The sequence below is a fragment of the Girardinichthys multiradiatus genome, chromosome 1 (assembly GCF_021462225.1).
Source record: "Girardinichthys multiradiatus isolate DD_20200921_A chromosome 1, DD_fGirMul_XY1, whole genome shotgun sequence".
Lineage (NCBI taxonomy): Eukaryota > Metazoa > Chordata > Actinopteri > Cyprinodontiformes > Goodeidae > Girardinichthys > Girardinichthys multiradiatus.
The window spans coordinates 37,091,414-38,143,913 of NC_061794.1; the positions used below are offsets into that span (position 1 = coordinate 37,091,414).

The window sequence follows — 1,052,500 nt, forward strand, 5'->3', positions numbered from 1 at the left end:
AGAAGTTTTCACAGCAAAAAAAAGCTGAAAAATGTAACCTCGCACCTTTTAACTGCTGCAGCTAAGATGCCAATGCTGGACTCCCTGGGAGGCATCGAGGAGTGACCCGGTGCCATGGACACACTAAGCTTCACATTGGCTGAGCCCTTTTCACTAATCCCAATTCTGTTAAATAGATACAATGATGGTGAGGAGTTTACATACACCTTCAATGGACATAAACTGTGGCAATTTTGCACTTCGAAAGGATGGAATAATTAAACTGCGAACAACTTTAATGATTATTTCAAAAAAAGAATTGGATGTATAAGCTTGAATTTAAACGCAGCTTTACAATTATACATTTCTTGTTAAGTTGCAGAAACACCACACTAGTGTTTGGGGTCTGTTGACACTTACATTACATATAGTATATGTAGGTTAAGCTAATTTATTTGTGTATAGTTGGGCTTTTGTCAACATCCACAGTGAAGGGACATTAACATCAAAAAGGACTGGGAGGTTGCAGGGCAAGAAAAACCCTCAGCTCCAAAATCAATACTTTTTATTGAAAATTGAAGAAGCACACACAAACAAGCCAAATGATGTCTATGGATGCAGATATACACCGTCTGCAATAAGTACAGAATGCAGCAGCCTGTCTCCTCACCAGTAAGCGAAAGCAAGACCACATATCACCCATACTGGCTTCACTTCACTGGCATCTAGTGCGCTATATGTTTGATTTTAAAATTTTGTTGTTTGTTTTCAAATGTCTTAATGAACTGGCGCCCCAGTTCTTCTCAGAACTGCTGCAATTTTATAATCCAGCTAGAATGTTTAGGTCGGCTAACCAGTGAGGAAAGCTGGTTAGAGGTGGATGCTCTTAAGCTCTGGAACAGCCTGGCAATGCACATAAGACCGGCCTCGACCCTTGAAAGTTTGAAATCTTTTTTAAAGACGTATTAATAATTATTGGCTTTTGATCTAGGTTGAGCATGACTCCAAAAATGTATCTATTTATTTATTACTTTTTTTGCTGTAGACATTGTGTATTTTTTTTATTCAGTTGACCATTCTTTTATTGTTCTGTATTTAATTTATTAATATAACTATTACACAGGCTGCACTAGTCAGTTTGCCACCCTGCACACTGGCGTCACTGTGTTGTTTATAATTACTGCATTTTGGTCAGCTTCCATTGTCTTAAAGTGCACAATAAATAAACTTTGACTTGAAAAAGGTTTTATGGTCAGATGAGTCAAAAATTAAGCCACAATGTTGAATAATGTTAGGAAAGGTCAAGGTGACTTCTCCTAAAATTAATTACACTTAAGTACAGTGTATCAACTGTCAAGCACGGTGGTGGTAGCATCATGCTGAGGGTCTGTTTTCCTGATGTTATTGCACTGCACAAAGTAGAAAGAACAATGTAGAGGGGTAACTACCTCCAAATTCTTAAACTTCCCCTCAAACTATTGAAATTTAGACCCAACTGAGTTGTCCAACAGAACAATTATACCAAACACACATAAAAGCTGGCTTAGGAGTAGCCAAAGCTGACTTCTGGAATTGCCTTCCCAAATCCCTGACCTAAACCGTTTTTTTAAATTTTAGGACTGAATTTCCAAGTGTGAGACATCCAACTAGAATTGTGCTTGTTGAGGCTAAAAGAAACAAATGTGTGTGCAAACAGCTTAGGGACATTTGACCAAATATTAATGGGTGTGTATGTGTTATATATTTGAATCTGTAAAAAATTGTAACATTTTTAAAAAGCTGGAAAGTCTGCAGATTACAGAAAATTCAGAATAAATTCAAAATTATGCAGCCAGTTTTAGCTTTTAAAAATCATTAAATCTGTTTGTTGTATTATTATTCCACCCTTAAAAAATTTTAAATTGGTCTTTACAAACTCTAATACTAACACATACACTCAACCAGATCAGTGTATGTACATTTTCCCAGGCACTCTAAACCCAAAATGCAGAGATCCATCAATCAACAATTTTCTTGCACAAAGACCTACTTTTTTCCATATGCTTCTATGAGACTTATAAATGTGTTGATTGATTGATTGATTTCTTTCAAGCAAATGCTGCAACCCAAGTATCATGCACAAACTATGTGTGGGAAATTCTCACAGAGCTGCAGGTCCATCAAGTCCACTGATGACTCCATCAACTACAGCCATGCCTTCATCAAGGATAAATGACAGCTTCACACCACGTTCCTTCATCACACGCACAATATTCATCGCCCCATTGAAACCCCTGGCCTGCAAACGACAAACTGATGAGCTCAGCTGCAGATTTTAAAAAGGGGAATAAATGAACAACATTAGAGTTTGATGGGTAAAGAAAATACTTCTTCATCATGACCCAAACCGATGTAAAAACCCCTGCGTGGAGCGTAGCCTCTAATCAACAAGTACTCCAGTGCTTGAAGTATTCCCTAGAAAAAAAAGTATAAATGATGGAAAACAACACAGTTAGCCTGATCTGATGTACATAAACAATATAACTCAGTTTTAGAATATTCTCACACATCATTACTTGTTCTCCTACCATTAAAGAACACTTATCATCTATGGTCCCTCTACCATAGATGAAGTCATCAATCTCTTTAGCAGCAAAGGGAGGGGCCTCCCAGCCATCTGACTCCTTGGCAGGTACTACATCAATGTGGGCCAGCAGCAGGTATGGCACCAACTTCGGCTGAGATCCCTGCACCCGAAACAGGTGGCTGTAATTAGCCACCAGCTCATGATGAACCAGGCTTGAAGAGAAAACTTTGGGGAAGGCTGACAAAGACAGATAACGTCACTTTCAATGGGGGAAGCTTTCAGTTCCTCTGAGCTCTTAGTGTCTGTGAGATAATGGTTGTTTTAATATAAATCCTTTGTTAGACAAAATGTATAAAATCTAAAGTACGGTCTCATCCGAATCTTAAAAGCGTTCATGCTTTTTTTCCTTATTAAAAAGGAAAAACATTACAAATGCTGTTTGACTTTGTTGAAATTAATGCAAAATATTACTTACAGCAATAAAAAAATTGAATAAACATTAAAAATGAATTTATTTTAATAATTTAGTTTAAAAAGTGAAACTACATGTAGCGATATATTTCAAGCATTTATTTCTGTTCATTTTAATTATTATTTTTACTGCTAATAAAAACCAACAACTGTTTCTCTGAAAATGACATAATAATACTAATAATATAACACAGAATCAATAAACAAAAGATCTTTTGAAACAAAAGTGATGGCCACATACTGCATATGCACTGAATGTCTGGTCGGGGTCTCCTTTTCCACGAATTTCTACATAAATGCAGTGTGGCATGGAGGTGATGAGCTTCCCTCACTGCTGAGGTGTTAAGAAGCCCAAGTTACATTATAAACAGTCTTCAGGCTGTCTGCATTGTTGGGTCTGGTGTCTCTCATCTTTCTCTTGACAATGTCCTGTAGATTCTCCGTGGAGTTAAGGTCAGGCATGTTTGCTGGCTAATCAAGAACACCGACACCGTTGTCATGAAACCAGCTACTTTTGGCAGTGTGGGCAGATGCCAAGTCCTACTGGAAAATGAAGTCAGTCTTTCCGTAGATTTTGGCAGAGGGCAGCATGACGTGTCTCACTCTGGATTGGATAAAGAAACACAGCAGACCAACAGCAGCAGATGACATGGCTCCTAAAATCATCCTTTGACTGTGGAAACTTCACACTGGACCTCAAGCATCTTGGATTCTGCTTGTGTACCTTTCTCTATCATATTTTTCCTTCCACTCACCTTTAGATTAAAATTCTTGGATACAGCACCCATAACAGCCACCTTTTTTAGCTAAAACCTTTTGTGACTTAGCCTTTTGTGGATGGTGTTGGTGACTGTCTGCTTGACAAATCCATGATTAACATTTTTGTTTTAAAACTCTGTTTTCAAATCGGTCTTATGTATTATTCTATTTTTTTGAGAACCTAATTTTGGCTTTTATTAGCTCAAAGACATTGTCATTAAAAACATTATGAGAAATAAAAAGTTGAAACATTGTACTGAAAAAGAGTTTCACTTTTTGAACTGAGTTACTGAAATTAATTAACTTTACGATGATTATCAGATTTAAAGAAATGCACTTCTATAACTAAAACCAAAGAGATCTACTAAAACAAATAGAAAGTAATTTTCCACTTTAACAATTAATCCAAAAAAATCTAAGAAAAGCTCTTGCTATGATGATTCTGCCTTTTACTAATTATCTTAAGCTGTGTCCAGAAATTAATAAACAACAGTGCCTATAAGAGTCAGTTTAATTTATCTCTCTGGGAAGTTTATTTTGTATTTCTAGACAAATTCTGACTCCCCACACTTATAACAACTCATTAGGGGACCTTAAGAATTTCTCCAAACCCTTCAGAGCTTTAATTCAACTCCAGATACTTTTCATTTATATCAAAAATTACTTCAAATTTTTTACTCTTGAGTGTGGGAAAAAAACTAACTGATGAAAATTTAAAGCAGGGTTCTGAAACACTGAGATTAATTGCTGAAAATCTTTGAATAAATCTTCACTGCACTGTTTAATAATTGAATCTATAATTCTGCTATCCCAGAGAAGAACAAAAACTTCACAATTTGGATGTGTGAAAGTTTTCTTTCAGACAGAAAGTAACTGTCAAAACGATTGATAGTGGTCAAGTTAGGTTTTAATAGCTTCATCAATTAAGGAAATTAAATCTGAATAAAACATCAGCTAAAATGTGTGCAAAATGATACACCAATGTGGCATAACATTATGACCACTGAAATAATTAATCTCTGATTATCTCTTAATTATGACACCTGTTAGCAGAATATGACAGAACAAGTTGTGCTCTCAAAGTTGTAAGCAGGAAAAATGGGCAAGCATAAGGATTTGCGTGAGTCTGACATGGGCCAAATTGTAATGGCTTGCAGACTGGGTCAGAGCATCTCCAGAACTGCACCACTTGTGGAGGGGTTCCTGTCTTGCACTGGACACCATCTATCAAAAGCGATCCAACCGATGAGCTACTGTAGCTGAAACTGTTGAAGAAATGAATGCTGATTTTGACAGAAACGTGTCAGAATACAACGGTGCATTGCAGTTTTTCCTTCTAGCGGTGGAAAGCTGCAGACCAGTCGGTTCGATTTGATTTGTAGGCACATGACCAGTTAGCCAGTGCAAGGTCTGATTTCCATCAAAAACTGGAACTTGATTTGAGATTTAAACTATGAATTTATTTTTGATTCAAGGCAGTATATTCTATGTGGCTGTTTTTAAATGTAAAGAATTATCCTTTTGGGTTGAATAAAAGGATGAAAGTCAGAAGAAATAGTTTTTTTACAACTACTTTGAATTGTTGCTAACATGCTTATTATGCTGGTATTCATAATCCTATGTGAAAATTATACTAGACATCAGACTGCGTGTCATTTGCCTTACGTACAAACATGTCTATTGAGTTTTATAATAAATAATTAACCAACATCAAGTTCTAAGTAAAGTGGGTCAAGCTAATGTGGACATTAGCCCTCGCAGTTAGCTCCTGTTAGCACCTAGGTGTTGTGGTAAACGGTTAGTTGGCGACAACTTACTGACGTGTAAGACCTATAAAAATACACATCCATAGCAACCTTGTGTCATTGAGTTAACCTCTAAAAAAACGTTAAACGTTGTCATATATGCGGGTGGAACCTGGTGACTGTACCTTTACGGAGGAAAGTGTCAAACTGACGCAGTGCGGTGGTGTTGCTCTCCGTATCTGAGAATGACACTGTGGGGATTCTCACCGCCTCTATTTGAACGAAACAGAAACACTCACACTGCTAAAACATTCAGCAACAACATACTCCTATATATTTATGTGAACTGGGCTAGTCTCCAAGCTAAAGCGGGGCTCAATTTACCTTTGAATCTGGCTAGAAGCTCCTCTCTTTGATGTTGGTCAATCACCAGTGAGATGTTGTTCGACTTTTCCCAGCGTGCGAGTTGAAGTCCGACATTTACGTCCAGAGACAGAGTCCTGATAGCTGCTGCCGTGAATAACGCCAGTGCTGTAATTAGCAAGCTGCAAACAGTAATCTTTAAAAACTTCCATATTTTGATCTTTGATTCTGTCATTGCCTTGTGTGTGTTGTGACAGCAGAATGTGCAAATGCAGACTGAAATCCAACAGAGGGAACTCGCCAGCGTGCAGAAGAGCCACCTGCTGGCCCAATAATAAAGCTACATACATTTTTCAACACTTGTTGATCCATAGTAAAGTTTGCATTTTCATATTAGGGGCCTGCCAAAGCATTGCACACTGCCTCCCATACAATGCATGGCGGGCACCTATTGTTATTCACCTCTAAACTGGACTCTTTATTCTTCTTTATTTATTATTATTCCGTCCACTTTAATGCGGCCCGAATTGCAGCGTGCACCCCCACAATATATACATCAAAACGACCGGCTCGGTCTCGGGAGGTGTGCTATATTACTTTTATTGGCGTTTCGAGTTACCATGGCGACGTAATTAACGAAAAACCGTGCCCCAAAATCCCATTGAAATGAATGGAGTCAGGGGCGGAAGGAATCCTCAAAATTCACTTTTTGAGGCTCTGCTGTATCGCCATACTTTCACCTAGAAACACAGTTGAACTTTCAGTTTGTAGAGAAATCCGCCGGCTTTTCAGAAGTGAAAACGGTTTGTTGATAACTGCTACGGTTTCTCTAAAATTAGACTCCAAGCGACACAAAGTTTGCGAGAAAATCCCACTTCTACAGTGGAGATGGCAGTTACTAGAGTATAGAAAGCGGGGATTTTTTCAGGAAAAATGATTTTTAACTCGTCCTCACGGCCACAAATTTCGCTCTAAAGTCACCATTTTCGGTCAGTTTGTAGGGCTGGGCCCATAAGCCAACACACGTTCCACGCCCTCCTGCATTTGCGACAGCACAGCGCCGATCCCTGTGTCACAAGCATCAGTGCCAGTATCATCTCACCATAGTCCAATGGATAACCAAGGATGGGGGCTGATGTGAGGCAACTCTTTAGTTCATCTAAAGCAGCCTGGTGCTCGGCCTGCCATCGGAAACGAGCATTTTTCCTAGTGAGGTTGTGCAGGAGGTCAGCCACAGAAGCGAAGTCTTTCACAAACCGGTGATAGTATGAGGCCAGGCCAATGAACCGTCTGACTTCCTGCATAGACCTGGGTGTGGGCCACAGTTGAACCTTCTGAACCTTACTGGGGTCAGTGGCCACACCATGTTCAGACACTATGTGACCAGGATAGGCAACCTGGCGGTGGAAAAGACAGCATTTGGAAGGTTTCAATTTCAGGTTAGCCTGTTGGAGTCTATAAAACACCTGGCCAAGCCGCTGGAGCATCTCTGGCACGTCCTTAGCCAGCACAATAATATCGTCCAAATAGACCAAGCAGGTCTCCCACTGCATGCCAGCCAGAACGCGGTCCATCAGCCGCTGGAACGTCGCTGGGGTGTTGCATAGTCCAAACGGCATAACATTCCACTCAAAGAGGCCTGTCCTGGCACAAAACGCTGCTGCTCTGCGTGCTCTTGGCGTCAATTCCACCTGCCAGTAACCCGAAGCAAGGTCTAATGTGCTGAACCATCTTGCAGTGGAAAGGGTGTCCAGCGTGTCTTGGATACGGGGCAGGGGGTATGCATCCGGTATGGTGCGGTCATTGAGAGCCCTATAGTCAATGCAGAGAGGGTATGTCCCATCCTTTATGCGCACCATAACGATAGGTGAGGCCCAGCTGCTATGGCTACGCTTGGCAAGACCACTCTGCAGACTCTCTGAGATCTGCTGGTCCGCGTGTTGCTGCTTTTCCCCTGCCATTCTCCGCGGAGATTGTTTTACTGGGACACAGGGACAGGTTATAATGTCGTGCTGGACAAGGCTGGTTCGGCCTAGGTCAGCAGGCCCTGCGGAAAACACATGTCCACATGTTCAACCATTGATGGCTGTAGTTGAGGTCTCATGTCAGGGTGAATGGCATTATAGTAATGTAATGGCAACACGCTTCTCCGTGCTCCACTGTCCAACACAGCACACACCTCCAGCTCGAAGAGCCGCATGTGGATACTCATTTCTCGGTTCTGGCCTTTAAGGTGGAGTACGGTGGGCTCCTGGTTGTCACAAGGGGTCCTAGCAAATGGCAATGTTTTAGTGAGACTGCTTCTGTATATGACCCCAACCCTGACAGTTATGGCCGCCGACTCCCCCTTTTGTAAAATTTTTGCGGCTGTTGGATGCTGAGGGTGTGCGTGGAACATACCGGTCAGATGAAGGGCTGGCTACAGATGCAGCATTAGTAATAGCTTCATTCTTATCTTTTGCCCTAACCATCGCAGCTCTGGGGCGACGTTCAGCTAAATTACGGGCTCCTGGCTGCATAGCACTGGTAACGTATGATGCTTCCCTCCTGGTAGTTTCATAAGTGTGAGCTATTTCATATGCACGGGCAAGTGTAGCTGGCCGCTGCTCTAAGAGCTTCTGAACTACTTCTGCATCACCCAGACCATTTGTGAAAACTTCAACAGCTATTAAGTCTTGTTCAATTTCTGCTCTGTCACCATAAGCCACAGTCACTTTCCCATAAATGTCATCTCTGAATGTATGCAGGGCTTCACCTGCTTTACGTACCCGCTACCTTAGTTCAACAGCAACTGCATGATCAGAAGGGCCATATGCAATTTCCAGTTCATCCACCAGGCGGCGGTAGTCCCATTTGGATGAACGAGGGTTCCTGTGAACAATGGCACCTGCCGCCCCAACAAGGCAGAATTTTAGCTGAACTGTCATTGTCTTTTCGGACCAGTAGTTGGCTTCAGCACAGCTCTCAAACCTGTGCAGAAATTCCTTCCATGGTGTGGTGCCGTCGACTTAAGGTGGGGACCCTCTTCCTGGGATCACCCTCCTCTTCACTGTCAAGATAGAGGAGTTGATGAGACAGAAAACGGGTTTTGCTCAATTTTGATCGGGGATGGCGGTGTACAAGGGTTTGCCCGTAGCTTATGGCTCCGTTTAGACCGTGGGAGGGTGTATGCTGTCCAGGTGTACATGCCGTGGAGCTAAAAGTGCTGGTGTACTATGTACAAAGCTTCTCACATGAGCAGAAGAAAAGGGGTTTGAATCTGGACACCGAACAGTTGTCTGTAGAGCAGGAGCTGAATAATTCTGACTCCAGCTGTGCCCAGTCCCCTCCTGCTGACAACTTCGACTTTTATCATCAATAAGCGAGTTTCTGCAGGAAGGCTGGGGCTGAGCGGGGCTGCTAGGCAGAACACATCTCTCCCTTCCATTAGTTTGTGTGTTAGCACAATTTTCGTCAAACAGAAACGGGTTATAATGTTCACATTTTGTCACAGCTCCGTCCTCATGAGCTTCCCTGATGCCCTCAGCACTCTCAACAACATTGGTCAGCAACATAGAGGAGTTGGAATAATACGTTTCAAGCCCGTAGTTTTCATGGGGGTAACGGGCAGCAGCCATCTTGAACTAGTTTAGCCACAACGAGCCAAAACACTTAACTATGCAGTCGGTCGGCTTCCCGTTTACTTTTACTGTTAGCCACTTCATCCTATGTTCAACTCAGTGCTCACCACTCATTCAGCAACGTGACAAGTCCCTTCGTGGTCGCCAGTGTTAACCTTTCCTGTTTCTGTCCCCTGACCGTAGTCTGGTGACACAGGGGAGACGCTTTCTCCAGGGCCGAAGTTAATAGTTTCCTCGGGGTTAACACCCTCTACTCATACGTTGCTGAGTTGAGCTTGAAGGAACAGCATCATAACACTGAGTTGTTGACGAAATTCAGGGTTCTTTTTAATGACTTTGCAGCACGTAAAACACAGGGCTTATAGACTCATACACCGCTGCTCCGGTCGCCGTCTCTACCCCCCAACACACACAATACCGACCTCACTCCTTCACGCTTGATTCTCAGCTACGGCAGCGCACAGCGCCACCTTTGTCCGGAGGAGTAATGTCATCTTCCATACACACACACATGAAACATACACCCCACACATAATCTAATCACATATAGTTCAGGCAATTCCTGCAACACAGTCATAGAAAATATTTACATTTATTTGTAATATGCAAAAAAGTGCACTTCCTAGCGATCAATGACAAGAAAACGTATGTTGCAAAACATTCTTAATTGAAACAAATATTAAATACATAAAAAATGCATCTGCACAGAGATACATATTCCATGCACACTTCAATTTTCATAGTAATAAATCTTGTTTTTAAATAGCTATTGTTTTCATGATGAACACTTTGGCATTACGTGCATAATCAAAAAGCATAATGTCATAAGGATCTCAAGGCAGACTTGCCCTGCTAACAAAATGGGTTAGTTTAGTAATGTATGCAGATGTCTTCTGTTGATTAAACTTCAATGCCTTTAACCTTTAAACATATGTACTTCAGGGTAACACATTCCTAAAAAATGCATATAAGGATAATCTGTAATGCCATGCAGTAGTGAATTTGAAAATATTAAATATTACTTCTAATTCGTTCTGTAGAGAATACAGCACTTTAATAAATGCATTTATTTTTTCCCTCTATATTTAGTAGTTTTGATTTGCTTTTATTTGCAGATTGAAACAAATTACATTCAGCAGAAGTATGAAGTATGAAGCAAAAATAAATCCTCATAAATCATAGTGATATAAATTGAAGGTACAAAGAATCCCATAATGGAAATGAGTGAAAACCACACTTGAATTTACAACTAGGTAAAAATCTCCCTTCTAATGAGTGTTTTGTTGCATTCAAAAATAAAAGTATTATAGAAACTGGATGATGTATACAGTAAAAAAAAAATTAGTGGGTGGAGACAGGGAAACAATGATATGCACAAAGCATTCATTTATCTACTGATACATTGTATTCCCCTTGTAACCTCTTCAGTTATACATCAACAGAAAAAGAAATTCTTCGCAAATGTACGTAAGGGTTGCCTGTAGTAACAACTGTGCAGAGGTTAATTTTCAAACAAAAGACAAAATGTCTTAGTTTATCATGTGATTAAAAATATTCAGCCTTCAGGTGTATTTATTGATTAATAAAAAAAAAACATTTGGAGCAAAATATCCTTTATTGAACCATCAAATATAAAAAACATACAAGTAATACAATACAAATTCAAGGAACAAGGATTGGGATAAAACCCAATTTAAATCAGCAATATACATTACAATTTTTATTTACGAATAAATCTTCCTATTTCCTAAGTGTTTTTTCTAGTACTTACATGGTGATAAAAGCGTGTTACGATTAGACTCAAACAAAAGAAAATGCAAAAATGTTAAACTTGACTGGCAGATTCTTAACTAATATTGTTCATGTCTTAGCCTTAGCCTAAATCAGCAAGCTCACACGTTTATGTCAACACAGATTGGTAAATGAAACAATTAAAGCTCTCCAGAGACTGACTGTTTGTCCTGTGTCTGATCCAGCACTGGAATTCCCTCTGCACTGTCTGACCAGTGGTTAAGACTCTCCAGCAAGGCCACCACAGTGCTGTTGTCCTCCACAATAACAGAAATTAAGTAAAGGACGCACACCACAGTGAAGAAGACCAAAATCTGGGCATAGATGGGTACAAGACGCCTCTCCACTTCTCGCCTTTCCAGGGTAGTAGGACTGACTGGAGTGCTGGGGTATGAATACTGGATGGGCCGCTGCGCTGCACCCTTGATGGGTCTCCGTGCAGTGGCACTTAAATGTAACAGTAAGTACATTTTTAAACAATCCAAAAACAAAACTTTTTGCATTGTTTTGCTGTGCATAAATTACACAGAAATTTAGGTAAAACAAATTCATAAATTGTGTTCATCCAAATGTCATGAAGAGCTTTGAAAATTGATTTTTAAGGTTATGAGGTTTGTTTTTGATGTTGTGTCACTTACTAGATCCCAGTTGGCGTGGTCTTTGTGTCTGGGAAGATGTCTTTTAAAATATCTTTCACTGGTTTCTGAGGATGCTGGAAAATGTGCCAAAAATTACTCTCAGATTAGATCAGAAAGAGCCAAATTCTTTATATGCAGCAGAATAACCAATCCACCAGGAAGTGAGGAAAAGAAAACCATAAAGTTGTGGGTCAAGTAAATTAAATCAATGTTATTGATTCACCTAAATAACAGACAAAGTTGAGAGGTGGGAAAATGCGTGGAAATGTTGCACAGAAACCTTCAATGGCAGTAGTGGTATTCATGAGAGCCTACGTTTTTTTACTAATAAAATCTTGAAATATGGCATTTGTTTTAGATGGGTCTCCACTTCAACAAACCCAAATCAGATAATAAAGTCATTAACAGGACTCTGTTGGACTACTTCACATGCTGGGAAGCCAGTTCAGCCAGTTGATTCAAGTGTGTTGGACCAGAGACACATGTAAAAGTTGCAGGAAAGCGGCCTTCGAGAACAGGAGTTTGATCTGATCTGATCCCCTGAAACATCAGTGACACGATTGATGATTAAATTAAGCCAAAAGGGTGTATATGCCTTGATTTCCTTTACACAATTACAATCCTTGGGAGTGTAGTACACTGCCTGGTCCATGATTATGTCCTTGTCTTCAACCTCCTTGTCCAGCTATAGAAAAGTAGATACAGGACCATGACTCAGTAGACTTTTGTAGTCTCAGTTTCCTTCCACCTTAAGTGCAGTTCTAAAAACACTTCAACCAGCACCAAAGTGAAACCTAAAGTGTGACTGAACAATCTGAGGACCACTGACCCTGCTGGAGCGTGACCAATGTTCCGGCTTACTGCTGTAGTTCAACTCTTTGTCGGAGCAAGCAGAGGGTGAGTTCCGACTTTCCATCTGTTTTTTTTTTTTAGGTTCATTTGTTTGCAGTGAGAATGTATGTCGAATAAATACAGGGACACAAAAACAATGAGGTTACATTTTTAAAGATGTGAAATGTGAGTTTAGAAGGTCTGAAGCACAACTTTCCTTTTCAACCATCTGAGTGATGCTGAAAGCCTGTGAGGAAAATGATGAGCAGCCTTTGGGCACCACTGACTGAGATCCAGAGGGAACCTGTAAGGCTTAATATGAGCTCATTACAAGCAACAAGTATGTATCACCGTGTCTATAGGCTACTTCAAAATCAACGCCTTTTACCAGGAAATGAAAATATATCATGGTGGTGCAAGCCTAAGCAAGAAATTTAAAGAATGTACAAAATGGAGGTTGAGTAGGACCAGCCTACCTCTGATCTGAATCCTGAGTGTTGAGCTATGAAGGAGACTTTGCCAATGCCTGTAGGAATCTGTGAGCAGTGTGCTCGAGTCCGCTCTGATGATTTTAATGCATTCTTTGAATTCCTCTTGGAACTATGTTCATTGTTTCTATGAGAACAAGGACGCTAAGACCAAGCACAGAAAATAAAAAAACAAAAAAAAAAACTTTACCATCTCTTGACACTGAGGGTTCGACAGAATATTGTGCCAAAGATGTGAAACTCTGCAGGCATTACCAGCCTTGATGATAAGAAAAAGCACTGTGGATAAGCAAAGTCGTCCCTCTGAACACGCACATTTTTCTGTAACGAAAAATGTGTTCTTAGCATGTGCTCAAATCAAAGTGAAGCAAATATATTATTTTGGATATTTTGACCCTTAGAATATGTTGCATCATGTATTGGCAAAGACTGGAAAAGGTAAACATATTGACCAGCAGATAGGAACAAGAACTCCACTCTTTTTTTCCTCACTCACATTGTGTTGTTGGTTCAGCTCGAATGGTTCCGCTGGTTTTTCTTGCTCTCCCTCTGAACAAGCCAAGAGAAGCAGCACAAAGGGATAATTTTTGTGTGAAATGAACCATAAATGTCTGGATTAAATAAAACAATTCTGGTCCTACCTGATGCATTCTCCTCTTCCCCTTCCTCTTCCACGTCACTGTCTGAGTACAGCACAGCATTCTCTGCTTCATTGAATTCCTCATCTCTATCAGACTGAAGCAGTTTCCTGAGTTTCTTCTCATACACGGCCCTGGTGGAGGCTGAGATTCAGGAAAATACAGTAAATTAAATGTACTCATAAGAGAAACTATAACTATACTAAAACCACTAAACAGAATTACAGATGACAAGAATGATATTTATACTAGACAAATAGTGCAAAAGATATTCTCAAACACAAACCTACCTACAATGGGCCCAGCTTTTACTCCATGTTTGAGTAACAAATTCTTGAGACCCTTATCAGTCAATGCACATGGCTCAGGCATCTTTGCATCTTCTGCATCCCCAACCTTTACAAGATAAAAAATAAATTATGTTTAAGCAAGAAAAATCGCTCAAATAAATAGGTGCACCTATTGTTGGGAGATAATTTTTGCTTTCAACATTAATTTTTAAGGCTGTTTAAAAAGAAATGTTGCACCAAAGTGAAGCATGGAAATGATTTAATAAAACTGGGAGAAAAGAGAATCTCTCACTGATGACATATTTTATAGCTCGAAATTACCTCATATAAGAGCAACAAACGCTAAACACAATCCTCTCAAGGCTGTGATTAGCTTGTACACCTTCCTTCCACTTAATTTTCCATTTTATGCTGGGATATAGCCCTGTGTTAATACAGGTCCTTCTCAAAATATTAGCATATTGTGATAAAGTTCATTATTTTACATAATGTCATGATGAAAATTTAACATTCATATATTTTAGATTCATTGCACACTAACTGAAATATTTCAGGTCTTTTATTGTCTTAATATGGATGATTTTGGCATACAGCTCATGAAAACCCAAAATTCCTATCTCACAAAATTAGCATATCATTAAAAGGGTCTCTAAACGAGCTATGAACCTAATCATCTGAATCAACGAGTTAACTCTAAACACCTGCAAAAGATTCCTGAGGCCTTTAAAACTCCCAGCCTGGTTCATCACTCAAAACCCCAATCATGGGTAAGACTGCCGACCTGACTGCTGTCCAGAAGGCCACTATTGACACCCTCAAGCAAGAGGGTAAGACACAGAAAGAAATTTCTGAACGAATAGGCTGTTCCCAAAGTGAGGTATCAAGGCACCTCACTGGGAAGTATGTGGGAAGGAAAAAGTGTGGCAGAAAACGCTGCACAACGAGAAGAGGTGACCGGACCCTGAGGAAGATTGTGGAGAAGGGCCGATTCCAGACCTTGGGGGACCTGCGGAAGCAGTGGACTGAGTCTGGAGTAGAAACATCCTGAGCCACCGTGCACAGGCGTGTGCAGGAAATGGGCTGCAGGTGCCGCATTCCCCCGGTCAAGCCACTTTTGAACCAAAAACAGAAGCGCCTAACCTGAGCTACAGAGAAGCAGCACTGGACTGTTGCTCAGTGGTCCAAAGTACTTTTTTCGGATGAAAGCAAATTCTGCATGTCATTCGGAAATCAAGGTGCCAGAGTCTGGAGGAAGACTGGGGAGAAGGAAATGCCAAAATGCCAGAAGTCCAGTGTCAAGTACCCACAGTCAGTGATGGTCTGGGGTGCCGTGTCAGCTGCTGGTGTTGGTCCACTGTGTTTTATCAAGGGCATGGTCAATGCAGCTAGCTATCAGGAGATTTTGGAGCACTTCATGCTTCCATCTGCTGAAAAGCTTTATGGAGATGAAGATTTCATTTTTCAGCACGACCTGGCACCTGCTCACAGTGCGGAAAACCACTGGTAAATGGTTTGCTGACCATGGTATCACTGTGCTCAATTGGCCTGCCAACTCTCCTGACCTGAACCCCATAGAGAATCTGTGGGATATTGTGAAGAGAACGTTGAGAGACTCAAGACCCAACACTCTGGATGAGCTAAAGGCCGCTATCGAAGCATCCTGGGCCTCCATAAGACCTCAGCAGTGCCACAGTCTGATTGCCTTCACGCCACGCCGCATTGAAGCAGTCATTTCTGCAAAAGGATTCCCGACCAAGTATTGAGTGTATAACTGTACATGATTATTTGAAGGTTGACGTTTTTTATATTAAAAACACTTTTCTTTTATTGGTCGGATGAAATATGCTAATTTTGTGAGATAGTAATTTTGGGTTTTCATGAGCTGTATGCCAAAATCATCCGTATTAAGACAATAAAAGACCTGAAATATTTCAGTTAGTGTGCAATGAATCTAAAATATATGAATGTTAAATTTTCATCATGACATTATGTAAAATAATGAACTTTATCACAATATGCTAATATTTTGAGAAGGACCTGTAGTGTGCTTCTTTGAAATCACCTATAAATTAGCTGTTGTTGCATAATTCTGCAAATTATTCCACAATATTGAAGTAGCCTAGCAACTGCAATGGCACAATCAGCATCAAGATTATTGAAAAGATCCAGTGAATAAAACAAGGCCAGATGACTAGGAACCTTAAAAAAAAAATCAGCAATAAGATTTTTCTTGGGTAAGCTTAGGTCCTTCAGTCTTTGCAGCAAGGGTGCAATCTTATTTGCAATCATCTGCTAGGGAATCAGTGACTTAAAAAAAAAAGCCTGGAACTCTTCTGGAGCCCCTACAGCTGATTGGACAAATAATAATGCTTCATTAAAAGAAAAATATAATGGACCACACAGAGCATCCTTATTACACAGTAATCCAACAACAAAGTGTTCTTAGTCAGAGGCTTCTCCAGATCAGCTGCAACAGAGACGGTGGCAGGAGATTCTTCCTGCCCATAGCTGTAACCACCTACAGTTAAGCCCACAATTATTCACACCCCTGACAGATTTGCATGTAAAAACATTTTCACTCACACAACAGGACTGTTTCTGTTTGGAAATTTGACATTTCTCAATTAAAACAAGGTAAAAAAGGTATTCATTTTGAAGGTTAATTTGGCTATTTTAAATAAAAATATTTAAACCAATATAAACCCTTTATCTGTATATTATAGCAATCACAACCTTTTATAAATGCTGATCAACATTTTTGCATGTTTCCAGTTGATAATTTATCCTTAGAAATGGGCTCCAAATCTTACAGATCCTCTTTGTTATTCCAGTCGGGCTGTGGCAGTCCTAAATGTTATTACTTCCAGTTTGAAGAAACATAACATGTTACAGTAGCACCATGTGTCAAACGTTTCCATCACAATAGGAAAAAGTCATTGCATTCAATTAAAAGCCAACATTACTTTTGCATAACTGCCAGATGTTGGTTAAAGATCTTTGTCACAGCTCTTTGTTCGGTTTACAGAAAAGAAAAAACAAAAGTTGGGTATTTCAATAAAAACAATGAACCAATGTACCTAAATGTCCAGGTGAAAAAAAAAATAACCTGAATCAAGGCAAATAGATAAACAGAAGGTACTGACTGTAATTTTAAAGCAGAAAACACTGAACTCTTCAGACTTTTTTCTTCCTTCAAGCAGCCTATAAGCTCTTGTTCCTGGCACAAGTAACTGAAAGTGGCAGGTGTGGGCATCTGTGGAGACATGGGCTAAGTACAGAAACACATGTAAATCTATACCATAGCTTTCCAGCTGGTGTACTTAATGGGGAAGAGAGTTTCAGACCGTCTGGGAGCCTTGGCTCAGATACCCTCCCTCTCAACACATTTATTCATTAAAGTCTAATCGTTTGTCAACAGTGATTCTTATTGTATGGAGGGCTTTGCCAGAAAAAAAAGCTGCCATTATGACGGCCTGTTTTAGTGTAGCTTGTTTTGCACCGTGCAACCTAAGAAAAATCAGCAATAAATGGACCGACTCACTGCCACATCAAGCACTTGATCCTCGTCATCGCTGGAGAAATCCGCAGCGTTTTTCTGATCGATGTGTTTCAGGTGCAGCTCCACATAAATCTCCTTCTTGCTCGCTGCAGGTGGCAGCTCCACATTGTGGGCAACTAAATCTGACTTCAGGCGAGCCTTAGAGAGATAAGCAGGGTCCTCAACTAATGGCATTTCACAGGAGCAACGAGAGGAATAAAAAGAAATTGTAAAAAAGTTTGTCTTTGAAGCGGTAGGTGCGCCTAGGCAGAGCTGCTCGGAAGGAAACCGCTGCCTCGTCTGAGAGCCTGATTCACGGTCTGGATTGGGAACAGCTGCGGGAGGGGGTTTGATTGACAGCAAAGAAACCTGCTGTACCATACAGGCCTAGTCAAAGATGGCTATGTGTAGTTTTGAACTTAATAGTTTAAAACACGAAACAGAAAAAGACGATAGATAGATAGATAGATAGATAGATAGATAGATAGATAGATAGATAGATAGATAGATAGATAGATAGATAGATAGATAGATAGATAGATAGATAGATAGATAGATAGATAGATAGATAGATAGATAGATAGATAGATAGATAGATAGATAGACATTTACAAACAGTTAAACAGTTTTTGTCCTTCAGCAACAGTCCATTAAACCAGAAAATAACAGAAAAGGTTCAAATGTTTTTTATTAAAAGTTACATTAAATTCAATTGCAAACATAAAAAGATTTAGGTCTCTGCAATAGATCCTCTCTTGACCCTGCTTGACAATCAGATTGCTGTTGGCAACTTAAATTCAAACATAAAGCCACACATTATATTATTAAATCAAATTTGGGGTTTTTACCATAGACATTTTACTTGCCATAGTGGGGAAAAGATAGGTATTACACTGTGGTTGTTTTCTTTCTGGAAGTTGCAATTTTGAAAATTCAAGTTGGAAAAACAAACCGTAATGCTCCCTGAAGCCAGAATTCCAACTTTCCAAGTTGGAGTTGCCTAAGCAACTCTGAAACCAAATTTCATCATGGCTGCTGCTCACATAAGACAGGAAAAAAAACATTCTTTTAAAACATTTGCAAACATGTTTTGCCAAGTAATACATTTTTATTATATACTACTGTTTATTGTGGATACCATAGTCACTATGTCAATAACAATGATATAGGTTGGCTTTAAAATTCAATAGGACAGACAATGCATGATGCCTAACGGGCAGTATCAGGGGCCACCACTATTGAGGCATTTTTACAAGATGGGGAAGAGATTGCAAATAGTAGCATGAACCTGATTTGTATTATTTTCTGGTTGTACTCTATCACTTACACTAACCATAACTGCTGGCAAACCTTGTAGGTTTTTCTGACATGTTACTGCAACATAGTAAAAATGGTGTGAGCTACTGCAGCTGCACTCCCCTTCTTGGTCACTCAGATCAACTGACCAGCTGTTCATGCTGGGGTCAAGGACACAGTGCAAATCTGCTCCTAAGACCCACTTCTTCTCTTTGGCTATAGACCCTATAAGTTAATCTTACTTTCATTTTTTTCATGTCAATGTTTTCTTGTTGCTACTTGTACATTATTCCACTCTTGGAAAATTGCAAGGGCCTATTGTAATCACTCGAATTCTTATTCTTATTATTCCGGGGACTTTTGGCGGGGCAATATGGGGACTTTGCCATATCCCAAAACTCACCAAATTTTACCCAAAATTGTCCCCCACGTGAAATTTTTGTTCTTTAATGTCGTCGTCAGTGGGCGTGGCCAAACCACTTAGCCATGCCCCCAAACGTGAGATAGGCCAAACCGTAAGTCGTACAAATCTGAAATTTGGCACAATGCTAGAACTCCTCAAACCAAGAAAAAAAGTCTCTTGGGGGTATGCCCTAAAATGCACAGGAAGTCGGCCATTTTGGGTCAAAGGCCGATTTTTGCCCATTTTTTACTTTTACTCACTTCGAACTTTAACCAACTCCTCCTAGGGATTTTGAGCTATCGGGTTCATATTTGGTCTACATGCAGTTAAGGCATGGGGGATTAAAAGTTATCAAAATCGTGACTTTTTGGCCATGTTTAGGGGGCGTGGCCGGGCCACAAACTTGCCGTTCGCGCCGAAAGTGAAAAATTGCAATAACTTTCCCAAAAAAATTCCAAATCACACCAAAGTTGGCATGAAGGAGGACCTTCGGGTTCTCGACAATCCTATGGGGTCATATGCTGACATCATCAAAGCCACGCCCCCTCAGAACAGGAAGTCACTTTTTTCACTTGGAAAGTTGCCTCTCTGACCCTCTTGACCCAATCAACTTGAAAATGTGTCAGAAGACAGATAACTAGTGGGTCTAACTTCGTTTGAGGCACAGTGTCTTTTCATAAAAGGGCGTGGCCGTGGCGGCGCGCCGAAGTCAGACGTCACGCCATGGCCATACGTTTGGCTCTAATTTCCACATAGATCATCTGATCTGCACCAAATTCAATGTGATTGATTCTTGTCCAGTCCCCAACAGAGATCTGATGACATATTCAGTGGGCGTGGCCTAATTCGTACACAGCGCCCCCTAGAAAATTTCAAAAATCAGCCCCAAGCCATGCTATGACCGAGGATTCTGAAATTTGGTACACAAATGTATCGTCGCAGGACCTACAAAAAAGTCTCTTGGAGCATTGGTCCAAACACCACAGGAAGTCGGCCATCTTGGATTGAAGTTGCCATTTTTACCCTCTTTTGGCCGTTTCTAGCCCTCATATCTGAGCAAACTCCTCCTACAGCTTTTGACTTACAGACTTCAAAATCACTCAGTATGGTCTTAAGGCACAGGGATCAAAAGTTATCAAAAGCTTTTTGATACATGAAAGCGTGTGGGCGTGGCCACGCCTCAAAATATGACTTCTCTCCATAAAACACTAAATTGATATAGCTCCTACAAGGAAAGTCACAGGCAAATGAAACCTTCTGGGATTGATCTGCCTCTAGGCCTCAAAAATATTCACTGATCAGATGCTGACATCATCAAAGCCCCGCCCCCTGAGAACAGGAAGTATCACGTTTTCCTTTACATAGTCAATGTTTGATGTTCTTCACCTAATCAATGTGAAGCTGTCCCAAGTAACAGATAACATGATGCTCTTAGACAGTCGACAGTACTTACTGCCTTAGCTGGAGAGTGTGGCTATGATGGCGTGGCGAATTATGATGTCACTCCACGGCCATACGTTTGCCTCTAAATTACACATGCATGGTCCGATTCCCTCCAAACTGAATATGCTTGATCTTTCTCACCCCCTAAACAGCTCTATTGGATTACATTGAAATTTGGATCAATAGCGCCCCCTAGGACACTTCAAGGGCTATATCTCCCTCATTCATCATCGGATCCACTTGAAATGTAGTATACATGATCATGAGTTAATGATGGACATTTTCACACAGTCAATTGATGATGTTGTTTTAGCCCCGCCCACAAACAAACAAGCGACTGCAGCGTCCTTCTGGAAGGTCCGATTTACTCGAAATTTTGAATGCTTTTTGCCAGACCGAAACTCTGCATGACCGAAGATCATATGACATGTTGCTCACAGTACCACTTAGTGACGACGTGTTGAAGTGAAGCAGTGTCATCGTCGGTGGCGTGTATGAGGTGATGCCAGGCTCCTGCGGTCGCTCAACAGCCCGAGTTGCGCTGAGGGGTGCGAGGGCCTTCAAAGCTGCTTGCAGGTTTCTAGTTATTATTAGGCCCGAGCAGGAAAACTGCAAGGGCCTATTGTAATCGCTCGAATTCTTATTATTATTATTCCGGGGACTTTTGGCACTTCAAGGGCTATATCTCCCTCACACATCATTGGATCCACTTGAAATGTAGTATACATGATCATGAGTTAATGATTGACATTTTGACACAGTCAATTGATGATGTCGTTTTAGCCCCACCCACAAACAAACAAGTGAGTGCAGCTTCCTTCTGGAAGGTCAGATTTACTCGAAATTTTGAATGCTTTTTGCCAGACTGAAACTCTGCATGACCCAAGATTATATGACATGTTGCTCAAAGTGCCACCTACTGGCGACGTGTTGAAGTGACGCGGTGTCATCGTATGTAGGAGGCGATGCCAGGGGCTCCTGCGGTCGCTCAACAGCCCGAGTTGCGCTGAGGGGTGCGAGGGCCTTCAAAGCTGCTTGCAGGTTTCTAGTTTATTTTATTTCTACTTTTCTACTTTCTACTTTTTATTTTAATTTTAAGATTTATTCATTTATTTTAATTCTTTGTGTTCAGCACTTTGTTCAGTGACTGCTGTTTTTGAAGTGCCTTATAAATAAAGTTGGCTTGGCTTGGCTCATTTAACCAATGACGGAAAGAAATAATTCAAATAGCAAATGTAACAACCCAGTCAAGGGATGTTTGGTTTGAAAATATCATTAGGTATCATTAAACTGTACAATATTTGCCCAGTTTATCTATCCAGTCCTTTGTTTTATCTAGTAACAACCATACATTGCAGAGCACACAAATATTTAAAAGCTGTTTATGATTTTTTTTTTCTTTTTAAAGTGAAATGAAATGAAGAATGATGAACAGATCTGAAATCCAAGAATGAAAGGACTTATGGAGTTCTAAACCATCTGGTTACTGATTTATTTGATTTATTGAAAAAAACAGAAAAGAAATGCATTGTTAATATTTCCCTTGCTACCTTAAACTCCTGCCCATAGACTGCTGGAGAAAGGCACCAGCTTCCCCCACTATGAAAGAAGTGGTAGAAAATGACTGACTGACCGACATAAAACGCCATACAACCACTCTGAAAGCAGTAGTTGAGTTGTAATTCAGGAGATGCAGTAAGTCTCCTAACATCCTATGAGTCATTCATTTTCCTGAGATGCATTGAAAATCAGGGCTTGGTTTTATTTCCTGACTGAAATTCCACTGCCTGAGATTTTGATTTGGTCTTGAAATGTAACAAAGATCTTCAAATAACATGGTTGAGTTTTTGTTTACACAGGCAAAAAAAGATACCTCCAATTTTAAAAGAGATTTTTAGTAGTGGAGCTGCAAATGGAAATTCCTCTAGCTGAGCTATAATCATTGAAACATCAGGATACCTTGAGCTTCCAGGTTTGACCAAGGCTCTGCTCGCTGTTGCCATCCCAGTATTTCTGATCTGTGCTGATGCATTTTCACCAAACCTGTGTCTCTGTCTAAATCCCATGGAAGGTGTGAGCTGTCACTTTTTACCCCCTGCAAACAGATAAAAAACAAAACATGGAACTTTTTCAAAACTATCTGGAAAGCAAGGTATGCTATATGAACCCTAGAACAACTGTATCTCCACTATAAGCATAAAAGCAAGCAAGTAAAAAAACAAATGTATTGTAGAAATCAACAAGATGCAATGTGTTTCTTGGAGGTGACCTCTGCTGCTTGCAGGATGCTTAGCCACATACGTTTGTTTCAAAACTAGCTGATAGGAAGTGATTAAAATGGAAATCTGAGTGGTTATTAAACCAAAGTGGGGTGAGTGTTTCTGCTGAATATTAAATAAAGTAAAACATCTTCCTGGTGGTCATCATATTTTATAGGAAAGGTCCCTCTGTAATAGAGACTAGTATATAGTAATTAAATAAAAATAAATAAAAAGAGAAGAAAAATAAAAACACATACTGAAACATAACTTAAGTCATGTTAAAACCCACCGTGTTTGGGTTTGGGACTGCTGTATCATCAAATATTACTTTGAAATACATGTGAAAAGTTTTTATTTTGTTTTCTGTAGAGGTCCCTGTTTCTGAGGTATAACCTGTACTTGCTGTACATACAGGGGTATATCTATCAGTTAGAATATCAATAAAAAATGCAACTAATTTCCTTAATTTACCTTTAAAAGTAAAACTCATATACTATATGAATTAACTACATACAGAGTGACATATTCCAAGTGTTCATTTTGGTTAATTTTAATATGGCTTACAGCTATTTTCTCTGAAAATTAGAACATTACATTAGACCAATAAAAAGAAAGAATTTTATTACAGGAACATCATGGAGAAGAAGGCTGACTTGACAGCTGTCCAGCAGATACTGCAATAGTGTTAGGAAAGCCACACTAAAGAAGCAGGCTGTTCAGGTAGTGCTCCATTCAAGCATGCAAATGGAAAGTTGAGTCGAAGGAAAAACTGTGGTTGAAAAAGGTGCACAAACAAGAAGCTTTAAGATAATTGTGGAGCAAATAACCAAAAATGCCAAGGAGCTGAAGGCTGATGACATTGTAATGTAGTTAGATGAACCAATATAATAAAAAAATTTAAATTTTTTGTTTTGCTGTAATCAGTATTTTTAAATATTATTTTGAAGTCATAAAAGTTGCATTCCATTCATTTACAGTGCTGTTTTTGGAGAAGTTGGTCCACTGCTAGAGATCCAGTATTTACCAAAATGACAATCAATCACTCTATTATAAATTCACACTAAAATGTAAAGAACATAATAGGAACAACCCCTTTAATCATCAGACCATAAAATGTCAAAGTTTAACAGCATATGATGCTGTATCCTATTAAAAGGATTAAATTGTGTATTTATAGAATGTGCTACAATACAAAGTTGTTAAAAACTACAGATGATTCTTGTGTTCTGTTGAGATGAGATAAGCCAGAACTTAGTTATGAGATATTTTTTCCACTTAATGTGATTTACTGGAGAAATTATGCCAATTATCAGTTTTTGCATTTAACACAATCTTTATCAAGGATGATGGTATCAGTGTGTTTTCCTACTGCTACATGATAATAATTATGATGTAGTAAATTTTAGTAATATTTCTGCGAGTTCAGGCTAAATTGGACCAGTTTTTAAAGATGTTGACAAACTAATTAAAGGCAGAAATCAAGCTGTGGAAGATTAACACAGTTTGTTCTCAGACTTTATTAAGTTTATACCTTAAAGTGGATTAAATAAAACATAACACACCTATTCAATACTAATTTAGTCAACAGTAGTCCTGTTGGAAAACTTTATATTTACAGATCTTTCGTCACTTGAACCCTGCATGAAATATGATGTATATGCCACTTGGATTGATTTTCTTTTGGTGTCACAGTTTCTTACATGTTTAGCGTGAAACCAAGTCTGTCTTTGTTCAAATCTTGCAGGGGGACTGCAAGATTTGAACAAAGACAGACTTCTCTTGAATGAAACTAAACTAACAAGCTTTACACAAAAAAATATTTTACTGAAATTCTGCATTTAGTTCCAGTCAAAATATCATCTTAAGAAATATTATCGATGAACTGAATAACAGTTGGCCAGTTTCATTGCTCCTGGCAAATCTTACAAAAATAGTTTATATGGATTTTAGATCTGTGGGGGAATGTAAGCAAAATATAACACTGGTTTTCACATATATAATTTAGCTTAATGGGAACTGATCTGTTTTGAGTTATTATTGGTTTAAAGATAATGCAGGTTTGCCCTAGTATTACAAACTGAAATCAAGTTTAAAGTTTACCACCGGTTATGCGCAGGGGACACAGCAAACATGCGGAAGACGGTGCTGTGGTCAGATGAGAGCAAAACTGTACTTTCTGGGTTACATGCCAAATGCTGTGGTGGAAAAAAAACACCACACATAACCCTGAATTGGGGGTGGATCTACAGGGGGCCAAGGGTGCAACCGACCCACCTGCTGCAGAGCCTTACACCCCCAGCTGCACCCCTACTTTTATGTCCTTAAAGCACTTGTCATTAATAACGCAGTCAGAGTCATTTTGTCCAAGTGATGTTTTAACACAACAGTAAAATCAGTTTAAGTTTGCAATGAAAGAAATGTCTGCTGAAGTGACTGACATTCATGGTGTATTACGTTTTAATAATCGTTTGACAACGAGGCACAGTTAAACCACGTCACATCCATTCGGTCAGATTGGGAAAATAATAAATTGGCTGGCATTAGAATAAGATTTCTAAATATAACTGTTTGTGTGACCTGTGTCAATGTGATCATTTCTGGTTTCATAATGTTATAGACTTCTTTTGGTAATAAATTAGCTATTTTTTTCCAAATCTTGATGCTTGCACATTGCAGATCACAATGAAAAGAAAATTTAAAAGTGGAGAGATTTCCAGTTTCTTCTGCAAAAAAGTGAGGGATGAGAAGAAGGAAGAGACTGTGAGATTTTAGGATGAAGAATTATAGAGAAGCCAAGAAGGTCACAGTTGAAGGAGGTCACTGAAAGTGCAACAGGTGAAGAAATTAGTGAAGATGAGGAAAATGATGTTAGGGTAAATGATGATGGTGAGAAGATTTTTGGGTCAGAGAGAGAGAGAAAGAAGACAGTGCAGAGGAAAATGATGAAGGAGCGAAGGAAGGCACAGAGTCAGGGAATCCAGCCTATCCAGCTGGACCACGTGGTATGGATTTATTCTTGGTATAAATTCCAGTGCAGAGATATTAGATGTTTCAATGAATAACATATCTCCACAAGTCTACCAGTGTGTAATGAAGTAAGATAGTCCAGGCTTTATACAGGTCCTTCTCAAAATATTAGCATATTGTGATAAAGTTAATTATTTTCCATAATGTCATGATTAAAATTTAACATTCATATATTTTAGATTCATTGCACACTAACTGAAATATTTCAGGTCTTTTATTGTCTTAATACGGATGATTTTTGCATACAGCTCATGAAAACCCAAAATTCCTATCTCACAAAATTAGCATATCATTAAAAGGGTCTCTAAACGAGCTATGAACCTAATCATCTGAATCAACGAGTTAACTCTAAACACCTGCAAAAGATTCCTGAGGCCTTTAAAACTCCCAGCCTGGTTCATCACTTAAAACCCCAATCATGGGTAAGACTGCCGACCTGACTGCTATCCAGAAGGCCACTATTGACGCCCTCAAGCAAGAGGGTAAGACACAGAAAGAAATTTCTGAACGAATAGGCTGTTCCCAGAGTGCTGTATCAAGTCACCTCGGTGGGAAGTCTGTGGGAAGGAAAAAGTGTGGCAGAAAACGCTGCACAACGAGAAGATGTGACCGGACCCTGAGGAAGATTGTGGAGAAGGGCCGATTCCAGACCTTGGGGGACCTGCGGAAGCAGTGGACTGAGTCTGGAGTAGAAACATCCAGAGCCACCGTGCACAGGCCTGTGCAGGAAATGGGCTACAGGTGCCGCATTCCCCAGGTCAAGCCACTTTTGAACCAGAAACAGCGGCAGAAGCGCCTGACCTGGGCTACAAAGAAGCAGCACTGGACTGTTGCTCAGTGGTCCAAAGTACTTTTTTCGGATGAAAGCAAATTCTGCATGTCATTCGGGAATCAAGGTGCCAGAGTCTGGAGGAAGACTGGGGAGAAGGAAATGCCAAAATGCCAGAAGTCCAGTGTCAAGTACCCACAGTCAGTGATGGTCCAGGGTGCCGTGTCAGCTGCTGGTGTTGGTCCACTGTGTTTTATCAAGGGCAGGGTCAATGCAGCTAGCTATCAGGAGATTTTGGAGCACTTCCATCTGCTGAAAAGCTTTATGGAGATGAAGATTTCATTTTTCAGCACGACCTGGCACCTGTTCACAGTGCCAAAACCACTGGTAAATGGTTTACTGACCATGGTATCACTGTGCTCAATTGGCCTGCCAACTCTCCTGACCTGAACCCCATAGAGAATCTGTGGGATATTGTGAAGAGAACGTTGAGAGACTCAAGACCCAACACTCTGGATGAGCTAAAGGCCACTATCGAAGCATCCTGGGCCTCCATAAGACCTCAGCAGTGCCACAGGCTGATTGCCTCCATGCCACGCCGCATTGAAGCAGTCATTTCTGCCAAAGGATTCCCGACCAAGTATTGAGTGCATAACTGTACATGATTATTTGAAGATTGAAGTTTTTTGTATTAAAAACACTTTTCTTTTATTGGTCGGATGAAATATGCTAATTCTGTGAGATAGGAATTTTGGGTTTTCATGAGCTGTATGCCAAAATCATCCGTATTAAGACAATAAAAGACCTGAAATATTTCAGTAAGTGTGCAATGAATCTAAAATATATGAATGTTAAATTTTCATCATTACATTATGGAAAATAATGAACTTCATCACAATATGCTAATATTTTGAGAAGGACCTGTAGATGTAGACAATTTATGTTATAATTTTATGTTATAATAAAAGCAAATCCTACAATGCAGAAATGCAGTGAAAACTGTATTAGATCATTCTAATTGTCGCTATATATTTTTTTAGATCAATGAACTTCAATGAAGAGGTCCATCATTGCCACCCTTTCTAGACCTTTTGCGCCTCCTATGCCTCCACATGTAAAATGTTCTAGTTCCGCCACTGCCCTGAATGCACATCCCCACAGTGAAGCGTGGTGGTGGCATCATCTGTGAGGATGCTTTAATTAAGCAGGGACTAGGAAACTGTTCAGAGTTGATAGAAAGATGGTTAGAAATAACAGGCAATTCTGGAAGAAAACCTGTTAGAGGCTGCAAAAGTGAAAGGCAGAGCTGCGATGAAATGGTTTACATCAAAGCATATTTATATGTTAGAATCTCCTAGTCAAAATCCAGATTAAATCTTATTGTGAATTTGTGGCAAAACCTGAACACTTATGTTCATAGATGCATTCCATATGCTTTTACCGAGAGTAAACTGTTTTGCTAAGAAGAACGACCAAAAATGCAGTATCTGGATGTACAAAGGGACTGAACAGGAATGAAATACAATAAGTTTGTTGTGAGAAAATGTTAAAAAGTTTGAGGGGTAGGAATACTTTATTAAGCCCTTTATGTGACATTCTTCCATAGTTTTAGTGACTAGCTCTTGTATGATCAGCAGTGACATGTGGTTTCATTATACTTTGAGCATAATGATACAACACAAACTTTAATTAACTCTAGGTGGAACTAGACGTGTGTCATTTCCTGAGGCAGTGGTGTGGAAACGGTCTAATTTGGCCACAATGGACTACAAGGCAATCAACAGGGCAGGCTGAAAACGTGAAGAATTTCTATTTTAAAAAGCCAAATGGCAAAAATGTCCCACAGTCATTTAATGAAGTACATCTTTAATGAGTCATTACTATTGCAAGAGTTTTTCTAGGCTCTCTGCTTACATGTTCTACAAATTTTCTTATATCCTGGGTTAAACAAATTACATCAAAAGCCAATCTATCATAAATGAGACCAAAACATAGATAGATAGAGAAATCTGCACTTGGAACTACTTTTAAAGTGTCATCTGCAGATAATAGAGATTCACATTAAAGAAATATCTAAAATAAATTAATTTGTTGAAGTCTTAAAAAAGCTCCTCAGTTGATAGTCCACTGTGCATCCAATGGCTTTAAACCCTATGTGATATGTCAGAAGGATCTCACATAGGAATAGAAAGCCATAAGTCGCATGTGTGGTTTGATACTCAAGGTGATAATGCAAAACTGTGCACTCAGATGCTGTTAGAGTATTCGTGCGTTTTAGAACTTGCAAAAAGAGAGGAAAAGCAGGAGAAAAATGCACAGCATTTAGCATTCGGAATCACATCGACATGAATAATTAACCAAAGGAACTGGAAGTATTCATCTGAAGCCCAGGGGAGTAAACCGAAACTGCCTTGACAGCTTATTAACAATAAAGATTGTATTTTTCACAAAACAGACACATAAATTGACTCCTTTATTTTCTCTCTCACCAAATCTTACAGCAGCTGCCCTAAAGCTGTGCAGTCTTTGGGGGGCGCTGGGCTGGTGGGGGGTTCTGGGGTTTGTTGAATAATCTTTGATTAAAAATGCAGTTTTAAATCTACGTCTGCAGGGGAAAGGCCCAGTGCAAATCAAGGGGTTTTGTTTCAAAACACATTACGTAAACTCTTTCTATATTCTGCACGATTTCTTTAAAAACAAAAACGGGCGATTAATCCGTTCAACTGCTGAGCAAAAAGGCTTATTAGCTTTTAATAATGCCAAAAAATTATTCACAGACATAAAAGTAACATTTCTATGCTGTTGCTACTTAGCCACTCCTGAAAGAACAACCATTTCAGCGAATTAAGACAGATTAATTTCCAGCAACATGGCTAATATATACTTTTTGGATTATGTATTTTACAATTATGCTTAATCACAATTCAAATCATTTTAACTTGTATTCACTCTATTCTTTGTATGCACTGAAGTTAAAAAGCAATAATCTTGATATTCAGCATTACTAGCAGTTCAAAGTGCTTTAGGTGATTTTCAGCTGCTCATGTTAGCAGAAACTCAGTACTCAAGCTGTGCAGGCCAACTCTGCACACCCAGATGTCTGCTCAGAAAACAGAAGCCTTTATAAAAACATGAAAAACTCCTCCTGTACTGAGAGGAAACAGGCTAGAATGGAGGACAGAGGAGGCATTTGTTGACATTGTATCAAGTGCAAAGCCAAGGTATGTGAGGCTTAGTGAGGCCAGGTATTTGTCAGTCAGTGTTTCTTGGGATTTTGCTGTCTCCAACTCAAACAACAAAAGCTCCATTGAGAGCCCCCTTTTTTCCCTCCCCTCTGGACAAGCACACAAAGCTTCCTAAACTATAGGCAGTAACTGTCCAGTCCTGAGAGAACCACATCTCTTTATGCACCTGTTTGAGGTCTGCATAGCAAAATTACAAATTTTAAATAATCAGATACACTTTTTCTCTGAATAATATTATCAAAATGAGGGACATCTAAATAGTTTAAGATGTCAACCTTCACAAAATGGTATTGACTAGTGTTTCCACTGCAAGTGGTTGTATTGATCAAAGCACACTCTAGATATTGTCGTTCACATCCATTCAGGGGAAAGAATTTACTCAATCAGTCTTCTCTGGGTTCAAAGGAGACCACTGCCACTGAGCTGCAGGGTTCCTCGGCTCATGCATGTCTCAGCATAAATTAGTAAAGCCCCCTCTGTCAGACTCTGTCCAGACGAGAAGGTGAATCTCAGCCACAGGCAGGATTAGTATTAATCCTGAACATCATACACAGCTCCTCTGTCATCGAAGCCAATTCAGCAAATCATCCTTTTTTTTTTTTTAAGGCTTTGGATGGTAGCCATTATTTAGTATTGGTCTTTTTAAAAATACCTTAAAGCACAGTGGAAAGTGTTATCACTATCAATGTAGCAACAATCTAATGGTCAATCTCACACATTTGAACAAGTTATCCTATATGTGCTGATCAGATAAAAACATCTTCAACTGCTATACAACACCACTAAAATTCTATTTAATACTGTATACAGCAGATAAGAGTCACAGACCATCACTGAATCTGCCTTACTGTCAGACTTGATAAGAAGAAAAAGCTTAAAGATCAGCTATATACCCCAATTCTGAAACTATCAGTGACATGCATTTGTTACTGGATGGATTCTGCTACAAATCTGACTTACCTCTTTTTCCCTCTCTCCCAGTTCGCTCGCCGGACCGACTGTGGCATCCCCTCAGCCTGATACTGTATGGAAAGACAATGGGTAGGTGGGAGGAGTTACTATGTGAGCAAGAGACGGAGTAAAAGCAGAATGAAAACTGGAAGAGAGCGAGAGTGTGTGTACGTGTGTGTGTTTGTGTGTGTGTGAGAGAGAGAGAGAGAGAGAGCTAACAGACCTTCAAAACCTACGTTACATGAATTGCAATTCTACTCCCCCCCCCCCCCTTTTTAGAAGTAGGGTCAGAGAGAACGACAGCCAGAAAATCCATCCTCACGTGGGAAATGTGAAGAAAAACAACAGACTGTGAAGAAAAAAATGGGTTCTGGTTTTAAACAAGTCGCTTCTTTCTTTGGTTTTCCTTTGAATGAGTTCTTAAGATTCCAAGTTGGCAAAGAGCCCATGAGTCCTGGATGGATGGGATAAAAGGGGCTGAGTTAGGGAGGGGGGGGTTCCATTGTGCTTGTTCCCTTCCTTTCAGTCTTTGCACTCAAGTTGATCTTTGCAGCCAGTTACTAAATATTTCAGTCATTTGTTGCTCAGTTTTAAAGAGAAGTTCACATTTTTATCAAACTGCTGATCTTTTTGCTCAATTATAAAACAAACTTTGTTATCCTGCAGTTTTAATTAAAAAATACTGTAAACATATTTCTGTCTCAAGTTTCCACGTCTTTGTTTTGTCCTTTTTTGTCCTCCTTACAGTCGGTTTTGACTGACGAATCTGAGCTGGAGATAGCAGGTGCTGGAGATAGCAGGTGCCAATACGCCCTCCTACCCATGCCTTTGTTTTGTGAAAGGCAGGAGGAGGTTAGTGGGAAGAAATAGCCACTGTTTTATCATAAACATGAGACCAAATTAGTGAAAAGATGCACTTTACTTTAGGTTTTAATGAGTGATTTCACCTTGGTCTTGTTAGAACGCCCGATGATCATGGAAACAGTAAAAAGCATTAATGTCTGTCATGTCTTTGCTGCTAGTGCTACAAAAAAAGTATTTTTTCTCTTCTTTTAGAAGACCTTCTCCTCCTCCTCCTCCTCCTTACCCACAAACCCTTCCCATACCCACTCTGTCTTCCTCTCACTTTCCCTCAAATAGACACACAGTCGTGGTTCATTACTATTCACCAGGTTTCACTAAGACACGCATCATTGCTCTGCTCCCTACAACTGTGTCAGGAGAGGTGGAGGCGAGCAAGGCAAAAGCAAAAGACATGCTTGCAATAGAAAATGATGAATTACCATGGTGTTTTCTCTGTCCTGCTGTCTGTACAAAACATATACTCCCAGACAGCTGAATGTATGGGTTCTCTTCTTATAATTCACCAGCAGAAATATCTTCTGGTTCAGTTCTTTATATAGAATGACCCTTTGTGCATTTTTTAATCAGTCCCTTTCCATTCATTAAATCCATTCAGATTGCACCCGAGACACATTCACATTATTATCTGTTCTTATACAACCATATAGCATCTCATCCATGAAAATGGTTACAATCTTCTCTTGCCTTGTGTTAGATCCATTGAAGCTTTCTAAGTTAAGATCATACTGTTGTAGCCACTCTACAAAATTACAGCCCTATGAGTATAATTCTTAGTGATGCTGCTCTTTTTCTTTGATTTGTAGTCAGTTTTTCAAGTAGATAACATTCATAACTGTGATAGCTGCTGCAAAGAAAGAAAACCATTTTTGCAAAATGCTTTCGTACTTCATTAGATCAAAGTAGATCCATTTTAGCAGCTACTTTAATCCTAAACAGTCACATTTAAGGTCAAATCAGACAGTCTATATTTTAGAGTCAGCTGTAATATTAAAGTAAACATATTTGAAATGGTCACATATAGAGTCACTGTCAGCTCAAGTTCTACCATTAATACAGAAACTCATTTTGAGTTACATAACCTGAGTCTCGTATTCCTCAGTTGGTTTTAAAGCACTTATTGGCACAAAGATGTGTTGAAAGTTTTAATATATGTTGTTATGAGTTAGACTAGTGACACCATGATAGCATTCAGCTGCAACAATATAAGTTGGTTTTGGAGATTTTCCTTTTGCCTCCACCACAATCCACCTCACTGTGCATGGCAGCAAAATAAACTTCTCCTCACACCTTGTTTGTCACAGTTGCAGTTTTTTAAAATATTTATATAATTGCTCTGACTGTAGGTAAGGAAAATCCTTTGGTAAGTAGCTGTTTCATGATGCCTAAAGGTCAGCACATGTCTGCCATACTGGAATGGCATGTCCTCTTGTCTCTTCAATGTTGAGTAACCAAATGAGCCTCTGGGTCTATTCATATTTAGACCCAAGGGAAAGAGGATTGTATGTATTACTAATTAAAAGTTCCTTAATACTCTGAGCAATTTATAAATGTGATGTGTCAATTACAAAAATTTTTCATTTTAGAGGAATTGTTAGGGGTGTCAAAAATTGTTGCACTTTTGTCAAAAACAACTTTTTGTCAAGAGATGCAATGTAATTTGTGTTTTATTTTTTTATCTAGAAAGCTTTTCAAGCTTTTAACTCCATTTAAAAAAGAAAGAATTGTATAAATATCCCTATAACAGTGATTTTATATTTTATCCTTCATTATAAAACTACATGCTTTGAGTTTAAAAACAAAAGGCAAAAATATAATAATCCTACGGCACAAGTGTTATAATAACAGATGTTGTTTTTTTGGTTGTCTGTATTACACACATATGATCCAGCAATAAAACTATCTAATCAGTGTAAGGAAGAGTGGGTTTGGGATAAAACGGTCTTTTTTAGGTCATGTCACAGCTTCTCAATTGAAACTAGTCCTATATTCTTGTCACATAACCTGTATTTCTTAATTTCACCACTCTGGCAGTAAACAGGCCTGGTTGTAGCTTGTGAAACTGAGCCCAGCTTTCAAAGAAATGTGGTTAATCACAGTTAATTTATGATTTAACAAGAAAGAGACAGTTACCTTTTTACATGGGGCCCGCTTGGTTTGGACCGGTTTTTACAGGTTTATAAATGAATCCATCATTGAAAACAGCTTTTTCTATTTACTCAGGTAATCTCTGTCTAATATAGTTTAATCTGTTTGATAATCTGCACAGAAAAAAACCATTAAGGCGGTTAATATTATTTCATTCATTCATCTTCTATACTGCTTATTCCATAGTGGGCCGCGGGGGAGCTGGTGCCTATCTCCAGCAGTCTACAGGCAAGAGGCAGGGTACACCCTGGACAGGTCGCCAGTCCATCGCAGGGCAACACAGAGACATACAGGACAAACAACCATACACACTCATTCACACCTAAGGGCAATTTTAGAGGAACCAATTTACCTAACAGTCATGTTTTTGTACTGTGGGAGGAAGCCAGAATACCTGGTGAGAACCCACACATGAAAACTCCATGCAGAAAGATTCCCGGCCAGAGTCGAACCCAGGACCTTCTTGCTGCAAGGCAACGGTGCTACTAACTGCACCACTGTGCAGCCACCGCAAATAATATTATTTCACTGCACTTTACATAGAACTGTTTTGTGTGTCTTTCTTTTTACTTTTAAAAACCAACATTATATGTCACCAAGTGACATACCGTAATTTCCGCACTATAAGTCGCACCGGATTATAAGGCGCACCTTCAATGAATGGCCTATAATGAATGGCCTATTTTAGAACTTTTTTCATATATAGGGCACACCGGATTATAAGGCGCATAGAATAGAAGCTACTGCAGTTAAACGTTTGACTGGGGTTGCGTTATGCATCCACTAGATAGAGCTGTGCTAAAGAGAATGTCAACAAAACAGTCAGATAAGTCAGTCAGTCAAACTTTATTAATACACTACAAACCAGCGTTCTGATAACTCCATTCACTCTCATGGTAAGGTCTCCTCTACATAGAATTCTATTGAATAGAGCCAACCGCACGTTAGGAATGCATTGGAGTCTATGAAGATGAAGTTGAAATCAAACGTTAGTTAAAACGTGAAAGGGAACTTTTCCCTGATTCAGTAAACACGTAAAAGAAACAGTTTGATGCACTAAATCAAACGTTAGTACATTCACAATATAGTAGCGTTAACTGTTGAATTCTCTCGCTGCTGCTCTATTCCCATGTTCGACTGCGTAGCTGACAGCCTTGAGTTTGAACTCAGCATCGTAAGCGTGTCTCTTGAAAGGTGCAATTTTGGGGTCGTTATACACACACAAGTGGTGTTGGACTAGGAGTAAGCACAGTACAGGTGTTTACCGCTATTACTTCGGTGACACCCCTGACTACGGTAGCCGTAATGCTGCAAGCAGTGCGGCTTTGTAGTTTACCAGTCGTACTGAAACATTTTGACAGAGCGCCGTGTACAACCAGTATGGATCAACCAATTAACCAATTGATCCATATATAAGGCGCTCTGGATTACAAGGTGCACCGTCATTTTTTGAGAAGATTTATGGTTTTTAAGTGCGCCTTATAGTGCAACAAATACGGTAATTATTTTCTATTTAAATAGCTGCAATCTTACAGTATCTTTGATATACACTGAACCACCATTACCCCCACTTTACCTTCCTCACTTTTAAAGTGCACCAAGCCTAAACGAGTAGCAGTGTTTTTGCCCCGCAGACATGTCTGTTTGCATACCTCACTTCCCTGCCTCAGCTTCAGGCTTTTTGAGATGTAGAAGGTTTCTCTGCAGGGCATTTCCATCCAAGGCCACAAGGACTGAGTGCAGAAATATGGATGGTGAAAGAAACATCTCTTAATGTTCTGTGTCACATCTCCTTTGGCTAATCTACTTCAGTCGAGTTTCTGACTAATGGATGAGTTTGACCTGAATATTATGCTAATTCTGTAACTTATATGTAGGGAATGTCATAAATCAGAACACATGCTCTGCAGGCAGTTTGGTTCCTAAATGCACATAATGAATACTATAAAACTTTGGGAAGAGGTCAGTGTCAATAAATATAATAATAAACATCTTATAATTCCTGTCACATTGTACTGACTCTGCTTCAGGTTTCTGATTGCCGATTAGATAAATGTCAGCATATGGAGATGAGACAGAGGAGAGCAAGGCAGCAATGCTTTGAACCTTTATGTGGTTACCATGACCAAACAACGACAACAACTGAATTAAAGATACAATATTTATAAGCAGTTTGCTTTTAATTGGCTCCCTTGTTTATTTTGACAATTTTTCATAGAGACCTCGTTACAGACATTATTTTTGTGGAGGTCTGATAGTTTGCAGACTACACATGAAGGCAGTACCTTCACACTATCTAGTGTTGGATAAAGATAGTGTTTTAGAAAGACTGTCTGTCACGGTTCTGTCACGGTTTACTTGGAATTGGACCCCACAATGCAGACGAGCAGGCAGCGTGATGGTAAGTAAAAAAGATTTAATAACGAAAACTCACTCACTACAGGAGGCAGGAACAAAACAAACGGGCAGGCAAGACAGGCATAGCATGATTAAAAATAAAAGACTTGAGCATGAGAGCTAGACATGAGCATGAGAGTGAAAGATGTTTCCGCGAAAACTAACAGAACAGGTGTGAATATATGGCGTGAAAACCAGGTGGAGCAAGGAGACAGATTAACTTGAAGCAGGTGAACTGAATAAACTTAATTAACAGAACAAAATGTGACTGGAGCAAAACAGAGACTCTTGAACACAAACTAGAAAAACATGAAGCAAAAGCATAACCAGATCCGAAAACCAAACATTTACAAGACGACAAAACAAAAGCATGACCAGGAAAATAAACAGAAACATGATTCAAAACTGGAACAGTGAAAAACATAAGGAAAAACCCCGAAACTAAAAACCAAACAACCCTACATCATGACACTGTCACATCATGAAATAATGTGCTTGTTTGCTCACTCAGTTTGCTTGTTTGTTTGTGCAGAATAGAGGCAATTCCCCCTGTGAGGAGACCCCGGAGAAGATGCAGAACTTGCTGGATTGACTACACATCTTCCCCAGCATGCATGCATGCATGCATGGATGGATGGATGGACGGACGGACGGACGGACGGACGGACGGACCGACCGACCCTTTGGTGCTCATACGAGCATTGATACACCTCTAGTAAGTCTTAATATTTAATGTTTAGCAGCATGTGTCTGAGCTTCAATTATGTTTTGTGTGCAATGTTATCTCTACAAGGTTTTGCCAGTTTTCTGATGTTGCTTGTAATCACAACCAATTAAACCTGGCCCTTCCTTGCTGACTCCATCACATTTATAATTGTATGTTGTTAGAGACAGCTGGATGGTGATGGGCTTAATATGAAGAGGGCCCCCAAATCAAATTGTGCCTTGGGTCAGCTCTATATCACATATTTATGAATTACTCAAGCTTTAAAAATAAACCTAACCCAAGGTATAAAGCACTGCTACATCTAACTAAACAGAGAGGTAAAAAAACGATCAGTTTTAAATAGGATCTATATGTACTTCATAACTTGTGGCACGTTGAAAGCACACATATTGTGCTGTAATTCTTTATGTTAAAACTAATGTCAAAGAAAACGTCATTCATCAGTAATTATACTGTACCTTGGTTTCCTTTACATTGGTTTCCTGAAGGGCTATTAGAAACCCATTGCTCAGAATCACTTCAAAAATTATAAGGATGACAATTTAAAATTACAAGAAAGTCTTGCTCCATGGGGGTTAAGCATAAAGGAAATGTGGAGCAATCAGAAAGAATAAATAATTGTATAATGCTGCCAAAACCCACAGCAACTCTCTTATACAGACGTTTTACACTGAGGTCAACACAGAGAGGATTTCAGCCACCATTCACAGCTAAAGGAATTTCTTGATAAGATATAAAACAATATGGTGTTGGACCATGTTTTGCTGAATATTGGACCATTTGCACGTTGCTGGACGCCACGAGGCCTTCCGGTGCCTTCGGCCATTTTGTACCCCAGGATAGTCCACTACTACAAATCCAAGCGGGCACCACAGCTGATAGGATGGGGGCGTTGCAGCTCTGACATCACAGTGGACTATGTAAGGGCACCGGAGACGCCCACATTGGCTTTTCACTCTGGAAACCGAGACGCGGTTACCATGCAACTGGAGCATCACTCTGGAGAAGAAATCCCACGTGGACTTTCATTCATTCTTCCCCGTTGGCCAGGAGAAAAATTCATGAAAGAAGTTTCTGGGATAAGAAGACCAGAAACTTCACTTTACTGATCGAGGGCGTGGATTTAACACGTAACCAAAAAAAACACGGAGTTTTCAAGGAGACGCAATTTTTCCTCCTTGTTTTCTTTTTGTTCCAGTCGACTAGTGACGATCCGTCATATTTTTCACCTTTCTGCCAAGGAGGCCGAAAAGGACGAAGACAGACCGGTCTCCTGAGTTACCCACAGACGCGTGGAAACTCTTCCCCCCCTCCTTCTTTCTCCCTCTGCTCAGAGGAGACATCAAGTAAAATCCGTTCTTTATTTTTATTTCTTCATTAGAAATAGATTGGATAGATTTTAGGGCGATTTAGAATCGCCACTTATAGTCTAATGTGTTCGAAGTGTATTTGCATGCCAAGTGTTATTGAATGTTGATTATCGCTGGACTCTGAAGCCGCCAAGCTTCTCAAATTGTGTTTTTACTGTGTGACACCTGGCGCAGGTGTGCTGTAAAGCTGAGCTGCTATAATAACCTCATGGTGAAATTCACCATTTTCTTTGTCTTCAACTTTACTGATTTATTGCCAAAAAGTTTATGATCCTTTGTCCACTGAGTTTACAACTTTGTGGGAGGGTTTATGACCCTCTGTGTGTGTTACACTGAGCTACATTCTGGCGGGCCGCTCCCAAAGCTTCATTCAACACCATATTCCTCTTGTATTTTTGCCATAACTGCCATTACTGCTCGTTTGATTTCATACACACGCAATGCTGTTTTATTTTGTTTAGTTAGATATTTTACCTTTTTGTGTATAACTTTGCATGTTTGATTAGTTGAAGATTATTGAATCGGAAGAGCGAGTTGAGTCAGGGCTGCTGATTTAATAAATATTCACATAGATAAAGAGAAGGCGTTTTTGTTTATTTTGTGCAAGAGTGATTTGTCAGTCAAAATAAGGTTAAAATTCCCCACGTTTCGGTAGAAACGGTTGATTAAACAGTGACATCTAATAGTAGTGATCAACTATTACTGAGAATTTAATAATTGTAATTATCAAGGGCTTTGAGCCACAATTACAACACCAGAGGACATCTCTGGTTTTGATTCATAAATGAGGATTTTTGGTTAAGAAATTAATTTTCTAAAATTAGGATTTTTAATTATAATTCTTGATAAATATTAATCAATAATCATAATCCCAACAATGGAGACTAGACAATTCAGTTCAAATTGTTTTTATGACACCAATTCACAACAGGTCGTCCCAAAGTTAATTTAATCAAATCATACAGACTCAAACTCAGGTACATACATTCCAAGTGATCCTAACTATCAAGCAGTGCTGTCAAATTCATTTTGAATTTGATTGCACTGAGCAACAAAGGAAAGGAAAACTCCCTTTTAACAGGATTAAATGCAAAATTGTAGAGTAGTATGAGAATGTAGCAGAGTGAGGGAAAGTGGTCATTATGTCCTTCAGCAACATAACTACAGACATAGCTCAGGATAACCTAAGGCACTCCAACTATAAGCATTATCAAATAGGAAAGTTTGAAGCCTAGCCTTAAAAGTAGACAGGGTGTCTGGCTCATGGACTAAACTGGGAACTGGTTCCACAGGAAAGGAGCCTGATAACTAAAGGATCTGCCTAAACCAGCAGTCTGAGAACAAAGTGCTCTGTTAGGAATATATTGAACGATCAGATCTCTGATGTATGATGGAGCTAGATCATTAAGGACTCTTGCTGCAGCATTTTGAATCAGCTGAAGGATTTTAACTGCATTTTGTTGACATCCTGATAGCAAAGAATTACAATAGTCCAGCCTTGAAAAAGCAGTATTGGATAATTGTTTTAGGTCTTGACAACAATGCCTGGGGGTAAAACATCTCCATTGGGCTGGAGAAAAGAGCCAAATTAATCATATAAAATCAGTGTATATCTTAAGGTAGCATTCATTGGAGAACATTTGGTGTTGGTAACTTTCCCATTTAATAATGCATTTTTAATGATGCAGGGTTTAAAGCATCTAACACTTTTTAGGCAACTCATTTCTTTCATGAAACAGATTCTGTGCATATTACAACAGCATGGATGAATACAAACACTATCAAAACTAAACTGGCTTCCGATATTTATGCTCACCAAGTAAATATATAACTTACCCTCCGTCACTTATCTATGTAGCTGTCATAGTGTAGCGTTTCTTTAAACTCTGAAGAGAACACAACCACAGATTCAGGACAGCGTTTTAACAAATTAATTTTGTTAAGAAAAAGGAACAAGGCGAGACAGGGACCCCGGCTATGACAGCAGGAGACTGGTTCTTCTCTGGAAGGGAAGGTGACAAGGTTATGGATTTCCCAGGAGAATTTCAAGGTGTTTTCTTTTAGAAGGGTTTGTTCAGGAACTTACAGCCAGAGCGGTTGTGGTTTAGCTGGGGAAGTAAGTCTTTCCTCTGAGATGGAGGTTGGCAGGATGAGTGTGGTAGGCGGAAGTTTCCCTTCTTTCCTTTAGCTCTCAAGTGATGACTCAGTTTAAGCATTCCCACATCACGTAGGAAGGTGGACAAGCAGGTGACAACAGAAGTAAGGTTCTCCAAAAAACCTCACCCAAGCCAGGGCCAGAAGCTGAGAAGGCAGGGAGACTCACGGTGGGAGATGAGGAACGAAACCTTGAAGCTCGCTCAGAAAACAGATCACAGGACTAGGTGCCTTAAAAACTCATCAGGCAAGTTCTGGGGAAAAAGACAAGAGCAAATTCTGATTAGGTTCAGCAAAAATGTATGCACAAGCACTGCACATCACGGTCAGTACCACAAAAATGTAGCAACAGGTTGACATCTCCATCCTGGTCTCAGCTCCTTAAGAAGGCCAGTGATTAGGCTCTGAGCAGCAGCACCTGCCAGGTGCTAGAGCAGAGGGTGGAAAGAAACACACACACATACACTGCACACCAACACAGAGCCCTGACAGTAGCATGCATTTTAAGCAGTATGTATGAAAGAATAAATGAAGGGGAAATGCTGAGATAAAACATTTTCAGAATGACTTAAATGAAAATGTTTTTCTTTAAAAACTACAGCAACTGATCAAGATGATCAGATCAAAATCAAGGCATCAAGCTGAAGATGAAAATAAGTCCAAATACCACGTTCTTCAGTTTTAATGTTTAAATGTCTTAAAATGTACATTTAATGTAGAGTTTAAATAATACATTCCTTATCGTCTTCACTTATTTTCAACACTGTGTTCCAGATTTTGAAAACTGATATGTTTCAGTTTAGAAACAGATGGCTTACTGCAGTAACCAGAAGTTCCTGTTTATTTTTAACACTCGTCTCCAAGATAATGTTAGTTGACAATTACCTAAAAAACACCTCTCAAGTTGCTTTATCTCCAGAAGAGGAAGCGAATGTTAATGAGTGTCTGTTAAAAAAACATTGATATTCCTCATGTTTTAGAACATAACCAACATGTTCAACTGTTGGCAAATCAGTTACACAGCTGGAGGCTTTGCATGGCTGACTCTGAACGATATCATGGTGGGGAGAGATGTAATCTCAAGAAAACATGGCAAAGAAATGGCAAGAAAATGATTTTTTTTTTTTTTTTTTTTGAGATGCACCTGACAAATGCAGATAGGAGTATTTTTTGTTTTAGGTCACAAAATTTAATCACAAAGAAGCGAGATAACCAGTCAAGCAATAAATATGTAGATCATTTAGTGACAGAATTGCTTGATGCATAGACATGTAGCAGTGTAAAGATTTATGTCATTAACTAGCTATATCAATAAATTCATAAATCCATTCAAAATAAAAATAAAAAACAGTAGGTCTATGATTTCAGTTTCCCTCTGCTACGTGTATGACAGTTGCCCATATTTGGTCATAACCAGCAGCACAGTTTCCTCCTTTCTGTTCAAATTAACAGGATTAGGTATTAAATTCTCTTTTTTATTCCAGTCATTTATCGTCTGATGACAAATTTATCATGTTACTCCAATTTATACACATTTATAAAAATGTTTGCCCTATAAATCTGAGGAGGCGTTTCTTCTAAAATAGGGTCAGAGGTGTCTTTCCATTTTGTGCATATTCTGTTATCTCCCAGACATTTTAGATCAATACAAATACTGACAGTGGAAGGAAAATTAAGAAACTTAATAGTACACAAAGAAAATCTTTTTTTTTATAAGAATATAATGTGCGTGACCTAATTTGAACAGAAATTGAACTCATAATTATGAGAATAATAGATACTTTAAAAACACAGCCTGATTGGAAGAAACCAGAAAGAATTCAATTCATTTCAGTTTATTTATACAGCGCCAATTCACAACACATGTTTTTTTCAAGGCACTTGATCCTGGATTAAATAAGAATTAAAAGAAGTTTAATCACAAAATAAAAACAAAATGGTGCGTGATGGATTGAAATTGGAGCTTTGCACTGAATGCATGTAAGCACGTGTCCACAGCTGCCCCATTCTGATTTCATTATGGAAATACCATAGTCATCTATACTGAACAACACTAATTTTGATTATTTTTAATAGGTAAAATAACACTGTATCACCAAGTGATGTTTTTCCATCATGCCAATTCAAGTACGTCTAAGTTTGATGGCAACCATCCATGTTGATAAATGCAATATCAGAACGCCACCTAATGTGCATGCCTGGGTTATACATCTGATTTGTACCATATAACTCATCACCCCTGGCTTGAAAAATCCAAATTGGCAGCTGCTGAAAAACAGATTTGGTTCTTAAACCTCCATAAAAATACCAGTTTTAGGTGACTTTGCATCATAGCTGCATCCTCTACTCTGCCATCCACATTTATTGGAACCTCAATAGAGATGTGTAAAAAGCCCTAAAATACTGTAGTTATTATACTTGTAAGCTTCACTTTAAATACATTAATTCAGTTAGGAAGAAATCATTTGTTAATAAATATTTGTTTAACATAAAACCATGTGAGGTACACTTTAATGGCACTTGTGCAGTTAAATCTGAAAGGTTTTACCAATAGGAAAGCACATACTCCTCTGCTATAACATTTCACAATGCTAGAGCTTACAGAGAGAAGGATGTTTGACCTTTCCTTTTTGCACAATGTCTGGGTCCTGTCCTGTGATCTTTTCAGTTCACCGAACAGGTTTTCTGTTGGGTGAACTGAAAAGTTCATTTGGCCATATGTTTTGGATCATTGTCGGGTTGACAAACCCATTGTTGACCAATTTTCAGTTTTATCTCAGAGGCCACCAGATTTCCATTTATGACTGCCAGTCTCCAGCTCCAGACCTCAAGAGTTGGCAACCTGCATGTTTAGAAGTCTGCCTACTCCAACGCAGATTGAAATGGCTGAGTTATCTCCTTTGTACTTCATCAAGTTCTCTAGAGGCCTGGTACCTCAGCAATCATTCGATTCAGGTGTGTTGAACCAGGTAAACACCCAAAGTGTATAGGATGCTAGCCATTAGTGACTGCTATTGGACACCAATGATTTAAAACCTTCTAGTTTTTCAAAGAGTTCCTGATGCCATGAACTCTATGGTTCCCAGGGTCTTTAGGCTGGAAACAGTATCAGCATCACAAATCATCCAACATACTGTAACACTGGGCTCCATTTACATTACACCAGACCCACCTGGAGTGTTTGTTGCTAAAGAACTCAATCTTTTTCATTAGTAGTTGTTTTAAAGTTTGAAATTATTGCTCTGATCATGGATATGGGCATGTTTGCCCAAGAAGATTGTTTTTGTCTTTTAGCCACTTTCTATCTTATGTAGGTAGGATAACACACCCCAGCCTTACTTGAATGGCTTGTTCTCCTGCCATTCCCATTTTGAACGATAGCTAAGATAAACAAGCCTTAGGACTACTATTTAAAAAAAATCCCGGACATTGATCAACTTGAGAAAAAATGCAATGCTTCAGTTACATTTATTTTACAGGAACTATAAGAGTTGCCAACTGTGGTACAAGCGATTTTGTTAAAAACATTTATTTTTTGGGGCAGGGGTTTATTTACTAGAGAATAAATGTACACATTTTAAATATACACACCGTTTTCAGTGTGAGATAATGCTGCTGCAATAGCAGATTCATTTTTTAAAGGCTTTTTACGCATCCACACCAAGGGGATCCATTAAGGAGGTGCATATTTTGCAGAGCTTTGTCAAATGGTGGCAAGTAAGAGTGTCTTCGGAGTTATCGTAGCCTGTCCTCCTAATTGTATCGCACTTTTCACAGCCTAAATGAGAACTGATAGTGTTTGTTAAAGTGTAACAACACATGTTGAAGGCATCCCGCTTGGTAATATTGCATATATGTCCTAAATTTGAAGCCTACTTAAGCCAGTGCAAATTACCTCATGTTTGTTTGAGTTTTGTTTAATTATGTTATTCTGAAAGATTTCACTTGTTGATTATCTTTCTCAAGAAGGGTCTTTAAATTGTCAAAGTATGACAAAAGTAAGACAACTTATACATGACATCTGTGTTGTTGTTTCCTGTATGACAGATTTTTATATTAAAATGGCTCAGATACTGTGACACACAAATGTTAACTTTCTTGCAGCATTTCAAAATCTTTTTCTTAGTCAATCATTACCATTCAGAATGGGATATTATTGTTCGAGGAATCGGCACTTCATCCATTAACTCAAGAAGACATCCTTTTCAGTTGAGCAATGTCAGAAAAAGGAGAGAACTGAATGCTTTAAAAAGAGATCCAGAAACCCATTCTACTGCAGAAGAAGTCTATAGAACCTCAGAACGTCATTCACGCACTCTAGCTGTAACATTCAAAAGCAAAAAGTATACTTGGTTGTCAGCTGTGGCCAAGATGTTTATAGATGAGCGGATTGTAACACTCTTTAAACGAAACGCCCATCACACGCTGACTTACTGGAGTGTTTTCTTCAGCTTTGGACTCTGCATTGCTTTCCTTGGACCTACAATTTTGGACTTGCAATGTCAAACAAACTCAACACTTAGTCAGATTACCTGGGTGTTCTTTGCTCAGCAGTTCTGCTTGATGATTGGGAGCTCTGTTGGTGGCGTTTTCAAGAGAACGTACGTATCACTAAACAGGTGAGCTTCAACAGATTCTTCTTCACTTTAACCGTATTTGTCTCTGTCCTTTTTGTCCATGAAGGTTATTCAGTGCTCTAGCTGCCCTATTTGTCTCCGCTCTTCTCATCTCTGTAATATTTGCCATCATCCCTGTGTGCAATAATGTCCTCATACTGGCCATCGCCATGGGTGTGTCTGGTTTGGCAATGGGAATTATTGACACCATTGCTAACATTCAACTGGTGACCATCTATCAGAAGGATTCAGCTATTTTCTTACAGGTAAAAAATATGTAGGACTTTTTTTATTAGACACTAATTTAATTAAATGAGATAGAGATATGCTGTTGTTCCTCCAAAACTCCATTAGTTTGATGTGCCTGGTCTTTGTGCACTCTCGCAGGCTCTGCACTTCTTCATCGGGTTTGGTGCCCTGGTGAGCCCACTGATTGCAGATCCTTTCCTCTCTGAGACAGGCTGTGGGAATCATACGGGGAACGGGACCGAGATCATGCATCATTTCAGGAGCATGCTGAGATACAGTCCGATTGTAGAGCACAACATAACTCAGAGCCACGTGCCTCATGATGGAGGGGAGAAAGAGGAGTCAATTGTGCAGTACGCTTTCTGGATCATGGCGCTAATTAATGTAAGACATTCAGCCGACATACATTAGTAGTCATTGGATTTTTACTTCTGTTTTTGGTATTTGATGGAAATAATTTTTTTCTGCCTTGTCAGCTGCCTGTGCCCGTTGCTGTGCTGTTTCTCATGTATCGGGAGCAGTTACTCCCATGTTGCCCTGGCAGCACCCCACGCCTTTTAGACAAGGATGAATTAGCAATGGAGACCCAGCAGGGGGCTGAGGGCCCAGACTTGGAGCAGAAGGAAGATGAAGCTGGAGGTATACATTTTAAAGAAGTTTTTTTTATTTTTATTTTTTTATTCCCCTTATATTCCTTTGTGAATAATAGATACTTTTGTTGAAAGTGCTGTCAGGAAATATGAAAACAAAACAATAAATGCCATTTTGTGCACACAATACATCATTTGTGTCTTTTTTTGCTCTGCCACAGGTCATGGGAGTATCTTCAGCTGCTGTCAGAATGATAACCTGCGTGGACTGCCAGCATCCTTCATTATGATTCATATCCTTGGAGGGATGGTGCTCTTTATGACCGATGGCATTGTGGTGAGTGAGGGATGCAGATAAATCACACAGTATTCATTTGACATGCATTATTTTCCACATAAACTTTTATTAGTCTATACAGGATATGCATCCCATAAAGCATACAAAGTAGGGTGTTTGAAAGAAGCTGGCTTTTCTTTTTAGGGAGCATATGCCGGCTTTGTGTATACCTACGCTGTGGCCCCACCGATGTCGCTGCCAAACAAGACAGCAGGTTACCTGGCTAGTATTTTTTGGGCAGCGATCACTGCTGGACGCCTCTTGTCCATTCCTCTCTCATATCGTTTCCAACCTGTGAGAATACTCATGTTTAACCTGGTAAGGTCTATCAAAGCGTCAGAAGCATATTATCTCAATATACCGTACAGTGCCTTGCAAATATAATAATAGCCCTTCAATGTTAAAAGATGTTTGTTTTTTTTGTTAATACCACAAGCTTCAGTGTACTTCATTGGGTTTATTTAACAAACGAACACAAAGTAGTGTATAACTGTGAAGTGGAAGGAAAAGGATATGTGGTTGTTAATATTTTTCACAAAAGAAATTCGGAAGAGTGTGGTGAGCATTTTAATTGCATTCTGCTGAGTTCATACTTTGTAAAAACGGCTTTCACTGCAATTACTGCTGTTAGTCTTTTGGGTTCTGTGTTTATCAATTGTGCACATGTAGAGACAGACATTTCTACCATTCATATCTCCGTAAGATTAAACGAAGAACTCCTGTGAACATCAATTTTCAAGAACAATCATAGAATCTGTTAGTTAGGTCAAGGTTAGTCTAACACATGCAGTCGTATTACATTAATTAGGATAAGTGTCCCAATGTGGCTAATATTTAAAGCAGTTTTCGAAAATAATCTTAAAACAAGTATTAAAAATACTTTTTATAAAGTCCACATTTCTAAAAATGTTTTTATGGTCCATTGTAATATCCTGATCTAAAATGTTTTTATTAAGCAGAAAATCATCATAATTAACCAAAACAAAGGCTTGAAAAGTGTGTGCAGTATTCTATATGTGTTTCACTCATTGATTTTAGTTACTGAAGTAAATTCACTTTTCAATAATGTTCTAATTTATTGAATAGATGCTTCGTTCTAAAACATTTAAAAATAGCTTTTGCTTTATGTTTAGAGGTGCTGGAAGGAGATCTCTGCCCCTCAAGTCTCTTCTGCAACCTCTAATAGCTATTCTTAAAGGCTTGTCCTCTGTTTAGCTGTATCCATCTTCACATCAACTCAGACCAGATTCCCTAAGCTGTTGAAGAAAGCATCCCCACATCATGATGCTGCCACCACCATGTTTCACATTGGACATGGCGTATAGAGGAAGCTAGTTTTCTATTGCATATAGCATTTATAATTGGGTGACATCTGAAGGCAATTAGCTGTACTGGATCTTATTTGAGGAAATTACAGAAATAGTGGATAAATACCTATTCAAGCCACAGTTTTCTATGTTAATTTGTAAAAACTAAAAAAAAGGCAACACCATGTATAGTTTTCCTTCAACTTCATGATGATTTACCTTTTGTTGGTCTCTCAAAAAATCCCAATAAGATATATATAGAAATGTGTGCTTTTAACATAAAATTATTTTGGACAAAACATGCTTTCTCTTTTTTTTCAGGCAGGAGTTATTGTTACGGTGTTGATGTTGCTTATTTTCCACACCAGCAGCATCTTTCTGTTTGTAGGAACCTGTTTATGTGGACTTTTTCTGAGCAGCATATTTCCCTATATGCTTGCCTATACTGAGGACATCCTTGATTACCAGGGTATAAAAAATATTCTTTATATAAAAACATTTCACTGGTGGAATGAAAGTGGGTGAATATGTATTTGTTTCTGCAGGATGTGCAACCTCGGTCCTGGTAACAAGTGCAGGGATGGGAGAGATGGTGATGCAGGTTCTAGTTGGCTCTGTAGGTTTTATGAGCACCTCCCTTGTTTGAAAGATTTATATGTGGATGAGGAAAATTACCCCAAATTGCAAACATATGGCAGGTGTTGATTTAGATTAAAGTTTAGTAGTTTAATGTTGCTGTCTTATCCACAGATCATTCAGACTGAAGGAAGCTACAGTTTCCTACTATGCGGAATAATAATCGCCTGCATCGGTTTTATCTTCTTCATTGGTCTCTTGCTGTTCCATCAAATGCACAGAAATTACCTCACAGGTATATCATCAACCATAATCCTTAAACACTTCTTTTAACTCTGTAGATTTAGGTTTGCTAAAAGTTTTTTTTTTTTTGTCATCCTTGTTTCTCATTACCATCCCTCTTACTCCTAAAATCTGAACAGGGACATCAAATAAGTCAGCAATAGAAGTGGAAGAAGTGGAACCAGCAGCAGACCAGAATGGGTCGGCCAAAACAGAACAAACAGAGAACGATCACACGGTCACAATTTCATAGTTCAGCTTTAATAATGTTGTTCTGTTTTTATAGAGGTGTTTAACTTTCATGGCTTGACTGTTGGAAATATTCCATACAAAGCATTATTAATAATCAAAAGGACAGCAAAAGATTTTAAATGTGGAGCCGTGTCAAAAGGTTATAAGCAGTTAGTATCTTACCTGGGGCAGTTTAATCTCATACCATCTTTATTTTTGTAGAGCCCAGAAGTGGAAGCAAAGAGTTAGTCAGAAATGGACCAAGACCAAAGTGGATTTTAATTGTCTTAAAGAAACTCCAATCTCCAAAACATCACAGTGGTTTATGCAAACGCTATTGGTCTCAGCCCATCTCGAACTAGCTGCTAGTTTCAGCCTCTGGAACCAACCAATCTGGAATTATACTAAATAAAGACCACTGCGGGTAATACACAACCTGCTTATAACCTTTTACAGGAACTTAACTTCCAAAGATCTGGAGAATCCGTTTAACATTTTTGTATTTTGTTTCTTTTTTGCACAGTTTGCCACATGTTTATAAGAGTAATACAGAATTCTTGTAATAAAGTTAAATAAGATATATGCTTGCTTTCTTTGCTTTAAAGATAATCTATTTGCAAATGCAGCATGCTTTTTATTTATTTATCTGACATGCAAAGAGAGGAACGTAGTGCTTAGATATTGTGCAGTTAATAAAATGCCAAACTGGATCATCTAGCCTTTTAAACATTTAACAGTGACACACAACAGCAATCATAGGCTAGGGATTTGACATCATTTCTTGAAAATGCGTGCAGTAAGAGGAAACATTAGCCTTCAAATCAAAATTGGAAGACAAAATGAGTTCGAGAACCTATTAAGACACCAAACATTTTATGATAAACATGTTTCACATCCCTAATCACGCTGAAAGAAGGAAGGTGATGTGTCACGAGGAGCAATTTGCAATCGGTTTCAATGTCCTCCCACGATATATGGAGAATTTACCAAATCAAAGCTTCCTGTATTGCATAGAGAGCCAGAAAGCATAAGTAAAGTTGTTAAATCCTCCAAACCAAGTCAGTCTATTTTTGATAGGCTCTTGTGAAAAATTATAGAAATAAAAGAAATATCAGAAATGAATCTATGAAAATTAGTAGGAAAAACACACTGACAACACAGTTTTATATGTAGCTGCTAAAAACTGTATTAGCACAACAGTACTGGTGTTTGGAGCATGTTGCAGCAGGTTTTATTAAAAACAAAACTGTGTCAGATTTGTTTTTCTCTCTATGGCCGGATCTTTTAATAGCAGTAATAATTTGAATCTACACATCTAAGGTTCTGGGTTCTTCTGTGACTTCCTGGATGAGTTATTGATGCACTTTTATTGTAATTTTGGTAGACAGATGACTCCTGGTGACTCACTTTTCCAGTTTTTTCTCCATTTCTGGAAGCTGTGAAGCGTTGACAAAAAATAAAATGATACTTTTCAACCCAGAATGTACTGTATATGGAAAATATAGAGCACACGAAAGTGTTAATGAAACAGCCGAATACATTAAACTTAACATTATGTGGTTTTATAAGTTTTTTAAGACAGCTGTTTGAAAACCTTTGGACTAAGCAAACAACAAAAGCATGTAATGAGTATTTAACAAGTTAAGAAGTCAGAACAAAGCTAAAACAGAAATTATTTTATTTTTCGGTTTACAAGAGAAGTCTTGATCATAGCCTAATTTGATTAATCTCAACAGGCAGACCCTTGGGAAATCCCAAAAGCACAAAGTTCAGAAGGTCATAAAAAAATCGGCACAGCGCTGGTGGTGTAGGTGGTTGGGTGTGCGAACCATATACGGAGGCCTTAGTCCTCGATGTGGCTGTCCCGGGCTTCATTCCCATTTCCTGTCAATCTACTGTCAAAGAATACTGGAAAAAGTGCCGCAAAAAAAAAATCTTAAAAAAAAAAGTCATACAAAAATCATCCAAAGAAACCACTGAGGTTCTTCTGCTAAATTAAACACTAATATAAAATGAAAGAGGTATGAAGATACAACAGTACATGGCTCCAAACAAACCCATCAACACAAACAGAATCACAGCCCTATGCAAATAATCTCTAGCAACAAACAGATTCTTATGAACTAATTTATTACACAATCAGAAGGAATAAGAGGAAGACTTGAGTTTCCATCATACCTCACTGCAGCCAAACCCTGAGAAAATGTTTTGCCTGGTAATTTTTTCAGTTCTCAAACAGACTAACAATTAATTCTAAGATGTCTGAGTGTTTGATATTGTGCATATTTGTGTCTTTTGCAGTTCCTCTTCTCTGTCTTTTGTTGCTAATGAAGGATAAAGTGGACTTGGTTGATCTGCTGGCTCCAGAGAAAGTAACAGCAACACACAGTGGGTTGGTGAAAGTTTCCTGTCAGTATGACCTTCAGTTCAAGGAAAACACTAAGTACTGGTGCAAAGGACCAGTTTATGAACTGTGTACAGTAGTGGTGAAAACACCCAAAACCAGACCCAGCAAGAGATGCTTTATTGCTGATGATAGGGAAGCAGGAGTCTTCACCGTAACTATGACTTCGCTCAGGGAGAGTGATGAAGATAAGTACTGGTGTGTAATATCCAGATCTGGAAGAAACATCTACAAAGGTGTCAGGCTTCTCATCACTCAAAAAGGGAAACTTGAATCAACTCAGATGTTCCTATTGTAATATACAGTGAAACAATGAACAATGAAACTGAAACACCTGTCATTTTAGTGTGGGAGGTTTCATGGCTAAATTGGACCAGCCTGGTAGCCAGTCTTCATTGATTGCACATTGCACCAGTAAGAGCAGAGTGTGAAGGTTCAATTAGCAGGGTAAGAGCACAGTTTTGCTCAAAATATTGAAATGCACACAACATTATGGGTGACATACCAGAGTTCAAAAGAGGACAAATTGTTGGTGCACGTCTTGCTGGTGCATCTGTGACCAAGACAGCAAGTCTTTGTGATGTATCAAGAGCCACGGTATCCAGGGTAATGTCAGCATACCACCAAGAAGGACGAACCACATCCAACAGGATTAACTGTGGACGCAAGAGGAAGCTGTCTGAAAGGGATGATCGGGTGCTAACCCGGATTGTATTAAAAAAAACATAAAACCACGGCTGCCCAAATCACGGCAAAATTAAATGTGCACCTCAACTCTCCTGTTTCCACCAGAACTGTCTGTCGGGAGCTCCACAGGGTCAATATACACGGCCGGGCTGCTATAGCCAAACCTTTGGTCACTCATGCCAATGCCAAACGTCGGTTTAAATGGTGCAAGGAGCGCAAATCTTGGGCTGTGGACAATGTGAAACATGTATTGTTCTCTGATGAGTCCACCTTTACTGTTTTCCCCACATCCGGGAGAGTTACGGTGTGGAGAAGCCCCAAAGAAGCATACCACTCAGACTGTTGAATGCCCAGAGTGAAGCATGGGGGTGGATCAGTGATGGTTTGGGATGCCATATCATGGCATTCCCTTGGCCCAATACTTGTGCTAGATGGCAAGGACTACCGAACCATTCTTGAGGACCATGTACATCCACTGGTTCAAACATTGTATCCTGAAGGCGGTGCCGTGTATCAGGATGACAATGCACCAATACACACAGCAAAACTGGTGAAAGATTGGTTTGATGAACATGAAAGTGAAGTTGAACATCTCGGCCCACACAGTCACCAGATCTAAATATTATTGAGCCACTTATGGGTGTTTTGGAGGAGCGAGTCAGGAAACGTTTTCCTCCACCATTATCACGTAGTGACCTGGCCACTATTCTGCAAGAAGAATGGCTTAAAATCCCTTTGACCACTGTGCAGGACTTGTATATGTCATTCCCAAGACGAATTGATGTTGTATTGGCCGCAAAAGGAGGCCCCACACCATACTAATAAATTATTGTGGTCTAAAATCAGGTGTTTCAGTTTCATTGTCCAACCCCTGTATAGGACAGGGGATTTTGCTAGTGAATTCTCTTTTTTTGGGCTTTCATACTACGTTAAGATTACCCTGTCAAATCAAATATTAATAAAGAAGGAGTGTCATTTTCTCCAAGATAGATCTGACCCACATACAGAAGAACACTCAGAACAACTGAATCAGTAAAAGGTGTTATATTTACAAGAAGTGAAACTGGAACATGAACGGTAGAATCGCCAACTGTATGAAAAGAGGGGGAAGAGAACTGGTGAATACAAGAACTATAATGTTGCAGAATAAATGACTAGTAACTATGATTAACAGTTGAACGGCTTACTAGGTGAGTGTAGTCAGGTCGCCAGGGGTAGAGGGAGTCGGGACCCAGGTGTGCGAAGCGGAGATATCCAGATGGTTTTACTTGAGCTGTAGAGTGAGTTCTGGTGAGTTAAGGAGTTAATTCAATGTTCAGGTACTTGCGTTGGAGGGTGGACAGGGAATGCTTCTGCCTTGGTTAATGAGGATAACAGGAAGCTGCCAGCTTGGTACTTGGAAACGAAATCCAAATGAAATCCATCAAACATAGATCATTTTGATCGTCCAGAAACTTCTGGAACCAAATCAAAGTTCAATGAAGAATGATCAGAAAGTTCAGGTTTCTGCCTGCAAAGGAACATAAACATCAGCTTAGAGACAAAGAACAAAGCATAGCTTAAACATGACTGCGCTTGTTATCACAGAAGGCAAACACTGGCATTCCCATTGTGTGATTTAGATATACTTAAAAAATTTAAATAAAGGTTTAAGTTAATTTGTTTATTCTGAGATGTCTTGTATTGTTTTCAAAGCTATGTGTGGAAAGCAAAACAGCTGTCCGCTTGACAGCAACATTTTAGTAATTGTTTTCAATATATATATTTTTTAATAGCCAAAAATGTTTTACAAGGTAAAAAAAATTAAAACATTAAGTAATGTAAAAAAATTTATTTTATTCAAAACATCTTATTGACAAATATATTTGTTATTTAATCACAATACTGGTTAATTTCAAGACATAAAAGGCCACAGTTCCCAGTTTGGTCTGTGTAAATGCTACTCAAAAAGATTGCTGGACGATTCAGTGATAACCTTTAAATTAAACAATTTTTGTAAGGTAAACTCTTGAAACTTCTGGGACATGTAAATTAAGTTTATTTTCTAACGCAGGCCTGAGACAAACATGGACCACCCCAGCCGTGGGCTGTTTTTACACAGCAGCATTGACTTTTGGCCCAGCAGGCTGGTTTTAAAGCTAGTTTTAAACTCCCAAGAAAGTGACTAATGTTTCGTTAAGGCTACCAAAGATTGGGTTGAAAAGAATAACCCATAACCTAGATTACTAAGAAGGTAATATTTGGGTTAAAATGAATGATCAGTGCACCTTCTATATCCATGTTACCCTTGCAGGGTCAGGTGGTGGCAATGCAAACTTTATATGGAAATGTGGGGGCAGGACATGGCAACTGTGGTGGCAACTGCGCCACACTTCAGCCCACAAGAACTTCATAATGACTTATAGGACTTTCAGTGACAATTGTGAATTCTGACACCAATTTCAAAATCCATATTCAACATATAACACTGTATAAAATATTGCTTGTCTAGTTGAGCAATTCTGTAGTCAAAGTATGACTGCTGGAAAAAAGTTAGCTTGGTTTAGATAAGGTTCAGGAAATTCTGATCAGGTTGTTTCATAGTTTGAAAAGGTTATCTGGGAAGAATAATGAGGCTTCTTTTGATCTCTGTTCCACTCCAACAGACTGGGTCCAAATTTCTTACCAAGTGTTTGGTTAAAACTGTCCAATCAGCATTTGGATTATGGAAATAAGCACATCTGTTTACCTGTATTATAGTGGGAAGTTTGCATATTAATCAAGTTTTATATATTTATTTTTATTGCAATGTGTTCTTTTCTACAACCACAACTCCAACCACCACAAAAAATAGCTATTTGGCACAAAAGGAAAGGAGGTGGGTGTCACAAAATATCAGCATTTCATAATGATGGTGAATGACATATTGTTGTAAAATCAGTAACATTTATTATTTATTTGAAAACATAAGCTCACATTACAATGATTTGTCGTGTACACTGAATGTAAACTGATTCTTCTGCACCTTCTGTTCTATGTTTCCTTTAGTCTATGGGTGACTCTACGGTGGATCCTCTTTTTAGTAATGTTAGGCTGTTTTGCATTGACATATGTGGTTGAGCAGAGGATGAAGGCTTCAAGGAACACACAGTTTTTCAACAGCAACAGTTTCATCATAGCAACTATATGTAAATAGTTTAGTCTTAAAACACAGAACCACTGGATAAACAATCTTCTGTGATATAAAGAACAACAAGGAGTGGACATTCGTTTATTGTGTAAACTGACCTGATATCAATCCTGTGGGAAAGGAGCTATTGAAATTATTATTGCCTTAACTGTGAAAAATAATATTCCTCTGAGCTAAGGTGTTTTTTGTTCCTCTTTTGACTTTTTTTTTACTCAACATATTACAGCCTCTCAGGACATGCAGGTAAGATAGGACGTTTATGCATAGGATAAATCATATTCCATGTTGTCTTCCAATCTTACAATTCTGTAGAACAGGCTGTGATGATTATTGATCGTGGCCGATTTAGTTTCAATTCAGTTTATTTACATAATGCCAATTCAAAACACATAATTTCAACGCAGTTTATAAAGTCAATTCAGTTGAATCATACAGCTATCAAGTTGGGTACATGCATTCCAATTAATCCTAACTATCAAACAGTGCAGTCAAATTCATTTAAATATTCAAATGGTTAAAAAGTTTTTCTATCTAAGGAAACCGAGCAGATTGCATCGAGTCAGTGACTTGCAGCTTTCACTCCTTCTGGATGAGCGTATAGAGAAAGTGGATAATTGCCTGCATTGACTTTGCAGCAATCCCTCATATTGATCATGTATGTAGCGACAGTGGAAAAGAAAACTCCCTTTTAACAGGAAGAAACCTCCAGGAGAACCAGGCTCAGTGTGAGCAGCCATCTGCCACGACCAACTGGGGGTTTGAAAGAACAGAGCAGAAACACGAAAAGAACCCAGAAGCACTGATCCAGGAGTACTTTCTATGGGAAAGAAAAGTAAAACATTAATGGTAGTAGCTCCTTTAGTGGCTTCATCTAGGAGAGAAAGACAGCTAAACAGATTAACTCTGTTATCAACTGTAGAGTATGAAAGAGAGCACATACAGTTAGTCACAGTAGAAGCTCAGGCAGTAGCTATGTCTAGAAGAGACAGGGTTAAACACTGAAAGACAGGGCCAAGTGTATCATCTGTAGCAGGAGAGCATTGAGTTGTTGGTAGCAGTAGCTCAGTCAATGCCCCCCTCCAGGAAGGTAGCACAGCTAAACACAGAGCCAGGCCAGATGTACCTTTTAGAAAGAGAAAAAAAACAGAGAGAGAACATAGAGTTAAAAGCTGAAATACCAGCAAATTATGTAAAATTGGAGAGTAGTAGGAAAATGTAGCAGGGAGAGTGAAAGTTGTAATGTCATCCAGCAGCCTAAGCCTGTAGCACCAAACTACTCAGGGTAAGCCACTAACTATAACCTTTATCAAAAAATAGGAAGCTATCAGGACTATATGGAACAATTTGGTCTCTGATGTATGATGGAGCTTGATCATTAAGTGCTTTATATGTTAGAAGGAGAATTTTAAATTCTATTCTGGATTTAACAGGTAGCCAGTGAGGGGAAACTAAAATAGGAGAAATATGATCTCTCTTTTTCATTTTCATCAGAGCTCTTGCTACAACATTTTGGATCAGCTGAAGGCTTTAACTGCATTTTGTGGACATCCTGATAGTAAAGAATTACAATAGTCCCGGCTTGAAGTAACAAACGCACGGACTAGTTTTTTAGTGTCACTCATGGACACAATATTTCTAATTTTGGCAATATTCCAGAGATAAAAGAAAGAAATCACAGAAACCTGTTTAATATAGGATTTAAATGACATGTCCTGGTCAAATAACACCAAATATATATCATACTATGCTAGCTGTAGCTGTTGGAAGTTACAATTGTACCACAAAGCAGTTGACGGTTGTTGCATCCTAAGCATTTATCATAATTTTACTTTGTTTAACATTTTCAAAATAATTACTTGTGCAATGTAATACAGCAATCTAGACCTTATTCTTGAAAAGCAATTTTTAAGCATTTATTGTGGTAAGCACTTAATGGTAAACAGAAATATTTTGTATACATTGTATATTATATGTATATCCAAATGTGGAAAAGATGCATCTGGGCATCTGCCACAGTGTGAATATGTTGAGATATCACATTTAACATAGTAAAAACCACAGAGTGCAATGCCAATGTAACAGCAAGCCAGTGTGTGAAATATGGGGCTCAAATTAAAGCAGTTCAATTCGATTCAACCCTGTTAACATTAATTCCTTAGGTAATTTGCAATTGTGGCATGTTATATGCCTGAATGAAATGGCTGCATCTACAAAACATGTCCAGGCATAAAAAAAAAAAAGACAATTGAGGTTAAATTATGTCAACTGCTGTGGGTATTGTTTTCTCAGCCAAATTCAAAAAAGGTTACTCAAATAGGAAGCACTCAACCACTTAAATTGAATATTTAAGAGGCTGTGTTGACAATGTAATCATTCTTCATGCCTCTAGTAGCCTTGAAGAGATCAATTTTTTGATATTTCCCTGCAAGTGAAGAAAAACAATATTCACAGTCCACTTTCAAAGCCCTTTGTCAGGGTAAAAAATCTATAAATTTAGGGAAATCTATTTTCTGTGGTCTGTTATAGTATACACACACAATTGCTTCCTGATGACAGACCTATATTTCTCCAGCAAATCTGCATCACAGAATGTGGAGATTAATAACTAACTAAATTTATTGACTGTATATAATTTTAAAGCTACAACCAAGTCTAGAGTAAAATCAAACTCATTTTGAGCTTTTTTTTTGTCATCTATAAAACATAACCTTATAATTTTTTTTCCATTTGTTTTGCCAATTTGTTGTTAATTGTTATTTAATCAAGATAACATATATCTTTCAAAAACCAGCTACCACATCCTCTGGTGACATCACATGAGGCAGTTGATCAAAGTTCTATACATTTGTATTTTTCATTTTCCTCACATTTTTAATCAAACCAATGTTACTCAAATGCTTCAGAATCTGTCAAAAGCTTTCAAAGGTCACTTGCTGCCATAGCGTTTACCGATGCCAGGATAACAGATTACATTTTTGTTGCTTTTTATGATGCTTTTTATGATGTTGACCCAAAACATCTATACTTTAATACCCAGGTGTTTGCCAGTTTGCATTTGTTGGTTCAAAAGGTACACCAGTAATGGTATCTTAAAATATAACGACCCTTTTATTTGCATAATATAGAGAACACCTTTATGCCTTGCTATTTGTCTTAAAAAGTGTCAGGAGATAAGGTTTGCTGGGAATTGGAGTTGTATAAATAAACAGAATTAAAGAGAAAAGAACTGAACTGAGTTATAAAGACAGGATGCAAGGTCAGGGGGATTTTAGGTGACATCACCATCCCTGCAGCAGGAACCACTTGGAACCACTCACAAAACGTCACACAAAGTCAGCCAACACAGCCAAAAGACAGTGCTTTTTAAAGTAAAATCATTTGGGTCATTATTTCCAATTTGTGATATAAAAGGTACATACATGGACAAATAGCATAAAAATATATTGCATTACATTGAATACTGCCACTTATGTGTCACTTTCGCTTTTGCTTCCTGAAATATGTGGGTTTATAGTTTTCAATGAGTGCCAGGAGGTTTATTTTGAATACTATTTCCGGATTTACTCAGTCTAGCTTGTCTGTTGTAGTGAAAGTGAGGGGCTCGGCTAACTGACTGAACCAAGTTTGTGCTCGCTGGTGCCAACGCCCGGCGAAAACATCCAATTTACCGAGTATAAATACGGAGGTACGTGGCTTTAAAAAATCCTAGACATCTATCTAAAGGTATTCGACTGGTAAAAGGTTATTCCAGTCCTTGTTTTGGACATTGTAATCTGCTAGCAGCAACAAAGTCTAAATGGACACCTCAGTACCGTTAAAAGACTGGTGGCTAAGCTAATACTGGTTAGCATTATGTAGCATCAGCTAGCACTGCAGTATCCTAGTTTGCTAAACAATACAAACGTATATTTTGTGTTGTATTTGCTAATAGTTTAACTCTCACCTTAATATAATATAATTAATATATAGCATTACCCATGCGTATTGCATTCAGACAAGGTATTTATTAGGCAAGTAATTTTATGCTACCGTTAGCCTCTACACAGTTTTGTTACTCATGGGGTGTGACTGAACAAGTTAATGTTGGGAAATGCCGCCTATCCCTGGCATCACATCGGTCTGTCAAGCTGGTATTAGGATTTTAAAAGGCAGGGCACGCCACACCATGTTGTTTGGTTATTTCTTCTCTTACTGAGAAGATATTATATGGCCTAATCTATGTAAGCTCTCTCCTCCCCCTCTCCCTGCAGCTAACGTAATTGTCAGCAGCAGCAGCCGAAAGCACAGTGATGCAGACTATCAAGTGTGTTGTGGTGGGTGATGGAGCAGTGGGGAAAACCTGCTTATTGATTTCATACACCACCAACAAGTTCCCTTCTGAATATGTACCAACAGTAAGTTTTGTTAGTAAATTGGAAAAATAAACTGAGAGACTCTCATGACCAGACTGATCAGCATTTCACTCTTTGCAGGTGTTTGACAACTATGCAGTAACTGTAATGATCGGGGGTGAACCATACACCCTTGGCTTATTTGATACAGCAGGTATATTTTTAATTTCTTGACATTTTAAATAAAATGTTGATTTTTGATGCTAGATTAATCCTCATATGAACTTGCCCACATGATGTGATAACCCTGCGTGAAACGTCTGCAACTGGTCTGCAGTTGTAACATGCAATGTTGCGTTGTTTAAAGACACTTATGTAATCCAAAAATGTTAATTATAATTGACTGCAGTTGTATTTTACAAAACAAAGCAAACAGCAACTTTTGCATGGAATTGAAAGGCTTGTGAATTAGAATGTGACTGTATTGGATTAGATATGAAATATTTACACTAAATCAAATGAATTTAGACTGAATTTATGATTGTAAATAGATCAATATTAATTGGGCTTTTTCAATTAGTGCTATGCAAATAAACTGAACTGAGTGATACAGGGTTAAAGGAATGAGGAATGGGTGATCTGCGGTAACATGCAGTTGCATTGCTTACAGACACTTCTACAGACATTATAATTGGCTTGTTCTTAGCAGGAATAGGATAAATTCCAAGTACTACATTTGCATCTGTAGACACAAAAACTCGTATCTTATTTACATTTTTTTAGCATTACAGTACATTTAATATATGGTGGGAAAGGCTTTCACCAGAGCTCTGTTACTGTAAACATAGTACAACACATAAACTCTGAGTTTTGTCTGAACTGTGGCATAGATTAGTTGTATTGGCTGTGGTCTTTGATTTTTTTTTTTTTACTTTCTTCTTGCTAAAAACTTGAATGTCAGCACAACTGCTTTGTGGTACGGTATGTAAATTTCTGTCTTTGACTTTCTGTAGGTCAGGAGGATTATGACAGGTTACGACCACTAAGCTACCCTCAGACCGATGTCTTCCTAGTCTGTTTCTCAGTTGTTTCACCTTCCTCATTTGAGAATGTTAAAGAAAAGGTGAGAACACAAAGTACATTTGATGCAGGGTTTTCCACATCTAAAAACCTTAGGACAAGTTCTGTTTGAACACCTTTTTTAATTCTAAATTACATTAATTGAATGGTTTATGTGCATTTAATACAAACTGTTTTAGAGTTCACTTTATTAGTTTAGATGGCTGTTATTCATCTTAAGACTTATCTAACTTAAATTACATTTGTTTAAGCATTGCAATTTCCAGTCCTTGGTATCAAGTAATTCTAGTGACTGAGAAAGTTCACAATGTGTGTTGAGTGCTGAGTAGGGATGGGTACCTTTCACTTTTGATACTGCAGCAAGCGTAATCTGCATCGAATTTTGAAAAATGGGGCCATACTTTTGAGCACTTTCTATTAGCCATGCTTGCTTTGTTGACTGTAGCAGTGGCTACTGAGGTTATTACGCTCTTGTGCGTGCAATGCAGTGTTCATGTCCGGCATGGAAAATCGTCCACTCTTCCACTCCCTCACTGTCATATTGATGCGTTTAGATACCGAAACATGGTACTCAAATCACCAAATCCCTAGTGCTGAGGTTACTTTCTCCAACCCTTGCCAGCTAGTTCTCCAATCATGGGCATTTAATAATCCACAATGAAACATGCTTTTAGAAAACATACACAAACCATATAAATAAGGTTGACTACAATGTCTTAAGCTGAACTCCAACCTTTTCTTGGTATGCAGAAACAGTACTGTGTGCCGAGTTGTGCTTGATTAAACTCTTTAAGGCAGACAGTGTTGCTAAAGATACAGTAGTTGTATAATTTGACTTCTGCGATCTGCCAAACCTGCAAGCACTTGCTTTGCTAAGAGGAAGTCTGGCTGCATGCACTCTGTCTGTACCATGAGCGACGCTGCACCAATCTGTCTCCCATCGTCATCCCAGACATCCTCCAAAGCTTCTCCATTCAGTGGATGAGCAACAGTTTGTTGAGTTTAATTATGATGTCCAAACCAACCCTCAATTGGGCGATGGATATAAAACAAACGGTCTTAATATTGCTGAAGATTGCTACTAAATATTTAATTGCAAAATTACTTGAATTTCTTTTTCCTCCAAATGTTATTCAGTTAAGAAACATTTTTTGGTATTTGAGATGCCCTGAGTGTAGAAACACAAGTAAGCCTTTTTTTGGTTTTGATGCAAATGTTTGTGCATTAGCAAGAATGTATAACAAAAAGATTTGAGTGGTTCTATGTTTGCCTGACAGTAACACGTTTCCACTATAATCTAGAATTATTCTAACAGTCATAATTTCAGTTTTATCTAAACTAAACAAAAATCATTTTCCGTGTAATTGTGCCACTCTGATCTACACTTCTATTTAATTGGACAGACAGATAATACAATTAGGACCCTTAACCAGCTTAGGCCCTGTAATTCTTGCTTCACAAATTCCAACATGTACTTTCACCCTCAGGAAACTGTGGAAGCTGGTTTACAGAAGAAGACTAGACAAATATTGAACAGCTAAATGCACTGTTCAAAAAAATACAGAAACTCACTTTATTTAAGGGTAAAATATCAAGTCATTTAAACTTCTGAAATATTGCTCTGGTCAGTTAAGTAGTAGTAGGGGTTGTTAATCATTGTCAGCTGTTTTGGTGTTAATGAAACTAACAGGTGCACTAAAGGGGTAACAATGAGACAACCCCAAAAACAGGAATGGTTTTCCAGGTGGATGCCACAGACATTTTCCCTCATTTTTTTTTAACTGCTTTTCAGTAGTTTTGCAGTTGGCCATGAGACGATACCTGAGCCCTACAGAGGTTGCACAGGCGGTCCAACTCAACCAGGATGGCACATCAATACATGCTATTGCCCAAGGGTCTGCTTTGTCTTAAGATCATGGCGGAGATTCCAGGTGAGAGACGGTTACTCTAGAAGAACTGGACAGGGCCGTCCCTTAACCCATCAGCAGGACTGGTATCTGCTCTTTTGTGCAAGGAGAAACAGAATAAGTATTGCCAGAGCTTTACAAAGTGACCTTCAGCAGGCTACTGGCAGGAATGTCTCTGACCAAATCATTTGAAACAGACTTTGTGAGAGTGGCCTGAGGTCCTGTTGTCCTGTAGTAGGCCTTGTCCTAACTGCCTGGCACCGTGAAGCTCAACTGGTATTTGCCAAAGAACACCAGAAATGGCAGGTTCGGTACTGGAACCCTGCTCTTTTCACAGATGATAGCAGGTTCACCCTGAGCTCATGTGACAGATGCGGAAGGGTCTTGAGAAGCAGCGGTGAACATTATGCTGCCTGCAACGTTGTTCAGCATGATCAGTTTGGTGGTGGGTCAGTGTTGGTCTAGGGAGGCATATCCATGGAGGAACGCACAGATCTGTACTGGATATATGAGGGCACCTTGACTGCTAGAACGTGGATGTCATACAAACTGAGTCACATTATTGAGTTGCTGCGATGACATTTCAACAAATTGGACTAGCCAGCTGCTTTGGTTTTTTAGTTAAAATTTCTCTGACTTCAGATTAAGCCTTCGTTGGGTTGATCGTTTTTTTTTTTTATCAAATAGTGCAGTATCCTTTTGCATGATTGTTTTTCCAATTAAGATTTAAAGTGTTTTCAAAGTTTTTTTTTTAGCACTGCAGTTTGCTAGTTCTCTTGGAATGTTAGGAGACAAAAAAGGAAAATTATACAAAAGAAAATTCTGAAAGAAGGCATATTAGAGATGGGTGATATGACAAAATGTGTGAAGGATTAGAAAATGTTGATCTTGTAAATTAAAATAGTTTTTGAGCTTGGCTAAAGGGGTCAGACATGGTGTACCTAAAGTCTTAAGTATTAGAGATTAAGCTGACACAAGTGGAAGGAATCACACAGACTGCTTGAATGTTCCCACAAAAGATCAGTGTATAAAAGTACTGTATGCAAGCACATTAATTGAAAGAATATGGGAATAAAAAAGCTTCACAAGCAACAAACAATAACTCGAGGGTTTTTGAATTGAATTACTGAAATAAACTTTTCAAGAATATTTGAATTCTTTTAGATTTACCTGTACTTATTTGTGACATATTTTGCAAACGGAGTCAGAACTATGCAACTAAAATTTATAGAAACAACTGTGTGCTTCTTGTTATTCATTCAGTTAACTATAGCATTTTTTTGTCTTTTCCTTCTCCAGTGGGTTCCTGAAATCACCCACCATTGTCCTAAGACCCCGTTCCTGTTGGTAGGCACTCAGATTGACCTCCGTGATGACCCCTCCACCGTGGAGAAGTTGGCTAAGAACAAACAGAAGCCAATCACTCCTGAGACGGCAGAGAAGCTGGCTCGAGACCTTAAGGCAGTCAAATATGTTGAGTGCTCAGCCCTCACTCAGGTAAGGCCTAGTTCTACTCCAAGCTTTGTACACTCACCGGCCACTTTATTAGGTACACCTGTCCAACTGCTCGTTAACTCAAATTTCTAATCAGCCAAAAACATGGCAGCAACTCAATGCATTTAGGCATGTAGACATGGTCAAGATGATCTGCTGCAGGTCAAACTGAGCATCAAAATGAGGAAGAAAGGTGATTTAAGTGACTTTGAATGTGGCATGGTTGGTGGTGCCAGACAGGCTGGTCTGAGTATTTCAGAAACTGCTGATCTACTGGGATTTTCACGTACTACCATCTCTAGGGTTTACAGAGAATGGTCCGAAAAAGAGAAAATCTCCAGTGAGCGGCAGTTCTATGGGCCCAAATGCCTTGTTGATGCCAGAGGTCAGAGGAGAATGGCCAGACTGGTTCGAGCTGATAGAAAGGCAACAGTAACTCAAATAACCACTTGTTACAACCAAGGCATGCAGAAGAGCATCTCTGAACACACAACACGTCGAACCTTGGGGCAGATGGGCTACAGCAGCAGAAGACCACACCGGGTGCCACTCCTGTCAGCTAAGAACATGGAATGGGGGCTACAATTTGCACAGGCTCACCAAAATTGGACAATAGAAGATTGGAAAAACATTGCCTGGTCTGATGAGTCTTGATTTCTACTGCAACATTCGGATGGTATGGTCAGAATATGGCGTCAACAACATGACAGCATGGATCCATCCTGCCTTGTATCAGTGGTTCAGGCTGGTGGTGGTGGTGTAATGGTGTGAGGGATATTTTCTTGGCACACTTTGGGCCCCTTAGTACCAATTGAGCATCGTGTCAACACCACAGCCTACCTGAGTATTGTTGCTGACCATGTCCATCCCTTTATGACCACAGTATACCCATCTTCTGATGGTTACTTCCAGCAGGATAACGCGCCATGTCATAAAGCACGAATCATCTCAGACTGGTTTCTTGAACATGACAATGAGTTCACTGGACTCAAATGGGCTCCACAGTCACCAGATCTCAATCCAATAGAGCACCTTTGGGATGTGGTGGAACGGGACATTTGCATCATGGATGTGTAGCCGACAAATCTGCAGCATCTGTGTGATGCTATCATGTCAATATGGACCAAACTCTCTGAAGAATGTTTCCAGTACCTTGTTGAATCTATGCCACGAAGGATTAAGGCAGTTCTGAAGGCAAAAGGGGGTCCAACCTGGTTCTAGCAAGGTATACCTAATAAAGTAGCTGGTGAGTGTACATACCATTCTTCTAACAGCAATACTAGAAATACTTTGGCCTGTCTTTTGCTAACAGCTTTTTTCTCAAAACGCCATGTAACACTGTGTGTTCGTGTGTTTCTCCTTTCTTTTTCTGTAGCGGGGACTGAAGAACGTATTTGATGAGGCTATCCTAGCTGCTTTAGAGCCCCCTGAAACTCAGAGAAAGAGAAAATGCTGTTTGTTCTGATATCTTCCTGCATCTTGCTTTGCCTCTTGATTGTTTGCTGCGCTTTCATTGTAAAGAAATGTCTGTCACTGAAGTAACCACAAACTCTTGAAATTTAAAACTCTGTGCCCATCAATGATTTTTTTTGTTCTTCTGTTCCGATGTGCTCTCTTTTCAACTTGGCCTAATCACAGTTACTCACGCTGCCTAAGATGATACGAGTGCCAATCTTTCAGTCTCCTTTTTGTTCATCTGTAACTGGACATGATTAAGATGATCTTTCTTTTTTTTTAAAGCATATACTGTTCACTCAGTATTGAGCTAATCAATTATATTCTACACATCCACTTAAGCTATACGTCTTGGACTGAGTTTTTCTCTGCTGCATTAAAATTTTCCACCGGCTTTTGTTGTTGCTTACAGTTTGATCATGAGAGTGTTTGAATAAAGGAACATTTTGATTGCCTCACTCAATTTCTACTCAGCTTTCTTTTGCTTATGCAGCACATCAATTTGCACTTGGGGGTAGCTTTGTTAAAAATAACATCTTGTTTTCACAGAAAGGATTAAAGAATGTGTTTGATGAGGCAATACTGGCCGCCCTGGTGCCTCCTGAACCTAGGAAAAGGCCTAAATGCGTTCTGCTCTAAGACTCTTCGCTGCTTTCTTCAGACTGTTTCCAAAAACTAGGTTAACAGTATTGATATGGTTTTCTGCACAAGCACATTCCACCATTAGTTGAGATGTCATGAAATTTTTTCCTTCTCACCAACTTAACCTAAAAACATTTAATGTGTTAAGTGATTTTTAAAGTTGAGTATCCTGTTATGCTGTGCTGGTAAATTTGACACCACTGATGGTTGGAAACTGTATGAACACTTGACAAACTGGAGACACTTTAAAATGTTTGTTTGCCCTGATAGTGTTAATTTTTGCAGAGGTTTTTCAGAAGAACTCTGATTAAATACTTGTTTTCTCCACATGGTGTCACAAAATTGGAATAACTGCATTGTATCATTGAAAATGACTCAAAATGTGTTTCCAACTGCAACATTCTTCTATCACCAGCTTTTACATTAGCAATAATCCTTCTTTTGTGTCTCTTAAGATTTAAATTCTCTTGAGTTATTCCAACATGGCCTGCATGATATTTCTAGGCAAGTTCCCCCAGATGGAGCCTGATAAATGATGCCCAACATGACATCTAGGGACATTTAACTTTAGAAATATTAATTTGAAAATGTATTGCCACAAAAATGTTCACAGCATTTGGGTCAACCTTAATACCCATTGTAATAATTTAGATCTCTTAAGCATCTCATCTGCAGCAGCTTGATGTTAAATTACCAAACCAATGATGTCCTTTCCATGCTGAATTTGTAAGGTGAAGTGTTGAAGTGACTTGTAAATATAGTAAGAGTAACTTATTTACTGAATGAAATTGTGCATTATTCATGAGGTTTTGAAAAGCTGAGATGGCGCTGAAGTCAAATTAACCTGAAAAATGTCTTTTATTGTATTCAACCTGACAAAGTTGTACTGTATTTTGCTTGTAATAAAAAACACAATAAACCAGTATTATGATAAAATCCTCAAAAAAACATGTTCTGTGACTTGATATAAGAAATATAAGATTTACATTTTGTAACTGTAAATGTAACAAATGGAGGAAAAAAGGGACAAGTACAGTTTATTTCAGGGAACATGTACAGAAAATATTAGGCTCAAAGAGCTAAGATGTACTGTACCCAATTATAGTTTCTAATACCCATCTGTAGTTCTTAGCAGTAGTCAAAAGAAATGTTTGGAGGAGGTAGGATAAAATACTAAGATTTAAAAACAATCGCAAAAAATCTTTATGAAATATTCCTTAAAATCTATAATTTGTTCAGTGCTTACAGGTTTGTAGACTTAAAATGTCTCGCTTCTCTGGAAAACGTTGCATAATTTGTGTTTAATCCATACCTTTATGGTTTTATATGAGAACACGGATTTGCCAAAAAAAAATTTGTTTTGGATGTTTTTCATATTTCTATGTTCTTCAGGGGTGGAAGTGTATGATTAACTTTTTAGTGTGTATCTGCAGACAATCTTATTTTTGAAATTGCAGATTGATGCAATGGTCATTTTGTTTAGATATTTGCCAGATAAAGGGTTCTGAAAAACACATGGCAGATGCTTTGTCAAGGGCCCTTGCCCATAGGGTGTGTATCATCACTTTGTGCTCTTTGATGAAAGGTCTCCTTCCCTACTTGTATCCTTAAAGTCAAGCACCCATTACTTATGTACCTTTTATTTATGTTTTAGATACCTCTGTTACAGGTATTTAAAAGCATTTCAGGATAAACAGTAAAACCAGGATTAAAAATGATCTTTATTTAACAGCGTTTATGACTTCTCTGTAGCATGTTTCTCAGGAGTAAGGCGTTTAAAGACATAAAGAGTAAAAGTGATTATTAAGTATAGAAAGGCAGTTAAAAACAGTCTTCTCAACAATTCTAGGGTTCACGAGTTATGTGTCCAATGTTGGACATAATTCAATGCATGTTTCTGTTAAGCGAATGCCATACCATCCTGCCCAGAAAACTAAATCTTTACCACCGTGCTCAAAATAGACATATCTCACTCCTGGTCCATAGTCCTTAAACACATGGATCATCTAGGGAAAAAAGAAAGAATGTTACTCAAAGAATTTCTCAGATTTTGCATCTGCACTTTGTGCATACCTGTTTCCACGTCTGATTATCCTGTTCAGGTAAGTAAAGAGTATCGGGAGTAAATTCCTGAATAACTTCCTTGTTGCTATGCAGTAGCTTCACAGACATATTGTATATACAGTCACACCGCGGCGCGTACCTAACACAACACAAAAACACAAAATTAGGTTCAGTTCAGACCTAGCGTTAACATCTTGACCAAGTTACAAGTGAACAGCTTTTAGCAACAGTGTTCACACCTTTCTTCGAAATCTTATGTGTCAATCTAGATTGTAAAACGGTGCCATCAGAGTGTAATGAGGAAGGATGTCAGTGTCTGGTCTGCATGGGGCCCATGGGTCAGTAAAAACATATTGAACATCTTTTAGTGAATTTTACTGAAATCTTCATAATTACTGTCTGAGCTGACATTTTTCTCACCAGTCGGATACCCTGATGTGGGGCTGAAACTCATCCATAAAAGCCTGGCTGTAACCCTCCTCCTCCAAATCAATAAGCTGCGACTTTGAGCACATACTGCAAACAACGATGGGGATTTAGAGGCTTTCATGTTTAGTACAACTTTGATGGAAATAAACCAGGAAAAAAAGATCTTCACCTGAAGGAAGTCACAAAGTTTGTCTGTACTTCTGTATTTGGGTGTGGTGCCATAGGTCTCTCTATTCTCCACCCATCACCACCATTCCTAATTATCTCCCAACCCTGAAGTTCATCTGTACAAGCAAAAAAAAAAAAAAGAATGTTTATTAGAGTATAATTTTTATGTAGCTGGAAAAACTGCCAGTGCACCACCTCCTGTAAGTTAACATCTGCTCACCTTCTCCTCTTGGATTTTTTATTAGATTTCTCCTCTTCTTGCACATGAAGTAAAACAACCTCCAGTCGCTCGGTACTTTGGAAGATTCGCGGAGGTGATACCCGTTTCTTCTGCACCTTTCTCTCCAGAAAGACTCGCTGTCTGCCACATCTTTCCACTGACTGCAAACTAACCGACACACACTGACCACCAGGTGGGCAGGCAGATTCAGGAAAACTCCTTCCAGGATGTCCACAGGAATATGAAAGGCCTGTCAAGAAAAAAAAGCAGAATTATAAGCGGAAGTTTTTTAAGTATTAGGAGAAAATGACTTGTTTTTGGTTCAGTTTTCAATCAATAACTTTAGATTGCTTATTTAAATAGTTTTAGGACAACAAACAGAAAAGTTCGAGGAAAAAAACACGACAGAAATTGAGTTCCTTCCAGCTTTGAGTTATATAGTTTGGTAACGTTACCATTTCACTTCGCTTGGAAGCAGCTACGCCTTACAGGCGAAGATATTCTGGAAGGTGCTTTAATCTTCTTCTTCTTGAGTTTAATGGTGGTTGGCAAACAACAATTTGGTGCATTACCGCCACCAACCGGTAAGGATTGTGGATCAGGACAAGCAAGCCACTGCCGTAATCCTTCGTGGCATAGATTCAACAAGGTACTGGAAACATTCCTCAAAGAGTTTGGTCCATATTGACATGATAGCATCACACAGATGCTGCAGATTTGTCAGCTTCACATCCATGATGCGAATCTCCCGTTCCACCACATCCCAAAGGTGCTCTATTGGATTGAGATCTGGTGACTCTGGAGGCCATTTGAGTACAGTGAACTCATTGTCATGTTCAAGAAACCAGTCTGAGATGATTCGTGCTTTATGACATGGCGCGTTATCCTGCTGGAAGTAACCATCAGAAGATGGGTACATTGTGGTCATAAAGGGATGGACATGGTCAGCAACAATACTCAGGTAGGCTGTGGCGTTGACACGATGCTCAATTGGTACTAAGGGGCCCAAAGTGTGCCAAGAAAATATCCCTCACACCATTACACCACCACCACCAGCCTGAACTGTTGATACAAGGCAGGATGGATCCATGCTGTCATGTTGTTGACGCCATATTCTGACCGTACCATCCGAATGTTGCAGTAGAAATCAAGACTCATCAGACCAGGCAATGTTTTTCCAATCTTCTATTGTCCAATTTTGGTGAGCCTGTGCAAATTGTAGCCCCCATTCCATGTTCTTAGCTGACAGGAGTGGCACCCAGTGTGGTCTTCTGCTGCTGTAGCCCATCTGCCCCAAGGTTCGACGTGTTGTGTGTTCAGAGATGCTCTTCTGCATGCCTTGGTTGTAACGAGTGGTTATTTGAGTTACTGTTGCCTTTCTATCAGCTCGAACCAGTCTGGCCATTCTCCTCTGACCTCTGGCATCAACAAGGCATTTGCGCCCACAGAACTGCCGCTCACTGGATATTTTCTCGTTTTCGGACCATTCTCTGTAAACCCTAGAGATGGTAGTACGTGAAAATCCCAGTAGATCAGCAGTTTCTGAAATACTCAGACCAGCCCGTCTGGCACCAACAACCATGCCACGTTCAAAGTCACTTAAATCACCTTTCTTCCCCATTCTGATGCTCGGTTTGACCTGCAGCAGATCGTCTTGACCATGTCTACATGCCTAAATATATTGAGTTGCTGCCATGTGATTGGCTGATTAGAAATTTGCGCTAACGAGCAGATGGACAGGTCTACCTAATAAAGGGGCTGGTGAGTGTATATTATATATATTCATTTCACTAACCTAGTTACCACATGTTATATACCATCATATAAGGAAAAGTAATCTCATTTATACGTGCGTACTGTTCTTTTTCCTGTTCAAGACTCATTTCTGTGATTTCCTAGTTATACATAACATGTTCTGTTCTTCACTTTCTTCACAGAATGCACACCTTCCTGTATCATGCTTTTCCATTATGTTCATTGTTGCATTACTTCCCGAGTGTCCCAGACGTTCTCAAGCCACTATCCTTTTTTGTATTATGTTTCTTTCAAAGCTTCTCCAACTTGCCTTTGAATTCTGTGAAACCATGCATGACAGCACCTGTCCCTCAATCTATACAGTCATTTTCTATACCGCTTTTTCCATAGTGGGTCGTGGGGAAGCTGGTGCCTATCTCCAGCAGTCTATGGGCGAGAGGCGGTGTACACCTTGGACAGGTCGCCAGTCTATCGCAGGGCAACACACAAACAACCATGCACACACTCATTCACACACTTAAGGGCACTTTAGAGAGACCAGTTAACCTAACAGTCATGTTAGGAAGCCCGAGTACCCCGAGAGAACCCATACATGCACGGGGAGAACATGCAAACTCCATGCAGAAAGACCCACAGCCAGGAGTCAAACCCACTGCTGCAAGGAAACAGTGCCACCAACACTGCCACTGTGCAGCCCTCAAGCTATACATTGAAAATGTATTTATTATAACAGAATGACAACAGAGCTGGTCCTCTGGCAGCTGAATAGCTTTTTGCTAAATAAGGAAGCAACGAGGTGAACTACAGCCAGGATATTGGAAGTAATTATTTCAGAGATACACTGGTACCAATCAAGAGGGATGTTAATGCTGTTGTCTGGACACATGAGGAGGTGTATGAGTCACAAAACCGAGAAGACGGAGCTGACTGAGCAGCTGAATGAGCAGCCGTTTCCTGCCAACACAGATTAATGTGTTGTCATTATTTAAGATGTCATACACATTTTGTAAATGTTTTGCACAAATATTCATTTTCCGGGGTATTTTTGTATTTTGAGGTTTCAATATTAATTTAATTGATTATTACTACCGATCCATGCTAATGTAAACAAACAGCATAGTTGCATCACATGGAGCCATAGTGCATGTCCCAAACTCTGTCCTTTATGACTACAAATATAAAAGAGGTGGGTTGAGAATGATTATTGTCTGCTGTAGTTTCATTATATTAGGACTAAACAAACGTAAACAAATTTGCTTGATAACATAGCTATTGAGTGGGGCCAAATGCACACCACACTTTTCTGAATATTATTTGTTAAAGTCCCTGTATCAATAACATAACGAATGAGTCAATCATGTCACTCACAACCATTAAATCGTATCTGCTTTAGTCAGTGAAGTGCATTAACAACATATTCATATTCCTGGAGCCCACAATGGGTCAAAGATACAGAAAGCATTTGGATCAATTGAATGCCAGTCTGGATTGGATGAATTGAATTAGCGCTGCTCCATGCTGAACCAATAGTTGTAGCTTTGCTCATCATGTCTGTGAAAAGCTCTCCACTCTAACCTCTAGTTTTTGGTGGAACCAAAGAACAGCTGATCAAAGCACCCGTAATATCACTAAAATGATGTCTTTATGGAGAATACACTGTAGAACCTGGCTTACCATTTGAGATAACTTATGCCCAGAACAGCCTTTTTTATTCTTACCCTCAAGTAGATTCAGAGATCTGTAGTGTAGAACATCAACAAAGTAACAGGCTCTACCCTCAAAAACATCATGATACTAAACTCCTTTAAACATTTATCTCAAAAACACATAACAGCACAGTCGTACATGTAAACTCAGAATATGATCCTTGTTTTTGCCAGGGTGAGATCTCCTGAAGGTCATATTTTATTATTGCTTTTTTACATTGTCAGTTGATAATGATGTGACAAACACATTTCTGATAGGTTGTCTCGTCCTACTTTGAATACCTACTTTTAGAGGCTTTGTAGATGATTCTAAAGTAAAAATGAACTTATAATTTGTTTGGTGAGTTTGTACTGCATTTTGTCTGTTCTAAATGCAGAACAATAAATTGTATTATGAATAAATCACGTTGTTGTAGTTTCACAGGCAAAATATAAGATTAGTGATAAAGAAAAAGATGCCATGATTGTAAAAAATATTTACTCATGTGTAAAGGGGCCAGAATTAATGTTTTAGAGCAGCACAAAAATGTTTTTCTTATTCCATTTGATAATAGCATTGTTTCTCAACCCTGGTTTTCAGGAGACCCCTTTTTCTGATGTTTTAGATGTACCTCTGCTCTGTTTATTCAAATGATCACATTACCTCCTCGCCATCCCATCAAGAACTGCAGAAACCTGTTAATCACCCATTCATTGAAGCCAGCTGTGTGGTATCAGAGAAACACCTAAAACAGGCAAGACAGTGGGCCCTGACGACCAGCTTTGAGAAGCTCTCTGCATTTTTGGCCTCTTCTTTATCCAAGGTTGCATTTTGACTCCATGCATATTTCACTGGCAGAAATAATATGATGTGACCCACAATTCTTTCACCTGAAAATGTTTCAAAACTTGTAAGAAAAATTCAGTTTTACAGTTCACCGATCTGTATGCAGAGTTGTTCTCTCATGGTGGCTCTTTGGTACTTACTGATTACAGAAACGTGTGGACTAAGTTAAAATGTCCATCTATAAAAACTACTGTAGTAATACTGTAGACATATTATTTCAAAATACATTGCTATTTAACATTATATTTAAGGGACTTTCCTTGCTCTGTGATATTTACATGGGAAAACTGAGTTTTTACCATGATCCATAATAAACATGATGAGGGAAAAATACAACTGTTTAAAAACTTCAGAATCAGTGTTTCAGAACAGGAAACACTACAGGACTGGGTCAGTATGTTAAAGAATGTTTTATTGAATCTGTGTACATTTTTAACAGAATCCCTATTATCATATTGGCATACAGTGGACTTCCATAAATAACGTAATAATAGTATAACTGAGCCCTTTACAAACAAACATGTTTCAAAGATAATAACCCTTTTACATTGTAGAGATATGTATTTGCAACGGTCCACTGTTTACAAGGACATGGTAAAAACAGAAGTGACTCTCCCTAAAAAGTACTGCAATGATAGATATTTTATTTCAAGCTACAGACCAAACTTCAAACTGGATAGTACAATTAAAAGTTATATCTCTGCCTGCATTAAACAATTTTTTTGCAAACTAAAAATATGCATTCACATAAAGTGCAGTTTTTGGACAACTTATAACACCACGTAAATAGGACGGGTCTTAGCCTGAGTATACATTCTGCTGACATGTAAAGAGAAGATTATTCTCTTTAAGGCAAACCAGTTGGTAGAAAATAAATGTGCAAACCAGAATAAAGGAGGAATGAAGTTAGTGGTCTTGGCTTACAGGACGGTTTTACATGTTATTTGTGCAGACAAAAAGGTTTTTTGTTGATTTAAACATATTTTCATGCACCTCTAAAGGACACATTTAAGACAATAATTAAGCACTTAGTCTAGGAGATTCTGTGAGCTAAAATCTTTATTCTTATACTATCCCCATTTTTATAACATGCTTTCTTTCAGTTCCCTGCAGGATGTTTTTTTTAAGGAAAATATCTTTGAGGGCTAAAAGGTTGAGTCAATTCCTTAATTAATTACACAACGATATTCAAAGCTGTCTTCCTAACACAGTTACTTCAATAAGCTACGTGTCCAATGCTGGACATACTTCAACACAGCTTTGTGTAACACGAATGCCATACCATCCAGCCCAGAACTGTGTGTCTCGACCACCATGAATAAAATGGACATATCTCACTCCTGGTCCATAGTCCTTGAACACATGCACCATCTGAAAGAAAAAATAAATTAATAAACACCAGTAACTTGAGGGTTTTTTTTTTTTTTTTGGGCTCTGCAGCTCCACTGATCTTTGAAACATGTACTTACCTCATGCCACTGTTGATCATTCCACTGAGGAAAGGAAATACTCTCAGGACTAAACTTGTGGAGAATTTTTTTCTTGTGATTTAGCAAAGCCACAGAAATCTCATAGACACTTCCACAATCCCATCGCGGTGCATACCTGATAACCCACAAAGGAAAATTTCCTTTTGTTTGAGAAAAAAAAAACAGAAGAAGTCGTGTGCATGTTTCTCACCAGTCAGATATTCTGATGTGAGGCTGGATCTCATCCATGAATCCTGGCATGTAACCTTCGTTCTCCAAATTAATCAGCTGTTCTTTTTTGCACAATCTGCAGACAACATTTACACTTAGTCAGTAATTGCAACTTGAATTGCATACACCAGTGAAAACATTGCCAGTGCTGAAGAATACTCACTGATAGGAGGTCACAAAGTTTTTTTGGACTGCAGCATTTGGATGTGGCACCATAGGTTCCTCTATTTTCCACCCATCACCGTGACTCTCTAATATTTTCCAACCAAGAAATCCATCTGAGCAAACAGAGAATAAGCATGTGTAGATTTTTTTTAAAACAAAACAGGAAAATAATACAACTGCAAAACATTAAATAAAGTAAATTTGAATATTTTCACCTTCTCCTTTTGGATTTTTTATGAGATTTCTCCTTTTCTTGCACAAGAAGTAAAACAACCTCCAGTTGTTGGGTACTTTGGAAGCATCACGGAGATTAAATCCCTCTCTTCTACATCTTTCTCTCCACAAAGCCTCACTGTCGGCTACATCTTTCCACTGACGGCACACTAACCGACACACACAAACCACGACATGGGGGGGCACATGTAGGAAGATTTCCTCTAATATGTCCAAAGGAACAATGATGACCTGACACGACGAAAAGAAAAAGAAATAATTGTTAAGTTTTTATTCACTTACAATAGATTGAATTCTCAGATCTGTAGTATTGCAAACACAAACATCTTGGAGCAAAACACAAAAGGTGGCTTAACATGACAACTGTTTTGTGTTTCTTTATTGTCTGTGTTGATGTAATGGCGCAGTAATAACTTCATCCTGAAAAATAAATGTCCACCCCAATAAACTGCTGTCCACTACAGGTCAGAAAGTCTTAAATGCATAAAACTTTATAATGGTAGAATTTGAGAGTGCACAGGAGAAGTTTCAATCTCACCTACATTTCCTGTTTCAGTGTAGCAAAATACCAAACTGAAATTCTGCTGCTGCTTTTGGTTTTGTTGTGCAACACCTGTAGAGACTGCAGTGTCACATGCAGGAATGCAGGACTGACAGGTTCTGCAGGAGCTTCAAACATTTAAATCTGACAGTAACAGATATAGAACAATACTTTAGCCAAGTGGTATTACATTTGTTTCCACTGTACTTTTATCAGTATCAAAGCATTTTTTCCCCCCGTTTTTTAGTTGGCCGGTTACTACTACAAGGGTACATCAAGGTTATGGTTTTGAAAATTTTTCTAAGTGTTTTCGTTGTCCAATGAGCTAACCCCTCCCTCCTACTTCCCTATTTCTAAGGGGATTGCTCGATCCAGCTTTCCATCCAACGGGTCCGGACATCCCTAAACCTGGAAGGTCTTACTTAGGTTTACTGGAAAATCTGTTCAAGCTGGTGTTGGGAAATAACTCGCCTAACCTCTAACAGCCTATCTTTTCCAGAAGTCTCGCCCTTCTTCAACTGGTGGCTTGGACAACTGAGTAGCCCACAGCAGTCATCCACTCCTCGACAGTCACTTCTGTTAACGGCTGCACATTAACTATTTTACAACTTGCAATTGGTATATGGGTTAGGTTGATTTTAGTGGCTCGGCACGAGCCCCAAGGGTATTGTTTTAACAAGTTTGGCTTAAGGCAACCTATAAAAACCTAAAATAATTTGGAACCAGGCAACAAGACTTTTTACCACCAATGAAAAACCCAAAAATAAGGTGACTCAAATAATTGACTGTCCACAATAAATCTAGAATTTTATATGCTTTCTTTAATTAGTAATGCTTTTGCAGGGGTCAGTCATAACTTAAAAATCAGCAAAACTTAATAATTTGAAAAATAGAAATAAATCAATCAACTTAACCTATCTTTCCCTAATGCTGAAATTGGTAAGGCTGAAGAGGCTTTGGAGACGGAGGCTCACCATGAATCCGAATGGAATGATTTCTTCAGTAGACAACTAGTGACTGTCTTCTTGGGTGAAAGGCAAATCTTCAGTTTTCTTCCTCTAAGTGGACAGGCGCTGATGCTCGGGGTTTCAATGGTCAAGTTGGAAAAAAAAAATGTATTTAAATTTAAAAAACAGAAACTTTGTTGGCATATGTTTCAAAAGTCGGTAGCTTCCAGAGGCTGAATAGTTGAAGGAAACCTTTGAGGTGTAATTGAGGTTGGTTCAGGACTTCCAGAAGCCTGAAACTTAGAGCAATTGGTTGTTCACTGACCAAGTTCACTTCAGTTGTCTTGGTAAAAATGCAACAGATGAAATTCAGATTCTCAGTTTAGAGTTGCAGGTCTTCTCTGGGCACATGGGTTGATTCTCTTTATAATGCAGAATTTGTCAGCGGGGCTGTGTCTCCGGTCTTCTGATTCATCTGTAGCTTCTTTCTCCGTCCGATCTTGTTCGCTGGTCTTCTGCGAGGAAACAACCCCGTTTCTTTCTTTCGCACAGTTTTTATATTGCAGATATCCTCACTGCTCACCCCCTGTTGCCGGTCAAGCTTTCCCATCATTGAGTTACGTGGTTACCGTTTTCGGTGCTGTCTCCCAGCCTCCGTAGACAGAGTTGTAAACAGCCCTCAGCTGGCTCCTTGTGCTATGACTTTTGCCTGTTTTTCGACCTTCACGACTGACGCAAAACAGCGTGCACCTGGCTTCTCGTTTCTCGCTCCCATGCTTGTTATGACTTGAACCTGCTCGTTGACCTTCCCTCCATGCCCAGTTCCCGTGAACCTGGCTCTCCTCTGCCCCTTCTGTCCTAATGTTATGACTCTGCCACCTCTGGCTCCCAGGCCATGGTGCCCTCCTTATCTGCTCAGCCTCAAGCTTTCTAACACAGTATTTATCTGCTTCTTGCTCTCACACCAGTTACAGCTAACAAAAAAACATCACTTAATTTTTATGCATACATCACAGTTGATTAACATTACCCCTCTTCATTACATTTAATACTTGTAGAAAAATAGAAAAAACAGCCCGATTATACTTGTAGTTTTCTACTTCTAAAAAAGGTAAGAGTCATAGTTAATGTGTGAATCCATACAGGCCTCTTCAGTCCTCAGTTCCAGATATACTCATTTTACTGTTTCCTGACATCTTATCCATGTAATATTATCATTATTTATTTGATACTCTAAAGATTAGGCTCTCATTTCATCATATGTGATTGTTGCTAAACTTAATCATAGTGATACACTTCTGCAAAAGAAAGAAGAATTAAAACATACACCAAATGGGCCACCCAGACTTCATCGCTTTAAAATGTGAACATACACTGTTGTATATGTCATTGATCTAATTATGAGGGTTTAATTAATTTCTGCATGGATACATGGAAAGATCTCACCTCATTTTGAAAGTGTTAAAGTTATTTAATTTAGATGTCAGAGAAAATCTAGTTTCTCTAGCTGCAAGCAGCATAGAGTACCACAGTGCCGCCCCTCTCCCACCTCTTGCTGAGCAGTCAGCTGGCTGGTAAAGGGCAAATCTGGGGCCAAAGTATTTATGCATTTAACTGTGAATTTGGAGTCACAGAGAGCATGCTACAGATGTTTTGTAATTGTAGATTTTTTTCAGTCTTTCACAATTACAGAACAACAGTTACAGCTCTTCGGATTATTCAGTACAAGCACAAATTGTATTCTTTGAGTCACACATCAAAAACCTCTTACATTCACAATTTTGCTCCAATTGATCCAAACCAAATGGTTCAAAACAAATTCACACGCCTGTATTAACATCTTCCCCCAATTGTACTTATCCTATTTTTTCCCTTAAAACAAACAAATCAGTGAATACGACTGCATGAATCTGTTGCGGTGAATCACAAATGCAGTATTGCTTTTCTTCATAAATATGTGCCAATATTCTCCATATGCAATCTTTATTATTCCCAATTCCATCCCATCGGCAAGAAATACGCACTTGGAGGCTTTTTATTTCCTCAAGTTGCCATGATGAATCGTGTTTTTGCCTCCCATTGATGATGGCTTCTTATGTACTGATACCCGTGCTCAACTCTGGGTGACTTTGACTCAGAGTTGAGTAACCCCAGTGTTACCCCGTGTTCTCAAACCGAAAACCCTGGGCATGATAGAGTGGAGTAGGTCTACTCAGGCTATGTGCCTTCTACTCTAGCTTGTTGACCCCTCTTTCTGAAACAGGGTCCATGTGGTCCTTGTGTTTAGGCATGTTGGCTAAGGCGAAACACAACATACAGGAGATGGAGGAAATGGTGGGCTATATGAATTACCTCCAAGTCACAGATAGTTTTGCTCTACTATCAGCGGTACATTTGAGGCAAAAGTGAAAACGTCCCAGAAAGAATGTGTGACTTGTATAACAGCATTTGTGACGCACAGTGGTAGATTTGTGCAGTTGTATTAACTGATTTACGTCAGTGTTAAGGAAAAAATTAGATTAAAAAAATAGTTTGTGGATAGATTTTGATACAGGTTTGTGAATTTGATTAGCACCATCTGTTTTTGATCAATTGAAGCAAATGTAAGAGGATTTTGATGTGTGACTCAAAGAGTGCAATTTGTGCACATGTACTTCAGAAACTGAAGAGGTGTGACTGTTGCTTTGTAAAAACAGAAAAACAAATTTAAACTTAAAAAACTGTTGCAGAATTTCTCTCTGCGGCTTCAAATTCACAGTTACAATTCACAACTACTTTTGCACCAGAAACACCTTCATAATGGGTACCTCTTCTACAAGAAATATAAAATCGGCAGTTTTGGCACACAAAAAACACGAACAATCATTGTGTGAAAACTCCCCATTGTTGTCATTGAGATTGTGTTAAAGCAGCAGATGCAAAGCTACAAAAGGCATAGCTATTAGGCAGCCGACTGCCTGCTGGCCACCTGGGCAGATTGCTTGACAAATTAACCAGCCAATTAACTTGTTTTACTTGTGTTAATCCATTTAGTGCGGCAAAGAGGAACATTTTGCAAAAAACACATTACCTTGAAAACTTCCACTACTGGATTTTAATTGCATACTGTTGCTTAAGTCTTTGTTTCAAAAATCAAAATAATGAATAGATGTTATAAATTACATTATTACAACTGTAACAGTTGATGTGCTGTATCATTTTAGCAACAGTTGGAATGATTACTTATTTGCTTTAAATAAATAGAACTGCCTGATGTTATATGTTGTTTTGCTTATATTGTTAGCATTAGTATTATGCTAATTTTACCCAATGAGATCAAAAGGTTTTATTTTAAATTTCCTTTGTTAAAACAGACGGCCATCCGCCCACACACACATAAACGACTGATGAGGCTTTCAGGAAGTTCCTTAAATTCCAGCATCAACAGAAACGTCATGTATTCAGGACTTAATTATACATTGTTCAAGATAAAGAAACATAATACAGGAAAATGTGATCATTGTGGAGAGGAGGAAACAATAGAACATGTAATACTGAAGTGTCAGAAATATGAACAAGAAAGAACAATTTTAAGGAGATAATTTGTAGGTATTAAAGAAAATTTTATTTTGAGAGATACTTTGCAAAGAAATTTAGCTAGCAAACATATTCAAATTATAATTAGATTTTTCAAAAAAACTAAATTAATAAATAGAATTTGATTGTTGTATTAGTAAATAAGATTTAAAACCATGAAGAACCACACTCCATACCAGTCGGTGGTGGTAATGCACATCATAAAGTTATTTGCCCACCGCCAAAAATAATACAAGAAGAAGAACATTATGTATTTCTCACCCGACTAAGCGCACATCATAAAAACCTTTATGCTTGAGTCATCAAAGAACTATCAAGTTTTAAAGTGACTTTAATGTCAAGCGGGGAGAACCCAGGAAGTGATCAGTAGCTCTAACTTGAATTCGCAGCAGTCATGAGTAGTACCGTGTGTTTCAGCGTCTCCAACAGAACTTACAGGTTCATCCGAACTCCGTGTCGGCCCAGCTGAGTCGACGGTGTATTTGGCACCCATGATGGTTCTAGTCCTCCTTATGTCTGGGATAAACCCCACCCTGGGGTGTTTTTACAAAGCAGTCAGTCTAGCAAATCACCAGAGCCTGAAACAGAGACCTACAAAAGACATACACAGAAATCCAGTTAAAACCGAAGTTAAACAGCCAGCCCTATAAATTAGCGTTAATTAAAACGTAATATTTTTAATGCCAACTCTCTAAATTCTAAAGATAGATAAACGCTAAAATAAGTTGACGTTTTAGCTTTCCTTTTTCGGACACCATGTGTCACTTTATTAGTTTCGATTATTTTACCCAAAGTCACGGGTTTACCTTTGATGGAAAAAAAACAAACATCCGATTTAATCCCGGCGCAAATATCTGTATATCTATCCATCCATGTATGTATTCATAACAGCCAGGGATGGCACTAGTCTGTGTATCTTCAGACTTGCGACGCTAAATAAGATACTTTTGCAAGCGATGAGCGCATTTGACGTTCGGTGCAGCAGGCTATCGCCGTGTTAAAAGGATTCTTGAAGAAAGGTTCCGGTGCGGAGTTGGTGTTTTGCTAAACTCAGTTCCCTGAAATAATCTGTTCCCATGCTTACACAGCACCGGTGTTACAACATATGGTCGCTACATGCATTTCATCATATAGTGTTTCTATATGGAGGTAAATTTGTCTCAATATTATTCAATCAAACAAAAAACTAATCTCAATCAAAAATTAATTGTGGTCAAAACTTTTGGAATATTGAATCAAAAAAAAACAAAAAACAACTAATCTCCATCAAAAATATTAAGTTGTGATCAAAACTTTCAGAGTTGTAACAATTTTTTTTAATGGAATATTTCATTTTGAGGAGAAAAAAAATAGTTTGAAAAAACTTTTTTTGATTAAAATGACTCATTTTTTCTCACGAAGAGAAAAAAGTTATTTGCAAAACATAAACTTTTATTTGCGCATGTCAGAAATCTTTGGTTACGACTCTCGCTCTTTTGGTTTTGACGTTCTCTGTTGAACTCAAAGAATTTTGAGTGCTGGAAACATGAACATCCTGGGCGGGGCCTAAAGACGAACGCTGTAAGACGTTTCCCTATTGGTTAGCGCTGACTAAAGCCGCACACTCTGATCCCCCGCACCTCTGAACTTCCGCTCGAACTGCAGGGATTGCCGCGTCGCTTCAGTGAGGAGACATCAACTGTACAGAAGAAAACTGCGGTTAAGTTAGCCGTCAGAAATACGCGGTCACGCCAGCCGACACTAGCTCTCTCTTAAAAATTAGCGTAGCGCATACAAGGTGCATTACGGTCATTTCAGGGGACTGAATTTCGCACATTTGTGCACCGGTAACATACGTTGCACAGATTGGGCTCTAAAAATAAAGAAAAACAAATGAATACATAAATAAAAATCAAGTTTCATAGCAGCTGCAGTAATAATAGTTCTTTCGCGACGTCTCTTATATTATTGAACAATGTAAATAAATTGCTTACCAATATATCAGGTCATAAAACAAGATAAAACAGACCCAATAAATAAATAAATGCCACCTCTATGAATTGTATAAATACATTAAACACATTTTCTGAATGACGTTGCACATTAAATACATTAAACAGCTACCCTTATGTATATATGTGTGTGTGCGTGTATAAATTATCTAACTCTATTCGGGTGACTGTTTATGAAACAAACACATAAATAAATAAATATACCTGCTCTATGTGGGCTGATTTTAAATCTAAAATTAACAAAATATACATAAATAAATACAGATTGACTTACTATTTTATGTAAAGGCTTCAGGCAATTTTAATAGTCTTTCAACAGATGAAAGTAGGCTTATTCTTAGAGAACTTAATGATTCAACTTTCTTGTGTCCAAAAAAAGCCAAACGTAACACTGTCATACTCCAAAACAGAAACATGAAGTGAAACCAACTACTTTTTTGGAAAGCTTACAGAAGGATTTCACAAGACAGTATTTTGTATTTCTATGTTGATTTATTTAAAAAACACATTTAAAACCACGCATGTATAAATCTACAAAACGTTTTAGATACACTTTGTCAACTTAACGGGTCTCTTTATTTTCATGACTATTTAAATCGTAGATTCACACCAAAGGCAACAAAGCTATGAATGAAAAGACATTGAATCATGCAGTAAACAAAAAGTGTGAAATAACTAAACATTTTTATACTTTAGATTCTTCAAAATAGCCACCCTTTGCTTTGATCACTATATATATATATATATATATGTATAGATATATAGATATATCTATATATCTATATATATAGATATATATATATATATATCTATATATACATACATACATACACACCAAAAGTTTGGATACACCTTCTCATTCAAATAGTTGTCTTTATTTTCATGACTATGAATATTGTAGCTTCACACTGAAGGCACCAAAACTGTGAATTAACACATGTGGAATAATATACTGAACAACAAAGTGTGAAACAACTGAAAATATGTCTTATATTCTAGGTTCTTCAAAGTAGCTACCTTTTGCTTTGATTACTGCTACGCACACTCTTGGCTTTCTGTTGATGAGCTTCAAGAGGTAGTCACCTGAAATGGTTTTTACTTCACAGGTGTGCCCCGTCAGGTTTAATAAGTGGGATTTCAAGCCTTATAAATGGGGTTGGGACCATCAGTTGTGTGGTGCAGGAGGTGGATATAGTACACAGCTGATAGTCCTACTGAATAGACTGTTAGAATTTGTATAATGGCAAGAAAAAAGCAGCTAAGTAAAGAAAAACGAGTGGCCATCATTACTTTAAGAAATGAAGGTCAGTCAGTCCGAACAATTGGGAAAACTTTGAAAGTGTCCCCAAGTGCAGTCGCAAAAACCATCAAAGAAACTGGCTCACATGAGGACCGCCCCAGGAAAGGAAGACCAAGAGTCACCTCTGCTGCGGACGATAAGTTCATCCGAGTCACCAGCCTCAGAAATCGCAGGTTAACAGCAGCATGTGTTACTTCATAGTTTTGATGCCTTCAGTGTGAAGCTACAATATTCATAGTCATGAAAATAAAGAAAACTCTTTGAATGAGAAGGTGTGTCCAAACTTTTCGTCTGTACTGTATATATATGTTTATATATATATATATATGTTTATATATATATATATATATATATATATATATATATATACATATATGCATGCATACATTATTACATACATATAAACATACAAATATAAACATACAGTGGGGAGAACAAGTATTTGATACACTGCCGATTTTCCACTTGCAACTTTCACTTTTATCATAGGTACTCTTCAACCGTAAATGAAAGAATCTAAAAAATGCAAATTAATAACTTAAAAATCACACAATGTGATTTTCTGGATTTTTGTTTTAGATTCCGTCACTCACAGTTGAAGAGTTACTATGATAAATGTTAAAGACTTCTACATGCTTTGAAAATGGGAAAACCTTGTAAAACATTGGCAGTGTATCAAATCCTTGTTCTTCCCACTGTATTTAAATAAAGGCTGAGCAGGTGAATATCTAATAAGCAACACACACTTCATGATAAATACCTTTAAAGTAAAATCAAATTTCAATTTACATCAGCAATAACAAAACCAAGATTTCTGACGGTCCACTTCACAGGTACAGCAGACATACCCTTATTGTGTGTCCAAGTTCCTACACTCTCTCTCAATTCAAATGTTAAACATGATAAACTTTAAACAAAAGTAACCTATCTTTACTAAAGGACAGGCAGCCCATACGTGTGCACTAAATAACGTGGTTTTGGAGGAATAATGGTGCAAAATATTTCTGAATTTCAGAGCAGCGAAAATTAAAGAAAGATGTGTGTGGTACTTATTAGCTCAATATTAACCTCTACTCATGAACAATATCAATACATATGCTGGGTCCCAACATATGTATTATCAGTTCACAGTTTCCCTAAAACAATATATTTTTTTAGCTACGTTCAAATTTATTTAAGAACTGGGAAAACAAAATACCAAAATTAAACTAGTTATTTGTAAAATCAACAAGAAATTTTGCAAAAAAGAAGAAAACTTGGGTGGATGTCAATAAGATATTTCAGCATTTAGTAGTTATCTCTTCAGGTATGCTAGTTTTTACTGTGACACATCTAGACTTGCTGCTAATTTGTCAAAGTATATATTTTTGTTTCTTCATGCTAAAAAGGTAGAATAAAAGAATCGGAGACTAAATATGTTCAAGAGGTTTTAAATTTTTTATTTTTAACCACTTAAAGTTTGTTTAACCTGTGTGCCTGGGGTCATTATGTTGTAACTGGTAAAATAGTGATTAAACTGGGTTTTGTCATGCAACAACAGATAAATAATTACATCTATGATGAGAGTGTTTTAAGACTGGGTGGACATAGCATCAAATGTGATTGAGTGTGTTTTTAATATTTACTTTAAATTGTCTGTACTATAAAGGATACCCAAACATTGCGTAATGCAGCATAATATCCGATAATATATTCCTTCAATCTGAAGGGATATGTAACTGTTGGAAATATTCTAGGGGGCGCAGTCGAGTCAAATTCCAATGAAATCCTGTTTATAGGTTGACAAAGATCATTCATATCGAGTTTGAATGTGTGATTTAGAGCCGGCCGTATGCAAACGGCGAGATACCGAAATTCAGCGCTCTGCCACATCCACGAGGTCCAGCCAACAGTCACTGTTAAGAGTATGATTTAACATCTCCTTGTTCTGTGTCATCAGACACTGCTTGAAACTTGTATAAGTCAGCGTGAAAGCGTTCTACGTGGGCAGGGCTGAAGTGAAGTCTGTGTAACTTGTGTCCAATGCTGGTCTGTGATGACACATGGGTTTGGTGCAGCTGAGACTTTATTTGGGGAAGTTATTTCACATTTGTCTTTTATGGCGAGAATTCAGGTTTTGAGGCTTGCCCATGCCCACATGCTTTCATAGCTTTTTATGACTTTGATGCTCAAATTTATTAAGAGTATACTGAGTAATTTGTCAACCTGTCGGAGGAGTTTGTTCAGATACGACGAAAAATGGCGGCTTTGATCCAAAATGGCTGGCTTCCTGTTGGGTTTGGACCATAACTGCATAGGACTTTTTTGTAGATCCTGAGAAGTTAAATATGTGTATCAAACTTCATAATCCTCGTTCATACATGGCGTGACTGATTGTTTTAATGCTTCTAGGGGGCGCTCTGTTGGAATTAGGCCACCCCCACAATTTTTTTTGCCTTAATATCTGAGCCCAAACCCCCAGTACTGGAGACCAACTTAGACCATCTTGTCTTCTGTCATTTCATATTTATTAGGTAAATTAGGTAGACTTCTTGTTCTCAGGGGGAGGGGTTTGATGATGTCAGCATTTGCCCACTGAGTTTATTTGGGACCAGATGTGGATCAATCACAGAAGGTTTCAGTCTCTGTGACTTCGCTTATAGAAGCTATAACAATTTAAATTTTATTGACGAGTAGTCAAAATTTGAGGTCTGGCCCCACCTTTTCAACATGCACAAAACCTCACGATTTTGGTAACTTTAGATCCCCCATCCCTCCTGAGCAAACTCGCCAAATTTCAAGGCGATCAATTAAAATAAATAGGAGTTCGATCAAATCAAAATTATATCAGTTATTTTGAAGGTCCCTCTCCTCAACACTCCAAAAAAAAAAAAAAAAAGGAAATAAAATAAAATGCGATATTGCAATTGAATGTTGGGCTCCGTAAATGTTCAATACTTTAAAAGTAAACTCAGTAGGTTAATTATTTTTTTCATTACTGGGTAATGATGGGAAAACACAAATAACTTTTTAGCGCACTTTCTTTATAAGAACTGCTTCGAAGAGGCGTCTTGCATATAAGGGAGCTTTGATGTTTGAGGGTTGATAAAAAAAAAATAAAGGAGCAATTTTAAAGTAACGGGTTTGATTCTAACGTCTGGGTTGAGAAGCGCAGCAACGGAAACTTTTAAGGTAGCTATGCAGTAAGTACGGAAGCCGATTAGTAAAACCATTAGTAAGTCAAATAATGAATTAATCCCATTCTACTCAGCAAACGTTATTGTAGTCTTGCTTAAAAGCTCTTAAATGTGACCATGGGTGACTCCCAGGTTATTTGTAATTGTGTTACTGAATAAAGAAATCGGGCCAAAACTATTTTATACTGATACTATTTTATACTGCTACTATGTAATTTCTGCTTAATCTATTTTATTCAATTTCTTTATCGTTTTGTTCTGTTTCCCTTGTTTTTAAATTTTTATGTGGAAGGTATATCTGTTTTCTTACCAATATTCAATATGCCACTAAGTCAGGTATCTTGTGTCATTAGATCACCTAAATTAATGACTAAGTCAATAAATGTATGTCTTTTATTGTCATCCTGATCCTTTCTTTCCTATTACTGTCTGAAAGAGTAATAAGTATCCACATATGGGCATGGAGATACAGACATAAGAAAAAGCTGGCCCAGGACAAGAACCGCGACTAGTTACACTTAGATAGGAAAGTAGCTATTGCTATCAAAAAAGAAAAAACAGAATACAGTTCTTCATACCAAAAGCTGCGTTTTTGTTAAATAACAAGCATTTCAAACAAAACACGTTTTAAAATGTCTATTTGACCGATCTGAATTTAAATTTTGTTTCAGTGTAAAAATCAGATGTTATTGCTCCTGAGAGTAGAACACACAGTTATAACCCAAGTCTCTACTTTGCTACTAATGCCAGTTATAAGGCAGAGGGAGGAGGGGGTAAATACGCATAAGGACATGATTTTTATTAAGAAACAATTTTTAGACAAGAATGTGAAGGAGGACATAAAGAAGAGTAAGACAGAAGACCCGGAACTTGCAACTCCTTTGAAATGAAAGAAATATTGTCCAGGAAAAAGGCACTCTTAACAGAGCTAGTAAGGGCCACACTGCGATGTTTTGGAACTTGACTTTTACATCCTCATTGTGCAGCGCTCTGATAAGGCTCCACCAGTCTGAGTCCTGCTTTGCACTCATTTTGCAGTCATAAGCTTAAAATATATATATATATATATATATATATCCTGGCATTTTGCTTCACATTGGCATTGTGAGCTACTTTGACTGGGCATATCTCCAAAAATCTGTATGTAGCCTACAGGTAGTAGGTATCTATTGAAATAATATTGATATTTGATAGCTGTGCTTTTCCTTTTCTCATCATTCCTAAATAAAAAACCAAGCATGACATTTTTCAGTCTATGTAGGTGGGGTCACTTCGGATCAGAGAGTTACCTTTTCGCCTGGAGCCTCGCCTTTAAAAGCGGTGATGGCACTCGTAGCTTAGCCTAGGCCTACTCTTTCCTTTTTTTAATCAGAGAACAATCTTGGCTCGAATATGTTTTTTTAAGTGTTGGTTCACGAGACCTTCGTGCGTTCCTCTTCATTACTGCAGAGGTGATCAAGGACCGCTATGTAGTTGCAACAGCTTCTGACTAACTAATCACATTTAATCAAATGGCTATTTAATTAAATGTTAAATAATATAAGCATCCTGGTTGCACAACAGGGATAAACACTGAAAAACAGGGTCAAGTGTACCATTTGTAGAAGGAGCACATTAAGTTCTTAGCAGCACTAGCTGCCAGGCAAGTTTTAGCTACTAGGAAGAGAAAAAATAGAGAGAAAACATAAAGTTAAAAGCTGAAATAACAGCAAATAACACAAAATTGAAAAGTAGTATGTAGTTATGCTACTTTATGACCTACAGCAGCATAACCACAGAGAGAGCCCAGGATAACTAAACCACCCTAACTATAAGCTTTATAAAAAAGGAAAGTTTTAATCCTTGTCTTAAAAAGTAGACAGGGTGTCTGCCTCATGGACTAAAACTAGGAGCTGGTTCCACAGGAGAATAGCCTGATTACTAAAGAATCTGGCTCCCTTCTACTTTTAGAGAGCGTAGGAACCACCAGTAAACCTGTAGTCTGAGAATTAAGTGCTCTGTTAGAACATATGGAACAATCAGATCTCTGATGTATGAAGAAGCTTGATTATTAAAGGCTTTATATGTGAGAAGGATAATTAAAAATGTTATTCTGGATTTAACAGGGAGCCAATGAAGGGAAGCTAAAATAGGAGAAATATGATCTCTCTTTTTAATTTTCATCAGAACTCTTGCTGGAGCATTTTGAATCAGCTGAAGGCTTTTAACTGCATTTTGTGGACATCCTGATAGAGAAGAATTACAATTGTCCAGCCTAATAGTAACAAATGCATGGACTAGTTTTTCTGCATCACTCCTGGACAGGGTATGGGATTTAAATAAGATGTAGTGGTCAAAAATAACATTATTAACAGAGGCCAAATTAATGCCGTCCACATTAATTGATTGACTAAGCAGTTTCTCTGTCAAAGACTCCGGTCCAAAGAACTAAAGAAGATAAAACAACATTGAATGTGTATGGAAGTCAAACCAGCAGTTATGGCAAAACAAGAGAAAATATGGTACTGAGCAAAGCTTTGGGAGGGGCCGCCACCAGGCTGCAGTCATAAAACCCCCAAAGTTGGAGCTCAGTGAAACACAAAGGGTCATAAAACGTCTAGGCGGCAACCAGTGGAAAAACACGAAGAGTGAAGACAATAGAATAGTGAGTATTCCACCATACGGTTCTAGCAGTCCAACTTTAAGTTCACCTGAGTCTGTGCTCAGGTGTTCAAACACAGTGAGACGCGCACAGCTTCACAGCGCGGCGGCTTTCAGAATCAAACAGCAATCAAAGTTTCAATAAAACATTGCATGCACATACAACTTAGAACACATTGGACTATAAGTGGTGATTCTAAATCGCTGTAAAATCCTACTCTATCCTGCCCAAGCTATTTCTAATAGAAATAAAACAAAACGGGATTACGTGGTGTCGTCTTCTCTTTACACCCTCTTTAAGTGACTGATTTCCATATTTGGATCCAAAGGAAGTTAGTTGCAACAAATTACATATACTGCATAAACTGATCATCAGGATTTGTGAACACCTATACAATACTGTTTTTGGCAGAAGATGGCCTTTGTTGTTAGAAGAATCACAAAGTCACCATTTGGTTACACATACTTCCTTGACTACACCAAATGATGTGCAATAATGAAACCTCTCTCAGCATCAGTTCCCATTAGTCTGACAGCAGGTGCAGCTTGAGGCAGCACTCTGCCCTCACTAATCCTGATGTCACTCACAGCATCTCTTACTACATTTCTTTCAGGTCTTCCACTAGTGGCATGTTATTAGCCACTAAGAACTATTACCTTGGAGTTATTTTGCTTTTCATAATACCAAAGAAGTAGCTTCGAACCTATTAATCGCTGTACACTAAATTTCACAAATACTTTAATTTCACAAAGACATGAATTACATTTCTATTTGTTCTTATTCTGTCCTCTGTATATCAACACTTCAATAGTTTAAACAACCCAAATGAGCCCTTCTTTGTAACTAAATTCCTCTTTTGCCAAATAGCAGAGATTAAGCAATAATAAGGTATACTGCTACCCAAAAGTTTAAAAAAAACATAGGTGGTTTATTCAACTGCACAAATATCATTGCATACCTGGATTGAAAGTTTCAGTTTTGAGATTGATTATATTCTCAGACCACCTTTCTTCAAGATTTCCTTCTTCTTCCTGTCAACCAAACCCTTTTTAGAAAACAAGAGAGCTTTTGTGCTCCCACAGCCCCACCCCCCCTCACCCTCTGGTTTCTTGTAATGATGACACACAACTTTCAATGGATGAGTATAAAGCTAAAGGAATGTGCCTCTTACTGTTAGTTACACTAAACAAATGACAAAAAAACACAGGCTCCTCTTCATGCCAATATTGAGAGTTTTGTTGCTAAAGATGGACATGTCTCAAGAAATTCTCCCCTCTATGGGGTGGTGCATTTTGTAGCTTGTGTTTGCTCTATATAGGACATTTCTTACATAAAAGTGGTTTAAAGGACCAATGTACATTCAGACACATAAAAGATTTTAAGGAACTATGCAGTCATAGTCAGTTGTTCATCTGGTTTCGAAATATTGGTATTACAAACGCTGAAATGATCTATGCTTCACGTGCAGGGCAGATCTCAACACAGGTGTTGGTTAGACGAATCCCATAGAATCCTTTCCACCACCTTAAATCCTTGCCTCCGTGGACAAACTTAATGTATCTGACACCGGGTCCATAGTTTTGGAATAAATGGGTCATCTGAAAAATAATCAGAACATTGAGAGCTCTGTGTCTTCTCCAAGCTTTATACAAAAATGGGTTTGCAGTGCTCTTTAATTTCCACTTACTTCATTCCATTCTTCAATATAACATATTACAGTCTCAGGAGCAAATCTCTGGACAACTTCCATGTTCTGGTTTAGCAGATCCACACAGACCTCATATTGGGAGTGACAGTCTGACCGTGGGCTATACCTTTAAGAAACCCAAATAACCAAAATGTAAACAGTTTAATATTTAAATGATTCCTGACAAGCTTCTCTGATCAGAACTGGCAACTTTTAGTTATCATCGTAACACGTAGTTTTGGTTAGGTTAAAATAATAACAATAAAAGAACAACATCAGCAAACATACAAGTAAGAAAACATACAAGTAAGAAAGTGAATTGTATTTATATACAGCAGTTCTGTACATTTGTATATATATATTCTAAAGCACAGTTGGTGAACTGTCATTGTTATGTTAGCTAAAACTTACAAAAATAAAAGTTAGAAGTTTGAATGCTTTGTTTAGCATTTTAGATCCAGTTTATGAATCACAGGTCAAGCTTGATCTGAATTTAAAATTGTCTACAGACCAATCAGACAGTAAAATTGCGCTCAGAAATGAAAATGCTCATGGGTACCCTTGTTGAAAATCAAGCTGTGATTCGGCAAAAGGAAAGAGATGTCTGGACAACCTCACATTTGTCCAAAATTAGTGTTCCTTTATCCATACTTATCTATATCTGGACAATTATAAAAGCAAAGTTCATATAATTCCAGACATTTAAGAACTGCTTAGGAACCCTACACACAGCACTTCTCACAGAGAACACGGTTAGATCTAAAAAGAAATATCTATCTAAAATATATCAAATATGTTTTGTCACTCATTTCAGGAAGTGAAACTCGCATATTTTATAGATTCATTATAAAGAGGGTGAAATATTTCAAGCCTTAATAATAATTTTTATGATCATGGCTTACAGATAATGAAAACACAAAATTCAGTGTCTCAGACAACTAGATTATAACATCAGATAAATAAAAAGTAGTTTAAATTGAAATGCCAGGCATTTGAAAAGTATGTTCATTTCTATGAACTCAATACTTGGTTGGGCTTTCTTTTACAAGAATAACTGCATCAATGTGGCATGGTGGCGATCAGCCTGTGCCAGTGCTGAGGTGTAATAGAAGCACAGGTTGCTTTGATAGGAGCCTTCAGGTCATCTGCATTGTTGAGTCTGGTGTGTCTCATATTCCTCTTGGAAATACCCCATAGATCATCGTCCTGCTGGAAAATGGAACCAGCATCTCCAGAAAGCTTGTCAGCAGAAAGAAGCATGAATTGCTCAAACATTTCCTGGTAGCCTACTACGTTGACTGTGGACACCAGTAGATGACATGGCACCCCAAATCATCCCTCACTGTGGAAAGTTCACACTGGACTTCAAGCATTGCAGATTATGTACCCCCTCCAGTCTTCCTCAGGACTCTGGGACCTTCATTTCTAAATGAAATGCAAAATTCAATCTGAAAAGGACACTTTGGACCACTGAGCAACCGCCCAATTATTTTTCTCCTTAGCCCAGGCAAGACCCTTCTGACGTTTTCTCTGGATCAGGAGCGGCTTGAAACAAGAATGTCAAGCCACTGCGGAGGGACAGGGAACTTTTTCACAATATTAAAATTTTTTAAGAAGTACCTTAAGCCTACCTGCTACCTGTATGACACCCTCTCTTTTCCAATGGTTATGGTCAATCTGACAGAGAGATCGTTGTGGTTTTTAGTATAATAATGGCCATCAGTGGGCTCTAGATGGACAAACTGTCTACTTTTAAGGCTAAGCTTAAAACTTTCCTTTTTAATAAAGCTTATAGTTAGAGTGGCTTAGGTTACCCTGAGCTATCTCTGTAGTTATGCTGCTATAGGCTTAGGCTGCTGGAGGACATAATCACCACTTTCACCCTCTTCGCTACATTCTCACACTACTCTCCAATTTTGCATTATTTGCTGTTATTTCAGCTTTTAACTTTATGTTCTCTCTCTTTTCTCTTCCTAGAAGCTACACCTGGCCTGACTCTGTGTCTACCTGTGACACCTTTCTGGAGAGGGGAATTGTCCGAGCTTCTGCTGGCAACAACTTAATGCTTACCCTCTACCGATGATCCACATGACCCTGTCTTTCAGTGTTTAACCCTTTCTCTCTCCTAGACATGGCGATTGACTGAGCTTTTACTGTAACTAACTATGTGCTCTCTTTCAGACTCTAACCTTGAAAACTGGCTCAGAGTTTATCTGTTCTGTCTTTCTAGGTGAAACGACTAAAGGAGCTACATCCATTAACATTTACTTTTCCTTCCCATAGAAAGTACTCCTGGATCAGTGCTTCTTTGTTCTCTAAGTGTCTCTGCTCTGTTCTCTCAAACACCCAGTCGGTTGTGGCAGATGGCCGCTCACACTGAGCCTGGTTCTGCTGGAGGTTTCTTCCTGTTAAAAGGGAGTTTTTTCTCTCCGCTGTCGCTACATGCATGCTCAGTATGAGGGATTGCTGCAAAGTCAACACCAGTGACTGTCCACTGTCTCTACATGCTCATCCAGGAGGAGGGAATGCTGCAAGTCACTGATTTGATGCAATCTGCTGGGTTTCCTTAGATAGAAAAACCTTTTATCCAATTTGAATAAATAACTGAATCTGACTGCACTGTTCAATGATCAGGATTAATTGGAATGTATGGACCTGACTTTTGTGAAGTGCCTTGAGACAACATGTGTTGTCAATTGGCGCTATATAAATAAAACTGAATTGAATTGAACCTTGAATCTGAAACCGCATCTTTTGGGTACACATGTAAGTCAAGTCTGAAGTCTGGCAACACAAAATGTCAAGATGAAACACTTTTGTTCAAAATGGGGGTGTAAAATGAGAGTAAGAAGAGCCATAATTATTGTTGATTGATACAAAATAAATAATTTTTGAGAAATATACAGAATCTCCTAATTTTATTCAACGTCTCCTTGAGAAGGTAAATAATTCATCCCTCCTAGATTTTTGAAAGACTATATATCGATTATGAGAGTAACGGATTTATGTATATCAATTTAGCTTCAGGTAGCTTATCAGTAACATGGTGGAAACATGGTCTGTGGTCCTTTGGAAGTGGATTTTGCTTACCAGTCAGATATTTTAATGTCAGGCTGGAAGGTGTCCATAAACGATGAAGTGTAACCCTCTTTCTTCAAATCAATCAACTGTGACTTCAGACACATTCTGCAGAAAAAAAAGAAGCTTTTTAGTTTCTTGTTAATATAAATTTATCATATCAGAATTTAGTGGGTCAGGCAATAATGGTCCTTCCTGCAGTTTAAAACTTACCCAAAAGACGTTGCGTAGTCTTTCTTTACATTCTTATCTGGATGTTCTGTCCTGAGAGGCCCTACCCACCACCCATCACCACCTTTCTTTTCAATGTTCCAGCCATTCAGTTTTTCTGCAAAAAAAAAAAAAGCTTATTGGTAAAGATGTTTAAAGAAATTATATGAATGCAGCTTCAATATACTCAGGCTGTATTGAGATAAAATTACATAGACAGCTTTTCACCTTCTCCACAGGAGTTCTTGATCAGATTTCTTCGCTGTTTGCACAAGAAGTAAAACAACCTCCAGTCCTCAGGTATTTTGGATTGATCCGATGGGCGATAACCTTCTCTTTTGCATCTTTCTCTCCAGAAAGATGCTCGGTCAATCACTTCTTTCCACTGAAGGCAGACTGACTGGCAAACACAAACAACCAGATGGGAAGGAAGTCTCAAGAAGATCTCCTCAAGGACCTTGAAACAAGGACAATAAAAAACAACATAGCTGAACCTTCAGAATTATATTTTGGCTATTGCATTATTGATTGTGGCTCATTCTGAGGAAAAAAAATTAACTTCTGTTAAAAATGATTTTGCCTCTGTAGGATGACAGATTTTAAGATAGATCATAACTACTTCATACAGATAAGAGTTTTTAAGAGTTCCCCTTGATGGCAGAAACTAACCAGTGAATCTATGTGCACAGTGTCTAGTTGGTACACAATGAATGTAAGCAATATATCTTTATTCGGAAAATGCATTTAATCTTAATCTTAATCCAAACCAGGTGCCACTTAAAAAATAAAATATCATAGAAAAGTTCATTTCAATTTAAAATGTGAAACTTACCGGTATGTCCATTAATTATACCCAGTAATAAATTCCAAGCATTTATTTCTGCTAATAAGTGAGCAAGTAAATAAACCTTACTTACATAGCAACCTTTACAAGTTAAAAAACACAAACCAAAGACAGACAAATTAAAACACAAAAGATAAAACAAAAGGGCATATAAGTAAATATAAACAGCATACTCACAAAATAGAAAAATCTTACATTACAAATTAAGTTAAACTTCAGTGTGAGTTTTCACCTGCTTCTTAAAAGACCCAGAATAAAGACATAGAAAATGTAGCACTTGAATAGGTCAATTGTTAAAAGTGATCACATCACCATCAAACAACAAGCTCTTGTTAAGGAAATACTCAGAGAGGAGTCAGGTGCTTTTGCAAGACACAAAGATGAAGTAGGCTACATCAAGAATATAAAAATGGACATTAAACTGACTGATGACATTCCAGTGGCTAAAGCCTACAATGCAGTCCCTCGTGCTCTCTATGATGAGGTTAAGACTCACATTCATGACTTATTGAACACAGGTTTCATTCGCAAATCAACATCATCTTATGCATCTCCAGTGGTGTGTGTAAGGATACGTGATGGAGGTTTAAGACTATGCATTGATTATAGAGGCCTTAACAAAAAGACAATTCCAGACAGGCACCCTATACCATGCATCCAGGAAATACTTGATGGACTTGGGGGTAACATGTGGTTTAGTGTGCTAGACCAAGGCAAAGCTTACCATCAAGGTGAAATCAATGAGGACTCGAAGAAATACATAGCCTTTACGACTCCTTGGGGGCTTTGCGAATGGAACAGGATTCCATTTGGCCTTACAAATGCGCCCTCAGCTTTTCAGCGTAGCATGGAGGAGAGCCTTGAAGGCCTTAGAGACAAAATATGTACTCCATACTTAGATGATGTCTTCGTGTACAGTAAAACCTTTGAACAGCACATTGAGGATTTGAGATCTGTCCTCAAACGTCAGCAAGATTGGGGAATTAAACTGAGCCCTGACAAATGTGACTTGTTCAAAAACAAGGTGCGCTATGTGGGCAAGATAATATCAGCTGATGGATACAGAATGGATGATAAAGAGATATCTGCAGTCCAGGCACTCAAAAATACCCCTCCTACCAACATCAAAGAACTATGCAAACAGTTAGGATTTTTAGGGTATTACAGGAGTTATGTAGAAGACTTTTCAAGACATGCGAAGTGCCTGTACGACCTACTCTCAGCTGACTTAACTCCAGTCCATCAGTCACAACCAAAGATTTGCCCAACCAAGTCAGGTCAGCCTGCACCAACTAAAAAGATCATATGGACTGATAATCACCAAAAAGCACTGAGCTATTTGGTTGATGTTCTAACTAACCCACCTGTTATAGCCTACCCTAGATTTGAGGACCCGTTCATTCTGCACATTCATGCTTCAGAGGATGGACTTGGAGCAGTTCTCTACCAGAGACAGGAGAGCACACTTAGAGTCATTGGGTATGGCTCACGGACACTGACACCAGCAGAGAAAAACTATAAACTACATTCAGGCAAACTTGAGTTTTTAGTGCTTAACTGGGCTGTTACAGAGCGCTTCAGAGACTATTTGTTTTATGCTCCATCTGTGACCGTCTATAGTGACAACAACCCTGTGACTTATGTTTTAAGTACAGCCAAACTAAATGCTACGGGACATAGATGGGTCTCTGAGTTAGCTGACTTTAACATAACACTGAAATATCGACCTGGAAAAAGTAATACTGATACCGACTTTTTGTCCTGAACACCTGCCAGTATGGAAACATATATGGACAAATGCAGTGAGCAGCGTTCACTTGAAGTTTTTAGTGCAATACTAAACGCTGTTGAGACACAAAAGACTCAAGCTGTGGACGGGATCTCTGCTATAACATGCATTTCATGCGTGCATGAGATAACTGCTGATGACTATCCAACCATTACAGTCACTAGACAAGAGCTGTTACAAGCTCAGCTGCAGGATCCTGCAATAATTCATGTCATTAGCCTAAAGAAAACAGGAAACAAGGTAGACGAAAGATCAACAAACAAAAACTCTGTTAGGCTAAAACAACTATTACATGAGTGGAAGAGACTTTATGTATCTGACGAAGGACTTTTAATACGCAAAACAGCATTGTACAACCAAATTGTCCTCCCAGACCAATACAAAGAACTGGTGTACAAATACCTTCACTGTGAGATGGGTCACTTAGGGGTAGATCGTGTCATGAACTTGGCTAGGAACAGGTTTTACTGGCCTGGTATGCAGAAAGATATTGAGTTTTTCATTACTCAGGTGTGTAAGTACAACATCCAGAAAAAGCCTGCAGTTCAAAGTAGAGCCCCTATGTGCCATGTACCTGCTACAGCACCGTTTCAAATGGTTTCAATAGACTATCTTCACCTCGAAAAAAGCAGGGGAGAGTATGAGTATATTTTAGTGATAATTGACAACTTCACTAAGTTTGCCCAGGCATACTCCACTTGCAACAAATATGGCAAAACTGCGGCAGAAAAGATTTTCAATGACTTTGCTTTAAAGTTTGGATTTCCTGGTAAAATACATCACGATCAGGGCAGAGAATTTGAGAACCATTTATTTAAACAGTTGCAAAAATACACTGGTGTTGAAAACTCAAAAACTACACCCTACCACCCCCAGGGGAACCCAGCCGAAAGGTTTAATTGCACCTTACTTTCAATGCTGCGGACCCTGGATGAGAAAAAGAAAGGGAATTGGAGTGACTATGTAAACAAAGTTGTTCACGCTTACAACTGTACAACTAGTGACTCAACAGGATATTCACCATTTTACCTACTTTTTGGTAGACACCCACGTCTTCCAATAGACTTAATATTTGGACTAACTGAGACAGAACAATGTAAATCACATAAGGACTATGTAAAAAAATGGCAACAACAAATGAAAGAAGCATACGACATTGCATCCAAAAACATCAAAAAGACTCTAGCCCGAGGAAAGACTCATTATGATAAAAAAGACAAAGTGCAGTACTTTCACCTGGAGATAGGGTTCTTGTAAGGAACATGTCAGAGCGGGGAGGACCAGGAAAGTTACGCTCATATTGGAAGAATCAGGTTCATGTTGTGGTCTCTCAGAAAGGAGACAATAGCCCTGTTTATGAGGTCAAACCTGAGCGTGGCACAGGACGAGGCAGGATTCTTCATCGCAACATGATAATGCCCTGTAATGCTCTGCCACTTCCCCACAGTACCAGAACTGAACTAGACAGCAGGAAGCCAAAACACAGATCGAAGGACATACATCCAAGCTACAGATTTGAAGACACAGAGAGCTCGGATGAGGAGGAATGTTATTTAAATCCAGAGGTAAGGTGCTACCATCAGCAGCCGAGACAAGAAGCTGTGACACCTCCAGTGGCATTACAACAAACTTGCCAGTCAGAGCATCCTGCTGAAGCTCAGGGACAGGTTAGTGACGCTCAGGAGCTCCGAGCAGATGCTGAGGAGTTTAGGATGGACAAAGACATTACTGAAATAGGCTTTACAGAACCAACACAGACTGTTCCCCCTCTAGTCCAGCTTAGTAGTCCAGAGCCACACACATTTGACACTGTGCTGAGGAGATCTCAGAGAGAGAGACACCCAAGAGAGACACTAACGTATGATGCACTAGGTCAACCTGTCCAAAGAGCGATTGGACTTTCAGTTAATCCACTGTATGTGGGTACAGTAGCTCCAATTTATGGACAATATGGTATGCCTTGGATATCTCCACAAATGCCTTTTTATCCAAACTTGGGGCCTGTGGGATATTACTGAACAAATGTGCATGATAGTGTGTTTGTCTTTTGAGTTTGAATTGACTTGCTGGAATATGCATCGACACTTATCTGGTTTAACCATGATTTGTGACCTTGAAGTGAAATGCACTGCTAAACTCAGATGGTGAAACGACAAAAATGGTTTGAAGTGACATCGAATCAAGGCATATGTCTAAATGAGGTTACTGTCTAATTGTAAAGTCTCCAGAGAATCTAATGAAGTCATAGTAACAACAGTCAAAAAGTAATGTAATGCTGATACTGTTGAAATGAGTAAGAAGTGATTATATCACATGATATTCAATTGTAAGATACCGATGGAAGTGAACATGCACTTTACTAGCATTTTCTTTTTGCGTTGGGTCATAACCGCTTTCTGAGTATGTCACCATGAATGTTTTGACGTTATCATCTTAACCCTGTTTGTGTTACGATGTGTTAGCGAATATTGGGGACAACATTCATTTAGCAGGGGAGGATTGTAGCACTTGAATAGGTCAATTGTTAAAAACATTCTGAAACTGCTAATGCACATGTTAATAATAATTCATTGGTTACATGAATAATAGTTAAAACAATGAATAAGTTTATGATGTAGTTACACACTGATTCCAAGAGGTGGCAGTATTGGCCCAAAGATGTGTTTTTTTTGGAAAGACAAAAAAAATACCAGGGCAGTCTGGGATGGCAAAAAACGTGGTGCTCAGTCTGTCTGTATGCTGATGGTGATCAGAGGTAATAAAGAGCTCGTTCTACACCTTTTGTCCTTGAGTGGTGTAACATTTTGGAGGTTCCACCGAGATTTTTGGATTACCTCACAGAGAAGGACAGAAACAACCAGCAAGACGGTAAAAGAAGTGTGCCAGAGCGAGAGGCTAAGCTAAGCTAATAGCGAAAGTCAAGTTAGTGCGACACAGCCGTATAGTTGTTTTTAGTCTTTTTTTTTTCCAAGTAGTAATACGCCATCAGCAGTCATGTCAGAGCACCGTTTTTGTAGAGCATAGAAGGAAAACTGATCGGACTTAATGCACAAGAACTACAAAGAACTGTGCAAAATCACAGGTAAAGACAATGAGGACATCAAAAATAAAATGCGCAGAGCTCTCGTTAAGCCCATAATAAAGTTTTGTGAACGTGACAAGTTTTTGCAAAGAGAAGATGAAGGCCTGGCGGTGCTTTTGGAGTTAAATTATGCACTAGAGGCGCTGAAAGAGGCTCGGTCAACGCCATCGGCAGCCGTGGCGGGAGCAGCGTCCCCATCTTTGACCACAGACGAGGGGGATGAGGAGACGGCGAGCTCTGAGCAGCCCGCGGCGACGGGGGAGGACCGGTCATTGCTGGAGCGTCATGCGGCCCAGAGGGCGACGCCGGACGGCAGGATTCAGCACAGCAGAGGTAGTGAGCCTACAAGCTACAGCTGCTGCAATGCTTCTCAAACCGGATTTAGGAAAGATTTCAGGATCAATGGACATGTGAGTGAGCCAACATCTAAAGACACTCTAATCTTCAGTAGCCTTGAACACCAAACTGAAAGTGGCTTAAGGAAAGGCTATCCAGAGAGTGAAATAATGGAGGCAGTAATACATGCCATTAGCCCTGGACTGAAGTTAAGGAGCTATTTAGAGGGGAAAATAGATCTCACTTTAGCCAATTTAAGACATCCTAAGAGCCCATTATGCAGAAAAGGATGCAACCGTGTTGTACTAACAACTGACCAAAGCTGCACAAGGACCAAATGAAACACCCCTCGAGTTTCTGATTAGAGTGCTTGATTTACGTCAGAAAATCCTTTTTGCATCTGACCGTACTCAGTCTAGCATTGAGTACAACTAAGAGCTAGTACAAAGTCAGTGTTTTCAGTTAATTATGACAGGACTGATAAATGACAATGTCAGAGCAGAAATGATAATGTACTTGCAAGATGAAAACAGATGTGATGAGCTCCTGTTGCAGAAAATTCAAATTGCACAGTACAATGAAAGTGAAAGAGCTCTAAAGACCAAATTAAACAGGCCAACACTTAGAGCAGCACTAAACATTGTTGAAGAGAGTGAAACTCCAAATGACTCCTGCATCATTCAACCTCTTGCGAAGTCAAACTAGTTAAAGACAACAACCAGGGCAGCCTGGGATGGCAAAAAATGTGGTGCTCAGTCTGTCTGTATGCTGATGGTGATCGGAGGTAATAAAGAGCTCGTTCTACACCTTTTGTCCTTGAGTGGTGTAACACAAAGATGAAGGCAACAGGTTCCACAACAATGGAAGTTAACGCTATAGAATATTTATCTCGTCTAGTCTTAAAATGTGTTTGTGGAAACATTAACAACCTTTCACAAGAATGGGGTTCTAATAGTCAGAGACATAGGCTGGAGCTTGATCACCCAGGGCCCTAAATGTGAGGACTAAGACTTTAAAGTGATCTTCACCAGTAGCTAATGTAAAGAAAAAAAATTTGTGAGATAAAACGGTAGTAATGTGCTTTCTCTTTTGTGTTAGTTAAAAGCTTTGCAGCTGCATTCTGCATTCACTGAAGATGGACAAGATCCCTCTTATTCTAACAGATAAAATGCTTCTACAATAACTAAGACTGAAGAGAATGAGCAGAAGATGAAGCAGAGCAGTTTCTGTAAAGTGGTGCTTACGAAAGCTAGACTGAAACTTGTCAAAGACATTGTGTTTTTCCAGAAACGTTTTCCAGGAGAGGTGGTCTGCTACTACTTTACAAGAACCTTTGACATACAAGGAACCTTTGAAATGGGCCTGAATGGTTGTCCCAATTGCAATTTTTAAATAATGCTCCAACAACAAAATGCTTGGAAGAGCCTAGAATACAATGTGTTACAATAAAAGGGCCAATAGCAAGAAAATCATTTTGAAACAACAGAAAAACAGAAATGCTGGCTAACTGAAAAGCACGTCCATTTAGTGTGCAGTATTTGCACTCAAAACTTGGTTGGGTCTCCATTGTCATCATCTTCCTCTTATCAGGGACCGAGTCACAGGGGCATTAGTCTCACCGGAGACACCCAGACTTCCCTCTCCGCAGACATCTCCTCCAGCTCTTCTGGGGGGAGCCCGAGGCTTTCCCCGGTAAGCCAGGAGACATAGTCCCTACAGCGCGAGCCTTAAAAACACCTCTCGAGGGAGGCGTCTCAGGGGCATTCAAAACAAATGCCCGAGCTACCTCAGCTGACTCCTCTCAATGTGAATGAGCCCAATGTGAATGAGCAGCAGCTTTACTCCAAGCCACTCCTGGATGGCTGAGCTCCTCACACTATCTCTAAGGGAATGCCAGACCACCCTGCGGAGGAAGCTCATTTCAGCCACTTGTATCCATGATCTCATTCTTTTGGTCATGACCAAGAATATATGACCTTAGGTGGCGGTAGGAACGTAGACCGACCGGTAAATTGAGGGCTTCGCCTTTCAGCTCAGCTCTCTCTTCAGCACAGAGGACAGCATTCGCATTACTGCAGCAGCCGCACAAATCCATCAGTCAATCTCTTGGTCCCTTCTCCCCTCACTCGTGAACAAGACCCCAAGATACTGAAACTCTTCCATTTGAGTCAGGAACTTCCCTTGGACCTGGAGAGGGCAAGTTGAGAACCATGGCCTCGTACTTGGAGGAGTCAATTCTCATACAAGCCACTTCGCACTCGGCTGCGAACCGCCCTAATGCATGCTATAGGTCTTGGCTGGAGGGAGTCAGCAGAATCGTGTCATCTGCAAAAAGCGGAGACCAAGAATTGGTCCCCAAACTGGACCCCTCCGGCCCTTGGCTGCGCATAGAAATCCTGTCCATGAAAGTTATGAACAGGATCGGCGACATAGGGCAGCCCTGCAGGAGTCCAACATGTACCAGGAACAAGTCGGATTTAACGGCAGCAATATGAACCAGACTCCTGTATGGCTGGTACAGAGATCGAATGGCCCCTAACAAAGGGCCCTGGACTCCCTGGTGGTTATTAGCACACCCCACAGGACACCACGAGGGACACAGTTGAATGCCTTCTCCAGGTCCACAAAGCGCACGTAGACCGGCTTGGCAAACTTCCATGAACCCTTGAACACCCTGCAAAGGGTGTAGAGCCGGTTCAGCGTTCCATGGCCGGGACGAAAACCGCATTGTACCTCCTAAGCCAGACTTTCCTCTCCAACACCCTAGAGTGTTCCACCATCATTCTAGTCCTCACTTGAGGTTTTGCCTGCTACTGCCCACATGGTGTGCTTGTCCTCACAGTACCCCTCAGCTGCCTCAGGAGGCCCACAAGCAAGCTAGGCTTGATATGACTCTTTCAGCTTGACAGCATCCCTTACTGCCATGCGACCCTCTCAGTCACAGGAATAAACACCAACACGAGATGACTGAGCTGATGGGCGACAAACAAATTCACCCCAGCATGCCACCTCTCCCCACGAGCCACTCAAGAGTAGAAGAGAGTCCAACCTCTCTCAGTAAGCTGATTTCCAGAGCCCAGGCTGTGCATGAAAATAAGCTCGACTATTTCTAGCTGGTATCTCCCAACCTTTCCCAAAAGCTCAGGCTCCTTCCCCCCTCATTTTGCATGAAATACTGCATCAATGTGATGTGGCATTGGACCAATCAGCCTTTTGCATTGCTGAGGAGTTAAGAAAGTCTAGGTTGCTTTTATAGCCGCCTTCAGTTTGTCTGTATTGTAGGCCCTGGTGTCTCTAATTTTGAAAATATTCTATAAATTATCTACAGGGTTTAGGTGCAGTGAGTTTTCAGGCTAAGCAAGCACAGTGATACCATGGTAAGTAAACCAAGTTTTGGTGCTTTTGGCATTGTTTGGACATTCCAAGTCCTGTTGGAAAATATAACCAGCATCTGCATAAATCTTGCAAACTGTAAACGTCAGGAAATTCATAGACAGGTCCGCTGATGTGCAGTCATTTGCGTACAGAGAGAAGAGGAATGGGGAGAAAACACACACCTGGGGGGTGCCAGTGCTGATCGTTCCTTGTGCTGGCAAAGATGCTTCACAGCCTCACCTGCTGCAGCCGGTCAACTAGGAAGCTGGAGATCGACTGACAGGTAGAGGCCAGGACTTTGAACTCAGTGAGCTTCTGGTGGAGGGTATTTGGGTTGATGGTGTTGAAGCTGGAGCTGAAGTCCAAAAACAGAATCCTCGTATACGTCCCTGGTTGGTTGAGGTATTGCAGGATTAAATGTAGATCCAAGTTATCTGCTGATTTGTTTGCCTGGTAAGCAAACTTCAGAGGTTTAAGCAGGGGGCCTATGATGTCCTCCAGACGCTTCAACATCAGTCGTTAGAAGGATTTCATGACCACAGAGGTCAGGGCAACTGTCCTGTCAATATTTACCGTGTGATGGTGCATTTCTTGGGGGCTGGGATGATGGTGGAATGCTTGAAGCAGGAGGAAACCTCACACAACTCTAGAAACATGTTGAAGATCCGAGTAAAGATGGGGACCAGTTGGTCAGCCACAGGCTCTCAGCCAGATCAGGTCCCGGGGCTTTCCTGGTCTTCCATGTTGAAAGAACGTTCATCTAAAATAAAGGACTTTGGACTACTGAGCAACAGTACAGTCCTTTTGCTTCCTAACCAGGGGATGATGCTTGTGAGGATGCTTCTGGTTCAGGAGTGGCCTAATACAAGGAATGTGACAGTTATACTACATGAGAATGTAGAGTATTTGCCCTTCTTTAATGTGATATGAGAGCATACAAAGCCAGGATGAAAGTTTCATGATGCTAACTTCAGATTGATTTGCGACAGTACAGTCACCTATAAATGTAATCTATGGTTTTCCAATGGCTCCTGGATCAGATTTCATTGCCAAAAGGTATCAGTCAGTAGAAGAGTACAAAAGAATTTCAAAGGCATTAGATCTACCTTTGAACACACTGAAGCCCGTTTTCATCGAATTAACAAAATATGGTGCAACAGTGATTTTATTTTCAAGACCTGGATGTCTCTCTAGGATTAATGAAAAGATAAGAAGAAAATTGGCCAGAGAGGCTGCCAGGAGGCCTACAGCAACATAAAATTTCTTATGTGTATGGGCTGTTAAATAGGGTGGGCAAAAGCCACTTCTAACAAAGAAAAACGTCTAACCCCAGCTAAAAACATGGAAATATTTGTTATAGTCTGATAAAACCAAAGTGGAAGTTTCTGGCCTTACTGTCATTCCAAAGGTATGTTTGGTGCAAAAGCCAATACTGCACATTACCAAAATAACCCCATACCCACTGCAAAGTATGGGGGTGGAAGCATCATTGTTTAAAGCCGTTTTACTTCACATGGTAACGGGGCTTTAGTTAATATTTCAAGATGTGCATTGCTGATCATAGGATTACAGGATCATACTAGTCTTGATTCTTAACCTTTTTTAAACAATGCATATTCCGTACTGCCCAAATTGTTCCTTATACCTCATTCTGTACATCATAAGCAAAACCTTACATGTTCTATATCAGTGTTATTAAAAAAGCTCTTACTAACCGTTTAAAATGTGTAAAGATTCAGACAATTGTCCGTTTGTGCCTAAGCACTGCGCAGGTTGGTGAATTAGAAATTAGCCCTCAGAAATATTGGTATGTAAATAGGTAAATAGAGTAGCCTGTCACTTACGTCCATGTTGAGAGCCGAGAATGAAATTGTTGTCTCAGCAGGAAGGAGCGGCTGATCAGATCGTCGTCTTTTGGCCAAGTTTGAGCTCTTAATTTGAGCCATTCTCTTCTTCTTTATGCCGGAGACACACACAAAAAGCTCCAGAGGCTTTTAAAACTTTTGGCTGGATTTATCTGGGGAGAAAAAGGGAAAACAGATTTTTGGCAAGTAGCAACTTCCCTTCCTCCTTTCACTCTCCCCCTCCTGCGTTGATGCGTACATTAGACTCACAAGATGATTAAAAACTAACTTAAAATAAGTTTTAAAAATAAGCAAAATTCTTTTTTTATAATCTGGAAATCTTTTTTCTAAGTATGTAGCTAATGATTAATTTGCTTATAATCAAAACAAAGCAACCTTTCAAAACTCAGCGTGTTAGCTAGGCAAATTTTTAAAATTATGTTTATTTCAGTTTTTATTACAGAAATTTGACCTGACAGTTGTCCAGGAGAGAATCTATGAAGCCTATGCCACAACAAGGTCATCGCTAAAGCAACTGTCCACAGAATGATGTCTCAAAGTATATTAATGTAAAGTTCAGTGGAAGGACCAAGTGTGCACAAGCAACATGGATGACCATAGCCTTGAAAGGATTCTGATGCAGAGTTTGGGGAAGATTCACAAGTTAATCCACATCTGAAGCATAGATAACGTGAGAACCATCTTAGGTCCCCCTTCTTGAACCGCCACCTTAACGTGGTGGAGGGGTTTGAGTGCTCAAATGATCCTAGAGGCTATGTTGTCTGGGGCCTAAATGCCCCTGGTAGGGTCTCCCATGGCAAACAGGCTGTAGGTGATGGGTCAGACAAAGAGTGGTTCAAGAATCCCTCATGAGGACCAACATATCGAGGCACGAGACGTCGGCTGGTACGGCGGAGCCGGGGTCCCACCCTGGAGCCAGGCCTGGGGTCGGGACTCGTCGGAGAGCGCCTGGTGGCCGGGTTGCTCCTCGCAGGACCCGGCCGGGCCAAGCCCGAATGAGAGACGCGAGGCCATCCCCCAGTGGGCCCACCACCTGCAGGGGGAACCGTGAGGAACTGGTGCAAAGAGGATTGGGTGGCGGACGAAGGTGGCGGACGAAGGTGGAGACCTCAGCGGCCCGATCCCCGGATGCTTAGGCTGGCTCTAGGGACGTGGAATGTCACCTCGCTGGGGGGGAAGGAGCCTGAGCTTGTGCAGGAGGTCGAGAGATATCGACTAGAAATAGGGGTTGGACTCTCTTCTACTCTGGAGTGGCCCACGGGGAGAGGCGGCGGGCTGGTGTGGGTTTGCTTGTTGTCCCCCAGCTAAGCCATCTCGTGTTGGGGTTTACCCCAGTGGATGAGAGGGTCATATCCCTGCGCCTTCGGGTTGGGGAGAGGTCTCTGACTATCATTTCAGCCTACGGGCCGAGTGGTAGTGCAGAGTACCCGGCCTTCTTGGCGTCCCTGTCTGGGGTGCTGGATAGTGCCCCTCCCGGGGACTCCATTATTCTGCTGGGGGACTTCAACGCCCACGTGGGGAACGACAGTGACACCTGGAGAGGCGTGATCGGGAGGAATGGCCTCCCCGATCTGAATCCGAGTGGTGTTTTGTTATTGGACTTCTGTGCTAGTCACAGATTGTCCATAACGAACACCATGTTCAAACATAAGGGTGTCCATCAGTGCACTTGGCACCAGGGCACCCTAGGCAGGAGGTCGATGATCGACTTTGTTGTCGTATCATCAGACCTTCGGCCGCATGTTTTGGACACTCGGGTGAAGAGAGGGGCTGAGCTGTCCACTGATCACCACCTGGTAGTAAGTTGGATCTGCTGGAGGAGGAGAAAGCCGGACAGACTTAGCAGGCACAAGCGCATAGTGAGGGTCTGCTGGGAACGTCTGGCGGAGCCCTCGGCCAGGGATGTATTCAACTCCCACCTCTGGGAGAGATTCGACCAGATCCCGGGGGATGTTGGAGACATAGAGTCTGAGTGGACCATGTTCTCTGCATCTATTGTCGATGCTGCTGCCCGTAGCTGCGGCCGTAAGGTCTGCGGTGCCTGTCACGGCGGCAATCCCAGAACCCGGTGGTGGACACCGGCAGTAAGGGAGGCTGTCAAGCTGAAGAAGGAGTCGTATCAGTTGTGGTTGGCTTGTGGGACTCCTGAGGCGGCTGACGGGTACCTTGAGGCCAAGCGTGCTGCGGCCCGGGCCGCAGAGGCAAAACCCAGGCCTGGGAGGAGTTTGGTGACGCCATGGAGAAGGACTACCGGTTGGCCTTGAAGCGATTCTGGCAAACCGTCCGGCGCCTCAGGAGGGGGAAGCAGTGCTTCGCCAACACTTTTTATAATGGGGGCGGGAGACTGCTGACCTCGACTGAGGACATTATCGGGCGGTGGAAGGAGTACTTCGAGGATCTCCTCAATCCTGCCATCACGCATTCCGTGGTGGAAACAGAGGCTGGGGACTCGGGGTTGGACTCTTTCATCACCCAGGCTGAAGTCACCGAGGTGGTTAAAAAGCTCCGTGGTGGCAAGGCTTCGGGGGTGGATGAGATCCGCCCTGAGTACCTCTAGTCTCTGGATGTTGTAGGGCTGTCATGGTTGACACGCCTCTTCAACATTGTGTGGCGGTCGGGGACAGTGCCTCTGGACTGGCAGACTGGGGTGGTGGTCCCCCTTTATAAGAAGGGGGACCGGAGGGTGTCTTCCAACTACAGGGGGATCACGCTCCTCAGCCTCCCTGGTAAGGCCTACGCCAGGGTATTGGAGAGGAGAGTCCGACCGATAGTCGAACCTCGGCTTCAGGAGGAGCAGTGTGGTTTTCGTCCCGGCCGTGGAACACTGGACCAGCTCTATACCCTCTACAAGGTGCACGAGGGTTCATGGGAGTTTGCCCAACCGGTTCACATGTGTTTTGTGGACCTGGAGAAGGCATTCGACTGTGTCCCTCGTGATGCCCTGTGGGGGGTGCTCCAGGAGTATGGAATCGGGGGCCCTTTATTAGGGGCCATCCGGTCCCTGTACGAGCGGAGCAGGAGTATGGTCCGCATTGCCGGCACTAAGTCGGACCTGTTCCCGGTGCATGTTGGACTCCGGCAGGGCTGCCCTTTGTCACCGGTCCTGTTCATAACTTTTATGGACAGGATTTCTAGACGCAGCCAAGGGCCGGAGGGGGTCTGGTTTGGGGACCAGTGGATTTTGTCTCTTCTTTTTGCGGATGACGTGGTCCTGCTGGCCCCCTCTAGCCAAGATCTACAGCATGCGCTGTGGCGGTTCGCAGCCGAGTGTGAAGCGGCTGGGATGAGGATCAGCTCCTCCAAGTCCGAGGCCATGGTACTCGACCGGAAAAGGGTGGCTTGTGCTCTTCAGGTTGGAGGGGAGTTCCTGCCTCAAGTGGAGGAGTTTAAGTATCTCGGGGTCTTGTTCACAAGTGAGGGAAGAATGGAGCGGGAGATCGACAGACGGATCGGTGCGGCTGCCGCAGTGATGGGGGCACTGTGCCGGTCCGTTGTGGTGAAGAGGGAGTTGAGCCGAAAAGCAAAGCTCTCAATTTACCGGTCGGTCTACGTTCCTACCCTCACCTATGGCCATGAACTTTGGGTCATAACCGAAAGAACGAGATCCCGGATACAAGCGGCTGAAATGAGCTTCCTCTGTAGGGTGGCCGGGCACTCCCTTAGAGATAGGGTGAGGAGCTCGGCCATCCGGGAGGGGCTCGGAGTAGAGCCGCTGCTCCTCCACATCGAGAGGAGCCAGTTGAGGTGGCTCGGGCATCTATACCGGATGCCTCCTGGACACCTTCCTCGGGAGGTGTTCCAGGCACGTCCCACCGGGAGGAGGCCCAGGGGACGGCCCAGGACACGCTGGAGGGACTATGTCTCTCGGTTGGCCTGGGAACGACCTGGGTCTCCCCCTGGAGGAGCTGGAGGAGGTGTCTGGAGAGAGGGACGTCTGGGCGTCTCTGTTGAGTCTGCTGCCCCCGCGACCCGGTCCCGGATAAGCGGAAGATGACAAGTACAAGTACGAGTACCATCTTAGGTCCCCTTTTGTGATGACAGTATACACTCACCGGCCACTTTATTAGGTACACCTTGCTAGTAGCGGGTTGGACCCGCTTTTGCCTTTAGAACTGCCTTAATCCTTCGTGGCATAGATTTAACAAGGTACTGGAAAACATTCCTCAGAGAGTTTGGTCCATATTGACATGATTGACAGATTTGTCAGCTGCACATCCATGATCCGAATCTCCCATTCCACCACATCCCAAAGGTGCTCTATTGGATTGAGATCTGGTGACTGTGGAGGCCATTTGAGTCCAGTGAACTTATTGTCATGTTCAAGAAACCAGTCTGAGATGATTCATGCTTTATGATTTGGCACGTTACCCTGCTGGAAGTAACCATCAGAAGATGGGTACATTGTGGTCATAAAGGGATGGACATGGTCAGCAACAATACCCAGGTAGGCTGCAGCGTTGACACGATATTCAATTGGTACTATGGGGCCCAAAGTGTGCCAAGAAAATATCCCCCATACCATTATTCAATTCAATTATATTCAAAAATACTTTATTAATCCCAAAGGGAAATTACAGGTCCTTCTCAAAATATTAGCATATTGTGATAAAGTTCATTATTTTCCATAATGTCATGATGAAAATTTAACATTCATATATTTTAGATTCATTGCACACTAACTGAAATATTTCAGGTATTTTATTGTCTTAATACGGATGATTTTGGCATACAGCTCATGAAAACCCAAAATTCCTATCTCACAAAATTAGCATATCATCAAAAGGGTCTCTAAACGAGCTATGAACCTAATCATCTGAATCAACGAGTTAACTCTAAAGACCTGCAAAAGATTCCTGAGGCCTTTAAAACTCCCAGCCTGGTTCATCACTCAAAACCCCAATCATGGGTAAGACTGCCGACCTGACTGCTGTCCAGAAGGCCACTATTGACACCCTCAAGCAAGAGGGTAAGACACAGAAAGAAATTTCTGAACGAATAGGCTGTTCCCAGAGTGCTGTATCAAGGCACCTCAGTGGGAAGTCTGTCGGAAGGAAAAAGTGTGGCAGAAAACGCTGCACAACGAGAAGATGTGACCGGACCCTGAGGAAGATTGTGGAGAAGGGCCGATTCCAGACCTTGGGGGACCTGCGGAAGCAGTGGACTGAGTCTGGAGTAGAAACATCCAGAGCCACCGTGCACAGGCGTGTGCAGGAAATGGGCTACAGGTGCCTCATTCCCCAGGTCAAGCCACTTTTGAACCAGAAACAGCGGCAGAAGCGCCTGACCTGGGCTACAGAGAAGCAGCACTGGACTGTTGCTCAGTGGTCCAAAGTACTTTTTTCAGATGAAAGCAAATTCTGCATGTCATTCGGAAATCAAGGTGCCAGAGTCTGGAGGAAGACTGGGGAGAAGGAAATGCCAAAATGCCAGAAGTCCAGTGTCAAGTACCCACAGTCAGTGATGGTCTGGGGTGCCGTGTCAGCTGCTGGTGTTGGTCCACTGTGTTTTATCAAGGGCAGGGTCAATGCAGCTAGCTATCAGGAGGTTTTGGAGCACTTCATGCTTCCATCTGCTGAAAAGCTTTATGGAGATGAAGATTTCATTTTTCAGCACGACCTGGCACCTGCTCACAGTGCCAAAACCACTAGTAAATGGTTTACTGACCATGGTATCACTGTGCTCAATTGGCCTGCCAACTCTCCTGACCTGAACCCCATAGAGAATCTGTGGGATATTGTGAAGAGAACGTTGAGAGACTCAAGACCCAACACTCTGGATGAGCTAAAGGCCGCTATCGAAGCATCCTGGGCCTCCATAAGACCTCAGCAGTGCCACAGGCTGATTGCCTCCATGCCACACCGCATTGAAGCACTCATTTCTGCAAAAGGATTCCCGACCAAGTATTGAGTGCATAACTGTACATGATTATTTGAAGGTTGACGTTTTTTGTATTAAAAACACGTTTCTTTTATTGGTCGGATGAATCAAAGGTCCTTGAGGTAGGTAGCACCTAGTGAAAACCTTCTGGATTTGACTTACAAAAGATTTTTAAAAAACAGCATCTGTTGAGGCTTTTTTTATAAAGATCTTTGACAAATCATTTGTGTTTAGACTCATACACTGTCAAATCTGTTAACATAAGCTAACCCTGACAATAACAGTTCACTGACTTATAAGACCTCACCTCCAGCCTTGTACCATCCTCAACTTTTTCTGTGTTTGTGCTGCTGCATTGCTACTCCTAAACATAAAAAATAGCTTCAGAGATGGATGTCTAAGGTACCACTCCTGAGCATAGAGGCTGCACATGAAAAAAAATAAAATCAACCTCTCGGTTAGGCTACTATGGAGTAGCATTTTACCATATAAATGTGCAGAACACTTGTGGTGCGTTCTAGTGCAGCTGATAACCTCATGCCATAACCCAAACTGTTAAGGTTTATGCTCCCGGTTATATAAATATGTATAAGCTTTTATTTCCATAAGTCAGTAAAGGAAGTGATATGTTAATTGAATAGCCAATGAAGCATGTTGTTGTTCTGTGACGTGTAAAAGTTAATAAAATGGAGTGAAAGCAGAAGGAATCTCTCTCCTTCGCCACTCTAAGCTGAAAGTCGAGTCTGTATGAAGTTATTTCTCCGTCAGATTAAGAACGAATAACGGGTCAAAGTACTGCTGTGAAGTTAAATCTGCTAACAGGTTATGGCCCCAGGCCCGCACCAAGACCCGAGCAAGAGTGAGTACCAGAAGCTTATTAAGCGCTCCCGAGGAAAGTCGCAACGTACTGCGTGTCCAGTGGGGATTAGGTTGCTAAAGCTAAAGACAGAATGAGCAGGAGAGCTACCGAAAGGAGTAACCGCTGGTCACGGTTAGTTTTTGACGGAGATGCGGAGAAGTACGAACTGTGGGAGACAAAGTTTTTAGGCCACCTTCGGTTACAAGGCTTAAAAGACATAATTTTAAAGCCCGAAGAGGAAGACGAGGAAGAAGATGAGGACGACACAAAAAATGCAGAGGCATACGCAGAGCTTATTCAGTTCCTGGATGACACGAGTTTGTCGCTAGTAATGCGCGAAGCTGCTGATGACGGACGGAAGGCTCTACGGATATTAAGAGACTTTTATGCGGGAAAGGGTAAGCCCCGTGTTATTAGTCTATATACAGATCTTACCTCACTACAGAAGATTAACAGTGAGAGTGTAACGGACTATGTTTTAAGAGCGGAAGCCGCCATTACAGCACTACGAAACGCTGGTGAAACTTTGAGTGATGGTCTGCTCATTGCTATGATTTTGAAAGGACTACCAGAGTCATACAAACCATTTATCATCCATGTAACACAAAGTGAAGCCTCAATGACTTTTAGTGACTTTAAAGGTAAATTGAGAAGTTATGAAGATACTGAAAAAATGCGCGCGGCAGTAACAGAAGACAACACCATGAAGGCACGGGCCCAATCAAGAACAAAGTATGCAAAGGTGTGTGTGGGTGACCAGAGATCAAGCGGTGTCGACATGGTGTGCTTCAGATGCGGACAAAAGGGACACAAAGCTAGAGTGTCACCGCAACAAATGGTGCAACTTCTGCAAAAGCAACACACATCGAGAGGAAATGTGCAGGAGGAAACAAAGGCAGGATGAGGTGCGGAAAGTTGCTGAAGAAGAGGATGGCAAAGAATATGCTTTCCGGCTGAGCGATATGGATCAGGATATCAAGAGGAGCAGTGGAATCAAAGCAAAAGGTTTGATGGTGGACACCAGAGCGACCTCGCACATCCTCACTGACCTGGAAAAGTTTAAGAAATTTGACGACAACTTCAAACATGAGAAGCATATTATAGAGCTAGCAGATGGCATCAGGTACAACGGAGTAGCAAAAAGACGAGGAGAGGCAGAAGTGACTTTGATGGACAGCAAAGGGCGACCTCACAAGACAACCCTGAAGCAGGCGTTGTACATCCCCTCTTACCCACAAAATATCTTTGCAGTGAAAGCAGCTACCAGTAATGGTGCAACAGTGATTTTCAAACAGGGAGAAGATGTTTTGGAGCACATAGATGGAACAAAGTTCCCCATCAAAGAGTACAATAGATTGTACTATCTGCAAACTGTGAGTAATGATTGGGACGATCAGTGCAAAGGTTCATATGATATTCAAACATGGCACGAAATTTTGGGGCATTGTAACTATGATGACGTACAAAGTTTACAGGGTGTTGTAGAAGGGATGGACATTAAGGGTAAAAATGATAAACAAACAAAACAGTGTGAAGTGTGTATTAAAGGAAAATTCACCCAATCAAGAAACAGGGAACCAGATAAGAGAGCTAAAGCAGCATTAGAACTGGTTCACACAGATTTAGCTGGACCGATAGACCCAGTTTACAGAGGGCTACAGGTTTGTGTTGTCGTTCACTGACGACTTTTCTGGTGCGGTTTTTGTGTACTTTCTGAAACATAACAGTGACACTGTGCAGGCAACAGAAAAGGTTTTCGCAGACACAGCGCCATACGGCAAAATTAAGTGCATACGATCTGATAATGGTACAGAGTTTACTGGGAAGTGTTGTCAAACGCTACTAAACAAGAACTGTATCAGACATGAGACGTCAGCCCCATACTCACCACACCAGAACAGCACTGCCGAACGAAACTGGTGCACACTTTTAGACATGGCGAGGTGTATGCTAATAGAGAGTAACTTGCCTAAAGCATTGTGGGTTTATGCAGTTCAAACAGCAGCCGCAATAAGAAACATATGTTTTAACAGATGTACAGGACAAACTCCTTACCAAATGATGAGTGGGAAAAGACCAAATTTATCAAGGATGAAGAAGTTTGGTTCGGCCTGTTATGCTTACAAACAAGACAAGGGAAAACTTGACTCAAAATGTGAGGAGGGAATTTTTGTAGGATATGACAAAAATAGCCCAGCCTACTTAATCCATTTCCCTCAGAAAGAAAAAATTCAAAAACACAGGCTAGTGCAGTTCGTATCCAAAAAGATGTTGGAGCAACAGACACAAACTGATGTGATAATAGAGGATGATTCTGACATACCTAACAGGATAAGAAACAAGCCAGATGAGTCAGAAATACCTGAGCAGAGTCAGGATCCAGCCACTTTTTTGGAAGCGAACAGCAAAACTGACACTATATGTGATACAGACCAAAACACAACACGTTATCCCTCTAGGATGAGGAAAAAGCCAAGTTACCTGAATGAATATGTAACGGATGAGGACATCGAAGATCAAGTATTGACAAATATTGATTGTTACAGACTTCTATGTGATGTACCTCTAACATTTGAAGAAGCTGTACATTCTCAAAACTCAAAAGAATGGAAAGGAGCAATGGATGAGGAAATGTTATCGCTTAGAGAAAACAACACATTTACTCTTACAACCCTTCCTGAAGGCAAACAGGTAGTGGGGGGAAAATGGGTTTATGCTGTGAAAAAGAATGCAGATGGAACTGATAACTTCAAAGCTAGATTCGTGGCAAAGGGGTATAGTCAGAAGAAGGGTACCGATTATGAAGAGACTTTCTCTCCAACTGCGAATTTAACTAGCATTAGAGTTCTGATGCAGAAAGCGGCACAGGAAAACCTTATCCTCCACCAAATGGGCATTAAAACCGCTTATCTTCATGCACCTATAGACTACGAAATATATTTGGAACAACCAGAAGGTTATAAAGAGGAATCAAATGACAATGAACAGCTGGTGTGTAAATTGAACAGATCATTATATGGTCTGAAACAGGCTGGTAGAAATTGGAACAATACCCTGCATGATTACTTGTGTGAAAATAGTTTTGTACAAAATCCAGCAGATTACTGTGTGTACACCAAGCAGGCAGGAAATGATAAGGTCATACTTGTAGTATGGGTAGACGATCTGATCATCGCTGCTACCGATGAAAAAGTAATGAATGATGTCAAAAAGGTTCTAACAGCAAGGTTCAAAATGAAGGACTTGGGAAAACTAAGATATTTTCTTGGTATTGATTTTGAACAGAATGAAAACGGTGTAAAAATGTCTCAAACAATGTATGTCAAGAAAATACTCCAGAGGTTTGATATGCAAAACTGCAAACCTAGATCTACGCCTTGTGAAAAAAAAATGGACTATAATGATGATTCAGAAAAATTTAAGAATGTCAAAAAATACAGAGTTGTGAACAGGACCGGTGACAAAGGGCAGCCCTGCCGGAGTCCAACATGCACTGGGAACAGGTCCGACTTAGTGCCGGCAATGCGGACCAAACTCCTGCTCCGCTCGTACAGGGACCGGATGGCCCCTAGTAAAGGGCCCCCGATTCCATACTCCTGGAGCACCCCCCACAGGGCATCACGAGGGACACAGTCGAATGCCTTCTCCAGGTCCACAAAACACATGTGAACCGGTTGGGCAAACTCCCACGAACCCTCGAGCACCCTGTAGAGGGTATAGAGCTGGTCCAGTGTTCCACGGCCGGGACGAAAACCACACTGCTCCTCCTGAAGCCGAGGTTCGACTATCGGTCGGACTCTCCTCTCCAATACCCTGGCGTAGGCCTTACCAGGGAGGCTGAGGAGTGTGATCCCCCTGTAGTTGGAACACACCCTCCGGTCCCCCTTCTTATAAAGGGGGACCACCACCCCAGTCTGCCAGTCCAGAGGCACTGTCCCCGACCGCCATGCAATGTTGAAGAGGCGTGTCAACCATGACAGCCCTACAACATCCAGAGACTAGAGGTACTCAGGGCGGATCTCATCCACCCCCGAAGCCTTGCCACCGCGGAGCTTTTTAACCACCTCGGTGACTTCATAACTTTTATGGACAGGATTTCTAGACGCAGCCAAGGGCCGGAGGGGGTCTGGTTTGGGGACCAGTGGATTTCGTCTCTTCTTTTTGCGGATGACGTGGTCCTGCTGGCCCCCTCTAGCCAAGACCTACAGCATGCGCTGTGGCGGTTCGCAGCCGAGTGTGAAGCGGCTGGGATGAGGATCAGCTCCTCCAAGTCCGAGGCCATGGTACTCGACCGGAAAAGGGTGGCTTGTCCTCTTCAGGTTGGAGGGGAGTTCCTGCCTCAAGTGGAGGAGTTTAAGTATCTCGGGCTCTTGTTCACGAGTGAGGGAAGAATGGAGCGGGAGATCGACAGACGGATCGGTGCGGCTGCCACAGCAATGGGGGCGCTGTGCCGGTCCGTTGTGGTGAAGAGAGAGCTGAGCCGAAAAGCAAAGCTCTCAATTTACTGGTCGGTCTACGTTCCTACCCTCACCTATGGCCATGAACTTTGGGTCATGACCGAAAGAACGAGATCACGGATACAAGCGGCTGAAATGAGCTTCCTCCGTAGGGTGGCCGGGCACTCCCTTATAGATAGGGTGAGGAGCTCGGCCATCCGGGAGGGGCTCGGAGTAGTGCCGCTGCTCCTCCACATCGAGAGGAGCCAGTTGAGGTGGCTCGGGCATCTATACCGGATGCCTCCTGGACGCCTTCCTCGGGAGGTGTTCCAGGCACGTCCCACCGGGAGGAGGCCCAGGGGACGGCCCAGGACACGCTGGAGGGACTATGTCTCTCGGCTGGCCTGGGAACGCCTTGGGCTCCCCCTGGAGGAACTGGAGGAGGTGTCTGGAGAGAGGGACGTCTGGGCGTCTCTGCTGAGTCTGCTGCCCCCGCGACCCGGTCCCGGATAAAGCGGAAGACGACGAACGAACGAAAAAATACAGAGCTGTTGGCAGTCTTATTTATTTAACTACCTGTACAAGACCTGACATAAGTTTTGTTGTGAGTAAGCTGTCACAGCATTTTGCAGAACCTACAGAGAAACAATGGACTACTGTGAAACATGTGTTAAGATATCTCAAAGGTACTTCTGAAAAGAAGCTATGTTACAAAAAATGTGAAGATGAGAATCTAGGATTACATGCATACAGTGATGCCGATTAGGCAGCCGATGTCAATGATCGCCGTAGCACAACTGGTTATTGTGTTAGTTTGTGTGAAAAAGGACCACTGATTTCATGGAAGACTAAAAAGCAGCCTACAGTCGCATTGTCCACATGCGAGGCTGAATATATGGCTTTAGCTGCTACCATTCAAGAGTGTTTATATTTGATGCAGCTACTTCAGAGTATAGACTGCTATGAATATGCATCAACTAAGGTTTATAAAGATAACCAGGGTACCATAGCAATAGCTAATAACCCTGTGAAGAGACAGCGTTGTAAACATGTTGACAAAAAGTACCACTTTGTCAGATCAACTGTGAAAAATGGAAAAGTCTGTTTGAGCTATTGTCCAATGGACCAGATGGTCGCAGACATAATGACCAAGCCTGCAACAACATTTAAGTTGATCAAGTATGAACATTTTGTTTTCGGAATGTAATAACAAGATCATTTTGTTCATGAAAGTTGACAACTTGAGCAAGTGGGGGTGTTAAGGTTTATGATCCCGGTTATATAAATATGTATAAGCTTTTATTTCCATAAGTCAGTAAAGGAAGTGATATGTTAATCGAATAGCCAATGAAGCATGTTGCTGTTCTGTGACGTGTAAAAGTTAATAAAATGCAGAAGGAATCTCTCCTTCGCCACTCTAAGCTGAAAGTCGAGTCTGTATGAAGTTATTTCTCCGTCAGATTAAGAACGAATAACGGGTCAAAGTACTGCTGTGAAGTTAAATCTGCTAACACAAACCTTATAGGAATGCGAAAAATAATGAAATGACTAAGAAATAATCTTAACAAAACAAATCAACCTGACATCAGTCCTCAACTATTCTCCTTTCTGGATCTATTCTATAAATGTGTGATTTTAAACCTTACCTCACACCCTGAAGCTCCCCCTGGTGAACGGGTACCCATCCCAGAATTAAATGACTTAACTTAAAAGATATGGTTTCTAAATATAAATGTAAACTAACAACAAGACGCTGTAAACCAGACATATGCATGACAACATTGCCTACAGACAGTTTTACCTTATTCAGACGTTTCTGCTCAGACTGCAGTTGATAACAGTCTTCCGCATCTGCCCCGCTTCGCAAACTTTAGAGCAGCTAAGGAAGAAGGCGAGGCCAGTGTCATCACGCTGGGTTGCGCTTTCAGAATAAAAGCACTTGAGGTAGGTTGGGGGCACAAATGCGCCCGTCTCCAATATGGAGAGGGGGGAGGACACGTCGGCCACGTCCACCCCGGTTTCTACGTCTATAGTCCAGTGTGAAGTTGTCACAGTCAGAGATAGTTTGGGGAGCCATGCCATCTGCTGGTTTTGGTCCATCATATTTTATCATATGCCAAGTTCACAGTTTTCTACCGGGAAATGTTATAGGACTTCATGCTTCCCTCTACCGTCAAGCTTGAAGATGTTTCTATGTTAATTTTTCAAAATGCACATACAACCCTTCAACAAGTGGAGATTTCACTCAGAGCCACTAAATTAGCCAAAAAGCGGCTCCTTATGTTGTCCATAATACAACTCAACTCAACTCAACTCACCCGTTTGAAATGCAATCTTTTTCCAAAGAAAACAAAGAGTAGTCAATTACATCACCAGTCAAATGTCTAGACAAATTTACTTTTTCAAAGGCCAGGGGTTTGTGTGTCTGGCCCTATGACCAGTACTCTAGCTTTTAAGAATAATATGAATGTATACTTTGATTTCTGCAAATTAAATATTCAATACCACAACCATTACAAAAAAATAAATTTTTTGTGTAAGCAAAATAAGAGAGAAAGATTTTAATAATATGGCAAATAAACAGAGATACTTCCATGTTTTCAATCCAATAGGCACTGCAGTTTTTGTTCAATACAGTACATAGAACTCTGTCAAAAATTGCAAGCCATTCCCAAAAACAAACTGATAGTGGAGAAGGAAGAACCTAGATTTAAGATGACAGCAGCTGATTTTTTGTCACATTAGCAGGCCAAAACCCTGTCCATGAGTACTGGTTCCGATAAATCCAGTCTGTTGTCTTACTCCACTCTCAATATTTAAACGAGCATAAAGACAAAGTCATGATTTCTGGGTAACAAAGACTGATTTCCAGGCTGTATCTAAAACGGATCTCTTCATCTTCTGTCCAACAGTCTAGAGACGAGTCTTTTTTGGTCAAAACAAACACTTCTATGTGTCTGTATCAATCCTGTGAGCTGTAATACAAAGAAGAGAAAAATTACAATAGGGATTCACAATTTGCAGCTAAGATTGCTCAGTACATGTAAAAACATGCTCAACACAAAAAATAAAGACTTGGTGTGACCATGTTCCTTTAACAAAAATATATGCATAACCTTTAAAACTTTCTACGTGTTACATTCCAACCACAAACTTCAATGTGATTTATTGGGATTTTATTTGATAAAGCAACAGTAATGAAAGCATATATGTGAAGTAGAGGGTAACAAATTCATGGTCCAAAAAATGTTTTATAAAAGTTAATTGTACAAGTGAGGTGTGCATTTGTATTTAGCTAGTTTATTCTGACATAACATAAAATACAGTGCAATCAATTGCCTTTAGCAAATTAAGTCAGCTGGTTAGAGTTGATGGAAAAATGGATATAACGAAATCCAGGGTTAACCTTAAAGAAAACTGTTAGAGGCTGCAAAAGGCTTGAGACTGGGTGGAAGTTGACCTTTCAGCAAAATGACCCAAATCCTACAGCCAGAGCTACAATGGAAAGGTTTCGATCAAAGCATGTTCATGTCTTAGAATGGCCCATTCAAAGTCCAGACCCAAGTCCAACTGAGAATCTGTGGCCTTGAAAAAAAAAAAAAATCAGTCTTAAGATGTCCTAAGCAGGTAGAGACATGTTCAAAAGACATAACTGCAGTGAAAGAAGGTTCCACAAAGTATTGACTCAGGGGGGCTGCATTCAAATGTGTGGCACATATTTCAGACTATTATTTGTAAAACATTTTCCATTTCACAATTATGCACCACTTTGTGTCGGTCTATTAGATAAAATATATATTGGAGTTTGTGGTTATTACATGACAAAATGTTAATGGGCATGAATACTTTTGTAAGGTGATGTGCTATCCAGGAAACTTACATTGCTTTGGTATCCTGAGTGGTTCTGTGTCTCCTGACAGGACTTGATGCATGACTCCACGGAACTGATACAGCACCTTCAGGCTCTTCTCCTCCCCAACACAGGGGTCATAGAAGCCAGGGAGTCCAGACTGGAAAGACAAATCAAAGTAATGCACAAACAGCAGTGACTACTAAAACATTGTAGTTGCTGAACCTACTTTCCAACACAGGCTTTTGGTGCCTGCATTGGACCACAGTACTTACCTTTGAGGCCTCAGTGAGAATGAGTTTGGAGTCTTTCACCAGACACTGAAGTGGCACGGTCACATCAATGACCTTTGCCCTTTCATGCTTCCTGCTATTGTCTGTCACAAATTTGCCGTACCAAGCGTTGAGAATGATGAGACCTGATTAAAGAAACAGCAATAATATTATAATCTGCTACTGTATGATGCTACCAGAGAACAGTTAGCAAACAAAATCCATTTATTAACTTTAGATGATATCTAATATAGATGACTCCAGTCTTTAATAAGGTTTAATTTGTATAGCACCCAATAAACAGTTTTTAGAAGTGTAAAAGTTATATTTTACTCTAGTCTTTCATAAGGCAGATACATCATGAACAGCTGGAGAGTTTAGTCTTTGCTTTGCTCTGTAATCGAACACAAAGCTGTGTTCTGATTCGTTAGTCTAGGCTCCATCTCAGTGGAGCAGCAGATCTAAGGACTATTGTCACCAAATAGAAAAAAGACTGATAAGACTGGATGACACATAATCCAGCTTCATCAGTGATAAGAATAACAATCCATATTGTTTTGACACATAGTCAAAACAACATTGAGACTACCAAACTGAAGGGAAAGATGAGACACTATAAGCTGATTTAAACACTTTAATGTAAATTTTGCACCATGTTAAATCACTCTTAGGGGAAAAAAATAACTCAAAGATGAAGACTAAGTAATGAAGAAGTATATTAAAATCTGTTTGCATTCTGTTAGATGATGAATTGAACAGTGTTTCGGGATACGTTTAAAGCTTCCCTGGTCTTCATGATGCAGTTTGTTAACTAAAGTTCTCCAACAAAACAAAACAGCTGGGTTTTTACTGTGATAAAAAAAACACAGGTGTACTCGAGGCACTATGTAAGTGACTTTTGAAGGCAATTGGTTCCACTGAATTCTATTTAGAGGTATCAGAGTAAAGGGGGAGGAGTACAAATAAAAATCGCATTTCTTACATTTTTATTTGTAAAAAGACTCCTTTGACTTCAAAGTTAAGCACTACTTTTGGTCTATTGCATAAAATCCCATCAAAATGCATTGCAGTTTGTGACTTGCATGACAAAATGGGAAAAAGTAGTACAGTATCAATAATTTTGCAAAGAACAGTAGGGAAAAACTCTGAACAGTGTTTGAGTTCAGGCTGCAGCCTCTGGTAACTTTCTGTCACATGAAGCTTTATTGAAGTAATGCAGGAATTTACCTTAGATAAAATGAAAAGGTTAGTTTTCTGGGGTGGACAGGAACTATGCTCAGACTAAGTGTAAAACTGTTAGGCATGGGTAATTAGTGCATTTGTTTTCAGTGCAGGTTCTTCTTTTAAAGCAGGAAAATTGTTAATGTGACTTCAGTCCTTGTTACTGATGAGGGTATGTAGCTGAAGTAGTGAGGAAAGAAGAAATATGTCTGAAATACTGCACCACCAACTGTCCGAAATGTTTTGATACAAGAAAGTTGTAGTCAAACAAATTTTACAGCACAGCAAATAAAGTGCAACTGAAAAAAGAAATGAATAGAGTGGATTTACAGCCAATCTCAAATCAAATTCAACCCCCAAATCGATGCTTAAATATGACTGTTCCTACCCATTCTAGATTCTTCTGCTTCAATGATCCTGCGGACAGACTCCTGCATGAGCAAAACCTTCAGAGATGGAAAAAAACCCACAAGTCAGACACCAATATATTTTGTATCATATGCATCCAGCCAATGAATTCCATTTTTTTTGTGCATGTTATCTAATTCAATCTCAGCCTTTCACCTTCCTTGTTGATAGGCAAAATATTTCTCAACACTCAGACACATTTATTGACATCTCTAATCTCAAACCCCGGCATGGTGTTGGGCTGGCACCACAACTACATATAAATCTGTCAAATACTCACAGCAGCCTCTGCTTCCTGTTTCTTCTTGGCTATATTAGAGGCTGAGCTCTCCCTCTGCTTCTCCAACTCTCTGAATAAAAAAAAAACAAATGAAGAAATAAAATGAGCTCATAAAATCTGGCCATAATAATAAAAGAGATAGTCCTTCCCAATAAGATTGTTTACAAGAAGGAGCCAAGGCAAAGAGGAAGGTTTCTTACTGTTCCTTTTGGGCCCGCACATAGGGTCGAATGATAAGCTGCTGGATGGCAAGGTAGAAAACCAGAGGTCCAACTGTGGCATAGAACACCGCGCTTGGCAGGAGTTGGTCAGTGAGGTGAATAGGGAAGAAATATGTCTGGCTGGCTCTGTTCAGTCTGTAGACAGAGAACTTATTTTATCTTTTACATTGAGGACTATCTGCTCAAAGTTATAAACATGGAGGAAGTCAGTTAAATATCAACCATTCTCATGGTAATTCTAAACAGTTCTATGATGCTCAAGAGTGAAATTCAAACGCATTTCCTTTAGAATGTAAAAATCTGGCAAAATCTATCACCACAACCCCCGGTCCAGGCAGAAATGATAAAAAAAATATCTACATGCTTTCACTAAATGTTGAATTTTGACTTTACTCCTTCAAGTGCCATGGAAACAGCACGGTGCAAAGAAAAAAAAACATTTGGAACCATGGCGTTTGGAAGAAAAACACTGGAACACGGTTTTGTACTCACTTGATCTTGAGGGAGACACCCTGTGGCACTCCAATGCTGACGGTAGCCCCCACCACACTGTGTCGACTGATCTTCCTCTCAGCGCCGTACTCCACCACAGTCCCAAAGAAACCTGATCTGGATTACAACAAAGTTACCAACTCACTACTTGTGGTTTATATTCAGATTTAGATCGCACTTTATTGGGTAAAACATTTAAAACTATGCAATACTTGATAGTTCACATTAAAAATCACATGGCACGGAGTACCTTGTAGAAAACTTTTGTTCTACAGAGGTACAACTTGTGACCTACATTATAGAACGACCTAATAACCTAGAAGCTAAAACATAGAAGCTCTTGTTCCGGTTTACAGGTGTATCTCAATAAATTAGAAAATGACTGAAAGGTTCATTTAGGCCAGTAAGTATTCAAAAACTACAATTAGGTTTATTTGAATTGTTGTGGCTCACTACAAATGAAAACCGAAAATTCAGTTCCTCCAAAAATATATTGCATATAAAACAATTATTTTAACCACACAAACATCATGCCCTACTTAATGACCTTATTAATGAAGATTGCTTACTTGACACTCAGCAGACAGTGTTTGACACCCTGCACATGGACAATAAGCCAAAACATGTTAGTGCTAAAGAAGGTAACTGCTCAAAGACGGATGTTAAAATTAGTAATGGTAAGTTGAGTGGAAGGAAAAAGTGTTGTAGAAAAAGGTGCACAAGCAACAGTGATAACCGCAACCTTGAGAGGACAGCAATGCAGACCCCCGGCCAAGCACTGAGTGCAAATGCTGTATAGTATATGGACATACATTTAAATAGACTGAGATTTCTGTATTAAATTTCTATTTTTTATTGGTCTTATATAACATTCAGATTTTTGGAGGAATTGAATTTTTGATTTAATTAGCTGTAAGTCACAATACTTGAAAAAAATATTTTGCGTAAATAATATATAAGAGTTTCCCTTTTTAAATTGAAGTACTTAAATAATTCTACTTTTCCACAATGTTCTAATTGAGATGAACCTGTACACTACAGTTTAACTTGAAAAAAATCTTTGCTAAGAACCAATAATAAAGTTTGGCTAGAGTGAAAAGAGGCACAATCATCATTCAGTTTTTTTTCACATTGAACTGCCCAAAGGTATAATTCAAAGTTCAAATAAGCAATAAACTAATAAATGCTGGGGGGATATTGCATGTGTTTTTTGAGTCTATCCCCTGTCCACATGTCAATTCACTGTCAAGAACCAGAACATGAAATGAAATTATGAACATGGTTTTTAAATCTGTCCAGATAACATCAGTTTGTAATGATGGCATTAAGCTGCTTGTTTTTAATCAGCAGTGTGCAAAAGTTTCAGGCTTCTAGTGATATGCTGATAACAGTGTGGAGCAAACGGTAGATAAACGGCAAGCCAATGCGCCATATAGTCTCACACTTTGCCTTGCCATATAGAGTCTTACAGCACAGTTCAATTATGTACTTCAAAAGGAATTTAATAATCCCATTAGATGCTACATAAATGAGGGAGCTTCATTAAGCGCCACCTGGTGGTGTCCTGCTAGGTAAGTGCTGAACGTAAATATTTCATTTATTTCGGGAAACTTTATTTTGTTGTAAAGTACCTTATTTCTGACATGAAGTTAAGGCTAAAATAACTGTTATTATTCACATATTATTGACATATTGATATCTTTCAGATAAAAAAATTTTTTTTGGACATGACCGGCTAGTTCAATTTAGACAAAAATGTTAATTTCTGAGTGCATAAGGTGAGAGGCTTGCATTCTCAGTTTAAAATAATAAAAACAAAATTGGCAGAATTTGTTTCGTTTTTCTGTTGTATTGAATAGTGACTTATCAGTATAATCAAAACCCTAATATAAGCAGTAATATGTAACTGGAATGTATGTATCCAGCATATTAATTTTAAGCACACAGCTTCTGCAGTCGCAAACATCTGCTGCAGAGAGGCTACAAGAGAGGTACCTACAGCCTCTATAAAACAGAAAATGACTGTTGGAACCTGATCATGAGGCTCAAAGGGATTTTCTCACCCTTCATGAATTTATAACTGCCCCACTTGTCCTATAGTGAGTTCTGACCACATACTTTACTGAGCCTTTAATCTTTGTCTGGTCTTCATCCTGAAACTTGTACTGGTAGCTCATCATCATAAAAGTCTGAGGAATGCCAAGCTGCAGAGACGAAAAAAGAGAAAACTTTCATTTTGGCACAACTTTGACAGACAATTGTTGATTCAGGACGGATAGAGTGAAAATAAAAAGTCTACACTCTGTCAAGATACCTGGCTGCTGTGATGGAAAAACAATCACAGAATAACCTGAACAAATCAACTGAAAAACAAATCTTCTAGGAGGAAAAATCTAAAATAATATGGTTGCATACGTGTACCACCCTCTTACAACAGGGGCTGTAGCTGTTTTCAGAATTAACCAGTGCATGTTAATTAATGTTAAATAAGAGTCAGTACGTACCTACCATTATTCAAAGTGTCTTCGACTAACGCAAAGTAAAGTTCAGCTAGTACAGTAAGTTTTAATTAAGATTTTCTTAAGTCACATTTTACAGCAAAAGCTATGGTTCACTGAGAGCTTCCAAAGCATCAGAGTGATCTCATTGTCGTCAGTCAGAAGACGGGTTTCCAAAGTGATGAATTTAACATGACACAGTGAAAAAAAGTCATTCAGAAGGGGAGAAAATATGGCGAACCGGTAACATTACTGGACGCCCCCCTAAAAGTAATGAAAAGAAAAGGAAACTGGCTGCCAAGACACCTACGATGAAATTCGAGAAGCTGCAGGAATTTCTGGCAAGTGCTTGCTATGGAGCAAATGTGACAACACTCTTTGGTAATATTTGAACACTGTGGTTAAGGGGTAAGGTGGCAAGATGCAAACCTTTCCAACAACGAAAAACATCCAGGCCTGGGTGATTGTAAGTCCTAAAGGTATGTCTGGTGCAAAAACAACACTGCACATCACCAAAATGAACACCACAAAAAAGCATGGTGGTGCCAGCATCAGCTGGAAACTGGGGAATCAGTCAAACCTAATTCAAAACTGCTGTTTACCTGGTGTGGATAATTTACCTGGCTTGTTATTCTAGTAAGAAATCAGTTTCTTTTATTTCAGTTTGTTTTCTTCTTATTCTCCTCTTATGAGTAGAGAGTCTATAAACCAGCACATTATCAGTAGTGAAAATTGCATATATCAGAGTGGAACGTGAATGGTAAGCTGAGCTAAATATAGTGTGAGCAGAAGCGTTTGCTTGTCCTCAAGCTCCAAGTGTTTCGTATAAACGGACGCAGAGAGATATGTCAAGACCATCAAGGTTCAAGGAACGAACAGCTTTAAATGCCACTAAATGTTGAGACAAACCTTCATGCTTGTGCTAGAAAGCTGAAGATGAAGAGGATCGTCCACATAAGCAAATCAATAGGTTTACCAGAAGAACCTTAAAGTTTGGAATGATCTAAGCAGAGCCCAGACCTGAATCCTATTGAATAGCTGTAGGGGGATCTGAAGAGGTCTGAGCACAGGAGATACCTCACAATCTGATAGATTTGAAGAAGAGAGGGCAAGTCAAGATGTGCCATACTGGTAGACTCCAACTCACCATAAATCTGAATGCTGTAATAAAATCAAAAGCTGCTTCAACAAAGTAATATTTTAAGGGTGTGCATACTTATGCAACCACCTTATTCTAGTTTTTCAGTTTGTTTTTCACTTAAGTTGCACATGTCATAGGTCACTTTAACGGTGGAAAAGGTTCTGAAATTATGTATTTCTTAAAATCACAAATGATGCATTTCACCGTGCTGTGTGTAGACTTTTTAGATCAACACTAAGGGAAAGTAAATAAAATAGTTTGTTAATAACCTGGACTGCTAGGGTTAAATGGCTGCTCTTTGTGTCCCTCACTATGCTGGTGTTCATAGAGGAATGGATTCCCCAGCGCCACTGCAGATAGCCCATAGTGTTCTTGTCGAGGTGGCGAGCCAGCACCGTTGTCACCCCAGGACGCACACCCCGTGACGAAAACTGGAGCCCACACTGAGTCGTTACAAAGCTGAGGCAAAACAAAGCAAAAGATCTTCCTAGCTGCTAAGATTAAACATAAAGCAGGGACTTCATTTGCTCTGTTACTAAACATACCATCGAGGCGTTAAGTTCCGAAATATCTTCATTCCCAAGAGAGGTCCATGAGTGTCTCCGGCTCCTAACTCTACCTGTGTAAACATTGACAATAAAAGACACTCCACATCTTGATATGTCAACACGGTTTCTACAACACAGGCAAAAAAACTGTTTAGTGACTAACAAAAACACAAAAAATGCAGCATACCTCTCCCCACCCTTTAGCTGAGGTGACTCTTCTCAAAGCCAAGTTAATGGTGCCACCTCCATTCCCGTTGTGGGTTGACAAAGAGCCTGACAAAATGGCCGTGTCTTTTGTAGTGAGAGGAGCCTGCAGAGGAACGCAGAAAACAAGAACTACATCAAACACCTTCCCAACAGCCAAAGACAGACAACATGTAGGCCGACTGTGTACCTCTATAGATTGTGATATTTGCATCCTGTTGATTTCTATGTGTGGGATGCCTCCAACCATATCCTCATAGTCCTCTTCATACTGGTCAAAGAGGTCTGTGGCATCAATGCCCACACTTATCGTTCCCTGTGACGTGATTATAGATTAGTACTGCACACAAAGGTACCTGCAACAGTTAAAGTCGGGCTTATCATCTTACACCGTACGTACCTTTGGATTGGTCCGTTGCTGAAGCCTTCTCTCCTCTCGCTCCCTCTGAAGGCGCTCAAACTCCTCCCGGATCTCGGCAGGGCTTCTTTTTCTCTCCACCACCTGGAGGAAGAGGACAGGAGCTGAATACAAAGCGAGTGCAAACAATACTTAAGTGTTAACTAACATAAAGTAAAAATGACAAAGGTCACCTAATGCAATTTAAGGTTTTGTTCTAGTCAAACCAGCTTCATATGTCTTGTTAATAAATATAAAAACCTCAAGCTGGACATACCGAAACCCTGTCCATAATTACAAGGAAGTTATTCTTGTTTGCATTGCAAACCTACTTCAGTAGGCACTTTAATTAAAGTGAAAATAAGTTTGGCAATGTTATTAAAATATGTATTGCTGAAGATGAGTTCTTCTCATGTAAAGGTTTTCATTGAATTTTAGATGCAAGCTCTTCAAGTAGGAATGTGCACACTTTTAAAAATAAATGCATTTCTGCTGCATGGCATTTGGACAAGTTCATACGTGGCAAACAATATACAAATGACATTTAAAAGTACATTTAATATGCAGTATTTTTAAAAATGTATAAAGAAATTGAAGCAGTTATCATAGTGTTCTCAGGGGGGTTCTACTACCTGTACTCTGAATAAAATAAACATTGATTTTAGATTAATTTCATGCCCTTTTGGAGGCGTGGCTGCTACTACAACATTTGTAATACTTACCTCCCATCCTTCCACATCAAGCCCTCGCTTGCCATAGATATCATAGATAGCTCGTGCTTGTGGGTCACTAAGCACTAGAAAGAGATGAATAGCGATTTTAATCGGCAACTCATAAATCATCAAATCATGAACATTTCTGAGTATGTTGATCAAAACATGGCCAAATTGGAATCAGTTTTCTGTTTAGGCATGTTGAATAACTAGTGTGAAGGTTTACCTACCTTCATAAGCTTCATGTACAAGGTTAAAAAGTGTCTCAGCCTGTCGCTTTAGCTCAGCATCGCGGTGTTTGTCTGGATGATACAGCATGCACAGGCGTCTATATGCTGCTTTTAGCTCCTCCTGGGTAGCCTAAAGGAGACCACAGAATGTAAGAACAATAATGAGAAAAAAACAAAGACCATTACAATGTCATGTCTCTTGGTTTAATTAACATCCTAGTGACAGAAATATGTTGTAAATTTGCAATCTGAAGCTTTGAGCCAAACGTTTTCCACAACCCACTCGTATGAATTGTATTAGGAGCAAAATCCACAAAATGCATGGTTTTTTTCTCTACTTACTAAGGTGAATTCCCAGGATTTTGTTTTGTGAAGATATGAAATCAAGGCCCTTGAGCATCCTCCTTTTCAAGGAGATCTAGTCTGTTAAACATTTGGTGTTTGCACAAAATTTAAAATTAACTTAATCCAATGAGCATATTATTCTGACATGTATCATTCAATTAAAAGAAAGTATGATTTAAATTTAAACTCTCGAACTAAAACTTTCAAAGTTTCATTATATTCTTATTAGAGATGAACCAATTGACCATGTTTTCCCTTGATTGAAATCAAGAGAAAAATGGTCAGTTTCAATCTCTTACTGGTGACAGGCAGGTAAGAGAGTGAAAAATCAGATTAGATGCATCAAAGTAAAACCTTGCTCCCAGCTTCAGTCTTTAAACAAATCAACCAGCATCATGCACTTTGATGCACTTTTTTGAGTTAAATAAAAACAGGATAAAGGTTAGGGTGAAATTGGTAATTATTGGATTTGGCAGGTCGGGTGTCAAAGAAGTGTGAAAATCAGTAAGCCAGGAAAATCCTAATTGGTGCAACTCTTAATTCCTTTTTCCAGATATTGTGCATGCCTTGGCAAATGTTTTAGACACACTTTCTAATTAAATGGTTTTCTTTATGTTTATAACTATTTGCGTTGTATATAGATTCTCACTATAGGCATCAAAACTGTGAATGAACACATGGAATTTTGTAGAAAACAAAAAATTGTGATGACTGAAATATGAACCTTTGGCCGTCTCTCAATGAACCTCTGGGAAGTTCTTTCAAGACTCTTTGGAAAATCATTTCATGTGACCACCTCATGAAATTCATCGTGAGAACGCCAAGAAAGCAAAGCAGTAATCAAAGCAAAGTGTGGCTATTTTGAGGAATCTAAAATATAAAAATGTTGAGTTATTTCACACTTTTTGTGTACTATATAACTCCAAGTGTGTTTATTCACAGTTTGGTTGCCTTTGGTGTGAATCCACAATGTACATAGTAATAAAACACCCATTAGTAAGTAAAAAGATGTATCTACAACTTTTGACAAGTAGTGCATATAAAAACCTTGAAAGAAATACCCCACTACATTTTGTGATATTAATATTGTGTATTTATTAACCTTTGTAATGACAGTTCCCTTTTGAAAATAAGACTTTTGGTATAAAATCACTTGTAAACATTGTCAAAATTGTTCTTAAGTGAGCAATGTGTAACACGTGAACTTTCATATTATTTGTACCACCAAGACATGGCATGTCTTTTTCTGACTTTTGTCCTAATTATCAGTCTTTTAAATATAGACACTTAAACGTCTTGCTTTGTTTTTTGCTAAATTATTTCTTCTTAAGAGAGATTGTAGCATAAAATCTGCTTTTCATGCCACTGTAGTTTAAATCAAGTTCACGTCAACATTCATACCATTTAAGTTTTTGGTAATCATCACGCTTTGATAGAAATGAAACAAATTAGCACAGATGGTAGGACACAATTTATGTTTTACTTGAAAATATCGTTCCAATTAGCACCGAATCTACATGAATCCGCTCATGCTGTCCTGTCTGAAAATAAGCACATAAGGGTCATAATTATTTTGTGTTTTTTTTTTTTTTTTAAAGCTATTTTTTTAAGAATAAAAAACACGGTCACCATATGTCATATCCTGATTCAGTTTTGAAGGACATCGCTGACCAAATAAAGAACTACGAACGAAAGCTTTCTGAAATCACGGATAAACGTTCAGATCCACAGTGTAAGCTCATGACTTGCATGTTGGAGCTCACAGTTTTAGTTGTAGCACTAGCCAGTTAGCACATTCCATGATGACTGAAACAAACTTATCACTTAGCTCCCAGATTACCATAGCAACACAAAACTCTTCTACCTTACCTCCACAAGACACGATTCACGCTAACCAAACTTTAACCTAACAACCCACGGAGAGTCTCGATCGGCTTCCAACTCAAGTGTCACTGCACATTTATCAATGTCGTGGGTCACAAGCTAGCTACCTTGTCAGATGCAGCTCCCCCAACGAGCAACAGCTGACTATCAGCTGTTGAACAACTGAAGACTAACCAACACATGCATCCGTACAAATAATTATTTACGTTACAGGTGCTCCCGTACCTCTCTGCGGACATTTAGAAGGGAATAGTAATCATCATTGCAGATCTCATCATCGTCCAAGGCAGACGCCATGTTTACGCCCGGTCATTTCTACTTCGTGCGGTTTCCCACGCAGAAAAGGCTTCCCCCGCGCCCTCTGTCGCCCTCGCGTGTTAGGCAGGAGCAAAGAAATTAATAAATAAAAAAGAAATTCCACTTACAAGTAAAACAACTTTTTCAAATTTCAGTCGTTCGTTCGTATCAACAAGGCTGTAAAGGGATGTGGAAAATGATCCACTGTTGTACCGCATGTTATCTAAAGAGAAAAATAAAGCAGAAAATAATGTTGTTCTTTTCAATAACGTCTATGAACGAATTTACATTTTTTGTAACACTTGAAACATTTAGTAAATGTCCTAAACCCCTTTCTAATGAATGTAAACAAATATTTGTATTCATTTACTGGTTTCTCATTAAAGTTTTTGAAATTACAGCGTCTGTCTGGAGGTACTTATGAACTGTAGGCAGCAGGGGAGCTGTTCTTTCAGCACCACCTCCTCAAACATCACACAGCAGCTCAGTAATACGCAGCTTGGGATTAACCGAAAAGTGAATTTTATTTTCAACAGACCACAGGACATGGCTTCAAAAATGTTGGTCGTTTTTCTTGACTGCAGTTGAAAGCAATATTCTGACTTTTTATATTGCTGTTGGGGTAGTGACCTTTACCTCTCTGAGTGACCTTTCAACTTATGTTGGTAAAGGACATGTTTATGATGCTCTCTTACCAGCTTCAGCCTCCATCTTCAAGAGGTGTTTTGCTTTTGTTCAGGAGTTGATATGCACATTATAAACCCAAACATGTTCACCTCCGGGACACAAAATCTGTCTCTTTCTTGAACAGCATAGTAGCTGGACATTCTCAAGTTTTTATTCTTTTACTATGCTCTTATTATCGGGTTGATACACATATTTTGGATCCAAACTCGCTCAATTCTGTAACACAGAACCGTTCTCCTTTTAGAACAGTACGATAGCAGGACATCCACATGGTCTTTACATTTTTATTATGCTTTTGGTCTGGGGTTGATGCACACATTTTGCATCCAAACATGCTCAAACATGCTCTGGAACATAACCTGTTATTTTTGTGAATTGCATGATGATTGGAAATTCCCATGTTGATTATTTTGCTATAACTGTTTGAACAGATGAATGTGGCACTTTCAGTCATCTGGCAACTATATAACAAGGATGAACCAGACTTATGGATATCCAGAATTCATTTCGAGTGCCATCCACAGTTATGACAACGTTTTACTCATATATTTCGAACACACCTATCAAAAGCTTACAAAGCCATGGCATAATTCCCAGACTGTTAAACAGAATAGCCATCTAAGTGTTTGTAAACTTCTGAATGAAACAAAAGTGATAAAACTTTTGTACACAACCCTCTGTTTTTTTTTTTTTATCACCGAAGCCTTTAGCAAATAGAAATTATTTTTGGCAATATTTAATGTCAGCCTGTAAGAAAATAAGGATTTGTATTTTTGTATAGAGTATGTTTCAACTGTATACATTCTTTGTTTTATATTGTCTGTAGTTTGTTCAGGTTTAAACAATGTGAATGTTTTCAAGAGATGGGGTTCCATGTGTTAAAGCAAATTTCTACCATGTTAGTTCAGTCATGACATTAACAAGCTTGGTGTCACTGAAATTACAACCTACAACCTCAAAATACAAAATTTCCGATTAGTTTTGCCTGAGCAGGATAATAAAAAGACGTCGGATACACTTTTATTTATTTTGTTTGTAAAAGCATCTTGATTCTGAGGTGCCTAAAATGCATCAGCGAAGGAAAGATGAAACAATTCCCAGCTGGAGGTGCCAAGGTGAGGAGAGGTGTTGTTTTTCATCTCGGAGCCCCTCCGTCACTCACCGCCTCGCAGCCAATAGTAAGTTCGGACCGACTCGCCGCGTGCCGCTCCGGTCCCTCCTCGTGCTGTCCTCGCCGTGCACGCGCGTGGTACCCACGGTCGTGAGGAAGGAGGAGGATGTTGCGCGTGAAGGGGAAATGGCTGCCGAAAACAAGCCGGAAGGTAAGAAGAAATATAATGGGATTAAATTTACCAGTGTGACCGCGGTGTGCTGTGGGGGTATTTTTTTACGGAGCGGCCGCAACTCCGCGCGGGGATGTCACGAGCGTGAGGACGAGTGGGGAGAAAAAAATTCGGCGGAGAACGGCGCCGCTGTTTTCCTCTGAACACACAGAGGCAGCTGAAACGTGGAGACATCACTAGCCAGCTAATATTAGCTCTTATTGAAACCAGCCGCTGTATTCCCAGCATAGCCAACATAAAAAAATAAAAATTAAATTAAATTAAAAAAACACGCCGCGGGGAGAAATTGTCAGCGTGCTTAAAAGTACCGCGTGTTCCGTTTATTGTGTTCCGGATTCTTGTCAAACGACGTGCAGTGCAAGTTGTTCCCAACAAGGCTAAGTTAATGACAACACGTCATCGGCATCGACCAACTTCTTCTCTTATTTCAGAGCTCTGCTGTGTTAGTTTACCTTTTTTCTAACCGCTTGTTTTGGCTGCCCTGAAATAATAATTAAGGCACGCCTGTTTTAAAATATGTAAGTTGGAGAGGGTCGTTCATTTCCCCCTTGAAGCGCAAGAATTTTCTTTGGCATTTAGCGAATAGTGATTTATTTTTAAATAATGTTATTCCAATACTTTTTTTTGGTGCCAATATTCGGTCTGAAACAAGAGCATGAAACCATTGTGTTGCCTTGAGATGCCGGGTCGCGCTTGAAATGCCATCACACCAGAAGATGAAGAGGGAGGATGGAGAGTAGGATTTCCAGCAGCCGGCTCATTACATTACTTTACACATTGGACAGAATGATGACTTCCCCCCCCAATCTCAGCTGATTTCACACGCTTCGCTCACTGAGAACTAGATGCACCAAGCTTAATTATTTCTTTTTTAGTGGAATATTTTATTACAAGTCATATGCATGAGAGATCTGTGCCCATTCAGAAAGGCCCATGGATTTTTTGGGTGAGTAATTAAATTACGCCTGCATGAAAATAAAGAGAAAGATAGACTAAAACGCAGCTTTTCGTTCTTAATGGTATTTTAACTTGGTTGAGTTGTCAAATTCCTCCTAATTCCTATGTTAAAAATGTGTTCTTGAACTCACTTGGTGTGTTAAATAGCTTTTTTATTATTTATGACTGTTCATACCTTTTTGGCATGCAAATTGTTGCCATTATTAACCTTTTTATTAATGAATTCAATTGTGTTACACTGAAAGACCAGTTTCTTTTTATCTTTTTAAACTTCGTTGTTTATGTTTATTTATGTTAACAGCCTTAGGGTGCAGGTGCAGCAAAAGGACGATGCCAGACTTTAAAACTAGCTGCCAATAAAGATTTTTTGTATTCCTCCACATGATTTTGTTAGGTCCAGTTGTCTCAAAGCAGTCTTGAATGCTTTGTTGTTTGTTGACTGTTAAAACAAAACCCTGTCAGACATAGTTTAAATAACTTCAAAGACCAATTATTTTCATGATGATGACCAGTGTTTTAAATGGTTTCCGTCCATATAAAGGGTAGTGATGAAACACCGGGGTTTTTAGTTGGTTTGGATGTCAGTGTGCCAACCACCAAAAGGAGTCCCACCAGGGGGTGCTATTGAGCTAAGGAGGCTCTCATTACCTTGGACTCAGTGGCTTGGACAACAAAATGAAGACATCTGTTTTGAGATAGTAATGACTTGACTATGTTGTAGAGTCCTAAATCTAATCCTAAGCACAAACAAACTTAACATGCAGGTCGTAGCTGAGAACCCAGTAAAGCATCTCCAACGCGAGGAGCTATTCAGTGCCTCTACAAATCCCAAGCCTGGGTTTTCAGTGAAAACCCAGGCTTGAAAGTCCCATTGCTGAGCCGGTCAAGTTATTTTCAGTGCTCCTGAGAGGCCGGTCAGTGGAAAAAGATGGAGGACGGCGGAGAGCAGAGCAAAAGAGAGAGATTACTTCACACCTTTATGTAAATGCCATGTCGCCTCATGCAGACTTGATCTTCACAGCTTTTAAATAGAGCTGTCAGAAGTGTGTGCTCCCGCTTTTCCTTCATTTTGGCTCTTTGTTAATGTAGAACATGGGTTTTTACAGCAGTTTCTGTATGACATGCACCTGTGCATTTTTTTGTAGCTACTGAGAGAGCAGGAACTTTTTTCCTCAACCTTTTGTCCTTGCGGCATGTGTGCATTGCTGATGGATCATACATGTTTAGCCGGTCTCACGAAAGGTCCATAACGAGAGAGGGTCCATGACCTGGACTTACTCAGTGGTGTAATGTTTACATCCTGGGGTATTTCTCTCAAGTCACAGCCTCAGGGGTATTTTTACTCCCCTTGACACTCCTAAAAATCTCAGTGTGAGCGAGCGCTACTTTAAGTACAAGGCTATGAGGGCACTGAAAGGACAGGGTTGATATGCCTCACAATGACATTAGAGAAAACTACAGCCTGCAGTTTTAAGAAAAGGCACAGCCTTATACAAATATTTCAGTACAAGCGTCATATGTAAGAGTTGAAACAAGGGGATTTGTAGAGGCAACCCTGAGGTTTTTATTTAGTCTCTGAAGTTTAATCTTTATACTGTTGGATTTTTGTAGGCCAAAATTTGTATGCTTACATTAGTTCAAAATAAGAAAAATGCAAATACAGATTTGGAGGAACAGTTTATTGAAGTTTGGATCAAAACAGTCTGCAAAGGTGGCCACTTTAAAACATAGGCAAACCTCTCAGATTTTTACGCAGTGCAGTTTAAAAAGTTTCTTGTTGGTATCAAAATTCAGCGTGAAGTGCCAGCAAAACATTAAGCAAGCACACAGTCAGCCCTCAACTTCCAAAAATGTTTGTGCAACAATAATATAAACATATCTGTGCTGTTTTGTAAGAAGAGGCATAAATGTTTGACCCTCATGATGTTGGACGGACTGCTTGCTCCCCTGGCTTTGTGTTGAATCAGTGAATCGGGTGCTAGGTTTTCTGCTCTGTCTTTTAATTAGATCAGTAAGGTATGGATGGATGTTATGTGGGCAGTGTCTGAGGTTGCTGAGACGTATCGCTCCTGATTCCTGCACGTAACAGACCTTTACGTACTGCTTTGCTCGGTCTCCACGGATTGATTGTATTGAATCATTCAGTTTACCACTTAAACAAGAAATGTTACTGCCTGTATCAAACAGGGTCACAGCTACAGTACACTGACCCTTACTATCCATTTATTACCTTGTAGGGATAAAACAAAATTTGTTGGTAATAAGGATAAAAAAAACGTTTGATCTTCATTGTTTCATTCTTTTTATGTTTTGCCCAACAGATGTTGTGTGTTTAATGCAGTGCTCTGAAAATTGTTAGCCTCACCAATGTAAACAGTCTTATGATACATTATAATTTTATTACATTAATATAATCTAATGATGAAATGAAAAACATAGGAAAATCTAATCTTTAATATGAGCACATTTATGCACTGGAGATAAGAATCCTATTCTGAGAAATTATTGTTTTTAAAACTAATCTCATGCCACAATTATTGGTAGTCCTCTTCTGAAAATAGCAAAGCACATAATCATCTGATGTAACCTTTCAAAAGGTGGGAACATACAGTGAGAGGGATCTTTGGCCATTCTTGTTAGCATCTCTCTACATTTTCACAAGTACTTTCCATAGGAGTTAGGTCTATAGGCTGTGATGGGTATGGATGGTTGATTTTGTCTAAGCTAAACTGTCTCTGTGTTAATTTGTCAATAATCCTTTTCAAAAGACCCAAAGATGACTCATTTTCAGGCCATCAGATGTTATTCAGAATGACCTGGCATTTCATAAAGTTCATAGTGCCATGAATTTAACAAGGTTTCCAGGGTGTCTAGAAATGACAAAGGCCCACAGTATCACAGATCTTCTACTATACTCAGCAATGAGCATCAGGTGCTTTCACACATATTCATCTTGTTTTACACCAGACCCACTTCAAATATCTGTTGTGGAAAAAGGTAATTTCATTCTTAGCTATCCAAAGCACATGGTTTCTGGTAAAGAGCCAGAAGAGTGTTGCAATCTCAAATGTTTACCTTTGAGATGGTAAGACAGAAAAGGCTTTTTCCTCACATTTCTGTCAAACAACTGATTGCCATGTACAATGGATTTTAGGGTTGTTATTGAGACTTGGTGACTGTGTCATGTTACTCGTTGCTGCAGTTCTTCTTAAAATGAGCTTTGGAGATTTTCTTTACCTCCCCTACCATCTTTTAGCAGTGCATAATGAAAAGCTAATATGGCTCCTAATATGGCTAAAAGATACAAGCGTCTGTGTAGTCATATTTATTCTCATAAATTACTAATTTTAAATTCTTAGAAACTCTGATAAACCCAAAAGAGGGTAAAATATGCATAATAAAAAACATGCTTAAGGTGCGTTTATTGTAATTGTGGCACTGGTGATTTTGGCAAAAACAATTATTTCATAAGATAAATAGGATTTTTCCCAAGTTAAATAAGTTTCCTCAAACTGAAGGTTGACTATTTCTAAAATCTTTTGAGAAATATGCTGCTGCATTAAAAGGTGCCTTTCTTTTAAGCCTTTTTCTATGTCATTATCTGAGATCCAAACAATTTTTTTGTCTGTATGTATTTAAATATTCTGTGTTGTTTCTGTGTATTGCTTGCATGGGGGCTGTGTTTAGTTGGCACAGGCTGGGGGAATGCTTCTTTTCCTCGATTTTTCTCTACTTTTCTCTTTGCCTCCTAAAGGACTGAAGAAAGTTCGTAATCCGGATCGAATGTACAGATCAGCAGTGTGTTATGCTGGCCATGGTCCACCTAAGAGTATCAGTGATGACACAGAGACGAACAGTAAGAGTCAGTTATTAATACTGCATTCCTGCTACAAGTCGCCACTAGCTGGCCAATCTATTATTCATTCATCAATTCATTTATTTACTTCTTGATTTCATCTGTCCCATGCCCCCTCCCTTGTTTTTTTCTCCTCCAACACAACACCTCCTGCGGCTGCTCTGTTGATTGAAGTGTCTGCTTTACAGGATCATGCTGTCAATAGCTGAAGTGTTGTCGTTAACTAAGAGTGATTGTTTCAGGTTGAGGCCACAGGATCAGGACCTGAGCAGACCCTCAGAGAGAAAACCTGAGCTCTGAGCCATCAATTATGACTCTGTCTTTGCCTTTTGTCTGCTTTTCTCAAAGCTTCTTTTGACGATGAGGAAATAACAGTATAAATTAAAAATGTTGCCAGGTTAAATAGCGGAGGACTAAAATATTCATGCATTTCTTAAAAGTTAATATTCTGTGATATTCCAGTTGAATTAATATTTGTCTCGGTCTTCCTCTCATTACACTTGTGTTGTGGAAAAAACTGCAGACCAGGGGCAAAGAACAAAGATGAGGAAAAAAAAGCATCACAGAGGATTTTTATGATTGTAAAAAACAGCTTCTGAGGGAACTGCTTCACTGCACTCACAGTTCTGCACACAGACGCGTTATTTCATCACAACCAAAACAAATCACTCAGAAATATAGGCCAAAGTCTTGACTATTTTGGATGACTTTCTTTTTATTCCTCTTTAGAAAACATGTCTGATCTTTTTAGGCTTCTATCTTTTGCCACATAAGAAACTCTCCCCCTCTGTGAAGCCGATTGTTTCTTAGCAGAAAGGAGTCCCTTTTGCTCTTAATGAATACACCATCCCCTTCACTACTGGAAGACCGTGTTGATCTAGACTAGAGACTGCGTAATTAAGTGTGCTCATGTATTGTCATTTCTAAATAGAGAGCATGAAATCACCCTAACCCCTTGTTAGGCTCTGTGCTTCACCAGCGATAACTGCCTCTGGAAGAGCTCTGCAGCACCATATTGTTTTGGTCTCTTTAACCGAGAATGTCTGAGAGATTTAATGGCAGGGGAGCGCTTGTGCAGATCTATGAAACAGGGTTGTAGACTGTAACAGATACATTGCTGATACACTTTTGTGTTACCCCCTCATGTGTGACAGCTCTGACTGACAATATGTTTTGCCAGTCTTGCTATTTTGCCTCATGTTATTGCGAGGTATTACACTATCCTGTCCCCCATGTCACACACTCTGTTTAATGTGTTCAGCCTGGAGGTTTTTCTGCCTACCAAAGAGGGGGTTTCAGTCTGAATGTAGGCAGGCAAGCCATTGATCTGCGTAATCGTCTTAGTAATTGTGGGAGTAGTTATGATACGGGAAGAAGGGACTTCTTTGTGCGCACATTTGTAAGCAAGAGGTAGAAAAGTGAAAAAAAACAAAAACAAGAGGAAGAGAGAGAAGTAGAGAGAAAGAGAGACCTCACCTCTGCTCTCCTTGAGATGGGATTTTTATGGATGGGTGAGCTCACTGAGGGCTGAGAACACATAAAGAGTCATTTTCAGTTTGTTGCAGGCAGTTAACCATGTGTGCATGTTTGTTGAACTTCCAGTAATAGGCCGAGGCATTTTTATGCTTTTTATTTGTTTATTTATTTTTAGCTGTTTGACTTTTTGACAGTCTTTCCTTATTATGTTACACAAATCTACAGTGTATCCTGTGTTCCCACTGGAAGCGTTAAAAATGCAGCTGTAAACAACCTAGAAAAGCTGCAAACCCTACTGCAAATGTTGCTTCTTGTTTAGCTGCAGAACAAATAAGAAATGATGTCCAATGAGACTTTTAGAAATTTCTATATTGCATCCAGTAGTGGGGAAAAAAACTCCCTCCGCATCTTTTCCAACAGCTGTTGTGTACATTGCAGGTCAAACACTCATCCTAGATGCTATCTCCAGAGGCCATGAACTGCTCTCTTTGTTTTGGTTTGCTTTGTAACGCCACAGCATAAAGGTTTACTTCACTGATACTTTTTTTTCTTTTACACTCATGGGTGGTGAGTAATTTCACTGTTGTAAGAGTGTTATCAAGCAGGCCACAGGCCAAATGATAAATATAATTGGTTTCCCAGTCCTACACTAATGCATGGCTACTTTAAATCTAAGTCGGCTCACTCTTCTCCTTGTTCCCATCAAGAGCCATCAGGATCTTGAAGAGTGCAGCAAAGGAATTCAGACATTGCTTCAATTCTCCTGTGTAGGTTTAAAGCTTTAACACAAAAGAAGGTCATAAGAAGTTATTAGACAAATGTTTTTAAAGTAATTTGTGATTTAATTAGAAAATGTAAGGTATCAGGAATTATGAAGGCCAACCTGAGGTCTAAGGAAAACAACAGGTTTGAGAAAATGCCTTGATGGATTGCTAGAGAGGCAAACAGAAAGTCGCGATAAATTGCAAAAAGCCTTCTGAGAAAAATATGCAGAACTTGACATTGCAGTGAACTTTTCACTCAATAGATACACCTCATAACGCCTCACCTAAGGAGAGAAAAACTTTCTCAGTCTCTTAATTTTAGCAATACATTTAAAGTAACTGAAACATTCTGTGTAGTGTGGAGTTGTGTGCAAAATAATAAATTAAATGATCCTCTCTGCAACTTTAGACAAACCATTCAATTATATAAATCTGTAAATACTATTTTTATGTAGGACATATTTATTAGGCTAACAACTAAACAAAAAATACATTTCTGTCAAAAGTGGATAGAAGAGAGGAAGAGGGCTTCTGCAACTGAGGAAACTCCTAAAACAAATATCACAGTTCATAATGGAGCACCTCAAGAAGCGGAAGATGAAGGTTTGGCCTTGGCCCTCACAATACCCTGACCTAAACATAATTGAAAATCAATGAGCAGATCTCAAAAGAGCCATGCAAGCAAGATGGCACCACAGTGCCACTAAACTGCATTTCTCAAGAATAACAATAAAAAGTGAAGACAAAAACTGAAATTCTCAGGATGCAAAGAAGTGTTTACATGCTGTGGCACTTTTAGAGATATGGTGCTGTAAATTACAGACATAGCAGGGTGAAATTGTTTTTGTTTTGTTATTTTGAAGTCATATAACATGGTTATAAAGAGTGAAGATATGCTGTCTCATATTTGGTTTCTAATGAAACCCAGGTCAGTTGTATGTGTTGGAAATTATTTGTCGGAAAATAAATTAGTACCCACCTTCTGCATACTGCTATAGTTTGTGACACAAGTATGTGGAATTCACAGATTCAGAGGAAACAACCAAAATGGATGAACTCATCCCGTAAAGGCCAAATTATTCTGCAAGTTGGACCTCCTGTTTACACTTCCTCCTCATTCTTACACATCTCGCTTTCAGATTTATTGCCTTTAGAATGCAGCATGTCACCAGCTGACCATTTCTGCTTGGTTGTCTGAGTTCATTTCTGCTTTGACATTTTAGATGTTTCTCTTCCTCTGCCAAAGAACGTGTCACTGCTTTATGCCTCTTTACCCATGTTCTGAGCTTTCACTGCTGTTTTCACATCTGGCCTGTTTTAGAGCAGTTACTTATACATGCAATGTTTCACTTTCTTTACAATTGTCATAAATGCCATTATTTCTATGCATTTCATGGATTATATTTTATACCTTACAACTGCATGTAAACAAACTGTCAGATTGTTTTCTTTGATTGTAAAGACATTTGTGTTTTGTAGTCATCCTTCACGGCATTAAAACTGTTATGGGTGGAAAGCTTTTTAATCTCAACTCTTAAAGGCAGTTTTGTGCAGTGAAAGTCATCCAGTTTAATGATTCTGAACTTCAGCGGTGTTAGGCTTAAATGAAATTCTCAGCACTTCTTACTGGTCAGTGATGAGAATCAAATGTTTATAAACAAGTAAGCCACAATTAACTGTGTAAACAATTATCTGAGATAATTGTGAGCATGCTGGCAGAGTGCTCATATTCATCTTAATTGAGTCTTTTAAACACAGGCAGGTGAAACTGACATTTGTGACTGATTGATGGATGTTTATCCTCTGTTTATGCTCTTTCCCCTTGAGTTTCCAGTGAAAAAACAAAACAATTATCCTTATATTTGTTTTACCTTTCCGTGAAAACAGTACTTCTCATAAGTACTTGTCCCCATAACTTCACACATTTGTGATGTTGCAACAAAAATTTCACTGCGTTTAATTGGGATTTTAAGGGTTACACCAAAACAAAGTAGAGCATAATTGTGAAGTTGATGGAAAGGATTGCATGATATTCGAAGTTATTTACAAATAAATATCAGTTAAGTGTGGGATGCATTTGTATCCACCTGTGCACATACAGGGACTGGAATTAGTTCTCAAGTCTTGCTTAAGATTGATAATTTGATTATCAATCTCTACGGTCTTTAATCTAAACTACTATAGCTCTGGCTGTATGTTCAGTTTATGTCCTCCTGAAATGCATGGACAAATTTCCCTGTCCCTGCTGAAGAAAAGCATACCCACCACAGCATGATGCTACCACCATCATTTTTCACTGAGGGATGTGCAGTGTTAATCTGCTCCCACACATTAAAGTTTTAAACCTATCTGACCAGAACATTGTCTTCCACATGCTTGTGATAAACAGCAATTAGGAGTTCTTAAGGCTGTCTTTAAAACATGGCACCTTTTTGTCCACTCTTCCAAAAGGGCTCCTCAAAAGTTACCATAGGCCACTTCCCTTCTTCTCGGGCTCTTGCTTTCCTTGGCTGGTCTGTCAGTTTAGATGGCCATGTTTGGCTTGCTGTTTGGTATTTCTGTTTTCAGATGATGCATTGAACTTGTGAGTAATTGAAAGATCACCCTTATTTTAACTTCTCCACAACTCTTGAATCTTTCTGGGGTGTTCTATGGTCTTCATGATACCATTTGTTAATTAATGTTCTCTAAAAAACCTCTGAGGCCTTTAGAGAACAGCTGGATATATACTGAGATTACATTACACACTGGTGGGGCCTATTTAATAATTAGGTGACATCTGAGGGCAGTTGGTTGCACTGGATTTTGTTTAAGGCTGTTAGAATAAATGGACCTGAATATAGATGCAAGCCACACATTTCAGATTTCCATCTGCAAAACAAACATTGAAAACCATTAATCATTTTTCTTCGACCACTATCTGTTGGTCTGCCACATTCATTCCCAATAAAAATACATTGAAGTTTATGGTTGTAATGTGACAAAAGGGGAATGAATACGTTCGTAAGGCTCTCTAGCTGGAATATGAAATACTAAATGTATAGATGACTGTATCCACTTGTACGCCACTAGTGTAAAAAATGCAAAAAACAATTAATTGCAGTTGTGATAACAAAGAATTGTCTCCCAAAATGTCCACATTCACAGCAATACGAGTGTATTAATTTTTTTCTGATGTGATTCAAGTTAAATCCCAGTTACAGAGCTCGTCACGTCTATAAGCCATGTTAGCTTTGGTAGAAAGTGTTTGCATTCAAACAGTTGCTTTAGATATGCACCGCCACTGGCGATTTGTTGAGTGATCTATAGCCAAAACATTAGCTTGCAATTTCTCCACAATACAGGCACAGATTAAAAAGAAAAACTGTCACTCCCAGAGCGCTCCCAGACAGAGACAGAAGAGGGAGGGTTTTGCGTTCAGGGTTTAGATATTGATTAAAGATTTGTTTTTGTCAGCCTTTCCAGTCTCATGACCCTCGCTCTCATCTCTAGGGTGGGGCTGGAGCAAGCGAGCATGACAAGTACCCTTAAATTCAGCCCAAGAGTTTGCTTAGCAGCCAGGATCAGTGATAATCCAAACATCAGCAGAGAAAAATATGTCTTTATAGCTAGGGTGATGTAAATTATGTAGCAGCATGTGCTGGCAAATGCAGTTTGGCACAAACATGGCCTGTGATTGTAACATAAAAGCTACAAACCTTTGTACTGAAAGCGTTTCTATCTGCGTTTAGATTTTTGTTTGTGAGCTTGCTCATCAAGACCTGAAATGTAATTGGCTGTAGTGGGCCAGCTCAGCTCGCCACTTACTCACATGTAACAAACACTTGCATGAGCCTGCCCTGGACTTTTGTTACTACCAAATTATATTTCTCAGTGTATTTTTCCCCAGCTGCAGGTAGTTATTAAGTCTGCTGTTTAATCTCAGCTTCATATTAAACCTTAAAGGGAAATTCATATGCAAAATGCAGAGAAGCAGAGTTCTTTTAGTGTATTATTAGCTTATAGTGATGCATGTGTTTGTTCTTTAAGCACTAATCAGATCATACAATTTGATTTGGGAGCCCTACTCTGTATTAAGTGTATTCCAAATTTGGCTTCTAAGGTATTCTCCCTGGGGTTGTTTTCAGCTGACGCACGAGTCACAGTAGTTTCCATTCCACAGTGGGCTGATCTTTAATTAATAAGCATTTTTTTGTTGGATGTTCCTTCTTCACAGGAGTGGAAATGCCCAGTGGAAGAAATCGAAGACATAGAGCAGTTCATATAATATTAGTGTGAATAAATAGATGTGAAAGAACAGAAAAAGCTTTGAGAGCGCATTGCTGTGAAAAGAAAGCCCTTCTCTATGTTGAGCTCCCACTTATGAGATTTGAGAGCTTCACTAGAACTGTGCCGGTGTAAAAAAACAAGTCGCTTTTTTAAAATTAGACAAGGACTCCTCGATTAGAGAATGCCAACCCTTATAACCTGAAGTGCCATATTAAACATGTGGTATATTTTACAGCAACAAGCACATCACACCATTTGAGACAATGCAGCATCGGCTTAGAATACACTCTCCTACATTGGAGACAGATACAATGAACACACTTACATCGTCCGTGATTATAGAGTATCCATTGTTAAAATGTAGACATCACAATTCATTAGATATATGTTTAATATTTGGTTGCAGACCGTGCTGTTGTTGTTGTTGAAATCATCTAATTTATGATCCTCAGACTAAAACAGATACTTGGCATGGTCCCTGGCGAGGCTCTGCCAGGCTTGTGCTGCAGCCATGCTCATATCTTTCTTGTTTTGAAGGCTTTTTGCCCTCAGTCTGGTCTACACCAAGTGAAACACATGCTCTGTTGGATTGAGGTCAGCTGACTGACTTCGCTATTCAGGAGCATTGCTCAGAGTATCAAAATACTGAAAGTCAGCATTTTAAATCCACAGTTTGTTTTTCATACCAAATGCAGTTTACTGCCTGCACTGAGTATATCTAGCCAATCGTAAAAGTATATTTTCAGAGTATACAGAGGAGGTTTCTGAAAGAATTTACATTATGCTTTATATTATAACTGGTTGCTGTAAAAATAGCACCTGGATATAGTTTAATGTGCAGAGAATACGTTTATGACACAGATGGGGAGTTTTGACACTTGGGTAATCAGCATGCGCATCAGTAATCTATTATCTCCACAAGCTGAAAAGAAGTCTAACCTTACCTTGCCTTGTAAAGTAAAATAGTCACTAATTATAGAAAATAGATTTTCAAAAACATTTCACAAATATAACATAATGCAAGATGTTTAAACTGAAATTTATTTTAGTTCATCTATGAATAAAAGGGAAAATAAATTACTGAAAAACAATGTATGTCTTAAAAAGACATCACCTGCTTTTAATTGACAAAAATATGATCTTAGAGAGGTTAGATTTATCAGAAGTGAAGATGAGGAGGATGTAAAGAATGTAGGCTAATAGGCAGTCATAAAATAAAGAGAGAAGGAGACTTATATTCGTTTGGGGCTTAAAGCTCCCAGCTTTATAACAGTACAGTGTTTAACAATGTTTCAAAACCAGCACCAGTGATAACATGGTGCTGCAGTTATAGAGTTTAGGTACCAAAGAGCTGAACTGTTCACCCAACAGAACTTTATAAGTTAAATGCAGCCGTGTTTTAATGTTCTAACCTATGTGAAGGGCTTTTAACTGCAAAGCAATTTGGAAGGGAAAATGATTTTCATAGCCAGTGGATTGCACATAAATGAGCAAAAGGCTGTGCAATGAAAAGTAAAGAAATTATTACAACCTCTGATAAAAAATTTTGTAACTCTTAAAATCCTTTTTTTTTTGTTCTTACTTTAAATGTTTCAGCCTGTTTGAAGAGTAGAGATAGTGTGAATCCTTCATGTATTTTACTCTAGTTTTTACTCTAGTACTGACTGTGTCAGATGAAGGTGTGCCAAAGGGAAGCATTAAGCTCTGAATATCTTCCTCTTAATGCAAACATTTGTGAGATGAGAACAAAAGGATACATCGTTTTCCAACATGTTTTGCTGTCACAGATGCTGGTATCCAAGCTGACTGAGCGTGAGCTAAATTGCAAAGAAGAATGGGCAAAACCTTGAATCTCTATATGCAAAGCTGGTAGAGACATACCTAACATTTACAACTGTAATGACAGCTAAAGGTACTTCTATAAAGATATGACTCTGGGGGGTTCTGAATAGATATGAACAGCATTTTTACAGCATTTTTATTTGTTCAAAATTATGAAAACCATGTATAGTTTTTCATCCACTTCAAAAGTATGCACTACTTTATGTGAGTCTATCACATAAAATTCCAATAAAATGTGACATAATGCAAGGAAGCTCAAGCAGTATTAATACTTTACTTATGCAAGTTACAGTTCAGACACCTTCAGCTTTGTAGCTTACTTACATACTGAATGTGTTGGTGTGTTTTGCCCTTGTGTCCACTGGGTGATACTGGGAACTCTTCTTTTTTCTACAGAAAGAGGTTACAATAAGTTAAAGGAAAGTCTAGGTTCGTCACAAATTTCTTATCTGATTTGAAGTAGAATTAGTATAAATTTCTAAAGTGTAGGCCCACTTTGCTTATTTGTTTCAATTTTAGGTTCTTGATGTATGTAGTACAGGTCCTTCTCAAAATATTAGCATATTGTGATAAAGTTCATTATTTTCCATAATGTAATGATGAAAATTTAACATTCATATATTTTAGATTTATTGCACACTAACTGAAATATTTCAGGTCTTTTATTGTCTTAATACGGATGATTTTGGCATACAGCTCATGAAAACCCAAAATTCCTATCTCACAAAATTAGCATATTTCATCCGACCAATAAAAGAAAAGTGTTTTTAATACAAAAAACATCAACCTTCAAATAATCATGTACAGTTATGCACTCAATACTTGGTTGGGAATCCTTTGGCAGAAATGACTGCTTCAATGCGGCGTGGCATGGAGGCAATCAGCCTGTGGCACTGAGGTCTTATGGAGGCCCAGGATGCTTCGATAGCGGCCTTTAGCTCATCCAGAGTGTTGGGTCTTGAGTCTCTCAACGTTCTCTTCACAATATCCCACAGATTCTCTATGGGGTTCAGGTCAGGAGAGTTGGCAGGCCAATTGAGCACAGTGATACCATGGTCAGTAAACCATTTACCAGTGGTTTTGGCACTGTGAGCAGGTGCCAGGTCATGCTGAAAAATGAAATCTTCATCTCCATAAAGCTTTTCAGCAGATGGAAGCATGAAGTGCTCCAAAATCTCCTGATAGCTAGCTGCATTGACCCTGCCCTTGATAAAACACAGTGGACCAACACCAGCAGCTGACACGGCACCCCAGACCATCACTGACTGTGGGTACTTGACACTGGACTTCTGGCATTTTGGCATTTCCTTCTCCCCAGTCTTCCTCCAGACTCTGGCACCTTGATTTCCGAATGACATGCAGAATTTGCTTTCATCCGAAAAAAGTACTTTGGACCACTGAGCAACAGTCCAGTGCTGCTTCTCTGTAGCCCAGGTCAGGCGCTTTTGCCGCTGTTTCTGGTTCAAAAGTGGCTTGACCTGGAGAATGCGGCACCTGTAGCCCATTTCCTGCACACGCCTGTGCACGGTGGCTCTGGATGTTTCTACTCCAGACTCAGTCCACTGCTTCCGCAGGTCCCCCAAGGTCTGGAATCGGCCCTTCTCCACAATCTTCCTTAGGGTCCGGTCACCTCTTCTCGTTGTGCAGCGTTTTCTGCCACACTTTTTCCTTCCCACAGACTTCCCACTGAGGTGCCTTGATACAGCACTCTGGGAACAGCCTATTCGTTCAGAAATTTCTTTCTGTGTCTTACCCTCTTGCTTGAGGGTGTCAATAGTGGCCTTCTGGACAGCAGTCAGGTCGGCAGTCTCACCCATGATTGGGGTTTTGAGTGATGAACCAGGCTGGGAGTTTTAAAGGCCTCAGGAATCTTTTGCAGGTGTTTAGAGTTAACTCATTGATTCAGATTATTAGGTTCATAGCTCGTTTAGAGACCCTTTTAATGATATGCTAATTTTGTGAGATAGGAATTTTGGGTTTTCATGAGCTGTATGCCAAAATCATCCGTATTAAGACAATAAAAGACCTGAAATATTTCAGTTAGTGTGCAATGAATCTAAAATATATGAATGTTAAATTTTCATCATGACATTATGGAAAATAATGAACTTTATCACAATATGCTAATATTTTGAGAAGGACCTGTATAGTCTATACATAAAGGCAGGTCTACTTTTCTTCCTTTCCTTCATCTTGTGCCATTCAGCGGCAGCGTGTTCTCCAGTTTTGACGATAAAACCACTCTGCCGGTACCTCAGAGCAGATGCTGGATGGGATTCTTAATTGGGCTAAGCCAATGATTACGTGTGCACCTCATAAAAAAATGAGTCTACATGTAGTGTTACAGGGACAGACGGATGTAGCAGATTTTACAAATCTACTTCAACACTCCTTTGGGTATGGTGATATTCTAAGTTACAGATTACGCCCAGACGCTTCATGCCAGCTCTATCTCTATGGATCAACTTGGTTGAATCTTTCCATATGGACGTTTAGGGGCAGTGACACTGCACTGTATTTGTGTGATAGGCAGCAGGCAAACCTCAGAGACTCTATCTTTATGATTACATTTTGAAAATGTTTCTTTCTTTTCTTTGAGTCAACCATTGATATCTCAAGAGATTCAAGAGCACTGACATTCAGTGTTTTTTTTTTTTTTTTTTCGTCTCTCACTTTATTGCTCATTTGCTCCCATTCTACACTTAAAAGAAGCCATTTCCATTTCAGGTGTTTGTTTTCTTGTTGAAATTTATTTTTAAGCTTTATTGCATTACAGATAAATTGAGTCATTTGCATTATACTGAGCAAATGTTTTTACAGTGCCAAAAATGTATTATTTTGCTTTTAATCATTTTAAATAATACAAATTTATCTGGCATGTAAAATGTCAAGGTTACCCTGCTTTTGTTCTGTTTTGATGCTAAAATAAGTCTTCAGTCACACAACCTGATGTGAGCCTTGGTTCTGTCCTTTATTGCTTTATTTTTCAAGATTTGATTTGCATTTCAATTAATTAATTGTTCTTTAATCTTAAATTTGCTCACAATATTCATATTTGGAGCATATTAAGCTGTTAGTGTTACTAAGTAATTAAGTGTTGCTGGAGAAGCAATCATACCCTTGATTTACAGTAGAGCACTAATTACAGAAGTCAACAGATATATAGTAACACTGCAAGAGCTACAGAGGTCCACAGCTCAGGTGTGACAATCTGTCATTGGAAAAGAGACAATCTGAATAAATAACTGTATTTATTAGTTGTGTGTTCCACAAATCTGGTCTTATGGAAGAGCTGCAAGAAGAAAGTAATTTTGACAGAAAGCCATAAGAAGTCCCCTTGCATTTTTCACAAGCCATGTCATGAAACGCAGCAAACACGTAGAAAAAGGTGCGCTGGTTATAAGACAACAAAATTGACCTTTTAGGCCTACATGCAAATGCAGTGTGTGGAGGAAAACTAATACGACAAAAATAACCAACGTTATCACACCTTCACATGGATAAAACATGGAGGGGACAGAATCAGGCTGTGGGGATGCTTTTCTTCAGTAGGAACTAGGAAGATGGTTGGAGTTGATGGGAAAATGGATGGGGCTAAATACGGGGGAATCCTACACAAAATCTGTTAGTGGCCTGCAGGAAAATGACCCTAAATATGCAGAGGTACATTAAAGTAGCTTAGTTTAAAGAATATTTACAGTTGAAAACAGATATTTACATACAATTTGTAAAAAGACTAAATTAGACTAAGTTCGCTTGTTTTAAGTCAGTTAGGATTACCAAAATTATTTCTATTTGTTAAATGCCAGAATAATAAGATGGAGAATTCCTTTAAGGATTTTTATAACTTTTTTCATATTCATATCATTCTCAAACCCCAGTCTTTTGTGGCAGATGGCCGCTCACACTGAGCCTGGTTCTACTGGAGGTTTCTTCCTGTTAAAAGGGAGTTTTTCCTCTCCACTGTCGCTACATGCATGCTCAGTATGAGGGATTGCTGCAAAGTCAATGCCAGTGACTGTCCACTGTCTCTACATGCTCATCTGGGAGGAGTGAATGCTACAGGTCACTAACTCGATGCAATCTGCTGGGTTTCCTTAGACAGAAAAACTCTTTAACCAATTTGAATAAATAACTGAATCTGACTGCACTGTTCCATAGTAAGGATTAAGTGGAATATATGTACCTGACTTAAAATCTGTATGATTCGATTGAATTGACTTAGCCCATTTTAAAGTTACCCACCTTTCACACAATGCAACTGGAAATAACACTCTCCAATTATTTTAACCTCTGCCTTCCTCCCTCCCTGTTGGATGGAATAAGGGAGAGTCAGGTTTAGCCTAAACTGGCTCGGTTATGGTTGAGGTGCAAACACACCCTTCATTTCTGCTACCTGTTACTTTATTACTTTATTCTAACCTCCCCAACAACCCCGCACCATTCCAAACCCTTTGTGAAGTGCCTTGAGACGACATGTGTTCTGAATTGATGCTATATAAATAAAACTGAATTGAATTGAATTTAATCATATTCAGAAGTTTACAGGCACTAAGATTGCTGTGCAACTTGGAAAAGCCCAGATGATGATGTTCTGTCTTTGTGCACTTCTCATAGATTAATCAACAACCTTCAAGTTAAATGTAGCCACCTCTGTGGATGTATTTTATGTCAACACCTCACATGTGCTGCTTTGGTGTGTGACATAATAAAAAAAAATTAAAAGATATCAGGCAAGTCTGGTTTATCCTTGGTTACAATTTCCAGTTGCCTGAGGATACCACGTTATTGGTTAAAACAATTATATGCAAACATAAACACCATGGGATTGTGCAACCATCATACTGTGCAGAAAGGACACAGCTTGTCTGCCCCAAAAATAAACATGTTTTGGGGAATGTGCACACCAACCCCAGAATAAACATAAGCTAGTCAGAGAGAGTCATTATCTTGTGAAACAAGTCCTGAGCTTAAATGCCAGCCCAGTTACATACTTATGGAAAGTCTTGAGAATTGCTGGTCACAGACACTTTACATTTAGTCTGGGTGAACTAGAGCTATTGTTGCAAGTGTTGGCTGTATAAATTATGACTCATACAAATTAAAACCATGCATCCTATATCTTTCCACTTCACAATTATGCACTACTGTGGATTGGTCTATCACATAAAATCTCAATAATATGAATATAATACATTAAAATACATAATATTTGGGCTGTAACAAAAGATTCAAGGGGTATGAATTCTTTTGCAAGGTACTCCATATTATTTAAATAAAACCCTTAAATTTTAGAGCATTTTCAATAAACTATGTTGTTTTCCCATAACCTATATACAGTCATATTCAATATATTAGAATATGTTGTATGAGGCTCGTTTGTCATAATTAAAGTATCTTTTGAAAATAACAACCTTTAACCAGGCAATAAAAATTATTTTCTATATGCCCACATTTCTTTATTAAAATGTTTTTTAATGGTCTGATGTAATATTCTAATCCTAAATGCTGTGTTTTCATTAGAAAATCATCAGAATTAACGGAAATAAAGGCTTGAAATCATCAGTGTTAGGTGTGTCATTAATCTACATAATGTGTTTCATTTAGTGAATTGAGTTACTGAAATAAATTAACTTTTCAATAATATTTAAATTTACTGAATATTACTGTATGTTCACTATACAATAGTCTGTATGTTTAACAATAAGAGAGCACTTGAAGGAATCATGTCACTGTTTTATAATTCTTGTAAATTGTAGCTTGAAATACATACGTTATCATGTAAGCACTTGGCATGGTAGCTGCAATCATTCCCCTGAATAATACCCCACACTTTTTAGGGCAGCACACAGATTCCCATGCTAAATCTACATACACCATAAAATCACTCAAGGGTGTTTATTGTGTCTAAATAATGAATAGACACAGCCTCTCCAAGTTGACAGTGAAAAATTCCTGGTGAACTCCCCTGACAGAATGCATTACACAGTAAAATAATTTAGCCGACCACAAACTAAAATGTATGCATTATGCTGTTCTTAAATTAATTTCCTAATTCAGCTGGGGATTGTTATTTTTACAGTCAGCGTTTTACAGCTAAGAGATGGTAGGCTGATAAAGACGGGAGATGAGTAAGTCAATAAGATATGAAGCCCATACTTAATATTCTTTTCTGTTTCGCTCTTGATGCAGATGAACATGGACATTTGAAAATATACCTGCCCAAGAAGCTGCTTGAATGTCTACCAAAATGCACGTCGCTGCCGAAGGAGAGGCACCGGTGGAACACTAATGAGGTAAGGACGCCGCTGCTTATCAGTCCTGCTTCCACTAAATCCATCTCTGCACAGAGATATGCTTCTAGCGGACACGCTAGGTTTTAAACAGGTTTTCAAGTCATGTAAACTCTCTTGAGAAGAATGTCACAGCAGTCTTTTAGGATCCCCAATCTAACAAAGTGTCCTTAAACAGTAAGACATCCTGCTCACATCAGCTTCATGTTACATAACAACAGTGAGCTTGTGATGTTGTTTCTGTATCTGAGTTGTTGCTTCCAGTATTTTAATTTTAATAATTAAAGTGCATCTTTAGAAGCAGGTGCATTATTTGACAGACATGTCAATTGATATGAAGTTTAAAACTTATTTGTTTTATATTGAATCAGAACTTTTACAAAATCCACTGCTCCTGTTGTGATGGTCTGTGCTTGCTCACTTGTAAATGTGAGGTAGAATGTAGCAAAATGCAAAAATGCACTGAACATTCCTTCTATACTTACCTTAAATCCAGATAATTGTGAAACCTATGTATTTTGTTTTTATACTCTAATACAATCGTCAGGGCTTTTTCTTTAAGGAAGCACCATTTGGTATAACATACTGAATAAAAATGGTTGTCTTTTGTGAGGTGACAATCATTTCATTTTTTATCTTAATTTACCCTAATTAATTTCATGGCTATGTAACATGCAGAGAATAACCTAATAAAAAACAGCATTATACACAGAGCAATTTGTGTCTGGCGGAAAATTACACGCCCACGAATGTTGTATGATTCATTAAACACTAAGATTTAGAAAACAGTTCGTGACTTTATTTAAATACATTGTATTATTTTTTTTAATTTAAGTGCAGCGATACACAAAAAAGAAAAAAAATAGTTGCATTAATCAATCAGTCAGAAATTGGAGTCTTATTCGTCAAATGCATCAAAGAACTCCCACGATTTACAATCTAGGAATTCACCAACCAACAGCATGCACTTTGATGCACTTTGATCCAAGTTTAGTCACGATTTGCTTTTGTGCATAAACGGGGATAATGTTGTAATTCCTTTATTTTCTGTTAAATTCTTTTAAAGTCAGAGCTGTTACTTCTGTCTAAGAAAGTGTAGCACATTTGTTCGTCTTTTATATCTTATAACCTGTAGGAAAAAAAAATTTAATCGGCAGTTCTGAGCTTAATGGAAATAGGTATTTGCCAGTAAAAGTCAGATTTGTGAATCTCTAGAGAAAACTGACATAAAATGGCTCTTAAAAGTCTACACACCCCTGTTAAAATGCCAGATTTTTTTTTAAATGTCCAGGATAAGCCAGGACCACAATAAATAATTTCAGCACCTTTTCCTGTGATGTTACATCTGTCCGGTAAAATTCGGCTTCAAAAAGGAAACATTTTTGGGGGGACAATTGTAAAACAAGTAAACAGGTGCAATAACGTGGTTTTATTTAAAGGTTTGAAACAATCTAGCCAGAGTCCAGAACTAAATTTGACATAAAATCTGTGGGATCACCAGAAGAGGGTTAGGGACAAAAGATGTCCTCGCAATCTGAGACACCCAGGGAACATTTGCAAGGTAAAAATGGATAAGTCAAAATGTGCCATTGCGATTTACTCCAAACAAAGAAGACGGAACGATGAAATGAAAAAGGTATTTTCAAAAGGTACTTTAAAAAAGTATTAGTTAAAATCTGTGTTCTCCAATGCAACTGGGTTAATACACTGTTTCTTCCATTTGACAGATTTGTTTGTTTGTTAGTTAGTTACGAGATAAATGTTGCATTATATGTTAAAAAGGTTTAGAAAGAATTTAGCTTAGCTTCACTCTTTTACTTCACAAAACTGCTATTGTAACAGTGTTGTGTATACCTTGGCATACAAAGTTAAATATATTGAGATATAGGGAATAGTTGCTAACAGTTTCTAAGATAAATAATTCACTTAGTAACATATTCTCTCACACTGTTAGAGCCTAGAATAAAGTAGTCATAAGTCCTAAACATCTTATACTGTAATTCCCAAACAGGGACTTGTGTTGCTTCATTTGCCTCCGAACTCATTTGTCAGCCTACTCTCCTTCTCAGGGGATACATTGATAAATTTATTGCTTTCATTTCCACTATTGATGGATGAAAATCTTGTTCTTCTTTCTAGAGAAAAACTGAAGGTAATTAGACCTAAGATACACTCGATGACAAATCTTAAGGCCAGTGCGCAAAAATCAACCATCCGTGCTTTGGGGATTAACAAATTGCAGCCATATAAATACAGTCATCTGTGGTGATGAGAGTTAATTGACTGAAAAACAACCAGATGATAAGTCACCAGATAGAGGGTTGTTTTTCTAAAACAGCATATTCCTAAAGATGAACTGTCAGTTACAGGGAGTACATATTTTTTTCACATTGATTTTCTGTTTTCCTTATATTTAGAAAATAATTTAAAAAATGAATTTCTCTGTTGTTAAGAAAAGAAATCACAGTCCTTATTACCACAGAAGGGTGTTTGCCTAGTTCTTTATAATTTACATCAGTTGCAGTCTCCATCCTTTGTAAGTTTCCATCTGTCATGTCTGAGCTCACACTAGACTTGCCCTAGTTATGAAGAAAATGTAAAACGCTTGTGTGTTTCTAATTGGCTGATGTTGTAACTTGCTTGCCCTGTTTGACCTGCATTGTGCTGCCAGCAGTCTAAATTAATTAACATGGTTTTGAAATTGATCTCAAAATGTAAGTCTAAGCATTTGCTAGGGAACGCTGTCGGCCACAGTTGTTAGCATGCGCTGTCGCCTGCTACCAAATGAAATCATCTTTCTGTTTTGTCACTGGGCTGCAGATTGTTTTGTGGATGTTTGGCCTGCTGACTGGAGAAAGCAGTAAAAATGACCGAAATAGGCAGCTTTCTTGGTGTCACGTTATGCATGCCAATAATGTTTGCCATGGCCGAGGAGAGGGAGGTAACCTTTCCTAAAACCAAGGACATTTCTTTTTTTGTGCAGACCATGCAGATCTGAGTGTTTGTGCCTCACTCGTGGCAAACAGACAGGTGGGGAGAGATCAAAGAGGCTCTTGTCGGTGCAATTGTGTGACTCTTACTGAAAGTGACACCTCATCAATTTTGTGCATATTTCTCAAATTAGCTCAGCAGGCTTATTGCACTAATTTCCCCCTTTTGATATTTGAGAAACCTGAGTCGTCTAGTATATTATTGGATGTTATATATCATAATTATTGCTGTTCTGTATTACTATTTTGTGTTTTAGAACATTTTTACTGGAACAGTCTTTATTAGATGTGTTGTAAGGTTTAATAACAGGGTTAAATATTTGAAGCTGCCATGATTTATCATTTAATCCATTGATTGAGATTAAGTGGAAACTAACTTGATGATAAATAAGCCTTTTTTCCATCTCGATTCATAGTTTTAGGCTTTCCTTGTTTGCAAAGATCCATCCATCCATCCATTCATCCATCCATCCATCCATCCATCCATCCATTTATCCATCCATTTATCCATCCATCCATCCATCCATCCATCCATCCATCTCTCCATTTTCTATACCTGCTTCGTCCGTACAGGGTCGGGGGGGAGCTGGTGCTTATCTCCAGCAGTCTACGGGCGAGAGGCAGGGTACACCCTGGACAGGTCACCAGTCCATTACAGGGCATCACAGAGACACACAGGAAAAACAATCATGCACACACCCATTCACACCTGAAGGCAATTGTGAGAGACCAATTAACAGTCATGTTTTTGGACTGAGGGAGGAAGCCGGAGTACCCGGAGAGAACCCACGCATGCACGGGGGAGGACATGCAAACTCGATGCAGAAAGTCCCCTTGGCAGGAGTGGAACCGAGGACCTTCATGCTGCAAGGCAACAGTGCTACCAACCATACAGGCCTGCAAAGATTCAATTGAATTGAATTAAGTTTATTTATATTGGTCCATTTCAATGTCATCTCGAGACAACTAACATACAGAAGTTTACAAATAAAAGCTGTAATAACTTTGTTGAATCAGTGTGCACACTAGTGTTGCAGTCAAGACTACCTAACCCTAGATCAAGTCAAGTCCAAGAGCAAGAATGAAACAAGACCAAGACTTTAGGGGATGTGAGACCACATCCAAGACCAAGATAAAACCAATAAGAGGCAATTTTCAAGAGCATTGTTGTATTTATAATAATGTAGTTGTTGCTGCAAACATCAAAATTTGCCTGCAGGCACAGTGAAAGAAAGTGACAAGTCGTAGTTGAGTTAACTCATTTAGCATTATTTCTGTCTGTGTGCTGTAAAAAAGCAATATATTTGCACTGGAAAGTGCTTCTACCTCTTGTATTCGCATTGCTTTCTTCTTCTCCTTCTCAGCACATACAGCCACAGGTAGCAATGTGGAACTTTTAAAAATAAAAATACTTTATTGGTCACATGTGAATGCAGCCAGGACACTAAGTTGGAGTAAGAAAAGGAAGTTGCCGTTGCGGTTTTGGTCTTGCGAAAAAAAAATTCTAAGTCCAGCACGTCTGAGACATGACCAAGACTTTGAAAATCTGTGCATATCTGTGAAACACTAGTCTACACCTTTGACTAATACTTAAATGAAGCACATTCTAATTAATTTTTAAATCTTCTTAAGTTTATTCCTACCATCAATTATATTGAACCTGATGAGCCTGAAATAAACTTTAACTATCACAGTTGGATTTTCCTGACTTTTCCACCCTTTAGCTAGAGCCTTAGGTTGCAGAGAAGAAGAGCCAGTGGAAGAAGACAAAGAAGTTCCCCGGCAAATATTTTTACCTAATGGCACAGTTAGGGAGTCATCAGTAACTGGTAAAGATAAAGAGGATGTAAAGATGTAAGAAAATATTAAATTACATGATAGAGACTGGTCTGGGAGGCTGCCAAAAGATAGACGGAAACGCTGAAAGAGCTACAGCAATTTCCAAAATGACTGGTTGTGTTATACACGTGGCAACGATTCCCTGTATACTCCATATGCTTAGGCCAAGAAGTTAGTTTGGGAGAAGCCTTTTTTTCCAAAGGAAAACAAAACGGCCTGGATTAAATCTTACAAATCATGCATGAGAATTTGTGACTGTCTGACCAAACTAAAATATAAAGTTTTGGGCAAAAATGTCCAAAGGTGTGTTTGGCACAAAACAGTGGTAAGCATCACAAACACAAAACCATGCCCACAGTGAAACATGGCAGAGGCAGCATCATGCTCTTCAGGTAGTTTTCTTTAGATGGAGCTGGATTTTTTCTCAAGGGGGATTAAATACCAGTAAATCTCGACCCAAACCTAAAGGTGTCCGATAGAAAGCTGAAGATTGATTTCATTTTTTAGCATCACAGTGAGTCCAAGCATCTAAATCCGCATAATAATGATCACCTGAACAAAAATTAAGGAACAAATACGGTTCAATTGGCCTAGACAGATCCCAGAACTAAGAAAGAAAATATGTCGGCTCACCTGAAGAAAAGTGTGGACAAAAATTGTTCTCAGTTTGGAAAAGTTCTGAAAAGCAGAGTGGGCAAATATTACCAAGTCGAGCTGTGCCATTGTAATAGACTAATAGCAAAGAAAACTAAATGTGTAAATTGAAGCCATTGGTTTAAGAGTGTACACACTTATACAATCTTGTAAATGCATAGTTAAATTTTTCTTCCTTTGAAAAGATGTATGTTATTTAGTTGGTAAATTGTCACATTATATGGCCATTATATGCCATTTTAATGGATGTGGAAATTTTGGAAGCCACTTTATCTGCTTGAAAACTCAGTACCTTTAAAGTTCAGTAGAATAATATTGTACATTTCATCAGTATTACATGATCAACAATAGTATTGTGAAATCATCTTGATTAACTCAGTAACAATCACATTCTGGATGCTGCAGTAATAATTTTTCTGGACAGTGAGAGATACTTTGGTCTAATTGGAGTTTCTGCTGGACAACCTAGGTAGCTCCAGTACATAGTTAACTAACACAAGTCACACCTGCTGACAATGTTTTCATAAGGAGCAGTTTGCTGAAGGGTTTGGTTAGTGCTAGCATGTTTAAACAATGTATACTAGGGGAGAAATGTTTAGATTTCTAAGGAAAACCCAGGTTTGCTAGATTGACAAAATAACATTTGTGGCCTATAATACTGTTTTGGAAACACACAAAACATTTGTGATTTGTGTTTTGCTTGCATAACTAACTATGGTTAGCTACAAGGGTAAAATCCTTGACTGTACACCAACAACAAGGACCAGAAACTCAGTTTAATCATGAACTCTGATACTGATCTTTTAAAAATACTTTGGGATTTGATCGGAACATCCTTAATTTTCTGTGTTATTATTTTTAGTTATTTGAGTTCATTTATAACTCTGCTTAACCTCCAATAAAGAATTCCTGACATGAGAGAAAAACTCCTTAAAAGTTGTATGAGGGAATATTCATAAAACATTTATTGTTTCACTGTCCACTTTCCACTGCAGTCGCTTCATGTTCAAATCTGGAGTAGTTCTCTTTTTTATAACACACTGCTTTTTTTAAAGGTGACTGAGTCCGGGGTTGTGTCATTGCTGGTGACCTGAAGTAAAGCTGAAACTGAGCTATTCATTTCTAGCCACCTCATGACTCCCCTGTGTGGTTTAATTTGAGGGATTGCATTTTTAGCATTTACTAGAAAATTAAATGAATCAATGGCATCAAAATTCAGGAGAGAGGTTGAATGAAAGCCTCATCAGTGAGTTGTGGGAAGTGTGCAAGGTACAGACATGCTGGAATCCTTCAGAGGGACAGACTTACCTGGTAGTCCTTGATACTATAAACAATTCTCTACTGAAAGAAACAAGAGTGTCATGTTTGAAACATATTTTTTTAGACTTGTTGCAATCAGGGACATTTGTGTAATTTCTCATCTGTCAATGTGTGACAACACCATAGCACAGCTTATAGTAAGCAAGTTGCCATAGCAAACAGAAATTCTTTCAGGGAGTCTGTATTTACCTTGTTTGTTGTAACTGCTCGTTCAGCCGTCAATGTCATCATGCCTCTCAGGTGAGACACATACAAGCGAATCTTCACAACATTCCCCCCGGGTCTGAAGCCAACTGTCTGCTTGGTACTCCAGCACAACGACCTCTATTTTGCCAGACATTTTGTCTGAGATTAGAATCTTTTTAAAGGAGGACATCTCAGGCAGGAAAGGCTTTATGCCTATATCCCTCTCAGGATCAAGCAGAGTTGGCCCGATGTTTGGTTTGGGATGGAATGCAGGAAGGGAGTTGTGCTTGAGAATTACAATTTCACCTACAATGGCATTTAAGATCGACTCCTTTATCTATATGGTTCACTTCGGATTAGCGTGGTCCAAACTAATTATAGCGTTTAAAGACTGTTTATCTAAGTGTACTATTTTTTTTTTACTGTAGACTAGGTATTTTCAGCTACATTTATCCCCTCTCTAACCTTTGTCATTTTACAAACTTCTGTTATTTTATTGGGAAAGAATGCGATAAACCAAAGAAAAGCTGTGCATTGTGTGAAGTAGAATCAAACTAATAAATTCTGTTAAAGATTTTTGGAAATAAAAGTCATGCATTTGTTTTAAGCCACCTTTACTCTGTTACTCCTATTTAAAATCCAGTGAAACCAAACGCCTGCAGAGGTCATCTAGTTAGCATGAAGTCCATCTTTCTGTAATTTCATCTCTGTATATAGACAGCTGTACTATGAAAGCCATAGAAGCTTGTTGGCGAACATTAGCGAACAACTACAATCATAGAGACTATGGAGCACAACAAGGTGATAAAACAATAACCAAGTACACCTGAACATCAACTGTAAACCTACCAAAACATTGCTCTACCTCTAAAGCTACATGCTGTGCAATGAGAATGGGACAGGAATCATAGAAGCAGACAATAGGTGCTTGTTAACTCTGGAGGATCTACAGTAATCTGATGGGTGAATCTGATGACATGACAACTTTTACTCCAGAAATCTGGCTTTTATGGGTCTAACACATGATGAACATTGATTTTTAAAGGCAGCCTTAAGAAATCCAATTTAACGTTTTCTCAAGTCCTGCAGGGGACACAGCAAAGGTAAAAAAATGGTGAGCTGGTCAGATGAGACTAAATGTGTACACCATACATCACCTCAAACACACTGTCCCCACAGTGACACATGGCGGTGGCAGTATCATGCTGTGGGGCTGTTTTTGTTTATTGTGAACAAGGAAGCTGGCTGGGTGCATTGAAAGAAAGATTGAACTTTATTTACAAGTCAAGTCTAAAAGAAAAACTGCAGAAAAACTTGAGACTGGGGCAGAGGTTTACCTTTCAGCAGGGCAGCAACTCTAAACGTACAGCCAGAGCTACATAGTTTAGATCAAATCATGTCTATGTGTTAAAAAGGCATAGTTCATGCCTACATCAAACTGGAAATTTAGACTTGATAGACTTGGAAACTGATGATCATAGACACTACCCATCCAGTCTAACTGGGCTTGAGCTATTTTGAAAAAATGAACGGGAAGAAATTAGCCCAAAATAATTGTAGCTGTAATTGCACTTTGTTCTATGGAGTCTTGATACAAAGAAACTGAATCCAAGGGGCATCAGACTTTTCAGATTTTTATTAGTAAAAAAATTTGTAAACCATGTATCATCTTCTTTCCACTTCACAATTATGAGCTACCTATGTTGACCTATCACATAACATCTGAACATCTGTGGTTGTAAATGGGAAAAATGTGAAAGGGGTGTGAATACTCTTCCTTGGCAGTTTAAATTAGTTTACAGTCCAGTTTCTCTATCCAGCTCTTTTCAATGCAAAGTTTGAATCATAGCATCTATGATGTGCTACTAGATTGTTGCATGCTGGATGAGATCAATCACTGTTACATTCTGGGTAACTGTGCAGACTTTTAACAAGGGGTTTAACTATGACAAACAGAAAACTCGTCAGTTGTGGAGAAGCAACTGTATTCCAAGGCACTCCGTTTTAGAAGCAGAGGCAGAGTAGTATAGCATGAAGCCTTGGTCGAAGGAGGACACTGGGTCTAAGCTGGTGTGACACCCTCAGCCTTTAATAAACGGCACAACGCTCTGAGTACTGTGAGCATCCTCTCAGCTCAGAGGGAACCGCTTCTGAACTGGTGCTGAACCAAAACACACAAGAGAGCATCAGCTCAGACCTCCACCGGCCTGTTACACATTTAATGCCCTTGTCGTCAGGAATAATCCTCTCTGCCTCACGTCGCTGCCAGCAGCAGCACTGCATGGTGCCTACATGCAATATGCCACCGCTCAGGACAGAGCAGGAGAGCCAGTAGAAACACTCTGTGGACTCACCAGGCAGCGGGTGGAACAGGCGGGGGTGGCAGTGATCAAAAACCACAACAAATGAAATTAAGGAGGATATCAGATAGATCCACAGTATCACTGTAAGAAGGTAGGTGCAATAATGACAAATACAACTGGATGCAGTGCAGTGCAATCATTCACTCCTTATCTGACTGAAACATAATTTGTGTTAACCGCCTCCACGCCACTTTCCTATCTTGGACCCTGCTGTTTTCATTTTACGCATCTATCATTTCTGTGAATACAACCAGTCAGGAGAATATCTTATCATTTTCTCTTAAATGCATCTGTTCCTTGGATAAAGGAATGTCTCCTTTTAATGTTTTTTTTTTTTTTTACAGTTTAATTTTGAATAAAAAGGATACCACTACAAAAGCTCTTTATCTCACATATGCGTTATGGATCTCGCTCCCAGTTAGTAAAGGGGCAGTTCTTATCTGTGGAAAGGTTCTACTTAATTAGTATCTCTAGTTTGTTGGAAAATTATACTGCACCAACCGAATTAATTTTATTTTTTTTACTTTTGCAACATTATATCTTAAAACTACATATGTACTTCGCATTTGTTAATGTTTGTGTGGGCAGTTAGTAATGGTAATGACCAAAGCAAAAGAAAAACAAACAAAAAAAACGTACTAAAAAAAAACACCACCATGTTTCAATTTTGTTTCACTGTGAATCTTCTAAATAGATCATTTCTGCAGGTAACTTAGTATTTAACAATGAAACAAACCAGATGTTCTCTGTAGCATACTTTAGGTATTTGGTTAAAAGGTTTTAGTGCCAAAGCTGGGGCTTCCCCTTTAGAATCTCCTGACCTCATTAAAACTCTGGATTGATGAAACGTGTTCTTTAATGCATTAGAATGGCTTTGTATTAGAAACATCCAGCTCCCAAAATAAACTATATATGACATCGTATTGCCAATTCTGTTACATTTCAGGCATTTCACTGCAGAACATAAACTGACACTGTTGTTTTTATGGACATTCACCTAATCGAACGCAAGGTCATGCTTGATTAAATGTTTATCTTCATTTGAGCTTCTTTCCAAGCACAACTTTCTCTGAGGGAGTAATTAAAATAACTCCCACAATTTGCAAATGTTTACAGAAGCGTTCATTAACTTCTCTGGGGCAATCAGTGGAAATTAAAGGTCATGTTTGTCCATCCTTCTATTTAATTGTTAGCTGTCGTTTCTTTTTTTTACTTTCAAGCTTAGATGTTTTTCCACGAACAGGTACAGAAAGCCTGAATTGTGTGGGTCTAGGTCAGAATCTACAATGGTTTCTAGGCCAAGTTCAGGTTTTTTTTTTTTTATCTTTGATATTTTCAACCTCTTAAAACACACTCAGTTGGGAAGTGACAGTGAAATGCTGATATGTGTTCCTTATGTAAAAATACAGTTCATGAATTTTGTCAACGTTTCAAAAACATCCCGTCTAATTTCTATCTGTGTTGGTTTGACCTGAGCTTTAAACTGAAGTTTCCAGCCAGTCACAGTTTACTAAATGATACGTTTCCTGGTTCTTTTTTCATCACATTTGGCTACGAGACAGGAAAATAAGGAATTGGTAGAGTTTCTATGGATGGCTGACTTTATAGTTGCGTCCTGTGAGCTTGATAGCTTTACTGATTGCTAGTGTTGTAGCGTACTGTGAAGTGTCAATTGCGAGTCTACGGTGTAGCGAGGCAGCTGTAATGGGAACCCACCGGTCAGGTCATTCGGGGGGATTCTGCATGCTGCAAGGACCTTTTTCTTTTTTCCCTGGATGTGCACATCGAGGCAGGGGTCCACAGTATCCTCTGAAGACAGGGGTATCCACTCAAAATTGCATGACCTCTATTGTAGCGTATACAGGTCACTCCACCTTCTGTGGGAAGCCTCTAAATTGAACCCAGCTTGTGTCTTCGATTTCTTCCACATCTCTCACTTCCTCCAGTTTCCCTCCTTTCTCTTATCTTCCGTCTCTTTCCCTTTTCCCTCATGTGTTCACTGAGCTGCAAAGCTATTCAGGTATAGATGGAAAGATCTGTCCCTTTCTCTCTGAATTGCTTGGTCAGGATTTTTCTTTGCTGAACCATTTTTGTAATGGAGTTTAGCTTTATTTACAAGATAAAGGAAAATGAGTTCTGCATTTGATGTGCGCATCTACGCTTCAATAAACTGTTATATTGTTCCATATAAAGTAGATGTCCACGTGAATGAATACCTGCATGTCAGCCACAAGAAAATTTGAATGGCAGTATTATCATATCTTCTATCGTGATACCTTTCTGAATTTATTTAATCACTGAACTTTGCAGTTCATAGCTACATGCTGAAATGTTTTTCTTTTTAAATATATACTCAGTCTTTTCGTGTACAACAAAACATGTTTTTTCTTCTGGCGGCTCTGGAGGCCCTCAAAATGTTTCAACTCTTCACCAGATAAAGAGGTTATCCATGCTTTTCTTTCACTTTCAACTGGATTAGTGATTCATATCTGCAGCTTCAATTATATTAATAACAGGAAATGACTTACAGCGTGATCAAGCTATTTTAAACAATTATAATGTTGGAAACTGATCAGTGACACAATGTACAAAACAAATGGTCTAACCTTGAAAATCAGTCAAATGGATATATTTCTTTTTCTGTCCTTATATCAATCTTTGTTACAAAGAAAATAAGCAAGTTGAGTTCTGTATATGTCTAAGGATAAAGATCTATTTAGGCACAACACTAAATTTATAATTGATTAGAAAAATGTACTAGAACTCGTGATTGATGTAATCAAGTTTAATTTTATTAGTTATTCACTAATTATAATAATCACTTTACAATCTACTCACAAATTATTTAATTAAACTAAAGAAACACAAACAAACACATCTACAGAAAAGAGTTCTTCACTTTAATTCAACTCTACAACTACTTCAGGTTAAATGGAGAGGAATTGTACAATAAAAATATTTTTAAACTGATTAGATATCAGTTTAATAATTTACCAGGTTTATCAGTCTCTTTGAAGTCTAGACAAAAGGGTTTTACAGGCTAGTTTTAGGTTGTGATAAGTAACATTAATCTAATAGCGAAGACAAGAAGGGAGATGACTAGGTTAGAAACCAACTTAGATCTGACAGATTTGGGGAGCAGCTAAAGAAAGAAATGGGCATGTTGCTGTGGTCTAAAATGGGGCAGTTGTTTCACTCACGGAACCGACTGGACTTTTCTAGGTGCGTATCTACCACATGACCATCTCTTGGCTTGGCTTATGCTTATGCTTAGAATCTCTGCACAAATCGCTGTTCTTACGGCTGAAAGGTTATTCAGACTGAAGGTGTGTTGGTTCTGTCTAGGTTGTTGGATGACTTGATGGATCCTCTATGGATTCAGAACTGGGCTGCAGACAAAAAGGGTATTACTTAAAGATAACTTCTAAGGGATGCAGACTAACGTCTAAAGTGGATGGATCAACCAATCAAAAGCAGATTTGGGGTATGGCAAGAAATATGTCACGTCAGAAAACCTATTTTAAAAAAAGGTTTCTATTCTTTTTTTCCAAATGCAGGCTTTTGAATAAAAGGCAGGTTCACGATCAAGGTTTAACACATTGATGGATTATTTAAAAACTTTCCGAGTCTCTAAATAAAAAATAGGATTATTCATATAAGTAAAGTTTGACTTATTGACAGGCATTCAGCCAAAAAATCTTTTGAGCATTGCTCAAAATTACCTATTTTTTCCTAGACCTAAAAGCCAAGGCAAAATGCTATTCAAGTTACCTGAAGAAAAGCAGTTAAAGTATGTGAAAGGTCAAAGTTAGGATGATCATGAGGACAGCACTCTTATCATTTACATGAAGAAGAAGTGACATCAAACTGGCCAAAAGTCTAGAGAAAACAAATCCAGACCTGATCTTCTGCTCAAAGAGGAGGTACATCTAAGAAAAAAGGGAAAGCATACGTAAACAAAAAGGAAGACTCAAATAAGATGCATAGAGACGGACTACCAACAAAATTGTAAGCAGCTTTTGTCTTTAGTCATATTTACCCTGTGGAATACAAATAATTGGTTTAACATTCTGTCACAAATGCATCTGAAAATTGCTGCAAACAAGAGGGCCTCTGCTAAAATACTGAAGCATAAAATTACTATCTTCTGAATTATGCATATGGCTTCAGATCAAAAGTATTCTTCATGACCACTGCTTTATTGTTCAGCGAGTGTACATAATGTTTTGTGAATAACATCTGAAAAATCCGATTTCACAAGAAATAATGTTTTCTGAGTATCAGTTGATACTTGAAAGATAAAGTTTTTTGCACGAATGCTAAACTATAAGGCTTGAACAAGTTTCAAAATTGAAAATCATTTCATGTTAGACACAGTACATGTAAGTGTACTGATTCTTATTCTTGCATTTGGTCTGCTGCATGCCATGATAAAACAAACTAGTAGAAGTGGGTATGGGAATAGGTTTACAGTTTCTGTCAGGCGTTTGAATACATTCATTATTGGCAGGAAAGATTTATAAATTTTGGCTTTTGTAATGACGCAGTTAAACTGTTGTTTTTCTAGATGCAGTGGCATGCTCTTTTTAGCATGATTGGTACAATACATTTAGATTTGAAGGTTTCCTGGCACAATCTTTACTTTAAATCATAGTCCACAAATTTTCAATAGGGTTGAGGTAATGTTAGCTTGCTTTAACCATTTCAAAACCAGCTTTGATTTGTGTTTGAATTACATTTCCATAGACTAAGGGTTCCAACAAGGAAATTAGGGCCTTGCTCCAAAATCCACACTTCAAACATGATACAAATATGCATCTGCCCACATTGTCAAGCCAAATACCTTATTGATAAAACTTTTCAGGTGAGAGGGGACAAAGTAATTAATGTAATTTGCCACAATGGCAAGAACCATGTTAGGAGGAGTGCGATTTTAAAAGCTAAACTGTCCAAGCTATACTGAAACAACTGCCAAGCATGGTGGTGGTAGTGTCATGCTGAGGGTCTGTTTCGCTATCAGTAGTGCTGCATCACCTCAAATCAACAGCAAGATGTTTGAAACTGTTTTCCTACATGACAATGATCCCAACCATGTTGAATTAAACTGAACTAGTAGGAGTAAAACATAAAACTTTTGAAAAAGGAAATGGATACAGTTATTTTATGAGTTATTGACATATGTGGATAATGAAGTAAAATGCTTATTGTTCGCAATGGCCAAGAAACCAAGAAAATCCAGCCTAACAGTTGTAAAATATCATATTGAGCTCTATGGAGTAATAAAGTAATCATACATTTTCGTCTGAGAATTGACAGCCTTTGAACCTCTTACAAAATACAATATGCCAATATTGTGAATATTTCTTGTTAAATTGCATCTGATAATTTGCTTTTATGAATTTTGTCTTGTTTAAAATGATAAATCAGTTGAGTTTATCAGCTGTAAATAATGCATCACTTAAGAAATGTTTTGCTGTATCACAATATAATATCTAACATTTAATATATATTCTTATGAATAATAATCAGTAAAATGGACTCTATGAACATATGGATCACTTTGTAGAACTGGATTAAAAGTCTTATATTAAAGGGGCCAATTTTAAATTTGTTTTGTTTAGAAAAGAACGTTTAATTATTTGAGCTGTCATTTTCATGCTAAACCATCGAAATTCAAATATAATACTCTCAAATAAAAATGTATCTTTCAACAACAGCAGAGATAGAAAACTAAACTTCAGTACGTTTCCCTAGTACAGCTTATGTAAGTGTTTATTCAAGCCTAAATGACTTGATAGAAATATAAATAGATCTCTGATTTGGGGTACAGTACTTCTTTTAAAAGGTCCGATTGTGTGATATTTCTGGTGTTTTATCCATTACCTGTACTTTCTGACCACATCCATTTTAGACCCAACACTCTAGACTGTTCTGATTGAGCACATCCATCAACACTAAATCCTTGTGGGGATCTCCAATAAACTTGTGCCTTTGTTCGGCTGAGTTCATATTTTGGAGACTTTTCCTTTCAGCTGTATTTTTTTTGTCCATTTTTAGATGTTCTTAGTTTTTTTTCGTAATGCTCCATGAAGCTCCGTATTTGTTCAGCTCTGTTGCTTGTCCCATTTTGTATTTCACTGAGGTTAAACAACAGAAGCACATCATGTTTCTTTTTATTTTTTTTGAGAGAGAGTAAAAGCAGGGAGAGGCTACTTGGGCTATTCCTTAGAGGAAAGAGGATCATTTTTAGTCTATCAAAGAAGCAGATTGTTTCCACTCTACAAACTATAACATGTTCGGATGGAACTGAAATCGGAAGATGCTTCATCTGTCTCCGGATGGAGGGAAGCTGCCCTGACTCAGAGTTTTATGTTTTACAGACGTTCTCCAGGAAATCCCTTTGACTGTTGCCTTTGGACTCAGTAGGAGGCCTAATCAGTGGAGGGCGACATGCGTTCTTCTGATTCATGGCATCCTTCCTGCTTTCCTTACTCGCTCTCTTTGGTCTATCTTTCTGTATCTTCATCTCTGTCTTACTGTCTCTCCTGTTGTGTGTTGGTCTTTGATCTTTAAAAATCCTTGAGAATGAGGAGCCAGCAACAACAGCAGGCTGGGATTCTCTGTGGGCCCGTTTGGATCCTAGCCCATCATGCCCTTTTCTATCTGATGGACAGCTCCAGGCATGGCTGTGCTTCTACATCCCAGCTACATCAGGCGTTTATCTAAATAAACCACCTCACTGTCAAGGAACTAGAACACAGGCTAACGTTGACCTTGTTTTTAGCAGCAGGAATAAATGATAAAATACAAGCATGTTCCTGCATATATCAATCATTTACAATAATGCCTAATAATATCTCTCTATATATAGATATAGGTATACATACTTTTTCTTGAGCAAAGCTCAACCTGATGCTTGCACTTTGACAAGTTTTGCAGAAAACATGCTTTTAATGGAGACCTGCTCTATCCATGTTACATTTTTATCTCTCCAACTACATATGTTAGACATCTTTAAATCTTGCAGGCAAGAGAACTGGGTATTTGGCAGACTCTCATGTCTGTTTGTGCTCAGCTGAGTAGTGGGGTGTTATATTCTCCCCTCTACCAATGGCTTGTTTCATGTGAAAACAATAGGGACTGTCTAAAAAGGTCCTTCCACGACATCAGAATTCACTCGCAAATCTTTTGCAAAAAATCCGTGTCAAATTTGATATATTTGAAAATAAGCTTTGCTTCTTAACTGATAGGTTAAAAAAAAAATACCAACATTCTTGAATTATTAATTCTGTTTTCCTTAAGCATATAAGGGTCCATCTGCAGTCTGGCAAAACCACTTTTTTATTAATTTTCAAGGGTATATATATCTTACTTTGTAACATAACTCCTGCATAGGTCACACTGACCTTTTGGATGGTATATTTGTCTTTCAGTATCAAAGGTTATCCCTGTGTAAGTTCATTGTTTTTTCTTATCAAAGCCACCCATTCTGGTCCAGAAGGATTCAGAGACGTTCCTTTTGCTGGAAGTCCTTGACGTCTCTGTTCATGGGGACAACATGTAAAGTCCACGTCCTCTTTAAGATGTTTACACATCAATAAAAATATTTTGAATTTGAAAAAATAAAGCCGACAGGGACGTACTGATCTGTCCCACAGGCTCTAGGAATCAGGACTCAGCAAGTTCTTAACAACCCTTTTTAGTCCAGAAAAGGTTAAAACAAGGAGGCTCTCACTGGGCTTCTCTTCTGAAGCTCATGTTGAAAAAAATTTAACCTGTGTTGTTTCCATTTATCCTTTCTTTTAAAAGTCAAGCATAGGACAGGCGTGACTCAATCTACTGTGTGCTTTTGCTCTGTTGTGCTTTAGGCACCTGAATGCCACAAAGCAGCTTAGCTTCTTTTCTGCACTCACTCTCTCATTCTCATATTCTGTCAAAAAAAATTCAAATGAGGTTCTTGGGGTTCTTTTTTCATTCTGCTCTCCACTTTGTTTTTGTTTTGTATATGTGCATTTTTCTGTCTTCCACAACTGCTCTGTACAACAAAACTATCTCTGCCAGGCAAAGTTGATGGAGTCTCTGCAGGGGAGATGCTTGTGAGCAATACTCAGAAGTAAGTTTGTCATATTGTAGCGAAAGGATTCTGTTGCTTTAAAAAATATCTCAGGTAAAAAAAAAAAAAACATTACGACGACATTAAACTTGTAAATGATGTGAACAAGTTTTTAATTAAACAAAGTAGTCAGATAGGATTTTTACTTTCAACATTTCCTGTGCTGTATTTTTCGATACCCAGCTTGTTAATCCCTTGTATGTTAGAGCTTGTAAAGCACTGAACCTGAAACGTATTGGAATGAATGTACATTACAGATAGCTAAAACGTCTACCACAGCACTCTGACTCTCTAACACTTAGCAGAGGCTGTTGGCACTTTCTTCAAACTGTGACAAAAGTCTTTCTCTTTTATCTGCTTATGCAGGACTTGAATTTGGCATAACAGAACCTCTGGCCTTGTTTTTGGTTATGTTTTGTTCCTTAGGATTGTTGGAGCTTCATTCAGATATGATACTGTTGTTTGAATTTAGCATTTGCAGTCCAGGTTCAACCTAAAACATTGATGTGTTGAGTATTGCTAGAGTCTTTAATAACCTGTCCTCCTCCGCTCCTTTTTTTCCCATACTCCCCTAGTCTGTCCTTTAGCAGAACCTTGAAGCACCATTGAAATTCTGCACTGCCTTTTGAAATCTCTGTTGATGAGGCAACATGGACCCTCAGTGCGGCTGTTCTCCCACTGCAGGATATTTTTCAAAGTCATGTTTATATACTATAAGTAGAAAGGAATAAAAGTGCTTTGATGGTATCTAACAATGAAAATGCTTAGAAATCTCCCCTGGACTTGAGGCATGAACGCTTGTTTCCCTTATGCACTTTCTCAATAGGGCATGCTCTCAACTGTGTGCATTTCATCCACTATCTCTTACATTTTGCCATATGTGGGCAATGATGTGTGACGCACTGCAAGAAAGTATAGAAATTTTAATTTTTTTTAGAAGTGATGTGGATATGTCAACCGTGTTTTATACTGCCTTGCAAAACACTTTGCAAAAAATCACATTTTGTTTTATTACAGCCACATGTATCTTATGTATTTGGGATTTAATAGGATAAGGCAAAACACAGTAGTGCATAGCTAGGAAGTGGAAGAAAAATTATTTATGTTATTTCAAATTTATTTCAAAATCTTTCTGAATTAAAACTGAAAGGTTTGGTGTGCATTTGTATTCAACCACCTTTATTCTGATTTCCCCCAAATAAAATCCAGTGCAAGAAAAGAGCTTTCAGCAATCACCTACTTGATTAACAGAGTCCCCCTGTGTGAAAAACACTATCATGATGACTAAGAAACACATCAGACAGGTTAGAGGGAAAGCTAAATACAGTTACACACAAGGTTTTCAGATATTTCAGATATATCATTTTCCTTTCAGTTAATTTTTATCTGCTGCTTTGCTTTGCTGTACAAAATAATGTCCAAGTAAAATCTATTGAAGTGTCTTGTTATAACATATTAAAAAGTAATAAAGTTCAAGAGTGTAGATGCCTTTGCAAATTCAACAAATTCACTGTGTAAATTTGCCGTTTAATACACAGTGCAGTACAGTTTATAAGAAGAATCTTTGTCACAAATTTGTACTCAAATATAAAATGGACGCCTCTGTGACGCCAAAGTAAAGGTTTACCTTTAACATACGTTTCCTGTCTGTTGAGGTTCCAATTGTCATGCATATTTTGAGAATTGATTATAACTGGTAGAGAGGTGTTCCAGTAAGACTTTCTGCTGATGTGTGTGTGTGTGTGTTAAGGTGTGCCTCTATTGCCATTCATGTAGTGTTGGGGTTAGGTCAATATTATATTAGCACTGCCATTGCATTTTCCACAGCTCCATGAATAATGTAAAAGTGAGATATCCCTTTATACAAATACAGCCTATTATCGCTCTGAATCCCTGGTAGATTTGAGACAGTTTATAGTTTTGTCCTACATATTTGATTAAACTTTTGCACAGAATCACCAAATGAGTCTAAAGTTTTGTTGCCACAGGAGATAGACCTTTCCATTTGAAAAAGAGACCTTATTGTGACCTTGTTGGAAACAATCAATTGCCTTTATCTCTGCCTATGCATAATAAATCCTATGGAAGGGCTGGTCCACATATACCTGTAATGTATTGAGCTACAACACAACATTTATCAACTGGACTTGGTGGCTTAATAATTTAGCTTTTAATCTGCAACAGTACTCAGTCAGTGGCATCCAAGCAAGTTCGGTGCACCAAGTTAGATTGATGTGTTCCACACAGAGAAACAAAAATGCAGGAATAGACCTTTACTCACTGTATTAAACCGAGAAGGTGGAGTGGAACTTTTCATTTCTCCATGCTACACTCAAAATACTGAAAAGGTCAAACTGGGAGGTCAGGAACAGCATTTCTTTGTGGTTTGACTTTGCCTCATAGAGTGTACAGCTAATAAAACACCTGCACATTTGTAGGTTGGAAAACAGAATCAATCTTACGGCTTTCAGAAAACACAGAACTTTGCTTGAAGGCAAGGACACAATCATATTTAGTGGAGTGTCTTATACTTCACTGATTTTCTAAACTGTACAATAATTTATGTCATGCACAGTTGTTAACTGTTCTATCAGTCCCTCAGGACACAGCTTTCTGAACCGACACAACAGCACAAACCACTGTTATTGGCAGAAGAAAACTGCTATAATATACTAAAGCAGACTATAGATTTTTACCCAGATTAAGGCAGGAAAAGAATCTGAGATCTTGCCTCAGTTCTCAAATAATTTGAATAACATAAAAACAACCTTACATCCTCTACTTGTGTCTGACAGTTTTTAAGAGTATTGAACTTGTTTTGATGATATGAATAATAGTAAAAGCTAGGCTTGCAGTCATTCATTTGTCAGACCTCGTAAGATAAACTGCTGAAAAAGCAGTAGACACGCCTTTAAGGAAGACAAAAATAACTTAAATTTATCAGACAATACACCATCAAAACTCTGAAGGCTGACTTTTAAATTAAAGGAAATGGCAAGTTTAAAGTGATACTTTCTCCGGATATCTTTTCTGTTTTTCTTGTTTTTCAAACTTTTCTCATTTCTGTTTTTTTATTTCCTTTCCTCTCCTGTTGGATATTTCTACTCTGTATTAATGAGAATTTTATGTTACTGATAACTTTCATTAAAGCAACACCAGATTACCATACTCAGCGTGAATACTAAACAAGAGAAGGGGGGCATGCTGAACCTTGATCCTAAATCTCCCTTTAACCAAATTACATTCTCTAAGATGAAAGAGGGAATTGTGGTGATATGCTGATCAAAGCTCCTCTACAGAGGAACACCTGGAAAGCTAATGGAGAATTCTGTTGGAGCAGTGAGGGCAGTATGTGATATATAATGCATTTGTGAATGATGTTTATGTAAACCTTTGCTTGAGGGTCATTGACTTATTTATCTAATTTATATCACTCTTTGTGGCTGTTTGGCCTGTCATGTTATTTTTTTTAAAGCAAATCTATGCATGTAAAAGCTTGTATATGTTTTCTCCAGAATCCTCAGTACACGTTTTCATCAGTTATTTTAACCTTTAGTTTTATTTATAGTGTAGTATAAACGTAAATTTTTCACAACTATTTAAAATAAGCCAAAATGCAAGGGTTTAGGTACATGGGTATAAAATGTTTTTATGGGCATTAAATGGAAGTAGCAAGTAGTACAGTGTATTTGTAATGGAGGTACGAATTGGCAAAGGTTTAAAGTTAACCACTGCATGCACGGTAAGAACATGCAAACTCCACACAGAAAGGCTGGGATTTAAAGCCAGGACCTTCTTGCAATGAGGGCAACAATACAAATCTAACATGACTACTGTCATATAGATGAATCTGCTTTACATATAAAAGTTATTGATCTACCACTTTACAATGATTTGATGAGCACAAGCCTCTTACTCAGTTATTAACACGTTCACAGACATATTTGAAAATGTTTTCATTTAATGTAAATTGAGAGTGAGCTGCAGATGCACAGACTGCGAAGAGTTTTTCAAGATTGCATCATTTTGCGTGGGCTAGTGCTGCCATTGTGTACTGATAAAAGTGAAGGTTTGTTTTTTATCTGGTGTAAAAAAAAGTAACCTAAAAATATAATGACATTTTCAGACACTGTCTTGCTGATGTGCAATAACACATTAAAGAAAAAAAAAACAAAAGTGTATTGTCACTGACATAATACAGTGCACTGGGTTCCTTGATGTAGCCCTCAAACCTGTTAGCACAACATGGTATCCACTCCCTGTTTGCTGACATGATGGCTTTTCCAGTGAGTGAGCAGGTCTGCCAATAGTGTCTGGGCTGCAATGAGCTCAAGGTGGTGAAAGGATGTGGGAACAAAGCGCCGTGCTACTCTATAAATACTCCTTTCACACTAATATCAAATCAACCTTTGAACACTAAATAGTAGGCGTAGGTGCTCAGGGTGTTTTTCACACATGTCTCTGGAGGTCCAAAGGGGTCCTGAAAGGTCACGTCTACGCTCAATAACACATCCACATGAGTGGGTTTGTGCATTGATGTTTATCATAATGGCTGTCACAGATAAAAAGTATCATTAGAATTAATTATCCATGGGTGGATGGGATAAGGCAATGAAACTGCTGCATTAAACTGCAGATGCATTTATGCTACTCCAGATAAGTGAATGGGTGTTAGGTGAATGAGTAATTTATACATTAACAAAATATAATTACCTTAATTTTGTTGCCATATACTCCCACTGATGTCTCAGCTGATTTTTTAAGACATTTAAAAATTAGAGCCTACATAGCCTACATTGGGTAATGGTTAAAATCATGCTCCTTATATTTACAGTATGTGTTAATACCATTTTAGATTTAGGTTTTTATATGAGATTTCAAATAACAAATGCAACTGCATTGTCTTTTTGATCTGACCTCATTCTTCTAAATGTTTGCTGTATTTAAACATTAAAATAGCTTTGTTTGCTCTAGAACAAAAAAAAGTATATTTGTGTTTTGTTGACAGTTGGATATCCTTGACCTCTTTGATTAGGCAACATGAAATGAAAGCAGGCTGGTATTCCTTATTTGCTTCCATTTCATACCTGAAAACAAACCACTTTGCATCCGGGTACTTAAATCTCTTTGTATCAATTTATTTTTCTATGTAGTCAAGTACTTTCAGGAATTTTGCAGACATATAGCGATACAATGCACAGATTTCACCTAATTTTTATTTTGGTTGAATAAAATTTCTGAAAACTTTACATTGCTCATTATTTCAAATGATTCTTATTCTAGTACTCATTTGGGCCAGATGACTCCTATAAAATATGATAGATTATGACTGGTGATCAAAGTAGAACAACTAAGTGACCTACTGCTGGAAGATAATATATTTGAGTCATAAAAAAACACATTTATTAATAGATAACTATGAATGGAATATAGAAAACTACTTTAAGTCGATTGTCAAAGCAGGTACGAAACATTCTCTTTGAGCTATGAATCGCTGAATAGTCGATGTGAAACATCCCACGGCAGACAGGTATAAAATGGCCAAAACTACAAAAGTAGTAAATAACAAGGAGCAAAGAGACAAGCATTCTCATCATCCAAGTCATATTAGGCTTAATTACTGAAGCATTGTTGCTTTGTGTATTGCGTCCAAATCCTGCTTTGGTACTGCATCCATTGAGGCGCCACATTTGGGGAACCCCTGATTTAAAAGGCAAACTCACCAGCCCGATCCACTGACAAGGCTTCTGGTGCCGATGATGATGAAGTTTCCAGGGAATGGATGATAATCCTGACACGACATTCTCCTGAGTCAGTGAGCCATGCAGTATAGATATGAATGTGTCACTGGCAGATTGGGAGGTAGATTTCCCATCTACACCTCCTGTGGTGGTTGGTGCCTCAGGGGAGCAGCTATGTAAATAATGAATGCTGCGGGTGTGAAACATTCACAGATAACCTTCAAGACAGCTGCGGATCAGTGCATTCACATTAGCTGATAGGATTAAGGTTAAAATCTACAGAAACCTCTCCATAAGAAAACACAAATCTTGCCCTAGTGAATGTGCAGGTTACATCGATACATTGTGTTCCATGATAAGAACAGGTAGAGGAAATCATAAGGGACTGGTAATCGTATAGCAATCTGATGATAAATTGACAGAGATACACATTTCTGCCTTTGTAGGATGATTTAAGTGATCTCATTCAGCAAAGGTCAGATTTAACAGCGTTTCACAAAATGTAAAAGCCATGAGCTGAGGACTGATAACTGACAAAATACAGTTAATTACTAAACACCTTTAACTTTTTCACATTTTACCATATTAGAGAAACGTTGGGACTTTATGTAATTGAGCAACATAAAGTAGTGCATAGTAGTGCATGTGGCATGTATATGTGCTTAAACCCCTTTACTATGGTGCCACACATGGTAACTAAAATGCTGCACAACCAATTCTATTCAGAAGTCACCTAATTAGTAATTAGTGCATCTGTGTGTAAGTTAATTTCAGTATAAATACAGCCCATGTCATGTCATGGCCCCAGAGGTTTGTTAGAGACCATTAGAGAACTAAAAGACCAAGGTACACACCAGAGGTTATGCCTAGTTGTGAACCCTTGTTAGAGCACTGTTCAATCTATCTGAAAATGTAAAGAATATGGCACAACTGCAAACCCAGCTAGATAAGGCTGTCCACCTAAATATACAGGATGAGCAAAGAGTGCATTAATCATAGAAGCAGCCAAGAAAACCATGGTAACTCTGAAGTAGCTCCAGAGATCCTCTGCTCAGGTGGATAAGAAGGGGACACATACCCCTTTTCCACCAACGTGGTTCGGAGCCCCTTCTGGTTCTTGAACGTGATTTCGAACTGGTGACGCGTGTTTCCACCTATGAAAAGAGGTTCCAGGACGCGAACTAGGGTTCAACTTGGGCACCACAGAAAACTTGGTTTTTCTAAACCACATATGTCAAAGTCAAGACCCACGGGTCGACTCTGGCCCGCAAATTAATTATCTATGGCCCCCTGGATGATATTTAATTACTATTAGAACCGGCCCGCAGGCCACAGACGCCTGCTGACGTTTTGCACGCACCAACACTACATTCCCCACAATGCAACGATACTCCGCATAGGCACTGTAGCGCGCACAAGCGGCTTCATTGTTCATCAGCAATCACAGCAGAGATCAACTTTCAGGTACCCCCGTCCACAAACATGGTTAAACGTAAGGTGGACGCTGAGAACAGGGGGTTTCAAGCCAGGTGGGAGGCAGAGTACATGTTCACGGAGGCAAAAGGCAAACCTGTGTGTCTTCTGTGTGGAGAACGTTTGGCTATAATGAAAGAATATAATGCAATATAAAGTTTATAATGCACGCACTTTTATTTATGTATTCATCTTGATATTAAGAAACATACTTTATTTTTCAAACCAATTAAATTTTTAGCTGTTTGCCTGTTGAAAATGTTTCCCCTTGAGGTTACTTACAGAGCCATAACAAAATATTGCTTTATTCATTTAATTATTAAATAATGTACTCTGTGTTAGGTCTTGGTTCAATAGGCTATGTGCAATCATTTCAATATGTTTTAATAAACATTGAACCAGTCTGGCCCTTGGCATGTAGCAAATTTGGTTTTTTGGCCCTCGGTGTATTTGACTTTGACATCCCTGTTCTAAACGAACCGTAACGTCACCCATGGGCAGGTCAAAGCTGCAGACAACAGAAGCAACAAGTATGGCGGCCAAGACAAAGAACATACCTTATAAACATTATTTATATGTTTGCAAAAAACACACCAAACACGCATTGTATAAGTACTTTCTGCAAATGAAAACATTGTACATAACATTGTTCTTGCATGAAATCGCTGTCTCCTTTTCCATATTAACTGTTATTTATGATTGTGTGCAACTCAGCAAGCTCCACCAACTAGCTACACACTGTGTAACGTACACTCATGATGAGTCATGCTTGGTTCCCAAAACTGGTGTAAACACACGTCGGTTCTCAACAAAACACCACAGTTCAAAGGCACCAAACCGGTTCAAGAACAAGAGTTCCTTCATTGGAAAACCGCTAACAGCAAACATGATAAGAAAGTGCCCAAAATTCAACTTTTTAGCCCACATGCAAAACACTGAGAGTGTTCAGAAACTATAGGTGCACATCACCATTTTCCAATCCATCCCCACAGTAAAATCAGATACTGGCAGCATCATGCTGTGGGCATGGTTTTCTTCAGCTGGTAATGGAAGCAGGTCCGAGTTGATGGGGAAAATGGATGAAGCTAAATTCAGTGCAATCCTTGAAGAAACTTTGTTAGAGACTGCCAGAATGGTGTGGAGGTTCGCCTTCTAGCAGGACAGTGGTCATAAATATACAGTCATATCCACAAAGCAATGAATAAGATCAAAACTGACAGACAGTATCCATCCAATCTGATTGAGCTTCAACAATGTTGTTAAAGCTGGTAGAGACATATCCCAAAAGACCCGCAGATGAAACTTCAGCAAAAGTCAGTTCTACAGTTTTATAACTTGGGAGATTTAATGCATTCAAAAAACTTGGAAAATAATGTATAATGTTCCTCCATTTCACAGATATGTGCTTCGTTTCCTGGTCCACCACATTAAATCCTGATAAAGTATAAGTTTTGGTTCTAACATGACAAAATGTGAACATGTTCAATGCTAATGAACACCTTTATAAGCCAGTCTATTGGCTTTGAAAAGGAAACATAACAATACTTTCAATGTGGCTCAATATGGTCAAGAATGTTTTGGAGGGATAATTTTATCTTTACTTTCTGATCGGCAACATATGTAGGCATCAAAATAGAGGAAAATAGCGAGAGAACAAAACTAGTTCCCTCTGTTATACCATCTGTCTGGAGAGGACTTTGTGAACACAAATAGCCTCCTGCTTCTGTAGTTTCTCTTGCTCTCAAGTTAGGTCTCACTGTGCAGCCAAAGATATCCCACAATTATCTCATCTCCATCATGATGGATGCTCTGCCTCACAATCGCTTTAGGTGTAGTGACATCACAGAGTTAGAGGCTTGTAAGAAAGCTAATAGGAAACAAGATGAATGCAACATAGAATAAAACCCACTATGAATGACCCTCCACTCACGCTCTGGTTTAGGTGTGATGAACACTTATAAGTTGCTATCTGGAAATTATGGATCTGGGAATGAGTGTCCTTGCTTCTTATTATTTGTCTGTGAGGAAATTCTTTGTGGTGTAATAACTCATTAAAATTGATTATTGAGTATGAACAGCTGTAACACAATGACCCCTATTCATCAAAGATATTGGCCTTGCATGTTTTATAAGGTGTTTCTTTCTGTCTGTCTATAGTGTTTGTCTCTCTGTTTGCCTGCCTCCACTATGGGAACAATGCATTTAAAAATGCAATATATTGCTTTGCATATTCAGCTCACATTGCCTGAAGGTCAGGGACTGATGATGCCCATCTGTCTTTGATTCTTTCTCCTTCCATTTCAGTGTTTACGGTGTGAGTCTGAACGGTGAAAAGAGGGTGAGCGGAAGAGAGACCGCTGAGGCGATGAAGGCTTTGGGTGTCTTTCTTAAGCTGAGCTCCAGGCTGGTCCTGAAGGACGACTAAACCCAAAGTCCAAACCAAGCTTAGAGAGCTGGATGGAAGTTAATCCCTCATCCTCAGGCAGGTGTAGCACAAAGGCTAAACATATACATAGGAAGACCGGCCAGGGAAGAGAGTTTGGATAATTGAAGTCTGCTAAGAAATGAGCATTTGCACCCTTAGGGTGACCAAGCTCTGCTTTGTGGTATTACTTCTTAATGTTATCAAGGTATAAGAAATGGGGATTTTATTCCCAACCTTTTTAACATTGTTTATTGCTACCCAGTTTGGGAATTTAGGCGAGAACTGAGGTGGGTATACATTCAGCAATAGTGGATTTACTAAGTTTCCACCATATCTACAGTTTTATAAAGCTGCTTTTCCCACAAATGTTGAATATTGGGGGTGCAGTGGTACACAAAAATAATTTTTCAGTACATATTGTACAGTCAAGGGTCAAGGAAGACAAATAACAGACCTAAAGTAAATGTATTTATTTTTTTTACCCTGCTATATTTAACAGTAAATAAATTATGAAATAATGCCGCAATAAAAAAATCTGTGGTTTAGTTTTACATTTAGAACATAAACAGTACCTTTTCTTTACTGTGCATTTATAGGAATTGGGAATAAAGACTCTTATATGGTGTGTTGTGAGTTTGAAATTGTTTGGATAGAAAGTAAGAGGCTGTGTGAAGGCTACAGGTGCGCCCAGAAATGTTTGTATATGGGACATGTGGCCATTAAACATCTCGGGGTGGCATACCAAAATTAAAACCAAGGTTTGACTTTAAAAGTGCTGTGATGTTGTACTATTGCTACATAATAGGAACTACAAAAAAACTATCATAGGCCATTTGTTTTTTGTTTTCAGATTTATATTTCAGACTGACTAAAAATGAACGTTTAAAGTTTCACAGCCTGCAAGTATTTTGAATAGTTTTTTGTTTTTTTTTTATTAACAGGATTTCCATCGTTTAAAAAAACAAACAATATAAAACAATTTAAAATGTATACACTAAAAATAATAATCTTTATGTAAGCTATTTACTAAACACTGGAGTAACATTGACAAATTTCAATCACACTGTTAAAATGAATTTCAAAGTATATATTGCAGAAGTTCTTCTACAGCTTTACTCGTTAAAGCAACAACTTACCATATTTTGGGGGGTGACACTGGGGTGGCCGATGTTAGATGTCAGTCCCCCCCATGACAGCGCGACTGGCTACAGGCACCTGGGTTTGCACTTGCAATTTGTTTTTCCATGTAGCTGTAATGTTTGCAAAAGTGAGGTACAAAAGACCAAAAGTGTGTGATGGTGAAGGGGATAAAATTAAGCAGCGCTTACATAGTCCAAGCTACTTACTGGATCCCTGTTGATCAGTATCAACATAAAGCTTTCTTTTGATCCATCTTTCTTTCTCCATCATCACTGTAGTTCACTGGGAAGCTAAAATGTTCCCAAACAGCAGATTTCAGTGATGGGGGGAGTACTAAGGCTATAGATTGTGTTTATCTCCATGCTGTTTTCTTATGGTGTTGCTTCTTGTTCCACCTTTCAAAAGATATGCAACTGAACATAAGGCTCCACAACCCATGTTAATGTTTTAGCACTGGTTATCTGTGGGAAACTGAAGTAGATTGCTTGTTCCAGACAGTCACAACCAGAATGTGGAACCACTTTTTTTGGTTTTACATAGTCTTGACTCATTTTAAAAAGCACATGAAGACATTGTTATTGTAACTTGTTTTTCCATTAAAATTCTCTCAATATTAATTCAAATTCAATTCGAAAATACATTATTAATCCCAAAGGGAAATTAAATGTTGTCGAAGCTCATTATGTACAGCACATCTGAATAAGCCTCTGACTGAAGACAATCTGTTGTTGTAGGACAGTCCCATGAAGAGGATGCTCAGGGTTCCCCATAATGTTCTTCATTTTATGAAGAATCCTTCTTTGCACAATGATCTCTAGAGGTTTCAGAGAGGTCCCCAGAACAGAGCCAGCCTTCTTTATCAGCTTGTTGAGCTTTTTTAAGTCCCTGGCTCTGATGCAGCTTCCCCAGCAGATGATGACAGAAGAGATCACACTCTTCACAACAGACTTATAGAATATATGCAGCATCTTGCTGCAAACACCAAAGGACCTAAGCTTCCTCAAGAAGTACAGTCTGCTCTGTCCCTTCTTGTAGATGGCTTCACAGTTGCATCTCCACTCCAGTCTGTTGTCCAGGTGAACACCGCAATATTTATACTCCTCCATCACCTCCACTTCTTCTCCCATGATAGAAATAGTTTTTGACTTATTCCTGTTTCTCTTAAAATCTACAATCATCTCCTTTGTTTTATTCATGTTCAAGATGAGATAATTGTTTCCACACCATGCCACAAAGCGGTTCACCACCTTCCTGTACTCATCTTCTTGTCCATCTCTGATCCACCCCACAACTGCAGAATCATCCGAGTATTTCTACAGATGACAGGAGTCTGTCTTGTACTGGAAGTCTGAGGTGTACAGAGTGAAAAGGAATGGTGAGAGTACAATCCCCTGTGGTGCTCCTGAGCTGCTGACTACCTGGTTAGACTCACAACCCTTCAGTCTCACAAACTGTGGTCTGTTTGTCAGGTAGTCTTTGATCCAGGAGATTGTTGAGGCCTCCAACTGAGTCTTCTGGAGTTTCAGACAAAGCAAATCAGGTTGTATTGTATTAAATGCACTGGAGAAATCAAAGAACATGATCCTCACAGTGCTGCTGGCTTTGTCCAGATGACAGTGGGTTTGTTGAAGCAGGTGTATGATGGCATCTTCAACTCCAACTCCACAGCGATAAGCAAACTGAAGGGGGTCCTGATGGTTTACTGTTTGCTTACTCAGGTGGGCCAACAGGAGTCTCTCTAGGACCTTCATGATGTGAGATGTCAGGGCAACAGGTCTACAGGTCCTTCTCAAAAAATTAGCATATTGTGATAAAGTTCATTATTTTCCATAATGTCATGATGAAAATTTAACATTCATATATTTTAGATTCATTGCACACTAACTGAAATATTTCAGGTCTTTTATTGTCTTAATACGGATGATTTTGGCATACAGCTCATGAAAACCCAAAATTCCTATCTCACAAAATTAGCATATCATTAAAAGGGTCTCTAAACGAGCTATGAACCTAATCATCTGAATCAATGAGTTAACTCTAAACACCTGCAAAAGATTCCTGAGGCCTTTAAAACTCCCAGCCTGGTTCATTACTCAAAACCCCAATCATGGGTAAGACTGCTGACCTGACTGCTGTCCAGAAGGCCACTATTGACACCCTCAAGCAAGAGGGTAAGACACAGAAAGAAATTTCTGAACGAATAGGCTGTTCCCAGAGTGCTGTATCAAGGCACCTCAGTGGGAAGTCTGTGGGAAGGAAAAAGTGTGGCAGAAAACGCTGCACAATGAGAAGAGGTGACCGGACCCTGAGGAAGATTGTGGAGAAGGGCCGATTCCAGACCTTGGGGGACCTGCGGAACCAGTGGACTGAGTCTGGAGTAGAAACATCCAGAGCCACCGTGCACAGGCGTGTGCAGGAAATGGGCTACAGGTGCCGCATTCCCCAGTCCTGGGCTACAGAGAAGCAGCACTGGACTGTTGCTCAGTGTTCCAAAGTACTTTTTTTGGATGAAAGCAAATTCTGCATGTCATTCGGAAATCAAGGTGCCAGAGTCTGGAGGAAGACTGGGGAGAAGGAAATGCCAAAATGCCAGAAGTCCAGTGTCAAGTACCCACAGTCAGTGATGGTCTGGGGTGCCGTGTCAGCTGCTGGTGTTGGTCCACTGTGTTTTATCAAGGCCAAGGTCAATGCAGCTAGCTATAAGCAGATTTTGGAGCACTTCATGCTTCCATCTGCTGAAAAGCTTTATGGAGATGAAGATTTCATTTTTCAGAACGACCTGGCACTTGCTCACAGTGCCAAAACCACTGGTAAATGGTTTACTGACCATGGTATCACTGTGCTCAATTGGCCTGCCAACTCCCCTGACCTGAACCCCGTAGAGAATCTGTGGGATATTGTGAAGAGAACGTTGAGAGACTCAAGACCCAACACTCTGGATGAGCTAAAGGCCGCTATCGAAGCATCCTGGGCCTCCATATGACCTCAGCAGTGCCACAGGCTGATTGCCTCCATGCCACGCCACATTGAAGGAGTCATTTCTGCAAAAGGATTCCCAACCAAGTATTGAGTGCATAACTGTACATGATTATTTGAAGGTTGACGTTTTTTGTATTAAAAACACTTTTCTTTTATTGGTCGGATGAAATATGCTAATTTTGTGAGATAGGAATTTTGGGTTTTCATGAGCTGTATGCCAAAATCATCAGTATTAAGATAATAAAAGACCTGAAATATTTCAGTTAGTGTGCAATGAATCTAAAATATATGAATGTTAAATTTTCATCATTACATTATAGAAAATAATGAACTTTATCACAATATGCTAATTTTTTGAGAAGGACCTGTATAGTCATTGAGGACAGATGGGTGAGTTTTCTTTGGTACCAGAACAAGACAGGAGGTCTTCCACAACACCGGAACCTTCTTCTGGGCCAGGCTAAGGTTGAAGAGGTGCTGCAGAATCCCACAGAGCTGCTCTGCACAGCCCTTCAGGACTCTAGGGCTGACACGATCTGGACCTGCAGCCTTATTCTGGTTCAGTCTTTGCAGTTGTCTCTTCACCTGACTTCTTAAGACACACAGGTGGAATGAGGAGGCAAAGGGAGCATCAGCATCTTCTGATATGGTTGAATTTAAACATGTAGAAGCAGAAGGGTCTAGGGCTGAGGTGGAAGATAAAACATTTGACCTGTTACTGGACAGCTGTGGGTCCTGTGGGTCAAAGGAGGGTGGTATGTCTGTTTGGCTTTGAGCAGGAAAGGAGGATGCTGAACTTGTTTCTGACTGAACCTATTGAAGAATGTCTTCAGTTCATTGGCTCTATCCAGACTTCCATCGGTCTGATCATCCTTCTGCTTGAAGCCTGTGATTTTCTTCATCCCTGACCACACATCTCTGATAGTGTTTTGCTGGAGCTTGCACTCCAGCTTCTTCTTGTACACCTTGCTGTCTCTTATCTTGACTTTAAGTTGCTTCTGTAAACTCCTCAATAATTGTCTGTCTCCCTCTCTGAAGGCTCTTTTTTTCTTATTAAGCAGGTCCTTCAGGTCACTGGTGATCCAGGGTTTGTTATTGGGGAAGCATCTCATGGTTCTGGTGGGGATGATGTTATCCACACAGATGTTTATATAGTCGGTTACACACTCAGTCATGGCATTGATGTCCTCTCCATGTGGGTCGCACAGTGCGTCCCAGTCTGTAGCCTCAAAGCAACCTTGCAGAGCTTCTTCAGCTTCCTGTGACCATTTTCTCACAGTCCTCTTTATTACAGGTTGCCTCTGAACAAGGGGCTTATATTTCGAGCAGATAAAAAGAAGATTGTGATCTGATTTGCCTAGAGGAGGTCTTGCTGTAGAGGTGCATGAGTCCTTGACATTTGCATAAAACAAATCCAACATTTTCTTTCTCTGGTAGAGCAGCTGACAAACTGTTGAAACGTTGGAAGTGTAGCAGAGAGTGAAGCATGGCTAAAATCATTGCCACAAACGCATTGGAGTTTTGTGTCTGTAGCTTATCAACAACTGAGCTGATGGCATTACATGCAGTGTCGGCAACAGCGGAAGGTGGAACGTAAACTGTTGCCAAAATAACACTGGTGAACTCTCTGGTTAAATAATATGGACCAAAACTTACTGCCAACAGTTCAATATCTGGACTGCAGAGATGACACTGTCTGCTCGTATGGTTAAAAAGCCCGGCAGAGAGACGCTGGAGTCAGGGATATGATCCTGCAGCCGTATTTCAGTACAACACATAATACTACATGCCCAGTACTCTGGTTGGGTCCTTTGCAGGGCTTGGAGTTCATCCAACTTGTTTCCCAACGATCTCACATTGCCCATCATAATCGACGGAAGAGATGGTTTGAACGTCTTCCTTCTCTCTCTTCTCTTAGCTCCTGCTCTGCATCCACGGCGTCTCCTTTTCAATTCATCAGGGATTCAGGGTTATAGTTGAAGTATTATTCGAGCTTTTGAGATATTAATGAGCTGCTCCTGGTTGTAAGAAAACAACCCTGTTGCCATGGCAATGCATCATAACACATATACAAAAGTAGAAAAGTATAAGGAAAAATCCTCCAAGCTGCATAGCATCCGACACCGGAGAGGACAGTCGTCCAAAAACAAAATCAACCACAAGAGGAAGAGATCCCAAAAAAGAATCAATAAGAATCAAAAGTAACAGAGCTACTCCAACCTGCCGCCACCTTGAGTGGTGCAATTCTAGAATCACAAAAAAAAACCAAATTCAATTATCTGCATCATTTAATTTGTTTTTTGTCTTTCATTCATGCTGTAACTTATATGCTCTCTTTGTGAAGCACTGGGATCAGTATCTGTGAAAGGTGCTATTTAAATACTTGCTTACGCTTTACATCCACACACAAAAATTCAGCATGTGTGCAAGTTTAGCCCCTTAAAGCTTGATAAAGAAATGTTTGCAAATTCTTAACTTTTGACAAAATATCTTCTATGTAAATAGCAATAATGTTATATTAAACTGATAAATTCTATTTTAATAGTTTACGATAGACTTAAATGTCAAATTCTGATGAAAATATATTTATTCCAGTCCAAATGAAGTTGTAAATAAATTAATACTGTATCTTAGAAGGTAATACCCATTTTAAATAAAACTGGCCACCTGTAGTGCTTAGATTCTCCACTAGAGGGAATGAGGGAAGTATAGCATTTGATACAGCAGGGTTGTGAGGAAAGTACCACCTTTTAAGGTAAAGGTCTCAAAAATTAGTGCATAATAAATGACATATTTGTATCAAATTTTCGCCGTTATATGGTTAACTGCATACCAAACCGAAAGGTCCGTACACATTTTGGGAATAAATACATCTGCCATTACACCAATAGTAAATATTAGTGCTTTATGAAATGAATACTGCTTTTTAGCCATCAGTTTCATCTATCCAACATTTTTAGTTTGCAGATGTTTAATTTAAAATTTTCCATTTACAAAAAAAAAAAACAGGCCAGAGAAAAAGGTTACAATATGAGTCCTCAGTGACCTATAGGGAGAAGAAGGGTGGATGATCATTTTCTGTTTCACTAGCCTTAATCATTCATGACACTGCCCGTTGTCTCTACAAGGTGTCTTTGTCTTTGACTGTCCTGATTCCCCTCAGTAGCAAAACAGCCAAAGTCAAATTGAATCCAGAAAGGAGGATTTTAAACGGAAAGATAAGGGGGCAGATATGCCTTAATCATCATTTGCTCTTGATTGGAAAATCAATGGCCTTTGATGCCAGAGTGCATGTCTGCCTTTGGAGTTAAGAGTGTGACAATGACAATGTGGACTGGAAAATTGGCCTTTTAAACAGCTGCTATCTCATTGTTGTTTGGAACCCTATTCTTTAATGCAGTGAAAAGTCTCCTCTATCACATAATGTCTGCCTGTCAAAGAAATTGCTTTTTTTTCTCTCGCTCCTATGTGAAACTTTGTTAAAGAAAGCCTTCGAAGCTTAGAAAGCACTGGGAATTTCTTAGTTTGAAGAGCTGACTTTCACAGTATTTTCCTTGATTTATGTAACAGATGAGAAATAAAGTTGTCACTCCATTCTCAGTGGCAGTTTTGGGGATATGACAAGGAGAGAAAATCTTTGATTCCTTTCCAGGTTTACCTGTCAGAAAGGTTTAAAGGTAATGTGTCCCAAATTATATTGCAGTTAGACTTTTGCAGTCAAAATAATCTTTGCACTTATGAACTATTTTCATTCTGTGTGGATATAAAAGATTTACCCAGTGCCTGAAGAGTTAACTTTCCATTCTGGGTTTTTCAACAGGCCTAGTGATGCATATAGGGATATTTCATATGCACATATAGAAGTTTAGCTAACACACTGGTGAATGAATATTAAATTATCTAAAATACTATAGCCTGAGGAGTGATATAGGAATGTTTTATGCTGTCTTTACCTGTACCACAAGATATAAAGCCCTGTTTTTTGTCCTCTTATTAACATGCTGTGGATGACGTTTTTTAACACCTTCCTTTCCTCTCTGTCCTGTTGTCTCTAGTCTTTTGCCTTTGTGCCATGCTGTTGTACTCGCTGTGTTTTTACCAGCTTTGCATATCGATCCTGCTTTATCACCAGCCGCTCCCAGTGCAATAAGCCAGCAGGAATATGGATGAGGTGTGGTGGGCAAGGGAATGCACTGCTGATTAATCTGCTTGGCGTGAGAATATGATGAAAATGCACATTTATATATATCTACATGAACACTGATCTCTGTGTGGAGATTATCCATGGCGGTAAAAGACGGACGGTGTGTAATACGGTAATAAAAGGTGGTGGTGGGGTAAGGGGGTTTCAGGGGATATCCAGAAATACTAGACACATTCACATTGCTCTTGGCCATCTTGCACAATGTGCACAAGTGTACAGAATTTATTGATTGATATTCAAATAGGAAAATTACAGCTTCTAATCAGAGCAAAGGTGTTAGCTGTTGCTATCTGTAAATGGAAATGTCAGCACAAAGCCACTGATCCGTTTCCTTTTAGATTCTTCTAGTCATCTCAGTGAAGATGTGTTGGTTGAGTCTGGTATAAGCAAACAATGTGCTTCAGAGCAGAAAATGATCTCGTTTTTATTTATAGTTAAAAGTACTAAATAAGGTGTGGGAGTGACCTAAAATGAATACTCGTATTGATATGAATATCAAAGAACATGTTTTTTATAGCCACAGATGGGAACTCAAGTTTGACTCAGACCTCCGTCAAAATTATTTAAACACCTTTTTAATTCAAGCAACAAGTTTGTTTCTAATTGGAAATGACACAGGTCCAAAACATGATAAGACAATGTGCAAGGGGTGTACTTTGGGGAAAAGAAATTCTCTGTTTTTATGTACATTTTCACAAGAAAATACAAAAAAATAATTTATACCTTCTTAAAAATGAATGTAAAAGCCTTCATTGGCATTGCAGCTGTCCATTGCTTCTCATAGTTGCTGACAGGGTTTTTGCATGTCTCCATTGGTACTTAGAAATATTCATCTTTTGTGATAAGCTCCAAGTCCTTGAAGCTGGAGGCCTCCGTTCCATCACCCTAATATTGACTTCCCTCTAAAGATTCACTATAGGAATCTAGTTGGGACTATGGCTGGGGCAAACCAAAACGCTAACATTACTTCCAGTCAGAAGAAATAGGTCAAAGACTAGTACTAACCTGAATCTGCCAGGAGTATAAATAATTGTTGGCCCAGCTGTAAGTTGCAACAATAAAAATGTAAATATGAGCTCTAAAGACTTGAAACTCAACACAGATTTCCAGTTTGGGACTTGAGTCAGCAAACAAGCGTCATCCCATTTAGTCAGGATTAAAAGTTAGCTGGTAAGTGTATCATTTTAGTAAATGATTGTTTTCCCTTCTTAGATACCATAGTGCATACAAATGACAAAGTTACATACAATATGTATGGTTTCTTTGTTAAGTTCCCTACCTGTAAGCGTTAGCAAAGGGAGCTTCCAATCTTGTCTGCTTGTCTGTTTTTTAATGCTACCATTGAGGAACCATTTACAGTAAGTAAGCTACAGGCTGCAGATATGACAGAGGCTCTGTTAAAGGGTGTGTTTGATTTGCCAACTGTGGGCTAATAGTGTTAAAAACCTGTTCATGTTTGCTGTAGTTTAAAAAATAATCACAATGATGTCTATCAAACTGAACTCTTTATTAGGTAATAAAATTAACCTTCAACACATTTTTCTCTTGATGTTAAGATAGCTTCCTTACAAAGGATTTTCAGGTTTCAAAATAAAAGCACATCCTCAAAGGTTAAACAAAAGCATCAAAAACATAGTTACAAAGGCAGTAACGATTATTTTTATATTTATATTCCTGTTCAATTCATATGGAAATATGAAAGTAATTACTGTTAACCTAGTTCTAGTAGTTTTCTTTGAATCTAGATTCATATTTATGTTTTTAATTGAGTAAATATTATAGCTTCCTATTTTTCTACATTTGTAGCAACAGTTTTTTACTTGTTGAATTAAATGTAAATGTATTAAATGGCCAAAAGTGAAATCAGTCTTAAAGGAGACATACAGTATGCTTTTAAATCCTTCCCTTTCACACTTAAAACATACAGTTATGGTCTATATAAAGTGGAACTGCAATGCTTTGGTCTGAATTCTTTGTTATTGTAGCTCTACAGGCCCCATTTTACCTCTGTTCTGAGGTGCGTCTGAAAGCAACTTGTTTTGGTGCAGTCTCTTTAAATGCTATTAAGGCACTTTACACCCTGCCCCCCTTCAGGTCAAAGAGCGCCCCACTTTAAGCCATTTGGCCATTTTTGTAGTTTGATAGCAGAAATACAATTATCTAGCAACGCAGAAACAAGACAAAAATGGCAAAAACAATGCAAAACTGTTTGTCTAATACTACTATTCAAAACACGCAGTACGGTTGGGTCTTCAAGGAGGTAAAAGCGAGCACACAGCACTAACATAGACAGAAGGCGTGACTTTCGGCAAATCCTTCTTGATACTGGCGGAGGTTCCTGTAGCACTTCACCTTGAAGTGCTTTGCACAAACAAAGAGGAATTTCCCTACTTATATGGGTACATTTCCATGAAAAATAAAATTTAACCTGGCACTTCGAGGAGGTTCTGATGCTGGGGGAAGGGATTGGCACCTTTCACATTTGAACCGATACGGTACCGATACCCGGTACCTGGGAATCGATACTGGTACTCAGCGGTACCAGTTTTCGGTACTTTTGTTTGTGTTTATGTGGTAATAAATTTTAACTTGTTTAATAATAAAATCTCAAAAATTTTCAATTTAACATATTTATTTCTCAATATATGAACTTTAATTAATATTTGTATTGTAAAATCTCAGTTGTTTCAACACAGTGTTTTTTTCTTAATAATGCAAAAATTAAAACCAAACCATGTTGCAGACTACAGACAACCTGCTAACGGTGCCGAATGCAGGAGTTGTAGCCGTAGATCTGAGGCTGACAAAAATTGTGCACTCTACAGCCTTGAGAAAATCTAATCTCAGATTAGAAATATTTCTGGCACTGGTCTTGCACTTTACATCACAAATATGGCAGCGAGCGTAATATGCACCGCATTTTGAAAAGTGCAGCCATACTTTCAAGCACTTTCTACGTATCAGCCATGCTTTGTTGACGGTACCAGCGGTTACTGATGTCATTTTGCTCTTGTGCGTGCAATGCTGTGTTCATGCCGGGATGGAAAATTGCCCACTCTTCCACTCCATCAGTTTCACAATGATGCATTTAGGTACCGAAACATGGTACCGCATCAAATACTGTGACGTAATAGTTCCAAAAACGTAATAGAGAACACTGAACGGACTGAAGAATATGACACAAACAAAATATAAAGATATCTGTCCAGCACCTGGAGAGACCAAATTTAACTTAGTACATAACAAAAATGTATTTAAGTGCTAAAAATGTGTATTTTGCATGATATGTACCCCTTTAAAGCTGCAGTGGATAACTTTTGTTAAAATGTATTTTTTGCATATTTGTTAAAATTGTCACTATGTCCTGACAGTAGAATATGGACAGATAATTTGTGAAAAAAGTCAAGCTGCTCTGGCTCTTCCAGTGATCCTACTGCCATTGGCAGAAATATACCACTCCTGGTCAGAACCAACCAGTCAAAGCCAGGAGAAATGTCTTAGCAATGTCAATCACGCTTGTGTGTAACTTTTCTTACATACATTTTAACGCAGCACACCAGCAGTCTTGAGCTAGAACAACAGTATGCGCTGCTCACACCCTCCCTCGCACAGCGCATACTGTAGTTCTAGCTCAAGATTGCTGGTGTGCTGCGTCAAAATGTATGTAAGAAAAGTTACATACTGCAGCTAAGGTTAATATTTTTAACTCATAATCTACAGCAGTTCTGTGTTTTAGGCCGACTAAGTGGCATATACTTTATGTGCTAATGTTAATTTCTGGAATAAAAATTTTGAAAACTGACTGGGACTTTTTTCTTAAATACTTGAAAAATTGACTCAGAAATGTAAAAATCCGACTTGTGAACTGCCATGTTTATAATAAAAGCAATAAATGAGGTAATTTAAATCTAAACTAGATCATATAAATATTGTATTTAGTAGTTTTTCTTTTGGGTTGAGGTAAAAAATGTGTTTTTATGTTATAAAATTCTATAAAACAATGTTTAACAGCTATAGAGAAATAAAAGACTATGAAATCCATTTTTTAGATATTGTTCTTACCCATTCAATTCAAATTCAATTCAAAAATACTTTATTAATCCCAAAGGGAAATTAAATGTTGTTGTAGCTCATTATGAGGGTTTCCTCAAAGAAAAAAAAAAAAAAAACTTTCATCATTCTTTTCCCAGATTTTCTTTTATTATTTTCCTTACTTTAATATGCAGGTGAATTTATTTCTGAAAAAGAGTAAAATTTTGGTAGAATAACAAGCATTTCACAGTGCCTTAGAAATAATAGGATATATTAGGATATAGAAATAAAAGCAATAGCTTACCACAGCAGAATTTTGGATCACTGTCCCAAAATTAGCTATGTTTGCAGATTCACATGTGTATTTGATGCAGCATTACTGACTCCTGCTCTTGTTATTGGTGTAGGCTGCCTGTGCAGGAATTGATAGAGAGAGTGTGGTTGGCATTGCTTCATGACTATTGACAGAGATAAGTTGCAGTCTACATCTCCCCCAAGACCATAAGTAGGTGGAAGCAGTAAAAGTGACAGCATTGGAAGGAGCTGTGACTATCCACTAAGTGTTGAACAAAAGAGAAAAAATATTTTGTCCTATTAGACTTTTTAACTTTGATATAAAAATAGTAATACATTAATTAATCAATTCTGAAAACAGGTATTCAACCATTACAACAATTAAACTGCTGAATTCATACTTAGCTCTCCATGGTATGGTTTTAACATAGCCTGGGGTCTTTTATAGTCTTAATGCAATTTCATTTTTTAATAAAAGTTGACTGGCATATCTAGCAATGATAACAACAGGGATTAGACTATGCTCATATCAAAAAAATCTATCATAACTGGATTTATTTTATAGAGTTTGTTTTACAGAAAGATTCTCCAGTCAAACACAAGCACACCGACATCACGACTGCATTTCAAAGAAGTCAGACAACACAGAAAAAAAGCTGGTCTTAGCTTTGAACTGTGAGGGGAAAATACTTTAGTTGTTATGCCCTTGACTTGCCTCACTCAGTTTTGCAGTGTATAAAAGCGCCATTTAAAAAGAATTACGTAGTCATAACAACCATCTTAGGTACAGTTTTTTGTGTTGTCCTCTGTTGTTGAGGCTTTATCTCTGTAGGGAATAGCTGCATCAGTCAAGCAGTAGTGATATGTCTCACATTTTTACCAATAATGGGGTTGTTTCCTGTTGCGCTTCTCTGATAAGGTGGCTGATTTAATATTAAAGAACAGTAGATTACCTGAGTCAAAAGAACACATTCTTGTACAGTGTTTACAGACCCGTACAATAGAATATACTATTTCACTAGCCTTTCAGTAATCTTATTCATATCATTGCGATTCTTCAGTTTAAACCTATTTTTATCATTTGTGGCTTGGACCATCACGGTCATTCAATCTGTGTTTCTCTGGAGAAAACCATGCGGTTTCTACTCTAATCCATACAACACACAGAGCTCCCAGCATGGCTGCAGGCTCCATTGAAGAAACCCTGCTGTGGAACCGTATAGTGATTGCAGGTGTGCATAGAAACCACTTGTTGGCTCGACAAGACGCAAGTTGCATACAAACAAACATGTTCTTTATGCTGAATGATGAGTCTGTTACACCCCCAGAGTGTGCTTCTTTTATTACTACCTGTAATGTTGTTTAGCTCACTGGTGTATTCCTGTTATTATGTTCAGACATTGCTTTTGTGCTGTATTTAAATGCACTTACTTGAAAAGATATTTTAACATTCTCTAAATTTGCATTTAACATTCTCTAAAATGTCATGTTACAACCACAAACTTCAATGCATATTAGTCTGATTGGTTTATCAATATTGTTTGGTCAAATGTTATGCAATCAGCCAATTTAAAGTTCTGCATTACTGGAACCTGGAAAGAAAAGGATTCGAGTTTTTTAAAGTTTGAGGCTGCAACATACTTCAGACTGGGGTGAAGGTTCACCTTCCAGCTGGACAAGGACCCTATACATACAGCCAGAGCTATTATAGAATGGTTTAGATCATGCATATTCATGTGTTAGAATGGCCCAGTTTAAGTCCAGACCTAAATCTAATTGATTGCTTGAAAATTGTTGTTCACATGCAGCTTCTATCCAGCCTTGACTTCAAAAGAAGAATAGGCAAAAGTATCACTTACTAGATGTGCAAAGCTGTCAGCTGGAAGGAAAAATCCCAAAATTTATTTGGCTGTAATTGCAGAACAGGCTGTATCTAAACAATATATATTCAGGGGGGCTGATTATGAATGCTTCTCAAACGTTTTATTTTTATTTGTACAAATCTGTTAAACCTAAGTATATTTTTTCTTCTACTTCACAAGTATGGACTACTTTATGTTGGTCTATCACATAGCATGCCAATGAAATACACTGATGTTTGTTGTTTTAACGTGATCAAATGTGAAAAAGGTTCAAGGAGTATGAACAGTTTTTCTACAATTGTGTTGGTTGATAGTGTTATGTACAGGTCCTTCTCAAAATATTAGCATATTGTGATAAAGTTCATTATTTTCCATAATGTCATGATGAAAATTTAACATTCATATATTTTAGATTCATTGCACACTAACTGAAATATTTCAGGTCTTTTATTGTCTTAATCTGGATGATTTTGGCATACAGCTCATGAAAACCCAAAATTCCTATCTCACAAAATTAGCATATTTCATCCGACCAATAAAAGAAAAGTGTTTTTAATACAAAAAACGTCAACCTTCAAATAATCATGTACAGTTATGCACTCAATACTTGGTCGGGAATCCTTTTGCAGAAATGACTGCTTCAATGCGGCGTGGCATGGAGGCAATCAGCCTGTGGCACTGCTGAGGTCTTATGGAGGCCCAGGATGCTTCGATAGTGGCCTTTAGCTCATCCAGAGTGTTGGGTCTTGAGTCTCTCAACGTTCTCTTCACAATATCCCACAGATTCTCTATGGGGTTCAGGTCAGGAGAGTTGGCAGGCCAATTGAGCACAGTGATACCATGGTCAGTAAACCATTTACCAGTGGTTTTGGCACTGTGAGCAGGTTGCCAGGTCATGCTGAAAAATGAAATCTTCATCTCCATAAAGCTTTTCAGCAGATGGAAGCATGAAGTGCTCCAAAATCTCCTGATAGCTAGCTGCATTGACCCTGCCCTTGATAAAACACAGTGGACCAACACCAGCAGCTGACACGGCACCCCAGACCATCACTGACTGTGGGTACTTGACACTGGACTTCTGGCATTTTGGCATTTCCTTCTCCCCAGTCTTCCTCCAGACTCTGTCACCTTGATTTCCGAATGACATGCAGAATATGCTTTCATCCGAAAAAAGTACTTTGGACCACTGAGCAACAGTCCAGTGCTGCTTCTCTGTAGCCCAGGTCAGGCGCTTCTGGCGCTGTTTCTGGTTCAAAAGTGGCTTGACCTGGGGAATGCGGCACCTGTAGCCCATTTCCTGCACACGCCTGTGCACGGTGGCTCTGGATGTTTCTACTCCAGACTCAGTCCACTGCTTCCGCAGGTCCCCCAAGGTCTGGAATCAGCCCTTCTCCACAATCTTCCTCAGGGTCCGGTCACCTCTTCTTGTTGTGCAGCGTTTTCTGCCACACTTTTTTCTTCCCACAGACTTCCCACTGAGGTGCCTTGATACAGCACTCTGGGAACATCCTATTCGTTCAGAAATTTCTTTCTGTGTCTTACCCTCTTGCTTGAGGGTGTCAATAGTGGCCTTCTGGACAGCAGTCAGGTCGGCAGTCTTACCCATGATTGGGGTTTTGAGTGATGAACCAGGCTGGGAGTTTTAAAGGCCTCAGGAATCTTTTGCAGGTGTTTAGAGTTAACTCGTTGATTCAGATGATTAGGTTCATAGCTCGTTTAGAGACCCTTTTAATGATATGCTAATTTTGTGAGATAGGAATTTTGGGTTTTCATGAGCTGTATGCCAAAATCATCCGTATTAAGACAATAAAACCCCTGAAATATTTCAGTTAGTGTCCAATGAATCTAAAATATATGAATGTTAAATTTTCATCATGATATTATGGAAAATAATGAACTTTATCACAATATGCTAATATTTTGAGAAGGACCTGTATAACCTGATTTTTGGGTCTGGCTTGTTTTATTTTACAAAGCACATTATCTCCATTAATAGATGTTTCTTGTCCCTGAAATTTATCTACTGAAATGAAATTCCTTTTATTATACAGATGGTGATAGATATACTTTAAATGGTCCTAGTTAAGATGATATGCTAGTTCTTAATCCTCCTGCTGAATTTAAACAGTGGATGCATTATACACCATGTTCCTGAGCCTTCCTTGGCTCTGCTAAGTATGAGTACCTCTGTGGTCAGAGATAAGGCTGTTATGGCCATGACAAGGCCTTGTCTTGCTCTGCCATGATGCTTCTATTGCTCCTAGTGTCTGTTTGCTCCCGCGGCCAAAAACAATATGCTGTAAATTGCGCTATGGCCTCTTCAGGTGGATATGCTGCCTGTGAACGTGATGTGATTGGGTATCGATTCGCACCACAATGCTGAAATTGCCTGCCTCATGGATCCAGACACCAGCAGTGACAGCTTCAGTACGGGACAGGAGAAGTGCCATTGTGCTGGTCTGTGTCCGGGAGAGGATACCTTCTCTCTGCTCTCTGATCCTCACACTCTCCTCCTCCATAGAGGGGGAAGGATTAAAGATTAAAAGGACAGAACTCACCTACTGCGTTGCTTGAATATATCACAGCAATGCAACATGCTTCACAGGCAAAACAGTCCATTTTGATAGGATTTTTCAATCTGTTTTATAAAAAAAAAAAAAGAAAAAAACATGTAAACATCCTCTTTTCATTAAACTTTCAGTGATATTTGCACATAGACAGTTTTTTAATCTGTTCAAGCTTTAACATTTGCAACACCGAACAAAGATGGGCTAGCTTTCTGCTGGCTTTTCATTAGAAAAGAGTGGTGACACAGCACTGTCAATCTGCATTCAGTATGATTAAAACATGCCCCGGATCCTGTTAGAAGATGAATAATGCAACAGAAATAGCTTGTGTAATGAATAAACGGCAAATAATCCCACAACAATTAACTCTGTCATACATACAATATGCAAAGTTGCCATGCTCCATCTACTGGTAAAATATGTCCAGCTGAGTTAAATCCAAAGAAACCTTGTACTGATTATTAAATTTTCTCAAAGTATCATAATCTTGCATAGGGTTTTTATCTATTGTGCTGTCTCAGTAGGACACATCATTATCTAGATTTTAAAGGGTAAATCTGTGATGTCAATGAAAGTTATATAACAAGAATAAATGGTTAATTAGTAGCCAATGTGAAATTTGAAATATCAGTAAAAATATTGTATCTGCATTCATTTTCCTTTTTTCTAATGGACATTTTGGTTGATGTAATTGCAGTAGCTCACAGAACATTTAAATCCATTCACTTTAAATGGTAAATTTAGGAAGTAGTTGTTTTTATAATCCCAACCAAGCACAGTGTAAAAGCCAACATTTTAACCAAGCACTGTGACTACAAATCAAAGGAACAATAGCCTGAAATTATGCATGGGGAAAGAGGTGATGCAGCAAGAATTTAAGATAAGTCTCTTGCTCAAAAGTTTCCTATTCAGTCTGTTCCACCTCCTTGCATTTCTGCCACAGGTGTTCATTGTTTCTAACGTGAGTTGGGGGATACACATTTTAGGGCAGGAAAGGTTGTACATCCATGATAACTGAGTTTTTTTGTGTGGATTATTTTAACACATAATGTGTTACCACCATGTATTATTGGAGCTTTATGACTATTTGAACTTTCTAAGGTTTCTTTTGTGACATCATCCTATAGCATCCATCCCATTTTAGGACCAATAAATCTTATACTTAATACCAAGAGTTGTCGGCAGGTTCATAGCAAAATGTTGTGCTTGTGTGGTTACTTTTGCACATGCCAGTGCGTTCTTTGGCAATATTAACCTTGGTCTGTTGTGGTAGCTGCTTTTCAACAGTAGTTGACATCTGTTTTCGGACTACTTGGGCTATCTTATGACCCTTTCCCACCGGCTCGTTTTAGTTGGCACACCTATGCACCACTCGGTTTCGCTCTACTCGGTACGGTAACTGTTGTGTTTCCACTGACTCGCCAACGGCTGAATCTATGGTGGCTGAAGCCCCGCCTCCAGCCATGAGTGTAGTGTGCTGTGCTGCTATTGTTGTTACTGTGTTACATTGTCACATTAAAGTAATCTGTGTGAGATGATAAGAAAATAAGTAGAAAATAAAAACATAAATAAACTAAATAGTAATAACGTTGTATAAAGGTATATGCAAGAATCTCTTATATTTTTTATGTTTAAAATGATCCACTGGGATAATTATCTGGACCACAGCCCAGCCAGAACCTACAAAATAAAGCACAGGCGTTCTGATGTCAGGGGGCTGTGGCAGGAGAAGCAGAGAGGAGAGACGCTGCTGTCTGGACTGGTGAAGCTCCAAAGTTTGCCAGAAGAAGTTACAATTTTGGGCTTTATGAAGAAGTTTTTGTCTTATCCATGGCAATAACGAGGACAAAGACTTAAAATGCAAAACCACGGACTTATGGCCTTTGAAGTTAGTTTTAGATTGGATATTGCATATTTGTGCTCCGCAGATTCAGCGGACTCATCCTCCCGTTTGTTCCGATGCAAGCAGTCTGATTATGGGGCACTTGCTTTCTGCCTGCTCCATCCTCCTGCAGACACTGGTTGGCATGAGGACCGTCAATAAATGTCCGAACCAAATATGTTTCATGGTGGTATTGTTCTGTGTGTTTTGGGGGAAATGTTTGTGCCTCTAAACAGCTGATTTAATGTGTGTTCAGCTGATTTAGGGTGTTATTAAATACGTTGCTCTGCCTGCGTGTAATTCATAAAGAAAGTTTGTCCTTTTTCTTTTCCGTCAGCCTTCAGGCATGGTTTATGGTCTGTAAATGGTAAAATTACATGAATGACCTGCTCCAGCCACTGTGGTCCTTAATATTATTGTAGTTGCTCTTGAGTTTTATTAATTTTCCCTGCACCGTCTCAACGAAAACCTTCTCATTTCTCCTCCTCCCACGGCCAATCAGTGAACAGCAGTCTGTTTACGTCACATGTGGTCCCGACTCAGCCCCTGTCGGACCTGCTCAGGAACAGGGACCAAAATAGTAGGTAAGGTTGCGGAAAAAACAGTAATGGAAACGCTCGGAATGTGAGCCGAGTAGAGTCGAGTAGGGCCAAATCGAACCAGTGGAAAAGGGGCATTATACTCAGGTGTTATTTCAGTGACAATTCCAGTTTGTAATGAGTCCAAGTGAGTACACTGTAATTAAACAGTGAGCTGTGCTTCTAATGGCAGTGTTTATGGCCAAGAAAGTAAACTCAGTATAAATGTGGATGTAATTGCAAACCATTTCTTCAAAATAAAATTAATACAAATTGTGTGACAAAACGTAACTAAGCACTATGTCAAGCTCAATTCAGTTAATTCACTACAAATGCCATCTTAATTTTTTTCTCAAGACAAACCGGTCAAATTTAAATTCAAATGTATGAAGTCCAATTCACAATACAAGAGCTCAGGTATTTGGGTAGAATAAATATAGCTTCATTAGTGACTCCTTCTAGGAAAGAGACACAACCGAACAAATAATCACTGAGCCGGGAGTACTTTCTATGGAAATATGATGGCAGAAACTGAGAGAACACAAACTAATAGCAGGATTAACTGATAATGGCCTTTTATTAAAATAAATGTATAAGCCCAGAGCACTTTCTGTGAGAAAAAGATGAACAGAGAGAACACAGATGTAATAGCACCAATAGCCGTGTCAGTGGCTCTGTCCAGGTGAAAGAGACATCTAAACACAAAATCATTGGGCAAGGTATAGTTGCTATGGAAAGCACAAGCAAAGAGAGTGCACAAAGTTAGCAAGCAGCAATATGGGCAAGCTATGGTAATCAATGGTTCTACTGAGGGAAAAGAGACTTTTTGTGGAAACAAAAAAACGAAAGAAGGAGGAATTTACACAATTTATTACTGGCAATAGTCCAATCAATGGCAATGAATGTCTCTGTTCAAAAAAGACGCATATTTAAACAAAGAAGCAATGAGCCAGGTGTAATTTATATGGGTCAAACAAAGAGAGAGCACAAAGTTAAGGGCAGCAGTAGTTACAAATAATGCAATAATGGAGAGTAAGGATAAGGGAAACAGGTTGGTATATCCTCCAACCGCATACGTTTATAGTAGGCAAACTACAGATGTACACTATATTGCTAAAAGTAAGGGGTCACCAATCCGAACCATTGATCTCAGGTGTTCCTATCAATTTCCTGGCAACAGACGTATAACATCAAAATATGCATCCTGACTGCTGATACAAACATTTGTTAAAGAATGGGTCACTCTCAGCAGTTTAGTGAATTCCTGTATGGTACCGAGATAGGATGCCACCTATGCAATAAATCCATAGGTAAAATATTATTGCTGCTAAATATTCAACAGCTGTTAGTAACTCAGCCATAAAGTAGTGAGTCACTGAAAATCACAGAGCGGGTTCTACAGTATCAGATCCCTACAGGTCACAGGCTTTCTGCTGACTAAATTGCTGCAGACCTACAAACTTCCTTTAGATTTAGCTCAAAAAAGGTCCAACATGACTGTGCACCAGTACATTTTACACGATGCTTAAACACATGAATGAATGAGTGTGGTGTGGGCAAATTTGACTGGTCTACATAGACACCTGACTGAACCTTTGGGAGGAATTAGAGTGGAGACTGCAAGCCAGACCTACTCCTCCTTTGTGCTTGACCTCTCAAATGCTTTACTGGAAGATTAGTTTAAAATTCCCATAAACACCCTAATAAAGCTTATTGAAGCTTTTCCAGAAGAGTTGAAGTTGTTGAAGCAGCAAAGGGTGAACCAATACCATATTAAAGTTTTTATATTACGAATAGGATGCTATTAAAGTTCACATCTGTGTAAATTCAAGTGACCCAATTCTTTTGGCAATAAAGTGTAGATCAGGAGAACCTAAGCTACTCTCACTATAAGCTTCATAAATTAAGAAAGTTTTAAGTCTAGTCTTAAATGTAGACAGGGTGTCTGTTTAATGGACAAAGACTGAGAGCTGGTTACACCGGAACTGAACCTGGTACCAGAATTCCCAGAGCTTTAGAAATCACCAGTAATCCTGCAGTCTGAAAGGAAAGTGCTATTTTTGGAATGTGTGTAACAATCAGTCCTTAGCATAAGATGTAGCTTGACAGTCTTAACAGACTAATGATTGCTAACAAACTATATCCATTAGATGGTAAGTACCAGCGATCGGTATTTCAGAACAATATCTAGGGTGATTTTCAGAGCATAATTATACTTATTTTTCTCATATTTTTAGTAAAGTTTGGCCTGTGACTTTCACTCTAATCTTCTATATTTATTGTAATGAAACCAAATATAACCTACAAACCTTCAAATCATAAAACACTTAAGGCTAAACCATAGAAAAAATATATCGAGGAAAAAACAATTTCAGCCAGCTGCAAGCTGTTAAGATAGACTCACTTATGATAATATCTGCTCCAAACACAGCCATTAAACCTGTGGATTAAATTGAAATTGTTCCCTCCCCAATGAGGCAGTTAAAAACTCTTGAAAATCTTGTAAAAACTGAGCATTTTCTGTCATTCTTGCCACACATTAAATACAGAGATATTCTTCTTCTCACACAATACCAAAATCACTTTGTGTTGCACTTGTGATTGTAATTTTTGCAGTGCAGAAAAAGTGAAGGTCTCTGTTATTCTCACTTGGCTCAGCAGGTGTTGCTATCTAAAGCCAAGGCAGTTTTCTTTACACACAGCAGAACAAAGCATGATTTAGGGAAGTGGGAGGGAAGCTATGGTTGATATATGTGTGTTTTGCTTCATAGGTGAGAAGAATGATGAATGGATGAGGTCCACAGCAACCATAATGGTACTCTTGTGCACTATGGCGGTGGGAATAGAGGAAGGGTGTACTTGAGAAAACAAATGCAGCCTCTTTCAATCAGGGTTACCTAAAAGTAAAATTCCTGACAATATGTTGTGCTTTCATGAAAAGCCTTTTGCTCTGGGAGGGTAGAGTGGGAGTATAAGCAGTGAGAGGGGAAAGTATCAGGGGGGCATTAAATGAGGTGCAGGCTCTATTGAAGACATGGAAAAAAATGAAAATCTGTTTACCTGACCACAACTGCTTGAAACAAAAAAGCCTGTCATGGATGAGAATCACAGAGGAGTGACAGCACAGTGTTGTTGATGGAGGAGCCTTGAAATCACAGTAGCACTTGCAAATATTACTCTCTTTCACACATAGTGACATGCTGGCAGTCCTCTATAGATTTACTATATCCTAATACTGGCTGCTGTATTTTCTTTAGGAAAAAAATAGCCTGTCGTTTTGTATGTGACAGGACTTGCTTGTGTGTGTTTGTTTTCATGCTGTTTTGTCTGTCTGTGTGTTTGCATTTGTCCTGTCAGGTCATTTGTTGCTGGAGCAATTAATTCCTGTCCTCTGCCCCGTTTGTGCACTCATTTGGTGATATACTGGGTCTGTCATTAGTCTGCATGCCTACTCTGCATGTTAGAGAGAAATATTGACAGTGTCAAAGCACCACTCATTGCTTCTGAACATAAGTTGCGCTTTTACATATCAGGTGTCAAAAGTAAAGGGTGAATTTATCAACGTATTCACACCGCAGTGATGTGGCAATTGTTCTCACCCTTGGACATAGATTGGGTGAAGATGCACTTAAAGAGCGACAGGAGAATGTGCTGACCCAGCCCTTTTGATGCATATGTTGCACAGAAACATTGACTAGCTCTTTAGTCTGTGACTCCCTATGGGCTGGGTAATTGTCTGTGTGTGTTTCTATCGTTTAAACTAACTGCATTTTGGCTGTCTTATACACAACGGAAACCGCAACAGGGGAATGATGGAAGGTTGTGGTACCCCTGACGAGACACAGTAGTTTCACAAATCATTCCGTGGTTATACAGTTTTTGAGAACTTCTGTGGACATATATATTAAATGTACGTAAGTAAAGCAGGTTTTCTGCATTATCTTCCTATCTACATTTGTCGGAAACTTTATGTATCTCATTTACAGGGGTTGGACAATGAAACTGAAACACCTGGTTTTAGACCACAATAATTTATTAGTATGGTGTAGGGCCTCCTTTTGCAGTCAATCCAGCATCAATTCGTCTTGGGAATGACATATACAAGTCCTGCACAGTGGTCAGAGGGATTTTAAGCCATTCTTCTTGCAGGATAGTGGCCAGGTCACTACGTGATACTGGTGGAGGAAAACGTTTCCTGACTCGCTCCTCCAAAATACCCCAAAGTGGCTCAATAATATTTAGATCTGGTGACTGCAGGCCATGGGAGATGTTCAAGTTCACTTTCATGTTCATCAAACCAATCTTTCACCAGTCTTGCTGTGTGTATTGGTGCATTGTCATCCTGATACACGGCACCGCCTTCAGGATACAATGTTTCAACCATTGGATGCACCTGGTCCTCAAGAATGGTTCGGTAGTCCTTGGCAGTGACGCGCCCATCTAGCACAAGTATTGGGCCAAGGGAATGCCATGATATGGCAGCCCAAACCATCACTGATCCACCCCTATGCTTCACTCTGGGCATGCAACAGTCTGGGTGGTACGCTTCTTTGGGGCTTCTCCACACCGTAACTTTTACGGATGTGGGGAAAATAGTAAAGGTGGACTCATCAGAGAACAATACATGTTTCACATTGTCCACTGCCCAAGATTTGCGCTCCTTGCACCATTGAAACCGACGTTTGGCATTGGCATGAGTGACCAAAGGTGTGGTTATAGCAGCCCGGCCGTGTATATTGACCCTGTGGAGCTCCCGACGGACAGTTCCGGTGGAAACAGGAGAGTTGAGGTGCACATTTAATTCTGCCGTTATTTGAGCAGCCGTGGTTTTATGTTTTTTGGATACAATCCGGGTTAGCACCCGATCATCCCTTTCAGACAGCTTCCTCTTGCGTCCACAGTTAATCCTGTTGGATGTGGTTCGTCCTTCGTGGTGGTATGCTGACATTACCCTGGATACCGTGGCTCTTGATACATCACAAGACTTGCTGTCTTGGTCACAGATGCGCCAGCAAGACGTGCACCAACAATTTGTCCTCTTTTGAACTCTGGTATGTCACCTATAATGTTGTGTGCATTTCAATATTTTGAGCAAAATTGTGCTCTTTCACTGCTAATTGAACCTTCACACTCTGCTCTTACTGGTGCAATGTGCAATCAATGAAGACAGGCTACCAGGCTGGTCCAATTTAGCCATGAAACCTCCCACACTAAAATGACAGGTTTTTCAGTTTTATTGTCCAACCCCTGTACATTTTATTACATGTTGACAACTGATGTCCTCAGGATGCAATTACTGTTGACTATTGACCGCAGTGTTCCACTGAAGCACATAGTTGTTTATTTAAGACAGATTGGAGATAGTATTAAGGGTTTATATGAAAGTCTGTAACATTTAAGCTGACTGTAATTACTATATAGTTAATGTTTATGATTCAAAAAGTCAGTTCCACATTTTTAAATATTAGACAATTTCTGCACTTATTTGTCTGTGTGAACAAAATACTTGCTATAACCAAGCTGTGCAATTGCATATCTACAAGGAATGGAAACAGCTGAAAGTCTCAGTTTTCCTCACATGTCAGTCAGTGTTATAAATCCTGTGAAGTTTGCACCACTATGGATTAAGGCCATAAGAATTGTTTTTATATTCGCCATTTAGTAAGTTCAATGCCATGTCAAAATTTTGTGGTTTTTAAGAAATGAAAAATCACAAGAAACAAAAGTCAGTTTTCAATTGCCAAAAACCTCACTCTGCATTGTCTCAGTGGGGCACACTCTGTTCTGTCCCACAGTGGGAGGCCCAGGATATCTTTCCTTGCAAAGGATAAGTTTCTTCACGTCTGTGTGACAGACGCTTGACTGTTCCTCATCTGACAGCTCAGCTGAATGACACATGTCCATCTGCAGTGTCTGCATCAGCTGTTCAGTAATGGCTCCAGGCAGCAAGCTTGCATGGCAGTCTCTAGAAAGAAATTGCCCTTATGCATTTTAAGAAAAGGTAAAGACTAAGGTGTACCAAGGGAGAAATAAGCTGAGAATTGCTGGATTGGACTCCAGTAGGTGGAGAGTAGAAGTTCATGGTTTTTAGTTGCTAAAAGCATGATTCATTAGTGTCAGGTGTTGAGGAGGACCTGGCATATTTTGGTGATTTTTTGTGTTAGTACAAAGTTGGTATCTTGAATAGGAGTCACTATATCTCACACTGCTGCTTCATATCTTTACGAGCATGTTTGATAGATCCCTTGTCGAGCTATAGCTACTATTTATAATATTTAACCTTATGTTGACTTTATAAGGACAATTGAGTTTTAACAATTCATACATCCCTACAATTTAATGTCATGTTTACTAATACTTAAAGCAAAAGTGTTTGTATTTTTTGGTTGGTGAATGCCTTTCATATAGTGTATTCTGTATACATTTATAAGGAAAACAACTTTGCTATCAGGGTGTTCAAGATTGGAAAAGCACAGTATAAATACATGCACGGTTGTTATGTTAGAGGATTTGCATAAAGAATTCAGAGAGCAGTGAGTTTGTTGTGTTCAACATTTTTGAAAGCCAAAGCATCGGGGAGTTAGCAGAGAAACTAAATTCAAATTTCTGTTTTTATTTATTTTAAAATGACAAAAAAAGGACAGCTTGAATATAGAAATATACTTATCAAATATCTTTCAATATGTTGAATTCATTCAGTAACATTTTACAAAGACTTAAAAAAAACCAAGTTACCCTTTTCAAACCAAGACACTGAATCATAATTCATGGCTTTTTAATTATGGACGCTTGTAAATTTTGCAGCTGTAGAATGCACATTCCCCAACGTAAGGGTAGTTTGCAGATTTTTTCAGTGATAAAAACAATGACTTGAGAACTTAGTAATTCTGAAATCACAAATCAAAATAAAAAGAAATTAACAAATTAAAATATGCTGTCAGAAAGCCAATTGTAGTAATTAAGTGCAGTTCCTATACGAAAACATATAAATCTTCTTTTTGTTGAGCACAGTTTTAATGTAAATTAATTTTATATCCTTAGATTACACTTGTGTTTTTATTTTCATATAATAATAATAATAAAAGCTGATCTGAAAGCAGACATTTTCAATTTGTAGATGCAAAAATATTGCTATGCTGATCTTCTGATGACTTGCATCTAATTTGGAATTTGCATATCCCAGTCAAGTGTACTGTAATTTGTCTTTGATGATTGGTTCATCCTTAATAGATGTGGGATTGCTTTAGCTCCCTGCTGCCCTGTCTTTTTTTCTTTTCCCCTGCTTGAAAAGCACACAGAATCTTTGAAATGTGATTTGACCATCACAGGAGGAAGGAAGCACTAATATTATACTGACCTGGAATGAAAAGATTAGGTGCAAAATACCTTATGCAAAAGGCTATCTCGATTTACAGACGATGTTTTATTTGTTTCCTTTTTCATGTTTTAAAAGGAGGAGCCAAGGGTACAATGAGGAGATGTGTTCCGATGGCGTAAAGCTTTGGGCTTTGAAGCTTTTCTGATGTCTTGTTGGGAGAGGCGAGATGCTTGCAACAGCATGTCTACATTCAGAGCATCCTTGAATCCCTGTCATCAGCTTCACTCCATCTCTCTTCCCATCCTTGCAAAGTCTGGCTTTTTACCACAGAACAGATACAAATGCGAGATAATGAATGGCTGGAAGGCAGACTGGAGAATTTGGACTGTTTCAATTTCACAGCCAACAGGCACATAGATTGCTTTTGTTTTACTGTGGGTTTAGGTGGCACAAGAAATTTGCAATTATTTGTGCACTTAGTAGTAATTATGGTATAAACATTTATCTTGCACTCCCAAAAAATTCCAATGTGAATTCTGCAACGCAGAATAGGAAGAATAGATAGTTTTCTCCAGAAAGGGCTTCTCGAACGGCTGACAGCAATTAGCAACTAATACCTGTGGGAAATGCCGTTTGCTCAAACTCGTGCTATTTCCTTTTCCACAAAGATCAGACAATTAATTATGGGTGGAGAACACGTGCAGGGCTACCGTTTAGGCATTTTTACAGCACTAATCTTTGATATGCAGCAATTTTGGTTGTCTTAGTGAGAGGATCCCCCCACCTTCATGACACACAGATTAAGATGAAGCTACAGTTGCCGTGCATGTTTTGTTATAGGTAGTAAAATGAATCTTATACTGATGCAAAATCATCTGAAGTGTCTCCCCAGCCCTTGATCCCCCCCTTTATTGCTCTTTGCCCTACAGTGGAGTTTCAAAATACACTTATTTGAAAGTTGATCGTGAAGCGTTAGACACCTATAAAAGCAAAGGGTGTTTTGAAAGGTATTTTCCTTCCTGTTTCAGAGCTCATATGTTGCCTCAGGCTTAACGTGTACAGAGCTGCTGTTTTACATCTGATGTTGTTTGGATTTCAATTTTCAGGCGGTTCAGAGGACCTTGCAGCATATTTCTCCAGACAAACCAGACACATGTATTGTGTCTGTTTTTCCCCCTGACAAGTAAACCATTAGTCCTGTTAAATGCCTTTGCATGAATTTTTATGTTTTAGTTCAAAAAGACAATTTGATGGGTCTTAATTACAATATGCTGTTCTAGTGGATGCATTATGCTTCACTGTAATATTTGCATATTTTTATTTTAAATTTGTTTTTAACAGTATCCACAAAGTACCCTGTTAACAAGAGCAGGACCTGCATTTCTTAGTGCATTTGGGAAGAATGAGGTGTCACCAAACCTTCAAACTGTGTGCAACTTGCAAATATTGTTGTACATAATAAATAACAAAAATAAATTTGTAAATAAAGTATTTTATGCATAACAAATTGTGCCGACTTAAACAGATGAACACTTTCTGCTTGGAGTGCACAGCCATTTGTGTAGTTTTCCTTAGTTGGCAAATAGTAATGCCTTTGTTGTCTTCAGTGTGCTATGGCTTTGCAGAACGTTTTCTGCTGCTACTATTGGACTCTTATTTCTTTGTTTATTTTAGTGGAAGCAAAAAAAAAAAACCCAACTGGAGACACACTTTGTTTTACTAGTGTCAGCACTGTATGTGCTCTTCTTAACATTCAGTATGTGTGTAAATGTAGCTCAAGATATGGGCTTGGAATCATGACACAAAGAGCACCAGTGATGTGTTAGCATTGCATTGGAGGCTTTCTTAGTCTGCCTAATTTTGCTGAGAGGTTTCGGAATGAGCAAACATAAATTTATTGCCTAGACATGGTTATGGGATGATAAAAAAAGATGCCCTCTATTGCTTTAAAGGGCTGGAATAAGTGTGTCTGCGAATCACTAAACTCTGAAATAGCCCTGCACCACTTAAGGAAACTGAGCACCACCAGTTGTGTACTGTTGTGAATCTGTGCTTACTACAGCATTGTGTCACATTAATATTTGAGTGCTACATATTGTCAAGTAGCTGTAGGACTTAAACAGCACTTACCCTGAAGTGTACTTACTTCACCTCCTTGTTTATTTCTTCCAGAGACATCCATGCAGACGCCATAATGGCTTCCGTGTTTATATTGAACTTGACCTCTGAACCCTGATCTCCTGCATAAGCTTGGTAATCATTTCATTTTTTATTTGGTGCTTTATGATTGATTTGAACCTTTTTGTCATTATGAATCACACTCATTGACATTATCTCTCACCCATCTTTTATTTCTACAGTGCCTTGCAAAAAAAAAAACTAAATACCACTTGAAATTTTCAACATTATGACACAAAAAACAACAAACTTTAAAGTATTTTATGTTGAACACAAAGTAGTGCATGATTGTGAAGTAGAAGTTCCATGACTTTGAAAGACATTTTAAAAGTTTCTTGTGCATAAGTAATCAGCTCTGTCTGAAACCCCTAAATAAAATCATCAGAAAACAAACAGCATTACGAAGGGGGATGTAGGGGACGCAGCAAACATGAAAAAGAAGGTACTCTGAGCTGTCTGGACTATAAATAAGCTTTGTGGCATTCATATAATATGTTAAATGTGGAGTATGGAGTATGGAGAACAAACACCCTGAACACACAAAGGCCAATGTGAAAAATTGTAGTGGAAATGGTTTTTTCTTTAGAAGGAACATGGAAGCGGTTCAGAGGTGATAGGAATATGAATGGCACTAAATACATAAAAATTATGACGGAGTACCATCTAGAGCCTTGAACAGACTCAAGACTGAGGTCAAGGTTCACCTTTCAGCAGGATGATCACTCTAAACATACAGCCAGTGTTACAGTGGAATGGTTTAGATCAAACCATAGTCATTTTATAAAGACTAAAATTGCTCTAGCCGGGTCTAGATGTGCAAAGCTAGTAGAGAGAGAAATACACCAAAAAACTTGCAGCTGTGATTGTTGCAAAATGTGGTTCTCCAAACTATTAAATAAGGGGGCTGAAAACGTATCTACACCACCCTTTTCAAATCTTTCTTTGTAAAAAATTTCCCTTTCTTATCACAGTAATGCATTACTTTGTGATTGTCTATCCGAAGAAATCCCAAATAAATCACATTGAAATCTGTGGTTGTTATCTGCCAAAATGTTAAAAAAGTTCAAGGAGTATTAACACTTCTGCAAGGTGCTGTGCTTTATTCTGTCCTTTTGCCATTTGGTTACGCATCATATTTGATTTTAATTAATAACATTTTTAGTGTTTTATTAATTTATGTTTCATTTTAATTTATTTTGTACTTATCTCTTCTTTATTGTCCTTCAGCCATCAGTGTTCCACTAATAAGCTGTCAGCTGCCCTCGCAATCATCTTTCACTTCTTTCTCATTCTGTCATTTATTTTCATCATCTTTGTATGATAAAATATCTAACCATACTTCCATTGATTTTTTTAAATCTATTACCAAGGATTACAACTCCCCATTTCACACATTGTGTAATGCAATAAGTCTCTGTCACCATCTCTCCCTTCCTTCCTCCTTTTTGTTGTGTGTGTGTGGGCGGTAATGTTTGAAAGTGACAACACAAGGAAACTAAAGACAAAAGGAGGCAATGTGGTACAGCAGGGCATTGCAGAATCACAGCCCTTGTGTGTATTATGCTATTATTTCCTGAAATATCACCCAAACACCCACCACACAGACAGTGTGCAAACAAATCATTGCCTTTTTTACAGAAATTGTTCTTAAAAAAACAAAAATAAACTGTAATCGGTTGGCATTAAGAAGTGCAAAAGACCAGCAGGCCGATGGTGTGGCAGGGCCAGGGCTAGACGTTCAGGGAGCTGGCAGCAGGAGGGAGAAGCAAGTCACAAGGTTGCAACCCAGAGCAGTAGACTTGCTTGTCTCAGCAGAGTAAACATCACCCCTCGTCTGCACACAGTAATGACTAACAGCGGAGGACGTGAACAGAAATACTATAAGGACTGCTGCCTTGTCCTGCCAGACCTCACGCATGCCTTTCCTGTAATCTTCTAGCTTTTTTGCATTCCTAAAACCAAGCAGAGTCTTGCCAGTATTGTTTAAGGTGCTTGGAAGTCTTCTTACCTCTACTCCTGTTTGTTTACGGTAACATAACCACGCTCAATGGGCTGCTGAACCTAATCAGAGGAAAGATAGATAAGTGTACTGTTTTAGTGGCGCAGGAATCTTCACTGGAGTTTGTTTTTTATGAGGCACAGTTGGAGCTTCAGCGCACTGACCATTCTGCACGCCGCCAACTTATCAGACTAATCAGGAGCAGTCGAAAAGCAGCATAACAACAGGAAATTATGAGTGATTGGGAGCATCTTGAGATCTGACCCCCGAGTTGTTTGACTGATTTTCTTTTAATTGGTTGTCGTCTCCCACTTGACACCATCAAAGCTTCACTCTGGAGGTGAGGCCGATGAAATGGTTCTGTAATAATACGGCGAGTAAGATAAGACGCACAGCTTTAGAGGCATTTTGAGATGTGATTGAAATCATAAAATTGTCACCAGATTACCGCCTTAACGTTAATGAAGAAATGTTAAGATAGCATAGTTGCAGACTAGACCCATAGATTTTCATTTTTCGCTTTCTAACAAAAAGCTGTTTTCACAGTTGACACAAATTTATACCCTAATGTTGTAAATCTTTAAAACTCGAGAGGCAGCAAAATGAGAAAAAGCCGTTAAAACTTCAGCAAGCAATTTATTGAGTTGAGCTTATGGCTATATCTTTATTTGTCTTCAGTGGTACTCATAACATATTCAGCACCTCTTTTAGTGGTATGCTGCAAATTGACTATATCAGAACCATCTGTTGTTCTAATCTTTACTGTTTACCTCAGCTCTCTGGCTTCAGCTTTACTGTGCCTAAAGGGAAATTTATCTTAGAATGCACACAGACTCAATTGTGAGCGATACATAAAAAGAAAACAAATTCCATCAATAAATGAAGCAGATGCTAATAACTCTATGATTTTGTTATAAAAAATTCATATCTCATGGACTGTCAAGCTAAAAAAAATAGCAGAAAAAGTTTTAATACATGTTTTTAAATTGGAAAATGATTTGAAGTGTCTTGCAAATATGAGCTGACAGAACAACTCAAAGTAGTACATAGTTATGAAGTGGAAAGAAAAGGATGCATGGTTCTAAACATTTTTACTAATAAAAAGTGTAGCATGCATTGTATTCAGTCTTTCAAGTCTTTGTAAAACCACCTTTTGCAGCATTAATAGCTGCACATGTTTTGGCTTATGTCTCTAAAAGCTTTAACTGTCAGAGACCGATTTTGTTGCCCATTGTTCTTTACGAAATTCGTTAAGCTCAGTCAGACTGGATAGAGGGCATCTGTCAACAATAGTTTTCAAACCTTGCCAATGATTCTCAATTGGATTAAGATCTGAATTTTGACTGGGACATCCACACACATGGATATATTTTGATCTAAACCATTCCAATGTTGGTCTAGTTGTGTGTTTATTGTCATTGTCCTGCTGTAAGTTAAACCTTTACCCCACTCTCAAATCTTTTGCAGCCTCTAGCTCCATCCATTCCTGTCCTTCCTGAAGTAAGGTATTCCCACCGCATAATGCTGCCACCACAATGTTTTGTGTTGTTCTTGGTGTGTTTATAGTAATGTGCAGTGTTAACTTTCAGCCACACACCACCATAGTGGCAGATAAAGTGATGACTAAAAGTTGTCCTGTCAACAGATATTCCCACAAGAGCAGGTGATATTTGCAGTTCCTTCAGAGTTACCATGGGCTTCTTCACTGCTTCTCTCTTTATTCCTCTCCTTGTCATAGTTTAAGTGGAAGGTGATGTCTTTGTAAGTTTGCAGCTGTGTCATATTCATTCAGTTTTTAGATGTTAAACATTGCTCTGTGTGATGTTCAATGCTAGGAACATTCCCCTGAACGTTATCCCTGGCCTGTCTGCTGTGTTCCTTGGTCTTCATGGTTCTGTTTCTTTACTAATATTCTATACAAAAAAAAACTGTAAAACATTCACACAGCAACTGTATCTAAACAGGGATTAAACTACAAAAAGTTTAACTCTTTAATAATTAGGTGAATTTTTAAACTTTTTATAATTTCATTTAAAATAATAATTTTGAAAACAGTGAATCTTTTTCCCTCCACCTTACTTTTATGCAGCCTTTTATGTCCGTCACATTGTCCCTTTCACACCCTTTCACACTGCAGGCAAATGTGGCCCAAATCCAATTTTTTGGGGGGGTCCGACTTTTTAGAACAGTGTGATCACCCATATCTGGCCCATATCTGACTTTTTCAGTACGCATTTTAACCACATTTATATGTGGTCCTAAATCCGACTCGTATCTGATCTTTAGGAATGCGATTCCAGCGGGAACGACAAAGGTGCATTAGATGTGACTTTGATGTCACTTTCCATTACATTCGTCACAACTTTGTGCCGCCCAGCAGGAAACGGTAGCAGTTACCAAAACAGACTGGGGACTAGAATAGTGGTGCACAGTAGAGAGACGTTAGAGCTCGTTAATAAACAGAGATAACACTTTATTCAAGCCTAATTGAATGGCTCATAGAAACCATCTGTAAAATTCGTATACAACCGTTCAAACAGAGGACTTTAAAATGCTATCGAGGTTACCGAGCATGTGATGATCTGCCTCTCCTGCAGTCCAATACACTGGATTGCATCAAATCTTCTGCTTGTGGAGTTGAAAGGAGAGGGGCCGATATATATGATTAAAAGCTGCTCTCGACATGATAAAGTTCTGAATAATCTCGGTCTCTGTAAAGTTGTTAACATCCCTGCCCCACCATTGCTGGTTGTGCCTCTGCATCCAAACAGTTTGTTGTACTGAAATGGCTCTCATATCTCCTTAAAACGGAACAATAAAGAGTTTCACTCTCCTTTTATTCACGTATTTCCCACACAGCACCTGGTGACAGTAAATGGATTCTGTTGTGCACTTAAACCATAACACCTATTTCTCCGTGTTTACTGTTGTGCTGCGCTTGACGATCCTTGTATTGTTCTTATGCGCATTCAGGTCAGTTTGGAGCTGCAACATTTTCAAAGTATTGTGAATGACCACACAAAAAAATCTGATTTCTGAAAAAATCGGATTTGAGCATTAAGACCTGCAGTGTAAATATAGCCATAAAATCCCGATAAAATACATTGTAGTTTGTGTTTATAGGACGACAAAATCGGAAAAACCTCAGTTTGTATGAATGCTTTTTCAAGGCACTGTAATGCTTGTAGGTCCACCTTTTGTGTAATCCATTAAGGACGTTTAATTTAGGAGTTCTTTTTGCAGTTTTGCACATAGTGGAATATACAAACGCAGCCCAGTTTTTCTTCCCTTTAAATTATGTAGAAGACTTTACTGCAGAAACATTTATAATATCCTGCTTTGCATATTGAAGAAAGAATCCTGTATCCTTTTGTAGCAAAGTTGTAGTTACTTCTGGGATGGTGCATTTGTTTAGTGGAGACATTTAGAGCCTGTTAAAATGTTTCTTATTGCGATCTACAAACAGAAAAAGTCAATTTAGCTGCTGTTTACAGCTTAAAGGTTTATCAAAGTTAAATCCGCTGTGAGTGAGAGCATCTGTATCAAGCCACTCAGGAGCACCAGTTTTGTCATCTTGCTGCATGGAAGCTGGTGATTGGAAAAGGTTGAGGACATTGTTGTAATACAAAGAGAGGCACAGCCCTGGAATTTGCATGGCGAGGGGGAGCTGCCAGGGACTTGGCGAAGACAAGTGTTTGCCATGCCTAGTGATGTGCGAGACAGAGTTAGCTGAAGATTATTGTTAGCATACTGAGAAAAGATCATGAATTCCAATGATTCCCCAAAGCGCAGAGAGACAGTTTACTGGGCTTGTGCCTTTACCCCCTCTGTCTGCGTGTGCCACTACAGACTGCTGTCCTCGCTGATAATTCCAAGTAGAGGGGAGCTGAAGAGGTCCCACAGTGCAGTGTTTCAACATATGATAATGAAGTGAATGCTGTTTTAGTTACAAGTAGATGTAATGTTTGAGGAAGAAACTAAAAGACAATATATCCCTGAAACTGCATATAACATCTTAAAGAAAAGGGAATAAAAAAAAGGGATGGTGTTAAAAAATTCATCCTTTTAAGCCTTTTAAATATGTGTTAAGGCGTAGCTTGTGAGACGTCTTGGCTCCATTAGTTTCAGCACATCAAAGACATGCCTCCTCCCAAAGCTGGTGTAATCTTTAGAAGGGCTCATCATCCCCAATCACACATTCACCCAAAGATCTTGTGAAGAACACATGCAACTGTATAATTTTGTTCATTAAAACCTGACTAATATGGGTTGGTCAACATCGCAGCTAAACGCTGTGCTGTGATGGCGTTTGCAGCTGGTAGTCCTTGTCCCTCGTTGACCTGTTTTGTTAACTCTACTGCTGTATTTCACTGCCTGATTAGATGTCACTCAATTAAAAGCACATTTCTGCCGGGAGAGGAGCCTTTCCAGTTGCCATGGATGCTGTGTGGAAGGTAGCCGAGCTGTGTAATGTTTCCCAGAGCACCATGATGAAATACCCACACTCCCTCAAACGAAGCACACATACAACCCAAACTTTCACACCCAATCAATAAAAGTTGTGTGTCCGACTTTTTTTTTTTACAATGAAAAATTATAAAGGATGTGCATAGTAAGTCACAGAGGACTCAGCCGTTTTATAGTCAGCTATGAGGAGACACAAGGATTAATAGACCTCTCCTAATATGCATCGCATTGGTGGTCCTTGAACAGCCTGATCAGGGTAGGCCCAGGGAAGCAAGGATCATTTATAAGTGGTTCATTATTTTACCTTCAGATTTCTCTGTCTGGCATTGATTTAATAAACACTGATGTATCTCCTTGTAGAGGGGAAGTGCCATTTTTCATTTCCCAGGTTTGCTATCTTTGTTATCGCTGTTATCTGTTGAGCTCTGCCATTTCAGCGGTAATACGCTCCCAATCTCAACTGCATGCAGGACGATGGAAAATAGTGCAATTGCTCTTTGGGAGATACTCCCTTTAATGCGTGCAGAAAGCTTCTTGCAAAAGAAGAAAAAAATGTACTGCCTCTTGTGTCTTTGACTCTGTGCTCGCATGTCCAGACATGGCTTTGTAAATGAGCTGGATGTTTAATGAAGTTCCTCCAAAGTGCTGTGATTAGCCGTGATAGGATTCAACAATGTGTGACATCAACAGGGAGGTACAATAATTAATGATCTATCAGTGTGTTCTGATGATTAATGTATTTGTTTTTGCAGTTTGATGGACCTACAAACTGTGTAAAATAAACAATGAGTTCTGCCGCTGTGTATTCCCTATGGTGAAGACAGGCAACAGAACTGAGGCGCACTATAAAAGCATAGAAAAAAGGCAATGAAAGGAAAAAAGAAAATGAAAAAACAGGCTTATTATTAAGGTTAACAGTCAGTAAAGGATTGTGCTCCTCCCCTGTTTTTGTAACTGAGTAGCTTGTTGAGATCGTTGTATTTTTTGGCCTCAAATGATGCTCCCCTGAAGTGTTAAAAGCAGTTTGTGGTCAGATTAGGTGTGTATTGCTGGCACATAAAATCGAGATGAAAATGAAATGGAATGATCAATTTGCCCTGCTTTAATCCCTCCTCTCTAGCTGCATCTCATCGATTTTCTTGTTCAGCGTCCCTGATAACAAGAATCATTTAAAGGTCACATTTTGATGTGTTGTCAAAAAGAAAACATTCTTAATGCATTGTGAGTGGCCTTTAAAGCTTATGTTTGTCAGAAAGCGCATGCTGAATCCTGGCATCTCAGACAGATTTTATAGAAAACAGGCACCAAATTGCCTGAGATGCAGCTGCTCTCAGTTCCCAAAGCAGATAACACATTTAATCAACTTTTTTTTGTCCTAAGATCATTTCCATAAAAAAAACATCTCTTAAAATGGTAAATTTCCATTTTAAATTATGTGTACCAAAATTTTCACCCAAGCATTAAGTTTTTATTCATCCGAGGACTGCTGACTTTTCAGTATTCATTTGTGACACAGTTTCTTAAATTAGCTTGGTCCATGTTATCCTGATGAGGTAATCAGAGGACAACACCATGACCAGTTTTCTGCTCATAACCTGCAGCCTTAATTATTATTATTATTATTTTTTGCTTAGAAGGCCATTTTGAGTATTTGAAACCATTTTTCCAAAAGCAACACAAAAAGCTGGATTACATTTAGCGAATGCACTCAGGCATGAAAACTTAAATTTTGGAGACGCTCATTGTGGTTTGATGAAACACAAATTTAAGTGTTTCTTAATTAAACCACTTTAACATTTGGAGGAAAAAGAAAGATGCTTGCAGACCTAAGAACACTATGCCAACTGTGAGGTTTGGTGGTGGCAGCATCATGTTGAGGGTGTGTTTTGCTGTAAGAGGGACTAGTGCACTTTAGACTATACATATAATAATGAGAAAAGAACATTATGTGGGAATACTGAATCCTCATCTCATGACCTAAAATGTTTGACCCAAGTCATACACTGTAAAGATGTAATGCTAACAAATGTTTGGAACACGGAAATGCAAACTGCTGAATTTGAAAAAAGTTAAAGTAAATCTGCTTTTCATTTTTCTGGAATTAAGCAAATGTGAATGCAGGAGAAATTTTTTCTGATTTATGTGTGAGAAAAACAGGGAGACAGGAAGAAAAGAAACTGTTATTTTTCTGTCATGGAGTGTGGTTTTCAGAATGGACCAAAGTGCACAAAGGCAGGCAGAGGCAATGCAGTGAGTTTCTTTGTTAAAAAAACACAAAAAAAAAAAACTGGCAAGACAGGTGCGAGGGGATCCAGACATGGAGTACAGACAAAAACAGGCATGGCCAGGCAAGCCAAGGACAGAGACAGAGGTTTAATGTGACATGGCAAAACAGGTGAAAACATGCCAATGATGAGCTGACTGTGGCAGGGAGTGGTAACTAAAACATGAATGAACTGAACAGAGATGCAAAGAAAATATCTAACCAAGGGAAATCTTACAGATGTAACAGAACACAAACACCATGAACAAAATTAGAATATACAAAACAAATAAGATACAAGAATACGTGAGAAACTAAACCTAAGGAAAAACCTAATAAAGCACCACCTGGAAAATATAAACAATCATGAGCAACGTTCGAAATAAAACTCAAAATCCTACAAATCATTATATGCCATCAGCCTGGCAATCATATAGGGGTTGGACAATGAAACTGACAATGAAACTGAAACACCTCATTTTAGTGTGTGAGGTTTTGTGGCTAAATTGGACCAGCCTGGTAGCCAGTCCTCATTGATTGCACACTCCACAAGTAAGAGCAGAGTGTGAAGGTTCAATTAGCAGGGTAAGAGCACAGTTTTGCTCAAAATTTTGAAATGCACACAACATTATGGGTGACATACCAGAGTTCAAAAGAAGACAAATTGTTGGTGCACGTCTTGCTGGCGCATCTGTGACCAAGACAGCAAGTCTTTGTGATGTATCAAGAGCCACGGTATCCAGGGTAATGTCAGCATACCACCACGAAGGACGAACCACATCCAACAGGATTAACTGTGGATGCAAGAGGAAGCTGTCTGAAAGGGATGATCGGGTGCTAACCCAGATTGTATCCAAAAAACATAAAACCACGGCTGCCCAAATCACGGCAGAATTAAATGTGCACCTCACCTCTCCTGTTTCCACCAGAACTGTCCGTCGGGAGCTCCACAGGGTCAATATACACGGCCGGGCTGCTATAGCCAAACCTTTGGTCACTCATGCCAATGCCAAACGTTGGTTTCAATGGTGCAAGGAGCGCAAATCTTGTGCTGTGGACAATGTGAAACATGTATTGTTCTCTGATGAGTCCACCTTTACTGTTTTTCCCACATCCGGGAGAGTTACGGTGTGGAGAAGCCCCAAAGAAGCGTACCACCCAGACTGTTGCATGCCCAGAGTGAAGCATGGGGGTGGATCAGTGATGGTTTGGGCTGCCATATCATGGCATTCCCTTGGCCCAATACTTGTGCTATGGACGTGTCACTGCCAAGGACTACCGACCCATTCTTGAGGACCATGTGCATCCAATGGTTCAAACATTGTATCCTGAAGGCGGTGCCGTGTATCAGGATGACAATGCACCAATACACACAGCAAGACTGGTGAAAGATTGGTTTGATGAACATGAAAGTGAAGTTGAACATCTCCCATGGCCTGCACAGTCACCAGATCTAAATATTATTGAGCCACTTTGGGGTGTTTTGGAGGAGCGAGTCAGGAAACATTTTCCTCCACCAGTATCATGTAGTGACCTGGCCACTATCCTGCAAGAAGAATGGCTTAAAATCCCTCTGACCACTGTGCAGGACTAGTATATGTCATTCCCAAGATGAATTGATGCTGTATTGGCCGCAAAAGGAGGCCCTACACCATACTAATAAATTATTGTGGTCTTAAACCAGGTGTTTCAGTTTCATTGTCCAACCCCTGTACTTCTCCCCTAAAGGGGTCCTACAAACAGATAATGGCCTTCAGCCTACCACCAAATTAATTACAAAATGACTTAAGGATAACAAAGTGAATTTTTTTGGAGTGGCCATCAAAAAGACCTAAACTCCTTTCCATAGAAAATTGATGGGCATAGCTGAAAATGTGGAAGCCATGTGGATGACAAACCTGTCTCAGTTACACCAGCTTGGTCATGAGGAATCAGCCATAGTTCCACCAAAAACTTCTGATCAGTTTTTACCCAAGTCATACAGTTTAAAGGGCAACCAGACACAAAATATATGTATGGAGTATGTATATATGTAAAATTATCTGAAAGAATCCTCTCATTATTTTCACAAATATAAATAAGTTTCCTTTGGGGAGATACTGATCAAACAGAAAGCACAGTTATCAGAGCTGATGCACTATGGTTTCTACAGTTTTTGTACAAGCCAGCGATTATACCTCTTTCATTCATGCATTATGGATTAGCCTGAAATATACTTTGTCTATGACCAACTACTAAAATATATGAATTCTGAACTGAACTGAATTCACTGGATGGTTTGGAGTGAATTCCGTTTGTAACATTTACAGCTATGTTGAAAATAATTTTGTAATTGCTTAAGTGTGTATACAAAACTGACTCCTTCTGGTTTTTCTTTCTGGTTTGATAATCGGAGGCAAATGCTCAATGTAGAAACCATAAAAAGAGGATAAGGCTTAAAACACATGTTAATACGAAACATATTAGCAGGTCCCAGACACATATTTTCATCAGGTGCAGTGGGTGCAGGCTTAAGTATTGGCCAATCACTTCAATTTCTCTCACCGTCATTAAAATCAGTAGACAGTTTAATGGGTGGGGGAGGCTTGCTACTCAGAGGGAGAAAAAAAAACGATTTCTCTGGAGATACACACGTTCCAAATGTGCAAAATGTAACTGATTCCAAACATACATTAACATCATGGAGCAATTTACATGAAAATTACAGAAGTGGCACAAAAGTTAATGTGAATGTAACTGATAACAATGAGTACAAACATTGTTCACAGAAGAACACTGAAAATGAAGCTGATTTAATAAATGAAGTCAGGGCTTCAGGATGTGTGTGCATATATATATATTGTTTATTACTTTTTTTTGACTTATCATTAAGAACCTGATGAATTTAAATTTCAATAACATGAAGTAATTTGCGTATACTCTGCCATAAAACAATTTGTCATATTTACTAACAAAACATTACCAAATAGTCTGTGTGTTAATTTGACATTTTATCCTATTTCTACACCAACCATTTTCATTAGTTTAATGTTCTTATTGAAATGATTGTGCACAACTGCCATAGTGCAGCTTAATTTGCATTCACAACAAAATTATATCATCAGGTACTTCAGGTGGCAGTGGTTTTTTACAATAACATTCACAGTGAAAGAGAGACTGCATTGGCAGCTGCATCTCCTGCTCTGTCTTTGTCATGTGACCTGCTCTGCGCAGAGCTCAGATTTCTCCAGCTGTCCTAGGACAGCTGTGAAGAGTGCTACTAAAACATGATGGTCAAAGCAAAGAACTACATTTATAAAGCATAAGAATACTTTGTCTGCAGACTTACTCTGCACATGACTAAATGGAGCTACACTGAAATATTTTACAAGCCGAATTATCACCGAATTACATCAAAGCAGAAAGTAAAAACATTAGTGTTAGCCAGCACTTTAACAAAGGATTCCACATGAAAACATCAGCAGCATTTATTAAAGACTCCTGTTGTATGTATTGAGTCAGAAACAAATAATGAGACTTCGTAGTGGTGTTTTAAACCAAGGCCACCCTGAAACAGTATATTGAAACTGTGTTGCAGAAACTTATTTTGGGACAAAGTATCTATCACTGTCCAGGTTTTCAATCATCCACATAGACTCCACAAATAATTCAATGATTTATTGTAGTATCAGACAGGGACTCAGTATCAGCTAATATCTAATCTTAAGTGACTTGCCTCAGTATTGGGAGTTCTTGTTCATAGCATACTTAATAAAGGTGTTTGATTTTTTTAGACATTTAAAAACATTTCCTCCAAAAACTAAAACTAAACCCCAACAATGTTCAAATGTATCTTATTTGATCTGATCAGAAGGTTTTACATTCTACTACCAACTTGAGACATTAAAATAGCTGTCAGTCCCTATTTGCTATAAAATGGGATGAAAAAGCAGGCTGTTTTAATCGAGTGCACATATTAATAAGTAGTGGAAAAAATACACTTTTTGCATAACAGAAAATAATCAGTTTTATCGCAGTTTAAGAGAAGCACAAACATTATAAGTACATTATCCAAACTTGAATTCACACTGTGTTTTTTCTTTTTCTGCTGTCTGAGCCCACACTTGTTTTTCAGCTTTTGCGGAGCTAAACAGGGTGAGGAGAGCTCACTCAGATCAGGATAAGAGGAGCACAGCGCTCTTCCACTCAATGCCTGGGTCAATATAAAACCTCATTACTGGGGTGTCATAGAAAATTTGTGCACTTTCTGCTCCATCTTGCAGCAATTTTGCTGGATAAGCACTGCACTCGTTTGGCTCGTTTTAAGCATTTTCACTAAAGAAAAGCTTGAAAACAGGAAGCCTTTGCTACTCTACAGGGGTTCAGGCAGCAAACATTTCCCCCAGCGTTGGGACAGTCTGTTGATTTTACTGTTGGTTTTGAGTATATACGTGCATGCATATATGCATGCATATATGCATGCATATTACAGACACTTATACCCTGAGTTGTCATAGGGTAAGGTTATACCTGTGGTATGATGGCTGGGAGTGTGACAAAAATTTTCTTTCGGGGTGCTGCTTTTTTGTTTTTTTTAGCCATGTGTTTTGATAAATCATAGTGGATAAATTCAAGACTGATATCAAAAGATTTAACCTATATAATTATCTGTTTGACAAAGTAGTCTCTAGCAATTGATTGCATTACTAAGATGGAGATTTATATTTTACCAGTGATTTAACTAAAGCTGTGCTTTCCTTAAAATGTTCCTCATCATTTTTCTGTCTTTCTCCTGCTAACATGCACATCTAAATCATTCTGCCTCTCATCTCTTCCCTCATGTAAAAAGAACATGTCAGAGGGGAGAAAACAAATACATTTGTTATAATAATTTCTGACAGGCAGCAGGTGGATGCATACATGAGGAAGATATTTACATATTCTTAGAACATTGAGCATCTGTGAAAATCTTATTTTATTAAAGCAACAATGATGACATGTTCAGAAATATGGATTCTTGCCTTCTCAACTGTCTTTTTAGACAACTACTTCACATCGGAAACTTGTAATTTCAATTGTAAAAATAAATTAAAGAAAAATGATAAAAGATGCAGACATTGTTTGGTCATTTTTATTTTGTTTTTGTCCAACTACTGTGTCTGTAGTTAAACAGTATATACAAAACAAAAGCCTGAATAAAACATGTTCAAATCATACAAGAAATAACATGGAAAGGTCAGGCAGAACACTAACCATAATTATGACAGGAGAATTTGCCAGGAATACACTAATTAAATCGCAAAGAAATCCTCATTCCAACTTCCCTTTTTCTCCTTGCAGTTCCACCACAAGCTAATATATAAATCACTAGAGAAGGGGAAACAAATACTTGGCTGCCAAGTGTGGCTGTAATAACTTAGTGTACCGTTCTTTATAACGAGCACAAAGGCACACAATGATGCACCCATATTAGCCAGATTTTAAGTGAGACCAAAGAAGAATCAGAGCAGGAGGTGTTTCCAGATTGGACTAAATAGTAAAAAGCTGGACTGAGCTGAAGGTTGAGTAGCCTCCTGCTGGAACAAGGACTGCTACCAATCAGTTTCTCTAATTGAAGGGGTCGTACGGCCTTTATTAACAGCAGAGCTGAGAAAAAAGGCAATCAAGGTGGGCTGTGTTTCTGAAATGTAGATTGTGATGCACGGGTTAAAGCTCAGTTGGGTTCTTGCTGTGAGTTTGTGAATGGATCTACAAATGTGTGTGTAAGATGGCTGTATCAAGCTGTTCACCTCCACTGGTGTGTCTGCAAGTGTCTTTTTAGTGTGAAGATCTGACTGTTTCCCATGTACAGTACAGACCAAAAGTTTGGACACACCTTCTCATTCAAAGAGTTTTCTTTATTTTCATGACTATGAATATTGTAGCTTCACACTGAAGGCATCAAAACTATGAATTAACACATGTGGAATTATATACTGACCAAAAAATTGTGAAACAGCTGAAAATATGTCTTATATTCTAGGTTCTTCAAAGTAGCCACCTTTTGCTTTGATTACTGCTACGCACACTCTTGGCATTCTGTTGATGAGCTTCAAGAGGTAGTCACTTGAAATGGTTTCCCAACAGTCTTGAAGGAGCTCCCAGAGATGCTTAGCTCTTGTTGGTTCTTTTGCCTTCACTCTGTGGTCCAGCTCACCCCAAACCATCTCGATTGGGTTCAGGTCCGGTGACTGTCGAGGCCAAGTCATCTGGCGCAGCACCCCATCACTCTCCTTCTTGGTCAAATAGCCCTTACACATCCTGGAGGTGTGTTTGGGGTCATTGTCCTGTTGAAAAATAAATGATGGTCCAACTAAACGCAAACCGAATGGAATAACATGCCGCTGCAAGATGCTGTGGTAGCCATGCTGGTTCGGTATGCCTTCAATTTTGAATAAATCTCCAACAGTGTCACCAGCAAAGCAGCCCCACACCATCACACCTCCTCCTCCATGCTCCACGGTGGGAACCAGGCATGTAGAGTCCATCTTTTCACCTCTTCTGTGTCGCACAAAGACATGGTGGTTGGAACTAAAGATCTCAAACGTGGACTCACCAGACCAAAGCACAGATTTCCACTGGTCTAATGTCCATTCCTTGTGTTCTTTAGCCCAAACAAGTCTCTTCTGCTTGTTGCCTCTCCTCAGCAGTGGTTTCCTAGCAGCTATTTTACCATGAAGGCCTGATTCACACAGTCTCCTCTTAACAGTTGTTCTAGAGATGTGTCTGCTGCTAGAACTCTGTGTGGCATTGACCTGTTCTCTAATCTGAGCTGCTGTTAACCTGCGATTTCTGAGGCTGGTGACTCAGATGAACTTATTGTCTGCAGCAGAAGTGACTCTTGGTCTTCCTTTCCTGGGGCAGTCCTCATGTGAGCCAGTTTCTTTGTAGAGCTTGACGGTTTTTGCGACTGCACTTGGGGACACTTTCAAAGTTTTCCCAATTGTTCGGACTGACTGACCTTCAGTTCTTAAAGTAATGATGGCCACTTGTTTTTCTTTACTTAGCTGCTTTTTTCTTGCCATTATACAAATTCTAACAGTCTATTCATTAGGACTATCAGCTTTGTGCTGTATCCACGTCCTGCACAACACAACTGATGGTCCCAACCCCATTTATAAGGCTTGAAATCCCACTTATTAAACCTGACAGGGCACACCTGTGAAGTGAAAACCATTTCATGTGACTACCTCTTGAAGCTCATCAACAGAATGCCAAGAGTGTGCGGAGCAGTAATCATAGCAAAAGGTGGCTACTTTGAAGAACCTAGAAAATAAGACATATTTTCAGTTGTTTCACACTTTTTTGGTCAGTATAGAATTCCACATGTAGTAATTCATAGTTTTGATGCCTTCAGTGCGAAGCTACAAGATTCAAAGTCATGAAAATAAAGAAAACTCTTTGAATGAGAAGGTGTGTCCAAACGTTTGGTCTATACTGTATGTGTGAACTTCCAGAATTGGGGCTTATACTGCCTATGGGGCAGAAATGTTTACAAGTCATTTTCCCCAGATCCAAGTCAAGTCTCAAGTCTCTAATTACTAAAAGTAACATTGAGTCATTGGATCCATACCATTTAGTCCCCTTTCAACACTCACTGGTGTAGGTTATGAATTCCAAACAGATACTATTTTATCCTTAGGCTTTATTTAACGCATGAGAAAGATGTTGGCTCTAGTCAAACTTGGAATTAAGTTGCACATTAGTCCTAAAAACATAGTATATTCTTGCAGGGTTTCTGCTAAAGGTAATTGATCAAGGCGCACCGCCACAGCCAAATAAAGCCGCCACACCTTTTAAATGCATGCGTTATGTTAATTTTTATTTATGCACTTACACTAACTGTAATCAGAGTTTGAAATTTAAATATCATGAAACCTTCAAATTTACTTTATTTTGAAAAACCAACACGCCACCTCCTTCCTGCCTGTGAAGCTGCTACAGTTGTTCGTGGAGGGAGGCAAAAGAATTCCACATCCTTCGTTCCTGCTCGGTTCCGTTCCGACCGACGGAGCAACTCCATTGTTATGTCAATTAATGAGAACGGTTCCATATTTTCCGTGACTACTCTGAACATCACCGTCGACAGACCCGCTCAATCGTCGTTCTCCGTCAAATTACGGAACAACTCCGGAACAACTCCAATGTCTGTTCCATTCCGGTCCACCTTGCTTCACCCGGGTCAACCAATGTACCTCTCGCGCATGCTTTCTTTGGGCTCCAAGGAACTTGGAGTGGACATATGTTGCATTTGAATGACAGTAATGCAGGTAATTAATATAACTTTTACCTTAATGCGTAATGTTTCCGATACATTTTGAACAGCACGACGTACCCCTCGGCAGCCCACCGCCACGAATGAAAAAAACCCTAAAGGAAACCCTGGCTTGACTTGTGGAGGTGGATTTCAAACTCATTAATAATCTTTTTACCCCATGTAATCAGGGTTAAAAGCAAGCAAGTATGTAAATTACAGACTGCAGGTTCGATAGGTGTTGTGTTGTATGCACATTTTTCCTTGTAAAAGAAAGATGCATTTATTAGTCAGTGACATTTGCAAACCATGGGTTGTTAATGGCTCATAACCTTCTGTTCATGTTAGCTGTAGCTTCATAATAATCATGTTGAAATTAAATCTATTGGGGCGGTCTCAGAAGAAAATAAGGGTAACTTACCTCAGATATCTTATTCTCTTACTGTTAAGCTAGCTGCATCATTACTTTGACTCTTCTTGGTTATCAAAAACACCTACCTTCCTTTCTTTGTTCCTTCCTTCGTTTCTTCCTTCGTTCCTTCCTTCCTCCCTCTCTCGCTCTCTCTCTGTCGTTAAGCTGCTTCTTGCAGTTTGGTGTGGGGAAAAATGTTTTACAGTTCCCTGTGATCCAGATGGCTAACTGTTCACAACCTCCAGCACTGAATGATAAATGACAAAAAGCACATTTCATCCATCGCCCAGCTTACCTCTCGGCTGCACACTGATATCCCCACTGAACGTGTTGTGAAAAGCACAGTTGGATGTATTGGAAGCGGTGTACTCTGGAGAGTTTTTTTTTACAGTCACTGTGTTGACAGAGGCTACCTTTGCTTTCAATGTTTGTGTCTTAAAACCAACCAGCTGTGATCAAAATGTTGATCACTTTCCATCAGCTCGCAAGTGGGATTTTGACCTAATGGGAAGCTTCAGCTGCATTCTGTCCCTGTGCTGTGAAACAAAAACACTCAATTATTAACTGTAAGGGATCTATGCTGCAGCTGTGTTCTGCTAACAGATCAGTGGCATAAGCATTGTTCAAGAAATTTTAAGTGTTAATTGTTGGTAGTATACCACTCTATGGGGTGCTATAAAAGCCATCCATCCAGTGAATTAGCATGTACCTATAACAGCACAACCTGAATGCAGTATCTGAAGTTTGCCCAGTGCTTTTTTTCTGTCATCTGTTGTGTTGGGCCATTCAGTAGTATGTTCTGGGAGTGAAGCCCTGGGGCTCACCCAGTACCATAACCACCCTTGTCATATAAGGCTTGCTGCCTGGCTGGGTGGCTGGCTTGCTGGCTGGTAACACTGCCATAGGGAGTGTGTGGCTTTCCCGGTTAATCATCTCGCCAACTCAGTCTTGCCTGATTGTATTGGCGGCTCCAGGGATCTGCCATAATTGGATCCTTGTAAGTGGGATGGAGGAGCTAAACAACCAGACTGCTGTTTGTTTATACCTTTTCACATATTAGTAACGTGCAGAGACTTCTCAAGCAGCCTGGGACTTCACTTACCGCTTGCCGCTCTAATTAGTAAATTCATTCTTAACATATGCCTCAATTGTGGACCTATCCAGCTATTTGTGATTAACTCCACTTTAATTAGAGTCACTCATGCAGACTTTTGGCTCCACATGGATGTGTAATGGGCACTTGAAAACCACCAGCACTTTGCATGGTTAAATGTAGAGGGTGGATAACTTTATGTGCTTGTACTGGAAATCTAAAAAACATGTTTGGAAATATAAGGAAAAAAGTGCAGGGAATACTGTTTGGACTTCAGTAATTTTTTGTGTTAAAACCTACTGAAACTTGGCATGCATGATGCACTGCAGAATAATTTATTTTATTACTGTATTTTGCAACCACAAATTTCAGTGTAATTTGTTGGGAGTTTTTATGATGCACCAACAAATAGCAGTGCATGACATGAAGTGGAACTCAAACAGTTCTTGCATAGCATAGTTTCACATTCTGCAACCAGATGTTCTTGTGAACCACTTTGGCTGTCCACGGTAGAAGACGTTCCCTCTGATTGCGCCTAATTTCATTATTGGTGGCATGTGGATAATCTAATAAGGCTTAAGTTTTTTTGTTCTTGCAAAAATTTTATTACAAGTCTCAAACAAAGCCTTGCTGGCAAAAACTACTTCAAAACGTCTCTTGCCTGGGTGTCCACAAATGAACTCAATCTGGGCAAGTGAACTGTAGTCAATCCGTCTTCAGATCTCCTCATAATTCAGAACGTACTGCATTCCTCCTGGAACCAGTAAATCTCAGAGGAGACGTCATTGTGACCGCATAAAATTATGCATATTTTTCAAGTGTAGCATACATTTGTATTCAGTCTCCCATAGTCAATACATTGTAGAACCACTTTATGCTGCAATAACAGCTGTAAATCATTTCAGGTATGTTTCTATCAGCTCAGCACATCTAGAGACTGAAGTTTATCTGCCACATTGGATAAAGAGTGTCTGTGAACATTTTTAAATTATGCGAGAGAGTCTATTACTAAGTGATTCTCACACATTAATATGCTATGATCTAAACCATTAAATTTAGCTCTGGTTGCAAGTTTGTTTTACTGGAATGTCAACCCCCACCCCATCTTAAGTCCTGCAGAGTTAAACAAGCCTTTTTTTCCCACTGGATTTCCCAGTATTTTGTTTCCTCCATCTTGCCAACTACTATAACTAGCTCCTCTGTCCCTGACTAAACAAGCATCGCAACATAATGCTGCCACCGCCAAGTTTCACCATGGTGATAGTGTGTTCAATAAGATGAGCAATGTTAGTTTTCTACCACGTAACGTTTTTCCTGAAGGCCAGAAAGTCCGGTTTTGGTCTCAACTGACCAGAGTACCTTCTTCTACACAATTTGTGTTGATCCCTAGAGGGTTTGGAGCAAACACAGATTGGACTTCTTTTGTCACACATTCAACAATGGCTTTCTTTTTACACTCATAACATTTCGATTTATGGAGTGGATGGCTCATAGGTGTCAACAGCTTCTCCCATCTGAGGTGTGGATCTCTGCAGCTTCTAATTAGTGTGGGCATCTTCGCACTTTGATTAATCATATCCTTGCTTGACCCCTCCCTAGCAGTTTAGGTCGACGACCAAGTTTTAGTAGAATATCAGTTTTGCCATAATTAGTTTTCTTTATATTTTCAGATAATAGATTGAATAGTAATCTGAGATCTTCAAATTGTGTTATATAACCAAACTTTTCTTTTAACCATCTCAACAACTATATCCTTGATCTTTCCTTGGTCCACATGAAGCTGTTTCTTCATTATTTGACTTAAATAAATCTCTATGGCGTTGATAGAACAGCAATATTTAGGTTCAGATTATATACTCATAGACTACTTGCTTATTACATCTGAATAAAAATGGTGGCACTGGATCATATTTAGGGGTATAAGAGTAAATTGAGTTAAATAACAATGCAATCCAAGGTTTTCAGATTTGTATTTGTAAAAATGTTGAAAACCATGTCTCGTGTTCCTTTAAGTTTGCAGTTATGATCCGGTTTTAACTGATTTCAGATATAAGAGCCTAATTTGAATCTGTGGTGCATTGAATTGTGAGTCCTTGACAGCACAGAGAAACTCACACTGAGTTTAATCTAACAGTTTCTCACCTTTCAACAACTTGTCAATGCCCACTCGTTTCAACAACGTAACTTAATCAACTAGGATTACATATTTCTTTTATCAGCTCCTTTGTAGTAATTAAGTTGCACCTTCGTCAGACAGCCACCATGTCACCTTGGAGAACGTGTGTGAAATAAGAATGTTTGTACATTTTCAAGATAAGAAATTTAAACATATCTCTAATTGCCAACAGACAGACTGTCCTTGCACTGTGCAGCTAGTCTCGTGTGGAGACTTTGCAAAAATAAATTAAAAATACTTGCCACATTGGAGGACTCTAATACCAAATGCCAGTAATTAAATGACTACAGCTTTGCAGATTAACTGCAAAATGGGGGTTGTGGGGAAATTCATGCAGGGAAAGGGGCATTTTAGTCACATGGCCCAGAGTTCTCCCACAGATAAAGCTAATTTTCTCTAGCAGTGGGGTAGAAAGTGTGGCGAACACAGCCCATTTGGTTTCAGGCTCACATGGGGCCCACAGGGGTAGCCAGCATTTTATTTAAGGTCACAAGGAATAAATGGGATTCAGACAGTGCCTGGCAGGTTACGGTGGACAGGGCCTGGGCCAGGGCCTCCCAACCCTGCTGCCCCCAGGCACCCTCTCCATCTTTTCTTGCAGGAGAACACAGGTCTTTCCCTGCTTTCCACTTTACTGTCTGAAGTCCCAGGTAAATACCTCACAACTCTCCAACTTCTGATATCAGCACTATGCCAAAGGGTAATAGCATGTTAAAATTCCCCTCAGGTTGTTTAAAAGAGTAACTGCCAAGAAAAATGGAAAAAGGAGAAATCTCAGTTGAAATTTTCCTAATTGTATTGAGCTCAATAATGAGAAACAAAGAAATTATACATGGAGAGGCCTGACATTGTTGAGTCTGGTTTTTTTAACAAGTGAAATACACACCCTACCACGCTACACCAGATCAGATTATCCACTGAGGGGTGACCCTATGCTTGAGCCATACTAAAATAAAAGCTATTATAGGGTTTCAGAGGGAATGAGTGGCCATAACAGTTTAAGGGCTTTTCTCTCAGGTTGAGGCAACAAAAAGCTACAGAGATGGATATTGGCTGCCAGTCAAGCTTTGTATCAGTGACTGTGCTTTTGAAGGAATATGAGTTGCTGGACTGCTGTCTCATCTCAGCATGCATGATTCAGAGTGAGAGGGAATGGAGCTCACGCTGAAGCCAAGCTGCTCTGCAGAGCTGTTGGTTTGTCAGTGGGCCATGTGTTTTACCCAGGAAAGGCAAGGGAGGATGGGAGGTTGGGAGTGGGGGGTCGGGGGGGACCCATCGTGTTCTACCTTCAGACTGATGCCTTCTGTACAAGTGCTAAACAAGGACTAACAGTGTTTCCCATATCTGTCAAGTGCTCTGCCTAATTACTTCTCACCATTTCCAACTTGTTATCTCCTGATGTCGTATAAATGTCTGAAATGTGTGGAAAGAAAAAGCTCAGTAAGCATTTAGGAAACATACTGACTTCTATTGTATTTGATACATCAAGGTTTCTCAGTGCAACACATACCAGGCAAGCTGCAAAAATGTTCAAACTGAGTGACTCAGAGATAAACACTGATAAAACCATCTTATAAATAGTATTCTAGGATTAATACAGTATATTTCTATGCATACTTGAATATTGAATACTAATAGCTCTTAACTTAAAAACCCTATATATATGAAAAAAGCACAAATTGTATAGCTGTTCAAAAGAAATGTCATTAAAAACATGGGACTTTGAATCTAACAGAAATAAATTAGCACAATCCAAGGGGAATAGAACAAATTTTATTCCAAACAGAGTTATATTGTACTCTTCTTTATTTCTTAATTTGAGTATGCTATTATCACATATTCCCATTCAGACATTTCATTTGGATTTAAATATTATCTTAATTTCTTCTTTGATACATGCAGAAACCACTGATTCAACCACTGACTGCATCCTGTTCGGGTTGCACCAACCAACATTGTGCGTCAGAGCTTTATATTAAGGTTTATCTTCTCAAGAGGTTTCATCTTTGGTCTTTCTGGACAAAGGGCTATATTGGATGTCATTCTTACTGCTTGGTACATGTTCATTGATCAATATTGTGTAACATTGTGTATTAATGGCATTACACATTTACATGTTTTGTAAATCTGTTTATTTACTTAAATAATGTTCGTCTCAATCAGTATTGAGATACCTTGGCATGTATTCACAGGTATTAAAACAACACATCTTTTGAGCAGAACACAGAATACAACTTGTGCATTTTTAAGATTCCATGAGTGTGGGAAAATATGTTGTTTTTAGGATGTATTTAAGGACTTTGGCAGAGCAGTTAAAGTAATGAAAGCTCAGATCCGGGGTATTCTGATCACTACAGGAACCTATAGAGTCAAAATATATTCAACCACCTAAAATTGCTCAGTAACATTATGGTCAATCAATCCCAATATAAGTGTTATGGGAACCTTGTCAATTAACTGTAAAGCTTAGCAGAAGCCTGAAATTTATCCACACAATTGTAAGATTTGTTCTCAGTGATCTTTTTCATACCTAATGTCAGTCAGTCAGTCATTTTCTACCGCTTATTCCATAGTGGGTCGCAGGGGAGCTGGTGCCTATCTCCTCATACCTAATGTTTATGTCTAAAATTATTTTAAACATATTTGTTTTTCCTCCATCAGAAGCAGTGTTGAAAAGCAATTATTCTGATCAGTCTCTGATGCCCTTTCCAGCAAACACTGCAACCTGGGACTTAAACACTGGCTGACTGTCTTTGCATAATGTCTGAAAGCACTGAGGAGGAGGAGGGTTTACGTTTACTTGTCCCTGTTATTCCTTTGAGGCACCAAGAGAGTTGATGGGAGCAAAGTAATGGGCAACATATGAAAAATTTGGTCGCCTTGTTCTCTTTAGCATGTGATATAGCAATAATAGATGGTTTATGCCACCAGCTTGTCACTGGATTTAAGCCAAAATCAGACAGGAGTGTCTTTATAATTTGGTTCTCTGTTGTTTTCTGGATCATAACAATATGGTGATCCTTGAAAACTGAAGAGTGGTGACACATCCTGGAGCAGTGATCAGAGGCCAGTTGCCCTATGGTCTTGGTTATTATTAGAAATAATGGAGGCCATTTTTTAAAGACATTACACTGTTGATTTGTTTTATGCTTATGGATGGGAGATATTTGACACAAATGTTATGTGTAGCGCTCTTTAAAGACCCTGCAGAGTTCAACTTTATTCTTCCTGGGATTCTACTATGCTGACTTATGGTAACTGAATTTATGATAGTTCACAACTGTGTTGGATTTGGCCAGCTAGATTGTTGATTTATTAATGGCCGAACGCAGCTTAAAGAGGGGATCCTCTGTGTGTCTATATGGTGGGACTATTTGTAAAAGAAGTTTATTCAACTCTATGGTTAACACAAGAGTTTTTGAAATTTAAACATAAAGTATTGCACTATGCCTCAAGGTTTTTGTCCACATCTACAAAAAAAATTGTGATTGAAAGAAAACAAAAATCATTGTTTTGGACTATTAAATGCAAAATGGTATATCTAAAATTACATATTGAACTACATATTGAGCTTTTGTTGGTCTTTTTAAATGTCTGCTTTTCAGACAAAAGCTGTTCTGTGACAGTACTAAAAAGGAAAAGTAGATAGATCTCCAAATCTAATAAATAAAATGAGAAAATTATTAGTATATTAATGTATAAGTCATATAATATTGAGTGATCCTCTAATAATGTCAGGCCTATTGTTTATGTACTTTTCTGGTATTTCGCTCTTATGAAGCCCATGTCTTAATGCAGAACATTCACATTGTTTTTTTTTTTTTTCCAAACTTATGCATGGAAATTAGGTATGAATATGATTATGCAGATTAAGAAAGGGAGAAAGGAGCCATGGGTACCAAATGTCAGATGTCAGGTATGCATTTTCAGACCCTTGTGGGATAAAGATGATTATCATGGTAATTATTCAGCATTTGAACAATCCGTTTTCTGTGCAGAACACTGGGAAGCACATCTGCCCAGGGACCTGATGTTGGTGTTTATCTGCCTGTCTGCCACCACAAAGATTAAGTGTGTTTGTTGGGGAAATAGTGGGTAACAAGAAGATGAGGCAGGGAAAAGTGAGGAAGAGAATTTGAAGTCTGCAACTCAACTGAGACAAACTTTAGGAATGGGAGAGGTGGTTTCTGTTTCCTCCCTCTGCCTTTTCTTAGCTCCTATCTTTGGCTCATTTTAGCATAAAGAGATTGGATTGGCAGAGGAGCAGATATCAGTCATCTTTATATCCCAGCTGGGGGAGAGCTGGCTCAGGCCCCAGCTCTCCTCTCTTTATGGTTTCCTTTCCCCTTCTTTGTTTTCATGCCACGTTCTGTGCATCCTTTTATAAAATATACTCTAAGGCCAGTCTTATTATTTAATATGCATGATAAATCTTTATCTTGTGTTCATACCTATTATTTGTGGCACTGAAGACCCCCATCTCAGACACAGCTGTGCTGACAGGGAAATGCCGTGCTGTGAATGGCCTACAGGAGAATTACATGGCCTCTCCCATACTGCTAGTCATTAACCCTGTAACTGGAGACTGACCCCAGCACCTACACAGGAGCACGCTTCATGCTCGTCATAAGGCTTGTCGCCACTCCTTGATGTCACTGTCGATCCTAATGTACTCTGCAGAGCACATGGCCATGGCTCGGTTCCCTGATGGCTGCCTACTCACACAACTCACTCCACACAATGCTCTTGTACGCCACACAGATACCCATTAACTTCTAAAGACAGTGCTTAATGTAATAGATGACAGATTTTAACACTTTTTGCAAGGTGTTTTAACAGCATGCAAGCAATGTTTAAGCACACAAATTTTGTGCTGAAAAGTCTTGTAAAGTGTTGCGCAAAATAGCATTGGTAACAATTTGTATTTTGTTAACATTTTCCTCTGCTGCTTTCAGACAGACCAACATTTAGATTGCATATATTTTTTCTTATTTCTCTCTGATTAGCAGGGGAAAATTTGGCTTGAAATTTGGTGACACTTTGACCTTGAGCGTCAGTTTTCCACTGGAAGTCAGAAACTGACATAGAGATGATGAGGATACTCTGAACAGACAGGTTAAAAGGGGGGCTGAGTTAGTGCTCCGAGAAAGCAGCCACGTATTTGCTCTAGTGGGATTTTATTTCCAGCTATGATTGAAAGATAGAGAAACTCCCACCATGAATTTTTAACTAGGGTCAACCCAGGACAACTTGAGCACGTAAACAGTTTTCTAATACAAAACTGGCCTTTAACAAACTTGACTCAATTTAAATTCTTCCCAGTTTCCCTTGCCTCCATTTTATCTGAAAAAGTCAGAAATGCATAAATGTATGAAGGTAAAACAGATTTGTCACAGATTATTTTTGCATGTTATCTTTAGAGATACTTGGATTTATTATATAAAGGCATGTGATTGGTTACGGTCTTAAAGTTTATCAAGGTTTTAAGCAGACACAGTTTCAAAAGTGCAAGCATCTTAGTTCATACCATTCCTTAGATTTTAAAATACTTTTAAGGGAAATCCCACAAAAAGTGCCATAGTGACTCTTGTTTTCTTTACCTGTCCTCTCCTCAACACTGTGCTATGCACTGCTGTTCAGCTAGCTAAAAGAAGGTTGTACTTTCCCCATGCTTACATGTCAGGTCGGCGCTACAGAACGTGGTCTGCTAAAACCAGCCGCTACAGAGACAGTTTCTTCCCCCAGTCTGTTTCTCTGATGAACACTTGACACTCAGAGGTTCCAGAATAACACCATACATACTTAGACTGATCTCACGTTATATACCATTGTAAAGTCAATTGTGTATATATGTACATTTAAAAAAGATATTCTTTATTATTGAGAGCAATTTGTACTAGAGTCAAATTCCTTGTTTGTCTGTACAAACTTGGCAATACAGCTGATTCTGATTCTGATTCAGAAAGGCTAATTTGGACATTTAGAAATATCTCCTGTCACAAAGAAACACAGTCATGGTGTGGATGCTAAGGAAGCATCACTCTTAAAAAAAAAAAAAAATAGTTATAAAAGTTATAAGCTGAATGCAAGTTAAAGATTCTGCAGGCTGGCTGACTGGGCAAATAAACTCACTAATTAACCAGCTAATATCACCGTGTTATACTTGTGTCACTATAGACCAGAATGGCTAAAATAGATAATAACAGCACTTGAAAATGATCAAATCGATCATAGTCAATATCTTTGCAGCAGAAGGAATAATTGTTGCTTTAATATCACATTTCACATTTATGTTTTATTTTTGTGTAAATACTATGATCCTAAGAAACTGTGATACTTTTACTTTAGGTTTACTTACTTTCATGCCTAATTGTGCCCAGGTCTAATTGTGCAGTTCAAGTTCTTTTTTTTTTCTATTTTACTCACATAGCCTTCAATTGTGTTGCAATTTTGGAGTTAAGATTGGAATTTGGTTTTTATCCTAACCTTAACTGTTCTTTGGTGTAATTCTAATATTTCATAGTCAACATTCAAAAACATACCCAATTGGATATATTTTTCACTCTGAGATATCAGCCATCTAACAGTAGATGTGTGGCTTCATTGTGTTTACAAATTAGTGGTCGAGAATAGCTTTTGCTTTAATTTTTAAACACACAAGTATTAAAATTGATGGAATTATTGTACAGTTCCCACCCAAAAAAAAAAAGTGTAGCATTTAACATGGGCATGTTTATATATATAATTTCATCGCCAAAGGCACCAATGCTTTTTATGTTTTGCTTAGCTCTGGACATGATTCTGCGGGTTGAAGACTTCCATGTTTCTTTTTCACTCTTTTGCTTTTTTTCCCACAGGCCAAAAAAATCCACCAATATTCATGAACATCTGGCTTTTGTCTTCAGTAGAAAGTATGCAGTTGGCAAACGTCTCTGCAGTAGTTATGGGTATTTGTCTGCTCCTGCTCCCATAGGTAGTGATGTAAATGTAGGAGACACAGTTTTGTGGCTGTGTTCACTCTTGCAAACAAAAAATATTGTAAGTTTGAGAAAGAAAAACATGAAGACTACAGAACTGGCAGGAACACTAAGCTGTGGATAGCAGATAGTCTGAATGGCAGCCAGCAGTTCACTCTTCAACCTTCTTGATAAAACTGGATCACAATGTTGCAGTTCACATCAAAAATACCAAATATACAGTACAGACCAAAAGTTTGGACACACCTTCTCATTCAAAGAGTTTTCTTTATATTCATGACTATGAATATTATAGCTGTACACTGAAGACATCAAAACTATGAATTAACACATGTGGAATTATATACTGAACAAAAAAGTGTGAAACAACTGAAAATATGTCTTATATTCTAGGTTCTTCAAAGTAGCCACCTTTTGCTTTGATTACTGCTCCGCACACTCTTGGCATTCTGTTGATGAGCTTCAAGAGGTAGTCACTTGAAATGGTTTTCCAACAATCTTGAAGGAGTTCCCAGAGATGCTTAGCACTTGTTGGCCCTTTTGCCTTCACTCTGCGGTCCAGCTCACCCCAAACCATCTCGATTGGGTTCAGGTCCGGTGACTGTGGAGGCCAGGTCATCTGGCGCAGCACCCCATCACTCTCCTTCTTGGTCAAATAGCCCTTACACAGCCTGGAGGTGGGTTTGGGGTCATTGTCCTGTTGATAAATAAATGATGGTCCAACTAAACGCAAACCGGATGGAATAGCATGCCGCTGCAAGATGCTGTGGTAGCCATGCTGGTTCAGTATGCCTTCAATTTTGAATAAATCCCCAACAGTGTTCCAGCAAAGCACCCCCACACCATCACACCTCCTCCTCCATGCTTCACGGTAGGAACCAGGCATGTAGAGTCCATCCATTCACCTCTTCTGCGACGCGCAAAGACACGGTGGTTGGAACCAAAGATCTCAAACTTGGACTCATCAGACCAAAGTACAGACTTCCACTGGTCTAATGTCCATTCCTTGTGTTCTTTAGACCAAACAGGTCTCTTCTGCTTGTTGCCTGTCCTCAGCAGTGGTTTCCTAGCAGCTATTTTACCATGAAGGCCTGATTCACACAGTCTTCTCTTAACAGTTGTTCTAGAGATGTGTCTGCTGCTAGAACTCTGTGTGGCATTGACCTGTTCTCTAATCTGAGCTGCTGTTAACCTGCGATTTCTGAGGCTGGTGACTCAGATGAACTTATTGTCTGCAGCAGAGGTGACTCTTGGTCTTCCTTTCCTGGGGCGGTCCTCATGTGAGCCAGTTTCTTTGTAGCGCTTTATGGTTTTTGAGACTGCACTTGGGGACACTTTCAAAGTTTTCCCAATTGTTAGAACTGACTGACCTTCATTTCTTAAAGTAATGATGGCCACTTGTTTTTCTTTACTTAGCTGCTTTTTTCTTGCCATAATACAAATTCTAACAGTCTATTCAGTAGGACTATCAGCTGTGTACTGTATCCACTTCCTGCACAACACAACTGATGGTCCCAACCCCATTTATAAGGCTTGAAATCCTACTTATTAAACCTGACAGGGCACACCTGTGAAGTGAAAACCATTTCAGGTGACTACCTCTTGAAGCTCATCAGCAGAATGCCAAGAGTGTGTGGAGCAGTAATCAAAGCAAAAGGTAGCTGCTTTGAAGAACCTAGAAAATAAGACATATTTTCAGTTGTTTCACACTTTGTTGTTCAGTATATAATTCCACGTGTTAATTCATAGTATTGATATCTTCAGTATGAAGCTACAATATTCATAGTCATGAAAATAAAAAAAAACTCTTTGAATGAGAAGGTGTGTCCGAACTTTTGGTTTGTACTGTATTTGTTATAAAGTTTAGACCACCCAGCCTTTTTTTGTACTGCTCAGTGTAGCAGGCTTACATGTTATTCTTTCATGTCTTAGTAGTCTGCAGGATAGAGTCTTGAAACAATGATTAACAGAAGTGTGCCAATACCTTCATTATTATTGGTTTAGCAATGGGTAAAAACAAACTATTTCATTCTTTGCTTGTGGTGTTAAAGGTTGTTTGATATCACCTGTGGTTTTAAGTAAGATGGTTATAATATTTTCCCATCATATTAAAAGGCAACTAACTTGAATGTTTCTTGTGAAGCTTTATACATTCGCTTTAATCAAATTTTCACGATAAATCCAATTACATTTATGGAAATGAAACACTGATGCAATATTTTTTAAAGTAAATTCATGCCACTGAAATGAACGGTTATTGAGATATATGGTAATAAATTTCACTAAAAAGGCATTTCCAGACTACTCCTTTGCAATTTTGTTGCGCTCTTTAATGACGACAGAGGGGAACCCCTGCAGGTAAACTGACTGCTGCTACAATGGCCAGCAACACACACAGCAGCGAAGAATCTGATATTTCTTTAGATGTATTTCAGTCACTATGAGACATAGACGCAGCAGAGTCAGAAGAACAAAGTCAGCTTTCATCAGATGCCAGAGCACAAGTGCTGCGGACGTCGACCAGAGTCTATTTCTGCACGGCCAGAGTCAATATGCATGAATCAAACTGCACCACCAGGAAACAAAACCAGCACAACATCCAGATTTTTTTAATAATTCACTAAAGACCGGCTAGATCTCGCTATATTAATAAATACACATATATTTATACATACATGTGTATGTATTAGCAGTTGTTAACATTAGATCAGTTATTGGGTTGACTAAGGTATTATAAATCGGGCTATTAAACATTAAACACACCAAATTAAAGGTTAGGGTTACAACAAATGAACTCAGGAAACAAAACATGTGAAAACATCTGGATGCATAAAACGAAAAATTAAGCAGTTTAACTTCCACAGAATGAGTTGTTTTGGATTTGCTACCGCATTTATCACCGGCTTTTATTGCGCAATCTGCATGTGGATCTTAGAGCTCTTCGGGGCTATGCAGAGGACCGGACCGGACTGGAACAGATACAGTGTAAATCCAGGGTTGAAGCATATATAAGGCACTGAGTGAAACAACTGGAGGTGAAGTGAGCAACATGGAGCAGTAGCAGCAGACACAAGGAATGATTCAAGATCTGAACACACTACCTGGTGTGTCATTTTTTGTAACTTAATATTATGTCAAAGGTTAAAGGTTGATTATTAAAGGATATGCAAACACTTTTTAATCACTATAGGAGGTGCATGACTGGCTAACCATTAGCTGCTAAAATAATAAAGCTGGCATCCCCTTTGTTGCTTTCTACAGGGGTTTTTAAAGATAAACCTAGATTGATCAAACCAGGAAAAACTACAGATATTCTTTAAAAGTTGTTTAAAACCTTTAATCTGTTAAAACATTTTTTACATTTTTAGTAGGACCACTTAACTGAATGTTTGGTTAAAAACCTTACATTGTCAGTACTTTTAAGTAATTTCTGTGTTGCTCACAGAACATTCAAAATGGGAACATGTATTTAACCCTGTCTTATTTGAAGTTTTTATTTTGATATTTTTATTTGAGCTTTTTTTTTTCCTGTTTATTATCTAAATCTATTTGATTTGGCCTAGACAAAGACTTTTTGTGAAAATTAACTTACTTTCATCACTGGAGGTTCTGTAAACACAGATATGTTGCATGCATTTCTCTGTGTCTCTTCCCCCATGACTTAACCCTGGACACAAAACTTGACAGCTTTTGTTAATCATGCAGATTTGATTAAAAGGACTTGATCAGCCTAGACTGGCAAAGCCTGAAATAGGCAGACCTTATTTACCCAGATTAGTTTTTTTGTAAAATTGTGTAATGCATCCAAAATGCAAATTGCTGAGGGAATGAGTCAAGCATTGTAGCAGTGTTTTTATTCCTGTCTCCTTGCCTCTTCGCTGCTCACTCTGCCATCAATAGATCTCATTCAGCCGAGGCTTTTTCACTCTGTGTTGGATTGTGGCAACAATTGCCTCTTGACAGAGCAGAGAGGATGGCTTGTCAAGGTCAGAACTGTGCGCTAATTAGCGTTCACTACCGAACTGCCGGGTTGACTCCTGTGCCCTTCACCCCCGAGGCCTCCTGGCATTACATGTGGGTGTGTGTTGTGTTCTCTATCAAGTTTTTCCCTGCCCTTTCTTTTCCACTGCAAAGGCCAGACATCTGAGACTGTCTATACAATAACGTACAAACTCTGTCACACAGTCTCTGCTTCATATGGGATGGTCATTTATTTTCTGGCAAGGAGACGGAGTGGGGAAAATGGAAAATGAGCAGTTTGGAGTGGAAGTTGGTTTACCGAATATGACTAACCCATTAGGGTTTATATGTTTGCTATAGCATGTGATCACAGTGACAGGAGAGAGCTTAAGGGAGAATGCAAAAGAGAAAATAATTCCACAGTGGCCATAGCAAAAAAGGTACATCCAGCTGATGCCCATGTAGAACAAATAAGTAAATAACAAAACATGTTTACAGCATAATGACAACAACCACAAATACAATGGCAAAAGTTCAGTCATATCTAAAGGGGTAATTTTAGGCCATTCACAGGGGAACAGCAATTTCCTGCAGCTCCTTGTTCGAGCAATATTACTGTGAAATCATTAGACTAATTCATCATCCTTGACTTCCCTGTGTTTTCTGCTGGACTATTGGGGAAAAAGTATCAGTTTAATTGCATGCCATAGAATTCAGATGTAAGCTCAGAGTCATTCCTGCTTGCTTCTTCAGCACTCCAACCACTTACAGAATTAGTTTTGAGCTGCTGTTACTGAACAATACACGTGTCTTTACAGACACTGGGTTGTCAAATGACTGGAATGATTTTGTTGCATTTCCTACTTCATCGCTGTTCTGATGCATCTAGCCTGTACAGCGCATTACAGTAATTGCTTTGCACTATATAGTAGCAGTGGTTCCGTGATATTGATCCAATTTGGCTTAAACATCATGTTTGGCAGAAACATGTTTCCCTGTATCATTTCTTGTTATTTATTAATTCCTCCTACATACACTTGGATTGTTTTTATTAAATGTGGATGAAATGTATTCCATCCATGTAACACTTTGCAAGGCGGAAATATGTTAACAAGTCTGTGCTCTAAGCAGCATCCATATGAATACCTCTGCCCTGCTCCAGTCATTGTTGTGGTAACTCAGGCTGATGAAACACACGCATGGAGCTTGCCTCTAATAATTTTAGTTTATTATGTATTTATGCTCTAAGCCTGAGATTTGCTGTGATCAAATGCATCTGTTTCGGTATGGATCAGTGCTTAACTTTGGCACAACTTCCGTCTCCATCGCGTCCTGCTTTCCATCCACACCTCTCTGTTGTTTCCCTGCAAGCTCCCTCTTTTTTCATCTCTTTTTTTTCTTTAGCCTCTCGTACATTTAAGCCGACAATCTCCATGAGCCTCCAGTCTTTAAAAAAATAAGATTAGTTCATTTAATGGTCAAAGGGCATTCTCAACTTTTTCAAAAGAGACTTAAATAACCAGATCAAGTTAAGGACAGTACATACTCTTCTTTAACTATTGCATGTGGAATTATACATGCTGTAAGGGCTTATTTTTGTATTCAGTTTTTATTTATTTATATATCTGTGTGTGTGTGTGTGTGTGTGTTTGTGTGTGTGTGTATGTTATACAAACATAAAGGGGCACCACTAAAGCAATTATAATCATACATTAACAAAAAAACCACAGAACATACTGAACTTTAACAAACTCATCTCTACTTGAAAGCAAATTAGATTCAGAGAAGAAACTGAGTGGACAGTCACGCATTGTGGTTTTTGTAATTTGTTTATCATTCTTTAAATAAATACTTGAATATGTTGTTTTTTTTTCCTCAAGATAATATATCCTTCTGCTAGAAAAAAAAAAGTCTTGTCAAAATTCATTATATTTACTTTATTTTAAAGCACGGTAGCATCTATTAGCTATCCACTACATCAGTAGCGAACAAACATGTTCTGAGCTGTTGTTTCTGCAGAATGCATCAGAGATTCAGTCTAGCATAAAAATCTCATCAACTCCTTGGCCCAATTTAAGAGAGACATTTTTTTATTCATCATGTCCTAATGCCATCTCCTTAATACTCTCAGTGATTTCTAGTAAAAGAACGGTTTGCTCTCTCAGCATTTCCTCTGTGACATGCCAGCTCAATGTTGAAAATTGTAGGTGCTTTTAGTGAGACTCAGTAATGAGTAAGCTGTAGACATAGAATCCAGGCTGAATAACCAATGAGTACTAAAAAGACATGTAGTGTCATAGCGGTAGAGACATGTGGAAAAACTATTTCTAAGGGCACAGGGTTTTCAAGAGAGAGGAATTACTACTGTCAAGAACTAGGCCACAGAGTAGGTTGGGTCCATATGTTACCTTTACTAGGTCAGTAATGCATGCAATATTCAAAACATAAAATTATAAAATAAATATTTGGTGTACTTTTTTCGGTTTAACAAAAAGTAAAGCCATCTTTTAGCAGCACCAGAAAATGCAATTATTTTAACTCAGTTCAGTTTGAAATCAGTTTATTTATTTAGCACCAATTCATAGAAAACATCACCAGAAGACTCTTTATAAGACAAACAGGTCCACTTTATTTTTGATTACATAAGAGTCAAATTGGGTCTAAATTGAGTTCATATAAGTAAATTTAATTCCAATACAAGTCTAAGCAGGGAAAATTTATTTATATGCTGTCATTAATACACAAGGCAATCCAAAGTGCTTTACAAGGGATGAAAGAAATGACAACGAAATAACAAAAACCCTTAAGCTTTGCTTAGAAAGAGAGCTCAATGTCAAAAACCCAAAAACAATGTTTAAATTACAAATTTTAATACAAATACAAATCTAATCTTTATTTTCATGCTTCAATTACTAATCAGGGATCATGCAAACAGTTCATTAGTGGGCTTTTTTGATCAAAAGCTACAGTAAATAAACTTGTTTTAAGTTTTGATTTAAAGGAGCTAACACCTTCAACATTTCTCAGGTTTTCAGGGAGCTTGTTCCAGGGCTGAGGAGCATAGAAGCTTATTGCCATCTCCCCTTGTTAGGTTCTGGCTCTGGGAACACAGATTAAGCAAGTCTCTGTTTACATGAGGGCCTATATGGTTCATGATTTAAAAACTGGTGTAATATAATCAATTTTCCTGTTTTTGGTCAGGACTCTGAACATTTTCAACATGTTCAATTCTAGTATGTAACATTTAAATATTACATTAATAAAACTCACATCAACCAGATCCTTATTTTATGTTGTTAATATTTCTGATGAGTTATATTGTTAAAAATGAGTTTATAGAAGAATGAGCTTCGCCAAAGAACAAGTATGTCGCTGAGAGCACGATTCATGCAAGAACCAACATTGGGTGCAGTCAAAATCAGCTGCCAAAAAGTTGTATCTAAGGAAGGATTTCGATTGAGTTTACTTTCCAGCAATCGCTCCTCCTGAGGAAGCATGTGGTGATGGTGAAAAAGAAATATGCAAAAATAATCTTTTTCCATTAGTGATGTATGACTTTGAATATTATTTTATTATAATTGTAGTGAACGCTACATTCCAAAGAAACATTGTTTTCCCTTTATTGTTTATTGAGGAGAGGAATGAGAGGCTCAGAATGTCAGTAAGAAAAATACTGGCCATAAAAGCGCTTACAGTTTTAGATTAATCTGACACATCAATAAGCAAATGCCAGTTAACAGTTACTGTGGGAATCATGATTTAGAAGGTGAAGCTCTGGATAAAATACCATTCTGCAGTGTTGCTTCTACACAAAGGCACCACATGGGAGAATCAACACCTCATCACAAATGTGTCAAGTATGCAAAGCAACATCTGGATAAGCCAGAGTCATTTTGGAAACAACTGCTGTGGTTACATAAAGTCACTGCCAACTGAGCTCTTAGCTCATAAAAACCACAGAGAATCAACCTCAGGGTAGGAAATATGGTTTTACTACACTTGGAGTGCAATAATTCAGCTTCTTTATTTGTGGAAAAATTACAAATCTTAAATGTGAAACAAAATGACTGTATTTTACTGTTTAATAATCTGTATTTGAAATGTAAGAAGTTGGACAAAGCTGCTGTGATTTTTCCTGAACCTTTGCAAATATTAGATAAAAGAACAGATGCAGTATATCTTTATCAGTTATAAAGGATTTCCTGATGATTTATATATTTTTTTAAAACAGGTTTATGCACATATTTATCAAATATGCATATTCTCATACTTAAAAGCTTGCAGACTCTAACGAGCTTTTGCACCAGCCTGACTGACAAAAAACTAGCGTCAACAAGAAAGCTGTCAGTTAAAACAATAGAAAGGATTATTAAATTCCTTTGAAAACTTACTTAACAAGAAGTGTGGCAATACCCAGTCAGTGGTGTGTAAAATTTTGAGAGAGAAATTGGGAGTTGTTAAAAGAAAACATACAGGTAGACCAAGGAAGATGTCAAATTGTCAGAAAAACTAAAAGCAGTATGCCCAGAAAGGAAATATACTACAAAAGAATATACAACAAAAGGGCAGAAAGAGAAGCCAGTGTTTGTGTAAGAAATATAAGAAAACTGTCAAAGGAAATGTGCTTTGAACCTAAAACAGCCAAACATAAGCCATATTATGAACTCAGCAGAAGAAAACAAGCTTACAATGGAGCAATGAGACACAGCCATGGACTGGATAATTGGATGAAACTGACATTCAATCATGAATACCAAATCTACATTTGAAAAGGAAAGGTGTCATTACTTGGTTTGGTACAGGTCCAGTATAAGACAAAAATAAATACCACAGAAAAACAAGCTGATTATATAGCAGTAAATGTCTGTTAAAGTGGAAAGCAAATGGCAATGATTGCAATGAAGTTTAGGAAAATTTTCCTATTGAAGTAATTTAGAGCAGGCTATGTGTCAGAGATATCTGATATCTTCTTTTTTGTTCTGCAAATTTAAAACAACCTAGGAAACATCCAGAGGAGTAATTCTACGTTTGGCCACTGTTCAATGTGGGAAAGAAAACATGAAACAGCTTTTGGTAGCTACCTTATCTGTTTTTTTTTTTGAGTAGAAAAAGGTTCAATAAAATAATTCAATCTTTCAAGAAACCTAAAGTTAAAGCAGCTGCTAAATATATAAATGTCAAGTAAACAGTGTAATACCTGTTTACTGTTAACTAGAACAAATTCTAAATTTAGTTCACAAAGACTAAAACTGAGATTCATTTTTGTTTTCCCACTTCACCTCCTTAAAATTTTGAGTTAAATTCTTAGTCACAACTTAAGCTAGTTCACATTCATCCATTGTTTTTCTAATTAGATAATTTGTTTTAAAATATACAGATCATCTTGATCCAATTAACATGTTGGTGATATCATTGCGTAGCATTTGCATCCTCGACCTGGACGTCTGGACATAGAATTTTAATTCTCCAATATTATTATTATTATCTATTTGCTCAAATAACATGTATTTTAAAAATGCTGAATTTCCAATTCAACTGCTCCCATTTAAGTAATTCCCTATTATACAGGGCAGGTTTGCCATGTAAAAAACAGCATCAACTTCAAATTTTTCCAGAAACTCAATGTCTCTAATCAAGACATTTATTTGAAGTCATTCTTGCACAACACTGCATGTACTGCAATTTTAAAGGTTTAAAATGGAAATATATATGAATATTTCTCGTTATAACACTGTCCTGTTTCACAGCACAGGATGCCATTGCGTTTGTGTTAACTAGAATAAATCTAAGGAATTTCCCCAGACCAATTAAGCATCTTAGTGGATTTGGTTTAGGAAGAAAACACAAAGCTTGTCCCTGCTTACAGAAGCAACAACTTAACCAAACTCTTTCTCAGCGATTGTGGGGCACTTGAGCTCCACATTTCTTTCTAATCTCTTTGTTAGGTGAGGATATGCTCAGGTTACTTTTGGTCTGCTCATCATTTTAAACAGCTGCTTTATGATCTGTTTTCTGTAAAGCACACTATGCTCTAAAGTAATCTCATCTCATTGTTAGCAAGGAATTAATTTGTCACAACGAGCTAAAACAGTCAAACTTCTTAGGAAACAGTGGACCAATGTTTGCCAAAACATTTAAAGGAAATTTCTGTAAGTCAAATTTTTGTTTTAATCCAAAGACTGACAACTGTACAGCAATTTTCCTAAGATCATCAGCCTTCCATAATTATCTGTCTCTCAAGGCTTCAGTACATGGCATGCATTTTTTTATACTGCTAGCATGTGACATCAATAATTGACTGCGGATACTGAAAAGAATAGCTACAAAATTTAACTCCAGTACAAGACATTTGTTTAAAATGGAATACAACTGCCCGGCCAGCTGTTTAAACAGCCGTGCAGGCTTTCGAGCAGGTGGAAGAAGAAAGCTTTTATCAGTCTTCATCGTAATATCAAGGTCATGGATGGGTAGCTGAGCTAATCTTCTTCTTCTCATATCTCTTACGGAGCGATAGAGCTGGCAGGCCTTCGATGTATTAAGCCTTCGCCAGCCAAAGACAGAATACAATGTCTGTTTCAACACAAGGAAATATGGAAAACGACACTGTAACAAAATACCTGAAGCATAGATCCTGGTCTTGGTCAGGGACGTGCTGCACAGCTCCATACTGAGACAACAGCTGCTTAATCATATAGGAGTTAATCTATGCATATTCAGCTACTGTGCTAAACTATAAAATGTTCTGTTCTGCTTCATTTAGCATAAAAAGCACTATTATGAACATAGATAGTGAAGGGGAAAAGAAAGTACACCCTCTTTCCGTTAGGATTTCACACATCACAAAATAATAAAAATTATTTGGTCTTTTCCAAGTCTACAAAAACCCAAATAGATTTCACATTTTAAATATTTATTAAACAACACTATTCCAGTATCAAACAGCTTTTTGTAAAAACTAAGCTAACCCTTTCTGCTTCTATATGATTTACCAGGAAATGTAGCAGCCATAATGAAACAAGACAATGATCCCAAACATATCTGCAAATCTACAACCAAATGTATGAGAAAGAATATAACAAAAGGTGGCCCAGTCAAAGTCCAGACAGTGTAGAATGTTGTATATGTTTTTGTACACCGGAGGTTCAATTTAAGTAATTTTACAACCTAATAATGACCAGATTATTGTCATTACCTTTAAATTATTTAAAACCCTAAAACTGAAGCAGCAGGTACATTCTTTTTCAAATGACTTCATTTTCAGCCAAATAGCTTATTTGACAGTATACCAAACTAATGATTAAACCTATCAGCTATGTTTCATAGATCAAAGCAGGAGCCTGTATGTATAAACTTAATAATGATGCTCATTTTGACAGAGGCAAGGGGCTAAAAGCTCTGACTGCATCAGAAACCAAGCTGGCTCCTCCTCTTCCACAAATAGATTTGCCCCGCACAAGGTTTTATCCCCTTTGTTCATTAGACTTCTGAAAGAATAATTAACAAGGCTTTAAAACACAGCTTTTATGGATCACCTGCTGTCCCCTAATATCATTTTTGTGATTGCGCAGCAGAATACAGCAAGAAGCATTGATGCTAACGTATGGCACCCAAATGCCTTGCAGGATCAGTAACTCTCCAATTAAAGCAATATCTCTCAGTCTTTTGCCTGGCACAAGAGCCCTAAGCTCTCCACAGGACTCGCCCATATACTCAGACCCAACTTCTTCATTATAAGACTGCGGCCCCAAGATTAGAATTAACTGCCCAAATGCACTAGTGCAATGTGCAGATGCATTGTGTTTTATGGAGCTGAACTGCATTGCATATGGGTAAGCATGAAGTATGATAGAATAATAGTGGACCAGCACCTTTTCATTTAAAAGTATGTAAAGAGAAAGAAGAGCATTGTTTTATTATGAAGTTGCAGATTAGGCAAAGAACATTACCCCTTATCATACACCGGAGCTACAGAGAGCAGTGCTTCCCTTCAGCACTACCCCCTTTTTACCTGAATCACGTTGCCTCCTCAAAATGTACAAATACATTTGTCATGTCTGCAGCCGCCAAATCACAAGGTAAATATTATCATCAGACAAGCAAACAAACAGTCTTTTGTGTGATAGATAAAGGTGAAGCGTGTGGTGAGGTTAATGGGACCTGGCTATTAGCATTGTCACTCAGTCTGCCAGGTCTGACAGTGCTTCTCAGTCTGAGGGCCTCCCCCCCTTCTTGTCCACCTGCTTATCACCCAGATAAATTAACTCCAGCAGACTGGAGAGGCAGGTGGAGCGAAGTGGTGGGGGTACAGATCCTCACCCAACGCAAGACAGGAACACCAGCAACAGATCATTGCTCTGTTGACTCTTGTTAATAGCTTGCGTTCACAGTGTGTGTCAGATTGTTGGGTGTCTGTGTGCAATTGACGTCTGGGGCAGCAAAGTAAACACTTCATAATTAAACACTACTGCAGGTTTGTCAGAGGTGATGACATTGACCACAGACCCCTCCCCTCTGCTCTTGTCACTAACTTCTCCTAACTTTGTTGGAAGCATCAAGTCACTTAGCAATTCAGCCAACCTTAACAAAAAGCAATGCAATATGCTCTTGCAAAAGGTTCAGATTTCGTAAAACTTCTCAGCTTTAAGAAATTAAATGCATAATGTTAACAGAAAACTGCCACTTAATAAAATGACTCGAAGGACATCAATCATTCAGTGAGACACCAACAAACTCAAAGAGGTTAACTAACCAAAAGACAAAGACTAACACCCACCCCAGTATAGGGTGTTTGCCCTGTGTTTCTATTGCGTATGAAGAACCGTAGCTTTAAGTCAATACTGGACCATTAGTGTTTTGATTTCATAGCATACTTAATGGAATATACAGCTAATGCAGACTGTCATGGATTCTCTGTGTCAGACTCAGTCTGTGACTGAACCTTCAGCCCAAGATGGTCAGCCGATCTGAAAAATACAAAAATGAGAGGTGGGGCTGCAGCAAAAAATAAATTACTCTGTTTTTGCTCAGAAACACACAGTCAATTTTACACCCTTCTTTTCAATATGCAGCCAAAATGTTCAACAGACATTATAATAAAGCAGTGGGGTATTTTGCTCCAAAATGTAACCCTGCGTTGCCACTTTATCCCTAGACAAACCAGTAGTAGTTGGTTCATGGTAAAAAAAAAATTTTATGTTAAATTAAGATAACCTGGCATAAAAATGTTTAACTCTCTTATATATTTCATTCGAAACATATGCTGCTTTCTTAAAGCCTCGTGTTGCAGCTTTTTTCCTTTCAATCTGGATGTGATCCATATTTGGGTCGGTTGACTCTAACCAAATATGACAGATTTTGTCTCCTGATTAAAACCAAAACAACTTTAGGGAAAAAAAATAATTTAGAACATTTTGAAATTATTTACAGGACTCATATTTTCTTACGGCAGGCTGTGAGTGGAATATGTATAATTACTTTTAATCTTCGGTTGTCAAAGGATAAAACATTGCACTGATGAGTACAACATGTCCTGTGGCAGACTGCTCTGTTTTGTACAACAAAGCACCAAAAGGTAGGGAATGCTAAATTAAATGACCAGCACTCACAGTGTTTTAGTTGTGCTGTATTGGTAGAGGAGTTTTTACTTTTAGTGGTTACTCCATGTTTTTAGGTTCGCTATAGAAGGGTGATTGTATTTCCCCTATGATGTCTTCCTATTCAAGACATGGAACATAAATTCATTACTTTTGCTGGCCTTCAAGAAGAGACTGTAAATTTATAATAATAAAGCTTGCATATTTGGGCCTGCTATGCCTTGTGATGTTCTCAGTTTAATTGAACAGTCATTAGAGAGTATACTGTTATACCTCTACAGTTTATAGAGGCATTCCCCCTAATGTAATGTAATTAGGTTTAGGCAAATGGCAGGCTGAATGAATCCAGATCTGTTCTATAACTGGCTACGGTTTTTCTCTCAGTAGCTGGTAATAAAAGAAATCCTTTTGGGAAATGTGTGTAACACTGGCTGGCACCCAGAGCATATGACCGGAACAGGAAGATTACAGGCACAGCTAAAAAGGATCAATAATTGAATTCCTGGGATCTTGACGCACATTACACAAGACCATGAGACAAGAGAAAGCTTTTTTGCTTTATGAGCGAAACTGGAGGGTAGAGAGAGGTGAGTCCTCTCACTATGCAGCCCCTCCCTGTGTTCGTGCCACTCAGCAATGCTGAAGCCATTGCTGTGTTAACAGTTTTTGTTCTCATGGGATGGGAGAGCCCTAACTGTCGCCCACCTCCAGTTGGCTGAGAGCAGTGAAACCACTCCACTGTGTCCACTTTATTGTAGTTGTTAGACGACACCGTGGTGCCAAGGATTGTCTTTTCTGCTACTGAACATTTAATAGAACCAAACTATCCATGAAAGGCAAGCCAAAAGCCCTCATCGACCTACTAGAAAATCTGTTAGAAGGAAAATCCATCACAACGTCCGAGGGTAGCAATTTGTCACGCAAAGTATAACAGCTGCAAAATACAAAACATTGGCAGTCCCAAAACAAACTATTTTGCCATAACAAATCCTGTAAACATGCCACTGAATGCTAACGTAATCACATAAAATAGTGACAAAAGAGACAATTAATCTGTTCATACTGGAACTAATACAAAATGTGAGACATGTAGCTGTGAATAAAAACAGCATCCATATTTAGTCCCCCAAAAATCATTCATATACCAAACATTTCCCTTTAGAAAGTCCCAATGCTTTTGTTAGTTTATTCTTTTTACAGTCTCTCTTTTTATTGAAATGACTACCACACTTCTTAAAAATGTATCTCACAGCCACAGAAAGAGAGTTTGAAGTGAAGAGTGACTAAATAATTATATCCAAATAAACAGAGGAGTCGAAACATGCCAAGTGTGGAAATTCTGTATTCTTACTGTTCAAAACATTTTCTGAACTTTCTGGCAGCAGACAATAATCACTCTTCTTCAACAGAAAACTTTATGTTACACAGTTCCAAAATCAATTATATTTAAACTATTCCAAACAAATATCAAAGCTGTTGTAATTCACCACCTTTTCATGCATTGTTCCTTTCACTTAACCAAGATTGGATTGCTGTGGTCACAGATCCAGGAAGGATACACACACCAGTTTGCTTTACATTTCAATTACAAGTTAAAAATGGAACAGTTAAGCCATATGTTTACATACTGTATATAAATAGAAAACCTTTTTTTTTTTTTTCACTGTCTGACATTAAATCAGACTAAATGCTGTTTTAGGATTACCAAAATATTTCTATTTACTCAATTCCAGAATAAATTATCAAAATATGCATACCTTTTCTTGTAGAAGTAGAATTGTCTTTTAAACCATATGCCTTTGAACAAATGTTTTGGTTATCTCTCAACAGGATTCTACTGGCAGAACAGGTCTAACTGAGTCTCAGTTGTATACTGCCGTGCTCTGTCAGCTCTGATTCCACATTTTCTATGGGTCTGAGACCAGGACTTTCAGAGGGCCACTCCAAAGTATTGACTGTGTTATCCCTTTGAACGTTGAGCTTAGGTGTTGAGATATTGATTCAGTATTTCCACATAAAGGTTCTTCCTCATGATCCGAAATACCATGTAATGTAGGTGTTTTATATGTAAAACACTTACATTACATGGTCCTACCACCTCCATGCTTCGGTTTTGGGATGGTGTTCCCCCCCTTTATCCTTAAAATGTAACAGTTATTATGGCCAAACACTACAATTTTAGATCCATCAGACCACAGGACATGAAATCTCACGAAAACTTTAAATCTTTGTGCAGCGCAAACTGTAATCTAGCTTTTTATGTTACTTTTGCAATTTTGTCCATTTCCTCACTGATTGGCCTTCACGCCATCTCTGTAAAGTATTCCTTTAACTTTGGATAATGAAATTTACCAGCTCTAGGCAGCATCTTACAATGTTTTTTATTTTTTTTAAATTTTGTTCCAGAATTGATAATTCACAATTTTGCACCAAAACAGATTTATTTCTGGGTGTGATGGCTGGACATACCATGGTGCTTGATAAGATCAAAATGTCACTAGGGATGGGTACCTTTCACATTTGAACCAGTATGGTACCGATGTCTGGTACCTGGGAATCAGTATCGGTACTCAACGGTACCAGTTTTCAGTACTTTTGTGTATGTTTATGTGGTAATAAATGTTAATTTGTTTAATAATAAAATCTCAAAATGACTGATATTTATTTCTCAATATATAAACTTTAATGAATGTATAACAAAGCAACATCCAAATGTTTGTATCATAACATCTCAGTTGTTTCAAATATTTATTTTCCCATAATGCTGGCTGCAAATATCAGGTCACTAATGGATGCAGGCATGCTAACAGGGCTGAATGCAAGAGTTGTAGCCGTATATCTGAGGCTGACGAAAATTGTGCACTCTTTCGCCTTGATAAAAATCTTATGCTTAACCAGGTGCTTCCTCAGAAGTATTCCTGCCGCTGGCCTTGCACTTCACGTCACAAATTATTGGAGTGAGTGTAATCTGCACCGCATTTTGAAAAGTGGAGCCATAATTTTGATCACTTCCTATCAGCCATGCTTGCTTTGTTGACGGTACCAACAGCTTTTGATGTCATTACGTTCTTCTGTGTGCAATGTGGTGTGTTGGGATTATGAATCTGAGAATATTATTTAATATTTAATATTAATATTTTATCAAATAATATTTCGGTCAGTTAAGGGTTGTCCTGTGAATAACAGCCCAGTAAGGTGATGGTATTAGGACAAAATAGAAAGGTGTGAGGTTAGCTCTGACAATATTGAGCAGCAAAACTCTGCACATATATGCAACGAATTCACACAATTTCTTAAAATACAAGAATTTATTAACAAAAATAAGTCAACTCAAAGTCAAACATATTTCAATCAACAAACTCTTTACTATGCTAAAACAATCCAACTAAACTACCAAGCAGAATTAAAGAATAACAAAGACTAATGGGCTATGTACAATATAAACAAGTTGATCAAAGATGATTGAGAACCATGACCAAAAGAGTGATGCAACATTACCATGTAATATTTATGTTTGAGAACCAAGGATTATCTTGAAGAATCTGGAAATGAAGTTAAGTTAGTCTTGGAACCAACGTAGGCAATAATAAGCAAACGTTTAGACAACCATTCACAATGCAATATCAGATAAAATATAATTTTAATAAAATGTTTTAAATAATGAATAAAACCAACCTTCTGGATGACCATTTCTCAATGGTGTCTCATTAGCAGCCTTTATTTATTAAAATAATATTTGACGAAATATTATTAAGGGAATATTTTGGAAAAGAGCCAAATCTTTCTGGAGAAATGGGGCTTAATGGTATTTACTTAGTTATCAAATTTAGTAAAATTATGTTAGGGACACATTATTTACTGGATTGAAAACTAAACCTTTCTGGGTAAATATTATTTAACAGCAAGCACATGTCCTTAGCTGTTAGCAGTTAAGCTAACAAAGAAGCTGCTAGCTTGGCACCAGATTCAAACACACACCTTAAAAATACCGTTAATAAAAGGGTTAAAATGCATAAGCGCGTTATGATCAATCGTCTGTTTAAAATCACCCTTTTAATAATGTTTGTCTTAACTTTAAAAACACACAAAGAACACAACCTGAGCACATGTGCTGCAGATAGTCTGCTAGCACCAAGATAGCTGAGTTCAACACAAACAAAACCAAACTTCATAAAATGAAAAACGTTTAGATGATTTCAACCTTAATCACTTCTATGTTTTTCCGCCCAAACACTTCACCTCGTGAACTGTGGTGTGGAACGTTGTCCAAGCAACAAAGTTTGAAGAGAGCTCTGTGAACAAAGGGGTAGCTTCCAGCTAACCTCCTTAGCTGTGGGAGTGGCAGCTGTTCTGTCGGCCGACCTGTGTACAAACGGTTATCTTCTAGCTAACCTCCTTGGCTGTAGACGAAAGACGACCCGTTGTGTCCGCTAACCGCACTGGACATTACCACGGTGATGGCGTCTCTGCTGTCTTCCTTCCAGACTGGGAGACCGCTCCACTTGGCTACATAGAGACCACTTCTCTGTAGGGAACTTCTCTGGGACAGTTTGCTTCTGCAGGCCTCAGAGAGAGAAAGTCAGCCAAGCGTGTACCTTAACTCCCGTTTTTATGAATGAATACTGGGTATACAAACAGTTATTCACTCATACTTAACTTGTGCATATGATCATGTGATCTCATGACACTCTTGGATCCAGTTGAAGAGTTATGTCTTTTTGCCAGCAAAGAGACATCAGCGCACTTTGTCCCCCTCCTATTCCGATGAACACCGGTGTGGAAGAGGTCGGCTTGTTGAAGAGGGGGTGCTTTTATTCAGACAGTGGCATCATGGGAAGTCTGCTGCTACCCCCTTTCCTCAGTTGCTGGAAGTCAGTTAAATGCAATTTATTTTGAAAGTTCCAGAAAAGTGTGTACCAGAGTTTTAATGTTGAAATCCATGGCTGGATCCCAACAGGTGTTTATGTCCGGCATGGAAAATCAGCCACTCTTCCACTCCCTCAGTTACACAATGATGCATTTCGATACCGAAACATGGTACCGTTTGATTTTACATGAATCAGTACTTGGTAGTACTGATTCATGTATAAAAGTGCCGAATGCGGTAGCCATACCTACATGTCACCTTCAGGCATATGGAAAATTGGACCCAAGGATGAAAAAGAATTTGGAGGCCCACAGTTTTCTTTACTGATTCCTTATTATTTTTCCATGATGTCACACAAAGAATTGGTATGTTTGAGGTATTGTCTTAAAATACTGTAAATCCACAGTGGTTAAGTGGTGTCACATTTAGCAAATACTTAAACTTCATACAGGAAAAGTCTGATTCAGTATAAGTGTTTTTATATAAACTGTATGCAAGCATCTGTTTTTAAATGCACCTTTTTGAGCTTCCTTTTAAAGTTTAAAAAATCCATCGGGACAAAGTGAGAAAGGTAAAGAAAGATTTGTAGTCCGGATAGAAATAGTGGTAATGCATGAAGTGGGCCTCTGCGTCTGTTTTTAATAACCTTTGGTTTATCCTGTCTACATTTAACCTTTTTTTTTTAATGTCGGTCTTAGGCAATAAAAAATAAGCTTACATGTAGATGAGAACAACAGTGTAAACACAGCAGAAGATCTCCATTTTGCAAAATTGCCATGTTACTGTAGACAGGGCCTAGAAGGAAAACCACACTGCTCCTCCTGAATCCGTAGTTTTTATGATACATCACCATGAGTATTTATTTGGATGTTGCATAAAAATATCTCTTTAGGAGTTAGAATCTCAATAAACCAGCTTTCAGTGACTGTGATGATAAATGTGTGGGGACATTTTAAAGCACCCAAAAAACACCTTGCCTGAGTGAAGACACATGCCAGTCTGTATTTCTAAGTCCTTGTGTAGTAAGCAAATTAAGTTACCAAAAGCAAAGGTGAAGAGGAAATATAAAAATAAGCTAAGCTGATTTGAAACTCAAGGGAGACTGAATTAGATGTTCCTGCTTGGTCACATTGGTATCCTGAGTCCCATTTAGCCCCTCAACTGATACTGCTGCACCTCTGTTAATTGGCTAAACCCAAATGAATTATGTTAAAAGCAAACCATGTCACCTCCTCACCCTATAAACCAGGGCAGAAATCTAAAATCAATACACAGGAATGGAAGCAGGTAAAGAGCATGAAGGTGGTAATTTGGTCAGTAAATGGTACAATTAAGTGACCAACATAAGTATTTGCTACCTCACATTATTCCAGCCATCTTCCAGCCCAACACGTAGTTTAAAATGGCTTCTACAGAGGAAAAGTTTCTCTGCCCTCTTTCTAAAGTTTGCCCAGAGTAGAGAAGCAGACATTATTGAAACTAAGCTGGTGAAAGTGGTGGAGATTGTGGGGTGCTTGAACTCTCAGTGGTGCATGCAGTAACAATCTCTACAGAAGAGGGAGAGGATCAAAGAGTGCAAGTTTAAAGGGAGAAGAGGCGGTTTTAGAGTCTCTCCTCTGTTTGGGAGGCATCCAGGTACCTGTGGTGTGTATTGATGTGGAGCACCTTAGCGAGACACATTTTCCCATTCTTATTTCCTCTTGTCCTGTTGAAGTTAAACGGGCTGTGCTTCAAAAACACTGCTTTATCAAAGACACCACTTAAATTGTCTTTGCCTTTTTTTTCTGTGCAGCCCTCTCTGTTCTTCTGATAAATATTATGTGTCTTTCTGGCTGAGGCACTGCATAGGAGCCTACAGAGAGTGACTGGTTAAACGTAATCCCAGAGAGAGGTCGGAGAAGGAAAGATGCTGGTTAGCATTTCTTCAAAGATGCAGCCCAGAATCAAGAGCAGGAGTCAGATGTTATTTCAGCACGCGTTGTGTGCTTTTCCCACAGTGTTTCTTTTTCTGACCCACAAGGTTTAGTATGAGATAAAGTTCTTTCTAAGTGCTTTACAAACAACTTTGCTATGTACTTCTAACTTTCGGACCATAAAAAATCTGATTGATGAATGGGTTGTCATTCAGACTTGAATAGGACTGTGGAAATAAAAGAAGAAAAACAGATTTTTTTGGAAAACAAATGTTTAACCACAAATGAAATTTACCGTGCATTCCAAAAGTATTCATATCCTTTGAACCTCTACACATTTCATTACAATTACAAACTTCAAGGTGTTTTATTGGGATTTCATGTGCTAGACCAGCACAAAGTAGTGCATAACTCTGAAGTAGACTGAAAAAGACACTTGGTTTTTCAAACTTCTCTCATGCAAATCTGAAAAGTCTCGCACGCATTTGAATCCAGCCTCATGAGTCAATACTTTCTAGAACAAACGTTTGCTGCAATTTCAGCTGCAGATCTTTTGGGACATGTACACTTGCAAACGCAGTCGGATTGAATGAATAGCATCTTTGTACATCAATTTATAAGTCTTGCCACAAATTCTAATTGGATTTAGTCAAGGCAAAGCAAGTTTATTTGTGTAGCACATTTCAGCAACAAGACAATTCAAAGTGCTTTACATGATGACAAAAAATATTTAAAAAGTGGCTTGATAAAGGAAAGTAAAGAAAACTAAAGTTGGACTACACATTTGTGGACTACACAATTAAAGACCTCAACGTTTTTGTAGAATCATAAGACTAAACAACACTCTTGCTGGACAATTAAAATCTTTATCCTATTCATTGATGCATTCAGTGCTTATTGGTCAAGGTTTTGTTTAGGTTTGGATTTTGGCTAGGCCCTTCTAAAACGTGAATATGTTTTAATCTAAACCAGTCCATTGTAGTTCTGGCTATATGTTTACAGTGATTTTCCAGGATTTCTTCTGTGATTGTCGTATATTTTCTCTATTCATATTCCTATAAACTCTGACCAGCATCCTGGCCTCTGCTGAAAAAAAAAATCCTCAGCATAACATGATGCTGCCTCCGCCATGTGAATGATATGCAGTGTTAGTTTTCCAGGTATTTAGATCCATGGTATTTAGGATCTTAGCACAGAAGTTCAACCTGTACCTCTTCCAGATTTAAAAATGGGCCTATTGGCTGCTTCTCTTATAAATTATGTCCTGATGCCTGTCACTTTAGGTCAGTGGTTCTCAATTATTTTCTATTAACCTGATGATGAGTATTTAGTTTTTTGTTTGTATGTCATGATTCACCTAGCAAAGAAAACAGTGCAAATGAATCACTAGAAAGTGTTTTTTGTAGTACTTATGCAATAACATTCAAAGCTTTTTTAAGCATTGTAAAATATCAGACCCTTACTCCGTCAGCTCGTTCCTTTTCACAGAGTATATGACATTTTTTTTTGTGCAAAATTTTGCACCAATTACATTTTAGCTTATGAAAAAAGGTTCATGTGCATTTGCATTTCTCTAAAACAGAGGTCTTTAACTCTGGTCCTGATGACCCCTTACCTGCATGTTGGAAATGTTTCCCTGCCTTCACACACCTGACTTCCATAAATAAGTGATTTTGAGGGTTCTGCAGCACTTGATGACTGCAAAGGAGGTGATAGCATCATGGATTCAGGTGTGGTGGAGCAAAGAAACGTCTAAAACATGCAGGACAGTAGGTCCTAAGGACCAGGATCAAAGACCTCTGCCCTAAACATATCCAGAAGACAGTAAAAGGCACTTGAATCCTGAAACATTTTAACCTAACAGCTACATTACATTGAGCATTTTTAAAAGCAATCAACCTTCACAATTCTTTACAACCTATGCAACTTCAACCTATTCAAATGTATTTCTTTTATTTGAACAAATTAAACGTTAATACAGTGTGCCATCACTCTGCCAGAGGCACAGTAAATCTAGAAAAAAAGAAATGTGCAAAGATTTAGGAGGGAGATGAGCCTTCTTAGTGTATTTTTTAGCTATGTTTACACTGGGGCTGTGCACTTCTTCCACTGGTACAGCCATCCTGTTGATTGGTTTGAGCACTGCTCCCACCTAGTGAGTGGAGGCTTGTCTCTCTTTCAAGTATGAATAAAGACAGTTGAATCCACCTTGCCTCTTACGCCCCCCTGACTTCTAAACAACACCCCCCTCCACACACCACACTATTTGAGAAAAACTCCTTTATGTGCACAACCTTGTCTTGGTTTGGAGTTGCGATATACAGGTCCTTCTCAAAATATTAGCATATTGTGATAAAGTTAATTATTTTCCATAATGTCATGATGAAAATTTAACATTCATATATTTTAGATTCATTGCACACTAACTGAAATATTTCAGGTCTTTTATTGTCTTAATATGGATGATTTTGGCATACAGCTCATGAAAACCCAAAATTCCTATCTCATAAAATTAGCATATCATTAAAAGGGTCTCTAAACGAGCTATGAACCTAATCATCTGAATCAACAAGTTAACTCTAAACACCTGCAAAAGATTCCTGAGGCCTTTAAAACTCCCAGCCTGGTTCATTACTCAAAACCCCAATCATGGGTAAGACTGCCGACCTGACTGCTGTCCAGAAGGCCACTAATGACACCCTCAAGCAAGAGAGTAAGACACAGAAAGAAATTTCTGAATGAATAGGCTGTTCCCAGAGTGCTGTATCAAGGCACTTCAGTGGGAAGTCTGTGGGAAGAAAAAAGTGTGGCAGAAAACGCTGCACAATGAGAAGAGGTGACCGGACCCTGAGGAAGATTGTGGAGAAGGGCCAATTCCAGACCTTGGGGGACCTGCGGAAGCAGTAGACTGAGTCTGGAGTAGAAACATCCACAGCCACCGTGCACAGGCGGGTGCAGGAAATGGTCTACAGGTGCCGCATTCCCCAGGTCTAGCCACTTTTGAACCAGAAACAGCGGCAGAAGCGCCTGACCTGGGCTACAGAGAAGCAGCGCTGGACTGTTGCTCAGTGGTCCAAAGTACTTTTTTCAGATGAAAGCAAATTCTGCATGTAATTCGGAAATCAAGGTGCCAGAGTCTGGAGGAAGACTGGGGAGAAGGAAATGCCAAAATGCCAGAAGTCCAGTGTCAAGTACCCACAGTCATTGATGGTCTGGGGTGCCGTGTCAGCTGCTGGTGTTGGTCCACTGTGTTTTATCAAGGGCAGGGTCAATGCAGCTAGCTATCAGGAGATTTTGGAGCACTTCATGCTTCCATCTGCTGAAAAGCTTTATGGAGATGAAGATTTCATTTTTCAGCACGACCTGGCACCTGCTCACAGTGCCAAAACCACTGGTAAATGGTTTACTGACCATGGTATCACTGTGCTCAATTGGCCTGCCAACTCTCCTGACCTGAACCCCATAGAGAATCTGTGGGATATTGTGAAGAGAACGTTGAGAGACTCAAGACCCAACACTCTGGATGAGCTAAAGGCCGCTATCGAAGCATCCTGGGCCTCCATAAGACCTCAGCAGTGCCACAGGCTGATTGCCTCCATGCCACGCCGCATTGAAGCAGTCATTTCTGCAAAAGGATTCCCGACCAAGTATTGAGTACATGATTATTTGAAGGTTGACGTTTTTTGTATTAAAAACACTTTTCTTTTATTGGTCGGATGAAATATGCTAATTTTGTGAGATAGGAATTTTGGGTTTTTATGAGCTGTATGCCAAAATCATCCGTATTAAGACAATAAAAGACCTGAAATATTTCAGTTAGTGTGCAATGAATCTAAAATATATGAATGTTAAATTTTCATCATTACATTATGGAAAATAATGAACTTTATCACAATATGCTAATATTTTGAGAAGGACCTGTACTCATTGCATTTTTAGATGATGTATTGAATGGCACTCAATGAAATGCTTAAAAGTTGGTTTATTGTTGTATAACATAAGCCTGCTTTAACATTCCCACAACGTGATGCCTAATCTGACAATGACCCGACAGCCCTGACAATTTGTTGCCTTCTGAATGCAACTGACTGCACTGGATTTTATTTATAGGTATCATAATAAAGAGGCTGAATGCAATTACCATTTTATTTGTAAAGAATTTCTAAAACCAATTCACAATTATCTATTACTTTGAGTGGATCTATAACAAAACTGGAAAAAAGAAATCATTTACATTGAAATTTGTATTTGTAACATGACAAAGTTCTAATGTGAAGGCACTTTACAAATCCTTTGTATTTCATGTACTTTTTTTCTACAATTGCTCAGTTAAATCTTTGTTTGTCCCTACAATCCAGCCCAGTCCAGTTCAACTTATTTGATAGTGCTTTAAAACCGTTGACCAAAGTGCTGCAATATATCTGACACTGATGGGCATGGGCATATGACAAAAACCATGACACTGCTAGGGTCTTTGTCAAAAACCTACAAGGGTGTGTGCTGTGCAGACTGGCACAGTGTCAAAAGAGAAGAAACCAAACTAGAGCAGGGATAAATAGGGTCTGGAAGAGATTATAATAGAGGATATAATAATACTGGGTTCCACTCTAATTGTGGCACCAAGAAAAAGCTTTGCAATTACGGTGCAACAAGGAGCACTCTGAAGTCTACGCACCAGTGCGGGTATCACAAATCCTCAACAACTTTAAGCTATAGTATCAGATTATGTCACAATTAATTGGACGCTGTAGGAGAACAACCCTGTGCTGTGTCCTCCTCTCCCCACATGTAGCCAAGCAGGCAAGTAAACTTAGATCAATAATTACACAAGGACTGTCCCAGCTCCTCCACAGTTCTGTCGCTAAATTTCACACTAATTGGACACACCAGCTGAGAAACCAAGGAACAGATTTTTATTGAGTCAGGTTATGAGTGTGCATAGTCTGGAGGGACACTTGCGTTATGTAAAGTAGCAACACCTTTAAGAACTAAAGACATGCATGTATCTATGCAATTGTGTGCAAACTGAAGTACACTGTCCATTTAAAAAAATGGCTTGGCTGTGCAGTAACTATGCAAGCATAAGAAGCATTGATTTGTTCATGCATAAATACACCGCACCGGCTAGCATAATTATTTGATATACACCTAACTAACCAACCATATATATTTGCAGTCAACCATAGCTACTTAGGAGTATGTTTGTAATAATGGTTGCAACTTTTCTCTGTGTATTGCTTTGTTACCATTTGCCTATTAATACTGGCTGGTCTTTTCCTGCATATTGATTAAATGGAATAAGGGGCCCAAGAGTCTTTTGGTTTCGTCAGTGTGACATCCTTTGCCTAATTCCCTTCTGTAAGTGTGATGCTGAACACACAAGTCCCTTTTGACAAAAGCCTGATCGAGTGAGATGTTGAGCTATCGAAATGTAAGAGATGAGAAACAACAACACCTGGAAACAAAGGAGCACTGAGACAGGGAATGAAAGGCTCTTGGCTTCCAGCTGTCATGGATTGAGTGGAGATCGCCATTCCTGCACTAACTGAGCCTTGTATTAAACGACATGATGAGAAAGAGCTACAAGGGGGTTGTGCTTGTAATTGCTTATGTTTGTGGACATGTATTCCATATGCCCTTGTGCTGTGTTTGTGACCACAGAAACTACAGGAATCGTACCAGAACTGCCTATCTTTGTAGCACTGAGTGGCAGAAAGTATCCAGTTTAGATAGTTCAGGGATACTGGACCCATACCTCCCAGCCTTTTGCTTTTTGAAGCTGAAAGGCGGTGTGCTTTTTACTCTGGTAAACAACGAGATTGGTATCAGGGTCTGGAGGCAGCAGTACATCCATCTTCCATTTTTAGACCCAGGGTATTTTTTCTGTCTCGTCCTATTTGACATACCTCTGAAACTGAATTGTTATCTTGCAACACAAAGATCTTCTACCAACACACATACACACTCCCATCTTACCATAAATTCCTAAGTGTATTCCCCCTATGAAAAGTTTCCCATTTGGAGAGCTATCTCTTGTGACATATTCTGTGAGGCGCCGCATTTCTGTTTGCAGACCTGTTTTTGATTAGTGGCAAGCAGCACTGACACCTCTAATAGTGGGAAAAAGTCAACTCCGGATCTATGGTGCTAAGTGTTTTTTTAAGGTTGGTTGAAGCGCCGTTAAAACCATCATCTTCTCCCTGAGGGGACACACCCAATCAGCAAGGGTGTGAGAAAGAGTGCGAGTGTGATGGTTGGAGAGGCAGACAGCTCCGGTGCTGAAATTGAATGTGTTCCCAAGTTTGTAGTGGAAAGGCCAAAATGACAGAAAAGTAGATAATAGGTTTGCTGTAACGTCACGCCTCAGTGTGTGTCCACACTTGGGTATTATTGGAACAGTCCAGCTTCTGATATCGTCATGACAGACCTCCTCCTGCTTCTTTTCCTGGTACACATCTGTGTAGCTGCAGCCCATTTTACTTTTACACTTCCAGCTGGTTCTGTGGATTGCTCTGCTGCCTATTACTTTGAATGCTGAGCCATCAAAAAATGTCTTATTTGTTATTGATAAAGTAATCTTAAGGTAATCATGAAAATGAAACACAGCCCATTTATTTATTTGCACCAGCTAGCCTGTCTGTTTATTCTTGCTGCATTGTTTTATGGCTATAAACCCCATGTAATCCTCTGCACTTAAAAAGATAACTGAGCTGTAAAAATATTAGGAAATTACTTTAACTTCTGCAGCACTCACTGGCCCAAATAATTACAGAGCCTTGGAACAGTATCCAAACCCCTGTAATTGTTTCACATTGTTCATGTTACAGCCACACATTTTGATTTATTTCATTGGATTTGTATGTGAAAAAACAACACAATATAGTGCAGGACAGAGAAGTGGAAAGGAAATGCAACTTGGTTTTAAAATATCTCATAAATAAAAATCTAAAATGTGCTCATGCCTATACAGTATACTAAGGTCAGTCTTCCTGACATTACTTTGCAGAACCACCTTACACTGAAATTACAGCTCCAAGATTAGCCGTATGTTTCTAGCAACTTTGACTCTTTGCAAAATAGCTCAAACTCCTTCAGATTAGCTGGAGAGAATCCATGAAAATCCATTTTCAAGTCTTGCCACAAATTCTGAATTCTGTATTTAAGTCTGGACTTTGATTGGACCACTCTAACATGAATTTGGTTTTATTTAAACCATTCTAATGGCTCTGGATGTTTTGCAGTCTTTTGCAGCTGCAACAGTATGTAGCTCCTCATATTATTCCATGTTGCTACTGAAGAAAGGCATCCCTCATGTGATAATGTGCAGTGTGTCCAGCACACATGTGTACTTTTAGTATTCACATGTGGTGATTTCCATGTGGGCCAAAAAGCTTCATTTTGGTCTCATCTGACCACGGCACTTTCCTCCGCACGTTTGCTGCGTCCCCAATATGTGTTGTAGCACACTAATACACCACTAGTGCACCACTAATAGCTGTGGTGTCTACAGAGTTTCCACATGAGCCCACATCTCTGCAGTTCCTCCAGAGCAAATGCCATATGGACACCACACTTTTCAGTTATTTTTTGGAAAAAATATTCAAAACCAAGTATCCTTTATCTTTCACTTCAAATTAAATGCTATTTTTGTTGGACATCACATAAAATTAGAATATATTGAAGTTTCTGTTTGCAATAGGAAAAAGTGTGAAAAAGTTTAAGGGGTATGAACATTTTGTCAAGGCATTGTACAGACAGCGAAAAGGTTTCTTTTCTTTCCTCTGCGGCTGCAATTTTCTTGTCTCATCGTCACTTCACTCATCTCGTCTCTCAACATCTAACTCACCCCTCCTCTTTATTCTTTGGAAATGACCTTGAAGGTATCCCTACTGTGCTTGTTCAGATACAGAGCTCTTCATCTCTTTTTCTCTCCCTTCCTTTCCTCTGTTTTCATTAGCAGGCTCAGTCAGCCTGCCCAGGGACAGCCCAGTGCTGTGCTCACGTTACAGGCCTATTGACTACGGAAGGGAGAGAAAATACTGTGGACATGATTCATCATCCATGAACCTCATGATACCGGTTTTATCTATAACTTCTTTTCAACAGAGAGCACGGCAGATAAACCACACACCATTTTTATCACCCTCACTTTAGGCGGGTCGGTGATCAGATACACCAACTAGACTAATTAATATTTTGAGATACAGCATGTTATCACACACTGGCGCTGTTAAAAAGAAAAAAAACAACCTGCAGTTGCCACCAATTGAACACATTTAAGATATGACAGCGTAGTTGAGGTTTACTGTTGGGTTTTGCTTTTATAATTAATGTTCTACAAGCTTTAACACTGCAAAAAATGTTTTCAAGGTGATATTCATTATTCCTCCTCAAAGCTGAAAAATTGCCATAACTGATGAGGCGACACAGTAATGAAACATATTTTGGGTGCAAATTAATTTCAGTTTTATGCCTAATGCATTCTGACTTATCATAATAATGACAAAGCTTTTTGACTAAAACAACTGAGGATGGACTAAACTGCCACTGTGTTGTGGATTAGCCTTCAGCAACTCTTAAATATGAATTGTAAACACAAATTGTTGCTTCAAGGAGTAATATATTGTCATATTTTTGTGTGCTTTGAAGACAAAGGTGGAAGTATTGGCAGAAAGTAATGGTCCTCAGAAGTGAATGAGTGTTTCATCACACTTTTACCCCAGTAATTTACAAGAACTACCCTGGAATTCTCCGTCTGTTCTCCACTCTGTCTCCTTTATTCATCTGCTATAATAGAAAGGTGGGAGTTGTCTCTCTTCATGTCTGCAGCTGTACAATCCATGCTTTGAACTCTGCCATTGTGGCATTATGATAATCAAAACCGGAATACATTTAGAGAAACTGTTTAATGCAGCAGCACACAGTGCTCTGTACACACTCAGCTTTTTGACCCCCTTGTTTCTGGAAGGAGCTGGGGATACATTTTATGGCGTGCTTCTCAGGCCCAATTCTCGGTGATGATGCACCTGATAGCTTGGCAGTCATGTGGCAATCAGTTAAATGACAGACAGACAGGCTTGGAGCACAGCTGCACAGTGCAGTCTAAGCCAATTGTGTGACAATCAGAGGGTGCTATTTTAGGTTTCCCTCTCCCCACAGAGAGCAGATTTCAGTGAATCGGTTGGCCCTTAGGCATCATAATTATGCAAAAGGCTCAGCAGAGAAAAGTTGTTTGTTCCACTATTGTTTTGAATTTCTTTCTTATCACTTAATCATCTGAGGAAAGTGGTTGTGGTAATATAAGAAAAAGAGGTGGGGGCTTTTGTCATCTACAGGTCCTTCTCAAAATATTAGCATATTGTGATAAAGTTCATTATTTTCCATAATGTCATGATGAAAATTTTACTTTCATATATTTTAGATTCATTGCACACTAACTGAAATATTTCAGGTCTTTTATTGTCTTAATACAGATGATTTTGGCATACAGCTCATGAAAACCCAAAATTCCTATCTCACAAAATTAGCATATTTCATCTGACCAATAAAAGAAAAGTGTTTTTAATACAAAAAACATCAACCTTCAAATAATCATGTACAGTTATGCACTCAATACTTGGTCGGGAATCGTTTTGCAGAAATGACTGCTTCAATGCGGCGTGGCATGGAGGCAATCAGCCTGTGGCACTGCTGAGGTCTTATGGAGGCCCAGGATGCTTCGATAGCGGCCTTTAGCTCATCCAGAGTGTTGGGTCTTGAGTCTCTCAACGTTCTCTTCACAATGTCCCACAGATTCTCTATGGGGTTCAGGTCAGGAGAGTTGGCAGGCCAAATGAGCACAATGATACTATGGTCAGTAAACCATTTACCAGTGGTTTTGGCACTGTGAGCAGGTGCCAGGTCGTGCTGAAAAATGAAATCTTCATCTCCATAAAGCTTTTCAGCAGATGGAAGCATGAAGTGCTCCAAAATCTCCTGATAGCTAGCTGCATTGACCCTGCCCTTGATAAAACACAGTGAACCAACACCAGCAGCTGACACGGCACCCCAGACCATCACTGACTGTGGGTACTTGACACTGGATGTCTGGCATTTTGGCATTTCCTTCTCCCCAGTCTTCCTCCAGACTCTGGCACCTTGATTTCCGAATTACATGCAGAATTTGCTTTCATCCGAAAAAAGTACTTTGGACCACCGAGCAACAATCCAGTGCTGCTTCTCTGTAGCCCAGGTCAGGCGCTTCTGCCGCTGTTTCTGGTTCAAAAGTGGCTTGACCTGGGGAATGCGGCACCTGTAGCCCATTTCCTGCACACGCCTGTGCACGGTGGCTCTGGATGTTTCTACTCCAGACTCAGTCCACTGCTTCCGCAGGTCCCCCAAGGTCTGGAATCGGCCCTTCTCCACAATCTTCCTCAGGGTCCGGTCACCTCTTCTCGTTGTGCAGCGTTTTCTGCCACAGTTTTTCCTTCCCACTGACTTCCCACAGAGGTGCCTTGATACAGCACTCTGGGAACAGCCTATTCGTTCAGAAATTTCTTTCTGTGTCTTACTCTCTTGCTTGAGGGTGTCAATAGTGGCCTTCTGGACAGCAGTCAGGTCGGCAGTCTTACCCATGATTGGGGTTTTGAGTGATGAACCAGGCTGGGAGTTTTAAAGGCCTCAGGAATCTTTTGCAGGTGTTTAGAGTTAACTCGTTGATTCAGATGATTAGGTTCATAGCTCATTTAGAGACCCTTTTAATGATATGCTAATTTTGTGAGATAGGAATTTTGGGTTTTCATGAGCTGTATGCCAAAATCATCCGTATTAAGACAATAAAAGACCTGAAATATTTCAGTTAGTGTGCAATGAATCTAAAATATATGAATGTTAAATTTTCATCGTGACATTATGGAAAATAATTAACTTTATCACAATATGCTAATATTTTGAGAAGGACCTGTATAAACAACAGGCATACAAGCAAACTGAAAGTTAAATTAGAAATACGTGTATATTTAGTGAATGCAGTTGCATGCAATTGACTGATTTTGCAATTCAGATCTCTTCTGGTGAGTCTCAGCTTTGAGGTACAGTATATACCAAGTATTTTAACATAAACATTGTCCTTTGCACAAAAGGATGTACTGTTTCAGATGCACTTCAAGGTGAGAGCTGACTGCTGACTTTAGAAACATCAATTTCAAGAAATATTTTACGAGGTATTGCATAAAGCTGGCGCAATGTTCCTCACATGTTGCTCCCACTCAAGCATGAGTTTGAAGGGCAGTTTAGCTTAAGGTTTGCCCACTTGTAATAGACCTCTGAGAGGAAAGGGTACAAGCTGCCAGTCCTTTTTACCAGCACTCCCCTGTGGTGGAAAATGTGAAACAATTACAGGCCGCTGCAGGGTCTTTCGCATAGTGATGTCTAAAAATGTTAGAGTCGCATAAATACCCAGGCTTATGCGGTGAAACCTAAGTTATTAAAACTAATTAACTTGAATTACCATCTCAAAAACTTTCGTGTGCCCTTTGGAGATTTAGGCTGACTGCTGTTAGTAACATAAATCCATCTCGACCTCCAGGATGTGTGAGTTAAGCCTCTGGTCAGTGTATCAATGCAAAGTGAGAAAAGCTGTTTCACTCCCTGGGCTGCTCTCCGCCTCCAGCTGCATGGAGCATTACAAGTGCTCTTCGCACCCATGAAGGTGGAAGACTTATGTGTTAATCCTGAAGCCCCCACCTAAGCCTCTGTAATAAAGCACACTCTCAATCAGGACTTGTCCCCGCCCTCAAGGCAAGGCAGTTTAGGCCTCTGCAATCACTAGCTGGTGAGCCACAGGAAAGCTAATGAGCTGCTCATCTGGACGGCCAGCACATGCATTCATATGGCTTCTGTGGCTGGAGCTCTCTAGGGTGTAGGTAGACTGCAGGAGGATATGATGGGGGTCTGCAAAAGGCCAGGAGTGAGCCTGTCCAGGAGGATCACGTGGTGACCAGCAGTTTGCTGGTCTGAATACATAGTAGTTAAACATACTGTTTTCATGGCCCCAGTGGACAGCTTGAACCTTTGGCTTACTTCAAGCTGAGCACTCACTCAAAGCGTCTGGTCCTTAGTATAAATTAGTGATGTCTTAGTCCATGTGAAAGTCCAGTTGTCTAGCTTGTGCTCTCCATACAAAGTGTGCAGACTATGTGGTGTGTTTCATCAATCTTGTGCCCTATTACAGAAATAAATAAATATGTGTTTTTTTTTAATTTAAAGTACAAAGTGCAGTCATTTTCCCTAGGGTTTGTAAATTGTATGAATGAAAAGTGATTAAAAAAAATCTAGCTCTCATTTATCTCTATTTTTTACTGGGGATACACTGATTTGACTTTTACTTTGCGATGCAAATTGCCGATTTCCTTTCTTTCTAAGTATAACACTTCAGTGTAGACACTTTGTTTTTTTCTTTAACAATTACTGTATCAAATTGTCAGAAAAGTAAAATTGTGCCTTGGGCTCCTTGTTAGAGGAGTACATAAATTTCAACATATTCTTGTTGTCATTACATCATTGTGGCCTCCCTACATTGATGCTGGATCCAATCTTGATAATCACAAAATTACGATTTCATCATCATATATCCTTTCTGTAAGGCAAAAACTGGCCTGGCACATCTAGGAAACCAGCTTCTCCATATGGTATGCCTGAAATGCCAAGATAGTATTCCTCTTTTTAGGGCCAGTCAGGTTTTTCTTCTTTATTGATTTCTTTTTTAATTGAGGTGTGACTTGCCAATTTTGTTTTTGATTATTTTTTTTTTTTTAATGCAATGACCTCTACAAAGGGCTGCATGGTGGTGCAGTTGGTAGCACGGTTGCCTTGCACCTAGAAGGTCCTGTGTTCAACTCCTGGCCGAGGGTCTTTCTGCATGGAGTTTGCATGTTCTCCCCATGCATGCGTAGGTTCTCTCCGGGTACTTCGGCTTTCTCCCACAGTCCAAAGACATGCCTGTTAGGTTAATTGGTCTCTCTAAATTGCCCGTAGGTGTGTGAAAGAGTGTGTGCATGGTTGCTTGTATGTTGCCCTGCGATGGACTGGCGGCCTGTCCAAGGTGTACCCTGCCTCCTGCCCATAGGCTGCTGGAGATAGGCACCAGCTTCCCTGCAACCCACAATGGAAAAAGCGGTATAGAAAATGACTGACTGACTTTTACACATAAAATAAAAATAAAACATTGTAGCTGGTTATTTGATAGGTGGTAGTTTTAAATCTAACAGAAAATACAATTATTACGCCCATTTATGTCCATAGCCTCTATCTGATTTACACTAAACTGTGTGCATCATAGTGCAATTGTTGGTTGATTTCCAGACAGAAATTTGTGAAAGTTTAATTTTTAGTGCATTTGGGAAATAGAAAAGAAAATTATCAAAATTTTCGGTATTTGATCTGCTGATCCATTATCAGAGCCAATTAGAAAATTGGCTGATTCCCATTCCCAGATTAGTGAATCTGTTATCAAGGTATAACTTTAATTATTTTTTGTCTTTGTTTTGTTTTTTACTAAACTTAAAAAGATTTGTCAAAAAACATGCTGACTTTTGATGCAATTCAGTTTCAATTCAGTTTATTTATATAGCGCCAATTCACAACACATGTCATCTCAAGGCACTTCACAAAAGTCAGGTACATACATTCCAGTTAATCCTAATCATTGAACAGTGCAGTCAGATTCAGTTATTTATTCAAATTGGATAAAACGTTTTTCTGTCTAAGGAAACCCAGCAGATTTAATCCAGTCAGCGAATTGCAGCATTCACTCCTCCTGGTTGAACATGTAGAGACAGTGGACAGTCACTGGCATTGACTTTGCAGCAATCCCTCATACTGAGCAGGCATGTAGCGACAGTGGAGAGAAAAACCTCCCTTTTAACAAGAAGAAACCTCCAGCAGAACCAGGCTCAGTGTGAGCGGCCATCTGCCACGACCGACTGGGGGTTTGAGAGAACAGAGCAGAGACACAAAGAGAACAAAGAAGCACTGATCCAGGAGTTCTTTCTATGGGAAGGAAAAGTAAATGTTAATGGATGTAGCTCCTTTAGTCGTTTCACCTAGAAAGACAGAACAGATAAACTCTGAGCCAGTTTTCAAGGTTAGAGTCTGAAAGAGAGCACATAGTTAGTCACAGTAAAAGCTCAGTCAATTGCCATGTCTAGGAGAGAGAAAGGGTTAAACACTAAAAGACAGGGCCATGTGGATCATCAGTAGAGGGTGAGCATTAAGTTGTTGCCAGCAGAAGCTCGGACGATGCCCCTCTCCAGAAAGGTGTCACAGGTAGACACAGAGTCAGGCCAGGAGTAACTTCTAGGAAGAGAAAAGAGAGAGAGCATAGTTAAAAGCTGAAATAACAGCAAATAATGCAAAATTGGAGAGTAGTGTGAGAATGTAGCGAAGAGGGTGAAAGTGGTAATTATGTCCTCCAGCAGCCTAAGCCTATAGCAGCATAACTACAGAGATAGCTCAGGATAACCTAAGCCACTCTAACTATAAGCTTTATTAAAAAGGAAAGTTTTAAGCCTAGCCTTAAAAGTAAACAGTTTGTCCATCTAGAGCCCACTGATGGCCATTGTTATACTAAAAACCACAACGATTGGGGTACTTCTCTCTGTCAGATTGACCATAACCGTTGGAAAAGAGAGGGGGTCATACAGGTAGCAGAAATGGAGGGTGTGTTTGCAACTCAACCATAACTGAGCCGGTTTAGGCTAAACCTGACTCCCCCTTACTCCATCCAACAGGGAGGGAAGAAGACGGAGGTAAAAAATAAGGAAGACAGCTCAGGATAACCTAAGCCACTCTAACTATAAGCTTTATCAAAAAGGAAAGTTTTAAGCCTAGCCCTAAAAGTAGACAGGGTGTCTGCCTCACGGACTAAAACTGGGAGCTGGTTCCACAGGAGAGGAGCCTGATAACTAAAAGATCTGCCTCCCATTCTACTTCTGGAGACTCTAGGAACCACCAGTAAACCTACAGTCTGAGAACGAAGTGCTCTGTTGGGAATGTATGGAACAATCAGATCTCTGATGTATGATGGAGCTAAATCATTAAGGGCTTTATATGTGAGGAGGACAATTTTAAATTCTATTCTGGATTTAACAGGGAGCCAATGAAGGGAAGCTAAAGTAGGGGAAATATGATCTCTCTTTTTAATTTTCATCAGAACTCTTGCAGCAGCATTTTGAATCAGCTGAAGGATTTTAACTGCAATTTGTGGACATCCTGATAGTAACTAATTACAATAGTCCAGCCTTGAAGTAACAAATGCATGGACTAGTTTTTCTGCATCACTCCTGGACAGGATATTTCTAATTTTGGCAATGTTCCGGAGGTGAAAGAAGGAAATCCTAGAAACCTGTTTAATATGGGATTTAAATGACATGTCCTGGTCAAAAATAACACCAAGGTTTTTTACTTTATTATCGGAGGTCAATTTAATGCCATCCAGGTTAAGTGATTGACTAAATGGTTTATTTTTTAAAGACTCCGGTCCAAAGACGACAACTTCTGTCTTGTCTGAATTTAGAAGCAGAAAATTTAAAGTCATCCAAGTTTTTATGTCTTCAAGACATGCTTGTAGTCTACCTTACTGGTTGGGCTCATCAGGATTTATGGATAAGTAAAGCTGAGTATCATCAGCGTAACAGTGAAAATGTATTCTATGCTGCCTGATAATTTTACCTATTGGAAGCATATATATATAGTAAAGAGAATTGGTCTAATTACTGAACCCTGTGGTACTTCACAATTAACCCTGGAGTTTAAAGATGATTTATCATTTACATGAACAAACTGGAATCTGTCAGACAGATAAGATTTAAACCAGCCTAGCACTGTTCCCCTGATCCCTACAGCATATTCCAGCCTGTCTAAGAGAATATTATGATCGACTGTATCAAATGCAGCACTGAGATCTAACAGAACCAGAACAGACACAAGTCCATTATTTGAGGCCATAAGAATATCATTAGTGACTTTCAGCAGAGCTGTTTCAGTGCAATGATGAGCTCTGAAACCTGACTGAAACTCTTCAAACAGGTCATTGCTGTGTAAATGCTCACACATTTGATTAGCATCTATTTTCTCAAGAATTTTAGATAAGAATGGACGATTGGATATACAGTACAGACCAAATGTTTGGACACACCTTCTCATTCAAAGAGGTTTCTTTATTTTCATGACTATGAAAATTGTAGATTCACACTGAAGGCATCAAAACTATGAATTAACACATGTGGAATTATATATTGAGCAAAATAGTTTGAAACAACTGAAAATATGTCTTATATTCTAGGTTCTTCAAAATAGCCACCTTTGGCTTTGATTACTGCTACGCATACTCTTGGCATTCTGTTGATGAGCTTCAAGAGGTAGTTACCTGAAATGGTCTTCCAACAGTCTTGAAGGAGCTCCCAGAGATGCTTAGCTCTTGTTGGTTCTTTTGCCTTCACTGTGCGGTCCAGCTCACCCCAAACCATCTCGATTGGGTTCAGGTCCGGTGACTGTGGAGGCCAGGTCATCTGGCGCAGCACCCCATCACTCTCCTTCTTGGTCAAATAGCCCTTACACAGGCTGGAGTTGTGTTTGGGGTCATTGTCCTGTTGAAAAATAAATGATGGTCTAACTAAACGCAAACTGGATGGAATAACATGCCGCTGCAAGATGCTGTGGTAGCCATGCTGGTTCAGTATGCCTTCAATTTTGAATAAATCCCCAAGAGTGTCACCAGTTAAGCACCCCAACTCCATCACACTTCCTCCTCCTTACTTCACGGTGGGAACGAGGCATGTAGAGTCCATCCGTTCACCTCTTGGAACCAAAGATCTCAAACTTGGACTCATCAGACCAAAGCACAGATTTCCACTGGTCTAATGTCCATTCCTTGTGTTCTTTAGCCCAAACAAGTCTCTTCTGCTTGTTGCCTCTCCTCAGCAGTGGTTTCCTTGCAGCTATTTTACCATGAAGGCCTGATTCACACAGTCTCCTCTTAACAGTTGTTCTAGAGGTGTGTCTGCTGCTAGAACTCTGTGTGGCATTGATCTGTTCTCTAATCTGAGCTGCTGTTAACTTGCGATTTCTGAGGCTGGTGACTCGGATGAACTTATTGTCTGCAGCAGAGATGACTCTTGGTCTTCCTTTCCTGGGGCGGTCCTCATGTGAGCCAGTTTATTTGTAGCGCTTTATGGTTTTTGAGACTGCACTTGGGGACACTTTCAAAGTTTTCCCAATTGTTCGGACTGACTGACCTTCATTTCTTAAAGTAATGATGGCCACTTGTTTTTCTTTACTTAGCTGCTTTTTTCTTGCCATAATACAAATTCTAACAGTCTATTCATTAGGACTATCAGTACTGTATCCACCTCCTGCACAACACAACTGATGGTCCCAACCCCATTTATAAGGCTTGAAATCCCACTTATTAAACCTAACAGGGCACACCTGTGAAGTGAAAACCATTTCAGGTGACTACCTCTTGAAGCTCATCAACAGAATGCCAAGAGTATGTGTAGCAGTAATCAAAGCAAAAGGTAGCTACTTTGAAGAACCTAGAATATAAGACATATTTTCAGTTATTTCACACTTTTTTGTTCAGTATATAATTCCACATGTGGTAATTCATAGTTTTGATGCCTTCAGTGTGAAGCTACAATATTTATAGTCATGAAAATAAAGAAACCTCTTTGAATGAGAAGGTGTGTCCAAACGTTTGGTCTGTACTGTAGGTCTGTAAGTTATTAAGTCATCTCGATCAAGCAAAGGTTTCTTAAGCAAAGGTTTAATTATAGCTACCTTTAAAGCTTGTGGTACATATCCATTTACCAAGGATAAATTACTCATACCTAAAATGGGGCTGGTAATCAGAAGGAACACTTCCTTAAATAATTTGGTTTGGATTGGGTCTAACATACAAGTTGAAGGTTTAGATGAAGCTAATACTTCTGATAACTCAGGAAGCTCCACAGGATCAAAACAGTCCATACACAGATACAGTTACCTCCAATGTTGTCTTACTTGCTGAGGATGAAGTAATCATCTTTGGGAGTATGTCAAAGATTTTCTTTTGAATAGAATTAATTTTATTTTGAAAGAATCCCATAAAGTCATGACTGCTGAGAGCTAAGGGAATGGATGGCTCAACAGAGCTTTGACTCTGTGTAAGTTTAGCAACTGTACTAAAGAGAAACCTAGGATTGTTCTTGTTCTCTTCTATTAATGATGAGGAATAAGCTGTTCTAACTTGGTGAAGTGTCTTTTTATACAACAGTAGGCTATTTTTCCAGATTAAGTAGGAATCCTCTAGGTGTGTAGACCGCCATTTTCTCTCCAATTTTCTAACATTGTGCTTTAAAGTACGCAGCTCTGAATTAAACCATGGAGCTAGCCTCCTATGAATAATGACCTTCTTTTTCAAGGGGGCTGCATTGTCTAATGCACCACGCAATAATGAAGAAACACTATGAACAAGAGAATCAATTTGTGAAGGGGAAGAAACATCTACGGTACTATGCATACCATAGTACCGTGAGTTTCCAGTTTCGATGCTTTTAAAGACTGGAGAAAATCAGATTTTTCAGTATGTAACCTGCAAATTGCCCATCAGAGCCAATGAAGATAATTTTTGATGATTTTGATAATTATGCGATGGATTGGTGCATCACTAATTCTTACATATCTGCTTTATATTCCACAAGCCCTTGTTTCATTTAAAATCTGGCAAATTTCACAGTTTTTGGAACGTGGGTTTTTACAAGATGTCGAATCCAAAATGCTTCAGCTGAGCTTCCCTAAAAATTAGCAGCTATCCAAATTTTATCCAGGAACTTCGTTCATGTTGCCAATACATGTTTAGGTTCTAATTCATTTAGGCTGAAGAATACTGCCATTCTGAATGACTGACCAACTACAACACATCTAAGTTGGTGTCCTGCATGCTTTCATAATCTAGTTCAGGAGAGCAGAACACTTGTCTAAGTGTTTTGTTATTCAGGTTTAATTATATCCACAGGGCCTGGAAGTGTAGGCCAATCTACACAGCGCCTCTTTAGCCCAAGCCACTGTGGACTAGCTTGATGTCTTCCTCTTCTGTCTACTGCACTGGATGACCAATTAAAGGTCATATCAATTAGAGCTTGTTGTGGTCTCCAAACTCATTTTTTAAACAGCTTGCTTGTGTATTTTTGTTAAAAAAATCGTAAGTATACAAATGTGCACCTCAGCCTTCTGCACTTAAATTCTGTTTTAATATATTTGGTTGTAAGAAATTCCTTGGCTTGGGAAGCACAGTAAGCAACATTGTAACTTGTTTCTTCAAAACTAACCTTAAATAATTTAAACAAAATTGTGTTAAAACAGCTAAACTTGCAGCACTTTGGTGATCAGATAAATCCACGCCTTGCTACAAAAGCAGAATAGTTTAGAATATTTAGCCTAAATTTGAAGGATCCATATTTTTTATCTTATGTTGGTATATAAACAATTATTCATATGGTGCCAAATGAGAGACAAAGAATTGTTTTCATCTGCAGATCAATGAATCCTAATGAAGAAGCATGCACAAAGAGACAGATTGGAGGAAGGTGTTACGTGCTGTTACCATAGTAAACCCAGCTCCATTTGTAGAGCAAGATTAAATTTGTTTGTGGATCTACGTACTGTTGGAGCTTCCTCAGAAGTCTAGCAGTGTGGGGGTGTTTGCAAGGGGGGATTCCTGAGGTATGATTAGATGAATTTCAATTCATTCATTTATTCATGAAATTCAATGGGTCTCCTGTCTTCCAAGAGGCAAGAAAACACAAATGCCCTAGCTGGTTTCATCATCATTGTTTCTATTATGTGTAAAAGAGAAGTAAATTGGTTCCATTTCTTAGAAACAATGGAAGGAGGAATTAACGGAAGCATCATAGCAGCACAGTACAAACATGATTGTGGTGAGACAAGCAGTTTTGCATCAGTAGCCTATATTAATGGTGTGACACAGTTTTTAGTTTGTGTTTGTTGATGGCAGGCTGTTTGTGTTGATGACAGGTGGTGTTTCGTCTGCAGACCCATTTCACACAGCATATAAAAATCTTGGCTGCTGAAACGTAGTAATAGATCGCAAGCAAATACTAAATGTCTCAGGGATAAGAGGTAGATTAGAGAGAGCACCAATCTGATCTAGGAAAATTGCATTTCCTGTGAAAAAGCAGTGTGAGTGCTTTAAACTGAAGGGATAAACTCAAATTAGTTAAAAAATATGTGAAGGAGAAATATATGTAGTGTTTAATTGTGAAAAATTTACTAAAACATTAAAGTAGTTAAAGTTTTATGGTAAACCTGAACAGTTCCAACTGCTGTGTTACATGTTTAACTGGCATAGTTACAGTGATTATGGAAGATTTTTCACCTAAACACATCTGTGGGTGGTGGTGGGTGGGCTGGACTTTCTTGCTTTCTTGCTTCTATGAAAATTTAATCCTAGTTTTTCAGACATTTTACAATCGTAGGACTACTTTAATTTGAAAGTAACAAATATTGAGGACAGATTTTCCCACAGTTTGATCCTAGATTTGTAGATTATTAAAGGTTTGGCAGCAGGAAGAATGTGTTTGCAAAATAATGTGAAGTGTTGGTGATCCTCTCAACAGAATGGTTGATGTAGTCAGCTTTGAGTGAGAAAAAAGAAACATTTCAGCACAAACTTATCAAAATTTTAACTGCAATTTAACAAAAACTCTAAAAGATATAACAATATTACAACTTGTCACTTCTTTGAATAGTTTTTCCGCAATGGAAATTTGGGGAAGAACTAGTTCATCTTAAGATAGTACAGGGGGTTTGAACGATTTGAAATCTTGGCAATTTTGTTTCTATTTAGAAGACGTTATAAACACCAGACGTCATAACACACAGCTGCTGAACAAGCTGAATGTTGTAAAGATGAGAAGTTGAAATAGCACAAAGTATGCAAAAGGAGTTATAGTACTAGGATCACAAGGATGAATGCTTTATTTCATTCACACAATAAGACACGAAATGCCGCAACTACAAATACTGAATGAATCAGGGACTTTTGCTGTCATTATCATAATCAAACTTGACTTGTATGAGTGGATTTAGCCAGAGACAACAACCTTCCACAAACAGGCTATGTAGCTCAGGTTGTCCTGTCTTTATGAAGACATTTTGTACTTACACACATTGAGAGATAATAATATAGGTCCCAGAAGTTTTGAGATTATTGACAACATAGCTTAAGTGTGAGAAAAGAGCTGTTCGAACCATCTGATTTATAGAGTGACTAAAAATGTGGTTATGGGAAGTGCATGCATACATCATTACATGTCAGCTGTCTCATACAGTAAATTGGATATCTTTCTTACTGTGCTTTTCATTGTCGGTGACAAGTTCAAACCAAGGTCAGTCATTTATGATGTATTTTAACCTAAAAAGGTGAAGCCTAGGCCAGACATGTACTACTGCATCCCAACTTTAATACTAAACTTTATACCAATCTTGTCTTGTTCTCATTTTATTTTCTTCAGAAAAAGTGACACGTTTCTGCAGTCTGCCGTGCAAGGAAACTGTTTCTTACATCTCCACATCAAACACCTTAGTACGCAGGGGCTCAAAAAGAAAACAAAAACTCAAAGAGCTGCTTCAAAGAATGAAGCTTCACAGGCTTTCTTTCATCAAAATGTCTGTTAATCCAACAGAAAATATTCACTTTAAGTCTTTTGTGTTATTACAGTCAAACATTGTATGTAATAAAAAAAAAATACACAAAGCAAACAAATTAATGCTCTCCTTTCTTTTTTTTTCCATGTCTGTGGATCCTTCGGGACTCTTCTGGTCATCAACAGGTAAATCATTTTTATTCCCCACTCAGTTATGTTTTGTGTTATACACAGAGGATATAATACTTCAGGGCCCTGGATCAGTCAGATTATTTTCACGTCAAGCTCTCCTTCGCCTCTCTTGAACAATCACAGTTGATGTTTGGCACTGTGTGCTGCTGGGGTCCCCTGCTGTCCAAACAAGCCCTAACCCTCTGACAGTGCAGCCCTTTCCCACAAGCTGTAGTGGAGAGAAAAGGGCAAAAGAGCAGCACTCAGGCGAAACAATAGCACCGTGAGGAGGCGTCAGGCCCTGGGAGTTGTGAGGCAGATGATGATATGAGCCCACTGGTGTTGTTGTTCTTCCCTCTGCTGAATGCAAACACATGGACCCCTGTGGCTGGGCGTCGACCCACTCTGCGGTCAGGACCCTAGTGGTAGTATTTGGAAGAGGTGGGTCAGATGTAATGAGCCCAGTCTGGACTGCTGGGTTGTGTTCTGTTGGCACAGCTTTTATCTCTGAGGGAGCGTAAACTAGCATACACGCTCATGCCACTTTGAAAGCAGAGCACTGCCTTCCTGTCTTCACTGTTTGAAGATTTAAAAGATTGTCAAAGCATAACTGATTGTGAAGCTGATTTTGCCACCACATTTTTACTCATCAATTCTAAAATGTCCTACTATATTTAAAAAATAGTAGGACATTGTTGAAAAGGTTTTACTCTTTTGATTGTATATGTCTGCTGTCAGTCTGCTTAAACATATAAGAATGACACATTTGGCAATAGTCTGTCCTGGCAGGTGCAATAAATGACTTGTGTCATTAGTCTGCTGTTTAATATTTTCTTATGTTTTTCTTTTACATTTAGAGAACTTTGCAAAACATTGTTTCACATTTTGTCACCTCACAACCAAGATTGTCTATCTTTTAGAGGAAAGGCCTACTACTAGTCATACTACCCTCCGATATAGCTTTTTGAAAGAGTGGCAAGGATAAAGCTATTGTAGAAAGAAGGTGATAATATTTCATTTTTACAGTTTGTCACCAGACATGCAGGGGATAGATCAAAGAAGAAAGAATGTGATCTGGTTAGATGAGACCCAAAGTGAGCTTTTTTGACATATACATTTTGCATGGCAGAAAAGAAACACTGCACACCACCATGAGCACAACATTTATATGATAAAGTGTGGTGCTGGCAGCATCATGCTTGGGGAATGCTTTTCATCTTGGGCTAGGAAATACATGGTAACCCTGAACGAATACTTGTTTGATGTTGCAAAACCTTTGCAAACTAATGTGTTAGGTAACCTTTCAGCAGGGCAATAACCCAAAATATACTGCCATACCTACAATTGAATGGTTTGGGGCAAAGCATGTTCATGCTAGAATGGCCTAATCAAAGTCCAGACCTAAATCTTAGCAAAAAGTTGTGACACAACCTCACAATCTATGTTCACCAATGCTTTCCATCTTGTCTGACTAAGCTTGGGACATTTTGGAAAGAATAATATGTAAAACGTTCAGTCTCTAGATGTGTCAAGTTGGCAGAGATGTGCTTTAAAAATCTTGCAGCTTTAATTGCAGCAAAATTTGTTTTTTTAAAGTGGTGACTCAGGGGTATTGAATATTAATGCACACCAGATTTTCATTTTTTAGTTTAAAGAAATTGCAAACCATGTATTATTTTCTTTCCATATCCTAATTATTTTTAGGTTGTGCAAGGCACTGTATGTTACATGTTTCTCTATATTTGCAAAGCTTTTCTCTAGGTCTCCTCTTACAGTCACAAAATATGCTCATTAGGTTAATTGGTGAATCTAAATTGACTCTTGGAGTGAGTGTGTCTCTATGTAGGCCCTGTGATGGACTTCCCCTCGCCTCGGGGACATTACAGGTAGATAAAATAGATTTGAGATAGAGTAGAAGAACAAGGCAGCATGTCATCCTCTCAAACTAATTTAGGTAAAAATATATTTGCATTGCAAAAGCCTGTGCTGTTTTGTATGCTGGAACTATGCTAGACCTATAACTTCAAGGTACAGGATCAAACCTATTCAAAACAGAGAAATGTAAATAAATAAATTGATATATAAATTTAAAAAAAAGTAATGACCAACAACTTTATATTTTTTAAATGCTAATTTATTAGACTAGACTGCAGTTTGGGAGAATAAATGCATCAAACTAACCATTTATAAAAAGATATTCTCAAATATTTTAGCTGCATATACAGACACATTTTGTAATCCATTTAGTGTAAGTTTCAAAATCTTGCTGCAACATGGACGGGTACAATTACAGTTTCATAATGCCACTGAAAATTTGTAACCATGAGGACAATCAGCCTGACACTGACACGAGTGGATCTTCATGCTGTCTTGACAGTGTACTTTGAGAATGCTTTTTCTACTTTTTTTTTGTCACTTTCATTCTTTTTTACCTGATTCTAAAGAACAGGCTTATGGCAGGCCATGGTTGCAGAGAGGGTTTGTCTAGCAGTACATGAGTAAGGAAGACAGATGGAGCATGCCAGACAATGGTTTGTGGATTTTTCCAGATTTTATGATGGGAGGAAGTGAGGCTGGATGTTAACAGTGATAGCTGGGGGAATAAGGGAAACGGTAGGATGTAGGCAGGACAGCTTTCAGGACAGGATTCTGAAAGACCGGACAGCCCTGGATGAAGGGAAGAGTTGGGTCCCTGAGCAGTGGTAGTGTTGTTTGAATTGATTTTGTTTTATTTGAGCACACTGCTCTGTGTATTATAGTTTTGACGTCTGCTGAGGAAAGCGTCCTTGCCTTCACATTGAACTCCATAACACCCCTCCTAGGACTCAGAGCTGCCTCTCTGAGTGTTTGATTGACATCTGCTCAGGCTTCTTCCACCACAAAGCCATCTTGTTTTATTCCTGACCAAGTTAGCACTCCTGATCTCTCCCCTAACATTACCATTAGAACATTTTCATTCCGCTGTCTGTCAAACTAGCAGCACAATCAGTGTTTTCACTAAGTATAAGAAAACTACTATATCAATCGATTGAGAGAACAATGTGATACTGTAGTGAATGTGATAAATTAAAAATAAAAAATGTTTTTGTCATAGAAAAAATCCCTTTGATAAAATACTTTTTTTCAGTGTTCAACTGATGTTTACAAAGCTTCAAGGTTGATAAAACAGAGAGAAACATAACAGCCACCCTGGGAGACAAGATGAAAGAAAACAGAACTGTTCATATTTTTCTTTTTAGGTTGAACATTTTCCTTTTTAAAGTCTAAACTGTTAGCCGTGTAACGGCACACATAAATCATGATTCACAACATACTACAGGTGATGAACAGGAAAAAGAAGCAAATGCTAAATGCTGGGTTTCTTTTCACCTACTTTGAATAGAAAATGGGAGGCACAGATACACAGAAATAAAACATCTTATCAGTTGTGAGGAGGCTCTAAGGTATCAAGTAACTTGAGACAGTGTTAACTACACTTTAACATTAACAACAATGAAAACATCATTGGCAAGTTCAAGATAAACAGTTGTTAAACATGAAGTTTGAATTAAGCGGAAAACTGAAAGTTTACTCTTGTGATATTATTGTAATAGAAGAACAATGACAATGGTTTAATATATTTGACCATAACTTAGTGGAAAAAGAAAATAGAATAGAATAGAATAGAAATATCTTTTTTAGTGCCTCAGTTGGGAAATTCAGGTGTGTCAGTGGCAAAGCAAGAGGCAAATGGAAGCATACAGGGTCACATATCACTACAAAACTATAGAAAAAGTTAGAAGACTAAAACTACTATAAAAATCAAAAACATGAATCAAAAGTTAGAATAGACTGTATAGTAAAGGAAAAACCCATATCACAAACATGAAATACTGTGCGGTTAACAAATTGGCATGCTCAGAATAAATGCTCAACATTTAAATGCGCAACATACTCAGGTGTCCAGAAATCCACAAAAATTCACATCTGTGGCTGTGCTTGAGAAAAAAATACATAAGTGAAACATTTATGCCTGCTGTGACCATGACCGCTCCCACCAACCCAATCACATATTAACGTACTCACCTACAGCACGCAAACAGTTCAGAAAAAAATGCCAAAAAAAAAAATTCTTGTTGCAGAAATTCTCAATGCAGAAAACACAGACTGAATCGAGGGATTTGACAGAGAAATTGGAATCCATGGAAAAATGTGAAATATTGTAAAATGTATGAATCTGATCTAACGAATCTGCGGTTTCTCTTAGAATATGTTAAGTCTTTTGCCCTTTAGGTTAACAGTAAAATACAGGCCTTGTTGGCCAATCCAGCTTTCTGTCTGTTTCATATGACCCATTCAGCCAGAGCTCATCTCTCTAAGACACAGCCATTTGATAGAGGCCTAAGCTCTTACACAAGTCATCAATATTTACAGTGCTCAAAGCAAAGAGCTTCATTTATGAAGCAGGGGAACAACTGTTTCTGTAAGTCGTATCTGCACGATTACCTGACACTGTAAAAAAAATATGCCACAAGCCAAATTATCAACAAGTCATATCAAAACAGAGAGGATGAAAGATAGTATTAGCATATCAATCTGCACTGCTCCGCTGAGCAAAGATTGTCAGTAAATTCAAGATGTGCATTTAATATGTGCAATGTGTTGAATCAGCCATTCTTATTAATAAATGAAAACAAATGACTAATCAAGCTATGTGGGTATAGGTCCAGTGATGACAGAAAATTATAGAACCTTTTTCAAGCCTGTGTTGAGACAGTGTGGGTGCTTCTGCAGAAACTTATCTGAGGGCAAGGTGTCAAAAAACAACAGGAGTAGGATCCTGCATTGGTGAGTAAGTTTTGGAAACTATGGTATCTATTACAGGCATGCTGAAATCCTAAACACTTTCATATTAATTGGTCTTTTTCTTTACACAAAAATGATCCGACAAAAGAAGTTTAAAGAACTTCATTAACACAGTAGTTTACAACATTTAATTTGATCCCAACATGTCACATTACACACAATTATCTTATGAATGGATACTTCTTTGGGCCTTTAAAATGAGTTTAGTTTGTTAAACACAAAGTGCAAATAAAAAAATAAAACAAAATGGAATAAAACAAACGAAAACAAAGGAATTTCTTTGCATCCCTGATCGGTTGCCTTTGTGTAAGCATCCATAAAATGATATAAAGATGCCTGTGTTGGAGGCGACAAATGTTTACATCTTATTGTTTGTTAAATTTAAATATTCAGATTTAATCAAAAAGGCTTTTGTCTGTGGTTTGTAAAAAGTAGTTACAAAAATGTACAAATTTCAAAACTTAATTTTATAAACAAACAAACCAGTCAACAATGACATCCATGTCTTTCAAATAAATACAAAACAAAAACAGGTACAATGTCATCACTTTGATCTTTCAAAAATCTTCATTTCAAATATCAGGCATAATCAAATATTCTGCCCCGACATTATTCAAAAAATATAGACTCTTGAGTTGTGTAAACTTTATTGATTTTCATTACTTGAAGTTTGAATATTTAAATGTCTGAAATTATTTTGAAGCACTTTTGTTAACTTTTTTGGATTGGAAAGGGCAAATAAAGTGACAAAAGAATAACTGAATATAACTTCACCTCTTTGTGACTATGTTATGAAATTACAGAACTGAAACAAATCTACCATAGCTGCTTGAGGTGTTTTTAAAATGCATTTGGCAAAACATCCTTTGCCTCGACAGCTTTTTCTGTCAAAGATTGAAACCTCTGGCTACAAGTGGCATTCCTGTCAAGCAGCTGACTGCAAGCTGGCTAATTGAGCAGATAGCCCTGTGTATAGCTAAAATTTGCTTGTTATACGTGTGTTATTCTAAGTAGGATGTTAAAAAAGGTACAATATTCTGTTCAAAAAACACTTAAACTCCCACAGAACTTTAATTTTTACTTTTATTTTAAATTATAATAGTATGTTTTATTATTTAAAATGTTTGTGTAAATACTGCGATATAATGAAACAAACTTATTCATAACTTGAGAATCTTATACTGGCCCATGCTTAGTACAGACTAACAAAGGGGAACAAGAATATATCATATATCTTGGCCCAAAAACCTTACCCCATTTGTCAATGTAGGAACTGGAATGTTGAAGTAAAAAAGCAACTGAGATGACACATAACTGCGTGTGTATACAGGATTTTTATCCATGTTCACAAACAATTCCTGCTCTCCTGAGTGGACCAGTGGGTTTCTGACAAATGATACCTTTCATCCTTCATCCATTGCTTGAGAATACATGGGGTCTGTTGGATCGGTAAGAATAAATCAATTTTCAAAGGGCTAAAAATCATTGGGTAAGGCTTCCTCTCTAAGCCCACCATTATTCCACTTCCTTGAATCTTGTGCTATCTTTGGTAACAGTTTTCAGTGTGGTATCTCAGCTTTTAGCCAATCATGTGAACCTTTTTTTGAGTAAACCAAGGTATAATGGAGCATTTCTCTGTAGAAGAGTCACGTACCAATGGTTTTCATTCGTTTCATTTGTAAACGTCATGGGGGAATGTTTCTCTCAAAAAGCCTTGTACAAGAAAGCTCTTGGGAGAGAGTGAGGGAAAGAAAAACGCAGCATTGCAAACAACGAAAAGGGTCACAGGCGGAGAGAGGAAGAGGGAAGGAGACAGAGGGAGAGCACGAAGAAATGTAAAAGGAAGAGAGTTTCAGCTGAACTTGTCAACTTGAGAGAAAGATAGAGAACAAAGAGTTTAGAGAACAGTTAAGAAGGAATAGTTTGATTAATTTTTGCTTAGTATTCACACCTAAGTTTTGGCTGACTTTTGAAACATACATTCTGGCCTTATATAGACCAATAAGAGTTCAGCTGAAGTTTAAAACTGCTCAAAAGGTATGTTTATGGGCAGTTTTTCCCAAATATTCTGTAGGCCGCACATGACAAATTACACCCAGAGCTTTAACTGCTTTTGCAATTGGTGTTACTAGGTGAGGGTCGAAGTCAAGGACATGATTTGGGAATTGAGTGCCTGTGACACTGTCTGTTCTTGAAAGCAGTTTAAACCATCATGTATGATAGAACTAAGAAAGTAGCTCATTCTTTGAATTTCCATAGAAAAGGGTGACCTCATTGGCATTTAAATTTTGGTATGGGAAGTAATGCAGACCATTGGGACTTGACAGTATGTGTGTTGCTTTACTCTGTCTCCATCTTGATTAATACACTGACTTACAGGCTCTTTATGTTCCAAACAATTGGGGACAGCAGAGGCAGCACACCAATGAAAGAGAGAGAAAACAAATCACCTAATTTATTATTACAACACAGATGTCCTAGAGTATGCCAGCTAAAGAAATTAACCAGCAAACAAATAATGGACACCTATCATAGCCTGAATTAGGGAGAAAAATTCAAATGTGTATACAGGTTATACTCACAGTGAGTGTATATACTCAATGTCCACTTAATTAGGGAGAGAGCATCTAGTTAGCAAACATGGTTTGAGATGAGAGACAGATCAGTAGTAGCTCAAATAACTACTTGGTACAATCAAGAGATGCAGAATACCATCTCTGAATGCACAGATGTGAATGGGCTACAGCAGCAGAAAACCACACCAGCTGCTATTCCTGTGACCTAAGAACAGGAAACAGAGGCTACAATTCCCACAGATTTTTCCAACACTGGACAATAACAGATTGGACAAATGCTGAGTGGTGTGGTAAATCTTTAACATTCAAGGGTAGGGTCGCAGCTTGGCATGAATAACACGAAAGCAGGGATGCATCCCACATTGTATCAATTGTTTGGAATGGTGATGGTGGTGCAATGGTGTGGAGGATGATTTCTGACACACTTTGGGCCCCTGAGTACCAACCAAACATTGTTTAAATATTATAGCCTGCCTGAGCATTGTTGCTGATCATCTCGTTATGAACCCTTTTTACACATCTTCTGACGTATATGTCACCATGTCACAAAACTAAAATAATCTCAAACTGGTCTCTTAAAAATTACTGAGTTTACTGCACTTCAATGACTTGTCATGATATGATGGAAAGGGAGAATTGCATCATGGATGTGAGACCAACATCTGCAGCAACTGTGTGATGCTATCATATCAATATGGATCACAAACTCTCAAGAATGTTTCTGACACCCTGTTAAGTATCTGCCATGAAGAATTAAGGCTCACCTGAAAACAAAAGGGGGTCCAACCTGGTTCTAGCAAGCTTTATCTAATAAAGCTGACGGGGGTGTAGTTTCCTGTTTAGTTTATATCAAAATATGTGTGCAGTACAGCTTTTTCCTTCTGTGTTCTTTCATGCAACACAATTATAACATTTACAGCCTAGTAAATTGGCAAACAAGAGACCACTGCGAGACTGTAAATTAAGAAACAGAGGGGCTTAATGAGAGAAAGGACATCTTAACTGCATTTGGATAGTTAGATCCTAGCTGCCTTAGATAAGATCCTAGCTGCCTTAGATAAGATATATCAAAAAGTTATGATAAAACAAGTATTTTGACTGCCAGCCATTCTTGTTAGTTGAGTAAAAGTTTTTATAGGACCTGCTTATATAGTTTCAGTTCCATCTCAGTTGGAAAACAGCTTGTCCTCTACAGCGGCACACTGATGAGCAGAGCTGCCGGTGAGGGGGGCTTTCTTGTCAAAGCATCTTCTGTCACAGCACCTCCTTGTGGCCCCTGTGTGCACTGCACAGCCCCTTGGTTTTAAATTGACAGCTGGTTCCCTGGGTAAGGATTTTTCTATCAAAATTATATGGATATATATACATATATATATAGTCACTTATTTTAATTCCCTTCCCTCATAAACAAACAGGCTCCAAAAGACTTTCCCTCTCCCTCTGAACTCACTTTTATTCGTCTTCTCTCTAACTTGTTCTCCCACTTCTTTGCCCTCACTGGCAGATTGGCTTTCTTCATCTCGCTTCCTTCATAACACCGGCCATTTTCAATTTTCCTCGACCTTCTTCAAAGGAGTCCCCCCCTCCATCTCCTGCCTACTCGGCTGTCTCCCCAAGTCCCCCACTTCACGCTTGTCTCTCTGGGGAGTTTGGATGGAAGAAGGGGGCAGTCATAAAAGATAAAGATGAAAGCGAACAGGGAGAAACAAACAGGCAAACAAATAAGACCTCTAAGTGAAGTACCTTTTTCCATCTCAGTCGTGGTAGGAAAGACGCTGACAAGGAAACTCTGCTGGCATGGGCGGGAATCAAAGCTTCTTATGGGAGGGGGATAATGCTGGAGAGTGTTCTGTGTACTTAGTGTACCCATTAGGGGACTAATCACCTGGGTGCAGTATGCATGAATCACTACTGTAACACCTGCCTTTGAAAAAAGTAATTTTATGACCAATATGCCTTGGATGAGATGCGTATTTATAAGATGTGTTTCCTCATGGGGCTCAGCTTTCCGGCTTATGCATTAGTTTTCGATTTTGACCAGTGGTGTTTGCATATTGCACCCATCAAATGGGCTCTAATGACACTAGGTGCAGCCCAACCTTCCTTACTACAGAGGGCTGGATGGACACTGGGCCAGGGCAGAGAGGTAATTATGAAGGGAGTGGTGGTCAATGACAGGTCGCTGTTCAGCCTAAGCATCCAACCTCCAGCTGTTCTGTGCGTTTTGTGGCCCTAACAAAGGGGCTGATGAGGAGGCAGACTGACCTTCAGGCCTGGCACGCTCTCTTCCAAATGTGTGTATAAACACCAAAAAAATAACTGCTGAGCCATTGCAGGTGTTGCCTCACTCTACTCTTCCCATGTATTCCTTTGCAGCTATATGTAATATGCAACTTTCCCTCATAAACTGTCAAATTCTCCCAACCACAAAACTGCTCCAAGCGATTTTTAGGACTGAGGGTTGAATACAAATCAGGCATCACTATTTTTCTTTTCTCAGCTGCTTCTTGTGCTACCTTTCTCTTGCTTTTATAAACTTTCATCTACCGCCTATATATCCCAAGCAATCTCTCCAGAGCATGCTGTTTTAGTAAATGGCTGTCATCTTTTTGTCCCTGTGTCTTACCTCCAGGACTGTGCAGACCAAGGATAATCTCTTAAGAGAGGCAAAGGATTTATTACCCTGCTATTTCTATTGTTGTTACTTAAAAGTAAATTTTCATGCACAATTGCAGAATGAATCATTTGATCTTTAGCATCAAATAAGTCGTTATTGGCTCTGGCTGTGACATTGGAAAAATGTATTCTCTCAAAGACCATAAAGCCGGCCATGGGCGGACAAGCATCTCTCTTAGATGGGCCACATAAAGGCACAAGACCCTATAAAAGGAATGTCACAGGAAGTGCACTGAATGTCATTAATAATAAATCACAATTGTCTGAAACTGACCTGGCAATTTAGTATGGATGTAGAGGAAAACCTCGACATGGAGGGAAAGAACCTCTATCTGTGTCAATCACAGCCAGGAATCTGGCCTTTTATTACTACAAGAAGCAATTAACCTTTCAGAAAACAGTGTCACTCAAGCTGAGACAAGAAAGCGTTTTGGAGATGTTCAACAAATCCTGAGACAAATGACTTTGATAAGATTGATTTTAATGGCTAACCTTCAAAGGATAAAACTAGATAAACATCAAAACTTGTTTCGTGTTCCTAAAAATATTATCAGCTGAAATTACATACAACCACCAGCTAATGTTTACCTTAAAATAAAACCAATTTTACCATTAAAGTTGAATTTATATCAGCATCACATTTCCCTTTGACAATCTAAAAATGTTCACACAGTATTTTGCAGGGAACATCTACCTTAATATAGCAAGAAATTCCAAAACCACATTCTGCTATTAAGACCATAATCCAACTATATACTTAGAGTTTGAATTCAAAGACCCATTGCCTAATAAAAAAATGTGCTGCGTCATTCACTGAAAAAGATAGTACATATCCCAAATGTATTGACCTACTGCAAATGTTCATGATTTTTAAAGCCTGTCTTCAAGGGCAAGTTATTACATCACAGGGATAAAAATATTGATGTCCGAGCTTTGTTTAAACATGCTGATTGCATTTAGCTCAAAATAACAAATATAAAAAAACAACATCCCACTTTAAAGATTTGACGTATTTGTAGTATGAATAAATTTGAAATGTACAAAATCACATGTGAGAACATGTGAATGTAGTTGGCTAAATGGAAACAGTGTTTTAAAAAAACTAATGGTATAATGTGTGAAGCACAATTGCCATGTGAAACCCAAGGGATATACATGTGAGCTCAGTCTAATTCTTTACTGGCCATACCAACCTCTCAAAGTGCTTTAACTATGAGTCTCTTTCACCCGGCCAACCTTACACATTAATGCACAGATCTCTAGCTATCTTAATGCCCTGATCCAGGATGCTTCAGCCATCCCACATGCTATCCCTGGGATAACATTGAGGAAATTCCCACTGTACAATACAAATTTAATAAGGGATAGATCCCAAATGCAAAATGTTTTCACATATGTTTAACATATGTCAATTGTGTTCAAAACATGAGCCCCTCCATTCGGAAACTGGACCACAGGGCAGTATTCCAACATGATAACAATTCAATTCAATTAAATTCAATTCAAAGATACTTTATTGATCCCCGAGGGGAAATTAGAACGACCCCAAACACACCTCCAAGACAATCACTGCCTTGCTAAAAAACCGAGGGTAAAGGTGCTGGACTGACCAAGCATGTCTCCAGACCTAAACCCTACTGAGCATCTGTGAGGCATCCTCAAACGGAAGGTGGAGGAGAGCAAGGTCACTAATACCCACCAGCTCCGTGATGTCATGGAGGAGTGGAAGAGCATTCAGTGGCAAACTGTGAAGCTCTAATGAACTCCATGCCCAAGAAAGTTAAGGCAGTGCTTGTGGTTGCCACACAAAATATTAACACTTTGAAAACAATTTGGATATTTTCACTTTTGTTGCCAATAGTTTATACATTAATGGCTGTGTGATGAGTTATTTTGAAGGGACAGCAAATTTACACTGCTACACAAGCTGTACACTGACTGGTTTACAATGTACCAATGTGTCATATCTTCAGTGTTGTCCCATGAAAAGGTATAAAATATTTACAGAAATGTGAGGTTTGCACTCACTTTTGTGACATACCATGTATAGTGTTTATATTGCATACTACCGTGAGTGAAATTGTTTTCGCCGCATGTGTTTGTCATGTTGATAAGTCCCTACTTTTCAAACAGTTTGCTATAAATATGTTTAATGTAGTTCCCCTAATCTTGAGTTTGATCTTTCTGACTGTATATATGCAAAAGTGTTGTCAATGATAGCGAACAATGTTAGCTTAATAGACTCTGTATATTCTGCCTCATGGGTTGTTCTAGATGTCAGTAAAGCAGTGAGCAGTATATCAGCAAGCAAGAACTTCACATCCTACTCATAAGCAGGAAGCAAGATGATGACAGCCAGTACAATCTTAGAGAGTGATTGCAACAGTAGCATTTCACAGACACAGACACAGAGACAAAGTATCACAATGTACACAATACAATCATACTGGATTTGTTTCATCAAAAACAGTATATGACATACATCGTACCTCCAAACAGCTAGATGCATATTAAATTGGGTTTATTATACAAGTCAGATAAATACATCTGCTATGAGGAGCAGTAGGAGGGATGGCTCAGAGAGACAGGTGGTCACTGTGTGTCTGAAGTGAATGAAATTTATGTTTGCCGGCGAGGTCAGTGTGGAAGAATGTTTTTGCCTCTATGTATCTTAATTGGAAGGCATTCGGACCCTCGGGTAAGCACACCTGCTCACCTATCTGTGGCTGCTGTGGTTGTCGCCTTTATATAAATCCAAAACGAGCCTAAAGGGTATGAATGCACTTTAGTGTGTGTTTGCGTAGGTACACAGACTTATTCAAAATAACACATAATTTAGAGGGGATAGTTGGGGTTTGCTGATTGCACAGTTTTTGTTGGCACACCAAATGAAGTATAACAACAAAAGCAAAACATTTCAAATGCACAAGCAAACCAAATTATTCCCTTGCAATTAGGAGCAGATACACTTTAAATAAATTTTTAAAAACCTTTATTACATTTTTTCATTTGGGGGAAAAAAAACAATTTACAAAAAATTGCTTAAGTGATTTGTTAAAGCATTAGAATTGATTGTAGGGGCTATTCAAATGAACAAAAAAAACGTTTAATATATACCTGATTTATAGCTGCATGTAATAAGTCTTTATTGTTCTGATATATGGTTTACCTTTACATTTTTTTAATGTTTAAAACCCCACTTCATTTGCAGGTGTTGCAAATGAGCCTACATAGTTTTAAAATAAAATACTTCATCTCCTGTTAAAAATCAGTTCTTTTGCTTTATAGATATGTTTCCTGCGACTTCGTTTACTGTTTCAGCCTCCCTCAGTAACACTTTATATTGGCCCATTCAGCCTATTTTTGCATCACAGATCAAACCATTTCATTACACTTGTGCACTCTTGCCTTTTATATGACAATGTGTGTGACATGCTTATGCTGCTTGAAATAATTGACAGTCCTGACAGCCCTGTTTTTATGTTTTAGAACTCACTGTGTTGATGCTGGCTACACTAGCCTCTATCCTAAGCAAGCCAAATGAGCCTTGTCATAATTTTTTAACCTGAACACATCACTTATTTTCTAACTAGTTTTCTCAGTATGTTACCAAATCAACCGGTGACGTGGCATTCATTTGGAATTACAGATGCATTCTCCATCTCTAACCAAATAGAAATATAACTGAAATTTACTGTTAACACCTGTTTGTTGTTTATAATGGTATGAACCAACATTCCAAAGGGATGTAGGGATTGCTGGACCTGCTGCACCAATTATACTATTTCAGTCATTATTACTGACTTGCTAAACCACCTGCAGTAATAAAAACATGGGTTTAAAACCTTTGGTGTAGCTGCCCTTGTTTTATTTTTTAATTTGAAATAATTATGCGTTGAAGTGCTTTGTGAGCTTCAATCTACCCCTCAAAGATGTATGTCTGAAAGAAGCTTCAACGTAAAACATATTTTTGGATTTCTGTTTATGTGTTTTTGTATGAGCTGGGTACCATGTTGAAGTCTTGGACCAATATGCTCTCATGTATAAGTAGTTCCCTGAAGGTTTATGGATGTTTTTCGCCTCGCAGCCACTACTCTCTTAAAGAGGTTCTACTCTGAGAGATTAAGACTGCCAAACCTTCACCTCTCCCTCTCCTTTTAGTGTAATTACGCATTTCTGCCTTCATGAGCGACGAGAAGAAAGAGGCACTCGGATTCATTGAATGGTAATTCAAGCAGGAAATTCAAAAAGGATCTACATATTTTCACATTATATGTACAAGGACAGGATGAAGTGAAATATTAGCTAAACATTGTCAAGCACGGAACTGCTCAGCCCTCAGAACGACTTTTCCAATATAGAAACAGGTACTGCAAACAGAGTAGGTCTTTGAGATTAGCGGGGACGTCATGTCACAATCCCTACTTTTATTCTGCCAAATTTAAAATGAATGAGATGGAGGCTACCATGCAGAATTCCACTGGTATTTGTGGTGTTAGTATCCCAGAGATGAACACATTTTGGTGCTAAATTTGTGTATCAACGACAGAACAAAAGCAAAAGACGTTTGGAAGGATGCTGACTGAAGCTGACACTAGAGTCTCATTTTCCACAGTGAAAGAACGACATGGGCCAAAAAGCCACTAAACAAAGAAGAAGCTATTACTTAAAAAGCAGCATAAAAGCCATGTTACAGCTTGCCAGTGCACTCAAGGATGAAGACCTTCGTTTTTTGGAGACATGTCCTTTAGTATGATGAAACTAACACTGAAGTGTCTGGCAATGATAGCAATCTTTACGTCTGGAGGAAAAAGAGGGAAACTTGGAAATCTGAAGACACCATCTGAACTGTGAAGTACAGTGGTGGCAGCATCATTTTGTGTAAGTGTTTTTCTACAGCAGATACTGGGGCTCTTCAAAAAATAGATGACATCATAAGGAAAGAACATATACATTTAAGTTTAAGCACAAATGGCTCTTCCAAATGAACAAATGACTTTGACAATAAGTCTCTTAAGGGGCACAAACTCAGTGTTTTGAAGTCACCTTAGCAAAGTCCTGACCTCAGTCCCACAGAAAACTAAAAAGCTGACTTAAAAGGTGTGTACTGCAAAGTTGGCCTACAAACCTAGTTGAGTTACATTTGGTCTGTCATGAGGGATGGGTCAAAATGCCAGCAACTATTGTGAGACACTTGTGGAGGGATACCCGTAAGGCTTGTCCAATAGTTTCAAACTCAGTTTTGCTAAATTTAAACTTCTGAATTTGAATAGTTACAAAAAATCTCTAAAAAATTTTTGTTGTTTTGGTGTTTAACAAAATTAGACATAATTTTTGTAAGTCTAACTGGCCTAAAACAAGAAATTTTTTGTCTTATTTAATGTGACTGTGATAAAATAATGTTGTGTGTTTTCAACATATGCCTGTTTTTTGCTGTATGTATACTTGTTTATATGCTCCTGATTCTGTAGCATGAGCTTGTCATGAGATAGTCCCCTTCTCCTTTTTGAGATGCATAGAGGGGCAGAGAAAGCTAGTGGGCTGACTGAGGCAATTAGGTCTATTATTAGTACGACAGGAGAAGGATTGATGCACACAATAGTCAGTGTGTAAGCAGAAAGCCTCGCTACGTGAAGGAAATTCTAATAGTGAGAATTTCCTAGATTATATGGGCCTTCATTAACATTTTCACACATGGCTGCCTAACAAATGAGAAAAGAGCCCTGGCATACCAGCAGATTTATCACGTGCACACAACAGCCATGCTAGTTCCTTCTCCCTTTCTATAGTGCAGAATGAGCTCTGCTGCGCTCACACTAAGTTTAGTTTTGTGCACTTTTGGTTTCTTTTGCTTTTGAATAATTGGGACAATAAAGCTACACAGTGTATACATGGCTATTAGTTCTGTGTTAGAGCCCCAGATAAACACGGCTTGTTCATCTTATTGCTTGGTGTTCTGACTGTGGTTTATGTTAGATTTTTCTCAAATGAAGCAAACAGACCCTTCAACGCATGTTCGTAAATATTCTATTTCTCTCCACTAATTTGGCATGAATTGTCCCCTCTTAAGAACGAATACAGCAGTAGTGGCCACCTCCCTGCAGGGTAGGCCCACTTGAATTAACAGTGTTGCACACTTTACATTCTCTGCTCCCTGACATCTTGAGAAATGTTCCCTGGGATCTTTTTTTCCCACAGAGAGGTTCATTAGAATGACAAATAGCATCCTGCCATAAAGTAGAAAACATCAACAAGCACAACAGAAACTGCGATCTTGCGATCTGAGGGAAGTGACATGCAGGGAGGGAAATGAATTAGACTCCATTAGATTGTATGTGATATCAGTAGCCACGGCTTTACCATCACATCATTTTAAAAATTCTGCTGACTCACTTCTCTATCTTTTTTTATTGTATTTTTTGTAACTGAGCTTTTCATGGATTGGAATTGGGGTGCTTTGTGTTCCTTCAAGTTGGAAAGCCAATGGGGCTTTTTCTTTTAGCTTAGAACTAACATGTTTGATTTAGGTTGATCTGTTGGATGATAGTGAGGGGTTCTATTTGAAGGGTTGAGCCCCGCTCACTCAGACTGGTCTAATCTTCTCAATCTTGCAGTAGGTGCTGTCTCAGCAGCAGCTCAGGTTGATCGTCAAGTAAAAAGGTCAAAGCTTTGGGTCTTCATGAAACTTTGTTTGAGGATTCTTCCATGTACCTGTTGGTACAGAAAAAGTCAGCAGTTCGGGTAACTCCTTAAGGGTTCATTCTCTCTTGGTTGCCTTGGCAGTCTGCCACCACAGCCTCCGTATCAATAATGAACGTTTTAAAGAACAGCTTAGGCAAGTGCAAACCAACCTAATGTCCTTAAGACAAAAAGATATTGCCATGGACTGGGAGGGGGGCTAGAAATCAATTTCCCATTTGCCGCTTTAATTTCAGCAAGATGGGCGGTGAGATTAGGGCTGAAGGCACCTGTAAGCCCTCTCACTGATGAGCTTTACCTGGGCCTGCTGCAGTGGCTGCCACGACCCTTTGGCTAATTAAAGTTCTCAAATTGATCCATAAACACAGTGATACAGATCTGTCCTCTGCCACCCTCCGCATCACATCTTGTTGTGAAAATTGCCCTTTGATGGTCTCATAAAACAACAGCTGTCCTTGTTTCCTGATATGTTGAATGCTGTTATCAACAAGATTGCATTTTTTCTGTTGGTGATGGCCATTCATTTTACTTCTTAATTTCTAATGTCTTTTTTAAAGAGATGACATAAAATTAGTTTGCCCTTTTGTTTGTGTTTTTTTTTTTGTTTTTTTGTTTTGGTTTGAATAGATAGTAACAATACATTTAGCCCAAGGGATGAGACAAAACATTATAATGGATACCCAGGAATGAGAAACAATGAGGTATGGATACTTTTAAGAAAGCTAAAAATCCACACATTTTGTTTACAAATAGAGTGAAGGTTTCACAAATCACAAAGTGTATTTGAAGATACACATCCAAAAATACACCCTTATTATTTTCTGTTGAACAACACACACCAGCAGTATTGGGTCGGTGCGTGATGTTCACAGTCGCAAGGCCCAAAGATCCTTTACAAACCTGTTCCATTCAAAAGCCTCAACACTTCTGACAATACTTTCCATGGCTGAATCTGTCGTGTCAACGTACTTCAGCGAGATAAACCTAATGCGCGTTACATTATCATCATGCACTGCAGAGCTGCTGATCGGCATTCCCCTTTAAATAATCTAAAGTTTGGGAGAACACGAAAAAAGATAATTCATAATCTTTTTTTGACATTATGAACTATCTTAGAATTAGACTTAGAATTTTAAAAAAGCAACATACTGACTAGCCTTGTCAAATCTGAACTGGGATAATCCACAGTGATTGCAGATTTATTTTAACACAGCCTGTGATTTATGACAAATGAAAAATGTGAATTCTTTAGTTTTTCTTATGATAATGCCTTGTCTCATTCTCAGAAACCCAACATTGTGTATAGTTTCATCTCATGAGCTGTGTATAGCGTTCACCCCTAATGCATAATAGTTCAGTCCAGGCTATCCTTCTATAGGTACAGCAGTATTCAAGCTTTACCCAATCAAAAATGGCCCTAATCCCAAAACAGCACTGAAGTCTCTACCTTTTTTTTTTCTTTTTCTAATAGAGTAAATGTTTTACAAATCAAAAACCATTTTTTAGCAATTTCTCTTCAGTAGATAACTATTTAATGAATGTTTGATCAGTCTTTATATTTTAGAATTTGAAGTATAGTCTGGATTTCCGAATAATAAACAGACGGTGAAATAGCTGTTTAGCTTAACACCAAAGCAGAAGCTTCAAATCATATGCCATTCTCAGTGTTGTGTGTTAGGGCTACAGAAAGCATTGGTATTGCTCTTTCTTTCTGCAATAAATCGAATAATGTTTCACCAAACCATAAACTGTGTAACCTTCTTTAATTAGCAGTAGTCTAACAGGACCATACAACATATATTTGGAAATATTTATCATTTTATTTGCTTTGACAAAAACTACAGTTCCATATGAATAAAATCCACCCCAGATCATGATGCTACTACCATTGTGTTTCACTGTGTATGCTGTTTTTATTAGTGATATGCAGTGCTGTTTCTTTTGACAGTTAACCTTTTGGAATTGTGGTCCAAAGATGTATGTTTTATTCTAACAGAGCATAACGCATATTCCAACAAGGTTTAGATGTTTTGTTTGGAAGAAAAGGCTTTTGTCTTCAACCTTATTTCTTATTCCAGACATGCAATGGATTGGTTCAGAATTTCTTTATATTGAAAGCTCTAAATTCAAGTGGCATTCAAACAATTATGTACAAACATTTGTTGCATACACACTGACAGTACAGTATTTACTACACAGTTTTTTTACCAAATACAATTGTTATACTTTGTCATTTATTAAAAAGCAAAGTAGATTCGTGGCTTATTGTGATTGAATGAAATGATTTCCAAAAATAAAAGAGAAATCATATAGAGACCAGAAATAAGTTCCTGTAAGATTCAAGATCTTGTCTTCCTTATGTGCTCTTCGTCCTCTCCACAGGATTTGTTAGGAGGCTTGTCCTGAGATAACACTACTGCGTATGTCTAACTGGTTTACCAGAAACAGATTGTCATTGTCACAAGTACAACAAAAATGAGAAAAAAGCTATTTGGTCTGTGTAAGAGCAATAAATAATTTATGTAAGACTGGAAAATAGAAGCAGTTGTTAAAAAGATCAAATAAAAACTCACTACACAGAATCATACTGTGATTTAGCCTGGTTGTACTTCTGCCTCTGAACAAATTCTAATTGATATAGTGCAGTCTTGTAACTCATTTGCTTTATTTACAATCAAATACAAGCAATATTTTGTTGTTTGTTGTTTTGATGCTAGTAGCCAACAAATGGAGGCAATACGTAAGTTGACACAAATTTAACTTGGCCCTGAAATTACATAATGGCCCCACTCTGTAGTCACGTGCTGCTTTCAGGAGCTATTTTTAGCAAGCAGCATGTTGCCCCTTTCCTCTCATACAATGGTTGTCAGCTCCATTGTGGTGAATTTTTAACAAGGACCTTTTTCTGAGCCCCTCAGAGGAGTTAATTAAAGTGATAGAGGCTAGAACTGATGAGCCATACCACCCTGACCTTGAGACTCCACTTTCCCCACCTCCACACAATTATACCTGCATAATCAGGACACACAAGCACACACACTTACATATGTACCCACACATGCATGCAAACCCTTAGGCCGGCCACCCAGAGACGCTGAATCAAGGGGCAGTTACGTTGTTTTGCAAAGACAGTTTTTATCTCCAAACATGATTACAACCACAATCTCAACAGTTTCTTTGAAAAGTGGGACTTTTCTCTATGTTTTGACTGTGATTCTCCTCCCTCTGTTTTCTTTTTCTCTAATCGCATTTTCCCCCTTTATCCACCCTTCTTATGTGTCTTTGGGTCTTGCTGTCTCCACTATGATGGCATGGCCTCTGTGGAAAACACGAGACAGTTTGGTATTTGGTGATGGGGTGCATGCAAATGATCTCTCTGTCAAGGCTGCTTATTCTAATATGACAGCATAGTGAGTTATCTGGTCTGCTCAATATTGCCAACCAGATCTGCTGCTGCCAGCTAGAGGGTAGAGGAGATGTTTCAGTGTGTGTGTGATTCTGTGTCTGTGTGTGTGCGTTTGGCATCAAGCTAGACAGTCTGAGACAGAGAATAGATGAAGACAAGCAAGAGAGAGAAGCCAGTCAAGACAGGCATCATATAAGCAAAAGACTAGAAGATGAGCAAGAGCCAGTGTGTCTCTGCAGCCCTGTCCTCCTCCCACCCATCCTACCCCTCAGTGTTAGAGCTGGTTAGTAGAGCTGTCTCTTTCACGAACGCCATCGAGACATGAATAAAGAGAAAATGAGGGGAAAAAATGTTTTGGCGAGAATGGGATGTCACAGCAGATGAGCATCATGAGCTGCTCCATATTTATTATGTGCAACAATTTGACTAACCAGAGAATTTAGATTAATAACACTGGGCCCCGGGAAGTAATTTCCTTTTTGTGAAAGTGATTTACATGGCGCATCGCTAAGAGAACAGCTCTCGCAGGCCTTTTTGTTGTGTCAGCTCAAAATAATGACATTTAAAGTACCAACCAAGGTTAATAGGCTTCCTCTATGGTTATGAACTTTTTGTGCAAGCCCCTCCCTTTATTCTCCCTGTGAATCGACCCACTGCTTTTATAGTTTTAACATTCACTTTTACACCGAGGTACCTTTTATTTTTTTCCCAAAGCCATACATGGACACTCTTCTATCCAATGAGGCTAACCCCGTCTAGTATTGATGTTTCTATTGACTTTTAAGGAGTTACTAATACTATAATGCTCTATCTTTGCCATGGACATCTGAAGGATTCTTGAACCATTACCTAATTTATCACTGTAATCACTATGTGATGGTACAGTAAAGCAAATAATTCTGCATCAATTTCTATAAAACCTTCAAATGAAAGAGAGGCAGGTATATTTATATTACCACTTCAACTTTTTCACATTTTTGTTACATTACAGACACAAATTCCAATGTATTTTATTGGAATTTTAAGTGATGGAATATAATCAACACAAAGCGCCATATTTGATTTCGATTTAATTGAAGAATTTGCATCATTTAGACTAATAAACTCACCAAACAGCTTTGGGATAAGGTTGTGGGGATGTCTAAAGCAGGGATGGGTTATAACAATATCTCAGGCTATCACTCTTAAATCTATCATACAAAAAAGGAATAAATATAACACAACTGTAAACCGAGCAAGAAACCTAATATAACAAGTTAGGCAAGGAGAGCATTAATCAGAGAAGCAGCCAAGAGGCTTACGGTAACTCTGGAGCAGTAGAGATCCACAACTCAAGTGTGAGATTTTGTCTTCAAGACTACTATTAGACAAATCTAGTCTTCACGATAGAGTAGAAAGACGAAAGCAGTTGTTCAAAGAATCCCTGTCGTGGCAGCGTCATGCTGTGGGGATGCTTTTCTAAAGCAGGGTCAGGGTAGCTGTTCAAAGTGGATGGGAAGTACCCTAGAAATAACTGTTTTAGGCTGCAAAGGACCAGGTTGAAACTTCTCCCTCCAACATGACAACAACACTAAACAGCCAGAGCTACAATTGAATAGTTTTGGTCAAACCACATTAATGTGTTAAAATGGCATAAGTTTTAGTTTCTTGATTTTTAAAGCTGGTAGAGACATATGCCAAAATACTTACTGTGAAATAGCTATGAAAGGTAGTTCTACAACATGTTGACTTAGGGGAACTGAATACAAATGCAAGCAAAGTTTTTCCCGAGTTTTACTTGTAAAAAAATATACTGAGATTTGACTTTAGTTAGGGTAAAAGGGGGCTGAATATTATTGCAAACCAAACCTCCTTTATTATGCACTATGTGTTGTTTGTGTTACACATTAAAGTCAATGAAATTTTTGTTTGTAAAGGTTGAAATTATGAGCTTTGCCAGGCTCTGCAGTAAGGTGGTTCATAAATAAAAATTAAATCTGGTAAAACCCAGTTTTTCATGTAGTGGAGTTTTTCAGTGTTGGGATGTAAAATCTCCTCTTTTCCTCATCAAGGCTTGCTATCGCTCTGAGCATTTCTGACTCAAAGCCCCAAAGAAGTATATGGAGTGTACTTTACAGGTGGAAGTATGGAATGCTGTGCTCAGTGGCTGCAACTCCTACATCACTGTGGGCTATGTTTTGCAGTTAGAATGGGGTAGTGGGTGGTTAGGGGCAGAGGGGGCTGCTAAACCTTTCTATCCCTGCCTGTAAAGCTTGGGTAGGACCTGCCCACTTGCAGCCGCTCTTATATTTAGTATAGATCTATTTTTTAAGTGGAGTCCCTCCCCATTTCAGGCAGGTGTTTTTAATGAGGTGTGCCCAAAATCACAGGCAAGTCTGCGGGATGGTAGAGTTATTGATAAATCATTAACGATGGTGGAGGAAGTGTGGAGGAGTTGTAGCTTGGGCTCCTCTCGAGAGCTGTCTTACTCCTGAATATTTCATCGGCACACAGATGTGCTGCTGTCTGTGTAACTGCTCCTGAGTCCACAGCTCTCTTCCATTACATAGCCATGGATAGTAATTCTCATTCCTCAGACACTGGATGAATCAGATGAAAGTTTGATAAAGGAATTGCTGCAACCACCTCGTTCTAAGACCAACCTCTGCCAGGCTGAGAACCCCTCCCACACTAATATGTAAGGAAGGACATCAGCCTCCAACACAGGCCCCTTGGTAGGCAAAAAGGCAAACAAATCTGTGTCATAACAGAAAGAGGCGTATTGTGAGTTTCACCAAACCTGGCTATGCAGCACTTCTAATGCTGTGATTCCATTAGACTTATCTCCTGTGGGGGAGACAGAGAAATGACTGCTGAGTCAGACCAGAAATGGCTGGGGATTACTTATTCCTCATGTCATCTGTACAAGAAATGTGTTGTTCATGTGCTGTCCCAATTCCCATGCCTCCCTCTCTCCGATGTACACTCTCCATCCTCTGTACACCCATTTGTCTCGGCTGTATTACACTGCCACCTCCTGTCTGGGAGCTCTGGGTTGCCAGTGGGCATAGCCAAAAAAAGGTAGAGAAAAAAAGAAGAGCAAGAGAGTGAGACGAGGGAAAAGGAAAACACGAAGAATGAGAAAGAGAGAGCAACAATAAAAAACGTCTCAGAGCTCACCCAGCTCTGATCAAAGAGTCGTCTCCCTAATCCTCCAGATTCAGCAGTCAGCCTGTTTTTGAGCATTTCCAGTTGCCGACAAGAAGTAGAGGGAAAACACTTGCGGCTAAATTGCCCTGAAGTGGTGCTATTTTTAAGTTTCTCGAAAAGTAAAAAGTGCGGCCCCCTGCTGACAGTGCACCACTAGAGCAGAAGATAATGTATTCTTATAGGCACAAAACAGCTTCTGTGTGCAGCTGCATATTTAGGCAGTAACACTATGTTGATAAGCAATATGTGTCAGTTCCCAGTGAAGCCAACAATTTGTTTGGAGGTTTACTGTAATGGATGATACGTCTAGGTTATACAATTGTGAGAAGTTTTTCACTGTAATAAACTCCCGCTCTGTGATAAATCCTACCCTCATAAAGGTTATATTTTTAAACTATTTTAGAAAAGTGTCGATTCAATTGTGAGATCTTTTTGCAGTTTGTTGTCAGGTACTGCATTGATTTAAATGAGGAGGAGAAAGTAATACAATCTCTTTTGAGGAAAGATTCGGCGTAATTCAACCACAACAAAAACAGCAGCAACCCAAAATACTACACCTGACCTTAACAAATTTATATCAGCCCATCTCTGGAATAAACACAATAAAAACACAAAACACATTATAAGCGATTGTGATAGCAGAATTTATTGAATGACTTTTGTAGCAGACTGCACGTTACAACAGAAAGTACCAGAAGCCCTAAATCTTAAAGAATTACATGGAACTTGATCCCTTAAGCAAGAATACACAACTATGGCAGCATTCACATAAATCTAACAAAGAGTTTAAGTGATCATCTTTTAGAATGGGTGGAACAATAGTTGACCCTGCCCTTTTTCCCCTCACTGTCTGACATTAAATCAGATTTGCTTTAGGTAGTTAAGATTAACAGGATTATTTATATTTGCTAAATGCCAGAATAATCAAAGAGATATATCTTTAAACTTTTTAAATTGTATGACATGGATCAACTGTTTGGGGTATCCTTTTGCTAGCATCTCACAACAGTTTGCTAGAATTTTGTCCCATTCCTCTTGACAGAACTAGTGACACTGCGTCAGGTTTGTGGGCTGGCTGGCTACCCCACAGCTGTTTCGCTCTGCATCCAAGTTTTCTGCAGGACTTTGTGATTGGCATTCCAAAAACTGACTTTGTTGTCCTTAATACACTTTGTAAGTAATTGTCTGGTACGGTTATGGTAGAAGAGCCATTTGTGCCTAAGCTTTGTGGTTGATGCCTTGAGCTACTGCTTCAATGTTTTCACAAAAAGTTATCCTTATTATCGCACCTGTGTTTGAACTGTACCACTTCCTCATGCAACAAAATACCACTCACAACATTATACTGCCACCCTTGGACTTTACAGATGGTGTTCTCAAGCTTCCTGCTTTTTGCTCTGAATGTAACAAGTCATTATGCTCAAACACTTCTTAGATTTTGAAGTAAAGATAACAAACTGTAAAATCATGTAAATATCCCTTTTTTTATTGCCTATAGGAATCTATTAAGCTGATGCTACCATTAGCAATGAATATCTTCTGAGGACCCAAATTAGATATAGATTTTTAATATACACTACCAGTCAAATGTTTTAAAAACACTTTCTCATTTCTTGGTTATTTTTATTTTTTGATGACTATTTACATTGTACATAGATTCTCAGTGAAGGCATCAACAATGTGAAAAAACACATGGAATTATGTAGCAAAATTGTAAAAGAACTTTAAATATTTTTTATATTTTAGATTCCTTAAAGAAGCAGTCCTTTGCTGTGGAAAGCAGTAATCAGAGCAAATTTTGAAGAATTTATATTATAAAAGTGTTGTTTCACACTTTTTGTTTACTACAGAACTCCATGTGTATTTATTCACAGTTTCGATGCATTTGGTAAGAATCTACAATGTAAATAGTCATGAAAATATAGAGACCCATTAAGTGAGAAAGTGTATCTAAAACTTTTGACCGGTAGTGTATGTTTTATTATTAGGTATTTTATTAGTGAACTCTGTAAAGATAATTGAAGAACTACTTCCTTTTATTCTTCAAATGAATGAGTCCCAAACATGATGCATGATTTCAAGCTTAAAGCACTCACCTTTACATCCAAATCTTATATTAACTTTCTTCATCAGGCTGTATGGAGATGTAGAAAACAGATTTCACTTTGACAAGAAACATCATAACATTTTCATATAGCCAGATCTCATTCCATAACATCAGCATTTGAACAGCGGGTTGCCGAATATGTAATCCTTAGATTGTAATGATGTTTATTGAAGTAAGACAAGATGCGTTCTCAGACGGAGAAGAAGAGAGCAAGTACTTGGTGATAGAAAAAAATGAATGAACTGACGAAGAGATGCAAGGAAAAGTGAGCAATGAGGTGTACAGGAGACTGTAAATCAAAACTGGGACTGAGAGGGAGAGAGGTGAGGTCAGTCAGATGGAGACAGAGAGAGAGCAAAGCTGGCCAGCACCATCTGAGGAGGAAGGGATAAAAATGTGTGGTGAGGTAATAGCAGTGATGAATAGCCTGTGGCTGATCAGTGGAAGCCAGGTTGGTGTTTGAAGATTAGATTTTAATACAGCGCCTTGACTTCACTCTGCACGCAAAACAATCACAGGGAAGAAGCAAATTAGGAATTAGTTTGTGCAACACAAACAGATGATTTCATACCAACTTAATAATTTGAACTCCAGAAGATTTATTTCTGAAAGTGGCAGTATTTCTGTCTGATTACTAATATCAAATATGAGACAAAGTAATATAACGTCATGTATAACCAGGTAAGCCGGTACGGTCCGGTACTGCGTACCACTAAAAGATTCTGCGCCGGTACGCAGTACCGGGAAGAGGGAAGAACAGCTTTCTGCTATGAAGCCGTCATCCAGAACCAGTTATGGCTGCAAAAATTCACGAGCACATAAAGAACATCAGATCCACTACCATTAGGCAGTCTAAAACACGACTTAATCTGCTTATAAATATAGTTATTTTCTCCTCATTCCAATTGTTTCTGAACTGTTCTGCTATGCTGGAGCCTCAATGCTCTTGTTTGCTTCTCTGCTCGAGGCTGTTGTGAACGGCCAGCCTTTAAAACGAGCACCGCTACGTTTAATGTCTGTCTGCTCGCTGCTAAATACCCCAGTTAATAGCAAAGGAAGAGTAACTGGTTGTGGTTCATGTTATTTTGCTGAATTACAACAACACAGTACAGCTCGAAAACACCGCTTATGATCAGAGATTTCACATACACTACAAAAGAGCGCATGCGCGCTTACTTCCAAAACAGAACGGTTGCCAAGGAGATTGGTGCGTTCGAAATGACGGAAACTGAAGATGAAGTTATGCATCAGAAAATGGTTTATCATTGTTTTATACATGGCAGTTCTTTAACAATTGAAATATATATGTACATATTCTACATTGCCAAGTGATTCTAATTTCTGCCTTATACAGACAGCCTATTTACATTTTAATTATTTAGAGTTTGGACTTTGCTGAGAGAGAGAGGTCTTGAGGGGGCCACAGATGAGAGTAACAATTAACACACACACACAGCCCCCAGTGCCTCCCCAGCCTCTAGCTCCCCCAACCTCTAGCTCCGCCCCTAAGTACCTGCAAGAATTACTTTCACCCTTGTGTATAACATCAAATAATTCCCATTCCCATCATGCTTGGTTTACTGAGCTCTAGTATTGTGATGAATGCAATTGCAATGATGTTAAAAGTTAGGAAGTTACTGTGGGGAAAAATGCAAGTTTTGTTAATATTATAGCTGACATCTATTCCTTGAATCTCCACAGTAGCATTCGTGGAGTTCATAGGTGATCATTTTGGTTAATTTTTGTCTTACTGATAACTCTTTGACTCATCGCATATATGAACAGTAAGCTGTCACTGTCTCTATTCAAGAGTGTGTTTTTAAAGGTTCACCATGGGACACAAAAGATACAGTTCCAGTGAAAAATTACCGTGCACTCATTACTGGTATTAATCTCACATTAATTTTGTTCTATATTTGATTCATTTGAATTTTATTTTCCAATTGTGTCATGATTTACAGATGTTTTAGTTTTGGTTTGGGGTTTTTCCTCTGACTTTTATGTTTATGCTCTCCAGGTGGTGCATTGTAATTCTTTGTTAGGTTTAGATTCTTACATATTCTTGTATTTCTGTTCAGGGTGCATTTTTGTTCTGTTACATCTGTAGGATTTTCCTTTGATTAGTTTCTTCAGTATCTTTGTTTAGCTCTGTTCATGCTTTAGTTACCACTCCATGTCAATCATCTTGTAATCAGATTAATTCAGTCCACCTGGGCCATCCCAATCATTCTCCTTGTTTTCACCTGTGTACTTTATATATTCTGCTGTTCTGTTTACTCCTTGTGGGTATGTATGGTTTTGTTCATGCCAAGCCTGACCATGTCCATATCGGTTGTTTACTTTTTTTACACGGTGCAAATTTTCGCCTTGTTATAAAACCTTTCCTACTCACCGAGCTGCTTCTGCCTGGCTGTCTGCATTCTGGGGTTTACTCCACGAACAACTTCATGATAAACTGGAGCACAAGTTTTGATATATTTCCACCCTAAAATCCACACGGCATCAAACATGTACATACAGGCACAAATCTTGACATACCCACCCACTCATATTTGGCTCACCTAGCAAGTTCCATTTTGCTATTATTCCACCCACGTTGTGCACTGCACTAGTACCACTAAACTAGTGTTGTGATACTCAAGACCAGTGTGGAGATCACATTTTTTAAATCATGGTCTTGTTTTGGTTTCGTGTGTGCCTGACTCTGAACCTTGACCAAGCCACAAAATCCTTGTGGCAAAATCCTGGCTACACTGAAATACAGGCAACAAAGTTTATTGCTTTTTCAACATTGCCACCTGTGCCCTTATGTACTTTCAGGAAGGAAACTTTTTTCAGCTTAGATTTAAGGGTGATTTTTGTCTGAACAACATAGATAGCAAGACTGCTAAGTATTTTAAGTCCTTCACATGTAGCCTTCACTCACTCTGCCTGCAGCTAATTCTAAGGAGGTTAACATTTAGCTGGATGCATGTGATCTTCTGAGTTATCTGGTTTCTTTTTTAACTTGTTACCAGCTTCTTAAAATCAGTGGAAGTAGTAAGTCTAGAGCCCTGTTATAGGTTAGCTTCCTAATGAGCTTCTGCAGGGAGAATTTCTTTAAATTTCTGCAGCAACAACTACATTATTATGATTGCAGCAATGCTCTTTAAAATGGTCTCATTGGTTTGATCTTGGTCTTGGGCCTCCCTCCCTCACAGTGTTGGTCTAGTCTTGCCTGGTTTTGGCATGTGGTCAAAATGCAATTTGCTAAGTGACTTTTAATTGAATATTAGTGAGGATGTAATAAAATAGTTGACTTTGTGTCTACACATTTGACCATTTTTGGATTAGAGACAATCTACTATAAATTCAAACTTGCAGCTAATTGTTTTTTTTTTATTGTTTTGTGTTTCCTTTCTGATGATTTCAATCTGCAAAAAAATAAAAAAAACAGATCAAAGAGTCTTTAAAACGGACATTTATGACTGTGGTGAGTGTTTTTAAACTGTGAACTGTTTAAAAATGTAAAAACTTTTTCTGAGCATCTCAGAGGAAAGAAAATAGAAAATGTTGAGTTTATAATTCTTCTCTGAGTAACTTCTAGTGTGGCCAGAACAATAGTAAAACAACATTCACTGTAATTGTGAAATGTTGCAGTTATGGTATTGGTCACAATTAACCTACAATTTTGCTCACTCTTCTCTATTTTTTCATCATTAGAATGTTCCCACGACTTTCCTTGAGCTTTAGCATTGGGCACTGATATCTGTGTCTGGTGTGGGCAACCAGTAGTAAAGGTCCATCAAACTGGCCAAATACATTATTGGAATCCAGGGAATATATACATGAGACTTAAACTATATCAACCTACTAAAGCAATCATTTGCAGTTATGATTTTGCATGTGTTCATTTTGCAGTGACAAATCTGAGTCAATATTTTGTGCAGCTCCATTTCTAACAAAGGTTTTTTATTGCTTAATTTGAATCAGTGTAAATGAGTAATGCCTCTAATGAAAATATTAGCAATAGTCTTCTTTACAAAAGTGCCTATGAGCAATCCTGACAGTAACCAGAGATGATTCGGTATATCTATCCCAACCATCCTGGTGGCCAGTGATGGTGACGAAAATACTACTCCCGTCTGTTGCCAAGGTTACAATATTGACAACATGATGTGGCCATTCATTCTCAATACTGTATCTCCCTGGCCTTCTGTGAGAAAGTGGCTGCTAATCTTAGCCCTCAATCTAGCCGCCTGTCAGTGTGAAAAGGGAAGCAGCAGAGGTTTGGGATGAAGGGAATTGGGTCCGACCGTCCCCCTCGTCTATCTACTGCCACCCTGCAACGTCTCTCCAGGTGGTGCGTTTTGCCTCGGCTTGCAGATAAAACAGCTACCAGTACCCCTTCTCCCTCCAGTGTATGTGTGTGAGATGGGTGAAACTAAGAGCACTTTCTTCACAGACCCATTGCTTTTCCCCATTAGCAGGTATACAGTTGCTTGAGGTCGGAAGAGGAGTTGAATGACAACCAGATGGTAGTGACAATAAAACTGTAATTGAAAGATATGCTAACATAACTATTTCAAAGCTTTGAAAATGGTATCAAAGAGACATTCCTTTAAGAAAGAGAGGGTGAGGAGAAAGTGAGAAAGGGGGGTTCTTTTAATTAAAAAACAGGACTCAAATGGGCAACCAAAAGTTAAACTGGAGGCATGTTTGGCATGAATAAGTTTCCCCTTTCCTTTGTGTGGTGACACTGACAAATAGAGCTTCGTGTGTGAAAAGGAGACTTATCTTTGATGGGTAATGAATTCAAAGTCATGGAGATGAACGTGCTCTTTGAGGTTCAGAAGGCTTAAGCTGAAGTCATATTATCTCACTCCAACAAATGGAAGCAGCGCTGTCACATGGTGCCATGCCCACAGCTTGATTCGTCAAAACAGAGAGAGTGCGATGTCTCCCTGGGCGCAGCTGTTCTGCGGGTGGTTCTGAGGTATTGTTATTGTGATTGCAGTACATTTGTACATGCTGGTCACCCTAGCTTGCTGTCTGTATGGGCAGACAGTGGTAATAGAATGTGTAGCACAAATACCAGTCCCAGACAGACAAGGAATTGATTTTTGCAGTACACACAGAAGTCAACAGTTTCCCTAGCTGGGGACACCTGAGGGGGTACCAGTGGCCAGACACATGGATATTTAACCAGTTCTTTGTGCTCAACCTTTGTGTTTTTTGACAGACGTAGTTTTCAAAATGTGCACAAACCCATTTCTGGTCAATTGCTCCCAGCGGCAGCTCCAAATAGATTTAGCGATGATACTGCGAGAAGGGAGACGGGGAGATGAGGCGTGAGTGGGGAGAGACGCATAAAAACCATAAGAAAACAGGCAGGGAGAGGGAGAAAACGGAGGGGAGAGGTGGGTCAAAAAATGAGAGAGAATTGGATTTCTGCAGTTCAGCTTTGGATGTATTTGAATCACAGACTTGATCTGCCACCAGCCTATTTTTATTAGCTGCTTGACAGTGCAGCACAGTGTAGTGTTGGGATTACAACCAGCCCGTGTTATTCGGAGTTGCTCACAGATAAATTTGTATCTGAGCATTCCTAACACGTCTCCACCTCCTCCTGGAGAACACTTTAATGCCTTTTCAGCTTTTTCTTTTTGTTTGTTTGCTTTTGAACCTAATTTTACTGTCATGGGTGGCATAAAGGGAAACAAACATGGCAGCAATTAGAAGTGCCATGCTTCTTCTTTTGCTTCTCCGTTTGTAACGGGTTATTCCTCATCCTAATATCTTGAGAGAATGGAGCAAATATTCAAATGAGTTCTTTTATTACAGCCTATTTTAAAGCCAAGCTTTGGCATTGTTCAAACTCTTAAATGAAAAGACATGTATCATATCCTCTTGAGTGGTGTACACCATATCCCTTCTCCATCCTCTGTGCAGCAGTTTATGTTATCTACGGCTAATTTATGCCACAGTTAATTTGGCCTTGATTGTAAATGTCCGGGGTGAGATGAGTCCTGTCGCCATTGTGCCTTTGTCTGAGTTGTACACGGTCTCACAGGATTACACGACTTTGAATTTTCAACAGTGCTTCTAAATAAGACTTCTTTATTGCTTTCGATAGTCTGTTGCCATCACTCTCTTCTCTTTCTGAGTAAAATCTGATACTAGAAATTCACAAGTATAACCCAACTTTAACATTTTATCACCTTACTCCTACAAACTTTAATGTATTTAATGGGATTCTATGTTATAGATCAGCATAAAGTAGTGTATGAGTCTGAAGTAGAAGGATACATGGTCCTAAAATTATTTCACAAATAAAAAATGTGGTCTGTATTTGTATTCATCTACAATGATACATCAAACAAAAATCCACTGCAATTAAAAGGCTATTGGTAATTCTGGAGGAGCTGGATTGGTCCACAGTTAAGTTTGGAGAATCTGTTAACAGGAGTGCCAGCTAGTGATGCCTTTTTTGCCTGCTAGTTAACTAGCAGGCAAAAAAGAAGCCAGAAGAAGTTCTGTTTAAGGTTTACTATCAGCCATGTAGAGAACATAGCAAGCATGTGGAACCAAGGTCTGTTGTTGGATGAGAATACAATTTAACTTTTAAGGCCGCATGTAAAAGTTGTGTGGTGGGAAAACTAACGCTGTACATCACCCTGGACACATCATTCCTATGGTGAAACATAGTGGTGGCAGTATCATGTTGTGGGGGTTTGCAATAATAAAATTGGTTGCAACTGGCGGGCTATCGTAGTATGAGATTTAAGCAGAGGTGAACACAAATATATGACCTACATTTCAGTATTTTACTTGCATAAAATGTTAAAGACCATGTACAGTTGTTCAGAAAGTTATTCATACTCCTGGCAGAACATTTCTTTTCACTTGAAGTAATCTTAATATTTTGGAGCAGCCCTGGCAGAGAAACAACTTGAATATGTTAGAAAATCTGTGGAGGGAGCTAATAATTAGGGTGATGGCAACAAGGCCTTCCATCCATAAAGATTTCAGCCAAAGTTCATAGCCAAAATAGCCAAAGAGTCATAATTGGCAAACTTGCAAAAAGCTGGTCAGCAATAATAAGAAGGGTTTGAGGGGCTGTAAAAGGGGCTGTTGTCATTTTCAGTCAGGTGTTTGTCCAGTTCTAAGCCAGTGCTGTCTCATTATTTTTTTTTGTTTTCCTGTAAAACTCCCAAAATAATAAAATGTTAATAAATGTAATAATAAATAAAACATGTTTTTTTCAAAACATTATACTCCTTATATGTTGTTTCATGTTTTTTTAGATCTATGTCTCTTTTCCTATCAGAAACAAACTTTATGAATGAATGAAAACAATTTTAAATTAAAATCTGCCAGGGGTATGATAAATAATTCTGTCCTTAACTGTATGCAATACTCTGTGTATATCACATAAAAACCCAGTAGAATATGTTGAAGTATGTGGTCGTAGCTTTTTGCGATGTAATGTCAATATTGTACAGTAAGACAGAAATGTGTCCACTGTGCTGCCCTAAATGACAGATATTATTTTGAGCAGTAGTACTGTAAGCATTCTTCGTTACTGACAAGCATGGTGAACACATGCAGGGGATTTGCTGTAATTAAACAAAGGCTTGTCTTGGACCCGCTGAATGATGCATCACAGACGTCAAATTGTGTGAGATAAACCCCTTAGCTCCTAAGAACTTCACAGAAGGAACCTCCACACTTTAAATCTAGTTGCATGAACATACGAGGGGATAAAGTGGCCCTATTGAATTTGTTGACTCCTCAGATCGCCTCAGAAGGTGCAGTGTATTGCATTTGTTGGCTTTCTCATCCCTGCTAGCCTTCTCCATCGCTTCTGGGATTGAATCAGACAGACCCCAGATCCTCACCATTGCATGAGATGAACACTATTGAATTGCTTGGCTTGTAGATCCACAATTCTAACTTCTTTAGACTATATTGAATTTACTATCCGGGGCAATCAATAATACTAAGTTTTGCAGGCAGTATTGAACTGTATCCTCACACATCAACTTGGTGGTTGTTTTCTCACCAGTAGCTTTAGAATTTGCAGGCTGTCATGACAAAAGAACCGATTCAGGGTTAGCTTTTTGTTTTTTAAAATAAGCTTGAAAAAGCAATGACCTGTTTACAGTGACTCACAGCAAAATTAAAGAACTATGTCAGACAGTGAGTAGTGTTTTGTCTTGTTTTTTTAACATAAGACAAGAGCCTGATGGTTTGTTTTATTAGAGATGAGTAAAACCCTGCATAAATGAACTTTTGTGGCAGTGTTTTAAGCTGTGAATTGCCCGTTTAAGTCAGTAATATGAATAATTTCCAGTGTCTAATGAGTCATAGTGCTGAAGATTAGTCCGTCCACTGAAAGCCTGTCTGTGATAGCTCAAGGCCTAGAGGGCAGCTGCATAGCTGTGCAAAGCTGTGGAATTTAGTGCATTGCGATTCACCATTGGCCCTCTGGGTAATGAAAGGCCTAATAAATGAATCCATCAGAGTGTCTGTGTTTTGCTCTCTGTGTGTATCTGGGAAGCAGTCAGGCCCAGACGTGCCCACTCTCTGGGCACACAGAGGAAAGGGATGCCATTGCTGGCAGGCCTGATGAATGGGTGGCATGCTGCGCTGTGACAAAGACGAATGTGACAGCCCCCATCTCCCAAAAGGGGGGTGGTGCTCATCTACCAAGGGAAGATCATGTGACTCTGACCACCTCCTCTTCCTAGGTTCAGCCCCTACCGGCTGTGCGCATGGTTGCGGAAGTGCCAAGAGGGGAAAATAATGCCATTGAAAACTTCTATGCATCTTTTCTTGAGTTTTTACTTGGGCTGTGATACTTTCAGCTCAGGAGAGCGAGACAGAGTTTTATCAATATTTTATAGAAAGCAGACTCCAATCTGTAATCACCGTAGAATAATTCAATCCAGGGTTGAGTAGTCCATATATTGCATTTTATTGTTGGCTGTCTAATTTTTTGGATGGTCCCAATTCCAAATAAGCATTGAAAATAGTCCTTTTTGTTCAGCAAGATAGTTCTCACCAAGGAACAGCACATCCAGACATAAAACTGATATGGCATTAGTAGGTTTCTGGGGGAATTTGACTATATTCATTTTCTATCAAGTAAATGAGCATAAATAGCTTATTATTTTAAAACCTAAATATATTTTAATGAAGGCTCTCAAAAATAACAGCCATAAACGAACAGAAAAATGTATTAATAAAAAATTTCTAATTGATGCTGTAATTTCTGCAAGAATGTAAATAGTAAACATCCCCAAGCTGTTTGGTTTTTCTACATTATCAGAGGTGGGGGAAATTAAAAACTGTGGATCAATATCAATATTTGTTTTATATTGCTCGGAGGTCCAATGATTACCTGCACAACTGAGTGACCAGAGTGCTATTTTGGTGTCTCTGTCACATAACTTCAACGGTCTATTAGGCGGATCACTTATACTTAGAGTGAAGATGTACTTATACTTGTCCAAGTGCCCATGAGCTGCCTGTTATAGCTTATTATCATTAGAACTGAATGAGGGTGGTGGTCAGTGTGTAACAAATATGTTTTATTCATTGTTTTTGTAATCATTGAGCTGTGGTACTGTACTAAAGCAGGATACTGTGCGTTTTCTTTTTTGGCAATTAGCCAAACATATCATTCTCAAATGGAATTATGTGACAGTGGAACTGAGTAAAACCTCATTGACCTCTCCTCCAAGCTTCTCAATAGGCAGAGTCATCTTCTTTGTGGCAAGGAGGGGATAAGGGAGGGTCGGTTAAGTATTCCTCTAAGACGGGCCTTCAACGAGAGGGAGAGAAGCGGTAAGTCAATGGGAAACTGAGATGATTAAGAGGCTTTCGCTGCTAACAGAGGAGCGGGGATTGGTTTCTATTGCATCGTCTTCTTTTCACGGCCCGCTCTAGTGGACAGGCTGGTGCTACAGTCTGAACAGAGCCAAGACTTGCCTATTAATAGACTATTGAGTGCTATTGATCCTTGGCTTGTGTGACACATACGATACAATGAGCCATAGATCCCAGTAAAGAGCCAGGTCTTCTTTTTTTTTTTTGGCTATACCACAATGGCATAAGATTATCGGGGTCTGAAGAAGTCAGAGAGGTTTTTCTCTCTACGATGGCCAGAAGCGCAGAAGTGATGCCATCACTAAAAGCCCACTGCAATTTGGAAACTTTTGTGAAAACATACAAAAGCTTCTGAAAGAGATCTGGATTTTTCTGCAACTACTCCTGTATAAAATCATTATTTTTCTTTTTTCCCCAAGTTTCAGAAAGTGACGATATGTTCTCTTTGCATCCAAGGTGAGAATAACTCCAAAAAGCTGCTATACAATTACAGATAAATTAGAGGGATAATGACGAGAGGGAATGGTGGTTATATCAATAACCCCACTAATGGTCAATTCCAGAATGCTGTCTGCTCTGCGCTAGATTTAGTGTAATGGATAAGGTGCCTGTTTAGCAGAGGCTTACTTGTCGCCAAATGAGGGAACAAACCTCAAATAGCCAAATTAAAAACTGAATAATAGATGAGCGATGCCAGGATGAGAGAAAGGAGAGGAGACAGAGGTAATTTCTACTCTTGAACAAAATAAAAACCTTGGCATGTAATTGTTGAGAATTTATAATAGCTCAGGGGAGAAGTAGAGATAAGAGGAGATACAAAACCCACTGTAAACATCACCTTTACTGAAGGGCACTTAATGATGCGTACAACAGGTGAAAGTCTACAAAATCTCACAAACATTGTAAATGCTGTTGTGATTAACATTGATTGCCATTGTGTGCGAGTGCCTCGCTATTTCATGGGTTTTATCCTCTTTTTTCAGAGAACAGAGGCGGTAATCCTCAAATGATACAAAGTTTTGATGGAATTACAAGCACACAGATTATTCTGTGAGGAAATTGTGCCAAAATGTTATTGAACTATTATAAAAATGCATCCACTGTGTGCAGTTCACCAGGCATCATTTTCAGTCTGCATGAGAGCGGGATCTCTGAGGAGCCTCTGAGTGCTTTCTAGACAGCCATGCCTGAATGATATTTTGACCTCTGTTCAACAGCACTCCCATTACCTATTGATGGGGCTGAAATCTATATGAAATTATGTGAAGCATGTAACAGGGGATAAATTTGCCTCAAACTGCATTAGCTTCTAGTAATAAAGGCAATATTTTCATAAACAAGGAATTGCTTCTACTTTTGTATTGTAGAATTGTGAGTAAAAAAGGTGCAAATTAGTTTCTTCTTTAAGCAGTAAAAAGAAAGGACGACCACTGTGAATTCAAGTGAAGAACTGCTATTTACCAGGTTTTATGATAACCTTAAGTGTAAAAGAAAAGTATTTATTAAAAACATGCACCCTAAAATATATTAACATGAAAAAAAAACTAAATTAAAATGTGAAGTATATGGTTACTGAACTCTCCCCTTCTAGTCATATTGAACTGTTTGTAAAAATTAGAAATAACTGTTTGTGCTTTATCGTTTCTGGCACAGACCTACAGTTTTACATTATAAAAAAGGTTGTTTTAATTATTTTTGTTTGTAAATATCTTGTCAAAGCTCTTTAGTCCCTAGCTGGCATATGTTTGGTCATACGTTCTCAGTGCTATCTGCTTGTTATTTTTATATTTTACAAGTGTAAAATATAAAGTTTTTGAAGAGTTGGAGCATAATCTGAAGGAGTGCATTTGGCATTAGTCTTTTTAAATGTCTAAGTAACTATATTTTGTCAGTTGTTTTTTCAATAATTTTGTGGTACAGCACCATCCACATCTATTGATAAAGGTTTGTAAAAAGTGTTCTAACAATGGAAATTTTAGAAAAACATGTATTGAAGTGCGTTTGCTAAACACTAATTGGACTTTGACTGGAATCATGTCTTTTGGGCTGATGTGGTCTTTTTCTCTTAAAAAGGTCCAAGAACGTTGTTACCATGGATTGCATCTTGGACTCTTGAAAATACAAGGACATTCAGTAAACTGAAAAAGGGTTTCTTTGTTTTTTTGACAGGGTAATCCTAAACATCTTGCCAAATTATCATTACAATGGTTCACCAACAACAATCAACTTTCTGCCATGGCTATCTCAATCCCCAGACTTAAATCCTGCAGAAAACATTGGGTGGAGTTGAAAAGCTTTAAAATGATTTATCATGAACAAATGTTTTTATGTAAAAAACCCTGATATTTTCAGTAGCGTATACAGGGGCTATGCACACTTCAGGGGATACCAGAGGAAATGAAAGTAAAAAATATTAATATGTATGATATATTGAAACTTTTTATATCATAACACATTCATAACTTTGTAATTTATCTGCTTTGTTTATGAGGAAAACCTATATTTGAGTTTACATCCTTTAAAAAATGGTTCAGTTCAGTGTTTTATTCTCTCTGTACATCCACATAAGTAGTAGAGACGTCAGAAAAGAGGGGGAAACATGCATCTTTGAATGTGAGTTTGGTAGGGTAGTTATTTTTCGGTCGAGTTTGTTGATGCACTCTTGTCAAGAATCATAATTTTTTTTAAGGGTCGTCTAGTTTCCATCTTTAAAAATGAACTATCCTGTTCTATATAACTCTTTTCTACCAGAACCTTTTCCTGGGTGTACACTGTAAACCACACAGAGGCAGAAAATGTAAAAAAAAATATGTTTCAGTCTTGACCATGTTTACATCAGTCCCAAGAAAATTAATATTATTGAATTAGTAAAGCCAAAACATCCCAGCTTTACCCTGTGTAACATTGTGTGATGCTACATGGGGCACATCTTTTCAAAGTTTCAGGATTATTCTGAAAGCCTGAGAGGAAAGGCTTTGTAATGGAGAGGAATTGAGATGGCATCTCAACAGAATGTTGGTGAAGAAGGCATGCTGGCTCGCCAGCTCATACTCACAGATGGACGGTGTGTCAAGGGAATCTCACACACACTGATCAGAGGCTCCCCTCCTTTCTCACAGTGGGAGGAAATGGGACTGAACGAGAGAAGGAAGAGCAAGGAAAGGAGTTAATCACCGCACTAATGCTGCACTTCATCATCGTTTCCTGAGCCCGCCTGCTCACCCTCACTACCAGTACTTGGCTGTCTACACAGCGCCCCCTGCTTTTAGGTTTATTACCCAACACACTTAATCCTCAGATTTGGTTATGTCTTTGTCATCTCCAGTTGCATATCTATAAATGTGACATGTCAACAAATAGAATCTGGTAATCCTTGAAGGTGACTTTATTGGCTGTTGGTGGGAGGAATATTTGTGGACCCTTTGGCTCTCCTGCATCAGATATGTATGCAGGGGCAAGGTGCTTTTTGTGTTTTTTCATGCATGCCTATTTGACGCAGGTCCTTTGAGGAAAGCTGCTCATTTCTGCAAAGGCCTACATGTGATGTGCTGACCCTGTGCTGTGTTTGCACACAGCCTGTGTGACAGGACCGTGTGTGCTAGAATATTTTTTAACGTGCACTTGTCTTGGTGCTTGTGTGCTTGAGTGCATGTAGGATCCCTGCTGTGCACAGAGTTGCATCTGATGCCAGGTGAGTGAGTGAGTTTAAGCAGACTCCTCCCTCGGGCCCTTGTTCCAGAGACAGTTACAAACAGGATCTTAGGAAGTGCTGGGCTGTGCGGCCATGCATTGCCAGCCATCAAGTTGGCCTCAAAAATATGTGAATCAGTCCAAGACTGTACTGTTATACCAGTCTTGGAAGGAACTCCTTCAGGCTATATCTGTGGTCACAAGCTCAATACAGACCATTTTAGTGTGTTGAAGTAAATACTGTAAACATTGTAGTAATTCATTAATGTCCTAGCTTGTCAACAAAAAGTCTTGTATACACAGAAACTGACTAATTGATTTCCTTACTGATAAAGATGGTTAAAAACATTTAAATTATTTTTTATTGCAACTTCAACATCTCACACTGAAAATCAAAAAGAAACCAAGCAAATCAAAGACAAACCAAGAATTGACTATATTCAATCGGAATTTCATGAAATATTTGATTTTAACAATCACTAGAGGTACAATTGTTAGTGGCTGCTTCCCTTGGCCAATCTGACAGCAACCCTATTTTTAGTTTACTAATAGAATCCATCAGATTTTTATTATTAATATACTGGTATTTTAAAATGTTCACGATGTCGTGCACTCTGACAAGATTGTGTGTGACCTATGGAAGACAAACAAGCTCACACATCCTATGCTATGCTTACCCTATTACTGCCTGAATTTTTTTACAGTTATATCAAAAACATCCTTTGCATTTTTCTGCTGTCAAACTGATTCTAAGTTGAGCAGAAGTTGTTAATCAACTATTTAGGATGTAAATTATCTAGATTAAACATAATTTGTTTTACTCTGACCACTACCTGCCAAACATCTTGGTATGTGCATTAGTTTTATAAATACACCATCTTAGCTATGTGGTGGTTTAAGGGAAAACTATGACAATAGTGTACAAGTGGTTAACAGTAGGCACAAGTTACTTCCTCTCATATTCATTTTCCTTTTTTCTCACACCAGACCCTCTTGGAGTATTTATCGTTGAAATGCTCAGTTTTACAACCCCAATTCCAATGGCATGTTGTGTGAAACATAAATAAAAACAGAATGCAATAATTTTCAAATCCTGTTAAACCTATATGCAATTGAATACACTACAAAAACAAGATATGTAATGTTCACAATAATATTTATTTATTTATTTTTAATTTTTTGCAAATATTCTCTCATTTTGAATTTGATGCTTGCAACATGTTCCAAAAAAAGCTGTGACAGAGGCATGTCTACCACTGTGTTACATCACCTTTCCCTTTAACAACACTCAATAAGTGTGGGATTTGGGAGTGAGGACACTAATTTTGTAAGCTTTGTAGGTGAAATTCTTTCCCATTCTTGCTTGATGTACAACTTAGTTGCTCAACACTCTGGCGTCTTTGTTGTCCTATTTTGCACTTCATAATGCGCCAAACACATTTGCAATAGGAGACAAGTCTGGACTGCCGGCAGGCCAGTCTAGAACCTACATTATTTTTCTATGAAGCCATGTGTTGTAACACATGAATAAGGTGGCTTGGCATTGTATTGCTGGCAAAAAGTAGGGACATCCCTGAAAAAGACATTGCTTGAATGGCAGCATATGTTTTTTGTGGCACTAGTGGCCCTTACTATTCTTATTTTGAAAGTAGGCAGAAGGGAAGTGGGATCGAGGACTGCAGCCATCTTATATGGGTCTTGCGCTCTACCGCTACACCATGCACTGTGCCCAGATGCCAGCATATGTTGCTCTAAAACCTGTATGTACCTTTCAATGTTAATGGTGCCTTCACAGATGTGCAAGTTACCCATGCCATGGGCACTAACACAACCTCATACCCTCACAGATGCTGATAACAATTTGAATAGTCTTTCTCCTCTTTGGCCTGGAGGACTTGATGTCCATAATTTTCAAAAACAATTTGTAATGTGGATTCGTCAGACCACAGCTACTTTTCCACTTTGTGTCAGTCCATCTTAGACAAGCTCAGGCCCAGAGAAGCCAACAACATTTCTGCGTGTAGGTGATATATGGCTTCCTATTTGCATGGTAGAGTATTAACATGCACTTGTATATGTAGTGATGAACTGTGTTAACTGACAATGGTTTTCTGTAGGGTTCATGAGGCCAAGTGGTAATATCCGTTTTAGAATGTTGATTTTCGGCCTTGCCGCTAATGTGCATTGGTTTTTCCAGATTCTCTGAATATTTTGTAATATAATGGACCCTAGATGATGAATCTCAAAATTCCTCGCAATTGTACGTTGAGAAACGCAGTTGTTTACAAAGTGGTGAACTTCACCACATCCTTGCTTGTGAAAGACTAAACCTTTTGGGGGGACTCACCTGTTTCCACCTGTGGAATGTTCCAAACAGGTGTATTTTGAGCATTCCTCAACCTTTCCAGTGTTTTGTTCTTCCAGTCCCAGCTTTTATGGAACGTGTTGCAAGATTCATCTTCAAAATGAGTGAATATTTGCCAACGACACAATAAAGTTAATTGGTTTGACCATTAAATATCTTATCTTTGTAGTGTAATCAATTGAATATACTATAGGTTGAACAGGATTTGTAAATCATTGTATTCTGTTTTAATTTATTTTTACACAACGTCCCAACTGTATTCGAATTGAGGTTGTTTTTTCATACTCCAGGGAATTAGAAAATTGTTGAAAATGAAGTAAAACTTTATTAAAAGTCTGATCAACAAAAAAAAAGTAAAACATTAATTTCAAATGTCCTTGTGTTAGATTTATTTTAAAAGAATTGCCCAGATTAAAGGTTGGATTTTCTTCCATTTTGCAATAATGATATTGCAATAAAACATTAATTTGTTTCAAGGCTTTTTTACATCTTTACCAGGGATGCCTACAAAGTTGTCTACATCTGTAATGCCAAGGTTTTTGTATGGCAAGTTTGCGTTCCACTTAACTGGCTGAAATTTTGGTGTCATTTTATTTACTAATGAAAATGTAATTGTGAAGTGTTTTAGTGATACTTATATAACGTATATCGTATATGAATTTCAGTTGTTTGTCTGATACACCATACTTAAAATGATTTGGTTTGCATGCACATCAGAATACCAGGTTTATGACCCCTGGCATGAACTAGGGTAACTCAATAAATAAGAAAGGGCACAGTAACAGTTTGCTTTTCAGGGTTGGAACCTTAAATGCCCCTATAAAGAGCAAAGGGGGCCTTTTCAGTTGGGGTCATGGTAGGTGTTTACATGGCTTCAGAGTGGTGAGGTATGATGTTGTGGTGTTTGTATGACTGTGAGTAATAGAGTGACAGCCACATGGCAGGACTGAGCTGTGATCACAGCTCTGTTGACGAGAGGCAGAGTTTGGCCTGATGCCTGTCACTTTGTCTGCACGTCTGCCTTTCTAGTCATAGAGTAGGTACACATACACACAGACTCCCTTAAACGTACCTGGATCACTTCTTAATGGGATCCTGTCTCTCAAGCACACACACGTACACACACATGCAGACAACAAATTGGTGGTGGAGATACCACGGTGCAGTGATTTCAGCTTTGGTTCCACATCACCTCCTACTAATGGTGGTAATTAATTGATGAATGAGGTCAAATCGGAGATATCCAGGCACGTCTCAATTCGGTTACAACCCCATCTCATCCCTGCGCTCACCTCCCTGCCACCCCCTGAGTTGTTTTCTTAATGCGCAGTGCACCACATTCCCTCTGTGCTCATCTGCATAAGACCTTGGGATGAATGTTAACGATGTTTAATTAGACAAGACGTGGGATGGATGAGTGGATGAAGGCACTGAGGCCAGGGCAGTGCTGCCCTCAACTGGGGGAGACAACTCATAAAACTCACCAAGGAACCTGCAAGCTTTCACCCACACGCACACTTGATGAACAATAAATGACCATTAAAAGGCCAAAAGGTACAACTGATCACGCCCTTACTTGTGATTGGTACGATCTGAGCTCCTCTCTCCATATTTTACCGACATCAAGGACATGGAGCCCTCATTGTTAATGCAGTATAAATGAAGCATTTGTTAAAGCAATACATTTGTTGGATATTATGTAGTGTGGAGTGACTGCCCTTGATAGGAAATCCAATTAGCCAAACTTTTATTTCTCTCAGGCTTTCTATCTGGAGTCAACTACTTTGTGTAAAATTAATTGGCCCAAACTGTGAGCATTCAACATTTATTTAAATTAAATTCATTTTCCTGACTCAGGCCCTTGACTGTATTTAAAGAGTATTGTGCTTCCACCTTAATACTGGTTCAATGCATTAAGTGTAGCGATACCGTTTGACGTTAAAACGTCTCAAAATTACTCTCTTGGACTAATTAAGCCCCGACTTGTTACAATTTCTTAAGCACAACTGGTTGACTTAACATTGTAGCTGGAATCAATGCTAGGTAAGTGCAGAGGAAACCATGCCTGAGGCCAGCACACCGGTTTCTCATGCTTTTCTAGACAATGAGACAACGTTCTTGTCCTAGGTCGCTTGGTAAAAATATTTTCACCATACTGATCTGTTAGTGAACATTAGATAGCAGCCAACTGCGGAGTAATCCTGTAGATGATCCAAAATATGAATTGTCGTTTTGATTTTGAAGGTATTGTGGATATAAGGGAATGCAGATGTTTCTCGCTGGCTGTTCCCAGATGTGGAGTCATTATTCGGTCCTAGTCTCAGACCTACTGTTTTCAGCCCATCTCCTCAGCTGGGTGACTAACTGTGGATTGGTGCGAAGGCACATTCTTCTGTGCACTTCATGTCTATTGGCCGCTGCTGTCTCCTTCAGGCTTTTGCTTATCTTGTGTTCACGGCCAGACAGAGACACCTGCAAATGCAGCGGATTAGCAGGCTGCCTGGGGTAAGACATTTAATGCATTGCCCCAAAGATTCTGGGCTGAAAGTTGGTGGACTTATGCAGCTGAAGCAAGCTCAACGCAGGTGTCTCAGAACCTAGACAGAGATCAATGTCTTCTCAAAGCTGCCACATAAAACATTCAATGAAGCAGTCATTTAGGAGACATGGGTAAACATGCTGTGATTACTACAGTAAAAAGGGGAGTGTGTTTGTTCTTTTAGAAGTCCTGCTTAAACAGTCACACGGCTGCTTGTTCTCCTTTGTGAGAAAAATGCTACATTAAATCTCCGGTCTTAATTAATGTGGAGAGTGCATAGAGGGAGCGTTTGTCACCCCTGCTCCTGCCTGTTAGTGCTATTTGTCTCTGGTTGACCTTTGATTTCACACTGCATTGGTTTTCTCCACTTATGGACACGAAGTGTTTCTGTTTTTTTGCTGACAACAGAGGAAACCTTATCTTTTAAATAAGTAATTCCTCAAATGCTCTGTGAATTTTACCAGCAGCAAAAATATTGGGATTGCTGAAGAGGCAGGCACAGAAGCCCACCAGGGAAAATATCTCTTCTCTCTGTATGCTACAGCACCTTCGTCAAACTCTCATTAAAAATTTCACAACATAGTGTTTGAACAAGGCTTGCCACAGAATGGGATGTAGGCCTCGGTGTGGGTTTAAATGAGCTTTTGATTTGGGTTCTGCTCTGTGTGTGGCTCAGAAGAGGTTAGTTTATGCCTTTATGTGACACGGCAACCCGAGCCAGACCTTTTTGGCACTAGCGTGGCCCTTAGTTTTTGGACTTTGGAAAGGGAGCACTGATTGGGGTGATGGCTGTGGTGACCAAGACATGGGACAGCTGAGAGAATTGCATAGGGGATGGATATGTTGGCTCTGTGTGTTCTGGCTCAATGCTAGAGCAGCCTCCAGTAACGTTGATGCATAGCTATAAATTATATTGTGCCTTGGCCACTGCTTACTCCTCACAGCAAACACTGGATTATTTATTTGTTTGATTCCAAAAAGGCTTGGGCTGGTATGAGATTCTCTTGGTGTGATAACCTTAAGTAAAAATATCACAGTATTGACACACAAATTAAAAACTAAAATGCATCTAACTGCTTTATTTTAAAACTGTACAGCGACAATTATCTGTACTGCTGCTGAAATACCATATTGATTATACAGTTATAATAATGTAATCAATAACATTTAATTGCCATTTTGATATTGATACATTTAACACAATTCATTCAAATTAAGCAGAATTAAAATCTGGTAAATTTAGAAGGAGTTTTCAGTTTTGTTCTGCCTCCTTTAAGGGACATAAAATGGAAAATTTAAAATATCTAACCCTGAGAGCTGCCTTATGTTTTGTGGCATAGATTCAACAAAGTCTAGCAAACATTCCCCGGAGCTTTTGTTCTATATTTGCATGATAGTATCACACAGTGTTGTCCTCTGTATGTTCATGATGCAGATTTCCTGTTCCATCACATCAGGAGTTATACTGGATGGAGCTCTGGTGACCATGAACCACATTGGAGTACACTGAATTCATAATCATATTATTGAGAACAGTTTGAAATTATTTGACCTTTATTAAAATGCGGATGGAAATAACCATCAGAAGATGGGTAGAGTGTGGTCATAATGGGATGGACATGATCAGCAGCAATAGTACGGTAGGCTGTTGTTGGGACCACAGCCATGGATTTCAACATCAAAACTCCGGTACAAACTTTTCCGGAACTTTCCAAATAAATTGCATTTAACCGACTTCCAGCACAACTTCAGAAGGAGGAAACGGGATAAGTGCGGACTTCCCGTGATGTCACTGCCCAAATAAAAGCACCGCTCTTGCTACATCCTGTCTCTTCCACACCAGTGATCATCGGGATATGAGGGGAAACAGCACGTTAATGTCTCTTTGCTGGCAAACAGACATAAACTCTTCAAACTGGATCCAAGGGTGTCATAAGATCACGCGATCATATGCACAAGTTAAGTACTGATGAATTACTGTTGAAAGAGTCCGGTATTCATTCATAAAAGGGAGATTAAGGTATAAGCATTGCTTTACTTTCTCTCTGAGGCCTGCAGAAGCAAACTGTGTTCCAGAGTTCCCTGCAGAGGCGCGATTTCTATGAAGCCCAGTCTGAAGGAAGGACAACAGGAGCCTCTTCCTGTGGTAACGTGCAGTGTGGTCAGCGGACAGAACGGGCTGCCCAGCCACTGCTCCGGAGGTTTGTTGACTGTGGATGTTTCTTCAAATTTCATCGTCGCCCAGACAACTCCTCAACATGTTCATAAGAAGTTAGGTCTTGGGCAGAGAGATAGAAGTGATTTAGAATGAAATAATCTAAACGTTTTTCCATTTTATGAAGTTTGGTTTTGTTTGTGTGTTGAACTCAGCAACTTGGTGCTAGCGGACCATCTGCAGCTTTGTGTTCTGTGTTTGTATGTTTTTAAAGTTAAGACAAACTTGAAGGGTGATTTTAAACAGAAGATTGATCATAACACGCCGTCCACGCTTATGCACTTTAACCCTTTTATTAACGGTATTTTTAAAGGTGTGTGTTTGATTCTGGTGCTAAGCTATCAGCCTCCTTTGTTAGCTTCAACTGCTAACAGCTAAGGACATGTGCTTGCTGCCAAATAATATTTACCCAGAAAGGTTTAGTTTTCAATCCAGTAAATAATGTGTCCCTAACATCATTTTACTAAATTTGATAACTAAGTAAACACCATTAAGCACCATTTCTCCAGAAAGATTTGGCTCTTTTCCAAAATATTCCCTTAAATATTTTATCAATTCCCTTAATAATACAGGTCCTTCTCAAAATATTAGCATATTGTGATAAAGTTCATTATTTTCCATAATGTCATGATGAAAATTTAACATTCATATATTTTAGATTCATTGCACACTAACTGAAATATTTCATGTCTTTTATTGTCTTAATATGGATGATTGTGGCATACAGCTCATGAAAACCCAAAATTCCTATCTCACAAAATTAGCATATTTCATCCGACCAATAAAAGAAAAGTGTTTTTAACACAAAAAACGTCAACCTTCAAATAATCATGTACAGTTATGCACTCAATACTTGGTCGGGAATCCTTTGGCAGAAATGACTGCTTCAATGCGGCGTGGCATGGAGGCAATCAACCTGTGGCACTGCTGAGGTCTTATGGAGGCCCAGGATGCTTCGATAGCGGCCTTTAGCTCATCCAGAGTGTTGGGTCTTGAGTCTCTCAACATTCTCTTCACAATATCCCACAGATTCTCTATGGGGTTCAGGTCAGGAGAGTTGGCAGGCCAATTGAGCACAGTGATACCATGGTCAGTAAACCATTTACCAGTGGTTTTGGCACTGTGAGCAGGTGCCAGGTCGTGCTGAAAAATGAAATCTTCATCTCCATAAAGCTTTTCAGCAGATGGAAGCATGAAGTGCTCCAAAATCTCCTGATAGCTAGCTGCATTGACCCTGCCCTTGATAAAACACAGTGGACCAACACCAGCAGCTGACACGGCACCCCAGACCATCACTGACTGTGGGTACTTGACACTGGACTTCTGGCATTTTGGCATTTCCTTCTCCCCCAGTCTTGATTTCCGAATGACATACAGAATTTTCTTTCATCCGAAAAAAGTACTTTGGACCACTGAGCAAAAGTCCAGTGCTGCTTCTCTGTAGCCCAGGTCAGGCGCTTCTGCCACTGTTTCTGGTTCAAAAGTGGCTTGACCTGGGGAATGCGGCACCTGTAGCCCATTTCCTGCACACGTCTGTGCACGGTGGCTGTGGATGTTTCTACTCCAGACTCAGTCCACTGCTTCCGCAGGTCCCCCAAGGTCTGGAATCGGCCCTTCTCCACAATCTTCCTCAGGGTCCGGTCACCTCTTCTCGTTGTGCAGCGTTTTCTACCACACTTTTTCCTTCCCACAGACTTCCCACTGAAGTGCCTTGATACAGCACTCTGGGAACAGCCTATTCGTTCAGAAATTTCTTTCTGTGTCTTACCCTCTTGCTTGAGGGTGTCAATAGTGGCCTTCTAGACAGCAGTCAGGTCAGCAGTCTTACCCATGATTGGGGTTTTGAGTGATGAACCAGGCTGGGAGTTTTAAAGGCCTCAGGAATCTTTTGCAGGTGTTTAGAGTTAATTCGTTGATTCAGATGATTAGGTTCATAGCTCGTTTAGAGACCCTTTTAATGATATGCTAATTTTGTGAGATAGGAATTTTGGGTTTTCATGAGCTGTATGCCAAAATCATCCGTATTAAGACAATAAAAGACCTGAAATATTTCAGTTAGTGTGCAATGAATCTAAAATATATGAATGTTAAATTTTCATCATGACATTATGGAAAATAATGAACTTTATCACAATATGCTAATATTTTGAGAAGGACCTGTATTATTTCAATAAATAAAGGCAGCTAATGAGACACCACTGAGAATTAGTCATCCAGAAGGTTGGTTTTATTCAGCAGATAATGTTTTAAAACATTATTTTATTAAAATATTTTATCTGATCTTGCATTGTGAATGGTTGTCTAAAGGTATGCTGATTATTGCCAAAGTTAGTTCCAATACTAACTTAACTTCACTTCCAGATTCTTCAAGATAATCCTTGGTTCTCAAACATAAACATTGCATGGTAATGTTGCATCACTCTTTTGGTCATGGTTTTAAATCATCTTTAATCAACTTGTTTATATTGTACATAGCCCATTAGTCTTCGTTATTCTTTAATTCTGCGTGGTAGTTTGGTTGGATTGTTCTAGTGTAGTAAAGACTTTGTTGATTGAAATATGTTTGACTTTGAGTTGACTTATTTTTGTTAATAAATTCTTGTATTTTAATAAATTGTGTGAATTCATTCCATGTATGTGCAGAGTTTTGCTGTTCAATAATGTCAGAGCTCATCTCACACCTTTCTATTTTGTCCTAATACCATCGCCTTATTGGGCTGGTATCCACAGGACAACCCTTAACAGACCGAAATATTATTTGATAAAACATTAAAATATGAATAATAAATATTAAATAATATTCTCAGATTCATAATCACAACACTGTGGAGTTTAAACAATGCATATGTGGTACTAATGGGCCCAAAGTTTGTCAAGAAAATATCTCCCACATAATTACACCACCAACTACGACCTGACTTGATGATGCAAGACAGGATAGATCAATGCTGTTCTGTTCTTTCCATCAAATTCTGACCTTACCGTCTCAAATTTGCTAGCTCAAATTGAGAATTCTACGAATTGTAGCAGCAATTTTCTGTTCTTCAGGATTGGTGCCTGGTGTGGTCCTATGGTTTTGCATCCCATCTGCTTCAAGGTTTTGCATTCAGGAATGGTTCCACGTTTCTTGCCTAAATTGAATGATTACATTTCTGTCATCTTTAATCCAAGGCAAATTTGTCCACACAACCACAAATCACTGGATAAATGTTATCCTTTTTAGATCATTTTCTGTAACATACATGGTTATATGTGAAAATTCCAGTAGATCAACAGTTTCTGAAATACTCAGACTAGCAAGAGAAGGTCACCAACAATCACACCATGTTTAAAAATCACCTAAAACCCCTTTTTCCTTAGTGAATTGTCTTCACCAAACAAGCAATTGAACTGGTGTACAAAAGAAAGTAGTTGGTGATTATACTTTGATGCTGGTAAACAGCCTATGACTTTTTCTAGAATATCTCTTAAGTGTTTGCTTGTAAAAGAAAATAAAATCTATAGAATTATATGCATTTGAAAAGGTATAAAAGCTAAATTCTGATAAAGTTACCTAATTCTTTTCTAAAGGTCACTTTGTTAAAGAAAACAAAACAGATTGTGTGACAATGTCAATGACAGTTTCTCTGAGCACCTTTTTCTTGGAAACCTGCGTGGATAACACCTCATTCAATGGCTGCCTGATGCTCAGTAGTAGCCCCACTTGTTTAAGATAGAAGTGATGCCGAGGGCCTTTTGTCCAACTCTGACATGGTTATTCGGACACCTTTGTTCTGGGAGGAGAGGCCCATTCATGGTGTGCCCGGGGAACAAATTGAATCTGGTTGACAATTAATAGCCATGCGGCATGTTTAATTAAGAGCATGCAGCCAGCAAGAGACGTGAGGGAGATAAACAGAGAAGAGTTGCTGAGAGCCAGATTGGGCTCACAAAGGGAGCAGGACACCGGAGTGTCTGGTTGATCGATCTCTGACCGTCTGCGAGTGCAGCCTTCACAAAGAGCAGCCTCTCTCAACGGGCCAAACTTTCAGAGGGGAGAGATGTGAGAGAGAGTGAAAATGTGTACGAGGCAGATGGCAGTATGCAGATAGAGGCATAATAGTTGAGGGAAGTTTGCTTGGTGGGAAAAAAAAGAGCAAAAGCTAAATCTATGGAGCTGCACTATACAGATGCACGTCAGCTTTTTCAGTTTAGTAAAAATGTCCTTGAGTATGATTATTGCTTGTGTTGAGTGGCCATTGACTGCATCTTAGGTGGATTGTTAGCATAATGTATGTGTCCAGCATGAGGAAACAAAACCTGAACACTGGCACGCTAGCCATTTCGGCTTCAGGCATCCGTGACCTTCACAGTACCACATTCCCGGTATTATAACATCAACACAAAGCGGCAGAGAGCCAAGAGAGAGAGAGGGAGGCAGAGTGCTTGACAGCTTGTCTTATAGGCCAAACAATACAGCCATGGCCAGGCGATGCTTTGGACAGATCGCTACACACATATACAACACGCTCATGCACTCATGCTCACTTCAATTAAAGAAAAGTCTTCTTCCAGAAGCAACAATCACATAAGTCAGAGCGATGGTAGCAGCTGAGGGGAGATAAAATGAGAGCTGTTCATGCGAAGATCTACTGTAGTCTACTGTATGCGTGTCGGTGCTTACAGTTACTGGTCAATGTGAGTGTGTGTGCTCTGCTGACGTTTGCACCATCAAACCGTGAGATGACAGGAACAAAGGAGCATCAGGAATATACGTTGTTCATGGGCGAAATTAACGGGTTACACGTCTGTGTGTGTTTTTTCCTGTTGGATTGTGTGCAAAAGGGGATAAAAGCACAAGTCTGACAGACAAAGGGCGATCCTTTCATGCTGACATGTTCGGGAAATGAAAGAGTTTTCCGCTGGCTAATTGGCCTGAGCGGGGATGTGGTCATCTCTCTGGTGAAGGTTTCAAGCTTCTGGTTTATTCATCTCTTTTTTCCTTCTTACAAGAGCTCGGTGTGCCACTCTTTGTGGATGGACAGGACAAAATTATAATTATACACTGTCTTGTTAAAGTATTCTTACCTTTGACCTTTTCCACATTATGTCACATTACAAGTACCGATTTCAATGTGTTTTTGCTGTTTATGTGATAGACCGACACAAAGTAGCACATACTTGTGCAGTAAAAGGAAAATGAAATAAGGACTTTTTTTCTACCAACCTGAAAAGTGCATTGTGCTTTTACATTTAGCCCTCCTGAGTCAGTACTTTGTAGAACCACCTTTTGCTACAATTAGTTACATATCTTTTGTTGTATGTCTTCAACAGCTTAGCACAGCTAAAAACAGAAACTCCCTGTCTAAAGTCTCCTGCAGTCTCAGACAGGTTTTGTTCCAGGATTTCCCTGTATTTTGGTCCATTCATCTTCCTTTTACCTCTGCATCTTCTCTGTCCCAGCTGAAGGAAAGAATCCCCACAGCATAATGCTACCACCACCTTGTTGTATGGTGGGAGTTGTTTGTTCAGGTGGATATATAGTGTTGGTCTTACACTATACATAGTAGGGATAGGCAATTATCATACCAAATTTGTTATTTTGTTCATAAGAATTTTGATTCATCTTGACAACAATAAATTCAGCAGGGTGATATTTATAAACTATTTATATTGTAGGTTCCATGAAAGCACCAATAAATATATTTTAAAATAAGATTAATTGCACTTATTGTGTGCTGTTTAGCATTACAACCTATCTATTTAATATTACTGGTGTCCTGAAGTAGACTACTCAATTTTTTCAAATTTTTTCTGTATTGATTTTTGTATTTTTTTGGTTTGTTTTCTAAGAGAAGTATTTATGTTTGGGTTGGTTTTACCTCATAGGCATGCAGTCCCAGCCACACAATCTATTGCCAGAAAAAGACAAATGGATTTTGAAATACTTTTCATTATTCCTTCTATCGTTATCACAACAAGGATTAAAAATTATTGTGATAAACTTTGTGGTTCATGTCGACCATCTCTAAAAAAAAGTAGGCTGAAAAGTTTAGTTTTGGTCTCTTCTGATTAGAGTACCCTTTTTCTCCAGGCTTTTTATTTTTCGTACAATGCTTGTGGCAAAATTTGAAAATGAGAGCATGAGATTCATTCATTGATCTTCTATACCGTTTATTCCATAGTGGGTCACGGGGGAGCTGGTGCCTATCTCCAGCAGTCTATGGGAGAGGCTGGAGAGGTCGCCAATCCATCACAGATACATACAGGAAAACCATACACACATCCATTCACACCTAAGGGCAATTTAGAGAGACCAATTAAACTAACAGTCCTGTTTTTGGACTGTGGGAGGAAGCCGGAGTACCTGGTACCTGGTAAGAAGCCACCCATGCACCGGGAGAACATGCAAACTCCATGCAGAAAGACCCCTGGCCAGAAGTCACACCCCGGACTTTCTTGCTACAAGGCAACAGTGCTACCAACTGCACCACCATGCAGCCCCGACATGAGATATTATGGCTGCTTTGAACAAGGCCTGATTTGTGACTCATAGTTGTCCCGTTAAAATACTTCTACATATGAACTTACATTTTTTTAACACCTCCAGAGTTACCATTCTTCTTAACTGTTTCTCTGACTACTGCTCACCTTGTTTGACCTGCCAGGTAGACGGCCATTTCTTAGGATGGCCGTTTTTTTTCGCTGTTATATCATACCCATTTCCTTTTTGGATGATGGAAATTATTTTTATTAACTTATCTTGCCTTATACTGCTCCACAACTCTATTCTTGACCTCATGTTGTATTTACTAAGGTGACCTAGATTTCATTTGGGTGTATCAGAGCAAAGGGGGATTAACACAGATGCATGCTATTAGGGCTGGGTACCAGTATCTTGGAATTTATACCTGTACTCAACAGTACCAGTTTTCGGTACTTTTGTCTGTGTTTATGTGGTAATAAATGTTCATTTGTTTAATAATAAAATCTCAAAATTTTCAGTTTAAGATATTTATTTCTCAATATATAAACTTTAATGAATATATTAAAACAACATCCAGCTGTTTGTATTGTAACATCTCAGTTGTTTCAAACGTTTCTTCAACATTAAAAGTCTTAACTGACCACGCAGTGTAATGCACAAATTAAAACCCAGCCATGTTGCTGGTTGCCGACGACAAGTCGCTAACGAATGAGGCGTGCTAATGGTGCTGAATGCAGGAGTCGTAGCCGTAGATCTGAGGCTGACGAAAATTGTCTCTTTAGCCTTGACGAAAATCTTGTGCTTAACCAGGTCAGTGTACGTACACACACACTCAGAAGAATATATAAATGGCTGGGCCCATGGTTTCCCCTGCCTACAGCCCGTTTAAGCTATCTATATATTCGTCAGAACATTCTTACGGGGAAAAAAAAACTACTCAGAAATGTTTATCTTCTACCTACTGTATTTATATATTAAGTCTATATATATGTTATTTCTTTATCTTTAACTGTCTCCCCATATTTCTTATTTCTCCATCTTTCTGTCTCTTTATCACATCTTATATGTTTCTGTCTCTTTCTTTGTTTCTGTTTGTTTGTTTGTTTGTTTGTTTCTTTCTTTCTTTTCTCTGTCTATCATGTATTTATTTAATTACCAAGCTCAGTCCAGATCCAAGGGGATAATTTCACCTCTAATTTCACAGCTAAGCCAGGTCAAAAATTCAGTGGTGAATGAACTTTTGCTGCGTGTCAGGGGCAGGGCATGAAACACTGGCTATTTTTTGTGCTTTTTAAAACTGCATATATCCTTGCCTGCTTTCTAGGTTTTAAAGGCATGTTTTTCTGTCCGCTGTCAGGAGCTTGTGTTCACCTGCGTGCGAGCGCAAGTAACTTAAAGCATCAGCGTTGGTGACACAGAGTATGAGGAGTGTGTTTTCGTCCAGCTTTTGTCTAGTTTGGCCATAGAAAGTAGAGTAGCGACGATACAAGGACAGAAATCCTTCATGATGTGATCTATTAAAACAATGACATTAACTGTTAAAACATACTATTACTACATGTCATGATCCTCTTGGGGGGGCCATCGGTCTGGTTTGCGGGGCACCCCCCTTGAATAGTGGTAGGGGAAACGCTGCAGGTGCTTCTTCAGATTAGAAGTATTCCCGCCGCTGGCCTTGCATTACAAATATTGCAGCGAGCGTAATCTGCACCGCAATGTATGAAAATTATAATTAAAAATCATGATTCAGAAAAAATATTTTCTTAACCAAAAATTGTTACTTACATGTAGAAATAAGAGATGCACTCTGGTCCTCCTAAGATGACTAAAACGCTTCTCTTTATATATGTGAACCATAAAGCCCTGACATACAGGGGTTGGACAATGAAACTGAAACACCTGTCATTTTAGTGTTGGAGGTTTCATGGCTAAATTGGACCAGCCTGGTAGCCAGTCTTCATTGATTACATATTGCACCAGTAAGAGCAGAGTGTGAAGGTTCAATTAGCAGGGTAAGAGCACAGTTTTGCTCCAAATATTGAAATGCACACAACATTATGGGTGACATACCAGAGTTCAAAAGAGGACAAATTGTCGGTGCACGTCTTGCTGGTGCATCTGTGACCAAGACAGCAAGTCTTTGTGATGTATCAAGAGCCACAATATCCAGGGTAATGTCAGCATACCACCAAGAAGGACGAACCACATCCAACAGGATTAACTGTGGACGCAAGAGGAAGCTGTCTGAAAGGGATGTTCGGGTTTTAACCGGGATTGTATCCAAAAAACATAAAACCACAGCTGCCCAAATCACGGCAGAATTAAATGTGCACCTCAACTCTCCTGTTTCCACCAGAACTGTCTGTCGGGAGCTCCACAGGGTCAATATACACGGCCGGGCTGCTATAGCCAAACCTTTGGTCACTCATGCCAATGCCAAACGTCAGTTTCAATGGTGCAACGAGCGCAAATCTTGTGCTGTGGACAATGTGAAACATGTATGTTTCACATTGTCCACAGCACAAGAACATATTGTTCTCTGATGAGTCCACCTTTACTGTTTTCCCTACATCTGGGAGAGTTACGGTGTGGAGAAGCCCCAAAGATGCGTACCACCCAGACTGTTGCATGCCCAGAGTGAAGCATGGGGGTGGATCACTGATGGTTTGGGCTGCCATATCATAGCATTCCCTTGGCCCAATACTTGTACTAGATGGGCGCGTCACTGCCAAGGACTACCGGACCATTCTTGAGGACCGTGAGCATCCAATGGTTCAAACACTGTATCCTGAAGGCAGTGCCGTGTATCAGGATGACAATGCACCAATACATACAGCAAGACTGGTGAAAGATTGGTTTGATGAACATGAAAGTGAAGTTGAACATCTCCCATGGCCTGCACAGTTACCAGATCTAAATATTATTGAGCCACCTATGGGTGTTTTGGAGGAGCGAGTCAGGAAACATTTTCCTCCACCAGTATCACGTAGTAACCTGGCCACTATCCTGCAAGAAGAATGGCTTAAAATCCCTGTGACCACTGTGCAGGACTTGTATATGTCATTCCCAAGACGAATTGACACTGTATTGGCCGCAAAAGGAGGCCCTACACCATACTAATAAATTATTGTGGTCTAAAACCAGGTGTTTCAGTTTCATTGTCCAACTCCTGTATTTACTATTCTGGTACAAAAAACCTTCACCTAACTAACATGCACTCTTCTACAAAAAGAGTAAAATGACTTCATAAAACTAATAATAAAAAGAAAACATATGCGCAATGACTGTCTATGAAGATCAAACCAAACGTTTTATGAACACAATGTGCAATTTGGGTTTACTTGGAAAGTGAATCCCACCTGGTGTGCTGATCTCTCAATAGCGGCTATCAGCTGGTAGAATGGTGGGGCCGCGCCCTTAGCCACTAACAGCTGATTGCCCCAAATCTCGAACAAAGGGTCATAAAACTGAGGCGGGAACCTGGTGGAAAAACTCCAATAGTAAAACTGGGACAAAGGAGTGGCAGGCCATGAAAAACGTCCAAAGTTCAGCTCAAACTCCTGACTGATTGACAATCAGCAGGGTGAATGCATCCAACTTGAGCGCAATTGCTCGTTGCGGTTCCACAATATTCAAACAGCAAATCAAAACAGTTCAGCATGAAACACTTTAATCAGTATTGCATGCAACAAGTTAATACCTTGAATTAACTAATTGTGATACTAATTCACCTTAGCTATTCCTCACCCTGCCCAGGCCTCTAAATACACCTATCCGATTTGATATAAACAGAACGAAAATACTTTGAGATTGATTTTTTTCTCTTCACTGGCTTGAGGATGGGTCTCATAGGTCTGAAGAAAAACAGGGCGGGGGGGTGACCAGAGTGCCACGCGTCCATTATCAACCCCGGGTGCCGTCAGAGCTGCGACGCCTGTTGAGCTGCGTTGCCATTGTGCTGCAATGCATTTGCAATGCATGTTGGGAGGTGTAGTAGCAGATGGTCCAACACTATAAAGGTACCGAATTCGGTATCTGTCCCTACATCCTATACTTTTTACATTTTTTATTTGTAAAAAAAAACCTGTCAAAAACCATGTATCTTTTTCTTTCCGCAAGCAGTGCATCTTAGCGGTACATTTATTAATGCTGATTAGGCAAATAGTATTTATCCCTTTTATGCATAAAATGTCTATGTTTGATTTCTTGGATTTGCTCACCTCTTCAGTCTCCCTCTGCTCTCTTCTCTACCTATCTATCACTATTTTTCTGAGACCTACTTTATCATTTTTATGTTACCTAATACTTCTTTATGTGACGCCACTGTGAGACCATCACAAATTGAGCATTTGTGTCTGCACAACACGCTACAAGCTACAAACTCATAAACACATTCTTGTCACAGAAGCCAGCTTACACATGTTCATGACTCCCAGCATCACAAATAACCGCAGTTCTGGAGACTGACCTGTAGGTGGTTCTGGCTGGGGAGGGTTCTTGGATTAAAAGTCAAAATTGCTTTCATGCAAGGGTGCTCTGCTCATTTGGCTGCAGTGAATAGTGCAATTCAAAGGACAATGCCAGCATTAATTGATTTTAAAGCCTGAAATAAATAGGCTTTCAGAATCACACAAGGCTGAATTTTGTGTGCTTGTTTTGAATTTGTGAGAATCTCTTTTCTTCTTTTTTTGCATCAGTCCCGATTGAGCCTTTAAATGAAAGCTGACGTCAGGTGATTGATAAGTGATGTGTTGACCTTCTGGATTCCACTATCACTTGATATATGCATAACACTGCATCTTCTTGACTTTTGCTTACATTTTGGTGATATTTTAGCTTAGATCCCCACAATGTCTCTTCTGAGAAAAGAATAATACATTAATCATATTTTGGTGACATTTAATGCCTCTCTTTGGATTTTAACTGTAAGACTGTTGTCACAAAAAGAATAAGAAAGCAACAAATGTAACATTTATAACCACACTCCTTCAAACTCAGAAATTGTAATAGGAATCAAACAGACCATCTGGCCGTTGGTTGTACAATCAGACATGGCACTTCCAATATCTGCTGTCTTCCAAAATAAAAGCATATGTCAGATAAAAAGACATATAGGAAAGAATTGGAAATTGAGGAGACATGTTGTAATTTTGACTCCTCCTGCTGTGTTTCTGTCCTCTGGCGAACAGTGCAGATGGAAGAAAAGTTGAGAAATGGAGGCGGTGAAACAGCCTGGAGTCTTGGTATAGGGGTTGTGGGGAGTTCAGGGTCACTTAGACTTGGCCACCCATGTACTCCTTGGTTTGGCTGTCAACAAAGCGAAACACACATCTTGCTGCATAGCTGATGAAAGAGACGTGCAGTGCAGACGCAAGAGGTCATCCAGCACTTGGCCATCAGAAAGCAAGCCTGGTCACTGTATGATATGCCATATAGCAAAGCCCTTTATGCACTTTTTCTCCTTTCAATGGAATGTAATACTTAATTGCTTCATTGCTACCTTTGGGATGAATAAAGCATTTTTGAATTGAATTTGTTGAATATTCCTGTCAGAACTAAAACACATCTTTGAGACATGTTAGAGGTTAGAGACCTTAGAAAGGAGGGAGAGGGAGAGAGAGAGAGAGAGGAGTGAAAGAACTAGTACAATCACTATACATACGGCCCTCAAGGATACTGCTATGGGTGGTCCCATATTGGTTTTGTGCATAGTGACAAAACACTGAGAAACAACACCCTAATCATGGCTGACAAGAAGATGGATGTATTTCATCTTAGTCAACTTTATGATGACTCCTCACTCAGTGTCTGTACCTCCGCTGATTTATTCCTATTCACACTTATGAGTTTGCAAAGTTTATGTTGTACCTGAAGTCTGTGTAAAATCATCCAAGGCAGCAGCCATGGCATGAAAATCAGTTCTTTTGGCTGATATATGTCTTATTCTCCAATGTTTCCTATCATCACAAGGCGGCATCTTCTCATTCTGAAAGATAGAATATACAGAGGAATTCAGAGATATGTTAAAGTCAAGTCTTAATATCACTAAAATGCATTGATTGTAAATTTATATAAGTTATTCATGTCTGTAAGGTGGTAAATCAAATTAATATTCATAAATGAATTAAACAACAGTGTTTTTTTCATTAAAATGATTAGAAAATCCTGAATCATCTTATCCAAGCAACATGGCCCTGCACCTAAACTGACAGGCTGGGAATAAAGAGCATTAATCAGACAAGCAGCCAACAGATCAATGGTAACTCAGGAGGAGCTGCAGAGGTCCACAGTTCAGGCGGGAAAATCTTAGAAGGACAACTATTAGTTATGCAATCAATAAATCTGGTTCTAATTAACGAGTAAACTGTGAATGTCCTGAACCTACGCTACCGGTTAAAAGTTTTAGATACACTTTCTCACTTAATGGGTTTCTATTTTCAAGACTGTTTAAAGGCAACAAAACTATGAATGAACACACATGGAATTACGTAGTACAAAAAACGTGCGGAATCACTCAACACATTTTTTTATTTTAGATTCTTCAAAATAGCCACCCTTTGCTTTGATGACTGCTTTGCTCTCTTGGCATTATTTCTACATGAAATGGTTTTCAAAGAATATTGAAAAAACTTCCAAGAGGTTCATTGAGAGATGGTCAAAGGTTAATATTTCAGTTATCACAACAAAGAGGGACTACTTTAAGGAATCTAAAATATAAAACATTGTCAAAGTTCTTTTACAATTTTTTGTTTGCTATATACACAATTTCCCTATTGCAAAACTCCACCCATTCAGCCACAGCAGCCTCACAGTAGCAAGAAGAAGATCAATGTTGAAAGACAGCAATTAGAAGTCCCAGACATGTGGAATAAGGCGCATTGGTCAGTTGAAACTATAAAACGAACTTTGTGATAGATAGATAGATAGATAGATAGATAGATAGATAGATAGATAGATAGATAGATAGATAGATAGATAGATAGATAGATAGATAGATAGATAGATAGATAGATAGATAGATAGATAGATAGATAGATAGATAGATAGATAGATAGATAGATAGATAGATAGATAGATAGATAGATAGATAGATAACAAAATAACAGCATGATGTTAAACCATCTCTCACCAAATAAACATTGATATCCCACAACAACCTTCTAAAGTTAAACTACTCTTTTGCTTTTTTGTCACATATTGCAAGTACTTGCAATAGCATATATAGCATATACTACAAGCATTACAGTAAACACAGCAGAGAGCGCTGGCAAAGCAGTGGCTGTAGGTAACATTGATTGTGGGAGCAGGGAGGTGTTGAGAAGTGAGAGGAGTCCTACCCCCAATAGAATGCCTTGTTTTGTTTTTGTTTTGTTTTGTTTTTTTTTTTTTTTTTTTTTAGAACAATCCTATGACCAGCATGCTAAGCAGAAAGGTAAAGATAAGCATTGACCAGCTACTGGAAATCATCACTATTCTGAGTCAATGCTAAATTGATCTCAAAACTATGTATAATGTAGGCCAGTGGATGATTTGTCCTGCTCCTTCCATGTACTGTAATGCTACAGAAAGCTGAACTGCAGGAGATCAAAGGGTACACTGTCATAATGTTAACTGCCGACCTGACCCACATGCAGAGAACAACCTGAGACAGATGAGATTAGTGAATGTTTATTTAAACAAATGATCCTGGAAACGGGAAACAAGACTGGAACTGTCTGGCTGCGGGAGAAGAGCAGAGTTACAAACTGGACCTCAGAAAACGCACCAGAACTGATTGTGCAGCTTACAGGTAAGTGCAGGGAAACCCTCCGGGGGCAATGGTCATAGATCCAGTGGTGTAAGAGAGAGTGGCTCGCCTTGACCACCGTGTTCGTTGAGACGGGGCCGACAGAAGGTGCTGGGAGGGCGGACAGGATTCGCTTCGCTGGTGGCTCACAGAAGAGTCAGCCTGAAGGTTCAATTCGAGACTCGGTTCAGACCGATTCTTTAAATCTCTGGTCAACTCCGTCGGATCCAGAGGTAAGGCACCTGGAAGTGTCAGGACAGGCAAAATCAGTGCAAGTTTACAGAAAATTTCAGAAATAACTTTCAAACTACGAGAGTAGATTTCAGGGGAGGCCAGTAGCTGTACCGCAAAGGCAAAACTCTCAGGCAACGAAGTACTGCCCAGTTGATAAGCCTGATGAGCTGCACCTGTCCCTTCTCCAACACCTCCAGCCAACGGCACCTGGCGGTAAGATGGTCAGCAGGCAGACACACCACGGATTCTGACGTGCACAGTAGAGGCTGACATTTTTTCTGGAGTCCACTTTGTCACGGGATTCCCATGGGAATCCCGCGGGACGGGAGACAGCATCAGTAGAGATCACGTGATTGGGACGGTACAGGATAAAAAATGAACGGGAGCAGACAGGAGCGGGAGCTAAGCAATAGGAGGAAAAATAATCTAGGATCAATTGTCTTTGGAAATGTAAAACTGAGACTTTGTTATAAACTTTAAGAAAAAAAAAACTTGGATCGACGCCACCATTGTGTAGTTTTTTTCCAAGAAGCATATACTATAATGTGAGTCAAACAAACTACACGACCCACAAGCCAACAGTGCTTCTGATCGATGTTTTCCACCTGTGTTCAGAATGGAGGGAGCAAACGCAGGTGGAAAACTGGACATGGTAAAATTGGATTTGCAACGTAAAGTCAGAAGTAAGGACTTATCTATTAAACTCATAGAGCTGACAGGAAAGACACAAATATTACCGAACTTCAGGAGAGTTGAATGTAGCGGTGTTAACACGCAGTCTGCTGCTTGTAAAACGTGATTAGTCGTAATCAAGTTCACCAGTGTTTAAGGGACACTTGTAAGGCAGATTCTGGATTAAATCAGCCCTGCATCTCTTCATTCGTCAAAGCAAATGTACCATCATGTGTCAAGTCTCATCTGACCGACAATAATGTTTGTTTTTTTTTGCGTCCCCACGCAATACTTTTGCGTTCGGCATTTTGGAACAGCAGCACAGATGACAAACTGCTCATAAAACAAACAGCACTGATATGTCATTGATATGGTTTATTTGTCATATGCAGGTTAACACGCAGTCAACAATGCGATGAAATGCTTAGGATAAGAAGAACCGTTCAAATTACGATAAAAACAAAAGCACTAATGGCGTGCAAAAAAGAGTTACACATCATGCAGCAGTAATAAGCAAATAAAGTGTCACAGATGTGGTTTCATGCAGTATTATTGTCCAGAGTTCAGTAGTTTGACAGCTTGTGGATAAAAACTGTCTTTTAGTCTGATTTGAAGATAATTTTATTTAAGGCCGATTTCAAAATAAAACTCAATAAATCTCAAAACGGGTGTAGTGTTTGTTTCATTTTTGACCCTCCATTCTTGATGCCTGTATAGGAGGTCATGTCAGAATTTGAATCAGGTGTTCTGGAGCAGACACACATCTAAAACCTGCAGTGAAGGGGTCCCTGAGGACCAGGGCTGTGAACCATTGAGGTACAGTTTCTAAATTGTGAAGGTAATGCCTTTACGCCCTTTTGTTCACCAAGAACATTTCTCTTGATAGGTGCATTTTTCTTTCGTTTCAGCAACTTGAAACATATAAGTGATGTCATTGTTCAAAGGAAACAATCACTTAATAAATGAGTAAAATACAACTATGTACATTTTGTTTATTTAGCTAAGATAGGCATGGTCTGTTTCCTTGTTTGATATTTTATTATTTCTTCATTATTATTATTCTTTTTACTTTAACTGGCCTTTACTACAGCTAAAAACAGGTACCTAACAGGACCTTCAAAGAAATTGCCAAAAGACTAAATGAAGAAAACAAAAATGAGAGTAGCACAGGAGTGTGAGTCGTTCTAAATGGGAGTGGGAGTCAATTTACCAGGAGTGGGACGGGACAGGATTTTTTTCATTATGCTGGACTGGGATTGGGATGGGACAAGACATTTTTCTGTGGGAGCGGGATGGGACAGGAGAGAAAATTCACTCCCGTGTCACCCTCTAATGCACAGTGAGTCAGAATATCAGTATTGCTTCAGAAAGTTTTTTAAGCATTTTTTTTATGTATGCCAAGAATTTTTAAATGTTGCCAAATTAATTTAAAAAGAACTGAACATATAAAACTGATTCTGTTTTTGTATTCAAATTTAATATTTAACATAAAAATGAAAAAAGCAGCCCTTCACCAATGTTAAGTACAGCAAAGGAAATGTCATACTATGGGACTTTTATTGTTAGAGTGCATACCATTAGCGTGTTAGAAATACCAGGAGGTTTCAAATAAAAATCCGATGTACGCTGTCAGAAAACTGAAAAAGAGTCATTATTGGGACTTTCAGCAAAATAATAATCTATAGCACACGGCTAAACTGACAGAAGTTGTTCCTAGACACAAAATCAATTATGGACACCTTAGTTCTTAAATCTAAGTTATATTAAATGATCTAAAAAGACTGTGCAAAGAAAAATAGTTAAAAAACCCTCTGTCTATATGCTCCAACATTGTGAAATGTTATAGGATAAAACTATATGCTTCTTTCTTGGCAAAACTACGCTGTACAATGTATTAAAAGCAGGGGTATAAATACTTATGACTACAGTGATTTTGTTAAAACAATAATTTCCTATTATTTTTCCCTGCATAAAATGTTCTTAAACTACAGGTCAGACTTTTCTGTATTGTTTACTATAATATTATGCTAATGCAATAAAAGAATAACTATGTCAAGAATTTTTACAGTTTTTAAAATTTTTACTTGGGGTGCAGATAAATGTAAATAGGATTGTGTGTTGAATGCAAATATTGTTCTTAGCTTACCTTCTATTCCCTTAGTGATTTATCCATGCATTCTTTTTGTTGATTCATCAGCTGTCAAAATGCAGGATGGTTACTGATTATTTGGAAGATAGTGCACAACAACTCTTTTTCTCTTCACAGGGGAGTAACAGAGTGGACACAGTGTGACTTCCACTCCTCCCTGTCAAGAAGGAGGCCCCGTGCAGATCCTTATGAGCAGCATGGTGTAGAGGGCATATTTTTAACCTAGCACTGGGACTCGTAGAATAGCCTCATTCCTTTCCACCAGATGCCAAGTGCATCTGTTAACAGGAAACTCTATTGTAGCTTATTTTTACTTTCCAAACTTTCTCACTCTCCCTCTCTCCTGCCTCATCTCAGTTGAGTTCCATCTTGTCCCCTACCCTGACCATTTGTCTTAATAGTGATTCCTTTGCATCCCCTATAACACATACGTATTCTCAAACTGTCTGTAAGGCTAGCCGGAGGTTACAGGTGGCTGGAATATTTTCTCTCTACCTGAACACTTTCTCTATCGTAAAGACAATATGACCATATAAGATTGCAAAGATATGGTGTGTGATACATCAGTGCTTGTGCATTAAGAATTCATGAAGTATAAACAAAAAAAGAGAGATAATATTAAACTTAGGTGCTTTTGCTTGCAGAATCGAACCAAAGCACACTTTCTTTAATCACCGTACCTTCACACTTTTACTGTTTTAAATCCATTGTTATTGTCATGGGGAAAAAAACTTTTAAATTTCTTCCTCTTCTCTCCTTTTTGATTATCTTCTCCATTTTCAGTAACTCCCCAACCCTCCTCCTTCATCCCCTTCTCCTCTGCTCATCTCCATCTGTGTCTAATTGCATTATTTGTATGTGTGTGTGTGTGTGTGGATCTGTAATCTCGTGATTGCCTGCTGCTTCAGTAAACCCCTCTTCCCTCCCCAAACACATCACCAGTCCATTTGTGCCCGGCTCTGGTGAGGTTGGTTTCCTGGGCTGCCCTGGAGGAAATATCAGATGACCTGGCACTCGACAGTAAAAACCCAGGTCATCAGGGAGGGCTCCTCTCACCATATCCCTCCTTTGGCCACCCTCCCTTTCTCATCCACTTCCTGCCAAGTGCAGGGCAAGGTCAAAGCTTTAAGGATGCATTCCCCAAACTTCACCACAAGGCAAGCTGGAGGCAATGTGCTCTGCTCTCTAACCAGACTTTCCCTTCATCTATTCTTTCACATTACTCTGCACTCTCATATTCATTTCATTAGCTCGAGCTTTTACTGCAATCAATACTGTTTCTAAACATAGGTTTTCTAATATGGCTATTTATTAAGTGCATTTTCATTAGTGTCACTGGAGGACCCATATAACTGAAACAATACTGTAATAAGCAAGCATATGTTTTTTGAAGTTAGAAGGCTTTTTAATTTGCTTCGTTTTTTTGTGGTGGGGTGATGAATCGATCTTCATCACCCCACCCAGAGTGATATATTTCAAATAATTATTTCTAATATTGATGATTTTGGCTTACAGTAAATGAAAACTTCAATTCAGTTTTTTGGAAAACCAATAAGAAACAAATTTTTAACACACAAATGTCAACCTACTAAAAAGTATGTTCTGTACATTACAGTATGTGTGTTCAATACTTGGTAGGGGTAGGTTTTGCCTAAATTACTACATCCTTGTGCTGTGGCATGGAGGCATGTGGCTCTGGTGAGGTGTTATGGGTTTCTTTGATGTGGCCTTTGCCTCGTTTGCATTGTAAGTTCTGGTCTTTCTCATCTTCCTTGTGACATCACTGCATAGATTCTTTATGTGGCTGAGGTCAGGCCAGTTTACTGGCAAATCAAGCACAGTGATACTATCATTAAACCTGGTATTTTTCTGCATTGTGGGCAGGTGCCAAGTCCTGCTGGAAACTGAAATCAACATGTCCGTAAAGCTAGTCAACATAGAGAGGCAATAGGTGCTCTAATATTTCCTGACTGACGTCCGTGTTGACTTTGGACTTGATGAAAGTGGGATACCAATGGATTACATGGTTCCCCAAATCATCACTGACTTTGGAAACTTCAGATTGGACTTCAGACTGTACTTTAACTATCATTCAGCCAAACTCTGGGACCTTCCAAATGAAAAAGCAGACTTAAGACCACCGAGCAAAAGTCCAGTCCTTTTCCTCCTTAATTCAGGTGAAACGCTCCAGTTGTCCAGAACGTCTACCCTGGGGCTTAACACAAGGGTGGTAAAAGTTGTGTCTAATTTTCATACAGGTGTAATTAAGGCACTGATGGTGGCTGCAGTTCATCCTTTATAAATCTCTCATCTTTTGTGGTTTACCCTCCTAGTTGGAGGTTCTTAGTGACTGCCTGCTGGACATTCTTTCTTGAAAATCTATTGAAATATTCAATTTTTACAAGAAACTAAATTTTACGCTTTTATTAACTGTAAGGCAAAAAAATATATAAATTAGAAATAAAGACTGGAAATGTTCGCTCTGTGTGTACTAACTCTAAATAAAGTATCATTTTTGAAGTTACATGCCAATGTAGCATAATTATTTGATGGTATTCTACTTTACTGAAAGGCAACTCTAATTAGGGGAGTTTTAAAACAAGGCTGGAAATGTCTTTCTTTCAAATTGTATGTTGCATTCAGTGTGTTATTTTGGATGGCTCAAAGGCACAAATTTGCAAAAGGAAAACAGAAAAATTATGGATGGTGTTTAGAGACTGGTGTCTGATCTGTCCTGAGGTAATGCCAAAAGACTCATCTCTCCCTGTCTAATGACACAGTGACAGTTGTTTCAAGGGATCAGGCTTGTCATCCAAATGCTGAGGCGTTGCCGCTCTCAACATATCTCTTTGTTGTTATATAAATCAAAGTTGGTGGTGATAGGAAGAACTAGAGAACTCTGGTCATCCAGGGATAGTAAATCTACATTGGAATGTATCTGTCAAGCACTGACAATGCCTTTCACTGACATTTGTTGAGGTATGAATTACACAGGTTTAGGAAAATTCATCGGATCAGGCTCATGAGCAGTTTCTGCTGAAGTCATCGTAAAACCTAATACTATTAGGCTATGGGATGATTCCAAACATGCACGTTTTCCTGAAAATTTATTGCCCTTTGCGCTCACACTACCATGTCTTGATACAATGACATAAAATGGGATGAATATTTCAGTCTCATTTCTGATTTGAAATAGGTAGACATTTCAAAAGATGATTCTCTCTGGAGGAAATGTACCGTCAGAGTGAAAATATCATTTGAAAAGCGAGACAGTAAAAGTCAGTCATCACAGAATGGAAATTTTCTCACGGTAGTCTTCCTTTTCACCTTGGCGTTTATGGGAAAGAGACACTTATTTTAGTGGGGTAGTCAAGGGTGTGTGTGTGGAGGATATGAGGACAGAGAACATGTTGATGAGTGAGGGACAGCTCCTGAATGCATGTTAATGAAGTGCTACGCACAGACAGGTAACCTGTAATCAGAGCTTGTGGTTCTGGCATGGCAGACAGAAGAGCAAACAGCCTCTCCGTCTCCATCAGCCTTGAAACTGCTCTGTCATGTTTAGGCACGGCCGCCGCTGCTAACAGAGTGTTGTAGCTTTTGCAGAGACAAAAGAAACAAATGCGATGGCTTCCTTACAACAAACAGTTTCAGGTTGCCATATTCCCTGGAAAATGAAAGGTCCCATTTCTTTCAAACCACCATGTCAATTGGAGGAGGTATTGTCTGTGCTAACCTACTGCTTCACTATAAGCTTATGTTTATTTCTTTATAAAGATCAACTTTGCATAGGAGTTTGCCTTAATTTGAGACGTGCAGAAAAACACCTAGGGATAAAGCATTAGTTACCATCATGATACAGAGGAGAACTGAGGTGTAAAGAAATGAAGTACAAACAGTCTTACATGAATGGTGGATTCTAACTTTAAGGGGCATATGAGGTAGGAGGTGTATGTTCAGAGAGTCTTCACTGAATATTTCCCCAGTGACGGAGAGCAGGCCAGAGGCAGCGAGGTCAGCAGATAGAGTTCAGAGCCCACTGACGGCAGCTGCTTTGACTTTGATGCACCATCAGTGTTCAGTGCGCTGCTTACGCATTTGCCCCACTCCCCACCTTCTGCGCTAACCCTCAAGCGTGTTTGCTCAACCTGAAAGTGCGCTAGCCTCTCATAATGCCGCCCTATGCAAACTTTGTCTCCTTGCAGCTGTTTAATGGCTGCACGTCTGTTTTTGTTTGTTTCCTCGCCATGAGATTATTGCACCTTTATGGCTGGTCGGGGGCTCTGAATAATCCCCGGCATCTGTTCAGATAGGGAGGAGGAAGCAAAAGGCCGGAGGTAGAGGTGTACTTTTTTGTAGTTTGTAGTTGTTTTGTTTGGATTCTTCCTAATATGAGGCCATGTGGCCCTCTATATTATCATTGTCCACTGAGACAGAAGCTGTGGCTCAATTTTAAAGGCAAGAGTGATGAAAGGCCTAGGTGCTCAGAGGCACAGAGGTCACTGAACGAGTTTCTTGTTGCCATTTATCCTTCCCAAAATGAGCAGAGGAAGACAAAGAATTAATTTAATTGCTGATGTAATTTAGGAGGAAATACAAGGAGGAACGTAATGTTACTATTAGTTAATTAGCAGTCCCTCATGTCTATACCCCCCTCCTCACCTTCACAAATTCCCCATGTGTGTTTATGCTTTCTCTCATTTTGTCAACAACATTGGAGTGCTTCTTTAATTTTCAGTTTCTTATTGCTTTTTTTCCCGTAAAATTACAAATGTTACAAACCAGAAGAGCAGCCCGAATCTCCTCCAGGAAGCCTCACCTCCTTCCTATCTTTTTCTTAAGTCTCTCCATTCTTGTCATGGCCTAGGTGCCTCTGGTCGTTAAGGCCAAGAGAGAAGGAAGTTAATCAGCTCTGCATTATCTCACAGCCTGCTCCTGGAGGCAACAGAACTAGTCCTGCTACCACCCCCTCTTCATCTGGGATGCCTGCCAGCCTGGGAACCCCTCACACCGCAGCACCCTGCAGCATCCCTACAGGCTATCGGCAGTCGGCTGATTCTGTGCCAGGTCACACTTGTGACACACCATTGATGAGCCAATGGGAAACCTTTTGCAGTGGTGCATACCTAAGTGATTTGGAATAAAGGAGGTCTTAGAGAGTCTCAGGGATGCCATAGAAGCAATAGGGTTGATTTTTGTTGTTGTTGTTGCTGTAGCTGCTTGTCTTGCGTTTTTCCAAACAGTACTTTAATAAATTACCAATAAGGATGGACGCAGGTTCCATAAAATTAGTCAGCTGTCTTAAAGATTTAGATTGGTCAATGGCAGTCATTATCTGTTACCATACGATAGATTCAGTGGCTGGTTTTGATACAGGTGATATGGCTCTCTGCTCAGGGTACAACTTAGTAAGGGTGCCACAGTTGCCCAAATTAAGTATATGTACTGTAAGAAAACGTTCCTTTACACTGCAATTGGCTACTGATGCTGAAGTTGGTATCTGATTCGACAACCACTACTCTTTTTAAGGAATTTAGATGCATTTAATTATCTCTAGCTGAAATTCTAAAATACTCTTCCTGCTTAAACTTAAAATGGATTTTTCTTCAATGGAAAGAGATTTTTTTAAACCCAGTTCAACATTTATGAAACCTTTATGCTGTTCGTCAAAACACAAAAAATGTTAGGATCACCTTAGACTGAGACAAGCATGGAAATTGTTGGTCATATATGCTCTACATTATTCTATATTGATTACAGGTTCTTTAAAACACAGTTATGATTTGTGAAACCTTTGCTTTACTTGTGAAAATTTGTGTTTTATATGTTTTATTTAAGGGTTTTCATTATAAACATACAAACATCCCAAAGTTGCCAATGGGAAAAAAAACAGAAACAAACCCACCCCATATTAATGAACAAACCCAGTCCTCAATGTCATTTAGATACTATACATACAATACAAAACAGTATACACTGCTGCACAATATCAGACCAACCGCTTTGACTAAGCCATCTATCCCTGAACTTGTGTCGAGGGTTGATTGAAGAAAGAAAGAAAAGGTTTTCAAATCTGGTAAAATTTATTTTCCGAGCCTCTCATCATCACATCTGCTCATCACATCTGATCTTCTCCAATTTTAAATTTGATAATACATCCTTAATCCAGTGTGTTACTGTGGGCAGGGCAGCATCTGTCCACCTCAAAAGGATCAAGCGGCACGCCAGCAGGGTTGAAAAAGCAATAACGTTGTGTCCCCCAACAGGTAAGCTCAACCCCTCTGGAACAACCCCAAAAAGCAGCATGGTTGGATTCATGGTGATTTTAACTGCAGGAACAGCAGAAAGGGCTTCACAAACATCTCCCCAAAATTCTTGTATTTTAGGACAAAACCAAAACACGTGAATCAAAGTAGCTTCCTCAGATTTACATCTATCACAGGTTGGATCTATTTCTCGATAAATCTTAGCCAATTTGGATTTGTGAAGGTGCACCCGGTGAACAACTTTAAATTGAATAAGGGAGTATCTTGCACACATGGAGGAGGAGTGGATTCTTTTTAAAACTTTCACCCAAATTGCCTCACTGATTGTGATTTGCAAATCTTGCTCCCAAAGCTGCTTTTTTTCCAGGGATGGGAGGGAATTGCAAATGAAAAATCAGTCTCAAAACGGCAGAAATTGCTCCTTTCTTACTTGGATTGAAAAAAGTTTGGTTACAGAAACACCTAAATAAATAAAGCTATGTATAGCAATCTTAAAAGGTACTCTAATATTTGCAAGAGCAGTACTATCCGAATTTAATGTCAAAAGCTCACTTTTATGCAGGTTTAATTTGTACCCTGAGATTTTCCCAAATTAAGTGAGAAGATTTAGAAGGGAATAGTTGTCTCTACCCTGGAAATAAAAAGGAGGAGGTTGTCAGCATAAAGGGATAATTTGTGTTCTACACAGCCTCTGGTAATACCATAGATTAAACCACTAGTTCTAATGGCTATAGCCAAGGGCTCAATCGCTAGTACAAAAATAAGGGGACTAAGAGGGCAACCCTAGCGGGTCCCACGATGTAGTTTGCATGGTTTAGAATAAGAATTATTTGTTAGAACCATGGCTGAAGGGCTGGCAAATAATAACTTAATCCTTGCGATAAATGTGCTACTGAATCCAAAATCTTACCAATGTCTCAAAATGGTATTTCCACTCTACTCTTTCAAATGCCTTCTCTGCATCCATGCAGAGAAGGCATCCTGTCATGTGGAGTACATAATGTTGAGCAGTCGATGTATATTAAAGAAAGAGCGTCCATCTTTAACAAAACCTGTTTGATCTGGAGAGACAATGTCAGGCAAAACATTATCCAATCGTTGGGCCAGTACCTTAGCTAGTATTTTATGATTACAATTTAACAAGGATATTGACCGATAGGATGCACAGTCCAAGGGGTCCTTATCTTTGTTTGGTATAAGTGTTATACATGCCTGGTTTAAGGTGGCAGGGAGAGACCCTTTCTTAAAAGGCAACTGTGGCTCAGTAGGAAGAGTAGTCGTCTTGCAATCACAAGGTTGTGGGTTCGATTCCAATTTCCTCCTGCCATATGTCGATGTGCCCCTGGGCAAGGCACTTAACCTCAAGTTGCCTACGTATCGGTGTATGAATGTGTGAGTGTGATTGGGTGAATGTGGCTCTAGTGTAAAGCGCTTTGAGCGGTCTGTATGACTGGAAAAGCGCTATATAAGTTCAGTCCATTTAAAAGAGTCCGAGTTCATAGCTGCCATCACATGCACAAGTTGTGTAGGGTAATATAAAACTCACTAGGTAAACCATCTGGCCCAGGAAATTTCCAAGATTGCAGTGATTTGATTGCCATTTTGACTTCCTGCTATTGGTGCATCCAAGGCAGAGACCTGATCTGAAGACAAAATTGGAATAGGTAAACCCTTGAAAAAAATCTGTAAAATATCACGATTGCAGAGATTATTAGAACTGTATAATTCTTCATAATAGTGTTGAAAAGCTTCATTTATCCCCTGCTGATCTGAGATGACCTTACAATGCTGAGATAGATTTTACACCTTTAATAGATTGTTTAGCTGTGGTGCCTTTAAGTTGTCTTGACAGTATCTCGACGACCTTATCACCATGGTCATACAAGTTACTCCTATTTTTCAATAGTAGGTATTCTATAGAGTGTGAAGTAACTAAGTCATATTCTGCATTTAATTTCAAGCATTCTTTATATCAATCCCATGATGGAGCTTGAGTGTTCTTTATATCTATGTCTGTGTTTGGCCAAGCTGTTCTTTTTCTTTTTGGCTACAAAAGATATTTCCTGGCCCCGTAAATATGCCTTAAGTGCCTCCCATACAGTTGAAATGGAAACTTCAGGGGTCACATTGATATCCAGGAACAGGGAAATTTGATCCGACATAAACTTTTTTAAGTTTTTCATCAGATAGTAAGAGGGGGTTAAATCTCCAGTGCCTCCTGGGTGTCATCGCTTCAGGTATATGAAACTTAAGTACCAATGGAGCATGGTCAGATATTATTATGGTATGGTATTCACATGCTTGAACATCTGTAATCATTTATTGTTAATAAAAAAGTAATCAATCCTGCTGTAGCTATGGTGAGCGTGAGAAAAAAAGGAGTATTGTCTGTCGTTGGGTTGTAAAAAATACCAAATATCTGAGTAGGATGCTGATTTCGATAGGGCATAACCTGGTCTCGTTGATGATCGATCCATCCCATAATTCAGACACAGATTCAAATCCCCTCCCATAATGAGCTGGTATCAGTTTAAACAAGGAAGCAGTTTAATAAAGCGAGAAAAGAATTGGGGTTCATCAACATTTGGAGCATATACATTAGCTAATATGACATCATTATTATAGAGACAGTATAAAGGGAACATTTTTGTTAATCAGTATAGCAACCCCCCTGGCCTTGCCCCGAAAGGTCGAGTGGAAAAGCTGCCCCACCCACCCACATTTCAAATATTTAGGATTTTTAAGATGAGTTTCCTGCAGAAATGCAATTCCTGTATCCAAAGAAAATACTGTTATTGGCAGCGGGACCTAAAAACCCTCACCAAAACCCCAAGGCGAAACTAGCTGTAAGAAGCACACCTTCCCTATCTACTTGCAGCACCTCCATATAAAATCTATCTAAATAACATCTCCATCTGCTCCTTAGGAAAACCTAGCAAATACCCTGCTAATAAACAAGACAGGTCAGGCCAAGGCAAATTGGATGCTTTGTTATCCAAGTAACACTGAAGCTTATACACTTAACCATAAGAAACCCAGAACCCATAACTACAGTTATTACTTACTTAGTCAGTGCAATTTGCCGGTCATTAGGCATAATTCTAACTCACACAGGTATGGTACTCAAGATGGTTTATTAAGGTCCTCAATAAACTTCTCAGCCACAGCCACCGAGCCAAATGCAGTTCGGGTTCCGTTAGTCTGTGTGATGCTGAGTCTTGCCGGGTATAACAAGGACGGTTTCAGTCCCATCTTATATAAAGATGACATTAGGCACCTATATTCCTTCCGTTTGCTCACTACGTCAGGGGGGTAGTCTTCGTAGATCCTGAACAGGACATTCTGGTACATTAGATCACCCCTCTTCGTGACCTCCCGAACCACAAACTCCTCGTTCTGATGACGATGAAAGCAGAGTATGACGGGCCGTGGCCTACCTCCGGGACCCGGCTTAGGCATCAGGCTGCGATGTGCGCGATCCAGCTCCGGTGCCGACGGAAAAGTGTCATGACCAAACACGTCCCGCTGTAGTTGAGAAAAAACAAGACCGGGTTGTGGACCTTCAATGCCTTCAGGTATACCGACCAACCAGATGTGGCTCCTTCTGCCACTCCCTTCCAGCTCAGTTAGCCTAGCCCGAAGCTTCTCGTTTTCAGCATGTAGCCTCTTGTGTCTGTCCTCCACCTTGATGAAACCCTGATGAAACCCTGATGAAAAGACTTAGCGTTTTCCTCCAGCGATGTTAAATGCTGATCATGGCTATTTACAGTCTCTTGAATTCCATCCAGTTTGTCGTTGACCTCTGTGAACGATGTTTTCAGCTCAGATATTAGCTCAGACCCGAGCTCGGCTAATGAGGCTATAAAGTCGGCCTTGGTGATGGTGGCTTTGGACACTTTTTCACCTGTTTTGGAAAGTTTCGGCGGCATAATGATGTTAAGATGTTACAACAAAAAAGTAGCAAACACTTCAGTATTGGATGTCCGACTAAAATAAAAGCAGGCAGGTCTTGCAGGAAGAATTTAAGGAGCGAGAAGATGGCACGTCTTTACTCCATGCTCACCAAACCGGAAGCCCTACTTGTGAAAAGAAACAAAAGAAAAAAAAACAAACAGTCATTACACCACTCATCTGTCGCTCAAAGCACTGCCACATATAATAATGTGCTTTAAATGTTAAACCAGATTAGGTACATGATGCTTCATCATGTTTCGAAGTTAGGGACCATGTGGTGAGATGGCAAACTACTGAGAGCCTAATATGGTCAGAATAGGAAATCCAATCATAAAGTGGATACAGCCGGCGTAGTCCTGGTTGGGCTTGTGGTAAACTGGGGGTTTATCACAGCAATCTATGCGCAAAAGCTGTTGTACATCAGTTTTAAAAAAAGAGTTCAATCGTGCATTTTCACTTGTAAAGAAATTTAGTATCCAGGGAACAGGGTTATATGCAAACTTGACACAGAAACTACCCAACTGAAATTTGAAAGGTTGACTGTCTAGATTTGAGGCTTCTGTAGTCCAAGCAGCCTCATTCGTATACGGTTAGGGTTAGCTTATAACTCAATGAAGTGTAAAGGCTCTTTTCTGGTTATGTGGATAACCTTGCATTTTTTGGACAGGTGGTTCAAGCAGGACATACATTATTAATAAATAAGAAACCTATGTTTTCTTGCAGGAAGGCGTCAAATCTGTTTTTGTGTCTTGCTCTGTGTAAGTCTGACAAACGTTGCATTCAAGATTGATTTGCTGGCTGCCACTAGTAATCATTAGGTTGTCAACCATTATCTAAAGTTCCTTTATTTCCACCCATTAGTTTTGGTGGGAAAATGGCTGGGTATGGTCTGGCGTGTTCTCTCCTTCCACTAAGATAGAGGTAGGCGGGGTGAGGTTGGGAAACACAAAAGTGTTTGAAGTATTTCTATTTATGCCAGTGGCAGTTTAGACTTTTTTAAATTATTATTTCAGTGTCTATAGCATATCTTGTACACAAAGGACTCCAAAGGATCTACAGCCTTTTCAGAAGTAGCAGTACGCACCCATGTGAATATTGTGAGACTTGCATGTAATTATTATTGAAAGGTTAAAGAGTGGATTGATCCATAGAGGACTGTCAAGGGCAGATCAAAGGGATTTGGGGGAGGATCGGACCTAAAATGTTAAAAGCTGTTCGCTCTTAAACACAGAGATGTCAATCTCTCTGAGAGCACCTTGATGTCCTCAGAGGAGAACTTGATCAAAGCTTTCATAACAAAGATGGTCTCAGAAGATGATCTGACCTCAGCTGCATCCCACTTCTGTCTTTCATTTTACTTCAATCCGGGTGAGCTTACCTGCCTGAACTCCCCGACGCTGCCCCTGTTTCCATCTTTTCCCGTGTTTGTTCTGCTGGTTAGACTGTCTGAATAGCAATGAAGCAGTCTCACAAACGTATTACAAACACAAGAGAACAGTGATTAAAGATGACATATTCAAGCCTTACTCCTTTTCTCTCCTTTCTCCTCTCTGTTTCACAGGAGATTGCAGCTTACTTGATAACATTTGAAAAGCATGAAGAGTGGCTAACGACATCCCCTAAAACAAGGTAAGACAATTACGCTCTTGCCCTCTTTTAAACATACATTTTTTTAAATTCATGGCCTCAAAACTAGTACATTCAAGGAGCTAAGATTACCATATTTCGTTTTGCATATCTTTTTAAGACAGTTGGGCGACCCCTTCAAGTTCAGGGTGGGAATGTTTAATTTTACTCACTGCTGATTGCTGTTTTGAAAGGTTCACAGTTTCCAAATACATCATAGAATATTAATACTGACTAATAACTGCCTTTTAACATGCCAATTAACATAACAGGCATTAGCACAACATCTGCTTTTGAGTGGTATGTTAATACATTTCGATCTGTCGGCACATTCAGCACTCAGCAGACAAGGTCACAAGTTACACCCACATGTGGAATAAAATGCCAAGAGTAACTATGATATTTGGAAGTGTGTAGGGGTTCCTGGATTGCACTTCATGTAGCTTGTTAATGTATGCATCTAGATGAAAAAAATATGCCCCCTCGCTCTTCAGTTAACTTCAGCCAATAAAACTTAATGCTAAATGTTAGGCTCTGTGTTTTTGGCAGGAAAGTAATGCACGTGACTTTGACACTTGACAGAACTAGATTGCTCTTTGTTTGAGTTGTTTTGGCTAATCTGCTAGGATCAGACAGCAGCAGGATTCACATCCTTGGCTTGTTGTAGACTGTCATGAGTACTGTCAAATTGTCAGACCAACCCATCATTTCATTGCTACAACCAAGGCGACCTGTTTCACACAATTCCCTGAAAATTGCACCTCCATGCATTCGGAATAAGGCCCTTTTTTAAAAATTTTTTCAGACAGCCGAGCTTGCTATTTTGGTTTTTCAGACAATCCTCATCCATGTGTAAATGGACCTAGGGCCTATTGGCATAGAACCCATTGCTCACCCTGTCCTTTCTCATTCTGCCTTTGAGAGGCATTGATAAGAGTTCTGCATAAAGGCACTGCCAATTAGAAAATGTTTGCTTGTGTAATTACTGACTGAAAGAGCTCTCCGCTTTTTTGTTTCTTTTTATTTTTAATCAAGTAGAACTGCCTGCTCTCTGAATCAAACAGTTAGAATTCAGCATAAAACTTCACAATCTTCAGATGTGGGCTGTATACAGTGCTTTGCAAAAGTAATTACATTCCTTGAGCTTTTTCACTTTTCTTTCAACCACAAACCACAATGTATTTTCTTGGGATTTTACGTGATAGACCAACACAATGCAGGCTATATTTGTGAAGAGGAAGGAAAAGGATACATGAACCTTAACAAAATCTAATGCAACCAAGTGCTTTCAGAAGTATAATATGTTGTGTGAAGGCCTCAGAGGTTTGTTGTAAAACATTAGTGAACATCATGAAGACCATGAAACACACCAGAAAACTCAGAAATCAAGATTATGCCATGAAACAACCTTTCAGGCTTTGAGCATCTCACAGAGAACTCTTCAATTGATCATTAAAAAATGCAAAGAGTCTGGCACAACTTTTAAATTTATCAAAACATGGCCTCCATCCAAACTGGCAGGTTGGACAAGAGGAGAGTTAGTCACTGAAGCAGCCAAGAGGTCCATGGTTACTTTGGAGGGGCTGCAAAGATCCAAAGCTAAAGTGGGGAATCTGTCAACAATTATTGGTAGTGCACACCACAACTCTGGCCTTTATGGAACAGGGACAAGAAAACAGCCAAAGTTCAAAGAAAGCTATCCTTATTCCTATATGCAGTATCACAGGCCTTGTAGGAGACAAAGCAGACATGAGGAAGAGGGTCCTGTGGTCACATGACAAGAACACTGACCTTTATGGCCCACAAAAAATATTCCATGTGTGGTGGAAAATTAACAGTAAACATTACCCTGAACACAGCATCTTTGCAGTAAAACATTGAGGTGGCAGTATTATGCTTTGTTGTGCTTCTCTGCAGCAGAGGGAGATAAGCTGGTCAGCGCTGACAGCAAAATGGATGGAAGAAAATCTGTTATAGGCTGCAAAAAGAAAAAAAAAACACTCACCTTCCTGCAGGACAATGTACATACAGCTTTGGCTACAATGGAATGATTGAGATTGAATCATCTTCATGTGTTTTAATGGCCTAGTCAAAGTTTTATTAGTAAAATAGGTTAACATATGATACAACATGTATCTTTGCTTTACCGTTCACACTTATGCAGTTTTAATTTGATCTATTGTTTTAATTCCCATTAAAATACATTGAAGTTTGTGGTTGTAACAAGACAAAATTAGAAAAGAGTTCAATTGGTGTGAATAGTTTTGCAAGCTGCTACAGTTGGTACCGAAATCCCTTTTGTTGCTCTCTTTCGAACACACACATTTAATAAACACTGATCAATACATTCCAATCGGTATAAAAAAGCTTGTATTCTCAGTGTGTCACAAATGTCTCAAATCCTGTCACCTAAAAGCACAGAACAAGACAGCCAGAATGGGTGAGGTTTGATCCTGCGACTTCTTAGACACACTCTTCCCAAAATGCTCCTGGCTACAGTCTGTCACCCACTGATGGTCTGATGGTCAATTCCCAGGTGGCTCATGTTGGCCATGTCTTGGTGTAGGTGCTGTGGTAGCTCAGATGTGTCACCAGGGAATATGTCCAAGAGTGCACTTACAGAGATAACAAAACACCTGACAACACATCCCATGCTTTATCAAAGCCATCAATCCATGACGTGGTGTGCATGTTTGTGTGTCCTGTTTTTGTGTGTTTCCAAGTGGGAGAGACAGGAAGAAAGGTTTTAAGGTGTTTGTATTTTTGTTAAAGTCAGTGAAAGGGTGGGTGTAGTGATGGATGTTACAGGGTGAAAGAATGGATCTTGTGTCTAACTGATGGGAGCGGACTGATTTCCAGCCTTTACATGAAAAGCTTTATGTTCCAGGTTACGTGTGAGATGTCACACTCAGCACACCTGTGGTTGAATGCTGCCGTCTTATTTGTTATTGCACAAATTTAAGATACATGCGTGTGTCTGACTGCGGCTGTGCTGTCAGCATATCTGTTTGTGGGTTGACCCCTGTGGGGAATAGGCTAAGAAGGCTAATTCTTCCCCAGCTTGCATCTCTAGACTGGGTCAACGGGGTATGATGGAAAGCAGAGATAAGCAGCGGGGTCATACACAGAGAGGCACAGAGCTGCACCACTTGCACTGCACGGATGCTACTGCTCTGACACATGCAGGTCATAAACAGAGGAGTGAGCCACAGCCAGAGCTCAAGGAGCTGACGCCAGCTGTTTGACCAAGGTGACACACAATGCAGGACATGCCCTGAATAGAGATGGCATCCTGTCACCACAAGGAAGATTAAATGAAGTGGACCAACAGGATTCATGCACAGATGTCTTTTGTGAGATTCATGCTGATGTCTATGAGTATCATCCATGCAGCAATGATGGAGCCAGCACTCCTCTTTTGTTTTGGTCTGTTTATGTTTGTTTATTATTTCAAAATCTGAAGCATGCCAGGGGACAGTGGTGGAATGCTGAGTGATTGATGTGCTCAGCTCTAGTAATACACATTCCCTTTTAGATAGGAAGTGCAACAGTGCTTAAAATCAATACCAGTGTTCTCCCACTGACTGCTCAAACAGCACTACAGCTAATTCAGGCTGCACCTGTCAGAGCTGGGGAAATCTATCCCTACTCGGGCCTTACACTTTAATTTACACCAACAGCCTTTCTGCCTTCCATTTCCATTAAAGGGAGAGCCTAGCATTATGGCTTTAATGAAGGCCACAGCCAGGCTGTGATTTAAGATGGCCGTTACCTTGCACCTTCACTCTACAGGAGGGTACACACTTATAGGCACAATTAGGATTTGCCTCTACTGCTGGTTTCTGGATAGCCATACTTATTCTGTCCTTTTGCCTCTTTAAAGATGTGACCATGTTGCTTCTGCTGATGGTATCTGAAGGTGCCTGTGGGAGCAGAGTCAAAACAGGAGGATAGCAAAGAATTGTGGTTCCAAATCTAGACATTAACATTTGATTTGACCTCATCATGGGCGAAACATTGTACTCCTGTTGAGAGCAGGCAGTTATTGTCCATCATAGATGACACAAATGTCCCCTTGAGGGTCTTGTTCCAAGGTATTTGAATACTGACAGATGGAGTAACTGTTGACTGAATGGTGTCACAGACTGGTCAGCCCAAAGACCTAATGGACACCTGTGTGTCGTAAAGAGATAACTCATTATACTGAGCATCCTGTTACCATTGCATAGTTTCATGGTATAACTGTGGAGCATTAGTATTTCTTGTTTCTGCTGTTTGTTTTTTGGGACTGGGTGATTTCTTTTTACTGGATAAAAGCTGATGTAGTGAATTGTGTAAGGTGTGCTTTAAACTTTGCACAGGTTTAGATTTCCCAAATTCATACAAGCGCACACATTGCACGAATGGAGAAGGTGTGCACACTTTCTCTCTCTCTTTAGACACTTCTCTCTCTCTCTCTCTGTCTCTCTCTCTCTCTCTCACACACACACACACACACACACACACACATATCATACCACATACACACACGCAAACACACGTAGTATCTTGCTATCCTTACAGGGACCTTGACTTGACTTACGTTCATTGCTATAACCTAACCCTGACCCTTACCCTAAACCTAAACTTTTTTTGTTTGTTTTTGTTTTTCCTAAACATTACCAGTATATACCTTGCAGTGAACCTAACCTAAACTCAATTCATACCTTAGTCCTAAACCTTACCATTAACCCACATAACCCATTCCCCTTTGTATGGACCAGGCAAAATGTCCGCACAATGGTGAATGTCCACACACTGTTGGTGTCGCGTCAGGGATTGATTCACACAATGTTATGCATACATGCTCGTACACACAGAAAACACACACACACACACACACACACACACACACACACACACACACACACACACACACACACACACACACACACACACAGGCACCCAATCACACACACACCAACAAATTGTTTATTGAAACTATTAAACAATAAGATTTAGTCCGTTGAGGGTCCCTCAATGACACTGAACCTCATAGCCCCTGTGTCCCAGCGCAATAGCCCTCTCTCCTCTCGCATCTACGACAACTACAGCAGAGGCAGCAGCCCTCCAAAATGAAACCAAGTCCCTTTAGACAACTTCCAAAGACAATGCTTTTATTAAAACCTACAGCTGCGGTGCCACCCCAGAGGTGCAGGTACACCAACAGCAGCGAGAAGCAGAACTAAAAGGGAGTCTGAAATCTACTAATGACTGTTTTGTTTGCTATTGTGTATAGAGGCGATCACTTTATTCAGAATCTGGTGTGTGTATACATGGATAAAGGGGATTGTGTTTATCCTTGTGTATGCATATGTACTGTGCCTCGCAAAAGTATTTATGCCTCTTGAACTTTTCCACATGTTGTCAAGTTGCAAATTTCAATCTCTTTAGTGTGATATTTAGTGTGATTTTATGTCATAGACCAACACAAGTTTTCTAACTTTTTAATCAATTAAAATCTGAAAAGTGTCTTGTGCATTTATTTGTATTTAACAGTGTGAAAATTTTGTAAATCTACCTTTTGCCATAATTACAGCTGCAGCTGTTTTAGGGTAACTGACACATGGTGTTGTTTGTTCACTGATGTTCTCCAACAAACCTCTGAGGCCTTCAGTGAACATCTTGATTTACACTGCTATCAGATCACACTGGTAAAGTAGGTGACGTATGAAGGCAGCCAGCTGCTATGGATTTGTTTAGGGGCATTAGAGTAAATTAGGGCTGAATACAAAAAAAAATTTTAAACTTTGTTCCTTCTGGTTCAAAGTTATAAAATTGGTCTTGCAAATTACATTACCCAAAAACTATGTTGACGTCTGTGGTTGTATTGTGAAAAAATATAAAAACGTTTATGGGGTATGAATATTTTTGTATAGCCTTTTTTATTAATACATCTCTTGAGAAGGCATGCATGTCACTATAAGTGAAAATGCCTGCATACTGACATAAAAAAAGTTATTTGGTAGAGTGGTGTGTTTTTATTTTGATTAGAGAGGTAGCACTGGGGTAAGTCTGCCACAGTGAATAAGATGTGTAAGATGTGCCAGAGAAGCACGTTGGAAACTGTTTGGTCCTAATGCACTGAGGCACTGGCTGGCTTACTGGTCAGAGTTTCAGAGGAGAGGGGAGAAAGAACAGGAGCAGCAGGACTGAGACACATTGATGGGATGGCACAAAGGAGGAGTGATGCAAAGAAGAACAAAGGCACGAAAGATGAAGAGGTATTTGATAAAACTATACTGAATTCAGGACAGAAGGGTTAGTGGCACCGACCCAAGCCACAGTTATGAAATAAATCCATCATGTCAAGTAAACGTGAAGAGACACTTTCTTAACGTGACCCGGTGTCAATGCCTTCATCTCTCTCCTCTGCTTGTCCTTAACCTTTTTTCTTGTTTCTATCCCAAACTCAGCCAGTAAAACTTTAGCTAGTGGAGTGCTGATAGTTTGCTGCTCCAACGTGCCAGGCCCTGAAGGACGCTGTACCCCGCTGCTTCCGCCCAGTCAACAGCCATGACAAGGACAGGAAGGCCCACCTGGTGTCTTTGTGGGCTGTGTGCAATAAAGCCCACCAGGGAAAGTAGAGTGGACAGGAGTGAGGCAAACACGGGCAGCAGGAAGTTAAGAGTGAATGAAAGAGAAAATAAAAAATGTTGTCTACGGAGGAAGCGTGAATTTGATTGAGCGAGAGCAGTTTAGAAAATGGAAACATGTCGATAAGAGAAGTGAACAGACAAGATGAAGATGGGAGGGATGGTGATGGATGGGGTGGAGGGGAAAGGAGTGAGGGAACAACAGTTATTACGCAAATAGGTGAAGAGCAGGAAAGAGATGGAATGGAGAAGGATTGAGGTGACATATACAGGTCCTTCTCAAAATATTAGCATATTGTGATAAAGTTCATTATTTTCCATAATGTCATGATGAAAATTTAACATTCATATATTTTAGATTCATTGCACAGTAACTGAAATATTTCAGGTCTTTTATTGTCTTAATACGGATGATTTTGGCATACAGCTCATGAAAACCCAAAATTCCTATCTCATAAAATTAGCATATTTCATCCGACCAATAAAAGAAAAGTGTTTTTAATACAAAAAACGTCAACCTTCAAATAATCATGTACAGTTATGCACTCAATACTTGGTCGGGAATCCTTTGGCAGAAATTACTGCTTCAATGCGGCGTGGCATGGAGGCAATCAGCCTGTGGCACTGCTGAGGTCTTATGGAGGCCCAGGATGCTTCGATAGCGGCCTTTAGCTCATCCAGAGTGTTGGGTCTTGAGTCTCTCAACGTTCTCTTCACAATATCCCACAGATTCTCTATGGGGTTCAGGTCAGGAGAGTTGGCAGGCCAATTGAGCACAGTGATACCATGGTCAGTAAACCATTTACCAGAGGTTTTGGCACTGTGAGCAGGTGCCAGGTCGTGCTGAAAAATGAAATCTTCATCTCCTTAAAGCTTTTCAGCAGATGGAAGCATGAAGTGCTCCAAAATCTCCAAATAGCTAGCTGCATTGACCCTGCCCTTGATAAAACACAGTGGACCAACACCAGCAGCTGACACGGCACCCCAGACCATCACTGACTGTGGGTACTTGACACTGGACTTCTGGCATTTTGGCATTTCCTTCTCCCCAGTCTTCCTCCAGACTCTGGCACCTTGATTTCCGAATGACATGCAGAATTTCCTTTCATCTGAAAAAAGTACTTTGGACCACTGAGCAACAGTCCAGTGCTGCTTCTCTGTAGCCCAGGTCTGGCGCTTCTGCCGCTGTTTCTGGTTCAAAAGTGGCTTGACCTGGGGAATGCGGCACCTGTAGCCCATTTCCTGCACACGCCTGTGCACGGTGCCTCTGGATGTTTCTACTCCAGACTCAGTCCACTGCTTCAGCAGGTCCCCCAAGGTCTGGAATCGGCCCTTCTCCACAATCTTCCTCAGGGTCCGGTCACCTCTTCTCGTTGTGCAGCGTTTTCTGCCACACTTTTTCCTTCCCACAGACTTCCCACTGAGGTGCCTTGATACAGCACTCTGGGAAAAGCCTATTCGTTCTGAAATTTTTTTCTGTGTCTTACCCTCTTGCTTGAGGGTGTCAATAGTGGCCTTCTGGACAGCAGTCAGGTCAGCAGTCTTACCCATGATTGGGGTTTTGAGTAATGAACCAGGCTGGGAGTTTTAAAGGCCTCAGGAATCTTTTGCAGCTGTTTAGAGTTAACTCGTTGATTCAGATGATTAGGTTCATAGCTCGTTTAGAGACCCTTTTAATGATATGCTAATTTTGTGAGATAGGAATTTTGGGTTTTCATGAGCTGTATGCCAAAATCATCCATATTAAGACAATAAAAAACCTGAAATATTTCAGTTAATGTGCAATGAATCTAAAATATATGAATGTTAAATTTTCATCATTACATTATGGAAAATAATGAACTTTATCACAATATGCTAATATTTTGAGAAGGACCTGTAGGAGGAAAGAAAAAGGAGAGAAACACAATGAGTAAACAGCAGGCAGAGGTGGGGGGAGGTGAGCAATGGATTTTACTGACAGATAGAAAAAAGTCCTGTGGTTTGGCCACTGGAGAAGAGAATGCAAACGGTCAATAGATTACAGCTAGTGTTGTGCCAAGTTCATGAGCCTCAGACTGCTAGCCAACTTAATAGTGCCTCCTGTCTGTCTGTCCTCTAAAGTAATGCCCAATCTGAGCCCAGGGAAGCAGCCTGAGCCTGAGGCTAGTGGAAATGGACAGGGGACTAGATATATGCTAGTTCACATCCCAGCTGTTGTATACTACACTGGCTAGCTTGCCCACTGGAGACCATTCAATAGAACATAGAAAATCATCTAGCTTTATTGCTTCTCTTCCCTTCATGCCCAAAACAGCTTGTGCTAAAGCCGTGGAAAGACAGGATCAGGAATTGCTCCTTTTAAGCGTGTGCCATTTTTGGGTGGCAATTAATACTGAACTGTAATGCTGTGATAAAGTTATCCAGGCCAGGCCATTGAGTAGCCTTGTGAAGTACAGATAACAAAAGTGGCAAAAAAATAATAATACTCCTGTTTTTGTTCAGTTTGCCAATTTGGAGAAAGGCATCGATGGGAGTGAGGAATGTAGCCAGTAACTGGTCACAAGAGAGAGGGGATAAATAAATAGAAGAGGAAGTTGATGTCAAGCAGGTGTTCAAGGAGAAAGTGTCAGCCAAGCGGGCAGAGATGGGGAGAAGTGCTGCCTCTGCAGCCTCATAATAAAGACTTAATTCAATTAGCGCTTCCGCACCGGTGCGCAGCGTGCAGGCTGGCTGTTGTATAGCAGGCCATAGGCACTGATCTGACTCCTAGAGACATACATACCAGCCATCACTGCATCACTGCCCTATATACCATCTGAAGTCTCTTCTCCTGGGTCCCTCTTGCTCATACAAGATAGACCCAAAGTATTATTCACACCTGAGTCACTGAGCTGTCCAGACTTTAATCTCTGCCTACACCTCTCCTACACACACCCCAACACAAGATTTAGATACAATGCCTTTCCCAGATTCCTCTCCATCAGGTTTACCTTACACTAAAGTTTCTTGCTGTCCCTCCTTCTTATCCCCTTGATTTTCTATTTCCATCCCCCCTCTGTTCTCCACCCTCTTATGTACCATTCTCTACCACGTCATCACAGTAATCTCTTGGGGCCAAATGGCAGTATGTTGGCCAGCTCAGTAAGGATTTTGCCTTTGAATCCCTATTTTCAGCCCATCATGCCCTGGTGCCCATCTGGTTACTGTCCTACAGGCATATGGTGTAACGGATAGCGCGTTCTAGGCCTTTAGGAAGTCCTCAGGGGGGCATTTCAGTTAAAAAACAGGTTCACATCCCACGCACTGTTCTGTGCTATTTTATTGAATACGTTGAACTACACCACACTTTGGGTGTGGTCAAAGAGCACCTGTTCCTCACCCAACACATCACGATCCCATGTTCGTGTGGTGCTACTTCGGAGAGCAAAAATAAAGTGAGGTCTTATAAGGTCCCACACAGACAGGGAGGTGGGGTAAGGATGACTGGGAAACGTCAGGGGAACAAAAACAGAAGGAGGAGGTGGAGGAGGCAGAGAAAGGAAAGGACACACAGTTTCAATGATATTGTTTGCTGTTATGTAAAGAAGAGAAAATAGGTCCTGGCTTCCTGCCAGAGAGCTGGGTGAATCACCAGTGAAGAACAGGCACGACATGAGTGTACAAACACAAACACATGCACATTCTGGCACACATTCTGTCCTATTTCTTGCGCTAACTGAGCATCTTAGTACAGGAAGTACATTGGATGATAAGTTGCCATGTGGCATTTTTAATGGTGTAAAATGTGAAATGGCAGGACAGAACCTTTGCACTCATCGTTAGTAAGCAGAAAAGACAAGTGCGGAAACCTGGCTGGGGTGCGTCTTCTTCATCAAAGCGTCTTGTAGTGAGAGCATACCTATTCTCTGCAGCTACTCTTTAACATTCATCAGTCTGGCTTACCTTAACCATTTATTGTCATTTTACCCTGAAGCCTTTATTCGTTGATAGACTGGAAATAGATCGGATTGTCTATCACTGTGCTCAATTTGTTCTAGTCTTATTTGGCAAACAAGGATTACTTTTTGTTACTTGGCAGGCAATACATCTGAGGATTACGTGTGGGGTTCCTCAAGGCTCCATTCTTGATCTATTTTTATTAAATTTCTCTAGCTCCCCCTAGCACACATTATGGAGTACTGCAACATTTTATATTTGTCCAAAATATCAGTGAGTTGATGGTTCAGGATGTCCACCAGCCTAATAAAGAAAAAGGCAAACAAGCATTGTTATTGGTCCCAAAAACGCAATCAAAGTGTGATCAGCACTCAGCTAGACTGAATGAGAATATAAGACCACAAACTAAACAAGAAACCCAAGTAAACCTTAATGGCTCCCAGGTCACCAGATACCTGTTCACTCAGTGTTCCAGTGAGAAGAACAACACAAGATGTGGCAGCATTTAATTTCTTTGCTCCTCCACTTTAAAACAGACTCTTTTAAGCCACGAGATTGGCAGAAAATGCTTTCTATTATTAGGACTGACAACATATTGTTTACTCCAGAAACTTGAAAGGTTATTTTATCAGTTAATCTTTATACCTTCACTATTTATTCATTTTAAAGTTGCCTTTTTATGTTTCTTTCAGTTTATGTGATGATTAAATTTTACTAATATTCTTTAATGTAGTCTTTGTTTTAATGGATTTTCATTAAAGTGTTCCTTTATTCCCCTCTAAAACACTGTGAATTACCTTGTGTATGAATGGTACACATAATATACCCTTGCCTTGGCTACTTCACATTTTTTTATTTTTACTTTATATTTCTTCGTGACGCTTAAAGCTGTTTCTGGGGTACTTCTTACCTTAATCTCCTAAGATAGACAGTTGTTTCTGATGAACCATCATGTGTATCAGGTTGATACCTGAGGCCAGAACACCACCCCCCTCTTACTCGCTGAGTTCTGAGCAGTTCAAGGCAAGGCCCATACTACTGAAACTGGTTCATTAAAGATGGGAGAGGATGGTGCAGGCGAGATATGCAGGATAGCCATGTATTAATTTTACATAAGTGAATTAATCAATTCAAATATAAGACAATTGATAAATTATTCAAATCTTTTTTGTCATGCACAATTGAGAGAAATGCACAGTTGGAAAGGTGAGAACCATTGCAGATTGGATTAATTAATATTTATGTCTTCTTTAGAATGTGGTAGAAACAGGAATATATATATATATATATATATATATATCTTACAATAACTACTTCAAAAGGGAATTGTTTTATTCTTCGATGGCAGAACCTTTTGTTTCATTTTAATCCATTTTTTTATTTTAAGTAGTGAAGGCATGCTCTGTGCTTTCTTAACTATTTTATTTAATTTGAAATTATTTCTTATTACAGAATTAATAAGAAGAATGAATATTGTTTGGTTGAAGTTGTTATTCACAAGTTCTGCTGAGTAGGCTTATGCCTGACACAAAGGAAAGAATATAAAATTATAGCAATATAATTAAAAAAACTTATTTGATGTATGAAAATAATTTTAGATCCAAAACCCTGCCAGGGGTGTTAATAATTATTTGTTGAACAGTACCTCCATGTAAATCTGTCTAATTTATTTCTATCTGACCTTTGTCGGACATTGTAAATTAGGTGGGAGTATACTTTCAAATTAGCCCTCTAAAAAGTAAATAAAAAAGTAAAATGAGCTCTCTTTGTGCATTCCTGTTTTCTGTACTTTCAGAGTAGGTTAGAAATGTGTTCCAAAAAGTCTTCCAATGAGCACACGCACTGGTCTGGGCTTTACTGCTTTTAATGTCACCAAAGAACAATTTGATTGTCGCAGTAACACACGAGCATCAAAATGTGTAGAACACTCGTCTACAATGGGCACCTTGCTGTTTGTCCCTGAAAAAGAGAACACAAAGATGAGACAGACATATTTACACACCATGAAAAAAGGGACAGAAGAGGGATGCTCTAATGGTTGGCATCCCTCTGCTCCAACAGAGCCTCTCAACAGAGCCTGCCTCAGACAAAACACAGACTCCAGTCAAAGATGGCTTTCTAGGAATTCCTTCTGATGTCTTAAATGAACACAGACACAGAAAAGGCAGTAATGGAACTCTTCTTTCTATGAATAGACACGTTTTACAGTGATTGTTAATCTGTGGATAGCAGGAATTTAAAAAAGAGCAGTAATAGTAATATTATCCCAGCAGCAAGTCATCTAATCACATTCTCTGTTTCCATTACATCACCATATTGATCTCAGGGCAGTTTTGTTGTACCACAAACCCATTGTTAACAATGTAACGGAGATTCGCTGTGTTTTGATAATATACATTAAACCTATTGTAAAGAAACAAAAATCAGAGTTCGTCTTCTCCACCCACCGCCATCACAGTCTATAATCACCTTAGGCAGTTTACAGTAGGAGAAGAGGAGGGAGAGAAAAGAGTGCTTGAAATGACAAGAAGATGGAGAGGCAAAGGGGAAGTGAGATAAAAGTGAAATGAAATGGAGAGAGAGTACCACCTACTGTTCTTGTGTCCTCTGGCGAGGAATCATATTGAAAGAGAGACAGGGAGGTCTGTTTTCAGCTAAGGCTTCAGCTCCTTTTTTTTTCTCTACCCGAAGAAGTGAATCAGGGGTGACTGCACCCACAATTAGGGCATGAGAGGATTAGCGGCGAGTGGGAAGGTGGTTGGGGGCTGTTTTTTCTTTATGTACTTCATTTTGTGGCTGCACATCAGCTTTTTCTTAGATTTAATGTTTTCAAAAAAATAAGAAAACATCATAAACACCATAACAAGCAAATGTGCAAGAAGACAGGAGGGCAAAAAAGTCACAGTGTGTGCTGTACTCCACTATGTGTTTGCAGTCTTACACTTCCCTATTTTTTACTTTTTCATGTCATCATGTAACACATCCTTGGAGCCTCATTGCTCTCTGTTGCCTCGTTAATGCCTTTATAGATGTCAAATCCCCAGCAACCAAAATGTCTGAAAGTCCCCCATCTTTGCTTTTATTTCTGTGAATTTCATTTTTTATGACAAACACAGGGCTCACAGGAGGGATACCAAGCATTTGGGTTACCAGGGCTTTAAAGCACTTAAAAGCTTTTGGCCATCCTGAAATTAGGCAATGCGTGGGTCCAGGGGAGCAAGAAAGCATTATGTTCCAGTTTTTAGAAAGAAGAAAGTCTCAGATGAATTTTCCTTAATGTAGAAAAAAAAATCTAGAATGGCTCAGGCAGTGATTTTATTCATTGCATCTTTTTCACAGAAGTTGTACTTTTTATGCATTTTATTTATACGTGCAAACTATATTGGATGGATGATCAGGTTAATCTTGTTGATATTTAAGATGAGCAACCATAGCTGACACGGTGTGGTTTTGTCTAGTGCAGACAAGAGCTAGGCAGCAGCATTCTGAGCAGTCTTCAGCTTTATTCAAAAAAGGGTTCAAAGCGTAACAAAAACACTGCAGGTACTGACCAGAGTAGCGATCCACAACTTACAGAGACACTGCAGGAACATGCGGAACTCAAGGCATGGACAAGGGTAGTGAACGAGTTGTGAGACGAGAGGAACCAGCAAAGGACAATGAAACAAAACCAACTAATATACAGAGGGTAAGGCAGGTAATCAAAGGAATTAAGAACAGGTGAGGCAAGGAGGCAGGGAGGCAGAGGGAGCAGGTGAACCTAATAAAACCAAAGCATGAGGAAAGGGACTAAAGACAAGACAGTAAGCAGACCTAAATGAAACTATAAACCAAGATAAAAATAAAGCATAAGAATCAAGGATAAACATGAACTGAAGGAAACTGAGAAACTGGAGGGAACACAACAACCTAAGCACTTAGCAAAACAGAAACCATTAGGAAACCCTGTCTACAAAAGTAAACAAACCTAAACCAACACTGATAGAACAAAACTAAGAATGAAGCAGAGGAAACGAGGACTAGAATAAAAGTAAACAATAACTAAAGCTAACCTATAAAGGAGAGGGTGGAGAACAAAGATGAACTAGAGGAACAAAGCTAAGAAGAACTGGAGAATAAAGGGAACTTAAACAGAGTAATAACTAAAAGGGGAAAACAAATGACGAGAGGAGTAACAGAAAATAAACTAATAAATAAGAGAGTGCAAGGGAACCAGAGAACTATGATAAATAACAATAATAATCATAAGAAAACCATTCTAAGAAAATAAACAGGAAAGCAACGCCAAGGGAACTAGGTGTGAGGAGAGCACACTGGGGGGCAGAAGATAACCTAAAACAGAAAACCACAACTAACATGAATACAAAACACAAATAAGAAACATCTAGCTAAAAGGTAAACAAAAATACAAAACCCAAAAGCAAAGTCCAAAAAGTCCAAACCCTGACAATATGTTTATATGTTTATAAGCTGAAGCTAGCTATGTTTAGGTATATTCTATTTGATGTTAGAAATGCATACAGCTTCTCTGTCCCTCCTCCACTAGGAAAAGGCAGCAAAACCACAATCTAGTTCTTCCACCTCCCCTTACACACCTGGTATTCAAAGGCAACCTGGGACCAAAAGAACTGTAAGGGGGAGGTCACAGGAAGCTGAGGAAACTGAAGATTCTCTTTGAAGCAATGGAGGGAGTTGCACTCTGTGTGCCACGCAGAGTTTACATCAGTGCAGTGTCTGCTTGTGTGACAGACAAGAATGTCTTCTGACTGGAGAACACCATCTTCACCAGGACAGTGGGCTGCTTCCTCGGAAGCAAGTCCTACATCATAAAGCAAAAGGTCCTCTGAGAACGAGACAGGAACTTATTCAAGAGTGAACTAATGCAGTTTTAAAGGGAAGCAACAAGAGCAAGTAGGGGCAAAGCCATAAAAAACCCAGAAAGCAAGCTCCAGCAGAGTAAGGTGTGGTAAACAGTGCATCGCAAAAGTATTCACAACCCTTGAAATTTTTTCACATTTTGTGGATAAAACAACACAAACAAGAGGTTAATTCTAAAGTGGAAGAAACTGATTTATGGTTTTAAAAATCTAGTTAAATTAAAAATCCAAATAGTGTAGATTTGTATTCAGCTTCTCTGAGTCAATACTTTGTGGGACCACCATTGTCAGCAATTACAACTGCAAGTGTTTTGGGGTATGTCTGCCTGCTTTGCATATCTCGAGGCTTAGATTTGTGCCCATGCTTCCTTGCAAAATAACTTGAACTTATTCAGATTGGGTGGTGAATATCTACAAACATCATTTTACAAGTCTTGCTACAATTTTCATTTGAATTTAAGTTTGGACTTTGACTGGGTTCTCACACCAGATGCTTTAATTTAATTCATTCCATTGTAGGTCTGGCTGTATGTTTAGGGTCATTATCCTGCTGGAAGGTCAACTTTTTGCTCCAGTCTGTTGCTGCCTTTCTTCCCGCATTGTTATCTTCCCATCAACTTTGATCACCTTTCCTTTCCATTCTGAGGAAAAACACTCCCACAGCATGATGGTGCCACCGCTATGTTTCACGGTGGATATGGTATGTTCAGGGTGTCAGTTTTCTGCTACACTTAGCATTTTACATGTGGGCCAAAAAGTAAAGTTTTGGTCTCACCTGACCAGAGCAGCTTCCTGTCACGTCCTTGCTGTGTCCTCTGCATGGCTGGTGGCAAACTATAAACAGGACTTTACTTCGTGAAACTATTAGTACTTCCTGACTTTCTCTGCCTGTGCCAATTTTATCTGTTCAACAATGGGATGTCATGGGAATCATATCATATTTTTCTCTGTCCTGAAGAGACAATTTAAGAGACTGAACCAGCCCCTAGCGCTGATTTTGAAGAAAAATGTTGCATAACATGATGAACGTTGCATGTCATCTAAAGACCTCTTTTAACTCAATTCTAACAAAAAGGAGCATTTAGAATGTAATTTCGAAACAATAATAAAATTAAATGTTACCTTTTATAACCATACATCAATACAAATTCTTTTTCAAGATTAAATGTGGGGTTTGTGTCTTTTATGTATTGATCTGTGTTTTGCATGCACACAAGATATAATCATATACAGGGTTTTTTCCTTTACCCCTGGATATTGGTGCCACACCTTTAGCAGTACTTTTAGTTAGGCTGAAAGCAGACTGTGTTAGCTCACAGCAACAGTCAGATTCTGTATCACAGCATCTTAGACTATCTCTTTAGAGCCCTCTCCCTCAGGTCACACATGGAATTTAAGAGCTTTTCTGAGGCAAAGAGGTGTGACTCGCTCTAAGACTCCCCTCTCGCTCGTTCTCTGCATTTGCGTCTCTCTTCTTTTTCTCTCCCTCTCTTACTTATTTTTCCTCACTTTATTTCCTCCTGCTTTGCAGCTCCACTCAAGAGTCATGGGGCGCAGGCTCAGCGGTAAACCAATTTCATTTAGTATGTTTTCACATTTTTATCCAATCACGGCATGCTCAGAGGTTTCAAAAGCCACATGACACTTTTATTGGGGCCTAATTAAGGATCTCTGATTCAATCTATGTAATTTAATAGAGATCAGTCATAATTGTAAAGCTTGCTTTGTGCGTAGGGAAGATAATTCATTGCAACCCCTGCTTTCTACTGCAGCAGGGTTACAGGATATTCCATTCGCTTTGATGTTAATCTGTAACATACACCCTTCACTTATTGGGCAATGGGGTTAACGCACAGAACATTTCTGTAACTTATACCCTTAGCCACATAACCTGTGCATTTAGGTAGAAAACCTTTAGCTAATCTGTAGGCCTTTATATTATGTTATCTGGTCTATTTTCTGCTGAAACAAAGGCTTCCTGAGTTTTCCACTTTCATTTGTTGGAAACTGCATATATCAATGATTGGTGAATGCTGCCACGCAATTGTTTGTAGTGAAGGCTTGAAATTGCCTGATGAATTGTTCCTAAGACTTTGATTGAGATAATATAGTCACTCTTGCAGAAGGACCTAAACAAGTGCTGAGCAGTCTTTTCTAATCTTCTAGTAAAAGCCTTGAATGACAGAGAGAAACACAACTCCCTGGCATTGTTCTGTACTATTCTGTTGTCCATTGTGACGCTGTGTTGAGTAAAAAGAGGCCAGAAAAGCTGAGAGGGACCCCAGTTGGCTGGGTTAGAGCACTGCACACTGGAACGTTTCTAGACATTCTGGAATAACAGGCCAGATACAGAAGGGAAATTTAACTGGCATATTAATCTAGCCAGAGGTAGTCTAATGTCGAGGGCATGGCTCATTGGGCACCTTATCTAAAATCATGTCTAGTTGCTGTGGACCTCAGCTTCTAGTGGCTAACAGGTCTGACACTTAACAGAAAAAACAGTCGATTCCTGGCCAAACAAACCGTCTTTTCCCCTGTGGACCATGATTTCTCTGTGACTGTTTTTAACCTAGCTGTCTATCATTTGAGTTTATTTTGGGGTTGTAGGGTAGGGACTGGGTTGGGCCATAGCAATGCTTTTCATGCTATTAACTGATTTTTAGCAAAAATACTGGGGTGACTGGTATAACAGTCTGCCAAGTGTAGTAATACCACCTACCTTAAATTACTTTTATTATCCATAAACCCATCCATCTTATAGGTTTTCAAAGATCATATCAGTATCGTAACTTATCAATACCATTATTTTTATCTAAATCACTTTTTGATTTTTTTCCATTGACATATAAAGAAGAAAAATGATTTATTGTCTTTTCAAATTTAATAAACTACCGTCTTCTGCTTTATTAAGGGTTCTGTCTGCCACAGGCCACTGTGACATGACATGCTGTCCTGGTCTCTTTTGGCATTGAGGCATTTAGATGTCCTGGAGATTCATCACTTTGGATTTTAAATCATGTTGTCAGTGCGAAGAGGGCATGCCCCAAAGGTTATTAAAGACTTAAACACATGTTTGAAACCTGACAAGTGAAATGGAATCATAAGCTTAAAAAATAGACAAACATTTTCAAAAGGTTTGCGTGTACAAAAACACATGCAAACTGGATTGCATGCACTAAGCTCAAATCAAATTGTGTGTGTAAAATCAGGAAAACAGTGCACAAACTGTGCAATTAAAAAATGTCTGCAGTCATTGTGGCAAAAGGAGGCATAGGTACAGTGTGAGACAAGACCTTCTGTGCACATGTAAACATATTATATATACCGCTTCTCCCATAGTGGGTTGTGGGGGAGCTGGTTTCTATCTCCAGCAGTCTATGGGCGGGAGGCGGGGTACACCCTAGACGGGTCGCCAGCCCATCGCAGGGCAACACACAAACAACCATGCACACATTCATTCACACACCTAAGGAGTGACCAATTAACCTAACAGGCAGAGGAAGCCAGAGTACCAGGAGAGAACCTACGCATGCACTGGGAGAACATGCAAACTCCATGCAGAAAGCCCCCCGGCCGGGAGTTGGACTTAGGATCTTCTTGCTGCAACAGTGGCAACAGTGCTACCAACTGCGCCACCATGCCGCCCATACATATTTTTTAGTCGCAGAAATAAAAACAGAGAGATCAACTATCCACAAATGCCATTTTGAACCTGCATCATTACAATTCCAGCGCACCATCACTTTATGGGACGACGCCATTATGTCTGGATTCGCTAGAGCAGTACTTCTATACAGCCCAGAAAAGAAGGCGAAGATTGTAGTTGTCTGCTGCATGTTTGCAGTGGGACTGCAGACAATCTTTATGTAATTAAATCAAAACCAAAAACACCATGACTGAACCTAAGTATTGTGGCATATTTATAAACAAACTAATCTGAACATCAACAGCCACCAGGGACCAGAAAAAAGGGACATCATCTCTTCTAAGCAGGCTGCAAACTTTCTTGCGAAAGACTCATTCAAAGATGCTATGTTATTTATTTTATTTGATTAGGACATTGCACATTAATCAACATTACCACAATTCATGGCAGTGTAAATATGCAGGAATTAGCACAATAGCTAAGTTTCATCCTTTGTCCTAAGACAAGTAAACACGAAAACAAAACACCTCAAAACAACAGGACAAAAACAAAACACCAGGACAGAACACAGTACACACAATTTTAAAGAAATAAAAACCCATTATCAAACGAGAACATTTAAACAAGAAATATCAAAACAAACAACAGAAACAATATAAAAAAACACACACACTATAGCAGTGGGAGACATTATCAATGGGCACATAACTGGTTTGCTTTCAAGCAATGCTTGAGTTTCTTTTGAAAAATTGCATAGTTTTCACTGCCTCTGATATATGCCGGTAATCTGTTCCATGAATAGGCGTGTCTAATAGACGCCACCTTCTGGCTAAACTGTTCTGCTCCTCGGCACGTTGCAATCTCCTCTGGTTTGTGCTCTGGTTTTTGATTTATTATCCCTTATATGAATAAAATCACCTAATGGTGATGAAGCAAGCCCATTCAAAACTTTAACAATAAGACAAACATCATAATATATTTGATAATAATCAAGGTTCAATATATAATGCTTACTAATAATTTTACAATAGTGAAAATGGAATGATTTCTAGTTAAATATTTGTATTGTCCTCTTAAAGAAAGACAGTTTGTAGATGGAGTGTACACAAAGGGAAACACGCATTACGTTAAATATCTGTGTATGAAAGTCAGTAAGAGTCTTAAATGCAGTGCCTTATTCTTGTTTTGATAGATTCGCATTTTGTAATTTCTGGACATTTTGTCAATACGTTTTGTAGGTATTTATTTCACTGAAAAACAAACCAGTTATTGGTGATCATATTGCACTGGCAAGTTTTAGCAATAGTTCTACTAAACACAAGAGATCTCTTTTTGAGAAAATAATATTGCTATACAGCAGAAGAGAAGAAGTACACTAATAATCCATTTAGACAGTACCACTGCCATCCTGGGATACTGCAGTACCTTATAACCACCCAACCCAAGAAGTTAACAGGAAGCTCCCCAACTAAACCAGTGACCCATTCAATTGTATTCTACTCAAATTGAAAACTACAGTATATCTGCAAAAACTAATTTTGTTCAAATAAACCTTTGTATATCTAAAGTATAGTTTGTTGAAGACTTTTTGTCTAGTTCTGCAATTCTAATTGACATTTTTTGAATTTTAAAGTCACCAACTCATGGCATCACTCCGCTTTTACATCAGGTAAAAGTTATTTTCTTTTTTCTTGCTGATTTGTGGCATGTGTGGAAAAATGAGATGACTAATGTCGCCTATGCGTAGGACTGGTCCCGTCTTTCTAGTGCTCATTATGCTTGAGCCCTACGACAGTTTGGAGGACGTAGGGGGGCATCGCCACATTGGCCATATGCTTTCCACAGCTCCTATCTGTCAGAATGTCAGGGCATGGCGGGGGTGTGCTTTTCTGCACCAACAGAGGAGCGGAGCACAGCACTACAGGAGGGCCTCATTACTGACACACACCGCTAAAACAGACTCAAAGATGGGTGTGAAGACACACTGAGCACTTTGTTTAGAAGCAGAGGGTGAGCCATTTAAAAAGCACTCAGCCCAGGCAAGCACCCCTCCCTGCCTGCACGGCTCCATTATCACAGCTGAAACTATGACACAGGAATTTTTGAAGTCAATGCTTCAACAAATTAACAAAGTAATTAAGGCAAACAAATTGATTCCCATTAGGATTTAATTGAGGTTTGTTTTTGTGCCTTCATCTGGCTATTCCCTTCTCACCTAAAAGCCAACATCTCACATGTTTGGGCTGGCTTTGAGAACTAATGTCTTGATTCAAACTTCACAGTGGGACATCTATATAAATCCATTTATTTTTTCTGATGCATTTGATCTTACTATATTATTCCAAGAGACATAAAAGGTTTAAAGCACTAAAATGTTGTTGTAAGTTCTGTATTGATATGTTCTCTCACATATGGCTGCACACAGCTCTGTAATCCCAGTTGTTCACAGTAATTCACTATTGAAAGTCTTACGGCCCCCCAGAATCCTCCATTGCCATTGATCCATTAAATTTATTTTGGGAATTAGCTCCTAGATGGTCAGGGTAAAAATCAAACTTTTCCCCTAGACAATTTGTAATCCATACTGTTCAGAATTAGGGTGCAATAATGATTTATTTTCTCTCCTTCAGGTAGTTGTAATGCTCAGTGGAGGGAAACTCCATTAGACATCAGGCACACCTTAAAAAAGTAATTTTTTCCCCTGACTTTTTAAGAAAGAGCCTGTTGTTCGAAGTAGCTAATAACAATTAAATAGCTCAAATTTCACACTGTACTTTCAAATTTACTACACATTTCTTAAATAATGCTCCTCCCATTAAGGTCCTAATTAACTTTATTGCAATGCAGTGTTCAGTGCTGGCAAAAAAGCTGTATCCAAGCTTCCATTATACTTTGCTAGTAGTGGTGAAGTACATATTCACTTCTTTGGGGATTATGACTGTACAGAATTTACTTAAAATACATGTATTAATCAGGGGCATTCGAACAGCATTAGGTCATAGGAACTGAAGCCACAAACTTCAATGTATTTTATTTGGATATTTTGTGATACACCAACACAAAGAAAACCATAATTGTGAAGTGGAAGGCAATTTAAAATGGGTCTTGTGTATGTGTATTTAGCCCCTTTACTCTATTAAGTCCACACTGTTCAATCTATCATCTGAATAGAGTATGGCTCAACTGACAGGATGGGCAAGGAGATAATTAATAAAAGCAGCTAAGAGGCCCAACTCTGGAGACACTGCTGAGATTCACAGCTCGAGTAGGAGATTCTGTTGAAATAACAGCTACCAATTGTGCAGTTCTCTGCAAATCTGGCCTTTATGAAGGAGTAGCAAGAACAAAGTCATTCTTGACAGCTAAATGAAGTACATTTACCTCAAGAAAAATATAGGGTACACAGGGTAACAAATCTCAACAAGCAGGCAGAGCAACAATGGAATAGTTGAAAACAAAACAAATCTATGTGTTACCATCACCCAGTCAAGTTCCAGACCTAAATCTAGTTGAGATTCTATTATGAGACAAACACTCTCCCTTCAATTGAACTGAGCTCGAACCAATTTAATTTGCAAAGAGAAATGGGAAGAATCTTTAGTCACTTGATGTGCAAAGCTGGTGAAGACATACCCCAAACGATTTGCAGCTGTAAATTGTAGCAAAAAATGTTTTAACAAAGAGGGGCTGAATAAAAGATTACATCATGTAATTTTCGTTTGACTTGACAATTATGCATTACTTTGTGTTTGTTCACTATACAGGTCCTTCTCAAAATATTAGCATATTGTGATAAAGTTAATTATTTTCCATAATGTAATGATGAAAATTTAACATTCATATATTTTAGATTCATTGCACACTAACTGAAATATTTCAGGTCTTTTATTGTCTTAATACGGATGATTTTGGCATACAGCTCATGAAAACCCCAAATTCCTATCTCACAAAATTAGCATATCATTAAAAGGGTTTCTAAACGAGCTATGAACCTAATCATCTGAATCAACGAGTTAACTCTAAAGACCTGCAAAAGATTCCTGAGGCCTTTAAAACTCCCAGCCTGGTTCATCACTCAAAACCCCAATCATGGGTATGACTGCCGACCTGACTGCTGTCCAGAAGGCCACTATTGACACCCTCAAGCAAGAGGGTAAGACACAGAAAGAAATTTCTGAACGAATAGGCTGTTCCCAGAGTGCTGTATCAAGGCACCTCAGTGGGAAGTCTGTGGGAAGGAAAAAGTGTGGTAGAAAACGCTGCACAACGAGAAGAGGTGACCGGACCCTGAGGAAGATTGTGGAGAAGGGCCGATTCCAGTCCTTGGGGGACCTGCGGAAGCAGTGGACTGATTCTGGAGTAGAAACATCCAGAGCCACCGTGCACAGGCGTGTGCAGGAAATAGTCTACAGGTGCCGCATTCCCCAGGTCAAGCCACTTTTGAACCAGAAACAGCGGCAGAAGTGCCTGACCTGGGCTACAGAGAAGCAGCACTGGACTGTTGCTCAGTGGTCCAAAGTACTTTTTTCGGATGAAAGCAAATTCTGCATGTCATTCGGAAATCAAGGTGCCAGAGTCTGGAGGAAGACTGGCAAGAAGGAAATGCCAAAATGCCAGAAGTCCAGTGTCAAGTACCCACAGTCAGTGATGGTCTGGGGTGCCATGTCAGCTGCTGGTGTTGGTCCACTGTGTTTTATCAAGGGCAGGGTCAATGCAGCTAGCTATCAGGAGATTTTGGAGCACTTCATGCTTCCATCTGCTGAAAAGCTTTATGGAGATGAAGATTTCATTTTTCAGCACGACCTGGCACCTGCTCACAGTGCCAAAACCACTGGTAAATGGTTTACTGACCATGGTATCACTGTGCTCAATTGGCCTGCCAACTCTCCTGACCTGAACCCCAGAGAGAATCTGTGGGATATTGTGAAGAGAACGTTGAGAGACTCAAGACCCAACACTCTGGATGAGCTAAAGGCCGCTATTGAAGCATCCTGGGCCTCCATAAGACCTCAGCAGTGCCACAGGCTGATTGCCTCCATGCCACGCCGCATTGAAGCAGTCATTTCTGCAAAAGGATTCCCGACCAAGTATTGAGTGCATAACTGTACATGATTATTTGAAGGTTGACGTTTTTTGTATTAAAAACACTTTTCTTTTATTGGTCGGATGAAATATGCTAATTTTGTGAGATAGGAATTTTGGGTTTTCATGAGCTGTATGCCAAAATCATCCGTATTAAGACAATAAAAGACCTGAAATATTTCAGTTAGTGTGCAATGAATCTAAAATATATGAATGTTAAATTTTCATCATGACATTATGGAAAATAATGAACTTTATCACAATATGCTAATATTTTGAGAAGGACCTGTAAATCTTGATAAAATACATTGAAGTTTGTAATTGTAATTTGACAAAATGGGGAAAGCATCTAGGCAAAAACTGTGTGCCATGGTTATGACTTGTAACAGTTCAAAATATACATATTTTATAAACATTGCAACTGTTGTCATAGGAAACACTGGATAGAATAATTCAGTCTTCACTCTGTTCTTCCAGAAATTACCACAGGATCCTGAGGGTTCAGGTCCAGATAGAGCGGATGGGGCTCTGCCTAATGCCACAGAATGCTATCCCATGTCCCCTAATTAAATTGCCTGGTTCCATGTAGTGTGAAAGCTTGCGGTTCGGCAGATGTAGCGCCATGTTAAACTTTATGTTGCTTGAAAATGGCTTCCGCTCTAGGTGCATTGGAGACATAGACGGTTTGACTGTAAAATGATGTGTTTTATGGCACCGTTATCCATGCGATATTTCTTAAAGATGCAGCACTGAATGCTGTGGCATTCTCTGTCTTGAGGAGGGAGCAAATTGATATGAACAGATCAACAGAGCTTTGTCCTTCTGCACGTCCTTGGTACCACATTTGGCCCTGAAATTGATTTCTTTTCATATCTCCTATGCCAAAAAACCTCTTATTCACAGAATATTCAGTCCTGCTGCTGATGCTTTTCATATAAGTGTGGAGAGTATGTACTTTTGGAATGTCACTCATTTCTTCCAACTTTTTTCCACACTCTGCTAACAGTCTCACCATGTATTTGATGTTGTTTGTCACTTATCTGTATAGATGTGTATGCACAAATATATTCTTATATTTGCCTGTTTTTATCTTCCTGTTGTCTGTACTGTAGCAGCCCAACATGGCAATATTATTTAGCACATACATGCACACAAGTAAAAAAAAACAAACTCACAAAAAAAGACGCCGTGCCTTGGCTGTGCTCCATTAAGTGCTTTGTGTCTGAAATGGGAGTCTGATGTAAATGCGGAGCTCGGAAATTTAGGACAGGTTGGATATATGTGTTGTGTGTGCCTCTGTTTGTGTGTCGCTGGTCTCTGTTTTATTCTCAGTGTCCTTATTGTCCGTCCCACGAGATGCCCTCCAAACACACCATCTCTGTTTTTGTGGCCAGCTGAATCTTATTGTTCATGTGGTAAAAGCTTTCATATCTGTAGAAGAGAACAAAAGGAAAGAAGCAGAGTGGCATTTATGTTGTTCTATTTATGTGTTGATGAGTGTAAATGTAAATGGGGATCAAATAAAGCATAGGTGAAGATAGCTTGAAGCTTTGCATCTTGCATTTTTGTTTATTATATATATATATATACCGTACATTGGTGCGGTCAGAACTACCTTGAACTGAACCCACTTAAGACTGTGGAAATAGTGGTGGACCTTCGGAGAACACCACCCCCATACACCCCCCTCACCATCCTCAACAACACTGTATTGGCCGTGGACCACTTCAGGTTCTTAGGAACCACCATCTCTGAGGACCTGAGATGGTCTTCACACATAGACACTGTTCGAAAGAAGGCCCAGCAGAGACTGTACTTCCTGAGGCAACTCAAGAAGTTCAACCTTCCACAGGAGCTGCTGGTCATCTTCTACACTGCCATCATTCAATCAGTCCTGTCTTCATCCATCTCAATGTGGTTTGGCTCATCCACAAAACAGGACAGGTACAGACTGCGACGAATAATCAGAGCTGCTGAGAGAATCATCAGGGCTGACCTTCCCTCCATCCAGGACTTATACAGGTCTAGGGTCAGAAAAAGAGCTGCTAAAATCTCTGCAGACCCAACACACCCTGCACATAAACTGTTCAGAGCTTTACCTTCAGGCCGCCGCTACAGACCACTGTTCACTAAAACCAGCTGCCACAAAGACAGTTTCTTCCCCCAGGCTATTTCTCTGATGAACATTCAATAAAGTACAAAACAACAGCATACAGATGTTGCAAATGCACCTTTATATTATATATGTGTATATTGTACATTGTAAATTTGTATATTCTGTAATGCAAAAACAGAACAAAAGAGCAAAGTGTACCGGAGTCTCATTCAAAGAGTTTTCTTTATTTTCATGACTATGAATATTGTAGCTTCACACTGAAGGCATCAAAACTATGAATTAACACATGTGGAATTATATACTGAACAAAAAAGTGTGAAACAACCGACAATATGTTTTATATTCTAGGTTCTTCAAAGTAGCCACCTTTTGCTTTGATTACTCCTCCGCACACTCTTGGCTTTCTTTGGATGAGCTTCAAGAGGGAGTCACCTGAAATGGTTTTCACGTCACAGATGTGCCCTGTCAGGTTTAATAAGTGGGATTTCAAGCCTTATAAATGGGGTTGGGACCATCAGTTGTGTTGTGCTGGAGGTGGATACAGTACACGGCTGATAGTTCTACTGAATAGACTATTAGAATTTGTATTATGGCAAGAAAAAAGGAGCTAAGCAAAGAAAAACAAGTGGCCATCATTACCTTAAGAAATGAAGGTCAGTCAGTCTGAACAATTGGGAAAACTTTGAAAGTGTCCACAAGTGCAGTCTCAAAAACCATCAAGCGCTACAAAGAAACTGGCTCACATGAGGACCACCCCAGGAAAGGAAGACCAGGAGTCACTTCTGCTGCGGACGATAAGTTCATCCAAGTCACCAGGCTCAGAAATCGCAGGTTATCAGCAGCTCAGATTAGAGAACAGGTCAATGCCACACAGAGTTCTAGCAGCAGACACATCTCTAGAACAACTGTTAAGAGGAGACTGTGTGAATCAGGCCTTCATGGTAAAATAGCTGCTAGGAAACCACTGCTGAGGACAGGCAACAAGCAGAAGAGACTTGTTTGGGCTAAAGAACACAAGGAATGGACATTAGACCAGTGGAAATCTGTGCTTTGGTCTGATGAGTCCGAGTTTGAGATCTTTGGTTCCAACCACCGTGTCTTTGTGTCACGCAGAAGAGGTGAACGGATGGACTCTACATGCCTGGTTCCCACCGTGAAGCATAGAGGAGGAGGTGTGATGGTGTGGGGGTGTTTTGCTGGTGACACTGTTGGGGATTTATTCAAAATTGAAGGCATACTGAACCAGCATGGCTACCACAGCATATTGCAGTGGCATGTTATTCCATTCGGTTTGCGTTTAGTTGGACCATCATTTATTTTTCAACAGGACAATGACCCCAAACACACCTCCAGCCTGTGTAAGGGCTATTTGACCAAAAAGGAGAGTGATGGGGTCCTGCGCCAGATGACCTGGCCTCCACAGTCACCGGACCTGAACCCAGTCGAGATGGTTTGGGGTGAGCTGGACTGCAGAGTGAAGGCAACAGGGCCAACAAGCATCTCTGGGAACTCCTTCAAGACTGTTGGAAAACCATTTCAGGGGACTACTTCTTGAAGCTCATCAACAGAAGGCCAAGAGTGTACGGAGAACCTAGAATATAAGACATATTTTCAGTTGTTTCACACTTTTTTTGTTCAATATATAATTCCACATGTGTTAATGCATAGTTCATAGTTCTGATGCCTTCAGTGTGAAGTGTATGACAGAACAGGTGTGTATATATGGAGTGAAAACCAGGTGGAGCAAGGAGACAGATTAACTTGGAGCAGGTGAACCAAATAAACTTAATTGACAGACAGAACAAAAACGTGGCTGCGGCAAAAACTGAGACTCTAATATACAAACAAAACCAAACTTGACAAAAACATGAACAAGACTAAAACATGACCAGAAAAATGTTAAACAGAAGCATGATTCAAAACCTTAACTGTGAAAAACATAAGAAAAAAACCCGAAACCAAAAACCAAACAACCCCAAATCATAATAATCACATAGTGACCTGGCCACTATTCTGCAAGAAGAATGGCTTAAAATCCCTCCGACCACTGTGCAGGACTTGTATATGTCATTCCCAAGACGAATTGACGCTGTATTGGCCGCAAAAGGAGGCTCTACACCATAGTAATAAATTATTGTGGTCTAAAACCAGGTGTTTCAGTTTCATTGTCCAACAGCTAAAGTTATGTTCTGTTAAAGTTTTTAATAAACACTCATAAGGGAGGCCCTTGTATGTGGAAACCTATTTCATAAACTTTCCAGTTAACTGATGAGATTATCACAAAAACTCAGATTATATGAGTACCGGAGACAGAGACATTCAAAATGTCACCTCAGTCAATATTGATACAGAGGGCAAAGTCTATTATTTACATTTTCAGTGTATGTACTCATATATGGGCTTTTGAAGGTTGAAACACTGGTGGAAATTTGAATTTGAGATTTTGTTTTTACGTGTGGTGTGTCAGTGAACGTTTCCTCCCATAGAGACAGGCTGCCACAGTACAGACCCTCCCAGAGGGCCACACTACTGTCAGTTTTAACACTAAGTTAACACAATACAACTGTAGGAATTATCAACATGGTTGGATTGGTTTATTGGTGCTGTGAGAATTTGGCATTCATGGATTCCAGTTTTGCTTTGACTTTACCCCGATCCTTGTTTTGAGGATAGTTCTTGTTTAGGAATAAATATGCAAGAAAAATATGGATCCCAACAATAAATAAATATATTCTGCTGCATTGTTTCAATGTGTTTTGATGATTTGCTTGAATAATACATTTTGTAGATAGATTTTATGACACACTGAGCACACGTTGAACCTATTTTAATCTCTGTATTAATACAGGTGTTTGGTGGAAGACACAGAGGTTTGTCAGAAAACATTAGAAACCAAAAACCCTCATGAGGACCAAAGGAATGCACCAGACAGGTTATGGATAAGGTTGTGGAACTAAGACAATCTTATGTTTAATCCATCATCTGACAATGGAAAGAATATACCCAGAAACCTGTAAAGACATGGCTGTCCATGTAACCTACCAGGCCTGATTAGGAGAGCCTTATTTAGAGAAGCAGCCAAGAGGCATGGTAACTCTGCAGGAGCAGCAGAGATCTACAGTTCAAGTGTAAGAATCTATCAACATTAGTTGTGCACTCTGAAAACCTGTCCTTTGTAGAAATGTGTGAAAGGTATTGTCTATAGTAAGCCCTGCAGAAGACACAACAACAATTTGCAAGAAGCTGCTCTGACCACATGAAACTGAAATTGAGCTTTTTGGCCTAAATGCAAACTGCTTTGTATCGTGATAACAAACACACTGCACATCACCTTTAGCACACCATGTGCACAATGCTTTTTTTCAGTGTGGGCAGGGAAGCTGGTCAGAGCTGATGGGAATATGGAAACTGCTTAATACAGTGCAAACCTGGGAGGAAACCTGTTAAGAGGCTACCAAGACTTAAAACTGGGTCTTATATTTACCTTTCAGCTGGAAAACCCTAAACATACATACATATTGTAGTGATACAATAGAATGATTTACAATGAAATGATTTACAGTTAAGGCAAAAAAAAACAAAAAAAAACATTTATACCCCTGGCAGATTTGAAATAATTTTACTCCAACCAAATATCTGTCAAAAGATAATAAATCCATATCAAAATAGTATCTGTTTTTGAAAATGTAAACTTTTTTCCTACTGAATTCATATCACAAAGCCTAGGTGTTTTTTTTCTGCATTAAAAGCAGGATAATGTCGCATTCTGAGATTTAGACTGACCAAAGCACAGACAAGAACTTGGCAGCTGCATGTTTAAAGAAGTCGTCTTCTTTTATTCAAAGATAAGTTCAAAAGGTTTTCCAAACGTAGCAAGAACGTAGCAAAATAACTGCAGATACAAGAAATCCAAAAACTTACAAAGTTGATACTGCAGGAGCATAGTAAGCAAAGTACATAGACGAAGGTAGGTGAACAGAGATATGAACTGGGATTCGAACGGAAGGAACCAGCGAGGAACAAACAAGAACAGAGAGCTTATGAACAGAGGGAAGTGGAGTATGGACCAATGAGAATGAGAGATAGGAAATCAGGGGAGATGAAATTCAGGTGTGGACCAGGCTGTAGAGAACTGAGGGAAAGTGAATAGTTGCTAAGGTGACAAGGCTAGAAACAAAACGAAACACGAGAGCTAAACCATGACATAAATCAAGAGGGGAAAGTATGAGGGAAGCTAGACAGTAACATAACCAAAGGAACCTGACTACAAAAACAAAACTATAAATAACAAAACTCAGGGAAAACAGATCAAAGCAAAACTATGGACGAAGATAATAAACGAAAAGAAACATAAGAACCTAGAATAATCATTAACTAAAGCAAACTGATAAACTAAAGGGAATAGAAGAAACACCAAAACCTAATAATTAACAGAGGACCCATAAAGAAACCCTGACTGTAAATAAACAAAACCTAAACCACAGAAAGGGAACCAGGATGAGGAGGAACAGAGAAAATAAACTAGTAAACAAAGAGTGCAGGTGAACAAATACCAATACATAAATAAACACAGATAAACTAAATGGGAAACTAAACTACAAACTACAAGGAAGACAAGGGAACTAGAAAAACAACAAACATAATAATAGTTATGGTTTTCTTATGATTATGACAAGTAATAGAAAAGAAACCACTAAAAAGAACTAGGAGCGAAGGGAGAGAAAACAACAAACACTACGAGGCAGGAAATAAACAAACAACCATGACTACAAAACCAAACTAATGTCAGAACATAAAACCACAACAAAGTCCAAAGATGTCGCATCATGACAGATAATATTCGTCTGCCATTTTTTCTGGTAGATAATGTTTTAGATTTGACCAACAACTATTTCTAAACCATTGCATGCCAATCAACACTAATCTAAATACAGACTACATACTGTACTGAGGATTTATTGTCATTATTTCAGATGATTCACCTCCTATAGGGCAAGGTCAGTGCTAATCAGTGCTTACATAATGAATTTGCATGATCATATGGGCATTCTATGTTAATGACAGCAATGGAAAATGCCATCTCAAAGTAGCTACAGAATATCCCATCAATGCACAAATGGCATCCATTATAGTGATTAAGAAATGCTTGACACATGGCTAATGTTGATATCACACTGTTCAAACCACTAGGTAACCATTGGAGTTTTGATGATGGGGACATTACCATCCTGGAAGCCATTTTTACCACCAAGGAAGGAATAGGACAATTACAGGAAATGCATCTGTTATTAGCACTGCGAATACCTGGCTTAAAAGGAAATTTGGAACCTTAAATGTGTCTAATGTGTTGTTTTGATCATGCCTAAATTTAGTGCAAAGTTTTTACAAATAACACTGTGAAAAAAGAAGAAAAAGTTAAATCAATGTTTTCTTTAAGGTTTTACAGGTAGATAATGAGGCACCAAACAAAGTAATCTTTGAAGCAAAAAGTGAGCCAGATACCAGTGTCATCTGTCTGCGATAGTACAGTTGCCTATTGCATGCTTTCAAGACAAGGGAGGGAAAAACAACATCCCTAGCAACAAAATGATATAAATTACCACTGTTATGGTCTATACAGTTCAATTTAATGTGCTTGTAATGATAAATTATTTTGCTTATGAATCTAAAGTGGACCTGAGTGCAGTCGGAGCAGCAGGACTGTTAGAACTATTGCAGCTGTCTCCCAGGGCTGTGGCCATTAGTCAATAAATTAGAAAGTAATTAGTTTCTGCTTCTGTGGCTCTATTTGAAGTGCTTCACACAGGTGTAATGAAAATTTATTGGAGCTGTTGATCCAGAGGAGAAAAGAAAAGTTGAGGTTTGTCCCGCGAGCGACTGTTACCTAGGTTTTTCATCTGACTTTTTACCTTTTTTAAAGTTCAATCTGACAAGTACGAACTAGATGCAGTGAACATCAGTGGGTAGTTTTTGCAATAAAAAATGTCCTTCATGAAATATTTTTATGCATAACATCCACTAAATTAAGATTGAAGAGAAAAGCTAGGCATGACCAGCAACAAACACTGAGTCAAGCTTATACTAAAATCTGCTGCTCAAAGATTTTAGAATTAAGGTAAAATGGAAACCGTGCAAAGTAAACAAATAAAAACACATTAACCAATAAAAGAAGAGTAACACACTGCTTAACATCTACACACATGATTTGGTTTCAGATAATTTTACTGGCTTAAAATTTATACCCTTCAAAATTCATTTTTATAGTGTACTAACATTTCTGTGCTTTAATCTCAATGTGTTCTCCAGTCATGATGTTTAGATCCCAGGTTTTGATTCTTTGCACCTATTTTTTGTTGCTAATGCTATGCTCTCATTTTTATTTCACCATCATCTGTCATGTCTGTTCACTCCCTCATAAAAGGAAAGTAGAACTTCCACCTTCAGCTTTACCTAATTGAACAGCTTTACTTTTCTTCCATGCAATTGTGTGCGGATCAAGGCAGTCACACTAAGCTTTGTGTTGGCAGACAACATCAAGGCTATTTGTTTTGTCTGGCAGAATGTTAGGTCAATGGCAGAGAAAGAGAGAGATAGAACAGAAATTGAAAAACGGCTGCACAACTGCAATGTTAGTGAGTGGCATAAAAGACAGACGGTGGGGGGGGGTTGAAAACAGAGAAGAGGCAGAGAAAGAAGGCAGCAAAGAGATGGAGAAACAAGCACAGGTGGGATTTTGTGAAGTCAGTAGGAGAAAAGGGGACAGACAGGAACAACAGAGAGGACAGTGAAAGGAACATGACGTATGGATGGACGAGTGGATGGATGGGGACAGTCAGCAAGGTACACCCATTCCCAACCACACTGCCAATTAGAATAAAATTAGCTGGACCTTGGCAAAGGCCAGGGCGCAGAGTAGGGCATGGAGGGGAGAAAGGGGAAGAGGGGGAGGGACAAAGGGGGGCAATATCGTGGTGATTAAAACCTAATGATTAGTGGTGTGAAAAGGCAGAGGGGTAAAAAACTGGGGTCACCTGAGCCTGGAGGGAGAGAAAAGGTCTTATAGTAATGAGACCAACCTTCCTTTTTTCCTCTTCATCACCCTCTTTATTTTTCTACCTTTTATTTTCTCAATGTCATACTTTCCTTTTCTTTTGACTCAGTTTCCTCTATTTTTCTCCATCTTCCTCTGCTCTTTATTCACACATTATTTTATTTTCAGTTTGTGAGTGTCCCTTTTCTCGCCCACACTCCCTGCCTTCCTTTTGCAAACCCTGTTTCTATCTATTGCTGTCTCTTGCCTGTGGCCAAAACACGCACTAATGCAATTTTCTGTGGGAGACAATTTAGCTTTTGTGATAAGCAAAGATTAATGAGAAGTGTATTTTTAAATCACCAGTGAAGATCAGCAGATGATTATAGGAGAATTGAGCTGCAGCATAAACTCATCACAGGAGTGGCAACTGTTTCAGATTCCCCATGAGGTCCTGCATAAGTGAGAAGCAACAATTTGATCAAAGTGTATAGCAGCAATCATTTGTTGCACTCTAAAGAAGTCGTTTGGGTATCTAACACGGTTTGGATTTGAAATACAATTCTCCATGTGTTATCCTAGGAATCCCCAGAAATGTGTCCCTGTTCACTTGGATTTGTGATAGCTCACAGGAATGGGCCTGCAGTGAGACACAAATCTATTCTAATAGGTATCATCTATACAGGGTTATATGCATTTTGATGTTTTGTTCCAGTAAGTGCTTGTGCATCTGCAAGAATGTAAACGTGTGCACTTGTATATCAGTATAGAAGTCTATCTCTTGGCAGGTTTAATGGCAGAGACATGCTAATTACCTGAAGCATAATGTAGAAAGATGATGGGGTTTTGTGTGATTATCTGTTTTTCTGCTCTCTGATGATCCCTCATACACCCATTCAAGCAGGTAAATTGTCACCACAAGCAATGGAAAAGTTGGAGGGCAGCATATACCTTACTATTTGTTCTATCAGATTCAGGCTAACAATATTGGTGCATAATGACTGTGTCATAATTCACCTGTGTTTGAATTCTCGTTGGTTTCCCTGGTTTTGTTTTCTAGTTGCGGTTATTTCTGCTCATTTATGGTAGATTAGGGTTTTGGTTCATTCTTGTGTTTAGATATTTGTTACTTTCCTGGACTTCTCTGTGTTCCCACTCATCTGTGTTAATTAGCCTCCCTCTTTCAGTTGCTCTTCAATCTCCCTGCCACCAGCTGCTCTATATTTCTCCATTTCTCCTCCCTGCCTTTATATTTATACTCTCTGGTTTTCACACCCTCCATGTCTGCTACCTGTGCGACCCCTTCTCTTTTCCAATGGTTATAATCAGTCTGACAGAGAGAGGTACCCCCAATTCTTGTGGTTTTTAGTATAACAATGGCCACCAATGGGCTCTACATGGACACAGTTTATTGGTGTATTATTTTACTTAGTACCCCTACACATAGCCCATTCTAAAATGGCCAAACTCTAACACTCAGTAGTTTAATCTAACTTCCCCAACAAGCCTATACCATTGCAAACTGTTTGTGAAGTGCCTTGAGACGACCTGTGTTGTGAGTTGATGCTATATAAACAAAACTGAATTGAAATGAATTGAATTGCTCACCACTGGATCCTCCTGTTGATTTACCTGCTCTATATGTTACCTCTTTGACACAGTTTACCTTCATACTCCATGCTAGTTACTTTATCGTTGTTCCATGTCTTGCATCTGCTTGTTAGTTACCAGTTTTTGATTAAACGTTTCTAATCATAATGCGGCTCCCAACCTCTTGTCTGCATGCTGGTCCTGTGACACCTCAACTCTACATAATGGACAGCACAGAAAACCTCATAAAGTTGATCATTGGTGTATTGCAAAAGCATTTTCAAACTTTTCTGTTTCTCGTTGTTAATTTTAACAATAGCTTTGAACTTTAGACTAACTCTAGTCCTTGATCCTTTTGCATTTTCTTACACCAGGATGTTTGAGGGTTTGATCAACATCACATTTGTATAACAAATAAAGATCATGATCTGGCTTTGAAAAATCCCTACATCAGACTCAGACATTGACCAGAATTCTGTAGCTGATTTCCCATTTCCGGTTTGTGTGAAGCTTACCTGCAGATACGGATTTAGGCTGATTTAGGTTCCACTTTAAGACACATGAAATAAAACTGCATTGTCACGGTTCTGTCACGGTTTACTTGGAATTGGACCCCACAATGCAGACAAGCAGGCAGCGTGATGGTAAGTGAATTAAAAGAGGTTTAATTACGAAAACTCACTCACAGCAAGAGGCAGGAACAAAACAAACGGGCAGGCAAGACAGGCATGGCATAATAAAAAAAAAACAAGACTTGGTTTGAAAACAAGACATGAGAATGAAAGATGCTTCCGCCATGACTAACTGAACAGGTGTGTATAAATGGAGCATGGTACAGGTGGAGCAAGGAGACAGATTAACTTGGACAGGTGAACCGAATAAACTTAATTGACAGAGAACACAACGTGACAGGAGCAAAACATGGCTTGAACAGAACGCAAATCCAAGGAAACAAACTAACAGAAATATAACTAGAAAAACATGAAACAAAAGCATAACCAGATCCGAAAACCAAACTTGACAAAACATGAACAAGACGACAAAACAAAAGCATGACCAGGAAAATAACAGAAGCATGATTCAAAATCTAAGAAGAATAATAACAAAAGAACGAGTCAAAACCGTAACTGTGAAAAACATAAGAAGAAACCCGAAACCAAAAACCAAACAACCCTACATCATGACATGCATACAATATATTTTTTTCTTATTTTTCTGAGTGGCCATGAATTATTTTAAAATAGGAGTAAAGGCAATATCAACCCACATATGTGAGAGAAGAGTCAGCAAAAAAGCGGATTTTACTATAAGTCAGGACATCCAGGTAAACAGTGAGTTGTTTAATAGGAGACGTTGATGCTACTCTGCATGAAGAGGCATCCATTGCTATTCCCTTGTGGTACTAATAGTAATTATCCTGGGTACCGAAGAAATGAATTGCCAAAGCCCATTGGTTTTCCAATTTACAGGCAGAACCAGGTTGAGTCAGGGTTGATGTTATTCTCAGATCAAGTTCTGACTTCAGAGGTAAACAGAAGACTGAATATGTTTCCAGTGGTATTTCTCGATTAATTGTTGTTTGTTTCAGTTTGTACTGAGGGGTTGAAATATTCTTAAATGCACTTCCCTTCTTACTGGCATCTGTTTGAAGCTAAGATCCACCTGTTTCAACTACACTTTCGCTGTTTTGGTTTACTAGTTTTCCTTTACAGCTAATTTGCTTGGTATTAATATTGGATATACTTTATTTCATTTGGCTACCTCTGAATGTATTCCAAATATGACCTGAGGTGCTTGCATTTGAGAACCATTGCTCTAGAGAATGTAGATTCCTAAATAACTAACTACTTTTCTCCACTAAGTAACAGGGCTCGCACCACAAGTTTGCAATTTGATCATCACTGGTCACAAGTGATCAAGCTGAAAATCAACAGATTTGTTGAGGCATCTCTAAACAGACTGATGATTTACATCTGTCAAAGGAGGAAGTAGATGTGGCAGCACAACACCTTGCTGCCACATCCACCAGGAATATGTGTAATTATGCTTTTTACTGATAAAGAGGTCAAGACGATCTAAGATTGTGTAACACATAAATCATTATCCACCCAGACAGAACATGCAAAGAGATCGAACAGCCTGCGATGAGAGAGGAGGAGATTGCTGAATTACAAACCTTTGCAACCATCTCAAAATTACTTCTTCCTTGCAATGGCTGTCGTATTTTGCACTATAGCATTTATTGTGTATTAAATATGTTTCTGGGCTGACTTTATTTTTTCCTGAGTGCATTCAATTTACGCACTTTTTCTTTTTATCTCTCAAATTCCTTCTTGTCTCTATTTCTGTGCATTCTGTTTATCCAGTCTTAATTTTCATGAACAGATTTTTCTTAGCCAAGACAGCAACAGTATAGAGGGCTTTTTTTAACCCTTAAAGACTGGGAGAGATCGTAAGACATGTCAGACGTCTGCTGGGTCTTTTACACATAGACCCTACTTGGTTATGTGGTTGAATGTATTGAAAAAGTGCAAACAGAGTGCCAGGTCCAGACCATGAGTCGGACGCCCTGGGAGTCGCACGATGGCCCCTGACTTGAGTCAGATAGTCATCCTCGAAATAAGCGAACCTTCTGCAGGGTGTATTAGCCCCTGAAGGAATCCAATTGCGTGTCTTTCACTTTCCAGTGTAAGACACATAGGCACCTGTGTGCACAGAGGAGGAAAGAGCAAAAAAGAAATGACAAATAGACAGCAGGCTATATGTGAACATTGTTTGAGCTGCCAAATTGCTCTGCTGTTAGCAAACTATTACTGGTGCTACAGAACACAATGATGAGTTTTAGGTTTGGAGAACATCAGGGAGGAAGAAAAACAGAGAACTAATAAAAGTCTTCCCCATTGGCCATGTGTGATGACTTAGTCAAACCAGACAACTTATTGCCCATTCTTACAAGTAAGATCTGGGGGCTATGTTGCTTTGACACAAGAAAACGAAAAGCGGAATGAAACTACTCAACGGCACTTTTGTGCTATACTGTTTTACAGTAACTCTGGATGGCCTCTGGTCAGGTGAGCAGTTGCCATTTTTTTAGGTTCAGGGACAGTGAACAGGAGGTCTGATCAGTGGAAATGCAGTTAGGGTCATGAGTACCCCTTGGGAGGAGGTATCCCAAAGGGGGTGGGCAGATGGGGTCTGAAATGAGAGTGTTCTTAGACAGGTGGATGGCTGTCACCCTCGTTTTGCTATCGCTTGCAAGCAGGTGGCCTCTCCTTCCTCCTCTTTCACTCGACGGTCACCTTGATGTGGCACCGCTTCCCTCCTGAGTCCCATCCCTTCATATATACAATGTCTATACACACACAGTTGTTCTCACTCACAGACCCTCCAACGGTTTTTCCAGGATTCTCAGTCACTTCCAGCACCGGGGGACTGGGAGTGTAAACAGTCGCTCTCAAGGTTGAACCCAGGTGTTTCATTTCCATTCAGGCCCTCATCACACACACCGCCTTCTCCCTCTGTCTCTGCTTATAATGCAGATGGAATAGTCATTAATTTTTAGATTTCCTTTTCTTTGTCTTTGTAGGTGTTGAGATGCATACAGTGTACTTTATATGTCTATGAAATAATTATCTCCCAACTCTGTGCTCCCGACATCTACAAAAGAGGATGTTCCATTGATGATTTTTGTCCTACATCATAGCTTTGCTCTTGTCATGACTCTAAAACCCAATATAGCCTAATTAAACTAACAAAGTGACATCAATAAAGACAGAAGTGTTCTGTAATTATATTCTGTGCTAGGACATCATAAGCAGGCAGTGTCATCAACCTAACGAAGGAAATAAATCAATGGCAGACAGACAAAGCTCTGCTTTACGATCCCCTTCTCCTCTGACACACAAAGCCGACCATAAACACGAGCAAGGCAAGAGTTTAATGACAATCTTAAAGTTGCAGAGGCCACTAGGTTGTCTTTACTGCTTCTGTTCTGTGGTACAATGGGTGCCTTGGCACTTTCACCACTCCCTTCCTCTCCTTCATTAGCTGTGCTTCTCTATGTTTCTCCCCTTAGTCTGCCTTTTCCCTTATCCTTTATATATGGTGTCTGGTCTCCTCACCCACTGGAGACACATGAGTGGCAGGCCTCCCCCTTAATAACTGTGTTTTCCAATTCTGACACAAATGCACAAAAACAGACACACACATACGCGCACACACACATGCGCACACAAAATGTGATATGTTGCAGGTTTCAAGATTGTCATTCCCAGGTTGCCTCTTCCTGCCGAGAGCCATGTGGACGGAAAGGGTAAATGTCAGGATAAGATATTTAATTACCCATACTCTCTCTCTCACACACACACTCTAAAGCAGACATGCTCAAAAACCCAGCATTGAAAAAGCACCCCATGCGGACAGTGTGTGGAGCATGAAGCTAAATGTCAGAAGATGATGTAATTTCACATGATTTCTTCCAGATGTAGTTCGTCACAACATCAACTTTAGCCAGATTGCTCTCTAACCCCCCTCCCAGCCTAAGCTTTACAGAACAGGGGGAACATTTGGGCATAATTGTAAGCATTTGAATCCTGCTACTACTTTACACATAATATTATGTTTTTTAAAGAAATATTTGTAGCTGATGAATTGATAACAACTACAACACTTCACATACTGTAGGTGTTTAACTTATACATAAAATATAGCTCTAATTCAAATGTGAATCTTACTGTTGCTAGGCACTATATGGTTGCAAAAAGTCAGAAGTCAACTTTAGCTGGGCTGTTTCCCTGACTCCCACCACCAGCTCCCAGGATCTCCTTGCTGAGGTGACAGTTAAGTAGTCTCAGCGGTATTTCAAATATGTGGGAAATAGTTAATCAGCCAGGTTTCTGCAACAGGCCTAGATACTGGTGTGGACTGAAAACGCTGCTGCAGAAAGTGTGTGGAAGTGATTCACTATGCCACACTACAGATAAACCTTTTTATGGTTTTAGAACTGGATAGTTACAAATCTTACTTCCCTCTAAGGTTGAAATAAATGTTTATTGCTCATGTCTTTAGTCCACTCCAAGTTGTGTAACATTATTGGAATCCAACCAGAATGAGATTTTTAGGTTGACGCCAATATTGATTGATTATTTGTATAAAGTCAAGTAAAAATGCGGGTCAACTAATGAAAGCCAGTATTTTTTCAAACATATTTGTACATATGGCTATTGAAGCTACTTCGTAACTTGTTGAAAGATTGAAGTAATGCAAATAAACTATTAAAATGAAAATATATACATTTTAAAGCTTTCTGTAAAAAATTATTTTACACACATATCATATCACATCCTTACAGGCATATAACACTAGGTGCATATGATTACACAATCGTTAGTCTGCCATTTGAAGGAGGTTTGCCTCAGACGTTTAATCGGGAGTTCTCCTGACTGTTGAGAGCAAAGCAAACACCATGCAGGGATCCAAAGAGTTGCCTGGGGACTTCAGGAAGAAAATTGTAACAGCTTATAAGTCTGGTAAGGGATTTAAGGAGGTCTCAAAATAATTTGAGATCAGAACTGTTTAGTAAATGTCCTTCATTTCAGAAAAGCTAATATGCCCAAGTCCAAACCAGTTCACCCAGAGTAAAAGACTGCACAATGCCAAAAATTGTCACCAAAACCCCTAAAATGTCATAACAAGACCTACTGCAGGTTCTGGTATAAAAGGCAAGTGAAAAAAAAAATAATTATACTAATTTTCTAAGTCTGACCAAATTTTCTTTTTCTCATGACTTTAGAAATTAGCTGCAAGTCAAAAAAAATGTGATTCAAATATTTCTACCTTTTCTTTTTGTTCTGCCCTGAAAGGAAAGTATGTCAAACAAGTAGTGGTAAAATGATGGTGTGCTCTCCCGAGATCAGGGAGTACTTCCCAGGGTGTGAGTAAGCTCCACCTCCAGCTGCAGCCTGTATCTGTTGAGGGCCTTTGTGCCTCTGAAACCACCGTGGTTAATTTAAAACCAGGCTAATTTTTAGAGAATTGCTTCAATATATGACGCTTTAAGGTTAAATTTCTCATCAAAAAACATCCCAAAACATCTTAAAAAACAAGCATTTTAAAAAATGAATAAAACAATAATTTGATCAGACTTAGAAAATGAGTCTAGAATTAGTTTTAGTTTCAGGGCTTCTGTACTCTCATACTCTTCTGTACTTGTGCTACCGCTGATGTAAAAAAAGCATGTGTAACCAGACAGAGACTGTTTAACTTTCATGGGATGTGCCAAAGAAGGAAACTTTTGCTGTAAAAAACAACATGAAGGCCAGATTAAAGTTTGCCACAGAGAATGTAAGATCAAAACTTCTAGAATAATTTTCTTTGGACAGATGGGCCTAAAACTAAGCTATTTGGACAGCAAAACAGAGGACATGTTGGTATAAACTAAATATGGTGGTGCATGGAGGTAGAGGTGTCATGGTTTCAAAATACTGTAGCAGGACCTGGCCGGCACACCAGTTTAGAATAAACAGTAAATTCTACCATTTATCAGAGGGTGCTTCAGGAAAATGGAAGACCAGCTGTAAAAGAGGCTGAAGTGGAAATGGATCCTACAAAAATGACAGTGACCTAAAACATACCTGTAAATCCACCAAGGATTGGCTAATAATTAAGAAATGGAATGTCCTGGATGTCCTGGGCCAAGTCGAAGCCCTGATGTTGGTCTTATTAAGATGCTGTGGGATGACTTCAAATGGGCTGTACAAGAAAAAATACGTCAAACATCTCACATCTGAAAGCCAAACGTTCCTCAGAAAAACATGAGAGACTTCTAGATAGCTACAAGAGGGATTTTGCTGGTCATTTCAGTCAAAGGAAGTAACACTAACAATTAGATGTTAGGGTTTTTCAAAGTTTTCCTCAGCTAGAAAATGCATTTTTATTTTAATATATATATGAAGATAAAATTTGTAATGTACATCACTTTCATCACAGAGATAAATGAAAACAAATTAATGATCAATAAACATCAATATGTGAACACTGCTTAATAATGAACTACATATTTATCTTGTTGCAATATATGTTATCAACAAACATTGCAGATATTTTTATAGAAAAACACTTCTAGTTTTCTCTTTGAAGACCAAATCCTTAGGAGATATAGGAACAATGGCTGGGACTTGGTGGAAACAATAGTTTTCTTTCAACCAGAAGGTTGCAATTTTCATTCCCACTTCCCCATTGTATATTAAAGTGTCTTTGGGCAAGACACTGAACCCTAAGTAGCCTGTGAACAATGTGTGTTTGGATGAGTGAGTATGCCTTGTGTAAAGTTCTTTGAGTGGTTAATATGATGAGAAAAGAGCTGTATAATAATTCATGTAGCATTACCATTCAAAAACAGCGTTGAACTATTGTTTTCTATCTTTCCTACAGTAAGCTGTCATTTTGATTCATTCATAATTAGGAGCACAAGCAATGTCACACCATGTGGGTTTGAGGTAGCAGTCACTGTAAAACTGGATTTACTACTTTAAAAAAAGCCTGAAAGACTGTGTAGTTGACATTTTGATATGTCTTTTGCAACTTACTAGTAGTACTAAAACCACAGGCGCTGTTTGCAATCCTTGAAGAAGGCAGATCCTTACCTTAACTCCAAGATTTGTTAAGGGTGGCCAACATTTCCAAATTCAATGTGCTTCATGGCAAAAAGAAGTTAAAAGACTAACTTGGATGTGATATGTCAAGCCTTCCTGGTTTCTATTGAAAGTTGTGCTTTCTTTCACTCTCTCGCAGCCTGAATGAACTGCAGACATGTCTCAACATGTTGTGGAAAATAATTTTCTTTTGGATACCTTCTGTGTTCCCTCGGACTTTGTTTTTCAGCCTGAAAATAGCTAATTTTAAACTTTTTTTCATATAGAAACGAGGGATTTTTCAACATTATTAGGTAGTCTTTAGTCTTGGCTCATTCACTGATCAGAACAATATCAAAATTTTGAGTTTCTGACCAGCCGGTCACTGGTCAGGGCTGATTATTTTACCTGCTTAAAGTTCTGTATTAAAAAAAGAAGTAGATCCATTCCTCTGTATCGAGGTTGTGTCAACTAATAATGTTAAAAATTGTGTTTCTTGTGGACAGACAGTTTATGGTTTTCACTCTGTTTGTATTTGAAAAATGAGAAGGCATCGGTGTCCATGATTACAGGTGTGCCTTATAGACTACTTTATGAATGTACTCAGTATGACTACATGTATACATAGAAAGCCTTGGAAGTTTGCTTAAAGACAGAAGAAAATAAACGTAGTAGGCGCCCTGTTCTATTATACTTATTGTCTGGGAATCATGAAAGTAAAACAGAGTTGGCTTCACCTGTGATTCACTCTGTCCTGTTGTGTGTGTTTGGGAGTGTGTATGTTAGGTCCTGGCCCCCAGCGGCAGCACCCGAAACACAGCAGAATGATCTCAGACATGTTTCAGGTTCAAGGTCAGGGGTCATCATATACAAACATACCCAGAGAAATGGAGTGTTAGACACCATTGAGACCTGTGGGACCACATGACTAACACAGTTGCAAACACACACAAACCTATGTACATCTCAGCCTACAGTTTTAATTTTTTTTACAACTATGTTTGCCTCCATTTTTCTTATTAAAAAGATCAGTGTGAAGAAGCTACAGCAAAGCAGAAGCAGCTGACTGGAAATAATATAAAAATGCTAGTGTTTGTAACAAGTCACTCATGAAAAAACAATTTAATCAATTTCCGCAATTTACCAGTTTTTATTGTGTGTCCCAGTATCTCATTTTGCAAACCATGAGTTATACTCCTTTTCAGGAGTGTTTATGGGTTTTCTACATGGTGCTACAGATTTGTGAAGATCTGCTTGGACAGACATCTGTCTTGCTAGCTGGAACAACTCCTTTAATAGCAACTAGTTGTTAGCAAATGTTTTGGTTCACTTGTTTGTGGAATATGTACAGCATCTAAGGAAAAGCCTTTTTACTTTTAATTCTCACAAAACACACTAGGTGATAAACATTTTACTTTTTTTAGAGCTTTTGTACTGTTTACAGTGAATTATTTGCTCCACATTGATACACATTCCCAGCTGAAATCTTCCCAGGACAACCACTCTCTGATCTTTTCACAAGTCCAGTCCTTTAATTAGTTTTTTTAAAGGTGAATCCTACTGTTTTGTCCTACACACTACTCTCCTACAGAAGTTTAATTTCAGTATTTATAAAATAACTGTGAATATTACTTCTAATTGCCAACAACAAAGCTGGAGTCATAGCTGGTGTTATATATCATTTTAGAAGGATGAAAAAAAACTCATGCTGTCATGATATTGTTGCTGGCATACATTATGCTAACTGCTTACGTTTAATGCCATAGGTCAAAGATTATACTCAGTGACATTTACTTTTTTAAAATTATCTTTATGTTTTTTCTTGCTTGTAGACAAATGTCAGTAATCAACTGCCTTGCTGATCACTCAAAATGCTCAATAGTTTTGTAAATTTATTCCAGCAGTAGAAGCACCTAATATACATGTATATTGTATACACCTGTAACTTTTTGATTTTTTTTTTTAATGTTAGAGCCACTTTATATTTGATTCTAATTTTATGCGATAGATTAACAACAAGTATTGTGTAAATCTGACATTTTACAAACAAATCTGAAAAGTGTGGTGTACCGAACCCCTAAATAAATTCCAGTGCAACCAACTGCCTTCAGAAAGCAAATTAGTAAACCCCCAGTCGGTCGTGGCAGATGGCCGCTCACACTGAGCCTGGTTCTGCTGGAGGTTTCTTCCTGTTAAAAGGGAGTTTTTCCTCTCCACTGTCGCTACATGCATGCTCAGTATGAGGGATTGCTGCAAAGTCAACGCCAGTGACTGTCCACTGTCTCTACATGCTCATCCAGGAGGAGTGAATGCTGCAAGTCACTGACTGGATGCAATCTGCTGGGTTTCCTTAGACAGAAAAACTTTTTTTCCAATTTGAATAAATAACTAACTCTGACTGCACAGTTCAATGGTTAGGATTAATTGGAATGTATGTACCTGACTTTTGTGAAGTGCCTTTAGACAACATGTGTTGTGAATTGGCGCTATACAAATAAAACTGAATTGAATTTACTTAAACACAGTCTACATATGTATAATTTATTTTCAGTATGAATACATCTGTCCTGTGAAGGCCTCTGAGGATTGATAGAAAACTTAAAGGAACAAACAACCCCATGACCAACGAACACACCAGACAATTGGGAAATTGTAAACCTACCAAGACATATCTGTCCAACTAAACTAACAGACTGAACAAGGAGCTTCTGTAATGAGAAAAGCGGCCAAAATGTTTCATGGTAAATCTGGAGGTGCTGCAGAGGTCCACAACCCAAGTGGGGGAGTCCATTGACTAGACAACTATAAGTCGTGCACTTCACAAATCTAGACCTCATGGAAGAGTGGCAAGAATTGGCAAGTAGAAAGCCAATGTTGAAAGAGAGCCATACTCTTTTCATTTTGCAAACTGAAAACTGTATTTAGTCTTCCTCCAAAACAAACACATGGAAGAAGATGCTTATGCAAAACCAAACTGAACTATTTGCTGGCAAGACTAAAATAGATAAAACAATAAAAAAATAAACTACAAATAACCTTGAACACACCACTCTCGTGCTGAAATATGTTGGAAGCATCATGCTGTTAGAATGCTTTGCTTCTGGATGGATGGATGGAAGGATGGATGGATGGATGGATGGATGGATGGATGGATGGATGGATGGATGGATGGATGGATGGATGGATGGAAATACAGAATAATACTGGAAGAAAACCTATTAGTTGTTGCAAATGTTTTCAGAGTAAGGCAGAGGTTCCCTTTCCAGGAGGACAATGACCCTGAACATACAGTCAATGCTACAGTGGAATGGCTTAGATCACAACATATTAAAGTATTAGAATGTCCCTGTCAGCTTTTAAATAATAAAAAAATATTAATGATAATAATAAAACGATTTCCTTCTACTTCACAAGTATGTACCACTTTGTGTTGGTCTAATCCATAAAATTTCAATAAGACAGCAGACAAGGTTGTTGTTGTATTTTCTTTCACCCATGCTACTGTTGGAGCATTGCGGTAGCCTGCTGAGATTGGGGACCCATCAGGACGATGCTGTAGTGGATGTGTGTGATATGCCACTGGAGTTTTTAAGTTTGTGGTTGTGACAAAAAGTTCAAGAGCTTTGAATACCATTGCTAGGCACTATGCATGTTTTATGTTCTGATTTGTCTCATATCATCAACACCTTTCATTATTCAGTAGTCTTGCTGGTCTGTGTACGCTAATTTTGGCACCTTTAGTTTTTGCACAGCTGAATCACAGTGTGACAATGCTTATACTGTTTGCGGTATCAGGATTTTACTGACACAGAAAAGGCAACTTTGACCTAAGCTGGAATCTAAACCAAGAATTTCAGTAAGGTGACTTCAATGTGTTTTGTGCTACCTTAAGACCATATCAGCTTTGCAATGCAAGCAAAGCCTGAAATTCGATTTGATCTGCATGGCCACCATCATTTAGCAATGGTTAATGTCTGTCATTCTTCCTGCCTTCTATCTGCGCCTGAGCTGCTGCGAGCCTTTGGCTCCAATTAAAACCATGATGCCTGGCTTTGGTTGGTATGGTGACCAGACAGGGCACAGACAGAGCTGTGATTCCCAGGTGAAAGGTGGGATAGACTTTCTGATTCGCTCCAGCACCCAGATAGAGTTACAGCTCAATTTTAGCCTCTCATCATCATCAGTCTATCCTCCAGACTAATATGGGACCTAGGAGAAGAAGAGAGAGGAAAAATAGCTTCAGCTTTTGCTCCTCTGTTTTCTTATCCATCTCTCTATTTTTATTCTTTCTATTTTTATTACTCTTTATTTTGAAATACTCAACACCAACCCTCGTGGAGTTTTATTGAGGTTTTTTTTGTAACAGAGGGGACTCTAAAATGAGTTTTATAACTTGGTAGCCTGAAAAGCATCACTTCTACCTCAGCGGCTCTGTCACTTGAAAAAGTTGATTTTTTTGACCTTTATCCTGCTTTCTTTCTGCTTGTTCTTACAGCGTGTGCTTTGTTCTCTCACTTTTTTGTGGACAAGGCAGGATTTGTGAATTAATAATAAGTGGTTCAATAGCTGGCCTTAGCTGTGCTCCGTCACTGAGGGAATCAATAGTGGAAGTTCAGTGGCACTGAGTGCTCTGGAGGAAAGATAAGGAGGGGCTTTATCCAGGTGATCCATATGCTTGGTTTGGCATGTGCCATGATGCGTGGGAAGGAGCGAGTCCTCAGCCCATCCTGTTGCTGCTCAGGTCTCTGGGGACACACAGTTTGCTTTTTCACAGGCGGGCTTCATCATCTGCTCCTATCATGATTATATTTTATTAAATTAATAATTTTTTCAACAAACAATAAAAATATTTACACTTTGCTTAGAAAATATTTTTAACACTGTTGTAAGGTTTTTAGTTTTTATGGTTTTCCTAGCTTTAGCTCTATAATTTAGTGTACGGCTTTCTGTCCTTTCCAATTATTATCCCGTAGTCTTTATTACTGTGTCAGAATTTATGCTTTTAAACATGCTGATTATTAGTTGTTATGTCAACTAAAATAGATGACCTTATTTTGATCTTTGTGGTTAAATTCCCCTGCTTCACATTTTAGTATAAAGCAATGTTTTTGCTAATAATGAAAAGCTGACCTTTTGTTACGGCTAGTTCGACTTGCATTTAATTGCATAATTATTTTCATACAGTAGAGGAATGTAAGCTGCTAAAACAGCAACTCTGCTGCATGACACAAAATGAGGCTGATCGCGATTCCCTGCTGGCCATGCATTATTGAAAATACAAAAGCATCCTCTTTTTTAAGTGTCATGATAAGGCAGTTTGCAGTACTTTGATTTGCATTTGCATGATGCACACACTATGTGGTTGTCAGACTAGGCCCTGTTCTAGAGAAGCTCCAATCTGATGGTACCTTCATTTACAATGTACTGAGAACCACCATGGATGATTTGTGAATATTAGCGGAGAGGATGTGAGGCATAAATCATCATCTCTACTGTCACTTTTTTAATCTTGAAATATGCAAAGTTACAAAAATGTGAGAAGAGCACTCACAACACAAATGATTCAAGATTTAAGTCTATATTGTCATTATGTCACCATAATGAAATTTTGCTGAGACACCGGCTCAAAAAAAAAAAAAAACACATGTAGTGCATAGACATAAATTAAAAACATTTACTAAATATTTAAACACTTATAGAAAAAAATAGAACTTTTTAAAGACAAAGCTACAAATCCTCAACAATTCATATTGTATGAGCTCTTCCACATACAATATGCTGTGTGTACGATATACTCCGATACCCCTAAATACAATCCAGTGCAACAAACAGCCTTAAGAAGACACATGCACATTTTGGACAGTTTTAAATTGCCCTATTCAGTTGTACATCTCTTTCAATCTGAGTATGCTATTCTTAATAAATATACTGTATTATTTTCTTATGTTGTAAGAAAAAACTTATTCTCAGTTTTTGTTTTTATATTATGTTTATCTGCAGGCTTCCATTTGCCTTTTACTTTGCTGCTGGTATGCCGGAATTTCCCCACTGAGGGACAATAAAGGGTACTTCTATTGTTATATTCTATATAGAATACTATTGCAAGCTTTAAACATCTTTATTTTCAGTCCATCATTAATCAGAGCAGCAGGCAACAAAACCATGGTAAGTCTGAAGGAGTTGTAGATATCCACAGTTCAGATAAAATAATATTTTAACAGGACAACTAAACCTTGTGAGATCCACAAATCTAACTAGATGTGACACAGTCACAAGAAAAAATAAATAATTCCTATTCAAAAACCCTTTTAATGTTGGCCATAAGTTGTTTTATTTGCACAGCAAATGTGGAAAAAGTTGCTCTGGCCAGGTCATAATAAAACAAACAAGTAAATAAATAAATATTTACACTACACATGACCCTGAACACACCATTACCACTATGAAACATGGTGGTGGCAACATCATGCAGTGTGGATCCTTCTTCAGTTGAACCGGTAAAAAGTTGAAGAAAGGATGGCTGGACTCTTATATGGGACAATACTGGATTATAGACTATTAGGGAACACAAAACACTTGAAACACGGCCGGTTCAAATTTCAGCAGGACAACAACACTAAATATAAAGCCTCCCCCCCCCCCTACTGCTTTCATTCGCTTTACGTTGCCCCCCCCCCCAACCATTTGCCCTCAGATGGTTAAGTCCAAATAATGTTAATATGTCACATGAAGGGGGACAGGGAGATCACACTCCTCAGCCTTGCTGGGGAGGCCCAAGCCAGGATGTTTGAGAGGAGAGGCCGGCCGATACTTGAACCTCAGCTTCAGAAGGAGTAGTGTGGTTTTCCTCCCAGTCAGGGAACACTGGACCAGCTCTACACCCACTACTCAGGGGTGCTCAGGGGTTCATAGGAGTTTGCCCAATGGGTCCGCATATACTTTGGACCTAGAGAGAGCATTCGACCATGTCCCTCATGCTGCCCTGTAGGGGGCGCTCCAGGAGTACAGAGTCCAGGGCCCTTTATTAGGGGCCATCTGGTCTCTGTACAAGTGGAGCAGGTGTTTGGTTCGCTTTTCTGGCATTAATTCGGACATGTTCCCGCTGCATGTTGGACTCCGTAACTCATTAAATTGGTCAAGAAATTCATAAAAATGTATTCTAGAAATGCATAGAACAATTAGACTGTCAAATAACAAAAGGGGTATATAATACTTTTTTAAGGCACTGTGTGATGAAGTATTTTGAATTAACAACTGGAGCTCATCAGCATTTCAACCCAGCACATTGCATGGTCTCATCCCACACTGTCCCACTCACTAACACACATTGACAGTATACATTTCAAATGAATAACAAATGACCTCAAGGCCAGAACTTTACAAACTGTGAAATTCGAATTTGCTGTCACTGAAGTTGTACATCATGCCTGCACATAGTCCTTGCTGCTCTGTGTGTGATAGTATGCATTGACATGGAGAATGGAGAGCTGTAACAAGTGCATGACATGGGCTATTTATAAATAGCATCCCAGCCTCATCCACTGGCAGCAGCTGAGAGCTTCAAGTCTGGGTAGTGATGGCAGCCTCCCTGAAATGTGCATGAAACCAGCTTAGTGCTATCAGCGCAGCATCACCGCCAGTCACCAGCTGCCCTGTAGTTCTGCCTGGCTGCTGGGGACCAGATAAGAGCAGCTGCCACCACCCCCCAATCCCCCCCCCCCCCCCTACTGCTTTCATTCGCTTTACGTTGCCCCCCCCCCCCAACGATTCACGCAGCCAATACACACCATTTCACCCTTATCCTCTATCCTCTTTACAAGGTCTTCTAGGGACAGAGACATTGATGTGTAGCTACAACCGTAATTTATATTCTTTGTAAATTGTCTGTGATTTTTTCATTGAGATAAGTGTGGAGGGAACATCTGTTTCCTGCTGGAAGGCAAGGGGTTGGAGATGGTGTTCTGTGGCAATCGCAGGCAGTATAGATAGAGAGAAAAGGGAGGAGTGTGATCTGTCTTCCTACTCTGAATTACAACTCCAATGGCTCGGCCCTCTCATCATTACTATAGTATTTAGTTCAACACGCTGGGTAAACAAACATTGAGCTCCATCTGCACTGCCTTGGAAATCAGTATGTTTCATCATGTTTGGCAAACTTAACTTGATGATTCACTGAGCTAATTTGTGTCAGTTGTTGTTTTCTCTCCTAATTCTTTCAAATACTGTGTACATAATAATAGTGTTTCACTTAAATTTGACAATCCATGGTGGGCAACCTTACGTTTTAAGGTGAAAAAGACTATGTGATAAGATATTTAAAAATTATGCAAAACCTATTACTGCTGAGCTGACTTGTGCACCCCTTTTTCCTTTGCACCCTTAATTATCATATACCATTAGGCATTCATGACTGAGAGTTGAGGCCACTCTAGACCAAAGTACTAGGAACTGTGGGCATTGCAGTGACCAGGTGCTGATGCCTCATTTGCAGTCAAAAAGGAAGCCAACCGGCAGCGTCTCGACGTACGAGCGCTGGCAGGGAGGGAGTTGGCAAGCTCCGGAGCAGGGCGGACGATGAATCTCAATCTCGAGGCCGTGGCAGATTTACATTTAAAGTAGTTTTAGCGAACGCCCCACTTCCTGATGCATGCTTTGGCAGGGCTGAAAGGAGCAACTTATCTGCGAGTCATCAGTTGCACGTGATACGTTCAGATAGGCGTTCCCAATGTAAAGCCAGCACCTCTCTACTCGCACGTCGGCAACTCACAGATGATGTGCCATCTAATAGAGCACCAGTGCTTGCGATGTAATTGCATTAGGTGTAAAATTCCACTACTCAGTTTTGACAGCTGGAGATGCGCACTTTTATTTTCACATGGGTGATCTATATTTCACCTCTGTGATTGACAGAAACAGAATAATCAGCATCACTTTTTTAGTTATGTTTCCTCATTTTTCTAGTTACTACATTGAGCAGGGTGACTGGAATCTCTAAAAGGCTCTGTTTGGAGCTTTCAAGAGCATATTCGTCACTCAGAATTAAATTTAAAACTTGTCTGTGTGTGTGTGTGTGTGTGTGTGTGTGTGTGTGTGTGTGTGTGTGTGTGGGTGTGTGGTGTGTGTGTGTGTGTGAGTTTAGATGATTAGAATGAATGACTGTTATTAGGAATAGCAGGTGTCACCTCCCCCTTGAGCCACACCAGGCCCCAAACCTCTCTGTTTTGAATTTTTAAAGCTTCCCCAGATAAAATCCTCTCCTAGGAGAGAAGGGTTAACCGAGATACTTAGGTAGACATACAGCAGCTAAGTTTTTAATCAGACCTTTGCGATTTCAAAAAAAAAATCAGTAGTCCATTCAAAATTAAGGCGCAAAATCAACACAGAGTCTTTTAACTTCACAGCACTGGAACACCAATTAAAAACCCCTGTGCTCATCTCACATTGAAGCTCACTTGATACAACTGAAAAGTTTTAGATAAAATTTCGAACTAAAACCATATTTATTTATTATACCTTCCTGATCAAAATCAGTAGCATGGGGCAAGAAACGTGAATAGGTAAATTATTAAATACTGCATTTAAACTGGAGATAACATCCTACTGTCCTTGTCTGTGTGGTGTTCACTGGGTCTCCAGTCCTTCTACAGGACAACGTTGCAATTTAAAATGGCTGTCTGACAAATGACTTCTGCCAGGAAAACAACACCCCTCTTTTGGACTTACCTGATCAAAATCTTTTGAAGTGGATGTCACAGTATGTCCTTTATGAAGCCATCTTCACCAAATGGATCGGTGTTGCAACCAGCTGGAAAATATTATCATGCCTGAATTGATTTTTAAGTAATCAACACGAATAGTTGATCAGATGATTAACAGCCTGTTGGCGTTTAAATGTCTTTTCAATAAATTGCTTACTCTGATTTTTATTTTTATTTTTTGCTTTTTGCTCCTTTTCCTTCATTTTGTATTGAGGCCCAGCTTAAAATCTGGTTCTAATAAAGCAGGTTGAAATTGAAATAACTGAAGTGTTTTTCCCAGTCCAACAATTTGGAGCAGGAGTGTATACACTGATCATAAAATTATGACCAGGGTCAGGTAAAGTATTGAGATACAGGTCCTTCTCAAAAAATTAGCATATTGTGATAAAGTTCATTATTTTCCATAATGTCATGATGAAAATTTAACATTCATATATTTTAGATTCATTGCACACTAACTGAAATATTTCAGGTCTTTTATTGTCTTAATACGGATGATTTTGGCATACAGCTCATGAAAACCCAAAATTCCTATCTCACAAAATTAGCATATCATTAAAAGGGTCTCTAAACGAGCTATGAACCTAATCATCTGAATCAACGAGTTAACTCTAAACACCTGCAAAAGATTCCTGAGGCCTTTAAAACTCCCAGCCTGGTTCATACTCAAAACCCCAATCATGGGTAAGACTGCCTGACCTGACTGCTGTCCAGAAGGCCACTATTGACACCCTCAAGCAAGAGGGTAAGACACAGAAAGAAATTTCTGAACGAATAGGCTGTTCCCAGAGTGCTGTATCAAGGCACCTCAGTGGGAAGTCTGTGGGAAGGAAAAAGTGTGGCAGAAAACGCTGCACAATGAGAAGAGGTGACCGGACCCTGAGGAAGATTGTGGAGAAGGGCCGATTCCAGACCTTGGGGGACCTGCGGAACCAGTGGACTGAGTCTGGAGTAGAAACATCCAGAGCCACCGTGCACAGGCGTGTGCAGGAAATGGGCTACAGGTGCCGCATTCCCCAGTCCTGGGCTACAGAGAAGCAGCACTGGACTGTTGCTCAGTGTCCCAAAGTACTTTTTTCGGATGAAAGCAAATTCTGCATGTCATTCGGAAATCAAGGTGCCAGAGTCTGGAGGAAGACTGGGGAGAAGGAAATGCCAAAATGCCAGAAGTCCAGTGTCAAGTACCCACAGTCAGTGATGGTCTGGGGTGCCGTGTCAGCTGCTGGTGTTGGTCCACTGTGTTTTATCAAGGGCAGGGTCAATGCAGCTAGCTATCAGGAGATTTTGGAGCACTTCATGCTTCCATCTGCTGAAAAGCTTTATGGAGATGAAGATTTCATTTTTCAGCACGACCTGGCACTTGCTCACAGTGTCAAAACCACTGGTAAATGGTTTACTGACCATGGTATCACTGTGCTCAATTGGCCTGCCAACTCTCCTGACCTGAACCCCATAGAGAATCTGTGGGACATTGTGAAGAGAACGTTGAGAGACTCAAGACCCAACACTCTGGATGAGCTAAAGGCCGCTATCGAAGCATCCTGGGCCTCCATAAGACCTCAGCAGTGCCACAGGCTGATTGCCTCCATGCCACGCCACATTGAAGGAGTCATTTCTGCAAAAGGATTCCCGACCAAGTATTGAGTGCATAACTGTACATGATTATTTGAAGGTTGACGTTTTTTGTATTAAAAACTCTTTTCTTTTATTGGTCGGATGAAATATGCTAATTTTGTGAGATAGGAATTTTGGGTTTTCATGAGCTGTATGCCAAAATCATCAGTATTAAGATAATAAAAGACCTGAAATATTTCAGTTAGTGTGCAATGAATCTAAAATATATGAATGTTAAATTTTCATCATTACATTATAGAAAATAATGAACTTTATCACAATATGCTAATTTTTTGAGAAGGACCTGTATATCTGGCAGAAGGTGACATTTTTTTCCTTAAAAGTTGATGTGTTAGAAGCAGAAAAACTTTAAAAGCTATTGTTTTTGAGCAAGCTCAGCGGGATGATGCTCCCTTTCAAAAGCAAAAATGGTTTATGAGCACAGCAGGTTAAGATGTTGACCTTTATCCAATCTGATCAACTCCAATGTGACGGACAAACAAGTCCAATCCATGGGGGCCTCACCTTCCAATTTACAGAACTTAAAGGATCTGCTAACATCTTGGTGCCAGATACCACACCATACATTTAGGGGTCTAGTAGGCTTTATGCCTCAGTGGGTCAGTGCTGTTTTGGCAGCAAAAGAGAAACCAGCACTGTTCTAGGCAGATGGTCATAATGTTATGTTATGACCAATGTATTTGTTCCCACAATTTTGATCCCTTTTGTTTTTAGCCTGGAGAATGTGCCATCCACTTCTTCCAAATAGATAGGTCTGACCACAGAGCATTTTTTACACTGTGTGATTATCCATTACAGAGGCATGCAGACTGCTTCTTGTTGTGCTAAAGCTCCACAGTTTAATCTTACATGCCATCTGCAAATATGAAGCTAAAGTTTTCGAAACTAATCCTTCACCCACTGGTTTTTATCTAATGTCAGTGAACTACTGTTCTTAATTCAGTGTATATTAATTTAAAGCTTGCTTCTTTTGGTCGTAATGTCCCTTAAAAATTTAAAATTCTTTAAGGATGTTTTACAGCACCTATGTTGCAATATTGTCAAGGATTTTTCAACATGTGGAAAACTTCTGCACCACGGGTATCACCACGCATATCTTTGCAGCCACAATAGCTTCAGCTATTCTGGGAAGGCTGTCTTTAAGCACTGTCTTTGTAAGACATTTTGACCATTCTTCCAAGGAAGTATTTTTGAGGTCAGACACTGATACTGGATGAGAACGCCTGGCTCACAGTCTCCTCTCATCCTCTCATCCCAAATGTGCTTGAGGTCAGGACCAGTTATGATCCATGTCCTATTGACCGTGTATTGTGCACATTTAGGAGAATGAAATTGCTCAAAATTGTGTTTTTAAGTGAGGGTATTAAAAGTTCCGCTTGCTGGAACTTAGGAGCCAAGCCTAACTTCTGAAAAACAATATACACAATAATGCCCTCTGCACACACCAATAATAACGCTGTTCTCCTGGAAGCTGCAAAATCCAGAGCCATCTGTTGGATTACTAGACAAAGAAGAGGGATTCGTAACCGTCTTCACTGCTATAGAGTTTAGTGGTGGTATGGTTTACGCCACTGCATTCAGAGCAGCTGCTTGGTCATGGAAACCCATTCTTTAAAATTCTCTATGCAGTGCTCTTCAGCACACTCACAAATGTTTGTAGAAGCAGTGTACGTGCTTCAGTGCTTGATTTTATGCACCTACAGCTATGGAAGACTTGGATAACCTGAATTGTATGTTTTGGAGGAGTGACCCAATACTTTTGGCTATATAGATTATGTGCTGCTGCTATGAAACTGGCACAAGTGTTGCACAGATGTCACAGCAATGACCTAATGATCAAATTACTAAAACTCATGCTACGCTATGCAGATGCTTTGTCTACGCTGATTAAAATTCACCCACGTGGACATGCTGGATGTTTAGAGCAGCTACAACCTGATCTATGTCTTGATTAATTCAGTTATTTGATTAATCAATCAATTCATTCATTCAAATATTTTACTACTTTGGGCAATATCTAGACTGTGTATAGTGTTTGAACTTTGTAGCCTAACATGACACAGTAGAACACTGTAAATCTTAGCACCCTTCTTTGCAACACGCACTTACTATACAAAATAAAGACACATCAAAAGCAAGACATAGTTCATAGATGTGATAGGATTATATCTCTAACAAAATATGCTTAATTTCTTCACATTTAAACCCACATAAAATGCATTTTCAGATACACCAACCTACATGCAAAGATAAGAAACAGCGTGCCAGCATCTTTAAATGAGTACATGCATGTAAAACTTTCTTTTTTTTTTCTATAATTTTGGCATGGTTCACCAGGGTGTTTTTCCACAAACCTGTTATTTTAACAGATTTGTTTTCCTGTCTCTGTTTGTGATTTTCTTCATCCTATATTCTCTGTTTGTGCCTTAAGATTGTGAAGCCGAGGCTTTTTACAGTTTTTTTGCTGCCTTGCTTTTACAGTGTTACCCATTCTGAGCACGTCAACGGCCTCATAAAAAACATCCTACCCTCCTTTGACTTTTTTTTTCAAATGAACAAATCTGATTGAGCAAATGCCATTACCTGAGTAAATGAATGTTTCCTAAAGAAATGGACAAGGTCTAACACTGTCCTGAGGGTAAATCTTATTATCTCTGAAAAGTCCAAAGAAGGGAAAGGAAAGATGGATGTGGAGCACTTTGACAGATGCCTGCATTTCCATAATAATCTGCTACATTTCAGTATCTGAGACAAAAGGGCCACCTGTCAAACTTTTTATGAGAACACAGCTTTAAGCTTTCCTCTCATGTATAAATATGTGTAATTCTGATAAGATTAATTGAAACACCTTAGTAAACAGTAGTAGGAAAACAATGGAAGAGAAAAAGAGGGAGACTGCAAGAAGAAGAGGAGATACATTATGATGGCAAAGCAAGAATTTTCAACTGGACTACCACCCTGTCCAGAATGGATGCCTAGGCTCTTTTCTTTAAGTTCAAAGTGTCTTGAATTGTAAATAGGGTCTACCAAATGCTCCCTCCAAAATAGCTGAGCAAATACGTTTCTGCACAGAGCCGATAAATGTGGCATTGAGCCTCTGACACCAAAGCCTCACCCCAATTTCCAGTGCTCTGCAGGAGATCAGATAGCCCTCTGTCATTTGATTTTCTACCTTATCTCATCTGCAACCATCTTTTTGTCTCATGCTGGGATACATTTTAAGAAGCTCATACTTCTCATATCTTTTTGAAGGACAAAAGCAGAATAATAATGAAACAAATAATAGCACCAAACGTTTAGATGGGTCACTTTCAAGTTCGATTGATCCCAAGTACAGATTTAGGAGTCTGAAATGGGTGCCTTTTATAATAATTAGACCAATGTGGAATGCAAATCCTTAGGAGAGTATGTGCTGATTGCAACAGTCCGTAAAAATCCCTGCTACTATTTATGATCACTGCCCCACTATGGATGACATTAGGGATCCTGTAAAGTAGAACATGATTCATATTTTGTGTACATCCCAGCCTTTGAGTTTTATAGTACAACTTCTCATGCATGCATCTTCAGCATGACCAGTAAAATGTCTTCTTAATAGCTGTTTTGTGTAAAGTATTCAAAGCTCAAAGCAAGGATGAGGGGAAGATGGCAGGAAAGAGGGGAGGTGTGGGTGACTTGAGGTGAGGGATCCTGAGACAGATGAAACAAGAGGGAGGGGAGAGAGAACAGAAAAGGAGTCAGTGCAAGGGGAAAAACAGAGACATTCCCTGGTGTACAGCCTGAGCTGACTGACTAGAAGGAGAGAGGGGCTGTGGAGAGGGGAGAGAAAGGCATGGAGATCAGCAAGGAGTGAGCGCATCAGTGTATGAGTGGCGTCTCTCATTAGAAGGTGCTGTCAGGGGCCAAAGAGCGGGGGCTGTAGGGACCCCACCTCTCCCTTCTCCTCCCTTCCCACCGGTCCCTGAGATCCAACAAGAAAAAAAAAGATTGATGAGTGATTCTAAGATAAACACAAGCCCCGGCCCCCAAAGGCAGCTCTGCAAAATGATGCATGCAGGGCTATAAATAAATGTTGTGAAAAAGAAAATGTTACAATAAACAACTAAACAATGCAAAGCAGCTGTTGCTTTCTTCAAATGTTTGTTTATTGTTACAGAAAGCACAAATCAACCCATTTTTTTTTTTTTCCCTACTTTGATGTTCGTTTTTCTAGCTGCGTTTCTAGCTGAGTTTCTAGTCATACTTGGGGGGGCAAGGCTAACAAGGCTTACCAGCTGCCTGAATATTTAAGCCTTCCTCAGTCACCCTGCCTTCTCAGCAGCTCTGGCAGGTGTCTTTCCCTCTCATTTACTTTGCAGGAGCAACAATGATGTAAATCGTTTTTCCTGAGCATGCCATTGCCTTTTTGAACATGTCCAAAAAATCTTTAGCTGTCTGGTTTAGCTGGAAATCAAATTATGTATACTACAGTGTATAGTACAAGATAAGTGATGCTGGAGCATTGTTCACTTTAAGCTGCAGTTGTTTTACGACATTGAAATGCAGGACATATGAACAATAATAGGAAGGGGGTATAAAGTTAATGCTGGTGCCTTTCGCTAGCGGTCATTAGGTGAGAGGCGGATTACACCCCGACAGGTTGCCAGTCCATCACAGAGCCCAGGCAAAAAATACTTTCTTGAATTTTCTTTTCCATTTCTAAAAGTCTGTGTTTTATTGGCGGAGCATGGATATATTTCTCATCAGCAACGCTTATGTGTGGAAATGAAATTTAAAAATATATTTTTGTTCAGAATTTCAAATTTTGCTATTTCAGACTAAATCTTCTTGCAGATAAGTCATAAGAAGATAAGCAAAAAAGAAGGTTATGAGTTTCCCTTTTGTATCACACACTGCTAAATTTGTGGTAGATATGTTTGAGTGTGTTTGTAATTTTGAAAGTACATGTCTCATGCACATTCAGTTGTTGATGCTGGAATGATCTTATGTAAGTTTGTCTCTGCAGAAAGTTTATGTCTTTGCTGAAGTGTGCTCATATGTGTTGAATGATGGAAGAAAGTGGAAATAGGCATTTTTGCAATGTCAATGGATCTGAAGTGATACCAAGCTATGCAAAACTGCCAAATACCAATACAAGAATACACAACTGAATCCACTAAACATACTTGTTACATATGTTACACTTTCTGTTAATTATGAACACAGAATGCAAAAAGCACCTGTTACAAATCTAAGTGGAAAGACAAATTATTATCAGACAGCTGCATTACATCATAATAAAGCAACAGGCTATGGTCTGGTGGAGAGAGAATGAATTATGAATGGGAGAGAATCTTATCTTTTCCCTGTGGATTTCCAAAACCACAACTCATTTAGTTTGGATGAATGAAAGATAATGATGGATCCTCTCTCCTTCACACACACCATTCTGCAACTCGCCTTGCAGTTGCCTTTATATAATTTTCCCTGTGAGGAATCTCACTGTAACTTCTGACAGCGCACATACTCAAAAAAGGTAGAGGAACACTTTGTTCATTGTCAAAGTGTGAATACCAGTGCTGAAAATCACCATGAAGAATTCTTGTTATCTAGGTGACTGGTGCATTTTCTGCTTGCCGGAAACTTGTGTCAGTATTCTTTGTTCGTCTCTGAAGTGAGTTCCAGAGCAGTGCTGTACTTTGCCTATCCTCTCATCTCATTTAATTTTTCTCTCTTTTGTGGTTCCAGGCCGCAGAATGGGTCGATGATACTGTACAACAGGAAGAAGGTGAAGTACAGAAAGGACGGCTACTGCTGGAAGAAGAGAAAAGATGGGAAGACCACGCGAGAGGATCACATGAAGCTGAAAGTGCAGGGAGTTGAGGTAAGTGGGGAGGGGGGGAGCAGAGTGTGAAAGTTGAAGGGGAGAATGCGGGAAAGAGCTGGGGTGGAGAGCCAGCCTTCATTCTGACACAGACAAACGAAGGTCTACACTGAGTTCTCCCCTGGCTGTAACGGAGACAGTCTCACAGTGCAGTAGACACATGTCTCCAAGGAACCACACCAAGAAACAATGCGGCACAACAATAGTTTTCCCTGGGAACCCAGCAGAGTGGAACCGATTGTTTGTACCTTATTAAAGCTGTGGTTGTTGCCTTTGCTCCAGAGAGCCTACATTAATCTTGCTGGCTCAAAGCAGCACTGTAGAGCAAGTGTTCCCTCACCTCAGACCAAGTCACTGCCCATACCAGCTCCTGCCATAAAATGGCCATTTGTATCATTCTCAGCCCACCTGTAGACCTACAGTGGCATTTATACAGTGTTTCATCACGGGCTGATTTAGGAGCCGTTATTGAGGCAAGACAGGACTCGTTGTTTTACTGTTTTAAGTAAGCAGCAGGACAAAAGTTTGATTCAGGTTTGTGTGACAGATTAAGTAGGAAGCACTGATAACAGAAGAACAGGAGTTGAGGGGCAGTCAATACAGAGATAAGAGGTTTGGGATTTTTGATCTCCATTCAGCACAAACCCGTGCAAAAAGTATAAACCTATGGTCCACATATCGGGAATGTTGTGTGTCTTTGTCACACAGTCTGACAAAGACAAAGCTTGGGTATTCTACCTTCGGGGCTCTGCTCTCTGTTTTGTCTCTGTCTCCTCTGCATATTTGTCACTCTAAAAAAATGGCCTCTTTTTTGTGTAGACGGTTCAGTGTCATCTGTGGTATTCAGATAACCTGCTCAGACTGCATACATCTATCCTGCTGGACTATGACAAATAATTTAAACTAGAGACTATTCTAGCTCCAAAGACGGTTAATTGGGCCAACTCATAATACAATCATTAAACGGATGTATGAAGGCTGATAGTTCTGATAATACTTAGCATGTAAGCTTACAGTTACAAAAGATTTTCTAGGCAGTAATTGTTGTTTTGCATCTGGCGTTGTCCTCCAGATCATCCAGTTTAGCCTGCAGCTAAATACATTGAGCTACCCGACTTTTTTACCAGCCCTCCAGCTGCTAAAAACATTGCTCATATAGTTCGGAGGTGATCTCTGTTGTCACAATTTTGTTAATATCCACAAGTTTTGATTTCAAACAAAAATGCACTTATTAAGCAAATCTCTAGTCCACTGTGTCATTGAAAGTATTAATTACTAAAAGAATCACCTCGTTAGACACTGGAGCCTGGGTGGCATGGATGTTAGCGTTCCTTGCTAGTTGGTTTCCAACCTGTTGGAATGTTCTCCAAGGTGGCTCTTTTCCCATTTTCTTTTCTTTGCTCGTCTTGCTCATTGTTAGCAGTGTAGTGAGTTGCAGTGCCATACATGAACAAAGTTTTGCCCTATAACTTTACTTCACTGCTTGATGAATGAGTGGTGGATGTTGGCCAGAGGTCCTTTAGGTCATGCCTAATCCATTCCTTAATAAACCAGAAGTCCAGTGATTATTATTTGGAGGTTGCACAAATAAATACAAAATAAGACCAGAGTAGTCATATTTAATTACATTAATCAGGCATAACATTATGACCACTAGTTAGGTGAATTACACTGATTATCTTTTATTCACAGTACCAGTTGGTGGGTTGTTCACATTAGGGCAGAAGTGAAACTTTTGACCTCAAAGTTGATTTTAGAAGCAGAGAAAATGGGCAAATATAAGTATATGAGTAACTTTTACAAGTTGTGATACCTTGACAGGCAGCCAAGGCTCAATGATGCACATTGGGAGAGAAGGATGCTGGTGTTGTTTCATCCAACAAACAAGCTACTGTAGCTTACATTGCCAAAATAGCTAATGCTGAAAAACATAAACGATAAAAAGGTGTCAGAATACACAGCCCATCTCAGTTTGTTACCCATAGAGCTGCAATGCTTCATGCCAGTCAGGATGCCCATTTTAACTCCCGTCCACCACCAAAAGCGCCAACAAATGTGCAGGTGAGCATTAGAACTGGACTATGCAGTGAAGGAAGCTGACCTGGTCTAATGTATAATATTTTTCTTTTACATCACATGTGCATTGTTTACACATGGCACCAGGATGAATAAGGAAGGATACAGTGTGATGCGTGAGACAATGTTCTTCTGGGGAACCTTGGGTGCTGCCCTCCATGTAGATGTCACTTTGACATTTACCATCTATGTAAGAGTGGTTGCAGACCCTGCACAGCGTTTGATGGCATTATCTGATCACTGTGGCCTCTTTTAGTCTAATAATGTGCCCTGCCACAAAGCAAAAAAGAATCAGGAATTGTCTAGGAGCACAACAGTTTGATGTGTTGACTTGGCCTCGAAATTCCCAAGATCTCCGTCCAATGAAGCATCTTTTGGATTTACTGGACAAACAACCTCTATTCATGGAGGCACTACCTTGCACCTCACAGGAATTTAATGATCTGTTGCCAACATCTTGGTGCCAGAGACTACAGAACAGCTTCAGGGGTCTAGTAGAATAAATGTCTTGATTGGCCAGTGCTGTTTTGGTAGCAAAATGCAAACCATCACACAACCAGGCAGGGGATCAGGATTAGATGACTGATCGGTGTACCAGTATATGCAGGTCACAAGGGCATAAGCTGTATCTCAAAAGCATTACACAAATATATAAAATATTGCAGTTGAACTGCAAGTATTAGATGCTGATAGTTGACTGCTAAACGTTTTTGTTGTTAGCAATAAAATTGTTGTTGAAATCATCAGGGTAATACACTTTAAGGTAAGAAGTATTTTGGTTTTATAAATTTTTAGTAAAAAAGGTGTTTCAAGATTTCAGATGTTGCAGCTAAGACCATTGTTCTTTTGATATTAAACATTGGTTGTTTTTCTGTCTCATGGTATGAAGAGAAATGTTACTTTGACTTAGTTTTTGTTCTCAAAATATGTGTATCCAAGAAACGTTTAGGGCATGAGTAGGGTTGTGTACAAACCAGTTGAATTAAGAGTGTTAGTCAACTTTTTTTTTTAGAAACTTTGGCTAAAAGTGCATTGATAAAACAGATAAAAATCTACCTGTAGATAATAAACACTGCTCTGTTGAGGGTTCAACAAAAACTGTAAACTGCCCCCTCATTCTTGCTGTTAACCAGCAGGAGTGTGTTGCAGGCAATTGTAGTTTATGTTTGTTAGCAGGTAACAAAGATGGCTGATACGTTCTGTTAGTCCTAACTTTTCACTCAAACCATTGCACAGTTAAGTATAACTGAAATAGCAGCAAAGATGTTCTCTTTAATTACTGTGAGTGGCAATTTTGTCAGCCAGTGTGCTTAAACAGGATCAGGATTTTATCAAAGAGGAACACCAACCTTGTAGCGCTGTAATTAAAACCATAGATTATTTGGCCACTTTTCAGTCAAAATGCCAGTCTCATTTTTTTCTGACCATTAAAGTGGGGTATAATATAAATGAGAGCAGTTTTCCAACCAAATTAAAATACAGTCTATCTGAGAGAAGAGAACAGGAGAGAATAAAACAGATGTAAATAAGCCAGGAATGACAAACATACAAAATACATAATATGTAATATATATATATATATATATATATATATATTTATATATATATGTAATATATATATATATATATAAATATATTTATATATATATATATATATATATATATATATATATATATATATATATATATATACAGAGGGCAAAATAAGAATCGAACAAGTCACTGTTTTTCTAAGTTTAAACATTTGTCATGGCCATTAAAGTAGGGTATAATATAAATGAGAGCAGTTTTCCAACCAAATTAAAATACAGTCTATCTGAGAGAAGAGAACAGGAGAGAATAAAACAGATGTAAATAAGCCAGGAATGACAAACATACAAAATACATAATATGTTATGTATATATATATATATATATATATATATATATATATATTTATATATATATGTAATATATATGTTTAAACTTAGAAAAACAGTGACTTGTTCGATTCTTATTTTGCCCTCTGTATATATATATATATATATATATATATATACTCCATATATATATATGTAATATATATATATATATATATATATATATATATATATATATATATATATATACAGAGGGCAAAATAAGAATCGAACAAGTCACTGTTTTTCTAAGTTTAAACATTTGTCATGGCCAATGACCTAAAATTTCCACATATAAAATTACAAAGCAAATTATTCCACAAATAAAGTTATGAGTACAATATTGGAATGACACAGGGAACCTAAATTGTACATACTGTCTGAAGTTTATGTTGTAGAAAAGCTGTTTTTGGTAACAACAACTTCAAGAGATGGCCTGCATGGAGACACTACTTACATGAATTGCTCAGGTGTGATTTTAATCCATCCTTCAATACACCAAGGTTCTGGTGTTCCTTTCTATGGGCTCTGACCTTTAGTTCTTTCCATAGATTTTCAGTTGGATACAAGTCAGGTGATGGACAGAACCATTGTAGGAGTTTGCTATCTTTCTGTGAAACACAACTCTGAACCTTAAGGTTTGATAGTATTAAAGTAATTTTCTTTCAGCTGGCAGAAATCTATTGTTATAAATGGTATAATATAAAATAATTTAGTTAAGAAATGTTCATTATTGGGTTCTTTCTCTCAGTTTTTGTACAGATGTTTTACTCTCAGGTTTTGTATTCTTCACACTTCTTATTTGTTCCAGTAAATAATCTGCTTAGCTCTGCTTAGCTGTCATGCTGCCATGTCCAGCAATCTTATTTGCATTGGCCTAAATAATTCCTAACAGGCAACATGGCAAATATGTCAAACAAATATACACTTGACAGTTTGCCATTATTGTGGGAGTTTTGATATACTCTTACTGAATGTGGGAAAGGCAGATGGGGAACAGGTTTAATAATTGTTTAATGTGCAATGGCTCTTTACATAGTCTAAAAGAGCATATTGCATGTCTATAGAAATATCCAGATCTCTATGTTTATTATTATTGCATAATTATTTATTCTTTTGCTGACCAGTTTTGAGGTAATTTGCCAGCCTGTCAGGATATCAAACTATGGATACAGAATTGCATGATGCAGTGCTGCATCACTGTGCTCTTAGGCCATACCTGAAACAAACCAATGCAAGATGTAAATAGAAAAACTTACCAAGGACTCCAGGATCACATATGAAATTATTTTAACTGAATCTCAACTATGCTTCACAATGTACACAGAAATCCAGGTCAGACATCAATATGTTCCCAAGTTTTCTCCCAAGATGTTCCACAAGCCAATGAAGATCTGATTACAGTTGAGCAGACAGCCTCAACACTGACTGTAATCTCCAAGATATTTTGGACAACAAAAAAATTACAGTGGTTATTTGCCATGGAAATAATGAGACAGAATTGATTTCACCAAATGTTTAAGTAATTGCCAATCAAGATCATCGGCCACATTTCTTCCTCAAAGATGATGGGTCCCTACTATCCTTCCAGTTTTTAATAATCGGTTGGACAGTTCTTAACCCAATTTTGGTAGTTTCTGCAATGTCCTTAGATGTTTTCTCTGCTTGATGCATGCCAATGATTTGACCCTTCTGAAACAGACTGACATCTTTTCCACGACCATGGGATGTGTTTTTCGACATGGTTGTTCAAGAAATGAGAAGCAACTCATTGCACCCGTTGGGGTTAAATAACTTGTTGCCAGCTGAAACATAATTGCCCATGCAGTAATTATCCAATGGGAGGCTCATATCTATTTGCTTAGTTAAATCCAGGTGGCAACTTTTTTTTTTTGGCTAGGCAGTGTATATTGTTTATGTAAATAATCAATTTATTATTATTGTTATTATCATGGTAATAAACAGGATAATTTTCATATCAGCAGTAGGAGTATCTGAAGTTCACAAAAGGATTTAGATATTTGTTATTTTTTTGATACAGCAAAAATGCAATATTTCAATATATCTAAAAATTTGTAAACCTTGTGTTTTAATATTTACTGTTGCCTAGTAATGATATTTAGGAAACAGCACACACAGACACTTAAACAAGTATCACAAAATTCTAGCAATAAGAATATACAGCTTTCTAACAGATTTTGCAATTACAATCGAAACTGAGTTAAATATATACAGGTCCTTCTCAAAATATTAGCATATTGTGATAAAGTTCATTATTTTCCATAATGTAATGATGAAAATTTAACATTCATATATTTTAGATTCATTGCACACTAACTGAAATATTTCAGGTCTTTTATTGTCTTAATACGGATGATTGTGGCATACAGCTCATGAAAACCCAAAATTCCTATCTCACAAAATTAGCATATTTCATCCGACCAATAAAAGAAAAGTGTTTTTAATACAAAAAACGTCAACTTTCAAATAATCATGTACAGTTATGCACTCAATACTTGGTCGGGAATCCTTTTGCAGAAATGACTGCTTCAATGCGGCGTGGCATGGAGGCAATCAGCCTGTGGCACTGCTGAGGTCTTATGGAGGCCCAGTGATGCTTCGATAGCGGCCTTTAGCTCATCCAGAGTGTTGGGTCTTGAGTCTCTCAACGTTCTCTTCACAATGTCCCACAGATTCTCTATGGGGTTCAGGTCAGGAGAGTTGGCAGGCCAATTGAGCACAGTGATACCATGGTCAGTAAACCATTTACCAGTGGTTTTGGCACTGTGAGCAGGTGCCAGGTCGTGCTGAAAAATGAAATCTTCATCTCCATAAAGCTTTTCAGCAGATGGAAGCATGAAGTGCTCCAAAATCTCCTGATAGCTAGCTGCATTGACCCTGCCCTTGATAAAACACAGTGGACCAACACCAGCAGCTGACACGGCACCCCAGACCATCACTGACTGTGGGTACTTGACACTGGACTTCTGGCATTTTGGCATTTCCTTCTCCCCAGTCTTCCTCCAGACTCTGGCACCTTGATTTCCGAATGACATGCAGAATTTGCTTTCATCCGAAAGAAGTACTTTGGACCACTGAGCAACAGTCCAGTGCTGCTTCTCTGTAGCCCAGGTCAGGCGCTTCTGGCGCTGTTTCTGGTTCAAAAGTGGCTTGACCTGGGGAATGCGGCACCTGTAGCCCATTTCCTGCACACGCCTGTGCACAGTGGCTCTGGATGTTTCTACTCCAGACTCAGTCCACTGCTTCCGCAGGTCCCCCAAGGTCTGGAATCGGCCCTTCTCCACAATCTTCCTCAGGGTCCGGTCACCTCTTCTCGTTGTGCAGCGTTTTCTGCCACACTTTTTCCTTCCCACAGACTTCCCACTGAGGTGCATTGATACAGCACTCTGGGAACAGCCTATTCGTTCAGAAATTTCTTTCTGTGTCTTACCCTCTTGCTTGAGGGTGTCAATAGTGGCCTTCTGGACAGCAGTCAGGTCGGCAGTCTCACCCATGATTTGGGTTTTGAGTGATGAACCAGGCTGGGAGTTTTAAAGGCCTCAGGAATCTTTTGCAGGTCTTTGGAGTTAACTTGTTGATTCAGATGATTAGGTTCATAGCTCGTTTAGAGACCCTTTTAATGATATGCTCATTTTGTGAGATAGGAATTTTGGGTTTTCATGAGCTGTATGCCAAAATCATCCGTATTAAGACAATAAAAGACCTGAAATATTTCAGTTAGTGTGCAATGAATCTAAAATATATGAATGTTACATTTTCATCATTACATTATGGAAAATAATTAACTTTATCACAATATGCTAATATTTTTAGAAGGACCTGTATATATTTAACTCAGTTTCGATTGTAATTGCAAAATCTGTTAGAAAGCAATGGCAATGCAAAGCCTGTGTCATAAACAAGGTGGTGTCTGTCTGCAGGTTAATTAGCAAAATGGTACTACAAATATGGTGGTAAAAACTGAGACATAAACATTGTTTTTCAAAGCTGAAAATCTGGGCTAATTTGTGTCCATTCATTTATGTAGAAATATGTGAAATGTGTGTGTGTGTGTGTGTGTGTGTGTTCACCCACATTCACTGTCTGTAGCCTCTAAAGATCTGACTCATGTCTTTAAACATCTCAGCCCTCCGACTGACAGAGCTCGCTGATGAGTGAGGTGATCCATCACCTCTGAGAACTGGCCTCTGATAGAATCTGTGACCCTTCATGAAAGTCATGTTCACTGTCAACAAATACAAATGACTGGATCTTTACCCTCTGCTCTGTGAATATGATGGCGGATGATTTAGAGCTATCCATTTCCACGCTAGACTTTATTCTGAAAACTACTTTGTTTTAGAACATTTTTAATGTCATGTATTCTCAAAGTAGGAAAAAAATAGTTGATACACCTTACCTCGCTTTGCGAAGGTGTTCATTCATGCTCTGCTGTTGCTGCTCAGATTACCCTGCCACCTAGTGCTTAATAGAGGTCCTGTGGTTATTACATGGGCCAGGTTTAGTGCACATTGGGGACAAGTGTTGTGGATGTGTCAGGCCAGTGATGTTCTGTACCTCTGGTGCAGGAGAGGCTGTAAATATAGGTGCATGGGCCTTCTGGGGGCCACGAGATGTATTCTTGCATAGCTGGAGTAGATGTCAGCCTGTGCTGTTGCTGTCCTCTCTACTGAGTAGTGCTGGCTCAGCAGTCCGTGTAAACCAAAGCCCTACTTTTTTCTAAACACTCTCTAAGGTGTCCATCTTTTACTGCTTTGTGTGTTCTTTGCCCCTTTTTTCTCAGTTTCATTTAATTCATCAGCTAGACTTTTCAGTGCCTTTATTACCCTCATGTATATCTGCCTCTTGGATAATCCCTGCCCCCTGCTTTCACGCTGGTCCAAGTCCACTGTCCACACAGACAGAACCTTGAGTTGGGCGGTATTGCTCCCTGTTCCCTAAAATTGGAGCGCAGGGCATGTTGCGGCATTAGCGTTTAACAGGCCGTGAAATAGCAGCCTGCCTTCCTGACGTCTCCCCCATCACTCCAGGTGAGTTGGCCAGACGGCTGGATAAATGAGCAAGCAGAACTCGTATCAACCAGTATGCTTTTAGGGAAGTAGAGAAGAAACGTCCATCAGTGATTATCTCATCCTGCTTTCTCTATGTTCAGGTTGATCACCAGCTCCTGACAATGGTCAACTCACATAGTTGTAATTCTAATGTTGGTCTCCTGCTATCACTTTCTGATATAATAGTTTTTTGTATATGAATTGATTAATATCAAGTTTACAGTGCCTTCCAAAAATATTTACATTGCTTGAACTTTTCCATATTTTATCACTGCCATAAACTTCAGTATATTTTATTATATTATTATTATTTTATTATTTTATTATTTTATTATTTTTATATACCAATACGTCTATAGTTCTTAATTTGTAAATGGATGGTAAAAGGGTACAAGGTTTTCAACAATCTTTTGTGAGTGAAAATCTGCTTGTTGAAAAGTGTTTTAGTAGTTTCAGTCACCTATGTTCACACAATACCCCGTTGAACCACCTTTTACATGAGTTTTACAAATCTCTATCAAATTCAGTCAGTCATTTTCTACTGCTTATTCCATAGTGGGTGCCTATCTCCAGCAGTCTATGGGCGAGAGGCAGGGTACACCCAGGACAGATTGCCAGTGCATCGCAGGGCAACACACATACAACCATGCACACACTCATACACCTAAGGGCAATTTAGAGTAACCAATTAACCTAACAGGCATGTCTTTGGACTGTGGGAGGACGCTGGAGTAACCGGTGAGAACCCACGCATGCACGGGGAGAACATGCAAACTCCATGCAGAAAGACCCCTGGCCGGGAATCGAACCCAGGACCTTCTTGCTGCAAGGCAACAATGCTACCAACTGTGCTACTGTGCAGCCCTTCTCTATCAAATTGATATCAAATTGATTGCTAGTAAGCTAATATCGCTAATAAGCGATAATGTTCGAATTTGCAAAAGATTCTTGGTTGAATTTAAGTCTGGAGTTTGCCAGGACCATTCTAACACAAAGTGTAAATATGTTTTGATGTAAATAGCATTATAAATAGCTCAGTTCTTTATCTCATTAGAAAATCATTGCTTCATATGATGCTGACACTACCATGCTCTGAGAGGGTAAAATGTGTTCAGAGTGATGTGCAGTGTTAGTTTTCCACAAAACCACACCTTCTTCTACATGTTTGCCATGTCCCCTACATGGTTTGTAGGAAACTGGAAACAGGGCTTCTTGTGGCTTTATTTTGCTTGGTCTTCCATAACAGCCAGATTTAGGGAGTGCATGACTAATAGTTGTTTTGTCAGTAGTTTTTCCAGCTTAGCTGTGGAGGCTGTGCCTTCCAGGGTTACCATGTGCCTCATGACAGCTTCTTTGAATAATGATCTCCTTATCCAGCCTGTCAGTTTATGTGGACGCCCCATGTCTTAGTAAATTTAGTGTGCTATACTCTTTTCCTTTTTGGATGATTAATAGAACTGTCCTCCATGAGATGTCTAAAGCTTGAGAAAATATTTTAGAAGCTTTCCCCATTTTAAACTGCTCCCTCTTTGTCCCTGAATTGTTTGGTGCATTCCTTGGTCATCATTATGCTGTTTATTCACTAATGTTCTAACATAAGCTTCTGGGTCCTTCACAGAACAGCTCTTTTTTATTCTGAGACCAAGGAGCACTCAAGACGACTTTATTTTCTGATTAGCTAACTTGTGAAGGCAACTGGTGGAATTGTATTTTATATACATTGACATTTGTCGTTGAAATGTGACAATCAGTGAAAAATTCAAGGGTAAGAATTTGTTTTCAAAGCACTGTATCTGCACAGCACTGTGCAAATTTAAAATGACCCCAATACTATTATAGGCAGTAATCTGCCTATATTGTGGTTGTGATCAATGATGAGCTTTTTATTTTTTATTTTGAGTTCATCAGTTTTTTTTCATTCATTTTTAGTGGAGTTGTTTTACTTGACTATAGCCACATATTTTGCAGTGGTTACTTAAAAAAATTCAGAAGTTTGATTAAGTAAAGGACAAAAAACATTAGTCTGAAAAGCAATACCCACAGACTTTGAACAGTATCTGAAAATCACATCTTCAAAAATATTTGAAGACCTAAGAGACGCATCCTTCAGTAGATCATGTAGTGTAAGGTGTCAGATAAACATGTCTTTAGGAATCCCCTCATTGGAAGTGATATAGTTGTCATTTGTCAGTATCAGACAATCTTTGCCTTTACAAATTCAAAACTTAAAATAATTAACATGTTTTGTCTTTTTTTTTCCAGGCTTATGGTACCAAAGCGCCTTAAGGTCTTATCTGAAATTCATTCTGTCTCATTTCTTTGTCAACAAAGCACTAGTTAATCTCCTGAATTTAGGAGACTTTTCCATTCCTGAAGGATTTAGGTAATTATTGGTCTTAAAATATAGAAAATATTCCTATTCAAATTAAATGACTAAAAAGGAGCTAAGACTCCCCTCAAAAATCTGAAATTCATAACGTCTTTGCAACTATTTCTCAAAACTATTTTAAAGAATTACCAGAAGTTTGGCTCATAGCAATTTAAATACAAAACAAATGTGAGATAGATATTACCACGGCACTTCATTTCTTTATAAATTACCAGAGTTTTTAACTATGTGCATTTACCCTCTCTCACAGATCTATATTCTGCCTCTTGTTAAGCTTCTACACCAATTCTTCCACCTATACTTAGCTGATTATCTGTTAATGTACACTCAACCACCATCTCCTCCACCCCTTCCATCCTTTCTCCCCATTATTCCTAAGCTTTAATAAACTTCCTCAAACACGTATCGATTTTCTCTTAAGTGAAGGTGGCAGTGCCTCTGACTTATTTCATTACCACAGGCTAATTATACCGATTGAAATGAGCTTCTGTTCTTAAGGTGTGCTGTGTTGCTCTGTGCTTCAATGCTCCTCAGATCTTAATGCCAGTACAGTGCTTCGCCAATTCCCCAACTCCCCTTCCTGTCTCTGCTTCACCCGCCATCCTTTCCCCCCCACCCTTCACGTAAATAATCAGCTGGAGCATGCTTGGGGCCCGTAACTTGTCATTTTATGTTGGATCCACCATAATGTGTGATTTCAACTGTGCAACTGTGCAATGAAGGAAGGTAATGGAGCATGCTGGTGGCTCAATCGGCTTTGTTCATTGATAATAATGAAGACAAATGTCAAAACATTAGTTGCTAATGTTGTAATGGAGTGGACGCTACTGGATGCTACACTGCATTGGCTTTCAATATCACATGACCTTCAACTCTTCGTTTCTTTGTGTTCAAGCAGTCCGGCCTTTGGTTTTGCAGAACAATCAAACGATTAAAGATTTTCCCTGTTTAGGGAAACACATCGGTCTAAATTCAGTGGAATGACTTGATGGATAATTTCACTCCATTTTGTCTGCTAGTTTAAAGTTTTGGTTGGCAAATATAACATTTTGCAATTTCAAACCCACATGGGTGAGTGGTGTCGGTAACTTATAATTAAACTGGACGCATATGTGTGAAATAGAGTTGCCCTGGGTGTACGTATGTGCATTCAGTTAGTAGCTCTGTTATAGAGATGCAGTGGCTGATAAAACCAGATTGTGTGTATGCAAGAGTTAAGCCACTAAGCAAACCCGAGTTTCTGTAAGTGCGATGACACCTTCCGCCCCTGATCCAAGTGAGCTGTGAAATTAAGATCAGATCACTAACACAGGCAATGATCAAAGCAACAAAATTTCAAATTCTACATTTTCATTCAGACTTACCTGCTGTCTGCTTAGGTGCAGACAGCTGAATGCTTGCAAAGATGTCAAATTGATTCCTGTTCCATCATTTCATCTCCTATCCTAAAGCATTTTTACTGATTGTTTTTGATTTTCTTTTCTAAAAACACACAACTAGCTCCTCACTTTTGAATTACCTGATTGTGGAGGAGTTAAAGACAATCTGGAGGTGCTATTTTTTAAAGACAGTTTCCTTGGTTACAACTCCTAACCTTTAGCTCTCAAAACACAGGGGTTGCTGCTCAACATGTTGGTAAAGTCACTGGTCTTCTCAGTTAATATCAGGTAAACATAATCTTACCGACATAAAACTGTCATAAAGACCTGTAGGGATGATAAAGTACTCAACTACAGGCCAAAAAGTCTTCTTCCAGTCCTTTCCAAAGTTTCTGGAAAGGTAATTTCATAGCTGCTATTAGAAATCATGTCTTGCATCCTTTACAGTTTGGGTTTATATAGCATATAAACAGAATCTAATACCTACCTTCAAAAAGAAAACAAAAAAAACTTTTAAACATGCACTTACTGAATAAAATAAAATGTGCTGTTTTGTAGACCTGAGAAAAGACACTTGACAAAGTTAATCACAATATTTTAATTCCAAAATCTTTAAATTATATTCTGTCTTAGAAGAATTATCATGCTTTGAACCATATCTAAACAGGAACAAACAATTTGTTGTATTTGATAACATGAAGTCCTCAATAGGCTAAACAGGAATTATACATGAAATCATTTGAGGTCCTATTCTTTTTTTGTTTGTTTCCTGATATTAGCCTTCAGACAGATGCTGCTGACACAGCTGTCAATGTTGCTGGAAAAACTGTGATGCTGTTCTAGAAAAGCTAAATTTACAGCTTAAATGAATGCAAAGATAGCTTACAAAGAATATACTTTATTTAACCACCTCTCCATCTCTCAGGTTTACAAAGTGGTCCATAAAAAATAAAATGTCCAGTTAGGGTTAGTTGTGTGACCTTTTTTTAAGTCAGAGGTCAGAGGAGAATGGGCAGACTGGTTCTGAATAAAATAAATACAACAGTAGCTCAAATAAGCACGCATTACAACCTAGAAATGCAAAGTATTATCTCTAAACATACAACATATTGACCACAGAAAAAGATGGGCTACCGCAGCAGAAGATCAGTCTTGTTAGCTATAAACTAGAACCTGAGGCTATAGTTCCCACTCGCTCACTAAATCTCAAAAATAAGAGATTGGAAAAACGTTGTCTGGTTTGACTGAGTCTTGATTTCAATTGCAAAATTTAGATAGCAGGGTCATAATTCTTAAACAACAAGAAAACATAAATTCATCTTGCTTTGTTTTATTGGCTCAGGCTGCTGGTTTTGTACGGGTGAGTGGGATATTAGCTTAGCTATCATTAGATGCCACAATCCAACAAAGTGCCTTGGGATGTAGTTGAATGAGAGATTTACAAGAAAATTAGGCTCACAAATCTACAGCAACTTGGTGATGTTATCATGTCAATATGGACTGTTATCTAAGGAACATTTCAGACTCTAACCAAATCTATGCTACCAAAAATTAAGGGAGTTATAAAGATTAAAATGGGGTCCAACCTAGTACCTGCAAGGTGTACCTCATAAAGTGCCCACTGAATGCAATTCTGAAGAAAATTAGCAGGTGCATTTTCAATAATTTTAAGTATTTATTAGAATCATTCTATGAACAAAACTGCATATTCTAGTGTTTTTTTCCTAGATAGTTGATAAAAGCAGAGTTCTGCTCCTGCCTAGTCTTAATGAGGGTTGTTATGTAGTTATTAGCAACTGAACTAAAGCCTTCCCACATGAACAGCTTACTTTCATCTTGAGGAGCATCCACCACTTTACTCGTGTTTTTTCTTAAAGCCCATCGTAATTAGTTTTTGTCTCTTACATCTTACAATTGCCACATCACTCAGTAACAGTTAAACCCTTTTCTACTGACCTGGTTATCACCCTTTTAAGCCAGCAGCCAACTTTGAGAGGCTGATTTTAGAATGGTTGCTGTAGAGACCGAGTATAAAGCATACAGAGTTTGTCAAGAAATTGTCCATTAAAAGAAACTGAGGTTATTTAATTTACCAGTTGTTGCCTTGTGTAGTGTTGTAATGCTGAGGTATCAGTGGTCCCTGTGTACTTTGAAAGAGGGGGACAATATGTCCTCAAGGAAATTGACAGGAAGATATTTTAATTTGTTCCAGAACTCTAGCACTTGGCCTCCATTTATAAGCTGGGCTTGATTGAGGCATTCCATAGCAGCGTCTTAGATGATCCCTTCCGGGTGTATTGAAATATTGAAGTTCTAAAGAATAATGGGTCACAGGATAATATAAGATGTCTTGAAACAGAGATTCTTTATATGTTTCTCATTATCATTAATATGGTTTGTGCACTAAATCAACAAAGTTTAATATATGAGGCCCCCTTAGGGAGTATCAGAGCAGAACTAAGGCCCAGAATGCAAAGTCAGGGCAAGAGGTTTGTAGAAAGAGTGAACAAAACAAAACTCCGTGGGCTGTAAGCAGACTTTTCATGACTCAATGGTTTGCTTTTGAGTGTGAATCCTGCTTTTGTTTAGTCTGATGAACCAAACGCAGACCCATCGGCAAAATGGGGCCTGAGTTTTATGTTAATCGGCACCTTTAACCAAGTATTTTGCCCTCCACTATTTCACAGATTCAGGCCAGAATACTCCTCAGATATTCATATTCCACAGAAAATAGCCATGCCAAGTGAAATAGCATCCAGTGTTATGCACTGAAAGCTCACTCCGGTGCAGTTGTCAAATCATTCCTGGGTACTGTTGATCCACATGAATTTAAAGGTATGAGTTCAAAGAAATTCAGGTCGGTTCAGCATTGCTCAAGCTCTCACCTCTCTTTACAGTTCTTTGCAAAATGTGTGTTAAATAATCTAAAGCCAGGTTTTGGCTGCTTCATAGATTTCAGGGGTTTCCCGTCTAGAGGCCAGTACTATGGGGTCAGCTGATCTCTGACTCCAAGCTAAAATCAAAGCAAGGTTTACAAAATTGCATAAAATGTCTCATACATATATCTACAGGGCTTTATCTGTTTTTATCTTGCATCTTTATCTTTTTTTCTTTCCATCTTTCTTTCCTCTGTCTTATTTTTGTTTCCATATTATGAAAAAAAACATATACAGCAGGGGTGCCTCCTGAAAGCTTTCTAAGGGGTCGCCAAATGGGGGCCACATATAATTTTGGGTTGGCACACCAGAACCAAAAGCCATAACAGAATTTCAGAAGTGTATCTAGGCAAGGCAATTATATTTATATAACACCATTCATATAAAAGGCAATCCAAAAAGCTTTACGGGACATCAAAACAAATACAGAAAAAGAAAATAAACAAGCCTTTAGCCATAAATGCCTTGAATAAAATAAACAGCTGTTAAAATACAGATATTAAAGGAATAAAAGAAACAAATGTTCCAAACAGTTTGTTGGTCAGATTCTTTGATCAAAAGCTGCTGCTAAAAAAATGCTGTTAGTCATGCTTCAAAGTAACAAATAGTTTCTGCCAATCTCAGGTTTTTAGGGAGTTTGTTCTAGAGGAGCATAGAAACTGCCTCACCTTGTTTGGTTCTGGCGATGGGAACCATAAGTAAGCAGGTCTCTGAAGCCCTGAGGGATCTAAATGGTTCATACCTAACAACCTAATCAGACATGTCTTTTGGCCCAAGACCATTTAGTGCTTTATAGGGCAAAAATAGAATTTTTAAATATATTCTTTCTGAACAGGAAGCCATTGCACAGATTTAAGAATTAACTATGTTGTATAACTATGTTCCTTTGGCAAGACTTAATATTTAGCCTGATAAAACATACCTTCTTCCTCCCCAGTGTTTTGTTAATGGGGATCAAGTTTGTGTATACCTGTATTCTTTGAAGAATTTTTTTAAACCCCTATAATCGTATAGAACTTGTCTTTGCCCCCCCTAACCTCCCCTTGGTGGCCAACTTTTAAATCCTTCTGACATTTATAAGCACTCCTGATGAAAATTTGGTGAAAGCCCTAAACTTATTAGTCATCTTTTATCAAAGAGGGATAATTTCACACATTTTTTTACTTGAAAAATAGAATGTTTATTTTAAGTACCTTTGATTCAGGGGTGAAAAGACAACATGTTGTTAATACTTTGCACAACCTGTTTTTACCAGTAGAACAGCACTTAGTCTTGTTTAACATTTTACCAGGTTAGATTATATATAGAGGGATCTTTGATCATCGATCTTTGTACAAAAAAGAAAAACTTTTTTCTTGTCGCCATTTCCCAATGAATGAATATAAAAACTCATGTACCTTACTTGAATGTCATGTTCTCCTTTCTGTCCAATTTTGAAGAATGTCTAAGTCAAGTAAAGTCAAGTTTATTTATATAGCGCTTTTCAGCAACAAGGCACTTAAGGCGCTGTACATAAGGAAAAACATTACAATGATACAGAAAATCAAACAGTAGAGGTAATAAAAAAAAGAGAAAATAGAATGATGGATAAGAAAATGAAAGGACATTTGGACCGAAAACTTAACTAATAATGTGTAGATAACACATTCAAAGGCCACTCTAAACAAATATGTTTTTAATCTTGATTTAAAGCAACTTAGGGTTTCGGCGCTTTTGCAGTTTTCTGGGAGTTTATTCCAGATTAGTGGAGCATAAGAACTAAAAGCTGCTTCTCCATGTTTGGTTCTGGTTCTGGGTATGCAGAGTAGATTTGAGCCAGAAGACCTGAGAGGTCTGGGTGGTTGATACACTGACAACAAATCTGTTATGTATTTTGGTGCTAAGCCATTTAGTGATTTATAGACCAACAGAAATATTTTAAAGTCTATTCTCTGGGAGCCAGTGTAAGGACTTTAGAACCGGGGTGATGTGCTTCACTTTCTTAGTTCTAGTGAGGACGCGGGCAGCAGCGTTCTGGATCAACTGCAGCTGTCTGATCGACTTTTTAGGCAGACCTGTGAGGACACTGTTGCAGTGATCAGTTCTACTAAAGATGAACGCGTGAATTCGTTTTTCAAGCTCCTGCTGAGACATTAGTCCTTTAATCCTGGAGATGTTCTTTAGGTGATAGAAGGCCGACCTTGTTACTGTCTTTATGTGCCTCTGAAGGTTCAGGTCTGAGTCCTTCACTACACCCAGGTTTCGAGCCTGACTGGTGGTTTCTAGCTGTATTAAGTGAAGCTGTGTGCTAACTTTTAAACGCTCTTCCTTTGCTTCTCTTCCTTTGCCACTCTTCCGCCTCTCTGCCTGCTCAGACGCTTTTCTCCTAAGCTTCCTGCTTGCTTGCATTCTTTTACTCCTAAGTTTTTATATCTTAGCCAAAATTACGGAAATATTGGACTAAAACAACTTCTTACCAGCGACTCCCAAGGATTATTATTATTATTTTTTATGTTTTTAAAGGACTTTGATGTTTTTATAATCGAACTCAAAAGCAGGACAAGTTGACGCCAGCTAATCAGCACAAAATGCCTCCCTTCACCACAGAGGACTTCGACAAACTTTTACAGAAATTGGCTGTTTTGGAGATGAAAATCCATCGACTAGAAGTGAATGTGGAGGTGAATATGGGGTACAGCGATGATTCAACTCTGCCTGTGATCCCAAACAGTGACAGCCAGCTCAACAACTCAGCCGGCAATCAGAACACTGAGAATAAACCTACCGGCAGACCCCCCTGGCATGTTTTACAAAAATGCCCAAAAAATCTAGGTGGACGACTCACTGGAAGATCTCACCAATTAAATAAATTAGAATGGCCAGAATTACAGAGAAATGCCCCCGTTTCCCCTGGGAAAAGGAGACTTCGACAGCGAGCTGCTGTCACAACAACTGATAGGAGTGAGACAGCTGGAAATAATGGAATTCTCCTCCAAAACAGATTTTCTCCACTACAGAATGAAAACCAGGAAAATGATCCATCTTCTGAGAACAATAAAAGGTTTGAGGAAACCTTCATTCTAAACAGTCTTCTCCTAAGCTGCCAGAGAAAAAGCACCCAACCGGAGCAAGAACCCTAATAGTGGGCAACACAGTTGTGGATGGGATTAAAAACTTCTGCAACAAGAAAAACACAGACGTTTTGATTGGTACCAGTAACGTGGTGTCTGATATCTCAGAAAATATTCTTGCAATCACAGAAAAGTGCCTGTCTCTAGAAAACCTTATTCTACACTGTGGAGCCATGGATGATGTGGCTAAGAAAAAATCTGAAGGATTGAAGGAGGATTTCACTCGTCTTCTGAATATTGTTGGAGGTCTCAATATCAAGGTGTTTCTCAGCGGACCCTTTGCACCGATTTTCTGTAGAGATGAAGTTTTTTCCAGACTTCTGATTATTAATAAGTGGTTGAAAAAAACATGTGCCACCATACCTGTGAACATCATCGACAACTTTAATATTTTTGGGGAAAAACGACAACTCTTCAAGCAAGATGGTTTCTGTTTGAACAAGCCAGGGGCCAGACGTCTCACATCTAATCTCTTCTATTCAGTAAATAATCTGCCAACAGCTTCGACCTTCAGCAGAGAACATGAAGTATCAACAACAATGATAATGCTGCCTCCAACAGCTCCAGCAGAAACAATCAGCCAGTTGGCTGAGAAAGAGAGGTCATCACAAAAGTTCTCCCCATCGAAATCCACAGGAGAAGTAGACCCCCCCATTATACCCCCATCCCCCCAAACCCAGACCCAGACCGACACCCCCGGTAAACCCCCCTCACCCCAGACCCCGACCCAGACCGCACAGAACTCTCCCATCTCCCCACTGAGCCTGCTTTTTACTTTACTGGATTCTGATAACATGAAAGGAGCTCTTAAAATCGGGACCTAAATGGCTCTGACATCTTTTCCATTCAACACCCCCCGTGGCCGAGGCCCTGCTACTAAACCAACATCTTCCAAATGCCGCAGACCTTCACCACCTCCTGATCTATCTCCTCCTAATCAGGACCTTCAAATCACTTCTCTGTGATACAGTCTGGGCCCCAGTGGTAACTCTATCAGAAATGAGCATGTCCACAAAAAACTTGGGCCCCTAATAGGAGATAGTTGTAAAATCTCTGTGCTTATACATGACAGAAAGAACAAAGCCAAAAGGATAAGAGACAGTAATAAACAATCAACAAAAGCCATAAACTGTCAGGTACAACCACACACAGAGTTAATATCAACAACTAAGTCATATAAACTGGCTTTACTGAACATTAGATCTCTGTCAGGAAAATCATTTTTAATCAATGACTTCACAGAGAAGTGATTTGAAGGTCCCGATTAGGAGGAGATAGAGATAGGAGGCCTGTAAATATTCAAGAACATGGTTCGGACCAGGCTCTTTACCTGGAGAGCCAAATATTCAAAAGAGTCAAAAAGAGTCAGAAATACTTTTTTACACTTTAGTAAATCTTTAAACAAAGTGGCCACACTTCCACTTTTCTTTGCTGTCTGCTGTCACAAAGAAAATTGTAGTTCGGAGTCGTCGACTCTATCAGAATAGGATCTTCATTAAATTCATGTAACCATGTTTCTGTTAAAATCATAACATCAAGATCGTGGTCAGTAATGAAGTCATTGATTAAAAATTATTTTTCTGACCGAGATCTATTGTTCAATAAAGCCAGTTTATATGAGTTAGTTGCTGATATTAACTCTGTGTCTGGTTGTACCTGACATTTTATGGCTTTTTTTGATTGTTTATTACTGTCTCCTATCCTTTTGGCTTTGTTCTTTCTGTCACATTCTGGGGTGAGGGGTTTAACCGGGGGGTCGGCCTGGGTCTGAGTTTGGGGGGGAGGGGTGTATAACGGGGGGGTCTACTTCTCCTGTGAATTTCGGCAGGGAGACCTTTTGTGATGACCTCTCTTTCTCAGCCAACTGGCCAGTTGTCTCTGCTGGAGCTGTTGGAGGCAGCGTTATCATTGTTGTTGATACTCCATGTTCTCTGCTGAAGGTCGAAGCTGCTGGCAGATTATTTACTGAATAGAAGAGATTAGATGTGAGACGTCTGGCCCCTGGCTTGTTCAAACAGAAACCATCTTGCTTAAAGTTGTCGTTTTTCCCAAAAAATATTAAAGTTGTCGATGAAGTTCTCAGATGTAGTAGCACGTTTTTTTTCAACCATTTGTTAATCATCAGAATTCTCGAAAAAATTTCATCTCTACAGAAAATCGGTGCAAAGGGTCCACTGAGAAACACCTTGATATTGAGACCTCCAACAATATTCAGAAGTAGAGTGAAATCCTCCTTCAATCCTTCAGATGTTTTCTTAGCCACATCATCCATGGCTCCACAGTGTATAATAAGGTTTTCTAGAGACGGGCGCTTTTCTGTGATTGTAAGAATATTCTCTGAGATATCGGACACCACCTTACTGGTACCAATCTTAACTTCTGTGTTTTTCTTGGTGCAGAAGTTTTTAATCCCATCCACAGCTATGTTGCCCACTATTAGGGTTCTTGGTCCAGTTGGGTGCTTTTTCTCTTGTAATTTAGGAGAAGACTGTTTAGAATGAAGGTTGTTCTCAAACCTTTTATTGATCTCAGAAGATGGATCATTTTCCTGGTTTTCATTCTGTAGTGGAGAAAATCTGTTTTGGAGGAGAATTCCATTATTTCCAGCTGTCTCACTCCTATCAGTTGTTGTGACAGCAGCTCGCTGTCGAAGTCTCCTTTTCCCAGGGGAAACGGGGGCATTTCTCTGTAATTCTGGCCATTCTAATTTATTTAATTACTGAGATCTTCCAGTGAGTCGTCCACTTTGATTTTTTGGGCATGCGTCTAAAACATGCCAGGGGGGGTCTACCGGTAGGTTTATGCTCAGTGTTCTGATTGCCGGCCGAGTCGTTGAGCTGGCTGCCACTGTTTGGGATCACAGGCAGAGTTGAATCATCGCTGTACCCCATATTCACCTCCACATTCACTTCTAGTTGATGGATTTTCATCTCCAAAACAGCCAATTTCTGTAAATGTTTGTCCAAGTCCTCTGTGGTGAAGGGAGACATCTTGTGCTGATTAGCTGGCGTCAACTTGTCCTTCTTTAAAAACATCAAAAATCCTTTAGAAAAAAAAAAAATAATAATAATCCTTTGGAGTTGCTGGTAAGAAATAGTTTTAGTCCAATATTTCCGTGATTTTGGCTAAGAGATGAAAAGTTAGGAGTAAAAGAATGCAAGCAGGCAGGGAGCTTAGGAGAAATTGTCTGAGCAGGCAGAGAGGCGGAAGTAGAGCAAAATGGGCCTCGTATTTTCATCCTAGGAAATCATGTAATACGAACCAGAAAGTATGATCAACTCAAAAAGTCTAAGGTATAAATAAAAAATGTTGAAAAACAAATTTTCTTTTTATATGAGATCCTACCGAAAAATTGTTATTAAGTTAATGATTAGATTTCTAATTTTTTCTGTCTGAGATTAGGTTCTTGCACTCCATGATGAAGGTGTTTTAAGGCTTTTTATACTGCTGTACCCGAGGTCCAAATACATATGAAGTGGGCTGTATATATGATAAGCCAGGTTTACTTAACAGCCTTGGCAGAACCCCTTCTCTCTTCTTTTCCTAGTTGGTTCTTTCAACATATTTCTGATTTTGAGTCCAACATGGAAGCTACAGGGGAGCATAGGAGGCATGGGTTTTAAGGAAAGAGTCAAGAGATAATATCGTCCTTTTATTCTAAACGCCTGTGCAGTTTTGCTATTCCAAAACAGCTTTTATGCTTCATCGGCAAAAAGAATAAAATATATATTTCTCTGTTGACGTTTTCAGTGAGATCAATTTGCTACACAGAAGCATCTCTCATATCGGTTACATGTGTATTTCTTTATCATAAGCTGTTTCTTCTTCTGCCGGCTACTGCGCTTCGGTCCATGCAATATTAACCAGAAAAACAGTACTTTAGATGTAATTTGCTGCCGTGTTGCATTTAATAATGACAAAATCAAAATGTACCCAGCGCTCAAACATTCACTCTTCAAAGTATGTATAATGACTTGAACTGCATAGTTCAAAGAGAATGGGGAAGTGTTTGTATAGACTTATACAGGCTGAGCAACTCTGCTTTCCTCAGAGTGATATTGCAAGGTTTGATATTTACATAAGAGGGTGGTGAAGATGAGTTTAACACAGGAAACAGGTTTAAACTCCTTTGCTTCAGGCTACAGAGAAAAAACTTAGATAATAAACTAAGACAGCACTTTATTCTTGTTTTCTAGTTTTATTCATCACCTGGTCTTCCAGCTTCTTTAACAATGTTTTTTATACTAAACAGGATATATATCTGTTTTTTTTTTGTTTTTTTTTGATGGATGTCCCCTTTTTCTGTCTTGCATTTAATATTTTTCGTTGATGTTAATCAATAATTGGGTTTAACTTTTGTTTTAGTTATTGGAATGAAATGCAGCAGGAAACTATCCTTTGTGCATTTAAATGTGATGAAAGAACAAGTCACTTATCTAAGCCCAAGGGGTTTGCTAAGATAGCTCTGCACTGTGTGCTGACACTGGTCCCCAGTTACCATCGGTGTCGCTACATAACAATGTACTCATGCAGAAATGTGCTGTAACAAACATGTGATTTTTCTCACTCTCTGACATACTTTCATGACTAAGATGGCAAAATGTGGTATTGTACGAAGTTCCGCCATACATGCAAATTAATTTTACCACTAAATATACATATTGGCACATTTGCCCTAAACTCATTTTTAAATGCATGCAGTTATTACTGGAAAAATACATTCAATGACACCAAAAACATCTCCTATGAGACAAAAGAAAACGGGAAGATAAAAAATACATTGAAAACAGACTGTAGAAGGGACAAAACAGAGGACTGATGAAAATGAAAGAAGAGAGCAAGAAAAGCTCAGAAAGTGGATGGATGGTGAGGGAGGCAGGAGGGTGGAGAGGGAGAGGAGAGTGCCGAGTGGAGAGGAGAGAGAAAGCCGGAATGAACGATATATAGCCCCTGGCAAACAGAAAACAATTGTTACATTGCCTCCCATAACCCACTTCAACCTTAAACAGCAGATTTTTTTCACTCAATTAATTTCTACACATTGGAGCAGGGGCCTCTGCTGAAGCTAGGCTTTTATGTGCTTCTGCTCCTGCAAGGCCTGTACATATCTCTGTCTCTCTCGAGCTCTTTTTCTCTGTTTTGTTTTGTTTTTGCTTTGTGTATATATATATATATATATATATATATATATATATATATCCACATTCAGCATTGCAATTGCTTAGAACACTTTGAGAGATGAAAAAAACGATGTGTATTTTGAAAATAGCACATTGCTTTTATTCTAATCTTTTGTAATACAAGGAATGCCATTTAACTTAATTGGTGTTAGTAAAAGCAGGCAAATATAGATCATGAAATATGAAATTATTCATTCAGCTGAATGTATTGCTTTACATAGTTCCTAGGGGACTTTTATCATGCAGGGTATATATGCTTATTTTTACAACTTTTCCTTTACATTTGTGTGCGGGCTTGTGAATCCATATTATATTATTATATTAATTTAAAGTTCCAAAATTGAGAAACACATAAGAAAACATGTAAAAGAAACAAAGCAAACACTATTAAAATACACTCGAAACTTGCTGAAGAGTGGAACACCAAACTCAGCTATCAGTGCATAATACAATGTTCACCCAAGACAACAGTGGTGACAGCAAAGTCTTCAGCTTGCACTTTAGTTCATAAAGCAAAAGTTTAAATGCTGACTGTTAACTCTTTGTCATGGGACTGATGAAAAATGTTGTCTGAGAGCAGTAGTTCAGATACCTACACCATGCACCAGCACCATGTGAGGGGATTTAAATATGGCCTGTCAAACCCAGTCGGCCTATAATTTTGAACTGAAAACTATCATTCAAAAGGCTAAAACTCTGAGAGCATTTAGGTAGTATTCAGGTAATTTCTGCTGTGGTTCTGATCTGCATTTTTACTCTGATGTGCAAAGACATGCCTTATAACATTTCTCAAAACAAAATGCGTACCTAGAATTGTCTGCTTTATATCAGGTAGTTATGCAGTGGTAGCTAAATCTCGGTTTTCACTACATAATCAGTCTGAATTTTACTGGAAAGTGTTTTACTGCAGTACAGTAACATGTAGTTATCAAAATATCATTCTGAGGCCCATCTGTTATGCCAGACAAAAACTCTACAGGTCCTTCTACAGCTACTGTGCCCTCACCAAAATGTTGTTAGACAATATAAAGTCACTACAAGTTAATGCTACGCATGTTGTGGAGTGTAGAGAAGTTGAAATACTGATGTAGAATCAGAAGTTCTCATTCATTGGGCTCAGTAATAAAAGAAATTGTTTCATCTTAAGCCAATTATCATTGCTAAACATGCAGGAGTGGCATTTAGAGAGAACAGTTATTAATTTAATAGGATCTGTGGTCATCATCAGATGTTCTGTACTGACCGAAAACATAAATAGTTAGAAATGCTATAGAAGAAAGCAATTTCTTTCCTGAGACACTTCTTGCTCTCAAAGAGCAGCTGTGGTAGCCTTTGTGGTCTTATTGGTTAATCATTGCTTGAGCTATCTGTCATAGCTTTGGGATGAACTGTGTTGTGTCCTCTGCTGTCAGGTTTGGGTTGTTGTCACCCTTATATCAAAGACTCCAAATGTTTCCTAATCTTGGTGGGACGTGAAGAAATATGTCATCTTCAGTAGTTTTCTACTTAGATGATCTTTGTAGCAAACATCTTTTAAGTGACCACACATGGATATAAAATATCCCATAATCCCATACCAAGGCTTAAAATGTGTGTCTTCATCCACGTATAGCTTCCTGTGTTTTAAAGAGGTGTGGCTACAAATAGGTTTTTTTTTCCGGCAAAAAGCACTTTAAAAATTAATAATGACATTAACATTATTATTAATTATCTAGTTTGACGAACAGTGAAAAGCCCAATTGAGATTTGTTTATGTTTCATATTTTCAAAATGTGTAGGTTATATGGCTATAAAGTACTTTATGCAAAAAAAAAAAACACTCAGAGGGTTAATGACAACAAAATTTTAAAAGACAGAACTTTCAAGCGCAAACCAGGCCACGGTGGCCTTATATATGGACAGCAGGTTGACTTGCCCGAGGGCAGAGAGTGGGAGAGCAGGCAGAGACAGATGGACACATAGATACGAAAGAGCATGACTGAGCTGTGTCTGTGTGTGGTGAGTGAAGACCGGTCGGAACAACATGAATCATGGCTCCAGTTGAGAGAGGAGCAGATCCGATCGATAACTGCCCAGAGGAGAGAGAAGATTGAGGGAGAGAGCAAGAGGATGAAGGGGGGAACTCAGAGGGCGTTCATCACTGGACCACCCTGACTCCCAGCATGCTCACCTTATTCTGGCTCTAGTTATAGGGAGGCTGTAAGTCATTTTTCTGAGTGAAAACGACAGTAGACACAGATAAAGTCCTAAAAGTGTGAGAAAACTCTGCTGCTCCAGTGTATTAAAATACAGTGAATAGCATACTCTTAATTATCAATATACTTGTTTGTAATTTTTTAGGACAAAAGAAGAAGCAAGTGGGTTTTTCAATCAGAGGAAGAGGTACATATAATCAGCAGTGGTCATTTCTTTTGAAATAGCCAATGTGTCAAGGGAAATATGAACAGGTGTGTGTGTGCTGGGGATATCTACAGAGGCGAACAGTGTAAAGAGTCCCTGCCTGGATTTTAAGCGTTTTAGCATTTTATGCACGAGTGCTATGCACCATTGTACTGTTGACCAGGCAAGCAATTTTTCCTCATCCCTCCTTTTTTATATAATTTGGTCGATAAAGGTGAAGGGCATTTCATTGCTATTTCTCCGTCCCAGCCCCCCTCCCCCTCGCACTCTCTCCTCTGTCTCAGAGTGAAAATCCTGAGATAAAGCTTTGGCTGCACTCCATGTTTAATGGAGCCTAATCCCACAGATTTTAGATACAGAGCTGTGAAGTTATTCCCTCATGCCCATCTTCACTAACACATAAGGGTCATGTGACCAACTACTTCTGTCACATAGGACATAAACTCGACAGTAGAACCAGAAAAGAAAAAAAGGAAAAAAAAAAGGCAAATTCACTGACATTTTTATTTTGTTTTGCTTCCATCTTTGTAGTAAATCTTTTTTAAAAGCATGCCGTGCTCACTACCTGCAGATGTTCCAGGGATTTAAAAATCAGTAACATGAAGACAAATTTTTCACAGGATTCTCAATTTGAGGAGTCATGACTAAAGACAAGTAAACTTCCAGCCTCAGCATCACATTGAGATGCCTGGAGAGAGTTAAGATGGCTTGACTGGCTGGAGGCTATTTGGAGAAACCATGTGTGGGCAAGCTGTATACCCACCAACAATCCTCCTTAAGGGATGAGCTGACACAGAGCAATTTAGTATTCACCCTGCCAGTGAAAATATCTTTAGTCCAAGTGCACAAAATACTCGTGGCAGGAAATATGCCAGACCCTCTTCTCCCATCTGACTCATTTTGTTTTAGAGTAGCCACTGTATGCTTCAATTTAGCCCCAGATATGCTTGCCAGGCCCACTTGACAAGCGCTTCACTGTCAATGTGTAAAACAGTCCACATGGATGATTGCAGAGCAACACTGGTTGTTAGCTGCAGTGAGTATTCAAAGACTATGCATGCTACCAACACTGACTGCTCTTTATGTGCACTAACAAGGATCTTTAAAGCAAAACAACAAAGTAAGCCGCTTTACTTATTCAATTTGATTCTGCTCTAAAGGCAACACGCACTACGTGCAACTACTGATTTTCTTGCCAACTCTTGTTTAACCTTTATTCTTTTTTCAGATAGTTTTTTTTCCCCCTCTGTCCTTACCAATCTCCATGCACTTCTACACCCTTTACTTGTCACCTGGGACTGTCTTGCCTCTTGGCTCAAAGGAACCTAAGTTTCTGAAGACTAGACTACTGTAAACTTTGTCCTGAACACATTGAAAAATTTTGTTTTGGAGCATACAGGTCCTTCTCAAAATATTAGCATATTGTGATAAAGTTCATTATTTTCCATAATGTAATGATGAAAATTTAACATTCATATATTTTAGATTCATTGCACACTAACTGAAATATTTCAGGTCTTTTATTGTCTTAATACGGATGATTGTGGCATACAGCTCATGAAAACCCAAAATTCCTATCTCACAAAATTAGCATATTTCATCCGACCAATAAAAGAAAAGTGTTTTTAATACAAAAAACGTCAACCTTCAAATAATCATGTACAGTTATGCACTCAATACTTGGTCGGGAATCCTTTTGCAGAAATGACTGCTTCAATGCGGCGTGGCATGGAGGCAATCAGCCTGTGGCACTGCTGAGGTCTTATGGAGGCCCAGGATGCTTCGATAGCGGCCTTTAGCTCATCCAGAGTGTTGGGTCTTGAGTCTCTCAACGTTCTCTTCACAATATCCCACAGATTCTCTATGGGGTTCAGGTCAGGAGAGTTGGCAGGCCAATTGAGCACAGTGATACCATGGTCAGTAAACCATTTACCAGTGGTTTTGGCACTGTGAGCAGGTGCCAGGTCGTGCTGAAAAATGAAATCTTCATCTCCATAAAGCTTTTCAGCAGATGGAAGCATGAAGTGCTCCAAAATCTCCTGATAGCTAGCTGCATTGACCCTGCCCTTGATAAAACACAGTGGACCAACACCTGCAGCTGACACGGCACCCCAGACCATCACTGACTGTGGGTACTTGACACTGGACTTCTGGCATTTTGGCATTTCCTTCTCCCCAGTCTTCCTCCAGACTCTGGCACCTTGATTTCCGAATGACATGCAGAATTTGCTTTCATCTGAAAAAGGTACTTTGGACCACTGAGCAACAGTCCAGTGCTGCTTCTATGTAACAGCCCAGGTCAGGCGCTTCTGCCGCTGTTTCTGGTTCAAAAGTGGCTTGACCTGGGGAATGCGGTACCTGTAGCCCATTTCCTGCACACGCCTGTGCACGGTGGCTCTGGATGTTTCTACTCCAGACTCAGTCCACTGCTTCCGCAGGTCCCCCAAGGTCTGGAATCAGCCCTTCTCCACAATCTTCCTCAGGGTCTGGTCACCTCTTCTCGTTGTGCAGCGTTTTCTGCCACACTTTTTCCTTCCCACAGACTTCCCACTGAGGTGCCTTGATACAGCACTCTGGGAACAGCCTATTCGTTCAGAAATTTCTTTCTGTGTCTTACCCTCTTGCTTGAGGGTGTCAATAGTGGCCTTCTGGACAGCAGTCAGGTCGGCAGTCTCACCCATGATTGGGGTTTTGAGTGATGAACCAGGCTGGGAGTTTTAAAGGCCTCAGGAATCTTTTGCAAGTGTTTAGAGTTAACTCGTTGATTCAGATGATTAGGTTCATAGCTCGTTTAGAGACCCTTTTAATGATATGCTAATTTTGTGAGATAGGAATTTTGGGTTTTCATGAGCTGTATGCCAAAATCATCCGTATTAAGACAATAAAAGACCTGAAATATTTTAGTTAGTGTGCAATGAATCTAAAATATATGAATGTTAAATTTTCATCATTACATTATGGAAAATAATGAACTTTATCACAATATGCTAATATTTTGAGAAGGACCTGTATAGGTGTGTGTTAACACTAGCAAAGGAGAAAGACTTCAGCAATGTCCTTTAAGAAACAATTGCTGCCCATCAATAAGGGAAGGGTTTTAAGTCAATTTCCAATTCCAAACAATTTAGAGCCCATCATTATGCGGTAAGAAAGTTATTCACAAGTGAAAACATTTAAGGCAGCCGCCAATTTTCCCAGTAATGCTGGTCCCAACAAATTCACCCAGTGTCATATCAGGCAATAAATAGTGAAAATACTACAAATCACAAACGTCACAGCTCAGATTTTATATTAGCATGATAACATAACATTTATGACATTATAGTAAAAAAGACAAAACAAGCATTGCTTGTAGACAGTATACGATATTCACAGTATGATCACTTTGCATAAAAATACCAGTTTTACAATATCAAATGTTTCTCATGAACTAATTGCTTCATTTAAAAAGAAAGCAAAAATAATTCCTTCCATTGTTAAAATTATGTAACACACTGATTATAATGGTGATAATTTTATTATTCATTACTTTCACCTACAATAGGCATGCTTGCAATTTCTTCAATTAAAATATAGAATAAACACTTAAAATTGTTTTGTGGTTTTCAAGGTCCTAATGGGCAGAGTATTATCCCTTTTTGCTGTTCCTCTCATTGTAGAGTAATGGTGGGATCATTACAAGCTAATAATACCTGGGTAATCATTTGGGGCTATCTACTCAACTAGCCAGCCTTCAGTCACCCGCCTACAGACCTGTGCTCTTGTCAACTGTTTTGTTTTTTGTTTTTTTAATGCTGTTTCCGTTATAAGAGTGATCTGTAGTAGTCTTTTAGTTTTCATACTATTACAGTTTTTCAAAACTGGAAATATTTCCAGACGGCTGAATTTGTCTTTCTCGTAAGATGGAGAAAAGTGTAGTAGCCTTCTTTCAGCTGTGTGATCAACAGTGTGCAGCAACAGGTAGGTGATGTACACCATATAACAAAAAGTTAACAGTTTTATAACAGTAACCTTTAAAATCTTGGCATGCATTAATATTGGTAACCAGTCTTTTTCTGATAGCCTGTTTGGAAAGATGAACTGAAACAATATTGTACAGAGCTTTCTTTATAACAAGGTGTTTAAACAAATGAAACAAAAAACATCTAAAACAAAATTATGGGGTTTCCTTTGTTTTTCAAATATCCTTCACAATCAGGACAAATCTTTCTGTTTACATGGTGTGATATAGCTGAACAGCTGACATATAAATGTACCTTGAAATGCTTCACAAACATAAATGTCAGTGTACTGAGTCAGAAACTGACTGTTCAAACCTCTGTTCTTGGATGTAAATTTGGCACAAATGTATGTTGTCGGCACGGAAAACCATGCATCGTCCTTTATAGGTGCATTGCTTCTGGCACTGTCATTTCAAGGTCTCAATTTCTTTCCATTCTGGGCCCCGAACTACTGCCAGCCTAGCCAATCCACCTCTGCCAAAGTCTTCTTCATCTCTTCTCTCTCCTCCTTTGCATAATTACCCAGGTAATTGTGGAGTAATTGCCTGCATCACCTGTTCCTGTGAAGCTTTGGCATTGTTTAATAAACAGCTGGAATATAAGCCACATGTTGTTGGAGAGCAGGAGGGAAAACATATTGGAGCAGAAGATGAGGGCTGAAGATTAAAACCAAATCAAGGTAGAACTTAGAAAGTCAGAAGGTTTTGCACTGAAGCAATGACATAAAGACTATACACATGGTTACTATCAAAACAGACACATATGCACCTTGTTCTAAGCAGGTTGCAAATTTATTATATAGGGTAGACATATTGCATATGAAAGAAGGTAGGAAAAAATAATGTGACCGGGTGATGAATAGATGTAGCAACAAGAAGAGGAGGTGAGTGAGAGAAAGTTTGACACATGAAAGAATAAGATTGAGAGTTGGGAGGGTAATGGTGGTAGGGATGTGGTGCGGTGGGGGAAAGCGAGCCTCTCAGGGCTAATGACATTAAGCAGGTTTGATGAATCGACACCAGTTGAGTGTTATTGACGTCCTCTGAGCCTGCCCAGGCAGAGCCAGCCTCTCAGGTCTGGTATTGGCTACCCCTGCTCTGCAATTAGACTTCCTTATTAGATTCCCTCAGTTGTGCCCTATCAGGGGGTGACCAGGGTGGCATGATGGATGTGATGGGCAGGATTAGAAGAGGGGGAATGTCACCCATGCCCCGCCTGGGGGGGCACCAGACAATGGGTTTGACCACTTGTCACAGGGGGAGGTAGGCAGAGGGCAGGGGGTGCAGTGCAAGTCTCTTATTGAGGCTGTCAATCATTGGTGCTTACAAGATAGAGGCTGTGTCTGTGCACAGAGATGCACAGGAGTAATTACCATTCCATCTTTCTTGGCATCTAGATATATGAGGCTGTTCACAACCACTGACCTCATGAGGCAGCCCATTACCATCTTTGAAATTGTTTGAAAATTCTCAATTTACACATCCTCTCCTTCATTCACTAATCCTACGCAAAGAGATAAAAAATGTTTGGATCCTGATTATCTAAATTAATATCCTATTTGGTAATTGAAGTAAATATGAGAAGTAAATGGATTGTATTTTGCACCCTTCTGTGTCTACACCTGTTTCACAGTTTAGCTAGGAAGTATCCTTAACCCTATTCTCCCCAGTTCCTGCAAATGACAGCTCCATGCATCCATTCATCAACATCTTAGCTCTTATGGTGCAAAAAATGGGGCAAGTCAGGTAAGTGTCCCAATTCAGCAGTTTTGAAAGGCAGTAACTAATGATGTTTCAGGAAAGAGGGCCGCTGCTGTTTCCCAAGAACTTTCCTTCCTGTTCCATTGTGTGTTTGTGTGCCTGGATAGTTAGCTAATGGCCTGTCCCTGATGAATTAGGGGGTCTGACACAATGCAAACACACTCTCCCAAGGTCAGAGCAGCCCACGGATTACCATATCTAGCGTCTTTAGCTATCAACCTCAGCCTCAAGTTAGCAAGATGATGACTGAGTCAAGAGCCAAGCAAGACAAGGAAGTCAATGGATGAAGCAGAGTGAGAAAAACATTTAGCAGTGAGCTGCATTTGTACCAAATATTAGTTGTGAAGTTAAATGTTTTAATCATACTTTTTTGCACTATGTGATTGAGTATTATTTTTTTGCTGAAAGAGCTCAGAATTGATCTAGAAGTTGTTAATGACTAATATGAAGATTATTGGCATTTTTCCCACTCATGTCCATGTCATGTTGCAATCGTGAAGTGTTGTGGAACATATTTTTCTGTTGGCTAAAAGAAAAATCTGTCTCTTTTTACATAATGGGGAAGTTTGTAGCAAGCTCATCTGTTAAATGTGTGAGAAGCTTTGTTATGGCTTGGGTATGTTTGGCTGCAAAGGCATTGATACTTGAAAACCAGCAGTTATTGATGAGCTTGCTGTGGACTGAGAATGAATGTGGTACTGTAAAGGCTGTGTTCTCATATTCAACCAAATGCAGTAAAATCATTGGAATGCATTTCATCATTCAACAGGACAGGAATCCAGAATGCTAAGACAAAGTAAAGAAGAAAAGAGTTTCTCAGAGGAAAAAGTTAGTTTCTTGACAGACCAAGTCAACTTATTTCAATCCCATTGAGCTGAAGTTCACTTACTAACTAAACTTAGGTAGCTGCAGTTAGCAAGCTGAAAAATACCACCAGAGATGTATGTCTGGTTTCGGAATGTAAAAACAAATTAGAGAATATTTATTTACCAAATAAAAGCCTGAAAAGTGTGCCATTAATTTTTATTAAATGTCATTTCTTTGATACAACTTGATAGAATTCAGTCCAACCATTTTCCTTTATATGTCACTTATTAGTGAACAGAGCCCAGTTGTATATTACGTCCCCTGAACATTAGTGACAAAAACCAAGGTACACACTAGACAGGTCAGGAATACATGCTCTGGTAAGATGAAACACAACTTTGAATGTTTGGGCTACATGCAATATGTGTGGTGGAACTCTAAGATTGTACATCACCTTGAACACACCATCCCCACAGTCATACATAGTGGTACCATCAGGCTGTGGGGATAAGGGATCCTCCTGAATCTTAATAAATAAAAAACCTTTTAGGTAATGCAAAAGACAGTGACCCTAACCATACAGCCAGAGCTAGAATGGTGTTTGTTAAATGAGGGGTGCTCAAGTCCAGTCCTCGATAGCTACTGTTCCACAACGTTTAACTTTTAGATTTTTTCATATTGAATGTAGAACAATCAAAGGTAGAAAGTTAAAAATATGGGCAAACATTGACTTAAAAATCCAACTTAAAATACAGGCCTGCACCTATCCCCATGTGTATGTTCACAGGACAAATTGATATACATTTGGGAATATGCACATCCACCCACACAATAGCCTCTGCAGGGAGATGGCTAAAATGTCAAGCTATGTGCATGGCTGCCTCCTGTCGACACCTCTCTCCTTATTTCACAGCAACACCTGGTGGTGACAAAGAGCACAGAAGAGAGATACACCCCAGGAGAGGGGAGGAAATGAAAGTCCACACGTTCCCCCTCGCAACTGACCCTCCCTGGCCGATCATGATCTGCTGGCCTGTCAATCCAACTCAAAGCTACTTAATTTCACTTTGAATTGATGACGTTGGGGCCCGTGCCAAAGTTTGAGGGATTTTAGATGTAGCACCAAAGCCAAGGTGCATAATGAATGAAAAGCCCCTTCCCAAATTGATTTCAAACTAAGTCAAACCCTGATATTCAATTATCTGCCAGACTTGCTACTAAGGAACTTTAAAACTTGTATGGACAGAGAAAGAGAGAAGGAGAGAGAAAGTGAGGAAGGGGAAAGAAGATGCTCAGAGCAGAATGCAAATGACTCCAACCCTGCATGGTGTCAGAACAGGTGGCCCGGTGGTAGTGCCGGGGCTGATGAATGAGCTGTTGAAGTGGAGCCCATTGCTACCTCTAGCTAGTGGCAGCTCCAATTCTGCCTAGTTAAGCATTTGGCCTCCTCTGCCAGGAAGGCTTAATTGAAGAAATCATCACAGGGACAGGGACAGATATGGTGTTACTGGGACCCAGTGGTCTGTCTGCCTAACCAGACAGTAACATCATAATGGTGTGATTCACTAATCCCAAGAAATGTATTTCATTACAGGATAGCAAAGTGGGACCAATTCCATTTTAAATACATGACTATCAGTGAGAAAGTGATTTGGTTGAGCAACATGTTAAAGCTCGAAACTTACAGATATTTCTCCTCCATTTTCCGGTTAAACAAATTTGTCTAAACCATGCAATGCACTTTGTACAGTTAAAACATTCCACTGTGAAACTTTCTTTTGCTTCTGTTTTAGAGTCCATTACAAATAGCTCACAGTTGTACTTGTGCCTTAAAAAATGTCACAGCTAAATTTGCTGTGATAATACGTTTTGAAATTTATTTTTGTTATTTTCTACATTTGTAAAATCAGTTTCAGTCTTGAGCCAGACAAAAGACCATAAGGCAAGGGACAAAAGGAGTGCAGCCAATTGGTTAGTCTTAGCAAAGACCAGTGACTTTTTTATTGTATCAGGGAGTGAGGGTAATTATCGGTGAATTAAAAAAAACCTGTACTGTCAGCGGTATCAAGCAAGGACCAATCAAGACATTGACACAGCTTTTGTGTTCCAAAAAAACAAGTAGCCCTTGGCACCCTACCACCCTTGCGCACAGTGTACCAAATGTTTAGCCAAACTAATGAACGACCACATGCAATTATAATGTACTTTCTCTGAAATCAGGCCTGCCATGGTGTTAATTACATAATTATTGGAGATGTCAGCGCTGTACGGGAGGGTGGACCATCAGTAGGAAGAGTGTAGCTCACAGAGAGGCAAGTTGCTTTGCTTTCAGGGATGAACTATAGACGCTTCTTTGATTCATGATGCCGCCTTTGTGGAAAATATCGCCTTTGCCAAGTTAATTTTGAAAAGGCCAGCATATTTGGGCAGAGACAATCAGCCTGACCTTTCTGGGAGCAACCTCTGTTTTCACTCTTTTACCTATTTTCTCTCCTTCGTTCTCTCTTTCTTCCTTCCCTTTCTACTTTCCAATAACTCTGAACATATACTACCACCGTTGATCAGCAACTTGCACTGATCAGACAGCCTTTCTGTTCCAGCTGGAATATTTGTACACATTTTCTGCGGGTTGCTTCCATTAGGCAGAGGCCTTTGGAGGGAAAAGAGTGTGTTTCTAGTTGAGACAGACAATTGTGTTCTTCTGCCTGCGCTCTTCACTAATCAACTCAAGGCGGATGACTTTGTTCTTTTTTTTGTGCTGTGATATCATGCAGATGATTGGAATATCAAGTCATTCCACATTTACTGCCTTTTGGCTAATTTGCTGCCGCTGTATATCAAGTGTGTCTGGAGACCAAGGGACCATATTTCTCTTGTAGGGACTAGACTAAAAGAAAACTTGTTTGCTATTCAGTTTTCCCCCTTACTGACAGTTGGAGTGTAAGCTGAGGCTGTATATTAGAGGGAAAAAGTGAATGTAAGTGATAATGTATTTGCAATGAGTGTTTCTTTTTGTTTGGGGTTTGGATCAAAAACTGATGAGAAACTAGGCGCAATGGAGCCATGGCACCCAATCAACATACAAATGAGCCACCATATGGAAGAGTGTAAAAGAATCATATACCTATTACTAACACTCCTTAATCTAGAAAAGGGCCCAGTTATTCTGTTTTTCCGTAGTTTATTTCCATTTATTTGTCTCTACCAGGTACAGACAACAGAATTCAGTCTGAGTAGATTTGTCTCTTGACTGAAAATAGTTTACCTCTTCACTGTTCTCTGTTATACTTCCTACTTATGCTTCCTGCCTCACTAGCCTGCTGTTTTCATAGGAAATTAGCCAGACGTCCCCCGAGGTAAATCTCATGCATAGCAAGATATCTGCCTGTCAAGGTGTTCTACAGCTTCTGCATTCATTTGCAGCTCCGCATCTCTCTCACTCTTCTTCCCATCTTTCGTTTCTCCATCTGACCCCTGCAGCTGCAGTCTTATCTAAGATATTATCCAGACAGTCATCTTATAGCGTCTAGCTTGTCCATCATGGGGACATCTAAGAAAAAACTGCAGCACTTTTATCAAGACCTAACTACTGTATGTGTATCTGTAACACAGTAGGTCAAGGTATTTTTATGTATGTTTTTCCAAACAGATATTTTTAAGTGCATTGTAATCATTTGGTATGACAGATAGTTACTTTATTCAACAAGGAACTAGTTGATTCTGTTGTTGCAGATAGGCTGAGGTTGTCCTCTGTGACTGTGTGTATAATTATACATTAGTAGTCATGATACTGCTTTAAACTGCCATCCCGCCTGTGTTACGAGTGTCCGAAGTATTGCAACCCTGCCCATGTTGACCATGAAATTACTCTAGAGAGAAATAACATAGTCTGCAGAGAGATGTTCAAGCCCCGTTCCTGGTCACAACAGGAACATTGAAAGTTAAACCTTCTCTGGCCTGTGGCTCTGTAATTTTTACACTTTGTTTTACAACCCCCATAAAATCGCCCCTTGATGAATTTGATACGCTTATGAAAACATTTCCATCCAGGTGGGTTGTGAAAGTTTCAGTGGGACAGACCTGTATTGTAACCTTCTCCATCATCATGTTCTGCCCGAGGCCAGGTTGTAAACAATTTGCAGTGCCTCGTTCTGTTTTTGTTCTGCAAATATGTGTGTGCTCCTAGTTGAAGAACATTGTGTCAAATGACTAGGAAGCTGGCTACAGGCTGAGTGATTGATAGTGCATGTACAACAAGCCTCAATGTGTTTGTAGATTTGGAAAATACTTTTTACAGTGTTGGGGGAGCTTCATAAGTATAGTGCATCAGGCCAGCTGCTACAGGTTTTGATATACCCTCACTGGCCAATTTATTAGTTACACCTAGCTAACAGTAATAGAACTACTACTACTTCTTCTGTGGTGAATAGAGAAGACTATGTTCAAAAAAAGACAAAGAAATCATTTTACCATTTGGCCTACAGTCCCACAGTTATCGACAGACATAATTGGCAGCTATAGGTAACAACCGTAATTTGGGTCATAAATATAGTGCAAATAATCTTGAAAGAATGTCCAAGATCATTTATTTACATTATGGTGAGGGGCTCAGTCATTTGAGAGGGAACCAAAGATAAGTTGTTGTTTTTTATTTTATTTTATTTTTAATTTAATTTCCCTTTGTGATTAATAAAGTATTTTTGAATTGAATTGAATTGAATTTTTGCATTGAAAGATTCTATGAATTGTTTGATAATGCATTTCAAACATCTTAAAGTTCATTTATTTTAGCTGTTCTGCTTGTTTGAGATCTTATGTGAGAGCCATGACTAATTGCACCACTGTTTTTGCAGTCTAACACTATATGTGAGACAAGCAGTGGAACACTTTAAATTGCCATTTGGTAAATAAAGAAAATGGAAGGGTGAAAGAGACTTATTTTGCATGGTAAATTAGAAAAACTTGATTTTAGGAAATTCTTTTCTTTCATAGGCCAATTTGCATCCAGACATAGAAATTGAAAAGAGAAGAGTACATCTTGTAGCCCACAGTCATGTTCTGGAATGAACATTTATAGTCAAATGCAATGTATAAGACAAGTAAGGATAAATCAAATGCTCAAGAGTAGTGTAAAAATGTGATTGAATTCAACTAGAAAGCAACAACACAAAAAAAAAAACATGAAGGACAAAACTATCCTAGAGTCAGAGTGCAGAAGTCTGCTACCATTTCTCACAAAATACATTCTCCATGAGCTATTTACCTTCTGAGACTCTTTCTCAGACCATCTTTGTGTTGATAATAGTGTGCCTGCTCTCCTAGTGGTTATAGATGACCTCTCCTATCATCACTTTAGGCTTTTAAGGACAGTTAGGTTCACACAGTGGAGGGAGTCATTCAAATGGGTCAGATTGTGGCCCATTTTTACCCCTCTAGATGTGAACAGAAGGTGGACGTCATTCACAGTGGGGTGCCCAGGGAGAATCAGCACCTCTGGGGATCTGTCCCCAGCAAAGAATTGCTGACACGGGAAATTCAATGGCCCAAGACTTCTGCAACACAAAGGACTGTCCTCCTGCTCTGGCACACAGGGGACACAGTCAGCAAAGTGCCTCTTACAGCCAAGACCAGAGCACAGTATTCATTGTGTATCTTTTGTACTTTAAGAGGGACTACTCAACTTGTCCTTTTATTTTATTTTATTATTTTATTTTCTTTCACTTGCACTTGAGGTGTGCCAGAAAAGTATTACACAATTTGAAAAATGCCTTTTCGTGATGTGTGACACAACATCTTGCATTGCCTATTGGATCTTTAGGATTGACACAGGAGGCAAAAGTGGATCTAATTTTGAACCTGTTAGCAATGGACTTTAAAAAAACTAAAAAGACGACAATAAGTTACAGCTTTTAAAGGGTGTATATTATCATTTTCACAACTTTACCTTTTACCATTCACCTGTCCAAAATTGAGAAATATGTAAAAGGTGTGAATAAGATAAGAACAGCACAAGGCAACCAAGAATGCTGCAGAAAATTGACAAAGATTGAAGACTTTGCATTTGAAATGCCAAAATGTATGTTTGTAAACCACAATGGCCACACAAATGTAGGAATAACCAAGTCTCCAGCTCCAATGTGAGTTAATAATGATCAACTATATGATGATATATCAAGTAACGAGGAAGTAAGAACTGTTGTCCGACTTAAATTGCTTGTAGACTCAACAAATACAAAGATTTAAAATCACTGTGTGATGACCTCAGTCTCCCTGTAAATCACCACAGTGGCAAATATCCATCTGTGACAAATGTTTTAAACCAAAAACCTAAAATTCTTTCTGCATTCAGGTAGACGTTGCAATGTCTGCTCCGGTTCTGACCAGCATTGTTGCTCTGATTGTCATACCACTCAAACTCCATAATCCCTACTGCTGGTTTTGTCTCTACAACATGTGTGGCCTCAAAAAGTAACTTTAAGCTAGTACTACACATATGTACCGTGAGGGATTTTCAAACTGTCCGGTTCCAGACAACATGGCATCATTCATATATGGTAGTGCCTTCCTGGTTTAGTAGATTGACTAAAAATACTCTTTTTGTTTCCAAAAATTGCATTTTAAATTGACTTATCCTCTTTTGAAAACCAATGGCATGGCCCCAAATTTATTTTTTTACAGCCATATACTTATTTATGTAAATTGCTTTCAATATTTTTAGGTCTCTGTCTATGGAATAAGCGGTAGAAAATGACTGACTGACTGTCTTGAAAATATAATATGCGCTCTTTAAGGCACAGTGGGTCTGGTGTAAAATAATATCTCATTTGCTGTATATCCTAGTTTGCCCATGTGCTGTCTATGGAGGACCATGAAATGCTGTAAGCAAGGCAGTTGTGTTTTTAAGTTGTGAACAGGTATTCCTCTGAATGGGTGCACTGACCTAGTCAGACCTAGCTTCATTGTGCATTACTATGTATATTGTGAGAAAAAAAGGTTTGGAAATGACAGCGGCAGCACATATGCTAATGTATGTAGAGCACAAACCCACATTATTTCCAACTGAATCCCTATAAAGCCTCACTGCCAAAGCAGGGGGAAATGACAGGGACTTTGGGGGTTCAGCGTAAGCTTACACTTGTTTTTTCACTGGGTTGTTCAATGAACTATTAAGAGTGGTTGCTGCTCCTATGAATAAGCTCACTGAGCATAGGGTCAGTTCTACCTCCAGAGTTTTATGCGTGTCCCTTAAGGCCTCTGTTTGGCCTGAAACATTTAACTTATTTTTTTCATAATACATTCCTTATGTTTTTGTTTCTGTGGTGACTCACTATACTCTTCACTCACCTGTTTTGGTAAAATTCTGTGGACTAGATTTTATTAAGAGGATTTGCTGCTTCTCTTACTCCTATTGTCTTCTTGCTGGGTTTATTTTTACCATGTGCTGAAAGAAAACACTTGCTGTTTGACAATCTGTTTTATGAGCCATGCAAGCTTTGTCATCTGTTTGTTGTATTTTTCACCAGATGCCAACTTTTAGAAAGGTGACTGTAGCAAATGCAGTAGAGCTTGAATGAATTGAACACATGCCTTGGTATCCTGTTGCACACATGTAGTTTAAAGCAATTTTTTCTTATGTTTTTCTCCTTCAGAAGCACCACATTGGTTGGAGGAGTAACCAATGCTGCAATAGATGAGTCCTGTCAATGATTTATTGCAGTTAACTGACAGCAGCAATAGTACAGCCGAAGTGTTTCCTTTCATTCCTCATGACATTGCACAGGAGTTATTTACTAATCCACAGCCATCTGGCTTTAGTTGACTGAGAGTTTTTCCAGAGCACCTTGCAATACGTTCACTTGGCACCTCAAAGGAAAATAAATATTAAAATTGATTAGATTTAATTAAACTCAAAGAATGTCATAAGGGATTTTAATGATGATTCATATCTACTTAATAAAAAAGAAATATGAACTATTAGAGTATCATAGTTCTACTGGGATGTGACATTATTCTTTCAGTTTAGCTGCAGAACTTTGTTATAAAAAAACAGCAGCCCCTATCGTTCATTGGCTCCTGGGTTAGAGATTCAGACAGATTGGGAATCCATTTTACAACTCCCCTGGATTCTCTCCACTTTGTGAGCTATAGAACGTTAGGCCATCCACTCCGCCCAAAAAAGCCAATGCCAACAAATTATTTTCAATTTTTTTTTTCTGTTGACTTATTTTCCTATTTTCCTTACCCAGGGTTAAAACAAATGACAACTGCAGGAAGCAGAAAAGGAGAAAACAAATGCCGAAAAGTTGACATTTAGCTTAAATGGAGGTGGAATGGGGATGCGCCTGCAAAGGCACAGGGGAGACTAGTGGTTCTTTTCTCTTCCCATTCCACTAAAACAAGATTTACAACCTCACGAATACCATCATATTTTAGCAGCTGATGTACACTGTGGGTGGTTTATAAGGGATTGAGGGCTTTGGTGTTCAGCACATCACTCTGGGGCTTCTGTGACTTACAATGGCAACATGAAAGAGGAGGAAACAAAAAAGGACATTGTGTTATTACCCTGTGCGATTTGTCATACCCTCCAAGTCCATTATATGATACATTTCGTGCATAAAGAATGAGCATATCTATTTTAGTGATGTTTTAATGAAAAAAGTAACATTTTTCCTTAATAAGAGTTGATGTGTTGTAGTTGTAGTCTTTTTTGATTTAAAGATGGCTTTTGGTATAATTAATCATGATGTTCTCTCATCTAAATTAACATATTGTTTATATTTTTAACAAGCTATTCTATTCATATTTGTCCAAACGTAAGCTACATATTTGTGCTGGTGGGATCAGACCGTCCTGCCTTGACTGCCCTGAAGGGGTCCTACAAGACTCCATTATTAGACTGGGCATGTTAATACTTAATATTAATGATTTACCAGATATTTGCACACACATCAATATCCAAATGTATACAGATGCCACAGTAATTTTTACCTATGCGAAAACAGAAGCCTATTTTATCAGCTCCTAATCAAGTGCAGGATGATTTTAAAATCTAATCAAATATTATTTAAAATTGTGCTTTGGGATGCTTTCAACGCAACCACATCTTGTTTTGCTTTCCAGTGGCTTTCTTAGGGGTGCAGAGCTCAGCTTAGTAACTGAATTTCAATATCTTTCAAAAATGTAATTACAAAGTTGCCAAAACTGTTGCAGTTCACGTTTTATTTGTTTTAAACCAATTGGACCATATCTTATAGTGTATTCTCATTTTGTATTTCTTTTTTTTGTAACATCAGTTTTTGAATTAGCACTTATTTAGAAATATATTTTATGTTAAAACAATTGAATCACCTTTCAATAAATATGTAAATGTAATTTCATCACTGTAGCATTTTGGAGAAACAAGATGTTTTGAGTTTTAAGAATTTTATTAATTTTAAATTTGATTGTGTATATGTACGATTTTTCCAGGTGCTGTTTACCTCTTTTAGGAGAGGTTTTTACATTTAGCTAAAAATGCTGTTTGTGAAACTTTGAAAACATTGTTACAGTTTTCAGCTTTTAGTTTATGTTACACGTTTACCCCATTTTGTTTCTTAATATGTCAATATGGTCATCGTTTGTAGAGAAAATGTGTCTTTTATTTATTTATTTTTATTGGTTATACCATCAACCAGCCTGGGACCACAAATAAAAGTTTGTCTGTTTGGTAAATCATGTTATTTATTTATTTTTTGCGCTCTTTTTAAATGACATAAAAAAATATTTACGACTAAAAACCCAAACAAAAATCAAAATTATTCCTTACATACCCGTTTTTGTAGAGGAGCATTGAAAGTCACAGAGTATACATTGAGAGGTCTCATGGCAATGCCATCCCCTTTTTGCTCTTCCATCACTACTTTCTTCTGGCAGTTTAATTGACAGGCTTTGGCAGTCAAGACCTCCAACAGCTCTTTCTTCATTTGGAGACACTTTGTCGCTTTTAATCAGGGTTTTAATTGTCAGGCTGACCGTGGGTGAGTGTGGAGGGGACACTGACTTTCCTGAGATGGTTATTTGTTCTTTCTCTTTATATCATTCTGTTATTCTCTAAGTTTTTTTTCCTATCATTATGGCTTTACTCCCAGTTCCACAAATATAAAGTCATAAATCTATGTTTACTTTTTACTCTTTGTTTTCTTTTTATACCACCGTGCTATCAGTTATCCCACACGAACACACTGGTACGCATTGATAAAATAGTGTGCTGATGGCATTACTGATATGACAAACATGAAATAATCCTAAAAAAAACATGTTTCCTTTTTATCATCATCTGTTTGTGCATGTTAGCAGAAAGTAAACGTCCTGTGTGCTCTTTTGCAGTGTTCTTAATCTGTGCTGCTATCTATGGATTTCTTGTTAGTCCTATACAGTAGGACAGGCCAGTATGAGCTGTGCTCCTGCCAGTGTTGCTGAATCTAGGACACCAGGACTCTTGTCTGTGATTCTCCCTCCTGCCAAGGTGTTACTACTGCCATGGGACGAACGAGAGCGGATTGAAAAAGAGTAAAAAATAGACTGTGAGAGGCGGAGGGGGAAGTTGAGAGCAGTATGGATAGGCTGAAGGAAGTGAATATGTCCTAGAATTTTTTCTCCGAATCCTTTAATAGATGTCATAATCTTACTTTTGAACCTGACAAAGCAATGGCATGCATTGCTTGTCATTCAGATGACATGAAGGTCAACACTGCCTGTGCTAAAAATAGCCCTTTGTGCTTCTTTAGTTGCACATTACTGTGTGTATTTGGTCATTGGAGAAAATACTTTTTAAGACCTTTAGAGAAGACCAGAACATGACAGCCTTGTTTGAGGAATTATTTAATCGAGCACTCAGGTTAAACAGGAGACAACATATGTTGTCATAAATTTTCAACAACTCCTGGCCCACAAAAGTTGCATTTTATACCAGATTCTGGGTGTAATGAGTACTCGCAGCATCTTGCAATACTGAAACATCACAAAATATTTAGGGAATTTCTTGCAAAATTTGATCTAGTCACTGTGACTTCTGATAAAATTTTATGACTGCTTTAGATTCTTCAACCACATTCATCTTGGTTCCTCATCTGTTGAATTCCTTATCTTATGGGCTAGTTCCCCCCACATCCTGTAGTTTCAGTCTTTAGGCAGCCACACAGCCAACTCATAAATCAAAGACATGGTCTAGTTAAATAAATAGAAGAAGGATAAAGGTAAAATCATCATTTTAATACTAACATATTGTGACAAAGGGCCTTAAAAAGAATAGAAAAAAATCTCTATAATCAACGAGCATCCTGTGTATTTACAGGCCAATTAAGAGTCATTCATTTGCTAATGAAGGCCCTGTCGAGGTCTAAACTGCTCCTAAGGGCATGAAGACATGCAGTCAGCACACACGCAGCCCTCAGCAAAGCTCAGCGCCACCAACACAGTCATCAGCCTGTGCCCGCTCCCTCATGTTGCCCACTCAGCACATCTCACAAGCAGCCACTAAACACTAAAAAGTATAATTGAATTCATTATTTCCTGTTTTATGACTTGTTCCGCTGTGGTTTTAATTTGTCCTGTAAAAGATGAGGCAGGCAGCTCTTCTACCTCAAATTCCCTCTAGTTTCCCTCTCCCAGGCTCTCTTGTTCTGCTGCCGAGCTAGGGATTTTATGAGGTGGGGCTCTCCTGTGTCGTGGGAGCTGTCTCTATCGCTAATCAACTCCTCAAGGTTGTTACCGCCATGCCATGCGAGAGGAAAGGGAGATTTGCTGCCAAATTGTGCACCTAGCCACCTCTTTAATGGGCTAACTGTTTGACCTTCACAATGACTCTTTTTCTAATTCAAGTTTGAAGAGACGGTTCATACGTGTATTGATTTAGTCATGAGAATATAATCTGAAAACATTTCTGTCAATACTGCCTCGCTGCCTTCAGCCTCCTGCAGAGAGATAAGGTTCAGCAAGGTTATCAACAGGATCTTTGTGTTCATTGGAAATTAACTATAGTGCCAGTGATAAGAAACCTGTGTTTTAGACTTTTTGAGGCACACACCTGATGGACCGGTAGTAGACTCAGTGCCTCCAGGCTTTTCACGTCTTCACCCCAATGACTGGCGATGACTGCTGTGCTGCCAGCAATGCCTGACCTAGCTGTACCTCTTATTCCATATATATGTATTTCCACCTCTTTCTTCTTCCTGATGTTCCTTTCTAGCCTCTTTTTACCTGTCCATGCATCAGTTCATTTCTCTGCAGGCTATCTGACCTTCTAAACTCTAAAGAAGATGAATTCAGAGTGTAACACCTCCAGAAAAAATTTGATAACTAAAAACCCTCTGTGCTGACACCTTTTGACAAAGGCAGTGTTGACAAGCATTGACTGTCACCCAACAAATCTGATTTCACTTGGATAGAGAATAAAATAATATTTCCCTTTTTTTCCTCAAAATATTGCATATAAAGACAGAACCAGAATAGGCATAGAATGGTTTCTGGTATCAAGGTTTACCAAGGTTTTACAAAAGTTATGGTTTCTAAACCAGTATTTTTCTGGTCACACTTTTCCTACAGTTTAAACACCTTCTAATGAGAGGTCAGAGAAATTGCTGCATTTACTAAGCATTGCTTTGTCTATGTATGGAAATCAAAATAACAATAACTCTGTTATAAATAAATAAAAATCTATAATCTATATATAACATTGTTTTTGTCAGATGTAGGAATAAACATTGAGTCTGTGTTAAAGTAAAATAAGTTAAATTATGTTACACATTTATCTGTATACACACAAATGAATTGGTTTTGAATTAGATTACTTACATTATAGACCATATTTTGGAACATGAATGGGATCTGATTAGCTTGTAAAGTGTCTTTTAAATACATTTGTTGGTAATAGGTGCTTCAAAAATACACAGAATTTAATTACGGTAAATACATTTTTCTATGAATACCAAGATATAGTGAACCCACTCAGGTTTTACTCATGGATATCTCATGTTTGGTCCAAGACAAGACGTGATTTATTTCAATGTGTGATCATTCATTTAACAGACATGCACTGATCAGGCTGTAAGAAACAAATAAACATTGTTAACAATTTTTAAAGTGGACCTGCCAATAGAAATTTAGAGCCAATCAAGAGAATTCTGGTAATTTTAATCACTGGCTGGTGTTTAGTGTATCAGTTTTATTTTTTTTAAGTACATCCAAATGCTGAGTTAGATTATTAAAAAAAAAATTACCCTTTTTGTTCAATAGGAATAAAGATGGTAAGTAGCAGCCAGGTCCACCAGATAATCAAATGTGCTTGATTGACTCATCATCAGCAATTGTGAACACCTCAGCAGAGCTTTTGACAGTTTGCTGATCTGACGTTTCCAAGCGTATATTGGATTGTAATTGTGCATGTCAGCACAATCCCAGGGAGGGAAGACAATAGCAATGATCTTAGAAAATCAAATATTTCTGCCCATTACTCTAGGATGAGTTACAAGGATTTTCAAAACCATTTGAAGTTCATCGATCATCCACAAGCAGTTGCCAGTCTTCCCAAGAAACAGCTTTCCAGAAAAGTCCAATTTGAAGTTGTATAGCCCTCCTAGAAATTGCACAGAAGCTACATCCTGATTTTTCATGACAATACCTCTACAAAAAAAGAAAATGACTTGTTCAGAAGTATTTTTCAGAAGAGATCAAGTGTGAGGCCACCTAAATACCAGTCGACACTTAGCACATTAATGGGTCATGCAGTAGGAAAAGGAAATTAAACACTGCAGCAAATTTACAACAGAATTTCTTCATTCACCCATTTAAAATGCTGTGAACGAATCTTAGAACGTTATGCTAAAACAAATGCCATCATAACCCAATCAACTAAAACAGTTGGCTTATGTTTTGTTGTAATGAAATGTTTATGCATTGCTATGTTTTGTTTCCAAATAAAGTTTTTTTTTTTTATTATGGCCTACAATATGAACCCAAGAGGATGTAATTACTTTTAACTATGCGTAATTGTCAGTTTTTACAATTACAGGTACGCTGAAGCAGTATTAACAAATGCTGTTCATGTGTTACCAATGATGAGATGTAAGAGTTTAATTTTATTACCTCAGAATGAAATAAAATCACAAGGTTTTCTGGCACAAATACAAAGAGGAAGTGCAGTAAATCTGTAAAGTGCTCCTCTGACTCAGATTCAGTCAGATCTATAGTGAATTTTTAGCGCATATACACTGAACATCAGCAGTGATGGTAATGATAAAAACAGATTGTGTACCACATAATTATATGTTTTGTTTTCTATCCTTGTGTGGCTCAATGTGTTCTGATGTGATTCATAATAAAATAGAATAAAGATGATTTGATAGCAACCAGTCTTCTACACACACCAAATGCAGGTCAGGAGCTTGGTGTAGCTCTGACAGTTTTAAGGATGTTAGGTGCTGTTGTTCTTATGAGCAGGATCCACTGTGGGTAGCGAAGCTTGACACAGAAGTACAGTAGGGAGATAAGAAGGATTTTATCCAAATTCACCAAAGACCTAAATTTAAACTGAAACACACCAGAATGTTTTAGAATGTAAAGTTTCAAAAACATAGGACACAATAATTAACCATACAGTGCCTTGTAAAAGTATGCATTAACCTTGACATTTTTTACATTTGGTTACCATCACAAACTTCAATGTGGTTCACAGTTAAGCTCACAATTAATCATCTGGCAGATTTAGATTTAAAGTTATATTTACATGTTTTTTTCTGACCACAAGCAACATAAATGTTTTGGAGTAGCTCAGTCAGAGTCCTAACAGGAATCTGATTGGAAATCTGATCAGTAATGATAACAAGGTATTGACCTCTGTAATGCCATTACAGTTTTCTTTACCATTAATTATTGAGAAAGGTATAAATAACTTCTGGCATGTGGTTTTTTATTTTAATGAAGATAAAAATAGCTTTTTTTATATATAAATTTATTTTACATATTTTTGTTATCTTTTGAGAGTTCCTTGTCTCAGTTCTTATAAAAATAAAAATGAAAAATAATTTAAAACCTAAATTTGCCAGATGTATTAATAATTTTGGCTTAACTGCAATTACAAAGTAAAGGGACAATTAAAAGTGCTCTTATTTTTTTTTTAAAATAAAAATATGAACGTGTAGCATGCTTTTATATTCAGCTCTTTGTTCTCCGATACCCCTAAATAAAATCCAGGGTACCTTCTTTGTGTTGTTTATTCCATGTGCTCCAATGAAATACATTTGGATTTTATTTAGGGTCAGCAGAGTGCAGGGCAATGATCACAAATGCATGACACACTTTAAAATGTCATCTCTAAAAAGCTCTAAAACCCATGTGTCACTCCTCATTTTAGCTCACTTTGAGTTGGTCTATCAAATAAAATCCAAATAAAGCACAAATTTAAGTTTATGGTTGTAATGTGACAAAATGTGGAAAGGGTCACCTTTTGTCATGAACATATAGAACAGTAATTAGATTGGGTTTTGAGTTTGCAATGGCAGAGCAACTCATTGCATGACAGGTTGGTTATTCTTTTGAGGTGGATTCAAGCTGCCCTTTGTCACTGTACCTTAGCATTTTGATTGTTGGGTTAATACCTTGTGTGATGTGGTAGCACTGTCAGCCCCTGCACTTAACTCTTTAGTACATTTGGTCAAGATGTATATGTAACATAATAGTGAAAATATATAAATGGGGTAATATGCAAGGTGCATTTGAATTACTCAGGGACAAGGCAGTGGTTTTGAACACATGCCTGGCACGTACAACTCAGACGAGCAAAGTAGCTTTGTATCTCATCAGGGGAAATAAAGAGAAGGTGAGGAAAAAAAAACTTTTCCATTGCTCCAGGCTGCTGTTGCATGGCAGCCGCCAAGGAATTTCAGATATCATTCTGCAGTTGCATATATGCTGAAAATCTGCGAGAGACAAACACTCTCCTATATAATAATTCTTCCTGTCATAAAAGTATATACAGTGTGGCAAACCTTCAGGAAAACACTACCAGTGGGAAACGGATACTCCCAGGCCTTTGGCAGCAAGAGGTGGTGGCTTTTTGTTTTGCAAGTTGTTTCTGTGGGTGTCAAAAAAAATGATGATGTTAATTTCTCACTGTCACCGACGCTGCTTGTTTGACTCCCGGCCATTTGCATATGCAGCATTATTCCTCCAGGAAATGTGGGGCAGTTTCAAGAAAACTCCACTTTGGGAAGGCAGGCGGAGAAAAGGCTGGTGGAGGGGAGTAAAGTGATAGTGATGGACGGTGTGATATAAATAGAAGTGGTGATGGCAGGATAATGCATGGCTCCTTCTGCCGGGCCCGGGGTTCAGGCCTGTCAGTGAGACAAAGAAGAAAGGAAGAGGAGAGGGAGACAGAGAGGAAGGAGGGGACCATGGGAAAGGAGGTCTGGGTGTCTTTTTCAGGTCACTGTTGGCTCCTAGAGGTGTTGGAAGAACTCTTGATTAATTATGACCATTATTATCATCATCCTGGCTTGGGGGCATTAATCACAGCCATGTAAGAGCGAGAACTGGACATAGGACTGAGGTAGATGGGAGGAACAAGAGTGCACAGAAGCTTGTTGGCATGTTAGACACACCTCTATCCCAGCAAACACTGCATGTGTCAGGTCTCAGCATCCATATGTCCACTGTCAGTCCTGCATCCATCATGGAAGGCCTTCTGTCAATCCGGCATGCTCCCACGGCTCTGCAGAAAACTGACTTAACTCACAGTGATCAATGACGGCACTTTACTCAAACTACATGCCCCAAAGGCAGCCAAGTATGAACTGACTGCTAACAGGAAAGCCAGTTGGCTATCCAGCTGGAAAGATTGTTTGTCAGGATATTAATCGTTAAACTGTAATGAGTGGTTATGACAAGATGGGTTACCGTCAGCATATTGGGATTTGCAATAAATTGGTCTTGAATGAGTGCAAAGCTGAAGTATTGTCTACTTTCCAAGTTACTTCTGAATATTTATGCACCTTTAGAGACCATCATTCTTATAGACACATTTTTGACATACCTTCTGCCTTGCAAAAATACTCATACTTCTTATTGTTTTCCACATCTTGTTACATTGCAACCACAGACTTCAGTGTGCTTAATTCGGATTTTACGTGATACATCCAAACAGAGTAGTGCATTATTGTCAAGTAGAATGAAAAGCATAAATGTTTTAAAATTTTTCTCACAAGTAAAACTCTGAAAATGGGGTTGAGTTTTTCAATTTTATTCCATTTACGTAGATACCCCTTAAATACATTAATACATCCACAGGCCACCTTAATGGTATATATACTCGACCTTTGAGTCCATTAATCTGAGCATAAACAGAGTAGTTATATGCTTCGTTAGAGGACATTATTGAATAAACAGCCTAATAAAGCCCAGGAAGCAGGTTAGACAGATTATAGGTTATAAGACCCTAACCCAAGCTTAGAATTTATAACAAAGTGCTGTTCAGTCCATCATTTCAAAATAGAGAGTATGCCACAACTTCAGATGTACCAAGACATGGTCTTTTACCCAACTTTACAGGCTTTACATAGAAGCAGTCAAAAGGCTCATGTTAACTTTGGAAGGAGCTGCACAGCTCAGGTGGAAGACTGTCAAGACAACAATTATTAGCGGTGCTGACAGTGCCAAGAAAAAAACCTAAAAGAAATCCATAAAAATACACGCTTCCAGTTTGACACCAGTCTCATTGGGGAAACAGCAAACTGAAAGAAGGTTGTTTAGATAAACAGCAACAACATTACCTTTCTGGCCTACATGCAAATCACTATGATGAGTGTTGGAAAATTAACATTGCATTAACAATAACTAACACTGAAAAACAACACCAATCAACCCCTCAGTGAGGTGATGTTAGCAACATGTTATGGGTTGATTTTTTTCAGCAGAGAGAGAAAAGCTAGTCACTGTTAATGGGAAGCTGGATGGAGCTAAGTACAAGGCAGTTCTAGAAAAAACTGTTAGAGACTGCAAACATCTTAATTGGTTGATTAACGCCTGGAACACCTAACACTTGCAAAGCTTTTCTGAAGCTCCAAATGGTCTCTCAGTCTAAATCGGTATGCTACAAAATCATAGGGAAGATAACTTGACAGATGTCCAGAAGACAGTCATTGACACCTTCCAGAAGGTGGGTTAGCCACAAAAAGTCATTGCTGAGAAAGCTGGTTGTTCACAGAGTGCTGTATCCAAGAATATTTATAGAAAGTTGAGTGGAAGCAAAAAGTCTGGTAGGAAAAGGTGCACTAGCAAAGGGGAATTCCACAGCCATTTGAGGATTGTCACACAAAATCCATTCATGAATCTGGGGGGATAGGCTTCACAAGGAGAGTCAGTGCATCAAGAGCCACTATGCACAGGCGAATCCTGCACATGCGCTACAAATTCCTGGTGTCAGGCCACTTTTGTACATGAGACAATGTTAGAAACGTTTTACTTGGGCTCAGGAAAAAAAGAACTAGACTGTGTCTCAGTGGTCTAAAAGCCTCTTTTCAGATGAAAGGATATTTTACATTTAATTTAAAAATTAATTTCACGTCTGGAGTCTGGAGGAAGAATGAAGAGGCACAGAATCCACATTGCTGTAAGTCCAACGTGAAGTTTCCACAGTCAGTAGCTGCTTTACCATTGATCTTTAAATTGTCCAAATTGTAATTACAAATATAAATTCACCTAATGGAAGCAATTTCTAAAGAACTCCTGTTTTTCACTAAAATTGGGAATGGGAACACCTTTTTCACACTACAAGTCATGTGATCCACAACCGTATTACTACTAGCGAAAAAGATGAAGAAGATGACATGAAGTAGTAGGAGGTGATGTTATCGCATGAAGAAACTTATTCATATGTCAATTTAATTGCATTTCTTTTTAACTGAAACACTGCAATTGCAAAATTGTGTTTTTTCAACATTAGCAAAATATCGACAACATTTTGTACAAATTTGTAATGACAATGCTGGTGTTGCTCCACAATGCTTTCTGAAGTCCACAATCAACACAGCAATCTACCAGGAAATTGCAGAGCACTGTATACTTCCTTCTGCTGACAAACTTTATAGAGATGATAACTTCATTTTTCACCAAGACTTGGCACCTGCCCAAACTGCCGAAGGTGAGTCTATGGTGTACTGTCAAGAGGTAGATAAGAAAGACCTCACCCAACAATGCAGATGTTCGAGAGGCTGCTATCCAAGCAACCTGGGCTTCCATTATCGATCAGTAGTGCCACAGGCTGCAAAAGGAAGCCCAATCAAGTATTGAGTGCATAGAAATAGACATACTTCTCAGAATCTTGATATGTCTGTTAAAAATATCAGTTTTCATTGAGAAACTGTGTAAAGCTGATGTTTTCAGACACTTTCTATCCAGTTGGACCGAGCTTAGCTGTTTTACAAAGAATGGGAGCTTTTTTGTTTCAAATGTGCAAAGCTGGTAAAGACCTATTGTAATACAAAGCACTTAAAGTTGCAAGTGCAGTGACAACTTCTATGTGTTTCTACATGGTTGGAACACTTTAGATTTTTATTTGTAAAAAATGCTTGAAAACTATCATTTTCCTTTCACTTCATAATAATGCTCTACTTTGTTTTGGACAATCACATAAAATCTCAATAAACGTGAAAAGTTCAGTTGGTATGAATGTCTGGTATACCCTGGAGGTTTAAAGTAAAATAATTTTTAATGTGGTGATTTTGTTAGATATTGTATACATGTCATGTCACGTTCTTACTCACCTTCGCATCTCTGACGCCACCATAGAGTGTTAGACAGCTTAATGCAACTATAACAATCTGAGCTTGGTGTTTGTCACCAAAAGCTGAGCAGAGTACTAAGATTTTTGCTCTTTCGAGACGTCTCTGTGACTTTTATGAATACGTGTCCACAGCTCAGAGCAGCGGTGAATTTGTCTTTATAAGTCTTTGTGACACGTCCGTAGCGGACCCACTTCATTTATTCCACTTGCGTAGATTAAGGCTGGCATTACAAGTAAGGTCACACCATGCATCAATGTTACCTCGACACCACATTGCTGCTGAGCGTGCTCAGGCCTTGCCATTTCTCTATCCTAGTTTAACTTGAAATTTCCATCAATTTCTTTTTTTTTCTTTTGCATCTTGCTCCGACCATGGTCTTCTTGATGCCCATCTTGTCTTATTCCGACCTGTGGCAGCCCGTTTCCCTGAGGCTAGGACAGGTGTAAACAGAGCTCCAGGAATGGCTCTAAGCCTTATACTGTGTCAGAACAGGTGCACGTTTGGACAGGAGGTGTGAGGCAGGTGTTAGATTTAGTTTCAGCTCACAAGTGTAACTGTCAGAATGTCTGTGTTGCTCCTTCTGTGATGACATGTTAATCTCTAACACTTAGTCTCCACAGGGAGCTTCTGTAGCACTTAGTCTGATAGAGGAACATTCTTTTATGACAGTGTAAAATAAATTATATTGGGTTATTTCCTAATATCTCCCCTAAAACCAGCGTTTTTATTTGGTGTGTGGTTTTCTGCCATAGATTGTTACTTTTATAAGGCTTGGATGATCATGCTGTGTTTAAAGTAGGTTATCTCAAGCTAAAAACACATTCCTGGTCGAAGTTCCTGTGAGACGAGGCATTGTAAATCAGCTCACTGGTGGTTGTTCGTTTTGAAATCCTCTTAATCTTAATCTAGCCTTTTTCAGCACAGAGGCTCAGGGACAGCATTAGGGACACGTCTTTGTCCTTGCAGGTCTGGGTCCTTGAGAGGCATAGAAGAGGTCTTTGCAGTGTTGGTATTTATATCAGTCTGCTCCTTGTCTATTAAGGACTTAACGCTGGATCCCTCGGCCACTTCAGTAGAGAAACATTGACTTGACAGAGGACAGTGTGACAGCTTGCAGTGCAACTCTTATGTGTTTTCAGTGATATCTTGGCTCTGAATAAAATATAAAATTTAGTAAAGAAAAAAAAAAGCGATAGTTGAAATGGCATGGCAGCTTGATGCACAACAATACCTGGTGCTGATTTGTGCTTAGATTTTCTCTCTAACTGTATGTGTGTCAGCCATCACTGTCTCAGTCTGTTGTCTTGTATGAGTCTCCATCACAAGCCTAAGGTTGTATTTTTTTCACAAGCTGTTGGGAGGATTTATGCGTCTTTTACTACATCACTGAAACAGACTCGTAACTCATGAATGAACTCCATTCCACTCCAACGCCCAGGCTTCCTGCGCTTCGAGCTCCATCCTTAGCATCTTATAGCCGTCAATCAGGATAATCTGCTCCCTTGCAAAGAGACCAGAAGACTTTGACATCAGGAATGGCAGGCCTGCCTTCTAACCATACTCCTCAGCATTGGCTCAGTAACACTCGCACAGCTTAAGGTCTACAGCAACCTTGCAATGTTGCTAACATTATTCATAAAAACACAGAAACAGCCACATGGTATAGATGTGTAAAAAGCCATGAATTGAATTAATCTATTATTGCAGGAGCAAAATGTCACACTGAAAAATTTTGAAAAACTCAACATTTAATTTGAGTACATTTCTTCTGTTGGGAAAAAAAAATCCATCCATTGTTTATAACCACTTGTCCATGCAGGGTCACTGGGGAACTGATGCATATCACCATTGGCCACTGGGCAAGAGATGGGGTGCATCCTAGACTAAATTTCCATTCCATTACAGGGCAACACAGAGGCATGCCGGACAAACAACCAGATGCACACACATTCACACTAAAGGCAATCTATAGAAACCAGCTAACCTAACAGTCCAATGTTTTCTGACTGTGGAAGGAAGCCGGAGTACCTGGAGAGCACCCATGCAAGCACAGGGAGAACATGTGACCCCAGGCTGGGATTTAAACCCAGGACCTTCTTGCTATAAGACAGCTACTGACTATGCCATTCTGCATGAAATACATATTTTGTAACATGTCTTAACAATGGAATATAAAAAAGGGGTATTTGAACATTCTTCTTTATACAGACTATTTAGAGTTCTTTCTAGCTAACCCCATAGGTTTTCTATAAGATTTAGATCAGGGTACAAAGATCGCCATAGCAGAAGATTAATTCAACGTCCAGTGAATTCTTTCCGTGTTGATTTAGTCATAGTCATAATTGTCTTAAAATAGACATGTTTTCAGTAAATAAATATACTACTAAAATAGATTTAAGGCTTTTTACAAACCTTTTCCAGGGTTACCAATAAATAAATAAATAAATAATAAAGAATTTGGCTTTTAGCTTGCTTTAAAAGCTTGTTTCTTCAATACCATGGTGAACTTGGCTTTAAATATTTGCAAATAATGCTTGCTTTATATTTTGTAGAGTTTCTTGATTGTGTTGTCACGAGGCATTTTCCTGAGATAGTCACTCAGGTGATAAGATTTCTCCATCACCAGTCTCTGTGTCTCAACGGTCTGGGTTTATGGGAAGTAAAGGCCATCACTGTCACCCCGGTTTATCTAAAAATGACACATTGATGGCTGCATCATGTAGGGGTGGCATCTGAAGTGACACAGACATGTTACATTACCAAGCAAGGTTTACCATATGGGGGTGACCTCTGCTGCTCTCATCACAGCTCTTATCCTGCCTGCTTCACCTTTGTCAAACGCCAGAGCTATTTGTCATAGGTGATTTGTTAATAAAATGAGAAAGGTGTTGAGTCAGCAACAGAAGTTTCCCTTTCTCCCACACAGGCACACACACAAATACACACAAACTATCTTTAAAAATCCTGCCTCTTTGTATCAGATGTGCCAGATCACACAGAAGTATACAGGGGTTGGACAATGAAACTGAAACACCTGTCATTTTAGTGTGGGAGGTTTAATGGCTAAATTGGACCAGCCTAGTAGCCAGTCTTCATTGATTGCACATTGCACCAGTAAGAGCAGAGTGTGAAGGTTCAATTAGCAGGGTAAGAGCACAGTTTTGCTCAAAATATTGAAATGCACACAACAGTATGGGTGACATACCAGAGTTCAAAAGAGGACAAATTGTTGGTGCACGTCTTGCTGGCGCATCTGTGACCAAGAGAGCAAGTCTTTGTGATGTATCAAGAGCCACGGTATCCAGGGTAATGTCAGCATACCACCAAGAAGGACGAACCACATCCAACAGGATTAACTGTGGACGCAAGAGGAAGCTGTCTGAAAGGGATGTTCAGGTGCTAACCCGGATTGTATCCAAAAAACATAAAACCACGGGTGCCCAAATCACGGCAGAATTAAATGTGCACCTCAACTCTCCTGTTTCCACCAGAACTGTCTGATGGGAGCTCCACAGGGTCAATATACACAGCCAGGCTGCTATAGCCAAACCTTTGGTCACTCATGCCAATGCCAAACGTCGTTTTCAATCGTGCAAGGAGCGCAAATCTTGGGCTGTGGACAATGTGAAACATGTATTGTTCTCTGATTAGTCCACCTTTACTGTTTTCCCCACATCCGGGAGAGTTACGGTGTGGAGAAGCCCCAAAGAAGCGTACTGCCAAGGACTACCGAACCATTCTTGAGGACCATGTGCATCCAATGGTTCAGACATTGTATCCTGAAGGCGGTGCCGTGTATCAGGATGACAATGCACCAATACACACAGCAAGACTGGTGAAAGATTGGTTTGATGAACATGAAAGTGAAGTTGAACATCTCCCATGGCCTGCACAGTCACAAGATCTAAATATTATTGAACCACTTTGGGGTGTTTTGGAGGAGCGAGTCAGGAAACATTTTCCTCCACCAGTATCATGTAGTGACCTGGCCACTATCCTGCAAGAAGAATGCCTTAAAATCCCTCTGACCGCTGTGCAGAACTTGTATATATCACTCCCAAGACGAATTGATGCTGTATTGGCCGCAAAAGGAGGCCCTACACCATACTAATAAATTATTGTGGTCTAAAACCAGGTGTTTCAGTTTCATTGTCCAACCCCTGTATAGGCAACAGAAAATCATATAAGCAGACAGTATACATACAGTTGTTGTTTAGCGGAACATCTCACAGACCACTAATTAATCCATCATCCACAAATAAAAAGGGTATGGCACAACTGTAATCCTACCAAGACATGGTTATCTGCCTGAACTGACAGGAGGGGAAGGACAGCATTAATCAGAGCATCAGCCAGAAGGCCCCTGGTAACTTTGGAGGAGCTGCAGAGATCTCGAGTGGTTGAATCTCTTGACAGGAAAAAGGTTAGCTATGAACAAATCTGAGCTTTATTGATTTCTGGAAAAAAAAAACAAAGCCATTGTTTAAAGATAACATGTATGTGATTTGCCACATGCCATGGGCTAACACAGCAGACATATGGAATAAGGTGCTGTGGTCAAATTAGACTAAAACTGAGCATTTTGGCTTGCTTGCAAAACACTTGCTGCAGCAGAAATGTAACACAGCACATTACCCTGAACAAAGGATCCACAATATGAAGCTTGGTGGCAGTTGCATCATGCTGTGGTGTTGATTTACTTGTATGTAAAATGTGGAAACATTTTTTTGGCGTATGGGTACCTTTTGCAAAGCACTGTGCAAATTTTGGAAGCACAAGTATCTACTCTTCACCCACTCCTCTCTCTCTCCTGTTCTTTTCCCTAATCTAGCTGATACCAAATGTTTCCTCATCCCTGGTGTAAAGTTGGCCCCAAAGACATTTCATGCTGCTGATTACAGCATACCTAAATTTGCTGTTAAACAATCTTATACGGGGAAGTTATGATGTTCAACATGGTATGAAATGTATTTTCTTTTATACAAAATGTTGGATTATGAGCTAATGCTAAAAATTCCTCAGTTCTGTAGACCCTTTTTGTATTTATCCAAACTCACATGGCTGAGCTGGGTCAAATGACTCAGCAAGTCAAATAATTGGTTTAATAAAGTGCAAAAAAAAGTATTTCATAGTCTCCCCTTTGTTTTCGGTATGTGATGCATTTACTTTGCCCCGTTCCCAGCTGCCATTACTTACTTACAGAGAGGAGAGCATAGCAATGGAGAGCGCAAGCCTGATGGGCTCTTGAGATCTTCAGCTGACACGAAAGAGCTTCTCCGTGGGGCTCTGCAAAGTTAAATATTTATAATGTGAAATTTTATTGGGAGTTAATGGCTAGAGTAAGACTGTTTCTAAGCATGACCTTTGTTTTCGGTGTAGACTTTATGTGACTCTTGCTGATAGCTTTTGTTGATTTAAAACTCAATGAAAAGAACCTCTCAGTGGGACAAACTTAATTTTCATCTTGTGGTAGTCAAAGCCATCATTTTGGTACATGGTTTATAGAAAGTGATGACCTAATGGCATTTTGGCTTCAGCTGTGCAGCAGAATATTGAGTGCCGTATTGTAATCTGCACCAATCGAGGATCATACATTATGCAGGCTCCGTTGTAAAAAGCACAGTGGCAGGACACATTCTGTAACCCCCTCCTGTTCCTCCTGCATTGTTGAGTGGACTCACTTGCATACAAAATCACACCTATTGATATAACCATATTGTGCTTACCCTACCAGGCAGCTGTCCCACCCAAGTATTGTTGATTTTATCCAGGCTCACTAAGCATGTGAACTAGAGTTACCAAGCAGGAGCTCTTCTCCTGAATTTTGTATACACCTAGTCTAGCTAAGTGTTGTTGTTTATGTCAGGGAAAGTGTTTATTGTGCTTGGTTGGCCTCTTAGTGCAGTTAAGTTTCCACAACATCCCACTCTGGCCATTAATTCCAGTACAAGTTTATCCAGATTAGATTTTTTCCTTGCCTTCTCTCTTCTTCCGTGCTCGGCTGGTGTTGCCTGCCTTTTTCCACCCGTCTTCACTTGCCCATCTCACCTTCCTTCCTTCCAGATGGTGCATTTCACAACCTGCTAGGCACGATCAATCAAGCCCAGATGCAGACTGGGCTATTAAGGTCAGTAATGATCGGCCTTTGAGCGTTATGGTCCCGGCTCCTGTTGTAAAGCTATGCATCAAACTCTGTTCCAGCGCTCAGCTTGCCTGCCCTTAACAAGCCAGCTTAAAATATCGGCCGGAGGATACAAAATGAAAAGGGTACAACCTTATCTCTCCAAAGACAGGCCGCTGTAGCTCCAAGGTGTAATAAAACCACAGAACTTGGCCGTCGCCTACAGTCATCTCTTTTATAAGCAATATCTTTCAAAGATCAGCGAAGCGGTGGACTATGGATGCAGGGTAGTGAAATGTAATGCATCACACCATGTTCACCTACACAGGAAAACCCTCTCCTTGCTATTTGAGCCTCTTCAGGAGAGCTAAGGTCTTCCATCCCTGTCTCATAGGCCACATGAGATTTATATTTAATAGTGCATGAATCCCTTGGTTTGAGGAGGATTTGACAAGGTTCTAAACCCTACCCCCCTCTGACCATTTTTAACAGGTACAAATGCATGACAAGGAGCTAAAGGAAGTCATACCCTAGAACAGGAGACAGCAAGAGAGTTTGGAGTGGAGCTGTTCTTTTTTTTTTTTTTTTTCAGTTTGATCATCACTTACCCTTAAATGCTTTACATCTTCCTCATTGAATTACCTCCCTATCAGACTTGTATTTACACCTGACAAAAAGCAGTGTTCCAGTGCATGTAATGATTTGATTTGGATCCATAAAGTGCCATAAGGCAACAACTAAGATTCAAGCCAGAAGACAAAAGAGCTTTCAATGATAGATACTAACATGAGGTAACATGTATTATTTAGTCATCCCAATTAGAATTTAAAGTGCTGGTCAGACGTTTGCATGCGCACCTAACTGTCATATTAATTTTGGGCTTTCTGAACCATTATTTTTTACAAACAACTTAAATAAAAAAGCAAGAACTGGGAGGACACATTTGAATGAAATATGTATTTTAACAGGATTTACATTATACAAACAACAAAATAACTCAAGGTTTATTGTGTTAAATAGTCTTCACCAAGTTGCAGAGAAACCATCCACTTTTGTCTAGCTGGAAAATTAACCACTCTTCTTATTGAGAATGTTAGAGTTTATCGCAATGGATTACAACGTGAAAGATGCGGTACAAACTTTTCTGGAACTTTCAAAATAAAATTTAACCTACTTCCAACATTTGGAAGGGGGGGGGGGGGATCCGACTCATATAAAAGGGAAATTAAGGTGTTTTTAAAGTTAACACAAACTTTACTTGAAGGGTGATTTTAAACACAGAAGATTGATCATAACGCGCCATCCGCGCTTATGCATTTTAACCCTTTTATTAAGGGTATTTTAAACGTGTGTGTTTGCTATCAGCTTCTTTTGTTAGCTTTAACTGCTAACAGCTAATGAAACACCATTAAGCCCCATTTCTCCAGAAAGATTTGGCTCTTTTCCAAAATATTCCCTTAATAATATTTCTATAAATATTATTTTGAGACACCATTGAGAATTAGTCATCCACAAGGTTGGTTTTATTCAGCAGATCATTCTTTAAAACATTATTTTATTAAAATAATATTTTATCTGATCTTACATTGTGAAGGGTTGTCTAAACGTTGCTGATTACTGCCTAAGTTAGTTCCAAGAAAAACTTAACTTCATTTTCTGATTCTTCAAGATAATCCTTGGTTCTCAAACATAAACATTGCATGGTAATGTTGCATCACTCTTTCGGCCATGATTTTCAATCATCTTTAATCAACTTGTTTATATTGTACATAGCCCATTAGTCTTCGTTATTCTTTAATTCTGCTTGGTAGTTTAGTTGGATTGTTTTAACATAGTAAAGAGTTTGTTGATTGAAATATGTTTGACTTTGAGTTGACTTATGTTTGTTAATAAATTCTTGTATTTTAAGAAATTGTGTGAATTCATTCCATATATGTGCAGAGAGCCCGTCTCACACCTTTCTATTTTGTCCTAATACCATCGCCTTATTGGGCTGGTATTCACAGGACAACCCTTAACAGACCGAAATATTATTTGATAAAATATTACAATATTAATATTAAATATTAAATAATATATTCAGATTCATGGTCACAACACCCATAGGGCATTTGCCTTGTCAATATGGGCTGTGGAAAAGTTTTTTTTAAGGCCTGAAGATGTTAATTTTGAGGATTGGTACTTTTTTCTTGATATGCAACCTTTCAATCCATTTTGAGGTCAAATTATTTTCACTGTAGATAATTACACTGGTGTTCAAGAATTTTCCAGGTAATAATATTTTCAGCCTTCTGGGTTCTGGGTTGTTCTTAAATATGCTGACCATTTTCCTTTTATCTGAGGTGACAATTTAGGTCCTAAACTTTTAAGCATGTTATTGACACGATCAGGCTTTGGGTCTGTTTTTCTGGCAGTTGTATTGGTGCACACAAATGCATTGAATAATAATAAAGACAAATTAAATACACAGCTAAACAAAATGTTACAACCAGACAATGAATGCACTTTGAAACTGGTTTTACTACAGATAAAGCAATTTAACTGAACAGAAACCTATTGAAAATGTGTAGAATGTGAATAAAAAGCAACTAGTTTCATCAGTTCTACCAACTTTTGGCCAAGTATCCAGCCAGAACTACTGTTTGTCAGAGGCTTTCTAATGGCCATAAAATGCATGTGTTTTCGCTTCAACTTGCTAAGAGACCTTAGTCCAAATATTAGTCAGATTGTGTTTAATGTTGAGCCTTAATGTATAATTTGTACCTGTTTGGATTAGAGAAAATTCACAGCACAGTCAAATGTGTGTGCCCAGTTCAGTTCTTGATTTTAAAAATAGTTAAAGTTGTTTGTTGCAATGCCACTGCACCTAAAACAAAGAAAATGCTTGCATGCGTCATTAAAAGTCCCAAATTATTATGACAGATCATGATTGTATAGGTAAACTTCTCATGAGAACTGTGTTTACCAAATTAGCAAAAATATTTTTTATAGTCTACAGATAGACTTGATAAAATGCAGTTTCTGTTAACAATGTTACTGTGGTGTTTACTGTATATTTATTTACCAGGTTTTTAATAAATAAATTCACAAAACAATTCTTATACAATTATTCAATAAGCCGCTGATGCAACAAATAGCCAGCTTGAACTAATGCTAAGATCACTTTGTGCAAAAATTGAAGCAGACAGAAGATGTGTTTTAATCCTATCTTTCTCAGTGGATGTATAAAATAAAATTAGACATGGGCTCTTGACTTTATTTACATCCTTTGACTATATAGAAGGTTTACTCATGCATCCATCTGCTCAGGTAACCGTAGGATTTCTATTTTATTTCTGTCAGCTTCACATAACCCATTTTTTACAGGAACTGTAACCAAAACAAAGACCTGCTTAGACCATTTTACTGTGCCAGTGATTTTTTTTTTTTCCGTTGTTGTTCAGAGCAAACAATGTGCCAAATGAAAAATCATAATACTTTTGACAAAAGCAACTGTCACCTCGGCTTTGTACTGTGTGTTATGAATATTCTTTGTTTGCGAGAGAAGAAGTGAGAAAAGAAAGCAGCACTGCAAACACTACCAGCGTGTGTGGAGCCTGATGCCTTCATATTTATCTGTGGACAGGGTGTTTGGGTGTTCTGTGGTTGGCTGATGATACCTCGGGGCCCTTTGCTTGGTTGGCCGGTGGCCTTGATGTCACCCTAGCCAGTGTGCACGCATCGACAGGCAGGGAGTCCAGGTCAGCCCAGCCAGTCAGTCTGGAACCTTTGCACAGGCTCATAAAACACAGAGCACAGAGCAGAAAATTGAAAGCATCATGGAGTTGCCATGCCTGTGCTGGGGAGGAAGATAAAAGTCTCAGGCCAGAGTTGGAAGCATTGTAGCTGGAGATGCATGCTGGGGGCTATAGGATTTAATAACCTAAGACCGTAGGTTGTGGGGCTGCAAGCACACAAGGGCAGTGCACAGTAATAGTTTACAGTTGTATGACAGTAAAAAGCAGACCCTTATGATTAATAATATAGCTGTAAGGCATGACAGGGTGCTGTCCTCTGTTTCTGCTACATTTCCCTTATATTCATTATAAACACATTTGGCAAACTGTGTCTTGTCATTCACTGTCTCAGACATAAGAGTAACTGTTGTTACACCTTGTCATGGACCTATCTCCCAGGATCAAAAAACGCTCACCCAAAGAGATGCCAGGTATTTGTAGTGCCATGTGTGACATCTGGATGAAGTCATCAGTGCTCCTGTTTGATCACTTCAGCCATCTCTGTGATAAAGCTGTCATGGAATCAGAGGCAGCGTGATTTATCCCCAGAGCCACTCCTTCCTGCCACCGTTGGCATTTTGTTAAAACATCACAAGGTAATAACCTGATAGATTTTTGCCAATTTGAACCAAACATAGGTCTTCCTTGGGCGTGATGTACTGTCCACAACTCTCACTCTGCCGCACACGGCAATGCCTCTTATTCTCTGATTTTTAACTGCTTGTAGTTGTAAAGCTAATGTGGATTTTATCAGCGGAATAAAAGCTGAATGTTAGCCTTAGTGCACCGAGGCATTCCTTCAACTCGCAGCCTGACAAATGAGATGTGACCTTGAGTAATATTTGCCCATTATTCAGAAAGTAGTCGAGCAGATATTAAAGATAGCTCTCATTTTACAAGCCAATATGAAAGAAATGTGTGGGGGCTTTGGAGATATATACAACATCCATTAGGGATATACTTGATGACTACATAAAAATCTAACTAACAACGAGGATCTCTCCATTGTGCCAACAATGTTGCTTTGACTAGTCAGGGTGTGGACAAAGATCATCTGGGGAACTCCTGGGGTGTGTTATACCATCACACCTGCAACTGGTTCTGATTCTTTTTAGTCCTTTGGGTTGGTGCGTACCAGCAGATTGACTTTTCTCCTATAGATGCTATTAGGGCTTCAACGTATTGCAGTCTTAAGAGTTTTTAGGCTTTTTTGTTACTATTTCTTTGAGCCTTAGGAATGCTTTTTGAGTGTACAGATGGTGTGAAGTAATCTTTAGCTTAGTTTTTCATGTCAAGAGACACATCTGAAAATCAGGATGTTGCTTTTTCTAACAGATTATTACAGTGCACTCTAATAAAACAACTTATGTTATATGCTATAACACATTTTATTTGGAAAGATTTCCAGTATTTCTAAGTATACTAAACTAAAATACTCTTAAATGTGTCAAATTCCAACTATTTTATGACATGGTTAAGATTTTGGTAGAAAAAACAAGCCTAATTTACTGCCAGTTATGCCTCAATCCAGTTTAAATATAAAGCATGTAATTCCAGAGTCCCAACAGTTATGTCCAAAATTAATTTCATACCTCTGGCAGATTTAATTTTATTAAAATCTTTCAAATGACTAAGTAACATCAACATATCTAATAGGCCCAGCCTGAGTTCTGACTTGAATCTGATTAAGAATCCGTGTATGGAGCAAAGCTTAGGGTGATGGCAGGGAGGCCTTCCAACCTTAAAGACAGGGAGCTAATCACCAAAGTTTAACTTTCAAAACCAGTGGAAACATGTAAAAACTGGCCAGCAATTATAAGGGTTTGATTGGTATAGTGCCAATAAACATTTCTTGATTGAATGTAGAGTAGGGCATAGATAACATTAATTTATAATATTAGAAATGAAATTCTTTCTTTCTGAAGATACACTTTCATTGTTAAAGAAAAATTTAATAAAATTAGATAAAGGATTTTATTTCCAAAGTTGATACTCCTTTTACATGGTATTCAAATCTATTGAGAGATGTTGTCTTATTGTCTTATGTTTTATTTCCTATAAGAGGCAAACTTCTTGCTAAGGGAAAAAGTTTAATCTGCCAGGGGTATGAATAATGTTGGGCATACTTTTACATGTTGAATCTTCCTACCTTCCTCCTCCTGCACCTCTACTAATTATTTTTCCAAGGCGTTCCAGACTTGTCAAGCTAATATTGAAACCTGCCCAGAATTCTAGCCCAGTATCACCAGAATTCCTCCCCTTTCTTCTCCAACCCTTATTTGACTATTTGGTGGGGTGTGCACAAGCAAACATGCACTTAGCTTAACTAATTTAACTAAATTAGGTCAAATGTACCTACTTGTGATATCATTTTGGTCCAATTGATTAATTAAATCATTTGGTTTAAAACTTTGTTTCCTTTTGATGTAGACATTAGACACATGCAATATACGTCAATTTATACAGTATTAATCAAGTGAAAGTACAAAACATCTGTAAATTAAATCCACAGTTCACAACAAACCACCTATATTTACAAATTCCTAATCCAGAATCCTCTTCCTTAATATGTATATAAAACATAATAATACAGTTTCACAGTTGCATTCATTAGTGCACAGAAACACGTTTTATTGATTCAAAGAATCCCCTCTATCACAGCAGATACATCTGCTGGGTCCTCCTTGGCAGTGGAATCATGACTAACAAGCAACTTCCCAGTTTCTTACACAAAGTCATCTGGTTTATTTACCATGTTTAAAACAAATAATAGTAATAATATTTGGTTTGTGATTAGGTCAGAGAACATTCATGAAGTAGGAATACTTGAAACAAACCTTTTAATCTATTCTAATAAGCTGGTATGTAAACAATTTTCTTGACAACAACAGCTAAGGAGTGCTGTTCATTGACAACTGCCTCACGGTCTGCCTCCAAACTGGTTAGAGCTGGATACAAACTTAAATTCTTGCTCCAACACAGAAACATTTTCAACCCTAAGCATTATGACTTTAAGTACTTACATTTTCTAAGTTTGTATTTAGTTGTAACTACTACACAGAGAAACATATATTTTTATCAGTCTCACTGTTGTCTGTGGAACACAGCAAATGAATGATTTATCCGTTCATGTTATATAAAAGCTTTAAGATGTTTATATCTTTAAACCTTTCATTGATTTAAACAGTAAGGTATTGCAATTACTTCATTCAAATTTGTCAATGTTTCCTAAGGATTTGCCAGAAAGATTTACTGTTCTTAGTTTTTCTAAACATTTGTGCATCTTGATCTAACAAGTTTAGGTTCTAGCTCTTACACTAACACTAACACTCTTACACATTTTTTGTAGTTATATTTCTTTATCAATGACTGAATATGCCCACAATTAAAGAATATTTTGTTGGTCGACTAATCAATCCATATTTTTCCAGAAAAAATATGAGTGGAATATTTTTGATCTGTCTCTGCTTGCATACATGTAGGCATAACTTACTAACTGGACAAAGTTTGTCTTTAATTGCCAGGTGAAAGTTTTGTGAGCTAACGCTTTTTAAGAGGTTCAAATAAAAAAAAAGGTTTGCTTTAGACAGAGATTCAGCTTTTTTGCTTTCTGATTATAGGAGAAATATTTGAAGTTAAGCTTTGTTGTAAACTGGGCATAATAGTTTATTTTTAACAGGAAAATAAGAAAGATGCAAACCAATGGTGGAGAACAGATTTTATTAAGGACACACTTAATACATCACGCACCATTATTGGATAACTTTTTTCTACAAGGATGTATCTCATAAAAGTTGAGAAATTAACCTGAAGTGGTTCATCCTGTGGATGTTAATTTAGGTCAGGATTTTTTTAAGTGATAAACTATTAACTAAGATTTAACATGTGCAAACTGAACTCTAAACTGCTTCTTATGAAGGAATAACATGCACAACTTGCTGTATATATCCTGTAGGAAAGCATCAGTACCCGATAGATCTAATAATCTGCCAGGTAAATGTAACTGCCAACCCTCAGATTGCATAGGCAGCTTTTTTGTGTAGAATCATGTTCTTCTGTAATGACAGCATATCTCTGCCATTTAACAAAATATGAAATTAATTTAGAAGCTGCTGCTTCCTTTTCCAGTTTTAATTTACAGTCAAAGCAATATATGTTTCAGCCATTTGATTTCTCAAGTTTTAATAGTTATTTATTTAATAAAAACCACTGGGTAATTTAGTCTGGTGTAGGCATCCACATGATTTATAACATTCACTCAAAATTTGAATCTGTCATTTGGTTTCTTTTTCAGTGTTAATAAAGCTCTCCCCAGATCCACAGAATAGATTTTACAACTATTCTCTGAGGCTGAGAATGGCACGTTGTAAACTAAGCAAACTAATATTCATGTGGACAATCGCTGCAATATCAGTTTAATTAATTTATGTCAATTTGCTTGATTATGCGACGTCTCTTGTCACTGTTTAATAACCTTCACTTTCTCCCACTGAAATAGATTGAATGAAATCATCCTCATATTTTGGTCTCGTTTTGTTTTTCACAGATGTTATTGACGGATTTTATTTGTTTGTTTATTAATCTGTTTATTCGTGAGTTGGTTTATTTTTTTATTTTGGAGTGGCCTGTCTTTTTACTATCATCGCTGTATCTATCTGTATTGTTGGCATTATTCAAGTATTATTGAAGTATCTTTTCCACTTCAGTTCTTTGTTTTTAATTTTAATTTTGGTTTTGTTTGTAGCATGTAATGCACTTTGATTTAATATACAGTGCATTATTTGAAGCAAACTGGAAAATGTAAAAGGATTTAGAGAAGTTATTTATTTATTCATTTAATATGTATAAACCAAAGTTGTTGCTTTTGGTAGCATCACTGTTATTTGTTAGCATTACATATTAATACCTTAGAAACACATTTTTTGTTTTTGTTTTCTGTTTGTTTTATGCAAATGTGGCACTGACATTTAGCATAAAATAACATACTGGAAAATATGTCATGGTTTTTATAGACTTTACATGTTGTAAAACATATATTCTTTATTTATGTATTTATTTATCAGTTTGTAGAGGCCTTAGTCTTTGTTTTTGCTAGCATCACTGTTAACTTGTTGGCACAATTGTGTTTAACAAAGTGCTTTAACATCAGTGCTCTGCAATTTAGTATAAAACAACATATTGGTAGATCTGAAAGGATTTTGTTTTCCAAGGTAACATTAATTTAGGTTTTCATTGGATTTTTGTTGTGTAAAATTTTTATTTATTTAGATTGCTTATCCTGAAAAATAATACTGTAGCCTTTTTAAGAATAAACTGAGGGTTTTGTTTGAGACCCTTTCAAAGGATTACACATTGAAAAAGTCATTCTTTAGCCTCTCCTGTCCACTCATCCTCACATATGTCCCGTCCACCCTACAGCCCCACAGAGGACTTTTAACTTTTCCGAGGGACAGAGCGTGACTGCATTGCCACTCTGCTGAAAGGCATGATGGGTAATAAGTGCAAATGGCAGCGATCCGGCTCACAGCTCTTGCTATTCCTGCTCAGTGGATGAAGATGGATGCATCCTGTGTTTTGACCCAGCCAGGGCTCTGCTAACACGTCCTGTCTGTATCTATCCTTTATTACCCAAAAAACTGATCTTATTCTCACTCGTACTTTTGCCCTGTAACTTTACTTATCTCCCTTTTATCACATATCCCCCCTTGTCCGCTTCTCTCACTTCACCTGCACAGTTCCATCTACGACTGCCAGTCTTCTCAGTCAGTGTAATTTCCATGTCTATTAAATTTTTTTGGCCATTCCTTCATTCATTCGCCCCAGCTGATTAGCTTCCACATCCTTTTGTGGTTTTTCTGCCTCCATCTTCTGTTTTCTTTAACCGATGCAAGAAGTTTCCTCTCAGTCGTCCTTCCCTGAGCTTTTCCTTTTCTCTTTTCTGTTACTTTTCTGTTACTTTTATTCTATACCCGGTCTCACCCTTCCCGCTCCATGACCCTCCCTCAAATCTGTCTCCCCCTCCCCACGCTCCGCTCTCTGAGCTGGGTGTGCAGGCAGCTTCTGAGTGGCAAGGTGACATTGTGTGTCATATCAGCATTCCATGGCAGTCCCCTTTCTCTCCAGAGAGTAATTATTTCTTTCAGAGTGAAAGGTTCAATTTGCTATAAAAGAACAAGAGCCTCAGGTACAGAGGGAGTGTGGGTGGGAGAGAGGAAGGAGGCAGGACGGAAGTGATAGGGTGCCAGTCAGCGAGAGAGAGTAGTGTGTGTACAGGGGGGGTTGGATGGAGCAGGAAGTGGAACAGAATTAAAGGGTGGGGCATAGGAATGGTAAAAGAAGAGAATAATCAAAATAGCAAGTAAGGGAGGATAAGCCAAAATCTTTGCGTAATGTACACTGTTCTGAGAAGGAAGCTTGGGTCTGTGTGTGTGTGTGTGTATGTGTGTGTGTGTGTGTGTGTGTGTGTGTGTGTGTGTGTGTGTGTGTGTGTGTGTAAACATGAAAGCCGGGTCTGGCTCAGGTGATCGGTGACATCATAGCCTCCCCACCTTCAGTCTGGGCCAAGATTATGTCATCTACCTGGAACGGAGCATGGCTCACATCACAGCCTGGCACGAGCACAAGAAAAGCACAAGCAGAATCTAAAGAGTGCAGACTGTAAACTTTGAACTCTGATGCTTTCTTTTTGAATTACTTTTACAGTGCCTTTGTCTTTTTTATATTTGCTACTCCTTGCAAGGATTAAATAGCAAACTTGGTATAGAACATTATAGACTGAGACAAAATAATGCATAATTGTGAAGTGAAAGAGAAAAGATACAAGGTTTAGAAATATTTTTCAAAATAAAAATTTGAAAGTTTTATATGCATTTGAATGTAACTTCCTCTGATCTGACACCCTTATGTAAAATGAAGTGCAATCACCTGCCTTCAGAAGTCACCCTAATTAAATAGATTCCACCTGTTTTTTATGATATGTATAATTCACACTGTTCTGTGAAGGCATCGGAGGTTTGTATCTCAAGCTTTAAACATCTAACAGAGTTCTGTGCATTCATTCATATAGAAATGAAAAGAGCAGACAAACCGCATTGTTAGCTAGACATTTCCATTTACCTAAACTGAGAGTTTGGGCAAGCATAGCATTAATTGAAGAAGCAGCCATGAGATCCATAGTAACTATGAAGGAGTAGTAGAGATCCATAGCTCAGGTGGGAGTAACTGTTGACAGGACAGTTAGTAGTTGTGCATTCTGTGTTTCCTTTTATTGAAAAGTGGCAAGAAGAAAGCATTTGTTTTTTATTTCTTATTTTTGCAGCACTAGTGGCTTTTATTTTATAAGTTGGTCGACAGGAAAAGGATGGAGAGAGAGGGGAAGACATGCAGCAAAGGTCAATGGGCTGGGAATCAAACACAAGATGGCTGCATCGAGGACTGTAGCCTCCAAATATGAGTTGCGAGCTTTACCCCTTTGCCACCACTGTGGCAAAGACAGCCTTTGTTTTGAAGAGGTCTGTTTATAGTTTTCCACAAGCCATTCAGGGGACACTGCAAACATCTGGAAGAAGGTGCTGTGATCACATGAGACGAAATTCTAACTTTTTGCCGGGCATTGCAAAACACTATGTGTGAAGCAAAGTCACTACACATGACCCTCAACATATCATCCCCATAGGGAAACGCAGATGCTCCAATCTGAATCAGCTCAAGCTGTTTTGCAAATAAAAATGAGCATACATTTCTGTCTTCACTTTTTTAAAGTTTGTAGAGACATACCCTAAAAGAGTTGCAGCTGTATTTGTAGTGGAAGTTGGTATAATTTTCCATCTGCTTCACAATTGTGCACAACTTTGTGCTGGCCTTTCACTTAAAACCCCAGTAAAATGAATTGAAAGATGAGGTTCACAAGCCGTTAAAAAGTTCAAGAAGTACAAACACTTTTTCAAGGACCTGTGTTTCCCCTTGCCAGTATTTGTATTAATTTTTTTGACCAGCTTCAATTTTCAATTTTCAATTTATTCTCTGTTGTCCCAGAGGGATGTATTTTAGCAGCGTGAGCGTGCAGGTTTGAGGGTATTTGTAGGTAGGCCATCTCATTTCCATTTTATGTGTATTCCCTTACCAAACCCCCACATGCTCTGTGCTGCACCCTCTATCTCGCCCTGCTGGTGAAGCCTGCTTCCCACAGTTACCTGCTGTAAACTGTTCCAGTCTCTATTGTGCAGGAGTGCTTTTTCACCCCAGTGTCTTCCTGTTGGAGTGTCTCTCACCGCTGGGATTAGGGATCCTCTCCAGACAGGCTCAGGCGCTTATTTAAAGCAGCAGGCTTACCACCACAACTGTTTTAAGAGTAAAGCTTGAAAGCAATTGCTTCCACATTCCATCACAATGTTGGCTGAGTTATTATGCACTGCTTCAGCAGCAAAGAACAGTGGAACCAAAAAGGCTTACCCTGTTGCTCTAACTGGGGTCCACAGAGGAGCAGAGGAGTGATTGAATAGAGGAGGGGTGAAGAGGACTTTAACACAAATGTTGCCATTTGTCATTACTTGTAATATACCCTTTAGCAGATTTTTGTTATAATTTAATCACTGTTCCCTTAAGCCACTATCTTTCTATTCACATGCCATGGGGATGGCAAAAGTCATTTTAAATTGGTTCACTGATCATTTAATTTTATAAATTCTTAAAAGGAAATGAAAATGATTGGTCATAAGTACCAAGCCTGAAGTCAGTAACCACTATATCATACCAAAAAAGCTTAATGTTCTGGTTATTCTCTGAGCACCCGGCTTTGTCCGCTAAATATTTTGAGTCAGTCCTATCAGCTGAAGAAGCAGATAATCTTTCTCTGCAAAAGACCTTCTAGATGCAGCTGGCTCTTGCTCTGTTGACTGAAGCGATTTTAATGTTTTATTGATTTTATGATTTATTTTGTTTCTGCTCCAGCCTCTATATACACAGTCTTACTCTTTCTTTGTCAGGAGGAACAGCAAAACAAGCAAAAAGCCTCATCAGGCTTTCGTCTTGGTCCCAACGTTACCCACATCCGGAATTGCCAGAACAAGTCAACAAAGACCGTCAGGCATGTTTTAGTTTGTCTCACCTCTTGTTCTGAAGAATGATCAGTAGTTAAATGTCCATAACCTGTTTACAAAGAACCCAACCTGACCACATATGCAGCACATGCAAAAGCATTACTATCCTTTAAATGCTTCCACATTCTGTCACCCCAAATGCTAATGCACATCTTAAGGATTTTATGTGACAGACCAACAAAACGTTTTCCAATTTTTTTACAATAAAATAATCTGAAAAGAGTGAAATGCATTTGTATTCAGCCCACTTTACTCTGATACCCTTAAATGAAATCCAGCACAAGCATCTTCCTTCAAAATCCTCAAATTTTGTCCAGAGCCCAGCTTAGGGTTAGGGTTAAGGTTCTTAGTCTATATTTACACTGTAGGTCTTAATGCTGAATTAAAACTGTGATTTAGTTGTTGTTTTTTTGTTTATTCACATAAAAAAACAAGAGATGTGTGTCATATTTAGGACCACATATGAAAGGAACCTGGCTCTGATTTGAAACAAATATATATATTTGCACTGTTTGGACAGTTATAAAATGTCAGATATAGGTCATATATGGTGAAAAATTGATTTGGGATACTCCACCAATAAACATGGTAGTGGTTGCATCATACTGTGGGGATGCTCTTCCTCTACATGGGCAGGAAAGATCATCAGAGTTGGCAGGAGGATGGGTGGAGCTAAATAAAGGGCAATCCTGAAAGAGAAAGGTAAAGGCTGCAAAAGACTCAATACTTACATGAAGCAGTACCTTCCAGCAGGAAAGCAAGTTAAACATACAGCCAGAGCTACAATGTAAGAGTTAGAATGGCCCACTCAAGGTCCAGATCTGAGAATCTGTGACATACAAAACAAATCTTTTTACAGATGCTCCCTATCCAAGCTGACTGAGCTTGAGCTCTCTTGCAAAGAATAGGCAGCAATGTAAGGCTCTGCATGTGCAAAGTTGTAGAGATGTACCACATAATGTGTACAGCTGTAGTCGTGGTATGATTTTCCCTACACTTCACCAATTTGCACCACGTTGAACTGTGATATTCTCCACTTTGAAGCTTGTGTTTGTAACATAGCAAAACATGAAAATGTTTCAGGGGTTGGAATACTTTTGCAAGACACTGTAGCTGTCCACTCCTCTACATATATGTGAAATGTAGGATAGGAAACAATAAATAATAGAGACACAAAGACAGAGAAAGGACATTAATCCCCTCACTGAGTTGTCTGTTTAACTGGGAGTAGGGGTTGAGAATAGAATAGAAGGAAGGCAGAGGTGGGCAAGAACAGAAAGTGTTTATGAGAGAACTAAAGCAACATCTGAACCAATTGAAAGCAGGCTGTTCTTCTCTCAGAGGCATTAGAGCGAACCACACCACTTCGTCTCATACATGCACGCAACAACATCTCCAAGGTTGCATAAATCACAGTGCTCTTGCTACTGAAACAGCATATCCTACCCACCACTAACAATTACTACCCCACCCCTAGCTCAGATAACAAAGCATCCTATCTTAATAAGCATCCAACATGGGGAGCTAATGGTCTCCCTGCTCCTTTTAATTTTATTCATACCTAACTAAGGGATATTAATAATGAATGCAGAGTAAACAACAGTTTAAGATGCCGGCCACGCCATTGTGGACTAATTGGCTCATTAAATGTAACATTAGGTGGGAGAGGGGCCCTTGATTGGGAGTTGTAGGCCTAAGTCAATGTTAACACTCAAAGATCATTGATCTTTACCCAGCCTGCACTCCTCTGATTAAAGGGCAATAAATATGGGGCCTGTTCCCCTTGGCTCCATAACACAGCCGCAATTCCCTAAAAGTGCATCAGACGCAGCCCAAATGTAGACTGATATTTTGTCTTTCATGATCCTCCTGTTATTCACAGCGGGGTGAGGCCACACAGACACAGCTGTGGCCATGAAGCCCAGAGTAGCAGAGGTGCTAAATGGTCTGAGGAAAAGATCGATGAGAAAGGGACTGGCTACGTCCATCAGGTCCTAAGCACCGAGCATTTCACCACACTCCCCAGGTCTTTGACGTGATATGTGTGCATGATTCTGAGCGTTTCAGTGAGGCTTCTCGCTCATGCCGCCACAGGGGTCTCTGAAGTGCTTCTGGTCGGTTTTCCCTTTAAAGAACAAAGAACTCTAAAATAAATCGAGGAAAGGCCACCAGAGTTCAGCATACACTATCGGTGCTGCTGAATTTTGATGTAGGAAATAAAATACAGGCATGCTTGGTAAGACTGCAGAGATGTATCCAGTGGAAGCATTCATTACTTTCATTATATACTGGTCAGGGTCGCATATCACAATAAACAAAACAGACAACCCCTGTGTGTGCATGACTCCTAGACCTTTCCAGGGCAACTTGGTGGTAATGGGCATTAGGGGGCAGGAGTGCTCCTAGCAGCTCAGTGGCATCTGGCCTGAGCAGACGCACGACCCAGTTGACAGCCTCCACCGGCCAGCGATGGCGGGTAGTTTTATAGCTGCACTCCTGCCTGGGCATTGACTCATGCTCTAATAAACATCCAGTGTGTTATCCCACCCCCACACTAAAAGTAGAGATGATGCTCTGTAAAAACACAACAAGCTCTGAGATTGGCTGGCAGTAAAAGCCTTTTTACAAACTTTGTGCAACTATAAAAAGACCCTACACAGCAGTGACAATCATCACCTGTATTAGAACTTTAGGTTTTGCTGGAAAACTGGCTGCAGTTGAAGTAACAATTGATAATGGGTATGTAAATTATATTTATGTAAAAGTCTTATCCATATCATTAATAAAACTGATTAGTGTTATTTCTGTCTTAAATCAGTTTGAAGAGTAAATACTTCTTATTGCACAATTTCAACAGGAATAAATGACATTTGTGCATCATAAAAATATTTTTGCTTTTTTTAGAATCACAATATTGACAAGTGAAATAGAATGACTATATTAATATTTGCTATTAAACTTGGGAATTAAACAGCATGAAAACACACTAACCTATTTTATTGATTAAGTTAAGAAAAACAAACATAAAACAATGTAATATAAAATTACTACTGAAGGATAAATTTGGAAGAAAAATAAAAATGAACATTCTTCATATTTATAAGCCCATTTGCTGGGTAGGTCACATTCAGACTAGCAAGCAGTTCTTTTCCTGGAACTGGTCTCATTTGGCTCCTCACTTAGACTTAAGAACCAAACAGTACAGAACGTTATTTTCATAAATAAGCTAGGTTTTGCTAGGACTGTGGTGTCCGTGAAGGCAAGCTTGCTGGAACAAGCAAAAACAAAAATACAGTGACTGTCTGAGTCACCATTAGACAGCTCCGGGAAGGTGCCCCTCGTGACGTCACCACACAACAATATAATACATAACAATATTTTCTGACTGGAGCTGCTTAAAGGTTGTAGGTGTAAATTTGTATAATCCCTATATAATCTCTATACAATGGTATAACTACTCCTGAAATAATTAGGAATCATTTGAAATGCTTAATGAGATCTAAACTAGCAGAATCAGATTCATGACTTTCAGAAATGCTTTGGCATGTATCAACAGGCATTCAGACAAACCAAATAAGCATTTTATTAACATTGCATGTTTTGACAATCTCAGGATATTTTTAGTTTTACCTTTATATAATGCCGAAGCCCTTCTCCAAAAATCTTTGTCTCAAAACAGCAAGATTTCTGAGGATTCATATGGCAACACTTTAGCACATCTCAGATAATGGAGTTAATGTGTTACGTTTCAGCAACTTTGAGTAAGCATCGCTGCAGTTGTGCGAAATTATGTCATTACCCGGGATATAATATAGGGCAACAGGGCAACATAATCTTCTGTGCAGAGTAAAATAAAGAAAACAGCCGTCTCATATTGCTCTCTGAAATTAAATGCATTTTATCTCCTACAACACAAGGTCAATATGCTATTATGTAAACATAATGATTCATATAAGTCTTTCATCTTCTAGAGGTGATGAAAAATGGTCTTGGTTCTGTAAATGCTGAAGCCGGCCATATGTGTTAAGAAAAGAAATGTTGTCATTTTCTGTTAGGTGTGTTCAACATGTGATTTACTGATCAGAGCTTTTCCCATTGGGAAGGTTGTGACTTTACCTGTACTTTAACAATGTTTATTCCCATTTGTTTACACTGTGGGTACCTTTTTTTTAAATATAGAAAGCAGATTTTCCCACAGGGAATATAATTTCCCTGTTGCCTTCGAAGCTTATTTTTCTGAAAAAAAAAACATATTTTACTCTTTAAGTGGCTAATCCTTTTGACTTGCAGCTGCCACGTCCATGTTCACATCCAAGAGCCATTACAATGAGCCGAGCATGTGGAGCAGCGTAGCAAGAAATCAAGCCACGATAACGGGCGCCTCGAGCCTGGTTTAAGGGTTGGGCTGATATCTTCCATGCACAGCCCTCTTTCTTCCCATCTCCTCTCCACACCCTCATCTGCCTCTCTTTCTGCTTCAAGCGTGCCTGTGCTGCACCCTTCTATTGCCCTCCACTGCCCCACCTTCCTGATCTCATCTGGAGAGGGAGCAGGTGCTATGTGGAGATAGAGGAAGGCTGAGAAAGGCATCTCCAACCAGCAAATGACGCCCACTCCTTTTTCTGCTCACCATGCTGTAACAATTTCTCGGGTGCAGCCTTGTTGAAGCCAAACAGCAGCAAACATCCTGGAAGTTGAGGTAGATTTAGGATCTGAAGATCCTAAATGCATAAATACATGTATCTCAACTTGTATTTGGATAGATGGCCCATAGCATTACACATCAACCACACACTTTTGTGGTCATCAGTGGTGTGATATATCTGACTGCAACTTTGATCTCTTTTCTTATCAGAAATGGCAGAAGTAACTTAAATTGGTTTGCTTCCTGGTACAGACCCGAGCTTAAGAAAAAATCAGAATCCACTTTATTCGCCAAGTTTGTGTTCACAAACAAGGAATGTGAATTCAGTTCCACTTTACTTTGATACGTTTTCTACATGGTTGAGGTTGGGAGCATTCCAGAAGTAGGTAAAGTCGAAAAATGTATAGGTAGAACTCCATCTCCCTGATTCCAATTGCACCGCTACTACTGGTGGCACAACTGACCCTCACCATGAAAGTACCACCACCATGTTTGGCAGTTGGTACGTGGCTCTTATGTCAAAAGCCTTACCTTAACATTTGGCTCCAAACATGTTTCATGTTATTGTGAACAGACAGATATCTTTGCAAGTTGCAATTTTAACCATCTTGTTATTGATTTTAGGTGAAGTTAAACAATTTACAGGTAATCATCATCATCATCATTCCAACTACTTGTTACCATGCGCCAGTACCACTGGCAGAGAAACAGACCATCCACATGCTGTTGCCACCGGCATGCTTTACAGTGTGCACAGGAACTGACTGGGTGCTCCAATGGGACAATGATCACAAACACACATCAAAACTGGTTCTGGAAAGGAGAAAGCAATACAACATTAATCCTTCTGGAATGTCCCCAAACATTAACCCTATCGCACAAGTAAACTCTGCTAATTCTGCTAAGAAGAGTGATCAGAAAATGAAGTTGTTTGTGGTATAATTATTCCAACTTTAATGCATTATTAAAAGTCCAACATTACAATAAAATTCATATCCACGAGGACTGCACATAAACTTCTGACCAGAACAATACCTGAATAGTTGAGTATGCTGTAGTGTTTTAAAAATTATAAACTTTTCAAAAACATTTATTTTCCTACCTCATGAACATCTGGAAATCTCAACAGAACATTGTGATGTCACACAAATTTAATCTATGAAAGAATGCTTTATATGTAATATAAAACCCAAATCAAAGAATTTCGTCTTTTTATTTTAACACCCCCACCATCTCCAAGTTTGAACCTTCTTTTCAACTATCATGTCTGTGCTGACTGGCTGTTATGTTCTCCTAAGGTCAGAGGTCATCAGCAGGAGGCCTGGAAAATGAGAGTCAATTGAAAAGTTCACCCAGTGTGCATGTGAGCTTGCATGCACACTCTACGAGACAAAGTCTGGGAAACCAAGGAATTGCAGGCCCATGCTCTGTATCAGGGCCACAGTAGGCCACAGTGAGTGACTCTCAAAGTGCCCACCATGAGACTGGCACTCGAACACACCAATAATAAAGTAAAATCCAATATAAAATCTAATGCAATTTCCAGTTATATTGTCAAGTTTCGAAACTCTCTATGCTGTGAAACTATGATTGTTAAATACATTAAATCCGTGCTTGCTGTGCGAAATTTAACTGTGCATATTTCTTCATCTTGTATAGACAGACACATATAGGTAGATATATTTTCACCGAATTACAGACCAAAAGGATGGTGGGATTAACGGATCAGTTCCCAATTTCTCTCTGCCGCCCTGCGGTAATCATATCATCTTGCACCTGACGTGAGACCTGAATTCCATTAAGCTTTATTAGTAGTAATTATTCTGCATCTGTGCCATACTGTTTTCTCTCTACTTTTACTTTACATGCTGATGTGTTTTCTACTTCTTCTAGCCGCATTGACTTCTTTACCATTTTTTAAAGTGCTTTGACTCCCTTTCATCGTTAGTGTTGTGTGCGCGTGCATGCTCCTTTTCGTCTGAAAGGTACAAAATGAATGTAAAACCACATATTCCAGCTGAAGGTCACAAGCATTCACACTTGGATTCATGGACACCTAGCCACATTCTGCTTTTACTCTAAGTGGAGTTAACAATAAAATAGCCATTTCACTTGTTCTCAAATAGAGCCGAGGGATGCATCAGGCCACCGGCCCGTCTTTTCTTCCCCCTCTCACTTGTTTCTTTTCTCAGCCGGCCCAAAGATGAGATGGACAATTGCAGGCCCTTTCAGATAATGTTTCTCACTCAGGCAGGAAGGAGCATGAGGACTACAGAAAAGGCAAAATCCTCCTGAGAGCAGCTTTTTACTCCCAGTTTGTGTTCATTTGTCCCCCCGCTCCCCTCGGCTGCCTTTGGGAGAGAGTCAGCACTTGTTTTATTGGCCGTTACTGTGTGTCACAGAGCAAATCGGTTTTTACTCACAGGTGTGGTGTGAGTGGAGGACAAGTGTGAGTGTTCCATTACTTTTTGTATCAGGGTGGAATTATCTGGGTGTGAATGGGTTTGTCCGTCCCTCTCTGTTGGTGCAGAAATGTGCATGAGTTTGCGTGTATAGTTGAAAATAGACATTTACATACACTACATAACAAGGCACAAACCCTTTTCTATCTTTTTCTGACATTAAACCACACTAAACCGAGCATGTTTTCAGTTATGATTACCAAAGTTAATAATATTTACTAAATGTCAGAGAAAAGAAAGATATGTTTTGAAAATTGTTTTTATCTTTCTTATAATAAGTATAATTACTTATAATAAGTATAATTACATTCCCTTACTGTTTGGAAGAATTGCCTTTTAAACTATTTGACTGGGTTAAATGTTTTGGGTAACCTTACAGATGTTTCTCACAATAGCTTGCTTGAATTTGGACCCAATCCTCTGAGTCAGGTTTGTTTGCACAGATCTTTGTAGCTCCTGCAATTTTCTATGAGATCAGAGCTTTGTGATGACCATTCTAAAATATTGATGGTGTTGCCCTTAAGAAATTTCAAACTTATTTAGTGATAGGATAAGGGTTAACATTTGAACAAATTCCATTACTCCTTTAAATTTAACTTTGTGATTGTTGTCTTGAGATGTTTCTTTATTATTTCCACATAGTGTTCTTTCCTCATCATGCCACCAGTTTGGTGAAGTGATGCAAAGCACCCCAGCAGCATAATATTACCAGCCCATACTTCACACAGACTCCTTTTCCTGCAGATGTTAAGCTACTATCACACTATCACCTATCTTGCCATGGAAGCTGGTGTCAATTGGAACACCTGCTATGTGGGTCAAAATGAGAGGAAGTGGTGGAGATTTTTTTGCAACATCAAGTCTGTGATGCTTTTGAGGTATGTGGGATGCTTTTGATTTGTTCCCATTGTGCAAACTTCATAGTGGATATCAATGTGGTGATATGCACATTGTTTGGCTGCATCATGATCCAGTACTTTAATTTTCAGTGTAGTCACCAATTCATTTTATTTACTTATTTCATAATAAGGCCCAGCTGACCATCTGGGAATTAAATACAAATGCTCTATGATGTGTTGCCTTAAAATACATCCATAGGTTTTCCTCCATTTAACTTAGATGGAGTGAAATAATCATCAGAACCTTGCAACGCCATGACATTATCTGGGCTTTCCCATGTTGTTTGAAGATGTAGTAATATTTATAAATGTGAACTTAAACTAAACTTAGCTTAAAGGGAAAAAGTTTAGTCTGATTTACTGTCAAACAGTAAGAAAAATGTTACAGGTATGTGGTTATTTATGGATTGCATGTAAATAACTAGCTTTATCTGTATTTGTTTAGAAATTAGAGGTTTTGTTTTTTTATGTATATGTTTGCACATAAGAAAATGAGTATTGGAATATATACATATTAGATGTTGCAAAGTAGATGGAGCCGTTTCCCTCTGTGCTGTTTATTATCACATTTTGTGTAATTATATAATTACTTCTAATCACCCACCTCAAGTGGCAGTGCTCTGCGGCAACACACTATTACAGAACAAACACAGCGACCTCAGCACATCTCACACTCATTAACACACTCCTCCCTCCCTCTCTCCCATTCTCTTTCTCTCTGCTCATTATCTCTTGTCTTTATTTACATGCATGAAAACACACATGCACACACATGCTGGTGCGTGCACCAACTGATGTAATGAGGATCCCAATCAACCGTAATGAGACGAATAGCGTTTCAGCTGCAGATAGGAGGAATTTATAGAGGGAAAATCTTCCCAGCAGGTACGTTTCTGATGTGAAACAGAAACAAGAAGAAAGCATCCCAAATCACATCAGATGTTCCACTTCTTCGACAGGCGGTTGAGAGAATGGGGTAATAGTGTAGCATTGCCGTATACTACGCATTAGTTAACTGAATGTGCCAGTTTCCAAATGAGAGTGAATAAGGCGTGTGCAGCGGGGGGTGGGGGATTTGGTGGGAACTATTCAGAAGCAAAAGACAAATCTCACATTTCAGACTCCATTTCAAAGAACATGAAATTCAATATACCACTCCAGTCTAGTGCATGCTGTCATTGCTTATGCCAGTAATAGCAATCACAGATATTGTATACACTCCTCCCAGCCTCCCAGTGTCAATTTATGTTTATGTTTGCCAGTAAATATATTAAATGTCATTTAAGCCTTTTCAAGAAGCTGATTGTTTTGCTGTTGTTTTGTGCTGTTAGTTTTTGCTGTTTGTCATTCTTTGGATCTTTGCACAAGCTTTTATTAATATGCAAGCTGGAAGGCAACTCTCACCAGCCCTCCCCAATGCCCCATTGTCATCTGGTTGTGTAAATATCCCTACTAAATTAAATTTTACCCTCAGCACTGGGAACAAATTGAAAACACACATAGACAAATCCAGGTATTGTATTTACATCAGTCAGTTGTAAATTGAGTGACATTTAAGTTGTGTATTAGTGTGGACGCCCTCTAGACTGTAATAGCCACCCTTTGTGCCTTCTCCCTTTTTTAAGCAATGTGACAAGAATCCAGTGGTGGAGGAAATGAATTTTTTGGATTAAAAGACCATTCTGACAGGCTCACTGACAGACACACAAACAGAATCAAGCTGTGTGGTGTGAGAGCTTGCGTCCACTGGGAGGCATTATGCTAGCTGACAGAGGGACAGGATGGCACAGAGAGACCCACAAACATCTCACCCAAATAATGAGACAGGGCAGGAGCTCTGGGACTTCTCAAGAAAAGGGTTAAAGGGGAGGGAGGCTTGACGGTGGGAGGAGCTATCGCAGGATGTCATGCATCCAATGACATCCTCAAACCCCCTGTCACCAAGTATGTCTAAAGGATGGCAGCTGCAGACAGAGGATGACATGAATTATGTAGCTGAAGTGGCTGTTATCTGGCAGGATGAATGAAATTATCACAAGGCAGAGTCAGATGAAGCATGTACATCTGATGGAAATGGAAATTTAATTAAGTCTGCATGTGTCAAAGGCATGTTTCTGTGTTGGGGATAAGAGTGTGTATCAGCTTTCCCTTCCAAAAGACAAGCTGTCTTACACTTTCTCCTCCCTCTCTTCACAGTCCCCCTTTTTACGATTTCTCTAACAGAGTAATTCTACCCACTTTAAAAGTGCAGTCACAGCACTTCGTTGGCCTCACCGAAGCCTATTAGTGTATAGAACAACTAGTGCTGGAGGCCTGTTTGTAGGCTCACTATACACAGATGTGGCCATCTTCATTCTCATCAAGTATCTCTCAGGGATATAGCGTGTTTTCGTGGAGCTAATGGGCTGTATTTTCTGTGCCCTTTTTAGAGAAACGTCTAGGACTGAGAGTAGATGGCTTTCATCACTGTCATCTTCCACTAGAGGACGAACTCTTACCTTAGTGTTTAGTCTGGTTCATGAAATTGGTGGGTGGGTACATTACCTTAACAAAGTCTTGCTACTCATTGAACTTGTTCAAATTTTGTCCTATTACAACTGGAAAATGTTTTGTCTTTTTCTGAGATTTTCTCTGACCCACACAAAGTAGCATTTAATTGTACATTTATTTTCAAATAAAAATCTTAAACTTGTGGCATGCATTTGTATTCAGTCCTCTGAAGATAGTTAGTAGCTATACTTCCAGCTGCAAGTGTTTTGAAGTATGTCTCTACCAGCTTCGCATTTTTCCCGTTCTTTTTTCAGATTGGTTTGAGAGCATCTGTTTTCAAGTCTTGCCACAGATTCTCAGTTGGATATAGAGCTGGACTTTGACTGGGTCATTCTAACATGAATATGTTTTAAACTGAGCCATTCCATTGTATCTCTGGCTTTTTTTGCTTATGGTTCACATTCCTGCTAGAAGGTGAACCTTTGCTCCAGGCTTTTGCAGCCTGTTTATTTAGCTTTATAAATTATTCCATTAACTCTGACCAGCGTCCCTGTCCCTGCTGAAAAAAAAACGATCCCGCAGGATGATGCTGCTATCACCATGTCTCACTCAGGGGGTGGTTTGTTCAGGGTGATATGCAGTGTTTGATTTATAACAGCCATTACAAATTGTTTTGGTGCCATTTGACAAGATCAGTGGATTTCTGTTAGTGGTATCAGTGTAAATGGAGCTGAATACAAATGCACACCACACTTTTAAGTAAACGTTTGAAAACCATGCATCATTTCTATCCATTTTACAATTCTGAGCTGATCCACATAAATTACATAGACCTTTGGTTGTTTTGTGCTCAATACGAAAGTCCCAGTTGTATGAATGCTTTTGCAAAGCACAGTTAATGTTACACAATTCTTGACAATCTATTGCTTTCTCCCTCTTTCGGTATATTTTGCTTTCCCTGTTTTTCTGACCTCCATCAGCTATGTCTTTACTCTCTTTGGAAAAGCCAGAATATGTACACAGATGAGGGGGACTTCAAATCAATTGGATTGCATCAGGAGAGACCAAAGAGCAGCCAGTATCCTCAACTTGGTTACACATGATGGACTTCTGCGTTGGGAGTGGCATATGCAGCTTTGCATGCAAATAGCTGCCAGAGGCCATCCAGCTACCTCCTTACACATGGTTGCAGAAACACAGGCCTGATTAACATCACCAGCACCAATTCTACTCTGCAGACATGTGTTAAAGACTGTGATTTTCTCTCTGACCCTTTTATCCATCACGTGTGCTCTGGCGTTTGCAAACACATAGATGACATTCCATGACATTTCATGTGATCCATGTGTCATAAAGCTGCCACAAAGGTTGACATACAGCTTACTTGGGGATGGATTGGCTGTCATAAACATTGATAGCTCAACATAACAAATGATCCTAAATTTTCATGGCACTGTTGTGACATTGAACAATGTCGTCTCTGCAATCGAATCCGGAGCTCATTTTCTGAGCACTGACCTAAATCTTACTAATGTCACTTCGACCAACATGTTATGATTGAATGAGTCCATGATTGTGGGCTATTTGTCATAAGAAGTCATAATATAGTGTAAATATCATAATCAGAATGTTATTTTTGAAGCCTTTATCTGTGCTTCAAGCTCTGGGGAAATCAACATTTTCAGCATTTTTAGGAACAGTTACCCTGCATAGCTGCACATCACATTTCAAGACAAGGGTAGAATGTCTTCCTGTCCTCTGCTGTCTGAATTGCGATACAAAATATCATGTTTATTCTCCTTTAATAATAATTTGACATGTGGATATCACATGCACATACTGTATATTAATGATAGGTTTTTCTGTAAAAACCTTCCCCATACAATCCTCCATGATGTCTTACCTTGACTGAGCACAATATTTGAAGACATCATAAAACTAATCAAATAACTTAAAGCTTTCCTTCTGTTTTTAGGTTTAAACAACACCCTCCTCACTTTTTGGAACCCCTTGTGAAGATTTGTAAAAAGATTTAAATTATTTTATTAAAGTAGTATAATCCTGCACTGACACTGTAACAAAATACCCAACCTGTAATATGAGTACATTTCTTCTTTTTTTTCTTTACAAAATTATGGGGGGTACATTTTTTGGTACACTGTTGTTACACTTTGTACAATCCCCTTAGGTCAATAGGACATGAATTAGTCTTCTTCCATACTATTTCACAAGTTTGTGGCATATAAAGAGAGGAATCTTTGAGCATTTTTGAGTTTTGGATCTTCTTTTATGTTCTCTTTTTACCAGTTGACCACACAGGTTTTCTATCTTTTCTTTTACCTGACTACTAAGATGGCAATGATGGTTAATTGTGTGCCTGGTGAACCATTTCTGTGTCAATTTGGCCATACGTTTTGGATCATTTTCCTATTGATCCAAAATATGTGGATTGTCTTTTGAAAGACAAAATGACAATTAGCTTCAAGCTTCCCACCAGAGGAATCATCATTTTCATTTAAAAAATCCCGGCTTTTCAAAGAGTTTATGCCTGTTATGGTTTCTTGGGCCTTTGGAAAACCAGACCCATAGCATCACAGATCATTCTTTATTACAGTTGGCATGAGGTACATTTTGACACATTTCAAATATTTCACACTAGACCTACCTGCAATTGCTGTTTCCAAACAGCTCATTCTTTGTCTCATCTGATCAAAGCATATTGTTTGGTTAGTCCCAGTAGTGTTTGGTAAATTGCTCATGTTTGTGAAGGTGAGACAGAAAAGGCTTTCCTCCTAATTAACTAGTTAGTGTGTAAATACCAACTAATATTTTGTTCAGACTCAGTGACCCCAGGGTGCCACTCTCTGCTGCAGTTCTCTGAAGTGAACTATTTAGAAATGTTTTGTCTCAATTACCAACCTTATCACTATACGTCATGGCAAAATGAAACAGGCTTGTTTGTGACAGTTCTAGTTGTAAAGTATTTAAGATTTTCCTGACTTTATGTATGGGGAAGTTTAAATTAGAAGCTCTTGTCTCATTGCTATTTCCTAAAAAGATCAACAAATATATGTGTTATTTGAGTGGCATTTTCTCTCCTCTTTCCCATTTTGAAGAGTGACTCGGGGAAATTGGCATATTTATCCTGCAAGCAAGGGTTACTTATTAGAAGTTCCTAGATACTTAAATCAACCAAAAAAAGTTTTTTTTTTTTTTTTTTTAAGTGCTTTAGCTATATTTAATTAATGGGAATTAATTACTAGCAGACTGGTGATTTGTTTTTAAACATTTATTTCTTAATGTGATTTTTCTCCCTCACTGAATGAATGTACTAAAAACCTATTATGAGATTATTCTGCAATACAAAATGTATTTATATTAAGGCTATTTACACATCTTTGGTGCCTGTAACTGTAAAGGATTTTTGAGCTTGTACCATATCTGTGTGTACCTCCACGGAAACTTAGGGCAGGCCAAGGAGATCGTTAGATTGGTCTAACACTCATCCTCATGCATGGCTAGGCGTCCTCAAGAACTCTTTTCTTTTTAATGATAACTCGCCGTATGCGTTGTTTACTAAGATGACAGGTCTATTTTCTCCTGATTTATAGCACTGTGGCATCCAAGGAGATACTGTACTTATTACTTTAAATGCAGTATGCAAAAACAAGTCAAAGAGATAGGCAGAAGGAGACACGGTGGGGGGGCATAAATTAAGGGCTATTGTTCCCCTTCTGCTCCAGGCAGCTGTTTGTTGAGGTCTAGACACAGAGCTCGGAGCTGACCACCTTAAGAGGTCATTGCTCCTTGGAATCCTGACTCACTTTGGCCAAGGTAATGGCACTTTAAAACTACCCTGTCATCTGCATCTTAATATCATGTGTGTTTTTACAGTTGGTCTGGCCTCCTTTCAGAATATCTAAATTCTAGTGGTTGAACAGTTCTCACACTTACCCGCGATGACATACCACCACTCTAACAAACTCTAACTCTTATCCTCCACAGCTAGGCTGACGATTAAAGGTGTAAAAATACTAACCAGATTGTGTTGTTGCAGCAGCTTGAGTTTTATATTGGGACTCAATGGTTTCCAGAGAGCCAAAGAGGAAGTAAAAGTATCGAGGATGGAGGTGGGATGTCTCTCTTTTGATAGATTTAGTTACAGTAGCATAGAGATCAATTATTCAACAGAGGCATGCATGGTTGCTGGATTAATGGCGCATGCAGGAGATAAATCAAGCATTGCACTCAAGCTTCTCGAGGAGATCTCAGGGAGAGCGGAAACATTACAAGACAAACATAGAAACATGTTTGACATGGGCATTTCATATCCATTCTTTACCATTGGTAACCTTGAGATCTTGAAAGAGAATGGGGACGGCATGCTCATCCAGTTAAAAATAACCATCCAGATTTGGGATATAGTGTCAAAAAATGTGCACATTATATCATCTTTAATGCCGATTTGGCTCCGAAGGACAGACGTATCTCTCCGTCCTCAGACTGTTGAAGGATATGAAAAAGGAGGGCTGGAGTTGCTGTTGAGAGATTGAAACGCTGCTATATATTACAACCTCCGGAGACCTGTCGGCACTCCAGCTGACTACCACCCCCCTCCACCCCCTTCTCCGTCTGTCTCAGTCTCTTCCTCTATCTCTAGTTCACAGTGACTTTGCTCTAGGTTCTTTTTCCATTCCTGCTCTTCTGTTGCACTTCTCATCATGTTCATCCCCCATATTCCTAAATGGATCTATCCCTGTTCTAGTATTTCTGGCTCTACATGTATTCATATTAAATGTGTAAGTGTATATGCATCCCTTGGATTGATTAAATTTGTTTCATTCAGAGCTCCCTTTCTCTCACTCCCCATCCTCGTCTGTTTTGGCTGGCAGATTGTACCTGTCTGCCATGTCTTGGCTGTGTGCAGCTCCAACTCTTCCTCTATTTGTCTGTCTGTCTCCTTTATCTGCCTGTCTCCTTTATCTGTCTTCTTTGTAGCTGACTCCCGAAGTTAGAAAAAGCCCTTATGGGTCTTTTTTTCTCTTGTCGTTGAAATCTCGTACCCTGGTCAGGTTCTCACGCTCAGACACCTATATTTTCCCAGCTGGAATGTCAAATAGTTTTGGTCCCAGAACCATTTTTCTCTATATATGTTTATGTCTTTCTCACCCTGTCTTCTTGTTACTCTTTCTTTATTTCTTTGTGCATTTGCTCTCATGCACACACATTCACTCTGATGTATTCTGCTTCTCTCTCTTCTCGGTTGTTATCTTCATATGAAGCGCTGGTACTGTGCTGTGTTCAGAAGTGTCTCTGTGAAGCCAAAGCTAACCTTTGCCTTCCAGATTAGAGAAATATCAATTAATTAGGAGTGAAGTGAGCATGGATGACTCTGGCCATTTCAAGAGGAGTATTGGTTCAGAGACATTTTACATATGAGTGAGAGTGGAGGAGAGAGTGAAGGAGGGAGGCAGAGGGGGAAGCCATCATGAAAGTAGGAGGATCAAAGCAGAGGATGGTGGCAGAGTGCTGTTTCCTGCTGTGCAGCTCAGATAAACACAGGTTAGCGCCACAGGTCTCCTCAGTAAGCTCGAGTCAGACACAAGGCCAGAAGATGCATGAACAAGTCAGCTTACAAACATCTCATAATAACTCAGCCAGAAGAAGCCCCCTGAATTAAAGTGTCACTTTTCATTTGCTTTCCCTTCCCTCATTTTGGCTCACTGACTGATTTTTTTCCTTCTCCCTCATTCTGTCTTTCTCCTTCACTCTTGTCTGCTCGCCTCACCCCCTTAACCAGCCTCCTCCTTCTTTCACAATCTGCACATAATACGGTCTCCTTCAGTTCTGTTCCCCGCAGTCTTCAACACAGGCCTGCCTGGGGGCTCACAGGCTCTCCCATCTGCCTGCTGTGTGTTCTCCCTGTCTTTCTTTGCTCATTTCTGTCTGTTTGTGGCAATCCCTGTCTCTCCAAATCTGTCTCTTGGTTGCGTCTCTGTCTGCAGGGCTCTCGACACACACACACACATATAGCCACAAGTCTGAGCACTGAGAAAGTTAGAGATTTTTGCCTGCATTAGTCATCTACAGTGGGATACAGACAGATAAATATTGCACAAAAGAAAAAGTTGTCTTGGATCCATACTTGTTGAAACTGCTGCAGCAGCAAACAAGCAACGAAGTTCACAATTTTGCCTCAATGCTGATCATGGCAGTGGGATGGCTGACAGCTTGGAGTAAAGCCGCTGACCTTATTTCAGGCCTTACAGGCCCGAACGTGAGGATACAAGACCTAAAAGGAAAATGGCTTCAAGAACTAAGTCTTCATTATTATTTAAAGTTTTTTTGTTGAAGACAGGTCTGCATAGGTGATTTATACAGTAAGTGGCTACATTGTCTTAAACATTTTCACATTTTGTCACTTTCTAAAAACAAACTGCAATTGTAGATTTGATTTAGGTCTGCACTTTGACTGGACTATTTTAACATTGAGTATTCTTTCATCTAAACCAATCAGTTGCTTGTTTTGGCTGTGTGTTATTGTCCTGTCGGATTCTCCCAGTCTGAAAGGTCTAAATTTTTTTGCAAATGGGCTCTCTTTGAAGCTCCATATATATCCATTATCTCTGACCTGCCTCTCTGTCCCTGCTGAAAAATATAATGCTCATGGCAGGATGGTGCCACCTCCATTTTTGACTGTGGGGTTACTGTGGTCAGGGTGATGCGCAGGGTTAATTTAGGCCAAGCATTTTCTTCCATCTGTTGTCTGTCTTCCTTACAAAGCTGATTGGATTGTTTAAATAGGATGTTTAGATGTTGGCCAGGTGCCATACTATCAATAAAACCTTATTGTTGAGACATTTCTTTTCCTGCAGCTGTATAGACTATTTATTATCTTGGGTCTATGTTTGCAATGACCACAAAGCAGAAAGACATTAGCAAAGATGTTCGAAGCTTTAGATATTTTTTTAAACCCAACTCTGCTTTAAACGTTTACATAACTTCATTCCTGACATGTCTGCTGTGTTCCTTGATCTTTACGATGCAGTTTGTTTATTGATGTCTCCAACAAATCTCTAAGGCCTTCACAGAACAGCTGGATTTACAGAATATCGAGATTAATTTGCTCTTCGATTGAAGCTAGTAATTAGGTGACTTGGAAATTGGCAAAAATTTATTTTAAAGTTTCTAAGTTAAAGGGGCTCAATTCAAATGTATAGAACACTTTTATGCTTTTTGCTTCTAAAAATGTTGAAAATGTGTCATTTTCCTTTTACTTTACACTTATGCACTACTTTATGTTTGTCTATCACATAAAGTCCCAATGAAATATTTGACAACTTTGGAAAGATTTAAAAGACCATGAATACTTTTGCTAGGCTCTGTATATATTAATTTTCAATTAGAATGCGGCTGTCTATCCAGTGCCTCAATGATTGATGTCATGATGGTAACTAATCTCACTTGTGCTAATCCAACTGCCTTGACATCCAACTAAGGCTGGGTCTATAGAGTGTGAATAGAAAAGAATTGCACTGAAGCTGATGAGGGTTGTTGCAACGCTTAGGCGTGTAGCACCATCTCGCCCACGACGCAGTATTGGAAGTGAATGGGGTGGCTATCAGTCTTTAATTGGGCGCTGTGGGCCATAATGAAGAGATCTGAAAGTAGGGCGGAACAGAATAAAGGGGAATGAGAGAGTACATGAAGTGATTCGAGAGTCCAAAGAGCGGGGTGAACCTAGCGGGCTTTAATGCAATGCGTATTGGCAGGTGTCGCTCTGCCTAATTTCACGCCTCTGTGAGCGAATGTGCACCCAGACGATCACCACTTCCAAGTCGCCTCTTTTTCTGCCTCTCCCTATCTGTGCATGGGTCTCTCTCTCTCTCTCTCCATCTCTCTGTCTCTGCTTGGGTGTATTGTCAGTCAGTTGCAGTGATGTGATTGTCCTTCCACATGACTCTGTTATTTGGCCTGTATAGAAAGTGCAATTTGGTTCCCCTGAAAGCTTGGAAGTCCAGGCCTGGAAAGCTAGATGTCAGAGTGAATGTGCAGCATAAGCACTTAATTTAAGCGTGGTGACGGTTAGAGAGGCACAAGCGCCCACCTCTTCCATCTGTCACATCCTAGCCGTACTATAAAGATGGGTTTTATGTTTTGGGTTTTTTTTACCTCTCTCCGTGATCCAGCTTGTTGAACTTTGGTCCAATGGGTAGAATAATGAGAGAGTGCAAGTGTGGGTCTTTCACAGTTGACACGAGGACATCATAAGGCATCATAGACTGTAACACGTTTGATTCACGTCTTCTTTTATGACCCCTTACTTGGCTCCCACACTTCCCCTTACCTTCATACCTCACACCTTTTACACTTTTCACCCTTCCTCTTTTTCTCCTTTTTCCTCATCCTCCAAACCTATCCTCCCTCTCATCAGCACTCTTCCCCACTCACCCTTACTTGCCCCTCCTTCCTGTAGTCTGTGTTTGTGTTGGGAAGATTAAGCTGCTCTGACAAAGCTGTGTTTACAAATATGCAGGCAGAGAAACAGGCCAAGCGACGCTGAATAGGAATAGAATACAAATTGCTTTTTTATCTCTCTTAGGGCCAGGGCGAGAGAAAATGTGTTTGCGATTGTTGCTCTTCCGCCTGTGAAGGATAAAGCCTCAGCACTGGGTTTGGGCTCCCTGTTAGCATTCATTCTATCCGCTCCTTTCTCCATCTCCCTCTGTCTCTGTGTCTCTCAGTCCTCCTACTCCCTTTCTTCCTACCATGCTCTTTCTCCTCTTTGTCTACTCTACGTACTCCGTCTCTTTCTCCCTACTGGATTTTTTTTCTTGCTGTTTCCTAGGTAATCATATCTCCCTTCCTCTTTCTTCTCTCCTCCCTAACTCTTTCATGTCTCCTTGATGTGTGCTCCTTTCCACCTATATGTGCACCGCTGCCTCTTCCCCTCACCCCATTCCTCTCCCTCCTTCATGTTTCCATACAGGCTGAATATTTTTCTCTATAACTCACTCTCAGTCCTTCTCTCCATCCGTCTCCTTCTTTTTTCACTCCTGCACTCAGTAGGACTTGTCATGATTTACGGTCTCTCTCAGCTCCTCCTTCCTTACACTGGTGATATTAGAAATTTTTAGTGCCTATAGATCACGGCGGGGGGAGAGGGCATGAGCGTCTGCTAATCAGCCCTAACAGAGCGGTGCAGCATTACAAATCTGGGCTCCGACAATTAAGCACCACGTACTCCCGGTATAATACGCAGCAGGGAAGCTGAGTCCCTGACGTCATCTTTAGCAGGTCTCCGCTGCGTGTGTGTAGTGTAGTGAGAAACTATGAGTTGGATGTTTGCTCTCATTAATGCAAAGGACACACTCCCCCTCGCCTCACACTTCCATCCCTGCCTTACCCAACGCTAGTGAAGGTTAATCAGTGGTCTGACAGACTCAGACTCTGCAATTGGGGTTTAATAAGCAAGATCAGTCCCACACGGTGCAACTAATTTGTTATTAAGATAAGTTTTGTTCTACTTTTAACAAATTTGTACCTGCAATTATCTTTCCTGTTCTTAGTGACACATTATTACAGATTCTGTATTGACATCTCTTTGGCCATCCTCCAACACATGCATTTGTGTTTCACTAAGAGATCAGGCCCAGGAAATTCTCCCCATACTCAGCTATTTTCAGCACCCACTGAAAAATGACAGCTAAAGCGTGACCTCTGACCCTCTGTCTCTTCAACCTCTGTGCTGTGCCCATTACTCAAGTTTTTAATGGAATGAAGAGCCTGTCGTATTTGACCTAGCTTGTAATGCTAAGAGATGCACATTACTCTTTGCTGCAAGACATTTTTCACGTGTCTCTTCCAGACAGGTGATCTGCAGGTCAGCTCAAAGGTTAGACGATAAGCAAGTGTTTTGTAAAGATAGCAATCTGGAACAATTTGCAGTTTCATTTTTTGCAGACAGTGCCAGTGAAATATTTATATATACTCACTGTAGGCAGGAATTATATAATTATTGGGCCTTTAAAGATGCATTTAAACTGTTCTCCTTTATTGGGTGGAATGAGACACAACTTTTAAAGAAATGACAATATGTTTGAATTTGCTGTTGGATTTTCTGTAATCCACACATGGCTATAATTGTACACAAAGACCCAAATATAGATTACTCACAAAACATTACAGAATATTTTACTTGACTTGGTGAAATTTATCAAAATGTTAAAAAAAGAAATTATTGCTCCACATTATATGTAATGAATGTATTGCCTTTTTAAAAAATCTCCAACTATTTAATGTAGCAAAAGTTAATAGTGGTGGGTATACCACAACTGACAAAAAATGTCAATGTCTCAATAATTTCTCATGTGTCATTGAGCATCAATTGCTGCTTTATAACATCTTCTAATGCTGTTGAGAATTTGACAGGTTGTCTGCTTAGGCATGGCTTTCCACTCATTTTGAAGGGCTGCCCTCAGGTTATTGTATGGTCCAGAATTGCAATCCTGGGCCATACTGAAAAAGTTCTGTTCAAAAATTTAGAGATGGTCTAATTAGTTTGTAAAGGTGGGGTGCGGTGGTCTTGCAGAGGTAAAATGTGTGACCCATATTCAGAGGCTTCAGTCCTTGAAGCAGCTGTTGTTGGTTTGACTCCTGGTCCAGGCGACTTGTATGTCTTCCACCTCTCTCCACCCCTTGACATTTTGTTAGTAGTGTATTTATCTTGACTAGATGCTTTTTGTAGCCTTCTGGTTGTAGTGGGTGCATATTTGGTCTCTCTCTTTGGTGAAAATAGTAGATTCCATTTAAATTGATTAGTTTTCTGGGTTGGACCTAGCTTTTCAGTATTGTCCACAAATGCTTTATAGAATTCAGCTCAGTTCAATGCAATTCCATTTTAATTATATAGCAGCAATTCACAACACATGCCATGTCAAGGCACTTCACAGTCAATTTAATCAGATCATACAGATTTCAAGTCAGGTACATACATTCCAATTAATCCTAACTACCAAACAGTCCAGTCAAATTAAGTTTATTATTCAAATTGGTTGGCATTGAGTCAGTGACTTGCAGAATTCACTCCTGGAGCATGTAGCGACAGTGGACAGTCACTTGATTGATCCCAGGCTTTGGAAAACCTCATCCAAAACAAGGTTGTGTGTGTTTGGGATCACTGTCTTATTGGAACTCCAAATTGTGTCAGTTTCAACCATGGTTAGTATCTTCAAGAACAACCAAAGAACTGCCAAGGCTCAAGTCTGTCATATCTTGGAAATGTCTGGAACATCATTGTTAGACTGATAGCAATTTAGCATCATTGACTAAGAGGGTACAGATGTAGGGGTGGGAGTCGTTGCCCTGCATCTCGCACTCTGCCTCTTTGACCTGAGGGCTGCTGCTCCTGTGCCTTGATGGCGACTTACTTCTGAGCTGGGTGTATGGCTGACCTGGGGGGATGTTTTATATCTTGCTGCCTGGAACTGCTGCTGCCTTCTGCTGCCAGGTCCACCTGTCTTTTGTTGCTCTTGGGTGCTGTGGATTGCAGGCTTTTTACCGTTCTCGCCACACTTCCAAATGTTCCCGCCCTTAGGTGACAAACTCGCGCTCACACACACCCACTCAACACAAACACACCTATCTGTCACATTCAAAGGTTTTTTTAAACCTCCCATTATTAACAAAAGCTTTTTTGCTTTCTTAAAATGTCCAGGATTTAAACATAAATTTTAAAGCATTTGAAACAAAAGAACAAGGCTTAGAAATGTTGATGCTGACCATGTCAGCATGTCTGCTGATTTAGTTTGTAATTCATCTCCACAGTAAGTATATGTTCTTCCATGTGAAGGAAAGTCAATAAGGAGACGAGAAAGATAAGAACAAGAACAGAAAAGATGGGAAAGTGGAAAAGGAACATTTCTTACCATTGCATATGTAGGGCCCTGCACACAGTGTGGGCACTATAGAGGAACACAGATTGACTTTTGAGAAGCTGACAGAAGTGCTGCAAGGTTGCGTGAGCTTTCTTTTGTTGACAGGCATCAATGCCTTGACTGCTGTAGTATGCCGAGGTCAAGGCGAGGTCTTACCGGACTCTTTGTGAAGTGTAAAAAGAAATCAGCCTGACATATTTATTCGTCTACAGAAGCTGTTTAAACTCTCTTTTTGTGTTACTTTGTCAAGATTCTTTTTTGACTTACTTAAAAGCCCTGACCTAACTACTCTTGAGATTTTTTAAACCGATATTTTGTCACCATTTAAGGTAATATCCCCCACCCCCAAAAAAAGAAAAATGAAAGCATCACTGAAACACTCTTCCATCTCCAGTAGGGGGCAGTAACATTTATATTAACAATATATAAAACTACTAAATGATTCCTAGCATGTGTTAAGATGGGTGTTGACCATTTCATACCTTTATTATCTTTTTACTTTTGCAATTTCAAGGAGCCATAGCATGTTTTGTACTACCTACTGATCAGTTTGTGCCTGCTTTAAGGACGTTTTATGCCCATTTTAACTTGTGGAGATTCAAAGTAGTTTTTTTATAATACAGTCACAGTCTACTGTAGGTCAATGTGCTTATGTGATTCCAACAAAGTTTATCTACCAGCAGGGGGTCATTTGCATTTATTTTGGGTTCATCAGTGGTCATAAAAAGAGTATTATGGCCCAAACAAGCATCAGAACCACAATTAATGGAAACAAAATTCTTTATGTCTGGCTCTTCAGCCAAGAATATTATATACTAAGTTATACTTGAGAATTGAGATTTGTTTCCATAATTCATCACTATATGTAAACACCAAGAAATTAAACTAATACACAAAAGTTAAAAAACATGCCTACTGAATGGTTTGTTTACAGGTATGTTACAATGGAAGTGATTTGGGACAAAATGATTAAAGCTGGGTATGAAATGGGGGTGCAAAGCTATTGTAGCTATTGTTATAACCTTGTAGTATCTAGTGCTCATTAACCATTTTGGTATACACTTGTACTTTAACGGAGAGAGACAAAATATAGTAAGATGTGGGAAAAATGGTGTAATTATTGTTGTGGTTTCTAGCACAGTAAACATATAACCAGTATGTGCAAAGTAGGCTGCGAAAACCTACATGGATATACGTTTTGCTAGATTTTCATAAAAATCTTGTTTTTTCTCACTAAAAAAACTATTTGCATGTAAAGAAGAGGTGCAAACATATTTTTGTTTTTGCTAAATATTTAAATTAGCATGGAAACTGCAGTAAATGATTTCACGTTTATGTGTTCCTCTATTCTCCACAGCATCATATTAAGTGAAACATTATAAAGATTTAGCATCCCCTAGCCCAAACAGATCCATCAGTTTCTGTTTTTTGTAAAATGAATCATGTTATATATCCAAAGAGAAATGTGCTCTTCTTCATCATACTGATGATAGTAGCAGAAGAATAAAATGTGTGTTTTCTGGATGAACCATTTGTTTTATATTGTGTGTCTCGGTCTTGTTGTTGGTCTTAATTTATTTGTTTTCTGACATTGCTGTCAGTACACCTTTGTGTATGTATGTCCTAGCATGTTGGCGAATAGTGGCACGCTCTAGACCCATTAGATGAGCCCGCCCAGCCCCCGTCTGTGTCTGCTTTAACCTTGGCCAGCAGGCTGGAGAAGAGGGAAAGTAATTCTATCCTTAAAACCTGCTGATTAAAGCTAGTTTGGTGGAATTCGATTCCACTTAATGCCTTTGGCGTTGAGCCCAGCTGACTAGCATTAGCATCAACAGACTGTGTCTTCAGTCAGGGAGACATACGTTCATGGGCCAGTGTGAGAGCTTCCTCTTGCATGTACATAAGCATGACTGTTAACTTCCTTATTAGCTCTTCTATCTTTTGTACTTCTCGGTTCGTCTTCTCCATCTCTCATACCACTCGTATTTTTTCCTGAGTGCAATAACAGTCTCCCAGCAACTTTATTATTACAGTTTTCCTTGGCCTAAAATGTCTTCCCTTTCTTTTGTTCTAAATTTGTTGTTTTTTCTGCGCCTCAGAAATAAAGTGAAACAGAATTATGGGTTTTAGTGCTACAAGTGGTCAGGGGTTTCTCTCCATCCCCATTGGTCCTGTTATTGTTTTCCTTTTGAACTTGATGTATAGCTGTTTACATGTCCAGTGTGGCTAATTAATTCTCTTCTTCTGAGCCTGTTTATCAAAAGTTTCAGTTTATATTACAATGAGCTTTCTATTCTTAGGGCCAGTCATTTCCATAACACATGCGTTTTCTTCCTGAGCGTCATTTGTTTTGCTTTGTTGAGGAATTTAGGTTTTGTCTAAATTGTTTCCATTTCAGCTCGGGAGCAGCCTGCCAATTCATTTTGTAGCTTGCTTGGTTTTGACTGATTTAGAGGCTGCAGCCGGTCCAATGCAGGAGACTGGGGAGATAAATCTAAGCCTCCTTTGATTTATTATGTATAATGTTTCATCAGCCGTTTCTTAAGTCTGAAGAGGCAGTGAAAAATTATACTGTTACAATTCCACAAGTTGTAGCCTATTTAGAGGCATGTAAAAGAAGATTTTTTTAAAGATGAGGCAGTAGCTGGGTTAAGATCCACTGAGCCATTCCAGAACTACCCATTTCTCTCTAAATCAAAATATAAACAATATCCTGCATACTATAGGCATACTCGGCATAGTGCCACCCTACCAGACACTATAGATCATTTGATTTCTGCTTAAACGATCAAAGTGAGTACAACAGAGTGTATTGACTGTAAAGACAGCAGGTGAGATACGGAGCATTATGGTATCAGTCGAAAATGAGCTCATCCTCCAAACTGGAAGTGGCACTTTTCTGCGCTAAGTGATCTAATCATATCTGTTTAGAGCTAGAAATCGTGGGTTGATCAATAGTCATCATGGATCCTGTCGATGGCCGGACTGGTTTGAATTTTGCATGGTTCATGAATCTCTATTGTGTATGGATTTTGCATTGCCTTCGCGGATAGAGTTTGATAGTGCCGTCTGATTGGCTGCAGTGTGAGCTATACTTATGCTGCTGTGCCCCAGGCTGTATCACCTGCCCCAGGCATCCATGTGAACAGACATATGCAAACATCCACACAGAGGTATACAGAGAAACACACACACACACACAAAATGATGCATTGCCTCTAATAAGGTAAGGTAAGCTAAGTTTATTTATATAGCGCTTTTCAGTAACGAGACACTCAAAGCGCTGTACATACAATTACAATACAATCACAAAGAAAATGAACACAGATACAGACACAGAAAAACAAATCAAATGATACTACAATCCTTCTAAGAAATTTTGAAATCTATGAATCCTTCTGAGAAATCTAATAGTCTCATCATTCCACTGAATTCTAACTAGGGAAGCTGAGTCACTGGTACAAAACAGCTTTAATCCACATTTTCAGGTGCTAATGATATATTGCTTTTACTGGTACTGAAGTTGAACTAAGTAATACCAGTCCATTGTAGTCTAATTAAGAAAGCTGGGTCATTGGTGTAAGAGCAGCTAAAGTCCAAATTACTAATAGTATTTGGTTTTCGCTGGTAATCCTTCTGATAAAACTAAAAATCGATGAAAAAGTTATGAAATACTAATAATAATTGGCTTTTGCTGGTAATCCTTCTGAGAAATCTGAAAATCTATGAAAAGTAATGAAATAACACATTTAGGTAAAGTAAGATAGGAGGAAAAAAAATTATATTTAAGACTCTATTCTTAGCAGAATAGAGTCTTAAATAGTACAAAAAACCTCAGCAGGGGTAAGCAACACACACACAAGTAAAGATTTAGCAAGAGTACCGTGGAATCTTGAGGGTGCAAATATATATAAGTATGAGTGTGTTTGCAAGAATTAGACTGTCAACACTGATAGAAGCGCCATTGTCCTTGAGAAGAGAGGTGGAAGTTTTATCAATCGGCTGCATAGTCCTATCAGCACACAGCTGGTAGGGGTGTGCTGGGGAAGAGTGTCGTTTTTAAATAACATCCGGGAGATATTTTGTCAATAGCCAGTTAGCAGAAGTGGACAAGGCCACATTGGGGTGCCAGATTTAGAAAAATAATAAATGTTGTGGTTCAGGCAGTTGTGAATTTCCAACTACCTTAAGAGTTTTATTGGTATGTCTCAATTGCGAATCCAAATAGCCAAATTTCTGGTACTTTCCGCAGATCTCGAGCGTATAACTTCTCCAAGATTATATCCTTTAACCTCTGAGTCCAACCGCTGCCAGGCTGCGATTCTGTTCAGACTCCATCCAACATCGCAGGCAGCTTTGGAATGCTTTGAACAGCCGGCCACGTTTTGCGAATCACTCGATAAGCCAGGTAACCACCAACTCCAAAAAGCAGAAATCCTGTTATCAAAAGTTCAAATATGTGCACATTTTCTATGTTCTCGACCAACATTGTAGCCAGGCACACAATCTTCCACTGCTGCCAAGAATCCATTGTGTATCCAGAAAAGAACGTCCCATCTGGACAAGAGGGTCTCCTTTACCCTGTCTTCCCGTTGAAAAAAAAAAAATTTGATCAATTACATTGAGAGTCCAGCTGACCAAATCCACAATTTAAAAGTTTGGAGGATATGCAAAGTGAGGCTCTGAGAAAAATACAGACAAAAAGCAGAAGCAGGGATCAGCAGGGAGGGAGATAGGGAGAGAATACGCGTGTGTCTTCCACCGAGAGCAAGAGAAAGAGGTAGCGGGCCTGAAGTGACTTTACCAGGTGGAAGTCCATGTCAACAAATATATGCTGGTTCAATCAAGTCATTCAATGCAGTGAATTCTGACAAATTTACAGAATATCCAGCTGAGATTATTATCTACAATGTTAATATGTTGCAACAAATGCTGACTAAGGACACAAGTCAAATATGTGTCAAAGTGGAGAACTATCCCTGGATTAGCTAACTTGGCAAACCATATTTTTGGGTGCTAAAAAGTAAACAAGCTATTCATTCATTTGTGTAGTAATAATATCAAATTATATGTGCTTTTTCTCATTGTAACTGACAATCAACCCAAAAGACAGATGAGCAATAGCCTCTGACATTGTTTTTTCTTTTTTTTCATAGCAGGGAAACAAAAAATTGCCAACATAAATAAGGTGCCGTGCTATGATTAGGACTGTATGAAGACATCATTATGGACTAATGAGACAGTTACCTTCCTCTCAGTCTCACTCTAACTGGCTTGCAAGTTTTGCCATCACCGATGTTATATTTTACAAGCACATCTCTGGCTATGCCTGACACCTGCCACCTGTAAAAGATAGATGTAAGCAAAGTATCATCAGGACACTGGGCTTGCCTGGCTGGCGGAGATGGTGGTCTCCACATGCTTCACAGGTAGCAAGCAGCATTGCTGGCTCTATATCTGAAGGCTTTATTTAAAACAAACAGGTTACTCTGCATGAACTGCGATCCAGCTTTGCTTAAGGTTACTCCCTAAGAGGAAAGTGGAATGGGTGTGTTCAAGCACCAAGTCCAGCAGCCATACCCTTTCACTGGGTCTCATCACCACTTCATCGTTTTGACCACTTGCTTAAGTGGCAATGCATAAAGAATTTGCTCCATGAGGACACACGATGCTGTAACTCCTTTTTCATGCTGTCTGCACTGACAGCAAATAAATATATTATGGTCATACTTCTTGTGAATTATTCTGTTAACTGTTCTAAATCATTTTTCTGTGTCTCATTTGCACACATGACAGCACAATAACAATACATTCAGATTAGTGACACCGTGTGTGGGTGTGCATTTGCGGGTGAATTTGTTTGAGAGTACACGTATTTGTTTCAATGTGTTTTTACTACAGTACTGAAGCTTTTCTAAATTACATGCTGGGAAATTGCAATTTTTTATGAGAGAATATGTGCGTGTATAATTATTGTTTAATTGCTTGCCCTGCAATGTGCTGTCATCTGTCACAGCCCATAGACAGCAAATAATGGTTCTTCTGGCGTCACTTTGTCACCCAGTTGCTCAGCATGCAGAAAGCAGCAGAAACACCAGCAACTGATATGTGCCTTGAATTACTGATAAGTGCTAGGGTTGATGAGCTTTGCATATATGGGGTGTGGTTCTATATACAGTGCCTTGCAGAAAGATATATATCTCTTGAACGTTTTCTACATCTTGTCACATTAAGTACACAAACTTTATTGTATTCTATTGGAATTACGTGACAGACAAACACAAATTGGAGTGCAATTGTGAAGTGGAAGGAAAATGATCCATGCTTATCAAAGACATTTTGATAAGCATGAAATGAAACAAAATGATTCTCCCTGAATCATTTTGCTTCATTTTGATTTTGTAAATATGCATGATGATGTATCTAATAGTATAACATGGTGGGTTTGTGTTTGAATAATTGTAGCTTTATTTTAGCTCTGATTGTTTTTTGTACTTCCGTCCTGAGAAATGGTGGACGGGCAATAGAGTGAAGGTTCCCAGGCTGGCGTTGTGTTTAATGTCTACTGTATATTGGCATTGACAGCTTCAACAGTTGTGTTATGCTTTAAGCTGCTTGCTCGTCTGCCATGCAGCTATGTGTCATTGAATAATGGGGGCAAATAGAGGGGAAGAAGAGCAGCCCCGGGGCTAATTTATTCACTCCCCCAGTCACCCCAGTCCCTTAGGCCTGTTGCACCAGGAAACCTGTCAGTCGTTTCGAGCATGTCAAAGCGACATCATATTGTCCAGCTGCAGGTCACTCTCAGGGGGCCAAGTGCTTTAGGCTAGAACATTATTAAGCCTGATCTATGAATAACTGCTCAGGAGTCAGAATTAAGGAGACAAAAAAATTGTGCAGTTTTCCATCACTTATAGTGCTGTAAGAAGATCAGCTTTCTTTATCCTTCAGTGTTTTATTCATGCAAAACCCTGCAGGTCCATGCAAGAGGATATTTGAAGTAATTGATGTCCTAATTTATAGCTTAATTCATTTGCATGGCATGTCTCTGCTAGGAAATTTTGCAAGATCATTTCCTCCTTCCTTCCTTTCCTCCTTCCTTCCTTCCTTTCTTCCATCCATCCATGGATCTGTCCGTCAGTCCGTCCGTCCTTTCACTCAGGGTTTTCGTAGGTCCCCTAATTAAAACCTGATTACTGTAATGGTTATTAAAGGTTCTCATTTATATTTTAAATAGACTGAAAAGACTGAGATCTATGGAAACAGGACATTTGAGTCCTGAAATGTGCAGAACTTTGACATAAAAATCTAAACGAACCCAAATCTCAATCACCTTATCAGTCAAGCAAATTAGAGCATGTAAATAAGTAAAGTAGACCACCAATATAAAACTTTAAATTTGCAAAACACCATAATCCACTCCATAAAAGTTTCTTGTTTTATGTTTACTGCCAAAATAAATGCAAAGTTTTATTGTATCAGCATTTGCATTGGCACATAATGCTACGTGACAAAAGAAAACCGTTGGCATTTCTGCTTGTAAGCACCTTTCCTAAACCTGTTGCAGTACATGACAGAAGTGAAACTGTTTAAGGCCTCATAGATCAGTGCACAGCCTTGCATTGGTAATCCTTTGAAAGCTCACAAAGCCTAGTTTATGACATAAATAGTCGCAGAGCTGCAAAGTACAAATGTGTGTAGCTGTTGTGGTTGTAACGTGATGTTCATTCCACCGTGGTTGTGGGAGGAAGCCGCTGTCCATTTCCAGCATAGAGTAATGGATGGCAGAGTTATAGAAGTGGGAGGAGGCATACATCCTATACGAGACAGCTGTAATGGATGAGAGTTCAGCAAAAACATAAGAAAATGAGGCAGTCTGCAGGAGCTTAGTGTCTCAAACTTTCACAAACACACTTTGGGTGGTATTGAAATCAGCTAACAAATAGGTGTGAATAGAACAATGGAACACCTGGAGAAACAGAAAGGGCTGATGGTGTCTGTGAATTGTTTTCTCTTCCTTGTGAATGAGCTGGATGCAGACATAAATACACTTGTTTTCACATGCATATCTCTGAGATCTGGAAGCACTTTCTTAGTGGTGTTATGCATCTTTCCATTTGTGTGCCTTGCCTTTGTAGCTGTACATTCATTAGAGAGTTTGATGTTGGCAAATCAATGTTTATCCACCTCAGCAAGCCCTTCTCATTTTAACTAGGTTTTAATTAAACAAGACAAGCACAAAGAACACTTCAAGGCATCTATTTATCATTTGGTTCCCCAAGCAATGCAGCCCACCATCCCAATATTAAAACATCCTCCCTTCTCCTTCTCCCCATGCCTGTCCCCTCATCTCTGCCTACTCATTCTCATCGCCCCAGGAAACCTACCCTAACTTATTGAACATGTACAGTACAGCTGCTGAATAATGAAACTTGAGATAGTATGTCCATGTGCATGTCTGGGTGTGGAAGGCAAGAGTCCACCCTTGTGTGTATGTGCACTTTCAGGGAGCAGGCAGTGATTTCTTGTAATTTCTTATCAAACATTTAAACCAGAGAGGATCAAGGTAAAACTCAATTTACTCAACCTGTCTGCTTGTTTTACTGCTAGAGGAGGAAAACCTTCTGTCTTGAAAATACTGGACAGGCATTGCTTTTAAACCAACCAAATTCACCTCACATTTACAGTTAAAACCAAACATTTACTAACATTATATACCCATCCCTTCTAAACCCATTACCCATCATATACCCATTCCTTCTGAAGGAACTGGTTTAACTGATCCAGGTTTGCAGGCCATCTTGTAGGCACACAGGTTTTCTGTACTGAAATCAGGGCTTTGTGATGGCCTCTCCAAAGCATTGACTTTGTTGTGCTTTGTACCTTGTTGGACACTTAACTAATTTTCCTGTATATTAAGCGTCATTGTCCATTTGGAAGACCTTTTTGCCCCTAAGCTTTAACCTACTGGCTGCTTCCATTAAATGTTCTTTCCTCATTAAGCCATCTATTTTGTGAATTGCACAAGACCTTCATGCAGCTGAACACCCCTACAACATGATGCTGCTATCCCCGTACTTCAAACCTCAAATGGTGTCCTCAGGTGTCCAAGCTTTCTCCTTTTTTCTCCAAATGTAATGATGGTCATGATGTTTCTTCAGACAACAGAACATGTTTCCAGTAATTATCGTCTTTGTCCCTGAGTGCATTTTCAAACCGTAAAGGGGCTTTTTATGTTCCTTTTAGTGTAATGACTTCTTCCTCTCAAAGTGGCTTTTCAGCCCAGTGTGATACTGATCTTGTTCCACTGTGGATAATAACACACCAATAACTTTTACCAAACCCTCAGTCAGCAACTTCACAAGATATTTTGTTTTTGCTTTGGGGATGTTTTGCACCAAAACATATTCATCTTTGGGACATGGAACCATCTCCTTCCTTAATAGTATGATGACTAGACTTTCCCAAGGTCAAGCTACACTCACATAAAATTGTTAAACGTGTTTCAACATTGGACCTTCAGGTATCTAGAAATTCTGTCCAACAATAAACCAAACTTTTTCAGGTCCAAAGTTCCCTCCTGATATCTTGCCTGATATGTTTTGATTTTTCTAGATTTTACACTAGGGAACAGTGGTGATTCTTTTGTGGTGTAACCTAACACCTCTGTTTAACTCAAATGTTGTGGAATAATATAAATAAGAAGCTTTAACTGTAGTTTGCCGTATATAAAACAAAATGACAGTTTCGTCTATTGTTTTCTGCTATTTTGTTGCAAAATATTCAGCTGTTTAAAATATAGCCTCACAACAAATAAAATTCAGCTGTCACATGTGTTAGTGAAGACATTACTTCACAGAGCAGAATATTGTTGAGTACTGATAATACACTTACAGTACAAGTATTTAGTTTTTTCCACATTTGTTCTTCAAAGGGATTACTTATATTCTTCATGACTGCAACAAACCCCTGAGTCCTATTTTGAGAACACTGCACAGGTTTCAAGAGAAACTGGCAACAAAAAACACATGGAAGTGGTTTGGGAAGCAGACCGGGTTGGACTGGATTGACTAGAATTGACTTTAAGAGACAGAGCTTAAAATAGGTCCAGCTGAACTAGTTTGCCACACTTTGCCTGCATGTGAAACATGAGCCAAGGTTTGCAACATAAGAGCCAGGTGCATTGTAACAGGTGGGCGAGCCAACATTAAGATAAAACACACGGAGTGCGGAGTGCTTAATGTATGTTGGAATTTTACATCATCTGTATGGCTTCTGTGCTGATATAGAAAACCCAAAGTTATTCATACCCCTGGCAGATAGTATTTTAATGTTAGTAGTAGCAGAGGAAATGTTAACATTGTATGGGGTTAAGACTTTGGATTAATACATAAATTCTTGAATCTGTTAAAGACTCTGTAGAGGGAGCTAAACATTAGGGGGATGGCAAAGATGCTGTCCAACTTTGAAAACTTGTCACCAAAGATAAGTCATCAAAATACCAGTAGAAGTATGCAAGACAGTGGTGGATCAGTAAAGATTTTTTTTACTCATTATCAAGAATGCCAGTTTTTTTGGAAACAAAATCTGATCATTTTTATCATAATCGATGCTGCTTTTACATTATCGCTTGAGAGCTGTCTGTTTCATTTTTACCACAAACAAACGTACTGAGTTAATAAGTTTTTTTTTTTTTTTGCCAAATCTCCCACAGGAAGGAATAATGTTTACCTTAACTAGATGTCACAATACTAGTTGAGGCAATACCAGCAGAATAGTGTTTATATTTATTGTTGTCACCATTTGCTTCAACCTCAGCATCCACCTTGGCATCAATCATGGGTTCTGGATCATCAGAGTCAAGTTCTGGCTTAAACAGTTAAGGAAAAAGCCTGTGTAGCTGAAATCCATGTCGGAAAGTCTCTACTGTCTCTTTTCCATCAAAGTCTTTACTGGAGCCAATTAATCAACTTGAAAATAGCTTATTTGTTTTGCAAATACATCTCTGGCCAGTTACTTTAAGACCAATTCACCTCCCCTTCAAAATATTGCACCACATGAATCTATTGCCTATGATTAACCAGATGAGGGGTGAGCAGTGGTAAAGTACTGTATATTGTTGTAAATTTGAAAAAAAGGTCTAGGCCTCCCATTCTGGGGTCAGAACCGTGAATCCAACGAAGGACTGAGAATGAGAAACGAAGAAAGAATGCAGTGCAGCTCTGCTACTGTCTCTCAGAGTGTGATGGTTTACTGCACTCACCTCTCCTTCTGGCTGCTGAAGAATGTCTCCTGCCCTCGTTGCCAGATACCAGGGGGCGTTATCAGCCCTGCCTTGCTCTTTCCACAGTAATGAGCTGAGACGCAGTATTATCTGTTTACGATAAGGATATTAATAACACTGTGCTTTAGTTATGCTCTGGGTCCTCTGCAGGGTGAATTTGTTAAGAGTTCTTTTTAACTAAGACAAGACTCAAGCAGTATTGGGCCAATGTAATCAGTTTTTCTTTCCTACTTTAAATGGTCACAGTTTTATAAAAACTTGAGATCTTTGTTTACATTGTTCCAATCAAAAGTATACATACCAAACTATACATAGAGATACATTAATTTTGGTCTTTAAATTCTAATTTTACTCCTTTTTCCAGTTATAATTATTCATAAACAAGAATTGGGTACACAACTTTTACAATAATTATTTCGAATCCCCACATGGTCTAAAAGTATACATATAGGCTTTTATATTTACATACACCCCTACAATTTTTGATTTTTCTGGCATGTCTGGTAAAAAATTTGACTATTCTGCTACTACTAATTGTGTGCATTCATTTAACCAGTTTTCCTACCATAGACATTTGAGCTTACTTTTACAGGATTAAGATCGGGGGGTTTTGAAGAAAACTTTTAATGTCATTATGGTTCATCAGATCTACAACCAAATTTCATGTGTGATTTTATGTTTGTCGAGTTTGAATCCGTAGTTTTGTCAAATTTTTAACCATCTAACCATCTATCTTAAAGGAAATCAGTTAAAACCTCCAAAAACAACCAAGAAAACACCAAGGCTCAAACTTATGCTATACACTGGAAACTGCTGGAACACTGGTGTCATCAGGAGTGAGAAAGTTATGACCAAGAAAGGTGCAGCAAATTGACACCATAAAACTGAAATTTGCAGCCACCCACATGAACAAGAGAAATGGCTTCTAGAAAAATGAGGCAGAAAATATGTTTAGATGTGTCAAGATGAAGCTTTTAGACCTAAGAACACTGCATCATCTGTCAAGGGTCTGTTTCAGTACCAGTGGTACAGGTATATTACACTTAGAGGAAGTAATAATGAAGGGGGACTACCTCAAAATTTTCAAACTTTCCAGAAAATTAACAGCCAGATATCTAACAGGACAACAATCCCAAACACACACATAAAACGGTTATGAAAAGAAGAAACTAGCTAATGTTATGCTTCTAGAATGGTTTTCATGGAACATGGACCACAACCATATTAAAAATGTAGGGATTAGAATTAGGTCAGAAACTTGTTGATGGCCACAAAAGGTGTGTGGTCAAGGTACAACTTGCTGATTTAACCAGAATTTAGAGGGGTGTATGTATATATTTGTGTTTTCATGTATTATTAATTCATGTATAATTAATTCTAACTTGTGAAAACATTAAAATGCTCTATAATCATTCCTCTCTTGAAAGGAAGAAATGTTCAAATGCATAAAAAAGACAAAAACAAGTATGGCATGCATGCTGATAATAAGTGTAATATTTTTCCAACCACACCTTTAACTTGACTTTATTTAAACAATAATTAACTTTACTGGGGCATGAACAACAAGTCAAACAGCATAGCTGCAAATGTTGCAGCCCCTCATACCCGATGAGCCACAGGCGGGGACAAGCTTCTTTAGATCTTGTCTGTTTAATGCCTCTCCATAACATTGCTGCTGTGCTGCCATGTTAGATGCTTCCATAAATTAGTTGTTGTAGTTTTTTGTGGTTGAAAGCATTCTGCTGTTGGTGCAAAGTTTATAAAAAGGAAAATAATGATTTTTGTAGCTTTGACAGAGACAACCTAAAAATAATGACATGATCCAGCTTTTGTGTAGAAGTTGACAGTACCTGCCAACACCTTCGGCTCGTAAAAATCATCGTATCCTTGTGCAGCTAGAGCAAAAAACACTTTTGTAAGGGTTCCATGTATTTCTACCTACAAGATCCCAGATCTTGTAATTACTAAATTGGAAATAAAGTTCTTTATAACAAGTTACTATAAAACAAAGTGCATTTCTGGAAAATTCTGGTTATAAGTGGAGGAACAAATTGGAGTCAGAAGCAAATACTGGTACATTGCTGAGGAGTTCACTGGTTAATTTCACCCATTGACTGCCTTAAGGTCATTATCTTTGTTTTTAAGAGCAATGGTTCTAGTGGGAGTTGTGATATAAAGGGAAAAGGTTGTGGGTTCAAAAATCACAGGTGTCATGGTCAGCTGAAAGGTCAAACCAGTGCCTTTTTCTCTTTGTAATGTAGTGTCCTTTTTTCTGTCCCCTTTTCTCTCGTTTTTGCCCTCCCTCCAGTGTCTATATGGCTGCTACGTCCACTCCTCCATCATCCCCACCTTCCACCGCAGGTGCTACTGGCTCCTCCAGGTAAGGACTCCTCTTCTTCTCCTGTATGGTTCACCCTGCTTTATTTAACTCCCAGACTCTCCCTCCCCTATCCACAAAAAAAGAATTGAATTAGACAGAGGATATCAGTTTCTATTAAGCCGAAGCGTTTACCTTTGACAGCCAGCAGGCAGACATCAACTTATTCCTCCTCCACCTACCCCTTTCTTCCTTCCCTTTTCCCTCCCTGGCCACCATTTCCCTTATCTTTCCCAGTCATTCACTTTTCTGATGGCGTTGCCCATACAAGTCGTCCAGCAGCACGGTATCTCAGTCTGCTAAAAGCTTTGCCATCTCCCCTGCCTAACAGCTGCAGTGATGGGCAGTAAAAGCCTGATGGAAAAGCTTCCCTGTACAATACAGTGTGTTTATTGTTGGTCGTCAAGTCTGCAGCTTGAGAGTGGTTGTAAATAGCAGTCCTTTGATCACCTCCCCAATACATCTCATCGTTCTTCCCTTTGCATGGCAGCCATTACAGTTCGAGGGTGCGTGATACAGTCAGTGACACACAGTTTTAAGAGAGTGTAAGCACATACATCGAGAATAGGAGTTTATGAAGCCAATGGGTCTTCCAGACTTTAGATGTCTTTATAATGCCTTGCAAGAGTGTTAATACCCCTTGAACTTTTTTTTCATTTTGTTACATTACAATCACCAACTTCAATGTATTTTATTGGGACTTTATGTCATAGACCTACACAACACAAAGAGCTGCACATTGCTTTGAATGCTAGTCATCATCTCAATATCAATGCACAAGATTGCAACAGGAAATGATTACTTAGATGGAATATATTGCTGACTATTATATTTTAAAGGCTATGAATTCACTTTGTACTTGTTCGTAATATATTTGGCAAGCTGCATGCACTCTTTCTGCTATTTGCTACACCTAATATAAAGTATCATTCCCTGTTATGTTAAAGCTTTGCAGTAATAGGAATAAAGTGATAATAGCAAAAAAGAAAAAAGAACAGTGAGGGGAAATGTGGTTTAATTGCAAACAATATTTCAAGTGCAATATTTAACAATTGTACAATTTCATTTTTTCCTAATATCTCTCATACATGGTTTTATGTGTTTTTACAACAAAATATTTGAAAAGTGTAGTGTACATTTGTATTTGCTGGAGCCCTGTACAATCTATTATCCAAAAATGGAAAGAGCTTAAAAACAGCAAACATACTAACACATGACTGCCCACCTAATCTGACACATTTCAGGTCCACATTTCAGGTAGGAAAATCTGTTGACAGTGTAGCAAAAAAAAATGGTAATTGTTAACAGAAAAACACAAAATGTTTTGCTTGCATTTTTCCAGCAGTCTTGAAGGGGACACAGCAAGCTTGCCAAGGTTGTTGGGAAGATGGAAGGAGTTTAATGCACAGCAGTCTTTAACAAAAACCTGAAGCTCCAAAACGTGACACTGGGGCAGAAGTTCACCTTCCAGCAGAAATGGCTAAACATACAGCCAGGGTTACAATGGAATGGCTTAAATAAAAGTATATGTGTTAGAATGGCCCAGTTTAAGTCCCGACCTAAATCTACTTAGATATTTGTGTCAAGATTTAAGAATCGATTTACACTTCTGAATGGGCAAGATTTTCAGGCACCACACATGAAAGGCTGACACAGACAAATGCTCATTTATAATTGCCCTTCCTGTTGCCAATTTTGCACCATGTTTAGTTGATTTGTCACATAGCTGGCTGAATACTTTGGCAGTGTTTCATAGATACTGTATGTCTAGAGATATATTTGCAACACATCCTAGATCAAGAAATAACCTCATGCATGGGGCTGAATAAATTAGGATTTCTACACAATTCAAGATAAATATTCTCAATGTAAAATTGCAAAGAAGTAAGGAATTTCAATATCAATGTTTCAGCAATTCATAAAAGATTCAGAGGACCCTGGGAAATCTTGATACACAAGGGAAAAGCTAAAAAAATCAGGACAACAATGCTGAATGGTGGTGATTTCCTCGCCTTCAGGCAGCACTGCATTAAAAAGGGACCTGATTTTGTTGTGAAAATTACAGCACTGGCTGAGGAACACAGGTTTTCACAGAAAAATGATTTGTTGCTGCTTTTACAAATAGTAAAACTACTATTCAGACTAAAAGAGGGCAAATGATCAAAATCTTATAATAGTATTTGTGTGAATTGGAAACAAAACACTTTTTCTCATGCCTCATTATAGGTTTCTTGATGAAAAAATAGTTTTGTTCCAAATGTTTGGTGTTTTCTTGTGATAACTAAAATGTATACGATATAAATGTAAATTAATATGATAAAAATGATTAAAAATGAAATACATGTATTTGTTTTAAATTTATGTTAAATTAATTCATAATAATTCATTTTGTTGTTTATTCAAAATATGATTTGATATAAAAATATTTTAAAGGAAAATGACAAAAGAAAAAAACCCACATTATCCCTAAACAATAATCAGATTAATAACAGCATTCTTACACCAGACCAAACTTTATAAAAAAACATATTTTTATTTCTCTTTTATGCTCTGTTTGGTCCCCTACCAAGATTTTCTTATTTCAGCATTCAAAGCTAATTATGTAGTTTTCTTTCTTATACATAAGTCCCATGATTATGCTTACAGGATGTTATTAAACAAGTAATTTGGTTTTATTTATTAGGAGACAGTTTATACGGTGTATTAAGAGATCTTAGAAAGAAAATATTATGTTTTTTTTTCATTCTCTTGAACCTCTTCCTGTATAATTAAATGGTCTGCATTCGTATAGCTATTTATCAAGTCCCAGGACTCCAAAGCGCTACACAATACAATCAGTCATCCACTCATTCATACACACATTCACACAATGAAAGTGGCACTTTCAGCAAAGTTTCAGCAAAGTTTTGTTCATGTTTCTACCATATAAAGTTTTGACCATTCATTGCAAAATAGCTCAAACTGTCAAATTAGATTAAAATGTGGGTCTTGCCACACAAATCATACAAGGTTTTACCTGCAAGAAGGTAAACATTCCATTGTAAAGTTTTTCCTAAGCCTCTAACAGGTTCTCTTTAAGTGTTGACATGTATTTAGCTCTACCCCTCTCCCCTTTAAGTTCAACCAACTTCCCTGTCCCTGCTGAAAATATTGCATCCCCACAGCATGATACTGCCTCTAAGATGTTTTATAATGTGTCCAAGGTGATGTGTAGTCTTCAGATTTCTGACACATGCAACATTTGTAGGCGTGTAGACTAAAACGTTTAATTTTGGTGTCACCTGACCTGGCCACTTACACATGGGTGTTTGTGGTTAAAATCTGATCAAATGTAAGAAAAGTTCAAAGGATATCAATACGTCACCAAAGCATTGTAAACTCCAAATCCAGTTCTTACCATCCAAATTTTCAAACACCTTTCTCCTCATTAAAGATATGCAATTGTCTGTGATAAAATATTTTCATGATTACTGGAGAAGCATGACTGAAGCAGTTTCACAGTGAGCAAAGTCAAAGTTTTGCTTTGCACGAGCTCTGCACAGGGATATTCAGGCATTCAAGAAAACATGGGTATACCATGTGCAACAAGTGCTGGGGTCACACTGGGTCACTGAGCACAACCTTAATATTCAGCACACACACATGCACACACAGTCATCAAACTTTAAGAAGCGCACTCAACTATTTTTACACTACCATACAGCATCAGATAGAAACTGCTTAGAAAATCCTTGGTCTTTGCCTCTTTCACTGGTCAGCCAATCTTACTATGCATCCCCCAAGGCTATGTGCTGCTGCAAATGTGTAACTAACATATCCATTCATTTAAAGTGAAAAGTAACCTCTGCTGCCAAATAAAATCTAAAAAAAAAAGCTTTTACTTTGGTGTATTGCCTTTTAGGAAAGCCAGACTTTCAGGCTATGTGTATCAGACCATCCACCCAGGGACAACAAAACACAGTAGTTTTAGTACTGGAGGTGCAGATTTCTGCAGCTGGAGACCTCTACGACTGTCCTCACTAGTCAGTGCCAGTCAGCTCAGCTACGGTCTCCTTCTCACTTGCTCCCTCTCTTTTTCCACATTCCTCCGAGCTCTGAACCCACTCTGTGCCTAAGTCCCTGTGTACCGCTTGCTGTGTCCATATGAGATTTGCAGGCAGTAGTCTGTCAACATCAGAGAGGCAAGGAGACTGGAGCTCCCAGAGCGGCAACAGGGAAAGGTCAGTAGTGAGTGAAAAATGTAAATATTCAGCCATCCAGCAGCCACAGTCACAGAGAGAAAGGGATGAAAATAACTCCTATTACACAGCACCAACAGGGAGGGAATGCAGAGGACAGAGAGGGTAGAAGCAGACTTTGAATGGGATAGTCAAACTGACTTAACTTTCTAAAAGTTGGGCTGGAAAAATCACAAAGCAAGGAGAGTTTGGAAGGTAGATTTTAAAGACTGAAGCAGTATGTAAAATGGAAGGAACAGCACAGACAGAGGGAAGTTAGTAAAAGGTATTCTATGAAACACGGGAGGGGTGGTTAACCAGGGGTGTGTGTGCCTCTTTATCCACTCCTTATCCACTCTTTATTGAGTCAAAGCCTGGGTAATGAGACAGGGGACAGGAATAAAGACCTGTGAGGGGGGTCTTCTCTCAGCCCATTCATTTTCTTTTGTTCTTTTAACCTCACTCTCAATCTGCTCATCCCCACCCTCACCACTTTCACCTCCACCTCCCGATGGTATTAGACCCCTTCAGAATGTCTGGCCCATGACTATGGCTCGAAAAAAACAAAAAACACTGGAGTTACCCAGGTCTGCAAACAATGAACCCAAATTTCTGCTAAGACGCAGAACTGTGCAGAATGGCCTGTGCAGTTTTTCTATTAAATAAAATATGATAAAAGGATCTGCCACCATACTTGATAAAAAACTATTATAAAACAAATCCTAATATGACATATACTCATTTAATATTTGTAAAATTACAGCTGCAATCTGCATAAACAGTAACTTTAATGAGCAACATTTAACAGCAATTGATAAAAAAAAATTCACTTCACTTTCACTTTAATAACTCAATTTAAAAAGACAAACTCTTTGTGTACAAAGACCTATTACACAGAGAGAAATCTTTCAAGGGTTTATTTCTGTTAATTTTTGATGATTAAGGTTTACAACTATTGGAAACCTCAAATTGTGTTATTACAAAAATATAAACACCAATAAAAGGGAATTTATAATACAGAAATGTATTGTTATAGCTAGGTTGTTGCAGTCAGTCACTGACACCCTCCACAAGGAGCATAAACCACAAGGTCATTTGTTAAAGAAGATGGCTGTTCAGAGGGCTGCATCCAATCATTTTAGAAAAGTATGAAGAAAGTTGTGTGGAAGGAAAAAAGCTTAGTAGAATAGGGTGCTCAAACAATGGAGATAGCAGTAGCCTTTCGTGGATTCTGAAGCAAGACCAAGTGTCTGAATGAGATTAAGAAGGCTTGGACTGCAGCTGGAGTCCATAAGCCACCACACACAGACATATCCAGGATATGTGCTGGTACTGTAACACTCCTTGTGTATACCCATCCCTGAACCAGAGCCAACATCAGATGCGTCCTTTATGGATTTTGTTTGATCTTTTCAGTGAAAACTAAAATTTTTTATTCCTTTTAAAAAACAAAGTCCCAGAGTCTTGAGGAATTGTAAAGAGGCACACAATCCTTTTGCCACAGCTCACTGATGCAGTAATTTATGCAAAAGAAACCCTGGACAAATACTGACTGCATATACGGTACAATACATGAATATGCTTTTCAGTAGGCTGGTATTTGATATTAAAAATTATTCTTTAACAGGCACTATGTCATATTAAAAGCTGACTTTTGGATTTCCGTTAGCTGTAAGCCGTAATCATCAAAATTAACAGAAATAAATGCTTAAACAACTGTGTAAACTTCCTTGTAAGTTTAAATGTTTTAATTGATATTAATGAGACAGTGACTTTTAGATGATATTGTAATTTATTGAGATTCCACATAAAGAAAAAAATCTGTATGTCCAGGTGCTACTGTTGTAGCTGTCCCTTTCTCTTGTTTGACTCTCTTGAATGTAATTTCCCGCTTGTGGCTCTCCATCAAATCAGACAGCTGAGTTTTGTGCTGGCCCGTGGGGCTACGAAGGTGGGGGATAATTATGATATTATTACAGAGGGTGTCTGAGGGAAAACTTCATTTGTCCTGCCGCCTGACTCGAACACAGAGAGGGGTCAATAGTCTCTCCCTGCTTTTCCCACTTTTAAAAGGGAAGAGAGAGGAATGAGATAATGAAATGACTCGTAAGGCAGGAGGGAATGCTGACGACCTTGTTTCTTCAGAGCTATCACTTTCTACCTCTTACCCCTCGCAGCTTAGGCCACTTTGCTCTAGTCTCTGTCTCATATGAATACATTATTAATACCATCATTCACCGCAGTTACATTTTTCCTATTACATTAGTCCTTCGGACTATAATGACTTTGGAACTACTTGAATTAGTGTTATGTTGGAAAATTACTTGTCACTGTTTTCCCCCTATCATTTTAGCACTATTAGACAGTATTTCAGCTATTTTAATTTATAGACTAATTCAAAGGTTAGTTAACTGGACAGGCAGATTGATAACTTTGGAATTAAGGAGATTCCTTAGCACTTTAAACTGAGCTGTGCTGTCCATGGTGCTGAAATATTGTGCACTTTTTTCCCCTTCTTTTTTTTTCTTTCCTTTCTTTAACCGTTAGGCAGTATTACTTTATCAAACTACCTGAAGCCAGTGCAGTCAGCAGATCATGTTCAGGGACCAACACGTGTGCCCATCATGCTACACACCTCGGCTCTAGTAAAGACAGAGACCTCTTTCGTCTGGCTAATTGAATGAGAAATGTTGAGAAGCTGCTTTGCTGTGCGGGTCCATCGTTAAGGTGCGCAGGCAGGATATCCACAGCAGCCCGTGCCTGCAGGCTAAAGACAGACAGTAGGATATTTTATATATATCAAAGGCCCCTATTCTTTCAGCTCAGTTGAGTTGCCTCTGTGCTGATTGCTGGAAGACAGGTGCCTGACTCAGAACGGTTCAGGTGATGTGCGATGACGGAGCAGAGCTGTCAGGTCCAGATGCATATCAGATGCGTCCAGACTATGCAAGGCAACATAATGAATATTTCACAGAGATAAATCATGGATGAGGCCGAGCACCATTCTGTTGATTTCACTGAGAGGATAGAGAGTCAATAAAGCCTGGTGAGGTTTTGACTGGCTGTCTGCAACCTCAGGGCAAACGGAGGCTGTAGAAAAATAATTGCCTTCAGCTATGCAGGCTGTTGTTTGTATCAAATGGAAATGCACCTCGACGGAGTAGGAGTTCAGATTTATAGTGTATGACTTTGACTTTAGCCGACATTACTGTTAAATTAAGAACCTCAGAGATGGACTGAGCAAGAACAGGTGGCAGCACACACATTGGGAGTGTGTGTTTGCCTACCTGTCAGTGTCTGCATATACTTGTCTGTGTGTATCAGACTTTGGAGCTCTATTGCTGCACTACGGTGTGAGACCAAGGAGGCTCTCAGCCTCATGCTGCTTTTGGCATCCCCTTCTCTCTACCATGAGGAGAACAGCTGTTTCAGGAGCATGTTGGGGTGTGAGCCATGTCCCTGTGCCTCCACTGTCTCCGTCTTTCCTTATGTGCCATCGCGCAAACATTAACCCTCTCCATCCACTATATTTTTTAAGTTTTTTTTTCCTTCTCTTAGCACTTTTGAAAAAGTTAGATTAGTTTTAAGTTGGTGTCTACACAAAACAGTGACTTTGGGGCTTCTATCCTCAAAAAGAAAAAAACAAAAGGTCACTCTCCTGCTTAATTACAAGCAACCCAGCTGATGCGCCCTCTTTCGGTACAATGAAAAAAAGAAAACTTGAGCAAACCTCTGGAGGCACACTGAGCCTTCTCTCTTTGTGGCAGCCTGATCTGTTCCTTAGTGCCCACGACCTTTTCTGTGGGCTCATTGCCTGGCCCACCAGCACGGCCAATTATCACAAATCCCCCGCCGCATTTGTCTTGCCATTTTCCCTCTGCAGCCAAGGAGGCATGCGTGGCCAAAGGCTCGTGCAGCCTGCTAACCGGCCTTGGTCCAGATGGAGACAAAGAGTCCCACAACAGGTATGTGGTGCTTAAATAATTCAGTTCTCCTGAAAGGTTAAGACTCTGCCAGTAAGGCGAATTGACAATTTATCCTGCTCCAGAGTCCTGCACCCGCTTTCAAAAAGAGCAGCCATCGACATGTTTACATTGTGTAACTTCAATATTGTTATTGACACAAATACTTTACATGATATTCATCTTTGTTTTCTGTTTACTAGCAAGATCAAATGATCGCAGTCTGGCCCAGAGCTGAAATCATGTGTCTGAGATTTCATCTGCTGTAAAAGTAAAAAACAAATTATTTTGTCCATATTGAAGATATATAAATGCAGTTGTTAGGATTATGAATCTGAGAATATTATTTAATATTAATATTTTATCAAATAATATTTCGGTCTGTTAAGGGTTGTCCTGTGAATACCAGCCCCATTACGGCGATGGTATTAGGACAAAATAGAAAGGTGTGAGACGGGCTCTGACATTATTGAACAGCATAAACTCTGCACACATATGGAATGAATTCACACAATTTCTTAAAATACAAGAATTTATTAACAAAAATAAGTCAACTCAAAGTCAAACATATCTCAATCAACAAACTCTTTACTATGCTAAAACAATCCAACTAAACTACCTAGCAGAATTAAAGAATAAGGAAGACTAATGGGCTATGTACAATATAAACAACTTGATTAAAGATGATTGAAAACCATGACCAAAAGAATGATGCAACATTACCATTCAATGTTATTTATGTTTGAGAACCAAGGATTATCTTAAAGAATCTGGAAGTGAAGTTAAGTTAGTCTTAGAACCAACATAAGCAATAATCAGCAAATGTTTAGACAACCATTCACAATGCAAGATCAGATAAAATATTATTTATTAAAGTAATGTTTTAAAGAATGATCTGCTGAATAAAACCAACCTTCTGGATGACTAATTCTCAACGGTGTCTCATTAGCTGCCTTTATTTATTAAAATAATATTTGAAGAAATATTATTATGGGAATATTTTGGAAAAGAGCCAAACCTTTCTGGAGAAATGGGGCTTAATGGTGTTTACTTAGTTATCAAATTTTGTAAAATGATGTTAGGGACACATTATTTACTGGATTGAAAACTAACCTTTCTGGGTAAATATTATTTAGCAGCAAGCACGTGTCCTTAGCTGTTAGCAGTTGAAGCTAACAAAGGAGGCTGATAGCTTAACACCAGAATCAAACACACCTTTAAAAATACCGTCAATAAAAGGGTTAAAATGCATAAGCGCAGGTAGGCACGTTATGATCAATCTTCTGGGTTAAAATCACCCCTTTAAATAAAGTTTGTCTTAACTTTAAAAACACACCAACACAGAACACAAACTGAACATGTGTGGTGCACATAGCCTGCTAGCACCAAGATAGCAAAATTCAACACAAACAAAACCAAACTTCATAAAATGAAAATCGTTTAGATCATTAATCTTTCTCTATTACTTCTATCTCTCTGCCCAAAACCTAACCTTGTATGAACCATGCTGAGGAGTTGTCCGGGCAACGATGAAGTTTGAGGAGAGCTCCGTGAACGAAGCGTTTAGCTGCCAGCTAACCTCTGGAGCAGTGGCTTGGCGGCCCGTTGTGTCCGCTGACCACACTGCACGTTAAACTGCCGTAATGCGGTCTCCGTTGTCCTTCCTTGGGAAACTGCTGCACTCGGCGTCGTGCTGGGAACTCTCTGGAAACAGTTTGCTTCTGCAGATCTCAGAGAGAACAGTCAAGCAATGCTTGTACCTTGATTATCCCGTTCATGAATGAAAATCACCGGATATGCAGACAGTGATTTATTTCTACTTATCTTGTGCATATGATCGCATGATCTTATGACACCCTTGGATCCAGTTGAAGAGTTTATGTCTTTTTGCCAGCAAAGAGACATTAGGGCGCTGCCTCCTCCTATCCCGATGATCACCGGCATGCAAGAGGTCGGACCATTGGAAAGGGGGTGATTTATGCTGCCAGCGGCATCATGGGAAGTTTGCTGCTACAGTTTGCTTGGCTGTGCCGGATGTAGGTTAATGCAATTTATTTTGAAAGTTCCAGAAACGTTTGTACCGGAGTTTAATGTTGAAATCCATGGCAGTGGTCCCAACATTGTGCCTTACAATAATATTAACTTTTATACATTTTGTTAGTTTATTTTATTGAAATAATTGAAATAAATTATTATTTGTGAAGTGGAAAGTAAGTGATACATGGTTTTTAAATTTTTTTACAGATAAAAGACTGAAAAGTGTGGGATGCATCTTTATTCAGTACCCTTTCGCCAATGCTTTTTAGAACTACCATTTGCTACAGTTACAGCTGCAACTATTTTGGGGTATGTCTCTACCAGCTTTGCATGTCTGGAGACTAACATTTCTGCTCATTCTTAAGCTCATTTGGATTCTATGTAAAGTGTTTGCGAGGAGCAGTTTTTAATCTTTTGTGCTGTTTTAACACATAAACATATTTTAACCTAAACCATTCCATTGTAGCTCTGGCTTTGTCTATATCCATGCTATTGTATGGAGGTAAAATTGTCTCAATATTATTCAATCACATAAAAAAAATAATCTCAATCAAAAAAAAACCTAATCTCAATCAAAAAAATAAATTGTGGTCAAAACTTTTGGAATATTCAATCAAAAAATATTAATCTCAATCAAAACATATTAAGTAGTGATCAAAACTTTCAGAGTTGTAACAATTTATTTTTTTTAATGGAATATTTTAGTTTGGGGAGAAAAAAAAATTGTTTGAAAAAACCTTTTTTGATTAAAATGACAAATTTTTTCTCATGAAGAGAAAAAGGTTATTTGCAAAACATAAACTTTTATTTGCGCATGTCAAAAATCTTTGGTTACGACTCTCGCTCTTTTGGTTTTGATGCCCTCTGTTTTTGGTTGAACTCAAAGAATTTTGAGTGTTGGGAACATGAACATCCTGGGCGGGGCCTAAAGACAAATGCTGTAAGACGTTTCCCTATTGGTTAGCGTTGACTAAAGCGGCTGCTCGAACTGCAGGGATTGTACAGAAGAAAACTGCGGTTAAGTGAGCCGACAGTCAGAAATACGCGGTCACGCCAGCCGACACAGCTCTCTCTTAAAGATTAGCGTAGCGCATACAAGGTGCATTACGGTAATTGAGCATAAAGGACCCCGATCCTGGCAACTATTGAGAAAATAAGAGGAAAACAGAAAGGTAACCTACAGAACATTTATATTAATTACATTTTTACAACTTTCACATTCATGTTTTATGTAAAATAATAAATATTTAATATTTTACTGTACAGTTTTGGAGAAATACCTTGTCAAAGTACCTCAAAATGCTTAACCAGCATATGCTTTTGCCTAACTTTGAGGAATTTATTTCTCCAAAACCATGAGAGGTGACAACACAATCTCTTCAGATTTTATTAGAGGGTTATCTATATTATAACCAGAATTAATATTTCATAATTTTATTGTAAAGGTTTGGAGAAATACACAACTACTCCAAGTGTAGTATAAAACAGAGTCCATGTCAGGCAGGCGGCATCCCATAATCCTGTGTGCTGTCCTCACCACCCGTGATACTTCCTTCCTCTCCTGTGCAGTTCCCTCACCACACTGTCATGCTGAGACACAGAGTGCTTTCCACCGTGGCCCTGTAGACATTTGTAAGCAGCTGAGGAGAGAGAACAGTCTGTTTTCATGTCCTGATGAAGAAGAGCTGTTGTTGTACCTTCTTCAACAGGCGAGGGGCGTTTCCAGTCCAGGAGAGGTCAGAGGAGATCTGGATGCTCTTGCACTTTAAGCTGTCCAGACCACTTCCCACAGGACCTCATCGACCTCACCAAAAAGAAGCATTTGTCGTACTTTGTTGGGGTAGTTGTGTATTTCTCCAGAAATCTACAGTGAAATTATGAAATACTGGAAACGCCCCTCGCCTGTTGAAGAAGGTACAACAACAGCTCTTCTTCATCAGGACATGAAAACAGACTGTTCTCTCTCCTCAGCTGCTTACAAATGTCTACAGGGCCACGGTGGAAAGAACTCTGTGTCTCAGCATGACAGTGTGGTGAGGGAACTGCACAGGAGAGGAAAGAAGTATCACGGGTGGTGAGGACAGCACACAGGATTATGGGATGCCGTCTGCCCGACATGGACTCTGTTTTATACTACACTTGGGGTAGTTGTGTATTTCTCCAAACCTTTACAATAAAATTAGGAAATATTAATTTTGGTTATAATATAGATAACCCTCTAATAAAATCTGAAGAGATTGTGTTGTCACCTCTCATGGTTTTGGAGAAATAAATTCCTGAAAGTGGGACAAATGCATATAATGGTTGAGCATTTTGAGGTACTTTGACAAGATATTTCTCCAAAACTGTACAGTAAAATATTAAATATTTATTATTTTACATAAAACATGAATGTGAAAGTTGTAAAAATGTAATTAATATAAATGTTCTGTAGGTTCCTTTTCTGTTTTCCTCTTATTTCCTCAACCATTGCCAGGATAGGGGTCCTTTCTTCTCCATTACTGTAATGCACCTTGTATGCACTACGCTAATCTTTAAGAGAGAGCTGTGTCGGCTGGCGTGACCGCGTATTTCTGACTGTTGGCTCACTTAACCGCAGTTTTCTTCTGTACAATCCCTGCAGTTCGAGCAGCCGCTTTAGTCAACGCTAACCAATAGGGAAACGTCTTACAGCGTTTGTCTTTAGGCTCCGCCCAGGATGTTCATGTTCCCAGCACTCAAAATTCTTTGAGTTCAACCAAAAACAGAGAGGACATGTTCATAAGGTATACCAAAGTGTTCAAAATTAAATAAATAAATGAAACATTATGAAATCTACATCAATAAATAATAGATAATAATTTAATGTGACAGTGAAATTGTGAAATAAAATCTGGCTTTTTGAAAGAAAAGCTGACTTTAAAAAAATGACATTTTGAAATAAAAAACAGCTGGAATTACATAAAAATAGCCTCAATAAATTTGAATTATTAGGTTAAAATGTTATATGAAAATTATTTTATATTATAAAGCTGATGAGCTGAGAATTTATGTCACATTATATGTTTATCTATTATTTATTGACGTAGATACATATTTCATAATGTTCTCGTACTCGTCGTCTTCCGCTTATCCGGGACCGGATTGCGGGGGCAGCAGACTCAGCAGAGACGCCCAGACGTCCCTCTCTCCAGCCACCTCCTCCAGCTCCACCGGGGGGAGCCCAAGGCTTTCCCAGGCCAGCCGAGAGACATGGTCCCTCCAGCGTGTCCTGGGCTGTCCCCAGAGCCTCCTCCCGGTGGGACGTGCCTGGAACACCTCCCGAGGAAGGCGTCCAGGAGGCATCCGGTATAGATGCCCGAGCCACCTCAACTGGCTCCTCTCGATGTGGAGGAGCAGCGGCTCTACTCCAAGCTCCTCCCGGATGGCTGAGCTCCTCACCCTATCTCTAAGGGAGTGCCCGGCCACCCTACGGAGGAAGCTCATTTCAGCCGCTTGTATCCGGGATCTCGTTCTTTCTGTCATGACCCAAAGTTCATGGCCATAGGTGAGGGTAGGAACGTAGACCGACCGGTAAATTGAGATCTTTGCTTTTCGGCTCAGCTCTCTCTTCACCCCAACGGACCGGCACAGCGCCCCCGTTACTGTGGCAGCCGCACCGATCCGTCTGTCAATCTCCCGCTCCATTTTTCCCCCACTCGTGAACAAGACCCCGAGATACTTAAACTCCTCCACTTGAGGCAGGAACTCCCCTCCAACCTGAAGAGGACAGGCCACCCTTTTCCGGTCGAGTACCATGGCCTCGGACTTGGAGGCACTGATCTTCATCCCAACCGCTTCACACTCGGCTGCGAACCGCCACAGCGCATGCTGTAGGTCTTGGCTAGAGGGGGCCAGCAGGACCACGTCATCTGCAAAAAGAAGAGACGAAATCCACTGGTTCCCAAACCAGACCCCCTCCGGCCCTTGGCTGCGTCTAGAAATCCTGTTCATATAAGTTATGAACAGGACCGGTGACAAAGGGCAGCCCTGCCAGAGTCCAACATGCACCGGGAACAGGTCCGACTTAGTGCCGGCAATGCGGAACAAACTCCTGCTCCGCTCATACAGGGACCGGATGGCCCCTAATAAAGGGCCCCCGATTCCATACTGTGGGGTTGCTCCATACTGGAGCACCCCCCACAGGGCATCATGAGGGACATAGTCGAATGCCTTCTCCAGGTCCACAAAACACATGTGAATCGGTTGGGCAAACTCCCATGAACCCTCGAGCACCTTGTAGAGGGTATAGAGCTGGTCCGGTGTTCCACGGCCGGGACGAAAACCACACTGCTCCTCCTGAAGCCGAGGTTGGACTATCGGCCGGACTCTCCTCTCCTCTCCAATACCCTGGCGTAGGCCTTACCAGGGAGGCTGAGGAGTGTGATCCCCCTGTAGTTGGAACACACCCTCCGGTCCCCCTTCTTATGAAGGGGGACCAGCACCCCAGTTTGCCAGACCAGAGGCACTGTCCCCGACCGCCACGCAATGTTGAAGAGGTGTGTCAACCATGACAGCCCAACAACATCCAGAGATTTGAGGTACTCAGGGCGGATCTCATCCACCACCGAAGCCTTGCCACCACTGAGCTTTTTAACCACCTCGGTGACTTCAACCTGGGTGATGAAAGAGTCCAACCCCGAGTCCCCAGCCTCTGTTTCCACCATGGAATGCGTGATGGCAGGATTGAGGAGATCCTCGAAGTACTCCTTCCACCGCCAAATAATGTCCTCAGTCAAGGACAGCAGCCTCCCACCCCCACTATAAACAGTGTTGGCGAAGCACTGCGACCCCCTCCTGAGGTGCCGGACGGTTTGCCAGAATCGCTTCGAGGCCAACCGGTAGTCCTTCTCCATGGCCTCAACGAACTCCTCCCAGGCCCGAGTTTTTGCCTCTGCCACAGCCCGGGCCGCAGCACGCTTGGCCTCACGGTACCCGTCAGCTGCCTCAGGAGTCCCATAAGCCAACCACAGCCGGCACTGCAGACCTTACGGCCGCAGCTACGGGCAGCAGCATCGACAATAGATGCGGAGAACATGGTCCACTCGGACTCTATGTCTCCAACATCACCCGGGATCTGGTCAAAGCTCTCCCGGAGGTGGGAGTTGAATACATCCCTGGCCGAGGGCTCCGCCAGACGTTCCCAGCAGACCCTCACTATGCGCTTGGGCCTGCCAAGTCTGTCCGGCTTTCTCCTCCTCCAGCAGATCCAACTCACCACCAGGTGGTGATCAGTGGACAGCTCAGCCCCTCTCTTCACCCGAGTGTCCATAACATGCGGCCGAAGGTCTGATGATACGACAACAAAGTCGATCATCGACCTCCTGCCTAGGGTGTCCTGGTGCCAAGTGCACTGATGGACACCCTTATGTTTGAACATGGTGTTCATTATGGACAATCCGTGACTAGCACAGAAGTCCAATAACAAAACACCGCTCGGATTCAGATCAAGGAGGCCATTCCTCCCGATCACGCCTCTCCAGGTGTCACTGTCGTTTCCCACGTGTGCGTTGAAGTCCCCCAGCAGAATAATGGAGTCCCCGGGAGGGGCACTATCCAGCACCCCCAACAGGGACACCAAGAAGGCCGGGTACTCCGCACTATAGCTCGGCCCGTAGGCTGAGACGACAGTCAGAGACCTCTCCCCAACCCGAAGGCGCAGGGATATGACCCCCTCATCCACTGGGGTAAACCCCAACACGAGACGGCTGAGCTGGGGGGCAACAAGCAAACCCACACCAGCTCGCCACCTCTCCCCGTGGGCCACTCTAGAGTAGAAGAGAGTCCAACCCCTCTCAAGGAGATGGGTTCCAGAGGCCCACGCTGTGCGTGGAGGAGAGCCCGACTATTTCTAGTCGATATCTCTCGACCTCCCGCACAAGCTCAGGCTCCTTCCCCCCCAGCGAGGTGACATTCCATTTGAATTATTAGGTTAAAATTTTATATGAAAATTATTTTATATTATAAAGCTGATGAGCTGAGAATTTATGTCACATTATATGTTTATCTATTATTTATTGATATAGATACTTATTTCGTAATGTTTTATTTATTTATTTATGAACACTTTGGTGTTCCATTTATTCAACACTGAACTTGGTAATCTCTAGCCTTCCCTGTCAACTTTAAGAGGTGCTCTTGTTGGTTTTCCAACCCGCAATCTAGAAAATCTGACTTCTGAGTACAAAGTGAACACACTTTTACAGTAAGAACAAATTACACACAGTTGGAATCTGTTTATGCATTAGGTAACTTTGGAAGACAATCGGTTACATTTAATTTTATTTTGGAGTGTCAGAGTAAGGGGCAACCCACATTTATTTATTTTTTTTAAGATTAAAACATTTCAAAGCAGTTGCTATTACAATCATGCTCTGATTTGTGTTGACCCAACACCAAATCTCAATAAATGAGATTTAAGTTTGTATTTTTGCAACTCACTCTATCTCTGCCAAACATTGTGTAATCACCCAGGTTTTTACTTATGTTTTATTTTTCTTAGTGTGTTTCATACAACTACATAAAAATCAATCTCATAAACCTGTACAGTTTCCTACTCACGTCAAGCCCTTAGTCTGTCTTTGTCATTTTCCCAGGCTCAGGCGTGATGGTAGAGCTGTGCACGTGTCTCACTGCTTCTCAGAGAACACTGGTCACAGCTAATGACCAGAACTGTCTGATTTGTCCTGCCCTGATTACTCCTCTGAGCCCCAATTAGTCGTGGATGAGGCCCGACATACCGACACAATCACTTGGATGTGAGGGACAGATGAGGCAGGAAAGAGAGGATGGAAGTTAATGCGGAAGATGGGGGAAGTGTTGGGCAACAATTAAGATGAGCAGAAAGGAGTTGGTATGAAAGCTCAGTTTGATGTGAAACAGGAGTCATTGCAGCCACTTTGCATTTATTCAGTTATCGATCTCAATTCCCCTTTAACCAGCCACCACTTGAACCAGCTCTGATTGAAATTTCTATAATTGGCAATTTTCATTGTGAAAACCTGTGTCTCTGAGGGTAGTTTGCTGCATTTTAGGCGGATTTCTCTCTGGATTACAGATAAAGAGTTATAGGCTTGTGTTTAGACTGATTTAAAAAAATAAAATAAAATCAGCTAATGTAGCTCAATCAATTTAGTAGCTGAAATGAAAGTGAAGTCCAACAGGGCCAACAGTATTTTGTTATAGTTCAAAAACACAATTTGTTTTCTCTGAATATTTGCTTTTTTTGGTTCTATTTGATGCTTTCTCTACTGTTTCTCCTGGTCAAACCCGTCCCCGTTCCATCTCTTTGTCTGTTGTTATTTTGCAATACCAGACTAAATCCTTAACATTGCGGCGCTTCCTCCTCTCTGTAAGTTTCATGAAAAAAATAGGTCTTCTTTCTTGACGCGGAAAAAGTAACTGTGAGCACACATTCAGCCTTGAGAGTCAAACCAGACTTCTTTTAGTCATTTTTAAGTGAGAACATACCATACTGAACACAATTGTGTGCACACCCTTCAGTGAAATGGCTCTGCTCCCGTCTACGTCTGCTCTTCCCCGTCTCAAAATACGCCCACGCAAGCCAGCAAGGAGAAGAGAGGAAGGGAGAGGAACATAGATGCTGGGAGAAGTGATATGGAAGGAGGGGAGAAAAACAAGAGGTGGCTAGGGTGCTCTGAGAATGGAGACAAGAATTAGAAGATTAGAAGTAGAAGATGATATCATTTGGTTGAGATGAGTTGGAGCAAACGAGCAGTGCAAATCAGCCAACGTTAACGAGCAGCCTCATAAATTGCTGTGGCCAGGCGACAGCTTGAAGCCAGATCTGGGTATGTCTCTGAACTGCAAAGGAAGGAGTAATGCTTTGCCCCTATTTAAAACCCTCCTCACACTTTGTGAATTTATGTTTTTTTTTTTTTCTCCCATTGCCCCGGAGCTGAATATTGGCCTGGTGTAGCAAGACCACGGTGCATTTCTTTACAAATTGTGTGATGTTTTAGACAGCTTCAGTACCCCTTGTGTAGAATCCTAACCCTCATACATTGTGCAGATGATAAATCTGCCTCCAAACAGACTCCAACAGGGCACAGCACAGCAACAATGAAAACCATTTTAGTTTCTCAACAGACTTAGTTGAAAATTCTGCTAATACGGTTTTATTTTCCTGTTGTTTATCAAATGTAATGCTTAATGCAGAGATTCTAACACAACAGGCTTCATTAAAATATATATGTATATATTTCCTTTTAAAAGTATTAATACACCTTTGTTATATTACAATCAGTCAGTCATTTCCCATACTGCTGCTTCCATGCTGGGTTGCAGGGATGCTGGTGCCTATCTCCAGCAGTCTATGGGCGGGAGGCGGGGTACACCCTGGACAGGTCGCCAGTCCATCGCAGGGCAACACACAAACAACCATGCACACCCTCATTCACACACCTAAGGGCAATTTAGAGACCATTTAACCTAACAGGCATGTTTTTGGACTGTGGGAAGAAGCCGCAGTACCCGGAGAGAACTGACACGTGCACGGGGAGAACATGCAAAGTCCATGCAGAAAGACCCCCGGCCGGGAATCGAACCCAGGACCTTCTTGCTGCTAGTTTTTATGTGACAGATCATCATAAAGTAGAGCATAATTGGGAAGTGAAAATAAAAAAGTTTAAAATTATTTTACAAATCAAATCAAATCTGTGTATTCTGACTCTTTTACCCCTAAATAAAATCTAGTACAGCCAATTGCTATCGGATGTCACCTAATTAGTCATTAGTAATGTGTAATTTACACACAGTATAAATAAGCACTGTTCTGTTATCCAAAATTGTAAAGAGTATGGCACAACTGCAAACCTAGAAATGGTCATCCATCTAAACTGGCAGGTTGGATAGGAGAGCATTAACAAAAAAAGCAGCTAAAAGGCCCATGCATACTATGGAGTAGCTGCAAAGATCCACAGCTATGCTGGAAAAATTTATTGACAGGGCCACTATTAGTAATGCGCTACACAGATCAAGTCATCATTCAAGAAGAAAACCAGAAAGCTGTGAGAATACCCATTTGCTGTTGCTACAAGTTGAATAGAGGACACACCAAATAAATGTAAGACAGTACTCTGCTCAGATTAGATACAATTGTAGCTTCTTAGCCTTCATGGAAAATGTCTTGTGAGGTGGTAAACTAACACTCGGAGTACACTATCTCCACTGTTAAACATGGCAGTGTGAGCATCACGCTGTGGCTATGTATTTTTTTAGCAGGGAACAGGGAAGCTGATGGAAAGATTAATGGAGGTAAATACAGGGCAATTCTGAAAGACAATCTGTTAGAGGCTGCAAAAGACATGAGACTCTGGAGGAGTTTCACCTTCCAGCAAAGCGATGTCCTTAAACATACAGCCAGTTATACAATGAGAGGACTGCCCAAACCATATTCCTATTTTAGAAAGGCTCAGACTTTCATGTCATTGAGAATCTGAGGCAGTATTTGAAAACTGAAATCTACATATTGTCCCAATCCAGTCTTACTCAGCATGAGCTATTTTGCAATAATAATGTTACATTTTAATATGTGCAAAGCTGGTAAAGGCATACAAAGTTATACAAGTTCTGAATCAGAAAGGAGCTGAATTTTATATGTGAAATAAATATGTGTTTTTGTCTGTCTTACACATAAAATCCCAATACAATCTTTTGAAGTTTGTGGTTGTTGTATGACAAAATTGGAAAAAGTTCAAGGGCCTATTTTTCTCAAAAACAGGGATTTAGAAAAGAATTTTCCTAAAGTTAATCAACAGAGATTTTAGCTGCTCAGTAAAAAAGTGCATGTTACTGCTGTTCAGAAGTCCAAAAGAGTTGGATCAAGATACAGTAGAATTTACAGGTATATGGCAGAACTTTCTCTCTGTTTATGCTGATAATATTCAAGAGTAGTCGGAGAAATATACATTTCTATTTTAGCCAGAAGCCGAGCAGCAAGAGAATGACTTTTACTGGCTGCGTTTTAAATATTACATGATTTCCTGATGGCACTGTGGTGTCTGAGGTTCTGACTGGCCTGTATTAACCTGCCCAAATAAATCAGCCTTTTACCCCCACGCTGTCCTCTCTTCTGAAATCTTTGTCACCTCCTCCCATACTTTCGTTTTTTCCTCTGCTTCCTGTTTTCATGGAACTCTCCAACTTCACCTGTTTTTAATACATCATTTCTCCCTCTCCCTCACTTTTTGGTGCAACCCATTTTTCTGCGTGTGTATGTTTCCTCTATGTGGCGTTGCTCCTCTGCCAAGGCTCCTAACGTCATATGCGGCCTAGCAGGTGACAAATAGTTTTTTAATTGCTTGCACCAGGAAAATCATTAGTCTCTTCCTCTTCCTTGGTGGGACCAGGCAGGACGTGTGTGCAATAATAATAGCCCCACTTCTGTTTCCCATCTGCTATTTTTAGAACAAGTATTTTAGGATGCTGTCTCTGTGTTTGCATGTATACATGTAAGATGTCTGCGAATGTGTGTGCACATGTGGCCGTACACAAGGACAAGCAGGTTGGGCTGAATGGTCCAGAGGTATTTTTTCCTTGGATGTGATGGTAGGAGAGTGTATTTGTCAACTCTGTTCCAGCCTCATGAGAGTTTTTGTCATTGTTGTTGCAGTTCCCAAGCCCCTGGGACTATGCTGTTTGTCTCTGTGTATGTGTGTATTTTTTTGTTTGTGTGTGTGTATACCTCTGTGTCTGGCAGGTTTTGGTCCAGGCCATTATGCTGTAGTGCATTGCTGTAGTAATCCAACGACACAGTGGTCAGGCAGATGAAGCCGTCCAGTTTATGGAGCAACCTGCAAACTCCAGCTGCTTTTGGTTGGAATTGTGCTTAGTGGTGAGATATAGTATTGATTTTCTCTCCTTGGTGCCCTTGCCATCCCTGTGTAGATATGCACCAGCGCTCAGCATCCATTCACAGAGAAAAGGGGGTGGAGGGAGGCAAGAGCAAAGGATGATGTTTATGTGACGATACTGACCCCGTTCGTTCACGTGGAAAAGGCAAGGAACACGCGGTGGCTAGGCAGCAGAGCAGAACTGAGATTGTGAGGCTCAGATTGCAAGATGAACCCTGAATTAGATTTTTGTGTTATACAAGCATTTGTTATCATATATCTCAGCGTCTAAGGGTGTTTGTGTGTCTGCATCCTTGTGTGAGTTTTACAATAGGAGTGGGTTGTGTGGAATCTGAACATAAATCTGAGTGTATGTGTGTGTGTGTGTGTGTGTGTGTGTGTGTGTGTGTGTGTGTGTGTGTTCTTGTACTTGTTGCTGAGTGAGAACCATTTTTTGTATTTTTATCGCAAAGTGAGGACATTTTGACAAAGTGAGGACATTTTCCTGGTCCTCACCTTTTCAAATTCCGTTCTTGGGACAGGGGTTAGGTTTAGGACTAGGGTATGAATTGAGTTATTGTTAGGGTTAGTGTTAGGGTTAGGGTTAGGCACTAAAAATCAATGAAAATGAATGGAACTCAATGGAGGTAACCAAAACGTCCTCATGAAGATAGTAAAACACGGATGTGTGTGTGTGTGTGTGTGTGTGTGTGTGTGTGTGTGTGTGTGTGTGTGTGTGTGTGTGTCAGCAAGAAAGTTAAGTTCAATGTGATTTTCTCCCTTTATCCCCTTGGTTTAAATCCCAGCATGGAGCTATGTTCAACTTTGTTTTGAGGCTTTTCATAGGGAGCATTTCTGCAGATCCCTCTCGGCCACAAAGTAGCAGTTCATTACAGTTATTATTTTAAACATAAATAATACAATGTAAAAGTCAGATTAGTTTGTGTAAAATAATACTGTGCAACCTTTTTTTTTCAGTTGCTTGCGAAATATAAGACAAAGTATTAACCTACCAGCATTTCAATTAGTCTCACAGTGTCTCGCAAAAGTATTCACGCCTATTTAACCTTTTCACATTGCAACCTCAAACCATTAATATATTTCAATGTGATTTTATGTGTGCATTTGCATTTGGCACCCCTGGCTCAATCCTTTGTAGAGTTACCATTTTCTGCAGTTACAGCTGCAAATCTTGTAGGTTGTATCTTTCACTTTGCACACTTAGAAACTAAAATGTTTGTTGATTCTTCATCTCAAAATAGCTCAAGCTCAGTCTGACTGGATAGAGAACATATGTGAACAGCCACTCTGTATCCAATCAGACCTTTCACAAATTCAAACATTTATTAACTTTGGACTTTAACTGGGCCATTCTAACACATGAAGATGCTTTGTTCAATTCAATTCACTTTTATTTATATAGCGCCAATTCACAACAAATGTTGTCTCAAGGCACTTCACAACAGTCAGGTACATACATTCCAATTAATCCTAATCATTGAACAGTGCAGTCAGAGTTAGTTATTTATTCAAATTGGATAAAAAGTTTTTCTGTCTAAGGAAACCCAGCAGATTGCATCCAGTCAGTGACTTGCAGCATTCCCTTCTCCCTTATGAGCATGTAGAGACAGTGGACAGTCAGTGGCGTTGACTTTGCAGCAATCCCTCATACTGAGCATGCATGTAGCGACAGTGGAGAGGAAAAACTCCCTTTTAACAGGAAGAAACCTCCAGCAGAACCAGGCTTAGTGTGAGCGGCCATCTGCCACGACCGACTGGGGGTTTGAGAGAACAGAGCAGAGACACAAAGAGAACAAAGAAGCACTGATCCAGGAGTACTTTCTATGGGAAGGAAAAGTAAATGTTAATGGATGTAGCTCCTTTAGTCGTTTCACCTAGAAAGAAAGAACAGATTAACTCTGAGCCAGTTTTCAAGGTTAGAGTCTGAAAGAGAGCACATATAATTAGTTACAGTAAAAGCTCAGTCAATCGCCATGTCTAGGTGAGAGAAAGGGTTGAACACTGAAAAACAGGGTCATGTGGATCATCGGAAGAGGGTAAGCATTAAGTTGTTGCCAGCAGCAGCTCGGACAATGCCCCTCTCCAGAAAGGTGTCACAGGTAGACACAGAGTCAGGCCAGGTGTAGCTTCTAGGAAGAGAAAAGAGAGAACAAGGTTAAAAGCTGAAATAACAGCAAATAATGCAAAATTGGAGAGTAATGTGAGAATGTAGCGAAGAGGGTGAAAGTGGTCATTATGTCCTCCAGCAGCCTAAGCCTATAGCAGCATAACTACACAGATAGTTTCAGTTCAGATTATTCAGTTAAATGGCACTTATTTACAACAATGTCGTCACAAGGCACCCCACAAAGGGTCCCACTGATGGACATTGTTATACTAAAAACCACAAGGATTGGGATACCTCTCTCTGTCAGACTGATTATAACCATTGGAAAAGAGAAGGGGTCATACAGGTAGCCGAAAAGGAGGGTGTGTTTGCACCTCAACCTTAACTGAGCCGGATTAGGTTATTAGATTGTTAGATTAGGTTGCTTTGTAAATCTGGTTGTATGTTTAGTGTTGGCTAAAGAGGCTGACACCCAGAGGGCATTGGGTTTAGGGTCATGGGCAGTTATATTTATCTGCTACACATAGCATTTTTCATATGGTTTAACAGTTAATTTTTGGTCTCATCTGTCCAATACACATGTTTGCTGTGTCCCCTACATGGTTTGTGGCAAACTGTAAACAAGACATTTTATGGCCTTTTTACAATGATGGCTTTCTTCTCTTCACTCTTCTATAAAGGCCAGATTTTTGCAGTGCAAGCATAATAGCTGTAATGCGACAGATTATCCCACTTGAGCTTTCTTTCAACAGTGGTTCCTTTTAGCCAGTTTTTCATAAAGAATAGAACTCTAAAGTGCACGACTAATTGCAACCCTGGTCAGAGATTCTCACCACCAGACCTATGAATCTCTACTGCTCCTCCAGAGTTACCATGGGACTTTTAGTTGCTTCTCAGAATAATGCATTGCTCAGTTTCAAATTGAATTCAAAAATACTTTATTATTCCCAAAGGGAAATTAAATGTTGTAGCTCATATTAAGCAAGTTTCTTCAAAGAGCTGATGGCAGGAAGGATCTCCTGTAGCAGTCTGTCTTTCAGCAGATCTGAAGAAGCCTCTGACCAAAGACACTCTGTTGTTGTATGACAGTCTCATGAAGTGGATGCTCAGGGTTCTCCATAATGTTCTTCATCTTATGAAGAATCCTTCTTTGCACAATGATCTCCAGAGGTTCCAGAGGAACCCCCAGAACAGAGCCAGCCTTCTTTATTAGCTTGTTGGGCACAGTCCCCTGTGGTGCTCCTGTGCTGCTGACTACCCGATTAGACACACAACCCTTCAGTCTCACAAACTGTGGTCTGTTTGTCAGTTGGCCTTTGTTCCATGAGATTGTTGAGGCCTCCACCTTAGTATTCTGGAGTTTCTGACAAAGCAAATGAGGTTGTATTGTATTAAATGCACTGGAGAAATCAAAGAACATGATCCTCACAGTGCTACTGGCTTCGTTCAGATGACAATGGTTTTGTTGAAGCAGGTATATGAAGGCATGTTCAACTCCAACTCCACAGTGATAAGCAAACTGAAGGGGGTCCTGCTAGTTTATTGTTTGCTTACTCAGGTGGACCAACAAAAGTCTCTCTAGGACCTCTAGGACCTGATGGGTGAGTTTTCCTTTGTCTGGTTCCGGTACCAAAGAAATCTCACCTATTGACCTGTTGCCCTGACATCCCGCATCATGAAGTTTAGGTGGATGACTATGTCTTGCTAGGTTTGCGGTTGTGCCATACTCTTTCCATTTTCAGATGATAAATCGAACAGTGTTCAATTTAGTGAGACATTTTTTAATAACATACTGCTTTAAACTTCCTTACAGCTTCATCCATGACCTATGAGGTCTTTGCAGAACAGCTGCATGTATACAGAGGTCAAATTACACACAAGTGGATAATAATTTACATATGAGGTCACATGTGAAGGACATTTTTAGAATTAATGGTTTAAGAATAATTTGTACTTTGTAAAACTTGTAAAATTTAGAAGACAAGGTATAATTTCCTTCCACTTCCACACAAATATGCACAACCTTGTGATGGTCTATCACATAAAATCCTAATAAAATATACTTGCAGTTTGTGACTGTAGCATGAAATGTGAAAAAAATCCGTTGATTAAAATACTTCCTCAATGCACTGTATAAACCATGCACTCTGATGAGTCATCTGGGTTCATTTTTATGTTTCATGCTTGTCATTATTCCAACCAAAGAAGTGTTTTCTTTTTACATATATATTTTTTCCATCACAAACAGTTGCTGAAGTAAGAATGCCAACTTCTGGTATTTTATAAGAACTGGATAATTCACAGTCTGAAAATGTAAGACCCTAAGGCACCAGAGAGTAATGATTCACTGTATTTCAAGTTCATAATAGGCATAAAAAGCACAAGAAAATATTTTTTATTTCCCACTGTATTGCTCAGTTCTAACGTCTGGTATGAACAAATTAATATTTTGCAGCCTCTACCAATAATTAATCAAAGTGAAAAAAGACAGCACATTAGGAGCCTATAAAAGTCTCTCAGTTCATATCACAGTTTATCCAACAGTATTTTGTGTGTTGACCAACATCAGGGTAGTCACAAATTTCTGGGCTTGTTAGCCACCGCTCTCTTTTGTGTGTGTGTGTGTGTGTGTGTGTGTGTGTGTGTGTGTGTGTGTGTGTGTGTGTGTGTGTGTGTGTGTGTGTGTGTGTGTGTGTGTTTGATCCGACTGTGTTCTGCCACCCTGTCCTGGCAGTGCTGAGACTGGGGAGACCCTGTCTCTTTCCAGAGTCATCTCTCCAGCTTTGTTTGACTAAGTAGTGCCATGGTGTATGTGTTGGAGAGGGCCTGAGTGCTAACAGCAGCAGCAGTGCAGCGTATGTGTGGGTTGCCTGAGCCAGTGAGGCTTGGCACTGAGAAGCAGCATATGTTCGTGGCCAGCTTCCTTCCCCCTCTCCAATCTCTTGTCTCTCTGGTCTTTTTCTCTCTTGCTAGCTCATTTCTGCTATGACCCCTCCTCATCCTTCCAACCCCTCCGAACAACAGCAGAAAGATCAAACGGCACCTAGGGATCCTAATGTCCCCCAAAGACCACCCACAATGTATAACTAATATCCCAATCTTTTATTCTAAGATGGACATGGACACACACTTTTTTTTGTCATTGCATCATTTGGCTTATGATCAGAGAGCATTTGGTGCAGCAGGTAATATGTCGTGACAGTAGTTGGACTCCAATTCATCTCTAATGTCTTTCCAAGGGTTGGCCACTCACACCTGGATTTGACCCTGCCCTACATAAACTGTGGTTGTTCCTGCTGAGCGTCAGAACCAAACATATTTAAATATAACCAAAATGCTAAATGTGGACCACAATTCTGTAGACCAATAAAGAGTTAACTGCGTCCTACATAGCCCCAACCAGCTGCTTCAGCTTTTCACACCTACTCTCCTGCTGCCTACCCTCCTCCTTGCCTCTTGAACCAGTAAACGAACGCTCATTTGCAAGTTAGATAAATCCTTTGAATGTATTATTGATGCAAACAAATTAGCCTGCAGGCCCCAGACAATACCTAATGGAGCCTTGGCTTATGGGTGAGGTAGTTTCCAGCGAGGGCACCGTCGGTGTTCCAGGATTGATGCCTGCTCTTCTGCCCCGTAATTATTTCTTCTACAAATTATTCAGCTGTTCAGATGTGGTGTTGGGGTTTAAAGCAGCTTGCCTTATTGCTGCCTATATGATTCCAGACCTCCACACAACAACATTCATTAGTTTATTAAAGGGAGAAAAAAACACATAGGCAATTAGATAACTAGGATAAAGCCACCAAAATGAGAGGACGTGTTATTATTCAAGTTTATGCATGCTGCACATTATTCACAGGATTTTATGTTTGTGTTGCTTTTCTAAATTCTCTTATCGTGTTGCACACAGACACATGCAAACACTTTAACAGCCTTGTATAAGCCTGCTCATGTATTTACAGAGACTTTAACTGATTCCCTTTCACAAATATGTAGAAAAACACCATCAGAAAGTGAGTGACTGAAAGAGGGACACATATAGGCACGTACACGGGGAAAAGGAAAGAAAGCTAGTGCGTCTAATTTATGCCATCTGGCAATAATGTGGTAGAGAATGAGGTTGTAAAAGTAAGAAGAAAAACTGAGAGAGGAGATGAGAGAACGAGGGGACTACCATACTGTCCTCAGTGATTAGAAACTAGTATTGATCAGAGGTAAAAGGAAGGCTGACTGAGAGAGGGAGGGAGAGAACGAGCCCTAGAGCTTGGACCCTAACTCTCTGGTGGCCTCTTCTCTGTTCCGCTCCTGCAAGCTGGCCAGGGCCATTGGGAGATTCATCAAAGGGTCTTATCCCGCTATCTGGCCCAACTGCAGACACACAAATACACAAATGAATACATGCATACACATCCTTCTGGCCTTTGAAAAATGCACCATTTGATGACATCCTTTCCCATTCTGCTTTGGTGTTGTAGGCCATAAATTAAAGCTGGTATGTAAGCATCAGGGTTCTAAAGACAATCAAGTGCTGCTTTTTCTCAAATGAAAATTAACTGCTTCAGACAAATATCTATGGTAATGTGCCACTTCCATCTGACATGTTTACTTTTAAGAAAAGTCATACTTGTTTAATTTTTTTTAAACAAACACAATGCCTTGCAGAAGTATTCATACACCTTGAACGTTTTTACATTTTACATACATTTTACATACATTTTACATAAGTTGAAACTTCCAAATTCTGTTTTTTTTTTTATGTTATGGGATGAAGTAAATTGCCGTAACAGCATAATGTTGCTGCCCTCACCTATGCCCATGAACTCTGGGTCATGACCGAAAGAATGAGATCCCGGATACAAGCGGGTGTCTCTACTGAGTCTGCTGCCCCCGCAACCCGGTTCCGGATAAGCGGAAGAAGACGAGTACGCGTACGAGCATAATGTTGTGAGCAAAATGTTGATAGTGTGTTCAGGGTTATGTGCAGGGTTAGTTGTCTCTCATGGTACTCCGGTTTTCTCCCACAGTCTAAAAACATGCATTTTCATCTCTCTAAATTGCTGCTCTCACTCCTAAAGGCTACATAGCTCTAACAGTAGTTGCAAACTGCATGTGTCAAGCATGACAACACTCAAACAAAGGATAAAACTCAACATGGTCACTGACAAACAGCACCAACCAGCTCATCAAGATGATGTGTCAACGTTTGTCATGTATGTCCAGTACAGAGCGAGTTGAGAGGAAGTATTTATTACTTTGCACTCTCTCAGGGCCAGACCCCAGTGTTAATGCATTTTTCCCCTCCAAGTTTCTCCCCCCCCCCCTTCCTCCTACGCTCTATTCCTCCTTGCCTGCTTTTCAGCTGACTCCGAGTTTTGGCAATCTTATTTGCCTTTCGATCCAGATCAATCTCCATCTTATCTACAGTTACTGAATCATAAACATTTCATAAGCTCAGCCTTGACACTGACAGACATGGATAGGTTCTTTGCTGCAGGATGCCTAGGGAGGCCAGATGATGCTGGACTTTACTCCGCCTGAAGAAAGCGTTGAACTCCGCCATTCAGTGCGATTCACCATGCCGCTCAGCTGTCAAGCTGTGTCAATGAGACAGACGAACTGCTTGTGTGTTCTCGCATTCCAATGTACTCGCATGCGCAACTTAGGTGTGCCTGGTTTCATCTTTGTATATGTGTGTGATGTATTATTCATAGGAAGAAACATTCATCTCAGTAAGGCACCTTCAACAATTTGGAGACGTGGTGTGCTTAACGGCTTAATGTAGTTGCTGCAATTTGAATCTCCTCTGACTGATTAACGCCGGCACTCGAGTCCTCAATGTGTTTTGTCTCACGAAGGATTAGATGTTGTAAGAAACATGGCTTCCAGGGGAGTTTACCTGACATTTTCAGTTATGAATGTCTTTCAGAGTACTCATTACCATTAAATTTCTGACTCACTGTTTACAGAACTGTATTGGGAAGTTTAAATATAGTGAGGAATTTGTGTTTCTTTGTATAAAAATTGACCTTAGGGCCTTTAAAGATACTATCCATCAGTGTATTTTCTTTTCCATTAACACATGTACACTGGCAATATAACCGAAGGATAGATTTCAATGCAGGATTTCACAAAATCCAAGGTTTTTAAAAGCATGACTGCTTCTTCTGTTTTGTTTGTATTTTGGTCAATATCACAAGAGGCACATGAATAGACCAAATCTAAAAAAAAGATTTTCAGATTTTTTTAGCTTACCCCAATAACTTTCATTTTTTTGAATGCATAACGAAGGGATTCTTTTCTTACGTTAATGCTCTGGTATTGACTGGAACAATGACTGTGGTATTGGCCGGAGTTCTGCAACCTTTAGCTCTATAGCCACATGTAGCTCTTAGACCTTCCACAGTGACTCTGGAAAATTTGTAAAAAAAAAAATGCAAGTAATAAAAATACTTGTTTTAGTTATTTTTCTGTGTACTTTCATGCATAGAATTTCCACAAAAGAATTAGACATTCGAAGTTTTAAAAGGTTTTCTTTATTCTGGAAATGAAATTGTTGCTCTTTTAACCAGATAACACATTCCCATAGTAAACACAGGTAGACTAAAAGTTATTCATACACTTGATAGATTTAGGTTTGAAGTAATCTGTTAATTAAACCAACATTTTTCTTCCAACTGGAGGTAAGATTAACCTTTTGAAGTGGCCCAGACAAAGTTCCGACTTGAATCTAATGGAGAATCTGCAGAGGGAGCTAAAGATTAGTGTTATAGCAAGGAGGCCTTTTAACCTTTAAAGACTTTTGAGCTTTTTGCAAGAAGAGTTGTCAAATATACCAGGGAGACATTCAAAAAGCTCGTCAGCAGTTATAAAAAGGGTTTATTTGCTGTAATGCCATTTTTCTTTATGTCGGTTTCATTACTTTAGGAAACAATCTTCTTGGTTAAATGAAAAAAATATATATTTCAATCTGTAAAGGGTATGTATAGTTTTATTTTTTAGGATCATGCAGTTTTCACGATGCCAGGCAAACCTTATTAAGCAGGACATAAGTCCAAAATGACTCGTTGGATAGTAAAGGTCACTCACCCCAGATATTGGCTGTACTGCAGATCAAGCAGTGTGAGTCTAACTCGTAAGATTGGACTCAGTTCAATAATAAATTTTGGAAGAAGTAGCAGACAGAGCAGCACATCTGCAAGAAACATCATTGGGACTTAAAACGTCATCTCAATGGGACACATTAACCAAAGTAAGTGTTTATTTTAACATTTTAGCTCAAAATGTTTGCTGAAGATCTTTGCTGATAAAATCCGGTCATTCAATTTAGGCCTGGTCCTCTTCAAAACTGCTTCCTTGGGTTGTTGTCACATATACCCGAAATCCTTGCAGTTTTCTTACATACGGTGCAACATTTTGATTCAGCTGTACAGAATACAAAAAACACTGTTGAATGACATATTCGATTGAAGATTTGAATAAAGAGGGGGAAAAAAACAAAAGAATATACTCAAAAGAACTTATGTGTGTCATATGCGATGTCACCAAAGGCACCTATTTTTTTGTGGGGGTTTATCTGGACTAAATAATGACAAAATAGCAAAGCAAAAGGTAAGTCTGATCATGACATGTTCTATAGATTAAAAACTATGTCTGCAGGAAAGTCTAGCTCTTAGCTTTAAGTTAGAGATCACACCTTTTGTACGTTTCTCAATCTCCCCCCTGCTGCATTTTCTTTGCAAAACAACAGGTTAAACTTTCACTCTTTGTGTATATAAGCGCTGCCAACAGTAGAGCAATCAGCAGAGTGCCACCTCAGCACCTGTGCTTTAATGATTAATACCATATTGATGGTCTCAATTAATTTCCTATTACACCACCAGAAGGCTGCGGTTGCTCTGTCTCTGTCACGGCCAGGCGCTTGTTTCGGGAAGCCTTTGTGGCAGCTGCTGACTTAAGATAGTTCTTCTTACTAGCTCACACAACACACTTTTTTTGACAGATGTACAAAACATGCACACATGCGATCACAATTTTGTATCTCAGGGAAACACACACACAGAAGCTATTACATGCTGTTTGGCTTCTTGCATTTCACACGCTTGCGCACAGATAAACAAACAAAATGCAACTCTTTCTGTTTGTTGAATCATATTCAAAGCAGACTTGTTTTTGTTTTAGTTACAAAGCTCAACAATGATCAGAAAACTTATTTGCCTCTTTGCACACCACTTTTTAACATATTTACAAATGACAGTTTTTACCTTTCTCTGTGATATAGGACAGACACTCATGCTTTGCATTTAACCCTACGGTGATGATAGGACTCCATTTTAGGCTGTTTCCTGCAGTCTGTGCCTTGATTCTTGCATAATCTCCTCCCCTGCAGTGTTACACATTTGCAACAGGGTGTAAGCTACTTATTTATTCCCCTGATGATCTCTCTCTGAGCTGTGATTTGATCACGCATTCCCATGTCCCCTAACTATCTGTGGATTTAAGCTCAACCTGCAGTCAACACTGCCCCTGTGGAGGAGCAGGGAAAGTGCAGTTTGTCGATTAGATTGGCAGACCTTTTTCGCTCTGTCGCTTTTCATATCCAAATAAAATAGCTTCTTATCTTTGACCACTCTGTACTTCATCCCATAAACACTTCTATCTCTCTTTTATATGCGCAGTTTATCTCAACCTCATTCTTTTATTCTGTCACACTCACAACCACACATGCTGTCTTTATTTTTCATTTTTCATCTGGAACCAATATACACTATCGGTTGCTTAGAGACCATTTAAGCTTTTCTTCCCCACAAGGGCAGACGTGTGATTACCCATTTATATGGTTTATGTGTGCATGTGTGTGTCTCCAGAGAGGTCTTGCCAAAGCTGAGCTCAAGGTCTGCTCTAGTATTCAGCCCAGTAATGATAATGAGCCCTTCACCACATTTGACAGAGTACATAGCCTCAGCAGAAGACTTTTGACCAAGCATATATTGACAAATTTGTTGGTAACCTAGTTGAAGATGTGTAAAATCTGTAAAATATTTTTTTTATTGCAGTAGCAAGATTTCACAAACACATTTTTCAATAAAATACAAAAAAATGAATTTAAGTAAATTTCTTCATTAGAGCTATATATTTGAAAAAGACCATTGGCCACAAGGCTAGACAAAATGACATTGATCTTTCTACCATGTACAGCGAGCACACCCAATGTTAGATACCTGAAGCAACGAGTGGCAAATAGAGGGCACCATTTTTCCATAACAACTATCAGACTCTATCACACAGGCTGGTGGACCATCACAAATGTAAACATTTGGAGTTACCAAAGCTGTTCTGGGACTTTAACTGCAACAGTAGGCTTCTGTCAGACAAGTTTAAGGCTTAATTGAATTTTACCCCTTGCACTGGAAGTTTAATCCACCACACTATATTTCCAAGGAGCAGGGTGTCCCAATTGTTTTGGTAAAGTGAGAAGAGGGTTAAAATAAATGCGTGTATACTTGAAAAAAAGAGTTGAGAGCTACGCTTGCAAATCCCCCAAAAAATGTACATGTAACATATTTCTATTGCCACAATAACCATTCTAATCTCCAATCAATAGTGTTCTAGTATTTTCCAGTATATGCTTCATTTCACTGTTAATTTATATAATATTTCTTATAGTAAACTTTTATTTATCTTAGTAATATTTGAATCAGTTTTTTTTTTCTTTTAACAAGCAAAAATTATGTAAATGGAAAAACAGAGATGCCTGAACTTGGATATTCCAGATGTTTTGAAACACAGATCTTGTGGCCTTGACTAGTAAACGGAAAATGGGTTGCCACTGGACATTTCAACAGTATAATGATCCAACATATGGCCAAATCAAAGAAATGGTTTACCAGATATGGTTTGAAACTTCTTTCATGGTCATCTCCATCCACAGACCTAAATGTGATAGAAAGCTTTAGCTGAAGAGAAGAAAGCATTCAGTTGGACCCTGGAGTCTGAATGATCTAGAGAGATTGTGCACAGAGGAATTGTCAAAGATCCTGCTTTTCCCCTGCTCTAAGCTTGTGAAATTTTATAGGACAACATTAAATGTATCCCATAGACAAAGGAAATGTACAAAGTATTTACAGCAGGGTTGCCAACAATTGTGCTGGTGGTAATTTTGTTAAAAATTATTGTTTTTTCCCCACTGAATGAAATGTACTCAAGTTAAATGTTGCATGTTTCAAACGTTTTTGAGTGTTAGATTATATTGCTGCAATAAAACATGAATTTATTCTAATTCTTTTAGCACATCTTTAAAAATGTGTTCACATTTGTACCATTACTCAACCATTGTGTTCCAGCTTTCTTAAGCATTTTTGTGAGTACAGATATCTGCATATTTCTGTATTTATGTTTCATAAGTGACCAGGTGAGTTTTCAGTTACAGCCTCAGCCTTCGCTGTTAATGCCAACAAGCGGTGTTATCTATTGTTGTTCAGTGAGGTAATGTAGAAGCAGATAGTGGGCAACGTGGCCTATCTCATAACTGGACACACTTCAGTCCTCCCCGTGACTCCCTGTTTAGAAATGCACCACCACATCTCACTCCCTGGGCAGTTCCTGTGAAGTCCTGATTTGCTCACAGACATGGGCAGAGGCACATAAATAGCGTGCCTTGTCGACTGGCACAGGGGAGACCGACAACACACACAAACAAATCAGACTCAGCGCTGATATGAAAGAGAGCGAGAGCAAAAGAGGGAGAGCTGAAAGAGAGAAGTAGAGAGAGAGAGAAAAAAGGGAGAGACGGCATTTTCTGTTTCCTCTGCTAAATGAATTGCACTGTGCCCTAAGAGGAAGAGATGAAATGGGAGGGCTAGCAACTGAAAAAAGACTCCAGGAAAGCCAGAGGTTGAGAGGTTATTTTGAAACAAAACAAAGGAGGCATGAAGACAGACGGTACGGTTGAATTCGTGACTTGCTTTACCTTTGTTTACTCCTGTGTGAGTCAGTATCACCTGTTCAGTCACTGAATATTAGGATCAGTGCCATGGGCTGTGTTAAGGCCATTATGGCAGCTGGATGGGCTCGTGATGGCCTTTTCTTTGTTTGCCCCTGGACTTCCTGGCCTCTCACTTGGGACCACCGCAACTAATAGAGAAGCCAGTGAGGTCTGTAAAGGCCCTAGGATGAATAAGTACGCTGTAAACTGTGAGTTGAGTTGTGGCAACTAAAGGGCCTCCAATGTCTCACTGCCCACCTTACAGCCTGACTTACTGCCTGGCCCCTTGGCATCCAGATAGCTCCTCCATATTCAAGGCTGCGAGTACTGGCCTTTTGCACATTTATTGTAATACACTGAGATGCTTGGCACAGCAACAAACACACACCTTTTACTTTGGTGTGCTTCCAAATAACATAGGTTAACTCTTGGAAGAACACAAAAATAGCGGAACCTTCTTGCTTGTGTTCTCACAAACACGCAAGAATTGCAAAAGGCACTCATGTAAAAGCACAATTACACATTGCAATTGCACACAAACATGCATTCACTGCCTTGCATTACCCCACACAGAGTGAAACAGTTCTGTCCCTCTAAGCTGAGTTATTTAAAGCCCCACTCTCAGCTCCATCGGAGTGATTATGTGCTGCTGAATTAAACATCACAGGCCTCAGCCCCTGGCTTTCAATGAAACACATTCAAACATGTTGGCCTCTTCCTGTTCCTCAAAAGTTCCAAGCAATGCCTTGCTTGTCTCCCACCCAGTACATGAGATAGTGAAAGAAAAGAGGTGGAGCATAAATACTCCCTGAATTATAATCTCTGCTTTGTCCCATGTCCTGCCACGCCATTCATAGATGTTATAGTATTAAACCCTAAAACACTTCTGTAATAATATCTTAACACCAGACTGATAGATACTCCATGCATTTTTTATACTCACTATGCACATTATTAGCTACACCTGTCTAATTGCTTGTTAACAAAAATAGCAAATGAGCCATCACTCAGAGTGGTACTCCTGTCAGCTAACAACTGAGAACTGAAGCTACATATTGAAGGCAGTGGCCTGGACAGATGTTAGATTCAGAAGTTGGAGTAAATAACATGAAAGCATGGATCCATCCTGCTTTATGTCAACTGTTCAGGCTGGTGGTAGTGGAATAATGGTATGAGGTATATTTTCTTGATACACTTTGGTCCCATTACTACCATCTTAGCATTGTTTAAACACCACAGCTACCTGAGTATTGTTTCTTACCTTGCTCATCCCATCAAACCACAGTGTACCCAGCTTCTGATGGTTACTTCTACCGGGATACTGTAAGTTTACCATACACAAGTCCTCAGTTGTCAATCCATTAGAGCACCTTTGGGATGTGGCTGAATAGGAGATAAAACTATGTGAATTTATCATGTCAAAATAACCCAAAGATTTATGAGGAATATTTCTGACACCTTGATGAGGATGTTCCACAAGAAACCAGTTCAGGATCAGTTGAAGGAAAAAGGGGTCCGACATGTTACTAGCAAGAGATAACTAAAAAAAAGTGGCTGATACCTTAAAAATAATGCAGTGACTAATCCCTTACCGCTGGCCTTCTTTTAACCCCAGGCATTGCAGTAGCTTAGCTGTCTTGTTGTTGGTGGTGGTGCAGAGCTGAGTGCAGCAGAGGGAAAACTACTGCAATAAGCTTTAACATATGGGCTCCACATTTCAATTAGGGTGTCTGTATTTTAAACTGGGAACATTTCAACAAAGAGGCTGTCACAGGCGACCCTGAGAGAAATGGGTTCAAACAGGGGTTTGCTCTGCCTCCTCAACAGGAACTTCAGGCTGTTTGTTGCCTTTTTTGGAAGGTTTGACATGCAGTTTTGTTTACCACACTTCTCACGCAAGCGTCTGTGCATGTGTGCTGGATGACTCTGTTACTGTGTGTTGGCACGAGGCAATGCGCCAGCCAGCCACCCCCACACTCAAAAACACTCCCTTGGGCACAGAGCAATAAACGTTCCCTACAAAAAAGAAGAAGTCTTGTGACTTGTGGAGGTGAACCTACAGCACCACAAGTGCAGTTGACCTTGAAATGAGCAGGGGTGTTTGGGGACAGGCGGGGGAGGGCAGTGTTTAAGAGTGCAATCTCAGTGCCAGAGGCCAGGAGGCAGCCTAATGACTGGCACACCACGCTATCCATCACTGTGCCACTGCCAGGGCAACTGCCCCCGCACAGCCAAGTGCACAGGACTTTAATCGCATCTTGAATCTGCAGAATTCGGCAGACCAAGAATGGAATGATCTGATTCCCAGGTGTTTCATACACACATAAAACTGCGTAGACATATGTTAAGATACGCTCCACAAATTCTAATATGCATTACGCACATAAACATCATGAATATGCAGCCAATGCCCTCAGACTCACAGCTCATTTCACTCATTCTGCATGCATACTGATGAACTTACACCAGCTAACATACAGATATCTCTCTTGACACTCATTCATCTGCTATTTATAATTTTACGTAGGCAGGCAGAAATACAAAAGCAGATATACCTTCATAAACAAAACACAAGCCAAGATATATTCCTCCTCTTCAGTGAATGCAGAATGTTTGTAGTGAAACAATATACTCCTCCTGCTTTTATATATATTTTTTCATTGAAATGGATGTCATCATAGCCATCATAGCTTAGTTTCTTTCCTCTTTTTCTTGTTTTTGAATTTCCTGCCTCCGGATGGAGGTGGGAAAATTCAGGCTTTCCCCAAACTTGGGCCCGTGTCTGCTCTGTACGCTGATGGGCCTTTTGAAGCCCCCACTCTTTGTTGTGGATTGTATTATCGCAGTGGAACAAGGTTTCCCCTGCACTCCCTGGTTCATCTGCGTTCCATGAAGCATCCCCTCTCAATTAAGATCCTTTCATGTTAATGGTGTTCTTATCTCTCCTGTGCACAAGTTGTGAAAGCGAGGCCTTCTACGGTAGAGTACAATCATGGAGCCGCCTGAATGACAATATTAGAGCTGTTACCCTCAGTCTTCTTTCTGTCTCTGCCTCTGTGTATTTCTCAGATCTCTATCTAAAATTCTGTCTTTCTTCTTTGCCTTTTCTCTTCTTAATGAGCTATTGTGAGCTTTTGAGGTAGCAGCTACATGGGGTAGCTGCTACCTCATGTAGAGAGTGGCAGGGTCACAGGGTCTTAATGAGCCATGGGAGACACAACTTGACCACTCATTGCCATTTCTACCAATATATGTACAACACTTTAAACAGTTCTTAGTTAGGTACTTCTCTTCACCTCTATGACATAGAGAGCAGAAAGGAGAAGGTCACTGTATATGTCTACGCCAACATTAAACCTGCCGTTGTCTTTTGCTCCATTAGTGGTTCTTTTCCTCTTTTCCCTCCTTGTTTTTTGGGAGTGGAACAGGGTTTTTGACTCCAGGACAAGGTAGACAGTCATTGAGAGATTGTTGGAGCTCTGGCTGCCTGTGTATGCATGCCAGAGAAACCTGTTGCCAGGCTACAACAGCACCTTTATCTCTAGTTGCGATGGCGATGTCTTGCATATCTGCATGCATGTGTGTGTTTTTGAATGTGTGTACAAGAATTGACCCACCAACCTTTTTTCATATGGGTATTGTGCATTATGTTTTTGACTCCAAAAATGTCAGCAAACTCAGAATGTGAGTTTTCTTAAACATGCATGCATGTATTTGTTTGCTGGTGTATGAGAGCAAGATTTGGTGAAAAGGAGGGGCAGGAAAGCGCACCATAACCCACTCAGCAGGCCTTCCGCCCCCGTGGCTGACTCCCCAAGACTCTGCTAGTAATTAGCGCAACATCTATCCATCTGTTCGAGGGAGGTGCAGTAAACATAAACACAACACAGCCACATTGAGATTTTGGCCACGCACAAGCATACATGATATATTCAGGCTTTAATTTATATGAATTAAGTGATTAAGTTATCATGCATTGTAAAGCTAGCATGTGATCTTAATGTAATGCAAATTTGCTTTGAGGAAATACAGGCATTCTTAAAGTAATTCTGTCAAAAAATCTATGATGAAATTACATTTTTAAACTTTACCTAAATTAATAATTTTCTACCAAATCAATGATGTTGAAATTTAGGCACAATACTAGTGTGTGGCTAGACATGATGTAAGTTTAAAGGGACGTATTTTATTTTTTTTTTGTCTTGGGGGGGGATGTAACTCACAATGAATGTCCAGAACTCAAATATGTCCAGGACAAGGCAGGTACGCAGTGGCAGAGGAGTGATGTTGTTATGTACAGAACACCGAACTGAGTAGGAGGAGGATAGCAGAAATGTTGTCTGAGAGGCAGCAGCTTGGACACCCAACAGGCAGGCACCCTACCCAGGGATTTAAAAGCACCCTGGCAAGCCTGGACTCCCTGTAATTCACCAGTAATGAATAACCATATTTTAAAAACCAACATTCAAACAGATGCAACTACTGCTTCAGTTCTCTCATGACTTGCCCAACATCTGCATAACCATAATAGCTTACTTTATGTTAGTTAGCCATGCAGTGATTGTGTAAGTCTTACATTTCTCCATATAATTATTCTGTCTATTACTAATCGGAGGTTTACCAGAACTAGAGTGATGTTGCTGTCAAACCCCACATTTTCATGCCATTCGCAATTTGTAAGGTCAGTTACACCTACAGGGGTTGGACAATGAAACTGAAACACCTGGTTTTAGACCACAATAATTTATTAGTATGGTGTAGGGCCTCCTTTTGCGGTCAATACAGCGTCAATTCATCTTGGGAATGACATATACAAGTCATGCACAGTGGTCAGAGGGATTATAAGCCATTCTTCTTGCAGGATAGTGACCAGGTCACTACGTGATACTGGTGGAGGAAAACGTTTCCTGACTCGCTCCTCCAAAACACCCCAAAGTGGCTCAATAATATTTAGATCTGCTGACTGTGCAGGCCATGGGAGATGTTCAAGTTCACTTTCAGGTTCAGGTTCATCAAACCAATCTTTCACCAGTCTTGCTGTGTGTATTGGTGCATTGTCATCCTGATACACGGCACCGCCTTCAGGATACAATGTTTGAACCATTGGATGCACATGGTCCTCAATAATGGTTCGGTAGTCCTTGGCAGTGATGCGCCCATCTAGCACAAGTATTGGGCCAAGGGAATGCCATTATATGGCAGCCCAAACCATCACTGATCTACCCCCATGCTTCACTCTGGGCATGCAACAGTCTGGGTGGTACGCTTCTTTGGGGCTTCTCCACACCGTAACTCTCCCGGATGTGGGGAAAACAGTAAAGGTGGACTCATCAGAGAACAATACATGTTTCACATTGTCCACAGCCCAAGATTTGCGCTCCTTGTGGAGCTCCCGACAGACAGTTCTGGTGGAAACAGGAGAGTTGAGGTGCACATATAATTCTGCCGTAATTTGGGCAGCCGTGGTTTTATGTTTTTTGGATACAATCTGGGTTAGCACCCAAACATCCCTTTCAGACAGCTTCCTCTTGCATCCACAGTTAATCCTGTGGGATGTGGTTCATCCTTCTTGGTGGTATGCTGACATTACCCTGGATACCGTGGCTCTTGATACATCACAAAGACTTGCTGTCGTGGTCACAGATGCGCCAGCAAGACGTGCACCAACAATTTGTCCTCTTTTGAACTCTGGTATGTCACCCATAATGTTGTGTGCATTTCAATATTTTGAGCAAAACTGTGCTCTTACCCTGCTAATTGAACCTTCACACTCTGCTCTTACTGGTGCAATGTGCAATCAATGAAGACTGGCTACCAGGCTGGTCCAATTTAGCCATGAAACCTCCCACAATAAAATGACAGGTGTTTCAGTTTCATTGTCCAACCCCTGTAGATTTCTTTTTACTTGTTTTTTCATAAAACCACTTCAGGTTAATAGTACTGATGGAAGGCAAGTTAAAATATTGATATAAATCATTTTTCATTCACTTGGCTCAGACACAGAAAAAACAAACTACTGTTTCAATTAATTATCACAAATAAACAGAGAATTTTGGTAGTGCTCTTACTGATTTAATGAATAACTTGATTTGCAGACATCGGCAAACAATTTAGAGAATACATTAAAAAGAAAACAAAACTCAGTAAAACGAAACATTTTATTCCTTTTAAAACTTAATGCTCAAAAACAACACTGCTCTGGCTACTGGCTCCTATAGTGCTGTCATTGCTGTGGCCTAAAACCTTGTTCTGCCCTTATCTCACAGCTTTGAGTTGTTCCTTCCCTTTAAGCCAAGATATGATTTGCTTCATAATCCTGTCTGGACTAGTGTTTTCTTTTCACCTGTTTATTTTCATAAAGTTCACCCTGTTTTTGTCTTTATCAGGATTTTTCGGGATAGTAAGGGTGATCATTCTGTCACCTTTCTGTTTTGCACATAGGCAGCCACACATTCATTTGACTTATTCCCATTTGAAAGGCCCATTTTGTCAAAAATGTTTTATTAATTTAATTTAACTCTTGTTTTAGACAACATGTCAGCAAATTTATGTTAAACTGCATAACCATTTCAGAGAGGCGTGACTACAAGGACTAATTTATGTGTCAGTTTTTAGGTCTTGTAGCTCTGAATTGTGTCAATGTTTTGCCTTTAAAGTCATTGGTAGTCAGTGGACAATGGTCTCTATGCTAGCTTTGTATGTTAATTGAAAATCTAAATTTCTTGGATGCATAACCTCTTGCTGAAAAATGTGCTTATAATCTTTGCACATTACAAATACCTGCAATTGTTGCACACTTCTCCACAGCAATGCAGAAGCAAGGCTGAAAAGCTGCCCTGAAATCCACATGGGAAATGAGAGAGAAAAAAAAAAAACAACCAAAAGACTACATTACACATTTAATCAATAAGTTAATGAGATCTCATTTTCTCTGGAAAAAGACTATCCAGGCAAAAAGTTCCCCTCAGCCTTTTCCCTGTGCTCTTGAACAACCAACTCCTGGTATTACACTGTGGAAAAAGAAAGCAGCCAGCAGGAAATTAAATTAAATTACCACCGTGATAGATTTATGTGGTGCTTTACATTTTCATTGTGTTGTTTTCGTCTCCGAGTGGAAGTGCACCTGAGCTGGGAAAGAACTGTTAAATATGCTGTAAAGTAAGTGGAGAGAAAGAAGTAAAACAAGAGCTGTGAGGGAGAGTAAAAAGTTGCCGACGTCATGCACCTCATGCTCCCTCATTGGCTTCCAAACAAAAGAAGATTCTAAAAAGTGAAACACAGAAATGCAAAATAGGGATACCACATGGTCAGTTCCTTTGTGGTGAGCTTTGCAAGTGTGCATTCATACTAGTGTTGTTCCCTTTGAAAATGTAGAAAACAGTTGGGTGAGTGGATGTTGAATGGAGTAAATTGTGTGTAACCATGTGAATGATTGTTTCCAACCAACCTGTGTGTGTCCAGTGAGTGTATATGTGTCTATACGCTATGCTAATGAGTTTTTTCTTTTCAATCTGTTTTTGTACTTTCGTGCTTGTGTTTTTTCACATTCTTATACACGTTCCTTGTGTCCGTGTGTACATATTAACCCACACCTGCACCTACACATTTACAACCACTCATAATTAAACAAAGCGGTCTACATTCTCAATCCAAGTAAAAATTAAGGGGCATCTCTTGGCTATTGACACAGCTGGCCCTGCTACCTGGGGGTACCACACATTGTCTGTGATATCACCAGCCAATCAGGGCATCATTCATCACCTAGTGTCCAGACTGTTGACAGGGGACACGGAAAGCAGTGACATAAAGCACTGATATGTCCAGCTCCAGCTCACGGTGAGAAGTTGTAGGAAAGGTCATCTGTCTGCCTGAGCTTGCTTTTCAAACCACTGAGCTTCAGCGGCCCAGATACATCACAGAGAGGCGGCAGTTGCTTGTATTTTTAAAATGTTTTTATTGAAGTATTTTTGTATCTGAGTGTAACAGCCACACCCCTGTCTGATATAACGGAGAAGCGGAAGGTAAGGGGGTTGTTTCTCAGATTAATGGTTCATACTGAGAGGGAGCACAGACCTATAGTTGCAGGATCGTGATTTATTTGCCACTTAGTACTGATGAAGCCTCAACACACACACACACACCTAAACACACACACATTGTCACAACATTTTTCTCGTTCAAAGTCTATGTTGGTTCATCTACTCACACATGAGGGTGTGTTTTTTTGTGCTGACTTAGAGAAAATAAAGGAATTTCCTTTAGTCTCTTTTTTCCACAAAATAAACTGTTTCAACACTGTTTTGGCAAAATTACTGATCAAAACAAAATAGTTCATAATAAAGGATTGCAAGGAAAATGAGAAGTATCTTTCTTTTTCTACAAATGCAAATTTTAAAAGTATGGCACGCATTTGTATTCCGCCCCATTTACTCAGATACCCCAATAGAAAACCCAGCTGTCTTTAGCCTGTGTGATTTCATCACACAATAAACACAGCTGTTCTGTGAAGGCCTCAAAAGTTTGCTAGAGAACAGAAGTGAACATTATAAAGACCACAGAACATACCAGGCAGAACACGGCAGACATGTTAGACAAAATATAGCCCAACTGCAAACCGACAAGACATGACAAGCAAGGAGAGCATTAATCAAAGAACCAGCCACAAGGATCATGGTACCTCTAGAGGAGCTGCAAAGGTCCTTATATCAGGTGGGAGAATCTGTTGACACAACAGTCATGGGGGGCACAGCAAACATGTGGAAGAAGGTGTTCTTTTAAACTTTTTGGCCTAGATGCAAAATGCTAACACTGCCCTGAAACCTGAACTCACCATGCCCACAGTTTACAATAGTGCTGATCCCCATGTAGCAGGAACACCAACTTAGGCATACAGCTAGAGCTACAATGGAATAGTTTAATTGAAACCGTATTAATGTATTAGGCCTAAATGCACATTTGAGAAACTGTGTCAAGGCTGGAAAATTTACTGTCCACAGACTCTGAGGGCTCTATCAAATCTGAATACGCTTGCACTAGATTGCAAAGAAGAATGAACAAATACTTGAGTCTCTAGATGTGCAAAATTGGTAGAGACATACTTCATGACAACTGTAACTGCAATGAAATGTGATACTACAAAGTACTTTTACTCCAAGGGGCTGAATACCAATTCATTCCGCGTTTTTTTGAAATTTCCTTTTAAATGAAAAGATCAATCATTTTACTTCCACTTTACAGCTATGCTCAATCCATCCATCCATCCATCCATTGTTTTCTGCTTATCCGGGGTCGGGTTGCAGGGGCAGCAGCCTAAGTAGAGAGACCCAGACTTTCCTCTCCCCAGCCACTTGGGCCAGCTCATCTGGGGGAATCCCAAGGCGTTCCCAGGCCAGCCGGGAAACATAGTCTCTCCAGCGAGTCCTACGTCTTCCTCTGGGCCTCCTCCCGGTGGGACGTGCCCAGAACACCTCACCAGGGAGGCGTCCAGGAGGCATCCTAACCAGATGCCCGAGCCACCTCAACTGGCTCCTCTTGAAGTGGAGAAGCAGTCTATAATATAACATTATGTTTTTTGTGGTTACAACATAATAAAATGGAAAAAGATTCATAGGGCAGGAATACTTTGGCAAGACATTGCATGTATTTTGGCTTATATGTGTCTTAAACTATTTGGGTGAGTGGAAGTAAAGTGTGATAAAAACTGAAAAAGGGACATAGCTTGTGTAAGTGTTGGGCAATCAAAGTGAATTGATGTTACTCACACCTGCATAACGTTCCTTTAAACACTGCCTATTATTCATAAGCTGTCGATTTAGAAAATTTTGCCGTGGTAACCCAGTGATCATTTGCATGCAGTAAATTGTTGAGTGTTGACTTGGTAAATACCGCCAGAGTTAATTGAGGGCATCGTCACACTATGTAGGAGGATTTGACAAAATGCCATAAGTGTGTTATGCTGGCACACATTGTAATTAACACACATGCAAATACATGTGCACACGCACATGATCTCACCCACTGGTACACACATCCAATCACTCTTGCATTTTGAGATGCAGATATACAGACAGTCATAATGAATGAGATTATAGTCCATTTCTGATCTCTGATTGGTTCTGCTGCTTGGTTTTAGAGGTTGAGCATTTCCTCTTCTTGCTCTTGGGTTCTGCTGTTGGTTTATCATTGGGGTGTCTTAAGCTCAGCCACATTTACCTCACATAACCCAGCTTGCTTTTCCCACATAAAAGCACTGAAATTTGTACTGAATGTGCTGCTATAGGGTTATTGTTACCCCTAACCATTTTGTAAAGGGACATACTATGTTGTCTTTAATCATGTATCTGTTAAGAAACAATACAGACTATTTGATAATCTTGTCTAACCTGCTCTCCACTTTCTTCTGTTTTCCCTACAGAACCCTGACATTGTGCTTGTCCACTATTTGAATGTTCCAGCCATTGAGGATTGTGGGAAACCATGCGGACCGATCCTGTGTTCCATCAATACTGATAAGAAAGAATGGGCCAAATGGACCAAAGAGGAGCTGATTGGACAGCTAAAGCCCATGTGTTAGTATTTGAAAGATTGCATCCAGAACTTGTTTTAACCAATTAATGCACTATAAAAATTAAGCAATTACTATTAGACTTTAAGAAAAAAAATAGCCTCAGAACAGTCTTCATTGAAATATATTATTCAGGTGTTGTGGTTCTGGTTCTGGCTTTTTTAGAGGATTTAATGCCCAACCTTTTGAGCTTATAATTGCAACTACAGTAAGCAGTATCATCGAACTGTAGCAAGCATCTTTAGCCGGTATTCCTAGAATGCTATATTGCACTATCCAGTTCCCGGAGCTGTCGGCTGCTTCTAGGTCGTAGTTCAGTTCTTTCCCTTGACCTCTGGCAACAGTCTGGCCAGACTGAGACAGCAGCTCCCCTTAGTCTGGACAAGACAGGCAGTCAAGGCAGAGTAGGGGCAACAAGCTGGTTATTGATTCATGTTAGTGCATGTGAGCAAGAATATTAGACTCACCAGAAATCCCATGCCACCCCTTCCCAGGCTTTTTCTCTTTTTCCTTTCTGAATGGATTGTTTCCCTTTGTTATTAGCTTTACCAAAGATTAGCAAGATGCACTGTATGTTTTTATTACTATACATCTGGGCAAAGACTAAGGTAATGTTTTGGAAAAAGCAAGGGCTTTTGTCTGATGATAATGATCATATCCAAATGGGGATATAAAGGCATTAAAAAACTTTCAGAATCCCCGTAAGATATCTTTTAACAACCACACTGTGATTCTGGTGTGTCTGTCAGGGGCCAGCAGAGCTGTGACTGATATTCCGATGGCCAATTATTGGTGATGTGGCCAGGTGAAGAGGAAGGTGTCAGCAGCTTTATAAGTGCACTCACATGCCGGCTGCATACTGAGTAGGCAGTCCAAGCCATCATCAGCGACATCTCTGCTATATTGTCAACCTCAACACTGCATTAGTTTTAAGACGTTCCCACATAAAGTCTTACCTCAGGACAGCGTCAGAGCAACAAAGATCCACTATATTCATTACATCTGTGGCTTAATGTAGAAATCAAGCTCCATTTGCAATAATGCGTAAAGTCATTAACTTTAGCAGTTGTTGGGACAAAGAGTGTGAGAGTGAGATGCCTTCTAGCTGCCAGGCAACATGAGGGGGGCAACATAAAGAGCAAGAATTCCCTCTCCTGCTTTCTTTCTGTTTTTGCTGTCTGTCTTTCTTCTTCTCCTATGTTTCCTTTCCCCCTTCCCCCTGGAGCACAGTGCATGCCAACATCACCTTATTCATGGAGAAACGTCGCCATCTAGTGGTTGTTTGAGATAGCGACACTCAGCCAAATAGAGGATACACTTACTTTGCATCAAATTTAACCTTGGATCTCTCCATCCATCCATCCATTTTCTATACCTGCTTCTTCTATAGAGGGTCGCAGGGGAGCTGGTGCCTATCTCCAGTGGTGAGAGGTGGGGTACACCCTAGACAGGTCGCCAGTCCATCGCAGGGCAACACAGAGACACACAGGACATGCACACACCCATTCACACCTAAGAGCAATTTATAGAGACCAATTAACCTAACAGTCATGTTTTTGGACTGTGGGAGGAAGCCAGAGTACCTAGAGAGAACCCACGCATGCCCAGGGAGAACATGCAAACTCCACGCAGAAAGACCCCCAGCCGGGAGTCGAATTGAGAACCTTGCAAGGCAACAGTGCTACTAGCTGTGCCACCATGCCACCCTCTTGGATCTTTCCCTAAAGCCAAATACTTTTTACCAGAGTGACCTTAATCTTTCTAGATTTTAGATTTCATGTTTGTTCTTCAATTATTTTGATTTTAGAATAGTTATCTACAATCCCAAAAGGCTGAATGAATACATTTAAAGGGAAAAATGCCCCTTTTTGGTCAGAATTTTCCAAAACCATTAGACTTTTGACAAATCTATACAAAATTCAAACATTGTCATAAAACTTCCAGTGTTGAGAAACTGATCTTTGGCTATAGTACCCTGTATTTATAGCCCTTTAACTTAAATTTTACAACGTTACACCAACCATATTTAATGTAACTGATTCGGATTTTATGATAAAGACCATTAAGAAGTACTGCATAAATGTGAAGTAAGAGGAAGTCAGGTTTATTTTTTTTTATTAAAATCTGAAAAATGTGTGCTGTGCATTTGTATTTAAGCCCCCCTTACTTAGACACCCGTACATAAAAATCTAGTGCAACCAAGAGCCTTCTGAAGTCATCTATCTGGTAAAAGCAGTCTATCTGTGTGTAATATAACCTTAGTATAACTACAGCTTTTCTGGGAATGCATCATAGTTTTGTTAGAAAATATAATCTGCATTATGAGGACCAAGAAACACACTGGACAGGTCAGGGAAGGAGTTGCTGAAAAGATGAAAGCCAGGTTACATTATAAAACAAAATCCTAAGCTTTAACTGTTCAATCTGTCATCTGAAAATGCAAAAAGTATGGCACAACTGCAAACCAACAAAGATATGACAGGCTGGGTCAGAAGAGCACAAATGCTCCCCATCTAATCTGACTGAGATGAATGGACAAATATTTTAGTCTGTGGGATATGTCTGTATCACTAAGCTGATAGAGACATGTCCCAAACAATTTGCAGCTGTAATTGCAGGTAAAGGGGGTTTTACAAAGTAATGACATTTTGAAATCTATGTATCATCTTTCTTCTACTTCACTATTAACAATTTATTTTTCTCTTGACTTTTGTTTTTTGTCACGATACATTACCACACAAAGTAGCTCAAGGAAAAAAGAAAAAACAGGGATTTCATTTACCAGTTAAAAATGATCTTTCTGACCTAAATAAAAACAATTATTTTTGTCAAGGCTTTTACTTTATGAACAGTTTTAAAGATGCTCTTACCCTGAAGTTCAAATATAGGCTCTGTTAAGGCCTAGTCAGGCCTTGTCAATCATAACATGTCGTGGTGTTTGATGAGAAGGATGCAGGGTGGAGTTTATGAGCGTGACATCACAACTGAATCAGGCTACAGTTCCAAAACAGCCAGCTTGATTCACTTTTTACATCTATTGAAACAAACAACCCACACTCCACAGCTCTGACCCCCAGCCTTATTGACAGCAGCTCTAACAAACATAGACAGGCATAAGAATTGTCTTCAGGGTAGATGATTTGGGCCAAAGAGGAAAGATGGACAAAGGTGGCTTCTGTGGAAACTATTTTATTCCACTGTCCCATGTTGTTCCCAAAGTTCTGCATGATGAGGTGCTGCCATTTTTATGACAGCATGCAGTCATCAGAGTGGTCATCAGACTTGTTTGTTCCTTGGTTACTCTGCTGTTTCTGCCTAGGATTAGACCTAGTGGCGCTGCTCCTGTCATGTCTGCTTTGGAATAAAACACTCAGTGAGAAGAGCAGACAGGCAGAAACAGGGGTAACTGTACATCAGCCACCCGGAGCCTTCAGGGGTGACACTCATCTAGATGAGGAGAACTGTGGCAATCTGGCATAAGCGATTAGGAATGAGAGAAGAGAAGATTGTTAAGACAAAGGCATGGCCCCATTTGGTGGATGGAGTTTCTTGTGTTCCGTTCTCGTTCTTGCTGTGAGGCTGTCAGAGTCAGATTAGCAGAAAGGATACTTCTCTGTCCTGCAGCATGCTCACTGACTTCACTGAGAACGTACAGAGGCATTCTGGTTATTCTGGTATCCTCATTATGTCTTTATTAGTGATTTTAGAATCGACTCATTTGTGCAATTTGCATTTCATCTGTCAGAAGGTTAATGGTGAGTGAAGCCTCGCTGTTTAGTCAAATCTCCAGACACAAACAATTATTTCTGCAGTAATTAAATTGATATTAGATTATACTTTTCTTTTATGTTTGCTTGCTAGCATTATTTCACATCACTCACTGTGGAATAAAGCCTAAATGACTCTCACTTCAAAATCTTTTTTATAACATACCACATAGTTGTCAGGGGAGTGTATCTTCGCTTGATCACAGAAACTTTACTGACATCTGCTGGTGACATCTTGTAACCTGCCAGCAGATCTTAAAGCTTCCAAGTTCGATCCACACCTCAGTTTTCAGTCATGTTTTTCTCAGCTTTTTACACTTTAATTTAAGGATTTTTATCTGTAATCCACAGTAGACCCATCCTTTTACCCGATTCCCTTGTCCTTTTATCTCAATGCAAACAGCAAATTCTCAGCTATTTTTTGTCTCATTGCTGTAAACCTCTCTCTCCCCTTATATATTTTTCTCTTTCATATTTAACCAAAAGAGTTGCTGAAGTGTAGAGGACTTAAATTAAAGCTTGCTTGATTTTGTCTGATAGTCTAAATATGCTTCTGCTCTGAAATATTACCTTTTTCTCTGGTTGAGAGCCTGAGCACTGTAGCGCTCAGTGGTGTCTCCTACCAGGCTTTTATGGCCACTAAAAAGCACTATCTGTCCCATCAGAAATCATGTCTGCTTGACAAGTGGAGCAATAGAAGGTATTAGCAGGTGCCACTGAGGTGTGACTATGGGAGGTAGGGGGACTTCCTGGAGAAAGTCATCCTTTCTCCCTTTGTGCAGCAGTAGCGGCTTGGTTATTTTTCTCCACACGTTTTAAGAACAAAGTCACAGATCGAGGTTGAGGTTAAGTTTTCATCGGTTTTGTCAGCACCCACATGCAGGATAGAGCATCGAACACTGAGACAAGGGAATGGAAAGAAAGAAATCACAACTAAGCAGTGTAACATACAGCTCCATTGGGATTTGACAAAATGGGCATGAATGCCATATATGTTATTTATTTGAACAGGTTTTTTTGGTTTAAAATGATAACTCAGCAAACAGGTTTGATGAATAAAAACAAGAATTTGATCCATAACAGAGAATATAATGTGGATCTATTTGAATCTAATCGAACATAGTTGTAATTATTTATATACACCAAAATATATACATACATTCCAATTAACATTTACTCAAATCTCCCTTGGAAAGTTACAATAAGAACATGCACTTTTTTTAACCATCAGCAACCTTCTTGGCAGAATTGGAAGATTTCATTTGTAATTGTTTTCTATCCAGAGACTGGTCTTTTAAGTATAGTCCACTAGTTTTTGGTGGATGGTTGCAATCTATGCCTTGGAAGGCCATACAAAATGCTAAATGATTGCCTTCAATGTCCATTTCAAAGCTAGTTTTGCTAGTTTCTTTGTCCTAATTGAACACCCAGCAACTTACATGTTTCAAACATCTAGCTGTTGATTTGAGGTCAAATATAAGAATTTGAAGGTAGTCCTCCTTCCTTAATATGCCATTCCCTTTGTGTAACCTCCCAGTACCACTGGCATTGGAACAGTCTCACAACCATGATAATATTAACATCATGCTTGACAGTTTATACAGTGTTCTAACATTTGAAAGCCTCACTTGACTCCTCCAAAAAACACTTGTTTTAATTGTTGCCAAATAGGATACTTTCTCTGAACAATAGAAGATAAAGAAGCTAGAAGCAGACGGGCAACAGCAGCAGAGGACTATACCAGTTATCGCAAATTACGCAAATTAGCTTCGTAACTGTTCCGGTCTGAAAACATCCAAGGTGGTGTACATATGCTCCAAATTTTGGTTGATAAACATGCCTCTCATACTAAGGATATTATTAGAAGTGCTTTGCTACCGTCTAATGGTCAAGGTGTGAACTACACCTGGTTTGTGTAAGCGCAAATGCACACTGGGCAGACCACATTGAATCTGGCTGATAAACTTAGTAGTGTTTCTGAATCTAAACTAGATTGTGCATAACAAAAATATATGTAAGGGTACTAATGTCTTCTACAGATGATATATCAGAATAGACAACACATGACCAAAAATCTAAAAGCTATTTTTAATTTTGGGTTTGAAGCTTTTTAATGACACTAGGCAATTAAGGAATGGAAATGAATAATTATTGGTATTATCTAATGTGTACAATTTCGATACAATTGTAGAAATTGTAAATTCTAAGCATTTATTTCTATTATGCAATATTAAGTCAAATTATTACATTAGATCATGAAAAAATTATAAATAAAACATTTTAAAAGAATAATTAATTTCCTAATTACACACCTTAATACTATATTTTGTATTGTGAAACAGGGAATAAAAGCTCCTGGGACTGTACACGAATAATTTTTCAGTATTTAGCTATGTTTTAAGCACTTCAATGATCGCTCAAAAACAAACGTTGACGTTTAATGTGTAACACTGATTTCTTATAGCAAAAAAGGGGATAGCAGCTCATGGGACAGTGCAGCAAAGTAATTTTGTGGGTATTTCGTTTTTGTTTTACATTCTAATGATGAAAAAGCAATAGTTGTTCAAAAGCATACGCTGTAGATGCAGTTCTAATGCTGTTCCATTTGTAACACTGTTTTTTTATTACAAAGAAGGGAAAAGCCACCACTGGGACAATGTCATAAGGGGATTTTCCACCCATCAGCTAGATTTCAAATACTGTGGTGATGAAAAAGTAATTTGTTAATATATATTTTGACTGAACTTCTAAGTCTTGTTTGACCAGTAGCATCATTAATAAAACACTCAACATATTGAGAATGTAAATTTGGTTTTATTCCTTCAGCACCTAGTGTCACTAGTTAGCATCATGCCTGAATATACACTAGTTGTTGGTGCAATGTTTAAATTAATAATCTCTAATTAATTCAACATGTGGTTGACAGCAAAAACAAGTAATACAATTTTTTGTACAACTAGATTTAAATTCGGGGATCCAACCTGCAACTAGCAAGGTGTACGTAATAGTGATTAGAGTATTTTCTGGTTTAGTTATTATGTTTGAATACTTGAGGCTACTCAGTAGATTGCACTTTAATCTCCAGAGAGTAAGTAAATTATTGTACATGTATAAGGAAAAACAATAATAAAATGAAACATTTACATCATGGTAAAAGTAATGTCCTTTTACAAGCTCCTGGCTTTCAGCTGAATACTTTACCACTCTACTTGGCAGAAAAAACTTGTAGATTTAATTTATATTGATTGCTTTCCTGGCCCAAAGTGAACTTTTAACCATACCTCAACATAGGTTTGAGATCAGGGGCATTCGGGATGCTTTATTAATTTCAAAAGTTGTTTGGGATCTTTGTCCTTTTGGAGCACCCTGATGTTCCCAAGTTTACTTATTGAGGAGTAGTCGTTTTTGAGATAATCCTTCACTTTTTTAATTCCACTTATTGCATTGCACCTATTCCACCAGCAGCAAAACAACCAGGCAAAATGATACAACCACCACCTTGCTTGAATGTTGGTGGTTGTGGGTCTAATGTTTTAAAGCCTTACTTTGATCTCTCTAAACATTAATTATATCATGCTTGGAGGTGTCAGGTTTGGAGCAGGGACTTCTTTCTTAGCTAACATATACTCAGTAGATAGAAATGCAAAGCAGGCTATTCAAGCAAGACAAATATTCAAATAAAACTAGTTTTGCAATGCATAAAGCAGGCTATTAACCTCAATCCTACTGAAAATTTGTGGATTATGCTTACAGGTCTGTACCATGAAACCAGCCAATTCAAATATATTCTACCAGGAATAGCAGTCAAATATCCAGTCAGAATAATGACAAAAGCTTGTTGACAGTTCAAAGAGGAAGTATGTGGTTGTGGTGACTCTCTAAGGTACATTAATCCAAATATTGGTGGATGTGTGTGTAAATATTTGACCCTGTATGTATAATTCTGACCCTGTGCAGATTAGAGAAAATTCACAATGAGCTCAAACTTGTGTGCCAAATTCTTGCTTTTGAAATTCATCATCTAATAATAAAGTTGTTCTGCTTCACACTGAAAAAAAGAAGCGTTCAAATTTGTCCTTATTGGCAAAATCTTAAGAGCATTCATTTGTGAGTATATATAATCTTCTTATCAGAACTGTGAGGCTCCTCACAGTGATAACGGAAAGTTAGCAAGATAAAATTGCGCAAAACAACATAATCATAACGTTTTTATAGGGTAAGATGTAATGCATCTTTAATACGGTTACGTTAATTTTACCTAAGCATCATAAGTGGATTTCTCCCCTTGGGGAAAATTAGAAATTTGAATTTCTCTGCTTTGCTATTGCAATTGCGTTCTTTTAGAGAGGTGTCCTGTCTGAAGGATGTGGACTACGGGCAGACAGATAGTGGCAGTGGGTGGGGGTGGAAGGCTGGCGTGGCTGGTGGTCTGTTGGGCTGGCTGACATCTCTGTCTCCTCCTCTCTCCCGGCAGTTCATGGCATCAAGTGGACTTGCAGCAATGGGAACAGCAGCTCTGGCTTCTCAGTGGAGCAGCTAGTGCAACAGATTCTGGACAGCCACCAAACTAAGCCACCTCCCCGGACTCACAACTGCCTCTGCACGGGTACCCTGGGTAAGGGCTAGCGGGTGGGGTTTGTGAGCAGGATTCTGTGAGATAGATTAGGTAACGTGACTGAAGTTTTTCACAACTAGGTGTTGTGTCCCCTCAATATTTTTGTGTAGCGGTATCCATGTTAAGATCATTTCTGTAATGGCCCAGATGGTTTAAATCTTATGGTAGTTATTTGGACAGGCAATCTTTTATCTCACTAACTTAAGATAGCACTATGCTATTTGAATTTTTTTTTTACTACCACAAATACAGAGGAGAATTAGATGAGATATTTGGTCAAATTCTTTGGAATGTTTAAAGGCCTGTCCTGTAACCTGTCGCATCACCAGGTCTGCAAGATACTGGACAGCTTGGCCCATTTCCTTGGTATTCAATTTGATTCAAATTATTTTTATAGTCCAATTTAAAACCAAAGTCTTCTTAAAGCACCTAACAAGACAAACAATTCCAATCAAATTGTGTCCAATCCAATTAGTTAACAGTTGTCTTAAAGGATAAAAGATAAAATAAGTTATAAGTTAATAAAAAAAAATTAATACTGTAAGAATCTAATGGTAAATGGACTGAACTTATATAGCGCTTTTCCAGTCATACAGACCGCTCAAAGTGCTTTACACTAGAGCCACATTCACCCAATCGCACTCACTAACGCTCACACATTCATACACCGATACACAGATCAGTAGGCAACTTGAGGTTAAGTGCCTTGCCCAGGGGCACATTGACATATGGCTGGAGGAAACTGGAATCAAACCCTCAACCTTCGGATTGCAAGACGACTACTCTTCCGACTGAGCCACAGTCGCCTTCTAAATGTGTAAAATATGATTTTTTATTCAGCTTTTAAGTTTATTGTCGTATGCATTTAGTATAGGTTACATGAAAAAAGTGCTATGAAACACATTTTGTCTCTGCCAATGTATAATTCAAAAATAAATTGATCAATAACTTATCAAAAGTAATATAGTTGTTTAAAATACACAAAAAAGAAAGAAAGCCTTAAAATTTGAGTAATTTGCAACATAAATAACTTAAAGGTAAAATGCCCACGAACAATCTACGCCATCTGAATTCACTTAAAATCTTAGCTGGATAATTGCATAAATAGGCAAATAAATGGATTGATTGATGCTGTTTTATTTTTGTTATTCAGTGTACTGTAGGTACAGTACATGTGTGCATGTTCCTGCTATCATGTCATGGGAAAACATTTTGTTGCCCGTATATCCAGTCTTCTCTACAGCTTATCAACTTAATTAGCTATTGGTTTCAGGTTCTGCATAAAAATCAATAAAAGTTTAGGAGATTAAACTTTCTTCACCTTCTTCTCCGTATTGTTTCTGCTCCATGTGCATCCTGATCAGCTTATCAGTAAATTGTGGTCAACTGTGCTTTCTAAAGTTCAGTCGGTTGCTCCTGCTGATGGCTTGGCAACCTATATTAACTTATAGCCAACATAAGTTAAAAACCTCCAGAGATCCCACCCGAAAGTTTGGCAACATATCATGTGACACAAAATTATTTCAAAAATTGAAGTTAAAAAATCAATCATTCATAAATCAATTCAGTTTCAATTCAGTTTATTTATATAGCACCAATTCACAACACATGTTGTCTCAAGGCACTTCACAAAAGTCAGGTACATACATTCCAATTAATCCTAACCATTGAACAGTGCAGTCAGATTCAGTTATTTATTCAAATTGGATAAAACGTTTTTCTATCTAAGGAAACCCAGCAGATTGCATCAAGTCAGAGACTTGTAGCATTCCCTCCTCCCGGATGAGCATGTAGAGACAGTGGACAGTCACTGGTGTTGACTTTGCAACAATCCCTCATACTGAGCATGCATGTAGCGACAGTGGAAAGGAAAAACTCCCTTTTAACAGGAAGAAACCTCCAGCAGAACCAGGTTCCGTGTGAGCGGCCATCTGCCACGACCAATCACTTTGCATCATGGATTTTACATTTTTTAATAAGAAAGTTTGTTTTTCTGTGTGTAAAGTTTGCTTCCACAACATAAAAAGATGACCATTTATATTGCGGGATTTTATTTTTTAAATTTCACCACATTACCATATTCTGTAAATGTGTGTATAGTTACTGTACATAAAATACTTTTTTGCTATCTGTATCTAAAGTATTTTAATCTATTTACAGTTAATGGAGCATCTTAATAAATTAGAATATCAACAAAAAGGTAATTTATTCAGTTTTTCAATTAAAAAATGTAAACCTGTACTATTACATTATTACAAGCACATTATTATTCTAGTAATTTTATTATTGTTTTTATTTCTCTTAATTATGTTTATTGGTGACAGCTAATGAAAACCCAACATTTACACTTAGAATTTAAATATTTAGTACAAACAAAGAGATTTTGATTACAGAAACATGGGCATACTGGAAGGTACAACCTTCATTCCAATGAAGTTGGGACGTTGTTTAAAATGTAAATAAAACAGAATACAATGATTTGAAATTCCTGTTCAACCTATATGCAATCGAATACACTACAAAGACAAGATACTTAACGTTCAGACGGATCAATGTTCTTGTTTTTTTTAACAAATATTCACTTATTTTGAAATTGATGCTTTAAACACATTCCAAAAGATCTGGGACAGGGGCAACAAAAGACTGGGAAAGTTGAGGAAAGCTCAAAAAACACCTGTTTGGAACCACAAGAGAATATGTCCATGTGCGGCCTTCAGCTTATCGGCATTGTTGGTTCTGGTGCCTCTATCATCCTCATGACAATACTACATAGATTCTCTGTAGGGCTTAGGTCTGGCCAGTTTGCTGGCCAGTCAAGCAAAGTGGTAATGGTGATTAAAGCAGGTTCTGTTGGATAATGAAATCAGTATCTCTATTGTCAGCAGAGGGAAGCAAGTAGGGCTCTAAATTTTCCTGGTAGATGGCTGCACTGACCTTGGACTTGAGAAAACACAGTGAACCAACATCAGCAGATGGCATGGATCTCCAAATTATCACTGGCCGTTGAAACTTCACACTGAATCATAAGCAACTTGTCCCTTTCCACACTTTGCCATATTCTGACTTCCTTAATTTTCAAATGAAATGCAGAATAACAATATTGTGGTTATTGTTTAGACTTATGTTGTTAAATGATATGAGTGGTGTAAACTGAAATCAAATGCCTTGTATGTGCGCACAAACGTGGCCAATTCTGATTAAGATTCTGAAATTTTCATGCATCTGAAAAGAGAGCTTTGGACCTGAGCAAATGTCAAGTCATTTTCTTCTTTAGCCCGAGTAAGATTATTCTGGCCTCTCTTACTGTAGAGTGATTTAACACAAGGAATGAGAGGATGCCAGCCCATGTTCTGGATACATCTATGTGTGGTGGCTCTTGAAGCACTGGCTTCAGTTGTAAGCCGACCATAAGAATCGCCCCCAAACTCTTGAATATCCACTTTACAATCCTCTCTACGCTGTGGTCATCCATGTTTCCTTTGTACCTCTTTAAACACCTTCTTCCCACTATACTTTTAATTAATACACTTTGATGCAACACTGTCAGTATGCTGCTCCTTTATCAATGGACTTTTGTGGCTTGTGACTGTCAAATCAGCAGACTTTCATTAGCTGTAACTCAAAATGAACCGAAAAAGCATTAAGGTATATATATATATATATATATATATAGTGCAACTCTTTTAACTGGGTTCTTGAAATAAATCAACTTTTTGATAGCTTTTTATTTAATCAGATATATCACAGACTAAACCTAACAAGTCTCTATAAAATAGTATATATGCCATCACTATCAAGCTTAACATTTCCCATTTGTCTTTGCTCATTTTAAAAGCAAAATACTGCACATATCTTTAAATGTCTACATTTTTGTCTCAATTTTTATATTATTAAAGCAGCTCCCCTGCTTTTCAAGTGTTCTGTTTGTTTTATAGTCTAATAGGACCCAAACACAGGCAGGAAGATGATAGCTTCATTTTAACTTGATGGCTTTATTGAACTTTTCAAACATATTGAAGCAGTTTGTTTTTTAGGTCTGTAATAATCTATTTGATATAATTTGGTTTTAGTTTTAGTTGAATATGACTGAAATATTAGTTTTGTTTTCCTCAGAAGGCAGATCATGCAAAGCTTTCTCTACAATTCAAATCTGACATGCTTACAAGAAGTCTAGTTGTGTCATCTTCAAAGAGAATGAATTCTAAAATCCCTTCATCTTTGTTTTGCTTATATAACTGTCTTATCAAATGGTTTTGTGTAATCAGAATTTTAAAAGAATATATTTTTTGTCTACTTTGTTCAGCTTCATTTATCCAATCAAATCTGCAACCCTGTTTGCTCTTTTGTTCCTTCATATAGGTGCAGGGAGCAGTGTACACCACAAATGCAACAGCGCCAAACACCGTATCATCTCCCCTAAAGTGGATCCTCGTTCTGGGGGATACAGCAGTGCACATTCTGAGGTACAAAACAATGATGTGTCCGAAGGGAAGACCGAACACAGTGCCCACAGTGGAGGAAAAAGCTCTGGGGGGGGAGGGGGAGGGGGCAGTTCCAGGGAGAAACGCAATGGTAAAGTCCACAAGCCTGTCCTCCTGCACCAAAACAGCACAGAAGTGTCGTCCACCAACCAGGTGGAAGTCCCTGACACCACACAGAACTCCCCAGTGTCCATCAGCAGCGGCCTCAACAGCGATCCAGATATAGCCGACAGCCCTGTGGTGACAGGGATGGCCCATGTTCCCTCCGTCATGTCTGGCCTGTCCCAGAGTGTCTTCATGTCTGAGGTCACCGGAGAACCCGTCTATAGCATGTCTCCAACTGGGGGTCCCAGTGCTCACCTTTTGGGTGCAGATGCTACTTCACAGGGCTTGGTGCTGTCCATGACCGCTGATCGACACAAATTTGCCTTTCCCGGAGGAGGAGGAGTAGGGGAACCTGGGACTACCACGGCAGGAGACAGTCTGTCTATGTTGTCTACAGCGGGTGTGTCTGAAGAACTGGTGCTAACCAGTAGTCTCGATACTGGATCCATCAAGCTTCCAGAGACTGATATGAACTTTGATCCTGACTGCTTCTTGAACAACCCCAAACAGGGCCAGACCTACGGCGGCAGTGCTCTGAAGACAGAAGGCAACTCATCCTCAACATCTTCTTCCTCCAGTGGCAGTAGTAGCAACAATGGGAGTCTCCAGCGCTCCCCCAACATGTCAAACAATAACTACCCCTTCAGCTCAGTTCTCGTGAAGAATATCAAGACAGAAGACACATCATTTGAGCAGCAGATGAAAGAAAGTGGTTACCAGGTCGGGGGTGTAGTAAACTGTGGTGGTGGTGTGTCATCTGGTGCTGGATCAGGTCAAGGCAGCCTTAGTCTGACCCCAACAGGCTCGCTGCTTCCTTCAGGAGGGGGGCTTAGTCCCAGCACCACTTTGGAGCAGATGGATTTTAGTGCCATTGATGCCAAGCAAGAATATACTTCCAGTGCTACCACAGTGAGCTATGGTCAGGCCATTCCTAGTCCACATATGCAACACCAGAATCGTTCGCCCAGCTTCTTCCTTCAAGATGCTTCTCAAACCAGCCAGACACAGCAGGGTAGGTCAAGCATGGGCCAGAAATCACATCTGATGGAGCACAACTCCCTTGACTCTGGAGCTTATATGGGACTGCAAGTGGTAAAAACGGACTCCCCTGGTAGCAATGGCCACATTCATCATCACCACCAGAGCCAGATGCAGCACAGGGCAAATTGTAACGGAGGTTCACCCACAGAGGGGTCCGGACAGGCAGGTTCCCTCCAGCTGCTTCACTACCAGGGGCCATTTCCTGGGCTGGGGACAGAACATGAAGAGGTTGTTGGACTAGAGCAACCCGGTAATGTGAATTCAGCTCAGACTGGATCTACGGAGAATGGAGGTGAGAACCTCCTCAAGCCAGGGGATCACATTCAGGCATGTGGAGCAGGAAACAGAGAAGGAGGGAGATCAGAGCACTATCTGCAACAGGCTTCAGATGGTAGTAACGGTGGGGTACGAGCTACAGGTGAAGGAGTAACAATGCATAATGGAAACAGTGATGGGAGTAACCGCACCCAGCAGCTACAACCTCTCCTCCAAGGCACAAGTATGGTGCAAGGACTCTACAATGCAATTGGAGCCCATCAAGGTATGAGTGGAGCAGCTAGTAATGGAGGAGCGGGTGGGACTGGCATAGAGATCAGTCTGGACCACTTTGACATCTCTTTTGGTAACCAATTCTCTGACCTCATCAATGACTTCATCTCAGTAGATGGCAGTGGAACTGCCATGTCTGCTGGAGGTGCCCTGTATGCTCACCAGCTAGTCACATCTCACAATGCTGAAAATCAGAACACAGCCAGTGGGCCACCCCAGCAGGGGCAGGAGGATGGAGTAGCCAGGGGCTCGGGCTACAGCCCCTCAGAGCTCTGCCTTCAACCTTGCTGCAGCCCGCAGTCTCTAAGCGGAGGTGCAGGAGCAGGAGGCAACACCGGAGAAGCTGGATCATTGTCCTACATGAATGTTGCAGAGGTCGTTTCTGCAGCTGTTGCCCAGGGGGCTTTGGGGATGTTACAAGCCACAGGCCGCCTCTTCATGGTCACTGACTACTCCCCAGAGTGGTCCTTCCCTGAGGTGAGTAATAGGACTATTTGCTTCTCATTCTCTTTGTTTTGTTTGTTTACTTGTTTCTTACTTGGATGTGAAAAAGATCAAGAAGATTTGAGGGGAAGTATATGGAAAGTTTTTTATATGGAAGAAAGTCAGAGTACATAGAGTTAATGGTGACAGTAGCTCTGTAAGTTGCTACTAAGTATATATTATTCAAACAAAAGTTGAAGAAAAGAAACATTTCATTGCTGCTGTGATAGGATGGTCTGATTAATAAATCAGGGATTCAAAACATTCCAATATTTTACTTGTCTGGAGTAACTTTACCTATTGCATTAAATAAATGTGCAACAAATTTACTAATCACTGAGAGGTGTATAAGTTATAATATATTCAGAATAACATTATATGGTGGTCTTAATTTGGGCTTAATTTGTCAGTATGATTTTAAGGTACTATGTTACCTGTGTAATGCCACTATTTAGCCATTGGAGGGCACCAAAGCACCTTAAGTAAGTGCTGGTGGTGTTTTTGGACAAAACATCATTGGATTTCCACATGATGGCAGCAGAGATTAAGTAAATTAGGTTGTTAGCCACCTACATCAGTTTCAACATCTTTGTACTGTAGTTAGGAGGTTAAACTAAGTATATTTATTTAGTTTAGCAAAAGTATTGTGAGCCCTTTTTAATCAATGGTTATGTTTTCAGGGTGGAGTGAAGGTGCTGATCACTGGTCCATGGCAAGAGGCCAGCTCAAATTACAGCTGCTTGTTTGACCAGATCTCAGTTCCAGCCTCTCTCATCCAGCCAGGGGTACTGCGTTGCTACTGCCCAGGTAGCAAACAAGAAACTTGCATATTGTCATAATAACATTTCCTAGCATTACAATTTCTGCTATAACATATTTTGTTTTTATATTATCAATAAAGCTAAATTTTGTGTCAGTTTTTAGTAAAAAAAATTTTTAGATTAATTTTTATTTGGGTTTTTTGTGGTTTAAGCGAAGGAGCCCCTTCCTAATGCAGTTTGGTAACTTGAGCTCTAATTTGTTAGTGTTTCTTGCTCTTTAAAACAGACAAATTGATGCAAAAGACTTGACTGAACCATTACTGCCGCACTGTTTACTTTATAAAAAATAAAACAGTTTAACTGTTGTACATTGTACATCTTGGGTGACACTTTTATTAATGATAATCTCTGTTTAGAAGATTTGTGTTTTAATGTTTAGTTTTTTTTTATTTTACATTTAATCCTGCCCGCTAAATCCAATAAAATTAAGCCTGCATGATTAAATCTGCCACATGTGCTTTATGGACTGAAGCATCCATGTTAGTTTATTTTTATTTGCTCATTTAGATAAAGATTTTAAGAATTTGTGACACTTTGAATATTCATTCTTATTATCTCTTCCCTGTTTAGCTCATGATACAGGTCTAGTGACACTACAAGTGGCCATAAGTAATCAGATTATCTCCAGTTCCGTGGTGTTTGAGTACAAGGCTCGGGCTCTCCCATCACTGCCATCCTCTCAGCATGACTGGCTTTCACTGGATGGTAGGTCCTCTGGTTTTCTATTTGCATCAGTTCTTTTAGATTTTTCAGTTTTACTTTTTCCAACACTCCTAGTGAAATCCTTGCAGTCTGCTCTTTTTCTACTTTTCATTTTCCCACGTGGCTTTATTAGTTTAGAAATTTTGTTATGGAGCATATTCACTCACCACCTTCTTCACTAGGTACACTTGTTCAATTGCTTGTTAACACAAACAGCAAATCAGCCAATCACATGACAACCTAATGCATTCAGGCATCTTAATGTGGCGAATGCATCATGCTAAAGTTCAAACCCAGCATCAGAATGGGGAAGAAAGGGGTTTCAGTCACAACAATATGGTTTGTTGATGCCAGACAGGCTGGTCTGAGTTTTTCAGAAACTTTTGGTCTACTGGGATTTTTAAGCACAACCATTTCTTGGGTTTAACGAGGTAGTCTGAAAAAGAGGATAGTGAGGAGCATTTGTGTTGATGAAAATGTATTGTTGAAGTCAGAGGAGAGAGAGCAGACTTGTTTGAGAATAACGAAAGGCAACGGTAGTTTATATAATCTCCATGTACAACAGAGATATTCTGAAAACCAATGTCACACTTGGAAGCAGATAGGCTACAGCAGTTGAAAACCACACTGGCTTCCACTCCTGTAAAAGCTAAGAAGCATAAATTGAAGCTACAATTCATGGAGGCTCACCAAAACAGCATAATAACAGATCAGAAAACTGTTGCCTGGTCCAACAAGTCTTAATTTCAGCTGCAACATTCTGGTGGTATGGTCAGAATTTGGCATAAACAATATGAACGTATGCATCCATCCTCTATTGTGCTGCAAGGTGGCACAGTTTGTAGCGCTGTTGTCTTACAGCAAGAAGCTCCTGGGTTCAAATCCCAGCCTCTTGTCTTTCTGTATAGCTTTTGCATGTACTCCCTATGTGTGTGTGGGTTCTCTCCGGGTACTCCGGCTTCCTTCCACAGTCTGAAAACATAATTGTTACGTTAATTGGTCTCTCTAAATTGCCCTTTGGTATGAGTGTATGAGTGAATGGTTGTTTGTCCTATGTGTCTCTTTGTTGCACTTTGATGGCGAGCAACCTGTCCAGGGTGTACCCTGCCTCTCGCCCAATGACTGCTGAAGATAGACACCAGCTCCCCCATGACCCTGTAAGGGTAAGTTGCTATTGACAATGGATGGATCCATTGTATCAGCTGTTTAGGCTGGTGGTGTAATGGTGTGGGGGACATTTTCATGGCACACTTTGGACCCATTAGTAACACAACTGCCTACTTGCTACTGACCATGTCCATCCCTTGATGACCACAGTATACCCATCTTCTGAAGGCTGCTTCCCTGTAGTTCCCTGTACTCCAGTGGCCTTCATAGTTACCAGATTTGCATGACGGACATTCATCTGACATATCTACAGCAACTGTGTGATGCTATAATATTGATATCAACCAAGATTTCCAAGGAATATGACACTGTTGAATCTATGCCATGGAGAAGTAAGGTAGTTCTGAATGCAAAAAAGCAAATGTATATCCCCACACTTGAGGCTCAGATGTGTGGTATTTTACCTTAAAATACACCTTGATAAATTCCTGCTGTAGGCTTTCTAATTGATTTTTAAATTTTAGCTAAGTAAATTTTCATATATATATATATATATATATATATATATATATATATATATATATATATATACATGTATGTCTGACATGCAGCTTGTTTTTAAGAATGGCGTGTTGGTTATATCATCTATAAAAGTAAATATCACGGGGAAAAAAACACCGATTGGCTATTTTTGTTTGGTTTGATGCATAAATGGAGGTGCTGTTTTGGGTTTTGGTGCATAAGATTTTTTATTTTGTTTTGTTTTCAAAAATCTCAGCTTTTTCCAAACAGGTTATGTGGTCATTGAAGCAAAAGGTAGAGTTAATACAGCCAACTGAAAAAAATAATGGTTTTGATTTTGTACAGTAACTCAGATTATTTAGCCATTTGCTGGCTAGTTTGACCTGAACTGACATCTATTGTCTATGAAATGTTAAACATGTGAATTTGAGGTTATTTATAGAATATATAATTTATTCTTATTTATCTAACAATCTAAGCTGCTCTTGCTTAGCTTTTAATTTAATTTGCATCTGAGTTTTAAGTGGGAATCTTTGTTTTGCTTTTTTCTCATTACTGGTTTTCCAGCATGTCATAATCTTCCGATGTTGTGGGTTTTAGTTTTTTCATTCTCCTGTGTTAGGTGTTCTTTACTTCCCTGTTTTACAGTTGTTGTTGTTTTAGTTAATTCATTGTAGTTTAGATTCATGATTTATTCTTGTGCTTAGATGTTTCTGTAACTTCCCTGGACTCTCTGCTCATCTGTGTTCATTAGCCTTCTGCCTTTTAGTTACCTGCATTTTCTCTCCCACCTGCTGCTCCTGATTTCCTTCTGATTAGCTCCCATTGCTTATTGGTCCATTCTTCACCCTACCTTAGCATTTATACTTTCTGGTTTCATTGTTCTCCACTGGTTCCTCCTGTTGCTTTTTGGCTTTTACCTGCTCCATGTCCAGTACCCGGTCTGCGTTACCGTTGTAAGTTTTTCCGGTTTATTATTATTATTATTAAAGGAAAGCTCTGCAACTCACCATGCTGCTCCCAAGCTTTGTTCGGCACATTGGTCCAACAAAAGCTCAGTGTAACATGTTAGCTGAGGTTATAAGAGTAATAGCATTTTATCATTTTACCAGTTTTTCAATTTATTTATTTTTATCCATGATTTTTATTGATTCTATATTTATTATCTGATAATTATATCTGTTATTGTTATTTTTTTTATAATTTTTTAACATAATGTCACTCACTTTTACTCACTTGTTATTGATCATTGTTTCCTAATGTACTAAATATGTTATTCCATCCCTGGCAGCTTTGGCTCTGATATTTGGTATTTGGTTGTTATGCTTTTCTTTGTGTTTTAATGTGTATTGATATATATTAAGCTATGTGTGGATGTAAGGTTCCCTACCTTATAAGTGACACCTGTGCATCTGTATAATTCTGCCGGAATTGTGTTGGTTTCTTTTGTTCTTTTTATTTATGTTAAGATATCTGTTTGGATGCTTCTTTAATCTGTAAAGTGCTTCACATTGGTGCATTGTTTAAAAAAAGAGCTCTATAAATATAGATACAAATTGACGGGTTGATAGATTGATTGCTTTAAGATAGACATGAAGCATTACAAAAAAATAAATTTGTGGTAATTTTTGCAAGGAAATACTTTTATTTCCTTTTTGTGGATCAGTTATAATTTTGTTCTGCAATTAACATTTGACATAATAAGGTTTACAGTTTTAAATTCTAAGAACTTGTGTCTATGTATCAGCAGGCCTGCTGTAGGCAATTGTAATAGAATGTGATGCACAGAAAAGCCATTAAGTGTATGCATATGTGTGTGTCTGTTGCTGCTGGCAGAGGTACTGCTGCAGTGTTTGAGCATTGACAAAATAAAGTAGGGCACGATGAACTACAGCCTCACAGGACAGCTGCATTGCAGACAGCCCTTCAAGGAGCGTGAGTGAGTAATAGAAACCTGCATGGCAGCTCACATACATGGCAGCACCATTATATCCCTCCGCCATTCATACCCTGCTGCCTTACTGGCCCATTCACAGAAGCAGTTAAGGAGGAGCTGACTGTCTCAGAGAAAAACACAACCCATCCCATTACTTTACTTATATTAACTCCTTGCACACCACATCTTACAATTTGTTCTGTAATATCCTGTTTCTATCTATTTTTAGAACAGTGCTGTGTTGTAATAAGCAATGATTAAATGCGCAATGTTTGTGTTTTGGTTTAAACTTGGATCATATGGAATGGATGTTAAATCCTTTGTGATATTTTTTAAAGCTGAACTGAACAAAACTAAACTAATTAACGAACATTCCAAATTGATTGAGGTTTTTCGAAAATTTAGCAAAACAAGTTTACAGTTTGTATGTTTTGTTATGTTTGAAAATTAAATTAATTTGTAGGATACTTTCAGATATCTCCCATAAATGGTTGTGTTTATTTTCTGGGGGTGTCTGTGAGAGAAAATAAAATTGTGATTGTGTGAATGCCTAAATACTGTCCTTAAATGTGGCAGTCATCACACCTACATATCAGAATAATTTAAGACTAAGGCTGAATCCCATTTTTTAGGGTTATTACTTATTCTAGCACTCTTCCTTCCTTCATGTCCTTGGCACTCAATTCAGGCAGTGGTTAAAATACCACAGTAGGGTGTTTTAACCCTGAATTAAGAAATAGTGAATTGCTGAAGGTGGCACATTATCGTCTCCCGACACCATTCCTGATGTATTTGTCAGAATAATGTGGTTCCTGGAGTAGAACCCAAATGCAGACAGGAGCAGCACTATGATTGGATATATTTTAATAAAAATAAAATGCAAAAAGGCAAAAAGTCAGTGCACGGCACGAGGAGAACAAGACGGACCATGGACAACAAAAACAGGCAATAACTACGTATGGGACAAACCAAGCATTGAAACCAACAGGCAAACAGTAGAATCCAGTGACAGCCAGCATAGAGCTTACAAAGGAAAAGGAACAAATTAATGCTATGGAATGAATAAGGTGGTGCTGGTGAGTAGAATCTATTTATTGAGTATGGCTGTGGCAGAGGGTGAAACACTAATAAACATGAATAGAACTGAACAGTGTCTAACGTAGATCTAACAGGAAAATTATCTAAAAGTACAAAGAACACAGGAATGAATTGAAAACTAATATGCCAAAACTACTAACAAATAATGAGCACAGGGAAATGAATAAGACAATACCTTAAGAATATATTAAACACCAGGGAAAAGGTCAAAAGACAAACTTGAAAATAAAACAAAAACCCAAACATCCTAAGATCATGACAGTATTTGTTACTCGTTGAGAGGAACTGAACATGAAATCAAGAAAAGACAACAAACTACACATTCTAATAGTTCCTTGGTAGACTATTTTAAATATATGGCTGTTTCTAAAGTAGCACAAATGTAAGAAGCTGCTATTAAAAAATAATGAGTTAAAACTAATTGCTGTTTTCTGGGACAGCAAACCTACAGTTGGCTGCTTAACAGACACGAAGCACCTAGTAAGACCAATGGGTGGTTCTCCTTTAGTTCCCATACCATGACTGTCCTTGCTTCTTGCAACCTAAATTTTATTTAGTCAAATTAGCCAAGCCTCTCTTTTTTCAGCAGAAAAGCACAGGAGCTTTCTATCAGCCAAATGACTGGATACAGTAACAGGTTGGAAAGGGGCAGTACTGTGTGATGCAATGCTCCCTGCAGCTGCAGAAAACACCAGTTATTCCGGCACTCTCTCTGGCATTTAATTAAAAGAACCTTAAACCATGTAAAAAAATCTTTTAAAAACGCAATAACTCTTTTTATTCCTTAAAATAACTGGTGAACTAGCCTATGCCTAGTATAATTTGATAGATTTTTTTGCCTTTTCTTTACTTATAAAGTAACTCAGAATAACAATATCATAGGTGAATTATTTTCTTTTAATTTCTACCTTCTCTCGTTGCCAGCCTGCACTCAGCTGCTTAAAAATGCTGCTTGTAGCATTCCAGCTGGAGTTTTTAAACAGTGTTACTCTACTAATACCTTTTAGTTTCCCCCTTAAGAGTGTCCATGTTTTTTGCTACATGAAATATTACCACAGAGTTGAATTAGTCTTTCTTGTAACTGCGAGCAAAGAGTAGGAGTCTGCTTTCAGCCAGCTGATTGGCAGTGTGCAGTACCAGTTTCTGGCACTGCATTACAGAACCTTAAACCATATGATGGAACATTTGTAGCAGTTTTGAAACCATAACCTTTTAAATCCTTGGTATACATTGTTATCTTGCCCGTGTCTAATTAAGAGCTAAGAAGGTGAGTCAAGGGGTGGGATGGGATTCAGCCTTAAATAAAGTACTTCCAGGAAGCAGCATGTGTGAGCCAGTGCTTCAGCACCACACTGAATGGACAGCAACTGTTGCTGAGCGCGCTTTAAAATCCACGTGGGTTGACAGTAGCTTAAGTTTGTTAAACCTTAAATCCGTGTGGATCTGCTCGCTCTTGTAACCATTAATTCCAAGTTTGACGTGTAACTTATTTCTAAAGCAGGGCAGGGTGTAGCTATGTGTGTACAACTATAATGCCCAGTTAGGAGTCACAACAGACATAGTGACTTCTAAAAACACTAATGTGACGATTTTATTTTCAAGCGTCTAGGCAGTCGCCTGTTAAACAGGCTGTTGTCGTCAGGCTAGCGACATACGTGTAAATATTTAGAACCAGTCCACAGCGCTGTGCCGTTCGGCTCTGTGAGTTTCCTCTCCCATGGAAGACTAACTGTGCTATGATGTGCTAATGGCACAGCTGCCCGCCTGCCTGCCTTGATTTGTCATAATGCAGAGTGGGGGAAGGGGCGCTTTTTCTCTGCAGCACTGCAGGTACGGAGCCATAGGCAGGACAGAAAAGCTCTCGGAGCCGCAGAGCTGCTGCCACATGAAGTCCCGAATCCCAGATTCAACGACCCGAGCAACTCGAGCAGTAGCAGAATTAGAGCCCTGCTCAGAGACGTGCTAACCGTCAGTGATTAGGGAAGCCTTATTGACAGTACCGAGGCATGACAAATGGCACAGCGTGTACAAACAATGCAGGCGCTGAGGATGAGTGGGCGTGTTTGGGTAAACATGGCAAACTCCCCCGGATAGTGGTTCTGGTTGAAAACATCAGATACGCTGCTGGAAGATACGCTTTTCAAGCTTTTCCACCAGTTTGACAGATGCCGCATGTGAGGGCGCAGGAAAACAAAATACATATATAATTGTCTGGTTCGTTGTTAGTTGATCAAATCTGTTGGAATTATCATTTTTAAGATAAGTTGATAATAACCAGAATAAAAAAAAAGAGCGAGGTGTTAGGGAGCGGGAGCGCGGCTCGTGAATGACCCGCTACAAAGCGGAAATTAGGGCGTCTGTTTACCGGCTGCACGTGCGCAAAACGTTTTTCTCGCGGCGGTATTTGTCATTTTACTGCAGGCTGAGGGTCGCAGCGACTACTAGAAACACGAGGAGAGTGTGCATGTGCGCGAGGTGAAACAAAGTGAAGAAGAGAGCAGCAAGAGGAGGAGGAGTAGGCTATTAGAGGAGGAAGAGCATGAGCGGTCTTCCTCTCCTTTCTGCACGCCGCTCTCTACCTTCACTTTGTTCTATTGTTGACGAGTGCTCTGTTGAGAGTCAGACTCAGTCTACACCAAGGATATATATGCTGGCTTTTTTTAATTATTTTTCGTCTATGTGTATCAGCATGCTTTAGTCTGGCCAGTTTGAAAGAATCGCAGCCCTGCTTGGACTTCTCTGGGTCAGGATGCCAGTGAATGACACCTGCATTTCCAAACAGACAAAGGGGCTGTGTTTTTGGCATTAAGGTGGACTCTACCAATGGAAAATAAAATAGAAGGTTAGAAGTGCTGAGCTCAACCTTATAATTGTAGTGTTGTGCTGTCTTGTGATCGTGTTGTCTTTGGGTCGCCTATTGTGTATCCCACAAGTTCCACGTTTGTTTTTTGTTTTTTTGAGCACCGCATGCAGAGTTCTTCTGTCTTACTGTATTCCTGTAGTGCCAGTGCTGTAGCGGAGTTTTTTTTAGCCACATGCTTGCCAACTGTTTCATGCGTCAAAGCGCTCAGACTAAGCAACTCTCCTTACTCACGACTTGCGCTTCGTGCTTTCAGGGCGACCTCCGAAACTTAGAAACATTGTTGGTCTTCTTTTAAAGTTATGTTGCAGGGTACATATTTTTAAAATACTTCCTTCTCTGAGTGGTTGTGTCTGGGTGGTGTTAACCAAAGGGTCAGTGTGACCCAGGTGTAGTTCCACGTGTTGTTGAGTCCTATAGCGCACTGGAGGCTTGTCGCATCCATAAGCTCTGTTGAGTTTATCTGGGCCATGTGTGTCTGCTCAAATGCTCCACAGCACAGATCGCTTTCAGCACCACAGAGCCGTGGACAGCGACTTTCCTTTACCTCCATAGTTTTTGTTCCCAGACTTTTCCAGACTATCTTAATGGAGATTCTTCTTGTGCATTACCTACCTGTTGCTCATATGTAATGTTTATTTGTAATGTTGCAGTAAACGAAATGCATTTACTGTACGGGACTGTTTTTATTTTTTCTTATGCTTTTATTATGGAGATAATACTAATAGAAGTTGACCGCCTCTGCTTAAAGGAAAATGTTTTTCTAGTTATTAAAGAAACAGTTCGGAATGGACAACATTGTTTTTTTAAGGTAGAAAAATTGTCTTTTAAAGCACAGCTTTGGAAAAATTTAGGAGACCAAACCAAAATGTTTGGCTTGTTTTCTTTTTATGTTTAAATTAAATTGACCAATTAAAATTATTTTTCAATAAAATACTGACACCATTCTTTCTAAATAAAATAATCCAGTTTATGGCATTTATTTACACAAAGTCTGTGTTTTCAGATCTCAAATATTGCTAAGAAACAAGTTCATATTCATTTTTAAACATTTCAACTTAGTAAGAGTTTAGAAATAAAGATTTGGTTGGATGACCTGCATCTTGGCTTACTTTCCACCAGTCTTTCACATTGCTCTTGAGTTCAGGTGATCACCTAATCAGTGTTGCAATTTAACAAAACACTGGAATGAAATGTCATACAAATGGAGATGCCAATAAAAAAAATGCATTGGTCTCTCATGTTTCCCAGAGCTGTATGATATACAAGTGTTGTTAACAAGTTGTTGAGGGGTGATTGTAGCTGTGGTTTATATATAGTGTGACTCTCAAATCTAGCAGCTGTAGTATTAGTTCATGTAACAGCCCCTGTGGTTTTATTTGTTGTATTGATAAAAAGAGTACCATAGCAGTTGTAGATCCACTTAACAGCTGCAATGTTGTGGTAATTCTTCCATCTGCAGGTGATAGATCACAACAGGGGAGCAGGAGCATGATGCTTTGTATTGAAACTGTGCATTAAAGTTGCTATATAAATAATTTCACCTGTGTAACTTCATATGTACTCAGTATTTCTGAGTCATCTAAGTAAAGAAAGTCTTCTTACTATGAGTGGTTTCTCTTATACATGTATGTTGCTGGCTGGGTTTTTTTTTCTCTTTTTCTGAAAGAATTTATATTTCAGGTCATTATTTTTGCAACAGTATTGTAGTATAATGTTAGGCGTCTGTGAAGATGATCACTTTTTAGTTAGGGTTTCATGCCAAATATTTGTGTACTTTTTAGAATATGCATGCGTTTTAATATGTCAGTAATCTTGAAGTATGAATTATTCACACCACATCCATTGCTTGAAGTTCCAGTTATCTCTATTTTCTAGCTGAAGATTTTGTTGATTTTTCCTGTTTTTGTTCACTCAATTCAATTCAGTTTTATTTATATAGCACCAATTCACAACACATGTCATCTCAAGGCACTTTACAAAGTCAATTCAGTCGAATGATATAGATTTCAACTCGCGTACATACATTACAATTAATCCTAACTATCAAACAGTGCAGTCAGATTTAGTTAATTATTCAAATTGTTTAAAAGGTTTTCTATCTATGGAAACCCAGCAGATTGCATCGAGTCAGTGACATGCAGCAATGATTGTAGATAATTGTACTTTTAGATATCCCAAACATAAATTGTAAAAAATCATGTCCATCTCTGCAGAGATTCTTATTTATTTGCTGTTCTAACGTAAGACAGACAATTAAACTAAGATTTGAAATTATTTGTTGAAAAAGAGTTTGAGTAAGGCTTATAAGGATTAAACATATGTGGATGCATTTTTGGAAATGATTGTGGAAGTTCTGCCACTCTCCCCCACCACCCCCCCACCCCCTGTCTGCGGCTGTATTTGTCAAGAATGTCTGTTGTTTGTACAAACAGGAAGCTATGAAAAATACAACTTGCCTTATTTCTAAGACAAAAAGCAAATACAGTTACTCTATTAGTATAAGAGCAGATGACAGTAAATCCCTGGGGCCTCCTCCCATGGCATTTTACCTTCAGTGTGACACACTGAATCTATTGTGACTCCACTTATATTGACTTGTATAACTGGATGAATGCCAGAAGAAGAGGGTGTGATGTGTCTGTATGGCTCAATGTCTGTTTCTACCTTGGATCTAAAAATGCTAACAGGAAATCTTGTTGTTCTTCTTGTTCGTTTCAAATGTATATAAAAAAGATAATGGAATCCACAAAAACTTGTTTAGTATATATATATATATATATATATATATATATATATATATATATATATATAAATATATATATATATATATATATATATATATATATATATTAGAATATCGCTGAAAAGTTAATTTACTTTAGTAACTTAATTCACTAAGTGAAGCACATTATATAGATTAATTACACACAGATTGGTGTTTAAAGGCCATTATTTCTTTTTATTATGATTATATTCCACTTACAGCTAATAAAAACCCAACATTTTACATGAGAATATTACATCAGACTAATAAAAATTAATAATTATTATTTATTATAATCATTTAATTTCGCTTTGGGATCAGTAAATTATTTTTAATTGAATTTGAATTGAATTAAAAAAACATTTTCAATAAAGAAATGTGGACTTAATGAAAGTATGTTTAATTCCTGCTTAAAGGTTGTTATTTTGAAAGGGTTAAGCTGACAAACAATCCCAAATCATTGAATATCACTGTAGTATGTGCCAATAACTAGCCAAAAGGTTTACCTTTGGTCTCATCTGACCAGCACTCTTTGTTCCACATTTCCACACTTTTTAATAACAATGTCTTTCTTCTGGCAACACTTCCATAAACACCAAATTTGTGAGCTGCAAGAATTAAGGCCAAAAAAGGATTTCTTTTTTCTCATCTGACAACAGCATCTTATTCCAAATGTCGGTTGTGTCCCTTACCTGACTTGGGAGCTTAGGATCTCTGCAAATCCTCCAGTTACCAAGGGCCTCCTGTCTGCCTCTCTTATTAGTATTCTCCTTGTCCATCCTGTCAGTTTACGTGGACAACCATATCTCTTTAGGTTTGTAGTTGAGCCATACTCTTTCCATTTTTAACAGTAAACTGAACTGTGCTCTTTTAAATTTTCAAATTTATCTCTGTGTCTTATGACCTAACCCTGCTGTGAAATTCTGTACAACTTTATCTCTGCCCTGTCTAGTGTGTTCCTTGGTCTTCATGATGCAGTTTGTTCACTAAATGGTAAATGGACTGAATTAATATAATGCTTTTCTAGTCATACTGACCACTCAAAGTGCTTCACACTATAGCCACATTTAAGTTATACTATAGGCAACTTGGGGTTAAGTGCCTTGCCTTGCCTTGAATACAAGCCACAACCTTCCGATTGCAAGACAACTACACTGCTCTATTAATGCCCCACTAGTGTTCTCTAACAAACCTTTGAGGCCTTCAGAAAACAGCTGGATTTATACTGAGATGGACCCTCTTAACTTACTAGACCATGTCTAAATGCAAGTGGTTACACTGGATTTTATTTAACAGGAATTAGGGTACAGGGCGCTAAGTTCAAATTCACACCAATCTTTTCAGATTTTTATTTGTAGAAAATATATATGAATATTATTGCATTTGTCTATCTTTGAACACACTGCATGATTGATATGCTCAGGATATGTCCTACATCCCATCCCACCCCTGACCTTGAGTAGAACAAACCGAATAGCAGATGAATGGACAAATAGATTATAAATGTATTTCAGATATCTCAGATATGCTGCAAGCAGTATTACTCTGAGCAATTCATATTTTCTGCAGTCACTCCTCCTACAAGAACTTAAAGCAAGGATAGTATGTCTTTGATGAGCACAAAGCCATGTCTTCCAGCTGTGAGGTCAGCTGACAGATGGCCTGGCCTCTTCCTCTTCTTGGTCACAAATACCAGCCCCTGTCAATCAGCCCACACAAAGACCCAGAGGGAGGCCGGCCTCTGGTCTTTTCCTATGGAAACATGTGAGAATGTGACTAGCTGCAGAAAGATAATGAGCTTCAGTTCTGAACTTGATTGGCATGAACAGGACCAGAGGTTGGGACGTGAGGATTAAAGATGTTCTGTCATGGTCAATCAGAAGTTAGCTGTTTCAGGATGAGAGATGACAGCCTTTTTAATAATAAACCCAAAGAATGGCAAGCAGAAACACCATTTATTCAAAATGAGACTAAGATTTAGTGACTCTGGGATAACTGCTTATGTGATTGTGTTTCCAGGATTTGTTCTGTGTTGTATTTTGACATTATGCAATAAAGACTTGTTAATTTCAGTGATTTACTGGTGAAATCGTACAATAGCAAGGTCTATAACTCTGTGCTTAGACAGTCCAGCTCCACTCCAGTCGTAGTTCACTCCAGTAATAGTTCTCCTGCCCTCATCCTTAACATTTCTAAGTAAGGTCAACTAAATTCTCCATCCTGCTTCACTAGCAGACCCTGTCTTGTCATGCACAGTGATTCCTGCCCTTTTCTATTTTTCCCTATTCCTCTGCATGGACCTCCTCTTGTGTTCTCATGTCTACTCACCCTTGTGTAACGTTTACTCCCATTCTCCAGCTGTCTTCCTTCCTCCCGTGGCCCCATTGGTCTGACAACAAGCTCTGCTTGTTCTTAAAAACCAACGCTGTCCTTCATTCCTTCATCCCTAAGTATATCAACCTGTCTCATGAGGAGTTGCTGCCATGTCCTAGGGATGCCATTGATCAGATATGGTAGACTACTGTGGATTACATCATTGCCTGTTTAGGAAGCTCCCTGCTCCTTGCTTCTTTCAGAGGGAGCGGGTGTCCTTTAACAGAAGCTTATAGTAAGAAAACAATAGAGTCATGCAACCGTTAAAAAACCCTATAAATAACATCTTAAATGGCAGCATTTAGAGACTTCCCTCAAATAAATTATGACTATTAGACTCTCAGTTACACTTCTTATACTATATTTGGTTACAGCAGAAGGCCACTCATATCATGCCCGGTTCTGGTGGATGCTTCTTTCTGTTAAAATGGGGTCATTCCTTTCCACTGTCACCACATGGTTGTACCTTATAAGGGATTGCTGCAAAGTCAGTGACAGTATAATTGGCTGTTCTTCCAATGAAAGATAACTTTCTACCAATTGGCATTAAAAACTGAATTTGACTGCATTACATTATAACTATGATTAAATAAAATGTATGCCATTTGAATCTATATGATTGGTTTGATTTGATTATATATTTTTGGATATAAATCAGATTTATTTGTCTTGTAAAGTGACTTGAGGTGACATTTGTTGTGAATTGGTGCTATATAGATAAACCAAACTGAACCAAAAATTTCATTGAAAATAATTTGAAGACTGTTCTAGGTCAGTTGTTTGATGAAAGTTTTAATAAGGTATTTGAGTTAGGATCAATCTAAACAATACTAATAAGCTGCCAATCTGAGGTGCTCTCAAAACCTACCTCCATTTCACACCCCTGTGATGCCACATTGTTCGTTTTCACTCACCTGTTGACAAGCAATTTTGGATAATTTTATTGCTCTTAGTATTCAGGTACTTTTAAATAATTATGGAGATTTAAAAAATCTTAAAAATGCTTAAATATTATGAATAATGTTATTCAATATTAAATGATTGTCTAAATATTTAACATTAGAAAAAAACAATAGTTTTATTAAAACCTCTGATCAAATCAGAATAACTCTGATGACCTCCTGCTGGGAGATATGATTTTTCAGAATCACATCACATTATTTCCTTTTTCTATACTATGAGTAAAATATAGGAAATTACTTTAAATCACCAAATAAATAAATGATAAAATCGATAAACATTCCCAGGCAAATCTCTCCATTGTGTACTTGAACAAATAGAATACAGCAGAATAAACAAACAACCAAAACTGCAAAAGTATGGAATTGCAAAGCAGCTAAAATAATAAGCAACCTTTAAACTTCAATTATTTCAGTGCTTTCAAATTTGACCAAGCTTCACAGTGCTCTAAGCAGAATGTGAGTAGTTCCACTTATAAATCGTTTACATTATACATATTTGAAGTTTGCACATGCTTCATTTAACAACTTGTTTTATTGCTCATTGTGAGTCCATAATGAATTCCTTAAATGAACTGTATGAAATGACTTGTTTGTTTGACAATCACTTCTCATTAATTACAGATTTAGAGTCCTTGGATAAAGGCAAATGTAAAGTTAGTTTATTTATTTATGAACATTTAGCTTCCAGAGTAAACACCTCTGATATGCAGGTCAGTTACATACATTTTACATACTGTTCCTGCAAGGCAAAATAATCTTGCTATACTGCTCTGTAAAGCTAGAGCTAAGTTGAGTTATAAGTTATTTCTCTGGCTTACTCTTCGGCCTGGAAGTTTTGTTTAATGAATCTGCTTCAGTACAGTCAGGCAACAGTTAAATCTTAGATACATTCACTACAATTTAAGTTATCAAGTTATCATTTACAATTTTATACTTACTTACATAGAGAAATCTATCTCAGTTCTGGTTGGGGTTTTGGTTACAGTAATTTTCACTACATATTTAACACATATCTTCACATGGAATGAGTTCCGGTATGTAGACGTTTGAGAAAGAGTGTAATGTTTGGAATTTAATTCCGAAAATTTAACAAAACTTAACACTTAACAAAAGTCAGGTACATACATTCCAATTAATCCTAACCATTGAACAGTGCCGTAAGATTCAGTTATTTCTTCAAATTGGATAAAAAGTGTTTCTGTCTAAGGAAACCCAGCAGATTGCATCCAGTCAGTGACTTGCAGCCTTCCCTCCTCCCAGATGAGCATGTAGAGGCAGTGGACAGTCACTGGCGTTGAATTTGCAGCAATCCCTCATACTGAGCATGCATGTAGCGACAGTGGAGAGGAAAAACTCCCTTTTAACAGGAAGACCTCCAGCAGAACCAGGCTCAGTGTGAGCGGCCATCTGCCACGACCGACTGGGTGTTTGAGAGAACAGAGCAGAGACACTTAGAGAACAAAGAAGCACTGATCCAGGAGTACTTTCTATGGGAAGGAAAAGTAAATGTTAATGGATGTAGCTCCTTTAGTTGTTTCACCTAGAAAGAAAGAACAGATAAACTCTGAGCCAGTTTTCAAGGTTAGAGTCTGAAAGAGAGCACATAGAGTTAGTTACAGTTAAGCTCAGTCAATCTAGGAGAGAGAAAGGGTTAAACACTGAAAAGACAGGGCCTTGTGAATCATCGGTAGAGGGTGTTAAGTTGTTGCCAGCAGAAGCTTGGACGATGCCTCTCTCCAAAAAGGTGTCACAGGTAGACACAGAGTCAGGCCAGGTGTAGCTTCTAGGAAGAGAAAAGAGAGAGAACAAAGTTAAAAGCTGAAATAACAGCAAATAATACAAAATTGGAGAGTAGTGTGAGAATGTAGCGAAGAGGTCATTATGTCCTCCAGTAGCCTAAGCCTATAGCAGCATAACTACAGAGATAGCTCAGGATAACCTAAGCCACTCTAACTATAAGTTTATTAAAAAGGAAAGTTTTAAGCCTAGCCTTAAAAGTAGACAGTTTGTCCATCTAGAGCCCACTGATGGTCATTGTTATACTAAAAACCACAACGCTTGGGATACCTTTCTCTGTCAGATTGACCATAACCATTGGAAAAGAGACGGGGTCATACAGGTAGCAGAAATGGAGGCTGTGTTTGCACCTCAACCATAACTGAGCCGGTTCGGGCTAAACCTGACTCCCCCTTAGTCCATCCAACAGGGAGGGCAGAAGACGGAGGTAAAACTAAGGAAGATAGCTCAGGATAACCTAAGCCACTCTAACTATAAGCTTTATCAAAAAGAAAAGTTTTAAGCCTAGCCTTAAATGTAGACAGAGTGTCTGCCTCATGGACTAAAACTGGGAGCTGGTTCCACAGGAGAGGAGCCTGATAACTAAAAGATCTGCCTTCCATTCTACTTCTAGAGACTCTAGGAACCACCAGTAAACCTGCAGTCTGAGAACGAAGTGCTCTGTTAGGAATGTATGGAACAATCCGATCTCTGATGTATGATGGAGCTAAATCATTAAGGGCTTTATATGTGAGGAGGAGAATTTTAAATTATATTCTGTATTTAACAGTGAGCCAATGAAGGGAAGCTAAAGTAGGGGAAATATGATGTCTCTTTTTAATTTTCATCAGAACTCTTGCTGCAGCATTTTGAATCAGCTGAAGGCTTTTAACTGCATTTTGTGGACATCCTGATAGTAAAGAATTACAATAGTCCAGCCTTGAAGTAACAAATGCATGGACTAGTTTTTCTGCATCACTCCTAGATAGGATATTTCTAATTTTGGCAATGTTCCGGAGATGAAAGAAGGAAATCCTAGAAACCTGTTTGATATGGGATTTAAATGACATGTCCTGGTCAAAAATAACACCAAGGTTTTTTTACTTTATTATCGGAGGTCAATTTAATGCCATCCAGGTTAAGTGATTGACTAAGCAGTTTCTTTTTTAAAGACTCCAGTCCAAAGACGACAACTTCTGTCTTGTCTGAATTTAGAAGCAGAAAATTTAAAGTCATCCAACTTTTTATGTCTTCAAGACATGCTTGTAGTCTAACTGGTTGGGCTCATCAGGATTTATGGATAAGTAAAGCTGAGTATCATCAGCGTAACAGTGAAAATGTATTCTATGCTGCCTGATAATTTTACCTATTGGAAGCATAAATATAGTAAAGAGAATTGGCCCAAGTACTGAACCCTGTGGTACTCCACAATTAACCCTGGAGTTTAAAGATGATTTATCATCTACATGAACACACTGGAATCTGTCAGACAAATAAGATTTAAACCAGCTTAGCGCTGTTCCCCTGATCCCTACAGCATATTCCAGCCTGTCTAAGAGAATATTGTGATGCAAATGCAGCACTGAGATCTAATAGAACCAGAACAGACACAAGTCCATTATCTGAGGCCATAAGAATATCATTAGTGACTTTCAGCACAGCTGTTTCAGTGCTATGATGAGCTCTGAAGACTGACTGAAACTCTTCAAACAGGTCATTGCTGTGTAAATACTCACACATTTGATTAGCAACAATTTTCACAAGAATTTTAGATAAGAATGGAAGATTGGATATAGGTCTGTAATTTTTCAAGTCATCTCGATCAAGCGAAGGTTTCTTAAGCAAAGGTTTAATTACAGCTAACTTAAAAGCCTGTGGTACATATTCATTTACTAAGCGTAGGTTAATCATACGTAAAATGGGGCTGGTAATCAGCAGGAACACTTCCTTAAATAATTTGGTTGGGATTGGGTCTAACATACAAGTTGAAGGTTTAGATGAAGCTAATATTTCTGATAACTCAGGAAGCTTCATAGGATCAAAACAGTCCAAACACAGATCAGGTTCTACAGTTACTTCCAATGTTGTCTCACTTGCTGAGGATGAAGTTATCATCCTCGGGAGTGTGTCAAAGATTTTCTTTTTAATAGAATCAATTTTATTTTGGAAGAATCCCATAAAGTCCTGATAGCTGAGAGCTAAGGGAATGGATGGCTCAACAGAGCTATGACTCTGTGTAAGTTTAGCAACTGTATTAAAGAGAAACCTAGGATTATTCTTGTTTTCTTCTATTAATGATGAGAAATAAGCTGTTCTAGCTTGCTGAAGTGTCTTTTTATACAACAGTATGATATTTAAGTAAGTTTAGCAACTGTACTAAAGAGAAACCTAGGATTATTCTTGATTTCTTCTATTAATGATGAGAAATAAGCTGTTCTAGCTTGCTGAAGTGTCTTTTTATACAACAGTAGGATATTTTTCCAGATTAAGTAGGAATCCTTCACATTTACCTCCAGAAACTTTATCAGCCAAGCTAACTTTAAGCTCAGCTTGACTGAAAAAGTGCACAGTGAAATGTTTGTCCCATTTTTGCAGACAGTGCTGTTTTAACATACCTTGTCAAAATCTGGCCCTAATGTTTGACAATGACCACATCTGCAACCGCGCACTGTCACAAGGGAGTATACCAGAGAGAGGGAGGGCCCTTACAGCATCACAGTGTTGTTACAGTACTGTTTGGCTGTTCACCTTCCCTGTCTCCTCCCACTCGTCTCTACCCCCATCCTCCCTCTGCAGTGGACGTGCATCGCATTTGGAGCAGCAGGCAGCAGGTGGAGATGACATCATCTGCACTGCAGCACACTGCAGCACTGGGTCTGAACAAAGACATGTCAGCCTACTGCTAACTATCCCCGACTCTTTCCTTCTGTCTCTGTGTTTGTATCTCTTCCCACATATCAGACAAAGGCAAAATGAGAGCACAACCTTAGATGTAGGCATATGCCTCAACCTTTTGACTCTTTTAGCAACCCATACACTCAGACCAGAGTAGGCTGGCAACTATTCACTACCTTACCATCCACTAGCCAATATGTTGATGGATAAGGATAAATATGGCCTAATGGGACGTTCTACAAACACTTTGAGCAGTTTGCTGTTTATTATGAAAATTATAAACTGATCTGACAGTATGCTTACTGAGGTAGTGTACAGCACACAGAGGAATTGGCCTCAGAGGCAGGGGCCTCATTGTGGTTCTTTCAGCCCATTTTTCACAGTCCAGCATACTGTCACAGAGAGCAGCAAATTATCAGCCAGTGGCATTGTGCTTTTCTTTCCAATGATAAAAGCTACTTGACCTCCTTTACTGTGTCTCACAGTGACATTAGCTCTCCATGGAGCCTTTAGCTGGGGCTACCAAGTTACCACGAAGTGCAAATGTCTCCAGGTCATGCTGTGAAGGCTCCCCACTTCAAGGCATCAGGTCCCTACCTAAGCACTCAGCACTGAAAAAATAGCATGCAGAAAAAGATTTATAGATTATATTTTTGTTTGTCTATCTACATTTTTGTCTTGTATACTGGATCCCTCTCTTCCCCTTCATCAATAAGCCAATAGCACACAGGCAGGGTATACACACACAGCCATGCTCCTGTCGCCTAGTTACCACTCAGCAGCAGGTTGCCACAGAAACGGCCTCATAGTAGCTAAATGGGGAATGCTAATGCAGTCTTCTAGGCTCCCTGCTGCAGTGGGCTCTCTGTGCCCATCCCAATCCACTGTCTGTGTGTGGTATACCTTATGTGTGTGTACATGCACACTGATGCTCATGAGGCCCTATTTTCTGTTTATGTGTATGTGAGCTCATTTTTTGTTTTGTTTAACCAGATCACCTTTTAGCCGCTAATTCTTAAACTAATTTCAGACCTGTTTAAAGGGAACGTCTTTACAGGAAATTACATAAACTGCTAAACCACACAAATCTAAGGTTTGTGGTTAAATGGTCAGTACAAAATGCCCAACAGGCGACCACTTCTTTTTGGTGCACAAAAAGGTTGCGTACAAAAGAATAAAACTACAATTATACCAACTTGCTGGAAACCGCTTTATAGTGTGAATACAGTGCAAAAAAGTTGCCTATTAAACGTATTTCATCTAAACACACTATTAGTAAGATAGTTAGAGAACTTTTCTGAAGAAAGACCGGAGCTACCAAAGAAAGCTAGTCTGCTGGGGCAAATTAAAAGTCCCATATGTCTTATCTAAGTTCATTAAGTTTGCTACACAATGTTTTTTTTACAAGTTAATATAGAAGTGTAATTTTTAAAGTTTTAGCTGCTGACATGTTTCCTATATTGACATGTATGCAGTCATATTGAAAATTGTGTGTTACATACTGTATGTCTAAATGTGAAAAATTAATCATGCCTTGTCAAACATCAGATTATGCAGTAGGTACCATATCCTGTCAAAAGGGGATTCTTTGGAACTAAGAACATTATTATTTATACATATGCCAATTAACTATGTTTTATGGTCCCTGTTAAAGTCAACATAATTTATTTTTATGGAGCAATAAATGATTATTTTATGTGACAATGACAATGTACATTATGTACTTGACTTGGAATTTGTATGATTTGCTTGAATAATGTTTTTTTTGTAAAGTGCCTTGTGTTGTGAGTTGGCGCAATATAAATAAACTGAATTATATTGAATTGGCATGTTTATAACTAAAAGTGATTAGGTATCATAAAACAATCATTAGTGGGTCGTGCATTTTTTCACAGAACAAGTTACCTGTAATCTCCAATGCTCTTTCAAGTCTCTAAAATATACCACACCCTTCACTTTTTTTTTTTTTTACCGCGTTTACTGAGGCAGTACTTTACATATGCTGAGACACCACTGTCTCATTTTGAACTCTTTTTGTTTGTAAGAATCAACTGACCATCTGGGAATAAAGGTTGAATCTACTATGAATGCTCAAAATGCTCAAATAGGTTTTAGCTGAATTATTTAGAAAGTAGGTCAGGCTGCCATCACTTCAAGCCTCTAGCATGCAGAGGTGAGTAAATTTTCCTCTGTACAGATTAGGCACCTGCAGGGTTTAGCATGATATGTTGAAGGTTAATTGCTGCGATAGATTGCCATTAATTAGGTAATTACTGCAGCATTGCTGTAGGACTTATTTAAATCTTTTAACAGTGGTGTATATGTGTGGTAAATATGGTATTTTGTTTCATCGCAGTTCTAGTGTGTGTGTGTGTGTGGGGGGGGGGTGAGGTGGGGGGTTACAATGAGGGTCAAGCCACAGCTATAAATTACTTAGATCTCATAACTGTAACAATTGCTTATGTGATGTTTCTTTTGACTTTTTAGTCTTGATTAAATTAACATTTAGATCAATGGACCTAGATAAGTTTTTTAAGTCTAATCTTAGCCACCCGTCTAAGGCACAATTATGTATAATACCCTAAGAGGATGCTGCCTAAGGAGGCCATATTGATGCTGGAAGGATAAAATCCTGTTTGATGCTACACAAAGCATAAAAGGTTTACCTGAGGAGAATATACAGCCAATATACAGGCTGATGAAAAACGCCAGCATGGTAAATTACTGGGCGATCGAAGTAGAACGTTGTCTCACTGTTACATAAAATCAGTATGTGATCAGAGTTCTTGACTTCTTTCATTGTAAATTGTGCTTCACTAAAAATATAGGTTAGTTGAGCAGATGGCAGGTCTGGCAGTGAAACCACTTTTACTGCCACAGACCTTTAAAAAAGTAAACTCCTGTCATCAAATACAGCTCCATCCATCTTGATGTGTGAAAAGGCTGTTTTTTTCAAGGACCTCAGATAGCTGCATAGGTTTTGATTTATTTTATACTGTCAGCTTCTTAATCCCTTTTCCAAACAGGTGCAGGGAACATGGCCATAATGGGGTGTATCGTGTATCTAATCAGCTGGAAAAGACCTTCAGTAGGGTGTTATCTGTAGAGTATTGTCTGTCTTTCAAACTCTGTAAGTGCACTGAAGCTTAACTGCTCTGTGAAAGAGGTTTAATGTTGAAAGTCATTAGCAGATGACTGATTGGATGTCTCGTGTGACTAAGCTAGGTCAAATTATTTTAGTATTCAGTCTCACAATCTATCAAAAATCTATCTGATGAATACAATCCTTTTCTTTTCATTGAGTGATCTTTCCCATTTATAATAAAGTAAGGAGATTTTTCCATATTTGTCAGGACTAAAATTTTATTAATAATCTACACTAATATATTCAATGATTTTTGTAAATTATTAATGAGAGCTAGTAATCAATGAAATTAAAGATTAAATGTATTATTAATGCATGGTGGCGCAGTTGGTAGCACTGTTGCCTAGCAGCAAGAAGGTTCGAATCCCGGCCTGGGGTCTTTCTACATGGAATTTGCATGTTCTCCCCATGCATGCATGGGTTCTCACCGGGTACTCCGGCTTTCTCCCACAGTCCAAAGACATGCTGTTAGGTTAATTGGTCTCTCCAAATTGCCCTTAGCTGTGTGAATGAGTGTGTGTGTGTGCATGGTTGTTTGTGTGTTGCCCTGCGATGGACTGGCAACCGGTCCAGGGTGTACCCCGCCTCCCGCCCATAGACTGCTGGAGATAGGCACCAGCTTCCCTGCGACCCACTATGGAATAAGCGGTATAGAAAATGACTGACTGTATTATTAATCAAACTAAGTTTTAATCAAGCAAAGGAAACAAACAGCCAAATAACTCAACAATGACAAACAACGCCTGTAGACTAAAGGAAGAAGTTTAAAAAGTAGGAAATTAATGTTCAAAATATTTTATCTAAACTGATTAAAAGCTAAGATTTATCAAGTTTTTTGTTCTCTCAGATGTTTATGGAAAGAGGTTTTACAGCCCAGTTTCGGTCTAATTTATACTGTAGAGGTGCGTTCACACTGAACGTGAATGACACGACTGGAGCGAGCTATTTACATGTTAACCCTATGTAAAGGTGCGTTCAGAAGCGAGGCGAAGGACGCAAAGGACGCGATGCGAACAATGTGATTAAGGCGACTAGAGCTGAAAAATCGGAACTTTTCTGTTCATTCAAATCGCCATATTTTCAGCACAACAATTGTCATTCAAGTATGAAATTCACAGCAGATGCTCAGGGTACATATATGTTCATGTAGGAAATTATATTTTAGTCATAAGTATTGAATTTACAGATGCATATGTCAGCAAGCCTGATTTCTAGGTCGCCGATCAGCCCTTATTACGTAATTATTCAATATGCTACTATGCTACATTTTGTTGTCATATCAGCTCTTGCCCATTGTATTTTGCCTGTCCTCGTCCATATGTTTAGGCACAAAAATGTTTATTATATTTAGAACATGTGGACAGTACAATTTGGCTGTTTAGCTATTGAGCTGAGATTTATTCACTCACCGAAGACAACCGTTCTGCAGCGGGGATGCAGCACCTGTAGTTGGTGTCCCGTAGGCTGATTCGTCCCCCAACATGGGGCAGAAGGTCCTCAAACTGGGTCCTGGATAGACGGAAGTGCCACTGAAAGCGAATGTGATCCAAACACTGCTCCTGGAGTAAGTTGTGGTGCTCTCCAACTGATTCCGTCTCTGGTGAACCCAGGGACATCAACACCAGCAGTGTTGTTTGGCTTTCTCCATGTTGAGTTGAACCCGGCAAGCAGCAGTTAGAAGCTCCTCCTATTTAATGATGCTGTAAAGGGAGTGGAACGAGTGGAGCGTTGTCGCCTGTTGGCCACACGAATTGCTGGCGGAATGTGAGGCAAGCGACAGCACATGAATCTGGCAAAAAATTTGCCAAAATTGCATTCGGTGTAAACGCACCTTGAGAATTCAAAGCCTCAGGAACACCTTGAATTGTCAGCATTCAGCACCAACGCTGCCACTTAAGAAATAATCATAAACATCTCACTATGGTCCATAATCATGCTGTTCTCAATCACAGAACTAGAACAGTCCCATCATTTAGTTGGGCTGTCGGAGGAACCTCAGTATGAACAGCTGTCACTCAGACTGGCAGGCTGTTGGTTTTGGCCCAGGTCATTGGATGATTTGGTGGTTTCTCACTTTGGATTCAGAACTGGGTTGGATATGAAGAAAACAAACGAAGAATAGCATATGATGCAAAACAACAAAACAATGATCACAACCAAATAAAAAAAAAATCATCAGGCCCAGAAAACCCCCTTAATGGGTTTGTTCTTTTTTCATTTCTGAGGACAAGTCTCAGAAATAACAAATCAACAATTCAGAGATTAATTTTAGCTAAGGGAAAAGCTACGTCTCAGGCAGTCAATGAAACATTGGATTCATATCATTTTTTCTAAATTGCTTTCTTCAGACTCTGAGAGACCAAAAATGTCCCTATTTTTATGACTGGGATTCTTTACACTTAACTGCTTCTAAAAATCAAAACTTTTATAAAAACACAGATTCACATCTAGAGTTTAACACAATAATATTTACTGTATATAATAATGAATATTCTGAAATTTGCAATATAGGATCATTCATTTATGAGCATGGACAAGTATTCAGACAATACTTTGTAAACTGTGAACAGTCCTAAAATGTTCATGCTCTGGTGATTCCACATCACCTGCACAAATTAGAAGTTGTTTTGACTATCCCTATGGACGGACAAGGACATTCAAGGTAACTTGGAGAAAAGCTGCTCCTATAGGTGAAAGGTCAAATCTGAGATATACAATAGGATTTTGCTAAAGTAATCATACAGAAGAAGTTTGCGATTAATACTATTTTTATTTTGACAAGACAAGCTATTTATGAAAGAATTTCTGTTATTTTTAAAACTTAAAGTAGCTTCATCAGCCTTACTGCTACTGAAAAGTGGACTTGTGCATTTGTTTCTAAATGAAAGATTGCAAGCCCTATGCAGTTTGGCTCATGTTGGTACAGCTTGAGGTGCATATTGAGTGATCATTTGTGCTGTCAGGATTAAGGCCTCCGTGCTGGAACGAGCATTCTGACTTTTGTGTTTCCTCAGAGCTGATGCTACTTTTGTGTGCTGACGCATTTATCTTCTGTGTCCAACTTTTCATCCAGATAACCAGTTCAGAATGTCAATCCTAGAGCGCTTGGAGCAGATGGAGAGGAGGATGGCAGAAATGGCCAGCCACCAGCAGACGAGCAGTGCGGGGAGTGGCGGATCTGGGGGAGGAACAGGAGGAGGAGTTGGGGTTGGGGGAGGAGTGGGAGGGGGTAGTGGAGGAGGCGGTGGAGGAGGGAACAACAGTCAGTCACAGGTAAAAGTCACATCATGTTTGAAGATTGTTGTTGCATGTAACAGTACCTAGCACATTCATTATACTTTTCTATCACTGATTGATAAAATATTGCAAACCACAGAAATATATTTTTCAATAACTGTGTGCTTTCTTATGTATTTGAGTGTGCATCTGGCCAGACGCAGGCCAGCAGCTCCTTTGAGAGCCGTGTTGTAGTAGTCTGTGAGAAGATGATGAGCAGAGCTTGCTGGGCTAAGTCCAAACATTTAATCCACTCCAAGACCTTCAGAGGGATGACACTCCTTCACCTAGCTGCTGGCCAGGGCTACGCCACCCTCATTCAGACACTCATCAAATGGCGGTGAGGATGAAATTATCCAGCATTCTATGTAATCGGCACTGGGATTGATCATAATGGTTCACCATAACAAATATTAGAGATGCTTATTATTTTCCCTCTCTTGTGCAGCACTAAGCATGCTGATAGTATTGATTTGGAGCTAGAAGTGGACCCTCTAAACGTTGATCACTTTTCCTGCACACCTCTGGTAAGTGCCAAAACTCTCTGTTTAAAAATGCATAAATTGCTAATTTTCTGACTTGTTTGTTGCTATTATTTCGTCTGTTTCCATTCCAGATGTGGGCATGTGCACTTGGTCATCTAGAGGCAGCAGTGGTCCTGTATAAATGGGACAGGCGGGCCCTTGCCATCCCCGATTCCTTGGGTCGCCTGCCTCTGTCAATCGCTCGCTCTCGTGGCCATACCAAGCTGGCTGAGTGTCTGGAGCAACTGCAGAGGGAAGAGCAGCAACCACCAGCCCCTCTGCCTCCCACAACTCGCATGTCTTTCTCCCCAACCCCTGACGCACCCACCTCCGACAGCTGGATGGTCAGCTGGGCAAATGACAGCATAGTAGCTCCCACTGGCAAGAAAGGAGGTCCTGCTAATACAATAACCACACCCAGCACCGCCAGCCCCAACCCAGGTTAGTCTAATTAAAGAACGATCGGTGGAAAATCTGTTACCTGAAGGTGTGTGACCACTAGAGAGCCTTCCAAAAGTATTCATACCCCTTGAACGTTTATGATTTTTACCACACTAAACTTCAATGTGTTTTATTGGAATTTTATGTGATGGGCTAAGAAATTCAATTCAGTCTATTTATATAGCACCAATTCACATCACATGTCGTCTCAAGGCACTTTACAAAGTCAATTCAGTCGAATCATACAGATTTCAAGTCGAGTACATACATTCCAATTAATCCTAACTATCAAACAGTGCAGTCAGAATCAGTTTATTATTCAAATTGGTTAAGAGTTTTTCTATCTAAGTAAACCCAGCAGATTGTATTGAGTCAGTGACTTGCAGCAGTCACCCCTCCTGGATGAGCATAAAGAGACAGTGGACAGTCGCTTGCAATGACTTTGCAGCAATCCCTGATACTGAGCATGCATGTAGCGACAGCGGAGAGGAAAAACTCCCTTTTAACAGGAAGAAACCTCCAGCAGGACCAGGCTCAGTGTGAGCGGCCATCTGCCACAACCGACTGGGGGGTTGAAAGAACAGAGCAGAGACACAAAAAGAACACAGAAGCACTGATCCAGGAGTCCTTTCTATGGAAAAGAAAAGTGAAAATTTAATGGTTGTAGTTCCTTTAGTGGCTTCATCTAGGAGAAAAAGACAGCTAAACAACCGAGCCAGTTTTCAAGTCAAGACATGATTGTGGAAAATGAAACATGGTTCATACATTCTTTTCAAATAAAAATCTGTGTGTGGCATGTGACTCTGACACCCCAAAATAAAATCCAGTGCAACCAACTGCCTGTGAAGGTCACCTACTTAGTACAAAGTACATGTGTGTAAACTGGTCTCAGCTTAAAAATGACTAATCCGTTAATGCCACAGAGGTTTGTTACCCACATATTAGACAGTTCAGGGAGAAAGTTGTGGAGATGTTTTAAGCAGGGTTAAAACAATATCCCAAACTTTGAATTACTCACTGAGGTCTATTCAATCCATCAACCGAAAATGGAAAGAACATGGTACAAGTTTGATCAGATGTGATCAAAATTTAACTTCTTGGCCTACATGCAAATCGATATAAGTGACAGAAAAGTTCTGTATATCACTCTGAATATAGCATTACCATGGTGAAACACAGGGGTGGCAGCATCATGCTCTGGGAATGCTTTCAGCAGTGCAAATTCAGGGCAAATCATTGAACCTTCCAGCAGGACTATGACTCTAAACGGATGTAGCCAGAGCTACAGTGGGGTCATTTATATCAAAGCACCTCCATATATTAAAATTGTCCATAAAACTCACACATAAACCCAGTAAAATACATTAAAGGTTTTAAAGTTAGTAAAGTGAGAAAATTTGAAAAAGATGCATTAATGTTTTTTGCAAGGCACTGTATTTTTAGGTTAATCAAGCTTATGAAGTGTTCAAATAATGGTGGTGCTTTTTTATTTTATTTTGCAGATTTAAGGCGGCCAAGATCAGAACCTTCTAACTGCTACAGCAGCGAGGGCCAAAGAGACCTTCCATTAGCTAAAAAACATAAACCTAACCCAGAATTATTTAATAATCGACCTGACAAGCCCATGTCTGTTCCTCTGAGCCTGGAGCAGCAACATATCCACAAACTGTCCTCTAGCACTAAGAGCGTGTCTTTGGAAGGCCTGAGTGCAGACAAAAGTCTACCAACAGGAGGCAGTACTGGGACAACCAGATGGACCTCCAGAGAGAATTTCTCCCACAGCAGCCTCGGGAAGAAGGCACTGGGGATCAGTGGCGGCAGCAGTCTAGGAAAGGAGAAGCTGGTCAACCGACTGCGGCAGCGGGAGCAACTAGGCATGCTTGTTATGGCAGACAGAGAAATGGCAGATTCAGAACTTCTATCATATCGCGAAGACCTGGAGAACCAGGACTGTCTCACTCAAATGGATGACCTACAGGTGATCAGAAAAAGTGTAAATAGTCATCTTGGTGTGTAAACTATAGCTGTAGTGCAGCAAAAGGATGATTTTAAGACATTAGTCTACTTCTAGACTACTTTATATCAGATATAATATGCAGTCTCATGGAGTAACTAACAACACTGACAATGCCACCTATATTTATTGGCACCCCTGATAAGGATGGGTGAAAATCCTTAAAAGAAAAGCAATCTTTTAATGCAGAAGCATAATGTCTCATTGAAATCAGTCTTTTAATTTGATAGCTAAAAAAAGCAGGCTAAGAAATAGTTGTCAGTATTTTGTACAATCTCTTTTTCCCAGAAGAACAGGACTTATCCTTTGACCATTCCTGTCTGAACAATCTCTCTAGATAGTACAGGATCCTTGGTTCTCTCTTACACTGTCTTCTCTACAGATTCTTATTCATTATCCTCTGGAAGGATATGCCAGTGTCAACCAGATTTTCATTAAAATTATTCTGCTATTTTTAAGGAGTTAATGATGCAATGCCCAAAATAGAGTAGAAGTAGAGTTTAACACCTGTGCTACTGAGAACAAATTATAGGATTTACACAAAATCCTTCCGAGGGTCGCATATGGCCCCTGGCTATACTTTAGACGCCCCTGTTTTGGAGGTTTTACATTTTTTATTTGTTGTTCTGGCTGTAGATGTGTAATACATTTTTCCTAAATTCTAATGTTTAACAAGCATCTGTTTGACACGAATTGTTCGGTTCTGGGAGTCTAATTTTACAGTTTTTTTACAAGTGATGCCAACATACAGTATTTGTCAACTGTTTCTTATATATAGTAATAAAAGTGCAGACATGAAATGATTTGCTGCAAAAACGTGTACTAGCAGAGTTAGGGAGCTGTGTGGATGCACTGAATTGCCACTTCCTGCATTTGCTAAGTAATATACAACAAAGCCATTTGGCACCCTGTCAGTGACCATCACTGCATAATAAACTCTCCTTATTGATCTTCTTTAACAGCCAAGACATCCTTCCAGGCATCCATATCAGTCTAATTACTTCTCCAAAGGATGAAATGCTGGATTAAGTAATTTAGCCTTTAGCAATTTCTCTTTTATTATATTTATCTTTTGTCCTGCCATTATTCCCACATTGTTGTCTCACGGACAAACCATTAAACATTATGCATAAGCAGACTGTGCAGATATCAAATTGATGAAAATTTACTAGATAGGTGCTGATGTCAGTCATCTTTGTTTTTCTCAAAACAACAGGTAAATATGATGACTCTGGCAGAGCAAATCATTGAAGCAACTCCAGAAAGAATCAAAAGGGAGAACTTCAGTGCTGCAGACTCTGGGCCTTTAGACACATCAGCAGTCAGCACCACTATGAACTGGCTAGCCAGCTACCTGGGAGATGTAGAACAGCTGCCAAGCATCATACACCTACGGTAAGGAGGACCGTGGAAAAAGGATAATACAGTGGGTCAGTGGGTCTCAAAAGACTTCACACTACCTGTAAAGTTGTAAAAAGAATTGTGAAACAAGGTTTTGTATGTCAAAAAACAAGACTTTAATAAATTATTTGTAATATTTTTTTTACATTACAAAAACCTACCATTGGTTTGTACACGTTTTATATCAAGTTCATAATGAATTCAATATGCTAATTGTAGATGAGTTAAGACCACAAAAGAATATATTAATTTAAGTATATATTACTGAATAATATCTGTTGAGATTTTATTTCAATTCAAAAATGGTTTCTAAGATTATTTACTCTACATCTTCAAAAGAAAATAGATGCAATGTTGAAGTAAGCAGCAGAAAGAAAGTAGTTGTATGGCATGTACATATACAGTACTGTGAAAAAGTATTTGCACCTTTGTACTGCGTTACAAATGAACACAGGAAAATGTTAATCAGCTGACGGCTCAGTTGATTATTAAATAGTGACCCAATGAAAGAAACCCGTGCTTGCAACACATTCCCAAAAAGCAGGGACAGGGCCAACAAAAGACTGTGAAAGTTGAGGAATGCTAAAAAGACATCTGTTTGGAACATTTCACAGGCAAAGAGTTTATCTGGAAATAGGTGAGTGTCATGATTGGGTGTAAAAGTAGCACCCCTGAAAGGTTCAGTCTTGAACCAGCAAGAATGGGGTGAGGTTTACCACTTTGTGAACTACATGAGCAAATATTCCAACAGTTTAAGAACAACATTTTTCAACGTAGAATTGCAAGGAATTTAGAGATTTCATCATCTAGAGTCCATAATATCATTAAAGATTCAGAGAATCTGGAGAAATCTCTGCATGTGAGCGGCAAGGCTGAAAACCAACATTGAATGCCCGTGACCTTCGATCCCTCAGGAGGCACTGCATTAAAAAGCTGACATTATTCTTTAATGAATATTACTACATGGGCTCAGGATCACTTCAGAAAGCTGTTGTCAGTTAACATGGTTCTTCGCTACATATGCAAGTGCAAGTTCGAACTGTACCATTCAAAGCAAAAGCCGGTCTGTCAACAACATTCAGAAACGCCACCAGCTTCTCTGGGACCAAGCTCGTCTAAGATGGACTGATGCAAAGTGGAAAAGTGTGCTGTGGTCTGACGAGTCTACATTTCAAATAGTTTTTGCAAATCATAGACGTCGAGTCCTCTTGGCCCTAGAGGACAAAGGATAATTAGCGCAAGGTTCAAAAGCCAGCATCTGTGATGGTATGGGGGTGTATTAGTGCCCATGGCATGGGTAACTTGCACATCCGTGAAGGCACCATTATTGCTGAAAGGTATACAGGTTTTGGAGCAACATATGCTGCCATCCAAGCAACATATTTTTCAGGGACCTCCTGCTTATTTCAGCAAGACAATGCCAAGCCGCATTCTCCATGTGCTACAACAGCGTGACTTCATAGTTAAAGAGTGCAGGTACTAGACCGGCCTGCCTACAGTCCAGACCTGTCTCCCATTGAAAATGTGTGGAGCATTATGAAGCACAAAATATGACAACAGAGACCCTGGACCGTTGAGCAACTAAAATTGTACATCAAGCAAGAATGGGAAAGAATTTCCCCTACAAAGCTTCAACAATTAGTGTCCTCTGTCCCCAGCTTATTGAGTGTTGTTAAAAGGAAAGATAATACAGTGGTAAACATGACACTGTCACAGCTTTTTTGGAACATGTAGCAGGCATCAAATTCAAAATAAGTGAATATTTGCAAAGAAACAATAAAATTGGTGTAAACATTAAATATCTTGTATTTGTAAAGTATTCAATTACATATAGGTTTAACCGGATTTGCAAATCATTGTGTTCTGTTTTTATTTATGTTTTACACAAGGACCTAACTTGGAATTGGGGTTGTAACACATGCTAAAGTAGAGCCAGACTGAAGCCGACTGTTAGAGCAGAAAAAGTAGGAACCCATTTGTATGTTCCAGATCCATGTTTGGTTTAAAGCACAGTTTATTTTAGTATAGAATGATTCTTAAGGTGTCCCTCAAAAGTAAAACCAATTTGTTTTAATAACAGATTGACAGACAAATGGAAGCCACAGTGGTGCACTAAAGATAAGCAATTATAATAATATCAAATAATTGCACAACTGAATCAAAGTCAAAGTGACATACATTCATAAAGGAATTAACACTTCTATGTATTTTCTAGTCTATTGTTTTTTCTTGTCTATTCAGTCTTTTCAAGTATGAATGGCCTGTTTAAACTACAGTCCTATGAAATAAACATTTGCCCCCTTTTTCTTCTACTTCAATACTTTTAGAAAAGAATATACATTGTTGAAGTAAGACATAAAAACACTAAAACAGCTAAAAAGATTCTAAAAACATTGCTTTTTTGATAGATCTCTGTACAATGAACCACTGACACCATCATCTAACCCTAACCTGAGTCCTCGGGGGTCTCCGCTTAGAGAGGGCCCATTGGAGAGATCTGTGGTCCCTTTCCCATCTGACTGGAGTGAGTTCATCAATGCCTCCAACAGCAAAGTGGAGCGAGACTTGGCCCAGCTGACTCTGTCAGATCCTGAGCAGAGAGAGCTCTACGAGGCCGCCCGATTGGTCCAAACTGCCTTCCGCAAGTACAAGGTACAGTCCCGGGGTTCAGGTCCTGAAAGCTGTCTATGCTGAAGCCCAGACACATAGAGCTACAGGCGAAGGATTGGTGTAACTGGATGGATTTGTTTTTGAATTTTAGGGATGAAGGATTCCCTTTAATCTGGCTATGGATTGAAGTTCAACATATGTAATGTGGTTTATTACCTATTTTGTCTTGTGTTGTACTGTTTCTAATTATGGTTTTAATTAATTAATTTCAATCTCTATATTTGTCTAATTCTCTGTATGTCTACTTATAACTGTATTATAATATTAAGAGAAAACACAAACATGTCCCTGTGGTTCCAGCATGGAAAAGGTGGCTTGAGCAGAGCATGGCCTGGCTTAGGGGAGCTGCATTGACCCCATATCCCTGCATTACTTAGAGACATTTATTAAGCAAATGAGCTCCCACTTTGTCTTTGTCTTTTCCCTCGTTGCCCAGTCGCATTCCTGAACTTCCTACCCAACCCTTGAGATACTTCCAATGAGTCTTATTATCACAAACTGTTCACTGTCGTTCACAGTTGTCTTTAGCCCATCTGCCAGCTGATTCTGAGGTGGCTCTCTGTTGGGCAGCAGGTCACTTCCTCCACTGTTTGACAGGTGGTCTGTCCACAAAGTGTGCTCTTTATCTGAGGCGGGTTCATGTGCTAACCATGACAACACCTCAGCAACCTACACATATCCTTTGTGGCAGAAAGGAGCTCCTATTGTAACTTCTTACCTGTCCCACTCTATTTTCCAACAGGGGCGGCCACTCCGGGAGCAACAGGAAGTAGCTGCTGCTGTTATACAACGTTGCTACAAGAAATATAAACAGGTAGGCAATGAACACCACAAAATTGTTTCCATGCCTGAATATCTCTACAGAGCAAAATTCAAAATGTGTCTTTTTTTCTAATTACAAGCTAACATGGATAGCCCTAAAGGTAACTTTTTTGGTCATATCCTCGTACAGCATGAACCCACATCATTCTTTTCATCAAGCACAAAATGACACATTGATGTGTTCTTGTCCTCAGTATGCACTTTATAAGAAGATGACGCAGGCCGCCATCCTTATCCAGAGTAAATTTCGCAGCTACCACGAACAGAAGAAGTTCCAGCAGAGCCGGAGGGCAGCCGTGCTCATTCAGCAATACTACCGCAGCTACAAGGAGTTTGGCAAGCTTAAGCCCCATCACCGTGGGGCTGCTGCTGCCCTGGTGCAGCACAAACTGAGGTAAACACCTAAGTACGGGGGGAATTAGGGAAAAATAATAGCATATATGCATTCTGCTATAGACTGCTGGATGCAGGAAGAACCTCCTCATCTTGGTGCATAACAATAAAGTGACAGTTAAATTATGAGGCCTGTCTGCATGACTGAAAAAGGCTGAATGTCTTGAATCACTTATCAACAAAATCATTAGCAAAAATAAGTTTGACAGATGATGTGTAATCTCTTTTGGTTTATTAAATACTTTGTGATTTGTTATAAACTCTAATACATTTTTTGCTGAATGATAAAGTTAACCTAAGTGTTTCTGCTGTTTTATAGAGGGAGTCTGCTCACAAAGAGGCAGGATCAGGCTGCAAGGAAGATTATGAGATTCCTACGACGCTGCCGTCACAGGTAGGTCCAAACACCAACCCAAGCTAACACTCTGAATAAAGTGCCTTTCAAAAGTATTCATACCCCTTGAACCCATTCATATTTTGTCAAGTTACAAACATAAACTTAAATGTGTTTAATTTGGATTTTATGTGATACACCAACAGTAAGTATCAGAGCATGTGGGAAGCATTTGTATTCAACCCTTTTTTGCTCTGAAACAACTAAATAAATTCCAGTTCAAATAAACCAGTGTGATTAAATCTGAGTGGAAACACAACTGTTCAGTGAAGGCCTAAAAGGCCTCACAATGTTAGCAAACAAAAAGCATCATGAAGACCAAGGAACACTGTTCAGTCAATCATCTAACCATGGAAAACGTATGGCACAATTGGAAATCTATCTAGAAATGGTCATCCACCTAAACCAGTGGACCAGACAAACAGAGCATTGTTTTACGAGAAGAAGCCAAGAGCCCCATGGTAACTCTGGAGGAGCTGTAGAGATCCAGAGCTCAGGAGACAGAATCTGTAAACCGTAAAATTAATAGTCATACAACCCACAAATCTGGTCTTTATGGCAAGAAGAAAACCATTGTTGAAGGAAAACCATAAGAGGTTCAGTTTATTGTTTGCCACAAGCAATCTGGGGACACAGCAAACATGTGGAAGAAGATGCTCTTCAGGAAGGACAGAGAAGATGGTCAGAGTTGATAGGAATATGGATGGAGCTAAATACAGAACAATTAAGGAGGAAAACCTGACTTTAGACTGGAGCATAGGATGATCTTCCAGCTGGACAATGACAGAGCTACACTCAACAAAACAATCAATACAAAAGCAAAAGTTTTGAAGTATATATATATTCTGTATTTTTTTAATGCTTATGAGCTAAATGTATTCAAGTTTGTGGTTTTAACTTGACAAACTGTGAAAACGTTTGAAGGCATGTAAATTATTTGCAAGGCACTCCAAATAAACATCTTCTATTCTGCTGGTTCGTGGCATAAAAGTGTACTTTACATTTAAATAATCAATAAGCCACAGTAAAATTAACAGTATATAATAGCAGTAAGTATACCCCTGTCTAATACCACTTAACTTTTAATCATTTCCCACATTGGTGATATTGCACAGTGGTGTTCTTCCTTCCATTGTATGCTACCCTAACCAGATAATTTTACCCATCTCTTTTTTTTATTTTGCTTAGTGTGTTAGATTTGTTATTTTTTGTCTTCCTGAAAACAATCATTGGTTTGAGTTCTCCCCACCCCCTAAGCTACTTCTACCCCCAGCCGTCCTTGCCCCTCCTTCACAGTGCTTACTGTGTGCTAATAGCTGTCTGGTATTGTTTTGCTGTTTATGCCAAGCCCCTTGATGGACCATAGACTGTTCAAGCGGGTGAGTGCAGCCTCAGCAACTCAGTTCGTGACTCCCTTCCTCTCTTTCGGTCTCTCCCTCTTTCTTTCTCTCCATCCTTCACCTGTTTATTTTATAAAACTTTCTCAAACTTCTCTTATGTTTTACTATCGCTCTTTAATAAAACTCTTATTTCCTTCTGAAGTTTTATCTTTGGCAGGCTATTCCTTTTCTCCTTTCTCATGTTCTCTTCTCATTTTCCATCACTGTTGCTTGATGCCTGCTTGCATGAAGGCTGTCGACTGGAGCCACAGGAGGACTGAGACACTTAGGTTTAGACCAGAGTCTTCCTTAACTAACAAAATGCTTATAAATGACAATGTCACTGCAACACTTACCAAAGACTTTTCTGATTCGCTTTATTTCTGCCTTTCTCTCATTGAAAATCGCACTTTTTTGTATTATTTCTATTCTTTTTTATTTAGCTTTATGTGGTTTTGCAAATTGCCAGTTTTACAGTACGGGAAGCTTTTTCTTAACGCTGTTTTATCCTGCTGCATGTCAAGTGGTGACATCTATGGGTCTTGCTCTTCTACTTTTAGGCATGTTATGAACCTGCTGTTTCTCTAGTAGTTGTCTCTCCGGCTGGCTGGTTGGCTGACTGACTGACTGTATACTCTGTTTCAAGCCACTTGATAGACTGCGAGGGGAAGCTCACCCTTCAATTTCTGGTTACTAATTTCTGTGAAGAAGTTCAGTGGGATTCATCAAACGAATATAATTTTAAAAACAACTAGCTGATTATAAAGTACTCTTTAGTGGGATAAAAAAGGTTACCCTGCTCTTAGAGCAATAGGTTTTACTGCTGAATAGGATGTTGTGACACCAAACCTATTGTTGGGGCCAGAGAATAAACATCTTGTGTTTCAATGATTTCACACACAAAATCAGTTTCTGTGCAAGCTCATATCTCTCCATCAATTTATATTGAGGTATTGCATTTGTAATTACCAGTATGCAGACTGTGTTTTGCTTATACACTCAACAAACTTTGTTCATATCTTTCAAGTTTTTTCCTGTTTTGTCATGTTACAATCACAAACGTAAGTCTATTTTTGGGTATTTTGTTTGATAGACCAACACAAAGTAGTGTATAGTTGTAAAGTTGAAGGAAAATGACGCATGGTTTTCCAAATCTTTCACCTTAGATGGTACCTAATTCTTAAATAAAGTCCACCTGTGTGTGTAATTTCATCCCTGTATACATCCAGTTGTTCTGTGAAGGCTTAAAGATTTGTTGGAGAACATAAATGAACAAACAGCATCATGAAGACCAAGGAACACAAGAAGGATGCTTGTCAGAGTTGAGGGGATAGAATTAAATACACTGCAATCCTGGAAGCAAAGGCTGCTAAAAACTGTAAGACTTGAGACCGGGGCGGATGTTCCCCCTTCCAGCTGGACAGTGACCCTAAACATACAGTTACAGTGGTTTGGATCAAAGCATTGGAATGTGTTCCCATGGCTCTGTCAAACATCTAAACAAAATTGAGACTCTGTAATACGAAAGTTGCTCTTCAGAGAAGCTCTTTGTGTTTTTCTGTCACAGAAAATCCCAAATAAAAACTTCGAACTTTGTGGTTGTAATTTGAAATAACATGGAAAGAGGTATAAAATACTTGTACATGGCACATAAAAATTTTATGCTGTTTATAAATTGATGAGACTGCCTGAATACAATTTGTCATCTGTTTGATAAACAATTACAGATAAGCCATAGCTTGCTAAGTGTGTTTTAAACAGAAAGTTGTTTTATTGATTCATCACATCACATTGTAAATGTGATTCTATGTTATTCTAAGCAATGCCTTTGAAACTGTTATAATTGTCCTTTTTTGTATATTTCAGTTTTAAACAGTGTAAAAGTTTTGTTTTTTTCCCAGAAAAGAAGTAGCTCCTGATGACCTAAGTTTGTCTTTTTAGTCTTACTGGATAGTGTTAGACTTATGTATGTATGTCACGATGTGCAGCTAAATTCCTCTTACATTAATTGATCGTCATCTGTCTCTGTGTTCCAGGGTGAAAGAATTGAAAAGGGCCAGGGAACATGAGACCGCTCAGAAGAGCCCCCTTGCGATGTGACATCACTCTCCTGACTCCTCTTTTCTTTTTTGTTTGTACCTGAGACATTTTACAAGAGAACAGAATGAAAAAAAACACCAGTTTAAGCACTGCTGTTATTACTACTACTAGAGCAGTGCTACAGATTCAACTACTATTACGTTGTACGACAGCTATTTTTTTCTTCAACATGTGTATTCTTTCCACTGACTTGGTGACTTCTGCAGGATTATAAACTAAAAAAAACAGGGGCAACGGGTGCAGAACATTGGCTTCACGGCATCTTTTGCACTTTTTCATGGACTGCTTTTTGGGTTTTTTTTAGCTATGGAGAAATTTTGGACAGTGATGAAAGATGACAGAGGACAGGTGGTCGATCAAACATGAGGACCTCGAGAGATGAAAGTTAGGGCTGTTGCAGAAAATCTCAAAGGACAAGGAGACCATGCAGAAACACTCTGGGCTTTTATTGTATTCCATGTTTTTTTTTTATGACCATTACATTGGCTCAAAGACAGATTTTTTTAACATATTGACAACCTTCATGCCCACTTTTAACCCGTTGCCAGTGATTTAACAATATCCATTTTAGCTTAGCATTCTTTCCAGTCCTACTTTGCTCTACCCCACCAGTCTGCCCACCCAGGTGGAGTTATAAATGAATGTAGTGGGGTTTAAACATTCATACTGAAGCAGATTGGGGATAAAACATGTTGTTTTAAAAAGACACTATGCTTTATTGTGTATATATATATATATATATATATATATATATATATATATATAAAGTCCCTTTATTACTTGAATTTGTTTCATATCGTGCATTGTATTCCCTCCATTAAGTCCAATGTATTGGTGAGCTGTATCTTCAGGCTATATGTTGTCAGATCCTATCAAGAAAAAAAATGCATGACTTCTTGACAAAAAAGTATTTGCTTGTGTGATTATGGTTTAGTCCTACAGTCTTTCTTCTGATTTTCATTTTTTGCCATCATCCCACTTCATAAGAGCCTTCATTAGTTCTGTAATTTAGCTAATCTCTGAGTTCTCCCAGTTATTTTTCTGTCTTGGTTGTTCAATTGATTACGCCTCTAACTGAGGGAAACAAAACCTCCATATGTTGTGTTGTAACCCTTATGGTCATGCAGGTTATTATTGTTCTTTTAAGTTGAACTCCGGAGCCTCTGCAGGATTTTGAGGGAAAGATCACATACATTGCCTTGACGTCTTAGAGATTCTTTGTGGGGTCCCTAAGCTTGTCCCAAAATAGGGGTTTGACAAATCCATATTTTTTGACAATTGAGTGATTTCTGTATATAAAAGAAGGCTGCGAGATGTAGGGGAAAAAATAAACATGTTTCCTTACAAGGATTGTATTTTAGAAATATATTATTTTATTCATTAAAAATGGGTCGAAAACAGGTACAAGACAAAAACAGAATATTTGTATAGTTTTGTTTGAATGCTGAAGAAGTATGGTTCTATTGTTTGTACATAGTGTAAATATCTGGGATAAAGATGAGCTAAGTGCATGAAAAGTATGAACAAAGTTAAAAAGGGGGAAAAAAAACTAATGCAGTAGTGGCTATGCTCTGTAAAATTAAAAATATTTCACTATTAGAGTATTTCACTTTATTTTGATTGTTCCGGAGACAAACATTTTGCTAAAGCATGATATTATTGCATATGAAAAACAAAAAAAAAATAATGTATTTAGTGTTAGGAGAGGTCTTTAAATCCACTATGGTTACTTTCATTTTTTTGTTATTATCTGTTTAGTTTTGGCTCCCAAGGAACTTTTGCCAATGGTGCCAAGGTATATGATTGCTATGAAGCTTAACAATTTATTTAAGTTCATTTTTGCAGGACAGATAATCATACAGTGAAATACACACTAAGGAACAAAAACCATAATATCACAACTGGCTGAGGATTGAAGAAAACAAGACTTAAAAAACGACTCATATCCAAAGAGAGGGCCTTTTGGTGTAAATTTATCATGTTTCCACCACCCATATAACATATATACACCATATCATATATGTGCTTGATTTTTGTTGTCAGTGAAAAGGGAATGTGATGTTTATTGAGGTTTCTTGTTTGAACTCAAAGATTGTAAATGGGTGTCTTTCCCATTTGGATCCCAACAAAGCAATCCAAGGTATTGCTCTCTATCAATGAAACAGATGGAATTCATCATCTCAGCTGCATAATCTGATCCAGCAAGCTTTGATTTACAATTCATAAATTGATATTTGTAAAATGATGGCATTATGTACTGCGAAAGACTATTGCACAGCATGTGTTTATAAAGAAATATTTCCAGTATAGGTTACCAGAAGCAGATCTTGTATTCTGCAGTGTGATCTTTGTGACATAAACAAAAATGGGACCATGATGAATAATTTCCAAACTGTTCCTCCCATCCATAATACACATATTATATAGAATTCTACTGAAAAACAAAGCAAACAGAATAATTATGCGCACTCTTGAATAAATTCTTTGAAGGCGGATATTGAATCGAACGTTGGTTTAACTTTCGCCATGCCACATCCCGACTTAATATTTGCCCACTCTACTGTGCATAAAGTTTCCAAATCTCTCAGCTAGTGAGAACATATCTTGTCCATAGCCCTCTTCAGATGAACCCACAGAGTTTCTGCCAGATTTTGTTCAAGACTCTGACTAAGCTATTTAAAAACCATGCGAACAAAAGTCCCCCCACATAATGATTTTGCCACTCCCGTCGTTTGTGGCACAAAAGTACAATTTCTGTTCTTCAGTCTAATAAATTTTCACCTAGAAGGTTTTAGGACGTTTTTTAACCAGAACTAGATGTTTTTATTTGAAAGAAAATGCAACTGTTTAGCAACCCTGCTCCTTATTCCAGAAATAAAGAGAATCTAGGAACATTTATGCATATAGAAGTCACTCAGTACTCTGAAATTATTGTAGTTCATTCAGTGTTCCTATCAGTCTCTGTCCCATATTTTCCTTTGTTATTGATCACTGCCCTCATAGTGTCATGATTTATACACATTTATGCTCAAAATTACTCATAACCCTGGCAGATTAAGGTTTAAAGTAATCTTTTATATTTTCTTTCACAAACATGTTTCCTCTGACTGAAAGTAATGTTAAGGTTTTGTGGTGGCTCAGCCAGAGTCCCGATTGGAAACTTATAGAGTACCTGGAGAGAACCCACGTATACATAGGGAGAACATGCAGACTACATTCAGAAAGACCCCAAGCAGCGACTCAAAACCCTCTGATTCTTGCTGCAATGTAGCAGTACTAACAACTGTGCCATTGGGCAGCCCATGAATACAAACAATTAGTTTTCTATAATTAATACTACTTTACCATTGTTTTACTATTATTAGAAGGCCATCTGTCTAATTTTCTACCAAAACCAATGAAAATAAATCTAAATCTGAATATATTTTGGCTTAACAGTATAATATTGCTGAATTTCTTCTGTATCTTTATTATGATTGATACCTTTGAACCCTGAGATCCTTCTGATGTTTTGTAACCTCTCGGCAAATTGTGGCCTTTGCTAAAGTATGAAAATAGGTAAATGTTAGGAAAATCCTACAAGGACACCTGAGCTTTATTTCAGGTTAATACAATTTTCTACAACCAATGCCAGGTGTGAACTCAAGAAGGCTTAATTCTTAATTGGAATCAAAAGATAGTTGTATTAGTTTAAGGTTGTGCACACACATGGAACCAGCTTATTACATGTATTTCATATTCATTATGTAACAGATTTGTTTGCGTTTCAGTACAATTTGTGCTGGATATGGGTCACATTAGAGGTGGGAACTGTTTAGAAATTATATAGCATGGTCAAATTTTTTACATTATACAAACCTGGCATTTGAACAGGGGTGTTTACAATCTTATGATCCACTGTATTAAAAAAACTAGAGTCTAAAAACCGGTGGTAAACTCTATGTGACTGTGTTACTCTGAATGCACACCTTCAAAAGAAAACTGTGAAAGGTGCTTATGTAATTTTAGGAAGATCTCAGACATGTCCATGAAAAGTCAATAAGCTAAAAATGACTGTAATATATTGTGTGTAAATTATAACAATAGTGTCTCTTATGAGATAGCATTGGACAGCACTGGACAACATGAAAACAACATAGGATGCTTAGAAACATTTAGAGTCCTTTAGGTGCCTATTGGCTGCTGTCTAATTCTTATTAAAAAAAATAATTCTGCCAGAAAGTGTACTATGTATCCAAACATGTGAAAATTCAGCCAAGTGCCACTGAAAACTTGATTTTCATTTATTTATTTATTTATTTATTTTAAGATTATTAGGATAAATACATATTTCTCTGATTTGATGTTCTGGATTGACTGATTGTTGTCTTGTTATTTTCTAAGTTACCTGATGTGTAAACTTTATTTGCAGTGTATATGTAGAAAGTGCCTATTCATTTCCTCATAACACCAGTTGCAGAATGCATTCAGTGTACCTGATCTTGAGGGAATATGCTACATGACAACTTGTACCATTACACTCACTCTCCTACACATTACAAGTACAGCACTCCAGCTTGTCTACATTATGGCTTTCTTTTAGTTGTTCTGCCTCTTCCATTTTCTACTGGAACAGCTTGACTTTTTTTTAGAAATGCCACGATCAGGGTTTGTTGCCTTGTGCTCATCCTCTAGTTTGTGGTTAGAATGCATATCCAATGCAAATGGAAAAAAGGTGGGAGAAGGATTTATAATGCTTGCATGGAGCACTAGTTAACTGGGTGACCGAGCTGCACCTATAGCATGCTTATTTTCTTTGGACTGGTAGTCAGATAAACTTTTTTAATACATAATGTTTCCATAACAGTGAACAGCTGGTTTGGTGTATCACATAAGAGGAACTGTGGTTGTGGGGTGTGTGGAAAACCTGCAAATTAAGACAATGATCAGTACTCGGTAGCTACTGATGTCTTCATTGCAGAGCATGAGGACAAAGTTATATTTCACATCAACTTTCTTAGATGTTTAATTTGCTTTTTATTGTTCATTTAGACTCAGTCAGTGTACCACCAAATTTACTAATAGGACAGATGGAAACATGAGCATTTAGTGTTGGTTAACCTCCCTTTTGTATTTTACTCAGGGTGCCAAAATGGGGAGGAGGAAACAGAGCAAAACATGTGTTTCACATCAGAGGAAGCTGAAACTAAAAATACAAATGGTTAAAAAAAACAATATGTAGCTGATGATTTCATTCTAAAATCTTTGAAGTGAATTAATACAGTAAAATTCCTTTCAGTAACCCTGAACAGGTGGAACCCTAAAATAGAGTTCATTCATATATAGTTCTATGAGATGAATGACTTCTATTACGAAAACCTGCATATGTCTTTAGGCTTTTAATTTATATAAATGACAAAATGTAGGGGTATTTAATATTAAGTGTAGTTCTATGAAAACTGCAACTACAAATCTTGTTTTTACTGCCATTAGTGAGGGAGATGATAGGCACACTTGTTTAGCACACATTTATCATTTATTTAAGATGTTCTGCGAGTTTACCTGAGAGTCTGCCTTTCCTCCTCTTCCTTTTTCCAATGCACCCAAGCTGCAGAAAGGTAGGCACATCAGGGCAACAGAACAGAAACTACTTTTGCAGTATGATCCACGTGTTGAAACGGAGCAATAAAGAAACTATTTTGTGGAGCCCTACAGGCCTAGCAAAGTTTAAAATGACTGGACACGTGTAGTCAACTCACTCTTTATGCAAATGCCAGTATTGCAAGACAAGCATTCAGTAGTTTATTGACAGCAATTATATGGCACCCTTTACCGAATTGCACGTTTTCATCAATTCCAAACTGAAGAAGAGAAAAAAAGGCCCTGCTTTGATAGAAAGTTATGGGTCCTCGACACTTTTGCATGTGAACTAGTGTTAGATCTCTATTCCTCTCCTCTATAGCTGTCTTTCTCTGTCTTTCCCTGTTATGTGACCCAAGTTTTCTCCGCTCCGAACCCTTAAAAAATGTTCATCTCCTCTCGGTTCTCCTAATGTGTTATGCTTTCCTCCTTTTCCTTCCCTTTTCTTGTTTGTAAGTTTTATTTTTGTAATTGTGCATGTACAAGCGTCACTGACTCAATGGATATGTTTAAAAAAAGAGATTTCTGCTGCTGAAGCCATGCAAAACATTTTGAATTGCCCTTAAAATATGGAAGATGTTTTCTGAATGCTTTATATTCTTTCTGCTGTAAAATAATAAAAAAAGGAGAAAATGAAGAAAACCTGAGAACCTACTTTCCTGTCTTTTTGCTTCGTCCTTCACTTTTATTATTATTCTCCCAAAACGTTCTCAACAGTACCTTTTATAGTTAAAAAATTTAAGAGGAATAATTCATTTATGATACATTTTTTATTTTTATTTTTTAGAACACTTCAATCTTACATCGACATTTTTTTTATATATACATACAGAGATTTTAAAATATCTGTCTACTGAATTTCAAAAATCGTACAGAAAACCAACTGAAAGTCCCCAGTCAGCCAAATGAAAGTGCCTGTGTGAGCCTTGGAAATGTACCATATGCATGCATTGTGTTTCCTTTTTGTTTTGTCTGCCCTTTAACTGTGGGTCAAACTTATGTTTTAGTGCTTTAGAATAAGCACTGCTTCTTGTACAAAGCAGAAATGCCTGTTATTTGTTGGTTTTAGACACAGTACTTCCAGAAACACTCTGAATTTCCATTTCTCTTCCTGAACTGTTTACGGATGCCCAGCAAGTGACTGAAAGGTTTCAGAAGACTTAGTTTCTCTAATAAGACCTGAAAGAAAGGATATAACAGTTATATATAGATAGTACCATGCATAATAAATGAATGTAGCACAGTTTTCAGTTACAATTATAGCACATTGCTTTGTAAAAGTATTCATTCCACTTATACTTTTTCACAATTTGTCACTTTACTAATCAGAGACTTCAATGACTTTTACTGGGAATTACATGTGACAGACCAACAAAAGTCATGCACAACTGTAAGGTGCACAGAAAAGGATATGTTTTACAAGTTATTTTACCAAGAAAACCTGAAAATGTGATGCTTGCATTTGTATTCTTACCAGTCTGGTACATATAAAGGAAATCTTGGGGGAGGAATACAAATGCACCCAAAATGTTGTATGTTTTCAAAGTATTTTTTTTTTATGAACCATGACTCATTTTCCTTTCACTTCATGATAATGCAATTTGCGTTGGTCTGTCAAATAAAATCCAAGTAAATGCAATTTAGTTTGTGTAAAGGTCTAATGGCTATGATTACTTTTGCAAGGCACCGTATTTCTCTGTTCCATTTTTAGCTAAATGTTTGAAATCACACACCTCCCTTTTGACTCCTCTTGGCAACAGACTTGGTGTCCTGGCACCTGAGGGATAGGAATGCAGGGGATTTGAAACTATTCAAGAATTCTATTGCCTAGCATTTTGCCTTTGCCATGTTACCTTTCATGCCATACTTTAAGTAAATGAAAGTAGTAGGAAATGGTTCAGATATGTTGCTCATTTTTACAGGTCTATGCAAGTCCTAAAAGTGTTTCTTACCATCTCTGTTAATGTCCCCAGATATAAAAGTGGAATATCTGAGACCAGCACCATCCTGAGAAGCAAACGTTTGCTCAGGAAGAAACTCATCATCCAGTGTGCCGATTACACGATCCTCCATTGATCCTGAGGATAAAAAAAATCAAAAACAGTTGATAAAATCAAAGGAAAACACTAACAAACAAGAAACTGACCTACTTAACATTTTCTAATCTTAACTACCACGTGTAGTCACTTCTAACAAACAAAAATTAAACTGCATTAATAAGAACACCCACATTGTTCACCTGCTAGCTGAACTTCATTACTAACTTTGGCAGAAAAATCCCTGCTGAGCATTGCAGCACTCAGGTAATTATTTCATGGCCCCAGGTTATGATTGTGCTGTCATTAATCTTTACAAATGAAATGGTATGACTGAAAATGTTAATTACACATCTTAATTTATGGATTATTTTTCATAAGAGCTATAATAGAGACATTATCCTCTTCTCACCTGGTCCTGGATAGGGCATCTCAGCAGATTCTGTGATGGGGTGGGCCAGCAGGGGGCCAGAGGCCACAAGCACAATGGTCCAAGAGAAGAGATGGTTGCACTTCATCACTGTCGGAGGCTGTTGTGGGAAGTAGTTCTGATTTGCACAGAGGTCCTCTGGTGAAGACTTCTAAATGCTCTGTTGCCCCATCTGTTTTATATACTTCCAGGTGGAGTCTATTCCTGGCACACACATGCACGCTTTTGTTTGTCACAACAACTACCAGCAATATGCAGAGTCACATCCGCTCTCGCTGGTATAAACAACAGAGAGACACAGGTGAATTATAGACTTAATAAAAAGACACTGCACTATCCCATGTTCCAAGGCATTGGCCATTTTTTACCAACTCCTTGGCTTGATTAACCAATTTTACAGAGTTTATAAATGTTATTAAATCAGGTGCGTAGATTGTCATGTCAACATCACTGGGGAGCAGGTGGCATACAAATGGTGCAGACGAATCACTTCTATATTTATGTTACAGCTTTGTTAAATTTTTAGGTCATCTGACTCCTCTTCACCTAAACCTTGTTGCAAACAAAGCAGAAAGAGATCCTAATAAACCAAAGTAATTACTTCATCAGAGGTTCTGGCCATGGCTTAAATGTCCATAACCCTCTTTTCTATGAGATGTCTGACATTTTAAAACAATTCAAGAAGGAGATTTTCCTCAGGTCACTAATTCAGACTGATTAATGCACAATATTTAGAAGCTTGATAAGGCTGTGTGATGTTAGGTCTGTGGTTTCCCCTCTTCTTAGTCATGCAATGAACCAAACCTTTATGAGTGTATCCAGTGTGTTTGGACAGTGTAATAGAAGCTTTACTGCTGGTGAGAAAGCTGAACGATAGCCATTTAAAAAGTAAAATGTTCCACCTACACATGCAATTTCCGTATTATTCGAGGCATGACTTAAGCATTTAAACACTCACATGATAATGCGAGCAGACAAAGAGGCTACATTTGGTTTTATGCCTGGGAAGTTAGATGCCAGTTACGGCATAATTAGAGTTCACTGACAACATTTCAACTACCATAGCAAACGTCTCACTCATATACAATTCATCAACAATCTAGATTTTCTTAAATTACAAATATTAAATAATATGAATATAGCTGTTCAGCAAAACTAAAAACGTTTTGGCTCTGTTTCAGAGCTGCAAAAGTAAATATATGCCTTCATATAAAATCAGATTTTAGTTTATCTTAAATCCACAAATCTTTTAGATTTTATATTCCTGTATGTCTGAAGTTTAGTTGTAATATCGTTAGACATGATTTATTTTTATACTGTCAAATTTAAACTTTAAAGCTATATGCTATACAAAACAGTTAGTTGGAAAATAATAAATGTAGGAGGAGCAAAACACAAATTGATAAAGATGGTACCAAGAACTGAGCCTTGTGGGACACCACAGTACAGAACAGATAAAGGGCTTCAAAATACTCACACATTTAATTAATATTTTCTTTTTCCACTTCAAATTCTTGTTGTTTCTAATAATGTGCTCCATGACCTCCCACCCCCAATCTTATTTGTGCTCCTCATGTCTTTAATAGTAGGGTTGACTTAGACAGTTATTGTAGTATTGTTGTTAAATGCCATATCTGACCAAAACCAGACAGACATGGGTACACTTGACTTAAATTGCAGTGAAAAAGGTGTACTGTATTCTGTAAAATCCATAGTTCTATTTTCTAAGTAAAATATTTATACTGAAGTTTAGCCTTGGATAATGAAAGGCTTTTAAAATGATCAGACAAAACAGGTGGATAAAATTCCAAGTTACTAGCTTGATTCAAACCTTTCCATTTAGCAGGAAAATTCTGCACAAAAAACACAAATAAAGACATTTTTGCATAAATATTTTACCAAAACACTTAATTTCTAAGCAATTCTTGACCCTAATCACTTCCATTTGTGTTCAAATGGAAATGAATCTAACTTCAGTCGCAAATGAGGTATTACATGAGAAATATTCTAGACCCTCGAGGTCGGCACTACAGAGCGCTGTCTGCTAAAACCAGCTGCCATAGAGACAGTTTCTTCCCCCAGGCTTTTTCTCTGATGAACACTTGACAGTCAGAGGTTTCAGAACTACAATATGCATACTTGGACTGATTACACATTATAGTCTATTGTAAAGGCAATTGTGTATGTACATTTAAAAATATATTTTCTATTTCCATTATATACATATATATATATTTCCATTTTATATATATATATATATATATATATATATTTATATATATATATATATTTTTTTTTTGTTTTGTTTTGTTTTGTTTTGTTTTTATATCTTTACTGAGAGCAAAGTGTACCGAGTGAAATTCCTCGTTTGTCTGTACAAAAAAAAGCTGATTCTGATTTTGATTACAGCACATGGAGCTACTTAAAACAGTACTTTGGTCATATGTTTAAACACCAGATCAATCTTATGATTGAACTTCTACGTAATCTAGACAAGACTATAAAACATTTATTTTTCCATGTGGCTTGCTAACAGCATTTGTTTCCCCGCTTGTTGAACTTATAACAACCACCAGAGGGCGACGTTTTTTTTTTTTTTAGGAAACATAACTACAAACAGTAAATTACCTCTAAGAGGGAAAGCTGACATTTCTTAATTTCTTCCTCTTTGATCCTTTTATATACCAGTTTGAAACTGCAGACGTGGCCTGATACCATACAGGCCCTAAACCGTCGAAGTAGTAGTGTGATAGCCACCAATAGTACAGATAAAACCACGTCTACGTCAGTTTCTTTTCTTCCATTTCTTCATATCTAAACCAAATGTTATGAGATTAGATTTTGCCTAACCCACTTTTTATATAGAACCATTTTTTAAATTGCACTTTTTAGGTTTATATTCATAGTTTTGGTCTGATGAAATTCACTTTACAGCTATGCTTCACAATGACATGTAAAGACTAAAAACAATTTTAAAATGTCTCCATACATCAAAGGGAATTTTGGTGACTGGACCATTTGGACTGATTACGTATTAAGTATGAGCACAATTTGTTGGAAGGTGTGTCTGGAAGTGTAATAGTGGGGGAAAGGTACTTATAAACTGAAAGTTGAAGCACAAAAAACTTTATTGCCATGCGTAAGTCATTGCGCAGCCCTAACAAACACTTACCTGAAGTGTTTGTTTCACTAGACTCTGTAGACTAGGTTTGTTTGGTCACTGCTGTTAAAGTAAATATTGTAATAAATATATAACCTTCTAATATTCCTATTAAATATTTCAGGACATCTCATAAACCAGGTGTGAAAGCGTCTAACTAATTTCAGCAAACACTGGTGCTGCTGTTTAAATTTAGATAATGAAGATTCGGAGCCTGAAGATGTACGTGAAGGCAGCATTCAATGACCGCCCCCGCTGCCGCCGTCGAGCAGCAGCTATAAGGGAACAGCCCTCAGACTGCTGGCTAACTTTGTCCTATCTGGTTTCTCTCTCCCGGCCGACACCTCTTTGTTTCTGTCGTGGTCAAGTACCGCCGCTTTCCCGAAGGCTTCACACCAAGTGTACAGGCGTTAGAGACGGCCAGGCACGCTGGTGGCAGCTCGGATAATTTCCTGAGACCTACAAAAGACGAAAGAGGGAGGGAGGAGAAGGAAGGTGGGACTGAAAGGAGCTTGGAGAAGTTGACACTTCGTTGTTATGTTGTGTTCTTGTTGAATAAGCTGCGCGTACATATACGACGCTGCAGACTTTGTGGGCAGCGAGCTGAAAGCTGGTAGGTTATAATTTTACCTTTTTCTGTTATTGTCTTGCTTCAATGCGGATATAATTGTTTACACTGAAATAACTAGTTTAATGCTTACTCTCTTGTTTTCTCGTCAGCAATGTTGTCACTGTCTCGGCCACCTATTTAAATGAAGTACACGGAAGTTTCAGAATGTTTTATGAAGGTTTTTTTTTTATGCCCCGTTGCTTTCAAGTCTCCTCTAATTGTTTTACATAATAACACCTCAAACCACCCTGTTATTTTCTAGGGTCTCCTATAACATCATGAATGAGTGAGAACAGGGGACAGAGATGGCAGAGCTGGAGATAGACCAGTCCAACCTTCCACGTGTCCAAGAAGGTAAACACACGCGTTCACCTACAACCCCCCCCCCCCCCCCCACACACACACCCACACCCACACCCATACACTGGAGCACATAACTCCAGCCTTGATAGAGCCACAAGTGCATGGAAAGTATGTGCTGGAAATAAGTCAGTAGCTACAAGGACCACTTTATTAGGCACAGCTTACAACTGCAGGGTTGGAGCCCCTTCTGCCTTCAGAAAGGATGTCCAAAGCATTATTCTGGGCTTTTGTTTCATATTAGCTTGTCAGCATGACACAGTTACTGCAGATCTGTTGCCTGCACTTTCATGATACAAATCTACCATTCTGCCATATACCAAACGGTTCTAATTGGGTTGGGATCTGGTGACTTTGGAGGCCATTGGAGTACAGTAAAGTCACGGTCATGTTGAAGAAACCAGTTTCAGATGACTTGATGACATGGTGTATTATCCTGTTAGAAGTAGCCATCAGAAGAGGCACACTGTGGTTATAATGGGATGGACAGTCAGCAATAATGCTCAGGGAGGCTACGGTGTTTAAACGATGTTCAGTTGGCACCAAGGGGCCAAAAAAAAAGTCCAGAAAATATACCCCAAACCAATAGCCTCAGTTTCCTATTCTTAACTGACAGGAGTGGCACCTGATGTGGACTTCTGCTGCTGGAGCCCATTTGTTTCAAAGTTCAATGCGTTATGCATTCAGAGATAGGGCTTTGCATACCTTGGTTATAATATGTGGTTACTCGAGCCACTACAGCCTTTCTATCATCTTGAACATATCTGCCAGATCCCCTGTGACCTCAAATGTCATGTGGCATTTCCATCCACACAATTGCCACTCTGGATATTTTCAAATTTTCTGATCGTTCACCGTAAAGCTAAGAGGTGGTTCTGTATGAAACTCCCAGTAGATCAGCAGTTTCTACTCAGACCAGCCAGTCTGGCTACAACAATCATGCCACGTTCAAAGTCACGCAAATCCCATTTTTCACCATTCTGATGTTGAGTTTGAACTTCAGCAAGTCATCTTCACTGCGTCTGCATCCTAAATGCATTTAGTTGTCGCTATTTGTGTTAACAAAAAAATTGAACAGGTATACCTAATAAAGTGACATGTGAGTATAAGTAGGTATGTCAACAGAATTTTTGAACAAGTTGCATGATGAAACAGCTATTTACCTGAAATCTTATTCAATGAACTCTTAAATGATATAATGTACTCTGTGTAGGGTAAAAAACTTTTGAGGTGTTTTAAAAGCTGACATTCTGAGATAAGTTCAATCCCTCAATTTCCATTAAAACCCAAAATTACAAAATGTAGTTTTTTTTTGTAATGTCTTGGAACAAGAACCCAAAGGTTCATTGCTCTAGAATATCTTATGATCATTTAAAACGGCAAAAGAGAATTTTTGTTTTCAAATATCAAATGGTATCAGCTATTGGGGAGACTGCAATGAAAAACAAAAATGTGTGGGTATGTTTCCGTCATGATATCAATAGGGATTCCTGAAACCGCAAATAAAAACCTGTTTTTAAAAGGACATCACAGACAATAGCATAATCAACATTTGGAGATTTGCAACAATTTGGGACATACCTACTTTAAGCTTTTATTGATACTTGAACACAGTGGATGTGTTGTCTATGTATTTCGTTGAGTTGGAACAAAACAGTATGAATAACTAACGTTGGTGCTTTGTGTGTGTTCCAGATGTAAATGTCCTTGGTAACTCCATGTTTTGACTAATTTCAGTGGACAGTGTAGACTTCCTGCGGTTTGAGTCTTTGGCTCTGTCTATGCAGGAATAGGTTCATACAATTGGGTTAAAGTAGGAGGGAATTTTCCACACAGAGGTTTATTGATTCAACTGTACACAACCGGATTTGTCTTTGACATCACTGGTATGCTGAGGGCAGAGGAGGTGGCTGTACTTTCTGTACGACAAAAACTGCAAAACCTGACGCTTTAAGGTTAAGGTTGTGAAGAAATTTAGAGCATTGTGGGGTATAAAACTATATCTTAAGCTTAGAACATCTTGCAGAGCACTGTGCAGTCCATCATCTAAAAATGGAAAGAGTAAGGTACAAATGCACACCTATCAAGAAATCGATGTCCATCTAAACTTGAACGACTCTGAAAGGAGAGCAATAATAAGAGAAGTAGCCAAGAGGCCTATGGTAACTCTGGAATGCCTGAAAAGCTCCACAGTTCAGGTAGAAGAGTCTCTTGACACTTAGTCATGCACAACACAAATCTGGCCTTTATGGAAGAGTAGCAAAAGAAAGCAACAAGACGTCGCGGTTAGTTTGCCAAAAACCACATGGGAGACAGAGCAAGCATGTGAAGCAAGACTTCTCTGATGAGATGCGGAGCCTTAACTTTGAATAGATATCACCCCAAACACACCACCCCTATGGTGAAACGTGGTGGTGACATCATCATGCTGTGGGGATGCTTTTCTTCAGCAGCAACAAAGAAGCTGGTCAGATTTGATGGAGAGTGGATGGAGCTAAATGCATGGCAATCCTGGAAGAAAACCAGTTGGAGGTCAAAGAAGAATTGAGACTGGGGCTCTGGATCACCTTCCAGCAGGACAGTGATCCTAAACATCTAGCCAGAGCTACAATGGGATGGTTCAGATCAAAGCATATTCATGGCCTAGAATGCCCCAGTCCCAGTTCAGACCTAAATCCAATTGAGAATCTGCGGCAAGACGTAATAATTAACCCTGGAGTCAATCCATCCATTATGACTGAGATTTTTTTCAAGAATGAACAAAGTCATTTCAGTGTGTTGATGTGAAAAGACGTTGTGCTCTAATTGCAGCTAAATGTGGTTTGACAAAGTATTCGGGGGTGGTGGGGTGGGGGTATGTTTGCAGTGTTTTTTTTTCCTCAATCAAGAGGTATGAAGACTTTTGCAAGGCACTGTACATACACGGATTAAATACTAATTAAAGGTATTAAAAAATACTTGCATATAAAACAAACTAATGTTTAAAAAATGCTGCCTTTGCTTGCTTGTGCATAGGAAAACATTTAGTGGTTAGGAATTTCTAAGCTGCGGCCTGGATATAGATGGTTGGCTCAGTCTTTGGCATGTCCACACTAATGAATGGGTTAGGAATAGGTCTGCATGTCTTTTTATCAGGGGAGATAATTCAGCACTCCACTCTTGTTTCCACACACAAAGGACACTCTGTGCAGCTCCGCAGTTTTCATGCTTAATTGAGCTGAGGGAAGCGCACAAACAAAGCCGGTAATAGCATGTATAAACTTGTCAACAGAACAATAGCAGTATGTAAATCAGATGTCTGTTGAGGATGATTCTCCTCCCCACATTATTATCCACTTTGACCAGGCAGATCTGTCGAACTGCACTGCTGCCACCAGGCGTGTTTGGTCAACATTTGATGCAGCTACTTATGTTTCAAAATTCCCAAAAGCCTTGTCCGTTTTCACCTACATTGTGTTTTTTTTTTTTTTTTTCTCCAACAGTGAAGTGTTTTGGCTAAGTCAGCTCTCTTTGTTTTTATTGCACCCCCTTATCTATTCCTGCTTGGGCCCTCCTCTGGCTCCTCTTGATACAGCCCCAATGTGCTGAGGCAACGTAGCTCCAACAGGAATTCCCCCCACCTCCCACTCATTCCTAATTTCACTCTCACCAGCTGACTCCTTGTGTCCCATTACCACCTCACCTCTCTTTGTTCTCAACAATAACGAGGTCTACTTTGCAAGCTGCTTGGGAGCAGTTTTCCACGAGACACTTCAAGCTTTGGCACAGGCACAGTGAAATTTTTGCAGAAAAAGGAAAAAGCGAGGAGGAACACAGAGTGATCCAGAGAGGTTGAGAGAGAGAGTGTGTGGGCAGTCAGTGGGACATTTTGGATGAAAATAGAACCCTTGTCATTTTCTCTTTTTGCTGCTTTCTTTGTCGGCAAGCAATCTCCACTGCAGCTATGCAAGTAGCAATGGAGATGGAAGAGAAATACCTCTGATGATGGACAGGCTGCTCCTTCGAGCTGCATGCCTATCATAATCTGCATAATTTTGTCCTGAATACTTTTCTGTCAGTTCCACTGAGTGGGTGCAAGCTGTTCATCTGAAATCATGCAGGTCATAGTTTCCTATTTTATAATTATCTAACCTCAGAGAGTGTCTAACATATACCTCTACTATTTAAACATTGCACCCAGTTTCTTCTTTCTATCAGCTTTTTGATTTTACTATCCTCTTAGAAAACAGAAACAGGCTTGTCAGCAGCTCGTATTAAGAAGCTTACAGTAGTTGGCCCTGGATTTGCACTGAACATATGTTTTTTTCTTTCACCATCAGGCCTGGGTGCCTTACTTTCTTTCATTCCAAACCACTTCAGCAGTCATTGTTAGACAGATGGAGTAATGTGACTGAACTTTAAAGGAGTTTGGAAAAACAAGTCAAACTGCAGTTCAGACACAACCACACCCTCATGTAGGCTCAAGCCAGACAAGACGCGATATTTTTCAACCCGTCCAATCCCATCTGTCCACCTGCTGCTTTTCTGTCTGTGCTAGAATTAAAAGGGAACAGTTCTGAGCTGTGACATTTGCCTGTCGGATAAAGCTTAGACTTTAATTCAACCCCTCCCTCAACGACAGGCAGGTTGGAGAGCCATTTAGCGGATATTCCCCTAAGCTCCACAACAGGTGTAAGTGGCAAAGAATGCCTCTGTATACTTTAACCTTCCAGGGGCACATGAGGGTTCATTTTTGGTGTAAAAAGATCCCTTCAGGGCTTAGTGGTGTCTAGGCTGGCCCTCTATAGAAATATGATTCCCTCTTTTTTTTCTGCAGCACAGTTTTTTTGGTTTTGCCTTGTATGTGTGGGTGTGTGAATACATTGCTGTAGCAGGATTTGGTCGTAAATAGTGCCCCACATACTCAGATTGCAATATTGCATGAAAATGGAAGTTGTGATAAATCCACCTTTTCCTCACTCCCATTTTTCTCATCTGTGCTTCCAGTGCTCTGTGACCTCAGACATATTTGGCACTAACATCTGCCAGGTTTGAAACATTTACTGTTGCAAGACTCATTTAAACAGGCTAAATATTGTATCCCCATCTGCCTTTTATTTGGCAGGTAAATAACACTCCAGTATCACCATTGAATGCCTCTGATGATTGCAAAATGTGCACCACCTAAATGAGGCTTCCACAATTGTTAATGGACATGTCAAAAACGTTTGTGCTATGAACATCACAAAGATGTCTTGTATATACTACACGTGATATGCGTCAATGTTATGAAATTTACACAAGTGCTGCTTGAATGTCACAGCAATCACCAGAAATATTTGGTATGCTATGCAGATGTTCTCTTTTCACCGATGAAGATTAAATCATTTCAGCATTTCAAATTCTTGAAGTGGCTCCAATAGAGGGCGTAGTCGGGCCCATTTTCTGGTCAAGTCAGTTGATAATTCTTTGACCACTAGAAGAAACTAATGTGTATAGAGCATTGAACTCTCTACTACAGATGGTCAGGAGATTAAGCATGAAGACATGAAACAATGATGGCAACTCAAGATTAGCATGCAGTGTGAATTCTGGACACCTGTAATATAATGGTAAGAAAATAAGGCATTCCTAAGAGCTTTTTGTGATATTAATATTGAAGGCAGTGACATAATTGTGACAAAATGATATGCTGTGCAGCCCTAGCTAGTGACATCGTTTCATTGCTTTCATCCAGCCAGCGATTTTTAAACTCCTAAACAATTATTTGTTGTTTCATAAATAATGAAAACCTGGCTGGTTCTAATTTGAGCTGGTTGAATTTGCCTCTAAGGTTCTATAAATCTGAAAAAGTATGGAGTAAAACAGTGTAGCAAAACATTTGCCTTTTCCCATTGTATTTCCTATATCTTATTCCCTAAATCACATAAACCAGCAATGTTCAGCAATTTTGCTTTTTGCACGGCATTACTAAGGAACCGTAGTTTTGTGGATTAGGGGAACCAACCCTCAGTTAATTTAACGCTGTGATCTTTAGACCCTGAAATCGGTGGGAAAACTGACAGTTGTTCTTATTTTACATATGATATACTTCTGTGTATAAACAAGCTTGACCACTGTAGAATATCTGCTGTTAGATGTCAAACACTGGCAATTAAATCTGGGGAAATAAATTTTTCAGAAATATGTAATGTTGATATTAAACGAATGTAGAAAAGGGTTGTTGCTGATGAGGAAAAAGTGTTAATTTAGAAGAGTATGAATCTGGAAACAAAGTATTTATGGGGGCCCTTATTTGCCAAAACACTGGACAACAAACAACAACAAAGCAAACCCTAAAATGAAGGAAAATATTTAAATAATATGAAAAGTCTAAAACACACCTAAAATGCGAAAACATGTTAAATACAGGTCCTTCTCAAAATATTAGCATATTGTGATAAAGTTCATTATTTTCCATAATGTCATGATGAAAATTTAACATTCATATATTTTAGATTCATTGCACACTAACTGAAATATCTCAGGTCTTTTATTGTCTTAATACGGATGATTTTGGCATACAGCTCATGAAAACCCAAAATTCCTATCTCACAAAATTAGCATATCATTAAAAGGGTCTCTAAACGAGCTATGAACCTAATCATCTGAATCAACGAGTTAACTCTAAACACCTGCAAAAGATTCCTGAGGCCTTTAAAACTCCCAGCCTGGTTCATCACTCAAAACCCCAATCATGGGTAAGACTGCCGACCTGACTGTTGTCCAGAAGGCCACTATTGACATCCTCAAGCAAGAGGGTAAGACATAGAAAGAAATTTCTGAACGAATAGGCTGTTCCCAGAGTGCTGTATCAAGGCACCTCAGTGGGAAGTCTGTGGGAAGGAAAAAGTGTGGCAGAAAACGCTGCACAATGAGAAGAGGTGACCGGACCCTGAGGAAGATTGTGGAGAAGGGCCGATTCCAGACCTTGGGAGACCTGCGGAAGCAGTGGACTGAGTCTGGAGTAGAAACATCCAGAGCCACCGTGCACAGGCGTGTGCAGGTGCCGCATTCCCCAGGTCAAGCCACTTTTGAACCAGAAACAGCGGCAGAAGTGCCTGACCTGGGCTACAGAGAAGCAGCACTGGACTGTTGCTCAGTGGTCCAAAGTACCTTTTTCGGTTGAAAGCAAATTCTGCATGTCATTCGGAAATCAAGGAGCCAGAGTCTGGAGGAAGACTGGGGAGAAGGAAATGCCAAAATGCCAGAAGTCCAGTGTCAAGTACCCACAGTCAGTGATGGTCTGGGGTGCCGTGCCAGCTGCTGGTGTTGGTCCACTGTGTTTTATCAAGGGCAGGGTCAATGCAGCTAGCTATCAGGAGGTTTTGGAGCACTTCATGCTTCCATCTGCTGAAAAGCTTTATGGAGATGAAGATTTCATTTTTCAGCACGACCTGGCACCTGCTCACAGTGCCAAAACCACTGGTAAATGGTTTACTGACCATGGTATCACTGTGCTCAATTGGCCTGCCAACTCTCCTGACCTGAACCCCATAGAGAATCTGTGGGATATTGTGAAGAGAACGTTGAGAGACTCAAGACCCAACACTCTGAATGAGCTAAAGGCCGCTATCGAAGCATCCTGGGCCTCCATAAGACCTCAGCAGTGCCACAGGCTGATTGCCTCCATGCCACGCCGCATTGAAGCAGTCATTTCTGCAAAAGGATTCCCGACCAAGTATTGAGTGCATAACTGTACATGATTATTTGAAGGTTGACGTTTTTTGTATTAAAAACACTTTTCTTTTATTGATCGGATGAAATATGCTAATTTTGTGAGATAGGAATTTTGGGTTTTCATGAGCTGTATGCCAAAATCATCCGTATTAAGACAATAAAAGACCTGAAATATTTCAGTTAGTGTGCAATAAATCTAAAATATATTCATGTAAAAAATAATGAACTTTATCACAATACGCTAATATTTTGAGAAGGACCTGTATATCAAAACCTTTTCAGAAATCCTTTTTGCATCATTTTTGGTTTACTGGGTTTTTTCTTCTTTATTATGCCTTGTAAATAATGTTGCATGAAAGTGAACTGCACAGATGGCTCCTGCTGTCTGCACATAAGCTCAGTATATCACCCTTATATTGTATCTTGTCATTTGTTACTCACTTTGTATTTCAAAGCATCTATCGTAGGTAAAAAAAACTCCTCGTAGTTACTTTCTTTAAACCCGGTAGCTAGTTTGTCATTTTTATCTGATCACTGTCAGTTATAGGTCTTTAGAAATTGAGAGGAAGGAAACACAACAATGGTGCTATCTATTTACTTTCTCTTGAGTTACTCTTCAGTTTGGTAGACAGATGTGTAAACACACAGGCTGGCTAAAGTTGTGTGTTTTGGTCTCAGGAAAGAAAAAAACAAAGAGACGTAATGACAGATAAATGATGCTTTACTTCATTGACTATTATGTCAAAGGTTGCTAAGTAAATTTCTAATCATCTTAAAACTATTCTTCCTGAACCCAATGCAATTTAGTTTCTGGCCTATTTACACAATTGCCATAGCTTTAGATAAATTACCTGCCTTTAAATTTCTGTGGAGTTTTCTAATTTGATTAAATTACTCTTTGTCTTGTGCCCAAGCTGTTAGAATAGGAAGTTGTAAATTCATTTACCTATGTTTATCAACTGGTGTCCCACAGGGCACTGTATTGGTTTAATTATATTTTATAATAACATAATAACATTTATTCTTCTGTTTGTGGACATCATGATACTTTAATGTATTTTTATGTGTTTTGTTTTACACATACTAAAACCACAGGGGAAGTTATAGGCAGGTTATTGGAAAGGTTCCATGCTGGCTAAGCAGATGTTGTTCAAAACTAAATGATTCAAAAAAGCTTTGAATGTTCTTTAAACTCTGACATTTTCATCTCAGTAAGACCACAAGTTGACATACGCATTTAGGTTTGTATTTGGACTCGAATCTCAATTTTGGAACTGTTTGGCTACTTGCATCAGTCACAGGAACTACAGATGAAAGTTAACATTTTGCCTACCTCGGGTATATTTACATTTAACTGCTTTGTTTATCAATGTGAAATGTGTCTTTCTTGGTTTTTTTTATTTATTTTTGGAGCCATAGAAGCCGTTGCAGAACTGGTCTCGATTTAGTTTTACTTGTATCTTTCTGAAACACCTCTCTTGTTTCCCCTTTCTGTTTGTTGTTAAACATTTAATAACAGTTTGTGGGGCACTGAAATGCTGCTAATGTCTGTTATTTCAGTTTGTCAGACCTTTGCTGTGCTGGAGGATGGAGTATTGGCAAACAGCCTTCAAGAGCAGGAGAGTAAGTATAAAATGAATCATGCCTTTTCGACAGCTGTGTACAATGTGCCCATGAAAATGGCCAAATCTCTTACAATACCAACACAAACTGGAAATGCAAAGGCTTTAAAGAAGTAGAATTTATGACAGAGCTGCTTGATTTGCATGGGACTGCAATTCAATACTAGCACGTCTTATGGATTGTGGTTGGCTCTTTGTTACTTAAGTCATTGTTTGTATGTGTCTTTGCGCAGTGTACATTTATGTCTCTTACAGCATACATTTCAAGTCCAATTTGATGCTGACAGGCCAACTTACTATAATATAAATTGGAATTTCCTTCTGCATTTGCTTTGCCTTTAGTCGAGCAGTACTATACCACCAATATCCAAAAGAACCAACTGGTGCAAAATGACATCCGGATAGCCAGGCGGCTGCAGCATGAGGAGGAGCAGGAGCGGGCTCAGCAGAGCGCCGTCATCAGACAGGTTTCCAGACAAATGTAAGTTACCCCAGCTTTCTCACGGCTGGTTCTGATGCTCCAAAAAGGCATCGAAGGGAATTCCCTACATGCTGTATGTTCTGTCTGAGACCAGTTTATTTGTTTAGCAAATCATGAGCATAATAAGCCACTTCCTTTCCCGTTGCACAGAGAAGAGCAGGACTTTGAATACGCTCGTATGATTCAAGAAGAGCTCCAGCGACGAGCTGAGGAGGCACACAGGAGGGAGCAGGACGATGAGGTGAGTGTTGTGTACATGCTTTGAGTTCCTCACACAATAATTTTCAAATTCCCTGTGCATAAATACTGCAAATGTTATACTTTTATTTTTAATTACAGTTTAAAATAACAATGTTTTCATATTTTGGGAAAACTTTCAATATATGCAGTTTGGAGATATTTTAGAGCATTCTTTGGTCCCTTTTTCAATATGGCAATAAAAATTTAATTCCTTAAAAGTCAGGGCATCAGCTAGAGTACATCCCTGAAAATCTATTTTTTTTTTTTTTTTTTTTAAATCAATACTTGGATAATGTCAGCCAGAGGCCATTAGTTGGATCAATCAGATCAAATCCTGATACCTTACTAAGTCACAATCTAAATTAGATATTGATGGTACTATACCATTAATAGCTTGCGCAGCTTATCCCAAAGACGTCTCTTAAAAAACGGGTCTATATGTGTCCTTGATTACAGAGATTCTTTTTTAATAGTGTCACACTTCATGAAAATGACACGGAGTCACCAGTAGGATTCGGGTTCAGTCACAGGTTAGGGATGCTGGCTATATTTTTGAAATACCTTAGAATATTTACATTCAAATCCCACCTTTAGGGGGATTTGTTACCAGGGCTCCTCTGGGTTTTTCGGATCATTGTCTTATCCACCTCATCCCAACCTACAGACAGAGACTAAGAGCTTTCAAACCCAAGGTTCACACTGTTAAGAAGTGGACTGAGGAATCAAAGCAGATGCTACAGGCCTGCTTTGAATGCACAGACTGGACTGTTTTTGAAACTTCAGCCACTGACTTAAACCAACTAACTGATGTGGTGACATCATACATCAGTTTCTGTGAGGACATGTGTGTGCAGACCAAGACCTTCTGCACCTTTGGGAACAACAAGCCATGGTTTACTCCACATCTCAGGAATCTGCGCAGGGAAAAGGAAGAAGCTCACTGCAGTGGAGATTGGGCGCGGTACAAGCAGGCCAGGAACAAACTAACAAAAGAGATCAAAGCAGCCAAGAGAAGCTACAGTGAGAAGCTTAAGAACAGCCTTTCTACTGGTGACACTTCAGCTGTATGGACTGGTCTGAGAAACCTGTCTGCCTATAGGAGCCACCCCACCCATCCTGAACAGAGTCCTCGCCTGGCCAACCGTCTGAATGGCTTTTACTGCAGACATGACAAGAAGCCGTTCACACCTCAAATCATCTCCTCCACATCCCATTCAGGAACAAATTCCTCCCATAAAGCAACCAACCCCCCACCATCAGATCCTCTGCCTGCACTAAAGATCTCCGAGGAAGAGGTAAACAGGCTCTTTCAACGCATGAAAACAAAGAAAGCTGGAGGACCTGATAACGTCTCCCCATCATGCCTGAAAGCCTGTGCAAATCAACTCGCTCCAATCTTCACAAGGATCTTCAACAAATCACTGGAGAAATGTGAGGTCCCCTCCTGCCTCAAACAATCCACCATCATCCCGGTTCCCAAGAAACCCACCATTCTAGGATTAAATGACTACAGGCTTGTAGCCCTGACGTCTGTGGTCATGAAATCCTTTGAGCGGCTGGTGTTGAAGCACCTGAAAGACATCACAGGACCCCTGCTGGACCCCCTGCAATTTGCTTACCGAGCAAACAGGTCGGCAGATGATGCTGTTAACTTAGGTCTACACTTCATTCTGCAACACCTCGACCGTCCAGGGACGTACGCCAGGATCCTGTTTGTAGACTTCAGCTCGGCCTTCAACACCATCATACCAGACATCCTCCACCAGGAGCTCACACAGCTCAACGTCCCAGCCTCCACCTGTCAGTGGATCAACAGCTTCCTGACAGACCGACAGCAGCAGGTGAGACTGGGGAGCATCTTCTCCCGATCCAGATCAATAAGTACTGGTGCCCCCCAGGGGTGTGTTCTATCCCCACTCCTCTTCTCTCTGTACATAAATGACTGCACCTCATCGGACCCGTCCGTGAAACTCCTGAAGTTTGCAGATGACACCACTGTCATTGGACTGATCCAGGACGGTGATGAGTCTGCATACAGACAGCAGGTGGATCGGCTGGTACACTGGTGCGGTCAGAACTACCTGGAACTCATCCCACTTAAGACTGTGGAAATGGTGGTGGACTTTCGGGGAACACCACCCCCATACACCCCTCTCACCATCCTCAACAACACTGTATCGGCCGTGGACCACTTCAGGTTCTTAGGAACCACCATCTCTGAGGACTTGAGATGGTCTTCACACATAGACACTGTTCGAAAGAAGGCCCAGCAGAGACTGTACTTCCTGAGGCAACTCAAGAAGTTCAACCTTCCACAGGAGCAGTTGGTGATCTTCTACACTGCCATCATTCAGTCTGTCCTGTCTTCATCCATCTCAGTGTGGTTTGGCTCATCCACAAAACAGGACAGGTCCAGACTGCAACGAATAATCAGGGCTGCAGAGAGAATCATCAGGGCTGACCTTCCCTCCATCCAGGACTTATACAGGTCTAGGGTCAAGAAAAGAGCTGCTAAAATCTCTGCAGACCCCACACACCCTGCACATAAACTGTTTAGAGTTTTACCTTCAGGCCGCCGCTACAGAGCACTGTTTACTAAAACCAGCCGCCACAGAGACAGTTTCTTCTCCTAGGCTGTTTCTCTGATGAACATTCAATAGAGTACAAAACAACAGCATACAGATGTTGCAAATGCACCTTTTTATTATATATGTGTATATTGTACATTGTAAATATGTATATTCTGTAATACAAAAACAGAACAAAAGAGCAAAGTGTACCGGAGTCAATTTCCTTGTTTGTATGTACGAACTTGGCAATAAAGCTGATTCTGATTCTGATTCTGAATACATAAACTGTTTGGCACAATTGCTGGTCACATAGAAATCTTAAGAAAGCATTTTTGTTATCCAAACATTTTAATGAACTGAGTTTCTTAATAAGAAAGACATGTTTTTATTTGGAGACCATGGATCTCTCTGTGTACAGGCGACTACACAGACAAGCCTAGTGTTACATAATGACTGTTGATTCTCAAGAACTTCAGCTTTGCAGCAGTTTGATGATGTGCAGCCACTTTTATAACATTTGTGCACAGTGCAAAGGGTGTAGTTACCAGCTGACAGCCTGCTGTTGAAACAGTAAGGGGTGAACAAACAAATATTGACTAAGTGCCAGTTTTGTTAACATGATCTTAAATCTTCCAAGTTCCACTGAACCAAAGCTGGAAAAGAACTAGGTAAAATTAATCAACATTTTGAAAAAGAAATTTGCTCTCATTTGTGCAATAGTTACACTAATATTTATGAAACACATAATTTATATGTAGTCAGCTGCTGTTTATCTATGCACAATAAGCAATGTCAAGACATTCTTTTGTTTTAGGTAATTTACTCCTAAAAGAAACAACACCTTCTCTGTGGGTGTCCTGTTGCTACAAGTAATCTGAGCACAACAACAGCCTATGTTAAAAGACTTGATCACGAAGTTTAACTTGACATCCAGCCTTTAGGAATTGTTTTTCCACATTTTGAGCTGCACTTTTTAAGGCATGATTCTAAGCATTGCAAACTACAGATAACACCGACAATGGTATACGAGTGGTTTAGTTGTTGAAATTATTTTAAAAAACTAATAGAACTGCAAACTAATATGGCTTATTCATTTTTACAGGTTTATAACAACTTTAAAATATTGGACTAAAAGTAGAAAATGTTTACTGAATTAATTAGAAAATAAAATTTTCTACACAGGAACTGAGAAAGTAGCATGACACTCAGGACATTTGCCTGTCAAGAGCAGGGCAGGGAGCAAAACATTCTCAATTTTGCTTTTGCTCTTATAATTAACCGAGTCAGTGATTACTGGCATCTGCAGAAAAGTGGGTCTGGGATGTACTCATTGTCCCTCTAGAGGGTTGCAGGAGCCATGCCAGCTGTTAACCAGAGACCCAACCTGTCAGCTGCTCATCTGAATGATGAAGTAGTCTCTCTGGTGGCTGATTCCACATATAATCTCTCAACCACCAATACAGAGTATTCTCAGTTAGTTTTGCAGGGTTTACACAGTTAAATGCTTAACACATTGGTGGTGAACAAATTGAATCATTAGGAGCACTGAATTTTCCAATATACCTTTTAAATTTTTTTACCTAGCTAATTAATGACTTGAGGCAATTCTTCATGCTTTGTTGTATTTGTAACTGAACAGTTTGTATATAAATTTTAAAGGAAGCAAAAAGTCTCACAGGAGGCAGAATGTTGTCTGTCTTGTAGCCTGAACACGATGGTGCAGCCAGATGGCAAGCATCAATCACATCTCACTTGTTTTCATCTTCCTTCTGATGGCCAGTCCTAAAACTTTACCTTCATGTTCCAGCACATGATTAAAAGAGTATAAGTTACTATAGATCATTAGAAACAAATAGCTACATTGCATGAGGCAAAGAATCAAAGAGCAAAGGGAGCTCTGCAGTAAAACTCCCCATCTGGTCCAACACTCTGTGCCTCAAGGCCACTCCACCATAATATTTTTCTTCACGCTGCAGTTTCCTTTTCTAGATGAAGGTGCATATAAAAGCTCAGTCTTTTAGACAGTGATCTCCATTCATCTTTGTTTAAATGGTTGGGTTGGAATTCATGTTTATTCTCATAGTTAAATGTTGAAAGAAAAACTCTTTAATAAAGCTGACAGATCCTCTTTGGTATGAATGATGTTGTGTGTCTCATAGTTTGGTAAAAAATGTCCAGATGCCTGAAGGTGCCACGCTCATCTGTTCAAACAATAAAGTACAACTACAAGAAAGATACCCAAAAAGATACCCAAAACATTTCAGCCAAATCATGCAAAGGAAAAAGCTACCGAATACTTGAAAAGAAGAAAGTTTAGAAAATTCTTAAAGACATTTATTATTCTGGCATTTAGCAAGTAGAAATAATTTTGATAAACCTAACTTACCTGAAGCAGACCCTTTGTCACTAAGAAAAAAAGGTTGTGTATTTTAAAATAATATATGTAAATATCTAGTTTTAATTGTATCTAGTGTCAATTGTGTTTTACATTTTGATTAGAATAGGCATATGTGATTTTAATGCTTTTACGTAATCTGTGTCCTTTAGGACTTTGTTAACCACTTACATATGCACTGATTTGAGACTGTTCATTTTAAAATAAAGCAACCCATAGGCACTTGTGCTGAAATCTGTTAATACTTTATTTTATAACTGGCCGAACTAAAGTGGTTGATAAACATTTGCCTCCCATTAGGTCGTCGTTAATTAAGAAACAAAAGGCGTTGGGGTGTGCAGTTTTAAATGCCAGATCCCTGTGGCTCTAAATACCTAACCTGTCATGGCAAACTGCTAATTATGTGCTGATGTTGGCGAAATGGCCCCGATGGCAGACAAAAGGGAGCTGTGCTTGCTGTTTGTTATGATTTATATTGCAAAAGAAGCCCGTAGAGAGAGATTTCATGAAATTCAAGTAGAATTTGCTGATATTTGGAGAACATAATTAGTTGTTTCCTTTCTTGAAAAGCAGCACCCACGTGTGATGCTGCCTCCACCTCAGAGAGGCCAGAGAACATAGGGCGGCTTTTGTAACCCTTGTTCACAACGAACGAAAAATAAGCTCCTCCGGAATGTAGAGTGTACGGTTGTATGGTTAGATTGGTTTCCTGGGGTGAGTTATGTTTTCAGTATTTTTTTTTTTTTGTCAGTCGGAGTAGATCAGAGCAGCTTCAGAAACTGTTTCCTAAGAATCAATAAAAAATGAAATTAGATTGCTTCTCCTTTTGTCTTAAGTAAAGTTTTAATCCAAAACAAAAAGAACAAAAACGTTTTGGACATGCTAAACATGATTTTTGTGTTCTTTTTTTAATAAATAGTTAAACAAGTCAAGTTGCTTTCTTATTACAGTCTGAGCTACACTGCCATCTGTTGGCTAAAAGTATCAGTGAATGTCTAATTCAACATTTGTTTGGTCTTGGGATCTGGTACTACTAACCCTAAACAATGAAGCAGTCTGGGCAATCTCTGCAGACAGTGTTGCATGCCAGGCATCTGAATCTGCATTTCTTTGGTGTTCAGGTCAGATCTTGTCGTTTTTACCAATCGCTGGCAGTTTTGCTGTTTTAATTCATAAAAAAAACACAAACACAGGAGAAAATCTGTTAAATTAAACAGCAGAGCATTATGGCTTTATAAAACAAAATCTAAAAATATTAATTGTTGTAGTTATCAGCATTCTTTGACTGGTCAGCTAGAAAAAAATGCGATCAGTTTATAATTACCATTTCTGTAAAAACACCTACCCAAGTGTATTTATTTGCTCAGCCTTTATTTAACTTTGACATCTATATCTCATTTTCAAGGGTAATTTGGCCAATAAGGTATACAATTCAGAGTCGGCATAATACAGATATGAGTAGGATGCATGTTCATTTGTAGAAAAACATTTCACAATAGATTCAAAATGTTTTTTTTTTCTGAATAATAACGTAAAACAAACCTTGTTTGGTTATAAAACCCCAGTTTTATAACCAAACACTACACCCGCCTTGCCTGCTGATAGCGGTCAGAGGGCAGGTGGCGGTGATTGTATGGCAGCCCCTCTTCTGTCAGTCTGCCCAAGGACAGCTGTGGCTACACTGTAGCCTACCACTGTGAGTATGTGGATGTGTGTATGAATGGGTGGATGACTGATTGCAGGGTAAAGCACTTTTGGGAGATGAGCACTATATAAGTTCAGGTCATTTACTGTTGATTTGTGAAAAGGGAAAATAAAACGAGGCCTAAAAGTGAGCCTTGTCGAACACCTTTAAAAATCCAGTGAAAACTGAACTTATGTCCATCTGCAAAAAAACACTGTGTTCTATCTAAAAGGTATCTTCTATATCATCTTTAAGTGCCATCACTCAAACCAACAGAGTCTGTTTAAAAGCTCATGGTCAAAACATTAAATAACTCAGGCAGATCAACAAACTGCAGCACAATGTGGGTTCCTGTCTAAAACATTGCTAAGATCATTTGTTACCTGCATAGCCGTTGCGGTCTACTATTTAAATTAATCAGCAGTTAAATATTGGTGTCTGCAGACTGTTGTCTGCTCGTGCACCATACTAACATCAAACAAAGCCTCAGCAATAAATCTGCCAGTTGATGGGGAATGGATTGTAGAACTTCTTTAAGATGTTAACTATGATATGTAGAAAAAAAGATTGTTCTTGTTTTCAGCCAGCCATGTCTACCTACGAGACAGTAAAAATAAAATGATAAACATGGAAATGGACAAACCAAGAAAGTCAGAATGAGAACATTAAAGCATTGTGATTTCAAATCAGGATAAACCTAGAGAGGATTAATACCACCCAATCAGGAAATGGGGAGATTTTAATATTCTGTTTGAGAAACAGTCATTAATTGACAATGACTGGATCAAGCTGATAATTCACAGTTAATGGACTAATTTTAGTTTGTGAGTAAAGGTGCTTGTTATTCAACACCGTATAGATTGCCTATATGTATCAAGCATGACAATCTCATGAAAGATGGAATGCAACATTTTCCTGAAAACGGTAAACTGAGAAGATCCTCAAGGTTGCTGCCCTCCCTTTTTATTGATTTCAGTGTCGTGGTTGACATTTGTATTTTTCAGCTTTCCTTACATCAGATGCTGCCACACATGTTTAAGGAGCTTTACAGTACTTACTGCACAGCATTGAGAAACAATTTAAAAATGTTATCCAATGCACTCTTTACTTATAATCCACTATTGTAATCAACTATTCAATGTTTTACTCTTATTAGCTTCAACATACTTTAGAAACCAGATATTCACATGCACTGTATAAAAAGAAAACAAGGTTTTAACACAGACTAACAGTTCCTATTTTAGATCTGTTTCGATTAGGGGTTTGCACTTACCGTATTGTTTATTACCGTAAAAGATTTCTTATCTTAAGCATTTGGACTTATGAGACTGGGATTGTCTGTATTGTCGGAATTTTTATTTTTACCATTTTCTCCACTGTTTGTTCCATTAGTGCATAAATAAATCTGAAAACATGATTAAATGCAGTTAATATGTGCAGTTTAGTGATCAAATCTTTTTAAGAGCTGTTTTTGTGTTTGTGGGGCAATGACTGCTTTCACATGCGTTGCAATTATAAAAATTGTCTGTTTGCTATATTCCTGAGTAATGAGGCACATACCTTTTGCTCATTTGCAACCAGATTTTAACTTCCATGTCTTGAGATGTTGGTTCAGTATTTCTACATAATGTTTTTACCTCATTATACCATCTATACTGTGAAGTGGCCCTATACCTCCTGCAGCAAAATTCTCCAACAAGACGATACTTTACTCCAAATGTAGCAACGTCCCTGTGTATATTTGCAAACTTCATTCTGTCTCTTTGTTGCTTTTGGAGTGATGACTTCTTCCTGTCTGAGTGACCTTTTAGCCCATATTGGTGCAAAACTTGTTTCATCGGGGGTAATGAAACTCTCAGCTTCTGAAGAAAATAATACAAAATCATCAGAAAAGAATTATCTCAATAATATTCTGCCAATTAGCCAGTAGAAATAGTATGACAACCCTAATTTACTTAAAACAAGTGTAGCCTGATTTAATATAATCCCAAGTATGAATGTGTCTGTGCAGGAAATGGCTAAACAGCTGCAGGAAGAGGAGGAGCAGCTGGTCAGGAGAAGGAGCCAAAGCCAGGAGGATTTTCATGAAGGTACATTTTGCCGTTAATTTAAGGCCATTTTCATCGTTTTGTTTTTGTACGCCTAGTTTTTGTTGCCTCTTAAGGAGCTTTTCTGATATATTAACTTAACTTGTAAAGAACAGTAGCCCCAGAGCATTGGAATGTTATTTTTGGGTTATGGTGGTCAGTGTATTGTCGTAATCAGAATTGAAATATAAACTTTTGTGTTTGTATATGGAAAATGTGAATCAGGGTATTATGGCACAAAAAGATCCCTTTGTAGTCCTATACATGAACATTAACAAAGCATGTCCTTCATTACTAAATTAATTTGGAGCAATGTGTTTTGCTCTCAATCTGTTCTTTGCATAGCAATTTGTTTTTTAAGCATGTCAGCACATTTGTAGACAATATTAATATCTGCAAACACATTAGTGAGCCTTGGATCTCCAAAACATTCCTATAAAGTGTAGAAATCTACTCGTATAACTCGCATCACGTGCAGCTTTTTATAATGCTCGTTTTTACCTTCACTTGTCTTGTACCCGCTACTAACAAACTCACCCATTATTATTGCTTTGTTTGCATGTTTATCAATGCTAAAGGCAGCACCAGTGACCCTGAGCTGCCATCATCCCACCAGCACACATTCATCAGCCCTTACCAAGAAGAGGAGCAGTACTTATCTGTCACCACCAGGTGGCCACATTCTACCTCTCATCGTGGTTCAGTGTTAACTGGGCCTCAGACTAGCTCTCCCTGGAGAGCAGTTTCTCAGAGCAACACAACTTCATGGTCAAATCAAGGACAGGTAGATACCAGCAGGCAAATAAGGAATGAACTCAGAGAGCCTATAAATGAAGATTCAGAAGAGTCAGATGCAGTTTTTACTCAACAGCTCTCTCTTTGGGCCCGGCGGCTGTATGACAGATCAAGTACAGCACCTCCTCAACAACAGCCTTCTTTAAGACCCCAAAAAGAGAGGAACTGCAGAAGTCTCTGCACTCGCAGCAGCTTCACAAATGATTTCAAAGGCTGGGAGGAGGAGACAGAGACCTGTGTGGAAGACTGTTATGAAAATGATAATGTGCAATGGAGAACGTCTAGGAATGTGGATTATGACAGGAAGTACAGAGATAAATATGAAGATTTGCACAGTGGAAGGCCGCAGGAACCAGACAGTAGGTCAGCGGAGGTCTGCGAAAGGCGATGTCATCGCAGTGAATCGGTGCGTGTACATGGCCGAAACAGTAACAGAGAGTTGGCAAGAACCTGGAGCTGCAAGGAGAACCCTGATAAACATGTCCGCTTCCGGGAGGACCAGAAGAGTTCCATTAAGCAGCAGAATGAAAGCCTGAAGGTGTGGCAGATGCTCGGCCATATCCTCCAGGAGAGAGGTGTGCCTGTGAAGGTTGGTGGCAGCGGGGCGCCACTACAGATAAGGCCTCAAAGCAGAGACCGCCAGGTGCTCCACGGGAGTGAGGTCTCCTATGGTGACTCCCAACCACATCAGAAAGCCTTCCACAGAGCTGCCACCACCAGGCACAGTTTCCATGGAGATATCAGGCAGAGGAGGAGATCATCACATGGAGAAAACATTGGAAGAGATCACAGAGAAGACCAAGGCAGTCATAATTATAACAGAGAGGTTCATGAGCTTAATAGTGGAGAGTCTCATATCTTTAGCAAAGAAACAAATGGCAACACAAGGTCGAAAGAGCACAAATATGCAAACATTGACAATAACAGAGAGAGAAATGCAAATCATACCAGAGTAAAGAGGACGACAAGTGATCGCCGGCACTGGCACAAGATCACAGAAGAAACATTAAGCTCAGATGAGGAGCAAGAGGTGGAGAGAAGAGCAGAGCGTCCTAGACGAAGAGCACTACAGCGTAGCCAAAGCTTCAGGAGCAGCAGGGCTTCGACCATACATAGGTCAAAGCACATGGCAGCAGGTAAAACCCGAACCTGCAGTCGACTCTAATCTGCAGAAGGGAACACTTCCGATGCTGGGTTCTTTCCTTCTGATCGCTTAATCTTCCCTTTACTTCAGTCAATCATTGCTCTGGGAGTGGGCATTACCTGTGACTTTGGCCTCTGTCTGAAGAGGGACATTTTTCTGTTTTCAATCTAGAAACTTTGTAGTACTCTAGTGTATCTAAAGTCCCGTATATTTACCAATTAGTCTTGATGTGTAAAATGTCTTCTCCGACTGCATCCTCTCATTTCTTGGTGATTTATAATAACTTTGGGCTTTGTGGATCTCAATTGTCTGATTCATCATTGATGTTCAATAATTTTCTACAACAAATCGTGTGGTTTCTTATTAAACTTGCATTAAATCCTATTGAAATGACATAGTCAATCTTCACCCTTAGGGTCTTCACTGCAACCAGAGCCAAGCGAGGCAGGCCTGGATCTGGGAGAGCTGCATCAGGTCCTACAAGATGAAGAACTGGCCCGTAAGCTTCAGGAAGAGGAAGAAAAGGAGTTAAGGAGGGTAAGTCATCTAAGACGTTACAAAGGTGATACAAATGCCCTGCAAACAAATTCAAATCCTGTCAAATATTTTCACACTTTGTCATTTTACAGCCACAAACGTCACTGTATTTTAGTGGGGTTTCATGTGACAGACTTATTTATTTTTTACATTTGCAAATGGAAATCTGTGTATATTTACTAACCATTTACTCTATTAAACGTATGTGCAACTAAATGGCTTTAAAAAGCATGCAGTCAGTAAAAAGAGGGTGACCTTAATCTCAGTATGAATCCAGGTGTTCTGTGAAGGCCTCAGAGGTTTGTCAAAGAACGTCAGTGACCAAACAAGATCGTGAAGACCAAGGAAAAAAGCATATAGGTCGGAGATAGGTTATGGAGAAATTCAAAGGATTGGGTTATAAAACAATATCCTGAGCTCTGAGCATTTCTCTGTGAAATCCTTCGACAAAAAAAGGAAAGAATATGATGCAAGTTCAAATCACATGGGGGAAATAATTATTTCATACACTGTTGATTTTGCAAGTTTTCCCACTTACAAAGAATCGAGAGGTGTGTCATTTTCATCGTAGGTAAAATTCAACTAAGAGAAACAAAAGCTAAAACAAAATCCAGAATATCACATAGTATGATATTTAAATAATTAATTAATTTGCATTTTAATGCATGAAATAGGTATGTGATCACCTACCAACCAGCAAGAATTCTGGCTCTCATAGACCTGTTAGTTCATCTCTAAGAAACCCTCCCATCCTCCACTCATTACCTGTATTAATTGCACCTGTTTGAACTGGTTACCTGTTTAAAATACATCTGTCCACACACTCATTCAATCAGTCTCAACCTCTCTACCAGGGGCAAGACCAAAGAACTGTCTAAGGCCACCAGGGAAAAAATTGTAGACTTACACAAGGCTTAGGTGGGCTACAGGACTACACAGGAGGACCTGGCCATGTATCATGAGATTTTGGGCAAGAATCTACTTACTTTAGCAAGAGCATTGAAGATCGGTCATGGCTGGGTCTTCCAGCATGAAAATAATCTGAAACACACAGCCAGGGTAACTAAGGAGTAACATAAGAAGCATTTCAAGGTCCTGGAGTGGCCTAGCCAGTCTCCAAACCTGAACCAAATAGAAACTCTTTGGAGGGAGCTGAAGCTTTGTATTGTCCAGAGACAGCCCCGAAACCTGAAACCTCTGGAGAGGATCTGTATGGAGGAGTGGTCTGAAATATGTGCAAAGCTGGTAGACACACACCTGAAAGGACTTGCAGCTGTAATTGTATCAATTCAGGAGGGGTGAATACCAATGCAGGCCACACCTTTCAGATTATTTGTAAAGAATTTTTAAAACCATTTATCAAAATCCTCCCACTTGAATTCTGAAATACTTTGTGTTGGTCTGTTACTTACAATCCCAAAAAAATACACTGCTCAAAAAAAATAAAGGGAACACTTAAACAACACGATATAACTCCAAGTAGATCAAACTTCTGTGAAATCAAACTGTCCACTTAGGAAGCAACACTGATTGATAATCAATTTCACATGTTGTTGTACAAATGGAATAGACAACAGGGGGAAATCTTTGGAGATTAGCAAGACACTCAATAAAGGAGTGGTTCTGCAGGTGGGGACCACAGACCACTTCTCAGTACCTATGCTTTCTGGCTGATGTTTTGGTTACTTTTGAATGTTGGTGGTGCTTTCACACTCATGGTAGCATGAGACGGACTCTACAACCCACACAAGTGGCTCAGGTAGTGCAGCTCATCCTGGATGGCGCATCAATGCAGGTTCACACTGAGCACATGTGACAGACGTGACAGAGTCTGGAGACACCGTGAAGAACGATCTGCTGCCTGCAACATCCTTCAGCATGACTGGTTTGGCAGTGGGTCAGTAATGGTGTGGGGTGGCATTTCCTTGGAGGGCCGCATGGCCCTCCATGTGCTCGCCAGAGGTAGCCTGACTGCCATCAGGTACCGAGATGAGATCCTCAGACCCCTTGTGAGACCATATGCTGGTGCGGTTGGCCCTGGGTTCCTCCTATCCTAATGCAGGACAATGCTAGACCTCATGTGGCTGGAGTGTGTCAGCAGTTCCTGCAAGATGAAGACATTGAAGCTATGAACTGGCCCGCCCGTTTCCCAGACCTGAATCTGACTGAGCACATCTGGGACATCATGTCTCGCTCCATCCACCAACGTTACGTTGCACCACAGACTGTCCAGGAGTTGGTGGATGCTTTAGTCCAGGTCTGGGAGGAAATCCCTCAGGAGACTATCCGCCGTCTCATCAGGAGCATGTCCAGGCGTTGTAGGGAGGTCATACAGACACGTGGAGGTCACACACAATACTGAGCCTCATTTTGACTTGTTTTAAGGACATTACATCAAAGTTGGATCAGCCTCTAGTGTGTTTTTCCACTTTAATTTTGTGTGTGACTCCAAATCCAGGCCTCCATTGGTTAATAAATTTGATTTCCATTGATGATTTTTGAGTGATTTTGTTGTCAGCACATTCAACTTTGTACAGAACAAAGCATTCAATTATAATATTTCATTCATTCAGATCTAGGATGTGTTATTTGAGTGTTTCCTTTATTTTTTTGAGCAGTGTACAATGAAGTTTGTGGATGTAACATGAAAAATCTGGAGAAGTTTTAAGTAATACTTTTACAAGGTGCTGTAAATACAGATTTTTGTTTCAGGAGATTAATGAAAAAAATGAATGTTCAGTACTTTCGTTTCAAATCTTACAGCCATCTCTACAAAATTCCTATCCAGAGGGGGACTTCAGAGTAGCCCAGGTTGCACAAGATGAGGTACCATGGTGAACTCCTATGTGTTGTTTATAACTATGTCTTTGTAAAAATTACTGTGAGGAATGCTATAATGTTTTTGTTGGGTTTTTTTTAGGAAATTGCCCGTTTTATGCAGAAGCAGGAAATTAAGGCAAAGCGAAGATCTCGTGAACTAGAAGGGCCAGGGTCTTGGCACGAGCACAGAACCATGATTAGTCACTGTGACAGACGAGCTACCAGAGAAAGACCGGTACATGTGCTATAAACACTGGGAAGCAAAAGTGTAAGGTCGTTTTAAAAATGAGAAGGAAAAATAAAGAAACTTTGTCCTCGTATTCAGGTCCACCGAGAACGGCTTGACTCAGAGGGTCTTCCTTCTCCCACTGAAGACTGCCCGCCAGAGAACCAGTCAACCAGCCCCATTCACGATATACCGTAAGAAAATCAAGAATATCTGTATTATTACTGTATGTCCTGTGTATTATGCATCTTCCAGTTTAAAGATGCTGAGATCCTTTGCAGAAAAGCCCAGCAGCTGAGAAACATTGCAGAGGAGCTGGACCCTACTTTCCAGGCCTGTAAGCATGTCCCAGAGAGCTTCCAAGCAGGACAAACTGGTATTATAAACAGGATAACTGACTATCCGAGTTATACAGCCTGAACAATGGCTTCACATTCACATTGTTTTCTTTTAATTACAGGTCAAACCAGTGAGCAACCTACTGTAGCACAATCCGGCTCACAGGACATCCTTGAGGAACCTACATTCATTCCACCAACAAAGCGGCAGACAGATAAATCTGGACGTACTAAACCCAAAGAGAAAAGGGAAGGATGCAAGCAACAATAATTTTAGATTGTGCTGATGGGAATTGTTTTGTTTTTTGTTTTGTTTTGTTTTTTATAATAAATTATCAGTCTAACCAGAGTTCTCATTGCTTTATCTTAAATAAGTGAAAGGGAAAACCCAGGGAAGCACTTTAGATCAGTAAAACAAGAACAAACAAAACAAAGTTTTAGATAATTTGATGAAGAATTCACATTTTGTACACAAGAATCTGAAGGAATATTTTGAATTTGTTAAAATGTATATATTTAATGTTTAATTTAACATCAATAGCATTAATCCCCGCACCCCCAAACAGGGCGTCTGATTACAGCTGCTGTTAAGCTTCTATCTGGGTGAAAGCCACAAACTATTTACTAAGAAGGCCAAAAGAGAAGTGACACTATTAAACATGTGAGCTTGCTTTTATAACAAATTTCCACTTGTGTGCTACCTTTGTTTTTGTTTTCAGTTTTTTTTCTGTTTACAGCTGTACAGTGACAATCAAAAGACCTGAAATGAAAATGAAAACTGATAAACATTAAAATGTTATGTGATACAATGTTGAAAAGAAGTATTCATACCACTTAAACTTTCTTTTACATTTTGCCATGTTTAAACTATAAACCTTGTTATATTTTATTTTGATTTTAGGATAGACCAACACAGACTTGTGGATAATTGTAAAGTGGAAGGAGAATGAGGCATGGTTTCCTGAATTGTTTTACAAGTAAAAAGTGTAGCATGCATTTGTATTTAGTCCCATCAATACTTTGCAGAACAACCGTTTGTTGCGATTACAGCTGCAAGTCTTTTTCGATGTACGCATCAGCTTTACACATCTAGAGCTCGTTCTTTGTAAAATGGCTCACGCTCAGATCCAATGGAGACCATCTGTAAACTGCAGTTTTTAGGTTTTGCCACTGAGTCAAGGTTGAATTTAAACTTGGAACTTTGATTGGGCCATTCGGACACATGAATATGCTTTTATCTAAGGCTTTCTGTTGTAGCTCTGACTGTATGTTTAGTGTTGTCCTGAAGTCTGAAGTGCTGTGTTCCCTACATGTGTTGAAGCAGCTTTCTTCTGAGAATTCCTGGCTCTTTTATAGATTTTTTTCTTGCCACTAAAATAAAAGCAGTTAATAGTTGTCTTTTTTGCAGATTCCCCCACCTGCCTTTGGATCTCTGCAGTTCCTCTATTATTGCTTCTTTCAATAACGCTCTCCTTTCCTGGCCTGTCAGTTAGGGTGGAAGTCTGTCTCTTTGTAGGTTTGCAGTAGTGCCATACTCTCAGTTTTCAGTCAGTGGACTGAACGGTGTTCCCTGAGATCTTTAAAGCTTGGGATATTGTTTTTATAACAATCCTGTTTTAAACTTCTCCACAACTTTATCTCTTACCCTCTGTGTTCCTTGTTCTTCAATATGTGGCTTGTGTTTATACAAAGTTCACCTTGCTCTCAGTTCGGCATTTATTTACTAAATGGATGATTTCTAAAGACAATTTGTTGCACTGTATTAAATTTAAGGGTGTCAAGTTAAAGGGGACTGAATACAAATGGTTGCCACACTTTTCAGATTTTTAAACAAAACTATTCCTTTTCTTCATAACTGCTAGATGCAAGGGAGCAGGGGGTTTTAAGAGGGGCTACTCTGTTGGGCTAGCACTTGAAATACCCCCAACATACCCAGAATTTTGTGATTATAACATGAGAAATGTGAAAACAATTTAAGGAGAATAAATGCTTTGCAGGGTACCACATTAAGATCCCAGGTCCGGCAGTAACTGCTACTACAACCCTATGGACCTTCCTGCTACGTTTTTACATTCATGGAAGTATGACGCCAAAGACTCTCAGAACTGGCTTCAGTTGTATCCGTTGGAAAATTTCCTCATACCAAACACTAATCATCCTACTGATGTTAAAGATTGGGAATTTTTTGTTCCTGTTCCTGATTTGTAATCTGAGTTATTATCTTTATGCTTTTAGTATCTCGTTTTTTTTTCTTACAAATATAAAATGCCACTTTGCTGGAGTGTAGGATTATTTTGAAGCTGTCCTGTATGAAAGCACAACAAATAAAAAATTATATATATTTATTTGGTGTTCAAAAATATAAGTACATTGTAAAACTTTGAATACAGAACAGAACAAATCCAATTTCTGTAGAGACATTTTCTAAAACAAAAAAAAAGTAACAAGCTAAAAGGAGGAAAATGATCTTTAAATTACAAGTTTGTCATTTTCTTCAAGTAGCAGATAGCAGACGAAATAAAGTGCTACAGTCAGCATCCGTATGTGTTCGCTGTTTTCAGGGTGACACCTGTGAACTTTGAGGTCTTTCAGCTAACGTCTCCCCCGGCTGAGTAGTGAGTCATAGTCTACTTACTAATGTGATAAATCAAAATAGATGTGGGCTAAACGTTTCCACCAGGTGCCCACATAGCATATTCTTAAGGTTTCCATTATGAAAAGAAACACGCCTGCTACAGTTCACGCAAGAAATAAAAAAAATAAAAGCCAATACTTCCTGTCGGTCTTATCTCACTGGCCACCTAACTGTGGTGAAAGTCAAGAGTTTCGCAGAAAACACAAGACTGCCGTGGGGGTTTCCATTTGACCTTGAAGCCTTGTTTTGTATTAGAATTTCTGCTAAAACTGCCAAGTTTTTCTTACTTTGATATGATACACTAAATTGATATCTGAATGATCTTGACTAATGAACTGACAATTTCAAGCTATTAAACGTTTCTTGGTATCCCTTTTGGTTCTACAACAGGCATGCCTCAGCTTGCTTGACAGCTCTTTTAAGCTTATCCAAATATTTGCTTCTTGTTGAATCTCTCCTTTACAACTAGGATCTGTCCTATCAGATCCTAGGATCTGTTCTCTAGACTCCTTGCTGGTTTAAGAACACCAACATGGGAAAAACCCTTTTTCTGGACATTTGTTTCATGACCAATTAAGCAACAGCAGGAAAGCCCATAAAGGTTCTGTGACTATCAAATGTAATGTTAAGTTGCCCTGCAACTTGTATAGCCAGCTAGTTACAGTAGTACTTTCACAGTTAATTAGGTTACCCATTCAGAGCAACATGGAAATAAAACAAGTTGTACAGTTGAAACCAGATATTTACATTTACTATTTAAAAATACAACTAACTGACATTTAATTAGACTAATCCTCTATTTTTTTTCACTTTCACAAGTTTATATACATTTACTTAATATTTGGTAGAATTGGCTTTAAACCTATGACTTGGGTCAAAGGTTAAAAGCATCCTTTCAAAAACTTTTACTTCCTGACTGATGTCTTAAGATGTTGGTTTGATAAACCAGACTATTGGAGCTCCACTGTTCTCCTAATAACCTACCTGATTTTTATTTTTCCCATGATGCTGCACAAGGACGTAGTGTGTTTGAGGCGTGCTTTAAAATAAATTGCAGGTATAACCTCTATTTATCTCAAATGTTCTGAGTCAACCTATCAGAAGCTTATAAAGCCATGTGGTCATCAAATGGGTTTCCCCAAAAGGTTTAAAAGTATGGTAGTCTTTGTATATTTTATCTCCTGAATTTGAAGAAAATAATAAAATATCCTGAAAAAAACAAATTTTCTCATTATTCATTTAGCAAATATAACTCATTTTGGCAATCTTAAGTGAACAAAAACAAGATGTCAGCGTTAAATAAAAAGGTGCTGTCTTTTTATAGTGTATGTAAATATCTGGTTTCGACTGAAAACAACGCTGTTCTTTCTTGGGCTCATTTACATACCTACGCTATAAATAACCACACAATACGTCCATTACACTCAGCAAAAAAAAAACAAAAAAACAATACTGGGTAACTAGGTTGAACACTGGAATGAAGATAAAGGCTAACGTTTTCACCAGGAGGCGTACGTGGGCTCAAAATGACAAATGACTAAAAGCTGAACTCCCTATTTGCACTGTACTTTCAAACTGAAAAAGCATGAAATATAAATCATGTTAGCTCTCTTTCTCACTGAAGTAATAGCTGCTTCAGTGAGTCCACTGTGTCTATTTATTACTAAATATACTAATACTTTCAGTATTTAAACTTAAATGCCAGGTACAGCATTTTAAAACCAATTAAGGCTTCTCTGTTAGTAAGGGGAAAAACAGAGTGGTTGCTGTCATTTACATGATGAAAAAGTCATTGTTGAAGTCCACTTGGTTTTTCCCATCTCTGAATTCCCCTTGCTCCCATGTTTATATTTACAGTCATCAAAAGATTACCATTGAAAAACTAGCAGAGAGACACCAAAGTTCCTTCATTTGACTCCTTTCACTGTTTAGGAACCAGAGACATTGATGCAACAACAAAATCCTTCAAACTTGTTGCTCAGTATGGCAAAGAATCCTATTTTGTTCAGGATAAATCTGTTTTCCCTCAGCTGCTTCCATTCACACCGTTTCCTGCTCCGAGGAGATAAGTGATTCTGTGCTGTTACCCTGTTCCTGTTGAGCTTCATGAAAACTGCACTCAATAGCAATCAATGTCCTTGGATCATCTAAATTAGAAGGGAAAATATAATAAAGTTAATGTTCTTTCTTTGCATTTGAATGAAGCTTCCTAACATCGTCTTAAAGTTGCATGCCTCTTATCATTACCTGTAGGAGTCCTAATAATGGGAGTTTTTGAGGGGGTTCTCTGTGTCTTTTTCTTTTTCACATTGTGATGGAGTAGCACAGACACAAGGACGATAAAGATGATGAGGCACATCATAAATCCTCCGATTATCCCAAATAACTCTGATGGCCATGCCTGTTCTTTGTTCTCTGTTTCAAAACAAGAATATGCTAATTACTCCTCATAATTACTCATCAGGAACAAGTACAAACAAGTACAGAAGCTAACAAACATTTCACTTTTAAATGATCCTTCCTTACCAGATTTATCTGGATTGGTCGTAGGTGGAATTGTCAGAGGTGGAAGCAACTCACATATAATGTCAGATGATGAATTTCCTTTGAATACCATAATATGGTTTGAATCTGCACAGCTTTGGAGAAGATTAAAGAATAACAGAAGATTTCCAGTTAGTTTTCTTCATTTCTATTAAATCAACAATGAAACAACTTCAGCATCCGAAAAACTTGTAAAGAGAAAGATTACTTACCTGGTACTGAAGGATTTACACTTTTGGTGAATTTTGTCATTAAAAGTTCCTTCTGGACAAGGTCTGCAAGAACCTGTGAAAAGTGTATTTTTAGATGATTTCCAAAACACCCAGTTTGCCATATGCCACAATCAAATATTTGCAGAATGACATACGATTATTACTATTGTCAGGTTCATAGCCTTTGCCACACTCGTCCACACAGTAGGTACATTTCTCGTTTCCACAGACAAGTCCTTTTTTACACGCACACTGTGTGTCACTTTTAGGGGTGCAGTCTTTCAAATGGACAAGAGCACCTGGAAAAATATGGAGATAATGATAACAGGGTAGATTAGACTCTGAAAGAGCTTCAAAGAAAATGTTTTGTTGCTCAATGCCGTAACATACCAACACACTGCCTGCAAATGTAACATTCATCGGCATCAGTCTTCTCTGTAAAGGTTCCATTTTCACACGGAGTGCAGAGCTCTGTAGGTGTTCGCCCAAGTTTTTTGACCAGGTAATTCCCTGCAAAGAAATCCAAACGTGAGTGGTAAGCTCTGAACATTTGTCAGATTAGCGTGCATGAACTTGGTTATCTGTAGCAGTAAATCAACAGTGATTAATGGTATGATGACTGTGAGTAATTCAAGTTTTCACAGCTGCAAAATGTATACGTTGATTGAAATACTAGATATCCCAGACTGGCAAATGACTGGATTAATCAGTTGTATCAGCCAAGTCTTTGTTGTGGGATCACATAAAAAACCACTGAAACTATGTTTGGTTGCATGCAGCCACCACAGAGGAACTCCCCAAAGCTGGGAATGTGACTTTTTTTTTGCATTTACATTTATATGTTTAAAGATTACAAAACAATTCGTATAAAGAAAGAATTTTGCCTTTCTTTGCAAACATGCCAAAAATTGTAAATGTGAACTGCATTTTAAGAACCTTATTCCTGTTACACTCCTTGTAATTACACGCAAAATACTGTGGTATTCTTTTTCTTTGATTTTTCACTTACCAGGATGACATTGTTCGCAGGCAAAAGTGTCCTCTATTGGAGACCATTTCTTGCAGCCAACTTCAATGTCTCCAAGGATACACCAGAAGCCCTGCGTGAGCAGTGAGAGACACATCATCCAGAAGATCCCAGCCATCCTGAGGTATCAGCTCTCAAACGTCAATAGATCAAATCCAAGAAATAAAAAAGAGATTGTTCGAGACAAAATCCTTGCACTTTCTGAATAGATTTATAATTTAGTTATTCAGCTTCAATTATTCCTCCCAGTGAGATAACGATCACACAAAGCTCTGAGTTGTAAGCCTCTCTGTGCTCAGACATACAGTCACCTCACCACCAGCTGAGTCTGCTATTCATAGCTTCTCTTCAAAACGGGGCGTGTCTTTAGCAGTCCTCTCACATTACAATAAAATGCAACGTCTTTAAAAACAAGCTAAAAAATGTTTACTATCATTTTATAAAGACCATCCCCTTCTGTGAAAATCAGTAAGAATAAATTATATAACTGTGTTGCACCCTAAAAGCAGAACAAAGAGCACACATTATCAGCAGATCACCTCGTAGGGTTTAGTTTATTATTTGCACTGTCAAAAAGGAATATCTCATTATATTTTTTGTGACAACTTTTATATCTCGGGCGAAACAGGTTTCCAGACATTTCACACGGATATTATTTCATCCCATATCCTGTTACTAACGGAAAGTTCAAAATCTGGTCATAAATCTCTTTGATATTTATGCAGTGAAGAGAAGCTACAGTGAGGAGCTGTAGAACAGCCAAACTGGTGACACTTAGGCTGTATGGACTGGTCTGAAAAACCTGACTGCCTACAGGAGCCCCTCCACCCATCCTGAACACAGTCGTCTCCTGGCCAACCGTCTGAATGGCTTCTACTGCAGACATGACAGGAAGCCGTTCACACCTCAAACCATCTCCTCCACATCCCATTCAGGAACAAGTTCTTCCCACAAAGCTACCAACCCCCTACCTTCAGATCCTCTGCCTGCACTAAAGATCTCCGAGGAAGAGGTAAACAGGCTCTTTCAGCGCATGAAAACAAAGAAAGCTGGAGGACCTGATAACGTCTCCCCATCATGCCTGAAAGCCTGTGCAAATCAACTTGCTCCGATCTTCACAAGGATCTTCAACAAGTCACTGGAGAAATGTGAGGTCCCCTCCTGCCTCAAACGATCCATCATCATCCCAGGGCCCAAGAAACCCACCATCCTGGGATTAAATGACTACAGGCCTGTAGCCCTGACGTCTGTAGTCATGAAATCCTTTGAGCGGCTGGTGTTGAAGCACCTGAAAGACATCACAGGACCCCTGCTGGACCCCCTGCAATTTGCTTACCGAGCAAACAGGTCGGCAGATGATGCTGTTAACTTAGGTCTACACTTCATCCTGCAACACCTCGACCGTCCAGGGACGTACGCCAGGATCCTGTTTGTAGACTTCAGCTCGGCCTTCAACACCATCATACCAGACATCCTCCACCAGAAGCTCACACAGCTCAACGTCCCAGCCTCCACCTGTCAGTGGATCAACAGCTTCCTGACAGACCGACAGCAGCAGGTGAGACTGGGGAGCATCTTCTCCCGAACCAGATCAATAAGTACTGGTGCTCCCCAGGGGTGTGTTCTATCCCCACTCCTCTTCTCTCTGTACATAAATGACTGCACCTCATCGGACTCGTCCGTGAAACTCCTGAAGTTTGCAGACGACACCACTGTCATTGGACTGATCCAGGACGGTGATGAGTCTGCATACAGACAGCAGGTGGATCGGCTGGTACACTGGTGTTGTCAGAACTACCTGGAACTCAACCCACTCAAGACTGTGGAAATATTGGTGGACTTTCGGAGAACACCACCCCCATACACCCCTCTCACCATCCTCAACAACACCGTGTCGGCTGTGGACACTTCAGGTTCGTAGAAACCACCACCTCTGAGGACCTGAGATGGTCTTCGCACATAGACACTGTTCGAAAGAAGGCCCAGCAGAGACTGTACTTCCTGAGGCAACTCAAGAAGTTCAACCTTCCACAGGAGCTGCTGGTCATCTTCTACACTACCATCATTCAATCTGTCCTGTCTTCATCCATCTCAGTGTGGTTTGGCTCATCCACAAAACCCGAATAATCAGGACTGCAGAGAGAATCAACAGGGCTGACCTTCCCTCCATCCAGGACTTATACAGGTCTAGGGTCAGGAAAAGAGCTGCTAAAATCTCTGCAGACCCCACACACCCTGCACATAAAGTGTTTAGAGTTTTACCTTCAGGCCGCCGCTACAGAGCACTGTTCACTAAAACCAGCCGCCACAGAGACAGTTTCTTCCCCTAGGCTGTTTCTCTGTTGAACATTTGAGTACCAAACAACAGCATACAGATGTTGCAAATGCACCTTGTTATTTATATATGTGTATATTTGTATATATCTATATTCTGTAATGCAAAAACAAAAACCAGAGAGCAAAGTGTACCGGAGTCAAATTCCTTGTTTGTATGCATGAACTTGGCAATAAAGCTGATTCTGATTCTGATATTACAAGCTCCTACCCTGCCAGGCTTTTACTGTGGGAATATGAGCTGCAGACATTGTCTAATGTATCCTGAAAGACCCAGATATGGCATGCGTAGGTTTGACTAGGACATTTTTGCACGTTCAGATTTGTAAATTGTAACAAAACTGTATTGAATAGTTTGCACAACCAAGATGAAAAGGATTTTATGTGTGTTACACACATTCCTGGGCTCTTTGATATGTATTGGTATGGCAAATTTATGGAACTAGAAAATCAAGAATTCCACAGGTTAAAAAAATATAATTGTTTACATGCATTTTTTATTTTTGCACTATCCATTTGGAATTTACTATCAGGAGACATGCTATTACTCAGATCTTGGAGCGGTTGCATAGCTTTCTGCTGTAGCTCAGGTAGTAGGGGTTCGTCCTATAACCGGTGGGTTGCCGGATTGTACCCTTGCTCTTTCAGTCTCAGTTGTTGTGTCCTTGGGCAAGACACTTCACCCGACTTGCCTGCTGATGGTGGTCAGAGGGCTCAGTGGCGCCTGTGTATGGCAGCCTCACTTCTGTCAGTGTGCCCCAGGGCAGCTGTGGCTACATTGTAGCTCACCACTGCCAGTGTGTAACTGTGTGTATGACTGATTGTAGTTTGGAGTCTCTGGGGACTTGAGAAAACAAGTGCAGGCCAGTTACCATTTCTCAATACACCAAAAGGAGCCCAGTGCCAAATTGCTTTCCAAATCACGTACAAACAGTGTTATCATTGTGTGTGCCTAGTGTGTCAATTTTCAGCAAAACTGAAAATAAAAGCTCAAAGTAAAATTTTGAATGAAAATGAATCATTGTGATGCTTTACTTGACTAAACAAAACAAATTATTGTTATCAATTTCCCCTGAAGAGGGAACTTCTTCCTTTCAGTAAGTACCTTGAGTTTGGGAAAATGAATTGACTTATAATTCGATCAAAGCTGGCAAAATTTTCTGGTTCATCCCGACACATGATTAAGTGACATAAAAATGCAGTCATTGCCACACAGCCTCTGTGTCATTTTCACATTGTGTTATGACCACATAATATTTTCCCTGACATTTAGATGCACTCTTTGACCTTATTAAGCAACGCACAGGTATTGATTCATCTCTTTCTATGAACACATTGCACAAATATGTGATGTCAAAAGTCAACATGCCAACACACTTTGGCTAAGAAACACCTCCCACACTTACCCCTAAACGCCCCCTTCCCAACCCCCTTCCCAAGCATACAAGCTGTAGCTACGAGACAATGTAAACCCCCCCCCTCCTCCCAGCTGCCAAATTAACATACAGCCTTGGGGAAATACTTCATACTCGTTCGGTAAGCAACAATAATATTCAACATGCTGGTAAATGACTGTCTGTAGTTGCCTGTAGGCTGACTAGTAGGTTCAGTGATTCAAACTGTCAAACCGAGACTCACGTCAGCTCTAATAGAAACAAACCACTATTATATTTGAGCTTTTCATTTTAAAGACGCGAGCGTTTAAAATTAGTCGTTATCGGTGTTCTGATGCACTTTTTAATCTGCCTCTGCAGCCCAGGGGTAGAATGCCGAGTTTTGACGTCACTTCCTTCCTGATCTCTGACGCCCCTCTTGTGAGTGGGAGCGTGGAGTCACATTTACGATAGCAGTGTGTGTGTGTGTGCGTATGTGTGTGGTTGGCGGGTCAAGCCGAGCTGGGGGTCTGTCAGATTGAACATTGTGAAAGTAACGTCTGCCCACTGGGAAAGTACACGCAGCGGCGCTGGTGTTCGGAACTTCCACGCAGGGGGTGTTAACGTGAACTGTCATAGATTAGATGCAGATGACAAGTTTAGTATTGAAGCGTTGTTATCCACGTTTCGTATGCAGTCGGTTTTAGATGTCTAAAATTTCCGAGCGTCGTTGTCTCCTTTTAAAACAACCAGTGATAACACCTAATAAAGTAAATATGAACCCGTTTTTAAACCACTGTCAAACAGTAAATTGTCTCCAGAGACTTAAAAAAATATATATATATTATGATAAATGTAACCTTTATTTCACTTGATGCTTAGTGCTAAATGTCTCCATCTAGTGGTGGTAATATAAACTACTCTGACCTTTGGGAGACATCTACACCCTGAAGGTGCGCTGTGGTTTCTGTTACCAAGATGGCGGAAGCAGATACTTTAAGTCCTGTGGATCTCACATGTTTGTATAGCACATCCCACAGATTAACTGGATATAGATATGTGAATTTTGGACGCCCTGCAATAGACAGGGGCAACCTGTCCAGGGTGTATCCTACCGCTTGCACATTGATTCCTGGAGAAAGACACCAGCCCCCCCAAGAATCCAGAGGGTATTGAAAATACATGGAATTATTGATATATTTGGGAGCCCAGGTTAACGCCTCCCTCAAACTTGTTGCTGGAGTCCTCAAACAATTAAGATTTTGTTGAGAATGTTATTCAGGTCAAAGAGGCAGCTTCCAGTTTAGATTGGTGGTATATGAGAAAGTAACATCAGAGAGGATGGCAGGCAGACGTTGTTGTTGGACAGGGCTCAGCATGGACAACCTGAGTGGTATTGGATTCTGCAGCAATAACATCTTTGGCAATTTGAGCTACAGTAGATCATCTTTTGGATCAGACCACACAGGCCAGCCTTCCTTCCTTACATGCCTCAATAAGCCCCAATCACCCATGTTCAAAGAAGAATGATAGAACTGCTGCTCCCTTACATCTAAAAGACTAAAATCGTCAGCTGGGTGGTGCAGCAATCTGATGGATGAGCTGGAGTGTAGGGGAGACAGATGTGTGAGTTTTCCTCCTGGACCTGTTACCCCCTGCCCCCCTTGCCAAGACCTTATCCCTGATAAGTGTGAACAGTGGAAGGATGGATGATTTAACTGCTCAAAAATCTTTATATTACGTTTATGTCAGATTGAGAAAAAAATGGTCTCCTGCTTTTAAACAAACACATACCTAGAGGTGCAAGAATAATCCTTTTCTTGACAATACATTGTGGGTTTTCTTTGAGATCTGACCCACTGATTCAGTTTCTCATCCACAAAATAACATCCCAAATCTCTATGTAAACCTTGTTTTTATTCAACAGTTAAGCTTTATCTGATTTTACTAAACCTAAAACTACTGGTATTAGTTTGACTATCAAGTGTTAGTTTCTATGCAGATAATGAGCTGAAACACATTCTGATTTTGCGGAGAAATTTGTTTTTTTTTCCATCGCTGACCAATTAATTGGTACATCAACAATCCTTAAGCTGAGAGTTCAATAATGGATAACTATGGGCAAGCACAGAGTGGTCAATAGACATGTTGTGCGTTTGGACAATTCAGTTAATTTGCTCATCATGTGCGTATCAACAAGATCAGAAAAGGACACTTCAGGCCAAGTCCGACAATAAAGACAAAGGTTTGAACAGATATATTTTTTAATTCTTATATATAATAAATTTCTATGTACATTTTTTTCTTCTTTTGTAACGAACCAAAATTAAAGAGAAAACTTTGATTGCAAACAGTGTTTTCATACTTAAAGGGAGAGACAAAATGGAAAAGTGCTCATAAAACTAGAGTGTTATTTCCCTGTTGTAGCTATTCTTTAAGTAGATGCAACAGGGGTTTGCCATTGTTTAACAGGGGGTGGTTATTCTGTTGGCCAGGATTCCCCTTGAACTTACTTTAAACTCACGTGAAATGAGAAGAAAATGATAATAACAAACAAACCAAAAAATAAATTGGCAACATACACAGCTCTGACATAAAAAAGAAAGTTCCACCGCACCTTGTGAGGCCTTGGCTTCTGACCCAATAACTTTTTACTATGCTGACAGTTGCTGCGACAACAAACTGGATCGACACTCTTGAGTCTGTTAGTTGTGCCCACATTTCTGCTGATGTTACTGTGCTTAAATCTAAGTGTTACCATTGTTCAGTCACCTCACCTGATGGGAATAATGATACAGTGGGTATAAAAAGTATACACACATCTGGTAAAATGCCAGATTTTTGTGATATTAAAAAACAACATGATGAATGTTTTCAGAGATATTTCTACCTTTAATGTAACGTGTTTCCTTCACAATTGAAACTGAAAAGCTCAGCAGCCTGCATAATTGTGCACACCCTGAATCTAATACTTTGCTCATACATCTTTTGACTTAATTTCAGCATTGAGTCTTCTTTGGTAGGAGTGAATCAGCATGCTGCCTCTTCACTGGACAATATTTGACCACTCTTCCTTGCAAAAGTTCTCCCAATCTCTCAAACGATGAGGACATCTGTCCACACCCTTGTTCAGGTGACCCCACCGATTTTCTGTCAGATTTAGTTCTGGCTCGGGCTTTCCAACACCTTAACTTTCTTCAGGTGAAGCTAGGGCCCAGGGCAAAGCAAAAAAAAACAAATCTTCTTCAGCTTTCTAGCACCTGAAGGTTTTGGGTCAAAACTGTCTGGTATTTTACAACTGTTTATGATTTCCGGTTGGTGGGTAGGGGGTGTTAAATTACATTTGGGAATCAGGGCTAAAGATAGTTTGGTTTCATCAGATCATATCACATAGTTCCACAAGATGTAGGGAGATTTTATAAAGGTTTTGATGTTTCATTGAATAAAACACTAATATCTTTCAGGACTGCTTCTCAGATCAGGCATGTTAGAACACAGGAGACTGTTGTCACATGTACAACAGCTTTTTTAGGGTTACTGTCAGGTTCGTGGCAGCCCCCAGACCTGTTTCTGTCTATTTTTTATCGATTATGGAGGAATATCCAGTTTTAGTTTTGTTCGATATTTTCTTCAACTACCGATGACTGTCTTTCTTCACCTGACTGATAAACCCCTGTACAAAGGTACAGAATTTTTATTTTCTATATTTTGTCCTTCAGCAGATTTATTTGTTTTTCAGTTAGATATTAAAGGAAATATTTCACATTAATGGTGGAAAAAGTTCTAAAAATGGTTTATCAAAAACCTGACACTTCACCAGGGGTGTGTAGACTATTTATAACTACAGTATGTCTGACAGCGAACAGCTGAGAGAGCAGAAACTGGCCTCTAACTCACAAATGGTGATGTCTGATTGTCTGTCAGGGAGCCGAAGGAGACAAACTGTGACAACATCATCAATGCAACATGACCACATAAATAACATCACAAAATCATCCAGTGTACGGATTCATCCTTTAGAACATTGGCAAGAAGGAACCTCCTCCCTTTAGTTTAGTTGATACTTTAAACAAAATGAATTTATAAAATTTCTTTAAAGCAGTTCGACATGCACTACCCAGCCTTGTTAAAACTGGCAACTGGCTATGGGGTCTTCCTCATGAAGCTGTGGAAAAACACAGATCGAGGTTAGTGTTGGCAAGTAAGAGCTCAGGCAAGCTGCTGGCAAAACCCCAGAAACAGTGGAGATATTGGGCAGGAGGTGTGGACAACGTAGAGATATGAGTCCAGAGTTTTCAGTCTGGGTCTGGGGGATTGAGATCCAGTTCCAGTCTAGTTAAAGGTCTTGCAGAACAGATAATATCCGGGATATACCCGAGAATGTCTGGAGGGCAGCTTCAAAGACGTCACCACACCGAACAGCACTCACGTTTTACAAACTGTACATGTCTGTAAAAAAAAGGGTGGGCGGTTTCAGGTGGAGCACCTGTGCTTGTGAGTGAGAGGAATCCTTCCTTTGTGCTAACACAGCCTGTGATCCTTTCTGTGGACATCGGAGGGCAGGGGACTACGGAGAGGGCCAGGTAGTATCTACATTCTGAACTTAGGGGTGCTCAAAAGACTGAGGAGAAAAAAGAAAAAGACGCAAGTGAGTTCTGGGAGAATTGTTTTGTGCTCACTGTGTTTTGAAGGCACTGTTCTGTCACATGATGTCCACAAAGAACTCACAGGGGTTGCCCATGGCGTGCTGGAACGACTGCCGGCTGGCGGTGAGCTCAGGAGGAACGGTCGCTAGCTCTCTCCCAGGGGGGGCTCCTGGGGGCGTGTTAATGCTCATTGAGGTTTTGGGGGCATGGCGAGCTAGACAATAAGGGGGAGGTAAGCCCGGGGGGCCATAGGAGGAGGCGTGGCTTCTCTCGCTCTGCGCGCAGGAGCCCGCCCCTGGCTGGGTGAATGGGGTGTGGCAGTAGCTGAAGGAGTGGTTGTTCTGGGACAGCGAGTGGCTCCTGTGCGAGTGGCTGTGACTGAGACTTGACCTGGTGTGGCTGTGATGGCTTATCTGGCTGGCAGACCTGTCGCCTCGCCTACCACCACGGAGGCCTGGCTCGGACTCACAGCACGTCGTCCTCTGAGCTTTGTCCTGCGGGGAGCGTCTGTCTTTGCCTGCGCTGGGGTTTGATCCACTGCTTCGACTTCCTGCTGACAAAAAGAAAAAAAGGTTGTTTCAGTTGAGCCTTTTGCGACATCTGCAAAATCAGCTGCAATGAATCAGATAGAGCTCACTCAGAACCAGAAACTGATTGAAGGAAAAAAGTAAAAGGTCACACATTAAACAACAGCTTAAAGGAGCTTTTTCAAACTGTAATTCTAAACCTGACATGTTAGCCCCTGGAGTAATGTGTACAAAAAATACATTAAAGCTCTCTGTTTAAGATGTGACCAGATATGTTCTTATGCAATCTAGAAAAGAGTCACCAGTCAGGAGCAAACATGATTATGTCAAAGGTTTGAGCTTTAAGTTCCACCACAAGTACTGCAATCATACTGCAGCTGATGTTTCTACAAACACTGAAGCATTCACAGTTCATACAGTGCTTTGGAAAAATATTCATACCACCTTAATTTTTTCATATATTATTACATTGCAACAAAAAACCTCAATGTATTTTATTCGGACTTTATGTTAAGTGGAGAGAACGTCATAAATGGTTTCAGAATATTCCTCCAAACAAACATTTGTGGACTTTTATTCAGCCTTCTTTACTCGGACACCTTTAAATAAAATCCATTACTTTCAGAAGTCATCTTATTTGTAACTAGAGGCCACCAGTGTGTAATATAGGAGGTTTGTTCGAGAACATTGGTGAGCAGCATCATGAAAACCAAGGAACACAGCAGACAAGTCAACGATAAGGTTAGGGAGCAATTTAAAGCAGAATTAGGCCAGAATGCAATGCTTAAACACCGACATCCTATGGAGCATTGTTCAACCCGTCATCTGAAAATGGAAAGAGTATGGCACAAGTGCATACCTACCAAGACAAGAAGTAAGGAGAGCATTAACCCAAGAAGGAGCCAAGAAGCCCAGGGTCTCTCCGAAGGAGCTGAAGAGATTCAGAGCTCAGATTGCAGAATCTATCAGCACAGCAGCTATTTTGTCCTCCACATATTCTGTCTTTTTAAAAGACGGGGAAAAATTAAAGTTGAAAAAGTCCCATCTTTATTTTGCCACACACCAGTCTGCCATACACCACTCACAAGGAAGTGAAACAAGAGGCCCCCAGCTCCAGTCCTTGAGATCCACTGTCTTGCATCTTTTAGATGCGTCCAACACACTTGTGAATAGTGAAATGACCTCTTCAGCATGTAGTAACGTTCTGTAGTGGTCTGGTAATAAGTGACTCAGGTGTGTCAGAACAGGGTTGCACACCTGAGTCCAGATAGTGGCTCTAAAGGACTGGAGTTGGAAACCTCTGATGCAAAAGAAGGTGTTCTGGTCAGATCAGATGGAAAATAATGCTTCGGCCAACATGCAAACAATATGTGTGACAGAAAACTAACCCTGCACATCACCCTCAACACACCATCCCCACAGTGAAGCTTGGTGGTGGCAGCATAGTGCTATGGGGGTTCTTTCTTCAGCAGGTACAGGGAAGGTGATTATAGCAGATGGATAGGGCTAAATACAAGGTAAAAACATGTTAGAGGCTGCAAAAAACGTGAGACTGTGGTGGTGGCTCACCAATTGAAAATCTGCGTGAAGGCTGGGAAATAAATTTTCACAGATACTTTCCATCCAGTCTGAATGACCTATTTTGCAAAGAAGAATTTCTCAAAATATTCCATCTCTAGATGAACAAAGCTGGCAGAAACATACCCTAAAACACTTGCAAGACTGTAATTACAAAATGGGGTTCTAAAAAGTACTGATTCAGAGGCGCTCAATGTAAACTGATGAATGACTTTAAAACTGAAAACCTTATATAATTGTTCCACTTCACAGTTCTGCCATATTTTGTGTTGGATTGTTAGATAAAATCTCAATAAAACACAATAAAATCTGTGGCTGGAACGCAACCTAAAAAGGTTCAAGTGGTTTGAATATGCTTTCAAGGCACTGTACATATGAACATGATACACCTGCATCAGACGAAGCACAACTAAGTTTGGTGATGTTACACAAAAACCTATATGTGAGTCATCAGGTTTGCCTGAAAAAGGCGGATTTATCATGCTGATGGAGGTGCCTCATATGTTGCAAAAACATCATTTCAACTTCTGCAATGAGCCCAACAGTACTGGGTAAAGTGGTGCATGATTGTCCTCTATCAGCACAAGCCTTAAAATGGATCATTCTCCAACATGCATCTCCCAGCACACAGTACAAACACATGCCCAAAGGTGCAGAAAGGGAGAATCGGCTGTTAGGAGAGTCACACAAAAGATACACACAGAGACAGAAAAATCATGGGGCTGACAAAGGATGAGGGAGCAGAGAAAATGGGAAAACCTTAAAGCTGTGATATGATAGATGGAGAATGCTGAGCGCAGGAGAAAGAGATGAGAGGACAGAGAAAGAGTGAGACCGGATGGCGAGTAAAAAGATGAGAGCAGCAGAGGAGGAACAGGAGAGGGGGTTAGTAGCCTTACCGATTCCCCCAGTGTCCTGGGACTACCTCTTCCTTCAGTCTACTGTAGCCCAGCAGAAACAAAGGGAACAACAGAATTACATACACCTCCCAGGCCAGATGTCTCCACACTAACTGACATCCTGAACCTGCTCCACTACCTCTGAACTAAAACTGCTTTTTGCAGTTTTTCTGTCCCTATACAGCTAAATAAAAGTCACGGCTTGTATTCCAATAACAAATGGCCACATGCAAATGATTAAGCACTCCTTTTTAAAATTTGTTATCTCTGTTCTTGTAAAGATTAGTGAAAAGAATGGCTGAAAGCAAGAAATGGTCATGCTTGGATGAATCACTTACAATGATGAAAAACATATCGATAACTGAACTACTTAGTTAAAAAATCCCAATCCACCCCCAAACTCTCCGCAGTCCTTCAATGCAAAAATCATGCAGCACCATCACATTTAGACTTGAAATAAAGACAAAAAGATCATCTGAGAACTCAGAGAAAGAGATGGGATTGCTTGTGATTCCAAATCACATGTTGGATCAGATGTCTTTTAGTGTTGGTACACACCCAGTACTGCAGAGCTGTCCGCTGCGTGACACAACGCTCTCATGACTGACCTTTACAACAACAGGATGCGTTTTAGAAAACACAAACTGAACGATGGAGAAGGCAATCCAAAGCAAAGGGCCAGAACAGCTAATATTAAGCATGAGTTACACACTTGTTAACACTGATGTCATGTGACACAGGCAGTTTGATGCCATTTTGAGTCAGATTACATTAATTAATGATTTGTTGTTGAAAAATCAAGGGGCCCGTCTTGCACCTTCCTCGCTTCTCACCCTCACTGTGCTGGCTGCCGGCGCTCCCACTGTGGAAACTGTGGCACGGGTCAGAGTATCCCGGTGGGAAGCAGGGAGGCGCAGACGGAAAAGGAGGGTACGGGAACGGCTGCCCGCCTAGAGGCCAGGGGTTGGTGGTCGGAGGTAGCGGTGCCAAAGTGTCCTGCTCGGAGCCTCCACCACTGGATCCCTCATTCAAATTGAGTGACGCCATGTCTTAAAGAGGGAGAAAAGGATTAAATAACCATAAACACAAGATAGATGGGTTAAATTACTAATGAACCAACAAAATAAGTGTCTGTACTTTGGCAGAGGTCCCCAAATGTGTAGTAGCACTGTTCAGAGAAGGTGATTTTGTTGACTGTGTGTCTCAGGTAGCCATGTTTCAGCAGACTGCTTGCGTACTTCCTTGCATCTCGTCGATCTTTGAACCCCTCCACTCTGGAGTAAAGCCAGTCCACCACATCGGCACCTACACACAGCAACACACACATACATGATGGCTCCAGCTAGGACACAGACCCTGTAACTACCGCTGATACAACAAAGTGACCCCGGAGAATACAAGTAAACAGTGTGCAAGCACTACCAGGACTTGGATACTACCACAGCGCACAAAAGACACAAACCCTGAGTGCAGTGTATATCCACTACAGAATCAGAATCAGTTCTGAGTGACTTACTGTAAACTGCCTTTAAAACCTCAAACGTGTGTGCTTCTAACATTTTGCTTTGCTCAGCTTTTCTCACCTATGACGGCATTGGCGATAGTGATCTTCAGCCACATCCTGTCCCGTATCTCCAGGCCGGAGTCAGGAAGCTGCATCACCTTCACAATGGTTGCCATGTCTGTTTTACCAACAGACAGAGGCAGGTCATCAAATTCTAAGATACAGAAGAAAATGGAATAAAATGTTTCTCAGAATTTGAATGATTTCTCAAAATGTTGTTATATGATGCTAAAGAAGTCTCTGGCTGTCTTTACCGTAATGTGGATAAGGTCCCGTCAGGGCTGTGGTGTGAGAAATCCAGGCTGCAGGGTCGATGGGCCTCACTGGTTCCGCTGAGCATAATAAACAAACAGGGTAACCAACTCAAAATGACTTGAGTTGTAACTTGAGTTACATCAGTTACAATCAGTAGGTTACAATAATATTTACAGCCTTTTGTCAAATTTGATCACTTTGCAACTACAAACTTTAATGTATTTAGTTGGGATTGCATGTGTAAGACCAACACAAAGTAGGGTATGATTGTGACGTGGAAGGAATGTTAGAATGTTTTATTTTATTATTTTTTTTGGATTTGGATGAAGTCCTTTTTATCTTAATACTCCAAAATAAAATCCAGCACCACCAAGTGCTTTCAAAGGTCACATAATTAGTAATCAGAGTTTATCTGTTTTACTTTCCTCAGTATAAATGAAGCTGTTCTGTAAATTCCTGTGAGATCTCTTAGAGAACATTATTCAACAAACAGCATCACCAAAATGAAGAAACACGGTAGACAGGTTTAGGGACAAAGACACGGAGAAGTTTAAAACAGGGTGAGGTTAAAAAACAATATCCAACGCTTTGAACATCTTCAGGAGCGCTCTTTAATCCATCATCTGAAAATGGTGCGGCACAACTGCAAACCTACCATGGCATGGCTGTCCACCTAAACTGAAACACTAGGCAAGGAGAGCATTAATCAGAGGAGCAGCCAAGAGGCCCAAGTTAACTCTGGAGGAGCTGCAAAGACCCACAGTTCAGGTTGGAGAATCTAAAAACCAGACAAAAACTTGGCTACGGTAATGTAAGAGTTGCAACAAGAAAGGCATTTTTCAAAAAGCCAAAGGAAGTCCTGTTCGCAGTTTGCTACAGGCCACATAAAGACACAGAAAATGCTGAGTAATTTAAAGAAAACTGAACTGTCATGCCGATGCGATGTTAAAACACGGAAGTTGCAGCATCATGCTGTGGGTATGCTTTTCTTTAACATGGAAGTCCTAAAGACAGAAAGGTACAAATGCAGCAACAGTGGTTAGGTATTGACTTGGGGGGGCCTGAGTACAAACGTACGTCAAACATTTTCGACCTTATTTGTAAAGAACATAATGGAAAACCATGAATCAGTTTCCTTCCACTTCAGTTATGCATCACTTTGTGGTCATACTGAACACAATAAAACACACTGAAGTTTGTGGTTGTAATTCCACAAAGTTTAATGAGTATGAATATGTTTGCAAGCACTGCAGCATCATCAACCATACATGACTGAGGAAGATCTTACCACGAGGGATGGTGAAGTAACTTCGTGGAGATGGATCCCAACACTTGGCAACCGTAAGACTAATAGGGCTATAAAACAGAATCAAAAATGAGTAAATACAAAAGCACAGACATTTGCATATGTATTATATAAACTGAACATAGAAAACAAGAGTGGAGAAGCATATTAAGAAATAAAAGGCCCAGGAGGAAAGTTTCATTCATCCAAATGACACAACAGGACTTATGTATGACTTATGTATAATATGTATAGTGTTCCTCTTTACATACAAACAATCAGATTTATTAAATGCTTTTTATATTATATTTAAATAATTAGCTGAAACAGAGCTAAATACAAATTGTTAAATGCACCTTTTATTGCTGCAGCATAATCTCACACTGACATTTGTAATTTCCTTTTTTGGTTAAACAAAGTGTCAAGGAACCTTTAATTAGCATGTCATGACCTCCTGTTTCCCTGGGGTATAAATATGATATGAGACAATGATGTATTACTTTCATCCAATCTTTAAAATAGGACAGACAAGAGAACATGCCATTTAAGGCAGGCTGATGTGTGTTGATCTTCATAAATAAGGAAATGGCTAAAAGAAAAGAGCTGCTCACCTAAACTTCCCCCCATATCTACAGTCAGGCATTAATCTGCGGGATTTGAGCAAACAATGAGGGGTGACAGTAAATGTGGACTGCATGTATGTGGCCTAAAGCTGTTAGTGGAGACATGTTTTTCAGACGTTTTAACATGATTTTTGTAATTATTCTCCTCTCAATAACCAAACTGAACCTTTTTAATGAAATTGAACAGTTCGAAATGTACCATTACGAAGCCCAAACAACAAGATCTGGACAGTCTGTGATGATCTTCAACAGTAACTGATCTGAGTGATTTTAATGCTCTTACCCAGTCTTAGAAACTATCTCTCTTAGGATCCTCACAGCGTCATCGTTGCTCATGTTCTCAAAATTCACATCATTCACCTGGTTTACATACAAAACATTAAAATCAGGTATCACAGTGCAGGTTTTCAGACCTATATCATTTTGAAGGTTTTAAGTTTTAAGCTCTTGGATTTATTGGTTGGCATTAATGTCTAAAGAGCTATAAGGCCTTCAGATTTCTACAAACCCATAACCGTTTACTATGCGAAGTGCATAAAATGCAGAGGAAATGTAATTAGCCTTCACGTGCTGATGTGTAACCAGAAAACTCTGACGTACAGAGATCAAAACACGGCAACCGCACAAAGGAAAACTTCAACATAAAAATGTCGTTACGGAAGTGAATAAGATGTGGTTATCGATATGCTTCAAAAACCACAGAGAGACACATTCATGTCTTTTAGTCTCACTTGTGACACACTGTGGCAGCTGTAGAGGCGCCGCTACACATAAACAAAAAACACTGCTATTTATCATGATTTTTTCAATTCTTTACAAGAATTTGTAAAAGTGGAAGTGTACCTGTAAAAGCATGTCTCCTGGCTCTATCCTGCCATCAGCAGCCACAGCTCCTCCCTTCATGATGGAGCCAATGTAAATGCCACCGTCTCCTCGGTCATTACTCTGACCTACAATACTGATGCCCAGAAAGTTGTATTTCTCTGTCAAAAACAAAAAAAATAAAAAACTCACAAGTGTGAACAATAAGAAATTAATTCTTGTAGGAATATAAGGCAAAGTGAACATCCCATTTACCCATGTTAAGTGTGACCGTGATGATGTTGAGGCTCATGGTGGAGTCTGTGATACTGCTGAAGGATGAAGACTAGAAAAGACAAAGAGGTTTGCAGTGAGAACATTGTAAATCAAAAGTGGCATGAAGTCTATATCAATCAGCTCTCTCATCTGTTTCTGCTGCTCAGCGTCAGCATTCATTTATGCTCAAGCAGTGATGGGACTTAGAAGTGTGTACCCGATCAATCTTGGCCATTTTGTGCCTCCGTCTGCGCCGCTTGTGTCTGCGCATGAGCTGTGAAGAAGAACTTTGTTCTGTGGAGCTACTGAGCCTGAAATAAAAAGAGGCAAAATAGTTGTTCAGAAAGAGAATGAGGAGGAAAATGGGATTTAGCAGAATTAGACCAATGCCAAGTCGAAGAAAATGTAAGCAGACCTAAGATTGTATGAGTCCTTAAGCTGTATTCCTTCTGAGAGCCAACTTCATCAATCATTACATACTTGGAGAGTCAAGGGTGTGGGGAGAAATTTTATGTTTTCTTCGCAAGCAACCACATGAAAACGTGGATTATTTTACAGTTAATGTGCATGAAATATGACACCAGCTCGCACTCAGGTTGCCAGTCCATCACAAGACAACACACAGACATACAGGACAAACAACCATCGATGCACTTATGCCTGAGAGCAATTTAGAGAGAACATTAAACCTGTGGTGCATGTTTTTGGGCTGTGGGAGGAAGCAAGAATACCCAGAGAGAACCCAGTGAATGTACGGAGAGAACATGCAAAATTTGTGCAGAAAGACCACAGGCTGGGATCTAAACCCAGGACTTTCTTGTTGTGAGGCAACAATGGTAAAAACTGGGCCGCCATGCCAAAAAAGTTCCTTTTCATTATTAGTTTCTATTGTTGTCATATATTTTCACATTATTGTCTTTGTTTGGCATTATTTATCAAATTAAAACCACAGTTGTAGAGTTTAAACCCATCTTTACTGATTTATATCTCATAATAAAAACCACCGACAAACGTCCTCCTCACTGCCAAGACAGGGCAGCAATACAAACCTTGGTCTTTGTCCCGCCTTTATTGTTACTGCTCCAGTTTCCATTAAAAACATTTTTACAACTATAAAGTGAATCAAACCAATTCTAGCTTGCTCTACAAAGTCTGCTGTTAGATCATCTTGGCGGGTAGGTGGTTTGTCATTTTTACTGTTTTCTGTTATATTGAACTCACAACAAACTGTCACCATAAATCTAAAGTACATTGCTGTGAAAAAGTATCTGCCCTCCTACAGACTTCTTCTGGTTTTGCTTTTGTTGTCTGTCTTTAATGTTTGAAATGACCGAAGAATCGTTATTATCAGACAAAAATAACCTGAGTAAATATAAAAAGAAAATGTCATTAATGAAAACAGCTATCCAAATCAACGTGGCCCTATGTAACAAGTAATTCGAAACATGAGTTACTGTTGACTGAAGACATTTTTTGGACATTTTTGTTCAATTCCATCAAGAAATCACTTGTCAAATAGAACTTGTCTGGCAACATGAAGTAGCCAAACGATATTGAAAAGCAACACATGCTGCTGGTATTTAAATACATTCAGGAAAAAATTAAAAACAAAGTCATTCAAATGTATTTGTCTGGAAAATGTTATGAAGCCATTTCTAGGGCTTTGGGACTCCAGCATGAGAGTTATTATTCACAAATGGGGAAAACATTGAACATTAGTGAACCCCCCCAGGAGCGATCAGCCTACCAAAATTACACTAAGAGTGCATCATCAACTCATCCATGCAGTCATAAAAAACACAGATCAACATATAGAGCACTGCAGGCTTCACTTATCTCAGTCAAGGTCATGATTCAACAATAGGAAAGAGGCTGGGTAAAAATGGCATCTATGGGAGAGTTTTAAGGTGAAAACAACTGCTGACCCAAAAAATCCACAAAAGCCCAGCTCACGTTTATCATTATGATGATCTTTATGACTTTTGGGAAAACATTCTGTGGACTGGCAGGAGAAGATGGAAACTTTTTGGAAGGTACATCTGGTGCAAAACTAACAGCATTTTAGAAAAAGAACATCATGTTGACAGTCAAACGTGGATGGTGGTACTATGATGGTTTGGGACTGCTTTGCTGCTTTAGGATCTGGAAGATTTGCTGTAATTGATGGAACCATAAAGCAAATTTCAGGCAATGATCTGGAGCACACCACCAGGTTGACTTCTGAATGGCTCATAAAAAAGGTTTTAGAACAACCTTCTCAAAGTCTGGACATAAATCAAATTGAGATACAGTGGCATGCTGTAAAACCCTCCAGTGTGCCTGAAATAAAACAATTCTTCAAATAGAAGTGGGTCAGAATTCCTCTACCAAAATCTGGGCAAATAGTTTTTCACAGAACTGTATGTTAAAAACCATGACTTTGCAAACCATTACTCACCTACACAAATTTTTAAATGTTTGAAGGGCTTAAAAGTACATCTTTTGATGCAAGGAAGTATGTTACCTGCTGGCATCCTCATCCTCCTCACTGTCAACAAACGAGCTGGACTCCAGCTCGCTGCTCATTACTGAGGCGCTGTCGTAACCCATGGCCGAGTCCCTGGCTGTCCGCTCAGATTTAGAGTGACCATTGATGCGAGGGACTGCAGAGACAGAGAGAGAGAGAGAGCAGAAGAGCTGTGAGCCAGACGCTGAGGTTATGTTGTTCACCGTGGGCTCGGATCAGAATCAGACGGATAAACAGGAAGGACGTTGTTGGGGTTAGTAAGAAATCTAGATCTGCAGTGGGAGCAACGTCAACAGGAGAGTTTTTAACCAATAAAAGTAAGACTGGAAATGTAAACTAAAAACAAGAAGTGCAGCTCCTAAAGTTTGGATAAATTCTTGCCCTGATCCATACGTACACTGCCTTTGACGCGGCTCTGTCTCAGGGTAACAGCGGATTTGCCGGAAAGGTCTCATAAGGCGAAAAGGGCGTGGCTGCCCGTGTTTTTGCCTTGAGAAAGCAAAACATTCCAACAGCGTAGGGGTTTCCATGTCTAGCTCCACCTTTATGTAAGCTGAGCTACTGCATATGAACAGGGTCGGGATTCTCATCCAGACATATTCCTCCACCACAATATGATGACTGCCGCCAAAGAAAACAAAACACCAAAAAAAAGCAAAAACCAAGTGTACAGGTTCACCGAGCCAGACTGAAAATCTGTGTCTTTGTGGTGCCAGCCGCTCTCTAAGTCTCAGCCCACCAGCTGGCTGCTCACAGCCTTCACAGCTTATCTACAACAGAGACAGGGACAGTAAGGCAGAATAAGCAGAAAGTCCTTGAAAAACAAGGGAGCATTTTAACTCAAAGGCCATCAAGTTTAAATCATGATCCTTTTATTTTGAATTGTTCCATTCCATAAAATCAATTGTAGATATTGTATAATTCATAAGACACTGATAGGAAATGACAAATCTAACAATCTAAATCATTATTTTGGTATTTTATATAATTTAAAAAAACTCTTATATAACCAATTACAGAAAAACGTTAATAGAAAAAAAATCATGGAAATATTTACAGTAAATTTACCCTGAATCATTACTTAACGTTACACAAAACCTCACCTCAGCCGACAGTCCATCCCAAAGTGACAAAGTGAGTAAAGAGTGAAGAGAAAGTATTTCCTCCTCCTCCCTCGCTCACTCCTCCTATGGCACACAACTATACAGTAGACCCTCATACTAATCTGCTTCTAACCAATCAGATGACAGGATTCTACTAAACACCAACAGAGAACATTGGTTTTGGGATTTCAGACAACATGAGTCCATTTCCCCCCTTTTCTTGAGGTAAATCAACTTTATTTTGGCTCAAACAAATATATAACACTTATGTCATAGACAAATACAAGATTCCTTTAAAACAAAAAGAAGAGGGGTAAAATTTCAGAGGCTGTTTTTTCTGGTCTCTGTTAATACTTTAATACTGGCAAGTGCTTTGGCTTAGCTGTGTCTTCTTTGACCTCAATCCAGACAGCAGGGAACATCATTATAATTAATGTGACAGCAACACTCAATACCTTTTGCCTTTTATTCGAGATGGTGGTCCTAAAACTAGTTTTTTCTCATGATTCCATGTTCCACGTTGCCCTTTGGATCCAACACTTCCTCAAACCATGTTTCCAAACTCAATTTTGCCATCCTCAGTCGTTTATGTCCATTAATGTTGAGGTTCGATATAAAATACTACAATTCACTACAAATTTATGGTGGGCAGGCTTTAAACAAACGAGCATGCAAAACCCAGAAGCAGGAGGGGAGGAAGGAAACTAGGGCACAAGGAAAGGAAGGAAGGACACAAGGAATGAAGGAATAACAAAAGGAATACAACGCAATAAGGACATAAGGGGAGAAAGAAGGCATTTACGGCAAAATGAAGAGGGGATGGGGAAAGGAGCCAGGACACAAGAAAGGAAAGAAGATGAAAGGATGAAAATAAGCGTGAAATGACATAAGTAAAGAGGGAAGGAAACAAGGCAGGACACAAGGAATGAAGGAAAGAAGGAATGCCATGAAATTGGGGAATGAAGGACACAAGAAAAAAAGGACAGGAAGGAATGGAGGTAGGACACAAGGAAAGAATGACAAAAAGTAGGTAGGAAAGAAGAAAGAATGTACCAAAGAAGAAAGAAGAGAAACAAGGAGTGACAGAAAGACAGAAGGACACAGGGTAAAATGAAAGGAAGGAAGGAAGGAAAGAAGGAAGAATCAAAGGGGTGATGGAGGACAGAACGTTTAAACTATGGTGTGATAAATGGTGTATGGAAATAAAAAAACTGTATTTTTTCATATTTTTGCAGACCTGGAAAATATTGAAGTCCAATTTCAGACTTTTCCAGACTGTAAATTGTTAAACTGCTGCAATTTAATTTTCAGATATGAGTAGATAAACTTACTGGGGTTATGCACTTCAACTTATCACTGTGCAGTAGCAAGTGTTCTCACACTGAGAAGGAACCACCTAAAGCATGTGGATAAGGTGTCAGGGAAATTCCTACTGCCGATGATGATCATGGTGCTGCAGGCAGCGAGACAGCAGGGCGGGGCCCCTTACTTCCCTCTTCATATGTCTTCACATCCAGCCCTTCACACTGAGCCAAATTAAATTACATTTCACCAGGTCCTGCATGCCAGATTTATGAGCCACTGAGTTGCTGGTGAGCCCTAAGGGGCCATCCTGCCTCCCTCTGGTGGTTTCATTTAATTAGCTCTAACAAACTTACAGACAACAAGGGGCAGCGAGACGGAAAGAGGGGCAGTGTTTTGTGAAGGAGTAGTACTGGATGCGACCCATACGTAATCAAACTGCAGAACACAGAAGGAAGCCCAGTTTGTTTGTCTGGGTAATATATCACTCAAAAACAAAACCAAAACAGCAGATGTTCAATTTGCTTGTAACAGCATTAACAAGGAATCTGTTGCCAAATCCTTATAAGATCCAGCAGAGTATTCTGAGATAAATCACTGGAAATACAGAGCACTGCAGAAGTATTAATACAAGCTGAGCTTTTTCATGCTACACCTACAAACTTCAGGGTATTCTATTGGGATTTATAGGATAGATCTACTCAAACTACAGCTATGGTCTATCTGTTTTATGCATCTATAGATGGAGATTTTTACCGATTCTTCTTTGCAAAATAGCTTAGACTCAGCCAGATTAGACATAGAGCATTTGTGAAGAATTGTTTCCAAAATTTACCACAGATTATCAACAGGATTTATGTTGGGAATATGACAGGGATGCTCTGACAGATGAATATGCTTCGAGCTAAACTATTCCACTGCAGCTCTGTCTGTATGGCTATTGTCAGTGTCCTTTTGTAGCCTCTAGCAGGTTTTCTCCCAGGATTGTTGTGTATTTAGGTCCATCCATTTTACCATTATCTCTAACTACTTTCCATTGCCCCTGCTGCAGAGAAGCATCCCTACAGCATGATGCTGTCATCACCATGTTTCACTGTAGGGATGGTGCATTCAGGTTGAGGTGCAAAAGATCGATTTTGTACTCATTTGACCAGTTCATTTTTTTCTACACATTTGCTTTGTCCCCTTCAATGCCAAGCTGGACCTTCATGGCTTGTGGCAACCTTTATTCCAAACCTCTTATGGGTTTCCTTTAAGAGTGTTTTTTTTTTTACCACACTTTCATGAGGACCAGGACTTGGGGAATGCAAGACAAATAACTGACCAGTCAACATAATGGTGCATAATCCTGAGCAGTGGATATCTGTTTTGCAGTTGTGCCATAATTATTCGATTTTTGGATAAAAGACTGAATGGTTGTGGTTCAAACATCTCCACAACTTTATCCCTGACCCCTGTGATGTGTTCCTTAGTCTTGATGCTGGTTGCTAAGATTAAGTTACACACAGATGAACTCTATTTAGTAGTTAGGTGGCTTCTGAATGCACTGGATTTAATTTAGAGTAAATGTCAGCCACAGTTTTCAGATTTTTATTTGTAAAAACTTCTACAAGCATTTTGTTTTTCCATTTTCTTCAACTTTATAGTTATCCACTAAATTGTAGCCTATCATATAAAATCCCAATACAATACACTGAACTTTATGGTTGCATCGTAGCAAAATGTGGAAAGGTTCAAGAGGTATGAATACTTTTTCATGGCATTTTATACATACAGTTGCATTAAGAATATGGTTGAATGTGATTCCAGCAGAGCCCTTCCTACAACCTTAAACTGATGCTGAGCTCTGTCATGCTAATTGCTCCACATAAATTAATAAGTATTCGGTTAATGAGCCAGCGGCGCAGGATGTACAGAGCCAGGCTCGCTGTGAAGAGAGGACAGGGGAACAGGCACGGAGGGAGAGCAACATCCAGTTCAGCTGTAAACAGCAACAGCAGAATGGAGGCCAGCGCAATCTGTGACACAAAAACATATCTTAACTAAATCATCTCTTTAGTCAAGAATATAATTTCCAGAATGAATATCTCAGAGTGGTTTGTATTTCAAAAACAACTTCTACAAATTTCCCCCCAACATTTCCTAAAAAAAGTAGTCCTATGACAGGATCTAACCATCCTTGGGGACTGGAGTGTGACTGACTGGAGGAAATCACCCTCCATCCATAATCCGGAGACAAGACACACACACACACACACGCACACAAAAGCAGTGGATTATTGGGCAAGACAGTAAATTCCAGAAACTTTAAGACATAGTCAGCTCATTCACTTCTTATTTTTTTTTTATCTGAGAATCTGGATGTGCTTCTTGGTTTGCCATGGTTATAGTACAAGATGAACCACTCAAACCTCAGTAGTTTCTTTGTAGATACAGAGTGCCCTGTAGAAGTATTCATATCCTTTACACTTGGTTACATTTTGTCACATTACAACTACAATCTTTAATTTATGTTAACACCATTTTATGTAGCCAATACAAAGTAGTTTATTGTTGTAAAGTGCCACATGGTTCTCATGTGTTGCGGAGAAGTTTAAAGCAGAGTTAAATTTAAAACAATATTCCAACCCTTGAGCATCTCATGAAGCGCTGTTCAATCTAACGTAGAAATGGGACGAGTATGGCACAAATGCAAACCTACCCAAAAACATCCGACTGCCTAAACAGACAGGACGGGCAAGGCAAGCATTTTTCAGCGAAGAAGCCAAGAAGAGCATGGTTATTATCTGACTAGCTGCACCTATCTGCTGTTTGATTGTTTTTTTTAGGGTGAGGACTTCTGCTGAGTTCAACTAGTAGGAATTGAAATGTAAACATAATAAGATGAGATTTTTTTTTTTTAATCAATCTTTTCTCGGCTGATAATACTCACGCTCAGTCTCTCGAGCTCTCCTTCGTGCACGCTCTCTCTCACGCTCTCTGCGGTGGCTCAGCAGAGACTCTGTGCCCGTCTCTGTGTCCAGGCCGTCACGGCTGCTCACTGCGTTGGCACTGCAACACACACATTGGAAAACTTCTGTTTCTTTTTCCAACAATGCTGCCACAGAGAGTGTTTTGAAGTAATTCTCCAGCCAGCCAGTCTCTCACAAACATATTCTCCAACTACAGCATCCTTCTGTCTGTTACAATATCAGTTCCTCTGCCATTTAGGCTCAGGGGAATATGCTACTTGTATTGCCACTGTGTTTTAAATTCACTCCCGGTGGGGCCAAAATAGCAGATACATTGTTTTGTGGTGTGTGATGTGTTTTGCACTAAGTGTCATTAATGACCAGATAGCCTGAGATGGAGTCGTTTTGGACAATGCTGGCATTAATGAGACTTACTGAAAAGCCAAGATGGTGCCTGGAGCGTGATTTGGGGAGAGACAGAGAGGTGAGAGTGACAGATCGCATAAAAAGTTAAAAGTGGTAGATCAGGTGTGGGCTAAGCAATGATTTGGCCTGTGTACTTGAGGTTAAGGAGGATTGTCGAAGCAGATTGTTATTCTGTCAGAGGGCTGGAAACACAGTGGCCTCAGGCACTGGGGGTTAAGGGACTCACTCTACCACTGGGCTCCTTGGAAACCTGAAGCTGGTGAGAACTCAGCTCAACCCTGCCCGTCTGTCACACATACTTAGGCAGGTGAGAAACACCTGCATGAACAATCACAAGTAGAATGCATGCATTCATTCTCAAATGACAGCTCTCAGATGCAAACAGATTCATACTTGTGACACAAACACCATCCAGCCTTGTTTCAAAACAATATCCTCTCATACCTCAGCGGCAGTGTGTGGATAATCCATGCAAATTAAACATAACAGAGCAGACAGGACTCTGCATCTGCTGTGTTCACTCAGCGGGATGTAGAGCTCAATGGGCTGTGCTTGCACGCTTCAACTGTATAGGACTAATGGGTGCACCTGGCGCAGGTCAGTGCATGCATGCAAATGTGAACTGCAACTCGCGCCTTCTATCCAGAGCCAATTAGACGGCAGCGAGAGGTGTCGATGGCCACTGATCCAGGGGGAGATTATCACAGAGGCGAGGGTGCTGCAGCGGTGAACAATTGCTGTCCCTCTTTTAATATTCCCCCCTCTCCCCACTGCTGCCAGTCATTGCTGCCTCTCTTGGGAAATAGAGATGCGTGTTTTAATCCGGATTAGCAAGCAGAGCTACATCAGCTGTGTGTCCTTCTCACCCCAAAACACCTATTTTTCAAATAAAGCTATTCATGCAGACAAACACAAGAAATGCATGAATAAAACCCAAAGAAATAAAGAGGTAATGATATTCAAGAGAGAGAGGTAAAGGGGTAGAAAAGGCTGGATTCATTTCAGGGAGAAGGGAGCTTCGGCATAGGTAACACACCACGCTGCTTCTCTAGGAGAAAGGCCTGCTAGTGTGCCTCAAAGAGAGGAAGAGAAAGGTAGAGCACAAGAGGAAGGAAGGGGGGTGGCGCATGTTGCTGTTCACCCCACAAGGGGGCAGCAGTGAAAGCAGGCTGGGAACAATAAAATCATCAAGAAGGCTGACAGCCAGGCTGTAGGGAGCAGTCCATAGAGGGCAAAGCGAGCTGAGATGTCAAACAGTGGATAAAGAGATAGACTGAGACATGACAGATTGCATGTTCTCAATATAGAGCCTCAGTCATATTGCTGTGGCGTTGTAATGGCAACAACCTCTCACCTCTAGTGCCCTTCCAGCTAAAATAAGCAAGGGACTTCTACTTGGCGACTGGTGTGGTAATTTATAATCTGCCAGGTTTAAGCGAAAGTCCACGCTGAGGTGTCCACAGTTAAGCTGTGAACAACATCTCCATTTTTGACCTTCGAAGCGCCGATGTGTTTTTGGGGCCTGCGCGTCTTTATTAGCTGTGCACAGATGAATGGTCTGAGTGACTGAACACAATGAGCCTCACTGAGAGCTAGTATTTGCCTGAAGATGTTTACGCTGCAGAGGCTATTTCAAGCATCAGCAGCACTGATGGCGAGCGCATCATGTTTACATAGATGAGTGGACTAACTCCACGCTTCATGGGTGCGTGGGTGGGAAGGAGCAGCTAAACAAGTGGGAGAAATTCTCACAACCATGCCTGCTCCAACACTCGGAGCTTCAGGACACTTCTTCACGGTATATAATCACACCTCGCCATGAGCAGCCACCTACACTTCTTATATGAGTTGATGAGGATGATGATGACTTTTAATTAGCACATATGGGCCAGCTGCAGCAGAAACAGCTCAGGCAGCGCATGTGACTGTGTGCTTGATAACATCTGCCAGCATGCCTGCATGTAACCCTGCATACATGACATGCGGCAAACAGGCTACTTACTGGAAGGAGGGGGGTCGGGAGTCTCCAATGCCCCCTGTTCTTTCGAGGGGAGGGGGGAGCTCTGGATGGCTCTCTGTGCACTGAGACCCTCCATCAGAGTGTGCACTCTCTGCCAGGACCAGCTGAAAAGGAGCAAGATTAAAAAGGAAATGATCAGTTATTTTTAAATTGCAGAAGTTCAGTCACTGAGGAAACATGTATCAAGCAAACTGATGATGCTACTACAGCAGCACTCGTTCCCATGGTTAGAATACAGGAAAATGCTTTAAAAGTACAGTCTCAAAAACGCACTGCTTTTACAAAGCATTGTTTCCATGCAAAGAATGGTGCTCAATGAGCCAATCTTTCATCTGAGCCAGAGTAGTGAAGTTTATAGCTGACACCATGTGCAGATTAGCAACTGTAAGTGACTATGCTTATTCTAATGCAGTGTGCCATCATGGTGAAGGTAGTGGAGAGTTTTTGTGAATGCCAGTATTCATGAACTTTGCAACACCCTTAGTTCCAGCTGTGTGCTGTCTGGTCTCAGTAATGGCAGATTTCTTCTTCAGTGTGACCTTTCCTCTAGAACCCTACTAGAACAGCACAAATAAGCTGTCTGACTGCAGTACATTTTACAACATGTGAAATCAGACATTTCTGTAAAGCCAAAGACAGCTAAACCAAGTCGATGCACAAAAAATGTCCTAATGATACTGTGTGATGGACTCAAATATAAATACTTCCTACGAGTCAAATTCACATGAGAAAATATCCAGAAATCTAAACACAAATCTTTTATAATTAAGTATTCATCCTAAACACTCTGATTAGCAGTTTCTGATTAGCATCTGAAACTGCTAGTGATCAAGTGATGCTAGAAGTCATCACCTGGTCAGTGTTAAGTAGTATTAAACCGTGAATCCATTGTTATGAGAGAAATACAGTCAAATTCAATAAACTAGAATATTTTATTGAAAAGTTCATTTACCTCAGTAACTCAGTTCACTAAGTAACACATTATATGGATCAATTACACACAGGCTGATGTTTTCAAGTCTTTGTTTCTGTTAATTATGATGATTTTCTGCCAATGCTTATTAAAACATGACATTTAAGATTAGAATATTACATCAGACCAATAAAATAAAATTAATATAGGTGCACCGCGAAGTTCACTTCTTGGCTTACTTCTTTTCAGGTTGCATTTAAATGATTTGCCAAAATCGAGTACCAGTGTAGTTGTAAGTGCTTATGATACAGTTTTGTATGTAGATGGTCAGGATTTAGTATCATTTGCTTCAACACAACTGTCTTTATATTTATAGTCTACTTCAGCATGGTTTGAAAAGTCATGTCTCATATAAATAGAAAAATAAAATGTCAATCGTACTTTCTTGAAGGGCCCAATCTTTGATCAAATGTAATTACTGTCAATCAGCAACTTATTAACACAAGTCTCAAAATTAAAAAAATCTTGGTGTAAAGTTGAACTCCAACTGGCATCATTTTAGATGAAAACTGCAGTTTCCTAAGAAAGACCAACTATGTAGTCATGAATGATCACCACCCTGTTTTATTACATCTGATGGGTGTAATTATCAGTTATTCTGCTATGTACTGTTTGGTCTCAGCGAGCTATTATTTTTAATTTGTTTTGTATTTGCATTTTAAACTTTATAAAATTTATTTTTTGTTTTATGTAACCAAAAAACAAATAAGGACTGACATTGCAAATTAGTTTAGGCTTTACTTGATTCAGATCATTTTTTAATCAACAGTGTTTGCTTCAGACAAATCAGATATTCCAATTTCAATCAAATTAGGATTTCTCTTTGGTTAAAGTCTAAGTAAAATCTGTCTTTGTAAGATAACCCCGGAAAATCATATTTATTAGATAGAGAGCACAGTGTGCTGTAGTTTATCTATATGACATTTTAAAAAACTGTCCCCAAAAAGTACCTTTCTATTCAATAAATACAAGCAAGAAAACTGATTACACTACAGCACAGTAGATGATAATATTCAGCACATAGATGCAGGGCATAAGGTAAAACCAACCACATACTATGTACATAAACAGAAGGCATTAATCTCTTTATTAAGAAAATTATTAGTGGTTTAACAAGTGAAGTTATAATCGAAATCCTCTCCGTTTACATGCAAGTATTGCTGTTTATTTCACAACAGTTTATTGGGATTTCAGTCTTTTACAAACTTGGAGTAATCAGTTTCAGAGTGTATTTTAAATTCGTTTTCGAACATCAATGCCTATCAAACTGATGACAATCAAACTTCCTGTGTCTGAACCTAGATTTTGTTCTTAGACCTAATACTTCCCATGACTGTTTTTATTAACGTAAATCATTGTTATGTAGTTAGTCATAATGGATGTCATAGATGGACATGTGAGAAATTATACCTAAGAGTGATCAATAACTGTTAAACAGGCTAGCTACTTAAGCAGATAGGCCAGCTTACTAACTAGCTAATATCAGTTTGTAATTCTGTACATAGTATTATATACAGGGGTTGGACAATGAAACTGAAACACCTGGTTTTAGACCACAATAATTTATTAGACCTTTTGCGGCCAATACAGCGTCAATTCGTCTTGGGAATGACATATACAAGTCCTGCACAGTGGTCAGAGGGATTTTAAGCCATTCTTCTTGCAGGATAGTGACCAGGTCACTATGTGATACTGGTGGAGGAAAACGTTTCCTGACTCGCTCCTCCAAAACACCCCAAAGTGGCTCAATAATATTTAGATCTGGTGACTGTGCAGGCCATGGGAGATGTTCAACTTCACTTTCATGTTCATCAAACCAATCTTTCACCAGTCTTGCTGTGTATATTGGTGCATTGTCATCCTGATACACGACACCGCCTTCAGGATACAATGTTTGAACCATTGGATGCACATGGTCCTCAAGAATGGTTCGGTAGTCCTTGGCAGTGACGCGCCCATCTAGCACAAGTATTGGGCCAAGGGAATGCCATGATATGGCAGCCCAAACCATCACTGATCCACCCCCATGCTTCACTCTGGGCATGCAACAGTCTGGGTGGTACGCTTCTTTGGGGCTTCTCCACACCGTAACTCTCCCGGATGTAGGGAAAACAGTAAAGGTGGACTCATCAGAGAACAATACATGTTTCACATTGTCCACAGCCCAAGATTTGTGTTCCTTGCACCATTGAAACCAACGTTTGGCATTGGCATGAGTGACCAAAGGTTTGGCTATAGCAGCCCGGCCGTGTATATTGACCCTGTGGAGATCCCGACGGACAGTTCTGGTTGAAACAGGAGAGTTGAGGTGCATATTTAATTCTGCCGTGATTTGAGCAGCCGTGGTTTTATGTTTTTTGGATACAATCCGGGTTAGCACCCGAACATCCCTTTCAGATAGCTTCCTCTTGCGTCCACAGTTAATCCTGTTGGATGTGGTTGGTCCTTCTTGGTGGTATGCTGACATTACCCTGGATACCGTGGCTCTTGATACATCACAAAGACTTGCTGTCTTGGTCACAGATGCACCAGCAAGACGTGCACCAACAATTTGTCCTCTTTTGAACTCTGGTATGTCACCCATAATGTTGTGTGCATTTCAATATTTTGAGCAAAACTGTGCTCTTACCCTGCTAATTGAACCTTCACACTCTGCTCTTACTGGTGCAATGTGCAATCAATGAAGACTGGCTACCAGGCTGGTCCAACTTAGCCATGAAACCTCACACACTAAAATGACAGGTGTTTCAGTTTCATTGTCCAACCCCTGTATCTTACTCAATAACAAACTGAAAACTACTAGATTTAGAGGATGTTTAACCTACATTTTTGCTAATGTCAAATTATTAAAAACAAAATAACAATCAGCGGTAGAATTCACTACTACTGTTAATTCAGAAGCAGTACAAAATATTTGGCGTTTTGCTAGTGTTAAATTTGAGAAACTAGGTCATATTATACATGTTTTGATAGTTGTTTTTTTTTTTTAAAAACAAACTAATACTCAACGGTTGTATTATTACTCAAGGTGAGCATAGGATCTCATACTGGCCCATGCCTATAGCAACAATTCATGTCATTTTTAAATAGTCTGATTTTAATTTGTATATTTCTACATTGATTTAACCAGGTAGTTTCTGAAACGTTGTTTGATCTTGCTTTATCTTTATAGCTTATCATGATTAGTCAGGGACTGATTTGCATATTACCTACTGGCTAGAGGGGCAATATGCAGAGCAGCAATTTTGTTTTAAATATAGCAATGTCCCCTTTCATAAATAAATTCAAATTAATGTATAAGTTCCGTCGTAAAGATGCAAAAATTCAGGGTTTGATCAAAATCATGTCCTGCTGTCACTGACCATCAATGCTAATTAACTGTTATTGAGCATGGCAGTTTCTCACAAGTGCACAGCCAACCCAGTGTAGTTAATCCTGACATCTGACCTCCCTATAAAGGCAGGCTGGCAGAATAATGACTTTCCCCTCAGAGATCAATAAAGGAAAGTAACAAAATAAAATAAAACTGAGCAGTAACACAAAAGATTCATGAAGCTGATTGAATAAGCAGCCTGTCAAACAAAATTATAAATCCTTGAGTTTAGTTTTAGATCAACATTAAAAGGCAAACCTTTAACCTAAGTGTCCTGTGGGACAAAACAATGATGAAGATGTAAATCCTCCTCTCACCGATACCACAAACCTTTTTTGTTCCCAAAGGGAAGCTCTGGTTTACAGCCATGTTTATAGTCCATTACCACAAAACACTACAGGGGTACTTAATTCAATACAGCATTAGCTGATAAGATTAGAATAACAGTATTAAATCTAAAATAGGAGGATGTTAATATCTAATGGCACCACTTACACCTGCACTCTGCAGCTGAATGGCAGGAACAAATTTTTAAGAATCTCTGAGGAGGTGCTACATTTCTAAACCTGAATGATCTACATTTCACATACAGCTGAGGCTTCACAGTAAACAGACTGGGAGAGAGGGGCAGCAAGGCCGCACCATCCATCTCACTTACCCAAGACACTACCCGCCCGTTGAAACACGGCAGCTTGGCGTTGTCATCGGAAATCTCTTCTTTGACAACCCTGGGGAGAGGGAAGACACACCGGATCAGGCTAACTGACTGGGAGGCGGAAGGATACATAGTCACTTCAACCAGACAATAGATAACCTGGAAAACCTTAACTTTTCCACGTCGCTGGCACACACACAGCGACATTCGCACTTAGAAGGCATGGCTCTGACAGCTTTATCAAACATGGTAAGCTTTAATGAGCAGAACTGATGACAGTCTGTGTCAGTAACACTTGAACATCCAAGTTTGTTCGCCCAGTTACACCAAGCACAGCAGGGTGAGATGAACTACTGTGTTTGACGAAAGACACAACCATAAATCAGAAATTATAACCTGCAAAGGCTTTCATGATTCACAGTGAGCTTGAAGGCTAGATAGCTAAATATACACATACACCCCGACTAACATTTGGATAAATTTAGCTAGTTGCACCCCGACCACGTACTTTTTTATATCAAATAACAAGCTTAAAAACAGTTGGGGAAAGGCTATTTCAGAACCTTAGGCTGCTTTTCCATTCCAATGCTAGTTGTAGGATTACATACCTGTTAGGAAATCCAGTCCCCCTGGCAGTGAAACAGCACCACAGAATGATGCTACCACCACCATGCTTTACAGCTGGTACAGTATTGTCAAGTTTAAAAAGCCCCCTACGTGTATCCATTCAAACCTCTAGTCACTGTGGCGCTACAGCTTCACCTTTGGGACATGTTGCCCATCAAACCTTTCTGCAGAAGGCATTTTGGCTTGTCCATGTGGGAAACTGTAAATTTATATCGAGCTTGAAGGTGTAAATTATGGAGGACAGAGTCTTTCTCAGAAGGCACTCATTTTATGTTCATGCAAACCCAACAGTGCTGCTGATGTTCCAGTAGAACTGATGCTTTCTGGGTTGTTCCAGAAACTAAAACTGAAACTTAAAAGTGTTTAATCACAATGGCTACAGTCACATTTGGAGGAAAAAAGGGGGTAGCTTGAAAGCTTGAGAACACCACCTCAGTTCTAAAGGGTGGGGGTGGTCAAAACATGTAGAGATGTTTTGCTACAGGAGGGACAGGCACACTTCAACAAAATAAATGGCATCAAAATGAGAAAATATTCAGTGGAAATATTTAAGCAACATTTCAAGTCATCATTCAGGGAATTAAAGCTTGGGCACAACTGGGTCATCCAATGACCCAAAACATACCACCTAAATAGTTACAAAGTAGAGAAGTCAATGTTTTTGATAGGCCATCTGAAAGCAATGATCTCTGTTCCATAAAACAATTGCAGGTTGAACTGAAAAGATGTGTGTGAGCTAGGTGGCCTACAAACCTGACTCAGTTACAGGGGTTCTGACAGAACTGGGCCAAACAATAGTGAGAATGTAGTGCATGGATAACCAAAACGTGTGACCCAAGTCATGCAGTTTAAAAGGCAATTCTACCAAATACTAAGGAAATTCATGAACCTTTCAGAATTTCAAGACAGTGAAAAAAATTCTCTACAAAATGATCACCTGGGGCGTTGAGTGGTGTAGCCGTAAAGCAGGATGGCTATAGTCCTTGACGCCGCTGACCCAGGTTCAATTCCCTTACCTTGAAACCTTTGCTGCAAGTCTTAACCACTTCCCTCTCTGCCAATTTCCCGTCTGGTAATTGTTAATAAAGGCCACTGGTGCCCAAAAAATCTTTAAAAAAAATATTATCTCCCTCATTATCCTGGTATTTAACAAATATATATAATTTTAGTGATCCTAACTAAAATCCCAGGTAAACAGGACAAGTATAGTCTGAATTGATGTCAGACAGCGAGAAAAAAGGTTAGGTGTCTTTTTTATACTCTATTTGGGTGTAGGAGTGTTATTTTGATCTTGCTGAAAATGGATGAAATCGCCAATAAATGAGCACCCAGTGCAAGATTGTAATTTTCTGCTGTATAATTATTCAACCGTGGGATGGATGGATGGATGGATGAATGATGTGTAGATGGATGAGTCAGAGCTGTGGCGACAGGGTGTCAGGGAGCAGCACAGTGTATTAATAGAGTCATCCAGTGTGAGAGGCTCTCTCGGTGCATTCGGCAGTACATTTCCAACAAAAATACCTGACAGTTACCCTTTGACCTCCTGGGACACAGTTTAGCAGCAAGCAGTCACCACACCTGCTTGGTCGGTGTCACACAGATCAAGTGTGGTGTTAGCAGAGGGGGCGGACATGAAGTGGCTTACAGTAACATCCCAACATATTTCCCAGTTTCCATGCTAATGCTCTTCTGCATGTCCTTGTGTTGTTTTATTCTGGGGATTTTCCCTGATTTTTTACAACCAAGTGTTTCTGAAACTCTGTGGAAGTCTCATATTAGCTCCCTGGCTTTGAACGGGATTTATAAAAAGGGAGAGGCACGACTTGATAGCATCAGGGAATCCTAAGAAGATTATACGCAGGGTTGTCTTTGGCAGTGACTTTATAGCTGTTTTTCTTCAGCACTTCATGTTTGCCAGAACTTCCCCGTTAACTGAAATGATTAGCTAAGGGTGTGTGCACTGCTTTGGGAGCTGTATAGCTGGGAGTGGTGGGCAGAGATAACACAGCCTTGTGGCTGGAACTGCCGAGCAAAGACTCCGCTGCTGTTGCAGGTTCCACCTAAGGGAGGAAATTGGAGGGAGACGAGGGCCCGACCGTCCCGGGACGGCTGCTTGTTAGGTAGGAAGTGTTTGCATCCTCTTCTCTCCAGCTGTAAGGTGACTTGCGAGGATGTGGGAGTGGTCTGAATAAATAACACAGCCATGCTTCTTCCTACTGTTTGTCAGGATTGAGCTGCTTCACTCAAACAGATTACCAACTGCTTTTTTTTTTTTTGCCATGAAGCATGTCGTGCCAAAAACCACTCAATCGATACCAGATTACATCTTTAACAGCTTCCATCTGATATCAGGACCGGTTTGTGTTGCCTTCTTGAACTGCTAACATGATCAGACACTAAAAATGTTGCAGAGACAAACACAAACAAACCATGTGTAGAGAGGCATGGAGTTTGCTGTGCAGAACTGTCGCTACTCGGACTTCTTACAGCAGAAAGCTTCAACAGATTGTGCAGTTAGATATATCCCAACAATCACAGAATATTCTCATATTTGTCTAGCTGGAGAACATTATGCATGTTTGTCTGGGCTTTGAAAGGAGAACAGGGTGGGTAATTTTGAGCCTGAACCAAAAACCAGGAGGTAGAAATCGGCACACAGCGGCAGCCAGGAGTCTGGGGTGGGCTGAAGATAATGCCAGTATACACAGGAAAGCTGAATGTTTGTAGGGAAAATGATTAGAAACAGATACGACCCACAGTCTAGATCAGGGGTCTGCAACCTGCTGCCCCAGAGCCGTCAGTGGCTCTTTGGACCTTCCGCAATGGCTCTTAACAACTTTGGTTAAAAATTATACAGAACTGGCCAATGTTTTTTTAATTACAGAAATAATAACAAATGTAAGTTTGAGCAGTTTTTCCCGTAGAATTGCATTGGATGACACTAAAAATACCAGTAATATGTTTTAGATATACAGTATTTTTCTTCTCATTAGGTTGGAAACTATGTGCTTTTTTGTATTTAATTTTCCACAAACAGAGTAGAAAATATATTGATCCAAATTTGGCAAATATTTTGTTTTTCTTTATGTTAAAAACTAAAAATAGAAATAAAATTGTGGTGCTTTAAGAATGGCAACACATTTCCCATAGTAGATATTTACCAAAAATTAAAAGTAGTCGTTTTTCAAAAGGTCCGGTCCGGCTCTAAACGAGTTTTATTTAGCTGGACTAAGGGGAAAAATGGCGCTTCAGATTGTAAAAGTTGCAAACCCCTGCTCTAGATGATTTATTTAATAAAGGTTTTAACACTCTGAGGAGTTACAGTGCAGTTAAGCACCTGGCAGGTTTAGGTTTAAAGTAAGCTTTGGGTTTGACCAACATGTTTCCTCTGACTGGAAGTAAGTAAAATGGCCCAGGCAGAGTCCTGACAGGAATCTGACAGAGAATCTGTGGCGGAAGCTAAATATTAGGGTGATGGCAAGGAGGTCATAATGAAAAGCTGTTCTGATAAATATGCAGGGCAAAGAGCATTTAGGCCTGGTGCGTAAATAGGGATGATCCTGTTGGTTCATCTCTAGTAATTAATTATATAATAACATTGTTAACAGCATAAAATCCTAAAATTTGATAATTTAATGCTCTCCTTTTTTTTCTGTCTCTGATCTGTTCTCTCAAACCCCGGTCGGTCGTGGCAGATGGCCGCTCACACTGAGCCTAGTTCTGGTTCTGCTGGGGGTTTCTTCCTGGTAAAAGGGAGCTTTCCTCTCCACTGTCACCACATGCATTGAATGCTGCAAGTCACTGACTCGATGCAATCTGATAGGGTTTGCCTAGATCGAAAAACTTTTTAACCAATTTGAATAATAAACTGAATTTGACTGCACTGTTTGACAGTTGGGATTAATATGAATGTATGTGCCTGACTTGAAATCTGTATGACTGGATTAAATTGACTTTGTAAAGTGCCTTGAGGCGACATGTTGTGAATTGGCGCAATATAAATAAAACTGACTTGAATTGAATTGAATGATTTGGCAACTTTTCCCTCATCATGTCACATTATCATGAATACATTATTATCATTATCACAGTGGAAGTGTTGCTGTTTATGCTATATGACAACAAACTGCAGCACAGCCTTCAAATTTGTCACAATCCTCAGGTAGCGAAAGCACATAAGGAGATAAAGGAGTGCATCTGTGCAAGAAGCTGCAGAATTTCATCCTTTACAACTACAGAGGATCTGCATCACAATCTCAGCAAAAGAAAGATCCCCCTGCCAGCCCCTCTATTTTCTGAGTCACAAACAAGCCTGTTTCTTCCAGACCTTCAGCTTGGCTGCTTCCTCGGTACTAGAGAGTCTCTGTGACTTGAATTATAGTGAGCTCTCGAACCCACTCACCACCGGCGGCGACAGCAAAGCTTCGTAACACCACCTTGATGCTTCCAAAAAGCTGAGTTGGTTGTTTCGTTGCAAACCCGGCTTAATTTCTTTCTGTTTTATGCATGCTAACAAATAGAGGGTTGTCACCGAGAAAACATGAAAATATTCAGCGTAGGTTCAGTACAAATGTATTGTTTACGTTGTTGTTCTCTGTGTGGATGCAAATGTCACAGCTCATTGAGAAATGTATTCCGTGTGATTCAACGGGGGACCTGAAATGGCATGTTCGCTGGGGTGAGCTCAGACGCTCAGGGTGCAAGACGTTTATTAAATTTCTGTGGCCGTTGCTTTAAGAGCTGATATGGCCAGCATAAATGCAGTCCAGAAATCCTTTAAGAAAATGGCTCCCCCACCCTCTGCACAACAGGGGTCTACTACAGAGGACCGAGCAATGACTGCTCATTTACATTTCAAACACTGAATATAACTGCAAGGGATTTGATGTTTTCCCTCTCCGCTCTGCAGTCTTATTCTGTGGTTGCTAATTCTCCGGCAGCCATACTGTCTGGCTGGATGCAGCACAGCCAGTATGGTTACCACAAAGCGCCGCTTTTCTCTTTGCCTTTGACTGGCTTTGCTTCCATTCTGTGCCAGTACCATAAGGCGCCCAGAGTGCTTGAATATTCACCCTAAACTCCAAGGCTGGAGTGAATGTTGAGAAGCCTTTTTGATGAAAACAGCTCAGTGTGGAAATACGCCGTTCACTGCACAATCATGCAAGAACGTCTGCCATTATCCTGAAAATGGAGTCATGTCTCCATGTGGAGTGAGCAAATATGCTTTGTTTGTTTCCATAATCTGCTTGTCGATCACCTGAGGCCCCGCATGAAGCCCGGCCTGCAGTGCAAGACAGGCAGGAAGCCAGACCCGGGGAAAAGCAGTCCACTGACCAGGAAGAGCCAGTTTCCCTCATAAGATCAGAATGCGGTGGAAATGACAGACGTTTGACTCTGATGAATAATTTACCCCAATCATGCTCAGGATCACAGCAGTATATATTACTGTGAACTAGGCCCACAAATGACTGTTCAAAATGGAAAGAGAACCGAGATTGAAAAATATCATCTGTTAGCTGACTGGAGACTTAGTGTAAATCCTGAAAACCAGGATAGAGTTCCAGGGTGAGGACAAGAAAGGCGGTTTATTTTGCAGCAACCAGCATTTACTGAGGGTTCAACAGAAGATCGTGTGCCTTCATGAGATTACGACAAAAAAATAAAGATCCATAAAGAATTTGTCTGGTGACCAGAATCATCCAATATTCAGTTAGATTTAATGGCTGGAAATTGAAAAATCTAATCTTTCTCTTCCATGTGGATGTTGTTGTTCAGAGACAGAGACACAAATGAAGCTTTTTTCAGTATTAATGAGATGCTTTAAAAAAGTCAGAAAAGCACAAAAGCTTATAATCTATTTGAAAGAAATCGGTATCTTCTATGACATGGGGAGATATTTTTGCTGTTCAGGCTGCAAGAGAGCAAGAAGTTCAGCAGATAACAGAAAGGCTAAATGGAGTACAACAAAGTCACGTTTTGAGCTTCCATCCTCTGTCTATCATGGATATAATGCAGGATTTGGAAATGTTGGAAAGTCTTTTGGAAATCTCGAGGCTAAGGTAACGGTGTACATTAGACTTAAATCACACATGAAGACAGCTGTTTCAGTAATGGTAGCCAAGCTAGCTGTGTTAATTGATAATGAAGATCATTTTGTCTTGTAAAAACACAAGATAAAATAACAGTAACAGTAAAACCATCTTTTATAGTGATTACTCTCTCTCACAACAGTGTGACATCAAATCTGCTCCTGATACAAGCAATTAATGACCACCTACAGTAAAGCTGGAAAAATATATATATTTAAATGCTGTCCTGATATCCTCTAATCATTTAGTTGCTAAGAAGAAATCAGAAACGGCAGGTTAGGACTTTACAAAAACCGGAGATGGGAAATCGGCCAAAAAACTCTGATTGGGAAACGCTGCAAAAAATGTTTTAATGTGATTTTTGCTTACATTTCTATTCCATAAGCTCCATTTCTCTTTAAAGAGAACTTATTTACACATGTTATATGCAATTAAGTGCAACACTTTGTCTTCATTATAGGGTAATTAGGGTGTAATTAGGTTATCTGATAGCATTAAAGGACAAAAACCAGAAGCCTGTGGGCTACGCAAGCAAAGTCACCATCACTGTTCTGTCTTTCCATGAGAAGAACAAACATGGATTTGTTCCATAAATCCACGGGAATCTTACATTTTTTCCTTTGACTTTAATTGATGATCAGCAGTTCAAATATAACTTTTACACTGGTTCTTCCTATTCGCTAAATGCATCAAACCTAAGACCTCTCACCATTTTAGCCTATTAACACATCAACCAAAAACGTTCACCTCAATAAATTTTTTAGTTTAAAAAAAATCAAATAAGATGTGAATACTTGAATAATTAAATACTGAATAAATGTGGACAGTCTTGTAATTCTTAACTTTTTTTGGTGTACTCAAAACCAGTAGAGATTGGCAATATGTACCTAAATTTGATGACAGTGCTTTTGTTTATTTGTTGGAATGATGATAAAAGTTAGAGCCTGACAAGAACAACTGCTCTAAAAATAAAACTTACTCATTATCAAAATGATTCACAGCCACAGCAGTTGCAGTCAGTAATGTAACTGCTGCTAAACCTCACACAATAAGTGCATCAAAATGTGACTGAAATGGGGGCATTTTTTTTAATACCCCTACCAATAAAAACTGTGGAACAATCATTCAAACAGAACAAATAACAATCCTAACCACAATCAAAGTTTTTAGGGTTTGCAAACATCATAAAGCTTTTGCCAGTGCCGAAGTTGAATTTATTAAAAACAAAATGTGATTAGGTTTTTTTTTTTATTGTCAGCAAGGACAATAAAACAATAACTGGCACACATGATTAGTACTAGATTTATGAATTATTTGCACATCATAAGTGTGCAGTTGTGTAGGTCATCTAGTAATGATGATGGCTTAGTAAGAGGTCCTGAGTTGAGCCCACCTTATTCCACTCTTTTGTCTTTATGCTTATTAATCTGGTCTGAAACAAGTTTACATTTAGACTGCAAACAAATATCTAAAAAAAAACAAGATATTAGATAATAATAACCCAGGAAATCCAGGAGAAAATATATTAGATATTGAAAACAAATTCACACTTTTACATCAAATTTATATTGATTAACGACTAACTGTATGCAAGAGTGTGACATATAAGTGTAGTGGTATTAGCAAAATCTATCAAAAATGCTAATCGGCAGGTCAGTCCTTGAAGAAAACTGGAAATTGGTATCAGAAGGAAAAAGCTTAATTGGTGCAGTACTGATTTATAACCCGTTATTGTAATAACCCACTATTTCATTTAAAAGGAGACAGAAAGGTGATGCAAGGTTATTATTTACATATAATTCCTTAAGTCAATGCAGGATCCACCTGCAGGACACATTCATTCCTATGATATTACTAATGAGTAAAACAGACTCTGACTCTACTGGAAAAACAACCCCACATGCTGTGACCACAACCGCACAATGGAAAGTGAAAGAAAGGCCAAATATTTTGAAACCTGAGAACCTGGGCATGAACCTTTTGTCAGACCCTCATGCTGCTGCAGCTGGTTGGAATATTGTCACTAATGTGAGGAGCAGGGTGGGGGGGGGGGGGGGCTGGTCTGAATGTAATCCATGCAGAGCTGCGTCATTAGGGCTCCGGACGGATCTGGTATCACTTCAAACAACTCGTGTGCCTCCTCCGCTGCGCGCAGGGCAGCCTGGAATAATGAGCAGGTGCCAGGCGCATGGAGACAGACATGAAACTACAGTTTACACGCAGGTAACAGGGCTGCAGCCCGATTCGTTTGATGTCGCATGCAATACCTGGGCCCAGCAAATAATCAACCCATACTGGCTAATAACAGGAATAGGATAGTAATAATAACCGACGAAGGCCACTTACCCAAAATCCTGATCCATGGATTTGAAGAAGAATTTGTAGCTATTAACGGGTCGGTTGTTGAGGACATTTTTAAAATCCGCTAAAGTGACTTTCTCCGGAGGAACGGACAGCTTGACCAGGTAAGGAGTCTCCTCCTCGTCTATGTGATATATTATTTTAGTCTCCGCCATGAGAGACTGAGAGGAGGACAATCATTGACACAGGAAAGGAACAAGGGTTGGCAGCGCAATTAACAGGCCTGCTATGTTACCAACTACCCGGAGAACAGCATTACAGCGTTCCCTAACAGCGAAAGCCGTGCAGCCCGCGGCGCGTAGTGCGACTCCGTGTGCCCGACAAACGCGGCGAAAATCCGGACATAATCGCGTTCTGGGTGTCCGTATTCCTGCTACTGTCTGAGGCGCTACGGTGGCTCTCTCGGCACTAAAACAGGAAGGGACAGTCCACATCCTTGCAATATGGGAGTTGGGAATATTGCTATTTTTGTAATTGGTTAGACAGTGCTGCCATCTAGTGGTGAGTTTGAGCTTTGCGTCTTTGGCCGCCTTACACAACCCCTCACCCTACTGCACAGTAGACAGGGAACAAAGGGAGGGTGGTTGGGGCAAATATAGTCGTTTTTTTAATTTTTGTAATCATAAATATACAGTTGCATCACAATACAATACAATATCTTCCAAAAATGAATTTCTTTTGTATTTTTATTCAAATCATATAGATTCATTACACTGATACATTTCAAGTGTTCATATAATTTTAATGATTAGTGCTCACAGATGACAAACCCAAAACAATTTTAGTTTTAGCAGTGTGGGCAAGTACCAAGTCCTCCTGGAAAATGAAAACAGCATCTCTATTGAGTTTATCAGACAAAAATGTCCTACTACTGTGGTCTTTGGGCTTGATAAAACACAGTAGAACTGATTATAAACTTTTCACATAACCTCTCTTCAAATATTCTCAATTATTCCTTTAAGAAATATTAATTTTGTGCTTGTGTATTATCATCTTTATCATCAGTTGCAGGCCAGCACCTGCAACTGACATGGCACTCAACTTGGGTTCTGTGCTTTTGCACTTTTCTTTCAGACTCTGGAACTTTATATTCCAAATGAAATGCTATATTTAATTTCTTTAAAAAAATATTTTGGACCACGAAGCAACAGTCCTGTCTTTTTTCTAGTTAGCCCAGGTAGGAAGGTTCTGACTTTGTCTCTGGTTCAGGAGTAGCACAAGGAATGTAACTGTGATAGCCCATGTCCTGGATATCTCGCTGCATGTGCATTTCTCTTGAACGCCTTGAACAGTTGACGCCTTGTGAATCTCCTTAAAATTCAGCAGGTGGGCTTTGTCCTATTGTCTGTCGCTTGTGGAAATTTTTCTACCCCATTTTTCCTTCTCCTCAACTTTCCAGTTTTTGCGGCTTTTCCTCCTTCTGTAGGGTGTCAATAATAGTATGCTGGAATATTTTGAAGTCAGCAGATTTCCCATGATTGTGTAGCAATTAGATTTCTGTAAGAATCTAATTGTTTCTATTGGTTTTATGAAAAAAATCAGATTTTCTGAAAAACTTGTATTTGTAGGCCATAATCATCATAATTAAAAGAAATAAGCTTTTTAAATGTATCATTTTGTGTATAATAAAACAAAATAATTTATGAGAAAAAAATAAATAAGCTTTTTAATCGAATTACTCAAATGAGTTTGATTATATTGTCATATTTTTGATACATCTGAAAACATTTTAATGACCAAAGGGTTCAAATTTATCATTTAAACACGGTAAAATCTTTTTCCAAGCACCATTTAGTAATCCAGCCACAGATGTATTTGCAATGAGAAAAAATCTTTAATTAAGAGAGACAGGCACTGAAGTTTGCAAATAAGTGAGAGGCTGGGCTACAGTTTGTGATGTACAATAACCGACTACTAATACCTGACAGAAGCCACGTAGTTGATAACATATGTATGTTTGACATGCAGGTTACCTTAACAAAAATTCAGTGATTTACTAACCAGGATATTACAATGTACATAATTAATGCAAACAAGTACAGTTAAGTCTTTTAATGGAATATTCAGATATTTTCTGAGTTTCCAATGACTGAGCCCTTATACTATGATGTTATCAAAATATTATTTTACCTGACAAATTGACAATGTTCGCCGTGAGCAAAAGTCAATGGTGGGAGTTTTTTCTTTTCAAGAAAACCTTTAAATGGGATGCCACAGTTGAGGAAATAAGCTTGGGTTTTTTAGTCCATTAAAAGAAATGCAGTTAGGAAGCAGTTTCCAACCATGAATGGTTTCCTGGGTTAACTTCTCCATGTGCACCCAACCCCGCTACACTTTAACCCACATAATAAAACCCCCGGATTTTAATATTTTTTTGCTGCCCTAGAGGCGTTTATTTTTCATTTTTCGACAGTAGGTAGACAGGAAAGAGGGCAAAGAGAGGGGGAGACATTCGACAAAGGTGGCCGGGTGCAGATTTTAAGGGATTATATTTACTATACCCCAGAACTGCATTTTATACTGCACAGCCATACCTTGAACTCTGTCCTAAAACACTGTCATTCCAGAGTCTAGACTAAGCTAATTCACCCTTGTAATGCACAGATTTGCATATCATTATTTTGTAGCTACTAGATACCGAAAACATGTATATGTAAAACTATATGAGCCCATTTAGGAAATTTTAAAAGTAAATGACTGCCTTTCGATGAAATTAGAGTTGTGGTTGACTTTGGCCTCCATAGGTGAACCAATGGGGGCAGGCGTGCCTTCACAACACAGTGAGGCGCCCATTCCCCAGTGGACCGGACAAGGAAATATGCAATAGAAAGCTCATTCAGGTGGAACTGACAGACACGCCACAGTCCACAGAGTCTACTCCCAACAAGATCCCACCCTGGGCCGAGAACCATAATGCCTATATTAAGATCCATCACTGATTTAAGTGTGTTTTTATCCTAAACTGACCTTTGAAATATCTTCAATTATGTTTTACAGATTACAGTAAAACTAAATTTGTGTAAAACATTAACATTAAGAACAAATCTCAATAAACTTAATGCTTTTAAACAACAGTAAAGAAAATATATGGACAAAATCATGTAACCATATAGTTTTGCTGATGAAAGTTATACATATAAAAGAAAAAGAAAATGTTGAAAAGAAAAAGTAAATTCTTCAAGTGAAAAAGTTTTGCTCATGGTACACCAGAGGGAGTAATCCTCCTGTCTTTTCTCCTGGATTTCCTGTATTATTATTACATTTTTTCCTTCTTTGTTTTTTCTGTTCTTTACGCCTCCGTTGAATGCCCTGGACCTGCCAGCAGCAAATCAGAAATATCACACTCACTTCCACATCTTCCCATCGAATTCTGCAAGAAAAAGAGTTGGAGAACTGTCTTCAGCTTTCGACATTACATGTTTGGTTGTTTAATAATTGAAATGAACAGAAGAATATCTAACCCTTATTGCACTCTTTAACCATATCTCTTTCTTTCATTAGGTTGTTTTTGTATTCTGTGGAGTCAGGAGCAAACATATGGGTAATGAGACCAAAAAAATAAAATTTTAGCCAGAAAAAACATGCATTTGCTGCATGAGTATAATTAGTGTACCTGAATTCAAAGGGTCTTGATTGCAAGTCCTCATCTCTGTGCAATCTAATTCTATTTCACCACCACTGATCACATTGCCCCTGCACATGAATAAGAACTATTAGAATAACGTAAATGGAAAATATATTAATATTAATATTTGCACAGAATAAATGCTTACCCAACAGATCTACCCGTTTCATACTCCAGCCCTGAAACAAGCAACCAGTGATCATAATGAAAATGCATTTTCACTGAAAAGGAACTTGAAATGGCCAGTTAAAATACCAACACAAAATGAAGGACTGCAGCTAAAGTAAGACATTACCTCTCTTTTTTCGTCGCCTAGTCAACACGATGACAGCGAAGACAATGAACGCCAGCAGCAGGAAGGTTGCCAGGAAGTAGCCCAGATGCTGCACGAAATAACCTCGTTGTTCAGGGAGGAAGAAATTTACCACACGTGGATTATCTTTATCTGTTGAGACCCTCTCTGTCTCTGGAGACAGAAAAAGGAAAAATAAAAAAAGTTAGAAGAACACAACCTTAACTGAAGTGTTAAGCATTACACAACGTAAAATGTTACTCTAATAACCATCAATATAAATACTAACAGTCTAGAGAATGAACAATAACAATCTTTTTTAAACATTTTTTAACGTTACAATCTCAAACTTATTTTTTTTTAATTTCATTTGAATTTTATTCGATAGATTAAAATAAACTAGTGCATACTTGTGAAACAGAAGAAAAAAGAAAATTACAAAACAAAATTCAAAAATGTGTGGCAGGCATTTGTATTCTAAAACCCCTAAAATCCAGAGCAACAAATTTCCTTCAGATGTCACCTAATTACCGTAATACATTGATTCAACCTGTGTAAAGAAAGCCATTAGAGGTTAAAGGTTGCAATAAGACGTGTGATGATACTATAGGTGAACTATATGCAAGATGCTATTTGTGGCAGAAATTAGAACTGCTTATTTTTTATTATTATTGTTATTATTATTGTAAACACACCATCCCCCACTAGTGGTAGCAGTGTTATGCTGAGGGGATGCTTTTCTTCAGCAGGGATAGGAAAGCTTTTCAGAGCTGACGAGGGAGATAGATGAAGCTAAATATAGAACTATTATGGAAGAAAAGCTTTTAAAGACGACGGTCCTTAAAATACAGCTAGAGCATATTCAAAATCAAAGCATATTCCTGTGTTAGGCTCAGTCAAAATCCCGACCAAAATCCAAGTGAAAACGTGGCAGGACTTTAAAATTCAAATCCATAGATTGTCTCCATCCAGTAAATCTTGAGCTATTTTGTAAAGAAAAATTTGCAAAAAGTCCAGTGTCCAGATGTGCAAAGCTGGTAGAGACATACACAAAAAGACTTGCAGCTGTAAGAAAAGCTTATGTATTTCTACAAAGTACTGATTTACAGGGACTGAATACAAATGCATTGCACACGGAATATCTTTATTTAAAAAAAAATCTACAAAAGCGTCTATAATTCTCCTTCTAATTTATAACTATCCTCTACATTGTGTTGCAGATTATTTAAATCCTACTAAAATACAACATACAGGTAACGTGACAAAAATGAAAGGTTTGAAGGGTAAAACGGATAGGATATTTCTTGTTCGTTCCAGAAAACAAGGAGGGAAAGCAGGGAGTTAGATGTCAGAAAACTGCCTGGCTGTAATGACTCCCAGAACTGATGTCATGCCGCTGTTATTTTTTCTTCTCCTCAGTAAAAACACACTGACCAGAAAAGAGAAGTGTTAGGAAGCCGAGGCAATTTTAGTCATGTGGTCTGTCTGCATGTCTGCATTCGTTTTCCATCCAGAGCGGTTTTAAGTCTTCTTGCAAACACAGAAATGCAGTTGCTGCGTGCATGGAAAACAAATCATTTAGCTCATTGCTGAGCAACAAACAGGCATCACCACTGGATAAAGCAAACATATATTTTTTGTGATGTAAACAAATTGTATAGGTAGAAGGAAATCTTTTTTGTCCTTGAAATACAGGGAGAGTCTAAATCAGTCAAATTGGAAGCTAAAAAGATGGCATAACTGATTTCCTGATGAGGAAACCTTTGGCCATGCTTACAAAACCAGCCAATCATGAAGAAAAAAAAGAAAAAAACACCCCCTATGGTGGAGCTAATTATTAGCTGTCATTGTATAATGAACCTAATATGCATGCAAATGGAGACATTTCTGTGGTCATTGTCTCTTTGGAGTACAACTGACCTGCAGAGAGCCAGAGCCACGTTACAGCAGCAGCCCATTAACATCATCCTGACAGATCAGCTGACCCTGTTCGTGTCAAAGGCTATTTCACATATGCTGTTCACAGAATGCCCTCTCTTTTTTTATGTTACTGTATTTTGCCCAATGGGCCATGAATAATCTGCAAGTCAATGAAGCGAAGAAAAGCATCTTCATTTTCAAAGACTGAGATTTTAACTGAATTGTTGACAGCTCACAAAATGTTTTCTTTGTGATAAAGAGGACATGATCTGTTTGTATTTGACATGAGCAGCTGCAGCATGAAAAGGAACAGCTTTTCTGACATTTGTTGTTTCTGATAAAATGCTGAAAACCTGGGAGAGCAAATTGTTTGGTTTTAGTCCCAGATGCGGGAAGAGAAGCCAAATACCTTGTTGAAATTTGCTCAAAAGAGCTGGATCCCACAGCTCCAAGTGTGCATTTCTTCTCAGCATAATTTACAGTGTTATTAAACAGGCTGGCAGCTCTTAGAGAGGGGAGGAGAATCTATAGTCTGACATACATTCACCCCCCTTTCCTAACTTTGTTCTTTTATGAAACAGCTGGGCCAGATGTTGAACAGATGTAGGAGGACTTCCTTTGACTGCTAGTAAACATGGCCTTGCCAGAGGCTGATACACATCAGCGAAGAACCAGAGCAGAGGCTGGTTGAGGAAGAATAAACAACAGTGCAGATACCACACCAGTCTAGACAGAGGGCAGGGACTTTTTTGGAAAATTAGGTTGAAATGAGAACAATAAAAGCAAGATATTCCCACCCTAATTCAAATATTACAGCATTTTTGGTCCACTCCTTCAAGTTTGTGCTGTTTAAATATGTGCAGCTACACAAAGAGCTGTAAAATATAAGACAGTTGGCGGGGAAAATTCCACCACTTCTCGTTCAAGCAGTTTAGAGCTTCTGAAGAAAGAACTGTAAAAAAAACTGACCCACAGAAATGCCAAATTAGTGATAATCAAGCTACAGAAAGGTTTGCCTACTTTTCCTTTTTCCTCTTTCCTTTTTTTCCTCACTCAACTGGCCTCTACATTCCTTCTGCAGTACCTCCTCCCTCTTTAACTCAAACACAAAAACAGAGAACTGAAGATAAAACTGGCAGGAACAGTGTCTGAGTTAACAGTGCAACTATGCCTGTAAATATAAACAAACACAGAGCAATCACCTCGCTCTGTCCACAGTTTCTCCAGGAAACTATATGGGGAATACAGGGGTAGTATCTCCCAAAAAAACAACATTTTGGTGAAATTGGTCTGACTCATTACTCACTTACTTGGTTCTAGCTCATCATTCAAGAAGACTCTAGGAGATGTTGTGGGTTCGCGCAGAAGTGGAGGTGTCACGGTGAGCCTGAAGATGCGCCTCTCATGCAGACCACAATAGTGGTGGTGCAAGTGGCAGGAGTACAGGCCTTTATCTGCAGGCTTCAGGTCAGAGATGGAAAGTGAGAAGTCCCCGAACGTGAAAGCGTCCTCCGCCACGCTCATCTTGCTCTGGGCAAACAGAGGCCCATAATCCCTTCGCTCTCCAGAGGCGTAGAGGTCCACCAGTCGGTCAGCCTTGTTGGGACGTACCCCAGGGGGCTGGAAGTCCCAGTGGGCCACCTGCTGCTGGTCCTCCTGGAGACCATCTCTCCACAGGGCCCGCCGGTTCACACAGGGCAGCACAACTGAGCTGCCCAACAGGACCACAAACACAGTCTTCTCTCCATCCCAGTAGCGTTTCTCTTTCCGAACTGGGAAAACACATTGTTATGCATTTCAGCCAACAGGTTAAAGCATTATGCTGTACCACCTGAAAGCCTCACCTGATTTAGTGACATTGAGCTGGATCTGAATGGACTCGTCAATCTGACAATAATGGTGGTGCAAGTTACAAGTATAAAGTCCTTTGTCACTTGATACTACATCTGAGAAGAAAGACAACAAACAATCAACAGTTATGAATGGTCAAAAGTATTCGTACCACATATTCTTACATTTTGTCAAGTCACAATTACAAACTTCAAAGGTCATGGTGCATCACTGTTAAACACTACTTTGTGTTTGTCTAGTATATAAAATACATTGAAGTTTGTAATTGTGAAAACAAAACAAAAAAACGGTTGTGACTACTTTTATAAGGTGGTATAGGGAACCAAAATAGTCTCACTGTTGATGACAAGCGAGAAATTTCCATCAGTGAAGGCAAAGTCTGGGATGGAAATGCGTCCCTTATTGAAGCCATTGTAAACCCTCTGTCGAGCTCCAGGTGACATGTCCAAAATTCGTTCCCCTGAAAATCCGGGGCTGCTGTGGACAACGTCCCAGTGCACTGCCCTCTGACGGTCCTTCAGTTGGTCCCGGGTCCACACCATGCGGGGGCTGTGGCAGGGCAGGACAGCTCTAGAACCTGCAGGGAGGGTAATATTCTTGGTCTCCACCACACCACCCCCAATCCTGCTGCTCTGACACCAAGCTGACACAACACATGGACACATTTACATAAACAAAGTGAACAAATAAATCTATTATAAATTTGTCTTTCATGAAGACATTGCATAGAAACATGAATATTTTACCTCTTGGCAGGAAGAGCACAGCAAGAACTGAAAGAGACCAAAGACATAAGGTTTAGATTTTGATACTTTCTTGTAAGTGCCTGCATTATTTAGATTATTTAGAAAAAGTGTAACCTTATGAAATTCATAGTGTCAATGTTTTGGTCTGATAACAGAAGAACTGAAAAGCTAGATTTATTTATATTTTTACTTTTCTGCTATGGTTAATGGTTTTAGACCATCTAACGAACGTAAATATCAGACAAAGATAACTCGGATAAATATAACATGCAGTTTTCAAATGATGATTCCATTTAATAAAGGAAAAGGTTTTCCACCATCCTGAAAGATGTGGTGCCACCCTTGGCAGCAACAACTACCTTCAAGCATTTGCCATAACTGGCAATCAGTCTTTGACATCCCTGTATAGGAATTTTGGCTAACCCTTGTTTGCAGAATTGCTTTAATTCAGCCAGGAATCATACACTTAAACAAGACAATAAAACTCTGTCCACTTAGGAAGCAACACTGATTGACAATCAATTTCACATGCTGTTGTGCAAACGGAATAGACTTTTGAATGTTGGTGGTGCTTTCACACTCGTAGCATGAGACGGACTTTACAACCCACACAAGTGGCTCAGGTAGTGCAGCTCATCCAGGATGGCACATCAATGCCAGCTGTGGCAAGAAGGTTTGCTGTCTATCAGTGTAGTGTCCAGAGCCTGGAGGCACTACCAGGATACAGGCCAGTACACCAGGAGACGTGGAAGAGGCCGTAGGAGGGCAACAACCCAGCAGCAGGACCGCTACCTCTGCCTTTGTGCAAGGAGGAACAGGAGGAGCACTGCCAGAGCCCTGCAAAATGACCTCCAGTGTGTGTCAGCAGTTCCTGCAAAATGAAGACATTGAAGCTATTGACTGGCCCGCCCGTTCCCCAGACCTGAATTCAATTGAGCACATCTGAGACATCATGTCTCGCTCCATCCACCAACGTGACGTTGCACCACAGACTGTCCAGAAGTTGGTGGATGCTTTAGTCCAGGTCTGGGAGGAGATCCCTCAGTAGACCATCCACCGTCTCATCAGGAGCATGTCCAGGTGTTGTAGGGAGGTCATACAGGCACGTGGAGGCCACACACAACACTGAGCCTCATTTTGACTTGTTTTAAGGACATTACATCAAAGTTGGATCAGCTAGTAGTGTGTTTTTCCACTTTAATTTTGTGTGTGACTCCAAATCCAGGCCTCCATTGGTTAATAAATTTGATTTCCATTGATGATTTTTGAGTGATTTTGTTGTCAGCATTTTCAACTTTGTACAGAACAAAGTATTCAATGAGAATATTTCATTCATTCAGATCTAGGATGTGTTATTTGAGTGTTTCCTTTATTTTTTTGAGCAGTGTATTTTCACATATGGCCAAGTTGGTTTGGATAGCCTTCTTTAACTAAGAAATAAAAGCATAATTTGAAAACTGCTTTGTGTACTTACTAAGGTTATCTTTGTTTATAATTTTGATGATCTGAAACATTTGAGGGTGACAGAAAAGCAAAGACATATTTTTTAAGGGAGCGAATACTTTTTCACCGCGCTTTAAAAGGCTGTTTACTCAATAATTCCTGGTGAATACTTTAGGCACTTTCACCCTTAAAACTGCAGTACTGCCTTGAGACTTTGATCTGCACTGACCAGACAGTAAAAATGTTTGAGCAGATGTGAGTTCAGTTCAAAGTCACAGAAGAAAGAATATAAAAAAAAACATGGCAAAAATGCAAGATCCAAAAGTAGAGTCATACGGAAAAACACCAGTGGTTAACAATATGTCCTGGAAAATTTTCCTGTTTGTGTTTTCTTGTACTGGCAAATTTCTTACAGCACACTTGCTATTTCTAATCATTCTTACCACAGTACGTTTTGGCTGTGTGTTTACTGAAAGGCCAGCGGAGATGCATGCTGCCAAAGCACACAGAGCCTCTATTCATCGTGGCTGCTGATGGCTTTTTGCAGGGCCATGATCCTGGAGGGTTGAAGAAGAAGCAAGCTCTAATTCAGCTCACTGCCTGGTCTCTAAAGTCCAGGAATCGGACCAAACACCTGTGTGTTTCCTCTGGAACTAGTAATAAAAACACCAAGTTATAAAAGCAAGCTGTTATATAGTTTTGTATATTGTGTTGAATGTTCTTATTGGACATGTACTTTAGAAATCTATGCATGAAACTGATCAAGCTCTGTGGAACCAATTGTCCAGTGCATACTGAGCAAGGGTAAATAAATGTCTGACTTTTATAAATAGTTGAAGCCCTTTTTCATTAAAACTGGATTATGTACAGATTTGAGCTAAATAATCTGGCTTCTGGGAAACATGCCTCAGTGTTGTAATGAAGAGTTGTTTTTAGATCTAGCAGAGAAAAACATATTGAACCAAGGACGATGAAAAAACAAATTACAGTAAATTCTTTGTTGCATCTCCTGTGGCTTTTCTGACCACTTTTTTTCCCTGACCATTTGAGAATAAAAGTTTTTAATGTGTTGCCAGAGAAAATGCCAGAGTGACGAGTTTTAGCTGGCCGCATGATGCAGAGTGACATAGTGATGCCCCTCCCCCACCTGTTGCTGTGCTCTTCCAGTTACCTGGCTGAAAGCAGGCATCTGCTATTTTTCTCTTGCCCACAAGAAAGACAAATATTATATTTTGTAAAACAAAATTTCTGGTCGTTAAATACAAGAATATTCATGATGTGGAAAGAAGAGGAGAACCACCAGTCATATTGTACAGACTGCAGGCTTGAGCCATGCAGGTAGCCTGACTAATATTAGCTTTTCATTTTTTTCTGTATGAAGAACTGAGCAGCAAAATTGTATAAAACTGTCTGCAGTAAGCACTACTAAACTAATATTTTTAAGACAAAATATTGAATAATTAGCATAATTGTAACTATAATATTCAATATGTTGTAATATTTTGCAAAATAAACAAGTGTTTTAATTTAAAAAAACTCAAATCATATTTTATATTTGAAACATGAAGTCTTTCTTAAAAACCTTAATTTTACAGAAACATTTTTGAATTATTTTTATGTAGCAGGTGTATCTAGGTTATCATGTTGTGACATATTTTAAAATAATGTTTTGCAGTGTATTTTTAGATGTCTTTGTTAGATAAAGAAATACAATTTATAATGTGTGAGAAGAAGCAAAAGTATAGCTGATTATGCATTATGGTGCTTCTACAGTTTTTTAAGCTTCTAAAACTGTTTTTGGCAGCCACACTGATCCCACAGAGGACACCTCATTCTGGAAAATTTTTGTGACTTATTTTCTTTCACTGAAGGGTGCTTTCTGGCAAATGTTGACACAAAGTGTCTCAGCCCCTGTAATTGTCTCTTATAAAACACACGCAAGCCATGGACTCATCAGACTGTTTTAGGACTACATGCTACTGAATTACCAGTGATAATAACAGGTATTTAGCAAATGACTGCTGTCATTTGAACACTAGGAATCAGAAGGAGAAGCATAAATGGTAAAGAAAAGTGAGGATGTATGTCAGACTCAAACACCAAAAAATCTCCTGTTTTAAACTGAGAACTTTATCTAATGTGAAATCATTTTTCCTTTTAGTGATTTTCAAAGGGTGATTCATGGCTTCACTAACTCTCATCTGGATTATTGTAAGTCTGTAAATTGATGTCTAGCCAGACCGGGCTCTCACAACTGCGGTTAATTTAGAACTTTACAGAATGTCTCTTAAAACGTACAAAAAAGCATGAACTTATCTCCCCTTCACTGGCTCCCTGTTCATTTTAGAATAAATTTTTATGTTTTATTATTACCTATAAAACCCTGAATGGGCAGAGTCCTGTTTACCTGTCTGATCGCCAGCAGCCTTATGTGTCCTCGAGATATCTTAGATCTAATCATCATTTGCTTTTATATGTCCCAAAGTCAAAGCTTAAATTTGATTTAAAATGGCAATCAAGATTAGTTCTATGTCAGGACAAGCTTATGTTTTGGTCCAAATCTTAATACCATTAAGCCCATATACAAGTATATCCCAATGGATTTGAATATCATCAGAAAGTTATTTTATTTTAGTAATTCTATTTAAAAAGTTAAACTTATGTAGCAAAGATTAACTGCAAACAGAGTGACATATTTCAGGTGTTTAATTCTAATTATTAATTATTATGGCTTATACCTTATGTAAAGCAAAAAATCTATTTTTCTTAGAATTAGAATATTCCATTAAACCAATAAAAAGTATTTTTGATGTAGAAACGTTAGCCAGTTGAAAAACAATTCTATGTATTGTACAGTAGATGAACTCAACACGTCCTTCTGTGTCAATTGCAGCATGTGGCATGTCATGTAGGCAATTAGCATGTGGCTCTGCTGAGGTGTCAAAAAAGCTCAGGCTGCTTTAATAGCTGCCTTCACCTCATCTGCATTGTTGGATCTAGTGTCTCATCTTCCTATTAAAATATTCCACAGATTCTCTGAGGGGTTTAGGTCTAGCAAGTTTGCTAAACAATCAACTACAGTGATAACATGGTCATTAAAGTTTGGGCAGGTGTTTAGTCCTGCTGGAAAACGAAATCAACATTTCTATAAAGTTTGTGAGCAGATAGAAACATTAAGTGCCCTAGAATTTCTCAGTAGACAACTGTGCTGCTTTTGGACTTGATCAAACAGAGTGGACCAACACCAGCAGATAACATATGTACCCTTGGATTCTGGTCCTCTCCACAGTGAAGTGCTAATTATTTTTACCTAAAAAATTCATGTGACTTTGCACCTTGAAGAAAATGTTCACTCCATTGCCTCTTTACCCCAAGGAAGCATTTTCTGATGCTGTTCAGGATTTATCTAACATGAGAATTGTAACAGTTGTAGACCATGTCCAGGATACATCTGCCTGTGGTGGCTCAGAGGTACTGAATCAAGCCATAGCCCAAGCCTGGGCAACTGTCAAGTCAGGAGTTTTCCCCATGATTGTGTAGGCCATAATATTACTTTGTTATTTATCTGTCATTTATCTGTCATATGTGTAGATATTAAAAGTTCGGTGTGAATACTTGTCTATGTAATTCCACTTTATGCAACTGGCTTGTGAAACCTTAGAAACAAAATTCCTAGACATGTTTAAACCTAAAAAAAAGTAACGCAATAGTTACTTTCCCTGTTAACTAGTTACTTTTGTAGTGGAGTAACCCAGTTACTAACTCATTTACTTTTATGGAGAAGTAACTAGTAATTATAACCAATTACTTTTTTTAAGTAACATGGCCAACACTGGTAATTAATCTATATAGTACATTATTGAAATAAATGAATTATTTGATGATTTTCCAATTCACTGTGATGCAGCTGGAATACTTCCTTATGGTGTGTGCAAATAATTTCACGCATCTTGATGTGACCAGATTAGAACCAAATGTCCAAGCTGTAATGTACGGGCCACTTTGAGCAGAACAAAGTCGGCTCAAAAGTGACTGGTCTCTTCAGAGTCTAAACAGAAGTCTTCTTCTTTCTTTAAGCCCTGTTATTTTCTGCCTCCAACGACTAGCTGCATGCAGCAACGGCAGTTCTAATCAAAACAGCAGTTCTCATCATTTCCCTACACCACTGATGTTTGTGGCTGATCATTAAAATAGATCTAACCATCATAAACATGCTTGTGATGGATCCCCCTCCTCCCACCCTGGACCCAAAACGACCCATGTGTGGTAAAACATTCATTACCGACACGTATAATGACTGGCTGCTGGATTGTGCTGACTCCTGCTCTCAGACCGCAGTTAACTGGAAACATATTGTGCTGAAGCCATTAAAAAATACCACATTCGGATCACTCTCTGAACCGCTTGAACTGGATGCAGCCTGTGGCAGCCGTACAGAAATCCTGAAAAGTTAAAATTCTCTTTATAAGTTAATAGAATGGGCTCTATTTTCTATTCAGAACAGAAAATCAGAAGAAAAAACTATCTTAATCATGTAGGAAAGTTTTATTATATCTTTTTCAAATAAAGATTGTACTTTTCAGCTGTGGCCAGTGATTCCATTGCTTTTATACCTTGGTTCCAAAAGTTTAACTCCTTTTGCACACAATATACTATAAGTTTCATAATGCATATTGAGAGTAGGTGATAGTCGCTGCTGAAATCTCTTTATTTTCAGCCAAACCTCGTTAGATTGCCAACGTAGTTCATAATAGATCATGCAGAAAGAATACTTGGATTTTGTCTTATTGGTGTCCTGCATCATGGGCCTTTTCACAGTGTAAAATGACCCAGATTCCTCTGTTGGAGCAACAGCACATGAAACTAATAAATGCTAACAGCACATTTGTCAAAAAAGAGAAAAAAGTCATTTAAGCAATTAATGATCATATGGATACTGAATGTACTAAATACGTATTAAGGGTTACAATTAAATACATTCAAGACTTTTAACCATATAACTCTCTGATTGATGGGAGAAACACTCAAGGTTTTGGATGATTTTACAGTATCTACTAGCTTAATTTAAAACAGTTGCAAAGCAGCATAAAACAATTCCTGTTTTTGGATGAACACAGGAAAATATGGTATTCTACGAGCACATACAAGCTAAACATTTTGCTTTCAAACACAGTTATCAATTAATGTGCACCTGGTGAAACATTACCTCAATGTGTCATTTTCTCCTTCCCTAACCAGCAAATTGTCAGGCAAAATACAAGGTTACATAGATTGGCCCTGTTATCAGGCTAAATACCCACCTATCATGAATTTATGAGTTTCAACTCTGGTGTTTAGACATAAAAGCCATTATTAATTTTCTAAATTGCAAAAATAGATTTGGATAGATAGACAAAACAAAACAAAGAAAAGGAAAAAACAAAAAGAAAATAGGTCTGCTATTGTTCTTTGCAACCCAAATAAAAAATAAACTTTCTTTCATTACCTTCTTCACTTTCTAAAAGGATAAAAAAAAAACTTACTCTGCAGGAGATTCATATCGAGGTGCATCCTCTCAACACTTCTAGGAGATATGTGGGTCTATCAGATGCGGTGTTGTGCACATCAGTTGTTAGAATACAGAAATGTTTCCAAAGCTGCAGCTGAGTTCTGTTGTGTTCCTGCAGGCTGGAGTCATCACAAGCTCCACCTTCACCAGGCCATGAAATTCAACACTGCAACAGTTTTGGGCTGCTGGCTCCACACAGACATGAACACTGGCTTTTAAGAGATGTAACAAAAACAAAGACAATCTGCAATCTAAAGGTCTGAAAAGAAGAATCTTTGTAGATTTTTCAAATTCATAAACCCATTTTTAAGAAATAGCTTAATTCCTTTTTAGGACTGAATGACTCAAAAGACCACAAAAATGCATAATGTCACTCTTAATTCATTTATGTAATGGCAAATACTGCCATCTAGTGTATGCTACAAAAATCGTTCAATATATTTTATTTGTTTTAATACGTAGACTAACACAAAGCAGCTCATAATTGCAGTCGAAGGAAAATGACACAGGCTTTGCATGTCAATGCATCTGTATTTAGATCCATGTACTATGATACCCCTTAATAAAGTAATTTAATTAGTAAAATCTTGGAATAAATACAACTGATCTGTGAAGGCCTCAGAAGTTTGCTAGAAAATAAACTGCATCACGAAGACCAAGACACATAGCAGACTGGTCAGGGATAAAATTGTAGATAACTTTAAAGCAGAATTAGGTCATAACACTATATCCCAAGCTTTGAACATCACACAGAGCACTGTTCCACCCATCATCTGGAAATGGAAAAAGGTTTACACAACTGCAAACCTCCAACGACTTGGTCATCTACCTAAACTGATAGATGGAACAAGGAGAGCATTAATAAGAGAAGCAACCAAGAGGCCCATAGTAGCTCTGGAAGATTTGCAGAGATCCGCAGCTCAGGTGAGAGTATCTGTTGAGGCCAAAAGTATTGGCCATGCCCATCACAAGTTGGCTGAGACCTAAATGAAACCTTCTGGCCTACATGCAAAACAGTGTGTGGCAGAAACCTAAGACTGTACATCACCCTAAATACACTTATTTATATTTCTGCAAAAGACAGATAATATGTGACTCCACACAGGCACCCTCCAGTCTCTCAGTCCCAGAATATGAGAATATGCTTGTTTTCACTCTCTACTGCTTCAACAGTGTATTTTAATAATTATTGCATGGATTACATTCTAAAGATCTCACCTTATTTTGACAAAACATATCGAAAATATGAAGGACACTGGGCCCTAGGACGAGGTTTCAGAATCATTGGGTTGTATCAAATATTCATGTTAGAACATTCCAGCTGAAGTCCAGATCTAATTTCAACTGAAGATCTGTTGCACTATTAAATTATTGCTCTTCATAGATGCTCCTCATCCAATCTGACTGAACTTCAGCTATTTTGCAAAGAACTCTTAAAGGTTTCAGTTTATATATGCAAAGCTGGTAGAAACATACCTTAAAAGATTATTCTACATGGTATTGACTAAACATAAATGCATGCCACACAGATATTTCTTTGTAAAAAAAAAATTTTTAACAATTATTATTCTTCCACATTACAATTCTACCTGTGGTGTTGCTGTATCGCATTAAGACCATCACAAACGTGATTATATGTGTGAGGTTTGTCAGGGAGACCTTTATTGAGATTATGTATTTGCAAATTGTAACTGTACACACACAAGGAATATGACCTTATCACTTAGACGGGCAGAGAGCAGCGTACCACCTGTCAATGAAGTGTGGTGTTCAGGGTCAGCCAGTGGGAAGGATGCAACACAGACAAAACATTTGCTTTCAGTGTTTTTCAGTTCCTTTTGTTTCCATGTTGTTTAATAAAGATCTTAGGTGTGACCCATCCCTCCGGAGCCTTCTTCAGTCCAGCTCGCATCCATATTCTCTTAAGATCCTCCTCAAATTTTTTCTGCACACAATTTACACATATTGAACATAAGGAAATTTATATTTATCTGGCTTTGGAAAACAAGCATCTTAATAAGAATACATCAGAACAGAAGTAATTAAAAGGTTCTCAAAAATAGTTTATTTGACAAGATGCATAAATTAAGAGCATAACAGTTATGTTCGACTCCTTTTCCTCACCTGCTTCTTTTTCCCTCTGCCCTCCAATACTCTTCTTTTTAAGAATTTGGTCCTTTTTTGCAGCTTCTTGTACTTATGCCGGTTCATCTTTCGCCGTCTGATCTCTAAAACATTCTTACATCTCATGGGTGCAGCTGTGCCTTCCCCGTCCTCCAAAACAGGCACAGAAAGTGATGGCAGCAACTTCTCTTCCAGCAGCTCTATGTCTCCATGCGGTTGGGCAGACTCCAGCAGGGGAGGTAGGGAGTACCGTAGAGAGAGCCAGCTTTCCAGGGGACTCACCGACAGCTTCCGTGGCACCAGAGCCTCTTCCAGCTCTGGCTCAAGCTGTACCCATCGTGGGGGAGACATGTTGTCTGCTGCTGTTGAGTAATTTCTTAGTTTCTGCTGTAGTAATGAGCAGGAAGGAGGAAGGGCTGGTGTGACGCATCGATTTAAAATCCCTCCAAGAGCTCGGACTCCATCTAGCAATTAAAAGAAAAGAATCATTTACCACGGTTTCCCGACTGAATGTCTTATACTACATGCAGTCTGCAACTGCAACCCTTCTATATGAGAAGAAAAACATCTGTTTATCAAAGAAATGTATTCAGGCTCAGTTGAAGAAAAAAAGGTGGTGTGTGAAGAAGTTGAGCACAACTGCTGAGATGTAGATTAAAAAAAAAAAACGGGTGGAAATGGTCTTAATTTTCTCTGATGTTCCTACTGGATTGTGTACTATTAAAAAAAGATTTTTCAAACTAACCAATCAAGTTGTAATTTTGTAGGTTTTAGAAATAAATATTTACCCGTATTGTCCATTGTCCGAGAAACAGAAATCTTTTATATCCCAGCTTTACATTTTCCAGGTCTTGGGCTGCAACACTATGAAGAAGCACCCATCAAGTCTGCTGCAACCTCTGCTTTGGAAAAACCGCAGCGCCAATACTATGACCAAGTTTGTGTATTTATCATTATCATAATTCAGTAGTGAGTCTTCATCTTCTCTCTGCTGCAGTAAAGGGCAGCCTGAGGTTGATGTAATACTTTGCTGGGCACTGTCCAACAAAAGTGACAAAGACTTCTGAGATCACTGCTCAGTCTTCTTCCTCTCTAAAGTAATGCCTTTGTATAACAAGTTGGTCTATATTACGATCAATAGTGGGAGACGCGTTGGCTCCTTGACCACGACTGAAATAGATTTCTTCTCAGTCTAATTATGAAATATTTTTACAGTGCAATGTGAAATAATTTGTACTCCCTTAAACTTTTTGTCACATTACAACGACAAAAATCTGTGTATTTTAGACCAATACAATATATTATGAAGTGCACAGAAAATTGTACATGTTTAAAATTCTTTACAAAAAAGTGCAAATGGAAGCTTTTGCATTTACCCCTCTTTACCCTAATACCCTGAAGTAAAATCCAATGCAACAAATTACCTTCAGAAGACCCTTAATTCAATCTCAGTATAAATTAAGGTGTTCTGTATGGGTCTCTTAAGTTTGTTAGAACATTAGTGAACAAACAGGATTATGAAGGGCAGGTCGGGGATCAAGATGCGGGAAAGTTTATGGCAGAGTTTATTATAAGACAACATACACTGCTCAAAACATAAAGGGAACCCTTAAACAACACAATATAACTCCAAGTGAATCAAACTTCTGTGAAATCAAACTGTCCACTTAGGAAGCAACACTGATTGACAATCAATTTCACATCCTGTTGTTCAAATGAAATAGACAACAGGGGGAAATCTTTGGAGATTAGCAAGACACACTCAATAAAGGAGTGGTTCTGCAGGTGGGGACCACAGACCACTTCTCAGTACCGATGCTTTCTGGCTGATGTTTTGGTCACTTTTGAATGTTGGTGGTGCTTTCACACTCGTGGTAGCATGAGACGGACTCTACAACCCACACAAGTGGCTCAGGTAGTGCAGATCATCCAGGATGGCACATCAATGTGAGCTGTGACAAGAAGGATTGTTGTGTCTGTCAGCGTAGTGTCCAGAGCCTGGAGGCGCTACCAGGAGACAGGCCAGTACACCAGGAGATGTGGAGGAGGCCGTAGGAGGGCAACAACCCAGCAGCAGGACCGCTACATCCGCCTTTGTGCAAGGAGGAACAGGAGGAGCACTGCCAGAGCCCTGCAAAATGACCTCCAGCAGGCCACAAATGTGCATGTGTCTGCACAAAAGGTTAGAAACCGACTCCATGAGGATGGTATGAGGGCCCGACGTCCACAAATGGGGGTTGTGCTCACAGCCCAACACCGTGCAGGACGCTTGGCATTTGCCAGACAAAACCAGGATTGGCAAATTCCCCACTGGCGCTCTGTGCTCTTCACAGATGAAAGCAAGTTCACACTGAGCACATGTGACAGACGTGACAGAGTCTGGAGACACCGTGGAGAGTGATCTGCTGCCTGCAACATCCTTCAGCATGACCGGTTTGGCAGTGGGTCAGTAATGGTGTGGGGTTGCATATCTTTGGAGGGCCACATGGCCCTCCATGTGCTCGCCAGAGGTAGCCTGACTGCCATTAGGTACCGAGATGAGATCCTCAGACCCCTTGTGAGACCATATGCTGGTGCGGTTGGCCCTGGGTTCCTCCTAATGCAGGACAATGCTAGACCTCATGTGGCTGGAGTGTGTCAGCAGTTCCTGCAAGATGAAGACATTGAAGCTATTGACTGGCCCGCCTGTTCCCCAGACCTGAATCTGATTGAGCTCATCTGGGACATCATGTCTCGCTCCATCCACCAACGTCATGTTGCACCACAGACTGTCCAGGAGTTGGCGGATGCTTTAGTCCAGGTCTGGGAGGAGATCCCTCAGGAGACCATCCACCGTCTCATCAGGAGCATGTCCAGGCGTTGTAGGGAGGTCATACAGGCACGTGGAGGTCACACACAATACTGAGCCTCATTTTGACTTGTTTTAAGGACATTACATCAAAGTTGGATCAGCTTGTAGTGTGTTTTTCCACTTTAATTTTGTGTGTGACTCCAAATCCAGGCCTCCATTGGTTAATAAATTTGATTTCCATTGATGATTTTTGAGTGATTTTGTTGTCAGCACATTCAACTTTGTACAGAACAAAGTATTCAATGAGAATATTTCATTCATTCAGATCTAGGATGTGTTATTTGAGTGTTTATCTTTTTGCGCAGTATATATTTAAATTCCCTTTGGGATTAATAAAGTATTTTGTATTGAATTTGAATTGAATTAAACATCTTAGGGAACACTGTTCGATCCATCAAATGAAAACAAAGAGATTCAACTGCAAAGATATAGCCATCCACCTAAACTGGCAGGCCGGGCAACAAGGGCATTAAACGGCTAGTTATCACAGGACTCAGAGATACACAGCTCAGGTAAGACAATATATGTTGAGAGGACAACTATTAGTTCAAATTCATTTCAAAGATACTTTATTGATCCCCGAGGGGAAATTAGAAGTTGCGCACTTCACAATCTGTTTTGTTCATGTGGGAGTGGCAAAAAATAAGTTATTGTAGAAAAACTTTTTTCCACAACCGATGCAGAGGACAGAGCAAACAAGTGGAAAAAAATATACTCTGAACACGAGACCAAAACTTAACCTTTTTGCAGGTCACAAACTCTGCGTGGTGAAAAAAAAACATCACACTGCATATCACCCTGATCACAACATTACCACTATGAAACATGGGGGTGGGGGCATCATGCTGTGGTGATGCTTTCTTCAGCAGGGGGAGGGAAGCTAGTCAGTTAATGTGAAAATGGTAGAAAAATCTATTAGAGGTTAAAAAAGACTTAAGGCTGGTTGGGAGGTTCGTGTTCTAGAAGTAATACCCTCGACAAACAGCCACAGTTGAATGGTTTAGCTCAAATTGTTGTTAGAACATCTCAGTTAAAGTCCAAAACAAAATCCAACTGAGTCTGTAGCAACTCTTGAATTCACAATTGCTCTCCACCCAATCTGACAGTTTGAGCTCAATTACAGAGAAGAATGGGCAAACATTTAACTCTAGATGTGCAAAGCTGTTAAAGATAACCCCCCAAAAGACAGTCGCAGTTAAAGGTAGTTCTAAAAAGTACAATGTAAAGTACATGCATGCCACACTTTTAAAATTTGTATTGCTTCTACTTCACAAATATGTGTTACTTTGAAGCAGTGGATGAAGCCGTGCAGCATGAATAATTTTGCATTCAACTGTTTTATATCTATCCCAAGGTTTAGTACCAAAACAAATCTTTCCTGGAAAGTGGTTGGCTTTTATTACAAGGTACTAGCTACAAAGCAAAACACAATAGACATAAAGTTCATCTAAGCTTCAGTTTTCTCCATAGAAACATTGGAAGAAAATGTAGTGGGTTTATAGTAAAAAATAATTTCTTACTTGTTGATACTTACAAGTTGTTCTATTTAAAAGACAAAGTCGTGGGAAAACCCTCAAGCCAAACATCATCTATGATCAGCTTAATAAAATCATCAGTAATGGGGCGACTCATCAAAGGTCCTGCAAACATGAAGATAGAGCTGAATTAGTAACAATTGTTTTGTTAAATTAAGGAATACAAAGGAGAAAGATAGCGAAAGGGCACATTTGACACTTTGGACCCAAAAAATTGTTTACGTTTGTAGATGATTAGGGACAATAATTAAATGATCAGTAATCATATAAAACAGCCAATGTTCTGCATGTTTTGGATGTGTCCCTGCTGCAACACAGGTGATCGAGATGGCTGATTTAGTGTACTTCCTCTGCATGTCATCAGGTTCTGCTTCTATTCAGGTGTGTTGGACAAGATAAACATGTAAACATGCAGGACCATCCCTGGTCAGTAGTCAGAACTGAGCGATCATTAAGTTGCAAACGGTCCGCGGCAGCTCCAAATTAAGCGATTAAAAGTTCAGCAGACAGAAAGTTCTTTGATTAGTATTTTATTTCAGGTTTATCAAATGAAAACAAGCATATATTGGTTCCAGCTTTTAAACATAAGCTTAGCAGTTACAGTGCCTTGCGAAAGTACCCGTCCCCCTTGAACTGGTCAACCTCTTGCCATATTTCAGGCTTCAAACATAAAGATATAAAATTCTAGTTTTTTGTGAAGAATCAAGAAGTGGGACACAATGAAATTTATTGGATGTGTCAAAATTTTTTAACAAATAAAAAACTGAAAAGTGGGGTGTGCAATATTTTTCGGCCCCCTTGTGTTAATACTTTGTAGCGCCACCCTTTGCTGCAATTACAGCTGCAAGTTGCTTGGGGTATGTCTCTATCAGTTTTGCACATCGAGAGACTGAAATTCTTGCCCATTCTTCCTTGCAAAACAGCTGGAGCTCAGTGAGGTTGGATGGAGAGCGTTCGTGAACAGCAGTCTTCAGCTCTTTCCACAGATTCTCGATTGGATTCAGGTCTGGACTTTGACTTGGCCATTCCAACACCTGGATACGTTTCTTTGTGAACCATTCCATTGTAGATTTGGCTTTATGTTTTGGATCATTGTCTTGTTGGAAGATAAATCTCTGTCCCAGTCTCAGGTTTCTTGCAGACTCCAACAGGTTTTCTTCCAGAATGGTCCTGTATTTGGCCCCATCCATCTTCCCATCAATTTTGACCATCTTCCCTGTCCCTGCTGATGAAAAGCAGGCCCAAACCATGATGCTGCCACCACCATGTTTGACAGTGAGGATGGTGTGTTCAGGGTGATGAACTGTGTTGCTTTTACCCCAAACATATCGTTTTGCATTGTGGCCAAACAGTTTGATTTTGGTTTCATCTGACCAGAGCACCTTCTTCCACATGTTTGGTGTGTCTCCCAGGTGGCTTGTGGCAAACTTTAAACCAGACTTGTTATGGATATCTTTGAGAAATGGCTTTCTTCTTGCCACTCTTCCATAAAGGCCAGATTTGTAGTGTACAACTGATTGTTGTCCTATGGACAGACTCTCCCACCTCAGCTGTAGATCTCTGCAGTTCATCCAGAGTGATCATGGGCCTCTTGGCTGCATCTCTGATCAGTCTTCTCCTTGTTCCAGATGAAAGTTTAGAGGGACCGCCGGGTCTTGGTAGATTTGCAGTGGTCTGATACTCCTTCCATTTCAATATAATTGCTTGCACAATGCTCCTTGGGATATTTAAAGCTTGGGAAATCTTTTTGTATCCAAATCCGGCTTTAAACTTCTCCACAACAGTATCTCGGACCTGCCTGGTGTGTTCCTTGGTCTTCATGATGCTCTCTGCGCTTTGAACAGAACCCTGAGACTATCACAGAGCAGGTGCATTTCTACGGAGACTTGATTACACACAGGTGGATTCTATTTATCATCATCAGTCATTTGGGACAACATTGGATCATTCAGAGATCCTCACTGAACTTCTGGAGTGAGTTTGCTGCACTGAAAGTAAAGGGGCCGAATAATATTGCACGCCCCATTTTTCAGTTTTTTAGTTGTTAAAAAAGTTTGACACATCCAATAAATTTCATTCCACTTCACGATTGTGTCCCACTTGTTGTTGATTCTTCACAAAAATTAGAATTTTATATCTTTATGTTTGAAGCCTGAAATGTGGCAAAAGGTTGAAAAGTTCAAGGGGGGCGAATACTTTCAAGGCACTGTATTTGCTGCTGGTTTTGTAGATCAGGAAATGATTCGTAGAAGAAGCCAGGTTGCAGATAAATTCACGGTCACACGAAATTAGCTAAATAAAATTCTGAGTATGCAAAATAACCAAACAATAGAATATGCGAAAACGAACCCAGAAGAAACTCTGAGGCTTATCAGAGACCACAAAAGCAGCAGCACACAATATGAATGCATACGACAGAATTCGATTTCTTTATATAATTGAAAATATCAGAAAGTAAAGACCAAGCGCAAATACATTAAAGGGTTTATACTGGAACCAGTGATCAGTTTCTCAGTCTTGACGGTGCATCGCGGCTAGTTATGCAGCTAGCTGTCGATGCGGATGTAAAAATCGGCATATGCCGAAACATTACCAGATATGAGTAACAAAATCCCACTTTAAACAGAGCGAAAACATCTGGAAAAAAAAAAGTTATATTACCAAATCTTTCCGTGACCGGGTTTTCTCGTCAATGTGACTTAGGGAATGAATTTCCGGTACGTGCGACATGTGTTTGCTACGTTTCCTGTTTCCCGTAGAGGACAAAGGTTCCGCGGGAACAGGTGAACTCCAATTTTAGGGTCCGAATGGGTTAATGAAACAAACACATTACTGTATTCTATCTCAGGAGTTTTTTTTAAATAAAGACTGACATTTTTGCCCTTTAAAAAATTACATATTTATGGAAAATGAAGCAAAAATGCACATGGTTTGTGACCTATTGATGAGAAAATCAAAATTTTAAAATATTCTTGCACCCTCACTGTTATTCTGCTATGGACATTATATCCAGATATTCCATAAAAAGACACGGAAAACTACTAAAATTAAACCTTTTTTATTGGCTTTGTATTCTAAAACACTGCTCAGTGCTTCAGTCAATGGTTGTTTTAAGGGCCGCAATTTGCAACAACAATAAAAGCAACACATTTAGTTAAAACTGTACAACATTATAAAATGTTTAACACCATGTACAAACAAGACATTTTGCACTATTATTTTGCAATCATATATTAAGACTAAATTTCAAATTTATTATTTATTTATTTTGCTTTTATATCATGATATATTTCTGCATAATTTATTGTTGTCAGATGGCATGAGGGTGCACAGATGAAATAACTCTACTGAACACTTTGTCTGTATTGCATATATTTAAATTACCTTATAAACATTCTTTCATTAAATGTGTTGTCTTCAGTTTTCCTGACAGCATATGAGAATGTGGTAATTTTGGCACTGTTATAATCTAATGTGTTGAGTGAAGTGTCCATGCTGTTTGGTGAAATGTTTTGTCTAAGAAACAATCTGGCACAGTTGTCATCATTATTGTCACTTTCACCATCCAGGGAAGCAAAGCAGTGCTGTGAATATTAACAACCTGGTATGTTGGTATAAATAATATTTAAGGTGACCTTATATGAGAAGGATATATTTGTTAGTACCTCTGCTAAGAAATGTGTACATAACTTTAAACAAACAACCCCTTTTTCAAAGGACAGCACTTAATTGTCTCCAGCAATACTTTTCAAGGTGGAGCAGGCCCTAGTTTGGACTGGTGGCTTGGGTGGTCTGCCTGTCTCCACCCTTGAATAAAGAGGAACACCTCCAGGGTCCGGGAGCAGGCCACACTCCCGGCCGGTGGCAGTTTCCTCTGCCCAGCAGTGCGTTGGTGGTTCTTGCTGTCTGTGGCTTGGGGTGTGGCTGGCTCATTTTCTGTTGCTGCTTGGCAGGGCCTGGGGCCCTGGCTCTATTGGGCCGATGCTGGGGGGTGGTATGCCCTTGGATCTTGGGTCTCTGGGTCCATGGCTACATCTGTGGCTGCTGAGTGGCTCCTCTGGGGCTCTCATACTCTGGGGGCCTTCAGATGTCTGTGGTTTAGATATCCTCCGTGTCTGCCTCGGGTTCTGTGGGCCAGGTCTGTGGTTCCTCACGCCCGCTATTGAATATTCTTATTGAGAAGCCTTTTGTAGACAGGTGCGCTCACACATATACCCATAGGTGTTTGTTTTGAGGTGTTTACAGATACACAAATATACAGATATACTCTATATGGAGCTGTGGTTGCCACTAAATACATCTTGTGTTAATTAGTACATTGTACTTTTCAGTGACGTAGTTGTTGTTATATGTGTTTGTTTGTCAGAAAATGACTGACTGACTGTCCCTGTGGTTTTCTCTCACTCATATTGGCATTAGTCCATATTAGCAGTTGTACACATTAGATCAAGTGTTTGTGAATTTGCATAATTGTGAAAAGCCTTGCAAACATGTCACTACAGATTAATGTCTGTTGCATGAGCAGATGTGTTTTTAATCATGATTGTGTTTAGTTCCTTGTGGCTTGTTATATCTGAAGATGTCTGCTTCCCTTATTTGATTCTACAAATGAAGTCTCCCAGAGTGCTCTAGTTTTACTCTCAGGCAGCCCCATCAAATAATTTACTTGTTGGATATTCTTTTCTTTGATTTTATTAAGACTGTGGGAAATAAAACCTCCTGTGTCTCTCCCCATTTCACAACATTGGTTTCCACTGTGCCACCAAATAGAATATATTTCTTTAAGAAGCCAACAAAAGTGATGTAAAACAGACTAAACTTCTCAGGGTATTTATTTACAGTAAAAACAAGCAAAAACAAAACATTCATTACATTGGAAATCCTGATGACTTCATTATTGGCTGTACTGGCTTGACTTACACCATCATTGTGTGATATAAGGCAACTGAAATGATCAATGGGATGTACACAGACTTTTTCCCTTTTACAGTCTGAAAACCTTTAAAAAATTACAAAACTCTCAAAATAAAATCTAAAATCAAGAATATGTGACAAAAAACAACAGTCAATTTTTAACTTGGCAGTAACCTTATTGTGGTGCTCCTCCCAATTTAAAATCCACTGGCTATACATATATGTACTCCTGTTAAATTTATATATCCACAAAACCAGTAGTTTAGTTTGGATTTAGTCACTTTTAAAGCAAATAAATATACATGGTTTGATCATATTTGCATTGCAAACTTACTGCATTGAACAAGATCTGACCCCTGAAATAAGCCAGGTGTCATATGTAATTATGACAACTACAATTACACCAAAACAACATATACAAGCTGTATGACAAGACGCTGTGTTATCGCCATAAAGGTACTGTGTAACTGCCACTTTACCAGGAACCAGTGAATAAATAAAAACATGGGCCAGAGAAAGACAGAAGTAAAAAAATTAAAATGACTGATGACTATATCGGTACATTCATTGACTATACAGAGAGTGACTGAATAAAACAGGCAATGCAATCAATAATCCTATTTTTCTGTTCTGGAAATCCCTCTAATAAATGTATTGCACTATTTTGGCAGAAGAAAACATGGTAAAAAAAATGTATGTAAAGGTCAAGAAAATAACATGTTGAAGCTCAGCTCCAAGACAGTCAGTTGTTATTCTACTTCCTTCTATACTGTTATCCTTTTTTTAAAAAAGCTAAACAGGGAGAAAATGGCCATTGGAAGAAAGTGTCTTAGTGCAGAAATCCTGTTCTTCTATTTGGATTTTACCTGTCAAATAATCAAATTTATCAGCTTCCATTCTAAGGAAAAAAGCTTTTCTGATAAACCTTGTTTGTTAAATACTTAAGAATTAATATTAGAAATCTTTATTAAGCCAAAAACCAATTTTTTCCCAAAAGCTCATCCATGCAGGAAAAGCGAGTGAGATGAAAGTAAATATGTCCAACCAAAAGCAGTTCCTACATTTGAAACACTTTTTGCCTCAGGATAATTAAACAAAATTTTGATTCAAAAGAAGAAGCAACCTGAGGCTGAAGAACAAGAACACACAGTTCTTCCCATATAGTTCAAGGATAGCTGTAGCTGAGTCGGCAGCCAGACCATTACGACAGTGAGAGAGCATCTTCTGAGAAATGTTTAGACAGCTACATTACTCTAACATCTAACGAGTAAAACACGGACTGAATATGTTAGAAAACTAAGATTTTCTGCTTCCATTTGCTGTTGCTGTTGTTTGGAGAAATTGAAGAGCTGGCAATCTTGGGCATCAGACACAAAGATGGTCAAAACTGGAGCAGGAATTACAAGTTCAAACTTAATGCTACTAAGATTTTAGGTTTATGGATCATGATTTTGAGGATTTTGAAGTGGGCGAAACACAAAACTTTGACAAAAATTGCCTGTAATTTAACCACAGTGAATTACAGGCAAAATGGGCAAGGCAATGGAGCAATGTCTCCACATTGCTACTCTCTGACAGTATTTCTCCTGACTTCTTCTCACAGGACAAATTCATATAGAAATCATTACCTAATGAGCCCGTATGCAAGCTAGAGACTTTGCCATCACTATTTTTGTTTTGGGTGGCTGTTGTGTTACACACTTCTGCCTGAATGTTTTCAGGGTTCCATACGCAATATCATAACTCCTTAGCAACTTTTGGTTGCATTCTTGGCTGTCTTGTGGACCTTTTCTTTCTTTCATGCATTTTTACAGATTGCTATACTTCATAAATGGGAATGAATATTACTATTGTGAACCGAAAAGCCGAATTTTAAAAGGTGAAATTGTAAATATGATGATATATGCCCCTTAAATTAGCTTATGACAGTATCTTTAGGCTGCAGCTATCCTAACAATGACAGCTGAGAGCACAATCTGTACTTTTTATTGCCAGTACACCATGACATTAACAAGACAGCTAAACAAAAGTGAAATCGTTCAGAGATCAAATATTTATATTTTGAGATCAATTGTGCACTTCTACAACAAAGATCAGGTAAAAAATGTACAGCCAGGCAACAGATGTGGGAACAGGCAAAGAAAAGAGTGTAAGGAAACAACAATGTAAAAAGCTGGCCCCTTATTGTGCGTAACCCTTTCTAGTATCCTCTGGGTATTGATGCGTGTCTTCCCTGAGCAGCCAACTGCAGGCTCCTTCTGATATTTCTTTCTCATCTTCATCATCATCCTCCTTCTCTTCACTTGTCACGTCACATGCATGGTTCTTAGAAGCAGTGAGACTTATGGACCTGCTTTTGGAAGAAGACAGGCATCTGGTCAAAACTCACAAACAGAAAAACACATGTTCACAAGCATCATTTTATCACTTGTATTTTCATACAGTATGTGTATTCCATCTGTTCATAGTAACAATGTTAAACGAAACAATGAGAGGGTAAAAAGGAAAGTCTAACCTGAAGATGGAGATTTGGGATTACATCAGGTGGGCTAACAGTTCTGCACAAAGAGAAGCACAATTGAAATTATAGCAGCAGAAATTTGAAGGTGGAATATATAAAATAATGGCAGGTGACTCACTGATGACTGATGGTCATGAGATCGTTCTAGCTTGATTCGGATGTCGGTGGCTTTCCCTCGATCAGATTTACCGGGCCCTGAGGGAACACAAAAGCTGTTTAATTAAAACGGGGATTTAGGTTCCTTCCAACCGGTCTTTGGTCTTGTTTTCCATTTCTAGTTGACTGCCTTTTGTCATAAAACAACTACAAACTTCAACATATTTCATTCGAATTTTCTGTAATAGGCCAACACAAATAGAAGATGATGTAGGGTTTTTAACAATATTCTCCAAAAAAGTGTGGAGCATTCAATTGTATTCAGCCTCCTGAGTCAAGAGTTTACAGAACCACCTTTTGCTGCAAATACAACTGCAAGGATTGGTAGATATATTTCTACCACAGTTAGATATTGTCTTCAGCCTTCTTTTAGCCTGTAACAGTTGTGCTTCTAAGACTGTCCTGTATTTAGCCCTTTGCTCTTCCCATCACGTCTAATCTGCTCCCCTGTCCCTGCTGAAGAAATCCACACTGCTGTGTCTCGTACACCAATGGTCCCTAACCCCGTTCTTCAGGGTCCACACTCCAGTGTGTTTTAGATGTGTTCCTGCTCCAGTACAACTGATTCAAATGATTGCATTACATCCTCAGCATGCCAAGTGCTGTGATCACCCATTTATATAGGTCAGGTATGTAGCAGCAGGGAAAAACTTAAAACATGAGGGGCAGCTCCTCCAGAGTTACAATGGGCACCTATCAGCTTCTCTGATTAATGCTCTCCTTGTCTGATCTGTCGGTTTAGGTAGATGTTGATTTCTTAATAGGATTGTGCTTATTTCATTTTTGGATGATAAATTGAACAGTCCTTCATTAGATGTCCAAAGCTTGGAATATTGTTTTATAACCCAGCCCAAATTAAATTCCTGACCTGTCTGTTGTGTTCCTTGGTCTTCATTTAGTTGTTTTTTTTTAACTAATGTTCTCAAAAAACAACAAAAACATTTGCAGCATTTACAGAACTGCTGTATTTATACTGATATTAAACACACAGCAGGACTTTAGTTACTAATTATGATACTTCTGAAGACAATTGGTTGGTATTTTATTTAGGGGTGAAAGGGGCTGAGTACATATACATGCCACACTTTAATTTATTTTTCCTACAAGAAAAATATAAACTAAAAACATGCATCACTTTTGAAATAAAATGCACACACATTTGATTTACTTTGTGTTGGTCTATCACATAACATCCCAATAAAATACATTGTAGTTTGTATATATATATATATATATATATACATATATATATATATATATACATATATATATATACACTGCTCAAACCCCAAGTAAATCAAACTTCTGTGAAATCAAACTGTCCTCTTAGGAAGCAACACTGATTGACAATCAATTTCACATGTTGTTGTTCAAATGAAATAGACAACAGGAGGAAATCTTTGGAGATTAGCAAGACACACTCAATAAAGGAGTGGTTCTGCAGGTGGGGACCACAGACCACTTCTCAGTACCGATGCTTTCTGGCTGATGTTTTGGTCACTTTTGAATGTTGGTGGTGCTTTCACACTCGTGGTAGCATGAGACGGACTCTACAACCCACACAAGTGGCTCAGGTAGTGCAGCTCATCCAGGATGGCGCATCAATGCGATCTGTGGCAAGAAGCGTAGTGTCCAGAGCCTGGAGGCGCTACCAGGAAACAGGCCAGTACACCAGGAGACGTGGAGGAAGCCGTAGGAGGGCAACGACCCAGCAACAGGACGGCTACCTCTGCTTTTGTGCGAGGAGGAACAGGAGGAGCACTGCCAGAGCCCTGCAAAATGGCCTCCAGCAGGCCACAAATGTGCATGTGTCTGCACAAACGGTTAGAAACAGCCTCCATGAGGATGGTATGAGGGCCTGACGTCCACAAATGGGTGTTGTGGTCACAGCCCAACACCGTGCAGGACGCTTGGCATTTGCCAGAGAAAACCAGGATTGGTAAATTCGCCACTGGTGCCCTGTGCTCTTCACAGATGAAAGCAGGTTCACACTGAGCACATGTGACAGACGTGACAGAGTCTGGAGACACCGTGGAGAGCGATCTGCTGCCTGCAACATCCTTCAGCATGACTGGTTTGGCAGTGGGTCAGTAATGGTGTGGGGTGGCATTTCTTTGGAGGGCCACATGGCCCTCCATGTGCTCGCCAGAGGTAGCCTGACTGCCATTAGGTACAGAGATGAGATCCTCATACCCCTTGTGAGAACATATGTTGGTGCGGTTGGCCCTGGGTTCCTCCTAATGCAGGACAATGCTAGACCTCATGTGGCTGGAGTATGTCAGCAGTTCCTGCAAGATGAAGACATTGAAGCTATGAACTGGCCCGCCCGTTCCCCAGACCTGAATCTGATTGAGCACATCTGGGACATCATGTCTCGCTCCATCCACTAACGTCATGTTGCACCACAGACTGTCCAGGAGTTGGTGGATGCTTTAGTCCAGGTCAGGGAGGAGATCCCTCAGGAGACCATCCGCCGTCTCATCAGGAGCATGTCCAGGTGTTGTAGGGAGGTCATACCGACACGTGGAGGTCACACACAATACTGAGCCTCATTTTGACTTGTTTTAAGGACATTACATCAAAGTTGGATCAGCCTGTAGTGTGTTTTTCCACTTTAATTTTGTGTGTGACTCCAAATCCAGGCCTCCATTGGTTAACAAATTTGATTTCCATTGATGATTTTTGAGTGATTTTGCTGTCAGCACATTCAACTTTTGTACAGAACAAAGTATTCAATGAGAATATTTCATTCATTCAGATCTAGATTTATTTTTAAACATTTCATTCATTCAGATGTGTTATTTGTACCGTTTATTTTTTTTGAGAGCAGTGTTGCTAGGTGCTATAAACCTTATTAATTTGTCTTTTATGATATATAGCAACTATTTACCATATTTGATATCTTTACTCTCTTATGTACAAATAAGCTAAAATTAATACAAAAAATTACAGTGACAGACTCTTGCATCCTAGGTGTACAGATCCTTCCTCCCAGCAGCTGTAAGGCTCCTGGGGAGTCTTTGTAACAATCACTGCTCAAAACAAACTCAAACACAATAAGTGTTTCCATCCCTGCTGTTTTTTCCATTCCCTGTTAAAGTCTGTTGTTTTTAGGCACAAATACACATCCACATTTTGTATAATTCATTTAATTACCCTTCTAAGCTGCACATTGCTCTTAATCTGAATATTCTATTTTCATTAACTGTTCAGTAGTATTTACATATCTTGTAAATTTGCTCTAACTGAACAGTCTCTTACTCTTGTTTTTTGTTTTTAGATTTTTTTTACCTTTGTGTAAATCTGCAAGCATTCATTTGCCTTTTACTTTGTTGCTGGTACACCTGAATTTCCCCCTGCTGTGGGACAATAACGCATATTTCTATTCTATTTTTTCATATTTTGCAAAAAGTATGTTCCCCAGCAGCACAATTTTTCTGCAGTTTAAAAAATTGAAATCGGGGTTAGTCATTTATCTCGAAGCCTGCTGAGATACTCATTATAATGATGAATCACAACCTACAAAGCTTTTCATAATGTTGCCACAGGAGGGACTCTGTGAAAACGCTTCTGTGTTTTACATGAAACAGGTTAGTCTCTTTGCAACATTACCTTTAGGGCTCACTATCATTATCAGAAATTGTTACTTTTGCTGACCTAATGATAGCATTGAATAGTAACCAAAATGAATTGGTTCTGCCCCGAATAAGAAACGTACACATACATAATTACGTAAATACTGATCAGAACAATTATTAGAGTGTGGCATGTTTTCTAAAAATGATAAATCTTGTATTATTTGGTATGAATTTATTTTAATAGACTACACAATGTTTTTCTACATTTCACCCACTAACCTGGAGAGCTGCCACGACTGTTGCTGGTGCAACTGATGCTGTCCTCCAACCAGGTGCTGTAAGTGAGGGAGTCTCGCTTGTGAGGTGTCCCAGCTGATGAAAGACTCTCCTAGGTGTGGTACATAGCAGACATGTGGAACCATGCATGAGGGCAAGAGACAAATTACAATATATGTTCTATTACATATTCATGCCCCTCTTTCATGTAATTAAAATAACATGATTTTCCCACTCACCATGCCTGTGTCATAGTCCTCTGCTGCCTCGGCCTCATTTTCCTCCACTACACTGGCAAAGCTGCTGGCATTGGAGGACGAGCGGGAGAGGTCATGGGCCTCAGGGATGGAAGGGGTCCTACCACAGAGATAAGAGCTACACCCTGGGTTATCACTCTCAGGCACAGTAAATTCTGATCTCACCCAGTGCATAAGACACAGCAACACAAAAAGCTGCCAGGCTTATGGAAGGTGATACATGACAAGTCAAATTCTGCTATAGACATGTTATATGGCTGCAATCTGTCATGCTCACCTGTTCTTTGTGGTTGTGAGGACCTCAGGAGAGCTCTGATCTGAATTGTCAGATTTTGGGTCTTGAGAAACATGGCCACTGTCAGGTGTCTTCTGAGTGTTTGGAGATGTATCTCTACTGTCACAGAAAATACAAAAAACTGTGTTCTATTAAGATTTTAAAAATGTTTAAATTTGGAAATCACCAATAAAACAACCAAGAGTGATGCAGGTACATTGCTTTGCGAAAGGTTTAACACCCCCTGAGCTGTGGATCTCTGCTGTGGCTCCAGAGTTATCTCGGTTCACCTGGCTGCTTCACTGATTAATATTTTTCTTACCTAGCCTGTCATTTTGGTTGACATTGGTTTGATGTATGGTCATTTCTTAGCAGTTATGCCATTCTCTATCCAACTTCAGATGGTGGGTTAACATAATTCTGTGGTATGTTCAAAGCTTGGGATATTGTTTTATGACCTAAGAACGCTTTAAACTGCTCAATAACGTCATGTTCTTCGGGGGCAATAACAGAACGACTGTATTTATTGGTGAAATTATACACAGATGAACATTTTACTGACATATGGATGCAATTGGTTGCACTGGATTATCTAGGGCAGGGGTGTCAAACTCCAGTCCTCGAGGGCCGCTGTCCAGCAACTTTTTGAAGTGTCCCAAGTCTAAACGCACCTGATTTAAAGGACTGAATAACCTCCTGTTCTGCCACGGACCCAAATATGTGATTCAGGTTTGTTGACAAAGAGATACATGTAAATGTTGCAGGAGGACGGGAGTTTGACACCTCTAAGGGCATCAAAGTAAAAGGGGATGAATACATTCCATAATTTTCCATATTTGAAAATCATGTATTATTTTCCTTCCACATCACAATTACAACAATTTGTCTTTGTCTATAATATAATATCCCAATAAAATAACTTGAAGTTTGATTCCAATGTGACAAAATGTGGAAACGTTTAAGGTCAGTAAAAAATTAACAAAAGTCCTCACTCACCTTCTCTCCTGGACTTCTTGAATGTTCTCAATCCCAATGGCACTGCTTCGTCTGGAGCTGAAAGGACCTGACTTTTTCCTTGTTGGACTTTTTCCCGGGATAATCAAAGACTGGTAGAGACAGTGGAAAAGCAGTGTCAAACAGTGGAAGTATTTTCTAAGCTCTATTCTGACCCACACTATAGACTAATTTAAATTTAAAAGGAAAATCCATTTCAAAAACACGTCACTGTGATTTATTAGGCTAATATGTGGCATAACTCGCTTTTCAGTTGCAACAAAGAAGAGAAAAAATAAGGAGAAATATGCACTTCATGCCAAGAGCAGTTGACAGTCCCCCGTCAGAGCAGAGTGCACTGAAGCAGGGGATTAAAGGTGGGTTTAAAGGCTCCAGAGCCTGCTTGTAAATATGCTTTCTCAGTAGCCGCTTTGTTCTTTCAGTCTCCATGTTAAAGGTCTCAAATTAAGAATAATAAAAAAATTATTTACTGCGGCCTCAGAGAGCTTCAAGACAGTCCTTTGCATAATCTCTGTGAGGGGGGCTTATTGAATTATTTGAATGAACTAATTGGAAAAAAATAAAGTAGAGATTTGCCACAAAACACTGTAGAAAGTGTGCGCCTACTGCAGCAAAGCAGAAAACATGGTAAAAAGAGGAGCCTAAAATAATTGGCTGAAGTAGGGTGTCAGTTTAAAAAAAATCATCACTTAAATGCTGTGTTGGTATCAAAGATCTGTCCATTTCTTTATAGTCTGGATAGTTTTAAAATGCAAATCTGAATAAAATATTAATGCTTGGATGTCCAAAGTGAACTAATGTTGACAGGAGCTGAAATGTGCAAGGAAACATGTTTGGCCTTGATGCAGTGGAGCCATGCAGACAAATAAAAGCAACAGAAAGGAGACATAAGTTAGAAAGTAGTTAGTAATAAGACATGAACCTCTTCTACTGTTCCTATCCCTATGGCACTGCCACGGCGTCCATATTTACTGGGACTTTTGCCTGGGACAAGCAATGACTGAGGCAGACAGTTATGAGAAATGACAAAAAAGAGAGGAGGAGGAGAAGAGAAAACATGAGATTTATACAAATATATATGAGATGTCATGCAGTAAGTCATGTCAGTCAAACAAACGTTAACTAGAGAATACAAATGGAGAAAGTCTGGGTCCGTGGATGCGACACAGGCAGCTGAATGGGAGAGAGAAATGAACCGGTTATGTAAGGTACATATGCCTGCGAGGAAGACGATGGAGAAGAGATTAAAAAGGCAGCAGACAGGTGCAAACAATAAATTATTCTTTAGGTATCTTCATAAAACAGTATATTAAACCCCATCAGTGTCTTGTTAAAAATAATCTTAGTGAGGCTAGCAAAAAGAAATCCAGTTCAATGCATACATCTTTTTATTCCATTATCTATCCAAAATAATACTGTAGCATGTACAACATACAGCTCTGGTTTCCATGCAGCCATCGTGGACATGAAAGTCAAAATAATCTGAGGTTTTTCATGATGCATTTAAACCATTTTGAGACTTGAACACATTAGCATACCAGAAGGACACTGGTCCCCAAAACACATCCATACTGGTTTTGGAAAGGATAAAGCAGACTAAATTTAGGCTTCTGCAGTGGACCTCCTACAGCTTTATTGACAATGTGTGTACTAAAAAACCAGGCCTGTGCCAGGAAATCTAACTATTTAAATGACCGATACCACTTCTGTCAAGACGATTACTAAATAATCCGATTAGAATTATGTCAAAAGTTTAATCATGGCTACAAAAAGATAGTGGTGAATGTTGAACATGTTAAAGGACATTTAACAACATATTAGTGGGTGTTGTGCACATATATATATATATATATATATATATATATGAATTGATGTGTGTAATTTTTTGGCTGTGGACTAGAGAACATTTACAGAAAATACACACTTGGGCAACCATTATTGTTTAATAAAAAACATCAAAGTTGTATATTGTATAATTATTTCACTATTGAAAAGGAATGGTTTAATTAAATTATTAAAAACCCCAAATAATTTGGACAGTAAAGTCTATGATGGGTGTATGTAAACTATATCCATAGTTTACATTAGAATAGCACTATTAAGAGTTTAAACGTGAAACAATAATGATGCTTTGAATCAGTAAATCAAGCTTACAAACACCATGAAGTGACATTACAAAGTTATGAGGTTTTCACCTAATGGCAATAATCTTACACATTTTTCTTCATTCAACATTTTTCTGTGATAATCAATTAAAGACCCATGCTTAAGGTATCTTGCAAGAACAGACATATTAGCAAAATATTGGAACATATTAGAAAAAAAGTTCTAAGAAGACAGATGCAGACAGGTTTAAAAAAAGATAAGCAAACACTAGCTTTAACTATCACCACAAGGTTTGAAAACCAGTCAGTATCCTCTCAGTCCATGTGGCAAACAGTTTACAACTAATAGCAACATGAGCGTCAGCTTCCAGACCAAAGCTATGCGTTATTGCTACCTTGGCTGAGGGCATGGCACATCACTGTGAGACGTTAATGCGGCAAGCATGTGAAGAAGAGACGATACTCTAGTAGAACTGCTGGAGGAGGCAGAGGTTGCGAGGCTCGCCTTACTTAAGGCAAAGACAGGCACTGTACTTACTATACCAGGGAATTTAGGGCTCTCTGCAGGGCTGTGGCTGATCAGGTTATTGGAGACTGGCTTCTTGAAAGTTAGACTCATGGCATCCATTGACTGGCTCCTACCGCGAATTACCCGCTACAGAAAGAGATGAGGAGGAGATACATTCAGATGGCACTGACACTTATCACCGAGATGAGCCATGGGGCATTCCCCTGAACACCGACCACTACAGGAACCAGGACCACTTTCTGACTACTACTGACAGAAAAGGAAGTCACAGATAACTCTGACCCAAAGTGTCCATCATGTGGGCCAGGTGAGTTATTATACTTAGTAAGGTGGTAGGAGAAAGAGAGTGAGCAGAGGTCAAACCACCAAGCAGCTAAAATAATTTTATGTCCCAGTACACAGGAGAGAAGCAAAGCCACCCGAAATCCATCCGTTCACTCTGAATTTGTGACGCACAGAGATGACAGCATCATAAAAAATATGCAAAGTGTGGCAGCACAGGAGCATGCAAAGAGCACAGCATCAGATTCCTGCTGGGATGCACAAGGAAGAAAAGCTAGAATGCAAAGAGGAGTAAAGAGCTGCAGAAATCCGCATCATTCAGATTTAAACTGACTGGGAGGCTGAGAAAAAGCACTTATAGCCCAGCTTGTATATTAGTGTAAAGAGCCCTAGCTGCCAGAGAAAAGTCATAAGAGAAATCCAACCACAGGAATTAAAAAAGAAAGGTCACAAAAAGTCAGTCTTCCTGTGTGGTAATATCAGTGAAAGCAATATCAAAATGAATGGTCTGACATTTTTGTAAATACAAACGTTTGTGAAGTGAATTATAGAAAAAAATCAATAATCTGCTCAATTCTGTCTGCTTCATAATGTTACAGGTAGCAGTAGGTTAAAAACGTAAATGCTTAAATAAGACTGGGGAAACATGGAGCTGTGTGTACCTCCAAAGGTTGCAGATTAATACAACATGGATGATGCAAATTTCTGCTGTTGCAGCAAATAAAATGTCAAAGGAAACATTCAAATTTTTCAAAATGTAATTCTAAGTTACAGTATGCTAAGGTATGTTCAACTTGGATAAAAGATTTGATCTTCAAACAGAACTTTGATTTTGCACACAGTTTCTCGTGGCACTCTCTTTCAAATGGATCCAGGAGTTGACGCAGTTTCTGCATCTCAGTCTCTGGTTACCTTAAAGGACTCAAAGAAGCCCCCTCCTCCTGCATTCCCATTTTCCAGTTTGTCGTCCTCTCCTCCAACTCCCATTATGGCCTGGCTGTTCACGTGGAGTTCCTCATAAAGCGTTTCAAGCAAAGCTGATCGTGTTCGCTCCTGACATCCAAGAACACAAAAACAAAAAACAGCAAATGGAAAAAAAGAAACTACAGGAATTTTTTATATTGTTTTACAAACAACAAAAACATTAAATGCATTGGTTAACAACTTACCTCCAATTTAGCAAACTTTTCCGCTTTGTAGCATGCATATTCTGCATTGATTAGCTTTGTAAACAGGAACTCGTGAAATTCAGCGCCCTAAACAAAAGCAAAGCAGAGAGAAAACGCAGTTGGAAATTAAAAGATCGCAATGAGATTCTGTAATTCTTACATTCTGTGTTTCTCTTACTCTTTTAAATATGGCAGGGTTTGGAAGGGCGGGGCCAAAGAAAGGAACATCATCACGAGCTGTCACTGAAACCTAGGAACATACATTATGGCCAGAGAACAATCACTTGCTTCAACTGTCTTAAATAAATAGTAGAAAGGAAGGTGAGGAGGTTTTACCTTGTAGACAACATTGTCAGAGCAGGGGTTGACCACTTGGACCACGACATAAGCATGAAGAAAGTTGGAGGCAATCATATCTGGCACAAAGGGAGTATTTTCCTCTTGGAATACAATGGCCACAATGTCATTGCCTATGTGCCTTTTTCTCTGCAACTGTAACAAAAGATCCCCAGGACAAGTTTGTGCTTATGTCAAAACATAAGATGTTCTAACGTAAAATTTTACAGTACTTGGTGATGTTATAACCACAAACTGCAACATATTTTATTGTGATTTCATGTGATAAAAAAACACAAAGAACCACATAATTGTAAATCAGAAGAAAAAGAATGATTTTCACAATTATTTATAAAGAGAAATCCCAAAAGTGTAGCGTATTAAGAACTCTTTCCTCTTATACCACAAAATAAAATTACTCGTACTCGTCGTCTTCCGCTTATCCGGGACCGGGTCGCGGGGGCAGCAGACTCAGCAGAGACGCCCAGACGTCCCTCTCCCCAGACACCTCCTCCAACTCCTTCGGGGGGAGTCCAAGGCGTTCCCAGGCCAGCCGAGAGACATAGTCCCTCCAGCGTGTCCTGGGCCGTCTCCTGGGCCTCCTCCCGGTGGGACGTGCCTGGAACACCTCCCGAGGAAGGCGCCCAGGAGGAGGTATAGATGCCCGAGCCACCTCAACTGGCTCCTCTCCATGTGGAGGAGCAGCGGCTCTACTCCGAGCCCCTCCCGGATGGCCGAGCTCCTCACCCTATCTCTAAGGGAGTGCCCGCCACCCTATGCAGGAAGCTCATTTCAGCCGCTTATATCCGGGATCTCGTTCTTTCAGTCATGACCCAAAGTTCATGGCCATAGGTGAGGGTAGGAATGTAGACCGACCGGTAAATCGAGAGCTTCTCTTTTCGGCTCAGCTCTCTCTTCACCACAACGAACCAGCACAGCGTCCCCTTTACTGCGGCAGCCGCACCGATCCATCTGTCAATCTCCCGCTCTATTTTTGCCCCACTCGTGAACAAGACCCCGAGATACTTAAACGCCTCCACTTGAGGCAAGAACTCCCCTCCAACCTGAAGAGGACAAGCCACCCTTTTCCGGTCGAGAACCATGGCCTCGGACTTGGAGGAGCTGATCTTCATCCCAGTCGCTTCACACTCGGCTGCGAACCGCCCCAGCGCATGCTGTAAGTCTTGGCTAGAGGGGGCCAGCAGGACCACGTCATCTGCAAAAAGAAGAGACAAAATCCACTGGTCCCCAAACCAGACCCCCTCCGGCCCTTGGTTGCGTCTAGAAATCCTGTCCATAAAAGTTATGAACAGGACCGGTGACAAAGGGCAGCCCTGCCGGAGTCCAACATGCACCGGGAACAATGCCGGCAATGCGGACCAAACTCCTGCTCCAATCGTACAGGGACCAGATGGCCCCTAATAAAGGGCCCCCAATTCCATACTCCTGGAGCACCCCCCCCCACAGGGCATCACGAGGGACACAGTTGAATGCCTTCTCCAGGTCCACAAAACACATGTGAACCGGTTGGGCAAACTCCCATGAACCCTCGAGTACCTTGTAGAGGGTACAGAGCTGGTCCAGTGTTCCATGGCCGGGACGAAAACCACACTGCTCCTCCTGAAGCCGAGGTTCGACTATCGGTCGGACTCTCCTCTCCAATACCCTGGCGTAGGCCTTACCAGGTAGGCTGAGGAGTGTGATCCCCCTGTAGTTGGAACACACCCTCCAATCACCCTTCTTATGGAGGGGGACCACCACCCCAGTCTGCCAGTCCAGAGGCACTGTCCCCGACCGCCACGCAATGTTGAAGAGGCGTGTCAACCATGACAGCCCCACAACATCCAAAGATTTGAGGTACTCAGGGCAGATCTCATCCTCCCCCGAAGCCCTGCCACCGCGGAGCTTTTTAACCACCTCGGTGACTTCAGCCTGGGTGATGAAAGAGTCCAACCCCGAGTCCCCAGCCTCTGTTTCCACCAGGGAATGCGTGATGGCAGGATTGAGGAGATCCTTGAAGTACTCCTTTCACCGCCCGATAATGTCCTCAGTCGAGGTCAGCAGCCTCCCACCCCCACTATAAACAGTGTTGGCGAAGCACTGCTTCCCCTCCTGAGGCGCCGGACGGTTTGCTAGAATCGCTTCGAGGCCATCCGGTAGTCCTTCTCCATGGCCTCACCGAACTCCTCCCAGGCCCAAGTTTTTGCCTCTGCCACAGCTCGGGCCGCAGCACGCTTGGCCTCACGGTACCCGTCAGCCGCCTCAGGAGTCCCACAAGCCAACCACAGCCGATAGAACTCCTTCTTCAGCTTACTGCCGGTGTCCACCACCGGGTTCTGGGATTGCCGCCGCGACAGGTACCGCAGACCTTACGGCCACGACTACGGGCAGCAGCATCGACAATAGATGCGGAGAACATGGTCCACTCGGACTCTATGTCTCCAACATCCCCCAGGATCTGGTCAAAGCTCTCCCGGAGGTGGGAGTTGAATACATCCCTTGCAACTAAATACCTTCAGATGTCTTAAAATTAGTAAATAGAGCACACTTATGTGTAATTCAATGTCAATATAAATACACCTGTTCTATGAAGGTTTGTTAGAGAACCTAAGAGAACAGACAGTGTCATGAAAACTAAGGAAAACAGGCAGATGAAGGATAAAGTTGATGAGATGTTTAAAGCAGGGTAAGCTTAGAAATTAATATCTCACAGAACATTGTTTAGTTTATCACCTATACTAATCAGAGAAGTAGAGAAGAGTCCCATGTTAACATTGGAGGAGCTGCAGAGAACCATGGCTCAGGTGGGAAGATTTTGTATTGCAGTACAGCTATTGTTTGACCTTTGCAAATCGGGTCTTTATGGAAGAGTGGTCAGTAGAAAATTATAGTTGTAGAAAAACACATAAAAAGTCCCATCTGCAGTTTCCGCAATTCATATGGAAGACACAGGAAACATCTGGAAAAAAGCGCTCTGCGAAGAAATAAAAATCAGACTCTTTGGCCTACAAGCAAACCACTATTTGGGGAGAGAACCTAACACTGCACCACAGTGAATATTGATGGAGTTAAATTCAGGACCATTCCAGCAGAAAATATGTTAAAGGCTGAAAAAGTTTGAGACTGGAGTGGAGGCTTGTCACCCAGTAGGACAGTATCCCAAACAGCCAGAGGTACAATGTAATGGTTTAGATCAAAGCAAATGGATGTGTGGCCAAGTCAAAGTCTAGACCTAAATTGAATAGAGAATCTTTGGACTTGAAAACTTGAAATTGATGTTCTCTCTATTCAAGCTGACTTAGCTTGAGTTATTTTATAAAGAACAATGGCTGTAAATCTCAGCGTCTATATTTACAGAGTTGGCAGACATACCCCAAAAGACTATCAGCTGTAACTGCAGTGAAAAGTGGTTCTATAAGGTATTGACCTGAACACAAATACACGCTGGACTTTTTATTTTTAAACATTTAAAAAAACGTGTATAATTTTTCTTCAACTTCACACTTATGCACACCTTTGTATTTTTACAATACATAACATACAAATAAAACACATTGAGGTCTGTTGATGCAACATGAAAATGTTGAAGTTCAAGGGGTGTAAAAATAGGTCATATCTAAAGTTTAATTTAAAAGCCAAATGGCAAACCCCACTGTTGCTTATTTCTCCAACATAATCAAAGAATGACACTGCTGATGACGCTGATAGATAAAGCTCATAGATTTTGCACATTTCCAATTGTGTACAACAGGAAAACTAAAAGGAACAATTGTTAAAATGCAGTAGATATCAGGGATATAGTTTTAAATGAAAATACATCTATTTATCAAATGAATACCTTTTACTTGCACAGAGTAAAAACAATGAGGATCACATGCATCCTGGTCTCATATGGCAGTAAGTGAATTTGTGAAGCACCACAAAGAGGCGCTGTTGGCCAGAACAATAACTGTTTTAGGTCAAAGTGGCACACATACATATATATATATATATATATATATATATATATATATATATATAAACAGTCTACTACTACTGCTGGCTAGGAAGCTGACCATGTGAAGACAGACATTCCCATCTGTGTCTGTACAAAAAGTGATACCCTGGAGTGTGTAAACTAGCACTTTAATGACTATTTATGTGAAAAGAAGGATGGATGAGAATTTAAGAATCAGCTCATATTAGCAGATATTTATGGTTCATGTTTACAACCAATGTAAGCTTTTTATGCACTGACTCAGCATGGATAAACATTCAAAATGAGGTACTGTTATGCTTAGTGGGAACTTGTCTGACTGCTTGCTACAAATCACGAAGGTGTGTCAGTGTCCTATGGTATTACATTACCTGTTGGGTGTCCCCCTCTGTGTAAGGCAGTTTTGTGGACACATGGAACATGACCTCTTTGTTGCGGTAGTTGCAGTAGACAGATTCTGTGCCAGTCTGCCCATGAGTCACATCTAACCCTCCACGGAAACTGCAAATAAACAGAAGCATGTCTAACAGGATATTTCACCATCACTGCAGAAGCATGACCATTATTTGTGCAGTGTGCATGATGGGATGTAAATAGGAGTAGGTGTAGGGTCTTTGGAACATATGATGGAGTTCCTTCAGTGCATTGACAACTAATGTATATATGTGTGTATATATATATATGTATGTGTGTATGTGTATGTATGCGTGTGGGTATTTATGCATGTGTATATATGCATGTATGTATGTGTATGTGTATGTATGCATATATGTGTAGATATATATATGTGTATATGTGTGTATATGTATATATATAGATAATTGTGTATATATATTTAATTTATTAGTTTTTGGTTTGTGAATTCTGGATCAAAAACATAGATGTTAATTAGGAAGGTTACTCAGTTAATTTAAGTGCAATTAGAGGGAGAAGGGGTATTAAAAATAAGTTTTACTTCTTCATACCCCTTTTCAGACAATTTATATTAATTAATAATCAATGTCAGATCTCAGGTTAAATATACTGACAAGTTTGCTTGTTGGAAAATGTTTATTTTACTGGTTGCTATTTGTGTTTAAGTTAATTTAATTTATTTGGAACTGGAAATTTAATTTAATGTTTACCAAACACTTTTTTGTATGGTATTTGGATATTTGTTTGTTTGTTATAAGCATTTCTGAAATTGATTTATTTACCGAAATCATTGTCTGAAATAAAAATAAATAAATAAATAAATAAATAAATGTTTGAATCTTACCCTTTAAAATTATGTAATTCAATCTTTTCTCCCAGAAACTCCAGGAACTCTATAAAGGCAGGACTTTCTTCACTGTTGCCAAACAGCTCCTCTTCTGTTGTCTGAAGCCAGGAAAGCAAATAAACAAATAAAACGTTTATACTGTAGTGCCTTGCAAATGTATTCACATCCCTTAAACATTTTCACATCTTGTGACATTACAACCACACATATTTATGTATTTTATTAGGATTGTATGTAATAGACTAAAACACTGTCACAAAATTGTGAATAGGTGTGGACTTTGACTGGGCTATCCTAACATGTAAATATGCTCTGAACTAAACTGTTTCATTGTAGCTCTGGCTGGATGTTTGGGGTGTTTGTCCAGTTGGAGGGTAAACCTCTACCTCAGTCTCAACTCTCTAGCAGCCTCTAAAAGATTTTCTTCCAACAGTGTTTAGTAATTAGCTCCACCTATTTTCCTATCAAGTCTGACCAGCCTCTCTGTACCTGCTTAAGAAAAACATTGCCACAGCATGATGCTGTTTCTACTATGTTTCACGGAAAGAATAGTTTGTTCAGGGTTCACACATAGGGTTGTGTACAGGTCCTTCTCAAAATATTAGCATATTGTGATAAAGTTCATTATTTTCCATAATGTCATGATGAAAATTTAACATTCATATATTTTAGATTCATTGCACACTAACTGAAATATTTCAGGTCTTTTATTGTCTTAATACGGATGATTTTGGCATACAGCTCATGAAAACCCAAAATTCCTATCTCACAAAATTAGCATATTTCATCCGACCAATAAAAGAAAAGTGTTTTTAATACAAAAAACGTCAACCTTCAAATAATCATGTACAGTTATGCACTCAATACTTGGTTGGGAATCCTTTTGCAGAAATGACTGCTTCAATGCGGCGTGGCATGGAGGCAATCAGCCTGTGGCACTGCTGAGGTCTTATGGAGGCCCAGGATGCTTCGATAGCAGCCTTTAGCTCATCCAGAGTGTTGGGTCTTGAGTCTCTCAACGTTCTCTTCACAATATCCCACAGATTCTCTATGGGGTTCAGGTCAGGAGAGTTGGCAGGCCAATTGAGCACAGTGATACCATGGTCAGTAAACCATTTACCAGTGGTTTTGGCACTGTGAGCAGGTGCCAGGTCATGCTGAAAAACGAAATCTTCATCTCCATAAAGCTTTTCAGCAGATGGAAGCATGAAGTGCTCCAAAATCTCCTGATAGCTAGCTGCATTGACCCTGCCCTTGATAAAACACAGTGGACCAACACCAGCAGCTGGCACGGCACCCCAGACCATCACTGACTGTGGGTACTTGACACTGGACTTCTGGCATTTTGGCATTTCCTTCTCCCCAGTCTTCCTCCAGACTCTGGCACCTTGATTTCCGAATGACATGCAGAATTTGCTTTCATCCGAAAAAAGTACTTTGGACCACTGAGCAATAGTCCAGTGCTGCTTCTCTGTAGCCCAGGTCAGGCGCTTCTGCCGCTGTTTCTGGTTCAAAAGTGGCTTGACCTGGGGAATGCGGCACCTGTAGCCCATTTCCTGCACACGCCTGTGCACGGTGGCTCTGGATGTTTCTACTCCAGATTCAGTCCACTGCTTCCGCAGGTCTCCCAAGGTCTGGAATCAGCCCTTCTCCACAATCTTCCTCAGGGTCTGGTCACCTCTTCTCGTTGTGCAGCGTTTTCTGCCACACTTTTTCCTTCCCACAGACTTCCCACTGAGGTGCCTTGATACAGCACTCTGGGAACAGCCTATTCGTTCAGAAATTTCTTTCTGTGTCTTACCCTCTTGCTTGAGGGTGTCAATAGTGGCCTTCTGGACAGCAGTCAGGTTGGCAGTCTTACCCATGATTGGGGTTTTGAGTGATGAACCAGGCTGGGAGTTTTAAAGGCCTCAGGAATCTTTTGCAGGTGTTTAGAGTTAACTTGTTGATTCAGATGATTAGGTTCATAGCTCGTTTAGAGACCCTTTTAATGATATGCTAATTTTGTGAGATAGGAATTTTGGGTTTTCATGAGCTGTATGCCAAAATCATCCGTATTAAGACAATAAAAGACCTGAAATATTTCAGTTAGTGTGCAATGAATCTAAAATATATGAATGTTAAATTTTCATCATGACATTATGGAAAATAATGAACTTTATCACAATATGCTAATATTTTGAGAAGGACCTGTATGTAGTCCAAAAGTTGGACTAATTTGATCATAGTACTTTCTTCCACGTGGTTGCTGTTTTTCCAACATGGATTGTGTCAAACCCAAGCTGGAACTTTTTATCACCATCTCTCAACAATGGCCATGCTAAAATTAAGTAAAATTAGTAGTCAACAGAACTTCCCACATGAACAATGTCTGTGACATAAAATTCCAAGAAATGTTTGTGGTTGTAATGTGACACAATGTGAAAAAGTAAATATATTGTAGAAAAGCACATCATGTCAAAATTCCAAGAATGCTTTGCAAGTCTAGTTTAATAACATTAACGACAATGACTATGAAGAGCAGCAGAAAACATTTTTCTGGCAGAGCAGCAGTCATGGCAAAAGCACCAAAAAAATAAAGATGCACATCTTGTTCCGTGATAACTTTAATATTGAAACCAAATTAGACAGAACCTTTAGAGATGGGGAAGATTGTGGTTGTTACAATCATCCGATTATCAAATGTCAGTGAAAGGAGTGGGTATGTGACCAAAAACGCTGCCTTAAAACAAACAGGATGGAAGCATACCTGGGAAGAAGAATTTATAATCTTTTTCCATGTTCCTGTATGCCGACTTAACCTGCAAGTCTTTCTCAGAAAAAGCTTCCATTTGAGTTTTCCTCAGTGTATTTCATGAGGCCATATTACTTTTAAGGTCTTATCAACAGTACATGTGTCAGAACCTGCAGGTTTTCCTAGAATAGCATTGAGTTGCTCATCTGCCCTTCCAGCTCTGTTCTCTGACAGAGTACACAAAGGGAATGCTTGGCTCAGAAAATGAGAGGGTGAGTTGAAGGCAGCAACAATGTCTGGTTTTGACAGAAAGCCATAATTAGTACAAGAAGGACTGAGCATCATCGGCTTCCGTGAGCAAATTAGAAATTAGATTGAATATGCATGCTCATTGATCATAGGAGGAACACAGCAGAGGACCACCAGCATACATGCTTCGTACAACTCACCTGTCCAAACCTTTGGTAGATGACCCCAAATTTGAAATTATTGCTGATCACATGTTCGTCAAATGTGACAATGAGTCTCGAAGCCTGTAGAGAAACACACAAAACATATTTTTGTTAACCATTTTCTTTCTGGACTTGATGAAGGCTGACTGATTCTAACCAACTGAGATCAATTAGATATAATTTCCTCACTCTACAGGCAGGAGAACACCAAAAATTGTTTTTTTAATTCAGTGTCAGTCCAGGCTTATTTTCGCTCAGTGACATTCAAATTTCATTGATAAGCAGACTCTTTATGCAGTTCATTTAGAAACGACTTCTATCAGTGGTTTGGCTTTAAAATATTGGGGTAAAAAATGACAAATGAGTGTTTACGTGATAAGGATGCATAGTTTTAACTATTTTATAAACAAAAATCTGTACAGAGTGGTGTGTATTAGTATTCTGCTCTACGGAGTCAATAGTTCGGGGAACCCTCTTTTGCTGCAATTACAGCTTTAAGCCTTTTGGGGTATGTCTCTATAAGCTTTGTACATCTAAAGAATCTTTTAAAATTTATTTTAGCAAAGTAGCCTAAGCTCCATGTGTCTGGATCTAGAGTGTCTGTGGACAGTTTTCAGATCTTGCCACAAATTCTCAATTAGATTCAGGTCTGGAGTTTGAGGAAGTAATTCTAACACATGAATATTCTTTGATTTAAACCATTCCTTTGCAGTTCTGGCTGTGTATTTAGTAAAATTATCGTGACAAAAGTTAAACCACCACCCCAGTCTCAAGTGTATTGCAGCCACTAATGGATTTTCTTCCAGTATTGTCCTTTATTTTGCTCCATCCCTCTTCCTATCAACTCTAACCAGCATCACTGCTCCTGCTGAAGAATAGCATCCCCACAGCATAATGCTGCTACTACCATGTTTCACTGTTAAAATGGGTTCAGGATGATATGCAGCGTTTTTTCTGCCCCAGGTAGAACTTTGCATGTAGGCCAAAATATTCAAATCTGGTCTCGTTTGTACAGAGAAACTGCTAATGGGACTTTGTATGACTTTTTTCAGCAATGGCTTCTTCTTCTTCTTGGTCTATTGTATAACACACTTAAGGGTATGGCTGAAACATGACAAAATGTAGAAATGTTGAATGTGTATAAATACTTTTCCATGGTGCTGTAACTTTCACCATGCCCACTTTCACTTGTAAAACAAGGTTCAAACAGTTCATCTAACAATTTTAATTTAAAATTGTTGAAAGAGACAAATACAAAACTGGTGGTGCCAACTTACTTTTGGATACAGGACAGGATAAAAACGGTCCACGTTGATCTCCTCACAGACGAGCTTGGGTAAAAATGTGAAAAATAAAGAAAATGTTAGAATGAGACTATGACGGCTGGTTAGTTGTTGTTCACAGAAAAACATCTCTTCTCACCTTGGCCATTTGAACTATGTTGGGAAACTCTGTTAGACAGGATATGGGGATCACATCATGATAGGTTTTCAGCTTTGTTCTGTTGAAGTAATAAAACAATAATTCGTTCACCAGAAGGGGTAGAACAAGTACAATCATGAAATCCCTCTCTTTGCCTTCTGTCACTCCTTCTATCACATCCACTTGCTGCCCTAGATAGTCCATCTGTTACTCTGCTGTGGAAATGACAGTTCTGTTGACATTCACTTTAGCTTTATGACTGCTGCAACAACACCTGAGGAGGATGTGTGCATCCAGTCACACATTATCACCTCACCTGGCATTTCAGGGGAAAAGATTATTATGCTGCATTTGCTGAAGCTCTTTCAGCTATTGAAAGGGAAGTATTTTTGCTTTAAGCCTGTAGAATAATTATTTAAAAAGCTGAGCATCACACAAACTGTAACACTGGGTTGCACGTATACATAGTGATTTTTACCTCAGCATTAGACGGAGATGTTCCTGGTCACCAATCTCATCATATTTTATGGAGAACAGCAGATGTCCGAGGGAGCTGTCCAGTGAATAGTAATTAAAGTGCTCCTGAGGGCACAGAGTTAGCAGAACACCATTAGTATTCATCATAAATAAACACACATATCCAAAGCAAACCTGAAAACCCAATGTATATGTTTTTTTTGCTGCAGGACGTCTACCAGATAAAAAGGCACAGACAGAATTGTTGGCAACCCTGGTAAAGATGTGCAAAACATCTTAAAATAAACCCATCTTTAATTGCTCTAGTAGAATCTTCCAATCCAACTCAGATTTATGTCAGATAACATCTATTGCAAGGATGGAAAAAAACACATTAACACAAAAAAATTGCTTTTAACAAGTTTCCCAGGTTCTTTGGTTCTTATCGGTGGGCATGGAGCGTTTTTTCATACATTCATCTTTTGCTTCACATCAAGCCCACCCTGAGGGTTTGTTGCCATAAAGCTAATTTCAAGTCTCCTCTGACTAAAGCACATGGTTCCACTTAAAATGACCAGTAGAGTTGGGTGCGGCGTGTGGCGTAGCGGCAGCGTGCGCAAACCATGTATGAAGGCCTCAGTCCTTGATGCAACTGTCCCGGGTTTCAGTCCCCACCCCAGAGACCTATGCTGCATGTCTTCCCCTTCTCTCCACCCCACTTCCTATCTTTCTACTTTGGAAAAAAAATAACACAAATAAAGACCAATTGTGCAGCAAAAAACACTAGTAGACTTTAACAAACACCACATGTTTATGTTTGTAACGGTAGAACTGCCATGCCTCCCAAACCACCGCTTTCCATGTAGATAGCATCTAATGGTTGTATCGCAGACTTGACTCCAAGATGCAACTCTTTCCTGCTGTCAGCCCTGCAGTGTGTATGAGTGTAATATGGGTCAGGGGCCAGAAGTTGAAAGAAGTGGGCCTCTGTGTCATGTCATAGTTTTACATCAGGGAAACACAAAGTCGTTGATTACGTTTTAGTAGTTGAATCAATCAACTTAAAAAAAAATATATATTAATAATAATGAAATACGCTTTATTTATCTTGAAGGGATTGTTAGGGGTACCAATAATTGGGCTAATTGTTATTTTGTTAAATATAATTGTTTCTTCTTATACATTAGGACATCTCCCCACTGAATGTAGTATGTGATATGATTTGTCCAACATTTTAGATTATGCTACAGATTATGCTAAATCATTTTAAGGGATTGTAGCATCTTTACCAGAAATTAATTTCGTTCCAACATACTGATCATCAGCAACACTAAATGTGATATAAAACTGCTAGGTAGGTTTATGCAAGTGTGAATTGCTTCTGTCCTGATTTATTTAATCTCTTAGAGACAAATCAGAATGATGGAGAGGAAAATAAAAAAACATGTAAAATATAGTCTTTTTTAGAGCTTCCTGTTAAAGCATAGATATAGAACATATTCATTTTAAAAAGAGATGCTCCAAATATTTAATCACAATTATTTTTGCAATTTTACATTTGCAAAGAACTGCTTGGATGCAACATTAGGTAAGTTGTTTTATTTCAAGTGTTATGCATTTATGCTCAACAGTAAAATGCTATATTTGACTTTAACTGCCCTGGATGCCTCTCCCCAATAAAAGGGTTTTGTCATTGAGATGCTGAATTTCACAGAATTTCAGAGTTGTGTGGACAATGTGATGATGAAAAACAAAGAGAAGAGTAAGGACGATGGTTTAACAGATAACATTATAGCAGTATTCAACAATGATATTGCAAATATTGTATGTTTTTGTAAGATGACTGGTAGTTTTACAAACATCAGATGCCCAGAAATAAAATCAAACAAAACATGTCCTTATCGGAAATACTATATGTCTGTAAAGGCTTTTTCAGTTTATTTAGTTAAACATGCTTAGAGTTTAATTGAGAGTTGGTATTAACAAATTTATATTTTTAAAAGACTTGGATCAGTATCAGGGAAAGCATTTCACAAATGGGACGGGCCTAACATTTTAATGTCTTACCTTTTATGTCTTAGCTTGATTAGCTGGATGTTATTCCCCATTACAACACCAGATCAAACAAATGCAATTTGTGTGTTATGAAGCTAACCGCTAACCTTGCCCAGGAAGTGTTTCCTGTAGAGTGTAGCCATTGTGTTACATTCCAGTTTAGTGCGGCTGTTGGGTGACGGAGGTCTGTGGTGCTCCGGGTCCCCAGCTGCACTCAGCTCATGGAGGGTTCCCTCAATCCAGTAACCACCAAACTGTGGCAGAAGGATGAGAGGAAAGGGGCTTTTTTTCCCCAACACCTGTTTAAAAGATGGGTAAACAATCAGAGCTACAAAAACTTAATAACATTATTGACATGGTTGTACACTTTACAGTGGACGAAATAATACCTTTCCATGCTGATTTTGTAAGTTTATTCACATTAAAAGAAAATAACAGGTTTTTTTTTTGATAGTTTCTTTTAAAAAAAGGTTAAAAATACATTAAATACTGAGTAAAATTAGTATTCCATCTCCTAAGACCCAGCCATAATTCTGGCTTTTAATGTGCTCAGAAAACCTCTGGAGTTAATAACTTACAGATTCACTGGATCACTATTTGTTATGGTATAATGCACACCGGTCCACAAAATCAATTTATTTCTTTTCAACCTCTCCATCCCCTTGGTAATTCTAGCCAGGAGATTTCATACTTAACAAAAACTCAAGTTTCCAACTGCTGGAAAATCATGACATTCATCAGCGTAGTTAAGTGTACCCACTTAAAATTTCTGACCAGTCTCACAGTTTTGGACGTATACGACACATGAAAAAGGTTATCCCCAGAATATCTGACAAGAACAAGCTGCAAGAACTCTCAAAGCTGGGCAGCAACAACAGAATGATATCATTTGGGAGAGAGGGTTAGTTTTTATTGGTCTTTGGAGTGCCAAGTATGGTCCGAAGAGCCACCATTAATAAATCACAAGAAAGCTTCACCCCTTTGAGGGACCAATAGATGGGGCCATGTACCATTAAATCTTGGAGTAGAACCTTTTTTCTTCAACTATAACACTTAAAATGGGTCAGGGTTAAGTCTTCCAGAATGACAATAAAGGCTAAGGAACAAAGGAGTGGCTAAAGAAGAAGCACAATGAGGTCATCGAGTGGTCTAACTGGCCTCTAGACCTCAGTCACACAGAAAATCTCAGGAGAGACCTGAAGCTTCAAGTTATTGAGCAGCAGCCAAGAAACCTAAAGGATTTACAGCGGTCACTTGCACCCTTTGCTATTTTGTACATTTGAAATATGGTCATGAAAACAAAGCATCTAGAACAAAAGCTTCAAACCAGTTGGTATGTGCTGTTGGGATGCTTCATACCTGCTTTGACATTCAATGGTTTGAAATAATTTTCTTTAATCTACTCATTGTCTTCTAAAGAATGAGGGTATTTGCTTCTGATAAATATTTTCAATGAGGAGCAGTTTACAATTGCTTTGATCAGGGGTCTTAATCTGCCATGTTTTAAAAGTTTCAGCTGGTCTCTACAGGGACCAGAACCACAATCAGATAGTATATCAGCTGTGAAATATCAGCTCTTCTGAAAATATTGTAGAATTAAACAAATACATGAAATTTGAGCACTTTTATTTTGAACACCATAAAAAACTATTTTATATGCAATGGTTTAGTACAAGCTATTTGTTTAAAGGTATGAATTCAAGTAGGTTCAGGCAAAATAGACATAGGTAGGAAATGAGTGTACAAATTGGTGAATCCTGAGATATGTGCAATCTGTGATGACCGACTACAAGAAATATCTTACTGATGTCGTTGCTAACAATGGCTTCTCCACCGAGTTCTAAATATTGTTCTACTTGGGGATCAAACCCACTTTTCTCTCTTTAACATGAAAACCATTTGTTTACTTTTCTGTAATGTATTTTTACTGGATTTTCAGTGGCTGATCTGTTTCTTCAATCAAAAACAATTAACATAAAAAATAGAAACCGTTAATTTCTTCAGCAGGGCCGAGCTCAGTTTGTGGCAGTGGCAGGCAGAATTGGCAGTTCTGGTGGCCACTGCCACAAATTGAGCTTGCTGTCTCTCAATTTCTTTGTACATGAACAAACACTAAAAAAAACTTTTTTTTCCCCCACTGTACATAAAAAGTGATGAAAGTGTTTCCCACCTCATGGACACTTGGGTATGGAATGTAATCTTCTTCAGTCTGCAAAAAAAAATAGCAAATAATAAAAAAAATATACATGATCAAATGAAAAATCTCAAAATATGCACTGACAAGGTACTTATTTAGCTGTTATATAATCCTGTTATTTTCTGTTACATTATCAATACCTTGATCAAAGCAATCATTTATCGTTTTGCTCAATGCATTAATTAAGAAATTAAGTTATACTACTTTGTTACATGCATAACTCAATCTTGGCCATATTGTTAGAAACGTTTGTACATGCAGTTGTACCTTCAGAGTTGGAGGAAAGGTGCATCTTTGCTCATCCATTCTGCTACCCTGTCACATATAGGAGATTAAATAAGACAACAATGAAGGAAGAAAATCACAATAAAGAAGCTTCACAGTGCAAACACAAAAACAATATTTTCACAGAGCAGTGTAATAATCATAGTCTAAAAATAAAACACAACAAACTGGGAGAAGAAGATCAAACTCGTTATATAACAGCAGAGTTCTTGCAGGATCTATGCACAAGGCAGCAAAAAAGCATCAAAAAGGGACAGATGGAAAAAAAACAGTAACAGATACATTTCATGGGCAGGGAAGGGATACTGAAAGACTGGGGGACAGTGGAGGATAGGGAGTGGAAGCAAACTGTAGTAAACAAACTACAGAAATGTGGGAATTAGACCCTGGAGGGTAAAAAAATGCAAAGTTGGGTGGAAATACTTCACAGCCATTCTTCTCACTCAGGTGTGTGTGAACAGGGAGGGTCAATACATAAAATGAGCTGCAGTCATAATGATGGACTAATGAGAAAAATATATCCTATGCAGCTCTGTTTTCAACTACTAAACTGCAATGATTTCGACATTTTTGAAAATGATGACTATGTGTACACCATCACTGTAGCATAAACTGCAAACACACAGAAATGCTGTGCCCTTTGAAAAGCTCCATCAGAAAACTTATGTGTGGAATTTCATGACTTAATATAACATCTTTTCAAAGCCTTCAGAAATCCAGGAGATAGTGTTTGAAGTTAGATAATAAGCTTACAGTGCTGTCAGCCAATGTCTCAACCAGAACCGTTTATAGAGATGCTAAGAAAAAACATACAGCTCGTCTGAAACCACCAACACTCAATATCCATTCAGTAACAAAAAAAAGGAAAAGATAAGGAGTGTCACTGCCAGTAATAGACGCAACAGAATTAGAAAGAAATAGACGGGCTGGTTAGTGTTTTTAGCTTAGTGAGATGAAAGAAAAATACAGAGATCTGTGCATCATCTTACCTGCATCTTTTCAATCATTTCAAATAAATCTGTGGTCTGGGAAGAGGAGATGACATGTTTGAGTTCATCTAACAGATGTTAAAGTTTATTGTAATGGAGTTATTGAACTATTAGTAAATCAGAAATATATAAAATCTTGTGACTTGAAATTAGATTTAATTTTAAAGCGTTGCCTATATTTGCTAATCGCGTGAGGGTTAGGCATCACTTCTGCAGTATTTTTGCTAACATAATGCTTTTAGGACATGTTTTCCTTTTCTGCAACAGATTTTAAAATATTACATGAAAATTTCAATGATACAAATAACTGGTCCGACAGTGCCTTGTAAGAGTATTAATACAACTTAACTTCCACACAACTCAACTCATTCGGATTTTAAGTGAAAAATCAACAGAGAGCAGAACGTAATTGTAAATAGGAAAGAAAATGTTGGTTTTTAAAGATTTTAGGTGTAGGTGACACAGCAAACACGTGGAAGAAGGTGCTCTTGTCAGATAAGAGTGGACATAATGCTGTGGGGCTGCTTTTCTACAGCCGGGACAGGGAAGTTGGTTAGAGTTGATGGAAGGATGGGTGGAGCTTAAGACAGGAGAATCCTGGAACAAAATCTATCAGAGACTTCCAAAGACCTGAGACTGGGGCAGAGGTTTACCTTTCAGTATGACAATAACCCTAAATGTACAGCCAGAGCTACATAGGAATAGGGTAAATTAAAGCATATTTGTGTTAGAATGGTCTAGTCAAAGGGAAATGCCATTCCCAGATGGTCTCCAATCAGCAATTTGCAATAGAAGAATGGGCAAACGTTTCAGTCCCTGGATGTGCAAAGCTCATAGAGTCAAAGCTCAAATGACGTAAAGCTGTAAGTTCAGTAAAATATGCTTGTCAAAGCATTTATTCAGGTGGGCTAAACAAACAAATTCACTGCACACCAATTTTTGTTTGTAAATGAATTTGAAAACCATGTATAACTTTTTTTCTTTTTCAACAATGCAATAATTTGCGTTGGTCTATCACATAAAATGTCATTAAAATACAGTGAAGTTTGTGTTTGTAATGTGAATATAAAATTGTTATCAATATCAATGCTTTGAAAAGTCCTTATATACAATTTAAGGGTACATATGCAACCCTAATTACGTTCTCACATCATATATAAAACATTAAACTAAACTGTAATAAAGTGTGGTAAACCTTAGTCAAACAGAGGTTTTCAGCAAGGTAGTTCTGCACAGTGCTAATTACAGATAGAAAGCATAAAGACGGTTTAACCACACTAGTTATTATCTTTATTCAGTAGTAATATGCAGAAAATCACATTATTATTGTTTACTCTGTTTAAGCCTTTTTACATCTATCCCAACATTTTACCTTTCTTCTCTGCTGAATTACCTCATCCTATAAATGCTCCACGCAAATCATCTGGACAACTCTCACTCACAGTGCCTTGTAGTATAATGCTTTGAATAAACACATGCAAAACTTTCCTGACACAGCTGAGAATGAGCAGCACCAATCCGTGGATGTATCAGCCTGGTGTTGTTAAGAGATGGCTGTCAACCTGTAAAGCCTGACACAAATACTCTGTGTACAGAGCAATCATGTCTTAGCTTTGTGTGAGTTTGAGTAAAGTCCTCCACCATGTGCAAACAATAGGCTGCCACAAACCCTGAAAGTAAACACATCTAGTTGTAACCAGAGATTAGGAGCAGAAAAGCTGTGGCTCAGAGCTTTTGAATGGCCTTAAACTAAAAAGCCAAAAAACCTTAAATTTTCTAGTTTTAAGTTTTTCTACACACAGAAAATTAACATTCCTTCTGTTCAACAAGTTAAATTTAATTTATGTTGTAGATTTCCAGCGTTTTCCATCCACTATGTTCTCAAAATAAAGTTACTTACAATGCTGGGTTTCCTCCAGTGTGTCTTTGTCACCATCGGATAATGGTGGCCACTTCGGAGATTTTCTGTCATAGCTTTCTGTTTGCCTCACTTTAAACTAAAATCCTGCAGCGTCAAAACACTTCACTGTCGCTGACTTTAAAACAATAAACTTTAATTTGATAGAACTGCTGAGCTTCTCTGAAAACTCAGATGAGAAACTGCATCCTGACTATGACACCTGAACTAAAGTTACATCCCTGATGACTACAACCCGGAGGCAAGATCCGCAGGCAGATATGTGCTGTGTTATCAGCCCGGTTGCAGTGAAAAGCCAGCTCCTGTTGACAGAAATCTAGATATGTGATTCAGTCTGAAGATAGAGGTGTCTCTTCTAGTCTCTAGCATTACAATTTGACATCAGTATCACATGTCATCCACCTCTCTTTAAACACTATGTGCATCCTGACTGACAGCTGGAGGTGGAGTCCAACTTCTCTGTTATCATAAACTGCTGTAAATTCAGACAGTTTGCAACCAGCAAAATTGTAGCAAGATGCTACAAAGAAAAAAAACATGGCAACAAATGACTGAAATGATGAGAATCTACAAACGTATAGATACCCTATGTGCCACCAGTGGCATGTAATTGTAAAGTGGAAGGAAAATAATGAATGGTTTTCAGAATATTTTCCAAATTCCTTTGTAGCTCTGACTGTATGCTGGGTTAGAGTCATCCTTTAAGAAGGTGAACCTCCACCCCAGTCTCAGATCGTTTGAGTCTCTAACAGGTGTTCTTCCCTGTATTTACCTCTATCTATCACAGCTTCTCTGTGTTTATTAAAAAGCATTCCCATAGCATGATAGTGCCACCACCATATTTTGGGTGGATGTTGTATGTACTCGCCATGTTAATTCTTTTTTTTTTTTTACCACACATAACATTTTGCATATAGGCAAAAAAGGTTATTTTTGTCAGCTGACCAGATTACCTTTCTCCCCATTTACTGCCTCCCCATATTGCTTGAAGAAAATTGCAAATGAAACTCTTCTTGACACATTTCCAACCAGACCAGATTACATGACGAATAGTTGTCCTACATTCTCCAAATTGAGCATTGGATCTCTGCGGCTCCTCCAGAGTCACTATAGACTTCTCGGCTACTTCATTCTCCATTTTCACGTGATGGATTAAACAGTTTTCTGTGAGATGTTCGTGATAATATTCTATAACTTAACCGTGCTTTACACATCTCACTTTTATCTCTGACACTATGCTGATTGTTCACTAATGTTCTTTAACAGATCTTCAAAGGCTTCACAGAACAGCTGAGTTTACAGTATACTGGGATTTAAAAAAAACTCCTAATTACACAATACCACTCTTTATATTAACTTAGTGACTTCAGAAGGCAGTTGGTTACAATGAATTTTATTTAGGGGTATCAAAGTAAAAGTGGCAATGTAAATTGGCATGCCAGACTTTTTTCATAACATTTGTATAAAAAATTGTAATAACCATTATGTGTTACTTGGGTTGGTCTACCACATTAAATTCTGCTAAACTACTTTGTTGTTTGTGGATGTAATATGACAAAATGTGGAAAAATACTTTTACAAGGCACTGTATGTATAAATATCATGTATACCAAGGAGACAGTATACAGCAGGATCATTTTGCAGCGACAGACACGGCGGAGGAAGTAGGGAAGGGTCCCTGGGGAGTAGGGCTAGAGAACAGGTGTGAGAGCCAAGACCTTTCATTATGAGAGCTAATAGGATCGTTATTATGACAATACACAAACTAAATGCACAACACCTCCTCTTCCTTCCAGACAATTCAGTTGCAACTCTTTGTGTCCTAACATAGCTCATTAGGACTGTGAGCTGCTTCCGGAGGTGGATCCAGCCTGATATTTTTATTTGGGGTAAAATATATTGGCTATAGCTAGTGCAATTTGTTTATATAATATCTCATAGAGATGGATAACTACAATAAATCTTGCACAATCCATGTTTAAAAGAGGGTTGAGTCATGTTTTAATTAAAACTTCCCTTAAATGTTTATATGCTTCATAATACAAAAGCATAGGTTAACAACTGAGGTTTGTGTAACAAACTGCCTCAATTTTGCAACAAATCATTGTCACGACATTAAAATCTTTTGACACATCAAACTCTAATAAAACGCTGATAGTTTTGTTTGTCTTCATGCAAATGTGCAAGCTTGTGAACATGACAGTCTGGAGGTCTAGTTTAACTATGCAGTGAATGAAATACCTGGTTTTTGAAGGGCTCTGATTAAACTGATAACGATTCTCTGAGTCTTGTCCTGTTAAGCTGATATTGTACTTCATTACACCACATTCCTATGCTTTCCTTTCATTTTCCTAGGTTCAATCTAGCAGAACTGAAGCAATGTATGAATAAATAAAAATCTAATTTGAACCTGTTTTGGTGTCTCGAGAGCACAAAAAAAAGAAAAACTGCTATCATTCTGTAAAAGTATGAGGTTTCAAATATCTTTCCCACTTGCCTAACATACTAGCAGGTGTGAGCTATCTTCAGAGTGCTGCAGGGATCAAGAGTGACTGTTGAATAACCCAGTTTAACATTTCTCCCATTCCTAATCCCTTTCTCCTCCAACTCTGCCTGCTCAGCACAGATTAAGTCAGGTTGTGAGAAATGTTGGATAGTGTGAGAATCCTTTAGAAAACCAATCCGACCTAACTGAGATGTTATCCGCTTATGATTCCCACATGGCGTGGATGTATTTAATATTTACAGTATTTTCCCAAAATGCCCCTGGCAGGTTTTTCTTTCCACTTCTCATTTATTCAATGTGCAAAAGGTAAGCCTGAAGATTTCAGCAGCTTGATGAATTTGCTTGGAGCTGTGAGGGTGAAAATGAATACATTCTTTCTCTATTAAAAAATATATTTCCTCTACAGTCATAGCAGTTTCCAAGTTCCTTGTGTTTGGCTTGAAACAGATAATGACCGGCTTTTACAGTAAATCTCAAAAATCAAACACAACAAAAACTTTGGGTGGATAAATAAAGTTCAGAACAGAGGGAAATGTACTGGGAAATGTACTCATATCTTTTTCAACTGTGGACTACACATACGTTTATTACGACCACTGAGTAAAACAAATCCCTAATTTAATATTATTGTATCCTAATTTATGCCTCGGCATAACCTGACACTGACAATTTGTGAAAAATCAAACAATCCATGCAAGGAAAAAAAAAAATTCTTTACAAAATCAGTGGGACAATTTTTGCTATCACTGCTGTAAATGTTGTGTAGAACCTTATTTTGCAGGTCATTTCAGAAGGTTAGGGCTTATGGAGCGAGGAATCTTTGAGCTTTCCTTTGCATAATCTGAAGCCTCCAGAAACTAGAGTTTCTCGAGGATGCAGGTATGTGGACTGACATGGTCATGGAACAAGGTTGATTTAGTGTCGAGGTTGATTTCTGTTTTGATTTTGCCATATGTTAGGTTAGGATTAAGGTTGGTGTTAAAAGTCATATATGATAAAAGGCCCAGTAATGACCCAGCTTGGATGCTGCTACCCCTACAGATGACAGCAGGAGACTGCACTCTTAACAACATACTTTAATTAATGGTTGGATATTTATAAAATTTTCAGAGTAAGAATCTTCTGTTGTAATGAAAGCAGAAACCATTTTAAGGCTCTTTACAAGTGGTGCCAATAAATGTATCAAGCCCCGTAAAATATTTTTAAGACTGACAGCCACTCTAAACTCAACCTGCGTCAGTGGTAATTTATTTTAGTCACACAAAACTGATGATGTTATGGGTGACAAAGGGTGTCTTTTGAAATAAAAAAGACAATTCCACTTTCTGGGCTTTGATTTGTGAGCTTTGATGGAATCATGCTTGGAGTGAAGATTTGTCAGCATGAGGCTGACTATTTTCTGCTAAAAATAGGCCTTTATTAATTGAGTCAGTCAAACATAATAATTGCAGCCACAAAGCTTTGTTTGCTGTAATTACACAAGTTATACAAAACAAGGCGAGAATAAAAAGCATATCAACAAAAGAAGGCTTGAATGACTTTGTCTTATGAATACAAAAACCTGAGCAAGTGTGTCTAGACAAAAGAACACGAGACAGAATGTGAAGAGATTCCTAACAAAAGATCACAGAAAGAAGGGTCACACAGAAGTGTATCAGATAAGGTTAGAGGGTCACAGTGCACACTTAATGCCCCTGGTTTTCCCCCTCCCTACCTTGTGGAGAGGTGAGGTGCTGTGTGTCAGTACAGGCTGCAACAGCTGGTGTTCTAGTGGTGCAGAAATTCGGGGGTCGGCCCCATCTTGTTTCCTACAATCAGACAGATGCAAGAAAAAGATTTGGTCAGAAAAGGTCACTTAGTCTGAGATTGAACAACAAAAGGTAATGTCATGGGGAAGGTTACAGAAACAGGCATTTCTGTTTGAAACACTGCTGTGGCTGGAAGCTTTCTCCTTTAATTTAGACACACTGAAACTTTGAATTAAATTTATAATAGAAGCCAGAAACTATAAACTTCACATCAGTGTAGATCGCTAATCATTCATTTTAGCACAATGGCTAAAACATTCAACTAAATCTTTTTATTCTGATTGGAAGTGCATTATATGTTCATTTTGAAAATTTTTAATCAGTTTTAACTTAAAAGTCTCTTTTTTTTTGTTTCTGATCAACGAAAGCATTGCATTAAGAACTTCTAGGTTGCTGTGGACACTGTTACTCAGTGAAGGAGACTCACAATTGGCTATTTTCAGTATAGCTCAAGGATGTAAAAAGCTATTCAAAAGAAAACTGTATTAAATACAACATGTTGCGATGTGTGCAGTTCATTTAGCCTGTAAAAGAATGAGAATTTCAGCAGATTACATGAAGGCTGAAAGGGGTACAGCAACGTTGCTTTGTTTTATCCTTTTTGGCTTTAAACTCTTTTATTGAACATGTTAAATTCGGAAATGTTGGCAGTATTGCAAATCTTTGAATTAAGGTTAAGGTACTATTTTGCTTTTTCTTATATTGCCTTTGTATGCTGGAATATTGAAGATAAGTTTACCTGGGTCAAAATGCGAGGAAATAAAGTAGATTTTGGGAAACATCAAGTCTTTATATGTCATTGAAGAATGTGTGTTGTTTCTGATGTACTACTCAGTTGAATAATGTTCTGTGTTGGGATCAAGGCCCTTGAATTCACAATGTTCAATTGTGTCAGAATGTGGTTCAATACTTTTGCTGAGATGTAGCTGTCTGGTTGTATTTCATTATATTTAAGGATCAACTGACTGCCATGAAATGAAATTTCAATGCTTTATGGAGGGCCAACAAGTAATTATTTGCTTATTTGTTAAAAAATAGGTCATGCCATCCATTTCACTTTCAGTTTTAAGCAAGGTGAGTCAATTTTTGTCACAAGTGTTTGCACAGTGTTGTATAAGATTACACTAATATTGGGTAATATTGGGCTGCAATATTTGAGTAGCGGTTGTGTATATGTTGTGCAGTGGTATGGTTGAGAGCAGCTGAAGTAATGATGCAGAATGTTTCAGAGCTTTAGGAAAATTAAAGATCAGAAATCCAACCAATAAACATATAATTTTAACTTTAGTATGATGCCTTTATGACTACATAATAACATGCATTTATGTGCAAAAAAGACATAAATGCATTTTGGTGGAGTTTTCCCCCTTTTCATTAAATTTAAAGAGCTGTCATTTAACAACACTTCAGGTCCCTGGGGACATATTTATTGAAATGTTTTCTCTCTTCAGTCAAGTTGCAAATCGCTAATGGCTAAGCCGTTGTCACGAATCCTGGGTTGTAAACTTAACCAAGCTGGTTTTTTCTCCACAACACCTTTGATAAATGTGTGGCACTCTTTGAACTAACAGCGTTTCTGCAGACGTGTGTCTAAGGAATTAAGTCAGTTTAAAAAGCACAAAGTTATAAGCATGAAAGCAGACCTGAAATAATCCTGATGCATTAATAATAATAACTGAATCTGCACATTGTAGTCTTGGATGATGAAAGAAAGCTGAAGAACCGGCACTGAAAAATATATCATAATTCTACATGTACAAGGTGTGGTGCACTCCAGCAAAACCAATATTCAGAGCATTCAGTAAGCCCCTGAGAAATGATAAATTTTGAGTCAAAACTGATTCATTCTTCAAAAAGATAATGAAGGCATCACAGCAGACAGAAGGTTTGGAGCTGTTGCTGAGGCTGAGAAAACGACAAACAGTGATTTAAATCTGTGCTTGCATTTGTTGAGTGCACTTAAATTCAAATGTAGGAGAAGAAAACAGAGCATGAATCATTAACATCCAGCGCTGCCTCAAAGCTATTACATAACGAGAAAATATGCAATCTAGAAAGCATCCAGATGAAATGGGAACAAATCTGAATATGAGCTGGTTCTCAAGATAACAAGAAACCAAATCTTCCCGCAGCAGCTCTCCCCATGGGAGGTCAATACAACTGGGCATCAGCTGCCCCGAGCTCCTGATTCTAACTGATGATGGATAGAAAACACAGACACAGACACGCAGATGTGTACATGCACAGAGATTCACGATAAGCAGTTAAATTACAGAATATCTTATACAGAATATTGTTGCAAAAAACTTGCTAATCAGAGTACAGAGACAAACTAGAGGCAAAATTGCTAAAAAGATTAGGAACATTTTTAATTTAACAGGATCAAAACAATGGTTAAAGTGACATAAAAATCTTAACTTCAAACTCCCTCTTCATGTGCGTGAGCTGCAGCACAAAAGCCCAAATCAGTTCGCTACACAAACACCACTTCAAATTATATAACACACCCCAGCTGGTTAACAGGAGCTGCACAAAAATTGACCGAGTGAGACAGCGCAGAGAATCATTGGAAAAGTCTGATGTCCAGCATGGAGAAGAGCTGCAGACTTACTCGCACTGAGTGGCTACTGAATGCCAGGTGCTCCCAGTGATGTCCCGACAGCGACCTGCACTCTGGACCGATGACTCACCGTCTAAGCACCCCCTCCTCCTCCCTGAGCTCAGTTTTCTGCTCTGTCTCTGCTACTCCTCTCAGCTCGCTTACTTGCTCTTCATCTGTCATTCACCTGCTGGCCTCTCTCTCAGCTCTTCAAACTGCAATATACTCCCAGCCAGCATCTTCCCTTACTCTCCTCCTTTCCTCTTAACCCTCCCACTCACACCCCTCTCCACCAGTCTCTTCCTCTCTTTCTCTCTCTCTCTCACACACACACTCACTCACATAAAAATCCACATCTGCACTCTTTAGTTGTCCTTTCCTACTTAACATGTACATCCTTCGTTTATGTCTGAAAGCTGTAGCTCCACACAACACTTCCACTGAGCCTCTAACACTTGCTCTTCAAAGTAGCAACCCTCCCCCCTTTCAGATGCTCTGTAAGAGAAAGTAGGGATTATTGAGGGAAAGGGGCTTGCCTTCAATCCCATGCTGTCTCATGAGCTTGGTAGGGCTGTTGCTAGAGCAACCAACATCAGTCACATGATAAAAAAACTCACATACATGATCATTTTAATCATTACAATCACAGCCACATTTATTTGCACTGCTGGTAATTGTAAAAAGTAAATTAATATTTTATTGCAGAAAAATCTCGTACTGAAATTTGTAGAAAACTCTTTACTTTGTGTAAATTGATTCAGGAGGGAGAAAAACAATTAGGTTAAAAAATGCTTTTATTAAAGATAACAGGAACATAACTATTGCTACTCCTGCTCATAATATGTGAACCTCTTTTTGCTAGCATAAGCAGCACTTAGCCTTCTCTTATAACAGTTTATAATTTTGATGATACAGGAAGCCATTGTTGATTATTTCGCACAGGCTCTCTTGTTTTATGTCTGGAACCATCTCTGAGATGTTCTGGCCATATGTTTGGATCATTACCCTGAAGAAAAACCTAGTGACCCACATAACAGTGGGTATGAGGTGCTTTCCACATATTCATTCACACTGGGCCCATCTGGAATGTTTGCTGCTGAAAAGTTAAATCTTAGTCTCATCTGACCAAAGCACACAGTTCCAAATAAAGTCAAAGTTAGGTTTACCAAACTCTACATGTGTACCCTTGTGACAGTTGGACAAATAACTGCTCCCAAACAGTCATTTGATATGTAGGTCCCTTATGTATGTAATGGAGACTTGGCGACCCCAATATGCCTCTCATTGTTGAAGTTCTCTAACAGTGAGCCTTCGAAATTAATCTTACCCCCCTCAGGAGGTGCAAAATACATAAAATTTCAATCTTCATTGCAATTTAATTGTGTTGAATGTTGCAATGGCAAAGTATTACTAAGCTTGCTTGGATGCAATATACAGTAGGATATAATATTTCAGCATTCATGCTCTGCTTCCAAGTAAAATATTTGGCCATGTAGATGCCCACATCTAACGTAGTGGCTGAGATGCAACGGTTCAGTGGTTAAAAGAAAATGGAGTCTGCGTTATATCATATTTAATGCTGCTGCAATAAAAGATACATACAGGGGTTGGACAATGAAACTGAAACACCTGTCCTTTTAATGTGGGAGATTTCATGGCTAAATTGGACCAGTCTGGTAGCCAGTCTTCATTGATTGCACATTGCACCAGTAAGAGCAGAGTGTAAAGGTTCAATTAGCAGGGTAAGAGCACAGTTTCGCTCAAAATATTTAAATGCACACAACATTATGGGTGACATACCAGAGTTCAAAAGAGGACAAATTGTTGGTGCATGTCTTGCTGGCGCATCTGTGACCAAGACAGCAAGACTTTGTGATGTATCAAGAGCCACAATATCCAGGGTAATGTCAGCATACCACCAAGAAGGACGAACCACATCCAACAGGATTAACTGTGGATGCAAGAGGAAGCTGTCTGAAAGGGATGTTCGGGTGCTAACCCGGATTGTATCCAAAAACATAAAGCCACGGCTGCCCATATTACGGCAGAATTAAATGTGCACCTCAACTCTCCTGTTTCCACCAGAACTGTCCGTCGGGAGCTCCACAGGGTCAATATACAGGTCCTTCTCAAAATATTAGCATATTGTGATAAAGTTCATTATTTTCCATAATGAAATGATGAAAATTTAACATTCATATATTTTAGATTAATTGCACACTAACTGAAATATTTCAGGTCTTTTATTGTCTTAATACGGATGATTTTGGCATACAGCTCATGAAAACCCAAAATTCCTATCTCACAAAATTAGCATATCATTAAAAGGGTCTCTAAACGAGCTATGAACCTAATCATCTGAATCAACGAGTTAACTCTAAACACCTACAAAAGATTCCTGAGGCCTTTAAAACTCCCAGCCTGGTTCATCACTCAAAACCCCAATCATGGGTAAGACTGCCGACCTGACTGCTGTCTAGAAGGCCACTATTGACACCCTCAAGCAAGAGGGTAAGACACAGAAAGAAATTTCTGAACGAATAGGCTGTTCCCAGAGTGCTGTATCAAGGCACCTCAGTGGGAAGTCTGTGGGAAGGAAAAGGTGTGGCAGAAAACGCTGCACAACGAGAAGAGGTGACCGGACCCTGAGGAAGATTGTGGAGAAGGGCCGATTCCAGACCTTGGGGGACCTGCGGAAGCAGTGGACTGAGTCTGGAGTAGAAACATCCAGAGCCACCGTGCACAGGCGTGTGCAGGAAATGGGCTACAGGTGCCGCATTCCCCAGGTCAAGCCACGTTTGAACCAGAAACAGCGGCAGAAGCGCCTGACCTGGGCTACAGAGAAGCAGCACTGGACTGTTGCTCAGTGGTCCAAAGTACTTTTTTCGGATGAAAGCAAATTCTGCATGTCATTCGGAAATCAAGGTGCCAGAGTCTGGAGGAAGACTGGGGAGAAGGAAATGCCAGAAGTCCAGTGTCAAGTACCCACAGTCAGTGATGGTCTGGGGTGCCGTGTCAGCTGCTGGTGTTGGTCCACTGTGTTTTATCAAGGGCAGGGTCAATACAGCTAGCTATCAGGAGATTTTGGAGCACTTCATGCTTCCATCTGCTGAAAAGCTTTATGGAGACGAAGATTTCATTTTTCAGCACGACCTGGCACCTGCTCACAGTGCCAAAACCACTGGTAAATGGTTTACTGACCATGGTATCACTGTGCTCAATTGGCCTGCCAACTCTCCTGACCTGAACCCCATAGAGAATCTGTGGGATATTGTGAAGAGAACGTTGAGAGACTCAAGACCCAACACTCTGGATGAGCTAAAGGCCACTATCGAAGCATCCTGGGCCTCAATAAGATCTCAGCAGTGCCACAGGCTGATTGCCTCCATGCCACGCCGCATTGAAGCAGTCATTTCTCCCAAAGGATTCCAAACCAAGTATTGAGTGCATAACTGTACATGATTATTTGAAGGTTGACGTTTTTTGTATTAAAAACACTTTTCTTTTATTGGTCGGATGAAATATGCTAATTTTGTGAGATAGGAATTTTGGGTTTTCATGAGCTGTATGCCACAATCATCTGTATTAAGACAATAAAAGACCTGAAATATTTCAGTTAGTGTGCAATGAATCTAAAATATATGAATGTTAAATTTTCATCATGACATTATGGAAAATAATTAACTTTATCACAATATGCTAATATTTTGAGAAGGACCTGTACACGGCCGGGCTGCTATAGCCAATCCTTTGGTCACTCATGCCAATGCCAAAAGTCGGTTTCAATGGTGCAAGGAGTGCAAATCTTGGGCTGTGGACAATGTGGAACATGTATTGTTCTCTGATGAGTCCACCTTTACTGTTTTCCTCACATCTGGGAGAGTTACGGTGTGGAGAAGCCCCAAAGAAGCGTACCACCCAGACTGTTGCATGCCCAGAGTGAAGCATGGGGGTGGATCAGTGATGGTTTGGGCTGCCATATCATGGCATTCCCTTGGCCCAATACTTGTGCTAGATGGGCACGTCCCTGCCAAGGTCTACCGAACCATTATTGAGGACCATGTGCATCCAATGGTTCAAACATTGTATCCTGAAGGCGGTGCAGTGTATCAGGATGACAATGCACCAATACACACAGCAAGACTGGTGAAAGATTGGTTTGATGAACATGAAAGTGAAGTTGAACATCTCCCATGGCCTGCACAGTCACCAAATATTAAAGTCTCTAATATTTGAGCCACTTTGGGGTGTTTTGGAGGAGCAAGTCAGGAAACGTTTTCCTCCACCAGTATCACGTAGTGACCTGGCCACTATCCTGCAAGAAGAATGGCTTAAAATCCCTCTGACCACTGTGCAGGACTTGTATATGTCATTCCCAAGATGAATTGACGCTGTATTGGCCGCAAAAGGAGGCCCTGCACCATACTAATAAATTATTGTGGTCTAAAACCAGGTGTTTCAGTTTCATTGTCCAACCCTTCTGTGATGGCAAGCCACACAGGGTAAGAGCCACACACTACTATAATCTGGTTTTCCTTTAATTTACTTTGTAGTCATTACTTTGAATATTCCTTAATTATATAGGTTCTTTGTTTATTCCTCTATCACCTTACAATGTTTAGATGAAGTGCAAACATATTAACACTGCAAGGTCAATCAGTTCTATGTTGTATTAATACTCTTTTCTTTGTTTGAGTTTACCTGGCTGTTTGGTGTTTGGCTTCCCCTTCCTGATGGGCAAAAGGTGTGGCTAAGGGCTGAGATTCCTGAAGTACTGCTGATGGCCTCATTGGACTGAACCAAACGCTTCATGCCAAGTGGGAGGAACCTTAGGGGTGTTTTGGATTTATTTCCTGTTATGATGTGGCAGCCATTTTGTCTTCCCCTATTGTGTGTGTGTGTGTGGTTTAGCTAAACCTGTATTTAAGGGCCCTTATGTGTTAGTTCAGGAGGTCGGTTTTGGTTTGTATCTGTCTGAGTCGTGTCAGTGATGATTTTGAGTCTAGTATCTTGAGTTGACCTCTTTTATTGGCATGCCTGTATAATTGCTCATTTTGTTAACCATTTTGTCATGTTTTTTGGGTAAATAAAACCCACTTTTTTTAATTCAACACTTGTGTCCTGTACTCTGTACTGCTTGGTTCCTGACACCGTGTATATTTCAAGGCCTTTTTAAACATGTCTTTCCAGCAGCGGCAACACATTTTTCCTACATTTTTACACGAAAAGTCATGTTCATAATAATGTGACCTAAACAGGGTGGTTATGTTTAACATTACTCCCAAAGATTGAACAATCACTGCAACTTCCATAAAGCACATCGTGCAGGATGACAAAGCCTGAGTGGAGAGGTTTTTAATTATTGTAATGAGTCTGATGAAATCCCCTATGAGCATGTCTGTTTCCTGCACTAATCTGACATCCACAATTCCCAGGAGACCCCCAACCACTGTCAAAAGCAGTGCCTTTTCATGCCAAGCCTTTTCTCCGCATTCTGCTCCTCAGGCCGCCTCTCAGAGTCGGTACCTGAACCAAGGATCAGTGTATGTGCAGTGTGTCAGACATGAGCAGATAATAAGGGATTACAGCACAGCCCTCATGCCGTGCTCTATTAGAAGCTGTGTACGATAACAAACAAATACTGCTGGTGTCATCAAAATCTTCATGGATTACAAAAACAAGCTGTAAAATTGAAACAAGCTTTAAAAAACGTTCGGATTGCAGCAATTGTTTTAGATGTTATGTAAGTTTCAATTAAAAACCTTTAGTAAAAAGGTTAAAAAAAGTTTTACCAAGGATCAGTGCAGCAGGCTCATACCAATTCAAAACGTTATGAACACTGAGATTCAGGGACAGGTTACTCACATAGTTAAAATAAAATAGAAAAATAATTTCAAAATACACATAAAAAGACTGTCTTGCAGGGCTTTATGTTTCTCTCATGTGGACAATGATAGTTATCTTTTAACTGACAACAACCTCCCTGTTTCTGTGTCCTCTGCAGAGACCCAGAGGTAATCCCTTCCGCCTGACCTTGCTATCAGGGATTCCCATCCCATTAGCCCAGTGTAATGGCCTGTGCTCGATCCCCTCTGCTTAGGTCCTTGGAGAATTGCTGCCCTCCAAACGTTTTCCCACCATGCACCTTCTGTATCCTCACCTCCGCTCTCAATTTCAGCTTTTGGGTTGCTTTTCTCAGTCAAAAGAGCATTAGATAACATCTTTTAAAACTAAAGCTCAAATGATGCTAAAGCTTGTTGGATCCCATAATTCCAAAGGGGTTACGGCCAAACAAGAGAATCAGCGATGTGCTCAATGTGAATCAAGTTTCTATATTTTGAATTTATATTTAAATTTATATAAGCAATAATTAAAGTTTTCTTTATTAACGACTGCATGTCTGCCACAGGTAGAGATTTACTCAGTACTGGTGGGCCAGAGTGGAGCAGAGTTCGGTAACTGGGCTACAACAAACATTTAATGAGTCTTAAGAGGCATGCTGCAAAACAGCAATGAGCATCACTTCAGTAAAGTTTTCTTATTTCCTCTTTTTATGCACATAAAAGGCTTTGCAAATATAAATTCATGCTTCTTAAACGTCTTTCACATTTGTCACATTACAACTATAAATTTCATGTAGCTTATTAGGATTTTATGCAATAGTCCATAAAGTACGTGTGACATTGAAGGAAAACTGAAGGAACGTTGCTTTGTTGTCTCTACCAGCCTTACAAATCTAGAGACAGAAATATTTGATCACTGTTCTTTGCGAAATAGCTTCAGGCCAGACAGATCAGAGAATATCTGTGAACAGCAAATTTTAGGCCACAGAAATATTTGGATTTTGACATGGCCGTTCTAACACATTAATTTGCTTTCATCCAAATCATTTCACACCCTGTAGCTCAGGTGGCATCTTTACAATGTCCTGTTGGAACGTGAACTTCTGCCTCAGTTTTTTACAGCCTATAACAGGTTTTTCTCCAGGATTGTAACGTATCTAGCTCCATCAATTGTCCCATAAACTCTGGCTAGATTCCCTGTCCAGGATGGAAAAAAAACCTCCCCACAGCACAATGTTGTCATCTCCATGTTTTGTTTTAGTGGAGATTGTGTTTAGGATGATGTATAAAGTTACTATGCTTTAAATTTCTGTACAACTTCATCAGTGACTTGTCAGCTGTGTTCCTCAATCTCCATGATGCTGTTTCTTAACTAATATTTTTCCTGAGGCCTTCATAGAACAGCTGTATTTATACTGAGAACAATTTACACACATGTGGACTCAAATTACCAATTAAGAGACCTGTGTAGACAGCTGGATGGCGTAGATTCACTCCATCTATCATTTTCCTTTCCCTACTGAGTGTTGGTCTGTCAGTTAAAATCTCAATAAAATGCCTTATTGAAAAATGGTGGAAAACATCAAGAGATGTTAATACTTTTACACACCACGGAAACTCCACGAACAAATAGAGTTACATAAATGTTTTGCATGAAATAAAAAAATCTTATTATAAGTTTTCCAGCAGCATGGCGTAAAAGGTTTTTCCTGCTGGTTTTAAATGTTGTTAAGCCTGTCTCCCTTCACTCTTAAACAAATTATCTGGGTTTAATCAGAAAATTTGCAAGGCAAAACAGGAGTGCCAGTCACATCCAAACTTAAGTAGGCTCTATATCTCCATTGGGATTTCTCTGCAGTACATCTGAGCCCTGCTGTGATTGTTTTCGATAGACGTGATGCATTTGAGCTGGATAATAAAATTGAGTGAGACTGATGTACTATACAGGGATTCAAAACAGACAGTAAGACTCAGTAAGAACTATGTTTCTGCCAAAACAAAAAAAAAGGTTTGTTAACATTTTGGCCACTGGCATTATTAGGTTGTATTGGAGGTATTCATTTAGCCAAGCACCAAACTCCATGAAAGATTTCTTGTTTAGATAATTGTTCTTCATTCCTCTTGCGGAATATACAGTTTTATGGGACTCTTGAACCATTTATCATCCCCTCCTGAACTGACGTTGACATTTTGATAACAGCAGCCACCTAATCCCTTGACAGATGTCCCATAAAGCAAAAGCTGCCCCATTGTTTTGCCAAAGGCATCCTTTATTAGCTGCAGCCCAAAAGATTAATTTATCTTTACACTTTCTCACGATGCAGAAAAGGAGAATACTTGCAAAAGTATTCAAACAACTTAATATTTTTCACATTTTGCCACATTACAACTACAAACTTTTTCTTTTATTGGGATTTTATATAATGACAAAATTTAGTTCATAATTGTGAAGTGGAAGGAACATTTGGTATCCATTTTTATTCAGCCCCTTTACTTTGATACCCCTTAAGAAATATTAATGCAATGTGCCCTCAAACATCACCTTCTTTGTAAATAGAGTCAATCTGGACTAATTTAAAATTCAAATAAATTCAAGTTCTCTGTTAAGGCCTCAACGGGTTATAGTATAACATTAGTGAACAAACAGGATCATGAAGACCAAGAGACCACCAGACAGGTCAGGGATGATGTTGATGGGATGTTTAAAACAGGATTTGATGGTAAAACTGTCATGGTATGACATCCTTGGACTTGGTTTGTGTTTTTGTATTAACCGTTCTTAGGTCTATGGTTTCCTTTATTGTTAATTAGTTCCACCTGTCCCTTATGTCTCCATGTCTCCTTGCCACACCTGTTCTTAGTTCCTGTGATTACCTGCCTTTGTTTTCTCCCTGTATATTAGTTGGTCTGTGTTCTTTGTTCCTCGCTGGTTCCTCCGTCACTATTCCTCGTTCACTACCCTTGTTTATGCTCAGTTTTGCTACGTTACAGAACTATGTACACATGTAAGTTTATGGCTCGACTCATGTTTGTACTTGTTGGATTATGTTACGTTTTGGAGACCTTTAATTAAAGAAAAGTCTTCCTCTCATCATGCGGCTGCCAAGCTCTTATCTGCACTTTGGTCCGATCCAAACCAAGAACGTAATAAAAACAATATCCCAAAGTTTTTAATTCCCATTGAGTATCGTCCAATACATCATCCGAAAAATGGAAAAAGGCATGGCAAAATGTACCAAGATGCGGCCATCCACCTAAAACGACAAGCTATGCAACGGGAGCATTAACCAGAGAGGTTAGGCTTAGAGGCCCATGCTAACTCTGGGGGAGCTACAGAGAGCCACAGCTCAGGTGGAATGATCTATTGGCAGGACAACATTCAGTTGTGCACTCCACAAATGTGGCCTTCTGGGAGAGAAGCAAGAAGATAGCATTGTTGGAGGAAAGTCATAGGAAATCCTGTCTCTCTACAAATGGCAAACTGCAACAGGCCATGTAGGGAATGTGTTCTGGTCAGATGAGACAAAAATTTTACTTGCTGACTTCCATGCAAAGTGCTATTAACAGACTCTCTGTATGGTGAAGCATTGTGATGGCAGCATCATGCTGTGGCGAAGCTTTTTTGTTTGGACAGGCACAGGGACGAATGTCAGAGTAGATCAGGAAGACAGACTGAGCTAAATTGAGTGCAATCTCTATGACTGAGGGGGGCCAAATGAATATCCAACATATACTGTTGAGATTTTATTTAAAATGTATTTTTTAAATACTTAATCATCATCCCTCCAGGTCACAATGCACAGCTTTGTGTTGGTAAATCACAACCCAATGAAATACACTGAAGTTTGTGGTTGCAATGTGATCAAAGGTGAACAAGCTCAAGGATTATGAATATCTTTGCAAATCACTGTATAGGTCTGAGTTTTCTTCTAATGAATGTGTCATAAAAGTCGTATTTTTGCATGTCTGACTGTAAAGAAAAAAAAGGGTGGAATAATTACTAAATTATCCTAAAAATGCTACGGAGTCAAGTGGATTTAGATTTGCCTTCTTAGCAATTCTGCAAGCAGCTCCATCACTACGTTTTCACAATCTCCCAGAGCATAACTCTCCCATTTCTTAATAGGATTAGGACCTGTAGAGACCGGTTCCTTGCAACACTTTGCAGTCTTCTTTTGGTTGTCTCCCACTTTGCTGGCATCAATTACTTTAATTTTCAGAGTGCTTGGCAGCTACTTAGTGGAGCCCATTGGTTTTGATTGCTAAGGCAGATTTAAGAAATCAAATTATCTTTAAAGGCCTGGCCTTACCTCAAGTGCAAGGGAATATAAACAGCGTAGTGATTTTTTTTTTTTTTCAGCTTCTACCACAGGAGGCCATGTTCCATGTGCATTAACACAAGTGAAAAAATTTTATTTAATAAAGACTGCTGATTCAAGCACTTGGTCCCAATTTAAAATCAGTTTGGTCTCAATCACAATGTCACAGCATAGATTTCTTTGGAAATCCAACCCCTGAGACATTACAATTAAACAGATGTTCCCTATCAGACACTTCTGGTTGCTTGATATTAGAGCTCATATTGAAATTTATCATCTGGTATTCAGTGCATATTCATTCCCTTTAATAAAGATAAATGGGGCAAATCTTTTTGCTTTCCCTGTGTTTCTGTGGAAAAGATTAAACGTCCTTCAGCAGTCCATCTTACCACACCAGTCACTTCATATTTAATGGCAATAAACTGGCTCCAGAAGGGATATTATGGTCCTCATTTACATAGTCTTAAGGATAGACCCATCAATAAACAGACAGCCACTGTCACTTAAATACCTATGGATGTCTCAACTCAGAAATAACTCTGCAGCTCAAACAAAGTTTTTGAGATGTAGGGGTAAACATTCAAACTGAAAAGCTGCAAACCTCCGATAACATACATTTCAAATGTCCATTCCCAGTTGTCTGGCTCTTATCTTTGCCTTTAGTAGCCTGCTGTCACTTGAGCTTTATGTTGTTTTTAAAGACATCTCTTACTGGTGGCAGATGATGGATGACACGCCAGCATTTGAATTACTGAGACGGGCAGAACGAGGGGTGAGCTTGTCACTCCCATGCTATATTTGGTTGGACAGCAGGAGACTTGCAAGGAGAAAATGTTTTCTAGTGTGCTCTCCTACAATGTTTGCCCTTTCAGACAGCTCGGCTTGACGTGCACTGATCAGTATGAACAAGTGAACTGACACCTGGCACAACTTCACAATTCCCCAAGGAAGCAGGAAGAGGATTATTTGGAGGGGGAGGCACTGAACATAAACAGAGAAGTGTTTACAGTAACACCTGCTTAGTATGTATTAGCACAATCAAGGCTGTGAGGAATTTAATTTGAAAAATGTATTTAAAACAATTAGGAATCCTTTAAAAATAGATGATGGATATTCTTTGCTTTATTAATAAAAACAAGATACAGTATTCCAACATGTATTTTTATGTCACAACATCAGACTTTTCAAGACCAAAACAAATTCAGTATCCTTTTCTGGCCAACCTTAGAGAGTAAATACCAAAGTTTTCTATTACTTTATGGCAGATAATTCTACAAGTCTGGCCAAGTTTTCAATGTAGTACTTTCAAAAATAGACTGTAAGGGATCCCTTATGGTCTATCTTCTGTTTTTTTTTTTTTTTTTTGTCTCACTAAAATGTTTCACAACTTTAAATAAATGTTAATATCAGACAAGGACAACTTAAGTAAATCTAACACCTTTTCCAAATGATGATCTCATTTTGTAAGGTAAAAAAGCTATCCAAAACAACTTGATTCCCACCTAAACTATGATTAAAATGGACGGATCCATGGAGTGAATGGATGGATGGATGGATGGATGGATGGATGGATGGACAGAGCACCTCATTGTAGTTTAAAAGTTAAGCCCTGCCCTGCAGGAAATACAGGTGTGCTGAAGCATATATATGGCAGCAGCAGCATAAGCAAAGCTCTTCCAAACACAAGACAGGGCCTGCACCAGTAATCCATCCATCATGCTTCGGGGACAAGGGGACAGAGTGCACTTTGTGTCTGGATGTATGTTCATATGTGCAGAGAGAGAGAAGGAGAGAGGCCCTCAGAGAATGTCTCAGTGTAGCCATTATCCACACTAACCCTCCTCTCCCACTTCCTCCCATTGAGGGAGCTTAGCAAGACCGGATTACAACCAATTACAGACCTCTCTGGAGAGCATGAAAACAGGGCTGGAGGATCATCTATTTATTGTGTATGACCCTCCAGATGGAAGATGGTCATTTAACATTTAATCAGCTATAAGAACCAGAGGATCAAAACTGAACAATTCCTGACACTGAATACATGTAACAGATTAGGAGCAATTACCCACTGAGAGCACATACAGCATGTTGAGCTTTAGATTTTAGATTAAATCAATTTCACAATGAAACGTTATCCCTCCACTTTTTCTACTGGCCTAATCCTTAAAGGGTTGCAAGGCTGCTGGTACTGATCTTCAGTACTTAATGAGAAAGAGACAGGGTACATCCTTAAAAGGTCATCAATCCAACACAGTGCAAAAAACTCACACCTTGGCGGAAATTTAGGGTGGCCAACTACAAGAACATCTATGTTTTTAGACTGGGGAAAGCAGCACAACTGTGTTTATATGCAGCCAGAAACACTATAAAAAATCTTAAATAACCAAAATTTCATTTTGTTTTTTCTCGTATTCATGTTCAGACACAGCTTAAAGCAGATTAATACGAATCTGAACTAAAATGTCTGCCAATATATGTGTTGGTAGAGTACTAAACAGAAGGAACAAATCAGTATGAGGTAAACATAATCCAAACCAACTGAACACCAAAGAAGCAGAAATCAAGTTTAAACATGCCAAAGCAACCCAGGAAGATGTGTTAAAGGGAAAACAGGAAGTAAATTGAACACATTGCAAAACAGAAAACAGATCAAAATAGAACCGGGAACACAAGTTAAAACAGAAACAAAACCAACACATAAGAAACCTAAAGCAAAGAACAAAACAACAAAATAACACGAGGTCCTTCAGTTTACAAGTCTTGACCTTTAGAAACATGAGTATATCATTTTGTTGGGTTGCTCCCTTATAGCTGTTATTGTTGGACACAGAGGCTTGTTACCGCAAGAATATATCAAGAAGATACACATCAGTTAATGAATGTGAGGAATGTAGTTAATAAAGAGGCTTCATGAACATATAAAAAAAAAAACATTTTTCATGTCATACTGGCCATGGCCCCACATTTTTATGTGGTAAAACTGACAGTTGATATTTATAAATGAATTAAACCTATTAAATCTGAAAAAATAAAATAAAATAAAACACGTGTCACATAGCATTTACAATTGAAACCAGATGTTTACATACACTGGATAAAAAGGCAATTTTTATTCACTTAAGGATAATAAATTAGACTTTTTTTCTGTTTTAGATCACCAAACCTTTTAATACAATGCAGGGATAATTACAACAACATTTTTAGATGGTTTACTACTTTCTAAAAATTCAGAGGTTTACACAATTCTTTAGTCAGTCAGTCATTTTCTACCGCTTATTCCATAGTGGGTCGCGGGGGAGCTGGTGCCTAACTCCAGCAGTCTATGGACGAGAGGCAGGATACACCCTGGACAGGACAATTCTTTAGTATTTGGTCAAATTGCCTTTTAAAGTGAACGACTTTGGTCAAACGTTTTGTGTTTCTTTCCACAAGCTTCTCACAACATTTGCCAGTTTTGTCCCATTCCTCCTAACAGAACTGATGTACCTGAGGCCCGTTTGGTTTGTAGGCTGCCCTGCTCAAACAAACCTTCTCAGCTCCGTCTAGAAATCTGTCTTTGGGAATGAGATCAGGGCCTCTAAAACACTGGCTTTGTTGTCCTTAAACCACTTTGTAACTAATTTGGTGGCCCTGATGCCATATGTTTTGTGATGGCCCTCCTGCAGCAAAACACCCACACCACATGATAATATCTGGAGTTTGCAAGCTTCCTCCACTTGTCTTAAAATGTAACAATGTTCATTATGGTCAAGCACTTCAATTTTAGTTTCACCAGTGCACAGGACATCAAACCACAGGACATGTTTCAAAAAGTAAGCAGGGGTGTGCACTTGGAAACTATAATCTAGCTTTTTTATTTGTCAGGGTTTGGACTTTGTTTGTGTTTAGTCACTTTTTATGTTTATATTTAGTATTTTGGTAGTCGTGGTTGTTTTGGTTACTTCCCCTCACTCCTGGTTGTTTATTTCCCCCCTAGTGTTGTCACCCTCCTCGTTCATTGCTCCTTTGGTTATTGTTGCTTTCTTAGTTTCGACTTAGTATGGTTTTCTCTGTATTATTATTATTATTATTATTATTATTATTATTATTTATTGTAGTGCTCTGGTTTCCTTGTATTTCCTAGTTCAGTTTCCCATTTAGTATCTTTGTGTTTATTTATGGTTTGGTATTTGTCCTCTTTTATATTCTACTAGGTTACTAGTCTTATTTTCTCTGTGTTAGTTTCTTTCCTAGTTGTAGTCCTTTCTCGTTTAGTTCCTCTAGTTTAGCTTTATTCTCCAGCCCCTCTGGTTAGGTTGTGTTTACTTATTGTTTATATTTTGTTTGTTTACATTCCAGTCCTCATGTTCTCTGCTTCCCTTCCAGTCTATTCAGTCAGTGTGCTTTAGGTTTGTTTAGTTTTGTAGTCAGGGTTTCTTTATGGTGTTGCTAGTTCTTAGGTTGTTGTGTTCCCTCTGCTTTCTCAGTTTCCTTTAGTTCATGTTTATTCTTGATTTTTATGCTTTATTTATCTTGGTCTATAATTTCAATTAGGTCTGCTCACTGTTGTGTTAATTAGTCCCCTTCCTCATGCTTTAGTTTTATTAGGTTCACCTGCTCCTTCTGACTCCTTGTCTCACCTGTTCTTAGTTCCTTTGATTGCCTGCCTTTGTTCTCCCTCAGTATATTAGTTGGTTTTGTTTCATTGTCCTTGGCTGGTTCCTCTCGTTGCACAGCTCGGGTCTACCCTCTACTCCCTTGTATACCATGTTCCTGCAGATGTGAGTTTTGGATCTCTGGTTTACCTGCAGTGATTTTGTTATGCTTGTAACTTTGAATAAAGCTGAAGATTATTCGAAATGCTGCTGCCAAGCTCTTGTCTGCGCTTCGGTCCACCCCAAAACCTCACTGTGACAGTATTACTTTGTAGAAATGACTTTTTTCTTTCTGAGTGGCTTTTCTGCTCATGTTCGTTTAGGACTTGTTTCACTATAGAAAATACAACTCGTTTACAAGCTTCATCCAGCATCTGCACACATTATTTATTCCTTTTTTCTGTGAAGCCTATTTGCAGATTTTGCTCCAAAACTAGTTAATCTCTGAGACAGAGAAAATGTCTCCTTGAACAATAAGATGGCTGGCCTTTTCTATGCTGTTCATTCTTGTGTGTTTTAAGAGATAAATATGGCACCTTTAAGCATGAAGAAATTGTACACAAGGATAAACCAGACTTGTGGGGGTCCACAATTCTCTTCCTGATATCTTAGCTTAGTTATTTTAAATGTAAATTCTAGAATTGTGCCGCTCAAGGTGGCAGCAGGTTGGAGTAGCTCTGTTACTTTTGATTCTGATTTATTCTTTTTTGGGAACTATTCCTCTTGTGGTGGATACAGTTGATTTTTTTTTGGATGACTGTCCACTCCAGTGTCGGATGCTGTGCAGCTTGGAGGATTTTTCTTAATACTTTCTATTTTTGGACATTTGTTATGATGCATTGCCATGGCAATGGGGTTGTTTCTTACAACCGGGAGCAGCTGATTAATATCTCAAAAGCTCAAATAATACTTCAGCCACAACCCCAAATCCCTGATGAGTTGAAAAGGAGACGCCGTGGATGCAGAGCAGGAGCTAAGAGAAGAGAGAGAAGGAGGAAGTTCAAACCATCTCTTCTGTCGATTTTGATGGGCAAAAAAAAAGCAGACAGAGATTTAAAGAGGAGCGGCAAATGTAAAGGAGGTGGAGTGGAAGTACTTGTGAACAACAGATGGTGTAATCCAGGACATGTTACTGTGAAGTGTCATCTCTGCAGTCCAGATATTGAACTGTTGGCAGTAAGTTTTCGTCCATATAATTTACCCAGAGAGTTCACCAGTGTTATTTTGGCAACAGTTTACGTTCCACCTTCTGCTGTTGCCGACACTGCATGTGATGCCATCAGCTCAGTTGTTGCTAAGCTACAGACACAAAATCCCAATGCTTTTGTGGCAATTTCTGGTGATTTTAACCATGCTTCACTCTCTGCTACACTTCCAACGTTTCAACAGTTTGTCAGCTGCTCTACCAGAGAAAACAAAACATTGGATTTGTTTTATGCAAATGTCAAGGACTCATACATCTCTACAGCAAGACCTCCTCTAGGCAAATCAGATCACAATCTTGTTTTTCTCTGCTCGAAATATAAGCCCCTTGTTCAGAGGCAACCTGTAATAAAGAGGACTGTGAGAAAATGGTCACAGGAAGCTGAATAAGCTCTGCAAGGTTGCTACAGACTGGGACGTACTGTGCCAGCCACATGGAGAGGACATCAATGCCATGACTGAGTGTGTAACCGACCATATAAACATCTGTGTGGATAACATCATCCCCACCAGAACCATGAGATGCTTCCCCAATAACAAACCTTGGATCACCAGTGACCTGAAGGACCTGCTTAACAAGAAAAAAAGAGCCTTCAGAGAGGGAGACAGAGAATTATTGAGGATTATACAGAAGCAACTTAAAGTCAAGATAAGAGACAGCAAGGAGGTGTACAAGAAGAAGCTGGAGAGCAAGCTCCAGCAAAACAATATCAGAGATGTGTAGACAGGGATGAAGAAGATCACACCACCGATGGAGGTCTGGACAGAGCCAATGAACTGAACACATTCTTCAATAGGTTCAGTTCAGAAACAAGCTTCGCATCCTCCTCTCCTGCTCACAGCCAAACAGACATTCCACTTTCCTTTGACCCACAGGACCCACAGCTGTCCAGTAACACCTCACATTTTTTATCTTCCACCTCAGCCCTAGACCCTTCTGCTTCTACATGTTTGCCTTCAACCATATCAGAAGATGCTGATACTTCCTTTGCTTCCCCCTTCCACCTGTGTGTCTCAAGAAGTCAGGTGAAGAGACAACTGGAGAGACTGAATAGGAATAAAGCTGCAGGTCTAGATCATGTCAGCCCTAGAGTCCTGAAGGCCTGTGCAGAGCAGCTCTGTGGGATTCTGCAGCACCTCTTCAACCTTAGCCTGGCCCAGAAGGTTCCGGTGTTGTGGAAGACCTCCTGTCTTGTTCCGGTACCAAAGAAAACTCACCCATCAGTCCTCAATGACTATAGACCTATTGGCCTGACATCTCACACCATGAAGGTCCTAGAGAGACTCCTGTTGGCCCACCTGAAAAAACAGTAAACCATCAGGACCCCCTTCAGTTTGCTTATTGCTGTGGAGTTGGAGTTGAAGATGCCATCATACACCTGCTTCAACAAACCCACTGTCATCTGGACAGAAATACTCGGATGATTCTGCAGTTGTGGGGTGGATCAGAGATGGACAAGAAGCTGAGTACAGGAAGGTGGTGGACCGCTTTGTGGCATGGTGTGGAAACAATTATCTCATCTTGAACATGAATAAAACAAAGGAGATGATTGTAGATTTTAAGAGAAACAGGAATAAGTCAAAAACTATTTCTATCATGGGAGAAGAAGTGGAGGTGGTGGAGGAGTATAAATACCTCGGTGTTCACCTGGACAACAGACTAGAGTAGAGATGCAACTGTGAAGCCATCTACAAGAAGGGACAGAGCAGAATGTACTTCTTGAGGAAGCTTAGGTCCTTTGGTGTTTGCAGCAAGATGCTGCATATCTTCTATAAGTCTGTTGTGGAGAGTGTGATCTCTTCTGCCATCATCTGCTGGGGAAGCTGCATCAGAGCCAGGGACTTAAAAAAGCTCAACAAGCTGATAAAAAAGGCTGGTTCTGTTCTGGGGACTCCTCTGGAACCTCTGGAGATCATTGTGGAAAGACGGATTCTTCATAAAATGAAGAACATTATGGAGAACCCTGAGCATCCTCTTCATGAGACTGTCCTACAACAACAGAGTGTCTTCAGTCAGAGGCTTCTTCAGATCTGCTGTAAGACGGAGCGCTACCGGAGATCCTTCCTGCCCCCAGCCATCAGCATTTACAACGGCTCTTTGAGGAAACCTTCATAATATGAGCTATAACAACATTTAATTTTCCTTTGGGATTAATAAAGTATTTTTGAATTGAATTGAATTGTTTAGCTTTTTCCATAATGTCACACAAGGAAGTGTTTAATGTCTTGTGTTAAAAAAGATCCACAAGTGTGCCTTTCATAAACTCAAATGTTGTGAATTAACTTATCTATTATGACATCTTGATTAAAGGCATACTAATCTAAATGCGTGTAAACATCTGGATCTGAATAAAGTCATAAACATTCTCTAAAAACCTCTCTCTGTAGAACAAATTTTGCCCTTTGTTACTGACTTATACTGATCTAAATTTGTATCGTCCTCAGGTTGCATTATTAAAGACTTCTAAACTTCTGTCTCCCCTCCCCCCTGCACGATTACATTATCCATCAGGACATTCCCAACAAAACAATTTCACCTAAACAGTTTTCACTGACAACAAACCATATCCTGCACTTGAGAACAAATTGCACCACAGGGCTCTCATGCCATTGCCACCATACTGTTGTGCCCTTATGGACTTGTAAATGTGGGTCAGTTTTGCAAAAGAAAAACATTGCATTTCCCCTGTCAAATTAGTTTAGAGTAAGTGATTTAAATTATGTCTTCCTAAATTTAATTTATATTTTGTAATACTACAACAACAAAGTTCAATGTAATTTATTGGGATTTTACAGTAAGTGATAAGCCAACAAAACGTCAAGCACGATTGGTGAAGTTTAAGTAAAATAATAAATTGTTTTTAACATTTCCACAGCTGTTTTCCAAAAGCCATGTTGGTAACAAAGAGGAGATGTGAACAAAAGGGGTTGTGGTCACATAATGAACATAATTTAGCTTTATGACCTGCATGCAAAATGGTATTTGTGGTGTAAAACTATAACTGTTCTTAAACATACAAATATACAATGTAATAGTTTAGATCAAAGCATATCCATGGGTTAGAATAGCCTATTTAAAGTCCAGACTTTGTGATAAAGTTGCTGCACAGAGAAACTTTCATCCAATCTGACCGAGCATGAGCTATTTTAGAAAGACAAATGTTCCACAATTTCAGTCTCTAGATGCGCAAAGCTGGTATAAAACAACACTTGCAGCTGTAACTGCAGTAAACATTGGTTCTACCATGTTTTGATTTGACAGGCCTGAAAACAACTGCAAACTTGATTTGTTTTGTTAAAAAATAAAACAAATATCCATCATTTTACTTGAGGTTCACAGTTATTCACTTCGTTGTTTATATCTGTAGTATTTTCATAGTTTTTTTTTTGTATTATTGAAGTGGTCACAGTTTACTATGTTGTCCCTAAACATGAACATATTTATGAATAACAAAACGATCCCGTGTTTATGGATTGTCCGTACCTAACAGGTTTAGCAGTCACTCCTCTTCATGTGAATTTGTTCATATTATGGTTTAAGGTTATAGCGACCCAGTGGACAGGGTCCAACAAATGTATCCTGCAGTGTTCACAGAATTTCAAAGAGATCAGCAAACAGACTCTTATTATCCTACTTTTCTTCTTTGATGCTAAGCAGACATGACCATCTCTCTTCATCACTTCATCTCATTCAGTTGGTTCTTTTATCCACCCCCCACACTTCATTCTTTTATCTGTTGGGGTGTTTTGTATTCAGTTTTCGATCTTCCTCTTCATCTTTATCGCCTTCTTGAGAAATGTTTCAGCCACTTAGTTTGAGGCAGCTGTAGCTGACGGACAGGCTGTAGCCTGTGCAAACTGGGCCAGTCACTGAGTAATTCAGGCCTGGCTGTCAAGAGTGATTTCCCTGTATCTGTATTCCAGTGGAAAGGTGTGATGATTTTGGTGGTACTGCTCAGTTTGCTGTAGTCAGGCAGAGGAGACTGCACCCTAGCAGTGTTCTTGCAGTGGCAGGATGTGTGCATGCTCCCATCCCTGTCGGCCTGTATGTGTCATAGACAGCTCATTCTAACCTTGGCAGCTCTGCACAAACAGCAGCATGGACTGATCTGCTCTACCTTTCACAGGCTCATTCATCTTACTTACACTGTAGCTGGTGGATGAATCCACACATTTGTACATCACAAGGTCAATCTGAGTCATTGACACTGAACTTCACTCCAGAGAGACACCACCTTTATAAACTGGGTTGTCTTTTTTATGATATTTCTTTCTTTACTTTGTTCATAGTGCTGTCACAAAGTATTTACATTGAAAAAGAGGAAATACTCACCAAATGCTTCTTGCCTTGGAGAAGGTCTTGTCTACTCTAAAAAAAAGCATACAGAATAAAGGCATTACACTCAGTTTACAGCTTTTATTATCTTTCTGTTTCAGATAATGAAAGAAAATAGATTAAATAAATTTATTTTTAGTAAGTGAATTTTAAAGGCTGCATTGAATTAATTGTTAAATCAAAATGTTTAATTGACAACCAAAAGTACATCAGCATCACCTGCTGGCACATAAATGAATTCAACGCTCAGAAAGAGTTTCACTCTTTTGTCTGCATGGAGCTCAGATGAGAATTGAATAAGATTTTCTCAGATAGAATGATGCCTGGTTTCCAAAACTATTGAAAATAAAAATCTGCAAAGTGGTATGAATTTACTGCATTACATTCCTCAGCAGGGACAAGAAAGCGAGACTCAGGCAGGTCCTGAGAGAAAACCTATTCGAGCAGAAAAGACTTGACAAACACTTTTGCTAAGTACTCTATTTGACCAGCCTTTCTACCTAAAAAGCATGCTGAAATGATAGAGTGCCTACGCAGCAAGCTGGATTGCACTGAACTACCCCCTGCCATCTGTTGAAGTAGCATTTTCAAGAATGAGATGATTACTACTTTTTCTTAGACAAAGTGAATCTTCTCCTGGTTTGAAACCTTGCTGTAAGGCACATTACTCAATGTCAAACCAAGAAAAAATCCTGTCATCTGTTCCTAAATCAGACCCAAAATGTCATTATACTGATTGCTTTTCTGGCCCTTCATGGCCTCTGTCTCATCCTTCTTATTTCTTCTCTGAACCGTAAGTGGTGGTAAATACTTTAACATCTTCAGGCAGAGATGTTTCTGTTGCTGGGCTGGGCAGAACACCTGATGTCAAGACCCAGAGGATCTGGAAAGATCTGCCTGAAGAAATCAGGTCAGATGAATCAGTACCCTCCTTTAAATTCCAACTTTAAACATATTTTCATCTAAGAGCCATGACGTTTTTTTCTTGCTTACTTCTTTTACTTTTCTGGTGCCATCATCGTTTTACAATCGAACCTTTATACTGCGTGTTTTGATTAGTTTTAGTGGATTTGCCATAATAGTGGAATTCTTGCAACAATTGGTTCACATTAATCTTTTGTCCCCTGCTTATTTTTTTGACTCTCAAAGTGTTTTTAATGTATTGGTGATTATTGGTATGTAAATGTATCAACAACCAAAAAACATCTGCTTTGATGTATAATTGGGAATGATCTTGTAATACCTTCATTGTCTGTTTCAAAATGACTGCCTCAAACAGAGAATGTGCAGCATATTATTTTTCTTTTATAGTAAATGTTTGTGACATTTAATTGTTAAAATTAAAACAAAGTTCATTGAGTTTGTTTTTGTTGAGAAAAAACAGCATTTATGGTAAAACTAAGAGCTGTTGTGGATAAATAGTTTTTTTGTGTTGCCCTTGTGAAACTTGTTGTGGTTCTGATTTTGATAAATTATCTATAAATAAGGGTTAGTATACCCTGACCACAAAGATCATGTTACTGTGCTGTGGTACACTACCAAGACTAAAATATAAAACCACTTTCTGCCAATAGATGGCACTGAATGTGCAGAGGTAAAACAGACACAACACTTTATTTCAGAAGGTGTAACTTGGCAAAGTGTCTCGAAAGCCTTTTCGAGCTTTTTATGAACAGAAATCTATCACAGAGATAAACACACAGGGCAAGCTTTGGTTAGATGCAGCTCTTAACAGTGTCTATATGATAAAGGTGATTCATGGCCGCAGCTTGGGCCTTTGTACACAACACAGAGACAAGTGAAATTCACTGGATTAATGTGACACAAACTGCCGAAACCATTTTGAAAACAATTCATATATATGGAAGCCAAACTGGAAATTGAACTTTGGATAAATTGGGAACTTTTGATTTTGTATGACAGAATTCCAACTTTAGTTATAACTTCTGCTGATTTTTCCAACTCCAAACATAGAGTTATGGATGCATGTCAAGCAAACCCCAAAGATGCAACAGTTTAGGCTACAAATGACATCTGGGTGACCAAAGCTGACTTGAGAAAATCAAATAGTAGTCATAATTATGACTTGAAAAGTAGTCAGATGTTGCAGGGATAAACCTATTTGCATTTCTAACAGTTTGTATTACATTGTAATACATTAAACCACCGGCACAGTAAGTACTGCACAATGCCTATTTGCGAACATTTGTTCAGTGCTTGAATGCACAAGGTAGGTAGTTAGATAGATAGATAGATAGATAGATAGATAGATAGATAGATAGATAGATAGATAGATAGATAGATAGATAGATAGATAGATAGATAGATAGATAGATAGATAGATAGATAGATAGATAGATAGATAGATAGATAGATAGATAGATAGATAGATAGATAGATAGATAGATAGATAGATAGATAGATAGATAGATAGATAGATAGATAGATAGATAGATAGATAGATAGATAGATAGATAGATAGATAGATAGATAGATAGATAGATAGATACTATCATACAGTCCATGGTCAGTAAACAAAAAACAAATAAAGGCAGAGGTTTACAAAACAAGAGTCAACTCCAAAACACAAGACAGGTCAAAATCCCTAGAAGACGTGATTAAGGCTAGAAAGCTTGACACCAGAATAAAAACAAACTGGCAGGGGAGGGGGAAGCTGCACAGGCTAAGGTATATATAGACAAACAAACAAAGAGACACCGGTGGACAACAATAGGGTGTGGTAGAAGCTGGTTACAGGTGGGAATCTCAGGAAGTGCAGCTGAGTGAAAGAAGACAGGAAATAAATCCACAAAATAAAGTTAAAAAAGTAAACAAAATCAGAGACTCAACTGTAAAATACTTAAGCATTAGAGCTGAACACAGTCACCTTCCACTTCCACTCTTTATTCTTGTACAGATTTACAGAAGACATTTTCTACTCATTTATACAGACGCTCACATGATTATGAAAACTGAAGAGGTAAAATGGGGACAAGTGTATGTGTCAAATACACTTGACTAGGGTTAAGATCTTGAAATTAACAGGCAATCTCTCCACATGTTGAGCCACAGGCCCCTGTCACAATCAGTAAATGTCTGCATTTATTCTGATACAGGGGTAATAATTAGACCTCCATCAAATATTACAAATCATATTGGGGGTTAGCCAAAAACTGCTGAGTTGCATTGCTAAAAGTAAAAACATATTTCTATTGAGAAAGAGGAAGTGACATGGGATCTTCAAGGCAACTTTCTTCTTCAAAGGAAACTGAAAGTATGTAATAAATAAACTGTTGTAAAGATTTCTACTCATTTACAAGAAGGAATGGAATGACAGGCGTCCAAAGAACAATGCCAGTAGTAAGATCAAAAACCAGCTCACAACACGGGGCCAGAAGGACATCCTGTTTTACTCATACAACAATAATAAACAAAACTGGAAACAGATCACAAGAAACACCCAAAGAGGCAACACCGGAACCACAAGTAAAAATGTTCTGACTTCTCTTCTTTGGAGAGAAATTTTATAAAAGATAAATGAAAGCTTAAAACTTCCTCATTCTGAGAAAACAGTCACTGTGAGGAAGCAGAACCTGAAGGGTCTTTTTATTGTTCGGAATTCATGTATAGACTTGTGTTGTTATGGTAAGTTGTCTCCTGATCTTCCTCTGCCAAAAATACCAAAAGTGAAGATTTTACAGAGTTCAGCGTGCTCATATGTGCAGATAAATCAGCGCTAAACCTAAAGTGGAATGCACACCGGTACCTGGGAGAGCCGTCAGCTCTGCTGTGCATGAGGAGAGAACGTCTGTTTTCATGTGAATCACTAAGAAAACATTTTCTGGACCTCATTCTGTGCCACTCAACTCTTCTCAGGTTTCACGGAATTCCCATAAAATGAAATCAGCCAGGGTGCGTCGGCATAACTGAGTGGAGGCTCCAAACTGAAATATCAAAACTTATAGAGGAAATGTAAAATAAAGCATTGGCTTGTGTAAATAGAACCTAAAACCCAACGGCTGAGACTTACTATCAGGGTACTGAGACAAAGGAAGGATATAGCTGCAAAAGTTATTTGCCAGTGTGTTTAAAGTATTAAATATTAGATATTGTAAATGAGAATTTTAAATCAATTGCAAAAGCATTTATACCCCTTTATTATTTTGACATTTTATCATGTTTACAGCTACAACCTTGGGATTTTAGGTGACTGAACAACACAAAGTATTGCATAATTATGAAGTTAAAGGAAAATAATACATGGTTTTCCTTATTTTTTACATATTAAAATCTGAAAAGTGTGGTGTGCCCTTTAATTTGCCTTTCAGGCACAGAGGCCCCCAAATAAAATCCAGTTCCACCAATTGCCTTCAGAAGTCACCTAATTAGTATGCCAAGGCCTGTATGGAAGAGTTTGATGTATTTGTACTTAGTGCCTCCTAAGTCTCCTGAGCTGCAGTATGTCTCTTGGAGTATGTCTCTAAGAGACAGCTGGAGAGTTTGCAAAATAGCTCTAGCTCAGTCAGATTCGATAGAAAGCATCTGTGAACATCTTCAAATCATGCCACAGATTCTCAGTTGGATTTAGGTCTGGACTTCTAACATACGAACATCCTTTAATCTAAACCCTTCCTTTGTAGCTCTGGTTGTGTGTTTAGTTACATTGGTGTGCTGTAAGGTGAACCTCCGACCCCAGTCTCAAGTCTTTTTGCAGCCATTAACATCTTTTCTTCCAGCATTGGCCTGTATTTAGCTTCATGGATTTCCTTGTCAACTTTGATCAGCTTCCTGGTTTTCTGCTACAGAAAAGCATTCCCTCAGAATTATGCTGTCACCACCATGTTTGACAGTGGGGATGGTGTGCTCATGATGATGTGTGGTATTAGTGTTCCTACACACAGCATTTTGCATTTAGGGGAAATAATTTTATTTTATTTTCATCTCACCAGAGACCTTCCTCAAACGTGTTTGATTTGCGCTTTTTATCACTCTTATTAGGGTGGTTGGTTGCAGCAGATTTCATTTTGGGTCAGAGTGAATGGGGTTGAATGCAAATGCACACTACACCTTTTTGATTTTTGCTTGTAAAACAATTTAAGAACCATGTATCATTTTTCTTACACTCCTTCCACAATCCCATTAAAATATATTATGTATTTTGTAGTTGTAATGTGACAAAATGTAAGGTATATGAATATGTTTGTAAGACATTGTAATTTATACCACTGTATGTTTTATGGAAGGTCAAAGTCTATCACATTAGTTTTGAGTAAAGTCTTTACAGTTAATCCCATCAGGAAATGTATGAAATCTGAAAAAAGCCGGATCATCAAAGCGGATATTACCCCAAAAACTGGTAAAATCATGTTTCGTGTTTCCTCTTTGTTCTCAACAAGGTATCAACATACCAAGTGGTAGTCATGGAAACACACATCCGTGAGGGGTAAAAAAGCTCAAGAAGAGTCTCAGAAACCCACCAGTGTGTCAGCAGCTGTGACACTTTACAAGAAGGCAATGCTACTTAATCAGCTTGAGATTTCCTCCTTTTCTATGCAAACTTTTTAACATTTTCTTCACTTTAAAAATTAGCCGAGGCCATTAGTGCACATCAAGTAAGGAACACTGCTCACAGCAAGTAGGTCAGCAAACTGAAATGAGGGGAGAGTTCCAAGGAAATTCAGCTTAAAAAACACAATTCATTACTTAGCCACAAATCTGGTGTTGCGACATGTTCTTTCAGGATTTTTTAAATCTAAAATATAAGAAACACTTTAAACACCCTTCATTTCTACTACCTGTGCGACCCTTTCTCTTTTCCAATGGTTATAATCAGTCTGACAGAGAGAGGTACCCTCAATTCTTGTGGTTTTTAAATGGTAAATGGACTGAACTTATATAGCGCTTTTCCAGTCATGCCGACCACTCAAAGCACTTTACACTAGAGCCACATTCACCCAATCACACTTACTAACGCTCACACATTCATACACCGATACGCAGATCGGTAGGCAACTTGAGGTTAAGTGCCTTGCCCAGGGGCACATTGACATATGGCAGGGGGAAGCTGGAATTGAACCCACAACCTTCTGATTGCAAGACGACTACTCTTCCTACTGTATTTATACAGTAGTATAATGTAACAATGGCCACCAGTGGGCTCTAGATGGACAAACTTTCTCAGTTTATTATTTTACTTAGTACCCCTAAACATAGCCCATTCTAAAATGTCCAAACTCTAACACTGAGCAGTTTATTCTAACCTCCCCAACAACCCCGCACCGTTCAAACCCTTTGTGAAGTGCCTTAAGACGACATGTGTTGTGAATTGGCGCTATATAAATAAAACTGAAATAGAACATATTCCAACTAAATAAAGACTTTGGACCACCACCCCATCAGTTACTAACAAAAACACTTCTGATGTTTGCTGTACTTTTAAACACCAACTTCCAGAGAAAGAGGTACAGTCCTGTTACAGTGTTTCTTATAATTAGTTAAGAATGAGAACTATTTGTAGTAACTGAAGCTCCTAAACTGATAAAACTGGTGAATCCAGCGTGCACAGAAATCTTTCTTTTCCGCATGGTTTTAATTAGTCTGGTGGAGGAGTCAAGGCCAGTTTTTCACCCACCTGAGATTGACTAAAGTCAGTTTGGACTCAACAGTTTGCAAGCAAAGCGGAGGTAAAAAGGTCACAAACCTTGCTGGCATCAACAATTACAGCTACCTTAAAGACAACAAAAATAGTTTCCTTCCTATAACACATTGGCTTCTTCAACAGTAAACAGTGAAAGCGAGGACATTTTTTACACATTTGCTTTATGTTTTATGCTGCTTTATAATTCTCCTACACAAATCCTAATAAAATATTCTATATTCCACAGGGTATGAATTAATAGGAATAAAAAACTGATTTATTTGATGGTGGCTTTTTTTTCTATTTTTTGTGCTGTCACAGAAACATTTCAGCTGCTAACAGATTCACTACATTATAATGTTAAAATGATCTTATTCTTATTCATAAATTAATAAAAATTTGCTCATCTGTATTCTTCTGTTTTCTTGCTTTTGTCATTTAATTTCTCCATCAAGCAGGAGGAGAAAGTATCTGTGCAAGCAGCATTAAATCTGAGTGCGGACACAAAGATTTGAGGGAGAACAGAATAAATTTGAAAGCAAGCAGAAGTTTTGAGTAAAGGCATCACAAATTTTCAGCACAAAAATATGAATTCCTGCACTTAACTTAAAAATGTAAGCTCTTGGTTTTGGGCATTTTATTTCCCCCATAGACTCTGTTACTAAAGTTGTTTAGTAAGCATCTGAAACTACCAAACCTCTGAAACAACACAAATGCAGAAATGCTCGTATCAATGTGGTTTTAAAACCAGATCTGACCTGCCTGTGTCTGCTCTACCTCTCATAAACACTAGTTGTGTTTATTGAAATATTAGGTGTAGGCATGACTCTTAAAGGATACTTTACATCTTTTGAATTGGGGTTTTGTTCAGAGGAACCAGTCAATATCTTACCAATAGCAGAAAACTATCTTATTGGCTTAATTTTAATGAAATAGAGATTTACTTACAGGCCAACAAAGACATACCAAGAACAAGGGGGTTTCTGTAAAGGTAAAATCACTCTGATCTAAAAACTATCAGAGTTCATGCAAAAATCATTTTATAAACTATAAAAGTTGTTTATACACGTGTCAGTTTAAACTGACATATGTGTATAAATCAAAGGTTATTTAGACAGAGCGTGGCTGGATGGATGGATAGTTGGATGGATGGATGGATGGATGGATGGATGGATGGATGGATGGATGGATGGATGGATGGATGGATGGATGGATGGATGGATGGATGGATGGATGGATGGATGGATGGATGGATGGACCTCACTAATCTCTGTTCTATTACGATGAAGACTAAGAGAATTTTCAACTTTAGATAAGATATTGACCACTCATACCTTCTGAATATAATTAATTAAAATTAAAAACATCTGACATTCTTCTTTAAGAAAATAACCTTTTACTGTTGCTTCCATCCCAATTTCAAGCAACAGAAGACAAATATTGGTTTTTTTGCGCATGTCAGAGAGCATAACACGGTGGTGTATGTTGAATGGGCCAATTCAGACAGCAAGGCAGAAAGAAGGAGACAACCCAATTCTTCAGGCACCACTTCCCCCACTGGATAAAAATATGTGGTGACAGTCTAAACTTCCTTTAGCAAAATGACATAAAGTGCAATATAACAGTGGGGAACAGGAAGTTTGACAGGAGAATGGGGGAATGCTATCCTAACAGAGAAATGACCAATCTCATTCCACTTCACACAAATAGCAGGCTCCTATAGTCACATTTCTTGCATCATATTCATACAGACCATGTCTTTCTGTGCTATCTGTGGCAATGAATGACATGCAGGGGGGTTGACGAATAAATTTATGTAATTCTTTAGCAGTCTATGGCGAATATTGTACATCTAACTGAAAAATAATTTAACACCAACAAATGTGAGTCTATTCTACTCTTACTCACATTAACTCCTACATTAGTACCTCATTTCACCATTTTTCTAGGCAATATTAAAATAACAGAACATGCTGAGTTACTCTAAGGCCCCTTAGCTCTGAAACATATTCTTCATAAATAACACCCAGAGTAACAGGGACATTTTCCAAACAATAGTAAACATGACCAGCTCTACACAGCCCTGTGTGGGGTGAATGAGCAGTTGTCTATGGGAATATTCAGCCCACAGAAATGAGCACAAAGAGGCTGAATGCGCTAATTTGGTTGCACAGTACAGTAGGATACACTGTAACAAATACAAATCAGTTCCACAGCTATGCTGGATGCAATATTTAGAGCAAGAATCCATCAAAAAGTAACAATGTTTGCGTATTTTGTGCATAGATAAATGAATATTATATATCAATTCACATTGTTTTATGTGTTTTTGTGGATCCTAGGAAAGGACTGTTGAAAATGTTGCTAATCTCAATGAGAATGTGTGATTTTTAATCCAGCAACATCCTCAGATAGTAACAATATTTTAATATTATACATTTATATTTTAATTTAAATATAAATTACTATTTTAATATAGTAATACTAAACATTATAATATCTTGCCGGTAAGAATGGATGAAGAATCTATATGAGCAATAGTTTGCAGGTTTTGCCATTAATTTGCTGTTGAATTGAATTATATACTTTAACTGTGCCATTCTAACACATGACTATGCTTTCTGGCTGTATATAGAGTCATTTTCTATTTGACAGTGTGATGGCTCTGCCCCAGTACCAAGGTTTTTTCAGCTTCTAATAGGTTTTCTTTTAGGATTGCCTGGTATTTTACTCAATCCATCTTCCCAATAATTCTAACTAGCTTCCCTATCCCTGGAAAAGCATCCCTGCAGCATGATGCTGCCCCCACAAGTATCAACTACTGGATGGTGTATTTAGGGTAATGTGCATGTAGCCCTCTAGGCTTGCAGCAAACTGCAACTGGCACTTTTTATGGCTTTCTTTTTGCCACAGTTGTCCTGTCAAAAGGATATCCCAACTGAGCTGTGGATCTCTGTAGCTCCTCCAGCATCACAATGAGCCTTTTTAGTGCTTCTCTGCTTAAATTTCTCCTCTTGCCGAGCCTATCAGTATAGATAGACTGCCATGTTTTGATCGGTTAGTAGTTATGCAATACTATTCCCTTTTTAGATGATGGATTGAACAGTTTTAATGTGATTTTAATTTTACATTTATAATATCTTGTCATTAACTATGGTACCTTAAGGGAATATTACATATGTATGTAAAAAAAAAATCAATTAGACATTAGTCGCCTCATCAGTATTAGATAGATGATTAAAGCTCACAAAGCTTTTCCTTCCTATTGTCCTTTCCAGATTGCTTGCGGTTGTAGATATGAATGTGAATGTGACTGTTAAAGTAAATATGCACGGTGGACCTACTCCACGGTCTCTGAAGGGCCCCTCTGGTTGCTCTGCAACTGCTGTTTGTTTGGCTACTGGCCTTAGAAGAGTGCTTGAATGTGCTCCCTGTTCTCCAGTAGGTCTGCTTTGCTGCACAATCATCTTTAATCATGCCAGCATTGACCTTTGTCAAACAAAATCAGATGCTTTGTTGTCTTCTTTTTGTCCAAGTCTCAGTCTCAACACAGTAAGGTTTAGACACCAGGTTGTAAAAAATAAACGGGTCTTTTTCTATTCAAAAAAACAAAATAGTGAGAATATAAAGAACTTTTTTCATTTAAAGTAATGTGTTTAATTCCTAACAGCAAGGCAGAACCTGCAGAGAAACTATGTATTTAGATTAAATCAAATTATTTTTATTTTTATGTCCTCCTGTGCTCTTGTTTACTTGCAGGAATGGCATTTTTCTAATCAGATGACCTTACCAATAACAGAGAACACATCAGATTTCCAAACAATGTCTATCTTTCCATTCAGCTGTTTCTGAACAGGACTGACAAGCATTCTTCCAGTTTTTTTCATGGAACATTGCAACATAGAACATCATTGTTCAGGTGGCCTAAAGGTCGGTTCTGTGAGGGTGCTGGGAGAGCATTCAGCTCATTTGACAGCTCATGGCTCTGTGTGTCATAATTAGGAATTTATCAGGAGAGCCACCAGACAAAGGCACATATCTACAGTATGTGTCAGACATGTAAGGTTCTACAAGAAGAAGACAGAAAAAATATGGTCCAACTTGGTTGCAAAAAATAACTATTCTCACTGAGAATAACTATTCTCAGTGAGGTCATAATCTACCCAATGTAAGACAAATAACAGCTGCATCAATGTTTGATTGGGAGCACAGTGTTTCAGAGACAAACCAATCTTGAGACCCTTGATGATTGTGTTCGTTTCATTGAATGCCAATAAAATGAAACAGGCAGGGTGTATTACACATCCCCTGCTGATCTATCAGGCTGACATAACAAAATGTCAAGTGTAATGTCTTTCCAGGCCCCTGCCACAAAAAAAATAACTGTTTGCTTGAAATAGAAAGCATATTCACTCCCTCCACTGTCTTCAATCAGTTATTCCACTACATGCAGCCAACGAAATAAACAACAAATAATTAGGCCAAATAAAGCAGACCATCAGTTTCTCACAGCAAACAGTTACTTTAAACTAGCCCATCCATCCATCCATCCATCCATCCATCCATCCCTCCGCTGGCTGGCGGATCCCAAGTTGTTCCTAATTCACAACAGTGATTTGTTTCCACCAGCATGCTCTGGGTCTACCCCTGGGTCTTTGGGATGTGCAATAAACTTCCTTAAACTAGGGATCCAGGAAGCATCCTGATGAGATGTGTGAACCACATCCACTGATTGACTCCTATTGATGGTTATGAGCAGTGGTTCTCCTTCAAAACTCCCCCTGGACATGTAAGGTACTTATATCTTTAAGGCAGACTCGAATGACAGAGAATAAGCTTATTTCATCCATTTGTTCCTTGGTTTTATCATTTCAATCAATATAAACATCACATAAACATAGGTGAGAGTTTTGCCTTTCAGTTCAGCTCGTTTTTTGACCAGGATAGACCGGAGTAGCGCTTGAGTTACAATACAAGAAGTCAACAATCTCTCCGTCCAGTTCATGCTCCATTTCACCTATGTGCTCAGGTAAGTAATCTAATTGATTAGACACACATAAATTAAAATAATCTAGTTCTGTTGTTATTCAACTTTACTAAACTTGATCTATTTTGTTGGATCTTTAAATAGCAGAGATGAAAAAGTAAAAAAAAAAAAGGAAATCTTTCTCATGAAAGTCTTGTCTATTCAAGTTTTGAATAGTGCTGTTATAATACACCTACACTATAATTACATAAGAATGTCACCTCTATGCCTTTACATATTACAAAGATGATGGCATGGTACAATAAATTGTTTCACAGTTATTGTTGGCTTCAACAGTTAATACAGTTATTCTCAGTATCTTTTGCTTTCAGTTTTCAACACACGTTTCCCTTCTTGAGTAACATTTGTGTAAAATATAGTCATACTGACTCAACACAAACTTAAAGTTAATGCCAAACAACTGAAACTAAATGTTCTCAAAGAAAGGTCAATAGGGGAAAAAAAGAAAGACTATTTGAGATATTTACTGTAAGTGTGACGTCTATGTAGAAATCAGTATTTAAAACCTCCTTCTAGCTCTACAGTTAGTGCTATTCATTATTATTTCTTGCCTGAAACTTTCCTTTTTCAAAGTTTTTGAAATTTTGACTACAAGCACCTGTTATGAAAACACAAATTGGCTGCAATTACAACTATTATGGTAGTCTCATTCTTTATTCTGGATATTCTGCAAACAAAACACTTCAGTTTTGAAATTGTACTTTTTGCAATACAGTCAATTATTTCCAGTTGCCTGAATGAAACTCATAGACTGACATAATTTTCCAGCTATTTCTGGTGTGAAAACAGATCGCGATGAGCTAGTAGTTGGAATGAGCTGACACCATGATAGTCCAGTGTTCTCATTTCATCTTAAAAGTATGTGAAAACAATATAGTGAAAACAAGTGTCAATCTAAGTAGTGTTATCTTTTTATATGAATGACAATGACGCAAACTGGACTCTATTCTGGAGTCTAACTCTTCTATCTAGTCCAATCAGATTTTTAACAACAGGTAACCAAATGCAATCCACTTTCTTTTAAAACTTCATTTAGGAGGTCTTGTTCAACCTGGTGGTGAGCCAGTTTTCTAAACAGAGGTCTGTGACTTTATAAAAATGGAAGTTTGGCTTATGGTCTTAAGGCCACACTATATTTATCAAAACTTTAGCATGTCAACATTTTCCTTTGCTTGACTGGACCATCTTCCACTATCTATGGGGCAGCATAATACAGTTTATACAGTACATAAAACAACCGATTGCCTTCCCAATGCATGATTCTGCAGAGCATCGCAGATGTGAAGTTTATTTAGAAAACATTTCGCAGGTAAAAGTCACAAAGTGAAGAATAAAGCAGCAAAATAAATAAAACATTTTGAAGGGGGGTTAAAACAACCATATGTAACACAAAACACAGACTAAAGCAATCATAAGCTATCAAATCAAGCCCTTACTAACTGAAAGGCTGTTAAAATAAAAGTCTTTATCTGTGTTTTTAAAAGATTCAACAGAATAAAGGAAACATAAAGAAGGAGGCAACCCATTTCACAACCAGGGGGGCCTTGAATTTAAAAGGTCTGTCTCCCCTGGTCTTTTCGTGGGACCAACAACCTCTGCCAGGTGATCTCAGATTACAAGAGGAGAAATGAAGCTCTGAGAGGTCAGAGATGTAAGCAGGGGTAGAACTATCTGGGTTCAAGTCCAATAATAAAAATGTAAATCCTGAATTTAACTGTAGCTCACTGTTACACACCCACTGTTTGATGCTGGTTAGGCAATTCATTAAACATGGCAGTTGATGGCATTCAGAAAGCCTAAATGACAGGAAAATAAAACATCATCAGTATAAGGATGTTAAAAAAACATAAGAGTATGTGCCCCCTACAGTAAGCAAATACAACAGGTTCTAGAGATAAACCCTGTTGATGAAAACAATATAAAAAAAAAACAATATATCCAATATGTCAGAAAAAAATTAACAATTGGAGAATTTAGATCAAGAGAGGTGCCATCTTAAAGGCAACGGTTTTTGTGTCAACATCAGTACTTAAACATGTCTGCAACGTTGACAACTGGAACACTAAATATGCTGGCAGGCATAAAAAAGTGCAATGTTGTCTTCATGCTCAGCATGCACTTTCCTCTGGAGAATTACAAGCCTTCTTCACACATGGGATCATTTTTCAGACCAAGAGTTACAGATTTAAGCAGGGACATTTTAGACATTTTTGTAAGGTAAGGAAAGTATATTTATATAGCGCTTTTCAATAACGAGACACTCAAAGAGCTATAAACCTAGAAATTTTTAAACAGGTACACTGGTACGGCAAAACACCGCTTTATATTGGGAGGTTAGCTCAGCTGTAACTATCTGCACAACCTGTTAATTAATGGTAGCATATTTTTCAAATGTTTCTTCAGACCACTTTCAAACACACACACAATCCATCTCTGTTGGGCAGCAGCTGTACTGGGACACATATTTACTTTTTGACCATTGTAAATATTTGCTGACTAATGCTCTATATCCTGCAAAAATCTAAGTCTGTCAACAAATAAAGCAAATGCCTGAGCTGAAGGCTACATACCTCTTCCATTGCAAAGAAAGAATAAAATGGTGAATCTGAAGCATACACAGACAGAATTTCTCATACAAACATAACTGCATATTACACACAAACCAGAACACAGTTCCATGAAGAATCACAAATCTTTAGTTGTTTATTTTTCTCTAGATTATTGCAGCAAATTAATTTCTTTGTTATATTATTGAAAATGTCTCATCTTTTTCAAGTTTCAGAAACTGAATCAAACTACTTGATGATTAAACATTTAGCAATTAGTAAAATACAAAAATATATAAAATAATACATAAAAGAGTAAAAGTGAGGTGATAAAATTATGTATCATTCCCTTCCACGAACAGCAAAATAGAAAATATTTTGCAGAGTCATCGAAGCAGCAGCCAATAGACACTCATACACACTGTCACACATAAAGTAAATAACTAGTACTCATTCTCATTCATTCTTACCCTCCATAGGCTCCAAAAGTGAAACTCCTCTTTCTCTGCGGCATACCGACAGACAGCAGCGAGCCAGTCAACTCACAGCTGAGTGCAGCCAGCGCTTGTTTCACTTACGCTGACTGAGCGTGTGTGTGAGCGTCTCGGCATGCGTGTTTGTATGCACTGTCTGCCGCTTAGGCTCCACTCCCCAAGCCTGACATGCCCTGCCTCCACCTCCTCCTTTTGTTCACACGCCTCCACCACCAACAAAGAATAAACTGCAAGAGGATGAAGGAGGACACTAAGGAGGAGAAGGGGGGTGGGGTTTAAAGCAAAGGCTGCTGACCATGCGAGTCACCCGGGGAACCAGGAGAGGCAGTGACAAGCTTTCCACACAAACAAGCTTTGCCCTCCCTCTGAGGCATCAAGATCACAGAGAAAACATTTTAAGTTCAAATAGTTTTTTTTGCTTTCAATTAAAATTACTTAAATAGTAAAAAACACACATAAATGACACCAATAAGACAATTCGGTTTTTTGTTATTTAATCAAATATTTTAAAATCTCCAAAAGTGAACATATCAGAGGGAGTTTGCTTTCTGTAAAAGTCTAGTAACACTGGTTCTCCCTCTTCTCGCACTCCAGGATAGCTGGTCTAACAAGCTCTAAACATCAGACGGATACTCCTTAGAAACATCCCAGTCACAGCCCTGGTTCCCATTAAACAGCTCCACTCCTATGTACTGTTCTGTACTGCAGGTCACGGCCTCTGAACGAGTTACTTATCTGTTCATCTGCCTCTGACTTCTTTTGCAAGCCCCTGGCATGCACACACAAAAAATGTTAACGTTACTCAGAGTTATCCATGCAGTCTTTTTACTGCAGCTGCACTGATTAAATGGAGTCTCTCGACTCTACTGTTGAGTCTAATAAACTGTCAGCAGTAACAACGATACATTAATTCTACTCTGGATTATTGAATAAAAAGGACTGCGAGATCAAACATCAGCCACCTATCTAAGAGAGACAGCTATCTATGAGGCACAAACTATCAAAGTGTTCATACTGTTTTTATGGAAGGTCAGCATTATAAGGAACCGAGACAGGTACTTTAGATATGACATATGACTGTTTATAGCTTGATGACACTTAATCTGGTCTTTAATCATGAATTCATTAAAAAAACACTCCAATCTAGGACGTAAATATCTCTATGGACCAATGACAATGCCTGCATTACATTAACTACAAAGCACTCCTAGTTACTAAGTACTTAATCAATGGGCTTATGAAATGGGCACAATCAGGCTGAGAGACAATTGCATCATCTCTCCATAATTACATCACAGCTTTACTCTTAAGCAATAGCCAAAAAGAACACAGTCCTTGGCTGACTTTGTTGGTAATGTGCTTCACTTTGTTTCTTTGCCATGTGGTAATATTTTTGGACAGCTGCATGGCTTATGATTTTCTAGGTTATTGACTGATAGCAACAATTGATTTAATTGGCAATGGTAGATTATTGCCATATGATGGGTTTGGCTTTAGATTAGATTTTAAATGCTGTTAATCAATTACTCTGGTAATCTACTTGTGAGCCAACATTTAGGTTTACATTTGCGTTCTGTTCGGTGTTAGACAGTTAACAGATACTGGCAAGCAACACTAATATATAAACTGTATTTTGCCAAATATGAAGATGTCTGCAGCTTTGCCTTGTGTTTGTTAGAGAACTGACATGAGCATTTATTTCTTGTTCTGATGTATGTTTTCACAAACTAAGATCGGTCCATATCGGTCTCACTAACAGAAGTTATCACTAACCTCTAAAAATATTTGAACTTGACAGGTGAACCTTTGTATGCTGGGCTTTTACAGCTTTAAAGATATGCCAGTGTTTGTCTCAAGGTTAGCAAATACTACTCTAACAGTGAGAACTGTGTCCTTACTAGGGATGTTCTGGTCCAATCCAAAGGAGGGGATCAGTGTCCTGATTAAGGGATTTTTTAAATTATCAGTTATGTTGTCCCTGATGTCGGTGAAGTGTCAATTTATTGTCAGTGACACCCACAGCAAGCAATGCATATAAATTGTTTTGCATCCACTTTTTAAAAATCACTATTTACTTTTGTTTGCACAAACTTGTGAAGATGTATTCTAGATGTTTGTACAAGTATTCATCTTTTTATAATGATCTTCCCAGTAAAAGAGAGATTGTATTGGCAACAGCAGCTTCCTGTCTAACTGTTATGTGACCTGAGCACATCTGAAACACTACTAATTATAATTTTACATTTTTTAAGTTTTTCAGTACACAGTTACATGGAACTGCACTGTAATCTTTTACAAGCTGAATTATCAAGGAGTCATATTAAAACACACAGGAAACATGTTAACGCTTCAGGAAGCTGCTCCCAATTAAAACATTATTAGCAGGAGCAAGACGTGACTTTATTTAAGACTGTAGCTGTATGTTTTATCAGATGTATCTGAAGGCACAAATGAGAAAGCTGTGTTTACAGCGACACAATGTCAGAATATTATAGTAGCTTTCTTAACTGAGCTAATCTCACGTTGGAGCCGCATGTTCAGACTTTCCTGGAGAAACTCTGGTCTGGACAAAATATCTGTAGCTATCTGGAAAAACAGGAATATGAGAGATTGCTGCATCCAGAACTTCATTGGTGAGTTGTAATACTGATTAAATATGAAAATGTTGTGTTTTTACTGTGTTGTAAAGTTTTCAAGCATAAACATGGAATTAATTTGATTATTTTCTGTTAAATATTGGCCAACGCATATTCTTAAATTGATCAGCTCGAAGTATTGAAGACATAAAAAAACCTCCTCAGGACATCCATGGTCCTTACCATAAATTTAGAATCTTCAAATTAAATAAAATTTTCATGTGATGGTTTGTGCAGTATTATGTTGGGCGGAAACACCTGCAACAGACGTAACCTGCAGTACTGAAGATGACAAATATCTGGTTAGGCTTTAGTAAGTTAAATTTTGGAGCATACTGCATTTGATGTTTCCTCAGTATAGACTGTGCAGACTGTAAAATATGCACTCAGACCCATTTAAGAGATTAGGTCAGTGTGAAGATGTGATATCTAAAGGCACTTTGGTCTTATCCACAGCGTTTTGCTTTTTAGGATTGCTTAAACACAGCCTGTGTTATTTAGGTGCCACATGGTTGATCTTACATGACAGCTTTGTTTGTAGCTTCAGTCATCTCTCCCCATAATTCAATTACCTAAAGTAGCTGTGATGTTTTTAAGACATTTAAATGGGTGCCGTCCAGACAGAAGCCTGTAATCACATCACCTCGGGAGCAAGGCCCAGAACTGCAAGCAGTTCTGGCTTCGCTTTTGTCCTGAAGAGGAAGTGGATGGTCAGAAAAACTCCCAAGGGCAAAAAAATAAATAAAATAAAATCAGAGATCCTGTTTGAATAACTGTGTCTTATTCAAAACAAACATAAAATAATTAAGAAACGACAAAAAACTCACATTTTAAGATACCTTCCACTTTAGTAGAGCTAATAAACAAGATATTAAGGCTCATAAACCAGCACTGATTGATTTTGTAATACTACAGGTATACCAAACACGTTTCCTCCCACTCGTAGTCTGACTGACTAAAATACTGCCTCATAAACTCAATAATTTATTTCCAGTCTGTCCCGATGAAAGGGAAGCAGCAAGGATAGATGCTAAAGCATAGTTGATTCTTAGAATATAAAAGATGAGAGGGAGTGGACAGATCTGATGTAAAAACCAATCATTCATCCTCAGTCCTGCTTTCATGTCGCAGGAAATTTGCTGAAAAGATGAAGGACATACCTATCTTTAGAGAGGTGGATGTTGATTAACAACAACATAGCAAAGATTTATTCTCAGTGTGTGGATCTGGCTAGAGGTCATTTTAAAAGAAACCAAATTTTCTCTGTATAATCTGACTTTCAATGCATTTGAATCGTATGGCCCAACTAATTTAAAAGGAAAAACTGGCCAGTTTAACTACTTGCTGTATGTTCCTTTTATTGTTTTAATCCTGTAGCCTCACAACATATTCAAGTGTTATTGTGATAGTTTAGCCCATAAAAATAAGGAATGACAGTATTATGCAGCATCTATGTAGAATTTGAACAAAATAATCATGGGTGTCAGTCTTTGGGTGTGAATTCCTTATTAATTACCTTAAAATACTAACAACTAGAAATAAGGAGTGTGTAGAAATACATGAGTTTTTCTTAATGAAGAGAAAACTAAAACTGAACTCAGTGGTTCAATATTTTACAAAATATTGAACCCCTTAGAGATTTCTTCTGTTAGGGGCCAAATCATTTTGTTATTTTACCAGAAGGAACCATTAAACAGTTTTTTGGAGGTATGCGTGAGACATTCTTTGGTATTCTTTTTGGTTACCAGTGGTGGTTGCCTTGGAACGTTTGCCCGGTCTCTTTGTTACTATTAAACCATAAACACTAACCTCACCTGAGGCAAATAAGGCCTGCGGTTGTTGTTTTGGTTACTTTTGGGATCTCCTAGATTAGTCATCGATGCACTTGTGGAGTAATTTTGGTAAGCCACTCCTGGGAAGGTTCACCGCTGTTCCATATTTTCTTTATTTGTGGACAATGGCTCTCACTGTGGTTTGCTTGAGTCCTACAGCCACAGAAATGTCTTTGTAACCTTTTTGAGACTGATAGATATCAGTGACGTTTATCGTCTATTGTATTTCTTTAGATCAGCTGGTTTTTCAGATCTTTTATCTTACTTCATGTTCTTCATGTCAGACAGGTTCTGTTTAGGTGATTTGTAATAATTAGATCTGGGTGTGGCTAGTGAAGCTGAACCAAAAAGTGTGGTTAATCACAGTTAATTCATAATTTAACACAGTCGGGCATTGTGTTTCACAAAGGGCTAAGTGGGTTTGGATAGCTTATGTCCCAGTAATAAATAAAATAATAACAATACTGTTTAAACATTTAAGTGTGACAAAAATGCAAAAAAAAAAAAAAGAAAAGAGAAGAAATCTATTTCACAGCACTGTATGCGTTTAATTTGAGCCAAACTGAGTTTAATCTCAAGGCAAGGTACTGAAAATGTAGGTAACTGTCACGATTATTATCTATTAGAGTTTGTTTTCTGATTAAAAATATCTTGGATCAGGGGTCCAACTTGAGGCTGTTTTTGCTTGCACTTGACTAAAAAGCTACAGATTTCACGAAATAAAAAGGCTCTTAAAAAGAGTTCAATCAATCCATTATATTGACTCTGTGCTGCTATGAACAAGCTGCTTATAGCCACTGTACTGTATACATTGTAAATATTTTCTTTAATTCAGAATTAACAAGGAGTACACACACAGTGCACTTGGGTGTTTGAAGAGGGTGAGTTCATGGAGGAAGGGGTGCCATGCAAATATTTAACAGAGTGAACATTCAAAGGCCATTTGTGCTTTGATGCATGAGGAAATAATCCGAGCTTTAGCTCAGTTAAGATCTCATTTTCAATGCACTTCTCCAGCTCTAGTAGCTCACTGAGTGTAAGCAGGCACGGCTGGCACCGAGGCATATTATTTAAAGCTATTTGTTATTTTTAGATGGTTCAAATTACCTGATGGGACAGACTGGGGAGGTGGCAGAGGACATTTTTTATGTCACACTGTCACAGTGAGAGATTTGAGGGGGAATTAGGTGTCATATTTGGTTTGTAATTCAGCACTTCTCCCATCTACACTTCAAGCAACACATACAGTACATTAATTTCACTTCCTTTGCTGGACTTTAAACACACTTTGAACAGACCACTCTAGGACACAGCTGAAAATAACACAAGATGTTACAGTATGGATTGCTGTCTGTCTGACGGGGAGGAACTGAGCACGCTCACTGAAACATCCTCCCGCTGGGGTCACGTGTCCCACGGACCCCTGGGAGAAACCACAAACAGCTTCACACACTGTGGCCTTTAATAGCCTTCACGACTGAGGGCCACGATAATATAATGGGCAGGGAAGGAGAAACCAAATGGGCCCTGTCCTGTTTTCATGTGATTAGTTTGTTCTCATTTCAATAGGCTAGGCTCAGTTCTGTTTTCATCAGTCCATCTTATGATTCAAATAATAATTTTCATTCTCTGATTTCTAAGTAGAAACTAATAAGTTAATTTTGACATCAATTCGATCATGTAATTAATTTATTGTGGCAGTCAATCTTCCTCACACATATATGGTTGGACAGAGAACAAAGGAATAGCCACAAGGACATGTTGCATATTGATCTGTATTGCAGAGAAAGATCTGTTTCTCTTCTAATAGATTTTCAGAGCTATACTATCTCTCTACTGGCAGCTTCACGATTCATGAAGACTGGTCCTCTTGCCAGGTAATCAATAGATCCCTCTCCACAGCACCAACAGACCAAGCCCAAAAAGCACTCTACTTTAAATCCCGTGGCTGAGGTTAGAAATGACAAACAGCCAAAGGGTAACTTATTGTTCCTTTGCTTTCAGCTCATGCTGGGAAAACCTAATTTAAAGGATTTATTTTCCTCAAAAACGTTACTGCAGGATGGGCCAATTCATTTGTCTGTGGGCTGCAATGATGTTGGCACTAAAAAGTTCAATAAAGAACTGGGCATCTCTGTTTTGTAACTCTAAGGGTTGTAATAAATACATGACCATAAATTTATTAGTTAAGTGTGTGGGATGCTTCTCAGGAGACAGAGTCAATGCGCCCTCTGCAGGACACTGTGAAAAAATATAGAAATTTTCCATATCTACTCAATCCTGTCCAGGGTAACCATAGGGGTGAGGTGTGCCTCCAGCGAGTGAGTAGCAGGGAACCCCATAAACAGGTCACAGATCCGTCACAATCCAGACCAACCAAACTGACCTAACCTGCATGTTTCTGTACAGGGGGCCGAAGTCAAAGAGAAAACCCAAACATGCACAGGAAGAACATTAAAATCTTCACTCAGAAACACCCCAGCAAGGCCTCAACAACTGAACATCCATGCATTTGTCACTTTACAACCACAAACCTCAGTGTGTTTTATCAGGATTGCATGGGATTGACCAAAACAATGCAGTGCATAAATGAGAAGTGAAAGAAGACTTCAAAATTATTTTCAAACTGATGTGCCAGACAATGACAACATTTTTCAAAGAAGCAGCTGTGGTAACCCTGGAGAAGCTATACAGATCCACAGCTCAGACAGGAAAACTATTAGTCTTGCACCCCACATATCATGCCTTAATGGAAGAGAGGCAAGAGGGAACTGTTCAATGAAAGTTGTAAGTTCTATATAAAGTTCACCAAATGCCATAATGTGGAGAAAGGAAATGTGAAAGAAGACACTCTGATTACATGAGACCAAAATGAAACTTTTGCAAAAAGGCAGATAAATAACACTGCACATTGCCTTGAGCACACCATCTCCACTCTGAGCCATGATGGTGGCAGCATGATCAAATTGGGATGATTTTCTTCAGCATTGATAGGGAAGGGTTGATGGGAAGACTGATGGTGTTAAATAAAGGGCAATGCTGGAACAAAACTCTGTTGGATGTTGCAAAGCATTGAAACTGGGGCAGCTAGAGCTATGATGGAAAGGTTTAGATCAAATCATAGTTATGTGTTAGAATAGCCCTGTCAATGTCCAGATCTTAATCCATCTGAGAATTTGTGGCGACGCATTAAAATTGCTTTTCACAGATGCTCTCCATCCAATCTGACTGAGATTGAGCTGTTTGCAAAGACAAATAGGTAAAATGTTCAATCTCAAGCGAAAGTTCAGTGGAAATGAATAGTATTGGAAAAAATATAAGCAACATTTGCAAAATTAACTTCTGTAAAACAAATTCTTAAAATTTTGTTTTGCACAGTAAATATAAAATGAACTCTGTTAAAAAAAAAAAACTAATTTCTAGCTTTTTGTAGGATTTACTTCTTGTCATGCTGTGTTTCATACAGTGTTTGTTCCTGAATTTATTTGGATCTCAGCATGATGTCTAGATTTTAATGATATTTTGGTCTACTTCATTTTGTCAGGCAGGTCCTATTTAAGAAATGTCATGATTGAGAACAGGTGTGGCAGTAATCAGGCCTGAGTGTGGCTAGAGAAAGTGAACTCAAGTGTAATAAACCACAGTTGAGTTATGTTTTAACAGGGGTAGGAATAACTTTTCACACAGAGACATGTAGGTTTGGATTTATTTTCTCCCTTCATAATAAAAACCTTCATTTAAAAATTGCATTTTGTGTTTACTTGTGTTGCCTTTGACTAATATTTAAATGTGTTTGATGATCTGAAATTTAAGTGTGACAAATATGCAAAACAAAAAAAGAAATCAGGAAGGGAGCAAACACTTTTTCAAACCATAGTCCTTCCGACAGCTTTTAGAAATATTTACAAAGATGGAATAAAATAAATTACTAAAAACTGTGAGCCTTAATCTCAGATTTGTCACCTGTTTTGGACGTCTAAGTACAAATAAGCCCAGTGGATGTGCGAAGGCAGAGAGAGTCGCTGCTTTTTGACAGTTGCTATTTCCAAAAACAATTTCATAACGTCTGCATTTGTCACCCTGTGTATACATAGCAGTGTTCTGCAGGGCAGAAGGGGTTGCTGATGAGTCAAGAAATATGCTGCATGTCCTGCAATAAACAACCTTCCAGTGACACTGAGCTAATCTGCAAAGCACGAGATCAAATGGTAACCTTGAAAAGTTGTCGCGGTGGGAATTTAATAGCTCTGAAATACTGAGAAAAATTAAACATTTAAAATATTCCTACTCATGGGATGCCTTCCTCTTCAAAACAGCTCAGTGGAGCAGAAACAAGAGCATTAGTGCAGAACAGCAAATTGAGTCAAATGAGAATATGTTTTTTTTAAGCAAATGTACGAATAATCATTCACAAATGGGCTGAAGAAGGAAGGCAATTTGTTTTGAACGATGAGTAAATTCTGCACAACAATAAATATTGCTCATGTTAATAACCCACTCTATTACCAACCCAAATGTAATGTCTCTGTCTAGGTCAAAAATGTTCCACCCACAGCCCACGTAGAGTTGAAGCAGTTGTGAGCTTCTCGTCTAGCTGGAATTGCGACCTCTGAGACAGAGCTGCAGAAGGACTCCACAGAGCCTGCAAGAAGAATCAGTATCAATACTGAGATATCACCACAGCGTTCTTCATGCAAACTTCACACAGCAGGAAATGAATCCACTGTTACAACACTCTCCATCACTAAACGTATGCCAGACATTTATTATTGAGTGCCACAGAATTGAATCTTAATGCATCCTGACGGAGTCACAATGACATTGCATCAAATCCAACCCTCCTAATTAAAGAATTATTGGTGCCTGCTATGCACTCAAAAGCAGTTGCATTATAAGTGAGGCTACTTTTAGGGGTGAAGTATTTCTCTGAGGAGTTCAATCATAACAAACACACATCCTTTCCAGGAAAAATAAGCACTAACTGACAGCTAATAAGACTGACATCAGAAAGACTAGAAAGGTCAAAGAAACACTCATTTATCATGCATGGTAGGTACAGCACAAATGCAATATGTGGTGAAAATACTAACTAAAAGTCAACTTCTAACAGAGATCCAGAAGTGTGAAAAATTGTGTCTCAATTCAGGGTGATCAAAGAGGCAGCTCTGTTTCACTGTAATAACTTATTTGCCGTATTTTTGTAGAAATCTTCCTCAGAGTAAGGATGGCTCAAAAATACAGTCTGCAGATGAATAATTTAGTGGTGAGGTAAAGTGATGCATCCATTTTCTAAGCAGTATGAATGAATCTTGAAAAGTCTTTGTTTTGATGTTTCTGCAAAAACTCTATTTTCTTTTAATATCACCAAAAAAGACAACACAGTCACTGGTGGAGCCTTGGAGAAAAGAAGGTAAACCCCTCGGTTCTTGGTTTTGTGCAAGATGAAACGATGAAGTCAGATGAACAACATGTCATTTTAGTTTGCATCAGAATCATTAAAACAAAAACAAACCCCAGGCTTGCCGTAGGGCAACGGTGTTTGCTTCCCAACTGTTGCTGTGCACTATCAGTCAGCTGGCTTGTAGAAAGCAACTAAAGTTTTCCCTTGCAGGGAAGAAAGACAAATATGGCTGTATGTTTGTTGTAAAAACAACATGAAATTAGATCTGGTTAAATATTTTTAGTTTAACGTTTTGTGTATATACCATGAAACTGTGCCATGTTAACTCAAGCTTATAATGTGAGAATATCAGACCATGTCTTACCTTGCTGAGTATTCAGGCTTCTGCTCCACAATTATATTTGAGAAGAACTCAGGTACCTTGCAGCCCTACGAAGCTAAAGTCAGTTCATAAAAATGAATGAAGCTAAATGCAGCCATATATGAAAAAAATGAAGAACTTCACGATATAATATAGAACTACTTTTAGAAGCAATGGCTGGCAGTAATTATTTTTTGTTCTGACCTTATCAGTTTCTAATGTTGCAGAGGATTCTTATTAAAGCGTCTCTTGAGTTAATTAAAGTTTAAAGGCATTCATTAATGCACAGTTCTCCTAAATCTTTTTAGACAGCTTGAGGTCTGCATTTTGATTGGTCCATCACAATACTTTGATTAATTAACATTTCGCACTACTATTTAACTCTAAATTTGCTGCTTTGTTCGGGATGACTCTAGGATATGAACTTAAGCTTGACAAAAATATTCGAAAAGTTTCAAACCATTGTAGGAAGAAGAACTTATGAATTTAAGGAAGAAAGAGTCAAAGTATATTAAAACAACTTAAAAGCCAAAGCAGAGAAAATAAATTTCAAAAAGATGGAGGAGCAGAAACGGGAGTAACAACAGGTTGTATTTTGCTAACATGCAAATGAAGAAAAATAGAACTTACACTTTTAGAGGTATGTTTTATCTGCATTTGCAACCATTTCCACCCGATACCTTTGTTATATACCATACCTCTATTTCAAAAACGTCTGAAAACAACAAACGAATAAAGTCATATTTCTGCTCTTTTATCAAGTGGGCCAAGCAAAGATGTCCCCAGCATGTGCATTTTTGGTCCTGTTGTAATGAAACTCTTCATTTCAGACTGACTTCCTCAATGCACTTCATTAAAATTTCAAACTCAGATGAAAGCTTGAGATGCTGTCATGATATGACATTTCTGTATTTTTAACCATGCTTCTAAGAATCCCATTACTATTACTCTGGCATCAATTAATAATTAGATTGTCAATTTGTGACATTAATTGGTACTTGATTAATTCATCCTTTTGTATTTAGAAGAGTCAACCTCAAGGTGCCGAAGTCCTGTGGTCTGAAAAAGTCAAAATAATCCACCCTCCTCCACTGCCCCTGACCAGCTGAAATAAGGGTTTTAAGTTCATACAGTTTTTGTTTGTCATCAAACATGGCCAAAAAAATCTCTACTCTTGTCCCATACATCCAAAGAAAAGTGTATTTTTTGTTTTTTTACTGTCTGTCAATAGATAAATGTATACACTTTTGCTGTCATATTTTTTTTAAGAGAAAAGAGGCTTTCTCCTAACCTCCAAACAATACTTTCTAAGTCTGTTTTCACTGGTGCTTTTACAAACTTTAGCAACTGCTCTTATTACTGTTGCTGAGAAATTAACTTATAGTAAGACTACATGCTATACTGTTTGTTGTTTTCCACTGTGGAGTAATCCATTATTACTTTAGATGTTTGAGCGGCAACATTTTCTTATCTCAGTTCATTGCTGATGTCTTTCCAGCTTGGCTTGTATAAACACATACATAGATGCTCCACATTGAAAAGCTGTTAAAATGTCCGCTTTGTGGTCACACCTGATTGTCAAGACCTCGATGCTGAAACTTTCCACTGAAGCTCAGACTTTTCCTTTACTATTACTGCAATGTTTGGTTGTTTCTTTTCATCTGAGGCTGTATTTATATAATTATAGAACCTTGCAGGGAAAAGATAAATAAATCAAATCATTGAATAAAAATACCTGGAACCACCACCTTTCCATTCTTTTTCCCGCATCTAAGTGAAACTGCATACCTTTGTTCACTACAGCACACTTGTATTTAATTTTTTGTGCAAGAACATGTAGTATGACGCATCAAACTTCACTAACAAATGGTAGGAGAGCAGAAGAGCAAGGTAACGTGTGAGAAGGTGCATCTTCACAGACGTGTATGTTTGACTCTGTGCCAGACAGGCATTTTAAATGCACGAAGAGAGTCATGAAAGAGAGTCATAGTCCTGATGGCCTCAAGTAAACCAGAGTATAAATAATGTAAAATGAAATCTGGCGATGGAATATGAAAGAATGGACAAATATGAGACAATAAAAAATTATTAAACAAAGTGTGTTGTGAAAATTGAAAAACACTAAACAACTCAAGCAATTATCTTAAAAATTGGCACAATAGGATTCACCTCATATAGAACATTTTTAAAAGTTTAGACCAGCCCACTAAAATATATTTTCATCTCACCTCCAAAGGTCATCTAACAAAGCAGTGCTATTAAAACATTACTGCAGCATTTCTTCATTTCTACATCAGCATGTCTTCACTATGAAAGCTGGCAGAACAAGGTAGAAAGCAAAGTGAAGGAAAAAAAAATACTAATTAAATTTTGAGCAGCACGACATTCGACATGCCTCAAGATTAAAGTAATTCACGAGAACGGGCAAAGTTAGTAAAATATAAAATTGGAATAGAAACTTTAAAATAATAGGTTATCCAGATCTGTGGTCTTTTTTAATTAGCCCAAATAACAACCAGTAATTATGACAAAGTACAAATTTTTTCCACAAAGACAACCCACTGGGTTGCTGTCTTAAGTGGGCCTTCACATCTCATATTCCCAATCCTTGGTTGCAAAAACTCCACATTCAGCAGAGCTTTGCCCCTCTGTTTATTCAGTGGTTGTTGGCAATAAGGCAAATGGCCACATGAATAAAAAAAACATGTTTTAGTTTTCAGCTGGTTTTGAAGATTGACAATATAGAAACATGAGCCACGAAGGTCTGTATGTTCTCCACAGAGGGGGGGAGTCTCTTGCTGTTGTTTTAGTTTTGCAAGGCAGAGGGATGGAGTATCCTGTATAACTGGGAATGTATCAAACATTGAGATTTCTAGCGGTGAAAGCAAAGGTCCTGTTACGTTTAATAATAGAAAAGGCTGCAGCGCGTTGGGAGTGGCTGTCTGAGCACACAAACCAGAGCGTGCAGCTGTTCATGGACAGACACAGAGGTACTGAAGAAGACAGTTGGGTTTGATCGTGGGAAGCCACAGAGAGATGGTGAAATGCTGGTGTAAAAATGGAGAAATAGAAGCAAGGGCAAAGTGTAATAGTAAGACTTTTACAGACATTTTAATTACAAATATTATACCAATCTGTGCTGAAGAGCTTTCTCTATCCATTGCATTACATTTACAGGATGTTAATTGTTTCCTAACAACACTAGTTGTATAATGCATTTATTCCAGTTCATTTGTTGCTCACCAAAGTGAAGCTTCACGCTTTGCTGCTTGATTTTAAATACATTACATAGAAAAGGTAAGCGGACTTGGATAAGCTCAAATGCAGTCAGGAGTCACAGAAGCATGAAATACAAACAACAGTGATCAGTCCACCTTAAATCATGTTTCTCATTCATTCTCCTTGACTTCACTATGAGTTAAACATTAAAACAATGTTAAATAATCATCAGTCGGTCAGTTATGATAGGCAAATAAAATTAAAACCACTTTCTGCTGCTTGGGGTTGTTGTTACACTTTGAAAGTGGTATTAAATCATCTACTGAAGTTCTGAGCCAGCTCTGTTACATCCATGCTTTCATTTTATTTTTTACAACCCTCAGTAAACTGCCACTCAGACATTTGTACTTATCATTATCATGAATGTCAAACTGGTTTAGTGGTTTTATTTATGCTTTTCACCTGTTCTTTTTTTCAGTTTCACATGTGCATATGATGCAACATACACCATCATATAATTTTAAAAGCAACATATGGTTGTGACTGAAAGTGACATGAAGATAACTGTGAATCAATCAAAAATGTTTGGTGGAGTCAGAGCGAAGCGCTTTGAGTGCCTTGTTGCTGAAAACGCTATATAAATAAACTTGACTTGACTCAAGAAAAAGAACGTGGTACCAACTGTAAAGCATGGTGCCAGTAGTAGCATGCTGAGGTTTCACCCGAGCATTTGTGCATTGCACAAAGTTGGCAGAATGAAATGAACAATGGTCAAACATGCAGCCAGAATTATGTCCCAAGTTTACTGATGGCTACAAATACCTTGTGTGCAAGTTGTATTTCAGTAAAAGAGATTGAAGAAAATATTAGGGTGTATGTCCAGTGCATTGCAAAAGTATCACGTTTGTGGTGTTACAGCCAAAAACTTTAATGTATTTATTAGGATTCTATGTAATAGACCAACACAAAGTAGTGCATAATTGTAAAGCAGAAAGAAATATATACATGGGTTTCAAAATGTTTTATAAATAAAACTCAGAAAAGTGTACTGATTGTTTTCATTGATGTTTTCAGCTCCCCTCAGTCAGTACTTTGTACAGCCCCTTTTTGCTGCAATTACAGCTCCATGTATTATTGCCTATACCTTTACCAGCTTTGCATATGTAGAGACTGTGGTTTTTGCTCATTCATCTTTGAAAAATTGCTCAAGGTCTGTCAGAATGGATGGAGAGCACCAAAGCAACAGTTTCAAAGTATTGCCATATTAAACTGGACTTAGTCTGGTCTGGACTTGGTAATTTTAACACACAAATACGCTTTGACCTAAACCATTACACTGTAGCTGTGGTTATATTTTTACAGAAAATATCCAGCTGGAGGGTAAAGCCTCTATCAGGTTTTTTTCCAGTACTGCTCTGCGTTTAGCCCCATCCATCTAGCATCAGCTCTGATTAACTTCCCTGTTCCTGCTAAAGAAAAGCACTCCACAGCATGATGCTACCACCACAACCAATCATGAAAAGGAAGGTTTTTAATTTTCGCCTTGTCCCTTTTGCCGTGTCATTCAACTGAAATGTTGCAAATAGGACTTTCTCTGACTTTCTTTCACAATTCAACTATATTGCTAATCTTCCACAAAGGTTTTATTTGTGGCATGTACAACTAATAACTATACAACTTGTATTGCCAACAGATTCTTCAATGTGGGATGTGAATCTCTACAACTCCTCCAGAGTTACTACAGGACTCTTGGCTGCTTCTCTGAATAATGCATTCCCTGCCGAGCCCGTTAGTTTAGTTCAGTGGTCAGTAACCTATACGATATAAAATATATCTTGACCTGCAAAACCTACATTTCCTCTCCAGTTGAAATGCTTTGCAATTATTCGATGAATACACATATCCAACCCAAAATTACTTTTTTTATTAAAGTGTTATTCAATAATTTATTAATGGCCACTGTATATGGTCTAAAGAGACACAACCTGCTAAACAGGAGATTGCAAACCCCTGGCTTCATAGGATTGCCCGATGTTAGGAAAACTTTAAATCATGTGACAATATTGAATGTCATGATGACAATATGACTTCCAATTAATAAAGAAATGCTTAATCATCCAGTGCTAATGTTTCTCTGCTTTGGGTTATTTACAAGCAGACCCCAGATAGTGAGAAATCTATTCAGCTGCTGGAAAAAAGAAGAAAAAAAATAATTATTCCCATAACAACAGGGTCTGATGGAAAAAGTTGCAACTTGACTTTTGCCAAATATCACTTACTTGTGTTTCCTGATGGCTTTACAAGAACGTTTTAATACTGTGCTAAAACAATTTCTTCTGCACCAAACATCACCAACTATATTACTTGCATAGAGAGCCTGAATGGATGGTACTTATTCAATTAGTTGATATTTTTTCGCAGTCCAAACAGTTGTTTCCAATATTGATATTGTGTAGAGATAATATATTTACGATATATTGTACAGCCCTAATATTCTGGCAGGTTTGCAGATGTGCCACATTATTACAATTTTTAGATGGATGGATGAACAATGCTTTATGAGATATTGGTTTATACCGTTATTCTGCTTTAAAGATCTCCATAAATCTATACTTTTGCAAGGCAGTTTATGACCACCAAGGCGCTAACTAGATAAAATAAACATAAATCACTCTGTAAGCTGTATGTGTTTATTGATAACTCCCATAACAACAAAGGTCAAACAGCATTAAAACAAAGAGTAACAGAAGGTACACGGTGGGTTCCAGGGCGGGACATCGCAACAAAAACTTGTACACAGTTCTATATAGCTCTTTTGGTTAAATTTAGCAGCAGCTCCTGCAGATGAATAACAGTCACAGCCATCGCTCAGAAACATTTAATTTACCCAACCCTAAAGTGTAACAGCCGCAGTACCGTACCTTCGCTGTTGTCTTCAGGAAGGCGTCTGGAATCAAATGAATTTCAGACGGAGACTACATCAGCAATGAACGGATGCTGTGCTGCCTAGCAACCAACCGACCAATTGGATAAATGAAATCACAATCCATTTGCAAATCAAATTACATGTATCGAACTTATTATTAGTTTTCACTCCATGCACCATTGATTATATTGAACACAATGAGGTATTTTGTTCATTACTGCACCTGTGATTACATGAAAAGAGTACAGCACAAGAGGGTAAATAAGATAAACACAGGATTAGAAAAGATTTTACTCCTTTTTTTGTTTTAATTGTGCGATGCAGCTTAGCATTAAAAAACTTCCCCATTCTCGACTATCCTGTCAATCCTGTATCACGATTCATTGACACAGCTATATGGCTCAACAGCTCCATCCAGTGGACTCATAGAGGTTTTCTCTATACTGATGAGTGAGCACTGTCCAATGGAAGTATCTGAGGAGCACATTCTTGGGTAAAATGAGACCCTGTTAAAAAACAGAACTAAATGCTCTGACTATCTCAAGTGTTTGCCACTTTGACCTAAAATATGTCCAGTGAGTCAGTGAGGCGAGCAGAGCTCTCATCGAATGCTGGCCATATCATCCAGGTGGGGCGTCTTCATGCAACCCGTGCACAGCTGATCCATCCACAGGGGAGCTTCGTGCTGAAGGGGTGTGCGACGTGGGTAGAAGGTGTATGAGGGGTCGTAGTTCAGGAGACAGCTCAGAGAGGCCATGTAGATATCTGAGAATCGGCTCAGACGTCTGGAGAAGTAAGTGGGGTTGTGGCATGTTCTGAAGATGCTGCCAAATTGAGGGTTGAACAGGTTCTTCGTCATCACCCTAAGGCATACAAATTTGTTAGAAAGGTTAATATGCACAAAGAACAAACAGCCAAATACGAATAAATGTGAATACTTGCTTTTATAAATATTTCCACTTTAACTTTTAAATGTAAAATTATAATGAAAAGAAAACTGTGGTTAGCATTTGGCGTATTCGTCACTTCCTGTTTTCGCTGTTGCACCCGGTGGATTGTTTGGTGTGTGAAGGCTCTCTCGTTTGATCTGATTTCTCTCTACTGTGATACCTCTACTAACACATACTTTCTGTTGCTGTATTTAACGTTTGGGGACTCTCCTTGTCTTACACGGTTTTCTAGTAGTGGTAAGGGGTCGCTAGCTTAGCGTTAGCATTAGTTCCACCATGGCTACCCGTTCTACTGTTTCTCTCTCTGAGTCTCCTCCTCTCTCCTGCTCTGTGTGTCAGATGTTCAGTTAGTCATCTGCCTCCTTTAGTGATAATGGTATGTGTAATAAATGTAGCATTTTTGTAGCTTTGGAGGCGAGGGTGTCGGAATTGGAGGTCCGGCTTCGCGCTGTTGAAAAACTACCAGATATCCGAGGCCCCTTAGCCAGCACGGAGCCACCGAGGGTAGCTCCCCGTAGCAGTCCTCCAGCAGAGCCCGCGGAGCCGGGGCCTCAGGCCGGCTGGATGGCGGTACGTAGAAAGCTTAGTCCTAGATCCCAGCCCACAGGTCACCACCAACCCGTCTGCGTTTCTAACAGATTTTTCCCGCTCAGCGACACACCTCTGGTAATTGGCAGCTCCAGTCAGAAACGTGGCACTAGAGACACCAGCGACCATAGTCAAATGTCTGCCAGGGACGAGAAAGGGCGACATCAAATCCTACCTGAAACTGCTGGCTAAGGATAAGCGTAAATACCGTAAGATTGGTTACGTCAAGGTTACGTCAATCGGAGGTCACCAAAGTTAGTGTTGCTTCGGTGTGTAAGTTTGCCAAAACAATGTCGGACTCCGTAATTTTCTCTGGTCCCCTTCCTGATCTGACCAGTGACGACATGTTTAGCCACATGCTGTCATTCAACCGTTGGCTGTCTAGGTGGTGTCCAGAAAACGATGTGGGCTACATTGATAATCGGCGAACATTTTGGGGAAAACTTGGTCTGATCCAGAGAGACGGCATCCATCCCACTTTGGATGGAGCAGCTCTTCTTTCTAGGAATCTGGCCGAATTTATTAGTTCTCCAAAACTCTGACAACCCAGGGTTCAGACCAGGAAGCAGGGTTGTAGTTTAACACTCCTCTCTGCAGCTTCTGTATTTCTACCCACCCATTACCCTATTAAGACAGTATCTCGCCCATGGACTAAATTGAATAGATTAAAAAATAATCTAAAACGAGGAAATCAGGAAGATCTAATAAAAAGAAACACAACTCAGACTAAAAAGAAAAATAAAACAAATGTGGGTTACTGAACATAAGATCTCTCTCTTCAAAGACTTTGCTAGTTAGTGACCTGGTTTGTGACAATCAGATTGATTTATTTTGTCTCACAGAAACCCGGCTGCAGCAAGAGGATTATGTTACTATAAATGAGTCAACTCCTACTATTTAAATTTTCACATTTCTCAAAATACTGGGCAAGGAGGAGGAGTAGCAACCATCTTTCAGTCCGATTTATTGACTAGTCCCAGACCAATCAATAACTACAACTCTTTTGAATATTTAATCCTTAGTTTTCCTCATCCAAATTACAAAGCACTAAAACCACTTCTGTTTGTTTTTTGTACCGTCCACCAGGCCCTTACTCTCAATTTTTAGATCAGTTTTCAGACCTTTTATCTGATTTAGTGTTAAATAGAGATAAGGTTATTATAGTGGGGGATTTTAACATTCATGTTGAAACTGAAAGTGATAGCTTAAATATAGCCTTTAATGTTATCTTAGACTCAATTGGCTTTGCTCAAAACATTAACAAACCTACCCAACTTTGTCTTCATTCTCTGGACCTTGTGCTGACATATGGCATTGAGTGTAAAGACATAATATTTTCTCATAACCCTGTCCTGTCTGACCATTTTTTAATAACCTTTGAGTTTAATTTAACCGAGTACTCCACACCTGAAAGAACATTTCATTATAGTAGATCATTATCAGACAATGCTGTAACAACCTTTAAAGAATCTGTTCCACTTTTAATTTCCTCATTATCACAGAAAAACACAGTGGAGGGCAATAATTTTGTTTCTGCCCCTTCACAAATTGATTCTCTTTTTCATAGTGTTTCTTCATCATTGCGTGGTGCATTAGACAATGCAGCCCCCTTGAAAAAGAAGGTAATTATTCATAGGAGGCTAGCTCCCTGGTTTAATTCAGAGCTGCGTACTTTAAAGCACAATGTTAGAAAATTGGAGAGAAAATGGCGCTCTACACACCTAGAGGATTCCTACTTAATCTGGAAAAATAGCTTACTGTTGTATAAAAAGACACTTCGCCAAGCCAGAACAACTTATTTCTCATCATTAATAGAAGAGAACAAGAATAATCCTAGGTTTCTCTTTAGTACAGTTGCTAAACTTACACAGAGTCATAGCTCTGCTGAGTCCTCCATTCCCTTAGCTCTCAGAAGTCATGACTTTATGGGATTCTTCCAAAATAAAATTGATTCTATTAAAAAGAAAATCTTTGACATACTCCCAAAGATGATTACTTCATCCTCAGCAAGTGAGACAACATTGGAAGTAACTGTAGAACCCGATCTGTGTTTGGACTGTTTTGATCCTGTGGAGCTTCCTGAGTTATCAGAAATATTAGCTTCATCTAAACCTTCAACTTGTATGTTAGACCCAATCCCAACCAAATTATTTAAGGAAGTGTTCCCTCTGATTACCAGCCCCATTTTAGATATGATTAATTTATCCTTAGTAAATGGATATGTACCACAGGCTTTTAAGGTAGCTGTAATTAAACCTTTGCTTAAGAAACCTTTGCCTGATCGAGATGACTTAATAAATTACAGACCTATATCCAATCTTCCATTCTAATCTAAAATTCTTGAGAAAATAGTTGCTAATCAAATCTGTGAGCATTTACACAGCAATGACCTGTTTGAAGAGTTTCAGTCAGCCTTCGGAGCTCATCATAGCACTGAAACAGCTCTGCTGAAAGTCACTAATGATATTCTTATGGCCTCAGATAATGGACTTGTGTCTGTTCTGGTTCTGTTAGATCTCAGTGCTGCATTTGATACAGTCGATCATAATATTGTCTTAGACAGGCTGGAATATGCGGTAGGGATCGAGGGGACAGCGCTAGGCTGGTTTAAACCTTATTCATCTGACAGATTCCAGTTTGTTCATGTAAATGATAAATCATCTTTAAACTCCAGAGTTAATTGTGGAGTACCACATGGTTCAGTACTTGGGCCAATTCTCTTTACTACATATATGCTTCCAATAGGTAAAATTATCAGGCAGCATAGAATAAATTTTCACTGTTACGCTGATGACACTCAGCTTTACTTATCCATAAATCCTGAGGAGCCCAACCAGTTAGACTACAAGCATGTCTTGAAGACATAAAAACTTGGATGACTTTAAATTTTCTGCTTCTAAATTCAGACAAGACAGAAGTTGTCATCTTTGGACCAGAGTCTTTAAAAAAGAAACTGCTTAGTCGATCACTTAACCTGGATGGCATAATAAAGTAAAGAACCTTGGTGTTATTATTGACCAGGACATGTCATTTAAGTCCCATATTAAGCAGGTTTCTAGGATTTCCTTCTTTCATCTCCGGAACATTGCCAAAATTAGAAATATCCTGTCCAGGAGTGACGCTGAAAAACATGCATTTGTTACTTCAAGGCTGGACTATTGTAATTCTTTACTATCAGGATGTCCACAAAATGCAGTTAAAAGCCTTCAGCTGATTCAAAATGCTGCAGCAAGAGTTCTGATGAAAATTAAAAAGAGAGATCATATTTCTCCTATATTAGCTTCCCTTCATTGGCTCCCTGTTAAATCAAGAACAGAATTTAAAATTCTCTTCCTCACATATAAAGCCCTTAATGATCAAGCTCCATCATACATCAGAGGTCTGATTGTTCCATACGTTCCTAACAGAGCACTTAGTTCTCAGACTGCAGGTTTACTGGTGGTTCCTATAGTCTCTAGAAGTAGAATGGGAGGCAGATCTTTTAGTTATCAGGCTCCTCTCCTGTGGAACCAGCTCCCAGTTTTAGTCCGTGAGGCAGACACCCTGTCTACTTTTAAGGTTAGGCTTAAAACTTTTCTTTTTGATAAATATAGTTTATCAAATAGTATAGAGTGGCTCAGGTTATCCTGAGCTATCTTCCTTATTTTTTTTTACCTCCGTCTTCTTCCCTCCCTGTTGGATGGAGTAAGGGGGAGTCAGGTTTAGCCTAAACCGGCTCAGTTGTGGTTGAGGTGCAAACACACCCTCCATTTCTGCTACCTGTATGACCCCCTCCCTTTTCCAATGGTTATGGTCAATCTGACAGAGAGAGGTATCCCAATTGTGGTTTTTAGTATAACAATGGCCATTAGTGGGCTCTAGATGGACAAACTGTCTACTTTTAAGGCTAGGCTTAAAATTTTCCTTTTTGATAAAGCTTGTAGTTAGCTCAGGATAACCTAAGCCATCTCTGTAGTTATGCTGCTATAGGCTTGGGCTGCTGGAGGACATAATGACCACTTTCACCCTCTTCGCTACATTCTCACACTACTCTCCAATTTTGCATTATTTGCTGTTATTTCAGTTTTTAACTTTGTTCTCTCTCTTTTCTCTTCCTAGAAGCTACACCTGGCCTGACTCTGTGTCTACCTGTGACACCTTTATGGAGAGGGGAATCGTCCAAGCTTCTGCTGGCAACAACTTAATGCTCACCCTCTACCGATGATTCACATGGCCCTGTCTTTCAGTGTTTAACCCTTTCTCTCTCCTAGACATGGCAATTGACAGAGCTTTTACTGTGACTAACTCTATGTGCTCTCTTTCAGACTCTAACCTTGAAAACTGGCTCAGAGTTTATCTGTTCTTTCTTTCTAGGTGAAACGAGTAAAGGGGCTACATCCATTAACATTTAATTTTACTTCCCATAGAAAGGACTCCTGGATCAGTGCTTCTTTGTTCTCTTTGTGTCTCTGCTCTGTTCTCTCAAACACCCAGTCGGTCGTGGCAGATGGCCGCTCACACTGAGCCTGGTTCTGCTGGAGGTTTCTTCCTGTTAAAAGGGAGTTTTTCCTCTCCACTGTCACTACATGCATGCTCAGTATGAGGGATTGCTGCAAAGTCAACACCAGTGACTGTCCACTGTCTCTACATGCTCATCCAGGAGGAGTGAATGCTACAAGTCTCTGACTTGATGCAATCTGCTGGGTTTCCTTAGACAGAAAAACGTTTTACCCAATTTGAATAAATAACTGAATCTGACTGCACTGTTCAATGGTTAGGATTAATTGGAAGGTATGTGCCTGACTTTTGTGAAGTGCCTTGAGACGACGTGTTGTGAATTGGCGCTATATAAATAAACTCATTTGAATTTAATTAAATAGCTGTGCCTCACCACCGATGGCGTTGTGTCACACACACTGATTGATGCAGGCAGTTGGCACATTCCCATTGCTCCCTATGCTTTTCATCAGCAATAAACATTCTGGATTACACACATATCAAACATGCTTGCATTCCACATTCTGTCTAATTTATTTATTAAATGTGTGAGACATATTTAATCTTTCCAATCAGCCAAAAATGCGCTGCACAAATGGCCAGGGTAAGGCTAAAAGTACCGTGCTATGCTGATAGGGGGTAGAGCTGAGCCTCATAGACACAGACCGTTAACAGCAAGTCACTTCGTACTCTTCAGCTACAAAGAGGGCAGATGTGTTTTCACAAACCAGGGGCCTCATGTACAAAGCGTGCTTATGCACAAAAACCTTGCGGCGCAGTGTTTTACACAACTCAGCATGTAAAAAAATTAACGTTGCATGAAGTGTACGTAATTCCACGCAGACTTTTGACATGCCATGAAAATGTGAGGAAGCCAAGAAAACTTTTTCAATCGACACTAATAAAAGACAGAGAACAAAAACTCACCTGAATACACTGAAATAAGACTATTCCGGTTTAATTAACCGATGGAGCATCAAACCTCATATTTTTTCATAGGTTTGAGCTTTTATGGTTTAAATGGTTTTATGGTTTACCCTCATGCAATAATGTAACACACCTCAGAAAATGATGGAGACAACTTCATTCGGATGTAAACTGTGAAACTTCCTTTGTTCCTTTGTTGTCTATATGCTGTCCTGTATGGGTTTAAAGATTTAAAGTTCGAGCCGACAAACGTTTTACTTTCAGTCAGATTTGAGTCACTGATGTCATTCGAGAAGTTGTTGGTTTGCTGAAATTCACAACATCCCAACCATCATCCCTCATGGTGTGTAGACAGTCTCTCTTAGAGTTTTTCTATCTAAAGTAACCGGTTCCGTTCTTTGACTGTCATAGCACCGTTGCCATGGTTATTTGGACACGTGGTAGGTGCCTTCCGAGTATTTATACTACTGTGTATTTATGGGCGGGTGGTCGAAGCGCCATGTGCAGCTGCACAGAATTCACTGCAAATTGGGATGTGTAAAAGCTACGTGCACCGCAAGTTTCAGAATTTCTCCACTGCCAACTTAAAGTATGAAAGCTGCAAACTCTTTTGTACATAAGGCCCCAGACATCTGCTTCAAACAAGCGGGATTAAGGTAACCCGCTCATTTCAATCGGAGCTGTACAACCAAAAACAATGCGAAATACACGGTTTTGACTTGGCATTTAAGGGCAGAACAGACTGAACAATAGCGTTCATGAAGGGAAGGTGAGGGAGAACTGGGAGATGTTAAAAGACTTAGATTAATGCAAACTGCTTCCATGGACTTCATATACAAAGATAAGATCATTTAGAATTTTTAATTTTATTAAATAAAAGGGAAATCGTTCAAAAGGAAAAAATTATATTTTAAACAAATAAATCTGACCTTATAGAAAACATTCTTCTGTTTCTCTTGCTATGATATTGTTGAACAGTATGGAACTTGTTAAAGCATAACAAAAACTTTTAAAATAATGAAATGTTTCAATTAACATAAAAATTTTAATATAAGCCTCTATTTTAGGTTTATAGATTTGAACATCCGACTCCAGAGGTGCCTCAACAGTCATGAACCCCATCGCTCATCACTGGTTTACTGGGTGGAGCTTAAGGCTGAGAGGCAAGTTAAGAGACTCACCGCAATTCTTCTCTTTCTTTCTGCCATTCCAGAAAAACTTTTTTGGAGTCTGGGTCACGGTGTGTCTGAAATAGTAAAAGAGTGTATTCATATATAATAAAATTAATTCTTTACAAAAAAAAAACCTAAAAGTAGACAGGACACTAATTATTTCTGTATCATTCAGGAGCAAAGAGTTACAGTATCTCATCTTTAGTTAGATAGCAATGCATACAGTTGTTGCATGTGCTTCATATGGACCTCAAAAGGTTTCACGTGATCTGGTCTCTTAACTAGCAGAGACATGTAAACTGAAGTTTCGTCTCTGAAGGTATTTCCTCCATTAGGAAAGGTCACAGGGTTCACTTGTATATGGAGCCTTTCTAATAAGTACTTCATGACTCTGTCTAATTTTACCCAGCATTACTTCTTCTACTTTACAGCTGCCACATGTGTTAAGTCTCGTACTCAGACATGGATCTGTGCACAGTTTTGGTTTTAATAAGTTTAAATCTAAAACTTCAAAAAGCCTAACTTAGGTAGGAGGCTTTGGTGAAAATGTGCAACTTTTGCAGTGATGAAAAAATTAAGCTTTTACCACTTTTTTATGTTGTGCTGTTTTCCCATAACGCCAAAAAATGTTGTAAAAAGTTACTTATACTTGCACATGTATACATGTAACCTGCTTCAATATGAAGCTTCAGTGAAAATTTGCCAGTTTTAAAAATGTGCAACAAAAAGAATGGATGGTGCAGAAAATGCTAATTAGCTTAGTTGCAGCAAAACAAAGGTCAGATAGAAGATGAGTATTGGTCAGCTCTGAAATGTAATTTTAAACTGATCAGAAATTGAAGCTTTTGTTTATTTAAGTTGTTGCCAATTGTTTTGCTACAACAACAGATTATTCAAGCGGTGAGGAAAGGGACTGACAAAACATTTCATTTGAAAAACATCAGCCCTTGTTGTGGACAAGTCTAGACTGCAGACAGACCCGTTCAGTAGCTACACCCTATTCTAACCAGCTATTACAGAGACTATAGCTCTGTAATAGCTGGAGAGAGTGCTCCGACAAAATCTTAGTGTAAAAAAGCACGTTTTTTCTAGAAAAAATGTCCAATGTTTTTTTTTTTCCTTTTAAAAAGGAAAACATTTTTCCTTCTGCCTTAAAGACTAGAGCTCGCTCGCTTGTTGCACCTTAATAATTCGCTCTTTAACGAATACTGTTTTTGCATTAAATTATGACAAAAAGCAATGGGTCAGATTGCTTATTTGATATAGTAGTTTTCCATTTAAAATTAGCACTAAGCTAATTCAAACTTTGGCTTTCCAGTCCTGTAGGTCTGTGCATGAGCCTTTAGTATTTAGGTTCAAAAGCAGCTCCACAACTGTTGGGGATTTGTCTTTTGCCAACAGAATGATGCTTGTAAACACATTACATTTCTGAGTTGGAGAACTGTCATCATCTAGCGTTTCCAAGTGCAAACAGGGTATTAACTGCTCACCTGAAGGCGCTCCATCAGGCCAGTTAGGGCCTGCAGCCATGTGAGAGTCACAGCGTAACGGTGAGCGCTCACAATTTTGGTTTCGTGCTCCAGTTCTGGGACGATGGCTGCAGTGCGCCAACCGTGTCTCAACATCAGATCCTGCAGCAAAAAGCCAGACAGGTTAGATTAACTTTCAGTTTTACTTATCTTGCAAAGAGCAGAGGTATCTTAAAATTTAAAACAGTGCAGAGAGGTTTTATCCACAATAAATCATTTACTCTGAATATAAAATTCTCCAAAGGGGGGGTCACACAATTTAAGACATATAGAGAGGAAAAGGGGTGTCTTTATTTTATCAGTGGAGTTGAATCCAGTCAATTTGCAATCTGAAGAATAAAAAGATGGCAGATTGTAGATCTTTAATAGGTCAGTTCCTCGTGAAAAGGCAATGACAATTATTTCTACTTCCCTATCTCCCTTTCTATTTATATTATTAGACAACCCCTCATGACGACTAGAAAATCGAGGCACGTGACGTCGCCCGGTACGGTGGAGCCGGGGTCCCACCCTGGAGCCAGGCCTGGGATCGGGACTCGTCGGAGAGCACCTGGTGGCTGGGTTGCTCCTCGCGGGACCCGGCCAAGCCCGAACGAGAGACGCGAGACCATCCCTCAGTGGGCCCACCACCTGCAGGGGGAACCGTGAGGGACCGGTGCAAAGAGGATTGGGCGGCGGACGAAGGTGGAGACCTTGGCGGCCCGATCCCCAGATGCTTAGGCTGGCTCTAGGGACGTGGAATGTCACCTCGCTGGGGGGCAAGGAGCCTGAGCTGGTGCGGGAGGTCGAGAGATATCAACTAGAAATAGTCGGGCTCGCCTCCACGCACAGCGTGGGGTCTGGAACCCATCTCCTCGAGAGGGGCTGGACTCTCTTCTACTCTGGAGTGGCCCACAAGGAGAGGCGGCGGGCTGGGGTGGGTTTGCTTGTCGCCCCCCAGCTCAACCGTCTCGTGTTGGGGTTTACCCCAGTGGATGAGAGGGTCGCATTCCTGCGCCTTCGGGTTGGGGAGAGGTCTCTGACTATCATTTCAGCCTACGGGCCGAGCTGTAGTGCAGAGTACCAGGCCTTCTTGTCGTCCCTGTCTGGGGTGCTGGATAGTGCCCCTCCTGGGGACTCCATTATTCTGCTGGGGGACTTCAACGCCCACGTGGGAAATGACAGTGACACCTGGAGAGGCGTGATCGGGAGGAATGGCCTCCCCGATCTGAATCCGAGCAGTGTTTTGTTATTGGACTTCTGTGCTAGTCATGGATTGTCCATAATGAACACCATGTTCAAACATAAGGGTGTCCATCAGTGCACTTGGCACCAGGATACCCTAGGCAGGAGGTCAATGATCGACTTTGTTGTTGTATCATCAGACCTTCGGCCGCATGTTTTGGACACTCGGGTGAAGAGAGGGGCTGAGCTGTCCACTGATCACCACCTGGTGGTGAGTTGGATCCGCTGGGGGAGGAGAAAGCCGGACAGACTTGGCAGGCCCAAGCGCATAGTGAGGGTCTGCTGGGAACGTCTGGCGGACCCCTTGGCCAGGGATGTATTCAACTCCCATCTCCGGGAGAGCTTTGACCAGATGCCGGATGTTGGAGACATAGAGTACGAGTGGACCATGTTCTCCGCATCTATTGTCGATGCTGCTGCCCGTAGCTGCGGCCGTAAGGTCTGTGGTGCCTGTCGCGGCGGCAATCCCCGAACCCGGTGGTGGACACCGGCAGTAAGGGACGCTGTCAAGCTGAAGAAGGAGTCCTATCGGCTGTGGTTGGCTTGTGGGACTCCTGAGGCGGCTGACGGGTACCGTGGGGCCAAGCGTGCCGTGGCCCGGACGGTGGCAGAGGCAAAAACTCGGACCTGGGAGGAGTTCGGTGAGGCCATGGAGAAGGACTATCGGTTGGCCCCGAAGCGATTCTGGCAAACCGTCCGGCGCCTCAGGAGGGGGAAGCAGTGCTTTGCCAACACTGTTTACAGTGGGGGTGCGGAGCTGCTGACCTCAACTGAGGACATTATCGGCCGGTGGAAGGAGTACTTCGAGGATCTCCTCAATCCTGCCATCACGCATTCCCTGATGGAAACAGAGGCTGGGGACTTGGGGTTGGACTCTTTCATCACCCAGGCTGAAGTCACCGAGGTGGTTAAAAAGCTCCGCGGTGGCAGGGCTTCGGGGTAGGATGAGATCCGCCCTGAGTACCTCAAGTCTTTGGATGTTGTGGGGCTGTCATGGTTGACACGCCTCTTCAACATTGCGTGGCGGAGGGGGACAGTGCCTTTGGATTGGCAGACTGGGGTGGTGGTCCCCCTACATAAGAAGGGTGACCGGAGGGTGTGTTCCAACTACAGGGGGATCACACTCCTCAGCCTCCCTGGTAAGGCCTAAGCCAGGGTATTGGAGAGAAGAGTCCGGTCGATAGTCGAACCCCGGCTTCAGGAGGAGCAGTGTGGTTTTCGTCCCGGCAGTGGAACACTGGACCAGCTCTATACCCTCTACAGGGTACTCGAGGGTTCATGGGAGTTTGCCCAACCGATCCACATGTGTTTTGTGGACCTGGAGAAAGCATTCGACTGTGTCCCTCGTGATGCCCTGTGGGCGGTGCTCCAGGAGTATGGAATCGGGGGCCCTTTACTAGGGACCATCCAGTCCCTGTACAAGCGGAGCAGGAGTTTGGTTTGCATTGCCGGCACTAAGTAGGACCTGTTCCCAGTGCGTGTTGGACTCCGGCAGGGCTGCCCTTTGTCACCGGTCCTGTTCATAACTTTTATGGACAGGATTTCTAGGCGCAGCCAAGGGCCGGAGGGGGTCTGGTTTGGGGACCAGAGGATTTCGTCTCTTCTTTTTGCAGATGATGTGGTCCTGCTGGCCCCCTCTAGCCAAGACCTACAGCATGCACTGTGGCGGTTCGCAGCCGAGTGTGAAGCGGCCGGGATGAAGATCAGCTCCTCCAAGTCCGAGGCCATGGTTCTTGACCGGAAAAGGGTGGCTTGTCCTCTTCAGGTTGGAGGGGAGTTCCTGCCTCAAGTGGAGGAGTTTAAGTATCTCTGGGTCTTGTTCGCGAGTGAAGGAAGAATGGAGCGGGAAATCGACAGACGGATCATTGCGGCTGCCACAGTGATGGGGGCACTGTGCCGGTCCATTGTGGTGAAGAGAGACCTTAGCCGAAAAGCGAAGCTCTCAATTTACCGGTCAGTCTATGTTCCTACCCTCACCTATGGCCATGAACTTTGAGTCATGACCGAAAGAACGAGATCCCGGATACAAGCGGCGGAAATGAGCTTCCTCCGTACGGTGGCCGGGCACTCCCTTAGAAATAGGGTGAGGAGCTCGGCTACTCCTCCACATCAAGAGGAGCCAGTTGAGGTGGCTCGGGCATCAATACCGGATGCCTCCTGGACGCCTTCCTCGGGAGGTGTTCCAGGCACGTCCCACCAGGAGGAGGCCCAGGGGATGGCCCAGGACACGCTGGAGGGACTATGTCTCTCAGCTGGCCTGGGATCGCCTTGGGCTCCCCCTGGAGGAGCTGGAGGAGGTGTCTGGGGAGAGGGACGTCTGGGCGTCTCTGCTGAGTCTGCTGCCCCCGTGACCCGGTCCCGGATAAAGCGGAAGACGACGAACGAACGAACAATGATATTAGTACCAGGGTTCCTCTGCATTTGTCATTTCTAAATTCTATACCTTCTTGGTGACTATTCCCAATTTTTTACATAAAAAAGGAAAGGTTTGATCCAAATTGAAGCCAAATGGCTCAACAGCAGTCAGATTTCAATATTTCAATGGAAAGGGACATTAAATACCAAAGGCATTAAGGAAATAAATTCACTAGTCGTTATCTTTTACTTCACCTGCACAGCATCTGACCATGAAACATCTACATTTGCATGCTTTTACTTCTGGTTTTTTGTGTCTAAAATGTTGAGCTCTAGACTTGCCTCAGTAGATAAAGGAACAGCTGATATTGCAGTCACCTTGTCCAAGGTGTAAGAACACCTCTGAGGTTTGATTCTGTCATATCAACTCATTTTAGCAAAAATATTAATTAAAAGAGTTAAAGCCGGGAATATAAATATTTTCTGCTCATATTCATGCTCTTATTTACGCTCACTCTCCATACTTATTAAGGCCTAAAAGTCACACTGGAACCCTGTTATACCTTGACCTTCAATAACCTTCAATATTTAAACTGAATATTTTATTTTCTCAGTCAAACAACAAAAATTAACTGTATAGGCCTTTCATTCTGTGATTATAATTCATTCAGAGTATGTTAAAAAACTAAGAACTTTTTTTGCATGATGGTGATTAAGGCAATCATGTCAGCAAACCTCTGCAACAAATGTTCTTGTGAAATTTACCTTTTTACTTTAATTAAAACCGATTCTGTCGGATAAATTAAACATAGGAGACGAGTCACATCACCAGTAATGCTTAGTCATAATTTGAGCTTTATTGAAAAAACAAAATGATCAAACTCTGAAACTTACTGCCAAATCGCTATAAAGATGATCCCCAAAGTAAAGAACCTTTGACCCTCGCCAGCCGGTCAGTCTCAGGAAATCAAACAAGTTGCCCTGAAACACAAAGCGCAACAAGATAACTCATGAGCATACAGTTGCAACATGTAGCGAGACACCTGGAGAGTGAAACCACATACAGACACAAGTATTACTAACCTGTTTATAGATCTGCCCTTTGTCTAAACTGGTGATCTTTTCCCACCGCAGATCTCCGTTATTATCCAAACGCCTGAAGGGCCTGTAACAGTAACATGTTGCTGGGCTCACATTCTGAAACTAGAACTTTAACACGTCTATAGTAAAACAAGGTGGGGTAACATTTTTCTGAATCTGGCTCCCCTGCGCGGCCTTGATGGCTGGCTATCTTCAACTTCTCCTGGAAGTTATGTAAACATGACGCTCTGCTCCCACTGCCCCCTCCCTTCCCTGAGGACACCTGTGGACCTGCTCAGAACTTGGCCGGTTGATGTACATTCCAACGAACCATCAAGGACAATGGCCTCTGTGACAGCGCTTCATGGACTTACTTGCACACACACACATGCTCAAGATAAACATGTGCACCCCCTCACACCACCTTCACCGTTCCCTGCATGATGTTGTTTTGTCAACTTGTTGCTTCTTTGTGCTGAGGTTTTTTTGCAATCTCAAACTGTATCCTGCTAAGGATAAAGTGTGAAATATGATTTTTTTTCTCTCTACTTACCTAATGTGGCCTCTTTTCTCATCTAGCAAGGGCAGCGCCTGTGAGCGGGCAGCAAAGCCTCGGTGACCCGTCCCCCCATTGTCTTGTGTCATGATGTATGTTTGGATGGGTGTACTGGAATTCTAATTTCCCCTCGGGGATCAATAAAGTATCTTTGAATTGAATTGAATTGAATTGATCATGTTGTGGGGTTGCTTTTTAATTAGCATAAAGATTTGGGAAGATTGATGAAGCTAAATACAAGAACATCCTGACCGGCAAAGTTTTACTCATTGACTTAAGGGGGCTGAATTCAAATACAAGTTCACAATTATACAGTACTTTGTCTGTCATATAACATTTCAATAAGATACTCTAAAGTTTGAGGCTGCAATGTGACAAAATGTGAAAAAGCTTAAGGGTTATTAGTACTTTCCCAAGGCACTATAAAAAGTAACTTACTTAATACAGTCGGTGAAAAAGTGAGGTTTGTCTGCTTGCACGATAACAACATCAAAGAAGTCTCTCCAGTTTTTCCCCGCCATGTGCGTCATTCCTTTATCCCTGCACAGAGAGGGGAAAACACTGGATAACGACTTGCAACACAGCCTTTTCTGTATTTCCTTTGCTGTGAGTCAGGATGAACTACAGCAGCCGGAGACCTCACAGGGCTCAAACTTACACAAAGCTAAAGGGACTATTGGTGATGAGGAACAACTTCTTCCCCTGACTGACCAACTGATGAAGGACAGCATCAGTCTCTTCCTTTCTCAGGATAAACTTGTCTGCAGGAGAAAACAATCCGGTTAAGCAAAGTGTGACTGAGTATATGCAGCAACATAAAGGTTTAAAACAAAGAAAAGCAGACAGTAGAGGAAGTTGTTCTTACCAAGGTCTTGCATGATCCACTTGTACATGTAGCCTTTAAGGTGAACCATGCCAATGGCCTCCTAAGGTGTAAAAACAAATATGTTGATGTTTTTCCACATACAGGTCCTTGCAAAAGTATTCAGACCCCTTTTAACTTTTTCTCATTATGTCATAATTTATTTATTTTATCTGATAGATCAATACAAATTACAGCATAATTCTGAGGTGGAAGGAAAATTATATTTAACATTTTTACAAATAAAAATCAGAAAACTGGTTTGTAGAACCAGCCTCTAACACGTTTTCTTCCACAATTGCCCTATACAGTATGTATATAGCTCCATCCATCTTTCCATTGGTTCTGACCATCTTCTCTATCCCTGCTGAAGAAAGGTATCCACACAGCATGATACTGCCACCACCATGTTTCACCATAAGCATGTTGTGTTCAAGGTCATGTGTGGTGTTAGTTTTTCCCCTCACATAGTGTCATAAGCTATTAAATCTATTTGGCCTCATCTGATAAGAGCACCATCTTCTATATGTTTGCTATGGCAAAATCCAAACAGGATTTCTAGCTTTCAACATTAGCATTTCCACCGCCACTTTTTCATAAAGACTAGAACTGCGGAGTACAAGACTAATAGTTGTCTCAGCCACAGAATCTTACCACCTGAGCTGCGGATCTCTGCAGCTCATCCAGAGTAACCATGGGTCTCTTAGCTGCTTCTCTGATAAATAAAGATTAAATTACACAGAGGTTTACTCCATTTACTAATTATGTGATTAGTCACGTTTTATCTGAAAAAATAAATTTCCTTCCACTTCACATGGTTGTAATGAGACACTATGTGGAAAAAGTTCACAGGATCTGAATATTTTAGGAAGGAACTAAAATAATGTTAAAAGAAGCTGATCCTAGGATCCAGACCATTACTTGTAGGAATGTTTTTAGGGAGCATGTATATATTTTCCCTGGGTGTTTCCCTGTAACTGACATGTCTGTAGCTGGAGAGGAAAAGCTCTCATTGTTCTTGGCTTTTCTCATGAAAGTTGCCACAACTCAGCAGATTCCTGAGCCTCCAGCTGAAGGATTACAGAACTGTACGTGAAAATAGTCACAGAGACACCCTGCCTGGTGCTCCCTCGCAGTGCGAGCTACAGGCTCAGAAAAATGTGGAGAAACTCACAGAAACATCCTTGAACAGGTGAACCGGGTCGTACTCAATGTCGTTGGTGAAAAAGAAGTCATTGACGACAGCCAGGAGGGTCATCTCTGGGATGGAGAATATGTCCATGAACTGCTTCACCTTTGGTCCCTGTGTACAGGAAGAAATTATTAGATTTTTATTGGATTAACTTTCAGATTACGAAATGATTTTAGCCACAAAGAGGCCTTATTGTAAACAGAGCCAATGTGATCACAGCCACATGAAAACTATTCTGGTTAGGTTTATTTACAGGCTGGATTAAGAGAAAGAGTTGCATGGAAGCAATTAAAATGTCTGGCCAAAAAAGGATGTCAACTTGACCCAACATTTCACTCCTTATTGCTCTTAATTGAACACATGTTGGCAAAACTTGCACGACATGTTCAACAAAGATTTCTGCCTTTCCTGACTACGTGCAACTCAGAGGAAATCAAAAGCATAACAGTCTTAAATCTTGACAGAGAGTACATTGTGTCAACTTCTCTGAGACAGCAACACTGCATTCCAGCTGATTCATGATGCCAATGGGATAAACAAGATCCCTGAAAATCACCATTTGGTCTTATGCAATGCTGCTGGCTGTCAAATATCTGAGGACATCACCAGATTACATTCTCAACTAGTTTAGCAGTGGTCAGATGAGATTATTATTTTTGTAGAGTCTGCAGCATTGTGAGTGCAGTGCCAGACTAAACTGATTACACTTGGAAGCATCGAGAAAATCCAAAAGCAAAGTGCAGTAACTGGAACACATGCCAGCTGTTGCTCAAAGGTTATTTCACAACTAAAATAAAGTGGCTGACAAAAAACAATCCCACAGATTTCTTCAAAAATAACTAAACTATAACAAGAAAAAGAGAAAACTCCTTCTAACCTTTCCGTAGAAGCCACTGTCCTGCGACAGCGGGACATGGAAAGTCCCCCCGTAGAGATAATGGACCTCCTCATCCGACAGTGGACTCAGACCTCTGAGTAGCAAAATTTTCGTTTAAAAGATAATATTATCTGACAAAACAAACAATGTTTTGCTTCAGCAGCAGGGATGCAGATAAACATAAAGAAATTAATGTGTCTGATTTAGATTAAAGCAGCTCCACAGCTCTTACCGATACACTGTTCCTGGCTCAATGTAATGAAAGGCATCAATTTTCATCAGGAGTCCCTGCAGAAGGGGAAATTTTGTTTTATTTGATCACAGCTATACAGAACATATACAGGTGCATCTCAATATATCAGAATATCCTCAGAAAGTAATTCAATTCTATTACACAGACGGATCACACTTACAGGCGCACAGGTAATGAAAACCAAACATTCAGTATCTAAGAAAGGTAGAATATTGCATAGCATGGAGGTCTGGAGGCGATCAGCCTGTGGTTACTGCTGAGATGTTAAGGTTGCTTTAATAACAGCCTCATGTGCTGGAAATTATCCTGCTGGACAGCTGTTCTAACTATGGTCTTCATGAAACTCAGAGGACCAACACTGGCAGATGAAATGGCTCCCCAAATGATCACTGACTGTGGAAACATCACACTGAACCTCAAGCAACTTGGATTTTGTACCTCTCCACTCTTAAACCAGACCCTAAGGACAGTCTTTCTCCAAGACCGGATTCTGACCAAACAGCACGTGATGCTGTGGAAAATGCAGGATATTTGACTTATCTCTGAGTCAAGGCCCTTGATTTCCGACTTTAGAGTTGTAACTAAGGCTACTTTCATCTAAAGAAAGGACTCTGGACCACTGAGCAATAGTCTAGTCTTTTTTCTCCTTAGCCCAGGTAAGATGCCTCTGACCGTGTCTCTCGTAAAGGAAAGGGTTATTACAAGAAATAAAACAGCCAATTTCCTGCTTATGTCTGTGTGTGTTTGATCTTGATGCATCCTTGACTGTGACTTCTGTCACAGTCTAGGATGCACTTATCCCTTTTCCTTTAGCACATTTTAAAGGATTTTCTTTACCTTTTTACATTCAGCCAATTGGTCTGTGTTTCATTTTCAAATGATTTATAAATAAAATTGGATTGGTTTCAAGAGTTTTTTCTTCCACTAAACCTTGTAAACCTTTTCCTTGGCAACTACATTTTGAGGGTTTACAGTTCTTGTGGAGGGGGTCAGTGGTGTTATGCACGTCAGCTGTCAAGTCAGCAGTCTTTCCCATCGCTATGACATTGCAATAACATAATTTTCAGTTTTAAGAATTCATTATTTATAAGTTGTATGTAATATTATAGTAGTCTGACAAACTGAAATCTGGTTTTCATTAGCTGCAAGCCAGAATTATCTAAATGAAGAGAAATAAACCCTTAAAATATCTCAATCTGTGTTAAATAATTCTATATTACCTGAGTTTCACTTTTCTGAATGAAATTACTAAAATACATTTTCAATGAAATTCTTATTTAAGAAGCATCTGCATTCACACTGATTTTCCTGCACTGAAAGATTACAAAATATCACCTTTTGGATGTCATAGTGAAGACCCCGGACAGCAAAGTTTGGAATGTACTCATATTTTGCAATTTCTTCAGGGTACTGTAAGACAGAGAAAAAGTGTAACACGAGCCGAAATTCAAAAGCAGTTGTTTTCCTAAATTTGCTCTACAAATACACTCCAGTTTTAACTCAATAGACATGTGGCATTCAAAATTTACCTTAAAGTGTTCAATCAGGAATCCTTTTGCTGTGTCGTAGATTAGCGTATTGAGCTCGTTGGAGTACTGAGCCAAAGTGTAGTCGTAGTCAAAGCCATAGATGTCCACTTCCTCCAAGCTGACCTCATTGTTGGCGTAGATAACAGAGGAGTTAAGACTTTTACACGCACCTGGAGGGATCAGGTCTGAGCAGATACAGACAGATGGAACACTGATTCAGTTCAAATACTGACACATCATATCAGGCCAGACAAGAATGACTCAAGTAAAGAGGGAAAAGAGCATGGTAATTACAATATGAGGGCAGGGTAGGATTAGAGAATTTTACAAAAGCTGCTGACTCTGCAATTCTGCAGGGAGGAAAGAAGTTAACTCTCCTGCTGCTGTTTTAATTTCCAGTGGCGGTAAGGCAAACGTGTTGGAGATTGCGTAACCTGAGTTCTCAGATGTCAACAGACTCTTGACCAAACTGACTCAACCGCAAAAAGAACATTCTGTGCACTGAAATATGCGGTGGAAAGCCACCCGAGTGGCAGCACAGTGTGTCTTAAAACACATGTTACTTCTGCTTTTCCTGCTTCCTGGCCAGAGCGTTAAAAAGCTGCGATACAAGTCGAACTTGTATCGCAGTTCAAATGCAAAGAGAATGCAAACATTTGTTTGCATTCTCTTTGACAGTCAGACGGTAATACCCACAGTGACTATGTCATCCGTGATCTATATGGGAAAGTGGGCCATGACCTTCTATCCTGGGACAGTTGAATGAGTGCTGCAGCTGGGCAGCAGGGAAGCGTTTAGCAACCCTCTGGTTGGCTGTGCTGCAGCTGAAAGCACCTCGCCTGTCATACAAAAGCACTTATTTTTAAAAAGATAAACATCTGTGAAATTGTAAATTGCATGACTAGCTTTCATGTTCAGAATCTGAGAGGAAGCCGGTTACTGAGAGAAACCTTTTTTGTGCGTCAACATTTGGAAAAAAACATTCAGTACAAAGACAGGAAAAACATAATGTACCCTGTGACCTACTGTGAGTACTTTCAAGTTCCAATGTAAACAATATCAGTACTCAGGGGACACATTTTGGCATTTTACTTCACATAACAGTCTATACAACGGTGACCGTGGCTCAGTTGGAAACCTAGTTTGTCTTGTAATCTGGAAGTTGTGGGTTACATTCCAGCCTCCTCCTCCTGCCACATATCAATAGACCCCTGGGCAAGACACCCAACTCAAAGATGTCTACAGATTTGCGTATCAGAGTATGATTGTGTGTGCGTTTATGAGTGTAGTTGGATGAATGTGACTAGTGTGAGGCGCTTTGAGTGGTCGGTGGGACTTAAAATGTCTAAAATGACATCTGAATTTCTGAATGCAGGAATAAAATGTTTGCGGAATTGTTTATGTAATAATAGGGGCCATATGCAATAACAAATCCAAGGAAAGCCACCATGCTCCTTTTCTTTCATGAGCTTTTGAGTTTTCTTGTAATTGAACAGTTTTGTTTGAATTTGAAATCGTTGGAGATAATTTTTTTTTTTTTGCACCTTGTTTGCTAGGCTCGCTAACAGTTAGGGCAAATCCAATGTCAACAACCCCGTAATGCAAATACACAGCTAAATGGCATCATCGTGCATACCTGAGTACATTAGTCTCAGACTTCCCCTGACCGACGAAGATGGGTTTTTTTTTAGATCATATATTATTGTTAGCTTTGATTTTAACTGCATCGTTATATCCTTGTCTGTAAGCCGCTTTAGATAAAAGCATCTGCCAAATACATAAACCTAAAAAGAAAAAAAAAATCTGACCCATGGATTCCAATTTTTATTTTACGGAGTTTACCACATAAAAGAGAGAAAATAAACTATAATACATACAGTTGCGGATGCTGGTCTTTCAAGGAAGGGAAACTCAATTTCAAGATTGCTGATTCGCTCATTTCGCTGTCAATCAAAAAGGGATTCAGCCTCAGACAGATCATCCAATCATCATGCTGAGCGTCCGGGCCAGTTGAGACCAGCCCACTGCCCCATAGACCCCCAGAGACGCTGAGCGTCCGATGGGCGGGACAAAGCCCAGCATTTTTGCTTCGCTATTGGCCCTGTCCGAATACCCGCACTTCCACCCTTGTGTCCCTGAAATGCACGTTCCCGTTGATGGGTTCGAGTGCGTAGTGTGTCCCAATTCTCCAGAGTCCTCCTTAGCCCCGCCCCATTTGTGCCCCACATCCGCCCTTCGGCGATGCCCGCATCTAAGCTGACTTTGCCGAAGTATATTACCCACAATTCACTGCTGCAGATGACGTTCTGAGCAAAAACCAATCACAACCGTCAACGTAACCAGCCTTCAAATCAGAATAATAAGAACTGCGTAAACTTTAGACAGCAAGCCAACAAATATATATTTTTTACTGGTTTTCCAGGCTCAACATTGAACTCACCCTGAACCCATTGGGTTCAGGGTGAGTCTGGGCAGTCGGTAGGCCAGAACACTGTAGTTACTTTTCAAACAAACACTGGCACGGCGAGAGTCTGGTGTATAAACCTCCTTCGCTTCCTGCACTTTCTTCTCCTCAAAACAATTGCTTGTTGCAGTTTTAAATAGTTTTTTTTAGCAGCAAGACTGTGAAAACAGCGCTGGTTCCCGCTCTTTTTGATGTTGCTGTTAAGGTGCAGAGGTGCAAGTCGATGACGTAACCCCTACTGTCCCAACTCTCCAATTTTGCACGCTGGTAACCTGCGCACTTCAAACCTTACATGCACTTGTACAAAGTAAACACTTCATAGAGGGGCGTAGGGTGTAGTGTGGGTATTGGGACAGGGAGTAAAGCACTGTTGTGGGTTCGATTCCAGCTTCCTCCTGCTGCTTGTCGATGTGCCCCTGGGCAAAGCACTTAACCTCAAGTTGCCTACCGATCTGCGTATCGGTGTATGAATATGTGAGCGTTACTGAGTGGAATTGGGTGAATGTGGCTCTAGTGTAAAGCGCTTTGAGCGGTCTGTATGACTGGAAAGGCGCTATATAAATTCAGTCCATTTACTGTGAAGCTGCGGGAATGAGTGAGAGGAAACCCTACATACCGTAGAAGTAGTATGATTGAACCTAATAGTAGTATGATTGAAAATTGACTGTCCAAATGTATGCATCAATGCATTTTATTTTATTATACAGGAAAGAGTGGTTGTACCACACACACATGAAAATGTTTGCATCAATGCATATTTCCCAAACACTTATCTTTTTTTATTAATCTGAAAAAAATACTTCAACATGGGCAGTTGGTTGATGTGTTCATAAGGTATAAAAACGGTTGGAGTTCTTAGTTTTGATGCATTTAAAAGCGGTCTACAAATGGGGCCAGGAATGGATTCCTGCAGTGTGCAAGCCAGCTAAAAACTAAAACAAAAAATGCAATTCTGCAGGAAAACGTCCACCAAGCATTGTTGCTAAATTATTACAATTCTAGTAAATACTGTGGATACCATTGATTGGTGATTAGTGGTGCACCTCAAGCATTAATGTGGACAAAGTAGAACAACATATCGGGAATATTTGGGTTGAGCTGTGCTGCCTGGTGGTAGTTGGATTTATTGCTGACTTGTAAACAACGTGCTGCAGCGCAAACTTCCGAAGAAAACGCGCTGGGCGCAGGGGGAACCAGCAGTACTGATGGATGTGCCTTATGCAAAATTAGAATGGTAGGAAACGTACAAAATGTCCTCGCTGGCAGCAGATAGATATCCTTGATTGCTTGATGACGTGTACAGGGGGGTGCCTGATTTCCTTCGGGGTGCGTGGGGGCTGTGAGGACAAAGGGGGATCCGGTGCTTACCGTACACCAGCCGTTTCAGGTCATTGTAGCGGTTCCACAGGAATGACGTCTGGTCCACGGGCGCCGCCTTGGAGGTGAATGAGCGTCTCCTCACGCCGCTCGCCCCCGGAGCTCCCGCGGCCTCTTTCAGTCTCTTCTTGTCCCCGCTGCCGCATTTGTGCGGCGGCTCGCTGGATAACGGCACGTCTCCGTCGTTCGGCCTGTCCGAATCCGAGCTGCAACTTTGCCCCTTGTTTTTCTCCACATGCTGCGACCCCGCAAACACCTTGCACGAAGTGGAGAGTCGGTTCACCCGTGGGGATCTGGCGAGAGGGGGGGTCCTGTTCCCTGTGGCCCGAAGTGTCAGTGTCAGCAAGGTGCCCACGGTCTTGAAAGACATGTTTTGCAGGGTGATATGTAAACACGCCTCGCTGCTGCTGCTGCCTCTGAATGCTACTGCAGGATCCAACTAGCAGCAGCATGAAAACAAACCTTGTCTTCAGAGGCCACGCCCCACTCGTACCCCATGTCCCTCAGTGGAAGGGGAGGGTCTTTATCTCTGTTCCCATCGTACGCACTGACATCATCGGCCACCGCTGTGCACTGTTATCTCTGACTTACTCAAATGTGGAAACATTCTTGTTTATAGGTCCTTAATGTATTCAGGAAATGCCTTCATTATCACGTTTGCGCTTCCCTGTATATTCATGCAAAGGAATCACCTTTAATCACATGTATAGGCCCAGCCTGTCCTTAAAGAGTTAGTACAAATTTTACTCACAGCAACAAACACAAAGAACTTAAAGAAATGCATGAGAAAGTGCAACATGTTGGTACTTTTTGCATTCATTTTGCAAAATGTTTGAAATGTGCAAAAGGGATTTGTGATCAATGTAGACATCACACCTTACTCACCCTAACCCTTACTAATAAAAGCAATGATCAAAGAAATAAACAAACCATATAATAATTTTCACATACGCAAAACAAAGAGTCCTAAGTCATCAAAACTCTTGACATGAACCAAATATTATAGTGATACCCGGTTTTGTAAATATAGTGTTCGTAAAACTTTAAAACCTTGTAAAAGTGGCCATAGTAGCCCCAAAAGAGAGATCCAAAGCTCAGGTGGGAGACATGATGACTATTAGTTGAGCACTCCACAAATCTGGCCCTTATGAAGGAGGTCAACAAGAAATCCAGTGTTAATAGAAAGTCACAAGAAGTCCTATTTGCAGTTTGCTATAAGCCATGTATGGGGCACAGCAAACATATAAAAGAAGGTGATGTGGTCAGAAGAGACCAAATTTAGACTTTCTGCTCTACATTTAAAACACACTGTTGGAAAAATAATACTGCACATCAACCTGAATACACCATCCTCACAATGAAACATGGTAGTGGCAGCATCATACTGTGGGAAACCTTTATCAGGGGCTGGGAATCTAGTCAAAGTTAATTACATGATGTAAAGAGATAAATGCAGGGTAATCCTGCAACAAAAGACTTGAGACCTGGGAGTGTTTAATTTTCCAACGGCCCTCAACATACAGCCAGAATTACAAAAAAAAAGGGTTTGTCTCTTAGATGGTTCAGGCCCAAGTCTAAAATGCCACCCCAGACCTAGCTAATTAGGAATGTGCAACAAGACTTAAAAACTTACATTTGCAGATTTTTTCCAATCCATTCTAGCTGAAGTTGAGCTATTTTGGAAAGAAGAATAGGCAAAAACCTAGTTCTCAAGATGTGCAAAGACAGACAGGATATTCTAGTCTATCATATTGAATACAAATAGCTGTCAAATCTTCTAGATTTGTATAAATAAACATGTTGAAAACCTTTTCATTGCACTATACACTTAAGCAAAACTTTATGGTTTTCTGTCCCACAAAATCCAGATAAAATATATCAAAGGCTTTGTGGTTGTAATGCTATAAATGTGAAAATGTTAACAGGCTGTGAATACTTTTTTAAAGCACTGTAGTTTTGGGTTTTTTCATAGTGTGGTTAAAATATCTGATAAGAGCAAAAGGAAGGTTTCACAAAAGTTGAAAGATAAATGGCTCCATACAGCAGATTCCTAATCATCCAGCAGAACAAAGCAACTGAAGGCTGAGGGCAGAACTGAAACACAAGGAGTCAGGAGAGACACTCAGTGACTGAAGTGGAGCAGAGGGGCTGTTTTCAGAAAAAAAACATGCCACATAAAAAGTCAGCAAATCTGAATCCAGTTATTTGCTAATATGTCATCTCTATGTTCAACTGAAAACTTTACAAGAGAAGAGATTATTAATTATTTGGTAATGAAATCTATGACATTAAAGGAAGCTGCTGACATCAGCTCATGTGAAAAGTTGAGATAGTGCCACGTTTATTGGTGTGTTTCATCACCTCCTCATCTACAGTTGACTGGGATCCTAAAAGAAAAATGGATCTGGTAAGAACAAACAATTTTCCAGTTCCTGTTTAACATATGGATTTCAGCTGCACAACTGTTTCTGCCCGTTTTCTAATTCACTCAGTGTTAGTGGGTGAGAGGTCAGTACTGCACAAGGGCCAGTTCTGCACATGGACTATTTTTTACTCTGCACTCATGTTGTTTCATGGGAAAGTACAGAATGTAGTCTGGTTTTGGTTCAGTAAAACAACCAACGCCTCCAAACAAAGATATTATCTGGAAAGCATTTGTTCCTGCAAAATGCAGACTTGTCATGCAGGATAATTGTTGCCTTGAAATGCAATGCTACCACTGGAAAATGCAATAAGTCCCTCCCACCAAAACCAAAACACTTTTTCTTCTTTTCCAAAAGGAATTTTACACTTTTAACATATGAACAAACTTTGTAAACTAAATGATTCCATTTAGCTCCATCCACTTTAACCAACTCCGACCAGCTTCCCTGTCCCTGTTGAGGGACAGTATCTCCACAGCATGATGCTTCAGGGTGGTGTGTAGTCTTCTGTGGAGTCTAAACGTGTATTTAAACTAGTGTCATAGTCTTGCTGTTGTTGTATGAGCTTCGCCGGATTGTATTATCTTTTTATTTAGGGGTGAAGGGGATAAATATAAATGCATGCCACACTTTTCAGACTTTTATATGCTTAAAAAATGGAAACCATGTAAAAGTGTCCTTCCACTGTATGTTGGCCTATCGCATAAAAAGTCCGTAAAATACATTAAAGTTTGTGGTTGACACACATGTGACAAAATGCAAAACAAAATAAAAAATGAAGGGGTATAAATATGTTTGCAAGGGTCTGTACCTATTTGAGGTCCAGTCAAAGAATGTGGAGAGATTTCAGCAATTTTATCAGATTTTTCTTTTTTGCTGTGTAATTGTGACTAATATCTTTGGATGCAGCAGTAAACTGTAGTTTTTTTTTTTGACAACTTTTACAGTTGCTTTATTTGAACTGTTTATTATTACATAAATTTTTAAAACCATCATCCTCATTTTGTTGTATTTTGTTTTTAAAACCATTTGGAGGACCGGGCGCTGTTGCTCTTGATTTTATCAATGGGGCATGGTCACTTTAACTGCACTGTCATGAGTGCAGATACTATAATTCCTAGTGTTTACTTCTATCCAGGTCTATGGTTTACCATTATCTACAAGATGAAGGTAAACTGTGACAAGGTTGTGTTTAGAGCTTAGCTCAAAAATTCACAACTGGGGGCAGGGCCTGCAAGAAATTACAGGTTTAGCAAGGCAGTGAAATATGGGGTAAGAACACTGTCAAAAACAATGTGTATGTAAAGACGGAAATGTGTGCATATTAGTCAATAGTTGTGCATAAGTAAAATCCAAAAGAGGTATTGTATATTTTCTCTGTCAGAATACAAAATAAAATGTTACAGCTTCAAGAAATTACAAACACAACGTTCAAGTTTACAGTTGTGGTTTATTCTTTATGAATACAATATGCTATAACAGTTTGTGAATACGATTTCTTTTCTTTGATAATACAAATTTACATCAGTGACGGCGTCATGTGATCTCAGGCTGGTTAGTGGAGCACAGAGTTAGTCGATTCGTGGTTGCGCATGCGCTGTCACACTCCTCACCGCCAGTAAACGTAGTGCCAGAATGGGAGGTAATTTAGTCTAAAAAGAATATTAGGAACAGAGGGGAGATAGGGAGGAAATTCAGAGTATTATAAATAAAGCATTGATCTTATTTTTATGAAATACAAAACTAAAACATAGAATATAGTGGGTGGAGTTATACAATGATGTACAGTAGGTGGCAGTAGGCACCTCTGAATTTGTTGCGAACCGCCAGCAGAAGAAGAGAAGAAGAAGCAGCAGTACTAGCGCCAAGATGATGGACCAAGAGCATTAACGACATTAAGACATATATAAACTTTTTAACATTACCTGGCTTTGTACCGTAGTTTGTTGGTCCGTTCTTTTGGCGCTAGTGCTGCTTTTTCTTCTTCTTCTCTTCTTCTGCTGGCGGTTCGCAACAAATTCAGAGGTGCATACTGCCACCTACTGTACATCATTGTATAACTCCACCCACTATATTCTATGTTTTAGTTTTGTATTTTATAAAAATAAGAACAATGCTTTATTTATAATACTCTTGATTTCCTCCGTATCTCTCCTCTGTTCCTAATATTCTTTTTAGACTGAATTACCTCCCATTTTGGCACTACGTTTACTGGCGGTGAGGATTGTGACAGCGCATGCGCAACCACGAATCGACTAACTGTGCTCCACTAACCAGCCTGAGATCACATGATGCCAAGTCGCTGATGTAAATTCGTATTCTCAAAGAAAATAAATCGTATTCACAAACTGTTGTAGCATATTCTATTCATAAAGAATAAACCACAACTGTAAACTTGAACGTTGTGTTTGTAATTTCTTGAAGCTGTAAAATTTTATTTTGTATTCTTACAGAGAAAATATACAATACCTCTTTTGGATTTTACTTATGAACAACTATTGACTAATATGCACACATTTCCGTCTTTACATACACATTGTTTTTGACAGCGTTCTTACCCCATACCAATGAGAGAAGTGCCAAACCACTGCAAATAATTCTTAGCTTCTGTTCAAAAAGCTCTAAAACACCACCGGCTTAAAAATCTCAACTCAGCTTGTCATTAACAATTTACCCAGGGAAGACAACACAAATGGGTTGAGGGAGTAACAAAGAGACTTCCTGAGACCCCTGCCTTTCTCTACTGAGCAGCTGGACATCATCGTAACTCACAATGACCCCATTCCTCCCATACGTTCTCCACACCTGAGAGGAACAACAGACAAGAGCTAGCAGGAGCAGACAATCTGTCTCTGCCTTCGCCGTGAGCTGGCCAGTAGTCTCTGAGCAACTCACAGGAGAGGCGCCACATGCAACAAAGCTGCTTCTATCACCCCATCCCCCATTCCTTCTAAAATCACATGACTCAATAATCTGACCTATTTGACCCACAGTTGTCCAACAAAACTGGCAGGTGAGAAGACGTTGTCAACCAGCACATGTTTTTTTTTTTTTCTCAGGGACTAACACAAGAATCGTGGACTTTAGCACTAACTTTAAAACTGCCATCCCCCACCGCCACGAGAAAGCCCACCCTCTTCTTTTCCCTAAATTTCCCTCAGCCTGCAGTCTGTTTGATTGGCTGCAACCTGCCATCGCAACAGGAGCCCCATGCCTCCAGGGCCCCAGTCGAGCCAAACAGATTGCCTCTGACCACTCCCTTCGTGCACACAAACTTCTGAAAACATTCTGCAATCCATCAGGAGCACCTGGTGTCAAGTTTCAAAGCATTAACAGCTGTGGTGGTTTTCTGTTGTAATAAACAGGGGCAACATATCATTCATTCTAACCACAACTTATGAAATCAGCCACAGCTCATGCTTGGAGTCCTAAGAGCACAGAGTAAACTTAGAAACATAGAGTAGAAAAAGATATTAAGCTAAACACAGGAAAATACTAAGAAAAAAAAAAAACCATCACATGTCCCAGTTCTATATGAACTGTGTTGTTTTAGCCCCTGCGACTTTCTTAATATTGGTTCATAAGACAAAGACACCAGTATGTCATAGGCAACAGCCCAGTCACATGTCTCATACTGAGTAGATGACCACAAAGAACACATTGTTCTGATTTGGAGATGTAATCAGGTAAAAAAAAAAAAATCAGAATTACATTTAAATAAATATTTTACAAAAAATGTTTATACTTGTACCCACTTTTAAAACTAGTCTTAAAACATTAGCGACACTCAGTTTCACCTTGTTTGTTTTAATTGGTTTTATTGTGATTAGCCTTTTTCTTGTCATATTTATATATGCCCTTTCTTTGATGTATGTTTTTAGCTTGCAGTTATGTGCATCCCCATCTTTCCGCTTAAAGCACTTCATAAATGAAGTTGGTACGGTATGTGGCTCACAATCCAGGGTGGCAGCATAAGCAGTCAGAGGGAAAAAAAACATTTAAGTCAGCTGTCTTTTGTATTACTTATCTGCATTTTCAGTCAATGTGGAGTAGGCACACCCCAGTATTGTGCACAGTGGAAGTTGTATGAGAAAATATGGCCCAACATTTTGGCTGTCAAAGGACCCTGAGTTTGGTATCTGATTTGATGCTTCCAGCTTGCTGCTGAACTAAAGAGCTATTTCACAGTTTTTTTAATGGAGCCTGAACTGAATTTAATATTTTTTGTGTAAAATCTGAAATACTTGGATAGGAACTTGAACTGTATTAATATACTATACTGAAGAGCGATTCATTAAAACACCATCTAAGATTCATGAGACCTTTCTTTTGTTTGCAAAACAACAAAAACAAAATAGATTAGATTTTCTCAAAAATACTTTTTGAAACATCTCCTTCTAGATTGAGCCAAGTGTGAAAACTAAGTTAAATATGATTAAGATCATACTACATTAAATATCAATTCTTTAAAACAAAACTTGTGATTTGTGAAATCTTTACTCTTATTTTTGAAAAAGATTTTATTTAAAATTTTCTTTAAACTTTCTTTTCATCTCTAGAGCTGTATCTATGCATACATTGGATAAGAATCTAAACAGAGAGCAGATGACTAAAAGAGATTTTGGGAACTCTAACCTTTATAGACTACTTGGTCAGGATAGCAAACAAACCTCCTGCGTTTAGAAAGGAAACATGAAAAAGCACTTTGCAGATCCTCTCTTACAGCAGAATCCCACTGAAGCTCAGAAGATTTAATCCATAATCCTTTGAAAGTTTTGAGACTTCCTTTGAAGTTCTTTCTCAACAACAGCTCTGGGGCAGATCTTTCCAAAAGAGCTGTTTTTTTTCTCAGTCATATGTGTATATTTAATGGAAAACTAATGACAGTAGATCAATAGATAGATTCCTCTGCTTATCCAGTTTGTATATCAGCTCATTATTTGAAGAAACATTTGTTTATTCTGATTATGTTTCCAGAGAAGAACGTGCTGACTTGAAAGTTGTATTTGCATCACTTAATGTATGCAGCTCAGTTCAGAAAACCACTGATAAAATTCAGACTTAAATCACATTTTCATTATTTTAAAATAATCTTCTATTAAGTGCAATTTGCAAAGCACTTAATGCATTTGCCAAAGTGTTGGGGTTCTAGGGTCAACAAAAATCAATGAGAAGATTGTTGTCACCTATTTTAAGATTAACCAGCAGTGAGAACTTTTTGTTTAGTCAGACTGAAGGTTTTGTTACTATGTAATATTCATTAAACAGCCTGCAGCTTAAATAGCACACTTATGAACATTAATACTGAGAAAGGTCTTATGGTTAACAGAGTTGAAAAATAAAACAGAATTCAAACATAGCAAAACAAATAGATTCACAACCCCATCATTTTCATTTTTGACAGATATTTTAGCTTATATTTACCTGCTAAAATGTGCTGGAATAAATAAAAAACCATATGAACATGTGAAAATGTTTTGCTCTAAACTTTAACCTCCTCTTAATTACTTGGCATAAAAACAACTGAGAAGAACTGCAAGAACTTAGAAATATGCGGATTTATGCAAGCAATCAATCTCCAATAAACCCATCTCCAAGATTTAAGTAAACCCTTCTGTCTGCATGCAAAATAACTGCCAAGAAACTCTAAATCCTGATAGTTTCCTTCAGATTACTGCAAATTAATTTTAAACTTGCCCTTTTTCTGATATAGAGTTGCTCAGATTTGTGCTGCTAAAAACAAGCTCCAGCAAACATACTCATCTTGAAATTTCTGCTTCAGTTATGCAAGACATTTCAGGAAAATAATCTACATCAGATTAAGCAGGTTTAGCTTTAAGTATGTTCCCTGAATTTTATTTCAAGCTCTAACCTTTGCCTTTTTGTAGGCCAGGGATTACTGTTTCCATGATACTAGATTGAACTTTGTATTTTTATGCACCTGATGCTTTTTTCTTTCACAGATATTGTTAGTGTTGCCAAAAAAACATTGTTATAAATTAACTATAATGCATCAGCAATTACAGAGCTTGTCTGTTTGCTGCAGACTTCAGAAAAAGCTTGTTCATTGAAGGTTTTACATCATTGAGTAATGTAAAACTTCTACTTTGTGCGATAATGGCAAAGCAGCTGAACAAATAGTTGGTAAAGAGCAAGTGGAAAAAGTTAGGATCTTGTTTAATTTTCATTGTGCTCTCGTAAATGATGAGGGAAAATTATTGAACATTTTTTCATGTTAACATGTATTTTTCCAGATCTGTAAAAGTAAAAAAAAAAGATTTCCAACGGCATATTTTTTTGTTTTCTAAGAAGAAATTGCCAAATGCCAAATAATGATCTATAGACACTTGGGTAGCATGTAACAAAAACATCAATAGGGAACATGAAAGTATCAGTTTGTCATATATACTGCAGTGTCTCTTTCTGGTCTAAAACCAGGATCAAATCCCTTTACATAAAAGGTAACTTTTAAATGCAAAACTGTGACACTGTAGGCCAGCTGTCTAATGAACTGGGTGCCTCATAGAGAACTTTTGTGTCAGCTTCAGTGATTTTATTTCCACCTCTGTTGCCCACTTCTTAGGTGTACCACAATGTTCCATTCTTGGAACATTTTTCTTTATATCTCTCAGATAGAAATGTTAGTGTAAGAATCAGTGATATTTTTCTACATCGCTGATCCCCTTCTCTGGTAGGTACCACAAGGCTCCATTCTTGGACCTCTACTTTTGTCTTTGTATTTGCTGCTCGGTTTCAAAAACGCTGAATTTACTTTCATTTTTATGTAGATTACTTTCAAATGTCATTAGGTTTTATACATACTAATAAGAACAAGACTGAATTCACATTGTTTGGACCCGACAGCACCAGCAAAATAATTTTGTTGATCTTTCCTCCCTGACCCCACATTAGAAAACCATTATTACAAATTTGGTTGTGCATTTGACCTTAAAACTTGATATTCATCAAAACACAGTAGTAAAATCAAGCTAATACTGTCTAAAAACAACCTTGAGACATTGACAACACATTGTCTTGATTACTGCAATGTGTTTCTTGTTGAAATTAGCTTCTGTTGCTCTTATAATATGGTGCTCTGGTACAAACAAGTGAGAACACATTACCTCCAATTTTGGGTGTCTTTCACTGGTTTCCAGTTTGTTTCCAAATCTATAAAAATATTTAGTTTTCTTGAATCTTTTAATAGTTCTGCTCCAGTTAAATTTTTTAAACTACTACATACATAGTGTCTTGTCCTCTGTGGGGAGGCACCCAGGAGATATTCTAATCAGATGTCCAAATGCATGTTAGACCGGCTCCTGTACTTACTTTTTTTTAATCTTGTTTAAAACACACTCTCTGGCCTTTGACTCAGGGTAAGATGTAGACTGTGACCTCAGTTTTATTAAATGGCTTCTTTCTTATTAAAGTTTGTATATATTGTGATTTTGAATACTTTTATTCTCTAGTTTATCTTTTATGCTTGGTTGTATTATGCAGCACTTTGGTCATCCTTGTTGGTGTTTTTAAAGTGCTTTCTAAGTAACATGGTATGGTTGTTACATAAAGCAAGACGTGCAAACCTCTGAGATTTATGACTCTAATTTGTATCTGGTTGTTTAAATTAATCTAAAAAAAAACTAAATTAACATAATACAGGTTTCTATGCAATTGGAAATTAGGGAAAACTTGCAAACATTTGCTGAGGTCAGCTCCCCAGTAAACTGTTCCTAATCTAAGTGTCTTTGCACAATGTGTCCTTTCAGAGTGAAGCATAGATTTGTGCAGGAAGATACTTTTCTAAAGAATTGTGTGTAAACAGGAAGAACATTTTTGTACAGTGTAGAGATAGTGACTTCTCTATTTACAGGTTAATGGGTGGAAAATCCATTTGTGAGACCTGTGCTGATTAGTGGCTGAATTAGGCATGAGGGATGTAACCACAAGCAGAGTAGAGCAGGTTAAGCATTTAACACTTCATAAAGAAAGATCTGGTTTCACAGTCATGTTTCTACAGCAACCCAGATAGGACAAACCAAGCAATGGTTCTATGGAGACCCTTTTGCATTGTTTATATACACTACCACCCACATTTTTATTCACCTCTGGATGAGGAAAACCCCTTAAGACAAATGTTTAATCCTTTATAACAGTTGCAAAATATGTTTAATCCTTTATAACAGTTGCAAAATCTCACACTCAAAAGTATATTTGAGTACATTTATTAAGTTTTTTTTAAACAAAGTTACTTGTGACACAATTATTATTCCTGCTGTCAGTACTTACAAGCCCCCTTTAGTCAGCAGGACAACATTTAGTCATAACATTTCACAAGGCTGGAGAATACAAAGAAAGAGATATTTTGCCCTTGCTCTTTGCACAATATCTCCAGATCTCACGGGTCCTGATGTTGAGCCATTCCACTGTTGATTTGGTCATAAAAGACCCAATGATGATCTATTTTCAGTTTTCTGGCAGAGTACGCCAGAATCATGTCTTGGTGCCATGTACTCTTAACATTCTGATGACCTTTGAAAGAGAAACAGGTCCATAGCATTACAGATATTCCTCCATACTTAAAATAACCATGAGGTTACTTTTCATATATTCATCCTATCTTTCATGCCAAACCCACCTGGAGGGCTTGTTGCTTTAGAGATTGTCCAGATTTTAGGTGTTCTACTAGCAACTCATTTAGTTTGTATTATATATAATAGAATTGACAAAGTATGTGTATAAAACTTTGGAAACATGTGCTGTAATGTGAGTCAATCAGATTAACACCCTTGATTTAAATGCTCATTTTCTAAGTTGTTTGTTGAGAGTTCATCTTTAGCTGTAATGTACACATGTCCCAAAGTGACTTATATAACTTCATTTCCATCTGAATGTTCAGAATAAAAGTATTTAAGTAATATTTTCTACTTGAATTCCAAATATAAACTCCCCCACAACATTAAACAGTGTTTGCTCTTTATTCGTCTGGAGGTCAACAAAGGTCAAACTGCATACAGATATAAAGTTGAGGACCATCGGATACATTATTTGGAGTGTTTAAATGACATCATTTAGATTTACACAGAAAACAAACTACTTAAATACAGGTAAAATATTATACAGTAATGGTCAATAAATTATACACGGAGTGAATTAAATAGATTGAGAGATCAATTTACAACCTTCAATGCAACCTGACATTGTTAAACATTTTAACTTTTTAGTAAGAGCTTTAACCATACTCAGTCGAGCTCCTCTTGCAGGTCAAATCCTTACAGCAGCCCTACAAGACATGAACTTTTCCATGATTTTCCTACAGAAGCATTTTTCCATAATAAATACAGCAGGTATCATTTCAGGGCATGCTAGGGTGCAGTATTAATAAATCTTCGTAATGCTATACATGGCAAATGAGCTAAAAAGTGAAAATATTTGACCAAAAATGTGATGCTTACTTTAATCAATGCCTTCAAGAGCTTTCTCAAAAGCAGTTAAAACAAAAACTAAAGTGTTTGAACAATAACTTCCATTTGGAGATAAAAAAAATTTAAATAAAAGACCAGACTAAAACCAAGGCACCAAAAGGAGAAAAACAAAGATGCTGCTTGCAAAGAAAGCAAAGGATCGGTGACTGATGGGAAAAAGATTCCTAATAGATGCTTCTATCCATCATAAGTGGACAGTATTTAAATTTTATTTAAATTTCAGACACTGCCAATGAAGTAGTTGACCTCAGGATAACAAGACTGTTTCTGATCTTAGAAATACCACAATAAACTTCTTTAACATAGAATCCATGTACATTTTTTTTTTTTGTTCTACCTGTAGAGCACCGACAAGTTTATCAGAGCTTTTCCATGATGTATTAATATATTTAAAAGTTTTCAGGGGAATCTATGTTCAACTAACAACTTCACTAACAGCCCAGAGAAACTATCAGCAACAGAAAACCGTGGACTCAAGCAGCAACTTTATTGTTGTGGGTGGTTAATAGATGTTTACTTTGATAGCACACTAAAACACGTTTAATTTGAAATACATGATGTGGATGTTGTTGATTAGCTGCGACAAATAGTTTAAGCAGATTAAATTGTTGTGTTGAAAGCCAAAAAAAAGAGAAACGTAGAAATATCAAGTTACTTGATCTCCTTCAACCTTTGTCAAAACATGCAGGTGTAATCCAATAAAATACAATATCACTAAAAAGTTCATTCATTACAGAAACCCATTTCAAATAGTGAAAGTCAAATTTATCACAGTGATATATTTCAAGTTTATTTCTTTTAATTTAGATAATTATGGGTTACAACTAATGAAAACCAAAATTTTATTTTCTCAGAAAATTCAAATATTACATAAGACCAATAAGGAGTTTTAGACAGAGAAAGTTTATGTTATGGCCAGCATTATTACCCTGCACATGGTGGGATGTCAACAAGGTCGGCCTTCTTTCACCTAAAGAACATCTCCAGGATTAAAGGATTAATGTCTCAGCAGGACCTTGAAAAACTAATTCATGTGTTCATCTTTAGTAGAATTGATTATTGCAACGATGTCTTCACAGGTCTGCCTAAAAAGTCGATCAGACAGCTGCAGTTGATCCAGAACGCTGCTGCCCGCGTCCTCACTAGAACTAAGAAAGTGGAGCAGATCAGCCCGGTTCTAAATTTCCTACACTGGGTCCCTGTAGCTCAGAGAATAGAGTTTAAAATACTTCTGTTAGTCTATAAATCACTGAATGGTTTAGCACCAAAATACATAACAGACTTGTTGTCAGTGTATCAACCACCCAAACCTCTCAGGTCATCTCGCTCAAATCTACTCTGCATACCCAGAACCAGAACCAAACATGGAGAAGCGGCTTTTAGTTCTTATGCTCCACTAATCTGGAATAAACTCCCAGAAAACTGTAAAAGTGCTAAAAAGTTGCTTCAAATCAAGATTAAAAAGTAGTTTGTTTAGAGTGGCTTAGACTGTGCCATCTAAACATTAGTTAAGATTTCAGTCCACTTTTCCTTTCATTTTCCTATCAACAATTTTCTCAATTGTTCATTTTTTGCTTTTTTATCATCTTATTTTAATTATTCATTTTTATTCTCTTTAAATATTTGTGTTTGTTATTATTGAATTACCTTTATGCCACTGTAATGTACTTTTCCTGTTATGTCTCTCTTTTTTCCATGTACAGCACTTTGAATTGTCTTGCTGCTGAAATGTGCAATATTAAATAAACTTGCCTTGCATTGACACAGTACTTTCTGTACATGGACATACTTTTCAAAAGGTCGATGTTTTTGTAATAAAACTCATTTACTGGTCTTATGCAATTACCTGAGAAAGTGTTTTGTTACGTTTCCATTAACTGTAAGCAATAACCATGAAAAATGAATGTTCACTTGTTGAATTAATGAATTGAAACATATTCACTTTTTGACGATATTCTAATTTATTAGGACGCTTATCAAGAGTGTGATTCCTACAGAAACTGCTCAGGGCTTTTGTGACGAAGCTGCAGCTAGCCAGTGTTAAACCAAAAGTCTCACGTGGAGGAATCCACCTCGAGCAAACAGCAGCAGAATACAGGCACCGTTCTGGCTTCGTATGCATAGTTTGTAAAGTAAGACCTCCACTGAAGATTTCTCAAACTATCAAACGGAATATTCACGGTTTTGACCTGAGGTGGTGAACTTATGGCTGATCTATTTCCACCTGAAACAACATTGTTTACTGACTTCTTGTTAAAGCATGTAGCTGACAGGTTGAAGTAATAGAACAAGGAAAGTCAAAAGATTAAAAAAAAAAAAAGGACAGGTAGTGTGCCTGCACTGCAAGTAAGATGCAAGGAATTATTGACAACGGTGAGCTCCACTTTGATCTGTCTGTAAATTTCCACTGCTCCTTGCAAGCAACGACCAGTATGAGCTACTCTAGAGGAGCTAATAGCCTGCCAACACTAAGGAATGCCAAACAGGCCGGACCAGGTTGCCAAACTAAAGGCAAGAGGGTGTGAAGACATTAACGCCTTCAGAGAACAGATCACAGCCTTGAATCTGAGTCAGAGAATAGTAAATACTGTACATAAAAAATGTTCTGTTCATGGAATAAATACTGTCAATGGTTCACAATATACAGCATTGAAAAAGACGAGGCATAGATGCAGTCAATGAGAGAGAGAGAAAGAAATGATCAGCAGGTTAGTCTCTCCATCCTCCTCCAGGCTGCATGCAGGTTTTTCCACCCCGAGGAGAGAACACCAAGAGGCTGGGATGGAAGGGTTTCTTTTTCCTTTTCAAATATTTGTATTCACTCCATGGTTCTGGTGGGTAGAGAGGGAATAATGCAGTGTCATATCTGGGATGGACAGGATGTCTCAAGTCAGGAGGGAAGGAGGGAGCTAGGAGGGGGTGGGGGGGTGGATTCACAACATGAAGACAGATCCTTATGGAGTAGAGGGGTTTTGGATTGATGGTGGGAGTGTTTCAGCGCTACAGAAACAGGGGGAGACAGAGACAAAACAAGAACATTAGGTTCAACTAAATCTGGAAAAAGAACTCAATAATATGAGAGTGAATGATAATGATAAGCAGATCTACAGATCCTTGTAAAATCTTTCATTCCCCTTCAACGTTTTGACATTTTGTCTGCAACCACCACAAACTTTAATGTATTTTAATGGGACTTAATGTGAGAAATGGACGTCTAATTGTGAAGTATGAGGAGAGAAATACATCACTTTTATTTTTTGTTCCCAAAACAGCGTCCTAAAAAAAATGGGTCGTGCATTTGTATTCAGTCCCCATTTACCCCATTACCACTAAATAAAATCAACTCCCTCCAGAAATCACGTAATTAGCAAACAATACACCTGGGTAAGGTTTAATCTCAATAAAACCACAGCTGTTCTGTGAAGGCCTCACAGGTTTGTTGGAGAACATTAGTAAAGAAAATACATCATGAAGACCAAAGGACAAGTCGGTGATAAAGCTCTGGAGAAGTTTAAACCATAAGGTTATAAAACAACATCCCCAGCTTTGAGCATCTCACAGAGCAGTGTTCAATCCACTGTGCAAAAATGAAGGGTATGACACAACCGCAAACCTACAAAGAAATGACCGTCAACATAATGTTACAAGCCAAGCAAGAAGGGTAATAAGAGAAACAGCCATTTGCAGATAATGAGAGAAGCCCTATTTGCTGAGTGCACAAATATGGCGCTGGGCATTGAGTCTTGAGAACTGATTGAAATGGGTTACTAACATTCTGACTGTCCCAGAGTCCTTCAAATTTAAAAATTTCAATTCCTAGTTTCTATACCCAGTCCACCGACCAGAAGAAGCCGCCGAATGTCAACCAACAAGGCTCCGCAGGAAGTGTGTGCACAACAATGCAGTGGTGATCTAAAGTGTGGCTTAAGTTTGATTAAAGAAATGACCAGTCGGCTCAGTGCAACACTTGCAATAAGATTTTATCACGCAAAGGTGGGTGCAACATGATTAAACACCTCCAGATTCATATTGTAGAAGTAACAGAATGCCCCGTCTTTGACGCACTGCACTCGTCTTCCTCCAGCTCCGACTAGAAAGCCAAACGGCAGTCAGAATCAGATGAGGAAAACAATAAAATACTTCTTATACCAACATTGAGGCAGCTAGAAAGTTACACTCAACTCAAATGCAAATACCCAACTTACGTTAGCAATTTCAAGTCCTTTGTGAAAAAATACATGGGCTAACGTTAGCCAGGCTGTTGACCAGACTCTGTGATGCGCTACTCCGCTCACCGTATCGTCCAAGGAAAAGATACAACAAAGTGAAGAGTGCCAGAGGATGATTACAGCATATCTTTAGAAAACCTTTCACAATATATGCTACAACCTTTCTTCAGTCATCTATTTCACCAGAAGGAACTCTGGTTGCTAGCTCATTTAAACCATGTGAACTTTTTATCACCCTGTCTCAGAATCGAAACAGAGAATCGCTAGGAACCAGAATTGCAAAGAGGAATCGGAATCATTCAAATTGAAACGATGATCAGCCCTACACAACTATTAGTTGTGAACTCGACAGATGGGACGTCTTATAGCTTTCCTTCAACAACGGTTTTCTTCTTTTCACTTGTTGATACAAGTCGGACTTGCAGTCCATCACAACTTTGTGGAGAAAATGGAAACAGAAACCACTGCATATCACCCTGAAAAAAAACAAAAACCTGTGTAAAACATGGTGATGGCAGTATCATTCTAAGGGATGCTTTTCCTTATTAAAGGACAGCTGGTCAGAGTTGATGGGAGGATAGAAGGAGCTAAACAGAGGGTGGACCTTGAAGTAAACCTGTTAGAGGCTGCCAATAAAAATTCAGACTAGGCTGGAGGTTCACTCTCCGGCAGAACAACAACCCTAGAGGCAAGACACATGAAAACTTTACTTCTGATGCTCTGCATCCAGTCTGGCTGAGTTTAGGCTATTTCAGAAAGAAAGAATGGGTATAAATCTCTGCCTTCCCTTCTGAATTAAGAGCGTATTAAAAGCTAGAACTGGTAGAAATTAGGTAAGAATGTTGAAAACCAGGATTAATTTCCTTCATTTCACAATCATGAGCTACTTCATGTTGGCCTCACATACAATCCCAATAAAATACATTAAAGTTTGTGGTTGTAACATGCTAAAAAGGTTCAAGAAGTACGAATACTTTTACAAGTCACTGTATAAGCCATGCAACAGTCAGCAATAATTAAATCATTACACTCAATGATCATCTCTAACAATCTTTGCAAAACCTCACAAATTTGAATGAAAATACATTAGAAACAGCTTATTTAATATCCATTATATTAAATAGTTTCTGTTGATAAACCTGCTACTTTTTTTTGCGAGAGGACTTTGAATGAGAGCTCCGGGCCCTGGAAGATGCAGCCTGACTTTTATTACCATGGTTCCTATTTGTAGCACTGTGTGATTCCTCTGCGCTTCTAGTTATGGAGGTGGAAGGTCTACTTCTAGACTCTCTGCAGACTCCTGTCATCCTGGGCTTACCAGGCGGGCCGTGAACAACAGACAGAGCCGTGACTGTTTGGGCCCCTGAATATTTGGATTTTGACTGTGAATGGACTGAGTGTGACGGCAACGAGTAACTGCTAGCAGCACCAGCTGCTCCTTGTACAAATTTGGACCTATGGGTCAACTGCTTTTTCCTTACAGAGACATCTAGGTTCTTATTCAGATCAGGGTTTTGTTGGCTTTCACCCCATGCTTTAGATGTGTTAGGGTTCACACGCAAACGTTTAGAGGAGGTTAGATCATCCCTACGTAAAGAAAAAGCAGACTTCTGCCTGGTGGAAGAGGAAGGGCCAATATGAGTTTTGATGAAAGTGTCCTGGCGCACAGGGACCGAAGCTCTCTGACCTGATGCAGCCCTTCTTCTATCAGAGAAATTTGTACTGACTGTTAAGTCACTGCTCAAAGAACTGGTGGAGTCTTTGCGTGGCAGAGATCGTCCATGACTCACCTCTGTATTAAAAACATCACTGATACTACGACTTCTAATGAAGGTGGCATCTCTTGGGAGACCCCTGCCACCGTAGGACTGGCTGCTTGTGTGAATGCTGTTGTCGGAAGAAAGAGAAGAGGAGGTTCTTACAGGGCTGGTGTGGAGACTTCGGGTTAGAGCTCGCAAGTGGTGGGTGGCCGAGGCAGGAACGCTGCTGCCAAGGACGGGGCTTGCCCGTGGACTGCTCCTCAGCTGGGGCCTGCCAGGACTGCTTCGGGGGCTCCGGGAGGCCCGGCCTGACTTTGTGGCGAGCTCTTTGGCCCGGGACCGCCGGGGGCTGCTGTTCAAGCTGCGGGGAGCCTGAGGAGCCTCCAGGTCCTCCAAACGTTGAGTGAGAGCCAGTTTCTGCTGGATGGCCATACGCAGGAGAGAATTAAGAGTCTTCTTCTCATCCTCAGCAGCAGCAAGCTGCCTCTGCATCTCATCCAGCTGGGTGACGTACTGATCGCACCTGAAAGATGTAGAAAGGATCAACGTGCAGCATGCACAAGCAGGCAGGAGTTTATTAAAAGGCACACACACAAACAAAAACAATGTTAAAAACAAAGTCAGTGTGTTAGAAGCAACAATTATGAGCACTGCAAATAAATTAGATTTTTGGTATCAAGGGGAATGTTTTGGGTGTAAAAGAACCAAACTGAAAACTTAGAGCTACAAATTGAGCAGTATTTCAAAATCTCATAAAGGTTTCCTAAATGGAATATTTAACATGAATTTATATTTCAAGTACCAAGCATTCAGACTCTAGATGTCAATAATCTGGATTCTCTTTGCCCTTAATGCCCACACCTTATAGATCTTAGTGACACAGGTGCCAATGCTCAGACAGAGGGCTAAGGACATTGTGACGATGGAAAAGAGAGAGAGGATAGGAGAAATGAGCGTTATTTGCAACAGTTATTGTAATTACAAATTCAATAATACTGTAATTGATTGTTTTTCATAATTTCAGGCACCCCTGTGAAAAAAGCAGACAATCCTGCAGAAAATCCTTAACCCTCTCTGTTCCAAGTGGCTACTGGTGACTGTTTTTAATGTATTTGTCCTGAGCTCTACTGTGCTGATGCAAATGTCAAAGTTGTGTATTGTGGGACAAAATTTAAGAACTTTAAGAAAATTTAAAATAACTTTTTTCTTCTTCAAGTCTCTATATCTTTTAAATGTGTCCCTTCTGCATTTTGGGCCATTAACCAACATCATTCAAAAAGATTATTTTGAGTACATTATCCTTGGTTTGACATGAGTTTTAAAGAAATTAGATTTAATCATTCACAGGTGTTGAAAACCCTTCAAAATGTTCATGTTTTTTGTTTTCAAGTATATGAAGACCCATTTTCATGTACTGTACATCTACCAATTTGCACATGTGGGATGAGAAAAAAATAACGTTTTGACAATTTTGAGTTTGCACAAAAAATAAAAATGTGCAAAAAATTTCAGAAAATTCATGAATTTGTTATGTACATAATTAATGTCATTCATAAATGGAAAATTGGAAAACGTATCATTCTACATATGTTCATGGCAATCTTTAAAACAGTATTTTGTTGTGTCCGAGAGGCACAAGCGAGGTACAAAATAAAGGAACCCCAGAAGGTTAAAGCGGGTGAATTAATGGGAAATTGTCCATGTGCAGTTCATGCATCCCCCACATGGCGGCGCCTCTAAACTAACAACGAACTGTAACCTTTTCCAAGGCTTTAATCTTCTGTTGGATCAGACTTCAGCCGTCCTTGATCACTGTCTGTTCTTTATTAACGGCTCATAAGTGTCTGCAAACGGACCAGACCATCTGATGCTTGTCCAGGAGCTTCTCCAGGGTCTTTAATAACTGGTACATTAAAAACAGCATATTTCTAGTTTTTTGCATTTATATAATCAATGCTATCCAATCGACCAGAGGGGATGGGTTAGGAAAGTTTTGAGGTACTGTTCTCTCTTACTCGTCTCGTGCAGACACACGGACCTCTTCCTCCCCAACATGATCTGAATCAATCAGACAAAACTGCCCTTGCCCCCCTCCCCCCATCAGCACACGGCAGAGCATGTGGTTTATAATCTTCACGTGAAGCGGTGGATTGTGCACAGGTGTAATAAGCCCGGTAAGCTCATTACATTAATTGGTGCCCGATAAGTTATTTTACAGACCATAAAGTGATGGGAAAAAACCTTTTTTAAGAATTTCTTTTTAAATTTGGGTTTAATATCAGTTAATAAAAGAAAAGTTCTTACCGACTGGCAAACATGACTCTGAGAGAAGAGAAGGTGGCGGCATCCTCCTTCAGGGCTTTGAGCTCATTCCTCAGTTTCATCATGGTCTCCGACACCATGCTCTTCTCCGTCTCATACTTGGTTTTCAGATTAGACAAGGCCAACTCAGCCGTCTACAACAAGAAACACAAAAATGACTGAACATTTAAATAAGATTATCATGGTTCTTTGTGGCTACATTCAGAGAGGTTTTTAAAAGCCATGAAAGAGCCTGAATGAACCGGTGACATTTATCTTTCAGAGTGTTCAAGTTTACCAATCTATCAGTGCTGCATTTCTATAACGGTGTGGCTGTGGGCATCTACAGAAAAAAAGCTGAGAAGCTTCAATAAGTTTTATTTCAGTTACAGTGCCTTAAAAAAATATTCACCCCCTTGGCTTTTTACCTATTTTGTTACAATTCAACCTGGAATTTAAATGTTTTTATTACCATTATATATTATGTCATGGGTCTGCACAAAATAGTCTAAGTTGGTAAAGTGAAATGAATAAAATAAGGAAAAACTGAAAATTGGCGTGCATATGTAACCGCTCCCTTTGCCTTGAAGCCCCTAAGAAGTTCTGGTGCAACCAGTCAGTCATTTTCTACAGTTTCTTCCATAGTGGGTCACGGGGAGCCTTCTCCAGAGAACGTGCAAACTCCATGCAGAAAGACCCCTGGCCATGAGTCGAATCCAGGACCTTCTTGCTGCAAGGCAACAGTGCTACCAACAGCGCCACCGTGCAGCCAATTACCTTCAAATGTCATTAAACGAAGTCCCCCTGTGTGCGATCCAAGTGTCACATGATCTGTCAGTATAATCACACCTTTCTGAAAGACCCCAGAGGCTGCAACACCACTAAGCAAGAGGGATCGTACTATGAAGACCAAGGAGCAAGTCAGGGACTGTTGTTTTGTCCCATTTGTTGTTTGCTTCACACAAAAAAAAAGATACATCTTCTAATTTATAAGTATGTTCTGCAAATAAAATGGAGCAAACTCTCAAACAATCAATTTTAATTCCAGGTTGGGAGGAAACAAAGCATGAAAAACGCCAAGGGGGTGTCAAAATAAGGTGAGATCTTTCCATGTAATCCATGCAACATTTAGTAACTGCTCACAGTTAACTCCATAAAAGTTACAATAAATATCCTTATGTGTAATCCATGCAATAATTATTAAAACACAGAGTTGAAGCAGTAGAGTGAAACAAGCATGTTCTCATATTCTGGAACTGAGAGACTGGAGAGGCCTGTGTGGAGCCACATATTATCTGTCTTATCTTTTGCAGAAATATAAACAACAAGTATCCAATGATGTACGATAATCTTTTCCATTATTTTACAAGTATTATATGCAATCAGTAATCTTTGATCGTTAAGTTAAAAGATATATGATTAAAATATGATGAACTAATAAGGTAAAAAAAACATTTAAGATTTAAAAATTCTCAATCAGCTATATATATGAAAAAGATAAAATGTTGATCAGTTGTGATGTATGAATAAAAAGAATGAAGTAAATGCTGAAAGCTGAAGAATGGAATGTGTAATACTGTGTAAAGTTTAAAACTGAGCAGATTAGGGACAGAAATGTAGGATGACTGGGAGTGACGAGAGCCATCTGCATGCTGACATCAAACCTTTTCAAGGCTAATGGGAGGAATGGAGGATGAGTCTACATCTAGCCACGTGGCTATTATCGGCATCTCCAAGGCCAGAAGACAGCATCAGTAGGTCACAGTGACCATGACTAAAGAATTGAGTAATAATCAAGAAGCTGAGCTGAATAGGTTGCGCAATAACTGAGAAGCCTAACAAGGGTTGACTGGTGAAAGCATCAAACACCATAAAAGCAATGCTGAAGGAGGGAACGGGGTTGTTTCCTCGCAGAAGACCAGCGAACAAGATCGGACGGAGAAAAGAAGCTTGGATGGAAAAGGAACAGAGATACAGCCCAACTGATCGACTGCATTAAATAGAGGATCAACCCGTTTGCCTTAGAAGGACCGTGCCTCAAGATTAAGAATCTGATTTCATCTAAAGCCTTTTTATCCAGACAACAGAAGTGAACTTGATTGGTGAACAGCTGATTGCTCTAAGTTTCAGGCTTCTGGAAGTCCTGAATCAACCTCATTTATGTCTCCGGGTTTCCTTCAACTCTTCAGCCTCTGGAAACTACTGTCTTCGTATAACAACAAAGATCCTGTTTAACCATCGAAGTCTGGAGCATCAGTACCTGCCACTTAAAGGAAGAAAACAGAAGATTAAGTCGCATTCCCTTCAAGAAACCACTCTTTGTTACCAGAAGAATCTTCTCCATCAGGTGCATGGATGAGCCTCCGTCTTCAAAGCCTCTCCAAACTCACTAGTTTCAGCATCAGGAAAGACGGGTTGAATTGATTGATTCATTCTATTATTGAAATTATTTTGTGTTGCCGAATTTAAGCTGTTACTGACCCCCGCAAAACCGTTACTAATTAAAGAAAGCATATAAAATTCTAGTTAAATCGTGGTCATTCAGTTATTTGAGTCACCGTATTTTTTGGTTTTTCATTGGTGGTAAAAAGTCTTGTTGCCTGGTTCTAAGATGTTTTAGGAGGTTTTTATAGGTTGCTTTAGCCAAGTTTGTTAAAACAGCGCCCTTGGGGTTTGTGCCGAGCCACTAAAATTAACCTAGCCCATATACCAAGAGCCAGTTGTAAAAATAGGGAATGAGCAGCCGTGAACAAAAGTGACTGTTGAAAGTGTGGATGACTGCGATAGGCTACTCAGTCGTCCAAACCTCCAGTTGAAGAAGGGCGAGACTTTTGTATGAAGGCTGTCAGAGGCTAGGTGAGTCATTTCCCGACACCAGCTTAAACAGAACTTTCAGTAAACCTGCTTAGTAAGACCTTTCAGGTTTAGGGAAGTCCGGACCCGTTAGATGGAGAGCTGGATTGAGCCATCCCTTTAGACATAGGGAAGTAGGAGGGAGGGGTTAGCTCATCGGACAATGAAAGGGGTGAGTACTTTTGCAAGGCGCTGTATTTGGTAGAAGCTCTGTGAAAGAACAACTAGTTACCGACTAAAGGAAACAAATGTAAACATCTTTAATAAACACCAACCAAAGCGACTGTGTGCGCCACTCTGCCATAGTAGATGGTGCACAGTTCAGACTATCAATTTCTAAAAATACATTAATGCTGTTCGGACCGAATGCTGCAGCAAAACTTTAGGAAAAGCAACGGGCTGCGTCTTCAAACAGAACATTACGGCATCCTGTTGGTACTAGAATAACAGCAGGCAGGACTATAAAGCATTGATGGTTCTGTCCCTGTAATGGTATCCCGTTTCCATGTTTCTTATTGAAATCAGCTTAACTGTATGATGTGAAGACAAAAAAACCCCCAAAAAAAACATGATAATATCAAAGTTGCCAAGCAGCAACCAACTAATAATTAATATTCTAGCATTATGCACTGAAACAGATCACCTAGAGAGTGTTGGGAGAGTAACAGAGGAAGAACTCCAGACATGACAGAAGTAGGTCACATGAGACGTACGAGCGGAGGAGGAGGCGGGTCTAAAAATCATTCAGTATTTAAAGAGCAGGGTAAAAGGGACTCTCTGGAAAGCAATATACACTCACTGGACACTTTATTGGGTACGCCTGTTCAACTGCTTGACAACAATAAGCAAATTAGCCAATCACATGGCAGCAACTCAATACATCTTGACATGGTGAAGGCATCTCACTGAAGTCCAACCCAATATAAAAAAAGGAGAGGAAAGAGAATTTATGTCACTGGATGTGGTATGGGTGTTAGTGCCACATGGCTGGTCTGAATATTTCTCTCAGGTTTACAAAGGATGTTCTGAAAGAGGCAAATTATCCAGTGAGATTGGTGAGTATAATGGTGATGTAATGGTGTGGAAGGTATTATCTAAGCGTGAGTCCTACCAACTTAGCATCATTTAAATGCCACAGCCTACCTTAGTACTGTTGCTGAACATATTCATCCTTTTATGACCACACCGTACCCATCTTCTGATATTACAAAGCTCAAATCATCTCAAACTGGTTTCTTGAACATGATACCAGCTCACTTTAGTCCAGTGAATTCACTCGTCACCAGATCTCAATCCAACAGAGCTCATTTTGAGTGTTGTGTGAACAAGAGATTTCCCATCATGGTTGTGCTGCTGACAAATCTGCAGCAGCTGTGTGATGCTATCAAGTAAATATGGACCAAAATGTTTGAGGAATACGTCTTAAATTTATGTCAAAGAATCCAAAAGGGCCTCCAACCTGGTACTAACGAGCTGTACCGAATAAAGTGACCAGTGAATGTACCTAGATGTACAGATAATAATAAACTAGTGCTATTTGCATAGAGTGAGTCTCCATCCAATCTTTTAACAGCACACAGACACAATCTTCAGTGTACCACCAAATACAATACTTTAAACACAACATTTTTTTATTAATGGAAAAAAGCCATAGTAGTTATTTTTTGGCATCCCAACATATTAATCCTGGATGTTTTTTAAAATAAAGCAATCTTAGAATATACAGCACTTCCAAAGACACCTGAATGAAACTAATTATTTCTGTATTTACATTTTGACAATCAATACAGCACAACATAAGCTAATCAGCAACGGTCTCCACTGCAAACAATGGAAATGTAACTGGAGCCAAGTTGTCCTCTGCACACTTGGACAAAATTGTTGGTACCCCTCGGTTAATGAAAGAAAAACCCACAAGGGTCACAGAAATAACTTGAATCTGACAAAGGTAATAATGAATAAAAATTCTATGAAAATGAACAAATGAAAGTCAAGACATTGCTTTTCAAACATGCTTCAACAGAATTATTTAAAAAAATAAACTCATGAAACAGGCCTGGACATAAATGATGGTACCCTTAACTTAATATTTTGTTGCACAACCATTTGAGGCAATCACTGCAATCAAACGATTCCTATAACTGTCAATGAGACGTCTGCACCTCTCAGCAGGTATTTTGGCCCAGTCCTCATGAGCAAACTGCTCCAGTTGTCTCAGGTTTGAAGGGTGCCTTTTCCAGACAGCATGTTTCAGCTCCTTCCAAAGATGCTCAATAGGATTTAGGTCAGAGCTCATAGAAGGTCACTTCAGAATAGTCCAATGTTTTCCTCTTAGCCATTCTTGGGTGTTTTTAGCTGTGTGTTTTGGGTCTATCCTGTTGCAAGACCCATGACCTGCAACTGAGACCAGGCTTTCTGACACTCGGCAGCATATTTCTCTCTAGAGTCCCTTGATAGTCTTGAGATTTCATTATACCCTGCACAGATTCAAGACACCCTGTGCCAAATGCAGCAAAGCAGACCCAGAACATAACAGAGCCTCCTCCACGTTTCACAGTAGGGACAGTGTTCTTCTCTTCATTTGCTTCATTTTTCCGTCTGTGAACATAGAGCTGATGTGCGTTGCCAAAAAGTTCAATTTTTGTCTCATCTGTCCATAGGACATTCTCCCAGAAGCTTTGTGGCTTCTCAACATGTAGTTTGGCAAATTCCAGTCTGGCTTCTTTATGATTTGTTTTCAACAATGGTCTCCTTGGTCGTCTCCCATTAAGTCCATTTTGCCTCAAACAACGTCTTATGGTGTGATCTGACACTGATGTTCCTTGACCTTGAAGTTCACCTTTAATCTCTTCAGAGGTTTTTCTGTTCGTATTATCCATCTCTTTGTTTTGTCATCAATTTTCCTCCTGCAGCCACATCCAGGGAGGTTGGCTACAGTCCCATGGATCTTAAATGACTAAATAATATGTGCAACTGTAGTCACAGAAACATGAAGCTGCTTTAACATCCTTGTCTATCATTTTCTTTCTAATCTCCTGAGACAACTCATTCCTTCGCTTCCTCTGGTCCATGTTGAGTGTGGTACAAACCATGTCACCAAACAGTACAGTGACCTCCTGTAGCCCTGATTACAAGAATGTAGATACCTGTGATGCTAATTAATGGACACCCTGATTTAACATGTCCCTTTGGGCACATTATTTCAGGGGTACCATCATTTATGTCCAAGCCTGTTTCATGAGTTTATTTTTTAAATCATTCTGTTGAAGCATGTTTGAAAAGCAATATCTGACTTTCATTTGTTCATTTTCATAGAATTTTTATTCATTATTACCTTTGTCAGATTCAAGTTATTTCTGTGACCTTTGTGGGTTTTTCTTTCATTAACCGAGGGGTACCAACAATTTTGTCCAAGTGTGTATAACCGCCAACATAAATAAAACCTTTATCAAGACCCCAATCTGACAGTTTGAATAAAGAAGCTAAGACATGAAGCCTAAATAACTTCAAGTGGAAATGTTGCAGCTGAGTTTACCTGTTTGTTTGCCTTGAGGACAGTTCTCAGGGTGGCAATCTGCTCTCTCTTTGTGCTAAGAAGAGATTTGAGTTTTAGGACTTCCTCCAGAAGGCTTTCGGTATCCCGCTCCGATTCTTCGCTGCTGCTGCTGAGCCCAGAGTACGGCATCGCTCCCCTCTGACGGCAGAGGTCCACAGCCACCTGAGTGGACACACATGCTGATATCAACAAAAGTGAATTCTTGCTTTGCACATTATTATTTCGAAAATATTAAACAATTTCTTTCACATTTCTCAGTTTCTTAAATGCCGTAAAATACATTTTTTAAGTAACAGTGTAGCAATTATTTATTTTACTTTATTCTGCATTTCACTGTGGAGAAAAGCAAATCTACATTTTCCAGTGTTTCACATGATGTTTGCTCAAAGGATTATGTGTTCCTGAGGCCGCAACGCAACTTTGACCCTTTGATAATCCAATCCATTCAAACCAACACATACAGGCACGTGTCAGCACAGCCCTGAACGGGCGCTGGATTTGTCCAGACAGGAGAGTTACTCAAGAACATTAGCAGTCTGAACACAGTGTCAGGTTCAAGGGAAACTGTACAGGGGGAAAAGCTTTTATTCTGAAAATCCACCTGGCTTTCAGTATCAGTCTAAGAAAAATCTTTTGGAATAATTTATTCTGATTTGTAAGAGGTGTACTGGTGCTGCATGTCTCAAACACTGCCACCTTACCCTGAGGTGCTTGATCTGGCAACGGATGACAGCAACCAGGTTGGACACATTGGAGGGGTCCCTGAAATCCAGAGTGGGGGAACCAGGACAAGTCAGAGCGTCTCCGCTGGCTCCTGCACTGTCCACCTCTCCCATGAACTGCAGTGCTGCAGCTTTGGAGATGAACATGTCATTAGCCCAAGGCTTCTTCTGGGAGTTGTGCTGGGCGAAGACATGATGTGATCGTCGCACCCCTCCGCCGCCTCCCCTGGCACTGTCCCGGTAGTAGTCTAGGGTGACCCGTTTGGGTGTAATGTTGTTGCACACGCAGATGTGGTGGTAGAGGTTGGACAGTTCCTCAGAGAAAGCCAACAGCTCTTCCTGGGCAACGCTTAGATGCCCTTCAGAATCAGTCGCCACTTTCCGTGTAGCTCCGATCTCTTTCTCCAGCTCGCTGATGCGCTCCTGATCCTGCTTGCTGGACTTGATACACTGACGGATCTTGTCAGCCAGCTCCTGGGCCTCCCCCTTCCACCGGTCCTTCTCCTGCTTGTATCTCTGCTCGAGGGTGTTGTAACGGGCTCCCGCCTGAGAAAGTTCATCTCGCAGTTTGAGAAGCTCTTCACTGGCTGCACGCATTCGCGCCTCCAGCACCTCTTTGCTCTTTGTGTCCACCTCATAGTCAAAGCCTTCAGTACCATCCTTTCCAGTTTCCACCTTTTGCCTCCCCTCTGCCTCCTGGTTTTGATGCTGACTAATGTGCACAGCTTCCAGCTGCTGAGTGAGAGAGCCAACCTTGTCCTCCTGCTGACTTAGTGCCTGTTTGGACATCATCAGCTGCATTTGCAGTTCCTCCACTTTGCTAGCCAGACTGGATTTCTCCCTTTCTGCCTGAAAATACACACATAACAAAAAACATTACAAATGTGTAAATCCACCATTTTCATTCAAATAGTATGAACTTCATTTATTTCAAGAAAACGAAACACGACTCCCGCCCCCAATGCCTGTTGATGCATTTTTAATGTGACCACATTCAGTTCCAGAGTCCAAACATGTTAGACAGGGGCTTTTAAACCCAACCCCCAACTTAAGTGCATCATAAATAATATATTTCCACCAAGAGGAGCGCAATATGTTCTTAATTCTCTAAAACACTGCCTGTTAAAATAAGGCAGCGTCGACAATAATCAGGAGCAGACTACATTTCTCTGTAAAGCATTAATGCCTATCCTGCATCAACGCAGGGCGGATGTGGTCTCAGAACAGGAAGTGCCAGCTAACAGCTTAGTCACACAGATTAAGCTGTGCCGAAACTTCCTCACTGGGGACAATAATGGATGCTAGTATTTAACTGAGCCTGAACAGATTTTGAGAAACAAAAAAAGCTTTCATCTACAGATGAAATGTAAAATCCATAAATAAATTTGTATGAGATTACTGGTTTGTTTTAGTAGGGACACCAAGAACAAGCCTAGGAGACCATTTAGACACATCTATGAATAGGTGAATGAAAAGGTGTGTCCAGATTTATTTCTGAATGTAGATTAGATTCTATCCCGGAGGACAATAGTGCGAAAGATATTACATCTTCTTATAGGTTTCTTGTTGTTGATTTTTCTGTCGCACCTAAATGTTTCAGATCAAACAATATTTAATTTCAGGAAAACATAGCCTGAGCAAATACAAAACGCAGTTTTCAAAATTTGATTTCATTAACTTAGGGGGAAAAAAACCAAAAAAACAACCAACCTGCCTCTTTGTGAAACTGAGAATAAAAGGTTGTGCAATCAAGCATATGTGGTAACCAGCACTGAGTTCTTTCACAACTTAGAAAAACCTTCGGCCCACTCTTCTTTGGAGAATTGTTTTAATGCAGCCAGATTGGATATTCAAACATGAATGACGTTTTTATGATCAAGCAACAGCACTTCATTTGGATTTATGTCAGACTTTGACTAGTACCCTCCCAAAAAAATATAAATATTTATTTCTTTAAAATTTGATGTGGAAGAAGCTTTTCAATATCATTAAGGTAGTATGTGTAAAAGTAATAAAGATTGTTCTGTTGCCTACCTGTAGGAGCTGCTGTTTCAGTTTCTGACTATCTGAAAAGTGCAGCTCACTCAGCAGGTCAGACACCAAGCCTGAAGCTGGAGCACGCAGTAACACGTTGCTGTTGTGTGGCGTGGAGTAGCGATGGATGAGGCCGTTGCTGGGCGCAGATGCAGATCCATTTGTACGACTGCTGTCCTGGTTCTCTTCCTGAGCCTCACCCTCTCCTCCCTGGCCCTCCCCTTGACTGTCATCCAGCTGATCCAAATGGAGCTCCAAGTTGCCAACGGAATCAAACGGGTTCAGGGTCAGGGCAGAGAGCTCCCGTCGCAGACCGTTCTTCTGCTCCCGCTCCTCCTTCAGGGCTTCGAGGGCCTCGTCCAGCTGCCTCTCTGCTATCTCCCGCAGCCTCGCAGCTTCTTCCAGCTGTGCTCGCTGCTCCTCTTGTTCTTCATTCTTCTGGGATAGCTCAAGCTTCATTGATTCATACTCTACCTAAAAAGGAAAGAACAAGCAAAAGACTGTTTTTTAAAATCATGCGAATTCACCTCAACACTTAAATTAACCCAAGCAGAACTTTTAGACAAAGCGACTGGGAATAAAGTCTGGATATTTAACAATTTGGTCCAACTTACAGTTTTGTGTTCTAGACCCATCAGGACTTTAATTCCATTATCTGTCAGACTGCTTAGAAACCCGGATAAGTTTAAACACAAGCATACTGTCCTGCCTGTATTGCAGGATAAGGGAGTTGCTAAGATCAAATCAATACTTGCGTTCTAACCAATAAGAAAACACATCTGAGCTTAACAACACCTTGATGTATGTTGCAGAGGATTCATCACAAACTGGCCTTGAGGTTATCTGAAGCAGAGCTAAAGGAGCAAGTACAGACAAACAGGACTCTGCTACGTGTAGCTTCACCGTGGAAAGTCTTGGAAACACATCAGACCCATCCTGGTTTGCAAAGCAAACCCGCAACTCTATGTTTTACCAAAGCCTACATAAATAAACCCAAGACTACAGAAAAATGTTCAAAGCCAAAATAAACTTGGTACCAGTATTTAACTTCTTTAAAGGGTTTCGTGTCTTCCTCGTTTCAACAAATACTCAAAAAATACAAATGAAACCACTCAACAACAATAACCATAATTAGGTATAACAAGGATGAAAAAGTTACTGTTTTAAAACAGCATACTATTTTATTATACTCTATTATTTTAGTATAGGAATTTTCTGGGCACAGCCGCTGTCCCATCTGTTGTTACACGCTGTTGGTCAGCTGGCTTAAGGAAGGCTCCTACATTTTTACTTGGCTCACAAGAAACACAAATTCAGCTTTTTGGAAATATTTCTGATCATAAAAACACAGGCAGTCGTGGCTTGGAAACTAAAGGAGATGTGTGATGACATTTTATGACTATGAATAGCAAGTAAAAAGAGGCATGCCTGATCGACCTGATCAGAAAGTCTGACTAACTGGCAGAAAAAGGGAAAATATTTCGTGCAATAACTCTTTATATGTTCCTCCAGTCAGTAAATCAAAATAAATTCTAATCTTTTTAACTGTAAAAAGTTACTTATTCCTTGCAACAATAAGAAGAACTGGCCTCATTCTGCTTGGTTAAATAAAACAATTAGTTGTTTTACTTGTGAAGATACTTCAACACAATTAAACAGTGGATCACGTCATACAGGTGAGAATCTCACACCGGCCCATACCGAGTCCTAACCAAACATATATACACAATTTACATGAACACAATGATAACTGACCTGGTTTTCCTTTAGCACAGATACTTGTTTCTGTAAGGAGATGTTCTCTTCTTCCAGCTCACTATTGTCCTGTAGCTGCCGCAGCTCACGTAATTTGTATTCCTTCATTTCATCTCTTAAATGGTTCTTCTCTGCTTCAAGACATTCACATTCCTGCAGAACACGATGCACCGTCATAATGAGCGTAACGGACAAAACTTTAAACACAGAACAAGGGCATCATTGAAAGTAATGCAGGAAAGTTAATTAAAATGAAAACGTATGACAACTTCATAGAACAAGCCTGACAGGATTCAGTGGAACGTTAAGCTTACTTAGTGAGTACACACCATACCTTCTTAAGGTGGGTGGAGAGGCCCCCCAGTCTATCGATCTCTTCGTGGGCGTTGCCCAGAGCAAGACGAGCCTGTTTGAGCTCTGTCTGAACTTCCTCCAACCGGGTTGCCATGGCAGCCTCTTTGGTGGCAGTCTCCTGCAGCAGGCTCTCCTCCCGACACTCTCCATCAGCAGCTGCACGCTTCTGGCTGCTCACAGAATCTGCAAAAGCCTTTACACAAACAAAAAGAGTCGAGGATGGAGGAAAAACGTGCAGGATCTCACAAGCATCTGTGTTACACATAAATAAATCTTCAATTGACTGATGCATTTAAGATAACCTGAGCCTGAACTGAACTTCAGTGAGGAACTCACCTGAAACCTAATTACAAATGATAAGAGATGATAAAAAGGATGAGAATGAAGGCTTTAACAGCCCAGTTACACACTTTGGTGCTCCAGAAACAGATTATAAGCCTAAAGCTTGGCTTATAGTCGCATAATGCGTCTATTTACAGCTTCCCATAATCAGGAAACGGAACACTGTGCGTTTATGGCTACTGATGAAATAAATACTGGAAATTGTTTGACTGAACAGTGCATTGTAGTTAAATAATAATGCTAATTTAAATCTCTAGCTCATACTGCTTTCCTTAAATCCTGCCCAAACCTATGTGTGTGAATATCTTAGAAATTATTTTTAAGCAGATTGTGAAAGAAAATGAATTCTGTATCCATGTGCCTCCTCAAAAACAGCTTCTCCTAACGTGGAGTCTGAAAAAAACACTTTCTGCTATTCTGCAACATTTATTACTACGAGTCCTGAATGCCTTTAAGCTAAGGTTTGAGTATTCTTTTTTTCAGTTTAAGAAAGTCTTGTAAAAACCAAAAACATGTCGACATGATGAGGTTCCCTCTTACAAACCGTTGTTTAAATGTTTTCCTGTAATTCTCCCAAGCCCAATCTGCTGCAGAACCTCTGAAGGTTACAGTAACAATCCTGACCCCCCTCACATATTAGTGTTTCAGCAAATCTCTGAACACAAGGGTCTAAAATACAAATCAATCATTTGTACTAGGAATCTACGTTCCAGTACTTGGGATCGGTCCTGATCAAGACACTTTTAAATGAACGGTATTGGATGAAACTCATCTCCCGGCCGTGAAGAGAACCAGGTTTAGTATCCGGTGAGGCTGTGCTCATACATGAAAGTTGCTGGTATTGCTGGTCATTCCCAGCTGCGAGCTCCAACGTTCGAAACAAATCCAACGTCGCGTAGGTTTAAAAACTGGCCGTATGTACCAAGTCAGCTATTTCTTATTACGGTAAACTAATTCTAAAGCTGTGTGAGTTTTAAGCAACATGTCAGAACATTATAGAGGTTTCCTCGACATATTTAACCCCATGTTGGAACAGCACATTAAACCTGTCTTGCATAACCTCTGCTTAGGACAATTTCACTGTAAAGAAAATAGGCAGCAAGTTTGATACAATCACAATACTAATGTAGATACTGAAAAATATAGTGTTATTTAACTGCACTTTAAAATTACTAGGTTTTCAAGCATATACATCGCATTATTTAATAACTTTAGTGAAGTATTAGAGTTGCTATTAACAAAAGCCCAATACTAAGTTACCCAAATCGGTATTTGGGACAAAACGGGATTAAAACAGAATCTTGATCCAGTCAGTGGGACTGGGTGAACGTGGCTCTAGTGTAAAGCGCTTTGAGTGATCAGTATGACTAGAAAAACATTATATAAACTAAGTCCATTCACCAACGCAAAATAAAAACATAACACTGTTAAACAAGTGCATGGCACACTACATGGTGACATGAGTTTTAGTCTGGGGCATTAAATCCCCAAATCAACCTAAACAAGTTGTTGCATGTTGGACTAACTCATGGCGGACAATGATGAACAATCTTCTGCCATTGACATCTCAAACATCAAAAGGACAAAGCTCCCTTTTATTTATGCCACAACTGAAACCGAGCATTTGTTATAGTAAAATAATTCTTAAAGTACACAAAAATGTATTTACATTAAAATTTGCCCCGTACAGAAGAAAATTTAAAGAGGAAAAAAAGGGATTCTTTAAACAGCTTGAGAAATGCGGCTGGGCAGCTCCTCCGCTGTGAAAATTCAAATTAACAGTAGGAGCAGAGAGATAGTACAGTTATATTAACAGCTGAAACACTGTGGAAAAATGATAGCAATTCAACTATATACTGTATATATATATATATATGCAGTATATATACACTATATATACTGTATATATACAGTATATATAGTGTATATATATATATATATATATATAAAAATAAATAAAAATCTCAAAACACAAGTGTGTAACTGCGATACTGCATCTGGAAGCAGTGGAAATGGTCACTTTGTAATATGAAAAAAAGTCATACAGATTTGTGAGCCTAAAGTGTTCCTACCTCTCTGAGCTGCTGCAGTTCCAGCTTTAGGGATTCATGTTCTTCTTCCAGCTGCTTGTGCTTCATCTTGAGGCCGGCGCTTTCTTCCAGCACTACCAGTCCATATCGAGCAGCCTGCAGCTTTTCCTCCGTGGCCTCGTGGAGCTCCAGAGTGAGCCTCGTCACTTCAGCCTTCAAGTCTCTGCTCCCCATGTCCGCTTCCGCCTCCTCATCGACCTCTGCACCCGCTAGGTCTGCGTCGGCCTCCAACATCCTTGCCTGGCCTTCCGCTTATCTGCCGACGTTCCCCTGTGACACCCGTCTCCCTCACTCATCCACCCTCATCACCGCTGCACTGCAAACGAGAGATCAGGGAAGGTGGACTTTAGACTATATGGTGAAACCCAGATGCCAAGAAGGTTGGAGTACTGTGAAAATGTTTTAATAAAAACAGAAAGAAAAGATCTTTAAATCTCCTTAACCTATATTTTATTCAGACTGAAACACAGTGAACATACCAAAAGTTTAAACTAACAAATTTGATCAATTTACCAAAAAATAAAGTCATTCTGTATTTGATGGTAGCAACACATCTCAAAAAGTTGGCTTTGCAGTCAAACATTTTATCTCTAAAGAAATATTAACCAGGTAATTTGCTTAGCACCTTTATTCTCCTACTTCAAAACACTTTTTGGATCATTAAACTAACATCAATAGATTTCTGCTCCTGTAATAGTGGTGAGCCCATCATATAAATGTGAAATGTAGCAGGTCTGTGCTTTTTGGCTAAATTTAAAAGGTGCTTTCCCCTTTGAACTCCCTCCCACAAAGAAGAGATGTTTGACCTTAGGTCAAATTCACTTCATGTTGCAGAGAAGCTGTCATGATTTAGAAACTTTTATGAAGTGTGTTTTACAGCTATGCTTCAGAGTGTTTAATCATTAATAATAAAATGACATCAACAAATATTGTTAGTGATATTAATTAGTACTTTTAATTGTTAAGTATTTCATCAGTTTACTAGTCTTGAAAAAATTGCATCTATAAACAGAGGAACAACTTCAGAATCATATTCATTAAGGGAAAACTGGGTGGACTTTGAAAAATCCATCATCTACAGTTCACAATATAATCTAAAACTTAATATTGGACAGCAGTGATTGACAGCAGGTCGGATTCTGTTACGGACATTACTACATGGGCTCAGGAATGCTTCCACGGATCTCCTGGTAACACAGTTCGCCAAGCGATCCGCGATGTAGGTTAAAGCTCTGTCATGCAAAGAAGAAACCATATGTGAACACCATCCTGAAACGCTGCAGTCCTCTCTGTGCTGAAGCTCATTTAAAATAGACTGAGGCAGAGTGGAAAAATGTTGTGCTGTCAGACGAATAAAAATATGAAGTTCTTTTTGGAAACCTCTTCAAGCGTGCATGTTACCAGCATACAGTTCAAATGACAAGGGCAGTTTACACATCACAAAATTCACCATCAACAAAAGCACGGCTTTATAGTTCACGAGTTGGGTTTCCAGGAGTTTTCCCCAATAAAAACTCCTGCAACTCGTTTCCTCAGATTCCAAGTGTTGTCCAATGCTGTTAAAAGGATAAGGGGAGTACCATCAAGTTCAGAATTACTCCCAAACAAGCTATAATTCATAATTTCAAGGTCACGAGTTGGGTTTCCAGGAGTTTTCCCCAATAAAAAGTCCTGCAACTCGTTTCCTCAGATTCCAAGTGTTCCAATGCTGTTAAAGGATAAGGGGAGTACCATCAAGTTCAGAATTACTCCCAAACAAGCTATAATTCATAATTTCAAGGTCACAAGTTATGCTAAATTATTCCATTTAGTTTATATTTACAATTTAAACAATGCCCCAGCTTTACTGGAATCAGGGTTGTAAAAATCATCAGTTAGGAACTAGATTTCTAGTAATAGATTAACACTAATGGATGTGTTAGAAAGCATCTTAACTTGAATCACTGCTCGGTGAGGCTAAAGTCTAAAATAACCTAACTGTAAGCATTTCATGTGCATATCATATTTCAGTGTCGACTCTGCTTAAGCTCTCGTGGAAAACAAAAGGTTTGGGCTTAGAGACAGCACATTAGGACTTTCAAATTATTTAAAGCTCGGTATGAATGACGCCTGAGATCATCAGCAACTAGATCCCGTTATTGCAAAGAGATGGTTGTGCTCAGTCCACTCGCATCAGTCAGACTTTGGCCTCCAAGCTATGGAGATACAACAGGATTGCCAGATAACAAAAAGTATGGGCATTTAAATTGACGTGGGGAGCCAATCCCACTTTATTTCCTTGTGCTTTTCATGTTTGCCCGAAGATGGATACACCAGCTGCCCCGGTTGTCCAGCGCCCAGATGATGTGGTTAGTTAGTCATCTTGAAGGCATCTGGTTCAAGTAGCTCACGAAGCAGTCCATCTTTAAAATAAAATGTAAGCCTTCAATCGTACATTAGCCAAGTTCTTAGACTAATCTGTTATACAGAAGATGAAAGGTTGTCTGACAGGGATGCAGAACCGAACACGACACCGGTACAGAGAAACAGGACACTGATCAGACTGCTAGCATCAGTAGCTTAGCTTAATGTGGTGTACACAACAAATGAAACCACAATGTTGACAGACTAGCAGAGTTTAGAGATCAAGCCTCTAAATCTGAAGACTAAACAAACGGCACTGAGCTCTCCCTCATCAGATGAATCCTGTCGGACGAGCTAATTAGCCATCAGTAGCCAAACTACGTACTCACCCCGCTGTTTTATTTCAAAGATGGAGCTCGCCGGTCGTAAGCAGACGGAAACGCCGCTTCCTCCTTGGCACCAATTGGCATCAGCTGTCCACTAATCACGTTAGTTGCCAGGTAGCCAGTTTAAGTATGAAGAAGAGCCGCTCCCCTTCCTCCCAAACCACCTGCTTCCCTCGTTTCACGGAGGGGTCGAGTATCAAACGCGCGCTGTAAACGAGAAGGCACTGATGCGCCCTCTTACGTACCACCGGGGTACTGCAGATTGAACCACAAGACGGTGTTTGCTTCCTTCAGGGCACGTTTAATTGTTGTAGTCTGTGTCCATTTTAAGCTTTAATGTTGTAAGAAAAGTACAGCATATGAATAAAAATAAGTGCACCTTTTACTGTGTATGATTCATATGAAGGACACATCAGAGAGATAAAGTGCTTTACTGAAAAAAAAAAAAACTATAGTAATAATACACTAAAATATTTACAGCGATTTATTTATTTAATTCGTGTAATAGATCAGGTCCATCTTAGATATGTCAAACCTGTAATCAATTATTCTACAATGAGCAAAGATTCCTAAAGATATAATGTTTAAGTTATACAAGACACCCAAAAACATTGAAATTTCAACCTTTTCTCGTCTTTTTTTGCATTACCATCAAACTATTTGGGTCCATCTTAGATTTAGACTGTTCTGACCTAGAATAAAATATTCTAGTATGCTTTCTGTTTCATTTAAACATATTGTAATTTCATTCCTAATCTAAGGTCAAAATGCCAAAAAGCATTGAGATCACTCGTTTTTGTTTTCACAAATAGAATAAATGTTTCCCAAATAACAACCTCAGTTTTAAAGTACTATATAATTTTTCAGTTGAGGTTTAACCACTATGAGTCATTTAGATTTTGATCCAGAGCTGATTAATGATGGTCCTGATTCCATTAAAAAGTAAAATAGCTTCCTCCTTCTTCTTCTTCTTCTTCTTCTTCTTGCTGTTTTTTTTGGCGGTCGGCAAGAAACATAAGGTGCGCATTACTGCCATCTACTGGTATGGAGTCTGGCTCCAAATATCTATTTGTCTATTGTGTATGAAGAGCTCAAGCTGAGAATCTAATGTCAGTACAGAAATATTTAGTAATATAGAAATATACATGTATGGTTCATATATACATAAATATTAACGCGCTGAATTCAATAATAATTAAATAAAATAATGAAACAATAAAAATAAAAAAAATAGACGCGAAAGTATTCTTCCGCTTGCGTCGTTCCCTACATCCGGTTTACTTCCGACTTTTCACATTGGGTGTTTGCCGCTCTCTAGTCTGAAACTATGAAGCTCGTCTCGTGGAATATTAACGGCATTAGGACGTTTAAGGGCGGCATTAAAACAGCCGTTGATAGACTGGACGCAGATATCATCTGTGTCCAGGAGACAAAAGTCACAAGTAAGTGTTGCAAACAGAGGCTGTCGCCCATTGTGCTGCAATCGGAGTTCTGTTATGGAAGCAACAAAAGGTTAAACCAGTGTATATGTTTCTCAGGAGACCTGCTGGACGAAAAGACGGCTATTGTTGACGGTTACAACTCTTATTTCAGCTACAGTCGAGGACGCAGCGGTTATTCAGGTTTACTACACAGTTATTCAACATTCCCAGCCATAAAACTCCAATAAATTATAATAAAACGATTCATAATGTTTATTTAAAGATAGTTGCTGCAGAACAAGGAAGCTCTTAACCTTGTGTCAACTCATATTTTAAACTATTGTCACACGATTATTTCCCATGCCTTGTGTGCACAGGGGTTGCAACTTACTGCAGGGATAGTGCCACTCCTTTTGCTGCTGAAGAGGGCCTGACAGGTCTGCTGAACAACCATGAAAGAAGTGTTGGATGCTATGGAGCCCACACTGACTTTTCAAATGAGGAGCTGCAGCTTTTGGACAATGAGGGGCGAGCCATCATCACGCAACACAAAATACTGTAAGAGAAACAATTAATATGTTGAGTACAGAATAGTAAGTGCTGAATTTGATGTGTATTTCTGGATTCTGGATTCAGATGCTTTGATTATTAATGAATATCAATCCACATATCAATCGTCATTCTTCTAAAAACCATGTTCATCTTTATGAGAAGTCCCCTATCTAATTTTGACACTCTCTGTTTTAATTTTGGTTTCCTGTCCACAGGTGTCAGAACAAAGAGAAGACTGTTTCTGTAATAAATGTCTACTGCCCACGGGCTGACCCAGACAAGCCAGAGCGAAAGCTGTTCAAGCTGCAGTTCTACAAGCTGCTTCAGAGTCGGGCCGAAGCTTTATTAAAAGGCGGGAGGTGAGAGCATAGAACAGTTTTGACAATCTGAGAATCAGGCACAGGTGTTTCCTGTTTTACCACAGACATTTCAACTACAATATGAACTGTTTTGCTCTTGATATATGCTACCAGCCAAAGGTTTAGACACAATTCATTCATTTGATTGAGAGTGTACATATAGTGCTTATGCAGAGTATCTATGGCAACAGTGTACTCATTTTACCATTTCTAAAATAAAAAATAAAAAGAAATATTAGGTGAAAAAATTATTGTGTTGGCAGCATCTTAGTGGTACTTAATTGAAATACCTTTTTTACATTTTGTCACCTTACAACCACAAGCATTGATGTCCTCTGTCAGGATTTCACAAAAAGAAAGTTGCAAATTTTTGTGAAGTTGAAGGAAAGTGATACACTGTTTTCAAAAGTTTTTACAAACAAAAATCTGAACTCTGCAGAGATTAGCAGCTCAGGTGGGAGAATGTGTTTAAGGATAACAAATATTCATACACTCAAAATCTTACATCTGTGGAAAAGTGGCAAGAAGAAACCATAAGAATTCCCTTTTGCAGACTGGCCCTAGCGATGCAGGTTACAGACATGTGAAACAAGGAGCTCTGGTCAAATTTGACCACACTTGAACGTTTTGGCCTACAAGTAAAAACACATTCGAGGCAGATCACTGCACCTCATGGTGAAAACAACATACCTACAGTGAAACATGGTCATGGCAGCATCATGCTTTTTCCAAATATTCATGAGTCGGAACGGCCCAGCCAAAGTCCAGACCTAAATCCAATCTGTGTTAAAATCTGAAAAGTCTTGTTCACAGGAATGGTAAATGAACTGAACTTATATAGCGCTTTTCCAGTCATACAGACCACTCAAAGCGCTTTACACTTTAGCCACATTCATCATTTAATCTGATCGAGCTATGGCTATTTTGCATATATAAATGGTTAAGAAATACAGTTTCTAGATGTGGTTCTTTTTAAGCTAATCTTTCTAAATTAAGTGTATTTTCTGTTTTTCAGCCATGTGATTATTTTAGGAGATGTGAATACTTCTCATCGGCCAATAGACCACTGTGACCCATGTGATATTGTAAGTAAAAGCTATGGAAACTGTTATGATTGTAGTAGTAGTTTATATATAATATAACATTTTCCCGCCTAGAAATTCTAGGTTACTAAAATGTATGCTAGTGTTATGTCTGTATGTTGAAAATGAGACAATATCATGAAACAGGTTGAAAACAGGTAGGCTCTATATTAGCCATATTATTTGTTGTCATGGTGTTTTGATTATAGTAATTTTCTGTCCAAATGATTTACGGCTGAAACAAGCCACCATTAATTGTTTGTTTGCACCTTCTCACATTGTCAGGTGATGCTGGGACTCCTAGTTTTTCCCCAAAATCTTTTCATTTTGTTAATTTAGAAAACTAAAATATTGTTGCAAGGATTGGATGGTATGCAGCAGTCTTAAGCATTAAAGGCTGTTACAAACAGAATATGGTATCAATGCCATTAGCAAACTAAACTTCCCTCATAGCTTGTAAAGTGGCTGATTGATGAACATGTTTGTGTGTTTCACACTAAAGCAGGAGTGATGAAGACTCCTGAACCTCTGGTTTTATGCTGGCGGTGCACAATATATCACAAATATCATTATCGCAATATGTGTATGCAATGTGCGTATCATGAAAAACTGCCTTAACTGCATTAAATGGTAATAATTATTTAAATGCTGCGCGTTCAGGCGATCTGTGCCTGTTATTTATTTATTGCAGTATCAAACATTTTTAGTGTTAAGGTGATAAGTTGTTTGAATGCCACATCCGATTTAAATGATTGCATCACCTCCTCAGGATGCCATGAAGTGCTGCAAACGCTTGTTCATCAATTATTAATTTAATTCTAGTGTGTGACAAAAGAGAAACACCTAAAACAAGCAGGACAGTAAGCCTCGAGGAGGGCTGCAGTAGAGGGCCCAGTTTCATTCAACCAGCTGTTTCATAGATGGTCTTACATTTGACCCTAAAGTGGTTTGGAATATACAGGGCTTTATGTTCTACTCTGAAAGGAGTCCAGGTCCTGTGGCTGAAAAAACAAGTTCAAATTATCAGTCCTCCATCACTGTACTTGACAGCTGGATAGAGAACGTTTTGCTGATATGCTTCTTTTTCCTGATTTAGTACAGGTTTTATGTCCAAACATTTCTACTTTGGTGTCACCTTTGCAACACACATTGTTCCAGATGTTTTGGGATTCGTTCAGATGCAAGAGGCACAATTATTTAGACCTTTTCCTCATTGTTCCGTCATGAACTTTAACTTTTTATAATCTAACCTAAGCTTGTAGAGAGGTAGAGCATTTGTGTGTTTGCAATTTGTTTGTAGCAACAAATGTGTCTCTGAGGTCATTGCTCTTGTCTTTCCTTCTTGGCATTGTGTAAACTCTTATATCTGTATGCTCTAGATTAGCAAACCGCCAGAATGTCTGCATGTATAGCTTATAGATATGGTAACATTTCAGTTAAGTGCAAATGAGGAGCAGCAACTGGTTTCTACTTCCTCTTTTTAATCGTAAGAAAGCAGCAAGGGTGTACTTAGTTTGACCAACACGGCTTTTCCATTATGGCTTTGTTTTTGTTTCATAAATAATCACAGTGTAGTATATGTTGTGTATGTTTCTGTGCTTAAAGTTAGATTTAAATCCTCTCAAACCACGTAAAGATCACAAATTTCTAGAACTGAAAAGGGTGTACTTTTTTTTAACCATTGCCTTTTCCTACTTGGGTGTCACAATAACTAAATGTTTTTTCTTATATTGCTCAGGATGATTTTGATGAAAATCCTGGGAGGAAATGGCTGAATGGCTTTTTGTACAGTAGCAGGCAAGAAGAAGAAGAGGAGACTGACGAAGAGGACCATAATAAAGAGATTGAGATAACAGATTGTGCCCATATGGGAAGATTTGTAGACACCTTCCGGTACTTTCACCCAGCTCGTACCAATGCCTTCACGTGTTGGTCCACCCTCACTGGAGCCCGACAAACTAACTACGGCACACGAATTGATTATATATTTGCGGACCGCCGGCTCGTCCAGGAGCAGTTTGCAGGGGCAGACATCATGCCTGAGGTGGAGGGCTCGGATCACTGCCCCGTTTGGGCGCAACTGAAATGTTTGCTTCTTTCCAGCTCCAAACCTCCACCCCTCTGCACTCGCTATCTGCCAGAGTTTGCTGGCAAACAGCAGAAACTCTCTCGCTTCCTGGTTAAGGTGGACCAAAAGCTCTCTCAGACTGAGCCGAAGGAAGCTTTACCTGAATCTCAGGAAGAGGAGGAACGAAGGGAGAACGTGAACCCATTTCACGCCAATAACGTCTCTGGTAAAAAACGGTCATCCGCATCAGAATCTGTTGCCCCTAAGGGGAAAAGGTCTAAGATAACAAATACCTCTTTAAAGCCACGGGGTAACCTCCTTTCTTTCTTCAAACCCAAGCTCACAGATGTTGAACAATGTGAAAACAAACCTGGTCTGGATGAATTTACCGCATCACACAACAACCCTAAGGCATCCACAACTAGTGAGCTGTGTTCAGGCACGGGCACCACAACTGAAGACACCGAGCTTGTTGTCGATGCTCCATCCCAGCTGTGCACCAGCAGCACCACAGGAGAAAAGGACAGAATGGTGAAGACCAAACAGTCGGCCTCTCAGCTCTCTGTGGGGCAATCGGATGTCAAGAAAGGAGCATCATCTGTGTTTTGGAAGTCTGTGCTCCACGGTCCACCCCCAGCCCCCTGCTGCAAGGCGCACAAGGAACCTTGCGTGCTTCGTACTGTGAAAAAAGAGGGCCCAAACATGGGCAAACAGTTCTTTGTGTGTGGACGGCCTCAGGGACATGCCTCCAACCCAGAGGCTCGCTGTAATTTCTTTATGTGGGTAGAAAAAGGAAAGTAAAGTGTTCAGCAGTTAAAACTTCATACAGATACGTCTCATCATTTCCCATTTTTTATAGATTTATATTTGGTTTTTTTACTTAAAAAAAATAAAGTAGTTTTATATTATATGAGTCCTTTTTTCTTTTTATTCTCCGTAAAGCTGAACTAAATAGTTGATCACTGGTAAAATAAAAGGTTACAAGTTTCTAAGGTTTTTGCTTCTCTCATGTGAAAATTGAGTAGTTTTTAGTCTTTATTGATCTGACACATTCATCTGTTTTGTATAGATTTTTTGTGACAAAATATGCACATTTTTGAAAAAATTGCATTTAGTAAATCTGGCGTTTTCAGCTTTTGTGAAATTATGCAAAGTGTTTGTTCGAACATACTATCAAAATATATTGATATGTTCATGCTCTCTTTGGATCAACAGTGGAAAGAAAACGATCCCAAACATACTATCAGTTTTTCTAGTTGGCAAACACCATCAATTAGAAGTTTTTTTAACACAATTAATTACAATTCTTAAAATACATTTACAATATTGTTGTCAAGAAGAAGTAACAATAATATCCCACCCCTCTTTGCTTCTTATGAATACTATTTAATGTGTCAGTTTTTTAAGTGGGCAAAATGACTCAGGAAGCCACAGCCTTGGGGGAAGCATAAACATTGAACAAATTAACAAAAAGTTAGCATTTAAAAAAAAAATGTATTCACTTTTATTATTCCTCTTCTCTCACATGTGTTTTTTTATTTATTCACTTTGTGTTTTATTTTTCTATCACTTTATTTCTTGGAGTTTTCTGACTTATTTGCATCCCGAGTCAAGAGTGTGCGCCCCTTTGAGCAAGAAAATATAGCTGTACTCTGCAGCTAGCTAATGATGCTGAAGTTGGGATCTAATTTGGAGCTTCCGATTGCTATTTCTGCGTTCTTTAAGGAATATGTATGGTGGCCTGGGGGTGCAAACCAACATTACAAAATCTATGACACTTTTACAAACCTATAGACAAATTAACATTTCAGAAAACAATTTAACAAGATGCAAAACACTTTTACAAGTACTGAAACAAATTTACGTTTGGCAAAATCAACCGGAAAGGGAATGTACCAACGGCGATGCTGACCCGGAAATGATAACGGTTGCACTCATAGTGGGTGTGTCCCAATTCATCGGCTGCATCCTTCGCAGGCCGTATTTGTAGGTCGATTACGTCACAACACGGCGACAAACGCTGTCCCAATTCATGAATCCTTCCGAGACTCCTTCAAATGCGTCCTTCTTTTGCCCGATTTGAAGGATGGGTCGTGAGTATCCTTCGCGGCCCATCATTTCCCATGATTCATTGCGGGTCGATGCGCATTGGTCAAGCAGGGGAAGCCATGGTGGCCCATAGCAGCAAAAGCTGTGAGTAAATTGTGAAAACTTACACTTTCTGTGACACAAATTAACTTCTACAATGTTTTTAGTGCGGGAATATAACTACAGGTCCTTCTCAAAATATTAGCATATTGTGATAAAGTTCATTATTTTCCATAATGTCATGATGAAAATTTAACATTCATATATTTTAGATTCATTGCACACTAACTGAAATATTTCAGGTCTTTTATTGTCTTAATACGGATGATTTTGGCATACAGCTCATGAAAACCCAAAATTCCTATCTCACAAAATTAGCATATTTCATCCAACCAATAAAAGAAAAGTGTTTTTAATACAAAAAACGTCAACCTTCAAATAATCATGTACAGTTATGCACTCAATACTTGGTCGGGAATCCTTTTGCAGAAATGACTGCTTCAATGCGGCGTGGCATGGAGGCAATCTGCCTGTGGCACTGCTGAGGTCTTATGGAGGCCCAGGATGCTTCGATAGCGGCCTTTAGCTCATCCAGAGTGTTGGGTCTTGAGTCTCTCAACGTTCTCTTCACAATATCCCACAGATTCTCTATGGGGTTCAGGTCAGGAGAGTTGGCAGGCCAATTGAGCACAGTGATACCATGGTCAGTAAACCGTTTACCAGTGGTTTTGGCACTGTGTGCAGGTGCCAGGTCGTGCTGAACAATGAAATCTTCATCACCATAAAGCTTTTCAGCAGATGGAAGCATGAAGTGCTCCAAAATCTCCTGATAGCTAGCTGCATTGACCCTGCCCTTGATAAAACACAGTGGACCAACACCAGCAGCTGACACGGCACCCCAGACCATCACTGACTGTGGGTACTTGACACTGGACTTCTGGCATTTCCTTCTCCCCAGTCTTCCTCCAGACTCTGGCACCTTGATTTCCGAATGACATGCAGAATTTGCTTTCATCCGAAAAAAGTACTTTGGACCACTGAGCAATAGTCCAGTGCTGCTTCTCTGTAGCCCAGGTCAGGCGCTTCTGCCGCTGTTTCTGGTTCAAAAGTGGCTTGACCTGGGGAATGCGGCACCTGTAGCCCATTTCCTGCACACGCCTGTGCACGGTGGCTCTGGATGTTTCTACTCCAGAATCAGTCCACTGCCTCCGCAGGTCCCCCAAGGTCTGGAATCGGCCCTTCTCCACAATCTTCCTCAGGGTCCGGTCACCTCTTCTCGTTGTGCAGCGTTTTCTGCCACACTTTTTCCTTCCCACAGACTTCCCACTGAGGTGCCTTGATACAGCACTCTGGGAACAGCCTATTCGTTCAGAAATGTCTTTCTGTGTCTTACCCTCTTGCTTGAGGGTGTCAATAGTGGCCTTCTGGACAGCAGTCAGGTCGGCAGTCTTACCCATGATTGGGGTTTTGAGTGATGAACCAGGCTGGGAGTTTTAAAGGCCTCAGGAATCTTTTGCAGGTGTTTAGAGTTAACTCGTTGATTCAGATGATTAGGTTCATAGCTCGTTTAGAGACCCTTTTAATAATATGCTAATTTTGTGAGATAGGAATTTTGGGTTTTCATGAGCTGTATGCCAAAATCATCCGTATTAAGACAATAAAAGACCTGAAATATTTCAGTTATTGTGCAATGAATCTAAAATATATGAATGTTAAATTTTCATCATGACATTATGGAAAATAATGAACATTATCACAATATGCTAATTTTTTGAGAAGGACCTGTATGTAGACGTAAAATATCTGCTTGATTTATCTAGACATCGCTTAATTTCAAATGTGCTCCGACGTGTTCGGAGTTTTCCGTTCCCGGCGTAGTAACCGGCTCGCCTCGCCAGCCCTACCGGCGGCTAGCCCGGTAGAGATCCGACCGGACTATCGGCACTAAGCTCCCGCTGGCATTCATCACAATAAACGTTTAACACAAGTGATTTCTAACAGTTTATGTTATTTAAATTGTTACTGAAAATCAATTTGACATTTCAGGTGATATTAAGGTTAACCAGAATAAATGGGCAGTTTTATGTAATCTAACTGTATCGCTGGACAGTGTGATTGAGAATAAATAAGCTTTTCAATATTCATTTTTGATGAAGAAATGTGCCTTATGTTTTAAAAGTTTATTTGTAATTCAGCTAGCATTATAATTTCTGATTCCAGGTAAACTCGACGAGAAATACGCTTCCAAATGTAAGTGAATCTCAGTAAAGAAGTAAAAAGTTTGAAAGAGCTTGTTTTAGGCATTTGCATAGAAATATTTTAATATTTGCTTCAAATTAAGGCATCTGAAATTAAAAAAGGCTTTATTTTTGCTCTGATATTAAGCAAGGTGTTTTTTTTGTTGTTGGTATTTTCATATATTTTTTTAGGGACAAAGAAGCAGACGGGCCAGTTTATTAAGCTCAGGGTGAGAACCACCACCTTTTTACTGGAGCTAAAAACTCAGCCACTGTGGCTTGGAGGTACAATAACAACATTCTTTGCAGTTGGTTTCTGTCCAGTTTCAAAAACTCCTATCTTTCTAACTTTCATAAATATCCATCCAGTGATTAACATACTTCTTCAGGATTAGCTTTACTGCCAAGTTCGTACATACAAACAAGGAATTTGACTCCGGTACACTTTGCTCTTTTGTTCTGTTTTTGCATTACAGAATATACAAATTTACAATTTACAATGTACAATATACACATATCTAATAGAAAAGGTGCATTTGCAACATCTGTATGCTGTTGTTTTGTACTCTATTGAATGTTCAACAGAGAAACAGCCTGGGGGAAGAAACTGTCTCTGTGGCGGCTGGTTTTAGTGAACAGTGCTCTGTAGCGGCGGCCTGAAGGTAAAGCTCTGAACAGTTTATGTGCAGGGTGTGTGGGGTCTGCAGAGATTTTAGCAGCTCTTTTCCTGACCCTAGACCTGTATAAGTCCTGGATGGAGGGAATGTCAGCCCTGATGATTCTCTCAGCAGCCCTGATTATTCGTTGCAGTCTGGACCTGTCCTGTTTTGTGGATGAGCCAAACCACACTGAGATGGTTGAAGACAGGACAGATTGAATGATGGCAGTGTAGAAGATTACTTTTGGTTTTCTCTCTTTCCTTTTGCTTGTTTAGGACAATTCTGGAGAAGATGGGCCAACAGGGGAAGGTCACCACCTTGTAGGCCAAAAAAAAGTGGGACAACTTGAAAAATAAAAAAATTAGAGTATGTTCAGAAGTTCTCATGTCACACACAAATAAAACATATTTCTAAAAGTCTTGTTGGTTTCTCTGTTTAGTCAACTCTTTTTTTTATTCCCTCTAACTTTAGGATTTTAAGTATCCAGGGTCAGGAGAGGGAGTCAATGAAAAGCCCACTGCTGCTACTTGGCCCTGGTTTGTCTTTATGGATGAGGTGTTGGGACGGAGGCCTTCCACAACGCCTCCTGTCCTAATTGCCTCCATCCCTGAGGAAACTCCAGGGCCAAGCAGAGTGGTGGGCAACCAGATGGAGAAGTAAGACAGTGGGCCAGCAGGAAGGGGTCAGAAAAGAAAGAGGGACAGAGATGATGGAGTTGATCAGGGAGGACATGAGGGCACAGAGAATGGACAGACTGTTTTCCATCTTAGAAAGAATGGCACCAAAATAAGGTGCTATATAAGAAATGATATTAAGTTTTGTTCAGATTGTTTCTTAAAGTTTTAAGATCTTCTAATAAATTTCAAAATTGTTTTTGTCACTAATGTTATTTACATTTGATCTAACAATACATCAACTTCATTTAAAGTTATAAACAGAATTTATTATGAAAAATACAAACCACTTTAAACAGAATGGGGGAAGAAAAGAACGTTCAAACAGATCAAGATTACACGAAACAAAAAGCATAAAATAAAACTATGTACATATATTTACAACGGTGACAGCAGGATCAACCTGAGTGACCGGTTCCTGGAAAAACCTCTTCAACAGAACAAAGAGGCAGATGTCTTTCTGAACAGAAAGTGGCGGTGTGGCTAAATCTTTCACAAGGTCAGAGACTTGGATGGATGCTGCAACTGAGACCTTTGGTTAGTCTTTCTGGATGGTGAGCGAAGCATCACACAGGTGGTCTGCAAATGTTTGTGATGCCTCTCTCCGCTGTCCACGGTATCGTCCATCAAGTGGGTTTAAAGGGCTGGCTGAACTGACGGCTGCCACATCACTAAGATGTAATCGGAAAAATGCAGAATTAGAAGATGGTGCTCACAAAATATTACAATTAGTTATACCCCTCAAAAATTAATCACATCTATAATATTATACTTGGCTGACACAGTAGTCATGTCCTGATGGTACCTCCTCCAGGGCGGATACCTCAGCTGAAAGCCGGTCCTGCCAGAGAGCACTGCTCACTGCCTCAGTCCCAACCTCACCCTCATCCTCTTCTACAGCCTCCTCTGGGGCCATGACATCCCCAGCACCAAGGCAGATGTTGTGGAGGATGGCGCATGCTGTTATGACCTGAAAACAATTTAAAAGAGGGTGCATATGTGTGTATATTATGTATAATGTATATATAAAATGGATCTAGGTCAAAACGTACGTACAAAGGTGTGGTGCACCTCCAGTGCTTTCCGGAAGATGGCCCTGAATCTGGTTTTCATCATTCCAAAAACACGCTCTTTTTGGAATGATGGCTGTTAAAGTGCTGAGTTCCCACACCTTGTATTGTCCTCTTGTAGGGAGTGATGAGGAGGAGTGGATATTGGAGGCATGGGTACCCTCCATCAGCAAGGATCAAATGCCCTGGAGGAGGATAAACTGACTGTACAGTGGGCTGTGGCGGAGCACCCTAGAGTCATGCACTGACCCAGGCCAGCCCACATATGTGTCAATAAAATGGCTCCGATGGTCAGAAACTGCTTGCAGGATTATGGAAGTGAAGAGTTTTTTGTTCCTGTAGCACTGACCATCAGGGCTGCTTGGACACCTGATGCGGAAATGGCAGCCGTCAATTGCACCCACAGCTTTAAGAAAAGCTCTGTGGCGTGGCAGCCCTGCAAACCCACGGGACACTGCCTTAAGTCCTCAGGGGTCTTTGGAAGGTAGATGACCTGGTGACAAATGGCCACCACCTTCTCTGTAACTCTGTGGACGATGCGATGGACAGTAGAGCGAGGCATCCCAAACACTCTGCAGACCACTCTGTAGGATGTGCCACTTGCCAGCCAGAAAAGAAAAACCAAGGTCTCAATAGTAGCACCCCATCCATGTCGCCTGTCCTGGTGCAAAAGATTAAGTAGCACTGCCAGAGACTCCCTGCTCAGCTGAAAATCAGGCCGGGTGTCCTCCTGGTTGAAGAAGCGATCAGGACTGGGACACTCAGGTTGATCCTGCAGTAAAGGGGTCTGGTCTAGAAAAGGGAAGAATGGAGATGGAAAAACACATTATTTTTTTAAGGCATGCTTCTGGATATTTTAAGTGATCAAAGCAAGTAGATACTAATACACCAAAAACACTGCATTATTATATAATTATCTAAGAACAGCCAGAGGGGATCAAATACTTTATAATTCCCATCTATCTTAAAAATTAAAGTTGTTGTTTATATATATATATATATAATATGTCGACATACATTAGCCAGAAAGTTGCTATCTAGTTGTTTATTGGCTAGAAGCTATAAGTTAAATCAAACATCTTTTTTACCTGAACATGATTGTCTCTCAGCCGGAGATAAAGGAGATGTCTGCGACGACGATAAAACTGCTAAAGTTCCTCAAAAATAAAACTACCAGAAGTTCGGTTCCATTCTGCTTTAACTGCTTTTTTCTCCTCGGATACGGCTACGGTTGCTAGGCGACAGCTGTTACGCTGAGGTGTGGGCGGGAACAGCTGGTAAAGGCTAGACCATCCCAATCCGCAGCTGCTCACTTCCGGCCTCCGTGGTTTTAGCCAGCGCCATAGAAGGACCCTTTCTCTTTCTATGGCGCTGGTTTTAGCGGTCGACGAAGGACCCAGCCCACGTAGGTCCTTCGAAGGATGCAGCCCCTGAGGCTGACTTCCGGGTCATCCTCGGCGTTGGTATATTCCCTTTCCGGTTGATTTTGTCAAATGTAAATTTGTTTCAGAACTTTTAGAAGTGTTTTGCATCTTGTTAATTTGTTTTCTGAAATGTAAATTTGTTTCAGAACTTGTAAAAGTGTTTTGCATCTTGTTAAATTGTTTTCTGAAATGTAAATTTGTTTCAGAACTTCTAAAAATGTTTCGCATCTTGTTAGATTGTTTTCTGAAATGTTAATTTGTCTTTAGGTTTGTAAAAGTGTTTCAGATTTTGTAATGTTGGTTTGCACCCCCCGGCCAAATCTGGACTGCATTTCATCATGTCTTGTTCAAAATGTGAAATTTTCAGACTCAACCCTGAACTGTTATTACTCTGCTTTGATTACAGATCCATTAAAATACAATTTGGGATGAATTAAAACTTCAAAAAACACAACTGCTTAGGTTTTTGTCATCAAGCCAGCCTTAGATTGAAAAAGGCATGGAAACTGCTATAAATAGACTAGTCACACCTGGACTGAATTATTGTGCAGCAATAAACAAGAGGTTGCTTAAGCAGGGGTACCACGGCTACTTTTTCTGATAGTGTCCTGTTTATGGTATGAAGATTTATAGGTTACTTTGTCTTCCATTAGAGGTGATATCTAAAACTTCAGACGTTTTCTAACAAATTCAAAATTTCTAAATCTGGGACTAAAGTTGATAACTTTACATGTTAAACTTATTTTTACCCACTACATGGCGATGTCTGTAGGTCAAAAACAACTAAAGGTTTGAAGTGAAATTGAAAGTAATTTCAATAGCACTAAGATCTGCATGAGCACAGTAATAAAATAGGCCAATGTAACGTTGGCCAATGAGGTCAGTATTGAAGTGAAAATGCAGTTTTACACCCAAAGTCTTTACCTCATTTTGCTTAAGAGAACAGTTTCAACAATAATGAACTATGTTGCTGCAAATAAGTAGAATAAATGTTCTTATATTCAGAAGTGGGATGGTGCTATACAGTAAAGTAACAGCACCATGTGTGAGCTGATGTGGGAGATGAAAAAAAAAGAAAGAGAAGTGGGAGGAACTTCTTTACGCGCGTAGTCAATGCCACTTTCCGTCCTCCATTTTTTCCCTTCTTTCTCAGCTGCTTATTCTTTGCTGTACATTTAATACTCTGGAAATAATAGTTAGGGCATAAATCAGCCAACAAATTTCAGCGTTTCCCCTCTCTCTTTCACATCTGTCTGGACTGAAGGCGTCAATCTGTTATCTGAGAGGTGGTCAGCAGTAGAGGCCCTCCACAGTGCTCCACGTGTTCCAACATTTCCTCTGTAAGTGTTTCAGATTTATATACGTGGCGAGATGGTGTGGCAAAAAATGTACCTGAATTTAGTCATGGAATTAAAGGGAAAAAAGTTTTTACCCCTCTTGTTCAGGAAATATTTGTATCCTCTACTTAGTCATTGAATTTACCGGTAAAATGGTCAGCACAACAGTGGAATTTTAAAATAAGTAAAGTGGTCATGATGGCTTCTGAATCAAAAATTACATTGTTTCTGATGTATGATTTTACAGTTGATCAGCTGTAAAAACGTTTTTTTTTGTTTGTTTGTTTTTGAGCCTTTTAATCACATGTGATCTTTCTTTAAATGTCCACACTTGCACCATTTGTATGGGCTCCTACACTGATGTATCAATAAACAACAAACCCCGAACAAATGAAGGGAAATATATGTTGTCTTTAGGACTCTGCCTTATATAAATGAAATAAGAACCCTCCAGCTGAGCAAGCTAGCCCTAGATACAATCTATAACTGAATGACATCTTTCCCAGCAAGAGTTTTGTGTCACGTCGAGATAAAGAAAGAAAGGGTGTCTGGGTGTGCTGTTAAAGCTTATATCTCTGTTAAGTTTAACTTTATCAGCCAACTGAAATGTTGTGTCTGAGAGGTCGGTGGTAGTGTTTTTAATTCAAAGCACAGCTGAATGGTGCGCTCTGCGTGTTTTCACAATATCCACGTTTATAATATAATTTGTATTTTAGTCTCACATACTGTCTATATATGAACATGTTTTATGTCACTGAGGGGAAAAATAATTCTTTAACCAGAACTGTGGTAACACTTGAGTGATTGGTTTTTGTGTGTCACTTCCGTTGTTACATGTCAGTGTAGGTTGCGTTGTTTTGAGGACAGCGCCTGTAGTTCCTCAGTCACATGTGAGCCATCCTGAAAAAGCACTGATCTGCTAAGCTAATTACCATCGCCATGGCAATGAGCAGAATGCAAACAAGCCACACTGGATGACATTCATTGCTCTCCTACGTTTTGCTTAGATAGTAAATATTTACATTTGCTTGCAAAAGTATTCACACCCAGTGAGCATTTTCATATTTTTGTCACTCTACAACAAGTAGACTATATACTTTTTTTAGGTAAAGCAACATTAAGATGGCCATAATTGTTTTGCAAAATTTGGTGTGTAAACACAGAAAATTAACATTACACATCTCCGCTGTGAAACATGATGGCAGCAGCATCATGCTGTGTGAATACTTTCCTTCTGCAGGGACAGGGAAGCGGGTCAGAGTTGATTGGAAGATGGATGACAATCCTGGAAGAAAACCTGTTAAACATTTCAAAAGACTTAAGACTAGAGTGGAGCTTCACCTTCCAGCAGGTCAAGAACCCTAAACATACAGCCGAATGGACAATGGACTGGTTTAGATCACAGCATATTCATGTGTTTGGATGGCCCAGTCATAGTCCAGACCTAAAACCAGTGGAAAATCTGTGGCATGGCATGTAAACTGATATTCACATACTATCCCATTCCAATCTGACTGAGTTTGAGCTATTTTGATGAGGAGCTTGGTTCAAAACGTCTGTCACATCCCAAAAGGCCTGGAGCTGTAGCTGCTAAACAAACCGTGGTTCTGGAAAATAATTACTCAATGGGGCTACATACAAATGTGCACCACACCTCTGCTGTTTCTATAATTATTGCTCTCCTTTCCTGGGCTTTCAGTTTAGATGGAAAACAAGATCTTGGCAGGCATAGAAATGTCCTAACCTTTTTTTTTCTTTTTTGAATGATGGGTCCCACAGGGCTCCATGAGATGTTCAGGTAGACCAAAATTAGTGGCTCCTGAAGGCAGTTAGTTGCGCTGGATTTTATTTAGGGTCCTCATAGCAGAGGGGCTAAATATAAATGCACTTTTCAGTTGTTTTTTTCTTTGCATAACATTTTGAAAATCATCCCTTTCCTTCCACTTTACAACTATGCACAACTGTGTTGGTTTATCACACAAAATCCAAATAGAATACACTGAAGTTTGTGGTTGTACCAAGACAAAATGTGAAAAGGTTATTGGGAATTAATACGTGCAAGACGCAGTACAATGGGAAAATGTATATCTTTTTATAAAAGAAAGAAATGTTCCTAATAAAACCAGCAATGCTACAATCATAGACTCCCCAAACGATTCCTATGACATAAATGTATTTAAACCTTTTTTTTTATTATATGCTTTACTTTTTGAGTTGATGGAAGTGTTTAGGAACTTTCATTTAGTAATCCATGACTTCATGTTTAGCTGGGGTACAAATATGATTTGACACAGAAGCACATTTCTCTTAGCCACTCTTTCAAATGGGAACGACAAAAGAACATGCCACTCAAGTAAAGAAATAATCATCTACTTAAATCTGAAGACAACGCTCTAATTAAAAGGTTTAAAACAACTGTAACTGTGACAAACTGAAGTGTATCTCACTATCACACACAGTGTGATAAAGGAGGTTTAAAAAATCTCAAACTCTTACTTTTAGAGAACTGAAGCAAGAAGATGTACGGTCAAGTCTTCACGACAACCGTTTGTTTCAGGGCTTTACTACTGTCTTTACCAGAATAAGTTGTAAATGATGGGCTTCTGTGATCACCATTAAGTTCTGACTCTCTCTGAACACAGGAGGTAATTCATTACCTTCACACAGATAGCAGTGTTTGAGCCATTTCAGTGCTCACCCCAGGTAAGAGGATCCCAGCAGTGTACGTGCAGCTCTAACGCCACCTGTGAATGGTTTAACAAAGGGTTAAACATGGGTGTTCCCATTTCCTGCTCTAGCTCCTTCTCAGCCTCTAATCTCCCTCACACTCTTCACTACCAAGGAGCTTAGGAGAGACTCCCTGGAACCCCGCTATATATAAACATTGGCAGATTCTGGAAAACCAAGGCAAACTCTCACCAGGATTTATTTATTCATGAAAGAAAACTATCTCCGGGGTAAGTTGCTGCTAAAATGTGTGTTTCCCATTAAGAAGTCCTGGTTGTAGATGATGAGGAAGCGAAGGGAAGGGCAAACTGTCAATAGTGTGTGAGTCTTGCATCAGACAAAAGCCATGTGGTACACTCAGCCAAATACTAAGGATGATCTACTGTGTTTAACTTACAATGTTTTTTCTGAAAAGAGTTTACCTTAGCTATTTAATATCGTATTGTAATGTGTTTATAATGAGAACACAATGAAGTTTTTTTTTTTAATGGGCATTTGGAATGAGTTAGGTATGAACCAATGAAAAAAAACAGGGCTGCCCTTTTCATTTCATTGCCTGTTGTCCACATTATGTATTTTCCTTTCCTGTGTAAAACCTCCCCCCAACCAAAAAACGAATCACATAGATCAAGTTCCTTGTTAACCAGGTTTGTCTAGTTTGTTAAACTACCCACCCCCCTTCGCTCAGTGTGAATGTGAATGTGACGTTTACTCAGAGCAAAATATGCCTTCTTAAAGGGTAAATATGCAGCAAAAGACTTGTTTAGTTACTAACTGTTCCTGACATATGCTATGCTTTGGTGGTTGCATGAACTGGCTGTGCGCCCTGGGAAAGTTGCAGCCGAAGAAAGTAACTCCAACCAAACCTGACCTCAGGCTGGTCTGCGGGATAAGGGCTACTCTGTATTTAGACTATACAGCACTAATTTACACTGGAACTCTTTGTTCGTCTCTGTAACTCACTGCAATCAGGTGCCAGGTTGTATAGTTCATTGTACGCTGACAGACCTGCTCACAATTCTGGTTTTGTGTAAAATTCTCAACGACTGGCCAAGTGTAGTGAGTGCCCTTTGGAGGTCAGATGTGAAAATCCAGAGGCAACTTTGACCCAGGAACAACATGGAAGTATCCCATGACCCTAGTGGGTCAGAGGAAGGAGCCACAGGCATTCCCAAAGGTGTCCATTCCAGCCTTGTGCGTCCCACAGGAGCTAAGGGCAACAAAGTCCTCGCACAACATTTGTTACTTAAAGCTGCACAAGTTGCTTTACTGAGCTTTAAATGAATGCCAAACAGAAGTGCCTCGTTCTGTTTTAAACATTTCTAAATAAGAAAGCAGAACTCTTAAAAATTTTGACTTTTTGCATTGACATTTTGTGTTTCCTGGAAGCAGTGGGTCCAAAGGTATTCATTCTGTTCATTCTTTTCCATATTTTGTCACATTACAACTACAAACTTCAATGTATTTTAAAGGGATTTTATGTGACAGACCAACACAGATTAGTGCATATTTGTAAAGCTTCCAAAACCTACCAAGACACTGTTGTCTTATCTAACAAACAAGGCAAGAGAGAATTAATCAGAAGCACCCAAGAAGCCCATGGTAATCCACAGGTCAGGCCCTTGTTTACAGGGTGACTATTGTTGTGCCCTTCACAGATGTGGCCTTGATGGAATGGTGGCAACTATAATGTAACTTGGTGGTGAGAACATCATGCTGTGGAGATGTTTTCAAAGTTAAAAGGTAAATCGAAGGAGCTAAAAGCAGCAATCCTTAAAGAAAACCTGTTAGAAACTATGAAAGACTTCAGACTAGGGTGGGTATTTAACTCCTAGCAGGACAACGACCCTAACCATACAGCCAAAGCTACAATACAGTGTTTTACATCAAAAGAATATTAATGTGTTAGAATGACACTGTCAAAGTTCAGCATAAAATACCTCTAATAATCTTTTGCAAATAGTGGGGAATTTATGTACATGCTTTCCATCCAACCTGATTGAGCTTGAACTATTTTGCAAAGAAGATTGTACAAAAATCTTCAGTCTCAGTGGGGCTGAACATAAACCCTTCTCAGACCTTTATTTTTGAAAAATATGACAGTCTGCACTACTTTATGTTGCTTACACAACATAAAATCCCATTAGAATTTATTTTAGTTTGCAGTTGCAACTTGACCAAATGGGAAATACGAAAAAGGGATGTAAGGGACTGTGAATGAACACCAAACACCTCTGTCAGGCATCTGATTTCTTTGTTGTACCCAGTGCTGGGCATGATACTTTAAAAACGTATCTAGTTATAGTTACTAGTTATTTCTCCCAAAAAGTAACTCAGTTTGTAACTGAGTTACTCCACAATAAAAGTAACTAGTTAACGGGGAAAATAACTATTGCGTTAAGAATTTAGATTTTTTTCTAAGGTTTCACAAGCCATTTCCATAAAATGGAACTACATAGACAAGTACTTACACCAAACTTTTAAAATTTACTCCACATATACGTTCTTGCCTTTTACCTCAAGGAGAATATAGTAGTGTCTGTGCTTCGACTTTAAAAACAATCTTTTCCTCCAGATCCGCCATGGTTGCAGCTTACATCTGCTAGTTTGCCTGAGCAGGGCTGCCGTGTGCGTTTGTTTTAAAATAAAAAAATGTTGACCTTTCTGAATCAGAATTTTTATTTTATTTTTGTTCTGTGTTTGATAGGGAGCCTGTGGTTTTTCTTCTCATGTATATACGAAAGAAGAATTAGCCTCAGGCAGCCACTGGTATTTATACAACCTTTCAAAGTGTGCTACTGGTACATTAGCATTCTGTCAGGCAGATAACCGTCCTTTCTGGTTCCTGGAAGATTCATTCGAAAAACTTGTCTCAACCTTAGCATGTTAGAACAAATAACAGAGAAGGTGATGTATTCATATGTAACTGTAAGGTTTAAAAAGATAATTTGGGTTAGTCAGTGCCTTCTCCGTTTAAATGTGTTAACCAATCCAGCTCAAACCTCCTCCGTGAATAAACTATTTTATTTTTACAGGGGCTTGTAGTGAATGTCTTATTAATGGGGCGATTGTTTCTGTACTTCCAGCCATTTCAAGTTTCAAAGACAAGTCTTCCATTCAACCAAAACCAGATCAACCTCAGCAAGTTAAATAAAATGGAGCTTCAGAAGATGAATGGTCACAGCAGAGATGATGGGTGAGACACCACATGATCAAGAATGACAACCAAGTTAATCATGTCCCAAAATTAACAGTTTGGATCACTCCTTCAATGTAGGTTTGATGCAGTTGAAGCCATGGAAGAACACTCAGAGTTTCTCCCTCATAAAACTGATGCAAAGAAAGAAGTTCACTTCACAGATGTAAGTTATATTTTTTTCCCTTGTTTTTTTATAATCATGAAGAAAGAAACATATTTTCATGTCCTCTTGTTTCAGTTCGAGGGAAAGACTTCATTCGGCATGTCCATCTTTAACCTCAGTAACGCTATCATGGGCAGTGGAATCCTGGGACTCGCTTATGCAATGTCCAACACAGGAATCATTCTGTTTATGTGAGTAAACAAACCAACATATGTTTTACATTAGTTGGTACGTGTATCTGCTCACTGCACAGATTTCATGCAAGCTACAGAGTATTATATTTTTTCTGCTGCATGTGATATTTATTTTAGTTTTGGTGAATCCCAGATTGCTCTCTCCAAAAATGAGTTTGGGAATTATGTTGTAGACTTGACACGCAGAGCTTTGCAAAAGGAAGTAAATTCTGCTTATTTGAAAACATTTTCTGTTATTGTTTGCTGTTGGCACATTTTTATCTTTTCCTCTAAATTTCAGTTGTCTGCATCTTTTATCTCAGCATTGCTAGCAATTTAGCGCCAATTTCTGTAATATTTTACAAATAATCATTATTGGAATTTAATTGAGGCTACAATCTGAATCAGATTCCACTCTAGATTTGTAGAAAACCAAATACAATTAATGAGGAAGACAAGACATAATGTGTCTTTGTAACTGTGTTTGTCCAAGATGTTTGTTTATTGTTGTTTAGTTTTATTCTTTAACCATAGGTTAATTTTATAAACATATGTACATCTTTTTCGCTCAAACATTATAATTATAATAACCTGTGTCCTCAACATCACAAATTAGGAATAATAACAAGTTCTAACTATAAATAGGTAAATAAAAACTACTGTTGTTGCTAACAATCCTATTATTTTTATTATTATTATTAGTAGTAGTAGTAGTAGTAGTACTACTACTACTACTGCTGTTACCACTACCACTATTAATAATAATAATAATTATCAACATCATAGAATGAATACATTAAAAACCTTTAAAAAGTAAATCATTTAATAAGCAGCACTAGCTGCTACATAACTAGCAGCTAATGTTGCTAATATTTGACCGAGATTTAATTTAACACTATGATCCTAACAGATTAAACCCAATGTAAACAATGTTACACCATGAACAGCATTACTACTGCCCAAACTCTGATCTGTCAGAACCTACATTAGAGCTCATACGCCCACAGTCTTTTCTAAATCAGCTTTGAGTGGTTAAATATAGACTCCTATGATCAGATCCAAGACGCGCCCTCTCCAAGCAGACCTGTACCATGTGGCGGTGTGGGAGTTGGAGGCAGGCAGTTAAGCCACTCTGTCTCCTTCTCTAAGCTAAATTGTCTTGTTTGAGTAGAATGGAGAAATAATAATGGCAGTACATATACAAAATATTTACTCCAAAAAGGTTTTTTCACATAACTTTAATGACTGAGTGCCAACAGATGTGTTTTTTGTGTCCTTCAGAATCCTGTTAACGTGCATCGCTCTTCTGTCTGCATATTCAATTCATCTCCTGCTAAAAAGTGCTGGAGTTGTAGGTGAGGTGCTTAATTAAACTTACATAACTTTACCACTAGTCTACTCCTACCTTACCATATACAAACATTAACTAATTTATTGGCATTCCTGGTAAAGATTTTTAAAGTCCTTAAAATTAGTATGATTGAACGCTTAACATTTTAGAAAAATCCAACCTTCAATTTGAGTACATTTATTCAGTGGGGGAAAAAAATTTCACAACAAGAAATTATTTTTACACAAAATTCCTAATGGCACAATTGTGGGTATCATAATCCATACTTTACTTATTTAAATTGATCAGCACGTGTAGGAACTTTCATTTAGTAAATCATGACGTTGATTCCCTGGGGAAGACTTGTGGTGTGATCTAGAGGCCCATTTTGCTGCTCTTCAAAATGGGAGAGGCAAGGAAATTAGCCATTAAGGGAGTGGTGGCCTAGCGGTTACAGAGCAGGGCATTTGCGTCCCGGAGAGGCCACAAGTACCCTGGTTCGAATCCCATTTTGGGTCCCTGAGCAAGACCATTAGCCCCTGAATGCCCCCCGGGCGCCGCACAATGTGAGATCAACACATTGTGAGATCAATAAAATCTATATTATTATTATTAAGTAAGTCATGGAACGGCTACAAGAAAATAGATACTCGCCCTGTATCTACAGTCCAAGCAATAATTAAAGGCAAAACAAATACCGCTATTTATCTTGCTACCATGCACAGTGAGCAGGATGATAAGCATTGCCAAAGAAAATCTCCAAAGCCCTCTGTTAGAGAACTGAAGCATAGGGTTGCATCTTGGGGTCAACATGGCATGACGACCTGATGCGTTAGGAGAGATGACAGGAAAAAATACTTTTCCATCCAACTATCTCAAACATTAACAGTAAGAGTAGGATATACTGTACTGGGACTTTAAAAATGTGCTTTGGTCAAGTGAGACTAAGATTGAGCTTTTTGGCCACACAAATGATCGATATGTAGAAAAGTACCTCTGTCCAACTGGCAACTCTTCAGAATACCAAAACATTTGAAATAAACATCTGGTGGCCTCTACCACCATCATTTATTGTTACAGAAGGATATTGATACAAAATATATGCCCTATCATTGTGCCTCTGATGATCCTATTAATAACAAATATATGACTTTTTTTCCCTACTGAAAAACTTAACAGTTGAAATTAAAATTAGTTTAAGATTATTCTACTGCAATAAAAGATACTTTTAAGCTTTTTACACATCTTTACCAGGGGTGACAACAAATTAGTCCCTATCTGCCAACATAATATTTAATACCATGATTTTCTTTTCAGGTATCCGTGTGTATGAGCAGCTAGGGAATCGCGCTTTTGGCTCCCCAGGAAAAATACTGGCTGCTATCATCATCACTGTGCACAACATTGGAGGTATTGTAGCCACTCTTAATTCATCTGTTCATGAACTATGTCTTTAAGTATGGTTTTAATTTATTTGACATTTTAAAGCCGCATTTATGCTGTTGCTATGTCAATATACAGTCATTTCAAAAAAAATTTAATATTATTGAAAAGTTCATAGGTTTCAGTAGCTCAGTTCATGGAGTAAAACACATTATATAGATTAATTATAGACAGACTGATATTTTCTATTCCTTGTTTCTGTTAATTATGATGATTTTCTTTTTACAGCTAATGGAAACACGACATTTAACATTAGAATGTTATATAAGACCCATAAGAAAAACATTTTAATAAAGAAATGTGGGCCTAATGAAAAGTATGTTTAATATCTGCTAAAAAGGTATTTTGATTGTGACAAACGGGCCTCATCGGAGTGCATATTCTAATTTATTAAATATGACTGTCTATATTCTAAATAAACAAATTTAATAGAAAACATAAGGATTGTCATCATGCCGTTAATATAAGCTGGTTTTCATGTGTTTGTAGCAATGTCCAGTTATCTCTACATTGTAAAGTCGGAACTCCCTCTGGTTATCCAAGCCTTCCTTGCTAAACATGATAACACAGGGTGAGTATTTATTCAGGCTTTTTCTCAGTTTACTCATAACAATTTCAGTTAATTTTTCCTTTATTGGTTGCGTTCTAATTTTCTCATCTGTCTGTGTGGCCGTCTCTCAGAGAGTGGTTCTTGAACGGAAACTACTTGATTATCATTGTTAGTGGCATCATCATTCTTCCCCTTGCACTCATGAAAAGGCTCGGTATGTTAGTCTATCTGTTCGTCGTCTTTCTGATTTATTACTCCTCATACTCACCTCATTTCTTCACTAGACATTTTTGTTGTGTATGTTTTCATGTCTGAAACTGAAAAAGGTGGGAATAGCCTTCTGCGGTCATAAATGATCATGTTTTTCTTTTCATGGCAGGGTACCTTGGCTATACAAGTGGCTTCTCTCTCTCCTGCATGGTGTTTTTTCTCTTTTCAGTGAGTCAAAAAAATTAAAGCCAAACAAGATGAACAGCTGCTCCCCTGTCTAATGTTTGTCTTAGAATAAATCTATGGACGCATCTTTCCAGGTTATCTACAAGAAATTCAACCTCCCCTGCTTGCTTGATTCCAGTAATAACACAACATCTGCTTATAAAGAATTCCCAGACTTTAATGGAACGGATTTAACCTGTGAGGCCAAACTGTTTACCATCAACTCAGAGGTCAGAAAAACAGCACATTGATTGTGCCTAATCTCGTTTATTGCAGTGTGTATTTCATGTCCTGGTTTGTTCAGCTCATATACCAGAGTGTTTAAAGTCAACAGAAGCAAGGCGTGTTGTAGGAAATGCTGCAAGCTTATGATCAGATTTTGTCTTTGTTTTGGCTTTTAGGCAGCATACACTATTCCAATCATAGCCTTCGCTTTTGTCTGCCACCCAGAGGTGCTGCCGATCTACACAGAGTTAAGAAAGTAAGTCAGGACATCATATTCAGTCTCTGTTACTCATCTAATACATACTAATGGGTTTCTTCTTGCTTGGCTTCTCTTCAGTGCCAACATAAAGCGCATGCAGGCTGTTGCCAACGTCTCCATCCTGGCCATGTTTGTCATGTACCTGCTGACTGCTATTTTCGGTTACCTCACCTTTTATGGTAAGATGGTCTTTGCAGCTGAGAGTCAAAAGGCTTTTTGCTGTGGTCTTAACATATTATGATAGCCCTGAGCCAAAAAATACCATGGGTTTATGGTATCAAGGTATTTACATAAAAAAAGATCGAATTGCTTTGATTTAAAGCAGAAAATGAGTAATTATTCCTACTGCTGCAAAAATAATTAATAACATTGACTAATACTAAAGATACACCAATCAGGCTTTTCTATGCTGAACCTGGTTTCTAGTTTTCTCTGTGATCTGACCTGATAGTTATGCTATGTATACATTCTATTAGTTTGATTGGCCAAAATTGTTTGATGCGTTTTATGAAGAAGGAAGTCACCATTGAAAGCCATTGAATGGAAAATTGGTTGATTTTGATCTCTGGCCTATTAATTGATACATCTCTAATAATTGTAGTTTTGATAATGATCTCTGCAGCATTTATTTATTGTTGTTTGGATTTTGTCTTGAGTAAAATAAAAATAAAAATTGTAAATGCATTTTTACTTTTCACGTAAACTTGCTTTTCACCTTTCTGACCCCAGAGTTTCACAGTGAGTCTAACAATTAGATGTTAGCTATTGGCTCAGGTAGCTAACCTTCAATCGGCTGCTTTACAGGGTAGCTTGCCAACAATAGTTTTAAAACAGGGTTAAGTTCATAACAGCGATAAATGGCGATCCTTTGGTAATTTTTTTCCAGTGGGCCTGGCAGTGGGACTGGCAGTGTGCAGCAACAGGTGGACGAAAGTCAGCCGGAGAAAACTTCTGTCTCTCCGGGTACTTTCCCCAACATCTCATTAAAAGAACTTAAAACACTAGAAACTGGCTGACGTGCAGTTTTAGGGGTTTTGAAACCGTAACCTTTTGAAACTTTGATATACCTTGATACCTAATCCATACCATAAAAAGTACTGAAAGTATGTAATTTCTCTTTAGTGACTAAAAAGTATTTTTCACTTTAAATATACAGGAAATGTTTGTGCTGATACATTAAGATAATAACATTAAATAAAAACACTGACTGAAAATTTTTAACGTTCTGGATAAGTGTGGAATTATCACAAAATGTCTGGAAATGGAATTTAGATATTTAAACTATTTGCCTTGTCTCTGGGTAGCTGGTGTAGAGGCAGAGCTGCTGCATACCTACAGTCGTGTGGACCCCCTGGATGTCTTGATTCTCTGCGTGCGTCTGGCTGTACTGGTGGCTGTCACACTAACTGTCCCTGTGGTTCTGTTCCCGGTAAGAAATACTGTAAAAATACTGATATGTAACAAGGATAACTGTTACAGGTCTTGCTACTACAAGTCACATTTAACCATTCATATTTACAGATGCTTACACATTTATACACCGGTGCACAGGATCTGTAAACAACTTGGGATTCAGTTTCTTGCCCAAGGACACTTCAATATTTGGATTTAGCTTTTTTGTTACACTGAAATGGTTCAGATAATCAAAAAAATCAGACAAAGAGTAAATACAAAGTGTAGTCTAATTCGTTCATGTATTAAGGGCAATTAGCTGTTGAAACAGATCAGATCCTATATGAACAAGCAATTGTCCCCTATATCTAATAAGCTGCTGTGCCATTGCTTAACTTGCAATCAGTTTTTTACAACAGCTAAATGTTGGACTCATCTGTACACAGAATATTTTCCCAAAAGTTTTGGGGATCATCATAATGTGGTTTTGACGAATGTGGGACAGGTCTTTGGGATTTTGTTTTGGTCAGCAATTGTTTTTGCCTTGAAACTTTCCTATGTATGCAACTTTTGCCGATCTTCTTTGTCTCTGTTGAAACATGACTAGTAATCTTAACTGAGGCAAGTGAGGCCTGCAGTGCTTTAGATGTTGTTCAAGATTATTTTGTGACTTCCTGGATGAGTCATTAATGCACTCTTTGATCAATTTTATTAGGTCAGGTGGTCCCCATTTCCTTTTGACTCATAGATGCCAATGACTTTGTTTCTTATCTGTTCTTGAATTTATTTTGAATGTGTTGCTTTTTCAGCCTGCTTCATGTTGTCTGACAGGTTCTGTTTAAGTGATCTATTAGGTCTAATATTTCTATTTGTTGAAATGAAACATGCAAGTATGAAAATAGCAAGGGGCCAGTGTTTTTTAATTGCAATTTATGGCATTACAAGAAGGTTGAGACCCCTGTAATCTGAGACCTGGAAATTAAAGTTGCAAAATTTTGAATCTAGGTTAGACAAACTACTTTGTGTTCGTTCCTATTTGGAACAAAGCACATTCCACTAATTGTACAAACTCTTACTTTTTTTTAGGCTTAGTGGACGCTTAACCTACAATCTTGACTTTATGCTATCAAGATAATGAAACTGACTCAGTTGCACCAAAGGATGGTTTCATCTTGTTAAAAGGAGTAAAAAAAAAGAAAACCTACAGTAGTTCAGCTTGACGCTAAATAAGCACAAATTTTAATTATAATTTGACTCTTTTTTCTTGTTAATTTTTCAAGTAAAAGAAGATCAATGAGTTTGAAGTCATCAGATAATCTCAATGTAAATTTGTGAATCTTAGCTTAGCTTAGTTTAGTTTAGTTTAGCTTACAAAATCTATCTACCAGCAGATTTAAGTCTCACTAAACATTATGCGTCTGTGCTTTATGTAACAAAAATTTAAAACAAACTTGTAGTGGTCGAGCCAATGGCTGAAACTAGTGCTTAAGTTTGTGTACCAAACTAAGCTAAACTAGCCTTAAGCCAAGTTGATGTGTTTTGGAAACTGCTTATTCTTGCTTTTCCAAGAGACCAGAAAGATGCCTCTAAATGTTTTCATTGCATAAAACACCCAAGTTAAGCATCTCACTACAGAACATAAGAAAACAAAAAATAAATCACGTTTCTAAAATATCAACAAACTGGGAGGATGCTGATGGCTAAGAAAAGATGTGTTGCGTTGTTTTACTTATCAGTCTTGATGCTCAGTATTTGTGTGACAACTGATTTTGTTTTCTCTCTGTTATATTTGCAGATTCGAAGAGCAGTGCTCCAGATTTTCTTCCCTGATAAGCCTTTCCACTGGGCCAGACACATCATCATTGCATTCTGTCTCATCTTCGTGGTCAACTTGCTTGTTATATGTGTACCTTCCATCAAGGACATCTTTGGCATCATCGGTATGTTTGCACTGCAGGGAAAACAATTGGGAGCCTCACTGTAGATCCTACAGTTTTAGTTCCAGTGAGCAGTCTCTAAACGTGTGCATCTCATTAAACTAGAATATTGAAAAGTACATTTATTTTTGTAATTTGAATAAAAAAATGTAAGACTTATATGAATTCATGAAACTCAGAGTTATAGACATCAAATATAAAATATATTTTAAAAAACTTCTAATAAAGAGATGTGTAATGGTTACAATGGTCTTTGCTAAAGAAGCTGGCCATTCAGAGGGTAATATGTAAGTATAATAATGGAAAGTTGAGTGGACAGAAAAAGTGTGCTGTAGGAAAAGGTATACGGTACATGAAACAGTTGATAACCGCAGCCTTGACAGGATTGTGAAACAAACCTATTCAATAGTTTCACATCTTATGGACTGTGAATGGAGTCAGCTACAACTGTTGCAGTCCTTGTGTCAGGCCACCTCTTAACCAGAGACAATGTCAAAAGCCTCTTACTTGGACTATGGAGAAAAAAACGCCTTGACAGCTTTGTAAATCAAGGTTCCAAAGTCTGAAGGAAGAAGCATAAACTCCAAGTTGCTTGAACTCCAGTGTAATGTTTCTGCAGTTAGTGATGATTTAGTGAGCCATGTCATCTGCTGCTGTTGTTCCACTGTGTTTTATCAAGTCCATGGTGAGTATAACGGTCTACCAGGAAATTCTAGAGCATTTATTTTTATGCTTGCTTCTGCTAACAAAATTTATGAAGATGCTATTTGAAATTTCTGGCAGGACTTGGCACCTGCCCACATTGCCAAATATACCAGCACCTGGTTTAATCAGCATGGTATAACAGTGCTTGATAGAGCAGCAAACTGGTCGGAACCTAAACCCAATAGAGAATCTATAAATCAAAATGAACAGAAATAAATGCTTAAAACATATCATTCCTGCTTTACTGAATCTATAGAGTTCCCCTTCATGACTTAGATTACTGATATAAGTTAATTTTAAATGATTTAATAATTTATGGCATTGCACCAGTAGGTTCAATCAGTGCTTTTCTAGATCCCTGTAGGAGGAACACATGTTCTAAAGCCAAGTTAACAGTTTACAATAAACAGGCTTGTTCTTTGTCCACGGTCTTGTGCAGGAGCCACATCAGCCCCCAGTCTTATTTTCATCCTTCCTGCAATCTTCTACATCCGGATTGTACCTGAAGACCAGGAGCCTTTGAAGTCAAGACCTAAGATTCAGGTACAGGTTTAGTGAAACCACACTTTCATTGTGTTTTATGTTTGCTTATGTTTTTTAGGCCTAGTTGATGAACACATTGTTTTCTTTCTACAACTCTTGCAGGCCATATGCTTTGCAGCATTAGGATTCATCTTCATGATCATGAGCCTGTCATTTATATTCATCAACTGGAGTACCAAACAGTCCCAAAGTATAGGTGGGCACTAGCTGGGCACTGGATGCTATGACTGAACAAAGGTACTACAAACAGAATGTCAAACAAAATTCTCCTAGTAATTATCCCGCTCAGCTGAGATCCTGTCCAAAGTCTGGAGATTTTCAACGGAGGAAAAGCATATGAAGAACCTTCGTCTACGTCGAAATCAGGAAAATGTTTTGCCGTTTGATAGGACAGAAACATGTCCTGTTGCGGAGGAGGGAACCCAGGATGTCATGAAACGTGTTCTGACTGAGTCCGGCCTGCCACAGCTCAAAGCAAGGGTGAAGATGGTGGCAAAAGGATGAATGAGAACAGCATGACTAAAATGGAAATCCCATTTCAGTGTTCCATGGAATAATTCCGTCACACCTAACATCCCTCCAGTATACTTCCCTAATATTTTAAATTACATTTATGTTTTGCAGTTTCATCAAACAAAACAGAATAGTTTTGCTTGAATTACCATATATTTGTCCTACAAAAAAAAAAAAAGAATTTATTCACACAGAGATTGTTATATTTGGTAAGGAAATAACTTTCTATGAAGTGAAGTTCAACTAATGCGATATTATTTTTTGTCTCCTATTGTGACTGATGTAAAAGAATGCTATCTTTCCGGCAGAGTCTGAGGTGACCAAAAAATCCAATGCAATAGGCAGGATTTTGCTGCTGTTCAGACAGTTTGCTGGCAATCACATGAGCCAAAATACAGAAAGGAATTTTGCACAAGAAAAGCAATGTTTTTATATTAGTTTAGCTGCAAACCAAAGAGTATATTTATTCAGTTACACTGACAGAGAACTTATCCCATTTTAATTTATCACATTACGTGTGTTAAAGTAGAGCCTCAAAACATCCAGTGTTATAAAGCATGTGTCATTAGTTTCAGTATGCTACCCATCAACAAGGTAAAATAAAGGTTTTTCTGTGAATTTGGACCAAAACATCTGTTACCTTTGTTGAACAACCTGTTCACTGTCCAACTGGTTTACTGACATATTGCAATAAAATATGTTTTGTTTCTACACGCAAGTCTTCTATTGCTTTTTTAATCTAGAGTTGAAACCAGATATTTGCATATAAGATTTGAAAAGACATAACACTTTTTTTGCTGCCTAGCACAAAACCAGACAAATCATTTCGTTTTTAGGCCAGTTAGGATTATTTCTACTTGCTAAATTCCAGAATAATTAGAGACAGGATCTATTTAGATTATTTTCTATTACTGTCTTCAAAATCAGATGTTTGCACACATTAAGATTACTGTGCAACATATCAACTTAGGAAAGTCAGATGATGATGTAATAGCTTTCTGGAGCTTGTGATTGGGTCATTCACAAAACTGAATTAAATGGAGGCACACCTCTAGGTGCATTTTGAGACAACCAAATTCCTAGTGTGACATCATAGAAAAATCAAACAGAATTAAGCAACATATTAGGAAGAGAGTTATGAACCTCCACAAGTCGCTTGAAGATGCTTGAAAGGGCCACATTCATCTCTTTAAACATTTTTATTTTTAAGTTAATTATTATAAACATTATAAATTACTGTAAACACCAGGGGAATGTCCAATTATTATACCATTGGTAAGAAGATGTGTTCTAGGTCCCAAAGATGAATGTGTTTTGGTGTCCTTTAGTGTGAAATCAGCCATTAATCAATCCCAGAAATAAAGCATGTGAATTTAATGGCTAAAGCTGAAAAAATGTCACTATTTACAGTAAAATAAGTCTTGTATGTGCTGAAAGGCCACTAAAATAGGAAGAAGCTATTACTCCAAAAGCAACCTAAAAATGACTGATTACAGTTTGCAAAAGCTACCAGGGACAAAGACCTTTATTTTTGCAGACATGTTCTATGATCGAATGAAACAAAACTAAAAGTGTTCAGCCACAATGAACATTGTTGTATTTGGAACAAAAATGGGGAAGCTTGCAAGCCTGAGAACACTGCCAACTGTAACGAATGAGAGTGGCAGCATCTTGTTGTGAATAGATATTTTGCTGCTGAAGGGACTGGTGCACTGAAATTCTCCTTCTCACATATAAAGCCGTTAACAATCAAGCTCCATCATACATCACAGATCTGATTGGTCCATATGTTCCTAACAGAGCACTTGGTTCTCAGACTGCAGGTTTACTGGTGGCTCCTAGAGTCTCTGGATGTAGAATGGAAGGCAGATCCTTTAATTATCAGGCTCCTCTCCTGTGGAACCAGCTCCCAGTTTTAGTCAGTGATGCAGACACCCTGTCTACTTTTAAGGCTAGGCTTAAAACGTTCCTTTTTGTTAAAGCTTAGAGTGGCTTAGGTTATCCTGAGCTATCTCTGTAGTTATGCTGCTATAGGCTTAGGCTGCTGGAGGACATAATGACCACTTTCACTCTCTCTGCTACTTTCTCATACTACTCTCCAATTTTGCATTATTTGCTGTTATTTCAGCCTTTACCTTTATGTTCTCTCTCTTGTCTCTTCTTATAAGCCACACCTGGCTTGACTCTGTATCCACCTGTGATACCTTCCTGGAGGGGGGCATCGTCCAAGCTTCTGCTGCCAACAACTTAATGCTCACCTACTACCGATGATACACTTGGCCCTGTCTTTCAGTGTTTAACTCTATTTTTCTCCTAGACATAGCTACTGACTGAGCTTTTACTGTGACTAACTGTATGTGTTCTCTCTCATACTCTAAACTTGAAAAACTGGCTCAGAGTTTATCTGTGTTTTCTTCCTAGATGAAACCACTAAAAGAGCTACACCCATTAACATTGACTTTTCCTTCCCATAGAAAGTACTCCTGGATCAGTGCTTCTGTGTTCTTTTTCCTTCTCTGCTCTGTTCTCTCAAACCCCCAGTCGGTCGTGGCAGATGGCCGCTCACACTGAGCCTGGTTCTGCTGGAGGTTTCTTCCTGTTAAAAGGGAGTTTTCCTCTCCACTGTCGCTACATGCATGCTCAGTATGAGGGATTGCTGCAAAGTCAATGCCAGTGACTGTCCACTGTCTCTACATGTTCATCCAGGAGGAGTGAATGCTGCAAGTCACTGACTTGATGCAATCTGCTGGGTTTCCTTAGATAGAAAAACTTTTTATCCAATTTGAATAAATAACTGAATCTGACTGCACTGTTCAATAGTTAGGATTAATTGGAATATATGTACCTGACTTGAAATCTGTATGATTCAATTAAATTCACTTAGCCCATTTTAAAGTTATACACTTTTCACACAAAGCAACAGGAAACAACACTTGCTCATTATTTTAACCTCTGCCTTCTTCCCTCCCTGTTGGTTGGAGTAAGGGGGAGTCAGGTTTAGCCTAAACCGGCTCAGTTATGGTTGAGGTGCAAACACACCCTTCATTTCTGCTACCTGTATGACCCCTTCTCTTTTCCAATGGTTATAATCAGTCTGACAGAGAGAAGTACCCCCAATCCTTGTGGTTTTTAGTATAACAATGGCCACCAGTGGGCTCTAGATGGACAAACTTTATCAGTTTATTATTTTACTTAGTACCCCTACACATAGCCCATTTTAAAGTGGCCAAACTCTAACACTCAGTAGTTTATTCTAACCTCCCAAACAACCCCGCACCATTCCAAACACTTTGTGAAGTGCCTTGAGACGACATGTGTTGTGAATTGGTGCATTATAAATAAAACTGAATTGAATTAAATTGAACTTTACAAAAGAGATGGCGTCATGAAGAAATAACATTATGTATAACATTTTAGGACAAGTAAAGCTAAAGCTTGGGCATAAATGGGTCTTCCAGATGGACAATGTCGCTAAGCATACAACTAAAATAGTAACAAAGTGGTTTAAGAACAACAAATTCAATGTTTTGGAATGGCTACAACAAAGTCCTGATCTGCCATGAAAAATATGTGGGCTGAGCTCAAAAACCAGTTCTGTCAGGAGGAATGGGCCAAAATTGCAGCAAACAGTAGTGAGATGCTTGCAGAAGAATATCTAAAATATTTACCTAAAGTCATGCAGTTGATTAAAAGACAATGTTATTAAATACTAATAAAATATGCTCTACATAATTGTCTTATTACTCTGGAAACCATAAAAGTTTAGTCTGATTTAATGTCAGTGAAAAAACTCTGTGTCTCTTTTTATACACTGTATCTAGAGATCTGGTTTCAACTTTTTCAGATAAAAGGTTATTGTTTGCATGACTGTAAAATGAATGCACTCGCAGCAGGAGAAGTGCACACACACACTGCCTGACTCTCTCTCTCCCTCTCTCTGAAAATGGAAGTAACAAGTTGATTTGCGCTGTGCCTCTGAGCGAGAGAAGAAAAGTGGGGGTTAGAGAAGTGTGGTTGTCCGTTTCCTGCTTTAAGCTGATGTGCGCACAGAACAGAGAAGAGAAACTTCCTTTCTGACACTGCATTGCAAGGACGTTTTGTTTTTTTCATTTCTGTCAAATGCAAGAGGTAATAATTTCAGATCAACTGGAACATTTGTGAGAAGGATAATGAGCCGTGGAAAAAATAAAATGGAGAGCATCCAAAGCTCCTTGCTGAGCCACCAGGAGAATGAGAAGCTGGAGGAGCTCCTGGGCAGAAGGTGTGCTGTAAGTTCTGAGCTGGGACGGGGAAATATTCTTCTTAATTTGCTCTCACTTCTGATTAAAGCCTGTACAATGATAGGTATAGGCAATAAAATTTCAGTTTCAGGACCGTTTCTTCTTTTTTATGTGGTTTAACGCATATTCTGAAGTTGATCGCTAAATTAAACAAGTTATTTCTTTTAATATTTGAGCCTACGTCTTGTAAGTTCATTATTTAGATTTTTGGTTACTACTTTCTCAAAACGATGAGACTGTTAATTTTTGCAGTGTTTCTGTAATAAAAGGTGTAAATACTGCAAAACATTTCTTTTTACATAAGGTCATCAAGAAAGTAGGTAGCTGCAACAGGAAATGGTGGCTGAGTCAATTCTTCCTCCTCTGTCAGAATAAACTCGATGACTGAGTTTAGTCTTACAGCAGAGCAGAAGTTGGTCTGTTCACCATTCTTTTTAATTCACTAAAATGAACATTCTTTCTGAGTTTGTCTGCTGGACTTCATGCCAACAGAACTCCCCAACACTTATCGGAGCAAATGAAAGCAAAGGAGGAAGTCAACCATGGCCACCAAAGTGCACATTTACATTTGAACTGCAATAAAGTGCTCTCACAGGTCCTATCAGCTCTAAACTGTGTCCGATGTCTGTCCTGTCTCTCTGTGTGTAGTCCATGGCCACAGCAGTGGCCCAGCTGTTCATGGCTCTGCCTCATAGCCCATCCATGTGGAGCCTGCAGCACACTGGAGTGGTCTGCTTCATCAAAGACAACCCTCAGCGTTCGTACTATATACGCATGTTCGACCTGAAGGTCAGATAATGATGCCTCCTATCAGGAATCAATAAACTGCTCATTTTTAGACAATTTTTTTACACAGTGACTAGGTTCTTCATTTGTAAAGTTACAAAGTTATAGCATATGAGACAAAAGTACATGAGAATCACTGAGAGAGTGACACATTTAATATAGTCTTTTTTTTCCTCAGGCTGGGAGACAAATTTGGGAGCAAGAGCTCTACAACCAACTTGTTTACTCGACACCGCTGCCGTACTTTCATACATTTGCAGCAGATGTAAGACACACACTAATATAACCCCTGTGTGCAACAGCACAAAACATTCCCTTGAGATATTTATAAGTCAAAGTTTTCTCTCCAGGTTCTGCATGTTTTCATAACATGTATTTTATTCAATTTGTAACACACTGCAGGACTGTCAGGTTGCTCTGAACTTCTCGAACCAACAGGAAGCAGATGCCTTCCAAAGCACTGTAATGGAGAAAATCAACCAAAGACACAACCGTCAAGGTCAGCGAGTACAATTTCTGCTCTGCAGAGAGGCTTAAAGATATTTCGTGTTGTCATGTTGGAGTCCCATGTCCGCCTATGCTCATGTTGTGCTCCATGACACTTCTGTGGTCTTTGTTCCAAATATAATGAGTAAAAGAATCTGTGGAATCAACAATATTTGATAGATTCGAACAGTACATATTTAATTTTTTTTTTCTTTGTTTGTTTATTTATTTTTATTTGTCCATGCCAATGTTGTCACATCCTTGGTGCTGTGATCCAAAATGGTGGCTTGTTTGTGACTGACAGAGAAGAAACAGCGCCCCCCACCAACAAGTGGTAATATACACAAAACCAGATCTTTAACATCGTCACATAACTTTAAACATGTACCAAAAAAATATGTTTGCTCTTTTTATATTGCTGCAGATAGAGGATCCCTCCCTCCTCCTCCACCTGGTGTGTATCTTCTTTAATTCATGAAAGCTCCTCATTATCTACTAGTAAAATAAATCCTTAAACGTTTCCTGATTTAGCGTCTTTTAGGATTAACAAAATTGTTTATATTTGCTAAATGGTCGAATACTGAGAGATAATTTTTTATTGGAGATTTTTTTTTACGTTTTTCAAAGTCAGAAGCTTTCATACATTTCCTTTGATTTGGTTAACTTTAGGTCAAGTGTTTTGGGTAGTCTTCCAGGACCTTCTCACAATAGTTTGCTGTAATTTGGCCCATTCCTCCTGACAGAAGTGGATTAACTGAGTCAGCTTCTGAGCCTCTTTGCTCACACAAACATTTTCAGCTCTGTCTACAGATTTTCTATGGGAATGAAAGCAGGGTTTTGCAATGATCATTCTAAAACATTGACTTTGTTGTTCTTTAGTCATTTAGTAACAAATTTGTCTGTATGACTCATTCACACCCAAGCTTTAGCTTCCTGTGTTTAGATGTTACTTCAATATTTCCATATAATGTTCCTTCCTAATGATACCATCTGGTTGTTAAGCACACCAGCCCTCCTGCAGTAAAACACAGACATAACATCATTCCTCACAGTTGGGATGGTGTTCTCAAGCTTGCAAGCTTCCCAGTTTTTCCTCCAACTGATAGTCATTTAGCAAGTAGAAATAAATTAGATAATCTTATCTGACACAAAAGATGCAACATTTAGTCTGATTTAATGTTTCAAGACAGAGAGAAAAGAAAGGTTATGTGTTTTTTTTAAACATGGTACGTAAATATCTGGTTTAAACTGTCTGTATCTGAAATATTTATACATAATAATAATTATCACCTTTATTTTTGTTTTGTTTTACTATTATTATGAAGAAATAAGAATGTTTGAAGTTCAGTGTACTTTTAATTTTCCCCAAAAGTAGCATCTCCCAGCCCTGCTTCTTTTCAAATGGCCACTGTGGACATCCAAAACCCAGACATCCAGTCTTCACGCTATCGTTCCATGCCTTCACCTGCCGTTTCCACAGCTACTTCTGACAAAGGAAAAAAGAACAAGAAAAACAAGAAAAAAGGTGTCAAGCTGTCCAAGGCAGACATAGGAGCACCAAGTGGATTTAAGTAAGGATTTAAGTTGCTGAAAGCACTGCCGAATGTCACAAATTCATGTATTTTAGTATTTACCAGTTGCACTTTTCCTGTTCTTTTTTATCTGACAGGCATGTGTCACACGTAGGTTGGGACCCCAACAACCTTGACCCTGACCTGTCAAAGCTGCTCTCCCAGGCAGGCATTTCTGATGCTGATCTCAGAGATGAAAGTACCTCCCAACTAATCTATAACGTCATAGAGCAGTCAGGAGGCATGGAGGCTGTGAAAAGGGAGATGAACAGAGGTCAGACTTGTCATTTTCACCTTTCTAATTAATTCCTCTGCTCTCCAGAGGCTGAAATTGAATGGGCTCATTTCTAATTTGCATCTCCTTCTGTTGACCCCACAGCTGGTGTACCTCCACCACCTCCACCCGGCAGACAGGGACCCCTGCCTCCTGTGCCAGGCTTCAGTCCTCCTGCTCCGACCCCTCAACAAGCACGAAGTCGCCCGGGCCCCCTGCCTCCCATCCCAGGCCAGTCACAGCGAGGACCCCCACCTCTTCAGTCTCGTGCAGGCGTGCCACCACCTCCCTCCACAGGCCGAGCAGGTGCACCTCCACCGCCTCCACCGGCCCAAGCTTCAACTTCACCATTTCCACCGTCTTCACGGCCCTCTCCCATCTCACCTCCAATGTCCTCCCACAGCATGCCACCTCCTCCACCACCTTCGAGCCAGCATCGCTCTATGGGTGTCCCTCCACCTCCTGTCCCATCTATACCCAGCAGGACTGGTGGAGGAGGGGCTCCACCTCCCCCCCCTCCCCCTCCTCCTCCACCTTCTCAAACTTATATTTCTTCAGATTTCCCCCCTCCTTCCATGGCCGGTGGCGCACCACAACCTCCTCCTGCATCCGTCGGAGAAGGAGAAGGCAGAGGAGCCCTGCTTGACCAGATCCGACTCGGAAAGAATCTAAGAAAAGTAAAAATACTTTCTCATATTTTTAGCCTTTGAATTAAATTTCCATCTATAAACGACCTTCATGTGTGTCTTGCAGGTAACAGAAAGCTCTGAGCCACCTCCGCCTTCTACACCAGAAGGAGGAGAGGGCATCGTTGGTGCTCTCATGATGGTCATGCAAAAGAGAAGTAAAGTCATCCATTCTTCTGGTAAGCATCAGCAAACATCTTTAAGCATTTGCTGGTTGAGTCAAAGCAAAGGGGAAACAAACTCCTTAATGTTTGTGTGTGTGTTCACTCTTATAGAAGAAAGTGAAGATGATGGAGGATATGACGAGGATGATGATGACGAATGGGATGACTGATAAGGCAACGGTTGTTGCAGATTCTGAACTAATTAGATATTAGTTTTAAGCTCATTAACTGTTACATGTGATGTTTTGTGAGAAGCCTAGTCTCTTCGAACTGGAATCCGACTTGTATTTATGGGAAACTGCACCTGTGCTGGAGTTATTAAAAAGACCCATACAATATAAAATAAAAGGCTGGACATTTCTTATTTAGGAGAATGCTGTAAAGAAATGTCTAGTGATGGATATACAGCTTCCACCATTATTATTCACACCCTTGAATAAGCATGTATAAAAAGCTTTAAACTAAAATCACCTTTTCTTTCAGTAGCATAACCAAACCAAACCTTTAACACGATTACATTTATTTATAGATGGCAAAAAATACATATTTAACAAAAATAACCAAAATTTTACATGAATAATTAATGTAAAATAAATGTAACTGGAGTTTTTTTTTTTTTTTAAGTTGATAAGAAAGTCTAGGAACCTTTATTCAGTAATTTCATATTTTCCTGGGGTATAAATATGATGATACACACAGGCCCATTTTTTTAGCCGCTCTTCAATAGAGACAAGAAAAGAGAACATGCCCTTTAAGTAAGGCTGATGTGTTTTAATCTTAGAAAGTCAGGAAATGACTGAAGAAATTGTGTCATGTTTACATGTTTATATGAGGTGTCTACTAAGACCAGTGTACTTAAATAGGACAAGTGATCATTTTCATTTATAATTAAGAAAAAACGGTAGGATTAAATAAGCTTATGTTTCTTCCTTTTCCTTTACAGACACAAGGAAAGGTTTTGCCCTATTGTAGAAAAATTTGTTTTTACCCAAGGAAGAGATCGATGGTGGTCACTCAAATCAGTTTTATTGACAACTGTGCTAGGAGAAAGCAATTTACAGCAGTCAGACCATGCTCAGGAGGCCTACAGTATCTGCTTTCACTGGATAAAGGAGTTACAGTCCTTACACAAGTGTTATATGTAAGGGGCGTCACTCCGCAGTATCTCAACAGAGGTCTGGGAAGCTTCAGCCTGGCTCGGGTGAGCAGCATCGTAACTCTTCCGAAAGAATGTTGGCAAAGATTGAACCTTGAACCTACGGGAGACTTGCATCCTTATCTGTAGGTGGTACCTCCTGACATCTCTGAACCCTTCCTAAGGCCTAACAGAATGAAATATAATGAGCTCTAACATAAATCTGACTCTACACGAAGGCAGAGTGAATACTTTGTTAAATTATACAAACAGTAAAAGAGAAGCTACTTTCTAAAATTCAAATAACAGCACCCCTTTAGATTTTTTAGTTCCCACTTTTTCACACTTAAATGTTTCAAATAATTAAACTAATTTTAATACAGGAAAAAGAGAACCCTAGTAAATACAACATATGTTTTTCAAATGTTTATTTTATTTATTGTATAGGGAAAAAGCTGTCCTAACCAAACTGGCCCCATATGAAAAATATTCACCTCCCTTGTTAAATCACAAATTAACTATCATTAACCATATCATTTTGGTCAAGTTGCCCTAGCTACACCCAGACCTGATTACTGCCGGACCTATAGAATCGAGAAAATTCTTAAACAGATCCTGTCTGACAATATGAAGTAGGATAAAAGATCCTAAAAAGCAACATATCATGCCCCAATCTAAATAACAGATATGATACAAAGTTGCTGCTGACAGTTTGGAAAGGGTTACAAAGCCATTTCAAAAATGGAGAAAACATGAACTGGCTAACCGACCAAAATTAGTTTGAATGCATCGACGACTCATTCAGGAGGTCACAATAGAACCAAGAACATCTAAAGCACCGCATGTCACACTTGTCTCTGTTAGTATCAGGGTTCATGCTTCAACACAAAGAAAGGCACTGGGTAAAAGATTCCATGGGAGACTTCTCATGGTGAAACTCTTTCGAAGATCCAGTTACATCTGGTGTAAAACTAACGCAGCATTTCAGAAACATCATCATACTGACATGGTGATGGTAGTGTGATGGTCTGGAGCTGTTTTTCTGCTTCAGGACAATTTCCGGCAATTGCTGAAACCACGAATTCTGCTCTCTACCAAAAACTCCTGCAGGAGAATGTCTGGCCATCAGTACGAGATCTTAAGCTCAAGGGCCCAGGTTATGCGGCAAAACAATGGTCCAGAGCACACTAGCAAATCCACCTCTGAGTGGTTCAAAAGCAAAAAAACAACTAAATGCAATCCAATAGAGATGTTGCAGCATGACCTTAAACAGGCCTTTCATCCAATATTGGTGAAAAAAACTATTCTGCAAAGAAGAGTAGGCCAAATTCCTTCACAGAGATGTGAAAGGCTTATTGTTAGTTATTACAAACACTTGATGACAGGTGTTGCTTTCAAAGGTGACACAACCAGTTATTAAGTTTAGGATAATTACTCTTCCACACAGCACCAGCAATTTGTATTTGCTCAGGTTATCGTTTTCGATGTTAAAAGTTGTTTGATGATTTGAAACATTTAAGTGTGGCCACAAAAGTAAAACCAGTAGAATTCTGTAATGGAGCAAATACCTTTTCACAGCACTCTGTATATACACTTTAATGTATTGGATGCACATTTTTCTGAATAATGTCTTGCTCATGTCTACAGTCAGAGCCATAATTAAAACGTTCAAAACAACTGGAGCTGTGACAAACAAAACTGGATGAAGATCCAAATTTCTCTTGCCTTCATGGACAGTGAGCAGGTTGGTAAAAGAGACATAAAAATAACTAAAGCTTGATGTTAAAGAAGTGCAGCAAAGCCTGAGATCTCACAAAGGCTCCAAAACAATCACTAGATGCTATCTACATGGCAACCAGTTGACTGGGAAGCATATCAGAAAAAAAGTCTTTTCTCTCCTACCAACACAAATATTCAGTTTCTTTATCAATAAGTACCACAGATGGGTCTGGCAGAAAACAAAAGATAAACATGATGGCAAATAACCGTATTATCACTGTGAAGTAATGTGGAGGATCTTTGATGCTGTAAGTCCTTTTTCCCCAAGCCCCTGGGAACCTTGTTATAGTGTATGCCATCATGGGCTCTTTAAAATACCTGGGCATTTAAAAAAATCTGGTGGCTTCTGACAGAGAGCTGACAATGAATCAGCTATGGGTGTTTTTGCAGCATGGTGAACAAAAAAATATGGCCAAATCAACATAGCAATAGCTCACTAGACACAAAATTAATCTTCTTCCATGGCATTACAGTCCCTAGACCTGTATCTTCTAGAAAACCTGTGGGCTGACGAGAAGAGACAGAGAGAAACCAGGATGATCAAGGAGGATTGATGAAAAATCCCTCTCTCTGTATGTTCCCTCCTGTAACTGAAAACTTATAGGAGAAGAATAAGTGCTGCTTCGTTGTCAAAAGAGGAGGTCATTAATTAAAGACTGGCTTTTTCAGAAATTTGTATTGTGACATTATACTGATGCAATGAAAGAATGTTTCTGTTTGGCTATACTATAGACTGGTAATTGAAAAACCTACCATCATGATCGTAAATGGACCTCTGACTGAAAAAAGATAATTTTACTCGTAAAACATTTCTAAAAACAGTGTAAAACAACAGAGTAACAAACAATGCTACATCTGAGCCAGCTTCACTCCCATTTTTATGGCATACAATACATTAAAAAAAATCAGTTCTTGTCTCACATCTGTGCAAAGATCCCCATTTCCCACAAATACCACCAACAACAAAGTGCATAGCTGGAAGAACACTGTACACTACAAAGAACTTCAATCACATACTCACATACTGTGGGTCACCAAAGCACAGGACAGTAAGGGGAGGTCATTATACATCAATATCCAATGGAATTAGCTTAACAAAACACATTACAACTCACCAACATCAGAACACAACAAGTCTGAGAACAGAGCAACCGTGAAAATGTACAACTCGCAACAAACGACAGTATGCATGCAAAATATGCATTTATATCAACAGGATACCGTCATACAATACAGGGTAATCAAAACAACAGGTCATGACCATTAACATTATATTCACAAATAATATATTACACTTCTGTCTGGAGATACTTAAAAGAAAGCATATCTGTGTAACTTTAGGAGGCTTCTCATTGCCTTGCATTCAGCCTTTTTTGAAAAGAACACCAAGTTTGTGTGAAATGTGTGCTTTGTTCCACTGAACAGTCCCACAATTTTTTTTTAAGATCAGTAACATTACTATACATGGTAATAAAGCTGTTGTTTGGTAACTACAAACATATGGCATCATTTAGAATGTGGTCATCAGTAGTGTAAACTATGTTTAATATGGATTTACTAGGTTGAAATCTGGAAAACCACCAACACTTTAATGATAAAATGACAGTATCACACGCCCAAATGAGTGGAAGTGTCACCTAAACATGTGTCGAACTAAAAAGTCCAGTATAAAGTCCAGACAGACCCGTGTTGGACCATCCCGTCCTCTAACCAAGACCTTGGTCCTGGCTTTCTGTGTGCCTGCGGCTGTTGCGCTTCCGCTGCTGCTGCTGTTTAGGATTGACTTGGTCCCAGTAAGACTGGCAGTACTGGTTAATAAGTCTGATCTCAGGTGGAAAGGGTGTAGAGTCGACAGGCGACTGAGGGTAAGACCCTGTTTGGCGGGCTTTAGGTGCCTCGTCCTCATCCCGAGCGGTGAGCGCTAAAACAATGTCCCGATCTAGAATGCGCAGAGCCACGCGGGCCATGGTGTGCTTGAAGTTGTTCTCTGTGGCGAGGCAGTGGTAGAGCCCTGCGTCTGACTGGTTAAGAGACTTCAGGAGGATTCCCTGGTTGGTTTTCAGAACACCTCCAACACGATTCAGCTGCAGGTAATAGAATGACATCGGCATAAACAACAGCAACACATTTAAATTTGTATCTTTGTAATGAATGGTAATAGCTGACAACTGATGCAACTATGCATTCATTGCATCAATTTGCATTCACCCCAACGGCACAAGAAAGTACTCAACACCCTTACTGAATAAACTATAAATATGTTAAAAGAGATATATAAATATAACTGTGATCAGCTACAGGCACTCAGTAGCTTAAATGTGAAATGAAATATCCGCTTTGCTGGTTTGCATCAGTTGCTTTGCATCTTTTTTTGCACAGCTGATATGCCATATTTGGCATCAAGCACTTCAACTCTGAATGCTAAATGATTCTGTCTTTTGACTTTGGGTAACCATTTGTCTACAAATACAGATCTATGAACCACAAACTGTGTCTGCCATGCTGGCACCAACTGACAAGATATAGTGCCTTACAAATGTGTTCATGCTGCATTATCTGTTTTTCATTTTCTTGTGTTACAGGCACAAGATGTCTCTTATTTCATTAAAGCTTTTTGCTATAGACCAACACAAATGGTGCAGAATTGCACATGAGTGTCTTATAAAGAAAATTCTGAAAAGAAATTTTGCAACTCTGGGTAACTTCTTTGTAAAAGCACCTTTCAGCTTTGCACACAGATAATTGTACCACTTTTTTCCAGTATATTCAGTATAGCCAGAGCACATTCATATTGAATTGAGAGCATCTGTGAACAACAATTTTTAATTGTCTTGCCACAGATTTGCAGTTGGATTTACGTTGAGACTTTTAACTGGGCCATCCATCCATCCATCCATCCATCCATCCATCCATCCATCCACCCATCCATCCACCCATCCATTTTCTTTACCAGCAGTCTACAGGCGAGAGGTGAGGTACACCCTAGACAGGTCGCCAGTCCACCGCAGGGCAACACACAGGACAAACAACTATGCACACATCCATTCACACTTAAGGGCAATTTAGAGAGACCAGTTAATCTAATAGTCATGTTTTTGGACTGTGGCAGGAAGCGGAGTACCCAGAGAGAACCCATGCATGCACAAGGAGAACACACAAACTCCATGCCGACTCCATCCAGGACCTTCTTGCTACAAGGCAACAGTGCTACCAACTGTGCCACCATGTAGCCCCTATTCTAACACATGAATGTCATTTGATCTTAACAATCCCATTTTAGTTCAGGCTGTACGTTTACGGTCATTCTACTACTGGAAGATGAGCTTCTGCCCCAGTTCAAAGTCTTTTATCACCTCCAACAAGTTTTCTTCCAGGACTGCTTCATATTTAGCTCCATCAATCTTCCCATCAACTTTGACCAGCTTACCTGTCCTCTACCTGCCACACATTGCAGTTTACATACAGGTCAAGACATTCATTCTGTTCTGATCTGGCCAGAGCCCTTTTTCCACGTTTGCTGTGTGCCCTACATGGGTAGTGATAAAGTTTAAATCAGTCTTCCTCTACGTTTCTTTCAACAATGGCTTTCTCCTTGCATTCTTCCTACTGGTAAGATTTGTTGAGAGCATGACTAATAGTTGTCCAATTAGCAGATTCTCCCACCTAATCTGTGGATCTCTCCAGCTCCTCCAGAGTTACCATGGGCCTCTTGGCTACCTCTGTGCTCTTTTGGATGATGGATTGAATAGTGCTTTATGAGATGTTCAAAGACTGGGAAAATGTGTTATACCCTGACCCTGCTTTAAATATTTCTACAACTTCACCCCTGACCTGTCTACTGTTTTCCTTGGTCTTCATGATGCCCCTTTTTTTCTACTAAGAAACCTCTGACGGCTTGTGAGGTGACTATTTACTGCTTAGGTGGCTTCTGAAGGCTGAATTGGTTGCCCTGGATTTTATTTAGGGGTGTTAAAGTAAAGAGGTTTGAACACAAATTCACATTACACTTTTAAGACTTTCATTTGTAAAAATCTTTGAAAACCATTTGTCTTCATTTTCCACTTGACAATTACGCACTGCTATGTTTTGGTGTATCGCATCAAATCTAAATTAATGCATTTAAGTCACAAAAGAGCTCCAGCATAATTGAACTAGGATGTTAGGATTTGTAGCTGGAGGATTTTTTTTTTGTGTCACAAACTGTAGCTGGTTGGAATAAGTAAGTTTTTATGTAATAGTTAAATTTGTTAGTTTATCATTATTTTTGGAAAAATGTACCAAAACTTTGCACCCTTTAATTTTACAATTATTCGTGTGAACAGTGGGAACAGGATTTTGTGGCAGAACATCTCATGTCTGGAAGCAGGTTCAGATGGGAATTACTGAATCGTGACTTCAGCCAGACTTCAATGTTTATTTTTTGATTAGATGAAAATTGTAAACGTTATCAGTGTTCTCTTATTAAACTTGCAGTCAATTAGTTAAGTCAGGTTGTTCTGAAAACACTGGAGTTTCTATTTTTTCCTCACCACTTTCCTCTTTCCCTCCCTTTGGAAGAGCCACTTGACGGTGGCCTGAGGGGAGCGAGGCTGACACTCCAAGAAGGTACTGCTGCCCTCCACCCCAAACTGCACCGTCTCTCTCAGACGTTTCTCCACTGCACACAAAAACAGGAAAGGAAATTTCATAAAAACTCAAAATACAGCTAAACATACAGCTTAACAAGTAAATCCACCCCTTTACCTTTGGCATTAAAGCCTCTGCACTGTCTCAGTGGATCACCGTGCTTTACATCCTGTCTTCTGCTCCTCCTAAAACAATTATTAGAGTTGAAGTTTCAGTAGAACCAACAAACCTTCACTGTAAAGGGTAGACATGTTGCACAGTGATTACAGGTCCTTCTCAAAAAATTAGCATATTGTGATAAAGTTCATTATTTTCCATAATGTCATGATGAAAATTTAACATTCATATATTTTAGATTCATTGCACACTAACTGAAATATTTCAGGTCTTTTATTGTCTTAATACGGATGATTTTGGCATACAGCTCATGAAAACCCAACTGCCAACCTGACTGCTGTCCAGAAGGCCACTATTGACACCCTCAAGCAAGAGGGTAAGACACAGAAATACATTTCTGAATGAATAGGCTGTTCCCAGAGTGCTGTATCAAGGCACCTCAGTGGGAAGTCTGTGGGAAGGAAAAAGTGTGGCAGAAAACGCTGCACAATGAGAAGAGGTGACCGGACCCTGAGGAAGATTGTGGAGAAGGGCCGATTCCAGACCTTGGGGGACCTGCGGAAGCAGTGGACTGAGTCTGGAGTAGAAACATCCAGAGCCACCGTGCACAGGCGTGTGCAGGAAATGGGCTACAGGTGCCACATTCCCCAGACCTGGGCTACAGAGAAGTAGCACTGGACTGTTGCTCAGTGGTCCAAAGTACTTTTTTCGGATGAAAGCAAATTCTGCATGTCATTCGGAAATCAAGGTGCCAGAGTCTGGAGGAAGACTGGGGAGAAGGAAATGCCAAAATGCCAGAAGTCCAGTGTCAAGTACCCACAGTCAGTGATGGTCTGGGGTGCCGTGTCAGCTGCTGGTGTTGGTCCACTGTGTTTTATCAAGGGCAGGGTCAATGCAGCTAGCTATCAGGAGATTTTGGAGCACTTCATGCTTCCATCTGCTGAAAAGCTTTATGGAGATGAAGATTTAATTTTTCAGCACGACCTGGCACCTGCTCACAGTGCCAAAACCACTGGTAAATGGTTTACTGACCATGGTATCACTGTGCTCAATTGGCCTGCCAACTCTCCTGACCTGAACCCCATAGAGAATCTGTGGGATATTGTGAAGAGAACGTTGAGAGACTCAAGACCCAACACTCTGGATGAGCTAAAGGCCGCTATCGAAGCATCCTGGGCCTCCATAAGACCTCAGCAGTGCCACAGGCTGATTGCCACCATGCCACGCCGCATTGAAGCAGTCATTTCTGCCAAAGGATTCCCGACCAAGTATTGAGTGCATAACTGTACATGATTATTTGAAGGTTGACATTTTTTGTATTAAAAACACTTTTCTTTTATTGGTCGGATGAAATATGCTAATTTTGTGAGATAGGAATTTTGGGTTTTCATGAGCTGTATGCCAAAATCATCCGTATTAAGACAATAAAAGACCTGAAATATTTCAGTTAGTGTGCAATGAATCTAAAATATATGAATATTAAATTTTCAGCATTACATTATAGAAAATAATGAACTTTATCACAATATGCTAATTTTTTGAGAAGGACCTGTATATGAGGTGACCTGTACCTTTTGGTAGATGGGGTGAAGGCAGAGCAGCTCTCTCCATCCCAAGCGCAGTAGGGATCCCGGGCCAGACAGCAGTCAGAGCAGGCCCTGCCGTACACGCCGCAGCGGTGTAGCGACACCTGCGTCAGCCCCGCGTCCGATGACACGTACAGCTGTTGCTGCAGCAACACAAACAAAACAGGCTCAGTTCAAAGAGGGGGGGTGACTTGGTGTCAGTACATGCATATAAATAGACAGTGCATTACAAAAATATTCATACAAACATTTTTACATTTTGTCACATCACAGCTACAAACTTCAGCGTATTTGTTGGGATTTTATGTGATGGAGAGCTGGAGTCCGACTAGATCGAGAGCATCAGTAAGTTTCAAGTCTTGCCACAGTTTCTCAGTTATATTTAGATCTGGGCTTTGGCTGGGTCATTTACACACATCAATATGGTTTGATGAAAACCATTTCATTGTAGCTCTGTATGTATGCTTGTGGTTGTTGTCCAGTTGGGCAGTGAACCTCTGCTACTATTTCAAGACTTCTAAAACTCCGAACTGGTTTTTTCCAGGATAGTCCTGCATTTAGCTTCTTCCCATTAAATCTAATCAACTTTCTTGTCCCTGAAGAAAAACATCCCCACAGCTTGATGCCGCCGCCATCATGTGTTACCAAGACAAGGTAAAGAGATACCTAATCTGACGAAAGGACCTTTTTACACATTGTGTGAATTACATTTGTTCACGCAAGTGAAAGCACTTGCCCAGTGAAGAGAACATCACCCTTTTTCACCTTTTTCAAGTAGTTAGTGCATGATAAACATTCACACATTGACAAAAAATGAGTCATGAAGTCAACTTTGACACACTCTAGCTGGTCATTTCTTTAACCCAATTGATTTTTACAGTTGGAAAACTGAGTAAAACACAGACTAAAAATGCATCCTGTGACGTTCCGCCATATTGGCAGAGGTGCAAACAGTTGTAAACATAAGAAAGCATTTATGTGAAAGAAAGCTGTGCGAAGCAGTTATTAAGACAGTTTAAAAATGTTTAAAAAACAGGATATAAGTAATAAAGAATGCTGTGGTTTAATGCCAAAGAAACCAAAGTAAAAGCCAACATTTCCATCCTCAGGTAAGATTTACTATCTTGGATTGTATGACTGTTATAAGATATAATTTCAACATAATTTAGCTGTTTGCAAGATGATCCTAAACAACATAACGTCTAGGTCAGCTCATTGAATGCATGATCAGTGTTAGAATAGAAAATGTTTGCTATTTTACATTAAAGCAGGATAATGAACCAGTTTACATTACGAACCAGAATTATTTCCTTTGTAGCACAGTTTAAAGCCAAGACCTAAAACAAATAAGTTTTTTTGTCTGTAAATCTTCTAAAACTGCCCTGCGATGGACTGGCAACCTGTCCAGGGTGTACCCCGCCTCATGCCCATAGACTGCTGGAGATAGGCACCAGTTTCCCACAACCCACTATGGAAGAAGCGGTATAGAGGATGACTGACTGACTGACTGACTGACTTCTAAAACTCCAAACTGGTTTTCTTCCAAGATAGTCCTGTATTTAGCTTCTTCCCATTAAATCTAATCAACTTCCTTGTCCCTGAAGAAAAACATCCCCACAGCTTGATGCTGCCACCACCATGTGTTACCAAAATAAGGTAGAGATGTGCAAGGTTAATTTTCAAATGAACATAGCATTTAAAGCATTTAAATCTATGATAAAAAGTTACATTTTTCCCTAATCTGACAAAAAGACCTTTTTACACAAGTCAGCTGTGTCCCCACACAGCATGTGGCAAATTGCAAACAGAAACATGTATTGCTTTCTTTCAACAGATATTTTCTTCTTGCCACTCTTCCATAAAGAAATAGACTGTGGAGTTCATGACTAATAACTGTCCTATCAACAGATTCTCCGCGAGACGTTCAAAGTTTTGGGAATGATTTTGTAACCTAACTCTGTTTTAAACTTTACCACACATTTAGCTCTGACCTGTCTGCTGCTCTCCGCGTAATCTCATGATGCTGTTTGTTCACTAATGTTGCCTAACAAACATGTTAGGCCTTCAAACAACAGCTATATTTATACTAACATTGCATTACATGGACTGCCTCTATAAATTATGTGACATTTGAAGAAAATAGGCTGCACTAAATTTCATTTAGGAGTATCAAAGTAAGGGGCCTGAGTGCATTTGCATGCTACATTTTTTTCAGATTTGTATTTAAAAAATAAAAACTACCATTTTCACTTTACTTTGCAATTATGGACTACTTTGTGTTAATCTGTGACAAAAATCCCAAAATAATACATTGAACTTTGTGGCTGTAATGTGACATGGGGTATGAATACTTTCACAAGAAACTGCAGTGTCTACTCTTTTGTATGAAGAATCAATAAAGGCTTACTCTTTTAGAAGAAATCTTCATTGTTTTAACAGGAACTCTGGTCTGTAATTCAAGGAAGAAAAATTGTCCAACTTTTATGGCTAGGCTTATTGTGATATAAAGAATCCAGGCAGATACAGAGACATACCCGGAAAACCTCAACCTCCTCCAGAGTCAGTTCCTCCATGGTTGTTGGGTCTTTGGGCAAAACAATGACTTTTTGCACAGTGCCTCGGTCTAAAAGCAACATAAACATTGCTGACGATTGGCTGAACATTTTCTTTATGAAAAAGTATTACAACTATCTGTCCTGCAGCTCTCTTACCTGTGCCTAGAAAGAGAACCTCATATCGTCCATCCACAGCGTCCACCTGGTCAACAACAAGGGCTGTGTACCGGTAGTCCACACCGGTCTTCACCACCAGGGGGCGGCGATGGATAGGATAAACTGAATGAAACATGAGGGGATGGGCTCGGATGAAATTCACAGCTTCATCAGAGAAGTTCTTGGATGACCGGATGCCTGGAGTGAAGGTTCCTCCTGGACACTGGATGCCAGAGGAAAATAAAGGCTTGATTACTTCAATGGCATTATTTTCAATGTGAAGAAAACGAGACTGAAACCTACTGTTCCAGGCCGTGGATAGGGAATCTTCCCAGTGTATTCTGTCCATTGGTAGTTATGGCCGTGCTTGTGGGCAAATGGTCCATTAAAGACATTGCGGACATCAGCCATCGAGTACACGCAGACTGCCGAGCCCTTAAACACGGAGCTTGAGCAAAAACAAACAACGAAGTTGAAAAAGATGGCAAACCTAACCCATGATAATTAGAAAATAAATTAGCGATGCAAATGTGTTGATAAAACAAAGAAAGGACTGAGGTATGAATTTGTGAACCTAGATTCCAGAACATGACTCACCCAGCTGTGGTGAAGAGAGCATACACCATAGGGTTTCTTTCATCCTGTGTTGGTTGAATGAACACATCTCCTGGAAAAACAATGTCATGAATTTCATTAAGAACACAGTCGAGCAGATGTAGCTAAGACACAATTAGAGACAGCTTCTCAGGACTTTACGTAGTTCATCAAATGATGTCTCGACCCCATCGTCTCCAATCACTGAGCAGACAAGACGGGCCTTCAGGAACGTTGTCCAGCGGTTCACCAGAGATTTCTGCCCTCCTTCATCGTTCTGCAGGATATATATTAAGGTATGGTTAAACTCACATTTCACATGATGCAAAGAGTTAACTCAAAGTGCATATAGAGCTTCTTGTGGAAATTTGTTTTACCCCTTAGATTTTTCTACCTCTATAAGCTAACTATATAAAGTATGCTATTGTTTGTATTAGTGTCTGGAGTAAATACTTGGTCTCTGTTAGCTGTGAACATCTGCAGCCAAATTTTTTACCAATCCTACATTACAAAATAGCCCAAGCTTAGTTAGGTTAGGTGGAAACCAAGTGAAGTCTTGCCATTGAATTTAGGTCTGCTCTTTGACTGGGCCAATCTAAACATTTGCAGTGTAGCTCTGGCTGTGTGATCAGGGCTGTTGTGCAACTGGAAGAAGATCCTCGATCAAATCTGAAGACCTATGCCACCTCTAACAGGTTTTCTCCCAGAATTGTCTTGTATTTAGATCCAGCTATCTTCCTGTCAACTCCAACTAGCTTCACTGTGCCTAATGATCATTCAGGTTTCTGCCATCACCATATTTGACCATATGGATTGTGCATTCAGGGTGATGTGTAGTGTTAGATTTTTCCACCACTTATTGTGTTTTACATTTAGGATAATAGGTTCTGACAAGGGAGCCATCTTCCATATGTTGGTGAAATTCACATAAAATTCATGCCTGATTTTTCAGATCTTTATATTTAAGGAAATGTCGAAAACTACGACTCTTTTTCCTTCTACTTTTTATTTATGCACTACAATATGTCCTCCTGTTACATAAAATTACGAGGCAATATGCAGAGGTTTGTGGTCCTAACATGAAAGATAAAGAAATTTTTGTACGGAACTGTTTTTATTTTTTTTAACAGTGTGGTTCTGCTCACCAGACACACTCTCCCCACCCGAGCTAAAACCGTGGGGCTCGCCCCACCACTGGTGTCTAGACTCTTCTCCCGGAAAAAGAAGTAAAGCTTGTCATCGTTCCTTTCTGCACTGTCAGGGATCTGCTGGATCTGGATAAACACCGGCTCTGGAGGATAAAAACAGATAAGCAGAAAGAGGATTGAAACGAGTGGTTGTCAAAATAAAATGAGAGGATCTATAACCTGTAATCATTGCCGTTTACTTCTTCACACCCACACTTACTAACCGTTGAGCCACCTGGAATCATATTGCTCTGTCCTGATTGCTGTCCTCCCTCCCATGGTCCTAAACAGAGCAGCATCTGTGCTCATGAAGTCAATATGTACACCCGCATACAAGTTACCATCTGCAAAGATAAACAAAAATGGAACAATTTACTGAGCTGCTTAAATTACATCTGGGTGTCTTTTGATGTAATCTTCCTATTAGTCAAGCATTCCTTACTGATCAGAACTGCAACATTCTCTTGTTTGGGATCGTAGGAACATTTTCCCTTCCCTGAATCCATATAACCAGAGACCAACCTAAACAGGTAGTCCTGTAGAGGCAGATCAGAAAGACAGCATGCATAAAAATAGACTGCCATGATGAGACAGGGAGAGCATAAGGAAAACCATAAACAAATCAGTGTCCTAGTTTGCCATCCTAAAATATTTAGCAGGACAAAGCTTTCCAGGTCTGAGCTGCTAGGGGCGTTTTGGTGTAAATCCCAATTGGAGAGCTGTAAATGGCTTGTTCACCTCTGCCTTCCAGCCTCGGTTGATGAACGTGCAGATAGGTTGGTATGCCCCTGTGCCACAGGTATAAAGGTGGGTGCGGTTCCACGGCTCAATCAAGCGCACAAAGTTGGCACATTCACCCTGGACAAATAAGAGCAAGACAAATGGAATTCAAACATTGCTGTAACATCTTGAAAGAATTATTATATTTTATAAAGTACTGACTGTGAGCACAAGATCCCACCTGTTTACCCTTCCCTGTCATTTGGCATTCTCCCTTTCTCTTTGCAGAGGCTGGCCAGTGGATCTGCATTGGAGAACAAACAACTCAAATTAGGATCACTGCACTCAGAGTTTTAAGACCACATGCCAAATAGCAGAGTGGATTTAAGAAGAGAGCTCCAGGAATTTGTACGCACTATAAGTGGTTCCTTGTTGACATTGTGCATGTCCAGAGCAACCAGGTACTCCCGGCTGCCCAGGTACAGACGGCCCTGATCCTGATCCATGAGGAGGATGCGGTAGTCACTGGTGTTGAAGGAAAAACTGAAGGGTCGTGCAGCTTTTGTGTCCATGAGTTCTGTGTGGAAAATGTTACAGTTTTGTTTGAAAAAAAAAAAAACCTCTGGAGCGTTTTCTGAAAAGCTGCAGATGGCAGAGCAAGCAACACTTATGTTATTCCCCTTATGCCTTTAACATATTTTCATGTCCAACTTGGATGAACTTATGGTCCCTGAAACAACACAAGTTTTTTTTTGGAAAATGTGTGTCACTTATTAAATATGACTCAACACGGAGCGCTTTAAAAAGCATATTCGCTTTTAAGATCTCAATATTTTATGGGTTCTGATGTCTGATTGGGTTTAAGGCACTGCATGCCTTGTGGAGTTGGAGGGAAAGCGGTGTAGGTCCCTTAGGAAACATGGTCAGTGGAACTCACAGCTAATTCTTGAGATCAGCTCTGTGTTCAGCAGAGCGTAACCTGTTAAGACACGCAGCAGTGGAAAGTGTTTGTCTTTTTTTGTTCTCCAAAAAGCTTTGATTGAACCTTTTTCAGCTGCTCTGAGACAAATGGCTTCATGCAGAACTTTAGCAATTCTCCAATTCATTGCATCAGCTTAAAGACATGAAAAGCCTCCAAACACACGCGCGCGCACAAACACACACACACACACACACACACACACACACACACACACACACACACACACACACACACACACACACACACACACACCCACCCACCCACCCACCCACACATCTGTGGCATGTCTGAAATATTGGCCACCATATGTGCTCCCTGCAACACTACGGAGGCATGTTAAAGACAGCAGGCTTAAACAATGACAAATGTTGTCAGAGACCCTCAGAAGCAGGCTTACTGGGATTTGACAGGAAGTGCAATCTTTATTTACATCAAAGTGCCTGCCATCTTCCTTTTGAGGCCTGCGTTAACAGGATGCAGTGGAGGTGCCACTAAAATAAGCCTCGCAGTCGGATCTCCGGTCGAAGCGGGACAGTCTCTGAGATGGAACAAGGTCCAGTCTTGTTCCCAAGAGGTAAACACAGGATAACAAGCCTCCATGGCCGAGCTCCAACACGGCCATGGTGGATTCACTGAACGGGCTAAATGCAGTAACACCGCACCCCTGTACTTGTCTCTGTTGGACAAAAATAGCAAACAATGTTCTGCCATCATCTGGTAAACATTCAACAAACACTTATCATCTGACAATATTCTGACATCGATAGGGGAAACACTGGGAAGGACATACTGGGAAGGCCAGTATGGGGCCCACTATGAACTCTCAGGTTACAGCCTGACAGCATATTGTCACTGAGTCACTAATGACACGCAAAACTTAGTCCCAGACCCATACTGTATGAACCAACTGAGGATAGAACCGTTAGGGTATGAAGTTCTGAAACACGGCTTCAGTTACACAGCATGTTCTGCTTTCTAGCAATGCTGACTAATTCTATCAAACGGGCCTCTGTCACTTCCTTTTGAAGATTGTTCAATTAACCCAACTTCCGGAAAAACAACTTAAAGTCCTTGTCCTCTTCAGACCCAGTGTGGCCTCTGAGTATCACTTGGTCCTGCACAATCACTCAGAAGAGTCACATGTCCTCCAGCCGCCCCGAAACCTCCTCCACAGGCGCCTCAGGGAACAAAGGAGCTTGCTGTCACAAACAATGAACAATAAATCCTTGGAGTGGTATAAAACAGTTGGGGACTAAATCCAAACCTAACAGCTTTTTGTTCTGTTCTAGGGGGAAGGGTCTGCAGAGTGCTGCTTTATGAATAAAACCTGAGAGTCGATCTAAAACCTTTAACAAGCTGCTGCGTGTGAGAGCTCAGTGCATAGAAAAAAAACTGCTGGGTCATTTTTTCAACCCAGATGTTGAGTTCATGCTGGGTTGGACAGATGTTGGGTAGTTTAAACCAAATACTGGGTCAAAAACTGTGACCCGTTTTGTTGGGTTAGAGAAGAGAGTAGAAGGAGCTTTATTGTTCTTTAAAACACTACATTTTGAATTGTACAAGAACCTCTTTTAGCTTAATATCTCCTACAGGATGAAATAAGAAATGGTAAGGAGGTAATATTATGCTGTATAATAATATTAATATTAGTGGATCTAGTTGTCACAACAGATTAGACAGATGTTGTGATTATGAATATATTATTTAATATTAATACTTTACTATTTTATTAAATAATATTTTGGTCTGTTAAGGGTTGTCCTGTGGATACCAGCCCAGTAAGGCGATGGTATTAGGACAAAACTGAAAGGGATGAGCCAAGCTCTAACATTATTGAACAGCATAAACTCTGCACATGAATAAATTCACACAATGTCTTATACAAGAATTTCTTAACAAAAATAAGTCAACTCAAGTCAAACATATTTCAATCAACAAACCCTTTACTATGCTAAAACAATCCAACTAAACTACCAAGCAGAATTAAAGAATAACGAAGACTAATGGGCTATGTACAATATGAACAAGCTGATTAACGATGGTTAAAACCATGACCAAAAGAGTGATGCAACATTATCATACAATGTATTTATGTTTGAGAACCAAGGATTATCTTGAAGAATCTGGAAGTGAAGTGAAGTTAGTCTTGGAACTAAATTAGGCAATAATTGGTATACCTTTAGACAACCATTCACAATGCAAGATCAGATAAAATATAATTTTATTAAAATAATGTTTTAAAGAATGATTTGCTGAATAAAACCAACCTTCTGGATGACTAATTCTCAACTGTGTTCAATTAGCTGCCTTTATTTACTAAAATAATATTTAAGGAAATATTGTTTTGAATAAGAACCAAATTTTGAGAAATGGGCTTAATTGTGTTGCTTAGTTATCAAGTTTAGTAAAATAATATTTAGGGAAATATTATTTTACTAGATTGAAAACTAACAATCCTTTTGGGTAAATGATCTTTAGTAGGCAAACACGTGTTCTTAGCTGTTAGCGGTTGAAGCTAACAAAGGAAGCTTATAGCTTATTATCAGAATCAAACACATACCTTTAAAATACCACTAATAAAAGGGTTAAAATGCATAAGCGTTATGGCCGATCTTCTGTATTTATAACCACCCTTTAAAAAAAGTTTTAACTTTAAAAAAAAAACACACACACAAACTGAGCACATGGTGCTGAGCAGATAATCTGCTAGCACTAAGATTGCTGAGTTTTAAAAACAAACAAAACCAAACGTCATAAAACGAAAAGTGTTTAGATTATTTCATTCTAAACTACTTCTCTGCGTGGGGGGGCAACTGCACGTTACTACTGTAACCATGGTAATGCGGTCCTGTTGTCCTTCCTTTAGACCGGGAAAACTGCTCCACTCAGCGTTGTAGAGACAGGGTCTCTGCTGGGAACTCTCTGGAACACAGTTTGCTTCTGTAGACCTCAGAGAGAAAAGTCAAGCCACGCTTGTACTTTAATTACCCCATTCATGAATGAATACCGGATACACAAACAGCCATTCATTCCTGCTTAACTTAGTGCATATGATCGCGTGATTGTATGACACTCTTGGATCCAGTTTGAAGAGTTATGTTTGCCAGCAAAGAGACATTAGCACGCTGTGTCACTCCCTCCAGTTCCTCTGGGGACCTGCGTGGAAGAGGTCAGTTTGTTGCAAAAGCGGGGTTTTTATTTGGACAGTGACGTCACGGGAAGTCCGCAGTTTTTCCCTGTTTCTGGCTGTGCTGGAAGTAGGTTAATGCGATTTATTTTGAAAGTTCCAGAAAAGTTCGTACTGGCCTTTCATTTTGTACCCATGGCTGTTGTCCCAACACAGAACGTTAGCATTTTTTTGCAGTAGTAGCTAGTGCTACATTCACACTTTGCCCAAAGAATTGGTCATAAAATCAATATAGATTCTCACTAAAATTGTTGATTATTTCTTTAAGCCAAATTTTTTGCCAGTTGGGCTGAAATCCCTATAAGGCTGCATTTAAAAACAACAAAACATTTAATTTAAAAGGCAAAAGTAATAAATATTTTAACCTCCTCGACAATAAGCTAAACATTCAATATTTTAATGAAGCAAACAAAGGAGTGGGATTTTTCTAGCAAAGGGATCCGTAAATCATTGTAGATTCAAAACCTTAAAAGCCTTGATATAAGAAGGCCATACAGTTCCTCAGTTTGATTGTTTCCTCTTCTGTTGGATAATTTCTCTATACTCAAAGCAAGTGAATATTTGTCATTCTTTCTTCGAAAACTTGGCTGTATTTAGCTGTAAATGGGCATGCCCAAGGCTGCTTTAATCAGTCATTGGATGTTGGTGGTTCTACTCATAATGAGATTAATATCAAAGTGATGAATAAAAGACTTCATGTAATACCAAACATTTTTCATTCTTTGAAGACTGAAATAAAAGACTTCATGTAATACCACACATTTTTCATTCTTTGAAGAATGAAATTTGTCAATGATAATCGCAAATGGGCCCTAAGCCACACTTTGGACACCCTTGTGCCCAAAGCCAGCAGCTGGTATCTGTTGAATTTAGGCAGTTCTAACCAAACATTTGGTCAAAAATTGCAGCCCAGTTTGTTGGTAAAATACAAAATCGTAAGATATTAAAATGATGCTCAACAATAGTCTTAATATCGGTATTATGGAATGACTTTGATTCACACAAGACAATGAGTTTGTTCCATTAAGTATTTTTGAAATGAATTGAATTATAGCCACACTTTAAAAACGTTCGGGACCCAGTTTTTTGTGACAGAGAGGAGAAAAAAAGGGGCCTAATCATTCTCAACTGATCACCATTTTGAAGTATACAATGACCTCCACAGAATGAAATAAGAAAGAGTGTAAAAGTACAGGTCCTTCTCAAAATATTAGCATATTGTGATAAAGTACATTATTTTCCATAATGTCATGATGAAAATTTAACATTCATATATTTTAGATTCATTGCACACTAACTGAAATATTTCAGGTCTTTTATTGTCTTAATGCGGATGATTTTGGCATACAGCTCATGAAAACCCAAAATTCCTATCTCACAAAATTAGCATATTTCATCCGACCAATAAAAGAAAAGTGTTTTTAATACAAAAAACGTCAACCTTCAAATAATCATGTACAGTTATGCACTCAATACTTGATCGGGAATCCTTTTGCAGAAAGGACTGCTTCAATGCGGCGTGGCATGGAGGCAATCAGCCTGTGGCACTGCTGAGGTCTTATGGAGGCCCAGGATGCTTCGATAGCGGCCTTTAGCTCATCCAGAGTGTTGGGTCTTGAGTCTCTCAACGTTCTCTTCACAATATCCCACAGATTCTCTATGGGGTTCAGGTCAGGAGAGTTGGCAGGCCAATTGAGCACAGTGATACCATGGTCAGTAAACCATTTACCAGTGGTTTTGGCACTGTGAGCAGGTGCCAGGTTGTGCTGAAAAATGAAATCTTCATCTCCATAAAGCTTTTCAGCAGATGGAAGCATGAAGTGCTCCAAAATCTCCTGATAGCTAGCTGCATTGACCCTGCCCTTGATAAAACACAGTGGACCAACACCAGCAGCTGACACGGCACCCCAGACCATCACTGACTGTGGGTACTTGACACTGGACTTCTGGCATTTTGGCATTTCCTTCTCCCCAGTCTTCCTCCAGACTCTGGCACCTTGATTTCCGAATGACATGCAGAATTTGCTTTCATCCGAAAAAAGTACTTTGGACCACTGAGCAACAGTCCAGTGCTGCTTCTCTGTAGCCCAGGTCAGGCGCTTCTGCCGCTGTTTCTGGTTCAAAAGTGGCTTGACCTGGGGAATGCGGCACCTGTAGCCCATTTCCTGCACACGCCTGTGCACGGTGGCTCTGGATGTTTCTACTCCAGACTCAGTCCACTGCTTCCTCAGGTCCCCCAAGGTCTGGAATTGGCCCTTCTCCACAATCTTCCTCAGGGTCCGGTCACCTCTTCTCGTTGTGCAGCGTTTTCTGCCACACTTTTTCCTTCCCACAGACTTCCCACTGAGGTGCCTTGATACAGCACTCTGGGAACAGCCTATTTGTTCAGAAATTTCTTTCTGTGTCTTACCCTCTTGCTTGAGAGTGTCAATAGTGGCCTTCTGGACAGCAGTCTGGTCGGCAGTCTTACCCATGATTGGGGTTTTGAGTAATGAACCAGGATGGGAGTTTTAAAGGCCTCAGGAATCTTTTGCAGGTGTTTAGAGTTAACTCGTTGATTCAGATGATTAGGTTCATAGCTCGTTTAGAGACCCTTTTAATGATATGCTAATTTTGTGAGATAGGAATTTTGGGTTTTCATGAGCTGTATGCCAAAATCATCCGTATTAAGACAATAAAAGACCTGAAATATGTCAGTTAGTGTGCAATGAATCTAAAATATATGAATGTTAAATTTTTATCATGACATTATGGAAAATAATGAACTTTATCACAATATGCTAATATTTTGAGAAGGACCTGTATGTTGTATAATAATGTTTATGTCAGTAGGCTGTGTTAATTACTTTGGCTCACACAAGAGAAAGAATTTGCTCAGTGAAGAGGATATCAGCCTTTCTACCTGCTAAGTAGTTAGCGCAAGCTATTGCTAAGTATATTAAACATTCACACAATGACAAAACAATTAGTCATAAAGTCAACTTTGACACACTAGCTGGCCATTTCTTTAACCCAATCAATTTTTATAGTTGGAAAGCTGAGTAAACACAGACTAAAAATACATCCTGAGAGGTTCTGCCATATTGGCAGAGGTGCAAACAGTTGTAAACATAAGGAAGCATTTATGTGGAATAAAGCTGTGCAAAGCAGTTATCAAGACTGTTTAAAATGGTTCACAAAACAGGATATAGGTAATAAAGAATGTTGTGGTTTAATGCCAAAGAAACCAAAAGTAAAATCCAACGTTTCCATACAGTTTAAAGCCAAGACCTAAAACAAATAAGTTTTTTTGTCTGTAACATATATCTATCCATCTCACCTTAAAAATATTCATTTAGACACAATCTTTAAGACCACAAAATTATATTTTTTGACTATATTGCTCGAAAGCAGCAGCTGGAAGGCTGGATGTGCATTTTGCTGACATTGTGAGGAGTATTTAGGTTTGGGGATGTTAAACAAAAACGTGATTGATCAGCTGCTGTGTTCTCTAGCATTAGTTTGCACATCAAAAAAACTGGAAATCCAGCTCCAACGTGCAAGTTCACAGTTTGTTGGGTTTGAGAAAAAAGTAGAGGGGACTTCATCCTTTTTCACAGGCAGATTTTGACTATACAACAACCTCCTCCATAGGATGTTTAATAACGTACATGTTATTTATTTGTGTTAATTAATTCATAGTAGATAACATTAGCCATTTATCTGTAGTCAGTACAAACTAGTGCAAGCTATGTTAAACATCAACCCTTTGACCAAGTAGTTGATCATATAGTCAATATAGACCAATTTTTCATACAGTGTTATATACTCACCGGCCACTTTATTAGATACACCTGTCCAAATGCTTGTTAACGCAAATTTCTAATCAGCCAATCACATGGCAGCAACTCAATGCATTTAGGCATGTAGACAACATGGTCAAGACGATCTGCTGCAGTTCAATCCGAGCATCAGAATGGGGAAGAAAGGTGATTTAAGTGACTTTGAATGTGGCATGGTTGTTGGTGTCAGACGGGCTGGTCTGAGTATTTCAGAAACTGCTGATCTACTGGGATTTTCACGCACTACCATCTCTAGGGTTTACAGAGAATGGTCTGAAAAAGAGAAAATATCCAGTGAGCGGCAGTTCTATGGGCGCAAATGCCTTGTTGATGCCAGAGGTCAGAGGAGAATGGCTACACTGGTTCGAGGTGATAGAAAGGCAACAGTAACTCAAATAACCACTCATTAAACCAAGGCATGCAGAAGAGCATCTCTGGACGCACAACACGTCGAACCTTGGGGCAGATGGGCTACAGCAGCAGAAGACCACACCGGGTGCCACTCCTGTCAGCTAAGAACAGGGAACTGAGGTTACAATTGGCACAGGCTCACCAAAATTGGACAATAGAAGATTGGAAAAACATTGCCTGGTCTGATGAGTCTTGATTTCTACTGCAACATTCGGATGGTAAGGTCAGAATATGGCGTCAACAACATGAAAGCATGGATCCATCCTGCCTTGTATCAACAGTTCAGGCTGGTGGTGGTGGTAATGGTGTGGGGGATATTTTCTTGGCTCACTTTGGGCCCCTGAGCATTGTGTCAACGCCACAGCCTACCTGAGTATTGTTGCTGACCATGTCCATCCCTTTATTACCACAGTGTACCCATCTTCTGATGGTTACTTCCAGCAGGAATGTCATAAAGCACGAATCATCTCAGACTGGTTTCTTGAACATGACAATGAGTTCACTGGACTCAAATGGCCTCCAGAGTCACCAGATCTCAATCCAAAAGAGCACCTTTGGGATGTGGTGGAACGGGAGATTCGCATCATGGATGTGAAGCTGACAAATCTGCAGCATCTGTGTGATGCTATCATGTCAATATGGACCAAACTCTCTGAGGAATGTTTCCAGTACCTTGTTGAATCTATGCCACGAAGGATTAAGGCAGTTCTGAAGGCAAAAGGGGGTCCAACCCGCTACTAGCAAGGTGTACCTAATAAAGTGGCCGGTGAGTGTAGATTGATAATGAACTTTGCTCTCCAATTTTTGTTTTTATTCAGGTAAAGTTTTATTACACATTATGAAGTTGTTGTCTTTATTTGTTTATTTTATTTCTAATACATTTATTTGCAGAATTAAAGTAAAATTAAACAAACTAAACTTTAACCCAAATATTTGTTGTGTAGTAATCTGGGTAATGGGTTTTTCTTTTCAACAAACTCTTTGGTAGCCTGAACATAAGCATGGACTGTTTACTGGTATTAAGGTATACAAAGGTTATGAAAAGCTGCAGTTTCACAACTTCTTAAAGTTTTTGATCATCCGGTTCTGATAATTTAGATATGTTTCTAGCTGAATAGACCACATAAAAGTCCTCACCTGCATGTGTTACTACAACCCACTGGTCAGCTGGCTTCTTTCTTTGCTTATGAAAAAAGCAAATCCAGCTGTTTGAAAATATTTTTAGTCACAAAAGACAGAGAAATTTTTACCACCCAAATATTGCTGTTATACTTCCCCTCCTACTCCAAAGAGGGTAGCACAGCAGAGGTTTGCTATTCTGCCCAATAAGCCCCTTAAAACTAAATTTATGCAGCTGTGTATTCCATATTTTTACTTAAGTCCCTGTTTCAAACCCAAATGTTAAAGAGTGCAAAAGCAGCAGTTGGAATAATTGCTGTTTGTCTGTTTAAAATTAAAGCAGTTAGATCATGTTATAAATAAAATGTTTTGTAAGTACTGTGAAATTGTGGTATTTGTGGCTTATCACACCATGAGAATCTCATACTGGCCCTTGCCTACCTTCATATAAGACAATAGACGTTTTAATCCATCTCTTTAGTTAAAAAACCAAAGCTTTAACCAAATATTCTGTCAAACTCATACCTTTACCCTGTGGTGTTAAATCAAGCAAGGGCTGTATATTGATATCCAGCAATATTTATATTGTTTTATATGACTGGCATAACAATATAACACAAATTAGGTTGTTGCTAACAAAGACGTTTTTAGAGTGTACATATGTGAATACCTGTCTTAGAGCAAACAATTCAAGACCAAACTTGTGGGATTGATCCATCAACTACTGTGCGTACAGAGCTCCAAAAAAACAGTGCTAAGCTATTTACCGGGAGGGGGATTAGTGTTAAAGGTCACATAAAAATGCATGACAATTACTCTCTCGGGACTTAGGTGGATCTGTATCTGTAGGTATCCGCAGCATGTGGACAGCTGTTTTCAGTGTTACAAAATCAGAAGAATGCACAGCAGCCCTGCACGTACACCGCCAGTATTTCTGTCAAACACAGATCTCACGATTAGTTCTAATCTGCCTCAGATAGCCTTTTTATATGTAAATCATAAATGTTTATCACTGAATTTCTGCACTGTAACAAGACAAGATGCTGTCTAGACCCTATTTTGAAACCAAAGCCTCCTGAATCAGCTGCACATCAAAGGACCCAAGAATGTTATAAATCTGATCCTCTAATTTTCATGTCTATGTGGTGTAGGGCATGTGTTCTTACACGTGGGCCCCTCCCGCGACTTGATGTGACGCCATGACAGGGATGCAGAAATAACTGTAATCATCTTGCATTTTTTTTGATCAAAGGTGTTATCCTCATATTTGTGAGGAAAAATCTCTCTTATCAGAGTTAATGAGTGCAGGTGGCCAGAGAACAAGGGGAAAATCCCAAATAACTACGGTACACAAAAAAGGCTTTAAAAAACTCCATCCTCCCCGTCTCAGCTTTAAACCTGAAAGCCTAGTTTTTAACATCTTAAAATATCAATTTTGCTCCCGTGATCAAGTTTCAGGTGTTTTTTTCTTGTGGCCGACGTCAAAACAAAGAACAACCTGACAGGTCACATCATAGTGCGTGAGGGTTTTAGGGTGTGGGGAGAAACTCTGTTGAAGGGCACAACCAGTAACCAGCCAACGTAACATCCACCTTTTGTTTTCAGTGCTCCACTGTTTGACATTCAGCAGGAAATACGCTCTTTACATATGCATAAAACGGAAACAAAACCGCTGGCAAGAACAGGTTTAAGAGTCTGCCAGGGATTTCACCGGACAAAACTAAACAAATAAACTATTATAACAACTCCCCAGGCAGAGGAGTTTACTCCATATGTATGAGCTCACCTTTGAAGGAGAGGCGAACCCGTGGTGCAGACTGCTGCAGGCCCCAGCCTCTGTAAACACACAGGGCCAACAGGAGGAGCTGGGCTCCAGATGCTGTCATGGTAACAGTCATGCAGGTAGCCCACAGAGATCTAAATCTGGACAAAAGAAGAAAGAGGAATGAGCGTTATTATAGAGTGCCCCATGAGAAATGGGAGACAGAAAAAGAGAGGGAAGGACGGACTCTCTCTGATGTCTCTGATCAGACGCTTGGCCTGCAGCCTTCTCAGATGAGACGTGTAGTTAGGCAGGAGAGAATAACGTCCAAATCTTCACACCTGCTCTGGAAAATATGACAGCCCTATTATTTATTTAGAGCGTAAATGTAGTGAGGTATGTGTTAGGACTGTAAAATGGAGCTTGTGAGGCCAGTCTCTTGAAAAAAAAAAAAGGCTGGCAATTACACGAGATTAAAATCACCTAGCCTTCATCTTGGACAAATTCGTCTACAAACAGCACTTAGTTCAGCATGCATTTTACTCACGTTTTACCTGCACAGAGAAGACAATGAACATGCCAATCAATGATTCCCCTCTGGCTCCCTCTCACTCTTTTTTCCAACAAAGCCCTCTCAGAGGCTGATGAGTGGAAGACCTGACAGTTCAAAGGAACAGGTAGCCCTCGCTGAAACAGTTCCTGACAGTTAAGGGGTGTTGTGAAACTTAGCCCAACTGTTAGACCTTAACTCAGACATTCATTATGCATCTGCACTTTGCTGGAGAGGATCCTATATAAATTATGAATACTAAAAGCTGAGTCCATAACATCCATTAAATTGTCTCCCTTAAGGTGTGCTTTGCTTGGGCCTATAAGACATCCCCTGGGCTCTTTCTTCCCCTCATGACATCCAGGCAGCCACAGCCTCAAAGCGCACATGGCACACGCCTGGAAATTAGGAGGTGTTGGAAGGGGAGGGGGGTTATCATGGTGAAAAAAGGAAGCGTGATTTCACAATAAAAATTGGGTGCAGCACTTAATCTGGAGAACATGTTCCCGAGAAAGACATTTTGAACATTGTGATGAAACTGAAACGGTTGGAACATTTAGGAAAATCAGAAACAGAGGCCACACTGGCAACACCTTAAACAACCTTCCTGGCACCGTGACACAAATCTGCTCACCAGGGGGATGTTGATTCCCTCCAACAGACATTTTAAAGCCGCAGTAAATGAAATACAAGTGCATCCCAGTCAATTAGCACATGACACAATGATTTCAGTAATTCAATTCAAAATGTGAAACTCGTAAATTACGTGGCTTCCTTTCACACAGAGTAATATATGTTTCAAGCATTCATTTATGTCAGTTTTAATTATTATGGATTAGAGCTGATGCAAACCTGAGATAAAAGAGGTATTTTAAATGTTTTGTTTAAAGAAATATTGGCCAACTGAAAAGTATGTCCATGCACTTAAAACTTCAGCAGGGCTCCTTTTGCATTATTAAGGCATCAATGCGACATAGCATTGAGGAGGTCAGCCTGTGGCTCTGCTGAGCTGTTAAGGTAGCCCGGGTTGCTTTAAAAGCAGCCTTCAGCTCATCTGCATTATTGAGTCTGATGTCTCTCATTGGGGATTCTCTATGGGGTTTACATCAGGCCAGTTTGCTGCCAATCCAGCACAGCAATGCCTAGTCATGAAATAAGCTGCTGATACTTTTGGCAGTAAGGGGCAGTTATCAGGTTTGCTGTGGTGCTAGTCCCTATTGCTTATGCACGTTTTTCTAGTACACTTTTTCCTTCCACTCAACTTCCCATTAAAATGAATGGATACATCACTCTGTGAATAGCCAGCTTATTTAAAAAAAAAAAACACTTGTAGCTTTACCTCTGTTTTTACCGTTCTTATGTAACATTCAAGTTTTCAGAAAACTGAATTTTGGATTTTCATTAGTTTTGCTCAATAGTTATCAAAATAAACAAAAATAAACACCTGACCATTATTGTGCAAGCCAAAACATTGCAATAACATAACATTCCTGTATTAAAGATTATTTTCTATCTTATGTTATATTCTAATTTCTTGAGAAATTGTTTTTGGGGTTTCCAGTAGCTTTAAAGCATACTAATCAAAATGAACTGAAATAACCATGAAACATACAGCGCTGTGCGTAATAGGTCTGTATAATAAATTAGTTCTACTTTTGAATTGAAACAATTAAATAAATGAACTTTTTTTAAATATTTGAACCGTATGAAATGTAATGAAATGAAATATAGTTGCACCTGTTCAGTCACATGGATAAGATAATGTTAGTATAGTATTTTAACTGAGATAGGGAATTGTTTTAATTATGCAGTCTGTATTAAAACTAATCTGATGATAGAATAAAAAACGCCAAGCACATATTAGGACCTAATCTGAATGTATAAAAACGGAATGACTACAGCTTCTATTCATCTTTAAATACAACGATTCACGCTCTGTGTTCGTTATAGTTTAATTTCCTTTTTCTTAATAAATGAGAAATGTCTAAAAATCCCATTGAGGCTCCACTGTATGATGGCCTGACTCCGTGGTATATTTGTACAGCGGTTCTGTTGGTTTTCTGTGCTGGGTGGGAGCTGCAGGACAGATTTAAGTTCTGCTGTAATAATATATGGCTTCTCTTTAAATAATTACAGGATTTCTTTCAGCTTCTTTCATAAGCGGAGGAGTGCGCACTTACCTGTGAACTCAACATCCAGAAATAGGAGCCGGGACAAACGCACACAGTCCAGCCATCTAAAGGCTCAGAGACTGTGCTACAGAGTAACCAAACGCCAGTTAAAAGTTAAACCAGGGTTAAGTGAAATGTCCTTACCTTTGATTTCTGCGAAAAGAACCCGAACTTGTAGGATGTTACCGCGGCATTCTGCGCGTTTTGCGCCTTTGGAGTCCGGACTGGAAAAAAATGTCTCTCAGCAGCAGATCTGCGCAGGAATTAAAACAATCCGAATGGTTTGATAGTTCCTCTTAGATAATAGGGAAAAAGACAACAATGCCGAATCAGCCGCTTATAACCGGAGGTATTCCTCTGCGTAACAATAAAAAGAAAGAGAGACAAATTAGCATAAGAACCCCTAACGCTTGTCCCACAATCTCCAAAAGTTTATGCCTATAACACCATCGATCAAGGTCTTGGTCCACGGATCAGAAAAAGGGACTTTAACTGGTGACTGAACGAGAAGCAAAGTGACCAGGTGCAGGTGTTGGGAGAGTGATCTGTCCCGCTGTCCTCTCCCTTCTGTTCTGCCCCCACCCAGCCTTCCTTCTCCTGTTGGCCCACAAGCAGCATTGGACCAAACCTCTCAGCGCACCATATGGGTGTGATTAACCCTGTCACTGCTGGCGGATCTGAGCCGACCTATGCTTGAACGAGGCTGTAAGCAGAATTCTATTTGGGGTTTACAAGTGATTTAATTTGCATAAATGTTGTTATGATTAGGAGCAAAGAAATATAAAATAATAATATAAAAAATCCTAAAAATATGAATCATAAATAAATTACAAACGGCCTTCCCAAATACATACACTTTTTAAAATACCATCATACACAAACAAAACATTTTTTTTACATAACAGCAATTCAAAAAAAGAGCACCAAAACAGTAAATTCTGTCCAATCACGCAAACCAGACTGAAAGCCAGCCACAGTCCAGTTTGATCTACTTATCAAACTATGCAGTCAAGTTAGGTAACTATTCAAATTGGTAGCTTGACATAACAAAAGAGGGTAACGCGTTACACTGATTTGCAGTCCAATCAGAGATATTCTAGAAGAAGTTGGCAGCAAGCAATGTTGATTTTATGGTTTCATAAGTGTTTCTGTATCAGCTATGTCAGCTACCATAAAGGAAGACATTTATAGAAAAATGAATTGTGGGAACCAAATTTCAAATGCTTTTTGTTTTACTTTTTTTGTCCTGCTTTATTTTATAAAGCTTCCATATCAGTGTGTGGTGGGGTGGGGAGGTGGGTTTACAAGCAACCATATAAAAAGCCTATTAGCTACTGATCTATTTACAACAGATACTGGTTTTCTCAGCTCAGAAAAAAACAATAACTGGTTGTTAAATTTGGACTCTGTTAATTTCAAGTTTAAACGTTGAATATTTTACTTTCTTAACCTTCCTTTGTGGGAATTGGAGTTCTCTCACAGCCCTTCGCAGTCACAAAGTCCATTTATACCTGGGACTGGCCCTGTGGTGAAGTCTAACACACTGCTCTGTACTGTGGGTCCAGTAGTTTTCTCCTGGCAGAACCTGATCTGAATAATTCAGCTGCACTTTGTGATGGGGAACTCACACTTTTTTACACAAATGTTTTACTTTTTTTTCTCAAGCACTGTGAGAGTCACAAGCTATTCTTAATACATCAGCAGGAGCTGAAATTTGCTATTAAAGGTGGAGGAGTGGGTCCTGCTACTAGGACTGTGTCACCATTGCTTTTCAGCTCCACAAGAGACCTGGGTCAGCCCAAAAAGATTCCCGGGATTCCTCCCTGGCTGGCACAGGCACTCATGACAACAGTGACAAAGCAACCAAAACAGGGGGGGTTGGGCAGCTGGATGTAAAGGACACCCATCCTGTTAACAGCGCCTCAAGCTTGAAACTGACGCCGGTTCTGAGCACCTCTTGTCTTTGTGGGGGGCTGTGACACTTGATGGGGCACTGAAGACAAAAAAAAAAATCAGAGGGCGAGTGTATTCTGAGCCTGAACTCCTGGAAGACAGTCCAATTAAATAAACACAGGAGGAGATGTGGTTTGTGAGTGTATAAAGTTCACAGAGGAGTGCCGTCACCGGCAGAGCTCACAAAGCTTTTGGTTATTGCTTATCTTTTAATGATCATGCTTGAGTTTAAATGACTTTGAAACTGGCAAAGCAAAGAAGCCATGTTTAAACCTGGGTGTGATGATCTACCAGCAGCTGAACGTCAAAGTGTGACCAGGAGGTAGTCTTTGTCTCCCGCCCAACAGCAGGCATCCCTCCGTTTCCAGCAGAGGAAGTGAGTCACGACTATGTGCTGAGTTCAAGTTTCCGTGAGCTCTAAACTTTGGACACGGACACCAGAACACTGACCAGCTCCCAGCGCTTTATAGGTGCCCACTGACGTCATCAATATCTGTCACTGTATCATCAGCTATCCTTATCTCGCCAGCATGTACACAACACTGCCTGATCGCGCAGGAAGGGCGTATAAGGCTGCCTGTTCACTACAGGAACAGCGATCTATAAAAGTATTCAATCCTCTTCAAATTGTTCAAACTTTGTCACGTTACAACCAAAAACTTGGAAGTATTCTGTCTGGGATATGATGTGATAGACCAACATAAAGTAGTGTGTAATTGTGAAGAAAAATGAAAATCACACATAGCCTTTCAAAAATGTTCACAAATAAATACCTCAAAAGTCAGACATGCATTTTTATTCACCCCGATACCCCTGAATAAAATCTATTGCAGCCAATAGCTTTCAGAGGTCACCTTAATAGTAAAGAGTCCACCAGTGTTTTATTTAATCTTGATATAAATCCTTCTGTTGTGTGAAGGCCTCAGATGTTAAGAAACATTAATGAGCAACCAGCATCATGAAACCAGGAAATACACCCATCATGTCAGGGAGAAAGTTGTGGAGAAGTTTAAAGTAGAGTTAGGTTAGAAAACAAGATCCCAAACGTTGAACATCTCATTGACCAATGTTCATTCCATCACCTGAACACAGAAAGCATATGCTCAACTGCAAACCTACCAAAACATGGCCAACCACCTAAACTGACAGGCCTGGCAAGGACAGCATTCATCAGAAAAGCAGCCAAGAGGCCCATGGTAGCCCTGGGTGAGCTGTAGAGATTCATGGCTCAGGTGGGAAAAATCTGACAGAGCATAAATAGTTGTGCCTTTATTAAAAAGTGTCAAGAGTTCCAGTTTCAAGTTTGTCACAAGCCATACAGAGGACACTTTAAGCATGGGAAAGAAGGTGCTTTGGTCAGCTGAGAACAGAAATGTACGATTTTGGCCCACAAACCGCTTTGTGTATTGGAAAGCTAACACTGCACATCATCCCTTTCACATCATTCCAACTGTGAAAAATGGCAGTAACAGCATCATGCTGCAGGGATGCCTTTTTTCAGCAGTTTAAAAATGGTCTCTATCAAAATCTAAGAAGAAAGGTTTTAGTCTCTAGATATGTAAAGCTGGTAAAGACATATTCGCAAAAGCATTGCAGATGCATACAAACATTTGATTGGTATGAATACTTTTGTAAGGCACTGCCTTTGTTGAACATGTGAGGGTAGGAGAAGCTCATTATCTCCAACAAGATGAATGGATTTTATAGTATTAAGACAGACCGTGTGGATTAGAAATCAGCTATGTATGTTTGTTTTATGGTCAGCCAAAAGATAGTCCAGAAGATCCTTGTGCCTACGTGAGGTGGACATTTATAACTGCAGACTGACCAAAAGCTCCAGATAAATCGTATTCCTGCAGACACATCAATCACTACAATTCCAGAGACATAGTATTTGTACCCGGAGGAAAAACAACCTATTATCTGTCCTCCTGCTGATCTCTCCTGTGGTAAATCGATGAACTCAAGAGTGTCTGAACATGCCTGCAACTCAGAGGCATGCCCTGGCCAGGGAAACCGTGGCCCTGAGTGTAAATTATAAACAGCACCTTGCAAAAGTATTTATACGCCATTAAATTTTCCACATTTTGTGAGGCTATAACCACAAACTTCAATGTATTTTATCGGGATTTTATGTGACAGACCGGCACACAAAGTAGTGCATGATTGTGGAAAAGTGTAAGGAAAAAGATGCATGGTTTTCATAAATAATAAACAAGCAACATACAAAAAAAAAGAAATCTATAAAGTGTGGCATGCATGTGTATTCAGCCCCCATGAACCACCTTTCGCTTCAATCCTGATTATTTTATTATTTATTTTGGTTTATTCCGACCAGCTTTACACATCCAGAACCTGGGATTTTTGCACATTCTTTCACCAAAATAACACAAGCTCAGTTAGACTGAAGGAAAATGATCTATGAACACTAACTTTCTGGATTTTGAAATAAATATAGGTCTAATTTTTGAATGGGCCATGCTAACATATTGATATGCTTGATCTAACCCATTCCATTGTAGCTCAGGGATATATGTCTGGAGCCAGAGGTGCCGCACCAGCCTCAGGTGTTTTGGAGTCTCATTCAGCTTTTTCTTCAAGGATTCACATGTATTTAGCTCCATCCATATTCCCATCAACCCTGACCTTTTTATCTTTCTCTGCTGAGATAAATATGTGTTCAGGATATTATATCTAATGCTGATTTTTGCATGTAGGCCAGAAAGTGCAGGGCACCTTCTCCCACATATTTCCTGTGTCCTGTGTAAACAGGCATTCTTTTGGCTCTATTTCAGCAATGTCTTGCTTCTTTCCTCTCTATCATTAAGAACAGATCTATTGAATATCCGGTTAATAGGTTCTCGCACCTGAGCTGTGGATCTCTGCAGCTCCTCCAAATATACTTGTTAGCTGCTTCTATTAATATGCTCCCCTTTTCTCCATAATGTTATCCCTGTCTAATATGTTCCCTTTTACAAATGTTCTCTAACAAACATCTGAGTCATTAACAGACCAATTAATTAATACTGTTATTAAATTACCCACAGATTAACTCTTTCAGCTAATTAAGCCACATCTAAAGACAATTGGTTGCACCAGATTTTGTTTAGGTGTATTAGAGTAAAGGCAAATAAAAAAATATGGTTTTCAGATTTTTATTAAAAATATTGAGAATCGGAAATCCTTACCCTTACACTTCACAAATATGAACTTTGTGTTGAAAAAAAATCTCACCACATCACATGTTTGTAGTGGTTGTGGTTGTCAAAATGTGAAGACACTACATAAAGCAGAGAAAAATAAGGGGTCATTTCGTATGATCGCAGCTTCGCAGTCAAATAATTATGATTCTACAGGTTAGAAATAATGTTAACATTAACTTGTAAGAAAAGGAACAGGTGCTGCTTGTCATCCTTGAACTTCACACATCGCTGATTATCAAAGAGGAGTAACTATGGAAAACATTGTTGACATGAAGGGCGCATACATGGCACACATTCCAGTCACAGCCTGTTCACCTCTCACTGAATTTCAAGTGGGGTGAGTGCCGGCTTTCGACACAGAACACAGTGCAGGCATACAGTGGCTGCAGCTTCCAAGAGATGGAAGACCGTCTGCAGCAGTCCAACACGCCACGTGTCCGCCGGGGCTAGCCAGCCACCATCTGCCTTGAAGACAGGACTGGCACTCTCCCTCTGCAATAAAATTCAGCAGGGAGAATAAACAGCTGTTGAAGAAGTTCTCTTTCAAAATAACAAGGGGGAGTGTACGTTCGGAGGGTGCAAGAGTTACTGTACATGAGAAGAAGATAGCAAGGATGAGTGAGACTAAAAGACGTGTCTTAACAGGTAAATCTGTCAGCACCTCCCGAGATGCTATGGTAACAGCCTGTTAATAGTTAAGTGTTGTTTTTTTGAATGCATGACTTCCGATCCATCTTTAAAACTATTTGTCTTCAGATAATTTGTATAAAAATTGCTAAATAAATTGAGAATTGAGTCTCTTAATTTGACCGCCAACCTGCATGTACACAATGTGTGCATCCTGACACAGAACCCCAAACTCGCATCTACTTTCTCTGCTGCTTGAATTTAAATTGAATTCTCTTATCTATGTTCACCCCCTTGCGCTCATCTCACATGTCCTTCAGACACCAGACTCCAGGTGAATTTCAATGTCAAAGATACTAAGGTATCGCAGGCGCTGCAATCTGTTCATTCTGTCAACTGGGTGCATGTGTGTGTGCGTTGTTGTACACGGGTCTACAGTATGTGCTCTGATTGCTGGGGGTTAGGCCCATTCATCTGTCTGGTGTGATCATGGCTCTCTGTAACTGGGTCTAGGCGTGAGCGTGCTCTCTGTGATCTCCCTGATAAGAGTCATCCATCTGCTGTGTGTATCTGTCAGGGCCCGGGCAGCTCCTCTTATCAATGCACTCATCCGTTTCCCGCGATCATTCCAGCTCTGTTCTCTTTTGTCACTCACTTGGCTGGTTTTCCCCTGCCGTGCAGCTCCGACTTCTTCTTGATCCGATGACGAGAGGAGAATCACACTTACGTGGATCGTCTGTATTACCCAACCTGCCAATTTGTAAGTGATGCACAGCCCCTTGCTGCAGACTAATGCATGCATGAAAGAATGCAAGTCTTTTTCTGAAAGAGACTAAAGCATGTGCACGTGTGCAAACATACACACTCACACACAGATTGTTGGTATTCAGGGGCCCCACCTCAGCCTCTGAGATTGTCTACAATAGATGGGACTCAAAGAGAAGCAGCAGCTTTTTTCTTGCAGACTTTCCAGGCAAGAATACCCTCCTAATCATCAATCTTGCAGACGAAGACATAGCTTTTGTGTGTTATCCTTTCATTTTTTACTCCCACAGAAAGGGTCTGAAACTTGGAAAAACTACTGAAAACAAGAGAACATGAAGCCGCATGACAAGAAGATTTGTGTACACTACCAACAAGAGCTTAGATCAGGGGAGTGTAGTGTACACAAAAGAATCCATTTAGGATTTTGCCATCCTGCCCATAACAAAAGGCTTTACAAACAACCCCCAGACCACAAAGCAACCTGAAGATTGCTTTGCTGTCCCAGCAATCTGTACTTAGTTTGTTACAATCAATATTGTAGGAACCAGCCCTATTATTAATTTATATCCAAGAAAACACATTGGGCTCTTATGTGGGCTGGATTAAGCTCCTTGTAAGAGAAGATAAACACTGTTTAACATGGGCTCCCTTCATGGGTGGTGTACATGGATTTCATCATTAGTATTAATAGTATAGGCCTATCCCAGATTGCATACTCTGGGTGCTGCTGGGCCCACACCAGGACAGGTTTTTGCTAGTGGAATATTTATAGCTGTGCATTAAAAGTGGAATCAAGGGTTTAAGTGTACTGTTGCAACAGAGCTGCTGTTCCTTTGTCTGGGCCTGTCCAAAAATGCCTTTCCCGGGGCTACTTGCTGCATTCAAGCTGTCAGCGGGATCACACAATTGCTGTCATATCAAAGATGGAAAATATTAAGGAGCAGCTGCAGGACTGTTTTTATTTTCTCACAGATGTATGCATTCCAGCCAAATCCATCTCAGGGTATCTAAACATCACATCTATACAGCAATATTAATGGTTCTAAATCACAGTTAGCCTTGTCTCTTTAGTTACACCTGAAAGTTTAAACAACGCTTTGACACTTCAATGAATTACCAAACCTTTTATTACGTCCGTTGATATAAAGGTGAACTTAACACTGACGCCTTGTGGTTATTTGAGGTAAAACATTCCGTTTAATGAGCTCAGCGCATAAAACATGGAAATGTATTTTTATTGCACAAAGCAAATGTACATCACGTTGAAATGATATTCATATTACCTGAAAATAAATCGTACATGGTTTTAAATTCAACAAATAAAAAAGTGTGGCATGCACTTGTATTTATGCTGCTTTATACCGACACCCTCAAATTTAGTGCAACCTGCAGAGTAGAGGGTGACACGGGAGTGGATTTTCTCTCCTGTCCCATCCCGCTCCCACAGAAAAATGTCTTGTCCCATCCCAATCCCAGGCCAGCATAACGAAAAAAATCCTGCCCCGTCCCACTCCTGGTAAATTGACTCCCACTCCTGTGGCACTCCCATTTTTGTTTTCTTCATTTAGTCTTTTGGCAATTTCTTTGAAGGACCAGTTAGGTCCCTGTTTTTAGCTGTAGTAAAGGCCAGTTAAAGTAAAAAGAATAATAATGAAGAAATAATAAAATATCAAACAAGGAAACAGACCCAGCCTATCTTAGTTGAATAAACAAAATGTACATAGTTGTATTTTACTTATTTATTAAGTGACTGTTTCCTTTGAACAATGACATTACTTTTATGTTTCAAATTGCTGAAAGGAAAGAAAAATGCACCTAGCAAGAGAACTGTACTTGTTGAACAAAAGGCCAAAAAGGCATTACCTTCATAATTTAGAAACTGTACCTCAATGGTTCACAGCCCTGGTCCTCAGGGACCCCTTCCCTGCAAGTTTTAGATATGTGTCTGATCCAGAACACCTGATTCAAATTCTGACATGACCTCCTATACAGGCATCAAGAATGGAGGGTCAAACTGGACAAAATTAATACAATAAAATCATCATTAAATAAATAAATGTTGTGAATGTCTCATAAGTGAAGTAAATGTAACATGAAAGAAATGTAACATTAAATGTGCCATTAAATTAAAGGTACCATTTATTTATTTAATACATCATTAGAAACAATAAATGTACCATTATATCATGAAATAGACTATTATGCAATTAAATATGCCACTGAATAATTAAGTATAATTTTAAAGATGACATGACGTAATTAGTGGTACACTTAATATTTAATGATGTATTAAATAAATTGTACATTTAATGTTACATTCAATTTTATTTTTTTCACAACATATTTATTTAATATCTTCCCTTGATGAAGCCTTTCTACGAGGTCCATGAGGGGACATGGGGGAATTTGTTTCTTTTTTGTGTCCCCACGCAATACTTTTTGCGTTCTCAGCAATAGTCTTTGCGTTATTTCGCAATACTTTGTGGGATAGTTTCCAAACCAGATAACTGCAAAAATGAAACAAACACTACACCCGTTTTGAGATTTATTGAGTTTTATTTTGAAATCAACCTTAAATAAAATTATCTTCAATCAGACTAAAAGACAGTTTTTATCCACAAGCTGTCAAACTACTGAACAATAAAACTGCAGGAAACCACATCTGTGACACTTTGTTTGCTTATTACTGCTGCATGATGTGTACTTTTTTTTGTACGTCATTAGTGTTTTTGTTTTTATCGTGATTTGAACGGTTCTTCTTATCCTAAGCATTTAATCACATTGTTTACTGCGTGTTAACCTGTATATGATAAATAAACCATTTCAATCACATATCAGTGTTTGTTTTATGAGCAGTTTTGTCATCTGTGCTGCTGTTCCAATATGCCGAACGCAAAAGTATTGCGTGGGGACGCAAAAAAAAAAAAAAAAGAAATCCTCCATGTCCCCTCACGGGCTTCCGTACCTTACCTCTTAAATCTTTAGAGCACATGCAGCAATTTTGTTAGTCAGATGAGAGTTGACACATGATGGTACTTTTGGTTTGATGAATGAAGAGATGCAGGACTGATTTAATCCAGAATCTGCCTTACAAGTGTCCCTTAATCACTGGTGAACTTGATTACGACTAAACACGTTTTACAAGCAGCAGACTGCGTGTTAAAACCGCTACATTCAACTCTCCTGAAGTTCGGTAATATTAGCGACTTTCCTGTCAGCTCTATGAGTTTAATAGATAAGTCCTTACTTCTGACTTTACGTTACAAATCCAATTTTACCACGTCCAGTTTTCCACCTGCGTTTGCTCCCTCCATTCTGAACACAGGTGGAAAACATCGATCAGAAGCACTGTTGGCTTGTGGGTCGTGTAGTTCGTTTGACTCACATTATAGTATAGGCTTCTTGGAAAAAAACTACACAATGGCGGCGTCGATTCAAGTTTTTTTTTCTTAAAGTTTATAACAAAGTCTCAGTTTTACATTTCCAAAGACAATTGATCCTAGTTTATTTTCCCTCCTATTAGTTAGCTCCCGCTCCCGTCTGCTCCCGTTCATGTTTTATCCTGTACCGTCCCAATCACGGGATCTTTACTGATGCTGTCTCCCATCCCGCGGGTTTCCCGTGGGAATCCCGTGACCCGTGGGACTCCCGAAAAAATGTCAGCCTCTACTGCAGAGCTCTGTAATTTCATACAAAAAATACAAAGAAGTCATGTTTGCAGTTCTTCATAAAACTTGTATGGGACACAGCAAAATGTGGAAACAGATGCTCTGATCAGATGAGATCAGTGTTTATTTCTTTGGCCTGGATGCAAACACTGTGTGGAGGAAAACTAACACTTCACATCACCCTGCAGTCACCATGCACACAGTGAAACATAGTGGAGGCAGCCTCGTGCTATGGGAATGCTTTTCTAAGCTGTAACAGAGGTGCTGATTAGTTGATAAGATGAATTAACTTAAATATAAGACAATCCTGAAAGAAAGGATTCAGTCTCCGGATGTCCAAAATCTGTAGAGACCCACCCAAACTTCTTACTGTTGTAGCTGGAGCAAAAGCCGATTCTACAAAGTATGACCGAACACATGAACCACTGCTAATTTTCCTTCCACTTCAGTTTTATACTACTTGGTGTTGGCCTATCACATAAAATCCCCTTGAAATACCCAATGTTTGTAGGTTAAAAGTGAAACAAGGTCATGAATCCTGTAAATGTAAAACACACAGGCAGCAGTCAGACAGCTTTCTATTTATTAGGTCTGAGTCAAAAGGTGGACATTAATCTTTAAAGCAAACAAGATCAACCAATGAAAAACAAAAAACAAGTAGAAATAATAAACTAAAATATTCTAAAAAAAAAAAACAAACACCACACACAAAACAAAAATTTGTTGAAAAACAAAATCCAGATTGTTTGATAAACATATCTTATTCAAAAAACATTGCTGAAGTATTATTTACAGGTTCATTGCTAAGAAAAGTAAGCGAATACAAATACTATTTTTTTTTACAGTGCACCCCATTACAAAAAGCTGTGAATATTCACACAGCAATATTCCTCTACACAGCAGTGTAAGTGCTATTATCCTTTCTTACAATTTGTGCTAACAGGCATGCCATAACGCAGATGTGTAGAAAAACATACCAACTTCTTTTTTTTTTTTTTTTAGAAATGTAATCTTAAAGACAAACTCTGGATGTTTACACAAGTTAAATCAAATTGAGTTGAGGCCTAAAGAATGCTCAGAAATCCTACATATTGTTTGGGTGCGTTACAGAAATCAGGGAATTTAACAGAAACGTAGCTCAAATTATGAGAGGATTACAGAAGACCAGATAGTTTACAGGGTGGAGGTGTGGATGTAACATGACAGCACAGGCAGAAGACAGGAAGAAATACACAATGGTAGTCTATTCAAATAATAATTGCTCCTATATACTACAGTAGAGTCCACATTTCTTTATACACGACCAACAATAAGTATAAGCATAAATGATTTAAAATTAGCCAAGGTATTTCAACAAAACGACCACCATGATCATCCCTGAGAAGACATTTTGGTTCTATACTCAGTGCATCTGAAATGTACGGTCATCATATCAAATTGAACTCATGACATATTCGCTTTTGTCACGCGTCAGTTAAAAAACAAACTGCTTTTGCAGCTTGAAAAGATCACTATTAATGCCTCTGAGGATTTCAGTGTTATGTGAAGAATCTGCTAAAACGAACTACTTCTTAGATATGTTATAAATGGGTTTTTTCTGCACAAAAACTTTTAGGAACTTTTAGGGGATCCGGAACCAAAAATAAAAGTGTGAAGATTAAAAAAATAAAAAATAAAAGAAGTGAAAGTGTTTTTGAGCGGAAACAGTAATGACTAAAAATAGAAGGGGAAACCTGTTGCCTTGGCTTTATTGATACAGTTCACCCTGATTTAAAAGCTTCTGTCTATTTTACGAAAATAAAATAAAATAAAAAAAGCAAAGACTGATATTTTGTGCATAAAAGTGACACCAGGAAGAACGATTCAATGTTTGCACTGCCTCTCCTCTTCATATTCCCAGACTCTGGTCCCTATGGCAGCTTGCTCCTAAATACACACTACTCAGCCACGCTATAAAAACCAGTGAGAACTGAAGTCAGTTAGATGGATCATTATCGGGCTCAACAAGACATTCCTAGAGATCCCATGTCCTGATGATCCAGATCTGTTTCTGGAGGCACAAAGAGGACCGAAACAACACCAGCAGGTGGTTTTAATGCTGCGGTTTATTGGTGTGCATCAATTAATCACTTTCTTCTTAGGCCTCCTCCTCTTCCTCCTGATCGCTGTCATCAGAGCCTGCAGGACAAAAATAACAGCCATCATCCAGAACACTCAGATTTGGGTTAAATGAAACAGCAGAAGAGGAAAACATGAAAACGCTTTCTTATCCGCCTTCTCAACTTCTGTTTTTTTTATATAATAGTGAATAATTATGATGTCTTACCGTCGATCACTATTTCTCCACTACCCTCCTCTTCTTCCTCCTCCTGGCTCTCATCTGAGGAACACACATTTTGTTGTCCATTCAGTACATTTACAGAACCTTGTAGAAGAGCCTTCTCACATCTTGCCACGTTACAGACACCAACTGAAATATCTTTTATTGACATTTTATTGCCATCACAAAGTGGTGCACAACGATAGTGGAACGTCCAACTCAGTCTCAAGTCTTTTACAGTTTTTAAAAAGGTTAAGTCCAGGATTGCCCTTTATTAAGCTTCATCCATCTTTCCATCAACTCTGACCAGGTTCCCCGATGAAGAAACACATCCATACATGATGATGCTGCCACCCCTGTGGTGACGGTCGGTTCACGGTAGTGTGTGTAGTTAATTATCCGCCACATAGCATCATTGAAAAGGTTAAATTTTATACGAATTGGACTAGAGCACCTTCTTCCACATGTTTGATGTGTCCCCTGCAAGGACTGTGGCGAACTGGACTTATGGTTTCTTTCAACAACGGCTTTCTTCTTGCCACTTTCCCAATAAGGAAGGTTTTCTGCAGTAAAGCAATAGGGGTCCTGTCTAAGATTCTCCTTGTTATGGAACTCCATAGCTCCTCCAGAGTTACCCCTGGCGTAGTGCAGGGCAGTAAAACAATTATAATATTTGAATTGAGGAGCAAAAAAGATCATCAATGATAAAGATAGTCTTTAAAATCCAAAAAGATTGACAATCCATGTGGCCTATCAGGCGGCATGTTGGACCAGGATTGATTTTACAGAATGAAGCAGAGATTGCAACCAGTTGTCTGAACTTTGTGTGCAATATTTCACTCTGGTACTAATGCATATTTGCACTCTAACAGTACCGCAAATGGCTCTTATACATCAGTATATAGTTAAGAGAGCGTAATTTATTATTTGTTTAGTTGTAGTCCATAATGCAATGCTTACAGCAATTGTGTTATTTTAAAAAAAGTCATGTTTATTTTATTCTTTCAGTTTTTATTGATCAGATGCAATGTTAGAAACTGGACAGTTCGTTTGAAACTGTATAGAGATAATTATGGAAACAATTCAATACAGAATAAAATGTTGTGATTAAATTTGTGCCCATGTCACACGGCTCTACCACGACGCCTTGGGTGCTTCCCATGCATGCTCTCCTTGCTGGCCTGTTAGTTGAGGTGAACAGTCATGTCTTGGTAGGTTTGAACAGAGCTCTGCGACATGTTCTGAGCTTGGGATATTGTTTTATAACCTAACTCTGCTTTAAATGTCTCCACAACTTCATCTCTGACCTGTCTGCTGTGTTCCTTGGTCTTCATGATGCTGTTTGTTCATTAATGTTCTCTGACAAACCTCTGAAGTTTCATGGAACAGCTCGATTTTTACTGAGATTAAATTACTCACAGATGGACCTTTATTTACTACTTGTGTGAATTTGAAGGGAATTGGTTGCCCTGGATTATACTATGGGGTATTAAGAGTAAAAGGGAGACAAATACAAATGCATGTCACAATTTTGAGATTTTTATTTGTAAATAATATTTAAACCCAGAATTCCTCCACAGAGTTGAGCTTTACTTCAACTCCGAGTATTACACATTGATGTTTTTGGCTTTAATATGAGTAAATCTAAAATACTTCAAGGGTTGTAAATACTTCTCAGTTATGACAAGTAAAACACAGTCGAATAGATCCCGCCTCACATTTAAGTGTTGGTTTTCAAGTTACAGCAAAACCTGGGATTTACAACTGAAACTGTCCGCATTTTAAAACAAGCCAACAGCATCTTAAATGCGTTACTTAACAGTTCCAGTTTCTAACAGCTCTGCTTTACGCTGACCTGGACTCGCTCGCCTGCCGTCATCCTCCTCTTCTTCTTCTACACCTTCTTCTTCTTCTTCATCCTCCTCCTCCTTGCTGTGGCCTTGTTCAGCGTCACCAGTGTCCTCACCTGGCTCGTCGTCTGAGTCAGAAATCACCACACAATCATCTCTGTTTCCGTTTCCAGCTGCTCTGGCCTCAGTGGCACTACTGGAGAAATGACAAACATGGACACATGCAGGCTCATGTAAACAGTGCATGGTAGTTATGCTGCAGGATATATATATATTTTGCTACCAGTAAACTATCATTAAAAGACACAGCGGTTAATAAGCTGTTTGTTTACTGACAGAACATAATCCTGAGTGTACTAAGGGGCTTAAACAGAAACAGGAGGGTGTGTCCGTTTTACCTGCCGTTCTCCCTCGGTTCCCAGAGAGGAGTGAGGTAGTATCTCAGCGGATCTCTGTAGAGGTCATCCTTTAGTATCTAAACAGCAGCACAAGACATCACATGAATACAGCAGGTTGAGATGCATGTTTTCCCATAACGGCACAGTGAATTGACCAGGCACATTTTAGAGTCATGTGCACACAGATCTCCACCTTGTGAACTTGGAAAAATTACCTATAATATATAATTATATTCTGGAAGACAGTTTAATGCTTTATGTCTGCTGCATTTAATCCCAAAAACAGCCAGGAGAGCATAAATATCTGCCAGAGTTTTCAAACACCTTAATTCGCCAGCTACCAGGTATAAAGTCTGAATTATGTCAGCTTGAGCCTAAAGTTGGTAATTAACCACACAGATTAAAGCATGAACAGGCATGCAGATATTTGAGCTTTTTCATTTTCCTTGCTTGCCTTTGGATTATTGTTTAATGTTTAAATAAAACGTGATACTAATCTATCTAATCTATAATGTAGATGATAATTGTTGTAAACTAGCAAGACTTTGGCCATCCAAAACATACTGCAACCTAATTTCTTCTGAACTATGCATATGCAAAGTAGCTTAGAGTGTTTGGTGTAATGATAAAAAGGCTCAGAGAGACTTTTTCCCATTTTGTTTTTACCTTCTTCAAATTCAGAGGTTTTCATTAATTCCCGTGTTTTTAAAGCAACTGTATGACTGCATTTTTATACTGCTTCTGGAGTTACGGCTTCTTCTTCGCCGAGTGGCCTTTCAGCACATCTAGGTTAAGGATGTCTTTCAATGAGGACAATGACACTCTCCTACCAGCTGCAGCCAGCATCTCAACTTTTGTTCTGAGGTCGATTTGCACATATTTCACCAAAACATGCTCCTAACTGGGACGCAGAACCCGTCTCCTTCCAGAACAATAGGCTGCCTGGACATTCCCAAACTATTTGTACCTGCATATAATTATTTAAACAGATGAATGAAGCCCCAGAAGGAGGTGGTGTGTTTGAAGTGTTGCCTTATGTGCCTCCAATTAACTCAAACTCGAATTAACCTAACAGAGGCTTACAAAGTTATTACATTATCATCTGGGCTAAACCATTTAAAGGCATAGTAATATCAGTAAATTCAAACTTAATTTGAGGAAAATAATAAAACCAATTAATGTAAAAATGATATTTTGTTATTCAGGACAGAAATAATAAAGGTAATCCAAACCTAACCATAAAGCAGGAAACACCTTGTCTAATTTAACAGACTGTGAAGAAAAAAAGACTGCGTGTTTTTATAGATTATGTAAATAAATTGTTTCAAATCTGTATAGAAAAACAGATGCAACACCCCCTAAAGGTAGTCAACTCCAGTATAAAGTATCCAACCAAGGCATAAATTGCATGGACTGCTTTATCACAAATTAAATACCAACTGTAGTTGCACATACTGACATTCAATGTTGCAAACTGAGTCCAGGGGACTCTGGTATGAGTGATGGATCATTTTAACACAAAGTATAAAACTGGGTCAATGTGGATGCTTGTGTTTGCCAAAAATAAAAATAAAAATATATATATATATAAGCCCTATGAGCAAGTAGTGATCTGTACCTGTGCTACATCATCCTGTGCTGGGTTACTATGGTCACTGAACCAGCTGAAAAACGTCTCGTAAACACCGCGGCATGACTTCCTGGGCTCGCTGTTAGCTGTCAGATTGTGTCCACGATGCCAGAGTATGGGGTTGGAGAAGGACATGGGTGATCCTGCAAGAGTCAGCAGCAAGGATCAGAAAAAAATATATATACCATACCACCCACACAGATCTAAGGCTTTAATCAAAATGCAATTAAACTGTCAGAACTGTTGGGTGTGACTTCCAAATGTGTATTTTGTGTTCCATTAAATGGAAAACAACAATAACTTTACGTCTTCCTCTTTACTTGTACATATAAGGAATGTTAGAAAGGTTCCTTTGGCATCGGTTTACAAGGGAATAGGAATTACCTCCCATGCCAAGGTGCAATTCCTTCATAATGATGTTATTCTGGAAATATGGGTTCCGTCGGAAGTGGAAGCGAATTCTGTAGCCAAGTTTGCTATTTTTGAAAGTTTCAACCTGAGAAAAACACCAGGGAAAACATAAGTCTGTCTGCATTTACTAAAGTCAGATATGCAAAAATAAAACAAATACTAATGACACCTCAAGATCAGTCATGTAGCTAAGAGCGTCTTCATCTGTCTCATCTATGTGAGCTGAGAGATGAGGATGGTTCAACAGCTGAGGTGTTGATGTTAAGATAAAAAACAACCAAGATTCAGCTACCCAAAAACAGAACAAGCAATAGACGATGTGGGATTTTTTTTTTTCATTTAAAGGATACAGCTGTCACCCAAAACCCTGGGATGGTTTTTGTGATGGAGCTTCTCTGATCAAGATGTGGACGTCTCTGGCGATTAATCTTCAGCTCCAGCCGTTGATGAAGCCTGGCGCTTTTCTTCTCTAGAGCTTCAAGTCTCATCTGCACTTGTGCCAGCAGGGCAACAGACTGTCTCATCTCTGGTGCCATTTTGACAGACACAATTGCACACTCCCCATCATCATTGTCCTCGTTGTCAGATGGGAAAGAGGAGCTTGGTGTGGAGGAAGATCCTGATACAGACTCATCCCCTTCATCTGCTTCAGGAGCTGCAACTTTATCTTCTTTGTCGGTACTGCGTGCTGATGTGGAGCTGTCTGCTGCTGCCTGTGTTTTTGAGCCAACCTTTGCAGACTGTTGACCTGGCCGCTGTTTGTTTTTACTTCCATGTTTCACTTGTCTAACTTTGGAAGATGAACACGGAGTCTCTTGACTTTCCTCTCCGTCTCCTCCTGTGAGACTGGCGAGAGCTTCAGCAGCTGCTATAGCTGCGGAGTCAGACTGGTCCACAGAAGTTGGGCGATGCTGCTCCGATTCGGTTGCTCTCTGTGTGTCTTCTTTCGGATCACGGGGTGCAGAGGCCTCTGAGGACTGGGGTTTTTCGGCTATGTTGGCCTTGTGACCGTCAGGATTGGAGCGGTGGACAGGCTGCACACTGGTGCCATCTCTACGGTCTGAAGCCTGATCCGCCTGCAAACCAGTGCCTTCAGGAACTCTATCATTCGCCTCTATCTGAGTTTCTTCTTTACTTTCAACTTCACTGTTTTTGCAACTTTTTGAAGTTTGTCCGGTTGCATTTACGTTATCACTTCTTTTAGCAGACTTCTGGGAAATCGCACTGCTTTCATCCTGGTCGGATGATGAGCTCCGTTTCCTCGATGCAGGGTCACCGGACTGTTTGCTGTCCGTCACTTCACTCATGTTAGCAGGCTAGCGAAAGAGCTAACAGGCTAGGAGGCCCGCAGGCTCTTAAAAATAAATGCAGTCGGTTTCGCCGTTGACGCAGCAGCTTCTACAATTAGCGCAATGTTAAAAATGTATATGGCAGTTTAAACTACATTCTCGGTAACCACAGATCAGGAAGCAACTCTCCGCGGCCTGGCGCGGAACGTTGAAATGAGCAAGCTGCAGCTAACTTAGTTAGCTTACGTTACCAAATTATTGAATCCTCGCTTTGACCACAGCACAGCATCTTTACAAATATAATCCCAGGAAGAAATACTTTATCTAGTCATGCAAACCCACCAACGCAATGCAGCCTCCAAAGACTAACCGCGTTCGCTATATAAGTTTAAATTTGCATTATTCGTTAGCTTACAACCCGTGAAGCGACGGTAGAGAAAAACAATAATCTGATTGGCTACGGCACGCCGCGCTAAAACATTTCAGCCAATCATCTGCAAGGGTGTGTTTACATGGCGTTCTGTCTGAGGTGTAGTTAACTGCGCAAAAAGGACAAAACGTCCAAATATTGAAATTCAGTTTATATCTTCAAATATCGAAACAGAATTTAAGTCAAGGGTATTTCAGCATTCAGTGCCTGGATTGATTAAGGTGACGCTGAACAACACATTTAAATGTATTTCGTTTTTTTTTTTATTATATATATAGCGTAAAATTCATCTCAAGGCACTTTTCAGGACAAATAGATCTGATCCATTCTCAGTTATATAAAATCAATTTTGATTAGTGCAGAAAGACGAATTTTGGCATTAAAGGCTGACAAATTAAATTGCGCAAAATATGTCACACAAGAATAACATGCCATAACTAATTCAAGGCTGTGAGCTTTCCTATTATATATTCGCAACTTTTTTTGTTTTTTTTTTGTTTATCTCTGTAGATGTTTAAAACAAATAAACAAATTCAACTATCTCGTAGTTTAGTTTTCAATTTATTTATTGGTTCATTTAAAGAATGGACTAATGAGTAAATGTGTGTTTTTAGGAGTGATTTATATACCCGCAGTCTCCAGTAGAGGGCGCTCAGCCAGCCCGGACCGAGCTGAAAGCAGGGGGCGCAGTATAGGCTTTAAAAAAAACACATTTAGGTCATGCCAAAAGGACCAACACTAAAATTAGAGACTGTTGCCTCCAGAAGAGCTGCCAAGCGGCGCTGCATAAAGTCGTCTTAACGACAGGCTGTCTCACTGGCTGCTGAGGAAAGCCAGGTTTTCCACGGGTGACATTTAAACGCCAAACGTTGACAGGACAGAGGAGCTTCTCCGTGTGTAACGCAGGGACAGCGCTGGATTCACACCGAGCGCTGATCCGCAAACCATGACTATTTACAAGTATTTATTTTGAATACGCCATATACACTCTTGCACTCTTCTGCAGATATGTCTTTCTTAACCATACCAAGCCAAGAGGGCCTTTTCACAACGATTAAAAACAGCAAGTCAGCCGGGGAGACTCAGGCTCGCTCAGGCATGGACGCCGATGAGGAAAACGATGATGAAGAGGATGAGGAAGATGATGACACCGAGGATGTTCGGCTCATCCCCAGGTGTTCCCCGGTTCCCAGGAAGCGGGGCTCGTCCATCTTCGACGAGACAGCCGAGTACATGCGAATCCACCAGGCGCTCTCCGCAGGAAAGAGAGTGTCGTTCGCCGATACAACAGGTGGAGATCTGGTGGATGTGCGCGAATTCGTAGCCTTTGACTCGGACGAGGAGGACAGCGCGAAGTGGGAGGAGGAGGAGGCGAAATATCGCAAAGCAGAGCGGGAGCCGACCTATACAGTGCACCCGGAGTTCCACGCTCCCGGCAGCGGCGTCCTGCTGCAGGCTGTGCGCTCCAACAAAGTGGAAGTTCAGCAGATATCTCCAGTGGAGGATGAGCCGCTCGCATTCAGTGGGATAATTCGAGTGCTGAACATCTCCTTCCACAAGGCAGTGTACATCAGATCAACCATGGACAGCTGGGCCACTTACTTTGACCACCCTGCAGATTATGTGCTTGGGTCTAACGACGGGGACACAGATCAGTTCTCCTTCAAGCTGTCTTTTGCACCACCTTACACCGCGCACGGCTCACGCATTGAGTTTGTCGTGCGCTATGAAACCTCGGATGGTGATTACTGGGCCAATAACTCCTCTATGAATTATGCTGTGACGCTGCTTTTGTCCTATGAAGATGATCCAGCCCAGCCCAGCACTGATGTGACACAAAAAAGAAGCATCCTGAAGACACCCAAAGTCTACAGGTAGCTGCTTTATGTTGGGTAGAGGGCGCCAGGAGGACCTCTTATGGTGTCTGTGCCTGCAAGTGAGGTTTGGCCCAAGGTTGTATGGCGCCTTAAGCAGAATTAGATTTTGGGCCCCCTTCGTGTTAAGAACATCTCCACCACTAACAGCATTCAATGCAGATTTGGTGGAGCGGGCCAAGTTTAATTTGCTGAGCTGAGATTAAAAGCAATCACAGATACTTAATTATTATTTGCTGAGATGTATATGTGAACAAACAGAGCTTCAGAGTCATTTGTAAGCTGTCCCTCCTGTTAATAATTGATCTTTACAGGGCAAGCGAGGTGATTTGAGAAAATAGCTTTATTTAGGAATACAGTGCTTTGCAAAAAGATTTAGCCTTCAACAAAGAAAAACTTCAGTATATTTTATTGGGATTTTATGTAATAGACCAACACAAAGGAGTGTATATTTTTAAAGTTGAATGAAAATGATACATGGTTTTCAAACGTTTTTACTAATAAATAATCTAAAAAGTGAAGTGTACATTTGCATTAAACCTACCTGAGTCATACTTAGTAAATTACTGCTCCAGGTCTGCTGGATTATGTCTCTGCCAACTTTGCACATCTAGAGGTTTAGACACTTTTTCTTTTTTTTTTCCATTTTTCTTTGCACAGTCGCTTAAACTCTGTCAGATTGCATGAAAAGCATCTGTCAACAACAATCTTCAGGTCTTGTCACAAATTCTCTAGTGAATTTTGGTCTGGACTTTGACTAGACCATTCTAACACACGTATATGCTGTGGAATGCTCTTCCGTTTTAGCTCTAGCTGTATGTTTAGGATCCTTTTCCCAATGGGAGGTGAACCTTCGTCCTGGTATCAAGTGTTTTCCAGCCTCTATTTAGCTCAGTCATTTTTTTACTGCTGAAGAACAGCATACTGCTGCCATCACTATGTTTTATTGTGAGGATGGTGTGTTCAGAGTGTTAGTTTTGCATGTAGACCAAAAGTAAAAATGTTTGTCTCATACTATCAGAGCACCTTCTTCCAGATATTTGCTACAAAGCTTGTAGAAAACGGTATACAGAAAGTTCAGTTGTGGCCCTCTTTCAGCAGTGCCTGTCTTCTTGCCCTGTGGAGTTCATGCTTGATATATAGTTGTCCTGTGGACAGATTCTCCAACCTGAGCTTTGGGTCTCTGTAGGTCATTCTGAAGTAAGTGTGGATGCTTATCTGATTATTGCTGTCCTTACCTGATCTGTCAGTTTAGCTGTATGGTCATGTTTTACTACGTTTACAGCTGTGTCTTTCCATTTTAGCTGATGCACTGCAAAGTGTTCTGTGGGATATTCAAAGCTTGGGATATTATTTTATAACATAACCCTGCTTTAAACATCTCCACAACTTTATCCCTGACCTGTCTGCTGTGATCCTCGGTCTTCTTGTAGTTTTTTGTTCACTAAGGTTTTCTAACAGGCCTCTGGGGCCCTCACAGAACAGTTGTATCTATACTAAAATTACATACTGCTGAACTCTTTGAACTCTTACCCTTTGAAGACAGACGTTTTCATTGGACTAACTTAGGGTTATCAGGTTTGGGGGTGGGTTGTTGCTGAATATGAACGCATGCTGCTATTTTCAGATTCTTAGAAAACCATGAATATTATTCATTCATCTTCACAATTATGGACAACTCCTTGTTGGTCTCTCATATAAAACCCTTAAAAGAATTTAATTTAAAAAGTTTAAAATCTAGATTAGCTTTCAGATAGAGTGATCCCTGAAATACAGACACAGGGGCATCAACTACAGAGTGGTATCTGCTTACTAATACCCTTTGAGCCTTTCTGGCTAAAATGAGCATTCACCTCATTCAGTGGTTCTCCTTGGAATCGACGCTCTGCCATGAAGGAATCTACATGTAAATCCAAATTGCGATGAATGTTCAGACTATACGACACGCGTTCAAACTTCGTATTCCTTCTTGCCCAGAAAGAGATTTTTAGAAAGCGCACACACTGCACTGAATGTAGTCCCCGTGGTGTGTGACGCGGTGTAAATAGGAAAAGGGCAGGTGTCGTTTTCAGTCCTGGTGTTTCCCCTCGCACTAAAATTGAACTCTGACCTTTAATATCACTTGTATGGGAGTGGAGCGATTTCAAAGGAGCAGACTACCCTCTGCCCCACATGTAAATGAGAGGCTGGTGTACAGATCGCTCTCTTCCTTCTGCAGTTCGTTAAAGCCAAATAATCCTCTGATTTATTGTAACATCAACATGAAAGAAAGTATTAGATCTTGCTGTGATAAAGGTCTCCCAGCTTGTTAGGGACATATAAAAGGGATAAAACAGCTCATAAACTTATAGTCGTCATGTAGACCTTAACTGCTGCAGCTGCTAGGAGGCATGGGTCTGATGGTTTATCCAATACAGATTAAGATAACTATAATTAAAGAAATAACCCAAAATTTTCAGGTAGTCTGAGACTTAATGAATTAGACTGAATTGTTTTCCTAATGAAAAAAAAATTAAAACATTCAAATTAAGCATTGACTAACAGAGTTAATCTTGATATAAATCGAATTTACACACACCTGCCCTCATGGCTACAACATACTATTTTTTCCTGTAATGTCATGCTCAGGGTCAAAGGATAGACCAGACATGTATCTTAGAGTCCTAACTTGGAGATACTCACTACATAAAATGCAACTTTTAAGTTTGTAACCAAACCTGTAAAATTCAAATACAATTCTTTGAGAAGTCAGCAGTCTTAAATAATATGCTTTATTCTGTAATTAAATGAATTTAAAAGACTTGAATTGATTTCAGTCCTTGCAAAATGATGGTTTCACATCCCCAGATCTGTTGAGGACAAGAATCTGTGTTACATCTGCGTCATATTTTTAAATCATAGAAGGCAGAACATGTAATAAACCCAAGGAGTATGAACGGCTTCTGAAGACCTTGCCACATACGTTGTCACACATCTTGAACTTGGGCCCCTGGCAATGTTGCGCCACCCCCCCACCCCATTTCTCTTTCGAAAGATGTGCAGAGAACATTCCTGTTTCATAGTATTAGCTTTTATTTAGCGCTGTTCGCGATCGCTCCTCCTCATACATACAGTTTTACTCTGCAACACAGCTTATTTGACTTGTAGTCTTAGTCAACAACATTTAACTCTGTAGTTTCCCACCTCGACATCTACCTTCACAAATAATCTAATGATAAAAATAACTGCAGAGACTTTTGGCGTCAAAAACACCCTGCTGGGCTTTGCATAAGGTCAGAAGCAGCAGATTAAATACACAGGAGAGTAAAAATCAGGTATTGATAATGTTTTTAATAATCTTGATCTTCTTCTGACTTTAAGAGAACATGCAAACCTCATGCAGAAAGACACCAGACAGGAAATTAAAGCAAGGTCACAACTTTGTCTCTTAATTGGACAAATAACCCTGATCATACTGCCAAATTAGTTACAATGTGGCTACAGGACAACAAAGTCAATGTTTTGGGTTGGCCATCACAAAGCCCTGAATTTTAGTTATCACATGCATGGAAATAGGGTGTAATACAAGGTTTCCAGAAAATAACAAATTATTTATGAGTTTTGACCATTGTCATGAATATTTATCACCATTATTAATGGAAATACCTAATTGCCAAGAAAAGTAAATTCTCATACAATTGTTCTAGTACATGGGTACGAATTGACTTGTTTTGAGGTACTTTATGGAAGTAGGACAAAATGGCAGCGTGTAGGTATGAAATGGACGTTTGAAGGGACAAACGGACCCAAAGAAAAAGACATAACAGGCCATTTAGGCCAAAGAACATTTCTGAACAGATTTCACCTAGTTTGCACAATTTTGCAAAGTTGTGACAAGTACAGTTGACATTTATTATATGAGTACACTCGGTCTCAGACTATTGTGCCACACTCAAAAACTCTATTGTAATTTAAAAGGAATAAAAAACACCACTCAGGTTAAGTGGCCTGAAGAGCAAATCAGAGCAATGGACAAAATGTCCCTTCTAGACAATATCACAATCTCTCTGTTTTGGTGGATTTTTACCATCGTCATATTTTCCTCCAGTTAAAGATCCATCATCTACAGGTGTCTCCAACTACAGTCCTTGAGAACTATTGTCCTGCAGCTTTTAAATGCATCAGCACACCTGAATCAAATGAATGTCTTGTTACCAGGCCTTTCAGAAACTTGATGACATGCTAAAGAGGTAATTCAAACATTTGATTGAGCTGTGTTGGAGCAGGGTACAAATGTTGCAGGCCAATCGCAGGCCAGTAGCTCTCGAGGACTGGGGTTGGAGATCCCTGCACCTCAATTAGCACTGTACCCAATGCTGTATATGTGTCCTTAGCAAAATTGATACTGCAAGGAGTTTCATCTATTGTATTGCCCCAGTAAAGAGAAAGTAAACCCCCTCTAAATGTATGGAGTTTTATGTATTTTGTAATTATGTAGGGTGTTTGTGTCTTTTTTTCAAGTTTGTTTAATACATAATGAGAGGATCGAATATTTGATGTAGTGTTTTGTAAAAATTGAGTCTAGATCAAAATCATTTGAGAATCAGGAGTTTAGGAAGGGGTGTACTTTAATTTCATCATGACTGAGAAGATGTTTAAAATTGTTCAACCGAATGAAAACACAGGTTGCTTTCTTTTCTTGCAGTATGGATGATTACGTGGCTTCAGCGGATGATCAGGAGGAAGAAGATGGTACTGAATAAACATGAACACAAATTGCAGTTGTCACTTTTCTTCAGCATCTTAGGAATAGAAAAAATATAAAACTGTTGTGTTTGTACATGGATTGTGAAAATGAGAGATTTGTATTGTTTATATTACGTGATATAAAACTTTGTTTTATTCTCACATGCTTTTTCTTCACTTTTCCATCCGTGAGGATGTTTTTATTGTTGGTTTTCTGTGAAATGAGATTATTGCTTTATGTGCTAAGACTCATCACTAATCTTTGAGTTTATTTCTTCTGTTTTACATCAGCAGAGGAGCCAGAGGAGATTTTAAGAGCAGAATTAGTCAGGCCTTCGGCTCTGTGTCCAGTCATCATTCATCCCGAGATCGATGTGGAGGTAAGGATGAAGTAAAGAGAGTAAGAAACCAGCTATTTCTCTGCTAAAGTAAGAGGGCTAATTTTGAATGAGCTGATCTTGGTCTGCATGCAGTTGATTACAAACTCATACTTAACAGATAATCAGATAAAGTGTTTTCTCCATTTTTTAAGTCATGAATCTAATAAAACATAACAAACATTTGTGTTCAACTTTAAAAAGCTTATCATCACTGGCTTGGTTTATATTGTTCACAGCTCATTGAAGCTTCAGCGACAACTTAGGTAATGTCTCACTTCCCACCAATGTAGCACGTCCACTGATCATTTTCTTTATTAGTATTCGTATCATGGTGCATGTTCTTTGGGGTTTTGGCCTTTGTGATATGTTTGTGTTGATTTTGAGTTTTATCTTTCTCTGTTGAAAGATAAATGAGAACACCACTTCTTCTTATAACATCCACAAGTAAAAATCTCCATATTTCCATCAGCTATAGATGGTAATAAACAGCACAGCCCAAAGCTTCCTATTAGTGCTTTCTTTATAGAACAAGAATCACAAAGGGAACAATAAAGTTGAAAACGGAGGTATTAAAGAGTAAGAAATTTATATCAGAAATAAACTAACACAATAAAAAATAAAGTACTGATCTGATTTATTCTCATGGTTTGCTCGTCAGTTGTGTTTGCCATCTCCCCCTCTTGTCTCTTTCACCGCATTATTCACATGCATGCTTAGCATTGCAGCTAAAGTTGACACAGCCTTGTGTCTATAAACAAAACCTAATGCTAGCTTTCTAATGTAACCGTTTGAAGTGGTTCACTGACATTTAGTCATGCTTAAAAGTTTGATTGCCCAGAAGGATTATTCTTATTTTTGCCAAAATGAATGCTGAGAATGTTTAATTGATTTAGTAGTGATTGTTTTTACAACGGGATCCAAGTCAGAATGATTGGGACTATTTATGAATCATAAGACCCCAATTTGCAAAAATTGGACTAGAAAATGGAAATTGTATGTTTTTCTGACTTTTTAAATAATTTTCATACCATATATTGTGATATATTTTTTTGACACCATCCTGCCTTATTTTAGGCCCTGTCCAAGATTCAAGATTGCTTTCATAGTAGTTTTTATAGATATACTAGAACATAAAAAAACATTTGTTTCCCCAGCAAAGCCATAAATTAGTGCAAAAAAGGGACAATATTAACATTATGAAATTGTCTCAGTTGCAAAGGGACAAACATTCATAACAGATTGCACTGAATGCTGTTGTAAAGAGGAAAACAAAACCAATTAGTAAGCACAAACTGAGAGAGATGGGTGTACAGCCTGAATACAGTCCAAAATGTCCACACTAACACAGATATTTTCCAAAACTTTTCTATTGTATTTGAACCCCTCATCCACATGCAAATTGATGTTTTGGTGACAATGATTGAGATTTTTAAACAGTTTTTTAACTATGTTTGTGAGCTGGTACTGAAAAGGCCTACTTTGTGCATCCCCACTATTGATTTCTGTGCAAATCAGAACAGTAACAGACGTATATTTGGTTTTGTTTTGGGGTTTTTTCTGAGTACACGTCATATATCCCTTTGCAACCTTGTAGCTTTGCAATTTTGGTTGTTTCTAATCAACCTTGTTTTAATTTGTACCCACCAGAACATTTCAAACCTGCTTTGAAAACTGATGATTTAAAGTATTTTTTATCTTCTAGTCATTGGATGTTTAATGACTCTAATAAATAACACCTAACCGGAAGAGGTCTCTCAGGGTTATTTTGATTTGATCGGGGGTCAAAATCTGTCATATTTCACAAGTGCCAACTGACCCAAATACAGATGAGAAAAATAAATGAAAAAATTGTGTGATATCATTTTTTTTATTATAATAAATTAAATAAATTATAGTTGAGACTTGAGCATTTTTATGTCTATTTTTCTTCATAACTCATGAAACCAACTTACTACAAATAAAAACGTGTAAAAAATGGTTTTTTAGAGGCTACCAAAAGGAAGTAGAAAGGGATGGAATGGTTATGCATGGGTACAAAATGGGGCTACACATTGGCAAAAGGGGGGTGAAAAAGGACCCTTTTTCACATCTATCTCACTTTGACTTGATTTATTTCATTCAGCTTCAAATGGAAGCTCAAGAAGTTATGACTGAGACAAAAAAGTAGATAATTTCTTTGGAAAACTGTTTCCGGTTTTGTTATTTGCTTTAGTTTGCTTATTCCCCGTTTTAGTCTTTGATTTTACATTCGCTCAGGATCTTCATTAATGTTAAAGTTGTGTTCACCTAAGAGCAAGGAAAATGTATTACAGCCTTATTGAACTGTGACAAAAATTACTGTAGCCGTAGATGTTGTTTTTAAAAAGCAGAGGGAAAAATGATCAGTTTTATAAAAATACCCAGTTTTATAGCTGTAGTCTTAATGCAGTCATGTGAAACATTTAGGACACCCCATTAAAGATTGAGTCCTTTAAAAAAAAAAAGGCACATATTGATGGCTAATCCATTTTTTACCTCTGGAAAAGGAGTTATTTAATTAAAGGTTTATGTCAAAAACTAACCTTGATTAGGACACCCTACCACCTAATAGCTAGCCTTACTGGCTTTGGTTGAAATAACTTGAGTGAGACACTTGTAGCCATCAATCAATACCTGACGTTGGTCTGAGGAAACTCTTCCCCACTCCTCCCTTTCTGCTGTGAGATGTTTTGAAGGTTTCTTGCTTGTTCAACCCATTTTAAGTCACCCCAAAGCGAAAACGTTAAAAAAGTTATTTCCTTCCATTTTATTTGTTTATCTTTATAACTTTCTGTGTTTTTAAAATGCTGTAAAATGTCCAAATATATTAGAAAAAACAGAAAGGCTGTCAAAGGGTGTCCTAATTTTTTTCACATGACTGTAAGTAACAGTCATAATAAACATATTTTTAGAGGCCATATTTTTTTGCAGTTTGCTTTTAAAAGAATAACAACTGTATTTAAGCTGGATGTGTACAAATGAATCTTAGGCTTCTACTATATATTCTTCGGGATTGGAGAACTGAAGTGTATTCAGTCAATCATTTCACTGGACCGTTTATGTCTTTATGTCCTCACCGTTACAATGTCAGCATGAAGTTCATTTAAGAGAAAAGCATTGGTGTGTTTTTAAATGCTTTTCATTCAGTATGCTGTAGAAATGTTGAATTCAAATCCTTTCTTCTTTCTCTCCTGTTAGCTTTCATTGTTTTCTTATCGTTTACTTTAACAGAAAGCAGTTCCCCAGTCTGGTTCCTCTGCCACACCTGAACACGGGCCTCCTTTCGTTGATGGCTCAATGTCCACTCCCACTGTATTCACAGAGGAACATTTACCTTCAAAGTCTTCTGAAACGGAACTTCAAACTAAGTCTGCCTTAGTTCTGCATGCTGATGAATCAGTCCAACCAGATAGGTTTCAATCTTCACTGACACTCCACTGGCAATCTGTGAACCACATGTCAGAGCAGTCCGTGCACAGTCGTTCCACTGCAGCGCTGTCTCTCTCAGGTCCTTCATCTCAAGAATCCGAACAGAGTTCAGACGAGTCTCAGGCTAAGACAGTGAAAACCCCTGCTTCAGAAGCTCCTCTCTCACGTCCTCCTGTAGCAGAGATAAATTTGCTGTCAACAGCAGGAGAGGATTGGATGGCTGCGGAGTGTGTCTCCTGTCCCTGTGTGACTGAGGGCCTGGAGCGGGAGGCTAAAGTAGGATTGAATGAACTTAATGAAGGACTTTTCGAAGTTTTAACAAAATCTGCAGCACATCATGCAGGCAGAACCCCTGTAGCCGAGACTCATAAACCTGTGGAAGTAGAGAATGAAGGTCCATTATCACGAGAGGTGAGCAGAGATGTAGCTCCTCAATCTGTCTCAGCCTGTAGTGAGAAAGAAGATCCTACATGTATTTCGCTGTGCAAGCCATTAGAAAATGCATCATTCAACATGTTGTCAGATGTTTCTGAAATTATGTTTGAAGGCGACGTCAGCCTTAATCTGAGGCCTTGCGTCTTTTTTCTAACTGGAGTTGTTTCTCTCTCACTAGTGATGCAGGCACCCAGTGCCCTCTTTTTCATTGGGCTGCTTCTGGTTTTGCACTGTTTTTGAAGTTGCTCCAAAGGTTTAGTCTGATCTCCTGTCAAGTCAAATGCCTTTTAATGTTTTCAAAAAAGCCAACAAGTTTAAGAATGAACATGTGTCCCTCTGATATTGTGCAAAATCTAATTTAGACAGCTTGCAAAAGTATTTTCCCACCTTGAACCATTTCACATTTGCTTATGCTACAACTACAGTATACAGTAAAGTGGATAGTTGCTTTTCAAAAGTTTTCCAAATAGCAATCTGAAAAGTGTGGCATGCATTTGTATTCAGCTGTCTTTATGCTGAGTCTCCTTAATAAAATCCAAGGCTATTCATTTCCCCCAGCCGTTCCCATTCCCTAAATAAAATCTACCTGTGAGTAATTTTAATCTAAATCCAGCTGTTCTGTGAAGCCCTTAGAGGTTTGTTAGAGAACATTAGTGATCATGGAGACAGCAGAAAGGTTAGGGATAAAAGCGTGGTTAGCTTTAAGGAGAGTTAGATTACAAAATAACATCCCAAGCTTTGAACCTGGCCAATGCATCATTCCAAAACTGAGAGAGTATGACAGAACTGCAAATATGCCAAGGCATTACCGTCTATTTAAACCGACAGGCTAGGATAGTATTAACCAGAGAAGCAGTCAAGGGGTTAATGGTGACTCTGGAGGAGCTCTACAAATTTGCTCTTTATGAAAATGTGGGAAACAAAAAGTTACTGTTGAAAGAGGGTCATAGGAAGTCTCATTTAAAGTTTACTACAAGGACTTGTGCAGAGACGCAGGGAAGCTAGTCTGAGTTGAAAAGAAGATGAATGAAGCTAAACACTTCGTGATACTGTAAGAAAATCTTTTAGAGGCTGCAAAAGACTTCAAACTAGAGCAGAAGTAAACATACAGTCAGAGATAGAACGAAATTATTTAGATCAATGCATATCCATGTGTGTCAAAATGTTCATACCAAAATCCAATCGAGAATTTTTGGCAAGACTTGAAAAGTAATGTTCACAGGCACTTTCTATGAAATCTGAGTTTGAGCTATTTTGTAGAGTCAGCAACATTTTCAGTATCTGTGCAAAATGTGATACCAAAAAACACCTGCAGCTGTAATTGCACCAGAAGATTCAGATGATTCTACAAAGTATTCACTCATGGAGGATGCAGACAGATTCATGCCAGACTTTAATGATTTCATTGGTAAAATGTCAGAACTATGTATCATTGTCTGGTCACTTTATAATTATTTCCTACGTATAAAATCAACATAAAATACATTCAAGTTTGTGGTTGTAATGTAACAAAATATGAAAAACCTCAAGAGGAAAGAAGACTTTTGCAAGGTACTATATGCATATAAAATGCTGCAGGTTATGTTCAGGCAGTATGTAGCACCATGGTAAAACTAAAGAGTATTTGCTTCAGTAATATTACGATCACTTAATTGAAGTAAATTCCTAAATGCTTTGCCTAGGGGATCTATAAATGATCTTTTTCTTGCTGTGTGAAGATAGTACATGTGGTGTTGTTAGGTTAGTTTTGCAATGCACCTTTTAATGCAATCACCAAATTTAGCAAAGGGTTGGGTATCGTTCCTTGACTAGATAAAAGACAGAAGTGATAACAGTGATTTAAAAGCGATGACAGTGAGAAAGTGCCTTAGAGTCTAATACCACTGGCAATCATAAGGGCACCGGTCACTCTAAAACATAACACATCTGCTCAAATGTTTTTTTATTAGGTTTCAAGCTAAAATCTGATCCTCATGCTTGTGATCCGCTTAAAAATGGTTTAAGAATTACATTTATATTAGGTCTTTTTATTTAATAACACACCAGTGGGAGTGATTGAAGAAGCTGCTGGACACAGCAAAATGGGTTCCAGTTGGTAACTTGGTTTGACAATTTTTGAGCCATATTATGCTGATGGAGTAGGTCACACATCTATATTGGCTTTCTTAATTGGATAACTAACTAACATTCTAGTGATTCAGATGTCCTCATTCTTTTAGAAAATGTCTTATTTTCTTCATGGCTTCCAATTTTAAAGCACATATTTGGATGTTCTTTAAAGTGCTCCACTTAACTGAATATCTAATATCATATTTATAACAACAAAATAACAGCCTCCCATACAATTTCCAAATTGAGTTGGATGTCCCTGAAAACTAAAATTTGTTCAGACAAGCAGAGGAGAACTTCTATAGTAGTAAAAATATGCTAGTTTGTACTAAGCTCAATGGGGGAACTTCTTTAACAGTTTTTGGATGACCTTCTGATCTTGATTTACCTGTATAAATAATGTTTTGTAAATTACGGTCCCAGGTAGACTAAAATATGTCAGTCTGTGCAAGAACCTGGAGGCAAGGGGAACAGTTGTTGCTTCAGTTACTCTGTAGCCTGGTTTCTGACTGCAGCTATTCTAAATCCATCTTAATTCTCCTGCTCATTATTTGTTTTTGTTTTTTGTGAATTGTGTTCCCATCTATAGTGAAACAAATGGGTGTGTGCAACAGCACAGCTAGTGCTTGCTTAAGCTGACAACTTCTTGCTCCTTTCATCAGTGCTTTCCATTTGAAATCAGAAGTCAGAATTTATGAGCTACAAGTTGGATAATGAACTGTAGCATCCCTTGTACCTGTAAAGCAAAGTTCAAATTCCACCTTGGAAAGTCTGAGGTTCTTTACCAAACACGTGTCTTAAAATCCAATATGGCTGCCATGCGTTAAAAACAGTAATAGCTTCACTAATAAACGCAAAGAGCTGTACAACCTGTTAATAAATCTATTGCGGCAGAGTTTACATGTGCCAAAAGCTACGGGTTTATTCTCTTGTATTACTAAAAAATATTTAGACTGGTCACTGACCAAGTGAATATGGAATTCCCACACAATTAATTTGCTTTTTAATGGTTTTTATTGTGAAATATAGTCCTAATTAGGATACAGTCAGCGTGTGCAAGAAAGTCTTGATTCACCGCACAACTACTGCTTGAGTTAGCCAATAATGTTTTATCGTTGTGTCAGAAGTCAACAATCAACTGTACTGATCGTGGAAGTTTAAAACTCCAACTTGGACCCTCAGCTAAGAATCCAATATGGCTGCCATGAGTTTAAATTGCAGAGACTGCTGATGTAATAAATTGTTTACTTGCATTTCTGAGTTTGTATCTCACTCACACTAGTCTGTTATTGGACATGCTGCAGCATATTTTAAATGTTCAAATTGCAGAAAAATATGTTATCATCTTGTATAGCTAATAGCATTAAACCTGGTGGCTGAAGTAGAAGATCCCAATGGTTTTCCAGCTCACAGCTGGAATAAGGTCGTACCAAGATCAAAGTTTTGATTTCTGAGGTAAAAAGAGCACAGAGCCACTAGAACTAAGTACTCATTGTGCTTCGCATCTGGTCAGAATGTTAGCAGCCAAAGCTAATGGTCCCAACCATTACCCAGAATAGATATCAAAAACCCTTGCCACTAACTGATGCTAGTTTGCATCTTCACCTGACATTTTGACATTTAATAGAGTTTGCTAGCAGAACAGTTTATGGTAAATGTAAAGTCAGAGTTAGCTTCTTGAAGCCTTTGGGTGTTCTTGTGCAAAAAATTGAGAATATTTTCACTTTTTAATCTCATGGGACATTGCATATGCAATCAAAGCTTACACCTGGCAGTGACTCAAATGAGGGATAACGACACTCCTCCGTCTTTTCTAAATATGGTCTCCCATGCCTCCAGAATACGAAGATGGGAACGACCAGCTGCCAAAATGTTAAGTTTTAAAATTGTCTACATATCCGTGGACAATAGTTTTATTTTAAGCCAAACCAACATGCTGTGAATTCAACTTTAATTAATTGTCATATGTTGTGTTGTGGAGTGTGTTACATCTTCAGTGTTAAAAAAAGCTTGGGAATTGCTGTACAAATAGAGTTTTGTTTGTAAAGTGCATGATAACTATTTTGCCTAATTAACTAGTGATAGGCACTAAGATATGGCACTTTAGGGAGAAAACATATGTAGCAATTATAATTAAAAGTGATATCAATGATGTGATAACACAAACCACCTCACTGCTTTTCCTGGACGGGAATTCCTGTTGATTTATGCCAGAAAACCCTTGTTGTTGCACAGCACCAAACTTTATAACCCTGTTTTGTGAACCTCACAAACAGATTTAAGCACAAAATGAAATGTTTGAAGTACAATGTACTGGAATTAAACATGATCCCATCCCCTGTTGTGTGACCTTATTTTCTTTATCTATTTTACAGAAGTACATTCACTCCAACGTTATGCACAGACATGACATTGTTGTGCAGATCAGAGAAGATTGAAGTCACTGACTTACTTTTAAAACAACACTAGAGTCTTTAGAGCCTGCATGTGACTGGAGTGTGCACAATGTTTCCTGAAGTGGGAACATAACATGCAACATGAGCTACAGAAGAAAGCCAAAGGTCACATTGCATTGAAGTCACAGTGTTCTGCAGTGCCCCCTGACCATTGTAAGCTGAGAGAGGGATGTTAAGGTTAAAACCCTACCCGGATGATATGTCATAGACTATTTCTGATAATAAAAATAATCTCTGATTCTACAGGGACGTTTGTTGACCTTGTTCATTTAGTTTACTGTGTTACGGTCAATTCATGAATGCTATCTATACAATCTGGACTGCTGAAATCTAAAATACTTTCATGCAGACTTATTCTTTTTATGTGTGACATGATGACTAAATCATAGTTAAATGAGTCCTTTTTTTTCTTCCCTTTCAAATGTAGTTTGCTGGTTTGTTTTAATGAAAACAGCAGGATTGCCAACTTTGACAATGAAAGTCAAGACCAGATGATGACAAAAGAGAACACATTTTGCAAAGCATAATTAAAGAAAAACAAATGCATATTGACCATAATGATGAAATTCTGGCTAACTGTATTCTTGCCAAGGGACTGCAGGTATGAATTAGCTTATGCTATAATCTGGTTCAGTGCATCAAGTGTTGATATTTCTGTTTGAACTGTAATAAAGTTTATTTATCATTACTCTTCATTTATATATTTTGTTTCACAGCACTAGTGTTCTTTATTTTTATTTTTTCTGAAAATAGGCAGACAGGAAATGGGGTGGAGAGAGGGGGAAGACATGCAGCAAACATCCCCAGGCCGGGACTTGAACCCGGACAGCTGCTTCGAGGACTAAGGCCTCGGCATATGGGTCATGCGCTGCACCACGAACTGAGCCATTTCTTCTTTTCGGCTTTTCCCTCTCAGGAGTCGCCACAGCGAGTCATCTGTCTCCATCTAACTCTATCTTCTGCATCTTCTTCTCTCATACCCTCTATCTTAATATCTTCTTTCACTCCTTTCATAAATCTCCTTTTGCCTCTTTTCACACTCACCATTGCTCTGGACTGTTGACCCTAAGTAGTAAAAATCATCCACCTTCTTTATCTCTGTTCTCTGTAACCTCACAGCTCCACTTGGGTCTCTCTCATTCACGCACATGTACTCTGTCTGGCTCCAGCTAACCTTCATTCATCTTCTTTCAAGGGCAGACCTCCATCTCTCTAGATATTCCTCCACCTCTTCCCTGCTCTCACAACAGACCACAATGTCATCTGCAAACATTGCAGTCATTGGAGATTCATGTCTAACCTCATCTGTCATCCTGCACCACTCTAACATACTTCTCTGCTACTCCAGACCTCCTCATATATCACAGCTCCTCTCACCCTAGCACCCTATCATATACATTCTCTAGATCTACAAAACTGGTTAACTGTATTTGAAGCTATTAAAGGCAACGCCGGCCCAAGATTTAATGATGCCTTTAGCAGAATTCGATTTTGTGATTCTGAAGAGACGGTTATTGCCAACCAGCTACTACAGCATCACTTACATAAAAGTAAATATTTGGGACATCCTTTAGCTAAAGCCATAACTTGCAGAGAGCTTACAAAGCATCCAAAGGATCTTGTATAAATAAAATAACAGCATTAGATGTACACTGTGGCATAGTGAAGACACACCAACATGCGGAGAGAATATGGGAATAAAGCAACGTTGGGCCTTGGTCAGGGAGGTTGTCAACAGCCTCCTTGACCAGGGATTTAAGAAGTTCTGGCAAGTACTGATTATGTTCTGAGAAAAAATCTGAGAACCATCTCTTTTAATCTCAACATGTCTGAACTAAGAAATAGGGTTGCAAAACACAATGTTTTTTTCATGAGCTATAGTACTTTGAGTTTAGTTTGTCTGAAGTTTCGGCTGTTCCACCTTCTGTTATTCAGTCTCACCTGTCTCCACTTGAAAAATGATCTCCCTATGTTTTTATTCTTCTTTATTGTTTTTTCTCTGCTGGATTCGTCTGTTTGCTTCCTGTTTCTAGCTAGTCAGAATCTGTGGGGTCACCTGAAGAGGTCTGTGGACAAGAGATGGAGAATATACAAACTCCATGCAGAAAGACCCCTGGTCAGGATTTGAATCCAGGACCTTCTAGCTGCAGGTTAACAGTTCTACCAGAAATTGAACAAATAAAAGTAGCATTACTTAAAAATAATTATTACGCAAGTAGTAGTAAAAAGCAGTCATCATGAAAAAATGTAACGAGTAAAAAACATATTTGGTGAAAAGAGTACTCAAGTAGTGCTTAACTGTAATGTCTGATTTATGTTGTTTAACAATTGTGTAATTAGACATGACAACAGAAGAAATAATGTAAATATTCTAGCATTTTAATTTTCTTTTTCACAGCATAAAGCATTTGAATACCAATACAGGCAGCAAAGATCAAACAAAAATGGTCTGAGTACGCTGGCGAAGGGATTGGGTCAATCCCTGCTGACATTAGGGCTTAACATTTAATTGTATTCATTCAGTTTTTTCAGAATGTGGGCTGCATAGTGGCGCAGTTGCTAGCACTGTTGTCTTGCAGCAAGAAGGTGTTGGATTCAACTCCTGGCCGAGGGTCTTTCTGCATGGAGTTCGCATGTACTCCCAGCGCATGCGTGGGTTCTCTCCGGGTATTCCGGCTTCCTCCCACAGTCGAAAAACGTGACTGTTAGGTAAATTGGTTCCTCTAAAATTGCCCTTAGGTGTGAATGAATGTGTGCATGGTTGTTTGTCCTGTATGTCTCTGTGTTGCACCTGTGATGGACTGGTGACCTGTCCAGGGTGTACCCGGCCTCTTGCCTGTAGACTGGTGCCGATAGACACCAGCTCCCCCGTGACCCACTATGGAATAAGCGGTATAGAAGCTGAATTAATACATTTTTTTCACAAAGGGGGACCTATGCCCATTCTTCCTCCGCAGGACCCAGAATCTCTTTCTACAGCCCTGTGTGCGTGTCATCTCAGGTCCATCCAGCCTGGTTTGAGGAGAGAACACCGATGAAAGACATTCTGTTGACAGCTGGAGCGCCCCACTGTGTCCATGCAGTAGAAAACAGGCGATCCTTAGCCTTACAGGATCCCTAAGACAAGCTTTTTAAGTCGTGGCCCACAATACTGCACAGCAGGTCCGCCTCCTCCTCCTGTCTCTCTCCCCCCTCCTCCATGTCTCTCTCCCCCCTCCTCCATGTCTCTCTCTCTCTCTCCCTCCATGCCTCCGAATAAAACCGACGCTTTCCGCGAATGTGCGAGCTGCCTCCTCGCTAGCAGCCATAATTGGGATTATTCAGGAATAATTCGCCTGATCCTGGCCGCGCTGGTTTTGCTCGCCTTTTTTGCGTCATTTAATGATATTCTAGAGGTGATTTCGAAAGCAGCATCTTTTAGGTTAAAACCTCGGTTTACCTCAGCTGGATTTTTTTTTTTTTTTTGGCTTCGGCTTTTCTCATATATTCCATCTGTCATGGAGGCTTTTATTATGGACCTTTAAGATGTAGTCCACCTTCGCAAAGGCAGCAAAACAAAGACTGCATACTGACAGTTCAGGGGCAGCAACATCGCATTTTGTTTTGTTTTTGAAATTACATTTTTGACTGAAAGATGGGAAACAGAGGCGTATCGAGGCTGTTGTCTGGGTGGACTAATTGTCCTGCTGCCACTAGCCATTGTGCATTTCAAGACGTTTTATTTCGGGGATCCGCGATCATTTTTTCCTCCCTAACGACGGTGGGTGGGTTATTCTAAGCATTGGGATTCAGACATCAATTGGATACATATGATCAGAGACAAACAGATGCCATCCCATCGACGTGATGCAACATAAAATCTGTTTTCTCGGATGATATTCAAATGAACACATCCCTCCCTCTCTCTCTCTGTAAAAGGGTGGCGGTGGATTTTTTTGATTACTATTCTTATTTTTTTTTTAAATATATCTCCCTTATCCTGGATTGTCTGTTCAGCTGTTGATTATTATTATTATTCGACAGCCTCTCCGTCTCGTGTTTATTCCATGTTCCCCAATTGGATGGATTTATGCATAACAGGTGTTTGAGGCCGAGAGCACATCAGGAGCATGAAGCTTTATTATGTGTCTTTCCCTCGATTTAACGAGCAGTGAAACAAAGCGACTGGGATCATTAAATTTGTGTGTTTTTTGCCGTGAAATAAGAGAAGACCAGGAAAGGGGGAATACAATGAAAGAATGAAAGGTAGGTTATCATCTATATATGTTGTTCTCCAATCCTTGTCTCTCTCGCTCTCTCTCTCTCTCACACACACACACACACACACACACACACATACATAGATACATGCAAAAAAAAAAAAAAAAACAAACAAGAAAAGCAAAACAAAACCACAGGCAGAGGTGATTTTGACACCTGTTTATCTGTTTTTCACTCCACCCTGTATTTCTGGCCTAGCTGGCATTGCAGCCATTTGATCAGGTGATTTTTTTTTTTTCAAATTTTGCTTCAAACTACAATGACAAGGCCCACCCAAACAAGCGACCTATAATATATATATATATATATATATATATATATATATATATATATATATATATATATATATATATATATATATATGTGTGTGTGTGTGTGTGTGTGTGTGTTTGTTTGTTGTGTATATGCATGTATTATGGCTGGGAGATATGTTTGTGTATATGTAGCATTGTATGTCAAAATTGGTCTCTGCCAGCATTCTGATTTTGGCTTGTTTAATTATCATTGCTTTATCACTATCACTTTATTGCCTCCTGTTGAGTGAGGTACCACACTTCACACAGACGCAGGATCAAAAAAACAAAACAAATGGCTGCCCCTGCTCTGCTGCTATATTCCCATATTTGCTCTGTGCTATGAATGCTACAGATTGCACCCTCTGCTCCTTTGCACACATACAGAAGAGTGCAGGGAAAGCAAAAAATGTCCTGTGCTCATTTACAGCATCTCTGTTTGTTGGACATGCCCAGGGTTGGTTAGCTGTGTCTGCTCCCCCCACCCACCCTCCATCTCTGTACACCCCCATGCATTCACTCAAACACCCACACTTGCACAAAGTATGTGAGCTGTTGTATCTTAGCAACGGGCTAGGTAATTACTGAGTGAGCCAAGGAGCTGGCATGCTGTAGAGCTGCTGATCTGATCCCAACGTTAGGGAAACAGGAAGGCAGAGATTTTGAGCCGTGTCGTCCAACACGACACTTGTGTTTTGTATCCATTGAGTTCACTAGCATGCAGGTCAGACATCTTGTTCCATTTTTTTTTTAATCTCAGAAATGTATGTCTCTGTTCTCAGGCGGTGAAGCCACGGACAAAGAAGAAAGATGATTCTGTCGTGTAGAAAAGATCCGCTCGGCCTCTCCTTGTAGAGACCTGGAGAGACAACGACGGCGGCGGCAGGAGTTTAATAGCAGTTTTCTTAAGGGCCCGGATCAGGCAGGCTCTCTTGGAAGGGGATAGAATGTCTAACCAGAGCTTTGCCATCGATGGCCCTGGCAGTTTACTGGCCGTGCTGGCTTCCCAGAGTGGACTGGCCAAAGGCAGCAGCAGTAGCAGCAGCAGTGATGGCAGCAGCAACAGTGGGGGAATCACTGCCACAGATGTGTCTGCCTACTTTAAGCTGGTCTTCTTGGGGTTGATCATTTGTGTCAGCCTCGTGGGCAACCTCTTGGTGTCCATGCTGGTGCTGCGAGACAGGACACTCCACAAGGCCCCCTACTTCTTTCTCCTGGACCTGTGCCTGGCCGATGCAGTCCGCTCCGCTGCTTGCTTCCCCTTTGTGCTGGTTTCTGTCCACAACAGCTCAGCCTGGACTTACAGCACCTTGAGTTGCAAAGTTGTGGCTTTCATGGCTGTTCTGTTTTGCTTTCACGCTGCCTTCATGCTGTTTTGTGTGGCCGTCACTCGGTACCTCGCCATCGCCCACCATCGCTTCTACGCCAAACGCATGACCATCTGGACCTGTGCTGCCATCATTTGCATGGTGTGGACCCTGGCTGTCGCCATGGCATTCCCTCCCGTCTTTGATGTAGGAACTTACAAGTTCATCCGTGATGAAGATCAGTGCATTTTTGAACACCGCTACCTGAAGACCAACGACACCCTGGGTTTTATGCTGATGCTGGCCGTGGTGGTCCTGGCCACTCACGGCTTCTACGCCAAACTCCTGCTCTTTGAGTACAGGCATCGCAAGATGAAACCGGTGCAACTGGTGCCAGCTATCAGCCAGAACTGGACCTTTCACGGTCCGGGGGCAACCGGCCAAGCTGCAGCCAACTGGATTGCCGGGTTCGGTCGCGGACCCATGCCTCCGACTCTGTTGGGCATCAGGCAGAATTTACACAATCAGCACCGGCGGCTGCTCGGTATGGAGGAGGTGCGGTCAGAGAGGAGGCTGGGCAGGATGTTCTACACCATCACCCTGCTTTTCTTAGTCCTCTGGGCACCATACATCGTGGCCTGCTTCTGGAGAGTGTTTGTCAAGTCCTGCTCCATCCCTCACAGGTACCTCTCGATCACAGTGTGGATGAGCTTCGCCCAGGCCGGCGTTAACCCCATCTTCTGTCTCCTGCTCAATGAGGACCTAAGAAAAGTGTTGCGAGCCCACCTGCCCACTTACTGGAGGACTAAACAACATCTGCCCCAGGATGAGGCCTACTGCATCATGTGAGAAGAAATTAGGGTTCATTCAAAGAATGTTTCAGGTATTAAAGTGAAATTTAGAGGGCAGAAGGGTTTTAGTGCACTTGCTCTAAGCGTCAATGTCTGATTTGTTGTTTTGCACAACAAAATCAAAATTTAGCGACCAAGTTCAGGCAGGGTGCCAATGTTTGAAGAATGTCTATCTTTGAATAAGCCTGTGAGGTGAAAAGGTCTGGACAGGGGCAATAGAAAACCCTGGTAACACTATGGCGATGTGTACTTCTGACGTTGTACTGTATGAATGATAGATTGGAAAGATCACAACAATCACCACTCCAATTAGGTGTGACAGATGCCATTTTCAAAATAACGTTGCCTTATTTCAGACGGACACGGCCCAGAGCTTTCTACCGAGAACTAGTCTGTGTCACATAAAACCCTAAACTGATAAAAACCCCTTGAAGAAATGTGCCGTGGACTGTGAATAGAAGTGTTGATCAGAGCGTTACTAACTCTGAAACACATCAAAGAACTCAAAGGGGTCTGAATGGAGCGATAGACCCCTCTGGACGCCTTTTCATGTAATTCAAAGGAGACTGCAGAATATTAAGCAGACCCAATACCGTTGGTAACATTTAAATAGCTGTTGTGAAAACAGAAGCCCCCGAAACATGCTTGATTTTTTTGGACTTAGGGCGTGTCAGGTTTGTTTGTATGATACGACGAAAAAAAATTGCCTGTTTTGCTTTATTTGTAAACAATACATGTTAAAGCAGAAGACACTATTTTGAAATATGACTTCATTTCTTATTGTATAGACTGTACAGGAATGCACATTCCTGCTTGTGTGTTTTTCTATAGCATTCGCGCGTGCATGCGCGTGCGTGTGTGTGTGCGTGTGTGTGTGTGTGTGTGTGCATAAGAGCAAAAAGGTAGAGAGGCTGGAAGAGAGAAAGAGGCAGAACGAGACTGACAGGAGTAATGATGATAGAATAGGTTTCAGTAATACTGAGTCAAAATGAAAGCAGCTACACTTTCTTGTCTCAAAATCCTGCAAAATTCAGCCACCATCATATGGAAATTTATCCTTTAAATGGATTTCTGCAACTGAAAATGTGATATGATTTTTTTATGCTAATGTTCAAAAAATGTTAAATACTGGGGGTTAAGATTAAAAAAGGGGGGAGGGGCATATTAATTTTAACACTTGTATATTACAAACAGGGCAAAGGATTTAATGACTTAAATGATGTACGTATATTACATCGGTTTAAAAAAAATAGCAAATGTATATTTATTTGCAAACGATGGTCTTGGGAATGTTTTAAAGTACTGTACTGTTACTGTATGCTTTCACCAGAATACAACGCAAAAGAAGACACGCCATGAAGGAAACTTGAATGTTACCCGCCCCTCTTATATTCCCGCTCAATATAAATGTCACCATTTGAGTGTCTGGATCACAGTATGTTTGAAAAAGCAAAGGAAAAGCAGGCTAGTGTGTGGATCCTGGCTTAGTCTGCATTGAATTGTTTCTCCAAATTAAGATTCATGTAATGCAAATGTCTGACCTTCAGTGCGTTAGGCATAGAGATATCAATGTGCAGTCAATCTTCTAAATGTGGACACTTGCACAGCCTACTGTTCTAGCATGCATTCCACTGCGTTACATATTTTCCAGACTGAGTATTACAACTTGTACAGATGTTGATATGGAAAAGGCAAAGTGAGGTCCTTAATTTTTACGTCTGGCACTCTTTTGCGAGATGATATTCTGTAACTGTAAAGTTTAAATGAGGTGGTTCTTTGGCCCACTCATCAATAAAGACTCTACTTTTGATGCATTCTGAGTCATGACCTACCTGGACTGAGATATGACTGGGGATCACTTCAAGAGGAGCAGTGTGTATAGTGCACATTACATTCTATGTGCATTGTAGAAATGTTTTGACACTGAGCTCTAACCAACACCTGCTGTTTAAGTTCAAATAACATGTGATTTGTTTTCAGTACAGTACCTTGGAAAACTACTCATACTCCTTGAACATTTTCACATTGGGTCACATTACAACCACAAACTTTGATGTATTTTAATTGGATTTCATGTGATAGATGAAGACAGTAGTATTGCATGACCATGGAGTGAAGGGGGAAATTATACACGGTTTAAATGTTTTTTACAGTTAAAATATGTAAAAAGTAGTTCTGCAAAGTCAGTACTTTGTAGAATCCACTCTTGCTGCAATGGCAGCAGGTATGTTTCTCTACCATTTTGTTTGCAAAATAGCTCAAAGTGTCGAACGTCAATTTGAATGAAAAGCATCTGTGAACATTATTTGTCAAATATTGACACAAGATTCCTATTGTAATTTAGGTCAAGACTTTGACTGGGCTATTCTAACCTATGAATATGCCTTAATCTAAACCATTACATTGTAACTCTGGCTGTATGATTAGAGTTGTTCAGTTAGAAGTCGAACCCCCAGCCCAGTCTCACATCTTTTGCAGCTTTAAAAGGTTTTCCTCCAGGATCACATTGTATTCAGCTCCATCCATCTTGCCATCAACGCTGACCAGCTTCCCTGTCCCTGCTGAGGAAAAGCATCCCCATAGCATGACACTGCCAACGCCTTGTTTCATCGCTGGCATGGTGTGTTTAGGGTGATGTACAGTGTTAGTTTCCTGACTCACCGAATTTTGCACGTAGACCAAAAAGTTCAGTTTTGGTTTCATTAAACCAGAACACCTTCTTGCAGGTTTGCCATTTCCCCTACATGGCCTGTGGCAAACTGGCGTTCAAATGGCACTTTCTAGGGCTTTGTTTTAACTAGCCCATCATCTTGCATGACAAACAGTTGTGTTATTGACAGATTCTTCCACCTGAGCAGTGTATCTCTACATCTCGTCCAAGGTTCCCATGGGCCTCTTGCCTGCTTTTCTGATGAATGCTCTCCTTTCCGAGCCTGTTAGTTTAGGTGAATGGTCATGTCCTGGCAGGTTTGCAGTTGTGACAAAATCTTTCCATTTTCAGAGGATGGACAGTGCTCTGTGATATGTTCAAATCTTGGGATATTGTTTTCTAACCTTTTTTCGTGTTAAACATCTCCATAACTTTATCCCTGACCTGTTTGCTGTATTCCTTGATCTACATGAAGTTGTTTATTCACTGATGTTTTCTATCAAAGCTCTGTGGCCTTCACAGAAAAGCTGAATTTGACCTGAGATTAAATTACAAACTCGTTTTACTAATTAGGTGTCTTGTGAAGCAACCGGTTTGGAGTTTATTTGAACAATCAGAATAAAGGAACCAAATAAAAATTTTTATTAGTAAAAAAACTGAAAACCATAAATCATTTTCCTATTTTTTTAAATTATGCACTACTTTGTGTTAATCTATCACATATAATCCTAATAAAATATACTGAAGGTTGTGGTTGTAACATGTGGAAAAGTTATAAATACTTTTAAAGACCCTCTAGGTTTCAAATCTGTGAAGGGGGATTCACAAGTATGCCAACATGACAAACTGTAGCGCTACTGCTGATTTGCAATTTTTATACAAAATATAAACACAGCATCCTCTTTAAATAGTGGTTTATGTAAATGAAGATTTGAGGCAGTAAAAAAAGTGTGAGATTGTGATGTTTTTGCAGGATTACAGAATAATAACAGCATAAGTCTTAAAGCGAGACTATCACCAAAGAGAAGAAGAAAACCTGTATTTCTTCACTGCTTTGCTTCAGAGGCTGAAGTAGAAAATTAAGAAAGTCTGGAGAAAATCACGTGGCAGGAAGATGTGTAAGGTTCAAAATAATTTTTTTATTTGGAACTTTAGTTTAATATTCATGCTTTGACATCTAATCGATAGACTCAGCGGGCAATGAACAAAGAAAAGTATGATGTGAGGTGTCACTTGATACTCCAGATACATGTCTCTAAGAGGTTAGTCTATAAATGTAGGTTGACAAAATTCTGGTTTATATCTTCTACAAAAGCTTAGATGAAAACAGAGTGGTCAAAAACCCCATCATATCCACTCTGCAGACATATCACAGAAATCTCATGCAGATCCAAACCTCTGAGCTTAACGGGATCTGCATCCAAAAGTAGTTTGCCTTTGTATAAATTAAACGTTTTGTTTGATTCAGTTATAAAACCACTGATCAAAGAGAGCATTATTATGTGCAACAAATAGCTACTGATACTAAATGTCCTGAATGTCACTTGAGGTAAAAGCTTTCATAAAACAGTCCCATGCAGTCCACAACACGTTATGTAAGAAGCTGTGGAGAATAATTATGCTATGTTAAGATAAAATGAATATGATGAAGAATGTGCTTTTTTTCTTAATTAGGGTCTGATTGAAATCAAGACACTGGATGGTTGCATAAGTACACTAAAAAACAATTAGCTCACATTTCAAATATGAATGGAAGCTAATTTCCACTGTTTGTCTTGGAGCTCTGAGACTGTGTATGTCAGAGATGTTGCCATCATGAGCAGCATCTTCAAAATACTCCAGGTTTGACAGGTTGCATCGAGTCTGTCTCCTCAAAACTGATGTTGAAGCCTCATCTCTGAGTGCTTATTCATAGTCTGCTTCCTTCTTCTCCAACATACACAAGAAAAGGCCGTCTTACCCACTAGGGAAAACACACCTGCTGTAAATTTGAAAGGGCCAGAAATGCATACAAGAATTTTGCCGTTGATCTCATCTAGGTTTTTCTTGCTTGTATCCTGCGTTTTGGAATCAGATCTTCCCGTGCGGCAGTCATTCATTGTGCTTTCCCTTTCACGCATCCGCATGTCAAGAAACTCTCAGCAGGTTTTGAGGGGATAACTGTGAACTCTAACAGTGTTGCATCTCAAACATAAACCTACAGGTTGAATTGGATACTGTCCTTTGCAGAAATTTCTGTTTTACTGGTTTTATTTCAGCAGCCTTTCTAAGAATATCATATCTCTTTCATCATAAAAAAAACGAAAATAAATTTGACCATGATTGCTCATACCAAGGACTCAGGAACACATATAGACTATTAAATAATAATAAAAGTTGTTATATAGTCATTCTAATAATTAAAGGTTACAGTTTTCCTGCATTTATAGATACAAAGTATTCAAGGAGGTCTTTTTTAAAATGGATTTTTTAAATCTTAGTACTTCCAACTTCCTTTTTGCTCCTGAAAGCAGCGTGGATACCTAAATGCAATAATATTCTCTGAAATGTTATTATCACATTATTCTGGCAATGCAACACCAATGGCTTATGTAGATGTAAAATATTGAATTACAAGCACAAATACATTCCTTTTGCCCTGTCTCTGTAATTTCCAACTCCTGTCAAACCCCCCTAAGAAAATATTGCAGTGTTACCATGTTCCTTATATTTGCAGAAATTGTTTCTTCTTTTTTATTTTATTTGGTAGAACAATGTATTACAGCCCAAACTTCCCCTTAACTTAGAGGTTACTTTCCCCAAAACCTTCCCAGACCTTAACAGGAAATGTACTGTAACTTACTGGGTTCTTTCGTGAAAAATTTACAAGTTACTTTCCTCGAACTTACTTGGTATCAAGGTGTATTATAAGGTGACTTATTAAAATGTTACTATTTGAAGTTTACATGGCACATTAGTGGGCCTCACCAGGTATTTTCAGAAACCTGTATGCACTATGAGATGGCGTATTAATTAGTAGATTTTACTCATGTATTTACAGATAAAAACCACAACGTGCTTCAAAGAGACAGATTATAAAACCTAATACATGATTATTATATAGTACTTTCTACGAACTTAACAGGTACTTCCCTGGAACTTTCTAGTTACTTTCCCAAAATGTACATGTTGCTTCAATGTGTGCTCTCTTATGCAGTGCTATCTGTTTTACCACATCTAATAATATAGCCCAGTTCCTGAAAGTACCCAGTAGGGTCCATGAAAGTACCCATTAAGTTCTGTGAAAGTCCCAGGAGCATACACTGTAAGTTCACTAAGGTAACCTATGAGTTCTGGTAAAATGAGAGCTGTGTTGTGAAGTGCTACCTTAAGCGGGACATGTATGACTGATAAAAGCAAACATATTTTTGAAAAATCAAGAGGGAAAAAAACAATATTGATTGACATAGAACTTGAATTTTCCCCAGAATAACATGCTATGATAGCTATTGTTAAAGTCAAGACATGTACAGGACATAAGTGCTGATAGAAAATACCTCGAAAACTTTCAGATACGTTTTGTTAAGAAAATGTCACAAATGCCTGCACATTGGTGTTTCTTTTAATACATCGTTGAATCCTTCTATCATAACATAAAGCATCTTAAGGAGAAAGGGAACAAGATGCTCTAAGTTTTGCCAGGCCATGGTTGTAAATAAGAAACTGATCTAAATCTGTTCCGTCTGGTTAAATAAAATACAAAATACAATGATATTGCTCAGAGACAAAATCAGAAAATCCCTTCTGATGTGTGTCTGGGAGCATTGTTCTACTGGAACACCCAACTGTTTCAAAATGTTTATCCACGCAAACCGTCACCCTCAGATGAAAGAAAATTCAAGATATTCAAGGGTAAACGAAGAACCACCCAGGATCAGGCCTGTCATTAACTAGATGCTGGAACATCAGTGTAACTGTACACAGTGAATTGAGTTTAATATTAAGTGCCGAACCAGGAAAGAAGCCCTTGCTCCAAAATCTACACATTGAAGATGCCCACATGGACAATACAACAACACAAAGAACGTCTGCGGAAATGTTTCTATGGAAAATGGAGACAAAGACTGAGCAATTTGACCACAATGACAAGAAGTATATTTGAAGAAGTCAAGACTTTCAAACCCAACAACAGTACAACAATTATGTAAGTATGGTGGTAGTAGCATGATGCTGGGGTCTGTTTCACTGCTAGTTGTACTACTGTGTTGCAAAAAGTGGGCGGAATAAATACTTTAACTTGAATTAACAGATAGACAGTTTAAATGTGCAGAGAGAACGATTCCAAATAAACGTGTTTCTTTTAATGTTTTAAACTAAATAACATCAACATTCTGGAATGAACCCAAAACTGTTGAGAATTTGTTATTAATATATACCATGTAACATTTTTGTTTAATTCTGAAATTGAAGACTAGGATTCATTTTATTTTCTGCTCATAGGTTTAACAACAAGGCAATTAACATTGAGTGGAAAACCTCATCTTATTTATACTACCTTGCAATGAATGTGACCAATTAACTATTTCCTATATTCATTAAAGAGATAATTAAAAAAATAAAGCACATAATATGCAATTTAATTAAATAAAAGGAGAGAACAAGCCAAAAATATCCCATGTAACACTGTTTGCTTGTGAAATTTCAAGATCAAAATATTGTAGCTTGAATGTATAAGTGTTGCTTTTTTCTATATCATTTTTGGTCGAAGTTATTAAAAGCAACTGTGGAGGGGCTGAACAGCTACATGTGGTAATGGAGCTGCAGTTTGCAGACACCTATGTTAGGCATATGGGACTGTCAGCAAAATATCCATCAGTCAGTCATTTTCTACCGCTTATTCCATAGTGGGTCGCGGGGGAGCTGGTGCCTATCTCCAGTTTGCATGTTCTCCCCGTGCATGCAAAATATCCGTGTCAACTAAAAATAAATAACCAAAACAATGCTGTACTTCTTCTGTTACAAAACATTCAAAGGGTTATATATGGGCATTAAACAGGTGACATAATAAACAGGACAACCAACTGCAATGTTACTGTTAGCTTAATGTTTCTCTGTTCCAAAAACAGCTCTGGATCATTATCCAGTAGAAACACCTACTTGTGCCTATGTTTTAATCATCTGACCCAATGTACCTTTCACAAGTGAAAGGAAATTAGCTTCAAGAATCAGCCCCTGCCCGGAAATGACCAGGGTTCAGGTTTGCCAAAAACTAAAACCTCCTGGATTACCAGGGTCACTATCCACAGTGAGGCCTGTTTGCCATCAGCATAAACTAATAGAGAGAACATAAAGAGATGTTCAAGCTCAACTGAAATTTGCACTTAACTCAGTGACTAAGATTGGGTTATTTAACCACGGTGACAAACTGTTTGGAGGAACCAATGTCAGGCTTTCAAACCTAAAAACACTTTATCAAGCATGGTGGTGGAAGCATCATGCTCAGGGTCTGCTTTGCAGTCAGTACTGGTGCAGTGCAAAAAATGGGTGTAATAACAAAGGAGGGTGACTAGCTTCAAATTAGTCAGCCTCACCTAAAATCAATAAATTCACAAAAGGACACAGATGGATGCACCAACAGAACTATGATCCCAAACACAAACCAAAACCGGGTTTAGACATGGATAAAGCAAGCAAACATCAAGGTTCTAGAATACACTCAATCTCAACCCTATAGAACATCTCTAGATTATACTAGAACTCAAGTCTGTTCATGGAAAACCAGTTAACTGAATGATACCAGTTCTGAGCTGGACGGTGGTGTGGTTGTTTGGATTGTTGCCTCGCAGCACAAAGATCCTGAGCTTTAATCCAGCCACAAAATGAATGTGCCCTACGAGCTAATGGTGAGTTTATCAAAGCATCTCAAAGGAGCTGTAACATTCCAATTTTCATATTTCTGAATAAATTATAATATTCAACATCTTCAAATTAACATGCAGCCTCTTCTGATAGTATTTCCTATTTTTAAATTATTTAATTTATTTCACAAAGTTAAGTTACAATGTAGCCATTTATTGTGTTAAATACATTATCTGAATCAGCGACCAGCATAAACAGACCACACACATACAAATAGGTACAAACACATAATAAACACACTTATATCTTGGGATAAATGATCTGATTGTGATTTCAATTTCATGCACATGGTCTCAAAGGCATACAGGCAACTGAGAGCAACCAACACTTGATTACACTGCTTGAATAACAGTTACATAAATAGTGAACTAGAGCTACGCCAGAGGGAACATCAGTGTGATACAAAGTGTTTCTTTTTTCAGTAAGAGAACACTGCACCCTCTTCACAAGTTCAGTCACAGCCACGCTAGCTGGAGGTAAGCCATGACGCATGCATGGTGGTAGAGCCTTTCTTTACCTAAAAGCCGTTTCCCAGTTGCAGCTGTAGGATGGCTGACATGCACACACCGCCCACCTTCCCACCATATTAATTTCTAAGACATCCCCATCACCTACACAGGAAGATGTTCTATGTGATTGCACTTTATATTCGTTACATTAGATGTTTGTTACATTCCAGTGAAACCCCACACATAGGAATTGGACGGTTAAAGAGCAGCAGGCCTTTTGTTTTTATATGTAGAGGACGGAGGCTTATTCATTTCTGCTCTCTCCTCCAGATGATGACCATACCGGTGGAGTCGGCAGACGCCAGCAGACTCTCGTCGCAGTTGAAACTCACGTCCAGAACTGGTCCCCCGTGACCCTGCAACTTGTTGACTATGGCCTTGGCGTTACGTTCGACATCAAAGAAGTAGACACAGGTGTCCTCGCTGCCGGTCACTGAGACAAAAGGGAGTTAGAAGAGATTTAACAGTAAGAGAAATTTACAGAGATAAGTGGAAAAATAAATGTTGCAGCTGACATTTCCAGCAAGGATTTCTACATACAGTCATCAAAAGTATGAATGTCATTCATTTTGGGCCTATAAAGGTTTTCTTGAATTGTACTCGTTCAAGGGTAGGACAACATACAACTCCAGTGAATTTTTAAAAACATAAAGTAGATGCTCACGTTTGAACTCCTTATGGATTTTCTTTGATTATCATGAGGGCAAAACCTTGAAAATATTCACCCCTTGCAGATTTCTGCCACATTTTAAACAGATTTTAATATCAGACACAAATAACCTGAGTAAATAAAAAAAAATCAAAATGACATTATATATATGTTGCACTTTAGTCTATTCTTCCATAAGTCTTGGGGATCATTGAGATGTTTTTGGCAAGTGTAAGGCAGGTCTTTGTGATATTTTGCCTCAGAACTTCCCCATGGAAGCCATTTTTGCCCCATCTCTTTCTCACTCTTGAATCACGAACAGTGACCTTCACTGAGGCAAGGGAGGCTTGTAGTGCTTGAGAAGTACTTGTGGATTCTTTAACGACCTGCCGTAAAGACTGTCGGTGCGCCCTTGGAGTAACTTTGGCAGGCCGGCCCCTTTTGGAAAGGTTTACCACCGTTTCATGTTTTCGCCATTTGTGAGTAATGACTTTCACTATGATTTGCTGGAGTCTCAAAGTCTTAGAAATGGCTTTGTAACCCTTTCAAACAACACTTCAAAACAATGTCGATGACATTGTTTTGAAGTGTTTTTCTTTTTAATTTTGCTTTTGTAATCAGGGCCCTGATCTTGCTTTTTGAGATCTTTTTTTTCTACTTCATGTTGTCGACAGGTTCCGTTTAATATCTTGATTCTATAGGTTAGGGAGTAATTGGGCTTTTGCTGTTTGTTTGGGATCACTGTCCTGTTGGAACACCACCTACGTCCTGGTTTCAGTCATTTTATGGTTAGGATATTTAGGAACAACGCCACAACCACTAAGATTCAAGCCTGCCACAAAGTGAAACCATTTAATGATCAGGCCACAGTGATAAGAAGTAAAATTAGAGAATTCAAGGTGAAGATTTAAACTTAGAACATTGTCCCACCTTTTAAGCATGGTGGTGGTAGCATCATGGTGCAGGACTGTTTTACTGCCAGTAGTGAATATACTAGTACTAATGAAAAATGATCATCAGGAGCACCACAATCTTCAATTTCACCTCAAATCAAAAGCAAGATTATTGAAAATTTGGACACAACCAGGTATTGCAACATTATAATGATTTCAGATACACATTAACACAGGTTTTGGAATACACAAAGCAGGATAATATTAAGGTTCTGGAAAGCCCTGATTTTAACTACCCTGACGTTTTGTGGACTATATGAAATTTCAGTGCCAGGAAAACATCGAATTTATTAGAGAAGTCGTGCCTCAGCCATGGGATGAAACATGGACTGATCTGTACACAAACAAAGAGACTGGTAAAAACTCTGAATCTCTAAATACACCACAACAACATACAGCTGAATCCCAGTGACGTCAAGAAGCCACTAACAAAACACTCCCACCCACATCTCTTTTACCCATGGCAGAGCTGCTGACCACATCAGGGAGACCGCACGCAACCACCTGAATGTCTTTGAAACTCGCTGGAGAGTAAGACTCTACTTCGAAGAATCCTTGGATCCAAAGTTGACTACCTGCTGATGTTCGTGTATCTGTCGATCGAAAGCAAACTAAAAGTTATGATCTGCTGTTTGTGTACCCAGTGATCATGCCACAGGGTAATTAAGACAAGCTATCTTAACCCTCGCTTTCTGAACTTCTGCAGAAAAGAATCTGAACCAGAGATTTCCCCGGATGAGACGGTGTCTCTAATCATATGGATTGAAGCGGCCTTCTTCTTCCTCTGCACTGAGAGAGGACAGCATAGGACCCACCAGCATTGCACTCCTTCCTGTGTGCCGGTTTGGAGGGCAGAAGCTAACCCAAGCTGCTACCGAGAGCAAGTTTCTTTGTTCTTCGTCTTCATGCCTTCTTGACTCCTGTGCATCAGAACAGTTCACGTAAGAGGTGGTGTCTGGGCAGGGAAAATTAGTTAAGGATAAAACAATCTAAAATGTGTTTATTTCGTGGTGTTTTGCTTTTGTTTGTAGTGTTAAAAGTTATACCATTTAAGTGCTACTGCTAATGACTAGTGAGAATTTAGTTGCTTGCAAGTTACTACAAACTTTATTTCAACGAGTGTTTTAAACACAGAACGGCCATAACACAACGCTGGAGCGCATATAGATCTTAATATTTGTATTAAAGGTATTTCAAGCACATGTGAAACTAAAAGGCTTGCTAAAATCGCTACTTTCCTTTGTTAGCTTACACAGTTAACCCGGATGTGATGTCATCCCACCTGCTGTCTAATCAGGTGGTGCCCTAATTTGTTGGTCTGACTACAATTCTATATTTCAGCTTTATTGGTAATTTTGTTAAAAATTTATATTTATAATTATTAATATTTGGTAATAGACAAAAAAAAAAATCATAATTGCACAACAGAGTTCTACCAATTCTGCCAAGAAAAGTAGTCAACATCCACCTACAATATACCAGAAGCTTGTTGACGGCTCTACAAAGCGCGTGGAAAAGGTGCAACTTGCCAAGAGAAATCTAACTATATATCATCAGAGATTTGTGGATTTATTTAAGCCTGTATGTATCGTTTTTGCTTTGTGTAGCTTAATAAAAATCCACAGTAAATTCAAAGTCATGCACTCAAATTTTGTTTTGCAAAAACACTAAAGTCATCGGTCTTTCCATCATTCTACCCAGATAGAAAGCACTGTTCAAATTAATCATTGAAGGCACAAAATTTGTGACATTAATCAAATGAGTGGATATAAACTGTATTAAAACTATTTATTTCAGACTGAAAAAAAGGCAGGTTTGTGCAGCCACCAAGTCTGTCAATGTTATTTAGGAAAGTGGGGCGTTCCAAACATTCAAGTGAGAGTAATTTCTTCAGTGATAAAACTCCAGAAATTCCCTCAGATGACAACCTCTGACAGAAACACATTGTAAATGTTTTTCTCTATTTAGGAACAGATATTTTCAGGGGTGACTGTTCTAATAATAGGAAAACCCAAGTGTTATTCAGAAACTGGAGTGCCTTGACGTAAAATAAAAAGGTGATAAAAATCAAGCGTGGGGATGCTGGGAGCTACAGTTTACAGTCTCATGTTTGCAACGTGCTGCAGAAAAGAGGCCACCTTGTTGCTGTAATTTGCTAATTCGAGATATTTCTTTTCAATCCAAATGCAGCCTTGTGCTATTTTTGCCTTCATGCCTGGGCGTGAGCCTTTTTTTCCTTCCCGACACTGGATGGCCTGCAGATAGCGATGCAGTGTGGTCTCATTTTAGATTCAGATATCACAGCAGGTACACTAAGAGACCCCAGCAGGAGCACAAAATAGACCACAGTGGGAAGTGCAAGACTCCTTACCCACACAGGCCCCTTGTCTGAAAGACATGAGGGGGCAGAAAATGCTATGAACATGCTGAGATCCATGCTGGATGGGGAAGCTTCTCTTCAGCTGTAGTGTTCCTTCATTGTCCACCACCCTGCAATTATGAAATTATTTAAATAATTGCACAATATCTTGAATACGTTTCTTTACAGCTCATATGAACAGCAGCGAGTAAAGAGCCAAGTATATATAAAAAAAGGTCAGCCCAAACAGACAGACCTGTACAGCAGCAGCTTATTGACACAGGCATTGACCAGCAGGGAGGGATCTCTGGCCTCGCGGCTGATCCAGGAACGAGCAGATATGCTGCAGATGGAGCTGCCTTCACTCACCACCAGACGCTTGGCTTTGGTTAACTTCCCTGCAGGGACAGGGATGGGAGCGTTGGTGGGGGTGAGTGACATAATCACCAGGGACCAACAGAGATACCATGAGCTGCTTCCTCTCTCATTATTCTGTGAAAAACTGATTAGAATTTGTAATGCAGCCAGTGGACACTCTGCCCTCACTCAAATGGAAATGCTGCGATTGTACCTGTTGCCATGTCAAAGAGGAAGGAAAAGATGCTCCCCCTGTCATCGCCAGCCCACAGGATCCTCCCCGGAGCATCAAAGGAGAGAGACAGCACGCGGCCTGTCAGCTTACTGGAGCCCCCCTTCACCTTCTTCCCAGTGGAGATGTTAACCACCTGCAGGTGGTGCTTGCTGTTTCCCACCTGGAACACAGCACCAAGAGTGAAGACCTTCATCATGTCCACGGGGGAGCACTGGCAAGCAGACTCAGAAACGATCTAGATGTGATCTTATGCCACAAATGTTGAAATCCAAATCCATTTTTTTCATGATTGCTTTAATGAGGTACGAGTAAACACTGATGTGAACAACTCTTATTTTATGCAGCAGTCAGCTTCGTCAGGTTCATCAATGCAAAGAAAAAGGTTAAATAAATAAAAAATCATTCAAAATATTTGCTACTCTAATGTCATACTCTAATCCCGGTTACAAGTGCTGACATTTAATTGTACAATTTTAATCAATGTCTGCAGTAAACACATTCATGCATTATTTACAAGGGGGTAAAGGGCTTCCATCTGCAAGCAGTGGTTAGCCAATATACTTCACATGCATAGAAAACATTTGGAATCAAAATAAAAGAAAATGAAAGCTGCTTGTTGTGAGACTTATGTGTAAATTAAGACACAGTGGATGCAAAATATTCTGACAGAAAAAAAAAAAAAAACAGATATTACCTTTTTTCCTCAACTAAAAAGAACATGACAGGACAGGTTTTGGTATTTTCAGGTTGAAGCAGGGCTCTTTCTTATATAAGATTGTTCTTCTTATTGCTGACATAAACAGTTTTCAAAGTGCGAAGGACTTCTCGGACGGCAAGATCTGTAAGTAATCTAGGCAGCAAAATCAGAGACCTCAAAAGTTTGGCATATTTCTATCAGATAATGTATTTTCTGAAGTAAATGATGCTAGATGGCCAGTCCCAATGACTCAGGTTCTGTTGGAGATTTCATTCTGTTAAAATTGAGTCCTTGTTCAAGAGGAGGGATTGCTGCAAAGCCTCAATGCAATAGTCTGTTTTCACTGAAAACCTTTTAACCAATTGGCATAATAAGCTGAATTTTACATTTTGTATTGTTTCATAAGTAGGATGTCATTGAATTTTAATCTGTCTCTATGCTGACTACATTGGTTATACATTTCTGTAAATAAATTGGATCTGTTTTGTAAAGCTTCTTGAGATGACATCTGTTGTTAACTCGTGTGATAATAATAAACTAATTTGAACTAAATAAAACCTAGTCCCTGTTTTTTTAGAGTTATTTCTAGCAGTACGACAACATAAAGAATGAACTAATAGCTCCTTGACATAGCTTATATTTTCTTCAATAGCCTGGGAAAGATGTGGAAAAAGTCTGAAAATAAATGCATCTTTTATTGCAGGAAAATAATCTTCTGCTAATTTGCATAAGAATAAGGGATATTTGTTTTTAACAAGATCACCGGTACAACACTGCTGATATTACATGGAAGAAGGTTGGACTTGTGTCTAGAGAAGCATCTCAGTGTTGATTTGGCCATATGGTTTGGATCATTATCCAACTGAACAAGTGAATGATGACCCACTTTTTGTTTACTAGCAGAGTACACTTGGTTTTCTAAAGAGTTCATGATTCAAGTCACTTTAACAAGGTTCCTGAAACTTTTGGAAGTGAAAGAGACCCACAGCCTGACTGACCCTCCACTATACTTAACAGTGAACACAGTGTTGCTTTCTGTATATGATTATTTATTTGACGCCAGAGCAACCAGGAGTGTTTGAAAAGCTCAATCTTAGCCTCATCAATCCAAAGGAAGGGGCTCCAGTTAAAGTCCCAGTAGAACTTTGAGAAAACTCCACACATTTACGTTTGTAACGGTAAAATGGAAAAGACTCTTTCAAGGCATGCTACTAATAACCAGTTAGCATACAGCAAGCGCCTAATCGTTGTCATGACGACTTGGTGTCACCAAGATGTTGGTCTTTACGGCAGATCTCCAACGGCAAGCTTTGTAGATATTTTCCCCTTCCTTTCTTTGCTCCCCTCTGTGTCGGTTGGTAAAAATAACTCCAGGTTCCTCACCAGCTTTCATTGTCACAGGTAAAGTTGATTTTAAACTTTGCAATTATTGTTTTGACTGGAGAGGTGGGCAAGTTAAGGTGAGCTGCTATCTTCCTGTAGCCATTTTCTGACATATAAATAAAGATGCAGAAATGACCACAGCTCTGACATTGCTTTTCTGCTCGAGTTAAATGATCACGCGCCGCATCACTATAACATGTCTAAACAAATACCACATGCCCTTCCTGACACACAAACTGTTACAAGATGGAAATACACATTGGTTGCAGCCCAGTCTTACTTATAGGACTGATTTGTTAAAAAATGACTAACATCGACTGATGCCATAGTTAATGCCGATATATGCATCCCTAATTTTAAATATCCACAGACATCTACCTTACTTGAATGGTTTGTTCTCCTGTCTTTCCCATTTTGAGCAGAGATTGAACTGAATGAGCAGTCCAATTAAAAGATGGATTTTCTAACATTTTCACTGTGTGATTACACTACTGCAAGAAAAGATGAACTTATTTTAAGACATCCCTACCAGAGATGCCATCAAGCGTTGAGAGCCTCCTACATTAGATCAGGAAAGTAAACGGAGCTCTATAGCGTCCTAATTTTGCTCTTATCTTAAACATTATTATTTCTTAATCTTTCAATTTTATGATAAAGATAAAAGTTTAAGTAGCCGAATGTCATTTGAGGCATTCTATAGTAAATGAACACTTTTCAGAAGTACATTATATGACAAAATAGTAAAATACATGAAAGAAGAGGGATAATATTGTTTTTTAAAATAACATTCATGATAGGAAGGTAATCTGTGAAGTCAGTCTAGAAATAAGGACAATAAGTAATTATAAGCAAATCATACTGCACAGTGAACAGATTAAAGAAACCTAATGGAGCATCATGGTTTATTGGTTTTACATATTTAAAATTAAATACTTAAGCCTTGTCAACTCTAATAAAATTATTACTACATTAGATTAGTTTAGGGATGAATGTAAGTATCACAGCTTTCATTAAACGGCAACATTTACAACACAAACAACTCTCAGCAGGGTTGAGAAAATGAAATGTTTGCTATTGTTGCACAGCAAAGATGATGCAGCCTCGCCCATTACTCTCATTACTAAAGACATACATCTTTTCAACAGGGATGTTACTTCTTTAAAAAAAGATACAGCCCCAGTCAGAACTTTATATCCAATCACCATGGCGTGATTATTGATCATTTTGGTCTAAATTGTGTATTTTTTATCACAGTGGGATGATTAGACAACAAACAGCTTCATTGACTCTGAGTAGAGACGTTTGTATTTATTGTGGATTATCTCTAGTCCACCAAGGGTTAAAATTATACAGTCAAGACCAGAATTATTCATACCCATGGCAGGTTTATATCTAAAATTATTTTCAATTTTTTTTAATGCCATGTTGAATATTATTAACATTTTGCATGTTTGATGAGATCAAAATCTTTAAGGTTGGAAGGTCTCCTTGCCATTACCCTAATCTTTAAATGCCTCATCAGATTCAATTCAGAAGAAACATGCTGGCAAATATAAAACATTACTTGAAACCTATATCTACTAGGGGTATGAAACATCCCCAACTAATACAAGGTGGAGAATAAATACTGGACAAATAACCACATTTTTAAGTAAAAATATTTCTAAAAGAGCAATTAACATAAAATTCTCACCAGATGTCGGCAACAGCCAATCCAGTACACACATGCAAGAAATCAAACCGTATATGTCCATAAATCATTTGTAATAAAACGGAATGACAAACTTTTAAACAGTACAGTTTGGAGATGGGGACGTCATGGTGTGGGGCTGTTTATCAGCATAAGGCACTGGCAGGCATTGCACCTCTACCACACAGTTTTTTGTAGCCATCAACAAGCTTTCGGTACAATTCTGGCTGAAAATGTGTTGACTTTACTTGGTTGGTTTCCTGGCATTAGCCCAGCTTTAAAGCATAGTCAACACATTGCCGCATTGAGGTTGGGAAGGGAAGGTTATTTGATAGGCTTAATGTTAGCCTGCTTGTCTTTAACCCTTCTTAACCCAGTTTTGATGCATGTTTGGGATCACTATGCTGTTGGAACACCAAAGCTGTTGATTTTATGTAAAGTTAAACAATTAGAGGTAACCCTTGTTCATTATTCTATCTACTTTATGCAATGCGCCAGTACCACTTGCAGCAAAATTCCACCACAGCATGATGCTACCACCACCATGCTTGACAGCTAGCACACTGTTATTCAATCTGAATGCCTCATCTTGACTCCTTAGAATATACTCCACGTCTTGTCACTAACAAAACAAGCATTTGGCACTTGTTTTTCTGTATGGATTAGAGCAAATCCACAATAATCTTGTGCACCAATTTCTTGGCTTTAAAATTAATTTTAGTTATATGATTATATCCCCCTAAAAAATAAATAATCAAAAATAATTATTTTGTTTGTTTTCGTTAAGACGACAATGTTTCTTGACATATTAGTAAGTACAATTTAAGACTTTTAAACCTTTTAATGGCTATTACTACCGAAATTTAAGCTAAAAAAAACTGTTTACTAAGTAGCTTAATTTATAATGTTAAACTTATTTTAAACCACAGTCATCAGTCTTTAGTCTTCTTAAAGTATACTTTACAAAGGACACTTACAATGAGTTTACCCAACTGTTGAAATTTCTGTTACCAAGCAAAACCTCATTAAAAATACACTTGTATGCAGTAACTGCTTAGACTTGAGAAGCTGGACGTATTATTATTTAAGACCTTTTAGGAGCCTGGACAAGATCAGCAGTTCAGAAATCACTGCATGACTGAGATGGACTCACCACAGTAAGGTTATTATTCATCGGCTGGAAGGTGCAGCAGAGCAGCTCGCTGGATTCTGGGTCTCTGACTTCTCGGATGCACCGACCGTCCTCCGTGTTCCAGATGCGCAGAGTCCCATCCAATGACGTTGACACGATGATGTCATTGCTCAGAGACCAGGCAAAGTCTGTGACGGGTCCGCCATGTCCTTTCAGGGTCAGCTTCACACTCGGTGGAGGGGGGGACAGCGTCATAATGGACAGGGTGCCGTCCAACGAGCAGCAAGCAAGGAGGTGCTTGTCATCATTAGCAAACTGTAACCGTGGAACTTAAATAAAGCATTAAAGAAGAAACAGAAAATGAAAATAATGTTCACATAAATTATTTTTCATATTTAGAGACTGATTTACATACCAGCAGAGTCAACATGTTGGTCAAATATGTGGTGCATGCCAGCAAAAGCATAGTTCTCACTCAGGGTTGTATCTCCGGCCATAGCACGGCTTGCCTCTGCCACTGAGGTGGGCACCAAGCTGCCCGGAGGCCTGTGGCCACAAATAAAATCTGGCATGTAATCAAGAGTTTAAACATTCCTACAGCTGTAAAACATAAGATTTAATCATTACCAAGGGCCTCTACACAAAAATGAATCTAAGTAAATCAAGCAAAAACGCTACTACTGAGACAAGAGAACAGATCATCGCAGTTCTTTCTACCTCTCATCATAGACCGCTCTGTTCATCTGGGCCTGTAGCTGGTAGGAGCCTCTGCTGACAGACCGCCGATGACCACGAGCCCCTTGAGCACGGGGATCCTCCTCAAAGTCCTGCCAGAGACAAAAGAAGCAACGGCACGGAAAGAATCTCAAAGAAATTAGTTAATGCAAAGATGGAATAACGTCCCACAAATAATCATGAATCACCTGTTCATAAATATTTAATATATGGTAAAAACCACTATGTATGATGTTAGTGCCAGCCATTACAACCAAGCTGCTCAGCTTAATGTACGGCAACCAATTTGTTGCTTGGCTTTTATTTATGTTTTAAATCCCCATCTCCAACCACATTTCTACCTATTCTCTTCCCTACTGTCCCCTTTCTTTGAGTCTGACCTCCATGCGGTCCAGTGTGGTACGGGAGCTGCGCACGCTGCTGGCCCTGAAGCTGCTCTGCTCAGACAGGGGCCCGTAGCGTAGGGCTAACAGCTGACTGCGCAGCTTCAGGTACTGCCTGCGCAGCCCTGGCTCAAAGCCACACTTGGCGTTCTCTCTGAGCAGCTGGCTGCGTCGGCGGATGTACTGAGTTCGGAACTGTGGGAAGGTAGGCGTGCGGTAAGCATTGTACCTGCAGAGGAAAAGAAGCGACACAAGCACAGATTGTAACTAACAAATGATCCATACACAATTACACGTCTGAACAGCTCCCTCATTATCAGCTGCGTGACTGTGTCTTACCTTGCGTCCACTGCCAAAACCTGCTGCCAAACTGCTGCCATTCCACAATCACTCTGGGTAGAGAGGAAGCCACTGCCAGGGCAGAGTCCTGGAAAAAGTAAACAAAACAAAACAAAACAGACAGCTTACATTTAAACGAATACACTTTGAGTACACAGCTGTGGTAAAATGGATGTAACAAAAGGGAAATATCACCCTTTGTGTCACTATCAGTGGATCAGTTTTGTTCTGTTTATTTGATGCTTAAAATTTGTATTATTATTTAAATGCACTTTTTAAAAATTTTAACCTTTGTTCATTAAATGACTTTGTGAGGCGCTTTGAATTACCTTCCTTAAGAATGTGGATATGCAAATTAACCCGCCTTGCTACAAAAACGGTTATTTGATACAGGGCTGAAACAATTAATCAGATTAATTGTACTCGTCGTCTTCCCCTTATCCGGGACCGGGTCGCGGGGGCAGCAGACTCAGCAGAGACGCCCAGACGTCCCTCTCCCCAGACACCTCCTCCAGCTCCTTTGGGGAGAGCCCAAGGCGTTCCCAGGCCAGCTGAGAGACATAGTCCCTCCAGCGTGTCCTGGGCCGTACCCTGGGCCTCCTCCCGGTGGGACGTGCCTGGAACACCTCCTGAGGAAGGTGTCCAGGAGGCATCTAGTATAGATGCCCGAGCCAGCTCAACTGGCTCCTCTCGATGTGGAGGAGCAGCGGCTCTACTCCGAGCTCCTCACCCTATCTCTAAGGGAGAGCCCGGCCACCCTCCGGAGGAAGCTCATTTCAGCCGCTTGTATCCAGGATCTCGTTCTTTTGGTCATGACCCAAAGTTCATGGCCATAGGTGAGGGTAGGAACGTAGACCGACCGGTAAATTGAGAGCTTTGCTTTTCGGCTCAGCTCTCTCTACACCACAACGGACCGGCACAGCGCCCCCATTACTGCGGCAGCTGCACCGATCCGTCTGTCGATCTCCCGCTCCATTCTCCCCTCACTCATGAACCCCGAGATACTTGAACTCCTCCACTTGAGGCAGGAACTCCCCTCTAACCTGAAGAGGACAAGCCACCCTTTTCCAGTCGAGAACCATGGCCTCGGACTTGGAGGAGCTGATCTTCATCCCAGCCGCTTCACACTCGGCTGCGAACCGCCCTAGTGCATGCAAGAGGGGGCCAGCAGGACCACGTCATCTGCAAAAAGAAGAGACGAAATCCACTGGTCCCCAAACCAGACCCCCTCCGGCTCTCGGCTGCGTCTAGAAATCCTGTCCATAAAAGTTATGAACATGACCGGTGACAAAGGGCAGCCCTGCTGGAGTCCAACATGCACCGGGAACAGGTCTGACTGTGTGCTGGCAATGCAAACCAAACTCCAGCTCTGCTCGTACAGGGACCGGATGGCCCTTAATAAAGGGCCCACGATTCCATACTCCCGGAGCACCCCCCACAGGGCATCACGAGGGACACAGTCGAATGCTTTCTCCAGGTCCACAAAACACATGTGGACCGGTTGGGCAAACTCCCATGAACCCTCAAGTACCTTGTAGAGGGTGAAGAGCTGGTCCAGTGTCCCACGCCCGGGACGAAAACCACACAGCTCCTCCTGAAGCCGAGGTTCGACTATCGGCCGGACTCTCCTCTCCAAAATCCTGGCGTAGGCCTTACCAGGGAGGCTGAGAAGTGTGATCCCCCTGTAGTTGGAACACACCCTCCGGTCCCCCTTTAATGCAGGACCACCACCCCTGTCTGCCAGTCCAGAGGCACTGTCCCCAACCGCCACGCAATGTTGAAGAGGCGTGTCAACCATGACAGCCCAACAACATCCAGAGATTTGAGATACTCAGGGCGGATCTCATCCACCCCTGAAGCCTTGCCACCGTGGAGCTTTTTAACCACCTCGGTGGTTAATTGATTATTGAAATAAACATCAACTAATTTAGTGAGCAAATAATCATTTACTCGAGGATACAAACTAAAACAGGCCATTTGCTAAAAGAATAACACACTTAGGCCAAAATTGTACAAAAAATATAAACATTTTGCATTTAAGACGAAAGACCTTCTTTGTGTGTAAATATGCTTTATCCAGAACTTCTGAGGTGGCATAGCTTTAGCTTCATCTAGTTCAAATTTTGTAAAAAACCACCTATTAAACAACTTTTGCTACCCGATTATTAATCAATTAATCCAAAAAATTGTCGACAGCAAAATAATCGTTGGTTGCAGCCCTGATTTGATTTTATGGGTTGCAGTTTTATGAATTCCTGTTGATATATAATGTAGAGAAACAACCCCAGAATATCTCCATCTATTTTTTTCATTAACGTGGCTGAGACGTAATGTTGAAATTTAGGTCAGACCAAACCGTATTTGATTTACCACAAAACAAACAAAATATTTAAAAATATCAACAAATGGTATCATGACTTTCAGCTATCTATATACTAAAAGTCAACCGATTTGATATGTCAGCTTTTGTATTCCAAACAATTTAAAGCTTAATTTTAGAATATAATTATAACATTTTCTATGAAAAATAATGTAAGCTGGGTATATTTTTTCCAAGACAAAACATGTAGCTTTTTTTTTTACATTGACAGTAACAAATGAGACCTTATGGATAAATAAAAGACTGTCATAAGTTAGGCAACTGACATTTACTTCAACAACTAATAAAAGGTATTATCTTATTCAAAAAACAGTTTGTTGTACCTTTCATGGCAATGAAACAGTTTTAAAATTAACCTTTTTTTTATGATTTTAGGTGACAACTTCTTACAAGTTTCAATGTAAATTGAGGAGCATAAATTAATTTAATTGAAAAAAATACTTACATTGAAATGCATCATTCGAAAGTTCCTTTAATGCTCTTTAAGATAAAGTCGTTTATAATGACATATAACTATTGTGAAAGAACTGCTGACATAGCTAGTGACACCTGAATCAGGTGATGATGCAGATACAAGGAAAATACGACGTTATCAGGCTGTTTCAGTTTCCGTTTAACATCAACATATAACAAGAACCCGTCATTTAAAAAGTCAAAGTAAGGTAAAGCGTAAGAATGTGTTATTTTTCCAGCAACAGCCATAGCAGAAGAGCATCATTTTGGCAGCAACAAAGCTAACAAGCATCAGTTAGCAACTAGCATCAGTTAGCAACTAGCAAGAAAGCCACAACTTTAGCACTGCCCCGCCAAAAAAACAGATTAATTTGTAAGTCTTTGACGCTGATCTATAGACTATACCATTTAAAAATGGTACACAACAGATAAATGCTATACTTTAGACATATAGCAAAGATACAGCGTAAAATACATTTAGAAACGGCTCACCTTCCTTAGCTTTTCTCCATCGCTGCTGTTCCTGTCAAGTCACGTGACCCGCGTGACCAGCCCACAAACTGATGAGTCTCTTAGATCCTGACGAAGATTTACATAACTTGTTTATTTACTGACGACAGTTTGATTAGATTATTAAAAACAATATAGCTCTAAGGGTACTAACAGGGTACCACCAGGGTGACTATATGGTAGGCAGGTACAGGATATTCATGAGGTATATGCAGGCCAATCCTTGAGGGGGTATTTATGGGGTATCTATGAGGTATGAAGGGAACTTACAAGATACACTATATTGCCAAACGTATTGGGTCACACCACCAAATAAATGAATTCGAGTTTTACAATCACTTCCATGGCTGCAGGTGTGGAGAAACCTGACTGGCCTTCACAGAGTCTTGATCTCAACCGTTAGGGTAACTTAGAGCAGAGGCTACAATTCTGAACTCCTAAACCTTGTGGAAGATGTTTACAAAATAGTTGCTATTGCTGGCAATGATGGGTCCATCAACAAATTGGACCTTATAGATTAAGAATAGGATGTCATCAAAGTTCATGTACATGTAGAAGAAGACAGACAAATACTTTTGGCAATATAGTGTACCTACAGGCACACTGTTGTATATTGTGGTAAAATGTTATCCTCTCTTTTTCTCAACTATATGCTATACATAGTATTGTCATAACATGAATGTCTTCTCTATTTTGAATTGACTCCAAATAGGTGTCAATTAAGGGCTGAATGGTGGAACAGTTGATGGTGCTCATATCAAGAACTGAATGCAAATCTCTGGCCAGGCCTTTCTATGTGCAGATTACATGTTCACTATGTGTGGGCTATATGTGGTTCCCTGAATTCTTCCCTCTGTACAGTATACAAAAGAAAATAAAAGGTACATACAATTAAAATATCATAAAAGTAGTACAAAACCAACTAAACAAAATCTAAAAGAATGGACCAGAAATTTAAGACTTGATCAAATAATGTAAAAGTGGGTTAAGAATAGCAATTACACTCTTCAGTTATTGATTTGTTTTTACAATTTTGATGAATAGGTTCAAAATTAAAAGTACTTAGACTGGTGAAAGCAATAATTTACACAAAAAAAAGAGTCTTTTAAACAAACGTTGAGATTTTTGAAACCTTTTTTCTATTAGTAAAATCACAAAATAGCTCCAGCTCATTGTTGTGAACCCAGTGCTCCACATCAGGAAAAGAAGGGGCTTGCCCCAAGTCAGAGTCCATGCTAGAACTGCCACAGTGCACCAGCCTCACCCGGTGACCCCGCATTGATTAAAGTGGAAAATTGATAGATTTAAGTATAGAATAAAAATTAGTTTGTTAATATTAAAGCAACTTTTTATTTTGTTTATTTCCTGACATGTTATTAGTTATTATCAATTGGGTTAGTTGTCACTGTAGTCATTATGATTTGTTAATTGTTATTGTGTTCACTGTAATTTTTTTCTTCATAATATTGTAAATATCAAGGTTATTGCCAGGTTTGTGTATTATCTAATCTTATGTTAAAAAGTGTCAAAAAATCTTTGTAATAATAATAAATTATGTGAGAACATGAGGTTTGTCTTGGTTTCTTGATTGCAATATTTAGATGAGTTTGAGGTGTGTAATTATTAACAGTGTTAAAGTTATTATTAAAGGTAGAAAATGAGAAAAAGTCTATGAATTCATAGTTTTTCAAATATAATGTAAGAAAGACACATACATGTAGAAAAGAGGATTAAATGACATCCATGATAATGCTCTCTAGTCCATGCAGGTACGTAATTCATTAATACAACATTGGTACAAATTAAAAAGGGGTGTGTGTATGTCATGACATTTGAGAGGCTATTTGTGAAACTTTTTCCTCCTTTTTCAGTCAAAACCGATAAAACACATTAAGATTTTGATTATTAATCTCCACAGAAAAATAATTATGCCACTTCTAATAGACACACAATAAAAGTCTCACTTTGGTTTACAAAAAGACATATTGATCAACAAGAATTGGTCTAACCAAGTAAAAGTTGGAAAAATAGGCTGGAGTTAATAACAACAAGTGAACTGCACTGTTGTTTCATTTATCTAGGCTACAGTGGTCATAGTTTAAAGATGTTAATTAAATCATTTCTTGTAATGTAGTAATTACATTTTTCATAAAAATATGCTTCTGTGTAAATTTGAGCTATTTTTCATTTACAATTTAACAGTGAAATCCAGATTAAAATATCAAACACTAAAACCTAATACTCCTTATATACTGTATACTTCTAATACAGTCCTTACAGTTTATTTTTATTAGTCTACACATCAAAACTTCATAAGATTGAAACTTAAGTCTCCTTTAAAATCCTCCCAATACAGTTCTGACAACATGAGAGCTATATAGTCTTATTGATGATGACCATATTTATTTTTACAGAGATAACGTACAACATTTCATTAACCTTAACAAAGGAAAATGTGTGACACCAGGTTTTAGCAATAAATGTTAATTTCCACCTGTAATCCCTGGGCAGGTTGTTGTTAACATGAGTAAAACAAATTACAGAAATGTATGAAAGTAATAAAAATTCTTGTTGATTTATAAATGAAATCGTCTACTTGATTCAAAGACAAACCTAAAATTAACAACTACCTCAGCTGTAACAGAAATCCTTTCTTTCTTCTACAATATGTGTGGAATGGACCTATTGTATGAGGCAGTTATACAGTAGGAACACGTAGTTCCAGTAAGTTCACAATGGCAGTATCACAAGGCCAGCTCTGAGGTTTCGCCTGGCTCAGCAAAGACCTGCAGAGCTGGGGGGCATTCTGCTCAGCTGACCGAGCTCTTTGCTTGTTCACGTTGCTCTTTCTCGAAGGGGCCCCAGTGACTGAACCATTCACAAGCACGGGCCATAAATGACCGAGTGGGGCAGCAGATTAAGCAGTGCATTTCCTCTCCAAAAAAACAAAAAGGGCATAGACTCTGGAGTACAGCCAACATGCCAGGAACGAAAGGTGAGCAACATGCACCAAGATAATTTTTACAAAACAGATTATTTCTTAAAATTTGGACACTGGACTAACCTTAAAATTAAATAAACAGATATACAAAGATTACCTTTTTGAATCACATCTTGTAATTTAACCATGTCCAGGTAATAAATCGGACAAGAAGTCAGCTACCAAGGTAAATGCAAATTTTTATATCACAGCATTTTTTTCATTTTTTGATTATATTTACTTGAGCTCAAATTTCACAGCAACCTCAGAGCCCTAAAGAACAGCCGAAAAAAGGTGATCAGAAAGGAGATGACAACAAGAAGCAAGGAGGTAAGCATTTAACAAAATCAAAATAATTAAATGAACAACTTTGGAGCACAAGTCCCCTACTTCTGTGACACAGCTTGGTAACGCCTTGCCCTGACTGCTGTGTTCCCAGTGAAGGTATCTGTCTCTGTTTTATCCCTTCGCAGGACAGCCGAAGGGAGAGAAGCAATAACTTCCAGGCGTTTGTGAAGATGGCTTTGGAGACACTGCTGGGGTCCTGTCGTCGTAAACATGGGGGTCCCCAGGGAAGACAGGGCTGAGCGTTCCTCCCCTTTCCCCCCTGAACCAGCAGTCTGTGCTGCTGTGTAGCGTTGCAATACAACATCTGCTTTCCCCCATAGAGAGGCACAAGGCAGACCTGATTTCCATCCATCACCATCTGTTTCACTCCTCTGTTCCTCTCTACCTTTTCCTGTCTAACCCAAACCCTTCACTCTCCCTCACTAGATGCTAAGAAAAAGACTTCAGGTTAGATTAGAGTAATGCTCTCCCAACCCTGTCCCTTCGTTATACCAACACTGACTGTTCAATAATGCATACATTCTTTTTGTAAGAAAAAATAAAAATAAAAACTTATTTATTACATCAGCCTCTGTGTGCCCAGACCTTGTGTTTTACCATATCAGGATTACAGGAGGTTGCATCTTAGTAAATTGGAAAATCATAAAAAGGTTTATTCCAGTAATTCAATAAAACAAACCGAAACTCACATATTATATAGCTTCCTTACACCCAGAGTGATTTCGAATGCTTATTTATGCTAATTGTGATGATTGTGGCTTGAAGCTAATTAAAACCCAAAGTTTAGTGTGTCAGAAAATGATTGATTATGGCATAAAACCAAATAAAATAAGAAAATCAATAATGAAATTGTTACAGTATGTTATGGCCAAACCAATAATAGGGAAGACAACTAACAAAAATAACTGCAGCCTTGAGAGGACCGTGAAGAAAAGCCCAGAAGTTTGAGAAACATTGAGAAGATGTGTACTGCAGCAAGAGTCTGAGCTTCAAGAACCACTAGTAAGGATTGGATTGTTGCTCTTTGTGGATGGATGTAAAGAGAAAAAGAATACAGTGAATTTTGGATTTCTTTTTATCAAGGTCTGGTGGAACAGTGTTAAGAAACAGAATTTGTTTGAGGTTCAGTGGGATGTTTTTTCAGTAGGTTATGATTTGGGGCACCATGTCATCTGCTGGTGTTGGTCCACTGTGTTTTTACAGGTCCAGATTTAGGGCAGACATCTAGAAGGAGATTCCAGAGCATTTTTTGCTGATTTTTATTTTCCAACAGGACTTGGCACCTGCCCACAATGCCACAAGGACCAATACCCACTTCAATGACTATGGTATAACTGTGCTCCATTGGCTCTTTGTCAAGAGGAGTCTGAGAGACACTGAAGGCTGCAAATAAAGGAACCTGGGCTTCCTCACCTCAGCAAAGCCACAGGTTGATTGCCCCATGACACGCTACATTGATACTGCAATTTTTTGAATTGGAGGTCCAAAATAAATTAACTATTTGATGAGTACTTAATTGAGGTTAACTAAATTAAAACAAGGACTGCATGTGTGATTTCATGTAAAATTTTTATAAAAATATTACAGGAACAAAACACAAATATAAAGCAAATATAAGGTATTTACAGTGGTTCTTGTACTGAGCAGTATTACAGCAGAAAGTGGACACATCAACAGACACTCAAGCTCTATACTAACACCACATCTTCACTTTCTGATGCACACACCCATATTCTTCCATCAGGTCCTAAACAGCCACATAGTTCAATTATTAAAAACAGCTATTTAGTAAAAACCTGAAGTCAAAAGAAATGCTTGTTATATAATAAATCATTTTATTTTAGTTTATACAAAGCTGAAAGAGAACTTTTGTTAAACAATAATACATCTTAAATACCTTGATTCTATAGTTTTATTCTATATAGAAGAGAAGAAATTAAAATTACATTTTTTTCCAAGGATATAATTCAATTCATGACAAATAAACACAACAAACACCATCAGGATACTCCACTAGTAAAAAATCTGATTCAATATAAATATATCTAAAAGTCACATAAAGGGAATTAGTTACTGGTGGTGGTAAAAATGCTAATATCAACATGTGTTTGTTGCATTCATAAAATAACATCTTTGCTGGTTCCTAAGAGGACAAGAGAAGCACTCTGGTTTATATAGGATGTTGTATTTTAAATTGGAAGCAGTTCCACACAATGTACTAGTTACAGACATCAGCAACCAGATTCCCTGGCTGTTACCTTTAACCATGCTCCACCTGCCTCCCAGGGTTCATAAAAAATTTGATTCTGTGGGTTTTGATCACGCTCCTTGACAGAACCGCAAACAGGCAGCCATGATGCAGCCCGGCCCAGGGGAAAATCAGAAAGAACAGGGAGGAGACAAGCAACTGCATTATTGATTCTGGACATTTAATCAGATTTGTTGAGGGCAAGAAGACTAGGGGATGTCACCGGCCTCATCCCTCAAACATACGAGTGCAGCGCTTTGAAAAAGTATTCATACCGCTTCAACTATTTCACATTTGTCACATTACAACCAAATACTTAGATGTATTTTATTGAGATTTTAATTGTGAAGTGGAAGGAAAATAATACATGTATTTTTAAAGTATTTGACAACCAAAAATCCTACAACTGTTTTACATTTGTATTCAGCCCCCTTTACTCTGACACTCCTAACATTACTCAAACAAACTCAGTTCTATGAAGGCTTTATATGTTTGTTATGAGACATGGTGGTGATTACGGCAGCTTGCTGTGGGGATAATTTTTTTCAGCAAGGACAGAGACATTGATGGGGAAAACAAAACTAAAAAATCTGGTAGAGGCTGTAAATGACTGGAGATCAGGGTGGAGGTTCAGCTTCCAACAGAATGACCCTAACCATACAGCCAGAGCTACAGAGAAATGGATTGGACCAAAGCATATACATGTATTAGAATGGCCTAGTTAAAGTCAAAATTTAAAGCTGTTCTCCATCAAATCTGACTGAAATTGAGCAATTTTGCAAATAAGACTGGGCAAAACTGGAGTCTCTAGATCAAAAAGCTCGCAAGTCCAAATTATGCCACACTTCTCAGATTTTTATTTATTTAAAAAAAATTAACACCGAACAGTTTTCTCTCCACTTCACAATTATGCACTGCTTTCTGTTGGTCTTAACATAAATCCCATTAAAACACAACACAACACAACACATTAAAGCTCGCTAAATGTGAAAACTTTTGCAGGTATGGCCAGAAAACAACAGACATGATAGGCCATCACCTCCGGAGGAAATCTGAATTACATGTCGCTAACTATCACCCTGCGCTGATAGTTATTGATTGAGAGTCACAGTGAGACAGCGGTAAATCCTGTCACAACAGGAGGCCTGATGACTGTGCCTCACATAAAAAGAATGTGAAACAGACAAGAGGGGAAAAAAAGGCGCTGCGGTCTATCTTTTAATAGATATCAAAACTAGTCCCCAGCAGGTTAGAATAGCATTACCCGACCCACATGCAGCACATCCTGAAAACTGCAAGTTGAGGTTGATTTTGCTTTCCTCGGTCTGATGCAGGATAAAGTCACAGTACAGAAGTGGGAAACCTGCTTCTCATTATTGCTTCTTTCAATTCATTATCACCCATTGTTAGAGAATGAGGCGGTATAATATCCAGCACCCAAACGTGGCCCAGTGGCTTGTCCAGCTCAGCTCAGACCACTTCTGAATGGTGTGGTGGGTGATATCATCCTGCAGGGAGAAGGATGTAAAGTACAGTTAAAGGATGCATCAAAAATACTAAATATTCCACTATAAATACTTGACAAATGCTGTGTTGCCATGTCATGGAGCTATATAAATATAGCCACCAAAGATCTTAAAAATCTGTTTTGAGCTTCAACATCAGAGTAAATCCATCACAGGTTTGCTCCAAAGAAAGAACCAGCGTGTTAGATTTTCACTGATGTTGAAATGTGATTTGCACAGAAACTAAATCTGTCATGATCTGCCAGTGTTAGGGTTTTGAGTTTATGTTTTGTTTATTTCCTTCTCAGCCAGTGTCAGTGTAGTGTTTTTGTTTACTCAGCCAGGTGTTTTTCTGTTCATTCATCCAGACCATTAGATTACTTCTGTTAGTAGTTACTTCCTAGATTCTTGTGTTTCATGTGTTTGTTTATATTTTGGTCTGTTTTTCCCTTGGTTTTGTTATTTAGTCTAGTTTCCTTGTTTTCTGTTTAGCTCTTCATGACCCTGCTGTTCCTCTGCTCATTAGTTTAATTAGACACAATCCCCTCAGTTTCTCCGCAGCCTGTTCCACACCTGTGTCATGTTTCCCCTGATTATTTGTCTCCCTGTTTCATTGGTTCATACTCCACGTCCCTCAGTATATTAGCTTCCTGGTTTTCATTATCCTGTTTTCATCCACGTTTACAATCCTGTATGCTACCCTGCTTACTTCCTAGCTCCATGTCTGTTTCACTTTCTGGCTTACCCATGTAAGTTGTTCTTGTTTATTATTATTAAAAGAAAAACTCTTAAACTCAACAAGCTGCTCCCGAGCGTCAGTCTGCACATTGGTCCAAACATACCACAACGAATCATGACAAAATCAGACTTAGTGGATTATAAAAAGTCCATGAAAAGATCAGGCTAATGCTTCTTACACATACAGCGCTGTCCACAAATAAAGGTACTCTTGGTAAAGATGTGTAAAAACCAAACTCATCTTCATAAAAACATCGTCACAGCTAGCCAACAATGAGCCTTGCAGATTGTTTTTACCATCCCCTTGCATCCATCTTACTGGGTTTGGAAGCAGGATAAACTTGTCTTCATCCCAAACTGTTACAATTTTAAGTCAGAAATGAGCCAAGACTGTATAGAACCTTGAGCAAAACATGTCAGATTTAGTTGAGTATTTGGTGGATCAATGTGCAGAAAACGCTTGGGAGCAGAATGGTGAGTTGAAGAGCCTTTTCTTTTAATAATAATAAACAGCAACTTACAAGAGGAAGCCAGACGGTGTAATGGCCATGGAGACCGGTAGCAAACAGAGTAGTATAAAGGGGGAACCAGTGACAAACAATGAAAACCAGAGGGGATAAATACTGAGGGAAGTATGGACCAATCAATGAGGAGGCTAATCAGGGAGAGAATCATCTAAGTGAACTCAAGCAAGTAAACAATGAGACTAACTAAAAAACATTGACAAGGGGGGGAACCAGATCTATAAGGAAAATATAAACTAACACATTTAACCAGGGAAGTACCAAAAACTAAACAGAATGAATCTAATAAGTCAGAATGAACTGAAATAAAGCAAGTGAAGAACATGGCAGTACAAAGAAGGTAAACAGAACTCAAACCAAAAACCTAACACAGGCAGATTCTGACAGATATGGGGCCCCTTTTCCAGGGTCAGTATATATCAAATATATAACAATTAAAAAAAGGTGGAGACACGGTTATTTCAGAGGTATTCATTTGATTTTGTGGTCAGGTCCACAGAAGACACATTTCAGTTTAGATTCAGAGGTCTGCTCAGGAGGTCATTTTTATTGTGATAATTTAGATTTTTGTGCCTTACTTTGTAAGCACACTGGGCTACTTTCATGTTTTAAGAAATGAAGTTAAACTGAATTGAAATAAGATAAGATATAAAGGAGGTAGCAAGTTCAATTAATTTGTTTGCAGTTATATCATCCATTGAAAGTGACTGAAGCACAGACACATGCAATTAAAATTATTAAGTAATAAAATTAAATTATGACCGTTAACATAAGTATCAAACTGTAAATATTGGGCTTAGTATGATTACTATTAGTATATTTATCAGTTATTTTAAATCCCCAAAAAAAAGAATTTTGAAATTTTGGAAAAAAACCTTTTAGATTTTTTATTTTTATTTTCTGTAAACATGACTAACTGGAAGTTTTGACATCTATATTCTAAGATCAAGTCCGCCCTGCTGGCCTGGGGCTCAGAGGTCAACTGGGCTCGAACAATGCTTCCGGTGTGTTGAATCGGGGATGCTTCTAAACCTTACAAAACACCGGATTAGAGTTTGAAATCTCTAGCATAGGTTAGGGAAGTAGCTATTTTCTTCTAATTTTCTAACTTCTGAAGTTAAACATACATCTGCCTTACTGGAATGGAATGTTCATTGGTCAATCCCACGTTTAAAAAATGGCTAAACGTAATGAGTCTCTTGAGTTTTTAAATGGCACTGGTCACAGTGGATCAAGCTGAAAATTGGCCAGTTTCGCTCATCCGTTGATTTTTTGTCTCCAGTTGTAGATTAAAGCAGAAACAAATAAGTCTTGAAGCAAACACTGGTGGAACTATATTGTAAGGAAAATACATCAAAAAAGAGCCAAGCAAAAAAACAATTAAGTAAATTAAATGTTTAATGTGTGTGCATCTGGACTCAGTTTTACCCAGTACAGATTTTTCATAGCACACAAACAGGCTTTAAATTTATCTTCTTATTATAATATTATATTAACTTGAACTTGTGCATTTTTCTCTTGAAGGGCATATCTCAGCTATGCAGTGAAGTTCAAACATCTTCAGGCTGATGCACAACAAGAAACATTCTCTGGAAAATGCTTTAAAAATATTTTGATTATGAACTAATATGCAGTTGCTCAAACTTAAGTTATTTTCCAAATCAGTGCAACATACCCATCAAACATGGCCTTCAGCAGCCTTATCAGAATGAAAACAAAGATCTGAAACAGGCTGTTAGAAACATAACACCTGTCATTTTGTCCCTGGACAGACGAACAGAAACCCAGAGAACCCGATTTTCTTTTTTAATCAGATGAAAACTGTCTGACTGTTTTGTAGGAAAACACAAAAAAGCCTTAGATATTATTATTTTGGGTCGTAACACACAGCACAAAGGAGATGTACAAATGGGTTACTTGCACAGTTTCATAATGGATTCACATCGACTGTTTTGCATTAGTCTTACAGCACTGTGAAGCCATTTATTTGACTTATTTTTCTCAGTTTCTTTTTCAGATGCTGTTTTACTGCAGCAAAACGTGCATTTCCTCAGAGGAGCAATAAACTCCTATCTCACCTCATCCTCCTCCATGTAGTCCACGCTGGAGTTGAACACAGAGCCCAGATATGTCAAGTGAAGTAGTGCCAAAGCAGAAAATGCTATGTTAATCATATACACCCACAGCTTCTGCAAACAGAGAAAGCGTTATGGTAGGCGACTCTGTTTCTTATGCAGACTTGATTGCATACTTTATTATAAAGCATGCGACCCAAAACAAATAACTCCACATACGGCAAGCAATATAATGAAAGAAATGCATAAGATATACTGTGTATGTAAAAACAAACTCGTGAGCTTAGCAGTGACAATAACATATCATCCTTCTTGGAAGAAATCTTTATTTTCAACTCTAAATGCACTGCAGGGCATATATAGACATTGCAATATGATATCAATACTTCTTTAGTCACACATCAAGTGTAAGATCTCATGTTTCCTAATGTGATAGTCTGGTATTGTTAGTGTTGCTCGACGACCAATGCAACCACAGCAAATATGATGAGATACTGTGTAGACAAAAGCAGATCCCTTCACACACATAATGCTGTGAGAAGAAACGTCAGCATCTGATTTAATAAACAAAACGTTTGGAGAAAAAAACTCAATATCTGAGTGAAACTTAAAAAACAGCCTGTGCTCTAAAGTAGTTTTCTTTGTGCTGCATAATTACTGCTTGGACAGGTATTGGGGAAAAAAAACAACCCAGTAAACAGAATTAGGAAAGCAGCTAAAACAGACAATTTAACAAGCAGAAACAAATTTACTGTGCCTTACAAAAGTATTCAGGCCCCCTGTACACTTTTTTGCATTATAACCATAAACTTCCAAAAATTACATAGCAAGTTTATGTGGTAGATGGACACAAAGTATTGCAAAATAGTGAAATTGGAGGAAAATAAATGTTTTTTATTCTACAATTGAAAAAGGGAAATCTGTGTTGAGCATAAGTAATCAGCACTCTTTACTCTAACAGCTCAACATCTAGAGCAACCAATTGCCTTCTCAGGTCACCTAAATAGTTAGTAGAATCCACCTGGGTCAGTACAAATACAGAAGAACAACAGCATCATAAAAACCAGGGAAACACCAGAGAGGTCATGGATAAAGCTGTGGAGAAGCTTAAAGCAGGGTTAGGTCATTGGGTGTGCGGGTGCTTTTATTCCCTTTTATTCAACAGGGACAGGGAAGAATGACATAGGAGCTCATTGGAAGATGAATGGCACTGCAGAGAAATCATGTTAGATGCAAAATATTTTAGACTAAGAGGTGGGGGTACAACAACCATACCAATTTACGCAAAGCTACAATAGGATGATTTACATTAGATAATATGTATCTGTGGGTTGAAATTGCTGCTAACAGATGTACTCCAATCTGGCTGGGCTACTAAGCTGAGAAGAATGGGCAAAACATTCAGTCTCTTAATACAGAAAGCTGAAATAGACGCCCTGACAGACTTGCAGCTGGATTTGCTCAATACATAGAACACCATAATTTGTAGATTTTTATTCTAAATAAAATTTAAAACATGCATTATTTTCCTTCGATTTCACAATTTCGCACTGTATTTTGTTGATTTATCACATAAAAGTCAGATAAATACATTCAGGGCTGTGATTGTAATGTCAGACTTCAATTAGTAGGAATACTTTTGCCAGGCACTGTAAGTAAAGTAAAAGCACAACAGTAGTAGAGGACTGTTCTTTGCCAATAGTTAGAACTTATTAAGCTGTTTTTAATCAAGAAAAAGCACTTTAAAGTCAGTAAGACCTGGTGTAAAAAAATCCACCTTCACCTCAAAACGTTTCCATAGATTCACATTTGGAAATTAACTAATTGTGATGATTACACAGACCGGATACAATCAGCTAATTGCAGTGTGCCTTTTCATTTTAAAATCCCAACTCTTGATTTTTCTGACAGTTAATATTATTTTGTGAATTCAGAGATATACCTAATTTGGTATTATTTTATTTTATACGTTCCACAATTCATAAAAAAATTATATTTCACAGCGTTTTGAAACATTTAGACCAAATTAGATCAGCTCTTTACTAAATTCTGTAACACCTAAACTTGCCAAATCTGGACCAAGTTATTCTATACATTGTAACTATTAACAAAATAAGAATGACACTTCTTTTTAAACTGCAATGTGTTACAGAACAACCAACTTAATTTAAAACTCTGATCTAAGAGGGCCTGAGAACAACAAAGGCAGCAAAATCACCCTTTTAAGGGTTTTGAATGAATGTGCGTTTATCTGCGTGTTTAGGCTGTAACTTTATAAACTAAATCGAGCATTTAAAAAAATAAACTTAGGCTGGTATTTGGGAAATCAAAGATAAAGCCACATCTAATTGAATGTTAGTGAATCAAAATTTTTATTTCTTAGAAATGTTTTTGAGGCATGAAGTCAAAAAATGAGTTTTTGCATATTTATTTTTTGCAGACTTCTTAAATAAAATATGAAAATAAATCATATTCTTTTAGAATTGTGTTTATGATTAACAAGACTCCCAGGCACTTTGGAACTGAACCAAGCCCACAGCATCAAGGATCCTCTACTGTACTTAATAGTGAGCATAAGCATCTTTCCCACGTATTCATCCATGGTTTAACAAATCTGTCTAACATCACATTTCAAACACATTACCTTTTTGTTCTGGTGGCTGCAGTTTGGCTGACATTTCCTTGAATGCACGCATGCATTAAATATGACAGCAAGCCTCTTCCGTAAAACTGAAACACAAAACAGGACCAATGAATTAAAATGAAACACATAAAGCCATAGAAGCAACATTGCAAGCTGTGGAGTGAACTGAAACACTGTTACACAGGCTGCCATTAACCATTACTGCAGAGCTAAGTACTTCCACTAAATGGAAAGGTTTTAATGTGTAGAAGACAAAACATTAGTAAGACTCACCGTGCTCGACGTATGTAATGAACCCCAGAGATATCAGCACGGCACCCAGGTGGAAACTTAGACCCTGGAATGTATGAAAACCTCAATCAGCTCGTTGACACAAGAACATTCAAAGCAAGATGAGGTTATGTAAACTTATATAAGACTCCCACACAGTACTCACATGCAGGAGGGCGCTGGCTATGTATGTCACCATGATGGCAGTGAACATCCCAAATTTGAGTGCGCTCTTGAATACATCTGTGAGACAAGAACATTAGGTTGCTCAAAGAGTTCCTACACATCCCCCATATAAAAAGTCTACATTATTCCGGACCCAAATACCCAGAGTTTATGGTCTGTACGGCCTATTATTAAATATTAAATACAAACATTCACAATAACCTTATGGCAGTTATTTCTACAGTAGGCAGGCTCTAAATATGGTGTCTAGAATAAACAGCATTTGAGGAAGGAATGAGAAGGACACAGGGAAGGAAGGAAAAAAGGAGGGAAAGAGGAAAAGGATGGAAAGAAGGTAGGGATGAAAAAATACACAAAAGAAAGGAAAGAGGAAAGGAAGGATGGGCACAGATGAAATAAGCAAAGAAGCAGGAAGGGAAGCACAAGAAGAAGAAATAAATTACCATAAGGACTAACAAGGAGAAAGAACACAAAGGGAGGGAGGAGTGATAAGGGCAAGGCAACAAGGACACAGGGAAGGCAGGAAGGAAGGTAGGAAGGAAGGCAGGCAGGCAGGCAGGCAGGCAGGCAGGCAGGAAGGAAGGAAGGAAGGAAGGAAGGCAAGGAAGGAAGGAAGGAAGGAAAAACAATGACATGGAAAAAAGTTTCAATGCTCTTTTTTTCCTTCCATAATTATCAAACCTTTGTAATTCTGAACTGAAAATCTTCACTTTTAATGACTGCATAGGAACCCTGTGCTTAAATCTTAAATCAGGAAGTATGAATCTGCAATCACTGCCTCTCACATGTGTGCAGAAAGCGAGACATGGGCAAATTCCACGACGTCACCACCTCCACCATGGACCGGGGGAATTCAATATTAAGAGGCTTAGACACGCTCAGATCCCTGCAAAACAAGACGTAAACGGTGGCAGTTTGTTAGAAATGTAATAAAAGAGATGAATGCATTTTGTTCAAGGGGGCAAATGCATTTCTCACCATTTGAGGTTTTCTTTCTCCTCTGTAAATCCTGCCCCTGCAAGAGTAGCAGTGGTTTCGCTCAGGTAGCCAACAAAGTAATTGCTAAAGTGGAAAGACATTGTGTTCTCAAATGCCAGCAGCCACCTAATGCAAAGTGACCAGCAGAAATACATTGTTAGGATCCCATCCAGTTTAACTGATTATAAAACAGGAATGAAGGACATACTTGGCCAGTGAACCTCTAGGAAAGCATAAGGAAAAAGAAAAGAGTAATGTTTCAAATTTGCACAATTGCTTTATTGTCTTTTCTTGTGATTACTTATGTCTCACCAAGTAATTCAAGTTGATGAAATGGAAAAATGAGAGGGTGGAAAAGGTGTCCTGGTACACATGTAGCTGCACATAGAAGGAGGGGTGGGAACATGCATGCAGGTAAAGCTTGTGCACACAGTAAACACAGCAACCATGCAACTAAAGTGTGACAATTCTGTGGAAACACAGCTACAGTGATGGGAATGATCAGGAGAGCTCTGGACCTTTACTTGCCTGATCTTCCGCCTCTTTTTGCTTTAAACACATCAGGCAACGGAAGCATTAACTCACAGAAAACTCAAGCTGGGACTTGTTTAAACACACCAGTGTTTCACTCACCTTCGCAGGAGCTTGTCTCCATAGACAGGGATGAAGTAAGGGAAGAGGTAGGGAGCCACACAGTTGGAAATGACAAGGCAGATCTGGCTCTTCACCCAGCTAAAAGACACTTTTAAAAGCCACCCTAAGCTCTAAGGAGAGAAATGATAGCACAGAGTTAACAGCTGACCTCAGGATCAACAGTTGCTTGTAAAACCATTCATACCCCTTTAGACTCATTACATTTTGTCATGTCAAAACCACAAATTTGATCTTTTCTATTGAAATTTTATCTGATAGACCAACACCAAGTAACCAAGGGAAATTATACACGGTTTTGAAATATTTTACAAATGTAATTCTGAAAAGTGTGATGCGCCCTTGAAGTCAGTCCCTTTATAATTTGTAACCCACACTCACCACGCTCCTATTTAGCTACTGCCCAATAATCACTTATAAATGCAGATCTTAAAATCGGCATGTTAATCAGGACCCACAACCCCCCTCCTCTGTTGACAATCAATGGTGACCTCATACTACTACCACACATCGAGCGACCCCTTCCACAAATGACCAATAGTTTGTTGTCTGTTCACAAAGGCAAAGGACAGGCCTGTTTGTCTTCTGTGCAGAGCCAAAGTAGCTGTAACCAAAGAATGCAATATATAACATTTCTTCAATAAATATCAAGGTTGATCCTGCCACTTCGTCCACGTCTTTAATTTCGGCCAATCCTATTTGAGTTCCACACCCCTGGTCTACATGACCAGGGGTCAGGTAGACACAGGATTATTTTGCTCTCCAAAAAACCCTGTGAGGCCTTCACAGAACAGGGATTAGATTACACACAGGTAGACTCTTCTGACTAATTAGGCAACTTCTGAAGGCAGTTGGATACTCCAGTTAACTATTATTCGAATACTAAATTTGTTGACAATTATTTCAATAATCGATTAATCACGATTAATCCGATTAATTGTTTGAGCCCTAAAACTGGCCTCAGTTTCCAGTTTCCTACACTTGTGGTTTTAGGCACCAAACTTACCAACTTACGTCCTTCTAGAGCTTCTTTGTAGCTGTTGAAGCTGATCCAAGGACCAAAGATGACTGTGCCCACAAAGTAAATGTAGCCCATGAACTCAATGGGTGAGGGGACATTGGTCACAATACCTCTGTCCAGATCAAATGCCAGAGAGATGGCTTTCATGGCAACCACCATCTGTGAACCTACACAACAGAGGTTCCAAATCAGAACTAGAAAAGCACCTTTCATTATTAAAAAAAACAAGTTCTGGATTACCTCTCATTTTGTGCCAGTTGGTGGTATCCATCATATGCAGCTCCCTGATCAAAACAGATAAAAATAGAAACATTTCAATGCCTGTGTAATTCCTGCAACTTTGAAAAGTTCACATCAAACGCCCACTTTGTGTGAAACGCAGATATTTCGGGTACCAGAAGATGACTCTTTTACCCGAGGAGCAGGTAGATGAGCACCGTTATGGACAGAAAGGTTCCTCGGATGGTCGAATGGCGGCACAGGAAGAGGAAGAGGTAGCATAGAAGGCTAAGAAGGACAACCCAGATCATGTGGAGCTCAAAGAACAGGTAGAGAGTGTAGAAACCTCCTGCCACTGTGCACAGGTGCTTCACAAAGGAAGGGAGACCTGACAAAGCAAGTTTAAAAATAAACAAAAAATGTACAAAGCTGACAGTGTAACAGGTGAAAAACACCAAAATAACTAAGCTCTCACCCAACATCCAGAGCAGACGACACAGCAGGCAGATAACCAACAGCTGCCATACCTGCTCCAGGCCCTGCTGGGCTGTAGGCAGCAGGCAGCCATGAGCGAGCTCCTGGAAAAACTTCTGCCGGCTGAACACCCCCATGTCTACACTGGGAAAGCAGATGGAAGCCAAACTCCTTTGGTTTTCAGAACAACTAGAAGAGTACTTAGAGTCAAACTTAACATGCAACTCATATAATGCTTACATATATATGTTTTGTTTTGCTTTTTATGTTTGGCCATATGTCTTTTAACCTAAACTTTGTGTTATAACACATTTATAACACTTATAATTTGTTAGATTTATTAGCCTGATAATTTATGTATCTGTATTCATTAACGTGTGTTATTATTATTGTTGTTTATTAAATTCTTTATCTGTCCACTTGTTTTCCAACCTGTCACTTGTATGAAAAGTGCTCAACAATTAAAGTTTGACTGAGTGATTGATTGACTCTATGCATCCAAGGAAAGCATGATCTGCAACACACCCACTCCAAGCAAAACAACCCTGCGTTGATCCATGCAGCAGCTGCAGGAGACTCTGCGGAATTGATGAAATATCAGGTGCGATTTGTTTTGCTTGCAAATACACATCTGGATCTCATCTAACAGAGAAACCCGGTTAGTGATGCCTTTCAAGAGTCCTATTATCTTATCTAAGTATGCAAAACACATGAAACCCGTGCAAACCCATGAGGTGAAACTGGGTCTTCAGACCGCTGCTACGGGGATTTCAATGAAGATTATTGGATGCTATTCTTCAAGGCATGCTCTCCGCAATGCGGTCCAGCAAAGGGATGAGTTGACTCCCAGCTGCATTAGGAGCACGGTTGATCCAACGTGGTTTGTGCGTATTGCCAGGCAGAAAATGCATCTTAAATGCAGGAAAGCTGCTACAGCCAGCAGGATTTACTGGGGTTCCTAACGTACTTGAGACTTGCTCCCCAGCCCCCCGCCTCAGCCACAGCTTACTGGATGGCCCAGGAATGCCAGCTTGGTTTCCGGGGTAAGACTCACCCTTTCCGAGCAGGAGCAACAGCAGCAGGAGGTCCCTCCTTGTGTCTTTATCCAGCGGTTTTCTCTACACTCGTTCAGGTCTGTGTCCAGCAGCCGGAGGTCCCTCGGTCTAGATGATGCATATCTGGATCATTCCCATTGTCACAGCATCAGCACAGCTGGCACATCATCTGACAACGCATACCATGACATTATCTAACCAATAGGAAGCTCAGCTCACAGAATGTGAGCCAATCAGAGCGTTGAGTGTCTTGAAGTGAAAGGTAAAACATCCAATCAGAGGCGTCAGCCAGTGCGACCGGGGCATCCGAACCAATGGGACGTGTACAGCTTGCAGATGGACCCAGGTGCACCTCTGGCTGATGGAGGGTGCACAGAAAGACCCTCTGCTTTTTTGTGATAATTATATTATGCCTTTTTTCTTTAACATGTATTTATGTGAAACTAATAGCAAAAATCAGGTCTCCAAGTGGAAACGGTGGTATGTCTTCATGAGGCTGTTTGTTCATAACTGTTCTCTAACAAGCCTCTGGGCCCTGCACAGAACTGGGTTTATATTGAGATAATACACTGGTGGACTCCTGAAGGTAACTGCTGTTCCAAATTTCAATTGGGGGTAATCAGAGCAAACAGGGCATCAGACAAATGTATGCCTCAACTAGCAGGTTTATTTGTAAATTATTTTGAATATCCAGGCCTCACCTTCCTTACATTTCACAGTTATGTGTTACAATGTCTTAGTCTATTAAACAAAATCCCAGTAAAATAAATTAAAGTTGAAAGTTATGTGCTACAAATGGAGAAAATCTTGAGAACCAGAATTATTTTTCAAAGCACTGTTAAAGATTTAAAACTACACAGATCTAACCTCCTTTACATTTAAACATATAACCAAACATTTGGAGGTAAAGTGAAACACAAATTGTGAAATTTGCAATTTGGAGCATCTCTTCTTCAGCTCGTTAATCAATGTTTAATTTTCCATGACAGACAGCACAATAAATACTTCTTAGACACTATAAACCAAAAGTGTGCCTACAAAAGTAATCTAATTGTGCATCATTTAATAACATGCCCTCAAAGAACTGCATTTATCTACTTAAACTGTATAGTTCATATTATTTAACCTTGTAATTCTAACTAATCATGTAGTAGAACATCAGGAAACTCAAATAGCATAATCCTAGAAGTACAATCTGCAAAAATGCTGGGGGTAATAAATCATAAATTATATTATGATTTCTGAGAGTAACACAACAGGTAGAATGATTAATCGTATGCCAAGTACACATATCTAATAAGCATGTGCCAAAATCCAAAAGAGTATCAAGCATCTATTCAATATTCCATTTTATTTTAATATATTTGAGGTACAAACTACATCCTAAGAGCAACATAACTGATGCTTTGTGTCAAAGTGAAATAAAAGACAAAAACAAAAGAAATCATACAGTGACTTGCATTAATTTTCGCTCACATGGCTCTAGAAAGTGAATATGAAGAATAAAAAACAAATGCTTACAGGTTCTTACAAAATCTATACTTTTACAAAAAACGTCTGAGGACCTCCTTGGAAAACATTAATGCCAGGACATTGCTCGTGAGGTAAAGATAGACACAGTGCAAAGGTTTTTCTCCAATGATCTGCAGGAAGTAAAACAAACAAGCGTAATAAAGCTACTTTGTTAACTTGTAAAACTAAGTCAGAGGCAACAAAATTCTGCGTTTGACTTCATCACTGTAGCAGGTACAGGACTAGTTTACAGCTTACAATCTGACAGGCATTTGCTGGAAGGAAAACAAGCCTCCGAATGTTAACTTCATCTCCCAGTCTGTTAATCCTGCCTTCTGCCACTTCTGTTTAGTTTGCACACAACGCAATACAAGTCTAACACTTTCATAACCTAAATACTAGAGTATCTGCATGTGTGTATACATCATGTCCAAAAGCAGCATTCATCTATTATACAAAACAGTAACTTTTATTTGTTTTTTTGCAGCTGGCTGAGGTAGATAGAACAGAGTGTAATGAAAAGAAACCTATCTTATAATGCAAACATTACTGCTAATGTTAGTTGTGTGCAGAAAACTGATTGGATATGATGCCAGGAAATGCATAACATAAGCTGCAGCTTGAATGCCTACTGGAGTGGCTGTATAATAAAAGTCTGTCACATATAAAATGTGTCAGCATTGCAAATTACACAGTAGTAGTATAGTTACTACATAAAGTCACAAAGACAGATAAAGAGGAGCTCACAATTTGCCAAAATTGAGTCAACATCCCAATATGTATGAAATATGTATAACACAAAGGACCAGTCCCGTAATAAGCAATAGTGAAAATATTTAAAGTAGGCAGACAGGTCAGTTAGTCAAATGTTACGCTCACACTGTAGTTGGCTGCACCACTTAAACATGTACATCTGTAATAAAATCATAATTTGGTGATGACGTATGGATTTCCACAACACAATTTCACAGAAAAACGTTTTTAGAAGGTGAACTGAAGAAAAAAAAAAATGCTCCAAACTCTGCTGTGTTTGCATTTGTGTTGATGAAATGAAATGACCCGCTCCTTCTGTTTAGTGCCTTATGTGATGTCACCAGAAGCCTGTGAGTGTGGGAGCCCGTTTAGAGAAAGGAAGCTCTTGTCTTAGAGATTTCCAATAAAATAGTAAAACATAAGGAATGACGGACCATCGCATGCTGTTTTATACTCGACATCCTTTATCTAAAGTGAGTTTGATTGATCTCACAGAGAAGTCTGGTTAGCAGCTTTAAATCAGATTACAATCTCCAGGTCATAGGCAATTTTCTCTAATTTGACTTGTTTGACAGGTGGCTCATCTGGGCAAATTTGAACTAGCTCTTCTGGTTCCTCCTTGATCTTGACTTCTTTTTTAGGCTTGCTTAAAATGTATTCGTAATTTCTCTGAACGTCAAGCAAAGCTGAGGTGAGGTGCTGAGCCGAAAAGATCTTTAGTGAAGATGGGAGTTGGGGTTGTTGAGAAAGATGTGGTTGTATCAAAGCGGGAGATGAGTCAGACAAGAGTGGTTTAAACCGAAACAAGGTTCCTTGGTTATTTGGGAGTCTGAAGATTGGAGAGGGTGGAGAGGGCACAGCAGCAGGTTTCACCGAGACCAGGAGAGGTTTTCTGATGTCTGTCAGAGGGAAAGTCTTCAGTAGAGGTGAGCTAGTAAGAGCAGGACTGTCTGGAGGTGTATCAGTCAGTGTATTCAAAGTGTGGTCAACCATTTTGGTTATTTTGCTTGTTTCGTCCTTTTCTTTGCTCACATTATTGTCTAGAAGTTCATCTTCACTGCCGGAGGAACTTTCCTCAGACTCGGGTAGAGGCTCGGACCGCGTCTGGAACAAAACGTGGTTGTGACGGCGGCAGAAGAGCGCGCCGCACCTAAGGCACTTCCTCACATCCCGAACGTGAAGCAGTTTGTGACGCTTCAGGTAGTGACTTGTAGTGAAAGTTCGATCGCACAGGTTACAGGGAAAGGATGGCTGATCCCTGGTGTTCAAGTAAGGCTCAGTTAAACCCGACTGACTCATGTCCGTTTCTTCACGCCGCTCTTTGGGTGAGACGGCAGTAAATGTCTCATTCCTCAGATCAACTTGATAAGCACCTTGTGGTAAAACTAAAGGCTTTAGGAGCACAACAGGATTCATTTTATCTTGTTTTAACATGCCTCCTGGTGGTTTCTGCTGTAATGGAGTGATGTTTAGGCTGGATTTGTTCTCTGGTTTGATCGTTTCAGGTTTACTTTCACTATTGGTCAAACCTTGGTCTTTGTCATAGATCTTTTTGTCTTCTGTTTCTTCTTCCTAGATGGCACAAACCCCAGAATAGATTAATGTACTATAAAAGCAATAAACAGTATTAAAAAACAGAACAATATGTAAGGTTGCAAGTGTTAAACATAAAAAATAGGAAAATAATTTCATGAGACATTTAAATAGAGTAAAAAGGTGGTGACTGCTACCTTAGACATTGACGTGCACAACAAAGTTTGGATTTCTGGTAAAAGTTCATCCCCTGTTTCCATCAAGGGATGGGACTGGTGGTCCGAAGGAGACTCAGATGCAGGTTGGGTTGGTGATTTTTTGGTCTCTTCATCCTCTCCCAAAGTATGTGTGTTTTCTGTCTCTGCATCCTTTCTCAGAGCCCCTGTGTTTTCTGTGTCTGCATCCTTTCTCAGAGCCCGTGTGTTTTCTGTCTCTGCATCCTTTCTCAGAACCCGTGTGTTTTCTGTCTCTGCATCCTTTCTCAGAGCCCGTGTGTTTTCTGTCTCTGCATCCTTTCTCAGAGCCCGTGTGTTTTCTGTCTCTGCATCCTTTCTCAGAGCACGTGTGTTTTCTGTCTCTGCATCCTTTCTCAGAGCCCGTGTGTTTTCTGTCTCTGCATCCTTTCTCAGAGCCCGTGTGTTTTCTGTCTCTGCATCCTTTCTCAGAGCACGTGTGTTTTCTGTCTCTGCATCCTTTCTCAGAGCCCGTGTGTTTTCTGTCTCTGCATCCTTTCTCAGAGCACGTGTGTTTTCTGTCTCTGCATCCTTTCTCAGAGCCCGTGTGTTTTCTGTGTCTGCATCCTTTCTCAGAGCCTGTGTGTTTTCTGTCTCTGCATCCTTTCTCAGAGCCCGTGTGTTTTCTGTCTCTGCATCCTTTCTCAGAGCCTGTGTGTTTTCTGTCTCTGCATCCTTTCTCAGAGCCCGTGTGTTTTCTGTCTCTGCATCCTTTCTCAGAGCCCGTGTGTTTTCTGTCTCTGCATCCTTTCTCAGAGCCCGTGTGTTTTCTGTCTCTGCATCCTTTCTCAGAACCCGTGTGTTTTCTGTCTCTGCATCCTTTCTCAGAGCACGTGTGTTTTCTGTCTCTGCATCCTTTCTCTGAGCCCGTGTGTTTTCTGTCTCTGCATCCTTTCTCAGAGCACGTGTGTTTTCTATCTCTGCATCCTTTCTCAGAGCCCGTGTGTTTTCTGTCTCTGCATCCTTTCTCAGAGCCCGTGTGTTTTCTGTCTCTGCATCCTTTCTCAGAGCCCGTGTGTTTTCTGTCTCTGCATCCTTTCTCAGAGCCCGTGTGTTTTCGGTCTCTGCAACCTCTCTCGTGGTTGTTGTTGTTTTGGTCTTCCCATATGGTTTCTGTTGGCGTCTTTTTTGACAGCCAGAAGCCCTTTGAAAGAAATAATAATGACATTTAATGCTGTTATATAGATATATATACATATTAAACTTAGGGATAGCTTCTCACTATCCCTGACTGATACAGATAAGTCCAAAATTGTTCATACCCTTGACAGATTTATGCTTAGTGTATTCTTTTATTTTTGTACCAACATGTTTCTTCTGACTGAAAGTAATCTTAAAGCTTTGGAGCGAATTAAATCTGACAGAGAATCTATGGGGGGAGCTAAAGATTTGGGTGGTGGCAGAGACACCTTCCAACCAGTGGAAACATGCAAAAAGCTGGCCAGCAATTATAACAAGGGTTTGATTGCTGTAATGCATTGAGAAGGATATACGCAACTTCCCATATGTCAATTTTTAACTAAATGTAAGAAAAATAGGTGAATTCTTTTTTTTCCCACAAAAGGATACTCCTGGGTCAGAACTGGGTCACAACATCTACAAAACTCCAATTGTTGTGGGATGTTCCCGGTAAGCATTGGTCAGTATCAACAGTTGTAAAAGGAACGAATAGTGGTGAACTGGCAAACAGCCTCATCTGCAGCCAAGGTAACAAAAGCACACAGATAGTTCTGCTGGTTCTGATAGAAAGCTGTTACGACACAGTTGGAAAGCTGTGTCAAGTGTCTATGCTAGTCATAATAGTATGCCTCACCTGTGTAAAACATGATTAGAACTGCAGTTATAAACTGTGTCTCTGCTCTTCTGTCAGTTTAAATCTCAAATTAAAACCACACATGCTGATGTGTAACCTTTAGAAAGGAAAGCATTGCTGTAGCAGTTGAATGTGAAGAGTGCAGAGAGAAATACATTGTTATTGTCTTGTCTTGCTAATAGTACATGGCCTTGTCACTGATATATTACATATATGTAAATATACGTAATACTTAAAGCATGTGTTCTGTAAATTAAGGGAATAATAATTTATGGGGTATTTTCAGCCTTAAAACTGTTCATGCTCACAAAACTAGAAAACGTTTTCATGCTTCCATGTGTGAACTCTGTGACATAGTTTAAATGTGGAGCTAAAGAAATGTGCGAATAATAAGAAACACCTGGGGCCTCATGTACAAGAGTACGCAGCTTTCATACTAAAAGTTGGCGGTAGGGAGAAATTCTGAAACTTGCGGCACACCAAAAAATTCTGATGAACAAAACCGTGCGTAGACATGTCCCCGCACACGTAGTTTTCACACATCCCTATTTGCGGTGAATTCTGTGTAGCTGCATGTGGCACTTGGACCGCCTGGTCCCCGTCCATAAATACATATGCAAAGCAGGATAAATAGCCAGAAGGCACCCACCATGTGTCCAGATAACCATGGCAACGGTGCTGTGACAGTCAAAGAACCGAACTGGTTCCTTTCGGTGGACAAACACTAAGAGAGACTTTGTCTACACACCATGAGGGATATCTGTAGTGAATTACAGCAAACCAACAATTTCAGCGATCAGCAACTAAAACCTGGCTGAAAACATTTTTTTGGCTCGTACCCGTTTTTATGGACATGTGTGATCGTTTACACCTTGTCCACCTTAGGAATCATAAAAACCGTTGTTGAAAATGAATCTGCTGATCCGACACCGGAGAATGAAAGTGACCATAAGATGATTCACATGCATTCTATGCTCCTCAGCGCACAGACAGATGTGCATTTCCATCTACATCCGACTGAGGTTGTTCCCATTATTGCATGAGGCTAAATGTGATTCAGTTTCATTGCTTGTGTTTGAACCATAAAAGCTCAAACTTATGGAAAAACATCAGGTTTGATGGTCCATCGAAAAATTTAAATTGAATAGTCTTATTTCAGAGTATTCAGGTGAGTTTTAGTTCTGTTGTTTGCTATTGTCAACTGAAAACGTTTGCGTGGATTCCTTACATCTTCACGCAACATTCATGCTGAGTTATATAGTGTTGTGTTAAAGCACTTTCATTTAAAAGCAAAGGACAGTTTGGAGATACATTTTTGTCTAATTTTAGGTTCCAGCCAAAATGTGGCCATGCATTTAATATTTATAATGAATAATTAATACTATTTGAAAACAATATTCAATATGTCTTACCTTTCCGCCTTTTTACTTGGATTCTGACACTGTTTAGTGCATGTAAACAAGGTGGGGACAAAATTAGGCCTGTCTGGATCCGTAGAAGCCTCCCCTGGAAAAAACAAAGAAAAATGTTTAAGAGGAGGTTGAGCTACAGCTCATATTTTAATATTTTTGCAAACTCCTAAGCAGCTTCTAGGCTACCTGTGACGAAATGAGCGCCACAAATGCGAACATCTGCACCGATTTCACTGCTGCTCCCGTTGGCTTGTTGGATTGCCTCTATCCATAAACGCCTCCTGTTGACCTGAAACTGACGGCTCCCGCCGGGGATTCTGTAAAATCTTAAGCTAGTGCCGGGGGTGTAACGGTTATTACAACCAGACACGCAACAAAACGACATTATTGCGTTGGGAATTAGCTGTGGACAGCATTAGCAGGGAGGTTCGTTTAACGGCGGACTTCGCGTCACAGATGAAGCGTGCGCATCTTTGAGATGACGTCACGCACACTGGGACAAACAACGGTCCAACCAGAGCTCCTCTTCTTCTTCTTCTTCTTCTTCTTCTTCTTTTTCTTTTGTTTTTTTTATTGGCGGATGGCAGCCAACTTAAGGTCCATTTACCGCCATCTACCAGGCTGGAGTGTGGTCATCAATAATCTCAGAGGGAAAAGAATAATACAAACCTCAATGGTATACACGAATGTTCAAATTCACATCCATACACACACACACACACACACACACACATATATATATATATATATATGTGTGTGTACACAAATGCATACACACATAAACATACACACATACTTTAAATACGATTAAATAACCCTGTGTTTTTCAACAATCTAATTAATTTACTCGTACTTGTCGTCTTCCACTTTATCCGGGACCGGGTCGGAGGGGCAACAGACTCAGCAGAGACGCCCAGACGTCCCTCTCCCCAGACACCTCCTCCAGCTCCCAAGGCGCCCAAGAAGTTCCCGGGCCAGCCGAGAGACATAGTCCCTCCAGTGTGTCCTGGGCCGTCCCCTGGGCCTCCTCCCGGTGGGACGTGCCTGGAACACCTCCCGAGGAAGGCGTCCAGGAGGCATCCGGTATAGATGCCCGAGCCGCCTCAGCTGGCTCCTCTTGATGTGGAGGAGCAGCAGCTCTACTCCGAGCCCCTCCCGGATGGCCGAGCTCCTCACCCTATCTCTAAGGGAGAGCCCGGCCACCCTACGGAGGAAGCTCATTTCAGCCGCTTGTATCCGGGATCTCGTTCTTTCGGTCATGACCCAAAGTTCATGGCCATAGGTGAGGGTAGGAACTTAGACCGACCGGTAAATCGAGAGCTTCACTTTTCGGCTCAGCTCTCTCCACCACAACGGACTGGCACAGCGCCCCCATTACTGTGGCAGCCGCACTGATCCGTCTGTCGATCTCCCACTCCATTCTCCCCTCACTCGTAAACAAGACCCCGAGATACTTAAACTCCTCCACTTGAGGCAGGAACTCCTCTCCAACCTGAAGAGGACAAGCCACCCTTTTCCAGTCGAGAACCATGGCCTCGGACTTGGAGGAGCTGATCTTCATCCCAGTCGCTTCACACTCGGCTGCGAACCGCCCCAGCGCATGCTGTAAGTCTTGGCTAGAGGGGGCCAACAGGACCACGTCATCTACAAAAAGAAGAGACGAAATCCTCTGGTCCCCAAACCAGACCCCCTCCGGCCCTTGGCTGCGTCTAGAAATCCTGTCCATAAAAGTTATGAACAGGACCTCAGTGACAAAGGGCAGCCCTGCTGGAGTCCACAATGCACCGGGAACAGGTCTGACTTTGTGCTGGCAATGCGAACCAAACTCCTGCTCCACTTGTACAGAGACCGGATGGCCCCTAGTAAAGGGCCCCCGATTCCATACTCCTGGAGCACCCCACACAGGACATCACGAGGGACACAGACTCTCCTCTCCAATACCCTGGCGTAGGACTTACCAGGGAGGCTGAGGAGTGTGATCCCCCTGTAGTTGGAACACACCCTCCGGTCACCCTTCTTATGAAGGGGGACCACCACCCCAGTCTGCCAATCCAAAGGCACTGTCCCTGTCCGCCACGCGATGTTGAAGAGGCGTGTCAACCATGACAGCCCCACAACATCCAAAGACTTGAGATACTCAGGGCAGATCTCATCCAACCCCGAAGCCTTGCCACCGCGGAGCTTTTTAACCACCTCGATGACTTCAGCCTGGGTGATGAAAGAGTCCAACCCCGAGTCCCCAGCCCCTGTTTCCACCAGGGAATGCATGATGGCAAGATTGAGGAGATCCTCAAAATACTCCTTCCACCGCCCGATAATGTCCCCAGTCGATGTCAGCAGCTCCCCACCCCCACTGTAAACAGTGTTGGCGAAGCACTGCTTCCCCCTCCTGAGGCACCGGACGGTTTGCCAGAATCACTTCGGGGCCATCCAGTAGTCCTTCTCCATGGCCTCACCGAACTCCTCCCAGGTCCGAGGTTTTGCCTCTGCCACCGCCCGGGCCACGGCACGCTTGGCTCCACGGTACCCATCAGCCGCCTCAGGAGTCCCACAAGCCAACCACAGCCGATAGGACTCCTTCTTCAGCTTGACAGCGTCCTTTACTGCCAGTGTCCACCACCGGGTTTGGGGATTGCCGCCGCGACAGGCACCGCAGACCTTACGGCCGCAGCTACGGGCAGCAGCATCGACAATAGATGCGGAGAACATGGTCCATTCGGACTCTATGTCTCCAACATCCCTCGGAATCTGGTCAAAGCTCTCCCGGAGGTGGGAGTTGAATACATCCCTGGCCAAGGGGTCCGCCAGACGTTCCCAGCAGACCCTCACTATGCGCTTGGGCCTGCCAAGTCTGTCCGGCTTTCTCCTCCTCCAGCGGATCCAACTCACCACCAGGTGGTGATCAGTGGACAGCTCAGCCCCTCTCTTCACCCGAGTGTCCAAAACATGCGGCCGAAGGTCTGATGATACGACAACAAAGTCGATCATCGACCTCCTGCCTAGGGTGTCCTGGTGCCAAGTGCACTGATGGACACCCTTATGTTTGAACATGGTGTTCATTATGGACAATCCGTGACTAGCACAGAAGTCCAATAACAAAACACCACTCGGATTCAGATCGGGGAGGCCATTCCTCCCGATCACGCCTCTCCAGGTGTCACTGTCGTTTCCCACGTGGGCGTTGAAGTCCCACGTGGGCGTTGATATTAAATATCACGTGGGCGTTGATATTAAAGTTAGATAGTTCAGATGAACTATCTAACTTTAATATCAAAGCATTAATCTGACCAGAAATGCTTTATGTTTTTGGTTCTCAGTATGTGTTTCTTCACACAGATGGATCATTGGTGTGTAAAAACTCATCAGCTTCTGTATACATCAGAACCTAATGTGAATATTATTTTTATGATTAATGTGAATATTATTTTAATGATTAAACTGTGTTGGTTTCATTGAGTAAAAATGTTCCCCAACTGAGGGCTACACAGATGTACACCCCAGATGTGTGCTAGAATTTAATGACCACCCAGCCTCATCCAAACCCATAATGCAACTTTTATCAAACTGCTTCAGCTGATGTTAAAGTTATCCATTCTGTGTCTGACACCAATATGTTTACAATGACAGTTGCTCCAAAAACTGCCTGATTACACCTTTTCATCACTTATGATGTCACCACTTGTACCATCTGGTTCCTGTTCTAGGTGCACCAGCTACACATAGCTTTGTGCCTATATAGTGCTTTGAGTGCCTTGTTGCTGAAAAGCGCTATATAAATAAACTTGACTTGACTACATATGCAACAAACTACCAAGTGTAAACTTAAGCTACCTGTCTCTCTATACACAATCAACATTTTACTTTTGTCAAGGCTCCTTCTTCTTAGGTCATTTACTGTGTAGTGGATTTTCAGTTCCTATTGTCCCCAAGTGCAGTCTTACTATCTGTAAAGAATATTGCGAAAATCTAAAATAGAAAAATAAAATCAAAATACCAATGACAAGAACAATTTGTATTTTCATGATTTTCATTTCCTTGTTTATTTTAAAACCACATCCCAGCATGTTGTGAATACTTATGTAAAACATCAGTTTAGACATTTGTTATTACTTTTTTGTATGTTGTTATGCTGATTACTGATGTCTAAAATTTCGGGAATACTGGATGAATACTGGATATTTGTAAAAACAAAATTATTGCTCGTTCTAATTTGTATTCATTAGAAAAGTTATTTTAAAGATATCTGGTAGTTTATCTTTTTATTTTGGATGTCTTAAACAAAATGTATCACTTGCAACAACAGGATTGTAAAAATCTAAAATGCATTACATTTTTCCTTCTAAAACGTACGTTTCAGACATCAGCAATAATTAGTCCAACTAGGCATTATGTACTTAACAATACTTATAACGACAGCCAAGTTGAGATGCATGGGAAGCAACACTTTATTCTGTTTTATCAGACTGTTGTACAGAATGTGTGAAATGTTGACTGAAGATTAGACCAATCTAATTATAGATCTTTGAAACGTTAACTCTTACTATTGTATGACAAATGCCTTACCGCTCCAGCTATGTTCTAAATATATCATTTCAGGGCGATTTTGTTTACTTCTGGCTTCATGTTTCATTACCTGGTATCCTAAAACGCAGCTCGATGAGGCCCCCTGCTGGCTGTGATGTGCGCATTGCCTTAGAACTTTCACATTTATTTTTGACAAAATTTTACAGTTTGGGCTCCATCTTTTCAAAACCTTTAAAGAACTGGGTTATTTTCTTCTCAGACCCTTTGCAGCTAAGTGAAGGAATTGTATCATATTTATAATATGAAATAACTTATTACAAACAAACAAAATAAATGGGACATTTTGCAAACAAATTTTCCAAAATAGAATTGTCAGAACATACATCCTTTACACTGATTTATGTTATTTTGAAACTTAGTATAATATATTCACCCTTTTACTCAGTGACAGAGATTGATGTTGTGAAGGCTTAGGGACCATGTGTGGCCCCTGGACTGATTCTGTGGGCAATCTGTGGGATACGAACCTGGCCCCTTGTGTCCCCTCCGGAACGCAAACTTGTGTCTTCCATGAGTCTTAATATGTTTTTTTTTGTGTCTTCTAATTTCTTTTTTCATTAACATTACCCAGTTACTGTTGTACTTTAAGCTTTAAGCTGTTGTACTTTAAGGGTGCATCAAAGAACACTTCAGTAACAATAAACTCCCATTTCCAATCAGGTTACACAGTCACATGAAGGACCTGGATCAAACACATTTTGAGAGTAATATGGGGCAAAGATGGTTAAAGTATTCAAAACATGCAGCTTTAATCGTACTGAGGAGGAAAACTGTCCTTGGTTTGTACCGACAAATGTTTGGTTACAAGAAGCATTCAGAAAAGCATTTGGCACACTGTACGGTCTGCTATACAGTGTATACATTTGAGTTCAGCCTCTCTTTAGTTCTACTTTCAATAATCTGAAATAGGTATGTTAATGTTACCTATGTTACATTGTGTAGTCCCTTATGCAAAAACTGCTGCTTTATGTCTGAACAAATGTCTCTAATACTGTCTTTTCCTTTGCATCATCCTCTCACACTCACTCTGACTTTCCTGCTGTTATATTTTGAACAGTCCAAATAGTTATCAATCTAAAGCATGATGCATTTCTATTTTCTCTGAGTTTATCATGTTTTAAAAGCAATGTTATAAATGTCAAGTTTATGGAGCACAAACTAAGGCTGGGACTGGCTTTTTCACTCTGCCAAATGTATAATCAAGGAATGTTGTGGCAAACTGGAAATATATTTAAAACAACTCCACATGACAGCAGTAGAGGTGAGACGTTTCTTGAACATTTCATGGTTTATGTCTAATCATGGACTAGGTGTCATATTTATACTGGCTTCAGCTATGGTGAAAGCAACAATTACAGACATGCTTGACGTTTTTTTTTTTTTTTTCAAGTGATTCATTCAGGAACTCAAGGAAAATAACTTTAGGGTTCTGCACCGGGATCTGGATGAACACTGGAAGGAGAAAGCAAGTATTAGTTGGAGGTGAGGTTATGTTGAATATGGAGTTGAATGACAGGTTGAAGGAGCGGCTTACTATGTGGTGATGAAAATGGAGGTCCAGGGAAGGTGAGTAACTCTCTGAGTCTGACATTGACAGGTTGGTTGTGTTTGAGAAGTGATGCTGGGAGAGCATTAGTTTGTCCTTCTCCAGAATGACGCTGATAGAAGAGCCAAAGCAGACTGAGGGTGGACAGGCAGGAGAGCGATGGTTTACCGAGCAGCAGTGTGGCTAGGATCCAGGAAGACGAGGAACGGTCCAAGGAAGGATCTTCTTGGAAGTCTTTGAGATGGAGGAACATCAGCCACCGAGGTAGGAACCCAACACAGGCTGTGGGAACAGTATCTTGGAAGCAAGAAGGCAAAGGGTGGATCAGAGATCGAATTCTTCGTGAAGAAGTCAGCAAGACCTGGCCTGTTACTGCGCTATGCACTATGCGCTGATGTCTCTCTCAGGGATTCCTGCTCCTCTCACGCACCTCCTGAATAGCTCAACGAGCTGCAGCTGCAGGGCCTGCCAGTTGCACTCTGCTGGAGAACTGAGAGAGGACAACAGAAGGAACGCAACACAAACCTGTACAGCCCACAGAGTGTAACATTTTCAATAAAGTGTGCAAAAACAGTGAGACAGACAACATCACAAGCTAAGCCCTCAGTACTATGGTCTTTATACAGTGCAGTATTTGTACATTATTTTTACAAGTTTTATCACATACAACCACAAGCCTCAGTTTATTTTAACACGCTTGTACGTGATAAACCAACATTAAGTGGTGTGTTATAGTGAAGTGGGAGGAAAATGATACATGATTTTTCAAGTTTCTATTTTTACAAATAAAAGTCTAGAAAGCATGGCTGTGCACTTGTATTCATCAATACTTTGTAGAACCACCTTTTAGTGCGGTTGCAGCTGCAAGTATTTTGGGCTTTGTCTCTACCTGCCTTACACATCCAGACACTAGAAGGTTTGGCCATTCTTCTTTGCAAAAACTGCTCAGGCTCAGTCAGGTTGAATGGAAAGCCTCTGCGAACATCAATTTTCAAGTTTTGCAACAGATTGTGAATTGGATTTAGGTTTGGACTTTGACTAGGCCATTCTAACAGATGAATATCCCACCCATTCCACTGAAGTTCTGACCGTAAGTTATAGGTTGTTTTGTTCTTCTGGAAGATGAACCTCTGCCAAAAAAGGGAAGGAGGTAGTTTTTTGTCAAAATTTAATTGATTACATTTATGACCCCCTGGATTAAAGGTAAAAAATGACAATGCTGTGGATCTTAAGTCCGTCCGTCAATCCATCCCTCCATCCGTCCACCCGTCCGTCCGTCCGTCCGTCCGTCTGTCTGTCTGTCCATCCATCATACCTGCTTCTTCAATAGAGGGTCGCAGGGGAGCTGGTGTCCATCTCCAGCAACCTTTGGCCAAAAGGCGAGGTACACACTGGACAGGTCACCAGTCCATCACAGGGCAACACAGAGACACACAGGACAAACAACCATGCACACCTAAGGGCAATTTAGAGAGACCAGAGAACCCATGCATGCACAGGGACAACATGCAAACTCCATGCAGAAAGATCCACAGCAATTAATTGATTTTGGTGTCATTTGACAGGAGCCCGTTCTTCCCAGTGTCTGCTGTGTCCCCTGTATGGCTTGTGGCAAATTTTAAATAGGACATCTTGGGGGCTTTTTTTGACAGTGGAGTTCTTCTTGCCAGTCTTCCATTAAGGAATGTTGTCTAACAAACATCTGATGCTTCCACAGCTGTACACATATCAAATTATATATAGGTGGACTCAATTTCATGAGTGGTTTTGTGAGAAAATGTGATGAGGTTGAAGGGGTAGACATTTTTTGTAAGCCACTGGAGAGCCTTCACATCCAGTTGTATTGTGCCAGCTGCAGATTTGCAGTGTCCTCAGATTAAAGAACCAGATGTGGTTTGAAGCACTAAAGCTTCTTGTTTTATTGTGACAGTGCTAAGCATCACAAGCTGTACAGACTTGCACTCATTCATTGGTATATAATTTCCTGCCTTGTTCTGTGCCGATTCAATGTCTTTGTTAAAACTGCTTTTACAAGGCCCAAGCGTGAAGAATAAAATTAATGATGCTCTCAGGGGCACACTGGCGGAACAGAGGGATTGTTTCTCTTAATTAGACGAGTTCAGACTGGTTTTACAGAAATAATTAAAATGGGTACCAGGTTAGGCAGCTACAAGAAGGGTCATCTTTATTCATGCATTTTTGTGAATTCAGGTTTAATGGAACCACGGCTGGAGGTCCGTGTTTCAGTTTTATACATATCTACAAAAACCGTTTTGATACAGCTGTTTGGGGTTGGTTATATAACCTGCTTATTCATTTATTTATTTATCATTATGAATAAAGAAGCAAACGTTCTAATGCTTACACTTATAATATCAGAGCAACATTAACCCTTGATGTTTTTAAACAATAGTGAATCTTTGTGTCACAATGACAAAAATTACTTTTACAGGTGAGACCAATTTAGTGTAAGGTACATTTACTACCCAGTAGGATGTTTTTTCTTTATCAGTAGTATAATAAAGAATTTAACCGCGTTGTACTTTAAATCAGTGGCTGTATTTCACCAGCAGATGTCAGTGTAGTTAAATATTGAAAACAATGTCCTGTTCAATTTTAAGGATTTTAATGCAAGAATAAAAAATGATGCAAAGCCGTCACAAATTTGATTTTTTTTTAGCAATTATTTTTAGTTTTCATTTTGACTTTAAAGAAATGATGAATAATCCTTTCTACAAACTTTAGCCCCCATGACACAGTCCCTTGCAAAAGTGTTCATATCCCAACTTTTACAGCATTTTGTGACATAAAACTACACATTCCTCTCTTTTATTGGGATTTAGTGTGACAGTAAGTAGTGCATCATATGGAAGTGAAAGGAAAATGATAGTTTTTAACATTTTTAGAAATAAAATCGGAAAAGTGTGGCATACATTTGAATTCAAGCTTCTTTACTCCAATGTCCTTGAATAAAATCCAACTGAACATCAAGGTAGTTTAAAGGCTGTTTCATTTGTTATGAAGCAAACTCATGATATATCATGAAGCTCAAGCAATAACGCTGTGCCAGAGAGACAAATTTAAGATCCATCCATCCTTTATCTATACCTGCTTGTCTGTGCAGTGTCATGAGGGGAGCTGGTGCCTATCTCCAGCAGTCATTAAGCAAGAGGCAGGGTAGACCCTGGACAGGTCGCCAGTCCATCACAGAAACAAACAGGACAAACAACCATGCACACATACTCACACCTACGGGCAATTTAGAAAGACCAATTAACCTAACTGTCATGCTTTTGAACTGTGGGAGGAATCCAGAGTACCTGGAGGGAAACCATGCATGCATGGGGACAACATGAAAACTCCATGCAGAAAAACCCCAGGCTGGGATTCGAACCCAGGACCTTATTGCCGCTAGGTAACAGTTCTAACAACTGTTCCACCGTGCAGCCCAATCGATATAATCAATCTAATTTATTATCCGTTGTACCTCTCCTGTGAGAGAAGAAAACAACTCTCCTTCATACATTGGCATTACGTGCCGTTCCTCCTCCTTCCCCTTTTCTGCCTCAAGGTGACTCCTCCATCTGCACCCTCCCTGGCATTGCCAATCCCTCTCTATGCAGTAACCATGGCACAGTAGCTGAAATCTAGTTCCCTTCTTATTTTTCGAGAGCAAACCTCACATGTTTCATTAGATCTCATGGAGCCTCAGAGGCACATCAATCAGAGCTGTGTTTTAGAAGGAGGGGATTCAAGATATCAGAGCTGGGTTTTCCTACTCCCCTGTTAGAAGTACTTGAAGATAACAGTGTTGCTTATGTGTTCTTTTCATTTCATTCACGTTTCTTATTTTCTATTCCTGTTGAGGTTAAGGTGTGTCTCTGGACTGGCTTTTAATCACTGCACACATTCCCATTTTAATTACCTCCTGCTTAACCCCTCCCCTCTCTAAAGAGAAGCTGTTGCGAAAGAGGAATTGGAAGGAAAGGGGTAAAAAATATTTACATTTATATATAAAAAAGGGTGGAAGGTGGGGTGCGTTGTGAGTGAATCACTATAGAGGAAAGAAAATAGAAAAGATGCAGAGATTAAGATGCAAGACTTCATTGTGCTTCAACACCAATGGACTGAAAACACCCAAGATAATAAGGAATCAATATTTATAATTTCAATAAGATTTGAAATTAACACACCAGATGAATAAATTTCTCTCTAATAATTTAAAGATGTCAGTGATTTTTTAATACATAAATAATGGATTGTTTAAATCATTAATTAATTTTGTAATTTATTATGCTTTTATAGCAAGATCTTCAGTATTTATTCCACATAGTTTTGCTGCAGAATACCAATAGACTGGGCTGACACTGAATTAACCAATCAGGTGTTTGGGTCAATTTATGAGCCATAGTGACAGTTTAAGTTCATAATAATTTAGACTTTATTGAACTCACAATGGAAAAATTATCCTCTATATTTAACCTATCCCTTAGGTAGCAGTGGGCTGCCATTATGCAGCGCCCGGGAGCATTCAGGGGCTAAGGGTCTTGCTCGGGGACCTAGAATGGCAGTCGGTGGGATTTGTACCAGAGTACTTCAGAATCAGAATCAGAATCAAAATTAGCTTTATTGCCAATTTCGTACATACAAACAAGGAATTTGACTCCGGTACACTTTGTTCTCTGGGTTTTCTTTTTTTTTTTTATGCGTTATAAGATATATTTATGCATATGTCTTTATCTCCTTAAATACATATATACAAATATACACAAATACAAAGTTGCATTTGCAACTTCAGTGTGCAGTTGTTTGGTACTCTATTAAATGTTCATCAGAGAAACAGCCTGGGGGAAGAAACTGTCTCTGTGGCGGCTGGTTTTAGTAAACAGCGCCCTGTAGCGACGGCCTGAAGGTAAAACTCTAAATAATTTATGTGCAGGTGTGTGGGGTCTGCAGAGATTTTAATTGTTACTTGTGGCCTTTCTAGGTGCAAAGACCCTGCTCTCTAACTACTAGGTCACCACTTATTTCATGGCACTGGAGCATGGGAAGGACAAGGAATTCAATTAATTCTCAGATGTCAGGATTATTTAGATGGTCTAATTACCATTTGATAATCGGTCATATCGAGGCAAGTAAGGAACTCGAGGTCAAGGGAAGCTGACCACCCAAACGTAAAGGATGTGCTTGCTCTGGGTCAGACAAGGCTCTTTACTTCTTCAGAACCATGTGGGTTCCTTCTCCTTGGTTTGGCCACCTCAACCTCTCTCTGGGTGAAGTATGGTCCCTTCAGCTCTAACAGAGGATCCTTCTTCCCTTTTTTAGGTCTCCCCTAAAAAAGCAAGCAGAGTTAGCCTCTTTTGGTAGTGACCTTTTGGATGTCCAGAGGCTCTGCACTTTGGAATAGGAACAAGGTTATAAATGCAGAGAGTGCTAATTAAAAACAAAAACAAGCTACTAAAGGCAGGATGCATTGTGTAGCAGTTGTTAGCACAACTGTTCTGGAGCAAGAAAGTTCTGGGTATGAATCTTAGCCTGGGGTGCTTCTGCATGGAATTTGCATGTTCTCTCAATGAATGCGTGGGTTGGGCTCTTTAGGTTCCTCCCACAGTCTGTGCTTTGATCCAAAAACATTTTGAGTTTTTAAAGCCATTCAGAGGTGGACTTTAGACAATTTTCCTGCTACATAACCTGCGTGAGTTCAGGCTTAAGGTCATGAACAGATGGCCTAACATTCTTCTTCAGAATGTTCTGGTAGAGAGCAGAATGTATGTGTTTATCATCTACAGCAAGTCCTCCAGGTTCTGAACCAAACAGCCCCAGACCACCACACTACTACCACCAGATTTGACTGTTAGTATGACGTTCTTCTTCTGAAATGCTATTAGTTTTAGATGAAACGAGATGCAAACATTTCGTCTCTTAAGTGTGTAGAATATTTTTCCACAAGTCTTGGGGATTATTGAGGATTTGTTTGGCAAATGTTAGACAGGATAATGTGGATAATAAGTCTAACTGTGGTTTGAATCCAAAAACCTCAAAAGTGGCTTTGCTACCCTTTCCAGAGTGCACAACTTTTTCATCTGGTCTTGAATGTCTTTAGACTGGAAAATATTGTGTTGCTTTTTGAAACCTTTTAGGCTACTTCATTCTTTTTAGGGGATTTCTTGCTTCAAATACTCACAGCAACTGCAGCTGGCTTTTATATTAACAAAACTATTCAACAGCAGCTAGGAATGTCAGCTAAGCATCACTATTTTAAGAGACTAGCTTAATGCTTTGAGAAAAGAATTAAATGTTGTTTTGCTTCATTGATGCTAACTTATCAATATTAGCTGGTCAACTAAAGGGGCAGAAGGAGTCTTTAGACTTGTCAAGGGTTGGTTCATGCTTCCTGAATGGATAGTGAAATAAATATGTTTTTTGTAAAAATATAATGAATGCAAATTTTATTTAATGATTTCCACATTTAATCTTTTCTTTGGATTTCATAAATTACCCATGTACTGAAATAATTATAAACACATTTAATTATCATTATTAAATTAAATTAAACTAAATACATTAGTTTCCAGTTTTAGTGAAATTATCACTTTCATAAATATTCTTTCAATACATCATTTTTTGTATTGGCTCATGTCCCTCTTGGTCTTCTATCATTATCAACACATAAGAGATGATCCTTGCACCCATCCAATAATTTGTGCTGGCCTCCAGCTTTGCTGACTCACTGATGCTCATTAACTTGTTTGACTGTTTCCAGTGAGTGATGCTGCTACCTGGTGGCGTTGACGCCTGTACACACACAGGGACAGCCTCCTCTGTTTACCCAACAGCACAGCAGCCCCGAGGAGCTGCCACCTCCACCAGGAAGCAATGGAGCTGTCGTTCCTGCCATCACTCAGCCGTTCAGGGCTCAAGCCACTACAGCACAGTTACACATTCATTTCACCCTCACAGCTGCCCTCCTTTGCTCCTATCCTCCCTCACCTCCCCCTCCTACATATTTCTTCCCTCTCCGCCTGGCTCAAATCCCTCTCTTACACCTTTAACCCCCTTCTATCATTTTTATCCCGCTTCTGTGCTGCCCCCCTCCTCCACATCAGCAGTGCAGTGCACAGAAACACACAAAAGGCCAGAAGCAGAGCTGAAGAGTGAAAAAGAGGGGGTTGGTCGAAGTCGAAGCAGGGATGAGAGTCGAGGTAAAGAGAGGAAAAATAGCATGAAATACTGTGAACTGTGAGGGGAAAATGGAGTAAGAGTGGAGAGGGATGTGGACCAGACTGGTGAGTATAGAGACTGGCTAATGACGTATTGATTTGGCTGTGCCTGGGGCGAAAAAGTGGGACTGTGTGGGAGGAGAGAAGTCACAGCTCGCAGATGCCTGAAAACACCTGAGTGGGAAAGTTGTTGTTTATTATATGCCTGTGCTGACAGGAAGAGAAGAAGCACGGTTTGTGAAAACCTTCCAGCATACTTGTGTGTACACAGAAACATGGTTTACACCCCTTGCAGCTCTCGCAATTTCAAGAAGAAATAATATTTTTTGTGTTAATATGTGGAAAATAAAGGCTCAGCTGTCAGGTACCCCAGCTGGAAAAATATTCAAGCTTGTGGCTTTAAAAGCCAGCATTTAGAGGTAGATGGGCATTGGGGATCACATTAGTTGATCCTCTGGGGATGGAGGCTTGCTAAGGGGGGCGAGATGGAGAGATTAATTGGATTTTGTGTGTTTTCTCCTAATAATGCATCATGAACTGAATGTGTCTATGCTCTTGTGTCCCCAGGGGCAAACAGGTGAGGGATGTTGGTTGCTGAATACATTTCTGGGTGAATCATACAATCTTTATTGACTGGGCGAATTGATGGTGTTAAGGCTGGATTGTGGAACAATAGATAATGCTTCAGTTACAATTTATTACACAGCCTGCAGGGTTATGAAGAACTCTGAAAAGTGTGGCCTACATTTCCATTTAGTCCACTTTATTATGATACCCCTAAATAAAATCCAGTGCAACCAGCTGCATTTACAAGCTAGGCAATTTGTAAATAAAGTCCACCTGTATATAACTCAATCTCTGTGTAAATCCAGCTGTTTGGGAAGGCCTCAGAGGTTCGTTAGAGAAAATTAGTGAACAAACAGCATCATAAGGAAACACAATAGACAGACCATGGAGAAGGTTGTGGAGAAGTGTAAAGCAGGGTTAGTTTAGATCAGTGGTGTTGAGCTCTAGTCCTCAAGAGCTGGTCTCCTGCAACATTTAGATGTGTCCCAAGACACATCTAATGAACTCAGGTTCTACTGAGTCCTGCTAATGACCTAATTATGTGATTGCCAAGCTGCAAGTGAACAGAGCGGAAAAGAGAACATTAATCAGAGAAGTGACCAAGGGGCCCATGGTAACTCTGGAGCAGCTGCAGAGATCCACAGCTCAGGTGGGAGAATCTGTCAACAGGAAAACTGGTAGTTGTCCACTCCCTAAATCTGAACTTATTGAAAGAGTGGCAAAAGAGTTGAATGAAAGCCATAAGAAGCCATGTTTTTTGCTTGCAAAAAGCCATGTAGGAGACTTCAGCAGGTACAGGGAAGCTGGGTGGAGCTTAACACAGGGTAATCCTGGAAGAAAACCTGTTAAAGGCTCCAGAGACTTGAGACCAGGGTGGAACACCAACGTTTAGCAGGACAACAACCCTAAACACAGCCAATTATAAAATGGAAAGGTTTAGTTCAAGTGTTGGAATGTCCTAAAGTTCAGATCTAGATTTGATTGAGCAAGAATTGAAAACTTATGTTCACATATGTTCTCCATCCAATCTGACTGACCCTAAGCTGTTTTAGAATGAATAAAAACGTCAGTCCCTAAATGTACAAAGCTGGTGGAGACATACCCAAAAATACTTGAAGCTGTACTTGCAGAGGAAGACGGTTCAGAAAAAGGCCGATCCATAGTGCTAAACAGAAATACACACCACACTTCTGATGTTTTTTTGTAAAAATGTAAAAACAATGGGCCATTTTCCTTCCCCTTTATACTTATGCACTACTTTGTGTTCATCTACCCCAAGTAATCCATTGAAGTTCATTGTTCAATACTGTGAATCAGATATAAATATATTAAATTTAATAAACACCAATACTGTATTAAGGCCATCCCTCCTGCTGAGCTGTTGAGATAAGTTTCTTCCCTGTTATTTAATGTGAGTTCATCTGTAATACAGGAAGAAGCAGCAGCCTGAACATGAAGTCATTCAAGCATCACGGGCTCTAAAGCTGAATTAATTAAGGCTACTCCATATCTTCTCCTCCTGCACCAAGCTTTCTTTCAAGCTCTCATCGTATTCACTTTCCTCCTGCTGCTTTTAAGCCCTTCACACTTCCCAATTTCATTGTATTCCTTCTATTTCATGGCAAATAAATCAAGCTACTGGGTCCTTTTGAGCAAACGTTCCAGACAAAAAATCAGCACCTTTTGAAAATCGCATCAGTTTATTTTATTTTTTTCAGAAAAGCATTCATTTAATTCCTTCCCTTCTCAATCTCGCCCCCCCTTTATAACTCCTCCTTTGTCTGAAGAGATATAAACAGCAGAGCACACTGGAGAACTGGGAATAGCATGGATGAGTGAGGATTTGATGGGTTGGCATCAGGGAACAAGCTACCGTCGCTCTGATCACCATGAAAAGCCATTAATTTGTTTAAGAGGGCTTACATGCCCCACAAGATTGTCCTCTACTTTGTGATTGGCATACTCAATTCTGCTCAACATCTCTTAAGTGTGTCTGCTTCACGGTTATCACTTTCACAAACAGAAAAACATGATTCCTATTATTGCTGTACAGCAGCTACACTTTTCACTTTGTCATATTTAGTCATTAATAACTCTCGGTGAAGTATACATAAACCACTGGGTTTTAGATAACACAGTCATGATGAAAGGTTTCTGTTTGGATT

The 1,052,500-nt window shown here is 39.4% G+C and overlaps 28 protein-coding genes and 3 long non-coding RNA genes across 86 annotated transcripts in view; 9 read left to right on the plus strand and 22 right to left on the minus strand.

Moving 5' to 3' along the window:
• LOC124873576 (N-fatty-acyl-amino acid synthase/hydrolase PM20D1.2-like) overlaps window positions 1-6,438 on the minus strand; it is an 8,296-nt gene extending 1,858 nt beyond the window's left edge. Inside the window, exons 1-6 of the mRNA XM_047374306.1 lie at window positions 5,905-6,438; window positions 5,706-5,792; window positions 2,547-2,782; window positions 2,347-2,433; window positions 2,124-2,257; window positions 46-165 (exon numbers count right to left, since the gene is read on the minus strand). Coding sequence (XP_047230262.1) covers window positions 46-165; window positions 2,124-2,257; window positions 2,347-2,433; window positions 2,547-2,782; window positions 5,706-5,792; window positions 5,905-6,118 — 878 coding nt within the window. The 5' untranslated portion in view covers window positions 6,119-6,438. The remainder of the gene's footprint in view (window positions 1-45; window positions 166-2,123; window positions 2,258-2,346; window positions 2,434-2,546; window positions 2,783-5,705; window positions 5,793-5,904) is intronic.
• Window positions 6,439-11,099: 4,661 nt separating this feature from the next.
• On the minus strand, window positions 11,100-18,141 carry LOC124872293 (lamina-associated polypeptide 2, isoforms beta/gamma-like). Of its 3 annotated transcripts, XM_047372111.1 has the most exons (11): window positions 17,721-18,141; window positions 14,180-14,285; window positions 13,893-14,033; window positions 13,748-13,800; window positions 13,507-13,572; window positions 13,240-13,395; window positions 12,981-13,067; window positions 12,762-12,848; window positions 12,528-12,617; window positions 11,933-12,006; window positions 11,100-11,741 (listed from the first exon to the last, which is right to left on the minus strand). In XM_047372111.1, exons 1-11 carry the CDS (start codon window positions 18,096-18,098, stop codon window positions 11,435-11,437), a joined length of 1,545 nt encoding a protein of 514 aa, XP_047228067.1. In that variant the 5' UTR covers window positions 18,099-18,141; the 3' UTR covers window positions 11,100-11,434. The 3 variants fall into 3 exon arrangements, with proteins under 3 accessions (XP_047228067.1, XP_047228078.1, XP_047228087.1); XM_047372122.1 differs by lacking the exon at window positions 12,528-12,617 and having other exon boundaries at window positions 17,721-18,140; XM_047372131.1 differs by lacking the exons at window positions 12,528-12,617; window positions 12,762-12,848; window positions 12,981-13,067 and having other exon boundaries at window positions 17,721-18,135.
• Window positions 18,142-40,076: 21,935 nt separating this feature from the next.
• LOC124875037 lies at window positions 40,077-41,270 on the minus strand. Its single transcript, XR_007039947.1, has 3 exons — window positions 41,103-41,270; window positions 40,702-41,023; window positions 40,077-40,617 (listed from the first exon to the last, which is right to left on the minus strand). It is a non-coding gene; the product is annotated as an uncharacterized LOC124875037 (long non-coding RNA).
• Window positions 41,271-45,069: 3,799 nt separating this feature from the next.
• mfsd4ab (major facilitator superfamily domain containing 4Ab) lies at window positions 45,070-51,710 on the plus strand. Its single transcript, XM_047374027.1, has 10 exons — window positions 45,070-45,370; window positions 45,453-45,651; window positions 45,773-46,018; window positions 46,111-46,273; window positions 46,446-46,561; window positions 46,706-46,879; window positions 48,190-48,337; window positions 48,414-48,484; window positions 48,619-48,739; window positions 48,867-51,710. The coding sequence occupies exons 1-10, from the start codon at window positions 45,141-45,143 to the stop codon at window positions 48,977-48,979; spliced, it is 1,581 nt and encodes a 526-aa protein (XP_047229983.1). The 5' UTR covers window positions 45,070-45,140; the 3' UTR covers window positions 48,980-51,710.
• A 7,038-nt stretch (window positions 51,711-58,748) lies between these two features.
• On the plus strand, window positions 58,749-67,074 carry LOC124867548 (cell division control protein 42 homolog). 2 transcript variants are annotated; one of them, XM_047364043.1, is made up of 6 exons: window positions 58,749-58,902; window positions 59,468-59,611; window positions 59,690-59,762; window positions 60,562-60,671; window positions 63,835-64,032; window positions 65,405-67,074. In XM_047364043.1, the coding sequence occupies exons 2-6, from the start codon at window positions 59,507-59,509 to the stop codon at window positions 65,492-65,494; spliced, it is 576 nt and encodes a 191-aa protein (XP_047219999.1). In that variant the 5' UTR covers window positions 58,749-58,902; window positions 59,468-59,506; the 3' UTR covers window positions 65,495-67,074. The 2 variants fall into 2 exon arrangements, with proteins under 2 accessions (XP_047219999.1, XP_047220006.1); XM_047364050.1 differs by having other exon boundaries at window positions 66,034-67,074.
• Window positions 67,075-67,829: 755 nt separating this feature from the next.
• LOC124867542 (F-box only protein 6-like) lies at window positions 67,830-69,655 on the minus strand. Its single transcript, XM_047364033.1, has 6 exons — window positions 69,463-69,655; window positions 69,008-69,257; window positions 68,789-68,903; window positions 68,611-68,706; window positions 68,200-68,329; window positions 67,830-68,132 (listed from the first exon to the last, which is right to left on the minus strand). Exons 1-6 carry the CDS (start codon window positions 69,463-69,465, stop codon window positions 67,986-67,988), a joined length of 741 nt encoding a protein of 246 aa, XP_047219989.1. The 5' UTR covers window positions 69,466-69,655; the 3' UTR covers window positions 67,830-67,985.
• A 4,034-nt stretch (window positions 69,656-73,689) lies between these two features.
• On the minus strand, window positions 73,690-81,487 carry LOC124878201 (F-box only protein 6-like). Of its 2 annotated transcripts, XM_047382083.1 has the most exons (7): window positions 81,264-81,487; window positions 80,894-81,048; window positions 75,375-75,624; window positions 75,158-75,272; window positions 74,975-75,070; window positions 74,764-74,899; window positions 73,690-74,665 (listed from the first exon to the last, which is right to left on the minus strand). In XM_047382083.1, the coding sequence occupies exons 2-7, from the start codon at window positions 80,948-80,950 to the stop codon at window positions 74,519-74,521; spliced, it is 801 nt and encodes a 266-aa protein (XP_047238039.1). In that variant the 5' UTR covers window positions 80,951-81,048; window positions 81,264-81,487; the 3' UTR covers window positions 73,690-74,518. The 2 variants fall into 2 exon arrangements, with proteins under 2 accessions (XP_047238039.1, XP_047238109.1); XM_047382153.1 differs by lacking the exons at window positions 80,894-81,048; window positions 81,264-81,487 and adding an exon at window positions 76,909-77,465.
• A 6,058-nt stretch (window positions 81,488-87,545) lies between these two features.
• LOC124874669 (F-box only protein 6-like) lies at window positions 87,546-118,899 on the minus strand. The gene is made up of 7 exons (XM_047376128.1): window positions 118,805-118,899; window positions 105,811-105,983; window positions 94,769-94,997; window positions 94,544-94,658; window positions 94,343-94,438; window positions 91,253-91,379; window positions 87,546-91,163 (listed from the first exon to the last, which is right to left on the minus strand). The coding sequence occupies exons 2-7, from the start codon at window positions 105,910-105,912 to the stop codon at window positions 91,017-91,019; spliced, it is 816 nt and encodes a 271-aa protein (XP_047232084.1). The 5' UTR covers window positions 105,913-105,983; window positions 118,805-118,899; the 3' UTR covers window positions 87,546-91,016.
• Window positions 118,900-119,549: 650 nt separating this feature from the next.
• dnajc11a (DnaJ (Hsp40) homolog, subfamily C, member 11a) lies at window positions 119,550-132,084 on the minus strand. Its single transcript, XM_047385904.1, has 16 exons — window positions 131,933-132,084; window positions 129,479-129,608; window positions 129,258-129,331; window positions 128,539-128,640; window positions 128,329-128,454; window positions 128,122-128,244; window positions 127,932-128,005; window positions 127,656-127,845; window positions 125,866-125,951; window positions 123,748-123,864; window positions 123,235-123,390; window positions 123,035-123,104; window positions 122,735-122,792; window positions 121,129-121,271; window positions 120,884-121,013; window positions 119,550-119,978 (listed from the first exon to the last, which is right to left on the minus strand). Exons 1-16 carry the CDS (start codon window positions 132,002-132,004, stop codon window positions 119,953-119,955), a joined length of 1,677 nt encoding a protein of 558 aa, XP_047241860.1. The 5' UTR covers window positions 132,005-132,084; the 3' UTR covers window positions 119,550-119,952.
• Window positions 132,085-133,924: 1,840 nt separating this feature from the next.
• On the plus strand, window positions 133,925-626,638 carry camta1a (calmodulin binding transcription activator 1a). 6 transcript variants are annotated; one of them, XM_047362441.1, is made up of 24 exons: window positions 133,925-134,013; window positions 138,746-138,847; window positions 153,391-153,494; window positions 354,744-354,811; window positions 414,454-414,589; window positions 522,434-522,505; window positions 567,116-567,269; window positions 575,507-575,647; window positions 580,007-582,300; window positions 582,987-583,113; window positions 583,698-583,832; window positions 608,344-608,543; window positions 608,690-608,886; window positions 608,995-609,073; window positions 609,163-609,511; window positions 611,014-611,489; window positions 612,742-612,920; window positions 615,335-615,578; window positions 616,339-616,410; window positions 616,499-616,519; window positions 616,613-616,812; window positions 617,131-617,205; window positions 618,554-618,584; window positions 620,621-626,638. In XM_047362441.1, exons 1-24 carry the CDS (start codon window positions 133,989-133,991, stop codon window positions 620,651-620,653), a joined length of 5,514 nt encoding a protein of 1,837 aa, XP_047218397.1. In that variant the 5' UTR covers window positions 133,925-133,988; the 3' UTR covers window positions 620,654-626,638. The 6 variants fall into 6 exon arrangements, with proteins under 6 accessions (XP_047218397.1, XP_047218405.1, XP_047218420.1 ...); XM_047362449.1 differs by lacking the exon at window positions 618,554-618,584; XM_047362464.1 differs by lacking the exon at window positions 575,507-575,647.
• On the minus strand, window positions 412,330-427,524 carry LOC124866611. The gene is made up of 4 exons (XR_007037863.1): window positions 427,389-427,524; window positions 416,403-416,510; window positions 415,878-416,130; window positions 412,330-412,687 (listed from the first exon to the last, which is right to left on the minus strand). It is a non-coding gene; the product is annotated as an uncharacterized LOC124866611 (long non-coding RNA).
• Window positions 626,639-627,058: 420 nt separating the features above from the next.
• Window positions 627,059-628,903, minus strand: LOC124875844 (urotensin-2-like). Its single transcript, XM_047378241.1, has 4 exons — window positions 628,752-628,903; window positions 628,256-628,381; window positions 628,037-628,080; window positions 627,059-627,482 (listed from the first exon to the last, which is right to left on the minus strand). The coding sequence occupies exons 1-4, from the start codon at window positions 628,855-628,857 to the stop codon at window positions 627,369-627,371; spliced, it is 390 nt and encodes a 129-aa protein (XP_047234197.1). The 5' UTR covers window positions 628,858-628,903; the 3' UTR covers window positions 627,059-627,368.
• A 3,285-nt stretch (window positions 628,904-632,188) lies between these two features.
• On the plus strand, window positions 632,189-657,880 carry ccdc187 (coiled-coil domain containing 187). 3 transcript variants are annotated; one of them, XM_047367129.1, is made up of 13 exons: window positions 632,189-632,542; window positions 632,802-632,893; window positions 642,158-642,220; window positions 642,562-642,700; window positions 642,851-642,941; window positions 651,601-651,679; window positions 652,255-653,607; window positions 654,031-654,152; window positions 656,916-656,978; window positions 657,073-657,207; window positions 657,298-657,392; window positions 657,480-657,574; window positions 657,659-657,880. In XM_047367129.1, the coding sequence occupies exons 2-13, from the start codon at window positions 632,845-632,847 to the stop codon at window positions 657,805-657,807; spliced, it is 2,433 nt and encodes an 810-aa protein (XP_047223085.1). In that variant the 5' UTR covers window positions 632,189-632,542; window positions 632,802-632,844; the 3' UTR covers window positions 657,808-657,880. The 3 variants fall into 3 exon arrangements, with proteins under 3 accessions (XP_047223085.1, XP_047223086.1, XP_047223087.1); XM_047367130.1 differs by having other exon boundaries at window positions 632,189-632,424; XM_047367131.1 differs by lacking the exon at window positions 652,255-653,607 and having other exon boundaries at window positions 632,197-632,542.
• A 1,981-nt stretch (window positions 657,881-659,861) lies between these two features.
• tnfrsf9a (tumor necrosis factor receptor superfamily, member 9a) lies at window positions 659,862-664,262 on the minus strand. Of its 2 annotated transcripts, none has more exons than XM_047367134.1 (7): window positions 663,937-664,262; window positions 663,318-663,437; window positions 663,092-663,226; window positions 662,928-663,000; window positions 662,698-662,810; window positions 662,419-662,586; window positions 659,862-662,318 (listed from the first exon to the last, which is right to left on the minus strand). In XM_047367134.1, the coding sequence occupies exons 1-7, from the start codon at window positions 664,070-664,072 to the stop codon at window positions 662,212-662,214; spliced, it is 852 nt and encodes a 283-aa protein (XP_047223090.1). In that variant the 5' UTR covers window positions 664,073-664,262; the 3' UTR covers window positions 659,862-662,211. The 2 variants fall into 2 exon arrangements, with proteins under 2 accessions (XP_047223090.1, XP_047223088.1); XM_047367132.1 differs by having other exon boundaries at window positions 663,083-663,226.
• A 5,645-nt stretch (window positions 664,263-669,907) lies between these two features.
• Window positions 669,908-704,947, minus strand: dvl1a (dishevelled segment polarity protein 1a). 8 transcript variants are annotated; one of them, XR_007039665.1, is made up of 17 exons: window positions 704,490-704,947; window positions 695,428-695,497; window positions 690,406-690,527; window positions 687,959-688,077; window positions 682,619-682,757; window positions 680,333-680,426; window positions 680,116-680,185; window positions 679,882-680,021; window positions 679,322-679,398; window positions 678,419-678,486; window positions 677,130-677,207; window positions 676,895-677,029; window positions 676,449-676,616; window positions 676,145-676,360; window positions 675,870-675,919; window positions 675,312-675,350; window positions 672,726-672,857 (listed from the first exon to the last, which is right to left on the minus strand). XR_007039665.1 is itself a non-coding variant. In XM_047374959.1 (16 exons), exons 1-16 carry the CDS (start codon window positions 704,657-704,659, stop codon window positions 672,275-672,277), a joined length of 2,145 nt encoding a protein of 714 aa, XP_047230915.1. In that variant the 5' UTR covers window positions 704,660-704,945; the 3' UTR covers window positions 669,908-672,274. The 8 variants fall into 8 exon arrangements, 6 of the variants coding, with proteins under 6 accessions (XP_047230915.1, XP_047230921.1, XP_047230898.1 ...); XR_007039664.1 differs by having other exon boundaries at window positions 672,726-672,860; XM_047374959.1 differs by lacking the exons at window positions 675,312-675,350; window positions 675,870-675,919 and adding an exon at window positions 669,908-672,282 and having other exon boundaries at window positions 672,390-672,860; window positions 704,490-704,945.
• A 225-nt stretch (window positions 704,948-705,172) lies between these two features.
• On the minus strand, window positions 705,173-720,030 carry LOC124873934 (matrix remodeling-associated protein 8-like). The gene is made up of 10 exons (XM_047374999.1): window positions 719,904-720,030; window positions 712,939-712,965; window positions 712,530-712,835; window positions 712,186-712,287; window positions 711,652-712,113; window positions 708,425-708,595; window positions 708,278-708,308; window positions 708,118-708,197; window positions 707,966-708,019; window positions 705,173-707,874 (listed from the first exon to the last, which is right to left on the minus strand). Exons 1-10 carry the CDS (start codon window positions 719,929-719,931, stop codon window positions 707,849-707,851), a joined length of 1,287 nt encoding a protein of 428 aa, XP_047230955.1. The 5' UTR covers window positions 719,932-720,030; the 3' UTR covers window positions 705,173-707,848.
• Window positions 720,031-721,560: 1,530 nt separating this feature from the next.
• Window positions 721,561-729,215, minus strand: aurkaip1 (aurora kinase A interacting protein 1). 2 transcript variants are annotated; one of them, XM_047375012.1, is made up of 4 exons: window positions 729,101-729,215; window positions 726,439-726,544; window positions 722,054-722,517; window positions 721,561-721,874 (listed from the first exon to the last, which is right to left on the minus strand). In XM_047375012.1, exons 2-4 carry the CDS (start codon window positions 726,491-726,493, stop codon window positions 721,758-721,760), a joined length of 636 nt encoding a protein of 211 aa, XP_047230968.1. In that variant the 5' UTR covers window positions 726,494-726,544; window positions 729,101-729,215; the 3' UTR covers window positions 721,561-721,757. The 2 variants fall into 2 exon arrangements, with proteins under 2 accessions (XP_047230968.1, XP_047230977.1); XM_047375021.1 differs by lacking the exon at window positions 729,101-729,215 and having other exon boundaries at window positions 726,425-726,544.
• Window positions 729,216-731,253: 2,038 nt separating this feature from the next.
• On the minus strand, window positions 731,254-803,770 carry LOC124867239 (rap1 GTPase-activating protein 1-like). 20 transcript variants are annotated; one of them, XM_047363623.1, is made up of 26 exons: window positions 803,544-803,770; window positions 788,841-788,876; window positions 765,816-765,909; window positions 759,678-759,713; window positions 758,671-758,718; window positions 758,377-758,415; window positions 756,314-756,505; window positions 754,174-754,277; window positions 753,696-753,774; window positions 753,551-753,604; window positions 752,271-752,354; window positions 749,085-749,185; window positions 748,198-748,327; window positions 743,851-744,006; window positions 743,693-743,764; window positions 743,515-743,601; window positions 743,258-743,398; window positions 742,073-742,189; window positions 740,352-740,429; window positions 739,412-739,521; window positions 738,419-738,535; window positions 738,124-738,259; window positions 737,888-737,996; window positions 733,993-734,069; window positions 733,869-733,911; window positions 731,254-733,703 (listed from the first exon to the last, which is right to left on the minus strand). In XM_047363623.1, exons 1-25 carry the CDS (start codon window positions 803,585-803,587, stop codon window positions 733,903-733,905), a joined length of 2,250 nt encoding a protein of 749 aa, XP_047219579.1. In that variant the 5' UTR covers window positions 803,588-803,770; the 3' UTR covers window positions 731,254-733,703; window positions 733,869-733,902. The 20 variants fall into 20 exon arrangements, with proteins under 20 accessions (XP_047219579.1, XP_047219618.1, XP_047219571.1 ...); XM_047363662.1 differs by lacking the exon at window positions 759,678-759,713; XM_047363615.1 differs by lacking the exons at window positions 788,841-788,876; window positions 803,544-803,770 and adding an exon at window positions 773,210-773,452.
• Window positions 803,771-819,692: 15,922 nt separating this feature from the next.
• On the minus strand, window positions 819,693-843,842 carry nt5dc2 (5'-nucleotidase domain containing 2). The gene is made up of 14 exons (XM_047377165.1): window positions 843,345-843,842; window positions 839,513-839,697; window positions 839,319-839,393; window positions 837,963-838,018; window positions 837,731-837,824; window positions 836,836-836,964; window positions 835,665-835,725; window positions 835,458-835,560; window positions 835,238-835,339; window positions 834,247-834,328; window positions 834,058-834,144; window positions 829,546-829,686; window positions 828,065-828,129; window positions 819,693-820,805 (listed from the first exon to the last, which is right to left on the minus strand). Exons 1-14 carry the CDS (start codon window positions 843,721-843,723, stop codon window positions 820,544-820,546), a joined length of 1,821 nt encoding a protein of 606 aa, XP_047233121.1. The 5' UTR covers window positions 843,724-843,842; the 3' UTR covers window positions 819,693-820,543.
• A 13,353-nt stretch (window positions 843,843-857,195) lies between these two features.
• On the minus strand, window positions 857,196-880,212 carry zgc:162200 (uncharacterized protein LOC558638 homolog). Of its 3 annotated transcripts, XM_047376456.1 has the most exons (11): window positions 879,987-880,212; window positions 879,524-879,656; window positions 877,237-877,570; window positions 874,803-875,015; window positions 874,469-874,621; window positions 872,714-873,187; window positions 870,659-871,528; window positions 869,937-870,119; window positions 863,552-863,703; window positions 861,410-861,770; window positions 857,196-858,089 (listed from the first exon to the last, which is right to left on the minus strand). In XM_047376456.1, exons 3-11 carry the CDS (start codon window positions 877,486-877,488, stop codon window positions 858,063-858,065), a joined length of 2,685 nt encoding a protein of 894 aa, XP_047232412.1. In that variant the 5' UTR covers window positions 877,489-877,570; window positions 879,524-879,656; window positions 879,987-880,212; the 3' UTR covers window positions 857,196-858,062. The 3 variants fall into 3 exon arrangements, with proteins under 3 accessions (XP_047232412.1, XP_047232402.1, XP_047232421.1); XM_047376446.1 differs by lacking the exon at window positions 879,524-879,656; XM_047376465.1 differs by lacking the exon at window positions 879,524-879,656 and having other exon boundaries at window positions 857,196-858,258.
• Window positions 880,213-881,261: 1,049 nt separating this feature from the next.
• Window positions 881,262-886,373, plus strand: apex2 (APEX nuclease (apurinic/apyrimidinic endonuclease) 2). Its single transcript, XM_047371631.1, has 6 exons — window positions 881,262-881,425; window positions 881,522-881,605; window positions 881,782-881,962; window positions 882,172-882,315; window positions 883,331-883,400; window positions 885,136-886,373. The coding sequence occupies exons 1-6, from the start codon at window positions 881,311-881,313 to the stop codon at window positions 886,264-886,266; spliced, it is 1,725 nt and encodes a 574-aa protein (XP_047227587.1). The 5' UTR covers window positions 881,262-881,310; the 3' UTR covers window positions 886,267-886,373.
• Window positions 886,374-894,721: 8,348 nt separating this feature from the next.
• LOC124877172 (sodium-coupled neutral amino acid transporter 3-like) lies at window positions 894,722-911,261 on the plus strand. Of its 2 annotated transcripts, none has more exons than XM_047380229.1 (16): window positions 894,722-894,957; window positions 900,768-900,877; window positions 900,959-901,043; window positions 901,119-901,234; window positions 902,498-902,571; window positions 903,864-903,956; window positions 904,479-904,560; window positions 904,671-904,753; window positions 904,919-904,977; window positions 905,070-905,204; window positions 905,376-905,455; window positions 905,537-905,637; window positions 906,763-906,887; window positions 908,646-908,790; window positions 909,932-910,035; window positions 910,138-911,261. In XM_047380229.1, exons 2-16 carry the CDS (start codon window positions 900,837-900,839, stop codon window positions 910,240-910,242), a joined length of 1,428 nt encoding a protein of 475 aa, XP_047236185.1. In that variant the 5' UTR covers window positions 894,722-894,957; window positions 900,768-900,836; the 3' UTR covers window positions 910,243-911,261. The 2 variants fall into 2 exon arrangements, with proteins under 2 accessions (XP_047236185.1, XP_047236191.1); XM_047380235.1 differs by lacking the exon at window positions 894,722-894,957 and adding an exon at window positions 897,756-897,911.
• A 3,298-nt stretch (window positions 911,262-914,559) lies between these two features.
• On the plus strand, window positions 914,560-919,138 carry wasb (WASP actin nucleation promoting factor b). 2 transcript variants are annotated; one of them, XM_047390883.1, is made up of 11 exons: window positions 914,560-914,816; window positions 915,477-915,617; window positions 915,793-915,879; window positions 916,017-916,113; window positions 916,405-916,434; window positions 916,525-916,554; window positions 917,473-917,671; window positions 917,770-917,945; window positions 918,051-918,622; window positions 918,699-918,810; window positions 918,907-919,138. In XM_047390883.1, exons 1-11 carry the CDS (start codon window positions 914,718-914,720, stop codon window positions 918,963-918,965), a joined length of 1,602 nt encoding a protein of 533 aa, XP_047246839.1. In that variant the 5' UTR covers window positions 914,560-914,717; the 3' UTR covers window positions 918,966-919,138. The 2 variants fall into 2 exon arrangements, with proteins under 2 accessions (XP_047246839.1, XP_047246921.1); XM_047390965.1 differs by having other exon boundaries at window positions 917,476-917,671.
• Window positions 919,139-922,569: 3,431 nt separating this feature from the next.
• On the minus strand, window positions 922,570-947,850 carry LOC124870869 (semaphorin-3F-like). The gene is made up of 18 exons (XM_047369696.1): window positions 947,398-947,850; window positions 944,557-944,693; window positions 933,667-933,827; window positions 933,492-933,554; window positions 933,269-933,388; window positions 932,973-933,066; window positions 932,755-932,874; window positions 932,489-932,634; window positions 931,506-931,620; window positions 931,347-931,416; window positions 931,053-931,197; window positions 930,750-930,972; window positions 930,573-930,661; window positions 930,446-930,487; window positions 928,024-928,181; window positions 926,453-926,520; window positions 926,239-926,366; window positions 922,570-923,793 (listed from the first exon to the last, which is right to left on the minus strand). Exons 2-18 carry the CDS (start codon window positions 944,666-944,668, stop codon window positions 923,416-923,418), a joined length of 2,232 nt encoding a protein of 743 aa, XP_047225652.1. The 5' UTR covers window positions 944,669-944,693; window positions 947,398-947,850; the 3' UTR covers window positions 922,570-923,415.
• Window positions 947,851-958,038: 10,188 nt separating this feature from the next.
• tspy (testis specific protein Y-linked) lies at window positions 958,039-965,779 on the minus strand. 2 transcript variants are annotated; one of them, XM_047362997.1, is made up of 8 exons: window positions 964,429-965,779; window positions 964,248-964,325; window positions 964,052-964,163; window positions 963,656-963,810; window positions 962,038-962,114; window positions 961,645-961,832; window positions 959,796-959,849; window positions 958,039-959,647 (listed from the first exon to the last, which is right to left on the minus strand). In XM_047362997.1, the coding sequence occupies exons 1-8, from the start codon at window positions 965,383-965,385 to the stop codon at window positions 959,607-959,609; spliced, it is 1,662 nt and encodes a 553-aa protein (XP_047218953.1). In that variant the 5' UTR covers window positions 965,386-965,779; the 3' UTR covers window positions 958,039-959,606. The 2 variants fall into 2 exon arrangements, with proteins under 2 accessions (XP_047218953.1, XP_047218944.1); XM_047362988.1 differs by having other exon boundaries at window positions 961,645-961,835; window positions 964,429-965,775.
• Window positions 965,780-966,034: 255 nt separating this feature from the next.
• On the plus strand, window positions 966,035-983,319 carry si:ch211-167b20.8 (protein phosphatase 1 regulatory subunit 3A). Of its 7 annotated transcripts, none has more exons than XM_047362972.1 (5): window positions 966,035-967,671; window positions 972,356-972,402; window positions 972,688-972,776; window positions 973,013-973,039; window positions 981,977-983,319. In XM_047362972.1, the coding sequence occupies exons 1-4, from the start codon at window positions 966,806-966,808 to the stop codon at window positions 973,037-973,039; spliced, it is 1,029 nt and encodes a 342-aa protein (XP_047218928.1). In that variant the 5' UTR covers window positions 966,035-966,805; the 3' UTR covers window positions 981,977-983,319. The 7 variants fall into 7 exon arrangements, with proteins under 7 accessions (XP_047218928.1, XP_047218921.1, XP_047218934.1 ...); XM_047362965.1 differs by lacking the exon at window positions 981,977-983,319 and adding an exon at window positions 976,026-976,159; XM_047362978.1 differs by lacking the exon at window positions 981,977-983,319 and adding an exon at window positions 976,026-976,159 and having other exon boundaries at window positions 972,691-972,776.
• Window positions 983,320-983,892: 573 nt separating this feature from the next.
• gpr173 (G protein-coupled receptor 173) lies at window positions 983,893-989,748 on the plus strand. 2 transcript variants are annotated; one of them, XM_047371449.1, is made up of 2 exons: window positions 983,893-983,932; window positions 986,559-989,748. In XM_047371449.1, exon 2 carries the CDS (start codon window positions 986,724-986,726, stop codon window positions 987,930-987,932), a length of 1,209 nt encoding a protein of 402 aa, XP_047227405.1. In that variant the 5' UTR covers window positions 983,893-983,932; window positions 986,559-986,723; the 3' UTR covers window positions 987,933-989,748. The 2 variants fall into 2 exon arrangements, with proteins under 2 accessions (XP_047227405.1, XP_047227321.1); XM_047371365.1 differs by lacking the exon at window positions 983,893-983,932 and adding an exon at window positions 984,448-985,468.
• Window positions 989,749-996,614: 6,866 nt separating this feature from the next.
• On the minus strand, window positions 996,615-1,011,334 carry wdr13 (WD repeat domain 13). The gene is made up of 10 exons (XM_047365065.1): window positions 1,011,229-1,011,334; window positions 1,007,904-1,007,991; window positions 1,007,562-1,007,793; window positions 1,007,164-1,007,273; window positions 1,006,862-1,006,992; window positions 1,006,468-1,006,775; window positions 1,001,524-1,001,704; window positions 1,001,209-1,001,350; window positions 1,000,965-1,001,083; window positions 996,615-997,424 (listed from the first exon to the last, which is right to left on the minus strand). Exons 2-10 carry the CDS (start codon window positions 1,007,942-1,007,944, stop codon window positions 997,240-997,242), a joined length of 1,449 nt encoding a protein of 482 aa, XP_047221021.1. The 5' UTR covers window positions 1,007,945-1,007,991; window positions 1,011,229-1,011,334; the 3' UTR covers window positions 996,615-997,239.
• Window positions 1,011,335-1,016,126: 4,792 nt separating this feature from the next.
• On the minus strand, window positions 1,016,127-1,029,392 carry LOC124870195 (protein-serine O-palmitoleoyltransferase porcupine-like). 5 transcript variants are annotated; one of them, XM_047368737.1, is made up of 15 exons: window positions 1,029,162-1,029,392; window positions 1,028,109-1,028,246; window positions 1,027,829-1,028,021; window positions 1,027,655-1,027,698; window positions 1,027,400-1,027,581; window positions 1,026,376-1,026,506; window positions 1,026,271-1,026,291; window positions 1,025,951-1,025,965; window positions 1,025,743-1,025,868; window positions 1,025,550-1,025,650; window positions 1,024,745-1,024,821; window positions 1,024,582-1,024,645; window positions 1,024,309-1,024,394; window positions 1,021,668-1,021,778; window positions 1,016,127-1,018,330 (listed from the first exon to the last, which is right to left on the minus strand). In XM_047368737.1, exons 2-15 carry the CDS (start codon window positions 1,028,242-1,028,244, stop codon window positions 1,018,229-1,018,231), a joined length of 1,389 nt encoding a protein of 462 aa, XP_047224693.1. In that variant the 5' UTR covers window positions 1,028,245-1,028,246; window positions 1,029,162-1,029,392; the 3' UTR covers window positions 1,016,127-1,018,228. The 5 variants fall into 5 exon arrangements, with proteins under 5 accessions (XP_047224693.1, XP_047224702.1, XP_047224685.1 ...); XM_047368746.1 differs by having other exon boundaries at window positions 1,028,109-1,028,296; XM_047368729.1 differs by having other exon boundaries at window positions 1,028,109-1,028,251; window positions 1,029,162-1,029,389.
• Window positions 1,029,393-1,030,498: 1,106 nt separating this feature from the next.
• LOC124869043 (cylicin-1-like) lies at window positions 1,030,499-1,036,947 on the minus strand. Its single transcript, XM_047366753.1, has 4 exons — window positions 1,036,605-1,036,947; window positions 1,036,419-1,036,512; window positions 1,033,158-1,034,337; window positions 1,030,499-1,032,999 (listed from the first exon to the last, which is right to left on the minus strand). Exons 1-4 carry the CDS (start codon window positions 1,036,801-1,036,803, stop codon window positions 1,031,947-1,031,949), a joined length of 2,526 nt encoding a protein of 841 aa, XP_047222709.1. The 5' UTR covers window positions 1,036,804-1,036,947; the 3' UTR covers window positions 1,030,499-1,031,946.
• A 3,613-nt stretch (window positions 1,036,948-1,040,560) lies between these two features.
• The window catches only part of LOC124874266, a 35,391-nt gene continuing 23,451 nt past the window's right edge, over window positions 1,040,561-1,052,500 (minus strand). Inside the window, exons 3-4 of the long non-coding RNA XR_007039743.1 lie at window positions 1,042,537-1,042,845; window positions 1,040,561-1,042,454 (exon numbers count right to left, since the gene is read on the minus strand). This is a non-coding gene — a long non-coding RNA (uncharacterized LOC124874266). The remainder of the gene's footprint in view (window positions 1,042,455-1,042,536; window positions 1,042,846-1,052,500) is intronic.

Bases quoted from the DNA above. Each gene is read 5' to 3' on its own strand.
- wasb (XM_047390883.1), top strand. From the start codon at position 914,718: ATGAGCCGTGGAAAAAATAAAATGGAGAGCATCCAAAGCTCCTTGCTG. The intron at 916,114-916,404 runs GTCAGCGAGTAC...TGTGACTGACAG, and splicing joins CCAAAGACACAACCGTCAAG to AGAAGAAACAGCGCCCCCCA. The intron at 916,435-916,524 runs GTAATATACACA...ATATTGCTGCAG, and splicing joins GCGCCCCCCACCAACAAGTG to ATAGAGGATCCCTCCCTCCT.
- LOC124878201 (XM_047382083.1), bottom strand. From the start codon at position 80,950: ATGGGTGCCAAATACACCGTCGACTCAGCTGGGCCGACACGGAGTTCG. The intron at 75,625-80,893 runs GTAAGTTCTGTT...TCGTCGTGTCAG, and splicing joins CACGGAGTTCGGATGAACCT to GTCATCATTGTTCCTTTGGA. The intron at 74,900-74,974 runs GTGAGAAACATG...GTGGGTTATCAG, and splicing joins CACATCAGAATATCTGACTG to GTATGCACCGCGATGGGATT.
- apex2 (XM_047371631.1), top strand. From the start codon at position 881,311: ATGAAGCTCGTCTCGTGGAATATTAACGGCATTAGGACGTTTAAGGGC. The intron at 881,963-882,171 runs GTAAGAGAAACA...TCCTGTCCACAG, and splicing joins ATCACGCAACACAAAATACT to GTGTCAGAACAAAGAGAAGA. The intron at 882,316-883,330 runs GTGAGAGCATAG...TCTGTTTTTCAG, and splicing joins GCTTTATTAAAAGGCGGGAG to CCATGTGATTATTTTAGGAG.
- mfsd4ab (XM_047374027.1), top strand. From the start codon at position 45,141: ATGTTTATAGATGAGCGGATTGTAACACTCTTTAAACGAAACGCCCAT. The intron at 46,019-46,110 runs GTAAGACATTCA...CTGCCTTGTCAG, and splicing joins GGATCATGGCGCTAATTAAT to CTGCCTGTGCCCGTTGCTGT. The intron at 48,338-48,413 runs GTATAAAAAATA...TTGTTTCTGCAG, and splicing joins GGACATCCTTGATTACCAGG to GATGTGCAACCTCGGTCCTG.
- dvl1a (XM_047374942.1), bottom strand. From the start codon at position 704,659: ATGGCGGAGACTAAAATAATATATCACATAGACGAGGAGGAGACTCCT. The intron at 679,399-679,881 runs GTACACTTCCAC...TATGTAAACCAG, and splicing joins CAGGAGACATGCTTTTACAG to GTGAATGATGTGAATTTTGA. The intron at 676,361-676,448 runs GTACAGACACTT...TCCCTCTTTAAG, and splicing joins ATTTGGGGACCTCTGCCAAA to ACATGGCGTCACTCAATTTG.
- LOC124867239 (XM_047363600.1), bottom strand. From the start codon at position 768,691: ATGACAGATGAAGAGCAAGTAAGCGAGCTGAGAGGAGTAGCAGAGACA. The intron at 738,260-738,418 runs GTGAGCATGACA...CCCAGGGTGTAG, and splicing joins CTCACAACCACAAAGAACAG to CTCTTATCTCTGTGGTAGGA. The intron at 737,997-738,123 runs GTGAGTGGGAAA...TACCACACCTAG, and splicing joins AGGACTATGACACAGGCATG to GAGAGTCTTTCATCAGCTGG.
- tspy (XM_047362988.1), bottom strand. From the start codon at position 965,385: ATGAGTGAAGTGACGGACAGCAAACAGTCCGGTGACCCTGCATCGAGG. The intron at 963,811-964,051 runs GTAATTCCTATT...TGACTCTTGCAG, and splicing joins ATTGCACCTTGGCATGGGAG to GATCACCCATGTCCTTCTCC. The intron at 959,850-961,644 runs GTCAGCGTAAAG...TGTGTTCCTCAG, and splicing joins CGGCAGGCGAGCGAGTCCAG to ATGAGAGCCAGGAGGAGGAA.
- LOC124872293 (XM_047372111.1), bottom strand. From the start codon at position 18,098: ATGGTACAGCAGGTTTCTTTGCTGTCAATCAAACCCCCTCCCGCAGCT. The intron at 12,618-12,761 runs GTCAGTGGTCCT...ACTTTTCTATAG, and splicing joins ATTGGTCACGCTCCAGCAGG to CTGGACAAGGAGGTTGAAGA. The intron at 12,007-12,527 runs GCATATACACCC...CACATTTTCCAG, and splicing joins ATTGTGTAAAGGAAATCAAG to CATCCTCAGAAACCAGTGAA.
- tnfrsf9a (XM_047367132.1), bottom strand. From the start codon at position 664,072: ATGGCTGGGATCTTCTGGATGATGTGTCTCTCACTGCTCACGCAGGGC. The intron at 663,227-663,317 runs GTATGTTACGGC...ATATTTTTCCAG, and splicing joins CATTTGCAGGCAGTGTGTTG to GTGCTCTTGTCCATTTGAAA. The intron at 662,587-662,697 runs GTAAGGAAGGAT...GTTTTGAAACAG, and splicing joins GACCAATCCAGATAAATCTG to AGAACAAAGAACAGGCATGG.
- si:ch211-167b20.8 (XM_047362930.1), top strand. From the start codon at position 966,806: ATGTCTTTCTTAACCATACCAAGCCAAGAGGGCCTTTTCACAACGATT. The intron at 967,672-972,355 runs GTAGCTGCTTTA...CTTTTCTTGCAG, and splicing joins AAGACACCCAAAGTCTACAG to TATGGATGATTACGTGGCTT. The intron at 972,403-972,687 runs GTACTGAATAAA...GTTTTACATCAG, and splicing joins TGATCAGGAGGAAGAAGATG to CAGAGGAGCCAGAGGAGATT.
- ccdc187 (XM_047367129.1), top strand. From the start codon at position 632,845: ATGGCAGAGCTGGAGATAGACCAGTCCAACCTTCCACGTGTCCAAGAA. The intron at 651,680-652,254 runs GTACATTTTGCC...TCAATGCTAAAG, and splicing joins CCAGGAGGATTTTCATGAAG to GCAGCACCAGTGACCCTGAG. The intron at 657,575-657,658 runs GTATTATAAACA...TTTTAATTACAG, and splicing joins CTTCCAAGCAGGACAAACTG to GTCAAACCAGTGAGCAACCT.
- LOC124867542 (XM_047364033.1), bottom strand. The intron at 68,707-68,788 runs GTGAAGATCTTT...CGTTGTTTGCAG, and splicing joins AACTTTGTGACTTCCTTCAG to TATGTGCTCAAAGTCGCAGC. The intron at 68,133-68,199 runs GTATGCACAAAG...TTTTTTCCCTAG, and splicing joins ATAATCAGACGTGGAAACAG to ATGATCCATGTGTTTAAGGA.
- zgc:162200 (XM_047376446.1), bottom strand. From the start codon at position 877,488: ATGTTGGAGGCCGACGCAGACCTAGCGGGTGCAGAGGTCGATGAGGAG. The intron at 875,016-877,236 runs GTAGGAACACTT...GTTTGTGTAAAG, and splicing joins AACTGCAGCAGCTCAGAGAG to GCTTTTGCAGATTCTGTGAG. The intron at 873,188-874,468 runs GTCAGTTATCAT...TTTCCTTTTTAG, and splicing joins CTGTGCTAAAGGAAAACCAG to GTAGAGTATGAATCAATGAA.
- LOC124875844 (XM_047378241.1), bottom strand. From the start codon at position 628,857: ATGAAGTGCAACCATCTCTTCTCTTGGACCATTGTGCTTGTGGCCTCT. The intron at 628,382-628,751 runs GTGAGAAGAGGA...TTTTATCCTCAG, and splicing joins GATGCCCTATCCAGGACCAG to GATCAATGGAGGATCGTGTA. The intron at 628,081-628,255 runs GTAAGAAACACT...CCTATCCCTCAG, and splicing joins TGGGGACATTAACAGAGATG to GTGCCAGGACACCAAGTCTG.
- LOC124870195 (XM_047368737.1), bottom strand. From the start codon at position 1,028,244: ATGGGGGTGTTCAGCCGGCAGAAGTTTTTCCAGGAGCTCGCTCATGGC. The intron at 1,026,507-1,027,399 runs GTAAGTTTGGTG...TTCTCTCCTTAG, and splicing joins CTCTAGAAGGACGTAAGTTG to AGCTTAGGGTGGCTTTTAAA. The intron at 1,025,651-1,025,742 runs GTGAGAAATGCA...CTTGTTTTGCAG, and splicing joins GAGAAAGAAAACCTCAAATG to GGATCTGAGCGTGTCTAAGC.
- gpr173 (XM_047371449.1), top strand. From the start codon at position 986,724: ATGTCTAACCAGAGCTTTGCCATCGATGGCCCTGGCAGTTTACTGGCC.
- wdr13 (XM_047365065.1), bottom strand. From the start codon at position 1,007,944: ATGGCAGCAGTTTGGCAGCAGGTTTTGGCAGTGGACGCAAG. The intron at 1,006,776-1,006,861 runs GTATGTAAATCA...GCTTTATTTAAG, and splicing joins CCAACATGTTGACTCTGCTG to TTCCACGGTTACAGTTTGCT. The intron at 1,001,084-1,001,208 runs GTCTGTCTGTTT...TCATAATTGCAG, and splicing joins AATAAGCTGCTGCTGTACAG to GGTGGTGGACAATGAAGGAA.
- camta1a (XM_047362441.1), top strand. From the start codon at position 133,989: ATGGCTGCCGAAAACAAGCCGGAAG. The intron at 567,270-575,506 runs GTTAGTATTTGA...CTCTCCCGGCAG, and splicing joins TGGACAGCTAAAGCCCATGT to TTCATGGCATCAAGTGGACT. The intron at 617,206-618,553 runs GTAGGTCCAAAC...GTTTATGCCAAG, and splicing joins CTACGACGCTGCCGTCACAG to CCCCTTGATGGACCATAGAC.
- LOC124867548 (XM_047364043.1), top strand. From the start codon at position 59,507: ATGCAGACTATCAAGTGTGTTGTGGTGGGTGATGGAGCAGTGGGGAAA. The intron at 59,612-59,689 runs GTAAGTTTTGTT...CACTCTTTGCAG, and splicing joins CTTCTGAATATGTACCAACA to GTGTTTGACAACTATGCAGT. The intron at 64,033-65,404 runs GTAAGGCCTAGT...CTTTTTCTGTAG, and splicing joins AGTGCTCAGCCCTCACTCAG to CGGGGACTGAAGAACGTATT.
- aurkaip1 (XM_047375012.1), bottom strand. From the start codon at position 726,493: ATGATGTTTGGCTTGAGGGTTTTCCCACGACTTTGTCTTTTAAATAGA. The intron at 722,518-726,438 runs GTAAGTATCAAC...TTTAATTGCTAG, and splicing joins TCTTTTAAATAGAACAACTT to ATGGAGTCCGAGCTCTTGGA. The intron at 721,875-722,053 runs GTGAGGAAAAGG...AATTGTGTGCAG, and splicing joins GCAGAGGGAAAAAGAAGCAG to AAAAAATTTGAGGAGGATCT.
- LOC124874669 (XM_047376128.1), bottom strand. From the start codon at position 105,912: ATGGCTCAAATTAAGAGCTCAAACTTGGCCAAAAGACGACGATCTGAT. The intron at 94,998-105,810 runs GTAAGTGACAGG...CCTTGTTTCAAG, and splicing joins TCTCGGCTCTCAACATGGAC to GTCCTTGAGGAGATCTTCTT. The intron at 94,439-94,543 runs GTAAGTTTTAAA...TTTTTTCTGCAG, and splicing joins GACTACGCAACGTCTTTTGG to AATGTGTCTGAAGTCACAGT.
- LOC124873934 (XM_047374999.1), bottom strand. From the start codon at position 719,931: ATGCACCTCGATATGAATCTCCTGCAGA. The intron at 712,114-712,185 runs GTGAGGCTTTCA...GTGTTTTCCCAG, and splicing joins GCTCAATGTCACTAAATCAG to TTCGGAAAGAGAAACGCTAC. The intron at 707,875-707,965 runs GTTAGATATTCT...TTTTTCTTGCAG, and splicing joins GGTTAAAGAGTGCAATAAGG to AATTCGATGGGAAGATGTGG.
- LOC124870869 (XM_047369696.1), bottom strand. From the start codon at position 944,668: ATGACTGTTACCATGACAGCATCTGGAGCCCAGCTCCTCCTGTTGGCC. The intron at 932,635-932,754 runs GTTAGTAAGTGT...TTTATCCTCCAG, and splicing joins TGATTCCAGGTGGCTCAACG to AGCCGGTGTTTATCCAGATC. The intron at 923,794-926,238 runs GTGAGGAAAAAA...TATTACCTGCAG, and splicing joins GGGAGGGAAAGAGGAAAGTG to CTGAATCGTGTTGGAGGTGT.
- LOC124877172 (XM_047380229.1), top strand. From the start codon at position 900,837: ATGGAGCTTCAGAAGATGAATGGTCACAGCAGAGATGATGG. The intron at 904,561-904,670 runs GTGAGTATTTAT...GCCGTCTCTCAG, and splicing joins GCTAAACATGATAACACAGG to AGAGTGGTTCTTGAACGGAA. The intron at 905,205-905,375 runs GTCAGAAAAACA...TTTGGCTTTTAG, and splicing joins TGTTTACCATCAACTCAGAG to GCAGCATACACTATTCCAAT.
- LOC124869043 (XM_047366753.1), bottom strand. From the start codon at position 1,036,803: ATGTCGTTTTGTTGCGTGTCTGGTTGTAATAACCGTTACACCCCCGGC. The intron at 1,036,513-1,036,604 runs GTAGCCTAGAAG...TGTTTTTTCCAG, and splicing joins TGGCGCTCATTTCGTCACAG to GGGAGGCTTCTACGGATCCA. The intron at 1,033,000-1,033,157 runs GTAGCAGTCACC...TGTGCCATCTAG, and splicing joins TGTGCACGTCAATGTCTAAG to GAAGAAGAAACAGAAGACAA.
- dnajc11a (XM_047385904.1), bottom strand. From the start codon at position 132,004: ATGGCGTCTGCCTTGGACGATGATGAGATCTGCAATGATGATTACTAT. The intron at 128,641-129,257 runs GTAAGTATTACA...CTCTTCCTCCAG, and splicing joins TTGATGTGGAAGGATGGGAG to GTGGTGGAGAGAAAAAGAAG. The intron at 122,793-123,034 runs GTGAGTATTTGA...CCATCTCTGAAG, and splicing joins AACAGGAAGCAGAGGCTGCT to GTTTTGCTCATGCAGGAGTC.
- nt5dc2 (XM_047377165.1), bottom strand. From the start codon at position 843,723: ATGTCTTTCAAGACCGTGGGCACCTTGCTGACACTGACACTTCGGGCC. The intron at 839,698-843,344 runs GTAAGCACCGGA...GTATCTGCTCAG, and splicing joins CCTGAAACGGCTGGTGTACG to ACCTGATCCCTCCAGGTGCG. The intron at 828,130-829,545 runs GTGAGCAGTTAA...TTACTATTTCAG, and splicing joins GCCTGATGGAGCGCCTTCAG to ACACACCGTGACCCAGACTC.